This window comes from Phyllostomus hastatus, unplaced genomic scaffold (assembly GCF_019186645.2).
Source record: "Phyllostomus hastatus isolate PE091 unplaced genomic scaffold, TTU_PhHast_1.1 phas_scaffold_193, whole genome shotgun sequence".
Classification (NCBI taxonomy): domain Eukaryota; kingdom Metazoa; phylum Chordata; class Mammalia; order Chiroptera; family Phyllostomidae; genus Phyllostomus; species Phyllostomus hastatus.
Window position 1 is genome coordinate 11,802,201 of NW_025334015.1, and position 1,139,982 is coordinate 12,942,182.

A 1,139,982-nucleotide genomic window follows, 5' to 3' on the forward strand; every position below is an offset into this window, starting at 1 on the left:
GAGGGGCTGAGCTGGCCAGCATCCTGACTGACACACTTTCTGGTTCTATGCTTTTTTGCCTTGGTACGTTCTCTTCATGCTAATCCTTCTGCTTAGCCTTCCTCCCTGCTCGTTCATCAAAGCCAACTTAGAAATCAGTTTTGACATGAAGCTTTCTTATTTCTGAAACTGGTTCTCATTTAGCACCCCTAGAGCCACATCGCCCTTCCTCTGTTCCTCTCTTACATCTCCTGGCAATTTCTTCTGTGCACTGTTGCTGTTTCTAGGTATGATGTATTTCTTTTCTCTATCTATAAGCTTCCTGTGGACAGTATTCAGGTTGAATTCTTATTTTTATCCTTAATTAACCTTGTGAGGCTGCTGATAAATAATAACAACCTTTAATTATTTCTATGTTTCAGGGACTTCTCTATGCCCCCTGTATATATTCAATTAGTCAATCCTTTAACAAACTGTAAAAGTTTCTACCATTAGAATGTCCATTATACAGAGAAAGAATTGAGGCCCAAGTAACTTGCTTAAGGTCACATGGTCATTAAATGGCAGAACAGACGTTAAGCCCAGCACTCTGGCTCCAAAGCATATGCTGTCAATCACAGTATATGCAGTCTCCATTAAAATGAGTAAAAATAAGAAGGGAGGAAATTCTGACACACATTGTAACAAGGATAAACCTCGATGACATTATGTTCGTGAAATAACCCAGTCACAAAGTGGCAAATAGTGTATGATTCCATTTCTACGAGGTCAAATTTGCAGACACAGGAAGTATGATGACGGTATCTGGGCAGTCGGAGGTTATTATTTAGTGGGGACGGAGTTGCAGTTTGAGAAGGTGAACAGTTCCGGAGGTGGGTGGTGGTGATGACTGCTCGACAGTGTGAATACACTTAATGTCCCAGAGCCCTGCTCCTAAAAACCATTTAAGGGGTAAATTTCATGCTATGCCTATGTTACCACGATGAATGAATAAATGTACTTATTCATTTATTATTTTTGAAAAGAGTGGAACATGAATGAGCAAGTTAACAGACCAATGAATTAATTGATTGACTAAGTAGATATTAGAGTCAACTAGAACACGCCTAACAAGATGGGACAGGGTCCTCACCCTGCACAGCGTCATTGCACAGTCCCGGCTGATGTGCCCCTCTCTGTGGCCATGCTTTGGGTTCCAGCATAGAGACCATGCACTTTCTCATTTGGGCACCTTAGAAATCCCCTACAGCTGGCATCCCATAGCCTGAGGGGGAGCTCCAGGTCCCAACCCCAGGCAATGAAGTAAATGGTTAATTGTTCCAAACTGTGAAGGAACTAATCCAATTGGATCAGGCCTCTCTAAGAAAAGTGTGTTTGTTGCTAGGACTGAGGCAAAGAAGAATGGAACTTGGTGGCTTTTATGGGATTCCTTGGGAAAACAGAAAGACCGCTAACTCTAAGCCGTAGAAGGTGTGGGCTCCATCTCACTTTCCCTTCTCTCCTGCTACTTGCCTACTCTGGACAGATAAAATGATTTTGTCTTGAGTATTGAATACACTCAACCTTCCAGTTGTTCTCAAATCTATTACATATCTTTAGCCTTGACCTCTCCCTAGTTCAGATCCATGTTTCAATCGCCTACTCGACAGCTCCACACAGACGTACATTGCTATCTTAAACACCAAGTGACCGAACAGAACTGAGTTCTGCCCAATATCCCTCTTCTTATAGAAATTTCTTCCTCATCCCAATCCTCCCCATTCAAAGAAATGTCACCGGTCTCCAAACAATGGCTGGAGATTTAAAACTAGAAGTTGCCCTTAATTCTTTTATTCATTGAGTCCACTCATTCCCATATTGTGATATGCAAGTCCTCTACTCTGCTCCCAAAATGTGTCTGAGACTCTGCTAGCACCCCCCATATCCAGCCCACTCCCATTTCTCCCCCACTGGTCTTCTCCTAACCTGTCTTCTGGCTTCCACTCCTGCCCCCAACAATCCATTCTCTGCACTTAGATGCTGGAGATGCAATTTTGAACCTGAAAAATAACATGGCACTCTCCTGCCTAAAGTCTTTCGATGGTCTCCATCTGAACTTAGAATATAAGCCAAATTCCTAATTACAAAACTTTATGCAGTTGGTACCCCACCCACCTCTCACCCTTTTCTGCTAGCTACCTAATACACTGCAGCCCGGCTGGCTTTCTCACTATTTTTCAAATACCACAAGCTCCTTCTTGCTGTGTGGCCTTTGTATTCACCATTAACTTTACTCATACTACCCTTTCCTTGGATTATTTCGTGCTGACTCCTTTAAATCATTCAGACTTTAGCTCAGATACGACTTCCTCACAGAGCTTTCTTTGACCACCCAGTCTAAAGTAGCAGCCAACTTAATCATGAATCTTAATTTCATTGTCTCCATTATACTTTTCCTCCCTTCCTTTTTTATTTTTCACCTTCACTCCTTCCATCTTCCTTCCTTCCTTCCTCCTTCCCTCCCCCTCCTCTCTTGCTTCTTTCCTTCTTCCGTTCTTTCTTCCTTCCCTCTCTCTATTGCTGTCTTTTTCTCTTATTGTCTGTCTCCCCAAATAGAATGGAAGCTCTGTGTGAATAGGGACCCCTTCTGCCTGAAGTGTATCCCACACAATATTATATAGTGTTTAATAAATAGAAAATAATCAATGTACATATTGTAGAAGGCATTTTCATTTCTAGTAAATCTCTTGTCCAAATGGAGTCCATATTCACTTACCTTTCAATGTACAAGTTCATTTCAAAGTTCAAGCAAGTTAAACTCCAGTGTAAGACATTATATCCATAATCGCTAAATATAAAAACAATCTAAATATCTGGCAACTGGTAAATGGATAAACAAAATGGGGTGTGTTCATAGAGTGGAATATTATTCAGCAATACAAAATGAAATAAAAATAATAGGAATGAACCAATACATGCTACAAAATGGATGAACTTCAAAAATATGAGGCTTAAAACATAAAGCTAGGTAGAAAGGACCACATATGGCATAAGTCCCTTTATGTAAAATGTCCAGAATCGTTGAATTTACAGAGATAGAAAGTGTATTAGTGGCTACCTAGGGCTGGGGTAAAAAGCAAATTAACTACAAATGGGGATGAGAGATCTTATTGGGATAATAAAACTGTTCTGAATCTGAATTATGCTGATGGTTGTACAACTTGATAAACTTAAAATATCATTTGACTATACACTTAAGGTGGATGAATTTTACAATATATAAATTACTCCTCAATAAAATCTTTAAAATTAAAAAGAACTACTTGCAGCCCTCCCCTACTGCCCGCCCCCCCCCCCCCACCAAAAAAAAGCCCAGGGGAAGCATTTGGAAACCACTCCCAAGTAATGTCTGTTTCGAGGTATAAACTCCCTCCTATTTTTAACTAACCAATTAAATTGATTTATTTTTCCTTCACTCAGAAATCCACAGTTTTGTGGGGGTTTTTCCATTTCCAGGGGCATCATGCTTAGCTCATCAACTTTCTCCAGCTCTTCCCTCTCCCTGACACTTGGCACCTCTATTGCTGCAACATAAACACAGAGTAAATGAGTTGGAGTCGCAATTTATAAGGCCCACAGGAAAAACAAGAGGTTCCCAGAAACAGAGATTTTAAGCATGACCACATAAAAATATCTCATCTTGACAAATGGCATTTTTCTAATCTTTATATTTACCAAATCGGTAAAGAGCTGTATTTTATCGCCTTTTTACCCTAAATGCACAGATAAATTTTTGAGTGAGTGCATCCACTTTAACACAGGAGATTACAACTCCAGTCCGTGATCAAACTCTAAATAACTAGATAAAAGTTTCTTAAGTGCAGCTACCCTGACTTGTGCAGAGCTGGATAGCATGCAGGAAGCACACGGAATCAGGCTTTCCTGAGAGCACAGAGCCGTGCTTTCCAACATTTTATTTTTTAATCTCATGGCACACCTAAACTAATTACTCAAATTCTGCAGCACACCAAAAGATATAAAATATTTGTTGAAAATCTGACAAAATAATAGGTATAATTTTGATTCATTCACATAAGACAGCTATTGTTGTCTTGGCTGTTGCCATTTCTTTATCTGGCAATCTAAGAAAAATGAGTTTAGTGCCCCTGACTGAATAGTCAGGTAGTGTATGTTTTAAAAGTTCATGAATCTTGAACTTTTATGGCATGAAGCATCATGGCTGGATGCTTAGAACATCGTCCCGGTATCCCGAGGTTGTGGGTGTGATCATGCAAGAATCAATCAATTAATGCATAAATAAATGGAACAAAAAAAATCAATCCCTCCCTTCTTCTTTCTTTCTCTCTCTAAAGGCAATAAATACAATTTTTTCAAAAGGGAGATGTTAAGAAAATTCTTGCAGCACACTGGTTGAAAATTGCTGACATAGAGACATTCTTATTCTCTACAGATAAGTAGATAAGAAGGACCAAAGCATCTGAGGTAAAACGAACAAAAGAGCCTGGAGCCTAGAAATTATTCCAAATTGTCAAGAAACAAGAGTTAGTCATGTTGAGAATCTCAACATTCTCCTTGGGTATTATGCTCCTGTATTGCAATCTTGTCTTTTATGTAATAAGAATAAATATTTTCTTATGAAAAGATTGAAAGTATCCAGCCATGAAATATGAAAAACAGAGACATTTGTTAAAGAAGATACAAGAAACAAGGAACATTGTACATAGGACAATGACACCTCAGTCCCCTTCAAAGTAGGCACTTTGGGGCCTCACACAGTTCTCCCAATCGCCATCAGCTAGCCTGTTGTACTTCCCAAAATCTCATCCATGGTCTGAAATCTCTTCCCTTTCAAAGGTGATTATAGTTTTGGGAAAAGCCAGAAGTTGCAGGGTGCCAAATCTGGGCTGAAGTGGGGCTGAGTCACCCAGGTGATTTGATGTTTCACCAAAACCTCTGCACAAAATGTGATGCATGGGCGGGCACATTGTTGCGATGAAACTGCCAATCACCAGTTGCCCTTAGTTGTGGCCTTCTGAATCATCTGAATTGCTTCCACAGAGGAATGTTCAAGCTTCAAGCAAAGTTTGATAAAGATTTGTTGTTCTACTCGCTCATTTTGAATGCAATGGCCACACAGTACACATGCTCACTCAATGGCATCTACTGCTCCCACCAACTAGTACACTGAAGTCATCATTGTTCACACATGCGCATTCCAGTCCACTCTCCTTGGCTGCCAGGTTACATTGATATTGAGCAAACCATTCTCATTATATGAACAATGGTTGTGCTTTTTCTGGACAGACCTCATTGTATATGTGAAATTCTTAGTACAGTGTCTGATAAATAAGTACTCAATAAAAGTTACCTTTTATTTCCTGAAATAGTTCATGAAGAATGGTATTTTTGGTTCTTTAAATGTTGAGAGAAATTGTCAGTGAAACAATTTAGGTCTGGAATTTTCTTTTTGGTTAATAAATTGCTTTAATAGATATAGGGCTATTAAGATTTTCTACTAATATAGAAAGTCTTACATCAACATCAGTTAATTTTTTCAAAATATGTGTTTCTTTTAACTAACTTGTTGAATATAATGACATTAAATTATTCATGATATTCCCTTATTCTTTATAAACATATAACATTTTATGTATGATATAGTTTATATATGACACTAAATATGTGTGGGGAGTGTGTGTGTGATCTGTGGTGATAGCCATTCATATCCCTGATGTTTTAGTTTGTTTTTTCTTTTTTCTTCTTGATGAGTCTAGCTAGGAGTGTATCAATTTCTGTTGATTTTTTTCGTAGAGACAACTTTTGGCTTTGTTAATTTTCTCTGTGAGTTTTTTATTTCATTAATTTCTTCTCAGCTATTACTTTCTGCCTTCTACTTGTTTGGGGGCTTACTTTGCTCTTCCTTTATTCTACATTCTTAAGCTACGATTTTAAGCAATAGGTATACACTGTTTTTCTACTAGAGGCATTTTAATGTTGTAAATTTCTTTCTAGTCACTGCTTTAGAAACAGTTCTAATATTCTAATTTGGTGTATGTCCATTATTATTTAGTCATATTTCTAATGTTTTCTGTGGTTTCTTCTTTGACCCATGGATTATCTAGTTATTAGTTGTTTAGTTAGCAAATAGCCAAGTTTTCTAAATAGTATTCAAATATTATTATTGACTTATAAGTTAATTTCATGGTAGTCAGAGAACATGATCTGTATGAATTCAAGCTTTTCAAATTTTTGAGACTTATGACCCAGTATATTGTGTATCTTGGGGTACACATTATGTGCATTTGAAAAGAATGTTATCTACAATTGTTTGGTTCAGCAGTCAATGAAGATTAATTAGGTCAAGGTGGTTTTATTGTTTGGATAACCTATATCTTTAATAATTTTTTGGTCAAACAGTTCTATCAATAATGTATGGAAAGATGTTAAAATTATCACCTGATGTTGTAGATTTTCTATATCTCCTTAAAATTATGTCAATATTGTATTTATCCATTTCAGAGATCTATTTTAGATACACAGCCCTTTATAATTGTTACATGTTGTAGTATGCATGAATTGACCCTTTTATTATTATGAAATGTGTTGTTTTATTTCTGGTACTGCTCTGTTGTGAAATCTACTTTATCTGGCATTCGTATCGCCACTCCGGCCTTCGTACACCCACACTTTGTGTGTTATATCTTTATACGTCCATTTTTACCAACCCACCTGTATCTTTACATTTGAAGTGCATCTCTGGTAAATAGCATATAATTGTGCCTCGCTTTTTATCCATTCAACAATTTCTGCCTTTTCATTGGAGTGTTTGTGTTCCACTTACACTTGATGTGTATATTAACCTCCTTTGCTCAGTTTGCTCTCCCCACCCCCCACTGCCTTCCCCTCTGGTAACCACCATGCCTTTGTTTGCATCTGTGCATCTATGGGGCTTTGTTTGTTTTGTTACATCATTTGTTACTTTCTGTATATTCCACACATGGGCAAAATCATGCAGCTTTTGTTGTGTTGTGTCTAACTCATTTCATTTAGCATAATACTCCCAAGGTCCATCCATGGTGTCACAAACAACATTTCATCTTTTTTTAAATGGATGAGTAGTATTTCATTATATATATAAATAAACATATACCACATCTTTATCCAACTTGGTGTAGCCACTGTGGAACCAGTGTGGATGTTCTTAAAAAATTAAGACTAGAACTGCTATATGATCCAGCATTCTTCTACTGATTCTTTAAACTATACCTCTTTTTAAATCTGTTAGTAGTTACTAGGAATTATAATACATATCTTTAATATTTCACAGTATACTTAGAGTTAGTATTGGATTCAATCAAATAAAATATAAGAATCTTTCAACTATATGAATGTATTTATAATCTGCTTATTCTTTCTATTTTAATTTTATATATATTAAATTTATATTTAATTTTATATATTTTATTTAAACTCCATAATATAGTGTTATAATAATTTTTCTTAGATGGTGATATGTATTCTGTAAAAATTTAAATTAAAAATTATATTTTTATACTTACTCATGTATTGAGCATTCCTTGTGCCCTTCAATTCTTCCTGAAAATTTAAGTTTCCATCTCATATAATTTTCTTTCAACCATGAAGAACTTCATTAAGTATCTTTTGTCATGTGGATTTGCTAGTGATAGATTCCCTTAGTTTTTGTTTATCTGAAAATAATCTTTCTTTTGTCTTCATTTTAGAAGGATATTTTTACTGAGTATAGAATTCTGGGTTCGCCAGTTTCTCCTTCAGCTCTTCAGGGATGCCATGCCTGTGCCTCTGACCTCTGCTCTTTCTGAGGGTGAGTTTGCAGATGCCTCATCACTGTCCTGAGTATGATGTCCTGAGTATGAGCATTTCTCCCATTGCTGTCAAGCCTCTCTCTTAGCCCTCAGTCTCAGTAGCCTGCCTCTGGAGTGTACAGCTATAATGTCCTTGGTCTTTAGCCTCAGAGTTTTCAGAGCTTCATGAATCTATAATTTATATTTTTACCAAACCTAAACAAATTTCAGATTTTGTTTATTCAAATAGTTTTTTTTCCTGCCACATTCACTCTTCCCCCTTCTTCTGGGGCTCCAATTACATGTATATTAGTCTTTTGCAATGGTATCTGAAGTTTCTGAAGCATCTTGTACTTTTATAAATAGTTTTCTTTGTTCTTCAAGTTGAATAACGTCTAGTGATATATTTTTAAGTATACCATCTCTATTTTGTTTTTTGTCATTGGTTGTTAAGCTCATTTTGGAACTATGTAAATTTTTATTTTACTGTATTTTTAATTCTAAAATTACCATTTTATTCTTTTTTATCATTTTAAACTTGCTGCTATAAGTTTCTACTTGTTCATTTATTGCCATCTTGTTTTCTCTTACATTTGTGAACATACACATAATAGCTACTTTAAACTCTTTCTCTGCCAAATACAACATCTGGGTCAATCTCAATCGATTGCCTTTTATCTTAAATGGAGGTTGCTACATTTTTCTGTTTTGTCCTACATTTAGTAAACTTGTTTTTCCCAGGTTGACTGACACGTAATTGACAAATAACACATAAGTTTAAGGTGCAGAATATATTGACTTGGTACCCATGGTACCCATGTATGTTACAAAGTGATTACCACCAGAGCATTGACTAACATCTTCATCATTTCCCATAATTACCATTTCATTTTTGTGGTGAGAACATTTAAAATTTACCCTCTCAGCAGCTTTTAAGAATATAATATGGTACTATTAATTATAATCACCATGCTGGACGTGAGACCCCAGAAGTTGCCATCTCATAACTGGAAGTTTGTACCATTTAACCAGCATCTTTCCATTTCTCCCACCCCCAGCCCTGCTAACCACCACTCCATTGTTTCCACGAGCTGTTTCAGTTTTTGTAGATTCTGCATGTGAGCTGTATTATGTATTATTTGTTTTTCTCTGACTTGTTGCACTTAGCAAATTACCCTCCAAGTTCATCCATGTTGTCACAAATGGCAAAATTTATTTTTTTCTCACAGCTGATTGTATGTTTATACTGCATCTACTTTACCCATCCATTGATGGACACTTACATTGTTCTTGTATCTCGGCAATTATGGATAATACCAAAATGAATACGGGAATGCAAATATCACTTCTAGATCCTCTTTTCATTTCCTCTGGGTTGTTGGATCTGATGGTAGTTTCATTTTAATTTTTTGAGGAAACTCACACTGTTGTAAAGCTGCTGCACCGATTGTACTCCCACTGACAGCGCACACGGGTGTCCTTTCCGCACATCTTGGCTGACGCGATGCTGTTGTGTCTTGTCTTCTTGAGGACAGCCGCCCTCCAGGGTGTGAGGTGGTTTTGATTTGCATTCCCCTGATATTTAGTGATGCCTTTTAGTTTGGTGTAGTTCTACTTGTTTACTTTTTCCTTTGTTGCTTTTGTTTGTGCTGTCAAATTTAAAAAACAAATATGACTAAGACCAATGCCAATAAGCTTGCTGCCTATGTTTTCTCCTAGGGGGGTTAAGGTTTTAATTCTTATGTTTAAGTCTATAATCTAATTTGAGTCAATTTTTGTGAGTGGTGTAAAATTGGAAAGCAGTTTCATTCGTCTGTATGTGCTTATCCAGTTTTCTCAACACCATTTATTGAAGGAATTATACTACCCACTTGTATGTTCTTGACTCCTTTGTCATAAGTTAATGGATTATGTATGACAGAGTTTATTTCTTTCCATTCTGTTCCACTGGTCTATGGGGCTGCCTTTATGCCAGTACTATACTGTTTTGATTACTATAACTTTGTAGTATAGTTTGAAATCAGAGCATGTGATGACTCCAGCTTTGCTCTTTCTCAAGATTTAGATATTTGGAGATTTTTTGTAGTTCCATACAAATTTTAGAAAAGCTTTTCTATTTCTCTGAAAAAGACTCTTGGAATTTGAAAGTGATTACATTGAGTCCATAGGTGACTTTGGATAGTATGAATATTTTAACAAGATTAATGTTTGCAAATCCATGAACATGGAATACTTAACATTTATTTATGTTTTCTTCAATTCCTTTCATCAAGGGTACAGATCTTTCACCTTCTCGACCAAATTCATTCCTAAGTATTTTGTTGCTGTCAATGTTATTGTAAATGGTATCTTTTTCTGCATTTAGTTTTCTGATGTTTTGTTGTTAATGTACAGAAACACAATTGATTTTTGTATGTTGGTTTTGTGTTCTGCAACTTTACTGAACTTGTTGACTAGTTCTGATAATTTTTCTTGGTGAAATTTTTAAAACCTATATTCAAGATCATGTCATCTACAAACAAACACAATTTAACTTCTTTCTTCCTGGTTTAAATAACTTGTACTTATTTTTCTTTCCTGATTCCTCACAGAATTCCAGCGCTCTGTTAAATAGCAGTGGTGGGAGTGGGCATTTTACCTTAACAGGAAAAGCTGGCAACCCTTCACCACTAAGAGTGATGCCAGCTGTGGCCTTGTTATATGTGGCATTTATCATGTTGAGGTATGTTCCTTCTGTGTTCAATTTGTGGAGCCTTTTTATCATGAAAGACTGTTGCATTTTATCAAATGTTCTTTCTGTATCTATTGAGATGATCATATAATTATTATCTCTCATTTTATTAGTGTGGTCTATGGCATTTACTTCTGTGCACATGTTGAAGCATCCTTGCATCCAGAGATAAATTCCTCTTGATCACGGAGTATGATCCTTTTAATGTGCTGTTGAACTTAGTTTCCTAATCTGTTATTGAAGACTTTTAAATCTGTATTTTTCAGAGATATTGGTCTTTAGGGTTATTTTTTGTAGTATCTTTTTTTAATCCTCACCTGAATATATGTTTACTGATTTTAAAGAGAGAGGAAGGGGGAGAGAGAGATGGTGAAACATCAATGTGAGAGAGAAACATTGTTCAGTTGCCTCCCATTCTCTCCCTGACCAGTGATGGCACCTGCAGCCTAGGTGTGTGCCCTGACTGGGGATCAAGTCAGTACCATTTTTGGTGTACGGGACGATGCTCCAACCCACTGAGCCACCCACCAGGGCCTTGTAGTATCTTTATATGGCCATGGTATACAGCTAATATTGGTTACATAAAATGATTTGGGGCATCTTCTCTTAATTTTGGGGGAGACTTGAGAAAGATTGGTGTTAATTCTTCTTTACATGTTTGGCGGCATTGGCCAGTGGAACCAAGTGGCCCTGGACTTTTCTATGTTGGGAAGTTTTCAGTAACTCATTCAGGCTTCTTACTCATTATCGGTCTTTTCAGGTTTTCTATTTCTGCATGATTCAGTCCTGATAGGCCATATGTTACTAGAAATGTATCCACATCTTCTCAGTTACCTAATTTGTCAACATGTAATTTTCCTAGTAGTCTCTTATGAGCCTTTGAATTTCTGTGGTATCAGTTATAATGTCTCCTCTTTCATTTCTGATTTTAATTACCTGAGTCCTCTCTGAGTCTAGTTAAGGTTTTCTTCACTTTGTCTGTCTCTTCAAAAAACAGGTCTCACTTTTGGTCATTTTTCTGTTGCTTCTCTTGTCTGTATTTCATTTATTTCTGCTGTGTGCATTCATTTTGTGTTAGCTGGGATGCCTGGGACATGTGCTGTGAATTCACATCTTAGAGGCTAGTCACAGATTCAAGCAGCTGGTTTATACACGGAAGGTGAAGCTCTCCCTCCCTGTCCTTTCAAGAATTCCATGCCCCCTCACTTTCCAGCTGCGGTGAATGCCCTAAACTCTGTCCTTTGGTTCTTCAAGACAGCATAATTATAGTCGTCTATCTAAGTTTTTTCCACTTTATCTAGAATCCACAGGGGTCTATGACCATGAAACAAGCAAACAAACAAACATGAAACCAGTCATTTGAGAGTGGATTGAATTACATTGTAGAAATTAAGTTGACAACCCTATCAAGTAACTAGCAATGAGGGAAAAGATCAAAAGATATGCACACAGTGTTTCTCGTATCTGGAAAATTTTCCTCTCCCTGTGCGTGAACCAAAGCCAGTTCATCTTTCCAGGCAGAGCTCAGGCTTCCTTGTCCTGTCCACCATTTCTTCCTCAAAACACCCAGCAGGCACTGCTTTGTGCTATATGGAGTGTCGTAGGGCATATCCCTTCACCATACAAGTTGATTTCACATGCTCTACAATGAAAAACCTGCTTTATCACCATGGTAAAGTCATGGGGCCTATCACAGAGTAAGTCCCCATAAATACTTTTTGATTCATTGATTCTCCCACTACTGTCACCCCACAGTGTCTCTGATAGTACAGGGATGGCATCTAAGCATCTCTCATCCTCACCATGCTTTCTTAATCCTTCTTGAACCTTCTCTTAGAAGCAATCACCACAGTTGCTGTCAAGTTTCCTGATCAGTTTATAGCTTTGGGTTTGGGCAAAGTTGACTATTTCAAAGGGAAGGAAAAAAATTTTGCACTGAGAAAGGGGAAACCACTCTTTCTGAGGAAATGAGTATACTACACTGGTAAATCTGTCCCTATAGAATGGCTCTGGCAAGGCTCCATCCGTCTTCGATCATCAGAAAGGAGGGGAACAAAAGAAAAACATCGTCTGTAGCCGGAGCTCTTCCTGTTGATATTGGTGCAAAGAAAATCCCGTGCAGCTCTTTAAAACATGCTAGATCATAGGCATAATAAATGTTAATATGCAGCTGCTCACACCCACAGGCTGAGTACGAATAACAGAATGCAAAATCACAATAAATGGAGATTCTGTGCTTCTGGAAAGTTCCCAGAGGGCAGCAAATGGAAACAGCATAAAACTCCAAAGCAACGATAACAGAAAGGAAAGCCAAGGTGGTTTGGATCGCAGGGCCCTGAAGAAGCTCCCAGCGCAGCCAGTGGAGAGAGAAGCTGGAAGCCCGAAGGAGAGAAGCCCAGGACGAGCTGACAAGTTGATAGAGCCACTTTGAAAGATACACACACACACACACACACACACACACACACACACTCACACACACTTCCCCCCCTTCTGCACTGAATGGATTGAGTGGAATCCTCATTCACTTTATCTCTTCATGATGCCAGGGCTGGTCTGATTGAAGGCAGATAATGTTTTAGAAACCTCTGCATATTAAGGATGGTGTTTAGGGGCCAAAGTAAACATGTAACAAGAGCAGTAGAACAGGGCAGATTAATTGCCGCCGGCTTCCCTCACCACCACGCTCTGCCCCACGCACCTCTCCTGGACCGATGGCAATGCAGCCGAGTGCTCCTTTCAGCCTTTCCCGGAAGTTCACTGTTGCGGGGGGCGGGGGGTTATGTTCATTCTTTAGTAAACAGCCCCTGCAGGGAGAACCAGTACATTCTGCATCCTGCTTGCCCTAACGTCCTTGAAGCCTCCACAACCCTGGCGTGAGGGTAGGGATCCCACCTGAGTCATCTCGGCACCATTGGGTCCAGCAGCAAGAGCTTAGTACACAGTAGGCACACAATACAATGTGCCTTCCTAGCTTTGTGCCTTGGTTTCCTCATCTTTAAACAGAGATCATTGAAATGCTTAACTCACAGGAGCTCACTGTTAAATGAGTTTAAGCATCTAAAGCCTTAAAATAATGTTAGGACATAGTAAATGTCCAATAAGTGCTCTTCATTATCATAATAGTTACTACTAATATTATTAAATTGGATCACTGCCAATGGTCTTTTATTTTTAAAATTCTGATTTTTAAGAACGCCTATGAGAACACCTATTTTAACGTATTTCCCGCACTGAAATCAAAATTTCATTTCAAGCTTAAATATCTTTTGTAAAAACATGTTCTTCTTCACTCACTGATCTTTCTGAATATAAAACCTCTGGGTGGAGAAACACCTTAAGACTCTAAAACCTTGCTAAGTTTGAGCTGTGAATAGGGTTTTCCCCCTAGGCAGATGGGGGAACGGAGAACCTGGCAGAGGGTGGTAAGACCAAGATAGAAACTGTCAGAGCAAGGTGACAATGGGAGGAATAAAGGCAAGCTTTTCTGGGGTTTACATTTGCTGTATAAAAGGATGTAGCTGACCTCCATGATTTCTAATGCGCTCTCATTTCTAATAAGCCATAAGCTCATATAAGCTAACTTGGTTGAACTTAAAATTTCATCTAAGCTCAGAACTGCCCATTTTATCCTGCCCATTGTCAGGATAAAATCCAGCTCTCCTGGTTTTACTGTGGAAGCTAGCCTCCAGATTACCCGGGCTTCCACGTCCTTACCCATCCAATGGACTGCGCAGAAAGATGGGAGGTTCTTCTGCACCTTGGCTCCCAGTGGAGGGAGCCAGAGCTGTTCTCCATTTCTGAGTGAGAGTCCAGACAGCCCCATGACAGAAACAGAAACCATGACTATGATGATTGTATCAGCAGCCATGTAGCCTACAGGCTTGCACCCAGCTGTTCTTCCTGAGCCCTGTGCCTCAGTGTTACATGTAGGCAAGTTTTTCAGTACAAAGGATATTCTTCCACATGGCTGTTGTTAAAGATCATCAGAGTAGAGAAAAATCCAGCTTTACACAGTTTACAAAGATACCGCCTAAGAGAAAGGTTGAAACCCAAAGAACGGAAAAGGCACACTAAGCAAATACTGAGTACAAGAAGGCTAATAGAACTAACAACTCAGGCAAAATGTATTTGGAAGCAAAAAGTATAGATATGAAGAAATGTGTCATCCCCATTTCACAAGTAGAGAAAATTATCTATAGAATCCTACCTAAAGTTATCCCTATGGGACAAGCCTGAGGACTCTGTCTCCTAGTTACATGCCTATGAATGGCTCCTTGCCTTCTTGTGAGTCGTCTTTCCACAAGCACTCAATATATTTCCAAGGAGCAGAGACTGCAGGACCAACACAAAACTAATCGGATGTTATACCGCCATCAATCCCATCTCCAGAGAAAACTCATCATGAGCTATAGATTATTGCACACTGCCCGAAGAGTAATTTCACCAGAAAGGACAGAAATCCTCCGGATAGAAAGATTATAAAAAGTTCCCCTGGTGTTACATCTAAAGATGCAAATGAGACCTCATGTGTACTGTCACCCCTGGCTCTGATGGCACCCAGATTCCGGTTTGCCCCATTCCAGCTGGTGAGGACCAGCAGCACCAGCTCTGGCTCTGCCCTCCTGTATTCTCACCCCCGGGGAAGGGGAGGCTGCCCCGTGGGTATGTTCAATCATTCAGCCTCTTCACCTCCAAACCCATGAAAAAGAAATAGGGGTAGGAAGAAGTGCCAACCTTTCCCTTCCATCCATCTCTTTTAGCTTTTCAAATGGAGAGGAAGGAGAGCGGTGAGATGTCTTGGCTGATATCCAAGCCAGGAAAAGAAAGACCGGATGCCCTGCCAGGGAGAGTAAAGAAAATCTCATATTCAGAGGTGAATAATGAGGTGCTTTGCTTGCCCGTAGAACCTAAGGAAAATATTTATTTACTGAGAAGCTGCCCAGGGCTCTGGACTTCTCAGGTGGATGACACTAGCTCGTTGACCTCCCATGGACTGTTCTGGGAAATCCAGAGGATTCAAACAGAGAAGAGCTGCAAGTAGGAACAGCCCCTGCCTGCTTGTGCCTTCTGGCTCCTTGTATAAGAAATGGTAGTAAGAAAGATGGCTTCTTCGTCCTGGGGCCATGGAGCCCTGGGTCGCTGTCATGGAGTGTGTTAGCAGCCCCCGCCCACCCTGACAAGGACAAAAACCTTCAGACATCTGTGGGTCCTTGGATGAGTGAGGGAACCATGGTCATGACAGCAAAGGTGAGTCTACATGGGAGGGGGTACCTTGTACCTAAATCAGATGCAAGGCATCAGTGTGGCTGATAGGAAAGAGGAAAATATAAGGTTTTTCAAACAAATAAATTTAGTCCAATGGTTGTAACTTTTATGCCCCAAGGTTAAAAGTGGAACTGGTTCTAGAAATATTACAACTATACCTATAGCTCTACCTGTATCTGTATCTGTATCATCTAGAGGACAGGCATTTTCCAGTCTTCCAATTCAACAGTCTCCATCGTTCCCTGGCATCATATAGTACTTACCTGCTGGACATTGTAGGTTTTGAGCCCATTATTCGCTGTAATCTTACTCCAATTCCTTTTTCTTCATTTGATGAGAACACTAAGACCCAGAGAGTTAGAGGCAGAGATGTTTTTATTTTAGCGGGCCTTCCATCACGACACGTTCCTTCCTCTATTATAAACAAATGCCTGTATTATTTCTTCTAGTCTGCCAAAGTTTTCACCTCTGTACTGAGAATGGGGTCATTTTCTGCCCATTCTGACAGCACCATTTCGTCCTTTGCACGGGTCTGGAATGGCATTGTTCTCCCGAAAACTGAACTCCTGGTAAATGTTCCAGACCCAAATGAAAGTTTTCCATCAGGGTCCTTCTGACCTTCCCCGCATACAGCAAGTTCCACCAGGTTGTAAGAAAACCCCTTTTCTCTGTTCTGTTCTCACAATGTATCTCACCTGAGCCTCAATTCAAGTCTATTACTTTTGAAAGAGTCATGAATTGTTTTCCTTTGATCAAATTTCAGTTGAAGCAAATACTCTTATTCAAGCTTCAGCCTGGAACTTAACTGGCTTTCTCTCTAGTATCACCTGTTAAATATTCATTATGGCAACTAAGTTACTGGCGATTTTGCTGAAAGTTCTTTTTTTGTTGTTAATTAGACATCTTTACTTTAGTTCCCTTTACTGTCCAAAATCGGACGGTACCTGGATCCTATGTCACAAAGATGGGGCTCCCTTAATGGCCTTAACACGTGTGGCCATCAGACCTGAGGGCTGTATGTTCAAGGCAGCTTTCAGAGAAAGACAGGAAGTTAGCCAGAGTTTCTGATCTCACAGCAGGCCTTCTCTGCCTCCAGTATATGGCCCAGAAGCCAATGATATTTGTGTTGCACAAATGAACAAATAATTGAATGTTGAGTTAGTATGCACATAACAAATGCATGAATGAATAAACAGAAGAAAACAGCAAAGTGGAACAGACTATGATTAATCAGTTGAATTGTTTGAACCATCAGTTCTATACCCCTGCAGTTTAGAGAAGAAAGGGCTGGGCACTGCCTAGGGTAGCCCAAGAGTTTTACCACAGTGTGAAAGCTTAGAATTCAGTTCATTATTTTCCTTGTACCATGATGTCACCTGTCGTTTTCATGTGTAGTAAATTGAAGTCACCCCGGCAAGGGAAGAACCGGGAGGAGTCCGGGGCTCAGACTCCCAGCCCAGTGCACTCTCCACCACCCCAGTGCGTCTCCCCAGCTGGAAAGGTGTCAGGGAATTTTTTAATCTAGAAGTGCAGCTGTTCTAGGAGCCACCCTGGAGCTCTCTTTTTGAAGTGTTCATCCTTTTTATGTCCTAATGCTGATGCCAATCTACGAGGGATAATGCACTTTTTAAACAAAAATTTTGCCTGGCACTATATTCTTAGAGAACTGCTCATGAACAGAAACTTCTTTAAAACACACATAAATGGCAGAACAATTATTATCTATCAAGCTGCTTTGGCAGCGAGAAAACGGGTTGCATTATGCCTGATGGTCGAAAGCCTGAAGTCATTCAAGGATCTGAAAGCTTGGCCTAAAAAATGATGCTCTCCTTCGAGGAAAAAAGACTTGTTTAAACTAAAGGACAGACAGCAAGGAGCAGAGGAAACTGCTGTGACTTGGCAGCAGGTGCTTCTGGGATGGCAGGAGAGTGTTAAGTAGGGGAAGGCTTTTGACAGATGAGACAGGAGTTGAAGTTATTGAGGTCACCTGGCCACGGGTTGCCATGGGCGAATCCTCGCCACCATGCGCTGACTGCAAAAAGGCTGCCGTGCACTCCGGGGACTTCAATCCAGCCTAGGTAAGCTCCACAGTGTTGCTCCTTCATGAGGACTGACAGCTTGACAGACAGATGGCTCGCATATTGACAGCGCAGGCACCCAGCTCCGCCGCCTCACTGATCATCGTCAGCGCTTTTAGGAAGGATGCAAAAAATGTCTCTAGAGGAAACAAAGGAAAGGAAAAAAGAGGAACATCCCTTCCATAAAGAAAAAATATCCCATCATAGAATTTGCTTTGGCTTCAGCCCTTCCTTTTAATGCCAGTAAGATTTGGGCTCTCCTGTTAGATGACCTTGACCTAGTGCTATTTTATAGGTACAGACCAGGATGGGCTTCAATCAGTCATCTTATGGGTGGCTGTGGCCTTAACCTTTCCTGCCTTCTCCTACATTCTCCTAGCTGCCCCAGAAGCAGGGCTTTTGCCATGAACTCACAATCTGTGTCACTGAGCTGTGCTCTTCCAGCCTGTGGCTCCTGTGAGCAAGGAAACCTCAGTATCCCAAGAAGCAGCGCATACCTGATTGGTTCCATTAGAGCCAGTGGCTAGTCTACAGAGGAGTCCAAACTTTTGGTGTCTCTAGGCCACACTGGAAGAAAAAGAGTTGTCTTGGGCCACACATTAAATACCAAACACTAACAAAAACTGATGAGCAAAAAAAAAAAGGCTTTAAGCAAATTTACGATTTTGGGTTGGGCGACATTCACAGCCACCCAGGGGCCACATGCAGCCCATGGGCCATGGGTTGGACACCCCTGGAGAGGACTGCAAACACAGAGCAGGCACTCAAATATTTCTTGAATGAGTGAATGAATTTTTTAAAAATGCATGAATGAACATTCCTGTAACACTCAACTATAAACCACTCCTTGAATCTTGGATTCTCCATCTTACAATCTAACCCGAGCTAGATGACACAGCACACCTCTGGACCCCCAGGCTGTCCATACTTTGCATGACAATTACTATTCCAATTTACTCAAGTCCATTGTGTTTAGCTTAGTAACGTGCTCTTCAGGGAAGAAGCTTCGCCTGCCCCACCTTTATCTCACTCATTCAACACATTTATCAAATGCTAAATGTTCTAAGAGTTCTGCAGAATAAAGAAATAAATTAGCCTTGTGCTGTTCTCCCCAGCGTGGATGTTGGTAGGAAGCGGTGGTGGGCGAGGACACATGCCCAGGTCAAAGGGCATGGGAGTGGGTGGAAGAGGGTAGAAGTGGATGAGACGTAGATCATCACTACCATCACTCATGTGTATTGAGTGCTTGTAATAGATGTGTAACAGGTACAAGCATTATCTCAGTCCTTACAGGACCCCCATGAAACAGGCATTATCATTATGCCCATTTTACACATAAGAAGAACAGTTAAGGAACTATCAGGGCAAAAGATCCAGGACCTTTGTGGTTCTAGAACCAATTTCTCAGCCCCCCCATCTCACACACACATGTGTTTTTGGCTAAATTTATCTTGTCATGACAATGACTTCTGTATGACTTGAAAAACTGCACATGTGTAACTATTTTATTGGATGAAGTGGACTTGATAAAGTGCAACCAAAAGAGCAAATTTATTCTTTCTTCCATAGTCCCCACAAAATCACTCTGGATTAGTCCTTGCTATCCCTGGGATAAAATGCCAGGAAAGTCTTAAAGCTGTCCAAGCTCCTTTAATCACAAAAGCAGTCTCAGTTTCATAATTGAGTCCAAAGACCTCCAGCACACTGTAATCGTCAAAGCGCCAAACTTCATTCAACTCGAGGATTCCCCTTAAGCCCCAGTCTGATCTCCTCTAGGTCGGCAGCTGGAGGTGAGGCCGCGCATGCGCCGGGCTGGCTTCGCTGTGTCCTCACTCTGCCCCTTCTCCCCTTCACCCTGCCCAGGATGGGAGGGCATTAGAAGGAAATGACGTGATTATTCATGGAAGCCACAGTTATAATTTGGAGATGACACCCTCTGGGTGGCAGATGTGCAACTGCTGGCCTTTGGGTTGTACTTGGCTTGGTGTCTTTTGTTTTTAAAAGCTCCCTGCAGGGACCTCTCATTGCATCTCCCTTGGTGCGAGCAAAGTCTCTCCTCCCCGGGGACCACCTAGGACTTCCCTTCCAGAAACTCAGCCTTTGCCCAGCTCTCACTGTGAAGGGGTTTCCCCCTTCTAGCAGAATCCCTGTTAAGCATTTGTAGGCCAGCTCCCCTGTGGGGTCTACAACCGAGAACTAGGCCACGTGGCCTTCGTGTTGGAAGGAGAGAGGCCTTTCCTAAGGGGGCTGGTACGTGGAGACTGGCTCCTGCCTTAGCTTTAGTCTCCCTCGGGCAGAGATGGCAGTTCTTAGGTTTCCCGGTCCTACAGGTTCCTGCCAGGCTCGCTGAGGACCCTCCATAAAGCCTTTCTCATCCACTTTGAGATGAGAGAAAAGAGAAATTTCTCAGCACTCCCAAAACTTCCCCTCAGCCTCTCCAACCTAACTGCTCCCAGGGCAGGATGCAGGCGGTCCCTGCCTGCGACAAAGCAGGTTCCGGAGCCTCTTAGGCGTTCTGGTGTGTCCGCCAGGGAGCAGGGCAGCCAGACCCTTACTGTGTCGTTCCGCGCCGGTAATATCAGGCTGAGAACAGCCTCCAGGGCCTCTCCCGGAGAGACTCACTGTCTGCCCTTGGGCTTCCGCGCCCGACATGCTTCCAACCACCAAGGTGGTTACCCATTTAGGTGGGGTTACCCATTTACAGTTTTAGAATCTAGAAGGTAAAGAGAAGTGAGAAAGTAGAAAATAATAGGAGCAGGCCTCGTGGGTAAATAGCCAATATGACTGGCAGAAAATATGTGATAGGAAAACAAAATTTGATAGTAGTGCAATATGACCTTAATAGCTGACTTTTAGCAAATATTTATCGGCCAGCACAGTGCTCTGGGCGCTCTGCATGCATTGATTTTACACCCTCAGCACTCCTAGGAGGTCCCTACAACTAGTTTTATGTTTCAGGTGACAATACCCAGGCACAGAGAATCTAACTAACCTGCCCAAAGTCGCACAAATAATCAGTGCAGGGCAGGCAGCCTGGCTTCAGAGCCTGGGCCTGGCAGAGCCGCCCTCCTCCGCCCCGCGTAAAGCGGTGGGAATTCAGAGAGAGGCAGGCTGCGGAGGGCCCCTTGTGCGGGAAGAAGTGTAGGACTACGCTCCTTCGGGGGCTGGCAAACTGTGGCCTAGTTTTGTACAGGCCATAAGCAAAGAACAAGTTGTTACATGTTTACGGGGCTGTAAAAGCAAATACATACATACATACATACAATAATATACTGGATGGGGCAAAAGTCGGTTTATGGTTGTGAGTACACAGAACACAGAGTTTATTTTTGTGTGATTGTGTATTAATTGTTGTGTCATTTACATCAACAACTACAAACCCACTTCGGCCCCACGCTGTAGGATGGCGTCCGTGTGGGCAGGCGGCCTGCCAAGCTTGAAATATCTGTATCTGTTCCGTTATGAAAGCTCGCTGAGCCCTGGCCAAGCAATAGTCTCACACGCATCATCTGGAGTTCCTGGGTGCTGCGAGGAGGATCTCAGGGGCCACTAAGGAGGCAGGAAAGAATGCAGGCTACCTACCACTCGGGAAGTACTCCAGGTTTCCCCTCAAAATCCTTCAAGCAGAACAGCTCTGCATTTTTAAAAATTTGGGTTCGGTGCTAATATACTGTCTCACAAGGATTCTACCACAGAAAAAGCCGAGAGTAGTGGCGTGGGCTGCAGGTGACTGTTGTAGGCCTCTCACTGGGGAAGAAGAAAGAAGCAGAGGCTGATAATGGTGTTCAGGACCAGCTGTGTGAAGAGAAACTCAAAATGAGAAGAAAAGAAAAGTTTAGAAAACTGTTTTAATCATCCTCGCATGAGACCCCGAGGGAGGGACAGGAGTGATGTTGGTAGAAGGGGAAGGGGAGAGTGAGTGGGACTTCACATGGAGTGAACTGATTGGTCCTAATAAGTTAAACTACCATGCAGGAAGAAGGTGGACCTCTCAAGGACAGCCAAGATTTCAAATGTGGGATGTTGGAGGTAAAGGATTCTATTGGTAGAAGGAGATACTAGAAAGAAGACCTCACTCAGATGACAAGATGCTGGCGTGGATGCCGTATATATACGTGTTCACAGACCCTTAGAAACCGGATGGCTCTCCCTTGTATCGCCCAACCTGAGGCTTACAGAACAGGAGAGATGAGGGCCATAGGAGGCAACTTAACGTTGCATTCAAAATTCAGCCAACAGGGAGCGGTAACGGATACCCAGGGCCAAGGGGCTAGTGATCAGTTCCTCTAATTCTCCTTCAGAGGAGAAAGACCTGGGGTTTGAGCTTTTTAGCTTCCTTTCTTTCATCTCTTTGTTTCTTTTCTGTTTCAATATATGTTTTATCAACAGACAATAAGAGCAATGACAAGTAGATCAGCTGTTTCATCTGCAAATCTGAAATCATGTTCCCTGTGATTTTGTCTATGCCTCCCTTCCCACAAACAAGGAGGCTTAGAACTTCCTCTCGCCTCCAAAGGCAGCAATCACCTGGAATAGGTCCCTGGTCCTGGATTTGACTTCCGGGAAAGAATAGAAACCTTCAGCCAGAAGACGTCACACCCCCCCCCCCCACTCTTTCAGACAGTGCCTATGTCAGCAGGGCCCTATTACGGGAGGCTTTATTATGTCTCATCCGACTGGTGGCAAGTCCTGAATCTCAAAAAGAACTATTCTGTAGTACCAAGATTCGAGCCCTCCACAGAATGCTAAAAGGGAAAGGTAAAAGGAATGAAGTCATCAAGAAATGTTTTTAAAACCCCTCTCTGCATATGCTTATCTGAAGAGCCTGTATTATGCACTTGGAATTTACTTTAATTATTAACATTGAAAGAAAACGTTCCTTTTAAGCAGGGAAACTTCAAAGGGTAAATAGTCATCAGGGTTCAGGTAGTGTTTTCTTAAAGTGCTACCTTAAAAGCAGTTGCAGCAGTGAAGCTGGTTGGAGGTTTGGTTATTGTTGTTGTTTGTTTTCTTTTATTCTACTCAGTACTGCGATGTGCTTTAAGAAAAAAAATCAATAAAGCTTCTACCCATTTGGGGAAAAGACACACACGATGACTTGGCCCAAGGTCACCCTGCCAGTCCTCACAGCAGGCTCTGGTCTCTATGCTCATCAAAGATTGAGGAGCTGGCTTCCAAGGGGAGGGCAGCAGAAGGGACGTGTGTGCGGCGGCTTTCTAAATGACCAGTATCTGAGACACGCCAAAGATACAAATGCCAAGAGGAGAAGGATTGACCAGGGAGACTCAAAGTGGGGAGGTCACAAAAGAGTCGGGGAGAGGGCACAGAATTGAGCTGGGTATATACGTATGACCTTGGGTGCCCTGTAAATGGCTTGTGGTTCCTCAAAGCAGTCTTCAGCATTGGAGTGATTTAAACCTACACTCAAAGACATACCAGCCCTCCTTCCCCAGAAGCAAGAGAATGAGTGACCTGCTAGTTATTGGTAATTTTCCCTTCCTCCCAGCGGTGGTGCTGGGTAGCTGGGCTTAGGCTTTCTGGTGTGCAGCCGCGGCTCCGAAGTCAGAGAAGCAGTCTCAGGTAACACTGGGCTTTTGAAGACAGTCATATGGGGTAATTATTTCCCTATCAAGCTCACATTTGGCTGCATTTCCTTGCACTCCTTACACAGCCATCTTAACATAGACTTCCCTTCACCTTGCTACCCTTAGTGAAACAGATTTCTTCCCCCAACTGTAGTCTCATGACCTTATCTCTGCGAATGAGATTCTATCTGTATCTCCAAGAGTAATCTACCTAGAAGAATATAACATCTATGCTCATATATCCCTATGGGCTGCCAACAGACCTGTCACTAGAAGTCCTAGAAGTCACCTGCATGGTTTGGTTGGGAGACAGTAGGCACTTAAACACACACACACACACACACACACACACACACACAGAGTACACACCCAACTTGGGTGCTTTGCCATGATTGGATTATTGGTGGATTATTTTAAAAGTGACAGAAGAATGAAGAAATATGAAACATGGACAACACTGAGGATTTGCTCACTAATTAATTCACTCAACAAATATTTCTTGAGTTTGTAAACTCAAAATACTCATTCCTACAGCCTTACTTCTCAGTGAACTTGATCGTACATACAGAGTTCAGCAGAAGCAACTATCTAATGAAATCAAGCCTCATCGATGGAAAATTTCAACTAGCCAAGCCTGGTAACCTCCTCCCTTTTCTTCAGTATTTTCAGTCATTTTTACATAAATGCAGAATACGAGGCCCATCTGTTCTTCCAATATTGCTCAATCTAAGTGCAGGCTTCTCATTCTTAATAATGCCCATTTAATTGGTATCATCATTGCTTTTGTCATCATCATTAATCAATATTTATGGAGCAACCACTGGGTGTCTTCTTATACTGAACCAATACCCTCAAGCATTTTACAACCCAGAGGGTATCCAGTCATGCTATCTGGAAGCTGCAAGAGGGAGGTGTGGAAAAGATTAGCTAATTAACGGCAGAAAGTTGTTGAGTAGCTCCAAAGCTAACCAAACCAGACAAGAAAAAAAAAGTGTTCTCATGTATAATCAGCTATTTTGGATTTATGGAAAAATATACTTTTTCCCCTCTAATAACAAGCCAGGAAATAGCTCTTTTCTGTTTCTCCCACAGGGATCTCTGCATACAAATAATTCAAACACAACTAAATTTTCAAACTTGATGCTTTCCCAAGGGGATCAGCTTTTATTAGAAATAGTCACTTCAAAGGTTTAAATAAATGTGGGTTGTTTTTTTATTTTTCAAAAAATACTGCAAGCAATTTATATTTTTGCGTGTACATTCACTAAATGATCCTGATCAGATCCGGGGATCCATCCTGCCAGGAGGTGCTATGAGAATGCGGAACGTCAGAGCCGTTCGACCACACAGTGGCAGAAACAGGCTGGGTGTTTAAGCCCCCAGATAAACTTCAGATCCAATGGACTTCTGATTCAAACTCAAGAAATGATAGTAGGAGCTTGTTTTTATGTGAAACCTGGTTCTCAGCAACGCCAAGCTCTTTTAAAGACCCGCTAGTTTCTGACAAATGTCATTTACAACAACAACCTGACATTTTCTTTAGCAGCTTACCAAAGTTTGCAAAATACTTTCTTACCCCAGATTGTACTTATGCCCCTGCTAGATAGCTAATTCTATGAGTTTGAGCTTACTATTTTTCTCATTTTGTGATCAGAAAACTAAAGATCAATTCAACAAGAATTGCATGGCTAACACATGGAAGACGAGATCTGGGAGCCAGATTTTATTTTAATATATTGGAATTTGTCTTAAGTTGTTTTGGCCTGAAATTCTCAGATGGTTTTATATCAAATGGAATGAGGTGAGTAATGGTGATGGTAAAAGAAAGCTGAATTATTCAGAATGACAGTATACGCATTGCAAATATTCTAGATTAACAGTGACCTTTTCACACCCCTGGATGCTAAACTGAACTATATAAATAAAAAGAACAAATAAAATTGCTAACCAGACTTGTCTTCCTAATCATTAAAACCTTGCAATGTGAATAAACTTGTAAAGACCTGAGACTCAATAAATATCCAGGGCTGATAATCACGGGTACGCATCCAGGCCAGTGGGTAATGGCTAGTGCCCTCCTTGATAAATGAATACCTGCAATTAGATATTAAATGCTTTCTATAAGCCCGACTGTAAGCTAGGCAGTTTCTAATACTTTAGCTCATTACACTACGACTCTGTGATAAGCATCAGCCTGACTTTTTGTTTTTCCTCTTCCTCCTCCTCTTCTTCATTTTGGTACATCTTAAAGAAGTTGCAAAATGTGAGACCATGATGTTCTGCAACTCACAAGCTGGACTATAGGGACACACCTTAGGGATGTGGAAACTAACTGTATTTAGGTGGAGGGGAGTGGCAGTAGGTATTTCATATGGGGGGCAATTATAATCTATTGTATAGCTATTGTAAGAGAGATTTTTTAAATCTGCTCATCTTCCATTTAGGCTTCATTTGCCTCTGACAAGACTTCTCTCTCTTTGCAGTTTTGCATAACACACAGCAGAATGCCAGTGAAGCATGGATAGCTCTCAGTCCTAGAAATCCTTAGGAAATCATCAGTTCCCCACAGGGACTAGTCTTTGATTCCCTCCTGGGAGCTGCCTTTAGAAAGAATGATCTCAGAGGAATTTAGAAGAAGCATTAACTCTGTCAGTAAGCCCAGAAGGAAGAAGTAGAGACAAATTTTAGTTTCACTTCAATTCAATTCAGCAACTATCTATTAAACCTAACATAGTCATCAGGGTATAAAAGTAGAAGGAGGCAGTCCTTGTCTTCAAACTCAGGGTGAGGATAAGGGAAGCTGATACTCATCCTGGGCAAGACACTCAACCTATTTGAGCCAGTTTCCTATGGGGTGGACATACGTTGCCCCCAAACAAGCTTTCTGCTCCCATTCAGTGCACTGGGCCAGCTCCTTACACTCACCCACCCCGGTTCCTGGAGCCTTTGCCCATGGCGGCACATATCTGTAATTGTCTGGGATGTGTCTCAGTAGGTCCACTGATGTTTTCCAGCTGTTGTCTGCTGACATTTTCCTTTACTTTCCTCACAACAGCGTGCTGGCTCCCCTTTGGTTGTCATGTACACTTGCCTAGCATCGGGCAAACACAGATAACCATAGCACAAAATAGTCCCTTAACACTATGCTGCTTTTCCTGATGCCTCACTGGCTTCTCTCTCATCTTTGTTTTTCTTGCAAAGGGCAGGAACATCTAGATTTGGTCTTTCTTTTGCAGTCCTTTTCACTCTGGTTTGTGTTGCACCTACACATGAATAAAAAATAAAGCTAATGAAGAATGAGACTCAATAGAACAAAGAGGGCCTGTCAAACTACAGCAGTGACTCAGAGAAGAGGCTTAAAGACTAACAAAGAGGATGATTTTGAAGAGTGAAAAAAGTTACAACTAACTTTCTACCAATGTATGTGAGATCTGTGTGCAAGTAAAAAAAATACTAGCTTATTTTCCTGAATTGGAAAATGCTAGTTAGATATATGTCAACTTCACAGGCACACACCATACACAATGCAAATTATATCAGCCAGCAGTGGTCTTTCCTTTAAGTATAATGAGGACCCATGCAAGAAGAGACTCACATAAACGAAGGTCTGTCTAGAAATAGTCCAGCCACTGTTAATATAAGAAGAACAGTTTGATGTAACCTGGCAGTCAAGGAGAGTGGACTGGATTGAGCATGTGTGAGCAATGACGACTTCACTATACTACCAGTGGGGGCAGTAGACATGATTGAGTGAGCATGTGTACTGCATGGCTGCCACATTTAAAATGATTGAGCCAGTAGAGCAGCAAATTTGCATCAAATTTTGTGTTAAGCTTGAACATTCCCCTGTGGAAACTTTTCTGATGATTCAGAAAGCTGCAGCTATGGGCAACTGGTGACTGGCAACTTCATCACAACAACACACTCACTCATGCATCATGTCTCATGCAGAGATTTTTGGTGAAACATCAAATCACCCACATGACTTAGCCACCCTAAAGCCCATATTTGACACTCTGTAACTTCTGGCTTTTCCCAAAACTAAAATCACCTTTGAAAGGGAAGAGATTTCAGACTGTTGATGAGATTCAGAAAAATACGACCAGGCAGCTGATGGTGATTGGGAGAACTGTGTGAGGTCCCAAGGTGAGTACTTTGAAGAGGATCCACACATCATTGTCCTGTGTACAGTGTTTCTTGCATTTTGTATCTTCTTTAATAAATGTCTCTATTTTTCATGTTACATGGTTGGATACCTTCTGGACAGACCTCCTATGCCACACATCAGAGCCAGAGTAATTCTAAAACTTTTGTTCCCCCTGCTTCACCCCCACCCTTCTTGAGACCTTGGGATATCCCATCTATTACAGACTAGAGCATGAAGTATGTTAGTTCCATTCTCAACTTGAATTCTCTTGTTAACACTTTCATTATTAATAATATGATCAAGGAAAAGGAAATGTCAGATGGCAGATATTAAACAGTTTTGCAGTTGCTTCCGTACCCTGGGACAAATCCTTTACTAAATATATCTTCCTTAAATCTTTCTATGACATTAAGGAAGAAATGATGTTATCCAATGTTGTGATTATACAGGATCCCTGTTATACCAGAATTCATTGGCATCATCACCAAGCTGGTACTTACACATGATATCTCTGAGAATTTCACACAGATTACACCAAAGTGGCCTTCTATGGCTTAGTATTTTATTTTTATGCATTTTATCAATAACTTTATTACTTTTCCCCTCTAAACTCCTTTGCCCCATCTGGACTTTAATGGAGGGAAACAGGGCTAAGATTACAATGCATCCAGATTTATATCCAAATACAATCTAGTTGCATTTGGAGCCCTAGAGAGTCAGTCAAGGCTATTACTGGCTGCCAGGATTTTTAGAAAATACATAAATCTCCCTTCGTGCCATAAATACATTTCTGCATTCAGAGCTCAGAGAGAGACCTCATTATGCCACATCCTGAGAGAAGGAGAAGCACATCTCATTCCAAGTGACAGGTGACATGTTCTCTAGAAACATGTAAAAAGATTGCAAGCTAATCTAATTCCCTTCTCATTTTTAACCACAGTTGAAATAATTGTAGCCATGCAAAGGATGCTTGGTAGCCTGGGATGCAGAAGTTTGGATCTGCGTATGCCCAAAGTCCAGGTTCACTTTGTGACCATACCTCGGTTACACAGATCTTTGACAACATGCCCCTGTGTTGAAATGGCCTACCAATCCTTGGATGCAAGTTTGTTTAGAAGTACAGAAGAGTTAGGTCTATACCACCAAATTACTCAGCGTGGGGTTTCCAGTCATTGGCTGCATATTGGAGCCACCTGGGGAGGTTCAAAAACTGGGAAGGTTGGGCTCCACCCCAGTGGATTTTGTCTTAATTTGTCTAAGGTGGACCCAGCATTGGTACTTGTTTCATGGTCTCCAAGTTATTCCAATGAGCATCCATGCCTAAGAGCCAGTGGTCTAGTGCAGTGGTTCTCAAGTTTATTGTGCATCAGAATCCTCTTGCTAAAACCCAGATTGCTGGCCTCTTTCTCCAGAGGTTTTGATCCTGTGTGAGGTGGGGTCTGAGAATTTGTGCTTCTGACAAACTTCTGAGTGACATCATTGCACTGGTCTGGGGTCCCTCCTTTAAGAACCGCTGATGAGGTGGATTGGAATTTTAAGGCAAACATGCTAGTGCACATTTGGGCTGAATTTTCAGTTATCTTGATACTCTTCTACCTTCCACATTGAGTTATGTCAACCTGTTCCATGAGTAATGACTCTAATCAAATAATTAGTCATTTTCCTAAAAATGGACTTTCTGGAACATGTCTTCTCACTCCAAATACCAAAACAAAAACCCTATCTTCCAAATGTCTCCATTTGGTTATAAATTAGAGAATGCACATGACAAATCCTGTAATTTGGGGAACATATTTAAGTAAAGGTCTTACAAAAATAAAAATGTTGAAATGTCAGTCTTTCTGCCTTACCTAAATCAAAAGAGGTATCCCTGCAGAACTAGATAACTTTCTATGACTCAAGGTCAATGCCTTTTGATCCTTCTGAAGCCTCAGCATCAAGTTTTCAAGAGGTTGGAAGAAACCCATCTAAAATACGGAATCTTCTGAGTCAGTGTCTCTGTTTCCTTACAGGGCATTCGTACCTCTCTCTACCTTCCTCATTCAGGGATCTGTGTGTTCGTGTCATGACAGTCAGGGGACCTGTTTCATATCTTAGGGCATCTTAATATCTTTCTAAAGTCCCTCTCGCTCTCTTAATGTTGCCTAGCAGCAGGGTCTTCCAATAATAGACACCCTTTAGCTCAGAATCGTAGCCCTGATCGATGCTGTAATGTTTTCAGTAACTGCAGTCCAGGGGCCATGACTCAAGGATATTTTGGAATAAAGTAGGCCTCTCTCTACCTGCACCTCCAGAAAGAAATTAAACAGGGAAGAGATAGGCCTGCATTTGCAAACCATGATAGGGTATTTGGGAGCTGATTCCCAGTTTAAAATGCTTTGATTATCTTTGAGTCTCTTGACCTACTTTGGATTGGAGTACAAAGGGAGGCGTGTTCTTTAGTATTGAAGTTGTGTTTTTTGTGACAACTTTAGAGATTCTCCCATTTCTATTCAAGGGGCAGGAAAATAGACTTGAAATAACTGGGTAGCCTCATTTGTGGTTGAATGACTCACAGCTGAAATCAGATTTACCATTAGCCACAGATCAATATCAGGGGCTGGTCAGACAACAAAGGGGAATCCTGGGTCATTGATTTTGTACTCCATGTCTATATTCAGGGTAGGCGAAGGACAGAGGGATACACACTGCTTATGGACAGTGATGACCTTGGACCCAGGCAAGACAGCCTGCTTTTAGACTCTACACTTTGCATCAGCACTGCTTAAACATCTCTGTCCATTCCATTCACCCAGACATCTGGTCAAAATGAAATCTGAATCATTCAGGGGGTGTGGGTGGTGCTGATCTATGGACCACTTTTTGAGGAGGTAGAAAGTTCTACCTCTTCCCAGGGGGCAGGAAACCTGTGGGGCCACAGGACTATGCATACCCTGAGCCCTTGCCCCTTTTCCAGCTCATTCTCTAGCTACCCCGGATCCCTGAATTCTCCACTCAAGTGGCTCTTAACTCACTTATTGCTGCTAAAGTGCCTCTTTCCTTACCTGTGCTTCTGAGGATGTATGCCACCCATGTGCACACACTAGGCCTACAGGGTGCCGAGGGAGGCTGTTGGCAGTCGGTAGGGATGATACATGAGTGTGCAGGCTGGGAGCCCATAGATTTGTGTATGAGGCTCTTTGTATTGTACGTAAGAGCCAGAGGTGGGAAAAGAAGGGCCACAGGCCAGCCACCAACTGGTTTTTCTTTGCTGCCAGGTTGCAATATAGAATTCAGAGGAGCCTCACAATTTTCAATTCAAATCTGATCTTTTAGGTCATTATGAATTATGTTTGTTAAGGTAGGAGGATATACCAGAGTTTACCTAGTTTATTACTTAAATGATTTAAAAGTTTTTAAATATATAGACATATGAGTATATTCAACAGTAAAATATTGTAAGTGCTCAACAAAAACTTAAAAGAAGTTGACACAAGGCAATCTATGAAAATGGGCTAAAAGGTAGCACAATCACTGTAGGAATTCGGAGAAAGGAAGCTCAAGCTGAATCCTAAATGGTACCAGAAACTCCCAGTTCCATAAGGCCTAGTCTCGACTCCAGACCTAAGCATTCTTGGACATAATCTGTCTTTAAAACTAAGCATCCTTCTGCACTGTTGAATCCTGACAAATTGTATTCACCACCCATTGGTTGGGACCAGCTGTCAATTTGTGACCACACACAGGAGGACACCAACAGAGGCCCACATTGGTGGAAGCAAGGTGGCAGGGCCTTTGTAAGTGTTCTGACAGAGGGTGGCAGGTTGACACTGCCATACTTTTCTATTTTTTGGATGATGACCTTCATTAGTTGTGTCCACTACTATTTGGGAACAAGGAAGGAAGGAAGGGAGGAAAGGGAGAGAGAGAGAAAGAGAGGAAGGAAGGAAGGAAGGGAGGGAGGGAGGGAGGGAGGGAGGGAGGGAGGGAAGGAGGAAGAATCTGTCCTATAGAGCAGAAACAGGATTAGCAAAAATGCCCTAAAGACACTTTTTCCAACTAAATTACATGCATTTATTTTTCACCATGGGGGGTCAGAATTGCAAAGCTAACAGGCTCCAGAGGGAGGCTGCCTGCTAATTCCACTCTTGGTAAAGGTCCTTTGAAAGGCCACTCATGCCCGAAGCACTGATGAGTTTGCGGGTTGCCAGGCTAGCGGTATGCTGTGCACGCTCCCACTGGAGCCCATTAGACAGCCCGTGGATAGATGGGGCTGCACAACCACACATGCATGCGCACCACTCGAAAGTTTTAAAAAATTACTAAGCAATTACTCAGATTTTCCCACTCTAACTACAAGGCTAATGGCAGTCCATTTGCAATTGAGTACAGTAGATTAATGTGGCACAAAGAGGACTGAGCTGTTCAACGTCCGGCTCAAGGCTCCCATAGAAATGAAATTCAATTGGGATTCATAGGAAATGATGGGAAAGGGTTGTGTTTTGTGTCACACACCCTGGGTAGCACACTCTCCTATGCGGACGCAGGCCACACTAAACTCCAGCCTGTGCACACCAGAAGCTATGGAGATGCTTTTGGAGAGAGACCGAGACTTCCATATTTATATATGATGACATACACATGCACGTTATGTGCACATGGGTGTATGGATGTGCATGAACACAAACACCCACACATGCACAGACATACCGGGGTGACTAACTGTCTCAGTTTGCCCAGGATTGTCCTTATTTTTGCACTCAAAGTCATGGGAAACCTCTCAGACCTGGGCAAACTAGGACAGGTGGTCACCCCAACACACCTCTCTAACAAACCCTACTTACCTGAAAAGGTTGAGTATTGTTAGAGATTCTTCCAAAGACGTGCCATGCCACCAATATTCTCCTCATGGGAAATGTCACCCAGTCGCCCAGGTAGGGTTGCTCTTGGACCCAAAAGTACTGTAGACACTACCTGCATTTCTACCTCTTGCGGCATGAATCGGAGCCTCATAGCACTTGCCACAGTTGTCATTAATGATCTACTGCACAAGCGATTGTTGAGTATCTGTCACTTTCTGCTGGAGACTTCATGAGGAGCAGGTGTCATCACAAGTGTGTTCACTGTTTTGTGCCCAATGCCTGGAACAGCGTCTGGCCCACAATAGGCATTCTATCAATATTTGTTCCATTCAAGGAACCCATTAAGGAGCAAAATCTGTGGGTGTCATGGTGTGGTGTTGGGAGTACTTAAACTGAGCCACCTCAGCAAAGCATGTCTTCACTCCAAAAATAGGAAACCCAGAGGATATGCAGTTGCTCTTCCACAGACACAATCCCAGTCTCTGATTACCATGAATAATACTATTACATCTAATAGCAATCATAATAGCTATAGTGAGAACCTTGACTTCTTTCTTTGGGTCAATAATTCATAGGGTAGAAGTTTCATCCTATCCCAGGGCAGAGCCACCATTCTCACAGCTAAAGGCATTTGGGCAAGACCTGTTAGTCTCCTTTGGGCCATCAGTCAATACAACGGACTGACTGGACTGGTTCCAAGGAGGTTCAGTCTATCACTACCCTGACATAAAATGTATGGCGTGTGAGCCCAGGAGGTGGAGCTCTTCCCTTAGTAGGCGTTTGCCATGACTAGCATCCCCAAAGCCCAGAGGAGTGCCCAGCATGAAACAGGAGTTCAGGAAATGTCTGTTGGTGAGAGTGGTCAGAGCATAAGAAAAGATAATGATGGAAGGAAAAACATAAATGGTGATGACAGAGATGACATGTTGCTTTCTTTGTGTCTCCAGTCCTGTCCCAGGGGATAGAACTGGGAAAGTGTGCAAGGAAGAATATTGGGAGATTTCTATTCTGAAGTCAACCATACCTTTCTGAAACTGGAGGGAAGAATCTGGAGGGAAGAACTGGAGGGATGAATGCTGTACTTCTTCAGGTAAATAAAGGAAAAAGGCCTGACCCCAACAGTTCAGAAACTCAGCCTAGGTCTCCCGGGATGCTACACATTTCCCTGTGATTTCTCATCCTTTCTACTAGAAACCTCAGCATCCAGTGGCAACCTGTCCACTCGATTTCTCTCCTTGTCTGTTTAATTTCCTCCTGCAAGACCAGCTGCAGCTCAATTTGGAGTTTGTAATTCAATAGATTCGCAGATATGTCTTGAGTCAATTTTAATTCTATTTAAAGGCCAGTCAATAGAGTCATCTCAGGGGCTTTCTGAGATAAATTTCATATTCTATGCCCTAAACAAAGTAAAAGAGAAAAAAGTACTTCCCTTTAAAGATATAACAACTAAGATTTCTAAAGTGCTTCTTTTCCATCCTACTTCTTCATTTAAATGGGATTTGGGCTAAAACTTGAAAGATTATTGAGAAAATCTGAAAGGCAAAGGAGGCATGCAAAGGAGGCAAGGCTGATATATATATATATTAACCCTTGTGTTTCCCCCTGAATTCATCCAATTCCCTCTGCTTGGGATGCCATTCCTTGCCTTTCCACTCGTTCCCATCCCTCCTTGCTTCATAATCCAGGTCAAACGCCATACCCATCATGAAGCTTTCTCTTATCCTCTTCCCCACCCCGCGCCCCTCCCACACTGGAAGCAACCTTCCATGAGCACTGTCTCCCTTGCACGCACTGTTTCATCTCACATTTTTTGCTGTTAATATATTTGCTTTATTTCCCTAGATCATCTGCAAGCTCCTTCAGGGCAGAGTTGATATATCTGATTCATTTTGGTCCCTTCCTGGATTAGTCAGGTTTGGGGGGGTATTAGTTTGATGTTCTAATGATATATAACATACATGGCCAGAACGTCACTGGTTTACAACAGAAACTTGATTCTCCTCAGTTGTGAGTCTGATCATCAGCTAAGGAAACTCCTTTGGAGACTGAGTTATGATCTTTTCCACCAATCTCTCAACCTGGAATCAGGCTGAAGAAGCAGCAGAAGCAACCTGGAGCCAGCGTTGCCTTTGGCAAAGAGTAGGGGAGCAAGGGGTCCAGTGAAGCCAGGCAAATGCTTTGTTTTAAAGATCTGATTGACTTGTTTTTAGAGAGAGGGTGAGGGAGGGAGAAGGAGAAACATCGATGTGAGAGTGAAGCATCAATCAGGTGGCTCTCCTACATGCCCTGACTGGGGACTCAACCTGCATCCCAGGCAAATGCCCTGACCGGGAATCAAACCAGCAACCTTTTATTTTGTGGGATGACACCCAACCAACTGAACTACACTGGCCAAGGCTGCACATGCATTTACAGCCTGCCATGTCACATGCACTCCCATGCCACTGGTCAAAGCATGTCACATGTCCAAACCCAAAGTTATTAGGTAGGGGATATACACTCTGCACTGCAAATTCACATGCACGTATAATTCCTTCTCATTACCCCACCCCCACCCACAGCCTGCCAGCTTCTCATGAGGCTCGGCTGAGTATCTGCAAAGTCCAGTGCACATCACTCCTACTCCCAAGAAGCTCAAGCATGCCTCTCACTGCCTGCACTTGGCGCAGCACAATTCTGGAAGTTATTTGAGAGTTCAGCACATGAGTATGCACCTAGGGTCAAGAACGTGACTTTTTGTACGTAACAGTCTGGCTCTTGGTGACCTCCTAGCCCACCGTGTGTGCACAGATGGGTACGAGGGGTGGGAGGAAAAGGTAGACAGCTATTGTTATATGATGGGTCAACAGTTTCAGGGGAAAGTAATTTAATTCAAGACATTGGTCCTAGTGAGGATATTGCCACTGGCCTTTATTTGGTAATAAAGTTCTGGTGTTCTGGAGATGAAAACAAGATCTTTGCTACTTAAGATTTTCATTTGCTCCTGCTGCTTTTTCCCACCTGAAGTGCTAATCCTCTGCTGGCTGTGTCATCACCGCCTCTGTGGCAAGCTTACCGTGGTGTCCAAATACCCGATGGTGGGTTCAGGTGATGAATGACCAGCAGGTGTGTCTGAAACAGACAAACAACTACAACCCTGATTTTTCTGGGACTACAAAAAATAAAAAGAAAGAACGGAAACAGATTTCCTAGGGAATAGCCTCATGCATATACTTGACTTAGCCAAGTTCAACGTGTTCTCCCTACACTAACTCATGGAGACTGTAGAGTAAGCAGAATGGAAGGAAGATTCCCATACACCTGTTCTTCCTCAACTGATACAGAAGAAGGGCCCAGAAAAGACCAGTCAGTTTTGGAAGGTCAACAGGGATTCGATGGTCAGGCAAAGTCTAGCAAGCAGAGAGGCTAGTTTGCAAAGTTGTGTGCTTGTCACCAGACCACACTCTGGAAAGTGTTACTATTAAAGCACTTACTCTGTTATTGGATTTCATTCCAGACAGTACACAAGTAGGTTTTTAATTGCACAATGAAGTCCATTTGTTTGATCCACGATCCCAGCCTTCTAAATTGTGCTTGCTCCCAAACACTCTAATCCACACTGCTCGCTGCTCAGTAATTAGTCAAGTCGATCCCAGCCCCCGGTGCAAAGTAACGAGGTTCTATCCTACGAGAATGAGCCTCTGAGGTTTGGGTGAGACATGGCCTGATTCCCTCTCCCCTCCTCCACTCCCATGATATATGGTCAATTTATTTAACTCAAATTGCATTTCAATAGCCGTCTCTTCCTAGAGTCAGCACATCTGCTGTAACTTACACTTGAAAGAGGGAGTCAGTGGCAGCGCGGGGTGGCTGGAGATAAGCTGGGCAGAAACGGAAGTGTTTTCTCGCATGCTACCTTGGATAAACACGGTGACATTTTGAGCAAAGACAACACTGTCAGTGGTAGCCACCGTCCTTCTCAGCGGGAAACAATTATCTCGGGAGCGTGGTGTGGCTCACGCATTTCTGTAAGTGCCCCAGATGTAATGTTACTGGAATAATTGTTTATCAAAGCGGAGCCTAGCCCAAGTGAATTTTGAAGCAGTGCACAGTGTTGCCTTTTCAGCTGGTTTCTTTTTCACTGCACAGAAAGCCCAAGTGCACATTTATTTCCCTATTATGCTGCAGAAATGGACTTAGACATCACCAATAATGGCATCGCTTTCAAATATAAAGTCGAGAGAACATATTCTCCAGTGTCACCAGTATGGCATATTTGTCTTCTGCTTAATTTGCCCTCACTGTGTGTTATTAGGAGTTAACACTGTAGTTTTGTTTAATAACTGGCTTCACCGCCCATGGCTGATTCCAAACTGATCACTCAGGCCTGCTGATGGAAGTCCTAATTCATCCTTGTTAGAGCAATTAGAGGGAAATTGGATAACCGTGCCACTTCTTGCAAAGGTCTACATGCAGCTATAGTCTATCCCCCAAGAGGTTAAGCAAACGCTCCCTTTGGCTGCGAGTGAAATAGATACTTTCCCTGTAAGTGAGATAGGACCAAATTAATTTAGACTTCAAGAAGTTTTTAAGTGGGAACTGGAGCTCAGCTTCGATTCTCCTCCTTGCTGTGTTCCCCTCTCTTCACACCGCCAGGTTAAACGTTCTCTGCCATTAGAAATCAATTACAGTTCTCCGCTGTAGTGCATATGCTGGTGTGGCATGAGCTACCTCTCAGCACACTGATTTCAGTTGCCTTTTCTTCTTGCCCTTGACATTCCTGTAGTAATTTGAAAGTGGGAAGTTCTCAGGGCATTGTAGGTGCATCCTGTCTCAGACTGATAATATTTGCCTGATGGGAAGGCGGCCGTATGTGGCTTCGCTTCGGACTGGGAAGAAGGGGTTTACTCTGTAGATGCATTTTTGACAGGATTCAGGGGTTCAGGGATGGGGAGGCTAGAGACAGGAAGGGAAATGCAAAAGTCACATTCGATGTGAGGGGAGATGTCTGCCGTGGTTCGGCAGAGTTGGTTTGGACCCAGAGAACAAAGGAGAATAAGAAGCAGGTGCCATCAAAGAATCACAGGTCTTCTAATCCCTACGCCAACGTTTCTGCTATTTTTTCTGTGAGGCTTGGGTCTGTTATCTGTTTCTTATCTGTTAAATGGGGCCTTTGTGATCTCAACCGTTCTGCTGACTCTGTAACAGGTAGAAACGCTTTTTGCTACAAGTAACAGAACAAATGGGTTTCTTTGTGTTACATCATGAGAAATCTAAAGATAAGTGGCTGTTGACACGGGCTCAGCAGCTTGGAGTTACCGAGATCAGCATCTCTGGGATTCGGAGGGGCTTTTTCTCATCTTACCACCTGATGGTCACCTAGATGGCTGCTGTCTTTCAGGTGTGACATTCTTGCTCCATACAAGAACGAGGAAACCAGCCCAGAACCTCCTCTTCCTGAGGCTCTGTCTTCTTTAGGAAAAAGATGCTCTCTCCACAGATTTACGCCTCCATCCGGTTGTTCCAGAACCTGTGCTTGTCCCCATCCCCCCGTGGGTACAAGAGAAGCTGGGAAGCCAAGTGTCCCATTTTCCAACTTCTGCAGAAAAGAAGGCAAAGCATAAGGGTGTTGTGATGGTGCTGCAGTACCTGCCAGAGCCTTGAAGCTTGAAGCGTGACGTCCTCCACCCACCTCGGCTGGCCTCTCTCTCGCTGGTCTCAGACACGCAGAGTATGGGTGCAGACAGGCCCTGTTACTGCTCATCAAGATTTCCCGTTCTTCTCCCCTTCTGGCCACACGGAGGGGCAGCATTTTGCTTCATGAGGACAGGTGCAGCCAGGTAACTTGCTCTGGCCAGTGACATGCATGTAGAAGTGACATGTGTTTGCTCCAGATGAAAGCACTTAAGAGCCAGTGCACAATGCTTAGCACCTTCTCATCTCCCTACCCTACATCCAGAGATGTTCCACATGGCAGCAGAGCCATCAGCCCTGGTCCAGAGATGAGGACAGAATGGAGCAGAGCCCCCTGGTGGCACACAAGGGCCATGCAGCATGAGTGTGACCATAGTGATCATAATATAACTTAGAGCGTCCAGACTAAACCAGATGGGCAGAGAGGATGCAGTTACTGTTGAAAGCCCCATGACCACTGTTGGGCTTCAGGCTAAAGTCCAACATCTCCAGCTTTTCCCGAGTTTGGTCATTTCCATTGATCCTCCCTTCACTTCCCCACTGCATTCTTAAGACCCTCCCCAAATGACCAAGTGTGACACTGGCCACGGAGACGTGATGACTGCAAGTCTGCCGAGACACATGCCTTTTGGAGCTCTGTGGTTTGCGTGGCAAGGGGGGACCACATGGAGTGCTTCATTTCATCACCCCTTTGTTAGGCTCCTCGAAGCAGGAGAGAGTGCAGATCTGACCCACACCGCGGCACTCGAATTCATCTTTGTGCTGCGGCAAATGCAGTGATAATGATGGCAGTGGTGTTGAAACAAAGTTCCGTGGGATCCATCATCACCGTCATCATCACCACCACCCCCATCACCATCCTTATTGTTACTGTTGCCTCTAATCGCTTTAATATTTAGGAGGCACTAGCATTGGGCTGGGGATGGGGAACATATAATGAACACAGATCTTTAAAAGCCGCTGGGATGAGCAAGTCACAGAAAGCCCAGGAAAATGGACAGTCCTCACCTGGAAAAGCAAAGAAAGGCGGGTGGGGGTGGAGAAGGGATCGAGTGGGCACGCAGGAAACGCGTGTCTTGCTCTCTTACAGACTGGCCTCTGTGACCCAAGCGAGGCTCTTGTCTTTTTAGGATTCCACTTTCTTCAGTTTACTGTTAATTATAAAGAACACATATACTCAAATCCTGTTTGTATGTTAATGAACCCAGAGAGACAAGCATTGATCTTAGAAAAATCTACATAACCATCCACTCGCCAGAGCCAGAGCCGAGTCTGGGGGTGCAGCGGGTGACTTCACACACACTTCTCTAGATCAGGGGTGTTCTGAGGCAGCAACTTGGCCCTTTCTGCCCTGGAGAAGCTATTTCCTTCTTTGGAAGGAGGCAATTGAACAGGCGAACAGGAAGGGCTACATAGCATGAGGCTATTTATTTGCAAATACAAACAGTCCCGTGGTGTGAGCACACGCAGGGAGGCATTGGATGGGACAGAAGCAGCAGGGCCAGCCACAGCAGCTTATCAGCCCCGAGCTCCTCATCTCCGGCTACAAACTCTTGTGCCACGCAGATACTTTAACACTTCACATCCTTCCCTGCAGAGCTCGGTAACATCTGAGCCTCCTTGAGGACTTGTCTTACACATGAGTGAGGCCAATTCAGAGGCCTGCTGGGCATTCTAAGGAGCAGCGGACCCCTTCCCCATTCTCTGTCCCAGGGGCTGGCATGTCCTTGTGTACATAGGACATCGGGTGTCTAAGTCCCCTCATGACTTGCAAATATCATTTGGAGTTCAGTGTCCCTTTGAAAGGAAATAGGGGTTGATGACTCCTTCCTAGGTCGCTGCTCTTCCATAATCTTTCATTTCTCACCAGTTCTCCCATTCACACCCTTTTTCTGATGAAGCTGCCATACTGCAGGGAGTTGCCACCCCTCCTTAGTCTCCTTCAGCTTGTGACGAGTTCTGCCTGCCCTTGTTTTCCACGACCTTGGCAGTTTTAAAGAGTATGGGTCAGGTATTTTTTAGAATGCCCATCAGTCTGGATTTCTGTGATGTTCTTCTCACGACTAGACTGGAATTATGGGTTTGGGGGAGGAATATCACCAGAGGCGATGCACCTTAACATTAGGTATGAGGACACCCGTGGTGCCAGCCCGGCCTGTCCTGTGAACCTTGGCCGTGTGGGTGAGGTGGCGTGTCCAGCTTCTCCACTGTAAAGTGACAGCCATCCTGTTTCCTCACACTGTCCTCTGGAGACCCAGTCCGCACTCAGGGAGAGGGGAACTGACCTCCGCCTCCTCGAGAGGGTATGTACATAGATCGTTTGGGATTCTTTTTTGAGGAAGATCGGCCTCTTTGCCACCGTTTATTTATGTCAGTATGGACTTGCGTATATTTGTTTTAGACTTTGGGTGATAATTCAATACTCTTATTTATTTTCTTGCTTAAAGTGTTCCAGCTTCGACCACTGGGAGCGCTTTCAGATTGACTCTCGTGTTCTTTGGATATACCTGCATTTTTTCCTCTCTCTCTCTCTCCCTCTCATTAAACACTTTAGCCCTGGCTGGTGTGGCTTAGTGGATTGAGTGCCAACCTGTGAACTGAAGTGTCCCCAGTTCAATTCCCAGTCAGGGCACATACCTGGGCTGTGGGCCAGGTCCCCAGCAGGGGGCGCTCAAGAGGCAACGACACATTGATGATTCTCTTCCTCTCTTTCTCCTCCCTCCCCCTTTCTCTAAAAATAAATGAATACCATCTTTAAAAAAACATTTTAGCACATTCTTGCTTTCTGCCTGTACAACATGCTCCAAGTTTATCTTGCATTTCCCCAGCTCCAACCCTGGTCTCTAGAGATTCCTTGGAATTTCTCCAAGGAGCTCTAGTCCCTTTTATCAACAAATGGTAGAATACATAGAAACCAAACCCACATTTGTATCCACCTGTCTGCACACAGTCATGTGGCACATAAAGGTGTCTAGGTCAACGACTGCGTAGATGAAGATGGTTCCCTAAGATAATAATGGAGCTAAAAACATTCCCATCAGCCAAGGGCATTGCAGCCATTGTGACACCACGGGGCATCTCCGTACCTACGTTGGTGGCAATGCTGTGTAAACAAACCTACTGAGCCGCAGGTCCTATAACAGTTCAGCACATGCAACACATAACACTTGGAAACAATAACAAAAGACTGTTCCTGGTTTAGGTATTTACTGTACTTCTCATTGTTACGTTAGAATGTGCTCTTTCTACTTAAAAAAGAAAAAGCTTGCCATCGAACAGCTCATCATGTTCCCCCAGCAGCATCCTCGTACATCTCGAGGTCACTGCGTGTCTTGATTGCAGCATTTTCCCTCCAGCCTGACTTAATTTCGTGCTGCTTTGTACAGTAACGAGCTGCACAGGTTTGTAGCCTAGAAGCAAGAGGCTGCACCTCATGGCCTAGGCGTGTGGCAGGCTATATCGTCTAGGTTTGTGTAGGTGCACTCCATGGTGTTCACACAATGACAAAACAGCTGAACGACACATTTCTCAGAACATGCCCCTACTGTTGAGCAGTGCGTGTCTATGTGTGTGTGTGTACCCATACATAGAAACATGTGTTCATACTGGTGTCTCTGGCATGAATCCAGACCACAGAGTTCGTGCTAGCCTGCTTTGCCCCTGAGTTATTAGAAACCTCTTTCTTTGCTAGTTGTCTCCCACCATCTAAAACCCATTTACTTACTTGTTCCGTTCTTAACCTCATCTAAAGTCTTCCTAAGCCTTCACTCTCAGTTGGGTTCCTACGTATAATCTCTTCACACACCATCCGCATCTCACTCACACCGTTTGGCGCAGAGTGATTGTTTGGCGTGGCCTCCCCTGCCACGTTGACTTACACCAATGGCAGCACCAGGCTGAGGGTGTGCAAGGTTTACTGAGCAAATGAGAGAGAGGAGTGAGAAACATAACTGCAGGGAGAGCTGCTTTGACACCGGTCCTTCCTTCCACACTGCCCTCCTTTGTATTAACACTCCATTACCCAGATGGCAGGGCCCCTGACTGCTCCCTGCACTCGATCACCCCGTCCTGAGTTATCACCCTCACAGCAGCTACCGCCGCCTGCCATTGTCCTGATTGTCTCCAGTCTCCACCACTAGGGCCATAAGCTCCACAACTCGGGCAGACCCCTCCTCACCTGTCTTCTTTCCCGCTGTACCCCAGAACAGTGCACAAGTGATCCAAAGCAGGTGCTTGAGAAAAATTCGCAGAGTAATGAAGACACTGCCTTATTAGCAGTAACTAGGAATGTTACCAAGATGATTGGCTTTCTTACCTCATACCAATACAGACATTAATCAGATGTGTGACTGATACTGTTACTTTGAAGTGTTTTGCTGACCTTTTCATACAGGTGAAAAAAAACAATAAACCTAAACAAAAACAAAAAGAAAGAAAGAAAAATAAACGGAAGCCCTAAATAACGTTAGACTTCAGTAAGAAAATAACTTTTAACTGATGTAGGTTTTCAAGGTCAAAATTACAGTCATTTACAGCCTGGTTGGGATTTTCTGCATTTTTTTCTGAAATGTTCCACATACTTATTTGCATAGTGTTGTCTGCACACACTGCTGGCTTACACTCTTTCCCGTTTCACCGCCAACGTTCACCTCCCCTCCCACAAAACTTATGATGGAAAACTGTAAATCATCCCCAACACAAACTGACTGGAGGTCTGTTGGCCAAGGTAGAGCTGGAAAAGGTTTACCAAGGGTGCAGACTGTGGTCGGGTTTGCAGGCTTCCCCTGCTGACAGCTCCAGTCCCAGCGGAGGTCTCAGCCCCACGTCCCCTTTCTTGGTTTCATTTCCTTTATCTGTGAGTGGCCTTACTTTGAGAACTGCAGCTTATCAGTTTGCACATTCTTAAATCAACATTAAGGAAAGTTGGAAACACACCAGGATAATGCTTACTTTATCATTTTACAGTCATTCTTCTGTATCTGAAGGGAATCGATTCCAGGATCCCTGGGGATACCCAAATTGGATGCTCTGTCCCCTACGCAAGACGGTGGAGTAATTGCATATGACCTGCATTTACACACAGCTACGGCAGGGTAGGCCTGCGTACCACTGCACTCAAGCCAATTCGGGGCACTGCTCTGCACATGGCCACTTCAAGTTTTTCTTCTTGAAATTATCTGGGTTTTTAAATAATATTTTTGATCCATGTTTGGTTGAATCTGTGGCTGTGATAATGCAGATATGGGAGGCTGACTGTCCTGGCAGAAACCGTTTGCTGCACTGGGGGTGTACAGCTCTGGTCACACACCAGAACCACCCGAGATACTTGTTCCAAAATACAGACTCCTAGGAATTAGCCCAGACTGACAGCCTCACACAAACTCTAGACCCACTCCCCGGCGGTGTTTATGCGGCAGCCCAGCTCTGGTCTGGGACAAGTACATCCAGCAGTAGCACAGATAAGGTTGTAATGGTGCTGCTTCAACTAAATACAGTCTGTTTTCAAGCTGTGCTACATTTACACGATGGAAAACTACTCAACCATAAAAAAAGCAGGAAATCTTACCTGTTGCATGGATGGACCTGGAGAGTATTATGCCAAGTGAAATAAGCCAGCCAGGGAAAGACAAGTACCGCATGATCATGATCTCACTCATATGTGGAATCTGATGAACAAAACAAACTAACAAATAAAATAGCAACAGACTCAGATGCAGAGAGGACTGACAGCTGTCAGAGGGGGGCTGGGTGAAGGGATTAAACAAGTGCAACAGTATGGTGGTTACCACAGGGACAGGAGAATTGGGGAGATAAAAGAGGGTAAATGGGGGATAAATGGTGATGGACGGAGACTTGACTTGGGGTGGGAACACGCCATACCATATAGATGATGTGTTATAGACCTGTATACCTGAAACCCCAATAAACTCAATAAAAAAGTAAAAAGAAATTAAATTCTATTTATTCAAACCTCCAATCAATTGATTTTTAAATATTCTTGTTAAATAAAAGAAGTCAAACTTACTTTTTACCATGACCTACAGGAACAAATATATTTTGCATTGCATTACATACATACATACATACATATATATATGTATGTCCACAAACGAAGGGAAAATTCACAAAATAATATGATAAAGTAAAAGTGCAGTTAATATTAAACCTGATGTTGATATGACCAAATTTCAAAGATTAAACAAAATATAGAAATTGTCCCAAGTAAACAACATAAAATATTCTAGGAAAAACCCATAAACATTAGTTTTGTGACCCGCCTATGAGATACAGCCCGTGGTGTAAAACTCACGGAACTAGTCAGCACCCCGGTGGGCGTGTTTACTGCTCCAGATATTGCAAGTCAAAGAAAACAACAAGGTTGCTTTTTTAAAAATCCAGAATTTAGAAGATGGGCTCACATGATGAGGTGCTGGTGGATTCGCAAAACTACTCACACACTTTTGATAAAAGAAACACAGCGGTCGCCATGTTTGTTCGGAGGACTACTCACGCCTGAACCCTAAAAGCCCGCTTACCAGTCCCCCATTTCCACCGGCATGTCCCCGCTGCTGCTCCCCTCTCTTCTCCCGTGGTCTGGGTTCCAGGTCCTCAGGTGCGATTTACTCGGTAAAAATCAGAGTCGCCCGACTCGGCCTGAACGTGTCGGACGTCTGCTGCAATACAAGTGGAACGTAACGTAAATCGCAACATCGGTGTTCTCTCCCGACGTGCACGGCGCTCCCTCCGGTCCCGCGTGCGAGTCACCTCTGAGAAACAGGCCGCGATATCCCTTCTGACGTCACGTATCGCCTCGCGAACTCTACTTCATTCCTGCCATTTCCACGGAGCAACCCAACAACAAACTCTCTCCACGCCGACTGCCAGGGAGCGCATCTTTCCTTGTCGCTTCCCATCTCGACAGCCCCGTGTGCTCCTGTGTGCCCTTGGCTGAGCTCCTCGGCTTCCCCGCTTTCGCTCTTCCATCTCCCTTCTGTTGCCAAGGTCACCAGTGAAGAACAAGAGCTCCACCTGGCTAAACAGCCACATCAAAAATGCTGATAATGGAGATCACGTATTAAATTTATTTCAACCCTTGGGACACCCCAAGCTTACAAAAATACTACACGCAGAAAACTTTCATTATTTTAGACTATGGAAGTGGGGAAAGAATCATGTGTTCTTGAAATCTAAACGAATCCATAGAATAAAGAAGTTCAGCTTAATTTCTTTGAAGTACAATTAATAATGAAAACCAGGGTTAAAAATTGTTGTTTAATATGGGTTAATAGGGGACCTGTTTTAACATAATAGGTGCTGCACACCTGGTATTTCACTTTTGATCCTAAACCGATTTCAAAGGGCAGTAAGTAGTAACAGAAACGGCTAACCTTTCTCAGATGTTTGTTAGGGATTGCTGTATCTGAGCCCGTCTACAATGCACGGTAACCATGCCTGTTTTCAGACGAGGTGACCGAGATGCAGACAAGTCACCTGTCCAGAGGGGCACAGCCAATAAATCCTGCGACACAAACTCTAATTTCAGGATCCTTGCCTTGAACCTCACTTTCTAAAACCTTAAGTATGTTATTAACTTCCTTTGAAACTGCTATAAAAATAAGCTTAATTCCGAACTCTAGGCCAAACTATTAAAATTTTGGAAGGAGAGTGGCCCGATCAGAGTTGGTGATGTGTTACCATAGCTGCGTTAGGATAATGGAAATAAAGAAATGATTTGCTAGAAAAGGCTCCATCATGTTCAGCTTTGAAATAATTCCCGTGCGAACCTTTGTTTTCGACTCTTATAAATATTACCAGATGAATTCTATGGGGCCGCCACTTGCTCCCACCTCACTTTGACTCAGAGGAGAGTCGTTTGGAAAGTTCCAGCCGAAGCAGAGGTGCCCTTTTGAGTTACAGGCCTGAGAAAAATTAACGTGTCTTGGTTTGCTTGTTTTGTTTTGCTGTTAAAAAGTCAAGACCTTTTTTTCCCCAGCTCCCCATAAGTCACAAATAGCTTTTCTTTCAAAGTTCAACCTTGTCAGGCCGTTAATCCTCCAAGAGGAAAAGTGCATATGATAGGTTTAGAAAGGTATAGCTTTCAAATCAGGAAGTTATTAACTTCTACATTTCTGTTTGGCACTTTCTCGATGGTTCTGGAAGCCTCCTGGGGACTAAACATCTGAGAAGCTCCTGCAAACCTTTTCCTCTGGGACTGCTTGCCCTTGGCCTTCCCCTTTCTCTGTTAGGACAAAAGGTGCCTTGGCATGAGAAGGGCAAGACGGGAAGACAGACAAACTTCGGAAAGGACGCTCGGCTCTGCCAGCACCCTGGGAAGGAGGCAGCCGGGCCTGGGTCTCAGGGTCTGAGCACCAGCTCACAGGAGAATGCCCCCCATGTGGGCTGAAGACCTTGCTTTAGGCCCTAAATGCTTGGGCCTACCACCCTTCAGATTCCTTGTCCATTAGTTAACAAGGATATTACCATACCAGGTAGCTTTGCAAAGACTGTGAAAAGACAGTAGGGATTTGATGTCAAAAGATCTGGTTTCAAAGCCCAGTTCCAGTTTATACAAGTCACCGTTCCTGAGCTGTGGTTTCCTCACTTATAAAATAGGGACAAGCCCTGGCTGGTGTAGCTCAGTGGACTGAGTGCGGGCTGCGAACCAAAGTGTCACAGGTTCAATTCCCAGTCAGGGTACATGCCTGGGTTGCAGGCCACAGCCCCCAGCAACTGCACATTGATGTTCCTCTCTCTCTCTCTCTCTCTCTTTCTCCCTCTCTAAAAATAAATAAATAAAATCTTTTAAAAAATGGGGACGATTATCTCCGCTTTGGGTTTTACGAAATAATGATAGCTGGTATTTATTGAGTGCTCATTATGCGGGCAGCACTGTGTTTTATGTGAGTTTCTTACTTCCTCCCCCTGAATTCCCAGGGGACGACACTCTCATTACCCTCATTTTTGGAGACGAGGAAGCTGAAGTTTCCAGGGTTTAGATAACTGCCCAAGGCCCCGGAGCTCCTTCCCCAGCCCGTCCAGCTCAGGGCCCACCCACGTCGCCTCAGAACACACTGCCTTCTGACGGAAGGGGTGAGAGAGAGTTTTGTAAATTTGATAGGGCTGCACAAAAGTGGTTTTTTGTATTGTCTTTATCAATATGTGGCATCCAGGATATAATCCCAGGCTCTCCAAGTGACCTCAAAATAAACCCAGCAGAGAAGGAGGACCATGACCGCCCAGCAGGCGAGTGTGTGAAGTACAGCAGCTCTCAGACTTCGGCGTGCTTCAGAATCACCTGGAGATGTCCCTGAAACCCAGAGGCCCGGGCCCCAAGCCCACAGCCTCTGCTTCAGCAGGTCTGGGTTGGGACCCGAGATCTACACTTCTCCAGAGTCCTCAGGTGGAACTGCTGTTCTTGGCCAGGACCACACATGGAGCACCACTGGTATATGGTTAGAGGAGTGCTTTTAGCCCTGGCTGCTGTGGCTCAGTGGATTGGGCATCATCCTGTGAACCAAAAGGTCACCAGTTCAGTTCCCTAGTTGGGGGTGTATGAGAGGCAACAGATTAGTGTTTTTCTCACACATCGATGTTTCTCTCCCTTTCTTCCTCTCTCTCTAAAAATAAATAAAATCTTTAAAATATATGCATGTGGTCTTAGAACAGGAAGTCAGCTTTGCCCCTTGCTGACTTAAGTTAGCTATGTCTCAGTCTGTGTCTCAGGTGACCTTGCAGACTTTCTGTGAAGGTGAAAGCAGAGTAACACATGCGAAGGCCTTAGACTCGGGCCTGAGACACAGGAAGCGCCCCGGTGGCTGTGCGTGTGTGGACACTCTGTCCTCTGCAGACCCAGCTTTGTGTCCTTTGAGGAGCTCTGCCATCAAACCCTGCGAGAGTTAAATAGACCATCATAATCACATGTCTTCTAAAATTTGTAATTTTATTTTTCATTGAAAAGGGGATGAAGTAATACTAACATGTTGTATCAGTCGGGGTCTCAACAGGGAACAGATGGTACCCTCAAAATAGGCAAGTTCCAGGAGGGTTTATTTACAAAGGGGCTGCTTCTGCTGTGTGGAAGTTGGGCGACCACATGGGATGGCACAGTAACCTGGGGTGTAACAGCAGTGAAGCTGATATTACTCCCAGGCCAGAAGGAAGGAGGATGGAGAAGCTGTCGTTGGAACCCAGGGAGAAAGAATTCTTTAGAATCATCTGCCTTGAAAGCAGGAGTCTTTGATTAAGGCACACCAGCTATAGGCGCTCAGGCAGGAAGCGAGCTCAGGAAATTACTGCTCTGACCTCCCTCCCTCCCTCCCTCTGTTGCCCGCCAGAGCTCCCCACAAAATACAAAGCTAGACTCTGTTGGGTCCAACAGAGACCAAACCTAACTGTGGGCCAGAGGGCCTGGAAACTGGTAAGTAATCCAGCAGGTGTGTGTTGACAGGTATTAAATCATTCAGTCCTTACACTAGCCCTGCATTATTGCTGTTTTACAGATGAGTCAACAGTCGAAGTGATGTGAGTGCCTTGCACAGTGCCACGCTGTCTGCAAGTGGCTGGGTCTTTGAACCCAGGCGGGCTCACTCCAGAGCCTGTCTGCTCAACAACCACAGCGGAGGCAGCCTCGGGAGGGAAATAAAAGGAACGGAGATGCTTATTCTGAGATAGTATAAAAATAAATACTGTAAATGGCGGGTATTATATAGTTGTGGGATCTAGGGCCTCGGTGACCTCATCTGTCTTGTTAAGTTTAAAAATAAAAATAAAAGGACGCAACCTTCTCCGTGCACCAGGGTTGCAAGTTGGTAAAAAATGCATATGGTAATTCATAACGTTGGCTATAATAGGACATTAGGATGACGAATGATTTTCTTTTTATTTTCTCCATTTTCTCAAGTTCTGTAATATGGCCAGATTGAACTTACATCTTTTTAGCATAAAAGCAATCAAATAAAAATTTTAAAAATAAAGTAAAATGAAAGCTGAGCCAATCTCCAAGTTCTCTTGAATGTTTTATGAGCCTACAATCTTGATGTCAATCTCTCTCTCTCCCCTTTTAATATTAAAGCAATCCTACAAATAGGAACGAAGCTCTACAGGGTACATGTCAAGCCTGGAGGACTCACGCTTGAAGAAGACTGGGGTGGTGGGAGTGAGAGATTTTGGGGAAAATTGCAACAAAGCCCTCCAGAGCAGAAACAGTTGTTTTTACCCTGATCCATCTTTGGGGACATTTCCATGACACACCAAGGCGGTGGAGATTCAGAAGAGGGCTGGGGGACACCAAGGGAGAGTGATACTCTCAGATGGTCCGCTTCTGAGTCATCCCCGTGGGAAGCTGCCACTGCAGCCTTAGTTCTTACTGTGAGAGTGGGAGTGACCCATGCTGGGCGTTTTGCTTGGTCCATGGGCATTGATGGAGACGGTCTAGAGGGAAAACCCTGAGGGGTGAGGGTGTGCTGTCTCAGCGATGCCTCCGAATAGGCCGCAGAACTCCTACAGGCTTTGATCACCTTCCACAGGTGTGCACCTGCAGGCAGGTCATGGGGAGCCAACCCCAGTGCCTCTCCCCTGAAACAGCAAATGGCTCAAACAAGACTGCACACAAGGTATCTGCATTTCTGATTGTGATTTCAAGTTTTTGATCACAAATATGAGAGGCTAACACAGGACCATCAGTCCTTAATGCACTGTCATGACGTCTTCCTTATGTTCTCGCTTCACCCACCACCCACGTCTAAAATGGATTACCTCTATTCTTAGCAGAGAGATGATCTAATCCGGCCAATTAGACCAATTTTTACACTTTGAGGGCACCAGTTCAATGATCACTAATCGCCTGCTCGCTTTGTAGCTCTTCTCCAACCACGTTCATGTACGTATAGAAAATTCACTCTCAACAGGCAAAGGAAGCTCCTTCTACTTCTTAAAACTCTGCAGAATTTCCAATGTAGGGCTCTGTATTTGGGGCAGACAGAGGTAAATAGAGAAGCTAACAAATCTTAAATTTCCGTGTCGCTCACTTGCAAGAAACCATTCCTAGGCACTATAATTAATCTCTTGTTTATAATTTCACGTTCTCTTTCTAAGAGAGTTACCCAAATTGTGTAGATTTCAAACATCACAAAACTTAGATCTGCTTTGTGTATCAGTGTGAGGATTTCACACTCTTCAGAGGTCTAACATTCAGCTCCATTTAAATAACAAAAGCCCAGGGTGCTTTGATCCGCCCTTTCCACCGCCTTACCTCTAGTCAGTGTGGGGGGTGACCCAGTGCTTGAACAGTCTCCAGCTAGTGCGTGCCCGTGGCGACAGCCTTTGCTTCAGGAGTCTTGCAGAAATAGGTTCACGCTGAGATATAGAGCCAAGAAACAGTGAGGACAGAGCAGAGATGTCCAGCATTCTCCTAGCTCAGCACAGGGACTGAGTCCAGCACGGTCAAAAAAATTGGGCTTCAGGTGTCAGATAGCATTACTGCCTCCTGAGGCGGTGACTCTGCGACTCGCGGGTCACACACAGTGAGCTTCGGTTTTCTCAGTTATGGTATGAGTGGCAATGCCTATCTCTGGAGGCTTTTAAGAAGACAAGATGGGATAATACATGTAAAATACCCAGTGTGCCATCTGGCACAGCTGCTCTGTGAACAGTAGCTACTGCTCTTACCACGAAACCAGAAAATAATAATAATAACAATGATAATAATAAATCGTCTTTGTGAAATGTAATGCGCAATGTAATTCACTTAGCATCTCATAGCAGTCCTTTGCCCCAATCCTTCTCATGTCTTTTATCTGCAAATCATTATTTCTGTAATTCTATAACAATCTTATAAATGAAAAATATGCCATAGAATTAAGAAAGGAAATTAAAGGTGTCTTGCCCAAGTTAATGCAACAAACAAATTACAAAGCCAGAATGGTACATTATATTCCTGGGGAGCCCAAAGAGCTTATGGTATCAATAAAATTAATTTCAACTTTTATTGAACACTATATATGGGCAACTTTGATTGATACTATGAAGGAGTCAAAGATGAAGAGAGAACCCCTACTTTCAAAGAGGTTATTATATAGTGTACCAGAGCAGATTTCTAAAAATGAATTCTTTCCATGGAATACTAGTTAGAAGGTGTTACATGAAAAAGGTGTTTTATGGACCAGTAAATTTTAGATCGAAAATGTTGTCTGACTGATACAAAGGCAAGAGAATTCCAGGTCACGAGATTAACACAGATCAGGGAAAGAATGAACCCAAAAGTGTGAGACAGTGGGTTTGGCGCCACTGAATGAGCTAGTAAAATGTTTGTAGAGAATACAAGGGCAGCAAAGTCAGAGACACTGGGTGGAACACAAAAACCACAGCAAAGAGCCATTAGAGGGGATTGACCAGGGACTGTGCTGCCCTCTGAAAAGAAATTCAAATTCTAACAAAAAGCGAGGACCTGATGGGAGCGGGAAATTTAGGAGGAGGGGGGCAGGCAAAGGTCAGCTCATTCATCTCAGCGAGGAGTCATCTGTCCTGAACCAAGAAGGCCACGACAAAAAGTTGGGGCTAGAACACCTCAGGATAAAATGTACGTGATTTGACAGTTTCTGTATGTTTCATTATATTACGTGACATCTTGTTAGAGTCATCGGTGGCCATGCTGTGTATACTGAGTTTACAAGATCGAACCCAGCCTGTGTTCTCAGCACGGTGCGAGCTAGAGCACATGAGCAAGGTGCTCAAGGACAGGAGTGTTAATTCTCACCACAGAAGATTTCCAGGACAGGAACCAGTGACACAGAGTGTGACCAGATGGTGACAGATTCTTGTGATCCCCCAGAAGATGATTACTCGGTAAAACTGACCAGGAGTTAGAGCCAAAATCCACTGTGCATTTCTCTTGCTTTGCCAGGATCTGAGAGGGACCCCAAACTCCACTCCCTTAGAATACAAGGTTTCCCAAACCAGAAACCATATTTAATTAAAATTGCTTCCCGCATAGGACACAAACAGGCCCAGCAATTAGAGTTCCAAGCCCCTGCTCCCTTACAGACTAATTGGCCACCATACAGCGTGTGGCGTTGGGAGTCTAATTGCTCACAGGGCAGTAAGCTCTCCAGGCCTCCTGACCTGGGTCCCAGGCACAGAGACTGCCCCCAACCGTGGCCCCCCGTGAGCGCGCACGCACAGACAGGCCCAGCACATCATTTGTCACAAAGAGCCCTTGCCTCCCCATCCTGTGGGAAGCATATGTTTGTCTCCTTAATTGTTTAGAATTGAGAGTTGCAAGCCAAAAAGTAAAAACACTTCCTCCAGGCAATGACGGCCAATGAAATCACAGGCTTTGGGAGAGAGATGAAGACTACATCCTCCCCTCTCCGTGTGAGGGACTCACTCTCCCCTGGGTTTGTCTGGCCGCACGTGGACTGGGGCTTCCATGGTGTGCCCCGTTGTCAGTCCCACTGTAGCCAAAGCAGGGAGGCTGGACTCCGGTCCTCAGGGAGCTTGTGTTTTCCATTCATTCATTTATTCAGAATAAACAACAACGGCCTAGTTTTTCAATGTCCCTGTGCAAAGCGGTGTGTTCGACGCAGTGAGAGATAAACGCAGGCATGCCAGAGTTAGATGGCTTCTAAATGAGAAAAATCAGGGAAGTGATATTTGAGCTGCGCTTGAAGACTCTGAAGGATTTTAAAAGGCAAAGATGATAAAAAGTGCCTTTCCTGGGAGAGAAATAGTATAAATAAGAAAATATTAGGTGAATAATGAAAAGTCATGTATGGGTCCAGCACAGTAAGCCAGGATAAAGGCATCAGATGAGAAATTTTATGTGGTTTATGCCTCAGTGGTGTGAATGAATGAATAGATAGATTTGGATTATTTGCATAACTGATACAACAGCAATAACCCTTATTATAGTTTATGGAAAATGTGCATGATCTAAAAGAGCTTCAAGGAATTGACTTGGTTGCAGAACAATGTGCAAAATCAAATTAGAATTTAGAACACACACACGCAAACAGATTCTAATTGTCCTATAAAAAGAAAGGATGGATTTATCAGCCATTGTTCCTGATTAGACAAGTCCACGCCACCGTCTGGCTATCCAAGTGGCAGACACAATAATCTTTACAAATATACACTTGGCAAAAATGAAGTACAGTTTATTTTAAATTTCCAAGTTTGTTTTGGAAGTATATACACCCTTTTGGTTATAATGAGAGATAATCTGAATGATAAATATCAGTTGAATAATGTATTTAGGACTTCAGCTTAACCACTGTTTTAACAAAAAAAATTATTTGGCTCTTGTTAAATCTTAATAAATGTTTTAAATAATAAATTGGCCTGGAGTAACAGCTGGCTATTAACTCTCATACTTGTTATTATCTACTAATGTAGTGCTTTAGATCTAACATGGTATTTATCATTGTTTATTTTCACAGTTACGGCTTAGACCTAATACTGCGTTTTTATTCCTCCAGAGTCTGAGCTCTTTTCTAGCATTAACAATGTCTCCGCTGTTTTTCTGCACCCCCAACGACCTCCACTCCAATACAGATGACCATCCGGCTTGTTCAAGTACCTGCCTCCTCAAATGAAGACTCGGCTTCCAGAATTCTGCCAGACTCTGGTCTTTCCAGGTCATGGCTTTGACTTGTTTTTCATTTCAATGATGCTTCAGAATTTGCTGCCACCCACGATTCCTGGGGATGAGAGGTACCTGTTGCCTGAGATTCGCTGTAACGCTGAATTCCCTTCTGTCCTCTTGTCATAATGAGGGGACTGAAGAGGACATTTCGTGAGAAAGGACCTGAGGCCTCACAGCAGAGGAAGGACCCCCCACGGCACGTCACTCTAGATCAGATGGGGCTAGGTCCCCGCCCCTAGTCGGACCACCTTTTCCACTTGAACCCTTGGAACGGGTCTCGGTTCCTTTAAGGGCCTCCAGTGAGAATTCAGTAATTGTCTCCGTGGAAAGCATGAGTTCCCCCTAGTGCAGCATGATAAATCACGAGTAATAATAGCTCTTTCTGAAATAATCCTTAGGCAGAGGCAAAATCCAACTGAGAAGGTTGTTCAGAGTCAAAATGTGGGACCTGGATCTATCTTTTATTTAGCTCTATAAATACACTGAGTGTTTCTTTGTCACTGCTCTTGACATAATGTATTATTATTACTATTCAACTATTATTCCCTTCATGCCTATATTTTTGTCTCTTTATTTCCTGCCAGGCCTTCATTCAATGGGCCAACTGTCCACTTTTAACCCTTGGTCTTCTCCTGACCAAATTATAGTTCTAAGTTTCTCCACTTTTACTCCAAAAGGCAGCACTGTACTTTAGGGAGGCTTCTAGAAACAATGTGCAGGGGTGAGCGCTGCAGACCCAGGTCTCTGAGTTGTCCTGATTTCACTCCGCAGTGGTGGGAATGACTAGGGATGGGATTTTTTTCAGGGATAATTTCGATAACATTTATGATGTCATTTTCACAGTATAAGAACAAATTGAATTTTTTATGCCTGTACACAGGGGCCCTCAGAATGACTTTCAACACTATTGCTACTGTAACTTGTGGGATGGTTCATTTCATGTCACATGACTAGGATAAAAGATACCCACCCAGCTAGCTTTTGCCCATTATTTCTGGGTGTGTCTATGAGGTATTCTTAGAAGAGATTCACTTCTGAATCAGTAGCCTGAGTAAAGAAGATACATTCTCACCAGCGTGGGTGGGCCTCATCCCACGTGATGAGAGTCTGAAGAGAACAAAAAGAGAGCAGAAGGGTGAGTTTTCTCTCTCTCCTCTTGGACTGGGCTGACCATCTTCCCCTGCCCTCAGACATGGCACCTCCTGGGTCTCAGGCCTTTGGGCTTTGGGGCTTGACATCAGTGGCCTCTCAGTTGCCTCAGACTGAATCACACAACCAGCTCCCCTGGTTCTCCAGCTTGCAGAAGGCAGATCGAGGGACTTCTCAGCCTCTATCTTCCCATGAGCCAATTCCTATTGTCTCCATTAATATATCCTTCGGATCTGTTACTCTGACAACTCCTGACTAATATACTCATCATTTTGGGTTGGCTGGAGCTGGTTAGGGGGCGGTGTCATTGGCAGAGATATGGCAGTGTTACCAGAAGAGTGTGCAGAGTGACTCACACCCACGGTTCTTAGTGGGTACCACGTGCTCCCTGGAAGATCACACACTCACCCAGAAGACTCCATGTCTGTTACATTTCTGCACACCAGGTTCTCCCTGTTTTCTTGAGTGGTGAGCTACTCATAACTCAGTGAGTGAGTCAAGTCCCCTCATTGGGCACTTTAAGCATTGAACCTTAGGTTCTAAGACCCGGATTATTACTTCGCCCACAATTTATGCTTTGCTTCTTTTTGACAAATGGGACAAACCAAAATTATGATTCTATTTTAAAATATCATAAGGCAGATTGTTTCATTTTCTCTCTTTAGAGTGTAATTATTCCTAATTCCACAATTACTTTGCAAAGTGACAGCATGATGATTAAGAATGCTCGCTTTTAGGAAACTTTTTTCTTATCGCCAAAACCGGTAGAAATGTAACTTCCTCCAAAAATTATGATGTTGTTGAGTAGTTTTTATTAGACAATTTTGGGACTTGAAAACTCTTTGTGACTAGTTCTCCCTTGCTCCACCATGTATATAATTATAATTAATTGCTTCTCTGCACATTTCCTTTTTCTCTGGAAGGAAAGAAATAGTTTGGGGGAAAATAAGAATAGTAGGAAAAGCAGGGAAGGACCCTTCTTTCTGTGAATTGTGTGGGACTGACAGCCTGTCTGCTATACAGTCAGCATTTCAATCAGCTTATCTTTTCAAGCCGTGGCTCTGAACAGCTGGAATGTGCTATGTGTGAGATGCAGGCTAGGATAAAAGGCCATGGCGTTGCATGGCTTCATACCCAACAATCATTTCTCTCTCTCCCTGTCTCTCTCTCTCTCTCAGACACATGTGCACACACACACACAGACTAGCAATTAAGTTATCCAGAGTCTGTACTTTATAAGCATGTGAATGAACAAACCTAAACTCTCGAACTTCTCTGAATCCCAAGGCATGTCTGAACCCCAAGTCAGGAAAAAACTAGGAACACAAATAGCCTGATCACTCAGGTGTGCGTCTTCCCATGGCCCCGTTATTGTCACACACACTAATGGTGTGGAAAATCAAGCTGCGAGTCTCCCGAGCCTCATCCCATGTGAGCCTGGGAAGGAGGATGAGAGAGAAGGTTCAGAGGCCCAAAGAGCTCACTCATGACCATCAGAGAAATAGACTTGCCTGGTCATTAGCTTTCCGCCATGACCATGACTGAATCAGCCCCTTTTGGGAGGGCAGTTATTGCAGGTTAGGGAAAAAATGGTGGAAGGATTCTAGAAAAACACACAGCCCAGTGTTTGTTGGAACTGGAGAAATTAATAATTTCTTATACTTGGGTGTCTTAATTACCTGAGGTTTAGTGAAGCCTGCACCTTGCCTACATTACTTCTGAACCCTGCTTTCTGACTCGGAACAGTGGAATCTGAGGCGGAAAGCTAGATGAAGGGCAGGGAGCGTCTCCTACACTATTTCCAGGAGGAAGTGCCAGAGCAAACTTGTGAAACTTCTACCTTAGCAAGCCCAAGAGGTGGGGATAAGAATAGCTCATTGCTCTCTGTGTGTGTGTGTGTGTGTCTTAAAGGTACTAAGTGCTTTTTAAACATTAGCTCTTACAGCCTCACAGCCCCAGTGAGGCAGGTGAAAAGCGCAATGCCTAGTTCACGTGTGTTGAACGTCAAAAATAAAAATGAACCGTGTGCAAAACCTCAGAGAAAGTCACCAGTGCTTAGCGAGTTGTTTCCCTTGATTCGTTAAGAACTGACTGACAAATACAGATTAAATCCCCACTGCATGAGTCATGTTGTTGTGAGTGAAAAGGGTATTCTGGGAAAATGGGAGATGTAGCCCTTCTTCTCAAGGATCTAACACCTTTAGGTCAGGAAATAAAGCAAGATGTGTACGTAAAGCAGCTAGAGAAGAAAATGGGGCAATGTGGCCCCTTATGAGGGAGCTGGGGTCTGGGGTCCGGACTGCAGTGGTTCCTCAAGCCCTTGCTTCGGCCTCAATCCCAGCCTTGGTGGCAACCGCTGCACTTCTTCATTAGTGCTACACATAAACCCTTTGGAAAAGGCGGGCTCCTGTGCGGAACTGCCATGATGACTTCAACTAGTGTAAAGGCCCCAGTGGTTTGGTTTTTTGAGACTCGGAACTGCTCTCGAGACGAGCTCCCTTGGTGTCCTCCAGCCCGAATGCCACAAGGACAAACGCAAGTCCTAGAAAGTGCTGGTTGCCCTCCGAGATGCAGTTGGAGCCCCTAGATGTGCTGGGTGGGCCGCTGATGGCCTCCGGTTGGGAGGGCATACGTCTTCCCGTGAACTCGGATGCTGCGGTTCTTCCATTAACAGGCCCCGGGTCTAACCGAGGGGCAGAGGTGGCGCGCAGCTCCAGGCCGCCCTGGCCTCCCGCCTCGGGGTTGTGGAGGGGTGCCAGGAGGGCCCCGCTGAATGGGGAGAGGCGTTCCCCCCTGTCTCTCTGTCAAAAATAAAATAATAATAATAATGTTTAAGATGAAAAGCTCATTATGGCTTGAGGGCGAAAATAACATTTTCATTCTCAAGTCTATGTGACTTTGTGTGAGGCATCGAGACATCTTCCCATAGAAAATGATGAACTTGCACACCCGGAAGTGCAAAGACTGTTTAATCAAAGCCTTTAAGAAGATCAAACCTCATCGTGAGATGTTAAAAAATATATACAAAAGCAGATAAAAGGAAGTTTGGGCTGCATGACCAGAATCTGAAAATCAGAAAAGAGCCTTTTAGTTTCTTCCACAAGGGGAAAAAAATTTTTTTTCTCGCTCAGCAATCCAATTTACTCACCACAGTGGGTATGCCATTGGACTTATGGAGCACGGCCGGTCAGCCAGCCTGCAGATCAGGGGGTGTTGTCACCAGGCTCTTGTCCACCACAGGGTTTGTTATCCCCTGTCCCTGTTTAGTTCATTTGAGATACGATTTTGGAAAACAAAAGAGATAGTAGAGACATTCCAGAAGATATGAATGAATAGGTACCACTGAAAGCATAAACAAGGTCTGAGAAGGATGTGGCCCCTGCCAGCCCCACAGAGGCCCAAGGGTTCGGAGCCTCACTCTGAAGACCTGGCCACACCCCATCTCATGAAGGGACCCACATGGGCAGCGGGAGTGAAGGCACAAAGAAAGCCTGCGAGAAAATGGGTGGAACCAACACCATGCGGACAAAACCCAGGATTTGGGGTAGACCGAGACTGAATGCAGAGACATGAACATGTTACTGTTTGTTATTGGCCTGTCGGCGCGACAGAAAGCCATCAGTACACACTGCAGCCCAGGGGACAATGCACAATGGGGAGATACTAGTACCAACGGTTACCATTGACTACCGAGTGCCATGCGTGAGCCAGGCCCTTTCAAACGTTATGTCTAGTTCTCTCAACAACCCCTCAAAATAAAGATCCTTTAGCCTCATGTTGCATCAAAAGATCAAGCCCCTTGATCTAAGTCATAGCTAGAAAGCACAAGACCTAAAACCCACCTCAGATCTGCATAATTGCAACACTCTTTCACTTCCTGAATAATACCCAACTCCTTTCCAATTGAAAGACCTCTTTTATATTAAAAAATAATCTAGAAATGTTACAGAACGTGGTTTTTCCTTTCCCGCATGCAGTCTGTAGACAATGCCTGGCGCACTTACCTTCATGGGCCCCCAACGATCTATCTCCTCACAGCTCCAGAAGTGGTCATCTCTCATCTCAAGAACCTTATTATCCCAAGCAGCCCTAGAAAAGCTGCCATGAGGGATGGGCAAGTCTTCACACGTTCCCACCGCACAGAAGCTCCCACGGAGAAGGGAAAGGATCGCCGAGCCACTGGACTATGAGATGTAGCAGCTGCCTCTACTCCTCCTGGCAGCCCCTCGAGCTCTTCACCTTTTGTAATAGCTTCTTCCTCCAGCATGGTTACCAAATGACTGCTTTTCTGCTGTTTACTCTCCGGGCAACCTTGATTAAGGCAGCCACTACAGATTAATCAGATCTCACCTATAAGAAAAGCATGGGGTAATTTCCCAGGCCACACACAATCTGCTAGAAATGGCTCTGTGTAGAGTTTGCTGGAAGGCAAACACATAAAACACACACACAGAATAAATGAGACATCAGTGCCTATAAGGAGTATATATACAAACACACATACCATATATGAGTATAGGGCAAATATTGATAGTATTATAAATAAAATTGATAATCATTATAGCAGAAAATGTGCAGATGAACTAAGAGGATAGGACGACAGAGAAGAATGGTGGCCATAGGAAGTTATTTAGAGAAGTTTTACTTAGGGAATAAAATGAGTTATGGCCAGATATTGAATGGAGGAAAGAGAAAATAGAATGAACATTCTCACCATGAGAAGTAATCAGTAAATCAGGCAGAATGTAGGACATGAGTTTTGATACGTTTACAATTTAGCTGAGGACAAATAAATAGTCCACATTAATAGAAAGAAACTAAAACAAACAATATAAGGCATCCGATAGATGTTGCTTCTAAGTTTCGTCGACCCAGGTGTTTTCTTTCCCACCTTCTCCCTGGGGAAGGCCTACTCTGAGGAGGGAAAAGAAGACCCGAAAAGACCCAGGACAAAGGCTTCTGCCTGACCTTGGCTCCCTGGCAGCTGCTTCTGAGCCCAGGTTCGGACAGCCATGCAGCAGACACAGGCTGCGCACATGGTTCTGCCCCAATAGTGCTTTGCGAGTTGAAAAAGGACAAAAGGCAAACATAAGAGATGGCATAATTCCTGCATGTGCCTCGGTCTCCCTCTTGCTCAGACCTGTCACCTCTAAAGGGGGGTGTGAAAACAGGTTGAAGACAGTTTCTGAAGGGAAGGAAGGGTGCTGGTCCGACTCTGCCTTCTGTGAACAGCAGGCATGTCCCCGATGCCTGGGCTGCAGGGAGGACATGGACCTCTGCCCCTTTGGGGGAGTGAGTCTCACTCTTGTGAGAACCACTCAGCGTTATGTTCAGCAAATACGTCTAAGAGCTCAGAGGCTGTGAATCTTTCACCAGCCAGCCTCCCACTAATTTGGAGAAGTTGCTTTTCATCTCCTCATGTCACATATACAGAATCAGAGGCACGTAGAGATGTTGGATGCAGATTCTATAGGGAGCCCCCTGGACCCTGGTGACCACGCAGGAGCTCTGGACACCAGTGTACATTGGAAGAGTTGTTTTCTTGGTTTCTGGACCAGGCTCACGGAGAGAGGCTGCCCAGGTTTGCTGAATACCTCTCTGCATTAAACCCTTCCACGTATATGACCTCATTCAGTCCTTACAACAAGCCTTCAGGGCAGACAGTATTATTACCGTCCTTCTCTAATCAAGGAGGAAACTTCCTGGCCCAAAATCAAACAGCCAGCAGGGGTTTGATTCTAGGTCAGATCAGTCTGGTCCACAGCTTGCTGCAAGGACAAGAACACTGGTCCTGGAACTCAGATCACATGGTCTTTGGAACGCAGCCTGGAAAGGGGCGGTCCAGTGGTGCCCTGGGCAGACTGAGGCACGTGTGAGCAGGGCTGGCTCCTGAGCGGAAGGCGTGGTTCGGAGCATGGAGTCTGTCTCCAGCTGTGTCCCAGGAACCCTGCTCAGTCACGCTGGTGCCCACCTGGTCTAAGACCCAGTGCCTTTTGCCTTCAGCAAAATTGTGAAGCAGTGAAGTTTGGACTTGGTGTCCCTCTTGGCCCTTCTCACTATCCTCTCTCTCCCTACGGCTCTCCCTCCCTGCCATTCTTTTAAAGCTACACTCCCAGGAAAATTTTCGTGCACATTCTTTTCATCAATATTGTCTTTTGTTACAGGTGTATGGCCTTTGTTTGTGCTCTTCTCCTAACCTTGGATCTTTTTCATCCTTCTCACAATTACTTCTTTTCTTTTCTATAATATTCTCTTAATTCTTGTTTTAATTTCCATTTATGTTTTCTCTTCTGAGAGAGCAAAGAGAACAAAAGAATGAGAATGGGAGCGATCCTTTGCATCTCCATGAATGATTCATTATTTGATTTTTTCATTACATTGTTTGAATGAGCTTCATGAAACCTACAATCACCAGATGCCTCATTTGTATCAAATGCTCTTTTGACATGTTGGCACTGTCCAAATAAGCATTTCAGAAACTCTTCATCCCCCCCTTCCTCTATTTCACAAGTGTGATGGTTGGGTGACTAGCTAAAAAGAGAGGAGAAGAAAGGAAAAAGAGAAAAGATTTGCAGAAAGGCCAAACATGTAGAGAAAGCCCTGTACAGTCTCTGGGCTACTCAAGCCTTTGTATTTCCTGGGAGGGTGGGGAAGGCGCGGGGCAGACATTCAGAGAATGTCACCCACTTGTGCCTATTGATAATTTTGAGCTTAAGGCACCTGAGAAACAGCGGGGGCAAGAAGGGCTCTCTGCCCTCCATCTTTCTCCCTAGAAGCAGGACATGAAATTTCCCATGAAGAAGGTCCTTCTCTAGACCAGGAAGAGAACATTCTTATCCCCAGAGACTGGGAGTTAATTCCAAAATGGATCTGTACAAACAGAACTGCTAAAATAACCTTGATCTTCCATAGTTTCCCCCATACATGAGGGGGGACACCCCAAAAACCAATTATCTTCTGGAGGGCAGACCCCTTGTAGTACAGGCTTCCCCTGCTAGGTGGATGTTCTAGGAGCCCATCTGTATCACTGTAACAGCTGAGGTTGTTGTGAGAGGCTGTGTTCAGCTTCTGTGAATTCTTTTTTGAAGTCCCTTTCAATGCCTTTGCCCATTTCATCATGGGTGATTGACGAGTCCACCTGCTCACACCGTGCTGAGTGTTCAGCAGTTTTTGACCAAAACCAGTATGACCCCCATACCCCAACCTCCCTATTCACTCGATCTCACCCCGAGTGACTTTTTTTGTTGTTTCCCCAGGTGAAAAAGTCCTCAAAGGGAAATGTTTTGCTGATGTGGAAGAGGTGAAACAAAAAACAGCAGAAGCACTAACAGGCATCCAAATCCACGAGTTCAAAAACTGTTTTCAGCAGTGGGAAAAAAATCTCTATAGGTATATTGCTTCAAATGGAGAGTACTTTGAAGGTGACTGAAGTTTAAACATGTAAGAATGAATACATTATTTTTTATAAGTAAATTCCAGTTTTGGGGGGTCCCTCCTCACATTTCCTAGTTGCTGTTCCACAATTTGCCACTCCTAGAAGCTTAAACCCTTTTCCCTTTGTCTTGTCACTTTTCTACAAATTTATTTTTCTTCGTTAAAAAGGTACGTAAGCTCTCAGCACTAATCACTCTTCTTTGGGGTCTTCATTTTCCCTACTAAGGCTTCCGTGTGCACGTAAAAATAGGAAAATGTGATGCAGTTCTTGTTACTTTGTCCTTTGTCAGTTTAATGCATAGGCACCAGCCACAGCAATAAGAAGGTAGATTAAAATTCTTTTTCCCTCCCTACAGCAACAATTCGGTGTTTTGTACACACATACACACACCCCTCATCGATTCTGGTAATGTCAGAGAAGGAAAGGCACAAAATCGTGGAGACCGCCCACTCACTTTGCAGAGGCAGAGACTAAGATGCAGAGAAGCAAAGTGGATTGGTTAAGATCCTATAACCAGGTCAGGTGTAACCCGGGACTGGAATCCAAGCACTCTGATTCCCCCTCTTTAGTGTTCTTTGCACGACCCATCTAGAATGAAGCTCTGAGTCTTTCTGACTTTCCCTTTAGTAATCGTTTTTTGGCTCCATTATCCACGAACTCGCCTGAAGTCTTCTTGCAGCTATTTCTGTTTTCGGTGTCACGCTCCCAAGAAGAGCCCGAAGCCACTGGGACAGAGGGAGATGGGAATGTGAAGGGTTTTATTTTTGCACTCTCTCGGATTCATGACCCTTTTCCTTACAGCTTTGGAGAAAGGTGGAGAGGAGAAGGGGTTTGTTTGGGGAGGAGCCTCATTGCAAGCTGTCTGAATTTCCCAGGATGTGAGTTATCGTTCTTCCCCCAGAAAGAAGCCAGCAGTAGACAGAGATATCAAGGTAATCTGGCTGACTGCACTCCTGGGAACCTGTCCGGTTCTTACGTGATAGCCAGCAGTGAGCTGAGCGCCAGAGCAGCTGGTCATGGATGTCTCAGGCAAGGGCCCAGCTTGTATCCAAATCTCCACGCACCCCTGGCAGGTAGTCAAGGGGCTAAATGCCCCACCAGCCCCTAACTATTATGAAAATAGTCCTTGGAAATCAGCCGGCTCCTTCTCCAGTACAAGATCAAGGGAGAGTCAAAAACGGTCCAAATTCTCAGGCAACCAGAGCAGGTGGGCTTTGCCTGGGAAGGCGTCCTTGGTTGTGGTCAGCTGTTGGAAACTAAGGTATTTTTCCAGTGTGTCTGGAAAATCAAACATTGGAAAAGATCTTCTTCTGAATGATCTCAGCCCCTTCCTGTTCCCTCCCCAGCCACGTGGCTTTTCATCTTACCTGGGACTCGGTATAAAAGGGCTCCGACCAGGTGGAGGCAGAGACAGGAGGAAGAAGAGAATGCTGGGTTCTTTCCATGTAAATGTGAAGATACTAGCTGCTTGGGGGATTTGCATAATTAAAGCAGCCTACTGATGCAAAAAATTGGGGTGATGGGGAAGAAAACTGCCTAAGGGACTGGGGAGAGCTGCAGTGACCAGAAATGAATCTGTGCCACCAAACAGATTCCCTTTCTCCTTAAGGGAATTATCATTTCAACTTTGCTCTGTCTTCTCTGTGATCATTTGGAGGAAGGAAGGCTCCCAATCTGCATTTAAATGGAATGATTTCAGGATGCACAGAAGAGAGTGCAAGCTTCCCTCCCACTCCCCTGCAGGAGAAGGCCTCAGATGCATTAAAACTGACAGCTGCTCCCTTCAAATGCAGCCACACTCACCGGCTTCCAGCGGCCCTGACACCACAGGCATCTGCGATTGGGTTTCAGGGGATGGAGAAGGTCCTTCGCTCAAAGGAAAGGATCAAATGTTTTCTGGAATTCCACCACTTAATTTAATTGAGGTTTCTCCCACATTGCTTTGATCTGTTTTTAAACGACAGATGTCCCAGAAGAGGCAAAGCTCTAACTGTGGTCAGTCGTTTATATCCAGGGATGACTGGGAGCTTTGAGAAGAGTTTTTTTGTAACTGGTGTTTGGAAGGCAGGCACCGTGCTCGTCCCTGGGATGCCCACGGTGAACGCAGAGGTACTGCCGGAGGAGTCCTCGGTAGGGCTTGCTGCTTAGGGTAAGGAAAGAAGGGGCAACGTGGGGAAAGAGAATGTGAGCTGTATGGGAGGGAGCAGAAAAAAAGCAAGCTGGGAGCATGGAAGGCACACATCTATGATGGCACACATTAATGGTTCTCCATTGTTCATAGGGGCAGCTCCTGCCTCTAGTGATTGGCTTCCTCTGGCTTCTGGAGATAGAAGGCACTTGTCCTTATCCCGCTGGCCCTAAGAGAAGAGCAAGGAGGGAGGGAAGGGCATGGTCCCCATACTCCAAGGTTTCATTTTCTGTGTCTCCTCCACCCCCACCCCCAGGCTTCTTCATTGACGAAAGGAGGGTCCATCCTCCTGTTAAAATGTCCCTTTGGGTTTCTCTGGTCAGCACATGAAGAAGGATCAAGGACGGTGCCTTTACATGAAGATAATTTCTTTTTCTGATGGACTCCTGGGTGGGTCACGGGACAGATGCCTCAGTCCGGTGCTGACTGGCGTTCTCTTGCTACGCTAGGTCTTGGTAATGAGTTCAGGAGTTGGCACTCCACGCACCGGTATTGCTGGGGGCCAGGAGCTCCCACAGGAAGCGGGGGCAGGTAGGAGAGATGGCTGTGGGGAGGGGCCCTGGGGAGCCCTGGCAAGCATCGGGACCTTGGCTTTCGGCAGACAGGACCCAGGGCTCCCAGGAGGGAAAAGAGGGGGAAGGGAAAGGGAGAGGGTGGTCCATCTCTAACAGCCTGGAGACATCAGCGCAACACCAGGACCTTCTCACCAGGACAGGCCTCCCATTCTACCACGTTTGCCCCATAGAAAAGATCTGCATTCCCTCCTTCCGAGAAATGAATTCTGCGCTCTGACTTCGCTGCACAGGACATGGAAACTTAAACACGTTGCAAAGTCATCCATGGGTAAAGGGGTCAGTGTCAGAAGCTGGTGATGTGTTGGCGACAGGAGCCCATTTGGAATGTCCCAGAAAGTTTGCCATCTTTGCCATTCATTGTCTAACCGGCCATTGCAAAAACTGGGTATTTGCTAGATAGATCTGTAGGTTTCCCCGGGTGGGAGTTGACAATCCTATGGATCAGCAGCTGGGCTAAAGCACTTCTCACAATCAGAGGGCACCCGCATTCATGCTGGTAAGATTCTCGGGATGGTCGTTTTTATTCTACAGTTGAGGTTTGTAAGATTCCACGCAGCCACAGGATCTGCCCAAGGCCCCTCAGCGGGAAGAGAGGGTGCTGGAGCCCTGGTCTCCTTCCCTAATGCAGGGTTCTACTAAGCCTTTGTCCTCTCTGTTTAGAACTTAGATCACTAACAGTACAGGACAGGGACTCCACGCCTGCTGAGAAGCCACGCCGGGTTTCAGGGGAGAAGGAAGCCAAGTGAGGGCCCCTCTCTAGGACTCTCTGCTTCCTGCGCAGCCTCATTGGCTGTGGCTGGTCAACACTCTGATGGGAGCCCAGTTGTGGGCATGGGGACAGACCCTCATTGAGGAGACATAGCAGAGCTCCTGCAGGAACTTTTCTTAGGCACATACAAAGACATTCTCTTCCGACAAGTAATCTCTATGTTGAGACAGGTGCCCAAAACTCATGGCCACCAAGCCAGCTGTGTTCAGTCACCTATACATTCGTTTGTCGTTACATGTTTTGTGAAGATTTTATTTATTTGTTCTTAGATAGAAAAGGAGGGAGGGAAAAAGAGGGAGAGAACCATCGATGTGAGAGAGAAACACCAATTGGTCACCTTGCACATGCGCCCTTACCAGGTACCTGCCTGAAACCCAGGCGTGAGCCCTGACCAGGAAAGCAACCGGCAACATTTCACTTTGTGGGACATGCCCAACCGACTGAGCTAATCAGTCAGGGCTTGTTTGTTGTTGACGGTGAGCACAGCCTGGCTGACCACGCAGGCCCAGTGCGGCCACAGAGAAACACCAGGCCTGACCCTGCCCCCCCCGCTTACGTACCCAGCCAGGCAGTGGGGCGTGCATATGTGTAAAAGGAGCTTCCTGCTGCTCGAGGTTTTGTGAATGAGGCCACGCTGGATACTGAGTTTGGAGAGGACGCGTTGCCTCGAGTCAGCTCCTCAGTGGACGAGGTTGGGGAAACGGCGGCAACAGCGAAGGGGTGGCTGTCATGGAGATAACATCTGCAAGAGCCAGGCGATGAGTTACAGGCCTGGGAGTCTGGTGCCTGATTCAGCAGGAGCCCTTTGTTTTATTGCACCCGGTGAAATTCAATCATTCCCGAGGAGGGCCTTCGCCTGGTAAGGGGAGATTCAGGCTCTTGTTAGGCTGGCATTGAATTGCTGATTTCAGCAGATGGAAACTAATGAGCGCCACTGCTCTGCAATTTGCAGGGGGTGCCTGCAGAGGTGAGCGAGCGTCCCCACGGAGGGGGCCTGAACGGGATGAGGGTTTGGGTGTGCACCTGGGGGTGGCCACGCTTTGGGGCAACTCAGTCTGACTTCAAAGGACAAGTTTCTTCCTGGGGCTTATATTCTTTCTGGTCAGCACAGAAGGGGGACAAAGTGTGAAGATTCGAGCCTGAGTTTCTCAAGAGCTCTAACCCTAGGGGTGTCTTGCAGGCTTTTGCACAAATGGCAACTCAGTTTCCTTGGCTCTGTACAACAGTGTCCCCTTTCTGAGTTTTCAGCAAGCTTGAAAACACCCCCACTAGCCTTCCCTGACCTCACCTCGAGGGTGCATCCCGTCTCCGTGTGTTCAGACTCTGCAAGGACGGGGAGGGCTGCCCTCGCTCTGGGGCAGCGTCTGTTTTCATCTTCATGTATCTCCATCCCACACGCAGGTGCAACTTTGGCCGATACCTCAGCAGGCGGCCCGTTAGCTTGCCTTAGTAACAATCAACAAAGGCCGAAAGTGAAGCATAACATCCACAGTTATGATACTATCTTCCATCTATTGAATAATTACTATGAACCAAGAGCTGTGCTAAGCTCTCTACAAACAACATCTTTCTTCCTTCCATTTTTTTTTCTTTTTAAATCCCCACCACAGCTCTGAGGCAGGTATCACATTTCACGCTCAGAAAGCGTGAGCTACATACCCAGGGCTACACACCAAATGAGCTGGAGTCAGGAGCCAAACCCAGGCAGTATGATGCCACAGGTGGCAGCAAAAGTTGGGGGACAAAGCACCAGGAGGCAGGGCAATTTTGCTTCAAGAGGAGCTAGAAAGGAACGAAAGAGAACACGATGTGACTTAAAGAGTCCATGTTTCCAGAGCCGCACAAACCCTGATTTGAATCTCGATTCCGACATCATCTGCCTGCTTTGTCTGCTCCACCCGCGCTGACTGTCAGCATCCTCATCTGGCAGATAGGGGTAACGACGCCCCCTTTCACTGCCTGTCTCATGTCTTCGCTGGGGTGTCCAGCCTTTGGCGTCTCTATGCCACGCTGGAAGAAGAACAGTTACCTTGGGCCACACATTAAATACATTGTGACACGTAATCACAAAGACATCTCATAATGTTTTAAGTAAATTTATGGTTTTGTGTTGGGCCACATTCATAGCCATCCTGGGCCACAGGCCACAGGCGGACACCCCTGACTGGGGTTTCTCTTTCTTGGATGCCCTGACCGTTCACCCACTTATTTTACCCTCCTCTGAATATGTGGTACACACAGCACTATTTTACCATCCACCAAGGTATGTACTCCTTAAGGGGGGATATGTCCTGTCTACTGTCCTATCCTCAGTACCTCATAAACACTGAATGAATGAGTGAGTGAATGAGTGAATGAATGAACTGACAATGAGGAGTAAAATAACATGAAACACAGGAGACCTTCTAGAGATTAGCTTGGTTTGCCCTTTTGGCAGTTTTGCCTGGGGCCAGCTTTAGTGTTAATGTTCAAAGTCATCATGACTGTTTCTGTAAGGTAACAGCTGTCCAGGAAAAAAAGAGACTTTCAGTTTAATATTTCCAGAGTTAGTCACTCTGGCTTTTCGCTGAGGGCAAAAGTGTCCAGCGCAGTGGCAACATGGTGCTCAAAGAGTTGAGCTTCTCGAAAGCCACGAGTGTCTCCTTCCAATGTGATCAGTCGTTGAGTGAATACAAATAAACTGGAGGGGGCGGCCTTCCTTCCCCCGAGTTCATGTTCCTGAGGATGCTAGCCTCATCCTGAGCCAAGGCAGAGGCGATGGTGGCAAAGTGGAGAAACCTCAGCTCTTCTGTGAAGGAAAACCACAGCCCGCCAAGGAGCCGAGTGCAGTCTCTGTGAAAGTGGAGGGGTGAGTCTGCGAGAAGGCTCTGATGCATGCAGCCAGCCAGCCACCTGAGGCCCTGACTCATGCCACAGAGCAGGATCCTACAAATAGCATCCCAGAAAGGCATGGGGAGTGGGGTGGGTCAGGGGCAGGGCCGGGGAGATGAGGCAGAGCAGGCTCTCTTTCTACTGCCCCTCCTGCTAGAGCCCATGCTGCCTCCAGGCAATCCCAGCAACTGCAAAAGGACCAATCCCTCCCTCCACCTCCCCTCCCCTCCCAAATCACTCTTCCACACCCCAACTAGTTCATCTCCACATTGTATGCTTCCCAGCAGGCTCTTTGCTCTGCAAAGCACCATGTGGCAGCAATAGTAATACAATCTAATAGAGACAGAGGTCCTGATGTGTCAGGTCCTGATCTGGCCTCCCACAGTGACCCTCTGAGGGATGTACTTATTTTCTCCTGTTTCTATAGGAGGGGAACCTGAGATACAGAGATGTTAGGTAGCTTGCACAAGGTCACACAGGTGGAGAAAGCTAAAGTTAAACCCCAGCAGTCTGGCTTGAGGGTCTGTGCTCCCAGGAGACAAAGGAGGAGAGGCTGAGGAGGGGGCGGGGCTAATGCGTCAACAGGAAAAGGAGAATGTCCATGGGCAGGCAGCACAGGCCCTTGAGAGGGACTCTCCTTACCCTCAGTTTATGTGCATATGTTTCCTCTTCACTCCCTAGAGTGGTGCTTGTTAGGGACCATGACACAGAGATAGGCTCTCCACCCAGGGGGCAGCTGATGGTAGACTCTGTCCTCCAGGTAAATGTCACACCTGTTCCCTCACCTGGCAAGCCTAGAGTGTAGAGATAGTTCTCTGTCAGTCAGCTTGTGGGTTCTTCACATCCTGCTGGAAGTGAGCTCAGCACCCACCTTCCTCCACTTTACACACGCGACTCCCCACCTGAGGCCCCTCCACAGACGTCAGCTGCCCCCCTCCCCTGGAATGGTGTGGTGGCCCCGTGCCACAGGGACAGTCTCCTTCCTGTGCACCGTCATCACCCACATTGGCTTTTGACAACCTGGCAGATATTTTTCAAATGACTTTTGTTTGTTACCAAACAGAGAAAAAGAATGTTCTTGTCATTGCTCGCTATTCTGTTCCTTCCCCCTATTAGCTCTGCTAAGATGCACCCAAAGAAAAGGAAATACAATTGCATACAATTAGCAATGGAAATTATTAATAGGAGCAAGAGATTCAATCCATTCTACAAGTAATTCTGTAGTGAGTTTGGTAATTGATAGTAATTAAACACTAATTAATTCATTTCCTAACTAATGTATTTACTTTATTTATGGGTGTTCACTTTAATTACACTTGTTTGCATTCTGGGTTAAGTAATACAAATTTGCTCTCTTTTCTAAAAATATTTATTTGAGCTTCTTGAAGAAGTAATTCTTGGAGAACATCTGGGAACAAAGACTAATTGCTCTGAACTGCAGCTCAGCACATTGATCTCTCTCTTCGGAACGCAGAGCTAATGGGAGGTGATGCTTTGGAGCCCACTGGATTGGGCCTCACCTCTGCTCACCGAATTTTTGGTCCAGCTGTCTGGCACGCATTTTCTGAGGGCTTGCCTTAGAAATGATCAGAATCTTGGCTGTGGGCGAAATCACACATGGACTGAAATGTCAGGGAGTGAAAAGCCCCATCTTTGGGACTCATTTGGAGTGGGTATGATGAGCCTAGACAGACGTGGCAGGTGTGTGGTTGTCAGCTGTTCTAGTTAGACTCCCCGGACTGCAGCTCAGTGTTAGTGCCCCCAGCCCAGCCACTCGGTGGATGCACCCATGTCTCCATCACCTGGCCATGTGGCCTGTGTTCAGACACTCCCCACAACAGGCATTCTTGGGGCAGCTCCAACTATCAGAAATTCTTCCTCACACTGAGCCTAAATCTGTTACTTTGAAAGTATCTTCCTCCCTGACCACCCCGTTGCCACTGCTCTATCCAAAGGGCCATAGAGAGTAAGTCCAATCTCTTCCACCAGTCAGCCCATCTGATGCTTAACAATGAACACAGTGGCACCAGACACCAAATTCCCTTCTCCCTCCTCACATAGAATGCATGTGTATCCCTTTAGCATCCTGTTGGCCAAAGGAAATCTAGCCTCCTTTTGTCTCCCCTAAAAGATGTGGATGGCTATAGCCTATGACATTGGAAAATGGACATGAACTCCCTCAGTCAAGACTCAGTGCTTGTATTAATGAGTGCATTAGCTTGGGTCAGCCACGTAACAATCATGCCTAATGTGAGCTTTGGCCCAGCTAGGAGCAGCAGGCAGTGTGTGCTGAGTGCTCCTGAGTACTCTTGATGTGGGCACGTGAAAGTACGAAAGAGACGCCTTATCACAGAGAAAGGTGTGAAAACCTCAGCCCGGCATGAGCTGAATAGAAGGAGGATACCTCGTGGGCCCCCTCTCTCCCAAACCGTGCCACCTCAAACTGGCCAGGAGCAAATAGAGGAGGGGCCAACAAGGGAGACAAATCATGCAGGATGAGGATGGCTAGCAGGCCCGTACTCAGGATGAATTATTTCGGCAGCGAAGTCGTCCTTGAGTCCCCATCACCTCAGACCCCAAGCCTCCCATCCTGGAAGGGAAGGAGGATGAAGTGGAGGAGCAGTGGTTGAAGAAGGAAGGAATAGGGAAGTTAGAGGGTGGCTTTGTCTTTTACAAAGCCCTGAGCTGCATGTCTGTGAGAAGCGCATGACCCTGACCAAAGGTGAAATTCCATACAGACTTGACTTCTACATTCGGGGCCTGCCTCCCCGTAAGACTGTAGTTGGATGTGCCATTTTTCTTCACTAATTGGTCTGGACAAAGACAGAATAAGGAGCTGAGGCTGCACAACCGGCTCATTGCTCATTCACTGGCCTGTGGAGGCCCCGGGGCCCCTGCTGCCTGGACTGGAGACTGACCAGAGAGGGGAGCAGGGCCGAAGGAAAGGCTGCGTCTGAGGCTTGAGCCCTGAGCCGCCAGGCAGAGCCTCCCTTCTGATTACAGACGGGCCGTGAAACCTGCTGCCAGGGCCTGACTCCCAGCACTTCACCTTTGCAAAGAGGCCGCGAGTTGGTGGACACAGGAACCCAACCAAATTAGGATGGAATCACAACTGAGGCTTGAATTACTAATAGAATTATGTTGGGGTAGGGTTGGGAAATAATCCTAGAAGAAAGGCCCATGTTTTTTGTTTTGTTTTGTTTTGTTTTTTTGGCCTTGAGAAACACTTTCATGTGCACTTGAACGAGAACACCTGGATGCCCAGAGAAGGATGGCAGTAACGGCCAGGCTTCCTTCCGCAGTGGGTGGAGGCTCTTTCTTCCCCGCTGGGAAGAGAGCCCTAGACTTCCAATCCCCATTTATGGCTTGGTCCCTCAGAAACACCTTTCATCTTATTAAATCACCTCTGCCTAACTATTTTTTTTGAACTGCAAAGAGAAGGATTTCCAACTATGTAGAAGTGAATATATTAGTAATATGGATGTGTGGGGGTTGTCATGAAAATAGCATGTATGCATGTGTGTGCATGTGCATGCACGCCATCTAGAGAGCCACAGACGTGTGCGGTTCAGTGTCATCAGTATGCAGGGCAGGATTTGCATCTGCTAATCAGCCCAGAATCCAGAAAAGTAGCTTCTGATAGATGAGTTCCATTACTAGCCAGCGGGCTGTGAAATACTGTATCTGTCCCGTACCTTCTAAAGAAAGGGCTGTTTTCATCTACACACACACATACCACGTGACCCTGCCATGCCACAAGGGAAATCAGCTAAGAATTCATGAAAACGTCCCTGAAAGAAAAAAAAAACATCAAGGTTCTTTGAATTTAGTTTTTCTGTGAACTGGAATGAGATATCAGGACCAGAATCTTTAACGTGCTATTTTATAATTAGGGGAAAAAGGAAGAAATGAAGGGAGGAAGGAGACTCTTGCAGACACAGGAGTGCCAGCTCCATAGAAAGCTGTTAAATGAGAAGTAATAAGTACGGGAGTAAAGTGCATGTAACCAATACATGAGCACGTCGCCACACCCGCTTTCCTTCTCTTGTCATCTTTGGAGTCGTGGCGTGTAAGCATTGAATGCAGTTACGTCCCCTGAGCCAGTGCTCACTGGGATTTGGCTCTGAGAATGTAATCTTAACTAAAGTTTAAGAAAATGAATGTACGGAAGACAGGATGAAATAAGATGGAACAGAATAAAAATGATGGGGCATTACTGAGAAATAAGTCCAGTATCCTATTGGTTGCTAATAATGATCTTTGGCCTTGGTTTCTTGTCCCAAAAATAGACTCTCTCCACTTTCAATGTGCATTGTGTGTTCGGCTAAATTTACACAGAGAGATTAGGCAGAGAGATTCCTAATCCAGAAAAATAAAGAGAACATAGCCACTCCTCTTTAAAGGGATTAATTCAAATGGACAGTAAGGCACCATCCCCACCGTTCAGCATATTGGCTGGAACAAGCTAAATATTCTGACCAGCTTTCTATCTAAACTGAATTTCATAATCAAGAGCCTAATTACTGTAAGGTTTCACTGACATGATATGAAAACTAGGGCAAAGCAAGTGACCTAACCATTCCTTAGGTAATAGAAGACGAGGCACCTAAAAGAAAGAAAATTAGCTGAGTACACCAGACAGAATCTAATCCAGGTTCAGAACCAAGTTAAGGGTTGGAGGGATCAACAAAACCAGACAATATTCATCTGTTCTGACGCACGATGATGGCACACACTGCTCTCTCCCCATTCACAGTTTCACGCCACTTCTTCCCTATCCCTGCTTATAGAATCCTCGTCCCTCCAAACACTCAGATGGACATCCACATTCATGCTCGTGATTGAGCCCCTGTGAGCACACCGCCCCCAGCCACAGAACCAGCTGTTTATCCCCCCGTCTGCATTGCTCTGCTCCCGAATTTCACATTATTGACCATCCCTGTTTCTTCGGTTACTGAGACACTACTTTTCCTGTTTTCTTTCAACTATGTGGAATTGAGTAGATCGGTAATCAGGATGTGTGTGCATTTTAATCTAAACTGTGTGTGTTTGCTCATGCCAGCTAGAGACCCTCCTTGTTCTCCTTTCTCTCCTTCCTCTTCTTGAATGTAGATATTTCCCTCCACCCGCTCTTCAATCTTTTCCCTGTATGTTTTCCCGTAACAACTGCATTCATGTACAAGGCTTCAGCTATCACCTCCATAAACATAATGATCAAATTTGACTTCAGTCCTGAAATCCAGCCCGAGAACCCCTTCCAAATGTCCAATGTCTTCCCAAACTTCTCCATAAGGTTGTCCCCACTGGTACTTTAAACTCAACACATCCCAGTCTAAAGTCACCATTTCTCTTATACCCCGAGCAAGAAGAAATGAGCTTCTCGGTACATCGCCTGTGTCTGTTATGACCCCTCCATCGTCTCGGGCCCCATACCCTCCTCATCCTCCTTCCTCTCCCACTCCACAGCTAGTGTATTTTTGAGCTCTGCCAATGTGGGCTCCATGCTATTTCCTTTATCTGCCTCTGCCACCCCCCAATTCATACACTCATCACCTGCCCTCGGGGTACTATAGTAGCCTCATAACTGCTTTTGATGCCTCTGGTCTTCCACATCTCTAATTCCTCTTACAAATCCCCACCAGAGTGATCTTCCTAAAGCCCCTCTCTGATCGTCTTATCTACCTGGGTAAAAATCTTCCTTGTCTCCCCAGTCGCTCAGTCCAAAAATAAATGACCTAATCTACATCCACCAGCCCCGACAGTCGAACAAAAACTGGCCACATCTCCCACTGATCCCTCCGCCCACCCTGAGCATTTCAGCCACACAGAATGACTTGCTATTTAGTGCACATGACCGTTTCCATCCTCGTGCCTCCTGTCCCGGAGCTCACTGGGCCTGCGATGCCAGAATGCAAATCCCTCACTCAAATGCCATCTCCTCCTGGAAGTCATCCCTGGTCCCCAGCTGAAAGCAAAGTTACATTCCTCTAATCTCATTTATCTGTTTTTTCTTCATGACCCTTATCACTTCCTACTGTGCATTAAAGTTCACAATAGTAGATAGTGTTTCATCTCTTTTAGGAAACAGAAAGTCCTTGAAAAGAAAGCCAGCATCTTCACCCACACAACAGCTGTCTATCACACACAGCACTTCCCCAGTGCCCTCAACCCAGTACGTGCTTAACATGCACGGAGTCCACGAACATACATGAATCAATGCAGGTGTAGGAATGCTCACACCTGTTCACTAAACAGAAAGCTGTTCGTGGTGCCAAAAATACATGAATCAGTCACTGTATGAAACAATCTCTTAACCGCACATTTGCAATGTTTCCGCCGCAAGAGCTGTGCTTGTCTAATCATATGCCCACGTGCACTTGTGCTTAAAAAGACAGAAAAAATGGACTCAACCAACCGGCAGTGGCTTTTTCTCTGAGTATTGCAAGTCATCGTAGCACGGGCACCTGTGTGGGAGAAAATATCAGCACTGGTGCAACGCTGAAAAGGCCAGACCAGATAGAAGAGCGGCTGGGACCGGAAGAAGTCCACATGCACGGGATAGATAGGCAAGGAGGACGGGGGCCAGCCCGGCCCGAGCTGCCTCTGAGGGGTGCGGACACCCACCCCAGGAATGTGTGTAGAGGGGAGACTCAATGGCAAACAATCCCGAAATGGCTGTACATGGCAAACAGCCTCCCGAATACACAGCACAGCACCCTGACATGGTTGGCGTGTAGCCACGTGAGTGTGTGTAGGGGGGTGTGGGAATGAATGAATGAATGAATGAACCCAGAGCACCCTGATAAACTCCCCCGGGATAAAATCCAAACGTCTGCTTCTAAGAGATAAACAGAAAGCTCTGCTCCTCAGAGGCACAAGCAGTGGCTGAACACCACGCTAATCTCCTCTGCACCGGGCAAATGTGAGTCCAAAAAAAAAAAAAAATGGAGGCAAAGGAGAGAATCTCACTAAAGGCAATACTGTGAATTCAAACACACTTTGCTGTTTGGATGAAAGCAACCAAAATTGATGTTGTTTCAAAGAGGGTATAGGAGCAAGAGCAGAGAAATAGATTAATTTGGCTGGAGAGATGAAGAGGACTCCCTGCTAAAGTAAAGGGGTGGGGACAGGCCAGCTGCCAGAGAGCATAAAAATGCCATACATTTCCCAGGCACTTTGTACTCTCCGCACGCATTCCCATTTATTGTGTCATTTGATCCTCGGGCTCCCAGTGAAAAGCAGCACAGGTGCTACTTTTCCTCCTCCACCAAAGAAGTTCACTGAGGCCTTAGTGAGCCCCATCTCCTCCAGGCCCAATCCAGACCTTGAGGCCGGTCCTACGAGGCTTCCATGGAAACATCCCCCGGAGGACACAGGGAAAGTCAGATTCTAAGTCCGCAAGCTGGAGCCGAGACCTGAGACGCCACACCCCCACAGGCTCCCAGGGGCGGCTGACGCTGCTGGTCTGGAGTCACGTGCTCAGTAGCTCCACAACGGGTGCCACGCCCACGGGCGTTGGGTTTGAAGGACTTGTCTCAGTAACAGCCAGACAATTGGCTCTTTTTCTGACGGGTTATTACTGGGTTTACACGGCTAAAATTCTAGACCAGACATTAGTCACAAACAGCTCCTGGGGAGGCCTGCGTGGTCTTCGGCTCTGACCCCTACGATCGCTGGAGGAGGTGCCTTCCCTTGCCTGTCATGATGACGCGTCATAGGTCACAGGCCCTCTCTGGACCTGCCTCTTCCTGTGAGCTACATCAAAGTCCATTCTCTGCTGTACCTCAGCTATTGCCCCACTGAGGAGCCCAGGGGAGACCCCTCCTTCTGACTGATTTGGCTCTTGCAAAGTCCATGAAAGTCCTGAAGCACTGAGACCAACCACGAGGCAGGGTGAACTTGACTCCATGTTTTCCTTCAAGAATCTCAACACACTCTGTCACCATCTTCATGTCCCTTGTAGGGTAAGAGCAGGCAGGCACATAACTCTACTCTCTCCTGGGGGAGGTGGGGGTAAGGAAGGGGAGCGTCTCACCCCGCACCCTGGAGCAGAGTCAGGACCGGACTCCGGTGTCCTAATTGCTGGAGCCACACCTTCGGCCAGAGGACAGAGGAACGACCAGTTTCCTCACCTGTCTTCTCTGCCCACACACAACGCCTGCATGCCATCATTTAAAACATCTTCCTTTGGGATTGTAAGCCTTTTTTAGCTTCAAAGAGTGGTATAAACACACACTGGAGTGTTATTCAGGCTTAAAAAAGAAGGAAGTTCTGTCACATGCTACAACATGGATGAACCTCGAGGACATTACGCTGAGTGAAATAAGCCAAACACAAAAGAAGAAATATTGTATGCTTCTAGTCGTATGAGGGTCCTAGACTAGGCAAATTCATAGAAGGGAAAGCGGCACGGAGGTTGCCGGGGGCTGGGGGAGGGGAGGGGGGCTGATGACTTAGTAGACACAGAGTCTCCGTTTCCCGAGGTGAAAAGACCTCTGTGGATGGAGGGGGGTGATGGCCGCACAGCACTGCGAATGTGTTGATGCCACTGAACTGTGCACCTCAAAACAGTCAAGATAATATATTCTGTGTCACCTGCATTTTATCACAATGAAAAATAAGGAAAATGTTTTTCTAAAACTATAAACATTCCTGAGGGGACTGTTTCACACCTTTCAACCCTAACCATTTAATGACACTGAAGGAGGCTATGTATTCGACTTCTTGTGACAACCAGGTGATACAAAGACACTGTTAAAATGAGTGAGGTGAAGGAGGGCAAGAGGGGGAGGGAGGGCCCCAAAAAAGCAGCAGCAAGAAGCTACCGAAGGCTGCCGCTTCCTGCTACCTATTCTGTGGGAAGCCAGGCCATTTTCCATAATCCCACCTGAACCACCTGGGGCCACCCTGGGTACCTGACTGAACTCGGAACTCAGGAGCCTCCGAAGTCTCCCAGGCCTGATGCGGGCTCTGTCCCGGCCTGTGGGGCCAGGGAGCCCCCATGAGGCATTAAAGGGCATGGCCTAGGGCCAGGGAGACTGGACTCACTGCCTGGGCAGCACTCAGAGCTGAGCAGGCTCTCCCTACGCCGCCGCTGCCGCTGCCCTCGGCGCGCTCTGCAAGCAGGTGACCAAGAAGGAAGACTCCGGTACCTCCACTCCCCTCTCCAGGGCCTGCTGCCTTGGCCTCGTCGCCGGTCCCAAATGCCCTTCAGAGACAGCCAACCTGCAGGAAAAATTAAATCCTCACCAAACACCCTTTAATTTTATCCACTTGGCTTAATGAAGGTTCCGGTATTAATGACCTCGGAGGCTTTTTGTCTGACAGCTCGGCTGGTAACTAAACCCTGTGCTATTCCTCCCCCCAACCGCCTCCCCCCCCCCCCCCCCAGAGCCTGAATCTCAAGCATCGCCTCTAATCTTATTTTCTATTTCTGGGCTATATTGCATTAGCACCTTTTTATTTCTCCTGGCATGTTTGACAGTGAGTTCAGGCTAGTGAGAATCATTCCTTTGTGCAGGCAAATGGGGACGGCATCGGTTGTTTCAGAATAATGACTTATTGTTAAAATTACCTCCGGGATGTCATAATTACATGGTTGCAACTTTCTTCTTTGACAAGTGGAGACACGGAGCTCAGGTGGCCGATGGCAAGTTGCTGGGATAGAGGTGAGGGGGGACAAACGGATGTGTACCCAGAGTCCTTCCCTCCCCGCAGGAAGCACAAGGACGGGGAAGAGAGGCCTAAGCTTACGCCATGATGTGATCAGAGGGGAGGCTGTTCACCCCCTTCCCATCCGGGAGGGACGTGGGAAAGCCGCAGCGCCCACCTCATCTAGGGTGGCCCAGTTTGCAGGGTCCCCCAGACTCCCCAGAACCATGATTAGCACAACCTGTGGAATTTACCACGGTGTCTGAAATTCACAGACAAACCCCCATTTGGCCTAACTCATTAAATGAAAGGTCCCCACTAAAGGGAACTGTTGTCTGAGAGGGGCCCCGTTGTTCGCACTAATACGGGCTGGGTAGATTCTCAGATGCCCGCTCCAGCGCCGTGTTTCCTGCATGTGCTTCAGTAGCGAGACGGCATTGTCTCACGTCAGCCACGTCATGGGAAGCAGTGGTACACGGTGCTGTGGGCAGGCTCTGCCCCTCAGCCCTCCACCCTGATCCCACCCCAGAGGCTTCCAATGAGCGGGAAGGGGTGGGGACTCTGACTTGACAGCCAATGATTTGTCTAAACTTCCAGAAGGGGTCGGTGGGGGAGGCATCTGAGACAGGAAAGGGAAAGGGTTTAAAATGCTGATCCCTGCCAGGTGAGAGGTCAAAGGATGATGAGGGTACTAAACACAAGGGAAAAGGGTGTAGGACCAGAAATGGACCAAGGGTAAGCTAAGCTCACTCTGGGAATGAGCCAAGTCACATCAAAGACCAACACGGGTGAGTGCTTGTGACTTTGGAATCTGAAGTCAGACCAGAACCTAATACACAGGTGGTGAACACAGGAATTGCAGGACGAATCCAGCCCTCCACCTTGTTTTATCCAGTCCGGCACCTTGTTTCTACCCGGGGGCAGCGCCGAGCTCTCGCTTCACTGTTAAGGAGCAGTTACATTTACACAGTCCTAACATCACATTCAGCCCTTCGAAGGCCACCAAGAGGCTGGTGTGGCCCCCAGTGAACGTGAGTTTGACAGCCCTGATAATCCCAGCCTCCACATGATGACCTGCCTGTCTTTGGGCAGATTACTTGCCTTCTCTGGGACTCAGCTGCCTCAGTTCTAGAATGGGAACAATGACAGAACCTCACTTAAAGCAAGAACTACTACTCAGGTTCACACTAGTGAAGTGTTCAGAGCAGCGTGTCGCACTGACTTGTCCCTAACGAGCAAACACTATTGATATTATTCTCATGTCGCAATTGTTAGAACTGCTCTCCTCAGCCCCCAAACTGCTGTTATCGTGCTCTTCTCACCAGGAAGCCCCCCAAATGCTGCATTCTGCGCCTGCGGAAGGGGCTCAGAATACGTCTCAGGAGAGGTGTGGAAGCCCAAGGTGCCGAGTCCAATAAGCCGCCGTGAGATAGGACTTAGGCGAACCTGGGCAGGGGCCCAGCCTGTATTTGTTTGTGGAGAGGCTGACGGGGAGCTCAGGCGGCACTCAGCAGTGCAAGGGGGCCAGCGAGGAAGCCAGCTTTCACACATGACTCCCAATCTGAGCCACTATGGCCGCTGGGCCAAGGCAAGGGAAGAGGAGGGGCCCTGTCCAGGGGCGTCCAACCTGTGGCCCACAGGCCACACGCAGCCCAGGATGGCTATGAGTGTGGCCCAACAAAAAGCCATAAATTTACTTAAAACATTATGAGATTTTTTTTTGTGATTATGTGTCACAATGTATTTAATCTGTGGCCCAAGACAACTGTTCTTCTTCCAGTATGGCCCAGAGAAGCCAAAAGGTTGGACACCCCCGCTGCCATCTTCTCTTCTTGTTTTCCTGTCCACCAGAGAGACCTTGAGACCTCCCCAAGGTTTTGAAACAAAATTACATTTTTTTTCTGCCACAGGGCAGACTCAACCTGCAGGAATGAGGCAACATCACAGCTCACCCCACCCCCACCCCCGCCCTGCCACTGCCAGCAGGAACGAGCATACAACGGGCTGTTTTTCAAATGACACTAATATGAGGATTATTGGAAAAGCAGATCTACTTCAGCTCCTTGATTAAAACCCTCTGCGCTCCCCAGTCCCCCGTCTGCCCAGGGGGCTTCCAGCAGGCACTAGAGCCGGAGCAACAGTCAGACCGAAGAGGTGCGTTGCGGGTTCCCGTCTCCATCCGGGGTCTGCCCCTCCTTATCGCCGTCTCTCCCTGGGCCTTCACCTTCTCCTCTGTAAGGCAGAGGGTCTGGGCCAGGTGATCCCTGCAGTCCCTCCTACCTCTAAGACTTTGTAGTTCACCAAAAAATAAACAAAGAAAAAAATAGCAAAAAAGAGAGATGAGCTAGAAATTACATGAAAGATGGTCAAGTTAAGACCAGAACCTGTTCCCACACACTGGAGCTTTGGTTCCGCAGACTTGCCCATCCCGGTCCGCTTGCTGACCCAATGGTCCAGGTGAAAAGAAGGTGTGGCGATGCCTGAGCAGTTGGGCTAGACCCACCGGGCAACGCTGCTCTTGTCTGCAGAAGGATCAAGAACCCATGTTTTACACGCTGATTTACACATGCGTCCTTTCCTGCTTGTCACTTGTACCCCCGTAGAGCTGAGAAAATGTGAAACAAAATATGGTTTACAAGATAAATCTTCTTTTCTCTCACCGTTTTCAGGTGTCATTTTGTAGTTTATGTACACTGGAGGAAAAGCAGGGGGTTATGTGGGAGGCTTGGTCTATGCCCTGCTTTCTTGCTTTTGTGTGTGTGGCTCTGAAATAAATGACATGTTACTATGAAAACAGAGAGAGAGAGAGAGAGGTAAGCCCTCTGATTTTCTGATTTTCACGTCAGCAGCCTGCGTTCAGACCCTGCCTCAGCTCTTGGGAGGTGTATGACTTGGGCCCAGTGATGACGGCTCTGGTCCTCAGTTGACCCTTTGGTAAGACAGGTGACGTGTGCACCTGTTAAACGTCATAGTGGCGACGAGGAAGTTGCACCCTTGTGTCTGGCACACCGGTGGCATTCAGGAAGTGGTTGTTCAGTGATTACATTAGGGGTCTGCATTGCAGGTGCAAGTCACACCCGGGACCCCCTTCAGTTTTACCCTGCTTTTAAGTTTCAGCCTTTTGGGGGGGGGACAATTTAGGTCATTTTGTTTTAAATGGAAGAGATTTTCAAAATTACTCTTCTGGTTTCAACATCATGAGAGTAACACACTGAGGTTCACTATTAGCTAGACCAGCCCCAAATCTGGTGTCCCAGGCTCCTTTGTGATTTCCCCCCAATACGAGCTCTTACTCCAAGTTTCCTGCAGTATGACCTTGACTCTGCCTGGCCTTCTGAGCTCCAGGCTGTGCCCCCTGCTTCCCGGACAATACAAACAGCTGATTTCTTGGCATCCTAGAGCTGTGTCATGCCTCTCTCCCGAGATGGCAATTTCTTTTCTGTTGTTCCATTGAATACATTTTTTAAAGAAGATTCCCTTGGCCGCCGCCACCTTGCGTCTCTTTGTGGTTAGATGCAATGACTAGAATCTTGCACGCACTTACAAGTCAATTTTCCTTTAATGATGACTTTACCTGTTCTGAAGCTTATCAGAAGGAGGGTTCGCGCACCGGGTCTTGGCTCGAAGCTGTCAGTGGGCCACAGCAGCTGTTCTATAGGCAGTTGCACCTGTTCTGAATGTCATCAGTGTGATGCTAATACGCAAAGCGATTTGTGATGCAGGAAACCGGAACCAACAATAAAAGAAACTCTGTTTGGGATTATAAATCACTTCCCTTCCACGGGTGAGCTTTCTGTGGGATTCAGCAGGTGACAGGACCCATCCCCTTCCCTGATGCCTGTTCTCTGAGAGAAGGGTCTACAGGCACATTGTTAAACATGGCACAAAGGAATCAGAGGGAGTTCAAGTGGAGCAGAGGCCTTAGGCAGAAGGAGGGAGTGGGGGAGAGAAGGCCTTTATTAAGTGAAAAAAAAAGCACCAAAGAAATGTGCTTACATCTGCTTCTATAGCTATGGCTGACAGCTCTTGAGGAGGTTTGAATGGAGAGTTCTGGAAGTGCCACTCTGCCGCGAGAAGAAGGGCTTCATTGGGGTTCACTAGAAACTGAAGTCTCCAGCCCCCTTCTCAGACAACGCTCTTCTTCGAATTGTTGTTTTGTGAGTTTTCAATTAACCTGCTTCCATCAGCAAAACAGGAGAGGCGAAGGCTCAGGTCCAGCATGCAATGGCCACACCCTGGCTAGTTTTTCCACCAGGTTCCTTGACTTCCGTTGTCCCAAGAATGTCCTGCCTCAGTTGGCCCATCCACAGAATGGACCCAGACCATCAACCGAGGTGCCAGGCCCAAAGGATTTCTCTCTAATGAGAACTATGCTGTTTATTATTGCTTTATTGTTCACACATAGTTTACGGCACTATGTAAACCCTGTGTGAAAAATACTCCGAATTTTCTGGAAAGTTGCAGAGAAGATTTGTGTTTGGGGTGATAGGAGCCAGCAAGTGAGAGGGGCAGGGTGTGGATAAGAGAAGCCACTTTCTAGCTAAGATGCTCCTATCACAAGGGACCTGAGTGAAGTGGCCACCCACCATCAGCTCTGTGGGACGAGACCCCAGGCAGCACCCCACCCTCGGGAAATTCACATAACCGTAAAAGGCTAAACAAAAGCACAGGGTGGCCTGTCCCAATGTCCAATGTCCGTGCCTGGAGTGCTCCTGGATTTTGAGGGAAGGGTGCTCATTACCATGCGGGACAAAGAGGAGGTGGCACTCTACATGGAACTCCAGGAACTGGGTCGGAAGTCGGGTAGGGCATTTGGGGCGAAAAGAAGGGCATGAGCAGAAGTGTGGTGCTAGAATGAACATAACAGGATAGGGTGACAGGAATGGGGGTGCAGCCTGAGGACAAGGACATGTAGGGGTGCATAGCATAGAGGAAGAAAGGGCCTCCTAGCCAGGGAAGCAATCAGGGACAGGTCAGCAGAGGGTAGGGCAGTCCACATGGACGCATAAGTAAGACCCCCCACCCCTTGGGTCTAACTCCCATGTGCTGGAGACACAGGGAATGGAGGGTGGGGTGGGGTGAGGAACCACTGAAAACCTCAGCACCCAAACGTGCTCGTCCTGTCCTCACAACTGCAGGTGCTCTAGTGCAAGTTCACCAACACTAGAGGGGGTTAGCCACCAGCGTGTGGACCCACAGGTGTCTGGGAGCGGCTAACTCAGCGCGTCTCCCAGTCCCGTTCCTGCGACTGCTGTTCTCCTTGCTGCAAATTCCCTCTGGATTTCTGGCGAGAAAATAGAGTTACTTACTTATTGGGTTTATTAAAATGCACCCATTACCTGAATGCCTCTAGGCAACAGTAAAAATTATTTTTTAAAAGAATGAGAATTCAATTAAGTAGAAACGCAGAAGCAGCTCCAGCAAGTAGGCCAACGGGGCTATCCCTGCAGGATGGGTGAGAACCCAGACGGGGTGCCCCCCGGGTGGGGCGGCGCCTTCAGGCTTCCCTGACCCCAGGGAGGGGAAGAGCTGTGCAGACGCCCCATCCCCTGAGTGGTTTTCCACCTCCTGCTCTTCCCTGTCCAGCCTGGGGCTCCTACATCAGCAGCTCTCAGCCAGGGCCTGGTGTCTGCGATGAGGCCCAGCGGGGATGGGATACCTCAGGTAACTAAGGGGGAAACATCCAGGGAGAAGACTGGGAAAACACGGTTCATTAGCTGCCTGTGTTTTATTTGGGCTTCAGACTCAGCCATACGCTGAAACGGGCTGGTGGTTAGGCTGTGACTCTTCCTGCAGAAATCTTGTGAGTTAGGTAGCAAGCTTTCTAGAACTCAGATCTGATGACAGCATCACTAACGACCTCCGTAGGTCCCCGGCATATTATGGCCCAAATCCCTTCTCAGTATAGTACACGTGTCGCGTTGTGATGAGACCACTAGCTAACTCCCCGCACAGCCCCACCCCACTGCCATCACTCGCAGCTGGCCGCAGGTCCTCCGCCTGTGCTCAGCTAGTTCGCACCCCCAGGTTGTTGGAACTCACCTCTCAGGAGCTTCTGGAATGTCAGTATCAGGGTTCTGCCGCCAGATCATTTCCCTTCAGCCTGAAAGTCTACAGGGGCCTCGCCAGCTCCCGGAAGCCTTCCCTGGTCTTCCATTCTGGGCCAGGTGCTCCTTCCCAAATTCTGGAAACTTTATGTGTTTCACAATCCTTATCACACTGTAGCATAGCCCTGTGCTTACTTCTCTGTCTCTCTGGCCTGAGTGTGAGTTACATAAACAGAGGCCTTGCCATTCACCCCAGGATTCCCAGTGCCTAGAACATCCAAGTAGATATTCTAAGTTAGACGACAGGCCTGCCTTGACCACCAGTGTGGCTCAGTGGGTTGGGCGTCGTCCTGCAAAGTAAAAGGTCACTGGTTCGATTCCTGGTCAGGGCACATGTTTGGGTTGCAGGTTCAGTCCCCAGCAGGGCATGTGCGAGAGGCAACTGATCACAGTTTCTCTCTCCCTTCCCCTATTTCTAAAAATAAATACATAAATAAACAAATAAAAAGAATACAGGCCTGCCTCTAAGACCTGGCTCACACCTTTGAGTTCTCTGCACCTCAGGCTCTTTTCTGTGGAATGGAGGTGATAATAACACCAGCTCATTTAAAAACTCGTGAGGGCGAAGGAAGGCACTGCCTAGAGATAACCCAGCTCGGTGTCTTGTGCCCCACACGGCCAGTGTTTACAGGCAAAAGGAACAGAGCTTTGGCATATGTCCTTGACTACTTTTTAAAAAGATTTTATTTATTTATTTTTAGAAAGGGAAGACAAAACAGAAGGAGAAGGAGAGAAACATCAGTGTGCGGTTGCCTCTCATGCGCCCCCTACCAGTGACCTGGCCTACAGCCCAGGCACAGCCCAGTGCCCTGACTGGGAATGGAAGCCGCAACCTTTTGGTTTGCAGGTTGGTGCTCAACCCACTGAGCCACACCACCTAGGGCTGTCCTTGACTTTTTCAGAAGAAGAGACTGAGGCTCAGAAAAGTGAACTCACCCAAAGTCACAAGGAAGGTCAGGAAGTGGCAGAGCAGATACAAACCTGGGCTTAACTAACTCTCACAGCTCTGCCCAGACTTGGATGCCACCGGGGCTCTGAGGACCAGGCGCACCCTCACTCCCTGGCCTGTCTCTGCCCAGACGGCAAGTCCATTGGCTCCACGAGGCAAGTGCAGACTTCTGGGTTATTTCAGCTGACAAATTGTGGGAACCTTCTTCACCCTCATCATCTAGGGCAGTCACTTCAAGTAACTTCTGTAGATACATTTGTTTGTATCTGGAAAATATAACAACTTTATGGAATTAACAATGGGCCTTGCTTGATTCAGCTGCCACCCAATGAAACAATTTTATCATACCAGTTCCTTTCTAACTCTTCCTTTTCTCTATTGTGAAATAAAGATTTTGAACAAATTATCTCTATGGTCCCATTCATCTCTGAATCTCTGTGCTATATATATGACATAAAACAGCTAATGCTTCCCAAAGTCAAAATCAGTCTTGGGTCGCCCACTCTTGGGCACCACACATCTCTGCTTGCCTCCCTGGGTCTGGATAACTGAAAACTGTCAGCACATGGCTGCTGTCCATCAAGGTGAAGGCATGGCGGTGAAGTCAGCCACAGGGAGAAAGCATTTGTGCCCCACTGGGACGGTTCAGGGAAACAGGTGCATGTTGCAGAGCCTGCTTTTTTCTCCAGCACCCTGCTCAGAGGCCCACCCTTCGCTGTCCCTCACATCCAGGGAGGACCTTCTCTGGGAGGAGGGAGCGCTTAGAACGGACCCTCTCACATCAGCCACACGGCAAGGGACCAATATGAGGCTGGCCCCACAATTGCTACTAAGAGACGATTCTCCACTAGGGACCCAGCTGTGTTTGCGTGAACTCTCTCGGGTGCCCTGTCTTCTGCAGAGGCTGCCACGCACACTCAGTCCCACAGCTCAGCTGAGAGGAGGAGGCTTCACTTTCCAGGAAGAAGAGTGTTTACTGTCGACGCGATCCTGCCACAGGGAGCCTGAGACTCTGCTGCAGCTTTGAAAATGGCTGCCATAAACTTTTCTGTCTGGCCCAGGTCACCCAGGGCCATTAGATTACCCTTCCCTACTCCTCAGTGGTCAGAGTCAGGGGACCAGGAAGACACCTTGCCCACCGTGGGTGGCCCTTTGCGGAGGCAGAGAGGAAGCCCCAGGTGGCAGGAACCATCCCCGCAGCTGCGTCAGGCCCCGCTCAGTTCACTCCTTCCACCATCTGCTCACTGGCATTTATGCACAATAGTAGCTACCTCACAGGTTTGTTGTGGGGATAAAAATGAATTAAAACATTCAAAGCCCTGAAAACAGTGCCTGGCACAGAATGAACTCTCTCCAAGTATTGTTCTTTGTATTCATTCAATCCAATGAATACTGGAATTCATTGGATGGGGAGCACCTACTATGGGCCAGGGACTGAGGTGGGCGCTGGAGATGCACCAGTGAGTAATGACGACCCTTCAGGATGCTTAGACTCTCTGGGCGGGGTCCACGGGTGTCCCTGGGGACCTTCTCTAGAGCATAGGAACCTGCCTCCTGAGGTGGGAAGAGCAACCACACAAGGTCCACTTTCCAAGACAGTATCCGAGAAACGTCACTCAGACTGACCTCTGCCTGACAGGCAGAGGAGGGGACCCTCTCCCTGAGCCTCCCCCTGGGCTCGTCCAGGCACTTGTTGTCCAAGCCAGTCCCTTAGACTGGAAGCCTATGCCATCTGCCAGAACCCCATATTTAGCTGTTTAGAAATGACCTTTCACCAAGGCCTCCAGATTCTATTTCCTAGGGGAGCGATTCTAGCTGGAATCGATCCCCAAGCCAACACTTTCAGTAAAATGGTCCTTTGTAAGAAACTAGAAGAAAAATAACACTGTGAAAATTATCTCATGGTCACCTTCAATCATCTCATTTTGGGTGCCCCATAAAACCTTATTGGTGGGCAATGATCTGGTGTTAAATGGCTAATCTCCCCACTGCAGAGAAAGCATCTCGGCCTGACCTTCTTTTCTATCAACTCGGAGAACAGCGCTCAGCATCCTCAGTGGATGACCCTGGGAGGGGTGCCCAGCTGTCTGAAATGCCAAGCAGACATAGAGAAAAGTCTGGGGTTCCTCATAGGAATTAAATTTAATTGATCCACCATTCAGCTACTATTGATTACATAATATATGCTAGACACTAGGGGTAAAAAAAAGGAGTTACATCTTTCATTCAAAGAGCTCAGAATCCTGTAAGAGAGACAAATGATGGATGAGTCTGATGATAGAAATATATATCCAGGATTGCCTTACTGCAGACTAATTTGTTAAAAAATGTCATTCCATTGCTGACAGGCTTTCCACCCTCAACAAGAATTCTCATCTATTCTCTGGACAGTTCTTGGACACACCATGTTGATTAATTCCTTCACCTGCTGTGCCTTTTCTTCCCACTCCTTGCCCATAGGAAAAACTCCTATTCATCCTTAAAAACCCTTTTCAGATTATCCCAATCATGTTAAACATTCTATTTCCTATACTACTGTCTACCTTTTTCATATTTCTATTTTTGCACATATGATTCTATAGTCTAATTAATTTTTTGCAAATCCATAGTTTTTACTAGACCATAGGCTTCTTTAGGGCTTAATACAGTGACTAGCCCACACTAGGTATTTTTAAATGTCAATTGAATGGAACTGTGTGAAAGATATAATGGTATTACTACTATGGCCACCACAATAACTATTTTTTTAGCATTTTTATGAGCCAGGCATTATGATAAATACTTCAGATATATGTCTTCAGTTTTGCCTCAAGACAACTTTGAAAGCAAGAAGAACCAGAGGTTTCTCCAGTGATACTTCACACGAAAATGTGTTCTATGAATTGTTACTTTTCCTCCATTTTTACAACCCATCTTTGAAGCTTTTGCCCCATTTTGGAGTCAATAATCTGACTTAGATATCTTATTTCAGTATTCCTAGAGTACCCTGCATATGTCCATGCAAGCATATCAATCTAGTATAAGTATTGACTTGGTTGTTTGCTTCCTTTACTAGACTGTAAATTCCTTCAAGTCAGACATGCCTCGTACCTTTTTTTATCCCAAATAATCATCATGATGCCTAGAACACAGCAAGTGTTAAATGAGTGTTTACACTGAAAGGAGGGAAGGGAGGAAGGGGGGAAGGAAGGAAAGAGGAAGGAAGGGAGGGAGGGAGGGAGGAAAGAAGGGAGAAAGGAAGGGAGGAAGGGAGAAAGGAAGGAAGGAAGACGGGGAGGGAGGAAGACAGGGAGGGAGGAAGGGAGGGAGAGAGGGAAGGAGGGGAAGACAATGTCAGCTACAGACCAGAGGAGTTATTCAGGTAGAAAATACCATTCCTGATAAAACTCAAACCTGCTTCAGCCAGGCAAAAGAAAAAGAATCAGCGTCTGAAGTCTGGAAGTACTGAGTTAACCAATCACTTGATGTACACAACTTGATAGAATGCCCTCATCTTATAAAGTGAAGCCTAAGGAATCTCTTGGTGAATGGAAAGGCTTTCATATTCTCAGTTGACTTTAGGCAAAGAGATCTTTTACTTCTAGCAAAATTGGCAAGATCGAGGGAAATTGTGTATTTATTGATATAACATCTTTTACTACTCATTCTGTGCCAGGCAGTTTACCAGGAGCTGAGGGCGCACAGCCCTGTCCTCTGAGAGCTCGTATTTTTAGAAGAGTTGATTAAACCACCATCTTTTTTAACCCTCACCTGAAGACTTTTAGAGAGGGAGGAAAAGAGAAAGAGAGAAACATCAAGGTAACAGAGAAACATCAATCAGTAGCCTCCCATGCGTAGCCTGACCTGGGCCTGAACCCACAACCTAGGTATGCACCCTGATTGGGAATTGAACCCACAACCTTTTGATGTATGGGCCAATGATCCAACCAACTGAGTCACCCAGCCAGGGAAAACCATCATCTTTATGAATCCTACGGCTCAAACCATCCAAGGTTACAGCACATCAGTGGTGGCAATACCTATGTACAAGCAGGTCCTGCAGTAGTGTTGCTTCATTCAGTGTTGTTTTGCATAATGTTGATGGGATGCATAGGAACGTAACTCTTGTTTATGTCAATTAGCCTCCAGTAAAATTGGTTTCATTATACATATGTCATTTGGCTTAAAGTTGCAAACCCTATGGATGAGGTTAAGTGAGAACTGCTATGCTCAACCAGCCAACGAAGCTTTCTGCCTGCACAAAGCAAGGAGAGAGAAATAATGGAGCACCTGATGCTGAGAGGGCCTCTGACATGAGCCTCAGAACTGGAGTGTCTTGGGGAGAAAAGTTCTGCATAGAAAGTAAATGTAAACTGCGCCTACTTTGTTATTTCAGGCATCATATTTAAAAATTTATTTATTTTTAGCAAGAGGGGAAGGGAGGGAGGAAGAGAGGAAGAGAAACATCGATGTGAGAGAGAAACATCGACTGGCTGCCTTTCATGCGCGCCCTGACGGGGGACCAAATTCGCAACCCAGGCATGCGCCCTGACTGGGAATCAAACCTGCGACTCCGCGCCATGCAAGACAATGCCCAGCCAACTGGACCACACCGGTCAGGGCTCCTACATCATATTTAACAAATATCTATGATAAATGCTTTTCCAGGGAAAATCTCCAGATTCATTAGAAGCTGCCTGTAAACTAAAGCCTGGCAGCCTGCCGTCCCTCCCTCCCATATCATGTTCCCTAAGGTGCAACCGTGAGTTCTCCTGTGAGCCCATGCCATGTGACAAAACTCATCCTTCTCCTAAGACCCAGAGGGAGGGGCTACTGTTCTCGGAGTGCCCTGCAGATGAGGCTGCTCAGAGCAGCCCCCAGTCCTGGCTCTCCCTCCACCTTCTCCACTAACAGGTGTACCATTCCCCTCCCACTTTCCCAACTTCCATGGGAGGCAGCTGCTCAAGGTCGGTCTAGTCACTGAGGGGTCACCCACTGACTCCCAGCAGCTACAGTGTTCAAGATGAGCCAGATCCCCACTTCAGCTGGGGAGAGGAAAATCAGCTCCTTCCCAGAGAGAACCAACACGTCCCCATGCAGAGAATGCTGCTTCCCTGTCCTCCCCCTCCTCACCGCCCCCCCAAACCCCATGCCATCCCAGGCACCTGTGGCTACAAAGCCCCATTCAAGTGCTGGGTTGTCACACGGCACCTTGATGCCCAGAGCACTCTCCTCCCACCAGGGCTGCTCAGGCAGCGGGTCGGCGATTATAACCTGTCATCCCTCATCTCAGTGAGCAGGTGACAGGCTCCCATATCGTGGCATCCAGATGGCGTCACCCCTTCTGTCGAGTACAATTTTAGGGCAAGATTCATACCGTTTCTCTCTGTGCTCAAAATAGATGCCCAAAATTGGGATAGAATTTACATAAGTTGGCTGAAGAGGCTGTGTTCAATTAAAAAGCTTTTGTTGCCAAGGAATTTTTTTAGTTGATACATATGCTCCTTTATTGCGATCCTATGGGGCAAAGATTTTCTCTCTCTCTCACACTCTCTCTCCTTTCCTCTTTCCTCCCTCCCTCCCTCTTCTTTATTTCTCCCTCTCCTTTTCCATCTCTTAATGAAAAGGAGGGGCGATGGGTATCTGCCCCAAAGGCTGAGTAAGCACAAATGAGGCAGCAGCCCACATGGAGACAGCAGGGAGCCTGGCCCCTGAGAACCTGCAGCAAGTGCCGCCCTCTCGCCTCGCCCGGGGCAGGGCAAGCTGCAAAGCTCCCCCGCTGTGCGGTTCTGGGCTCTGTCCCAGAGACAACGTGCTGTCCCACTTTGCAGCCGTCGTAAATTCAATGGGATGTGTTTTCAACTCCACTGACACCAGGGCATGAATTTAGAGATATAAAACATGTTTGGTGTTTTTTTTCCAATCATGAAATAATACTGTTCTTCAGAAAAATATTGGGAAACAGAAAGTAAGAAAGAAGGGAGAATTCATTGGTAATTTTACGATTCCAAAGCAAATTCTGTTACCCTCTCAGTGTATTTCCTTTCAGTCTTTACTGCAACTGTCTCTGTTCACACAAATCTGGGATCATAATGTATAAATACTTTAGTACCTCCGCTTTTTGTTGCACATTGCATCCTAATGTCCTGAGCATTTGTCTGTATCAAGTACATTTCAGGAACATCACTTTTAATGGATGTACTAGAATGCATTTAGCATTTCTCTAGTTTGGATATTTATGTTATTTCCAATTTTGTGGGTTCCCCTGTATAAATATTGCTGCAATTAACATCCTCGACTTTGCATGCACCTCTGATTACTTCCTGAAGATAAATGTGCATGGGTCACAATACAATGTGTATTAAATTGTATATTCGATAGGGAAGGCAAGTTACTCTGAGCTGTTCACAGGCTCAGGACTGACTCATCTTCAGGTTACTGTCTGCATTTTCACAATGCCTGTTTGACACCAGAAATGAAATCGGAATTTTAGAAAGTCATTTGTTTGTTGAGTGTTTTCCCATGGAAAGCTAAAAACTCTGGGTTGGACGTCTGTTGTATTTGCCTGCTCTGCCACCCCCCAGCCTGACCTTTTTCTGTATAAGAAATACACAGTGGTCCCCACTCTCCATTCTTGCAGCTCTAGTGGAACTCCCAACCAATCCACCACCTTTGGATTCATGGGTGGCCAATCAGATTCATGATGAGGGGTGGGCTCAGACTTTCAGGAGGACTCTCTCTTTCCTCTGAGGCTGCAGAGTGGGTGGAGCATAAGCCCAGAGATGCTAGAGATCATCTTTGCCCCGCTCTGTGAACATAATCTCTTACAGACGTTAAGACATGACATCCTTACCTGGTGTCTGTACCTTTCCCTGGAAGTAGGTCAGGCAAATGAGTACACTTACTGTCTTAAACCGCTAAAAGCTTGGCTGCTCTGGTAACTGGCTGTTTTGTGACCTTCGTGACCCAACGTGCAGGACCTAACAAGGTGTCTTGCTTGTTAATAAGAACTCAGTATCGATTTGGCAAACTGAATAGCCCTGGACTGTGTTTGTTCTTCTGGTCCCTAGAGCTAGCCACACTCTTCTGCCTACTCCTCCGTGATCTCACTGCACGTTCCCGAAACAGCCCTTCCAATATCTGTACGAAGCTGATGGGTGGGCAGGCTTATTGGCAGAATTCTCCGGCCCAGTTTTGTTTCCCAGACTATCACTGTCATGAGAACCACCTGGGGTGCCTGTTAAACACGCAGATTATGGGGTGTCTCCTCAGGAATCTTGATTTGTAGGCTTGGCTTGGGGTCCACACATCGCACCTAAGGACAAGCGCCTGAAATCAGGCTCTGGGCGAGTTTGAAAAACCCTGCAAATCAGCGGAGCTACCCTGGCTATATGACATGTCAGTTAGCCACAGTTATATGCGATGCATCGGCCTGCAGAAAACAGTCCTGTAATGTGAACAGAACACTGCCGAGGCAACCCAGGGTCGAGGACTCAGATCCCGGCTCAAACGCTTGCTGGCTGGGCAACTTTGAACAAATTATATAACCTCTTTGAACTTGTGCTTCTGCCTTTGTAAAAAGATGAAGGCACTACTTGCCTCTTTCCTGTCAGGGAATCTAATTAGGTGATGCGTGTAAAAGTGTACCAGACATGGGAGAAATTTTCTGCTGGACGTCTGGAGCAGAAGCAAAGGCCCTAAGATGCTCTATTTCAGGGGTGTCAAACTCATTGTCACCAGGGGCCATATCAGCCTCACGGTTGCCTTCAAAGGGCCGAATATAATGTTAGGACTGTATAACTGTAACTACCCCTTAACTAGGGGCAAGGAGCTCAGTGCTGCCACCCGGTAGAAACAAGGTGCTGGGCCGGATCCAACAAGGTGGAGGGTGGATTTAGCCTGCTGCCCCTGTGTTTGCCAGCTGTGCCCTATCTGATGAGAGAGAAAAGCCCTGCACAGTCGCCAGTTACTTGTAAATATCAGCCCCCACAGACCCTGCCACTGCAGGCTTGTCCACACCAAAGCTGGAAGGTGACCTCAGTAACTGACCAACGGCATTTACTGAGCTCTTACTCAACATCCAGCATGGTGCTGGGTGAAGGATTCAGGTGGATCAAGTTCATCCTCACAACAGTTCCATGTCATAGCTTCGACTTTCACTGCCATTTTGCAGTTGGGGAAACTGAGGTGTAACTTGGGTATCTCTCAGTTACCTCCCCAAGCTATGTCTGAGGTGTGGTTCAATACCTGGCGAGAGGTCACATGCTGTTAAGAAGCACAGGTAGACTTTGAACCAGACAGTCTGACTCCACAGTCACTTTTTGGACCCACTAAACCACGGGATTTCTGAGGGGGTGGGCGCTCCCACCAGGACAGAATGCCCAGTCTCCAGCTGTCCACTCCATCGCCCTCTGAAAGAGCGCGGACGAGGGAGTAAATATGAAGGAAGAGTGGGCCGAGCACAGAGAGTATTCATGGCAGTGAATCTACTCTGTATGACACTGTAAGTGTGGCTCTAGGTCCTTACGCCTTTATCCAAACCCACAGAATGAGCAACACCAGCAGTGAGCCCCAAGGTAAACTGTGGACTGTAGGGGATCACGGTGTATCCGTGTAGGCTTACAGATTACAGCAAATGTCCCATCTGGTGGGGGATGTTGACGGTGGACAAAGCTGTCCGTGGGTAGGGGCAGCTCTCCGCACCTTCCCCTCAACTTTGCTGTGGACCTAAAACAACTCCAGAAAAATAAAGTCTATCAGAATGAAACTGCAAAAGGTAGTAGTTTTGTTATAGGCCACCCTATTGATGCCCATTGCCCTCTGTGTGTTCATCCTTATCCTAAAGAGTTATTCTGTGACAATTATTACAGACTATCCACGCTGGACCACATGTCGGCAAACACTGAGTCCAGGGGCATCTCACAATGGAGGCCCGAGTGCCAAATGTGCCCCACACCCTTGATGTGCTCTTGTATTTAGGGATGCCCCCCAGAGATGCCCATGCTGTGCAGCCTGGCCTCATCTTCACCTGGCCACTTCTCACTTGTGGTACCTGCCCAGCCCCTAGCGGCACTTCAGTCTGCTCCTTTGATCCAACCGCACTCCTCTAAAAAGAAACCAAGAGTCCGAACAAATGAAATGGATTGCCCAAGTGACAGAGTCTGAAATAGCTCCCAGCTCTTCCAACTCCCAGACCAGTGCACTCTCAAACTGTAGCAAAGGGAGAACCACAGCAGCATCTGGCCATCAGAAAAAAAAAAAACAATCACGAAGCACAGTGAGAAAGAGAGTGTGTGGACTGGGCAGCTGGAGACGGGGACCAGAGAGACCCTGCTGGGACCCAGCATGCTGGGGCGCCCTCCCAGGGGACTTGACCTCTGCCCTCACAGCACACAGGAATTGCATGGCCAACGTGTCACCTTGTGCCTGGAAAGTGGCAGCACTTCGACAGGCCCCCACCCACCCAGTGAGGCTGGAGCGGTGAGGCTGCCATTGTGGCACTTTAATGGAAGTCTGCAAAGAAGAATCCAGAGCCTGGAGCTTTCTCTCGAGCCCTGCACACAGAAAGGCCCGGGTGGGAAGGGGCACAAAGCCGGCCCTGGGCTGCCTTCAGATTCCACCTCAGAGCGGCTTGTAGCTCTGGAGAACTTTTAATAGAAATCTGCGGAATGAAATGGGCTACAGCTGTTTGCCTTGATAAATATATTTTATGCTACATGCCTCAGCCGCCATCTGTTTGCTGATATGAGCACTTCTTCATGGCAACTAAGGAGAAGTCATCAAAAGGAATCTCAGGAGGTGGTGTTCCGGGAAGGTAGAGGGGAGAGGGAGACAGGGCAGGGGAGCTGTTTGCAGGCTGCGAGGGGCTGGCCTCGGGCTGGGATGAAACAGATGGAGGGCAGGCGCAGAGCAGGGGCGCACTGGGCAAGTCAGACAAGCCAGCCCCCATCCGGGCCTCGGTGATTTTCCAGGATGCTCTCACTGCATTCCTGGAGTCCTCAGTCTCCCCTGCCTCTGCCCTGCCGCTTTATCCTCTAAAACTAAGATGGGAATGATGAAGCAGTCACAACGGTGCCCACCCCTGAGCTGACACTGGCCAGCAGTCAACATGCAGGAGCCCCTGACCGAGCAGCCGCTCACCTCACTCAGTTCAACCAGCTGGGGGCCTGGGTTCCCTGCATCTGATCCCACCGCCTGCTGAGCTACCTCCCAACTCCTCTGACCCGGGCTGGGTGCAGAGCAGGTACAGAGAGGGGCAAAGGCCAGAGCCCTGTGAATAATGCAGCCACTTCTGAGTCCACACCCGGTCAGGGAGTAGTCCCGGGTCACCTCTGCTGAGCCCGGGGGCCACACACTACTGCATTCCTATAAGGATTAGAAAAATGGTCCCTAGGTGCTTACAGGGGTTGACCCACTCTGGAATACTAAACTGTTTTCCATAAAAGGCAACAGATTTGCTCACTCTTGAACTGTCAAAGCAGGAGAACACAGAAATTGCCTTAAGAGAGACCAGTATGCACTGGGAAAGGCTAAAGTACTTGGAGATTTCTGATTTCTGAGGACAGAACCTATACAAATTTGTCTTTCCTCCTGCCCTTCTTCCTTCCCTGGGAAAGGAATGAGACGGCGGTACTACATGCCGCTGTCCTGAGTGGCTCCTGTTTCTGGCATCCCCTGGCATCCCAGACCACTCTGTCCCTACCCGCCAGCTCTCCCGCCGCTCCCCTGAGAAAACAGCAGGCTGGGCCATCGAGCAAGTGTGTGTCCTTCTCACCAAGCACTGGCTCCAGAGTGTCTCCACAGCCTCTCCTCTTTCCTCCGCCCTCCCAGAGTGATGCAGGAGAAGATACTGCTCAGACCCCTCCTGGTGGCCATATGAGGGCCAGTGAGTGTCAGGACCAGCTGCCTCCTGTGCCTCCTTTCTCACCCCACCAGGGCTGGCAACCTGTAGAACAACCGGGTAGGGAGCAGGATCTGATGTTGGGGAGGGGGGGCAGAGCAAAAGGATGGCCCAGAGATGGGCTGAAGTGAATGGAGACCTGGATCTGTGTGAGTGGAAAAAGGTAAGCTTCATAGCAGTCGACCTGCTGCTCCGTGCCACCTCCTCCCAAGGACATGGGCAGGGTGACTGTGGGTCACATGCTCTGAGACACTCTGACAGAAAGCACTAAGTCATTGGGTACTGAGGATTGGGGTTCTGGGTCCAACAAGCCCAGTGCGTTGGATGCACCTCAGAACTGCTGGCTGTGCATTGGAGCCAGCGCAAGCCTCCAGCGCCATCAGAACCCCAGCGCCAGCATCTGTACGTGTTTCCATGGCACTTGATGTTTTGCAATGATCTTTTCTAACACGCCTGCCTTAGCAGAAGGAGCAGGCCACACGGAAATCTTTCTGCCCTCCTCAGTGACTGTCAGTCTCTGGGGAGGGGGTCCTGGCTCCCGGCTCACCTTGAGAGGAGATGCGTGAGGCCTAGAATGCCCCTGCTTCGCAGACCCTTCCATCCACACTCACCTGCTGGCTCCATATCACGTCTTCCTCCACTCCTCTGTCCACATTTCAAGGCCAGCTCAAAGACAAACTGACAAACTCCATCCATTTATTCATTCCACAAATATTTGCTGAGCACCTACTGTGTGCCAGGAACTGTTTGAGACATTGAGAACATGGCAATGAATAAAACAAAATAAAAATCCCTGTTCTCGTGTACTTTACCTTCCATGAAGAGGTAGAGAAACAATAATTGGATAAATATCTAGTGTTATGAATACAAATAATGCCAAATAAGGGGGAGAGAGTAACTGGAAGGATATTGCTATAGATCTAGTGATCCAATGGCCTGACCGATGAGCAGAAATCTGCTTGAAATGAGGGAGTAAGTTAGGCACTCAGGAAAAAAACTCACAGGCACAGGGAACCGCAGGTGCAAAGGCCCTGAGGTAGGGAGACACTGCCTGTTGAGAAACAGCAAGGAGGCCAGTGTGGTTGGACCAAAGCTAGTGAAGGGAGTGAGTTGTCATGGTAACACATGTGGTCTTAAAGGCAGCCAGGTCCCTGGTCAGAAGCCCTTTCTTCTCCAGCTGGCCCAGGCCCGTTGGACCACTCCACCTTGACTCTTGTACTGACCCTGCCTGAAGTGGTTCACAAGGACCTTACTGACACATGTTTTGTAGCTTCCCTATTTCACACATTTGTGTCTTCTTTACTCAGGGCAGATGGCATTTCTCCAAGATTTCCCTCCAGATTTCTGTGTCTTTCCCAAGTCCATAGTCATCCCATCCCTCCTGACATTCCAAGAATTTTTCCATTCCCCACATGAAACAGAATGTTGTGAAAATGTAACAGTGGGGAATTGTAACCCACCCCACCATTCTTTTGACATTGTTTCTATAAATGCTGACTCTGACTAATATGCACCTTGGAGGTAAACAGCATCTTTGTATAAGAGTCCTAGGAATTACCTTGAAAATATACAGACTCTGACCTTCAATCATCCCAGCTTCGGGAGATTTGCTGACCTTCAAACATAAAACCATGACAATGATAACCGAGATGAGGCACACCAGACCATCACAAGGGACTGTGCTAATGTGCATGTAGAGAACTTTCAACTTCCTTCGCTTGATCTCTTTGTTCTGCTTTCCCTCTCTCTCCATATAAAAACCTCTGCCTGCACTGAGATGTTAAGGTGGGCTTTGGGAGATGAGTCTCCTATTTTCTCAGATTGCTAGCATCTGATAAATTGCTTTTCTTTTCACCAGCACCTGTCTCATGAGTTTGGCTTTCATTGCAGCAGGCCACCAGACCTGAATTCAGTTACAAAAGCACCGTGCCCAAATTGTCCTATGAACCCACCCAAGTATTCAGGAGGCTCTTGCATTGTTACCTTTAACTTCAATCAGTCAATATTTCCACTGTTCCAGTTAATGTTAACTGCTAATCCACCCTTTGAAAGAGCATTTATTTACTCAGGCATCATTGATTAATTCACTGACTTTTTAAAAAATCTTCTACATGGTAGACACTGTTCAGAGGCTGGGGATAAAAGGATGGTCAAGACAGGTTCCCTCAGTAAGCACCACATCTGGCTCCCAGGCAAGATGGTGGCGTAGGTAAAGGTGGTACTCACATCCTCCCACTACTACCTCAAAAATACGATTAAACTGCAGAATGACCATCATTCAGAACCCCCTGAAGTTTAGCTAAACAAAAGTCCTACAACTAAGGATCTAAAGAAGAAGCCATATCAAGACTGGTAGGAGGAACAGAGAAACGAAACAGGCTGGCCCCACACCCACTTGTGGTGGATAAAAATTGAGAGGAATATCTTGGCTTTGGAGGTCCCCCCTGAAGAGTGAGGGCTCCCAAACCCACACCAGGCCCCCCAGCTCAGGATTCCAGTGCCAGAAAGAGAAGCCCCTATAACTTCTGGCTATAAAAACTAGCAGGGATTGAGGCTTAGTGAGACAGAATCTTCTGGAGTCCCAGGAATGCCTCTTATAGGGCCCACACAAGGATTTACTCAGACTCACTCACTCTGAGCTCCAGTGCTAGGAGAGCAGCTTGAAAGGCATCAGGGATATGTGGGGAGGAACTGAATTGTCTGGAATCAGGATGCGAGCTGGAGACTTAGCTTCTCCCAGACAGAAGTGCTGGCAGAGGTCATTGTCATTTTCTGAGCCCTCCTCCCACACAGCCATCAGGAGGCACCATATCTAAATCTTCATCAACCCGGCTCACACTGTTCACTCCGCCCTGGTGATTCCCTGAGGCCCCGTCCCACCCAGCGTTCAAGCCCAACCACGCTGTCTCCAGTGGCTTTTCCATGTGAATGGCATATCTTGGCTCATGTTTTAGACTTACCTAAAATTTCTCAAACAAGCAGCAGTAGGCCTCAGCATGGCCCGTACCTCTCACTAAGAGGTGCCAGGCCTGGTACTAGTGGCAGCTAGGCTTGGTTTGCAGCTTGGCTTCTCCTAGGCAGCTCCAAGCCCAACATAAGCAGCAGTTAACTGCAGACCACTCTCTAGCCCATGCTGGGCGGCCCTGGGCAGAACACAGGCAGTGGCTGACTTTGGCCTGAACCTCCTGGGAGGCCCTAGAGCCAGCGCACCTGGTGGATAGTTTCAGACCATGTTGAAGCACCACCACCCAACCACCTCCACAAGTGACACACTCAAGAAGTACCAGAGCCCCACTGAAGTAAGTCCTGCTCCATGGGGTGAGACCCTGCATAGCTGATCCTGCATGGTGGTCATTGCCAGTCCTTGCAGCCACTTGGCCTGGGGTCAATCCCCCCCATTGACCTGCTAACAGCAATCAAGGCTCAACCACAACAGGAGGGTATACACATCCCACACAGGAGGGGGGCACACCTGGAGTGCACAGCATGGGGGAACAGGGAAGCTGTGTCACTGAGCCCCACAGGATACCTACTACATGAGGAACCTCACAGGGCACAATGGCCTCTTCTGGTCTGGCCTTCAGTGTGCTGTAAATCAACACTGGGAGCCAGTATTGATTCCCACGGAGAGCTGTTCCCACCCTGGCGGCACCCTCAGTTCTCTGAACACGGCACGTGCTGAGTGGAGCCCTCCTGAACAAAAGGAGGACTGGCTCAAGTATAGATCCATTTGGGAATCAGGTGGCATGATTCCATTCTTTCTACTCATGGGCATTTTGTGTGTGTGTGTGTGTCCAGGGAAATGTGTTTTAATTATCTCTAGAGGACAATTGAGTATTTGATGGTCTTTCTTTTTTTTCCCCTCTTCTTCCCTCCCTCCCTGCTCTCCTCCCTGCTTCCTTCCTTTTCTCCTTCTTCCCTTCCTTCCTTCTTTCCTTACTTCCCTCCTTCCTTCCTTTTTCTTTTTCCCCTTGAAAGTGTGCATTTGGCAAATTATGAGTATTCAGCAAAACTCATTTCTCTTTCCTCCTCAACACATCACCAGATGACATTTTCCAGCTCCCTTTGGGGCTGTATGACTGAACCCTGGCCAGTGAGATCTAGTGAAAGAGACAAGCACCTCATCCAGGTGTGGCCTGTGTGCTGTTCTTGCTCACCTTCCCCATCTGCTGCAGCATTAAGAGGAGGCAGAAGGTGTGGTTCATCAGAGACACAGATGGAAGGAGCCAGAAAGCCTATCTGACAGCCTGTTATTTCTTCACTGGGCTTGGTGGAAATGACAAACTTTCACTGGGTTAAGCTACGGACATTGGAAGTTTGGTTGTTGTGGCAGCTCGATTTACTTGTTCTACCTAATCCAGGGGACGGGGAGGAGAGTTTCACACAGAAAATTCCAACCAGTGGCTTCTCCAGCAGAAGAGGCCCAGAAGCAGGCAGGCACAGTGTCACCCAGGAATCTGTCCTCCCAAGTGTCTGTTGCATAATTTCATGTCTCTAGTATGTGATTCTGTCACCAAATTTGCCTCCGGATTCAAACAGACACCCACATTCCAGGTGTAAAGGAGGAGGTGCAAAGGGAGGCGCCCGGGGCTGAGTCAGTGCCAAGGACGAGCTTGCCTAAAGCCCACCCAGGGATCTCTGTTCACTGTGCGGGCCATGCCTTCTTCCAAGGGACACTGGAAAACCTTATCTTTTCACTTGGCATCTGGCTGGTCAGGACAGAATCAGGGTTCTGTGAGTAAGGAAGGCTACAGAATGGATATTGGGTGGGAAACTTGGGATCTTTGTTAAAAGGTGGAAGGGAATGGTGGTTTTGAACGGAAGACACTACCCAGACTAGCTACGTGGTCACTGGCTAATTTCTGGCTTCAGTGGCCAATGGGGTAAAAGCATAAGTGTCTGAAATGGCTCTGCCCTGGGAGGCACCCACCACACCCCCTTTCCAAATTACCTCTGAGGTACGATGCATCCCCCACTCATCCCTCACACTCAGCCCAAACGCGCTGCCTGCTCACTCACTCCTTGTTTCTCCAAAGCCCGTCCCACTAAAGCAAAGCCTCTCCCCTCCCCCACTTAGTCCTCCTGGCAGAATTTCCCACTGCAGGGAGCAGCCGGGAGCTGCCCGTGGCAGCTCAGTGTGCCAGGGATCCCAGGAACGAGCCACACGGGCGCCCCTGAGTGCCGCTGCTTTCCCTTCACAGTTAACACCACAAAAACACTCCTGCCATCAGACGCGGCTGATTTCCAAGCCATGTGTGGAGTTAACGCTGCTCTCACTGCCTCTCCTGCTTGCTGTTGCTAAATGCTGTTCCCCATGGTACCCAGCACAGGCCTGTGGGGAGAAAATAACACAAAATTAACTTTAAACACAGATGTTGGGGAAAGAAAACAGCTTCACCAAAATGGGAATAATAAAGGGCCAGTAATCCCCTCCTTTGCAGTGCCACCTGGAAGAAAAAAAAAACTGTCCTGGTTTTGCAATTTTCTAATAGAACTTACTGTGGTCGATCGGTTAGTCCCTCTTCTGCCTACCTGCATGCCCAGGTAGCAACTGCAAAGAGGTGTGCTGAAGAAATGACAGCCAGCCTTCCCTTACACCTGCTCCCTGGGACAGGCATGGGGAGTGGCCATCCAACTGCACAGTGCAGTGGGCGAAGAACCCGGGCTGACTCCTGGAACCCTGCACCGAGCATCAACGTGCTGGGGTTTCAGGAATAGACTTCCCATAGTTTGGGATAATTTCATGATTTCCCAGTAGGTCAGACTGCCTCTTTTTGTTTCCCTGCTTCTGTTTAATTAAGTCTGCTTCCCCTCTCTCCCTCTTATATAGGAATTATCTTGTTCACCCAGTCTAGGTAATCTAGGGCAATGCTTTCTAACTGTTAATGTGCATACACATACTAAGGCATCTTGTTAAGATGAAGATCCCAATTCACTAGGTCTGGGGGAGGGCTAAGGTTCTGAATTCCAACAAGCTCCCAGGCAGGGCCAATGCTGCTGTTTCCTGGGCTATGCCTTCACCCTGGCATCATGGCATACCTCCTTGAACTGGGTGAAGCAACTGAGATTTGAAGGTATGTGTGTTAGTGCAAGATCAAGTGTGCAAGGAGGACCCAGATAGAAGACCCTGTGACTTTTAGAATTGCTGATCCTTGCCCCTCAAAGGGCACGAGTCTAAGACTTCGGGGAAGGTTTGAAGTCACAGCACACTGACGAATGAACCACCCACGCAGAGCCACGCTGTGTATCAGATGGCTTCGTTGTTTCTGAGACGCATCACTGACTTCACACCGTCTGTGAGCGGGTGACTCTTCACTGTGTGGTATGCCTGTGGAGCGTTCTCTTTGCAGGTGGCCTCCCAAGCAGGGGCGGGGTTAAAGAACCTTATGCTTCCTTCACTCTTTGATATCAACGAATGGCTTTGTTTCTTGGGGAAACTAAGGCTGGGCCACAGGTGTTCGCCAGTGCACACCCTGAAGGCACTTCCCCTTTAAACTAGCCTCACAGTGAGGACCTGACCACGTAAGGAATGATAATGTCCAGCCCAGGACTGCTTTTCCAAGTGCCCACAACCACTCCCTGAGCATAAACCAGGCACCATATGGAAGGGCCTCTTGAATCTAAAGAATTCCCAGCAATAACCTGAGCCACTTAATCCACCCAGCTCTTCGTCCCTCACCCAAACTTCTCTCTCCTCTCCTGGAACTTAAATCCCCTCTTTTTCACCTAGACTTCTCTAGTCATTCTCCAATCTGTCCTTGCTTCCCTCTGTGGATGTGGCACACACTATCTCCTTCCCAATGACAAGTGGGTGACTTCAGTTTCCCTTGTCTTGGACTCTGGAATGAGAAATGTGCCCTTTGGCCACCTCAGGTAAGAACCTTCCCACTCCAGACTCTCTCGCAGGTGATCTCGTCCACCCCACGGTTTCAGCTCTGTGGGCTGAGGTGTCCCAAATCTGTGCCTCCAGTTCAAGCCAGTCTTCAAAAATTCCAGACTCAAATAACCACAGGCACGTCCCATTCCAGGTGCTCTTACCTGTACTGATCATCAGATCTGAAAGAATAAAGAAGAATGATAAGGAAAGAACTTGCCTTCTGATCCTTACCTCGTGAAATGACACCATCACCTCTCAGCTGCTCTAGCCGGACACCTGGGAACTGTCCCTCACTCCTACAGCTCAATCAATTATTCGTTCTACACCCTGCAAATCACTGTAGAACCAGCCATGTTTTCCACTACGTATTTCAGTGTCTTCACACAGCCTTGTCCCTCAGCTTGGGTACTTTCCTCCTCTTTGTAACTGGCTTACTGTTAGCCACCTTGGTGGTCCCAGTCGTCTTTGCCTCTCTGGCAGTGTCTTAGTGTCTGCGGCAGACTGAGTGGCATGGGATGGTGACGTGAGTGACGCAGTTCGGAAAGGCTCTCAGTAAGTTGAGAGTTTTAACCAGAGCTGTGTTGCCCTGGGAGTTTATGTCATTTAGGCAACCCTATTGAGGACACTGATAATTTTTCCCCAGGAGAGTAATTTCCAATTATTCTGAGAAAGCAGAACTGTGGCCATGACTCAGCATCAAAGCAAACTGTCTGCTCCTGACGTGTCATCTCTCCAGAGATGGTATCCCCCCAGGTGAGAGCTCACCATGCAAACTCCCCTCTGACTTGTTTCTGGTCAACAGGGAGCTAGGGACAGAGAGAGACTGTTTGGAAGAGGTTAATGAGCCCAGGTGCTGGCTGTTCCAGCAACGTCGTGTTTCTCCCTTTTTTTTTTCACCTCTTCTCCTTCTGCCTGGGAACGCTTCTCCTGCAAGAACCCTCCTAGTCTGTGAAATGCAACTCAGCTTTCTACACGGCCTCTTTCTACTGCATATTCCAAAGTGCTTTATAAGATCCAGGAGCTGATAAATGATGCGAACAGGTTGCGGAATTTTATGTAAACTAGAATCTCATGACTTGAATTCCAAGTGCTGAGTCTGCCACTTGCCGGTGACACACGTTGGGCAAGTTCCTGAACACCTCCAAGCCTCAGTGGTTTAATTTATAAATCAGGTCCCTACCCACTTCCATTATTATGTTAATTATTGGAAGTAATGCCGGCATTTTATAAGCTCTAAATCATGCTACCAAAATAAAGGTTACCTCCATCAATAATAGTAACTGGCTATAAACAAGGTTTTTTGGTTTGTGTTTGTTTTGGGTTTTTTGCAGCTGGTTACAAACTGCTTCAAAATTATTAAACATTATGAAGAGAGGGAGCTAAAGCTGAGGGAAGGTGGGAATGAATCACAACATGAAGGTGACAATGCCCTAGTACAAGAGAGGTCGGCGAGGGGAAGGGGCTGGGACACAGATTCTGGGGGTGGGATGTAAGTAGCTCCCGTTTATGCAGACCCTTCAAGGCCAAGGTAGAGAAATGGGAGGTTTTCTGAAGACCATGGAAATCATAAAAATGTTTCCAGCAGAGGGTCACAGTGATGAAGTTTTCATGGAAGAAAGTCATTTATGCTGCAGTGTGGCTATTGCACCTGAGTGAATCAAAACTAGAAGTAGAGAAAACGACTCAGGGCTCTGTGGCAGTGACCCGGACATGGCAGTGGGAGGGGCTGTAAGCTCGGCTGTGGGGACGGAGGATGGTGGGTGGATTCAGGAACTGAACCGGCGCAGAGTGAGCAAGTCACAGTGTTATCTGCAGCACCTCAGCTCAGCAGGTGCCAAGAATAGCCTCTGGGAAGGCAGACTGGATTAGCAGGCAGACACTGGCTTTCTAATCAAAAGATCTGTATGGGATGCCTCGCATCACCATTGATTAATAATGAAAATTCACTGCACGGATTTGGGGAAGTCGTCTACCCTCTCCAAGCCTCTGTTTCCTCATCTATAAAATGGAGATAATAATAATTACCCTGCCTTGCTTACTAGGTAGCTGTCAAGCTCAAGCCGAATGCTGTGATACATGAGATGTGCTTTGTAAATTGTCAAGCAGTGCATGGTTGTGCAGCAGACATGCATTCTCCAGAGACCCCATCAAAGCAAACACAAAAGAAACAGATGAGAAAAAGAACATCCGGCTCCTCATCCGGGCCTCCTTCCTGACGCTTCCTTGGCCTACCTTGACTTATATTAGGCCAGGACTTATTTCCACGGTTTCTTAAATTTCATAAAGCCTTTCACAGTGAGAAAACTTTGGGAGAATCTTATTAGGCAGAGCAAAGACCCAAATCAGCACAAAGCTCACATATAAAAGCTTTAGGAAAAAAAATAAGGATTTCTCTAGAGGCTCTATATGTGCTTAAATGGCACAGAGAGCTAAATTGTGAAATTACAAATGAGATGTGGAATGGCATATTTGATTATACGGAGGCATCTGCAATGCTTCACAACATGTAAGAAATTTGAGAGATTGTTTATCTGGCACTGAGCTCCGGAAGGATTCTGCAGAACTGACTGAGCCTAATAGGCATCCAGGAGACAGAGGGTAGCTTTGGCAGGGGTGGGGGAGCTGCATGGCACATCTTGGTGCCTGGGACCTGTCCCACTTTCTCCCCCACATTCCAAAGGCTCACATGGAACTCAGTTTGAATGGACTCATTTGAGACGAAGTGAGATTTTCCCGTTTCCCAGGTAATGTCACTATGTCCCAAGAGAAGTATAAGGTGTGGTCTCTATTCTGAATCAACTGACAATCTAATCGGGTCGGTCGGATAGGTGTGATGCTCATCACTGCCCTACCTGGCCCGGGCTGACTCCGCCTTCTACAGGTTGAGGGAGAAAGTAGAGCACAGGCTTCAGAGACGGGCAAAACTGCCATGAGAGCCTGATTCTGCTGCTCACTGGCCCTGAGGCCTCGACTAAGGCACCTGCGCCTCCCTGGTCCTGATTTCCTCCTCTGAGAAGCAGGGGTAACAAACACTGCCTGTCCTACAGGGTTGGGCCATCGAGATGCGCATGTTGGTGCATAGCCAGTGCCTGCTCACTGAAAGTGCTCAATAGCTAACACTCTGTGTGCGGCTGGGGCAGTGCCCACAGCTAGAAGTGGTGGGAAGCCGTCCAGTGAGTCAGGGGCTGTACAACAGGACAGTCGGGCCCCCTCGGGTTCCTCGATCAGCACTACACTCTTCATCAAAGTCCCCAAATCCTCTAGGGGCACCTGAGTTTTAGCCAGTGTCCAGAGAGACAAATATTACAGCAATAACCTAAGACTTCTGTACTGTGCGAAGTAGAAAGCAAGAGGATCCGACAAAAGCAGCTGCCCTGCCCCGACCCAAATTCAACTGGAGCCCCAGAGCCAGTCTTCCATCTCCGCCTGGCCAGGCCTCAAGGGGACGGGAGCTGCCATTCCCCGGGCGTCTTCGGAAAGCCCAGCCTCCGGGGTTGCTGACCTTCAGCCAGGCCCAGCAGGCGTGTGCAGGCGGGAGGAAGTCACAGGAGAGAACAGATTGAGAAGAGCCTGGGAAGTCACTGGCACAGATGCCACAGCAGAAGGGAAGTTCTTCCCTGTGCTCCATCTTCCTACCCAGCAATTCAAGGAGAGGGGCCAGGAGTTCGAGGTTGGAGCCACTCATCTGAATCCAGCTGTGCCTCCTCTCCAAATGCAGGCAGCTGAGCTGTGACCCTGGGGGTCAACATCAAGGCATGTTTATCAAAACTGTGTGTGGGGGCCACACCACCCCCAGCCGCAGCAGTTTAAGATCTGACTGTAGAAAGCACAGATGACAAAACAAACACGTGGTAAAGCTATGTTTGCATGTGTGTGTGTGTCCCCACAGGCGTGTGAGAGAGAGCATGCGTTAGGGTAGAGGGAATGAGAAAGGGGGAAACTTACACATTTTAATTTGATTTTATTTCTTAAACCTGAAAAGAATGAGGAACGGACTTGCAGAGAATGAAGACAAAGGACACAAAGACATGACATTTAAGGAGCAGTTCCCCATTTGGGAAGACGTCGTTTGTTTAACCTTTCATCTTGTCAAAGAAACATATTTCCGGAAACCCTGGTTACGGGACTCCCCCAGCCAATCCAGCCAGACCTCCTCCGGGCCCGGCCTGCTGTCTCCCCCAAACCGATCTGCAGATGTCTGTTCTGCGCCCAGCACCCGCCACAGCCTGCACGAGCCCTTCCAGAAGACATGCAGTCAGAGATTCTTTCCTCTGCAACTATGGTCCATCGCAAAGCTCTGCTGGTTCGCTCTTCTACACGTGTCTCTGACCAGCAAGCAGGCCCCGTTCCCACTGCCCTTACCTCCTTTTCCCCGAACCTCCAACTGGTCAGTTCAGGTAGGTGCCGGGTTCTCCAAGACCCGACCCACAGCTTCACTCGGCGTTCCTTATCTGTGTCTCAGAGGCCCTGGGTTTACATTGTTTGTAGCACTTACCACAGGGTGTGAAAGTAGTGAGCTTTGGGATCTGCTTCGGACACTAAACTGATTTAATCTCTTAAAGGGCTTAGTGACCCGTTAGCATCTAACACAGTGTCTGCCACTCGGTAGAAGCTCCAATGGCACTGTTTGCTGATACTTAGCCCCCATCACAGCATGTTTTACCTGTGTTATCATTACTTAGTGTATCTGCCCACCTCACCTGGCTGACCGTGGCTCCTTAAGGACAGGATTCGTTTGGAAGCCACAGAGCCTAGCACCATGCGTGGTGCCCAGTCACTGATGAGTGAGCAAAGGAGTGCGTTCATCACATGTGAGCAAACGTGTCTCTGAACTTCCCTACAATTTCTCTGGAGCTCTTCGAGCACACAGATGATAAGCGCTGTTACATTTCTCAGGAGCAAAAGATCACTTTTCGCCAGAACAGTCGGGAAAGGTTTTAAAGAGGAAATCTGAGTTTAGCGGGGACTGGAGAATGAGCAGCATTTGTGTGTGTTGATGGGGAGACGGGACCTTCCGGGAGGCAGGAATGAAGAGCAGAAGTGGGGGGACAGGGCTGGGGAAGAGCAACCCCTCTGCGGCCAGGCTGCATGGAAAAGGGAGAACTGAGGTGGCCCTCACTCCTTCCTCTTCCGTGTCTGCTTCAGAATTCCCGGAGCCGGCCTGTTGTCTGACTTTTTCGTTGCATGGGATCCGTCATAGCTGAAGACTCTGGGCTGAGGGTGGGAGGGTCGTAGGGTGGCCGGCTGTCCCTGCCCACCTGGAAGCCGTGGTTTCTCAGGGTCGGGACTTCCAGTACTAGAACTGGGGAAGTCCCAGGCGAATGGGGGTGAGCGGGTCACTCTAACCCTAGAAAAGGGACAGAGAAAACTGAGGGGTCAAATGAACCTTTTAGAACCTCTCTCTACCATCCCCTTAGTGTGGCCCACATTCCTGATTTGTTTTCTCCTTTGAGGACATAAAGATTTGGTTTTAGAGCTAAAGGAAACTGTTTCGCACCCCCACCCCCCGGGAAGTTCTCTGCATGCCTCCCAGCCTCCCGCCGCAGTTCAGGGGCACCACCTCAGTGCTACAAAGTGAAGATTGCCACAATGCATTTACCAGTCATTGCGTGGCACTGATTCGTAGTCTGCGTTCCCCGCACACTCAGCCTATTTGCTGGCACGGTCTGCACCCTCTTTACCCTTATAGTGTGTAGATCACAGGGCAAACCACCCAGTGCTTACTTACTGATGTGCTGATTGGTTAGTTTATTGGTGGTTACATTGATTGTGACTCATTATTTGAATATTCTGCAGTAACTGATGGATCCATTCAAAAGTGACTAGCGTGGTCCCTCTTCCTGGGAACAATCAACTCCAGGTGAAGCCCCCATTGTGAAAGGAAGTCTCTTGTGTTCCGCTCTCCAAGGCTGAAGGGCTCAGCAAATCTCAGGCAACAGAGTCTCCCGACTCCCCAGACACTCTCTCAGGTTCAGTGATGAGCCACCCAGGTTTTACCAGGGGCCCCAGCTGGTGGGACGATGGAGCCCAGAGGTGGCCACGATGGGACCCGTCTCTGGAAGCCTGGGCCCCATGGAGCCGTTAGGCCCTAAGCAGCACTTGCTGCGTCATGCTAAGATTTGGGGGAAGGGGTGAGCTGAAAGGGGAGACATTCCAATCTGGGTACAAGAGAAAGAATTTACACATGAACCAATGTCAGCTACTGGTACTTTCCTCAAGATGTTATTTAACATTTTTCAAACCTAAAGAAGCTTGAAATTATAATACGATAAAAATGCATACCCACTGCTCTTTACACTTGGTTCATCCATTGCTGACATTTTTCTCTATGCACTTGAGATCTCATTTTTTTATATTTTTGCTAAACTTTTTGAAAATTAGTTACAGATATTTTGAAATTTGACCCCTGAATTACTTCAACATGTATCTTGTAAGAACCAGGAATTATTCCACATAAGCACAGTGCTTTTTTTCCCTCCCAAGACATTGATACAATAATATTATCTAATACACTGTCCATATATAAATTTTCCCAATTGTCTTGATAATGACCTTTATACTATTTTTTTCTGATCGGGGTCCAACCAAGAATCATCTACTACATGTAATTATCATTCTCTTCAGTCTGGTTATTCTCTTTAATCTAGGACAGTCTCCTACTTTTTGAGGGGGCTGGGTCTTTTATACTGATAGTTCTGGAGTGCTGATTAATGTTTTATAGAATACCACATAATCTAAATTTGTGTGCATTTCTTCACTGCTGAAATTAGGAGTACTAATTTTGGGATAAGTACTACATAGGTGATCTTCCACACTTCTCCTTCCAGCTCATCAGCAAACTCATAATGTCATTTATCAATATTGATGATGATCCCGCATAGCATCAAAGACTCGGGAGCAAGAACTAATGAGGCAATCAGGCGCAACACTTTTTCCTGTCACTCAGTTAAGGTGATGTCTGCAGATTTATCCACCGTAAAAGCCCCTCTCCCCTCTGTAGATAGTAAGTAACCTGCAGGGTGAGACTATGTGAATATCTCATTCTCTAATGGCTTTTATCCAATGTTTTATTATCCACTGATGATCTTTGTCTGAGTGAAATATTGCCTTGGCGGTTGCAAGTGGTGACTTTTCTACTTCAATCATTTCTCCAGGAAATAGAGGAGAGCATTCTCCTGTGAAGAGCACCACCCCATCGCCCTGGCCGGGTGGCTCAGCTGGTGGGAACATCACCCCATAAGCCAAAAGGATGCGGATGTGATTCCCGGTCAGGGCCCCGGCTTAGGTTGTGGGTTTTGTCCCCGTTCATGGCACGCACAGGAAGCAACCAACTGATGTCTCTCCCTCACATTATGTCTCTACCTCCCTCTTGCTCCCCCAACCCCTCTCTAAAATCAATCAACGTAACCTTGGGTAAGGATTTTTAAAAAGTTAAAAAAAAGACTACCCCATCATCCCCCCCCACACATGCTTATTTGTTAAATTTTTAACTGGAAATAAAAACCCACAAGAAATTGCAAAAATGTTACAGAGAGGTTCAGTGTACCCAAAACCTAGCTTCCCCTGATGATAACATCCTACGCTATAAACTACCAAAACCAGGAAATTGACAATGACATAATATGATTAATTAGACTACTGACTTCACTTGGATTTCACTGCTTTTTAAAATTTCTAATTCTTGTGTTAATTTTTGAGCATCGCTCTGGACTCATTTTCTTCCATTGTGTTATACTCTATTAACATCATTATTCTTTTTGATGCTCCAATTGTCTCAAGTTTTGCTGGTGAGATCCCCAGCAAGCCAGCTCACATGTTCTGTTGGTAAGTCACTGGCAGGCTTTCCGCTACAAGACATCCCAGACTCAGACCTGTAAGTAGCCATGGCTTCAGGGACCCCTGCTTGCTCAGTTAGTGGGGAACGGCATTCAGAAACTGAGGCCCGGCACTCCGTGAGCTAACTGCTGCTGGAGTGTCTTGCTTCAGGGCATTTACAGTGGACGAACCTGAGTTCAGACCGAGTCCTCTAGTTCAAATTCAACATTGCGGGACTCTTCCTCCTCTCTTCCCATCCTATATTTCTAGACCCTTCTCCCTGGTTCCTGTCACCATCAATATATTTAACTTCTGTGCTTGGTCCTACAACATATTCAAAATTATCAGAATTACTACACCAATACCACTACCAACAACAAAGTAGATTCAAGGTGTCTTTACCGTTCTTTTTACAACCCACTCAGGATACACAGCTGGAACTCTGAGCTCTGGAGTTTTGAATGAGTTTTTTTTTTCTGTACTGTTATGTTACCAATTTGGTACGTGGTTGGTTTCCTTTGTTTCATTTTGTACTGCTTTAAGATTTGCTTTATATTCATTTTCATGGATTTAATTTTAAAGTGTATGAAAGATTTCAATGATATATAAGTTGGAACTGTGTGACAAGGTACACTCAGAAACGTCTTGTTCTCATCCCCAACACCCCAGCCCTGCCCCATTACCACATAACAACAGGCAACCATTTTCACCAGTTTCTGATGCATGCTTTCTGCATTTCCTTTGCAAAAACAAGGCGACAAGTACCTGTTTTTTTGTTTGTTTCTCATATAAAAGGTAACACGCTATATGTACTCTTTCACACCCTACTTTTTGCTCTTAACAAAATGTCCTGGAAATCATTTCTGATCAGTTTGTGGAGAGCGTCTTCACCCTCATTCACATGGTGTGGACCTCCCTGTGCGGATGTGCCCTAGCAAATTCAACGTGTCTGCCAGGGCATGGAAGTGGATTCCAACGTTTTCTTTTCTTTTTTAAAAAGATTTTATTTATTTATTTATTTAGAAAGGGAAGGGAGGGAGAAAGAGAGAGAGAGAAACATCAATGTGCGGTTGCTGGAGGTCATGGCCTGCAACCCAGGCATGTGCCCTGACTGGGAATCGAACCTGCGATGCTTTGGTTCGCAGCCCGCACTCAATCCACTGAGCTACGCCAGCCAGGGATTCCAATGTTTTCTTATAATAAATAACACCACAACACGTAAACTTATCACAAGTGGTTCATATTTGTCCAAATGTACGTCGGGTAAATCCCAACAAGAACAACAGCTGGCTCACAGGGAAATCCCATAGTCTCCCTCCACATGCAACGTCCTCCACGGAGCCTGACCGTGTCATTCTCACGAGCAATAGGAGCGCGTGTTCTCCCGGGGCCTCAGGAAAAGCATGTATGGAGTGTCAACCTTCTGATTCTGCCTAACTGGCAGGTAACAAGTGGTATCAAAGGGTCATTTTATTTTGCACTCCTCTTATTGCAAGTATGTGAGAATGGTTTTTCATATGTCAGAAGATCATTTGTGCATATTTTTCTGGGAAGTGTCTTTCTTTTGCTCATGTTTTTTTCAGGCTTTGGGACTTTCACTTCCTAATTTTCAAGTGTTCCTCCCTTGTCCGGGAGACATTAGCCCTTTACCCATAATGTGCGTGGCACACACTTCCTTCGAGTCTGCTGCTTGTCTTTTGGCACTGTGACTCTTTGGCCATGCAAAGTTTTGTGCTTTTTAAAAAGCATAGTCAGATTTATCAATCTTTTCTTTCATTAAGTCTGGATTTTTGAATCATGACTAGAAAAGCTCTTCATACCCAGATTATGAAAACAATTCACCCATGTTTTCTTCTAGTACTTGCATGGTTTCATTTTTCTTCTTCTTCTTTTTTTTATATTTAAATCTCTGATCCTCTTGGAGTTATTTTGGAACACGGTGTGCGATATGGATCCATTTTTGTCTTTTCCCAAATGCCTCTGCAGTTGTCCAGTCCTTCATTAAAAAGTCCATTTATCTCCCAGAGCTTCTGGAATTTGGAGGCCTTCTGCCCTACACAAGCCGCGTGGTCAGACCAGAGCCAGCACATGCAGAATTCTCTCCCTGGGCGTGTTTGGTACGATGCTGCTAAACCTGAAAGGAAAGCGAGACCTATTGACAACAAAGGAGCAAGGGCTGGGAACTCAGAGTTCCTAAATACATGTATCCTGTATAATATTTTCAAGAAACACATGCTGATAACAAAAATTTCAAATAGTACAGAAGTTTATATAGTGAAAAGTAAAATCAACCTCCTATATCAGATTCCAGCCTCTCCAGAAGCAACCAGTGCTTGCTAGCTTCTCAGGTACGGTCCACGTGACACAGGCCCATGCAGACAGAGAGGACGTGAACGAGGGCGATGCTTCCCATGAAAGGGGGGCAAAATCAGCTCTCGCCTGCCGTACAGGTTACCATTCTTTCTCTTCCAACGTCCCTCCGGGCTTACATTCTCACCCCACTTTACAGACGAGGCACTGGGGTTCACAGAAGGAAAGCGATTTGTCTAAAGATCTCAGCTAGCCAGGAAAGGATCTGGATTTGAACCCACCCTGTCCCCACATGTGCACATGTGGGGAGAAGGCGGTCCCCATGTGTGGACGGAACTCTCGGAGGCCCACCGATAGCCCCCAAGCACAACTTGGCACTCAGAGCCAAAGGATAACCAGGTTGTGCCGAGAAATAAACACCGGCCACAGTCACGTCTACTTGACAGGCAGCTCCAAAGATGTGCAGTTCATGCACGGCCAAACTTCCCATCCTCAAACACTTCAAGTTTTTTTTTTATAGCCCTGCTAGCAAGAGAAAAAAATCAAAAGAAAAACTGGATTATGTCAAGAAATGTTAGCAGCTATGACTCAAAGATACATGGGGGGCAGATCTGTTGACTCAGAAGGGTCCATTTCTTACACACTTAGCAGCTTTTACCACACTTTAATCTTTTAGAGAGGGAAAGTGATTTACGAAGGGGGGAGAGGTAAAAAATAAAGGATTGTAACAGAAGGATTTGCTTCACAACAGCAGTCTGTGGCAGCCTGCGAGGAAAATACAGAGGAGAGAGCATTGTTATTCTATTCCAGAGAGCGGGCTTTTGAGTGCTGAAGAAGCGTGTCGATTTCTGTACATTAAAACATTCTAAACACAGCTCTGTTCTCACAGAAGTTCCCCCTCTTGTAATGGAAATGTATTTTTCTCCTCTTTAGGGATTACAACTCTGGAGAAGTGCGCATGCTCACAGGGAGTGGGGGAAGGGTGTTGCTTCCCCGAAAAGTTCACTGGGCTGGGTTTTTCAGGGAGTTCCCTAGGGATTTCACTGCTTCTCAACTAAGGTCCTTGAACTACTCCATTCCTTGATAGAATGCAACGTTTGGTTGGGATGGGTCTGTCCAAGGAGCACTTGATCAGTACATGGCAGAGTTCTAGTTTGTGGTCACTGCTACCTATTCCCACTCTCTCCCCTTTCACTACCTGCAACCACCACAAAAGATTTCACAGGCACAAGAATTCTGTACCTGAGCCAGACGTGCACATTTTATCTGCTTTTTGATCTTCAGCTGAAAACCTGCACATCCCCCACGAGCAGGCTGCAGGCCTCGCACAGATATCCATCCTTGCTTGAACCCTTGCTCTTGCGTAAACACTCACGCAAAAAGCGGCATGGTCGGGGGCAAGCTCCGCCCCAGCACCTAACCTCAGGCCTGCAGCTTTCCGTTATTTCTCCTCCTTTCCTCCATTTTTTACCCCAGTTCTTTCAGCTCCTACTAGACTCAGACTCTAGGCAAGGAAATAGGCTGCTCCTCCTCAGATTTCCGCCTCCCGACAGTCAGAAATATCCCTCTGATCTTCTCAGCAAGGCTCCACAACACTTCCCATTTAAAAATTCTATTAAAAATCCGCAATTCATGCAAATCTCCCTTGAGTTTTTCAAATGTTTCAAATACCCCCATTCTCCCTCCATCAGTCCACCCATCCGATGAGTGTGTTTGACAGACACTTGCTCTGTGCTAGCCACTCTGTGCTGCTACAAGGGACAATACTATTTGCACAATGCTTTATGGTTTGCATGGCATTTTCAACCTGTTGTCCTATAGCATCCCCACCACAAGCCCTACGTAGGAAGGGCAGGAATGATTAATAATCCCACACTGCAGATTAGAAAACTAAGGCCCAGAGTGGTCAGGTAGCTGCTAGGAAGTGACTAAGCCAAATATTCAAAAACAGATCTTACTTGAATGCTTAGGCACTTTGCATTAACCATAAAGCTTCAGGCCTGTGCACGTACACGCGCCCCTCCCCCACCCCCTTCTCCTATATACACAGAGAGTCTATCTTTATAGTTGTAATCAGTCGTAAGCATGTTTTTCTCTGTTTTCTAATGTGTTTATTCTCTCTTCCACTTAGTCCATAAGGTCCCCCTGGACTGGAGCCCAGAGAGGCTCTCTGAACTTGGTGCTGAAAGGGGAAGGCAAGTCCAATAAGCCCATGGTTCTTAAGGGGGCTGGATAACGCTTTCTGCCTGCATGGACACTGTCCCACCTGAAACCGCAGTGAGAGGTGTTGAGAGCCCATGAAGGTGGGCTCCCTGGTGCTTCACCCATTTAATAAGCTTCCTTCTTTTTTTGGAGCAATTTCCATTCCTTTAACACCACACTAAATGAATCAGCTCTGCAGGCTCCACCCCAGTCCCCCTCCTTCCCCTCGGCACAGAAGCGGTTCCAGTGAAAAGCCCCCGTGGAGGGCTTATAATCATCAAACCGCAAACCCATTTCTCAAGGATCCCTCCCCATTGCTAGAGACCTGGATTAATCAGCACGGCTCACAGTGGTTTTTGCATCTCTTAATTTACTACCAAACACTCCTTCCCTCCTGAGACGAGATGTTTTGTTACGTGTAATTAGACCGTGTACGCAATCCTAGGTGGGACTTGTTATTTTTGCACAGGGGGATTAGGAGCCGTCTCCAGGCGGAGCACAGTGACATGCTGTAGGGACAAAGGTATGCTTCGTGTTCATTCGCAAACCTCCACCAGCGTGGTGTAGGCTCGGTGGGGACATGTTAGGGCTGGAGAGACACGTGGGCTCAGCTCCTCCGACAAATTGTCTGGGGAGGTTCAGAAGATAATGGCTGAAGCATACGGTCTCTCCTGCTTTTAAGGTTTTCTGCCTCCCGAGAACAAGGCCAGCAGCAACCACCACGGGGCTGAAGGAGCTGGCAGTGACTTCAGAGCTTCTCCTTCCTAGGACACACACAGAGGGGACACACGCAGGGGAAATCTCCATGTAGAGCAGAATCTAATTTTAGGGACGGCTGGGCTTTGGAGAGTGAGTGTCCCTGAGGGTCTTGAACTCTAATCCAGGGCTTTTCCATGTAACAGGCTGGTCCTCCCTAATACTCAGCCTCACCTTGAAAGGAAACCCTTGACGTTCTCTATTAAACCAAAAGCTAAATGAAAAGACAGCCCTGAAGTACCATCTGGCCTGCTTCAAAACGTCTCCACTAACAGGACTGGAACTTCCACTCATGACTCAAAATGTACTAGAAAAAGCAGGTTAGAATCTGAGGCAGCCCATGAAAGGCATACTGTGTGTCCTCTGTACTCAGCTGTCTGTCTTTTTCTGTTGGAGTTGGAGATGCAGGGCCTCTCAGGACTACCAGATGGAGGGTTTCACAGGAGGAGGGAGACAGCAGGCACCAGCCAGCAGACCAGGGGTAGGAGGCCCCAGCGTGTGGACGGGCTTGGATCAGAGGTTTCTGTTTCCTGCCTCATCACTTCTGAGCTGAGTGACCTTGGGCAAGTCGTTGGTTCTCTGAGCCTCCATCTCCCCAGGCGTCTGAGGATAAGAGCCATATCATCAGACCAACTTCCCAGGGCCCTCGTGAAGATCAATTGAGATAATGGACGTGAAAGATGTTTGTAAACCATATTCCGCTGCGCAAAGAAAACTCATTGTTATTAACGATAATGACTTTTCCCGCAGTAACGGCTCTGGTCTGGGAGTTGGGGCGGGGGCGCCTTTCCAGCACTGCCGCTGTGTGAGGCCCTTTGTGAAGGACCGGCGCGGAGGAGCTCCGCCGTGCGCTGTCACTCACCGGGCGACATCTCAGGAGACCGCAGGCAGAGGTGCAGGAGGAGAGGTGCTGCGGCGTCGCGTCCCTCCGGTTTGACACGGCCTAATTGTTTTGACATATGATGAAATTTGTTCTCGCATGGGTCAGAAGAAAGCCCAATGCTGATGCTTTTCATCTAATTTCAATTACAGTCATTAAAACCCTTACTCCTGAGTCAAGCCTTTCCAAAAAGCCATCAATGACAGCCCATTACAGATGAGTTATTTATAGCGGCGCATGTTAATTTTACAGCGCCACAGACCAATGATTCATGGCTTGGCATTAGTGAGAGACATCATTCACCAGGCCCAGTGATCTCTGACATTACAAGCACTGCTCTGTATCGCTTCCGGGTCGGTTCAAGGCCTCAGACTTAGAGGCCAGACTCAGAGGCCAGACTCTGTGTGGAGCAGGACAACCAGAGCATCTTGGCCTTGGCCCGTTCCACTCCAGACCTTCCGAACTATGGGGGAAGAAGGGTACGGTCTGTTTTAGGGTTGACGTCTATAGGATTTCCGACAGAGACAAAAATTCGGTCTGGGTCCGAGTTTCAGCTCTTCTTTCTCAACTTACAGCTAGCAGTGTGGGTGTTCAGTAGGCCTCACGTTACTTGTTGTTACTAATAGCTCTAATGCAGCAGTTTCCAATGAGTGCGCCGCAAGAGTTTTTGAGACATGCAACACCTGACTATTTAGTGAGGGCACTGACCTCTTTTCCCTTAGATTGTCAGTAGAGAAATGACAACAGCCGAGACCACAATAGCCCTCTGGCGTGAACGCCCTGTCTTGAACCATAAATATATAGGTCATGTAACAGAGGTATGCCTTATTGGTCTTATACCTTATTAGTCACATCACGTAATAAGGTTGTGTCTAATTGGTTCATTATTGGTACCAGAAATGCTTATATACAAGTATAGGCACCTGACTTTTTAAAAAGTCACTTTGGAACAAAAAGGGTAGGTAATTACTGTTATTAATTTTTTATAAATCAATCAAAATCATACCTATTTTTCCTCAGCTTGGCACAGAGTGTCAGTAATCAGTCTGTGTGCATTGCAACGAAAAAGGCTGAAGATCGAGGTTCTGAGAGGAGATCTGATACTCACCTGGAGCTGATGGAAGACGATGGCTCTGGGGCCGTCAAAAGCCCAGCATCCTTTTATCCGAACGACTTCAACCTCAGGTTCCTAAGTGCCACTTTGACCAATCAATACTGGGCCTCTTGATTCTTGGTCTATTTGTAGCTGAATTTCTCCCCCTTGATTAAAAATTCAGCAAGAGGCAGCCTGATGTGACATTTATGAGTTCCTGGAAGTCCATAAATGTTGAATGTTAGAAATTAGCACTGAGTTCTTTAGACAATAAAAAGCAATAAGCAAGCAAGAGGACTAATAGTCGAGTCTCCTGTATTTGTGTTTTATCTGTGGAGACTCGCAGCACAGCAAAGCCAAAACTTCCTGCAGGGCACTCCAGGTCTGACAGAACCTTTGTGCCAGTCCCTGGCTCTCAGTGAAGGTCCTTCCAAACGAAGCCGAGTGGGTCTTGGTGAAACTGACTGCCCCGCTTCCTTCCGGTTTCGTAGCACTTTGCCAATGAGTTGTTTGCCCGAGTCCCCCAGTCTATTTTACTACAGGGCATAATCACAGATATCGAAATTGATTATTCTTGCTCTTTGTTCATATAATCATTGCAATCATTCGAAAAATCAGGTGACGAAAAACAAATCTGTGACCTCGTTACTTTGGAGTTTTCAACCGCAGAACAGTTTCACATTCTACCTGTCGGTATTGATTTCAAATTCTTGCCTGCCCACACGCCAGCACTTTTCTGAGTCCTGTTCTCTCCAGTGAAGAGATCTCTTCAGACTTCCTGTGATGCTCTCGCTGTAGACCCTCCTGGGCCATTGATCACGGCTCTGGGAGCTCCGCACGCTTCCTGGGAGGCCTTGTTAAGTCCAGGCTAGAGTCAGCGAAGGGACAGAGAAGGTTAAATGGCTGGAGCGCTAATTGCCTAGCCTGAGTGCCACTCTGCTTCTTTTATCGCACGGTCTTCCAGACAGCAGTTTGTAGATGGAATTTCAATTCTGTCAGGGTGCTGCTGCATTTTGCCAAATGCAATGAGACACCCATCCAGACTCCCAGGTGGGGAAAGCTAGAATGTGCTCTTTGATGCACGGATGAAGAAAAGTGGGACGTGCCATGGGAACAGGACAGAATCTACAGCCAAGTTGATTGAGTTGATGCCAAGCTCTGGCCATTATTGTTTTGGAGCCTCGCTCCTTAACCTCTCTATGCATCAGTTTTGTCTCCTGTGAAATGGGAGGCAAGATGGTACCTTCTCAGAGGGTTGTTCTGAGAGAGGAAATAAGCCAGTACTTGAGGACATTGCCAATCTCATAGTAGATGCTGTATAAATGTGTGTTAAATGAGGCTGTTTAATATAAGAAACATTTATGGAATATCTACCACCACCACCCCCCATAAGGCACAGTACTAAGAAGCAATGTGAAATGTAGAAAATCAACAAATATCAGCGTTTAAAGACAGTTTCTGGAGGGGCACAGAATTATACTCAACTAACCAAGAAAGCAGGGCTGGCCAGGCTGTATACAGGGCTCCTCACACAAATGCAATCGTCAGGTAGAGGAGGGAGGGACCACTCTAGCTGGGAGGAAACTATCAAGGTTACACCAAGGACATGATATATGAATTGTTTCTTAAAGGATGAGTAGTATTTCCAAGGGCAGATGGTGTGGGGCTATTGGCAGAAGGCTATTCTGCTTGCATTCAGGACAAGCCCAGGGCCAGATTGCCCCCTCCAGGCTCATCGGCCCTGCATCCGTTTCCTCTGGGTCTTCGTCTCCCGTGTCTGCTCGCCTTTCTTCCTCTCCTCCCACCCCTTCCTCTCCTTGCACATTTCTACCACTGGCCTCCCTTTTCCTCCAATTACTTTCTTCTTATTTTATCTTTCTTTTAACCTCAAAAGTAATGAAAAAATCTTTAAATAAATCAAACAGTACAGAAGGGTATAAAATGAAAGGCAAAATCTTCTTCCTTCACCCCGCCTCCCTGGAGGTGACAGCAGTGTGGTGGTTATGAAACATGGCCACAAGTTCTCGACGCTTCTCTTTCCAAAAGGGGAGCTTATATCCTTCCCCCTTCTGAATCTGAGTAGGTTTCCATCCATAGAGAAGGGCAGAAGCAACAGTGTGTTTCTCCTAAGTCTAAGGCATGAAAGGCCATGCAGCATCCACCTGGTTCAGCCAGTGCTCTCTGTGGGAGCCCTGAGCTGTCATATGAGAAATGCAGCTTCCCGGAGACGGCCTCACTGGGAGGACTGTGTTCCAGGAGCTGGGCAAGGGCCTCAGTTGGGTCCAGCCTTTCAGCTTTCTCCAGCCCTTACAGAGCCCCTTTCTTAGTTAAACATGCCACTGCATAAATACACTGCAATTTAATTAACCATTCTCCTAATGGTTGTAACTGTGGTAGCTTCCAGTTTGGGGGCATTACAAAATATCCAGCAAGAAACATTCTTTTTTTAATACTCATCCAAAGATATATTTGTTGATTTTATAGAGAGAGGGAGGAAGGAAGGAAGAGAGAAATATCAATGTAAAACATCGGTTGCCTCTCGTATGTACCCTGACCAGGGATAGAACCCACAACCTTTTTGTTTATGGGTCAGTGCTCCAACCAACCTCGCCACCCAGCCAGGGCCAGCAGTGAACATTCTTATCCATACATCTTTATTCCTTGGATGGGTGTTTCTGCAGGATCAACTCCTAAAAACAATGCTGCTCAACCAAAGAGTATGTGATTCAAAAAAATTTTATAAATATTACCAATTGTCCTTCTAATAGACTAATTGACTTTTCCTGGTGGTTTATGAGAGTAACCTCACCAACACTGAGTATTATCAAGCTTTCATCTTTACTGCGCTGACATCTCTGCCTTTGGTAACATGTGCCCCAGCTGCATGCAGTTTAAGAGAACTACTCTGAGCCTGGCTTCAGATGATAGACAAGGGCAAGGCAGTAATGACTCAGGTGGACGAGAACTAATTGAACAGAAAGTGAGGCAGAGCACATCACAGTCCTGCAGTCAACATATAATGAAATTCAGATCGATGACACCCTGCCAATGGCAGGTGTTTTCTGAAGTCCAGCATAACCCACTTAAAGGGAGAAGATTGGGGCTTACGGATGAGAATGGAGGAAAGAGGAGGTTCTCTCAGTTCATCAAAGTCCTCACTGGGTAGCTGGCTATAAATGGAACATTTAGAAGTGACTGATTTCAAGCTGGATGTTTCCAGGGTACAGTCAAGAACAGTGGTTCCCAAACCCAGCTGCCTAGCAATGTTACCTGGAGTATTTGTTTAGAAAAATATAGATATTTCACCTTCCTCACCACCACCCCCAAACACATAGGCAGTTGCCATAGATTCTGATATGCCTTTTTGACCAATCCATTTCTGAGGTAGAGCAAGGTTTAATATAAAATTGTCTGGAGCAGAAGTTCTCAAACTTAAACATGCATTGGCATCACCCCAGGGACTTACTGAAACACAGATTGCTGTCCTGGCCAGTGTGACTCAGTTGGGCATCATCCCACAAAGCAAAAGGTCACCGGTTCGATTCCCAGTCAGGGCACATGCCTGGGGTGTGGGTTTGTTCCCACTTGGGGGAGCTACAAGAGGCAACTGATCGATATTTCTCTCTCACACCAGTGTTTCTCCCCTCTCTTCCTTCCTCCCTTCCCCTCTAAAAATAAATACATACAGTTTGTATTAAAAAAAAAAAACATTGCTAGGTCCTACCATAATGGCTCCTGATTCAGCAGACCTGGAGTGGCTGAGCCTTAGAATTTGCACGTCTAACAAACTCCTGGTGATGCCAAGGGAGGCCACAGCCAAGGACCCACCGCCCACAGAAGCGCCTGCACAGCACACTAGGGAGCGTGCTAGAAATGCATAATCATAAGGCCCACCTCAGACCCAATGAGCCAGAATCTGTGTTTAACAGGATGCCGTGGTGATCCGTGTGCACGTCTGAGTTCGGGAAGTGCTGCCTCAGCCCCATGCACTGTGCAAGGGGCAGGAAGCCTAGGGACGGGAAGGCTGCAGGGATCTAGTCCCAGCACCGCTCGTGCTGGTCTCCCCACCCTGCGCAGTTGTTACTATTGACACCCCTAGCAAGAGGGTTCTGGAGTTCCCCTCATCCTGTGCAAAGGCTTGGGCATCAAAACATTAACACGAGAAGTGCCTCTTTTTCACAAGTGAAGAATGGAGACACCTCGAGCATCTTTCGGTAGAGACACAAAGTAGTCAAAGTTCCACAAAAGCACATGATTGTTAGGCTTTTTCTCAACAACGGGAAAAATGTCAAAACTTAATATTTTTTTCCACACTTGGGTTGTCTAAAGCCGTGCTGCTCAAATGGAAAGGAGCATGCGTGTCACCTGAGCATCTCGTTAGTGCTGATTCTGGTTCAGTGGGCCTGGGGTGGGGCCTGGAAGTCTGCATCTCCCAAAAAGGTCCTAGGGGAAGCCCAGGCTGCAAGTCCCCTGACTACACTTTGCACAGCAAGGATCCAATGGCAGTGAGGTTGGGCCTGTGTCTTCTGCAGATTCATTGGTGGCTGCAGTATGACTTCTAAGGTTTGGTTTGTGTGGGCATAGGCCCCTGCCCCTTGGCAGAAGTGGGGGTTTGAGAGACACAAAACCCTGACTCCATTCACGCAAGTTCTGACCACCACCCGAGCTTTGAAGAATCAGTAGGCCCCAAGAGAAGGCATCCAGTCTGTTGGCTCTCGTAAGTTCCAGCTCACCGTTCTTCACTGACTGAATAAGCGAAAGCAGATGAGTGAGGCAACTCTCATTTTTTATTTTAGAGCCACGTAAACAACCCTCCTCTACTTTCAACATCCCAGTCCTGGTTGTTAAAGCCCAGGGGATTTCTCACCCAGCCCTGGGGGCACAGGGACAACACTCCCCTAACCCATGGTGTACACCGGGAAAGGCCATCACAGGCACCCTTCAAAGTCCACCAGGCTTCTGAGTCAACCCACGGAGCAGTGCTTTCCAAGCCTGTCTGTACGTTGGGGTCATCTGGGGAGCTTAAAATTGCCCATTCCTGGCATAACCCCAAAATACCATGATTTAATTAGTCTGGGGTATGTCCTGGGCTTTAAATTTTTTAAAGATATGCTGCATCCCAATCGCAAGGTGATTCTAATGTGCAAACATGTTCGGGGATTGTTGCTGTAGGGTAGCATAAAGTGCAGGGATGGAGGAGAGAAACTAGTATTCTAAGGACTCAAGAGCTGACTCTCAATTGATTGTTAATTAATTAATGTACTTATTTATCCATGCATGCATGCATGCATGTATGTACACATAAAACAAATAACTTCTGAGAACAGACTTTGTGTTGGCACTCTGCTGTGTCCTTACAGCTCAAGGAGGAAATATGTAGCCCCTGCCCTCAGGGGCCAGAGGAAGAGACATAAATAGGCAGCTGAAGTACATACACGGTGATACTGCTATGGAATGCAGGAGGGTGACGCCCATGACGTGGAGCCTCCAGTCACATGTGCAGTCAGCTCTCTCAGACTCAGGAAACCAGACACCATTTCTGACGGGATGGGCGTGCTGGGTCCACTCACTCAACAAATATTTAGGGAGCACCCATCACTGCCTTACTTGCTGAGTAAGTTGCAAATGAAGCAGTAGACTCAACAAACTCAAAACTTTGTGCTCCTCTCAGCATTTTTGGATTGCCTAGCAAGGTAGCTATTTTCTATCTTTGCCTGCTTGCCATCCACTCTGCCTCCTGCTGCCAGTGCTCAGGACTTTCTGGGAGGAGCAATTTCTTCCTCAGTCTCAGTCCACGTTGCCTGGGGAACCTCTGCCACTGTCCTCAGAGCATCAGACTGACCCGGCTCTGATTTTACCCTTGGACTGAGGTCACCTGTGTACGTTGACGTGGGCCTGATGGCTGCCATCTTGTAACCAATGGATAGAAGCAAAGGGTGCGGCCAACCTGGGGAGGATGGCCCGGGAGTAGAGACCTTCTCTGAGGAGACTGTTTGCTGGATGAGGCCATCCCTCCTTCCTGCTATGTACACCAGCACATTCCCCTTGGGGCCTAATTCCATTTGGGTTAGCTTCTCTTTTATTCACAACCCAAAGTGTTCTAACTGCTACACCTACAATGGATTTTTCCAGGAGTATTTCCTTTTGTGATTAAAAAAGATAAATAAACCCATTAAGATCTGTTCAGGAAATGCTGTTTCCTGCTTTGTGAAATTGTGTTTTTTATTTTCTTTAATCCTCACCCAACAATATTTTAATATTGGTTTCAGAGAGAAAGGAAGGAAGGAAAAAAACATCCGTGTGAGAGAGAAACATCACTCAGTTGCCTCCTGTGTGTGCCCTGACTGGGGACTGAACCCACAGCTTTTTTTTTTCTTGTATGAGATGACACTCCAACCAACTGAGCCACCTGGCTAGGGCAAAACTGTGTTCTTGTGTTCTTTAGACATTCTATTCTGTCCTTAAGTGTAAATGGAATTGTGTAAAGTCGGTCAGATCATGAACTTGATATGTCCTTCAGGAAAGTATTTAAATGATGCCGCACCCAGTGAGCTGTCAGCTAGAGGCTCAAGGCGCAGGTGGAGAGAAGTAGCCCAGTTCTCTCACTCAAAGAGGCTTCTTCCACTGGAAACAACAAGCGCCCGAGAAGCCCTCCCGGTCTGAGAGAGCGGGTTGGCAGTGTCCGTATTCTGAGCAGCACTGCTGTGTTGCTGGGAATTAAAAATAAAGAGGAGCCAACGAAATAGTGCAAAGGTTGTAAGGCCGGTTGAAGGAAGAGTTTAAACTAAGTCTGTCTCTCACCAAGTAGTGTCAGACCTTTTAAATGTCTCTCAAATTGTCCTCTCATTTCCAAACGTGCTAACACTTTTGTCCAAATTATCACCATGATTAGCCTGAACTAGTGCAACAACATCGAAAGTGTTCTTCATCCCTTGAACGAACAGCGTTTCCAACTCCAGGCACACCTTCCGCCCATCCTCCACCCTACTGATCCGTCATGTACCTACTTAGAAAGCTTCACACTCGTTCCATCACTGGCAGAATAAGGTCCAAGATTTCTGCCTAGATCCACGTTGCCTCTGTCTACATATCAAGCTTCTACATCTGGTGTAACTGCCTTCTAGAGCCCGGCATGTGCTAGGCCGTAGCGAGTATTTGTGCCTGTGCTCACTGCATTCCAAAGCCTATGAGGAAAACTCCTCTTCATCCTTCAAAGCCCAGTTCAAATAATCTCTTCTTTAGGAAGTCTTTCCCAGAATCCTCCTACCTTTAAAACAAATTCTTCCCTCCTCTTTACTGTATTCATAATTCCTACTTCCTTTTATCCCATGCGTTCTGTTACTGTGTTTTTGCTTCTATCTCAATTTGAGCTCCTTTAAGAGAAGGCCAGTTTCTTATCCATTTCCCCATCTCGAACACCAAGTACAGGGTCTGGCACAAATAATGCCCTTTGTTATTATAAAATATTTTATTACAAAATCATAAGCATGTAATTCTGTGACATAACAATATCACATTCGAGCACAATATATGACAGTTTAGGTGACATGTTCAAATTAAAACTATGAATTATTACACCCATATTATTACCCTACCCTCCTCACTGAAGCAGACCTTACTTCTGCCGGACCAAGTATAGCGCCTGGCGTATGGTAAGCACTCAGTAAATGCTCAACAAACTGAACTGATCGCCTTTGCTTCCAAGTCGGTATTGGGATGATGTAGAAAGAAGCGCCCCAATAATCAGGGATGAGGTCAGAATTAGGGTAAGATGTGACAGACAGTAGCTAAGCGTTGGTGATAAAAGCTTGCTATCCACGTGTTGTCTTCTCAGAAAGATGATCTAATTTAATATGTAAGGCTTAACATGTTTACCTTTTCTACTGAAAGTAGCATCTTGTGACTAATATTTGGAAAACATTTATAAAGTTAAAATCTCCATAGAAACTGCAAACACAAATATACTTTTATACCCAAACACCTTCTAGTTCATTCTGGGAGAAAATGGAATTCTAATTACCTTCCTTGAATTAAGTAAAAATGTCTAAGAGAAAAAAGCAATTTTTTAGAAAGTAAAATAAAAAGGCATTATCTAATTATGCAAAACTAAAATGCTCCAGTTGAGACAACTCAGGCTCAGTCCTGAAGGGGCGGAGCAGGCAAAGGGAGAAAGTAAATCCTCGTCACCAGCCAGCTTCCCAACTCAGGTGACCGGGCTCCTGAGCAATGATTCCAAAAAGCCTGAGCAATCGAGGGGCCCACGTCAAATGGCCCCTCAATTCGTTTCTGAGTGTCCATTTGCCCCTCTAGGTCTGGGTGCGTTTATTCCTGGTAATGATGAGAGTTACAGCATCACTTTAAACCAGCTGCAATACGAGAAGCAAAAAACAAGCAAGAGGCAGCAAAGATTGCCTTGTAAAATTGGCAAGGACTTTCACTGTTTTTTTTCTGGAACTCTTAAATTCAAGGCTAATGCTCATGGAGCCCTGCTTTGTGGCTGACTGACACTCTGCAGAAAAGGCAGGGGGCTAGAGGACAGCTTTGCCCCATCTTACCACTCTGTTTAGCATCACGATTTGCTCACTGACCTAATAAAATTGTCCTAATAAATGAGCATGGCTTCCTCCAACCCAAAGCCACCGTCATCTTCGTAAGCACAACATATCCTTTTAAAAATCCAGCAATCAAGAGACAAATGTAACAACCTGAAATCTCTGGATTTTCCACCAATATAATTACAATGGCAGCATAAGGACAAGCGTCGAAACCCCCAATCAAGCTGAGAGGATGCACACCCCACTTACACCAATGTTTACCCTGGGGCTCGAACCAGCTTCTTGGCAACAGAGGCAGCAATTGGTGATTGAAAAATCAAGTGGGATCAGGCATTACCACCGAGTAAGTAGAGTAACTTAGCTTTTCTTGGCAGTGACAATACATCTGATCTTACTGTTTTCCTGAAAAAAAGAGTAACTTTTTTAATAAAAATGCACATATATAAATGTGTAGTTTGATCAGTTCCTCCATCCTGAATGCACACATTCACTGCTCCCGGCACAGGACACACCCCGAGGCCCCCAAGTCCACATCTCACTCCCCCCAGGAACCTGCCTTTCTCCCCAGAAAAGTAACCACTGTCCTACCTTCTGTCTGCAAAACTTAGTTTTGCCTTCTTTGTGTGCATTAGATAAAAGGAACCATAGGGGATGTACTCTTTGAGTGTCTGTCTGCTTTCCTCAACACGGTGTGGTGGGATCCACACACAGCGCTGGGTTGTGCATCGTTTTTTTTCTGTGTGCTGGTTTGTGTGATCAGGTGACTACAATACACACGCACACCACAGTTTGCCAATCAAAGTCAGGCATTTCCTGTCGGGGGCTGCCATTAACATCCAGCCCATGCCTTTTGGTGAAATATGTTCCCAGGCTACTGGGTACGTGTGCTCGGTTTTAATGCTGAATCCTGGGCTGTGCCCATGTTCAGCTTTCATAGATACTGTTGGAGTTTTCCAAGGTGGTTGTCGCGGTTCACAATCCCACCAGCATGGCAACGCTCACTGCCCTACCTGAGTGCTTCCTGCATGGCCTGGACCAGGCAGAATGTTCCTCAGTCTTCATCACAGCCTCCTACTCAGGTGAGGAAACCTAGGTTAAGAGACTTGACAAGATCACACAAAGTAGCTGCTCTTCAGCCCAGTCCTTGTCACCTGAGGTGGCCTCCAGGTGCTCTGACTTGGTGTAAGGTAGCAAGTGCACCTTATTCTTAAGGGAACTCCCTGATGCCTTTCTCTTTCATCTCATGTCCTGGGGCTTGTCAAATTTACTCACCCCTGCCTGTTATGTCCCTTCTCTGAAGTTTCTAAATCCAGGTGACAATAGCTTGACTTTCCTTTCAGGAAGCCACATTCCCCTCATTTTCCTTCATTCTCCTCGATCGCTGGTTCCTCCTCACCCCGCCACCTTGTGACTGTCTCAGTGCCCTGGTGCTCAGGTGTCAGCTGCCTTTCCTTCTCCCCCACGGACAGTGGGCAGCGTGACCACCCAGGACTCTGGATGTGTCAGCCTCTCTGGCTCCCAGGCAAATGGTAGGGTGGTGCTGCCTCTAGACTGGAAGGAAGCTGTGTAGCCACTTCTAGCCTGTGATGGTGAGCAGAAGTGATACGTCTCTTCTGAGCCAGAACATCCTGTCACCGATGCAAGCCTCCCGAGGGTTCTCTTCCCTCTGCCTGCCCTGCCAGTCTGTGTCCTGGAGTGAGGAACCACGGAGCAGAGCTCCCAGCAGACCCGCAGGGGACAGATAACATAAACAACAAAGGAAAATGTTGACATCATGAGCCACTAAGACTTGGGAGGGTAGGGAGTGCTTGTTATCTAGCATAACCACACCTATTCTAACTGCTACAGTGAAAATATTTGGTTTTGTAAATGTACTTATTACCTGTATTTGACAACTCCCAAATTTTATCTGTTGGCTGACCCTGAGCCCTGAACTCCAGACCCATTTATCCTACTGTTTCATCTAAATCCTCTCCGAAACCCCTTTTACATCTCAAACTGTCCAAATGGAATTCCCAATGTCCCCCATCCCCAAACAGGGGCCCCCCATAATTTTCCATGCCTCAGTTAACAGCAGCAGCAACAGTCCCACGGCTCAGGCCAACAGCCTTGGCCTTTTCTCTTCTCTTTCTCTTATACCCACATTGAATCCATCAGCACATCACATGTGTTGACTTTACTTTGATTTATTTTTTTAACTTTCAAAATAAATCCAGAATCTGACCCTCCCTTGGTGCCTATTGCTAGATACCATAGCTTTAAAAAAAAACAGTATTCTTCTAGATATTAGCATTTTTGCTACCTTTTCTCTGAAATTTTCTCAGCATACCCCCCTTCCTCCGCCCCGACATACTGCCATGACATTATATCACCCTCATTCTCCCTTACTTCTTTCTTTCTTTGTAATTTTCTGGCTACTTTCTCCCCCTCATTTTAACTTCCTGATCTTTATGCTATTCTATTTCCATGAGAAAATCAGCATTTCTTCTGGCTTTAATTTTCATTTTATCCAAGTTTCATAAATTGTATGTATAATGATGATAGTACCAGGAATGATTTTAAGATGCATATGGATGAATACTTCTATTTTAACAGTTATAATTTTATTTTAATGTATATTAGACAAACTGAAACTAGCACAGAAAGCCTGAGATTTCACAGCTATTTTTGTTTAAATGAAACCAAATAAATCGGTTTAAGTCAAATTAAAGTAAAATATTAAATAAACGATATAGGAGGTACAAAACAGAGGAAAATGTAAGTTACATGCAAATGAAGTTTAGGGAATACTATGGACCTTCAAACAATAAAGGTAGTCAGTTCCCTTCAGTGAGTGAATACTTCTGAAGGCCACCTGGGGAGTTTCATGTGGACAGTCTGCCTGACCTTCAAAATTAATAAATAAATCTCACATGGAGTCTTCCCCTGAAACCGGTTACTTGGTTTACTCAATGTCACCACTGTTTCGGTGGGCCAAGGTGACAACCAGACCTCATCTTCCATTCAGCTCTCCCTTATGCCCCCCTTACTAACTAAATTTTTAAATCCTGAAATGACAGTCACATTTGGCCTTTCTCTTTTATTCTCATTAATGTCATTCCAAGCCATGACCCAATTACCTCATACCCAGATCATCATAATGTCCTCCAAACTGTTCTCCTGTCTCCGTCTAAATTCAATTGCATTCTGCTGTTGCTTAAAAATGATCATTCCCACGTTCAAAACATTCAGTATCTTCCCCTGAAGGCAACAGCCAAGATTCCTAATGCCATGCTAATTATGACTAACATTTATTAGTTTTCTGTGCTAAAGCCACACAGGAATTTTCTTATTTAATCCCCATGGCATCCCTAGGATGAAGAATTGGTTTCCTCGTAGCAGACGAGGAAACTGAAGTCCAGAGGTTGAATGAATGTCTTGCCAACAGCTAGTAAGTGGCAGGGTCAGAGCTGCATCCCCGGCAGCCTAATGCCAGCGTCTTTCTCTATACTGCCACGCCACATTGCCTACTGACAAATGCCACTTTACCATTATTTCTAATTATATGCCATCTCTATGTCCTCTGTTCTATTTCCTTTTTCCCTCTCGCTTAGAGAAGTCTCATTCCTGCCTGTGCTGAGCCTTCATCATCTACCTTTCCATCACAGTGCACACCACCTTCTAGTACAATACGCAAATTGTACACTTCCTGTAGGGCCCTGCTCAAGTTCAACTGCTAACAGTGTCACTAGAGCCAGAATTTCCACTGGAATAGATAGATGGCTGTCCTTACATTTCTACCCAGGCCTCGAACTGTCGTGGTGTTAACCTGGTAGCATGGGCAAATGGCTCAAAGGACAAACACTGACACCCCCACCCCATGAACAGGAGGTCCCTGCATCTCTCAGTTAAGAACACTTCAAAGGAATGCAAGTGGACGCAGTTCAAGGGACTGCTTTTTGACGCACTGTGTGCACAGGGCCTTTCCAGCTGCCCCTTCTTCTGTGTATTTAATAGGCACAGTAATTGTAGTAACACAGGCTGATTCAGACGTGCCAGTGTCTCAGAGAACAGAGTCACGGAGTCCTGCCTGGGAGAACCATGGCTTCACTGGGCATTTGGGCTGGTAGGATATTTGTTTGCTCACTGACATTGTTTCTGTTGGTCAAGTCACTCCTTGAGTTGTCCACGGAGAAGTGGGAAGAGAAACAGAGACGGTAAACACAAGCTTTCTCTTCTGCTCCTTTTTCTTTCTTTTTCTTCTGCTCTTTGTGGAATAAAGAGCCACAGGGAAAAAGACCTTGGAGTAAAAAGCAAACTAAGACTTCATCTGGCCACATCCCTTGGTTGAGAAGATGATAAGAGGAAGGCTGTGGCAGGCAGGGGGACCACACAGCTAGTGGCAGGTCTGAGATTGGAACCCAGGACTTTGAACCCCTGTAAAGTGTTTACATCCTGGCTCTGTTTAATAGGTGGTAACCTCACAAACATGAACCGGCCGCTCTTTCTGGGACTCAGTTCTCTTCATTCTGCAATGAGGATAATATGAAGAATGGCACCTATTTTGAAGGATTGTCATAAGAATCGAATGAAGTTAAATAAAATAAGTAGTGAAAACAAGCATCTAACATAATGATGGCTCAGTAGAGGTTCATTTATTCACTCAAATGGTTACATCAGCTGACATCCAGGAAGCATCTAAAAAAGACATTTTAAGAAGATGACTAAAACACGGAATATCTAATCACACAAACTCTCTGGGAATCTGAGAGACCCTTAAAATCAGAGCAGGAGAAGGGAGGCAGCAGTGGAGGGGATGTTTAATGGTGAAGGTGTCTCAGTTGTTTGTTTTTTAAAAGAAAAGGTGTGTGTCAGCTGGGTGACTCATGAAACACTAATTAATGTTTTTTATTCTTTTTATCCCTGTAAAACAAACAAACCACTTTTAGCAATGCTGAGCTTTCTGGAGACTCGAGAAAACATTTGCCTGAATCAACCATTAGCTGCTTTAAGAATTAGTTTTAAGCTTTGGCTTTGCCTTTATTTTTCAGGATGTTCAGTGTGTGTTCCAGCCAAGTCCTCCGTGGGGCGGGGACTCCTGATACGGAAGGAGTCGAGGCAAAGCTGAGGGCAGCAGCTCCAACTCTTGCCCACTGTCTCCTTCTGGGTGTCTGCTTAGCACAGGGCGAGTGCGGAGCCTGTCCCCAGCTGCGACATCACACCCCAGCTCTACCCTTGACTTGCTGGAGGCTCCTGGATGGCAGTGTCTGAGTGCCTCCTTCCGCCCCTGTCAGTCTGCTCTGGAGACCACAGGCTTGGGTGGGGCTGGGAGTGCTGCTACTGAATGCTCAGGGTAGCTCTGATACTGTCTGAGGGTTTTAAGTTTTTAAATTATGAAAAAGTTATATGCATAAAAGTGTAGAGAACTATTTGACAATTATTCATGTACCATCCATATTGATACAGCTTGTGTTATTTTTCTGCCTATCTGCCGAAAAATTTTAAGACAAAAACTTACAAATGTAATTGAGCTCCCATACGAGCTTCCTCCCTCCTCAAAGATAATCCCATGTTAAAGTTGAATTTTATCTTTATATTTATGTCGTTTATATTTTTCCTACTCTGCATCCACAAACAATATATAATATTAATTTTTCTTAAATTTTATATAAATTATATTATCACATATCACATAAGTCTGTCTGGAAAAAAGTCCAGCCATTGTTAATATAATGAAAATGGTTGGTGCAATATTGATGTAGTCTGGCAGCCAAGGAGAATGAACTGGAATGCATGTGTGTGAACAATGATGACTTCATTGTACTAGGCAGTGGGGGCAGTAGACGCCACTGAGTGAGCCTGTATACTGTGTGGTTGTTACATTCAAAATGACTGAGCAAGTAGAACAATGAACCTGCATCCAATTTTGCGTTAAGCTTGAACATTCCTCCACAGAAACTATTTGGATGATTCAGAAGGCTGCAGCCATGGGCAACTGGTGATTGGCAGCTTCATCACAACAATGTACCCACTCATGCATCATGCATCATGTCTCGTGCAGAGTTTTTTAATGAAACATCAAATTACCCAGGTGACTCAGGTCTTCTACAGCCCAGATTTGGTGCCCTGTGACTTCTGGCTTTTCCTAAAACTGTAACCACCTTTGAAAGGGAAGAAACCAGACCATTGATGAAATTTGGGAAAATATGACGGGGCAGCTGATGGTGATTGGGAGAACTGTGTGAGGTCCCAAGGTGCCTACTTTGAGGGGTACTGAGGTGTCATTGTCCGTGTACAATGTTTCTTGTATCTTGTAGTTTCTACAATAAACGTATCTATTTTTCATATTATATGACTGAATATTTTCTAGACAGACTTCATATTTTCATTACTTGCCCTTTTACTTGACATCATGTTTTTGAGATTTATATATGTTGATACATTTAAATCTAGTTCATTTTAACTACTAGAAAAAAAATTTGTATGACTGAACTACATATTACCCACTATGTTACTGATGGGCACGTAGCTTATTTCAAAGTTTGTACGGTAACCAATTAAACTGAAATGAATACCTTTGGTCATATCTGTGTGCACATGTGCACGGTTTTCTCTTGGACATACATCTAGAAGTCAGTCCCCGGATTGAATGGCATCTATCTCTTCGTGCAAGTTATTCTCCAAAGAGGCTGCACTAATTCACACTCTTATGTCCAATTATGACAATTCCTGTTTCTTCTTCTGTTCTTGATATTACAAGACTTTGAAATTTTCTTCCTAATTGATTAAGTGTAAAAATCACCGTTCTTTTAACATGCATTTTCTTTTTTATTAACCAGTTTACATGTTTAAAAGTGTTTATTGGTTATTTGAATTTTCTCTTCTGTAGATTTTTTGTTCATGTCCTTTATTGGTTTCTCTCTTGCTTTAAAATAAAACATTGTAGAAAATATTCTTAATATCCTGGAAACAAATCCCTCGCTGACTATGCAATACTGATTTCCAGTTCCTGAACTCTCACCTACTTCTGCTGGGTGGACTCCATCTACTGTGAGAGCAGCGGTGGGGGAGCCCTTGTGTTCGGAGTCGCCAGCGCAGTGTGCACAGCCAGTCACAGCAGATGTCGAAAGCACAGTGGCGGAGCAGCTACAGCGCGGGGCTAGACTGCAGAAGGCCGGCTCTCCAGACTCACTTTGACCCTTGATTATCTGAGAATTCTCAGGACTTTTTTTCTTCATCTGTGAAATCACAATATTAATACCAGCCTCCAGGGCTCTTGTGAAAAGCAAATAAAATACATAAAATCATCTCTGAAATACTTAGCAAATGCTAGTCATTTTTAGTAGCAGCAATTCAAACACAAGGTAATTGAATCAGTGTGGTGGGCTGCCGTCACAAAATACCATAGGCCACGTGGCTTACACCGCAGTACTGGAGGCTGGAGGTCCACGAGCAGGGCACCAGCATGGTGGCGTCTAATGGGAGCTCTCTTCTTCCCGGCTTGCAGGTGGCCACCTGTCGATGTGTCCCCACATAGTGAAGAGGTGAGCTCTGGAATCTCCTCCTCATCTCATAAGGCGACCAGCCCTATCATGCTAGGGTCCCACCCTTGTGACCTCATTGAATCTTTGCCACCTCTCCAAAGGTCCTACCTTAAGTACAGTCACATTGCGGGTTAGGGCTTCAACTAAGAATTTGGGAGTGGCAATTCAGTCCATAGAAGTCAGGGTGCTTTATTTATTTGTTTGTTTATATTATTTATTTATTTATTTCCAAATGGATCTAAGTTTTTAAATCTTTCATCAGGGCTTGGAGACCTAGATGGGAATGTCATTAATTTTGTGGAAGTATCTCTGGCTTGCTCTATTCCAAAAGGATGATGGTTATCAAACTGAGGTCTGATCATTTCTGTAACCATCATTTATAGGGACAAACCTTCACTGTTGGTCTTTTTCTTACACAGTGCCAGCTGAATAGTAATTGGGTAAAGGGACTAAACCAACAGAACTTTCTGTGATGCTAGAAATGGTGTATAAAGTCTGCATTGTCTAATACAGTGGCCACTAGCAAGCCACATGTGTCCACTGGGCACTTGACACCTATGTGTGTGGTCTGAGTGAAGAAGTGTATCGTTCACTGCATTTACTCTTAACGAACTCTCGGTTAAAAAGCGCAGTCGGGAGTGGCTGCCACACCAGGCAGTGCAGCTCCAGAGTGTTTGAGCGGCTGGTCATGTAGTGGCTGTGCCAGCAGCCGATTTCTCCTCTTTTATTGTGTGGTCTTAGGCCCCGTACTCTGTGCTGGACGGCGCCTGGTACCTTCCTGTTATCTAACAGGATTATCTGATGACAAAAAAGAAAGAGAGCGGAAGTTTGGAGGTCACACCAGAATGCGGAACTGGGGGCCGGGTGTGAACAGGCTGGGCTCAGGAGCCAGAGTGGCATCAATGGGGAGCAGCGTGAAGAAAGAAGGAAAGAATTCTCAGGGGAATACTCCCACGGAAAGCGTAGCACTGGCACACACATTAAAGCTCGGGCATTTGGAAAACGTCAAAGTTTTCACCTTTCCCATTTTTATTTCACTTCCAGAAAATCTGCGAAGTAATCCTTAATGATAGCAGGTTTCCAGATGTATGATGGAGAGGTCCCCTTGCGACCACTCCAGATAAAAACTCAGCAGGCTTGCAATGAGAAGAGAATAAGGCAGCCACTTGTTACCTCAAAAGGTTTCGGCTTTTCAAATTATTTTCTCTGAGTCCCCAATAGGAGCAATTCACACAAGGGCTCGCAGAGCGCGGACAATCCCATCACCAGGCAGACTGCAAGACCTGCCGTAGCTGGTGCCGTCCCTCCTGGGCTCCATATCTTGCCCCCAGATGTTATTAGGCTACCCCAGAATGAACTCACCAAATCACCCCTCAAAGCAGACGATGGAGTGGCCCAGAACCGCTCCAGAAAAGCAGGCTTGAAAACACCAGCTTCTTGATAGGAGGTTCAGGGTCCCGAGAGCTACTTCTCCGAACTCTGAACCTGACCTTTCACTCACTGTCTCTTCTTTTTGACTCACCTCTGCCACTCACACACTCTGAATTCTGCTTACTGCATTTGGGCTTTAGCAAATGCTTTTGCGTGTCTCAGGTAATAGGCATTCAAATGATGGGAACCACATATCGGGCTCAGATCAATAGGCCAAACCCACACACACTTTTTAGCTCCTAAGAAGTTTTCCATTTTACCCCCTAATGACCTTTAACATCTGTGCCAGTAACCACCATGCCTGTGCTAAATGTCTCAGGGCCTGAGCAGGAATCTGGGACAGGAGCCACAAGAATGGTTACACCTTCCTATAACTCACCAGAACATTAAAGATTCCAGGGAAAACCTCCCCCTCCAACGAAAGCTGAAGTCACTCATCCACTCCCTCCTTTACTCTTCAGACACCTCTGAGGGCCACCTCTGTCCCTTGCCCTGCGTCTCACACACCATCGTGGCTCTCCTCAGCGACGCCAGGATCCAGGTCACCACAACGGCAGGTCTTGGGCTCACGTCAGAGAAGAACGAAGCCAGGAAGAACCCCAGTGACTTTTCAGAAGTCTCATTCTAGTCCCATCACCCACGGGTTGACCCATCTGCCATTGTTATTCCTCACAAAGCATCTAAGAATAAGAACCACAAGCAAAATGTACAGAGTCCTTTACAGTGAACAGCACACTCCACTGAGAACGGGCCCTCGCCTGGCCTGGGGCACCAAGTTTAACCTCTGTCTCAGCCCCAATTTCTCATCCATACTGCGGGAATCATAATAGTAACAGACTATGTAAAGCTACTGGAATATTTGAAGGAGATTCTCCTTAAACTTTTGCAGAATTTGATCCCGGCTCTATTAAAAGTTACAGCCGGAGTGAGACAGCATATTTTCTCACCACCTCATCTCTCACCTCCTCTCAATAACAACAAACCATAATAGGTTTCACACTATCCCTGGTGGCATTTGGGTATGTCTTGCACCTATAAATTTGAAGAAAAAAAAAAGAAAGAGAGACAGTCTCACCTGGGCCGTCACACAGAGAGGGTGGAGCAGAGAGCTGGGGGTGCAGTCTCAGCTGAGCCTGGTCTGTCCAAACTCATCTGCATGACAATGTGGGTCCTGGAAAAGTCAGCCCCAAGGCTCCCGTGATGCCTTTTCTGGGGTTTGCAGTGGCTCCTGAGCCTTTCCCTAAAATCCAGAGTGTCCCCGACTTACAAATTCACACACCCACAAACACCTCCAGGCTCTGTCCTCCTGCCCTTGCTCACGTCACAGCAACAAGCAAGGGCAGCTGGGGAAGATGGGAGTGGCGGGGCCTTGCTTTTAAAGATCATGTCCCAGTGGAGGTGAGCAGCTGTGGAACAGGCTCTTTTGTTTTTTTGGTTTTGGGGATTTTGGGGGAGGGTTCTAAAGACTTGGCTGTTGTCCTTCCTATCTGCCATCACAGGCTTTAGGGGTCACCAACTAATGGTTCGGGTCATAAGTCTCCCTGGAGATTCCAAAAGCTGTGCAGGGCCTACTAGTGAATGTGCTAGAAATCCTGTCTGTGCTGAGCAGGACTGTGTCCACCTACTGGTGAGAAGCAGGAAGAGACCCTCTGAAGCAGCCCAGGGAGGCCAGGGAACCTTGTACAGGGGTCAGTCAAGAGCACCACGGTGGCCCTGACCGCTGTGGCTTGGCAGGGTGGGCACCATCCCGCAAAGTAAAAGGTCACAGGTTTGATTACCGGTCAGGGCACGCGCCTGGGGTGTGGGTTCAGTCCCCAGTCAGGGGACGTGTGTGAGAGGCAACTGATCAATGTTTCTCTCCCTCCTTTTCCCCCTCCCTTCCCCTTTCTTTAAAAAAAAATTAATTAAATCTTAAAAAGAAAAAAAACAGAACACCTCTGCGCAGAGACAGTTGGGCACATGGGCGCAGCACGCTGACAATGACACTGTGCAACTTTACAGGGAGACGAGGAAACTCGGCTCCCCGTGGTGACCATTCCTCAGCACACAAATATCGAATCATTGTTGTACGCATGAAATCCATATAATGTTAAATGTCAACCAGGCCTCAATTAAAAAAAGAAAGAAGTGTTTATATCACAAAACAGAGACAAACCATTATCACATGCCCCATGATGGGGGAAAACAAGCAAATGGGACTCAACCTACGTTCTGACCAAGGGATGGAGCTGAAGTCCGACCCAGCCCTGGACCTGCTGCCAGTTTTCAGGAAACACAGAGTAACCCTGACTGCACCACAGGGGATGCTCCAAAACCCACGGCGCCGGTCCTCCCCAGGGGAGCGGCCTTGAAAAGAAGTATACTGGGGAGGGGCATGAGGCGAGGGAGTTGTGGATTAAAGGATTCTTAAGAACACGTAAAATGTTTACATAGGAAGGTATAAGCTGATGTGTCTAAGAATTTTGCTTCAGTGGTAAAAATATAAAGAAACACAGGAAGTGATTTCTATAAAAGTCAAGATTATGGTAACTTTGGTGAGGGAAGGATTGAGATGGAAACAAGGTGGGCGAGGATTTTGGAGTGGATGGCAAAGGTCTGTGTCTTTAGCTACGTGGTGATTATAACGTGTTTGCTTAATAACATATTCATTAAGAGGAAGGGAAGCAGGGAGGGGGGAGGAAGGGAGGGAAGGAGTGAGGAAGGAAGGAAGGAAGGAAGGAAGGAAGGAAGGAAGGAAGGAAGGAAGGAAGGAAGGAAGGGGAAAACCAGCACTGGGATTATCAGCAAAAAGAGGAAACCAGACAAAGGAAGGTGCCTTTAGAAGGAAAGATGGTGTGTTTGGAAATAGAATTTGCTTCAACTTGTCATTGCTCGTAAGACATTTAGAAGAAATTTCTTTCCAGAAAGACCTGGATTTAAAACGTCCGATTCAAATGTAAAAAACAAAAGGGATGTGGGGAAATCGAGTGGCCCAAAATTATCACGGGTTTTAGAAAAGCCGATCTTATTGTCTCCTTAGACTTTTTTCTTTACTCTGATAAAAATCTGACGTAACTTTGTTTTTATGGAAAAGTCTGGCCACAGCAATCAATGATGTACACCGCAGCCCATATTCAGTCTCCCGTGAACATTTACCCGACATCACTCCACACCTACAGCGTGCGGGCAGAGCCCGTGCCCAGCCGCAGGCTGCGGTAGGAACAAGCTATTTTCCTCCACATGTGTTGATACGCAGGAAAGAGGACAGCGCTACTCCGTGCAAGCTGTCCTATTGAAGCCTGGTTTCCTGTCAATCTTCCTTTTTTTTCCTATGAAGCTTTAATTTTTTTTTTTTTTTGCCACAGCACTTTCTACATTTTCGTTTCCTGCAAACCTCAGGAAATAGACTGAAATTAATATTGTCAGATGCTTCGAAAAGTGCTGGCTTGGCGGCATTGCAGACGCTTCGGATGCCATTTTGGGATTAAACTATACCAGTTATGCCCTCATTGTTTGTAAGAGCAATCTGTGAAAGGAATGGTGTCTGAGATTGGACCAAATTGAAATGTAGTTTTCAAAAAATTGGATATGGAGACCTGAATTTTCAGAATAGGCAAAGCTAGCCCCTAAGCAAAACTAGAAGCATAAGCTAAGGAAAACAAAAACAAACAAGAAAAAAACACCTTCAGGGACCACAGAGCATTCTCAGCACCCGTCCACATGTGAAACTGAGGCCAAAACACCCTGCTTGTGTTTCCCATGTAGATATTCAAGCTTTGGCTAAGACACTTGTGTTCAGCACTTCCAGAGCTGACTCAGAGAGAAACACAATGCATTGTGACAAAAAAAAACCCACAAAAGCAAACAAAAAGAAGGTAGATAGATTATTTATTACAATATGCATGCTGGGACTAGTCTGCATGTATTGGGGGTGGCAGTGCATAAATCACGGGACCTGGGGAGCCCAGGTCAGTGGCTGGCTGACTGAACTACAGGGCCAGCTCTGGCCCTGACCTTGCCTTGGCACTGTAAGCAGGTCCCTACCCCTTCAGACAGCTCCTCTTCCCTTCTTCCCTGGGCAAGGGCATCCCAATGACACACAGCAACAACCACACAATCATGCTGTGGGTGCTTGAGGGGAAGAGGGTGACATGAACGACCATTATTTTTATTATTGTTGGCTCCAGCACCCATGACTATCTAAGAGTGTTAGCTGTAGCCACACCATCTCAGGATTTGCAAAAATCTCTCTGAAATCCTTGGAATACTGAAGAAGACTCAGCCTCCTTGCATTCTTTGTGTTTTGTTCACCTTTGGATCAGTCAGCTGCAGCTTCCCCTTCTGCATCACCCAGTGTCCGTTCCATCCAGGCCTATTAATGGCACAGCCAGCTCCTTCTCCGGTATCTCCAGGCCCCTGGGTGAAGTCCTAACTAACTGTTTTCTCTCCACATCTAACAAGCACATCACCACTTTCCTGCTCCAGGTTCTCCCTTCTGCGGGCAGCCTCCATGTCCCCTGGTGCCATCTTCCAAATATGTCACTCAAGTCAGGAAACCATGGAGCTCAGCAGTCCTTCAGGTATGGGTTTTTCTTCTTCTAAGAAAACCCATATTTCATAAATGACTTCACATTTCCCAGAAAGGTCAAGTGAGTCACCCTGAGATAGCTTGCTAACCAAGGGTAGTACTGAACTGGAAGCAGCCAGATCACTAATGCCAGGTCTTTTATTTATCGCGTCCAGGGAAAGAGCTAGACTAGAAGCAAAGTGCCCCAATACCAGTCCTATGCTACTGCTTAGCCTTCAGTGTTTCCACATATCCTATAGAATAAACTCAAGCATTCCAGCACTGGACGAGCATACACAGCTTCATGTAACAGAAATAGGGCTGCAGGGTGTCAGTAGGGTGTAAAACATAATCAGAAGTCAGGAGGTAGGCCTTCCAAGTGTGAGGCTGCTGATCCAGGAAGTCATCGTGGATACAGGTTCTTCCTCATTCATTTTCTGCCCTCCCAGGCATGGGACTTTGCTTCATAGTCACAAGATGCCTGTTCTACCTCTAGCCTCAAGTTCACATTCTAAACAGAAAGGACCAGGGGCAAAGGGCAAAAGGTATGGGCCAGGAGAGTCCTTTGTGATCGGTAATACAATGGCTTTCCAAGGGACCTCACCCAGTAGACTTTTATTTCCATGTTTCAGGTGAGAGTTGGGTTGCCCATCACCCCTCTAGCTGCAAGGGAGTCGAAGACATTCATACATTTAAATGGACATCATGACACTCTGGAAAAAATTGGGGTCCTGTTAGGAAGCCTAAAGAGATTGGCTATTGATCAGGTAACTGGGAATCTCACCCCAGATGGCTCAGTGTCGGCACTGAGACATTCTGCAGTTCCATCCAGCTGACGCCTTACTGCCAACAGCTACCAGCTCCACCTTCCAGCCTCCTGGACCTTGCCATGCCTGCCATCCAGCTGTGGTGCCTTTCTACCTTCCTGCTTGCCCACCTCCTGACCCACCGCTTCTTTCTCATCTCTTCTTAAACACCAGCTGCAACACCAGTCTGCCTTTCTGATGCTCATGATCAAAAGTAACCTCTAACTTTTCTGTTCTTCCATAAACATATTGTATGGATCTCTATTAAAGCCCTAATCACATCCCACTTTGAATTATAATTTGCTGTGCCCATATCTGCCTCGTTCAGCAGGATGCAAGCTTCAGAAGAACAAAGACCATATCTTGTTTATCTCCATACCCACCACAAGGTTTAAAATGGTACATACACCATAGTAAAGGTCTAAGTGTTTGTAACTGGAATGATCTTTTTTCATTCTGCATGCATGACTAATAAAGGATAAAAATGGACATCTCATAAAATTGTTTAAGCAAAAATGTGGTGACATCCCGTCTCCCTGGAAGAGTTGAGTACTACCATCCTTGGAGGCAGAAGGATAAAAAATGGAATTCTCTTCCAGCCTCGCAGTTCCTGATGGTGTTAACAATCAAAGGATTGAGACTCTGCAGATTCAGTGACTCTGGTTTACTGATCATCCTTCAAGTGCTAAGCACACTAAGGTGACACGGACAACAGTTTCTTTGCCCTTTTGATTTGATCCAGAGCCTCAGGAAACTCGGCCACATTTTCCTGTCCAGACCTATTTCCATTTTGTCTGAGTTTCCACTAGTCTGGGGTGAGAGCTGTTCTCTCTTTCTCCCTACCTCTGCCCATCCCCCCATCACCATCACCAAGATCCCTTCCAGGATCACCTCCACTTTGCTCTGTGCCTTGAAGTGTCAACTCTGTGACTTCATCTTCCTATTCCTTGTCCTTCTGATTCCCAGGTGAAGTTAAAAGCTGGAGATGGGAGAGCAGGAGGAGAGAGAGAATGTCTTCCCCTGCCCCCTTTCTGCTGGGCTCTGGCACTGACTGCACCCTGTCCCTCTGGGACCGCAGCTCTTGCCAAGTGCCCGCACCCCCATGCTTCAGTTCTCCAAGGCTCCACTTCCATGCATCCCCCCCCTCAGGGCTCGGGTGGTACAGCTTAACCACTGTTCCCTTTGCTGAGTGCCTCAGCATCACCTCTCATTGCATCCCTTAACCCTTCCCATGCCTCTGTACATAGTCTGTGAAGTTTTCTTCAGGATCCCACTGGAGTGCACCTTATTTTATAACAGGACACAGATTGGCATGGTTGCCAGGGCTCTTGCTCCATGACCTGTGTTAATTAAACTGCTCCAGCTTAATGACGACTATTCAGGATTTGGAGCTGCTCCGAAGACTTCTCTCTATGCTGGCCTCTGGAAGCCCCGGGTCGTGCATTCCTGCGCTCTCTGAGGACTAAGTGAATTTGCACTGGAGACCCAGATGCTCTGTTTGTTTCTACAACTGCACTACAAAGTGCACATTCAAGAAGTTATCTTTTCTGATACAAGAAAAGTGCTTGCCCTGTCTGATCCAATTGCTTATGTTTGGGGAAATGGGGAGGGAGGGTAAGAGATAAGGGCCCAGTGGATATTAACATCGCTGATTAATTGCATCTAAAACCCAATAAATTAAAGAATGCTTACCCAAAGATTGTATCTCTCTCCAGAGTGGAAAGGTTTGCATGTGGAGAGCTGATCTGATTGAACTTCACATGGACACAATGTGAACTCAGGCAAACTCTTTGCTGCTCTGTTTTTGCACTCCTGGGTGAGCTGAGAGAATGGTAGCCTCTAACTCTCCCTAGAGGGCCGCCAGGGAGGCTCAGCCTCAGCCTTGTAGAGACATCTGACTCCTGCCTTATTCCTTCTCTCTTCCTCCCTCCCTTCCTCCCTCCCTTCCTTTACTTTACAAAAGGGCAATGGTGGAAAGAATACTACTAAAGTATTATTTACAATAGCCAAGTGCTGAAAACAGCCTAAGTGCCCATCAGTAAATGAGTGGATCAAAAAACTGCAGTACATTCACCGATGGAATACTACACAGCAGAAAGAAAGAAGGAGCTCCTGCCTTTCTTGCCATCATGAATAGAACTGGAGAGCATTATGCTAAGTGAAATAAGCCAGTCAGCAAAAGACAGATACCATATGATCTCACCTTTAAGTGGAACCCAATGAGCAAAGCAAACAAACAAAGGAGTAAAATAGAACCAGAGGCATGGAAACAAGGAACAGACTGATAGGGACCAGTGGGGAGCAGAGAGAAGGGGATGAGGAAGGAAAGATGGGGAGGGGCGTAGTTAAAGAACAAGTATAAATGACCACGGACATGGGCAATGGGGTGGGGGCTGACTGTGGGAGCAGGGAAGGGGGTGAGGAGCAGAGGAGGGTAACGGGGGCGGGGGGGGGATTAGGACAACTATAACAGAACAATAACAAAAAGAAAATTTTAAAAAGAAAGAGTACCACTAAAGTGCTTGTACCTATTTGCACGCAGGAAGTGATAAGGAAAAGCGGGCTGGACAGTGATCAGTTTGAGATCAGGGTCGTCTCGCTCCCTGAAGCCAGCTCGTCATTGTTTGCCTAAAAGTTCCAGGTTAACTTTTGATCCCGTTCCTACTCCTATGTTTGGACCAGATTTAAGAACCTGGAGACTCAGGAGCTCCTATTTCTTCCTGCACCCTCACTTTTCCCCTCTGCCCCTCTCCCGGACAGGGACGGCAGTCAGTGCTTCACCAGCAGCCCGTGTCGGGGATGGAGGCGAGAAGCATTTCTCCCCCTGGAACGCAGAGGACAAAAGGCAATGAACGCTTCGGTTTCTGTTTCCTCCAGGCACATGAAAGCTGGCTATCATTGGAAAAATCTATGAGATATGTTGTTAAGATGAAAGAAGATATTATTGCAGAATAGCATCTATCACGTGTATTTCTACTTGTACATATGTGTATAGAGTGTTTGCTCTTACATATGTGTATAAGCGCAGAAAAGACTAGAAGGGCCCACACCAAACTGCTGATAGTGGTTGTCTCTGTGGGGAGATTTGGGGCAAGAGCTGGTAAAATAAGGTGTCATGTTTGACTTTCTGTGTTTCTGTAATATTTGATTTTTTAAAAGGAGATTATCATGTTTAGTTTTGGCTTACGTAAGTCATATATGGATTCATTCGCCAGCAGTGAATTCTCTAACAATTTTTTAGGTCATTTCTTTCCCTTATGTTCTACAAGGGAGAACCAAATTAATTTTTTGAAAGTTTAAAAATATTGAGATTTCCTTGCTTGAAACACAGCCTCTATCATTGTGGCGCGTCATTGTGCTTCCTGGCCGTGACTTAAAATAGATGGCAATGAATCATCTTCCAGCAAGTTTGACTCAGTCAAGTAAAAATGGTTCAAAAGAAATCAAAATTAGGAATTAATCTCCTCCTCCATTGCCACAATTATGCTTCTCTGGTTGAGTTTAATCACTTGTGTTCTGGGAGGTGGGATATGAAGTGGAGACTAAGGAGGCAGCGGGTGTCAGGCTCTCCAGTTTAACCAGGACTCCTACCAGGTTCGACCCCAGGCCCTTCTGCTCCAGCGGGGGCCCTTTTGCATGACTTCCCAGCCCACCTGGTCCACGCGCAAGCGCCCCCCTCAGCATCTCTGGATCAGTGGATCACTTTCAGCTCATCTCAGAGGCTGGTGCTGTGGTTCTTTGTGTCTCACTGGGCCGTTCACAGGCTCCTTGAGGACAGAATGGAACTCTTTTTCAACTCCGTGTTGTCAGTGCCTGTATTAGTGCCTGACACCAAGGAGGTACTCCATGAATACATGACTCAGGAACATTTAAATGAATAAATAAATGGTTGCTTCAATCAAACAATGTGTGTCTTTTGTGTCTCCAAGTGTATTGGAAGGTACTTGATGCCAGGGGCCTATGTCTTTAATCTTCTGCATCCCGTCCAGCACCCTAAGAAAAGAAAGCATTAAACAAACATTTCTTGATTTTCTCCTATTTTAAAGGATAGTAAAACATATTCACAGGGACTTAAATCTTGATTTTTTTTACCAGCCTATTCACAAGAACGGGAAGAACAGCCCTGGCCAGGTGGCTCAGTTGGTTGGAGTGTGGTACCATATGCAAAAAGGGTGAGAGTTCCACCCCTGGGCGGGACACATACCAAGGTTGCAGGTTTGATCCCTGGTCATGTGGGAAGGTCGCATGTGGGAAGCAACTGATTGGTGTTTCTCTCTCACCTCTCTCTCTCTCTCTCTCTCTCTCTCTCTCTGTCTTCCTCTCCAAATATATCCTTGAGTGAGTATTAAAAATAATAATAAAATAAAAATGCATAAAATTAAAAAAAGAAAGGGAATGGCTGTAGATTCTTTCCCTCCTTTTGCAGATAACTCAGAAGGTGAGGAGTTTTGACAAATAAAGAGCGTGGAAATGCACCCCTGACCATTTCAGGCTACTTTCTCAGGCCCTACCTGGCCCCTCGGGAGCCCTGTGTTTTCTTACCTCGTACCTCTCCTGGCCCCCCAGGGGCACGCCAAAGCTCGGTAGAGCCCATAGATGGGTGGTCTCCAAATTTCAGGTAGTTAAGGCAGAACATGGCACTTCATAATTAATAGTAATAGCATAATTATTTAAAGATGCCTTATAATTACATCCGTCCTCCCCAAGCTCCTTTTAGCTGCTTGACACCAAGTTTATCTCTGGTTTTGTCCCCTCCCTGTCCCGTGTCAATGCAATGCCACTGGGCCAATATTAAGCATTTCCCAGGGATAGATGTAGCATGACAGGGGAGAAACACTCCAAAGGATTCTCTCAAACACTTAGAACCTGCCCTGGCCGGTGTGGCTCAGTGGTTGGAGCGTCATCCTGTGACCGCGGGTTCACAGGTTCAGTTCCTGGTCAGGGAACATACCTGGATTATAGGCTTGCTCCCTGGTCCTGGAGTGTGTGGGAGACAACCAATCAGTGCTTCGCTCTCACATTGATGTTTCTCTCTTGCTCTTCCTTTCTCCCTTCCTTCCTCTAAAAGCAATGAAAAAAATGTCCCCAAGTGAAGATATCATAAATAAATAAATAAATAAATAAATAAATAAATAAATCTCAGAGTCTACTGATGAGCATTGCTACTATGTGACAAATTCTACTTCAAGTCACTTTGCCCGTGGTACTGGCTAGCTGAGAGGTCACTGTGAAGCCATTAAGGCTAGATGCCTCTTCAATACTTACCTGGAAGGGACTTGACCTTGTGTCATGCTGAGTTTCCCACCTCACTGCCATGTGCAATTCTTACTTATTTGTAGCTTCCCTTCCCATGACAAACAGATTTCCCACAGGTTTAGCCTTGAGAAGAAAGAAAAATCACCACCACCACCACAGAAAAGTACCTGTGCATTTCCTTCCTCCTCAGATGGAGTGTAGCTCGGACTAACAGCCTCTGAGCGAGCAACACACGCACGCACAAGGGCGGAGCGTGAAAATGGTCAGCTCAGGTGGGACTAGCACGGGGCTTTCAGTCAATGGCATCCATCGCCGACTCTGAAACACAGCCAACCGAGTGCGCACCCTGTCTCAAGAAAGGAAGGGCCGAAGGAATCAGTAATGAAGGCAAGAAATTCAGTTTTACATCTCATTCAAAAAATGGATTCACTGTTCTCCTCTCGATCCAGGTGGGTGGGTGAGTGAGTTTAGTGTGGAATTTCTCTGCCTTCACTGAAAACTCGGGTTAGGCAATGAATTATGCCAAGTAAATTAAGAGTATTGATCGCCTCCCCTTTTTGACACTTTGCAGATAGTGCTATCAAATTGTGCTCCATGCAAGTGTCAGAGTTTGCCACAGACTTCTGAGGATGGGGGCAAATAGTCTCCTGACTTCTCTCAGTCTAATAAGTACTCATGGAGTATGATGGGACTGCAGGGACCAGGCGATGCCGTGGCCGTCTGATGAGACTGGCTGGCTAACTCAGAGGGCTTGCACACTCAGCTGGTAGGAACCAGGGGAAACATGGGCTTCCTTGTATTTTTCCAGTGATATCAGATCATGAGTGTGGGTTGCATCCTACCTCTGGCCAATTTTCAAACAAACACAAGTGGACCAAAGAGAAGATCAGGCCGAGAATATGGATAAAACGTGTGACTCTATCACAATTCTAGGAAAACAATCAGATCCTGCACCCGATGAACAGGATGCAGCACAAAACTTTATGACCTGTAAGGAGTCAGCGCATTCCAGGTGACGGCACACCATTTTGTTTGCAACCTCAACTGGGGCTTGCTGCTTCGCTGTTAATTTTTCTTCCCCGTTATAATGACTAGACTCATTATTTTCTAAATAACACATTCTTAATAAAAAAAGGAACAATAATCTTTTTTCTGTCTTATCTACCGTATTGACTACCACATTATCACTGGTGAGGATATTCTAACAATGAATTGTCTAAAGATGAATGGTGTAGCTAGATAGCTAACAAATTACACTATGAAGAGTTATTTTCATCTACATTAAAGCCCCTTATCACATACTGAAATACTTACGGATGAGAGGATATGATGTCTGAATTTGCTTCAGAATAATCCAGTGAGGTGGAAGAAAGCCAGAAGGGCAGGGACGGCAGAACTAGCCGTGCCTTGACCCCTGCTGAGCCCTGGTGAGGCATGCCGGAATTCTAATCACAATAATTCTCAAATGCTGGCATGCATCATCAGAATTATCAGAAATGCTGTTAAAACATAGGTAGCTAGCCCCCAAATCAGATTCTGGGTCAGGAGGTCTGGGACAGGACATGAAGAGGTGCACTCTAGCAAGTTCTCAGGGGATGCTAATGCGGCCAGCCGAGGAACCCCACACTGAGAACCGTGGTATTGTACTATACCTTCTGTTTTCAGCTGGAGTCTGACTGGGCTGGCACAACAAGACAAAATGGAGCAGAAGGAGTCTCTACTTCTGCCTGCTCACACTTTCAAACAACAGACAGAAAGAGAGAGAGAGAGAGAGAGAGAGAGGGAGGGAGAGAAACAACAGAAAAAGCACTGAACCATCACCTCAATTCAAACTGGACGGAGTTTGGGAAAAATTAATGTTGGTTTTTCTCATTTACTTTGAACCTATGTCCATATAATTATTCTAGAGTGTCTAGCTTCTCCACTGCTTTGGGACTGTGCCATCAAGCAATATTGAAAAACAGGAGTCCTAACTGTTCTCGAATACAAGAGCTGGAGTTAGGCTGTGATTTACACAGATTAACAGCACCACTTCCCTGAGACATGGGTTGGGTTCAAAATGTGCAGTCAGAAATCTCCCTTCATTCTTCAAATATGCCCAGTTCCAGAAGATGGGTGTGAAGTATTCTAGATCTCATTGGACCGAAAGGCATCAGATGATGGAGAAAAAAAATTTCCAGCTGGAGATTGGATGGTCACCAGAAGGACACCAGGAGTTTTGGCATAATTTTAGTTCATTTAAAAATCATTCAGCAGACAATTACTGTCAGCCAACCATTGGACAATACATTCTGGGATATGCCAAAATAAATTCCACAGAATTATCCTTGACCTTGAAGATCTCACATTAATTTTGAAAGGTAGACATGTAAACAAATAATTATAATGCAGCATTAATACTTACGTTGTAAAAAATGATAAGGATGCTTCGGAAACCTAGATGGATGAGCTGCTCATTTCTGACTGTGGCGTGGAAGAGGTGAAGCAAACTTCCCCATGGGAAGGCAGTCCAACTGACTCTTGAGCAGTGAGCACCTGTGTGTTAGGCAACAAGGGCGAAAGGCACAACAGGAGAGAAAATAGCACCAGGAAGGTGCAGGAAAATAATCATCAATAAAGAGTAATTTGAGGGGACTAAAGTCTAGGCAGTGTAGGAGGGGGCTGGTGATTAGAGGAGAAGATATGTTTGTTTGACATGCCCTCTATATTGTGATGAAAAGTTGACACTCCATCGTGGGGACTCTCATGTCTTTAAGCATAGAGACATATCACAGGGCTGAATTGCAAACAAATGTGGTGGAATGGTGGGTCAGACAGTCGAGAGGGGTTTGTGCGTTCGTAGACCAGGCAGTGAGTGGAGCAGGCTATGAGTTCAGGTAGAGATGATGAAAATCTGGTCTAGATCTTAGGGGTTCAGAATACGTGCCTGAGGGGCCCATTGTTAACGTGTTGATGCAAGTTACTGTGTGCGCATGTTTTAAGTTTGGGATATACAAAACGTCAAGTAACTTTATAAATATAGACACGTATAAAAGTTATAAATACATATTTATTTTATAAATTTATTTATAAACTGATATATGTGAGTTTATTATATGGAGAGAAGAAAGAAAGGGAGAAAGGGAGAGAAGGAGGGAGGAAAGAAGGAAAATATTGTGTGAAAAAAACAGAAAAGAGAAAGTCAAGTGTGTCTTTGGGGAAGGAAACTTCCAGGGACTTCTAGTAAGATGCAGCCGCTCCCTGGCTGCTGGAGAGGGTTCCTGATTTACAACACAGGCCAGGGCATGTGTGTGTTTGTGTGGAGAAGGGTTTATGAAAAACAATGATGGAAAAAAAGGATAAATTCAGTATAATTTCTAAGACAGTGAATACCACAAATGAGTCATAAACTGAAATTACACTTTGTCTTCCAATAGTTTCCACATAATCAGCCTATTCATACACACAAAAAGAGCACACGGCGTATTCCCAAGTGGCACAGGACTGGCTCTGAGCTCTGAAGATGGATGCTGAGGCTTACATCCCATGCCGTCCCTGGACCACAGATGAAGGTGCTGCCCTGGGCACTCAGCCCGAGACAAGACGGGGCACCGGGGCACTGGCACATCCTTTCATAGCATTTCTCATATCGTTTCTCCCTGTACATTATCCACCGTTCAGGCCTTTGCTGAGACAGAGAATGCCACTCCCGTATGAAGTGAATACCCAGTGCCCTGCACGCAGGAGTGGGTGAAGGCTAAGCAGGTCTATTGTTCTTGCAAAGTGCTGCTGGAGAATTGTCTCCTTGTGCAGGGTGATACTGAAGAGATAAAAATATCTTTCATGTCTATAGTGCTACGCATCTTGAAGTGCATTCTACATTTTGCAGACTATATATAGGCTCACTTCATTACCCATCCCCATAAAATAGAGCCAGAGCAGGGGCAAGCACATGCCAGATGTTTGACAATGGTTTAATAACAGAGGGAAGAATAAGTTCAGCGGGATTCAGAAAACAGGAAACGGGATGTGGGGCACTAGGTAAAATGTTACCATTCATTCAGCATTATGTATGGCGTGCCTGAGTCTACCAGGACAAGAGCTGGGGCGCGGTTGGGAACTGGAGAGGCGTGTAGACGGGTGCATCAGACAGACCTGACGGTCCAGTGTGGTTCGTGCTAAGATTGAGTTACAATACAAGGTGCTGTGGTCCTTCTTGCTCTAAAGCGGTCTTTACAATGAGCCGCCCTGGCACCGGCATTCCCACACTTTAATAAAAGGTTTGTGTCCAGGACAGTTATGAATGTACAGGGAAGAAAAGCTGTCCTGGGAATCTGGAATCCAAGCTCAGTGAGGGGCATGGTTCTGGGGGAACTTAGGAGCCAAGAGAGAGTACGAGGTGACCAAGTTGGGGCAAAACCGAGGGCACTCAGCGTAGGATGAACAGGAACCAGTTTAGGAAGAAGTTGTAACCAGTGAGAGCAGAGGGGCACACGCAGATTCCAGAACCCTAAGGCTGGACCCCAATGGCCCCTGACACTGGGGCCTCCGGGAAAGTGCTTCCAAATCCATCCAGGCTGAGCCACGTGCCCTCCAGAGAGGAGACAGTAGGGTTTTTCAGATTGGGAGGGATCCCAGAGATCCACTGTCTTCAGCCAGTCACTTCTACAGATGATGAGAGATATGCCTAGCTTCGTTAAGTGTCTACCAAAGTGGCAGTGCCAGGCCGGAGCCAGCCCAGGTGAGAAGGCTTGCCATGACCCTCAGTCAGCCTGGCCTGGGGTGGTCCAGTGCTGCAGGCCCGCCCTGCCCTCTGGGGAGATGTTCTTGAAAGCTGGTTCCACATCTGACCACAGTGAACCCGGGTTAAAGTCTATAATCCACCTGCACTGATGTGAGCAAGAGTGTGGTTCAGATAAATGAAAAAGAAATAGGCTGGGGGACTGTGGCTGCCCAGGTCGGGCGGGCTGCTGCTCCAGGAGGACGCCTGACTGACGACCGTCTGGTCTCGGGACGAATATGTAGATTCAAGCCCTGATTAGCTTACCCTGAACTCCCAGGAGGGGCCTGTTCAAAATGTGTTTAAATCCCTGGACAAGGATGCTTTAACCAGTACTGGTGGGATATATGAAACAAAGAAGGGAAGGAAGGAAGGAAGGAAGGAAGGAAGGAAGGAAGGAAGGAAGGAAGGAGGGAAGGAAGGAAGGGAGGGAGGGAGGGAGGGAGGGAGGGAGGGAGGGAGGGAATGCGGTTTATAATGTATCTGTGCCACAAATATTGTGAAGAGGCATTAAACAGGAAATCTCCACTCACGATGACTGCCTGTGGCTTACAGAAAGCCCCGCTCATCTTATCTGCGGTCATGCACCTTGTGAGCACGCGCCGGCCCTGGGAGGGCAGCCAGCCCCCTGAGCCCTGCGGGCGGCAGAAACACCTGGGTGGAGGCTGGGGCCTGTGCTGCCTCTCAGCACCTTCCTGCAGGGCCTCCAGCAGGTGGATTCAACCTGACAGATGACCTCCAGGGCAATTTCTGTCTTATTAAAAAGCCAAATGAGATGTTTCATAATTTTATTTTCCATGTATACACCTGTGTATACTTCCCCACAACCGGAGGACAAACTTTCCAAAAACAGGAATTTATGTATTCCTTCCACACGTCTTCATTAAGTACCCAAACAGGCCTTGACGCCAATCAAGGGAATAAGAAATGTTGCCAACGATGCATGAACAGTCAAAAGGAAGGTCACTGGAAAGTCGTGGTGCAGGGGGTCCGTATGGCCTGTCTGAACTTGGGCCTGCTCAGGGCACTGGAGAGCAGGACCCAACACTCCTGCGTCAGGACCCGGACCCCCAAGCCTCACTGTCTGCCCCAGACTTGAGAAGACTCCGGGGCAAACGTGCTGCCGGGACAGCAGGGCCCAGGAGCTGTCTGTTGGAGACTTTCGCCTCTGAAACTTCTTGGCTGGTCAGCCGCAGAATCTGGAGCCAGCCCTTCCTCGCTAGGCGACGGAGCTCCTGATCTCAGGCTTGCGGGGGCAGGGGGGCGGGGTCAAAGGACACTTGGCACTGAAGGCCTGGTGAGGGGAAGAGGGGGCTGGCGACCGATGAACTGAGTTTCTTGGCCTATACACTCCAGGAGAAAGGCTGGAGAGAATGCCACCTGCTGGTGAAGGACCCCGGCTTGCAGGATGGGCGCGACGGAGACCGGGAGCCTGGATGTACAGAGAAGAAAAATTCCGGCGGTTATCCAAGTTGCGGGTTTTCTGTTGTCTCTTTAGGGCTGCCACCTCCACGGACCTGCCCAGAGACCCGGTGTCCTGCACCGCACCGCGCTCCGGACAGGGGTGTTCCCTCCAACAGTGGGGGTCTCCCCCCACCCCGGCTTCTCCCCATTGCCCTTCCTTTCCCTGCTGTCCCTCCCCTCCTCCCCCTCCATCCCCTCTTCCCCATCCCTTCCACTCCCCAAGGGCCCCCTCCCAGGCCCGAGAGTCTCGCTGTACCCCGTCAGGTGGAGCCATCCCCTCTTCGCCGGGAACTGCGCGCAGGCACCTTGCAGCGCCAGGAGGTTAACCGAGCCCCTGGAGGAGGTGAAGCCGGGACCAGCCAGGCGGAGATGGCGGGGCCACCGTCGGGGCTGGCGCCAGGGCTCCGCCGGCTGAGGGCCCAGCAGGTACCGCTGTCGTTCTCACTGCCCCACGTGGTGGCTGCTGAAGATTGCCGTGGTTTTTCTGGTCCTTTTAGAGTCCGGCAGCTCATCACTTAATCCAAGCTTTTACCTTTCCGCCGGAGACTGGAGGCTGCGGGGAGGGGTGGAGAGGGTGGAAAAGGGCGCGGGTCCAGCTGGCTGAGGGTCGTGAGGCCAGTCTCAGGGACCAGTGGGAGAGCGAGTCAAGGTGTTTGGCACCTGTGACTCCCACCAAGCCTCTCCTGTCCAAGAGGGAGTGTGTGGGGTGTGTGCTCGCTGTCCGTGGACCTGATTTTTCGTGTATTGCACAGTTCACTGGCCTCCTGACTCTTGCTTGTAATATTTCCCTTGGGACGGAATTAAGCAAATCTGGACCCCAGGCTACTTAGAAATTAGCAACCCAAATTAAACAACAGCTTAAAGGATAAATGTCAGAACATCAAATGTTGCTTTGTAAGGTACAATATGCATTCTATATTAGAATTCTTATTCTCCGTGAGGCTTGGCCTTGGAACTCGCACCCCCATAGAGTGAATGGCAGCGACTACTCATGTTGGAGCACTATATGTGCCATGTTTTTACTCTTAAGATGTTATTTGGCATATGTTGTTTAGAATTATTATCCACCATTGCACGTGTTTCTGCTTTGCCTCTTCTGTTTTATTGCATTGTTGACTGTACCAAGTCCATGAAAGGCTCTGTGGACAATGCTTCTGAAAGCTGGTTGCCAATTTAGCTGGTGAGGTGCCTCTTTTCTATCCTCTTAGTTTCTGTGACCCTGTGTTTCTCCCCCCGCCTCACCAAAAAAAAGTTCGCTTGCAATTTTCCATTTGATGTGTTTAACAGCCTCTGAGGGTTGCAGCTAAATAAACTATTACATTAACAATGGCAGAGTCGACACAGCAGACATGTACTGATGTGCAGGTCTTCGATGTGAACCACCAGATGTCAGCTCTGACCAGCATGCCCTTCTCCAGGTGCTCCCACTTCTCTCTTTCTTGTTCCCAAACACCAAGGGATACATCCACATGGAATGTGGCGTTGGAATGTGCCCTGCAGTCGGCTAAGTCACCAAAGTATGTAATACTGATGGGAGAAAGGCTAAGGTTTCCCAAAGGACCTCTCTCCAAGTCCCAGTGACTGAAGAAAGAAATGATTGATTTTTATAATCGAATGACACAAATCGAGAGAGCATCTTTCATTTTTCCTCCTTTTACTCATTACCTCCCTTTCTGTATAATGCTGCACATTTTAGACACTGTTTTGTAACTATCCTTATAGTTTGCATGGTACGTGTATACCCTACTTTCACACTGAATTATGAGCTCCTGAAGGCACAGTCTATACCTATGATTTTATTTCCCCCAATCCCCTGCTTATACCAGGCATATCTAAATGTCTATCAAATAAATAGACCTAGGTAAATTCACTTTGCTATCCTGGAAGAAATAGAGTTTGATTTGCATGCGGGTTTCATATAGGTAAAAGACCCGAAGGTTCTTAGGAGGCAGTTGCCTATGACCTTGGCCTCTCCTTCCACATAGGATTCAAAGCACCTCTTGGAGAAAAGACACAGTGCACTCGGAGTGATGGAGTGCTTGCTGGAGGAGAGGCTGCAAACGCAAAGACAGGCTGCTCTCCTTTCCTTGCTGGGAGATACACAAATCAGGGCAATAATAAACAGGCATGTGTCACAGACCGGCCTGGTTTCCCTCCAGTTCCTTCATTTTGTTTTTCTAGGAGTAGCACAAAGCATACTAAGGTCCACCGTTTAGGTTTCATTGCCTACCTACCCCTCCTGGAAAGTCTCAAAAATGCAAAGCATGCTTGCCTCTTCCCCAACTCTGAGACTCCCACTGCATACATTGGCCAGGTCCTTTTTGGGGAAAGACGCCCCTGTTCGTTTTCCTCTTTCAGCCCCATTTCCAGTCCTCTGAGCGAGGGGTGGAGGGCATGCATGTTTCACTGCGTGAGCATGCATATAGTCCGTCTTAACTTCACTCCCATTAAACAACATTGTACGTGTGGACAAAAAAGTCACAGCTCCACTCGCTGTTGAAGATGCCTTTTGGTCACTAATGGTGACAAAAGCTAAATTTCCCCCTATTGGGGGGAGGGGAGAAAGAACAGAGCCCCCACCCCATCCCCCATCCCCCCCCTTTGCATAGATCTCCTTTTCCGAGTGTTTCCTCTTTAATTATGATCGGTTTCCCCTCCCTCTACCCTCCCCAGCTCCAGTGAAAGGAGCCCTTCTGTCACTGGTCCCTCGCTCGCTCGCTGGCTGGCGGTGGGAGGAGCCCGGAGGAAGCTGTGCGCCCGGGAGGCCAGGAGCGGAGATGGATCTGCTCCGAGAGGGGACGCTGCTGAAGACCCGGGCTTCCCGAGGCGGCTAGAGAACAGCCACTTGTGCCGACTGGCTGCGGAGACCGGAGGCGCAGGAGCCGGAGGCCCCGGAGACGGCGGGACAGACAGCTGGTGGGCGACCGGGCTAGGACCGCGGCGCAGGCTGAGCCCCGCGAGCCGAGCAGGGGAAACTCACTGCGAGCCCAAGTTGCCCGCCGGCTCGCCCTCGCCGCGCCGAGGAATGAAACCTTCCCAGCTCCACCTGCTCCTCGTCTGCTTCTTCCTCTTCAGTCAAGGTAGGACCCAGGCCGCCGGAGTTGCCGGGAAAGTGGGCGCTGCCGGGGCGCGGGAGGCAGAGAGCGGGAGGCGGGAGGCTTGGGAAACTCAGCTGATGGATGCGCCTCTCTGGCCGGGTCGAGAGGCACTGGCATTGCTCCTTTGCCTTTGAAAATGCAACAAAATGGTACTGTTTATTTTCCTTGGGAAGGCAGGGGTATGGGGGCGGGGAGTGACTTTCCCCTCTCACTTGTCAACATCCCCCTCAAACTCTCCAATGCAAATGAGTCCTTTATGCCCCTGGTATGTTAATGAGGCAGTATCTGTGTGGACGTGCGCCTTGAACTTCTGGGCACCTCCTCTCCTTCCGACCCGGGCTGGAGACGGAGCGAGTCGGGAAGGAGAGCTTTGTTTAGGTGGATTTTCAGCTCGAAAAAGGTCTGACTTGCCTGCGTGTGTTCAAAAGCGAGTCTGTGCGTCGCTCATTTGCAGAAGGGGCTGCAATTACCGAATGTACCGTGGGGGTGATTTGCAGGGCTGGGGAACAGCTTGTGAAGAGTTTCATTGAATGGAATCGAGTTCTCCGAGTAAGACTGAATTCTGAGTTCTCCTCAGCATTCGATTCAGGGCATAAAATGGAATTTCGCCCCTGGTGCCGATTGTTTCCTTTCTGCAGCCTAGCAGGAGCAGAGGAGCTGGTGAACATTCAGAAAAGAACTTTGCCACCTCTGGGCTCCCTGCCACAGGGCGGGTTGGGCTGGGAGGGGCGGAGGGGGGAGGAGGATTTGGGAGAGGGATCCTGAGTGCCCACTTAGCCAAATGCATCAAGAGTCACCTGTGGAATGGAGTTCAAAGGGGACGAGTAAATGGACGGCTGCCCACTGTTTCAGCACACTAGTGCTGCTGGTGCTCCTTTGCCATCGGCTGCAGCGTTTATGCAGCCAGCACAGCTCTGAGAGGGACGGGACTCTCAGAAAAACCCACAACAGAGCAGGTCCATCTGTTGATTAAATGAAGGGTAAAAGTTTTTGAGAACACAGAGCACCGCCATCGGTGGCTGGCTTTGCAAGCAAACAGCGTGTCTCCCTCTCTCCCCCTGTCAGGGAGAAGCCAGCCTAAGCAGAATCCCAGCCTCCTCCCTCACCTCTTCCGCTGGTACTGTGGTCCCTGCAGCTTTCTCCTCCTCCAGTGTTGCTTATGGCCACCCTGACGAAACCTGGGGGGCGCTTCCCCCATGTGACTGTGTTGTACCCCTGCCTGTGTAGCATTACAAGATGCACACACATGCTCGTGTATTCGCCAGGCTGTGTAAACCTCACCAGGGCTCCCTACAGCAGCGGGAAGATAAATTGCCTTCTCCAGAGTTTTCAGGCTGAATGAATAAGAGGTATCTCAGAACACTGGTATAAACCATTTGTGAGACTACACTCTGTCTCGGATGTGTGCACGCTTGCTTATGGGCACACATCTGCACACATGGGCACACTGTACACACACACTCGCTCTCATTCTCCTGTGCCTCTTCCCAGTTCACTCAGGAAGTTGCCTGTGGGATCCCTGAAGGGAGGATCCAACCCCACCCCCCTGCACACAGTTCATGGGACCAGGACCCGTTTTAATCAGTGGTTTGTGTTCGTCGGCGGCGCATCAACACAATTATTCTCTAGATTGGCATGAGAAGTCCGTAGGTGTCTAAGTGCCTCTCCGGCTGTCTGCCGTCTGATTCATCGGAGTGCATCTTCTGCTTTGCTTATCCTTGCTCAGCACACAGCTATTTCTTGACGGCCTCATCTGAATCTTTAAATATTTACCTATGGAGGTTAAATGTCTGCTTCATCTACTCTTAGCCCTAAGAGCACTGGGAAGGAACCACAGGGTCATGGTCATGCAATTCATAGTTCCTTGTTGCTCCTGAGTACTCGGAGCTTGGCCAGCACTGCCACCCTACCAGATGGTAGACACTCAGGACTCCACCACAGGTGTAAAGAAGGATGGTGAGACCCAAGTGGACCCAGCCAGGCAGAATACCCCACCGCACTGGACACTGTAGGTCCCAGGTCTCTCGCATAGACAGCGGCTGACTACAGCCGGGTGTTTTATGGACTTCATTGCGATAGAAAACCTTTTGACTTGCTCTGCGGGCGCTTAGTTTAATGTGGATGTTGTTTGCAATATTGTGAATCCCCCCGAGGAACCTATTTGACCCTCTCCACATTTATGCTTAGCTCATATGCTGTGCTCCACCCCTACCCGGTGCCACGTAGTTACCATTACGAGATGCGATGTTTCTACTTTCAACGGGTCATCCGAGGACTAGCCCACAGGCTCTAGATGGCTCTGGCCGTCATCCCTCCGACTGAGGCCGCTTCCTCATTCCCCACCCCGTCCCCCACAGAGCCACCCTTCTGACCCCCACCTTCTGCATGCTCTTTCTCCCGGGATGCTTTCCAAGGAAGCGCGCAGAGACTCAGGGGTGGGCCTCCACTCAGAGAAAACAAATGTCCAGGGTTCTATTTCGGGCCATACCTGGCACTCTGGCAATACATCCATCTGCCACCCGACGCCTCTCACAGTGGAAACCTGCATGTCACCTTGGAGCTTCTGGCAACCCGAGGCTCGAGCTTCCTGCCCTCGGGTGTCTGAGTTCCCGCACGGAGGGAGCGCTCCGAACAGTGCCCGGGTGACTTCAAAGGAGAACACGTAGGGAAACCCTCCTAGTCTACTTCACTCATCCTTTCTTTCCAAGTTTGTCAACCATGTATTTACCTTTCCTCTTTTCCCCATAACCCTTTGGAGAATGAAATTAAGGTATTAAGGTATAATTAATTTCATGGCATGCTGCACCCTTATTCTGTGAAAGCTTGGACTTTACTTGTAGATGGAGACTGAGTGTGTATTTATCATTCCTAAGGTGGCAGTAGAGAGATCCGGTGGCATTCCCCCATGTCGCCCTGGCCAAGGTGCCTGGGCCCGGCTCCTCACGAGGAGATGGGCTGCTGCCCAGAGCTGCCGGCGGGTTTCCTCTTGCTGGGGAGGCCTCCTCCCTCTGCTGTCAGGACCACGTGCTCTGGACAGAGAGGGATAATGTCACAGCACAATTTGCCTCCTGCTGAGGAGAGGCATGCTCTGCCCTGCGATGAAAGGCGTGGATTCTCTGGTCAGCCATAAACTTAGAACTCGCTCTGTTTTTTCCCTTTACCATTTCAGTTTGCCCACAACTCTCTCTGCTGGTGCCCTCCTTCATCTTCAAGACCCAGCCCCTCCAGCCTGCCCTTCCACGACTCCCTCTGCCCACTGATCTCAAGTTTGGGGAGTCTGGGCAGAGGCACCAGCACCACGCCTCTTATTCAGGGTGCTCCAGGAAAGGCGCCGTCCGCCCCACTCTCTGGCGGTTTGCTCTAGTGTGTCCAGTGTTCCGCGCTGCCTAGGGACGGGACACTGGGCACTGGGTCTGTGGGTCTGAAGCTCTAATTCTCGTGAGCCCCGATCTCTTGTCGGCTTTACCCGTGGACCACGCTGCTTTGGCATGTTGGGGTGAAACGGAGAGGTTGCAGTAAGTGTCAGTGACGTCCCTGAGTTGGCGATTCGTCTGGGGTGTCTAAGAAATTTGCCCTCCTGACTTGCTTGCAGGAATCACCCAAAGGGGCTGTGGGATGTCCACGTGAGGGAGGAAAGTTCATGGTGACATGAATCTCTCAGGGAAGAGAAGAGCATGAAGCAGACAGGAGGCTAGAATAGAATGTGAGTGGAAGGAGTTGGCCAGGGCGAGATGCGAGCCAAAGGAAGGATTGGAAGCATGGGAAGGAAGGAGCAATACAAGAGGCTCAACTTGCAGAAACTTCCTGGGCGGAGGAGGAGAAGGGAGATGAAAAGATAGCATGAGCACTTCAAAGGCAGCCAACAGAACAGAGGGGTCCCAGGGGGTGCATGCTGGGAAGGCGTTAGAAAGGGACATTGGGAGTGAGCAACAACTTTGGAAACACTGATCCTCACCCAGAAATGTCATATAACAAAAGAAGAGGCAAGTAATAAGTGTGATGCTCTCCCCGCCGCACCCCACACTCCAAGTGGTATGACATCTTGTCTAAAGGAGAAAGAATCGCTGCTTTTGTGCTGGAAGGTCAATGCCCGGCTGCCCAGGGTGTGGGACCACTTCTTTCACAGATTTGCCGGGTGAGGGAAACTGGGACATGTCTGCTGGGCACGGAGGTGGCCACAGTGTCTGCTGCCCAGCAGGGAATTCTCAGTTGCCAGCCAGACCCATTGCAAAGGGAAGAGAAACTCCCCAGGGGTCGAGGGCGTGGGGTGGGGCTAACACCTTCACACTGCACTTGGAGGACTGTGCAGGGCCTCCCTCCCGGGTTACAAAGGCGGGTCTGGCTGGGAACGTGGCAACAGAGAGCTCGGCACAGGACCAAGGAGCAGCTCAGCCTGGCGTGCCTGTGCCGGGGGTGGAGCCAGGGCCAGCGGGAGCTGAGGTGGAGCACAGGGATGGGGCCCGAAGATGCAATTTTTCTCTTTTGTTTGGCCCAGTGGGGGTGACTTAGGAAGCTTTATATTGCAGACCCAAAAAAGCCCATGAATAATCCAGAGTGAATTCAAGAGATTTCTATAGCAAAATAATAACAATACTAATGATACCTTTGATTTACAGAGTACTTTTCTTCCAAGGAGATAAAAAGATAAACTGTTTTGGAAACATGACCAAGGAAAAGAAAATTGCTTGTGATGGAGGAGTGGGGTGGAGGGCCAAGAGCATTCACTGTAGCATCCTGATGTAAGTGGGGTGTGGAGAAGGGGTCCGATGGTCCTCAGACACCATTTTTTAGCTAGTTTTTATCCTTGTAAGATGTTGAGAGGACTTTTGGAGGAAGAACCAGTGCAGGCATTTTAATCAGGGTCCACCCCAAAACTGTGAGGCACTGGATTCCCCTGCATGTGCCTGGGCCCAGGGACACCCTAATTCAGGAGTGTGGAGGGTCAGTGAGATCGCAGAGCTTGAGCTTAATCACACTCGGGCTCTCCCCACTGCAGCGACCGACCGTGACTTGGGCGGTAGAGCTCACAGCAGGGTGATCGGGGCCCTGCCTTCCCCCAAGGCCGGTGGGCACCACGGCAAATTCACAGAGCAGGGCCAGCCACAGCGGCCGCTGTGGGGGAGCCTCTTGCCTCGGGTTCCATAGCCCGCACTGCCATCCACATGGGAGAGAGGTGCAGCGCCAGCCAGTGCCCCGTGCCCGGGTTCTACTGGCTGCGCCCTGTGTTCCAAATGGAATGGGGTTTGATCTCCAGTTAGGGGACAACTCGGGGGCCACTGCACTGAGGCACAGCGCCGGTCCATGCATCATCAAGTGCCATTTCCCTTCCCCCAGTGGGGTGTGCAGGTCAGATGAGGAGATGGGCTCCTCCCAGACCATGAGGCACGTCTGCCACAGCAGGAGCCAGGGATCAGACATTGCGCATTTTGCCTTCTCCTCCTCTCCAAGTGGTAAAAATGAGTATTCTGGCGGTATACTTCTAGAAGTTAGTAAATGTCAATATTGGAGAAGTGTTTTCTTTCTATCACTGCAATTTAGCATAAGCTGCTTGGAAACAAATGTCTTCCGTAAGCACACAGTCAACACCGCGATGAGGATTAAATAAATGTCAGCGTTCTCTCGGTACACTGGTAACGAGTGAAAGCCGAGGAGCTAGTGGCCAGCGTGGGCGGGTCCCGCTCCCGGCGGCAGAGTGCTTCTGTGGCAGCCCTGGCCAGGAGGGGGCGCACGGAGGCGGGAGGGGGACGCTCCCCCTCCTTCTTCCTAGGAACAAAGGCAAGGAAGTAGCCAAATGCAGACACCAGCCCACGTGCCCGTAGTGAGGTTTTTCCGGCAGTCTTACCGCACCTACTCCAGGCCTCCTTCCGTCGGTGACCCCGACCTACACACACCCCACGCTCACTGCTGAGGCGTGGTGATGTCCGGAACTTATAGTGAACCGGCCATTTTACTCGCAGGGGAGGTGGGCTCTCATTCTAACCTTCCACTTGGCATAGGTGGAAGGGAAAGTGAAGCAGGTTTACCTGAAGCCGTTTTTTGATTGTTGAAACAAACACTGTCATATCAGAGAGTGGATGTGTGTCAGGTTGAGGCATCTAGAGGGTCTGCCCACGTGGCCTGTGTTAATTGGACAGTTGTTGCAAGGCGAAAGCCTTTCTAGCTTAGGCCTAGAGGACAGGAATTTGGCACTGGACACGGAGCTGCGGCAGTGAAAATGCAATATAATTTTCACCATTCTGCCCTATTCCCCCAGGTGCTTCATAGGGGCTGGTGTCTCGAAGAGCCACATTTATCAGCCCTCCCTTTGTGATCCAATAGCATTTTATGGCACCAAAGCCCAGCCCGTGGCCTCTCAGCCAGCACTCACGGAGAGCCTCTGTGTAGCAGGCACTGTGCCAGGGGCTTTGGAGGCAAAGATGCCTAAGACCACATTTCTGTGCTGGAGACGCTCTGAGCCTGGTCAGTGGGCAGACACGTGGACTCCTGGTCACAGTACACTGGGCTCAGAGTGGTCAGAGTGTGCAAAGAGGAGCTGGGGTGGGTGAGGGCAGCAGGGAAGGCTCCACCAGAAGGTAACTGGGTTTTAAAACATGTCTAGGCGTCCCCCTGATGAAGCATAAACAGTGTTCCAGGCCGTCCCTTAGAATGAGTGCTAAGGCAAGAAGACAGGACAGAATGTGACATGTTCAGAAGCCACGGGGCCCCAGGGGTGCCTGGAACACCAGTGTATGGAAGGGAATCAGAGGAAGCTTGGGAAGAGAAGGACCAGCTTGCGAATGGTGGTGGGTGGGCTGCTAAAAGTTTTGAGGATGGATTCTCAGCATTAAGCCTACTCTTTAGAAACATTCTTAGTAGCTTATGTGTCTAGTTCTCTGCATACCATGCATCCACGAGCCCCCTTCCCCCCAAAAGAAGGGCCAGCATGTCATTTCTTCTTCTTGGGACTTTCTGTGTCCCACAGATAGAGTTGAATGAAAATATACTTCATCTTCCCAGTTCATCTTCCTTCACGGCTCTTATGTAGAGAATGGACCAGTGAGCAAGAGAGCAAGTGTGGAGAAGCTGACCTTAACCATGTCCTGGAGGGAAGGCAGAGAGGAGGGGAGAGGGCAGAGGTGCACTTGAGAGGGATGTGCCGGGCGAGAACATGCAGCACCCGGCAGCAGGCTTGGCTGAGTCCACACTGGACTGTGCGTCCACTGCCATCGCTGAGGAAGGGGATCTGCCAGTTTCTAGGGCCCCGGGAAGACGAGCCAGAGATGGAGGCAGCCGGACACTGAAGACGGATGGGGGACCAGAGGCAGAGGCCAGGACGAGGATGAGGCGAGCAAGAGGTGCCGAGGGACACTTGGCTGATGATTTCTTCTCTGTTCTCGAGAGGAAGCTGAGCGATCCTGGCTTTGGGGAAAACACGGTTCCGAGCTAAGTGGTTCTTCTACTCAAATGTTAGACATGTTTACAGGTCTCCAGTGCCAACTAACCTTTCATTCCCGAGTAAAGGACATTGTCGGATCTCCTCATGTGTCCCACTCTCTGGCCTGTCTTCATTTCCCCAGTGAGACTAGCTCGATAGTGAAGCAAAAGCTTCCATGGCTCTGCAAGAAATAGACAGCGACGTTTCGCAGACCGCTGCTGTCTAACTCCGGTGTCTAAGGCTGGCCCACTGGGCAGTCTCCCATTGCTGAAAACCTGAGAATAGAATGCAGGTTGTCAGGAAGGGAAGAGTCAGTCGCTAAGAAATGAACTGGAGAGTAGACTAGATGATAGCCAAGTCCTCTCCAATTCTAAGATTTCCTAAATATTATCTGTCAGCAATGAGCTGTTTATTGAGGCTAACCAATTCCTAGACGGTAGATGATATGGAATAGCTCTCTCTGTCCTGCACATTTTCATGCAGGTGCCAGGCACACCCTTTCGCTTGTCATTGGCAGTGGTGGTGGCAATAGTGTGTTCTTATCACGATGATAATTAGCAACGTGTAAAGCTTCACAAGTGGCGGCATGCCTTTCACCGGCACCCCTTCCTCCCATCACCATGAAGGGAAGCCACGAGAGGCTCTCATCTCGGCGCCGACCCTCAGAAAGGTTGTGCCCCTGACCGCGGTCAGTCCCCGTGTGGGTCACCTCCTGTGTGCCCGGCTGCAGCCAACCTCCCACACTGAAAATGCACGGGCAGAGCCTGCGCTGTGGCATGGCTGAGCCGCGTGCTTACAACTTGTGGAAGTCCTCGGAGTCTAGGTGGAAAGAGGGGTTCAGGGGTTCTGGACCAAAACTGGGGAGTTGGCCTTTGAACAGCGGCCCTGCATCAGAGCTCTGTCTCCTCTTCATCCCGGACTCTTTCTGGATGGGTCCCTTCATCTTTCAGGTTCCAGCGCTACCTGGAGGGCACCAGGTTTCCAGGCCACTCCCGCCTGGGGGAATGACAGGCCAGCCTTCTGGGCTGAACAGCAGAAAGCAGACGTGGCTTTGGTAGCTTCTTTTGTGACTGTTCTGAAGGAAAAAAAAAAGGCAAAGGTAGGGACTTTTCTTCTCTTAATTGGTGGATGAAATACCATTCCTTTCGTGCCCCCTGCTGCCTCACACACTGTTCAGCACATGGGCTGCCATGAATAAATCCTGAAATGATGGAAAGAAACATGAGGAATAATGAAGGAAGGCGGCTCTGACATTACCACCGGAGAGGCTGGAGGGCCCCCGCGGGAGGGCAGGCGAAAGCAACCGGCTATGTAGAGCATGGTCTTGACCTGTAGGGGGTGGCTCCTCTCTGAGTGAGGCCTTGAGTGACCATCGGGTCAGCAGGAACACTGCCAAGAGAAACATCCCCCGGCAAGCCACCCACCCCTCGGCTTCCGCAAGAAGCAGGCACGTCCTTCTGTTCCTCAATACATGTCAGTTCCCATTTCCGTCACTCACCTGCAAATGTCACAGGTGACTCGGCTCTGGTGCTATGTGACAGTCCACCTGTCACCCTTGGCAATGCTGGGAGCTATGACAGCTTCAGAGTGTCGCTGAGGCCTGGTGGCTCATCATGCAGGCATTAGGGAGACAGAAACGTGGAGCGCTCTCCCGCAGACCCACCCGGAGCACCGCAGGAGAAGCGACTCCCACTCTCCCTGCTTCACTTCCCTGATGATGGAAGAAAAGAAACTGCCAATTAATCTGTAGGTGGCTTTGTTCACCAGGTCCTAGGACCCACGCTTTCCCACCCCTCACTTAAGGATGCTGGGGTCTACCCCACATTCATAAGGAGTCCCATTGCATCAGGGACTCCAGCACCTTGCACCTTGTAAGGGAAGACTGGGGACAGAGGGCCTGTTTTTTTTTCAGGACCACAGCAGGCGGGAGCTGGCAGAATGTTTTCCAAGAGGAAACCAGGGGGACAGTGCGATTCCTACATGTGCCTGATGGTGGCAGCAGCAGCGCTTGCAAAGCCAGGAGGGAGCTGCCAGCCAGAGGCCCACAAAGGGAGATGGGCTCTCTAGTGGGTGCCTGGGCATTTCTCTACCTGGGACAGTGGGGCTGGAGCAGCTGAGCATGAGGCGGGGGAGGGGCAAGGAAGGGAGGAGCAAGCTTTTGGATGCCTCTGTTCCTTTCTCCTCGTTCTGATGGATGCGAGGGCAGAGTGCCAAGAGGTAGGTTGGTCTGCTTACAAATGCTTCCGGGGCTTGGGCGAGCTACAAAGAGAGCGAGTGAGAGACCTCAACTAGCAGAGTCAGTTTCCCTGCGGTGATGTCTCTCCTGTGGGTGATGAAGCGGGTGTCCACCCCAGGAGGGCGGCTGCCTGCAGCCAGCAGACCCCTTCTCTCCAGGAAGCCCACCCCTAGGCCCGGGCCCACTGCCCCTCCCAAGGTGTTTGCCCTTTAAGGATTCGGGGGCCAGTATTCCTGCTGTGGCTCCCCTCTCATGCTGCAAAAGCAAACAAACTTCTGCTAAAGTGACTCCTCATTATTCCTGACCCCCCACCCCCTCGGAGAGCTGGAGAGGCACTGCTGCCGTCACCTCTGGACAGAAACAGGCACCATGACAAAAGTCTCCATGAGCCATGGCTGTTTGCTGGAAAGTGGTCTTCTGTAAGCAAGGTAGCCAGATCCTGGGCAGGCGCCCAATGCTGGTGCCCCACCCTCTGCCAAGGGAAGGTGCAGGCATCCCCTGGGCTCCATCAGGTCCTCCGTCACCCACTCAAGACTAGCAGCTCCGCCCTTTTCAGAAAACTGGATGGAAGGCCCCAGGCTCAACCTCCGTGCAGCAGAAACAGGCACAGGGGGATGTGGAGTGAAGGAAGGCTGAGGCCACTGTCGGAGCGGTCCACTTCTCCTCCTCTCTCTGTGTGGCCAGAGCAGCCGGCAGACCTGCCGTTGATGTGACCTAAAGTCATCAGACATTGTCTGACTGTCCACTACTTTCTGGTCCCCACGTGTGACTCAGCATCACAGGCTCCTGCTGCTTTCTCTGAGCCCTCGCCCTCACACCGCCCATCTTCCTGGGGGTGGGGGGGAGCCATGGGGCTGGGGAGAAGGGAGGATCGTTCTGTCCGTTTTATTAATAGTTCCCTTGGCAGACAGCAGGGGACGTCTCCAGCAGCCGATGTCAGAGAAGAAAACTTTTATATAAAGTTTGAAAAACCCTATCAGAAACTGTAGATTTGATGCTCTGCACATCAGAGAAAGAAAGTCGAACTGCGTAGTTTGCGAATTTCCTAAAAATAACAGAGCTAGGTCTCTTCCCCACACACAGAATGCCATGCCCGTGTGTAGGTGCCCTTGGCTTCACCCGCCTCCTGGGCCCCTTGATTTGGCCTCCCGCTCCCCCTGCCCCTTTCCCGACACGACTCCTTAGTGCTTGGAGGTCCCTCCGTGGAAAGTCACACAGGAAGAGGGGACATGTGAGAATGGAAAAGTATCAAAGCCTGCAGTGGTTTCCTTGTGTCTCTCCCCACCACTGCTACGCCTGCGCCCGCTGCTTTGGGGCCGGCCATGGTGAATGGAGCCTGATGGGGACCTGTGGCCAAGTCCGCTGCTGAGCTTGGCAGGTCACCCCCTATCCAGTCCTCAGGTGGCCAGACCCAGCCGGACTGGCATACTCGTTTGCAGATGAGAACTGCCGAGGTTTAGGTTTCATGGCTTGCCTGAAGGTCACACCATGGGTGACAGAGCCACCACCCAAACGCTCCTGCGCAGACCCCACGTCCCCTGCTGCCCATCCCTTCAGAAGGAATTTGGTCACATGGGTGCCTTGACAGCTGTGTGGTTTTCATAGAAACCCCTGTCCGGGCCTGTGGTCCTCCTCCTTCATAACTCATAGGGCATGGGAAGAAGAGCTGATAGAAATTAAAAAAGAAATCTCTCCTAACACAGAGGCATGAATAAGAATCTGAGAAACTTTGCTACTGGCTAGTGGCTGCTCTTCTCTTTACTTTTCTTAAATTCTTACGTATCCTGGTTGCTGTTTTCCTTTTTTTAAATCTTTGCCCTAGGATATTTTGATTGATTTGAGAGAGAGAGACAAGCATCAGTGTGAGAGAGAAACATGGACCTGTTGCCTCCTGCCACCCCGACTGGGGATCGAACCTGCAACCTTTAGTGTACAGGACGATGCTCCAACCAACTGAGCCACCCAGCCTGGGCTAGTGGCTGCTGTTTTCCTCCAGAACCCAGCTCCAGAGTAGCTTAGCATGTCAAAAGCCAAAGGCTTATTTCCTAACAAGCATCCATTACCTCCTAACTTTCCTGAAGTGGATTTTTAAAAAAAAAAAGTTGAAGCCCATTCTGCTTGGGGAGAGGTTAGCGTGGTGTTGGCTGCCCGCGGTAAGAACAGAGCTTCTCGGCAGGAGGAGGCATTCCAGGACATCACACCCTCCTCTCTGCCGAGTCTAGAATAGTAAAAATGTCAGGAGACCACATGGTTCTGCAATGATTAATAGCAGTCGTTAGGGAGAAATGAAAAGACTCTCGGAATATAGAAGAGTGTGAATGCCGTTCAGCCTCCGACGCTCCTCACGTCGGCTCCAGCTGGTACATCTTCACTTGTGTCAGAAATCATTTCTGAAGATGGCACATAGCTACCTGGGCCATGCTTAAATCATCATATTGCTTAAGATGGTCACTTATGATACACTAGCAAAACATAAAAGTTCTTTGAAGTTTTCAAAGCTCCTTTAGATGGAATCAAGAATACAGAGGAAGAGCGCAGGCGGATAGATCACCAGGTGGAAGACATATACTTGCTCCCTCTCACTCCTCAGCCCCAGCCCCTGGGGGGAACACATGGCCACAGCAGCACCCTGCCCACGGGTGCCCAGGCTCCAGATCCACCAGGGGGCTGTTGCTCTGGGTGTGAGCTCTGCACTGGGTTCTCTCTTCATCCAAGCAGGGCGGTGGCACTCGCCCATAGAACCCACGCTTTCTAGGTGAACACAGCCAAGTGCTAAGCTGATCAGAATCAGGAAATACCTTCCAGAGAAACGTACTGCTTCCCCCCACCCCATCTCCTGCTAGTCCTAATGCGAGTCTACATTTTCCTCTCATTGTCAACAGTTACTTACTTTCTAAGATTCATACCACTGAACTCTTGCCCAGGAGAATGGAAATACACATGCTAGTGTATTTCCTAAGTTCGGTTGTCTTAGTTTGCTTTTTCTTTTTTATCTAAGTTTTCTTATGTCATCTACCTTAAACATTTACACAGTCAGGGCCCAGATGTTTGTGTCTTTCTTGAAGGCTGTTGCAACCATGTGAACTGAAAAAGTATTTTCTAATGCACACATAAAATAGCCTTTATACCAAGCCATCTTGCACCATTAATTGAATAGCATTCAGAGTATTTGAGTGCCCACCAGGCAGCAGTGCATGCACAATTTCCCTCTCAGGAAATATTAAGATGCTTTAAATAATAATAATAACAACAACAACCTTCAGGGGTGTGGCCTCTGGCATGGGAATCTCCTGCATTCACTCTACCCCTCCCCCACCCTGCCATGGCCTCATTTCCATGGGAACAGTTGACCCTTGGACAATGTGGGGATGAGAGACATGCCCCACACACACAAAGGGAAAAATTAGAGTATAACTTTTGGCTCCCCCAAAACCTAGCTGGTCCTAGGCATCCATAGGGCATTGGTTCAGGACCCCCATGGACACCAAGCTCCACCAACGCTCAAGCCCCTACATGAAATGGCAGAGACCGGTGCACACAGTTGGCCCTCGGCACTCACAGACCCCCAACCATGGTCCGAAATGTACAGGTGCTCACTGAAAAAAACCCATGCACAGGTGGGCTCCCACAGTTCTGACCTGTGTCGTTGAAGGACCAGCTCTACTGCTTATATTAATGGGGGCTGGACGAGAGGTCCGGAGCAGTTTGCAACTGGAGGAGTTAGGGTGACTCCCCCTAGGAGCTGCCCCTAGAGTTTCATGTCATATTGTCCTCCGGTGACGTGCGCAGTGAAAATGAACTCAGGAGTCGCCTTCTGTGGGTCGAGAGCCTAGGAAACCAAACGCACTGCGATCAAGAACGTACAGTTAGAAGCACAGTGGCTTTGCCAGTCTGTCACTGATGTCACCGGCTTCGTCACACCTGAGAAGCACCTGAGAGTGACTTCTTTCCCTGTGCCTCTCAGCCCTGCCCCAGCCCAGGAGAGTCCCGGAGAGCCACGGGGTCGTCTGCACTTACAGGGAAGACGGTAGTGGAGAGAGGCCATGGGCTTCCTTCCCCTGGCACCTCGGAGTGTTTATTTGAAACTCGACACTGCACACCAGAGAGGCGAGGGTGCGTAAAGGATGGATTTTCTGCTTTGTGCAGTGAAGAGATTCAGAATGTATGTAATCATGCACCCCAAGAATCCCTGTTCTGGTTTTTAAAATTCTTCAAGGTCAATGCAACAACAGATATTGATGTTCACTTCATTGTGAACTGGGATCTGCTCGCTGCTTACTGGCATTTTATGTTTCAATTCATACAAAAAGATATTCTCATCAGTAGGCATCTGGGCCTTTCTGCAACCCAAACCACTGGCAGGAAACCAGCTGCAGGAGCTGGTGAACACAGCAGCAGTGGGAGAGTGGGAGGTGGAGCCAGGGCCAGATCCAAAGGCACCTGGGCCCCCAGTGGCTGCTGGGTGTGCGTGGTGCCCACTCCCAGGTGTCTGAAGGACAATGTGGTGACGGCAGAGAGGAAAAGGAAGCCCCACACACAGGCATGTGTGGCTGTCAGGCTAGCCAGGAGAGACAGAGGGACAGACAGAGAGATGAGTGTGGGGCGCAGACATTTTAGTCTCCCAGAGATAAGACCAGAGGGTTCAGGACAACAGCCTCAACCCTCCCCGACCCAGGTGGGCTCTGTGGAGGTGTGCACTCCCTACACACAGGGGGTCCTGAAGTTTCCATCCATCAGTGAGATGCTTCAGCAGCTTAGCCATGAGGTCGGCCAGAGGTGCCAGATCCAGGCACAGAGGTCTCTGTCATCAGACAGCTGTGCGTTCCTTTGATGGCGTCCCAGCACCTGTGGGGTAAAGATCCTCGGGTGGAGGTCTGGCCTCTCCCACACCCGCCCTTCACTCCAGCCAGGCTGAGCTGCTGACCCCTCTGAGTGTGCTCTGCTCCTGCATGCTCCCCCTCCCCCGCTTTCTCACCTAACTTACGCCCACCATGATGATCTGGCTAACTTCTATCCTGAGGACCCACCTGGGGGGCCGGGGGTTCCCTGACCTCTCAACCTTGCTCCTCACAAGCAAATTTAAGTGCCATTTCCCCCTCCTTCCATAGCCCTCTGTGGAAAACCCTTGTAGTGTTTGTCACAATATGCCCAAGCGGCTCTTCTGCCTGCCTTCCCTTCTAGAGAGTGAACCTCTGGAAGGTGAGGTTGGGGTCCTGTGAACCGGTTTGTGCAGTTCCTCCATTGGACCTGGGTGCACAGTGGAAGTACGCGACCAGTGTCTCTTATACAGGGAAAGACAGTGCCACGGCAAGGACTCAGTGGCTCCACTCTCTGCACTCAGCATGCCACTTGCTCACCCATAAAGTGCTCGATCAAAGAACATGCTCTGCTTCTTACCGTTCCTGCCTCCTGCAGCCACAGTGCCCGTGAGCGCCCAGCATTCCTCAGGGGAAAGGTGGCAGTGAATTAATCCCTCTTTGCATTCATGTAGTACCTGGTGGTTTCCAGACCTTTACCTTTATGGTGATCACTTCTCACCCTCATTTTTAAAAATTAGGAAAAGAGACCAAGTTATGGTGAATGGCCTTTCTAAGGTCTCACAGTAAGTGTCAAAGTTAAGAAGGAAACTCAGGAGTTCGGAATCCAAGCCCAGCAGTTCTTCCCCTCCCGCTCCCCCTCCCCTGTCTCCTGCTGGGTTCCTGCCCCCGAGGAGTATGGACTTGGAGGTGGCATCCCAGGGAACATGATGGGGTACATGCACCCTGTACAGGCAGGGTAGCAACTTGGGAGGGGAGCGTGGGCAAGGCTCTGGGACTGATGGCTGATCCCAGCCGAGGACCAAGAGCCCGGGTACACAGGCTGGGGCAAAAGTGCTCTTGACTGGGGCTCTCTCTTGTAAGTGGAGCATGATGAAGAGACTGTAATAACTCCATTATTGTGGGGACTTCCTAGTGGCGACAGTGGCCTAGAAGCACCTCCCAGAGCATCCCTTCAGTGTCCTGTTGGCCCTGACCTTGCAGTGTACCTGCCGTGAGGTGTTGGCCTAGAACCTGCTGGGGGTCCAGAGCACCCACCACAACTTTCCTCTCTTCAAGCCTGTGAGGCAGGCCTCAGACTAGAGGCCAGGAGGCCATTTGCTGTGGCCCGTGCTTGTGGCGTGGTGCCGAGCATGGCCCTTATATGCAAAAGGGACTCAGACCTCCTGTTCCACCTGCCTTCCTTAGAGTTACTATCGAGGGGTGTTCTGAATCTTGAGGTGGGTGTCAAGCAGAGGCGAATTGTCTGCAGCTGTCCCCAGGGGCACTGAGCTGGGGCCAGTGCCCAAGGTGTCTGCTCAGCATCCTCCGTCTCTTCGCAGACAGACTGCATTGCTTCTGCAGGACAGGTGAGGCCAGGCAGCAGCTCCAAGCAGGTTTCTTCAGGAGGCTTAAACTCAAGTTCCATAAAAGGCTTCCATTGTATTGATTAATTAAATTAGTGCCTAGACACCTGAAAAGGTGCTAGTTCTATGCTCTCCTTGGGAGAAGGGTCAGTGTAGTCACTCCTATTCTTTTCCAGGTTCCGTGGTTTGGACGAGGAACCTCAGCTGAGAAAGGATAGCTAGGCACTGTATTAGTGTCCTGTGGCTGGTGTAAAAATTCCCACAAACTGACAGTGCCGCCAGAGCACTGTAATACATTAGTGTTGTGTGATGCCACTGGAGGCCAAAAGTCTGAAGTGAGCTTCCCTGGGCTGAAGTCAAGGTGTGGGCAGGGCTGGTTTTTTCTGGAGACTCTAGGGGACATCTGTTTCCTTGCCGCTTCCAGAGACAGGCCACCTACTTTCCTTGGCTTGTGACTCCTTCCTTCCCCCAGTCTCTTGCTCCTGCCATCGTGTCCACTACTGCTGGAAGTGAATGTCCTCCTGCTTTTCCCTTAGAAGAGTTCTCTCCCTCGCTCTCTTTTTAAAAAGATTTTATTTATTTTTAGAAAGAGGGAAAGAGGGGAGAAAAAGAAGAAGAGAAACACTGATCTGTGAGAGAGAAACATGGATCGGCTACCTCTCACACGTGCCCCTCCCCACTGGAACCCGCACCCCAGGCGTATGTCCTGACCTGGAATCAAACCAGTGACCTTTCACTTTGCGGGATGATGCTCAACCCACTGAGCCACACCATCCAGGCCCCCTTATGAGAGTTCTTGTCAGAACTCTGCTGTCAGACCTAATCCAAGGTCATCTCCCATCTCAAGATCTTTTAACTTCACTACAGCTGCAAAGTCCTTTTTGTCTATAAGGTAACATATCACAGAATCAGGACAAGGACATCTTCAGGGTCATTATTCCGCATGCCACGGGGACCAGAGACAAAGGGGAGACGGCAGATCCTGCCTTCTGCACAGTGAAATGTAGGCATTCCTCCCCGCCTCCCTGGGTGAGAAATCTGTGCCTCCGGCTCCCTATCCATAAACTGGAAAGAATGATCTCCCTCCCATTTATATTTATAAAGACTTTAAGATGGTCGAGTAAAAGGTGCTCAATATGAAACGGTTATTATGATATTATACTATGACTTCGTATCAGTTAGGCTTACATTAATCAATGGAGCTAGTTCGAGATGCAAGTATCATTGGATCCCCGGGGGAGAGAGAGGGGGAACACCCATTGGAGTCTGTAGTTAAACTTCACTAAATGATTCTTAATAGTGATTTACTTTGGCTTCATTAGCATGGAGTATGGGAAGGCTCCTTTAAAAAGCCACATAGCTCAGCCCCCTCATGTCTTTGTTGTAATTGAAATGAAACAGAAAACAAGGGTTGTGTAAAACAAAGGACAAATGGGCACTGTGCTTTCTGTGTGCGATTTGCTGTAGGGTAAGAGGTTTATTGCCAGCGCTTTGATGTTCTCTCTTTGCCTCTGAGTCTGGTTGAGTTTCTGGCCTTTGATTGAGGATCCAGCTAGGGAGGAGGCACGAGGGAGTGGGTACAAACAGTGAGTGGAAGTGAAGGTGCGTCGCAGACTCAAGGATGAGTTTGTGTGTCTTGCCACGTGTTTTAGAGCAAAGGAGAGTATATGTGATGATAGTATTAGACCCTGTAGGCCTTGAGATTCAGTCGTTGTACTTTAAAGCCTTTATGAAGTCTCCCTTAGGTTAGAGAAGGTCTAAGAAATTAGGAAGCTTAGCCCATCTCTGCCCACCTGACGCATCAATACTCCATAGAGAGTGTGGGGCTGCACAGTGGGGGCCGAGTGTGGGGCTGCACAGTGGGGGCCGAAGTGACTGGCCCTGTTTCAGCCCCCCTCTGGCCTCCAGAAGAGGCAAAATGTGAGAACCCCCAGACAGGCCTCTGATTCTGCCCCCACCCACACTCACCTCGAAAAGCCACTGCAATTCTGCCTTGGAAGCCCAGTGAGAGACACAGGCAGTGGACAATGGTAGCATCTTTAAACAAGTGTTCATGAAATAAAATGTTCAGCCCTGGAAGAGCCCATGTCCAGGAAAGGTTATGTGGCTGCCGAGCAGTGCCAGGCAGCCACCGCCACCAGCGCCAGGCCTTGGGGCTCTGGGGCACCAAAGCAGAGACACAAGCCTGAGAGTGATTATAACCCCATTATGCAGAGCTCCCCCTATTTATTTCTTCATATGGATGAATTTGTATATATTTGCATTTTGTTCTCTTCAATAATATGCATAGAATTCAAATTGGAATGACTTGCATAGATTTGAATATTAATGAGGTGTTTAAAGGCTGCGTCCCTGGCAGAGTCCCCTATCGAGGGCATGTGTGGCGCAGAAGCTCTGAAATCATCGCCAGGGGCACCAGCACCACAGGGCACCACCAGGGCCAGGAGGGAGGGGTGCCCTCTGCCGTAGCCATGGAGACCTCCTCCTCAGCTCCTGGCTACCAAGCCTGGAACCCACTCCATGGAGGGGGTGCACTGAAAACAGCCCCCCATGCATGTGCCGAAGAGAACAAGGTTTCCTCCCTCTTGGAGAAAGGCCAAGCCGCCTGTCCCTCATGGGGTGGGTAGCCAGGGGCAGACAGACAGGTCCGACCAGACAGGCCCAGGCGTGTGTGGCACTTCCTCAGTGATCGAACAAGGTGCTGGTCTCTCTTCCTCCTGGAGTCCTACAGCACATTTGACACCTCTTGGTTATTTTCCTCTAGCGTAATGGCAATTGTCAGTGTGCTCTCAGTGGGCACGAAGGTCATCAGTCCTTCCTAGGGCTCTGGTAGGACATGACTTGATACTGGTCACTGGAGCACATCAGCATTAACTTCTGTAGCCTGCAGAGGCCCTGCACCACACTCTAAGAATAAACAAGAGAGAATGGCTCGTAAACGTAAGAAAGCCCCATTGGGTTCAACTGGTCATTGTTCCTCTCTTTGTCTAGGGGCCTGGCTGCCAGCTTGTTTGAGAGGTGGGCCTGTGGTACCAGGCTCCAAATATCTATAACTGAGTATCAAAATGCGTAGGTTCATCCCATAAGACTAGCACTCTGTAGCAATTTAAATTGGGCTAACAGTAGTTTATTGTATACAGCTCTAAATACACTGTCATTCATTGCTAAAGTCCTGGGAATCAACATTGCCGAGTGATCCCCAAATTATTTTATTGTATCCTAACTGGATTTTGGTTAGTTCCAAGTTTATACTCCTAGCACCTATTCTGGCAGCTAATTATGAGAGCCAGAACTAATGAAAACATTCCTGTGCCTCATTTAGTTCCCTACTCCATGGGGCTCTCATGGGTACCCCATTGTTGCTGCTAAGTCAGCAGTCTGAAAACTAAATCATTTTAGCTTGTGCTGCCATCTTAATCTCAGTCAAAGGCACCCGCGTATTCCCAGTACCTGTGCTGAAGCCTGAGCCTGCACCCGCCTCCATGCGATCCGTTCTCTTGCCCCGACGGACTTCAGCTACACCGCCTCTCTCCTTTGTCTTCTGCTCTCCTACTCTTCCTCACCATTTCCTCCCAAGCTCTTAGAGCATCCTCTCAAGTTCGTCTCTTTCTTCCAAAGCCATCCTCCATCATCATCATTATTCAGGCACCTGTGTCTTCCTAGAACACAAGTCAGGTTTACTCTTCCCGTCTCAGCCAAGACTGTGGCTACCCTTTGCCTACAAAACACAGCCCAAACGCCTCCACCTGGCTGAGGTCTATACCGGCAGCCCACATTGCAAGTGCTCTGAAACCGGACACCAACGGCCTTTTCAGCATCATCTCCTCTCCATCCCTCCTTGCTCTCCAAGCTTCAGCCAATTTTTTTTCCTTTTTTTAATATTCCCTGGATATACTATGACATCATGTCTTTGCTTATGTTATTCCCTCAGCCTAAAATATTCTCTCCTCATTATTTATTGAAATACTCTTTATATTTCAAGGCTTGGCTCAAACATCACATCTTCCATGAAGTCACTTCCTGTTTCCAACTCAGAGACCCTCCTTTCTTTGTCCTCTCTGGACAAGGGGTATATATGCGGCAGTGTCCTGTGTTCAGTCCTGGCCAACTTGCTGTTGACACTGTGTCTCACCAACTGCACTGTGAGCCCCAGACAGAGAGAAGCTCTTGTTCTAACCTTTGAAATCATCCGATCCTCTCTGAAGGTGCTCAACTAATGTTTCATAAGTCAACAAAAGGAACAAGTGGACAAGGCACAAGGTGGTTTAGAGCCTGGTTCCCTCCCACCCCTCCAGCACCCAGCTGTCTTGAAAAGATACTAACATTTACGAAGCACCTGCTACGGATGCCAGGAGCTTTCTCATGGTCTCAATACATTCTTCATAAAAACACGATGAGGGCCCTGGCTGGTGTGGCTCAGTGGATTGAGTGCCAGCCTGCAAACCAAAGGGTTGCTTGTTTGATTCCCAGTCAGGGCACATGCCTGGGTTGCAGGCCAGGTCCCCAGTGGGGGTGCTTGAGGGGCAACCACACATTGGTGTTTCTTTCCCTGTCTTTCTCCCTCCCTTCCCCTCTGTCTAAAAATAAATACAATATTTTTAAAAAACAAAAACACAATGATGAAAAGATCCTTATTTCCATTTGGCAGATGAGGAAACTGAGTCTCAGAGAGGTTAAGAAATGCGCTCCAGATCCTATCTTTAGTAGGTAATGGAGCCAAAAATAAAGGCTCAGGCCTCCTGACTCCCATCGGGTGCTCTTTGCGGTTCCCCAGAGCCGCCTCTCGAGTCAGCCAGGCTCTCGGCTTCCCCAGACTCTGTCAGGCTTCAGTGCTCGGGGAGAATGAGTTTCCTGCAAATCAATCCCGGATGCAGTTATTATTTTATAGGGATGTTGTAAGTTGATAAGGTAGCTGTTAGGCGTTAATAGCTATTGTAATGTTGTTCTTAAGGCCTATTACTTGTGCTAGTTTGTATTTTAATGTGTGCAAAGGTGATTACAACTTTAATATGAATGTTAAACAGATTAGCTGATTTATATGTAAAATAAATAAATAAATGAAATGCATTCTCTCATTTCTATTCATTTCTCCCTCCCTCCGGCTCTTCCCCCGTCCAAAAGCAGATGTGGTCTGTGGAGCGCTGACAACAGGACGCAAAGAGAGTGTTTCCTGGGCGATGCATAATGGTTAGAGCCTGGTCTTTTGTTCCGGGTGGATTTGGACTCCATGTCTTTAACAGCGGCTTACCTGAGAGTTTGTGCTCTTAACTGTGTCTGGGGAGTTCCATTTGGTTTGAGATCTGTTCATTCACCTTTCCCTCCCTGAACTTGCATTCCCCACCCCTGCTAAGCCTCTGCTCTTTATGCAGCACTGACCAGAGAGCAGACCCACCTTTCAGAAAGGCAAATGAACCCCTATGCATGCTGCTGCAATCAGGAGCATGGGATACAGAAGAGAAGACAGACAAGAAAACCAACCATTTGAGTGCGGAAAGGTGGGGACCGGGGCAGCTCCACAGTTATTTCTGCAGGAGGACACCAGAGAGACGCTGGCCCACCTGCTGGAGAGAGCTTGCAGGGAGAACATGGTCCATGAAGCAGAACTCCGGGGATGCGCTGCAGTTAGCCAAGACAGTGGACAGGGGTGGAGTGGGGGGTGGGGGGAGCAGAGGGGAAGGAAAGGGCACTTTGGGCAAAGGACAAGGCATGTGCTGAAGCCTGGAGGCATGAGAGAAGGCAGCCTAATCAGGGCGCTGCAGGGAACTCACGGTGGTGTGATACAAGGGGCCCCGGGCCCCCGGCAGCCCCAGTGGTCCCATGCCCTGTGCACAGGACCAGGGGTCAGGGGGCGACCTGCCCACTGACTGCAATCATTATGTTGGACAGGAGAAGCAATGACAGGTAGTGGGTGGCTGGAGTGCTTTCCTTTAGGATGTAACTGCTGCAAAGAACAGGGAAAATAATCCGGTTGGTCTCAGAGATTCCATACATGGGGTGGAGAAAACCAAGTAACCAGTGATTTGTACTCCAGTTAGAAGGGGAGGATGAAGACCACACATATCTGAGAGGACAACAGGTGTGACACAGAGAGAAGGTTGTGCAGCAGGAAGTCTATAGTTACCCTTCACGAACCCATGATTTATGACCTATGCACAGTGCATAACAATACATCAAGGTCCCATTAAAATCTAGCACCCCCACGTGTAACAACTGTCCCCTGGCGTTGCTGTCACAGGCTTGCTGGGAGGCACTTTTGAGCGGGTCAGTGTGCAGGGAAGATGCTGTCAGTAGCCTGGGTGTAAGGAGGTGTGTGTGTCTGTCTGTCTGTCCTACACAAGTCCATGTTGTCGGGGCGGGACGCATGGTGGCAGAATGTGAGTGAGGACGCAAAGAAAAAAGGAACTTAGGCAGTTCCTCTGCCTGCGTAGTAGACAGGATGTGAACGGCCTTTCCTAACACAAAGTCCCAAGGGGCACCGGACTAAGAGCAGCTGCAGCCGGGACCCTCAGCTCTGCCGACGTGGGCCGGGAGGCTAGTCCTGCTGAAAGCAGAGTTTTAACATTTTTTAATTGCCTTCTAGGCCAGTTTGATCACACAGAGAGCTGGGGAAAATCAATGAGGAACTCTGCCACTCTAGGTTCAAGTCTAACTAATTTTTACTTTTTCAACAAATATTCATCGAACACCCAATACGTGTCAGGCATAGAGCCAAAGAGGCATAAACCTCTTGGTGACGCAGACAAGCTCATAATAGACATTCAATACATGTTTACTGAAAGAATGCAGCAATCAATGAACGAATCAAATAGCAACTTTGAAGGAAAATAAGTGCTCACCTTAGGAATTATAACAAAAACAGGACGCCGGGCATGGTCAGACACCTATCCTAAGCTTAAGGACTATCGATGAAATCCTTGGAAAAGTAAGATATAAAAAGAGGGGCACTCAACAGGAAAGACGGCTTCGGAAAGATGGGAGAATCCAAAACAAATCTGGCTTTGACAGCGTGATACAAATTACCCTGATGACGAAGGAAAGGGGACAGCCTCTGAGGAAGCCGCGGTGGCCACGCAGACAGCTCTCCGAGGAGCTCAGGCTGTAAAAGGCCGTGTGGAGAAGACCGAAGGCGGGGCACCTGGCACTGGGTGGGTACAAGAGAGGAGAAGGGGCCTGTAGGACAGGTACCAGGTGACATGAAGTCCCACAATGAGCCGTGCTTGCAGGAAAAGGAAAAAGAGCACCATGAGAAACAACAGAAAGGAGATTTTTAAGCTCCAAGAAGTGGGAGTGTACTCCTTGAAAAATTAGCATATTGATCTGTTATGGAGAATCTCTACACCGCTCCTCTGGTACCATCTTCCCTATGATGCTTTTATGTTTAAGGGACAATACACTTGTCTGAGGAAGAACTGAAACCTGACACAGGTGGTGTGATGACAAGAGATGTATAAGGTAGTGACTTAGAGTCGCCCAGGTGAAGGGTTAAACACCCTCTGCCACGTAATAAACTTGCACCAGTAGTAACCATTCCTGGCTCAGTTTACCCTTTGGTAAAAGAGAAATAACAAGTGTACAGAAATCATATATTGCTGACTAAATTAATTCAAGTAAAACACTCAGTGTCTGAAATTTTTAAAAAATTCACCACCTGGCTGGCGTAGCTCAGTGGATTGAGTGCAGGCTGCAAACCAAAGTGTCGCAGGTTCGATTCCCAGTCAGGGTACATGCCTAGGTTGCAGGCCATGACCCCCAGCAACTGCACATTGATGTTTCTCTCTCTCTCTCTTTCTCCCTCCCTTCCCTCTCTAAAAAAATAAATAAAATCTTTTTTAAAAAATTAACTTATAAAAAATTCAATTAATGTTAGCTATTGTAATCAGGATGATAATTAGATGTTTAAAACAAATCCGGTTACTAGTCCCAACAAAATTAACCTCGCAGGATATTGAAACAATTTGAAGGTGTGATCCTAGGACTCTCCAGGGTGAAAAATAGTTACAAAATATTGGAAAATGCAAGAGTCTGGAAAAATACCATGCTTTTAAAAGTGGAGGAGCAGTTGTCAGTATATGTGGAAACAGTGGACAGGTAGACTTCACATAGATTTCCAGAAAAAAAGTCTGTGAGAGACTGATCATTTGTAAACACCCAGGAGGTCATCGTGTCACTGGAAGCCACCCTGGGCTTGCGAAGTCATGCTAACATCTCTTTAAAGAAAGTTGGAATTATAATTTCATAATCTGTCTCTCCTTATGCACAAATTTGATAAACAAATCTTCCTCTTTCAGCTATATTCTCAGAGTCTTAATTGATGGAGTTTTATTTATTGAAAGCCCAATGTGAGCTAACAGTGTGACATAGTTACAAACAATGGACTCCGGCTTCCGCGGGAGAAAGCGCTGTGTTCCTATCAGGATGCTGGCAAGCCCCAGGTACTGTCTTCTGATGTGGCCCCCCCTGGTGAGTGTGCCCCACCCTGACACCCGCAGCCTGGAGAGCCGCAGACAAACATGGGTCTACGCGAAGGCTGAGAGAGGACAGGAAGCCTGGGGGATGACGGTGTAACGTGAGGAAGGGTGGAGGAACTTAGCGCAGTTTGGGCAGGAAAGGCAAGGCTTAGGCATTCTTCAGTTTTATAGTGCATGAGAATTACCCAGGGTGTTTGTTTAAATTGCAGATCTCAGTGACTCCGATTCTGAGATTCTTCGAGATTCTGATTCATTAATCCCAGGAGGGGCCCAGGAAATTACAATTCAACCAACATTCCAGGCAATTCGCATTCCAGTGGTCCAAGAACCATATTTTAAGAAGCATGACTTAGAAGGAACAAAGTAACTGCCCTCAGGTATAAAATTAGAGGACAGATCCCTAATCAGCAAGTCCTGGACTCCAGTGCCAGCCACGGGAGGGTGGGAGCGATGCCGCTGGGCACATCTCTGTCTCTCCAGCCCAGGATGTGGTTGCTGGCACACAGTAGGCGGTCAGTGCTCACTTGTTTAACGAAATGACAAGAAGGTAGGAGGAAGAACCTTCAAGAATGAAAGCTTGAAATGGAGTAGGCAGCCAGCCTGCCATCCTTAACCACCTTTGGGGGAGGCTGGACAATAGTGAGTGAGAGACGGCGTAGAGGACGTTGCTGTATCAGAGGAGAGGTTCCGCTAAGATGACCTCCTGCTCTCCCCACACTCTTAAAACTCAACTGAGGAGGCATATTGAAAAAAGTATTGGACTGCAGCACAGAGATAAGGGAGTCAGGGAGGTGTGAACAGGAAAGGGAAGATGGGGGTGGGCACCCCAGGAAAGGGTAGGAAGCACACATTTTCAGAAACATGAAGAGATGACCAAGTCTGAAGAAGTGGTAAACACAAAGCACAGAATGCTTTACTTCTGCAGATGGCACCTGCAATATTTTACATTGTATGTAACGTAATTCATGCCCAAACATTCACTGAGCACCTACTATATGTACATACAGGAAGCAGAGACAGAGCTGGTCTCCGTCCCCAGGGAACTCACAGGACAATGCCAGCAGAGGCGAGCCTCGGGTGCACCTCCAGAATCACAGAGCATGAATCTAACTCTTCTAGAAGAGAGAAAATGCGAGTAGCAGGAGGAAGGACATTACCTGTCATATAAATCACTGTATCCCCGGCACGTACAATGCACCTGACGCATTGGAAGTGTCCATAAATATTTGTTGAGTGAATCTATGAATCAGTGAATGAATCAATGACTGAATAAATGAAACCAGCACTTGCCAAATTCCTCCTCGCCAGACAATGTTTTGCATACTTTATGTATGTCCTTACTCTTACCAGTAATTCTTCCAAACTCTGTAAGAAGTGTTCTTTTCCTTGTTTAATGGATGTCAGAATGGAAGTGCTGTGAAGTTACTTGCTCAAGGTCATAAATGACAGAGCTGAAGTTCCTGAACTTGGACGGTTTGCCTCCTAAATTTGTGCCAGTTCTACCATACCACATCAGTTGAGAGAAAGCTCTGTTTCCCGATCAGAGAGGTGAAATGATTTGCTCAGCTCCACCCTGACAGTTTGTAACGGAACAGGATCCAGACCTAAACCCTGGACAGTGGTTTCAGCAGCATGAGAGCTCTTCACTCTGGGGCAGCAGCTGACCTCACTCCCCCACTGCCTTGTTCCCACTGACCCTCAGAGACCTTCCACATAAGGGGGCTTATGCCTTAGTCAACTCTCCCTTTTGCAATGGAGTAGGGGCCCCTGAGGCTACGTCGACATTGGTTGGGTCACTTTGAACTTGGCAATGGGATGCTGGTGATTGTGATCACTTGTAAGTCCTGAGAAGGCTCTTCCACCATAAAAATGAGTCAGTGTTTATGTCAGAGGATATTCAGCCTGTTAGCCAGAGGCCCATGACTAACATGCCTTTGCAGATTGGTCTCAAGACTCAATTTCTACCTCTTTTTTTTTTTTTTGCAAAACTTACAGTTGGCAGTGGAATAAGTTATATGCTAAATTATTCTCCAGTCTCTCTGGGCTCAGCTCTGCCCTTAGTCATACAAATGTAATTCCCATTGACTTTGTCCAGCATCCTGCCTGAGTGAAAGGGAGGGTAGATTTAAGGCTATCAAATCAATCAGAACAGCATGTTGTTCCCTCTCCTCTGTTCCTTGTTATGTAGATGATGGGGGACATTGAATAAAGGGGTTTGTTCTCCTCTGCACTTGTTTTAAGCTAGCTGTGCAGTAACATTTTTCAAGCCAAGAAAAGAAGAATATGCAGGGAAGGAGAAGGAGTGTGTGGTCCGTGTGGTGTGTGCATACATGTGGCATACATGTGTGTGGGCATTGTATCAGGCAGGGGCTGTAGTAGCAAGCCACAGGAAATCTGGCTGGCATAAACAGAAAACAATATTGAGCAGGCCACAGAACAGCCAGAGGGCTGATGAACCAGGCTCTGAGCTGGGTCTAAATCATATCCCAAACCACCGTCAGAAGTGCTGTTCTTGTCAGCAGACACGGCTGACCCCTGCGTGATCTTGCCACAGCTGCCCACCCTGCTGAAAGAGATGTTCTGCTTAACCACTTTTCAACATCACCAACTCTGGAGGCTGAGTCTGGGAAGTGGGTCAGGTTGTCAGTGACTGGGGCCCAGAGCCGGCACTCTAGCTGCAAGGGAGGCTGGAAAACCAGGAATTCTGCGAGTTCTATCTGGAGCAGGAAGGAGCCTGTTTCCCACCGAGAGTAATGGTGGGGCAAAGTAGGTTCATAGTTGTTTGGATAGAAAATAATAATACAATAATAAACAATAACACAAGAATAAACTTGTGTTTTGTATACTCATGACTGTAAACCTACTTTGGCCCCATCCTGTATAGGAAGGGTTAGTTACTAGAGCAGGGCAGCCAAAAAGACTAACAAGTATCCACCACAGACACACCTGGTGTGGCTCTCACTCTGACTGTGGTGAAGACACAGTGTGAAAAGTAACATGTATGCACAATCCTCTCTCACTACCAGGCCTTTTCTGTGCAATCACCAGGTCAAAGAAATGTGTACAAATCAATTATAGCTTCTGATAGTTTTCAGGGGAAAAAGCACCGATGTGCCATACCCTGTCATTCATCTGGAGTTCTCAGCTCACCAACAAGAGAACCAGGGGAACTTCCACGCCACTTCCGTGGCAGTGGGCTTGTAATCATAACCTGGAGAAGAGGCCATGTCAAGCCTCTACCATGAACCTGTCGATCCTAGATTGGTTGACTATCCAGATGCTGCTCTTACCTGGTTGGGTTCAGTTGCTGGTCATCCTATCTACACAATGTAGTGAGCCCAAGTTACATAGAACAGGCATATTTAGAAAATCACTGTGCCCTGACTGGCGTGGCTCAGTTGGTCAGGCATCATCCTGCAGAGCGAAGGGTCATCAGTTGGAGTCCTGGTGGTTGGGGTTGTGGGTTTGGTCTCTGGTTGGGCGCATGTGGGAGGCATCCAAGTCAATCTTCTTCTCTTGCATATCCACCTTTCTCCCCCTCTCTTTCTCCTACCCTTCCCCTCTCTCTAAAAATGAATAAATAAAATCTTTTCAAATCAATAACTTTTCCCTGCCTCTTACCTGCAAACCTTAAAAGATGGACTACGGAGAAGCTGGACTATGGACTACGGAGAAGCTTCTCCATGCCCTTTGCTAGTTTGGGCTTGAGTGCCTTCCCAACCCGAGGTTGAGCTCAAAGCAAAGGAACTGACTGATTTGTTCTCTCATCCGTGGTTCCCTTCATGGCTCTCACTTCAGTAACTACCTTCAGTAACTACCCTCTCAGAACTGCTGAGTTAAGGTAACGTGGTCCCGTTTAAATGGGTGCAGGAAAGTCTCAGTGATAGGCCAAAGGTCAGATGAAAGCGTGGGGAGACAGAACATAAAAAAGTCTGTCCAGTTCCCAGTGGCTTCTAACTCTCATTTGCACATCTAGGTGTTATCTTGGGATTTTGCAAACAATCTTTAATGATTACAGTCTTGCAGATAGAGATCATTATTCTCAGGTGAGAGCTGGGAAAACCAGGTGCTGAATGAGTTGCCTCTGCAACCCCTATTCATTAAAAAATCAGCAGCCTACCTTGATGATTTCTCACTAATGGTTTAACCTCCAAAGCATTGCCCTTGTCATGATGTTTATACAGTTTTGTTCCTGCAATTTATTATGTCACCAGAAATGTGGGTAATACATTCTTCTCATAAATTGTCAAAAAAAAACACCTAAATAAGAATCTGCTTCTTAGAGGAAGGTGACAATAAAGAGAGAAGAAGGAAGGCAAAGACTGTGGTGTGAAGGAAGAAACAATAAAGGAACATTGAACAGCAATATTTGTTGTAATATTTCACATCTTAAAACAACCTCAGCCCTTGGCAGCCATTTTGAAGGAGGTCAGGGAGAGTCACAGCTGAGGTTGGGGCCACACAGGCACCAGTCAGTGCCTGTTTGTCCCTCCACTGCCGGGCGGACGCCCCCTAGTGAATGGGCCTCATTAGTCACTGATCCTCAAGTGTCCCTACAGTCCCTTAGATGTCACGTGTTTGGAACTCAGCAAACATTGTTTGCATGGAAGCCATGTTCTAAATTAAACTGCCTGCCTCAGCCAATCCACAAAATTTGACTTCACTGGGAATGCAGCTGAAATGCTCTTTGTTTATAAATTTACACGTAATAGAAAACACCCCTATCACGACATCAGTAAACATACTAGCAACTTAATCATTGAATAAACAAAGTTAAAATCAAAACTTCTCTGTAACTTGGTATTTAATAAAAATCAGGTTTCTCTAGATGACAATATATTGGTGTGATACATGGCTTTCCTGGACCCTCTGAGAGGTCAACGGGGTATTTTGAAGAGTTTTAAAGATTGGTGGTACTAGTTTCTTTGTGTCTAATTTTGCTCCAAATCCATGGTTTTCTACTTAATTAATACAACTATGTCACTTAGGTTTATACTTACCGATCAGTAATAATTAAAATGCTGTTCAATGAAGAGAATGAGAGACTAGGGGGAAGAAGAAAAAGGAGAGAACTCCTTGGAAAACTCAACTAAATTTATAAAAATATAAAGGGAGCCAAAGGGAAATGTGTACAGATATGGACAGCAGAGTGGGATTAACTGAGCTGTGAACCCTGAGAAACAACGCAAGAAGGCTGCACTTCCCCATGCCACCGCTAGGTGCAGCGGCAACAGAGCACAGCTTGGCTGCTCTGCCGTGAGTTGGTTTGTAAAAGAAAACTCATTTCATCCAAGTTTTCTTTTGTATTATCTTGTCCTAACTCAGGAGGAGTCTTCCATTAATCACATCAACACAAAACTTTGTTTCCCCTCATTGGCTTTGCTGGAACTAAATACCAACCCTTCAAAACAATTTCGTGTATGTCCTTGGACTGCAGCATCTTGCAGTTTGCAGGCCGGCGACAGTAGGGAGAAGGTGGAAGCAATCCCGAAATCAAGGCAAGGCGCTCCTGCTGCCTCCTTCCTCCACCATCTCCAGCTTTGCGAGAACCTCAGAAGCAAGCCACATCCAGGGGTGACATGTTCATTACTGAGTCAGCGGTCTGGATGGCACCTAGGTCACCAGCACAGGCCACTGCAGGCTCCTTCACGACCACTCTTTCTTCGCTGCATTCACGTGATAGGATTTGCCTCGTGGGCCTTGCCTGTATCCTACCACAGGATTGCTTGCATTGCCCCGAACACAGCATGCGGCACCATCCCCCCGCTCCCAACCACAGCCCCACAACCCTGACAAGATGTCCTTACTCCCTCTTCCCTGCTAACACCTGCGGCTCCTCCCAGTTGCTGCCTGGGTGTCACCTCCTCAGCAGCTTTCTTTCACTCTTTCCGTGACTCCCCATGGTACCCCACACTTCCCTCCAGTCTAGTAGTTGCCACACCATACTGAACGGCCAGCACATGTTCCCTGGTAGACAGCCCCTTCTCCCTGGAAGACTGGTGTTCCTATGAACAGAAAATCCATCCTATCTCTCCGTTCCCGGGGCTCAGGGCAGGCACTCAGCAAGCGCTTATTGAATAAGTGAATGAAATGACGCTTCCTGACCGCACTGGCATCCATAGCTGCCCTTGTCCCCAACTCATTATGTTTTAGAAATGTCTTCATTGGCACCTGAGCACCCTCTTTTGTGGAAGCAGAATTTGCCGTGCTAGAAGCCTGGTTCTCTGAGAACTAGATCTCAGAACCTTGGTTCTCAGACACTCCTGAAGGTGCTCCCTCCCTCCAGAGATCTAGTCAAGGTTAAGGCAGTATTTTTCTGTATCTGATAAGATTGTCAAAAGCACTTGTAATCATAACCCAAGGGACCTCACAAATCATCTAGTTGCACCCACTCTATTTACAGATTAGGGAGCAGAGCCCCAGAGAGTTACAGTCCTTGGAGTCACACTGCAAGCATGCTGGCAGGCCGAGACTGGGCTGTTCATCTTCCACTCCAGGCCTGTTTCTATTCCCAAGTCCTTTTGTGTACATTCCCTGATGCGTGGGCTCCCGAGAGCCCCCTGCTGGGATAAAGTGAGCTAAAGGGGTGCAGTCTCATGAGTGGGTTAAATAAATAAATATGGTAGCTTACCCAACTTAGGGCAGCTTCCTTCAGGAGGAGCTCAGTGCATTTAATAGGTGTTTGTAAACAGGAGCAATTCGAATAGTTTCTCCAGCACACTGTGAACAGTTCTACGTGCCCCATTTCATCTGTAATCTGTTTTTACAAGGCACCGGCGAGTCTTTGATGGCAGCAATGAATGACCCAGACGGCTTCCTCCCAACTGTTCAAACCGAGCTGAAAATTTGGGAGAATCTAAGGTATTCATCTCCATAAAAAAAAAATCCAAACACACTGACTGAAATTGCTCCCCTCCATCCAGATACATTAACTCCTCCTTCTTTCTTCTCTTTGTTTCTTTCGCATTTTGCCATTACCATGTTCTGGATATTGCCCACATCTGGAGCACGGCAGCTGTCCTGTAATGTGCAAGCTGCGGTGTGTAATTTGGGGAACTCGAATACAAATATCTGTTAATTAAAAAAAATACAGAAGCATGTTTGTCAGCTTGTAATTATGTAAAGAAGAACACCAACTCCCAAACTAATTTAAAAAGCAAAATGAAAATAACTTCTACCAGCGGCTTTACAAAATCCAACAACTGTACATTTAGCTATTAACTTTCTCCGGAGCATCCCAGCGTCCTCTGTAAGTGTCGACGAAGTTTCTTTGGGGTAAGCAGGTGGGCCCAATGAGATAGTCAGGGAAGCAGAAACGGGCTGACAGGTCACTGGATTCTGTTATTTGCCCCCTTATGTCAAGTCTGGGATGGGGTTGTCAACCTTGGCACTGCTGATATTTTGGGCTGGATAATTCTGTGTTGTGATGGGCTGTCTCGTGCCTTGTAGGATGGTTAGCAGCATCTTTGGCTTCTACTCACTACTTATTCCCTCCCCAGCTGTGACAAACAGAAGTATCTCTAGACATTCACAAATTCCCCTGGGGACAGGGTGAGGTTGCCCTTTGGGAACCACTGTCCTGTCCATTGGCTGTGTAAGATGAGAAAGGAGCATAGGGCTTGGCTGTGGAAGACTGGGATGTGAGTGGGCATTTCCTCATTCTAATGACGTGGCCCCAGCCAGATCACCTGGCTTTTCTCCACACCCGCTTCCTTGTCTCTGAGATGGGTTGCAGTGAAGATCAAATGAGATGCTGAAGATTTTCAAATGTAGAAAATGAGCATTATGCACGTAAGTTTTACTATTGTTATTATTATTGCAAGACAGCTCCTGAGGTGCAGTTTGGAGGGAGGCCACAGAACCCAGGTGCCCATGGGAAGCCATTCCCTGTGAGGACTGTGCCCACATCAGCCCACAGCTGTCTCGCACTCCGAGGCTTGAGGGGCAAGTAGAACTTGCAGCGCTCTTTGGCAGGCATGTGTGGGCCTCCTGGAATTTCTGAGGGAAATAAAACTGGCCAGTAGAGATGGAATAATTTCACACGCAAAACAGGAGGTGCTGAACCAGGGCTCCAGTCTCCTCTGCAGGCCCTCTCCTCCCCCCACGGCAGGTCAAAGCGTGTTTGAGCTGCTCCAGCAGCTGCGCGGTTGTGTGGACACTGGGCTCCAGGTCGGAGAAAGTTTCAGAATCTTTTCTAACAATGTTTTAAAAAGAGATTGTCAGCAGCCTGGACTGATAGGAAGGCAAGTGGGTGGATGAAATAACCTCTCGAGGGCCCTTCTAGTTGAAGAATTCTAGGATGCTGGCTTTTGAGGCTGGGTATTCTAGAATCCAGACACTGCCTGTTTAAGCCACAGGTACCCGGGGAGGGTGTTTATAGCAGCAGCTGCCACTCACTGGGAACTGCTCTGTATCACAAACCCTGCAGAATGTTTTGGTTTATCATTTCATTTCATCTGCCAGAGAGTTCTGTAAGGTAGGTGGTATTGTCTCCATTTTACAAATGGGGAAGTTGACAGGGGTGGAAACTTGCCAAGAGCAAGCAAGTACTGTTGGTAAGAGCAAGTTGGTTGTAAAGAGGAGGGTCATCAGCATGTCTCTGGACCCCAAGCAGCCCGCCCCCAGGAAGGAGCCCATAACTGTGCCCCAGAGGAGAGTCACTAAGCTGCCACTCATGGAGGGAGCCAGCAAGTTCAGCTGCAAGTTCAGGTCTGCAGTGCTGAACACACACCATGGCCCTGGACCTGCAGTTCGAAGGGCCGAGTGGCATGGGAGGGTTCAGATGGATGCCCAAAAATAGTAATGTCACAGATAAAAAGTGAAATAAACACAGCAGGGAGAAGCTGACAGCTTGACTGGAACACATACAATCAATATCCCCAAGATAACAGTTTCTGCAGAAGAGCGAGCACCGTGCTCATCCCGACCCCCAGGAGACGCACGCCACTCCAACAGCGGGCGGAGAGCCTGACGCGCTGCAGATCCATGCGTCTCCCATCTGCTCTTGCCGACGCTTTCATTTCACATTATTAAATATTAAATGCGGTAAACACTTTCACTTGTCTGTACTATATTGTCAGTCGAATTGCCCTTTCATAATATCAACTGTATCGGTATCACTGACTTCCTGGGCAACCCCCACATCCCGCTGCAGGGCAAGGCAACACTGACCCCAGAGTGCCTGGCGGGGGTCGGGAATTCTAAATTCTGTGTTCAGCTAACACCATGTACACCCGTTCAGGTCTGATTGTTTCTTTTTTTCAAGCGATTTGAAGGAGGATGCTATTAATACCCAGCTCCTTCCCTCCAACGGATTTCAGGTTGATCGATTTTGAAAATTCTAACTTCTGAAAGTTGAGCCTCACCCATCCAAGCTGCTGTCTGTGGATGACGCAATGCACACCACCAGGGCTACTGTCTTGATACCCAGAACTTGTCGCTTTCTGCCACTTCTCTGGCTGTCATTTGCTGGTGCTCTGAAACTGCTCATTATTTCCCAATGTTAACTACCCAAAGGAAAGCGGAACAAGCCCAACGCGATACGGGAAAGTAAAGTATTCCAAAGTAAGAAGGAAGTAAGGTTGGTGGGTTAGCCAATGTTCTGGAAAATCTGAGTCTATCCTTCCGTTAACAAAGATAATCAAAACTTTATAACATCTCAAATTTAATTTTGAGACAATACAAAAGAGGATAATTGGATCTGTGAATTCAAATGCCAGTTGCTTGTAGGTTAGTATTTTCTGACATTTCTCAGTGCCAACATCCCAGGACCCCCATGAGAGCCAAGGGATTCCTGAGAACTGGCATCTGGTGATAACTATTGTGCAAACAGAAGAACAGCCCTATAGCCAGTTCTTTCCTGTGACCGCCAACCTACTCTTCACGCCTAAAAGTTGAGTACCGATGTTCAAAAGATGGAGCTTTTCACATGTCAACACCCAAAACATTTCAGTAAATAAGCAGTACAGCTGACAGACTCAAGTAGATTTGTCAACAACAGGAAATAAATGAACTAAATTAAAGTAATTAAATCAAGTGAACTTCAGATTTTACCCGGAACTTACATTAAGGCTCTGTTCTATTTATAGATAGTCCCCACAGAGCTTCCAGCCTGTCCTTATCCCCAATTCATCTTCCCATTCTTTTATTCTGCCCTAGGTAAAGTTATTTAACCTTTTCTTGGCCCTAATGACCCATCTGTTTTGCTGGGAGTATAGCACTCATATGCATCTGGCAGAGGATAGCACTCTTTAATGAATGTTTGGAAAGTCATTTTTGAACACGAAATGCCCAGTATTAATATTGCTTTCCAATGCCCTGGACAATCTAATGAAATGGCATCTTAATCTATGTCGCAGCTAATTCATTTTGGAACTGAGCCTACTGAATACAGATTTAGTTTGGGGGTCACTGGGAAGATTTATTTTTCCTTGGGGCAAATATTGACCTCCTGAGTCTCTGTCAATATTTACCTCTTGGGTCAATAAATCTCAGTGTTGACCTTGATCAAAGTCAACATCTCCAAAGAACCTCAGGGTCTTCTTCATCTGTGCTGCCTTAGTTCCAAGTCTGCCACTTGATTCTGTTCTAATGAATCCTTATTTGCAGGAGTTTATAACACAAGCTGTTGGCATGCCTCGGGGGCAAAGTCACTGGGTGTATCTCTGGGCACTTGTGCAGAAATGCTGAGGTGAAACTATCAGAGTGCTTCTAAGTGAATGCCTGATCTCATGGTCATACTTCCTTCTTGCAGAGAGGGGCTTTCTCAGAGGGCCCACCCAACAGGGGATAAAGCCCAGACTAGGCAAACTCCTGACAGAGTCTGTCAGATGGGACAATGACAGTGGCTGGACATTTGAAGGCTTTCTCTCTTTGGGAGAAGCAGACACTATATACATGTAGCCTAGCCTCATGTCTGCAGACAGTGGTCGTTGGACATTGGACATTAATCTGAACCTGCTGACTGTAATCAATGATGCTCCTCTCAGCCAAAGAGGCCAGGTAGCTTCTACTCCAAATCATGAAACTGCTTGGAACAGTCCATGAGCTGGGCTGGGACCTACTGTTTTACATGCGCAGGTTTTGTCATTCATTAGCCATGTTCACTGAATATTTTTTAAGAAACTACTCTGCCAGGTCCTTTGCACAGATGAAGTGCTCACTCAGGCCCCACAGTGGCCCACCACCTGCTAGGGACTGAGAATACAAAAATGCCACAGACCCGGTGCCCGCCCTGAGGGAACTTACCCTGTAGAACGAGCAGAGCTGAATGGCTTCTTCATTTTTTTTTTCTATGTCTCGTCTCACTCACACTTTCACACCCAGGCCTCTCCCTCTGTGAACAAGTGCAGACTGGGGAGATGCTGCGTGAGGAAACCTTTAGCATTGGGATCATAGGCTGGAGGGACTGAGGAAGGTCTCCACTCCAGGGAGAGCACTTCTGACCACTTCCCAACATTGCACGAGGATTTCATTATCTGTGGTCTTCAGGGAATTGTTGGGGAATTGGCTTTGGTTCAAGACATGGGAAACACGTTTCACCAGAGTAGGAAGGCCTGCCTTTTCAGGCCCATGGAGAAGCCGGTATGCCAGAGGGAGAAGGGTGGTGGTGAAATGCCAAATCAATAGCATGGCTGCTGCATTCATCATGTTTTGCCTTTGGAGTTTGAATACAATTGCTTTCCATACAGATTCCAGAAGAGAAAGGTTCATCATAATGCACTTTGTTCAGAAATGTTGCACAGATCAACAGATTTCTAGAATGAATGTATGTAAAACTCAAAACCCTGTCCAACACATCTTATGATAAATTAGACTTTTTCATACATTTCCCATTGATTTATCTGCTTTTAATGGGCCCATTTGCAAGCAGTAGTGCTTCCAAATTTTCAAGGGTGTGTGTGTGTGTGTGTGTGTGTTTGGAGAAGGGTGGTCAGGGAGAAGACTAGCAGTTCATTCATTTCAGAAAGCTAGCTGTTAGAAGGCTAGACCTCTCCTATGACGTTCCTCTCTTCTCCATTATTTTGTCAGTCTTATCAGTGATTCAGGCTATCAAAGCCTATTTTCATTTGCTAGGTATTTTCAAATAGTTGAGGACTATAGTTTAATGAGAAGGTGAAAGGGAAGGGGGTTTTGGAGTTACTCACAAGTAGGGTTTATGTAGTTTACATTTTTAGCTTAATAGTCAGCTTCTGTCTCACATCTTGCTGGGTATCCCTGGCCACATGGTTTCCATCCAGGAGCTAAATCAGCAGTCTGGTCTCTGGACTGTTAACAGCTTCCTGGAACCACAATTCAAATCAAATCCATCTTGAGGAGTTTGATTAATTGCGCTTCAGGAGTTTGCTCTGTGCTGGTCCTTCGAAATCAAGGCGTTCAGGCCCCAGGCAGCGTGTGTTGGGAGAACTTTAAATATACCCCAGGGCCTCTTTAGAAAGATTGTGTTTGCCTCAGTGTCCTGAATGCATTTTCTGCAAGTGACAAACAAAAACAAAAACAAACAAACATAACCTCTCCTAACAGAGTCTCTCCTGTCCCACAGGAGTAGTTGGGGTATTAGCTGCCTTCCTCTTAAGATAACTGCTGGCTTCTGTTTTCCTCATTTCAGATTTAATCAAGGAGAGCTTGCTTTTTGTTTATTTCTGATGAGGAGACTAACTTCTGTTTCTGTTTCTGTTTCTTGTTTCCTGAGGCATGCCAAGGTCTTATCAGATGCCCTGCCTTCTCTGCTTTGCATGAATGAAGTCATTCACTCATTCATTCATTCAATAACCATTTATTAAGTAGCTGATATTTGCCAACTGCTTTGCTGGGAACTGAGGAATACAAAAATAAATGGGTCAATCAGGATTCCTGACCAGAAGGAAGACAGAATCTAGAATAGAAAGACAGACCTAAACAAACATGTGTGGTAAAGACTTAGATGAAATGATGAAGAATGACCCAAAGCAGTGCTAACAAACTCGGAGGGGAGAGTTTAGACATAAGAAGAGTCAAGAGGTCAAGTCTACTGTTCTTGAGCATTAGTCGGATTTAGGGAGTGTCATATGAGTGGCTCCAAGGTCTGGCAACAGCGTGGAAGTCAGGGCATTCTCTGAACTGGGGGCCAGTGCAGGGGAGGCGATGCAGCCAGTGCTGTGGTCATCCTTGGGTAGCCTGACCAGATGGACCTTGGAGACATCCAAGGAGGGATATCAAGTTGATAATGAATAGATGATATTGAAGCTTGAACTTGGGAGGCATCCAGACTGAAGAGAAACGTTTGTAATTTTTTAACACGTAGGTAGTGATTGGAGCCTTGGAAACAGGGCGAGATTATCCAAATGGGAATTGCATGTGGAATGAGGAGGAAAAAATGGTAAAAAAACACTCCAGTAAAAACCAATACTTAGGGATGTGTTAGCCAGGCTTCTCCAGATAAACAGAACAAAGAGGATGTGTGTATATATAGAGAGAGAGAGAAAGCTCTATGATAAGGGGTTGGCTCCCATGACTGTGAAAGCTGAGATTCCCACAGTCTGCTGTCAGTCAGCTGGAGACCCGGAGAGCCGACGGTGGAAGTTCCAGTCTACACACCTGCCGGATGAGACCCAGGAAGAGTCAATGTTCCGGTTTGAGTCAAAAGACAGGAAAACATTCATGTTCCACTCACACAGTTAGTAGCAGGAGGGCCTCCCACTTAATCATGGGAGCGTCCAATTTTTGTTCTCATGGAGCCTTCGACAGACTGCATGAGACCCACCACATTAGGGAGGGCGCTCTACTTTATGTAGCCCACTGGTTTAAAGGTTAATCCCATCCAGCAACACACTCATAGACACACCCAGAATACTGTTTGACCAAACTTCTGGGCACCCTGCAGACCAGTGAACTTGACACATAAATTAAAATCACAAGAGGTATGGCAGAGGAGACCGGAGGGGCATCACAGACAGAGTAGGGAAGAGACAAGAGAAATGACTCATTTTCTCATTTGTATGACTAATCCCCCAAACCACCTCCACCACCTTTTGTTAAGGAGGTTTTGCTCGAGTGTTTGCATTTGTGTGCACACACTAACAGGGGGAGTAAAACAGCTACGTGTGAAAGGCACTGTTCTAGGTACTGTAGGAGAAGTTGTAGGTGTTGATGGTGCTATACTGTCAAGTGCGGTGAATGTGGTAGGCACATCTGTGCATAAAAGGGAAGTGAGAGTGAACGAGCACACGGGGTAAGGATGGGGCTGATGAAAATGCTAAGTGTCCTGAATGTGGGTCCCTAATCTCATCACTTGCCCTTGGGGGAGGGGCGCCCTGAGCCAGAGGATGAGAGGTGGACTCACATGGAGGAGCTCCTCGAAGATGCTTCCTTGCCCAGCGTCAGCACCAGTCCAGGTAAACTTCGTTCAGCATGGGGCTCCTGTGGGGCCTCCCCACGTTGCCCACATTCTGTCTTTGTGCCAGATGAATGCTCATGATTTCACAATTATTCTTCCATAGTCACACTCTCAGATGCCCTCCTTATTTTATTTTTTTAAATTCTAAGCTGCAACTGCTAGAAATGGCAAGTTAACATTTGCTAAGTGCCAGGCCTTGTGGTCTGCATACACTGTCTCTGTTAACTCTTCCAGCAGTTCCTTGCAAGAGTCCAACAAACCTAAAACGCCCCTCCACTTGGTGTCCATAGATGCTGCTCAGCTGTAGAGATAATAGGGGACCTCTGTTCTCCTTTGTGCCTTGGAAACTGCGAGCAGCGTGCAATTGAACAATACTTGTACTGAGTGACAGGCGGTCCTTGAGGTGGACAGCACCCTGCGCATCTGACAGAGGAGGAAACAGACGTTTCTGGAGACTGATTTGCTAGTGAGGGGTAAAGCTGGCATTGAACCCAAGTCTTCAGGCATTTGGTGTGTTGACACTAACTTGGTCCCTCAGGTCACCCTGAGGTCCCTCAGATGGCCCACATAAGAAGAGGTCAAGGCTTGTCCTCAGATCTCTTTCTCCCGGCCAGGCAGAAGTCCTAGCTGACCCAGCAGGGGGCTTGTATCTGGGCAAACCCCACCAGTGGCTTCTTAGAAACTTCTGTGTAGGAACTCACTAGGCCGCCACGCACAGCCCCACCTTCCTCTGCAGTCCACGCTCGCTCTTAGACTCAGTAGCTGCAGAGCCAGTGGTGCTGGCAGCTCTATTCTTGAGCACACTGAGCACCAGGTAAGATGGGTCTGAGCTCTCACCTTCCTCAGCCGCCTGTGACAAGCTTTTGCAATAAAAAAAATTAAATATTAATACTTGACAATTAAGTTCTGACTTGAAAGAGCCGTATACACCCTATGCATAACCCCTGGACATTTCAATTTCCAATCTGCGGAAGTAAGATAACATCCTGAAAATGAAATGGAACTATCAATTAGCAGCTCCTTAGAACAGACGGGTCTGCAGCAGTGAGCCGTTTTCAGCACCTCAGCAATGGCTGAGCACAAGTGAGAAGCGGGAACATCAGAGGAAGAAAGGTGAGCCTCTGAGCCTTGTGGTAAGTCGCAGAGGCTGGGAGGTAGGAGCCCAGCTTCCATGAACACTGGCCACCACTGTCCTCACCAGGCCTCACTCTGTGAATCCATCTGTCACAGCAGCCAGTGGAGGTGACGAAGACGCAGTAGGGAGACACCGAAGAGGCGGAAGAGGTGGCCCCTGCTGCGAAGACTTTGGAATTATGTTGCAGAATCAGCTCCGTGCATGTGAAATGGATGAAGAACACCGCCCTAGAGTTACACACATGTGTACAAATTAGTACAGGGCCTGGTGGTCCTGGGCCCATGTTCCTGCCTCTGTACCCCCAAGGGTGACAACCAGAATTGCCTGGCAGCCATTGTCAAAAGTGCTTGTAGATCCTTGGCGCGAAGTCATCAGGCCAGAACAGCGCATCGTGATTTCTTATTATATTTAATGGGAAACTGAAGCACTCGGATATTTCCAAAGTGTAATTTGTTCTGATGGGTAGGCCGGCAGTGAATTGGGCTGCTTCGCTAGAGAAGAGGCAAAAAAATAAATTAAACAAATTAATGACTGTGACGCATTCCAGGGGAAAGGAAATGCAGTTGATAATCCATTCCCACTATCACCCCTACGAAAAATCATCATTTTTATTGCAGTCACATCTCCTGAGGCTGCTGCTTCTTGGGGGTATTTTTAAAGAAAACTTCCCCTCCAGTCATTTTCCTTAGCCCAATAAGCACAGTTGCTAATTTTCTCTCATTTGGAGACCCCCCCTCTGCCACCCCTGGAACCATATGCCATTAAAATGCTTAGACATGTGGAAATGGACTGAAGAAGATAGGAGGAGACGGGGTTTCAGACGAGGAGAGACTTTGTCAGATGGAATGGGCCTGACATCAGATTCCCTAACCGAAAGAGAAAGATCCAGCCACGGGAGGGCGGGGCCAGCGCTGGGCCCACTCTCCGCAAGGTCCAGAGGGCCTCACGCTCCCAGTGCAGCACTCAATGCCCGGCCTCTGGCACAGGTCGTAGGCTGAGTGAGTGAGTGAGTGAGTGAGTGGGTGAGTAAATGAATGAGCAAAGGAAGGACTGAACAAAGACAGGTCAGTGGCCAAAGCAGGAGGCAGACTGGAGTCTGGGAAGTTGGTCTCTGGGGGACACAGGACTGGCGAGCAGGTCGGCACATGCGGGACTCAGCCCCACAGGACAACACAGAGCACAGCACGGGGGCTGTGGCACATGTCCCTGGTGGCAGTATGGACCCATAGTTCCATGTCCCCTTCTTCATAGAACTTCTCACATTTTGCTGTGTGTGTGTGTGTGTGTGTGTGTGTGTGTGTAATCAATGCACACTTTCAGAGTGATAGTCAAACACTGTGCAAGAACTGGTGGATCGCTGGCACTGACCACCAGAGTAGACACAATGAGAATGATCGCCAGCTGAAAAGCCAGACTGCCATCCACGAGCACAAGCGCTGAGTGCTCCTCTATCACTGGACCTCAGCTTTCTGAGGATGAGTACCATGCCTATTCTGATGCCGCATTAAAGCTCAAGCTTTTGATCTAAACAGAGTCAGTCAGTTTGGACACTGTACCTGCTCTGTGTAGAGTTAGCTACTCAATCAATATTTGTGGAATGAGGGAATGCATTATGTAGGGAAGGAGTGGATTGAGGCGAAGTAGAATGAAATGTCTGCAAACCAGAACAAGTGGCCCTCCCTCCGGGATCCACATAAACCACTCGAGGGCCTGGACACATGGGGGCGGGAAGGGAAAGGCAGATCCAGGCCCACAGGCAGCCAGGGGGTTTCCTCCAAAGCGCTTTCTCCAGCTGGGAGAAGTAAATCTGTTCATGTTCTCCCACCTCCTCCCCTCTATTAGGGAGCCCAGCATATTAATTAAAAACTGTGGGCAGCTGTAAGTATGCTCAGAACAAGGATTAAGCCAGCTTTCTGTCAATTGCTTTCAAAGGGATTGCTGCATGCTGGAGAAATGCTTTCTTTAGGGGTTAAAGCAACTTGCTTTTCACTCTTCCATCTCCTTCGCCACCTCATGACCCTGCTGGCTGATTCCCCTAATTCATGCTTTAAACCAACTGCAACAGGGAGACGGCAGCGACCACCACGTGCCAGTGGCAGCACCCCTCGGTGGGTGCTGAGGGAATCAGAGCAAGGCCGGTGTGTCCAGCCGTCAGTTCCCTCACTCCTAGTGGCCTCCCTGCTTCGACTGAGTTAAGACACCTGTGACCTATTGATGTCCACCATGTCCAGGTGTCCTGAGAAGGGAGCGAGCCAAAGATAGAGTTGTTTCCTACGTGGTGTCTCAGTTAGCATCTCTTTTGGGCGTCCGTAACCTAAGAGTGGCTTACTCTAGTGAGCCAGGCCATGATCAGGGGAGACGTTTCTGTGTCACAGGAGGAAGAACTTTCTGATGCAGCTGTTCAGGGGGGAGCCAGGCCGTCCACAGTGGTGACGCCTACCATGGTAGGTACTCCATATGTGACTGTGACCATGAACTGCCTGTGACATTCAGCCAGACCTTAAAGGGCCCTTTCTGGGTTGAAATATAATGTTGTGAATCGAGCTGTCTTACGGGGTTGGAACTGAGTTGAGAAGACCACCTCCCCTCCCCCACGGACAGCAGGGTTGTGCGTTTTCTGGGCGCAGGGCTCTGCCCCGCCTGACAAGGGCTGGAGGGGCGTGTGGGAATGCGGTGGGAGACAGACAGGAGGGCCCCAGAAAGGCGGGGCGGAATGAAGCTTTCCTGAGTCTGCAGATGATATGTGATTTGGAGATCTTTCATGTTATCAACAGTGAACATTAAGTAAATTAATAAAGTCTCCATTGAAGTGATAAATAATCAGCTGTAATAGCACAGAATATGTCTGAACTCAACTCTAATATGACTATAAAATAAAATGTCAACTCTGAGGCAGCCTCTTTTTTTAATGAGAGAGAGAGAGAGAAACCTGCTATCAACTTCCCAATTCCTCTCTAATCCCCGCTTGGGTGCAGGCAATGGCCGATGCTGCGTCCTCTGGAACCTGTGGTGATGGCTTCAATACCTCGGCCCCCTCCTTAGAAACCTCCAGCAGTTATATAAGATACGAGAGAGGCACAAAGCCCACAGTGAGAATTTAAACTCTGTGTGCACACACATACCAACACACCCATGGACACGCACATGGACTTGCACACAAACATGTATATGAACATGCACATGCATGCGGACACGGGCATGCACACGCACACACCTGGCAGGGCCGCACCTGTGTGCGTGCCACTCAGCAGATGGTGCTGTGAAATCCAGCCTTGGCAAAGGAAGAAAGGAGATGAGGAAAGCTCTAAGTCAGGATAACATAAATAAGCCAGTGGCAGGCAGAGAAAAGCCCAAACAACTAATAACACCAGGGGACAGTCACTGCAGAGTTTATATAAAAAAACAGTATATTAGAAAGGCCGTCTGAAAGACCTCTGAGAGGCAGAAATCATGAAAACTCCTTCTCGGTAGCCTGTGGTTTAAATGTATAAGAATTGCTCTTTTGTGATAAACTGATGACCCATGGGATGATAGTCGGTCCGTAATCAGCCTTCTTATCTTGTCATCATACTAAATGGACTGCTGGGTCTTCTCTTTCTGCCTCTCTGTCTCTCTGCCTCTCTGTCTGTCTGTCTGTCTCTCTGTCTCTCTCTCTCATATGTGTTTAACTCCTATTTGCATCTTTGATCTTCTTTTCTTCTCTTTGGTCTGTCAACATGTTCCCATCACAAACAAATAAAAAGAACTCTGTTTTTTTTCTTTCCTTAATTCTCATTGTTCTTTCTTTCCTATCTTTTCCAGACTTTCACAGGACAAATATACAGGATAAATGCATGTATATTTGCCCTCAGTAACTTGGAGGCTCCAGCTCACGATGGGCCTGTTTTTAAAGCAAGGTTTCATTCTTTCCTTCCTTTGGTCAATTGCTACTTTCCTCAGGATGAGCTCATTGCCGCAGACTTCAATAAGGTGCAAGGATGTCCAGGGAGCCTTGGGCCAACTCCTCCGTCTCTCTGCAGGATTGATTGGACCAGTTGATCTGTGGCTCCTGCCCTTCCTTCCATCACTCAGGTGCTTTGTTTTCCTTCTGGCTGCTTTGGCTGCCATCGCTGCCAACATCCTGATTGGCGTGACTGTTTTGTAACTTCAAGAACAATTAGTCCTTCCTTAATGACGAGGGTGTGCTCCTCCTGGGACCTCAAACTCCAACCATAGGCCTCCTGACCCTTTAAAATCTTCTTGTTCAGCATTGCCCACTTCCCTCTGAGGGCAATCCCTAACTAGAATGTGCCCATCTACCAGTAGCAGACGCCCCCAAAACTTCTTCCGTGGGCCCAGCACCCACCATGGTCATTACTGTGCATTGTTGGGCATCTACCACATGTCCTGTGCTGAGCCAAAGTCTGTGGCCAACAAACTGAAAAATGCAAGACATGGCTTCCGCCCCTCTGAAGCCCGTGTTCTAATTATACAAAACCCAAAGTCCCAGGAGTCCATTGTTAAATTTCCAAGGCATTTTGATTCATGCAGCGGCCTCTTTTTTTAACCTCAGGTCTTTCAATGGTGAGATCCTTTCTGTTTCTTTATTTTGTATTAAAGCAAAAGGTGTGTGTGGCTCCCCTCTTCCAAGGCTGTTCATTTCACTAGTCTGGGTCTCCTCACTTCTCCCCTAGTTGCCCATTTGTTTTCCGTCCTAACCTTAAAAATGAGTCATCAAGTCTATCTATCTATCTATCTATCTATCTATCATCTATCTTTCTACTTTTCGTATTTTCATTATTAATTTTATTATTTTCTCTTTCTCTTTCATGGCACCCCACTATTCTCATGTTCCCCCAGCTTCACTCCCTCTCCTGTGGGGACCACTTCTAAACTCGTGCAATAGCTTCTGCTCTGACCTCTCTTCCAACTCCAGCCTCAAGATAGACTCTTCTCCATAACAGCCACCATTTATTAGATGTTTTCAGTCTTCACAGAAACCCCACGGGAGCTTAGCCCTGTTGTCACAGGGGAGGAATCTGGGGCTCATGGGGGTTCTGCAACCTGCCAGCTGTCCTATCTCCCTGTGGGCCAGATTCAAAAGTACCCTCCACCTTCCCCACAATTTTCAATTCTCCTTTTGACAAGTTTTCAGAGTCTGTCCATACAGGGAGCTGCTTTGGGGGGTTCTGAGGGCCTACATTCATCACCATCCTCATGTTTCTTACTGAAGCCCAGAGCAAATAGATGATGTGTGTGCACCTCAGAGATGAGCCATCCAGGAGAAGCACCCGCTTTCCTCGGAGTGAGGCACTCCCTGTTTCTCGCTGGTTTAAAACTTACTCCTCCTTTGGGGCTCAGCCAGAGTGCCCCTGTGCACATGAGGTCTTCCCAGCGCATGAAGAAATGGCCCCTTTCTGAAATGGGGGTTTTTAAGGGGCAAACAGTTTGGTGCACATTTTGGTCCACACCCATTCCAACCTTATATATTTGGGAGCATGATTCTACAGCTTTACCACAAACGATTTGAATGATGACACACCGTGTTGAACTCGGGAATGTTTCTGGATGGATTTGAGCCTTCCAGAAACTGTTTTGGGGTTTGTTTGTTTGTTTGTTTGTTTTTCCTAAATGGAGCACGTCTTTGAACTTTCTTCTGCATCTCAAGTTCTCCACCCTAGTGCAGCAGGGATCTTCCCTCCGACCTGGACTGCTCTTAGGAACTCCCCTTTATTTGCCAGGGCCATTCTTTGTTCCCCACGAGGACTCCCAGCCCAGGTCGGCTTCAGGGCTTTTTCTGCCGAGGAGTTTAGGTGCTCTCTGCAAATGGTCCTCCTGGTACCCAGTCCTAGCACCTCAGAATTCCAAATATCAGTGTACAGATGGGTGGTCCCCCCACCCCACCCTCCTCTGTGTGCTGTGAGATGGGAGAAGGGAGGGATCAGCACAGATCAGCACCGGCTGGCCCTTAGAGAAAGCTGTATCTTCCTACATGGAGGAATACAGTGTAAGCTTCTCTTGTAATGCATTAAGCATGAGTAGAGACCTGAAGGTAGAAGTAGGAATGAGTAATGGGAAGAAGGTGTCCACAGTGAGAGCAGCCTGGTTTAGCTGGAGCTTTCAGGAGACCTGGAATTGGGTAAAGGAGAGCAGATTCGGGAGGATCTGAAACACTAGCCAGTAGAGATCAGCCTCGGTGTTCAGACATTGGGCGTCCTGGTGTATTTTAAATCTGGAAAATGAGCTAATGCTTAAGTTTCCATAAATAACAAAGCAAAAGGAAGAAGAAAAGAGTTGCCAAATGTCTTACATTCCTCTTGGGCCTATTGCCTGATTTATCTTGGACCCTAAACACACAGACATGTGCAGCTTTTCTTGGATTATTTATTTTGGTTTAAATGTACACAGTGGAGAACTCGGTGTGAGCTTGGCTGGGTCCTTCAGAGAGAAGGGCTGTGTTGTACACGCATCTGTCGATGCAACTGGTACTCGGACCATCTGTGGGTGGTTCTTGCCATTCTTAGCAGCCCTCCCCTCTGGGGGAATGAAGGCTCCCACACTGAGTCCTTTGGTGGCCCCAGAATTTTATTTGCGGACTGTGTCCTAAATAGTGTGGGCTTCCCACTCACCACGCAGAAGAGAAGAGGAATCCTTTTTGTCTAACAACAGCATGCCGCTCGGGCAGTCTCCGTGTTTTGTCACGGGCTGAATGGGGAAATGCTCAGCCTTTGATCTCCCAGGGCGAGAGCATCCAGGGAAGATGCTAAGCAGCCTGTTATGGTTTGAGTCTGAAATACACCTTTATGTCACTCCCTATGAGGATGCGTGTGGACCACTGTTTCAGAGTTCCGTAAGAATCAAGATCAGAAAATGTAAGAAGTGGAAGGGACCTGAGGGTCCACCAGCCTGCGCATTACTGAACTCCCTTTATAGCAGGTCCAATTAGGACTTGCTCCACTTCTTCTTGCTTGCTTTTTCTGGCAGAAGACTCACCCTCATAAAGATCACTAATACGTAGTACCTGGTAAGCTCACACACTGCCTACATGTGCTTCCAGAGAGATGGAGGTATACGAGAGTGGATCTGAAAAGCTCACCGAAAATCGTATCTGCAGACCTGGCAAACTCATACCTAGGGATTTACCTAAGGAAACAAATGAATGAATCACTCAGTAAATGGATAATATTCCTCTCAAAGTCCAGGAGTAAGGAGATTAAGTGAGTTAAGGACCATATTGTAGAATAATAAATATTCATACGGAATACAGTAATAGGCAATATTTTAATCTGTGCCTTTTCGGAGAACTTCACACGTATTATTTCACATATTATTCCCTCCGCCTGTGTAGTTTGTGTGTGTACCGAAGTGTGTTTTGGAAGCTGAGAGGGTTGGGGATTCTGTGAACACTTTTGAGTTTTTGAGGATGAGCAAGTGGTACCTCCTCCTTCCCATCCCCTGCGCTGGCATCTGAACTGCCGTCCCCACCCCCAGCCATGGGTCTCCTGGGAGGTGAACAGCCATTTCCCAGCCTGCCCCTAGTCAGTCACCTCCTACTTCCGTCTGGTCCAGGCAGGCCCCCTGAGGGGGTGGGGGTTTTGGGAGGCTTTGAAAAAAGGGGGAAGCAGCCTTGGGCAAACCTCTGAAAAGGAAAAACTCAATCCTGTGGATGCTACGCTGTTTTTGAGGTTTGGGGGAAGCCTGAAGCTCCTTCCTGTTTTCTGGCTCTCCCTCGGGAAGAGCTGCGTGGCCTGTCAGGACACTGGCCTGTGAACCGGGATCCTGGGGGTGGTCCTGGCCCTGCACCACCGCCTCCCTGGCTGTGAGCTTGGCGTTGGACTGTGCTGGACCTTGGCTGACATCACCTCGGTGAGAACAGGGCCAAGGCGCCCGTGTCTCAGCTGCACTGAGACTCTACCCTAAAGGCCAGCAGATTCATGGCAGAGAGTTTTTCTAATGTTCTTGAAACTTGACCAGTTTTTTTCATAATCAAGCACAATTTTAATAATATAGAATTGGTTTCTTATTAAATCAAAGGAGAAAGATATCAAGCGTGGTAGGTATTATGCTTTAAGTTGATTACAAAAAGCGTTTATTGAGGGTTAGCCACTAGGCAATGGATAGAAAATCAATTACACGGTAGTTAAACATTCAATAATATGTGTTTTAATGAACAATTTATATTTAACACCTGTTATGAAGCAATGAGCTGCGTGGGGGTGTGGGGGTAGCCAAGCAGCAGATGGGACAGCTGAGTTAACACTTGAGGAGCCCGATGCTGTGTGTTGCCAGGTAGCCCCTCAGAGCTTGGTGCTGTGTGAGGGCCGGCTCGCCTCCCGTCCCAGCGCTGTGCCTCCCGGCAGCTTCAGTGGCCGCCCAGCTCCTCAGCTGCCCCCATCTAGACTGGGATCAGGGACGGTATTGGCATCATATCGGTCTGGAAGGGCAGGTCATTATTCTGAAACCCTCGCTATTATGACAAACTCAAGATGATGCTACCCATGATAAAATGAACATTTCTAGATTTCTTTAGACGAGGTGAACCGCCATGGCCCCGTTCTTACCCCATCCCAGTCCAAGGAGACCTGTCTCTCTATTGTCTGCCCCGTCGTCTCCCACACGGCGAGAACCTGACTCAGAGCTCTTTCTCTTACGTTGTGTTTGTATGGTTTGTGTGTGTCTAACACAACTCAGTGGCTATGCACGCTTTTCCTTTCCAGGACACTGGCCAGTCAAACGTAGTTCCCAGATAGGAAGGGCCATCCAGGCCCATTCAAAACCTTCCAAGACACCCACGGTTCTGGCTTCATGACAGTTGTTCTGGAACTCTTCGCCTCTACCCTGGCTCTGGGTTCTGTAATACGCAGCTGGTATTTTCAGAGGAGTTCACAGGCTGTGCCTCTAGAATCCTGCCATGGCACAGTCCCTCGGTTCAGCCAATTCACAGATACTTTACAGAGTTACAGGAGAGGTGAAGCAGTGAACAGAGAGTGGAAGATAAGGAGAAACTAGCAGTATTCAGGTGGCAATTGAAAATGAGACCCAGTGCAGGAGGGAGAACACAAAAATGGCTCTTTCACAGATAGAAAGAGCAACAGGGAAGATTAGCCCAGGTGTGGGAGAAGCTGAATGGGAAAAAACCCAGGAGTGGGAGAAGCTGAGTGGGAAAACAACAAGAGAAGTAGGTAAGCCACTGACTCAGAAGATACTAGCTTTGGCTGCCATGAAGATCATCAAACCAAGACGAGGCAGGTAGGGTAGTTAGCAGCTAGGAGTTTGGCTTCTAGAGCCTAACAGACCAGATTTCTGGTTCTTTCTGTCACTTGCTAGCTATGTGGTGGGAAGTTATTTAACCTTTTTATACCTGGAGATGTGATACCTGCATGGTTATACCAGGTACCTAGTTCAAGGCCTGCCACACCTAGCCACACAGTGATTGTTGGTTAAACAATGTGTGCACAATGATGCCTACCTTATATGTTGGTTCTGTACAGATAAATAACAAAAACCCATGTAGAACATGTAATGTATTGCCCGGTACATATTGACCACACCAGTAATAATAGCAGTCATTATTATTACACGTGTTATTAGAATACCCAAGCATTTGATTTTCTGTGGCCATTTAATCTTATTATCAAAGTGATCAGAGCCCAGGTCTTATAACTCTTAAGGTGGCATGTCGTATCAACCAAACCTTCCCTTCCAGGGGTCAAGGGTGGCCAGCCAGCTGCACAGCCTGGAGGTCGCTGTGTGAGGCATGTCTTCTCATTTTGCAGTTTCAGGGGCTTCGCCGTCATTTCAGGGAAAGAATTGCAACTGGCGTCCTGGCGGCGGAGCTTGAGGTCTTGTTTGCACAGCAGGGTTAAGCCCCAGCTCAGGGCACTGAGTTCCAGTTCAGAATTCTAGGCAGTTCCAGTTAGGATTCCAGACTCTATCAGAATTTCTGAAACCCCCAGCTCAGGGCCTGAGGTTTGGAGAGGCCCCACTCTGGCGATAGTCATCCCAGGTCACAGGTGGCAAACACAAGGCCTGCGGGCCGAATCCGGCCCTCCACCTGGTTTTATCCGGCCCGGCACCTTGTTTCTACCCGGCGGCAGCGCCAAGCTCTCACTTCACTGTTAAGGAGCAGTTACAGTTGTACAGGCCTAACATTATATTCAGCCCTTTGAGGGCAACCATGAGGCTGATTGGCCCCCAGTGAAAATGAGTCTGACACCCCTGGTCTAGGTTGTGGGAAGGGCGCACGGAAAGTGCCAGGAATGACGTGAAAGAGGTCGGTGCCATTTCTGGAGGGAAGTAGTAGTTTTCTGGGATCACACACCCCTACTTTTTACAGCTGAAGTGCTAGGTTGATCAAAGGGCATTTACCTAGGAGTGGGGGACCAGGGAAGAGAAGATATGGTGACTATGTCATGCCCTGAGGCGAGAAGGGTACTTAAGGACCTGCACTCAGGAAGCGTTTGGTCTCATCTCCCCTCCTGGCCTGGTCTCCAGCAGCCCCCTTCCCTGGGGACTTCAACCTGGAGAACTCTTAGCAAACATCCTGACACATGGCAAGTACTCCATGTGTGTTGAAGAATGAAGGAATGAACCCATGGAAAGAATAGAACTTTAGAGCTGAAAGGAACCTTAATGGACCCCAGCTGATGAATATAACCAATATCGTTGCAATGATTAATGCTAACAAAGCAACTCTTGAAGTACTAACAGAAGCTTGAAAATGCAGAATTTATGATCATCAACGTGCTCACAGTTGTCGCCCTGAGAATGGCAGCTTGCCTGGGATTTTTCTCCCTCTTTCCAGCTGTCCTAAAGAGAGGGGAAGGCTTCAGTACAGGAGCCCAGTGGAGGAGGGGGCCATCTTTTGTGAATCTAATGAGGCTATGAGGGTGCAGACAGGGGCGCAGCTCCCCGCCCCGACCCAGAGGGCACCACAGGAACCCCGAGAGCTCTTTCCCCACAGCCCGGGGGAACATATCTGAAGATTTGCTAAATTGCAGGTATAGATTAAAAATGATACGGAATGGCCCCAGGCCACACTCTTCTAAGGACCTGAGGCAACTGGAGGGGAGAATGACTTCTTTCCGAAGGACTGGATGTGCTGGGAAGGAGAAGGAAGAAAAAAATTGTCCCAAGTCCCTCCAGGAAGCCGGTGGAGACGTTCTCCCGCCCCTCCAAGCCCGTCAGAGCGCACCCGTGAATGAACGCTGCTGACGTGTACCTGAAAAGCTATAGATACAGGGACGTCTGAGGAGGATCAGGATGGTTTTGCCATTACAGATATCACACTGGACAGCAACAACGGGGGTGGGGAGGGGAGTCGGCGGGGAACAGGCCCCTGAGAATCTGCGAGCGCGTCAAAGCGGTCCTGTCATCAGAAAGCAAACCGAAAGCCAAGCGTAATGGAGAACTCGAGGCAGATAGGGCCTGTCAGGGAGATTTAATTTGTCTCCGACCTGAGAGAGTCACGGGTGCCCCCTTCCTGACTAGAGTGGACAGCAGAGCGGGCAGCTCGGGAGGCTGGAGCTATTCATTCCAGCCAGGACTCTGGTGAGCCAATCAGATAAGTCTCTTCATTAGGGTCTTGAATAAAAGGCAAGTGGAAAGTGGGCAGAGCACAGCCTGTAGATTAAATTCGGTCAGAGCTGATATCTGACAATCCCCCATGCTGTTACCCAAATGAAAGCTAATGCAACTATGAATTAGCAGCCCCAGGAGCAACGGAGGAGGGAGTTCAATCCATCCCACTCGGCGCCAGCCCGGACCGGCTGGGGGCTCTCTCCAGGCACGCAGGTGTGGGGAGAGGTGGAGGGGTGCGGCGCTGCCTTGTCAAAGCTCAGGCAGCTCGAGGCCGTGTTGAGTCCTAACCTCTTCTGCACAGTTTCAGCAGCAAAGGAACCACATCTCTTTTGAGAGGAACTTCGGTTTCTTTCTCTCGCCTTCCTCCTGCCAACCTTGAGCATGATTCTTCCTTCCCCGGGAGCCCTGGACGAAGTTCCCTGGCCAGGTATCTAAACGATGCTGTCCCCATTCAGCCTGAATCCAGTGAGAGCGTGTTCCCCCAAACCTTGAGAATGGCCATTCCCCCACCTTGTTTTCCTCCATTCAACAGGATGTTCATGAAGCTAAGAGAACACAGGGGACAGGGACAGTCTTCCTGTCACTAATGGAGATTGCTCTTTAGTGTGTCCCTCAGAAAAGGGGTTCCCAGCCCCCTGGGCTGTGGACCGGTACCAGTCTGTGGCCTGTCAGGTGCCGGGCCGAGAGGGAAGCTTGCCTGGGGTCTGCCTCCTGTCTCCCCACCACTCCACCCCGCCCCCTGTCTCTGGAAAAACTGGTCCCTGGTGCCAAAAAGGTTGGGGACCACTGCCTTAGAGGACAGGCCTGCCCTTGACCCCTCACATCAGCCATTCTGGTTCTGCAGAGCCTGCAGTCACACCCTCTTCCCTGCCTCCTGCCCCCCACCCCCTGGGCACCTAACTCGCAGAGATGTCCTCGACAGTCACGCATTCCTGTTCACTTACCTCTTGGTCGGCTGACTTACTCTTATCCTGGCCTTGACCTCTTCCCAGGCTCCACGGCGTTGTGTAAGTTCGCCTGTGCTCTGCTCACAGGCAACCTCAGCCATGTCTTGGCAATTCTGTTTGTACGGTGCAATCGCTAAAGAGGCCTTCCTTCAATGATGTTGGTAATAATGACATCAGATGGTGCTGAGAAGGCCGAAGAAAGCTGGGATCAGTTCCCAGGTGGAAGCAGTCGGCGGCGGGGATGGACTCTCCCTCCCCACCTCCTCTCTGGGACAAGATGCAGATGAGGGGAGAGAAAGATACACATGAATAAGGACGCAGATGAATGTTTCCCTACCATGGCTGCTCAAGGTCCAAAGGCATCCCCAAAGCCAATTCCGAGACCCCCAAAGGAAAAGCCCAGGGGAGCGGCAGCCAGGCCTGTGGGACTGATGGGAACATTCATCAGAAAGCTGTGCAAATGAGCGTGCCCGAGCACAGGCTGGTCCCAAGACACTTTGTCTGCAGTGGGTGGAGGGTTGGAGGGGGTATCTTAGAATAAAATCTTTTAATGTTCCTCTCCACAGCAATATAGTCTCCTTAATATGACAAATCGGAGCTCCCGCCGTACTTTACCGCCTGCATGTTAATGAGCCGAGCCCATGTAACACAGCCACTTGGTGAGGGGAGTTTACGGACAACTTGGCTTTGAGATGCTCAGAGAGAGAGAGAGAAGGAAGATGAGGTTCCCTGGAGAGCAGCAAGCCTGGGACCCAAGGAGAGGCCCCAGGGGGTTGGCCACCCAAAAAGCGCCAGGGGAGATCTCTGAGATCACATTCCACTGAAGGACTTCATTCATTAACCTAAGACAGAAAGCCCCCTCCAGCACATGCCCCTGGACGCCCAGGATGAATGCAGGTCACTGTCCCCGTCTGGCTGCCTGAACGACCCTGTCCAGCTGGGAGAACCCAGGAAGGCACGGGACCTGGCCTTTCATACAGTGAGTGGGTCAGCTCCCACTTCCTGAATTCAGGGTTGGGGTCATGCCCTGATCCTTTGTTGCCAGGTGCTCGAGGTCACTGTGTTACTTCAACAAGGTGATACAGTGACTGTTGTGACTTGAGCCCTTTGGAATGTGGGGGATTGTGCTATCAATGAGGATGACGATGATGATGATGATGATGATGATGATGATGGTGGTGGTGATGATGGCACCATGTAACATGTGCTGCGAGCTCACCATGTGCCAGGCAGGACACAAGGGGTTTTAGATGCATGTGTCATGAACTCCTTATTCAGCTATGTGCTTGATAATACTGTTTATCCCACTTTTATAAGTGAGTAAACCAAGGTTCAAAGAGAGGAATAACTTGATCACAGTTGTAAAAGCTCCTTAGTGATGTAGAGTGCGGAAATACTCATCGCTGCATGAACACGTGCAGAACTCTCGGGGCGTGCTGAACTGGAAGGGGATCTAGATACCATCTGGCCCGACCTTGCCTCTTAATCAGGTGACAAAGCTGAAGCCTGAGAGACCGAAGTGCCTTCTGCGAGGCTGACCCACCGGAAATGCAAAGCTGACGTGAAAGGCTGGTTCTTCTGAATGCAAGTCCTTTGTTCTTTTCACTTTGGCACATTCATTGTCTCATCATTTTTCAGGAGAAAACATTGCAGTATTTTTTTTAGTTTTTGAAGTAACTTGTGGATGGCTCATGGTGAATTTAGTGCACGATGGAGCTCTAACATCTAATAATTGGAAAATAACCAAGGGGAGAGCCCATGCCCACTGAGCAGGTATGGTTGCACCAGATCGATGCCTGGGATGCCTACCATCTTCCCCAGAGTGTGCTGCCAGGCATGGGGTGCTCAGCCCGCCCAGCCCACTTGGGGAAGCCTGCGACAGCTGGATCCGGTTCTAGGCCTCAGATCCTTGTTCATCCAGGCTTGCACCTGAAGACTAAACAAGGGTAAAGAGAAAGTAAGAAAGTGACTAGGGATGAGGGCTTCTCTCTCATCCACCTGAGTGTATGCCGCCCACACTCTGGGCTGGAGAGTTGTAAATGCCAGTTCACACACCACTCAGGGCTAGCTGCCTGGTTCCTAAGCCCTACTCCCAGAACCACTAATTCATAAGTCGGGCTTAACGATGACTCTGTGTGTGTGTTAAGGCTTCCCAGGTGATTCTGATCATCGGCCAGACTTGAAGCCACTGCCGAAGGCTCTAGTCACTGGGCAGACACAGGAAGGCTGGGAAGATCAAACAACAATGACAATTAGTTATATGAAAGGAGGCAGTGTAGAATTTGGGGGGCAATGGGGGCTATTCTTTTGTTTTGTTTTGTTTCTGTACCACAACCCCTGGACCACTGCCCAGAATGACACTGAAGATCATTGTGACATTGAGGAACCAAAGAAAATAGACTTATGGGCATGATCCATTACTTTCATGCAGATGAAATTTTCAGTAATTGAGGCTTCTTGTCAAACACGAAGGCTCAATTGAACTAAAATCGTGAATGGAGTCTGAATCACCCAGATTGGCTCTCCTGTATGTGTTATCCCTGTGGTCGATAGATAAGACTTCCACCATGGGAAGTAATTATCTGGATAAGTGAGGTAACTGGTAGCACAAACCAGCCCCACAGCCCCCCAGTGGTGAGTGAGTTCACTGGGACGATCACAGCAGAGTGACCGGATCACAGTCCCAATAGCTCCATCCGGTCATGGCCTCACCTGGTGCTGTCCGCACTAAAGGCTGAAGGACTGCAGGAAAGGGGTGGGAGACAAGGGTGAGTGAGAAGAATTCCACGTCATTCCTCAGTTTTCCTGCTGGCAAGCTCCAAAGTGAAGTGTTACAAGCCACGTGGCTGGAAGAATATGGCAACTTCAATACCAAGACCATGGCCTTAGACGTGAAGTGATTGCAGAGAAGCATGAACACACACATGCACTTACTCATGCACACACATACACACACACACATGCACGCCATCATCATGGAGGAAAGTTACTTCTCTCTGTTGTAAATTTAAATGAAGTCCAGAGTAGTGAAGGCCATTTGTAAGGTCCGCTGAGCTAATGGATTCATAATGACTTTCAAAGCTTCACTCGGGTAAGAAATACTGTTCACTTTTTAATTGCATATAATTATACTTTTTCATAATCTAGGGCAGCATAGCAAAAGTAAATCTACTGGCTTAATTATAAATCTTTTTATTATCTGGAACCCTGCTGAAATGAAAGGAAAAACAAACAACGATTGTTTTTCTAATCTAGAAAAAAAAGATTAAAAAAATACCCTCAATGTTACATGAGTTATGATGCTTTTGATGTGAAAACACTAGTTTGTTTCACCTTCGACGCTCCACGTGGGGAAGGCTGCCTGCAGAAGGGCCGGGCGCTGTGACCCGCCTGGGGTCCACACTGCTCCCTGTAGGGGCGTGGGCACTGGATGGTCGGTCAGATAAGCTCAACAGGCCAGTTTTACTCCCAGAGGTGGACTCTGGGAAAATCTCCACATTCGGAGGGACAGGAGGTCAGTGGTGGGACACGGAAGCGGGTGTTGGGAAGCTGGGAGGTGGAGCTCTCAAGAGTGTGATCAGATTTTCCTTCCTGCTGGGTTTCTCCCAGCGACTTTCCCAAGACCATCAGGTCACCCTGAGGCTCACTCGCAGTGACCCTGGGAAGGATGTCTGAAGGACACGGGAGGGTAGCAGGAAGATCCCTTGCCTTCATGGAGATAAGGTTTGCTGTAATCTCAGCTTCTCGTGAAGTGGACATGCCGACTCAGCCCTATACAGGGAAACAGACCATCTCAGAGGAGCAAGGCCAAGTTTGGGCTTTCCCTGCATGTCTGAGGGAAGGTGTAGCCCTCCAAGGGTGTCTTGTCTTGCCAACCAGATTGCTGGCAGCTGCCCAGGGCCCTGTCTCTCAGGGGCAGCAATCAGTCCAGGTGGCCAGCAGGGGCCCTGTGGGCCTGGCGCCTGGCAGAGTGAGGTAGCCTGCTGGCGGCGCACCCAAGCTGGTGCTGAGCTGCCCTGCGGGCTGCCTTCTCCCTGGGCCAGGACCCCAGGATCCCTTGAAATAATACCAATTCTATTGCCCCATGTGTATGTGAAGCAATTACTCAGTCATTTTGGGGAGGCAGGGAACCCAGAAAGAAAAACCATTTAAATCCTTAAAGAAGAACCACCCATTTGTGCCTGTGGAGATGGATAAGGCACAGCCCATCTCAGAAGAGGGGGTTACTGCCCTGGCCGGTGGAGCTCAGTGGGTCGGACCTTGTTCCGAAAACCAAAAGTTCACCAGTTCGATACCCCTTCAGGGCACTCGCCTGGGTTGCAGATTGGAGCCCTAGTCAGGGTGCATACAGAAGACAGCCAATCGATGTTTCTCCCTCTCCTCCTCCCTCCCTCCCCCCTCCCTAAAATCTAAAATAAAAATTAAAAATAAATGTAGAAAGAAGGGGGGATTATATCTTGTGAAGAGACAGCAGTTAGCAGTTAATATCTCCAAAACCCTCTGAAGAACTCTCTGCCACCCCTCCCAGCTCCAGCCAGCAGTCCGGCACCCGCAGCCCCCATGACAGCTCAGAGGCCACAGCTACTGGCCCGACGCCTAGAAGAGCCTCAGCGCAGGTGCACCAGGTGTGACTGGGAGCTCCTCTGCTCACGGGAGCCTTTGCTGCCCCAGGCCACTGCACTGCTCTTCACCCCCCACTCGGACTCTGTCCCCAGGCTGATTCTAGACCCCAGATTTGACCTTGGGCTTGGTGCTGCTGAAAAGCGGTGTTTTAATTTTCGCCCCCTCTCTGGAAAGAAGCAGAATCACACATGCCCCATAGAGATCCCCCTCGGTGGTCTCTACGTGCTGTCATCAGGGTGGGTGACCTGAGAGGTGGGCTTCATGGTACAAACGTGGCTGTGAACAGCGAAAGAGCCTTGGGTCCACGAAGTGCCTTCACGGTACAGCTTCAAGTGTAAACACTACAACACAGCTAAGCCGTATGAGTCGTGCTGGGGAAGCTGGGCCCTGCTAGGGACCATCCATCCAGGCCCATCCCTAGGACTGTAGAGTGTTTTTAATTGGGGGAGACCTGGAGCAGGCAGTCACTTGGTCCTAGGGAGCATGCGGCATTGCTTTAAACTTCTCTCCCAGTGGACGAGACTCATTCTAGTTTAGAATCCTGGCGCCCTGCTTACTCACTGTATGACCTTGATCGCTTTACCTGAGCTTTCTTAGCCTCACTGTGCTCATGTTTATGCATGGGGGAGAAAATGACTCCCTTACAGAGTTTCAAGAATTAGAGAAAACATAAAAGTCAAGTGTCCAGGGGAGCCAGAGACCTGGCACCTATTCGGGGCTCAGTGTGTGGTTTCCATTGTCACTGTGGTGACCATCGTATGACTCAGTGCAGCACATTGGTGCAGGTCCCTGACCTTCCACTTGCTGGCAGTTTGACCTGGGAGAAGTTTCAGAGTTTGAGCCTTAATTTTGACATCTGTGAAATGCAACTCATAATTTAAAGCTCACCTAAGAAGATATATACATGATGAATGAGCATATGAAAAGATGCTCAACACCATATGTCATTAAGGAATTTAAACATTGAAACAAGAATGAATGCCACTATCCACCTATTAGAATGGCCAAAATCCCAAACCTCAAACACTGGTGAGGCTGTGGGGCAGTAGGAACTGCATTGCTCATGCAACGGCATGCATTGCTGCACCGCTTTGGAAGGCAGTTTGTTAGCTTCTTAGAAAACTAAACGTATCCTCACTCTTGATGTGGTCCAGCAATCAGACTCCTTGGTGTTTACCTAAATGAGATGAAAACACAAGTCCACCCAAAAAGCTGCACATGGATGTTGAAAGAAGCAACTTGACCTGGCTGGCGTAGCTCAGTGGATTGAGCGCATGCTGCGAACCAAAGTGTTGCAGGTTCGATTCCCCGCCAGGGTACATGCTTGGGTTGCAGGCCATAACCCCCAGCAACCGCACATTGATGTTTCTCTCTCTCTCTATCTCCCTCCCTTCCCTCTCTAAAAATAAATAAATAAAATCTTTAAAAAAAAGGAAAGAAAGAAGCAACTTGACTCATAACTCACAGTTTTTAGAAACAACCACGATGTCCTTCAATAAGAAGGCATAAATAAACCCCAGTACATCAGACAATGAAATGTTATTCAGGGCTAAAGAGAAATGAGCCATGAAGCTAAAAAAAAAAAACAAACTGAAATTCATGTTACTGAGTGAAGGGAGCCAATCTGAAAAGCCCGAGTACGTTACGATTCGCTGGATGGCATTCTGTGGAGACGGTCAGAAGGTCAGTGGTTGCCTGGGTTGCGGGGAGGGGTGGAGGTGTGAAGAGGGGGAACCGAAACCATTCAGATGATTTTTAGGGCAGTGAAACTATGCCCTGGGATACTCTAGTAATGGATACCCGTCATTATACATTTGTCAAAACCCACAGAACGCACACCACCAAGAGTGAGCTCTGATGTCAGCTGTGGACTTTGGGTGTTAATGATGCGCCCACGCAGCTTCATAGGTTGTAGCAAATGCCCCACTATGATAAAATGCGGAAAACCGTTGGGCAGTTTCGTAAAATGTTCAACATAAATTTATCCTGTGACCAGCAGTTCCATTCCTAGATAGCTATGGAAGAGAAGTGAAAATTTAAGTCCACAAAAAGACATGTGCAGGAATGTTCATAGCAGCATGATGCATCATAAGCTAGAAGTGGAAGGAATTTAAATGTTCACCATCAACCATACCCCCAAACAGTGTAACACTATTCAGTGATTAAAAACCAGCGAACAATAGTGCATGCTACAACTTGGTATCTCTTCACTGGCCTCTTTCGGACCAAGCCGGGGGTTATCCCGTTTCATTCTGCAGGTGAGATGACATTTGAACTGGGTTTGGTAGCTCCCATTGTTTCTGCTTAATGTAACTGTGAGGCTACATCCTAGATGCGTACAGTGAGTTTCTAGCAGCAGCAGGAGGTATTCCTGAAAGAGCCCTTCGCCAGCAATCCTGTAATGGTAAATTAATCATAGGTAGTCTCCCTAATGTGTGCCCTCCCATCCGTGCAGCCTCGTGACATCCTTAATAAGCATCTGCTATTTTTTAACAGCTTTATGGAGGTATAATTTACATACTGTAAAATTCTCTAAGTATACGATTGAATGATTTTTAGTAAATTTACACAGTTGTGCACCCATCACTACCATCCATCCGGTTTAGAATAATTCCACCTCCCCACAGAGATCCCTCGCGCCCATTTCCAGGCAATCCTGCCCCACGCACTGCTTCAGGCGATTAGTCATCTGCTTTCTGGCTCCCGATTTGCCTCTTCTGGATACTGCATGTAATGAAATTGTGTGAGATGCGGTCTTTTACATCTGGCTCCTTTCACTTAGCATCTTGCATTGTTTGCTTTCTTATTATTTAGTTTATTAAAAAGTTCTTTATACATTCTGAATATGTTAATTATCAAGTATATGATTTGCATCCCTGGCTGGTATGGCTCAGTGGATTCAGTGCCAGCCTGTGAACCACAGGGTTACTGGTTCAATTCCCAGTCAGGGCACATGCCTGGGTTGTGGGCCCCAGCAGGGGGCATGTGAGAGGCAACCACACACTGATGTTTCTCCCCCTCTCTTTCTCCCTCCCTTCCCCTTTCTCTAAAAAATAAATAAATAAAATCTTTTTTTAAGTATATGATTTGCAAAATTTCTCCCACTATGTAGCCTATCTTTTTATTTTCTTAATGGTGCCCTTTGAAGTGCAAGAGTTTTTAATTTTGATGAAGTACAAATCCTTAATGTGTTCCTTTATGAGTTTCATTTTGGGTGTGTATCGAAAAACTCTTTGCCGAACCAAAGGCCATAATAGTTTTCTACTGTGTTTTTTCCTAAAAGTTTTACAGTTGTAGCTCCTACACTCAGGTCTGTATGAGTTTGGGGTTAATTTGTGTGTGCGGCATGAGGCAAGGGTGTAACGTGATCTGGAAATGATACTTTTGCACGTGACTCTCAGAACTGTTCCAGCACCAGTTGTTGAAAAACTGTTTCCCATGGAATTGTCTTGGCACATTTTTTAAAAAAAACAGTTGATCATAAATGTAAGAGTTTAGTTCTGTGCTCTCAATCCTGTTCCATGGATTTATTGCCTGTCTTCATGCCAACGCCACACTGTGTGTGTTATCTGTGACTTTGCAGCACATTTTAAAGCCAGGAAATGTTAGTCCTCCAACTTTGTTCTTTCTCAAAATTGTTTTAGCTCGTCTGGGATTCTTGCATTTCTATATAAATAGTGGGATTAGATTATTAATTTCCACCAAAAAAATCTTGCTGATATTCTGATAGGAAATAATTTTATTGAATCTAAAAGCAATTTAGGAGTTACTGACACTGACTACTTTCGAGGCTTCCTGTCCATGACCATGGAATAGCTCTCCATTTACTTAGAACTGTATTAATGTCTTTCAACAATGTTTTTTTCACTTTTCCTATTAAATTTATTCCAAAGTGTTTTATTCTTTTTGATGCCTTTATAAATGGAATTGCTTTCTGAATTTCCTATGTGCATTGTTGCCAGTATAAAAAAAGTTAATTTTTACATATTGATCTCGTAGCCAGGGACTTTGCTGAACTCATATATTAATTCTAGTAATTTTTTGTTGTAGATTCTGTAGGATTCATTTTTTTAGATTTTACTTACTTAATTTTGGAGAGAGGGGGAAGGCAGAGAGAGAGGGAAAGAAACATCAATGTGAGAGAGAAACATAGGTTGCCTCTCATACGCGCCCCAACCAAGGACTGAACCTGCAGCCCAGGCCTGTGCCCTTACCGGGAATTGAACCAGTGATCTTTCAGTTTGTGGGACAGTAACCAACCCACCAAGCCACACCTGTCAGGGAAATCCTTAGGATTTTGTACATGTAAGGCCATTTACAAATAAAGACAGTTTTCCTTCCATCTTTCTTTCAATCTCTTTGTCAAGCATGTGCTATTGAATTTGAAATTTCATAAAATACTCGAAAGTAGTATAGAGGAGGTCCCCAGGGAAGATAATGTGAAAGCATGGAGGAGGCAGAGCTTGCAGATTGGGGCTGGGGCGGCAGAAGGGACCAGGGAGTCCCTGCAGTGAGCTCAGGCTCACCCGCCCGTTTGGCAGGGCACTGGACCCGAGGTGCGGGACTGAAGGAGCCACCCTGGGAAGGCACGCTCGGCTTGGATGGCGGGGACTTTGATGGGGAGACAGACGGTGTACTGCTGTTGAGCCCCTTTCAGAGGCTTGAACTACTTCAGCATTTTTACTTTGTTCCTTGAAGAAGTGGTTTGTTCCCTTCCCATTCATTTGGATGCCTGCTTTGGCAAAGCAAGGACTAGCTGTACCCTCCCCCTTCCAACAGAAGATGGGGAAGTAGTGACAAAAGATAGCCCACTCATCAGTCAAGAAGACCTAGCATCCACAAGCTCCTGCGCCACCTCGGCCACAATTCCAGACCTTAATAACCATGCCTCCTCCTTTCTGGCGACATGCCTTTTAAATAATCCCTCGTTATTTAACATGCAATGGCTATTATGGCTATGTGAGCTCTTATCTATTTATGCTGACTATTAATAAATTATCAGGCCATATTGTGTGGGTTTTAATAACTCCATAGGAAGAGGAGCGTGGCCAGGAGGTGAAATCTCAGGCAATTACAAATTTGTAGGTTGAGTTAATTTTTTCCCAACACCAAAGCTGTTCATTTACAAGTAAATTAAATACACAGGCTGTTGTCCCTACTCAGGACTCCGGCCATGCAGAGAGGAGGGACTCACAGCAGACGCACACTCCCTGGTGGGGAGCACCTGTGGAGACCTGCAGGCCTCAGCAGGACGGCCCACGTGAGAGCCTGGAGCTCGTTATGTTGAAGGCGCTGAGCCCTGCCCTTCACTGCAGGCTGAGAAGCTCCATCCGGACGGGAGTGTTGACAGCCACTGTCCTATCTGTGAGAGACTGAGGAGGGCTTTTAAACTGTATTATTCTAAATCAGCCTCCAAACGGTGCCCCCCTCTCCAAACTGGACTGCTTGGCTATTCCAGGAAGCCGCATTGCACCCCTCACCCACATGTCTTTGCTTATTCTAGACAAGCAGGCAAGAGGTTGTTTGCAGACCAGGATTGGAGTGTCAGCCGGGGAGATTCTCGATGAACTCTGCTCTGAGAGGTCAGGCAGAGGCAGAGAAGCACCAGGCTTCAGCTGCAAAATGGAAATGGACTCAAATCATTTTCTTGTCAGCCAGGATTTTAAAATCAATATCAAGCCTCCTTGATACATTCTTATACTTTTTTTTTTCTTGCTGTCTGCTGAGGGTGATGATGAATTTCCTTCTCTGGGTAGTTGTGGAAGTAAAATCCTTATACCGTCCTTGGTACAAGTGTGCCTCATCCACACCCATCCAGGTGAGGATACAGTGTGCATTCGCGGCACGCCAGGCACTGTCTTCTCTCTCTGCTCTAAGGGGACGTAAGGCACCTTTCCTGCCTCATTGCTGCCATCTGGAAACTAATGACAGTCTCTCCCAGGATGCTGTAAGGAAGCATGAATGCAGGCGTATGACAGCTCCCATGCTGCATTTGAATTGCGTTTTGAGACAACTATTACTGTTCAGGGTCCTCACTCCTATACTTGCTACTAGAACAGAGACTGGGACATAAAACAAGTACATTGTCTAGGATGGCCCCCCTAGAGGGTTTACTTAGGGGAGCATTCAAAAGAAATGTATCATCAGCCTGCCCCACGCCTGATCCCGCATCACCATGGGCTCCAGTGGGAGAGGGAGGTTCTTCTTCGAGGTCCCCTTCTCTTTCACATAACCAGCAGGGAATGCTCGTGGAGTGATTGACAGGAAAGCAGGGAGAAGGCGAGGAAGGGAGGAAAGGAAGTAGGAAAGAGTGGGAGGGTGGGAAGATGGGTCATAAATTCCAGTCTGTCTGTTCATCCTTCACTCTTGATTTCAGCACCTACTATGTGCCAGGCAGGGTGACGGGTGCTGGAGATAGAGGCCCTGCCCTCCAGGGCTTGCTTGACAAGCTGGGACGCAGACAGAGTGGAAGCAGACAAAAGTAGGTGGGGCATGTAAGTTCTGCCCTAGGATAAGCACAGCAGGCTTGGAGCTCAGAAGCTGGGTGTTCAAGTCCCCTCAGGTTTTTCTGAGAGCAGGTCCTACTCCACTCGTCACGTGTGTGAGCAGGAGATGGGTTGGGAAAGTTGGGCAGAGGGAACAAAACGTGCAAAGTCTGATGAGAAATGACCGGCATAGTCTAGCAATTCCGACTCGTTCAGGGTAGAGAAAGGTGTGGGCCGTGGGGCTAGTGTGGTTCCCGGTCGGTACCACATGGAGCGTCAGGGAAGGGGCTGTGTGAGGGATCTGAGACACAACCCTGAGAGCAAGGGGGCCATCAGGGTGGTTGGGCGGGGAGAGACCTGACCAGACAGGACACGTAGTTAAGACCCCTCTGGCTGCACTGGGTACCGGACAGCCTAAGGGAACGAGGCTCAGCGCCGGAGGTGTTAGGAGGCTGTTGTGAAGGAAGGTCGTGGCCTGGCCCAAGGGGTGGCCTGGGAGTGAAAAGAATCCAGTGCCCTGCCCCTCGTCCTCAGCAGGCATTCCTGATGGAGGTGCCAGACTGTTCTGGCAGGGAGAGCAGGAGATTTAAACCAAGAAAGCTGGTTTTTAATAGAGAAAATGGACATTCCTGCCATGCAGCTCTGGGACAAGTCGGGAAGGACCGGCACCAAACTCTACAGTTGGATGGTGAGGGGTGAAGAGCACCAGGCATGGGTTTGGAGACACTGGGAGCAACCCAACTGCGATGCATCGGACTCAGGGCTCAACAGGCCCCGGGAGATCCAAATGCCGCAAGTTGTGGGGGGCGGCGGCAAGTCTTTGGAGAGCACAATGGTGTTCATTCATGAACTTACCCAATTGCTCCTGTTACCACAGTAACATTTCAAGGGTTTGCAGATCTGGAAGAAAAGAGAAAGAAAAAAAGAAAAACCCCGAGTTACAGTACTCAAAGCAAATTAGGTCACTGTTACGAGTTATTAATTTTAATGCATTAAGAAAAGTGTGCAGGGGGGAGTGAAGGGCTTTAGAAAAAAACGCAGCAAATGGGAAACAGCAAAAAGTACAACAATAATTATGCTGAAAGCAAAGTGTAGTGTTCCATAAAATGTAAGAAATGAACAAATTACACGCCCCTTCTTCCTCCTCCCTCCAGAGTGGTTAGGAGTGGGGGAGCGGAGTGGGTGGCTCCCCCACAGCGTTCTGATGCAATTATGGCCTCGCGTTTCACGTCTTTGTGTGTGTCGAGTGGTGTTACTTAAGCCAAGCTGAGCTTCAGCTATGAAAGGAAAGCACAGAGGGGCATTTTTCTGGGCTGAGTTATGTTTAGTGTGGAATTGCTCTTAGGCAAATGTGCAATCTGATGAGGGGAAATTGGAAGCCGTGAATAGATTCTCCAGGAGCTTTCGTGCCCGGGGGGCTCCGGGCAGGCTGGGTCATTCGTGGTTTCTGGGCCCGGCTGGCGCGCTCTGGCAGCCAGCCTCCCTGATGGAGCTCTGGCTGTCTTGCCTGCGAAACTGGGTCAGGTGCCGCTCCGGCGTGAAGAGGCTTTGTGTGCTTCTGTTCTGTCTTATTTGACTGCCCTTCGTGTTGTTGTGGTTTTTAAAATGTGTTTGTTTTCTCTCTGCTTAGATTTGCTTTGTGGTTTTGGGAGCAAGTCAGAATAACATGCGTTGCAGATGGTGACATATATGCGACTGGCTTCCTTTATTGTATTCACAAAAGGTGTCCCCCTCATCCCCCCTCATTCTCCCTGAACACACCCACATCGCCCACGTGCCCACACCCTTCTCCCCTTTGCTCTGCACTTGGGTGGCATTTGGGGCCATTCGGCACATTTCGGATTTGGGAGGAGAAGTCAGGACGCCACTCCCTGCAGTGGCTGCGTCACCTCACTCAGCTTCATGCAGACTGAACACCCCGTCCTCCTTCAAACTCTCTTCCCCTCTGGCTGGTGAGATACTCTTCTCTCGGGGGCCTTTCCTCCACTCTCTGGACCCTGCTCCTACCCACCTTCTTAAAAGCTCCTAAGGAATCCATACAACTGAACTTGCCCCCCTCTCCCCCACTCCCCACTTTCTTTGAGTGACTTTATTTATTCTTTCTCATTAGCGTAGCAATCAGGGATTTGCTCCTGACTCCCAATAACCATCACTTGGCCTTCCCCTTCTACCGGAGCTCAGAGGAACCAATGAAGCATTGCTGTCCTTGCAGCTCATAACTATTGCAAACCCACCTGCTTTAAAACTAAACTCCATTTGCCCCTCTCCTCAGTGGCCTCTTCTCTTCCTTTCACCTTCCCCAAGTCAACGAATAAAACAAAGTAAACAACATGAAAAACCCAACTCTACTTCTCCTTTATTCCTTATTGCCATGACAGCATGGCATCCTCCAGCCGGTCGTGCGCTGAGGGGCCTTGGGCATGCACGTGGAGAGTACTTCTGAGACAGTCCCCAGGCCTCTTCCTCCTGCTGCCACTGTCACTGCGAGGTCCCAGCCCCCATCCTGAGAAACAAGGCCAGTCTGCAGGGTCTCCCTTCCCGAATCCATTCTCTACACTGATTTCGGAGTCTCCTTTCCAAACCCTGCCCCCATCCCACCGTAGGGCATTGCTTGCCTGTGGACCCGGACTAGCTTCCCGTTCCTAAACGGTGGCGTGGGAAGTGTTTCAAGGCCCAGTGAAGTCTGGCCCCGCCTGCATTTCTGGTCACACTCCCCCGCCCTGGGATGCACACACACGTGCACTGTGAGCTCTGTGCCTTCTCTTTCCTCTGGCGGAATCCATCCCGTCTCTTCTCTGCCCAGCAAACCCCTCCTCGCCCTCCAGGCCCCGGAAGCCCCAAGGCAGAGTGCATCTCCCGCCCTGGACTCCTGAAAAGCACCTTTGCTGGAGACATCTCACAAGCCTTGTGTTGAACTGTACACACTCTGACACCCCCATTGGCTTCTAAACTCCTTGAGAGGCACATCCTTGAACCCTCCTCCAAATCCAGGAAGCTTTAGTCTTTTTTATTCCTTATGCATGTTTTATTTTTTTCCTCAACTGAATCCTCCGCTTACAAATGGAAAAGTTCTGAGCTGCCGTTATAACCTGCTCGAGACAGTCGATCCCAAAGAAGGCGAAGCCTAAGTGAATTGAGAAGAAGAGGGGCTGGCAGTCCTGCCTGGGCCATCTCCGTGGGTGACAGTCATCTCCCAGGTCTCATGTTCTGAGAATGGACACTGTGAGACTCAGACACACGAGCTCTCCAGGGGGATGACACAGCAAACCCCAGGCTGGCCCTCAGGACGATGGGGCAGGAGGTCCTGGGCCTAATGGGCAGGGCCAGGGTGGGAAAAACGCTTGGAGTTCTGGTTTCTTTTCTGCTCTCATTCAGTGACTATAGTAAAAGGCGCATCCCCACTTTCCAGAAAGTAGTCCAAAGGGAGAGTGGCCAAGAGAATTTTTATTTATTAAAATGTATTATTTGTATGACAAAGAAAGAACACTGTAAGCCTTGTAGAATCTCTCGGAAGTCTGCCAGCTCTCAGGCCTGGCGCTGCTACACAGGAGCAAAGATAGTGGTGCGCATGGTTGGGTAGAGCCTGCAGCCGCGGGAGTGTGCAAACACGCCATCAGAACGCGACCAGTATTTACGGAGTCACCACTGGGTACCGAGAACTCACTGTGTGTGCGTGCGCACACATGTGTGTGTGCCGTAGGGAGCTTTCCCGTTCACAGTTCATATGGCCCCATCTCCTCTAACTCTAGCACATTCTGGACACTGGGGAGGGAAGCAGATTCTCTTTTTCAGAAGCTAATTTACCTGGTGAACGCAAAGCTCCATTTTAATTGATTGTATCTTTCAAGATCCAAGTAACCCGTAGTCTCAGCTCGGTTGTCAATATTTTGCCGGCTCCGTCCCTCTGCCTTTCACATGCAGCCTGAACCGACAGAGAGCCGCTGTCACGCTTGGGATCAAAGGGAAGAGAAGCTCAGGGTAATAATCTGCTTTTGATTTTTTCCCCTCACTTTTCCTACATCCTCTCTCAGATCCACTAAAACGGGGGGAAATCTATAGCAAGAAGGGAAACTTCTAACCAAAACATCTTTCTCCCTTTTCTTTCTATTTTTTCCCTGCCCTCTTTAGTATTCAGAAGCCGCCCAAACATCAGAGTTTTCCATGGTGCTGGGCTGTGCACAGCATCGCAACCAGGGTGGGAAGGGACATGCTCGCTGGAGATTTTGCAGCTCCTCTTAGACCGATGCCAGGTGGCTTCCGTCACCTTCCCAGGCACGATTCTGGCAACAAGTCACCGGGGCAGCGGCAGAGACAGTTGAGAGCCTTCTGTGGGTCCAGGGGTCATGCAGATATGTGAATTCAGTGAGGAGTAGCCCCTCACTGCACACTGCACAGGGGAGCCTCAACAGCCCCAGCCACGGCTCTACCTCGGCAGGACGTGGGGGGGACAGGCACACAGGACTCATGGCAAAGAAACACTCAAATTAAGGCGAACCAATTTCAATGACAACATTGGGTGCTGTGTTAGAAATGCTTCATGTTCACTTTCATGGTCACAACCCGTGAGGTAGAGATATTTCTCTCCATTTTACAGATGGGAAAACTAGCCTGCTTAGGTGAGGCATTACCGCCAGCAGGTGGTCAGCCTGGACTTCAAACCCAGGCATGCCAGGCTCCAGCCCTTTGTCGCTCAGGGGCAGTGTGGACCTCTGGATTCTGTTTACCACACCTTCTCTGCCCCTGGAGAGGTGGGCTGGGGCCTGCTGTGGTGTGTGGACAAGGGGTCTGAGGCGTGGGGACGTGGCTTGAAGCATGCAAGCTTGCGGTCATGTAAGGACATAGAGGACGAGGGTCCTGTGGCTGCCATGCCCAGGGCAGCTTATGCTTTTGGAATGGATGTCCCAGATGCAGCTGTGGCTGATTTCTGTTAGCTCCCACCTGGCAGAGACCACTGTCTGCTGACTGCTCAGGTGCTGGGGGGTGGGGGCGGAGGTGAGAAGGCAGATGGCAGGAGTCTGGGAACACTCAAGAGCCAATGGCCGCAGGCTAGGAGATGGAGGGTGGGCGGGGCACACGAGGTGATTGTAAGGCTTTTCCTGGCGGTGACTCCAGGGTGCTGGCCATCAGGCCCTGTGCAGAATAAAGGTGGGAGACTGGCAGTCTGTGACAGCAGGAGAACACAACACCAAGGAGGCGCGGGCAGGCTGGGCAAGCTCGAAATCCCTGACGTCTGCTCTCCAGCTCAGCCCTCGTGCTGAGCTCAGCTCAGGCCTGACAGCCTCTCCCATGTAATCCATAAATCATCCCTATAAGTCTCAGGCAGCCTCTGTGACTCCATGGCTGTGTCGTGGAGCAGCCACTGTGTGGTCATGCTCTCCACCTCCTGGCAGCCTCCTCACTTGTGTGCGGCCCCCGACACCTGTCAGAACATGCGAACATGTGTGGTAGATCCCAGTAGCAGTGACAGCCTGGGGAAGGGGTGGGAGAGCCTTCCAGTTAGCAGTGGGTTGTGAGGCGTGCAGCAGGTGGAGAGATGGCAAAGGCACACCAGCCAAACCTTCTCAAAGGCTCGGGATCCTGCCACCATACCCCTAGTCTTCACAGTGTCAGTGGGACAAGGCAGAGCACATAGCCAGTGCCTGGTTCATCACCCCAGTCCGGCAAGAGCCAGCGTGAGGGGAACTGTGGGAGCAGCCACGTGTGCTTGGGGAGGCAGAGACTCCAATGGAGCAGTGGCTCATTTTCTTCAGTCCTTCTTCCAAATCCCCAAATGTCCCTGCCTCTCACTGCATGCCACTCTAGGGCCGGTTTCTGGGAGGGAGGGAACGGAAGCTGTGGGCCTGGTGTGGGAAGCCCAGTGCATTCCTTATTACAAACGGGAAAATACAATAATGGCATAAAAGGGATGGGCATTGTGCTTGCGGCATGCCTGGAAATCCTCTTTATTTTAGACCCCAAACCTTTGTTCATTGAACAAATATTTGTGGAGCTCTCGGTGAGTGCCTGGTAGCAAGGTAGGTGCAGGAGAGTGAGGAGACCTGCATTGAGTCCTGCAAGATCACTCTCTGCAGTGAGGAGAATGAGCGAGCCGGAAAGAGAGAGCCAGGCAGCAAAGCTGACTGTGTGGATTCACCCAGGTGAGGGATGATGGGGCCTCAACTAGGACAGTGGAGAAGGAGTGGCGCGGAAGTGTCCGGAGATGTCAGATCTACCAGCCAAAAAGCCACTTATTTATTGAGTGTTTACTATCTCTAAGGCACTATGACAAAGCTGGGAATAGAGTAGCCAGCACTATTTAGTGGTAAGGTAAGAAGTAGGTTAGTGATTGGTCACAGGGACTGAGGGAAAATAAGAAGCCACAGACAACTGTGCCTCTAGTTTCTGGTTTGAATAAATGGGTTATATGGGTAGTGGGGGGTGGGGAGAGCCACTTCCAACAGCTGGGATGATAAAGTTTGGGGGCAAAGCCAATGAGTTCCAGTAGATATTTGACTGTGTGGTGCTGGAACTCGGGAGAGAAACCTGCTCTGGATTATGGGCAGAACTCTCAAGGAATACCAACATTTACGAAAGGGGTGGGGTGGGGAAAAGGGTCCACAAGACAAACTAGGAAGGAACACCCAGGAGAGCGTGCTGTCGTGGAAGCCAAGGGGAGGACCATGTCTCACTGAGAGAGAACCGACTCTTGGGACACAAAGACTGACCCGTGGTCATTGGAATCCAGAGCAGTGAGGTCATCCATCCCGAGAGAGTCGTTTGGGAGGCAGGAGAGACCTGGACGCCAGAACGCTGTGGGATAAGCAAGGGTTGGGGGTCAGAAATGATTACAGGGGGAGTTGACAACTCTTTTAAGAAGGCTGGCAGTGGAGAGGAGAAGGTGAGCAAGTAGCTGCAGAAGAATATGGATGGAGGGAGGGGGTGGTGGTGTGTTTTATTTCTTTTAAGATGGAGGAGACATCCATCCTATGGAAGAAGGGGAGAGGGTAACATTGAAAGGACGGGGTCCGTGGAAGTGGGAGGGAGGGGAACCCACAGCACAGACAGAGGGATTAGCCTCACAGGGCATTGGTAGGCTCTTCTCAGGTGACAGGGGAAGGTGGGGGCATGAGGACAGATGAAGTCAGGTTGATGGCCTGGAGACCAGACACCGAGAAAACACTTACTCCTTGACTTCTGTTTTCTCTGGGAAGTGGGGAGATCATCTGCAGAGAGTGGGAGCTAGGGAAGGCACTGGTAACACTGAAGAAGGGCGGAGAGATTTGTGCAAAGGGCAGGCAGATCTGAGCACAGAAGCATGGAGGCATTGGAGGTGGGGTGAAGGGGCCAGTTGAGGTTGCTGATTTGCATATAAACGGGCCCAGTCTGAGTGTTGGGGTAATCTGTCCACCAGTTCCTAGGATCTCAGAATTAGGCCCAGGGGAAGCAGGTCTTGAAGGGATCTGGGGCTGGGTTTTCTAAGAAGGTGAGGTGTGAGGATGAGGGGTTAAGTGCCGTGTGTGAAGGGGTGGGCCCTGGGGTCTGAGCTGGAGAGGAACTGAAGGAAATGGACAGGGGTCTGTAGGGTAGAATGTAAAGGGGCAAGAGAGGAGGGGGTGCAATGATGCTCAAGAACACATCTGTCTTAAAACATGTTCTGAGAAATAGCCAAGTAAGATCAGGAAAATTGGGAAACCATGAGCAGGAAAATAAAGTACTTAAATTTATTCCTCCCGCCCAAAAAAAGGGGGCCATGACTGCCTCATAAGGAAAAAAAAAAAAAGCATGTCAGTAGTGACTCTTCACCTGAGGACTTCTTTACCTAGAATCCGAAATCCAGATTAAATGGATTAAATTCCACAGTGAAATGAAGATCTTTGCATCAGGAGAGATTAACTCTGCCTTTCATTCATCAGTGCAGTGATTTGATGGCATTATTATAGTGCTGCGCGTTTATCTGTCTAATCGATAGGTCTCTCGGGATCTACAGGTGCATCTTATGGTGATAAGAAAGGCATTTTACAGGTAGAATCAGCAGTGGGCGCGCGTATCAGACTGTGTAAAGGCAATAAAGCATGGTAGTTAAGAGCATGAGTTTGGGCTCAAATTCCTGACCCAGGCACTTATTGTCAGTTTGACTTTAGGAAAGTTCTTTAATCTTCCAGAACTTTCATCTGTACAAGAGGGAGAATGACAAGTACTTCATCGGATTGATATGAAGATTAAATGACATAATTAAATGATGGAATTAAATTATATAAACACATTTAGCATCGTGTCAAACAAGTAGTAATTGTTCAATAATGATGATAAATGGTAATAGTAGTATTTATTGATACTACTTGAAGGGGAAGGACAAGTTAGCCTCCAGACGCCTCTCTGGATATCAGCATCGTGTCTGCATTTGCCTTTGCTGGCTGAGCTCGTCCCCCACGGCCTACTCCAGCAGTGCCCACCTATGCCCTTAGGAGCCCTGAAACTCTCAAGGCCTCAGCACCTAGTCTGCAAGTCAGGTATTCCTATTTAACCCTCCCTATCAGGGAGCGGGTTTCTCTTGCAGACCACAGCTGACTGTGCAAGTTCAAAAGCAGCTGCACAACTGGCCTCCCAAATTCAAGCACGTCCTCAGCCACGGCAGCCTGAGCCACCGGAACAGCCCGATCCCAGCTCTGTTATCTCCTCCAGCCAGAGGCTCAGGCTCGCCTCTGATGTGCCGAGGCCTTGGGTGGTGGCGCGACATCAAGGACCTAGTTATTAATTATTCTAATTGTCATTCCTCACCACAGCCAGAACTGCCAAGGTTTTAAAGTGGTTTCCATCCTCCGATCCATAAGCTTGCCCTTGGCTTATTGAGCCAACCACACTAGTTTAACAGAGTGACTTTAATTACTCCACTGGAACTATAGACAGAAGGAAGTGAGGGGAGTAAGTGGCTGTGGTCGGGGCTCACCCAAAGGGCACTGGCCTGTCTTAGGGGCAAAGACACCCACCACCCGACCTGCCCCCGCCCACAGTGTGGCAGCATCCTCACTGAGGGACCAGACTTCCTGAAACCCACAGAGCTCCTTTGCCTCCATTCTTCAAGTTACATGTTTGTTTACTACTTGGAAGGTGTGAAAACCTAAGCTGATGCTATAAAATTTTATGTCCTTCGGTCTGTAACAATACCTCACTCCCCTCTCTCTAGTGTCAAAGAAATGTCTTAAAGTTCCGATTCCCCAGTCTCTCTAGTGAAAGCAGACCAGGAAGGCCTTATTGCCATCAGCTGGCAGTGGCCACCTGGCATCCAATGAAGGGAATGATGCTGGGAGAGAACCCTGCGCGTGATTAGCGGTCCTCCATGGGTACAGGGAGGGAGAGAGGGAGGGCCCTTTCAGAATGTTTGCAATCCCTGTCTGAGATGACAAATTTCTGGGAGACAGGAAATGTATTATTACAGTTCTCTATAGAAATGTACCCAATGTATCTCATGAATGATTGATGATGATGGTGAGGGATGTTTATGCAGAGATACAGTAATTTAACTAGTTAACAAAAATCTCATGAGCGGCCTCAATCCCGTCAGCTTGCTTATCACCTTGTTGGAGATTAAGCAACTCGGTTTACGAAGACTTCACTTCTAACACCTGGACTACCTGGACGGTCTAAGTACTGCCATAAATAGTGGGCACCAAGTTGTCCAAATAAATGAAGGGGAAAGTTTTGTGGTGTGGCAAATTCTGCTCTTCTGCTATCAAATCATGTTTATTTGCTTACAATTCACTGGATGTCCCCAGCATCCAGCTATGCATTGGAGGCTCGGCTGGACACATGCAGGGGACAGGGAACGGCGTCATGAGCAAATGAATGACAAGTATCTTTTTTCCCTGGTAACATTCATCTCACTTAAGTCGTGTGTCCTTCAACTGCTATTTCGTGGGTCTGTGTCTTTCCTCAGGGAGGTGTGTGTATTATTATGTGCTAACCTCACAGTTCTGAGAATGCAGAAAACTGGTTTCCCAGATAGCAATAAACATGCCAGAGATCAGTGCAGAGTCTTATGGAAGCTCAGCTTGGGGAGATGAGTCACAGGATCTAAATCCTGCCCTGTTCCTGCAGCTATGTAATCACACACCAAGTGGAATAGAGAGTTCACAATTACCAGAGGCACAGCCAGGAACGTGTACCAGGGACACGGTTGGGTTGGAGGGAGTCCTAAACACCCCACTGCTTCTATCCCCGCATTCACCAGAAGCTTCACCTGACTCTGAAGTCTATCCCTAAGCACAGGAAACTAAGTGGAGGGCACAGAACACTATCTCTTGTCACCAGAAATTGCAACAACTACCTCAGATCTTACACTGGGAACTATATTGCTCCGTTCATCATTACTCATTACCCATAAAACCTACATCGGTAGGGTGACCAACTGTGCCTGCCGGAGTAGCTACGGGAGAAGCCCTGCCTCCCTGTGATGACAGCCTGCAGCTGAGGCATCTGGCATTAGGAGACCCTGGGATGCTAGCCCAGACCTAGTTGCCTGTCTGAACCTGCATTTTCTTTTTATTTTAATTCATTTATTTTATTTTTATTTTTGATTTTTAGAGAGAGAGGAAGGGAAGGAAAGAAAGAGGGAAAGAAATGCCAATGTAAGAGACAACATTGACCAGTTGCCTTCTGCAGGCACCCCTGACCGGGTACCAAACATACAAGCTGGGTATGTGCCCTGACCGGAAATCAAACCAGTGACCTTTGATTATGGGACAGTGCCCCAACCAACTGAGCCATACTGGCTGGGACCTTCATTTCCTTTTTACAGGTGTAAAAATTAGGAAGTTGGACTGGGTAATCACTAATGTTCTTTCCAGCTCCAAAATTTCTATTCAAGCTCTAAATTTATATTCAGTAAAATTCCAACTGGCACTCATCTCTAAATTGGAATCTCCCCTACCATGATCTGTAAGTGCGTTTGTTTATTTTACTTTTTCATGAAGAAGGAAAAAGTCTTCTGCAATTAAGCCTCACAGCCTGGCTCTCTACCCTGATCAGTTATGTTTATTTATCTAATCAGAGTCTCAGAGAATGTTTATAAGTGTCTGTTTCTCTCACATAGCTGTTCTGCCCTCGATATGATCTTAATGAGTGGTTCTCCACGTGTGGTCCCAGGAGCAGCGTATCAGCACCACCTAGGAGCGCATTAGAAATGTGATTCTGGTGCCCGGCCCCTCAAGGGCGACTTCATCTTTGTTACCCTCCCAGAGCATCAATAGAACAGAACTCATCAGTAGGTGTGGAAGTGCTGTGAAAGGTTGCGTACATTTTACATGTGATTAGACTTGTATTCATCCACACACTCATTTAACAAATATCATGCATCCTCCATGTGCGACAGGCACAGTCCCAGGTCTGGAGAATGACACGTGAAGACAGATGAGGCCATTGCTGTCACGGAGCCAGATTCCTTACTGGATCCTTTGTGAAATATTTTTTTATTTTGCAAATAGTTATATAATCCATTTCAAGATTAGGGTCTGATCTCTCAAGAGAATGGAAAAATGTGGAATGCTTCTGCCTGAGAAGAGTAAGATCAGGTTGTACCTGGCATAAGAAGAATGAGTTGACTACAACGTGACTAAAGCAACGTGAGGCACCAGGACAGAACGTAGGAGGAGACCCGATACTTGTCAAGCTGGGCCTTGATACAGCAGAAGACTTGGATGGATGGGGCCATAGGTCTCATCCAGCTTTTCATACTAGAGTTCTGCCCTTTCGTCTGAGTCAACTGTCCTGGCTTATCTTGCACAAAACTGTATACTATTCATACAAGGAGGACAGAAAAGTATAAAACTCCTGAGCTCTTTCCTACAATTGTAAGTGGCCAAATCTCTGCCATCTGAGATTTGAGACCAATGAGAAGAGACAAATACTCATCAGGTGGATGGATTCCAGGAGAGATGTTTAGAACTGGGGTTTTAATCCTTAGCCACTATCATTGACAAGCAGCTGCTTTTTCCCCTTTTAAATCCAGAGCTAAAATTCAATTTCCTGAACTTTATGAAAAGAAATGAAAAATATCCTGGGGGTGGGGGAGAGAAGAGTGGCTCAAGAGAGATTTGGGACTTCAAAACCCCTCAAAAATCTTTTAATGAATTAAGTGTAAAGGAATCAGAAACATACCAATGAAATCCCCCTTGATATCCACATGGTGCGGATGGATTCAAGAGGGAAGATTCCAGCAATGAAGTCTGCTGTTATTTATCAAACCGAAACCATCTGAGATGCCTGGTGAACTCCAATATTGTCTAATCATATCTTTCTCATAACAGTCTCTTCTCCCCAAAGGCAGAAGTGGAAGGAAAGGCCTAATTAAGAAACATTGGTTTTTAAGGTCAGAGTCTTAGGGGGGTGTCGAGTTTGCCTGCACCAAGTTGTTTGTGATGTTTATGCTGACCCACAGATGCACTGTGAATATACAAAATTAAAATGTTAATTGTCTAATCTTGTGTTCCTTTTCCACATACACTTGGCAAGACTTGTTGCATGTTAAGTTCGAAAACAGTAAATTTCCAAGCTGTCATAATATTGAGGTCTCACGTGTATTGCTTGCTCTGCATAATTAATTGTAAAGCAATAATTTGTACACTAAAATGTTTTTGTTCAAACATGAAAGTAAAGTCTCAGCACATTTGCCTCCAGTAGGCAGAGGAACAGTGAAGTGGTATGTGCTACCCCCACGTTCGCCACGACCTCCTTTCATCAGGGCGGCTGCCAAGGTCAGAGGAGAAATCCGTTCAGGCCTTGGCACTGGCCTGTGGTTAACCCTGTCCACTACTTGCCAAGTCTCATCCTTTCTTGAAGTTGTCCCAACTAGTGGAGTCCTCTCTGGTCTCCCTCCCTCTGAATTCTGATGGCCCTATAGTCTGTATACATAAGTTATCCCTGAATTCAGTACTCTCTATAATATTTTTCAAATTATCACCAGAGTATATGTCTGTATTGATTTTTGAGAAAGTGGAAGGTAGAGAGAGAAATAGAGATAGAGAGACATCAATGTGAGAGAAACATCAGTTGGTTGCCTCCCAAATGCTCCCCAACTGGGAACCAAACCTGCAACCTAAGTATGTGCCCTGACCGGGAATCGAACCTGCCATGTTCTGGTGTATGGGATGATGCTCCAACCAACTGAGCCACCCAGTCAGGGCTCTGTTATTCTTTCTGGGGTTCACTGTGTTGTTAAACTCTTGGAAAACAGAAACTATGCCTCATAGTTCTGTGTCTTGCAAATCACTCTGCAGAGTCCTGAGAATATAGTTGTGCTTGATAGATACTTGAATTAGCTTGACCGCTGTAATGAACAGCTCCAGAATCTCAGTGGTCTGCAACAAGAAACGTTTACCTCTCATTCATGGCACAAGTGGGCGGTGGCTCTGCTCCACGTGGCTTCTGGCCCCGGCTGAAGGAGTGGCACCGATCTAGGACAGTCCTATCTCCTGACAGATGGCAGAAAGTGGCCAACCCACCCCAGAGCTGCATTCAAAGCACCTGCTCACATGCGGCATGCAGCACTTTCACTCATATTCCATTCGCCAGAACAAAGGCCTGTGTGAGCCTGACGATGGGGCCGGAAGAAAACTCCGTGGAGGAGCAACACTGCAGATCACATGGCAGTGGTGACGGGCAGCAAGATCTAGTCTCTCCTCGTCCTGCCGCCCGTCGTACTGCAGGTGGAGAGCGATGGCGTGTTCGTCACGTGCATGAATCACTGACTACCTAGCAGTGACCCCCCCCCCCCGCCAAAGCACGTATGTGGCTTCCGAACACAGAGACCCGCCTCTGCTCCGGGGCCTGCACCATCTCCGCGCACTCTGTCCTGCCGGGCCACTTCCAGTGTTCTTTAGCCCACTCTCAGGGGAGGGTCTCTTCCCAGGCAGAGTTGGGAGGAGGGACCTTTTCTTACAGAAAGCATTCTTTGGACTTCAAACTACAGAAATGACTCCAACTGGCTGAAGCCGTAACGAATTTGGTTGATTAACACAGCCAGAAATCCAGAGTTAAGCACGAAGGAACGAAGCCATGGAGCCTATTTCTCTCTCTTCATCTTAGGCCCTTCTTCCTCCATGGGCTGTCTTCCCCCCCTGCCCCCGGCCAGCCTCCTTCGTGGCTGCAACACAGCTGCCAACGGCAAGCCAGGCCGTGTGCTTCTGGGCTTACGTCGCTTGGGATGGAGTGTGTGTCTTTCTATCACTCTGATAGTGCTGTGAGTTCTCAAACACCCTTTAGCATCCTCTTGGCATCTCATTGGCCTAAACAGGCCCACTAGCCCAGAGCTGAACTGATGGATGCCAGGGGGAAGGATAACCCTTAAACCAGCCAGGTTCATCCAGGGAGCTGGGCATTTCCCTAAATGGTACTGTTACTCTTCAGTGGAAACATCAAGTGGACTCAGGGGGCAGTGAAGTGCCTCTCCAACCACAATTGGAAAACCTGGTAGCACCTGCAGTCACTGCTGATCCCGTACACCTCGTGGAGAAAGGGTATCAAAAGACAGGAGAGATGAGCCCCTTTCCCAGTCCCTTTCCCACAGGCTGGAGAACAGCAGCCTCTGATCTCTGGGTGGTTAAGCCAGAGGTACATTCTCAATTGCACCTGCCTACCAGGCAGCTCCTGTTAACTACAGTTGCTTGGCTGAGAGCCTTTTCAAGGCAGCAGCCTTTCCCCAGGCTGTTGCCTCTCTTGCCTGCTTTGACTGCCTGGTGCGCCCACATGTCACGACTCAGCACCTCACAGTGTGTTATCACGATAAAACTGTACTGATAGTTGGGATAACGAATGCAGCCCATCACCGGGTTCCATTAGCCCACTAGGCCTCTCTGGGTTACACTTCACCTGCCATGTCAGTGGGAGCCAAGAGTGAGAGGCTGGTAATTAGGTTGATACAGCAGGAGGCTTTGTGGTGTCTCAAATTGGAATCAAAGGCCCTGGAAACATAATGAATGGCAGAGGCAGGAGCCCCATAGCTACACAGCATGGACTCGTGAAGGAAGGCGAACTTCTTCTCCCCTTTTCTGTTCATCAGGATCTTATCCGAAACTAATAGGCAGGAGAAGTTATTTCTCTCTCACAGCTCCTGGTGGGTCTCTTGTTGTGTGTGTGTGTGTGTGTATGTGTGTGTGTGTGTGTGTGAGATGTTTTCTTGGATGATGCCGAGTGAAGTGCTGAGATCTTCACACAGACTCACTGGAGGAGTGTCGATGGGAAGGGGAAATGAGAGTGGAGAGAAGTGAAGACGTGGTCCAGAGAGGGGCAGACACGGGAGAGAGCAGGGCAGGGAGAGGAGCCCCAGCCCATGTGTCAGAGCTTGCTTCTTGGAGGTAGATTGTGAGCACATCTCCAGGGACAGTGGCTACGCTACTGACTACTTGTGTTTTGTCCTATCTTGTCCTTCCCTTTTTTTAATCCTCACCCAAGGATATGTTTATTGATTTTAGAGAGGGAGAAGGAAAGAGAAAAACGTTGATCAGTTGCCTCCCATATGCTCCCCAGGCCAGGGATTGAACCTGCAACCTAGAGATGTGCCCTGACCAGGAATTGAACCCAAAACTTTTCGGTGCATGGGATGATACTCCATCCCACTGAGCCACCCAGCCACAGTCTGCCTTGTCTCTTTCTGAAAGGAGAGTTGGTCTCCAGACTGACCTTGTGGAAGCCTGCCTCGCTTTATTCAGGCTTCCTGACTTAGCCCAGCTCCTCCCAGGGGTCTGAACAATGGTTTGGAGTCCTGCCTGGGTGCCTGCGGCTGGAAGCAGCTCCCAGGGCTTCTCTCCCCGTCTCTGTAAGTTGTCCCACATGCTATTCTTATGAACACATCCCACCATGCACTGGGGCCCAGGAAAAGGAATTCCTTCACAATGGTGCCTCTGCCCCAGCCCCACTCCTACCCCTACCCCTTCCTTGGGGAGAGGAGAGAGGCAAACAGAAATCCCTTCTCTGGCCGCCTGTGGCCAGCAAGGCCACAGAGGTAACTGAACGGCCAGACAGCTGCAATGCTGGAGTGCCCCGCTCTGTCTCTGCGACAGGGTTCGCACTGGATCCACCCAGACTTGACCAGCAGATGCACTGGCCGCTTCCCTCTGTCTGCGGAATCTCTATTAAGTTTCTTTAATTAGGCAAGTGTCAGTGTTTTATTCAAGGTGAAAAACTGTAGCCCTGGCTGGCGTAGCTCAGTGGATTGAGCACGGGCTGGGAACCAAAGTGTCCCAGGTTCGATTCCCAGCCAGGGTACATTCCTGGGTTGCAGGCCATAACCCCCAGCAACCGCACATCGATGTCTGTCTGTCTGTCTGTCTGTCTCTCTGTCTCTCCCCCCTCTTCCCTCTCTGAAAATAAATAAATAAAATCTTAAAAAAAAATTTAAAAAAAAGAAAAGAAAAAACAAACAGGTAGAAAATGAATTGATTTAAAAAAAAAAAGGTGAAAAACTGTTTTCCAAGTCTGACAACAACACCATTTTCAAAGAAGAATCTCAGCATAGTGACTATCTTTTCTTGGTTGCCACCTTCCCCCTCTGTAGCTCCTACTTGGAAAGGAAGGAGGGACCTGGAAATATGGAGTCATTATCATCATCACCAGTACGCCCTCTTCCTCTGTCACCACCTAGGACCTCACGTTTCTTGTCCCCTGCCACCCACCCTCTTCTGCCCCCTCCTCCTGATCAGAGTGACTCTCTCCCCCACAGAGGATAGCATACAGGAAGTCTCTGTAGCCCAGGGGTCTTACAAAGCCCACCCTTCCTTCTGCCTGTCAGTTGGAACATGCATCTTTTTGTCTTGCTCACCGCCAAGCCCAAGAGTCTGGTCCAGAGTCACCACCGGACTTCTGCTGTTGACGTCATCTACGTCAAGGACGCTCCGTCAGCAGCACTGCCCCTGCCAGCTGAATGGGGCCTGAAGTGCTGAGAACTCAGTGAGCTCCCTTAGAATAAATGTGCTGTTTCCTGGAAAGAGGGACATATGGTGGCCAGTGCCTTCACGGAGACTGGTTCTTTGCTGTTTGGGCCCCAGCCCAGCTTCCTGTTAGCCAAGTGGTTTTGAGCCTTAGAGAGGCTGAGAAACTTGCCCATTTCCTCCTGCATAAAATGGGGATACTATCATTTACCACATGGGGTTGTGACAAGAATTGAATGGGTTGGTTTATGAAAATCCCTCCAAAGGGCACCTGGACCTTAATAAGCTCTTAGTAAATAGTAGTAAGACTTATATTAAAATCAGGAGTTTGACCACAGTCCTTCTCAAATCTTTGTTATGCTTCTTGTCACCCTAGACAACTACAAAGTCCCGATCCAGGATTTAAAGTCCTTTTTTAATTTCCATCTGCCAACTCCACAAAGGCCTCAAGGTTCCCCAGAGGATCCCTTCTCTCTGGACAAGGTCCTCCTGGCTTGACCCCTCCCTATGTATTTTTTAAATGAGAGCTTTTACACCAAGGGCTGGGATCTGTCACATAGCTGCCTCCTTTCCCTTCTTGAGAAACAGCAAAGCCCTCGTCCTTCAGAAAATCCTGAGATGGGTCTTTGCAAAGCTCAGGTGCTTCTGGGAGTAGACCATTGACCAGTGTGTCAGCTCTGGAGGCATCGAAACACCATAAAGAAAAGAGTCTGGTGATAGACTCAGGATGAGTTCCGTTTGTTGCTTTGAGTTCCGAGAGACAATTTAGGGTGATTTTAATGACTCTGAAATGTTTTATTTTTTACAACCCCTGGCACGGCTGTTCTGCAGCCTTTAACAAATTGCCGGCTTTCCATTCCTCACTCCCTGTCATCTTCAGTTAATACAGGGTCCATTAGGAGTTGAGAAACTTATTATTGCAATAAAAAAATATATCCTATCCATATCACAGACCATATATCTGAATCTTGCATAACATGCTCCCAGGGATTAATCCATATTTTAGCCAAGTGTTTTATAATGGCTATTGCTTCGGCCCATGTACAACCATTTCCATGCATGCTGAGACAATAATAGCAAAAGGTCATCTCTGAGATCAGGATACTGCCTCTTCTGGGTTTATGGAGAACAAACTGTGTTTCCCTCTCCCCTGGCAGGTTTCCCAGGAGACTCCTTGCCTGCCGAAAAGAGTGCGAGACACCACAGGGGCAGTGCTGTTGTGCCCCCAGTCAGCTCAGCGCTTTCTCAGTTGTAAATGACCATGGGGATGCATCAGGGGGGTGCACATCTGAGCGTCTCATCATCAGAGTTGCACCCTGTGATCTAGGGCTGAGCAGGTGCTGGAGGAGCAGTGCTGTGGTCACACCCTGGGGGTACTGTGCTCTTCCCAGGCCTGTCCTACAGCTATGAAAAGTCTTTGGTGACTACAAAGAGTCTTTGCTCTCTTGCTTGAGGAGATATCAAACTAGTGGAGAAGTTCACACTCAATCCCATGGCTACATACTAAGGATGTAAACAGCCCTAGGCTGGGACCTGGGTTTAGCTCTATAACCCCCTTGACTCCTTCCTCTCCTATGACACCCCTCCCCTAATCCCACACTGCTGTTTTCTACTCAGCTGCAGCTGCAGGTCTCAGTATGCATGTCATTTCTCTGGTGACGCCCTCCCGTGTCCCTCAGCCCTTGGAGAATGCAGATTAGGTCTCCTGTCCTCCAGGCTCATGGCACCCTATGACTTCATAGCACTCACCTCAACTGTCATTATGTATTTACATGCCTCTTTGTTCCACATGCATCGCCCTGTGTAGATTACAGCTTCCATAACAACAGGAAATATTCTATTAGTCTATTGTAGAATCCCCAGTTTCTGGTATATAGGAGCCACTTACATGTTGGTGGGATGACTGAGTGCATCAATTAATGAGTGAATGAGTTATTTTGAGAAAATTACTTATCTCTGTGACTTCAATTTTTTTAATAATAGCAGTAATAACCAGTGCTGTAATAATGCTTACCTTCTGCCATGCTTGTTCTACCCATGTTATATAATAATTATAATTAATCTTCATCATAACCCTATCAGAGGGCACCATTCCTTTCCCCATACAACAGTTGAGAGAACTGAATAGAGGTCAAATGATTTTCCCAAGGTTGCAAAGCTAGTAAGTGATGGGTCCCAGGTTTGAACCCAGGAGCCTGGCTCCAGAGCCCCTACTTTGCTTGAACAAAATGATCACAAAGACCTCTTTAGCTCTTGATGTCTATGAATTTAGAAGCTATCCCTCGAAATGCCTGTCTAGATTTATTTACTTAATAAATGTTTATCAAATGTCTATTGCATGTGTGGAAGCAGGAGACACAGCAAAAAAAAACAAAACAAAGACCCCACCTTCATGGAACTTACATTCGGTTGGGAGGAGACAGGATAATAAACAAAAGAAATAAGAGGTCTGGTGTGTAGATGAGGATAAGCGTATGAGGACAAGGAGGTAGGGAAGAGGATGGGGGGCGGGATCTTGTGGTGGTGGTATTCTTTCATATAAGGTGGTCCAGGAAGGTTCTGTTGAAAAGGGGTAAAAACAATGAGGAAGCCACGCAGACACATGAGGGAGAGAGCTTCCCAGCCAGAGCGGGCAAGCAAGTGCAGAGGAGAGGGACTGGGCATGACGGAGAAACTGCTTAAAGAGAGTGAGAGAGGGAGGCGTGGATAGAGATGAGGTGGAAAGGGGGCAGCAGCCAGACCCTGCTGGCTTCGAGTTCATCCGTCACATTGTTCTAACCTCTGTTCACCAGCCCGGTTCATCATTCCTTAGACTAGGGCACAGGCAGACTCACTGTCAGGGCTGTGGGGTTTAGCTCAGAGCCCCATCACAGCTGGTGTTGAGGACGCTGTTTGGACAATTGCTGGAAGTGACAGAAGAGGTGCAATCCTGTACTTTTAAAAATATTTTGCCACCAAAGTTTTCGTATCCTTTCAACCTACTCTTCCAGCGAAAGGTTTCTTGCCTGGCTGGGCATCTGCAAGAAGCCTTTTTCACGCATTTCACACTGTTCCGTGCCATTGGAAATGACCTTCCATTGCAATTTTCTCTCTATTGCAGCCATCATAAAGTATTGGGGAAATTATGATATTCCTTGGTAAAAATAACCACAACTATATTTGACACAGATAATGATGTGAGACAATGCAGACGCCACCCTCTCAGGTGGGGTATGGTATTCAGCGAGTCTTTAGTGGGAGACAGAGGGAGCTCAGGCTCACTCGTGTGTACGATGGGGCGCGGGTCTGGGGGGCAGAGTGCAAGGGGCATTTCCAACTGGCGGAGAGGTAGCTTTCCATTCTGGCCAAGTCTCAGTGTGAAACTCAAGTGCTCCATCAGCAACAGTAAGAGTGACACTACTCACTGATTGAGCCAGTGAGGGCATGCTAGTTGTTCCTCCTGCTTTTGTTCTGTGGGATAGAACAACGCAGCAGCAGAAAACTTGGGTTCAGCCAAACCAGCCTGACTTGCCCCCATGGACTCCAGACAGGCAGAACAATTCACAACACTCCAGAAGGAAACCACATGCAGCCTCCTTCTTGGGGCATCATACGAAAGCTCTGAGGTCTAAAGGGATCTAATTTGTTGTATAACGTGTGCAACTCACATCTTCTCTTTTTAACACTCTCTGTGATCATTAGTGACCATAATGTGCCCGTACATGCTAAAAACAGTGAGAGGAAATGAAAGCCGAAGCAAAAACACTGCTTTCTATGGAAGGAGAATCCTCATCCACTTATCTGCTGCAAAGAGATTCAAATTATTGGGCAGAGACAGCCAGAGGGCATTTTTAGGACTCTTGCCATCTGGGAGCATCTGTGACTTGTTTTCTTGGGCATGATCTTGCCTTTAATACTTCCCTTTTTGGAGCCTCAGTTTCCCTCTATTGATAAAAGGCTAAGGATCTAGATATTTCCCCACACCTTCCCACCTTCTAATGCTTCTCTAACAAAATCAACACCACTAACAATAGCAACCTCTGCAGCCATGCATGACAGGACAGCTTTGAAGTCAGCCACGGGGCCCTGTCTTTGAACCCCCTGCCTCTCCAGTCTCAAGTCTTCAAAGGAAGTGGAGAGCAAGGGAGAAACAGAGCCTGGTGCCTGCAAGAGCGGCTCTGGAGAGCAGCTGGCGGGGCTGGAGCTGCTGCCGCATGAGCGGAGCCTGGGGCTCGGCACGCCTCCCAGCCTTGAAGTCGGCCTGGCGTTTTGTTCTACAAAGCATCTGGTTTAGCAGATAAAATGATTTTGACCTGAAGACCTGAACTGACAACTTTGTGGACTAACCTCAAATAGAATTGCTCCGCCTGTCCCCCTGCTTCCTCCGCACTGTGCCTCCCCACTCTGCTCAGCCACACCAGGAATCCTGTCCTGTTGGGTGTGGACAAGGGAACCCATGGAGCACTTGGGGGTGTCACATCCCCCCCGCAGCTGAGCTCCGGGGCACTACTTGGCCGCCCAGCCTGGACTGACAGTGGGCAGACAGGGCTCTGTCACCAAACCATGGAGGTGGACAGTGACTCCATTTCACATATATCTCTGGTGTTCTGTTAAGTGTTCGCAGCCAGACAAGCTAGACAATGGTGAGATGCCTTTTAGCACCTGGGCAACATGCCCATCCAGCACTGGGTGACACCTGCAGTGTGCTTGCAGGTCCTACGTCCAGGTCCCATAAGACCTGAAAAGAAAGACCCCCTCCCCCCGCACCTCCTTCTCCACCCCCACCCCCCACCCCCAGCCACTGACTCCCAGGCAATGACCAGTCAATGCCACACATCCCTCCAGGGCTCAGAATCCCAATGTGACAGGGTGTTATAGAAGTGCCTACCTACTGTGTGCTCCTCAACCAAGGTGATGAATTTCAAGTATTTAATGCTGTTTATCCCACAATATCATTTTGAAAATAAGAAAACAAGGAGGTTGATGGACAGAGGTTTTTTTTTATTTATTTTTCAATTACCATTGACATATAATATTATGTTAGTTTCAGGTGTACAACCCAGTGATTTATGTAACTTACAAAGTGGTCACCCCAATAACTCTAGTCCCCATCTCACGCCACATGGTTGCTACAACATTATGGACTGTATTCCCTATGCTAGGCTGTACGCCCCCGTGACTATTTTTATAACCGGCAATTTGTACACCTTAATCCCTTCTCTTTTCACCACCCCTCCAACTCCCCCGCAGTCTGGCAACCATCATTTTTTTTTCTCTGTAGAAGTTTTCCATTAATCTCACCGGAAGCCTAATCTACCTGGGTCAACCCCTCAGCTGGCTCCCCCTGTATGAGCATCTCCTTCAGGAAGACATTAAGCATCCTCCCCGCACCGTGCATGGCAGTTTACTGGGGGTAAGCCAAGTCGCATCTTCAAGGAAAGACCTCTGAGTCAAGCTTAGTTCACCCTCTACCCACTGAGCAGGGTGGCATCACAACCCCTGTTGATGACACAGAGTTGTCCTCACAACACTGCACGGACACCAAGCATGGTACCACCCTTTCTGCCAAACCAGGATTGCCTTCGACTCCCACAGATTGCTTTCCCGTCTGAAGCCTTGCCGCAAATACCCGTCCGAAGACCATTCTGTGTGTTACCTGCTACTCCTGCATCATCATCATCATCATCATTCTCTGTAGCCAATTGTTGTTTCGTATAGTTAACTGTACTTGGAGCTGTCCTACATACCTTCAAAGAACATTTGCACAGTTCCTATGCTCTGGGGTCTTGATGTCTCAAAGGAATAGCACTGATGCTGACAGACACAAAGAGAATGTTACGAATATTGACCGAGCACGGAATAACAATAGATAAGACAAGATTAAATAGGCAGATGATACCTGCCTCCTCCCTTGACCTCTCTCCCCAAAGCTATAGATAAGCTGTGCGGTAGCAGGAAACAGATTTTTGTGGTCCAAGTAAGAACAGTCTTATAAAACAGATTATTCCTTGCCCTGCTGTCAAAAACATATATTTAAAGTCATCAGTAAAAAGCCATCAGCAGCTGAGCTAAGAAGTGTGGCTAAGATGTTTGAGGAAATGTTATTAGGGATGACCTCTTAATCATAAAAGATTTTGTGACCGAGAGGAGGCTGTTGCCTCGGACCAAGTCCCTCTTTTCGGCTGTAATATTCCTACAAGTCATCAGTCTGATTGGCGTCGGACACGCAGTAAATATCAAAGGATAGTATAAGCAGCAAAAGCAAAACAGCCAGCAATCACCAGCGTGGGGGCCTCGGGCCATCAAAATGCAGATGTTTACCTTGAATGTTGACTTAAACCACCCATATTTTGTGCCAAATGAAGCTTGAAATGTATCATCTGAGGTACAGTGTCCAAATGATAAAAATAGCCCTAGCAGCTTTGCAATTTTGTTCAGAGGAGGTTTCAAAGGGGGCGTTTCTGTTCGAGCCAGGCAATTCGTCCTATACCACTTTTATAAAACTGTAGCATTTTCAAGTTACCGAGGACCTTCTGATCCAGACCCTTACAATCCAGCCTCCTCCAAACACCGAAGTCTCTGCTGGAGCATGCCCTCCAGGCTGGGTTTGAAATGCACTACGAGCCCAAGGCAGGCTGTTGCGGGGCCACCTGGGGAAGACCGGTTCTGTCCAGGCTGAACTAAGGGACTGTGTTCACAGTTGGGCACCCACCGCAGGTGTGAGCCTGCTGAGCAAGGCGCCCAACCAACTCAGGTTCCTGGGGGTTGGCAGTAGGGCTTGTGGTCTATTGAATTATTTTTGTTTAGGGCCAACTTCTCACTTTGTCAGCCACAACATCCGCCGTGATGTTGACAAATCACGGTGAGTACAGAAAGTGTTGGTGGCGCAGCAGTTCTCCTTCACGTCCTCGCCAGCCTCCCGCCGTTGCCGCCTCCTGAACACGTCACAAACCCAACACATGGACTGGCTCCGGGAGCTCCGCAAAGAGGCTCCAGCTTTTTGCTTCCCACTGAAGCCAGGGTTATCAGTAGTAATAAACTCATCAGTCAAGGCCAGAATGTGATGATGGGGGAGAATGAGAAAATAGTTAAAGGGAAAAAAAAACAGCCAGCCAGAGAAGTGTTCAATTGTCACTGCTTTGCTGAGTTTTCAAATTCATTAGCAACCTCAGTTATTCAATTCCTCAATTTTAATCTCTCATTGAACACTGCCACAGACACTATATCTACGGAGGGTGGAATTTAAATGGCCTCTCCTTCATAATGTGTAACTATGATCCCTTCATTGTTAACCCAGAAAAAAAGGTGAAGGAAAGTTTACAAAAGAAGAAAGAAAAATGTGAGTGACTAAACTTCATACCAAATGGTAATTGCAGAAGGATGTTATTTTCTTTCTAAATATAGCAAAGGTGACTATAAGCCTTCCAGCATTTTTCTATAATAATTTCTTAAATCAGAAGCATATTTGCTGATAAAAGGGTGCTTTAGCAGAGCGATTCTTTCTGGAATAATTAGACAAGCAAGGAAACAATAGGCAGAGGTACAGTGTGGTGCTGGGCCAATGATGACACCATTTTTTGCTTATTTCACAAGGTCGGCTTCCTTTTAAAAAATTATTATTCAGAGGATGTAGAAAGAAAAGCCTCTTGTGAGAGGGGTGGCCCATGCACATATCCCCGGAAGGAAAGGTGGTCCAGACACGGGTAGGAAAATAGAATTCACCAGTGCCCCTGGTTCTCACAGCCGTGTGGGAACTTGGCGTTCCATGCAGAACCCTGGGAGGGAGCGGCCCGGCGCTCGGCCAGCATTCCGTCCACTTCCTAACACAAGACGTGATAGTTGTCGGCTTTCTCGCTCGCGTGCCCCAGTAGACCGTGGACTCTTGAGGGAAAGGGTGCACCTGTCCTTTCCGTGTCCACAGGGATCAGCACCTTGCCACACCCTGCATGAGTAGCCAATAATGGTTTGTTAGAAACATTTGCTGATGAGGGTGGGATGGGTATGAGTACATTCTTTCAATTCCCTATTGGAAAGTCTTCACCTAATTTCATGAGGAAGATGCACTTTAAAGTCATCAACAAATATATAAATATGTAGATATTGTGCACGTACACTCATTTCAAATGGTCATATTTCTTCCATCCAAAGACTCATGCTAAGAGTAAGCTGGAAATTCTGAGCAAAGGGAAGGACCGCTTCTTTTGCAGTGAAGACACAAAAGTACGTTCCATCTGGCTAGGAACTGGGCTTCCTGTGTCTGTTATCTAGACCACTGCACACAGTGTGTCCTTGCCAGGGTCAACTGCAGCACCCTTAGGTGGGCTACTGGTGGGACAAGTGTCCCCAAAGCTCTGTGTATGTTCCATGATGATGGTACTGCCACCACAAGACTCTGTGAGTGTTCCTGATGGGAAAGTGACACCTAGGAGACAGTATGTGCTTTGTAGACATCAGAGTACTAGGTATGGGGTGACAGTCATTGTCCTGTGGAAGGGGAGGGCGGAGCCACAAAGGCTCTGCTCCACCTCCCCTGAGACATTTCACACTGCTGTGGTGGGGTCCCTGAAGCCACCTACCAACCAGCTAGGGTCACCTCAGCTGTGAACTGTAGGATGGCATCGGTGCCTGGCAAACTCATTGGCTGCCTCTTTGTTTCAGTGAGGACGAACGGTTGTTATAGGAGTTGCACCACGCACCGTCACTATGCACATGTTCAACGAGACTGTTGAGTAAGACAAGGCTTTTATCCATATCTATGCTCCAGAAGTTTACAGCCATGTATATAGGGAAAATGAATTAGAATTTCAGATCCATGTCAGGGCTAGTCATCAGTTTGTAAGCAACATATATGACAACTTTAGACACTCAATTTGTGACTTAAATAGGGCCATGATGGTTGGACGGAGCATCGAGAGCTTTTAACCCCATTAAGAAGTTCCCCACAAGGCTATGATGGTGCCAAGCCATCACCCATTCTTTCTCCAGCCAATATCCTATTCCACTGCTAAGCAAGTGGGCCCTGGGCCCCCTCTGACCCTGGCGTCGCCTTCCCGAGAGAAAAGGGCCGTATTTGCAGAGACCATTCAGATCTTTCAGGCTAGCACCTAGCTGTCTCCTCTTTGGGGAGGCCCCTGCTCCCCAAGAAAAAAGGGACAAGTTCTTGCTGCAAGGGTGAGGATGACCCCTTTTGTCCGTTCTTCCCACAGAAATGGAAAATGACGAGAGCTGAACCCTGAAAACAATCCGTGACTTGAAGCAGGTACCATGCACTAGTTTGAGCCAACATCCTTGAGTCCTGCTCTTGGTTCCATATTCCAGTCTTCACCACTGATGCCCACATTGAGTCGTCTCCGGGTTCCTTTCTTTTCCCTCCTCCCCTCCTAACGTGCCCTCTTCCCCTATAGTTTCTAAGACAAACCAGCTGCTTGACTTGCAGCTGTTTTGAAAGTGCCTTGAAATAAATACAATGCATTCCCTCCAACAAATACTCAGAAAGAGCTCAACATCCCTGAAGATATCCAATCAATACTTTGCCTGAACCATTGATACCCTTGCCCATCACTTAAATATCATTACAGGAAAGATTTCAACAAGATCATGCCACATTATACTTTAAAGTTTGACTTTAAAGGATGCCTGGGCTTTGCTGAAAGGCATTAGTAATGGAATTCTTTATCTCTGAGCTTAATTTATTCTGAGGAGAATAGGGCCATTATCTTAAATCTATTTTTTTTCCAACAGAGAAAACAGGCCTCAGAAGTCCAGCACTTATAAAGAAATCATTGTTTAATCACCTTTTTTTGTTTAACCCTTTGCGGCAGGACACAGCATAGAAGTGCATTATTGGAACATGAATATGCATTCCTATTGGGCTACTGTCAGTCCACTCGTAGTACTTTTTTCTTTGCTGTCTCTAGTTCTGTGCTTCTCTGCATTTCTCACATGCAGCAACCCTGCAGTCAAGGAAACCTTTGAATAGTTCTGGAGCCTCAGCTGAATTCACTTTCCCCTGGGTCATTGGTGATGAAGGGGTCTTTGGTTGGAAGAATGCTGGCTATCCGTAATTGAGGAAGTCATGTTCTGGGATTAGGCTACTCGCTGTAAATTAGGCACACGAGTGCCATATGTTCACACACGTAGAATGGACACACTTTCATTCAGCTCCTTGACTCTGACAGTCCTCACTGTGCAAAACAACTGGTTTGGAGATCAGAGAAAGTGATCCATCAACTGACCATAGCCACGTGTCATTCAAGGACAGAGATACGTTCTGAGAAGTGTTGCTGGGTGGTTTCCTTGTCGTGTGAACATGGAGTGCAGGTACACGAGACCAGGCATGGCCCACCACACCCAGGCGATGTGGTACAGCCTATTGCTCCTGGGCTACAAGCCTGTGCAGCATGTCCCTGCGAGGAATACTGGAGGCAGTTGTGACACGATGGTGAGTACAGCCTGTGCGTAATTGCATGTGCCGTACTGTCATAGCACCGGCAGTGTGGCAGGCTCATTCACACCAGCATCACCACAAACACGTGAGTAATGCATGGCCCTACGACATCACTGGGCGATGGGAAATTTTCAGCTCCATCATAATCTTATAGACCCACCATCACATGTGTGGTCCATTGCTGACCCACACATCGTTAGGCAGTATGTGACTGTATTTTTTTTTTACAAAACACGAACCACCAACCAACAAATGGGACTGGTTGCTGCTCCCCCAGCAGGCAAATTTGCTTCACTGAAGAGTGGTTTTGGCTTTATGGAAGGAGATTTGAGTTCTAGGAGTCTCTGAGAAGACATCGTGTGTCTAGGACCTCTTCCAGGTCCTCTACTTGCTGATTCCGTCTGGTTCTAACACGTAGAACTCAGCCACCAGGAATCCACTGACACGCTTTGGCCACATTTGGTATCACTGGTGAACTAAATCGTGAATGAGTGGTACAGAACGTGGGAACAGCTGCCTTGCCAGCTCTGAGCTTCATGAGCTCCCTTCTCAGCCCATTTACTTGCCAGGGCCTTCCACGACAGTTGTTTCAGGAACAACCCCGGGATTCAGTTGGCTAGGTAACACTAGTCGGCGAGAATGGTGTAGCTTTCCAAAAGTTGAGGGGTGATCCATCCAGCTTTGAGGAAGTTTTGTCTTCTAGGTCATTCTTGCAAACTGGTTCAATGGAGAGAGAAAAGTAGGCACTGTTATAGTTCCAGGAAGAGGAAAGGCTTTTTAGCATTCCGCATCTGACCATCAGCTCCTTCTTCTCCTTTGTCAGTTAGGATAAGTAACACCGTTTTTTTACTGCTATTATCAGAGATTTTGTGTTTAATGGTTACTGGGTCACATTTTACAAGTGCAAACGACTTTAATGACCTCCATTCACTTCTTCTAGGATGTCTACAAAGAGTGAAAGGCTACAAAGAATTCAGACAGGCTCCTGTTTGATCAGCATCTCAGGATGATCATTATACCCAAGTCAAAAAGTCAATGTGCTTCTCCAATTAGAGCCCTCTATATAGAAAACCTCCGTTTTACAAGATTGTGGCGCATCTCTTGGGTTTTGTCCCATTCTGGTGGGTCAGTTAGTTTGTAATTGACTTTAATTGACCCTTTCACCTCTGTTAGCCTTTTGTTACCTACAGTCACAGGGAGCTCGGGGATGGGAGAGATTTTCCACCTGCTTTTGAATCCCCTTATCTTACAGCGTCCCTACTGATTTTCCAAGAAGAGTAGGTTCAGAAGACAGTTGGAAAAGGGAACCCAGATAGTAACCATCAGAATCACCATTTCTGTTGCTATTTACTCTGCATTCTAAGTTGTGTGTTATTTTTCAAAATTGAATGTAAGCAGCAAAGACTCGGGTTGATCCTATTTCTCAGCTTATGGCACATTTTCACCCATCTAAGAACTCTGTTGTCTCTGTTTTTCTACCTTTCTCCCTGGCTCTACTCCTCTTTCCCATCCACTACCCCTAGGTACCTATTCTATCTTTTCTTTTGAAATCCTCACCCAAGGACATGCTTATTGATTTCAGAGAGAGGGGAAGGGAAAGAGCAAGAGAGGGAGAAAAACACTGATTGATTGCCTCTCATATGCTCCCTGACTGGTGACTGAACCCACAACCTAGACTTGTGCCCTGACCGGGAATCGAACGTACCAAATGAACCCCATCAGAGAGGGCTGTTCTGTGTTTGGTTTATGCCTTTTAATATATATGTACTAAACATAGCATTTTCTATGTGAATAACTTTGATTTACCTAAATGACATTGTGCTACATAAATAACTGTTTCTTCTTTCACCCAACTCAGCTTTTAAGGATTATTTATACTGTTAGGTATTTACCCAGTTATTATTTTTAATTGGTGCACTTACGAAGTTTTATTTTTCCATTCCCTTTTGATGGAGCTCTAGATTTCTTCTAATTCCATCTCTTATTCCCATAAACCTGTCTGAAAATTCTGGCATTCCTACAACCAGACAAGACGTCTGGGTCTGAGCAGACGTAATTTGATTAAGCCCCCCCAGGTGTCTCTAGAATAATTGACTAGTTTGTGTTCTCACCACTCATTCCTGGGGGTTCCAGTGTCCTCACACGCTCATTACCCTTGTCTCCACTTTTCTCGTTTTTGCTAACCTAACTGATAGAAAGTAGTATTTCATTGCTATTTCCACTTTCCTCATTCCCAATAACTTTGATGCTAGATCTTTACTCCCAACTGTTCACAAGATAGGAGGGAGTGGCATCGGACACTAGAACCAGGGTAATCCTGACCCGGAGGGGCCTGAAATAAAGTGTGTGGCTGTGCGAGGCAGCAGACCTCATGAGGACCACTCTGATGCTGTAGGAGTTCAGAGACAATACTGCTGGACCATCTCAGACAACCCAAGCACCCACCGCCCCTCCCCAAGTTACCTGTCCTCCCCAGTCCCAGCTGCAAGTCCAGAGGCCATGGTGCCTTAGTGCATCCGTGCAGACTCACTTAGCAGAACATCTCTGTCCAAGGAGCCCACAAGTGCTATCTTATCAGAGGATCACATTTATATCAGAGGGTCATTACATTCTTTTTCACGAGAGTAAAATGGGCTTTTGCTGCTGCATGCTGTACTGCTGCTCATCTGAAACTGGAGATGAAATCAAAGTGGAAGAGATTTAACCAAATTATCCATCTTCAAAAAATAAGCTCTCCTGCAAATGTATTTTTGATGTGGTATTGCACAACACGGAGAGCGGAGAAATAAAAACACCCTAATGGCTTCTCCTATCCACAAACGGGGGAGACTGTGCATTGAACCCTCCTTGCAAGAGGGGCTCACTCTCCTCCCCTGCCTCTGAGGTGGGGAGTGGGCTCGGTGGACATGTGACGGCCTAATGACAGAGGTCTACAGCTCATGGTAGACTGTGCAGAGGTCCGGCTGAATTACGCTGTCCTCTGCCTTTTCCCCCCCAAAATAATAGAACACTTGGGGAAGGCTTCTAACTTTCTGGGAAGCTTTGAACACCTTCGAGGGGAGCGTGTGCCAAACTGGGTAGCCTCCTCTTCCATTCTAAGACTGGCCTCCTGACTGCGGGACCCCACCGGCCCGAGCACACTCTACAGACTCCACCCCACCTGGTGGGCCTGGGGGCACATTGCTGGGAGCAAATCTCTGCTCTTCCCAGTGGGGCCACAGGTGCTCGTTGGATCCAATGCAGCCACAGGGTTTTAGGTGTGAGTTGTGTGCAGTTCATATTCATGAAGTACTTCCTAGGTGGATGACTTGGACAGTTGCCAAGAAAGAGGTCCAGGCAGGATGCTGGTGGTGGGGGCTGTGGGCAGGGAGTTCAGCACAGAAAAGGAGCTCAGGGCCCGGCTGGGTGGCTTGGCTGATTGGAGCCTCATCTCCTATACCCAAAGGCTGTGAGTCCATCCCCAGACAGGGTGCCTACAGGAGGCAACTGCAACCGATCAGTATTTCTCTCTCTCTGCCTCCCCCTTTCCCTCTCTCTCAAAAAAATCAATAAACATATCCTGGAGAAAGGATTTAAAAAAAGGAAAGAAAGGAGCTTGGGGCCTGTTATCCACTCCTGCTACTTCCCCCCTCCTGGTGCCCTGCAATGGCAGAGGCTCAGGAACAAGTTAAGGCAGCCCAAGCAGCCAGCAAGCAGCACGGCGATGCCTATTCAAGGGTCCACTGTGTGTGGATCACAGGATGCTGTGTTACTGGGGTAAGGGTGTAAACACTACAAAAGAAGGAGAAAATGTGCATGTCGTGGAGATGAAAAGAATGATGAGAGTGACGACCCAAGTGTCAGCGACTGCCAGAGTGATGCTATAACCTCACCCCCCCATCCCCCCCATGCCCCCACCTGGAGGCCTGAGCGGAGTCAGGGCTGTTGATGGCATCAAAGCCTCTGGCAGTTCACTCAGTCCGCCTCAGCCTGAGAGGCGGGCAAAGAGGCCCGGGCATTGGCCCCACCGTCTCCACAGTTTTCCAGGGCAGCTGTGCCATTATTCCACCCACTGGGAACATCCTCACCTCTGCCTGCTTCTCAGATTTTGATGTTTTGTCCATTCCAAGTGAAAAGCAGGAGAGTCTTTAACAAGCAAGCCTGTGGTCTGTGAAGGGCGCAAGGGCCTGGAGGGGATGTACAGGGAGCTGTGCAGCGGCCTCAGGGCCCAGCACCTGGTGCTGGGGCGAGACACCTCGGGACCAGCTCCACTTTGCCCTGAGATGTGGCTCTCTCTCAGGGATCGTGCTCAGCCTTGTGAATGAGCAGCCGCAGTTTTGCGCTGGATGGCATGTGGGGCGAGTTCCTCGGATCCACGTCCACCCAGTAGTGGATTAGAGGACTCAGGCTGTCGGGAGAACGACTTCTCTGTGATTAATGGGGGCCTTGCCTTTGAGCGGCCCAGCTACATTTCATATTTGCCATAAGCCACACGTGTGCTCCTCAGAGAAAACAAGAATCAAAACACTATTTGCAAGATAAGTAAAGAGAAATGTAATCCCTGAGTGGAATGAAGGGTACTTTGGGATGAACGGGGGATAATCCTTTTGTTGTCTCTCACAAATGCATTTTATTTCTGCATTATCTGGCGAGGAGACAGTGCCGCTCGCTCCAGTGACAAAGCCACTGCAGCTTCTTCCCTTTGTGTCACGCGAAGTGTGTGTTGGGAGTCACGCTTGTCACCTGGGGTCTGAAGCAGACTGCCCAGTGGGCGTGGCTGGCTCATGAGGCCACTGCGGCTTCTGACGGATGAATTCTGCGTTGGGCTCAGGTCAGAGATGAAGGGAGGTTTAGGGAAGTGCCAGGCAGACGTCCAACCCCATCTGCTGCAGGGGCTGAAGGACCCAGCGCTCTGTTCACACCGGGCTTGCAGTAACCAGAGGAGTCCTGCCTCAGCACCTGCTTGTCTGACACCTGGGACTCACCTCTCTCTTTGATGATCTGGCGCTCAGTTTCCTTAAAGGGAGGGCGGGAACATTCCCAGGACTAATCAGAGAGGTTGCTTTGGCAGTTCCTTTCTTCCCCCCACTTCTCCCCTCCAGCTGCTTCTCCCTTTTTTGCCCCAGGAGAGGAAGCCCCCTGTGGGGAGGCAGCTATCAGGGAAGTGCTGGGAATGGCCACAGGCTATAACATCAGGGCGTGTCTGTTGCTGGGAGTTGCTTGCTTGGAAGCTGTCTTTCCTGGGCTGACCTGTCGGTCCTTGCTTTAGAGTCCTGCCCCCTGCCGATTCCCAGAGGAAATGGAGAAGGTTGTGAATGGTCCTGCTCTCCATGGGTAAAACGACTCCCACATCCGCACCTAGGGAGTTCACCCTGGACAGCATGGCTCTGCTGCTTGGAGTGTCATCCCACAGAACAAGGTCAGGGCACGTGCCTGGGGCACGGGTTCAGTCCCTGGTCGGAGTGTGTGCAAGAGGCAGCTGATCCATGTTTCTCTCTCACATGGATGAAACATCTCATGGATGTTTCTCTGCCTCTCTTCCCCCTCCCTTCTCCTCTCTCTAAAAGTAAATAAATATATTTTTTTAAGTTCAAGAGCTCTTCTCTGATCACTGGTCAAGAGAGTCTAGAACTATCAGGGGGAGGGAATAAATTACCACGTCACTATCAGGCTTCAAACGCCCCAGTGTCTCCCCATGGCCAAGGGCAACAATGCAGTTTTGTGGACTACAGGGCTCTCCGAGCCCTGACCCCAGGCTACCCGGGAGGCCCGCCCAGTGCCGCCTCCTCTGGGCCTTCCAGCTCTTTGTGGTCCCGCCCTGCACTCCTCCGAGAAGGTGGGGCCCACTCTTCTTTCATAGCACCCCCTCCTCTTTATTTTACCAAACATGATCGAAAAGAAAGAACCTCTTAGGAACCCGCTGCTTGCTACGGTCGCTCACATCCGAATGGAAGCTTGAGAGGCTGGATTCATACCCCGTCATCACTGTATCCCCACCCGGGGGTAAATGCTTACCACGTGACTGAATAAATTAAGACAAACTAGCTCTCTATAGTTTGCATGCGTTTATGTATGTGTGTGTGTGTGTGTGTGTGTGTGTGTATATATATATATATATATATATATATATATATATATATATATATATATATATATATCCATCAACTCATCCCTTCCCTTCCCTCCAGTAGAAAGAAGGCAGGAAGCCTGATTCCCCATCGCATCTCTCAAAACGCTCACCCCATGAGGTCGCCCCAGACGATGATTTAGGCCTGGAAACGCCATTTGTCATGTCTCCCAGCTGCACCAGGGAAGAATTCTTTTTAGATTGCTAGAATCTCATCATTGTCATTTTCACCATCTCATTACCTACAGCAGCACCCCAGAGCCCACAGAGAGCACCGAGTCACATGTGGGCTGGGGTAGACATTCGTGGAGATGGTCTCGCGGGTTTGCACGTTGCCACCTGAGAGCTTACAGTCGAAGAATTAGAAACTGAATCCAAAATATATCCAGAGTATCCATCCTATCAGTGTGATTACTACATGGAACTATGAATGTTAAGGTATATATTCGTAACAAGCATAGTTTAATAGCATAATATTTTTCTCACTGGGGGCGAGCACGTTTGAGTGCATTTGGTGATGTTGGCCAGCGGAGACAATTGCACAAAGAGGGTGTGAAGCTTCTACATCCAGGGAAAAACAAATGATTATCTCGTAATAACCCAGATAGCCAGGCCTTGGGTAGGGTCAATTCCACTAGAGTCTAAAACTTCTAGCCTTTCAGGTGGCTGGTTCATTGCTTCCGTTTAAGCTGTAAGTTCAGCAACAAATTAAGTAAAGTGTCCCCAATAAATGCTAATAAGCCCCAAGAGGAAACAGGGGCATCCTGTGCATACCAAATGCACTCATTAGCATCCCTGCTATTATGTAGAATAGCAAAATGACCTTGCAATCATTAGAAGCTTAAAATGCTATGACTTAACTTTAGAGGGACACATATTACATTGTAAAACCTAATTAGTATTACGCTTGCTAATTGCTGCCTAGCACTGAGCTGGATAAAATAAATGCATGATGGACGTTCTGGGGCATCCGATCTAACCCCATCACCATTTTTAAAGGGAGTGAAATTATAGGAGAAGAGCCATTCGAAAAGGTGTTTGTCTGAATTATTGAGTGGCTGGAGGAAAGTGGGGGCAGCACGGGCAGCCGGTGTATTTATTTGTATGAATCCTAAACACTGGCATTTCCTCCTGAGAACACTGTTCTTCTCCAGCACTTCTCTAATGTGAAGGCAGGGACGCCAGACAATAGGGGAAGATTACTGTGGCACCAACATCCGTCCCAGCAGGAAAAGCGCTGCGCGGGCCTGCAAAGAAGTCGTAGCCCACAGGCCATCAGAATACTCAGCCCGTCCCCCAGCCTAATGCTACAGGCACAACGCTACAGGCAAGACGACAGACAGACGACCAGCGCTCTGGGTCCAGCATGAGCCAGGGCACTGGACATGCTCGGCTGGAGTCACCCTGTCCAGCTTGCTCTCCAGGACAGCTGGTGTGCTGCATGCACACACGTGGGGCTGAGACGGAGTACTGTGGTCACTGTGCCAGGGGCACAAAACCCAGGTCAGGCCATAGTCCATCTCCACCTGTTACCACAAACAAAACCAAAAATAGCCAGAACCGGCTCCAACCACACCCATCCACCACACACACACACACACACACACACACACACACAGCTGTGCTGGCTTCCCGCTGTGCTCAGCATCCACAACAGGCTGTGAAAGGCAGCTCCCTTTCTCGGGGTTGTCCTTTCCCTCCTCCTTAAGGATAAATGATGGCTGATTTACAAAAAAAAAGAGCAAGGCTCCTCTTTCAGACCCCTCCTGAGTGCATCCTAAATGGTACAGATTAAAATCAAGTCGTAAAATTTTACAGCCAGACACAGTCGTAGAGTTTAGGGTATTGTCTCCACATTGGGTTCTGAGAAGGGCTAGGGGTCTTTGGAGGTCCCACAGCCTGAGCTGCGCCGGGAGGGGAGGAGGGGACAGAGAAAGACAGAGCATGCAGGGCCTCCTTCTGCCGAGACAGCCCCGCTTAGCTGTGCTAAATATTGAGTGTGCGTGCAAAATTTCATCTGGAAAGGCAAAGGCTTCCACTGCTAAAAATAGTTGGGAGATCACCAAACAGCCGCTGAGGACCAAGAGGGCTCTGTGCCCTCCCGGGGCTGCTCCCAGATGCCAGCAGGGCCAGGACCAGAATTCAGGCCGCCAGAGTGCAGGGCCCTGCCTCCAGGTTGTAGGAGAAGCAAAGAGTTCCAGCAGTGCCCAAAGTTGGCTATGGCTTAGCACCATACATAATAGGCATCTTTCTAAAGGACACCAAACCCCAACCTAATGCAGAGTCTTAGGTATTCTTAGATAAAAGTGATTATCCGAGGCTACTAAGGAAAAGCACCATGCTCCTTGGTACCTTTCACAGAGAACAGGGGCTTCCCTGGGGCAGCTAAAGGCTTCCCCCTGAGCTGCCCCACTGAGCATCCCCACCCACAGCACTGCCCCAGGTGCTGCCTCCAGCACATCGGGGCTGGGCTGCAGGGACTGCAGGTCCTGGGAGGCATCCTGCTTTGACTCCACTGGTCAGAGCTGGATTTTAGAAGCCCAGTTGCCTCCGTGTGATTTCCGTAGTCTTCCCATTTGCCTTGATTGTTAGATCATGTGGCTTCTGGGAGGGGGACAAGCTACACCACGTGCAGCCTGGCAATGTTAGCACCAGCACTGCAATGCCTGAGCTCCCCACACCTGCAGCCCAGGAGTCAGTCCCGCCCTCCAGGAAGACGGGACCCTGCCACAGGCAGCCACTCCACAGTGCTCTAGAGACACTGCTACCCGCCTCCCTCCTCCTCCTCTTCTGTCCTTCCTCTCAGGCCCCCTGTCCTGTAAAGAGCTGATTTTTTTAAAGAAAGCAAAAAATGGAGCTGCTGATAATTAAAATTAATTCTTTGTTCCACCAATGTCTGGAACTCTGGAAGTCATTATCAGAGCCAGACAGTGATATTTTGATTTCCCAAGATCTTTTTGATATAAGGAATGAAGTTCTGAAGTGGAAGGAGCTAGGGCGCCGTGCCATGTCCTAACCACGCTTTATAATTTGCAGTACCTTGGGACACTTCTCAGATGTTCCCACTGTGGCTTATGTACACTTCAAACCCATGTGCGGTTAAATGCAGAAGCTGGGTACTGAATTAATGAAGGCAGCTTCAAAAGCTCACCTCTCTGGCAGGCTGGAGATCTAAGGGCGAACTCAAAAGGGGTGATGGGGCTTTGAAAATTACTAAGCACAAACAATAAACCTCATTAAAGTCAGCAGAGTGGGCTCAGAAATGTAATAAGGCAAGTGGGGGGCAGGAGGGGAAGAATCGGCCTGAGAATTGACTGTCAGGGAGGCGAGGTTGGGTTGAAAGGAGTGTGTTTTGAAAAAAATCACATGACCCAGCCATGGCCAGTATGGTTCAGTTGGTTGGAGCGTTGTCACATATCTGAAAGGTTGTGGGTTCGGTTCCCAGTCAGGGCACATCCCTAGGTTGCGGGTTTGATTCTTGGTCCAGGAGAATGTGGGAGGCAACCAGTAGATGCTTCTCTCTCATTTCAATGTTTTACTCTCTCCTCCTTCCTCTCACTCTAAAAACAGTGAAAAAAAATGTCCTCCAGTGAGGATTTTTTAAAAAGAAAGAAAGAAAGAAAGAAAGAAACCACATGACTCCAAGAGAAGCAGTGTTAGGCAAGTTGTGAGGGGGACACCGGGGGAGCACAGGGCTCCGGCTGGCCACGGCAGAGGATGTCTCGGGGCCGGTCTCATGCAGGACAGTGAGCTGGCTCTTCTTTACGCAGCCCCAGCAGCTTCGGCCTCATCTACGGAAGGTGAAGTGTTTGAGCAGGGCATGTAAAAGAAGACAGAAGCTGATAGAAACTGCTTGGCCATGAACTTGAACTTCCTAACACCCTTTGTCAGGATGTGCCATTGCCACTGCATCACACAGAAGGTGAGCAGGGACTTCTAGGACACCCTTCAAGGTACCCTCATCTGCAGCCAGGGAGCAGGAAACCTGGGGGCCAATCACTGCTAAAGGGGACACCTCTTCATGAGGTTCACTTGGAAACTGGCCAGCACACTGGCCGATCAGACCGTCACGCCTGTGCGTGCAGCTCTCAGAGTGAGCCTGGGAGACTGCTGGGTAATACACGGAGAGGCCTCATTAGGACACAGCAGGGGCATGACGGAGTGCTCCGCTGGGGTGCCATGCTTTTCCCTCTGGACTCGTCCCGCTAGAGGGGCCGAGGGCACTGGGCAGGTGAGGGCTAGCTCTCCGGGGTGGCCGGTGCACTCCCTTCCTTGGCCTCCCTGCTGTTCGGGGCTGCCCGTCCCAGGCACGACACACTCTCTGTGGGAGGCTTCTCTGTGAGGAGGCCTGTAATCGCTCGTGAACCTGCTGTGCCACGAATGGTTCTCCTCCCACTCCCTCCCCTGGTTTCTCCTGCACCTGCCTCCCCCACTAATAATTATACCTTCATTTTGATTCAGAAAGTTAACTACAGCAATTACACTGACCCTTCCCCTGGAATGAAAGGGCTAGGATCCTCCCCCAGACAGTTACTTGTGATTGTAGCTGGGGGTTTATTTAAACTAATTTTATTATTCATGACACTCCCAATTTATGCAGCGAATGCAATTACAGTCTATGATTGGCTGTCACAGCTAAGAGCTCAAAGTGCCACTTCCTCAGATATAAAGAAAGGCGAAGAATATTAGAAAATCATCCGTCACAACAATATTTTTATGAAGTGATCCTCCCAAACCTTCATTTAAAAACAAAAAGCTAATTTAATTTCCCAAACACCCTGCAAAAAGATATCTAATTATCCATTCCTAAATTGCTCTCATAATTTTTCCAAAGCTCTCTGTTGTTTACGCCTTCGCGCGTCCTCCTTGTCTACCAGCAAGGGAGCCGCGGTCTCCATGCGCAGCGCCCGAGAGCCCTGCTCCGCGGCTCCTCCTGGTGCTGCGCTCGGGTCTGCCTATCCAATCAGGAGATACTAGGAAACAAGACTTGCTGTCATCATCTACAACTGGGAAAGGAGGAAAGGAAATGGACATTTTTTAATTTTTCTTCTTTTTTTCTAAGAGGAACAGTTTTAAACAATCACTGGAGCCCTGGCTCAGTTGGTTGGAGTGTCATCCCGCCAACTGAAAGGTTGTGGGTTCAGTTCCTGGGCAGGGTACATGCCTGGATTGTGGTTTTGGTCCCTGGTCGGGGTGCATATGAGAGGCAACCGATCGATATTTCTCTTGAATTGAGGTTTCTCTCTCCCTGCCTTCCCCTCTCTCTAAAATCAATAAACATGCCCTCAGGTGAGAATAAAAGAATCATTGGGCATAGAGTTGAAATGAACTGGTGCCCCCCTGCACTGAATACACCTCGGCACTAGGGAGGAAGGAAGCACTGGTACACCCAACAACGTGGATGAGTCTCAGAATAGTCACGCTCCGTGGAAGAGGCCAGCACTCTTCCACTAGTGAAAAGGAGTGTGGTGTCACCCTCCTGCCCTGGAGGCCCAAAGGGAGAGGTGGGAGGGAAGGGGCAGGAGAAAACTCTGTGGGGGGTGGAAGATCGAAATGGTCCTTGTCTTCACTCTGGTGATGGTGACACGAGTGACCACAGCAGAAGTTACCCCGTGCACACTTTAAAGATGGGTGGCTTGTCCTGTGCTGATGATGCCTCAATAAACCTGTTAAAGTGGACACACCCCTTAGTTCGGCGATTTTCAACCTTTCGGTCTCATGGCACACAAAAATTAATTACTAAAATTCTGCAGCACACCAGAAAGTATATCTTTTGCCAATATGATGAAAAATAGGTACAATTTTGATTCATTCAAGCTGACAGCTATTGTGTTGGCTGTTTTCATTTTTTTTAATGTCATAATCTAAGGGAAAAGAGGTCAGTGCCCCTGACTAAATAGTCAGGTACTGCATGTTTTAAAAATTCTTGTGGCACACGGGTTGAAAATCACTGCCTTAGTTAAATCTCAGCTCCCCCATTTGTGTTTATGACAATTTAGCCTCTCTAGATGGTAGCGTACTCATATGTACCATGGGAATGATACAGGGATGGAGGAATATCAGCATGAGAAAACAACAATCCAGATATACAAGGTCTGTCCAGAAAAGTCAAGTCATTTTAATATAAAAAGAATGGTTTACACAACATCAATGTAACCTGGCAGCCAAGGACAGTGGACTGGAATGCGCATGTGTGAATAATGATGACTTCACTGTACTAGTCAGTGGGGGCAGTAGATGCCACTGAGTGAGCACATGTGCTGTGTGGCCATTGCATTCCAAATGACTGAGCAAGCAGAGCCATGAATCTGCATCAAATTTTACATTAGGCTTGAACATTTCCCTGCAGAAACAATTCTCATGATTCAGAAGGCTGCAGCTGTATGGGTAGCCGGTGATTGGCAGCTTCATCAGGACCATACTCCTGCTCATGCATCACGTCTCATGCCGAGTTTTTTGGTGAATCCTCAAATCACCCTGGTGACTCAGCTCTCCTACAGCCAGATTTGGTGCCCTGTGACTTCTGGCTTTTCCCAAAATTCAAATCAGCTTTGAAAAGGAAGAGATTTCAGACCAGCGATGAGATTCAGGAAAATACAACAGGGCAGCTGATGGCGACTAGGAGAACTGTGTGAGGTCCCAAGGTGCCTACTTTGAAGGAGACTGAGGTGTCCTTGTCCTATGTACAGTGTTTCTTGTATCTTGTATCTTCTTCAATAAATGTCTCTTTTTCATAGCACATGGCTGGATCCTTTGTAGACAGACCTCGTGTACTTACTACTAAATTAACAAATGGAGTTCCTCAACTCTAATCACAGTGCAAGTGAGAGGAACTGATCTACTGTCCCAGAACCCAACCTGTTACTTTACATGTGGCCAGGAGAAGGGGGACATCTGATGTTTAACACTTAACAAACCTCCACTGACACGTCAAAGTCCACTTATTATGTATTCATTGAACTTCCAGTAGGGAATCACAGAATCCCGAAATGGCAGGTATGTCTTAGAATGGGAGGGAAGCAGAGAACCTCAGCACCACTTCCCAGGTCCAGACCAATGAGACCCAGACATCTAGTACCTGAGGCAGGGCCTCTAGCCAAGCCTTTAAAAAGGATGCTTAAGGAGGGAGGGAGTGGCTGGCAGGTGATCGAGACAAACACCCTAGAACTTGTGGTGTGCTGTCCTGCACGCTTCCTACTACAGGAATTGATCTGCAGAGAGCCTGCCAAGAACCTGGTAAGAGCCCTTTAAAGTCACAGCACAGCAAAGTGGAATTGAGGGGGGTGGCAGGGGTGGGGAGCTGCCCTGAGCTCCCTCACTTCAAAGACTCTTCCAGGCCCCACAGAGCCCTGAATTGCAAATCATCTGATGCCTGACTTTGTGGCTGCTCCTGGAATGTTCCCCCTAGCTTCCTGACAATCAGTTCAGCCCACTTGATCACACACCTGCCTCACTCCTGGCTGCCTTGTGCCTGTGTTTATACTGCCCTTGGCAGGTTCCAAGGTGCTTGCCCATGTTGATCACTCCCGTAGTTCCCCTTGCGGAGTGAATAGGCTGCGTCCTATTTACGGTGAAAGGACTTGACATCCATGTCAGTATAAGATTTGCCTGAGACCCTCCAATGCACAAGGGGTGGAGAGAACAAGCAAGCCTCTACATTCTAACACCTGATGCCACTGTGTTTCTCCTCATGCCATCCCAGGGAAATGATGTCCCCACCTCTGGTTAACTCATCCTGAAAACCCATTCCCATTTTCCACATGCGGCTGAGAGCAGGAATGTGACTTCCATAAGGTCACACTGGAGCTAAGTTAGAGATTAGGTCCTGCTACATGCAGCCTTCTTTCCTCTGTACCAATTTCATCTTCAGGACTTGCTTCATTTTAAACATTATTTCAGCTGTGTGTGCATCATTCTGTCACCTTGATATTCCTGGCCAGGGTTGGGGACCCCAGGGGGGAAAGGAGGGGCTGGGAAATGAAAAGCCCCTCCCTGGTGGGCCAGCCCAGACCCTTGCCTCCTCACTCCCTCCCTGTGGTGCTGGACACTCTGCAGAAAGACCTGCCTCAGAGCTTGCTGAGCAAAGAGCAGTGGTCCTTGCGACTTGACGCATTAAGAAAGAGAAAATCACGGAAGCTAAAGTGGGGCCGATAGGAGAATCCCCTTTGGAAAGCACACTGACTGTGACCGTAATCTGTAACGCTTCTTACTCCTTAGTGTCCGGTCCCCAAGGCATCTCCCCGCTGCCCCACGGACAAGACACGCTTGTCTGTTAGTCTTAGTGTGATGAAAGCAGGCGCACTCTGATATTCATGGGCTACCTTCCGCGCTGATCCTGAGCAGTTATCAGGAGTTTGGGGGAGTCAGGCTCCAATGTCGCAGATGACACGGTACCTCAATTATCCAGAAGCAACCATTTCCCAGTTGCCTTCGGTAATTCTGTGCGCAGCTCACCTTGCCGGTTCCCGACGCCATCCCCCTCCGCCCTTCCCAAACTCTCCAGGGAGGTAGTCAGGATAAAGTAGTGTGGGACAGGGAGGATGATCTCTAACTCATGTGTCAGCCTTAAATTCTGGCTTCCCCGAGTCTGCTCAGAACCATTATCCTCTTTTTGAGCATCAGAGGGTTTTTTGTTGCCCCTGAGGAGATATTTATGAAAGTGGTCACCCCTGGAATGTGAATTTTCCTGTCAAGGAGGGGACAGGATGAAGAATGGGACTATTACTCCCTGCTCATAAAGCAGGCCTCCCTCCACCTGCTATCCGAGCCCTCCTGGCGCGTCACCCTGCAGACGGGCGCTGCCCGGCGGAGGACTCGCCGAACGCTCAGTGCGGGGGACCAAGCTGTCGGCTGATGGCGGAGCTTGGCTCTCCGGCTCCACTGCTCAATAATGCTCTAATTAACTACCGCAAACTTCAGAGGACCCAGCTAACCGTAATTGAGAGATCAACAGAGGCTGCATGGAGTTAGATGTGCATACTAATTACTGCATTACCCGACACCTGTTTTGGAATGTGGCGCTGAAACGCGGCCGCGTTTCCGGGCAGAAGGCCATCCGTTTACGGGGAAAGTTTGCCTTTAGTGAGAAAAGAGAAGCCCACTACTTGTCTGATGAAACATACTTAAAAAAAAGATTGATTGATTGATTTACAGAGAAGGGAAGGGAGGGAGAGAGAGAGGGAGGGAAGCATCTTTGTGAGAGAGAAACACCAATTGGTTGCCTCTCATGCGCACACCAACTGAGGACCAGGCCGCAACCCGGCCTCGTGCTCTGACCAGAAATCGAACCCACAACCTTTTGCTTTGGGGAACTACGCCCAACCAAATGAGCCACCCCGCCAGGGCTGAATGACGCTTTTTATTGGCACTGGTAGGTGATAAAGTGGGGCCTGAGGCCATGCAAATGACACCAGTGAATGACACAGCCATACAATCAGACATCAGCAGAGCTTCTGAAGGGGAACAAAGAGACTGCTTAAAGTGCATATTACCGAGTACACTGGTGTCCTGGAGGAAACAATGCTTAGGATACGTGTATTTGAGGGCTGTAGCCACACATTGTTACCACATTCCTGCGACCTTTGCATCTCACTCCCTCCCTCAGATCTGGGTTCGCAACACCCTTAAATGCTATTCATGGCGCAAAGTACTGTGTCTTTATTAAGATGCGTGGGAGTGATGTGGGTGCAAGAGGTGCCCAAGGACAGTGAAGAGGTGAGGATGGAAAAGAGTCCGGAACCTCAAACTGGAAAAGAGCAGAAAGCGAGGGCTGGGAGAGAAGAGAGACCCCTGAAGTGAAGCGAGAAGCCACTTGACCTGGAAGAGAGGACACTCTTAGCCTCTGTCCTCATTTTTACTGATTACCTTCAATAACCCGTCATCAGGGAATTCAGACAGTGATGAGTCATGCTTACCCTGGGAGAATCACAATTTCTAGATGAAACATTTGTTGCCAAATAGAAAAAACCAAACCTCTTTTCAAAGCCCCACCTGCCCTAGAATTACACCCCAGCGGGGCAGACGTGAGGCATGCAACGTGAGCCGGCTCCAGAGCTACTCTGGGCTCCAGCTCACTGCCGCTGTCTCATTCATGCAAGAGGGAGACTCCCAGATACTGTGCAAGGATTACCTGCACGAAAGCAATAAGGCAGGTTTGGGATCTCTGGCTTTTTCTCATTGTGGAGAAGAACATTTGATGATGATACCGACAGTGGTGTTGGCAATGATGGCGATAAAGATTAATATGATGATGGACATGTTCACAAACACAACTTACAACAGTCAGAGGGATGCTGGGATCCAAGAGTGATCGGTACTTAAGCTGTCTTTCCTAAGAAATTCAACACATTTGATAAGGACATGCCTGATCATTTCTAATAATTTTAGGAACACACTCCACATTTCCACATCTCTGGGAAAGCTGTGCAAATAACGACTCCAACATGGGAACTGGCAAAGTTGCCACTGTACTGAGGGGCCTGTACTTCCCACCACCTTCCAACTTTAGGGTGCAGGTGCACTTGAAAGTGAGTCTTCTCAGACCTGACACACCTCTGTGAGTGGGTCCTTTCTCCCTGCTAGGACCTGCCCGTGGAGTGATTGGTGTCCAAGACTGGGGAAAGCGGTACACCATGGCCGTCTACTGGTGTCAGATTCCTTTCTGTACTTGAGGTCTTTGCTAAGTGTTTGGAATAACTCCATTTCTCAAACACTGCCCAATCTGAAAGTGGGGCTTCTGTATTCACATTGCATCCATGGTTTTTATATTTAAAGACAATGCACAAGCCTCTTAACCCATTGCCCCTTCACCCAACCCATCTTCACCAAGAGTTGGACGACATTTTCAACTCCAGATGATATTGGACTTTGCAAACATTGTTGTGTGGATTATCTAACTTGGAGATGTCCTGTTGCCAAGCAACCGCTGGTTGTAGTCCTCAGATATTTACTGGCCATGCCACCTTGTACTCAAACAGATTGTTGTGCTTTTCTGGGGCACCTGTCCACCTCGTTAGCCTCCTCTGGGAGGTGACATCATTGCTGCTGGGCTGGCCCACAACTTTGGCAAGTCTCCTTGTCTCACATCTCTAGCAATATGCCTCCAAATCTGTCATCTGGCGGATCGGTTCATTAGTTCCCTGGGTTCCGTGGCCTTTGTCTGCTCATCTACTTGTTGTTTCATCCCACGGATTGCCGTGCTGTCTTCAACTTCAGAGCTGTGAGACCTGTGTCGCTGGGGTGTGTGCGTCTGGGACCCACTCGCCCAGGCTTCCTCAGGACCCTCCGAGCACACGGCCCCGGGACGGCCCTTCACCCTGACAGTCTGCCTCTGTACGCTGGTGCTTCTCTCTGCACTTGGATTGTGATCCAATATTCCCACACCGTGTTGGGAGGGACCCGAAGGTCCGGTCGACTTCATGTCCACATACAGGAAGGTCTGAAATGACCCAGGGTGTAGGGGCCTTTGATTGGCATGCTGTGGAACGGTGTTTCTCCAGGCACAGTCCTGAGGCTGCTTCCAACATCATCGGCTGCGGCGATTGTGTGGAAGGCCAGCTCCCAGGACCGCCTGCACATCCCTGCGCAGAAGTGCCGGGAGAGGAGCCCAGGGTTTTCAACTAGCTCCACGAGAGAACCTTGGACACACCTGGAGACCCAAGGTGCAGGGGAACTTTCTTCTAACTAATAGACCCAAACACTTGTTTCTTCGCCTGTCTAGGCCTGATGCATCATCATAGAACCTTCAGGTCTAAGAGCCACCGAGGTCATGCGCTCAGTGTCCTGAGGAGGCTGGGTGGCCTCCGTGTTAACCCCTGCGGAGGCGAGGAGCTCCCGACTTCTTGGGGAGTCTTCCACCGATGAGCTGCTCAACTAGTCAGAGTGTTCTCCGTACAGATTCGAAGCCTAGACCCTCGCCTCTGGCTTCCGGTCTTGACTGTGAACAAATACATGACAGCCTATAGCAGCCCTTATTTACACAACATGCTTTCTAATATTGAATTGTCAGTTGAAATCAACAAGCCTTATTGAGTACTTCCTGTGACTCCATTAGCCAACCTGCGTGAGGCCCTGGAATTCCACGCCTGCATTTCGGGCCTGACGCTCATCCCTGAGGTTTTCACAGTGTGACACGGGGAAGAGAAAACTAAGAGTGGAGGGAGTAAGTGCCAAACTAGAGATGTCATGGAAGTGCCAGGGTGAAAACAAGGAATTTTTAGGCACAGAAAAAGTGCCCTTCTCGAAACCTGAAGGGAGGGTTGGATTTTTTCCAGGTGGAGAAAGTAAGGAAGGGACATTGGAAGCAAAGGTGCCGGTATGAGTCGAGTCATGGCGACCGTGATGGTGACCGTGTGCTTAGGGGCGGTGTGCTTAAGTCCTACGTACAGAGGAAATAGGTAGCCAGGGATGCAGGAGAGGAGGGGCCAGGAAGGGCAGAAGCATTTGCAAAGACTGTAAAAGGCTTCAAATGCTGTGTGGTTTGGACACGTCTCTCCTATCACCTCTGCAGACCTGCATTGCCTTTCCCAGTTGCCTCGCTTACCCCCAAGCCTCTTCGGCCCCTCAAGGACCCTCTCCAGCTTTGGGCGATGCCCCACCTCCTGTGCAACTGCCAAGGAGTTAGGCCCAGATTCAGAACTGGACTCAGTCCCTTTAGGAAGAAAATTAAAGTAACCAACTCTGCACATGTTCATTTAAACAAGAGGAGATTTATTACTTTTAATTAAAATGCTATTTGCCCTAATGGGAGGCGTATGCCCACTGTAGTTAGGGGGTTAGCAAATGGGCTCAGCGGGCAGACATTCGGGTCTTTCTAAACTCTCACCCCTTTCCAATATGTCATGTCCAGGGAGGCGAGGGTCTCTGAATCCATGGTCTCTGACCCTGGAAAAGCCAGAGGTTTCTTTGTTTGAGTGACTTTTTAAGCTTCTGCCCTCAAAATGCATCCATTAGTCCATCGAAGAATGTGACAGAAACTCCTCCACTGGCCGTGGTAGTCACAGAAGGAGGGTAAGCCCGGCCCGTGGCTGCCCTTCAGGCAATTCAGAGCCAAGAACGTCAAGGTTGGCTGCTGCCCTTGCCACGTCCCTCGGCATCACCAGAAGTCATGAAAAATAAGGGAAATAAGACTGCTTCAGAGCAGATGGTCTGGGGACACAGTCTCTCCCCACATTCTGCTTGCTGTGGGGACAGCCCCCCCAGTTTCTCTCTGCACTGCAACCCAGAGCGATTTCCACTGGTTACAGTCACACGCTCACAGACAGGCAGGGTGGACAAGCCATCCCAGCACTTACGACAGTAAAAGGCAAGCAATAGTTGGTGTTGTGAGCTCGGTGAACTAGGGAAGCGGATGCTATTGCTATAGGGTTAGCTCTCTTCCCAGCGGACTGCCCTACTGGGCCTGCGCACCAGGAAATTCCAGAGTGTACCCCTCCTAAAAAGGTCTGGAGGTACTAGTTGGGATGAGAAAGTTCAGGTATGCACCTGCTCCTACTTTAACAAGAGGCTGGCAGTTTTTAGAGACTTTGGAAAGGATCCTTCAGTGAAAAGGTTCTCAGAGAATGTCAAGAGGGCATGAGTCAGGCTGAGCACGAGCTTCCAGAACCGAAGTGCTCATCTCCCAGATGTTCCAGTGAGTGAGGAAATGATAGAGAAAATGACCTTATTGGGGACCTGTTTAGGACTCGATCCCGACTGCACACCCCAGGAAAGCACTGCCTACTTCGCTCAGCCTACTTTTCATCAAAAGTGATGAATAAATTTTCCCTAATAGTTTCAGCATTCATTTTCCCAAACCACACACATTTTTTTTCTTTTCTGGTTGCATCAAGAGCTTCAAGCTCAACCAGCTCAGCCCATGGCCGAGACAGGCCCTCGCCTAGGATTTTCTGTCTCACGACCACCGAGAGTCCGGCAGGGCGTATTCTTCACTGATCGCCCAGGCCCCTCGGCAAGGAAGCTTGGTGTAGACAGAGTTGTCCTGATGCCTGCCCAGCGGTGGGCTCTGCGGCCTTCAACAAGGGCCCTGCCCCGGAGGAGCGAGGAGAAGGGAATGGGATCAGCTGGCACCTGGGAGAGGCAGCCCGTGAGCAGAATGTGGGGTGGGGACAGGGGGGCCCACCCACCCAAAGTCCATCCCATGTATGCCGCTTGCTTCCATCCGGGCTAATAAAAGATACACTCCTCCTCTTAGGTACTGACACTGACACTGATTGGTGGAGGGAGCAAAGTGCCTGTCAGCCGAGTGAGTATTGGCTGTCACTCCTGTTATCTGGCTGCCTGCTTATTTGGGATTTTATTTTCAGATGTGATTGACAGCTGGATGGCTCTGACATTCCGGGCGCGAACATGCAGCCTGTTATTATGCTTGCATTAACATTTTGATAAACACACGGTGCAGCATTGGAAAAGTAATTACATGCCATCACTTCAGTGCCTCATCAAAGAAAAGTTTACCGTGTAATTGCTCTGTGATTTACCCAGGTAGAATGTGTTACATTCCACAAAGGCTCTGTCTATTTAAGAGTTTACGTTTACTCTTTAAAACACACAATATCCCCTCTCAGGGGCTTCCTTGGTTTAAAATAAACCTGGCGATATAATTTAGCTTTCCATAAATATACTTAGATATTACTGAGGAGTACTTTTGCCTAATAGTTATTTAATGCTAAGTGTAAATATGCAGTGCATTATACTGGCTGAGCTATCAAAAGAAAAGAAGAAGAAGAACTTTTTGACAACAAGGTAAAATAGGATATTGTTGCCTTGGTTTCCACATTAAGAAAAAAGGGCCTTTTGCTCTTATATTTATATCCGTGCTTTTCACAATGACATCTAATTTTACAATAAAGTGAACGTAGCTGAAGCATCTAGCGGTAGAATCTAAAATATTGGTTCTTGTTAGTGTTTAAAGAGCTCTTCAGATGTGGCACTGGAAGGGGTATGTTTTAGAGGAGAGCACAGATGATTGCAGGGTGGCTGGGAACCGGAGATGAAGGGACGGCTCGGCTGATGTTCATGCAGTGGGATGTCTGAATGGCTGGAAGTCTAGGGAGCAAAAGGTGGGAGTGGAGGGTTCGAGGCAAGCAGCTGTTTCTGAAAGACGCCAAGAGACTCTCACACTATGAACTGCTGTTATGGCTGATACTGGGAGGGCCCTTCGAGTTGTCCTGTGCTTTGTGATTATTGGTGAGCAGGTCCTTACATCAGCAGCCAAGGTCAAATCGACGAAGCTTTTCGGGGATGCTGAAAGGTCACTTGTGTGTGTAGGTTAGCCTCCATCCAAGAAAGGGTAGGTACAGAGCAGTGGCAGAGAGGAGTGGGGTGGGCCAGCTACTCCCACAATAGCTCATACCATTAGCTTTTCTACCTCAAGGGTTCTCCCCAGGCAAAGCACTTCTTAATAAACACCACGGCTTCCTTCTTTCTAAAAAAAAGCTGAGATGGGGAGCAGAGGGACAATGGTCTGTTCTGAAATGGAATCACAAAAATGGGCTGGCCACTCAGCAAGGAACTTGGTGCTGCCAGGTTCTGTAGACAGAAGCTTCAGGGTCACAAGATCAATTGTGTCCTTGACGTGGCCTTTGCCATTAATCCAAGTGGTCTCTTTGCCAAAGGGGTATTCTCCAGAAGACCACCCTGCTCAGCGCTGTGCCATAGTTAAGTGACATGGTTACAAAAATCAAGGTGAAATCCAGAGCCTTGTGAGGCTCAAGCTTTTTCTCTGTTCTTTTGGGGCAACACATGGCTGCGTGAAAAGTGCTTTGGCTATGCGAGCACTGGGTGACACAGAAGAGTCCACAGCCTGATCTTGCAGGTGAAGGTGGGACACTCACGTCTGGACACGGATCAAGAGGAGCTGTGAAAGGGTTGGAAGGAAGTGAGGGCCGTGGCCTTGATCTGAAGGGCCGATGGTTCTCCCAATGGCACGCCCTCCATTCATCTGGGCCTCAAAACCAATGGCAGCCTCATCAGCTGCTTCCCCAGCACAGCTGGCAGCCACAGAAAACACAAGTTTCCAGATGTGTGCAGCGGTTCAACAGTTTCACGTTAGTGTGTATTAATTCTCTCTGGAAACTGGCATTAACTCAGCTTTAGCACTAGTCTAAATAAACACATCAGCTCTTGGAGCGGCAGCTTCTTTGCATAACAGCTGCATATAGCATCTGCATCCTCAATATAGGTTCCCTCTATATCACCTCTGAAGTGAGTGAGCTCCACTTTCCCTCTTCACGTTCAGCCGGACTCAGAATACTTCCTCCTTTCTGCTGTCAGGGATGAGAAGAAAGATGCTGTTGTAATTGCCAGTTGGCCCGCAGAGTAATGCCCTGTAATTGACAAAGATTGCTGAGCTGCAAGGAAGAAAGATACACTGATTAGGAGAGATTGTTCTTAATATTGCATTTAACCTGCACTCTTCTTCCCCTTCTCTTTTCACCGGAGGCCCGGAAGGGTTGTCTCACAGCCTGTGTTGCGCCATTGCTCTTAGTCGGGGGGAGTGGGGGAAGAAATGCACTGAGGTTCACGAGGCAGCACCCCACTCCCTGGGAGTAATTTCATTGAGCTGGGAGGCTTAACAGCTTTAACATGGATATATGGTGAACTACCCACAAACCGAATTTGTTCCCCTTCACATTTAATATGCCCTTTGACCTCCCAATCCCAGAGGCGACCAAAGCTTTTACTATTTTTTTATCCATGCCTCGAATTACTAGGTCAGATCTTTAGATATTTACTATTCTTGGTCGTTTAACTTTCCCTCTGAATTCAGGGTTGTGTTGCATTTTTTCCCCCTTGAGAATCACATTGACTGCTTTTTTTTTTAAGAAAGCTTTAAAAAATTGCATTGTTAGAAAATATACGTATGGGTTAAAATGCATTTTTCATGTCCATTTGTCCATTGATTTTTTCCCCTCAGTTTTTCTTACAAAAGAAAGTTAATGTTGTTTTTTTTCCTTTGTGGCGGGGGGGAGGGAAGTGGGGAGGGAGGCGAGGGGGAATGTAGTCAGCAGTGGCTCCCGCCCCCAGGAGTAAAACTACCGGACACCTTGCTTAGAAATGTAGCATTGGGTATTGATATCTCTCTCCGTATGGAAATACAGTAGTGGGGTGTGCAGCAGTGAAGCCCCGTCCGTCACCTGCCACACAGCGCTTCTCACTACACACTGTTTTAATAGCTGCAGGGGACTTTTAACTCTCTGCCGTTTTTAACTCTGCAGTAGAGGTTAAATGTCGTACTGGGAGTTTTTGATGTCCCTATGGGAGGTTCAATCTGAAGACAGAATAATTGTATCTAAAAACTAACACTACCTCGAGAATACGTATTTATCCATCCGTTTCCTAGCCACAAACATGCCTTCCTACCTTCTCCCTGTGAACATAAGGGCACGCCTGGAGTGGAGAAGCACCGAGTTAGGAGTCCAGCTATCCAGACTTGAATCCCAGCTCTAAGACCTTGGATGAGTCATGTCCACCTCTTTGAGTAAAATGAGAAGCTTGGACTGTGTGTCTAAGAATTTCAGTCTCTGCCCTTGCTGGCATAGCTCAGTGGATTGAGCGCAGGCTGCGAACCAAAGTGTCGCAGGTTCGATTCCCAGTCAGGGCACATGCCTGGGTTGCAGGCCACGGCCCCCAGCAACTGCACATTCATGTTTCTCTCTCTCTCTCTTTCTCCCTCCCTTCCCTCTCTAAAAATAAACAAATAAAATCTAAAAAAAAAAGATTGTTTAAAATAAATAAATATTAAAAAAAAAAGAATTTCAGTCTTGATGTTGCAACTTTTTAGCCCCAGGTTCATATTCTGCTTTCTCGTGCACAAACGAAGTGAATGGTGCATTTAGGATCCCTCTGTTGCTACACATTGCTGCATGTCACTTCCTCTGTGCTATATCCTTTCTGTCATTCCTGCCTTTTTGTACAGCATTTTGTGCCCAGGTACATTTTAGCAACAATTCAACCAATGCTGTCTCTCTGTGCAAAGTTATACTTGCACATATGCGAGTTATGCTAGCCAGATAAAATACTTTTCTAAAAAAAACAAGTAAAATATAAAAAAGGTTTTCTCAAAACCTGTTGATATCAAAATGATTTTGGCTCTCAGTGTGATTTGCTGCATTTTTCTGGGGTGGACCTTGTGCACATGGGGGTGTATCTGGGGGGTCATGGGAAGCGGAGATTGTCCACAGCAGCGTCGCAGGCCTCGGCTGTTCTGAACTGCTTGGTGCCCTAGGTGAGGCTCTGCTCCCCCTGCCTCTTTATTGGCCAAACCCTGTCCATTCAGGCTGACATTTGACTTGGACGTACAGAAGCCACAGGAAGATTTGGAACATATGTGTGTGTATATATGACATCCGGTTTTCACATCCAAGCCCAGTGGCTGGTGCGCTTCAGCTCCTGGCTGGCTGTCCCAGGAAGGCATCTCTTCCTGCAGTGGATCCATGCCTTTTGCTACCAGCTGAGAAGCACAATAGCTTTCCTTTTCAATCGCTGGTCTTTCAGCAGAGCTGGACATCTGCTCGACTCCACCCCTTCCCATTCAGAACATCTGCCAAGCCGCCTATCTATCCGCCCGGCGAGGGGTTCCCAGCTCTGCCTTGATTAGGCGCCACAGCCGGCCTCACGTTCATGCAAAGTGAAGCGGCCTCCTGCCCACCCCCTGTCTGTGGTCCCCCTTCCACGGCCCTCATTAGTGCCACTCCTTTTCATCATGCCCATGCCCGTCTGCCTCAAAGGTTTCCGGGACCTGCTGCAGGGATTACCAGTGATGAAATGTTTTGGCGGAATGAGAAAGCCACCCTTTTATTCCATATTCATTAAAAACTGTTTACTGAGTGTATTCTGCGAGCCGAACACTATGATAGTTCAACAGCACACTGGAGTCTGTGCCGACTAACCAGCAATGTGCTTATTTTTCCCCGAGTGTCGTAGACATTAAACTGTGCAAACATTAGGCAAAATGGTTTCCAGTGCTTGACGTAACTTAAGAAGCAAGTTGTTCTCAGTGACTGCCAGCCAGTTCACTGCAGGGATGCCCTTCCGTAGCTACGTTGTTTGCTGCTTTGGGATATACAGCTCTTAGTAAGCATGTGTCACCTGGCTGCAGGCTCCTCGCACTCCTGGAGGTCATATACCTCAATCCCTCGCCCCTGCTTGGGTGGGCGGAGAGGTCCACTCTCTTGCTGTGACCAGCACTGTGTTCTGTCCCTAAGTTCCCTTCACCAGCTCTTCATCGAATGCCGGTGTTGTCAGCCTCTTTCGCTGGTCTCTCAGCCCGTCCACCTTAGGAGACAGGTTCTAGTTCACCGAGGGAAATTTTCCCAGCACCTCTTGGGAGAAGATCTGAGCCTTTATCTCAATAGTCTGTGGGTTGGCAGCATTTGGGCCAGAAAGTTCTGAAGGACAGACATGATCGATACCCTTTGAACTGACGATGTCCAACAGGAGGTCTCCTGGCATGCCCCGACCCTTGTGCCTCTCCTGTCACCAAAACCAAGCAGTGCCAGGCAGTGCCGCCCCCTCCAGGGGGTCAGGGTTTCATGTCCGCCTCCCCTCCAAGCCTGCACCTCTGTCTAACAGCATACGATGTAGGGGACGGGCTCTCCCATGAGGCGCCGTGTTTTCCCTCGAAGCACCCGACTCACTAATGATCACACTGTGTTATTGTGCTTTCCCTGCGCGATTCTATAGATCACTTTCATTATGTAGATACAAACTCTTTGATATTATAATTGTGAAGTGCATATTATGAAGACAAATGTGTTGAGCATAATGAGAATGGATTGCCAATAAAAGTTGAAAAACAATGAGCCATTTTAAAAGCTAACCCTTCTCCACAGCGCTGTCAGTTTGAATGCTCTGTGGAAAGGCACTTGGGTGGAAGGAGCTTATTTTTAGTCTAACGTTGATAAAAGTTTGACTTTGGTTAGCATCTTAATTATCTGATAAAAGCCAGAACCCTCTGCCCTGCTCACCTCTAATGTCTAATGCCTTCTGCGGGCATTAAAATTACTGCCACGGCTTCGGGGAGAGAAAAGATAGATAGCAGCATTGGATTTCTGAGAGGGGAATTAGAGTTTAAAGAGTCACTTGGTTTTGTTTAAACAAATTACAAAAATAATAGGTTGCCTTTAAAAGGTCCGTCTCACATATTGTTACCCTTCCCTGTGACACCTCTGATGGTGCCGTTCCCGGCATTTTGTCTCCCACTTGTCGCCTGGGGGCGGGAGAGTGATTTCCGAGGTCTTGTCTGTGCTTCTCTCTCTGCCTCTGACTCTGATGAAGGGAGGGTGAGGGGAAAGTGAGCTGGTGGCCCTGTGTCCTGAGCATCGAGTCAGACACGGAGGTGTGCTGGAGAGCAGGTGGGTCGGTTGGTTGATCCATCGATCGACTGATGATTGCTAGAAAGTCACAAGCTCTGATTCACACAGGGTTGGGAGAATGTAGAAAAGGGGTCAGCAATTGAGAGGGGGTGCCCCAGAGGGCGGTGGGTGCCCCCAGACATAAGGAGGGAACAACTCGGACCTCTGCCAACATGGGGGCAGTAAGATAGCCAGGCGGTATAGGCTGGACCACCAGCTTAGGTCACTTCTCCTCTCTGGACCTCTGTGTCTTAGTGACACAATGAAGAGGCTGGACTGGGTGACTCTGGAGGAGGCCTCCCCTTTAACATTTCATGAGCCTCGGGGCGGCTGGGGCTGTGCAGCTATGACTACGCACAGGCAGCTGGGAGGCTTCGTTCGGAAAAACCTCCCCTCTCCACGAGAAAATGTGCCGGTGTAAGCATTTGAGGAAACATTCTGCAGGGTTGACCCAATTCTCACATTAAGAAAATAATGCCCAGGCCCATATGGCTAATTCTTTCCCAAACTGTCTGTTTGCCATCCTGTAGATCTACCCCGAAAATAAAGTGACTCGTCGCATTTCAGAACCCAAACAGAGCAGAATGCAAATGAGCAAGAAAATGGTGAAAAGTACATTTCCTCTGAAAGTCCTTTCGGGCACAGTCAGAGGCATGAGAGGCGCAGGGGCTGTGGATTTGAAAACTCTGCTGCTTCGTGATTCGAGCATGTGATTTTCACCTTGAGTAACAGGTGCCTGCCAGTGAACCCTAACCCCCACCACCCCCCACCCATTGTTTAACTCTTCAGCGTGGGCGAGCACCTAGCCTGGCTCATAAGCACGGCCAGAGATCTGAAATAGAGGATTTTTGGTCGTGCCCCACTCTGAACCACGGCCTGGACCTGAGGGGCCAGGCGAGTGCAGTTTCCGAAGGCCACGTAGCTGCTCCCTCGCAGAGTCCTACCTCTCTGGTGCCCATTGGGAGTAAGACAAGGAGAATGCCACTCAGGGTCCAGAATGCCATCAGGTCATTAATGGTTGGGGTCAGTACCTTGGGTCACCTTACTACGTCAGACAACCACAGCATGGAGAGATGCAGCACTGTGGGCATTATTAAGTTCATCTTCACTAGGCTGGAGAGATGGGATTCCTTAGGGTGATTTTTTTTTGGCAGGGAAAGGATATGTGTTCCGATCTGTGGCTTTGCTGATTGAATTAACCTTGTAATTTAATATCTTGGCATCCTTTCATACTAGGTTAATGGCTCCTGCTTCTTGGCTCAGTACAGCATTTCTGTCCAAGCACACAGGTAGCCGAGCTAGGCTGGACAGGCGCGGAGATCACTCTTGTCTGGGAGCAGCTCGTCCATGGGTACCTGGAAGAGTCCCCAACGCCCTTTGTTCTGGGTGTGAGACCCTCCTTGGCTTAGCTTTTAGTGTGTTGCAAAACACTTTTCCATGAGCTGGTAATTATATAAAGATTGCTTTCGCTTTAAACAAGAATTATGCTTAAACCTTTTGAGCAAGAAGAAAAATGTGCAGAGGGAATCATTAATTTTGAATAAAAACACTTACTTTCCTGGTGCCAACGAGGGAGGGAGATGTGAAATGGGTGCTTTCTACAAACAGCCCAATGCCGCACCCCGATCTGGTGGCTTGATCTATTACCGAGTTACTTGCAAAGTCGGCTGTCTCCGTTGGCCTGAATCTGACTTTTATTCTTTTCCCTCTGCCTATTTTTTAAGGACTGTGCTATATGCATACTTCAGCCTTCATTTGCATCACATTAAAGTAAAACATTTTCATTTTCTTCACAGCAGAAGTAAACCTGACAGACTTTACGAAGCTATTATACCTGCAGGTATTTTATATTTTTAAAACACATCCTTGTCAAGCTATCTTAATTATATTATTATATGTACTTTTGAACTTGTATCTGCTATTCCATGATATATTCCACTTGAGACAGGGCCATCCTAAAAAGCTACACTTTACATCAAAGTTTTTTGGCCGAACGAAGATATGTCATAGATTCTGGAGGCATCTGTTAATTTATGTGATGGAGTATGTAACTTTTGACAGAGCAAGCTGCTTTAATTTTCCATCCAGGAGATTACAGGTGGAGGTGCATCGCCATGGCCTTTGAGTGTGATGGCCAGAGGGATAGCTGATCTCCTCCTGCTTGATAAGTCAGCTTCGGCAGGTGCACACTGCCCCACCTAGATGCCCATGACCTAGACGCCTGTGAGGCCTGCTCACGTGGTGGACCGCCTTCCAAGCACTTGCAGCTGTCGTTGGGGTGTCATTCAGCACACCAGAAAGAGAGAGGGCTGACCAGTTTCTAACTGGCTTCCTCCTTCTTGTTCAGCAGCATTCTAGCACTACTGGGCAGGAAGGTGCCCACACTCACAGAGAAGAGGAAGACAAGGCTGGGGTAGGGTCGGGTGGAGACAGTGAAAAAAGCTAGACATCATATAAAACTTTTTCAAAGCAACAAGCCTGAGGTTCTTCAGAGGGGCTGCTGTGGTCTTTGAGGTAGCTGCTCCCAGCATTGGGTGCAAAGCTGGGGGCGGGTGTATGCCAGGGAGCACTGTTGTCAGTCCTGCAGCTGGGTCAGATTGGGAGGTGGGGCCATGAACACGCAAACCACGCCTCCTCTCCGGATCCCTGATGGCAGGGTGCCCTGGGGCACGGGTTCCGGGAAGGCACCACGGGGAGGTGCTGTTCCTCGGCACCCCTGCACACTGATGAAGGCAGCACCGGCTTCAGGTCCAGGCACACAGGGCTTCCGGGGCTCTTCCTCCCTCCTTTCTTAATGACCTTCCCTCTCCGGACCAGGGACTGCACTCTCTCTGATAGCTACACAGACATGCACACACAAACACACACAAAACACAGACATGCACACACAAACGCACACAAAACACAGATGTGCATAAAAAGACACACGTATATGTACATGTAAACACTGAGACACATATCCAGACAAACACAGAGATACACGTGTATGTACCCACAGAGACACAGGCATACGCATACATACAGACACACACATACACACAGAGAGAGAAACATGTGCAGACACACGGTCACACATACAGACACACACATACACTGGACCTGAGAAGGACAAGCTTATCCCCGTGGAGGCGCTCCAACAAACACTGCACTAGGGTTTCTCCCAGAAGGAGGCCAGTACAGACCGAAAGGCCCCTTTCCTCTAATCACCCAAACTCCCCCATTGCACGTCTGTCTGTCAGGTGGCTCAGCTCTACTGAAAAGAGGCCAGGAGAATGACTCTCTTCCAATCTATGCAGAGTCCTCCTATCCTCCCTTAGATGACACTTCTTATTCCCTTCTTTGTCACGGTCTCCTGCACCCCGGGAGGTAGGTCTGCATCTGCCACGCTCGGAGGCTGTGACGCTGTAGTGCAGTGACTCACCCCCAGTCACACAGCACAATGCAGCACGAAGGGAGCCCTGCGGCCCCACTTGCCTGCCATTTGTGCCTCCCCTGTGATCTTCTTAGGTCAGAGGTGGCCCAGCCTAGTGCCCTCCCCGTCGGACCTATGGACTTGGAGGGCCTTCCTAAGGGGTGGGGGGCCTTTCCCGCCTCTGCCCACCCCTCCTTTCCTAGAACACTCAACCTGAATGCGGCATCTGTCCTGACAGCAGTGCACTCAGCGTGCCCTGGCTGCAGAGCACACTGTTCGAGGGGTGGACATGGCTTCTGAGGAGTCTCATTGGACTGTCTGAGGCATCATCTGCTCCCTTTACGGAAAAAGGCTCCACAGGTGCCCTCGATGTTGGCCCCAGACTCCAGACCCCACGCCCGGCCCACCCAGGCTACGGGCAGACCTGCGCGTGCGGAGAAATGTGTCCTGTGCCTCCAGAGGACAAGGACAGCAGGGGACCCGATCCCTCTGTGAGGCAGAAAAGAACCCCACTGCCTGTGCAGGACCCCCGAGGTCACCACATGTGCCCTGTGGGCCACGGGGCTCCGGGCCTTGGTCCTCTGCACAGAGCGCTGCTTCGGGCGGGCAGAGCTCCTAGGCCTCCCCTGAGCATGGGCTGAGGAGCGCCTGCCTGGCTCCACGGCCAGCTCTATGGCCAGCTCCACTTCAAGGTAATGGCAGGAGGTGTGCACAGCCAGGCCTCCCGGGGTTCCTGTGCACACTATGGGTGCTGCCTTCACAGTCAGGGGTGGCACTAGAAGAGAGGTTGAGGGAGCATCTGTCTGTCCAGTTTGGGTCTGCCCAGCCAGGCGTGACGAGAATGTGGGGGAGCTCACTGGGGCCAGCGTGGGCTGGGCCAGCAGGCTGCCTCCTAGTGAGTGGTTCGCCCCACAGAGGTGGTGTCTGATTTTTCATGAAGGAGCCGCCTTTCAGGAGACGCACATCTCCAGGGCCAGGGCAAAAGCCTCAAGAGGAGCACCCCACTCCGCTTAGCCCTTAGCTCTGACCCTCAGGGACCAGCGGCTCTCGGCGTCCATTGCCCCACTGGATGGGCCCAGGCCCGGAAGTTGGACTTTGATGCTTTTCTCAGTGGCACAGCCAGCACCTGGTGGGTCAAATGTCAAGGGATTGGCGAGGCAGCAGCCCTGGCATCTCAAGGAGGGAGTGCGGTGTGGGCCACGCTGCCAGGGAGGTGCAGCCTGCTGCCCTGGCAGAGATGGGGTGGGGCAGAAAGGGTGTGGGCTTGGCTTTGGACCATGGACAGAGCCTTGCCCCAGGACAGCGACCACGCCCTCGCCTAGCTCACTCCCGTTCTTTAGTTTCGGTGCTCTCAGACCCCGTTTCAAAGGGGGTCCTGTCTGCACGTGGACTGATAGGAGCTTTTTACTCGAGATGAGAGGTCTGTTCAGGGGCATTTGAAACTGACTGAGGAAAGAATGCTTGTAACACCATTTGAAAGACCACTCAGGGTGGATACAACAGGATAAATGAAATAATGAACACATTACAAGTGGCTTTGGGGCTGAACTTTTATCACTTTGGAAGCCAGAGAAAGGCACAGGGATTAGCTTGCTTTATGACAGAGGGATGTTTTTTTTGTGTGCTTAACACAATCCAATTTAAAGACTATTCATCCAGCGACCGTTCTGCGCAAGGGACTTACTGTGAAGTCTCAATGTGACATAGCCCCTGCTTTCAGAGACTTTATAACTCTACTTGGGAGTCGGGTAAGGTAGGGGCTGGGACAGTCATATACCTGGATAAGTGTATCGTGAGAGGGATAAGGTCAGCCCCTGTGAAGAGTTCGAGTCCTATGAATGGGTCAGCCTGGTCTCCTGTACCTGAGCAGAACCCATTTGGACAATCGGGGGACGTATCTATTAGCATACACGCATAGTCCTACAGTGAGTAAAGACAACAGTGCCCTACTTTGGGCTCCCCCAGAAATAGACCCTATGACTCAAGTGCAAGCTGTTTGGGAGGCGAGCCCTAGAAACACAGTGGGCAAGTGGGAAGCCAGCCAGGAAGGGGAAGGAGCCAAGAAAGAGTTCATCACTCAGCAGGTCTCCACTGGGGCAGCCAGGCTTCATGCCACACAGGACAGACCTCAGTCATCCCAGCCAAAGGGCAAGAAAGTGGGGGATTTGTCCCCCCGCCCCCATCTTTCCGAGACAGAACTTCTTCTGCTGTCCTGCTATTTTAAAAAACCCCTCAGGCAGGGGCCCTGCCACAGTCAGGGGGGCGCACAGAGCCAGATGCTGCTAGAAGGGCGCCGGCAGCATCCAACACAGCAGCAAAGAGTGATCGGGCCGTACCTGCAAACAGGACCTCCCCTTGTGCATGCTGCGCCCATATGTTATCACACTTTACCCTCACGTCCAACCAGTGAGGAAGGAAGAGCAAGCACCATAGCTTGGTAGCCCCTGTGACTAGTGGCGAAGTCCGAACAAACCCCAACTCCACTATTACGGGGTCACTGAAGAACGCAGCTGGTGAGTCAGGGCCAATCTTTTCCTGACACCTTGCTGTTCCTTTCTCTCCACCTGAGACAAGCAAGGTTGCCCATCCTCAGATCCCCACAGGCCCCGCCTTCTCCTGGGGCTCCCTCCCTCCATCCACATGCAGGATGCATGTCACTCAGCAGAGACCTTTCACTCCTGTTCCCCACCCACTCCCCAGAGGCTGCCCTGCTCTGCACTCTGCCTGCATCTTCCTCCAGCCTCAGCTTTGCCGCCTCCGAGACAGGAAGGTTTTAAATTCTCGCCTGTCCTCCATTTGTCCTAGCACGTGCTGAATAGGTGTTGGATGGGTTAACCTGAATGAGTCCAGCGTGAGGTGGTCTGAAGAGAAACTGGCCATGCCGTCCCACCTGCCCCCTCCTGTCTTACTTGCGTGCTCTGTTACGTAGGCTTTTCCGGAACTCGGGGAGGGGGGAGTGCCCACGTCTGGAGGCTGTCTGGCCGATCAATGAATGATCAAGTTTATATTGAGTGCCTATTGCGTGTCCAGCTCTGCGGTTAGGTGCTGCAGGGGATGCAGACATGGAAGGCATGCGTGGCCTCCTTAGGGAGCCCACGGTTTTATTGCGGAACTAAACTAAAACCTAAAAATCAATTACCTCAGAAGTAATACTGGACTGAGAAGCAGTAAAGGTAGTGGTTAAAGGCTCATAAAAAAAAAGGCAGAAATTTCAGATTCAGATTCTGGCCTCCTTACCTACCTCCCAGCTGAATGCAGCTTTAAATAATTACCTAGGAGGGGCTCAGCCTCCGTTCCCGTCCCCTGAAAATATCAACGGCTCATCCTGGTGGGGACTGTGTGAGAGGGGAACGTGTGTGCACGGAAACCACGTGGCGCTCAGTCATCACTCAACGAAATTTATGAGTATTATTACCCAATATTAGTGTTATCTATTATCTAATTCGAGTCCCTGCTGATTCAAAGTGCCACGGAAGCTTAGGGAAGTGAGCAAGCAGGAAGGACTGGCTCCGTCGTGGAAAGAGTGATGGGTACAGAGGGTGTTAGGTGGGGCCCTTGGGAGAGTTTTAAAAATGGGAGGAAGGAGAAAGAGCATTCCAGGCAGGAGGGACACAAGGATGGGAAGCTGATGGCCGCAGCGTGCAATGTGTGACGTGCAACGTGCAACGTGCAACATGCAGGCACCTCGAGGCAGAGTCAGGAGCACGGGCCCTGGCACACCTGGCTGGGAGGGAGTCCATTTGCCTGGGGAAATGGCCCTAAGCACTTAAGCAGGGGACTAGAATAACGGTAGGCTTTCAAGACCACTCCCCTGGGGGTGTGGGATGGGTCTGATGCAGGAACCTGGGAACTCGAGGAGACCACACAGGCTGCGTGGGGGTTGTGGGGGGTGGCCCTGCTCTGCCTGGCCAAGGCCAGGTGGGAAGGGAAGCATATTCTCCCTGAAAGACACAAACCACGGTCCACTCGTTATCTTTCTCCCGAGTGCTGAGCGATCTCTGGCTTCTGCGTGAAGACAAGGGAGAAACCTCAGCCCATCATCTCCGCCGGTCACTCTCCTAGGACCCCAATCCAGCTTCCCAGTGGAAGCATGTATATTTCTCTTTCTTCTCGTTGTGTGCTCCAAAGATGGCCTGACATCGGTAAATCACTGCAGCAAGCTTTAAATGATGTATGAAATGAAAAATCCCTTCCCTGTGTATTGGGACCCTCCTGCCTCGCAATGCCTGTCTCTGCTGGCCTGGCTACTGTATTATTTAACTTCGAGGCGGCCGGAAACTCAGGGGAGGGGAGATGCTTGGATCACAAAACCAAAGTTAAAATTACAAAGAAAAATACATCTACTAAAACACATACAAGTCTTTCTCCCTGGCTCTCGACTTTCTTTTCTTTTTTAAAAATTTCAGCTAAAGTTTTTTGGATAGGAAAACTTGTTCTCTACTTCCTTATGCATTTTTCTCCCACCCAAGTCTCCGCTCCCATTTCATAACTTTACCAAAGGACAGAAACAAAGACTCTGTGAAATGCTTCAGATCCCAGTCCACTTGATAGCATTTCTGTTCCTTCCTCAGTGCCCATTTTCAGTTTGATGGGCTCCTGTGAACAGGCAGCTCAGGATGGTGAAGGTGGGTAGGGCCTTGGTGCTGGATCTGCCCCCTCTGGTGGGCGTGGGCCTGGAGGGTGGGCAGGGGTAGCTGTGGCTGCAGCAACCATGGTCTGCTTTAAGCCAGGGAAGGTGCTGTCCTCCCGACCTACCCCGCAGGCTCCCCTGACCCCAGGCTAACATGACCTGCTCTGTGAGCTCCATCAGCACAGACATTCAGTGGGGGTGGCCACCTCTTGCTTCTCTGACTGAGCTACAAATATCCTGAGAGTCTTCTTAGTCTGCAGGGAGGACAGGCTTGATCAATTTGCTTTTAGCCGATGGAATAATCATTGACATTTGGACAGACTTCTAATCTTGGCGCAGAGCGGTCCAGAGGCATTTTAGCTGTCGATGGTAAATGGGTTCATCCCGGGATATATTTAGCAGCGTGGCCCGGGGGCAGAAAAGAAAGAGGCCTTGGGATCCAAAGAACCTGTGGGAGCTACATGCACTCTGTGCCTGGAGGCAAGTCCCAGCATTCCCTGGGCTTTTCTGATCAGCCCCTACCTGTGAGCTGTGGGTTCTTGCACCCACGCTGCAGGGAGGTGGACGATGGGGCTCTGGGGTAGGCCCCATGACTAGGACTGCCCTTCATCCGTGCCTGGTGGGATAACAGGCAGGTGAGTATAGAATCCCCGTGAGCAGCCAGCCAATGGTGTGTGCTCTGACAGAGAGGAAGGATGCAGAACACTGTGTGTGCACGCTGGAGCCCAGCTCTTGGATTTGCGCCCTGGCTCCAGCAGCCTAGAGACGTGCTCTTGGGCCCTTTATTTCCTCTCTGCCCCTCTGTTTCCTCATCCATAAAATGAGAATAATTCTGTACCAAACTCATGAGCTTCTTGTGAGGGGCAAATGCCTGTCAAGCATGCACTACGGTGAAGTGTGGGTCGCTCATTCTTATCGGGAGGGGAGCAAGCAGGGGACACCGACCCAGAGTGGAAATGGGTCTGCCCCAAACCGCCTCACAGGTATCAGCGCGAGTCGTGCAGCTGCTGCTGCAGGGAGGGGCAGCTCCTCTCCCGAGAGAGAGGAACTGCAGAGCTCTGCCACTGCTCTCCCCTCCGCCTGTGGCTGTCGCATGCCACCGCGGCAAGGCCGATGTCACACGAGGTGCGCAGCCCCCTGGCCCCACTGCTGCCTTCCTCCAAATTTCACAGGAGGATTAGGAGGGGTGCTGCTCCATTATCAGAATTCTTCAGATCATTCTGGAAACCAGTGTCCTCAAATGCAGGAGATAAGGATTCTGGGATGGAACAGGAGGCTGAGTTTGAAGGAGGTGCCACTGGATCCTCACCGGGCCTCAGTTTTCTCCCCCATAAAATGGGGGATGATAACTCCATCTTCTTTTTTAGTTTTGTTTTTTTTAATTTATTGATTTGAGAAAGAGAGAGAGTGATTTGTTATTTCACTTATTTATCCATTCACTGGTTGATTCTTGCATGTGCCCTGACTGGGGATTGAACCCACAACGTTGGTGTGTTAGGACGACACTCTAACCGACTGAGCTACTTGGCCAGGGCATAACCCCATGTTCTTGTCTTCACACGAGAAACTGATAAGAAAAGGCTCTTGTAAACCTCTGTGCTCTGTAATGTGCGTGATCCGGTCAGCCCCTCTCTGCAGCCAAGTGTCCAGCTTCAGGCAGGAAGCTGGAGAAGGGAGCAGGGGAGAGAGTCAACACCCACTTCACCACCTGTATCTTCCCAACCAAACCAGCCATTGGTGGGCTAGTACATGGGCCGCCAGGTAACAGCGCCCTGCCGCACTTGTTCCGGGCCACCTGGCTCCAGGAGAGCTTTGGCACCCAGGAGGCCTGCCGCCTGCCTTTGTCCTGTGAGCTTCGGTGTAGGAGGGACTCGTGGTGAGGAGTAGCGGCTGCATGGGGGTTCTGAAAAGCCAGCGAAGTCTCTCCTGAAAGTCCAACTTTAAGTTTAGACTGCAGGGTCTGACAGGTACTGACTCCATTCCTCCCCCCAGCCCCCACTGCATACACACACATTCGCGCACGCGCACAACCCCCACCCCATCCACTCACATTGCCGGACTTGGACAGAGCTGTCTTCCTGCGCAGCTGGAAAGAGAAGGCGGGGCCCCAGCGCAGAACAGCGGCCGAGCAGTCTCCGGGCTTCCCCGCAGGTTGCACATCCCTAACCAGCAACCGGGGTGCAGCGGGAACACCTCCGATTTCCATCGTCCACACCTCCGGGTAGGGGAGGGAGGCAGCAGGCCAGGGCTGCCAGGCATCAGCAGGAGCTGCTGACAGCCTTTCAGGCACAAGGGAGAGAAGAGGAGAAGCTGGGGCCAGTCCCCCACCATCACACTTCTCGCGCCTTGAATTAACGCCTTGTCACTCAGAGCTGCAGTCTCCCACTGCTGGCTGTCAGGGCCGCCGAGCAGGTGTGAGGCCCAGGCTCTCTGCGGTCAGAGAGCCCCGGCGAGAAACTGCCCGCAAAACTTCCACTCTGTTTCTTGAACGTCTGGTGGTGCGAACTCAGCCTCCAGGGTCTCCAGTGTCAGATTCGTCACCCTCTGACAGGTGGCTCTCTCAGTGCCTTCGCTGTCTCTCGGAATCATGGAATGCAGAACAGGAAGGGACTTTTGGTGTTATCGATGAAATGCTGGGGTCCATTGGGGCATTGCGGTTAGAGGGACTGGTAGATGCCGTGCATGGCGACTGGAAACCGGAAGTCAGATGCCTGCCCCCGGCATTGCCCCAGCATGGAGAACCTGGGACCTCCTCATGAGGGCTGCTCGCAGCAATAGGGGCGGCCCCGAGTGGCCGAGGTGCAGCCCACCTGCCATGGCCCATTAAACTGCACACCTGGTGTCTGCTCGGATGGGTTCAGACTTACCCAGTGGATGAAGAGCAGCTCCCAGGGGAATGGGGCTTTTGTCAATACCCACAGCAGAGGGCTCGCTTGATTTCCAGTAAGAGTCAGTGAGGCTGGGAAAATTACCCATTACAATTTTATTGATATTCACTTTACTCTGCAAATGACGTGGGATGGTTCTGACAGGATGCCTTAATGGGACCAGCTGAAAACCCATCTGGGCGGCCATGGGCTAATGGAGCTGAAGACACTACAGGGTTCAACTGTTTCCCAGGCATCTCCTCTGCCACCAGGGGAGAAGGACAGATAGAGTCCCCAGCACGATGCATGGGGAGCGCCTGCTCAGAGGTTTTCCTCTCCCTTCCTCCTTAACCTGTTGAGCATTAAACCACTTCATCTGACTGCGGCTTTGCTCTTCAGGGCTAACTGCCGAGAAGGGCAGGGGCTGGCGAGGCTCCTCTCCACCCTTGATGCCCACCTGTTAAACTAGTTCTGATGCGAAGGGTTTAGAAATGGGTGATTGGAGTCTCGTGTTCTGCAGAAAGATTTCTTGTCATCTAATGCAAACTGAGGGCTCCCAAACACTGGGGACAGCCTGCTGAGTGGACATGTCCCATGGACTAGCTCCAGGGAAACCCTGTCCAGCCAGATCTGGGCAGGGAGGGAATTAATGACTGAACAGTGAACGTGGGTTTTCTTTGACTGCCAGACAAGGCATCAATGTAGAAGCATACATAAGTTCAGAGCTACATTTGGAGAGCTTTCTGTGACTTACAAAGGGCTTTTACATATAACGTTCCATTTGACTCTCACCAATGTCCTGCGAGATAAGTAGGGCCAGAGACTTTTTGTCAATTTCTTGTATGGGTCACTCACCTACTGACACATTCAGGTCCATTCCCCTCTCCCGGAAAACCGCGCCTCCCAGGCTTCCTTCCAGCTGTCCTGCAAGGCTCTGTAAGGGTGGAAGGGTGGAGAAGAGATGCCCTTCTATCTCAGCTCATGCTCATCTCCAAGACAGCACTGGTGTCTCCTGGGTTGGCCCAGTGTCCAGCCGGGCCGCCTGCCCCCGATGCTGGCCTTCGGCACCCTCACCCTCCCCTTAGACTGCCTGGCACGAGTCTGCTCACCTGCTTCAGCCTGAGCTGCTCCATTTCCAGAAACGATGAAATCACGCCCAGGGCAGTGTCCTTAGTGCAAAATGAGTCCTCACATTCCAGAGCTCTGCCCTTCCCATTCCACGAAAGAGGAGGTTCAGAGTAGCTGGATCTAGGAAACACGGAGGGAGAAGTGCAGACACGGAGCAGGGGGCACAGCGGAGGGAGAAGTTCACGGAGCTGGGGGCTTGGTGGGAGAGGTGGCATTTGAGCTGCCAGGGTAAGAACATGCCGGAACTGATGCAAAGGAGGTGCTGTTCCCCAGCCACAGCGAAGGACCAAGTGTAGGATCCCTCCACTTTCAAACTGTCCGAGGCTGCTGTTCTGCACTGGTACCTGGGCCCCTACCTCGTGGCTTCCAAGATTCTCATCCTCTCTTTGGACCAAGGCAGTAGTCTTCTCACCGGTCTGCCTATCCACTCTCCCCACCGAGGACAGGAGGAGTCTCTCTAAAATACGTGTCACATCAGGCCAGTCTCCCATCTAAACACTTTTGCTGACTCCCTGTTGCCTGTAGGATCAGGCCCAACGCCAGAGCCCTCGATCCAAAGCCCTTGTCAGGCGGGCTCTTCTGCCTGCTGTCCGGCTACACTGCTGCAACCAGCGGGTCTCGAGAAGGTCATGCCTTTCCTTTCCTCGGCCCGAGCCCTCTCCTCTGCCTAGAATGTCCTTCCCCCCTTCTTCTGCAAATTCTTTCCCACCATTTAATGCTCTTAGGGATATCACTTCTGTAACTCTCCCTGGCACTTCTGCCTAAAATATATACAGGGTCTGGCACAAATAATGCCCCTTTTTTATTACAAAATCTTTTATTACAAAATCATAAGCATGCAATTCTGTACCATAACAATACCACACTCAAGCACACCTTATGACATTTTAGGTGAAATCTTCAAATTAAAACTATAAATTATTACACCTATATCATTACCCTACCAACCACGTTCAAGCAGGCGTTCCTCCTGCCAGTCCCTGTATAAAGACACCCTTCTCTGTGTCCCCAGAACCCATTGCCCACACTTTCATTAATGTTTTTCATCAGATTGTTACATCATTCTGCACCCATGCATCTGCTCCTGGTCCTTAGAGCTCACAGCCAGGCGGGAGACAGCTTGTCCCCTGCCTTCCCAGCACTGAGCGTGGGCAGATGCTAAACGCACATTAACGTTTGTTACGTTGAAATGAATCCAGTGCCATCCCTCCTCCTCCTCATCTCCCTCCTCCCTTCCTGAACCCCCCTGCTTCTCTCTAAGTCACAGTGTCGCTTCCCTCCCAGGCCGGGACAGGCGCTCTCAGAGCATCTGTGGGGCTGGGTGATGACAGGAACACCACTTGATTTGGGGTGGGCTTTTCCTACAATGGCGAATTGTCAGTGTTCAACACAGAGCCACACAGTTAAATAATAGCAGGGAAGGATGAAATGAGTAAGAAAATTCCAAAACCAGAAAGATTTATTTTCAACTGAGATGCACAGAAATATTTTTTTAAAAGAGGGGGTTTAGTTGGGCAAACCGGAAGAGGTGGCACGCTGTGTGAGACAGAAGCAGCAAGTCTCAGGTTGAGACTGGCACTATGACAAACAGTCCCCACCAACCCACAGTCCTTTGGTTCATCCGCCCTCCTCTCCTCAACCCTGGTTCAACTGCAGGCCGCTTCCTCTTCCAGGGGGCTGGACTGCACTCGAAGAAGAAACTTCTTTCCACAACTATGTTCCTTCTCAAGCTTGGGCAGTAGCTGGACCTTTCATGACAATTAGATTGATGGGTGCTTTAGTCAAGGCTTTAAGTCACTTCCATGTGTGTTTCTGTGTGTGGTTCCTCCATTAGATTGTGAGTCAACTCCAAGCTGAGAGGCCCTTTGGCGACAGTCCCTTCCCCCACCCCCACCTTGGTATGGCTCCCTCCCTTCCTGAGACTGATTTCTGTTGTCCAGTCCAGTGGTCCCTTTGATCAGAGAGAGGTTTGCCCAGCTCCGTGGTTAGGATCATGTGCTCTGGAACCCGTCTGCCAGGCCCCAGATCCCAGCTCTGCTAAATGCAGCCCTGTGGCCTTGTATAAATCTCCATGTCTCCATTTCCTCATGAGTTTAACTGGGAGGATGATAGAAGCTTCCTCATGGGCCAGTTGTGAGGATTAAGTGAGCTGACATATGCAAAGAGCTGAGAACAGTACCTAACCCAGGATAAGCAGTGTGTGAATATTTGCTATTATGACGGCGAGTATTTTTTACCTACTGACAGCCTGTGTTTCTCTCCTCCTCCCATCTGAGGACCCGGGCAAAGGGATTCTTTGTCTGTGATTTTATACAGCCTCCTTCACATGACTCCACCTGCAGGGACAGCTCAGCAAAAATCAACTGTGGCCCTTGTGCAACTTCTTTAGAAGGCGTCTGTGCCCCAGCCACCCCATGGAGTGCGTCTGAGGGAAACCAGCACCCCTGTCCGAGCCCGAGGCCTCGGTGGCTGAGCCCTCTGTCCTAAGAAGCTGTGGCTTCCCAGCCAAGTCCAGAGGCCCCAGCCAGGAACAGCGTGACAATCTTGTTTAAACCACGATTCCCTCCTAAGTCCCTTTCCCCAACGTCCAGCTGAGGAATGTCCAGCCTCTCTGTTCATAAATAGAACTGGGGCCAAGCTGTCATTGAAGACGGTCTTTCCCACGGCCTCACTTTGCAGAAAACTCTGCATATCCACTGTCTGTACACAGGCCCGTTTGCACTGCCTCACACACAGTCAGTCCTGCCCCTCTTCTTTCCCAGAGATCAGGCAGAGAACAGTGTGCACAGCTTCACACATTCACACACACACTCACTAAGGCTGACCTGGCCTCCTGGGAGATCAAGGCCAAAGTGTGTCTGCCTTGTGGGTGACGGATAAGATTCCCACTTGCTGTGTGAGCACAATGGGGGAGGGAGGGTGCTGACCTCTCAGGAGATAAGAAAAGCCATTCGCTTCTTTTGCTGAGGCCAAGCAGCGCTCCGTGGTAAGCAGTGTGCACCTTGCCACACCTCTCACCCTTTCTCCCCTCCCGCACCCCGGCTTCACTGCATTGACGAGGGATCACTAGTGTATTAAGAGGGGAAATGCATTTGGCCGTGCTGACATCTGCTGTTTAAGTCCCGCTATCCCATTGACTCTGGCCCGGCAGCCTCTCTGAACGTGGACTGCAGAGCCACCTTCGACAGGGTGTGTGTTGTCCTTCAAGGTTAATGAGGGCAAAGCTTCTTTGGATGAGTCTGGTCTACATTTGTGTGTTTCACTGCCAGGACGTGATAGCTGACATGGACCAAATTACTTCCCAGCACGAGCCCACAGTAATATTTCTCAGGCGTTTGCACGTGAGCCTCGTGCCCTGTTGGTTGGGGTGGTTGGGTGGTGAGTGGGGTGCCCACTGGGTGCCAGCAGGTCACAGTTGCATGTCTATTGCTTATTTCATCTCCAGCATGAGCTCTGCGCCCTTGGCTGCCTGCAGCACCCACGCGGTTAAATGCCCCAGATGGGAGTGGGGGCAGCAGGGCTTCTCTGTGCCCCCCCCCCACAGCCTTCCACTGCCTACAGTCATCCTTCCATTCGCACCCAGGCAGGGCTAGTGCACCCAGGCTCACCCTGCAGCCTGGACGACCCAGGCTGCCCAGAGGCCCTTCTCCCATACACCTCTGCTGCATCCTTTAGAATCAAGCAAGGAGTTGTGATGGCGAAAATGTCTGCTTTGGAGGCCGGGAGACCTCCATATAGGTCCCGTGTGCTGCTTAGGAGGGTGCAACTGTGGAGGGAACACCTGTCTCCGTCAGAGTGCCAGCTTCAGCCCCTGCCCACGGACTCCTGGGCAAGTGCTCCCAGGACAAACGGGAAGGGGAAAGGGCATCAGAGCAGAGAAGAGGAAGCCAAGTAAGAGTGTGATTTTAGGTAGACCTCCAGTCTTGGCTGATCCTGCAGAGGGAAAAGCTCTGGAGTATAAATTATGCCTCAGAGTGTATCTGACTCTAAGCAAACACTCCCACTCCCACGCCAGCCCTTGGCTGAGAGCCCTAAGTGGCATAAGGCAATTCCCAGTCTCTGCAAATTTGGGCCCAGAGTGGGGCAGAGCGCCTCCACTGGCCGGAGGGGGTTAGTGCATGGGAGGCACAGGGGTGGGCCAGCGGCAGCAAAGCCCACAGGTGGGTAGAGATAGGCACATGGGACCAGTAAAGAAATGCAGGGGTCTGGGCATATCACCACAACTGTCTCCTCCAGCTCCCAGCTCTCTGAGCTTCATGGCCCTCAGTGTACATGAAAGAACCCCATTAGCCTACCATAAAGTCGCTATGAGAATAAAGGGCAGTCACAAATACAACGATGCCATGGCTGCAGGTCCATCCACACCAGCTCCCTTCTGCACGCACCTGTCAGTCCCCACCTCCCATCCGCAGGGCCACTCAGGTCCGAAGCTCAACACTCACGGCACAATGTTAAGTGGGGGAAAATCCGCACATAAACTTGTGGCCCCAGCGTGTTCACTACTTTATAAAAATCTAGAAAATACATACATACTTTAAAGTATTATTAGAAAACACTCAACATGCTAATACTGGTTGTCTCTGGGAGCTGGAGTTATGGGATGTTATTTTATCTTTATATTTTCTTGATTTTCCTACCGTGAGCAAGTGTGATTTTTCTTGTAAGAGATGCTTTAAAATACCAAGGCTTTGAAAGATTGAGTAGTTTAATTAAATCCTCTGAGAAGGAACTTGAGGCCTCTTGTCTTCACTTGCTCCTAACTCCCGAGTCTAGATGCAAAGGCAAAGTCGTGCGGTAAATAGGTGTCATTATTTCTGGTGCTTAGTGGCTATCCTGGTTCCGTATTTGCGTTTTCACGGAAATCACTGTGGATACTATGGCTGAAATAAAGTGAAACAGGTTTCTGGACTGTGGAATTTTCCAGAGCCTCGGCGTATTAAGTGCACCGTAGTGCTGCTGGAGATGGAGATCTTATTACATAGTCCCCAAACTTCCTTAGTGCTGGAACCCTTGTTTCAAGGAGAACTAAAAGGACTTTTACCCCAGGGACCGACTTTGGGAAACGTCAGGTCAAGGCAGGAGGAAGGTGGCGCTCCCAGGGGCCCTTTCAGGACATGCTTTGAGGCAGAGTCATCTTTCGGGGCCTCCCAATCTCCCCATGTGGGCACCTGCCCACAGCTTTGACCAGATCCCGGAGACACAGAGTCAGACGTTTGGTCAAACTAGAGATGACATCGGGGCCTCAGTCGTGACTCCGCTCCAGGCCCAGAAAAGCAGCAAAAGCAGGAGGAGCAAAGTCATGCCCACCTCAGGACCAGCTACAGTGGCTGAGGACCCCCTGCCTGGCGCCAACCAATCAGTAGAGACCACAACCCTGAAAGGACACACCTTGGAAGCTGATCAATATTCTATTGAGATCCTCCTCTGAGACCTCCAAGTAAAAACCCTGAAGATGGAGGACCCATATTCTCTCTCTCTCTCTCCCCCTCTCCCCTCTCCCCCAGCACACACACACCTGTGCCTCTCCTTCCCCCAGGTGCGTTTTCTTTACCTTCCTTTCTCCTAAACTCTAAGGGCCCTGCCTTTGCCTCTGTAACTTCACGCCTCACTTCATCTACTTCTGTGACTTTCTAAATAAACTCTCACTTGTATTTGAGCTCCTTGGCTCTGAATTCTTTCTCAGCCGAACTCAAGAACGGAGGTTGCCGAACCAAGGCCCAACAGTCCGGCACCATTCGCCGTTAGCAGTAGCATCTTAGACAAGCGAGCAAACCCCATGGCCGCAGGAGGAGTTGAGGCCATGCCACGGGAGGAGACGTTCTTCCTGGGAGAAGCTCCACCACCCGCTGCCCTGCAGGGCCCTCTAGCAGACCTGGATGGGGTGCAGGGCGTCGAACGAACCGGCCTTGGCAATCAATCACCAAGTACTTCTTTTCTGCAACTCTGTGCATACCGTCAAGTAAAGACTGAGAAGCATATTGTGAATCTCTGATAGATGACGTCCTATCACGTATTTACACTGAAACACTGAATCAAGTTTTCAGCAAAATAGGTTCCAAGATCTTGAAAGGAGGTCCAAACAGTGTTGGGTTTTTTTTAAGTTTGTGTAAAAAGCGTCTCGAGAATTATTTATACAGCATTGTTCCCACCCCATTGGAAGCATGTGCGCTGCGACAAAAGCCTGGAAGGAACATAGAACGAACGTGAAGGGCCGTCGTCTGCGGCTGGCGGAGCTGTGGGCGGTGTTTTTCACGGTTTAGTGTCTTTTGCGGCATTGAATATTGTTTTAATAACAAATAAAATAGACAAGATGATAAGGAAAAAAGCATTTGAGAAACTAAATGCATGAAAAGCATATTAAGACTGACATGGCTTCTTCTACCCATTTAAAAACCCAGAAATGGGGAGTGGAGCGAGATAAAAACAGAATGTGCCGCTTATTATAAATGAAAACAGTCTCCTCATATTAAGACTCAAATTACAGCCACAAGATAACTCCATGAGATGGCAGTTCACAGAATCAATAAAACTCCCGTTTGTTTGGAAAGCCGAGTTGCCTGTGTGCCAAAATACATATTTTGTAAATTGCTTCATTTACATTTGAAAGGGCCCAACCTTAATTCTTCAAGAAGCTGAGTGGAAGGATTGAGAGAAAGCAAGGCAAAAACCCACAGCACAGCAGTGTTAGCAACCTTTTTTGGTTCTGCAATAATTTGATTGAAACTGATAGCATTTGGAAAAAGGAAATGTTTTCCATTTAAAAAAAAATCAGCAGCAATGCAAAAATTCTTGCCAGAGTTATGTGAGGTCTTTGTCTCACACTGAGTTCTTCCCGAGGCTGAGGAAGCGACATCACACTCTCCCGGAGGGATTACATCCCCGCCCCCCACACCCCACACCCTGCCAGGTTACCTCCTCGGCCCACAGGTGCGCTTGGCACAGACAGGGTAGGTAAGAGTTTCTGTGTTTGTTCCAGTCCAGGAGATAAGGACTTGTTGCTTTTGCTCAGGGAGTTTGTCTGCCTCCCCGATCGGGACGAGGAGCTAAAGGCATGCAGACAGGCCTTCCGAACAGTGCCTCGGCCCGCACGCGTCACTTTCTCTTTTTGAAAACTAATGTGGTAGAAGTAGAACAGATATTTTGAGCTCAGATGTAATGTCTTAAGTTTTCATTGAGATTTAGAATAATAAGGGGCTTTCTCGGCTGTCACCCTGTCATGGCGGCTCCCGACTCATCTTATTAATGGAGACAGAGCTCAGGCTTTGAGGTCGCAAAGCTGGGTGACCTGACGCTAGTAACTTATTTCCAGACGCGAGTGTCCTAGCTATGGTGAGAACTGAGAAAACGTATCTGTAGTGTCTGGCACTACTCAATTTACCCCTTTCCTGCCTTGAAAATTGAGTATTGTGTTATTTTGCAGATGGGTTTAAGGGATATTAGAGGAGGTTTCAGGCCCGACAGCTAATAAATAGCAGAACTGAGACTAGCACTACAGTCCTCTGAATCCAGCCAAGCCCAGTGGTGGCTCCACTCATTTTTTCCCCTCCCTTTTTTCCTAAAATTTCGGAAAACTTGTGCTCCATCGAAGAAAGGGAGATGGAAAGCCAGTGGATTCAGGCCACATGGCCTGCTTCACAGCTGCATGTGGGTCTTCTGGCCAGTTCGGTGAAGCCCCCTGCCCACATAGTCTTGCACAGCCCTGTGGGAGCCCAGAGGACAGATCTGCTTCATGCTGTCCCAGCAAAACTGAGGACATGAAGAGGTTACCTCCCTGCCAGAGTGTCTTCGTCCCTCTCACTGGGGCCTGAGTCCACACTTCGAGTCCCGTAGCCAGGAGAGAGACAGAAGCACACCGGGGAAGACAGGACGGTGACCTGGATAGGAGCACCTTGGACTTGATGAGGTGGTATATTTGGTTCCCAGGATGGGCAGAGGACACGGGGTGTGTTCTCTGTGGTTGAAGCAAACTGTGTGGCTTAAGGACTGGGGTGGGGAGTAGGTGCCACTCAGAGAGATTCCCATGGCATCGCCCTCCGAAGCGCCAACAATTAATCACTTCCACATGTTTTACCATGCATATTTTTGTGTGGCACTGCTGAGGAACCTTTCCCGCAGCCATCTAGAGAAGTGACTCCCCCACAGGGACTCATGTGCACCCCAGATGTCCTGAGCAGCCTTTTTAGGTCCAACAGTTTGTAAGCGATGTTCTGACCCTGGTCCAGGGCCTTTTTCTGGGCACTGCAGCCTGATGCCCCACACACTCCGAGACCCAAAGCACAGTCCATTCATTCACTAAGTCCCCATAAGACACCACACCACACACACACATACTCTCGCACACAGGCAGTCTGCTCTTATTTGTATCGGGACATGGGCGACATGATTTGAAATCAAAGTCTTCTCTGTTCAGTATCCTTCTGCTTCCTAACACTCGGAGCTCCTACCAGAGACAGCCCAAGCCCTGTCCCCTTCAGGGAGGGACACCAACGGATTCCCCTGCAGGACCGGCCATATGAGTTACCTGAACCGTCTACAATGCTGCTCTGCATGGGACTCAGGTGGGGTTAAGGCTTTTCTCTGCAGGGTTTATGTGGCAGGGGGCCGTTTTGTCCCCTCGTCTTCTGCCCTGCCTCCGGGGCCCAGCTGAGGACGTGGGGTTTCCGGGGGAACCAGACGAGGCTCCTCCCAGTCAGGATCCTCCAGGGGTCTCAGGGGTCATTCTCAGCTGCCTGCACGGCAGGGCCCCTCATAGGCTGCGTCCCCAGTCTGATACTTCAACCTGCAGTTGAGTCCTTCCATTCAACTTCTTTTCTCCTGAGCTCATTTCACTTTTTCTTCCAGTTTGACTGAGCTGTGATGAATACACAGCACCGTTCGCACAAAGGCGTACAGCATAATGACTTGACTCACATATATATCAGGAAATGATTACCACAATAAGTTTAGTTAGCATCCATCATCTCATGCATATGCAAAAAAAAGAAAGAAAAAGAGAAAAATGTGTTCTTTTTTTTGTAATGAGAATTTTTAGAATCTCCTCTCTTGATAACTTTCAAATATGCCATGCAGCAGCATTAGCTACAGTCCTCAGGTTGCACCTTGCATTTCTAGCACTTGTTTACCTTCTAGCTGGAGGCTTTACCTTCTGCCCACCTTCTTCCCTCGGCTCGGGTAATAAACGTTGTCTGGAACTCTGTCCTCCGAAGTTCCTAAAACGTTTGTCTGCTGGCAGCAGAAATGGTACCCAAGATAGCCACTCAGTCTCACCCTTGATCCTTAGTAGTTTATGGGTTAGCTCACAGTCTCCATGGAAGGTGCAGGGGACCTGACCCCAAAGCAAGAAGATGCAGGAGTCGGCAGCAGTTTGAGCAGAAGGGGACTTGGGAGCACCCACGGGATGGGCCCGGGTTAGTGTGGCCTCATTCCTGTCGGGAAGGCAGGCTACGGAAGGCCTGCCCTCTAGCTGCCCAGGGCCACCCAGCCACGCCCGCCCTCCAACCCCACTCCCTCTTCTGAGAAGTGGAGAAAATAAAATCCCCTGGCAGGGAGGTTGCTGGTGCCAGTGAGACACTGTGGGGGAAAGCTCTTCGGAAATTCCAGAGTGCCCTGCAGGGGATGGCTATAGTCACTATGTCGCTACCTGTTGACCCTGCATCCCAGGTGGAGCTGACCCACCCCAGCGGCCTCATGGTGACTGGTGGCTCCGGAAGGACGCGCTGCCGTTGCGACCTGCCAAGGACAGATCGTCTGTGATTACTGCTCACCTCTTACTTGAGAGAACGAGGCAAATAAAGCGTATGCAGCTCATGGACACCGAAGAGCCTTTTCATATCAGTTTGGGAGGAGTTGTCAGCTTTGATTTATTAAGTAAAGTTCTGAGCGGGGCTTCCGTGTGCCGCCAGTCCCCTGGTAATGGATGATGGGCCTCCCCGCCGAACGCGCCGGGCAGCTGCTGTCGAGAGAGGCAGCCTGGAGAACGCGGCACCGCCCCGCGACGTCCCACTCCCACCACCCCCCGCCTTTGGTCTCTTCCCTCAGACGCCTCTGTAATTAAGAGTTTGTGGCTGCACAGCATGTCTGGGGGTTCCAGAGCTGACTCCTACCCCCGCTGATTGAGGGGTTCCCTCTGTCCGGAAGGATGGGTAGCTAGGAAGGCCCCCATCTGAGCAGCTATCCTGGGCCCCCACGTCTCCTCCAGGCTCTGTGGTCTCGCTCACCGCAGCTGGTGAGCACGCCGGCTATCAGTTTGCCCCACTTCAGGCTCACAGCCCCGCATGTGAGAAGTCCTGAGATGGGCCTGGGCAGATCCGAGTCACGTGCAGGCGTGGGGACCAGGGTTATCCCCGATGCAGTAAACGGGAGAGTGGACGCACTCACCCACCGCTGCCGCCCAGGAAAGTGCTCGCACTGGAAACCCTTCCCAAGCACCTGGACACAGGCAGGGCTTCTAGATTCCCCGTGACTGCTGGGCAGGACCAAGTCATGTCGCACTGCCTGCACTTGCCGTTCGTGTGGCGGGGACACGGTTTAAGCTGTGTCAGTGGGTTTTCCATCAGTGGGCTTTCTTGCTTTTGTCTCGCTCAGAGGCCATGTCTTCCTCCCAGAGAGCGGTCCGGTGTTGTCCCCGGCTGCTCTGATCGTGCAGGATGTTGTCCGAAAGGGCCGCAGCGAACGAGGACACTGTTGCATGGAAATGAGGCCTGTTCCTCGGCTTGGCTCTGGATCTTGTGTGATTAGGCAGGGAGTCCACAGACCAGGTGGCCTCAACTCTCAAGTTCCCTGCAGCACCACAGAAAGGCCTAGCTTTGGCAGAAAAAAAAATAAAATCTGTGAGGCTTGGTCCTTCTGAACTTGACTCATGTTCTCTCCTGCTTGAGAGGCCAGCTGTCAGTCTGAGTGAGAGGTTATTACACCGAATCAAACTCATGGTCAGCCAGTGTGTGTCTAACACGGAGGCCAAAGGACATTGGCCCTTTGGTGGGTCCTTTGTGAGTATATATGTCATTTCTGGGAACAGATGCGTGTCTTCTTCACTCATGACTTGCCTTCCCAGCCCCTTAACCACAGCTCCATCATCTCTGAGCCCCTCCTGGGGGGATGTGTTCTTCAGCCTTGTTGTTTAAACCCCCGCATGTCGTCCAGAGCCAGGTCTGACCCTGAAGCTCTGCGGGTCCTTGGGCCTGAGACAGAAGGACCACCAGTCCCACACTGACACTGTGTCCCAGGACTAGATCCCAGATGAAGGTGATTGTGGATGACAATTAGAGGACTTAGTCTGAAAGAGAAGAGGGTGAGACATGTAACCACGGTCTTCCCATGGATACGCATTTATGATGAGAAGAAGGAAGGGGCCCAGATGCTGGTCCTCTGCACCTGGAGCTGGTCAGGTAGAAAAGAAGTTGCATCAGGGAATCCCGAGAGATTTACATTTGATACAAGGGACAGTTTTCTCATGACTGAGAGAGTTAAGTCCTAAACAAGTTCAGAGAAGTTCTTTAGAAGTTTATGCAGAGACAAGCAACCAAGAAGGCAAACCCAAGAAGGCAAATTGTCAAGGGGCAGATTGGACTCAGTATCACATGCTGCCTCGGTCCATTGTCATGGACATGGAGCCTGGGTGCAGTTCCTGATGGAGTGGAGTCTCCACACAGCAGCCCTCCCCACCACTACCTCTGGAGGGCACTCTCCTCTCTTGTCTCCTGCCTTTTCATGGCACAGCCCAGGAGAACCTGCACAGTCCAGCCACTCCTCCCTGCCCATCCTTCCCTGGGCCAGAGCCCACCCAGAGGGATGCAGAGCTGGGGGAGAAAAGAGGAGGGAGGGCCACTCCTAGGACTCCTCCTGAGTCATCCTTGTTTCAACCCAAAGGCCCACCTTGACCATGCATGCAGCCTTGTCTTTCCCAGTGGGACCTAAATGGGAAGAAGACAATTGTCAGGTGGGTCTGTATAAGAGGAAGTCCTCTCCAGCCCTTGAGAGACTCTGGAAGACCACTTCCAACAGTAGCTAAAGAGAAGGTTCCTAGACACTGAGCACGGCTCTGAAGGACAGAGATGGTACTATAGGGTACACAGCAGCTAATAAGTTTCAGGTTCATTGCTGCAATTAATTGAAGCGTAATGGATATTTTCTTTCATCCCTTCAATAAGCAAACATTTGTCAAGTACTTATGATGTTTGGTCTTGGGAATACAGATCAATAAGGTAGGAATTTGGCCTTTGCGGGCCCAGCCCTCTAGGAGGCCAGACAGATACGTGAGCAAATAATGAAGCACTATCATCTGATCAGCATTTGGAGAGATCTACGCAATGAGCTGGTGTGACATTAGTTTCAAGTGCCTCCCGAATCTGGGCCCTGTGCTAGGTGCTGGGGACACGTGGTAAAGGAGCAGAGACAGGCCTTGTCCTCAGAGGGGCTTACGCTCAGATGCACACACTTCGTTCTACCTGGGGAGCTCAAACAGGGCTCTGTGAGATTGGGGGTGGGTGGTCCTGAAAACAAGAGCCTCAGTTGTTCCATGGAAGACAGGGGGATGCAGACTCTTTATAGAGAAGGCGCCAAAAGTGTAAGAGTGTGGAAGTGTGAAAGACAGCCCCACTGGCCCTTTCAACTCAGATTCCCGAATTCTGTGGCCATGGGTAATACAACAGTATTGCTAAGACACGGACTAAAAACCATTAACTGAGGTCCTTAGGCTTGTCCCTGAGCCTTGGGACATTCTTAACAATTTTGATTATGGTGAGCCAGTCCTCATGAGATTCCTACAGAAATAATACTCACACTACAAAGAAGTCGGTCTGGATTTTAATAAGTTTGAGAGTGTTGATTCGCATGAGTTGACTCTTTCTGCTAATAGAAAGGATAAAAATAATAACTCTCTCTTCAAACTCTGTGTCTCCAAAATGGCGTGAAAAGGCAGCGATTATCAGCATCTGTAGACACCATATCATTTGATCCCCGTAGTGGGTCTCACTTGTTAATGCATGACGCCTCCAAAGCCTTGTCCCCAGCGAGCAGTCGACTGGCTCGCTCTAGCCGTGGGCCCATTCCTTCCTGAAATCCAGGCTATAAAAGCATTCTGTAAGGCACACAGCAGGAAGAGATTCATTCTTGTCCACTTAAATATTCATGACAGGTAGCACTGGGGTTCAAAAAGACACTTGTTTATTTAGATAAGATTTAATTTATTCATAATTTACCTAAATTTGCAGGGGCGTGCATGTACATTCTAGCGTGTAAGTAGCATACTACATAAAACATCACCGGAGCATGCAAACGGCACACTAACAGCCGTGGAGCCCGCCTGCATGTTTGAGGGCGATAACACACTTCCAGCAGAGCAAAGACCTTAACACAAAGGCCTGGGATTGTTTGCCTGCAATACGCTGACTCATCATTGTCTTTTTCCTTGAGGCAAACTTCTCATTAAAAACCAAATGTATATAATATAAATTGATGTTGAAGAACAGCTTTCCAGAACCGGAGTGCTTTCTCCTCTTCTCCCTGTCAGGAGTCAATTCTTTCATTGGATGCAGAGAACCCTTTCTTCTCCTCCAGCCCCCAAACAAAACAAGACAAAACTGATCCACACCCTCTACATTGTTACTGAATGACACCCTGCCATTAGCATTCATTTACTCATTCATTCAGCTGGTATCTGTCATCCACCTGTGGTGTGTAAGGACAGCTCTAGGCTACCTCCACAGCCTTGTGGAGTACTCTATCCATCTTCCTACCAGAGGAGGAGCTCTCTGAAGGCAGGGGCCAGGCCTCACCCTCCCTGGTAGGGCAGCACCCGACCCTGAGGGCGTATTGCAAGTGACCCGTATTCTTTCCAGCAGCGTGTGTCCATTCCCAGAAGCAGAGACTGAAAAATAACTTCCCATGGGAACTTCCTCATGGCTGATTGCTGGCCATGAACCTGACACATTCTTCCCCCTGACCCTCATGAAAGAAGAGCCAGGTTCTCACACAAGCCTGCCAGCCGAGGGGCCCCTGCTCCTTCTTGGGATGCAGGTATGTGCAGCCCAAGTTCATTGACAGGCTTTGGACAAGCGGCTGGAGAGACACAATCTGAAGAGAGCGTAAAAAGAGTTAAAGGAGGGGGATTTGTTTGCAGTCTTTTCTACCTAAAGGCATGAAAACTTTATAATGCCAAACAAGTCCCGTTTTTCTTTATTTATGGATCATATATTTCCCCCCTTTATTACTGCCATGCATTTTTCCAACCTGACAGCTGATAACACTGAAAATTCACTGCTGGCAAAAAATTCTATTTACCACTCTCTCCAAGAGAATAATTTTAGAATTAAAGGGGGAAAAATGCATGTACATCTATATGCAAAAATATCCATATTTATTTTTAGCCCCCAAACTCATATTCTATACTAAATATGGATTTGGGGTTTAGAATCACATTTTGATCATAGTTTAGGGGGAATTCTTTAAAAAACATAACCTTCATTCATCCGCTCTTACCTGTTAACTGTTAATTCGGGGAAGAAACCTCCAAGCAGGTCATCTCAATCTCCCCAGAACTGGTGCAATTTAATTTCCACGTCAAACATGGCACTGTGGTGGAGATTTATTTTTCCCCTGATTTATTAGAAATCTTCTTAAAGGGGCAGGCTGTCACTCCGCTTATTTCAGCCAGTCCTCTTGTTCAAAGTTTCTTTTCCTTTGGTTTGCTCTCCCAGTCCACAGGAAGGGGAAAACAGCCTAAGTGATAAAAACCACAAGGGGGAAAAAGAGAGAAATCAATGTGTTTTAAACAAGATGACAGGATAGATTGTTTAAATTGCTTTTGCACATTGATTTAAAGCATGTCTGGTAGAAACCTCTATTATATTAACAATCTTTTCCCTTCATTTCAATCATTGTAGTTGCTGTATATTATTACCTTTCAGACAGCTGATGTCCAAATGTAATGTGGAGTGCGATTTTTTGTATGATTATTTTTTGTTAGAGGAATGATGGACAACAACTTAGAGGTCTGGGGACAGGATTACTAGCATAAATAATGTGAATTCCAAATAGCCTGAGATAATGATAAATCACCTGCACATTTAACTATAGATTATATCCTAGATGCGTTTCTGTAAATGACATTTTCTTTTTTAGGCTTCCGGAGTGCGGAGGGACAGGATATAAGTCTGGCCGTAGACCACAAGTAGTTGATAATGGATAGCGAGTCGTCGTCCCGTGCTAAATAAACAAAGAGATTGTGCTGCGTTTTGATAAAATCACCTTTAATCCCAATGGCGGGCCATGGCGATACCATCGTCAGACTGCCGATTCTATTTGTAAAGCTGTTGTTCGTTAGCTTACCTGCACTCCAGTTCAGAGGAGACGACACCGCTGTTCTTCCCAGGTCTTTGGTATTCCCACTGCAGAACGATTCCTTGATGGTTGTTAGAATGAGAGCGGGTGAGAGGGGCCCATGTGCAGGAGGAGATCTGGTACCCGTGTGGCTATTATGGAAGTAACTCGATAGGGAATCCATCCCGCCAGTGGGTCCCTGCTCTGAGGCTGGGCGCGTCCTTCTGTGTGAAGGTCCTAGTGTTTCACACAGGCTGTTGAATTGTCACCCGAGCTCTCTTTGGGAGTTTTCTCTTTTCTATGCCGAGCAAGTGTTTTCGCCTACATTATCTTCCTCAGCCTCACAGGCTGGTGAGATTAAGCCCATTTCAAAGCTGAAAAAAACTGAGTTTTAGACAAAGTTGCCTTTCACCCAACTAAAAATGGAGATTGGGTTTGAAACTGTGTTTTCGTTTTTACTCCTAAAATGTTGTTTCCTCTACACCACATGACTCTAAAGCTGTTGTTTGGCTTATTTATTCATTCAACCAAAAAACACCTACTGAATACCTCCTCTATGTCAGGCCCATTCACGTCTGAGGTGCTGAGAACACTCAGGCAAGGACCCACCAACCCTGCTGTTCGGGGTTTCAGGTTTTGTCAGGGGGACGACACAGGAAGTTAGCTGTGCTACTACAGGAGCTGTAGCTAGGACAAGCATGGGCTGTCTGGTCAGCATATCTGAGGTCTGCATGACCACTGGGCTCAGGAAGAGCTTCTTGGAGGAGGGGACCTTGTGTCAAGTTTTTCCCTGAAACGCGTGCAAGCCTCCTCCCCGTACAATGTCCACAGTGTGCACCAGGATCTCCGTAACTAGGAGATCTATTGACCCATTCTGCAGTGAGGAGGTCAAGGGAAGAAAATGTACGGACATTTTTCTTCCTTATGCAAGTCTACCTGTGCCAAGATAAAGTTGGTTCCTTGCTCCCATGTGCTTTCATGAGCTTAAAAAAAAAAAAAGAAAAAGGAAAAGAAAAACAACTCCATCCACTAGGAGTCTCAGACAGGCATCTTTAAGCAGATTGTCAATATAGTAAAGACTTTTTGAACTGTTTGGTTTAACTTCAGTTCAGGCAGCCTGTTCATCTTCCTTCTATCTGCTTGCCTCGGATCTTTGTCACGTGCCTTAGAATCCTGGCTCTTTATCAAAGCTTTGTTGGAGTCAGGATTTATAACAGGCAAGAACTTTCAAGATATCATATTTAATAGTTATTCTTTGGCATCTTTATTCTCTGTCAAACTTCCATTCGTTCTTGAGTGAGTTAGACTGACCCTCCAGTTAAAGGGAACAGTCCCCGCAATCGGCCACCCTACTTCTGACACCAACTGCAAGTTCAGGAGGGTTCCCAAAACCATGATCAGGTTTGATCATATTCTAGAAGGACTTACAGAACCCACTGAAAGTTATTTCACTCATGATTAACATTTAGCACAGGAAAAAGATTAAAATCAGCCATGGAAAGACGAGCACAGGGCAAGCCTGGGGAGGTCCCAGTGCGGAACACCAACTGTTCTCTTCCCACGCTGTCACAATGTGTCACTTTCCTGTGTCACTCTTGTGTAACAAGACACTCTAAGTATCTCCAGGGGGCTCCCCTGAGCCTCCATGTTAAGAGCTGAATAAAAACTCTAATAGGGGCTCCGATGCATAGGCATGATTGACTGGCGAGTTGACGGCTCACATGGTCTCTCTCAGTCTCCAGGTCCACTAGCACCATGCGCCCCAAAGTCCGGCCCTCAACCATTGTCACACTAGCCAGTGTGAGACAAAGTCCCCAGACAAATGAAGTGTCTGGCAAAGGCCAGACCTCTTTGGGGGCACAGTTGAATTCTATTTTTTAAGTAAAGGAGATTATTTTATTTCTTAATAAATTTATCGGGGTAACATCAGTTAATAGGATCATACGGGTTTCAAGTGCCCATTTCTATGATACATGGTCTGTACATTGCATTGTGTGTCCACCACCCAGATTCATATCATCTTCTGTCAACACAGGTGTGGCCGCCTTTAAAGCCTGAATTCTTTACACCACCCTTCAGCACCCAGCTCACTGGTGCCCTCCTCCACGCAGAGCCTGCCACCCCGCTCCACGCCCCATAGCCCTGTGCTCATGCCTCTGGGTGCACTGATCGTATTGTACAGTAAAGTGCTCACTTAGCGTCATCGATAGGTTCTTGGAAACTGCAACTTCAAGCAAAATAACTTATAACAGAACCAGCTTGACTGTAGGTTCATTGATATAAACAAGAGTCATGTTCTTAGAGCATATTTCTGGTCACAGAAAGAAATCAACAAACTTCTAAATAAAGACCCAATCCTCTTCTACTATTAAAGATTGAAATCAATGTGAGACATGCATCATGTAAGAAAGATGAATAAAAACAAGTAAGAGCATTCTCTTCCAACCTGCTTATTCCAGTTCAGGGTCAAGGGTGGCTGGAGCCTCTCCCAGGAGCTCAGGGCACAAGGTGGGACCCAACACTGGGCAGAACACCCCTTCACAGCTGGGCACACTCACCCTCCCCCACACCCAGTCAGACCGGGACAGTTGAGACACGCCCATTCACGTCACATACACGTCTGTAATGTGGAAGCAAACCAAAGCTCCGGGAGGAGACCCGAGCAGACAGGGGGAAAACATGCAAACTCCAGACTATAGCCCTGCCAGGAATCCATTTCTTTCTCATCAACATTGTAATGAGACCGTGCTATTCAAAGACCTGCTGTAAACTCCTCGGGGCTGGAGACCGCGTCCGAATTCTCATTCTGCCTCTAACACCCTGCACCCAGAGGGTCAACCACACAGTAGGTGTTTAATACATTTCAGTGGGACTGGATTTTTCCATTTGATGGGGGAAAATGTTTGGGTTTGTAAGAAGTTTAGGTCTTTTTGGCTGCTTTTCTTTTGCTTTCTGGATGGCATTTACTTTTGTAAATGTAACTAGGATGTGTTTCCTCACATCCAAGGGCAGGGCATCACACATGTTTTGAGGTTTCTACCAACCTGTAAAATTCATGGCCACATCTTAGCTTACATTGATGGTCAAAGAACTTTCTTAAGCCTGAACAAGTACGAGACACCTTTCTGGGCATGTCGGTGATGTTTATAGGAGAACGTTATTTCCAAACCCTGGGAGGAATAGAGTCAAGGCAGTTATTTCTTGTTCTGTATTACTTCTCATGTGGTGACATTATTAAAGATAAGTCTGCAGGAAGATTCAGCCCACTGAAAATCGATCACAGGACTTTGGTTGGAGAATTCAATAATGTTAGAAACAGAAAATTTCAAACAAAATATAGAAAGTCGAGAGCTGGCAGCAAACCGCTGAGAAAGGAACAACTGGGCGCACCTGTTGAGTTTTGCCCTGACGTCTGCTTCCCGTGCACTGCCCCGCGGTTGGAGCTGAGATGCGGAGCAGGATCAGTGAGAGAATGGCTCTCACAAAACCACAATGATTTGCTTGCACGGAGCTTCTAATTCTGTGCCAGCTGTGGCATGTTCCTAATGTGCCTGGCACGATGGCACAGACTGGGGGCCATGCTGCCAGCTGTGCATGCGAGGGTGCTGTTGGCAGTGCCACCCCACGCAACCTGCCATGCTGCACATTAGCAGAAGGGCTGCAAGTCAGGGGGTTGTTGAGACCCCTGGCATGAGAATTCTTTTCTTTACAAATTGGGATAGGGCAAGGCTATTAGATGGCACCATTTCAAGCAAACAGCGTCTCAAAATAATATTCGGTAATGGCATTCAAATTGCCCCTGAGTGGTCTAATTTTTAATTTTTCGTCAACAGTGAGCTGCTGAGATGATCTATAGTATCATCAGTCTATGCTGTCTCCTGCCAAAAGCCAGAGTCTGGTAGCGGAGATCCATGGGGCTTCTGAGAGCAGAGTAATTCCATCTTGTATCTGTGACTCAGACTTTGCTCTGAGCCCCACATTAGACAGGGGGTTCATTGTCATACCAATGAGTAGCCCACGCGAGCTTTCGCCTGCTCTAGTGGCTAAGCTCTTTGAAGAGAGAAGGAAGGAAATCCCCACCCAAATTCCACATCATCTGACCTGGGGCAGCCTCAGCACCCAGCTCGCAATACGAGGTCCCTCAGTGGGACCCTGAAGCCCTCCAGAGTGGCCGCAGGGATTATAGGGGGTCCCAGCTGAAACCAAAGTTTGAAATGATGTATCTGTATTTACATATAACCGTCCATTTAATAGCTGCATACCGGCTACCCCTGGTACAAAATTATAACATACAAGAAAATCTAAAGTAGACAGAAAACACACTTCCTCCCCAACACTTGTACATTTGGGAGGAGACCCTGGGGGCAATAGAAGTTGAAAGAGAATACGCGGTGAACCCTAAAGGCAGAAAGGAAGTATAGACTTCTGAGGGAATGAAACCCCAGGAAACAGAGGATGTTAATTCTTGCTCACAAGTCCGGAGTCGGATGTAGGCTGAACATCATTTTCAACAGGGCAAGACCTAATCAGACCTGTGAAAACAATGGGCAGAGAGAAATGCGAAACTCACGAAAGGGGGCGATGTGGGTACGACTGCCAATCAGGGCGTGTGGAGCTCAGCAGACAGCTCTGAGTGGGCAGCCCGGAGACGCGCGGAGCGCTGGGGCTAAAGGTGTGAGGGCGTACATTCTTCACACACAGCAGCATGTCACCACCTGTCTGCACAAAGGAATTCCAATTTGCATATTTCAGCGTAAGGAGACACTTCCATGACACACTCGATGGCTCTTCAAATGGAATGCCGCTGATATTCAAAGGGTGGTAATTAACTGGGCCCCACAGAAGACCAGATGAGACAAAATTCAGCTAACACAGCAAATGCGATGCAGGTAGAGATTTCCTTGTCAACAGGGAAGTGGTCGTGTGGACCTGCAGCGGGCAAACCTGTCTCAGGACCACTATGACTCCCATTTGCCATAAACTATTTGCGCTGGCACTCGCGTGTGCCCTTCCGTGATATGAGGGTATTCCTATTTCCTGGTTTTCAGGGCTCACTACCGCTGAAAGTAAAATACTTAAGTGAGAGAAGCGAAGATTGGCCCCACATCAAAGCGAGCTTGCTTCACCCAGCGCTGTGTGCAGCAGGAAGGGTGGTGGTGTGTGACAAATCACCTCTGTTTGAGAGTGCTGGAGCCGAGCATCTAGGAGACTAGATAAGAGAGCCTGAACGATCCTATTACAGGAATAACAGCGGTGCGGAGAGTCTACAGACCGCGTACCCGGCACATTCCGCTGATTTAAAGGTGGTGCGGCAGCCTGAAACTCGGAATGCTCTGCGTTGGATTGCTTCAGTGCGGGCCCTTCACATTATTTTAATGGAGCTTGATCTGTGTACCCCAGTGAAGGCTACTTGAACAAATCTACGTTCAAAGGAGCGTGAGGTCTGTGCACCGAACAGAAACACACAAAAAAGCGCTGTTTTTAGTCTTGTCCAGACTACAAAAGGAGAGGTTTTCTGTTTCCCCAGTTGCCACACGCTGGACCATGCTGACCTCTCAGAGTGCGCATCTGCTCATTAAGACATGCCCAGCGCACAAGCCCAGTGCCACGTGGGAGACCCTTTAGAAGCATACATTTGCAAAAGTAATATTGTGCCACTGTGGGTTTTCTCTTAAAAAATAGACTTTATTTATTTTTAGAGAAGGGAAGGGAGGGAGAAAGAGAGGGGGAGAAACACCAACGTGTGGTTGCGTCTTGAGCGCCCCCAACTGGGGGCCTGGCCCACAACACAGGCATGTGCCCTGACTGGGAATTGATCTGGTGACGCTTTGGTTTGCAGTCTGACAGTCAATCCACTGAGCCACACCAGCCAGCGCAGGTTTCCTCTTGATCTGGCTCTACCCTAATGAGACAGGCACTCTAGCTCTGAGCAACCGTGAATGTGCAGGGACACTGCTATTTGGGTACTTGCTCTGGCCTCAAGCTCTCCTTGGGAGACTCTCAACCACTGAGCCAGAGAGGAGTGTGGCCTGTGTGTACATGCTCCTCCAGGAACCTCTTTATAGAAACAGGTTTATTGTAAAGCAATTATAATTTCTACACGTTTGCATATTTATTTTCTCCATCACTTTCACCTCTTGAGCATGTAATCAGTGCATGAGCTTTACTTTCAAAACAAACATGCATTGACCCCTAGACCTTACATCAGTAGGTGCTGTTTACTCTCATTTAATGTGGCCCCGAGCCAATGGAGAGGCATCTATGCACACGGCAGACATACCTGTGATGATTTGCAACGCACCATCAGGCAAATGAGTAGCTCGACCCTATTGTTCTATTGAGACCCTTACTTGTGGTGAAATCTGGGGCATGTGGCTCGTTTGCTTTATGTAAAAGAAAATGCAGAAACGTTTGATAGGAAATAACACTGAATATTTTAGAACTTCCAAGGTTTCAACAGTATAGAACGAATTAAATACAAAGACTTAAGGAGTGTATTGTGTGGATAGATATGTAGATAGATGCATTAGTATCTGCATGTCAACCAGTTATATGCCAGGAAGGCAATTTCTAAATGATGTTTTACAAATCATAAGACATTTCAGATGCTCAGCCAATAGTATTAACTTGTTGTTAGTCTTTTAACCACCCACTGTATCTAACCATCTCCTCAAATTGCTTCTCTAAACTTACACCTTGAGATTGTTGACTTAGTAGGAAGGCATAAGGATACCCTTGGGGAATGAATATTCCAGGCCCAGGACATGTCCAAAAACCCCAGAAAATACATATTTTCTTCTAGATATAATCCCACCTTATAAATTTGGGGTAAAAATTACTCGGGGGCACACTCAACCATTGCTGAGTCAATTAAGAAGTGTTATGTTTGTTGTTCCTGAGGTGCCTTGGGTCCTCAAAATCATATGGGCCTATTTGTTTGGGGAAAAGTTCAAGGCAATGTTATCAGACTGGGTGGAAGTCACCTGATGACCTAGACGGCTCTTCAGAACAGAGGAGGTTGGATGGATGGGTGGGTGGATGGATGGATGGATGGATGGGGAGATTGACTTAACAAATAATTGGCACACCCTCCGAGAAAGCTGTGCCCTAACTTACTGTGCTGAGTCCAACATTTCTCTGGTTATCGCTCTGCTCCTAAAGTACAGGGTGGGGCAAAAGTAGGTGCACAGTTGTTCCTAGGGAAAGTGATACAATAATTAACACATAATAATCAAGAATAACCTGTGTTTTGCTTACTCACCACTGAAAACCTATTGTTGCCTCCCCCAGCTTCCGATTATCTTGGTGGAGGTGATCTTACTCCAGTGAATAAATAGGAAAATGCTGATCTCAAAACTGAGCTTAAGTCAAGAGCTCTCAGTCCTGACTCGTGTGGCTCAGTTGATTGGGTGTCCTTCCACAAAATGAAGGCCCGCCCGTTAGATTCCCGGTCAGGGCGCATGCCCGGGTTGCAGGTATGCTCCCTGTTCGGGGCACGTTTAAAAGGCAATCAGTGTTTCTCTCTCACATCAATGTTTATCTCCCTCCCTTCCTCCCTCTCTAAAAATAAATACATAAAATCTTTTTAAAAATAAAGAGCCATCAGTAGTATCATGCCAGGTACTTGATGCCTACCCAGCAAGCCAAACGTAAATATCGCTGTCCCTGCTTTACCGATGCAGAGAGTGAGACCCATAGAGTAGACAAGTAGCTTACGAGCAGAGAGCTGGCCAATGGCGGGGCCAGAGCTCAGCCCGAATGTTGTATGATCCTCGACCCTTTGTCACTCTGCTGACTTTTGCATCTGCAAAGTCTTGACGTAGTAATACCCAGGGTGGCGTTCTTCACTAGGGTGAAGTGTGTGTGCATGTACTCTTCAACCATACAGTAATATTCCAGGAATTATAATGTGATTTTTTTCCTGATGACAAAAGGCACAGAGGCCCCCGTCAATGGTGACATAAACAACAATGCCACTCCTGGCACAGCGAGATGTGCTGCTGGGGAAGAAATCATTTCAAGAGCTCTCACCCTTCAGCTGCTGTGCAGAGTTAGTTTTGCTTCCAGGCAGTTAGACAGTGAGTGCATCTGGCACCGGCACCTTCCGAAATGCCTGCCCGTCCAATCCCTGCTCTGCTGGCTCTCACCAGCCGCACTAAAATTGAAACGCTAAGAAATGACTGTCACTGAGCCACCTGTAGAATCCGGGGATGTGAAAGGATAAGTCCCTCATTTAATTGTAAATGGGAGCTCCTTGCAGTCCAATCCGGAGGGCCGTCACTTAGAACTGTTAATGCTATTTATTGCGGCGTGCATGGGATAATGGCATTTCTCAACATCTGCTTTCACTTAAAATTTCGACGTTGCCTCTGTGTCCCATTCCGTGGGTGCCACTTGGTAACGGCGCTATTCCCACTTATGAAACAGGAGGATGGAAAGTGGCAAGTGGGAACCCAAACAAAATATTATTAATGAATATTTGCAACTGCTGGTGGGACTTGGTGAGTAGCTGCCAGCATCAATGACAGAATTCATCTTGTGAAATGTACCTATGATAAATATCAGCTAGGAGTGATTAGCAGAGGGTGTTAATTCATGAATGACTTGCAGACAGAACTAGCACTTTGATTGCCACCAGGAACAGGATGTCTTTTTTCTTTTGCAAGACAAGCAGGGCTTCAGTACATAATGTGGCCATCATTGCCACACTCTTGGCTTTCTTTCTCTACCTGAGAGGTTTAGTCCGGAAGGAAAAAAAAGGAAGCGTCCGCATGTGCAGTGAAATAACTCAGAAAGACCGTACCCATCTTTTAAGACTCCTGTCAAAACCCTTTCCCGACAGCCATTTTGGCAGCTTCATCCCTGGAACGCTCCCTCCCAAGTTCCCTGTACATTCACCTGACCCTGTTTTACTCGTCTAGCATTTAGCCATAATTTGCCTTTTTATGGTAAAGCTGTTTACTTGTGTACGGCTTATCTTCCTATCTATGTTACAGGTGCTTAAAGGATCTCTGTTTTTTACTTCTTTTTCCCCAACTTGACTCTACCATAGCCCCCAGGGCTGGCCCCTGACGCCTGGTCATTCTCACTAGCTATTTCTTAAGTAAATAACTGCCTGAATGAACCCATGAACACATGGCCTCCCCAGTGCCAGGAGCTGACCGACAGGGCAAGGATTTTAAGTAACACCAGAATAGGTAGAAAGCAGTTCGAACCTTGAAGCTCTTGAAATCTCACCTCAAAGCAGATCGCTTACCCTCCCTCTCATCGGGATTCTTAACGCCTGTGGAACCTAGTGGATGAGTCTTCATCAAAAAGATGGACTGAGACCTTGCAGTCATTTGGGAGCGATTAGCAAAGGCTATCAGTTCATGAGCAACTTACACACAAATTGATTCTTTTTATATTGAATTGCTCATCTTGCAACTTTTACTCTTAGCCCTTTCCGGGATGGAAGATTTGTTTAGCTTCCCGTTAGTGCCCAGTGTCATATTTTATTTTACTGGTCTGTCGACCTCTGATTTTTGCCCCAACTGGTCTAGACAATCACATGGTCGCTCAGACTCTCTTGCTCCCATCCTACTAGATCGCCGCTCAGAGCAGAAGAGGCCTTGAGCCTTTGCTGACCACGGGAGTCTCCTCAGCCTGCGTGCAAGCGTGACTGGAAGTGTCAGAAAGGTCCCACTCCTGGGGGTATCCTCGCCAATGGGGCACAGGAGAAGGTGGATGCCCCCTGCGGCCACCTTTCCTTTGGGGATGCATCTGAGAAGCATTCTGTCTACTTCCTGGGAGAGCCCAGAGCAGCGCCCGTAGCCGTGATTTCTGTCCACAACGCTCTCCCACACTGGCTTTGCCTTCGCACCCCCTTCTCTCTTCCCGCTTCCCCCCACCACTCCACACCTGCTTCCTGGAATCCCCTCCCAGTGAACTACCCACACTCCAGCCCTGGCCCCAGGAATAGCTTTCAGGGGAACCAAACTTCTCCATCTGCCTCAGCTTTGATCATAAAAAAAGAAACATAAACAGTAGATGAAAAGGCCCAGAACTCAGACACCCACATGAGGATGTCTTTCCAATTGACCCGCCTTTAAAGGCTGTGCACTCATGTCCTGAGCTGCCTTTGGCCTTGGCCTTCCTGAGGGTGCCTGCAGAGCCTCTGTAGAACTGGGCGAGGGGGTGGCAGTGAGCGCCCAGGGTGTTGAACGAATTTACGGAGGGGAATGGGGGGCTCTGCTTACGAGCCTTACATGCCTGTCCCTCATCCTGGCCCTGCTGTTTACAAAGCACTTTAGACAACCATTCCTAGTTTTAGAATCTCATTTCATTTTAAACTGTCATGTTCTAAGAAATCCAGACTGTGCAACAATCTCCAAGACGTCTTCACAGGGGAGAGCACGAGCAGCTGTGGGGAAGGTCCCCCCAAGGCCTGAGCGCTGCCCTCTCAGACTACCCACCCGGCCACTGACTACGCAGCCTTGCTCAACTCACGTTCCCAACTCCGGACGGAAAACATCATGTCTCCTCTCCAGGGCGGGTGTAGGGATGAACCGGGATCCTGTCTGGTGCAACTCTCAGTAAACTCGAAGTAGTAAACCAGGATCTGTGGGGAAGCGTTGGATGATGGACTCGTTTTAAAAATTGCTGCCTTTTAGTGCATGTTTACCTTGTATCATGCATTGTACTAAATGTTTTGCATACTTTATGCCATCCCATATGCATAATAATCCTTTAAAGTAATTAATATGTCCCTATTTGGTAGATGAGGAACCAGATAGGAGAGGAGAAGTAACACCACCCCCAAGTCCTACATCAGCTAAGGCTGAACCCAAGTCGGCCAAACCCTACACCCAACACGCTAACACATGGCCTTGGACTGGAATGCTATCCAGTGGAGACCACTTGGCAAGGCCGTACCGGCTCCTCCTTCGGAGGCGGTCAGGTACAGAGAGGAAGAAAGCTGTCCCTCCTCCTGCCCGTGAGTGCGGGTGTCCTTCCCACCCCTGCCACCCCTTTCGCTTCAGGTGAGAGTCAGGGATGACACCAACTGAAACGTACGCATTCACTTCAACGCTGTCACTTGGGGAATGCCTTCCCAGTCAATGGTGCAGCGATGCCCTTACACGGCTTCAGAAATCTTTAAGCATTTTTTAGAACTGATTAAAAAAAAATGAACATCCTCTGAAGTGCATCGTTCTTTCCCTCCTGGCCACACCCTCGCTTGCCCTCAGAAGGCGTCCAGATTATCCAACACCAGGAGTCTGACGGCACCTCTAAATCTCGGCCACCCTCTGTGGACTGCTCCCTCCAATGAGTTCTTGTCACTTGGGGCTAAGAACTAAGTCATAGTGACAAAGGGGTAGATGGCATTTGGTTCTTCCCTCTTATTTACCTAATACCAAGCAGTAAAACAAGAAAATTCAGACAAAACTAATGACAGCTTGGGTGGGGAGTTCCCAAAAAACAGACCAAGAAAAGCCCCTCTTCCCACATATCCTGGGAAACAAGGGTGACCCCTCCTTCCATCCGCAGCTTCATCTTCCACAAAATAACAAAGAAGCTGCAGCAGAACGTCTGTCCTCTGCTGGGGACAAGCCAGGGTCAGAAATGAAATGTCCTCAGGAAAACATGCTGTTTGGGGAAGCTCTTTGGGCATCACGATAGGTGTCCATCCATGCCCTTCCAGTCTCACGGCGACATTCCTGGAGGTGCGTAGACATGCGGGCCTCAGGCTGAAACCCCACAGGCCTGGCAGACCATGGCTGTGGAAGAACGCCAGCACCAGTGCTGAGTGGTGTCTTACAACACCTCACACAGGTGTTTCCCAGAACATCCGAGTCTTGGAAGCTCAAAGCAGACATAATGTTTGCAAAACTTGGAGGAGATTCAGAGGGGGAAAAAAACGAGGACCCGAAGGCTAGGAAGACAAAGGGGCCTGTTTCATGCACAGCCACAAAGGATGGGTCTAGCAATTAGTCACATGGTAACGTGGGTGGGGTGTTGGGAGGCCAAGTAAAGCAGTCATTACACTGATGAACCAGGTGAGATCTCTGGGACTAGTGATTCATTCATCTCCATTCATTAATTCTGCAAGAAAACAGTGACTGAGCTTCATGCCAGGCACACAGGTGAGGGGTGGGGATATAAAGGTGGTGTAAGCCAGGGAGAGTTCCCACCTCACGGCACTCACTATCTAGCAAGAGAAATGATCTTAACTTAATGTTCACACCAGTATATGTTCCTGGGCGGTGATAATAAGTACCAAGAAGAGGTGGCCTTCGAGCTATGGATGAATGGAATGGGTAGGTGGGTGCCTACGCAGGGAAGTTTTTACTGCAGAAGAGGGATCTGAAGTGTGCCTAGGAGCTACCCAGCCTGGGGAGGGGAAGAGCACTCAAAAACTCTGCAAAGGAAAAGACAGGAGGGAGGAAGAACAGGAGGCAGCACCACCCAGAGGGGGAGGGGCCATCAGAGACCACGCCTCTGCCCTGGTGAACCAGGCAGAGGAGGAGGACCTGCAGGCTCTGACTCTGAAATGCATATGTCATGCTGAGCCCAACTGGGGAAAATCCAAAAGGAAGAGTCTCCTTCAAAGGATATTTCCTAAGAGGGCAGCACAGTCCCCAAGAGAGAGGAAGAGAAACCGAGGACCCATTTCCCCTATAATGACCGTGTGTGAAATTGCATTTAATCTCTGTGGCCCAGTTTTTCATCTGTAAAATGGAGATAGGAAAAGTAGCTACTTCAAGCATAAATATATGTACAATGCTTAACCTGGGGGAATCCAGGGAGGGCAGCGAACTTGGATTTGGGGAGGAGATCATATTAGATTTTCACTAACTTTAAACTGGAATTTAATATTCCCTTTCATCATAAATATAAACAACAATCACAGTGGTACCAGCAGTTATCTGTGACTATGCCCCCAATTATGATCTCAGATATTTTCACATCTCGTTGTTTTGCAGAAATCTCAAAATGTTGTTTACACTCGTCACTACTTGAAATTACAGTAGTTAGGAGACCTCTGTTTGCCCTCATTGTTCACTGTGTTAATAAAGAAGTACATACTGACATGGCTGGTGGGTCAGTTGGTTGGAGCAACTTCCTGTGCACCAAAAGTTTGTGGGTTCAATTCCTGGTCAGGGCACATGCCTAGGTTGCAGGTTTGGTCCCTGGTTGGGGCATGTGAGGGAGGCAACTGACTGATATTTCCCTCCCTCTCTCTCTCTCTCCCTTCCCCTCTCTCTAAAGTTAATAAACATATCCTCAGATAAGGATTTTTTTAAAAAGAAGCACATACTTTACCTTACACAAATTTATTATTTTTAACATTTTTACAATTGTACTTTATATTTTGTTTTATATTCAAAAAGCCTCTCCTGAGAAGAAGCCCATAGTGTCAGCAGATGGCCAGGGTTTCAGAATTCCTGTTCTGAGTCACGTGTTCAGACTCCAAGCGTACTTTTTAGGGTGTTTCACACCGGAGAGCCCCGTGGGTATTAGTCTACCAGGAGCCACGATACATGGAGTTACTGGCTGGTGGAAAGACTAAGAGTCAGAAGGCCCATATTTATACCTGGAAACTTCTCAGGGCTAGACGTGTGGCTTTGGGCGAGCTTTTTACCCTCTCTGAACAAATGGTCCTCACTGTAAGTCTTAGACTGTGTCATAATGCCTGACTCTCGGGGTCGCCATGAGTTTGAAGTGAGACCGCTGATGACACAGGTAGACCCTCCATAAATATTGTGTGAATCTGATCAAGGCTGTGAGCCCTTCAGTCCATGTGCACGTGCAGACAGCAGCCTGTGGGATGCTCACTCAGGGATGGCTCTGATAGCTCCCCGCCAGGGAGAACCCTGTGCTTCCTTTTCCAGCCCTGTTCCCATGGGCAGATCACGCTGAGCTGAAGAGTTTGCAGGGATCCGCATGAAAAGGGAAAACAATTTGTTCAGGAACCCTAGAGTCAGACGCTTGGCCTGCTGGGTGCTGGGGTTTTTCATCTTTAATCAGCATCAAGTTGATCACATTTGGAAAGATGCTAATGAATCCAGAATGGCTACAGGTAGTCCCAGCCAGGCTCCCCTGCTCTCCACCTGGTCTCTGCCCATTCTGCCTGCCCTCCGGGAGGTGGCCTGGCACCGCGGCTCCAGGACCGCTGCTCTCCGAGACCCAGGGGCCAGCCTCCGCTCCACGCTTCAGCCAGGGCAGTGGCAATTCTCCTCTTCCTTCCAGACTTACCAGGTTGCTTGGTTTCTTTCCTACTCCCTCGTCTTGTGTTAAGTTCTTTTCTCTGCAAATTAATTTATTGTGGCTGAAAAGATGGCAGACAGAGAACCCTGGAGACTAATTTGCCCCTATTTATCAAGGCCCCGGCCCGGTGCTACCCGTGACAAAGCATGTTCCCCATTGCAGGGACCCTCCAGCGAGATCAGCCAGGCTCTGGAGTTAAATAACTTCGGTTCTCCAAGGAACTCAAAGCACGTTAGAAACAGGAGCTCGTGGGTGTGGGAGGAGGGCATTCTGACCTGGATTCAAAGTGCCCCAGGGTCCTCCTGGGATGCACAGGCAGCCTGCATTTCTGCTGAGGCCACTCTGTGTGCCCGGAATCAGAACAATGGAGGCACAAAGCCCAGGCTAGATGAGCCTGTAATGACAAGCAAGTGCCCTGGAGGGTAGAGGGGCAACTTTCAATCAGCTGTCCACAGCCCTCAGGCTTTAGTTTGGGCATTAGCTGCGGCATGACGCTTTGTTTGCGAAGGAGCAAAAGAAGTCATGACTATGAAGCACGTAGCATGATGCATTCCAAATAGTACACACTCTGCAAATGCCAGCTGAATCCAGAATGTTTAGAGCGACGCAGGCCAATGAGTTCAGGGCTTCTTGTATTGCCGAGGACAGGCAGTTTAGTCCCTTGCATACTCCCTCCTTGCCTCTTTCCCTGGGTTATCCCTAGTGAATACTAGAGATGCATGGTGGATTAGCAAGGGCCACAGAGTCCTTGGCATTCTTGCCATTGGGAGATGGGGTCCTTGGACCCCACTGAAACTGGGTGGGACCTTTGACTGCGTTGTCTCGTTGGGTACAGTAGGGGTGATGCTGTGTATTTCCTGGCCCAGCCCCTAAGAGGCTGTCTCTGCAAACACGTTCTCTGGGATCCCTGCTCCCCCTGCCAGCCCCACCCAAGCACCAGGTGGGTTAGGCGTTACTAACTTTTGGGGCAGTTTGTTGCACAGCCATCAAAACCTCAACATTGCATGAGTTACAATAAGGACCCAGAGTCAGACCACCTTCCCTAAGAAGACGTATATGTTAAAATTAAAATTAAGCAGGAACTGGGCAAAGTATCGTTGCAGGACGTCCTGGACTTTGTGGTGCGTGCCGGGACTGTATCTGGAGCTACTGCAGGCAGGGGAAGGAAGGTCCCGGAGCAGTAGCTACTGTTCCTTCTCCCTTTTCCCTCTCAGGGAATAACAACCATCATTTTGATAACGTCTGAGAAGAGACTGCGTGACCAGACGTGTGCCTTATGTGGCAGGACTACCACCAACCCACACTGAGCAGACCTTGCCAGGTGCCAGGCAGCCCTCTGACACTCTGCATGCCAGCCCCGTATTCCCACAGCTATCCCACAGGGCAACTGCTGTCCTCGGCCCCAGTTTGTGCTCGAGAAAACTGAGGAACAGAGAAGTCAGGAGTCTTGTCCAAGGTTACAAATCTAGACGAACATTATAATGCAGTATTTAATGATCCCATTAACTATGTATTAACTTCCTATTGTTGCTGTAACAAATTACCAGAAACTCAGCGGCCTGAAGCAGCGCAAATGTATTATCTTACAGTGCTGGAGGTCAGAAGCCCAAAATGCATCTCACGGGGATAAATTCAAGGTGCTGGCTGCATCCCTTCTGGAAGCTCTAGGGGAGAATTTGTTTCCTTGCCTTTTCCATTTTCCAGGAGCTGCCCACATGTCTTGGCTCATGGCTTTCTAAGTTCATCTCCAAAGCCAACGTTGACCTGTGGACTCTCTCTCACAGGAACTCCCTGCCTCCCTCTTTCACTTACAAGGGCCCTTCTGATGACACTGGGCTGCCTGGACAACACAGCCTGTCTCCCCACCTCCAAGTCTGCTGATTAGCAAAGTTAATTGTCCTTTCTGGGTGACATAACATGCACATACTCCAGACATTAGACATGAGCATCTTTGGGGGGAAAAGGGGCCTGGACATTATTCTGCCTATCACCCCCAATAAGAGGGGAGTGGTCATGCCTTCTCTTCTATAAACGATGGAACTGAGGATCACAGTAGTTAAATAATTTTTCCAAGGCCACACACACCAAATGCTATATCACCTGAAAATTGTAGAGTCTCAGGCTGAGAAGCAGGAGTATTGTGGAAAATGGCCAGACAAATCCTTCCCAATGGTAGGGGTGTAGTGTGGAAGTGAACTTGAATAATCGCTGTGCCTTTTCTCCAACACCTGGAAATATCATTTTTCTACCAGCTTTATAGTGGGAGAGAACAATATTGGGGTTCCCCCAGCCAGCTCCTGCAGTCCTAACAGAGAAGGGGGGCCTTATGTAGGAGAAGCCCTCTGAGATTGTTCACTTATTGGTCCCTGAGAATCAAAGCAACAACATTGCTCATATCCAGTAAAGCCCTCCGATAATGAACTCCGAAATAGGGGCCTCCATTCACTGTGAAGCCACAAATCATTCCAGGGCCTCGACCCCTTCAGTCCCAGGGGAGGTAAAGAGGGAATGTTTTGGAGCTCTTTAAAAACATTGTATGAGGGGGTCTAAGGGGACTGAATGGTAATGGGGAAAAAACACAAGATTTTGAAAAACAGTGTGTGTTGCCATGGTGTCTCAGACCTAGAAGGCTCAAAAGTATCCCACAGGGCGCTTCCCCCGCCCGCCCGCAAGGCCCAGGCTGCGGTTTGCCGCGGATCAGCCCTTGGGCCAGCGCAAGGATCTCGGGCACGTTCTCCGCCTCTGGGAGACTCAGAGTCTAATAAATAGTGGCTTGTATATGTCGACGGAGGTGGAATGGCTGTAAAAACCTCTGCAGGATGTGGGCACCAGACAGCAGTTGATGGGACTCTGGGTCGAGGTGGGCCTGGAATCAGCAATGACAATAACTGTGCAGAGTCCATACAAGGGCCAGGGGTCCCGTCAATATGCGGTGCAAGGGTGTGTTTCTCTGTATCGTTTCTTAAGACTGCAGGTAAGTCTGAAGGAGTTAGCGTGCACGGACACGCGCACACGTGCACGCGCCAAAGCAGTTTCCTCTTTGCACAACTCACGTAGTAGAGTGGAGTGGTTAGCATTTCACTGAAACCCTCTGGCCTTCCAGGTGCTTTGTTTACATGCTTTTATTGAATATAGGCAACTACTCTGTAAGAGAGATATCATCATCATTGGGTAAGGAAACTGAGGCTCAGAGAGGTTAGGTAACTTGCCCAAAGCCACACAGCTAGTAAATGGCAGAAGCAGGATTCAAGTGTTGTCTGCCTCCCTCCAAAGCCAGCTGAGCTTTTCATACTCTGCCACACTATCTTCCTAAAAACACTTATTTTGGCCTCGTTCACCCTTCCTAAGTCATTATGTACCTTTTTCATGAACCCAAAGCAATTGCAAAGAACTCACCTATCACCAGTGCCTCATTGCCCTCCCGAGGATCCCTCACAGCCCCAGCTGTGGAAAGCCTCGCGGCTGCCCCCGCCCACCCCCACCCCCACCCCCATCCCCATCCCCACCCCCCATCTCGCGCTGTGCGGTGGCCCCGCCCAGCCACGCAGACTCACCTCCCAGGCCGATCTCCGGCAGATGCTCTCACTCACCTGAGAGCTGCCGTGCGTGCCAGTCGTCTGCTGAGTTGTGGCACCCTCAAAAGGTCCCGACGCTCATCCAGATGGATCCCCCCTTCTGCAGAGTACAGTGGCTGTCCTTCATCAGTCTGGGCTTTTTCGAGAGTCCCCTCCTGCTGAAGCCACTGATTAGAAAGCCAGCTGGCTCACCAGGGCCATTTGTGAAGAGCTGAGCAGAAGCGAGCAGAAGGGGCACGGAGAGGCGGGGTCTGCACCGTGGACTGCTGCGGGGGAGCCAGTCAGAGCTCCTCCCTGTGGCTCGATATAGTGACCCCCTCGGCTCTCAGAACAGGGTGGGGTCAGGACAGCCAGAGCCCCAGAGAGCAAACCCAGATAGGAGCCCATCACCTGTTTCCTCCATAAAACCACCGGCATTTCCTACATGTGTCAGAACGGAAACAAGTCAGGGGAGCTCAGAACACGGGGCTCAGTGACATTTCTCAGTCCCTGTGAGACCTGGCATTGCGTCTGATTGCTCTTCTGCATGTCACTTCACAAGTGTCATCTTGCTGTCCCTTGGCTAGGGGAATTAGAAAGCAGAGCGTCTCCTTCGGGTTTGGGGCAGGGGTGGGGGTAGGGTCGGGTGGTGACCAATGCAGCAGTCCCTGTGACATGCACCAGAGGCACTGAGGATGCCCAGTTGTCAGAGGAGGAGGCAGAATCAGCCCGTCCCTCCCTCGGGCCCCTCCGTTAATCGGCCCAGCAAGCGGTATTGCCACCCCATCCTCCTCTGCCTCTGGGAGCCGGGAGGCTGGAGCCCTTGGTCACCCGCAGCCCATGCCAGCAATGTCATCTAAGTCACCATCGGCTTCTGCTTAGTAGCTCTGCCATGGCCTCCACCCTTGACAAGCTGAATCCTCCTTGGAAACCCCTTCTGACTCAGGCAAACCCTCAGCCCTGCCCCTTTCGGTTCACAGATGCAAAGGCAGACAGCTCCAGCGTGAGTTGTTTCTCTTCTCTGCCTCCTCTGGTCTTAGATGAGCTGTCTCATGCACTTGGCTTTTGCTATTCTTCCATGGTCCAGCTGTTTGGTTTTTCTCTCTTTCCTATTAATTTCAGCACCATTGGCTTTTCCCTGCTTGGCCTTTGTCGCCTGTACCCCTACAACTATGCACTCTTCATCTCAGCCCCATTCTTACTGCAGCAGCTTCTCCCTCCGACAAGCAGCATGTCCCCATAACTGCTTTTGATTGTGCCCAGTGTGTCTGCGTTGGTTCGAGGGGGCTCTGCTCAGCGGCTCCTCGCAGGGGCCGGGCCTGTGATTAGAGGGAATGCCGTGCTTCTGCCATTTCTGGGTGGCTTTTCCATGAGTCACTGATTTCTCTTTGAGTTTGTGTCCTGCACAATTATTGGTCGTGGTGAGCCTCTCACAGCCCCCAGGCAGGCCTCAGAGCACAGAAGAGACTGAGATTTGCTTTCATGTGGCTGTGACCTCCCTGCTGGGGTGCAGGGGGATGGGGGGGGGGGCTGACGAGCATCCCCGAACTGTGGGCACTTAGGAGATCCCTGGTTCACAGATTTGTCCTCCAGTCTGACCTTAACATTTGGCATTGGGGGTCATAAATGAAACCACAGCCAGGACCTCCTTTTCCCACTGTGGTTTCTCTAACTTTACAAGTCTAAACAGTTCTAACGCACTTGATTCAGAACTGAGGCAAAGAGTCCGGAGCTCAGAGAAATGAAACCTGCCATCAGCCCACCGCCAAAGACAGCGGCCATTATAATACACTCGGTTGCTGGCTTGTCAAAGAAGTCTTTCCCCCAAAGGAGAAAAACAATTTGCCTATTGTCTGTGCAATTTTAGGATAATTGAGCTGACGTGTTCATTTGAATGATAATGAATAAATGCTGTTCTTTTTTGTTATTTACCTACTTTCTAATTTTACAAGGGAGAACTAGTGATAATTACCAAATTCTATTATTTATAGAAAACTGACTCTTTCGTAAGAATCCAATGGGGCAATTATCTCCATACTGTATGTGCTGTTTTGCTATGAACTGTTGAAAATTGGATAATTATCACCAGAACTAGCTGTGGCATTTTGAATACAGATACATAACAAGGAAGGAGGTCATCCATGCATTAATATTCAAATCACACACTAGTTCTTCCTCTCCTGTGGTGCGTGAGCTCAGCATTGGGGTTTGTAAGACCCTTCCAGGAGCCGGTTTAAAATGCTGTTATCATGTGGCTTTTGTTTACCGAGAGTTGATAAGAGCTGTATCAAAAGGAAATAGAACAAGAAATACATTTACAATAAAAATAATCGCTCCCATTCCTTGTGTCACGTATTCTGTGGTTTCAAAAGCGTGTCCTCTTCCTTCCCTCAGTCCCTTCATAAAATAGGCATCATCCTTCTCCTGTGTCAGGCGCCTGAGGTCATCCAGGGAGCACACTGAGGGCCAAGGGCAGAAGCCGGGTCTCTGGGGTCCCACAGCCTTGTCCCCTTAGGGCATAGCTGCAGGAAGGTGGCCTTATAGCACCCGCTTCTCTTTTGTTGTCGTTGTTTGTTTTGTGTTGTGTTGCCTTGTTTGTTTTATCAGTTTGTAGACTCTGAACAAGAAGCTCCGAGTTAAAAACCCTGTTCACTCACTCACTCACACGCTCACGTACATAAACCTCAATAACGATCGAGTGCGGCCTTGAGTCCTAGTGGCAAAGCGGACGTTGGGAGTCAAGATGGTCGTGAAGATACTAAGTTCTAAATGAGCAGAGGAATTCCTTATTCAGCCATTTCGGGGGCAGAATCCCCACCCACTGCAGTGGAAGTCAGGTGGGCAAAAACCTCAAGGTCATGTTTAGGTCCAGAGTATTTATAACTTTCTCCCCAACACTATCGTCTTGGCAGTGTGAGTATGTGCCGAGGAGATGAACGAGGGACCACCCAAGGAGCAGCAGCAACAGGGGCCAGAGGGCCTAGAATCTTCCACTTATTTATTCCCTTTACACACAGGTAAAGAGGGGCTTTGGACTAATGAATGTGCTTGTAATGATTCTGAAGGAAATCCCAGAGCCTTGTTCGCGCTCCAGCTGCAAGGGGAAGGAGGATGAAAACGCCTTGGTCTCTGTGAGGCCCGGTATCTGCCAGCACAGTCCGTGAGTCAAGTCTTTTCCAGCTCAAACCCGTGGCTGAATTATTTTTGCTAAATTTCTTCTGCCTGCTTAAAGTCTTGCCATTATTATTCAGTACAAGGAGAGGCAAGTGCTGTTTCAATGATGCAAGTCCATTTATGAGTCGGAACTGGGGAAAACAGGACCTGACATGTAGTGAGCCGTGGCTAATAGAATGGAGAAACGGGCTTTACTGCCTTGATCTGGTCATTACGTTCTGCAGGGTGGTCCTACCTGGCCGTGGACTCTGACTGGAGCCCCCACATCCCGCCAGAGTTGAGGTGAGCTGGCCCGATAGCCCTCTTCCTTCAGGACAGAGCCATGCTCTCCAGCGAGCAAATGGAGGTTGTTCACGCAGGATCTGAGGGGCAGGGCCCACCCCAGAACTTGGATTATGGTGGAGGTTGATCGAATGGTGCTGGCTGAAGGCGTGAGCCTGCATCTCAGTGACACAGGGACCTGGCTGCTCATCCCAACAGAAAGAGCTTGAATTTCCAGCCAGAGGCCCAACGTCAGAGCAGACAAAGAAGCCTAGTTCCCAACATCGCTTCTCACCTGCAGGTGCACAGGGTAGAACCTAGTCCTCAAATAGTCGCTAGCATTTGTGAAGTGCCTGCACTGTGCCAGGCGCCGTGCCGGGTCCAGAGATACGAGACTGGGTCTCGTGGACGTGTTTGCAGCCTTACTGGTGCAGGGGGAAGGATGCCTGGAGAGCCGCCTTCTGTTCGCCGGGCAGCATGCCTTGTGGAGTGCAGTCAGAGCGTACCCGAAGCGCTGCCGTAGAGTGTGCATAAATTCTGAGGGAGCTCTGCCACCTCAACCAGACGGTTCTGGGAGCCTGGGGAGCGCACCTCCCCCGGACTCCCCGCTGACTAATCCGCAGATGCAGACCTGCTGCATCTTCCAAACAATGTCGATGAGAGCGGGGTCCATACACAGCTCCGTGTGTCAGCAACGCCCCAGAGTTTCAAAGTAGGGAGAGGGAAGGTCTCTGGCCGTCTCTCAGGATAGCCATGGAAAGAATAGGATATATGGTGTGAAATAAATTATTTGCTTATAGGTAGACTCTATTATATATCTGGTCAATAAATGGTTCTCATGGAAATCGAGTGAAAATTCTCCAATCCTGAAAGCGCCTTAATCTCTCGTGAGTACCCGTGACAGCAGCAGGTCAGCAATGCGTCACTCTCAGTACTGGAGTGGCGTCGAAGCAGTGGGAGGGTAGGATTCAGTAAGAGTCTCTTGACTGTAAATTAATGTGTTGAGGGCTTGGTCTGATTTCTTCTGGGATTAAAGAAGTTCAATGCTAATGTTGAGTGCTATAAAAGAAGACTTGGCTGTAGCTGGCACTGTTCCTGCCCGATGCACACTGGTTCCCATTCATTTACTCATTCATTTGTCCATCCATCCATCCAAATCGTCAACAACTATTTACTGAGGGCTTGCTCTGTGCCAGAAGCTTTGCAAGGTTCTAGAGGCACAGCAACAAACAATCCGGACACAGTCGTCCCACCCTTTAGGAGTTTACAAAACAGCAGTCACTTGGAAAATTTAGACAGGGACCACATGGCTCCATAAGCAAGTCATTTGGTTTCTGGCTCAAAGTCCTCCCTGGAGAAAGAGGATGATGGACGGGGTGGGGGGTGCGGGGAAGAGAGTCCTAAGGAGCTCCTTCCTGAGAAGGGCAGGAGTCTCAGAACAGTAGAAAGGAGGCAACTGTGAACTCCCATGTGCCAAATGGGAGCGCACCAGGCATGGAGCTGGCTCTCAGAGCTTGGCCACAGTAGGAGCTTAGAATCCAAGATTTAAACATTTCGGTTTGGCCCTCAGCCCAGGGGTGCAGGCAGGGAGCCTGGGGGGCCCGTAGAATGGAGCGGATGGGGTTCATCAGATGGGCTGAGTGGCTCATTACAGCGCATACACTCCGACACACATACAAACACCGCAGCTGTCCGGGAAAGAGAGTGGGGCTTGGGGGAACTTGGGCACTTCTGGACCAGCAGCAGCATTCTCCGGGTTGCAGCCAGCACTGCCGTGAAAGGTGGAAACTGCTCTCTCTGGCTCTGCCTCCCTGATTAATTTGGTGTTTTAGATTCAACAGCCCACAAGGTCTTCATCTCTTACAGTTACTCCTCCGACAGATGTCTGTTTTATGAGCCATCCCTGAGCCTTCCTGGGGAGCTAGTTTCCCCTCCTCCACATTCATGCCCCTAGTTTTGACCAGCCTCCAAAATGCTGGCGATGCCCAGGTGTAGGGCTGAGTACGGAGAAGATCTCTCGGCCTATTTTTCCTGTGGTTCCAAGCTCCTATTTATGGGATGTTTGCAAGCTACTTAACCTAATGATAGAAAACATGTTACAGCTTGGAAACGCAGAAATCAGATATTCTGGAGGGACCCTACGGGTCTCACACAAAATATTTTTAGAGCACTGTCCAGAAAGAAGGCATGGGGAAAGTCCTCCCGTGCCTGCAGAAAACTGATGTATGGTAATCAGAGCAGCGTGGAGTGGCTGTAAGTTTCGACAACATACAAGGAACTTATCGCTGTTTTCTGCTGTGGCTGCATATTCTGGGCTCCTCGCTAGCTGCAGAGGCGTGAATAGAAGATTTATTTTGTATTGTTAGACTGTCAAGACACTCTAGAGCAACAACTTTCAAATGTTAAGTTCCTGAGCTTACAGAAGTTGTGAATTACATGCTTTTAGACCAGCGTGAGAGAGGGGCTGACGGCTCTCCCCCTTCCCCTCCTCCTTCCCTTCACCACTCAGAGTCCTTTATGATCAGTGGCTCAACATGCTGCCCTTCCCAAACCCAACGGGGCCATTATTAAGAATGACAGAAATCTATTTCTAGCCACGAAGCAAGCTGAGGCGACTGACGTGTCATCACAGAAAAAGAACTTTTTCACACCTAGGTCCCCAGAGCCCTGGAGAACCTTCTTGGCCAAAATTGAGCCCATTTCAAGTTAACTGATGTGAGAAAGGATTTCAAGTTGGGTAGGGAAGGGAGGGAGGGAAACGTGAAGTGATGGGAGGCGATTTCAGGGATGTTTTGTCCCTCTTCTTCCTTGTCAGTCTGGGGGACAGCATGGCTCTTCCCTAGAACCGGGCAAGATTGCAAAGTTTGGTACAGGGCAGAACCCAACACATCTTGTCCTTGACCTCTAAGCAGCTGAGACCTCCCCGGTTAGCATAGAGAGACTGAGTTTATTAATTAACGAGTTAAAGACAAATCTGTCAAGCGGGATTAGTAGTAGATCATCAGTTTAAAGACAAGCAACGGGGCGATTTCATCGTTTACTCCTGCCTCTCCCTCCCTTAGTTTTCGAATCGCACCCTTCTGTGCCACCCAGCACTGCAGTCACCTCAGTGTCTGTCTCCCCCCTGCCCCTAGATGATACAACCCCTTGTGGGGGCCAAGCCGGTGTGGCTCGGTTGGTTGGGCATCCTCCTGCAAACCAAAAGGTCACCAGTTCGATTCCCAGTCAAGGCACCTCCTGGGCTGCAGCTTCAGTCCCCATTTGGGGCAGGTGAGAGAGGCAACCAATCATTGTTTCTCTTTCCTCTCTTTCTCCCTCCCTTCCGCTCTCTCTGGCATCAATAAAATAGAAAAAAGTATTTAAATCCTCTGGGGGCATGGTCACTGCCTTCCGTAGTTGTTGTCTTCTGTGTCACCCAGCATAAACAGCACTTGGTATTGATCAAATGGGTACAAATTGAATTGGGGTCCCACCTTAGAATGAGGCCCAGGCCTTCCTAGTGTCCTTTCGCAAGTGCAGACGAGGCCCCGAGATCCCCTTTTCCCCTTGGCCTCCTGCCTAGTTTCGTTGGCTCCCTGGACACGGGAGTCAGGCTTGTTTGTGAGCTCGGATGGACTTCTTGCTCTCCGCCGCCCCTTAATGAAGGTTCTGGGAAGCCAAGGGCTCCATGTTGTGAAACTGTCATTGTAGTGTTGCCCGTGACTACTGAGCAACTGGCCATGTGCTGGGGCTTATTATGAGAGGCCTGTACGCAAGGGCTGGCTCCTTGCCTGGTTTTCCTAAGGCAGCTGAAAATGGCATAGCGGCATTTGTTTTGAGGGAGAAAAAGAACAAGAGATTTTGTCAACAGTTACGAGAAAAGCCAAATTGGTCCATTTTAGAACCTCCTGACCTTGACAGTGTCCCTCTAAAGCTACATAAACATTTGTTTGGGGTATTTAATAAGCCTCCAGCTGACAAATTGTGGAACTTTTTTGTAAGAGCCCCTTATCTTTCCTAGAACCACTGAGATGGCAAAATATATTCTCTGGCTCAACAATTCATTCTATATTTGCATGTGGAAATTGGAGAGCAAGTTGTTTTTCTTCGTTTGCATGACAAAACTTAGGCCCCAAAATACAATTCAGCATTTAATTTGAGCTCGTTAGAGAGTGCAGGAAAGGGCCCCGCCCACTAACGCTGCTTCTGTTGTTACAATTAAGTGGATTTATGACACCGAGAACATCCAGTGCCTTCTGGGGGGGCTGCGGTGGACCTGGGGAGCCTGCTGCCTCAGGAGGTCACTGGGCAGAAACAAGCCTCGTGAAGAACTTTATTTGTTTTAAGGCCTTGATAACTCTATTTCAACTCAGCAGACCTCCCCCACCCCAAAGCCAGCCTGAGCTGGTGGCCAGTCTGCCCTGGGGCAGGGATGGGCCCAGCTGATAGAGGGACCCCTGGGAAGCTGTTCCTGATGACAGCTTGCCAAAAGCAGAGCATGACAAAGAATTTAGGACATTTAAATTTTAAATAAGTGCAGTGGCGCTCCCTCACCCCAATCCATGCTTTCACTTTCCACAGTTCCAGTCACCTGCGGTCAACCACGGTCTGGAAAGATTAAATGGAAAATTCCGGAAATAAAGAATTCATAAGTATCAAATGGCGTGCGGTTCTGAGTGGCGTGGTGAAATCTCACACCGTGTGGCTCTGTCCCACCTGGGACTTTGTCAAGTGCCTCCACGCTGAAGACACTCCCATTAGTCACTCAGTAGCTGTCCCCGCCACCAGATCGGGTGCAGTGGTATGCCTACGCTCGTGCTCACGCCACCCTTACTTTACTAAGTGATGGCCCAGAGCCATTCACGCTATTTTTATTACAGCATATTCTTTGGTAGTCTCTGCAGTTTCAGACATCCAGTGGGGATCTTTTTTTTTAAGAGATTATTTATTTACTTTTTAGAGAGAGGGGAAGGGAGGGATAAAGAGAAGGACAGAAACATCGATTGGTTGCCTCTCGTATTCACCCCAATCAGGGATTGAACCCTCAACCCAGGCATGTGCCCTAACCAGGAATCGAACCAGCCACCTTTGCTCTGCAGGATGATGCCCAACCAACTGAGCCATGCGGGTCAGGGCTCCAAGGGAGGGGAGGAGTCTTGGACCTATCCCCCAAGGATTAGGAGGAAGGAGGACTGCCAAATCCTCCTTTGCTAACGGCTCCCCTACAGGGCTGTCTTACTACACTGGTGCCCTATTCTTTTCAGAAACACTGAGTACGTGAAAACGAAGTGTGGGCCCCGACAGGAGGCCAGGTGTGGTGATGAGCAGAGACGATTCTGAAGGGCATACCTGCCCCCTGAAATGCCCAGTTCAGGGAGCCCAGGTTTAACTCGTTAAATGGAGCACCCGCCCCCACAGAGGCAGGTTCGCAGTGCCATGCGATGGAGTGAGCAAGGGTAACGCATCCATTCTGTTTGGAGGGATGTGCGAAGGCTTCACAGAGATGAGCACAACTGCGCTGGGCCCTGGAGGTGGGAATCAGAGACCACCAAGCACAGAACGGCAGGAACAGCATTGTTAACAGAGGGAACAACTAATGCCAAAGTGCAAAAGTAGGAAAGCCCCTTCTCTCTAAGAGAGTCAGCGAGTTGAGTGTCAACAGAAAACTGAGTCTAGAAAACGTTTACCTTTTCCTGAAGGATTGGGAGATGATACATTACAAATCCTACTGCTGGTGAGATTTATAATACATACAAATGTAGTATTTGGCTACTATCAGATTCTCCTATAAATTACTAAGTGGAGCAGACGGAGCCCTTCGGGCCCAGGAGGATCAGAGCCAACAGTGCGCACACACCCTTGGGCGATTGCTGGCTGTCACCTGTGCTCCCCCTCCCCCCTCCCCGGGGCAGTACATGTACATGGGGTCGTTACCTCTTTTCTCACCTGCTTGTTTATGTGCCCTTTGTCTTAGAGATCAACCAGATGCCTCCTGGGGGAAGAACTGGGGCGGGGCTGGGGGGGAGTCACACTGCCAAACAGACAACATCTGTATCTGTTGCCAAGACAATGTCCAATCACATCCAATTGGAACAGGGCCCTTTTCAGGTGAACGTAGCTGCGTGGTACCTTGAAGTTATCCCAACTGAAAAGGGCAAAAACAAACTCTGTGTGTCTGTGTGTGCATGCACAGCTGTGTGAGTTTGTTAGTATGTATATAAGTACATATGTGTGCTTGGAGTATGCATGTGTGTGCCTGGTGGTGTGTGTGATTGCATGTGTGTGTGTTTCACACATATGAGGCACAATTTACATCATAGGCAATAGCCAGCAATATTCTAGGAAATAAACCTGCTGAAACCAAAAGCCCGTGACCGCTGAGGTCTTAATCCACAAAGGAAAACACAGTTTAGGAGCATGAGATGTCTCTCCTGCTGTCAAGGATCGCTGAGTTTCGCGGAGTGCGGAAACCTGGGGCTGACCTTTTCCCGGCAGAGGCAAGCGTGGGGAAGCCCATGACGGTGCACACGCCAATTGACTCATACAAATACGTGGCCTCTTCTTCCTTAACTGTGTAAGGGTGGAAGGGCAGGGTCTCTAAACTAAAATATGCCCTCCTCTGACAATCTCCTCTTGCTTGTGAGAAGAGAGTGACCGTTTAGGAGCTTATGGGCAGATGGGTCAGAGGAAGGGAATCAGTCCTCTGGTGGACTTCACCTTGAGAAATGGGTCTGAAACTGGTCTCTGGGGTGGGGAGGAGGCGGAGGTGGCATATGGGTCAATATCTTTTGATGAGAGCATTTTTGTAAAGGAGAAAGAAACTGAAATATACCACCTGCTTTAATCTGTCACTAGCTTCTGTTTAAAAAAACATGTGGAACTAGCAGGCTGAACAAACCCAAAAGCTGTAGACAGGTCACAGTTACTAACGAAAAGTCACTGGTACATACCAACCTGTCTTCCCAGCCAGGTGCCCAGCCTGGGGCTGCTCAGACCCTGAGTGGATGGAGGACACGAGACCATCCGCCAATGTGTAGTGCGATTTTCCAGGGAGTGGATTCTGGGATTTAATTAGGTTTTCACATGGATGGCTGATACAGAGCAGGTCAAGGATCACATCCTAGTGCCTGGTGGATTTTTGTGGCTGGAGGCTGAGATCAGAGGGTGGATGAAGTTGGGCGGATGTTTGGCTGTGGGAGGGGTGACAAGGGGATTGGGGTTGAAAAGTCAGCTTATCATTTAAGGAGCACAGTTCATAAGGTCTGAGGAGTTTTAGTAGATGAGTCTTAACCTGTAGTGAGTTACAAATGTGTGTGTGTGTGTGTGTGTGTGCACGCACACGCGTGTATTTCTATAAGAGTGCACTAGAACAGCATCTTGTGTTCAGATTAATTCCTCCATAGATGAATATGTAAAACAGTGCAGGGATGAAGAGTGTCCTAAAAACCATGGAAGACTTGTTTGTACGTTTAGGTCTCATACTGAAGGTCAGGAGAAGAGTTACCGGTCACTAACAGAGACCTGGAAGGGGGCAGGGGGGCAGGAGGTGAACCGATTGGAAGCCACACTCAATGGAAGAACTCGAACACGTAGGTGTTCTGCTCATCTTCCTCAAAGGTCCCAGCCACTATTTGGACACCTCCCCCCACCAGGCTCATCTCATTTTGTCTGACTTCGCTCTGGACTGCAATGTTTAGTCAAGTGTGGTGTCCTATCAAAGAAAAAATCCTGGATCTGGTGGCAGACAGAAGTCTCTAGGTGGCCGTTCATTAATTAATGACTAAATCAAATAATACTTCCCCACCCTGTCACCTTGTCATCTGAAGAAGGATTATTTTCAGAGTGATCACTAATCTCCTCAGTACTAAGTATATAATAGCAGTTAAATATTTATTTACAATGGAAATGAAAGAAAGACAGGGAGAAGGAAGGGAGAAAGATGGAGAGAAAGAAGCAAGGAAGACAAAAGAAGAAGAAAAGGAAGGAGAGAGGAAAGAAAGAAGGGGGAAGGAAAGAAGGAGCTATTGGTATTCTCAGCCTTTCAGATTTTCAGTGAGGCTTCTCCATCCAAGCCCCCACCCCCCCCTCCACAGGGCATGAGGCTCAAACCAGCCCGCCGTCCAGTACTGGTCAGGGAGCGGCCAGTGTGTCCTAGCGCCACCTACTCTGTGGCTGGCCCTTAATGTGTCTGTCCCAAAGTCTTTCCTCCAACTGTTGCAAAGAATTTTTTAAAATTCACATCGGACCTTCCACGTGCCAAATTAAATGCCTAGACAGTCAGCAGCCCAGCAGTTGCACAAACATCCCAGACCTTGAATCCCACTGTGAGTTCAAACAGCAAAAAGGCAAAACGAGAGGCTGGGGAATGAGGAACATGAAAAGCCAGCTAAGGTCTTCAGGGAAAGCTGTTGTCTTGATGCTTCAGCTCTGACGAGCCCCATGGAGATAATAAAAACATGAAGAGTGTTCTCCCTCATGTACTCACAACAACAATACGAGCGCTAATGGTGATGATAATAAAAAGGAAGAGATTGCCTTCCAGTGCCATCCCTTGCCTCGCCTTGCCCCCAGGTAGCACTGGTCCTGGGCTGGCAGATCTCCACCTGTAAACTGGGGGTCTGGCAGGAGAAGTCCTTTCCAGGCCTCAGGTTGTAGAGTTCCATGACAGGGAGCACAGACAGAGTTAAAAAAGACAGAAGTCACGCTCAGCCAGAGACAGACTCCTCGAAGCCATCCCGTCTCTCTAACCTTGGTGGGCCGCTCCCTGGGTGGAACTCCTGGTTCTGTGACACACTCGCTGCGCACAACTCCAGGCAAGTTATGCGTCTCTCCTCTGCCTCAGAGTCCCCGCCTGTAGCTTAGGGACACGAGTAGCATTATTGGGGAAGGATCAGGTATTGCCCTGGTTTTCTGCGGGGAAGCTGTCCCAGAGACCTACGGGAGTCACGCCTCTCTCCGGCACGTAAGCCAGTGTGGGAGTACAACGCAGATGGGAGGAGGAAAGGCCTGACTGCCCGGACCCCACCCCCACCAGAGTTTTCGTTTTTCTGACCTCACTGACCCCCACTGATAAAGCCCCACGCTTCTCATCTAACGAGGGAACTTCTCAAACTGACATTTAGGATGCATCCCAGGAAACAGATTGCAAAGGTGAATTATGGTTACATCGCACGCAGTAAGAACACTGTTAGGAGCAAGGAGAGTTCCTGAGAGACTGCCCAGTCAGAATTTGAACAGATTTCTGATTCCAAACTTTCCTGCTCCAACCCACTCTGCAGAGCACAGACATCCTGACCAGCAGGCAGCCCCCGGGCTCACCCCCAGCCCCCAGGGCTTAACCATTCAAGAACACATGTAACTATTGAAATTTTAAAATGTGTTCCAATTACATCGGAACCTCGGGGACACCCTCATGATGTGTAGACACCACGACAGGGAGCAGGAGGTTTGCCACACTCCCGGTCACAGCAAAGGCTCGCAGGTCCCCGTGTGGCGGGGCTCTCTCCCACCATGCCACGATTCGCCTGGAATGTCTCTTCCCCTCACCTGAATTCCGCAAGACTGTCTTCTGAGCATTTGTAGAAGGCTTTTGAGATTGTTCTGCATGTCTGCTCTGTGATATGTGTCCAGAGTCATTTTATGAGGTCTCCTGGCTATTTGGTGGTGCAGTCACGGCTACCATTTACGTGGGCTTACTCAGTGTCAGGCGCTCTGTGCACACACATTGTCTCAAATAGCCCTCATCGTTGTTGTCTGAGGAAGACGATAAAGGGAAACTCAAGTCAGGCACAAGAATCACTCACCCCAAGAGACAGAGCCTCTGCCTGAGTGTCAGAGTCAGAATTTGAACCGATTTCTGATTCCAAACTTTCACTTCACAGACTCTCTCTTAGTGTTTTAAGTGCCCGGTTATGTGCCCACCTCCCTCATTTGACCTCAAGGGCATGGAGTGTCCTTTTTGTCTGTGTCCCGCGCTGCCTGGCACGGTGCTTAGCTTCCAGTCAGCCCTGGATACACGTGAAGGGAATGGGTGTCTGAACTGGTGTGACTGGAAAGGTGAGCAAGGAAGATTCAAGGCCAAGCGTAGGTGCCTCTGTTTGGAGAATGGAGCCGCCTCCCAAGGCTGGGAGGGATGAAGGAATGGATCAGAGAACCCTGGCATACCCAGTTAGGATGCTCCTGGGAGCAAAGCTCCCTTCCACATAGAAGCCACCCCTCCATGGGCCTTTAGCAGGATGAGCTCCTAGGCTGGTCCTGCCTCCCGTCTGCTCCCGCCCACCTTAACTGTGCCCCGCCCCACCGTGGTTAGGGCCAGCTCCTCACTGGTTAACCTCTCCAGTAGCGGCCTGCCAGGGCAAAGAAAGTGAGAGAGACCACAAGCAGCTGCTCGAGGCAGCAGGTAAGGGGAGTAGTAAGCCTGACATTGAAAGTGAATTTCTGAATGTCTACTGTCTGCTTTTCTCCATCAGGGCCACACACTGGTGGCTCATTTGCATAGGGATAACAATTCACCAGGTCGTAACCAAGCCATTGGGAATTTGGGGTGTTTGACTGCAGTGAAGTAGAATCTTGTCTTATGTTTGCTTCCCTTAGATTTCAGAATGATTCGACTTTTATTTTAAATAAAATGTGAACTAAGCATGTATACCATGCCAGGCACGAGGCTAGGCATGTGTGTGTTTCTCCCTTACTCCTGTCCCACGTCTTACAGATGAGTACAGGTCAGGGGGACAGAGCACCAGTCCAAGGTCCCACAGCTGGTGAGCGGCGGAGTGAGGACTTGAACCCAGAGACTCTGACTCAGAACCTTGTCCTTTTTGCACTGCATCCCAGTGCTAACATGGCTCGTATTGGGGGTGTGGAGGATTGTCCTGTCATCTGACTCCCACCTATCAGAGGTTTGGGGATGGACACCCCCCCAGCAAACCCCATGGCTGCACACCAGCTGCCACCTCACCCACTTCCAGGCTACGGCAGCCATATTCCAGCCCCTTGCACGGTGTCTGACTTAAAGCAGAGACTCGAGAAACGTTTGCATATACATGACTCGATGAAAAATGATGCATGTCTGATGTCCCCAAAGACTGAAATTGTCAACTAGTTGACAATTCTTAGGATACAAAAAGAAAGCAAGTGTATGTTGTAGAAAAGATTGTCTATAAAAATTGAGGCTTAAAAGGGTGGAGTTTCCAGTAATCCTCAATTATGCAGAATAAACTTAGTTAACCATACATCCACATCTTTTCAAGCGCTCGAATCAATCGAAGTGTTCCTAAAAATTTGAAAGCCCAAAGAGATTGAATGAAGTGTGGCAAGGATCGGGTCTGTGGGCACGCGTGCACCAGAGATATCAGGTGCTGCAACAGTCCGTCCGATGTCCTCACTCCTGAAGATCCGTTTCTCACCAGCCCCCGACAGCCTCCCGTTAACTGGAGCTTTCTAAGCTGCGACGCAGAAAGCAGCCGCTCTGCTTCACCATCCCATTATCCCCTGCCACAGCTGCATCCTGTGTAATGATACTTGGCTTCCCGTTTGCTGCCTCATTGTCCAGAGGTTGAGCAGTTCTCTTCAGTCAGCGAGCCTGGAGTCCACATCTGCCCCCAGCGGCGGCCTGCTTGTGTGCTGGGGCCAGAGTGCTGCGTCTCAGTCGCTAATGGAGCTGAAAAGGTGCCTGGGGCTCATTATTCTTGAGGTCATCCTGAAGGTCACAAGCCCACAAATTCTGTTTGCAGGCAGGAAGGCAGGAGAGAAGCATATTTGAGCTATTTCAGAATCCTAGCACTTGTTTTTTCCAACTTGTACAAGAGGTATAAGGGTTCTGACAATCCAGTACGGTCGAATCTCAGTCAAGGGAGAAACGGTCCCCGGAGACCAGCATCCCTGCCATTTGTGCCAGTTACACTAACACTCTGGTGAGATGTTTTTTCCTCTCTGCCCAAACTCTTTTCTCTCACCCGGATTACTATAGCCTCGGCATTACTGGGAAAACCTGCTGGTCCCCAGACTAAAAGGTAGATGCTGGAGTTTCAAAGTAACTCTAGGGCTTAGAGCCCCATGCTCAGAGGTCCTGACGGATTGTTCTGGAGTGGGCCCTGGATAGTTATTTGTTTTAACTCCCATGATTCTAAAGAAGAGCAGAGTGAGGACTGCTGGTCCAAAGCTGTCCCCAAGACCCAGCAGCTCGCTTCGTCCTGTTCACCCCAGCGTTCCCAGGCACCCTCTGCCCCATGAGCCCTGGGGAGGCAGGCTCAGTGCCTTCCACAGGAAGTTCATCCACGTTGGGGCAGAGAGGCTTCTGGGAAAGTCTCTGCCATCTCCCTGGCCCTCCCCGCTCCTCTTCCCCAAACCCGTCCTTTCCTCTGGCTCCCCCTGCAGAACTACGCCAGATTCTCCCCTGCTTTTTGGCTCAACGGTTGGACCCACCTAGGCTGGTGTTCCTAGGACTCTCGTCTTTCCCCCAGCATGTATCTTCTTGTTTTCCCAACAAAACCATACATAGCCAAGAGAAATCAGAAATCTTAGGAGCAGCTGTTAATTTAATAATGTTTCCTCCTCTTCATATCTCTCTCTCTCTCTCTCTCTCTCTCTCTCTCTCTCCCTTTCTCCCCCCGCCCCCGCCACGTAAACTGAGGCACAGCATGATTCCAGTCACAGAGGTGCTGAGGGTGTGAACCCAGCAGTGGACCCCAAACCCATGATCCTTCCTCTTACGGCCTCTCCTCCTGCACCCTAAAGTGCTTCTTAGGCTAATGCCACTCCACACTGATTCTCTAAACATTTCCCCCAGCTAACCCCGAAGATGTGCCCACCCATTCAATTAGAAGCTTAGAAACCAAAACACCTTTTAAGAACCTGACAGGGCAGGACCAGAGTGAGATATTTAAGGGCTCTACATGTTTAAAAGATAACATAAAGCCCCCTTGAGTCCCTGGCCAATATGGGCTTATAACTAATAAGACCCACCTCCTGCAGTGCTCTGCTTTTTCTGATGAGAATCTCTCCAATTCTTTACATCAAATATCAAACGGTAAATTGTTTCCAAAAATATTAATTCCTGATTCTCTTGTTGCCTGTGCTTTTCTGGAACCCAGAGCATCTCTTCCTGCGGCCCACCAGGCACTGGGCCCTGGGCAGGGCTCTTGGGGGTGCCCTCCCTGGACAATAGTCTGCAGGTTCAGAATCCCAGGAGGCAAGAAGCAGCCACCGTTCTGGCAGGGGAAAAAAGTCCGGGACAGAGAAGGGAGGATTGGCATGTTTTAAGAGAGAAGGGCCTGTGCACCTGGGGTGTCAGAGTGGGGAGGCTGTGGGCCTTCCTAGGCCGCCCCCGGGGGCTTAAGAATTAGGGAGGCAGACAGGAGCTGCACAGACGCTGGCCCAGGGCCCGAGCACAGGGGAGCCTCCGCTGCCCACCTGGCTGTGGCGGGCGCAATGAGCCGTCACTGCTAGAGCCGCAGGTTCGCACAGTGGGGAGTAGAAATGCACCTGCCTTTCTCCTCGTCTCCGTGCACGCTCGGGGGATGGACAACGCCAGAGCAAACCCGTGCATTACTCAGCGGTGTCCTCGGGCCTCTGGCTGTGCGTGTACATGCAGATGAATTGTTCCAAGTGAGTCCGAATGCAATTATTTAATTTTCTTTCCCCTTCCAAATTGTTGATGTTTAGAAACAAATGTCTCCCGGTGCTTCTGACTTACAACAAAGTGTGAATGCAGAAAACCAGTTCCATGGAGTGATTTGAATTTCCATTACAATTACAGTTCTTTTCAACCATATGATGCTGTGCTTTCTTCACACACATCAGCCCAGTGCTGACTGTGCTTGGAAGCTGAGGCTCAGGCTGCCAGGCGGGGCAGCCCCATCCCCCAGCCCCGGCTGCCCCAGCCCCGGCTGCCCCAGGCCGCCAGGTGGACAGGGACTAAGCTCCACAGGAAGCCGAGAATGAAACTGGAGTGCCCATTGGCGCTTCTCTGGGGATCAGCAGGGAGAAGGGTGAGGCTGGACCTTAGGGTGACAGATGAATGGGCCCCAGACACGGACCAACAAATTCTTCCTGCCGGCAGCAGTCACGCCGTCAAAAATTCAGTGTCGAGGGTGTGTCTGTGCCAGATACTGTACTACAAACTTCACATGTTTTACACTCTCAACAGCTCTGTGATGTGGATGAGAAATTGAGTGTCAGGTTAAATAAGTGGCAGAGTCAGGCATCAAATCTGGCTCAGTTAGATCATCAGAGCCTAAGCTCGTAGTCCCGGCCCAGTGCCACAGCCCCCCAGGTTTGGTGACAGAAAGCTGAAGTGACACCCCCAGGCTCTGGTTTGCAGATTCCAGGTGGTCCTTCCTGAATGTGGGCCTCAGGGACTCTGGATGACACTTTCTCTTCCCTCCCTCGAAGTCGCTGCCTCCTGCCCCCAACGGCAGGTAGCAAATGGGCACAGTGTCAGCCCTTCTGGCCCAGCCCTGACAGGACACCACCCCAGAAACTGTGTCTGCTGTCTTCCGCTGCCCCCACTGTGCTGGGTCGCCCCCACCATCAGGCCTGCCTTTCTCAGTCCAGGGCTCTGTGACACTCATTCCATCCAAGCTTGGAATCACTGGCATTTAACAAGACCAGGAGGGCACTGGCTGCTGTGGCTCAGTGGGTTGGACATCAGCCCAAAAACCAAAATGTCACTGGTTCGATCCCCAGTCAGGGCACATGCCTGGGATGCGGGCCAAGTCCCCAGTTGGGAGCATGGGAAAGACAACTGATTAATGTTCCTCTTGCACATCAATATTTCTCCCCCCTTCTTATATTTCCTCCTTTCCTCTCTCTCTAATAAATAAATAAATAAATAAATAAATAAATAAATAAATAAAATCTTAAAAATAAAAAGGAGGAGAGAGGTCAGTTCTTAACCCAAGAGAGACCTGGCCTGGTGCCCTCAGCGCATTGAGGGCCCTGTTAGCCAGTGGGTGCCTGCCCCTTACTTCACATAGGAAGGAGGAGAATTTCTGTCTTAGCGACAGAGACATCGCAGGTTTTCAAGTCCCACCCCTTAGGCAGCCTGGTCTGAGAAAGGTGCATGCCAGCTCTGCTCCCACTTTGCCACGCTCCCTCATTCAGCGTCTGCAACTGGCTCACCATGCACTGCCTCCTTCCCTCTCCCCTTGGCAGTGCCGCCCCCCGGGCCTGTAGGACAGGCCGCCCACAGAAGGAAATCCCTCCATCCAGGAGGCTCCCCAGCCCCTGCCTGGCCAGCCCAGCCCGTTGGGCCCGGAAGCCAGGGAGCTAACCCAGGCTGAGCCCCTCCCCTTTATCTCTTTAAGCAGGTCTTTGGGGTTTTGTTCCTCATTTTAATATATAATCAGTCTGGTCTTATTTTGTGTCTCACCTTTTTTTCCCCTTCCCATCACCGCTCCCTCAGTCGCCTCTAGAGACTGAACAGTATCTTCAAGATTCCAACTTTATTACATTAGCAAAAATAAAATAAAACCTATGTCCCCCCATGGATACAAAAGTGTCCCAGTGAAAGATTAGTCTAAATAACAAATTAAATGAAGACATGATAGCAGAGTGGCTTATTATTGTCTGTATGAATAGCAAAATAACCAGGCAGGGTAATAATTCAGCATGAAATATGGGCTGTCATGTTTGATTCATGCTTTTCCCAACGCCTGTGTGAGTCTCTGCCCAGGTGGGGGCGAGCCCGGCATGCTGGGGCTGGCGGTGCGGGAGAGCTGACATGCTCCCCTCTCAGAACTGCTTCTTGTGGTACAGAGGGCGGGGAAGAGGAGCCAGTGGTTCAAACAGCTCTGTAATTAATTTTCAGTTAACAAATTTATTTCCTAGATTGGTTTTAGGTTTGTTTTGAATTTTATGGGGAAGTCAAACAGGAAGTTGCAGATACTTCCATATACTCTCTCCCATTTCATCTCCTCTATTATTAATGGCTTATGGCAGTGTGGTGTATTTGGTACCATTGATCACCCAGTGTTGATACATTATTATTATTTTTAAACATATTTTATTGATTATGCTATTGCAGTTGGCCCAAATTTTTCCCTTGCCCTTCTCCACCTGGTACCCCTATTCTTTCCAGCATTCCCCCCTTTAGTTCATGTCCATGGGTCTTACATATAAGTTATTTAGCTTCTCTATGTCCTATACTATTCTTAACATCCCCCTGTCTATTTTGTACCTACCAATTTGCTTCTTAATCCCTGCACCTTTCCCCTTATTCTCCTTCTTTCCCCTCCCAGCTGATATCCCTCCAAATGATCTCTGTATCTATGACTCTGTTCCTGGTTTGTTCTTTTGCTTCGTTTATATATTTAGATTCAGTTGTTGATAGTAGTGAATTTGTTGCCATTTTGTTGTTTATAGTTTTGATCTTCTTCCTTTTTATTCATAAGTCCCTTTAACCTTTCATGTAATAATGGTTTGGTGATGATAAACTCCTTTAGCTTTACTTTATCTAGGAAGCACTTTATCTCCCCTTCCATTCTAAATAGTAGCTTTGCTGGGTAGAGTAATCTGGGTTGTAGGTCCTTGCCTTTCATCACTTTGAATACTTCTTGTCAGTTCCTTCTTGCCTGAAAATTTCTTTTGAGAAATCAGCTGACAGTCTGATGGGAACTCCTTTGTAGGTAACTACCTGCTTTTCTCTTGCCGCTTTTAAGATTCTCTCTCTATCTTTAACCTTTGGCATTTTCATTATGATGTGTCTTGGTATGGTCCTCTTTGGGTCCAGCTTATCTGAGACTCTCTGTGCTCCCTGAAATTGTCTATTTCCTCACCAAATCAGGAAACTTTTCTTTCATTATTTTTTTCAGATAAGTTTGCAATTTCTTGCTCTTCCTCTTGTCCTTCTGGCATCCCTATGACTTGAATGTTGATATGTTTGGAGATGTCCCAGTGGCTCCTTAACTTCAGCCATCCTGGAAACATCAGAACATTGTTGAACTTCCTTGCCATTATTTTATGTGTTGGTATTGTTTTTATTTTTAAATAACATACAAAGACACACAATGATATTTTCATTGCTTAGCACCTCTTAAACTTTTTAAGCTTGCCATAGTCTCCCCCTATTCAATATATCTCTCAGCCTATCAGCAGCATTGGAAACTCAACTATTAAAAATGCATTTATTTAGGTCTTTGTATAAGTTTCCAGATTTTCAATACATACGTATTAAAATCCAGGGACTGGCTGAGAGTGAAGAAAAGCAACGTATGTATTTAGATTGCAAATTTATTCACAGCAGAGTTCAGGCATGCATAGGAACTAGAGTTTCTCAGATCTGCCTGTTCCTTCTCTGAACCTCTCGTGAGCAGACATTTGGTTCCTTCCAGTATACCTGGTCCGATGCAAGAATTCACACAGGCCCCTTAGTTAACTCTCAGTCTCCTTGGATAAAATTGTCTAGTTTCTCAAATTATGCCCTCTCCCTGCAGCACCTCCCAATCAACCCTCTTAGGAAGGACTTGCTCTGGCCTTGCACTGATCCCTCCGTGTGGTCACTGTAGATGAGTAGTATGTCCACCTGGAGCCACCATGAGCCTTTTGCTGAGCTCCTGGTGACATCTGAGGCTGATCTACCTTGCTGGCACCTGTCTCCTGCTCTGTCTTTCCTTCACCCTCCAGCTAACTTAGCAGACCCTTGACTCGGTGTTCATGTCCAAGGGAATTAAGAGAGGCCTGAAGGGGCAAAGTCAGCCCTTTCTCAGCCTGACCTGGGGCCTGGCAGCAGCACGGAGGAGGGGTGGGGCTGACTGGGCAGAGCCACAGCCTTGACTACCTGCCTCGGAAACAGCTCTCAGGTCCCTGTGCCTACAAAAATCTTGGCTCTAGCCTCCTTTCCTCAACCCCTCACTTTCACAAGTGCCCTAAGAACTGATTTCTTTTGAAAAACAGTCAAGAAAAGGGAAAGATCTGCATGATATGTACAATTTTCTGCCCATGCCATCAATGTCAAAAATGGCCAGCTCTTGCTTCCCATGTGCTGAGATCCTGATGAGACTCCTGTGAGCAGAAGCCTGGAGGCTGTGACTGCATTCAGCCTCGGCCAGGGACCCTGTGTTGGGGCTTTCATTATAACATTTTCTACCCTCATTTTAGGGTTTCGTACTTCAACTATTTCCCATCTCATCAGGTCAACAAATAACAACCAAAGTGTCAGTATGGGCCCCCAAAAGTGTAGTCTTTCCTCAGTAAGAGGCTTCCTAAATACAGACCTTTCTGCTGCAGCAGACAGAGTACTCAGAGGCAATTTCCGATCCTTTGTCCACAAAGATGGGTTTTCCTGTACCATCCTCGCAGTAGAAAAAGGCTATTCCTGGACCACTTTTCTTCCTCCAGACCTAACAAGTGACCTCATTTGCATTGGCATTCTCAATTGCAAAGCCTCCATACCTGATTTAGTCAGTATATTATTTTATTCATAATTTTTCAAAGAACACGAGCCATTGCTAAGCAGAGCACAAGAGGAATTGCTCTTGTTTATGATGTTTCCATCCGTCACTTGCCCCCTCTGGGAGCAGGCACGGGAATGGGAAACAGAGGCAGAGCCTGGGCCAGTGGTAGAGAAAGGGGTGGGACAACAGATGAGCCCCTGAGTCACAGACGAGCCCCCGACTCATGTCCGAGCCCAAGCCAGCATCATTCTCACTACATCTGGGATCAGAGCTGAAACTCTCTTGCTTCTGACTCACTGGCCATGAATGTGCGCTCATTTGTATTCATTCATTCTCATGCTGTTTAGGTTCACCTCGGGCTGGGTGTAACATGCCAAAACAGTAAGAAAGATAATTGATCAAATGGTTGGGTTGTGTGTATTACAAGTTTCTTTTTAAATGAAGCATGAATTGAGCACTAACTCTATGCTTGGTGCTTTGCCCTTGGACCCTGACAATGACCCTGAGACTTAGGTGTTGCTAGTCTCATTTGGTAAATCAAGGAACCGAGTCTTAATAAGACTCAGTTCCATGACCAGTGGCACCAGAACTATTAGAGGCGCCTCCTTCTAGGAGGACTGTGGGGCTGCAGCGTGTGACTGGGAATCCAATAGCCTTTCATGTCCAGTCATTCTCTTATGCATTCATCATCCAGAATACATTTACTGAGCATGTAGGTATTTAATTAATCTGTACCTACCTAGGGTGTAGGGCAATTTTTTTGTAATCTCAGGGTAGGAGAAGAAACGTGCTGGACAAGAAACAAATGAACCAATGGGGTGGGCAGGGCAGTGAGAGGACCACGCAAACAGAGTAGGTGAGGGAAATTAGAGATGACACTCAGAATTCCGGCCTGGGCAACTAGGTGGATGGAGATTTCAGTTACCAAGAAAAGGGTGTGGTCTGGAGAAAGCAATGAGATTAAAGAGGCTGGTTTGGAATGGCATCAGTTTAAGGTGCCCATGAGACATTCCAGGGAAGATGTCAAGTGGGCAGTTGGAGAATATGAAAGAGTTTGGGCTGGAGATATAAATATGGGAATGGTCATATATGATAGAATTGATGAGGTGTTAAAAAGAGCACAGAAAGAGAAGGGTCAAGGTTAGGGTCCTATGTTCAGGGAACAGGAACTCACCAGGGAGGTGGAGAGGAGCAAAGAGAGGCATGAGTGGAAAACTACAGAGTACCCTGTCACTGGAGCTGAAAAGAAATGTATTTGGAGAAGTTGAGAGTAGACAACTGTGTGGAATGTTTCCTGCAGCTCAAGTTAATTGGAGACAGTCAGATGGACCCCAAGATTTGACAACTTAAGGGTTGACAGTGGTCTTAACAAGAAGTTTTTGTAACCACAGGGTATAAACCAGAAATAGCTTGCGACTGAATGGGAGGAGACAAAGTGTAACTAACACGTATAGACACCTTGTTCCAGAAATTTTCCTGGAATGGACACAGAGAAATGGGATGATAGCCAGAATAAGGAATGGCATCTAGGGGAGATGTTAAGACCAGAGATAATTGTGTATGGGTTTGCTTGCTTTCTGCCCTAATGCGAATGATCGAGGGAAGTGATAAAGAACTTCGGAATACAAGAAAGAGAGGAGGTAACTAAGGGACTCCTTGAAATGATGAAACGACAGGAGGAGGGGGGCACAGGGCGCAGTGTGAAGGCTTGGCGTTCTCTGTGAGAGGCACTGATGTAACAGGATGGAAGGAGGAGAAGACGGATGCAGATGTTGTAGGTTTGCAGGACGAGTGGTGGAAACATCTGGTTCCTCCATAAAATATGAGTCTTCAACATTTAACAAACCTATATTAAGTGCCTACTGTGTGCCCAGGCTGCTAGGCACTGAAGATTTAAAGGGGATGAACAGTAGTCATTAGCCCTAAAGAGCTCCTGGGCACGTGGGGGAGGCAGGTGCCTGTATTACAACCTCTTTACATGCCAGCGTTGTCTGCAGGGCATGGAGTGCAGAGGAGGGTGCACCCCAGCCCACCTGGGTCAGAGAAAGTGGCTTGGATTTGCTGGGCAGGGTGCTCGGCCTCACACACTAATAGGTGCTTAACAGATATTATGCTTTAATGATGACGACTGTTTAGAATTTAGACTTTCTGCAAATGTAAGTCATGATTTGGGAACTGAATTCTATGAAACAGCCCATTATTTTTACCTCCTTTTCCTGTAATGCTGATAATATAATATGTCACTGCCTGGATGGCCCCACATTGAACTCTCCCTCCAGATCAAAGTAATCCATTCCTTGGACAGTGAATGTTAGGCTTTTGTGGTCAACAGTGTGGCGAACCAGTGGTGATGGGTGGGATGAGGCTAAGGTTGGCTTTCAACCCAAGCATCGTAGAAACTACAGTGTGGCCTGGCAGAAGGTAGGCCCTCCCTACATCCTTGAAGCAGACCTCTCTGAGGTGAGCTGAGCACCGCATGTTCCCCTCCAGCCCAATATCCTAAGAAGTAGGCTTGCTGTTCCTTGGACCTCTTTGACAGGAGTGTTTGCACCCTGCAGAGCTGTTGCTAGGTTGTGGACTGGGGAGAGAGGCAAGGAAAGGAGCCCAGCCTTGCCTCAGGCTCAAACCCAAGAGCTGCACGCCCTGCAGAAATGCAGAATGTGTTTGTATACCCTCTGTGAGTGGGCACAGTGAGAAAAATCACATGTCAGCCGGTGGACACGGAAGCCCAGTGAGACTGAGGTGAATGCAAAGCACTGGGGCCTACAGGGCAGTCCTGTAGGAAGGGCAAAGAAATGGCTCGGAACCATTCCCCCTGCAGGTTGTGAGGGCAGCAGCTGGGCATTTCTCATCTCTGCCCGACCCCCACTCCACCCTCTACACCCACAGTGCCCAGCAGACTCTAGGGGCTGGGGAAGGCAGGGTATTGTCATGGCTGAGAGGATGACAGTGTTTGTCTCCTAGCGACCTCTCAGGGCTGCGCTTCCATCAGTAAAGCAGGGATGATGATGGCCACAATGCTAGCAGCTGTATCAGAGGGTTGTTAAGGGGATGAAATTGGATAGTTCTTGGCACATGGTAAATTTTTAATAGATGAAAACTGGGTGAATGCCACGAGGAAGCAGGGTGAAGAGCGGTTGTGTCTGGGCAGACCTGCTTCCATGGTTAGAGGACAATCCAGGGAGGCCAGTTCATCGGGAGTGTCCCCCTCTAAGGCAAGCTGTCGCTGCTGGCCGAGGGCACAGGCTGGGAAACAAAGGCCAGGCCAAGAGCATCCGTGTGTCTCTGGCCAGTGAGAAGGAAAGGAAATAGCAAGGAATGAGTCCATTTTCTTCCTGAGACTGGCTGGCCAGCCAGTACTGTCCCTTCCACCAAACGAAGGAGCTGAAAGAACATTTACATTCATTAAAAATTTATCTCTCCAGGAAAAAAGAGCCAGTCTTCTTTTCCTTTAGTGAAAACCATGAAAAGAAGATGCCAGAAGTTGGCATGCAAAGTTGGGCCTCCCTTCTTTAGCACTGGGAGGAAACACAGTGCGGTGAAAGTTCTGTTTGTGTTTAGGTGCATTTGTGTTGATTTGGGTAGCTCACGGGTTTGAGTTTATCATTCTTGGCATTTGGCAAGCATCTAAATTATGTGAATAACAGACACTGTGAGGCCATGGGCTCCAGTAATGTTATTAATTGTGCAAACCCCCTGTGCACAAAGCAGGCTGTTTCCTCATGGTCCACACATTGCAAATCAAAGATGACCCAAGCACAGGTGCAACAGGGAAGACGAACCCACCCAGCTGGACTGGATCGGCACCATCATTTCGTCAGCCTGCCATCCATCACATCAGTTGTCCTCTCCTGTGAGCGGCCCCCTAAATCATCTAAAATTACCTTTGGCCCATCCTCCTACTGACAACATTACTGGCCCCATGCCGACCTTTCCTTTGCTATGATTTGGGCGAAAGCCCAAAGCCCGCCATGCCCCCTCAGTCAAAATTTCCTCTGACTACCGTAAGGGGACGCAGATAGCCACTCCCTCTCCCTTCAGGCCCACCACACTCACAGGAGCAGCTGCTACTGATCACTCGTTCAGGAAGTCCAGCCCCCTTCTGGACTGGCTTTCCATCGCTACTGGCCACCTGTCCACAAGCTCCAGTCCAATTAGGAAATGAACCTAGGGCTTCATCCATAGTGCCCTGCAAGGTGGACCAGCCCAACCAGGGCTCCATCCTTCAGCCAAGGCGTGTGGAGCAGGGAGTGTGGGCACAGGACAGCTCCTGGCTGCCCAGCCCTGGGCAGCACACAAGTCTGGCGTTGGCCAGCTCCCCTGGTCAGCCCAGCTGGGTGAAACTCCCTCCCTCGGACAAGAATAGAACCCAGCCCTGGCTGGCGTAGCTCAGTGGATTGAGCGCGCGCTGCAAACCAAAGCATCGCAGGTTCGATTCCCAGTCAGGGAACATGCCTGGGTTGCAGGCCACGGCCCCCAGCAACCGCACATTGATGTTTCTCTCTCTCTCTCTCTCTTTCTCTCTCTCTCGCCCTTTCTCCCTTTCTCCCTCCCTTCCCTCTCTAAAAATAAATAAATAAAATCTTAAAGAAAAAAAGAATAGAACCTCAAAACTGGCCCTGGAGGACATCAGTGTGTCTGGGTTAGAACATCATTACACCATTCTTTCCCAGGCTGTGTTTCGTTAATGTTATTAATTTTTATTAAGGTTCTTTTATTATTGATGACCATTATTATGTTCTCTACAAACACAATGGAACCCCTTTCTACTATCCATATGCATTGGGGATAGGACTTGACATATTTTTAAAATAATTTCTTCCATAAGGGTGTAATATTGCCACATCATAGACAATGTAGAAATGAGAGAAAAGAGTCAGCTCGAACCCCATCAGTCTAATACAGACACTGTTAACACTTGGGTGAATTTCCTTCGAGTCCTTTTCTTATGCATATTTTAACACAGCAGTAATTATCTTTACTTATATTTTTACCATCCTTTTTTTCATTTAGCATAGTTATCAGATGCAATTTCCATATTATATAATTCTCATAAACAATCGTTTTCAGGGCCCATAGCATTTCGTCAAGTCTAGGAACCATAATTTATTAAATGATTCCTCAACTGTTGACTCTTCAGGCTGTTTTTGCTGTTGCACTAAGTGACATTTTGGTGTTTAGAGTTATTCTGTAGAACAGATTCACCAAAGTGGGGCGGCTGAGTCCAAGGGTGTGAACCGTTCTTTGACTGCTGATAGGAGCTCACAGATCGCTTTCTAATCCATGTCTCAGTCTAACCATGTTCTGTCGGCTTTTTAGTCAGCAGGGTTGTGCTCATGTTTGGGGAGCACATAACCCCTGCCCCACACTGGTGTGGTGACAGTCTGGGCTCTCCTGCCCCTTAGAAAGAAGGCCTTGAGCAGCCCTTCCCGACTCCCCTAGAGCATGTCACATGCAGGGCACTTGACAGGCAAGGAGGGAACAAATGTGTCCTTGGACCACGCTGCAGGTGGAGGCAGCCGTGGGAAGAGACATCAGTGTGTTCCTTTGTTAGGGCAAAAAGCAGAAAATTAATGTCAGACTTGTTATGCATGACTCAAAATGCTTGTTTCTGCTGTAATAAGTGATTTCCTGACAGAGAGACACCTGGCTACCTGTCACGGAGCCACATGTAAATAATGAAAAGCAGCTCTCCGAGGGCAGAGCTCAGATGCATTCCCCGACTGGCCCCCGCCCCCACCCCCGCCCCAGGCCTTCCACACCTCTTTGCCCCCATGGGGGCTCAGTGGAGTTTCTACAAGATGCTCCCCTTATTCAGTCTTTTGGGGCAAGAAGTAGCTGGAGAATGCCTTCTCCATAAGAACATCATCTCCCTTGCCGCACTTGGCTTTTTCACCTCCAAGCAGGTGGAAAACCAGAGTTGTGATTCCACAGGCTTGGAAGGTGATGCTTTCTGGAAGGTCACTCCATGCTCACTGGTGGCTCCTGGGCTCCCTCCCGGAAACCCCGGGGGTGACTCTGTAGGTAGTGTACCCATGGAACTATTATTTCTAGTTCCAGTTAGTACCATTTTCAGATGCGGGACAAACTCAAGGCAAAATAGTGGTAAAGGGTAACTGATTGTAGGACGTCCACTCAGGTCGTGTGGGTTGCTCACGGCACAGCAGGGCCTGGCTGGGCATGGGGAGGGCGGAGATGCAGAAGTAGGGTCACTGCAGATGTCACTAGTTAAGATGAAGCCATCCTGGAGCAGGGTGGCCCATTAATCCAATGTGACTAGTGTCCTGTTAAGAAGAGGAAAGACACACAGGGAGAAAGAGGCCATGTGATGGCAGAAACAGATGCTGCAGTGACGTATGTGACGAGCCCAGGAGCACCAAGGGTTGTCTCTGAACACCAGACACCAGGCAAAGACAGGGAAGTGTTCCCACCTACTGGTCTCAGAGCATGTGTGGCCCTGCTGACACCTCGGTTTTAGACTTCTGCCCTCCGGAACTGTGAGAGGAGGAACCCCCGTTGTGTTAAGCCACCCAGTGCGATGTGATTGGCTGTGGCAGCCCTAGGAAACTGACACAGAGAGCTTCCATATTTCCTGCCACTGCAAGAAGCTCTAGGCTCAGCTTGTGCATGACCTGCCCCAGTCCCAGAACCAGCCATTGCATCAAGACACCCTGGTTCCTTTGATGGAAAGAATGGGATTAGAAACCAAACTCTGGACGCTGGATGCTCTTGTTGCAACTGGACATGCTGGCTGTTGCTAGGCCTTCTCAGAAAACAGAGCAAGGACATATCTGTGTGGGTGCTAACCCTCTCGTGTACACATATCTGTAGCTATTTCTATATGTAGCCATCTCTATCTACATCAGGCTAACCACACATTCACACTGCTGTCTCCAGCTCCAACCCATGACCACGTGATCTGTTTCCACATTCTAGCCACCCCCTCCCCTTTGCTTATCCATAACCTCCCCCTCCCACAGTCAGAAACAGCTCCCACCACCCACCATCCACTAACTTCACTGCCCAGCTTCGCTGTACAGGTGTAGCATCTCAGAATTGTTAACCTGGGGTCTCCTTTTTCAGTTCACACAAAAGGTGCTGTACAAGCTAGGATCTCCCTGCATCCCCTCCAAACAAGGGTTTCCCCTCCAGCCAAACTTAAGAGTCTGCAACCTCTGTACTTTCCTCCTTGTCTTCTCCTCTTTCAAACCTAATCTCTCAAAAGGATCTGTTATCAGTTTTTTGTGTCTCCACAGTAGTGAGAAAAGGCTAGGCTAAACTGCAAGAACAGACGAACGTCAAAACCTCAGTTTCACTCAGCACAGCGAAGCTTTATTTCTTACTCGCATCAGCTTCCCATGCCCACTAGGGCACCCCTCCTCCACCTTTAGCTTTATCACTTTGAACTTGTGGGCTCCAAAGTGGAGAAAGGAGAAAGCTGAAAGATCATGCAGGATTTGCTCAAGGCCTGGGACAGCCAGTGACCACAACTGTCTCATGGCCTGAAGCCAGTTTCACGAAGGCTGGGCAGTGATGACCTCTTTGTAAGCCCACGAGAGTAGGTTATAGGCTGAGCACGTAGCATGGTCTCTGCATTCATCTTTCCATGAATTCTGGTCAATGTGTTCATTTGCCCAAAATTAGTTTTATTTTAAATTTTATCTTGTACCCAAGGAGAATGGAAAGGGTGATTTAGGAAATTTTTTTAGCCCTTCCCCTGAAAATTCATCATCTACATAACCCTTTTCTCTACTGATACATAAGGTCAAACTTCTTGAGGATATTTAATTTTTTAAAAAAGCTTCATCACTGGTGGATGATTCATTCAAAGCAGCTCGGTGATTTCCTTTCATTCCCCAGGGCTGAGGTGGCGGTGCGGGGGTGGGCCAGCCGGTCCCTGGGGGCCTCCAAGTGGCTGGCTGGGCCTCGGGAACCGAAAAGCGCCCCTCAGGGCACTGTCCTCCATGGGATTCCGCTGCTGTGGGAGAACAAATGTTTTCATTAGAAAAGGAGACGAGCTCTATTTTTCATAGAACCTCAGTGTCAGAAAAACCTTGACAATGAGGTCCAAACAATTTTTAATGGCATAGGGAGAACGCTTATGATGATTTAATGCGAAGGGGAAGACACAGCACGATGCGAATTTATATACACGGTGTGATCTCACTCTGCAATACACTATGTCCTGAGAAAGCGGAATAACCGGAACATCAACAATGGTTTTTCTGAGCGGGGGGAAAATGGGTGTTTCTAATGATCTGGGCTATCCTTTGATGTGTTTTCTAAGCTTTCTATAGTGGACATCCATGACTTTTATAATCGGAACAGGAATGCTAGGAAGAAAATGGAAAAGATACACAGTCCAACTCACCTCCACATTGTAGAGATGAGGAAAGCAGTGCCCAGAGAGATTGAATGGTTCGCCCAACATCACACGGATATTGAACGGAAAGGTCAGGGACCGAAGTGCTGGCATAGAGTGTGTTCCTCTCCACGGGTCCAGCTAGAGCCTAACTTACATCCACACCACGCACACACATCCACGCGCCCCCTTTTTACCCTGATCCAAAATATCCACAGTTTACATTGTTTCCCAGACTCCCTTCTGTTTCCGGCCAGAAGCCCGGGAGCTCTGGCAACCCCTAGGGAGGGAAAGAGAACTTTTATTTAGCATCTGACAAAGGCAGGCATTGTGCTAGAACTTGTCAATGCACTGAACCCAACAGTGAGAGTGGGAACAGGAGAGTGGGGCGAGGATGACTAACCTTGAACTCCTGGCAAACTCGGCCATAAGGCTGGCTGCTTCATCCCCATCTTGCAGATGAAGAGCCTGGGGCACACTCACGCCACCAGCGGCCGAGCTGGGATGAAGTCTCACCACAGGCTTTCTGGTCCAAAACCCTCACCTGAGCATCACTGGCCTGGGCCTCACTACTGGAACATGTTTCAGACGCATTAAAATCCCACGTATACTTGTTGAATTCACATAAAGAACACAAGTGTGCTCTATACCTACAATTTCAGCCGGCTCTCAGAGCTCACCTGGAAAACACCTGCCGGCCTAGGACACGTGGTCAGACCCGCATCCCGAGGTGATGGATATGTTGCCGGATGAGGCCATCTGGGCACTTCTGGGTACCTGTTTACTTTTGCACAGGACATCCCCCAAGCTTGATGCCCTGTCAGGAGGCTGCTCGGGGAAGATAGATACTGATGAGAAATCTCAGCCCCCAAATTCATTTTTCAAAGAAGCCAAGCAAATCCGGTGATTTATCCTCTGTCACTCTGATCCCAGCATATGTTCCACATCAGGTAAGTGAGATAGAAGGGTTGGTTCAGCAAACATTAAGTTAAAAGAAACCCTGTCAGGCTTCCCCACGAATAGCCAGCTTTTATTTAAAGCCACAGAGTAATTAATTACATTGAGTAAAAAGCCCGGGCTCTCTCCTGCACAACACCTCTCACGTTCTCTCAGGAGAAGACGCTGTGCTCCCGGAGCCACAGCACACACGCCCACGCGAGCTTGGGCTCCTGTTGCTTCCTCGTTTTTCTCTTCTTGTCTGTAGCCTCTCCCTGCTCTCCTGTGACTCTAGATCCCTCCCTGTCTCTCTCTCTCTCCCTCTCTCTCTCTCTTCTCCGTGCTTCCCGCCCACCTTCCCTCTCTGATCCCTTTCTATCTCCTCCTTTCTCTGTGACCCCTGATTCTGGTCCAAGAAGTACAGTCCTCTCTTCCATACATGACACCAGGCTTCCATTGAAGCCATGAAGCCAGACTCAGCCAAGCTTCCCCCTCTGATCAGGTGACCGACCTGGAACTTGTTTGCTCGATTTCTGCCAGCAATGAGTCTCCTCCTGAGGGTATAGATGGTGGCGGAGCCCTTGGCTGTCACATGAGTCTGCTTGATGCTAAGAAGGAAGTAGTATGGCGTGTCATTAGCTCATGAAACCTGCAGCACTGTCTGAATAAGAGAAAGTTATTATGACCGTAGTTCGCTCCCATAGTGACTATTGTGGTAGACAGATGGAAGGGAGGAAAGAAGGAAGAATGGAAGGACATAATCATTTCATTCACACACTCATTCAAGAAGCATTATTAAGCACCAATTGTGTGATAATCTTGGTATCAGACATTGGGAATATGGACATAAAGTAAAATAAGAGCCTGATTGTCAACATTGCAGTTGGTGAGCTATGCAGGAAAGCAATCATCACAATAGATCAGGGGATGTGTTAAAAACAGTGAATGCGCAGGATTCGCTAGGACTCTACAAGGAGAGGACAGCGTGGCTTGGGTGGGGTAGGCAGTAAAGGTCATTAACGTAGGTTTCCCAGTAGTCAGTTCCATACATAAACAAGGTAGGAAAGAAAACAAATGTGTTTGAGGGTGACAAAATAGCCCTGTTCCCGATCACAGAGGAATGAAGGGTGGAATCCCGCTAAGAGACCCACGAACAGAGTACAGCTGAGATGCGGGCAGGAGTGGGAGACCGTGGGACGGGCAGCTGCGTGGGCTCAGGGCCAGGCCATGAGCCTTATAAACCTCATCAAGGAGTCCAACTTTAGTGGATGGACAGTGGGAAGCAGCTAAACCCAGTGGAGCAAGGGAATGCCATGGTCCACCTTGCATTTTTTAAAAACATTTTTAAATCTTCACCTGAGGATATGTGTATTGATTTTATAGAGAGAGAGAAAAACATCAAAATGAGAGAGAAGCATCAATCCATTGCCTCCCGTATGCTCCTGGACTGGGGATCAAACCTGCAACCTGGGTTATGTGCCCTGACCAGGAATCGAACTCATAAGCTTTCAATGTATGGGACGTCGCTCCAACAAACTGAGCCACCCGGCCAGGGCCCTTCTCGCATGTTTGATGAGTCACTCTGGTAGGTGTGTAGACTGGCTTATAGGTCTCCAATTCAGGTGGCTGGAGACTCCGCTGGGATAGGAGGGGACACAGGCTCTCCCACAGCGGCAGGGATGGCACAGAGGGCGGCAGCACCGGTCGCGTGTCTGCTGTGTCCGGGGCACTGGTCTGGGGTCCCTTACGTTCGTCACCTCAGCTGTGTGAGCAGAAGCACGTAAGCAGCCACACAGCCCGTCCTACCAGTGCTGAGTGCACACATCCGGTGGACGGTGAACGGCCAAGAAGGTCGGTCCTTCTGCACTGAACTGCTGTTCATTGTCCTGAAACAGAACAGAAATGACTCATCTTGGCGTTTACAGGGATGCTCTGGGACCTTCTGTCCAAGCCAATGCGGCACTCTATATGCCGCTCTGGGGCCGCACACTGGGACAACCTCCTGGAGGGCAGTGCAGTGCTGCTTTCCCAAAGCCACAAAGTAGACAACTTCGTGCCAGCAATTCCTATTCTAGGGATTCCAATTAAGGAAAAATTAGAGATTTGTGCAACTATTGAGCTAAAAGGATGACTATTGCAGCATTGTTGTCACAGTGAAAACATAAAGGTAACACCAATTGCAACAACTGAGGACTGGTGTCATGCACTACAGCTCACTCAAGCATAGAGTTGCGTAGTTTGCAGCCCTGAGGTACCACGGTTCTAGGGTGCTCACGGACAAGGAGAGACGTTCACACTGATTTCACCCCCCCTCCAAAGATGAAGTCTAAATAAAAATGAGTGATTGCTATGCAAACACACCTTCAAGACAAATCCCTGGCCTCCCTTGCACTAGTTTTCAATATATTTTTAAGTGACAGAGGAGGAAGCAGACAACATACCAAGTGAGATCCCACTTTAATTAAAAAGAAAAATATGCATGTGAATTTCATGAACATACAGCCCTAGAAAGAGTGGCAAGCTACCTACTGAAATGTTAAATGTGTTTATCACTGGCGGGAATCCTTGGGGTTGAAGAATTTTTATTTTATTCTTTTGGGTTGTCTCTAGTTGTTGTTTTTTCCACTTTTTGTGCAGTGAGTATGTGTTTCTTATATTTGAGAGAGAGAGAGAGAGAGAGAGAGAGAGAGAGAGAGAGAGAGAACAGGGGAAGGAAGCCCATCACAGACCTTACACTGTGCAGCGGGCTGCCCTCCCCTCCCCAGTTCCTTCCTCCATCCAACCCTCATGGTCGATGTTCCTACCATTGCCCACGTGATGAAAGGCACCAGGGACACAAGGATAATTCAGCATGGTTCCCGTCCTCAAGGAGCCCACAGTCTAACAGACACTGTTGAACAGACAAGCACTTGTGACATGCTGTGACAGGTGAAGCAGTGACAGGAATATTTACAAGGCTTCACAGGCTCACAGAGGTGTCTGTCGGTTTCACTTGTTGGGGATAAATGGCGGCTCCTGTCGGGTTCTGCAGTTCCACTCTCCATGCCCCTATTCTGTCTAGCACAGTGGCGGGCAGAGGAAGCAGGGTCGGGTGGAAAGAGTCGGCTCCCTCGGGCCCAGGAAAGCTTTGGAGTCTGAGGAGCAAAACTCCGTCCTTTGGTGATCTAGACCTGTCTCTGGCTCCGACCTCCATGCCCAGCCCACCCCTAGCACTGCCTTCATTAGCTCCACGTTCCCACTTCCCACCTGGACAGCCACTGCCCTCCACACCTTCCTGACCCCTGAACAGCTAGAGGACTTTAAGCATATTGCTGTCTTTACCAGTAAGCCTGTGCTTACGCCCTGACCAACGACACTTGGGCCAGGTCCTTCTTGTCCTTGGGGCCACACCGTGCTGCATATTGGAGGACCTGTGCAGTGCTCCAGCCTCCACTCACCAGCACCCTCCAGTCAGACCACCCAAGTGTCTCCAGACATCATCAAAGGTCCCCTGGCAGCAACATCACCCCGGGTTGAGCACCACCGCAGTCGCCAGCCAGTAACATCAGAAAAGTCACCTGACATCCCTGGGCCCCAGCTGTTGGGACATGGAAATAGACGGAGACTAACATCTCTGTGACCGTGACCGTGACCATGACCGACCCTCACAGTTCAGTCTGAGTTTCCTGGCTCCTCCCACATACCCAGCACCGGGCTGTGAGTCAGGGGCACCCCATTCCTGCTCTCTCCAATCCTGGGGAAGGAAATCTGTGCATATTGAACAGTCAGCACACAGCAGGCTGCAGCATCCAGGTGGAGACTGGGCCTGCAGCACTGCGATTCCGTCACAGCCGTCCAGCTGCTTGTGCTGTCCAGGGACTCGTGGGAGAGAGTTCCCCTCTTGACACTTGGCATTTGGGGCTGCTCACAAATGGCAGTGCTGACGTCCCCCAGGAAGCTGCATGGGACATCTGTCCTAACTTCCAGACCTCATGAAGGCCTCACGGGGACGTGGCTCTCCCGGGTGGCAGGTGGGCCGCTCTAGGCCAAGCTCAAAGACTGGGGCGCTGCTGGCCAAGGGCATGTCCCTGTCACCCATCACCCAGGGCTCATCTGAAAATGCTTCCTTTGAGGAACAGCAGTAGGCAGAAACAAAAAAAAGGGCATCACGTGATTCCCTCTGTTCTCTTTAAATTACCACAAAGTTGTTTTTTAAAGACTTTATCTACTTATTTTTAGAGAGAGGGGAATGGAGGGAGAAAGAGAAGGAGGGAAACATCGATGTGTGAGAGAAACATTGATCAGTCACCTTTTGTATGCGCCCTGAACCACAGACCAAGCCCAAAACCCAGGCATGTGCCCTGACCGGGAATCAAACCAGCAAAGTTTTGCTTTTCAGGATGACGCCCACGCAGGTCAGGGCTACCACAAAGTTCTATCAGTTGACTTCTGTGCCTCCAAATCCTTGGTTTGTCCCAGACGCTTTTTTCAGTTAAAGCAAGTGTTTTCCCCACGTTGAAGAAAGATGTTCTGTGCTGGGCCAAGTGAGGGCCTGTTAGTAGAGCAGGACTCCGACTGTCAGTGCCTGGACTGACCCTAGAATTTGCTCGCCTAGCATTGAAACCCGAGGCAGACACGGCAGCACCACATGTCTGCCAGGATGCACTGTCGTAGCCCTGCAGCATCACATTGGATCACACAAGCACCCTGAGAAGTGAGTGTCTTTATTCAATCAACGGGAAACTGTGGCTTTGCTGAAGGTGCAAAGCCAGGACCCGAAACCCAGGTCTTTGCTGTCCCCATGCTTGCCGCATGGCCTCAGCGAACTCCTTCTGAGTCACACTGCCCTTCACTCCGCCCTTCTTGGTGAAGGAGCAGGGCCTGGGAGAGACCAGAGCTGCCCTGTAGTGCATGTGGTAGACAAGGCTGGACTAGCTTCTAGAGGCCAGCCACGTTAGCATAGACTTGGAGAGCCCCTGACGTGAGGCAGGTCCACCCCGAGCCAGGCCTAACTGCTTTCTGGAGGCGGGGACTGCCCCAGGCTTCCCCCTTCTGACCTCAGGAGCCTGTCCCCTGGTGCCAGTCCCCCTGCACCTGTCCCTCAGCCCCCAGGAAGGGCTGCTGTCCACCAGACTCAGGCACCCACCTCCCCTGCACCACAGAATCGGGCATCTTGAGGCAGCCTCTTCTCCGAGTTCTTTAGGGGAAAAGAACAGGGACGTGGCTGGTGTGGTGCGCGAGATCTCCAAACTTGGCTTGAGAAGCAGTGAATTCAAACCCCAGCTCAGCTCCCTCCTCTATAAAAAGCAAACCACAGAATTGTTCATCTCCTCCAACCCGGGTGAGCACGGCAGGCTCGGCGCTGCCTCGGCGGTCTAGAGAGGCAGGACGGGCCGGACCGAGCTGTCCCAGGGAGGAGAAAAGTGGCACAGTCCCAGGACTCGTACTTGTCTCCTGGTCAAGGCGTTGCCGCTGCCCATGTCCCCTGCGCGAATTGATGTGGACTCCTCACAGCGGTATCCACACTGCAGGGGAAGACGTGTGACTTGGCACCGAGCTCAGTGGGACTGGGGAGAATTCTATCTGGCTGCCGGGAACCAGCTTCCGACGCGCCCATCTGAATTTTTGCATCGACTGGGTCCTTCGGTGAGCGCATCTGGCAGACAGCTCCTTCGGCTCGCCTCCTGTGGCCTGCATGTGCTTTCCAGAACAACTGAGGCAATCGCAGTGATTTCTAAGAATGGGGAGCCATTCTGGGACCTGGACAGTGGGTTGTTTGTCGTTTGCACCCACTGCTGAGAAACATGCAAGCCTAGTGGACAACTGGTTTTCAATAACATATTGAAAAGCTCTGTGCCCTGGCCAGGGTGTCTCAGTTGGTTGGAGCATCATCCCATAAACTGGAGGGTCATGGGTTCGATTCCCAGTCACAGTACATGCCTGGGTTGTGGGTTTAGTCCTGGTTAGGGAGCGTACAGAAGGCAACTGATCGATGTTTCCCTCCCTCTCTCTCTCACCTTCTCTCCTCCTCTCTCTAAAATCAGTATGTCCTGGGGAGAGGATTAAAAACAAAGAAGGAAAAGAAAACATCTGTTACTCTCTTACTAAGATAGACCCCATTTAGGAATTCTGGGGTCCAGCGGGAGTGCTTCTGCGGTGCCACGGGGCAGAGCAGCTAACAGACAGTGTCTGAGGTTCGTCACGGAGCAGCCAGAGCAAGGGCAGCATCTTCCAAAAAGGAGCTGGGGACCCAGAAAGCCGAGCTGGGACAGGCGTCGCCTGTCAGTCTGGTTTCCACTGAGGACGCAGACCGGGCAGGCTCAGAAGATGGGTGGGTGTCTCTGAGAGCCCTGCCCTGGAGGACCCAGCCCAGCCCAGGGCTCAGCTGTCCAAACAGGTGTTTCTGCCATGAAAGCTGAAAGAACTTGATGGGAGCCCCATGGCACCTCGCCCTGGGGGAGGCACGGCTCGCACAAATGCAGTGGTGGGGGTGGACTGTGCAACCCAAACCCCCTCTCAGCCCGCTGCACACACGCATGGCACCAGGCCTGGGTGCGGGCACAGGTGGAGTCCTGGGCATGGAGCCCAGAGCTCCGAGGACCAGAACAGAGTGTTATCACTGCAGTCAGTCCAGACCCCTTCCTCGCCCCCCCAACCCTGCCCGTGTATCTGAGAGCAAAGCCCAGCCAAAAGGCCACCAAGGTCCCACTTAGCTGCCCAGGGGACCTAATGGACAGGCTCCGGGCACCAGCCCTCACTGACAGAGCAGCCTCTGACAGCAGCCTCACTGACAGAGTAAGCACAGATGCCAAGCTCCCTCAGCCTCCTCCTGCATGAGAGATATTCCTTCCTAGGGCTTGTTTTTGCTGCTGGATCAGGATTAGGACTTAGGTCTTTTGTCCCTGACATCCTCTGCTGCTTCTACCCCTTCTTCATTTACTTAAGAAAGCTTTACTATCTACTTCTTCACATTGACATAAAGATTACATGCAAGAGCCTGCATACAGGGACCTAGCAGGCTGCCCATCACAAGGAAGCATTTGGTACCAGGGGCTCCCCTTCCTTTTTCCACCTTCCCTCCAGGCTTTGGTGTTTACTCTGGTACCCCAGGGCCCCTGGTCATAAACCCTACAATCCCTTCCCTGGGCTCACTCCTACCCATCAAGACACCAGGGCAGGGAGGACAGGGGAGTAAAGCACGGACTAGAATGTATCTGGCTGCCTGGAGCTTTGGAAAATACCCACATAATGTAGAGTCACCAAAGCCACACACTAAACACTCTCTGTTTCCCAGGGTCAGTGTTAGGGCCTGGGACAGTGGAGATGGATAAGGCACGCAGGTCTCAGACTGCTAGGAGCTCGGTGGAAAATACGCACATCTGTGCGCATGGGCACACACACAGCCCACACCCTCCCCATGGCAGAAGCCTGGTTCCTCCCTGCAGGGAGAGCTCGGAATGGCATTCCTTGCACATCTCTGCTGTGACACCGATTCTGGACCCAACTTAGTTCTCATACCTTACTGAGCCTTGAACTCTACAGGGTTCTCCAGAGAAACAGAACCAACAGGATGTGTGGATAGAGAGAGAGAGTGCAATTCATTCTAAGGAACTGGCTCAAATGACGGTGGAGCCTGGAAGGTCCAAAATCTGTCGGGTGGGAGGCAGGCGCAGGCCCAAGGGGAGGGTCACATTTCAAGGGCAGAGACCATCTGCGGGCTGAATTCCTTCTTGCTCAGGAGAAGTCAGCCTTTGTCCTACTGAGGCCTTAACCAGAGGGCAGTGGGCTTTACTCTAGGCCCACCAACTTACTGCTCCTCTCCTCCAAAGACACCTTCACAGAAACACCCTGAGTGTGTTTGACCAACAATCTGGGCACCGTGACCCAGCCAAGTTGCCACATACAAGTGACCATCACAGTCCTAAAAAGTCAAGAGGTTAAACGGCAGTGATTCTGACGAGTCCATTTCCAGTACTTTGGGGTCTACTAGCTCTAAATAAGACACAGTCAGTTTCTTCCTTGTTGGAACTTTTAAAGAACCAAGATATTTCCCCCAAGATCTGCGATGCTGCCAGCCCAGCTTACTCCAGAGGACAAACCTCAGGACATAACTGAGCCCGGTGGCCCACGTCTGACAGCCGTGAGAGCCACCCGGGGAACTTTCAGCCAAGCAGGTTCCCAGCCCCCCTGGAAGGTCCTGGCCATCCACTGCTGCTTGGGCACTGGGAGCCCAGGCCCCAAAGTCTAATGCGCAAGCAAGTAGCTACGTGTGACCTGGGAAGAAACACCCCCCCAGGGCAGGAGAAAGCCCCCCCCCCAGGGGCTATTTGGTTAAGGAACCCGCAGGGGACTTCGTCACAGATCCCTGTGCATGCACTTGGAGAAATGCCGGCCTGGCCTCTGAAGCCTCCCAGACTGAAGCGAGAGGTGGTGGGTCGGGCGCAGAGGAGGGCAGGGCCAATCAAAAAGCATCCATGAACAGCTTGCCGCTCCCCTTTGCTCTTTCACCCACTCAGGCGACTGCTCGCCGTCCCCTCCCACCCCGCGGCCCTGGGGGCGGGGCTGTGAGCTGGGCGCTCGGCCCCCTCGCAACGCTGATACTTGCTGTTCTCTGTCCCAGAAGCGGACGCAGCGGCCTCTAGCTTGAGGCTTGGCTTTCCCAAAACATGACCAGCAAGGAAATTACCCTTTCTCCTGAACCCCCTACCCAAAATCTTACCTCGTTTTTCTGTTTCAAATTAGTAGTGCCTCTTTTCTCCCAACTAATTCTTGGGGATTTTATCCAGCCTGCTCTGGCAAGTTCAAGAGGCTAGGGAAGCTAAGAGCTGAACCTTCAATGGGAGCCTGCACTGGTTCTGTCTGCCCAGAGAGTCCGCAGAGCCGTCTCACTCTCCAGGCAGGTGCAGAGACCATGCGTGGTTCCCGGAGAGGGCCCCTCCCCACCACCTTACACAGGAAGCAGGTGGAGAGGAAGGGGTTTAGGGAGGCAGGACTGCATCTGAGGGTATTAGCATACAATTAAGGCAAGAGGGTACTGATTTCCACCGATGGCTGTCCACAAAGGAGTTGGAGAGACAGGTCTCAGACCTTTGATTCGGGCGTAAAAAGCCACATCTATCCCGAGGGTTAGCCTGCACCAAATCTATACCTTCACGTGAAAATGTCTTTTAATAAAGATATCGATTGACCACCAGATGATCTTTCACTGGTCTCTCCTAATGATTCACAGCCACGGAGGAAACCAGGCATTGACTCAGCAAATATTGTTCAACTGCCCACAGACGTCGAGACAGGCACGGCAACACAGTGCTGAATGGGAAGGACAGTGACGCCCTGCCCCGGGAAAAGCCTGCCACGGAGCCAAGAAAAGAGGCAAACCAATAATTAGACAAGCGGATAATGAGTAACTGTGTAAACACGACGAGGAAGAAGTGCAGGGAGTGTGGCAGAGTGGGAAAGGGCGTGGGTTCCCTAATCAGGCACTTCAAAGTTCAAGTCTCTTTTCTGCTAAATGGCCTCAAGCAAGTCATTTAACCTTTCAAACCCTCAGTTTTCTCGTCTGTTGAAAAAATAATAAAATGAGGGGGTAAAGCGCCTTTGCTTGCCAGGTTGGTTGAGGATGACCGAGGTGAGGAGAATGAAAGCAGTTCACATGAGACTTGGTGCAAGACACTCGGTAGGAAGTGTTAGTTCCTCTTTCTGCCCCTTCTGCCTTCAGATGGAGCTGACCGTCAGTTCCCTTTGCTGCCTGGGATGAAATGCAGAGCCAGGGCCAGAGCTTCCAGAAGAAGCCAGCATGAGCCCTCCTCAAACCCCCTCTTGGAGGAAGAGCTCCAAGGGAGGCAGATGAAAGTCCGGGGGCTCTCTCCCGTTTGGCACGACTGGGCGGAAATATTGGGTTATTCAAAACCTGTGCATCACAGGCCGTCTCCATAATTACTTGTAACAAGAGGCATGATGTGCTTTGCCTTTCGTTTTATAACCATTAAGGCATTTTTTAAAAGGTTCTGTTAATTGCCATTTGCAGACCATTATTATCTATTCAGAATCCCCTGGCACAAATGAATCACACCATACGTGGTGTCTGAGCTTGCTCAGCCCACTCCCTGACCCCAAGTGCTGCTGCCACTGCGGTGACAGGGAGAGAAGGTGACTGACTGGCAGGGGAGGGCAGAGGTTTGGGGAGCCTGTTGGAAGACTCTCTGGGTGTCTGTAGGCCAGGGAAAATCGATTTATGGTCTCTTTGGGGCATAGTTAAGGCAAGAGCAGAGGAAGGAAGTAAATGGGTGGATTCTGCTCACAACTGGAGAAGCAAGGAGAAGGGACCCTTGGTGGGTAGGCAGCAGGGTCCCACTGCCTGCACCCAACACAGACTTCCCGGAGACTTACTCAACCTCTGTTCCAAGTTGAGCCCCAGTTATTCAGACTCCACCTGGGAATCTGGGAGAGAAGGAAGCTAGACATGCCTAGACAGAGTCTCACCAGGAGTTTTCAGTGGGATCTGCAAATCCTCCCATAGAGGGTGCTAGGGAAGCCATGATAACCAGCAGCTGGTTCCTAGAGCTATAGCTCTGTGCCCAGCACTCTGCCAATTCGCCCCTGCCAGGCGTATATTATTATCCTCATTTTAGAAAGGAGGAACCAAGGCTCAGTCAAGGAGGCCAAGTCCATTGCCCAAGATCAGTTCGTCAGAGTCAATACTGAGACCCACATCTCCTGGCTCCAGAGCCCCAGGGCGGGAAACCATGTATTTCCTCTGCCTCTGCCCTGGGAGCTATAGCATCTGAGCTCACCAGAGACAAATGTCTACTGTCTGATCCTTCGCAGGGCCTTGCATGAAGCAGAATATTCAAGAGACATTTAATTAAAAGTTGCTAAATGAAGGAAGGAAGGAACTAGGGGATTGAGAAGCCTGTCCATGCATTTCAATGGTAACTGGAAATATGCAAAATGCATGACTGTTATGTGAAAGTCAGCATCTGTCCTTCTCATAAACTGCCTGTGCCAGTGTTCTAGTGGAGAGAGGAAAGGGTTGCAAGGGGTTCACTGCCCTGAGCGACCCTTCTGGAGGACAACGTCTTTCTGGTCCTGTCTCGTGTTGACTTGAGCAGATATTGCAGGATTTGTGTCAGTCGGGACTCTATCATCAAAATTCCATCCACTTTTCAAGATTTGCTTTTCTGACTACACTGGCCCTTATCGAATCTATTAAGCCTCTATCGTGTTCTGAGCCCATCACCAGGAGAGACACAAGCAAGCACGTGACAGCAGTGTATTAGACTGTGTGCGATAGTAGAAGTAGGAAGCAGAGGCGCAAGGGGAAGGAGTGATTGGCGGGAGATGGGGCCTGCGGGAAGGTCAGGGAAGGCGTCACAGAGGACACCTGAGTTCCACCGCAAAGACTCTGCAGGAGACAATGCAGAAAGAGATCCCACGGGACAGCCTGTGCAAGGCTTGGAAATGGGCATTTTGGAAACGACAAGCATTCATCGTTTTAAAAGATTTTGAAACACAAAGCAGATCACATTAGTTCTCTGCTTAAAATATCTCCCTGACTCCCACAGACACGGAAAGCAATCCCAATGCCTGGCCAGGGCTGGCCTGGCCGGCCACCCTCTGGTCCCACCTTCTCCTCAGACATCACCATGCCACCTTTCCCCCGGGCTCGTCAGGGTCCAGCCTACTTTCTCTTCCTGAAGGACACCCAGCTCGTTCCCACCTCGGGACCTGCACATTTGCTGTCCCACCTCCTGGACTCTCAGCCCCCAGCTCCCTACTCCCCGCCACCACCATTTGGAGGAGAAGACTCTCATGCTCGGATGTCACATCCTCCGAGAGTCCATCCCATCCAAAGTAATCTTCCAGGTTTCCCACAGCCACACATTATGCTGCTTTACTTTCTCTTCACTTTTCTCTACTAGAATCTATTACGATTTTATTTCTTTACTTTATATTGTCTGTCTCTTCTAAACATACTAAACCGTAAGTTCATGAGATCCTCAGCCTACCTGACTGATTCTCATACATCCCCAGAGGCTTGGGACACACAGTGCCTACATATAATAAGCACTCAGTATCTGTGAGATAAGTGGATGGCTGGCTGGCTGGCTGGCTGGCTGGGTGGATGGGTGGAATGAATGAATGACAGTCATTGAATAAGGCTGCAATGAGGAACCATAAAGTTTTAAGGTGGAGAGATGATCAGGGAGCTTTGGATGTCGTGCAGAGTATTCGGACTTCATTCTATCGCTGGTGGGGATGCCAGGAAACTACCGTTCTCACCGGGTAACATTCATCATCTCTTGCCTTGCATTCGCTTATGAGCATTTCCTGTGCCTGCATCTTATCTCCCCAATGTAGTTTCCAGCCACATAGTATTAGCAATGTCTGCAGAGAATTCTACTGTCTTTGAATACTCATCATTTTCCTGGGTTCTTATGGGCAAGTTTCCTCTCTTAAGCCTGCCTAGTACTGGGTCGAACATATAGTAGGTTCTCAAGAAACATCTGTTGGCTGATTGAATGCCTGATGCGGTACTTTGAATGAGTAGAAGAAGGAACCTAAAACCGAGTGACAAGTGCTGGCGAGGATGCGGAGAGAAAAGGGCACTTGTGCACCGTTGGTGGGAATGTAAATTGGTGCAGCCACTGTGGAAAACAGCATGAGATTTCCTCAACAGATCAAAAATAGAATTACCCATAGGATCTAACAATTTCACTTCTGGGTATTTATCCGAAGGAAACAAAAAGCACTCATTCGAAAAAATGCCTGCACCTCTATGTTCATTGCAGCGTTGCTTATTATAGCCACGACATGGAAACAATCTGAACGTCCACAAAAGGAGGCTCCGTGGCCACAGCTGAAGCAGGAGCTCAGCGGGGCTCCCTCCAGGCCTTGCAGCCTGATCACTAATGACAGGAGCTCTGCTTCTCTCCCCAAGGATGCCGCCAGCCCCCTCCTGTAAGATTTGGTAGAAAATACCCTTGACCTTTCCAGGAGGTCCTTTGACTTGCAGGCTGGGTGCCTGGTAGCAAACGCAGAGAAGAAGAGGCTGATTCTAGGCTTGCCATCTCTTCCTGTGTCCTAGTGTGCGTCACTGGTCCCTCTGTCACCCCGTGGGAACACGATACTCCGAGGAAAACCCACCACTTCCATCAGTGCACTTCTAGCCTTGCTCCTAAACGTCCACACCGAGCAGGGGCTGTGAGGACACATCTCTGTCTCATTAAACTATCCTGTTTATCTCCTACTGAGTGTGGCCCGTGCCCACAGAGCCACCCCTGCACCCCCTGCTCTATGCAAAGCCCTCAGTCTATGTGCCCAGATCAGTCCCTGGGGACCAAATAGGACTAGTGTCCTGTCGTGGAGCCCAGCTCAGTGCCTCAGTTTGCCCAGATGCCAGATGGAGCACTCTTACCTCCACAAGGGAGTCCTAGGGACTAATTACTGTTAGCAAATCACTTTAATTATCATAATTATCAACAGCACTTTATGATCCCCAGTCAGAAAGATGATCATTAAGTTCTGCAACACCCCCTTCCCGCTGCCTAAGGCAAAGTTAATTCTGCAAGTGCCTGCTGAGCTTATGAAACTCCAGCAAACAGAGTCCGTGAACACGTCCCGTTTGGGGAAATGATAATGGAATGAGGCTGCCAGCTCCACGGTGAGGCACAATAATCTTTTTTGGACGGTTCCCCAAGACCCGGGCAATGCCGCCCCCTCCCCCCAAAAACTCATTGGCTGTGCTAGGGGTGTATGGTTTGCACTCGCTTATCTTTTTAATGGAATAAAAGAAAGTGAAAGAGGAAAAAGAAAAAGAAGGCAAAATAGCAAGAGGTTTTAACCCTGCCCCCCGCCTCCCTGATTTTCTCCTTCCCATGTGGGAGTGAGCGTGCTCATCCCGCAGTGCTGCCAGTACTGTAATGGGTTTGGCAGGCCCACGTCAGGACCAGATGACGTGCTGTCTGTTACGGGTCCCCCACTGTTCTCCGCCAGCCAAGGGTCAGGGAGGCAGGGAGGAAGCGAGGGGAGGGAGTGGGGGGAGAGGGACCCCAGGTAGTCTAGGCACCCCAGGAGATGATCGTTGTAACCCACTCACCACAGTCGATGCCACCCCTGGGAGACTGGCAAATGCAAAGAGCCATGGACATTGGGAGTAAACAGCAAAGCAAGGAGATGCATTTACTCCACAGAGAGCATCCATCCAGGGTGGCCGGGCTCGGAGTGCTGGCGATTGATTCTGTCCACACAAACTTACAACAGAAGTGACACAGCACTGCATTATGGGGCTTGGTGGGGGGTGCTTCCTTATCCAGGTAGCAAATTTTCAAAAAGAAAAGAAGCAGAGAAATGGTGAACCTGAACCTAGCTATAGGAGTACCTGGCTATAGTCACTTCCTCGCCTCCCAGCTAGGCCGCAGGAGCCAGGAGTGACTCGTGGCCCTGAGAAATGACTCAGCACTCACTCTCCTGTGGGAAGACAACTTTGCGGCCTTGCTGCTCTTTCTAAAACTGCCTGACTCCCTTTGCCTGACATCTGGCCTCAGTGAGGGGAGGCAGTGAAGAAAGTTTCAGTAGTGCCCTCTCTCTGGAACACCAAGGAAAGGGGCTTCCTTAAATAAAAAGAATTGTGGAAGTGAACGACAGTGACCCAGCAATGATCAGAAGAGGGTTTATTCCACAGCTGAATGCTGGGGCCACCGCCAGGTTGAAAGACAGCTTCACAAACACCTGGGGTGAGGGAGATCCCAGGACGTGGCTCCAAGAGTGGGTTAGCAGCCACAGGAAAGGGTTCGCTGGCTTTAGGACGCCCCTGCTGGTCCTCATGGACCCTGGGCAGTGTGGGCCTTGTCTCTGCTCCACACCGTCTGCTGTTGAGAAGGAGAGATGCTGGTAAGAGAGCGGAAAAGGACACGGGCGCTGAGCTCTATGGGATGTTAGTAAGCAGATAAATCTGTAGATGAACTTGAAAACAACTGTGTTAAGATTTCAGCCCTAGAAGGTCATCCGTCCTCACAGTTTCCATTTTACAGATGGAAAAACTGATTCCTCGTCAGTAAAAAGAGTTTGCAGAACCCATGGTGTGTACTTGGGCCAGGTGTTGATGACTGTCAGATGCTTTGCAGTACCAGGCTGTGGCCACAGAGGCTTGAAGATCCTAGATACTTCTTATTCACTTCTGGTTTTATGAATGGTTTCCTGCCTCCACCTAGGGATGCCGTGACTGTCCCCAGTGTGCCAGGTCTAAGCTGATGCCATCGACTGTATCACCTGCGTACTACTCGTTTGCATTCCAGAATTCTTCAGAATAGAGCAAGGAACTCTTGTCTAGACAAGAGTGATGGGGTGATACTTAGGTGACTCATTGAAGAAGACCAGGCCAGGATCCAGGCCAGATCTAAAGGGAAATGACCCCTTTGAGTCCCAAAGGATCATGGAAAGAACCATGTTCCTGGGGCCCCAGAGGCTGCTAGAACAAGCCCAAAGCAGCTAAGGAGTATGTTCTACTCGTGTATGAAATACCTTGCAAAACCAGCATTCGGGGCCTACACTTCCAGGAAGGACAGAGAGAGGGAGAGAGAGACAGAGAGCTAGCAAAACATCACCTAAACTAAGTCTCATAAACTGTGTGTGGAAATGCTTCAGGGACTGACATCCAGCTGCCACTGGCTCACAGGGGCTGACAGGAACCTCCTAAGGCAGTGGGGTACCACAGAGAAGGAGGAGGGCATCAGATGGGTATAAAAGAAGGTCCTCAAGACCTCTGGCAGAGGCGCACCTGCAGAGAGCAAATGTGGCGGCCACACAGCCCAAGTCCACACTGCCCCCTATGTGCAGGCCGGAAACCGGCGGCTCCCACCTACGGCAGAACAGAAGGCACAGCCCAGTCACCTTCTCCCGTCTATGTCTAGCTGAGAGAGAGGTAGCGAGAGGAGGACACACGACAGAACCGATATTTGCCAAGACCGTCGGCACTGCGGCTGTCAGCCCATTGACCGGAATGACCTGCTGTCTCATGCTTTCTGTGGAGAAACTGAGTTATGTTTCATTTTGCCCCGGGGTTATGTGGGCGAGTGGGTTAGACAGGGGGAAACTGAGCATTTTATTCATCCTGATCTGAATCTCTTTCAAAACTCAAATGCCATGCATGATCTTCCCCTTAATTAGGGCTTCTGAAATATCACTGGGCATGCGGGTAACCGCACCTTTCCTTGCCCTCTGCAAAGAGGGATGACGGGAGACCTTTGCTGGGGAAGGGGGCAGTGCAAAGTCATAGGGAAAAAAGAGAAAGGGAAAGAGAGGAGAGATCCAGAGCCGGAAGGTAAGAGGGTTGGGATGTTAGCTGGACACTAAGCGGGGTACTTAATCCAGGCTGCTGTGTTCATGGGAGAGACGGAATGGGGAGGAGGGAATGGGGACCTGGAGTTCACTGAGCGCCCCCTCTGTGCTAGGTGCTCTAGAAACACTCCCTCCCCCACTTTGCACACGGAGGGGTGGAGAGATTCCATCATCCCGATTATTCAAGTGAGGAAACTGAGGTTCAAAAGCTGAGACACTCGCTCAAGGTCATACACCCAGAGTCGGGGAGAGTAGGCTTCAGACCTGCACCAATAGGACTGCTGCTCACTCCCTGCCAAACCCCTCCTGTGCTTTGGCCTCTCAGCCCGGGCACATCTCTTGAGTAACTTTAAGGCAATTCTCATAGATTCCATGAGTGTGTCGTGTGGCTCCAGAGAGACCACAGTCCTCAAGAGAAGGCCCCTGTTGTCTGTCACCTCTGCAGTGCCTCTCGCCCCCTCCCCCTTATGTCTTTCCCCACCGTCCTCCCTCCCCAGCGGACCCTGCGCAGTGCTGAGCACTGATGGGAGGTGAGTGGAGCTGTTCTGCTCAACTCTTAGCCCAGACGTGGACCTCCCCAAGGTCATTTGCTTCACGTACTGAAGATGACACTGCAGCCACAGGCTGCTCATGGAATTGTCACATTACAAAAGGTAGCATTTGGAAGGAATTCTAGAGATCCTCTGGCCGATTTGCCTCCTTTGGCTCCAGGAGGAAGAGAGTTGTTCAAGATCGCCCAGCTGGTGAACAGCTGAGCCAGAATCAGCTCCCGAACTCAGCCCAGCGCTCGCTCCTCTCCACCAGGAGGAGCGCGGTGTGTTTGGGAGTTGGGGTCGTTCTCCAGGGCTCCTGCCCCTCTCCTCCGACTGTGTCATGCTTGCAAGCCTGATTCCCACAGGCCCTCAGTGTGTATGGCTCTGCGGGAGCGTCTACAGAGCTGTTAGCCACAACCAAAGGGAAGTGAAGAAGCAGAGGAGGAATTCAGGCCAAGCAGGAGCCGGAGTTACGTGGCAAAGACTGTCCCATAACTCAGAGGAGTGTTGTCCCAGCTCCTACTTAGCTCTGGTCACAGAAAGCATGCCCAGCAGGTTAGTGACGGAGTCCACGTCAGGGATCCCCACTCTCAGGTCCTCCACGGATCTCCAGAGCAGAGGTCACCACTTAGGACCATGTGACAAAGGCCCAACTTAACAATGTTGTCAACCAGAAGAGAGCTCCCTCCTCCGTCGCAGCCAGCCAGGGAATGGGCAGTAGAGCGTGACTCCCACATCCGGTCCACCGTGGCCGCTCCAGCTCCCTCGGTTGTGCCCAGATTCCGGTTCGTGGAAGCACTTTTCTTTTTCTTTTAAAAGCACATTCCGGAAGTTGTGCCCACCCCTTCTGCTCACACCCCATTGGCCAGTACTGCATCACATAGCGGCTAGGGAGCCTGGGGGATGTGGGCTTATTTCGGGCAGCCTTACTTTCCACTAATACTTAAGGTGTCCTTTAGTAGCCACTAACGAGCAGAGAATGGATATTAAAGGACAGCTAGTCATTTCCATCTAGCGAACACTACCTCTGCAAACACTGCCCGTCTGCTTTAGCACCCCCACACGACTCCGTCCCCAGCCAACGGGCCCTGCGGCAGGACACAGCTCTCTCCAGGGCATCCACAGAAGGGAAGGCGAGTCAGGCGAGAGGAACAACCAGGAGACCCAGACTCAATCCAATTATGGGAAATTCAGAACTCGGTATCAGGAAATGAGATTGAAAGCAGGGAGCTCCCTCTTGGGGAGGCTCCCCAAGAGATTTTATGGGAAAGGAGATAAAACCAAAAAGAAACAGCACAGATTGTAACTCTGCTCTAGCCCCCAAGGACTAAGTGGGGTGCCCACGGGTCTCCCTCATAAGAACGAGTTGTACACAGAAGCCAGTTAGTAATTACATTTCTACAAGATGAGTTAGCATTAAGGGTAACTGTGCCCTACAGTAATAACAGTATAACCCTATACTGTGCTCTGTGAGTTAGGCTTGCGTTTACTTTCTACATCCTCTTCTCTCGACACTTACATTGAATTATCAACGGTAAACCTCCCCCTGAAGGACAAAGGAGCAGAGGGAGGGCCTGGGTGGTCTTGCTGCTGGAGGAAGCAGGAGGAACGGACTCTAGACACTGCCCTCTGTTGGTGCCAGGCAATCGAGTCCGCATACACCACAGACTTCAGATCATAAGACACTCCGTTGAGGCTCCTGGGAGGCCTGTCAGCAGCCCTGGCCTGGGCGGAGCCTTGGGGGCTGACAGGCAGATTAGTATTCCATTCCCTTTAGGGCTTGCATGACGCTGAGCCCCGGTCAACCCCATTTCTGCCCAGTTTCCATCCTTCCCCAGCTGGTCAGGACAGGGGTTCCAAGCCCTAGCAGATTCTTCGGAAGAAGGGGGCTGGTGGGGAGAGTGGGCCGCCCTGTGCCCATTCCCTGGCCCAGCATCAAGGAATGTATAGAGGAAGTGACCTTCAGCTCCTCACATCCACGACATGGACAACAGAACAGAGACTTCCCCACCACGCCAGACAAGGGCAATCAGCCTCCATTAATAGTAATTCCTAAAATGTATACCGCACTTCCCAGTTTAGAAGGCACTTCCACACCCGTTGTTTCCTTTACTCCTCAAGACAGCCCTACCAGTAGGGATGAGCACCCCTGTCGTGCTGATGACGAAGCAGAGGCTCAGAGGTGGGAGCAGTTGGCTCAAGGTCACAGACCTAGTCGGTGATGGAGCTAATGCTGGACTCGGGATGGTCTGACTTCAAGTCCTGGACTTTTCTAGTATCTCTCAACAACCCCCCAATTCTCAGAAGTTCCCAAAAAGGGCACCAGCACCTACCTACATGCTGCACCGCTGTGACAGGGCCCCTGTGTGGCATTAATTCCTCTGGCGGTGACTCAAGGCTCCTCGGGAGCAGGCACTGACTCTCAGCTGCCTCTTTGGATCCCTCCAGCTTCAAACTCGAGACTGAACATGAAGGAGGTTCTCAAAAATAAGAGGCGTAGTTGTTACGGTCTGCAGAAATGCCAACTATAAGAACGGGCTTGCTGGAAGGTAATACCCTGAGGGACCCAGCTGCCAGCAGGACGTGAGGATAGCACAGGTAGCTGGGCAGGGCAAGTGCCCACTCTCCCTGAGAGTCCTCACCTCTCCTCCTGCTGTTAGAGCTCTGCGTGAAACCTATTCGATGATCAGACTTCTCAGTGGGGGCCCAATGAACAATCAATAGGAGCCATGAGTTGGCACGTTTTAGCATGGAGACCCAGGCAGGGCTAGAGAGGAAAAGAGAATCTCGGGATTGTCAGAACTGTGCCTGGCACATCCGAAACATCTAATAAATATTTTCAGTTGAATGAGTGAGGCACAAGGGCAGAAGCTGCGAGGGCCGGGGAGAATGGTGCAGCATAGAACCCAGCGGCACGGGAAAGCTCAGAGGTCTCTCTGTCTACTCAGGGGGTCCGAGGTAGGCTGGTGGCGGTGTAGGGCACCTGAGGACCCCAGGCCTATGCTCAGGCTTGCTGAGCTGGAATTACACAGTTCCCGCTCCTTCTCCATTGCGGCCATTCTTCTCTGAAAACACCTCGTCCTGTCTTCCTCCAGATGTATTTCCCTACCCCAAAGAGAATTGAATCCACACCATGCTTCACTTTGAGAGGCTGTGTTGATAATGGCAGTTTTTGAGCAAAGCATTATTTCTTTATAGTCTGAATGGAAAGGTATATAAAATGTTAAGCATGTTTTTATGTACAATGCTTACAGTAGGGCTTCTTTATGTGATAGAAGTACCATCTCTAACAGTGTGTGTGTGGATACAGCTAATGAGCTTTTCCTTTTGGAAAATCCTCTTTAAAATCTGGCCGTCCTCCCCGCCAGCACCACAACGTATTGTCTGCTCCTGATTGCCAAAGATTTTTCTCTGATCGCTCACCCCCGTCAGTAAAAAGTTTTAGCATACACCCAGAATACACAGATGCCTTTCCATGTAAATTATATATATACACACCCCAGTTCTAAGGTGTGGTGGATATTAAAAACCATACTCACAAAATGGACACTATAGAATTAAGAGGTAAAATGCTTTCTTCCTGAACCCAAAAGCTTAAACGACTTCCTGGTTTACATAAGGCAGCACCCACTGCATGCAAAGGAAATGTGATCACAGAAGCATTTTCAGGTTGCTTTCGTTGGTAGCTGCTGTTTTCCAAATCAGTGCTCAAACTCCTCGTCCTAAGAGGTCCCGTTCCATTTCGTAAGGGTTTAAAAAAAGTAACGACATGCCATACTTCCTATCGGCCAAAGCTTTTTCTGCCACAGAAGCAGTTTTGTGGGAGAAATTGTCATCTAGCCCCACGGTTATGCAAATGCGATAGTTATTTCTGATGCGGGTAAATAATAGTTCTGCGTGCCCTGACACCGTTTCCTTGCCTTTTCAGGCAGGGTCTCAAGTCATCGCGTAGATGTTCAGAAGCGATTAGCATCTGGGGGCTGTGGCAAGCAATTTGTGCGGTGTTTCCCCTCCGTCTTCTCCTTTGAAAAGGTGATTAGCACTTTGGGGATGAGGAAAGGAATGTTGAACAAATTGCCTGTCTGATCAAGGCAAATCAAGCTGTCTGATGGGATGATTGGCTGACGTTCGGATGCAGCCCAGACCCTGGTTGTCCCGAGTTCACTTTAGAATTAATGAAGGCTGCCTGTATCCGGAATTCATCTAACTTCTCTTCAAACGGTATGAAAATAACTACCCCTCAAAATAGAATTACTACAAATTATTTGATGCGGAACAAAAATAGAATGAAAATATCCATGTGACACCGGTGATACAACAAGCAGAGTACTGTAATAAAAATCTTTAAAAGACTACAAGACAGCATTTCCAGCCCACTCTAAAATTAGCTAATTGAGAAAGATTCCTGTATGCTAATGCTCCTAATTGCCTGGGCAGCTTCATAAAAAAGTCAGGTCGTTACTGGCTAGTACTTTGGGAGTCTTAATAGCCCGAGCCAGGAGCCCGGTTAAATAATGTCACAGCAGGAACCCTGGTGCCTCCCTGCAAGGATGTACGAGAAGTTTTTCTGGCTAATTAGTGAATCACAGCCATTATGTAAATGAGCTCCTCCTGATTGGTAACAGCTTCTGTCTTTCCCCACCACCCATGCAAATGAGGCCAACTGAATGGTTGTTTGTAGTCCAGGGCAGACTAAGAGAATAATAACATTTTAGAGCCAATCTCCTTTAGGGATCACAAGATCTGGTTTCTCAATTACAGAGGAGGAAACTGAGTCTTCCTAGGCTAGCATCCTAGAGGTCCTTAGTGAGCTGGTGGGGAAAACGAGGCTTCCCCCCAGGCGTTTAAACTTCTTATAGACTCTTTTTTCCTGCCTTTCATTTTAATTTCATCTTGTAAATTGTGGGGTTCTGCACACCATGAGACCCTATTATAACAGCAGTGAAACTAAGGTTGATATAATGAAATATCATCAGATCTAGGATCCAAAAGACCCCTAGGGGACTCTGAAACCACCACAGGGACACACTGCCATTTGGTGAGTCTGGAGCTTTTTCCCATTAGAAAATTCCTGTGCCTTCTAACACTATCGGACGTGACCTTCATGAGCCCTTCAAACACCTTCCTCCCGTTAGGAAACATCCAAGGTCTTCCTTTATTCCCCCAGAGCTCTGAGCCCAGGCCAATGGCTTCAGTCATAGCAAACCTGGGTTATGAAACCTGTGCACTTCTGCATTGTTGGGGTGGTTTCTTCCTTTCTTTACTTTCTTTTTCCAATTCCTTCGTAATCATCTCAAAACCAAGTGCTCATTTCCACCAGAACTTTAAACATTGTGCCTTTATGTAGCAGAGCTTTTAATTTTCCTCCCTAACAGAAGTGATTGTTTATGTTGTAAATGCCACATTAGTCCCCATGAAATGGAGATGGAATTGATTTTCATTTCAGAGATTTCACAGCTTGCCCCAGAACTTTATGCTTGATTGCCAATGCTCAGAAATGCATGGGCTTCCAAGAGGTGCAGAAACGATGTGAGTAACACAGCATATAAAAATGTGGGAATTGGAGCTGCGTTTGGTAAGAGGCAGGCCCCTGTGTCTCAGTAGCCGTGTCTGGCCAGGCACCCAAGAAACCCTGAGTACACATGCACCTGCAAGGAACAGACCACACCACCACCAACTTTCCCTGCTAGAAAGTTCTGGAAGACTTATTCTTTGAGCCATTCTTTCAGCAAGCCTTCCCAGAGCACCTGCCCAGATCCGCTTAGGCACCAGAGGACCAACAGGAGGAGAAGCACGCGCCTCGCAAAGCTTCTCACCTAACTGGGGAGAGACGGCACAGGATGCCACCGGCGAATTCAGCAGGGACATGCAGATGCATCCTGTGCTGAATCTGGAGTCCACACTACTGCTCAAAGCCAAGGAAGGGGGAAGCTGCCCAGGCAAGCCGGGAACGGAGGGCAGAGTTCAGCTTGACCGAAAGGACAGGTGTGAATGGGGAGCCTTGTCTCTCCAGCCGCCTGCAGAGCTGCAGCCTTTCCTCCTTGGGGAACCTGTTGCATGTAACAGCTGAAGCCAAGGTGACAGATGGCTCCACTCTCTTCCAGGGATGTGAGATAGGGCCACAGCCTTCCATGGGCTTGGCCTGACACTCCATCTGTCCGGGTCGCGGTCAGCTGTCGGCCTGACCCTCCAGAGGGCTGCCTGAGGGACCTGCCATACTTCCCCAGAAGGCCCTTCCTCTTCCAGAACGCCTCCCATGCTGGAGTTTTGAGAACTCAGTTGACATTCAGTGTAATCCATGAAGACACTCACTGTCCATCTGTGGACCATGCGTTAAACATGGCCGTTTTCAAGGGCTGTCATTGAAACACAGGGTGGGCAGGACATCGCACAGCACGGGATCATCATGGCAGTGTTGGGGTGAAGTGGGCCGCTGGCCCACATCAGGGGGACCTGAATTTGACTGAGTGTCCTCATGGTTACTATCAACACTCCATTTAATTAGGTCTAGCTCCATCAAGTTATAAATATGTATACATTAATGGGAACAATATGAGCTTTATTGGCCAAAGACATAATTGGTGATTAAAACAGCAATCTCCCCATATGTCTAAAACTGCCATCTCAAATTAACAACAGAGTACGTGAGAGCCTGAATTCCATGGCTAGGCCATTAACAAAACTTGCCTTTATGTCAAGATAATAACTGGTTGTGATTTAATATTCCTGAATGAGGTGCCAACATTGGGTGCAGGGTCATCAAAGCTGGTGAAGGGCTTTCTCTCTCTCCCTGTCTGTCCAGCTCTCTGCTCATCTGTCTGTCTGTCTCTCTCTCCCTTGATGAATGGCAGATGATGAGCACACACGTGTGGTAGGGGTGAGGGGTAGAAAAATTACCAAGAATAAGTGGCAAGGAGAAGGGGGACTTGAAGCCGTTAGGGAGACACGGTGTGGGGGCTGGGGGCGTAGGTGCTCAGGGAAGTCTCAGTGTGCAGCCCCTTCCCTGTTGTAGGCTCTTCCCTTCTTCTCTGGGATCTCTCCCTCTCCCTCTCCCTCTCTCTCCCTCTCTCTCACTCTCCCTCTCTCTCCCTCTCTCTCACTCTCTCTCCCTCTCTCTCACTCTCTCTCCCTCTCTCTCCCTCTCTCTCACTCTCCCTCTCTCTCACTCTCTCTCACTCTCTCTCACTCTCTCACTCTCCCTCCCTCTCACTCTCTCTCACTCTCTCTCTCTCACAGCCTTTCTGGTGTGTTTCTCTTTCAAAGAGAGCGCGAGGAGGTGGCTTTATCAAGTCTAGTTCTCATTTTGCATCGAAGAGTAGTATTGATTTTCCACCCATGACTGCTGAAAATTAGAATTTCTTCATGAAGCAAGGTGTTTTCTTGTCCTGTCGCTTATCTTTTTAAAGATGATTACCTGCCCTTCAGGGCTTCTTGCTAAAATCGTAATGACCTCTGCCACCCACCGCAGTGCACGGGATCAGGAGGGGACCACCCGCAGGCTCTGAGGGCAGCTGAGGGCCTTGGGCTGGAATAGATTTTTTCCCTCTGGTTACTTGATGCCCTATCTTTGGGCCCCGGGCTTATCGACTGACTACTCATTTTCTTGTCAGGGTAATTCTTCCAATCAAGATTTAAAACAAACTAGAAGTTTACTAAAGTGCTGGAGATTAAAGCCTAATGCTTTTTTCAATTATTATTATTTGATTAAGATACTCTTACCTGCGTTCTTTGGGCCCCACGGAAGCTCGGCGCACACCTTCCTTAAAGGGCCAGGCTTGTGGGCTCCAAGCAAACACTTCTTCCTGGTTCCCTTGCCTGCTGAGCACTTGCTCCCTGGGAGGGACTCGGTGATTCCCACTGCGTCGACTTTCAGGGAGCTGCTCAGTGTGGTTTTCTTCCATGTCTTGATGGTAAAAGACACCAGTCATTTCCTAAGGGATGACCTGGGGTGACCTACATTTTCGGAAACAATTGGATTCACCATCATCTCCTCCTTCCAAAGTGTACGCCTGAAGCCTTTGCAGAGAACGCACTCAGAGGAGAGTAACTGAGAAAGGGAAACAACTCAGGGAGGACACAGCTCAGTCACCTGACACCACTAAACACGCAGAGCCCCATGACATTAAAGGTGGGCTTTTTAATTGACCTCTTACACCCACTCTCTGCTTGTCTGACGATGCTGATCCCCTTTGCCAGTATCCAGGGTACAGCCCTTAAGCCACGTAGACTTTGCCCATCTCCTTCTGATAGTTTCTGTCCATGTTAATCATCACCATCAACGGGAAGCTCTCCACCTCCACACCCAGCCCAGCTGCATGGTCCAAGGTGAAGACCAGAGGCAGACATGTCGAGGGCATCAAGCTAGAGGGGCAGGTTCTGGGGACGCTGTTTTTAACACCGAACATCTTTATTTTCCCTCAAGTTTTTGTTTCATCTCGCTTTCTATTAAAAGTCTTCTCCAAGCTAATGCAATAAATTTAGATCTGTAGCCAGATGCAAAGCAAAACTTTTGGCAAGGAACACTCTATCAAAAGACATTGCAAATGAAATATGCTCTCCCTTGGGGATTATGCTACAGTTTAATTTAATTTGATATTTCAAATTAAATTAATTCAAATGGTTATGCAGTTTCCAGGGAAAACAGACTTCATTTATAATGTTCTGCCACCAAATTGTTTAGCAGCCATCATATATCTTACATCGTTAACTAAGAAAGACAAAAAGCGACAAGGTAGGCGTGTCCCCTCACTTCCCACTTCCATCTTAAATGAGACAGAAGCAAATCTTCCAACACCATGCACTCCCTTATGGGGCAGCATAAATATGCATGATGACCGTTATTGTTAAGACTCCTACTATCTGTGGGCCCTTCTATCTCATCATTTCCAAGCACGTAATAGAGATGCATAGAGCCTCACGAGAAGGCCAGATGCGATGATTCCCATTCCATAGACCAGGAGACAGGTGGTGACAGGATCTACCCAGCCCCCTCCGGGAACCCAGGGTGAAGGGCCAGAGGTCCGACTGTGGGCCCGGCTTGTCAGCTCTTGGCCTTTTCGGGTTATGCTGCCAATTTGTAGCCTTTCACTATGCCCTGATAGAATCTGACCTAGGTTTGCACTGTCCAAGAAGCAGGAACACTGACTCCGTACTGAGTAAATGAATCAATGTAGACGTTCCATCTGGGGAGTTGGGGGGCAGACTCACACCCCACAGTTGTCTCTTATTTAATTTCATTTTTTAAATAAACACACAGTATGAGTGCCTGTTTTCTTTTCTTGTCATTTTTGTTTGTGATTTGTTGTAAATAATCTAGGTCACCAATTTGCTTCTGTAAATTGCTGACTTCCACACTGGCCCTATGTCCTCATGGAGCAGGATGGGGGTGTGGCTCCTCAGGTCTGGCTCTGGAAAGCCTGCTGACTGCGAGGTGGAGAGATGACCCAAGGCCCCTCGGAGGCTGAGGGACGCGTTGGAGCTCTGCCACCGTGTCCCTTGATTGCAGTGGCCTCCTCTGGCATGGAGAGTGGGCAAGCAAGCATTTACCAACATGTCATGTCTCGGGAAAGGTTTTTGCCCATTTTTCTCCTCTCTTTTACAGAGTGGTTTTCATGAACATATGCTGCTCCTTGTGTCCACTCACTTCCTGTTTCTAAATGTTGACTAGAGGAGGCCAGAACCATCTGTGGGAGGCTCACACCTCCGTTACTGCTTCGCGCCCCCTGGCCACAGGAAAATGCCAAAGCTTTTCTGCTAAAGACAAGCATTTAATGTTACCACAAGGGACCAGAAGAGCACAGAAAGCTTAGTTCTCTGCAGTTCGTTACTCCTTCCTTCAACATGTTTTCGGGAAAGCAGAAGGTTTATCTATACCAACATCTCATCACTGCCCCATCACCACCCGTCCCAGCTCCATTTCCCCCTAAAACCTACAAGGAAACACACAGGACCAACTGTTTGGCTGTTGTTTGTTTATTGTTTGTTTGTTTGTTTGTTCATACTCTCGTCTTCCGGTAAATTCTCCTCCTGGAGTACCCCTAGGAGAATCCATGGATTTCTATTTCTTTGTCTGGAGAATATAATTTATACTCCTTGGATGTGTGAAACTTTCGGGGTAAACAATAGTAATCATGAGATCAACAACAATGCTTTATACAATAGGTGTTTGTAAACTGCACCCAACCTGGAAAGGGTTCAGCGTGGTGTAGTTCTGCATCCACATTCAGGTGCAGCACCCACTGGGCGTATTCTGCTCTGCAGACAATGCTACGATGTGTTCGTTGTTATTAGCACAGTCACAAACACGTTCGTTCCGCAGCTCCATGATTAACTCACCAGCCTGTTAGCACCGAGGGCCCCTTGAACTCATGAATGCCAGACTAATCCTAACATTCTTTAAAGCCATCTTTTCAGTTCTCGGGAAGGGCGTCAACACCATTCAAAAGTGAGGGGGCTCCTGGAGATAGTTTCAAAAGCCAGACCCATGGCCAGCGGTGTGGTTTAAGAGAATAAGAGCTACAGTATTTTCCGCACCTACCGTGAGCCTGAGAAATGCTTAAGTACAATATCTTATTCCAGCTTCACAACTCAGGGATAAATGTTACGGTCTCTTTTTTGTAAAAGAAGAAACTGAGCCACAGGGAGATGCACCTTGGTCGAGGCCGTACACCGAGGCGGAAGAGAGATTTAAAACCAGTTCTTTCTGGCTCTGCAGCCCACGTGGTGACGGACAGGGACACTCTGCCTGCCGCGCCTACCCATAAACACCAACTGAGGAGCATGGACTTGTGTCTCCCTCCCCCATCCATTTTCTTTCATGTTACCCTTTCAGTTTGTTTTCCTCTCTGGCTTTCTTCTTCTTACATTCAACTAGACCCTGCAACTTAGAACTAGGTCTCATTCTTTTCTCTCTTTCACTCAACAAAAATATTTTGTAAGAAGTCACTTGTGCCAGGTATTGTAATTACTTGGCACGGCTTGTATCCAGCACGCTCAAGATCCTAGCCCCAAAGACCTCCTTTTCCAAAATGATTTCAACTCTCTTATCAAAGGGCTAGATGTGTAGAAAATGTTCTCTCTCTCTCTCTCTCTCTGTGACAAATACTAAACGAATCAAGTATATTTAGCCAGGGGAAGAAACACTTGAACAGTGTTTTTAAAACAGCTTTCAAGTTCATAACAGAGATATTGAAACCTTCCCAGCTGTTCTTCATTGCTAGTAAGAATGAACAGAAGGCAAAGTGGTTTGCTCAAAGCAATAGACATTCTGATTATGTACGAGAACTTTCTGGCTGTGAAGAATTGTTAGGCGAGGAGACGGTTTGCTGAGGCAGGTTGTCCTTGAAGACCTTTCTGAATAAGCCAGTTTGCTTCCCGGGGCCTTTCAGACTTGGGGGGAGTGGACTGAGTGGGCCGAGTCGAGGGCTCGCTCCGTCTGCGTCCTCTCCTTCCACAGAAGGCATTCAGACCACCTGCCTGCACTGTCACCGTGAAGTGGCAGTTTCATCAATTTCCTGGCAAATTTTACAGCCCAGACATAAGATGAAATGCGTTTGGTCTAAATGATCCAAACTGATTTCCCTGTCCAAATCACACGTGTACACATCCATAGGGAGTATTACACAAGATCATATTAAGATAACAAACTTAATTGGATTTATAAAAATCCATAGATGTTTTTAGCTCCTTAGAGATACATGTCATCTCTAAATGAAAGCCATCTCTAGAGTGACAGCCGCTCTGCGTTTTGAAAATAGAAAGAGATGTGCACGGGTCACTGAGAACCCGGGTTCAAATCCTTGCACTGCCATTGGCTCGCCCGTACAATTCATGTGATGTAGCTGAGCCTCCACTTCTTTAGATACAAGGTGAAATTACACCTCCGTCCTGGAGGCGGGAGAGGGAGGTTAAATTCAGCAGCATTTGTAAGTCACCCAGCCGTGTGCTTAGGTCTTTCCCAATAAAAGAGAACCTCTCCCATTTCAACTTGAACTGGCAACTCTGGTCCAGCCCCATAGCTCTCTAAAAGGACTACCTGCTACATTCACTGCCAAGTTCACACCATATTCCTAAGCCTCTCTCCAGTCTGGGCCCTCATTTCTAAAGAGGATACGATGGGCTAGAAGTGCTCCTCTCTGGCTACCCTCACTCACAGCTTCAGTGTGGGCTTTGGGCCCCTGCATGTTAGAGCACTGAGCATTTTCACAGCCAACGTGGCGTGACCGAGAACACATCCATAGTAGCTGCGGGGAATAGGAATGTGTTCGATGGGGTAGATATTGAAGAGGGAAAACCATTGTAGATGCCATGAGTCAGGCAGTAAAGGACCCACAGTTGGCCTCCAGAGTGGCCGTGACTTTGGGCAGGTCACTTCACTGCTCTGTGCCTCCATAACAGTTTTCATCTCTTGTGCGTGTACTCTGTGCCTGGGACCTATTTGTTACAGTCATTATTTCCAATATCCACAGTAAGCCCACAGATAGTACAGCCAAGTTAGGGAAACTGGGGTTCAGTCGAGTTAGGGAACTTAATCAAGGACCCCTGGTAGCTAGTAAATGGGTGAGCAGTCATTGGACTCCAAGACCCATGATACCAAAACGGGTGCTTGTTCCATGTCCCAGCCCCGACTCGGTTTCCTCCTGTAGAAAGCGAAGTTGGACTAAGATCTCTGGGTTCCTCCATGGCCCAGCTGCGGACGCCTGTACGTCTGGACTTCTTCCCAGGCTCAGCAGCCAGACGAACACATCAGGGCTGGAGCTGTGGAAATCATCACCACGGCCAAGCTCCAGCTCTCTTGCTCCCCTTAATTTATCTCCTTTCCCCTGTAAAGGCTATTTGGAAGTTCTCCTTTATTTCCTCCTTGGAGAAATTATTGTTGCCTTTTCTTCTAAGAAGGACTTCTTGGTACAGGGGGAAGAATTGAAACAGAGTACAGGGTAAAGAAGTCACTTGAAAAATGATCCTATTTCCTTTGGAGATACTCTTGTAATATAATTATGAGCCATCTGTTAACTTCCTCTCCCCTTGCGTGATCTTTCTAGTTCTCAGCGACTGGCGGCCCCCAGGAGAAAACTGACAAGAATGGGGAATGTGGGGGGGAGGCTTTTCTCATTGAACACCCGGGGATGGGCGACTTGCACAATGAGAGGCAGTGCCGTTTAGCACAGGTGTGGAACATCCAAGCCAGACATAAACACCAACAAATGTTCCAGGGATTAGCAGATAAGTCGTATCAGGAGAGAGCAAGAGAGCCAAATTTATATAGTTGAGAAAGGATCTGGCTCCAAGGGAACACAATGACGGTCTATAAATACCTCCATGAAAACAGTATAAATGAAGTAAGGGAATTAATCACCGTCTCCAAAGCCGGGAGGACAAGGTGCGCTAGCCCGCCGCCTGGGGAGGGAGGGGGAAGGCTCAGCAGTCAAAAGTTCAGAGCTGAGAGAAGCAACTGGGCAAAGGGCTGGGCTCTCCGGGAAGTGACCGCACTCCACCGCCACCCAGAGACCGGAGACCCGAGCAGGGACGAGATTAAATGCTAATAGGAACACAAGTCCAAGGAGGCCCAGGAAGGCTAGATGGAGGTCAAATACGATGACCTAAGTGGTTCCCCCACCTGTGATTCAGTGAACTGAGGAGTAATTACTTGCTCTTGCAAATTGCTTGGTAAATACGCTGAGTAAATCAAAGGAGCCTCTCAACAGCAGCTTAGCGCTGAGCCCGGAGCCGGAGCCGACTGGAGGCTGCAGACTGCAGAGGCCCCTCGCAGAGTTGGGTTTGTCAGGGAGACTTTATCACAAGGTTGGATGGCACACTTGGCCTTGTTTAATCCGCATTTATAAACTCGAAAAGCAGCTTCCCTTGTCAGGCAGCCGGCGCCCCACCAAAGGCCAAATCCGCCGTGGCCTCCCTTACCTGGCCCCTTCTGGAATAATCCTCTTCATCCCTCGCCACCACAGGCACTTGCTCGCCCTCCTGCCCCACCTCCATCTTCAACAATATTAATGGCTCCTGCCGAAGTACTTGAGCGGAGCCAGGCCTATCCTCTGCAGAGCCTGTCTAGGGACGGTCTGCAGCGCTGCTGGGAATAATTCTAGCCGTGGGCAAGCTCAAGAATTATTGATGAAATAACCTTTCGGGGCCTGAGTCTGGGGTTTTGCAGATGCAATGACAAGATTATTGTTTAAGCGGGGACTTGATCAGGCAGTGACCTAGAAAACATTTAGTTCTTTTATTGCTTTCCCAGCTTCCTGAGGCGAACGCTGTCTTCTGCCACGGAAGCCTGAGCAGCTTATCGGAAAAGGGAAGGAGAGTGGACGGAGAGATAGCAAGACAGCACGCCCAGAAGGCCAAACAGTACCGAAGCGGCATCTCACCCCAGGGTGGGAGGGCCCCGGGCCTCGGGCCTCCCTTGAGTCGCCAGAACTGGAATGGCATAAAACAATTCAGCGTTGCGGGAACTTCCGGGTTTTGACTTAAAAGATCAACCTCACCAGATTCCAGGAGCAGATAAATCAGTCATAATGGGGGTGAGGATGGACAGAGCAGCCTTTGACAGTGGCCTCAGAGCTAGGTATGGCTCAGATGGAGGCAGGGAAATAGGGCAGCGGAAAACCATCAGGGGAGGCCACGTCGAGGGCCGGGAGGGACAGGAAAAGAGATCAACACACTTCTGTCTGGGAGGCGTCAGGCTGACCATGGGTCCCTAGGAGGCAAGGGCCAGTGAGAGGACCCTCTGCAAAGAACAACTCGGCAGCGCATAAAGAGGGGCGCAGTCGTCTTTCCTCTACTGTCTGCACATAGTTATTCCCGATGAGTTGGGAAGTCATTGAAACATTTTCTATGCTCCAGGTGAGAGATAATGAGGGCCTGAACTTGGACAATGACCATGGTAACGTAGAAGGAGGCAAGCCAGGACTTTTACAGAGATATAGTCATCAAGGTGCATTTGGGTGAGGGGAAAACAAGAGAAGGCAAGGTCACTCTAAGGATTCCAGCTCAGGAGACTAGCCGGCTGGTAATGGCAATGCACGGAGGTTGGGGTTGACTTTTGAAAATCTTGAGCTTGATGTCTCTGCAGGATATGCCAGTGGAGGCTCTCAGGTCATTTGAAACTCAAGTGTGGAGCTTAGAAGACCAAAGGCAGGTCACGGTTAGAGCTATGCACTGGGGAGTCTTGGTTTGTCACTGCATCCTCCATACAGTTGATCCTGCTACACCAGGCAGAGTTCATCACGTTCCCCTCTGCGTGTTCATAACACCTGCACAACACGTATCACACCGTGTTGTATCTGTTTAATTTACGTACCTACGTTTCTACGAGACCACAGACTAATAATGAAGGGCAAGGACCCATCATTCCTGTTCACATCCCCAAAGGCCCAGCACAGTGTCTGACACGTGTAATGAGGTTCTTTAACATTGTGCTGAATAAGTGCAAGAGAAAGAGAATGGAGATGAAATTGAGAAAAGTGGTTCAGACCTAGTTGCAAGGACCACCACCATCTATGAAGTAGGTAGAAGACAAGACTATAAAGAAACCTACAAAGTGTATAGTTAGAGCGGAAGGAGGAAAAGCAAGAGGAAACATGGCAAGGAGACAAGACAGAGGAGAAACTTCCAGGGACGGCAGGTCGGCCAACACCTTCAGTAGCCACAGAGAGGCCAAGCAGGTCTCTGGCTGGTCGTGATGACCATCAGCGTTGTCCCTTTCAGGAATAAGGCTGGCTGGTGCAAAAATAAGACTCAGCCCTAGGTCTGGATGCTGGAACTTTCAGATGGGTCTTTCCTTGCAAGTCCACACAGCCTTGCATCGTAGGGTTGAGTTGTGAAGCCAAGAAAAGCCAGATGGTGTGAAGCAGCGAGGTGGTCAGAAGGATCCACTGCAGGCTGAGCTCTCACGGCCATTCAGTGGTTGGTCCCTCTCGGTACCTGGATCCTTTTCTCTTAGCGTCTTGCTCTCTGGGTCTGGCCTTACAAGTTCGTTTTCATGCAGGTGCTTGGGAATTTGACAGGAGAAACAAGAACCGCTGGAAACAGCCGTGCTAAGTATACCAAGAATTTACTGTAACACAATCAGTTACCTGGGGTTTTTCTTTGGGTTTGATTTTTTCTATTTCTCTTTCCTCTCTTCCGATCTTGGGCTTGTTTCGCTGGTCTCACTCAGCTCCTGTGACCACGTTGGAAAATTCCACTTTGTCTTTTTCTTTCAGATGTTGAAATCTGAACCGAATGCTGTTTTTAATGAGCTAGGAAATTGTGCAGGCTTTTCTTTCCTTTTTTTTTTTCGTTTTGAATTGCCATAGGGTGTACCTCAAAGCTGCAGTGGGAAGCCTGCAATTACACAGTCTTCTTTAGGCAGAGGCCATTCTGTGTCACAGAGGCGTCACCGAGGCTCAGGTTCAAAGAGTCTCTGGTGGAGGTGCCAGGATATGAGGCCCAGAAAGTGAGAGCGTGATGCTGAGGGAGGTTCCACGGGATCCCCTCAAGGGGATGGCTGAGTCAGACGGAATGCCTCAGAGTTCAGGGGTGCCCACTGCTGGCTGGGGGTCTCCCTCTTTAAACTGAGCCTCTTACCCAAAACATTCAACTGTCCTATGGACATTTCCACCGGACAGAGTCCATCCCCTGAAACCCATTATGTCTTAAACAGAGGCTTTCCTCACTAAACTATCACTAAGTTATTTTGGCAATCACTACTGTGAATCTGTTATGTGGCAGGCACTGTTTTAGGTCTCGGGGTCACGGTGGGCAACACAACGGACCACAGTGCCTGCCTCACACCAGCAAAGCAGCTTCGGAACACCGTAGGCATTGTCACGTCAGTAATGAGAAGGATGTTCCTCGTGTCCTTACTGCCTACCAGACACCACTGCCAGCACCCTGGGACTGGGAGCCCTGACTTCGTCCTCTTCCTCAGCCCCATTTAGTGGCCCCAGTGGCACCATTATTCTTCCAGATACACACTTTGAAAATGAGGTCTCTGCCTCTTCTTCCCACACGCGGCCCCAGGGAGTGAGTCACCAAGGCCTGGTGCTGCGCTGATCGTCCCCCGAAGCCTGTCACCCGTACCGGGAACACTGCACGGCCCTGGCCTCCCTGCCTCCACCCGCCCACCCTTCCTCTCCGGTCTGCACACCTCCTCCAGAGGCACTTTCCAGAAAGGCTGCTTGCTGCCCAACACCTCAGTCACTTACTCAACGACTATTGACCAAAAAGTGTGCCTCACCCAGAAAGGCAGGTTGTGTGTTTCAAAGGAGAAACTGATGCTAATTGTGTCACTTATCGAACAATAGCCCAGCCTCCTTAGCCCAGGCACTCAAGGCCCTGCCCCCCAGACCTCCCCACAAGGGACCTATTCACCACTCCCCGAGGCACGCTTCTGCTTCCTTGGGCTCTCTGCCCCTCCCCACCTCCACTGACCAAGATTTCGCATTGAATGTCACCTCGCCCGTGAGGCCTTCCCTGATGCACCAGGCAGATGTGCAGAAGTCTCTCCTGCCACTGAATGTGGTTCCAGGGTGCAGAGATACTGCACATGCCTATCTGCATGTGTCTCACACTCTCACATACATGGCACACACATGTCTGAGGACCCCTAGGACCCCCTGCGTGTGCACCTGCTGTCAGTGAGCCTTGGCTCTGCCCCGGGAACTGCGCTATGCAACTCAGCCAGACGATGTGTTGTAATCATCACAGCACACTCATGAAGTGTGCACCACAGTCATGCCCCACTCGACAGGTGAGATCAAAGGGTCCAGGTGAATTGCATACATAAGGCCACACCGCTAGGAAGTGGCAAAGCCAAGATTCAAACCCAGTTTTGACCAAACCCCACACAGGCATGAGTCCACAGACATCCATTAGACAAGAATTTTTCTTTAAACAATTACACGGCCCAGTTGCCTTCTGTAGAGCTCTGCATGCAGTGTGCATTCACAATGACATCCCCAGCCCCGCCCATGGATTCCAGACCAGCTGCCGCATGTGCAGTGATCCTGGTGAGTGAATGAACGCTTGGGATTGCCGCTGGGTCCCACGGCGAACCTTCTGAGACACAATGGCTGCAAACGGAGCCCAAGAGTCTGTGTTAGCAGAGTCCAGGCACTTTCTTAGCACACAACCTGCCAGCACCTGTCCACTCACTGACATTATGAAACTAGCCCATCCCCACCCTGTTTTATGTAAGGGGAAACTGAGGTTTATAGTAGTGAAGTGACTTGCTGGAGGTTAGCAGCCTAGCTCCCACCCCCAGGCCATCTCCTCTGGCTGGGCTCTCACAGCCAGCCCCTCTCACGGCAGCCTTGCTGTGAGATAAGGTACTGACATCGAGTGGGAAACAAGCCCGTATCTCCATCTCCCCTGTCGAGGGAAACCTTAAATTGGTTTTTCTGACTCTCCCCTCTGAGGAGGTCCTTACTGAGGACCTCATCTCAGATAAGCTGAGCAGGGGATGGCCTCTGAGCAGCTGACCTAGAAACTCCAAACCACAGCAAACCAAGTCTTTGACCTGAAAGGCCTCGTTATTGGGTTTTGCTTAAGGCAGATCCATCATCTTCGGAATCTCCCTCTTGGATCCTTGGAGAGAAGCCCCGTTGCCAGGCAACCAATGTGTCATTGATGTGGTAAAACCATTGACCATGAAGCTCCAGCTCCTGACCTCTGCCTGAAACCGGGTTTGGTCTGTCTGGTTCTACAAGCCACTGTCCACTGATGCCTTAGCAGCTAGGTGATATATTCAAAAGAAAATAAGATTTGGAGTTAGATATACCTGAGTTGATGTCACAAGTCAACCACACACAAGCGGTGTGATCTTAACAAGTCACTTGCCCTCTCTGATCCTGAGCTTCCTCATCCCTACTGTGAGGGGAGTTTAATGGGAAAACCCCTGGTTTCTTCCAGTTCTGACATCTGTGTGCTGTGCTCCATAGCCTGGGGTGTGCGCCATTCCCATGAGCCAAGTCTTCAGCCTGAAGAAGAGGTTCAGCTCCGTTTCGCACTGGCCGTGCCAAGTTGTCGGGCATGAAAATAAATTAGAACCGCTGAGAGGTTAGGGCGTGTAACCCTGCCATGAGTACCACCCTCCTGAAACCCCGATTTTGTCTTGAAAATGAAAGTCTCTTGCATGCAGACAGACAGCATGACTCTCTGTGAAATCTTCAAGAAATGCTGTCCATATGTTTCTGAGTCATTTACACTGAACCCATCATAATATTGTTCTTTGAACATCCATTTACATTTGTTCTAAAGACTTATTTTAAAGCTTATGCAAATGAACTAGATTAAGGTTGCATTCTGGAAGCTGAAGCTGGAAATGTGAAGTTCATTTCAAAGCTCGGTGTAAATAGACTTTCACATGTGTTCTGAGTAGTTCTCCCTTCTTAGCCCAACTGTCCTCCATCCAACCCCCTGCTGTCCTCAGGCCCTCAGAGGTTCTCTACCAGTGAAACCCTAATTAACGGCAGTTAGGAGTAATGGAAAGACCAAGGAATGGTAGTCTAACTCTCCCCGCTTTCGACTAGCCTTCTGGCACTGGATAAGTCACTTTTCCTGGGTTTCCAGTTCTTTGTTTGGGGGGCACCCAAGACCTCCGTGGCTCCCCAATGTCAGTGGCGTTAGACATGCCTGACAAGCCGATTCCGGACTTCTCCCCTGCACCTACTCGGTGATCGTCTCCCCAAGGGCAGCCTCAGCCTCTGAATTTTTCACGTGTCCCCCAAGTACTTCTAGTGTGTGCCCTGGCATGCTAACACTAGGCTAGATTGCCTGGAAGTGTCTCTCCTCTCTGCCACCAAGATTCTGTGATTGTTGCAGAAGGGTCCTTTTTCAACTCCTATTGCCCTTCCAATCCCCTGAACTCTCTCCCCTTCATCTTATGGCCCCTATTGTGGGCTCTTGGGGGTCTCTTTGAAGAACTTTGGTGCAGCTTTTGCACTCTGGTGAGGTGTAAGACACCAGCACTGGTCACCCTGCACCCATGTTGGTCAGGGACCCACGTCCGGAGCTCAGTCTCCGGCCGAGTTACAGAGCCCCCGGGAGAGTCACTGTGCTCGTCCTGTGGAAGCTAGCTGATGAAGCGACAGTAAAATTACACACATGTGAATATTCATGTGCACATGTTGGTGGTAGGTGAGGAGCATCGGGGGAATCTGGGTTCGAGCTGGACCTGTGCTCCAAGAGGTTGGTGAAAGTGGGCATCTCCATGCCCCTGGGGAGGGGGAGGTACAGTGCACGCAGTGAAACTCGGGAAGGGAGAAGAGGCCGCTGTGTAGGGAAGGACACCTTGCCTTTAACCCGAATTAGCTCTCCCTGCTCTCATGAGCAGGGCTGGCCCGTGTCACATAGTGCTGAGGGGTGGCCTTCCGTTCAGTGCCCGCAGAGATGAGCTCCTTGTGGTGGCCACTTCCCCTGGCTCTGCCACTTCCCCCATTCTCTCCCAGCCCCGAAGTGAGCACTGTCTGCTGATATTGCCAACAGCCTTGTCACTGGCTGTACCATGAGAGACTCTGTGAGACAATGTACCTCTTCTGCTCCACAAGACTGGCTTTTTCCAGGGAGCATGACCTGGTTTCAATGTAAATCTAGCACTCTTCCCCGCTCCTGAAAAGAAAAAATATATATCTGAGGCTGGTGAGGAAAACTTCAGAATGTGCCTGAATCTGCCTTTCAGGCCATCGCTGTGGCCCCGCCCCTCGCTGGGTCCTGGCCTCCCTCCTCCATCGAGACCCCACGTGCTTCCTCCACCCCCACCATGGACTCTCAGTCTGGCTGCGGGATGATTGTCTTATCAGCCTCCTGCCCCAAGATAAAAGGGGATCCTTGGGGAAAGAGCAGTGCTCTCCCCAAGCGAATGCATCACAAATCTAAGCCAAACGCTCCCTGGTGGGAGAGAGATCTCTGGGCTCGGGCTTTCGCGTCACCCCCAAATCAGAGCACGTGGTGCTCCCTGAAGGCTGGCCCAGGATATCCAGGCGGGCTCCTGCCCGAACAACTGCAGGAGAGGAAGCAGAATGACGACCATTGCCACTGAGCTCAGCAGCCCAGCACACCAGTTCCTTTCCTTCCCATTTGCAAAACCGCATGTAACCCGGCCCTTCTGGGCAGCCCTGTCGGCATTTCTGCCTGTGAGTCACATTGGGGCTCCCCACTGCAGCTTCCTTACCTGCTCCAAAGGGATGTGGAGGGAAAGCACCATGAGATGCCGCTTTCTGCAAATAATATCTCGGAAACAGAACACTGGCTTTAAAAAAGGAAGGGGGGGGCACAGTTTGGACAAATGGGCCAAATTACCACAGGTTAAGCTGGATTTTCAATCAGCTTCTTCTTTTTCTCTTTCTTCCTCCTCTCTCTGCACACTGCCCCCCCCCCCCACCACCCCACTCCAGTCTCGCACGGCAAATCCGGAGTTCAGCTGGATGGATGATTAGATTTCCTCCTCTCTGCTGAAACAATGAAATATTTCTATAATATTAAACCCGTCAAACTGATCAAAGTGCAGTGTCAAAATTCTAAGTGCTCCTTCTTGCCCAGGCCCCTTAGCTCTGGCAGGATGGAGCACATTTTATTTGCTGGCCCTAAACTCCCTGAGGTTTTTCAAATCTGATACATGGCGCCTCATTTGCAGTGTCGGCTACGCTCCCACTGTCGCCGGCGTTTGCTGCCGTGAAACCGGGGAGCAGGACTTGTGGGGCACCCCACCCGCCCTGCACTGTCAGAAGCTTCCTCTCGCCATCCCCCCCAAATTCCAGACATTACTAGTAAGTTATCATACGAAGTACCTGAGCAGCATACGACTGCTACTCAAGAGCTGCTCCACCTTGCAAGATTCTCAGTGCCTCGCAGCCTCAGTTTCTTCATCTGTGAAAAGGGAGTGATTCACTAATGTCTGCTCCGTCTGTGGCGCAAGGGTGTCACACAGCTCTAAAGGGATTTATGGAGCAGCCCGCAACCATGCCAATACAAGGTCAAATTGATATTATTACGAGTATCATCTAACGCTCCATGGACAAGCCATAGACAGAAGTCAGGCAACTCACATAGGTGGGATTCCGGTTTTAGGCAGCTACATGGAAGAGCAGGAAGGGCTTGCCTTAGAGCCAGACCAGTCTGGATCGGAGGTCGGCCCAGGCTGCCCCTTCTGCCCCTTCTGCCCCTTCTGCCCCTTCTGCCCCTGCGGCCTTGAGCAACTTACTGGGTCTTCCGGAAATTCGGTTTCCTCCTTCTGTACAAGAGAGATGATGCATCCCTGCCTTTCAAGATTGCTGAGGTGTTATGAGAATTAAATGCAACATGCATTTAAGCACCTGGAACACACTAGGCATTTAGTAAACGGCAGCTCCGTCGTGGAGGCGGCCGCTTGTTTCCCAGACGCTGTCTGACAGCACGAGGGCACGAGGGCCAGGCCTGGCCTGCAGGGCTCCTTAGGCCAGGCCAGCGGTGGGGGTGGCAGAGTCCACGTCTTCTCTTTTCGCATAAACTTTTCTTTTCCCATGGCTGCCACAGTAAACCTCTTTCCGGGTTTATTTTTCAGTGTTTCATTTGTTTTGGCCTCCTGTTCCTAAGACCTACAAGCTGAAACAGGGAAGGATGTTTCTTGCAAGGGATGGAGGGAAGAAGCCAAAAATAGGGGGACTACACTCCCTTTATTCCTTAACAAACAAGAAACACGCTCACGATTTACAGAGGCAGTGCTATTAATGACCACCCGGCGAACACCGACCCACCGTGCTGCACTCTGGGAAACCCCAGAAACCCAGCCCAAAGGCGAAGGGCTGCCCCCAGCCACACACACCCCGCCTCCCACGCGTCTGGGTGGCGGCACTGAAGGTAGGACAGCCAGGCAGGCTCCGGCCCCCTCCTCCAGGACGCCTGCTTCCCTTGGGGGCCCTGTGGCTCCAGGGCTGAGGAGGGCAGGAGTGAGCTCCCTGCCCCCAGGAAAGGCAGGAGACCAGGTCAGTTGGGGGTGACGCAGGAAAACAGGGTGCTATTAGAGGCTTCGCCCCAGGGACAGAAAGGTGCTGGTTTTGATCCTGGGCATAGCTGCCGGCCTGGCACACTTTGTAATACAAACATAGGATGTTCTAGATATGCAGTGTAGTTTATTTTGTTTTATTTTATTTTATTATTTTATTTATTTTGTTATTATTTTTAATGCTCACCAGTGGACATGCCTATTGATTTTTAGACAGAGGGAAGGGAGGAGGAGAGAGAGGGAGAGAAACATCGATGTGCGAGATAAACCTCAATCAGTTGCCTCTCCTATGCACCCCAACCAGGGACCGAACCCGAAACCTAGGCATGTGCAGTGACTGGGAGTCAAACCTGTGATCTTTCGGTTTATGGGATGACGATCCAATCAAATGAGCCACACTGGCCAGGGCTATACAGTGTATTTTAAATGTCCTGCCCCGGCCAACATTCTGCAGACAGAGCCTCCTCTAGCTCATTCATCCCCAGAGGCCCTCACCCTCGGGAGAATTCTGAGATGGGGAAGAAGCTAGCGAGCACGGACATGCCCCCTGTGTGACATCACTGTGCTGAGCGCTCTTAAGACTTCTTCGCAACCACCACAGCTATGGCTACCCTCATTGTCCTGGGAGGGAAAATGAGATTTGAGATGCTGAGAACTTATGCAGGTCTTTCGCCAGGGTCCACATGTGACCCAGAGGCCCCTGGCCACCGCCCCCCCCGACCCCTGCCAGAGTGTAGGGGCTGCCCCCATGGTTGGTAATGCTCAGTGACCGGTGATGAGGGAGCTACAGGGGCAGCTCCCAGGCTGTCCTGCCTTCGCCTTCCCTCTGTGGCCAGAGCTGTGAGCAGCCGGCCCACGCTCTGCCCTGCTTTCCTCCTGCTCCTGGACCCCAGCCTCAGTGGGCCGACAGCCACCCCTGTCTCTAAAGCCTGCCCCACAGCCAGGAGGACGCCTTCTTTCTCCCCTTGGCGAGCACATCCCCACTCGGCAGACTCGCACCAGACCCCACCACATCCGCATTAGAAATTGCCAGGTGGAGCAAAGTAGGAAACTTACAACTGGAGAAAATTTTAGCCTTCTTTTCTGAAATCTAAATAAGGTCACTGCTCCTGAGGATAACAGCTTCTAGCTCGACAAGTCAATGGCTCCCTGCACAACTAGACAGTGCCCTACCTACCACGCTCCCTGGTAGCCAGAGGGGGACACGCCCTTTGAGTCCTTCCTCCGGGCTAGCATTGGGTGCTTGAAGGCCCTCGGGCGGTAGGTAGTCCCCCATGGAGCCCTGTGCTGGTGAACCCTGCCCCCACCTCAATGTTCTCATCTATGAAATCAGGAAGGGACACTGATCTGCACCACAGTGTCCCAGCCTCAGCATGATTGACATTTCAGGTAGGATAGCCCGTGGTTGTGGGGGCCGACCTCTAGGATGCTGAGCAGCACCCCTGGCCTCAGCCCACTAGATACCAGCAGCACTCGACCCGACCCTCCACCTACTGTGACAACCTGAAATACAATACTTTCAGATGTTGTCAAATGTCCCCTGCGGGCAGAATGGCCCCCAGTTGAGAACCGCTGGCCTAGGTGATCTCTGGCGGTCCTTCCAACTCCCAAGCTGTCCGTTGAGAAGGTGGCGTGAACTGGGGTCGAGTGGGTCGGCGAGGGGTGAGCCCCAGTCACACCCCGGCTCTCACAGGCACAGGCCAGCATTTACACCCGGTCATACTGCTTCACCTCGCTGAGCCTCAGTTTGCTTGTCTGCAAAACGGAGATGACGGTGCCTACTTCAGAGGGTGCATTGGAGGCTTCAGTGAGAAAATGCATATAAAACTTCGGGCACACAGTGCTTTTCCCAGTGGATGATGCCGCACTGCCCCAGTGATGACTGAAAGGAAACCAGACCGTCCGTTTTCTCTACACAGCCCTGTCGTGACCACACTCACACAGACTCCCACACCGGCAGCCAGCCAGATGTGGCAGTTCGGCGATGAAAGAAACTAACACGTGTATAACACGTCTGCCCCATGCTACATACACGCTCCCAGGTTCATTAATATCTGCAGGCGAGGCCCGGAAGTGCTGCAGCGCTCACAGCTAATGGACGTGATGGGGTCTGACGGCTTACCCGGACCCCTGTCAGAAACATTTTGTGCCGTCAGCGTCGGGAATGATTTCCCTTCCCTTTTGCTATTAAATGAGTATCATCCATTCATCTTACCCATGATAAATACCATATGTGAGAAGGGAAGAAATGCAAGAGTGGTTTTTAGCTGCATTTGTTCACTCGGAATGAGTTCTTGTCTGCTCCTTGGTTTGGCTCTGCCCGAAGAATAGTGCGGCTCCTACCCAGAGAGACAGGGAGGCAACACTTGTCCTCACACCTGAGCGACAGGGTGTGATTTCTTTCCTCTCCTCTCGTTCCCCATTTTCTGAGGCTTGACGGCTGTCTGTTACCCACAAAGCCACCTTCCGCAGGAAGCCCTGGTTCCCCAAGGTCCACCCTGAGATCATCTTCCTGGTCTGGGCGGCCCCACGAGAGGTTCATTCTTCAGTGGAAGTATTGATCCGGAGCCGGTTACCTGTCTAGCCTTGTGTTAAGTACCAACAGAGCAGGCAGAGGAGGTGCAAGCGGGGCTGGTGGAACTCTCCATTTCTTTCTCCCGGTTGGTCATCCCTTGGCCCCCGGCCGCACAGGTCCCAGGGGTGCTCGCCTGGCCTTGTTCTTCTCCTTGTCTTCCCTGTTACTCACCTCCCTGCTCGTACTCCTCAACCTCAGATTCATGCCCAGATCCAGCTTCTTTTACACGTTCTCTCTCATCAACAACCCCCAGGATTCCATTTCTCAGATCTTAGAGAGGCAAAGGGCACCATCAACTCTGAGTCCCCGGTGCTGGTTACTCCCTTCAAGAAGAGCCAACCAGGGCCCTGATGGGAAAATACTTTCTTCCCGAAGATGGGAAACACCCCCTCAGGAGCCCTGCTGCTGCAGAGGCTGTGTGCTCCGGGAATGGAGCTGGACCAGGCCTGTGGCATGGCAGACAATGCCGTCCCAGCCATAGGCCCATCCCAAACACTGGCACTAGACATCACTCCCGTGACCCCCATTCACAGTATCCCCCCAACCACCCTCTCTCCCACCTGCAGAACTGCTATTCTTCCTCCAGAATCAGGTCACAAGTCGGCCTCATCAATGAAAACCTCTCTGCCCTCTCCATTCACCCCCACTCCGTGTGTCTCTAGCACACAGCAGGCACACCTGTCTGTCACAGCGGGTATCACTCTGCGTCTCCTCAGGTTCCGTAATTCCCAGCACAGGTGGGTGAATGGGAAGATGGGGGGAAATCTTGTGGCAAATAACAGGCACAACATTTACGGTACTTATTTCCACATGGCCCTGAGAATCTGCCATAGATCCTGAAATCGGAGCCCCCCCGCACCCCGACGCCCCATCCATGACAGCCTGGAAATTTTGAGAGTCAGAGAAAAGCCTATTTGCTTTTCACCCACTGATTGATTTCCTTTAGTGTAATGCGCTCCTCAACCTTTAACATGCACACAGATCTTCTGGGGATCTTGTTCAAATGCAGATTCTGAGCCATGATAGAGTGGCTCAGTTGTCTGGAGCACCGTCCCGTGCAGCAGAGGGCTGGGGGTTTGATTCCTGGTCAGGGCACATGCCTAGGTTGTGGGTTCAGTCCCCACTCGGGGAGAACGTAGGAGGCAGCCAATCGATATTTCTCCCTTACATTGATGTCTCCCTCCCTCTCTCTCATCAATAAACATTTTTTTAAATTTTAAATGCAGATTCTGACTCAGTATTTTGGGTGGGGTGCTCCCAGGGCTCCCCAAGACCGAGATGCCAGACCTCACTTTGAGAAGCGTCTCTGATTTCTCCTGGGCGGCAGCCTGCCTCGCCTGCAGTCACCGGGCCATGGCTTGGAGCCCCCAGCAGGGCCGGCCGCGCTGGCATCCCAGTGCCGCCTGGCAACGCAGCCGTCTGCTGGTTTATTCATTCCCCCCCCCTACCCTTACCACTAGGGGACCACCTCAAGGTCACGGACGGGATTTCCTTTACCTTTGGAGACCCAGAGCCCTGCACTGTGCCTGGTGAGCAACCAGGTAAAGGACGCCGGCTTGGCCAAACTCCACCTCCCTTGTTGCGAAGGGACCAGGATCGGCACTCCGGCCTCTGGACTCCAAGCTAGGTTTTGCCCACTAGACCCGAGGCCACTTGCAGGTCCGAGCCACTGGACCCCTCCAGCTCCCAGCTGGAGAAGGACCAGGCACCAGGGGGCCTGGCTGCGGCCGCCTCCCTAGGTGCTCCATTTATTCACAAGCTGGGAGACAAGAGCCGGGCCCCCTAGCATATATTGGATCAAAAGCAAAGAACAAAAAAGGCTGTGAAAGAAAGATGCTGGAAACAGTAGCTACTTTGATGCAGGCGACTCTTTGAGGAAGCAACGGAGGCCTGAGCCCCCAGCAGGGGAGGAGCAGCCGCCCCAAGGTGAATCGCACCATTACAGGAGGGAGGGGCCTGCGGCTGGTTCCCAGCGAGCACTGGGAAAGGGGGGCCTCATTAATCCCAGAGCCTTGCACCCGGCCTCAGGGCCTTGCAGCCTGTTCCACTAGGAGACCAGGTTCCTACAGGAACGGCAATCAGAGCCAGAGGTTTGGGGAGGAGGATTCTAAGCAATGGCTGGAATAATAATGTCATTCATATGTGAGACTATTATTAACAATAAAATGATTTCATAGTTTATTATAATGCAATAATTTAGTCAGTTATTATATTGAGCCCAGGGATGCAGGAATGACCAGATAGACCCTGTCCTTGAAATAGTCGCTTCTCATGAGGTCACCCCGAGAAATACAAGGTCACCAGGGAAAGCAAAGTGATGCTTTACTGTTAGCTGGGCTTGAGCTCCAACTCCAGAGCTCTCTGGGCAGCTGGATGCAACTGCCTGTGCTACACAGATTTTGCCTAAACAGTGTTTTGGCAACAGCCAACACAACACACCAGCAGCCCCGGGAAAGCTGGGTCCAGGGCCACAGAGACCAGGTGAGAATGAGCCCTTCTGTCCAGTCCCTGGTTTGGTGTGGCCCCAGGCAGCCTGGCCCAGGACAAGGCCACCATCTTGGGTGCGGCCACCATCTGGGAGAACACAGGAGAGGAGAGAGGACACGTTTTGAGCAAGGTGACCTTGTGCCTGAGGAGAAACCCCAAGAACACTGGGACCTGGCCCCAGGGGGTGGTGGGGCAGAGCCAGCAGCAGTGGAAGCCCCTATCTCACTGGAAAAAGGAGCAAACAGAAGTCAGCCTGGGGCTGAGCCTGAAGGGAAAAAACAGCACCTCCGTGTTTCCGTTTGGGCTCTGAGCAGCTTGCCGGCCCACTGCGTTCACAGGCAATGCGTGAACTCCAGCATCAGAGGCGGCAGGCCGGCCCCCATGGTGAATGTGAAGAAATGACCCCTGGGCTCTCGAGGCCTCTTGACATATTGGGGGCACGTTGCCCCTGCAGTAAGAGGACAGTCTTCCCACCCAGCCGTGTCAGCTCTCGTACCTTTCTTGAAAAGTCAGCTGTGGTGCTTTGCAGTGTCACTTTTGGATTTGCACTGCTGAACTTTTCAGAAACTTGAAGGCCAGGCGAGAGTATTTTTAGAGATGGTGAGGACTCCCAGGGCTGCGAACCTACAGGAGCTCAGCAGGTGTCTTGCGTGAGAAGGAAGAGGGCCACAGCCAGGGCCACGGTGCCCCGTCTCCGTGGCCTCTGCGCCTCACACGGCAGGACAGAGGCATGAGGCTCAGGAACCCTTCTTTGTTTTCCCCTCCCCTGGAGCAAACACGGTGCCAGGAAGATCAAAGCAGCTTGCATCTTTGGAAGTTTCTAGAGTCTTTTCTTCTCCCTCTGAACTGTCACTTGCTGTAAAAGTGATCATTGATATTCAGCCATTATACTTCCATAGTTATTAATATTCTTAAAAGGCTCTTGGAGACACATTGATACAAGGCTACACAATTGGTTCCTACATTTACTTTCAATTTAAATCAGGGCTTTAGCCAGAGTTTTGATGTGCTGTTTACTTTAATTACCGTTCTCCCTCTATCCGTCTCTTGACAAAGTGTCATGTAGCATTTTATGAACTTCTTTTAGCCCACTTTTCCCCGATATGTGTGATTCTAAGGCACTGCTGACATCATTTAAAAAAAACCCAAAACTTGCAGTTTTAACTTTTCCGAGGCTCTCTCTGTGAACACGATGTGGCATGTCTGTGGAGCTCACATCACTTGAGGTGACCGCAGAAATGTGAGCAGTAGATATGAGGATACATACGAGTCACGGGGGAGGTGACATCGGGCTGAGCCGTAAAGGAGTACGTGAGAGCTGGGGGCGGGCACTGGGCAGGGTTGTCTGAGGCATGGGCCACAGCCTAGAGGGATGGAGAGTGTGATGTCCTCAGGGAAGTGGAGACTGTCTGCTATTTCTGGAGCAGGGAGTTAGGAGGGGAACGGAAGGTGGGGCTGGGGAGGCGCGGTAGGCAGGCGCCGGACCGTGGGGAGATGGCAAATTCTGCCAGGAAGTTTGGGAAGTGGAGAGGCGCAGGCAGAGGTGTTGGTCAGTGAGGAATTCTCGCAGGCAGCAATGATGGGAGGGGCTTGAGGGCGAACCCGATGGCAGTGAGGACAACATGGCGGTGTCTCAGCCAGGGCTGCCCAGCGCTGCGCCCGTGCCACTTGGGACTGTTAACCTGCAGTCACAGGGAGCTGTGCTGCGCCCTGCAGCATGTCCGGCAGCATCCGGCCTCCATCCACGACGCCACAGCGCCACACATCCTGGCAATTAAAATATCACCAGCAATGCCTAAGGGCTGCTGCCATTGCCTGGGCCCCGTTTCAGTCTGCAAGTATGCACACCTGCCCCCAAAGCCTCCTCCCTCAGTGTCCCCTCAGCCCACTGCCCAGCCCACAACCACCTTCTCTCCCACCCCTCAACCTTCTGAGCCTGGGCTCTGCTCCCAGAACACAGACAGCACCCCGGGGCTGGGGACCTGGGAATCAGCACAGGGGGCGGCAGGGACTGAGGGTATAGGTCTTTGTCCCAGGGGACCACATTACTTACTGCACCGGGCCTGCCGCCTTTCTCCATTGGTAAACACAGGGCTCCCTTCCCCGACTCCCTTCCCCACCCCGTAGGGAAGTCCAGGCGGTCCAGGGCTTTCAGGTCCCACGTTTCAGGCCCTACACTCAGCCTGGAGACTAGTAACTGCCGCGGGCAGCAAGCAGCAGCAGCATAGCAGACATCATCTCGACTCAGGTGAGCAAAGGCGGCTGAGCTCCATACGGGCAGCGGGTGCTCAGCACTGAATAAAGCAGGAAGATGGGCACAGCCTGCCCCTCTGGGGGCTGCACCCTCGTGGAGAGACACAGCCCCAACACCCACTTTAGTCGGGTGGGTAAATGTGGCATGCACAAGAGGACTGCGGTCCCTGGAGCACCCCACACCCATCTGCAGAGGGGGCCGCAGGCTCAGGGGCTCCACTCCAGGGAACTCAGCCACTGGCCCTGCACCTGTGTAGTCACATTTATCTCACGGGGCTGGCATCCCTGCTGGGATGGTGACACCTTGTCCACTGGTGGCACTGCCCTGCAGCATCATCACCATGTCCCTCCAGGCCCCTGTGACCCTGTTCATCTCTGTGGCTCTGATGTGCCCTGTCCCATACAGAGTGTCCAGGTCCCACTGCCAGGTGGGACGTGCCAGGGGCTCCTGGGCAGTGTTGCTCGGCTTCTCGCAGAGCAGTTGGGTGTGGGGTCAGTGCCCTGCTGCCTGCGAAGTCTCTGCTTGGGTCTGTGCCTGATTAGGCACTCAGACACAGGTGCACCCTGCACCCCTCCCCCACTGGAAGTCACTGGGCTGGCCTCTGCATCCTCAGAGACAGTTAGCAATTGTAGAAATGGATGAAGCTAAGTCAAATCTGATTTTCTCAGGGAACTAAATTGAATTCTCCACTTTGCGAGGCAGACAGAGAGAATTAGAAAAAGGAGGACCAGAAACACAGCTCAGCCAGGGTAGGGTGGCCAAACGCTCGGGGCGGGGGCAGGGTGCAAGGGAGGGGGCAGTGCAGAGGGACACGCGGTGGGGCCATGTCAGGCACCAGGCACTGCAGGCAGCGGCACAGTTCCCAGCCTTGGGGCCTCCTACACACCACGAAAGCCAGGTCCCCTGGGTTTAGACTCAGCACCAAGCAGGGACCCCTCCATGTACTTACGTTGATGGTAAGACCTGACAACTCTGAGACCCTCCTCCTAGGGCGGAGGCATACCCTGTATCTCTAGGGGAGAACACTTTCCAAGGGGGGCAGAGGGTGAGGAGGAAGGGCGGGACCACCAGCCAGCTGTGCCTCAGGGTACCCCGTCCAGTCTCCTATGGGAGCTGCCCCAGCAGGTTCCTCTCTTGGAGAAACACCAGTTGCACCTGCGCCATGGCTGTTGTTCTCAGTCATTTCACGATCCTCTGTACCGAGTAGTTTCTGCCTGTGAAGCTCTGTGCTGGGCACTGGGAGTGCGGAGCTCAGCCCCTGCCTGCCTCAAGGAGCCCCGGTCTGGTAGGGAAGACCGGCTTGTCTAAATGAACATGGCAGACTGACCTGATGGAGGCATGTCGCAGAGGGGGATGCTTCTCAGACAGCTGGCTCCCTGTGTGAGTGAGAAAGAGAGGGACGCTTTCAAGAGAGGGGCTCTGAGCCAGGCCTTGCAGGGTGAGTAGGGGTTTTCCAGGAGGAAGGTGGAGGGGGTGTTCCTAGCTCAGGGAGCAGCATCAGCGAAGGCACGGCACGTTCACAGGCAGTGTGGGGTCCGCCCGTGGTCCGCTGGGGGCAGGGGAGAAGTGACAGCAGCGGGAGAAGGGCCTGGAAGGATAGGCTGGAGTCGCTCAGGGCCATCTGGAGAAACCTGGACTCCTCCATGAAGCCAAAAGTTTATCACCAGAGAGATCCCAGAAGAAACACAGACATTTCTGAGAGAAAATTGTAGAAAACACGTCAGAGATCTTCCAGAAGTTTCTGAGGGACTTTAGGCTTAATGTCTCCCCTAGAATCCCTGGCTGGCAGAGCTTTAAGGAACGAAGAGCATCCGCACTGGCGGTTCTCAAAGTGGGTCCATTGACGCTCCAGGGTTCCGCGGACGGGCCTCGGAGACCTACTGCAGGGCACCGGGCTTAGAGTGGGAGGAAGGGCACTCAGCCACTCAGCAGGCTGGTCCTCAGGGACCCCGGGACAGAGACCGCCGGCACTGAACACCCACTCCTGGGGTCCTCCTGCAAGGGCAGGGCAGGCACGGTCGGCCCTGAAGTGGCATCCTGTGACAGCCTGTCCCCCTGCATCCCCGAAACAAGGCCGACCTCCGAGGAAGGCAGGGCAGGGCAGGGCCAGCCAGCTTGGTGGTGAGCAAAGGCCAAGGAACAGGCCAGACAATGTTTGGATTTATGGACCAGCAACAGTGACATGTAAGGATATGTCAAAAAACAAAAGGCCCAGGCACTTGTCAGCCCAGCTCCCATCCCCGATGGTTTGCTTTGTGTCCAGAGTGCGAGCGTCCGGCTGCTAATGCACGGGCCCCAAAATGGACCCTTCTGTTCTGCTTTCATCGCTCCCGATGGCTCCCTCTGCCAGCCACACCAGATCTTTGATCTCTCAGCACTGATGTTAAGTGTCTGGGGCTCAAGAGCATCTCCTTGAGATTAACTCTTTGTGGCACGCCCGGCACCACGCTGTCTCCCCTGTACATCCCAGCCGGGCCCCAAGTGCCCCCAGCCTGCTGCCTCAGCGCTCACCCACAGGCTCAGGCCATACCCCCTCTGCCCTCCCCTCTCCTGACCCCCCTCACTAGCACCCTCTCGGCTAAACCCCGGGTGAAGTGAAAATGCCACCAGGCGGGGCTCTGACTCCTCAGGCAGGCACTGTCTAGGTAAGGAATCTCAGGGAGATCCCTCACCTCTTGGAATTGTATCTCTTCGTCTTAAAGTAGGAATGAAGATTCCGACTTCCTCACTTAGCACACTGCCGGACACAGAGCACAGGTGCCTGAAAGGTCTATCCAATGTCCGGCTAATTGACTGGTGATCAAGAAGAATGCAGGAAGTTGTTATTCGGGTTATTCAAAAGTCCAGTAAGAACTCTCGGCACAGAAGCAGGCCTTGGTCTTGCTTCCCGAGCTCGGCATTCAGAAGATGTCTCATCAGAATCCACAAGAGGAAGGAAAGGCCCCCATAGGAAAGCAGCTAAAAGATATACCTGGATTCGGTCTCACACGGGATAGCTATTGAGCAGCTATAGAGACGCCTCCATCCCTCGGGGAGAGGAAGGTTTGCTGCAGCTAGAGATTCAGAGCATCCACTCACCTCGTGGCAGCCCCGCCCCGATCCTACCCAGATCTTCGGAGAGGGCTGATAGGGGGTGACACGGCGCAGAACCTCCAGGGCGCGCATCTGCCAGCTCACTCGCTGCACATCCTGTCCACAAGAGGAATCAGTGATGACAGCGAGTCTGCTGTGTGTGTGTGTGTGTGTGTGTGTGTGTAAGTGTGTGTGTGTGTGTGTGTGTGTGTGTACTGAACTAGGGGCCTGACTTGTGCGGACTTGCATGTGCCCCAGCACCGGTGTTTAAGGTGTAGGGAAACTGAACCAACTGCAAGGGGACAGAAACAAGAAATCATACGCAGGAAGCAGTCCTACCCGGGCCAATGTCAGAAGAAACCAACCTCTGAAGGGTGAGAGGGGTTACATTCTTCCCCTCACTTGTCTCCCAGGTCACCCGTGGGGTCTCCATCTCTGTCCTCAACGGGAGGCTCGGCTCCGACAAGAGCCACGCAAAATGCAAAGGCTCCCAGGAGACCGCCGCGCCTTTCTCGTTCTGTCCTGTGAGGTCGTGGGTCTACCCACACCTCTGTTAACCGCCGTGGGGCCTCACGAGAGCTCTCAGGTTGGCCATCTAGTTTCCGGCGACTGTGTGCTTGCGTAGAGGCACTTCCCAAGAACCCTAGGTGGAGCGGCAACAGGGATAGCCCCTCTCTTGAACAACAACGGCTTCCCTGATAGCATTTGCTGGCTGTTGTGCTTGTTTCCCAAGTTCCAGCAAGCATTTGTGCTGGTCTCTTTCTTCCTTCTTTCCCTCCTCCCCTCCTTTTCACATCATATGGCATTTACATAATCCCACAACAATTAACGAGCATCTTCTGTGTGATCAGACACTGCTCTAGATAAAAGAATATAAACAAATAAGGCATGGTCACGACTCTCAGAAAGCTCATGGTACAGGAGTATAAAATACTACATGTGCTATGTTTGCTCTCTTAGGGCCTTAATTTTTAAAATAAAGAAGTGCTTTCTTGCCTACAAAGTTGAGGTGCAAGGTACTGTCAGCCCAATGGGCCCACCGAGCATGGGAGTCAGAAGGCCAAGGAGAACTGGTTTTATGAACTGTAGAAATGGTCCCTGAAAGTGTAGTCTTGGGAGAACTGGTTCTAAAACACTACCTCTCCATACCGGTGTAGGATGAAAGGGGACATGACCCCTCTCTCTTTGTTTGACCATTTCTGGCTCCCTCTCCACAGCCCCCCCTCCCCTCCATGCACACGATGTCCTCTGGGTCGGCCCCAGCCCCTCGGACTTCCACTCGATGCCACAGACATGACTGAGCACAGCTAAAACAGGCGGGCTACCCGGGATGCGGTGGGCAAGTCCAGCCGTGTTCACTGAGGACGGACCTCAGGCCAGCGCTGCAGGCGCTGAGGGAGATGCTGGGACGGAACCACAGGCCCCCGGACACTGCATTCCACACTCAGCACAGAGGACTGGAGGAGGGGGCGGGGCTGATTCTGTCTTGGGCGACAAAGGACCATTTCATGATAGAGGTGACCCCTGGAGCGTACCAGTGGGAGAAATGAGACTTGGTACGGAGATAGCTGTGCTCGAAGGTAGAACTCAAGAACCATGGGCGGAAACAGGAAGGAGAATACAGCCGGCTAGGGCAAGGGGTGCTTCTGGAAGAGGCGATATCAGAGCCAGGCCTTGCCAGCAGGGGGAATTTTCAACACTTACTCATTCAGCAGATATTTACTGAATAGCTATTACGTTATTGTAGGTAAGGGGGAGTTCAATAATTTAGAAGACAAACGAAAAATCCTTGCCCTAAGGAGTTCACATGCTAGCAGGGAGGACAGAAAATGAACCATATAAATAAGCTAGAGCAGAGGTCAGCAGACTTTTTGTGGAAAGAAGCAATTGGTAAATATTTCAGTCTTTAGGGCCATATGGTCTCTGTCACAACTGCTCAGCTCTGCTGCCATGGCTGAAAGGCAGCTCCAGACGATTCAAACGTGAACAGGCCTGACTGTTCCAATAAAGTTTTATTTGCAAAATGAGGTGGGCTGACTTTGGCTCACAGAGCATCTCTGTGAGCCCCTGGTATGGTATGTTAGATAGTCAGATGTGCTAAAGAGAAAATGTAAAGCAGGTGAGTAAAAATAAAGATGAGAAAAACTGGGGGAAGGGGCTGAAATTTAGTAGAGAGACTGGAGAAAACATCTCGAGGAAGGTGACTGAGACTTCCAATATGAAATGAGGGAGTCAGCAATTCACATGCCCAGGAGAGAGCCTTCTGAACAGAGGGGAAAGCAAGTCCAGAGCCCTGAAAGCCAAAACAAGTCAGCCAGGTTCAAGAATCACCAAGGTGGTAATGTTTTCAGGTAGACAGAATTGATAGGGGCCTTGACTGCCATCCTCTCAGGAGACCTGAATTGATTCACAGGGAAAGAGTTCCCTGCAAACTCCTCTCTCTGGACCAGAGCACACACAGGTGGCTCAGACTTTCCCCGCCAAGGCTCCACCAGGGCATCAGCCCTATGCAGCTGTCCTCGGTCCTGACAGTGCTAGTGGCCCAGATGGCTCTGCACAGCCTGAAGCTGTAGCCATCCCCCCAATGCATGCCTGTCGCCATCCCCCCTTCAGTGCAGAAGCCTCCCCCAGGCCCTCAGGCTCACCCCCAGCTCCTCTGGGCAAGCCCAGTGTGCAGCCGCAGCCTCCCGTCCTCTCTTCCATCATCACAAGGAACAGGCTCCTCTTCTGTTGCCAGAGGAGCACCTATCACGTGCTACACATCTGTATCTCAGAATTCTTTCAGCAAGGTGCTAGAACCCTAATTTTGCAGGTGAGGAAACTGAGGCAGGGCCCAGTCATTGCCGCCACCACAGTTCAAGTTCAAGTGCCAGGATGGGAGATGGATCAGCCTGGACACCATGATCTTTCCAAATCACCAGGATGCTTCCCACTCAGCATTCAGCCAAAATTGTTCTCATTTCATGGCCCCTCCCTCACCAGCCCAGCTGAGCCCCAGTTAGCTTCTTGCTTAGGGGTCCCAGCTCCTCTCTCCTTATATGTGCATCCAGGTGTAGGGTGATGCTGTTGGGGATCAGAGTGGCAGCAGCAGAGATGGCAAGAAATGGCCATTTTCTGGGAAAAAAAGATTGAATGTCAAGGGTTAGAGAAGGAGGATGCCTTCTAAGGCTGTAGCCTGAGCAGGAGGAAGAACACCTGGCCATTTACAGAGACGGGGAGGACCTGGAGAGGCTGGGGCTAGTAGGTAGGGTGTGAAGAGAACGGGCTGAGAATCAGTTGATTTTTGGTTGGGTGGCATTGCAGGTTCCATGAGACATGCAAACGGAGATGTCAATCAAGGAGCTAATCTCCAGCGTGTAGGTAGTGTTGGAGGCCACGGCACCGACAGAGATGAGCTGGGGGTAAATTCAGGGAGCCCCGAGGAGCACTGAGGTCCTCCAACATTGGGAGTTGGGGGCGTGGGAAGAACCAACAGAGGAGATGGAGGAGGAGCTGCTGTGAAGGGGACCGAAAGGATGGATCGTCCTTCCAGAGGTTAAGGGAAGAAAGCATTCCAACAGGAAGAGCTGGCCAACCCCATGAACTAAGAGCTGACCACTGGACTGGACAGTAACCTTGAAAGAATTGTCTTAGGGCGGACCTGGGAGCAACATGGGAGTGACTAGGTCCACGAGAGAGTGGGTAAAGGGGTGGAGAGGGTGACAGAGAGCTCTTTTGAGTTATGGAAAGAGAGCTCAGGAAAGGGGCTGTGGCCAGAGGGAAACGTGGGTTAAGAGAGATTTCTCCATGTTGTAAAACTTAGAGATATCACAGCATATTTGTAAGAAGATGATTAAATATGGGGGATCAGTGTCACTGGATGGGAGATGGACTGGAATTCAGCACCAAAGGGAAGGGTTAGGTCTCTGGAGCAGAAGACTCAATGAAGCCCACTAGTATCATTCTAACAGGAATGCCTGGCCAGGATGGCATTACCCAGAGCTGTGAAACTCTGCGAGGTCCCCTGGTGAAGTTGGGAAATAACTTCTTGTCCAATTTTCAGCTTCTTTGTCTTAAAAATTAGCTTACTGTGCCTACCTCACATGATCATTATGAAGAGGAAATGGAATAATATGTTCAGATCATAGTGCTTATTCCACCATAGGGGTTCAGCAAGGCTGGGTTCCTCCAGCCCCCCTCCCCTAGCTTCCCTCCCCCACACCAGGGTTTCTCTATGGCTCGCTTTAAGAAACGTGGGTGGCCCTCCTGCTTCCAGTGCGGCCTGGAGGCCAGTGGGGCTGGAAGCCGGAGAAGCCATGAGCTGTGCTTCCCCCAAACACGCTTCTCTCTGTATGTTTCAGCAGATTTTTGCCTGTGAATTTGATGAGTTTTTTTTCAATGGTGACTTTTCATTTCTGCATCGTCTCCTGGAGCTTGGTTCTGTAAGCTGCGCCTGCTAGCGCTAGGATCTTTCCAGAGATACTTCCCACTGAGTGGAGCCCAGCCAGGGGGCCAGGATCTCCCCCAGGGCCCAGTGCAGGAGAGGGGGTGCCAGGCTGCAGTTCCAGGCTGGCCTGAGGTGGTGGTCTCCCCCCTGACCCAGCCTGTGCAGCCAGGGTGGGACAGAGGCCCCCAGCCCAGGCTGCAAGCCCTCCTTCTAGCCCAAGCTCCGTGACACTCCCTTGCGAGGTAGAAGATCCATCTGTCCATGACCCAGAAAGACAGGCTCTTGTCATGAGCAAAGGAGCATTTTAACTTCCATCCACGAACCTCCCGAGGAAAAAAAAATTCAAGTTCTGTCAAAACAGGTTAGCATCTTAGCGAGCATGGCTCACTACCATCTGCATTTGTCCCATTTGTGGCGTTTATGATGGTTATCCACATTAATTATTTTGCTGCTAAAGTCCCTTCTAATTTCTGGATGCTGTTATTTCTAAGAAAGATGGATATTAAATATGCCACACATCAGCACAGGGTGGCATGATGGCATGCTATTAAGTTCAGATGCTCAGGCTTGGCAGAAAATAACTTTGCTGTTTGTAATCACAATATAAAATGTTTTATGCTGTGGCTCAACGTGAAGGATAGCATCGATGGAAACTGGTGTCTTCGTTGTGCAATGACTCGGAAGCCACCCGGAAAGACAGGCTGGGTGGCTGGGCCACCTGAGAACAGGGGCGAGGCGGACAGGGGAAGAGAAGTGCAAGAAAAGCGATTTCAAAGCACAACCACACCTGCCTGAGGGAGGCTGGAAAAGGACCCGTTTCCAGAGAGAACTCCCAGAGATTCTGGTTCTATAGGTCTGAGGTGAGGCGCAGCCAGCTTCTAGAACATTCTGTCCGTCTTGGTTCTCACAGCTGTTTGAGCCCCACAGGAGAATTTACGGGAAGGTGAAGAACAGTGCTCCCCCAGAGGACAGTGACACATTCCAAGCGCTTTAGCTTCCAAACTGTGCTCACACATCCACGGGGTCACTGGGTCTCATACATGCAGCCTGGGAAGGGAAACTTTATTCGTACCGTTACCAGAACAAAACAAGACATAATTCTCGTCCTATACCAACCCATTCCCCCAAAAAGACGCCAGTGGGCTGAACACAAGAAGGACAGACCCGAAGGTGAGGTCCAGCATGGGTGTCTGTGGAAACCAAAGAAGGCTCGCTTTGTGGGACTCTTCATTTAAAAGCAGTATGTCAGATTCCAGTCTGAGGGGTTTGGTGGGACTGAATGTTTCTTCAGGGTTCCTTCCTGCTCATTCATTCCTCGACAATGTTCCACACTTGCCCTGGCCGGGGGGCTCGGCTGGGTGGAGCATTATCCCATACACCAAAAGATTGTGGGTTCGATCCCAGGTCAGGGCACATATGGGAGGCAACCAGTCGATGTTTGTCTCTCTCTCTCCCCCTTCCTCTCTCTCTAAAATCATCAATAAACACATCCTCAGGTGAGGATAAAAGCAGAATGTACCACTCTTACAGGCTCTGTGCCCAGGCTCCAGGACAGGTGGGCAGCTACACAGAATATGGCCCCAAGTTGAGAAAAGGAGGCAAAGCAGACACTGATTGAGAAGGGGGCTAGGTCCCATTCACAGGGGTCCGGGATAAAGTGAATATCAGCTGATGTCAATCAGCTTTCTCGCGGGCACCCTCCGTAGTCACCCACTCATTCTCCACAAACTCCTGCTAGCAAATAACGTCTTTGCCTGGCATGGTTAGTTCTCAGAGCTCTTCGGTTCCTGTTTCTGCTGGGGGGATAGCTCCCCCTGGTGGCTGGAGGCCTACATTTTTCCACGCTGCTGTACCGTAGAAGGAACCTGTGCTGAATCGGTAGCACTCTAGATTGGATGGAGCATGTGTATTTGCCTGTCCCCCTGCGATGGAGCCAATGTAGAATCATCTTAAACTTCCTTGATTCCTGACTTCAAATCCCAACCTCTCTACTTCTTCAATGTTGTGATTTGGGAAGTTATTCAAATTCTCAGAGCCCCCATTCCCTCACCTATAAAAATGACTATGATATTGCCAGTGGTGTTGGTGTCAGGAATAAGACAATGAAATGACACCTAGCTCCATGTGTGACAACTAGCAGGCCCCCATAAATGTTAGCTGTTTGCTCTCCCTAGCTTTAGTGTATGGGTTTGAACCCGGGTTAGGGGAAATACGTAGGTTGTGGGTTCAATCCCTGGTCAGGGCACGTCCAGGAGGCCACAATCGATTTCTCTCTCCTCCCCAACCCCCACCTCCTCTCCCCCTCTAAAAAAAAAAGCAATAAACATATCCTCAAGTGAGGATTTTTCAAAAAGCTTTCCAGCACCCTCCCTTTCCTTTTCTTCTCCCTGCCCCTCCCTCCCAAACTTCCATCCTATTCTTTCTCTCCACTCTGTTAGCTCCCTCCTCTGGTCCTCCTCGTCTTCCTTTCTCTCTCCATCTCCTTCCTTCCTTCCCCTTTCTCACCACCTCCCGCAATCCCCCTCACCTCCCTCTCCTCTTCTTTCCACACCTTATCCTCTACCCTTCTCGTGCCCACCCGCTTGCCAAGGTGTGTAAGAACTAACAGTGGGCATGTGGAGGGTGCTCTCCAGAGGTAAATTGCATCCTGGGCTAAGTCGGAGAGGAGCCATTTCTCTGCTAGTCGATAACACTGCACATCACTCTTGTGTTCCTCAGAGGGGCACCAAGAGCCTTTCTGCGCACTTCACCCTGGAACTCAAGTCCCTGCGCCGCCGTCTTCATCTTGGATGGTGTTTTAACACGCTCTGTCTTCCTCTCGCTCGTTTGAATGCTGTCTAATGTTTGCACGCTCTGCTTACTCTTTCTCTCCTCCCCTCGCCTGCCTGTCCTCTCCCTCCCTTAGCTCACCTTGCCTCTCTCTTTTCCATTGTTTCAAGGGCTCTTTACTTTTTTCCTCCTGTTTTTGATTTGCAAAGTGGCCCACGTTCCCCTAGATTCCCCTCAAAGTGCATTTTCTCACGCAGCCTGCAATAGCTCTTCCCTGTCACTGTGAAAGCTTTTTCACCCCCATTTGGAGCCATTTGCCCTGATCGTTTCTCTCTTTGAGATCACACAGATGAGTCCATGTGGTCTTTAGCTGTCAGAAACCCCCCTGGAGGGAAGCAACTCCTTAAAGCTTGCATTTTAATTTGGGGACCAATCGGGGGTTCACCAGTGCAGGGTGGGAGCTCCCCAATTTCCCAAGCTGCCTACCTCTGCCCTGAGACCTTTGGGAAGGAAACAAAAATGCCCTACATGGTTGTGTTTTGGGGACTTTTTCCCCTCCACAAGACAGGTGGAGGGGGTAAGTCAGCCAAGACTGCTTTTCTCAAGTGACTCTTTGTCTACACAGTTTCCTTTGAGGAAGAAGGCAACAGAATCATCAGATGACAGGCAGAGACTGCAGATCAGTTGTCCGGGCACTTTTCCTGGGGTGGGAGGGCAGGGGGCTTGCCCAAGGAGCCAGCTGTCGGGAGTGTGGCATCCCCAGCCACACAGTCACACAGAAAGGTGGGGCATGACTTTAGAATAAAAAAATAAAAACTAAATTTAAAAAGCACAATTCTTCTCCTTGTGGCTGAAGACCTAGAGGCAAAAATAAATAAGTCATATAAATGACCCTCTGCCAATTGTCCAGAGGGCCCTCCTCTCTACAATGGGGCTGGGTACGTGGGTCCCCACGCTGGGGTACTTGGGGCCACCCTCCCATCTTGTTTAGTCCCCCCTCAAAGCAGGTGCTGAGACAAGGATTCCAGGGTGCGCAGTTGGTTTGAGGGTGGGGGCAATCCCGGGAAACACTGATGAGCAGGATGAGGGAGGGTGAGCAGGAAAGGGAGAGAAGGGAGCCAGTGAAGGGTTCATTGTCAGGTCAGACAGCACTGATTGCACCTGTGCTCAGTCCCACTGGGCAGCTCCGGGGCATGGCCTTTTGCCCACTGAGAAGCACGGAGATGGGGATATTTGTTCCCACAAACCCCATCCATCATTTGCTGAGGGTTGCTTCCAGGGCAAAATTCCCAGCACCTCCCACTTGCCCTGGGTCTGAACTGGGCTCGTCCCCACCCTCAGCAGCCCCTGCAGAGAGGCGCAGGTGTATGCACAGGTGTCTCTGCATGCACAGTTCAGGGCTAAGAGGAGAAGGTGGTGCTCCAACATCATCCCTGCCTGGCCTGTGCCACGTGCCCTGTCATTCTTGCGTCTCTAGCCCAAGGGCAGCAAACTGTTTTTGTAAAAGTCCAGGGACACACATTTTAGGCTTTGCAACCAGAAGGTCTCTGTGCAGCTACTGAATTCTGGGGCTGTAGTGTGGCAAGGCCGGGCATGACATAAGGAAGGTAAGGTGCCCAGGGTACACCATCGAGGGGGTGCTGGCTGCCAAAGCTGAGGTGGTGCCCCACTGTGTGAGTGAAGGCCTTCTGAAATGTTGCCCACTGGGCCACCTCATGTCCCTTACACCAGTCCTGGCCAGATGCAGTGCAGAGCTGGCCACACCTAGTACAGACACGAACAGGTGCCGTGTGCTCCTGCAGAACCTCATGGACAAAACAGGCAGACAGCCGCATTTGACTCAGGGACCATAGCAGGCTCACCTCTGCCCTCGCCACACTGGTCTTTTAGGTCCTCCAAGCCTCGTGCTCCCGCCTGCCTCCTCCTTCCCTATGCTGTTCCTGCCCACTCCCACCCCATCGCCAAGCCTGGGTATTCCTGCTCAGCCTTCAGGTCAGCATGGCGCCCTCGGTGCTTGGGGAAACCTCCCAGCCCTTGGCCAGAGCAGATCCTCCCCAAGAGGCCCTCACACTCCCACACTCTGTCAGAACACTTATCACAGTAGTAACAGTGTCATCGATTGTGCCATTGTGCCATTGATTAGTTGTGTCATGTCTGTTTCCCTCCCCAGAATGTGAGCACCCATCAGTTATCAGGCTGGGAAGTCTGCTTCCTAAGGCATCTGGGATCTTTGCTGTCCTCGGTGCCCCTAGCCCAGCCGGGGGCCGCCTGGTCCTCACCCAGCCCCCTGCACCGGCCTCTGAGGGGTCCCCTGGCTGGGTCACTGCTCTGCTAGAAAGCGTCTGGTGCCTGCCTCATGTCTCCATGAGAACATCCAGGCTTCTAGGAACCCCCGCAGCCCTTGGTCCCCTACCAGCCTCAGCCCCCTCCCTGCTCGTCCCTCAGGCCAGTTTCCAGTCGCCCCCGACCCCTGGGTGGGAAGGCCTCCCTCTCTGCACTTCCAACACCAGTCTGGCTCTGGCTTCCCTGAGAGGCCTTCCCAGGTGTTTTTCCTCACACCCACGGCACCCCCAGTCTCAGTTGGCTCTCAGCATCAGACACCTCCACAGCTCCGCATGCTTCCCCAATTTCAGGTTTCCTACACTGTTACAACTGACTACTATTTACCCGAGAGTCACCTTTAGCAGCCTAGGAGCTCCCCGAGACCAGGAGCCAAGCACCTTGCACCCACCGTGTAGCACCTAGCACAAAGCACGTAGCACATAGCACCTGGAACCTAGCATGTAGCACCTAGGCCCAGCATGTAGCACCTAGTACCTAGCATCAAGCATGTAGTACTTAGCACCCAACATGTAGCACCTGGCACCCATTATGTAGCACCTAGGCCCAGCATGTAGAACCTTGCACCCAGTGCCTAGCACCTATTATCCAGCATGTAGCACTTAGCACCAAGCCAGAGCCTAGGAGACATTCAGTAAGTGTCTGCTGAATGACAAAAGCCTTCGAACACCTAGCTGTAGTCTCTCCTATGACTGGCTTGGGAACTTGAGCGGCCTCTGGTGCATCCGTCACCTTTTAGGACCAAGGATGGAAAGGGGGCCTTGGCCAAATAGCAGCACTCTCTCCACCTGCTTCTTTTGTCCACTGGCAACTTTCTGGTTGTCACCAAGCTCAGAACGCCAGAGTCCCAAACTCACAGACCTCCTCGTCCCACAAGCCCCGTGCAGTGATAGGACCGAGGCCCAGCTCCTGATGTCCGGCACAGGACATCACGCCCCGGCCCTCGGCTGTGTCTGGCTCTGGTGGGGGCAGAGGTGCCAGGTCCAGGCAAACAAGGGCAGCAACCACAGGCCTGTGTTTTGTCCTTTCCTCTGAAACCCCCCAGAAGTAGAGGGGACAGGCTGGGACCGGACTGAGGTTCATGGGCAGGGAGGTGGCAGAAGCTGTCCCGTGACTGGAAGGGGTCGGGTCGTTTGCTGTTGGAGCATCATCTGGACAGGGAGGGGCTCAGAGGGACTTGCTCCCCGAAACCCTCACCTCACTCAGCAAAGCCCCCGAGGAACTGCTCTGAGAGGCAAAGACAGCTCCTGCCCCCCACCGGTGCACACAGCTATCCCGTCACCTTCACGGTGGCAAATAATTCACATTCAAATGACCTCTGACTCACCAGAGATGTGGAAGGACAATGCTCCTGGAGTGGGAAGACCTCGGCTGGCTGTCCTGCTCTTCCCTTTCCCGGCATGTTTGGTGCCCAAAGGGGGCCATCGGGAGGGGGCTCCGGCCAGCGATAGTGGAAGTCCAGGTAGCACTGCTCGAGGAGCAGTAGGCCTGGGCCACTGTGGAACGGTCTCCCAAGACCCCCAAGGAACCCCTTCCAGTGGAATATTAGCTCTTTCGTGTCCCTGGAATATCAGGTTCTTAGGGATCTTACTGCTTTCTGTAGCGCAGACCTCCTCAGCTGGTCCTGCCCCAGATTCTCCTGGACAAGTGGGGTGGGGATAGCTCTGATTCTGTGACGTGCAGAAGCCTTGGCCTTGGCTGGCAAAGCACCCTCAGGCAGCGGGGACTGTAGGGCACAGCCCCACCTTGCTAACTCCTAGCCACGCCCATGACTTCAGAACTTCTTTGGGACCCAGGGCAGGCCGGAGGTCTTTTTTTTCTTCTTCTTCTTACAGCTAACACGATACTATTTCTGCAAACGTGTGGGAACCACTGACTGAACAGATCACATCAAGAATTCTTCTTAAACTGGGGTGCTCGCTTGCTCACGCATCAAGCAAGATGGAGACCATTATTTTGTAGTAACGCCACCCACTTGGTGGAGGAAAGGATGAAGCAGAGAGTCTTTCCGGTACCACTTTACTGTTTCCAGGGGTTAGAGTTTGAAACCTGAACACTGAGCATTTAACAGTTCAGTGGTTAATTTGAATCTCATAGACCACAGATTTGGAGGGTGGGGTGGGCGGGTGAACCGAGCTGGGTCCTCCCATTGTCCACTGGGCGGAGGCAGCTGCAGCTCACACCCAGGAGAGGGGCCGGGTGGGAGGGCCGCCCTGCCCAGCCGGTGCGTGATCCTCCCCTTGGCCTCCATCCCATCGCATCCTGCTCTCTGTGAAGACAGTGTTGCCGTGCACTCATTAAAGTTTCATTAATTATTAAAATGGTATTTATCGAAGGCTGGCAGCTCTGAAGGAGGAATTCGTGTTTGTGGCGGTTCTTGAACTTTGGCAACTCTAGTCTTAATAATCGATTGTGATCTGTTTAACTTGGAAGCACATTTCTTATGAAACCTAAAGCAAACCTTTATGGAGACACTTAATTATAAGGGAGACTAATTTGCTTCCCCTCAGGCCCCCGGGGACTCTGAGCAGGGCGCCTTCCCTAGTAGACGGGAGGGTGATGGTTATCGATGTAGACCAGCGCTGCCCAGAGAAACGTCTCCCCGCGCTCCCGTCTGCACACAGATTAACCGGAGCTGTAAGGACTGCGTCCTCGCTCATCAAGAGTGTCCGCATGCCGCGGAGGGTTACTTGAGCGATATCGAACTGTCTCGGCAGGTTAAGCAGGCTCTCCATTAGGGTGCTTCCGGGATCTGCTGCATCTAACTAGGAAGGGAGGTTGCTGACCCTCCTTCCCCAGTCCCTGAGTGTGGTGAGCATGCCCTCCCAGGTGACACACTTGCCCCTAAAGCCCACCTGGTGGACAGGTCTGGGCCCCGTGCCGCCGGGCCTGCGCTGACACAGCAGAGCACAGGTGTCACAGCAGGGTGTGGGGGTGTACATCCCAGGACTGACCCTCCTGATCTGTGTCTCCGAAGGGCACTCACAACCACTCTGAGCTTCGGAGCTTGCATCTCTAAAATGACAGTAACTACTAGGTAGGGGTGCTTGTGAGGATCAGAGATAACACAGGAGAAATGTTCCCACAGAGGCTCAGTAAAGGCACCGCCCCCCTGCCATTCCCTGCTCTCACACACGTGCCCCTTCCCCCACCACTGCTCCAGCCAGTACCTGACTGGGCCCCGAGTTCGTCCACTCAGACTGCTACTGCAAGGCACCCCAGCCTGAGCAGCTGGGATGACAGAAATGTATTTTCTCACATTTTGGAAAGTCTGAGATTGAGATGTCGACAGCTTTGGTTTTTCCTGAGGCCTCTCTCTTTGGCCTGTGGAGGTCCAGCTTCTCCCTGTGTCCTCACGTGGTTTCCCCACATGCGTGTCTGGGACCTCTTCTCCGGAGGACACCAGCCCTACTGGATGACGACCCCCCCCACCAATGACCTCATGTTAACTTAATCACCTCTTCAAAGGCCCTACCTGAAAACCCAGTCACAGTCTGAAGTACTGGGCATTAGGACTTTAACACACGAGTTTCAGGGGGATGCAGTTAACCCCCTAACAGTTCCCTACCACTACCACCATGACCCATTAGCAGCAGTAGCAGCGGTAGGAGCGGTGTGTCCCAAGTGCAGCCAGCTAGGCGTGAACTCTGCCTTCACTGTCTGGCCGCGCCTTCTGCCAGTGAGCTGGCCCACCGTCCAGCCCTGCCCCTGAGCAGAGACTAGCCTGATGCAGACCAAGGCTGCCCTGGGGTAGAGTGCATTCTAAGGCCAGATAGTCAAATCAGAGCTGCATTATGTGGGGAGTTTGGGCGGCTAGGAAAAGGCCTTGAAATAATTTCTTGATCCTTGTGCTTAAGGATAATAAGGCAGTTCATAAGGTTGTGGACAGTGTTAAATGAAATGAGCACAGGTCGTAAAACAGGGCCTGATGCGATGTGGGCATTTGAATATTGCCAACCTTCTCCATATCCAGAGGGGCATGCTGAGCTCGGTGTGAGAGGAAGATCCGTCTGGCTGGGATAGCACGGGCTGAAACTCTCGGGTCAACACGGGTCAGGGCAATAGCAGTAGGAGAGAGAAGAAGACACATTCCAAAGACACCTGCAGGAAGAAACGCTGGTTGTAGGGGCTGTGGCTACGAGGGGGGAGAATGAAAACGAAAGGGAGAGGCCACGGTTGATCCCATGGCCTTAGACCTGGCTTAGTGGAGAAGGGTGCCTGTGGCTGAAAGGGGGAGCTGGAGTAGGGTGGGGGCAGGGGCTGGTGAACTCTGCAGAGGTCATGCTGAATGTGAGGGGAGGCCCTGGGGGCACTGAGGAACGGGAGGGGGTTCGGATCCATCAGCCAAGGAGTTTGCAGCCGAGATGGCCGCTCCTGGCTTCTCAGGCCCCCGGTGCCTCCCTGACCATAGGAAGCCCACCTGGGCGGGAGCTGTGCTTTGTTAGTGAAGCTGCTGCTATGGAGAGCGATGAATGACTCGGGGTCGTGTGTGCTCTGGGCCAGAGCGTGAGACCTCTGACAATGGACCATATTTCTAGTCTTCCCCTCCAGTCGCACCCTTTACAGGGAAAATGGTATATTCACAGCTGAAGTACAGATCTGCTTTACCCTTTTCAAAGTGGAAAACTCATAGAACTCTTAAATGGAGCTGTCTTCTGGCGAAATGCCCTTGGTGGGTAGGACGCTGTTGTTCTAACATGTTGATCTGCGGCTTTCAGGGCCTTCTCGGATGCTTGACTGCACACACTTGTTTCGCCTGCGTCAGTAGCACCATATCATTGTAAACTGCCAGGGAGGAAAGGCAAGGAGCACAGGCAGATGCGTTCTGAGGCAGCCTGGGTATTTCCTGACTCCTTGGCCAGAGGTTCCTTCCACATGCGAGAAGGAGGTGGACAAGGGAGACAATTCATTTCTTGACCATCAAATGGCACATGGGTCCTCTAGGGCCTGTGGGAAAGACCACCTCACCCAGAGGCACCTGCGAGAAGCCCCTCAATGTCCTGGTTCACTCTCCACTCACTCCCCCGAGCCAGCCCCTGCACTATTGCAGGAGAGCGACCCACAGAATGAATGAGCGTGCACGGCCCACAAAAAGGACCATTTTCCCAGAGGAGGCTACAAGAGGGTGGGGTTGGCCCTTGGTGGAAGGGTTCCCAGGAAAGCTGGAAAAGCCCGTTGCTGTGACTAAGAAGAGGGGCTTAAGAGCAATTATTAAAAGGAGCCTTCTTCTCAGGAAGAAGTGGTCCAGGTGAGAGAGACTCTCTAAAAGTGCCACAGGACTTCATGGAAGAACAGACTGGGGTGGAGTAGGATGAGATGGGACCAAGATGCCAGGGCTGGCAACAAGGGCTAAGGACCGGAGACCCCGGCTCCAAGAGCCAGCAGCGTCCCGAGGAGATGCAGGCCAGAACCACCAAGTTGCAGGGCCTGGGGACTGGCTTCACACAGAGGGATCGGGGACCAGGTCAGAAAGCGCCGCAGTGGACCCGAATGTCTGTGTGGGGAGATGGGACCTGCTCATGGCTGTTTCAAAGCAGCGGGAGAAGGACCGATTATTCAATAATGGCCATAGGGCACCTGGCTAGACACTGGGGAAGAAAACACATGAGCAACATCCCTTCCTCCCTCTCTGTTACCCGCGCAAATCCCACCTGCATGAGAGATGGCGAATGAAACCACTAAAAGAGAGAAAATGCATTGTGTGCGTGCGTGTGTGGGTACTCAAAGTCCAGCACTGAAATGGGAGCTGCGAAAACAATATTCATAATGCAAATGACAAAGGCCTAATTTCTTTCATTTGTCATCTGAGAATTCTTATCATTCGATAAGGGAAAGAGTTCTTACAATTCAATAAAGAATGAAAGCTCTCATGAGCCAGTAAAAAATAGGCAAAGGACATTCACAGAAAAAAGGAAAAAGGAAAAATAGCTCATAAACATATCAAAAGATGAACCACTTCTATCATCACTGAAGAAAAGCAAACTAAAACACCGTTGATATTTTTTTAATCTATCAGACAAGAGAAGATTAAAAGCCGATTATCTGCCTGTGCCCCCGTGGGCACAGCTACAGGGGATCGGGCCGATTCACACGCTTCATGCGTGCATGCTGAACCAGGTAGGACACCTTTGGAAGATAATTTGATGGTATCTATCCAAATTTTAAATTCATGTGTCAGTTAATGAGAATTTTATTTCTAGGAATTTTAAAAGATGTGTATATACAAACACATGTGTGTATGTATGTGCACAAATAGACATACATACACAAGATGTCCTTTGCTATGTCCTGCAGCAGACCAAATAGACATACATGTCCTTCAATACAGTGAATTTTTTAAAAATCATAGTACAACAGTACTGAATTACTAGCTAGTTAATAAAGTGAATAAACTCAACCTACATGCTTTAGTTCTTCTCTCTTTCTTTGTAACAAACCACCCTAAAATGTAGGTGCTTCAAAGCCACTGTCTTCCACAGCTCTGAGTGGCCACTTTGGCCCAGGGGGCCGCTGGCCCTGCCTGGTCTCTCTGGGGCTTTCGCAGTGCGTTCAGGGCTCGCCTGTGCTGGCGACCCCCACGTCTAACAGCAGCCGGGACTGGCTGCTGGGCAGGAGACCAGGGCATGCCTCCCCGTGGACTGCAGGCTGCCCACAGCGTGGCGGCGGGGCTCCACGAGGACGCGTTCCAAACCCCCGAAAGCAAGTGCAGCATCTCTCGTAAAACTGTGTCTCAGGGGCTCCCTCCACATTCCATGGCAGAGTGGCAATCTCTGCCATCTGTCGTCTTCCCCAGTATGTTTTCCATACACACACACACATCCACATGTACATGTATGTGCATGCATGTATATATCTGCAGATTTCTGGAATGACATGCAAGAAACTGTTTATGATTTTGGCATCAGTGGAAAAGGACTGACTTCTTTGTATTGTTTGTATTCTTACCTCAAACATGCTTTTTATTTAAAAAAAACTTTTAAAGAAAACTAAACCCATTTATTGAGCCAAACAAAGCTGAACTCGGCTATCACTTTACCGCCTGCAAATGGAGTTCTGCCCCGAGACTCCCTCCACCATGATGGTTCATTTCTACGCCCGAGGCCCCCAGAGGCAAGAAACTGGCCAGACGCCTGCCCTAATGTCGTGGTTCAAGGGAGAGAATGTGCCTTCCCTTTGGGTGACAGCCGTTCTGAAACTCAGATGCCTTCTTTTGGAAGGACCTCTTACTTGTTTTGTCACCAATCTGAATGTGACAAAGCAAGGTAAGCCTTGGGACCGGTGCAGGTGACAGCCCCGAGAGGCCTTGCAAGCGCAGACATGCTGGAGAAGTCACGAGAGCAGGCTGTCAGGAAGGGCTCGGGCTTCTCCACTTGCCCCAACTTGTACAAACCAAGATGTCTGTGAACTAAGTGCCCCCGGGTGTGCAGGGCAAGCCTGAGCCAGATCCATGTGTCTGGGCACACGTGTGTGGCTGGGACGGCCCCTAGAGGAAGACCCTGCAGAGCTGTGGCCCCAAAGCTGGAGTGGCGCTCTGCCAAGACCTCCCTGGCAGACCTTCTAAGTGAGACCCCGAGGCCCTGGTCACCTGCGGCTGGTTCCTGCGGTCCCCTCCCAGCCTCTGTCCCGACAGCCCTCCCTTCTCCCTGCCCCCTCCTCCTGCCCACACCCACCGCCCCTGGCTGCTGCTCCCCACCGCCGCACTCACGCAGTCCTGCAGGGAACGGGCAGCTGTACACATGCATGCACGTGGACAGATATGTGCACAGATGTGTGTGTGTGGTAGGAATACATGTTGCTCGGCTGCATGTGTGTGCGCAGATATGTGAGTGCGTGAAAACTATGACAGCTTTCTGCACCCACATATAAAGAAACAGATGCTGAGTATGTGTCTGTCAAGATGTGCGTGTGTGTGTGTGTGTGTGTGTGTGTGTGTGTGTGTAGGAGGAGGAATGACTGGTGGCAGCTCCTCTGGACAGAGGGGCAAGGTGATCCCGGAAGTTGGTGCAGACAGGCAGCTCCACTTCTTGTTCCCTCTCGAGAAAGGGGACACACACACGCGCTGCCAGCACAGGCTCTGCCAGCCCTGGCCTCTGAGCTGTGAGGTCCATGCCGTGGGAGGGATCCCCAGACAAGGGTGACAGGGCCACAGGACAAGGATTCTGCCACACTGGCCCAGGCTCCCTGTTCTCCTGCCTTCCGTCGGAGAGACAGGGCTCGGGCACTGCAGAGCTGCCCAGCCAGGCCAGGGCCCGACCCCGGGGTCCTCCTTCCCAAGGACCACCCATCTCTGCAGAGTACATGGAGGAGATTCCAGCAGGGCCTTGGGCCCCAGCCAGCCCCCATTCTGATCACAGCTCCATCACTACCTCTCTCATGGTCTTTAGCCAGGTTTTCTCACCTGTAACACGGGGGCAAGATAATAGAAGTACCCACCTTGTAGGGGGTCTGGGAGGGTAAAATGTTTAGTGCTTAACACAGAGCCTGGCACATGACAGGTGATCAATAATTGGTCGAGATGACAATCATCATTTCATCTGCTTCTCATGAGAGCCCATGGGAGAAGCCACTGCGCGGTACAACTCCATGGGGCCCCATCATCCAGTCTGTGTAGCTGGCAACCTTGGCCTTGGCGGTGCACAGCCTGTGAAGGAGGTCAGACAAGGTAAACAAGAGGGAAGTGGCATTGCTGGGATGAAACCAGCTGTGCTGGCTCCTTAGGGCCCTCCCACCCTACCCGGTGCCACTGGCCTGACCAGCATTCACAGCTCGGAGAATATACTCTCCAATCTCCCTCCTCATTTTGGTCCACACTCGCCATAAATCCTTCCTGCCATCCCCCAAATAAAGAGGTTTCTCAAGAGGAAAGCAACACATGTCCTTCAGGGGCTCCAGCTGGAATACAAGAGGGCAGCTGGCACGATGAGCAAGACAGAGCTGGTCCTTGTTCCCGACCCGTCCCAGGGACAATTGGGCACAGGTGGCACCCTGCCCTGTCAATCATCCTCAGGAGACAACACCCCCCCGCTGGGAGATGGTACACACACTGGGGAGCACCCTCCTCCTGGGGTACACTTGCACACAGCCTGTGCACCGAGAGGGGGCTGGGCATGGGGGCTGAGCCAGTGCTGGGGCAGGATGAGCTGGGCTCTGCCAGCCCTGCCCTTCCATAGCGTGGGTCCTGCACCTGGCAGCCACGGCCTGTGTCATTCTGCTCTGCTTTGTCCTGAGCAGATGTCAGAGTGTCTGTAAGGCTGCTGGGCTCTGCAGGAGAGGAGCTGGCCAGAGTGTAGGGGGTGGGCGGGGGCAGTTCTCCCTCTCCAGTGCCCCTGACCTCCTCCTGTTGGAGGCACATGGTCATGCCCATCACACTTGAACTTCACGTAACGGTGCAACATGTGCAACAATAATAGGAATCATAACAGCACGTATGTGTGAATTTCTGTGCACTTTTTAAGAAGAGTTCACTTTCTTGAATCTGTTTTCCAGTTCAGGCTTGCATAAACACCTGCGGCCACCATCCGCCGGGATGTTCTGGCTGACAGGTCCCACGCTAAGCCCTATACATGCGTTGCCTCCTAAACCTCACAACAAACCCACAAAGCAGGCATCATTCTCCCACATCGCACAGGTGAGGACTGCCAGGGGAAACAGAAACCTCAGAGGCTTTCCCTGGATCGTGCAGCTAGTTCTAAGCAGAGCCCAGATTCCAAGTTAGGCATCTTTGGCTCCAGGCCCACACTCAACGGCTTTACTTACAAGTTAAATAGGGAAGTATGCGATCACCCTGCTATAAAGAAAGAAATTGAAGTCTAGCAAATGGCAAAGCACTCACCCAGAGCCACACTGCAAGTTGATGACAGGTCCAAAACCCTAGCCAACGTTGACTAGCCTAAGGGCCTTTTACGGAATCTTCTCGGAGGTCTGCCTTTCCTCCCTAGATGGAAGCCCTGCAGGCCAGGCCAGAGAAGGCGTGGCTCCTCTCCGGGCTGTGCTCACACTCCATGGCTCCTCCCAGGGGCTGCCGCTGAGGGGCCCTTCCCTCTCTCTTCTTTAGCCGTGTTGTAAGAGTTCCTCAGCACGACAGGAGAGATGCTACTTATAAAAAATTCTCAAACTGTGACTCTATTAGGAGTGCTCAGTTTCAGGGTGACAGATCGCAGGGTGACAGGTCGCAGGGTGACAGGTGGAAGGCTCAGAGCCACAGGAGAGGGAGCTGTACATTCAGCCCATGCACCTGCGGCCTCCCCGCCACTTCGCTGAGATGTCCTTGTGCAGCAGCAGCACCGCCCCGACTGCCCCTCCCACTGGGACGGGACTCCAGGGGCTCCGAGTCTCTCCGCACGTCTCACTGATGTTTGGGATTTATGCTGAGAAATGGGCGCATAGGCCCATCACTTGAAACATCAGCTCATCTGGGAATTTGTCATGGGGTTGGCAGGGTGGGGGCACCGAATCTCACATAGGCACACATGCCAATCACACAATACACTGGCAGTCAAAGGGACTGAGCTACTAAGGAGCCAACCTTCCTGCTGGAAAGCGATCGAAATGCACTAAGAATTTTCACCGTGGCTCCCGTTCTCCGATGGCCCTTTCATGACAATGCAGGGCGGTTTCCACACAGAGACACTGACGTCTGCTCAGGCTCTCACGGGCTATTTTGGGATGAATGGGCCGCTGGGCTGGCTTTTGTGGGTTCTTGCTAAATAAAATGAATGTGGAGGCCTTAATTCCAGGCTTTGTCTACTTGGCCGGACACAAAGCAAGGAGTTGCTAGGAGGGCCTGAGGCAGGAGGTGGTTTAAAGGGACTGAGCTCATTAGCCCAGCACTGCAGAGGAAGGCTTCTGGATGGACGCTGTGCCTGGGGAAGTCTCGGGGAGATCTGAGCCCAGCACCAATTTAGGCCGCTGGACATTGTGGAGTGGGGCAGGGGTTGCAGGAGAAGAGATCTAATGCGCTGAATGGCGGGTGAACCTCTCCCACAGACCCTCAGGGGCTTGAGGCTTCTGGCTGCTCTTTGGGGTGGACCCCCAGCCCTCTGAGAGTGATGCCCACCCACCAGGTGGGCTAGGGGCAGGGTCCACTGGGGAGGGACTCCTCCTGGCAAGAGGGCAGTGTGTCCTGGCCTGGACTGGGGATATTGGTGGAAGTCAGTAAAGGGAGATCTGGGTGTATGCAGCACAACACCCGGACCTCGGATAGGTTCCCAGCCCGCTGGCTGCTCAGAGGGCCTGGGCCGGGCCCCTCAGAAGAAAGGGGCCGGTCTGGGCAAAGGGGGAAACATGCCCAAGGAAAGCGTCCCAGGGGCTAAGTTACAGGCCACCAGGGTAGGTGGCTTCACACTCAACCCAAGTGGAAGGACTGCATTTCCCTCTCAGCAGCTGTCCCCTCTCTAGACTCTATATCGTGCCTCTAACCCACGTTCCTTAACTATAACCGCTCACGGGTGGATTGGGGCCCTGGGTGGAGAGATAACAGGACCTTGTCTTTAAGATGCCACCTTTGAACCCTGGCTGGTGTGGCTCAGTGGATTGAGTTCAGGTCTGCAAACCAAAGGGTCGCAGGTTCAATTTCCAGTGCAGGGCAGAAGCCTGGGTTGCAGGCCAGGTCCCCAGTAGGGGGCGCACGAGACACAACCACACATTGATGTTTCTCTCCCTTTCTCCTTCTCTTCCCCTCTCTCTAAAAACAAATAGGTAAAATCTTTTTCAAAATTGTTTAAAAAGATGTCAACTTTGACCTTAGCTCTCCAGCATTGGCATAGGGGTCTTTGTACTACTCTTTCATCAGTCCTGCTAGTCCTGCTAATGCTTCCTCACACAGGTCTGGCACTGTGCTGGGGCCCGGGTAATGAGATAATAAACAAGTAAAACATTTTCCCCACCTCTGAGGAGTTCACAGTCTCGGGACAGATGTGGAAACATAAGTTATGATACATATAAGTTATTACGATGCATCACAATAAATTATAACAAAGAAAAGAACGAGGTGTTATGACAGTAACTGGCTATTGGATAGGGGAGGACCTAGGAAGTTTTAACAGAAGAAGAGAATTCTGAGCTGGTTTTGAGGACAGATAGCAGCTAGCAAGGAAGAGAGAGGGGAGACCTTCCCGACAAGGCCCCGGCAGGGGTCCAGTGGAGTCGGGGCGCATCTTCTCCTGGTGGAGCTGTTCCACCAAGAAGGAGCTGCAGCATCTAACAAGCTGCCCCCAGACAGTGCTCCTGAGTCCGCCGAGGCCTTCACATACAGGATTTCACCCTACCCTCAAAACAGCCCGGTGGGCATCTGCCCCATTCCATGGATGAGTAATGAGCTTGGGGTTATGGGCAACCCCTTAGCTGCAGTGCTGATGGGGTGGTGGAGGGGAGGGAGTGGCGAGAACCCATAGTCTCCTCCCACCAGAGCAGGCAGGAGTGTGAGGGCAGGGAAGGGAGGGAGGAGGAAGGAGTTACCCAAAGTATTCTTTCCCTTCCTCCCAAAAGGAAATGAACGCCACCTCATTCCAGATAAATGGCTCCAAATTATCATCAGATAAAACATATATACAATTTTCTTCAGACTCTAAAAACTGTAAGGCAGAAAGGGAATATCAAGACACCCATTCTCCCACCTCCAAGCATCTTGGAGTTCCATGAGCCAGCCGTCATCCCATGAGGGCCACCCTCCTTCCACTCTTGACGGCACCGTTCTTTTGTCACCCAAACTCAAACCACGAAAGTCACACCTGACTACTCCCTCCTTCCTGCCCCTACGAGTTATAACAGTGATGCGTTCAGGGCCTTCGACAACCAGGTCCCAAGTTTAGGTACTTTTTCAGCCTTTCCTTCAGCGGCCCCCTGACCCTGGCCGTGTCTGCAGAGCCCCGGGCCTCGCTCTTCCCCACGTGCAGCCTGCCCTTCTCCAGTCTCCTTCGGCCACAGCAGCTCTTCGAAGGGGACCTCCCCTCCCCACCACCCCAGCCCTCCGGGCTCAGTGCCTCCCCTCGGCCGAGGCCCCGGTGGAGCCACCTCCTCAAGCCACACCAGCTCATGCCTGAAAGATGTGTGTGCCTGCCAGTGTGCTTAAGGAAAGAGAGAAGATGTTAAGTGACTTCTCTGAGGTCAGAAGTCACTTCTCTTCTCTGGACTCATTCTTGTTCATCTGTTAAAAGTAGTCATATTAGCTTGTCCTTATCTCTCAAAAAGGCAGAGAAGATCAAACAAGATCGTGCATGTGGAAATGTTTAGCAAATCATTAGCTGGGGTTAAGCTGTAATAATTATTGTGGACATTTTAAGATCATTATTACACACACATTTTCTGTCCTTGATAAGCTCCAGATCTGTACCCTCCCAAAGACAGCCACAGTCCAGCCACGTGCTGCCCGTGAGCCTGGGAAAGGTGGCTGACTCACCATGAGATGGGTTGTAACCAGATTGTAAAGACTTAGCAAAACGTAAACTATCTAAATAACAATCTGTAGAATGATCACATGTTGAATTACTGTTTTTATATAGTAGCTGAAATAAAGCAGTGTTAAAATAAATTTCCCACTTTTCTTAATGCCTTGACCGTGGCTGCCAGGAGATTTGAAATCACGTCCGTGGCTGGCGTTGCCTTTCTCTCGACTTCGCTTCCCTGAGAACCGGAAGCTGTGTTGTATCCATCCTTCACGGCACCTGGCGGGAACACTAGAGTGTCTGCCGAATAAGCTGTGCTGGGAACAGTGTTTTCTTCGTGAACCCAGCCATTCCGGGGGCGGAGTGGTTGTGATGCTGGGTGGAGGCGCGAGGTCGAGGCGCGTGGAGGGGCGCTGACCCTGCCAGACCCTGGACGCTCGCCCGCTGGCCTCGATGTGCCCACCCCAGCGTGCCCCTCAGCCTTCAGGAGGCACTCGGAGTACTGGGCTTCCACTCCCTTCACCTTTCCTGCCTCTCTCTCGGCTGCCCCTCCCAGGAACTAGTTAGGACCCCTGCGCTGGAAGAAAAGGGGAGGCGAAGAGGGTGTCGTTTTCCCCATGAAAGCAAAACTGTCTGATGGACGACTAGCAGGCACTCCTGGCACAGCCTCCCGAGATCCCAGCCCTCCCAATCCTCCTTCTCTGGAAACGGGGGTGGGAAGCCCTGAGCCTTTGGCACACGAAGAGACAGTGACTTGCGTGGGAGACCTGGAGCCTGTCCTACTGGGCTACATGCACAGGGCCACCTGTCTTCTCTGCAACGCACTGCCTGAGCAGGAGAGAAGCCAAAGGCAGCTGGAGTTGCTCAGAGCACCAGACAGGAGCAGTGGGCGGCTCTCCCCAGGCCAGCCGAGCGGAGCTGACAGTGCCGGCCACAGACACTCCCGCCCCTCCTCACTCAGCTTCCCTCCTCCCACTTGGACCCCTCTTCCTCCTCACGGGGCAGAACCCTAGATTGCACACCTGGGACACACTTACACTTAAGGGGTATCCCTGAACAGATGCTCTCACACCTGTCACCTTGAGGACATCTGGCCAGTGTCTCTTAGATGCAGCCAGTATCTATGGGAGTTGGCCCACCAAGACACGGCAGATGAGGACACCCAAAGTGGGGAGCTGTGTGGCCCGCCTCCTTTTGACTCTATAATAGCATTTGGGGAGATTCTGTGTCTTTTTAAAATAGAGCCTTAGCAAGCCTACGGGAGAGATTTGTCTCCCCTGAGTATCTTTTCTTCAGGGCACATGTCAGAAGGCGTCTTAAATCTTCAAAACCCCCTCATCTCTCCAGGAGCAGGAGAACGTGGTAGCGGTAAGGCTCAGTGAAAAACCTGCTGATAGACAGATGGATGGTGTAATTACACGCAGGAGGGAGAGAGGGAGCGTTCGCTGAAATTATCAGTGTGGGCAGACAATTAGAGGCTTTTCCACAAGATTACACTTTTCCCTCCCATCTGCGCTCCATTTAGGAGTTTTTACATTCACAATGCTATTTCCTCCTCAGCTGTGCCATTTGCCATTTTGCCCAAATTATTATTGTGCTTGACTCTGCGTTTGTTCAGACTTCACCAGCGTCCCCGTCTTCTCTTCTTGGCACTGGCCAGCTCTCTCTGAGCCAACACACGCCCCCCCACCCCTAGTCACTTTCCCTCGCTTCTTCCCTCGCTCTCCCCGCTCCCGCTGCCCTCGGCCCCCAGCAGGGCTTCCAAACTGCAGATCAGGAGCAGGGCTGCTTTTCCGCAGGCTGGGTAGGGCGAGACCTCATGTGGAACAATCGGAGGGTGGTCAAAGCGATCCTCGGCGCTGCTGCCTGTCCCTGAGACCCACTCTGGACTCACAGAAGAGGCTGAGCCCCAGGAAAATGAGGCTGGAGGAACATTGAGATATGTGTAGTTTTCAGTGGCAGGAGGAAAAAAATCTCTCTCCATCCAATCGTACCCGAGTTCAGGTGATTGGAATGGGTCCCAATCTCCTGACCCTCTCGGAGCCCCCAGTTCTAGACCCCATTATGGATTCGTGCATTCAGCACGGAGTTCCTGAGCGTCCACCGTGTCCCAGTCACAGGACTAAACACTGGAAAGGTGGAAGAGAACCCAAGTGTATCCAGCATCTGCTCTGGGTCAGGGACTGTGGGCGGTCCCTTGGCAAGCGGGAATTATTCACCTTTTAGATGGGAAATGGGTTCCCAAGGTTGAGTTCTTTGCCCATAAGGGCGGGTCCTGGATCTCAGGCTCCAGGGCTAGCGCTCTCTACAATATATCCTTGGTCCTGGGGAAACAGAGGAAGCCCCCACGCTCTAGCAGTCCCGTTATCTCTGGATAAGCAAGCACATGATTACAATGGTACGGGAGGAGGGCCATCAACCAGGGAACACAGGTCTTCGGGAGCCAGGAAGAAGAGGTGACTCGGCATTTGCAAGGAGCTGGAGGGGGTCGTGTTAGAACCACAGCCTGAAGAGTGGGTAGAAGTGTGCCAGGCAGTGAAGGCAGGGACTGGCATTCCGGGCAAAGGGCACACGGGTGTGTAAGGCAGCATTGAAAGGGAGGAGCCAACACTTCTTTCATGCATTTTGGGGGGTCAGGCCCTTTCTCATACATTACACCATGTAATCCTCAGAATGCCCCCATAATACAGATGGAGAAACTGAGAGCTGGGAAGGGTGGGCCCTTTGCCCAGACAGGAATTGGCACAGTGAGGCCACAGCCTGAGCCCTGGTCAGTCTGGCTCCGGAGCCTGCTCCTGTCCTCGGTCTTGAGAGAGCCGCAGCATGCTTAGGCAATGAGGGACATTTGGGGTGACCAGCACGTGGCACCAGCAGCGCACACAGGAGGATCGTGAGGTTCTGGGGCAGGAAGGGACTCTGCTGTCACCTGGATAAAGAGTCCCTTGTGAACCGTGCGATGGGGGTTGGCCTATCTTGTGGCAATAGGCATCTCCAGAGAGTTGCAAGCTGTGCTGTGTGTGGATTGGCAGTGTCTGGCAGTGGTGTGGGACGTGTGCCCAGGGACCAGAACCAGCCTGGAAGCAGGGAGATGGGTGGAAAGATCAGTCCAGGGGTCAAGGTGAGAGGTGCTGTGCCTGGCCTGAGGCTGTGGAAATGGAGGCAGGATTTTGAATCCGATTTGAGGCCGAGGATGAGGAAACAGCAGGAATTAAGGATAACTCAGAAATTACAGCCTAAGAAATTGAATGGACAATGTAGCCAAATGGGGGCCCAAGGAGGGGAAAGTTCAGGGGGAAAAGGGAAAAGGGCAAGTTAATCAGGAAGGAAGCTTTGGGCCAGAAGAAGCAGCAGTACCGGAGAGCCAGAGAGCGGGAGATGTTGCTGTGGACTAGGGACAATCTCACTCCTTTTCCACCAAAAATAAATTTAAAAAATAAAGCTCTGCAGGGCCACGACTCTGCACGCAGCCACGTGCTTGCCCATCTCCATGTGAAACAGAGAGCCCTCCAGGACCCAGAGCTCCCACTCCCTGCCCCCTTTCCCTCTGAGTGTCTGTGCCAGCTCTCCATGCAGTGCTGCGGGGCCCCAGAGCCACGAACAGGTAGACACACAAACAGACCCCACACCAAGGGTTGGCTCAGCCTTCGTCAGCATTCTCTAACCCTTGACCTGGAGGACGGCTGGCAAGGACTCCTGGGTCAGGGGGCATCGGTGCTCCTGGGGGAGTTTGCTGAGTCTGCAGATGCATGGTGCAGGAACTAGGGGGCCAGCCCGAGGAGCCCTGGGAAGTGTGGAGGGACTGATGCCAACCCTACGGGCCAAACGGAGCTCCAGACTTTGGGGGGCAGGGTGAGGGTACAAGCTCGCCCCCATGGCGTTTAGGTCTCTGGGCAATGGTACAGTCAGGTCATGGAAAACCCTGGGCCCGGCGTCAGGAAGCCAGGAAGCCAGACTGCGGTTCTGACTCAGACACGAACTTGTGGCCCCGGACACGTCACTTCCTCTCTCTGAGCCTCAGGTCCCTTCTGCCTCTAACACCATACAGATCTGGTTCCCCTGGCTGCACAGTCCAGAGAAACCCCAGGAACACCGATGAGTTGGAGCTGGGGTCAGCAAACTTTTCTTGTAAAGGGACACATAGTAAATGCTTTTGGCCCCATGGGTTCCAAGTGTCCTTAGGACGACCTGACTGCCTGAGTTGCACAGCAGCTGCTGCAGACAGAATACCGACACAGGGAAGACGCCGCGCTCTGCGCTGCTCTCAGTTCGGGAAAGACAGCAGCCAGACCCACCACTGTTTGCTGACCCCTGACACATGGCATCCCGGGCACAGCGAGCCTTGCGCCTAACCCTCCCATCAAAGCAAAGCAGTGAGGGCCCCGCCGTCCTTTACAGGGTCTGTGGACACGGCACACAGGTTCAGAGATGAGGACAGGCTGGGTGCTCACCTGTCTCTCCCAGCTGTCCTTGGAAGGGCGCCCCACACTTTGCAAGCACCTACCTTGTCCTAGGTAAGCACCTTCACTGTACACTAAGGCTTCATCTTCATTTATCAGTAACCACAGCCTTGTATCAATAACCTCAGTTATAGATTTAAAATAAGGGGGCTCACAGAAGCTAGATGACTATCCTAAGGTCCCATTGCTCAAAGTGGAGCCTGAATGAAACTTCAAAGATTCCAAAAGGCATACCACCATTCTAGTCCAGAGTGGCAAACTCCTCTTTGTTGGAAGGCGGGGCACCACTGCAGACCTGCCCGCGGAGCAGCTCTCCCGGCGCCCCGCCAGCAGACAGAGGCCTGAGCAATCCTTCTCCACACTTTCCTTGCTTCCTCTGCAGTATTTTCCGCTCCAACTTTCAAATGTCATGGAGCGTGATGCTGACACAATCAGACAGAATCCCCAGCCCCGACAGCCCCACAGCCAGGGGAGACACAACTCCGGCACACGCGCACTGGGACACGATGGAAAAGTGCAATTCACTTTAAATAGATTCCCATAAATAAGCAATAAAACAGGAGCAGACATTTGCAGTGAGCGTTACCAAGGTTTGATGAGCTAGGAGTTCGGACTGGGGGAGGAGCAAAGAGCCTTTCTCATTATTTCCCCATCCCTGCAATTTTCCTTTACTGCCTGCCGACTTCGAAAAGGGAAAACAATAGTGGCCCCTTAGGGATGGTGGAACCTGAGTACCCCTCGAGGGCAGCAGCCTGCCTGCCCCAATTTCCCACCTGTCCCAGCCAGACTTTGTGAGCTGAGCCTCTGCCCTGTGCTGAGCCTCGAGGCTACCCCTGCCTGCCCTGGCCTGCCGCCTCCTTCCTGCTGACCTGCCTGACCCGCCTGACCTGCCTGAGGCTCTATCCATCTGCAATCAAGTGGATAAAGAAGGGGTTCTCAAGGTTCAAGTGTCCCAGGGGTGAAGTGGTCAGACAGGGAGGGTTGTCGGGGTGTGGGGCAGGGGCGGGGTGGGGACAGGACTAGGAGACTGAGAGCAGAGAGTCTGAGTTTTATAAAAGTGCATCGGGAGGGTAACAAGGCAGACGGCCCAGGCCAGTGCCTGGTCAGAAATGTCTGGTTTCCTTTCTCTCCCTCTTGGAGGTCAGGCGTGACTTCGTCCCTAGGAGGTAACCCTACCCCCATCCAGTCAAACGTTGAAGGCTCCTGGGATTTCCCCTTTGTAAATGCACCTGATTTGAAATGCTGCTCTGGCTGTGTGTGTGTGTATGTGTGTGTACATGTGCACACAGGTGCACCCGTGGATAAGGAAACACACCCTTACAGGTCCAGCCTGTTTGGAACCAGGTCCCACGCCATGAGCTCCATGCTTCTGTGGCATTCCAGCATCGTCTCTGCTTCTTCCCATGTTGACTTTCAAAGCACTCTTCACCTCACGAGGAGAAGCTTTCCATTTTATGACTTCTTACAACCCATTCTGTCTCCTGATGACAACCTCCGCTGACTTTGCTCCTCACCTGGAGTCCCCACCGTGCTTCAAACCAAAGCATCAGATATAACCAAGATTGGGTTTTTCTACTAAAATGAAGCCATTTTTTCCCATTTCCCTAAGTTCACTGCCCTTCTGAGGCCTCTTTAGTGAACACAGAGTCCCAGCAGAGCGACTGCTCTGAAGGTCCCCTCCATGGGCACACTGCAGGCCCACAGTACAGACAGGTCACACAGTTAGCATTGGATTTTATATGATCATTCATTATTTTCAAGTTGCCTTATGTGCATGAGTATGTTAAGCTCTCAGAAGACAAAAAAGTACAATACATACACATAGGCATTTCTCAATCTTCCTCACAGTATCAGTTAGCTTTTGCTGTGTAAGAAATAATGCCAAATTAATGGCTGAAAAACAACAAGCATTTCTTACTGCCCATCTGGCTGTGTGTCAGCTGGGCAGTTTTCCTAATGTGGGCCCTGCTCAGCTGAACTGGAGCTCAATCACCTGTCTGTAGTCACCTAGAGGTGACAAGGCAATGGCTGGTCTCGGATGGCCCTGCATGTCTGGTGGTGGTCTGGCTATTGGCAGTGGCTACAGTGGTGGCTGAGCCACAGTCTGCCACCTCCAGCAGGTTAGCACAGGCCTGTCCCCCCAGAGATTAGACGTTATGTAACTTACTAGGTGATCATCCCGATAAATCTCATATGTATCTGGAGTCATACATCATTATCAGAATACTGTTGACTATATTTCCTGCGCTGTACTTTACATCCTCATGACTATTCTGTAACAATCAATTTGTACTTCTTAATCCCTTCACCTTTTTCACCCATCCCCCAAACCCTGTCCCATCTGGCAACCATCAAAATGTTCTCTGTGTCTATGAGTCTACTTCTGTTCTGCTTGTTGGTTTATTTTGTTATTTAGATCCAATTGCTGATAGATAAGTATTTATCACAATTTTATTGTTCACATTTTTATATATTTTTTTTTCTTCTTAAAGGAGATCCTTTAAAATTTCATGCAATACTGGTTTGGTGGTAATGAACTCCTTTAGCTTCTTCTTGTCTGGAAAGATTTTTATATGTACTTTGATTCTAAAGATAGCTTTGCTGGGTAAAGCAATCTTGGTTGTAGGTCCTTTATTTTCATCAGTTTGAATATTTCTTGCCAATCTCTTGTGGCCTGCAAAGTCTGTTGTGAAATCAGCAGACAGTCTTATGGGAGCTCCCTTATAGGTAACTAACTGCTTTTTTTCTTGCTGCTTTTAAGATTCTCTCTTTGTCTTTAACTTTTTACATTTTAATTACAATGTATCTTGGTGTGGGTCTTTGAGGTTCATCTTGTTTGGGACTCTCTGTGTTTCCTGGACTTTTATGTCTATTTCCTTCACCAGTTTAAGGAAGTTTTCCATTATTATTTGAGGTTTTCAATTTCTTGCTCTCTCTCTTCTCTTTCCGGCACCTCCATTATGCGAATGTTGGTATACTTATAGTTGTCCCAGAAGCTCCTTACGCTATCCTCATTCTTTTTAATTCCTTTTTATTTTTGCTCTATTCTTTTAGGTGTCATGATTAGGTTTGTTTGTTGTTGTTTTTGCTTCCTTATACTTCAAATTGCTGATTTTATTCTCAGCTTCATCTGCTTTCCTGTTGATTCCCCATAAATAGTTCCTCATTTCAGTTAATGTAGCCTTCACTTCTGTCTAGTCCTTTTTTATGGTTTTCATGTCCTATTTTTGCTGTTGAAATTCTCAGTAAGTTTATTGAGCATCCTTATAACCAGTGTTTTCAATTTTGCATCTAGTAGATTGTTTCCATTTTGTTTAGTTATTTTTCTGGAGTTTTGTTCTGTTCTTTCATTTGGGACATGTTTATTTATTTCCTCATTTTGGCAGCCTCCCTGTGTTTATTTTTATGTACAGCTTCTGGCACAAATAATGCCCCTCTTTTATTACAAAATCTTTTATTACAAAATCATAAGCATGTAATTTTATAACATAACAATATCACACTCAAGCACGCCATATGACACTTTAGGTGAAATGTTCGACATAAAACTATAAATTATTACATGCATATTATTACCCAACCAACCACACTCAAGCGAGCCTTACTCTGACAGACCTTGCATTAAGTAGAGCTGCTATGTGCCCCAGGTTTGGTAGAGTGGCCTTATGTAGCAGGTGTTCTGTAGGGTCCAGTGGCACAGCCTCCTTGTTCACCCAAACTGGACACGCCAGGTACACCTCACCCCTGTGTTGGATGTGTACACCCTCTCATTGTAGTTGATCCTTAATTGTTGTTGGCAAGTCAGTGGGAAGAATACCTCCAGGCTAGTTGGCTGCAAGGACTGTCTGTGACCACTGCCCACTATGTTGGATCAGTTATGCAGGGGCCCACCCAACAGAGCAGGTCTTAATTCAGTGGGGCTCTGGTGCCTGCTGATTCGGCCCTTTGAGAGTATTTCTTGTGGAGATTGCTGGTTTGTGCTTTGATGTGGTCTGAAGCTGTCCACCAGGTGCACTGGCTCTGGGGTCTCCCAGGAGGTACAAGCTAAGGTCAGCCACCACCTGTGTTCTTCCCAGGGCCACCCAGCATGAGCTACAAAGCAATCTGCAGGTGGCTGCTACTTGTGCTGGGCTTGAATGTGCCCAGGAAAGGCCAACCTGTGAGCCAAGGCTGGCTGCTGCTAGTGCCGGGCCCAGAGCCACTTAGCAAGAGGTAAGGGGCATACTGAGGTCAGATGCTGCTTGTTTGAGAGACTTTAGGAAAAGTCTGAAGCGTAAGATAAGATAGGCTCTTTGTATGGAAAAGCCACTGGAAACAGCTTGGGTTGCATTTACATATTTGGAATACTCTAATAAGTGTCCGTTTAATCACCAAAAAACAAGGAAACTAGAGCATTGGCGTCAGCCTGCATTGCAGCCCATCCTTCTCTGCCTGAAATAACTGAGCAATCTCTTGAATCATAAGTTTGTCATTGCCTTGTTTTCCTTTCTTTTTTCCAAAGGAAGTTCTATTATAGCTATATATTTTCTTTAAAAAATAATATTTTGGTTTAGATTTATTTTAACTTTATAGTAAGGGTATCATGCAATATTTATTATTTGGGGGCCTCCTTTTTTACTCAAATTCTATTACTAAGACTAATCCATTGTTTCATGTAGCTATTGTTCATTCATTTTGACTGAAGTTTATTATTCCGCTATATGCCCGCTCTGCAATATATTAATCCGTTCTCCTGTCAGAGTGCATTTCTATGGCTTTCAGACTTTTGCTGCTTATGAATAATGCTGGTAGAGCATTCTCGTATGTGTCGACTGGTGTCTGTGTTCATGAGTTGCCCTTCGTACATGCCTAGAAGTGGGATTCCTGGGTAATTAGGTATCTGAATGTTCAACTTCTCAGGATGATGCCCAGCCATTTCCAAAGTGGCTGCGCAATCTCACACCATCAGCAATGCCCAGAGGGCTCCGTAGATCCATGTTCCAACCCTCAACATTGTTGAACTTCTTAATTATTACAGTCCAGTGGGTGAGCATGGTCTCCCACTTGCCTTTGATACACATTTCCTTGATCACTAATGAGGGTGAACATCCTCCATATGTTTACTGACTGCGAGTGTTTCTTTAATCAAATTAAAAACTTCTTTTCATCAGGACACCTGAACGTGAAAAACAAGTCACAAAGACAGGCTATTTACCACACACACACAGCTGACAAAGAATGAGTGTGAAGACTGTACACAAGAGGAGGAATGCTCACCTAGTAGAGCATGGGCAAGAGAAATGGCAGGCATTTAGCAGAAAATCCTCTCAGTTATTACTGTTGGCCATAAGGATGTACTTGTGTTCACAGCACCAGCTGGTCACCGAGCGGGGTTTTCTTACAGCAAATGGAAATTTCCTTCAGTGTTGACACAACTTCCTAAGGCTTTGTCCTCAGCCAGGTCACGGATTAGTCAGCAAAGCCTGCTCCTTCCTCCCTCGCCAACTGGGGATTCGTCTGAGTCCAGAAAAGGTCTTCCCAGGAGCAAAAACGCGAGGCCAAGGTACCCTCGCAGGTGGCCGCTGAGGGACTCTCTGGCCTCCAGAAACCCTGAACTTTAAGGCATAAAATGACCATTCCCCTCACGCAAATGGGTCACGTTTTTCCAGTCAGGAGTTTTCCAGAGTACTGCCGGGGGGGCATAGGACGTCTCCATCTCTCTCCTGCATGGAGGAGAGTGGCGCCGTTTCTCTTGCAGACATGATGACGAATGACATTAAAAACCTACGTAGAACTAGTTTCTCTCAAACATTCCCTGGAATCAAAGAAATGGGTATGCCTTTAATCTTTGCAGGACGTCCCCCCGGGGTGTGGGTTCCCAGCAAAGAGTCAAGGGGGGAGGGTAAGATGGGAGCAAAAGAATGCACTGAGACAAGTGGACGCTGGCTGTCAATGGCTGTAAACAGAGTCCCCTGCAGGTAAAGCCAAAATCTGTGCAGCCTGCGTGCAGCTGAGGCTTCCTTCTTGGGCTTTCTCCAGTGGTCAGGAGAGACTCTGGGGCGAGAGGTCAGTGCTGGGGAGAAGCGGCGAGGCAGAGAGGCAAATGGGAGAAACGAGAGGCAGCTCTCACACTCCTGTTCCTGTCTCACTAACTAGCTTTCGGGGGTGCTGCTCGCCGCTTGCCGGTAATAGCTAGTGTCTCCCCATATTTATTCACTTACCTGTCAGGGTCCCCGTGTCCTGTGAGGCAGTGTGAAATCTGACTAGAAGATTATGCCTTTGCTGCTACCCTGTCAGTCCTAGGACACCCTCTGCTGAGAGCCGGGCAGCCACAGAGAAGTGACAGGCAGACAGGGAGCTAGTTACCCTGACTCGAAGCAAAACTAACTAAAATTCTGGACCCCGGCAGTAGAAGCCACCAGAGGGATTGGCTAACGAGACATCTTTTCCAATCTCCAAGCTGGGCTTGGACGGAATAATTAGACAGGTCTCACTGGGAGCGTCAAGGTAAGGCAGGGCTAAGGGACAAGATGGCAGCTAGGATGTCTGAAGGCTTCTCCTCCTTCAGAACACGGGCAGCAAACCCTTTGGAGCTCGGAGGAGCTGCAGTGGCCCAGCCGGTGGTTGGAGGACTGTGTTAGGTGACCCCTGAAGGTGCAGTGTGTGCGTCTCGGCCTCATTGGGTTCTTCCTCCCGGGGCTCATTTTCCCCCAAGTCCGGATGGGGACACTCCTGCCCCACGTGGTAATCTCAGAGGCCACTGGCAGCACATACTGGCTCATTCGAAAATCATCTTTCTTAACTATTTCCAGGAGTCTTTCCAGTCACTGAAGTAGCAGATCACAGATTGTTGACGTTTCCAGCAGGGTCACAGGAGGTCAGTTTATCACCCGGTGAAGATGAGTCAGCTTACGCTGTATACATCATCCCTCTCTCTCTCTCTCTCTCTCTCACTTCTACATAGCTTCTTTACAGCCAGTCAACAAGTTTGGGAGCAGAAAAATGTCCTCCTCCCTCATCCTTCCCCTACTTCGCTTTGAGGCCTAGAGAGCTCTGGGTAATTAGTGTTCAGTGTTATTGAGCAAATATTTCTTGTGACAGCCGTCTCTGGGTCTTCCAACATTGACAGAGAGAAGAACGGAGGGTATAAAACACATACATTCCCTTCCTTACAGGAAACGGAGATAGCAACAGAGCTTACAAACGACACACTGTCCTCCTCCCAGAAAACTGACACTATATTCAAAGCAAGTAACAACAATTCTTTCCTTTATTGTTTAATTATGAGCCGGCGCAGCAGAGATAAAGGCCCGACCAATCCGGGGCTCCAAAACGCCAATCATTCTCTGAAGAAAGCTGAGCCTTACTCTCTTCTTTCATTATATTTGCTATGATTTTAGCTTGTTCAGCGGTAAATGCAATATTGACATTTAGAACTCCTAAGGAAAAAAAAAGAAAGAAAGAAAAAAGCAACTAAAACATCGTTAGCTTCACATATTTGAGCAGTTTCCAACTGGAGGCCATGGGTGTTTCTCCAACTCTCTTTTTAATTTTATTTCCCCCCCCCCAACATTTCCACAGAGAGAGTCCTCCAGCCTTCCACGTATTGCCAATCAATATCGCTTATGTACAGCACACATGCAATCGTGTTCTAAATGGAAAAGGAAGGCTTTGGAATGCACCCGCAGAGATAATCTGACTGTGGCCAGTGCTGGGTGAGGAGGTAGCCAGACAGTGGAAGAGGGACGGCTGGGAGAAGAAGGTTCTGTGCTTACTAGTTCACACGGTTGGCGATAATACTGGGAAGTCCAGCTACATCCACCTTAAAGCCCCAATTATTTCAGGCTTCTCAGTATTGACACACTCACAGTGGTAGGAGTTGTTCTTAAAGAAGTTATGCATCTGCCCTGGCCACATGGCTCAGTTGGTTGGAGCATTGTCCCATACACCAAAAGGTTGCAGGTTCGATTCCCAGTCAGAGCACATACCTAGGTTGCAGATTTTATCCTTGGTTGGGGCATGTACAGGAGGCAACCAATCAGTTTCTCTCTCTCTCAAATCAATAAAAACTTGCCCTTGAGTGAGGATTAAAAAAAAAAAAGAAGCTATGCATTTCCTTCCACTTGGTCTTTTCATAAATAACATTCTTTATCTCTCAAATGTAACTAGTTCCCAGGATACCTTTTATAGGCTTTAAACCCTTTATTTTATTTTCCTGGATGTTTTCTCTTGTGAGGCAGGTGAGGGGCTTCACCAGCGGCAGCAGAGCCTGTGGCTCGGGCTGCCCCTCGAAGGCCCGCCCACACCATCGTGGCACTGCTCCCCCTGCCTGCCGCCACCCACGCACTTCCCAGCTCCCTCGTGACTGCACGCACTTTGGGAACAGAGGCCTGTGGGGCTCACCTTGGAACCCCCAACACCCAGAACAATGCCTGGCGTGTAGGACCACTGTTAGTTTGTTAAATTAAGATATTTAAAAAGGGCATTAATAAATGAGTCAATTTATCAGTGAGGTGAGCACATAAGAAATGGTAGCATAAAAATATTTTTAAATAACTTTGGGATAGGTAAATTTGGAGCTGTTATATTAGGGGTGTGTGTACATGTGTGTTAATTCCTTCTTCTCTGTGCCAATCGTGGAGACTTTTCTTAAAGGTTTTATTTATCTACTTTTAGAGAGAGGAGAAGGGAAGGAGAAAGAGGGGGAGAGAAACATCAATGTTTGGTTGCCTCTCTAATGCCCCGTACTGGGGACCTGGCCTGCAACCCAGGCATGTGCCCTGACTGGGAATTGAATTGGCAGCCCTTTGGTTTGCAGGCCAGCGCTCAATCCACTGAGCCACGCCAGCCAGGGCCAGAAGGAGATTTTTTGATGCAAAAGGCCCGTGAGTCAGGGCAACTCTATGAATTAGCCTCCGCAAGACAGGTGGGAAAGAAAAGACCACTAGCTCATTGCTAGGCACTAAGTAGGGCTTAGCAAATGCTTGGGATAACATCATACAAATTAATTAGCTCCTTCCTTGGCGTGGCTCTTTCATCCAGCCATTCATGAACTTGGGCCCTCTTAGGCACGTCCTGAAGTGAGGTCTGCAACCCCGTCTCTTGCCTTCCCTCTGCTCGAACCCCACCCGCAGCCACACTATTACTTGCAGTTCCAGAGATGCTGTGCCGAGCTGGGCCCACATGCTTTTGAATGTGATGTTTCTCTTGTCAAGGTGACCTTCCTCGTCTACTTGATAGCTCTTACTTATCTTTCAAGTTTAGCTTGGGGCTGCAAGCCCGAAGCTGTCCCTCACCTGCCCTGCCCCAGTCGGTGTCCCACTGCCCCACACCGTCATCGCAGCCAGCACTGACTGCCTTCATCCGAGCACCTTCCTTTCTGTTGGGTGTTAGGTTCATGAGAATAAGATACTGTCTTTTGTCTTTGTAGCTGAGCGAATACATGGATGAATTAATAGGAAAACGCTAAACACTGTCAAAAGTCCAGAGGTGACCTTGGAGAAGCCAACAATACAGGGCCACCTGCCTCTAGACATGGTTGTAGTCGGAAAACATCAGCAGAGAGATGGGCAGTGCAGGGGGAGCCCAGAGGGAGACAGGGAGCCTGTGGACAAGCTCACGGAGTCCAGGGCTGCCTGAGGCAGGCTTGGCTCGCACCCCAGCCTTCGTGCCCCCCGGGGCCAGAGCAGGGGACGTGTCTCCAGGCCAAGGCATGAGAGCAAACTGTGGCATGGGATGTGGGCCAGCATGGGATGGGGGCAGACATGGGGACCAGCTTCAGCTTTGATCGCGCACACGGCGCAGTGGGAAGAGGCTAGGAAGGAAGAGCCTCGAGTGGTCCCCGCCTCCTGGGAGTTCTCCGTCACCCCAAGGGGTGCCAAGGGGCTCTGGAAGCTGCCCCTGAACTGGGTGTGGGCAGCTCTCAGAACAGCCATGATGCTGACAACATTGGGGAAACATTCACCGTCGTAAGCAAGAGATCAAAGCAAGATAGAAACGAACTGTCACAGCATTTTAATTCAACCATTGTATTTCGGAATGTTTTAATTAAGGTTTATCTGCTACCATTATGACTGTAATCCTGAGCAGCGCCAAGCCTGCCCTGGCAGGAAGGGAAGGGGAGGGAAACATGCCATAATTAAAATAATTATTAATTTAATCTCATTAAGTATAGATTATTAGTTATTGTTGCTGTCATTACGCGTGGGGGCAGCCCCATTCCCCGAACCAGACTCCTCAGCTGGTGTGCAGGTGGGAGGCGCAGCACCGTCTGCAGGCTCCTCCCTCTTACTGGGCAGCTACCTGCCTGGTCCCCGCAGAGCCTCTACCCCGGCTCTCCCTCCAGTAACTCTCCTGCACCAAGTCCACTGGGTTTGAGAGACAGGGTCTGCGTCGGGTTGTGCGCCCAGCACCCTGCCCTGCCTTCACTCCCTGGCGCAGAGCTGAGCTCCTCACTCTGCTCTCGGGCGTCCCCAGAGGACACCTTCCCAGTCCTCCCAGCTCGGGCTGGTTGGCAGGGCTCGCTCCTGAGGAGACAATGTCCTTCGTCTTGGCCTTACTTCCAACTTCTCTTCCAATTGCACTCTGCAGGAGTGCGAATCTGACACCTCAGTATTGGGAGAAGGGAGGGAGGGAAGGAAGTGGGGAAGGACAGCGAGAGGAAGGAGGGGCGTGAAATCACGGCAGAGAGCTCTGTCCTGCTGAGGGTCGCTGGCAGCCTGGGCCAGCAGCTGCTCCATCTTCTCACACACGCGTGCTTGCACGCACGCAAGCACACACATCCTGCTCCAGCCCGCCATCCTTCATAGGTGTAAGTGACGGATGAATATCAAAGCAAAGTGATTAGGTGGCCTTTACAAGCTTCAGCACCTACCAGGATAACAATAAGTCACTCTGGCATCATAAATGCCTTCTTGGAAAATGTAAACAAAAAGAGGTGACCAACCCAAAGACATAAATTTAATTCTAAAGTGTTTTCTCTTTTTTGATCATCGGTGCAGATCATCTGAGCTGCGAGGTAGGGAGTTAAAGGCTTCTGAGCCTAATTCCAACACGTGTGTGGGTTTTCCCCACAACACCGAAAATCCTCTGATAGCTGCAGGGTGGTCTACAATTCAACTCCATTCTGACGCCGTCCATGCGGAGATGGCTTCAGACTCCGCAAGCTAAGGGCTCAGTACCACGAGACTGGCCCCCACTTCAGAGACCAATCACAAGCAGTAGATACCCAGGTAATCCACTACCTCTGCCTGACTTGGCTACAAATCAGAGGTTCCTGAGCTCCCGCCCACCCCCCACCAGGGTTTGATTAATTTGCTAGGGGGACTCACAGAACTCAGGGAAGCTTATTTGTGTTTACCAGTTTATTAAAGGATGTGATAAAGAATGCAGATGAACTGCCCCTCCCCCTTCTTAAGAGAAGGCTGAAAACTCCAACCTTCCAATCATGGCTTGGTCTTCCCGGGGATTAGCCCTCACCCAGGAGCCCACCTAGAGTCTCCCCATTAGGACAAAAGACAGCCCTGTCACCCAGGAAATGACAAGGGTTTCCAGAGCCCTGTGCCAGGAAGCAGGGGCAGAGACCTGTATGTGTTTTCTATTATCTCCCAGGGATATTCATCAAAATAATGAAGGGACACAACTGATCAGATGAAGTCACAGAATAATGGATGAGATTTACGCTGATGGTTCCTCCAATACGCCTCAGAGCCTAAGTTTTCATGAAGTTCTCTGAGGGAGAAGGGAGCTGGTATAACCAGGAAGTTTTTGCTCTGTGTGTTTTTATGCATCAATTCTTTGTTTAGATCTAATTATGGAAAGAAGTCTGCTGTTTATAGTAACAGAAGTTTTGAAGCCCCTGGTCTAGTACCACACCCTCTTTCAAAGAAGAAGAACCAGGTCCCCGAGGTCAGGGGCGTCCCGCGTCTGGCTGGGGCAGAGCTGGGCATTGATGCCACATCTGCCGACCCAGCCTAGCTCCCTCCACCGCACCACTCACAAGTCCTGCCCTTCAGCCCCGCACAGTGAGCTTCCTGTTTTAGGGGTCCAGCAGCCTGCCTGAGGGGCTCTCCTGAGACCGAATCCCTCTGGCTAGGTGTCAGGTTCGGCTCCATCCACGGCTGTCAGCTGACAAGCCACTCCCTGCTGAGCTGCCTGCAGAGTGAAGAGAAAGGGGCCAAAAGGCCTAGAACCAAACCCTGGGTTCCAGCCCCACCACCCTGCAAAGGAGCCCTGAGGCCACAGCCCTGCATAGTCCTGAAAGGGGCAGGCAGGAATCACCTCGGGACCACGGCAGAGCACACTTGTCTGGAGTCTGGCCAAAGTTTGAAAAATGCACCTGGTTTCCACTCCATAAGCAAGTTTCCCTCCTGGAGGGAGGAGTCTGCTGGTCCTGCTGAATGGAGCCTAATTGGAGAGCTTCACTGCTTGTAGACAGTGAGGAAAAGGGGCTGAAATCAGCACAGTTATTTTCAGCCTGGGCTTCAGACCCACGTTCCCGAGGCCCCCGTGGCCCTGCAGCTCACGCCTTGTTGTGTGTCAGGCGATGTGCTCACTGCGTTACATGCTGAGCTCCTGATAACCACCCCCCCCACCCCACCAGCTCCTCTCTACCCAGGCACCATGTGCGCCCCAGATTGCAGAGAGGAGCAAAGGCTCCTGGTGACCTGCCCAAAGTCACATGGAGACCTGTACGTAATAAGCCTGGACAGCCGCCCCCAAACCCAGGACTCTGAGCCATATCGGACTTTGCTTCCCCTTGTGGGCCACCCCGGGGAATCTCCCGACGGCATCTGGGATGCCCCACCTACGGACCATGAAACCATCCAGTCATCCCAGGATTTCAGAATCCTACTTCCATCTTCCAGGTTCCGTCCACGCCCTCGGAAGTAGCTCCGAAAGCTCTTTGTCCCAGTTTCCGGGTCAGAAAATCTGGACCGCAGTTCCCGGGTGACGGAGATCAAAGAGCTCGATGTGGGTGGTCATCTCAAAGGGAGCCCCCTGCAGAACAGACGCCTGCAGCTCCACCCTGAGTTCTATTGATCTTTTGTTTTATCTTAAACATTAACCCCGCCTGCCATATTTTCTTAAAATGCCAATTCCCCTCAAAGCTAGCAGAGTAACTTCATAGCATCTTGGGGTGAATCTGTGTACCAGGTTTCCTGTCCCCTCCGAGGAGACTGATGAAGGAACTCATCAGGCAGAGCTACTGCTCATTTGGAGGAAGAGGATGGGAAAGAGGAGCGAGGGGGAAAGCAAACGTGGATTAAACACCTGTTCCATCTCGCCAGGCCCTGGGCCAGGCACATTACGCCATTTCACCGAATCCTCACCGCAGCCCGGGGAGGGAGGGCCCGGTGTGCAAGTAGAGGCAGTGCGACTCAGAGAGGATGCAGGACCTGCCCAGTGCCATGCAGTCCACGCTAGAAAGAAGAGAAAGTGACTGTGAGGATGGGTGGGAGAAAGCACACTCAGGAAATGTTTCAGAAATAGAAGCAGTAATTGCTCTGGCTTGCGTGGCTCAGTGGGTTGGGCGTCGTCCTGCAAGCGGAAGGGTTGCCAGTTCTACTTCCAGTTGGGACACACGCCTGAGTTGTGGGTTCGGTCCCAGGTCAGGGTGAGTACGAAAAACAACCTATTGATGTTTCTCTCTCACATCGATGTTTCTCTCCCTCCCTTCCCCTTCCCCTCTCTCTAAGAAAAAGAATTAAAAGTAAAAAAGAAGTAGAAGCAGTAATGTTGAGTCCTGCAGCACCCACAGGCCTAGGGCACAGAGCTGGGCACACTCTCCAAGCTAGCTTTGTGACACTCATCTGCTTTCACCCGGTCCCACAGGTGTCTTCCTTACTGGTTAAGCAGGGGAGGAGCATTGCATTGCAAGGTATCAAATAATGGATAACGCAGAACCGTAAAACTGCAGACGACTAAGAAGGTTTAGTCCAATGTTGACATCTGGTTTCCTGATTCCCAGACTAATACTTCCTCTCTGCCTACTACTAGATTGTGTGATGTTGAAAATCTAATGCCTAAGAAAACAGTCTGGAAAACCTTTCTGTTGCATGATTTCATTCTTTAAAAGTACATTTGGGTTGCCTGGTAATGTGTCTCTTGCCTCCCAGGACCTGCGCTTGGGAAGGCAGATTCCTCAGGAATACTGATCCAGTATTATTAGCTCTGCGGAGCCCTGAGTCAGAAGAGAGCAGGAGCGGGGCTGACGCGGAGAGAAGCTCAGTTAAACGAATATTGGCTGAGCGCCTACTATGTGTGAGGTCCCGTGCCTACTCCATCAACAACTATTTGCAAAGCTCAAGCATCGGCCTTCGGGTTACATGATCTGGCATGTGTGTGTGTGTGTGTGTGTGTGTGTGTGTGTGTGTGTGTGTGTGGCATACATTCCCGTGGGCAAATGCGTGGGCACATTATTGCCCTCTCAGTTCTCTACTCTTCCCAGAGTAAGCTGAGATGGCTAAATCCCCACAAACAACCTCCCCCATGAGCAACCTTGGAAATAAGTCCCATTTACAAGTATTTCATCCACCCACCTACCTCAAGCCCCATGTTCCCCCCGAGGAAAGCAGGCAATAGCATGAATAAAACTCAGGATAATTTCCTTCTACTGGGCATCCATCATCACTCTCCCAGGCAGATAGGCATGCTATTCCGTGCCAGGCTGCTCTGGAGGAGTTAGGGAAGGTCTGCAAATTCTGGATACAAAAATCCACGACCTTTGGGCTCGGCCCCTGGAGGGCCTGTCTAGGGGAAGAGTGAGCTGTACCCAGGCAGGACGAGGGGTGCCTCTGGTAAGCCCCTGACGTTACTGCTCACGTTTCACCGCCTGGAAGGGAGTTCCAAGTCCCTTTAGTCGTTGCCGTGGGAAAACGTTTTGACATGCACTCTCATACATCACGAGGGAGGTTAGTTACCAAAATGCACACATTTGCCTCAGCCGGTTTCATTTACTACCCTTTAAATTATTTCTCAGCCTTGCAAATCTTGCTGTGACAGACAGAGGGTGGGGGGAAGACCGCTAAGTGTTCATTTTTCATATAATATATTCCAATCCTGTTAGGTCGTGCTGCTGAAGGTAATATTTCTGGCATTCATTTAATGAAATTGACATTGATGAATGGTTAATTATACAAATTACATTCTTATTAAATCCCCTAGAATCAGTGCCTGAAAATTTCCTTGCTATGGGCTTCTTACGGCTGATACTTTTTTTTTTTGCTCTGTGTATCTCCTCTGTTGGCTGCTGTTAAGACTCACTCTGCATATTTTTTCTCCTCTAAGAAACTTTGAAAAGCATTAAAAAGCCCCTAGTTAAGGCAATTACTGCAGATAAGTTAATCTTTGTGGGATGTTTAAACCCCAGTTCTTGCATATGTTTATTCTGATTTCCCCCCTCCCTAGACAAGCTCTGCCCGGAAGAGGTATGGCAGAGGGGAGAACTCCTCTACCTCCTGCTGAATGAATAGTCTGGTGGCTGGGAGGCCAGGGAGAATCAGCTGTGTGGCCAGCTCCCTCCATTGGCTGCTGGCTACACGAACACGCATATACATAATGGAGGGGTTGATACGCATTGGGCTGATGGGAAAGGATCAATAAGTGCTCTCTCACATGGTAAATACCATTGGCTGGTGCATGCTACCAATGAAGAAGCCTGATTTTTGCTTTTTCACTGGGGAATAGAAGGCTGAATCATATTCATTAAGCAATCTTTTTTTCCCCTATTACCATGACTCATCACAAAAGCAGGAGATACTACCGAGCATCTGCTGTGCAACTGGCACAGAGTAGGCGCCTCAGAGAACCGGGAACCGTTGCAAGTAGTTCACACATTTTCAGAAAACTTATGTCAGGGAACAATGACAAACTTGGGTTGTCTTCCTCCAGCCAGGAGAGGCAGTAGAAGTGTTGCTGGGAGAAGCAGCCCCAGTTTTCTCCGTTTGCAGAGAATCTGTTCTCTAATCTTTCTCTGTTTTCAACGCGCCCTGTGCTCACAAGCTGTGCAGCGGGCTCTGATGGGCTCCGCGGGCTCCGCTGGGGGTCTCCTCCCTTCAGGGCTCTCTCCATGAACTTTTCCCCTTACGCCCATGTCACTCTGGGACCACCGAATTGGCTGGGGCGGGTCAGGTTAGTTTGATTAATTACAGCCTGTCCGTGAACGTGGCTTGTTTGGACTGTTTGTGGTAGGTTGGGGGAGGGGGCAGCACGCTGGCAAGTCACCAGGGAGACTGAAGTTCACCTGATTTCAGGGGGTCACGTGGACGAACCTCTTGATCTGTGCTGTGTGCCGTTAGGTCAACCACACAGTAAGCAGCTCTCATTCCCAGGCATCAGTGCTCCAGTGAACCATTTAGGAAGGGACAGAGTATAAGGGTCGACAGTGCTAACTCTCTGGAGTCAAAAAGACTCGGGTTCAAATCCAGACCCTGCTGTTTCATAGCCGTGTGACCTCAAACCCAAATGTCCTCATTTACAAAACGGGGGTAATAATAGCACCTGCTTCAAGGGATGTTGTGAAGAAAGCTTCAGAATGAACACAAAGCACTTACCAAAGGCGTATACATGGGGCTGAGGAAGCAGGAGTCATTTATACGATTTGGGAATTTTTTCAGCCAAAAGTTACACAATGGCCCTTTGACTGTGGCTTAAACCAAAGGACATGTGTTATTTGTCCAACAAAAGTCCAGGGGTAGATGGTCTCGGAATTGGTCTGCCAGATGAGTCATATAATCAAGAACCCAAGTACCCTCTATTTTACTATTCTGCTACCCCACCACATTACCGTTTATTAAGCTATTGTATTTTTTAAAGACTTGAATTTTTTAGAAGTTTTAAGCTCACAGCAACATTGAGGGGAAGGTGCAGAGGTTGCCCACATGCCCACCGCCCCTGCCCTCGCATGGCCTTCCCAATTATCAACAACCGAGCGCTACCTGTCATCCTCATACTCACAAGATGGCTGCCCAAGTTTCAGGTATCACATCCTCATCCAACGCAGGAAGGAGGAAGGAGGGGCAGCACCAGCAAAGCCTCATGACACACCTTTCCATTTTGTCAGAAAGGGGAGTATCTTTCCTAGAAGTTCCTAAGCAGATTCCTTCCTATGTCTCATTGGTCAGAAGGTAGCCACCTGCCGAGCTCCCCACTAGCAGGTGGGAAAGGGAGCAGAAAGCTGGGCGTGGCTTTTGTGTAGCTGTATCATAATGACCTGATTCAGCCTCACACTGTCTTGTCTCAGGAGGTGAGGCTGGACCCAGCCAGCTTTCCTTCTGCCGATCAAAGGGTGCAGGCTCTGCCAGGCTCCTGCCTGAAGGCGCGGAAATGGGTAAGACCAGGCAAGGGATAGCAGAAGAATCCTTTCTCTTCAAGTTCATTTTCTTCTGAAAGGTCACTGTCTTAGAAGCCATTCTCATGTAAGCTGCAAGGAATATGACTCCACCACCCTGACCTGGGGGGGCCAGAATCTCTCACTTTTCCTCCCCATTCCCAAATTTCATACCCGTCTGTGCTGGAGTCAGCGTGTGTGATCACAAATTACTAGTTTTAATTGTATAGCAAGGGGGACAATGGGTGATACTAATCCAGTGCTTGTAAGCTGCAAGAGTGAAGGTAATAAATAGACTATTAAGTTAACCAAGTTTTCGGCTTCACTAGTGAAAGCTGCCATCTATCTTGCGTGGTTTGCTGCATGGCTCATTACCACATATAACCATACTGAGAAAATAGGCCGTATCCTTTGTAATGAGATGATAAGTTCCCTGCGGTGGGAGTGGCAGGGCTCTGACTCAAAAGGCTTGATTCTGAGGTGGAACATGGGGACAGGTGTCTATCTGTGTCCCCAGGCTGGACACTGGTACCAGTGACTGGGCCGGGCTCGGTGGTGACAACTGCCTGAAAAGTCTAGTCCAGAACATTCTGCCACTCTGACCACGAAGACCACTGCCACCCCCTGGCCCTCGTGGAGAAGCAGTGGGAGAGGCAAGTGTGCTCCAGGCCCCAGGCCAACCCCCCCTGTTCCTGAAATCAGCCTGCCCTGTGCTTGGCCAGCAGGTTCTACAGGACTTATTCTAGGAAAAGCCCTCGAAGCTGCTGGCCAACAGTTTGTCTTCTCCCGCCCATCCCAGCAACAAGACCCCACCCTACCCCGCACTGCAGCCCTCAGCACAAAGCAGCCCAAGAATGTTTGCAGCCAGAGAGAGCTGGCTGCTCTTCCCAACTCTGCTGCACGCTGTCTCAGGCCGTTGATGAGTCACTCAGTCTCCATGACCCTGGCTCCCTCACCTGTAAAACGGGGTCAACGAGGCTGCTTCCTGGAGAGGTGGGAGGAATCTGACCAGGTAACTGAGAAGCACCCAGCACTGTGCTTAAGACCCATACCCTTCCTCCAGAGTGAAGATTAGGTTATCAGATGGAGCAATGAAATCTTTCATAGTGACAGTAGACCACATAGCACGTGGTTCCATTCACGTGACTTGTCCAGAACGGGGACGGAAAGTAGGTTAGTGGTTGCCTAGGGCTGGGGCAGGGGGTGGAGGTGACATGTAAAGGGATGAAGGGGTAGGTGGGTAATCGCTGGTGGGTGTAGGGTTTCTTCTCGGGGTGATGAAAACTGACTGGGGTAGTGGTCGTGCATACCTGTGACTATATGAAAAACCATTGAATCACACACTTTAAATGGGTGAATTGTCTGGTATGAGAACTAGGCCTCAATGGAGCTATATTTTTTAATCAGCTCTAATAAAAATAAAACATTGTAGTAGCACAAATCATACCACATGGTGCCATGAGCAGCACTGAGGTGTCTTTGAGCCCGAGACATGTCCCTGGTCTAAGCAGGCACCTCAAGTTCAGGTGCACAAGGCCCAGACCACTTCGGTGTATCTTGAGCTGGAAAACCGAAACCCCCCTCAGAGTGTGTATCCCAAGACCATCAGGGACAGTTCCTTAAAGCACTCTCAGCACCTCCCCTGTCCCTCCACAACAAACAAGAGCAACAACAAATCACAACACCTGCAGTTGCCAGGCCGAGAAACCTTGACCTACGGGCAGTATGGGGAAGGCCATGCTGCAGAGCCAGCCCAGCAGCCCTGGGGCGGGAGAGGGCCCAGGATGGCTGGGAAGCTTCCCACGGCTGAGACAAGGATGGACAGGGCAGCGTTCACTCCAGGATACAGACCAAATTTCCTCAGTCTCCTCCCTTCTGACCCCTCTACCTCGGCCTTCCCCTTGCTTGCTGAACTCCCAGCGGTTTTGCGCTTCTCTTCCTAGGTGACTTCGCCTGTGCCCACAATGTCCACATCACCCTGACGCTGATGACACCCCCGAGGTGTACCTCCAGTCAGGGGTTTCCACAGAGCTCTAAATCTCTTTGGCCAAAAGCACACACGATTCTATGAGGATCCCCCAAAGCATCTTAAGTCCAGTGTGTTCCAAACCGAACCTGTCCTCCTCCTCCTTCTTTCTGCTGCCAGATTTCTCATTTTGGTGTTAACGTGGCCGTGCATTCCATTTCTCAAACCAAAACCATGGCGTCAGCGCCTCCCTCTCCCTCTGTCTCTCAGTCAACAAGTTGGTTTTATTCTGTCACTAAATAGCTTCCTCTTCATTGCTCGGACTGCCACGGAGGCTCCTAAGTGATCTCCAACCTTCCAATCTCCCCTCGTTAATCCGTTATCATACAGCTGCTGGAATGAACAGTTCCCTGCTTCAAATGGTCTCCCATTGCCTACAAAATCAAGTTCAAGCTCCTATGGATGCCTTCCAAAACCTTTCATGAACTGACCCCATTAGTTCATCTCTTTGTACTCTCTACCCCCGCCATGACCAGTTCCCGGTCAGCCGGGAGGCAGGCCCTTTGTTCTAAGGAGTGACACAGACAGACGGCAGGCATAAGGGTGCCCCCTCGTTACATGCTGGTGATTGACCTCTTTGTCCCCGCCACCCCAAGGTCCCCACCTGGAGAAAAATTATCTCATACTGCTGCCCTCAGGCTTCAATGCCGTGATATCACACTCCTCTCCCCACTGCCCTACTCCATCCCTAACCCCCGTGTGAAGGCAGATGTAAGCCAGTGCTCTATGGTTTTCATTGGAGCCTGAGAAATGAACCATAATTAATAATGTAGCCATGTATCATCGGAGAGCAAAGCAAGGAAGGCCCAGCCCATTAGGTCAAACGCGCTGAGTTCTGTGGAGCAACAGAAATCCGTCTCTAAAGACATGCGCAGTTGCTGGAAACACCAAAGGTCAGATCGCCGGCTCGGTTGGACATGACTCTCCGAGGGTGGCGTGTAGATGAAGGGCCCAGATCTGGGGCAGTGGGTGTAGGAGATGAAGCAGCAGGAGAGAGAGAGAGGTGGTGCTGATGCCGCCCCCTCAGAGGATCTTGGAGGCCAGCTGGAGTGGCCGACAGCACGCCGGGAGGTGAGGGCTGTCCACAACTCGAACTTGGAAGGGATCCAGGAGAGCCAGGTGCATTTTTTTCCTCCTGACCTGAGGTAGAGTCCTTCATGCCTCTGCTGATTAACATAATCTGCATCACTTCCACTGGTCTCCTGTTTTTCTCACGTAGAAATATTACTCACTATACAGCCTTCTCCTCAAGCCACCGACAGGACAGACGAGACAACACACTTTCAGTGCTGCCCAGGCTAGGGGACTGGAGGGCCTGTGCAGAGAAGGAAGATCAGCTTCTTGGAATCCATTGACCACGATGATCTCTTTTTCTATTTGTTTGTTTAAAAATTGATTGTAGAAAGAAAAGAGAGGGAGAGAGAGAAACATCAATTTGCCATTCCACTTATGGATGCATTCACTGGTTGACCCCACATGTGCCCTGACCGGGGATCGAAGCCCTGACCCCGGAGTATCCAGACGATGCTCCAGCCAGCTGAGATGCCCGGCCAGGGCCGACTAACAACAATCTCCTGAATGGAAGTTGAGACTCTTGGCCCCGCCCAGCGAGCGTGGCTCAGCTGGCGGAGCATCCCCCTCAGGAGGTGAAAAGTCACCGGTCGAGGCTGGGAAAGCAGCCAGTCTCATGTTCCTGTCTCTCTTTCTCCCTCCCTGCCCCTCCCTTAGAAAAAGATTCTTAGCTCTAACAAAAGCCCCTGCCATCCCCCACGAACCCTCCCACAGACCCTTGCCATGAAGCTTGAAGAGAAACGTAGAGGATGTTATCCTTTCGAGCATCTTCAAGCAGCACAAGGGCTCAAGAGGGCGTCAGCGTCGGGGGAAGACTGGGAAAGAGGACGGCACTTGGCCGCAGGGTGCGGACTCCGAGAGCAGCAGGCAGGGCGGGGAGCTCGGCCTCCCTGAAGAGACGGAGCACCAGCCCTCCACACACTGTGCGTGTCCTGAGCCTTTCCTGGGGCCGATGCCGCTCCCAGGCATCTCCGCGTGGAATCGGGACGTGGGAGCATGGGCCTGACACAGAGCAGGGACTCGGCACATACTGATAAAGGCTGTGAAGAGCTAGACAAAGATTACTTAGTAAGCCCATGAAACCCCATCTCGAGATGTGAACTGGGGATAGATCCCACATAGGGGTAGAACATAAAGTCTGTGATGTCCTTTTCAAGCCTACAGAATTCCCAAAACATTGCTCTGAAAAGAGGAATCGCCCTTCCCTTCTTCCTCCAGCATTCCAGCAGAGCCCGGCCACACAGGCGCTAAAGGCTGGAGCTTTCGAGGGTCCTCGCAGAGCTCGCACGCAAGCCTCTCCATTAGCAGGTGAGGATGTGGTGGCCCAGGGACGGTTCAGGAGCTCAACCAAGGTCAGGGTTAACGGCAGGGCCATGTCTCGAAACAGCTCTCTTCTCAGAGAAGCCTTCAAATCGATGAGCAGGGCTGCTATATACCGGTCTCTGTTATCCCTCACCCCTACCTGTAGGTAACTCATGGGAAATCCTAAATGCGGAGGGAGGGAAACCGGTCCTGGTGTTCAGAGCATCTCTAAATGCTTCTGTTAGCAGAGCAAGGCTCAGTACATTTCCCAGTGGAGGGAGACTTCACAGAGCCCAACCCAGGACTGGTCCTGACTTGGGAGCCTGCGTCCCTTTCTGCTGCAGGAAATTTCACACAGGCACGTGTGACGAGAGGGGCCCTGGGCTCCCCTGTCTTTCTCCCGCCCTGTCCCACACCAGCCCCGGCCCTGGCAGTGAGTGACAATGCAGACAAATTTTAGAAACAGATTAAGAAGCAATTATGGATTCCTTGCCTGCAAATGCTTCCTCCTTCCCCTTGAGTCCCAAGAATTAACATAAATTCCTTGGTCAGGAGAAACTATCAAAATACTATCCATCTGGATCTAATTTCCAGAGCCGCTGGGCTCCGCAGTGACCAGAGTTAAAGGTCTATTCATAAATTTTCCTCTCGGTGCCGCCTGCCTGAGCCCACTCTCTGCCTGTGCTCCGCCTGCCCCGACCAGATAACAGATGGGCCCGGCTCGGATTCTGCACACGCAGCACCACGCTCACCGACCGCCCCTCTCCTTGCCCTTCCCAGCCAAATGTGGCTTTGTTTCCTTGAACTTCATTTGTCTGGGCCCTCTGCTTTTCTGCCCGTCTTGGCAGGTGCGGCTGGCCAAGTTGGCTGAACACAGCCATGAGCCCATAATCCAGAGCTGCTTCTGCCTTGGCCGCCCAAGCCCTTGATTGCATTCCTTGCTGCTGCCTCAGTGACACACCGACGACCACCCCTGTCTCAGCACTCACCCCAGAGGGCGAGGGGGGCTCACATAGGAGGAAACTCAAGCCTGTGTGTAATACTGCTTTCTATAATTTCATGAAGGGCAGATTACTAGAAATTAGCTTTAAAAAAAAGTTGGTGACTTAAGACAAGGTTAACACAGAGCAGTTAGGCCTCACGACAGCCATCCAGATGGGAGTGAGAGGATTAGGTGCCTCGATAGCTAGTCAGCTGGGTCAAGTGACCAGGAAGGGAAGGACTCGGCTGCGAGAAAAGAAAGACTCTAGCAGGCATCCAACGAGAGAGCAAATTCCCGAAGTACTCTTAGGGCCGCTCTTCTATCTTTGCACCCTCCTACCTCTGTCTAGGATCCAAGGACACTATCATTGCAGTGTCATACAGAATGGCTTTGCCGCCTTTAACATGCTCCCTGTGCTTCCTCAGTTCAAGCCTTTCCCCTGCCAAGGCCCTGGTGCCCACTTACATGTGTATTCTCTATAGCTGTGCCTTCCACAGGGTCACGTGAAAGAAATTATACTGCAGTTTTCTCAGATGGCCATCTTTCCCTGAGCGATATGCATCTAAGACCCATTCATATTGTGTCCTGATGGCCCCTCTCTCCTTGTTGCGCAATAGCATTTCATTAGACGAATTTACTACCCACTTTTGTTTATCTATTCAGCCATTAGAGGACAGCTTGGTTGCTTGCAATGTTGATGGCTATAAAGTTGCTATAAGGGTTCACGTGTTCTTGTGTGAACATAACTTTTCAAATCAGTTGGGTAAATAACTGGAAGTACAATTACTTGATGGTATTGTAAATATGTTTAGCTTTGTAAGAAATTCCCAAACCATATTCTGAAATGGCCGTCATCTGGCATTCCCATCAGCGATGCATGAGTTCTTATTGCTCCACCTTTTTGCATCACCTCACCAGCTTTTCGTATTTTAGCCGTTCTAACAGGTGTGTAGAAGTATCTCATTGTATTTTCAATTTGCATTTCCCTAACGACAAGTGATACTGAGTATCTTTCGATATGCTTTCTTGCCATCTGTATATATTCTTTGGTGAAGGGCCTGTTCAGAACTTTTGCCCATTTTTTTAATTGGACCATTTTTTTTCTTAGTGTTGAGTTTTAAGAGCGCTTTGTATATGTTGAATACAAGTTCTTTATATGATAATGTGATTTGCGGATATTTTTTCTCAGTCAGTGATTTGTCTTTTCAATCTCTTAGGAGTATTCTTAGCAGAACAAGGTTTTTCATTTTAATCAAGTCCAAGGTTTGGGGGGTTTGGTTTGTTTGTTTTTAGTTTCATGGATCCTGCTTTTGGTGTTTTATCTACAAGCTTATCACCAAACCCAATACCACATAGATTTTCTCCTATTTTCTCCAGAAATTTTAAGTTTTGTATTTCACATTTAGGTCTGTGATCTATTTTGAGTTAGTTTTTGTTAATTCAAGGGCTAGGGTATAGACATGTCTAGGTTCTTTCTTACATAAACACGGACAACTGCTCCAGGGCCATTTGTTGGAAAGACTGTCCTTTCTCCATTAAATTGCCTTCGTAAAAAAAAATAGTTCAATATATTTGTGTGGGTCTACCTCTGGGCTCTGTATTCTGTCCCACTGATCTGTCTGTCTGTCCTGTTTCCAGTCCTTGCTGTCTTCATTACTGCAACTGCATGTTCAGTCTTCAGACTGGGTGGCATGAGTCCTCCAGCTTTGTTCCTCCTTTTTAGCACTGTGGTGACTGTTCTGGGTCTTTGCCTCTCCAGATGAATTTTAGATTTGCTTCACCTCCATCTACAAAATAGCTTGTTGGAACTGTTTTTACTGGATTGTTTTGGATGTACAGATTATGTTGGGAAGAATGGACATCTTAATAACATTGAATCTTCAGTCTAGAAATGTACGTAGCGTGTCTCTCCATTTGGTTAGACCTCCTCCGATTTCTTTCTTTGGAGTTTTGTAGTTTTCCACGTATAGAGATGCTATACCTATTTCGTTAGGTTTACACCTAAGCACTTCTTCCTTGTTGTTGTTGCTACTGCAAGTGGTATCTTTTTAAATTTCAAATTCTAATTGTTTGTTGCTGGTATAGTGGAAGGCAGTTAACTCTTTTTTTTTTTTCATTAAAGGCATCCATTTTTTTAAGATTTTATTTATTTATTTTCAGAGAGGGAAAGGAGGGAGAAAGAGAGAGAGAGAGAGAGAGAAAGAGAGAGAGGGAGAGAAACATCAATGTGTGGTTGCTGGGGGCCATGGCCTACAACCCAGGCATGTGCCCTGACTGGGAATTGAATCTGCGATGCTTTGGTTCGCAGCCCGCGCTCAATCCACTGAGCTACACCAGCCAGGGCTAAAGGCATCCATTTTTATTTCCTTCCACTAAGTTGTTGATTACATTCCAAAAAGCTAACATGTACTCTTCAAGGGTGGGACAAAGCAGGCAGCTCCCATGATCCGGACTTTCCATTCAAGCAGTTGACTTTGGTATATTTGTCTTGTATTCCGCAAACATGCTGCACTTGATTATTGGTTCCAGGAGTTTGGAGGGCTTTTTAATAGATCTTTGGGGTTTTATACATAGACAATCATGTATCTTCCTCCCCAAGCTTTTTAAAAAAGCTCTTGTACGTCTTCCTGACTAGCCAGGACTCCCAGTGCCATGTGGGAGAGGCGGGGGGTGGGGGGGGGAGAGGACCCAGTGCAGCGGTGGCTCGGGGGTCTTTTCAGACTCCTCTTATTACGCCGACAAGCTCTTCTGTCCCCAGTTCCGGTGGTTTACAGCTTTTATGATGTAGGCCCACTGAATTTTGTTAAATGCTGTTTTATTTTTGAAAGATCGCTGTGCCTGCTATTCAGGCATGTATTTTTAGAGGGCAAGAAAAGAGGCAGAGAGACTACTTGGAAAGACTAATACTGCACAGCCCACACAAACATCTATGGGGGCTTGGACAGGAATGGCGGCATTGGAGATGAGAAGTGAACAGATTCTGGATGCACTGAGGAGCGAGAGCCAATAGGACTTGCTGGCATGTTGGGCAGGGCGGGAGAAGGAAAGGCAGGAGTCCAGGGAGACTTTCAGGTGTGAGTCTTGAGTGGGTGGGTGGCGAGTACTGCAAGGTCCCGAGATGCCAAAGACTGGAAAAGAAGCATATTGTCAGGGCCGGGGGCATCCACAAGTCTGTTTGGGACATGTCTCATTTCTCAGTAACTATTTCACTCTAAAATAAGATTCCAAAAGGCAGGTGAATATACAAATCTGGAGTTCAGAGAATAGGTCAAGGCCGGATTTCCAATTTTAAAAATCATTTGTGTATCAATGGTGTTAAACGCCTTGGAATTCCACACAGTTTCCAGGGGGCGGGGTGGGGGTGCACATCAAGCATTGAGTGGAGCAAATACGAAAGCCCACAAGAGCCCAGAGCCCTCCAGCACGCACTGGCTGGCTGGGCGATGTGACCCACGGGAGGGGAGGGCCTGACTCAGCCAGCCCCAGAACCAGCAAGGGTTCAGCATGTGCCCTGAGACCTGTACCTGGTGCTAGAAAAGACGGATTAATTCTGAACAGGAGTTAAAAGTCCAAGCACCCACAGGTAACAGACAAGCCCTTCGATAGGCACAGCTTTTACAAGAATTAACTAAAGATATGGAAACGTTTCAGAATGTGCTAGTGGGTTAAAGTAGATGAGGTTCAAGAGGGGAAGTTTTCTGGAAGAGACGGTCCAAAATCTGGAAGTGAGAGAGGCAAGTGCCCCGGGAAGGAGAAGGACCTGGTAGCGTTTGACGTCACTGGGGGAAGCTCGCCTCAGGCCAGGACCCTGGATCCAGAGGCCCCTCTTCCTTCCCCTGGGCAGCAGGTCCAGTGGCTTCCCATCGTCGTCAACACAGGGAAGTCCTGCCGGAGCCAAAGGAGAGGCCCACGGGCCACAGAAGCAGAGCAGAGAGCAGGCGAGTGGGGAGGTGGCGATTTCTTCCGTTCACTCCACACTGCAAACCTTTATGCCAGGAGTTGGAATGGAATAAAACTTCAGGGCGTCACCCTGGCCAGGCGGCTCAGTTGGTTGGAGCGCGGTCCCATACACCAAAGGGTTGTGGGTTCGATCTCAGGTCCAGGTGTGTTTGGGAGACAATAGATCGTTCCCTCCCTCTCTCTCTCTCTCTCTCTCTCTCTCTCTCTCTCTCTCTCTCTCTCTCTCTCTCTCTCTCCCCCGCCCCCTTCTTCTCTCTTTAAAAATCAATAAAACATATCCTCAGGTGAGGATTAGGAAGAAAACTTCAGGGCATCCCCCTGAATCACTGGACCCCCGCCCCCCTTTCCTCCAGGGCGCTCTCACTGATTCCTGGGCAGGAAGGGCAGGTTGGAATTTTCGTCAACTCTATGGTAATCAAGAACCCACAGGAATACATTCTCAGCTGAACACTCAGGGCTGGGGATTTCAAATGGACCTGAAAGTTGTTAGAAGCCAGGTGAGCCACCTGGGGGAATTAAATTAAAAAAAAAATGGCCTGCCAACAGCTCTTTATAGATTTGAGATGGCAAATGGCACATTATGGGCTGACTCTCAGCTGTAATGAAAACGGAGAAGGGCCTTCTGTCATCCCGGGCACCTGGGCAGAAACTAGTGAGGAGGAAAGAAGGAAAGGCCACCACACTCCCCCCCGCCCCATTGGCACGGCTCTTCCTCCCCCAGGGCAGCTCCCAGGCTGGGACAGCCAGCCAGCCAGCCAGTGGGGAAAGGAAAGCATGCTGGCGAGGAGTCTCGGCCTCTCTCTCTAATGGGGGTTCTGCTCTCAGCCTCTCCTTGGGTGCTGAGGGTGTTCAGAGACAAGATTCCCAATAACCGTGATCACCCCAGACTGTCACCAGGCAGTGCTGCCCCACACCCTGGAGGGAAGCAGCTTTGGGGTTTCTCTCCAGGACGCAGGGGTTCTGGGTCTCAGCTGCTGCGTCCCAAGATCAGGAAACGCCTGCCTCCCCAGACCTGCCATGCCCAGCACCTTCAGCCCCTCGGGCAGTGTTCATGGGTTCCCGGTACCCCTGCCACAGGGAGGAGGTTTCCCCACATACCGGTGACCCCATGTGTTCCCTAAAGCAGTACCCCCCTACACACACACGCACTCACACACGTCTCAGAATGTTCGCTGTGAGCATCCCAAACGAGGCCCCCAGAGGGTCTCAGAGTCCAGGCAGTGGGACGTTCCGCGGGGCCAGCTGGGGTCGAGGTTCCACCTGGGAGCAGAGGCACGGACTCGGGTGTGTGCAGTCCGATCAGGGCAAAGGAGAAGTCACTGTCGCCATGCATGATCCTCCCGGGAAGACGGGGTGAAGGGGCTGCACTGGTCTCTTCCCCAGTCTTTCCTCCACCTCGCCCTGGGAATCAAAACTTCCTCCTTAAAAACCCTCTGTTTCCCAGGCAATTTTCTTCTGCAAAACTCCATTAAACACGTAAGCGACACCCGAGTGCAAACAGCCCCGCTCTCTCCAAAACTACATTGTCGTTCCAGCAGCCACTTCCAGGCAGGCAGTTTTGATCTGCAGTGTTTGTCAAGCAACTTAATATCCAACCTGTGCATACAGTACTTCTGAAAGATATTTGCGACTGAAAATTGTTTGTCTAGAATTCAAGGGAATGGAAATGGACTTTTGCCGTGATTGAATTCATTAGAGGCTTATTCTCTGATTGCTTTTTTTTATATTATTTCCTGTAACTCTAAACTTTCAGTTATTTCACTGAGATTTTTTGTCCAACGTCATGAAGTCATCTGCAGCTTTTTTTCCCCTTTGTTTTTTAATCCGAAGCAATATCTTCCCCTGAAATAAATTGGACAAAATTATAACCTAAATCAGGTCCAGCTGCCTGCCGCTACAAAAGCCAATGCTCAAGAGGCAGGTGCTGATGTAAAGGAAAGTGGTTTATGTTCAGATGCCGGCCACCTGGAGGATGGGGACTCACGTCTCAAAGCCCATCTCCCCATCTCAGTGGAGGCAGGGGTTTTTATAAGCAGGGAGAGGGGAGCAGCACAAAGAGACCAAGGGAAGGGGTGGAAAAGTTCTCTGTGTGCAGATGAGCATAGTCCAGTCTATAAGGCAAGTGACCGTCCACTGTGCATCATCCTGGTGTGGTCACCCGGGCTTCACGCCATCCTGGCTCTGAGGTTGAAGGTCTGCGAAACTCCCAGAACTGAGATGCCTCGAAGCTGGAGTCTGTATCTTTTGAAGCTAGTTCCTAGGATTCTCATACAAACATGCTGTTCATCTACAAGCTACGTATTAGTCAAGAGTCCGCACTTAGAGACACAATGTCAAAAGAATGGTGGGGAGGGTTACAATTTTCCATGTCTACAATTTGCCACTGTTACCAAATGATGCAGAGCTTTGACCAGCGAAACTGCCTGTTCAACAAGTTTCCTTGTCACTCCAGTGTTCCCTAGGATCAGAGTCAGGATCTGCATCTCTGGCGACTTGGGGACCCTGACCCTGAGACTCTCGGTCAGGTCCCCTCCGTCCCCGGGAATCTTTCAACAGCTCTGTCCGCTTCCAAACCCAAGGTACACATTCCCACACCAGCATCACTCATCGATAAGCTCCGTGGCTGGTTCCTCGAGAACACGGTCCCGTTTATTTCTTCTGATGAAAAGCCTCACAGCCAGTACAAATAAAAATGAGAAAAGCAAAAACCTCACCAGAGAGGAAGAGAGAGCTGTGTTCAGCCCTAAGGTGAATATCACGCATCGAGAAAATAAGCGGAATGATACAGAGACTGGTAACCGGGCAGCAAATCACTGAGGTTGTTTTCCTTGGGCCGCAGAACTGAGAAACATGTCTCTTCATTGTTTCTAAGGGAAGGAAATAGGTTATTGCTCAATAAGCTTTGCTGTAACTTTCTTCTCATTAGATTTTTTTCCCCTTCCTGGTAAACCCAAGGAGTTCTCAGGGTGGCAGGCCCACCTTTCTCAGGAGCTGGTTACCTTGAGGGTGGATTGCGCACGCAGCTCCCTCTTTCCCTGCCCCCTGCGTTCACGCACTTCCCTGCCCACCCTCAGCCCTGCAGGCAGAGGAGCCAGTGCGGACGGGAGGTGGCACTGGGGGCTGTCCCTGAGAGAGATAGCGAGAAGGAGGACGGCAGGACAGCTTGAAATAACTTGCCAGTGAGAACTGGATTCCAGTGTTAACCCAGTTAACCAACAGCCTACTCTACTCATTTACTGTTGACTCAGTTCCCTCAGCTTCTGTAAAGCAGAAGACAGATGGTTGTAAACCAAAGGGGTATGTCAGACCCTCATGAGCAGCCTTTCAAAACAAAAATGCCCAAGTCATCCCCAACCAGGAACTCTGATTAAATGGTAACAACAAAAACGATAGTTGATACTTCCACGGCGTGACTCTAAACCATTCCGAACCCCTTTATCTAAAGCACCTCCTGTGACAGCCCGGGCCGATAGGCTCTATTCCAGTCTCCATTTTACGAAGACACAGATGCACAGAGTTGAAGGTGTCTCGCAGGGTCGCCCAGCCGAAACGCTCTGGACCGGCCCCGAACCCTGTGGCATGTCTGCACACTCTCGCTCTCCACCACTGGCACTGATGGCGTTTCTACTGAACTGTCTCCTGGAATGCATCTCTGGCCAGGAACCGCTTGCGGTACTGCAGCTTCTTTTAAGTGGTGTCGTAGTAGAATGTTTCCCTGAGAGCTGGCAGCCTCGCAGGGGGCGGGGGGGTGGGGCGGCGGGGCAGGGCAAGCCGCATGTGCGGGACAGGTGGAGGGCGCCGGCCACCCCCCACAGACCACCCGCAAACCACAGGAGCCGGGCTCGGGTGGTCTCACACGTTGGCCGGTTTGTCAGTAAGTGATGAGGCTCCACCCAGAGAAGGGCAGGGAAGTTTACATTTTGACAACATTTTACAAGAAACTACTGTGTGACTTACCCTGCACTTAACCTAGAGGATACAAACTGAATAAAATAGGGTCCCTCTCCCCCTGCCGGGTGGCCAGTTGGTTGGAGCATTGTCCTGAACACCAAAAGGTTGCGCGTTTGATCCCTGGTCGGAGCACACACTTAGGTTGCAGGTTTGATCCCTGTTCTGGGTGCGTTCCAGAGGCAAACAATAGCTTGCTCTCTCTCCCCCATCTCCCCACCCCCATCCTCTCTCTCTAAAAGCAATAAATGTATCCATGGCTGAGGAGATACATGTTCATACTCTACTCACAGTGTGAAGGGGGGAAGAGACACACACCCAAGTAGTCATAACATGATAAAGGACCTGGAAGGCTGGCAAGGCCTAGAGTAAGACCAGAGGTCACTCTGCCTGGAGGGGACAGGGCGGTGACACCGAGGGATGAGGTCCAGGGGCCTGCGGGTGAGGCAGGAAGGACAGTCCAGTCTACGAGCACACAGTGCCCATGGACTAGGAAGCAGTTTCATGGAGCTGCAGCTAAGGATGAACGGGATGCTGCTGAGCAAGATGTCATCGAAGCAGCCTTGGGGGATGCAAGCAGCCTCTGCTGCCCGGGTTCCCCAGGTGTCCCACAGCCCGGGGAGCAACAGGAGGCGCCTCCAAGAGATGATTGCCCTGAGGGTGTCCAAAGGGCCCCGCAGAGCTAGTAGGGGTGGGGATGCTCTGATGCAGGAATGCCCTCCCGAGGCTGAGGCCTAACCACTGTCACTCCCTTCAGCCCCGAGAGACCCGTGCCTCCCCTCTCTGTGAGATTGCACCAGCCCAGTGGCTCTTGGAGTTGGCAGTGGGGAGAGGGAGAGGCTCTCTCTGGGCTGAAAAAGTGCAGCCGCTGCCTGAGGCTACACCGTACTTCTCCCCCCACCCCCGTGCTCCTGTTCTTTCAGTTGTTCCCCGCCTGTTGCATCGGACCATGCATGGCAGGTCCTGCGTGATTCTCTGTGTGCTTTGCCCGCCGTGTATAATAGGTGCTGGGGAGGATTGATCACAACGAGGGCAAAAATGCAAATGGCCCAGCAAAAGTGTGCAGCCTCCCTCTGAGGTCGGTCAGAGAGGGTAGAAGGTACATTATGGATATTCCCACGCAATGTGCTCTAAACAGCTCCAGTATTAATGGAATTTGTAATGAAAAACTAAGCCTTCATTAGGTTGCCATGCAGAATTCCCACACTTGGCAGGGTCTGGCTGATTTCCCTGGTGCCGGCTCAAATGTACACACACTCTCAGCAAAGTCTCTCCGATCTCCGAGCCAGCGACCCTCACGTTTTCTCCCCGAGCCTGACCCTGGAGCTGTGTAGGATGGCGGCGGCTCACCCACGCTTATAGTCAGAGCAGGCTCCGCAGGCAGGGGTGACCAGGAAGCTCCGAAGGGAGCGTGGAGTCGGAGCAAGAGTTCAGAGGTAGACATCCCAGCGGCAGACCTGGCAGGTCACTCCCCACTTCCCCAGGAAACCAGCTTCCTGAGGAACCGAGCGCATTTGATCCCATAAGATGTTTGAGTTGTGACAAGCAGTTCAACCTGTCCCTGTGTAGAAGAAACTGGCACCACCCCGGGGGGAACCAGGAGTCAAAGGAGAGAAGCAGGCAGTGGTTTTGTCTTGTGCAAGGCACGTGTGATATGGAACTTCCCCCACAGCCCCTCCCACTGTGCCTCACGCACTCCTTGAATCTTCACCCACCCCCGGGGCCCTCACCCACCCCGAGGATGGGCACACCCTCCCCTCCCATTGCTCCTCACAGGGCCACACCTGAGCAGTGCCCTGACCTCGGCTCTCCGACAGCACCTCGCTGGGGAGAGGTCCTGGATCCCTGGCTCCTGTTCTGAGTAGAAAGAAGTGAGTAAGAACAGGGAGCAAAGAAAGCAAGAGACAACTTTGGAAGTAGAGCGCTGCCTGCTGGACAGCTCACAGAGCCTGCGGCCAAGAATGCACTGGAAGCAGGTGACGCTCCAGTCTCTTCTTACCTCCCGGCCCAGAAGTCCCTTCCTTGTTGTGTCCCTTCCTTGTTGTGCCGCACACTCTGCTCTGCCATTTCTGACACCACCACGTTCTCCAAGGTGCCTGCCCCCTCCTGGTTTCTTTGGTGGCCAGTGGGCAAATTCCCCAAAGTCGTTTACGGCTGTTGTGGCGATGGCTCTTTGTTAGAGGGGGGTATTTTTCCTTTTTAGTTTCTCATGCTACTCCACACCGGTGTCCTGACCCGCATGTGGCGAAGGACGCGAACACCAAACTTCCCAGGTGATGATGCTTTGGGGGGGGGAGGGGTGGAGAATGAGCACAGCTTTCACCTCTGAGACCTGGTTGCAAAAACACCATTCAGGGGAAGTCAGCCTTACTTCTCTCCCCTCAACAGGCTTTTGACTCCCCGAGTTCCTCCCTTCCCCGCTTGCCTCCCTTCCTCTCTTGCCTCCGACCCACACGGCCGCTCCCCACTCCGCGCCCGCGGCCCTCCACCGCCTGGCGTCCTGTAAGGAACAGGAGCGCAGTGCAGAGGCGGCCTTTGGCCCCCACTCCGTGAGGTGACTCGGGGCCTCCTGTCTGACCCACGTCCCAGCAGAAGTGTTCGCTCGAGCTTCCTCACGGCTGCACACGGGCGCTCCTGGGAACTTGTAAAACTCTCCGACACAGGGGCCACCTCGGACCAATGACATCAGAGTCACTGGAGGTGGGATCCGGGGACCCACATTTTTCATGCTCCCCCAGAGGCTCCCGATGGGCAGCCAGCAGGGTCTCTGGCTGAGAGAGGACCCTCGGCAAAGACTCGGGGGTTCACGCTGACCCCAGACGTAGGCTTTCCGACCCTCCTGAGGAAGGGGCCACCTCCCTCCACTGCCTCCCAGCCCCGGCCACTCGGCGATTCAGGTCTCGGCAGCGTTAGGGACAGAACGCGGAATTGTGAAAGTGGTCGGGGACGTTCTTCGGGCAGCAGACAGCGCACGAGCCTGCCTGGCAGCGGAGTCTGCGCTCCTGTGATCAACAGAACACACAGACACACCACTTCTCAGATCCGCACGCGGCCTGACCCGCTGCTGACCCCCGTTTACTCTGAGAGTCGGCGGCGGCGCCATTTGGGAGCTGGTGCCCGAGAAAAATGATACCATCCAAACACAGCTACCAGAAGGCAGTCACAACTTGGCGCCGTTCCTCTTTTTTTTTCCTTCCCTAGTATGTATGTTGTGGTGTTGAGATTCACTTGGGGCGTTTCACAAGACGTTCCATGGCAGAGAGAGACGCCGTGACGCGCACACGCCAGCGCTGCCTTTAGCGCCTGGGCGCCTACGGAGGCGGCTCCTCCCAAGCCTCTTACCGGGCTTCGCACCGTCTCCCCCCGCCCCTGTCTCCTCCTTTCCGTGAGGAAGCGAAGCCGGTCGTTTGCCCAACCTCCGTGCTCTCTGCAGCTCCCCAGACGGCGTTCACATGCAGCCCAGGGCAAATCCCACGGCGTCTTTGACCGGTTCTCGGAACGGCTTCGTCCTTTACTAACCGAGCCTCCTCCGTCTCGGAGCCAGTCCGTGTTCTAGCTGCAGGACGGTGTAATGGTCGCTGCCTCGGCGATCGGCCTGGCAGGCCGAACAAGACTGCTCTCTCGGGCCTGGGAATGGTCAAGCCATTTTTTAAAGTTTGCTCCTCCTCCAGTGGGCGACAACGTCCCGTTTCCAGCCATGTGCGTGGCTGTCTTGGGAGCTCTTACCACCCAGGCACTGGGCCCCGTTCCGGGGAATGGTCCAGCACACACAGTCAGTTCTCAATTAGCCTTGCTCGCGGAGGCGAGCAGCGGCGCAGATCATCTAAAACGGCAGATTATCTGAAAACCACTTTTGGTGGCCGTGAAACAGGCGCGGTGGTGCCGCTGCGCAGTGAGAGTGTGTGCGGGAGTGTGGCGTCACGTCCTCCTCCAGCGGCCGGGTGCCGGGGGCGTCTGAGTTTGCCTTCCCTGGGGCAGCACCGTTTGGAAGTGGGAGCCAGCGTCACAGCTGCCTCCTGAGGAACAGAGGGAAGCCAGCCTGGAGTTTAAAGCGCCCCCTAGAGAGTGTACGCAGGTGATACAGAGGGCCATGGACCTCTGGGACTTTTGTGGATCCTGTAGGGCTTATCCCTTCCCACCAGGGGCCCCACTTTGCCCTGGCGCCCCAGGGTGCCCACGATCTGCCCCAGATGCGGGCAGAAATGTAGGGGGTACCCCTTGGCACCCTCTCTGCAGGCTGCACAGTTGTCCCTTCATGGTGGCCCTTATCGGCGGCCACCCTTCAAAACCAGAGTGCCACCTGGGTTGGGGAACCTATCAGATGCACCTGCAGAGTGAGCACCTCTGCAGCCTTTCTTGGAAGTTCGTTGCAAGTTGTTGAGGGAAAGGAACCCACGTGGTGGGAGTGGTTCTCAAATCTTGTTGAATCTAAGAATTGCCTAGGGAGCTCATTTTCATCGCAGATGCCTGGGGCCTCCTCACAGAAGTTCTAGTTCAGACGTCAAGGGTGGCTTCTCGAATTTGCGTTGCTGTCAAGCACGCCACCCTTTGGGAGACACCTGCTGAAAACCACTGTTCGAGAGCATTTTGTCTCTGCTTGTCCTCTGATTTGGGGCAGCGACTAGAGCGGAGATGAACATAGATGTTTCAGGGCCTTTCGCTGCACAAACCACTCACTTCAATGCAAGCCTGACTCATCATGGGCCAGGAGGGGCAACCTTTACCAGGTGAGTTGGGCACAGCGTCCAGATACCTGAGCCAGTGTACCTCCTCCCCAGCCTGACCATGCCCAGAATACAAGGCCGACCCACAAGCCACAGAGCCTCCTTAGATGATACGGCAACAATAGCCACTGCTGTTTATTGAGCACTTACTAGGGGCTGGCATTACTGTACGTGCCCCGCAAGAATTTTCTCATTGACTCCCCTTCATTCTCTGGGTGTTACTCTCATTTTAGGAGGACCCACAGGGAAGCCAGCTCAGTCTTTGTAGAACTAATTTTAAAATAAGAGAAAAAAATAAACAAACCCAGCATGCTGGAGATTCTTGAAAGAAAGAACATGTAAATCACATCGTTATTATAAGCATTCGTGTCAATAGCCTTGCAGGCAAGAGAGGGGAAAAAAATGATTTTCTGTAGTTTTCTAAGAGGTGGTTCAGATGAGAGCAATTAGCTAACTAACTGGCCAGCAGAAATGGCTTTCTGTGCTCATCCTGATGGATGGCCACTGGCCTACTCCCCTTGTGAGACACAGGGGTGAGGCCGACCCAGCAGCTGTGACCAGCCGCCTGGAAAGGGGCTGCGCTCTGGATAATTTCCCATGCTCCAGAAGTCAGAGTGGATGAGGTAGGGCGTCCAGTTGTTCATGCGCTCATCGACTTTCTAAAATAAGCAGTAGGATCTGTGAACTCTTAAAGGCCCCTACTCCTGTAGATGAACCACACGTTGTAAGTCTTGAGGGTCTGGTGGAGAAGCAGGAAAGAAGCAGGAGGCTCAGAGGCAACAAAACCAGAAAGCATTTGACATGTGGCCCGAAAGACAAAGGAAGGGTCTTAATGAGATGCAAATCCCATTCAGGAAAGCTCTCCAAGTCAGTAATTAAAGTGTATCCAGGAACGGAGGGCTGGCGAGCTATGAAAGATCAATAGGTCAAATACTTTATGTTGTTTAATCAGATACTTAGCACACATCAAATATTACCTTATGAAGTTATTAGGCTAAATGAGGGCACTGTGGTGGTGAACATTCATTATTGAGACACTGGTGGGTCATGAAAACTGCAAGGTGCCTCCCCGAGTCACCTCCAGCCCCACGATGAGGACTGAGGGGGCCAGGAAGTGTGCGGGGACCTCAGTGGCATCTGCGCTTTTCCTTCAGGGGGAACTCAGGGAGCTGGCACTATGACTTTCCCCAGAGAACCAAAGGCGCCAAGTCCAGGAATGTGCACGAAGAGCAGTCTCCTTGAAGCTGGGTGGACCCACTGATGTGTGTAGCAAGGCAGGTATTTCCTCTGATTCTGATTCTTCTGATTCAGTCAAAAGTTCCCTCATTCTTGTAAAACAGTGCCTCCGTATTTCGTGTATTGCCGTAGCATACGTGATAGCCTTGGGGTGGTAAAGCTGTACTTACCAGGGCAGGGGCCTGCTGGACTCCTCCAGGAGTGGGCAAGAGGTGTGAGCCACAGAGGGACCGGCCATCCCCTGGCTTGGCAATGCCCACCTTCTCTGTGAGGTTCCTGGCCATCGGGGGAAGGGCTGTGTGGGCTGATCATTCATTCTTGTCTGCTGGCTTTGCTGGCCTTGATCTGGTCAGGCTATTTTCTTGTCTTTCTCAATGGATAGAGGTGAAGCCAGATTTGAATTTTGCTGAGAACTAAGAGGAAGCAAAGGGAAGGAAGCCATAGAGCAGGGAAAGCGCTCCCGTGAGCAAACACAGCACCTGTTCCTGCATCCACACCACCGGCGTAGGCAGCTCCGCCCGCGCCCATCCCGGGGACCCGGCGGATTCTCACTCCTCCCCAGAGCCCACTCGAGGCCTCTGGGTGGCAGGGGGACAGGCTGTCTTTGGGCCCCTGTCTCCACCCCTTACTCCACCGTAATCCCAACCCATTTGCAGGCCCTGCATTTCCACAGTTCCTGCCCCACTCTGGGTGAGAAAAGGGAAAAGACGCTGCCTGTTCTCCACCCAAAAGCACATCCCGAGCGTCAGTGCCCCAGCCCTCCCCGGCTGACCTGCGTTCTGCCGCCACCCCCAGCCCCGGAGGCTTCTCTGGGCCCCTTTCCCTCTGGGTCGCTGTGCTCGGTTCACATGACAAGGAGCTGGGGTGAGGCTGGGGTGAGTCTGGGCTCTGCGTGTTCAGAAACAATGTACTGTTTCTCTAGTAGTCTAAGCCAGCAGTTCTCTCACTGGGTCCCTCAGAGCCTTGGGGTCCCCAAAGAGCCAAGCTGCCTCTACAGACAGCCAATGGGAGGCTGAGCAGGCAGGGCTCAGGACCCAACCCCCGCCTGCCACCCACCGCCTTATACGTCATGACGCCCATTTTATATGTTGAGATTCCATGTGAATCTCATCTGAAAAACAAAATCTATTACTTAAGATTAAAAGGTTGAAAGTCATTTTTCAAGGTTTTCCCAAGACTCCAATGATAGTATCCTGTATTGCCTTCTCAAAATATAACCAAACAACCATAAGAATAAATAGCTTTGGCTGAAGGCAAATTTCAAGACTAGGGATTTGGATACACTGTCTTCTTTCAACCTTTTTTGCAAACGAAGAAGCAGAGAGACCACGGTAAGAAACCAGCCCAAGGTCTCACGTGGACAAGTGGCAGCAGCCAAGGGTCTTGCTGACTTCAGAGTCTAAGCGCAAGAGCTGCCCTGACCTGGCTCACCTTCACACCTGGCTCACCTTCACATCTGGCTCCCTTCACACCTGGCTCACCTTCACACCTAGTTCTGCGAGCCCCTTCGGTGTTTCTGGTTCCAGAGGCAGCTTCCATTTCCCCCCCTTGGCAGAGCGGGATGGTCTGTAGTCCCAGAGTTCAGGGAGCCTGCAGGACTTCCCTGGCTCAGCTTCTCATTTCCATCCACTCCTGAAGGATCCTAATTAGCTCCCAACACCTGCTCTCGCCTGTGCCTCGGCCCCACCCACTGTGTGTTATTGTGAAGAAACCTTAGTCAGCAACAAACAGTGCCAGGACAAAAATAAAGAAAGAACAGAAAGTCAATTTTGTTCTCAAAATTCTCCAAGAGCTAATGTTTGTCGTTGCTGCCGCTGGTGTTCCCACCCCACCCCCATCTGAGCAGAGTGGGTGGGATTTCCATCACGGTGTTGCCAGGAAGAGACCTGAGCCCACACAAGCCTAGGAGACCAGGCCACCAGGGCTGTGCCCTGATTCTGCCGCCCGCTGAAACCCTCGGCACCCAGGGAGGGCAGTCGTGTCTCGAAAAGTGCAGACCCACTGACTTCTCAGAGTGACTTCCAGCCCCCAGAGCCATTGCACAGTAGCTTCCTGCCCTGGGCGGGGAGTGAAACAGCTTGATAGAAAGCGGGAGAGCTTTGGAGTTGACAGTGAAGTGATTGTAACCTTCCAAATTCCACTCTTTGTTGGGGGAGTAAAAGGGCAAAGGAAAAGAGAGGCTGGCGTGAATGCTTCGGCGGGCCGGACATTCTAGGGAAACAAAGAAGCCATTCGTCAGAACAGAGGGCTGTGCAAACCCACCGAGAATTCAGGCCTGTTAGTTAGCACCTTGGCAAGCCCCTGCCTTTGCCGGCGTGACCTAATTTTGAGAGATACTGTGCAGATTGCTTCCCAGATAAAAAGCAAGAAACAGCGAGAGCTCTCCTGAATGAGGCTTTGACATGAGGAAGAATTATCTTGACTCCAGGGACAAGTCCCCCTTTTCCCACAACCCAGCCCTGCACCCTTCCTCTCCCTTTCACAAATCTTTGGCGGAGCTGCCAAATCATCAGCCGTCGACTCGGAGAGATGTGCTCCCCGCCACTGTCCACTGCGGGCAAGACCCGTGTGTCAGGCAGTCTTTCCCAGCGGGTGAGGCGGGGAGGCATCTCAGTGTCTTCCTCCATCCTAATTAAAAGTTGGCATTCTGAGCTGTCTTTTCAAGGCCCGGAAAGACCAAGGAGTTACGTCTGGTGAGTGAACGACCCTCGGCAGACCCCTGGCCCAGTCTCTTACAGATGACTACTATTTAGAGAGAGTAGGCAAAAGCTTTAAAGAAGCAAATCCTTAAAAAGCTCGTGGTTTAAAACAAAATCAAAAACACTGAAGCAGTGTGGGAGGAAACTGGAGTGGAGGGTTCCATCCACCAGGTGCCACTGAAGTTCAAAGAGTCCGTGATTCTGAGGGACTCAGACCTTCCACACTGTCGGGCTATGTGCTGTCCAGTTGGAGACACCTGGAGGCACGTGGTCCAGGCGAAAATCTCCCTCCAGACAGACGCAGAAGGGAGTTTCAGGGCCATCGCATCCTTAGGCGGCGCAAGTGGAGGGCGTCTGTTGGAAGCAAGGGGGCATCCAGGTGACACAGCCTCATCTGGGAAAGGCACCCACAGGGAGCTCCTTTGTAGAGATCTTCCCAGAAAGGCCACATCTATCTCCATCCTCAGTGTTTGAGGGACAGATGCATGCGGGGAGGGACAGGAGGGAATTATTTCCTTGAAATTTCTTTCACTTTTCATACTGTAGACCTACCTTCTTGGGGTTGATTCGTAAAGGTCCTGGATGCTAAGGAGAAAGCTCAGGCTTGAACAGCTTTTAGCCATAAAATCAGTACCCCGAGTAGAGAAGGTGCCCCCCCCCCAGGTATCCAAGCTGTGAACTCTCATTCATTAGCCTGATGAGACTGAACACAGAGATCCAAAAACAGCCGAAGAGATTCTCAAAGTAGAAATTAATGTGTCTGGGCTCCCCTTGGAACCGGAGGCCCGTGATGGGAAGGGTCAAGGTCATTGAACTCTGAACTGAGGGCTCTGGCCTCGCCGTGACTAGGCTTTGGCCAGGTATGCAGGAGTGCGTCTGGTGGGTCCCCTGCATGAAGAAGATGTGGCATGTCCCCTGGATCTGCATGCAGGCATTTACAAGGTACTTTTTCAGCTACCCTTTCTGGCTACAACAGAACCAAGATGTCGTTTTCCATTTGACAGCATGAGAAACAAGGGAAACTTCTAGAGCCTCCCTGCCCCTCACCACTTCTCATCCCCAGGTGCCTGTCCCCCTGATCCCCCCTGAAAGTCAGTGAACCTTCAGGGTCAGGTTTGGTCTAACCACCTGTCACCTGGCATCTCCCACAAGTCAGAGGGGCTCTGCTCTGCGCCCTGGCCGGCAGCATGTCCCCTGCACGCTGCTCGGCCAGAGCTGGGCCTGAGTGCCCAGGTGACCTTGAGCAGAACTCAAAGCATGACACTGGAGATGCGTGTTCATGAAACGCTGGTCCCTGGGGCTGCTTTTTCTCGGGCACAGGGTGGCATCTGTGCTGCACTTGCCACTTTCAGAGCAGTTTCATGTCCGTCAACTTATTTGAATTTCATAACAACCCTGTGAGGTATCATCACTCTCATCTTGCAGCAAACACAATGAGGCCCCAGGGAGTGATTCCCCTCAAGGTCAAACACCTAGTGAGTGGCTGAGGCCGGGAGCGTGGCTTCCTGACTGTGTCCAACTGGTGGTCTCCTGCCTCCCCATCACTGCTCATCCTGCACCTTTCGACCAGCAATTCACATCCCACTTCCTCCGGGAAGCGCTCCTGGACCACGCCAGGAGCCCGGTGCTGTCTCCTCCGTGTGCTGTAGGAAGCTCACTGCCTGCCTCTCTCCATTGCTCAGTTATTCAATCACTCTCTTGTTTACTTAATTTTTCAGGTGTGTACATATATTCTTCCCAAGGAAATTATAAACAAGGTGTCTGGCATAAGCTTTATTATTCCTGCTCCCTTCTCCCTTCCCCCCAACAAAATCCAATTAAGAGTGTAGGGAGACATTTAACAAATACCGCTGTTGAATGCATGAATGAATGACTATTTTTTAATCAGATATAAATTAAGCGGGTGTCACATCAAAAGCAGAACTTCTTTTTGTGTTAACCCCTTGGAGCTCTTCCGAATGGCAGTAGGGGACAGGGAGGTAGCCAGTTTTGTTTCTGTCTCACAGAATAAGACCTCAGGGAGGGAAATCTAAAGGCCTCCGGCCTGGCTGATTGCCCTTGGAGTGAAAACTGGAGATGAAAATTTCAAAAAAGAGTAGGTCTTCCAAGCCCCCCATCTGGGGTAGTCATAATAGCGGTGGTAATGAAGGGCTTGTAATGGCAGCACTGGGGTATGGGAGACAGCAGGGAATAAGGAGGCCGCATTCACAGTGATTAAGTGATTACATCCAGGCCTTCAGATCCGCCATCCCCACGGTCCCAGCCCTGCTGCTTCCTGATTGCGGGATGACTGTGGGCAAGTTACATGACCTCCTGCCATGTAACTTGCATGATCTGTGGAGTAGAGGTGATAATAACATCTACGCTATAATGCTATTGTGGAGATGAAATAGTATGCAATGTGTAAAGTGCCTAGCCCTGTGCCTGACCTCAAAGCGTGCCCGAGGTGTAGAACCTGTGGTTACTACGGCCGTGGTCTGCCTGGGGGAGCTCGGTCCAGGTTCCCTGCCCCCTTGGTCCCTCCTTGTGTCCTCAGGAAGGAAGAGAGTTGTACTGTCCACCAACCCACAGAGACTCCAGCCCAGGCTCCCTGACCAAAGGGTGTCGACCCAGTACAAAACCAAAAGGGGCCGCAGGTGCTAGAGCCCCAGTCCAAGGAAGCCCATCCGTCTGTTCTGCAGAACCGAAATCCCAGCTTGCCAGTGTCCCCCGGGAGCTTGGGTTCTTCTTAAAGGAATGCTGCACACAGATCAGAAATCACATGTGCCAGCCTTCCCCCGGCCCAGAAGTTACAAGCCCTCGCCGTCTCATCTTCTCTTCTCTGTTTAGAACAAGGTCAGACTCCTCTGTCTGCCTCGTTCCCCAGTTGGTGCAGTGGCTTCCTCCCCCTCCTTGTAAATGTCTGAATTCAGAAATGTTCACCAGGGGTTGCTCACGAGTTTATGGAGGTGCCATGATTAGACCTATTACTGGCGCCCCAAGTGAGACACTCCAGCACCGCCTGCTTTATGAACCCTTCCCTGCAGTCAGCGCTCGCTCCCAAGCTCTCCGTGTACTGGGGGCTCTGGGGTCGTCATTCCTTCTGGGTGCTTCCAGACCTTGTACAAGTACAAATAATTTAAAGGAATTAGCTCCTTATTAAAGAAGGAATGAAAACAAATGGCACATGAAGGAATTGTGAGGTTTCATATGGAATTAATATCTCCCTAATACCCGCAAATTCGGTAAATTCATTATGCATCTATAATCAAACCTGATGAATCCCCTAGGTAATTCAGAGGTAATTATGCATGAACTGCTGCCACTTATTTTAAAATGCTATCAAAATAAGAGATTTATCCTCAAGATCCAGTTAGGCTCCAGGATAAGTAGCGCTAACCTGACATGTCCTGTCAAAATCAGCCATTAGAAATTACACCAACTTGCAAGGCCCCGCCACTGACATCTGTGAGGAGCAGCCATGAGCCTCGGAATGTCTCCTGCCTGAGACATGGCGCTGAGTGTCCACTGGGATCTGTGAGTGATCTGGGGAGGGCTGGGAGGGCTCCCCAGTTGGAACAGCCACCGAGGCCCACCGAGGCACTGCTCCTCATACGTGGGCACCAGTTCCCAGGAGCCCGTCTTGGCTCCGGTGAGGGATCCTGTCACAAGGAGCCACGGTGTCCTCTCAACAGGGACTGCCGTGTTTTCCTGGCGTGCCCTGCCTGCAGGACGTCGGGGCCGTGATATGAGCAGCCTCATTCAACCAGGCAGATGAAACTCTGCCCCGGGAACCAGCAAAGCTCTGTAGCTCTCGCTTCCTTAAAACATAGAAATAACATCATTATTTCTTTCCAGACAGAGCTCCTACTGGATTGTGTGTTTCTTAAAGGCCATGACACCACTCTTTATTCTACAGATTCATTATAGATGTGTATACACATATGCATAAAACAAATACTTATTGTTGAAGATCTGTGTGCTAGGCACTGGTACTGCGTTACATAAAACAAACAGCTAAACCTTCGTGGAGCTGCCATTCTAGTGGGGAGATATGAAACAAATAAAATAAATAATGCGTAAGATGGGACCAAGTGCTCTAGAGAAACAGCAGGGGCACGAATGTGGAGGAAGGGAAGCAGTACAGGAGTAGGATGCGAGTTTTAAATAAGACAGTCAGTCCACGAGAAGCTGACCACTGAGCGGTGTCCCGGGGAAGTGAAGGACTGAGCCCTGTGGGAAACGAAGGCAGAACATCCCAGGCAGAGGGAAGGGCAAGTGCAAAGGCCCTGAGGCAGGAGCATACCTGATGTGTCTGGGGAGCGGCAAAGAGGCCCAAGTGGCTGCAGCCGAGAGCCGGGGAGGAAGCTAAGGAGGTCAGACAATGTAGGGCACTAAACCATGGCAAGCGTTTGGTCATTACCTCTGAGACCGTTTGAGATTGAGCAATGACGCCATCTGGCTTCAGTTTTTAAAAGCACCCCTCAGACTGCTCTGTTGAGAAGACAGTGTGGGGAGGCCAGGGCAGAAGCAGGGAGACCACCGGAGGCTCTGGCAATAGTCCAGGTGTGAGATCGCTGTAACGTGGCCCGGGCATAGCAGTGGAGGGTGGAAAGCCATCAGAGCCCGAATTCCCTGTGAAGAGCCACCAGGATTTGATGACAGATTCAATGTCTTCGTGAACTTTTCAGCTTCCAGAAGACTACCTTACTCCTAGAAGGTGCCTGATAAATGTTTGCTGAATGAATGGAGTAAACATGCATAAATGAAGTATTCATGTAATCCAGACCTCAGCTAGGGGTTGGGTTGAATTTGATTAGAGGGAAAAGCGCATACCTCACACAACTCAGTCTCTCTCCTGGGGCCGAGAGTCCTTCCCTAGTAGAAAATCATTAAATATTTGTTGGATAAGTGAATAAGCAAATTAATGAAAACAGATGTGCAAGACCTGGGACCTTGTTCTGAATCTCAGCTGAAAGCCCCGTAGATAGGCCCTCGGCCTGGGGGCTTTCTCCCTATAGCTGTGAACCGGTGCCCAAGCCAAGGGCCCCATTGAACCTGCCCAGGAAAGTGCCTAAAACAATCCTCTGGCCTCCTGTTGGTCGAGGGGAAGAAGAGAAGTATTTTCTAAGTGCTTACATGTCATCATGATTACAAAATTGCTGTAGGAATAAAAATTTAGTTTATGCTACTGAGAATCATGAAACTCTTCTGAATCTGATGCCGAAATTGGAATAATTGGCTCGTCCGTGGTACAACTCGGAGCATAACTACACTGGCTCGTGGGGGGACGTGTTGTTTCAACACGGAGAATGGGACAGGGGCCTGGGCAGGTAGACTGGTGCCGTGGGCAGAGCGCGGTTGTGTGGCAATGACAACTGACAGCCCAGATCATGATTAAAAATACAGGGAGTGCAGATTTAGAGTTACAGAAAAGTAGGTGGATTTTGCCATGAAACAAGAGTTTTAAGTCCATTGGATTTTTCCAAGGCATGCTTAAATTCCGTTTCAGGGGGTCAATTGCAGATCAGACACACTGATTCTCAGTGCAGGGAGCTCGCTAAACAAGAACGAAATAAATAACGGTAATAATGGACTGAGCTACAGTTCAGGAACGAAGATCTGTTTTAAATGAAAATCATTACTCACAGATGCCGGAGGACAAACCCGACCCCATTCTGCGCTGACTCCAAGGTGTGGGAGACCCCCTGGGCCATCTCATTGCTAACCCGCAGATGCCCAGGCTGACCTGCGGGGGGTGGGGCAGGTTAATTAGCTGCCGGTTGTAAAGCATTATTGCCTTGCAGAGTATTATTATTTTAATAAAAAAGGCTCATGAAAACGTCTCTGGTGGTAACTCACGAAGAATCATTTTGAGGACAAGAGTACTCGTACATCATTCTGAGTGCCGCCTATGTATTTGAGTATCAACAAAAAATTTACTGTTTAAACATAAATCTCTGGAAGAAGTTGAAGTTAATTAAAAAGGTTTAACAGCATATGCATTAGTATTAGCCCTGGCCCTCTTTAGCATGGAAGGAGGGAAGGGAAATAAAACAAGGTATGTGAGGAAGCAGTCAACGGAGGCGTTTAATTAAATGTGGTCCGAAGCGCAGGCTGAGACACCACCTTATCTGCCGTTCGGTGCGAGGCTTCTGTGCAAGGAGAGAGAATGGGAGGCCGGGAATGTTCCCTGAAGAGCTATTTGTGTTTTTAATTAACTAAGGCTTTGAGAGTTTTTCCTACATTTTCTTTTTTTTTTTTTTAAGAAACCTAGAATTTCACCTTGTGCCATGATGCTTTCCATTCGGATGTGGGGCGCCTGGGGCTAAGCCCTGTGACCCAGTTCGGTGCCTGTCCTGCGATGTATGTATGCCCAGGATTTACTCATCGATCGGTTCATTCACACCACAAATATTAGTAGACCCTCACTCAGCACGACGCGTGGAGCCCTGGACCAGGAGCTGCCAAGATGGGCTGGTCTCGGCTCTCCAGTGGCTCACAGTGGGGTGAAAACACAGGCACACCAAGAGCGCCATGTGGTGAATGCTGTCAAAGAGACATGTACTCGGTATCTGGGGATCATAGATGCAGGCATTGGAGGTCCATGTAAAAAGTGAATGCTTCCATTGGCCTAAGTCTGGGACCACAGGAACTTGAGGATATTTGCCTGTTTTTGAGGTCTCATAACATCAGTCTGCCTGCCTCCATTCTTCAGTCCTATTATGCCCAACTTGGCCCAGCCTGCATGGCTCCCACACTAGCTTTAGAATATGGCTCCTTCACCCCACCCTTGCCTATTTATTCTCTCTCTCTCTCTCTCTCTCTCTCCCCCCCCCCCTGTTGGTTGGAGAGCTCTCCTCCCCTTAGTGCCTGCCCCTCCTGCCAGGTTCGCCTCCTCCATCGTGTGTCTTTACTCTCCTGTGCTACGGTGGTGACTCGCAGGCCTGACGTGTTTGCACCGTCGTCAGGAGGGCTGGTCACGGCAGCAGACTCGAGCTGTTTGCGGCCAGTATCACACATCGTAGCACTTAAAATAATCTGCGACTTTATAACCTACTGATAATTGCTTGTTTCGTAGATGTCCTTTCAGCTCTTTGAGGCACTTAGTAGGAAGTCAATAAATTCATCCCGAATATGGTTTTCCCCAGACCCACTTCAGTTTGAGTTTTTTGTCCCAGTAATTTCACTCCTTGTACCGTCACTTCATCCTTCTCACTTCATGCACAAGTTTTCAGACATGACCTCATGTTCTGCTCGGATTTTAGCACCGGGCTCTCAGCCCTCCCCTCTCTTTCTCATCGCCTCCTTTATCCTCGGTGACTTCCGATCCTCCCACCTCCCTGGCTGCTTCACTCTTGAGTCTTCTTCACTCCGGTGACCCTTTTCTCTCCTTCTTCTGCATCTTGAAACTCGCAGCTCAGAACTACTGCACATTCAGGTAGTCAACTGCCGCAATCCCACTCTGTCCTCACCCATTTTCTCAGTCCCTGTTGAATTACTGTCTGGTTTTCCCTTGGCCTTCGGCCTATTTGTTCTTTCCTATTTTCCCACTTTCCTCCCCAGCTTCACTCGGTCTGAACCCAATGACCACATATTTTACCTCTACTAGTGCTAATGCTCCAGAATGCCTCACCCTTTTGTCCCCTCTGCCTACTTGACTTCCCAGTCCCCCACTCTCAGGACCCAGGTTTCCCTGGGTCCACTGCAAGCCCGCTATGCTAGTCCTATAAACCGAGAGTTCCTTTAGCCGCTTCTCACTCACGCCCTCCCCCACGCTTTCCATCATCGCCCCCAAGAAGGCGGCTGCACATCCCGGTCTCCAGTGCCAGACCACAGCCTGGCTTCAGGACTTGGTCCCAGTGCTATGTGATTTACTTTGGTTTCCTGTAAGATTCCTAATTCACCCTCCAGAGCACAGTTTACCTTTCTCCAAAAACTCTTCCTTTTTCTATGTTCCGGAAACCATAATCGGCCTCATGCCCTTCTCGCTGATCGTCCCCTAAATACTCAGGGTTGGTTCTGACCCCCCGCACTCCCTACATCCCACTAGTCACCAGCCCTTACGGACTGTTTCCCTTTCCTTCATTTGTACTATCTCTAGCTTTGTTAAGATCCTCATTCAATCTCATTGAGATTATTGCTGCCTTCAAATGGGTCTCCTATCTCCAATTAATCTTCAGTAAAATTCTATTCTTTTGATTGTCACATCGATCTTCCTGTAACATAGCCATGCTTTTCTCAAAAAAACCTCTTTGCCCAAGGATCAAGCCCATATTTCTTAGACTAGCAATCAAGGCCTACTACAGTATAACGTCAGCCTGTGTCTTCAGCCTTATTTCCCACTACCTGCCTCTCCTGGAAGTGGGACCTACCCTTCTCCACCTCAGTGCTCCCTCTATCCCCTCTGTCTGAAATAGCTTTCCTCTACGCCTGTCAAAATCCTCTTCACCTTTCAAGGCCATCCCAGATACCTCCCAACCACTGAGGGCTCTCCTCTGTATTTCCCTAACATTTTTACTTATTATTCATTCATTGACCAATATTTATTAAGCATCTACTGCATGTGAAGAATTTTAATATACATTATCTTATTTAGTCCTCACACTAACCCTCTGAGGTAGGTATCATTAATATCCATATTATATAAATAAGAAAACTGAAGCTAAATGAGTTTAAATGTCCTGCCCAATATTACAGAATTGGTAAGCGGTAGAGGCAGTTTGCAAACTCAATTATAGTGCTCTTCACATCTACCAGAAATACTTCTGCTTTAATACAATCTGCCTTGCATTGGTTGGAAAGAAGGTGACAGGGGGAGGAGCAGAGAGAGAAAGAGGGAGACTCAAATGACTTCCCTTTGCCCTACTAGATTGTACAGTCTTTGAACCTGGCAATCTTACTTGGTTTACTTTTGAATTCTTCGCTTAAAGCCTGACTCCAGGGAGATGCCTAATAAATGTTTACTTGGTTGAACTGATGTACAGTTTAGGATTTTTCACAAATCACGTACCTGGAGGGACATACAGACATGATCTCATCCATCCCCTGCCCCAGGAAGACTGTCCCTATGCTGCTTTCTGGTTCCACCCTGTCCCCTTTTGCATCATTACTCCTTAAAATTTCAACGTGCTCTTAAGCACTTTCTCCTGTCAGAGGCTCTTGACTTTTCTGAGGCCTCTTATATGTTCATGGCCTATTCCCAGATGCTGGCTTAGAAATGGTGGTCACCCGCGGAAATCAGACCTGTTCTCACACTGAGAGTTTGCTTGGAAGAGCAGAGGACGGGCGAGAATAGCAAAAGGAGGACAGAGTTCACATCTCTGTGAGTCTTACTTGAGCTAGACCACGTGGTGATGAGCTCTCACAGAGAGGCAATTTCCCTTCCCTCCTGTTCCTGGTAGGAGTCCTATCGCAAACCCCGAGTTATCTCCCAGGAATGCTTTGCCTAGTAGGGACATAGCCATAGCATTTACAGGGAGACTTGGCACAAACAGAGCCTCTTGCTGGTATCAGAAGAGGGAACAGTGAGAGCTAATCACCAACCCCAGTGAGACTCGTACAGGGAGGATTTTGAAGCTGGGCCTAGAAGCCAGGGAAGCATCTGTCAAAATCTGTTACTTGATGTGCTAACAAGATTGTTGGCACTCCCTCTCCTGCATGGGTTATGGAGATGTGCCCTTTCAAGAGGGGTCTCTGGCTTTCCACAAACAGCACAGCAGCTGCCCAGGTCCAGGCCAAGGACTTCTGCACATTTCACAGGGAGGCTCCACCCCCACTGACACCTGCCCTTTGTGTGATGGAAAGAGGGCCCTTTGACAACCCCCCTTTGGAGTAGCAGAATTGACACTCTAGCCCTAAGAAAACTAGTAGCTGAGGCTTTGTACCTGCAAGGGAACTTGCGATGAGGAGTCCAGTGAGCATCATATGGCTCTATATAGAATTGGAGTTACTCTGAGTTTTCAAATAGCCTATAAATTAATATTTTAATGGCTTCCACCATTTAAATATGACGAGAACTGTGGGGGATGAGAGAGGAAATGAATGAGCAAGACTTACTTGCTATGTAACAGGGAAACGGAGCTAGCTGCAAGGGTGGAGTAGAACATCTGCAGTCCCGGTCTCATAAGAAACCAAGTAGGAGGCTCTCGTCCAATACAGTCTGTATCGTCTTGGTGAGATACATCCCACTGGCTGGTACTTTCCTTGCTTGCAGTCTAGGTGAGAATAGCAATTTCCTCCTTTCCTTTTGTTACTCATGTCAAAGGTATCCCTTTACCTCAGAGCACTGGTCCAACCTTGCCAAACTCCACAAGAGACCCTGATGCCTGATCTGATGAGCATGGCAGAGACTAGCTTTGTGACCACTAAGAGGGTCCTCTGAGACAAGGCCTAGGCTAGAGGCCCTGCTAAAGCCAGAACCGTGGAGAGACTATAGCAATCACCAGGGCCAGGATGATGATGGTGGCTTGGGTCAGGTGCTAGTGGAGGAGGTGTGAGAGGTGGTTGGTCTACATATATATTTTGAGGCAACAGGCTATGTTGACAAATTGGTTGTGGGTATGAAAGAAAGAGAAGAGTCTAAGGTGTCTGGCCTGAATAACTAGAAGGATAAAACCACCACTTAAAAGATGAAGAAGATTAGGAGAGGGGCGGGTCTGTGGGAGAAGATCAGGAGTTCTCTTTGGGACACGTTAAATTTGAGATGCCCACTAGACATCCAAGTGGAGATGAGGAGCAGGACGTTGGCTACATGAGTCTAGAATTAAGGGGAATGGTCCAGACTGTGGATAGCAACCCGGGAGTCATCACAGGAGAGTTGGTGTTTAAGCTCTAAGACTGAGTCCAGACCAAGAGAAGAGATCCAAGGACTGAGCCAGGGGGATCGGATGTCAAGGAGAAGAGGAAAAGCCAGCAAGGAGCAGAGGTCTGTGATCCAGGGAGCAAGGATCAGGGTAGAGAAGCCAGGGATACTTTTCATGCTTGCCTCTCATGGGCTACTCCTCACACAGAGTTGGGCAAGGTTCTAAATACAAAGGTCCCCATGGTTCACCTTGAGATGAGAAAGAACCTACATGAAATAGCACCATGTGGTATGAAAGGTTCACCTCAGGAGGTGTGGCTCAGTTGGTTGGAATTTCATAAACTGAAAGGTCATGGGTTTGATTCCCAGGTCTGGGTACATGCCTGAGGTGTGGGTCTGGTCTTTGGCTGGGGTGCACAAGAGAGACAACTGATCCATGTTTCCTTTTCACATTAATGTTTCTCTCCCTCTCTCTCCCTCCTTCCTCTCTCTAAAGTCAATAAGCATGCCCTCTGGTGAGGATGAATGAATGAACGAATGAACGAACGAATGAATGAATGAATGAATGAATGAAACCAAGATGTGTGGTTCAGACTGGGCACTATAAGATGCATTTATCTGGCTGCTGGACCCTGTTAGCCACACTTTTCAGGTGCAAGCAGCCCAGAAGGAAAACCTGACTTAATTCAGAGGCCAAATTTTTCCCTCAGATCTATGTATATAATGTATGCAGGGAGCAGACTGGAATGCTTTTGAAGTTGCTAATCTAAATTGACAGTCTGTTTGCTAGTTCCCTATGAGGATGCCTTTCATCGTGTGTGTGCATGTGCGATATTCAGGCAGCCCTAGCAGCCTCCTGTCCCAAACGAAAGTGGGACCCTAAGACCCCTACCTCTCCACTCCCATGGCTATTTCTTGGAGGGGCCCAAGCCAGCCTCCACTCTACACATTACAGGCTCTCTAAGGGACCACTCAGCAGCTAAAGGGAAGTAATCATTTCAGAAAATCATAGAGCTTCTGTGCCTTATTTTTTAGTACAGTGCGGGGGGAAAATAAAACAGTAATGGCTTGGGAAGGTGGAAGATTAATTGTCTTCTCTGGGCACGTTCATTTCATATTCATTGTCACAGTGCTGATCGTAATGAAGTGATTTAGTATTCATGCAGTTGTCACATCAGGTTCTTCCATAGATGTTTTACTGTAATTTAGCATAAGTTAATGGATATCTATATTAAAGTGTTCCCAATTAAGCAAGTGGCCTTTCTATTCTACAGGCCAGATTGAATTGGATAGCCATGAAGTGTAAGCAAACTAAGCCTTCCCACATCCCAGCCTCCGAGGTCAAAGCTGAAAATGAGTTTAGCTCCTTCTTATGTCTCTTTCACAAGCATCCTGGTGGCTCCAAAATAACTTTGTAATTGACTGATCCAGACAGATGAGTTGGAAAGTGGGTGATTGATGGGCCCAATATATTTGAACAAAATCAACGCTGGGAAGAATACTAATTGCACGAGTCAGGCCAGCTAGCCGAGCAGACGCGAGGCTGGAGTCAGGATTAGACGAGCAGATGATCTGCAGCTCCCAGAGCCCTGAGACCTGCTGGCAACTGTCTTGGGAAGTCACTGGTGGTTGTTTAGCATCTCCTTCCTGAAATCTCCCTGAGTAGAAGCTGCCGAGTTGGAAATGATTTACTGAGCTCAATAGAGGTTACTTTTCAAGACTTAAGGGATTGGATTCTAGTTTTTAAAAAGAATTCAAACAACTTTTAAATGAAGTTTGGTCGACCAAAGCAACTGTCTTTTCCTTCATGATTACCCAGAAGTAGAAAAAGGTTAAAAACCAAAAAATTCAAACAGAAATACAAATAGTTACCTGGACCTTCATTGGAGATAGGACTGATGCAGCCAATACACCAAGTTTCTTTTCTTAAATATCATCAAAAGGTCAGGGGCAGTGGCCTTTGAAGGCAAATCTGGTCGGATAGAGGTGGCCGTCCGGAGCTTTGTCTCCAGATCCTCTAGCACTGGAGCATTCTGTCGGCTGGGCTTTGGGGTGATTGGAGGTTGGCCAAGGCACAAAGAAACGGCAGACTTTGGCAACAGGGCCAGAGGAGTACAATGATGTGCAAATGACACCTTACATCACCTAGCCAGGGAGGTGGGGCTGGGGGACCGGGCTCAGGGATGCACCGTCACCACCTGGCTCTTCCAGGCTGAAGTCCTTTTGTTCAGTGGTCCCTCCACAGCAGCAGCCTTCTCACCAAGCCTCCTGCACAACACGAATTTCCAGTCCTCTGCCTGGGCTTCCCGTCACCAAGGCTGGTCTGTGATCAAATGTCTGCAGTGATCCGAAAGTACAGGGTGTCCCATGGTAGGGGGAGATGAAGAGGGGGCTCCCCGGGTGCGGTGCCGTGTCCTCCCTCATCCATCCATGGCAAAATGGCTGCCCCTCACCTGTGTGCTTCTGCTTTTTGTTAGTATGGCTCCTCATCCATAAGGAAACTATTTCTATCTGTGCAGACTCTGTGAGGCCAGGCCAGACCCAGGAGAGAATACAGAACAGCTCTTGTGGTCTTGAGCTTAGTCGTCAAGGACAGTTGGTGAAACATGAAGAGTTTCTGGGTCTCCTAGGGAGCAGATTGACTTCAGCGGCAACCAAATGACAGACAGGGAAGTGTTTCCAGTAGGAGGTGAGGGGTTGACAGGAGAATGTATGTGGTGGACCTTTGGCTTCCTTCAAAACAAACAAGGTGCTGCTATTCCAGTCTCTCAGATGGGTTTTAGTGAAATTCTGCCAAGAGGAGATGGTACTACCTAAATGTCCTGAGTTCTCTGATTCCAAGAAGTCCATGCTAAACTCCAAAGCAAAGTCAGTTATGGCTCCTGCCCTGAACTCCCCATTCCCAGGACCTTACACGACTCCGCACACGCGGCAGTAGCTCTGGTTCAGACTCTATAAGGATTCTGAAATTTACTGATCCTGGCACCACACAAGTGCCGATGAAAGGGATCTCAGCAAAGCTGAAGTCTCTTCACTCCTCAATCTTTAATTCAAGAGTCCTCCTCCTCAGAGAAGCCGCCCCTTCCTGCTTTTCGACTCCGCTGTCTCTCCTCCTGCTCCCACCGCACTCTGGGCATCTGTCACACTCCATTTACTTGCCAGTCTCCCCACCAATGACTTGTGTGTCCCCAAAGCCCAGTGCTCGGCTTGGAGCATTGTACACACTCTGGAGCATTGCAGACACTCTGTTAAGTATTGGATGGATGGATAGATGGATAGATGTTGAAGCCAGTGATTATTAGTTTTTGCTAAGGAAAATTCTTCTCTGGATTTTTATCCTTTTTTAAGTGGCTGGCCTTCAAGTGTAACCAGACTTAGGGAAAGAAAAAGGTCCCCATTCTCCAAGTAGGATTTCATGATCCCAGAAGCACCAAGCTATATTTTTATCAGGGTTTAGATGTGATTTATTTTTTTCTTTTCTTCCAAGACCAGGAACTGAAATAAATGTGTAGGTTAAATCTGCAAGAGGACAAGCTTGCTAGGAGTGCCCGCCAGGTGCAAACATCCCAGTATTTGATGGGATGAAGGCAGCATTACTCCCCAGAACTCCTTACTGTTTTTGCATTGGGAATAAGAAATAAAAAAAGAAAGTCTCAGAAGAGAAGGACAGGACAGCCTCCTTCACCCTCCATGCCTTGGCCAGCTCTGCTCTTTGCAAGGTATTTTTATACTTGGTGGTTCCTCAGACTCTTGAAACAGTTTCCTGAGGGAGGCAGAGCAGGTACCTCCACCCCAGTTTCACAGATGAGGAAACTGAGTTTCCAAGAGTTCTCACAACCTGACCAAACATTCAGTTGGTGCCCACGCTGTGTCTCCAACCATCTGACTCCTGACCCCAGACCTCTGCTCTCACTGATCTGGCAGCGTGCACATCACCAGGCATACACGACAGCCCACTGAGAAGGGGCCCCGCCTCCAACCTTCTCCACCCTCCCAGTCCCTTCTCCGCAAGCCATCTCCTGCACCAGGCCTTGGCCACTAACTGTCCAGTCCCCTAAGCCCCACTCTCTGGTAGCCCAAGAGCCCGGAGGTTCTGAGACCCTTGAAGCCCCCCAACCACCCCAGCTCTTTTAATGAGGAAGGCTCTCTGCCCCCTGTACGCCTGATGTAACCATCAAGTTCAACTCCACAGGGCAAGGGAGGGAAAAAAAGACTAGAGACAGTGATTTGCTCTGGGCCAGCAGGGCATATGCCCCCACCTTTGAGATTGGGAGCTTCTTTTAAGGTCAGTCCTTTAAAGAAAAAGTGTTCTTTGTGCTCATTCTCAGATGTAGCATTGTTCCTGATCTAGGAGAAGTGCAGGGGCGAGTAGGACCCAGGAGCTGGAATTGTGCCACTTCCTAACTAGGTACAGCAACTGTAACTCAGGGCTCCATGAGGGGCTATGCTGCCTTCCTTTCCTGGGTGTACAGACGCTCTCCCCTTTACTCCGCACAGAGCGATGAGCCCTTTTTGGCCACCAGAGGGGCGAGAGGCCTAATGAAAAGAACATCAGCAGGGAGTATGCTGGCCAAGAGGGGCCAGACCTATAGCCCAGGGATGGATGTAGCTGTTTTCAGAAATCTGACTTTCTACTGAACAGGGAGCTGGTGGAAATGCCTGTCAGGAACACCAGATGAGGGAGACCTCTGATCCCCAACACACACCCTGCCAGGCACACCCAGGGCAATCCCAACCAAAGACACCTGGCTCCCTTTAGTCCTTTCTTGAGAAGAAAGGCAAAGCTTGAACCCTCATGACCCAGCAGTCAAGGCTCATTTCACCTGAAGGCCCCCAGCCCCTCCAGACCAGCGGTCCTTCCCCTCAGCTCCACAGAGCTGTGCCTCCACACCCACTGTCCCGCCCCAGGTCCCACAACCACCTCCCCTTGGTGAGGCCCAGGGGTGGCCCAGGCTCCAGGAGCGAGGCCAGACACCCACCCAGGGAGGCCGGCGAGCATGGTCTTGTGATGAGGACAGGCTGTGGAGGGCAGGCTCCTGGCTGCATCCCTGGACGGCAGTGACCTGGGGAGCAACAAAGCCACCTTCCTCATTCCGTTATCGTGAAGACGAGATGGAATAATGGCACGAAGTGTGTTCACAAGTGGGAGCTCTCCCCACTGCTCAGGGAAAGTAGAGTCGGGTCTGACTCCGCTCGACCTGTTGGCAGAGCTGATGTGACCACACACCGCCAGCAGGCAAGGTGGCCGTTTACACTGGCCGCCTTTGAGTGGGGGCTTTGGAGGAAGCTAGGCCAGATCGCCCCACCAGGTCACCAAGCCAGACCTCCAGGGCAAGAGGGAAGGGTCCCCTGGTGGTCAGGTCTGACTCGTGTGGCATAGATTGTTCTCCCGAAGGGTGGGAGGAGGCTGGAAATGGTGTCTGAACAGAGACGTCGCAGCAGGAACAGGACTGATCCATGTGAGACAAATCTGTATTGGACACCCCCATCCTCCTTGTTCTTTCCACGCTCACACTGTAGACAAGCTGCCAGCACTCAGGTTCTGCGTAAATAAATGTATTTGCTGCTACAAAAATATGCACTGATGGATGATGAAACAGCAAGGCAAGATAGTGTTTAAGCTGAATTTCAACAGCTAAGGAGTGGTTTTTTTAATCCTCACCCGAGGATATGTTCATTGATTTGAGAGAGAGGAACATCAATCAGTTGCCTCCTGTACACGCCCTGCCTGGGGATCAAACCTGCAGCCAAGGTATGTGCCCTGACTGAGAATCAAACCCGTGACTTTTTTTGGTGTACAGAACCATACTCCAACCAATGGAGCCACTCAACCAGGGCTGAAGTGTTTGTTTGTTTATTTGTTTGTTTGTTTGTTTGTTTGTTTAAAGAAGTTTAGACCCCAAATGGCACAAGGGAAAGAAGGACTGGTGAGGACTCACTAATACATTTCTCACACAGGTTGGGATCCTGTGCAGCTGAGGAGGTTGACAGGCAAGCGTAGAATGGCCCTTAGCAAGCTGGGAGCTGTCCCTGGTGCTGACAGCGGCCCGCTGTTGCCTGCGTGCCCAGAACGCCTGGGGGCAGAAGTGAGAGGGGCTCAGGTGTTCCCCCAGACCTGGCCAGCTGGAGACAGAAGCTAAATTCAGGATTGGAAGGGGACACAGGCGCCCTCCTTTGTCGGAATGTGTGGACGCTGCCAGGACACTGCCGCGGCAGTCGCCCACCTACAGCGTCTGTGCCCAGGCCAGCTCCCGCCTGTTGTGAAGAGAAGTCCCCCTGAGTGGACATTGAAGGCACTTGGAAGAAATGGAGGATGAGGGGGGAGTACAAGGGACAACATGAGCAAGAGCTGAAGCAGCCTTGCAAGGGCTCCCACCGCGTTGGAGAGGGCTGGCATGCAGCTCGCCGTGTCTCCTGGGGCCTTCCACACTGCCCTCCGCAGTCCTGAGCTGCAGGCAGAACAGAGCAGCAGTGAAGCAGACAGGGAAAGGGGGCTGTCGGCAGGGAGGGGCGAGTGAGAAAGCAGCAGAGACGAGAAAGCAAACGCTCAGCGTGGAGAGCGGGGAGAGGCGAGGGGAGGAAGGTGATCTGAGTGTTATTGCCAATGTGTCAGTCACAATTACTCGCCAGTGAGAAAAGTAATAAAGTTACATTATTCACACATTACTTGGAACAAGCTATTCAATGCTGCCTTCCTCCCATCAGATATTGTGATAATTTTAGAGATCATAACTTAATTGAACAATAAATTAATAATCTCGTGTGGACATTCTCCTCTTTGTGTGTGTATGAACCAAAAAGCCTGAGCTTTTCTCTCTTTCTCTGAGGCACAGAGCAGTCAGTCAGGGAAGTCAGACACGCACAAATCTCTCACCTCAGGGAGAGACCACACAGTAACTCTCTCTGTGTCTGGGGTTTCTTTAGGCCAGCTCATGAGCTCAGGGGAGAGAAGGCCACCCAGTGTCTGTAAGATGTTGCTTGGTATCAGGGGTTCTCACGATGTGGGATCCCTGGACCAGCAAGGAGGAGCATCCTGGGAAGTTGTCAGAAATGCAGATTCTTGGGCCTCCCAAACTTCCCGAGTCAGAAACTCAGGAGCAGGCCCCAGCAATCTGTCTGAATGCCTTCTTGGTGATCCCAGTGCCCATCAGCTTTTGAGGACCACTGCCTTCGATATTCTGTGTGGCCTGGCACCCAGGACTGAAAGGAGTCTGGGAAGCCAACCCTCCCCACAAATGGCTCAAGATTAGAAAGTGATGAAGAAAGGGAGGCAGGCAGCACAGGCCCTGCAGCCGGGAGTCGGGGGTCCAGGGTTTCCTCCAGGCTCCCCGACTTGGGACAAACTACGTCACCTCACATATCCTGTTCGTCTGCTAAATAAGGCAACCATCCCTGCCCTTCGCAGGACTGTGGTGGAAATGAAATAAGCTCATGGATTTGAAAGTGCTTTGAAAACTACAAAGTGCCACACAAAAGTAAGGGGTTGTCACTGTGTCAATACAGGAAAAGGCTGCCACAGCGTGCCATGCACTCCCTTCTGTGACCGACGCAAATCACCTCCGGTCGACGGCTCCACCCATGCCCTCCCCACACCTCTCCCTGGGGCTTTCTCTCTGCCTCGCTCTCCATCACTCCTCCTGCACGGTGGTCCTGCTGTGGGCAGAGCCAACGGGAGGTGCGACCTGGGGAAGGGTCTGCTACTGCTACACGTGAGCAGTCCCAGATTGTCTGTGGACAGGAACATTGTGCTGCGGTGTGAGGGAGCTGGAGTTCTAGCACTGTGCTACCGGCTTCAGACCCTGGCTCCAACACTGCCAGCTGTGTGGCCCTCGGCAAGCCAGTCAGTCATTCCTTGACTCTGTTTCCTCCTATGGAAAGCATCAGTCACTGACATAGCACATCCCCGACAGAGATGGGTGAGGAAGAAATGAGATGATGTTTGCAAGTTCCTGTGTCTAGAGGTGGCTCAATAAATAGCAGAAAAGCATGAATGAGTGAACAGATGGGTGGCTGTCAACTGGATGCCCAGACGACTGAATCAAAACTGAAAACTGAGTAGCCACTGTGCCCTTGTGTTCATGAAGAAAGATTCATTCTGTGTATTGGCGTGGGGAATGGGAGGCAGGGGTGGAAGCACCTCTCTCCTGCAGTCAGTGGAGTGGAGTAGAAACTGGGGTATGTTGGGAGATGGTCAGGCCTACAGGGCAGCTGCCACAGCGTCAGGTCAAGGGCAGGCTCACCTTGTTGGGCCACTGAGGACAGTGGTGCTAACTGGAGTCTGAGGCCAATGGGGTTGAGAAGAGCAGCCCAAACCACTGGGCAAAAGGGCCAATGAGGGATCAACGACAAGCCCCTTGGCTGGGGGCAGGCATGTGTCTAAAAGTTCGGGGCCCTGGAAAGAGGTTCCTATAGGGGGTGTCAGTCAGTGAAGCCAAGACCAGAAGCCCTACTCAAGGGCCAGCCACAGGAAAAGATAGGGGGGCAAATCACCACTGGGTGAGAAGGGCCCAGAGAGCCTGGCTCCCAGTCTGTATCTCAGTGTGGGCTTTCCCAGCCTGGGGGGAATGCCCTGCTCCCTTCCCCACAAAAATCCTTGCAATCAGTCTTCGTCGCCAACAGGGAGCAAATGAAAGAGAGAACGAATGAAAAAGGGAGAGATTCCCATCAGTGGCTAGAATACCTGCTTCAGTTCTTGGTTAAATATTAGCTACAGAGAGCATGCCCTTAAACTCTTGTCAAGTCTCAACTGCAGTGGCCTAATATTAGGAAGAACAGACCACAACCCTCAGAGAAACATTTGGGGGAAGAATGAACCTCACTCCCACCTTACCCAACACATACACACACACACACACACACACACACACACACACAGCGTTTTCCACCCTTCACAGACTTCAGATCAGTTCAAGGACTATCACTGGGTGGTGGGAAGCAAGCTCACTAGCCCTTTTCTAAACCCAACTTGTCCACCTGGAAATGGAGATCTCTGTCACCCACAAGACGTCACTCTGTTCCACATCAAAGCTGCCCTCTTAGGAACAACCAATACCACGAGGACCCTTTGACTGTGTGTGTGGTAGGAAGGTTGAAGGGGGGGGGCCTGGAAGAGAGCAGGTGGTTCCATCAGGATCCTGGCAGAAAACAGATGACACATGGAACTGAGGAGTCTGGGGAGAGCTGGATAGATGGGCTGTGCTGCTGGGCTGTGCTTGGGGAGTAATGTGGAACAACACAGCACTCTGGGGCTAGAATGCCTGAGCGGAGTGGCTCAGAAACAAGAAACAAGGGTGAGGGGAGGGGTGTCTGGAGGGAGTGGGAGAACCAGGAAAGGGTGTCTAGAGTAGCTACCCTGACGAGGAACTGTGGACTCCGGTGGAGGGACAGACCGGCCCCTGGTGGCCTCACAGAGAAAGAGCCACAGTGGAAGCAACAGTCCAACCTCACTGTCCTCCTTTCACCCCAGTGTCTTGCCAAGGCCTTCTCCTTGGCCAGACCCAATCTGAAGCCTATGGCAAGGATCTGGAGAAGCAAATGGGAGGTATTGACTCCACCCCCAGAGAAAGCAATGCAAAGCCCTTTTCTCACAGCTGCCTTTGCTGCCCCCTCCATGAAGCCACTTAGACAGTGGCCCAAGAAACACCCCTTTGGCCCAGAATCCCCTCAGCTGGTCCCCTGGCCCTCACCCTGGAGCTTTGCCCCAGGAAGCTCACAAGGCTGGCAGCCACCACCCATTCCTGAGCCTGCTTGGATCCCCGCCGTGCTCCCTGGGGTGCAGACATCTGCTTGGCTCTGGGCAGCCTGCTCCTGCTCTGCCTCCATGTCCACGTGCACACCCTTGTCAAACCCAGCCCATGCCCGTGCCAAAGAAGGGCTCTGAATCCCCCAGAGAGGAAATAAGAGACACACATTCCCTGCACAGGCTAGGTCCAGAAGCAAGAAATATGCATCACGGGCAGGGGGAGGGGTGCTGATGAGGGGAAAAGGAGAAAAGTGGGGGAAACTGAATAGACAGCAGCATTTTAATTAAAATCTTAGCCGGCATTCCGTGGCCACTCGTTCTTGGCTGCTTTCATTAGGATGTGCTCATTACCAAAGATTTACAGATTGTGTGGGCTCGACGCCTCTGCTGGCTGGAAAAGTCCACCTCTCTGTTATGATCAGACACTTTCGCAACCCCCTCCGTTGCTCTGACTTTTTGCAGGACAGACCCTGTACAGGATCGAGGAGCTGGAGGGGCCTTGGGGAGCAGGACTGGCTCCAGGTAGCAGGCAGCCCCGGGGAAGGTGCGGGTACTCAGTTTCACCCTCCAGTACTGGCAGAGAGGATGCGATCAGGTTCCTATTTTGTGGCAGGACAGACAAAGAAGAAATAGATACATGTCACCTGAAGAGAGACGTTGGTTAGACCTCCGAGGGAACTCTGTAGAAAAGTTGACAATGGACAAGTTGTCGGAAGAAATTGTGAGGTCACCCACCACTGTTGGGAGAGCAGCAGGAACGAGACACACTGCTTCTTCTCCTGTGCCACAGACTTTCACTGACTGCCTACTGTGAGCTTAAAACCCAGGGCAGGGGAAAAGGCAGAGGGGTGGGCTCCATCTGGCTGCCCAGTAACTGGGAGGGAGGGAGGCTGCTTGGCTCCCGAGCCCTGGGTGGCGCTCTGGCAGCCAGGGAAAGAAAAGAATTTCCTTCTGGGGCCTCCTCATGCTCCTCCCCATGGAGGAGGGGAGGCTGGGCTGGCCCCTCCAAGGAGGCAGAAGGCTTAGGTAGGATTAGAGAGGGGAGAGCAAGGGTTTGATAAAAATGGGTGACCGTAGTATGCAGGCAGGAAGCCCCAGAAAGGTAGGCGAGCTGTGTTCAGAGACACATCACAGCACTAATCTTGTCTGAGCCAAGAGTGCTCCCCGGTATCCCCAAATCACAGCCATGCCGTGCCTTGTTACGTCATAGTACAGGGAGTTGTTCATCCCTCAGAATTTCTATGTTCTCATTAGACCCACTCAGCAGGCCTGTGAGTAGGTGGGGCTGGGACCTTGCCCATCTTTCAGAGGAAGAGGCTGAGCCTTTATCTTAGTCCAGTCAAGCTGCTCTAACAGTGCACTGTAGACTGCATGGCTCAGGTGTCGCACATGGCTCTGGAGGCTGGAAGTCCGAGAGTAGGATCTCAGCCTGGCTGGATTGTCTTCCCCATTACGTTCTCTTGGGCCTTTCCCTGGTGTGTGCAGAAAGATCTCTTCCTCCGTTTATTGTAGAAGAGCGCTAATCCCAACATGGGGCTCCACCCGCATGCCCTCACCTAAACCTCCCTCCCTCCCAGAGGTCCACTGTGTACCACCACCACCACCGCAGTGAATATCAGGGTTTCACATATGAATTTGAGGGGGACACTGACCCTTACTAGGTGGTGGCAGAGTCACCATGAGGACCCAGGCCTTCCATGAGGACCTGGGCACTCTGGCACACACCCTGTCCTGTCACTGCACTAAGAAAAAGAGAAGCCCACCGCACTCTGAGCTGAGTGCTCCTCGGGGCCCCAGGAGTTCTCCCGGAGCATCCGACATGTCTTCCCTGCTGCCAACACCCCCACAAAGAACACCCTCCCCTCCGCCCTATGCCAGTGCCACCTCCCTCTCTGGAGCTAATGAGGCGGCAGGCCCCACGCAGAGGCCCAGTGACAGCTGCTAGGAGCATGTTTACCAAAGCCAACTGCTGGACCTGACAAGACGTGTTAATTAGGAGATGATGTACCGCGGTAGGGCACATGGGCCACGTGGGTGGCAGTGGAAGGGCACGTCAGTCACCGTGGAGCCAGGGAGGCTGCCACGACATTCCTAATTAAGGAGGACCTTGTCCCGCTCACCGGGGAACAGCCCCAGCCTTGGGGATGGTCCCAGCAAGGGCTGGCTGGAAGCCTGCCCAAGCAGGGAAGTTTGGTTAAAGGGTGGGAACCTGGGAATGCAGGCAGGATAACAACACTTCCTGGTGGATTTTCAGGCTCCTCACAACTCAGCCTCCATCTACTTGTCCTTCCTCGTGATCCCAGTGATTCCAAGAACCATGCAGCCACCTCCCAAACAGGCCCACTCCTGCTTCCATGAGCTCATTCTGTCTAGACCTGCAATTCCCTTACTTCTACTTCCTTCTCTTTGCATTAAAATACAAGTACATGCTGCTGACTTATGAAAGCCGTGCCTCATTCTTTCACATATGCACAGACACACATCGTCTTTTGAGTTCAAAATTTGTTGCTGTGCTTCAATGGGGCTTATCAATAGGCTGGTAGGCACTGGTACAGCCCTGCCAGGGCGCATTGTTAAAACACTGAAATATTTCCATAGTGACAGGAAAGGAGGCACTGTTCCAAACCCCCTCACCCAACACGCCTCTGTTATTCCCGGAGCCTCGTCCCAGACACCCCTACTGGCCAGCACTGAAGAGTTAATGCTTGGCCCAGAGGATTCTGTTTCGGCCCTGTGGCCTGTGTTCATTCTGATTGGTCAATGCACCTCCTAGGCCAGTTACTAAACATTTGAATATCAACCCTACTCATCAGTCTGATGACTATCAAAGTAGGGTGTGTGGCTTTTCCATTTGAATGTCAGCGTCGCCTCCCCAAGGAGCACACGGTCACACGTACACTCAGGGCCACTGGGTTCAAAGAACTCGGTGGCAAAGGGCCAACACCCTCCTGCACCCCACCTTCCCAACACACTGCTGAGGTGAGGGACTGCTCTTCTGCCTCTAGGTCTCAACCCCTTGCAGGTCCCTCCTAGACCCAAGACTATGGAAAAGTGTCTCACAGGGCCAATGTATGCGCCTTAAACTTTGCTGGCAGCTCCTACCCCAGCAGCCTGCTATTCCAGAACACATTCCCCCATTCATTGAGTAAGCATATAGAGTACACCTACTCTGTGCCAATAAGTGGGATAGAAAAGGGAAAAGGTACCTCTCCTCACCACAGAAATTCAAATAGCAATGCAAGTAGACAAAACACACACACACACACACAGTTCAACAAGAAGGCTGTTAGAATAAAGCTATAATAAAGGATAAGCAGCATTCTATGGAATCTCGGAGGGGCGGGGCTGCTCCTAACCCCACACAGGAGAGGCAGGGAGGGTCCTCAGAGGTGAGATAGAAGAACAGGCTCTTTTGAAGGAGGGACGGGAGTTTTCTGGGCAGCAGACAAGGGAAAGATGTAGAAGATACAGGGAATTTTCTGTGCAAAGCACACGGAGAATGGGAGGGTATAGGGTGGTCAGCAGCATCCACAGAGGCTGCTGGGACCAGGAGGGGCGGGACATGAAACCGAAGACTGTGGGGAGGGAGGGATTGTCAGGATGAGGCCGAGGAGCGTATCCTGTCCTCAGAGAGGGGCTGATGGAGGTCTCCGTGTCAGCAAGTGACAAGATCAGATGTGTCTTATAGAATGATGGTGTGAGCAGCAGCATGGAGACCGAACTGGAGTGTGGGAAAGATGGGGCAGCCTGCAGAATTTGACTAAAATGGGATTTGTGAGTAACTGATTTCTTACAATTACAAACCCTGAGGTTTTTACAGAGTCTTTGGGGAAGGAAATATCACTTGTTTCAGGTCATTTACTCAAACAGTTTCCAGAGACCCTACCTGAAAGTGACTGAGAATAGACCTGGGTAGGAAATCCTCAGAGCTGGATTATAGCCCAGTCCCTGACTACCTGGCTGTGTGACCTTGAGCAAGAAGCTTAACTTCTCTGAAAGCAGCCACTGGAGTCATGCACTAATGTGGTCACATGGAGCAGGGCACCAGGTAGGAGTTGGTGCTGCAGGATCAGAGAAGCTCTGCTCCGTTGTCATCCGGGCTCTGCAGGGCTTCTGGCTGAAGAATGGGGACCACCCACCCTACTCTCTACAACAGGGTAGGGGCTGACTTCCCAGGGCCTGGCAAGCTTTCATGACAAGAGTGTAGAACACCCTACTTTCTAATAATCAGTGACCTTTGTGATGAGTCACCAGGAAACACTGTCACAGTCACCTCTGCTTCCACCACCACCACCCGGTCCCCCCACCCCAATTCCCATTGTCCTCACCTTGGTAGGTCTTGAAAAAGGACAGCTACCTCCTCAAGACCTGGGTCAGTACCCACGGGCCCCTTTCACTGTCCAGCCCTCATGGTTGGCCTCAAGAGATCTTGAGGTCACCCCATGTTGCATAATGACAGATGTTATAGATGCTTGAGAATTACTCAACCCTTTGAAAAATCACAGCCACAGTATTTGTCTCCATTAACATCCATGGCAGCACTTCAGTGAATCAATAGGATGCTTAATGCTGAATTACACAACATGCCCAGGCAGCCTGCCTCTGCACAGCATGATCCGTCAGGTGGGTAACATGGGAGAGTGATCCGAGCCCCCTGTGAAGGCACCCGGACCGGGAAGGGGAGATGCTGGCATTCACACTAGTCTAAATAGGCATCTGTTTACCTGCTAGAAATGAGCCAAAGATTCTTGATCTTTTCATCATAATTGCTTTTTAAGTACCTAATGGTCCTTTCCTCATCTATCTGGTGTAAGTAATTCATGCTTCGTGGTCTAAGAAAAACCTGGGGTTTTGTTTTCTTTCCCTCGCCCAAATCAGAAGACAAGAAAAGAATCATCTGTTTCATGAGAATAACAGATGATCTCAGCTGTACCAACATCCCCATTCCCTGACCCTCCCATCTTTCATTCTGGCACACCCCCCCTTGCCACCGGCCGTCCTTGTTCTTCAATCCCATTGATTTGACACAAAAAGGCATGTTCCTTGTTAACGGCCTGACCTGTCCTCCACAGCTCTAAATCAACATCCGTCACCAGCGAGGATGGTCCTTCTGAGGCCACAGGTGGAAGGGCAGTCGCTGCAGGTGGAGAAGACACTGGTCCCTCTGCCTCCTCATCTGAGCTTCTGTCTCTTTGATTCTGACCCGTTCCACTATTATTTGTTGACTTCAGACAACTGCTCAGTGTTCTTTTCTCAGTGGGTTACAGCATCTACCTGCCAGCCCCTTCTGAACTGGGGAGGAAAAAGGCGTAACTTTTGTTGCTTGGTTCAACTCAGGCCCCAATACACGGAAAAGAGCTTTCTGCCTGGTTGGTTGTTTGGTTAGTTCACCTTCTTCAGGACCTAGAATTTCAGTGTGTGTCTTTGTCTTCTAGCTTGAGATTTAGTCAGTGGCATTCTCCTTACCGCCCCTGGCTGGTCTTTCCTTTTCTCTTAGAAAAGCAAGAGGGGCCCTGACTGGTGCGTCTCAGTGGGTTGGGCATTGTCCCACAAAGCGAAAGGTTTCCGGTTCGATTCCTGGTCAGGGCACATGTCTGGGTTGCAGGTTTGACCCCAGGGCACGTGCCCAGGTTGTAGGTCAGGGAGCATACAAGAGGCAACCAGTGTTTCTCTCTCACATTGATGTTTCTTTCCTTCTCATTCTCCCTTCCTTCCCCTCTCTCTAAAAATAGCTAAATAAAATCTTTTCCAAAGAAAAAAAGAAGAAAGCAAGAGGGAACACTCTGTACACAGCTCAGCTCTGAGTGCAGTGCTCTCTCTTTCCTTGCTGCCCATCACCTCTGCCCTTTCTACCTCCCTTCCCACACTTCAGATTTCCCTCCTTCCTCACAACTCACGATTCACAGAGATGCTTTTCTGATCAGTCCTGTGGCTGCAAAATCTCATCAGCACATCAAGCAGACATCATAAAACACCAACACTGTTCTTTCCTTGAGACCTTGGAGTTACAGTGAAGGGGCAGCCAACATTAGACGGAGTGCCCCCAGAGATGTGCGGGTGCTGAGAGTTCTCCCATTCAGCCACCTGCACGCAATCCAAGTTGAGGTCATTTGCTGCTCTGACACCACGTTCAAGGGGCTCATCTCATACACCTGCAGTGAGGGGACTGGCTTCCCGTGAGGCAGACTGCCCATGCCCAGGCCCTTGGTTTTTCTTCTGTGTGCCATGTTGGCATGTCTTCCACCACGTGGGATTGTTTAAGAGAGGGACAGAGGACCTAGCCTGGTGGCTCAGTTGGCTGCAGCATCGTCCCATAACCACACACCAAAAGGTTGCAGGTTCAATTCCCAGTCAGGGCACACACCTAGGTTGCAGCTTCAATCCTAGGCCGTGGTACATAAGAAAGGCAACTGATCAATGTTTCTCTCTCACATCTCTCCCTCTCTCTCTCTCTCTCTCTCTCTCTCTCAAATCAATAAACATGTCTTTAGATGAGGATTTTTTAAAAAGAGAAAGAGAGAAAAGAAGAAGGCTGTCCTGCCAGCAGGCTATCAGATTGGGCTGTGTCACCACAGGCAAATGACCACTTACCTCTGTTCTTTTTGTCTCTAAAATGGAACCAAGGGTTGTTGGGTGATCACATGAAATAATCAATGGACAAGACTTCCTAGGTTGTAATGGTGGTGTGACAGAGGACCTAGCCTGGTGGGACCTAGCCTAGCCTAATTAAGCGAGAGCCTGGACTCTGGGAGTCAGGTGGGCTGGTTTGGAATTCTGGAGCCACCACACCCTCATTGTGTGACTTTGTGCAAAGCCCTTAACCTCTCAGTGCCTCAGTTTCCTGGTGGAGAAACAGCGTCTGCCTCATGAGATCTATTGTGGGATTAAAAGAATAGATACAGATAAAGCACATAGAACAGCTTCTCGCATGTAGTTTGCATCATGAGACGTGTGGCAATTGTGATTAATTTCCTCCTTTAGAATTTGAGCTCCTGGGAGTCAAGAGCCCAGTCTCCCCTCAAGTGCAATGAAGCTGTCAAGTTCATTACTGTGGGACCTAATAAGAGTGTGTGAGGCCTTGCTGTGGCCATGGGGGGTCACCAACGGCTGCCTTGCAGGGGGCTTACCAGTAGCTGCCCTTCCCCCAGAGGGATCAGTGGCCACATCACTCACCAGCCAGAGCAACCACTGTCCCCTTCACCCGGAGCAGAAAGGCTCAGCGCTCAATGTGAGATAACATGTGCCACCATGTTTAACAGCACCCAGCATTGCGTTAACTTCCTCCAAGAACTTTCCCCAAGTTCTCCACTGGCCGACTTGGCACTCGGACAGTGACTGTTGCCAAAGCACCCTGAAGGTGCAGCCTGAGCCACGCATCCCAAAGGAGATGAGCCACTGCAGCAACCCAGTGACACAAATGCCATCTCAGATGCGTCCCCTAACCTGTGCAAGGCCCCGATTCCCGCAGCCTCCAGGGCCCCAGCCAGAAACATCACAGCTAGCAGGCCCAGGGGCTTCGAAGTACCCCTCCCCCTCGGGTCCCCAACTCTGTCAGCGGCCAGAAATGAGCATGCTTCACCCACATCGCGCAAGATGATTCTCTGCGTGAGGTTTGAGAGACGTAGCGATACATCTCACTGTATACAGCACGTTCAGGTTAGAATTTAGTGCAAGGCAGTAAAGCAAATCTAAAAATATAAGGTAATATAGTGAAATCAATAGGGATTATTAGGAGCAAAGTGTTGTATCTGAGACGATAAAGCCTTGGAAACCCAAGAAAACAACGTTCTAGTAAAACTATAATAAATGGCTATGACTTAATCACTTGGTAAATAGCTTGGTATTTCGGTGGATTTTATAGTTTCATGGTATAAAAAAAATGCACATTAAGGATTCATCCAAGATGGTTTTTATAAAGAGTGTATCCAAGAGTAGCATTGTTTTGGCAATTGAGCTTTTAAATAATAGTACATTATTTTCCGCATAGAGCTACTCTTTAAGCCTCTAACATGCTTTTAAGATTTCACTTATCATTAGGCTACTGCTCTGCAGAGTCTCAAGTCTCTGAGCGCGCGAAATTATGTTATTCACTGCCTTCTCATACTTCACAGAACAGGCAGACTGGGGAATTCCTGGAGGAACTTGGTTTTCCTAACTATTTTTCCTTTAGCTGGGTACGAACTTCAAATGTTGGTTTAAAAAATGGGGAGCCATTTTACTTGACGTTCTCATCATCTATTTAAATAACACAAATCAAAAGGGCTTCTCCCCACCCCCCACACAGAGCTGTTCTGAATAGTCAAATGAAGATTAAACTCTTGATTTAAGTAGCTACATCTTAGCAGTAATTAACATGTACATCAAATACTTTTTTTTCCTTTGATATGATATGGTACTAGAATTTAAATCCTGATGAAGGTGCCAAAATTAACTGCAATGGGGAATGAATAATAATTCTTTTAAGATGACTTTGCCCTTTTCATGAGCTTGCATTCAAGCCCTTTAATGGATTCTGGGCTCTGCTCTTTAAAACTCTGCAAGTCGAGCACACGGGTCAGTTCCAAAGATGTACGAGTACAGGAGAAGAAAAAGAGAACTCTGGGCCCCGGGCCCGTCGCTCTCTCTGTTCTCATCCTTGTCGACTGGACCCAGCCTTCCTCACTAGTCTCAAGAAAAAAAGGAAAAAGCACAGGTTGCCTTCTCTGGGTCTCACTGAAATGCAAGAAGCTAGCGAAAGAATGTAAAGGAAGGTTTCAGGCAGGAAGAGGAGATCAGGAGACCTGTAAGGCATCTGGGGCAGACAGGAAGGCCATGAACCTGGGGTCAGAGAAAGCACTAAGTGTAGCTTCTACTCAGTGTGGCAATCCCTAGGGGGATTAAAGTTTCTTTTTTAAGAAAACAATTTTATTTATTTATTTATTTATTTATTTATAGAGAAGGGAAGGGAAGGAGCAAGAGAGAGAGGCAACATATGGTTGCCTCTCATGCGTCCCCTACTGGGGACCTGTCTCGCAGCCCAAGCATGTGCCCTGAACGGAAATCAAACCAGTGACCCTTTGGTTCACAGACTGGCACTCAATCCACTGAGCCACATTAGCCAGGGCCATTGATTGAACTTTTTAGGGCACTAGTTCCCTACTTGTAACATTGGTGAAAATTTGACTTGAATGAGCACTAAGAACTCTCTTCCTGGAAACGCACACAACATGCATTTGGGCATACATGCACATACCCTTGTGCGTGGTGTGTGCGAGCCCATCCATGCACACACAAGCCCTATGCTAAGAACTCCTGGCCCATGCAGGCTTGCTGTAATGCTCTCAATGCGTGGCTATCTGTGGAATTAACAGTCCCTCTGAATCCCGGGCTGCTCAAAAGTGTGTTTGACACTGGGTAGCACATCATAGTAAGGACAAGGAGAAACAAGAGAACAGCCAATGAAGAATGGTCAAACTTGTGAGGAGTCTAGAATCCCAGGGGGAACTGATTGAAGTAACAGGGGAAGTTGAAAAAGAACTGAAGAGAAATACGATGGTTGATAAGAAAAGTCAGAAGAGGTGGTTGTGTGTTTTGGGTTTCCGAGCAGGAGTCGTTACTAAAAGAACCAAGTTTCTCCAGCAGGAGAGGGAATGATCTTTCCAACAGTTAGAAGTGCTCCTCGCAATCCCACCTCCACACAGCATCTTTTTAAAATATGGGTCAGATTACCGCGTGTCCCTTGCCCAACCAAGCCCATCCAACGGCTTCCCACAACACTTAGGATAAAGCCCAAAGGTCCTCATGATGGCAGGTGGGCCCTACACCACGTAGCGTCCACCCGCCGCCCTGGGCTCCCCTCCCACCCTGCTCCTACTTGCTGCTCCTCCAGGCAGTTGTCTTTCTTCAACGTGGCGAACTCAGGCTCTCCTCAAAGCCTTCTCCGGTGCTTTCTGCTTCAGGTGCTCTTTCCTGGATCTTTGGAAGATGGGACCCCTCTTGTCATTTGTTGTCACCTCTTTAGTAAAGTCCTCCCTAACTGCTCAATCTAAGGTGGCCCCCATGCCCAGACACTCTCTGCCACTCCGTTTCACTGACTCCAAAGCACCTGTCATCACCTGACGCTCTCGCTTACACACTTTTTTATTGCCTAATGCTCCCTCCCCCCACTACAAATCAGGATCCACAAGAGCCAGGCCCTTGTCTGGCTTGCGAGCTTCTAGAAAAGTGCCAGACACACGGCAGGCATTCGTGAAATATTCTGTGGGTGGACAAGAGAAGGGTCGAACAGTGGACCGTCTTCTTCCTGAAGTAATTAATGAGTCTTCTGTCAGTAGGAGTGGGTGAATCCAGTTGCAGCCCCTACCAGGGAGACCCCAGGAAGGCCCCTGCAGTGGGTAGGTGAGTTCAGGGGAACTCCAGCTTTCTGTTCTGAGATTTGCAGATTCTCAGCCTCATGTCACAGAGTGGGAAGCGCATGCACTTCTAAGTCAGTCTTAGTTTTGCTACTTAGACATGGGAGACATGGGAAAGCCGATCTCTCTGGACTTCCATGTGCTCCTCATCTTGAATATGGGAATAAAAGTAGCTATCTGGCTGGGGTGCAGGGTATATTTAAAAAGGTAATATGTGTGATGTACCTAACACAGTGTCACACTGTGGAGTCGCCTCACAGGGACCCAATAACGGTAGCTCTAGTTACGCATCATAAATTTCTCTACAACGCATTTGGCAATATAGTCAAGCTAGAAGAACTTTTGGAGGGGTTCTTAGTTTCCTAAGATTATGTCTCTTCAAATTTGTCTCAAAAATAGATATGTGTAAATTCTGAAAACCAGAAATCAAAACGAATGTCCAGCCTTGAACTTGTGTCCCAAATACCAGTTTACCCGTGCCCTAGACATAGCTCTGAGCTTCTCTGCAGTGAATCTGGGGTGCGCCTCCTCCCTTGTCCCTCCCCTGAGCGTTAATTTCATGATGTGCCCACCAACCACATCCACGTCTGTTTGATGATGGGTGGACCTTTCCAACCCGCCAGTAACACAACTTCTCCTGACCTGTGGGCCAAGACTGTGGCTTCAGCCTGCTCAGGCCAGAAAGACCCTCCCAGAGTCCATTTGGTAAACCCACAGGGCCGCCTGCCTCCGAAAGTCTCCTCGATGGAAAGCACCCTCTTCCATCCCCAACTGTAGTGCCACCAGCCCGCCTGCCCAGGGCACGTCCGCACCATGGCCTGCTACGGTGGCATGAACGCGTGGGCTTAGTCCTGCTGCCCCTCTCAACATAGCTTCTGATTTAATCTCCCCAACCCCTCTGAGCCTGTTCCCTCACCTGCAACATGGGAATCCGCTCACCTCTCCTGTAGGTTTGTAATCAGCAGCAATCAAAGTCGCATATTTTACGTGCCAGGTTCTCAAGTGTTCACTCCCTTGCTTGTCCTGAGGGTCTCATCGCAACCTCACCGCCCCTTGCAGAGAAAGAGTTTTCCAGGACACCTCGCTGCCTAACCATCTCCCGGGGGGCCGTCGCCGCATCTGACTCGATTCCTTCTCTCTGCTTCAGGCTGGATCTTGGCCATGTTTAAGAAGAGTGCCACAGTTGTTTGTTTTGGGGGGCTTTTAAAAGAATTTATGTATATATTTATTTATTTAATCCTCACTGAGGATGTGTTTACTAATTAGAGAGAGAGAGAGAGAAACATCCGTGTGAGAACAAGACATCGATCACTTGCTCCTGCTGGGGATCGAACCTGAAACCTAGACATGTGCCTGACCAGAATCAAACCCACAACCTTTTGGTGAACAGGGACAGTGCTCCAACCACCTGAGCCGCCTGGCTGGGGCTGAATGCCATGCCCTCTAAGGCAGCGTACACCACGTGAAAGGAATCACCCAGCCCACCAACATTCCCTCCCCCTCTCCCTTCTCCTGCCTCTCCTCGCCCCACGCAGCCCCTCTCCCATTCATTCATTCTCCCCGGCTTCCATCTCGCCATTCTCCTTGCAGCCTTCCACTAATTGGCAGTGCTGTCTCGGGAATATTATTTCTGTGCTTTTAGCTATGCCATCCCTTTGATGAAAGACTTCCTTGGAGCATTCCCTTTTCCATCAGCTGCTTCCACTCCTCTGCCTGCACCCTGAGCCATGCGGCAATGCAATCTCTGCATCCGTGTGAGATGCACTGAGAAGCCAACACAACGTTTCTTGCCCAGAGCAGTCACGCGTCCTCACACACACACTCAGGACACCTCTCTCCATTCTGTCCTGCCGCCAGGGGCTGATGAAGGGAGTCTGCTGCCCATGGTCACGGACATGTGACCATGGGGTTTAATGAGAAGCGCAGGTGGGTGGCAGAGGAAGCCACCAAACCACTGTCTGAAGATGGACACAGCTGCCAGGAGAGCAGTTCCATCATGGAGCTGTGTGGTCGAAGGCACTGAGGCTCTTTGCTGGACCAGGCCAGCACCTTGCTGGAGGGACCCAGGGTCAGAGGCTGAGGGGAGCAGTAACCAAGTGGCTTCAGACTTTAAAATCTACCCAGCCTCTGACTCCATTACCATCCGGGACTAATCTAATTCAATTCATACTCAGGTCAACCAAATAGTTGTCCACCTTCAACCTCAATGCCTGAGGGGTTGGGGAGCCCGCCCAGGGTCCCGGCAGGCAGCTAGGAGCACGGCTTCTAAGTCAGACAGGTTGGAGTTCACAGCCAGCCTCTGCTACATACTGGCTGTGACTTTGCACATTACTTAACCTCTCTAAGCTCCAGCTTCCTTAACTACAAGTGGGGTAACAACTACAGCAAGCTCACAAAGCACTAGAAGGGTTAAAAGAAATAAAGCAGGAAAAGTGCTTTGCACAGTGGGCATTAATGACAGTAATTAATAATCACAGAAATGATAAACACTGATTGAGGACTGTGTCAGGAACTGGATTTGGTGCTTGGAATACAAAAATGGAAATGATATGGTCTCAAGCTAGAGAGATGGTCATGAAAGCAGGCGCTAAGACAGAGACGTGCGAGGGGAATACAGGGCACAGCACTACATTGCAACAATCCCCTCGTCTAATGCAACACAATGAGTTTCCTGGCCTCCCTCCTCGCTGGCCTGGGTTCAGCCCCCTGAGCACCTAGAATCACTCCAATCCCTCTTCCACACGACAACCTTTCAGCCTCTCGAAGACCACAAATCATGCCCCACTCAGTCCCCTCTTTTCTAGGCTAAAGAGTCCCAGGTCCTCTCTAAAAATAATAAGCCTGCCTTATCTTTCTACATGCCTTTCTCCAAGGAACAAAAGCTATTTTACCTGCCCTGGGTCATCCATCTTCTCAGCACCAAGGGCCCGCAAAGAAAGGGAGATTTACCTGCCCAACCCAGGCCTGATGCCAAGAGAAATTCCATTCCATTCACCACCCCCCACCCCCAGAGTCCCTCAGCAGAGACACCTCAAACCCCAGCTTGGAATCATGAGCCAGCGACAGGGGCTCATTTGTCTGCCAACGTGTCTCACCAGCTTTAGCTCGTGACACATCACTGTCCAGCCTCATAGCATCGGACAGCCAGGAGTCTGAAGGAGACTTTGGGGTCATCTGCACCAGGTGATAGGATCACCCAGGGAGTGTTTCATAAAGGCACCAACGTCCGGATCCACCCACCCGCCTGTAAGAAATCCGATTTAATTGATCTAAGAGTCTGGGCATCACAAGAGTTTCCAAAGCCTCCAGGACATCCTTATACACAGCCAGGATTAACATCTGCCCAGCTACCTCCCCTTTGCCTTCTGCACTTGAGAAGACTATCCAAAGGGCACATGTGACCTGTCCAAGGTCAGAAAGCTGCTTACGGGGGGAACAGGCTTAGATGTCCTGGCTTCTGACTTCCTTCCCAGTATCTCCTTCAGGGGGCCACCTGGAAGTTAACATCCTGACTTCAGACTAATGTCCAGGGGGTATCCCATTAGGTGCTTTAGAGAAACAGGTAATGGAGTCGAGTCTTCCAATCCCTAAAACCCACCTTGTTAATCTCTCTTCTTCTTTCTAAATCTTCTCAGCTCCTCCCTCACCTCTGTACTTCAGTCTTAAAATGTGGTGCCAAAGTGCCGCCTACAATGGGAGAGACCTATTCAATTTTCAGCCAGGAGAATCACACTGAAAAGCACCTCGTTGTAAATCAAGAGTCAAAAGCAATTCTTAAAACCAAATTACGGTCCTGAGCATCCCACAATGCCTCTTTGGAAATCGCCCTCCAGGTTCACACCCCTGCTAGGTGAGGGCTGTGCGTGGGTGTGTGGGGGGTCTAGGGTGGGGAGGGAAGCAGCAGAATTAAAATTCCAGAAGTGTAATCTGAAATAAATAAGTGATATACTCTAGCCAAGGTAATGCAAGGGTTCCCAATCTGATGGAGCTACTTTACATTTTAATAAATGCACATTGAGAAAATAATATTATTGCTCTGATATTGGGAGATTATTTGTGAACATAAAATATTAGAACTTGTCAGGAAGGCATTTATTTTCTTTTTCCTCCTTTCTCTACTGCAATATTCTTCCACCTAATAGAAGATGATTGCAAAAATAATTACATCAAACAGTGGCCAATACACAAAACAAATGGGGATAAATGAAGGTTACCTGGCATCGGATTGCAAACATGAGAAGGGGAAGATCGTGCGCTGGAGCAGAGACAGATAATTGCACATCAATCAGATGATTACAGGGTGGGTGGGAAAGTCGGGGCAGCCGATTGGCTGCTGAGTGTTTGGATCCCAGATGGAAATCAGACATGGATCAGAAATTATTAGTCAGATTATCCATTTCCTTCATCCATGTGGAAAAGCCAAAAACGTAGGTGGAGCTTTGCGTTTGAGAAACTAACACAATCTCAAAGCGCAGCACACACGAGCCCGTGACCACGGAACTCTGGGGTCCGCAGCCGTGTCCGGTGGTTCCCACACCCCTGAAGTCAGGTGCACGCGCGCACACACACACACACACACACACACACACACACACGGTTCTCTGCCGAGACACCCCGTGGTTCTTAAAATATTTCTAAAGGAGCTTTCTATCAAAAATAAATGAAAATTAAAAATTAGGAAGCCCTACCCGGGTCCATCTCCTTCACTTAAAAAAATTAAATAAATACAAATAAAACTGTCTGCAGGAAACAGTGCAGCAGTTCTGCCGAAAGTGAAACCTAGAGGTGCCCTGTGACCCAGCAGCTCCCTCCCTCGGTGTGCACCCGGGAAACCCGAGGGCGCGTGCTCACATGCGGACTGTGCACACAGGGCCCTGAAGCTTTATTCCTCATGGCCAACGAGTGGACGCCCAGACGTCTCACCGGCGAGGAGCAGGCACACAGCGTGGCGTGCCCGTGCGGTGGGATGCTGCTCTGCTGTAAAGAGGATTGGGGCCCTGATCCATATCCCAGCACGGGTGAGCCCTGAAACCCTGCGCTGACAGGAGCAGTCACAAAAGGCCACATGTGTCCAATTCCATTTCTATGAAATGCCCAAACCAGTCAAATCCACAGAGACAGAGGGTAGGTTCGTGGTCGCCCGGGGGCGCAGGCGGAAGGGGTATGGAAGGTGACTGCTGATTGGTACAGGGTCTGTTATCCAGGTGAGGAAAATGTTCCAGAATTAGCTGATGGCAATTGTTGAGAAATGTTGTAAATATACTTAAAACCCACGGAGCTGTAGGTACATTTTTAAAGGGCAAATTTTATGTTATGTGAACTATATGTCATTTTTTAAATGAGTGTACTTTTTTAAAAAAACTATTCCTTATCACTTGCAAGATCACCAGAGAATAAGAGAACATAGTGAGAACAAGTATAAGAACAAACCAACCCAAACTGAGGTCACGTGTATCCATTCACTCTTGTGACGATGGAGCACTTACGATTCCTGGCATGCCTGGCCCACCCACACGGCACTGGGCAGGTAAACACACGCTCTCTTGGACTGAAACCCTAGTGGGAGATTGACAGCCCACAAAACTCACCACAAAGTATGTCGTTGCAACAGTGGTGACAGCTGTGAGGAGAAGCACAGGTGACATGAGTGTGTCCTGAGCTAGACAGCGCCTGGGGCAGGGAGGATCCCTTGAGGAGGTGACACTGAGCGGGACGGGACAGCACGGAAGGAACCGAGGAAGATCCGTGTGGCCAAAGGCACCAGAGAAGAACACAGCAGGTTGGTGGGTTCCAGAAAGACAGTGCGGCCTGTTAGGAATTTGGGTCGTTAGCCTAAGCTGATGGGTCAAGCTGAGAAGTCACCTGTTCCTAAAGCATCAGAGTGGCTGGTCTGTGGGGAACAGATTAGAGAGAGGCTGGCATGTGAGGAGCAGGTGGCGAGGGCGCTGTGGTCTTATCTGCCCAATAAAGGGCCTGGGGACAGGTGTGCCCAACAGGTTGTGGCCCGGAGAGCAGCCAGCTGTGGGAGGACAAAGGAAAGCAAGCTTGGGCACATTATATGGCAACGCCTGGCTCTGGCACGTCCTTCTGCCCGCCACACCTTCCAGAAAGAGAGGAGGCCTAGAAAATGGTAAACCAGACAGTGAAGACGATGAGCGGGGAAACGCAAAAATGCTCCGAGTCCTCAAAGTCAAGTCTGAAGCGGCACAGGCTGGGGGAATACGGCTTCCCTTCACGTGCTCCCCAAGGGCGCCAACGGAGTGAACACGGGCCGCTGCGTAGAGCGCTCAGAAAACCAGCCTCGAGGTTCCAGAGAAGTCTGACTCGATGAAAGACCCCGTTTCTTGGCGGTCCGAAGCCGGGGATGCAAGCAGGGTGGAGAAGGACAGTGCTGGGCAGGGCTGCCTCGGTGGTGGTCACGGTGAGAGCAGTGACAGCTCGTGCTCACTGAGCACCATGAGCCGAGAACGGCACTACATGCGTCACACGCATTATCTCGTCGACTTTTTCTCAGGAGAGAACATTCTCCTTTGATGGAGGGCCCATTTCAATAATCCCCCCTTAGTTGCTAGGGATACATTCCAAGACCCCCAGTGGACAGCTGAAATTGCCGTCAGCACGAACCCCCTGCATAGGCTGTGTGTTTCCTGTGCGTCCACACGCAGCACAGCCTCCCGTCGGCTTGTCCAGATTGCCGGCATCACTACCGCAGACCGCAGACCACCCGCGTCGTTACCGGCCCGGTGTGCCAGCCCTCTGCTCTGCACCAGCCTCCTCTCTGGGTTCAATTCCCTGCACCACCCACAGCACCATCCCCTTAGGCAGGGAGAGGTGAGAAGTGGGGGCTCCTGCTGGAGCCCAGGATGTGTCAGTTCCGGGTAATTACTGACTCAGGAGAAAGCAGCTTTTGGGGAGAGGCGGGTAGAAGGGGCGCATTCCTAAAACACCTGCCTGGGAACCACTCTAGTCAGGCCAGGAGCGAACCTCCCACAGACAGGGAAGGGCACCAGGGGCTAAACGCAGTGGAAAAGCAAGGTTAGTGAATTTAATGAGGCGGTCTTAGGCAGCTTAATGCAGCTCCAGAGCCTGGAGCGAGAGGAGGAGCCCAGCGCGCAGGAAGTCAGAAGTTAAGGCTGCACTAATTAGATTTCACAAATGCTTTGTTATTCAACCTGCCAGGTGGATGGGAGGCTTCCGTGGGGGCTCAGAGACCACCTGTTCAGGTGCCTCCCGCCGTTCTCTCCCACCCGCCCCACCCCACCCCACTTAGGCAGTGTTCTTGGATCCATCACCCAGCTCAGACTTCAAGGGGCCTGCCCCTCCCTGGGGGGTGGCTGACAGGGTGTGGGTAGAGCAGTGGCCCCCACCCTCCCCTGCGGTTGGTGAGAAGCGGACAGACCGGCAAAGTGGGTGGTGAGCAAGGCAAGGGGGAGAACTATGCAGCTGGGCAGGGCCCTGGGCCCTTTCCCCAGCCTTGCAACTGTAGGGCTTTCCCGACGGAGGCCTTTCTCCTTCCCGGAGAGGGATCCTGCCTGGCCTGCTTAGGGCCCCCATTGGTTGGAAACTCTCCAGGCCGGTGCCCCTCTGCCTTCATCGGTGCTCCCTACAGAACTGAGACTCAAAGAGGGAAAGGCGGTGGCCCATCCAGGGTGGATTCGGCCCCTCAGTAAGGAGGGGGGACTTGGGTTCTCCATCCATGGAGTGGTGCCCGTGGGAAGGACAGAGATCCAAGTCTTGCCGCCGTGCCCTTGCTTTGACCTTGCTGCTCGAGTATTGCTGCTCTGAGGACAGAGGAAGCCTACAGGAGAGCAAATAATGATGGCAATAACCATGCTCTGAACTGGGAGGGCTACTGATCTCCAGGCCTGGGGGAGCCAGAGCCCCTGGCCCACCTCCACCGAGGACAGCCCACCTTCACAGGCGCTGCTCCTTCCGGTGGAAGGGGCCACAGCCGTGGTCTGCAAGGCCCCACCTCCTGGCCTCTGGGTCCTGATCTCACCCTCAGTCCTTCCCCTGCAGCTGAGAGTTCCCGTTTCCATCAGAAATCAGCACTGGCCATCACATGCTCACACAGTCCAAGGCCAAAATTTCGCTAAAACGAGGTGATCGCCTTGCCACTCAGGCCTCAGTTTCCCTTCTTGTGAAAGGAGGAGGTAGGCTCATCACCCCCATCTTCCCCTGGGTTAGGGAGCCGGATCCCCAACCAGCCCTGTGGCAGAGCCCGCCACCCACTCCAATGGCCCCTGGGGGGCACTTGCTACCCTGAAGCCCTGAGACCAGCCCCGTGGCTGGTTCATGGAGGCCCAGGAGGGCCCCTGGTCACTGGGATCAGCATCCGCATGCCATTGCCAAGCCCTGAAGTCCAAGGCTGTGTGGTGGGCAGGTTCTCAAGCTACTTACGTCATCTAGAAACTACCTGTCGGCTAGGTCAGTCCCTCCCTGTTGTGGCAGTGCAGGGGAGTCTTAAGGACCCTGTGGAATTTCAGGAGAATGTCCCCAAACATTAAACATGCCCCTGGGTTCTCTCCCCTCCGTGCCAATCTTGGGCCGAGTCACTTGGCTTGGGAACTGGGACCTGTGAGTTGCCTTCCCAAGTCTGCCTGAGTCTGCTTGGAGAGTTACTGCCCAACACCTCTCCCAAGGGGGCAGTCTGAGTAGAAATAAAAAATGGGAGCATCTCTGGATGGCCCCTTGTGCCTGTGTGGCCCTGATGCGACCCTGGAGAAAAAGGTGCATTGAAAGGGATCTCTCTGCTGAACTCCCAAGGGGAAGCCCCCTCCGCCCTCCCGCCTGGCTCTCCCCTGATTGCCCCCCACTGGCCAACCTCCCCCAACCCGTCTCCATCTCCCAGCATTTCTCTGCTGTGTGCACGGTTCCGGGCCCAGCGTGACGATTCCATAAGGCCAAGAATGGTAATGTATTTATTAAGTGAAACCGACAACTTTCATTAACCTAAGTAGACACTATTAGAATGCGCCGGTTGTCTCTGGGAAATGAAGTGCCTGGCTCAGGCTGGAGCAGAGCCCCGGCTCACAGCTCTGAGCTGCTGAGTGCGCGCTGGGCCTCCCTGCTGGCTCCCTGCGTCCCCTCCCTCACTTCCCTGGAACCGGGCCCCACCCTGAGCCCACCTGTGTCTCCCCTTACAGCAGCTGCCACGGGCTCCTGCTCCCTGGCATGCTTCTGAGGCGGGAATTGGGAATCCCGACCCGGTGACCTGAGGCCTAGAGACCATGGCGCTCTGAGATTCCCACTGCCTGCACCCAAAGACCAAGCCAGGCCCCTAATGGTTAAACCTAAACTGCATTAAACCAGATCCTGGCAGCAGTGGCTGAGGGGGTGCCACCGGAGATCTGGTTCAGTGGGGTCCCAGCTCTCTAGGCCACTGGAGTCAGTTACTACTCAGAGTTATCCCCAGAGCCTCAGTGGGGGCAGCTGGGGGTGGGGAGGCAAGGATGCAGGAGAAGGCGCAAGACATGGGAGGAACCGAGGGCTGATGGGGCGGGGCCACCCTGCGCTGTTTCTTGGGCAGGGCCTGTGATCGCTGGTCTTTGCTGAGGTGCGTAAAGGGTAATAATAACCACGGCTCCTACTTTGCACTTTACAAGGCAGTTTTACTCAGACCATCTCATTGTTCCTCCTGCGTCCTGCTGTCAGGCAGGCAGCACCAGCCGGTTTCCCTCTCAAACAGACGATGAGAACATGCTCAGAGAGGTTAAGTAACACAAGCGAGGTTGCAAAGTAGGCAAGGCCGCTCCAGGAAGAGTGCCTGGGCCTCCAACCCTGTGTCTCACGTGGCTGTCCCACCACCTCGCACAGTTCTTTTCATTCCAAACGCTGGCGAAGCTGAGACGCTCCTGTTTGGAGGGCACCGTTCCGTGCACCCTCAGGCCCCCGTGGCCATGGTCCAAAGCCTCTGGGTGCAGAAGCAGCACAGGGGAGCACAGGAGTCAGAGCCAGGCAACAAGGGTGGTGCCCCCCACTGACTGGCCTGCCTGCCTCTGCCTCTGACTGCACAGGGCATTCTCCCCAGGCCTGTGCAGGAGGCTGAGTGACAGGCGGTGCACCCGCAGTCCAGGGCCAGCCAGGCACATCGCACGAGTTCAACAGGCAGTGGCCCTTACCGCCCTCAGCAGCAAAGCTGCTAGACAAGAAGGCAGGTGGCCGGGATGGAGTGAATTCTCTGTTTAGTGCCAGCTTGGAGACAGCATGTGTCAGCCTTTCAGGGACGGTCTCCACACCTGTTCCCCTGTGTACACTCTCCCTGGTCACCTGTGTGTCCTCAGGCTTGGTTCAGAAATACAGGCATCATAATGCTGGACATCTTGAGGGGACAGCACAAGGACAGTCCTGTAGCCTCTTCATCTTGTTTTCACCGCGCAGCATCTTGCCTGAGGCGACAGATTATCAATAAATGTTAATGGATGGAGGGGGGAGGAAAATGCCAAATCAACAAAAGGTGGATGGATGATAAGAATCATGACATTCTTGGGCCAATCAGCCACCTCCACAGATTCAGGTTCCTCTTTGGGACATGGCTGTACAGTTGACCCTTGGTCTCGGGGCCAGTGGGAGGTGGGCTCTTTTGGAGACATGGACAAAAGCCTTGTGTTGGGGAATGTGGGTCTCAACCCTCGGCCTGCACCACTTTTCCCACCCGCCGGCCTGGTCCATTCAGAGCTGCCAGCCCACCAGGGCCAGGAAAGGTGGCAGCCCAGCTCCCCTGCCAAGGTTGTGCTGCCGGAGACCAGACAGAGTCCAGAGCGCCTGCCGCAGGCACTGCCAGCAACAGGTCCAGCCAAGTCTGTGCTCGGATTCATGGCTCCAGCCCAGCTGCTCAGATGGCCAAAACCCCGACCCTTCTCCCCTTTTAGAGCGTTTGGAGAGAGGGTGGGCTCAGATGGGGGCATCCACTGAGATTTCTGTGCTCTCCCTCTTTCCTTCAGGACCCCTCTCGGCATTGCCAAGGCCCTCTGCCCGAGGTACACTTCTGCACTTGGCCCCAGGCCTGCCCCTTCCTGTGCCCTCTCCTTCCCTGGGTTCCAGGGTGGCTTCTGCTCCCTTGTTTACCGGAAGCCAGGGCTCTTGCCATGGGGGAGAGGGACTTCTCTCCAAACCAGCTTCCAAGAGGTGGTGCCAGGAGCGAGCAGGAGCTGGCCTGGACCCCCACCTGCCTGCCCATCGGCATCCAATGTGAATTTATTGTCTTAATCAAAGCACCAAGCAACACAGGGGGCCCTGCATCCTTGCCCTGGCATAGGGCGCAGCAGCTCTGGGAGTGTGTAGGGGGCTCTCGGGACTGCAGCCCATCTGGTGCAAAATGGATCCCCTTCTCAGAGTGGGGCCAGACCCCGCTCCCTTGGCTGGCCAGGAGTGGGGGTGGAGCATGCCGTGGGCTCCTCGAAGTCTACACTAGTAGAGCAAGTATCTCAGGCTGGTCTCTCTGCCATCATCAGTCAGCTCCCACTAATTGTTTATTGTAAGCCCCGCAGACATAAGTGAGCGAGGCCCGCCCCTCACTTGGCCGTGCTTTCCTGGACTGACCCTCACTGTGACCTTACATTTTCCCAGAGCAGTTCCTGAAAATCTCATTCCTTCTTCCCTGTCCTTCCAGCACCCTCTGAAAAAAAAGAAGTCCCAGACAGAACAGCAAGCCCATGGTTCCAAGGCTCAAGTGAGGGGTATAAATTAGACCCCCAGCCCACGTGACTCAAGTCCAATCTAGGGCGAGACTTCCACACAGACCATGGAGCCATGCTCCCTCCTTCCTGCCCTAGAATTGCGAAGTCACAAGACCCAGAAGCAGGTCCCAATTCTGTCACTTACTATCTATGTGTCTTTGGGCAGAGCTCTTGGCCTCTCTGAGCCAATCCTGCATCCGTCGGGTGAGAATGGTCTCCCAGGATGGCAGCAAGGATCAAATGAGATAATGTATGCAGTCACACCGTATACTCCTCTAGGCACGGGACGTGGGCATTGTGTGGCAGGCGGGAAGGGCAGAGGGCCAGGGCCCAGGCCGTGGGGAGAGCCATGGCAATGCACGCTTCCTCCTGAATGACCCCACACACCACAGACTCTGTACCCCGTGGCCTATAAAGCTCCAAGGGCTAAAATCTCCAGGCTAGAGCCACCTCAGACAGCGTTCACACACTGAGCGTGCCCTTCTCCGGAGCCTCCGATTCAGCGTTCAGCAAAAGGCAAACAGAAAGGCTGCCCCGCAGCTGACCCGTCCACCGCTGCTCCTGGGCAACAGCCTGCACTGTGCGTTGTGCGGAGGTGGGGAACCTCTCCTCATCTTGGTGAGCTAGCTCGGCCACACCCTTAGCTCCGGCGTGGTGTCCACTGCACAGCCAGGAAAGGCCATGCCCTGCTTTGCCACACGGTTGCTTCCATGGCTTTGCCAGAGTCACAGAGCCAGTGTTGGGTGACCTGTTTCAGGACACACGCTCAGAGGGTCCCTTGTCTCCTAAACGTCATGCTGTCATATGCATCCAGCTCTCAGGCTGATGTCCACTTTTAATACTGTGACCTTCAGGAGGGACCCAGCACTGGGGAAGGAAGGAGGGAACAGGGAGGGAAGGAACTGACCTGTACTGGGCACGCACTGTGTGCCGGAGCAGACTGGGGTACAGAGGTATAGACCAGAAGGGGGTGCCGTGAGCTGAGGGAGGAAGTGGGGCCCTCACACCCCGTGCTCTCTTTCCCCTGGATTGTACATCTTATGTCTTCAGCAAGAGCAGCCACCACCTTAGAAGATGGGTCACATTTGGAGGAGCGGTGATGGGCACAAGGGAACGTCCCTCCAGAAGATGAGCTCAGCAGGGAATTTGTGACCTGAGGCTCAGCAGCAGACAGAGTTCAAGGAGCTGAAGCTCCACACGTTGTTTAAGAATGTGGGTGAACCCTGGCCGGGTGGCTCAGCTGGTTGGAGCGTCATCCCATACTCCAAAAGGTTGCAGATTCGATCCCCAGTCAGGGCACACATCCAAGGTTGTGGGTTCAGTCCCCCATTGGGGTGCACACCAGAGGCAACTGATCAATGTTTCTCTCTCAAATCGATATCTCTCTCTGTCTCTTTCTCTCTCTCTCTCAAATCTATCAATAAATGTATTTTGGGGTGAGGACATTTTTAGTGTGGGAAGGAGGATGGATGCTATTGCGGGGTGATGGAGAAGATCGACAGGGGTGGCCAGGATGGGGTGGGGAAGGCAGGCCCACTCCCCCAGACTCTCCGAGGCGCCTCGGGGAGGAGGGCCTGCCGAGCGGTGAAGTAGAAGTCTTCTGTTTACAGCCATCTATCTCCCGTAATTAGCCATTTAGGAAGAAAATAGCCTCCAAATTCAAAGGTAAATTGACTTACACCGGGATAATAATGGTTGATTGAGCACGGGAAGTTCATCTTTAGAGTATGAGAGCAAACAAATTGCTTTTCTTCCCCGTGCCCGGCTCGGAAAGGAGAGAGATGAGATTGCAGGTGCTCCCAGAGCCGCGCGCCCCTGCCTCTGGCCATTAGCAGGCCCGGGCTCGGCCAGCACCCAGAAGGTGCCCACCGCTCAGTCCCTGCCATTTGTTTTCAGGTTCTTGTTTTGGAGGGTTTTTAAAGAATATTGCCTCACATTGATGCAGCAACCAGTTATTACTGTCAACAGGAGCATGAAGAGACATAAATTCCTCCCTTCCGTAGAGGCTGCTTCATAAATACATTTCTTTATTGCCTCCTGGATTGGAGGGATTGCTCTGTGCTTCGGCTTCCTGCAACAGGATGGGGATGGGGGTACAAGGGGGTGCAAAGGGTTTTAAATTTTCCTTTTGACTAAGGTTTTGAAATCCTGGATGCTTTTCTGTAGGTATGACTGGATGCTGAGCTTCCTGGGGTAGAGGATCAGTGGAGAGGTGAGAGAGTGGAGAGGGAACGTATAAATAATTAAAACACAACGTGGCGTGTGCTCTGATGGAGATACAAACCGATGTGAGACTCAGGCAGGGAACAGTCATTCTCAGCAGAGAAGTCAGGTGGCTTTATTTCAGGGAACGGAAGTGTGAGTCAGGCCGTGAAAGGTGAAGAATCGTGGAATGAATCATCAGAGGTGCACAAAGACCCCCCAGGGCCTCCTGGGTCAAGCCCCTTCTGGCACTTGGGGTTCCAGAAGAAATTCAAATTTTACTGGCGCTAACAATAGGAACCAGGAACCCCTCACTAGAGCTTCATCTCAGCCATGTCTCTGATCCACTTATTCTGAGAATGTATTTCTGGAATGGGGTCAGGGGACTCGGGCAGTTCGTAGATTAGAGCGTGAGTGTGTGTCTGTGTGTGTGTGCACATGTGCACAAATGCACCACTGAAGTGACTCGTGGGTGTGAAAGGCTTAGGTCCTTGAGTCTAAACCTAGAAGAGCAAAACAAGCCCTTTCATTAAGCTAAAAACGACCTGTATTAGTTATCTACTGCTGTGTAACAAGTGACCCCACATTGAGCAGCTTAAGACAATACACATTTATTATCTCAAAATCTGTGCGGGTGGGAACCTAGGCATGGCTCCACGGGCTCCTCGGCTTCAAGGTGGCTCCCAAGGCTGCAGCCCTCTCATATAGCTGCTGGCTGGATTCGGTTCTTTGCAGACTGTTGCACCGAGGGCCTCAGTCCTTTACTGGATGTTGGCCAGTGGCCAGAGCTTACCCCATGGGCCTTGCCAACATACAGCTTTCTTCCTCAAAGCAAGCAGCTGAGAAAACGTGAGAAACAGCGTGTGTGTCAATGAGACAGAACACAGTAGTCACGGTCATTTATAACAATTACAGATGTGACATCTCATCACTCTGGCCATATTCTATTCTCTGGAAACAAGACACTAGGTCCAGCCCCCACTCAAGGGAGGTGTGTACACACAGGTTTGAAAGGCAGGAGACAGGGACCACTGGGATGCTGTCAATCACAGACCCTGGCTATCAAGCCAAACCCCCTGAGTATAAGCCAAAGCAACAGAAACCCAACTGCAGCTGAGGCTAGGAGTGGAGCCCCAGCTCTTCCCCCAGGACCCCTTCAACTGCAGAGAAGCTCACCCCACAGAAGGGTGGTCAGTGACTGGACTGGGGTGTCCTGGAGTAGTAAGCCCAGCACTTATCTAGCCAATGGCTGTAGGCAGGTCCCCTGCAGAGGCTAGCGGTGACCCCAGGGATCTTCACTGGTCCCGACAGACCCCTAGAGGTTTTCATGTGAAGCAAAAGCCAAGTGGGCCCCAGTTTCTATAGGACCCTGTGTGCCTGACCCACATCCAGCCAAAAACCGGGAGAGAAAGGGACAAAGTAGGGAGCCACACAGCAGGGCTGAAGGAATACACAGCCCTCGAAGAGCAGTCACCTTTTCACTTTAAGCCTTAAAGGCAACACAGAAGAGGAGAGTCAGGGAATGAAATAGCAGGTGCAGCCGAAGGCGCACTGCCTCAGAGAGAGTCCATCAGAGGCCAAGACACGGAGCAGGAACAATGCAGCTGGGACAATGGAGCAGCTAAAAAGCCCTGGAAATAGGGTGTGCAGACTCCCGCTTCTGGGGCATCTTAACAGATTAATAAGGCTTTTGAGGATTTCCGGAAATGTTTCTACAAGTCAGAGCCTAGGAAGGACCCATGTGGGACTCTTTGAAGCCTCCTTTCAGCAGCTTGAAGCAGCGGCCATCTCTGCGGCCAGGAAGGAGGGGGGAGGCCTGGGCGAGCCAGGAGGAGCCATTGTGTCTCTAGAAAATGGGAGCCCATGAGGGGACTTTGTGACAGCCTGAGCAAGCCATTGAAGTTGGAAAGCAGGCACATACCTAGGTCCAGAAACAATTATCCCACACAACAAGGGAAGGGGGCAGCCACTGCTCACATACATATATCACCTGACCTTCAGGCTGAGGGGCGGGGCATTCTCCAAAGCTTATGAGCAGACCCTAGAAGGCAGAGGTGATGTTTACAAGGCAAGGCAGGGGTTCTAATTCTCACTGTAGACGTGAGAAATTAATGCCCAAAGACCCTAATGACTTACCCACAGTCCCCAGGAGTGAATAATCAACCCATCATTCAATGGTTAGTAGCAAAGTCCAAAGCACCAGTGGCACAAACGATGAGTTAACTTTCCTCTCACATAACACGAATTCTAGAGGGAGGCTGGCAGCCTGTCCTTAACACTGGCATCCATGCTCAGGTTGTACCTCATGGCCATAAAATGGCTGCTGAAGCTACAACCATCAGCTGCACTGTCCCAGCAAGAGGAAGAAATAAGAGAAAGAAAGCGGTTCTCCCACATTTCCTTTTAGGATGTACTGTCTACTCTACTACAATGAACTCAAATCTCTACTGCTCTCAGGACTGTGTAGAAGCGGAGACAAGTCTTTGCTTTCATTGCAGGCTTATTATGAGGTATTGTATGGGAATTAAGTGACTGTTCTGCTCCACTCAAGACAAGAACTGTACTTCCCAGTGACACAGTATTGGTCAAGTTATGTAGGAAAGTTTATGCAGAAGCTGGAGCAGAAGAATGATGATCAGTTACACACATTTTATTTGTTTTAGTTTTAGTTTTTATTTTAGAGAGAGGGGAAGGGAGGGATAAAGAGAGGGAGAGAGACATCAATTAGCCTTTGTACACGCCCCTACTGGGGACCGAACCCACAACCCAGGCACATGCCCCGACCAGGGATTGAACTGGTGACCTTTAGGTTTGCAGTACAGCATCAAACCACTGAGCCACTCTGGCCAGGGCCAGTTACATACATTTTTAATTCCCCAGAGATCTGGAGCAAGTTGCCACATTCCGCCCCATTCACAGCACATGTGCCATCTTTCACCACTGCTGTGACCCAAAAGCCCCTTAGCCAGTTGTGGTGGGTGGTCCTTGAGAGAGTAAAATGGGGCCACTTGTCCTTTGAGAACAAAATAGTCTGGAGCTCCAAATGGAAACTGTGAGGCTGATGACAGAACAATGTGACAGGGGCCTTCCCACCAGCTTCCTCTTCCTCCATTTCCAAACTTCTTCCTGTGACATTTCGAGTTACAAGGCTCCCATCTCAGAACCTTGACTTTGAATGTCCTTTCATATTGGCCTTAAAGAAGACGTTGTCATCAGTGACCTTTTTAAAAGACCACGGGGGCTTAATTAAAAACTAAACTTGGCCACTTAATTCAGAGGATCCTGTCGGCTCCTGAGCACTGAAGTGAACCGGCCTTGTCAGCTTGTGGCAGGCTGCTGGCGCTGCCCTTTGGTGTCCCCACGCCGGGCAGCTGCAGGGAGACAAGCAGGCTCTGGCCCAGGCCCTGGGACCACCCGTGCGGCTCTTGGCAAGAGAGAGGCCCCACCACTGAGAACTGAGGGGACTCAGCAGGGATAGGAGGGGCTCACGGGGAGACTGAGGCAGGGAAGGGCCCTGAGAAGGAGAGAATGGGGGACCCATGGGTTTCTGGCGATGGTGAATCTCAAGCAAGGAAGCTTCTCCTAGGTCCTAGCTTTCCTGGGGGAGACTCAGTGGAGGGACCAGAACATACAATGGCCCATCCTGCTCTCTCCTCTGGCTTTAAAGGTTCTAGTAACTGGCAGGCAGCTAAGCTGACACGTCCCCTGAGCCCTGGGGCTTGCAACCCGCACTCTGTCTCCCAGACTCCATCCCTGAGCCCATCAAACTCACCTGGAAGGCCAGGTCGGAGGGTGTTTCTGTTCCTTCTGCTTTATGAGCAGTGGCTTCTACTCTGCCTTCCTAAGAGAGGAAAGCAGGGCTCAAGGTGTTCAGGTTGCCCGTGAAGAGGTGGGTGTGCCTAAGACAAGGCATAGGGTGCGGGGTGGGAGCATCTGCTCCCGCCGCCAGTGCGCTGCCGGGAGATAGGAGGGGAGCACCTTCCTCGATGGATGGAAGCCATCTCTCCCTGACTGAGCCACATCTCAGGGCAGCACACTCCCTGCAGCTGAGAAGTTTGGAAGGAACTTGACCTCTGAGAAGTTCCTTCCAAACTTCTCAGAGGTCAAACCAGCTGCATGAGCCTGGGGCCTAGGTCCCCACATTCCCGACCTCCCGGCTCCAGGAGGAAAAGTGTGTCATGAGAGCAGGCCCGGGCCTGGCACTTCCCACCCACCACCTGGCTGTGTGACCTTGGACTTGTTACTTAACCTCTTGTAGATTGGAGTGAATATTACCCTTCAGGGAAGATTGCCTAGGTTTTCCTCACACGTAATTAATTTGTTGGAGAGTGTGCTGAGCACACACCATGTGCCAGGCACTGCCTTCCATCAGAGCAGACGGCAGCATTTTTGCTACGCTCCCCACGGGCACGAACACCAGGCACCATAGCTACTGAGCCTTTCAGCGGGTGATCCTTCAGATTGGCAAGTGGCCTCTGGAGAAGGCAGCTCAGCCTCAAGGCAGGTTCCCCAGTCTCAGCTCCTACAGCTTTCCATGTAGAACCCCAGAGCCGAGAACAGGGGGCTTCACCTGGGAGCCCTTTCTGCCTTCCTCGGGGCCCAGGGTCCCCGTTGGAGACCTCAGCCACTGTCCTCTGCTCCTAAAGGAAGGATCACATTGCCAGCCTATCACTCTGGCTCTTAACGCATAACTTATTATAATTATCCATGACCAGCCCCCCTCAAAGAAAGCCTTTGAAAAGCAGACTGTGCCTAGGAGCTGGAGAAGGGTCTTACAAGGAGGACCTGGCCGACCTCTGTCACGCTGGTCAACTAAGGCTTTCATATGCCATCGGGGTTTGTTGTTTCAGTCGCTCTCGAGGGCACTAAAGGGACTGGAGAGTGGGTGGTCAACTGGGTCTTCCTTGGAAATGGAAGCCTCGTTCTATCCCGACTTGGCCACTTGCTGGCTGTGCGATCTTGGGTGAAACACTTAACCAAAGTTCCAGCAGCGTCCTCTGCAAGACGGTGCTCACAGTGCAGACCCAGGGGCTGCTGGGAAGTCCTTCGTACGGGGCAGGGCAAAAGTGGGTTTGCGGTTGCTGTCCTGGACAATAATACAGTAATTAACAAGGGATAATGCCAGAATAAACTCTGTGTTTCGCACGCATACTCACAGCTGTAGGCCTACTCTTGCCCCACTCCGTATAATATGTGGTGAATGACATTCTTCTGTGGTAAACGAAAAACGCTCAAGTCAGAGACCAGATCTGACACTTAGGAAGCTCCTGACCAGGGGAAATAAGCCACAGCCCACGTCATCAAGGTGCAGCTGAGGACGGGCTCCTGCTCACTCCCACTTCGTGTCCTCCTGCCAGGCATGGCTGCTCCCTCCTGCCTCGTCCCCGACCTCCAGGTCGCTGGGGCCAGGCTGAAGTCGAGGCTGACTCTGGCTCCTTTGTCTGCCCCAAGTGGGTGCTCCCCCCTTTCAAGACCCTCCTCCCTGCTCAAGTGGGTTGAGAGCCTTGGGAGAGAAGAGGGGTCAATGAAGTGCATCCCAGGTGCTCTCCAGCCACTGGCAGTCTGCAGACCTCGTCATGGTCCCCACAGCTGCAGGAGAGCAATGCCAAGGGCAGTCGAGGGCACTCTGCATCCACATTCGCCGCCTGCTTGGGGAGGTGTGCCACGGGCACTACGGCCAGGAAGGCCTGCTGGGCCCAGGGGCTCAGGGAAGCTGCCATATGGCCTTTGCCAGGAAATGCCACTGCCCCTACCCCCACCCCCGGCACAGAGAGCTGAGAAATGAATGAAAGACACTTGCAGAAACGAGCCTGTGACTCCCGAACACACGCGCCTGCTCTGTGACTTGGGAAGTCTGTGCGATCTTTGTGACCGTGACTTTTTCTATGTTCCTTTCAGGGTCTCGGTCTTTCTCTGAGACCTGTGGCTGTACAGGGAGAGGGGATCGGCCAGGAGTGTGTGTGTTAGAAATCAGAGCTGGCAGGGGCCTTAGGGAGTTTCTGCTGCCTCTTTGTTCCCTTAAAGGACCACTCCTGAGGCCCGTGAGGGTAACCGACTGGCCCAGCCCTGCGGCAGCAGGCGCCCTGCTGCCTAGGAAGAAAGGGCTGGCCTCCCACCCCCAAGTGGAGCCCTGCTCTTCATCCGCCTTCTTAGTTTTCACCAGCGCCTCCGCTCTGCCTTCTTCCTCCTCCAAGTAAATGAGTCCCATGCCCACTGAGGGTCCTGCACGACCCGGCACCTGGGACTAGATGGGGACACGGTCCCGGGAACAGAGGGGAGACACAGAGTGCAAACCCAGGGCAGAGCAAAGGAACCAGGAGACACGGGTTCTTTTCCCCATTAAGGCAAAAGGGGAGGGTGGGGGGTTCTGCCAATGTGTAGTCTCCTCCATCTCCCCTATGATCCTGTGATTTCTCAGCCAGTCAGCCGTCACCCACCATCCAGGGGCACAGCCGAGCAGAGCGGGGACCTGGCCCCTTCCTCTGGGAGGAGGAGACAGTCAGTGGCATCACCTGACGCCCTGCACAGCACGGCAGAAATAACAGCCGTATGGGTTGACCCACACGGCTTCTGGGAGCAGCAGTCTGAGGATGATGGCTCCCAGCAATTTGGGTGGGGGGTGGGGGGGTGGGGTGAGTGTCAGAAATCCCCCTGAGAATATGCTAAAAGCTATGAATGTTCTCCCGCCCTGAAGCTTTTATGCACATTCACTCAAAATTGAGGAGCTGCACGAGTCCTGATAACACCCCGCTCTGGGCATGCCCAGATGCCAGCTGAGGACCCTGTTCTAGACGTCTCACGCATACAGAGCAGCGTGTCTGTGGAGAAATGACAAGCAGGCAAGCGAGTCAGGCTGACCGGGCAGCAGGGAGCTGCAGGAGAGTGTTCCGCTGCCCACCCTGCACCTCCAGGGGAGATGCTGCTGTGCCCACTGAGCTCGCGGCGCCAGGGCCCTCAGGGAGCAGGGAGGGGCTGCAGCTGGGGGCTGCGGGCTGTGTGATGAGCCGGCTAGCCGCCACCAGCCAGAGAGAGCCGGTGGAGTGGAAACGCCGGCACCCCTGCAGTCTCCCGATAACAGTGCTGAATAAAGGTAATTTTCAAGTCACCAGTTAACAATGGCTGAGCACGCACAGTGGTGACTGCAGGGCTGGCAGGATTGGGCGAGCTCTCGGGGAACTGGGCCCAGGGCCTCCCGGCCTGTGGCCATGCCCACTCGAGGACGCCCTGTGAACACAGCATCCTGACCCCACGGGACGCCAACCTGACACATTCAGTTCTTCAAAGCCCTGGCGTTTCTCCTGTTGGAGAATTATTCAGACAGGCTGGTGGGTTGCACAGGCTCTGGCCAAGAAGCCCTTTGTTCAAGCTTCTGAATGGGAAGGGCCCATGTGCCTCCTCCCCCTCAGCACCCTGGGCCCAGCCGCTCCTATGCCAGGCCCTCTGCCCTGGGCAGCAGCCCTCTTCCCTGAAACAGGCCTCTCTGCCAACTGAGCTGAGGCCCTCCGGCTCCAGGCTCTGTGCTCCCAGAGCACACCCAGCTCAGGGCCCCAGCTCTCACGTCCCACAGGGGCTGGCTCCAAACTCTCTTCCTCCCCAGACGGACCTGCCGGGCCCAAGACCTGGCTCCCTTGGCCCTGACCCAAACCAGAGGGTTACTTCCGGCCCCGTCACACTGCAGACCAGGCAGTGGGCCAACACGAGGTGCCCTGTTTTCTTCCCCAGGGTCTTTCCATCCTGGGGTGTCCTGTCTGTCCTACTGGACAAGTCCCCTCAAGGACACGGCCTTCTCCCAACCCCAGTCTCCCTGGAGACACTGTGTGGGGTAGGAGAAAGGGCATGAGCTTTGGAATCAGTTGAAACTGTCAACTCTAGGCTCCCCCACCCACCACTGTGTAGCCATGTGACTTCAGACTTTGCGTAAGCTCAGCTTTCTCATCCATATAAAGGGGTGAGGATTAAAGCAAGGACGGGAATGTGCCTAGAATAGGGCTTGAGACAGCACAGGGCCCCAGTACCCTGAAGTCCTCCTCCAAGGGGCTGATGGGATTTATATTTCATGGCCCACCCAGGGCTGGGAACAAGCCCTGAGCTGTCTTGGGGGCTCGTCTCTGGAGAATCCAACGGCAAGGAGCCCCCAGCCCTAGCGTGGTCGGCCCCCAGCCCTAGCGTGGTCGGCCCCCAGAAGCCATCAGTGCCCCAAGGGGATGGGAGGGGTGGTGCCTCGGCCCCGTTTGCTCACCGTAGGGACAGTCCCCACCCTGTCTACCTTGAAAAGTGTCCTAAGGAGCAGCGCTAGATTCCTGAACTTGTGACACTGTGAGTACTGGAGGAAGAATACCCAAAGGGTGTAACCAGTTAGGGCTTACCCTAGCCAAATTACCTTCAGGCTAAGGAATTCTCCCGTTAAAATATTTATGCCCTTGAGTTACAGCCGGTGATATGCATGGAAGTTAGATCACCTTCCAATAAGGCAACTGCCCCAGGAAATGGGGTGCAGTGAGACAAACAGGGCAAAGAGAGGAGTGGGGAAAACAGGGAAGGAAAACCTAGGTGGGGCACCCTGCAGAGAGGGGTCCTGAGAAGCCTGGGCTCCCAGATACCAAGGTGGGGTGAGGGGGCAAGTGGCGGCAAAGGCCGGAAAGACCATAAGGCAGCAGCTTTACCGCCCTCCACCCCCACCACAGTTTTTCCAAGGACAGTTCCTACCTCCCCTCCCCCTCCTCTCACTCCGCCCCCCACTCCCACCTCTACACCCTCAGGACAGTGGGGGATCTGCAGGCCCCAGGTCAGAGAGCCTCCCTACCCTAGACCAGCAGGCACACCCCCCTCCTCCTGGAAGCACAGGGACCACTGTCCGTGTGCCCAGCCTCCTTGAGTGGGCAGTAGCCCCCACAGGGACAGCTCAGGCCCTAATTACACCCTCCATCACTTTCCCACTGAGGCTGAAATGGGGACAGATCTCTCAGCAAGCAGTGGCAGTGACCTTCACGGGCCATTCCACCGGCAGCCAGCCCCGTACTTGCCGGAGACCGTGTTCTCTTTCATCTTGCATGTTCGCTGAGCGCCCAGCAGGGCCAGGTGAGGCCTGCGATGGGAGGAAAGCTGCGGCTCCCACCCGGCCGCACGCAAGGGTGACAGAAACAGGCTTGCCCACCGTGCCTCATTTCTGGAAGACTGGGGACTTGGGACTGGCTGTGAAGCGTAGTAGTTGGCAGCCCTGAGGCTTGGGGGCAAAAAAAGCGAGTGCAACCGTAGACTGTGCTAATTGCAAAGTGATGCACAAGACACAAGGAAGTGACATCCCGGGGCTTTGTGTGGTCAGGCCACGTCTGAGAGTTTGCATTCAGCTTCACAAGTTGGTTTGCAGAGCGATGTTACTAAAACAGAGAATGCCAGCATGGTTTAGGTCAAAGGAGCATGCCGTATGAGAAAGGAGCAGGATATAGAATGATTAAAAGCACAGATCTTGCCCTGGTTGGATGGCTCAGTTGGTTGGAGCGTTGTCCTGTATACTAAAAGTTTGTGGGTTCGATCCCTGGTCAGAGCACATACCGGGGTTGCAGGTTCAGTCCCTCGTCATAGCGCATATGGGAGACAACTAGTTGTTTCTCTCTGACATCGGTGTTTCTCTCTCCCTTTCAGCCTCCCCATCCCGTCTCCCCTTCTTCCTCTCTCGGTCTCCCCACCCCTCAAATCAATAAACATATCCTGAGGTGAGGATTGAAAAAGAAACCCATGAACACAGATCTCAAGAGTCAGCTTTCTGAGTTCACATTTGCAACTGAATAAACACTCAACAAATATAAGCCACTATAGTATTCATATCACTGCTCATATTTCTATTTGTATTAATATGAGTACCCCAAGATATCTCTGCTCTGGTTGAGCCCTGGCTGGTATTCGAGGGGAGCCGCCCAGGGTGGGGCACAGTAGAAAGATGGATCTTGAGTGGTAACTGAACTAGGAGCTCAGCTGGCAGTGGGGCGCCAGGGCCAGCCCCGGCCCGGCAGTGCTGAGGGCGCTGGCAATGCAAGGTGAGGAGGCAGGACAGGCCCGAGGTGCTGCATCAGTAACCGGGGTGCTGATCCGGAGCCTGCGGCTGGGGGTAAGGGACTGCCCACAGTGCACAGGCCGGAGAGAGTGGACGTGCTGGGGGTTCAGAACACAGGGTCCTACCCCCGCACTGCCGCCCCACGAGCTGAGCGACCGAGCGCGGGTCCCTCAGCCCGGCTTCCTTTCCTCACTGAGACGGAGAGTAGCTGCCGTTAGCGGGACCAGCACTCAGCCAGGCTCTGACGCGCTAGGCCCTGGCCGGTGCCAGCTCCCTCTCCAGGGTGCTTCTGGGGCTCCTTGGGGCAGAGGGTCCCTAGCCAGGGGCACCCCAGCTGATGCCAACCCCTACCTGCAGCTACCATGCCCCGATTTCTTGGTCCAAGGGACGCTGGTCCTGGACAAAGCAGCCACAGCACCCAAGTTCTGGAGGGGTCAGAGGGCAGCCGCGCCCCAGGCATGAAGGCCCCCTCGGTTGCTCCCCTCCATGCAGATGCCACCGCAGCTGCAGTCCAAACTCCTCCCTTTCTGGGGGGCTTGGGAGGCCTCCATCTGCCATCGTGTCATTTGTTGTCCCTGTTGTCATGAACAGAAGAGAAAGATTGTCCGCAGCCGGAGCCCCAGCAGGCACGGCTAGCGTGGCAGTCACTGCTCCGACCGGGAGGCGCTTCCAGTGTCGCCTGCTGCTGGAAGGGACGAGGAAACGCAGCCAGGCTGCCTGCGCCCAGGGACCGGAGAAAATCCGGAGGCTGTGGCTCCCGTGAAGAATGGGTGGCGGGCTCCACACGCCAAATGGCTGTTATTTCTGTCTCCCCGCAGCAAGTTCCCTGCTGGAGTGACTGATGCCTCCATTTGCCCTGGGCCCCCCCGGCCACCGCTGTCCCCACAGCCTCACCTCAGCTGTCCTCGGGAGACAGAACTGCAGCCTCACCGTGAACACCCGTACCCGGCACACGTGCCCTGAGGGCCTGCTCCTAGCCGGGCTGTGTGGTCGGCGTGCAGGATGTATAAGGGGACAAAGCAGAGCCTTGAGCCAGGAGGACAGACTCCAGACAAAAACATAATGAATGAGCGAATTACAGAGACTGCTCAGTGTGTTAAGTGAGCGGGGGAGGAGGGTGTGGTTGGAGCGAAGGAAGAAGGACTGAGTGGCCCAGGGCAGGGGCAGGGCTGGGACTCCCGAGGAAGCTTTCCACAAGCTCCTCTCCTTGCGCTCCTCACTCACCCTGGACCCCCCCCCCCCACCGTGAGGTTCCCCCAAACACTGCAGGTTGCTGTCCCAACAAAGGAGCAGGCTCCTGTTCCTGGCCCTACCAGCCAGTGCTGGACTCCCAGGGGACCAACACTCTGCAATGCACTCTTAACGTGAAAAATCCCATTTAATTCTCCCCTGAGAATAGCCGTGGCCAAGGGCACTCATCCCCATTCTGTGGATTAGGAAGGTGTCGCTCTGAGAGGCTGAGTGATGAAGGCCAAGGTCACGTGGCTCTAGTAAGGTGCAGAGTCAAAACGAGGCCAGGACTTTGACCGCCACCCAAGCTCCCGGGCCACTCTCACACATCTGATCTCATTCCACCTGAAGCGGTCCCATGAGCCAAGAAGGATAACACCCACTTTGCTGAGGGGAAAGGGAGACTCAGAGAATTTAAGTAACTTACCTAAAGCCACACAGCTAACCAAGGGCAGAGCCCACACCCAGCCCGGATCTGCCTCTCCCTACACCGCAGATTCTGCTCTGATGTCAGCTCCTCCCGCCTATTTGTAGCCCCCAAAGGGGAACCCCAGCCCCTCTCTGCGTCCAGACCCGGGGTCTCCATCAGGTCGGTCACTCCTGCATTCACGCGCCCCCGGGACAGGGAGAAGAAAAGATAGACGGCCATGAGAATTGTGTTCAACTATTTCACTTAAGTCATAATCACTCCTAATCTAAATGTGCAGGAATGTATTACACAGGCTAATCGTTCACATATATTGTACTGCAGCTTCAATTTAGTGAAAAGTCAAAGCCATTGAGAAAGCAGAAATATGTTAAAGGAGCCTCTCCCAGATTACAGCCCGCCCAATGGATAAAAACGGCCGGGTTCTGGACCAGGGCTCGACGCTTCCGGCTCCCCCTTCAGGCGCAGTTGAAGGCTGCAGAGTCCAGAGCAACGTGAAGACCATCCAGCCTGCAGGGTTGGGGTGAGGGAAGGGCCGGGGGTGGGGTTGGGAGACCGGGTGGTGTGTGCAGGCCCGCTCCTGATGGGAAATTGCCCCAGTGGAGTCTGCTGACTGCTCCAGGCTGACTCTCCCCACCACTCTCCCTCCAGCACACGTCCAAACTGAACGTGCCGTCACCTGAGGTCTTTCCGACCTCCTGCCGGTGCACGTGCCGTGTCCTCAGCCTGGGACACGCTGCAGGGCCATCTCGATCTGGCTGTTTCAGCCGATGTCCACGTGGACGCTCGTTCTCAAAGAACTGCCGTGTCTGATTGGTGACTCTTCCCCTACCTCACCCGGGGCCCCGGACACCTCCGACTGGAGCACTCATTGCACTGTGTTATGATCGTCTGTCCTGCGGGACCACCAGGTGCTCCAGGGCAGGGACCCTGTCTTGTGTACAAGCGTGTCCCTAAGCCTCACCATAGGGGAGCTCGATAAAGGTTTAGCGGATGAATCCACAATCCTGAGCATGCGCACACTGCTTTGCCCTTCTCCCCACAAACTCAGAGCCCTGACCACGTTCGTACTTCAAAACCTCTCCATGAGCTCAGCCAAGGGTTACTCTCGCTGACCCACTGACCGCCAATGAGCCCCCTCCGACCAGTGGCCACGCGCTGTGAACCCAGAGCCGAGCTGCTGGCCCCGTGCCTCCCCTGCCCCGCCTTGCAGTAGCCGCTTCAGCACGGGGCGGGGGCGGCGCCGAAGTCCTCACGACCCCGGAAAGACAGCAAGGCTTCACGGGGCATCGTAAGTTTCGGCGTTCAAGTTCACCTCCCACTTCTGCTACGCATCTGCTATGACCCTGAACGAGTTCCCTTGTTCCCTCTTTGAGCACCAGTTCCCAGGTTTATAAACTGGAGAGTGACAATGCCTGCTGCTTGAGTGAAAGTGTAGCTACAAGTATCAAATGGCAAGCAAAGCCAAACGGGGTTTATAGACTTTAAGGAGGCAGCAGCGCCCCTGCGAGCAGAGAAGCCGCGAGACACCCCCCAGCTCATTCACAGCAAGGGGGCTCAGCACGACAGCTCTGCACTCCACTGTGAACTCCAGCTCCAGCTGGACCGCCCAGGTACCTAGTTACTCCATAATGACTTAGACCAGGGAAATGGCTCTGCTAAGCAATGCGATTCTCATTGATTTGGCTCTCTGCGTGCCTCGTGAACCAGGGCATGCGAACCGTGCAGCTTCTCTGATTCGAGATCCTCGGTGCCTTTTCCCGGCCAAGCGGCCAACTGTCTGGCTGCGTTTTCCCAAAAGCGCACTGTGCTCTGAGCTCATCCTTCACATCCCATCATGGAGGTGCAGCCCCCACCCCGCCACCTGGGGACCCTGCCGGTGAGCGATGCTCACCGATAGAGTTTGTTTCTGAAGAGAGGAAGTAAAGAAGAATGTTCCTGCTCATTCGTGGCTGCGAAGGGATTTAGGAAGGCAGACGGCTACTCCTCAGGTTGGAATCCTGCCAGGGTTTATGAGATCATATTTATTTGCCAAGTAAACCACCTCCCTCCCCTCTCTCAGGCAGGAGCCCAGATCTGGCCGCCATTCACGCAGGAGGTTTAAGACTCACAGACGGAGCTTAGTGGCAACAGCTGTTTACATTGATGTAGTACCTTTCGGCGAGATGGACCCCCGGCGTCTGACAGGCGTCATGGACAGATGAACAGGCAGGCGTGAAGTGCTGGGCACTGGTCCCTTCCTCCTCACGTGTCTCTCGGGCAGCCTCCCTTCAGCCCCCTCTGCCATTTGGCATGATGGTGGACAATCAAGCAGTTCCCGACCCAGTCCTCCGCTGCAACAAGGGGCGAGAGCCCATCCCAATGATGACATCCCACACACTGTATGGTCATGGTTAATTCCTCTTCGATGCACTGCCAAGAGCTACACAGGAGTCCAAACTTGTCTTCTGGCTGACTGCTGAGCCCAATGGCCATCATCGGGGCCTGGCCCGTGGCTTGAGAGACACACAAGGGTGGCAGCACCTCACTGCCACTTTCATGACGTCATGGTGAGGAAGCTCTTCCCACATTGTAACAGAGTCCCTTCTGCTTCAGCTCCGGGCCAGCAGGATGCAGGGAGAGGGGCTGGGCGTGCCGACATCTGTTACTCGGAGCAGCCTGGCCCTAGAGGAGAGTGAGGCTCATGTGAGAAATTTGGAAAAGCCACCTTTGCTTCACTCTGTCTGTCTGGACAGCGAGGCAGAACCACATTCACAGGACTGGAGACAAGCCAGGGATGTGTGCACCGTGGATTTTCAGAGCGCTGGGGGCCATGTGCCGGGAAGGGACGAAGGGGCCGTGTGAGAGCCCAGGCCACCAGAGCAGCTGTCAGACAGCGTGAGCTCTGGCACGTTTCAGGGGCCACAGGAAGGCAGGACATCCCCAGGAACCAACCAGACCTCGGCGAGATGTCAGGCCCTCCCTCCTTGGAGCTGTCCTGCGTGCCAGGGACTGTGCTGGGTGCTCAATCTCCTGCATCCCCGAGGCAGCTCCATGAGGTGGGTGGGGTTATTGTTTCCATTTACAAAGAAGGAAGCAGGCTCAGAGAGTAGTTCGATGCCTGCCTAGGGGTGGACAGCTAGTAAGTGCCGGAGCTGGGGTTTGAAGCCAGGGCTGTCTAACTGCCCCGCACACACTGTGCTCGTTGTGCTAGGCTGCCCCATGCGTTTGCTCCGACGGCGAGAGCAGAGCAGCTCCTGGGTGCTGGGCCATGTTCTAGGCGCTGAGGTTCTGGACAGACTGCCTTCACGGATGTGCTGGGGGGAGGGGTCTTGAGCAGCTGAGCCTTGGCCATGACCCCAGCTACCCTGGGCTGGGGAGAAGAAGGCCTGCAGTTGGACAGACCTGGAGGTTTCAGCGTCTCAGAAATGGTGAGGCCTTATTACGTGAAGAAGATAACACTGCTCTAGATTTGCTGGCAAGCCTAGGGCGGGAGCACGTTTTCCCTGCAACCACATGGTTCCCTGGGCTCTGAAGGGCGCCTGCTGTGACCAGAGGCCAAGTGTCAGGCAGAGGAGGCTCCGGGGGCACACAGGGGGCGGAAGGCCAGGTCAGCAGGCCGACCCGGCAGGGGCATTTCCCTGGTGATGATGGGCTGGTATGGGGTGGGGGGGTGGAGGGTCCAGCTGCCAAGAAAAAGTAGCAGTGTCCTCTCCCCTGTCCACAGCGAGGGCTCTTCTCCACTCTGTCGTTCTCGGATTGTGTAACTGAGGCAGGTCACTTAAGCTTTCCGAGCCTTGTGTCAAAACTAAAGAGTCTCCTGCTTCTGTGACTTAATAGCAAAACGGGTGTGACTGCAGTGAGGGCCTGTGGTACAGGCAGCATTGGGGGGAATTGGGCTTCTGGTGCAGAGGGAAGGCTTGGGGACCCGCCCCTTCCGCCCTCAGGGGCTTCAAGCCTGCGAAGGTCCCCAAGACCAGACCTCGAGGAGGCCTGGAGCGGAGGATGTCCAGCTGCTTCTCAGCGTCCCCACCCAGCAACCTGGGTTTGGAAGGTAAACAGGTAGATTTTGCATCTGCTGAAAGCCTTGCTTTGCCAAGTTTCACTTTCTTCTGCTGTAGCAGAGGATTTCCACTAAACCCTCCAACCGTGTCTGGATTATGGCTTCCGGCAGCATCGGGGGAGTGTGTGCTGATATCAACTCTCATAAAACCCTGAAGGCAGAACACAAACCGGGGCTTAGTGCGGCTGGTGAAGCCCCCATGGGGGCTGCTGGCAAAACACGGCAGCCTGGCCTCGGAGCAGTAGCCGTGTGAGAGGAGCCCCGCCTGGTCTGGTCTGAGCAGAGGAGTCACTTGAGAGCCGCTCCCCTCCCCCAAGCCCCCTGCCTGGATGGAGACATGAGGAACTGGGAGCCCAGGGAGGCCAGATGATTTGCTCAGGATCACACAGTAAGGCCCGACGAACCACACGGGCAGGCCAGGGCCAAATGAAGGAAGGGGCGAGGCTTTGCCATCAACCCCACTTCCACTGACCTTGGCAGCTTGTTTAGCTCCCAGGAGTGTCTGTTCTCCCATCCATACACTGGGACTATGAGCCCCTACCATAGGGGACGAGGGAGCTGGGAGCTGCTCAGTGAGTGTCGGTCCCCTCTCTGGCTTCTCCCTCCAGCTGTTCCTTTCCTGGCCTTGTGTTATGGTCTTACCCTGAGACCTAGTCCTGGCTGGAGAGGAGATCCCCAGGCTAGGCCATGGCCAGGTGGGGGCAGGAGTTCCCTCGGACCAGAAGAGTCAGCCTGGTTCTTCTTTTCTGGGCTCACAGGGGAAGACGGGACAGAGCAGTCCCAGGCCACATGTGGCCCTGCTCATCCACGGTGCACAGACACCATGCCAGCCCCCTTCCCTGCAGGAGACGTGCCAGGGGGGCAGTGCGTGAATGCCAGGAACCATGGGGTTTGGCCTGGGCAAGCTCTCCATTGAAGGAGGAGAAATTCCAGCTCCACACTCCACTGTGTGCCTCAGACTACCCTTCCTGGTTTCCCTGCACAGACCCTGCCTCCGCCTTTCCCATCCCTTGTCTGAACCTTGGCCCGAGCCATTCCTCCCACCTAGAATGCTCTTCTCCCTCCAGGGACCAGTCTCCAGAGCCCCATGTGGCCCAGCTCTAGTCCCACCTCTTCCCTGAAGACTTCCCTGGGCAGACTTGCCCCAGGGCTGTCAGTTGCCCTTTCATATGCGGCCTGCACCCTGAACAGGGGGCCTCCCTCCAGAGGGCTGAAACGAGCCTGGTGCATCTTCACACTTTCAGCTCTCACCCAGCGTCTGGCCCAGTGGATGTGTATTAAGCTCCCACTGTGCACCAGTCACAGCGATACGTGCGAGGTATGAGCACGTGATATAGTCCCTGTTTTCAATGACCTTGCAATCCAAGGAGACAGTCAGACACATGAGCAGATACCATAACTCAGTGGTGGCGAGAGGCAGGAGGACAGTGGGAGCTGGTGGTGACCAGCAGGGTGGGGAGCTGCAACAACTGTCCGTGTCCAGGCGCAAGCCCAGGTGCCGAGAAAGACACAAGAGCCACCCTGCTCCAGGAGCCTCCCACACCCACCCCCAGGGCAGGGCCAAAGCCACATGGGCCTCCTGTGAACCTCACCCTACTGTCTCTGCCCCTCCTCCCTTGCCCTCCGCCTGGTTCTCCTCTCCCGCTGCCATCCCCCTTGACCTGTGCCACCTCACTCATGAGAGAAGTTGCTGGTTAGATGAGAGAGTGGGTCCTGGGGCATGGAGCACTGCAGGAAAGGCCCCATAGACACTTAAGGAGTAAATCGGAGGGATAAACACTCACACAGCAAGGGGGAGGATCTGGGGAAATGAAGGGCTGCAGCCCGAGGGAGTTGTAAGGGAGAGTGCAGCCTGAACCCCCAGCCTGCACAGAATGGAAGAAATTGGATTGTATCCTGGTCTGTGTTCAGGAACTACCCGCCCTTCCACAAGGTAAACCCTTAGCAGCTCTCAGTGGAAATCAGGGGAGGCCATGGTACGGTCATGGTTTCGTCTCCACCTGTTCATCCTCCAGGACCAGCGGTGGCTGGCAGGAGGGAGACTAGTCACTGTCACAGGCCAGCTCTGCCACCAAGACCCTCCCTGGGTGCTGCTTCATGGAGGTGGCCTGCGCAGGGGGCCAGCACAGGCTTCAGGTCCTGCTGCTCCCTGCTGGGTGACCTCACATCATCACGGCACTTTTCTGGTCCTCGGAGCCTTCCCAAGTCCATGGGGGATCACTTCCTGTCTCTGGGTGTGGAGGGGGGAACGTGAGAGCATGCAAGCAAAGCCTCTCACAGGGCAGAAGTCTGTCCACAGTCCAGGCTGTCCCTTTCCTTCTCAGAGTCAGTAAGCCCAGACCTGCTGCAATAGGAGAGGCTGGAACATTTACTTTTCCAAGAGCGTGGACTGGCCTTACAGACAGAGCTATAGCCACCCCTGGGCAGAAAAGGCTGGCACCATGTTCGGAGGGCTCTCCAGTGGGGGAGGTGGATTCCTAGCACAGCCACATCACACGTCCCCTCCCCCAGGACCCACACATGGAAGCAGCATCCCCACACACCCCACACACTCACACACGCAAGACACTCACTGCTCACCACATACCCACCCCACATCCTTACTGAGTGCACACACACACACTGCCTCTTCTATTAGACATCGTGTAGTCACACCCACGTGGAAGTCCACACAAAGACCCAGGTCATCGTCTTTCCTTCCCAAGACACGTGAGACAAGGATTCCCTGGCAAATTCCCATTTCGCCCTCCTCCTGTTTCAGGAGATGCTAAGGGAGGACCAGTGGAGAAAGACAGGGCCGTAACCGTGCAGAGAACCAGAGGGCAGTCTTTGGCTGCAGCGTCCCAGCCCCTAACTCCCAAGGGCTGTTTCTCTTGGAGAAGAGAAGGCCATCTGCTAAACTGCTGGGGAGTTGGGTGGAACTGGGATCAATGTTGCTCTGTGTGGAGCACATTCAGGATGGATGAGTCAAAGCTGCAGGTCGGTAAAGGATATTGAAGCTCAGTATAGAACTTTAACATTATTTGAGGTCTCCAAAAATGAAAAGCACAGCCTTGCAAAGTAATGAGCTCCCTGTTCCTAGGAGGATGCAAGGGCAAACATGTGACTGCATCTTAGAGATGCTATCATGGGAATCCTGCACTGGGTGTGTGGTGGGCCTGAGTGATCTCCAAGCCTCTGTCTCTGAGAAGAATCTAGGACTATGGGGTCATCCCACAGCTTCCTGCTCAGCTCTTCTCCCTGAAGGCAAGGATGAAGTCTAGACCAGAGGAGGGATGGCCAGTTTCTAGGATGCTGGTGTCCAGGACCCCCAACCCGGGGCTATAGGACCCACGCTGGTCCAACAGGTGCCCCAGACCTTCCCCTTCCCAGAGACCTGGGGCCGTGGGCTCTGCCCTCTGGCCTCGGCCACAGGCCTGACTCAGAAGTCCAGAGATTGAATTTGTTTCTGGTGACATTTGGGTGAATTGAGACCCAAACTCGCTTGGCTTATTGACCCTAGAGAAGGGGTTCATCCTTCAAAGCCCACCCCACCGCACACTCAATCTGCACGCCACACACGGGGGCAGCAGGAAACGTGGCCAAGGCAAGCATGCTGCTGGGCTCCTTGTTGAAAGGGGGCTTGTGACTTTGCAGCCCCCCTTCCTCCCAGGCTGTTGGAACCTCCCCGGGTGTGGGAAGTGTTCCTGGAGGCTGAGCGTGGTCCTCCTACTGTGTGCTGAGCACGGGACTTGGAGCCGGCCCGACAGCCGCTCTGGGCGTTAGTGTTCTCATTGGAGAAGTGGGGAGCAAGAGCTCCATCACTCATTATATGCAGAGTCAATGACCTAAGCGTGTGTGTGTGACGGTGCCCAGCACTGGGTAGCTGCTCAGTGGACCCTGGCTTTGCCTCCCAACACCGGGAACTCAGTCTGCGGCTCAGCAGTCTCTTGCTCCTGGCTGATGGAAAGGGCCCTCTTGCCAGGCCCCCGGAAACAAGGCCCTAGGGAAGAGAGGGAGCAAATCAATCCCCTTCTGCATGCATGGGCACCCACACTCAGAGCAGCCAGGGTGCCAGCCCCAGTCACGTGCAGGGCCACGGCAAGGCACCTGACACACCGCCAACCCCAGATAGGCTCGAGTGGCAACATTTCACAGATGGTGAGGCCCAGTGACTCCTCCGAGTGATGGGACACTTCCTAACCCTGAGTGACGCTGTCCACCATGGAAGCCCAGAGAGGCAAACAGAACCAGCTCACAGTGAGTCTTGACAACCATGGGATGAGTGAGGAATAGCGAGAAATAAAGGTGGAAGCCTGAATGACTTGAAACTTAACCACGTAAGCCTGACCCATGTACGAGGCTGGCCCACACACGGGGCACGTCTGAAAGAAGGAAGGGCAAGTGAAGGTCGGAGAGGCGCAGTGTCCCGCTCTCAGACCACCCGACAGACTCTCAGACCTGAGCCCTCAGCTTGGCCTCCAGGATCTGGAGGAGACTTCAGGTGCCAAGTACATTGGCCGTAAGGGTGGACTGTCCCGGTCCCACTCCCCACGTGTAAGAACTTACCAAAGGCCACTGCGCCAGGCTCTGTGTAGGGGTAGAGGTGCAAGGGTCAGTGTGGGTGGTCCCCACCTCACAGTCGACAAGGGTGGAGCCAAGGAAAATTCACCATCGTTACGTCCACAGGACGTCGCATGGCAGAGGTGTATGTGAGGCAGAGGGGTGTCTGGGGAGGGGGTGCCCAGTGCATGGATGGGTGATAAAGGCATTTCCCTGGGGGGGAGGGGGTCTGGACCTGAGCAGAACGAGACGTTTGTGGGGAGCATGGGTGCACCTGGCAGAAGGAACGGTGTGGCCGAGGGCACTGAGCTGGGTCAGCAGGGCACGGTCTCAGCACTGGTCACCAAGGCTGGCTTTGCGGTCGGGAAACAGGGCTGGGGAGGAAGGCACTCCGGGTGCTGCCAGGATGGGAAAGATGCAGCTCTGCCCCCGGTAGCCCTGAGCGGAATGCTCCCCTTCTCTGAGCTCCGGTTTCCTCCCCTGGCCAAGGTTGAATGGGTATGATTCCTAAATTCCCTTCCGCTTCTAACATTCTCTGACATTTCTGATTAATGCACAGAATCAAATATGTACACAAGACCAGAGGCATCGGAAAATACACAAAGAATTGTGGGCTAATCTTGAGCAAACAGTGTAAGGACTGAATAGGATGGCTACGCTGGCAATTCTTTAAAGAGCTGTGCAGTCATGCCCCCCACCCCCCACATTGCGTCCTGACTCCCAGAACCCTGAGATTCCTCCTCTGGCCCTCTGTCGGGGGGTGGGGATAGTCTTGTCCTACGTGAGCTGTGGCCCCAGTTAGGGTTGCAGAAGGAAGCAGACCGGAGGGCTTCACGTTGTGCCAGGGGCTGGGGCTGAAACTGCACCTCCTCCCACAGGGCTGCCGATACTCGGGAAAAGGTGCTATCATCAGAAGTAGTCTGAACGCTTCCCCAGCCCTCAGTTCCCTGCCATCGGCTTCATTTGTAAGCCACAGTCATCAAGGAAGGGGAGGCCTTCAGATGCAACAAACCCACAGCTATGGGGACTTTAGTGACCCCTTTTGGTGAGAACTTATAGTTTGGGGTGGGGGTGTACATAAAAACCACAGCCTCTTTCTAGAAAAAAATACATACAGACTCAGCTTTGTATGCAAATTCATAAAAGTGTAAAAACCCTTGATTGAGGTCCTCAGACACCAGGTGAAGTCTCCTGCCCTAGTTCCAACTCTCTATTTTGAAGACAAGGAAATTGAGGCCCAGAAAGAGGAGATGACTCACCCAAGGTCACCCAGCTAATTAGAGCAGAGCCGGGTCACCAGGAAATCAGGCCAGCATCTGCCCTAGGCAGGGAGGCTCCCAGCAGGCCCAGGATCACTGATACCTGACCAGGAACTTGGCCCCTAGCAGATGCCATGGCTCAACTCTGGCAGGGAGCACAGGAAAGAGGGGACAACCAAGCCCTCGCAGCCAGGGGTGGCAGGCCCCACTAGGACCGCCACGAGCCAGCCCCTTTCCCTGAGAGCTGGGCACAGCCTCCCTGGGGCTGCCGTAGGCGCAGCCTTTACAACAGCCTGGGAGCCTCGGTGCAGACTGCAGAACCAGAGCCCTCAGGCTAAGTGGCGTGCTCGGAGTGTTTCAGTCTTGTCCTAGCTTGCAGTCATATCTTGCCCTGTTCTTTACAGTAATGCATTATGTTGTTAGGGTTCTAACTCGCCGCCATCTCTGGGGCACTTACCGTGTGCCCAGACTTAGTTCCAAATTTTTGTGCAGTTGGAAGGAACACACCTCTCCTCTCCCCCCAGCTTTTGGCATAAATTATCTGCAGTCCTCACCCTCGCTAAGGAGGTCCCCATTGCACAGACTGAGGAAACGGCAGAGGTGGACCCTCAGACCAAGAGCTGGGACACAGTCAGAGGGGTCACGCTGCTGAGTTAGAGTCCCAAGAGCTGCAGGGTCTCCGGAGCCAGGGGAGGACCTGGTCACCCCATCCAAAGGAAAGCTCAAGGCCCCCTGCTCTCCAGGCCCCTCTGTTTAAAGGACGCTCCCTGTCTGAGTCCAGGCCACCCCCCTGTACCCTCCGGCCAGAGGACTTTCTCCGGATTAACCAGAGCTATAAAGCCTCCTGCGGTCCAGGCTGAGCCACCAGCACTGTGACATCCTCTGGGACACCCAAGGGTCCTGGCGGTTTCTTATGGGGACACAGGTCACCGAGCCCGTGGAGCCCCACACCCCTCATGTACTGGGCCCTCGTGAGCCCTGGCCCCGGAGCAGGGCCAGGGGTCAGGGTGGGCCGGCTCTTCTGTGGCGGGGTGCACGCCTGCTCCAGGAACCGGTGAACAGCCCACAGACAACCCACCAAGCAGGTTGGCGGGGCGGGTAGGCAGGGGCGCGGGGGTGAATAACCACCACTTCCCCTCAGGGGAGGCCAGTCCAAGGCGCCAGCTGGAGTCGAGCTCCCTCCCATTCTCCCGGCAGCATTCTGTCCCTGTCGTGCCGTCCCGGCACCCTTGTCCTCTGCTCCGGCGGGGCTGCAGGGCTGGATGGCCCCAAACGGGGTCTCCTCCCCGGGGGGCCCACCCACTGACGCCCAGGTTCCTGGCACGCCTGTGAGCAGCCAGTCCACCACCAGTCTGGCCTCGTGCGAGTCAGCTGTCCTGTTCTTACTGCGTGATGGCCGCTGCTTCAGAATGATGCCCCTGGATCTGTTTGAGGTCGGTTCCTTAATCAAAGCTCTCGGGCTCTCCTCCGCACTCTCCCCCCAGAAAGGTTATCATTAAAGAGAAGAAAGGCGCTTTGATTTCCGACGCTGGGCTTGCAGCGTGGAGCCGGGGCTCTAGGGGAGGTGGGGGCTTGGCTTTGCCGGAAGAGCCGTGTTCACATCCCATCTCTGCCCTCACCGGCTGGGTGACTTCGGGCAAGCGGGGGACATTCTCCCCACCCCACCCCCCGTGCCCTCCTCCAGGACCATCTCACTTTGGGGCGGGTCAAAGAGAACTTGCGTTTGATGGGTGCTTCTCACACAACAGGTGTGCTAGTGGCTGACGCAGCCACATTCTCTCACCCACGCCCCAGTCCCACAGGATGAGAAGCATCCGTGGACTTTTCTGGAAGTAGTGGGCCTTCCTTCCACATGGAAGGAACTTCCTTCCACAAGGTAAGAACAGGGGTGTAGACCCAGCCTCTGGCATGCATTCTACCCTCATGAGAGGTGTCCCCCAGCCAAAGCTCACCACTGTCCTCGCCTCCTGACCTCCTGTCTCCACACACCAAGTGGGAGTGACCACATGTGTGCTTCCTGGGTTTTGAAGGCAAAAGAATGATAGCCTGGGGCTCCGTGTGGCTACAGGGGTAGCTAGGTCAATCATTACTAAGTAAACACACACACGTGAACAAAGAAAGCAGCCACTGAGCTTGGATTGCTGCTGTGCCAAGAGGTAACTGGCAGGTGCCATTTAACTGTGAGACGCAGGGTTGTAATGGGGTGTGTGAGGCTCGAGGTGGGGCTGGGATTGGGGGGCCAGCAGGGCTCCCCGCCTTCTCTGCTGGTGCTCCGCCTGACCCTGCCCCCACTCTCCTCCTGGCCAGCTGCGTGGACAAGGGTGGGTGCCTTGTGCTGCCCCGGAGGCCTGGTGGACCCCACATCCCTGTGCCTCGCCAGCCTCAGCTCCCCAGACTGCCCACGGCCCGGCGGTAGACAGTCCCAGCGCAGGGAGCGTGTGCAGAGGCGCGGAGAGGGCGAGGCTGCTCACGTGCTCACAGCCGCCCTCCTGCCCCAGGGAGGGTGCGCAGCTTCTGGATGGGCTGGGCCCTGCTGCAGAGCAGGGTCTGGCTACAGGGTGTGAATAACCGCTCACCGGGGGCAAGGACACGCCCTCGCTTTGCTGTCCTCTGTACGGCTCTGCTGCCCAGGGAGTGGGGGGCACTCCAGCCCCCGAGGCTCAGCCTGACCTAACCCTCTGAAGGGACGTGTTTTCCTGTTTCCTCCCCCCTCATGCCAGGGGCAAGCAGGTGCCCCCCACCTCACTCCACCCAGCGGGCATGGCATTGAGGGAGAAGACCACCCGTTGCTGCCCGACGTCATGATGAAGCCTTTAAAGTCAGTTCGTGCCCCCTTGAGACCCTCCTGGTTAATCCTTGGCTTTTATGATCTTATTCGGGCCATGGGTGGGTGACCAGGGTGGTCACAAGCACACGGCTGAGCAGCCTCAGTGCCAGGCCCCCCACCGTGCTTCCCTGTGCCTCCCCAGCCTCTCCCCCGGGGCCATCCTTCCCCCTCCAGACACCGACTCCCCAGGGGCCTGCTTCCCAGGGGCTCCGCAGTGGTGCGAACACCTGGCAGCAATGCCTGTGACTCCATCAGCCAGCACCCTGTGGATGCACGTGGTCCCCCTGTTCCAGGGGTCGGGAGTGGTCTCTGCTGGTCACCTGGGCTAAATGTGCGGCACCCAGACTGCATCTGGGCAGAAGGGTGCAGCCTGGGCTACAAGGGCCTGGGTTGTAATCCTGTGTAATCCTGGCTCCTCCCCTTCCCAGTACGACTTCAGAAAAACCCCTCGACTCCCCTGAGCCCCACCCGAGTATTGCTGCTAATAATCCACATCTTCACAAAGCTGCACGGAGACTGCACCCACAGACCCGCCTTATATTTACAGTATAGCCTCCTATTGGGCCTCTTCTTCCCCAAAGACCTGGCCAGGCCTCCAGAGGACTGCAGGAGTGGGGGCGGGGGCAGTATGTGGAGTGGGAGGGGGAGCTTGGCAGGCCTCCTGTCCTCTCAGTCTTAGTTTCTGGGGCTCTGTGGACTCTCCTGGAAAGGAGAAAAGAGACGGCCTCCTTTTGCCTGGACTCCCTGCTTGACTGATGGGCGGCGCCAGGCGGGGCCTCCCCCAGTGCCCGGCACACAGCTGTGGAACATCTGGCCCCATTCAAACACAATTCACCGACTTCCAGCTTTGTCTCAGGAAAAGCCTCACAGCTGTCCAGGCATACGGCCTTGAGCAGCCCCTGCTCCTCACAGGATAAGTAGACGGATGACAGGCCGGGGGGGCGGGAATGGCCTTTCTGGGCCTGCTTCTCTGTCACAGCCCCCACAGAGCTAGTAACCCGCTGGGACCAGACATCCTCAATCAGAGAGGCCGCGGTAATCTTGTACATGCGATAGAACTGCTTCCTGTAAAGTCCTTCGGCTAACATCACCTCGCCCCCCGACCCCGGCCCCACACAGAGTGTACCAGAAGTCCGAGGAACTGCGTCTGTAATCCATTTCTCTGTCCCCGCACTTACTAGCTATACGACCCTAAGTGAGTTATTCAATCTTGTGGATGCTCAGTTTTCTCTTCCATCAAACAGGAATAATAATAGTACTTACTGCATAGGATTTTTACGATTGAGGAAAATAACATACGCAGAGTGCTTGGCTTAGAGAGTAATACACCATAAGCAGTCAGTGAGTGTCTGCCTCACTGCAGTGGTGAGTTCAGTGAGCCTGGCCCCAGGTGGGCGAGCCCTGGGTGCTACCAACTAATGGGGTGGGGGCTTGGGGAGGTCAGCTGTTCCAGCCCGCAGGGGGGCAGGGCAGTGAGGCCAGCGTCCCAAGTCCACTGTGCAGAGGGGTGCACAGACCCCGCCAACCTGGGGGTCTGCACTGATGCCCAAGTGGCCCAGAAGAAGCTCACCTTCTGCATCAGCTGGTGGCCATGTTGGAACTCCAAGTAATTAACCACTTGGGAGAAAGACCACAGGCGACGCCTGAGGGGAGGCTCACGGCTGCACCAGGCACAGAGGAGGCGCACAGGTGTACACCAAGCTTTGCCATCACAGGGGAAGGATGCTGGGCACACTCCTTACCCTTCGAACATGTCTATTTCTTTATACATCAAGACAAGAGTAACAATACCTGTGGTCAGAAGGTCTCGGGAAGGTTGAAACAGGACGAGGAGAGTAAAATGCCCAGGGCCGCTCAGTACGTGACTGCTGTGTTTTTCATGTCCGTGGCATACGGACTCAGGCCAGTGGAGCAGAGACTTGGAGAAGCCGGAGGCCTGATGGATGACCACATGGGCACCAGATTTCCTGCAGGCACATGGCATCTGGGGCCAGTAGCCACACAGGCAATCGGGGACCCACGGGTGGTGGGGAGGCCCACTAATGCGCTGCCTGCCTTGGCCACGCTGCGGAAAGGGCTGCGCCAGCCAGGAAACGGCCGGCTGAGGCGCCTGAGAACAGCAGGGCTGGCAGAGGGCTGCCGGACGCCAGCCCCTGCGGCTGCTGCTGCTGATACGGGAAACTGCTGGGTGCTCGTCACCTGGGGTCGGGAGCAGCTTTGCCGCCTGCGGGAGCTAGTGAGCCCGGGCTGGTGGCCCCGGAAACTGGGGGAAACTGTCATGATTGTCGACTGCTCCTAAAACAGGGCAACTCGATATCAGCTTTTTATGTAATTTGTTAATTTAAAAACATGATTTAAGATCACAGCTGTTCCGGGTTTCTCTTAGAAAAATTTAATTGGTATGTAATAGCATAGTTAATTAAATACAAATCAATAGCTTAAAACAACTAATTGATACTTAATATGAACAGGGGAAAACTTAGTTCTAATATCATTAACTCATATTAAGTAAGCAATGAAATAGCAATTATGTCCTTATAACAATGTAAAGTTTATAGTTCCTTTAATAAACTTACAACTAGCAAGCAAGGAGACTCAAAAATCATGGAGCAGGTATTATTGGGCTATCACACATTGGTTGCTTGCCCTAGTGGTTCCGGGTTACGCTCGAGGACTGGTTGGGTGAACCAGCCTTCCCTCTCCCATCCTCGGGCCTCTGTCCTGGGGAGGTGGGTCAGAAAACTGAGCTCTGTGTGATTTATGGGTTAGGGTTAGGGTTAGCGATCGTGCTGAAAACAGGGCTGGACAGAGCTAACGAAGCAAAAAGGTCAGCAGAATTGAGGCGAGAACTTTCCAAACATGAGACACTGCTTTCTGCTGTCGGCACGGCAGTGCTGGGCAGCCGCTGGTGGCAGAGGCCATTGGGCAGGGCCGCCAGCCGAGCGAGGCAGGACCCTGGGCCAATCTCCAGCCTCTCGGCCATCAGCCAGGGCCCCCCCCACGAGACCTGCTGCTCCTCCTTCCTCCTCTGGGCCCCCACAGCCGTCGCCCCCCCAGGGACTCCGGCCCTCCCCGCAGAACTAAGCCGGACACCAGACACGGGTTCTAGCCTGAGCACTGCTACCGACCTTGGCCTTGAATTGTCATTTTGCTTCTCTGAGCCTCAGATTCTGAAACAGAAATGAGGGAAGTAGTTCCTGCCTTGCCTACTTCACAGAGCCACTGCCAGTACCTAATTAGATAGAGAATATGACAGCATCATGAAAAAATGCGTATTTCACAAATGTGAGTAATATCACTGTATCCTTGTTATTACTAATAAGAATTTCAAAACCCTGGGGCTAGAAAAAAGTCCCACCTTCACCCTCTGAAACTGAAGGGAAACCTTTCCATGTATAAAGCTTCTTATTCCTCTGGAGAGGAGAATCTCTCATTTCCCAGATGCCTGTTCCCATGAATACAGCTTTCATTGGCCGCACCATCCCCTTACCTGCCCAGTCCACTGCGCCACTTATAAGCCCACTCGACTTCATCCTGACCTGGGTAGAGAGAAACTCATCACTGCCCAGTATTTCTTTGGTTGGCCCTTTCCTTAAAGTAGCAGGCACTGTGCTTGGGAACAAGGGGCTCAAAGTTTCCAGAAAAAGGCACAATCCAAGCGTTCACAGTCTAGGGGCCGGGAGTCCCTGGGACGAATTCTTCCCTTCCACCCGAGAAACATGCTCTTCCTGTAACTGCGTCCTTGCTCAGCAGGATTTCCTCACCCTTTGTCTCCTCAGACAGTGCCCACCACACACACACCCCCACCTGCAGGTGACCGGGACTTCTTTGCAGTGGACTTTCATTTAAAGCCAGGACCCCTTGTTTCATGTGAACTACTTCCCAAGGACGCCTCTGGTGCACCTGGTGGTTCAGCGACTGGGAAGTGCCCGGCCTCAGTCTGCAGCCCCCAGGTCTCCATGGAGACACCTCCGCCGTCGCACTGTTAGTTCTAAAGTGGGCATCTGGGGTCTGGCTCCACCCTCCGTCCCAGTGAATGTGGCAAGGGAGGTGGCAGCCCGGAGGCTGGTCCAGGTCACATAGTGAAGGACACAGTTCTTCCTGTCACATTGGATCATCTCTCCCGTAACAGCCTGGTTAGTGTGGCTCGGTAGGGCTTCCCGAAGCCAGAGCAGTTGGGTCCTGCTTGCCTGGGTTCCAGGTGCAACGCCCCCACACCCCCTTCAGCCCTGCTGGCATGCTTCCTCACTCAGACCCAGTGACCTCTAACTTAGCTCTAAAGAAATCCCACATCTTCGTGTGCGGCCAGCTAGCTAACACTCCCGACGCTGGTCCTCCAACCTGCCTGTTTGTGCACGGACCTCGCCGGCTCCGCCGACCTCTCAGCCCAGACCCTGTCAGAGAGCCTTCTTACTGACGGGTTTCTGCAGTGTGCTCATTAGCACCTTGTAATGTTGCTGCCGAAATAATTAAGATGAACCCACACATGTCGAATTAAATGAGCCAAATACATTGAGAAATTTCCTGGTCCTCCATTTCTTTCATCAATCAAGTGTTTTTAAAACTTCTTTTCCTGGTCATCTGCAAAAATCAAACATGGTCAGTGAAGCTATTACTTATAGTACTGTATGAGCGGCCTCTCCCCTCTGGCAACCGCTCTGGGGCTATGCTGGCATCAGAAGGGTTGAGTGAGGGTGGCAGAGACAGCCGCCGTAGGTGATCTGCATTCAGCGGGTTGTCCACATTAGCCAAATCTTTAGGAAAACCATGCCCTGCCCCTTCCATTTCCCTGGGAATTGAGGGGACTTTCCAGGAACACCAACAGGAGATTGGCCTAAATACATCCCACACCTTCTGCCCCCACACCTGGTCTCCTCCCGGGCCCAGTCCAGGAGCCCAGGCCTCCTGTCTCATTAGCAGCCACGGCTTCAGATGCACACAAGAAGCCGCTGGAAAATACATTGAGAATCATCAGCAACTGTATCATTCTGATGGCGAACAATCGCGTGCGCTTCCAATGGACCAGCTCGCTCTGCCTGTTTTTAGCACAGTGAGTTTTCAATGCAGTCTCAGGCAAGAAGCTATCACTCAGGGATGCTCAGCGCCTCCTCACAGCTTGTACTTCCGCTGGCCCCCTCCTGACAGGCCGCATGCCTGCCTCTTGAAGGTGGTTGTTAGAAAGAATCCACAAATATAGTAAGTAAACATCAAAGGGGCTTTGATCCACGTGGCCTTCCAGAGCAGGAGCCCCTGCAGAAAGAGCCAAGGCCTTGGATGAGGGAACTTAACATCGTCAATTTGGGCGCCTGAGATGTAAGGCTGTTTGAAGTGAGGGCGGGCTGGCCGTGCCTTCAGACGCGTGAGCGTGGAAGGAAAGGAAAAGAAGTGGGTGCCTTTGGATCAGGCGTGCTCGGGTCTGCTTCTCTGCTCTTTCCTGATAGTCAATAACCCCCTTTAAAGAATCAAGAGATCAAAGCTGGCGACCTCCCTGGGCCATGGCACCCTGCCACCACCCGCCACACTTTGTTTTTCTCTAGGGCAGGAGCCCCCATGCTTGACTTATCTGTCTCCCGTGGGCCCTGAGCTCCCTTTCATCTTGCTACTCGTGGAGGGCGCACTGGGCACCAAGAAGTGGACGGAGACGGAGAGGGAGGGATGAGCCCAGCCTGTCTATGCTCTAACAGCCTGGAAACACCCGGGGTTTTGGAGAAGTTGCTGCGACACAGCACTCAGTTGGACCCTCCTTCTCTGAGAAACTGATGGGGGGAGCACCTGAGTGCCCAAAAGCCTGGCAAGGCCTGGGAGAAGGCACAGCTGCATTCCGTCTTCCAGAAATCATACCCCTTATTCATTCACCCAGTTTACGGCAGGCATCACAGTCGCAGGACTTCCAAGAGAAGGGGTGGGGGAGCGTCTAAAGGAGGCATGGGAAGCTGTTCAGCATCTTTGAATCTCAATTTCCTCATCTGTATCCTGCAAAGGGCAGGGACCCATCTGCCTGCCTCACAGGGCTGGTGTGGGGGTCGAAGAGAAATACGGGGCGGGCCTGCTTGAGAACCCAGAAGTGCTTAAGACACATCAGGATTAGAGGACAAACACTGGAGAAGAAAGCTTGACTTCTTGTGAGGCACAAGTACCCCGTCCAATGCTCACACACAGTGGGCACTAATTTACAAAATACTGCAAAAAAAACCTGTCCCTTGTCTTTGCTGCCCAGCATAGTTGTTCTAAGTTGTTTTCCAATCAGGTCAAAGTCTTTGGGACCAGAGTCTGTCTTGTGTCTCTTAGCCATCCCAGCCCCAAGGCTCCTCCCTGGGTCTACATTGCAAAAGTGCTTGATGATGGTGCTGATTGGTACCTTAATATAGAAGTGCACAGGCCCGGGCCGGGTGGCTCAGTTGGTTGGAGCATCGTCTTCTTTACCAAACCAGTTGTGGGTTCAATTCCTGGTCAGGGCACATACATAGGTTCCCCAGTCGAGGCGCATATAAGAGCCAACTGATCAGTGTCTCTTTCTCACACCGATGTCTCTCCCTCTGTCTCTCTCCACCCCCGTCTCATTCTCACTCTAACATAGATAAACATAACCTTGGGTGAGGATTTTTTTAAAAAGACGCACAGGATCTCCACCCCAGAAGCCCATGATCTCCCAAAAGGCAGACTCTTCCTGTCTCTGCCTCGACCCCTACATCTTCCTCCAAGTCCATCGTTTCTTCATCCCAGACGCTCTGTGTCTGGTTGCCCTGCTCTGTGCTGGATGCCACTGGCTGGACTCTGTCCCCCGCTGGAAGGCCTAACCACAGCCCCACTGTCATCCCGGTGCAGTCACCAAGCCTGAGACACACTGGGCCTATGAGTAGTTGTTAAAGTGTGGTTTCTGGATCCAGACCTCCTGGTTTCAAACTCCTGATTCTGCCACCTATAGCCCTCTGACCAAAGACTGCTTACGAAACACATATGTAAATGAGGATGGTGTAAAATGGATAATAGTAGGTGCCTTATTTGATTTGGTGAAAATCAGATAAGGAATGGGTGGCTTAAAGTCATGCCTGAACCATAGTGAGTGCCATGCAAATGTTTTTAAAATAAATAAGTAGTCCTCTTTATAAGAGAAACAAGCACCACATCCTCTGCAAAGGGGGTTCATTGACACCTGACCCACTCCAGGCTCACGCTCCTGTGTTTTCCTTCCAGAGCTGGGCCTCCAGAAGAGAGGATGCTGTCTGGTGCTGGGCTACATGGCCAAGGACAAGTTTCGGAGAATGAATGAAGGTCAGTGGGAACCCACCTACCCTCTCAGGGGTAATGTGGAGGGAGGAAGCTATGCCCTACAACTATAGCACCAAGAGGAAGAACCTGGGACACCTAGAAAGGACAGTGGGCAGACCAGGAGTAATTCCCATGAAGATATTCACATAGTAACATGGAGAGGAGTAGCTAATATCTGAAGTGTAATATGCTGATTCAGGAGCTTTTTTCCTTAACCTATCTTTCCTCCTCCCTCTGTGTGCCCTCTTTCTCTTCCCATTGCATCCCTACCTTTTGTTTCCCACCACCCAGCACAATTAAATCTTCTATTATCTTTTCTAATCCTGACCGCTTTACGGTTCTCCCAATCACTCACACTGCCTAAATGCCCATTGAATAAACAGCACCTTGCAGGGCACTTGAAATAATAATAAAAAAGAAGAAGGTAGACTTTTTATTCTCAGAGAACTTGCCCTTGGAAACCTGCCCTCTCTTCCAGCTCCATTCTTCCTACGACTCCCACTTACTCTTGGGCCACTCTGCTTTTCTCTTGCACTAAGTCTTTCCTCTGAGGCCCAGCTGGGGCACAGAAGCTTGGGAAAGGCATTGACATTGATGTGGAGGCCAGGATGTAGAGCGAGTGCTGTCGCTTATGGGCCTGCTGTAATGAAGAGCCAATCCCCTCATCCCCAGCCATCTGTCTCCGTGTAGCTAATAACCCTCTCCATCAGATGCCACAGACGGTTTGTCAGGATTCAAAAGTAGATAAACAATGGCTGGGGCTTCCATTTATTCATTAAAGTCACACAAATGAAGCCCTGGCTTGCCACCAGCTCAGCTTGCTATGAGCTGGACCCCTCACCTCCCAAGGTCCTGGGCTCCATTCCAGGCAGGGGGAAGGCAACTCACCTATATTATCTCTATTCCCAGAGTAAGACTCAGTGCAGTTCAAGTGCACTCTTCCATGCTCCTCAGCTGGCTCTCCAACCCACAGTCCATGACACCTACACCCCCTGAGGCTCCCCAAACCTCATGTCTTGCCAGCTATAGGTCTGCCACCAGCACCCATCATGGTGACAGGCTGACAAGGGGCAGGCCAGTACAATGAAGCACAAGGAGTATCACCTCCCCCGTGTTGAGGCCTGTCTGTGTAAGAAGGCAGCGGCACCCAGAAGCCACTTCCCACCTGTGGGAGCCCCAGGGCTGAGCACAGCCAGGGCTGGAGGCTGCATTTCCTGCCAGGCAGTCTCCCTTCCTGACTGTTCTCTTTCCCAGCCCACCCTCTCCACTCCCACCGCAGCCTTCACAAGGGCCTAGGCAGGAACTTGGAATTTGTGGGAACGAACGTGGTGCCTCTGTCCATGGTGCTGAACAGACGTTCTCTTGCTGTCCATGCACATTAGAGTAGCTGAGGCGAGGTTCACAGAGTTTGGGGAAGCCAAAAAGTCGGGAGCTAGGCTGGATTTGAGTGTCTGATGTGGAGAGAGCAACTGACTCTAGGTCCTGGGGCCTACAAAGAACCACATCATGAGACTCATGAACACGAGTTCACTTCCCCCACCTTTCACAAGTGGCTAATGGCCAGGGAGTCCTATCAGTCAGCTTGGGCTGCAATAACAAAACACCATAGACTGGGTAGTTTAAGCAGCAGAAAATTATTTTCTCATAATTGTGGAGAAAGAAAGTCCAGGATCAAGGTACCAGCATGGTCAGATACTTGTGAGACCTCTTTTCCTGGTCTGCAGGTGGCCCCCTTTTTACTGTGTTCCCATGGCAGAGAGAGATCTTGCAAGCCTTCTGATGGCTCTTCTATGGAGATAATATTCCATTTGGATCAAGGCCCCACCCACATGACCTCATTTAACCTTGAGTACTTCTGCAAAGGCCCGTCTCCAAATGCAGTCACATTGGGGGTTGGGACTTCAACACATAAATTGAGAGAAAGGAGGCAACAATGCAATCCATGGAAAGGGGTCTGAATGCATTTGCCACAGCAGAAGGTACAGTGGTAATGCTCTGAACCAGGAGTTTGGAAAATGGTAAGAAAAAGAAATTCAGCATTAGGTAAAGACGCACTTCTTAGATATTGCTTAAGTAAAGAAGGAAGGGAGGCAGGGAGGACCAGACCAGGACTGCAGAATAAGACCAAGACATGATTACCTCTGAGGAAAGTAAGTCTTACCTTGTACAACAGCTAAGCTAAAACAGCATTTTAAAAGTTTTTTTCTCTTTAAAATAGAAAGATGCCAAAACAGCATCTGTTCTCTCTAAGCCCCCTCTCAAAACACATACAGTCCACACAAATGTGTTATTACTTTCAGCTGTATGGCTGAGTTGGTTAAGAATGGTAGATCCCAAATGCCTTACCCCAACCTGTGCCCTCCCCCTGGTGAAGACTAATTGAGAATCAAGCTAGGTATTCAGACAGAGGGGGCAGCGGAGGCATCACCAATAGCCCAGGGCCCCTAACTCCTCACCCCTGCCTCCCTCTCTGGATGTGGTTCTCACCCCTCCCAAATGTCCCAGCACACACATTCATGCACACACTCATTCACAACCACACACACAGTAGCTGATGCTGTCTCGGGGTGAAGAAGACATGGGGGTGTTTTGTGAGTGGCTACAAACTCAACTAATGAGGAGACAGAATAGGAGGGAGTGAGGCAGTGGGGCAGATGAAGAGATGCATGAGGTGGGCTGCCTTGGGCTCTGGATGGACGGAGAAGAGGAAAGGACCTGGAGGGGTGGGCAAGTCTCCCTGCCCCCACCCTGGACGGTCTTGCCACCCCAACTGCCACATTATGCACTTTTTTTTTCTCTTTCTAAAACTCGCATGCCCAAACTCCAAAATGTCTCAGATAAGGCATCAGCAAGCATGGGGAGCTGTTTTATGGTGTATAATTATCTTGTACCAACATTCAAAATAATTATAACTTCCACACGTGAGTGATGGAACTGGAATAGTGGCCATGACATAGCTCAAGAAAGAGAAATCTCTGTCTAAGCTGCACCATACACTTTGGTACAAATGGAACAATTGATAACATCGTAAAAAATAATTATTCTCCCAGATGCTAAAATTAGTGAGATATTAGAACAATTAGCTGCTTTTTCTATTAAAGATAAGGTAGTTATCATTATATTTCTAAGTTAGAATAAATATAAAAGACATGTACTATATTAAAAGTTCATTTGTTGTGTTTAACAATATTTAGTAGGGTGTCCATCACCTGGGAGAAGTGGTCCCCTATTTCATGTCTCCTTGTTAATCTGGCATCTTTGTGTTTTCTTCTCCTTCCACTCGCCCCTCCTCACTACATTCCCCAACAATAATTGACTGAGAAAGAGCAAGTGGAAAATAGTGAATGAACAGGAGCTTTATAGGTTTGGGATTTATCACAAGCTAGAGTGATCGCAATTGGTACGATTAAACTACACAAAGCAATAAAGAGAAAACACTGTTCAAAGATCATTTAAGGAAGCAAGTGACAGTGCATGAGAGCTGCTCTCTTTGGGAGTGCGCAGTAGCTTCTCGGGTAGAATCTGCAACATCTGCAGGAACGGAGGTAGTGAGTAATCTGTGGTGTGAGTGTGTGTGCGTTCTTTCCTGTCAGGACTCAACATGTCTGTGGCATTGAATGGACATATGAACAAAAATGAAGGAAGGGCAGACAAGAAAGGAGGAGATAAAGACAGACTAGGCCTAAGAATATCAAATTTGTTTGACATAAGTGTTCCTGTGAATAAGTACATGGTGCTTTAAATGGGCACTACTGGAAGGAGATCATTTATTTATTCATCAAACGGTCATTGAATACCTGCCAGAAAAATTGTACCAAAGTCCATAACAAGTTCCAGCCATTGTTCTAAGCACTGGAGCTTCTGGAGGTAAAGTAGGGCATGGCTCCTGCCCTCCATAAGCTCAGGGCAGAAACACACACCTCAGTGTGACTGTCCCTTCTGCAAAGAGGCCCTAACCTGGATGCCCCACCATTGAGCTCCATGAAGGCAACCAGCCTATTAATGTTGTGGCATTTACCTAATTGGTGATTACTCATTACACTCTCTGCCCCACCTAAAGAGTTAGCCTCAGGTAAAGAAGGATCCCACTCCTTCCTTGCTTCCCCTGGTGCAGTGGGTCCCACTAGGAAGAAGTTGGTCAGGTTCAATTTAAGCAGCTAGTGCCATGATGGGCTAAGTCACCCAGAGGTGTAAAGGGGGTCTTGCGAAGGAGGTCCCCAGGCAGAGCAGACTGAGGTAGAGCGTTCCAGCAAATGAGTCTCCGCATCTCCGGTAATTCCGTAAGTCTTGCCTATCAGCCTCTCCCCAGACTATGGCACCTCCTGGGAGGCCAGGGCCCAGGCAGGTCAGCAGAGCTGGAGAGCTGGGAAAGGGGGCTCTCCTTCCTCACCCCAGTACTGCCAGACTGCCTTCTCAGGGCTTCTCTAATTGGTATGTCCCTCCAGCTCTGCAAGAGGGACTGTTCCCACTGTCCCTTCATCCCACACCCATTCACACACTCACCACCACCACCACTACCCTCTTCCTAGCTATTCCGATAATCCCTTCGTCCGGGAGATCCCAGAACCACTCACCTTCTCAATGCACAATGCTCACCCAGGGCTGCTCTTATTCACAGACAGACACAGCAGCTCTCACATTGTATCTGATGCAGGACGCTGCCTGCCCCTCAAATACCTCAGCATTCCTCTGTGTTAGAACCATGAGCAACCCCAGCAATTACAGTGCAACCCAGCAACTCAGGGAGGCCAGGGACGTGAGTGGCTCACCTGGGGCCAGAAGGAAGCTGCTGGAAGAGCCAGGACCACAACCCAGGTCTCCTGACATCCAGTCCAGTGCTCCTGAGATTCAGAAAGAGGAGGCTGACCCGTGAACACAGGGCAAGCCCCCCCACTCTTTAGATGGCTTGGTTTTTCGGGGCACTAAAAATACAGAGAAAGTGGGAGTGGTTGGAGGAAGAGGAGGCGGAACGCAGGAGAGTCGCCAGTTGATGTGGGAGAAAATCAGGAAAGACCTGGAGGGCGGGGCAAAGGCCCGGGAAGACCATTTCTAAGGAACCAGAAAATTCTGTCGGGCCCTAGGACTCCAGAAAAGGGAAATGAGGACGAGGACCTGTCAAGGAGCAGAGAGGGGGCTGGCGGCTCTGGTCCTGCCCGCCAGCCCCGTGAGAGGCGCCTGCGCACTGCCCTCACTTGCACTCAGGTGCACATCTGGAGGGGCGGCGGGATCCCAGGTTTTGGACCTTCAGAATCACAGCCACTGGCGCTTCTCCCAGCTCAGTGAAGGGAGAGCAGAAATGCCTCCCAGCGCTGTCACTTTCATCTTCCCAGGAAGAACCAAACGCAGTGATTAGCCAAGGCAGCTTCTGTTCAGCGGCCCCGCCCCTCTGGGAGGAGGCCCGCTCTGCAGGTGGCAGACCCCACACAGGCTCTTGCCTGCCCCGCAGCTCCGGGTGGTCCCACCCCCTGGTCCAGGCTAGGGCAGCGCACCTCCACCTGGGTGTTGGCCCTCACCCTCTGCCAGGCGGGGCAGATGGACCCCTGGGAGGCTGGGGATCTGGGCATCCGAGCAGCTGTCCTTTGGGACAGCGAGGAATCTGACCTAGCTTTCCATGCCCCAGTTCCCTAACCTGAAGAATTGAGTCTAAAACACCCCCTGTTTCTTCCCTATCCCGTGACAGAGATGACGGATGCCCCATTGGCTCTTGTAGAGGAAGGAGCACCTCAGAGTAAGGAGCCAGCTGTGTGGCCTTGGGCAAGTCCCTGGGTGCTCAGATTATTCAACATCTTGGGCACAAATTTGAACAATGTTGGCTACAATCACCTGTAAGCCTTTAAAACGTGATGATTCAAAGTCTATCCTGTCTCTCAGCACCTTCCTCACACCTCCTTCTCACCACCAATCCATAAATTCAAACGCCTTGGTCACCAAAGGAGCAAGTACTAGGAAACCGGCTGGCTGGCTCTGCTCGGCAGCCTCAGGAAGCAGAGCTTGTTGAGCTCCCCTGTCTGTCCCCTGAGAGCAAATTCAGGCCCGTCTGAGCCGCATGCACCTAGGGTGGCAGTGAGGTGGGAACACAGGCCGAGAGACAGGCTGCACTTTTGTCAGAGCAGAGGGGAGGCGGCCGCGGGGTGGCCTGGGCCTTGGCCCAGGGGCCTGGCCCAGGGGAGAACAGGTCCTCAGGCTCGGGACCTCCTCCCTCTGATAGTGGGGCCACCAACGTCTGACGCAGGCTAGGGTCCATCACGTCCCCGAGACCACTCCTCCCCGCTGCCTGCCAGAGCCCCCAGGATGTTGGCTAACATTGTCACTTTGTTAGCTGGGGCTTTGGGGTGCATTTTTTCTTATTTCATTTTTCTTACTGATGTGTTTTCTCCCGCTGGGGCTACAAAGCTGGTTATTTGTATAACATCCCTGTTTATTATTTATGGCAAGCCTCAGACTTCTGTGTACTTTATGATTGTTGTTTAATTCACTCAGCATCTTGGAACAAGGGGCCCGCCATTTCACTCTGCTGCTGCAGTCTGATGGGGGGTTCTGGAGCTCCTGACCAGCCCCATGCCTCTGGCCACCATTCCTGCCCCACCTGCTGGGTTAGCTAAGGAGGCCTAGGGCCCCGCTAGTCCACACAGGCCCTGCCAAGCTCCTTTTCAAACATCCGTTTCTCTCACACCTGTATTCAACCCTCACCAAGACCTAGAGATGTTACCTCCCAAATATCTCCTGACTCCGCCCACCTGGGTCCATCTCAGGACCACCACTCAGGTGCCCGTCACCTCCTTCCCGCATCTGGGTGGACAACAGCTGTGCTCTCCACCAACCCATCAGCTTAGTCCCTTCCCTCTCAGTTCATTTTCCACACTTCAGCCAGAGCAGTGTTTCAAAATGCAAATCAGATGTCATGTTCCTCTTGAAAATATGTCACCGGTTTTCTATTGCTTTTAGGAAAAATGCCAAAATCCTTGGCATGTTTCACACGGCTCCACAAGATCTGGTTCCTATATACATTTTGGCCTCGTCTGTCCCTCTTAACTCTCTGTGCTCTGGTGACATCGGACGCCTTTCAGCTCTCCAAACAGGGACGCTCCATCTGCCACAGCAGCTTTCCAGTCCTGGCCCCTCCTCTTGGATGCTGGCCACACCCACTGCACCACATCCCCAACCCTTCCTATACAAAGGTTGCTCATCCTTCAGCTCTGGGCTGAGGTATCTTCCCCACTGCAGCCTGCTTACAGCCTGCTTAGAACCCCCACCCACCCACCGCAGTCCATGCTCTCATGGAACTGTGTGCCTGCCCTTCAGAACTTGTAGCTCAGCTTGCACCTATGTGTTTGTATCGCCATTATTTAAGTACAGCCCATCTGCCCAAACTCCTAACGGAGTTTGTAAGCTCCGTTCAGTCTCCATTATATCCCAGGAGCCTAGCATGTTTGCACAACATAGACATTGAAAGAAGAGTGAGGACCATGACCTTCTCTGCCCCTGGTCAGTGGCTCCCACGATTCTGGGACTGGGTGACCTGAGAAGCATAGACTCCTGGGTGAAATGTTGGACATCACATGGAGAAGACGAAACCGAGACTCAGGAAAGTAGTGTGACTTAGAGTGACACAGCCAGCAAGTGATGGAGCCCAGACTCAAACCCGGGCTGCTGGTCCTAAGCCCAGTCCTCATTCCACTCCACTCTGCTAAGTCTTTGAGGTCTGGGAGTGACGGGGGGGACCAATCAGGGAAGTCTCCCTGCTAAAAATGGGTTTAGAGCCGTGTTTTGGAAGAGACCAGAAGCAAGACCCCTGGAGGAAAGGAAGGGGAGCTGGTTCTTTGATGCAGACACGAAGCACACAGAGGGAAGCCATCCCCCAACCGGGCTGGCACTGTGCCAGGCACGGGAGCTGCCGGGAGGCTGGACACAGCTGTGTCCCCGGAAACTTTGCCCTGCATCTGGGAAGTTACATTTACTTTATTCCAAGTTGATTTCATAGTTGTTTTTGTTTGGGTTTACTTTTTAACATTGTGATTGATACGCTTAATAGCTCAGCACTGTGGTTTGGGAGTCAGAGAAATCTAGACTGAAATCCCATACATAGTCAGAACAGGTTTAGAACCAGGTCAGACGAGATTCTTGAGGTCAGAAGGGACCAAAGGCCACCTAGTCCCCACCTCCTTTTGGTGGCTCGATGTCCCTGCCAAGCACCTCTGGGCATAAATCCCACTGAATGCGGTGGTGCTGGGTGCCCATCACTTCGCCAACGGTGTGCCGAGTGCCTGCTCTGTGCCCCCCACTGTGCCAGGTGGCCCTTGGCGTGTGGAGACACAGAGCCTGCCCCAAGGACATCCCAGCAATTCTGACGCAGTGTCACCACTGTAGCTAGGGACGTCCGGGAGCTACAGGAACAGAGAAGGAAGCCCCGTCAAACTGCAGGCCAAGTGAGCAGGGCCAGGCAGCTTCCTGGACAAGGCGATGTTGGAGCTGAGTCCTGGGAGCACATTTTAGTATCAGGGGCCATTGCAGCCTATGCTTGAATCCTGCCACAGACAGGAAGCTTGCCACCTACCAACACCAGGGGCAGCTCCTCAGCCAGGCTCTCCTAAGGGCTCTCAGATGTAACACCCCCTTCAACTTCAAGAGTCTACAGTTTTCTAGTTCTAACTCCATGGCTGACAGTGAGGCCTGGTGACGTAGGTAGGAGCCACTGGCAAGATCCTGGGCCCTCGCCCTGTGCCAGCTGTGTCTTGAGGAAGCCTCCTTTCTCCTCTCTGCCTCCCCCCCCCTCCACCTCCACATGCTCAAAGCCTCACCACTGCACGTGGAGACCTCCCTCCACCCCTCACCCAGGGTGGAAGAGTCCACATAAATGGGCTGTTTAATGTCCTCTAGTACCGTAACATTTGTAGAGCTGTATGCTGGGACGAGCCGGTGCAGGCTGGGATGAATTATCCAGGGCCTTTATCAAAGGAGAGCCCCTCACACCCCGAGGGAGCTGGCCCCGTCCCTGCAGAGCACCCGAGTCGCGTCCCAGGGCCCCACGCTCTGGAAACGGTAACCCAGTGGACACGGTTTCTCCCCGCTCCAACCACTCCTTCCCCAGGCCTTCCCTTCTCCGACTGCTAGTTTCCATGGAAACTGTGTTGTTGCTGGTATGGGAGGAGTTTAATGACATTCAGAAGCACCAAATCAAGTGCATTTATATAATGGTTTGAAATACACATAATAGCCTATGGAATGTGGGACGCGGCGACAGTTTCCGAGAGCGCATGCAGAGTGCGGGATGAACAGAGCCGAGGAAACTCCCGCCTTGGAGCGCAGGCGCCGGGAACCACCACCCGTCTTCATCTTAAAGAGCAAGCCTTCTCAGCCATTGTTCATGAAAGGATCTCCAGACCCTGCGCTGAGACGGTCTCCTCTCCTTGAGGAAGGACCCTGGCCAGACCCCAGTCCTCTGCGACACCAAGGCTGGTCAGATGGGGCAGAGGGTGTGGCCTCCCAGGTGAGAGGAGGAGCCCAGGGCAGAAAGGCCTGACCTTCTGCCCTGGGCTCCTCGGGCCCCACCCACTCGGTCAGCCTGCTGGAGGACCATCACTCCTTGTGGTTGTTCCTGGGCCTCGTTTCTGCCTGATTCAGAGATTTATCGACATCTAGTGTGCACCCCACACTGCAGGGGACGGGCAGAAGGACACCGCACACACGACGCCTTTATCTTATCTCAGATTGCAGCAGAAGACCAAGCAAGGTCTGGTGGGCAACGCCCCCCTGTGTGAGGCAGAAGGCACTGGGTGGGGGCAGGGAATTGACAGGAAAGAGGGAAAGCATCTAATGGGGGGCCGGGGAGGGGCATCATCCATCCCGCTACCAGGGTGGATGACTGGAACCATGTCCCCAGGGGGGCACTGACAGGTGCTGCGGGACTCAGGCCATCCGAGGAGTGGACTATGTTCATACCAGCTGCTGTCACCGATTGGCTGAGGGCTGCTTGGGCTCAGGTGTCTGTTCCCTGGCACTCGGGCCTGCACTTTGTGAGGGCACAGTGGCCTTTGCAGCTTAAGAGAAAACCTCAGGGGAAGGGGGGGAGTTGGCCCGTGGGCACTGACGTGGTCAGGCCTGAGCTGAGGGAGGCCGGTGGGGAATGGGCAGAGTGGCCACACCCCTGAGGGAATTCTGAGTCCAGTGGGGACGCAGGCATGTGATAAAAGAACAGATGGCAGGGTGATCGAGGAGCCAGGGAGCTGTCCACGTGGCGTGCCGATGGGGCGTAAAGCTGGGGAGCCATTCCTTCTGAGTAGGATCGGGAGACTTCCAGAAGGCAGAGACGTGATGGCAGGAGCTGCCTGCAAAGGCATGGGGCCGGGAGGCACCTCCCCACACTCAGTCCTCACCTCATCACAGGTGGGTGGCGGGAGCACCATTCTGAGACTGAAAAATTCAGTCATCAACTGGAAGGTACACAGCGATGGACGGACTCCAGCCCTGGTCCTCTCCCATCTGCTCTGCCTCCGGGAGCTTTGTGGGTTCAGGAGAGTGAGGGTAGGGCTACCAGCCCTGTCACCAATAAGATCAGACGTGATCGAGTGCCCACTGCATGTCCATGCAGATTCTTCCCAGCATCCAAGGCCAGCTCTCTCTCCATCTCCCCACACGGCCCTGCCCACAGACCCCACTCAGCCAGTCAGTGGCCCCTCTGATCCGACCCCAGATGGAGGCTGGACTGACTGCCCTTAATACTGAGTCAGGTATCTGGCATTCGGTGCCCCGGGGCTGCAGAAAGGAGAAGAGGCAGCCTGGGGAGGGGCACTTCCGCTCTGATGGGCCCGCAGGCCTGCTCTCCACTCTGTCCTCACCCCCCCCTGCCCCCCCACTCTGCTCCAGACCCCACGGCCTCAGAGAATACGGCAGGGGCAGGGGAGGGGTCACGCGCACATATTTTCCTGGAGCGGCATTTCTGTAGCCCGTTAACCGGTTTTCTGTGAAATACAGGCTCCATGGTTAGATGAGGTGGAGAGAAGCTGCATTAACCCTGATTAAACAGAATTTCTCAGACTTGATATGCTCAAGGGCATGGCGAACCCCCAAAAGGGGGATACGGTTCACGGAGTTTCCCAAACTTATTTGACCTTAAAACATTTTTCCTAGAGGATGTATTGCAAATAGCATTCCTTGGAATCCACCTTAGGATATAATGGTTCAAAGCTCAGACCCGCCACTAACTGGTTATGGGAGCTTTGTCAGCCCAGAATAATTCAAGCCTGCCTTGGGAAGACTCGTTAAAATGACAGGGATAAAAACTCTATAAGCTATAAATGGTGTTATTATCTATTTACATAAAAGATGGTACCGTTATTTATTTGCATGAAACAAAATACCCTCAGTTTCTCAGAGAACATTTCATTAAGAATCAAAAAATAATAATAACTGTTTTTTAAAATAGTAAGTTCTGTGCCTCACTAAGTATGTGACCTTAATCTTGATCTCCCTTAAGCTCTGTTTTCTCAGCTGCAAACGGGGGTGCTCCTGCTGCCAGCCCTCTTTCCTTTATGCATATGTGGCGAAGATTAAATATGCTCAGTGGTCGTACAGGTGCTTTGAGGAAGTATTAAACACCATAAAACATAAGGCACTTCAATTAGTGTTCCAGGTCCATACCTTCAACTCAGTCCTATTTTGCTGAGATCAAAACAGGAGGTGTGTTGAGGGAGGGGAGTGGCTAGTGGGAGAAATAACAATGACTAATTTTCATCCATATGGATGATGTTAGGAGCCTGGCATGAGCCTGCCGCTGAGGGGAGAGAATGCATATTTCAGGGGTAAACACTAAATGTGGTGTTAAGAGGAAGTGGACAGGAAGACCCCGCTTCTGCCTGCGGGTGCATCTGGGACAGTCAGCTCCGGCTCTGTGACTGAGCTCCAGGGAGCAGGGCAGCTGGTCAGGAGGGAAGGGCTCGGCCTCCCCGTGGAGGTGGGAGCTGTCCAGCCTGACCGGTGGAGGGAAACTTGCCCTGAGAGGCAGGAGAGCCAGTGCCCGCTGCACCCACCAGCTGGGTGGCCTTGGGAAAGTTCCTGTAACCAGCCTGGGATGACTGAAAATGGGGACAACAAGGTCAGTTGTGAGGTCTCAGTCCAGTGTGAGTTGTTTGGAAGAGGGCTTGGTAATGCACACTGGTGGGAAGTGTTATTCAGGTTCCACGGTGCAGGTGTTTATTGAACATCTACTACATGCTGATCACTGCCATAGCCGTTTGTTTGTCGTTTGCTCTGTGTCCGAGGCCACGTTCGTCCCTCTGTGCCCATCACCTCCTGTAATCGTCACCACAGTCCGGAAAGCGTCCACTGTTACTCCCACCTTCCACATAAGGAAATAAAATTTGGGGAAGATAAACCACTTGCCCAAAGCCATATAGCTAGGAAAAGGCAGGGTCCAGGGCTGTATGAAGCCAAGAGCCTTCATCCTACACTGAATGGCCCATCCCCGCCCGTGGTCCTTCTGCAGAGCCAGCGGGGCACCCTGCCTCCCCCCGCGGCCAGCCCTTCCCTGTTGCGTTCACGCCTCGTGCTCCCTGCTGCCAGCCAGCACCCCTTCCTCACCCAGAGGAGAAAGCCTCCCCTCTTTTGGCCCTCCAAGATACCCTCCCTTTGTCTTCCACCCCTCTCTCTTCTCCCACCCTCACTGGGGGAGTATTCTCTGTGACACGGTCACTGTAGGTTCTAATGTCCGTCCCCAACACCAGGACCTTGGCATCCCAAGACCCTGGGCAACTGTATCTCCTGCCTGGGCCATCTATCAGGTAGAGTGAAGACCGAACAGCTCCCACCCCTAAAACGCCCTTCAGAGGCGGAGAAAGGACAGAGGGGCAGTGCTGGAGTTAGACCCAGCCAAGCCTTCCACCTCCTGATAGATGGCTCTGGAGGTGGCTGCTGGCTGACTCCGCACAGCGAGGACACAGCCACCTCTGCAAATCTCTTCCCGGTGGGCAGTTTCCTGTTATCTTGGCTCACTCCTTCTCTAGAGATGAAGAGATTGTTTCAAACCTGCCGCCCCACCAGCTCTGCTCCTGGCTTCCAATGCCATTAAGTTTCATTATAACAAATAAACACCACAATGACATTTATAAGTTACCACTGAGCACAGAAGCACAAATATGAAGCAGATAAACTGCATTTGATCCAAATAATTACTGCAGGCAATACTGGGCTTAGTCGGAGCTGGCAGCCGGGTACCGAGTAATTTATTAGATTGCGTGAGGCAATGTTGCACGTTGCATTTTTCATTACTGTGCCTCTTCCCCTCTCCCCTGTCTAAGTAGGTTAGAGGTGTTTAGATAGTGCAGGGCCAAACAAAGACAGACTTTGCTCAGGCCGACGAAGGCTGAGGACATTGGCCAAGTGTCCAGGAATGGCGGCTTCACCACCATGGCAGCCGTGGCGAGGAAAGAGAGGGTTTAGGATAATCTCAATGCTGCCAGCCAAGGACAGTTCCCTGTGCACTCCACCCACTGGCCCAGATACAAAGAAGCCCCTTGGAGGGGGTAAATGGAAGGGCTGGATGGAGCCCTCAGGACACCGAGCCCGGGTTCCTGCTGCAGGCTTCCTGCTGGGTTTCTTTGTGCTCAGCCAGAGACCCTCTGTACCAAAAGGCCCTCCGTAGCCCTAGGCAGCCACTGGCCAGCCCGGACCCCAGTCTCAGGCCTCCTCTGCAATGAATAGAGGGAAGGAAGCAGTCTGCCCGCCAACTCCGCAAAACAAAGCTGTGAGAGCTGGCTCCCAGCAGCCGCCTCCCTGCCAAAACCCAAACTCGTAAAGTTTGATTCAAGGGGTTACAATACCTCCTACTGAGTCCCTCCTGCCCCATTCTCCCAGCCTTAGTAAATTACCCAATAAGCAGCAAGGACCTGTAGTTATTGTGCAGTTAAATGGTATTTGCCCAGTAAATCCTGAGCAGAGTACTAACGGTGATATACAGTAACTAATTACAGGCATGAATTCTCTCCCCAAGACGCCCAGTGTTACTAAATATTGTTGCCTTTAGGGGAGGGGGCTTGAAAGTGGCTCTGCTCCCTCCATGAGTAACTCTGCTATCAGAGGAGCTGTGGGCGCAGGCGGGGGCACCCCATGCTGGAAAATAGAGATGTCCTGGGGACAGCAGCCATGGGCCCCGTCTCCCAAGAGCACACCCGTCTGCCGTCCCCAACCCTGTGCCCCTCAGAAGGGCCTAGCAGGTCATCCCTAAGTCATCTCACCACTGGTGGGAGGCTCAGCGCCACAGTGACCGTTGTGAAGGCCCGTGGAAACCACTCACTCAGCCCACGACTGAGCTGAGGAAGCTTAGCAAAGGGTTTCTGAATGGGGTGCAGGCAGGCAGGAGCCCCAAATGGCCATGCTCCTGCCTGGGTCTGAACAACTTTTGCCCTAAACTGTTGTTCCCAGAGCGGATCTCAGCCCCCCGGGGGCCTGGGACCACCAGAGATTTCTCTGGACGATGGCAGCCGGCAGGTGGGGCAGGGCCTGTGCCCTGCGGCACAGAGCAGATGTCCCACCGGCTTGGTGTCTGTTACAGGAGCACAGCTTAGGGCTGGTAGAGGAGATGGCAGTCAGTCTCTGCTTTCAGAAGAGGGAACCACAGGGCTCACACACACTTACCGGGCTTACCCAGTGCTGTCGAACAAGGCCAGGCCCAGACCTGGAGCCAGACTCTGTGGGTGCCAGCCTCCAGCACCCTCTGTGACCTTGGACGCTTGGACGGGTTTCATGACCTATCTGAGCTTCCATTGCCTAATCCATGAAATGGGAGTGACTCTCTCAGTCCCTCAGGATTGTTGATGTGACAAGCCGGCCCGGGGCTGGAGCTACTCCTGCTTCCAAGGAGCTCTGTGCCCACCGGCTCCGTCCGTCCCACCACCAGCCCATCTTCGGTGGCGCCCGGCTCAGCGGCCCAGCCTAAGCCTCCTGGGAAGCGAGACAGCCCCCATCCCGTGCTGGTGCCCCCAGCAGCAGGCAAGCTCCCACTCCTTCCTCTCAGGGCACCTCCCATGCAAAGTCGCTTCTTTACCAGCATTTCCACTTCGAACAATCGAAACAGAGACTAGGGTAGCAACTGTATGTTAAGTTTTTTGTTTGTTTGTTTTTTCCTTTGCTGCTGCATTCTCAGAGTTGACACAAATCATCTGAGCCCTTGCCAGGGCCACTGTCAGGTGGTAGTAGAGAGACCGAGTGATGCCTCAGAGGGCTGGGGTGGAAGGCATGCACGTGCAGTGTGGCCTTGGGACAGTCACGGCCTTGAGCCTTGGCATTGGGTCTCTCCGTCAGGGCGGATGATAGAACCTTCTCCACTGGGTGTCGTGAGGGCGAAGCAAATATGATAGCACAGGTGAACTGCTGTGTGAGGCGCGGTCAGTGTCCGAAAGCCACCAGAAGTCAGAGCCCAGAATCCCAGGGCAGGGAGAAGAAGAACCACTTTTTTAGCTAGAATCCATGTATAGTCAGCTCTCAATTATCTGCTGCCAAATTGTCCCCATTTCTGGAAAATGCTATTGCCAAGATTTCTTAATGAAGTCCTCTTAACATTTCACAGCTTCCTATTTTGTTCTTATTTGCATGAGGCCCAAAGGGAATGAAAGGAATGAAAATCCCATAAAGACAGAAACCGGCGAGCACCACGGCCCCTCCTAGGGAAGGTGTGGGGGGGGGGCGGGGGGCGGTAAGACAGCCAGCCGGGAGGGTGGGGTGGCCCTGCCCCAGCAGCGGGCGGGTACCGGACCTGACGTTCCCCACTGGCTGCACAGGAGGCAGCTCCGTTGTTAACACTTTTTTTTAAACATTAAAAATTCCCAGAACATCTGACACATCCATATGTGGGCATGAAAACCAAAATGCCTTCCAAAGTTGAAAATAATGTTACTTAGAATTGTTCATTACTGCGGAATGTCCATTTTCTTGGCTTATGCACACACTTGCTCCTCTCCCCTCACAGAGACAGTTGAGTCGATAGTATTTGGGCTGCAAGAGCGGACAATGCAGGCCAAGGCACCACCATGATCCACCTCCGGTTGAGAACGCCTCCAGCAGTCCTGGGAGGATGCCCCTGTAAAGAGCAGGTCTACATGGTGGCGCCCCCTGCAGGCTTAGTGAGGGACACAAAAGCACCTCATGCTGCAAGGCCAGCCTGCCTCAAGCCGGGCAGTGCGCCCTGGCTCTGTCAGCAGGACAAAGCCCTGTTGCCCTTCACGGGTCACCTGAGGCCACCCCAGCTGCAGGGGACCTCTGACTCCTTGAGCATTTCGCAGAAGGACAATGGAGTCTTCTGCCAAGGGACAAAGGGCTGGACCTGGTCCCTCTGCCTCCTGCCTCAGCTCTGCCTCCAGCCACTTTATACATCGGGGTTCCACGTGAGATATCATTGACAAAGGGTTGCATGCACTAAAAAATAAAATAAAAACTAAAAGTAAGTGTGAAAACTACAGACCTCATACAACACCTTCACTGTGCAGTTAAGAAAACCAAGGCACACAAGACAGAAGCAGCAGCTGCATCCCGGCCACCGGTGACAAGAGTCAAAACCAGCAATAGCCACCCGCCCCCGCCCGAGCCCTCCCATTGGCGGACAGTGGCGCCCCGCAGAGGTGGACCCAAACCCCTGTGGCTGCACGTCTGCCGAGTGCCGGCTCCTTGGCCCAGCTCAGCTGCTGTCTAGAGCCCAGGAAGGTATACTTTTAGCAGGTTCCCCAGGTAATTCCTATGCCCACGGAAGTTTTAGAACAATTTCCAACTGGCAAGGTCGATACCACCTTAAAATGATTACTTGGAAAAAAAAATGATGGTTAGGATGTGGATCATCCCCCAAGCAGACCAGTGTCTCTGGGGGATTTGCTTTTACTTCCTCGGGCCTCGGTTCTGTTCTTTCAGCTCTAGGGTCACCCAAAAGAAGAGTTTGAATAAATCAGAACATAGACCGTTAGGGCTCCAGGGAGAGACCCAGCAGACTGACTGCTGTTCGAAACCCTGCCCTTCACCAACGCGGAATCCGAGCCTTAGAGAGGGAAGGGCCAGGAGCAAGGGCAGAGGCAGCACCAGACTGGAACCTGCTGGGCCTGGGTGCTCACTGTGTCCACACGGTAATCTTACGAGAGACAAGAGACGCTAGACACCACGGGGTCAGCGGCCCCTGGCCCTGCCTCCAACCTATCCCAGTGTCCCCAAGCTGACGCCCTCTGACGCCTGCAGCCACCTCTCTGGCTGATGACATCCTTCTCTTCTACAATTCTCTCATCTTCAGCCCCACTTTTTCTCATGTTGCCCCCCCTACCCCCAGTGCCCAGCAATGGCTCAGTGAGCACCTACACACAAAAGAGCCTGAGACGCAAAGAAAGAAAGGGGCGTAGCCTGGGCACATGGCCAGCCAGCAGTGGGCCTTGGGCCCTTCCTGGGGTCCCCGCCTTCGCGGGCTGCCTGTACCCTCCCCCACCCCCCTCTCGGTCAGACTCCAGGATAACCGCAGCCAGCAGCGATGGATGGGCTCCTTCTCAGGCGCCGGCGCACCGGTTTTTCCAGCAGCACTTATCAGTGTCTTCCTGGCGCCCGGAACTCGGCTGAATAGATGGAGGATTACCTCTCTCCGTCACTAATGAGCACATTGCAGGCACTGCCTGGGCCACAGGCTGGTAATCAATAGGCAAAGGATTTACAGTGACTTTGGAGTCACCCTGCCTCGGCCAGCCCCATTGCTCTTCATTAGCGACCCACGCTGCTCGGGCCGACCTTGGTGGATGGCACGTCCTGGGGAGAGGCGTGCGAGGCCATAAGAACACAGGCCGCTCTAGCTTGGGCAAGGGACTCGGGTGGGGGCCCTTCTACCCCACAACCAGCCCGTTACGCAGGAGGAGTTACCAGGCTGTCCTGCATAAGCCCAAACAAAAACCCAGCGCCGTTTCTGGAACACCCAGGACGCTGGCAAGCTAACCCTCACCTGTGTGGCAGCACCAAGCTGCCAATGGCTACAAATGGCCAGGCTGGGGTTGAAGCGTTTCCGAGTCTCTCTCTCCCTGCAGATGTCTAGAAGAAACAGACAAGGGAGAGAAGACCCATCTTCCACCGCCCCTCCCCTGCTCTTCTGGCTTCTCCGTTTGCATTCCCAGTCCTGATCCAAAGGAACAAGACTGGGTTAGATGACCTCTTGCTACCAGGACAGGGCGCTAAGTTTGTGCAAACCTTGCCAGGAGTCTACCTGAGACAGCTGCTCCCAATACACCCAAGCCTGGAGTAACCATGTTCCTCTTAGATAGTCACATCAATGTCTATAACTTTCAGTACTTGGAGATGAATTCTCAGGTCAACACCAAATGCCAGGACACACTGTCAAATTGCCACTTCTGCCTGAGCCGTAGTGAGTACCAAGTATGAGGTCTGCACACCCTCTTCCCGCCAGATGCACAGATCCAGCTTCACCCAGGACGCCTTCTCCTGAGTGGTCTGGGGCCCAGCTCCATCAACACATTTACAACTGAACTCACTGCCCCCCGAGCTGCTTCTTCCCCTGAGACAGGAGTGGCTCCTCTAGTCACCCATTCCCTGTCCTGCGGGCCTTTACGCCTCCATATTCTTCATCGCCCATTGGGTGCTACGAATTCTACCCCCAAGTGGCTGCCAAATTCACGTTCTTCGCACTGTGAGGCAGCACTAGCCCAAGCCCCATGGCAGCAAAATCTCCCTACTTTGTCCTCGTCCCTCAGAAGGCCCTCCGTCCATCCCCTACCCTCGCTGAGACCACTGCCGTCCTCCTGAACCTTGGACCCAAGCCTGCGGGTCAGAAAGCCCTGACCATGTCTCATTAAGAGCAAACTTCTGAGCGCGGGTCCACGGGCCAGCAGGGTCAGACCTGGCACACTTCCCTAGATTTGCATCCTGACCACACTGGGTGCACAAGCGCCGCCACACGCCCCACATGTCAGCTGCACAGGGACAGTGAGAGCCACCGCAGTGGGGGTCACACAGGCTCTGTGCCCCTGACTCAAACATCTGAGCTCGGTCGCACAAACAACCAGACAAGCACCGGTGATCCTCTATGGGGACTGAGGTGCAGAGGAACCGGGAAATGTCCCGGGGGCCCAGCTGCAGTGGCCGCGCCAGAGAGCAGGTCCAGGCCGCGTGGTGACCATGTCCTCTGCCCAGGACATCCCTTCTGGTGCCACACCTCGCTTCCCCTCTGAGGCCAGTTCAGAAGCCCCTCCCCCCACCACCATCCCCCGCCACCGGTGATTCCTTCTGCTGTCTCCTCAGGAGGAAAACCATTCTTCCTCAGGACTTCACACCTCGCTTGGGGTGATCGTGCAGCAGTCTCTTATTCCGTTTCTTTTTTTTTTAAGATTTTATTTATTTATTTTTTAGAGGGGGAAGGGAGGGAGAAAGAGAGAGAGAGAAGCATCAATGTGCGGTTGCTGGGGGTCATGACCTGCAACCCATGCATGTACCCTGACTGGGAATCGAACCTACAACACTTTGGTTCGCAGCCCAAGCTCAATCCACTGAGCTACGCCAGCCAGGGCCTTATTCCGTTTCTTTGTGTGGGTACGTGTCTCCTCCAGACTCTGAGCTCCTTATCAGAGAAGGTGTGTCTGTCCCCGCTCTGTCTCCCCACACCAGCCAAGGGACTTGGGGACTGTCTGGTGGGACTGGGCCTGCCTTCAGCCACCGTGACGTTCCCTGGGCTGGCGCATCCCCATTCCCATGACACCCTCTGGCACAATCGTCTTGTTCGCGGGTCAGTGTCCAGGGCACAACTTCACCACCCCCAACCCTGCTCTCCTAAGCAGGTCCTAACAGGGATTCTAGAAATGTCCCAGAGTTCCTCCTGCTTTCAGAGCTGGTCCCATGCTGAGCAGCAGGCCAACAGCAGCAGCCAAGAGTCGGGCTTCCAGGGCAGGTGTGAGTCCCCCTCCCAGGACCCGCCCAGCAGCGGCTGGTGTCCACAAGGCGCCGCCAAGACAGCTGCTTCTCCTGCCCTCCTCCGTCTGCCTGCTGCTCAGGGCCAGGCCGCTTCCCTTAATCTCAGAAGAAACCCTTGCACGTGCTGGGAGCCAGCAGGTGGTGAATGCCCCCGGTACATGTACTCGTAAGCACCCCCCTCAATTGGTCACTAACAACAGAGCAGACAGTGACTTGTGAGTCTTTTCCACACGGCGGACCCAGCAGCTCTAGAGCACTGACACCAGCCTGGGACCTGGGCCACTAGAGAGCTGGGGCCGGGTGGGGGCGGAGGGGGCTCAGACCGTCAGCTCTCTCACCTGCGGGACTCACGGGAGCAGCAGATTTTAGTCAATCTGACTTTCGACTGATTTGCTACGCCTCCTCTCCTGTCTTCTGAACACCCCTCACCCCGCCATGACAGGCATGGCTGTGGCCCCAGTTTTAACCGTCCAGGGCTCAGGAAAGACCGTGGGGAGGAAGGGAGATGAGAAGAGCCTTTTGCATGGCCCCTAGCGTGCCAGCCTCGCCCTGTGTGCCAGGGTGGGGGCCTCGTCCCATAGCAGCTGAGCAAAGCAAGGGCGTCGCCCCCATCATAGAAGAGGAAACGGAGCCTGGGGCAGGGGTAAGGAATGAGCCCCTGAGGCACTGACTGCTGCTGACCGGGCGACGCTCCCCTGGGCCTGCCTGGCCCTGAGTGCTCCCCTGGCCGGGCCCCAGGCCCTGGCACTCGACCCGGCCAGTAGGTAGTCCACGTGGGTGTCTGAGGTTCCCCATCCTCATGCCTCTGCTTGCAGTTTCTCCGATGCAGACATATCTCCCTGCCATCGCATCCCAGTGTCATGGCTCCTCCTCCAGGAAGCCTCTCCGTTTCCTCCCCCACACCCCGTGCTTGCAGCTTAAACCCTGAAAGAACCTTCTGTGAGCCAAGAGCCCCGTGCTCAGGGTCCACCACCCACAGACTCTCAGCAAGTGTGGCTGACTGTCCTGAGACCTCTGGGCAGGGTTCCAGCCGGGCCACCCCACGTTTAGGCACAGGGGTGGGGGGATGCTTCCCCAGGGCACCCACACGGTCTCGCTGCCTCTTGTTGCTCCAGGACAAGTGGGCATCCTCGGGCTGCCACGCAGCCCCCGGAGCCCAGCTCCCTCCCCTGTGAGGACAGTGAGGGCGGCCAGGCACATGAGTTGCCAGAGCGCTGACTCCTTGGAGGCCAGGGCAGGCAGCTGCCGCTCCTGTCCAGGTCTGACCTGGGCTAACCCTAAGGGCAGTTGTCACCTCCCACCCCCCCTGCTGGAGCTAAAGCTGGGCCAAAGTGCCCAGCCCACGCTGGGGAGGAGGAGAGTGAACACAGCCCGCACCACCTCCTGGTCATCTCCTGCCTGACCGCAGAGCGTGGACGCACAGAGGGGACTTGCAGGGGAGCAGGGGGCATCAGCACCCTCTGCCCACATGGCTCCAGTGCAGAGTCCATGCTGAGGCTTTCTCTCCTGTTGCACTAACTGACCCCAAATCTCCGTGTTCTTTGTGACCCTCTCAGGGCTCCCTGGCCACCAGATCGCTGGCTGGGGGAGGGGCGCAAACACTCGTGTTTATAGGAGCAGCAAGAGACACTGGACACCGGGGCACCAGAGTGGTCTCCAGAAGCCTGGAGGCTGACAGTTCTAGACGGCAGGGTGGGCGAGCACCAGGGCTCCTCTGAGCCCAGCGTGGAGGATGCTGACCCCTGTGGGCTTGGAGCCCCAGACCCCCTCCCCGCCTGTCTCACACACACAGCACCAGGGTCAGGTCCCAGCACCACAGGCTCCCGGGGCCACAAAGATGGCCTAGGCCGCAGTCCCCTCCCAGGGCCTCCAGGAGGGCCTGACTGCAGCAGAGCAAGGCTCTGACCTTCTCGGCACACATCCTGGTCCCAGAAAAAAATTCACCTCCAAAATTCTAACCCAGAGCTTTCAGACAATCAGGGAGAAGAAAAAGTTGGTTCAAGCAAAATCTTAAGTGAATAGAGGGGTGTCGCCTGGGCCCCAATTCACACACACACACACACACACACACACACACACACACACACACCTGGCAGCCAGGCCCTGGCATGCTGCTGTGAAATCACTCTGGCCCTTATAGTGCAGCCTTGCATAGCCAAACGCCTCTTCCCTCCCCGAGACATAACTGAGAATTGAGGGGCGACCTCAGGTTAGGGGCCAGAGGAGTGAGAGTTCAGAGAGTCGTGTGGTCTTCAGCATTTTAAATGTCTTCCTGGAAGACAGAGGGGAAGTCCCCAAGCCAGATGGTGAAGGTTCAGCCCATGCTAATGTGTACTGTGAGTCCCCCCAAAGGGAGACCAAGGTGAGGGGCCATGTGGCCAGAGCTTGGCGGGGTGGCCCCTCCGGAGCCTGCTGGGCTGATGGCGGTGGAGGAGGGAGTGAGAGAGGGGGCTCAGGGGGTGCCTTGGAGCAAACAATCTGGGGAAGTCATCAGGAGGAAGCAGCTGACCTGCACTGCTCTGAGCAGAGAGCAGAGGGTGGGGGAACAGCTGGCAGGAGGATGGGGAGCCCGTGGGGGGTGAGGTGGGGGCATAGCAGCTCTGCCCCAGGTCAGGAGCCCTCCAGAGCCTTCCTGATGCCTGCCACCCCCGCCCCACTCTCTGGGCCAGGCTGCGCCTGCACCAGCCCCTTTCAGGCCTGAAAAGCCGGGGGTCCTCTGCCACCTGCCGCCACCTCCCTCACTCCGCCCTCCACCATCCCCCAGCACCTGCCCTGCCCCTGCCATCCTGACTCACAGCTCCCCACATGGGGTCACAGGTGCACAGGAGACTCAGAGCCCACCCTCCTCTCTACCCTTCCCAGCCCGAAGCAGCCCCCGCCTACAGCAGTTTGGAAAGAAAGTTCCAAAGCCCTCCCCGTAAACCCACCACTCCTGCCACTGAGTGGAACAGAGTGCCATGCTGGGGACCTCAAGCCAGACTCCATCCTGACCCTGCCACTGTGTACCTGAGGGCCCAGGTGTCCTCTCTGAGCTCAGTGGGGGGATGCAGTCTCCCACCCCCACATCGGTGCTGGGAAGGCCACTCAGAGTCGGTGAGGTGCTCGCTTGGCCTGCACAGGCCTCGCAGCCTGGGCGTGTATGGAGACACGCGGGCCATGGGCAGCCGCCTCAGGGGCTCTGAATGGCCACTGGACCCCAGTTCTGCAAGCCCCTTTCCTTCCTGGGAAGCAACCGGGAAAGCATGCCTGCAGTCACAACCAGGAGCACGTTCCCCTCTGGGGGACCCCCCAAATGTGAGAGAGCTCCGAGGGCGCCTCCACCCCGCCCGCCCCTTTAGTTCCGTGCTGTTTTCAGTTCTGGGCCAGGGCCAGGGTCCGGCTGTGAGGTCTTGGGCAGGTTCTGTTACGTAACGGGCTGAGAACTGTTATAAAGGACTTTAAGCTGTGGCCCTGGGCCCCTGGACAGCCTCACCTTCACGTGGGTCTGACACGGTCCCATCGCACAGGAGAGAATTCAGTCACAACCTCCGTTAAGGCTGTCAATGAGCGTTCACATTCAATGAAAGTTAGCTATGACTGACCCTATAATAATGAAAATACTTACAGTATACACCTAGTTATATGTGCATGATAACATAATCATTATATACATAATGGCTATTTATATAACAATAAGTACAATCATTATTATACCTCCTTTCTTTCCTACCCGCTGTGGTGGCCAGTTCTGGGCTCCACCCCGAACCCTGACCGGGGGTGCTGGCTGCCAGCTGGAAGGAAGCTGGGCAAACTTAGAAGAGAACCGAGCAATTGCTTTTCACCCCGAGGATTCTCTGCCTCTCTTTAGATGCTTTGAGGGGGCTGCCTGGTTGGTGGGGTGAGTACTTGTTTGAGAATCAAAATCGGGTTTCAGGCCCTTAATTCAATAGCCAACATGGGATAATGGCAAGAAAACAAGGTTTGCAGCCAGAGACACTGGTTTTGGATTACACCTGGGCCCATTGTGTGACCTTGAATTACACCTGGGCTCACTATGTGACTTTGAGTTGTACCTGGGTCCACTGCATAATCTTGAGTTACATATGGGGTCACTATGTGACCTTGAATTACACTTAGGCCCAGTGCATGACTTTGAATTACACCTGAGCTCACTGAGTGACCTTGAATTATACCTGGGCTCACTATGTGACCTTGAGTTGCACCCAGATCCACTGCATAATCATGAGTTATACATGGGGTCACTATAGGACATTGAATTACACCCAGGCCCACTGCATGACCTTGAATTATACCTGGGTTTGCTATGTGACCTTGAATTACACCTGGGCCCACTGTATGACCTTGATCATGTCACCTCATTTCTAGGAGCCTCAGTTCATCTCTAAACTGTAGGTAACAACAGCTAACGGGCACTGTAGTTACATTCAAATGCCTGGCATAAAGTCGGTTTTCATGAATAACTCAGATACTTTTGTTCTGTGAAGCCCAGCTCCGTGAGACCCTGGCCCTTCCCCTGCATTTCTCACTCCACGCCCTCTGTGTGGCCCGCTCAGCACAGTGTCCATGTCATCGGTAGTTCACAGTGAAAAACAACTTCCCATGGTAACTCCAGACTTCAGGAGACACACTGCAGTAGGTAAGCTCTAAGGACCACCGGCCCCTAAACAGGGGTCCGTCCAGAGCTTCCACACTGGGCCAGGCACTGGGGAGGCAACTTGGAAAAGACAGCCGTGGCCCCTGCCCTCAAGGGGTTTAGCCTCCGTTTCTTATTGACTGTTGTTTCTTTGGCATCTAACATACGCATATGTAGTAGGCGCTCAATAAAGTTTTGAAGAAATAAAGGGAGGTGAGAAGGAGGAAGAGGGGAGCTGAGGAGGAGGAGGAGAGAAGGGAAGATGAAGATCCCTCTGGGTGGCAAAGAGTACCCAGGGGTGCAGGCAAAGATGGAAATGGGGGCAGGGCTGGTCCTTCGGTGACAGTGACCTCAGGGCTGACGCGGGAGGCCTGCCGGGAGGACGCCTGTGAACAGCCGGCCCAGGGCTGCTGCTGAGCAGCCAGGCGGCGGGGCCAGGTGCTGTCCTGCGGACCCTGGACAGCCGTTAGAGTTTCCGCCTCTTGAGAAAGGGAAAATGTGGGGCAAGTGGCAGTTTTGAAAGAAAAGTCCAGGGCGGGACCCGAAAGCTTTCTCGGTCTGTTTCTAAAACCCAGGCTGAGACGATGAAGCCCGGCCTTTGGGTTGTGCAGCGGGAGTGGAGCAGGAAGGGCTTGGCTGGGAGCCGTTCCGGGACAAGGCTGGGTCAGACCAGCGATGGCACCGATTGAAAGTAAAGCATGAGGCCCTGACCAGTGTGGCTCAGTGGGTTGGGCGTTGACCCACAAAGTGAAAGCTCACTGCTTTGATTCCTGGTTGGGGCACATGTCTGGGTTGTAAGATAACTGGGTCATCTTACAGTCCCCATCACGGGTGCATGTAAGAGGCAACCAATTGATGTTTCTCTCTCACATAGATGTTTCTCTCCCTCTCTTTCTCCCTCTTTTCCCCTGTCTCAAAAATAAATTAAACATCTTTAAAATAAATAAATAAATACAGCATGAGCCCTGGCCAGTGTGGCTCAGTTAGTTGGAGCACCCTCCCATAAACCAATAGGTCACAGGTTCAATTCTCGGTCCTGGCACGTACCTGGGTTGCAGGTTTGGTCCCTGGTCAGGGTACATACAAGAGACAACCAATCAATATTTCTCTCCCTCTCTCTCTTCCTCCTTTCCCCTCTTTAAAATCAATGATCATGTCCTTGGATGAGAAAAAAAAAATAGGATAAAATAAAATAAAAATAAAGCTTGAAAAGGGAGGTCACACTGACTACCAGGAGAACATCAGGGGATGAAATGGGAAACTGAGGCAGAAAATCTTGGACAGAGGGCGCAGGGTGTGCTGAGTCTACCGTGAGTTCCAGGACGTCCCTCCCTGCTCAGGTCAGAGTCGGGGGGGGGGGGGGACAGACCTTGGCTGGGGGCGGAGGGGGACGTCAGGTCCCGGTCATCAGTTTCTCACAGACAGCCCAGTGCCTGCCTCAGAGCAAGTCTCAATAAACTCGTCACTGAACAGATGTTCTCAGGGGGCTTCCTGTCTACCAACCATATGCAGCTGGTCATAGCAAAGGGTGCCAGGCTCATTCAAATGCCCCTTCCTTGGAGGAGGAAACGTGGGGACTAGGGAACCGGGAGTGAGGGGAGGGTCAGGGCACCCTTTGGGCCAGGACCTCCCCTGGCCTGCTGCGGTGTGCCTAGGGGTCCTGAGCTGGGAGGAGAGGCCCCAAGGGCTGTCCCATGGGTGAAAAGAAGTGGGCCCACCCCTCCCCCTCCCCATCCACAGCACCTCAACTTTTATCTACTCGAGAGACTGACGCTGCATTTATGATTCTGTTTTTTAAAAAGCATCCCATTGATTTAAAAGGGAAAAAAGTATTTGTAGTGTCTTGTATTGAATATGCAAAAATTAAAATTAGACTGAAAAAGAAAATTGCCAGTGAAAGCACAAACATAATTTGCAAATTCTGTTCTCTGGGTGGTTTGGGGGGACTATTCTGTGTGTCGTCTGTGCCCAGAAACCTTCTTTCCATGGAAAAGCTGAGGGGACCCAGACAGACAGGGAGTGAGAACCACACGTCTCTCAGACGCCAGCTAGGGTGGAGACGCCTCCACTCGAGGGACCCCCTCACCCCTGCTCTTCCTGCCCTCAGGCTCCTTCCTGTAGGCCCCAGGTCTTGTCTGGGGGGTGCTCTTCTGCCTGCTCTCCCTCCTGGCTCTGAGACACCCCCCAAAGTGAAATAGTGGCTCTTCAGCATCCACCGCCAAGGCCCGCTTTCACAGGGCACACCCCCACACCTTCCTCCAGAGCCTGGTTTCCATGGCGACCGCCTCTCCTCCCTCAGGGCACCATCCCCGCCACACTAGGGTACCTCCTCCAGCTCTCCTCGGGATGTTTCCTGCGCCCAGCTCTCTGGTTCTGCTCACCAGCCCCGAGAGAAAGCGGGGTCAGGGGTGGGGCAGCACTTTGGGGGCCCCCATTCGTGGACGTTTCTGACGTCTTGGGCACCACCGTGTTTCGGGCCTTCTCAGCAGAGCCCCTCGGCTTCCTGCTGACAACGCGCTCGCTCGCTGTGATGACATGCTCTTCCACAGCCTCTGCGGCTGTCTTGACTCCGTCCTCTTTGCGAGAAAGATTCGGAGATAAAGGAATGAGCTGAGATTTCATCCTCGGAGCGGAGAGAGGAAGCTCAGAGAGAAGCATGCTCCCCATCTGTTCTCCCCCACCCCCCGTGGCTCCCCACTCTCAGGCACATCCCTTCCCCGATCCCGGCCGCCTCTTGCCCCTGCCCTTCCTCTTCCTGCCCCTCCTGCCCCTTTCTCCTGCTCTCCTCACCCCTCGCCCTCACGCCCTCTCCCCATCTCCTTTCTCTCTCCTCTCGTCCCTCCTTCTCTCTCTTCTTTTGGTGCCAGAAACAGCCTAATTACAACAGAGAATGCAAAGAGTCAAAGAGGAAAGAAAAACACCACACATAGCTGATTAAAATGTCCTATAAAATCTAATTTGTAAAGCTCAAATCAGAATAAAAAGTGTTACTCCCACAATTCCGGGCCCATTTGACTGTGAGGGAGGCCTCTCAGAGACCCAGCCAGGGGCCCATCGGGCTACAGACCAGCCACCTACCCTCCTGCCACAGACTCTCACACGTGGACTCTGTTGCTCCTTTTGGGGGCTCTGCCCACCTGCCGCCACCACCCTGCTCCCCTTAGAGCGGCACACCAGTCACTCCCTTCTTAGGGCCATCAGTGGAGAGGTCTGTCCTATCTGTGCTCTGAGCCCTGGACTTTGTGTCCCCAAGGTGAGCAACAGCCAGTGTCTAGGACCTTTGGGGCCATCCTGCCTCTTCCCAGTCGGGGAAGAGAGGCTTCGGCAGCAGCCTGCCCCCCAGGTCCAGTTTTCCTGGGCTGTGTATTTGCGTCTGCAGAGCAGGGCTCGGGAAAGGAGGGAGGCCCGGAGTCAGTGGACCCCAGGTCAAACCCCTGCCCCGCCACTCACTGGCTGTGTGACCCTGGGCAGGTGATTTTGCCTATCTGATCCTGGTTCCACGGTGCACCATGGGGCGAGTTCTGCCCTGCAGTGTAATCAGATAGACTACAGCAGGAAGGGGACGTGAAACGTGGTCGCACTGTGGGCAGGTGCTCAGTAAATGCCATCGCCCTGTTGCCCGCTCAGCTGTGGCCCCCCCAGGGAGCGTGGTCACTGCACCCCCATCTGCAGCAGCCCCTCCAGGGCCAGGCTCAGCGATCTGCACGCAGCGTAGCTCAGCAGGTGAGAACATAGTCTTCGGGGCCCGAAAGTCTTGTGATCGCAGCCCTAGTTCTGCCCCGAGATGCGCCCCAGACAGTCCAGTGAGCCTCTGAGGTCCCAGTTCCTAAGCCCCTGGGAAATGGGGTTGATGAGGTCCATGTGAGGGTGCAGCCCCTCAAGGTGAGGTGCACGCAGCACCTGGTCAGTAGCAACAACCACAGACCCTGTGACTGTCTTTCACCTCCTGTGCCTCAACTGGAAAATGGGAATCAAAATAGCACCAACCTCACAGGTTGGCATGAGGATGGAAACATTAATGAGCTAACATTTTAAACCCTAGAGCGATGCCGGGCACATTGTACACACTGCATTTAATAAAACACGACCTGGCCGCTCACGTGGCTCAGTGCCCTCTCGCTCTGAGGTATCTGCGGGAGGGGGAACCTGGGGGCCCAGCCCTGACTTCCTCCCCGGGGATATTGAGGCTGGAGTAGGGTCTGCTGCAGGAAAGAAAGGGGCTGGGAGGACGTGTGGAGAGGAGAGTGGCCCCTCATGCCACACTCCCCGCCACCACGGCTCCACCACACTCACCTGCCAGGTTTGGCCAAGGCCCATCCCCGAGCCACACAAACCATAGCATTATTCCCAGGACCCTCGGGTTTAACCAAAGCGCACCACTCCCCACGCCTGCTGTCTTCGTGGAGCACACGCCCCTCAGAACGTGGCCAGCCCGAGGGTCTCGGTCCTGCCCCTGCCCTGCTGTGGAAGTGGGCACCAGCACGTGGTGTGAAGTAGGAGCTAGCCAAATGGAAAGGGGAAAACACATCCCGCCCTGCCCAAGTGGCTCAGTTGGTTGGAGCATTGTCCTGTGGACCGAAGGTTGTGGGTTCAATCGTCGGTCAGGGCACATAAAAGAGGAAACTAGTTGACGTTTCTCTCTCACATTATTGTCTCTCTCTCTCTCTTTCTCTCTCCCTCTCTTCCCCTCTCTCTAAGAATCAGTGAGTTTGTCCTCAAATGAGAATTTAAAAAAGAAAGAGAAAAGCACGTACCAAGGGCAGCGAGTGGTGGGAGTGGCCCGTTTGGGGGAGGGCGACTGCCTCAGCCTGAGTGTATGTGGGTCAGGTGGGGATCCAGCTGGGGGCAGTGAGGGAGCCACCGCTGGGCCCCAGGCGGGAAGGGGATGTCCTGGGGTGGGGGTGGACCTCATCCCTGGGACGGCCTGGGCTCCACCACCATCACTTGGGGAGAAGCCCCCCAGGCTCTGCTCCCTGCAGTGATAGACCACTGTGCTTGTCTCCCCACAGGTCAAGTGTACTCCTTCAGCCAGCAGCCCCAGGACCAGGCCGTGGTGTCGGGGCAGCCAGTAACACTGCTTTGTGCCATTCCGGAATATGATGGCTTTGTCCTGTGGATCAAAGACGGCTTGGCACTGGGTGTGGGCAGGGACCTCTCAAGTAAGTACCCCCAGACCTCCCCCACCTTCCTGGAAAGGCCTGGGACCCACCCCTGCCTTCCCCACCCACCCACCCACCGCCCCCCAGGAATCCCACCTCAGGGGGTCAGTGTGGCTCCCCCAGGCAGAGTCGGGCTGCGCAGGCCCTAGGTCCAGGGTCCAGGGGATCCGAGGGCCCCTCAGACAACTGGAACTCAATGACCACTAACCCCTCAATTCTAGTGCTCGCTCCCAAACCTGACACAGCGCTGCCCCAGACCGTCTGTTCTAAAGTCAAACTTGATTCCTGTCAAGTCAAATTTCCAGAGATGACATGTTCTTGTTTCTGCGTCCAAAATGCACTCCCCACTTTTGTCACCACCTGGTTCTTCCAAGCTCCCATCCGTCAAATGGAGCCAAACAGATTGAAAACTCACACACACACACACACACACACACACACACACAAAACCCTACAGTCACCATGTAACAGGAAGAAAAGAAAAAAAAAAGTGTTTGAAATAAAATCAGAACCTTGCCCAGCCCTCGCCCCCAGGCTGGCACTGACCTGAGATGCACTGGTGGCTCCTGGGGCCATTGGTGGCGGGCACCTGCGCTCCCTGGTCGGCACCATGCCCACGCACCTGTTAACTATTGTGCATGTCAGCCCTCTAGCCGGTAGACCTGTCTTCCCAATCCGTCCCCTCCCCTGGGAGAAAAGAGCGTGGAACCACCCTCCATGCCACATGCCCCATCCAGCATCCTTCCTCTCCCCTGAGGACACCAGGCCTGCGACTGCTTGTTAGGCTTGGCACAAACTGTAAAACTCAGGACCAGGGACCTGGGTGTCCCTGCAACTGGGGACTGGCTGAGGGCAGAAGAGGAGAGAAAAACGTGTATTTGACAGAGAAGCAGCCTGGCCCCTCTCGTGGGGTACAGCCATGGGAAAGTAAAAATCAAAGTGCTCTCTGCAACATGATGGTGGGGGAATTAATATTTTAAAGTGTGAGTTATGTCTTGCCAAAAATGTATATTGAAAAATTATAGCGACGGCCAATGGCATCACAGGATGTGAGTGCTGCGGCCCAACTGAGCGTGGAGGAAACACACAACAATAGCTCCAGAATGTGTGAAGCTGCCATAACATTTAAGCACGATGGGAACCAGCCGTGTTCCAGGCCTCTGGACTCCCGGACCCTAGAGGAACTGCGGGGAGGATGCGGCCTTCCCACACTAGAATCGCTCGTGCCCTGCATGTCTCAGAGCCTGGCCCCGCACTGTTGCTGGTTAAGGAGGCTCTCGGGGACCCCAGTCAATGGTTTCCAGCCCTCGGTCGGGAACTGTGGTCTTGCTGAGTCAGTGAGGCCCCGGGTCCCTGGGGTGGGTCACAGACTGGTCATTGCTGCACAGATCACTGAGCCTCTGTGCTCATTTCCATGAATGGCTTTCCGGGCTCCAGGACCAGGTCCTGCTGGTGCTGGAGGGCGCTGGGCACTGACGAGCAGGCGTCTGCTTCTCCCTCGCCTTGACTCCATTTATTCGAAGAAGTTCAGCCATCTCCCTGCAGAGCCAACAAACTCCAAATCCTGGTAGGGCGTTTCCTCTGCATTTGACCACCGGTTCCCAAAATAGCATCAAGGCAATAATGACAGACACGCACACACCCCACAAATACTGAGGGGAAAGTGAGAGTAACAGATCTCAGTTCAGTTCAGCGAGTGTTTTGCAGAGCACTTAGCACCACTCCATTTTCCTGCGGGGCAACTGAGGCTCCGTCTTGCGGGACTTCCGCCTGCTGCGGCCTGCGTGCAGTCCCCCAGGAATGGTGCCCTGGACAAAGACCACACAGTCTTTCTGGTCACCACGGCTGGAAAAAACAGTCAAAGGAAGTGATTTATAAATATACTTCCTCGTGTTGATAGCACACTTTTCTTTTAAGAAGCTCAGGCAGTCTCTCATAAACCTACAACGGTCCACAGGGAGAAACAGAAGGGTTTTCCCCTTTATGTGTCAGGTAAACAGAGTCACAGCTGAGAGAGAAATTGATTCAAATATACACTAAAGCCCAGTAGCTGGGACCCTGGCCCCTCACCCCCAAAAGGCCCAGACACCGGGTCTGCTCTCATTTAGAAAGACGGGACCTCTTTGCTGCCCTGCCTCACGGACACTGTCCTGTAAACCACCACGTACAGACCACCCACAAGGTGCCAGGCACCTGACACAGGTTGTCCCGTCCAATTGTCACCAGGACTCTGCGAGGTCCTAGTTTCGCTCTCACGTTACTGATGACAGAAGCACAAAATAAAAGTGACTGACCCAGGACACCACGTACAGGATGGGAGACGGCTGGCATTTATTTGAACCCAAGCAATCTGACCGCAGAACCCAGACTCCCCCTGACACTGCCTCTCCTGCGAATAGCAAGAGGGAGTAAACGCTGCTGTGGAAGGAGCTAGAACTTGCTCAGACTCTACGCTTCTGGATGTTTTCTGAAGACGCTGCCAGTCCTTGGGATATCATCACAGCTCTGTCACCTAATTAGGCAAACACAAACAAACCCATCACTGATGTTTTCAGCAGCTCCTGAGAGTGAAATCGTGGCTGATCGCTTGCTTGCTTGCGAGAAAACAAAAACACCAGCTCCAGCCAAGAGGCCTGCGGTGGGGCGGGAACTCATCACAGGACAGCGGGATCAGAGGCTGGGCCCAAGGGGCTGGCGCGGTCAGCCAGCTGCACTGAGCAGGGCAGCGCCAGGGAGAGCACTGGCTAGAACCCATTTCCAGCCCTCAGCCTGGGGAGACCAGTCTAACTCACCTGGGCTCCTTCCCCAGACCTGGCAGAGGGCAGACAGGGCGGGCAGGAGGGGAGGCAGAGGCGGTGCTGTGGGGGTGGGCAGTGCCCTGCTGCTTGCCCTGTGAGCCTCTCTCTGGCCTGGCCTGAGCCGCTGTGGAGGGCAGGCCACCTAACTGCATGTTGGGGACATGCCAGCCATGAAGACATGAGCCTCAAGGGCTCTGCTGCACAAGGAGCACCCGCAAAACGTACTGGGAAACCCAGCAGAGAATGACAGCTACCTTCAGGGACCAGGAGTGGGGGGCCCTGCATCACCCACCCTCCAGGGAGCCCTGACCTGCCTCTGGAAGACCCTTAGCTTGTGGAGGTGGATGGGGCCATAGAGCTTCAATATTTTTCATCGGTAGAAACCTCTGCAGAGTCCCTGACAGATGGTCACACCACCTGTGCTTGAATACAGCCAGTGACAGAGACCTCACCACCACTCCTGGCAGCCCCGACCCTTGTTGGACACCTCGGTTTGTTAACATTCTAAAGCATTTCCCTGTGGCGATTCTGCCGTCAGTGCTGATGCAGTCCTAGGGAGGAACAAAAATGCATCTGACGGACATGGAGAGACTTCGAAATGTTTAAAGAGAGAGAGCTTTGCACGTCCCTGTCTGTCTCTGTCCGTGTCTCTCACTTGCTTAAGCCCTGGTCTCCCCTTTTAAAGGCCAAATGTGTTCAACTCTCCTCTCCTGTGGCACCTTTCGGAGAAGTCACACTGTCCTGGTGAAGGCCTTTCAGAAAGAGGAGTCATTTGGGACTGCCCAAAGGTGGACAGGCGGTGGACAGGCCTCTGAGGAGAGAAAGGGACCAGGACAGGGAGGCGGTACCTTATGAGGGACGGTGGGGGGAGGGCAGAGCTCAGACAAGGGGAGGGGTGGAAACAGATCCCACTGCGGGAAAGTAAGGGGGCTTAGGACCCAAGACCCTGGAAAGAGAGGAGCTGCCCAGCGTGGTCAGCTATGACTTGGGTTGGTGTTTACATTCAACCCTACACAGCAGCAGGGAAGCTGATGAATGATTTATCATGCTCAAGCCTTTATTTATCTATTATTCATTTTCAGAGATACAGGGGGCCCCAGATCCCTAAGTGTCCTTATAAGTGCTTAATCAGACCCTGGGGTTTGGGGGTGAGCCAGAGACGTGAGGAGAAAAGGGCCGCTGATGGTTCAAAGTGACCCGAGCTTCCTGGGCACTGGCAGGGTGGGCCCAGGCTGTGCATCCTGAACAAAACTTCTCCCCAAAGTCACTCTGAATCCTTTCACAAACACTTTTCTGTTTTATTCCTTCTCTCACTCTCTCTCTATCTCTCTCTCCCTGCCCCACTCCCCGTTCTGTCTGTCTGTGGACCCCAGCCCGGCTCTTTCTGTCCCCGTGTGTATGAGTCCTTACCAAAATGCATGTCTACTTGGTAAACCATGATGCTCAGCGCTCCGCTTTCTGCAGTAACAAGCCTGCTGGGTCTGTCCCCACTTAGCATTTCCCTCCGCATTCTCTCCTTCGCTCTCTAACGATAGCTCCCCCAACAGTTCTAGACTTAAAATCGACAATTCCCTTGCCCGCCCACACTCTGCCCCAGTGCCCCGGGGACACTCGCATGGCTGGGCTCCTCACGCTGAGCTGGGGACCCGAGCCGCTGCCTGCTCTGCCAGCCGCTAAGACGGCCCAGCCCCTGCTCAGATGTGTGCCGCTGTCCTGTTGCCAAGAATGTCACCTCCACGCCTGGGCCAGCCCCTTTGATCTGCCTGCTGCCCCACAGGTTACCCACAGTACCTGGTGGTGGGGAACCACCTGTCGGGAGAGCACCACCTGAAGATCCTGCGGGCAGAGCTGCAAGATGACGCCGTGTACGAGTGCCAGGCCATCCAGGCCGCCATCCGGTCCCGGCCCGCACGCCTCACCGTCCTGGGTAAGCACTGTCCGCTGCGGGGCAAGGACACCATGGGGGACACCACAGGCTCAGTTCCAGAAGGTGCCTCCCGCCCCAGTGCAGGGGGCTCCCGGTGGGCCAAGCCCCAGGTGTTGTCTCACAGGGCTCGGCCGCCGGCCCCACTGTCTTCATAACCCCCTCCCCACCAAAAGGGAAAAAGTGGAAGTTCCTGCCCTCGATATCAGAAGGCCACGGCCACCTTCCCTGTGACCTTGTCTACCGTGTGGTTTAATTCTAGCTCAGGGAATGGACAGGGGCTCCTGGATGCTCATTGGTTCCATCAGAAAACCTGCTCTCCATGCACAATCTGCCGGGCCCTGTGCTAGGTGATGGAGAGACGGAGGAGAAGGTGACACTGCTTTGAGTCACTTCTTTCTGGATTGACCTCCCTCAGGTGCTAACCAAGCCCCATCTGGCCAGTTCCCCTGTCAGAGTCCCCAGCTTGCTTGTCCCTGTGACTTCAGCATCCGCAGGGACCACTGCAGCCACTGTTCCCTGTCCTGTCCCCCCTTCCCTGCTCCTGGGAACCCTGAGCGGATGACATCGTGTCTGGGAAAACTCACGTCCGGTGCTTATTTCAGTTCACAACTTTGCTCTTGGTCTCTCTTCATCTCGGTTTCCCAGGAGCCTGGTGTCCCCAGGATATCCTGCCTAAACAGGGCACCCCGTGCCTCACTGGGGACACCTGCCGGGACACAGGGAATGGGCTCACTACCTCTTCAGTTGCCTCACCCCTGCCGCCTCCTTCCTCCAGCACGAGGTCACGGAGGAGCCAGGCCCCTGGGAACAGAGCCTCGCACACAAGTAATAATATCTGCGTGTCTGCAGCTGTCAACGGCAGCTCTCAAAGTACTTTCACTTACCCTTCTTCAGCAATTTTGATGCAGAACTGCTGTGGGGCAGAACTGCCACCCCGGTGAGAAACTAAGGCTCTGAGAAGCAAAGGGCCTGGGCCAGGCCTCTGGCCGGAGCTCTGGGCACCACCGTAGGGCGTGTCCACCAAGCCCCCTGCGGGACAGAGCTCAGCAGCCAGAGAGGGGCTCCCGGGTTCTGCCCCGCCTGCCTCCTCGCAGTTCCTGAGAACTGAGAGCTTTGACAGCGGGGTCAGCAGCCTGGGGTGCTGCCCCCTCGCCTAGCAGAGAAGGCGCAGGGCCGCACCGCGATGAAATATTTACGCAGGTGTCAGGTCATCTTCAGACCTACACGGGCAGTGGGCGGGCAGATTAGCCCAGCGCAGCGACAGACAGGCCCCGGAGGACCACTTACTGAGTCAGAGCCTGGCTTTCCGAGACAGGGAGGAGGAGATGGGGCCAGGCTCAGAGCCTCCTGCGGCCGTTGCGTCTCCCCGGGCCTGCGTTGAGGGGGACAAGAAAAGCAAGCCCGGCTGGCGGGGTGGATACGCTGAAGTGACGTGGTCGGGAAGTGGGCCTTCGGGCAGTCGTCAGGAATGGTGAGGGGTCAGCCGCCATTCCATCTCTCCTGAGATGGGGATGAAAGTGGAGCTGGGTACGGGGCTTGAGGGGAGAGAAAGGCAGATTTCGTGACAAATATATTGTCTGGTTTATGAGGCTTGCAAAACACCGGAACAGATTTGCTGAGCCAAGTTGTGGGATCTTCATCTTCAGAGGTTGTTTAGCCCCATCCCCGGGAGGATCTGCCTCCTGCTTCCTTGCTCCCTGTGGGAGGGGACCGAAGAGGCTAAAGTGAGCGGGGAGCAGGGCGTCGCCCACCTGCGCTCCCCGCAGGCCCTAAAATGGGTGGGGGTGCGTGTCGTCCTGAAGTGGTCGTCCAGGCAGCAGAGCCCCACCCGGTCCTGCCACACAAGGTACAGGTTCCGTTCCTTCTGTCACAGTTAGGAAACAAAGTCCGAATTACTCCAAATGTTTGACAGATAAGGGAATCAAGACGGAGAGAGGCAAAGGCACTTACAGGAGGTCACACAGTTTAATTACACTCAGACCAGACCCCAGATTTTCCATCTGCAGCCAAAGCCCTCTGCCTGACCCCCATGTTCCCAGATGCCGGCAGAATCTCCCTCATCTGGCCGGATGAGGGCCGGGCTTCTGGGAGCAGGGCCTCGGGTCTGGTCCAGACAGACCTGACTTTGTCTCAGGCCCCATCGCAATGGCATTCGCTCCCCCTCCTCCCTCTCCAGCGGCACGGCCTGGCACTGCCTCTGGGCACAGAGCTGGTTTGTGCAGGGAAGATGTTTCATTCAAGTGCGGGGCATACTGAGGAGGCAGAAGGGAGAGTTTCCAGGGCAGCCCAGCGGGGAGGCCTGGGTGACATTCCTGAGAGCCAGGAAGGGGCCTGAGCAGGGACCTTTCACGCAGACTCCACAAAAACAGCTCCTCCTAAATACACCAACCCCCAGCCAGAAAGAGCTTCCCCGACTCCTCAGGGCCACCCTAGGCCCCCACCCCTGAGCTGGTCCTGTAGGTCCCCAGCCCTCGGCTGGTCCTGAAGGGTTCTGCCCAAGGGACCAGCCTGGCTGCCCTTCTCTGTGGTAGACAGCCCCACCTGCTGCCCTGGAGGGAGGCCCTGCACACAGGAGCTCACCCAGCCTTCTGGAAGGTGAGCCCTGGCCTGTACATGGTGGTAGGCAGGCAGAGAGGCTGTTTCGCCCGAAGGGAGAGGGGTGCTTCCACCCTGCCCAGCCAGCTTCCCAGCCCAGACCCCATCTGTTCCACTGTGACGTCTCGGCCTGGGAAAATATCCCAGCCGGTTCCCCAAGAGGGTAGAGGGAGGTGGCTGCCTTTCCTGTGTTCCAGGAATGAGAGAGCTTCCTAATTTAGTCTGTATTTGCCTGAGATCGATTTTTAATTAAATAAAGTAAGAGCCTGATTAGAACCTGCAGAAGATGCGAGAGCAGAATCAGATGGTATTCTGGCAAAACTGCAAAGCAAACACTTTGGCTGGAACAGAGGGAGACCCCCAGGGGTCTTCCATCAAAGCACCAAGTGAGGAGGGCAAATACAAGAGACTATAGCCCACAGATGTGCATTGTGAAAATATGCATCTGCCGGCACCGCTTGGAGAAGCCAGTGGTGGGGGGGCCGGATCACAGAGCCTGCCGGGCTCCCGGGAGGGCGCGGGGACTCGGGCCCAGCAGCCAAACCCAGAGTCACAGACATATTAATTAGCCTTGCGTTTCCAGCTCTCAGATGCAATCAGGCAAGGAGCAACGCTGAGCTGAGCATTTGCTCCCCCAGAAGGCACATGGCTGGGGGAGGGAGAGAGGAACAGGGCGGGTGGGGGCAGAGAGAGGGCAGGGGCTGTACTTGGGAGACTGAGCCAAACAAAGCCTGGGGGCCAGTCCAGGCCAAGGGGCCGCCTTCCCTCTGTGACCCAGCCAGCCAGGGACCATGCTCTGACTCAAGTCAGCTCGAGACATGCATCTTTCCGCCCCCAGAACATCTGAAAATCCCGGTATCGTGGAAAGAGCAGCAGTCCCGGTCCGGCCATGAACCAGCTGTGTGACCTTGGCCCTGTTACTCCGCCCCCGGGGGTCCCAGTGGCCTCATCTGTTCAATGGTGGTGGTGGTGGCACATAAGATGACCTCTAAGAACTGTGCAGCTCCCAGAACGCATGGCTTCCACACTAAGGACCCAAATGTCACAGCAGCTATTTTAGGTAAATGCTCTAACCTGTACTGGACCCGGGATTTGTGTGGTGGCAGAGGCAGAGGAGGGGACAGTTTTCAGTGAGGACAGAGATGGGGCCTCTCAAGTCCCATCCAGCTCTGGCATTGGGAAATGGGCCGTACATCTTGGTCTAGAGTCCCCCTCTGTCTCCAGCCTCCCCCCTCCCTTGTCTGCAGAGACACAGAGCAGTTGACCACGTGCCTGTGCAGAGCCGGGGGACAGGAGGGAGAGCCCTGACTGGGGAGGGGATACCTGCCTGCAGCTTAGTGCCTGTGTGACCTTGGGCAGGTCCTTAGGGCTGGCCCTGGGTCTCTAGTTCAGTTCTCTTTAAACAGTACTTAGTACTCAATGCGGTTTGAGGGTTTTTAATAAACAAGTGAATGAATGAGTGAATGAGTGAAGTTTCTAGTTCTTAATCTATAAAATAAGGATAATAAAAATACCAACCTTCCAGAATTGTGATCGTCACACTAACATGCACACATGTACCCACACACACACACACGCACATGCATGCAGACTGCCCCTTCTCCCTCCTGCAGGAACCCCAGGGTTGAAAACTCCTAAACTGTGCCGGGGCCAAGGCTGAAAGGAGGCTATTGCGCTTGGTCTTTCTACGTGCCTGAAAACTTGGGAAGCAAGGCGCTGAGGGACCAGAGGGGGGAGGAGTTGATCAACAAATATTTACTGAGCACTTTTCAGGTGCCAAGCACGGATCTGGGTGCTTGAGATGCATCCGTAAACAAAAGAGAAGACCAGGCCCCGCCCAGCAGAGCATGTTCTAGCAGGAAACAGATGGAGACCAGTAACAACACAGAGTAAACAAGTAAACCACGCCGCTGTGTCGGTGTCCGCTGGCATGAGCACCGTGAGAAAGAGGGGCAGTGGGGTGAGGGGACTGCAAGTAGGCAGGGCAGGGGGGTGGGTGCCAGATTAATTATTTAAAAAGGTGTTTTCCCAGTCTCCCTCCCCCACCCCTCTTCTTCCTGGCCCGTTCTAATATTAACACTGCTGCCTGGTAGCTCCCATCAGAAACAAAGCTTCCCAAACCAACATGAATTATTGAACACGGCGACCAAGTCAGCTGAACTAAAGAGAGCGTCTTTAAACTGACATCAGGCCCAGAATACTGAGAGGGGAAAACAGATAAGGTCCGGGCGTGTCCTAACCTTGTGCCTCTTTTAAATGCATGAGCCCTCTGCAACTCCGCCACCAGGGGAACTGCAGGCAGAGAGGTCCTGAGTGCACCCCCCACGGCCGACCCCTCACCTCGGGGGAGGTACACCCAGGGAGTGGCAGTGGATGACTCAGGCCCTGAAGCAAGCGAAGGCAGAGCTGACCCAGAACCCAAGAGCTCTGGCTTCTAAAACAGTTCTTCCCCCCGAGATGGTGGCGAGAACCCCGCCGCCTTTGCTCTGTCAGTGGGGGACCGCCTGAGTGGTTCTTCAGGACAGAGAAACTGCATGCCCCGAATGAAGCCCAGGCCCCCTCTGAGGCCGACCCTCTGCCCTGTCTCCAGCCCTAGCTTGGCCCACCTCGCTCTGAGGATGGCCCCCTGCCTGAGGTCCCCTCCACTTCCCACACTTCTGTGCCCTTGTCACTGCATGGTTCTGCCTAGAATGCCATTCCCACCCTTCTTCCCTCATCCAACTCTTGCTCACCTGTCAGGATTCATCTTAGACATCACCTCCTCCAGGAAGCCCTCCCTGAACCTCACATGGCCTCACTGTCCCCCTTTGTGCCCCCTGAGGCTGCCATTCACATGTCCACCAAAACACTCACCCCAATTACATTGCAAGTAACTGTCCCACATCTGGCTTCCCCACCGGGTCTCTCGGGGGAGCATCCCGAGTCCCTCACGCCCAGAGCAGCCTGTGAGCGCCTGCCTGGTGCTCAGTAAATGTTCCCCTTGTCACTGTAGTAAGAGGGTTTGGGGCACACGACGGGGCGGTTCCACTGCACCTCACCAGGGGGAGTGGGGCCGGTGGCGAGTAAGCCCGGGGAGCACGTGACAGTCGTGTTGTGTGCTGTGCTGTGCTGTGTTCGGACAGGGGACCTGCCTTCCCAGTTTAGAGCCCAACTCTGGGAGCCAGAATGCCTGCACTGGAAGCCCGGCTGTGTCAGCCTCTCCTTGGCGCGACCTTGGGCAAGTCATTCAACCACTCTGTGCATCCATTTCCTCATGTGTAGAAGGGGGAACAGTAGAGAACCCGGCCCTCTCAGGGTTGGAGAGCATGTAATGAAAGAACACATGCAAAGCCCTCACGCAGCGGGCCTGTCACCACCGACGATCAGCACCGTACCTGCAGCTGCTGTCGCTCTGGCCCCCGCAGCGTTCAGCGTTCACCACGAGCAAGCCCTCCTCCTCCTCCTCCTCCTCCTCCTCCTCCTCCTCCCTCCTCCTCCTCCTCCTCCGGGGATCAGGCTCCAGTCCCAGGGAAGCCACCGGCCCAGCACACAGGCAGGAAGAGGGGCTTCCCGCAGCCCCTCCTGCTCGCTCCAGCTCGGGGAAGACAGGCAGAATTGATTTCCTTATCTCCTCATTAGGCGTGTTTCGCTGGGCCCCGGCCTGGTCCTGGGTACCGTATCTCATCTGTGCTGTGTGCCTGGTTCCTGCCACATTCATTACCCTGCGGTCACCCCCAAATAGGGCAGCAAACAAGCCAAAGATGGGAGATGGGAACGAACAAAGCCTCCTTATCTCCTGAAGCCCCAGACGGGAGTTGGGCCTGAGCTTCTCCCTCCCCCACCGCGACCCCTGCTGCCTGCTCCTCCCCACTCCTTTCTGCTACCCTGCCCTTCTGGGGGGCCCCAGCCACCCCTGGGCCCCCTGGTCCAGAAGCTGATTCCCCTCTTCTCCTCACCGTGGCTACTGCACACCCCTCTTGGCCCTCCCCATTTAAATCTGTGCTTACCTGCTGGGACCAGCTGCTAGGGGAGCGTGGCTCGGACTCACTGAGGGACCTTAAGCTGACTCATAGTCTTGCTCCTAAATTATAGCATAACGTCCCTGGGGGCAGGGGACCTGGTCTCCAAGGTCCACACTGTGGATTCAGTGCCGTGCCCCCTGACAGGCCGCCCAGAGCAGTCGTTGGTGGAAAGTGGGGGTGTGAGAGGGAGAGTGAGAGTGGGGCACCCTGCAGCCGCTGGGTTCAGGGTGCTGACTTTGGAGCTGAATCCCTGGGGGCCCTCGCACCCTGAGGTCACCCCCCCACCCCGAGTCTTTTGTCCCTCCAACCGTCATGCTGTCATGGAAGGAACAGCCTCTCTGCCTGCCCCCACCCCCTGCACCCTGTTCTGCACCTGAGCCTCAGCTGGGCTGCAGGAGAGCCCACTCCCCTAGCCCAGGGCCCATCCACCATGGTGGGAGATGAGGGAGGAGGCAGGTGCTGAGGGACCTCCAGGGAGGCTGGGGCTCCATGAGGGCCGGAGGCAACTCGGCATGTCCCCTCTCAGATGGAATGTAGGTGGCAGGGGCAGGCAGGGGCCTCTTCCAGCAGGGGGTGCAGCCTGACACAAAGGACACACACCCTCTGTGTCACCCTACCTGGCGTTGCCCTGGCCGGCCGCAACAGACTCAGGCAACGAGAGGGGAGCTACCTGGCCTAACTAGGCGGCCTTGCAGGAAGGACCCGATGCCCAGCACTGCCTCAGGGGCAGTGCCCCCCACTTAAAGCTGGAGCAGTGTCCCAAACAGCCCCCCAGGGCCTGCCCCCTCTGCCTCCTCCAGCAGCTCTTGCTGTCAACACGAGCACGAGGCAAGCTCTGTGCACCACAAGGTGCTCAGCCTCCTGCTCCTGGACCCCACTGCCACCCCATTCCCAGTGTGCTGACCCCCCGAGTCCCCCCATCACTGAACGAGGCAGCCCTGCAGCGCTGAAGTGTGATCCTCCCGCCCCGGGCCCTGTGCTTCTTCAGGACGGGCTGCACCTGGGGGTGGGCAGCCTTGCGGCAGAGCTCCCGTCAGCCACCGGCCGGCCATGATGCAGGAGCTGAGATACTTGACCTCTCGGGACCCCCGTCTCCCTTGTAAAATCAGCTGGAGAGGGGACTCCACAGCCTGACTGTGATTCTCCCTCCTCTGATCCTGGTTTGAGGTTGGGCAGGAGGGTCATTGTTCCCTGAGTCCTTGTTCCCTTCGCTCCTGAGACCAAGGGTATATACGTCTCTGCATTAACCGAGCCTGACCTGGGAGAGGTAGCTCAGCAAAGGGGAGTGTGAGCTCGAACCATGGATGTTTGCACAAGTCTGGGCTTTGACCCTCTGGTGTCGGCCACCGGACGCAGAACCAGCAGCTCCCAGGAGCCTGGGCAATTTCAATCACTTTCTGTAGTTCTTACACAGCAGGTGCCCTGAGGAGGCTGCACCCACTCTGCCACCTCCGGCTGGGCACGGCTTCCAACACCCTCCGCAGCTGCAGAACACAGGCAAGGGCCACCTGTGCAGGGGACCCTGCGGGGTCCTCAGCCAGGAACCCAGCTGCTGCTGGCCCTTAGAAGACTCCCTATTTATGTATCAGTCTTATTCATACATGTCTAACCTCAAGGTCAAAACACTGGTGTGCACACACATCCATACACACGCACACTCAGGGCTTGGCCCAGTCCCCAGTGCCCATAGTGAGGAGACACAAGAACACTCAGTCCATACAGAAGCAGTTGCTGATGGGAAATGGACAGTCTTGGTGACTGAACTAAAGCATTGGCCCTCCCCCCTTGTCAGGCCCAAAGAGATTGGAGTTGGTGGAGCATGAGATCCCTAGCACAAGGCCCCACTGCTCTATCGATCCCCCCTAATGAGAAAGGAAGTGGAGGGAAGAGTCACAGCCACCTTGAGGGAAGGCCAGGGCCCGCCAGTCCCACCGAGGCGAATGGCCCCTGTCCTGGCCCAGCCCCTGGGCACGGCATGCACCACACCCAGGACCCCGGCTGGCAGGGAGGCCAGCCCCAGGGAAGCCCCAGAGGCCGAGCTGGAATGGGACATTTCGGAGGATAAAAATAGCACGAGGCTTCCCTCCTCTGACCTCAGCCGGGGCCCGAGACCAGGGTTTCATGGCAAATTATGGATTTAAAACTAGCCATGAATCTCCATTACAGCATGAAATGAGAAAGGAAAATGCTACTAAATGGAAGCCTTTCCTCAGCAGCCAGCGGGGCAGGGAGGGGTGTCACTTTAGGAGGGAGTTGAAAGCCGAAGTCACAAAACCCAAGGCAGACTCAGAGAGGCTAAGATCAAGGACAGTCCCGGAGACAGAGGCCCCGCAGAGGGAGTGGGGTCCAGACCTCCGGGAGACGCCCACTGTGCTCGTCAGCAGAGGACACGGCAGCGGCAGAGCGGGCAGCGCCCACCTGCAGGTGCCACGACCTAGGCTCCGCGCTCCCTGCAAAGTGAGGGCGCCTGGCCTCCTCAGGAGAGGGTGGGCCAGAGTGCTGCTGTTTTGTTGGGTGTAGGGACGGGACCTGCATTGCAGATGCAGTGAGGGGGGGCGCAGGGGGCAGGGGAGGGGGGGGAGAGAGGCACTTCAGGAACCTTGGCCCACCGCCTGGGTGACCCGCACACGTGCCAGGCAGACCCCACGTCCCCTTTCCTAGACAAGAAAGGTGGCACATGAAGACACTCATGAACTTGCCCAAGGTCACACATCAAGAGAGAAAAAGAGTCAGAATCTGAACTCAGTTTCTGTGGCCCCAAATCCCCTGCCCTTAGAGGCCCGTGCCCCCCGCCCCGCCCCCCGTCATCCAGAGCTGTGCTCAGACCCACTGCACCCACTGCTGTCTGGCTCCTCCCTTCAGATGTGGAGGCAGCACCAGTCTCTCTCCAGCCTCGGGGGCCTCTGGGAGCCCCGTCCGAGCACGAGCCCCATCCCTGGGACCCCACAGTCACAGAGGTGGCCTGTGCAGTGAACCGCGGGCTTTGGAAAACCCTTCCCGGCAGCCCATTCCCCAGACGCGCCCGGGCACCAGGGCCCCGAGCAGCACAGCATCCATTTTCCATCTCATTGGGTCCTGTTACCAGGGGGCTGCCCGCCGCTCCTCTCCCCATCACTCGGGGCCTCTAAATTGTCCCGTCTGTGTGGAGGGGGCTCTCCTAAGAGGGAAGCTCATCGGCACCCGGAAGCCCACACAGCTGCCTCCAGCTCCCAGAAATAAATAGCTGAGCCCCACGGCCCAGGAAGGCTGACTTCCAAAGGAATGTTGCGTTTTCACAAGCCTATCAAGGTGTTGGTAAATGTTTATAGAAAGGAAGAACTTCCCACATGTAAATATGTCAAGAAAGGTGTTAGCAGCTGAGAAATCACCCAGGGCCAGGAAGAGCAGGGAAGCCTTGGGGTAGAGGGCAAGAACGGAGTGGGGGGGCAGGAGGGGCGGGGGCAGCCTGAGGGCCAAAGAGCCACCCCCACCCAAGAGCCGGTACTGCTCTTCCCCGGAACACACGGCTCCCTCCCACCTGCCACCTGCTTCCCCTCTGTCTGCGCAGTGAGAGACACACACATAGTCCCCACGGTGCTGGAGACAACTCGCTTTACAGAGGGGTCGACTGAGGTCAGAAAGGAAAGAGAATATTCCAGAGGCTGCAGGATGCGCAGGAAAGGGAAACCTGTCGTCTCTGATTCCTCAGGATGGAGGAAGGTGGGCCCTGAGTGCGGGTCCCCTGGGACTCCCCCATCTCTCCTCCAGTCCAAGTCCCAAATTCCAACTTGTCCTGAGTAACCATTCTGCTCATGACCAAAACCTAACCTTGGGAAGACCCCACAAACCTAACCTTGATTAGAGAATTTTAGAGCTGAATGGAGCCTGCCAATCAAGGGTTCTTTATTCATTCCATTTTTCAACATATGAGGGGGGAACCCACAGAAACCTAGAATTATCTTCTGGAGGGCGGTCCCCTTGGAGTACAGGCTTCCCTGCTAGGTGAGCGTTCTAGGAACCCATCTGCATCAGTGTGCCAGCTGGCATTGTTGTGAGAGGCTGCATTTGGCTTCCATGAATTTTTGTTGAAGACTCCTTTCATGTATTTGCCCATTTCATGATGGGTGATTGATGAGTCCACCTGCCCACACCATGCCGAATATTCAGCAGTTTTTGACCAAAAATGGCATGACCCCCGGGCCCCACCCTCCCTAGGCTCCCGATCTCACCCCAAGCAACATTTTTGTTTCCCTGGATGAAAAAAGTCCTCAAAGGCAAACGTTTTGCTGATGTGGAGGAGGTAAAACAAAAAAAACGGCAGAACTAACAGGCGTCAAAATCGACGAGTTAAACTGTTCTGAGCCGTGGAAAAAAGTCACGATGGGCACATTGCTTCAAATAGAGAATACTTTGAAGGTGACTGAAGTTTAAACATGTAAGAATAAGCACACAATTTTTTATAAATAAATTCCAGTTTTGAGGGGAGTCCTTCCTTGTATACCTACCAGGCACTAGACACTGGGAATATTCATCAGTGATCAAAACTGATTAGACTCTTGCCTTCATGGAACTTCGATCCTGGAACAGTAACAATGAACACAGGATGGAAATGTCATTTACTAGAGGGTGGTGAGTGCTGTCCAAACAAGGGCCCAGGGGACTGTGTGTCCTGGAGGGACAAGCAGGCGGCCTGGTTATCTTTCCCTTTATTTTTTTTTAAGATTTTATTTATTTATTTTTTAGAGAGGGAAGGGAGGGAGAAAGAGAGAGAGAGAAATATCAATGTGAGGTTGCTGGGGGTCATGGCCTGCAACCCAGGCATGTACCGTGACTGGGAATCGAACCTGCAACACTTTGGTTCGCAGCCTGCACTCAATCCACTGAGCTATGCCAGCCAGGGTTTTCCCTTTATTTTTTTACAGCTTGATTGACACATAATTGACACCCCCCTAAATTCACTCATTTTAAGTGCACAGCTTAATGGTTGCTAGCGAATTTACACAGTTAGGCAGCCATCACCGAGATCCAGTGTGAGGCCATTTCCACAAGTCCCTTGTCAATTTCCACTTCCATCCTGTTCCCAGGCCGCTGCTGGCCTGCTTTCTGTCTGCAGATTTGCCTCTTCCGGACGTTTCCACAAATGGGATCACACCACATGCGGCCTTTTGTGTCCGGCTCCTTTCACTTAACAGAGTGTTTCTGAGGTTCACTGATGTTTGTACCATGTGTCAATAGTGCATTCGTTGTCATCGCTGAGTGGCATCCGTCGTGTGGCTAGACCGCATTCTGTTCATCCTTTTGTCACTTGGCGGACATCTGGGTCACTTCCAGTGTGGTGGATAGCGCTGCTGTGAACATTCACACACAAGTGCACGGGTGTGTCCACATTTTCATTTTTCATGGGTAAGTTTTAGGAGTGGAATAGCTAGGTCGTGTGGGAAGTTCAAGCACAGCTTTTTGAGAAAGTGCCAAATCATTGTACTTTCCACAGCAGCTGTTTTGTTTTATGGCATTCCCACCGTGAATGAGAGTTTCGGGTCTCCACGATCTCATCGATACTTGTCGTAGTCTGCCTTGTCTATGACGGCTATTCTAATGGGTTTGAAGTGACATCCGATGATGGATTTAATTTGCATTCCCCTAATGACTAATGATATCAAGCATCCTTTGATGTGATAATTATCCACTTTCTATTTCCCTTGGTAAAATGTCTATTCAAATCTTTTGCCCATTTTTAAAAAGGATCATTTGTCTTATTGTGTTGTGAGAGCTCTTCATATATTCTGGACACAAGTTCTTTATGAGATATTTAATTTGCAAATATTTTTCTCAGTTTCTGGCTTGTCTCTTTATCTCCTTACTGCTATCTTTCGAGGCACAAAAGATTGTCATTTTAATCAAGTCCAGGTTAGTATATTTTCTCTTTTATGGATTGTGCTTTTGACATTGTATCCAAGAACTCGGTCTAATCTGAGTTCCCAGAGGTTGACTCCTATATTTTTGTCCACAAGTTCTATGGTTGTAGCTATTATATTTAGCCTGTAGTGTAAGTCACGTTAAGTTAGTTTTGGGGCAGGACGTGAGGCAGGAAACTCAATCCACCATTTCTGCATACAGCTCTCAGGCCGTCCCAGCATCCTCTGTTGGAAAACATCATCCTTCTCCCCACTGAATTACCTCCGCACCTTTTCCGTGTGAGGGTCCTTATCTGGACTCGCAGTTACGGTGCGCTGGTCTAAATATATGCCTATTCTTCGGCCAGCACCACACTGTCTTACATACTGTCACTTTATAGTAAACTGGAAATTCAGGACAAGGAAGTCCTCCAATTTCTTTCTTTTTCAAAATGGCTTCAGCAGTTTTGGGGTCTCCTATAATTCCATGTGAATTTTAGGATCACCTTAATTTCTGCAAAATGGTTGCTGGGGTTTCTACGGGAATTGTGTTACAGCTGAAGCCCAACGTGAGGTGACTCGCCGCCCCCACATGCTGCGTCTTCCAGCCCACGGCTGTGGACCGTCTCCCTGTGTGTTTAGGTCTTTCATTTTTCCCAGCAACACTTCTTAGTTTTTAGCATGCATCTTGTACTGCTTTTGCTAAATGTATTCCTAAGTATTTTATTATTTTTGATGCTATTGTGAATGAAATTCTCTCTTAATTTCATTTTCAGATTGTCCCTTGCTAAATATAGAAACACAAATGATTTTTGTATATGGATCTTAGAGTCTCTTGTTGAACTCATTTTTTAGATTTCAAATTTTTTTGCTGATGAATTCCTTAAGATTTTATGCACATAGGATCACATATGTAAGAACAGTGATAGTCTTGTTTTCCATTCGGGTGCATTTTATCTCCTTAGGGCCTGTCTGGACAGGGGTGTCCCACCCATGGTCCTCGGGCTGCGTGCGGCCCAGGATGGCTATAAATGGCGGCCCAACACAACATCATACACTTACTTAAAAACTTTATTTTTTTTTTTTGCTCATCAGTATTTGTTAGTGTTTGGGTATTTAATGTGTGGCCAAGACAATTCTTCTTCTTCCAATGGCCCCAGAGACGCTGAAAGGTTAAACAGTCCTGGCTGGAGCTTCCAGTGCCCAGCTGGATGAAAGTGGTGAGAGCAGACACGTGGCTTCACGCCCAGCCCCGGGGAGGGCACTCGGTCTTTGCCCATGAAGCACAACATAAGCTGTGAGTGTCCTATGCGCGCCCTGCAGTGGGCTGAAGCAATCTCCATCGCTCTTCTTCACTGAGAGGCTTTACCATAAATGGTACTGAGTTTTGTGAAATGCTCTTACTGCATCTATCGAGATGATTGTGTGGTTTTTGTTCTTTATGTGACATGCTAAATGACATTAATTGATTCTCCAATGTCAAACCGACCTTGAATTCCTGAGGAAAATCCCACATGGTCAAGGTATATAATCTTGTTTTCATGTTGCTAGGTTCCGTTGGCTAAATTTGGGTTGGGGGGTTCATGCACACTCGTGATGGACAATGGTCTGGAGTTCTCTGGCGATGCCTTTGTCTGGCTGCATTATCGAGGTAACGCTGGTCTTGTGGGGTGAGTCAGCAAGTGCTCCTTCCTCCTCTTCTGTCCGGAAGATCCTGTGAAGGGCTGATACTGTTTCTTCTTTAAATATCAGATAGAGCTCATCAGCAAAGCCATCTGGGCCTGGAGTTGTCTTTGTGGGAAGATTTTTTATTTTGTTAATTCAATGTTTTCCCTGTTGTAGCTTTGTTCATCTCTCTGTAGAATGTGGCTTTTAAAGAAAAACTGTAAGAGTTTGGGAAAGGAGTTAGCTGGGAATCTTGGGGCAAAATCCCTACTTGAAGTGAAAAAATGGAGTGATTGAAGGATTCCCAACAGGAGTGACATGATCTGACTTACCTTCTGGAAGGGTCACATCGGCTGCTGGCCTGAGAACACACGTGAAGAGGACAAGGGCCGGGGCCCGACAAGAGGCCCCTGCGGGGCACGGACGAGAGGGGAGGGGACACCGGCCATGATGGTAGCGGTGCGGCTGTGACAGTGGCTATGAGAGAAAGACGAGGGTTACGGATGACACAGAGGCAGAAAATTCTGGATGGAGGAGTGCATTTCTGGGGAGAGGTTTCACGTTCTCAAAGGAGTTGCTTGATAAGCTCCCCAAAGGATAAAAATGGCAGATGCAGAGCATCCCCTTTGTTTTTAGGAAACTGTGGTTCCGCAGGGTTCGTTCCTCCCCCAGGGCCACCCAGGGCACCAGCAGTAACGCTGGGGCTAGCCCAGGTGCTTTCTCCACCCCCTGAGGGCTTGCCTAAATGGCTCATGTGATAGCAACCCTCCACCCCCACCCCAGCCAGTGAGATCCCCTCCCCCTGCCTGGGAGAGAGAGAGGCTGTACAGAGAGGGCCCTCCTCTGGGTCCGGCTTCAGGTGCCCCCTGCCCCCTGTCCCTTCACAGTCACCCACCCCGCTTCCCCATGACCATGGGTCTGCCCCGGGGCCCAGGCTTCGCGCCTCCCCAGGAGGAGCTGAGAGCAAACCTCTCTGCCACTCACAGCTCCCTTTCCACACAGAAAAGCAACCCCTTATCTGCCTTGGAGAACGAGAGCCCTCGGTTTTTATCTGTGAGGCAATCTTATCTAAACAGGTTCAGGTGGCAAGACTGAAAGAGAAAAATAATTAAGGGGGAGGCAGGTGAGATGTTGACATTATTATTACTTAAGTGCTGCAAAGCTTTTAGTTCATGTTTTTATACCGTGACACCCGGCGAGGGGAAATCTGCTCGGGCCATTATCTGAGCCGCACAGCCGCTCACCCCACCTCCCCGCCACCTATAAATCTGATTAAACAGGTTCCATTGGCAAGACAGGGAAATAATTAAGGGAAAGGTAGGTGAAATGTTGATGTTATTACCGTAATACAACAGCCTGTTTAGTCACTATGCCGGCGAGATGCAGCCGAAGGGAATCGGTTTTGAAGATTACCTCCGCACGGCGCACGGCGCAGACCGAAGCACCGCAAGCCCAGCCGCGGGGGGACCGGCTGCGAACGAGGACGCGGTTCCAAGTCGGCGCCATCTCTCAGGGGCTGTTGAGCCCACAATGTGCCTGTGGACGGCATCCTGGGTCCTCGCAAACCCTTCCTTGCCCACGTATTTGTTGACTAGAGACACAGCACCAAAAGTTAAAAAAAAAAAAAAAGGGTGGGGGGAGAATGATTCTGCTGCCCCTGGTCCTAAAACCCCATAGCAGGAGATCTCCTCCGGAGGGGGCGGCACCGCCGCGTGTGAGCCTGTGAGCCGGTGCTCCAGGGAATGTTCCCCCTCCCCCACCCCCCGGCCGAGGCGGCCCACCCGAGGGGCTGCTCCCTGACCTCCCTGGGGGGAGCGGCTGTCCCTCCTCGTCTTCCCAGGATGCTGGGCAGGGGGCTGCAGGCAGCGCCCCGGGGATAGGCCACCGGGCCTGGCCCGCCCGAGGGGTCTGGAGCACTGTCCTTCCCTAACAGAGGTGCTGACCCAACCAGGTGTGCGTCTGCCAGGCAGCGTGGGGGCCTCCAAGTGGTGAGCGGCCCCCCGAGAGGGCAGAGACCAGAGGCATCTCTGACCCGGCCTCACAGTGACCGCAGGCCAGTGGCAGGCCGGATCAGGCACGAGATATGCTCCGTTAGCTCCTAGGCGAGGGTGTCCAGCATTTTGGCGTCTCTGGGCCTCGCTGGAAGAAGAAGAGTTGTCTTGGGCCACACATTAAATACACAAACACTAATAAAAACCGATGAGCAAAATAAAAGGTTTTAAGTAAATTTACGATTTTGTGTTGAGCCGCATTCATAGCCATCCTGGGCCGCATGCAGCTGTGAGTATCTTAAGAGGTTTTTTAATTTGTTGCCTACATTTAAGATTCTGGAGGCCTTTGTATTAAAAATTCAGGTTTCTGGCTTCTCTTGTAAAGATCCGGCAACATCAGGCCCAGTGGCAGGCAACAATTGCGTAGTGGCTGTTCCGGTCAGTGAGACATGTGTGGCCCCCCGGCCCCCACTCGCTGTGGCTGGCCCCCGCTGCTCGATGCCCTCATGGAACCTGCATGGAAGTTTGCTGCCCCGGCCCCCCAGCCTGGGCGTGGGCCTGCTTCAGGGAGTCACAGTGTGGACTGGGGTTAAACTGTCAACCAGAAAGGGCAGGTGAAGGCAGGCAGAAGCCGGGCAACACCCCGTCACCCCGCAGGGTCACCAAGGGCAGACAGATGGGTAGGGGAGCTTCGGGGAGTTCAGGCAGGAGGAGAACAGATCAGCTGTTCGCTGCGAGGAGCCTGGAACTGGGTGTACGCGCCCTCTGCCACTCGGGGCCTGGTACGAAAACGCCCAGGACCCAGGACAGGCCAAGCGGGGTCCGCGTAGCAGGCAGTGAATTGAGTGGAACTACACCCCCAGTTCCCAATGTGGTCAGGGAGTGGTGTTCCCCTGGTTAATTAACTAGTCAACACCGTGCCTGATGGGTTAATTAGCACCAAAACGTCAGCACTGAGAAATACAAGAACGCCTTAAAACTAGATCCCATGTCTCAACGGAACTCATGTGAGTCTCCGGAATACCTCTGGACCAGACTCTGAATCAAATAGGCTTTGATCCAGGCCCTTGGTGCCGCCCCAGGTTGCGGGGTCTCCGAGGACGCCCAGCAGAGTGTCCAGAGCTGTGCTGCGCAGGAGAGTGGCTGCCAGCGAGCCGCTATTTGATTTTAACTCTGAACTAATTAAAACTAAACAAACAGAAAATACAGCTCCTCCGTCACACTCACCTTGCTTAGAGCACTCAGTAGCCTCATGCGGCTTTGGGAAGGCTTGTTTCCCCAGGAGGCCAGCATTCCAGGGTCCTCTGGGCAAATTCTGTCTCATCTTTTTTTTTTTTAATTTGAGAGAGAGAGGAAGAGAGGGGAGAGAGAGAGAAAGAAATACCAATGTGAGAGAGAAACATCGATTGCCTCCCATATGGGCCTGGCCAGGGATTGAACCTGCAACCTTTTGGTGTATGGACGACTCTCCACCCCTCGGAGCCACCCAGCCAAGGCTCTGTCTAATCTTCAACAACCCAGTAGCATTTGGTAATCGGGACAGGTTCAAAGGCTTGGACCTGGACAGGGACAGTTTAGCTTCCCGGAAGCATTTATGTTGATATCTTAATGCAGTCAGTGAGTGGAAGCCTCTCATTATTCACTCACTCTTTTATTTACCAAAGCTTTGTTAAACTCCTATTGTGTGTAGAAGCATTGTGTTGGATACAAGGGGAGATATAGAAATAGCTAGCACTATCTGTGCCCTCGAGGAGTTTATAGCCACGGGAGAGAGAAAACATACAAACCGCTTACTTCTTCTAATAAGACAAGGCAAAATGAAAAAAGGGTTTGGATACATAAATAAAACAGAAAGAGTTCAAGTCAGCTGAGAAAAATCTGGGAAGGCTTCGTGAGGGAAGTGGCTACTGAACTCTCCCTTGGCGGTGGGGGTGGGAATTTCAGTAGCTGGAGATGAGAAACCACTCGTGATAACAGGAGCCCAGACACAGAGAGCGCAAAGAACACCTCCCCAACCCCTCAAGGAAGGGCCCCTGCTGGGGTGGTTTTGGGGATCAGGAAGCCTAGAGGGAGGAGGGGCTCAGCAGGAGAGGGCCTGGAGCCATGCTGAAGCCTTGAACTTGGTTTTGGGCAGTGGGGACCGTCGCGGGTGTCTCAGTAAGTGCATCGGCTGATCTGACGGTCCCAGGAAGAGAGCCTGTGGTGCACGGGGCACAGGTCTGGAGGTGGGAAAGTGTTGGTCGGTTAGATCCCGGCTCACAGGAGAGGGGGCGTTTGCCCAGGCCCTTGAGGGGCTGAAAGAAAGGAGGCCTGCTGGGGCTGTGAAAGCGGGGTGCAGCGTCGCAGCCCCAGTTCTGGGGCACAGTTGGGGGGTGCTCCTGGGCAATGCCTTTAATCCCATTCAATGCCACAATGATTCCAGCAGCCAATATCCCCTGTCACCTAAGCCACCTACAGCTGCTTGAATGACTCCGGGGCTCCCAGGCTGCAGGTTCCTGAGCCGCTTAATAACTGGCGTTTGCTGAGGGCCCCCTGCAGGTGGTCCTGTGGCATAGGGACCGAAACCTCGGCTACTTGTGGGGAAGTGCTGCCCACAGAGGCTAGGTGACCCGACGTCCTTCACTGTGCCTCAGGGGCCACCCACCCCCGTCCCCGAGCCGCCAGTTCTCTGCGTCGCCTTTCCTCACTGGAAGGTCAGGGAATGAAAGTCACGGGGTCTGGGGGGGGGCACCGGGCCTCACAAGCCCCTCCCCGAGGCTGTGGCACCCCGGGTGCCCTGGAGACTCTGAGCTCCTCTCTGGGAATATTTAACTGAAAACAATTTCTAGTTGGGATCTGTAATCATTACTAATTGGCTCTGATTATAATGGTCTCTCACTGCCACCCCTTACCCGGCACAGGATGGGACGAGGCCCCGCGACAATTAGCAGCGCCCTCCCCAAGACACCGGCTGATTAGGAACACAGCCGCAGGGTCGGGATGGGCCTGACTTATTAAAGGCAGGCAGCTGTTTACCAAGGAGTGTTGTGACCTAATTAGATTAAAATTAAGGAGGGGGGACCTCGAATATTTTTCCCTCTAATCTCCTTTTAGTCTCTACTGATGTGTCACGTGGGGAGAGGAAACTGAGCTCCCTTCTTCCCCACCTTGAGGTTCTGAAGTTTGCTGGCCACCCCGTTCTGCCCCCACTCCATGCCCAGCCCCATTCCAGCCCAGGGGGACTCAGTGCACCTGGTAAACGGCCTTTAAGCAAGTCCCCTGGACTCTCCGAGCCTCCCTTCCCCATCTGTCACGTGGGGAGAACACATGCCTCTGGGCGACACCTGCCCCAGTTACCCACAGGCCTCTGGGGGCAGTGGGAAGGGCTGTGTGTGCACAACGGGGACCAGACACCACGCACAGCTGAGCTGAATCATCGGGAGCCTCTGCTCAGCCCCAGGCTTGGCTTGGAGAAAGAGCCAGCAACGAAGGGGGAACCACAACCCCACAGGACCCGTACAGAAGTCTCTGTCCCCGAGAGCAGCAGCCCCCTGGAAAAGAGACACCCCGCTGGGACGGGCTACCCACTGTGGGGCACGCACGTGCACACTCAGCATGGCACATGCACCCGGGGAACAAAATACTCCATCCTCGCAGTTCGCCTCAAGGAGAGGCAGCCAGGAGCCAGCTGAACCACCTGGGTGAGTCACCTCACTTCTCTGGGCCCAAACATGTTCATGCACAGAGTCCCCCGGGTTCTTGGGCCGATGCTGAAGAGCAGAAGCAGTCTCTCACAGAGCCAGCAACGGCGCAGCATGGCCACTGCGTGACTGGCCTGGCGGCGGCACTGGAAACCAGACCAATCTGTGCGAACCACCTGAAGTACCAGCAGGGCTACCCTCGGCGTGCTGCACACGGGTGCGCGCCAAGAGGCACCGGGCACACAGAAAACCGCGGCTCTGTTGTCGGTGATGAGGGACATACAACACGCGTGCACACACCCACACCAGGCCCTGCAACCCAGGCGCATGCAGATACAGCCCCACATGCACTGGGCTCACTTAGCAGCTGCTCGGGCCAAGTGCTCGCCTGCTCTCCAGAAGGGCTCTCAGATGAATCCCGAAGTGCATTTCCTCTGCCATCACCCCTGCTCCAAGAGGGGGCCCCTGCACCCCCCACTTCCTGCTTACTCACCCCCAAGGCCCTGTCGCCCTCCTGGGTGATCATAGCCTGGGGGGCCAGCCCAGCTGCCAGTCTGCAGAGAGAAGCTCCCAGGACTTATGACCTGTCTTTCCCCCTTGGCCAGGCCCCGCTTCCCCAGGCCCGACTCCCTGCTAACACACCAGCCCTTGTGTCCCCATGCCTGTCCCCAACTTCCTGGAGGGCTTCCGTTCAACGTGTGGACCTGGTGGAGACAGAAAGCCAGGGCATACTCACCCCGGACTTCACTTCCTTTCCCAGGAACCTCTGCTCCGTTCTGCCTTGTTCCCATTGCCTCCACAACACCCACCCACCCTTCCCTCTGCACTTGGCCAGAGCCCTGGGTTCCCACAAGAAGGGAGTTGGAAAGGAGATGCCGTGGGTGGGGCAGGCACCGGACTTGCCATCGGGCTCCGAGGCCCTAGCACTGTGCGCCCTGCCCAAACCACTTGGCCTCTCTGACCCTCAGTTTCTTCCTCTATAAAATAAGAACCGAGAAGATCTGCCCTACCAGTGTTCCAGGCTTTCAGAAAAAGAAAGGTGAATGGATGTGTACAGGAAGGCAGGTCGTAAACAGCGCGGGTCTGCAGTGTTCTGAGCACAGGCACCTTTGAGAGTCGGCCAGTCATTCCTGCAGAGTCTGTCCGGTCGTCTCTTGCTGTGTAACCAATCAATCCCCCCAAACTCAGGGGAGTCAGACAACAGCTATCACTTGCTGGCTCACACAGTTCCTGCAGGTCAAGGAGCTGAACACGGCCCTCAGCCTAGTGGTGCTAGCTCGGGGCACTTCGTGGCGGTAACCATGGGAGGGCCGGGGGCCAGCTCTAAGTGTCCTTTACTCACAAGACAGTGCCTGGGTGCACGGCCGGGGCTGGAGGGCTGGGCATCTCTCTCCGGTGGGATGCCCTCAGGGAAGTGAACTTCTCACTCGGCTGCTAGGGCTCCCATGGGGCCCCCAGGGGAGGGTGCAGCCTCGGCCATCTGCTTGTGGGAATCTGCCTCTCTCCCTAACACACAGCCTGCCCTGCTGGTGTCCTGTGGCCAGAACCCACATGTGGGCACCTGCCAACCCCACCCACCCCTACCCCTGGGGGAGGACAGGGCACTGGGGGGGGTGGGGGGCGGCTGTGGGCAGACACCTTGTCAGCCTCTGCTGGGCTCCCTGGAGCCAGGGACTCAAGACTGGCAAACAAGAGGTCGGTTTGCCAGGATCTGGAATTCAAATGTGGCTTTGACTGACTCTAGCCAGGCTGGCATCTGCCTCCCACCAGCCCAGATTCTCTGTAGCAAACTCATAGAGATGAGCAGGCTCAGGATCTCGGGCTGTGGAAGGTCAGACTGGGAAGGTCCTGGGGACCAGCCAGTGCAGCAACAGAGGCCCCAGCAAGAACCAGCGGGGAATGTCTGACTCGGGCACCTGGTGCCTCCAGCCTCAGCTCCGCCCCCTGCATGCTCCTGCCTCCCCATCCTCTCCCACCCTCCTGCCCTCACTCTCCCCCCTCCCCAGCTGGCTGACACCGAGCTTCCCCAGTCAGGGTTAGGGTCCCTTCCAGGTACCCATGGCTCCTGACAGCACTGACCATGACAGTCCTGGGCTCTGTGGGGTCTCCCCGACCTGAACTGTGTGTCCCCTGGAGGGGACAAGGGTCCCTTGCTCTCAGCACCCAGTGCCTAGCCCAGGCCAGCCAGACAGCAGTGCTCAGTGAATCTGGCAGATCGGATAAATGACCACCAAGGGCACCGGCCGGCTGAGGCAGCTTGCCCTTCGGTGGCAGCCACCCAGTGTGTCCCGGAGGCCAAGCCCTGCTCCTGCTGATGAAGCGACCAGAGGGCTGAACCAGGCAGGGGTTTCCTCATTCCTCCCCTGGCGCGGCCAACAGGCCAGGGCTCAGCCAGCGTCCCCAGCACCGGCACCTGGCCTCGGTCTTCTCATCTGGCAAATGGGCATAACTGCTGCCAGCCTGCAAGGGTCTTATGGAGGTCGGGGTGCGGGCGGGGGAGGCGCTGCACAGGAAGGGGTTTTATCGACTGTAAAGTTGGGGACAGGAGTGCGAAGCTGTCTCCCGGGCACAGTGCTGTACTGGCGGCAGCCTGTGCAAGCGTATCCATCGACTCTGCGTTCAACGACAACAGGCAGGGAGCTCGAAACCGGCTGCCACGGGAGCGTTGACACCACAGAAATTGCCAAGCACTGCAGTTTGGGCTCTGTTTGGTATTGCGTTTTGTGAAATGTTTGAAGAGCGTTTTCCCAGCGCACCATTGCCCAAGCCCCTCCCCCGACTTGACCTGAGACAGCAGGCGGGTCCTTGCACCTCTCTGAGTCCCCCTTTCTCCAACGGTGAAGCGGGAACGAGTGTTCCCACCTGCCCGGCTGCTCAGAGAGGCTGTTTGAAATGAATGGAGGCACCCGGAACGCTTCAGTGAAACTCGGCTGGAAACGTCCCGGTTCAAGCCGCTACTCCCCATGACTCATGCCATTTACTACAATCGCCCTTCGTCATAACATCAGTGAGAGCGTGGCCAAGCGCTGACTCGCACCCGGCACTGCGCCCAGGCTGGAGAGACCCGGGGTTTGCTCAGCAGCCTCCCCAGGGGCGGGTCTGGCCCTGGGCCCCCAGGGAGCACCCACAAGTCAGGCCACAGGGCCACCCTGGAGGACTGGGATAATCAGGCAGGGCCCCAGGGGCCCTTGCTCTGACCCAGGCTCCACCGCTAACTCACAGGCAACCCCGGACCTCTGCCTTTCCCCCCTGTGAGCCTCCAGGGGCGGCCAGGGAAGTGGAGGAGACCCTGTACATGAAAGCCGTTGGAAAAGCACAGAGCACCAACTTAATGCCAAGTGGGGACCCTGGGGTGTGGAGAGGCCTCCAGCACGAGAGCTGGACTCGCCCTGATGTCCATCCAGTCCTGTGCAGACGGGGAACTTTGTGCCCCTGCATGCAGCTAGGAGGAGCTAAACCACTCATATTAAGTGTCTACTGCGTGCACTGCTGTTCCAGGCAACGAAATACCTGGAACACGCGCGGCACTGGGCCTTCAAGCCATGCTGACGGTACTGCTGTCATGCCACTTAGCAGACACGAACACCGAGACTCGCAGAAGGCAGACCCGCCCAAGCTCGCCCAGCTGGAGCGGCAGCCCTGACACTCAGGTCCTGTCGTTGGAGCAGCAGGCTCGGCGTCACCCGAAGCCCTCCCTCCCCTCCACGCGGGGCTCCCCTCCACCACTGGACGGAGAACAGACAGGGCCCACCCCCACGCTCCCAGAGGACCCCGAACTCTGCTCCCCTCTAAAACCCGCCCCTCCCTGGGCAGGTGGGCTGTGAGCTACTCAGCCTTGCACACCTGCTGCTGCTTTTCGAGCCAATGGCCATCGCTGCCCAACCTCAGGCTCCAGTAGAAAGGAGGGGGGTCTTCCTGTCTCTGACCCCAAAGACGGTTCCTCGCTTTGCTTCGCCTCCCGGATCCCCAGACGGCCACCTGGCCGGAGAGATGGGAGGCAGGGCCGTTCTCTGGGAGATGAGGAGAGAGGAGGGAAGGGAGACGATGAGCATTAATAGTTACATTAATAATGAGTAATTCCAGGGATTTCACATATGCCATCTGACATAATCAGCCTACTAACCATCAGAATAAGTATTATTCCCCCTCCCATTGTGTGATGGCGACAGGCTCAGAGAGCTAACTAACTCATCCAAGGCCACGCAGCCGGTGACTGGGAGGCCCCAGAGCCAGGCTCCCTGGGGCAGCGTCAGAGCCCCCGGGGAACTCCGAGAAGGGGCCTGCACATTCCTGACGACCCACCGCCCAAACCCCGCCCCCGCCCCCGGGCTGAGGGCTGCGTGACGCTGACAGAGCTCTGCCCGCCTCTCCCAGCAGCTACGTCCAGTGAGCACAAGCTGACTCCAGGGAGGTCTAAATAAATAGGCCAAAGGGCAAAGCGGCCTTTCCTCCCCCCACACACGCACTCACACGACAAATTCCAAAGTCAAATGCAAAGGACATTCCCAACTATAGGCCAGATTTGAGTGGTCCGGGCGGCGGGCCACAGACATGAATGCCTGTCACGGGGACCTGGCTGTGACTTTAAGATGCACCCAACACATTTCGCGTCCAACCAGCACGGAGCCCCTCACCTGCCCACCCCACAGAGCAGCTGACGGGCTGCCCCCAGTGGCGCTTCCGCATGTGGACCAATGTACGCAGCCCCTCCACCCCCTCCCCATCCCTGTGCGGTGGAGGGATGCGCATCAGGGCTGAAAGCCAAGCATCCGACTCGGGCTGAGGCCGGGACACCCACAGCAACTTGGTGCTGTCCTGTCCCTCTCCATAGAGTGTCCACCGTGCCCAGGACACTTTCCGGGTGGTTCAATTGCTAATCAATGGGAAGGGAAGGCTTGGAGGGGAGACAGCAAAGAGAAGGGAGTTGGTTAAGAATCCAAGGGCCCTGGCCCGGCTGGGGGTCCCAGAGAAAGGGGTGGTTGGAGGTGGAGAGTGAGGACACCCCGGGGTCTCAGGAAAGCCGGGCATGCCAGCTGCCCAGCCAAGCCCAGTGACTCAAATGCCTGCAGCCCCCTCCAGACCAGCAAGGCCCTTAGGAGCCCCCAAAACAGCCGCTTCCAAAACTGGCCCATGAATCCACCCAGCGGTGCTCGTAGGGTCAGACGGGACTTTCTGGAACATAGCAACACTCAGCATATCTGTGGGTTTTCAGATCTGCCTGTCCCAAGCCATCCGCATCTGGAAGTTCGCACCACCTACCCACCCCCTTCCTACAGGAGTGCCTTCTTACCTTTCCATTTATTCCTTGGTCGTCTGCTGAGCCCAGTCTCTGAGCAAGCCCTCAGCTGGGGCAGGAAGACAGGAAGATCGAGACAGGGCTGCTGCCCCCAGAAGTCACCCCCAGCCTGGCTCCTCCATCCAGCCACCCCGAGTCCCAACAGCACACCCTGCAGGGGCAAACGGGAGCACTGGCTGAGGTCCCATGCGGGGCACAGGGACACACAGCAGACGAGACCTGTCCCTGTCCCCGGATGCTCGGCCAGTCTAGTGGGGGCCGCAGGCTCCATCTGAGCAAAGCCGAAGGTTCGTGTAGATGTCCTCGAGTCAGAAAGGGGCAGCAGACATTCCACGGAGAGAGAGCAGCCCCTGCCCACCTACCCCCTAGGCTCGTGGAGGTAACGGCGCAATAGGGTAACTATGTGGGGAGAGCTTGGGGTGATGGGAAGGGCCCTTGTGCCTTCATGGTCCCCAGATGAGGGCCCGCCTCCCCAAGGCTGGCGAGAGGGAGGCCAGCCACAGGAAAAGGGGGAGGAAATACCCTGCGCTGTCAGAAAGGGTCACTTGGGACAAAAAGAACTGATCTCCAGCTGAGGTCCAGGTCACACACTGGCCAGCAGGATTCCCGTTCTGTGTGATGGCCCCACACCCAGGGGCCCATCGGGATCCACCTTCCCCAAGGGCTGAAGGGCCAGGCTGGCCAGGGGCGTCAGGGAGAGAGCAAGCCTGTGGAGTCCGGCCCCAAAGGAGACCCGAGACCCGGGAACTCGGAGCTCAAGGTGTTTGAATGAACAGCTGGCGTGTGAGGCCATCAGCCAGGATGGGGGGCCCTTCCCCGCATAACCAGGGGCACCCTGCACCCTCACACCACCCTGGGCTGCTCAGCCCCTACCGGGGACTGACCAGGTGGAAATACTTGAGACCTAGAGTTGTGAAGGGAGAGAAAACCCTCATTCTTCCCTTGAAAAACTGATTCCTCATGAAACAGCCCTTCCCCCAGGGCCCTGGGAGTAAGATCCCCCTAGGGAACCATGGGGAGAGAGCCGGCGGAGTGCGGCACCCGGTAGGTTCGTGATCATTTACATGGTAGTGTGGAAAGTTAGTGCAAACACTAGGAAAGTCTGGGAGCCTCCTGCTCCCTCCTAGGCCAGCCCCCCACCCAGCAGTGCACTGTCCCAGCTCGCTACCTGCGTGGCATTCCAGCAGCTCTGATGAGGTCACACATATGGACGGCACTGTCGCCCTGAGACCCCACAGCTCTCCCCACGTTGCTCCTCTTACGTTGCACTTGACTTGAGCTTTCTATTTTCCCAGCCTTACTGAGCCGTAACGGACCTATAACGCTGTGTAAGCTTAAGGCATATGAGTGTTGATTCGATACATTTATATATTGCAGCGTGATTACTACCATTGCATCGGCTAGCCCTCCGACCCGTGCCATAATTACTGTTTGCGTGCGTGTGGTGAGAACACTTAAGATCTACTCTCTTGGCAACACTCAAGTGTATAATGCAGTACTGTTAGCTACAATCACCATGCTGAGCTCGAGAGCCCCAGATGTCATTAATCTTGTGGCCAAAAGGGCGTACACTTTGACCCACACCTCCACACCCCCTCATTTTCCCCACTCCCCGGCCCCCGCAACCTCCACTCTACTGTCTGTCTCTCGTGGTTCGGCTGTCTTGCCTTCCACATACAAGTGCGGTCGTGTGGTGTGCGTCCTTCCTTGTCTGACTGACTTCCCTTAGCACGATGCCCTCCAGGTTCACCTGGTTTGTGGCAAATGCCTGGATTTTCTTGTCTGTCATGGCTGGGCATAACTCGATTTCTCCAAGCGATGCCCTGTGGTTGCAAAGAGGCACTTTCCACGGCAGCGCCCCAGGAGACGGCGAGCACTCTCAAGGGCACTCTCTCCATACACAGGGGAGGCAATGCCCCCCAGGTGCGGAGGGAACGCGTGGTCTGCCCACGAGCCATGAGGACAGGCAATTCCAAAATTATCTGTGATGCCGAACGATAGAGGAGCATTCCAACACTTCTCATAATGAATTCCCAGAGTGCTGCCCTTTTTAAAATTCAGAGACCTGTACTTTTCCAAACAGGCTCAGGTTCTGGCAAAGAGTAGACTTGAAAATGTTGCGTAGAGTTGCAAGGTGCATTTCGTGGATTTCTGAGATTCCCTGAAGTGAGTTTTTGTGGCAAGGGACCAGACAAAGCACCTCGCTCCTTCCCTTCCCTTCCCTGGAGGGCTGTCCTGGGCACTCCGGCTCCTCCTCCGAGGCACAGGGACTGGGCCTCCTCACGCTGGGCTTCGCCCCGAGCTGGGTCACTGGGCCCTGGCTGGGCTCTGCCGCTCCCCCTGCACCTGTCTCCCCCTGCGAGTCCCCTGCTGCTCTTCCCTCACACTCGAGCTCTGTCTTCCCTCCCCACCCTGCAACCAGCCGCTGTGCGGAGCAAAGGCACGTCTTTATCACACAAAAAGGAGTGTGCCTAGACTCTCGTTTTAGATGACAATCGTCGGTATTTCCTATTTATTCCTGAACCCCCTGAAAGGAAGTGACCCTTTGCCTGCAGCCCTCGGTTTCTGCACAGGCTGCTGAAGCCCGGGATACTGGTTGGGAAGGCTTCCTGCACCCACCCCCCACCCCCGCCCACCTCCTCCCCTCCTTGGGGAAAGCCACCGGGCTCCCCTGTGAGGCTCATGGCCAGATAGGAGGCTCGTAGCCAAATCCAGGGATCCAGCATATCAGCCCTGCTTTCTGCTCTTGCACCCAGACAGACAACTCGAGCCACGCCAGTCTCCTGCTGGGTGAGGGTGGCTATCTTGGAACTGGGGAAGCCAGCCGGTGCTCGGGGACAGGTGCTCGCCCCCGTGTGGCCTGCGGCACTGAGGTCGCTGGACTCTCGGGCCTGATCCAGGTGTCTGGTTCCACCACTTACGACGTGTGTGACTCACCGCGAGTGGTTGACCTCGGCTTCCCATCTGTGTGAAATAAGGACACCGTGGGGCCCACAGCAGGAGCTGGCTGTGCGGTCTCAGGGAGCAGTGGGGCGAAAGCGGTGACAGGGACTGAGAGGGACCAGCTCGCAGCGAGGAAACGAGTCGCAGGAGGCGACGTGCCGCCCAGGGAACATGGCCAATGCGACCGTAATAGCTTTGTGGAGTGACAGATGGTCACTGGACTCACCGCGGTGATCATTTTGTAATGTATAAAAATATTGAATCACTATGCTGCGCACCTGAAACTAATTTAATATCGAATGTCAATTATAATTCACTTTTAAGAGAATTAGAAACCGGTCGATGGCCGCCCGTGCGCCACGCTCGGCTTCCCTGGACCCCGCCGGGCTGGCCAGGAGACTGCTGGCACCGGGCCGCTGGGGATGAGCAGAGGAGCCTGGGAGGTGCGGCGCGGCGCCGCACGGCAGGTGCGGGCCGGTCACTGGCAGACTCGCCGAGGGAGGGCTGTCGCGCTGTCCCGTGGCCATCCACACAGGAGCTGAGCCGCAGAGAGGAGCGAGGCCCGTCCTCAGCAGGACAGCCCACCCACCTCCCTGGTGGCCCACGGGGGCCACCCACACCTTGTGCCCCCCCACCTGTGCTGCCCACCCTGCAGCCCCGAGGGCCCACCACCCACAGTTTCCCTTTTGCTGCTGCTCTCAGAGGCCCCTCCCCACCGAACGGGGAGCTACCTCGGCCCTTCACACGTGCCCTCCTGCACTGCCCCCGGCATCCAGAGCCAGGACTCACGCGGGCTCACACAGGGACACGGAGAGAGACACGCAGGCACCAAGTGTGTGTGCACACACTTGCACACACGGCTGCTGTCTGTCGCCCTCCTGCCGTCCTGCTCTCCCCTCCCTCTGCTCCACACACACCCTGCGATGTGTTTGTCTGCTCCGTATTAATGAAACATCCTTCTCACAAACAGCTCCTCACTGATAAGTTGGCTCAGACCCTCTCCCAAGGTCTAATCTGGAATAAGCAGAACGCTCGTCCTTCCTCATTTGAGGGGGAAACCAGTGACTTTGTCCCTGACGGCATCCGCCCCCCGCCCCCACCCTCACCTCATCACCTTGGCCCCTCCTCCTCCTGCCCCTCCTGTCTCTGCTTCCTCCGTATCACTGTCACCATCACTGTCACCGTCACCGTGCTGGTTTGTCACGGCTTCCAGGCCGGCCACCGACCAGCCACCAACCGTGACGTCCGGGGAGGCCGAGGCGGGGCCACAGGTCGAGGATGGAAGCAGGTGACCTCCTATGCGCTCTGCCTGCATGAGTGACTCAGCCACGTGGTGCCTCAGTCTCCTCATCTCCGAGCTATCCAGGGTCATCGTATCCACCTTCCACAGGGTTGTTGTGAGGGTTAGATAGTGGTGATGTTTACAGCACTGAAGGTTCTAGAAGTCTTGTCAGCCCTGGACCAATGTCAACTATTACTTATATTGTTGCTGTTGGGGTTTTTACTACCACGTCCAAGGAACTGGACATGCCAGGTGGTGGGGAAACGCAAAGAGGCCTCGCCCCCGCCCCCCCTCGTCTGGAGTGCAGGGAACCTGCAGCCGGCTCCAGATCCGGCCACCGGGCTGTGCTGAGTGCCTCGTAGAGAGCCCGGCGCAGGGTTGGGGCACCTGGTGAGCGTGGTTTCCGACTCGGCAGTTTGGGCAAGGCGCCAGGCAGCAAGTATGCATGAAGCACTCACTGCGGGCTGGATGCCATGCTACAAGCCAATGCGGAAAGAAGAACCTGGAAGGGGCCAGGCCTCCAGGGACTCACGCTCCCGGGGCAGCTGACAGCAGCGGCAGCCGGGCCCCGAGAGCTCAGGGAAGTGGCACAGAGTCTCAGGGCAGAGCAGAGACTGGATGAGGGACCACAGGGGCTGACACTGAGAGAGGGCTTTCTGGAGGAGGCAACCATCTCAGAGAGTGACCAAGAGTTCACGAGGCAAAGGCAGCCTTTGAACCGGTGGAAGAAGCGATGGGATTCCAGCCAATTAAGACTCGGGGTCGGGACATCCCCTGCAGAGGGAACGCCCCAGGCAAACGCACGTGGTTCTAAAAGGACAGGCTCTCCTTAGGGGGAGGTGAGCCGGCCAGCCCAGCTCAGGCATCAGAGAAGGAGCTGGAGAGAGAAGGAAGGCCTCTCTGCAGAGACCCTCAAATGCCGTCCGTGCCAAGGAGCTGGTTTTTGGCCCAGAGTGGCCAGGAGCCAGTGAACATGCTCAGCAGCAGAGACTGAGCTTCCAGAACAGTCACCTGGCCATGCTGGAGGGAGAAAGGATCAGAGCGGAATGGAGAGAGAGTTCACGCCTCGGGCCTGGTCTGAGACTGTAGTGACAGGAGCCAGACGTGTGGGTGGTCCCCAGGTGGCAGGTTACTGCTGAGTTCATCAGTTAAGGTTGCTGCCTAGTAAACCAGCCCACGCATGACTCTGAGTCAGCAGGTGGCTGAGCTCGGCTGAGACGGCTCATCTCTGTTGCGCCACGTGGAGTCAGCTGGGCTCACCCACTGCCTCCGCAGCAAAGGCCCCACTCTCGTGGGCACAGGCCGTGGGGGGACTGGAGGGAGGAGAAGCCACGCCAGGCAGGACAGCGCGGCACCGCCCTTGGGGAGCCTGGAGAGGACAGGGCAGAAGAAAAAGAGAGAGAAACTCCTACTTTCCCAAGGAGAGAGCACACCAGACTTCTGCGCCCCAGGCACTCTGTCCATAATCTTTCAAGGGATGAAAAACGCCGTCTGCTCACAGAACCAATAACGTACAACATCAGTACGACACTGGACCATTTGTGGTGTTTTCCCACATCACCTCTCACTTGACTCTGGCAGCTAAGCAGCACATCTGATTTTATTCTCTCCCCTATTTTACAAATGAGGGAGCTGAGGCACAGAGAAGCCAAGCAACTTGCCCGAGGCCACAAACTAATAAAGGTGGGAGCCAGGATTTGAACCCATGCTGCCCAGCCTTCAGGTCAGCTAAACAAATGGAAAAGGACAACTGGGGAAGAGCAGCTTAGTCCACGTAGGTAATTCTCATCCACAAGGAGAATTCGAGTTAAAGTGATGAAAAATGGGACTGGAGAGGCTGACAGGAGCCAAGGAGGTCAGATTTCGTCCAGGCGGCGATGCTCCGAGAAAGATGCCAGATGAAGGGCTGTCAGACACTCAGCAAACAGGGAGTGAGTGAACTCGGGCGGAGACGGGTGAGTGACCAGTCGTCTGTGCCGGCCACTCTGGGACAGTGCGGAGTGGACGCAGGAGGGAGAGAGCATCAGGTAGCATAATCCAAGCAAGAAATGATGAGGGCCACCCTGGCCGGGTGGCTCGGTTGGTCAGAGCGTCATCCCACACACCCAGATGTTGCGAGTTCGATCCCAGTCGGGGGATGTACCTGGGTTGCAGGCTCAATCCCTGGTCGGGGACACGAACGAGAGGCAACTGATCTGTTTCTCCCGTAGGTCTTTCTCTATCTCTTTCTCCCTTCTTCTCTCTCTAATACCAGTAAAAACGTAACCTCGGGTGAGGGTTAACCAAGAAGAAGAGGCAAAGATGAGGGCCTGAGCCAGGAGGACTCTGGGATGGACCGAGAGACTGGCACGTTTGAGGGCACTTGGAGAATGCACGAGGGTGTGTGACAAGGCGGGGCAAAGGGGATGGAGTCCAGAACAAGCTGTCATTCCCTGGAGGTGCCAGTCCCCACCACAGCGAACACACGTGTCTGGGGTCCATCAGCCTGCCGTGGTCGGGGGTCCGTCGGAAAGCGATGTGCTTCTCCACAGGCAGCGTGGGGGAGAGCCGGCCCTGGGGGAGCAGTCGCCACGGCTGGTGGGGAGACGGAAAGCGACAGCTGGAGCACATGGAGAAAAGTGGAAGAGAGCCCCGGAGACCCACCCAGGATCTCTCTATGCCCCACCCAGTCTTGGCTCCTGAGCACTCACCAATACCCCAAAATACATTATGCATGGAGTCATTAGTGCCCATCTCTTCGCTGGAATATAAACTCCACGCAGGCAGGAGCTTTGTGTTCCCATGCCTCACACAGGACCTGGCACAGAGTGGGCACTCCATGTGAAGTTTCTGAATTAATGCTGAGCTGTCCTGGGAGGCAGATCCCTAAACGCGGTCTCATCCCCAGTCCTGTCTTTACATTCTGTGCTTCTCCACTTTGGCCAATAGGTGGCGTGTCTATGTGCGTGAGGAATAGAGGCTGCTGGGATTCCAGGCGTCTCAGAACCTGGGCAGAGGACTAAAGTGAGCAAGGCGAGGGTCTGGACTGCAAATGCCGCGTGTCCATTCCCACAGCAGACGGTTCTCAAGCACCCGCCGGCGGCTCGGCCCCTGCTCCCTGGCCTTCTGACACTTAGACTGAGGGGCCTGGATGCCACAGGCGTAGGCAGAGCTGCCCCTGCACTGGGATCAAGGGCAGGACGCGGCCCAAGGGGCGGAAGGGCTCAAAGGGATGCTGCGCATCCTTAAGGGAGCACATCTTACAGGTGGCAATGGGTACAGTCAGTGGTTCCACGCACATTGAGCCACGGAATCTCTTGTCTCTGTAAAACGCATGAAGGACCTCAGAGCATCAAACTACAACAGCTCTACCTCCACCAGTGTCAGGGTGCACCCCCAGCCCCAGGCCCTCCCCTCCCTGCCCTCCCTCACAGTAACTCAGGGCAGCCCCTCGTGCTCTCTGGCCTCCGTGTCCTCTCTGTGAGTACAGAACTGGACTGTGTCCCCCCCCCGCCCACCTCCCCACAGGGGCCCCTTGCTCTTGACAGCAGAGCTGGGAGAAAGTCGGCACACAGGAGAGAGATGGGGGCCCCATGTTGCCCACCCGTGGGTGGCTGTCCTCGGGGCCGGTGGGAGGCAGGGTAGAGCAGGAGACCCCCAGCCACCTGCCCGAATCTGGGTGACAACAAAGCCAACCACCCACAGCCAGCCACCCCCGCGGTGAGTTGAGGAGCCTCAGCTCACATGACCTGCCATGTCAGGACACGCCTCGGAGCCAGCCAGATGGGGCTCTCCCTCATGCCGCCCGTCTGGGCCTGCATGGCGGCCTCCCCAGCCCGGCTCCCAGCCCCGGGCACCCACTTGTCCCTGGGACCCACGGGGGGTGCCCTGGGCCTCAGTCACCCAACAGTTAACACCTTCTTCCCGACTGACAACAAGCCCAACGCCAACACAGTCAACTATTTTTATCTCCAGATTAATCACAAAAGGCTAACGTTTCCACCTTCCCTGTGATTAAAAATTAGGAGACCAAACTCTATCGTGGTTCGGGATAATAGCCAATCCCGTGAGGGGGCTGCATGAATAATGCATGTCCAGGCTCGGGCTGCGCCAGACTCTCTCCCCTCCTGGCGCCTCAGCTCTGGGCCCCTCTGAATAGAGAGGTAATGAGTCCTCCCCTCTTTACACGAGAGCTGCAGCTGCGAGGGCGACTGTTGATTTCTATTCAGCCTCTGGGCCCCCAAACATCCTCCCACCCACCCCACACACCCAGCCCCATCTGCACCCCACCCCCACCCATCTGCTGTGCAGCCAGGCGAAGGCCAATCAATAATGCGTAGCTACACGAATAACCGGTGTGATAACCACTTATTTGGGAAGATGTAATCAGGACCATTCTGCGGGTGGAGGTTTGTGTGTGTGAGTGAGTGTGCGCCCAAGCCCTCACACAGCACAGTCCCGCGCCCCTCTCCCCTGGTCTTCGTGCCCTTACTCCCGTGTTCGCAGCATAGCTCGGTACTGCAGGGAGGACGGGCGGCGCCCCTCCCGGCCCTCAGTTTGGGGAAACTCCGCACTGTGATCCAGGAGTTAGGAGCCTGAGCAAAGCCCCAGAGAGAGCTGCCTCGTTAAACTTGGTCCCGCGCTGGAATCCTCTGGGAGCCTTAAAAGCTCCTGGTGCTGGGCCCTGGCTGGGTATCTCATGGGTGAGAGCATCATCTAGGTACGCCGAGGACTCGGGTGGGATCCCCAGTCAGGGCACACATAGGGAGCAGCCAGTGGATGCGTACATGGGGGGAACGAATCAATGTTTCCCTCTCTCTCTTCCCCCCTCCTCTTCCTCTCTCTCTCTCAGATAGATAGATCGATCGATCTCCTGCTGCTTGGTGCCCTCCTCCAGAAACTGAGTTTAGCTGGTTGGTGTGGCCCCAATTTTAAAATTTTCTCCCATATTTTAATACGCAGCCAGGACTAAAAACCACTACCTCAGACCCAATGAATGTCTGTGCTGGAGAGAACTTTCCAGATTGCACTTTCACATTTTATATTGGAGGAAATAAAGCCAATATAGGGACTGCTCTTGTGGCTTCACCCTCTGACAGAGGGCACGGTCCACCATGCCGCACCTCTGGGCTTCTTGCCTCTATTCCTGAAGCTCCGCGTGGCTCTTTCGGATTTTCCTGGCCCTCAGCTAGCTCAGCTGGGATGCCTCTGCCCCTGACACCCTGTGGGGAGAAGGCTGTCCCCACCGAAGGGAGGGGGCAGGAGACCCAGCCCCAGCCCTCCCTACCGGAAGGGGCCTGCCCATTCCGGGGAGATAAAATCCCCTCCGCAGCCACTGTAATGCCCACCTCCATGTATGGAAAGCCCTCATTAGCCTCCCTTTGCTCTCGGGCCACACCCGCACCCCAGGCACTAATGAGAGGGTGCACGGTGGGCAGGGTGGGTGCTTCACTGTCCCCCACCTATCTGTGCCCAGGGCCACCCACCGGTGGGGGCTGGTGTGGAGGACCCAAACTTCGTCCCCAGGCCAGGACCCTGGGCCGAGCCCTGGGCCGGCAAGGGTGTCTGGGGGCCCTGAGGCTTCAAGTTCCCTCAGGAAGAAGACGCCTGGGGCTGGCACTGCCTGGGCTGCAGCTCCCCACACGCCTGCTCCAGGCAGGAAGGGAGGGGTGGAGCCCGGGGCTGAAGATGCGCCTGGTGTGGGGAGGGCAAACCACAAGGCAGAGCCTGCTGCGTGGGCGGGGGGGGGGGCCTGGGGCCGCTGCAGCCATCTGTGCCCAGCCCACGGCGTGGAAACTCTCACAGGGCCTGTGCGGACTGATCTCTGGCCTCTGGGGTCCTTTGCTCTAGAACCTAGCTTGTCACTCAGTTGCCCTCTTACCACTCACTGGCAAACGTGCAGTCAGCCCTTCCCAGGCCTCCAGAAGGCACGGGCCCGGTCCCTCCCTGGGCGGGGAAGAACAGGGTGGCTCAGTCGGTCTGGAGGGAGACCCGCCCTTTGCACCGTTGGTCCAGAGGGACAGGCGGGCGGCATCAGAAGCCCGGTGCCTTCCACGTGTCCACACGCCTGACATCGGGAGAGGCTGTGTGACTTCAGCCAGGCACCTCCCTTCTCTGGGCCTCTTCTCCAAGTGACGGCCACATATTGTCACAGCGGCCCACCCTGCACCCCGCCGTCGTCATGGGGCTGACGGGGCAACTCCCCCAGCATGAGCGAACACTTGTGGGCCTTCCACCAGGCGCCAGGCTCTGTGCAGGGCCCCGGGGCAGGTGTCCGCACCTCCTGGCACTCCCCGTGCCACTCTGGGGCGAGGGCGCTGGGAAGTTCTGGAAGGGTAAATGCTGAGGCAATGCCGGGGGCCGCACAGCCCTCCCAGTCTTGCAAAGTCGCCCGTCCCCTGCCCCGGAGAGGGGGCCTGGCCTCCGGCCCTGGCTCCGCCGCTCGCTGGCAGTGTGGCCCTGAGCAAGTCCCGGAACCCCGCTGCGCCTCAGCGTCCGGACGTGTGTCATTGGGATAATGATCGTGTTTATCTAGCAAGATCGTTGTGAGGATTCAACCGGATGACAGATGGGACGGTACTTTGTTTAAAAAAAAAATTAAAAATTCAGAGAAACTCCGGCTATTCTCTAGGCACCGGAGCTTTGCCCCTCCTCCTGGGAAGAAGGTCAAGGACGCCTGTCCTGCCCCCTCACAGGCTCCTTGTAGGCAGAGGACGATTCAGTGATAAGAACATCCTCTGCAAAAAAACACGCAATGAACATGTCCAGGATTACTGCTGCTGTTACCATATTTGTACTATAAGGGGATTATGTGTTTATTAAAGTGTGATGATTATTGTCACAGCTCCCTCGCGGCCACCAGCTCTGCAGGCCTGCCTGGCTGCAGGGGCCAGTTTCCCTCCCCGTGACCTCTCGCCTCCTCTCCCCACAGTGCCACCCGATGACCCCGTCATCCTGGGGGGGCCCGTGATCAGCCTGCGGGCAGGGGACCCCCTCAACCTCACCTGCCACGCAGACAACGCCAAGCCTGCGGCTTCCATCATCTGGCTGCGGAAGGGAGAGGTCATCAACGGGGCCACCTACTCCAAGGTGAGTCCGGAGGGCAGGGCAGACCGGCTGAGGGAGGGGCGGGGCCTGCATGGGAGGAGTCCCGCTCTCCCCACCTCTGCAGCTCCTGCTCTGTGCACACCTTTCTGTCACTTCTGATTCTCTCTTTGTCTCTCTGCCTCTTTTCCTGAGCATCACTTTCTCTTTCCCTCGCTCTGTCTCTCTCGACTGCTGCTGTCTCTCTTCCTCTTCCCTGGAGTAACTGTGTCAGAGGGGGATACTGAGGACTGAAGTGGCCAGGGTCCAGGGTTGCCAGATAACATATGGGAGGCCTGCTCTGACGGGTGTGGGTCAGTGGGCTGGGCATGGTCCCGCACAGTGAAAGGTCGCCGGTTCGATTCCTGGTCAGGGTACAGGCCTGGGTTGCAGGTTTGATCCCTGGTCAGGGCTCGTGTGAGAGGCAACCAACTGATGTTCACATCAATGCTTCCCTCCCTCTCTTCCTGCCTCCCTTCCCCTCTCTCTAAAAATAAAAAATAAAATAAAGTAAAATACGGGATGCCCAGCTACCTTTGAATTTCGGATAAACAACAAATAACTCTTCAGTATAAGTGTGTCCCAAATAGTGTATGGTGCACAGTTGTGGGTCCTACTCACATTAAAAAATTATTCACTGCGTCTCCGAAATTCATTTGTAGCTGAGAGCCCTGTGTTTTGACCTGCTAAGTCCGGCCACCACTCCAGGGCTGCAGGTAGGGCCACTACTCCAGGGCTGCAGGTAGGACCGCTCAGGTGTGTCCCTGTTGGGGGCAGCGCTGAAGCCCGCCCCGCACCCACCCGTGCTGCCTGCCCGCCCGCAGGGGCACTGCTTCCCCGTTCGCACGACCGACGAGCCGCGTGCTGCAAGTGCCCTGAACTGACCCCTGAATGACCCACGTTGCTTGTCTTCTGTATTTTATGATGCTCTGACATCTGCAGGCCTTCCTGTGAGGAAGGGTTGCTCTTCCTGCGGGGCCAGCTGGTTCCTAGAGACATGCTGAGAACACGCCTTTGATGTGCAAACCAAACAGTGGGGGGCCCATCCCCTCCCCACCCCCTCTCCGGAGGCCCCAGCGCTCCTCCTGCCCTCTGTGATGCAGGCCAGGTCACTGTGACTGGGTCACTAACCCACACCACCCCCAGGGCCTGCCCCCCCCACCCCCAACTCCTCCAGGTAGCTAGCAGACGAGAACCTGGCCAACTGCCTACCCTGCCTGGGGAGAGGGGCCCCCAGGAAAAACCACAACAAATGCTCACACCCTGGTTTTCTCTCCTGCTCCCTCAGCCTGTCTGTAGGCCTCCTGACAGGCCCGAGGGCTGCCCTGTGTGGCCTCCACCTTTGGGTGCCCTGGGTAACAAACCACCTTTCAATGGCAGTTCAGTCATGATCTGCTGGCCTCACCCCACCTGGATGATGACGGAATCCCAGGTGCACTTTGAAACAGCACTCCACACACTCCACTCAAGGAGACTGTGCCTAGAGGTGCAGACGGGCTTTGGGCCTCAGAGCCAAGAAAGTTGAGCGGGACCTGGACGCAGGGATGCCTGGTCTGCAGGGAGAACACGGCGGTCTGACAGGGAGGGAGCACCCTGCTCGGCCAACAAGTGGACAGAAACCCTGGTCTCCTCACCATGAGCCTCTCCAGTCTCAGGGGGGTGGGCGGCTGCTCAGAGACACTCCAGGGCCTTGGGCAAGGCAGCACCACAGCACTCGGCTCTCCCCGCTGCTCATGGCCTCAGAGACTTGGAGGTACACCACCTGCTCCCCACTGCCACCCTGGCACCTCTTCCAAGGTCCTTAGAAAGAAAAGCAAAGCTTTCACCCTCCTGGGAGGAATGAGGTAGCCTATCTGGTTTCTGAGGCTGTGTCCTTCCTGTCCAAAGCTGACCCCCACCCTCCCAAGGAGTCAACCCTGAGCTGCTGATCAAGGTCCCCACCCAGAGCTGGGTGCCGGAACCCCAGACAAAAGCCTTTCCCCGTGCAAATCCAGGCAAGGGGAAGCTGCCGGGTGAGAGAGGCATCCCTCGCCCCTGTCTTGGGCGGGAGCCTCCTGCAGGGTCACAAAACACAAAAGCATGACTCAGCGGTGCGTCCTGCAGGCGAGGGTGACAGGGGAGGGAAAAGGTGTTCCTTCCAATCTGGGCGTCTGTCCAGTCCCTCCCTGAGGCTGGGCCAGCCTGGCCCACGCCAGGGTTTATGTCCTGCAGGGGACACACCCTCAGCTGGTGAAAATAAAGGTCAGAGTCACCTTGCTGGACCTGTGTGGGGACCACCTGGACCCCTTGCCTGACACTGTGCTGCCACGAACGGGAGCTGGAGGTCATGCCCCACCCTCCGCCCACCCAACCCTGCTCTCGCCCCTACCGGCCTGTGGCAGGAAGGACCGCACTGGGCAGCCAGGGTCCTGGGTCCCGGTCCCACTCTGTGTGAACCCAGGAGGTCATCCCCAGGCCTCAGTTTCCTTGTCTGTAAAACAGAGGGGTTGGATCAGATGCTCTGTATTAGCAGGGAAGGGCTGCCAAAACAAAACACCACCGACGGGGGATTCAGCAGCAGGCACCGATCTGGAGGCTGGGAGTCCGGGATCACGGTGCCGGCCGAGGCTGGTTTCGGTGAGACCTGCCTTCCTGACTTGCAGATGACACCTTCTGGCTGTGCTCTCACGTGGCCCCCTCCCTCTGTGTGTGCCGGGGAGAGGTCTCTGGAACCTGCTTCCTCTTCTCATAGGGCACCAGTCCTACTGGACTAGGGCCTCGCCCTGATGACCTCACTTAACCTTACCTACCTCCTTAAAGACCGTGTCTCCACACACGCTCACACTGAGGAACCAGGGTTCTGCCACGTGAATTCAAGGGGGGACAGGACTCCACCCCTAACTAGCGTCCGCCAGCTCCAACAAGCTAGAGACTTGCAACCTGGAGCACGTGGAGAAGGGTGGGTGGCCCAGCAGGGTTGTCCAGGCCCCCACCCCACTGCCCCCGAGCCCCCAGGACTGCGGGGGGCCACTCCCACAGCATCTCTGAGTCCCAAAGGCAGAGCCACCCTGACAGGCCGTGCGTGGGGGGTGGCTGGACACGAGTGACCGATCCAGAGACAGAGGTTGGGAGAGCGAGCGCACACAGCCAGGGGGGCCAGGTCCCGGGAGAGGCCACGCAGGGCATCCCTAGCTGCCCAGGTCTGAAGCCTCAGTATGGTTGCCACGGTGGGTGGGTTGCTATGCCAATGGGCCTGGGAGCTGGGCAGCCTCAATTTGAGCCTAGCTTTGCCACCTTCTAACTCCATGACCGTGGGCAAGCTGCCTCACCGTGTGCACCTCAGTGTCCCCATCTGTACAATGGGAGCAGTGGCACCTGCCTCAGCAGAGGCCTGCGAGGCTTGCATGAGAAGGGGTCTGGCAGAGCGAGCGCACAGGAAGCGTGGCCATTGGGTCGCTGCCTGACCTCCCTTGATCCTCACAGGCGGCAACCGCCCCCCAGCCCCTCACCACCACCCACATGTCCCACAGGAGACAGTCAGCGTTGTATAGAGCAGGCCTGGTGGCCCTAAGACCTGGGTTCGACCCGAGTTCCATCCCCTGTTATGGTAACTGAAGCTCTCTGCCTCAGTTTCCCCGGCTGCAAAATGGCACAGTGATAACCACAGACACCTGTACGGACTGCTGGGATACTCAAAGGCAACCACGTCCAAAAGCACTCGGTAAAGGGCCTGGCATAGATTCAGAGCTCCACACACATTAGCTGCCATTATGGGGTCCCTCTTCCCGGGCCTGCCTCACCCAGCCCTGCTCTCCCAGGAGGTCGCACAACTGCGTGCAGGGAACACTCATTCTGCTATTTCACCATGTGGCCAGCAGGGGACGCATGAGCTGGTAGGACGGAGGATGGCATCTCGGAGGAGGGCCAAGACCCCTTGACCTGGGAGGAGAACCCCGGCACAGACTCCCCGTCCTCACACGGCCACCAGAGCACCCAGCCTGGGTGAGCACCCAGGGCTCCCAGCAGGCGTCTGGGTGCAGAAGCACTGGAGCCCGGAGAGCCCAGAGCAAGGCCTCTCTCCAAGTCCTCCTGCTGGACACCCCCAGACTGGGGCCATCTTCTCTGTATGGCCCGTGTCCTCTGGCACCAGACTCACACACACACCGGGAGAGGCAGGGCAGGCTGTGGCAGCAGAGGGAAGACTGTAGGGGCTGAGCCCGGAGAGCCGTCTCCCCAGGGAGCCAGGTCCTGCTCCACCCGCTGCTTGGCTCACAGCTGCCAGATGCAGGAACGAGGCCTGGCCGCTGGAAAGGGGCCGAGTCTCAGCACAGCCGGGTGCGCGTATCCACTCGGAAGGCCCTTACCCTCCAGCCCTGCTTCTCTGCTTCCTCCAGCGGCCTGTCCAACGGGCTGCCCACCGCCAGGACCGCGGGTCTCACTGGGCCCTGGATTACCACCCCCTCGCCGGAGCCTAGCTCTTTCTCCCCACCAGTCACCCCAGCACCCCCCACACCATCTGGCTATCTTAGGGGCCTAGAGTCCCTACGGGTGCCTGCGGCTTTCTCTGTGAAGGGTGCCACTCCTGGCCCCAGGGCACAAGGATTAGGGTCCCTGCTGATGCAGGGTCTGGGCAGCTGGCCCTACGCCGGTCTCACCTTCCCTCGCATCCCTATTCAAGCCACGGCATGACAACCAGCCCTAGAGGATTCCCCAGGCAGCTGTAACAAGGGGAGCAGAGAGATGATTAAAAAACAGACAGTGGGAGAGGGAGCTGAGCGAGGAAGGGAGGAAGGGAAGCCTTGTTGCCAGGCAATTGGGTCTCACTCAAGGCCTCTGGAGGCTATTTGCATATCAGTGAGCATCCCCCTATTTAGCTGGGGGACTGGGGTCCCACCCCCTGCATTCCCTCCAAACCTCTCTCCGCATCACCTGGGGTCCCCAGCAGGCATCACCAGACCTCTGGTGTCCTGGGCTCAGCCTGGCTCTCCACCTCCCAGTGGAGGCCTCAGGGACAGCTCAGAGTGGCCACTGCTGCCGCACTGGGCAGCGGCACCCAGGGTGCATTCTGTCCCTGGGCGGCCCAGCCTCCAGGGCCACTGCCACCTGGGAGCCAAGTGCCTGCCCTTGGGGGTGGGGCACAGACAGGAAGCAGCACCAGGGCAGCCACTGGGGCAGTCCCAAAGCTCCTTGGACGGAGGCAGTGGGAGGAAGCCCATCTGTGAAGGCCACTGCTCTGGAGCACTCACCCCTGTGCCCGTGTCTCCTGTACGCCCCGCCCCAGTCCACACCTGACACACAGATGGGCCAGTCCCACTGCATCCCCAAGAGCTGCCCACAGGGTCACCTGGGCAGCCTGGGCTGGGATGTGGCAGCACCGCTGGAGCCACCAAGCCAGAGGGAGTGCTGCCCCAGGCCTTGGAAGTGGTGGCCCCAGAAAGGAAAGGCCCACCATTGACGATTCACTGGATGAGCTGACCTGCATACCAACGAAGGTTTCTGAAAAGGAGGTGGGGGCTGGGGCCCACAGCAAGTCCCCGGGGCCAAGTTCAGTGGAGGGAAGGAGCTGGGAGGGAAGGTGAAGTGGGGCCGTGACCAGAATCAGCAAACAGTAGAATGTTTGACCTCCCGGAACCTTCAAGGCCACGCAGGGCAAAGGTTCATTTGCATATGAGTAAAGGGAAGGTGCGTAAGAGAGGAAGGATGGAGAAGAGGAAGCGGAAAGGGGAGGTGAGAAGATTAGAAAGGAATGAGGGAGGGAGATAATGAGGGCCTGGTGGATGGAGGCCAGACCCCGCCACCCCACGGGCCGGCCCCTCCGGGGGGGGGGGGGGCCCCAGAGTTGGGAGCCTCGCCCAGAACCCGCCTGCCTCGCGCCCCCCCCCAGTTCAATGAACGCATCTCCCTTTCTGCTAATTAGGTGGAACAAACAACTTGAACCAGAATTTTTATTTCCCAGAAAAGCACACGCCCGGACACAGTAAATATGTCATTAATCATCGTTCTGAGGCGGAGAAGCAGCCTGGGTTGGGGGGAGGGCAGTGGGGAGGCAATCCAAGGGCCTAATTAGGAGCGCGGGGGCTCCTGGTTCCTCGCCCACCAGCACCCTGATGGCCCTGCCCTTCCCCCCGCAAGAGCAGATCGTGGAAGGGCTCCCGGCCCAGTCAAACGTATTTAAATGTCCCTTGTTAGCACAACGGAAAAGTAAACAATGGGGGGGTGGGAATAGCACTGACTCTCCCTTCTCCCCCCACATAGACATACCCACCCCAGGTCTCACTTTCATCCAGGAAACTGTTCTTATTGCCTGGCTATTTATAAGCAGGGCCAATCCGCAGCCGCAGCCAAGTCCCAGCCCGCCTGCTGCTATCAGGGCTGGGGCTCAACCCCTGCACCTGTCCCTCACTCCCTCCCTCGCTCCCCAGGCCCCTGGCAGGTCCCTCTACTGGCCTCTCTCCAGTTCCTCACCGTGGCCCTGAGCCTAATCCCCTGGCTGCCCCGACTGTCCCGAGGCTGACTCAGACTGGCCACATCCCTGTCCCCAACCCCTCTCCGAGGACCCCTCTGCCCAGGGCTGAGGCCACCACCTGGTGATTCCCAAGCACAGATGTGCCATGAGGCCTGGAGCCACCAGCACCCGCCCAGGCCCAGGCAGTGTTCAGGCGTCTGGAAGAAACAGTGAGGACGGCTGTCCTGCTCTCTGAATCCTTCCAGCATCTCCGAGCCTGGCTTTGTCTGCGCAGGACGGGCTGATCTGGGCAGAGCCTCGGGTCACGGTCCAGGGCTGGAGGCCACAAGCTTCGCCCCAGCTGAGAAGGACGAGGCTGACCTGCGGACCCAGAGAGCGGTCCCCACAGCCTCTGTGGTGCTGCTCGCCGCCCAGTGACCTTGAAGGTTACACAGGGGTTCTCTCACTGTTGCCACCTTTAAGTGGAGGTCATGCCAACCGCCTTCTGGCTCTCAGGGAGCTGCAGGGGGAGGGCCATGGCTAACAGTCACTATTCTCAAGTGCAAACCCCAGCCCTGCCCAGCGAGTTCCTGGCTCGCTTAGAACTCGGTTTTCTCTTCTGCTAAACAGAGATAATATGCCCTTCCTTCCGGAATCTGGCGAGATTAGAGACAATGCTGTGATTATTTTACGGAAGGTTCTGAGGAAGTAAAGACTATTATTCTATTCCCTGGCTCTGATCCTGGCAAAATAAGACAGCGCCGGAAACCCATTTTCTGGAAGGAGCTAAGACCCTTCCCAGCATCAGCAGTCCCCCAGAGCCAACAGTCCCACCTTGGGAGTGGCCCTCCTGCCCAGCACCCCTCCTCAGCACACACCCACCTTAGTGGGCCATGGGTGGGCTCAGCTTCCAGAGCACCAAACTGATTCGGAGGGAACTGAAAAGGGGTGCAGGTGAGGGAGGGGGTGCAGCAACGATGGTGGGACTAGCTGCAGAATGACCTCATGGCACCGTGGGAACAGGAATGGAAGATGGGGGCCGAAGGCCCAGGACCCGCATGAGTTTCCTGGGGCCCCCTAACCCAGCGCTCCACCTGAGGCTTGAAACGACTGAAATGCATTGTCTCTCAGCTGTGGAGGCCAGAAGTCTGCGCTGACAGATTTGACAGGACCGTGCTCCCTCCAACGGCCTAGGGAGACCGCCCCTGGCCTCTCCCAGCTCGGGGAGGCTCCCGGCTGCATGCCCTGGCTGGCGGTGGCATCCCTCCAGTCTCCACCCCCTCCTTCCCAGGAGTCTCTCCTGTCTCCTCTACTCGTAAGGACGCCGGTCATGGGATTTGGGGCCCATTCTAAATCCAGGATAATCTTGTCTGCAGATTATCAACAAATTACTAATTACTTCACTAATCTGCGAGGGCCCTATTCCCAAACGAGGTCCCGTGCTGAGGTTCCAGAGGGACATGAATCTGGGCAGGGACATGATTGAACCCACAACAGGACCCTCTGGCTTATTGCACCTCCACCTTGAGGTGTAAATTTGGTCAAGCCCTAAGCCTCTCTTGGTCTCCCCTGTTTGCTCACCTGTCATGTGGAAGATGATGGCATCTGTGCTACCCATAACCTGGTCAGGGCGACAGTGAGGCCAGGAAGCGAAATGGTCCGACAAGTTGAAAGGGTTTACGTAGAAGAAGCAGTAAAAAAGAGTCTGTGTGCAAGGACTCTGCCCACATCGCCCCCAGCCCACCCTCACCCCATGCCCCAAGCCACACCCCCCAAATTCTGTTGCTGCCCGTTGCCCACGTCTCAGAGCTCCGTGCAGACCCAGCGGACCCCTCCGCCATGAAAGGCAGACAGATGGAGATCACCACAGTCCATGGGACTGCAGCCTCGTTTTCTTTGTAATGTGCAGTCAGCAAGTCCAGGTTGATGTTCACCCATGATGGGAAGCTCTCCTTTCTTTTCTTCTGCAGCCCAGCACTCAGCCTGACCGGGGAGCGGAAGGTAACCCCAGCTCTGTGCAGAGACAGGCGCCCTGGGGTCCCAAGCTGCCCCCCTCCCGTGCACAGGGCTCCCTCTTCCCGTAGCTGCCCAGGCCACCCAGCCGAGTGACACAGGGCCTTCTCTCCCTGCCCCGCCCCCCAGACCCTGCTTCGTGACGGCAAGCGTGAGAGCATCGTGAGCACCCTCTTCATCTCCCCCGGAGACGTGGAGAACGGGCAGAGCATTGTGTGCCGGGCCACCAACAAAGCCGTCCCCGGAGGGAAGGAGACCTCGGTCACCATCGATGTCCAGCGTGAGTATCCACCGGGCCTGGGCCGGGGAGGACGACGCCACCAACCAGCACCCCTGCCTGGAGCTCAGGTGTTGGAAGGGACTCGGCCTGGCCGACCAGCTCCCCGGGCCCCACCCTGCTCCTTCAGACTCCCTCCCTGCAGGGCACCTGAGGCAGGCACGGGGTCAGACAGCTCCGGGGACTGGCCACATTTGTGTTCGTGGGCACCCAAAGGGCCAGCGTGTCCTTATTGTCACACGAAGTGAAAACATCTCAGATGAGCTTTCTTGGCAAACAATGTGTTTAAGCCTCTTCCCTACACCTGTGTCAGGTGGAACTTCCACACCAATAAATACCCTGGGCAGCCCCTGGGCAGCCCCAGGACCCACTGGCCTTGCCAGCTCACCCCACACACTCCCTGGGAGGGGAGGCCACAGCAGAGATGCTGGGAGCTGTTCAGGGTTCGAGACTTGGAGAGTAGCACCAGCATCTCTGGAGGGCGCCCCTCCTGGGAGGGTCCCTCAAGGAGGGAAGAGGAAGAAGAGGCAGTCCATCCTTCACATGTATTACCTCATTTAATCTGTACAACCACCATTTGGAGTAGGTATAGCTGTGGACCCTGTCCGGGGAAACTGAGGCCTCCGAGGGCTGATTAGCTTGCCCAAGGCCATGTAGGTTTCAAATGCGGGCAGAGCCGATGCTGGTACATCCTCCTCCATGCTTCCAAACACCGGGCCCTCGGCGAGTGTGCATTACCACAGCCACTACGAGCAGAGATGGTGCTTCAAAGCCATGCCAGCATCTCATTCCAAAAGTCCCCTGACGGAGACCCCCACAGGCCCCCAAAGTGCCTGTCAGTACCCTCGAACAGAGGTGGGCTCAGCAAGGTGCCCAGTGGCCTCGCTCTCAGCGCTGGGCCAGGCTAGGTTTAAACTGTCAGCTCCCAGAAATCAGCTGGTCTTCCCTGAAACCTACCCGCCCCCCGCCCCCCACCCACCCCTCGCCGGGGATCATGGCGCCACCACGGGAGGCTGGCTGCCTGGGTCACAGGCGCTGAGCCACAAGGCTGGGGCTGCAGGCTCACGTTCATTTCCTCCTTATCGTGCTATTCCTTCTCAACCCAATTCATTGGAAAACACTTCCCAGCATCCCTGGCTTATCCCTGGCCTCTGGACTCTGCCCCACATGGCTCTCCAAGGCTCTACGTCCTCGGGCTTTCTGAGCCCATCTCCAGAGCCTGCAGAGCAGACGTTCACACGCAGGGTCTGCATCCTTGCAGATGCCACTGACATTCCAGAGGGCAGAGGGATGGCTGGGATTCCAGACAGGCTCGCGGCAGATACCAGACATGGCTGCTGAGTTCTGGGAGAGGCTCTATCTTCACTGTCTTCATCATGCCAAGGAGGGGTTTTCTTTCACTGCTCACTCAGTGAGAGCCAAGAACTACAGGGTTCTTGCCAAGCCTAGGACCCGGGGGCGGGGGGGGGGCGTATAAGTTCAAGGGTCAGCCTGAGGGGGAGGCCCCTCCCCCAGCCCCAGGCCAGCTCCTGGCTCCCCACACCCACCTGCTTCTTCCGTGCAGCAGCTGAGACACAGAGCAAGCAGCAGGCCCAGCGGTGGAGGGGAAGCTGGGGGCTGTGGGCTTCAGGGGGTCCGGCATCCAGAAAGGCCCCCCCGCCCACGAGCCGCGCAGACCCGAGCATGCAGCTCCATCCGGGGACTCCAGTTCCTTGTCCGATTGCACCAAATGGCGTCCGAGGTGCCCTCTCGCCACAGGACTGACCACGGATCAGAGCTCTCTGCAGACACAAGCCAAACCTGGGAGGAATGAGGGTGGGAGGCACAAGACACCCAAAAGCCCCCGACCACCAAGCTGCTGGCTGTGGCCACTGCGCACCCCTTCCTGCCTCTCCCCTCCAGTCCCCAAGCTGGTCGGAGGCACGGGCCAGCTACGAACCCCGCATGGAAGAATGCCCTGCTCAGCTCCCGCAGCAGCAGCCTGGGCCCGGGCAGGGAGGCCCTCGAGCGGCAGTGCTTCTGGCCCTGGCTGTTACCCACCCCACCAGGAGGAGCTCTCCTGTCAACCAGAGAGTCGCCACCACACAACATCCCACCACCCATGAAACGCCATCACTCTCAGGGCACTCTGATGAGACGATCGATTTACCGAGCGCACAGATGAGAGCCTGCGTCTGAGGAGGACGTCGCATGGCCAGGCCTCTGGGCGCCACCTGCCTTTCTTCCAAGGACGTCTCCACCCCATGAGGAGGGAGGCGTGGGGATGAGCTCCGGCTGGGGCTTAGAACCCAGGGGTCTGGCTTCATAGCCCCACCCACCCACGGAAGTACAGGACAGTGGTTAAGGCCACGGCCTCCCTCTCGGTTTGGACATGGCTCTGCCCAGGCTGCCCCGGTTATTGAACCTCTCTGTGCCTCAGTTTCCTCATTGGTAAACAGGGGTAACACTGTTTCCCTCATAGGATTGCCATGAGGTCACCTTAAATCTTTCAGGGCGTCGCCTTGGCACCATGCCTGGCGTGGGACAAGCCCCTTCCGCCTGTCAGCTGCTGTAGCCATGCAGTCAGGGGTGTGGGGCTGCCTCCTCCAAGGCAACCCCCAGCCCCAACAGGGAAGAGGTCTCCATCCACTCGTCCTCTCCCGCAAGGCATTTTGCATGTTCATGCCAAGCAGAAACACAGGCTCTCTCCACCCACACCGCCCCTCTTCCTCCCTCCACTTGCTCACCTGTTCGCTCAGCGAGCGCCCCGCCGTTCTGACCCCACCATGGGTGGGGGGTCAGAGCCACCTTTGCAAACCTGCTCGTTTTCCCCGCCAACCGAGAAGCACCCACACTCAGCAAAAGCACATTTGTCGTTTGTTTTCCTTGGTCTTTATATGTTGCCCAACGGAAGACACAGCCCCAGATTGAGTCACAGGAGAGAAAACTTCGCCCCCCCAAACCTCGCCACATCTGGACTCTGCCTCCAGCTGCCAAGCTGCAAATGGATGTGCTACAAAATCACTAAGTCACGGAATTTCTCTGTTTCCCGCCCCCTCCTCCACGTAGCGCTTCCCCTGAACACACGCGCGCACCCCCGCTGCTGACGGGAACACTGGCAGACTCTCAGCTGCAACATCTGTTCGGTGCGGTCTCGGTTCCACCAGCTACATCAAAGCTGCCCTCTACGTGTTATGCAGCCGACATCACAAGTAGGATTAAAATCATGCTTAATAGTTGGATATGATATAAACTATTTATGGAGCCTGGTAGGCTCCTGAAAATTCATACCTGCACATCCAGGGGAGAGGGCCGGAGAAAGGGATGCAAGGGCCTGTGGGCCAGGCAGGGAGGCTCCATGAAGCTGGGAAACGTGAATGCTTCCTGGAGGCCCCTCCTCCTGAGGCCCTGTGGGAAAGGCCTGCATTGAGGATGTTGCAAAGAGGCAGGGAGCTGCAAGAGACTATTTCTGCAGGATAAACTGAGAGTGACAGGGGCGAGGTGGAGGAGGGGCCCCATAGATATGTGCTCCAGCCCCCTGCCCCCAAGACCCATCCTTTGACAAAGGACACCCAGGTGGGGATGGGCTTCCCAGAACTGTGCCCACCCCCCACCCCAGTTTCTGTGCTGGGTTTCTAGATTTTGTCAAACTGGCACCATCATCCCCTCAGACAAGAGTGGGGTGGGTGGAGGACTTCATAACGTGAAGACGGCAGCCAGGTCCAGATGGCCATTACCAAACACCTGTGCTCCAGAACATGCTTCCTCAGCCCTCAGTGAGGTGCAGGCTTCCCCCGGGCCTCCACACGTCCGGGGGCGGCACCGTCAGACGCTGAGGGCGCCCAGCTTGGCCAGCTAGCCCTGCACAGAAGGAGGGCTGGGACTCCTGATCCGTCCCCGCCTGGAAGCTGGTTGTCCTGGGCAGGGGGCAGCACTCACTTGACGGGCAGTAGCTGGGAGTGGCTGCAGGGGCCTGGGGGTCCTGGCTTTCCAGGGAGGTGAAAGGAGAGCTCTCATGGCCAGTCCTTGACACATGCACATCTTCGTGACAACTTGAACTACGCTTTTAACAGCAAGATTGAGGCCATTCGAATACCTGTGATCTCCCTGGGAATGCTTCAGGAAAAGATGGGCAAGCCGGCTATCCCAGGAGCAGATGCTTCAAGGATGGAGGTCCCCATCAGGAGCTGGGGGATAAAGCAGGAGCACAGGTGCCTGGCACAGTCGGCCACCTGCTGCTCAGGAGCCCATGTCTCAACAAGCTATCTGTCTGCAGAAAGCCGTGCAGCCCCAGCCCGAGGGCCCCTCCCAGGCCCCAGCCCCCAGGCCCAGTGCCGGGCAGGGAGGCCTGGCTGGCTGGGGCACCCCCAGGGCAGGGGGAGCCAGGCCTACGACTCCTGGAGGGGCGCGAAACCCCGTCGGCCATTGCCAGCAGAACTCGGGCCGGGCAGGCTGGAGTCCTGGTCCCCTTCTGGGGACCTTCCCCTGCACCCAGAGGGGTCAGCAGTTCTTCTCAATGGTCCCTGAGCAACGGGCTTCTTTACTGCTTTTTTCTGAAAATGGGCTGAACCCCTGGGAAATCCTAATATCTTCCAGCACTTTTCTCTGCTTATTGGTGAGGACGGGCCCAAAGAGCACCCAGGCCAGGCCACACGGCCATGCTGCCCTCTGAACTCACCTGGAGCTGAACTCCAGCCAGACCTCTACACCATGACAGAAGGGGAATGGGCACTGGCTGTCCTCGCCCCTCCCTGGAGTGTGGACACCAGGGACACCAAAGCCTGGGAACCGGGGGCCTGGGTGACACCAGCCTGGGGGGAAGGTTCCAAGCCAGCCCCCCTAAGCTCAGGAGGGCTGCCTGCCTCCAAGCCGTTCCCTGAGCTGACGCCCACCTGTCTCTCTGCTGTGGATCCCTCCGTCTCGATGTCTCTCAGCACCTCCTTCTCCCTCTCTCTTGTCTCTGTTCCTCATTAGTTAGTTGGGTCTGCTTCCCCAGCCCTCTGCCACTTTCCGTTTCTGTCTGCTTGTGTCTCCCTTGCTCCTTCTGCATCTGGTCTGAAATCTTGGTCTGATTATGTTTCCCGGCGTATGTCACTCTCTGTGTGTCTCTCTCCATCTCTCTGCTTCTCTGTGTTTCTCTGGGGTTTTTTATTTCCTCTGCACTTCTCAGTCTCTCTCTCTCTCTGTCTCCCTCCCTCTCCTGCTCCAAGTCTCCCTCCCGTGTGAGCGGCTCCATGCCTGCCTCCTGTCCCTGGTCTGCAGACCCCCCTGTGTGTCTCTCCGTTTCTGCTCCCGGTCTCCCTGCCTCTCGCCTGCTCTCAGCTCCCTGTCTCCTCCACCTCCCACCGTTTAGCACTTTAGAGCTTCTCCTCATTGAAGGATGGAGCCGAGCCGGCCTGGGGAGCGAGGGCTGGGCGACACCACCAGTCAGAATGCAGACGAGATGATTAGGCTGATGAAAGGGTGTAAATGCCACTTTGAAGTGAAGGGAGGCACCAGAACCTTTGCACAAAGAGATACCAATCAGACGTTTCCAAAGAGGACAGTTTGTATGTAAATGGGCGTCAGTGTCCCCACTCCCCCTCGTGCCCCTTGCACGCCCTCCTCCCCCTCCTTTCTGAAGCGTTCTGTTCTCTCTAAAAGCTGGAAGGTGGGCAGCGTGGTCCGGAAGCCAGGCAGCCATGCTTCGGCTGGCTGTCCACTTAAACACCAGGCTTTGAATCCACAGACGGAGCCCTGACCCCGCCACCAGGGCAACCTGAGGCAGCACCTCCAGGGAGTGGGGGAGCCTCTGCTGAAGCCCCCAGCTTCCTGGGGACCACGGCAGTGGTGCTGCTCTGAGGATCCCCATGGGTGGGGGGCCCTCTGGCCTTTACCCTCCATGTCACCCAGGGGGTCTCCTGGGGTCTTCCTGCCTCGCTCCTCCCCAAGCCGTGGGCACAGCTCCCCCGTCCACAAGGGAATCTCTTCTGTCCGCAGACCCCCCACTCGTCAACCTGTCCGTGGAGCCACAGCCCGTGCTGGAAGACAACGTCGTCACCTTCCACTGCTCTGCCAAGGCCAACCCGGCGGTCACCCAGTACAGGTCAGAGCCGCTGCTGCGGAGGCACAGACCCCCCCAATCCCTGACTAGCCCACGGGCTGTCACTGTGTCCCGGGCACCCATGCGCAGCACTTGGTTTGCTGTGGGGGCCCCATGTCCTTCTCCACACCCCGCCACCCCATCCACCCCAGGCCAGGAGAGGACCCCTTCCCTCCTGCCTCCCCCCGCACGCTGGCCAGGTGGGATTCCTCTCCTTTACGCACACGTACGCTCCCATCCCACCCCACCGGAGAGAGTAGGGGTCACTCCTCTGTCTGAATAGCTTGTGGGTCCCTTTTTTCTGAAACGAGGGAGAAAGAACTGGGGAAAAAAAGTTAAAACAACCAGGGAACCAGTCAGAGCAGCATCTGGATTCCAGTCTTGTGTCCCCAAACTGTCCCCCTGGACAGAGTGGGGTTTCTGGGACAGCTGGGTCTCTGCAGTGGGCACCTGGGACCCGTCGCAGCCCTGACGCAGCCTCACTGCCGTTCCGCTGACGGAGCTTCTCCGAGGCAGGCACTGCAGTCTGAGTCACGCATGCTCTCAGCACGGGGCAGAGCGTGTGCGCCAGACACTGGTTCTCCAGAACGTGAGCCAGCTGCCTGGGGAGACACGCAGAGCTGCTCCCCTGGGCTCCTTCCAGCCTGGGCACCATCGCCACATGACACCTGGGGACGAGGGACCTCGGGGGCTCTCGTGAGCAGACTGGGGCCTCACCTCCCAGCCAGCCTCACCACGGCCCTACCCCCACCCCATCCCTTTCTACCACCCCAGACCTGATGGAGGAGCCCAGAGTGTGGCCTGTGCCACCAAAATGGGCTATTAAGCAGCAGCAGCAGCCAGCACCAGAGATGCTAATGGTCTCAAAGTGGAAATATGCTGGCCGTGTGGGTGGGGGACGGGGAAGGCAGAGAGGCAGTGCAGCCCGGGAGGCAGAAGCAGAGGTAATGGGCCAAAGAGGCAACCAGAGGCTCAGGCTGGACGTAAGCCAGCGCCCCCTGCAGTGCAAGTAATGAAACAACATGGGGACGGGAAACTGGGAAAGACCGAGTCTTTTTAAGCAGGATGAAAATCCATCTGTCCTGTCCGATTTAGCTGTTCACTGGGTTGGGGGATCCCTGGAGTCGTGCAGCCCAGGAGGCCCCAGGGCAGGTCTGGGTTGGCTGGGACCCAGCGTCGGTCTGGAAGTGACAAAGACGCAGGAGGAAGCACTCAGAGAAACCGTTTTTTCTGGGCTCCGGCGCCGCGCCCGCCAGGCCCAGCTCCTCTCAATAAGGTGGGCAGTTCTGGGCGGTCTGCTCTCTGCTCACGACCCCTAAATGCCAGGCACCACGTGCCCAGAAGGGACCCCTAATGCCAGTTTCACAGGCAACCCCTCGTGCACACAGCCCACGGTGGGGGAGGGGGGGGCAGGCACAGCCCACAGGGACCCCCACAGCGTCCTGGAATGCCTAGACCAGAGCAGAGAGCTGCCACCTCCCATTTCTCCCCACCTCGAGGCGGCACTGGGTCCGCTGAGGACTTAGTTACGGAGGCTGGGTGGGGGCGGGGCTGCGCTCAGGGCCCAGCCTTGTCCTCCGCTCGGCCCCTGCTCCACCAGCCCGCAGGGGCGAGCAGGCACCCCAGAAACCAGGCTCCTGGGCCTGAGCCCCGGGTCACCCCTCTCCAAAGAACGGAACAGCAGCGCTGACGGCGGCAGTAGGGTGTGTGTGCGCCTGCAGAGAGAGGCTGTGAGCAGGTGGGTGGGGCACAAGAGTGGCAGTCGGGGAGTCCAGTGAGGGGGAAAGGGCAGCTCATTGCACTGTTCTTGCAACTTTTCTATAATTTCAAAGTCTTTTTAAACTCAAGAGTTAACAAATAAACAAGCAGACAAACAAGCAGAGACCCCGCGGGCTTCCCTGGGCTCCGGATCTCCTGGGGGTCCTGCCACCCCCTCCATCCCACCCTGCCGATCCCGGTCACAGGTCCACCCACCCACAGAGGGGCCGTCAGGGGGCCAGGTGGGCTCCCCACGGGTGGGCACTTGTCCTTGTCACCTGCCTCGTGGCCTTCTGATCAGCCAAAGGTCCTGAGAACGCCTCAGAGTGGATCCGGCTCCCTCCAGGCCTGCAGGGAGCCCCACTGGATGGCTTGGGGAAGAAGGGGGAGCGGGGGCTGTGAAGAGAGGCGGTGGGGGGCGCCTGAGCCCACCCACACCCTCCGGTCCACTGGCTTCGGGGAGGTCTCGCCCAGCAGGTCGTTCTGGACGCCTCCTTGGGATCCAAGAGGAACGCCTTAAGCAAGTCTCGTCACATAAGCACATTGATTTTCCCAATTGACTTTGACAAGATTACAGAGATCTTTGTGTCTTTTCTCCATTCCTCCTGATTGCTTCCTCCCTGTTTTACATGAAAGGCTGTGATCTCAGAAATTAGTGATGCCCTCCTCGCCCAGAACGGGGGCACAGGGTGGGCATGGGAGTACGTGCAGCCAGGCTCGCTGTCACTGTGGTCGCCCCTCGGGACCAGGAGCCTGGGTGAGAACAGGCTGGGGCACAGCAGCACTGAGTTCGCCTCCCGCCGGCTTCCCCTCTGAGGCTCGCTCAGGGCCCTGCAGGCTCAGGGAGGGGACCGACACCCAACATGCAACTGGGGGCTACATGAGGACAGCCGGCGGGTGGTGACACACCAGGCCCCTGGTTCTGTGATGCAAATAGCTCACCCTCTTACCTTGGCTTGGGTCACGTTGATTGGAAAAGGTTTATCCAGCCCCCCCACCACCACTCCTGTTCCGAGGTGCTGGGAGAGACGGGGAGCAGTGGGTAGGGGAGTGGGAGGGTGAAGGGATGAGAGAAGAGAGTGGCAGGAGGAAGCTGAGCAAGGAACCAAGAGGAGAAGAGAGAAGAGCTAAGGGAAACGGGGTGGGGGGCAGTCCTTGCCCCCTGGTTTACCCTGGATCCTGTGCCTGAATGAGTGGTTTCAGGCTCTGGAAGGATCCCCACGAGAGCACTTTTTTGGTGAGAGGGGGAATCCAATGGGGGAAAGAAGACTGGTGGAGTGAGATGTGAGCAGCAGACTCTCCAGGTGTCCCCAAAAGGTTCCATCCCCCCAGCCAGCTCCTGCCATGACCCTGGGAGGGACGAGTCCAAAATCGCCTCCTGCCGCCCCCTCTGCTCCAGGGCAGGGACAGACTTGGGGTGCTCAGGGCCACAGCTGCGCAGAGGGCTGGGCTCCAACTGCACGGCTCTGCCGGGGACAGAGGACTTAGTCCCCAGCTGTCCCAACGGTCGCCGCCCTGCAGTTCTGAACAACGCCGAGCCCAGCGGCCCCTCCCTCCTCCCAGCCCCACCGGCTCCTGGGCATCCCACCACCCCGGGGGGTGCTGCAGCGACCCCCGCGGCAGGGTGGAAGGAGTAGGGGCTGGACCCCCGTCCCCAGCCACGTGTCTAGGACTGAGTTCATCTGCCTCGGGCAGGGGCTGCGCCCATTAAGTCCGGTCATTAAATTAAAGTTAGAAATTGAAGTGATTCATGAGTAACTCATAATGGTTTGTTGTGAAGCTCCTTAAGCACTCAGGGAGCATGGTTTGCTCTGTTGTTAAACTGTAGCTGTTATTATTAATCGTGTTCTTAATAATTACCCGGTGTTAATTCATAATAATAACTGCATGGTGCCAGCCTGGGAGCTCCGTGTGGTGCCGGGAGATGGCCGCTCCTGGGGCTGCAGGGAGAGCCAGGCAGTTTTGTCATTTTAAAAAGCGAGTGTTGTCCACAGTGGAATTAAACCTGGGGCAGCTTTGAATCCCCTGGGCCCGCACACACCCAGACACACCCCAGAGACCACTAGCAGTGCCCCACAGGTCGCAGGACCGGTCCAGGGATGCACGTCCCAGGGCCGGGACCACGACAGGCCCAAGGCTCCTCGGCCTCTCCCCTCTGTCAGTGCTGATGGCTCGGGGTTGGGGGTGGGGGGAGATCATCTGACGAAAGATGTCGGCACAGCCCCGGCTAGTGCGGCTCAGTGGATTGAGTGCCAGCCTGTGAACCTAAGGGTCAGTGGTTCGATTCCCAGTCAGGGCACATGCCTGGGTTGCAGGCCAGGCCCCCAGATGGGGCGTGTGAGAGGCAACCACACATTGATGGTTCTCTCCTTCCCTCCGCCTCTCTCTAAAAATAAATAAATAAAATCTTTAAAAAAGAAAGAAAGAAGTTGGCACAGCCTTCTTCCTGCCGCCCTGACCAGACCAGGACAGACGGAGGAGCCCAGGCCTCCAAGGGGCGAAGGCGGGGCAGGAGGGAGAAACTAGACAGAAAAAAGAGCAAGTGCCATCCCTGGGGGTGGGGGAGGGGCTGAAAGGGAGAGAGGGGGCCCGACTCTGGGGACAGTGGTCAGGGGCGGTCAGGGCAGGAGAGCTGGGAGAACGGGCTGAGTGTGAGGGGCCGTCGGAGCCCCTGGCGAACACCACCCACCAGCCTCTCACCTCGTCTGGAACCCAGCTTCCCGGGGCAGGCGAGCGTGCACAGGCTCGGGCCACTAGACCTTGGCCTCTGAGGTCACGGACTTCGTCTCCCTCTCCAACGTGGCCCTGGACGGGGTCCCCAACAGAGCTCAGAGCAGGTGGACGAGCTGCCTGGGTGCTGACCATCAGGCTATCCATTGCCTGGCCGGCCAGAGGGGCTGACCCACGGCACAGTCAAACCACCTCCCTCCAGAGTGACCCACCCATCCAGCGCCACTGACCTCCTGGGGACCTCAGACGGAAGCCTGCCCCCCAACTGCTCCCCAGCCCCGGGAGTAACCCCTCTACGGAGACTTCCACTGAGGGACCCCACAGGGGCGGCCCCAGGCTGTCCCAGGCCACGCCTCCTTTCTCCGTGGGCTCCTGGCTCCCAGAGGAAAGCTCCCCGGGCCAGGCTGGCCAGGGAGACATCCTTGCCGCCAGAGGCCACAGCAGCCTGCGGGGCCTGTGTTGCAGGTGGGCCAAGCGGGGCCAGATCATCAAGGAGGCGTCGGGAGAAGTGTACCGGACCGCTGTGGACTACACGTACTTCTCCGAGCCCGTCTCCTGTGAGGTGACCAACGCCCTGGGCAGCACCAACATCAGCCGCACTGTGGACGTCTACTGTGAGTGCCGCTGTCTGGGGGCTCCGGGGCCGCGGCCCAGGGGGTCTCTGCTCAGGGCCAGGGGAGCCGCCGGTGCTGGGCCCACCGCACACAACGTCACAGTGCCTCCCGGGCTCACGAAGCCGTGCCCTTGACAAAAACCCTCCTCCTGGGGTGGCCCTCGTAACCACCCACAAGGGCGGTCATTGTTCCCACTGCCCAGAGGAGGGGACGAAGGCCTGCGGCCACACAATGAGGCCAGGCTACTAGCAGATCAGCTGCCAGTCCACCCAGCCTGCCCCCCAGCTCCAGGCTCACGGCCGCCCCTCCTCCCGCTGGCCTGGCAGACCCCTCCCGGTGACAGGCAGCTGGACACACTCACAGCAGTAAACCTTAGTGCCTCCACTGCCCTTTGCCATTTTAAAAGCACTTTCACAAAGTCTCTGGACCCCAGCCCCTCCCCTCTGCCCCGACAGCCTCCACGGAGAGCCCCAAGCTCCTGGTCTACAGCGAGGGGTGCGGCCAGGCTCCTGGCCCCAGATTTCACTCTTCCACTCCCTGAAACCTCTCTCTGCACGCCCTCTATCACACAGCACCTGAAGTTCACCATCACACTCACTCGGGCCCCTCTTGGTCTCCAGGAGACTGGGGCAGGGGGTTGGGGAGGAAACGCAGAGAGGAGCCTGCATGAACCTCACCAGCACTCAGCAGGGGCGTGGGAGGGGCTGGAAGAGAGGATCCCTGAGAGCAGAGGCAGGGACACTGGGAGCCACCCAGGAGCCACCCAGGAGCCACCCAGCCGGCTCCATTTGGAATCTCAGGGACACTGGGAGGGGCCTGAAAGCTCAGGCAGAGGCCGGCTGACTTGAAGGCTGACACGTGGACCTCCCAGGCCCAGGGAGGAAGGCCCCTCTGCCTGCACCCCAGAGGGGGACTTCCAGGGCCCAGACAGAGGGGAGGCAATGGGAGAGCCCCTCGGGCCTGTCCAGGCACAGGGGCCAGAGAGCCTTTTCCTACCTAGGGCGGCACTATCTCTTCCTGGGGAGGCCAGAGGGAGGCGAGCTCGGGGGGAGGCCCGGAGGGGCAGTGGCCGAAATGTAAGGGAGGGGGCTGGAGTGGACTGAGGTGGCACAGGCCCCAGGAACTGGGGGGACCAGGGGTGGGGGGGGCAGCAGCCACAGAAAGCACCCCCAGAGCTCCCAGTCAACCAGAGTGCCGTCTCGTCCCCCCCTCCACCCTGCAGTCGGGCCCCGGATGACGGCGGAGCCCCAGTCCCTGCTCGTGGACCTGGGCTCGGACGCCGTCTTCAGCTGCTCCTGGACCGGAAACCCGTCCCTGACCATCGTCTGGATGAAGCGGGGCTCCGGCGTGGTGAGTCCCCGCTCAGGCCCAGGGCGCCTCTGGGGGGTGGGGGACCACAAGCCGGGAGGGGCCTGCCTCCCAGGGCCCCGTCACTGTTATGTCGGGGGTCGGCCCCCAGAGAGCAGAAGGAAGGAGGGGTCCAGAGAGAGGAGAGGGGTGCCCACACGTGCCCGCTCCTCAGCCCTTAACACGTGCAGCCACTGCGGGCTCTCCGGCCGAGAAGCCGATGGGAACTCGGTGGTCGCTGATGCGCTGGGGACGAACGCGCTGGGCAGGCTCTTCAGCGCGCCCACACGGAGTTCGCCTCCAGCCTTCGGGGTCAGCCTTGCTCCGCTTCCGTGTTCCTCCTCCAAAACACGCGTGCTCCCTCATGCGCATCAGTTTGTCTCGGGGCCACCCACGAGAGGGTGGGAGGCGGGCGGGAGGGGGGGCAAACAGAAAGTGGCCTCGGTGTGGCCAGCTCCGTGCCCGACGCTGTAGTGCCCCGTGAGCCCGCTGCCAGGCCGTGGGGGGAGGGCGGCAGCCCCGGGGCCCACAGGCGACTGCCCACCGCCGCCCAGGTGAGCCGCTGCGGGGGCCCTGCGGGATTCCAACTCGTAGCTCCCTGAAGCCGCAGTCTGTCTTCTTTTCACCCCGGACCACGTCCCAAAGGGATGCTGTAAATGACTCTGAAAGGCAGGTCCGGGGACCCTCAAAGGAGGTCAGCAGTAAGGTCATTTCACTGGGCCAGCCGGGGCCTGGCTGGTGGACAGCCCCTCCCCATATGAGAACGCCTCGGGGAGCAGCCAGCGAGTCCTCTCCTCCCGCTGGGCACCCACCCCCAGGGCCGTGGCGGAGCGTAACATTTCGGCCACTCGGGGCCCTTCCTCTGCGCGTGGGCGCTCCCACCCGTGGCTGCTCCGGCCCGTGGCTGCTCCATAATGAACGTCGGCCGTCTGCTCTGGCCCTCGTCCTGCAGAGAACCGGGAAACCTGCCCCTCCCGCCAGGCCTGCCTCTCGGGCTCTTGGGCTCTGAAAGACCAGGAGAGCCCGTCCCCACTCTTTCTGTCTGATTCTCCCCGAAATGCCCAGGTCCTGAGCAATGAAAAGACCCTGACCCTCAAAGCCGTCCGCCAGGAGGATGCTGGGAAGTACGTGTGCCGAGCGGTGGTGCCTCGGGTGGGGGCCGGGGAGCGAGAGGTGACCCTGACTGTCAATGGTAAGCCCCCGCCACTCCTGCTGGGGCAGGGGGTGGGTGGGAGGGAGGGAGAGCAACCCAAGGCATCTTGGCCCCAGGCAGTGGTGACCCAAGGGGCCGTTGTCTCTTCTGGGTCTTGCCATCACCTCCCACTGCGGGTCCACCTGGTCAAGTCTGTGTCGGAGCCCAGCGCTGACATGAGGAAGGACCTGGGTAGTCTCCTGGCCACCTCTCTTCTTCTCCATCTCTTAAGGGGTCTCAGGCCTCAAAGTGGTAGCTGCTGAATTTTATCCTGGCCAGGAAAAAAGGGTCAGAGGGTCACTGGGCAGCCAAGGCCATACCCACCCTTCAGCCTTGACCTTGGCCCTAGTGGGAATTGAAGGGAGCATCTCTGGACTCCAGATCAGCCTCTTCCCATTGCACGAGGGCCACCCAGCTGGGAACACCTGTCACCATGCCCACAAGGCCAGGCGTTCAGGGGTCCCCTGGAGCGGAGGGGAGGTGTCCTGTTGTACACAATAAGAATCGTCACCGCAGCAGCACATTCTCGTCTCCCTCCAAGAACTCGGTGTGAGCTCCCGGATGGCCGTTACACAAAGCCTTTAAGGGGCGGGGCTGGGGCCAGGCCAGGCTGATGGGACCTCGAAGGTCCTGGAGAAGCTGGGACCCAGTGCAGGTCAGACCCAAGGTGGCTGTGGCACCAGAACAGAAACTCAGTGTCCCCGTTGTGATAAGGTGCTGGTTTGAGAGGGTGAGAAACACCAAGGCCAAGTCCCTCTGCCACTTCCAAGCTTCCTCCTCCCACTGGGTTTCCTGTGCCCCAATTGGGATCTGCGGTGCCCATGGCCCTTTGCAACCCTGGTCCCACCTCCCTCTGGTAGGGCCCCAGGGAGGGGTGGAGCCAAGTTCTAGAGACACGCCCAGGCGGCTCCTCTCCACTCCCGAGGCTGCCCTCTGAAAGCCCCTCCTGTGCTCCCCTTTGCTGGAAAACGAACCAGCGTGGTTCCCCCTTAGCCACGCCCTCTGCTGTCCCCATTACTGCCCGCTCCATCAGTTTCCTTCGCTGTCCTCTCCCCACGGTCGTGGCAGCCTCAGAGAGGGAGGGTTACCTACCCAAGACCCCTGAGGGCTCACGGGCCACCTGTCCTGGGCAGAATCCTGACTCAGGAGCCTGTCTGCCTTTCCCGTGTGTCCCTAGGATGCCACCGATAAATTGGCACGGCAGGGCTAAAAATAACAGCATCTGATCGCGCCTCCGCATATCCATGGCAACACGGGCTGCAGCCTTTTCCTGCCGAGCTGGTGTCTGACTCTCAGCTCTGCGGCGGCGGCGCCAGGCCCTGGTAGAGTCTCGCCCCACCCCCCCCAACGCAGCCAGTTCCGGGATGGTACCGGGCAGTGCTGGCCCCGGAGCACAGTCGGCTCTGGTACCCGGCCCCAGGCCCCGCCAGCCTGGGGACCCTCAGACTCACACATGGCCTCCAGGGTCTCCAAGCCAGAAGCTTTTAAAGGAGCATCCTTGTTTCTAGGGTAACCAGGGTGAATAAAGGAGGGACTGACATTCCATTGTCACTTTAGACATTCAGGAGTTTCCCAGCAGAAATTTAAAGTGGTTTCTTGAGGAGGGAAGTCATATCTTTTTTTTTTTAATCCTCACCAAACGATATGATTGTATTGATTTTAGAGAGAGGGAGAGAGAGGGAGAAATCAGCTCTCTCCTAAACATGCCCCAAATGGGGATCAAATCCGAAACTGAGGCATGTGATGGAACCTGCAGCTTGATGGTGCACAGGGAGATGCTCCAACCAACTGAGCCCCCCGGCCAGGGTGGTACACGGCTTGGAGGGACATTGCTCTTAGATGGGAACACCCCAGCCTGGGCCCTGGCATCTGTCCCGGGTTTAATCTGCTCCCTCCAGCGTCTGGCTTCCCATCCCCCCGTCTTCCATCCCCCTTTTCTGCCTCCACTGCTTCCACACAGGCTGCCAAGGTCGCCAGGAAGAAATTGCCCACGGGATGGGAGCAAAGCGAGAAAGCTGTTGGTTTCTGCTGAACTAGAGTCATCTTGCCCTGAGGCAGGGAGTGGAATAAATGGCCCGACTGGAGTAGCTGGCCAGCCCACCTGGGCACCTGGAGGACAGGTGGAGGAATGGTGCAGCCCTTTGCAATGGGGCAGAGCTAGGCTGAGGGGTCTGGCAATCCTGAATGGATCCAGGATGATGGGCCGGTCTTCAAAACAAATCCCCGCCCGGCAGGGTCTGCTGGCCATTGCCCTCCAGGGGTCTGCGAGCACAGAAGTCAGCTGCTTTGGCTCAGCCCCAGGCCTGCAGGAAGGGGAGGCGAGCTGTGTTACTGCTGCCTGTGACCCCCTCAGCCCCATCCACCCTTATCCTGATTGCTGGTTTCTTTTAAGGTGCTCTTTAACACAGACTCATTTGCCAGAGAATCCTCCAGGGGCTTCCTGGCTTCTGGGAAGTGAAGGGGGAAAGGTATTCCGGCCTCATCACTTCCGGTCCAGCGGCAGAACAAAGCCCCATCAAACTCCTGAAGCACCCAGCCCTCCTGCCTTTTGCCCAGATGCTTCACCGAGTTGGAGGGCTCAGCCCACTCACTCAGCCAACCGAGTGTGGATGCCCCCATCTGCAGGGTCCCCCATGTCTGCCTCTAGTGTGGATGCCCCCATCTGCAGGGTCCCCCATGTCTGCCTCGCCCAGCTCCAAGCCATTTGCCTCCTGAATTCAAAAAGCCACTTGAGTGTCTCCCGGTAGCGTTTTTTTTCCCCTTGCCTGAGAGCTACTCATAGAAATGCAAATCTGGTTTAATTAAGGTGGCTAATAAACAGCAATTATGTTTGCAGCGATTTTTGTTTTGTTCCCGGCCTAATTGTACCTGTCCTCGGATCCCTTCCTCTGCCTGTCTTGCTCCTGTTTCCTGCCACCTAAGCCATGGTCTTTGCCCCAAGGGCTGGCAGGCAGGCGCAGGGTCCTCCATGCCTTCACCCCTTGCTTCCAATGCCCACCCAGCCAGGAGGCTGGCGGCACAAAAGACTGAACTAGCCACTCCTCCACTGCTCTTTCACTGCCAGGTGGGCATCAGGCAGGAAAGACGTAGGGCAGATAAAAGGCAGAGGAGACGGGAAGCACTGCTGGACTTCAGGGAGACTGGCTCGGCTGTCTGATGCAATGTTGAGACAGGTACTCCAGGACCCTGTGACGTCACACACACACGCACACATGTGCACAAGCAGGTGCAAACACGCACAAACGCAGACTGGACGAGAAGATGCTGGGGTCAGCTTTGGAGGCCTGGCCTACTAGGGCCCACTGGGGTCTTCTAAGACGTGTGTGAGACGAAGGCTCTGAGCGTGCCCAGCGCATCGCACCTGTTCAGGCTGATTCTCCTGCTGGAAGAGAAGAGCCTTGCTCGAGTCTTTGCGCCCCTAGACGCTCAGCCCTGCCCGGGACACCGGGTTTGTTAGGCAAGCGCGCCCTCTACTGGTGATCAGGGAAAATGGCTGGAAACCGAACAGCCTGCCAAGGCGGCGGTGCCCCATCAGTTAGCGCTGCTCTATCCCTTCCTCCCCCTCGGCTCCTCTGCTCTCTTCTCGGGTGGACCCCCTCCTTCATACAGCGTCCCTTCATCGGCCAGGTGGAACTGTTCTCCCTCCTCCGAAGTCGGTCTCGCCACCTTTCCTGTGGTGGGGAAAGGGAAAGACCCCACCCCTCCCCCTCACCCCTCCTTTTGGGTGGTTGAATAATCATATGAATCTGTGACAGATTCACAAGAGAAAATGGCCCCACTTAAGTGCATATGCACAAATGAGACCTCCACACACCTGAGAGAGGGAGAGAAAGGGAAAACGAGGTGGGTGTGGAATTCTGAGCCAAAGATAAGGCAAGGACCACGGAGCTGTAGGGGGAGGTTAGCACAAAACAGCAAGAAAGGCAGGTGCTCAGCAATTAGCAGCTTGCCCTGCTACCCAGACAGCTCGAAATGTTATCTCTGATAATGTCTCATTATAGGCAAGGCCCTTAATTTAAATTCTCATCGGTAGTTAAGGGGAGGTAGAAGTTTCTCTGGAGCTTGCAAGTCTCTGTTGCCTTTAGCTCAAAGTAACCCACACACCACAGGAGCACACGTTGGGGTGACTCACTCAGAACCCCTACAATGTCTTCTGGGCATTCTGACTTAGAAGCACCCACTCACAATCCCTTAAGAGGTTCACGAGTGACACCTTGCACTTCAGCGTGTCCCACGAGCCTCCAGGAAGTGTCTGCTGGGTGACTGAAACAATGACCAGGCTCCTGAGCCCCACCCCCACCCCCACGAGGGGCCCAGCGGGGCACCTGCCCTTCTGAATCCTGACGTGATGCTGTTTCCCCAACAGGACCCCCCATCATCTCCAGCACCCAGACCCAGCACGCCCTCCACGGCGAGAAGGGCCAGATCAAGTGCTTCATCCGGAGCACGCCGCCGCCCGACCGAATAGTGAGTGCGGGGGGGAGGCCCTGGGGCGCTGCTCCGGGCGTCTCCGCCCGCCGCTGTGGGGCCGCGGGAAGGCAGCACTCGCCTCAGGCTTCCCTTCCTTGGCCGGGAATGATTCCCGCTTGCTCTCTCAGAAAGCCATCATGAAGACGAAAATCACAAGCAGTCTCCTTTTTCAGAGCAGGCTGTATGCCAGGGTTTGTCTGCAAGTGTATTTTTTTATCTTCACCCAAGGATATGTTTACTGATTTGAGAGAGGAAGGAGGGGAGAGAGAAAAAAATATCGATGTGAGAGAGAAACATAGATTGGTTGCCTCTCAGATATGCCCTGAGTGAGGATCGAACCCTTAACCTAGGCATGTGTCGTGGCTGGGAATCAAACCCGCAATCTTTTGGTGCATGACATGGTGCTCCAACCAACTGAGCCACCCGGCCGGGGCCGTCTGCTAGTGTTTTTAATGCGTCTCTGCCGTTGAGCTGGGCACTAGCATTGAGAGTGTAACAGAATTCTGCATCCTGAGAGCAGAGGAGCAAGTGAAGGGAACGGAAGAAAGAGAAAGGTACACTATTTCTCCATTTCCCTGGGTGCAAGGCCAGACAAAGCTTTGCAAAATCCTACTCAGAGTGCAGTTGATGGTGGGCAAGCCCCTTTCCGTGCCTCCCAGAGCACCCCCAGGCCTCCGGCCACGGAGAATGCAGGCTGCCGCACTCATCGAGCGTAATCACGTTTTTCCCTCCAAAGTGCCCTTCCGTCCCCATCCCCTGCTCAGAATGCTGATCTCCAGGTAGTGCAGCCAAGGCCACCTGATTGCTCACACTGCACCTTCCAAGGTATCACATCTGTGGAGGGAGCCTTCCGCCCCAGCCACCTGAGGCTGGTGGAAGCCTGGCATGAAAACCAGGAGAGGTGGACGTCGGGCAGCACTGGGGGGAGGGGCTGATATTATTATTAGTTGGCCCCAATGCTTGGGACAGTCCTGCTAGAAGATGTCCCGGGCCAACTCCGAGGGGCAGTTCTGCCTTTCAGGGTCCAGGTGTGCCAGGGAGGGCGTGGGGGTGCCCGGGGCTGGGAGGCCGAGGCCGCCCAAAATCAGGATGCCACCCTGTCCACGAGGTATCCCTAGAGCATTATTGCTGGTGCATGCTTCCCCAGGCATTCAGCTGATGCACTACCTGAAGGAGTCACACAGAAACTGCAAGCATTCACACACACAGAACTAACACCTACACCACCCCGGTGCCCGTCCCTCTTTAATTTTTCCAATGACGTGAGTGTCTCTCACTCCTGAGCACAGTCACAGGATCTCCCTCATCCCAGATCCCTCGCTTCAGGCCAGAGGGTCTCACAGGGTGACTCTGGCCCTGGGGGACATTTGGCATCTCTGGAGATGTCTCTGTTGTCACATCTGGGGATGCTGCTGGCCCTAGTGACTAGAGGCCAGGGTGCTGCCGTGCCTTCTGCAATGCCCGGCGTGGCCCGCCAGCGGAGCATCAGGAGGGCTCAGTCAGGACGCCCCTGGCCCCATCCTGCCTGCCTAGTGTGCGAGGGGCCTCCGGCACCTGCGAACCAGCTCTGGGGAAAAGCCAGCCAGCGTCCTTAGAATCTACGATAGAGTAAAGGTGGCCACAAACAACTCTCAGAATGTACCTTTGTGTGGACAAGACAGAACAGTAACAAGACTGGATGCAGCCTCTCTGGGCAGGTCCTCCTCTTCCAGCGCCCAGCTGGCTGGAGTGTCCCGGGGAGACATTGGCACAGGCCAGCCAGTGCAGGGGGTGGGGGCCCGGTCCCTGTCACGGGGTCTCATGCTTGCCTGGAAAGATGCTCCCCTGCAGACCCATGTGAGGGCCCCATCTCACCCGGGAAATGCCCTCCAGAGGTGGCACCGCCTCTGTGTGCATACATGTAGTGGTGTGTGCGTGCACATGTGGTGTGGTGTGTGTACACACATGGTATGGTATATGTGCATGTGGTTTGGTGTATGTGCACGCGGTGTGGTATGTGTGTGCACGTGGTGTGGTGTGTGCATGTACACGTGGTGTGTGCACGTGGTGTGTGTGCACACATGGTGTGGTGTGTGTACACACATGGTGTGGTACGTGCATACGAATGGTGTGGTGTGCATGTGTACAGGTGCACACACACACTGGCACCATGTGGAGTGGTGCTCTGTGTGCATGGGTGGTGGAGTGTGTTTGTGTGTGGTGTGTGCACATTTGTGGTGTGTTGGGATGCATGTATATGCATGAATGTGTGTGTACCCGTGTTTGTGGCCTGGCAGGCATAGTGTGGGCACAGTTAGGGTGAGTGCTGGGATGTGCATGTCCCTGTGTTGAGTGCGCCTGTGCTGGTGGCGGCAAGCGTGCCAATGAGCCTGGCAGCGTCGGCCCTGGGGCGCGAGGTGGCACGGTGGTCCCCGTGTGGGTGGCCGAGGTGGGGTCTCCTCCTAATTCTGGCCCCCCGGGCAGGCCTGGTCGTGGAAGGAGAACGTGCTGGAGTCGGGGACGTCGGGGCGCTACACAGTGGAGACGGTCAGCACGGAGGAGGGTGTCATCTCCACCCTGACCATCAGCAACATCGTGCGGGCCGACTTCCAGACCATCTACAACTGCACCGCCTGGAACAGCTTCGGCTCCGACACCGAGATCATCCGGCTCAAGGAGCAAGGTGGGGCCCAGGCAAGGTCGTCCAGTGTCCTGAGGGGGCGGCACGCCTAGTGAAGGCTCTGGGTAGGGTGGGGCCCAAGGACAGGTCACAGTGCTCCTGCCACTGGCCGCACAGCCTTGGGCAGGTCCAGGAAGTGGCCCTCCTCGTCCCAGCACCCCTGAGGCCAGGGGTGCTATGGGGCACCAGGAAGGAAAAGCTGCTGGGGAACTGGCCCTTCAAGGTGATGTTTCAGAGGAGGGGCCACAAGAGTGAGCCAAGTGCATTGCCACGATGAAACGCCCACACCTGAAGGCCCTGGCTTGCCTGCGCTCGGCGTTTCCCTGGGGGGCCCTGGTCTGGCCACAGTGCCCTCGGGGGTGGGTGACCTGCAGAGAGGCAGCCAGGGCCCTGGGCGGGACGCAGGGACCCCCTCGGACGGACCTGCTGGGAAACATGGCTGATCCAGTTACCACAACCAGCCAGCCCAGACACCCAGAAGCCCCCCAGAGGCACCCAAGCTGAGCTAAAGGGAAGCTCCTGAGCTGCCCCAACCACTGGGGGTGGGGTGAAGGGCAGGCTAAAACCCTCTGCAGTGCCCCCAGGATGGGGGAGACACATGGTCCAGGTGTCTGCTCTAGGCAGAGGGCTGAGTGGAGAAGGAAGGCAAGGGAGAAGGAGGAGCTAGGGGAAGGCTCATCCCACTGTGACCCCGGGTGCAGGCTGCCCAGCTCATGGTCATGACCTCCAGTCCCTACTCAAAGGTCTCACACAGACCAGAGAGCGGGGAGCCTGGGGGATGCACAGAGTGGGGTCCAGAGAAGCTCAGGCCCCGGCAGCACACCGGGTCCTAAAAGGGGCTGCAGGCCTCACCCCTTTGCCAGGGTTCCTGGGGGGCCTCAGCCCAGGCACTCTCTGATCCCTCCAAAACGAAGACCACCCACAAGCCATCAGGCCCTGGCAAAGGCTCTGGGCCAAGCAGGTGCTCCCCACTGGGCCCTCAGGCCTCAAGGCCACCCCAGGGACCACACAGGGTCTCCCAACACCTCTTCCCTAATAGGTGCTGCTTCGCATAATGCTTTGCCCATAATTTGCATAAAATCATCCACACATCATCCCAAACCTCCAGTCCCCCGTTGCTCCCCTCCATGTCTTCCCCCTGGTGCCCCCACCCCCCATGCTCTCCTCTCAGTGCTCTCCCCCCACCTCCCACCCCAGCCTGACCTCTCTCTCCGGTCCCTTGCCCCGGGAGTCTCCAAACCTCTCCAAGTTCAGTTGGCACAGCCTGGGTCTAATGGGCAGTTCCGAGACAGGACTGAGGAGGGAGCCCCCCACCCCAGTCCCGCCCCGCCCTGGCCAGCCAGGCCCTGGCTGTGGACGCTTGCTTTATTCCCAAACAGGTTCGGAAATGAAGTCGGGAGCCGGGCTGGAAGCAGGTACGGAAGGAGACTTGAGAGCTCCCTGGGCTGGGGGAAGGGACCGCAGGGCTATCGGGGGAGGGCCCTGCAGAGGGGGAAGGGAGGCCTGTGCAGGCCGCTAACTTCTCTGCCCTCCCCCGTCTGCGGGCTCAGTGCAGTCAGCGCATCAGGCACAGGGCTTCCCCGCCTGCGTCGCCTGGGTCTCGGCCCGGCCTGTCTCCACCTCACTGCCGCCAGAGCCCGCGGGCTCCTTGCAGCCAGGGACCGGGCTCCTGTTTCCCTGCTCTGCTCCTCTCATCCCTTCCCTTCCAGGCCCCGGCTCCTCCCCTCCGGGGCAGCTGCCCGCAGCCTGGCCTCCCTCTGTTTCCTCCTGACTCTTCCAGCTTCTCAACATCATCACCAGCTTGGCGATGGCTTCCCGGGCCGGGCCTCCAGCCCCAGCTGTGGCCTGCATAATCAATCCATGCCGATCCATGCTTTCTCATGGCTGCCTCCTCCCCGCACCCCCCCACCCCTGCTTCCAGGGCACTGCCATCCCACCACCCGCTGAGGCTACGGGCAGTGCCTCCCTTTCCTGCGGCGCCTGGCAGCCGAGTGGTCCTCACATTCCCGGGGTTGAGCTGCTCTGTCTTGGGCCCCACAAGAAACAGCGGCCCCCGCCCTCCAAGCAGAAACCCAGACGAGAGAATCGGGTCGTTGCAAAACCTGACCGAGGACACGCGGAAGATGGGGGTGGGGGTTCCTCTGCCCTAGTCCCCCTGCCGCACGGGTCCAAGAGGAGCTAGGGCCGGTCCGCTCCTTCAGTGAGCTTCAGGGGGTACAGGCAGGTTCTCGGAAGCAACCATGGCCAGCCTCCCGCTGTCCTGCCCCCGAGGCCCCGCAGAGCCCTTCCTGGGGCCGGGGGCGGCGTCTCCCACCTGCTCCCCCCTCACGCATGTCTGGTCACACTGGCCCAGAGGTCCCTGATCCCTGACTGGCTGGGACTCCCCATGCCCAGTCCACTTCCTTGGATGGAGAGGAGGCTGAACTGGTGGACGGCTCTCCCCTCCAGCCCCTCTCTCGCCAGGGGACCCCTGAGCGTGCTCTCTCCAGAGGAGGACAGCAGGCAGGCGGGCTGGGGAAGCGGGCAGGCCAGAGAGGAATGCCACCCCAGGGGTCCCGGGTCCCGTCAGACCCTCTCCAGCCCCCGTTCACCTGCTGCAGACTAGATGGTGCCCCCCAGCTGTCAGCATCCTCGGGGCAGGTGGACTCGCAGGAGGCCAGAGGCAGAATACCGCTTCCTCGATTCCTCGGCCCTCTGGTTTTCCGGTGAGACCCCGGGGGAGGGCGGCCCAGAGAGGCTGAGGAACCCCCACGGCCATCTGAGCGCCGCTGAGACAGGGCCGAGTTCTCCCAGGAAACTTACTAGGAACCCGAGAAGAACCAAAATCAAACCCAAATTAATAAAGTTCAAGAGCATAGAGCCGATGAGCTTCCTAAGCAGTTTTCCATTCCTGACGGGGCTGAAACTGGAGACACAAGCATCGCCCTGTCACAGCAGGGTCACAAAGCAGGAGTCGGGTCCCTTCACTCCTGGCTGCTGAGACCAACCGAGGGCCTCGGTCTGTGGTCCCTGACGGCTGCCGCACCCACCTGGTCCCCACCACCTCCCCTGCCACTCTCAGTGGCCCGGCCACTGGCAGGCAGGCCCTGGACTGGGAGGAAGCTGCCAGCCTAGCCACCGACACTGTCCACCCGCAGGCACCTTCTCCTTCCAGTTCAAGCCCAACACCTAGATGTCACCCACACTGAGGGGTGAGGCGCAGGCATGCAGGCGGAGCCCCTGCTCCCTTCACCTAGACGCAGGGGCAGAGACGGAGCGGGGCGGGTGCAGGGCTCAGCTCTGAGGCCGTTCCCCACACTCACCCTCCTGCCCCCCCATACCACAGCCAGGGTGGCCCTGCCTTCTTCCCATCCTCGGATGAGAGAAGTGAGATCAGCGGCTCAGAAGAGGCAGAGTCTGGGGTGTGCAGAGCTGGGCAGCACCGCAGTGGGTGGCGGGAGGCTGGATGTGAGGGGACCTAGATTTGCCCTGGGTCTGCTGAAGCTGTGTGTCCTTGACCAAGTCACTTGACTTCTCTGGACCTCAGTGTTTCTAGCTGTGAGAGCTGTGGGCTCAGTGGGCCCTCCGGTCTCTGTGCCACCGTGTTCTCAAGTTCAGTTCCAGACGGACTATCCAAGCCCCAAATCACACCCTCAGTCCCATGTGCAGCCACAGAGAGGTCAGGGCCATCCAGGAGGGCAGCCCCTCCCCCGCCCCGACATCACCCTCCCGTCCCCATTCCTCCTGGGCTGGGCAGCCACAGGCCACAGACACTCGGCGAGGGGTGAGGCTTCCCCTGGCTGAAGTTCCAGGCCCCTCGAGAAAGCCTGCCTGGGTGCCCAGAGGTCTGGCCTGCAGAGGAAGGAGCAGGACTGGGGTGGGGTGGGGTACGGAAAGGGGGCATCTCTCCTTAAAGATGACGGAGCTGTGATCCTGCTCCCCTGGCCCCTGAGACCTGGGCCTCCAGCACCCACAGCATCAGGTACCCAGTAGGCCCCGAGAACCCTCGAAGCTGGCTGTCCAGGCCTCACCTCTTGCACCTGAGAAGGTCAACACAAACCAAACAGACAAGGGCAGTGGCCACAGGGGAAGAAAAGCCAGGACTTAGGACTCTCCAGCCACTGCCTGATACACTCTTCCTGGCTTAACACCCGAGAGAGCTGCATGGGCCCAGCCCGGCCTCTCATGGCCCTTGTTTCCCCCCACCCCCACCCGCACCTCCCCCCCTCCTGTGTGGCCTGCCTCCCTTCCCACCACCACCGCTGGGCGTCTGCCTCCCACCCTCTCCCCACCCCCGTCCCACCCCAGCCGACCCTGCTGGAGCCTGCCTGTGCCTGCCCAGCGCCCCCACAGGCTTCCCCGTGGGGCCTGAGTGCAGGGCTCCGGCCCCAGCTTGGCAGAGGCCGCACCCGCGGGAACAGGGGAGGCCCTGGGGGAGAGCAGGCCCTCGGACGCCGGGGGTCAGCTGTGCCTGCTTCTCTCCCACAGAGTCCGTGCCGATGGCCGTCATCATCGGGGTGGCCGTGGGCGCCGGTGTGGCCTTCCTCGTCCTCATGGCAACCATTGTGGCCTTCTGCTGCGCCCGCTCCCAGAGAAGTACGGGAGGGAGCCCAGGGGTCTCAGGGAGGGGGCAGAGAGGGGGCCAGGCCTAGACTGCCCTGAGAGCGAGTGCACGGGGTCGAGGGTGCAGCGAGCAGGACCTGCCGTTGCGGTGAGCTGCCGGCGGGCTGGGTTGCAGGCACCTCTGTCTGGGCAGCACTCGGCAGCATCTGGCGCACAGTGGGCGCTCAGCCGAGGGCAAACGGGCCTGAACACAGCATCAGCCGGCAGGGCAGTTCGCCAGCACTGTGGGCTGAACACCGGTAGCCGTATAGAGCTCTGCAGAAATCTCGGGGTGGGGGGTGTCCATCCTTCCCCTCAAGCACCCGTGAGTCCAACCAGAAAAGCAGGTTACCCACGCATCAGAAACAAAAAAGAGCATTCAAGGAATCGCTCTGTGCAGACTTCTAAAGGTCTTTAGTCATTAGCAATAAAACCTTTGTGTTTATGAGCTCGTGAAGGTTACGTTCACCTCGAGTTTCCGTCCTGGGCACAGCGCTGACGTGAGGGGTGGCAGACACACACAGGCGGGTGAAAGGGACGGCAGAGCAGGGTGGGAACAAGGGGGCGCAGCCCTCCGGCCCCCCTCCTGCCACACATGAGCTTGGGCGGGCGGCACCTACCCCCGCCTCGGTCTGCTCCCGTGTAAGAGCGGGGGACGGGAGGGCAGGACTCCTGCTGCCCCACACGGCTTTAACACCCTGCGCTGTGAGCACGAGGCACAGAAGGGATCGTCAGAGCCAGCCCGCCCCTCCCCCACAGGGCAGCCCTCAGCGTGGAAGAAAGCTGGGGGTCCCCCTTACGCCTGCTCCGCTCTAAGCTAAGTGGCCTCAACTCCCCCAGCCACGTGGTCTCGGGGCCTCCCTCACCACCCTCTCCGTGAAAACTGTGGGGAGCGGATCTTAGCCAGAATTTTCTAACGACTCTCCAACTATCACGTGGCCGCCCCCTCCAGGCATGGCCGAGTCTCTGACACGGAGGCGCTGATACAGGGTCTGCTCCCCCTGACCCCCGCCAGCCGCCATGCCGGGAAGGTTTCGGCTTTGGGTGGGAGGTTGCCCACTGAGGGCCTTTCTAATGATCAGGTTTGCGACTCTCTGAATGGAGAGATCAGAGCCTGGCATGGTGGGTCAGAGGAGACTTCCAGAAGGAAGTGGAGGTGCAGTGGCGTGGAGGACCCAGCTCTGTAAGGTGGACGAATCGATGAGGACCACCTCTTAGGCCCCGGGTGTGGCAGCGGCAGGCTGAGGTGCCTGCCGCCCAGAGCCCAGGGCAACGTCTGAGGGCTTCGCAGCCCTTGGGGTGTCCAGACCGCTGTTCTGTTGGTGCGGGGGCCGGCTGCGGAGTTCAGGGGCTGGAGGCTAAACCTGAGGGTGATGGGGGTGTGGGAGCGCGACACCTGGGACCCTAGTGCCTGAGCGCACAGACTGAGTCCGTCACCCACACGTTCCTATTTTGTGTCCAGATCTCAAAGGCGTCGTGTCAGCCAAGAACGATATCCGCGTGGAGATCGTCCACAAGGAGCCCGCCTCCGGCCGGGAGGCAGAGGACCACCCCACCATCAAGCAGCTGATGGTGAGAGCGCTGTCTTGCACACCCCACCCACCCTCCGTGCCCTGCAGGCCCCGGGCTGGAAGCCTCCTGGGGCCCTAGGTGCTCCTGAGCAGCGGAGCATCAGCCCGGACGGCCCTTCCCCCAGCACAGGCCAGGACCCTGCTCTCAACCTGCAAAGACTCCCCGCGTGTCTGCTCTGTTGCACTTGGTGTCCTCGAGACCCAAAGACTCCTAAATGCAGCCCCAGCTTTCAGAGAGCCTCACCTTTCGGGAGGGAGAGCAGGCATGCACCAGTAGCCGTACTACTACACCCACACCCACAGATATTGCACATATTCAATGTGTACCCCATGTCTCAATGTCCCCCCAAAAGTCTGCAAGAGTCAAAAGTTCCTCTTCCAGAACTGACTCGCTCACTGTAAGCCAATCATTGCTTCTCCCGCTCTTGCAGCCGGCTGTGCAAACCGAAGGCTGAAACACCGCTGGGAAACTCCAGGGGAGACACGTGGAGGCGGGGGAAGAGCATGGGCCGCCCGGTGCCTCAGTCTCCTCCTCGGGGGAACCGGGGTGGGAGGGGGAGCACGCAGGGCCAGCTGGCAAACCCCGAGCAGCCTGTGGAGCGCCGAGAGCTCTTCAGCCTCGGGAGCTGCTTGTGTCGCTCACAAATCCCCCATGTCCTCGTCCATCCCAGAGCCCCCCTGTCCCTGGTGGACACCCACCAAGGCTTAGAGCACTAAGCTGACTGTTCCCTCAGCTGCTCTTTTTCTATCCAATTGATGTTCCAGTTGATTCCATTTCAAAAGATCCCTCCAATGGGCGCCCTTGCCTGTACCCTGCTGTTAGGCTGCTGGCTCGGGCCTCGCTGTGGCTCCCTGGGCAGTCCCAGCAGCCCCCTCAGTGGTCTCAACATTCTGTTTTCTCACCACTGTACTCAGTGCCCCCCTCCAGAGCCCCCCAAAAGGGCCCTTCTGTCCCCAGACAGGGAATGGCCTGGAGCGTGTCTCCCTCAAGCCAGCCTGTATTGCGTGGGTCCTTGACTTCGTGCAGGGAAGATTTCACACCGCGAGTCCAGGTGGTTTTGGGAGTGTGTTTGTTAAAGCTGGGCAATGACACAAAGGGAGGGCTTAGGGGAGAAGAGGCAATGGGAGAGCCCAGGCGGTGCTCTGCTTTGACTCCCTGGAAACGCTATAGGGGAACAGTGAGCCACGGCGGGGCTGCTGCCAGCTCCCTGGGCAAAGTCAGAGAAAGGGGGCCCTGGAGACGGGTTCAGGGGGTGAGCCCGGGGGGAGCCACTGCTGCCCACTGCTCCCCTGGCTACCAGTCTCACGGTGACCCTTAGAGTTTATAAGTAAAAAGTCCACACCCAAGAAGGGCACCCAGAGACAGCCTGCACTGAGGGTTATCTTGAGTCGGTCTTGAGGGTTATCTTTCATCTGCGGGCGAGAATCTTAGGGGAGGGTCCCAGCAAACTATCCACCAGCTTTCCAGGTGCGTTTTTAACATGCGATGCGTCAAAATGAACGCACACATGAGTTTGGCATTATTCTTTGGTCCGCTTTACTCCTTTCCTTTTTTATCTTGGGTCTGTCTGACTCTAATCAGGTTTTTGTTACTTGTTCCCTTGACTTCATCTGTCTTGGGGTCAGCTGGCATTATGACATTAATTGGGTCTCTGTTCTCTCTCGCCCTGACCGGGGTGATTTAAGCTACATCTTCTCTCGTTAGGGAAGAGAGGTATAAACCATTTGCTCTCAAGTGTCCTTGGTCGGGGAAGATAAGGTCTTGCAATACACTCGCCGGCTGTAAGTTGCTCAAATTATTTGGCCTTATTTAATTATCTTGTCTCGGTCTCCGCATTCCACTTGCTCAGGCATTTTCCTAGCCTCTTCCGATCCTGCCTCAGCTCTAAAACACGGATCTGACCCTGTGGCTACACACACCATATTTTTCAGACTATAAGACACATTCTTCCCCCCCCCACCAAATTTGGGAGGAATAATGGTTGTTAATGCTGCTGTTGAGTTCTGTTTACATTTACATTGCTGAAATATTATGTTATTTGTGGTATTAAGTATTTTGCCACATTTTTTGCTTCAAATTTTTTTCCTATTTTCCTCCTCTAAAACCTAGGTGAGTCTTATGGTCCAAAAAATATGGTAACCCCCGGGGGCACTCCATGCCTGCTGGACAAAGTCCAGGACCGACTGAACATGTCAGCAGGCTCCTCACCCTGAGGCATCTGCCATCCTACCAAATGCCTGGGGCCCTGCAGACCCGCAGACACCCCGGAGAACTGCAGTTCCCAGCCTTCCGGTCCTGCAGACCTCAGAGGCTCTGCGCCAGGGACTCCCTCTGCCTGTTGAAGCTGTCCGTTGACTGCCATGTTCTCCTACAAGAATCCACTCAAACATCACCTCCTCCACGATTTTCTGTGCTCTCCCCAAACACCGCGTGTTTCTCCCTTACTGTGCCTTGCTCAAGTTACTTGTCAGCCTCCCAGTGATCCCAGAGTCCCCTGGGGCAAAGGTTGGGCTCCTGAGAATCTATGCCAGTGTGCTTACTTCCCCAGGGCTAACCTAAGGCCGGACACAGTAGGGCATTTAGTATTCCCAGGAAGGAGACTGCAGCCTGGACCTGAGAGGGAACAATGCAGAGGAGCTTCAACAAATCCCTGTGGCGTTCCCGGCCTGTCCTTTGTCCCAAATGGGGCCCGCATTCCTTTCCACTGGAATGCTCCGGCTGCCTCAGCCCGTCTCCACACCCCCCAGCCCAAACCCTCGGTGGGAGTGGGGGTCGCTCAGTAGTCAGCTAAGAGAGGGATGGGGGGAGGACAACTCCACAGAGGGACCTGCTGAGGGATCTGTGGCTAAGCCTCCCCTGGGGTGCCTGTCGGTCCCCCACTGCCTTTCACCCCAGTCCCACTACAGCCCCACTCAGAGGAGAGCCGGGCGTGACAGTGGGACCTGGTGAAGGAGACCTGCCATCCAGGCAGACCCAGGGCACTTCCTGGGGAATGACAAAAGCAGCATCAGTGCAGGGGTGACAGGGTGGAAGTTCTCTGGCTGATGCCACGGGGCCCCAGGGAGGTGAGTCGCAAGGGACAAGCATCGTCACAGCTCAGCCCGGAGAGTGCGTGGGAATCTGGCCTGGGTCACGCCATGTGCAGAAAGGACACGAGCAAAGCAGCTGCAAGCCGCAGGGCAGCACCCCTGCGAGTGTTCAGGCTAATTAATACCCCCATTGTGTGCGGGGCGTGCTTTATCTTTCACCTCGGTTTAGTAGTCGTCTTAATTCTCAGAAACTTAGAGCTGCACCACTTGGTGCACTCGCCCAACACAATCGTAACATTTGTACCCACGCTAACTGTGTGTAGACCCAGCAGTGCACTAGACACTGGGACATCAAAGAATTAATTTAAAAAAAAATTAAACATTCCATCCCGAAAGGCTCTTTGATCAGTGGCTGCGGCACTGAAGGCGCTGCACCAGGTGCGCTGCGGACCCCAAGAGAAACAAGAAGTGATCCTTCTCTGGAGCTCTTCGGTCTCTGTTGAGGAAGATCAGGACATCTCAGTCACTGCCATGTGGCCTGGGGTCCCCGTGGTTCACTGTGACCCCTTCGTAACCCTTCACTGAGCCAGGCGCTGGGTGACGTGCTCTCTGCTAGGGCCCCACCCCTTGCCCAGTGGTCTAGGTTCTGCAATCATTTATCAACAGATCCACCGCCCTGATGGGAACAGCTGTATCTTAATGTGTGCAGGCCTGGCCCTTAAGACAGTGTGGTGCCCGACCTGAAATCCAGTAAATCAGGGTCCCCAAGCTCAGGGCTGCAGGCCAGCAACCACCTGTTCGGGGCTGTTAGGAACCCGGCCACCCGGCATGAGCTTAAATGAGCTTAAATGTAATGTGCTCGAATCATCTCAAAACCACCCTCCCCCGACCCAATCTGTGGAAAATTGTCTTCCATGAAAATGGTCCCTGATGCCAGAAAGGTTGGGGACTGCTACAGTCAATGGTCAAGGGATTGAAATGAATCAGCCAAGTGAGAGCTCTGTAGGTGGCCCCCTAGCCCAAGGGGAGTAAGTTGGATCTCGGAGTCCTGCCTCTCGCCCACACACCCCCCTTCCCTGTCTCTCCTTGTCTCTCCGGAAAGAGGTGGACAGAGGTCGGGGAGCAACACAAGACCTGAAATCTCCTCCTGCTCCTTCACCTGCCTCCTGCCGGCCAGGCAGTGGAGGTGGGGGAGGGGAGGCAGAGACAGCAAGCTTCTTTCAAGTTGGTTTCTCCTACTTTTTCTTGGGGGAAGTGGGCGCTTAGTGCACCTCCTGCTCCCTGAGCAGCCATTCTTGGGTTGCAGATGGACCGGGGTGAATTCCAGCAAGACTCAGTCCTCAAGCAGCTGGAGGTCCTCAAAGAAGAGGAGAAGGAGTTTCAGAACCTGAAGGTAGGCATGACCACCAGCTGCACCACCTGATGGGATTCTGATCTTCAGCTCGGATGGCCCGAGCCCTGCCTGTGTCCAGACAAATAACAGTGAATAGAAGAGAGGCCAGAGGCCACTCTGGGGACAGGTGCCTAGCCTCTCCCTAAAGTGGGTCCCTCCCTTGCAAACCCACCTGCTGCCTCACCACCACACTAAGGAGGCAGCAGAGTTAGGGTCGAGCTCCCACAGGCTCCTGGCCCACAGCCTTTTCACTGATACACTTGAAAACGAAGTATCTGTGTCCTGGGCAAAAACAATGAACACAGTCTGGTTCTCAAATGACCTCGAATTGTGCTGATAACTAAACACACCCACGGAGAGGCCCCTGCTTCCCTCCTTTTGGCTCCCTCCCCTCCCAGCTGCCACCTGAATGCCTGACACCCTTGGTGTCCCCACCAGGGTAACCCTTCCACATGCTCCCTCACCCATTTCTCTGCTGCAGCCCCCTCCTCCCGTATCTCCTCATCCCCACCAGGGTAAGTTAGGACTGGTTCCACATAGAAAGTTCAGTGCAATCTCTGCCCCACCTGGTGACACTGCTCTTGCTCTTGTCCCCTACCCCAGGACCCCACCAATGGCTACTACAGTGTCAACACCTTCAAGGAGCACCACTCAACCCCCACCATCTCACTGTCCAGCTGTCAGCCGGACCTGCGCCCTGCAGGCAAGCAGCGGGTGCCCACGGGCATGTCCTTCACCAACATCTACAGCACCCTGAGCGGCCAGGGCCGTCTCTATGACTACGGCCAGAGGTTCGTGCTGGGCATGGGCAGCTCGTCCATCGAGCTCTGTGAGCGCGAGTTCCAGAGGGGCTCCCTCAGCGACAGCAGCTCCTTCCTGGACACGCAGTGTGACAGCAGCGTCAGCAGCAGCGGCAAGCAGGACGGCTACGTGCAGTTCGACAAGGCCAGCAAGGCCTCTGCCTCCTCTTCCCACCACTCCCAGTCCTCTTCCCAGAACTCCGACCCCAGCCGACCCCTGCAGCGGCGGATGCAGACTCACGTCTGAGGATCCCCCACCGCCGGCAGGGAGGCGGGAGACTGGGGCCACGGCATGTCCTGGCTCTCCAGACGACATGGGTACTTTACAGAGGATCCCAGGACCAGCAGCCTCCAGGACAGCCCCAGAGTGCCTCTGCCACCGCCCTGCTCCGAAGCCCCGATCAAGCACAAATCTGGGTCCCCGTCTGCAGCTGGCCAGAGGCGCAGGGTGGGGTAGTGTCAGAGGACGCAGCTGAGTGCGCTGTGCTCCGCGCTGGACACTTGGGTCCCCAGCCCTTTCCTGGAGGCCCCTCCCTTCCTGCACTTCCCGCAGGCACTAGAGGCAGCTCTAACTTGGCTTTAATGAAACTGCCGATCACTCTCCAGTCTCCCTGTGAGCTCTGTCCCTGGCTGCCCGTAAGCTCCGCCCCCGCGCCTGTGCTCCCCTGAGACTCTAGGGAGATGAGGTGAAGCGCTTCCCAACACTGAGCTGCCCCAGAGGCCCCAGCGCCCTCTGCTGCTCAGAGCTGGAAATGGCCCTGGACACAGGACCGTCTCTCACCACACTGGCTGGGAGCCCACCCCCAAATTGTTTGGTGTTTTGTGTCCATACTCTTGCAGTTCTGTCCTTGGACTGATGCCTCTGAACTCTGGGGAGGGACTGGTCCAGTCAGTGACTGGGGTCTTGGGAGGGGGAGGGAGGGGAGGAGGGAAAGTGCGAACGTTCGGGGAACACCTGACCTGACACGCCCCGCCCCCTAGCCAGGTTGTGAGCCCCAGAGCCTTCCCGCCCAACCCTGCTTTGCATACTCCCTCTCCTCTACAGCACCTCAGAGTTAACATAAGGAGTGTGAGAGCTTCTCTGGTCATCGCGGAGAGGGTTTCCTGGCAGATGTAGGTTTGAGAGGACTAGAGGCCAGGTCTTTAGGGTGATGAGACTTGCTTTCTCAGCTGATGACTCTCCAGGGACCTGGATTCACACCAGGAACAGTGGCCCTGTCTCCTCAAGACGCCACCGGCAAGAGAGACAGTACATCAACACCTTATCCCTCCTACTCCCCACGCGAGAATAAATGTTAGGGTTGTTACTCCAACAAATTTGTGCTTTCCTTGTGTTCCCAAAGAGCCACAGGAAGGGCCCAAGAGCTTTGGAGACCCAGGGTTCTTTCCCCCCATGTGATTCCGTTTTCCTAGCTCATGAAGGCAGCTGACCGCTCTGGTCCAGGTGCTCTGATACCCGCGACAGGCTCCTCCCCCTGTGGCTGCGCCCAGCCCAGAGGGCTGCAAAAGCAAGACCCACAGCCACCTGACTTGTGCCATCCACAGCTCAGTGGCACAGGGATGGTCCCGGGCATGGGAGGGGTCCTTCCGGGTCTTTCTCTCTGCAACGTTCTGCACGGGAAGTGTCCTTCCTTGGGGGTTCAGGGAAGGAGGCCCTCTTCAAAGAACCTATGGCACCAAAAACCATAACATTCTAAGACTCAAATGATGTTCCTAGAGTGTCCTTGCATGGGTGGGAAGCCTGACATGGAGCGACAGCAGATGGGGTGGGACGGGCAAACAGGGCCAGGTGAGGGGGCTCGCTCAGGGAGCAGGATTCACGTGGAAATTTGGAGAGCCCAAACTGCCCCTACGGTTGGCATTCCTCACAGGTTTTAGGTCCTTCTTCTCCCACTTTCCCATAGTCCTTACCCGTCATGGGAGCTTCATCGCAAAGGTCTGTGCTTCTGTCCATACGTGGATTCTGGGATGGCCCCAGCCCACAGAGTCTATGCATTGCCTTCTTAGCACCTCCACCTGGGAGGGTGTTTGGCTCCCACCATGTTTCTTACTGCTTCAAAACTCCCAGGGCCAGAAATGCCTTCCTTTGCAGCCCCCAGGCCTGGGGGAGTGGAAACTGATGAGAAATATACGTGTACATGCCAGTCTCAGATGCCGTTCCTAGTACCATTCTGGCCTGGCACAGAGGCCAGGGCGTTGGCTCCTGAACATGCTAGGTTAATTTTTTATTTATTGATTTTTAGAGAGGGGGGCAGGGAGAAAGAGCACACGTGAGAGAGACATCAATATGTTGTTCCACTTATTTATGCATTCTTTGGTCAATTCCTGTACATGTCCTGACCGGGGATCGAAACTGCAACCTTTGGCTTATTGGGATGAGGCTTTAACCAATCTTCCAAGGCTCCAAGATCAGATGTAAAATGCCTCGGGGTGCTAGAATAAGAAAGAAGATGACTTATGAGGATTTGTTCATTAATTTGTCCTGGTCGTCCCCAGGAAGTGGGTGGGAAATCTTCCTCCTCATCCTTACCACAGCCTTCCTTGGCCCCTGCCCACCCCCACCCCTCACAGCTTTCATAATAGGGTGAAGGCACTCATTCTTTCCAGACACCTGAGGTTCTGACTCAGAACAACCGGAGCACAGGGGAGGAAGCTGTTGTCCCTCGGAGCAGAGTGAGTGCACCTTGAACTTCAGGCAGCCCCAGAGTAAGCATGTAGACTGTCGTAGAAGACGAGCAAAGAGTCTCGACAGGGGCCGAGCAGTCAAAGCTCAGGCATCCAGTGCCCCCCCACCAGCCCCCACCAGCTCCCTCGGATGCACAAATACAGCAAGGACCGCCGAAGGGACAAGAGGGCTTTGGCAAAGAAGAACAGAAAAGGGGAGATCGGTAGCATCTGGGGCTTCTGGAATGTTGAGGCATTGGGAAGGAGCCAGACTGAGCTGTGTGCACCCCTCCTGGCCTCCAGCGCCTTTCACTTCTTGCACAGGAGTGAGGGTGCAAACAAGCTGTGGAGGGAGGTGTTAAAAAAACACCTTGTTTAAGGCCGTGGGAAGCCCTGAATTCCCCTGTAGGTGATTTCCAATGAACTGAAATGAGTCTACATTTGAAATCTTACTTAATCCTCATAAGTCTACAAAGTATTACAATTTACAGGCAAGGGAATGAGGTTTAGAGAACCCCAAAGACTTACCCAAGGTTACAGAGCTAACAAGTGGCAAACGGAAGGGTGAAACACACGTGACTTCCTCTGTAAGATGTTTCCATCCTACAGTGCCAGCCCAAGGCCACGTTTATCCTAGAACAGGATGGAAACGGCCTGTGGGAAAGGCCGTCCACAAGCGCCCACTCTGAGGCAGGCTGAGCAGGGACAGGCCACAGCTCCATCAGGAAGGCGGGACTGGCATCCTCCGCCTCAAGTCCCCCAGTGACCTGGAAAGACCACAGCTCCCTGGGAAACAAAGCCATTCTTGTATCAAATGCCTGCCCCACCCCCACCCCCGCCGCTTCCCCCACCAAGGCCTGTGTCCAGTTTTCTGATCGTTTTAAAATGCACTGTTGGCTTGGAGTCCCTGGATGGAAGCCCAGTTTCTAATTTTCAGGCTCACTATCAGTCTGGAGAGGCCAGTGCTATTCCCACCACCTCGCCGACCTTCCTGGGATAGGAAGTGCTCTCGCTGGGAAAGCTAGAATACCACGTCCAACCCGTTTCTGACGGAGCCCGGTGACAAGGCCTTGAGGCTGCCTCTGAGCTTCCGGAGCAGAAAGCACCTGAGGAAATGAAAACAACACGATGCTGTTCTTGGGAGGTTTCTCAGAGCAGGGATTGCACTTCTCCCTTCCCGTTCGGGGAGGCGCAGGCGCGGTGTGGGCGCCTGCTATTAAGGTATCGGAATCGAAACCGCAAGGTGCGCTCCGCAGGTGCCATGCGCTCCTCCCAGGTGTTGCGTGTGGTTTCTGGTGGCGCCAGGAAAAGAAAAGACGAAGGCGGCCCTGCGATGAGTTTCTTCTCCTAAAATAAACTCTTTATTAAAATGAAAGTATACGTATATAAATAAAAGCTGTCTTGATTTGCACATAGATTTTTATTTGAAGTACCAGTTGGCGTGCGTATCTAAAGAAACGTAATCACTTAGACATAAACCAACGACATCGCAATCAAATCTTGAATTTTACTTCCTCCTTTAAAAAAACAAAGTCTTTTAGAAGCCTCTGATGTAAGTTGTCTTCAGATGCGACCCGTGCCAGCCATTTGCAGCGTAAGCCCCCAGCAGCCTTCGATACATCGATGGCCGATAAGGACCTCTCGGCCTGTCCTTTGCTTCCGGGTTCCAAAGGCTCCGATCCTCTTTCCCCTAACTCCCTAGTTTCAGTCCTCCTCACCAGGCCCAAAGCTGGCAAACAGGAGGAAATTCCAAGCTGCTCTTCTTTCTAAAAATAAGGATTCGTTTTCCTGGGCGAATGCATTTTCGCTGTAGGAAGACGATCATCGATCCTTTTCCCTAACTGCTGTTCTCCCCAGTTTGCTCTCACGGCTAGGACTCTGACATCCAAGGAGACTTTTCATTACTGCAGGCTCTGCAGTTTTACTTACTCCTGCCCTAATATATATATATAGGGCATATATATATATATATATATGATTTAGAAGGTTTAGTTTTAGAGAGAGGGGAAGGGAGGGAGAAAGAGAGGGAGAGAAACATCAATGTGTTGTTGCCTCTTGTATGCCCCCTACTGGGGGCCTGGCCCACAATCCAAGCATGTGGCCTGGCTGGGAATTGAACCAGCGATCCTTTGGTTCACAGGCCAGCACTCAATCCACTGAGCCATACCAGCAAGAGCTGCCCTAACCCTTTTAAAGGGCCTTTTGTGAACACACACCATTCTTGCTGACTGTAGTCTAAATCCCTGGCGCTGGTGTCCACTGGCCACTCCATGTTTCCACATCTCCTCTCTGGAACAGCCCACTGAGCCCACCCGCTGGGTAGGATCTCCTACACTCTGGGGCCCAAAGTGGTTCTTGAGCCCACAGATCAGGGAGATCAGCCCTGCAAAGACATCCATCTCCTTCTGCTGCTGCTTAACCTCACAGCCCTTGGAAATGCCTTGGAATGCCATGAGAACATTCAAGGAATGCTCCTGAGACTCCAAGATGAGGTAAACAGAGTCTTGAGGAACAGCCAGTGGGAGCACTGGGGTCTGAGGAAGCAGAGCTTCTCTGGTTACTGTTCCCAGTGACGCGAGAGGAAAAGAGCGGCTCGGGATAGAAACTGAACACAGAGAGTCTTTCCCCTGAAGGTCACCCCCAAAGACACGTTCGCGTGGACCAAATTAAAGATACCACCTTTGCCTGCTTTGTAAGAAAATTAAAAGAGCTGGGGTCTCGATGCCTGAGGACTAGAAGCTGTGTCTGTGACGCTAATGAACACTGCGCTTGGAAGAAAGAGGGCAGTGGAGATAGCGTGATAAGGACCCGGGGCTTCTGCAGAAGAAGTCTTAGATAAGAACCCCCATTTGACTTTCAATGTACAGTTTCTAGCTCTCCTGCCACGCAGGCCTTCGCCAGTGGAACCTAAATCTACAGAGAGAGAGAGAACAGAGCTGGCGACAGTTGCCCTACTGGACTCTAATTTCCACTCGAGTAATTCATTTTTCCCTCCTCAGGAGAGAAACACATTTTTAAGCAGAGGATACTCCTTAAGTGTTAAAATGGGCGATGTAGGTAAATAGTGTTTTTAGAAAGTCTCAGACTAATAGATGGTTCTGGAATAGCTTAGTTCAGTAATTCCAACTTCAATCCCCTAGTGTGATTTCAACATCTAAGCCTTCTTGCACTCCCTCCACCCAAGTCCACCCTCCCAGTCTTGCAAGATTCCTGAGAAGAAGCTGTGCCTCTCTTGAGGGCTGGATATCCTTTAAAACGTTAGTGTTTCCTGGGAACCTGAGATCTGCCTTCCCAAGTTCATTTTTCCCTGGGAACCTTTGTCAGAGCCTCACAGACAGGACCGTGATCTCTCCCACTGACTCCAGCTCTCTGCAACCCCCTTACACGAGGAAGCAGAGCCTCCCCATACATTTGGGCTCCCCCCAGATCTGGCACCTACCGAGACTTGGGATTCATCTCCCTGCCTCAATTCTTGGGTGCGGGATCCTCAAGGCCTCCTGTCTAACAAGAGAGGTAAACTTGTGGAGAAAGAACTGGAAGGGAAAACAGGCTACAGCTACACACACACACACACACACACACACACACACACACACACATCCCTCCTTAAACTTTTAATTTGGAAAGATGTTCCTGGGGCCATGTCTGGTACAGAACCATGGGAATGCTCAAAACCAACAAACAGTTTTCTGAAGCTATAATTAAGACAGCAAAAAAGTCAGGGTGGGGAGACCTAACCCATGGAGGTCGTACTTATAGCCTCGGTGTAGGAACCTACTGTGGTATGCTGTGTGATGTGTATACCGTTGGAATAAATGGATAATGTCTCCCAAGAAAGCTCTTCCTCCAAAAGCCCCTGAAGGCGTCTGGCTTCGACAGGAAAATCACCGCAGAGCGCAGCTTGCACTCACTGTTCATTGTTCGATTATGCAAAGGCTGCATTTGTGTCATTTCGCTGTCTTACCCTTCCTTTGCTTGCGGGTGACTCAGACAGACTTTTGTGGAACCCGCCATGTTACTACGGACCTGGGCCAATATTTGACCCGGCAGCTGTACCTCGCTGTTTCGCCTGCTTTATGGTGTTTTCCATTATGCAAGGCAGCCTTCTGATCTAACATCTGTATCATTCTTTACAGTGCACGCAATCTACCCATTAGACCCTTAAAACCTCCTTGTGAGGTAGGCAGGCACAATCCGGTTTCCAGACTGAGGGGCAGGGCTTCGCCCTGCCGATGACAGGGCGGCAGGGAGTTCGACCCGCCCCCCAGCCGTCTGCGATAGGCTGGGTGCGTTCCGCCTTTTCCCGCCTTACAGACAGAACTGCTCCCACTTTCCTTAGACTAGTCGGTCTAGCGTGGTGGTGGTGGTGGTGGTGGGGTGCTATTGTCCTTAGGAGGTGTAAATAAACACCCGAAGTGTCCAAAGTGAAGCCACACTATCAGATGTTAATACAAGGTAACCCTTAAATGTGTTCGTGGGGTAGATCAAAGCCTAAACTCCTTGCCTCACTCTATGGCTGCGCTGGGAGTCCCCTTCTTCAGGACTCCGCGGAGAGGCGCAGGGCTCCTCGAGCCGGGTGAGCCTGTGCCAGAGCGGAACCCCAGAGGCCTGGCTCAGCTGTGACCATCCCCGCCCGGTTCCCACGGCCACAAGGCTGGCCCTAGCCTGCCGGCGAGAATGCGCATGCGCATCCTGCCGCCCACCCCATTCCCCCCCACCCCGTCGGGGGCGGGGCGGGCCACGCCGGTGCCTCCTCTTGCAAGCTCGCCTGGTTAAGGCAGCTCCAGGACGCGGGGGGATTAGGATGGGCTTTGCACCCAGACAGTGGATTTGAGAGGCGCATGAGGTCATCCTGGAGTCTAGACTGCTAGAGCAGTGGTTCTGAGTGCTCGTTAAATTCCAGATTCCTGCACCCCAGCGGCCTGGGTAAGACCCAAGAATCTGCATTCTTCATTCGTCTCCAGATAATACTGATCTAAGAGGTCCTCATTGGCTGGCCCCAACTTCTGGTTTCGAGAAATGTAAGACCTGGGAGCGTGGACGTGGAGAAATGGTTGATCCTCCATGATTAAGTGGCAGAGCCTGGTGTAGAATCCAGACTGTGAACTTGCACTACTGCTTGCCCCTCCTGTTCCCTGTTCCCCTTCCTGCCCCATGTTCAGGGCGCGGTGTAATCAGTACCAGCCAGGCTGACAGGCAGTTCATTCACACTGCGGGCCAAGGGAGGAAGAAAGTCCCTTTCTCAGTACACCAAAGAGCCCCACCCAGCTCCTCCACATCAAAGCTCCATTGGCAGCACTGCCCCTCTGCCCGCGCTGCCTCAGGCTGCACCCTGGAGACAGCTGAGCCCACACCCTGAGAGAACAATGGACAGATACCCGACCCCCACACACAGCCCTGTGTGTGTGTGCGAGATCGTGAAGGGCTGTCTGCATATGGCATCAGAGGCATAACCCGGCGAGCATGTAACGTGCCCTTGTGTCTACATGCATGTGCATGTGGAGCCTGACCCATCCGTGTGTGTCGGGTGCTGGCTCACGTTTAGGCCTGTTCGGTAACAGGCAGTGACCCCGGTCTAGGACAGCTGGATCATGTGTGCTGACAGCCACTTTCAATGGGCCTGGATGGGGAAATGGACACTCCCTTGCACACCCTCAATGAGAAACAGCTGGGGAAGCATTGGGGAGAAGCAGAACTGAGAGCCCCAACCCTGTGTCTCATGCCCCCATCAGCAAGACCCCTCCCCCGTGCCTTGCAAAAGCCTGAGAGGGGTGGCAGATGCTGGGCCCCTACTTGCGGGCGGAGTTCCCCCCTCTCCCAGTAATTCCACCAGGCTTCCCATAGCGGTCCTCCCCTCCCCTCCTCCGATGGGATGGTGATGGGTGTTCTCTAGGCCACTCTCACACTGTCAAGAAGTGTGTCATTTTCCTCCGTCCCTCCCCAAGCCCCTGCCCTTTTCTGTGTGTCCTGTCCCAGCCCAGCTCCAAAACCTCAAGGCTGCAACTCTTTCCGAGAAAGCCAGGCACACAGCTGTGAGACCCACCCCCTGTGGGGAGCTCCAGCTCTCCCTCCTGGCTCCAGATGTAAAGAGACAGCTGTGGGGTGGCAGCAAGCCCAGTTGGCAGCCAAGCAGGGCTTGGGAAGACGGAGAACAAAGAGGGGAGAGGCAGGCAAATGGCAGGGCTATCCCAAGTCTAGAGACCTGGGGGGGTGGTGCATTTTGTGCCCTGGCTTGGCAACTGGTGGGCAGGCTGTCCCAAACCCCTTAGCTGCTGCCCCAGCCCTGCCTGTCCCAACCTTGGCAGCCCAGACCATTGGCAGAACCTTCTGCAAACTCCATTTTTATGATTCCCACTTAATCTGCGAAGGAAAACTTGGCTTCCTTTGTCTGACTCCACCCGAGTCTTCACACAGACACCTCCCAGCATGAGATTTTGCAAGCTGCGAGCTGGTAGTAAGAGAGAGGAAGGAAGGCGGGGAGGGTGCTGCCCTCCCATCTGGTATCCCCCTGCTCCTCCCCACCTCTAGGAAGCACACCAGGATCCAGGCTGCCAGGCTGGGTGTCCGGCAGACGGGGCTGCTCTGGGCACCACTTGCTTGCCTGCCATGCCAGGGTGACAATGTATGACTTGACACCAAGCGCTATACTCAAAAATAGACTTCCTGAATGACCATGACCTGCTCTGAGTCCCCCTGGGTCTTTAACAAGCCTGCCCACTGTCGGGTCCCACTGCCTGCCCACGTCCTCCCCAATCCAAAAGGACACGGCGTTATCGCAACTGCTTCTGTTTTAGGAAAAATAGTTTAATTTGTTTGGTACCTCTTTTCCAGGTGAGGTTCCCTTCCCCATAGGACACACCTACCACTGCTCTTCCCATGCCCGCTGGGAGGGGCAGCCGCTCTCTGGAGGACGGGCAAGCACACACTCCAGGCGACCCCCCTCCTGGGAGGCCAGCTCGGGATCTAGGCCTTAGTGGGCCCCTCGCTTTTGTGATTCTATAAAAAGTGGTCCGAACACTGTAAATGCCCCCTCTTCTGGATGCCACGGGACCAGCCCACGACACTTTCTTCCCCTTAATTAAATAGCCCGTTAAATAATCTCCCGGCACTGACGGACAGGACATCACGGCAACAGTCCTCGTTCCTTCGCCGGGCTCCCACTGCCCAGGGCCTCCGCCTGGACGAGGTCTGGCTTCCACCAGAGCAGCCAGGGGCATGGCCTCTCCTCAGACCTGGCCAGTCCCGGGACCCCTCCCCACACAGGCAGGGGAAGACTGGGCTGGTCCCTTGGGCACCAGGCACCCCCACCGCTGTGGCTGGGGGCCGCTCAGGCAGCTGAGTGGGCAGACGGATGGGTACAGCTCCCGCCCAAGTCAGAAGTAAGTGAGGTTCTTCACTGCTCCGATTTCCAGCATCCGTTTGATGGCCAGGGCCTCTTGGGAGACGTTGTGGCCCGATCCCTGTGGAGACAGCCAAGGAAGCAAACTGAGGGGCTCCTAAGGGCGCCCTGGTCCAGGACACCCTCCTTGGCCCTCCCTACCACCCCACAGTGTGGGAACTCCCTTCCCCGTGCCGCCCCTCAGAAAGAACAATCTGTGTAGCCTAATACCAAAGACACTGGCCTGGGAGTCCAGAGGCCTGGTTGCCAGTTCTGACTTCGAGTGGCCTCCCTCTGGGCCCCTGGCACCACTCACTCCGCGCCATGTCCCAGGCTGGTCTACCCCACCCAGCTTGCAGATGGGGCCCCTTACCGCCATAGATTTGAGCGTGATCTGCTCGTAGTAGTGAATGGTCTGCTTCCTGTTGTAAGGGTCTGGGTAGCCGAAGCCAGCGATATGCACCACGTCACAGAGGTGGAGGGCCAGGGTGATAGCCAACAGGCCTGTGGTGGGCTTCTGAGGGACGAGGGTGGGGGAGGTGTTGTTAGGGGAGCTGTGCACCTGGCAGCATCTTCTGGGCTGTCCTGTATAGCAGCCACCAGCACAGCTGGCAACTGAGCAAGGGAATGGGGTTCGTGCAGCTGAGGGACTGAATTTTTCATTTTATTTAATTGAAATTGAAATTGAACTAGCCATATGTGGCTCGTAGCCACCACACAACATAGTACAGATGGGGAAACTGTGGTTTATCACTGTTCAGCAGCTCCCTAAGGAGTGGAACAGCTCTGCTCTGAGCCTTGGAGTACCTCACCTCTTTCAGATGTGGGGCCCCCACATTCATGGGGGGCCCTTTGTAAGGTGGGCTCTCCCTTTCTGTCAAGTGGGCATGGCAACACCTTTCCACCTGCTTCATGGGCTGCTCCAGGGACCTGCCCTTCCCCATCACCAGTTCACCCACAGGGACGGACGTCCTGGGGTACCGACCCCCCCGCCCCATCCCACTGTCCTCAGCTTCTGCCTCCCAGACACTGCAGCTGGCCAGGCCTCCTGAAGCCGGGGTTTCGCCAGTGTCTACTTCTGAACCTCGCTGTCATTTCATTTCATCTGTCACTTCCTGCCCAGCCTTCCGTCCGTGTCGCCCAGTGTCATCCCGTGTCACCACCACTGCGCTACCTCATCCCCTTCAGACTTGCCCCCACCACGCAGCCACAGCCTTCAGGCCAGCCCCGCCTGGCCACCGGCCCCTTAAACTCACCCACCTCTCCTCTCCCCCTGTGCTCCCGAGACCAGTTACACACACTCCCGCCCACCCAGCTGTCCTCGCTGGACACCTGGCGTTGTCATACACCTCTCCATTCCACCTGGAAAGTACATGTGGCAGGAGAATTCTCAGACCCCCCCAAGGCCCTCACCCTTGCCCGTGTGTGGAAACCACAGCTATGATAAGCTACGTCGCCTTACATTGTATTGCTTTGTAGACGGCACTGTTGACCATGGCAGTGATAACCCTGGTGAGCTTGACCTAATTCCCTGAGCTTATCTACCCAGTCTGGAGCTGAGCAGTGTAACGAGTCAGAGCTAGGAAGCCTGATGGATTTATCTAGCTGGGGTTGGCTGAAGGCGGAGGAGGGGCACATGGGGAAGAGCTGAGGGAGCTCTGCCCGTGCTGGCCAGAAGCCAGCAAGAAAATGGGACCTTGCTCCTGCAACCACGAGGAACTGGATTCCTCCCACGAGAAGGAGCGTGGCAATGAGTCGACCCCCACCCTCCAGCCTCCGGATGGGAACTCAGTCCGGCTGCTGCCTGGATTCCGGTCTCGTGCAGTATTCACTTTCCGAAAGCTCCTGCTGTGCCACTCGCCTTTACCAAAGACCTATGGAAGTGCCTATGTTTGCCAACTGAAAGAAGTCCGAGGGGGATTTTCACTTTTGTGAAAAAAGGTGAAAAGCCAACAGAGCCTCAGCATTTGTTTTGCAGCGAGAGTGGCCCCGCCAAGCTCCTTCCCCCGGAACCACACCCAGCATCCCGCCGCCAGAGCTCTGAGCTGAGGCCGAGCATCTGCGCCTTCTCCAGGCTTGCCATGTGCACCTGGCAGCGAGATGTGCCCTGACACACCAGGAAAGACTGAGAGACCTCGTACGGGTGCTGTGCTTAGCATGAAACTGGGCACAACTGAATGTGGCAATGGTGGTGAAATGAAGACACAGAGATTGACGGTGACTGCTTCTTTGCTTCACACCATTTCAGCTTACGATAGGTTTCATGGGAACACGCGGCTTTGGGAGGGCGGGGCAACCGCACACCTGCCCGAGGCAGAGAACCCGGCAACGCTGGACAGGACTTCTGACCTATGGCACGGGGAGCGGGTGCAGGGGTGTTGCTGGATGCCACGGCGCTGTGGCAATCTGTGAGGCAATGGCAGGAAGCTAATACAGACCAGGGCCACCCTTTCTGTTTCTCTTCCTGCTGCAGGAGCTGGGTTCTGGTCCCTTTCTCCACCCACCCTGCCCCTCCCCCGCCAGCCTTCAGGGGCAGAGCTGCCTCCAGGCTGCCCCGAAACCCCACTTGCAGAACTCAGTGCAGGGGGAGCATTTGGTGATGGGTTTTGTTGAATGATGTGCCTTTCCCCCATTCTCTGCTGGATGGGCCCCAGGACCCCGGAAGGCTCAACCCCAGCACCACCTCCTCTGGGGGCAGGGGCTCAAAAACAGCCCCCAGCCAAGGTCTGCCCCCTCGGAGATCCCACAGCACCCGGCACAACTCTCTGCTGGCCACTTGGCGACACCATGCTGCTCCCTGTGTGGTTATTCTGCCGGCCGGAGGGCCCTCAGAGGAAGGAGTGAGACTTACTGCCCGCCCCCCTGCCTGGGGCCAGCCCTGCTCAGAGTGGTCCCAGCAGCCGGGGTTCAACGTGCAAAGCTGAACCCCAGTGGACGCCTATAAAGGATACAATCTTTTACTCAAAACCCGGCCTCCACTGTATGCGGGTCTCCATGACAGACCTGCTTCTGTGTCTTAAGTGTCTTTTTACATCCTGACATGGCCTTCAAAGGTCACGCCCCCCACCTCAGAGATAAGAAAGCAGGCTCCGAGCAGCTGACTTGCCCAAGGCCACAGGGGTCCTATCCACTTCTGCTGGCCACCTCTGTCCACCCACCCGCCCGGCCTCTCAGAGGCTCAGAAGGCGTGCGAGGACGTGCTCAGGAAGCACCAAGCCACCACCCACCAGCCGCGACCACGTGACCACCAAGGGCCCTGAGAGCTAAAACCAAAACCATAGCTTGCAAAACTGCATCATGACTGCACAAATTCACCGTGACGGGCCAGACAGACTGTAAGCTCAAATCCTTCGCCCGGGGCGGCCCCTCTGTGAGATCCCCGCTGAGGCAATCTCACATGACGACACCGGCTGGGGCTGTCCTGCAGATGAGACCTCGATGGTCCCAGCAAGGCCCAGCGTACAAATGTTGCCCGGTGCCTGCCCAAACCATCCTCTGAGCCCAGCCCCGAGCCCCAGGAACGGCACCCCCCCCCCCCCCCCGGTAACTCTGCACTTTGGAGATGGTCTGTGGTTCTCGAGTCTGCGCTCTCCCCGGCCCGGGCAAGCTAGTAGCCATGTATGTGTGCCTGAAGATCCCCTGGCTTCCACAGGTGCTGCTCCTACGGGAGGTGATGGCTCTCTCCTCTCTCGGGGGCCTCTCCGGCCTCCTGACTCTCTCGGCCCTCCTGCCTACTTCCCACCTGCGCCCCGTCCCTCCAGCTGCCCTCACGTCAGCACCTGCTTAACCTTGCGTGGCTGCGGCATGGGCAGGCTCAGCAGCTTGTCGGCTGCAACCTCCATGAAGAAGGGGTTCAGAATCCGGATCTGCTTGGGGTTGACGTCCCAGATGAGGGGAGGCTGTTTCCAGAAGCCCTTTCGCACCTAGGGAGATGAGGTTGGAAGGAAGGGATGGGAGACGGGGTGTTTCTCAGGTCCAGCCCTGCGGTGGGGTCCATGTGATGACTGAGACCCTCAGGGTGAGGGGAGGGAGGTGAAAGCCTGCACCGGAGATGGGAAGGGGGACCAGAGGAGTGGAGCAGGGCGAGAGAGGAGGGCCCCCCCCCCCAGAGGGGCCGGGAGAAACAGTGAGTAGAGCATAAGGTCCAACCATCCCACTTCTAAGAATCTCCAGACAGGTGGGGGGTGAGGGGATGGGCCCCAGAGTCAGAGTTGTGTAAACACTGGGCAAAAACACCAGACTGGACAGCTCAGCGCTTGACTGGATGACAAAGAGACACAGTGGACTTTCTGGGGAGTGCCTGGAAAGGTCCCAGATCTTGAACGTCCTAACCTGCCCCTGCCGGAGACGACTGTCGACCGCTCCTCCGCTCCCAGCTCTCTCCCTGGCAAACACAATTTGGCAGCTTGTCTGCCCCCGGCAGCCTCGAGCCTGGGACGCCCTTGGCTGCTGCCTGACTCCTGCCGGCCCCTTGCCAGCTCCGGGACAGCAGACCAGACATCACGGCATGGAGGGCCGGACTCGCGCAGGGTCCCCGTGTCCCCACGTACCCGCTTCTTATCACTCAGGATGCTCTCGATCCAGTGGAAGTCCATGGCCTTGAACGCCACCAGGACGAGCAGCGTGTCGGGGTTGTTCTCCACCTTGGGGTTGAAGTGCGCAGACTCCGGGTAGAAGAGGCGCATGGTGGTCTTGGAGCCCACGTCGCCCTCGTAGCCGGACACCGGGGCGTTGTTCAGCCTGGGAGGCAGGAGGAGGCTGCTGTTGCCCAGGGTCCCCTGGCCTGTCTGCAGCCACCCCCAAACAGAAGCAGGCAAGCGGGCCATACAGACCTGATGACCATGTCGTGCTTGTCGATGGCCTCACCCAGCGAGCTGTTGCGCAGCCGGTGCCCGTTGCCCACCACCACGCAGCGGCGGCACTGGAGGCTGCCGGGGGAGAGGGCGTTCAGACCCAGACCTGGGAGCAACTGCTGCCCCGCCCTGGGTCTGCCCCTGTCCGCCGGGCTCAGGGCCCCTCCCCAGGCCCCCTCAGTCCCTGGTCCCCGGGGAGCAGGCATGGCCCTGGGCCTTTGTAACTGGAGGGGAAATGGAGCAGAGCACGGCAGGGAGAGGAGGAGAGATGTGAAGACGACTGAGGAGTGCCAATAAGGAACCCCACTGCAGAGTCCCTCGCCTGCTGCCGGGGCCTGCCTGCTGCCCCGGCAACCCCTCAGCAGCCTCTGCCTGCTCCGGCGGCTGGATGCCCAGGCTCACTGCTGCTGCGGGCACTGATTACCCGCCTGCCCTGCAGATGGGCAGGCTAGGAAACAGGCTGAATGGGCCGCGGGGGACCAGAGACAGGGGGCTCAACGGGGGTGCTGGGTGGGCCCCAACTGCTTCTCACTGGGGCAGGAAGGAGAAGGCACTGGGGCTGGAGCAAGAGGGCAGTCTCCTTACCGCAGGATGCTCTCCGGAATGGAGGAGCTGGTGATGGCCAGAACCCGGAGGAGCATGTCCTCTGCAAAAAGAACCGATTGGAAGGGGCTGATGCCACTCTCCCTCTTCCACTCCTCAGAGCTTTGCCTGCCTTCTGCACCCCTGCCCCGGGGCGGAGCCTGGGCCCGGCTGAGGACCTGGGCACTGGGACTGACTCCTGCCAGCCCCAGGCCCTGGCCGGGGTGCTGGGCCCCAACCAGGAGGGCAAAAAAAGGAGGGGGTGGCCAAAGTGACCCACTGTCCCCACCACCCCAGGCAGTGCTTACCGCTCCCCTTGGTCCCGTAGGGCAGCTCATAGGCAGAGGGTGTCTTGACCCAGAAGTAATCCTTAAGCTGCAGGAAGATGGGTTGATCTCGAGAGTAGCTACAGAGAGGTGAGAGCAGGGTGTGGATAGGAAAGGATTAATGTGGAGGTCAGAACCAGGATCAGGCCCCTGACTCATATCCTATATGCTTGTCCAAGAGCCCCTCCCTCCTTCACGGACTTCTTCGAACCCAGGTCCACCAGCATGCCCACCCCCAGCCCGGCTAGCGCTGAGGCCCCCCACCCCATGAAACTCTCAATCCGGGCTCATCTCAGGCCCTGCCCACCCACCTCAGCCTAAGTACTCACTTGCCAAAGAGCTTAGCGGCCTTCCTCTCTGCCTCCCCCTGCAGGCAGGGCTCCTCCTTGTCTGGGATGGGAAAATAGAAACTGGGGGCGGAAGAGGAGGAGAGGCAGGAGCTGCGGTCAGCTGCGGGGCCCAGCCTCCGCTGTCTCCCACGGCACATGGGTCCCAGGTACTGGACTGCAACGTGCCGGGGGGAAGGCATCATTTCAACCCCTGGTCCATTTTGAAACCAAACCATGGAGGAGCCTTCTGAACACCCCAGCAAGGGCCTGGGGGCGCCATCCCACGCCCTGTCCCCAAACCCTCCACCTACCCTCCTGGAAGAACCTCGGGCTGGCAGCTAAAGGGAGAGGTCACCCTGGGGGCTCTCTGAACCCCCTGCCCCACTCTGCCCCCATCCCGTGATGCTCCTTCCCAAGTCTGAGGACACAGAAGCTGGACGCGCAGCCCGACGCACCTGTCCTCTCGGGAGATGGAGTACCACACTGTGATGACCAGGACCAGTGTCAACATGGCCAGCAGCTTCCAGCCTGCAGGGCACACGCACAGAGGAGCTGGAGGCAGAAAGAGGCAGGTACGGCCCTCGTCCATCTTCTCACCGGCCCCGTTCGGGGGGGCCCCCCCTACAACTCAGGCTAGCCCAGCCCCTGGCCCAGCCTGGCCCTTGCTTTTCAGCAAAGGGCTCGGACCCGAGCACTCCCAACATCCTTCAAGATGGAGGGGGCCCTCGCCCCACATCTGTCCCTCCACACCCCCCCCGGGTCCCGGGATGATAATGAAGGCTGCTTCTGGGGGCGCATTTTTCAGGGTGGAGGCTCTTGGGCATCACTCACGGGACTTGTTGATCATGTTTCTCAGCAGGAAGCAGGGTTCTTGGGGAGAGCTGGCATCCCGGCTGCCTCGGGCCACCTGGGAGACAGGAGTCAGAGAGTCAGAGGTGTCTGTCCGGTCAGCTCCACACGCAGTCCGGCCAGACACCGGAGCAGGACACGCCCACAGCCCGCCTCTTCCCGCCTCCTCTTTCTGCCCAAGCTGCCTCGGGGCGGCCATCCAGAGCAGGCCCTTCTCGTCCTGGACGTCCCCCAGCCCCTCAAAGGCAGATCAGGGGCCTGTGTGCCAGGAAGGGAAACCAAGTCCCACCCCTCGAGGGTCAGGTTCCATGCCAGAGTGGCTGGCTGCAGCTTCTCCGGAGTGGTTCCCTCTGCTGTCCTTGTCCCCGTTTTGACCAGGGAAGGGCCAGCTCCGGGAGGCAAATGGGCACCTCCACCTATTTTTTTTACAAGTCAAGCTAACTGTATACAGGTGTGATTCATATATTATGCAATTAAACGTTTATCATCACCACCCAAGGCCTCACCTTGCTTCTGGCCACCATTCACCTCCCCATCACCTGTCTCTCACTCCCCCAACCAAACAGGCCTGCGCAGGCCAGACAGTGAGGCGAGGGTGCAGCTACGAGAGGGTCCACACGAGCCCCGCCCCCCCAGCCCTTCTGGACTCTGACCAAATGCAAACACGGCCTGAGCCCTCGGCACCCAGGCGCGCAGGGGGAACGGCGAGGGCAGCGTGTTCGGATGCAGAGTGCTTGGGGCACCAGGGTCTGTTTGATCAAGGAGGAGGTGGGAGACCCTCCCGGTAGGGGCAAAGGCCAGGGCGGAAAGCACAGGCTGCGGAAGTGGGAGCTGCTGCTCGCCCAGTGACAGAGAGGTCCCGCAATCACACAACACGGCCGGGGCCACCCCCTGGAGTCGGCACGGGGGAGATTTCTGCAGCGTCCACGGCCACACAGAGAGGCCCCGCTGCCATGCCGGGTTCCCCAGGGATCTGGGTCGCTCGGATCACGGGGCCATTTGCCAAAAGCCCAGATTCCCGGGCCCTCCCCTGGGAGGTCAGCCCGTGTGGGCCTGGGCCGGCACTTCCACGAGCAGCCCCGGTTTCGAGGCGCGAGTGGCTGCCCTCTCCAGGATACACAGACAATCTCAACTGTCTCTCGGAGGCGGGGGGCTGCTTCTGGACAAGGCCTGGCTTTCGTCACACACCACCAATCAAGGACCCTGAGCACTGTCCTATCACGAAGTCAGGCCCTGTGCCCGGGGGCATTCGCTGGGCTCCTCCTGGAGTCCCTGAGCCCTGAAGGATGAGTCTAGAGCGGCAGGAGAGGGTCGTGTGGGGACAAGAGCCAGGCGTCCTCAGGAGGGTCCTGGGTGCCCGTCTCCTAACCCCAGTGGGGACGGAGGGTGGCCTTGTCCAGTCCAGTCCCAGGTGTGCTGGCAGGAGACCGCAGGGCAGGTCATGGTTCCAGTGACTTCCCTGATTGCTGTTGCAGAAGTACGGGGCTCCCCTGCCTGCCCACAGCCATGGCCCTCGCTCCCTGCACGCCGCCTCTCCGGAGCAGCTCTGACCTGTTGGTCCTTCCATGACTCATCTGTTTACTTTCTGATTCCCCAGGTGCAGTGGATGCTACGCGCCCGCAGGAGTCGGGTCTGCTGGTCCCCGCACTGACCCCGGCATGTAGCGGCTGCCTGGCACGCAGCCAGCCCTGAACAGTAGTGAACGAACAGCACGTTGGGCTGCTCTGGGGGAGTCACTTCTCCCTCTCTGACCCTCAGCTTCTCTGTCTGTAAAACTGGGGTGTGGGCGCTGGGCGCCTGCAGGTCCCCACGCATCTGAGTGGCCACCTGGGCCTCACTAGGAAACAGTAGAAACTCCTCCCCTCAGGCCCCCTCTGGACCCACAGAATCAGAACCCGAATTTGAATAAGATCCAGACGACTCGACTCGAATGCTCGGGGCACCAGGAGAACGTTTGAAGTGTGACAAACGCTGGTCGGGAGGGAGGGGTGTGCTCCAGGCCCCAAACCTAGCAGTCCCGACCTCCCGGGCCTAGCCCAGCACTGCAGTTTGTCCAAGCACCCCAGGCAACTCCAGGGTTGAGCAGCACTGGGCCGGAGGGTGGTGAAAGCAGGTTCCTCCAACTGGAACAGGCACTTTCTGACTCAGTGGGTGTGGGTGGGTTGGAGCCTAACCAGCCCCCAGGGCCGGGAAGGGGGCCCTGCAGCTAGGCTGAGACCGGGCGCTCCCAGCTCCCACACTTCCCCAGGTGCCCAGGGCTCCCCCATCTGACTTCATCTCCCTCGATGTCGGAAGATCGCGGTGCCAATTGCACAAGGCAAGCGATCACCTGAGACGTTTAAAAATGTACAGACATCCAGGCCCCACTCTGCCAGATTCTTACTTAATTGGTCAGGGGCAGGCCCAGCGTGGCTCAGTAAAGAACAAGGCCGACCCAGCGCCCGCCCCACCTCCCTCAGGACTCTAACCTGCGGCCCGAGATGGACACACCGCAGAGAGCATGCGCCCCGGCAACTGAAAGGCAGACACTCAGCCGCCCTGTAGGCCGCCCTTGGTGGAGGCCACCATCGCCAGCAGAGGGGGCTGGCACTGACCGGTCCTGAGCAAGACAACCAGCCCTTCTTTGACCAAGAAAGTTGTGCACTGGTGTGTCTCTTCCCAAACCGTGCTGACTTTCTGCGCAGCAAACCAGCTGGTCTTAGGGCTTGCTCTAAGGTACCACCGCCCCCCCCCCCCGGGGTCTCATCGGCCCAACCGACCGCTCCCCTCACTGAGCCAAGGCCAGGGCATGGCTAGCTGCTGCCCCGGGACAACGGGTAGCCTTCTCCTAGCAGCTCCCCACAGGACGGACTGAGCCCCGAGGTATGAAAGGACAGGAGAGAACTCAAAGCGGGGTACCTGGGCAGGAAAGCAGGCGTCTGATCCACTCATCTGGTCCAAGGTGAGGCAGTCTCTACCTGCCACCAGCTGCTGGGAGCCGGGCTCACCCAACCCGCGAGGCAAAGCTGACCCCAGGACAAGGAAGCCTGTGTGTTCTTTGGTGCTTTGCCAGGAGCCACGGTGTCCCTGGCAGAAGGGAGGCTGGTGGGAACTGCCACAGCACTCACCCGAGGGCAGCCTGGGGGCCACCGGCGGCAGAAACAAACCCCATGGAAACAGCAACCATAGCTCCTGCCGCTCCGCACCCACGGCAGACACGGGCAGCGGCTGTTCCAAGAACAGGAGATTGAGCTGCCCCGCAAGGGGCACAGCGGGATGCCAGGCCCCTCAGAACCCACGCTGGGACACAGGGACACAGCGTAACGCTCCTCCCAAGGCTGAGGGAAGGGGGCTGGGAGGCAGAAGCGCGGGGTCTGTTCTTAGTGGCTCAGAGACCTGCATCAGCACCACTGTCTCCTTGCTCTGCAGGAGAACTGGAGCTGCCCGCCTGCCCCCTCTAGACTCCCCTGCCATTCCTGCTCCCTCCTACTCCCTGCACCTGGACCCTGGGTCCCCACTCACCTTTCCAGCTTTGCTCCTGATCAGTGATTCCGTCCCCCCACCCCTGCTCCCACCTGCCCAGGTCCTGACCCTTCCACCTCTCCGCCTTCCTCCACTCCTCTGACCGATGAACGTACTCAGGTCTCCCTCTTCCTAAAACAAAACTACATCCCTCTCTGCCTTGGTCTCCTCCTCAAGCTACCCCTGCATCGCTCTCCTGGCCTCTAAAAGTCAACTTCCCACACAACCCCTCCCCCCACTCCAGCCCCGCCTCCCACCCTCACTTCTGTGCTGAAATCGGTCCTGCTGAAGCCTCGCACACGGCCAGCCAGTGCCTCCTTCTTGGCTTCCAGGTCCAGCCCCTGCCCGGGTTCCTTGCTGCCCCCGTGACCGTCCCTGCGCTGGCCCTGAGGCTCTGAGTGTGCGCAGTATCCAGGGAGGCGCCCTTGAACTTCCTCTCTCCCCTGTCTGTTTTCACAGGAGTTCGTTCGTTTCCAGAGCTTTAAGTACTACCCGTACCTGATGATTCAAGGTCTTGATTTCCCGCCCTTTAATTTCTCTCCTGGAGCCCATCCTAATATCGCTCACGGTCTATGGCACATGCCACCTGGATGACCTTAAATTCCTCAAACGTGAGCCTGTCCCAGTCTGGACCGTCTCTCCCCACTCCCCACCCCACATGATCAACTCAGTCCCCCACACATCCCTCCAGCACACACCATCCCTACTAAACAGTTACTAAGTATCGATTCTGCCCCATTTCCTAATTCCAGCAAATGTTTGCTGAACTCCCTCAAAGGCTTAGTATTGTGGGAGGTACGGGGGATACAGAGCTTTATAAAACTTATCCAGGGTTAAGGCCCGTGTCTAGAGACTCAGAAATAGTCAGAAGGCAGTGCCCCCTGCTCCTCCTCTCAAGCCAACGGCTGAGTCTCCAGCCCATCCCGGTTCCCCTGCTTCCTAATTGGTCTCTCACGCGTGAGCCATTCCTCACGCTTCAAGCCCCTTCCCCGGAGCGGCCAACATGGTGTCTTTCTAAGAAACAATTTGGATCGAGGCAATCAGGGCCCTTCCAAATCCGGCCGCAGCCCTGCAGGGGCACCTCTGACCCCGCAGGACAAGAGCTGCCTCTTCCTTCGGCGCCCCCCCCCCGAAGCCCCCACCACCCTGGCTGCGGGTCAGTCCCACCCCTTCTGCAGCTGCGGCTCAACCTCCCCTCGCCCACGAAGTCTCTTCTGACATTTCTAAGCAACGGATGTTTCTCTTCCCACAAAATCTTGTTTATATCTTGATTTTAGCCCTTACAGGTAGTATAATTTCATATTATAGAGTCACTGCTTTGCATGCCTTGCCCACTACCTTCTGACCTCTGAACCCGTAGGCCTGTTTATACGGAGACTCTGTCGGAGTACCTGGGATAGAGATGATGCTTTATCACCTAATGTTTACTTTATATTAGGTTATTACGTATTTTTTTTATCCTGCCCAGGACACTGTGGCCTCTGTGTCCAGGAACTTCTTCATAAAGTCTCCAGACATAAAGAATCACAGTGTCTAAGCCCTGGCAGGGCGACTCCGTGGATTGTGCACCAGCCTGCGGATTTAAGAATAATAGTATCTAGAATGTAGCAGATGTATTATAAATGTTTGACATAAAAGTAATACAATGAGGTTAAAAATGTATCGCATCCCTTACTCGCAACTGAAATGTATTGTACGCTTACTTGGTGCTGCACCAGGGGCGGGTCTCGCCAGCACTGTTGGGGGGGCCGTCCTGTGCACTGCAGAATGGGGACCTCGACCCCCTGGGTGCCAGTGGGACATCACCCCACTCCCCAGCTATGACAAACAAAACATCTCCAGAAATGACCAAACGCTGAGAACTCCTCTGCGAGACACTTTCAAGGTCTGTCCAAGTATGACCTCAACACTGTGAGTTAAACACTATTATTACCTCCCTGTGCCAGGGAGGGAGCTAGGGTGCCAAGAGAGTCAGCAACTTGCCCAGGGTCATGTAGCCCCGGGGTAGGGGGCTGGAACTCAGGCTTAGCGCCCAGCCGGCCCCCCGACCTCCCCACCCTGCTGCCTCTCAGCCCATCCTGCCCGGGAGTCGCTCCCTGGACTCCACGATCCCCAGAGCATCTGCCTGCTGCCCCCCAGCCCAGGGCTGCACGGGAAGCTGTCCAGTGCGTGCTCAGCGCCTCCAGCTGTACTGGCAGGACGACTCTTGCCCTCCATCTGGACACCAGACCTCCAAGAGGGCCGGCCACAACCGCGCTCCTTTTCACGCAGTCATGTCCCAGCCCTGGCGCGGGGCTGAAATCCCTCCGCGGGCAAGCCAGGTCCCCTGGGCCCGGAACTCGTGTGGCTGCCACTTTGAGCCAAAAGCGGGCGCAAGACACCTGTGGACATACACCCACTTCCCCTCAGGAAACCAGGGCCAGGTTTCCAGCCCTTCACAGTGTCGGCTAACCCACGGCAGGTCCTCTCGGCCTGGTGTCTGCGGCCAGTATTCCAGAGGGGACTCGCGCTGCGCTGTGAACTTGATGGAATGGACCCAACTTCTAGGGGAGGTCGTGAAGTTCTCCTGGGGGTCCCAGGCCACCTTCATCAATGACTCACAGATGCGGTCCGTCGATCCTGGAGAAGGGACCGGTCATCTCTCTCCTCTGCTTGAAAACCCTCCACGGGCTCCTCATCACTGGGAAAGCCCACAGCCTTGCCTCTGACCTGTGAGGACGCACAGGACCAACCCGCAGCACCCCCTTCCCAGCACGCCCTGGCCCCACCCGCTCTTGATTGGGCAAGGCATGCCCCTCCCCCAGGGCCATCTGTTCGGCTGGAATTGCTTCCCCCTGGACATTCAGCTGCTCACTCACCCCCATCTCCCACCAAAAGGTCGACATATACCCCACATTCAGGTCCCCTCCTGCTTGCAGAGAGGCCTCCTGTTGTTTTGTTTGCTGCTCTGCGTCTAGGACAGTGCCTGGCACACAGGAGGCTCTCTCTCCATGCAGCTTTGTTGGATGCACCAGTGCACCTCCTGGGGCAAGAGGGAAGGAGGCGGTGGCAGGTCAGCCCCGACGGCCACAGCCTGCGGGCTGCACCCTGTGCCCCTCACTGAACAGCGCGGTGAGATCACAGCGTGCCCGGAGGGAGCGAGGCTGCCTCGGCCCCAGGCTCATTCCAGGCAGCAAAGGGCAGAGTGATCACCCGACCAGCTGCCCCAAGGCCCACCAGTGAGCAGAGGGGGCATCTCTCCGACGTCCACATTCGAAGGAGAGGGGGCAGGACAGGCCCCAAACCGCCCAGCACTGCAGCCTCGGGCACCGAGACGCGTGGAAACGTGGTACCACCCACCTTATCAGCTGCCAGTCACAAGACACCACAGGGAGTCACTTGGAAATCATGCTTCTGGTGTGGGCCAGGGAGGGGCAGGTGCTTTGGATTCCATTCTCTGGGTGAGGAAGCTAAAGCAGCACGGCCAGGCAGAGAGTCCATTATCCAGGCCCACGTCCGGGATAAATAAAGGCAAAATGTGGTGTGCCTGTGGACCCGCCCCAGGTCCCTCGTCGGGGGCTCCCGCATGCTGCTGCCCTCCTCCGCCCGCCCGCCCAGGGGCTGGGGAGTTCAGACTGAAGGCTGAAGGCCCTGCTGGAGCTGGGGCTCAAACCCGGCTCACCGACAGTGCGGCCATGCCCCCCCCACACACACACACGGTCCCAGCTCTGCCTGGTCCCACGTGGTGGCCCCAGGTGGTGGCCTGTGCCATGTGAGGCTGTGCCGTGCTGGCCAAGTGGCTGGGCCACACTGAGATGTGCTCTAAGTGAAAAATAGACACCGGACCTCAAATCAGTACCGAAAAAGTAAACTACCACCTTTAAATTGTTGATATTGATCACACATTGAAATAGTATTTTGGCTACATAGGCTCTTAAAGTATTACAATTAATTTCACCTCACTTTTTACAGATGTGACAAAATCAACACTCTTAAAATTTAAAACTGCACACGGGGCTTGCCTCTGTGGCTCCCGTCCCCTTTCTATTGGACAGCACTGCGCTGGGTCCCCTCCAGGACCCCCTGGGAGCACCGGACGCTTCCTGAGCTCCATGCGCTTCCTGAGCTCCGGGTCTGAGAGGCCGACTTGGGGCCTGAGATGCTGAGGAGGGGCCTTGGCCATGCTGCCCCCAGGCGCCGTTTGCACCGTCCTGAGTCTCCATCCTGAGTCTCTGAGCATCCTCTGAGAAGAACCCCCTCTCCCCTACATTCTGCTCCCCCGGCCCCTGGGGCTCTGGGTGCGGGGGTACAGCTCACGGAGACACTGCCACCTGGCCCACCCCAGCCTCTTCCTGACCCTGACATCTTGGCCCGGCGGCTGGCCCCTGGCGGTGCCTCGCTCCCCGCACCTGCCTGGGCCCACGTGGATGGATGGATGGACAGCACGGCGGGGCTGGCCAGCAGGTCCCTCAGGACCCACGCCAGAGCTTCTCTCCTACTCCAGCCGAGAGCTGTGCCCAGGGGACCGGTCCCTGGGTCTGGACCCTGTCTCTGCCACCTGCCAGGTGTGTGACTTCGGGGAACTACTTGGCATCCCTAAGCCCCCGTCTCCCAGTCTGCGGAATGGAGGTGAAGGGGCCCTCCCAGACGCCCCGGGTGAGGCACGGAGGACGTGCCCAGTGCAAGGAGCCTGCTGGCAGTGCTTCATTTTTCACGCGCTCGGGGAGATCCGAAAGCTACAACTGTGAGGAATAGGGGGTGAATCACAACAGCATTTGAAAAAACAAACAGACTGTTTTTCAGCCAGCCTGTTCTGGGACCGAAAGCACAGAAGACTGAGAACCTTACGCCATGCACCACTGACCGGCCCCTGAACTGGGACGACCCTGGCGGCCCGGGGCCTCACCAGCACCTCCTAAAATGCACCTTCCCGCTCCCAAACGAGGCATTTTCGCCTGTCCACCCCCATCCACCCTCAGACTCTACCTGAGAATGGAGGCGGGGCCAAGGGGGATCAGCGCCAACAGCCTCGGATCTGAACCCCTGTCAGGGCAGGAGTGCTGCAGCTGCGTAAATGTCAGGGGTCTGGGATCTGTTGGGGGTCTGGGATCGCTGTGAACCAAGCCCAGCCTCCCCTTCCCTTGCGACCTCCCTCCCGGCACAGAGTCCCAGACCCCCAGACCTGGATCTAGGAACCTCCCTGCCCACCCCGCCCCCGCTGTGGCCCGCCCCACCGCATGCCCTGCTGAATTTCCCTTGTCACAGCTAGACCACACTGCCTCCTGTGCTGACGGCTGTCTGCGCCAAGGAAGCAAGCAGGGACTTCCTGTGGCCCACCGTACCCGCAGCACCCAATTTAATGCCTGCGGGTCATCAACAAATATTTAGACAAACAAACGAGTGAGCCAATGAGCAGAATGAGAACGGACAGAATGTTCCATCACGGCGAGACGTCCTGGGCCCTTGGTGGCAAAGGCCTGGCACACGAGGTGCCTGGGGCTGCGGCTGGCAGGGCCAGCAGACGCCACACGTTCTGCCCCACACGTCACACTCACAGGACACCCGTATCACCTCTGACTCATCCCAACCACCAGCAGCTCCGAGGCCGCAGTGCACCACCGCGAGCTGACGTCAGCCGACCCGTGTAGTCCCAGGAGAGGGACCGGCGGGAGGAACCCCTCTTCTTACCCAGGAAACTCCTTTCCTCCTTACTTGCCCCTCAAGAGGCGGCAGCCTGGGCTAAAATCCAGGGCCCAGAGCACCTCTGGCCTCCTGGAGGCAGAGGAAAAGAATCCAGGCTTGGAAATAGCAGCCGGTTCAAAGGCAGGTATCTGGAATACGCACTAACGCCAGTCAGCCAGACAGAAAGCCAAGCCCCTCCCACCCCCATGCTCCTTTGTGTTCAGAGGTCTTGGTGGATTTCAATGACGGACCATTTGGGCTGCACTTTAGATTATGGCTCCTATGTTTCCGTTTCACCAATAATGAGCCAGTCCCGACAGTCCGGTCTCGGCAGCAGAAGGGGGAAGGCAGAGGGAACGTCACTGGTCAGCCAGGGAGGCAACGAGACGCACACACTGCGCCTCTGCTGTGGCCCCGAGGCCGCAGCCTCCAGAGTCCACCTGCGGCAAGGGCAGCTGCCCCACGGAGTGGAAGAGGAAGTGCGACTGGAGCGCCCAGGCTACGTGATGAACCACCACCAGGACTGGTCGGATGAGTCGCCTGAAAGACACACGCCGCAGGTTCAGGCGTGGATCCCACGAAGGAGCAAAGCCCGAGCCCAGGAGGGCAGCTGCTGCAGCATCCACTTCATCTTAAGGATTTCACTGATTAATTGCCCAATTAACGTTGTGGCTTAAAAAAAAAAAAGAGTGAATCCTCGCAACTCTAGCCCTGCACTTTCAACCCCAATCACAGCAGAACCCGGGCCTAGTTTCCCCCGCCCCCAGCCCCACAAGTGCAGTGTCACCGCAGGCCCTATAAATAAGAAACGTCCATGTTTTCAGAGTTCCCTGGTGACTATCGTTGAGGCAGGTCTTATCATCATAGTGAGACCCACAAGGGCAAGTCCGGCCACAGCGCGGGTCACTGATAGGCGAGGCTGGCACTCACCTCTTCTCCTGGCAGCTGGGTCCACTGTGCACATGACACAGGACACAGGCAGCTACCCGGGCAGAGCAGGGAGGAGGGGCATGGCCAGCCAGACTGGGCCCTGCACCAAGGGGGATCCCAGGCACGGGCCAGACGCAGGGCACACGCCGAGGTGGGGAGAGGGGGAGGCCGCCCCGGAGAAGCCCTCTGCACTCTTTCCTGGTGCGGCATCTCCTGGTGCGGCATCTCCTGGTGCAGCATCTCCTGGTGCAGACATGGTGCCCAGGCCCCTAACCAGAGACCCTCCTCTGCAGAAGACATTATCCTCATGCCGGTCGGCCACTGGCAGGGCCAGCAGTGCAGCAGTTAAGAGTTCTGGCCTTGGACAAATCAGACACAGCCCATACACGACATGGACCTGGGTACACCGGGACTCCTTCAAATCAGCAAGAGACCAAAGAGGAAAAAGGACAGAAAAACGTAATTCCCAGATTCAGTTCGAACACCAGGTGAGCATGAAAAATGTTCACGGGCGGCTGGGCGGGAAAGGTGAAGGGACTGCGAGGCAGAGACTGGCAGGGACAAAGCCGTCTGGGGATGCGGGTGCAGCCCAGGCAGTCCGGTCAGTAAGGTTGCGACGACGGCAACAGCTATAGGTGGGGCCAGCGGGCACCCGCAGCGCCGGGGGTGGGGGCACTCTGTAAGTACGGGGCTGTCTCCGCACTACACTGTACTCCCCCTCAGATAATACAAGAGAAATCTGAATGGCCACTGTAACTGAAAAATAGAACTTTAAAATGAAATACAAACTCGAACAAGAAAAATATAGAGAAATGATGGATGGATTACTATCAAAGCATTGTTTTAAGTTCAGCACTTCATTTATATCCAAAGCAGAATTTATCTTCTCACTTTCCTGGCCGTAAAGGGCCAATGTGTCAGCAATAGTTGATTTGAATGCAGCCTTCTTGGTTTGCCTGGTTTTCAAATGAGAATATTTCAGTGTTCAACACCTTCTCGTCAACCGGTGATGCATGAGTCATTTTAAAATCACTTTCATTACTAAAACGTCCTTTTCGGAAATCCATTACGGTCATGCATCGTGTAAAGATCATAATGGAGCTGAAAATCCCTGCCACCCGGTGACGTCACAGCCATGAAATGCGGCAGCACAACATCTCGCTCACAAGTCCGTGCCGCCGGTGGCCTGCAGTGATGTGCAGCACGGGATGCCTGAGGGTGACAGTAAATGACTACTTACTGTACTGTGCTTTCTGTCATTACAGTGTATTCTTTCTACTTATAAAGATGTTGTTTTTGTTTTTGTTTTGCTGGAGAACAGGATGCCGTGTTTGCCAGCAGCAGCCTGATTCATCCTGTGTTTACGGCCTCTGTGGAGCACATCTTTTTCTCAAGTGCTGGGTTTAATCCCTGGTTGTTTTTTTATGGCAACATGCTGCACAGGTTTACAGCTCAGGAGCCACAGACTACTCCGCACAGCCCAGGTGTGTGCTCGGTGCACTCTCTGATGCTCACACAAGGACAGAATTGCCTCATGAACCCTAGTGGGGAGCTCAGTTGGTTGGAGCCTTGTCCTGATGCACCAAGGTTGTGGGTTCGATCCCCAGTCGGGACACATATACCAAGTAACCAATGAGTGCATAAATAAGTAAAATAACAAATGCATGCCTTTCTCTCTAAAAAAAAATCAATACATTTTTTAAAAATAGCCTAATGATGCATTTCTCAGGACGTGTCTGGGTTGTTAAGCAGCATACAACTGCACTTAAAAGTTAAAAACTTACAAAATAATTCTGAGCATGTGTGCAGCCAGGCAGCACTGTCTGTGTGTTTGTGTGTTTGTGTGCGTGTACACATGCTGTGTGTGTTCAAGGGAAGATAATAAAATATAGGGGCGCTCCCAGATTTAGGTAAATATTACACTCTGGGAAGACACAGAATAGGGCCAGCTATAGGGGCAAGGCTTTAGTTCTACACTTGTGATATTTTGTTTCCTAAGGAAAAAACTGATGTAATGCGGGGAAACAGGCACACTTGTTAAATGTGGCTGATGACTACCGGGGTCTGATATTTTATTTTTAAGACAAAAATTCTGAGACTATAAAAGAAAAAAAAACTGGTATCTTAGAACACGGTTAGTTAAAAAGCAAAGGAAAACATGGAGAAATACCTGTAATCTACATGTAACAGACTAGTTAATTCCCTTAATTTACAATGGGCAAATCAGTAAGGAAAAAAAGAAACAAAACCAGACAGTTGGCCAAGGGCATGAACGAACGACAGATGGTGACGGCGGCAGGCACACAGGGAAAGACGCTCATCGACCATCGACGTCGGGCTCGCAGCGTGGCGGGGACACCCCTCCCACCAGTCCCACTGACCCCCGACCCTGGCTGCCGGCTGCCACTGGAGCTGGGGCGCAGGCCGGGGAAGTGGAACCCGGGCCAACCTTTCGGGAGGTGACTCGGCATTATCTACCAAAATCCCCTTCAGCCTGGGAATCCCAGTGAATTCCACGTTTATTCCACAGAAAAGTTTCCTTTTGTGTGCAGAGATCTTTCTGTCAAGGTCCTTCCAGCAGCACTATTTGCAACAGGGAAGATGGACACAACTTGAAAACCTACGCAGAGCCCAGACCAGTGTGGCTCAGCAGGCTGGGTGCCGCTCATTCCGTTCCGGTCGGTCGGGGGCACAAGCCTGGGGTATGGGTTCGGGCCCCAGCAGGGCATGGACAGGAGGCCACCGACTGATGTGTCTCTCTCTCTCTCTCTCTCTCTCTCTCTCATCAATGTTTCTCTCCTTCTTTCTCCCTCCCTTCCCCTCTCTCTAAAACATAAGTAAATAAAATCTTTTTTTAAAAAAGAAAGAAAAAACTTTGATCTTTAAAAACAAGAAAAGAGAAAGATCCGTGTGGACACCCGTCCAGAGCATCGAGGCACAGGGGACGGGACACCACGTAGCCGTGACAAACAGGACGCAAATCCCTGGTGCTCTCTGAGGCCTGCTGATTTTTCCAAAAAGATCTTACTTACTTACTTTCAGAAAGAGGGGAAGGGCAGGAGAAAGAGGGAGAGAGAAACACTGATTGGTTGCCTCTCACATGTCCTGACCAGGGACCAAACTCACAACCCAGGCCTGTGCCCTGACCAGGAATCAAACTGCTGACTCTCCCTTTGCAGGACTGAGCCCAACGGAGCCACACCACTCAGAGCCACATTACTGATGTTTCAAAGGCAGGTGGAGAGCCGTGCTCTATGTATCTCCAAATGTGCTCCTCACAAGGGACGTGTGTGCGTACACGGACATGTGCACATGCCGACAGACTGCCCGGAAGGATGCAGAAAAAACTAAGGCGGCTACTTCTCTAGAGGGAAGCCCTGGGCACAGGGGTCTGGGATGGAAGGGACAATCTCTTTTTATCACATGCCGTTTTGCATGTTTAACTTTTTAAACTGGTGAGTAGGATACACTTTCAACTAAAAACTTGCTACAAAGAGAAGAACAGAAAATGAGGAATATAAACTTTGGAGCCTCACACACTGGGACTTCAATCCCGATCAGCTACCAAGTGGCTGTACAACTGCTGACAAGTCACGCCTCCAGGCCCCGGGTCTCCGCTGGGTCAAGGGGGATACAAACACAGGTGCTACTGCTGCTATTTCCCAGCCAGACATGCGGGGAAGAGGAGCTCTGAGGATCTTTACCACTGAGAAGTGGAAGAACCAACGGCCCTGCTGACAGACCCGGTGGACATGGACCTTGTGTCTCTCCACGTCCCATTCCACAGACAGAGAACGGCGGGAGCAGGGCCACCAGGCACAGTTATGCACCCCGAGGGTGCCCGGCCAGGCCTGGTGGAGGCGGTGAGTGGGGAGTGAGTCTAGCCCTCTCTCTGCCCACCAAACCCTTTGCCCTGGTGCAGGGCTGTGTCCAGCAACAGGGGGCAGTGATTTTGCTTTATAGGAAAGGTGTGCAGCGCAACATCCTTGAGAGCAAAGCAGTTTAACCCTCCCTCCTTCTGCCAAGTTAAAAGCAGCCGAGTGCGAGTCTGGGTGTATGTAGATAGGGGTGGGGCGGGGGTGTCCAGTAACAGCTATGGGGAAGTTGGCACAGCCAGCCCATTGCTATTTGTCTTTCTGTGTGTCATTGATCCTGAACTCACAAGGGATATCTGCTTTTCATTAGCAGGTGTGGTTTCTGTGGAATTGACTCCTGGCACCTTTAGCCCATGCACACCTACGTCCTAAGTCTAGGGCAACTGGTCAACTGCCCCAATGACTAACCCCGTGAGAGTCTAGGACAGCCACGGGGGGACCTCCTCCCTCCTCTACTTGCTGCTCAGAAGGGCTCATTTTGAAGAACAGCCCTGTCCCAAGGTAGGCTGGGGACCCAAGCCCTCCTGGGACACAGTGAGGCCCGGCAGGTGGCCCAAAAAAAACCAGAGGTGACAGGGACTGTGGGCCTACTACATGCCCAGCACCCTGTCAGGCTCTGCACTATAGCAGTAAACATGGAAAGAGGTCCGTGCTCCTGGAACGTACACCAAGGTGGGGAGAGATGAACGACAGACAAATACGTGAGTGCTCTCACATGGCAATGATGCACACACACTGGGAGGCCGATAAAACTAAACGGTGGAGCCGGGACAGCTGGGGGCAGCTAGCTCCCCCCACCGCCTCTGACCTGAGAGCAGGGTGCCCATGCAGAGATGCTGGAGTGGGGTGTGGGGAGAGGGAAGAAGGTTCCAGACTGAGAGGGCAACAAAGACCCTGAGGCTTTGTTGGGTGTGAGGAAGAGAAAGAAGGCAGATTTAACTGAGCACAGCGAGGAAGGGCTGACGGTGGTGCTCACCGCTCCTCCTGGCCCCATGGGGCCTATGCAGCTGCCCAGGGAGGGAGGGAGGGGCCCTGTTGGCTGGCTGGGCCCTGCACTGAACGGAGATCCCACAGCCAGGCCGGACTCCGGGTGCACGCTGCAGTGCGGAGGAGTGGGGAGGGGCGGAGGCCACCCTGGAGAGGCTGTTTTCTCTCTTTCTGGGTGCAGCATCTCCTAGCAACGGTGCCCAGGTCCCTGGTCAGGTCTGCCTACAGCCACCCCGCCAGGCCTTGGCACAGCTCCCTGACTGGGGCAGAGCTGTGCCCTGTCTGCTGAGCAGCACCCCCTACCCCTCACTTCTCAGGGCTGATGTGTCCCCTCTGCCAGGGCGCTCTCTCCCGCCATGCCGTGGCCCAGGGTGCTGCCCGCTGGGATCCGGGAGCAGTGCCTTCTGCGTGTGAGCAGTGCCTGGTTCCCCAGGGATGCTCGCTCTGCCAGGTATGTCCCCTGTGCAGAGCAGGACTCCTGAAGTCCCCGAGCAGGGACACTGCGGGGCCGTGTTCAGGCCTGGGAGCCTGCACAGTTGGGCACAACCCCAGCCCTGGCCCATGGACAGTGACTGGTGGCGTGGCTTTCTCAGGAGCACTGGGGAGCAGCAGGGATTCAGATGCAGAAACCCCTGGCCCCTAGTGCCAACAGGGACCCCCATTCCTGCCTTCTGTCACCAGAGCACCTGGCAGCACTGTGGTGCAAACTGGCCCGCAATGGTGATTCTAGAACAAAGAGGTTTCCGGGCATCAGCAGGGGAGGGTCCACTCCTAAATTCCTATTAGGGGCCCAGTAACTGGGTTAGACCTGCTGAGGGTGAGAACAGGACAAGGAGGTGGCTCTGCATGCTGCTGTGAGGGGAGGGGTGGCAGGCTCTACAAGAGAAATGAAACCATAAAAAAGGGAAATCAAGGCCACCATTTCTTGCATCAGCCTGCACCCTGGGAAGAGAGAGGCTGGGAGAAGAAGCCCTTTGAAGCTTGTCTCACACCAGTAAGGCTCTTCAACGAGCCAGCGGTGTCCAGGGCTCTTCCCAAGGCTGGAGAGCTGGCTGATGTCCAGGTTATCAGAAATGATCCAGGCGACCTCTGTCCTGGGGCTCACCCAGCCCCTACGTGGCAACGAGGGGCCCCATCCACACCCTGGAACGAGGAGGCATGAGAAGACACTGAGCCCCTTCTCAGGCCAACCCTGCTCTGGCCCACCCGGACCGCCCCCCGGAGCAAGAAACCTACAAATGCATCTCTGCACAAATACAGTGATCCTTGCTCAAACACAGGTGTACACCCCAAAACACATGCGGAGCCACAAGAACCTAGTAACAACCCCTACACATTCACGCTCACACACACAGATGTTGCTCACCCCTCCTTCCCTGCCTCCCGCCCCACTCCCAACATACAGCTTCTGGGGGCTGCTGGGCCCCCTGTGCCAGGGCGCTGTCTTCCCCCATCCCACGGCGGCGCGGGGCACTGCCCACCAGGCTCCTCAGCCATCAGCTCAGGCTCTAGCAGAGTTTGTTTGTTAGGTTGAAGGTCCCTGGAGCCACCAGCCAGGGAGCCTGAGCTTCCAGAGGAGCTGGGAGTGGCTCCACCGGCCCCATGGGGATCTCCTCCCAAAGCTGGGCAAAAGCCCTCAGCCATAGGAGGAGCACGTGGGCGGGGGCGGGGGGAGGGGGACGACCTCGGGCAGCCTGTGGCTGAGACTGGGCAGAGGCTGCTGCCCCAATGGGGGCCTCCCACCCAGCACCCTCCCAACACAAATTCACCATCCTCACAGCCTGTCCCAGCACCTAATCCTGGTCTCAATGACAGGGACTGTCTTCCCAGGCCACCCCACACAAACCCAGGAAACTCCTAGACCCTGGCCCAGCTGCCTGCCTCAGCCCCAGACCTTCTGGGCTTGAGCCGTGAGGCCTTAGTAATTCCAGATCGCGCCAAGACCCAGACCCAGGGAGGGGGTGGGGTGGGGTGGGTCCAGGCCTGGGGGCTGAGGAATCCAGAGTCTAGATCTCGTCCAGCAGGTTTGGGTTCGCCCACACCACCTCTCCAGAGGGCAGTGCCCCGAGGACAGCACACGCCCTGGACAGACACCCTAAACCTAACTGAGGGCATGCCAGGGGCCAAGCAAGGCCCAGAACCTTGGGTTCTCTGTCCCTCATGGCCAGCAGAACTGGGGGCCTCGCCAGCAGCTCCTCCCTGCCCTTCGAGGAGCCATCCTTGTCCTCAAGGACTCGGTCCTGTCCATCTACTGCAACCTGGGGACAAGTACCACCCTTGGAGTGACTTCAAGTCCTTTCCAAGGAGTTCCGGTGCCAGAAAAAGGCTCAGGGAAACTGAGGCACAGGGAAGACACAGACCCCGAGGAAGCCCGGGAGACTGGGCCACCACAGGGCCCGGGCCCTGTCTGAAGGCCCCGCCGACCCTCCTGGCTTCTCCCGGGTATTTTCTCCCAGGTGTCTGTTCCCCCCACGTAGGAGCTGACAGGGCCAGGGCCCTGGCACAGGGCCCCTCCCACCCCAAGGACACACTGAGGCCCGGCCAGCTCACCTGGCCTTCTTGGCCTGCCCGTCCAGCTGTTCCGGAAAGAGAACCTTTTCTTCTCACTCTATTTGGACAGCTGCAGAGACCCATGATGGTGAGAAGAGAGTGTCTGATTATTGAGGGAGGAGAGAGTGCAGGGAACAGGACAGAGGGCGGCTGACGGGGGTGACCCAGGGTTCTGGAGCAGGGGTCCTGCTTGGGAGGAGGGGTGAGCGAGCTGGGAGGGGCCTGGGGCCAGCTTGATGGGGTGTAGGGGGAGGGAAAGCCGGCCCCTCAGCAGCACTACAAAGAGGGGAGCCAGAAGGGCTTCTGGAGCCAGGCCCGGGGCCCGGGGCCTGGTGGTGGGAAACGGACAACCAAGTGTAAGAGAGGACCCTGGCTGGGTAGCTCAGTTGGTTAAAGAGTCATCCCAGGTGCCAAGGTCGCAGGTTCGATCCCCAGGTAGGGCACATACAAGAACCAACCAACAAAAGCATGAATAAATGGAAAAACAAATCTCTCTCTCAAAGAAAAAAAGCAATACATTTTAAAAATAGAGTAAAGAAGAAGAATGATTCTTATCTTTATGGAGTGTGTTCGGTTTGCAGGGTGGAGCTAAGGGCTGACTCTTAGGCCCAGTTCCAAACCCATCTGGCCCCACTCCCAGGTAGGTCCTGAAGCCCCTCCTCAGCCCTTTGCCCTGCATGTCCAGCTGGCAGGTGGGACTCCAGGAGGGAAGACAAGGCGTCAGTAGGGCAAAGGTTGGAGGGTCTGGACATGGCCTCCTTCCCATCCCAGGAGACAGGATGTAGAATTGTGGAGTCAAGACAAACTTCTTCTCCTCTTCCTGCCCTTCTTCTCAGTGGTCTCTCTCACTCACTCCCCTTCCCTCTCCGCCCGGTCCCTGTCCCCTCTCCCGCCACCCCATCCCGGTGTCTCTCCGTCCCAACCTCCTCCTCCCCCCACCCCCGTCTCCCCGCACTGTTATGTAAGGGGCCCGCGAACACACAGAGGGAGCTTTGTTGTGGAACCACATCCATACGGCGCCGGGATCGGCCAGCGCAGCTGTTCCCCATTCCCTCCACCTCAGCGGGTCTGAGACGCCAGGCAGGAAGCCCCCACACGCCTCCATTTTGGGGAGAGGGGGTAGGCAAATGCGGGCTGCAGGACCCCCAGGCAGCCGAATGGGTGGCCAGGGATCGGTCACCCTGCGTAGGACCACAGCCCGAGGCCAGCCGACCCCCAGGACGGGACGAAGCTGCAGTGCAAGGCCAGGGTCACAAAGACGGAGGAGGGCTCCGGGCTAGGGGCAGGCCCGCACAGGGAGCCATGTTCTTGTCCACGCCCAGCGGTGTGCCCGAGTTCCCCCTCAGCCGCACGCCCGCAGTGCACGCCCACGCACACGAATCCCTCAGCCCAAGCACGCCACACTGTGTGCGCTCACCTGGCAGCCATCTGAGCAGAAACCTCCTCCCTGCCCCGGCCAGCCTCCTCCATCCCAGCAGGGGCCTCTGGGCAAAGGGCTGGCGCTCTGGAGAGAGGAGGTGGACAGCAGAGGTCAGAGGCCAGCAAAGCCCCACTGGCCAGCTCCAGGTCAAGCTCCCACCTTCCTGCCCGGGAAGATGTCCAAGGAGGTGGGTGAGGGCCCAGGGTGCTGAGCCGGAGACCACACTGCTTCCCACCATTTGGGCGGGCAGGGCCCTCTCACCAAACCCCACGGCCACAGGAGCCCTTCACTAAAAACTCTGAAGCTGCTCCCAGGAGGTGGCTGAACCCCCAGCCCTGCAGAGCGCCACCCCTCGCCCCAAGTCCAACTGCCACTGTCAGGACAACTGGGATGCTGGGACAGGAGGGGGCACAGATAAGGGGGAAGAAGGCATCAGGGATGGGAGATGGCTGCATCTAAAGGAGGAAAAGGGGAGGAAAAGTCAGAAAAAGACTGGAAAGAGAAAAAAGTGGGAAACAGGACCAACGAGGGAGCCAGGGCGTGGGGAGTCAGCAAGTGTGGAGAGAAGAGCCCACACAGCCTGTGGGGACAGCCCGCCCCCCCCCCCGCCAGAACACACCCCCAGCCCTGCACTCACACTCTGGGCCCCACAGAGCCGGGCCAGCAGCACGGGGGAGCCCTCGGCCCACCCGCCCGTCCCGGGGCCCACCTGAGCCATGCCCCAGGGGCTTCAGCCTCAACAGGCCTGGACCTGTGGGGCCAGAGAACAGGCAGGCCGAGTGACACCAGGCCCTCAGAGGAAGAAGGGAGATGGGGACGGGGGGGGGGGGGGTGAGACGGACGGACAGAGGAGACTCCTTAGGCAGTCCCTTGCCTGGTGGAAGAGCTACTCTGTGACCTTGAACAGCAGGCTGCACAGAAAGAAACAGCTGCACAGCGGGTGCCAGTGCTGGGGCTCCGCGGTGTCCATCGCATTTGCACATCACAATCTCGTGAGGTGCGGCAGGTACTAGCAGTGCAATTAATGGATCTGCTTAGAGAAAATCAATAAAGTTGGAGGCCTTTCTGCAGTCACACAGCCAGGAGCAGACACAGGGGACGTCTCAGGAGCGACTCCTGCATGGCCACCGGCCTTTCTCCAAGACCAGCGGGCGGACACCGAACTCTCTGCCCCGAACCCGAACTGCATGAAACGCGCCCACCGGCGTCTGCAGAGCGCGGGCCGGGGCACAGCCGTGCGATCTGAAGGGCCTCACTGGCACGTGCTCAGGCAGTGCGCCGGGAAGGGTCAGACCGCCCGCAGCAGGACGACTGACGGCCCCTCCCAGTCACCACCCGCAGCCCTGCCCCCACCGGTCTGTGGTCAGGGTCCGGCTCACACCCCGCTGTGGCTCATCTGGGATCGGCCGCACAGGGTCCCCTCCCCTCCTGTCACAGGAGTGGGCCCTAGGGGGAGCCGAAGGAACAGTGTGCTGGGAGGTCAGAGCCGGTTCAGAGGACAGCGGCTGGAGGTGGGCGCGGAGGGCACCGAGGCCACGCGGTGGGGGCGGTCAGAGCGGAGGCGAGTAGGCGGGAACACTGGTGGTGTGCTCCTCCGCGCAGGTGCGGGCTTTCAAATACATGCTTTTTTTTTTTAAAGATTTTATTTATTTATTTTTAGGGAGGGAAGGGAGGGAGAGAGAGAAACATCAATGTGCGGTTGCTGGGGGCCGTAGCCTGCAACCCAGGTATGTGGCCTGACTGGGAATCGAACCTGCGATGCTTTGGTTCGAGGCCCGCGCTCAATCCACTGAGCTACGCCAGCCAGGACTAAATACACGCTTTTAAAGCCAAGAAACCATCTGTTCCACTTTCCAATGCAATTTTATGTGGAAACCCAGCAAGTCTATGGAGGGAAGTTGTTTGGGCCGAAGCAAGAAGAGAGGGAAACGCTGCTCCCTCACCCTCCCTCCTGAGGGGACCCCTGCAAGGGTTCCAGCCCGAGGGCACCTTTCTTGGCCCGAAATGAGGAGGAGAGGGTGGGTGTCGGGGACAGGAGGTGACGTGAGGGCCAGTGTGTGCAGGACCTGGAGGCTGAGTGGAGGCAGGGTGACAGGAGCCGTCTGTGCCGAGCTGACACCACAGAGCAGGTGGTCTGCATGGGCAGACTCTTTCCCCTTCCCACCTGGGGCTCCTGCCTGCCTGCCCGCCCTGCCCCCAGAGGAGGGGGAGGGAGCAGGTCCTTCTCTGAAAAACAGCTCACCTCTCCAAAGGGAAGGTCTTGTCCCTTTGCCCCGGGGAAAGGGAAGCAGAGCAGGGACACGGGGAACCAGACTCAGAAACCTGAGCTGCATCGTCCATTCATTCGTGAAACAAATATTTGCTGAGCGGTGGTACTGGCCAGACACCATTCCAGGCATGGAGGACAGAGCAGCGAACATGACAGACGGGCTTCTGGGGCTCACTCTGCAGCCCCCAAACCTCAGGGAGGAAAACGCCATCAAAGCTTCCAAGCCCGGTCCCGCCAGACCCGTGCCCCCTCAAGGCCTGCCCCTGCCCCGGGGCGTCCCTGTCACAGTCACTGAGAGGTCCCCCTCGGACATCTGCAGTGAGAGGGCACCGGCCCTTGACACCTCCGCAGCCCCACACGGAGCCGCTTCGGGGGCAGAACCGAGGCCAGGGGGGCCACGGAGTGGTGCCTGGCCAGTACAGTGTGCAAGCTGTTTCTATCAAGACAAAATGTGAAGCTTTATCTCTAGCTCTGCTGCTTCCGCATCAACCGCTTGGCACCAGAGAGAGCAAGGTGGCTCCGTTTTTTCACCTGTCCAAGCTCCCAGGTCCCTCAGCGTCTGCCGCCATGAGGACCTGCTTCACTTCCTTCCGTGACCCTGGGGCAGAGGGTCCCCAGTGCACCCCAGTGGCCCCACCTCTCCCCTGCTGCCCCTGTCCCTGCCAGCTGGGCCTCCCTGCCCCCGGCCTGAGAGCAACCTCTCCGGGCAGGAGGGAAGTTCACCGCCGTACTGGGAAGCAGGGCTCGGAGGAGCCTCTCCAGCCAGGAGCAGCACAGGGCCGAGGCGGTCGGTCCCGGCAGGGATCTGGGAACGCCAGGCACCGGGAGCGGCCACCTTGGCCGGTGCGGTGCTCAGGCCCCACAGCGCAGCCCCCTTCCCAACGTGCTGCCCCGGTTGCCGGATGAGGCCCCGTAACCCTGTGGGCAGCAGCTGAGCTGCGTTTCCAGCGGCATAGGAGCAGGCGGCGGGTCAGATGGAAGCAATTACGGTTGGGAAAGCAGAGAGGTGGGGGCTGGGAGGGGCTGGCAGCCGCTGGGATGGGGAAGTGGGGGGAACCCTCTCTGCCCAACTGAGAGGGCCGGACTCAGGGGATGGGGTTCCAGGGTGAGCAAACAGAGATATGGGGTTCAGGGCTGGCACACAGAGCTCCAGGCTGGGAATCAGGATGGTTTGTGGTCCCTCCTTGTCACCAAGACACCATGACCTTGAGCAAACCCTGCCTCACACCTCCGAGCCTCGGCCTCCTTGCGGATCCCAGGACGGGGTGAGACGAGCCCGGGGAGCAATGGAGGCGCTGGGCTGGAAGGTGTGGCGTTTGGAAACCTGCCTGGCTGCGAGTCCCTGCTCAGCTGCTTACGCGCTGCGTGACCTTGACCAAGTAGTTTAACCTTCCCGAGCCTCCATTCCTTCCTTATACATGGGCTCAGTGGAAGGGCCGGTGAGGCTTCCATGAAGTGACGTCAGCAAATGCACCGTGCACTGCTTACTTTTTTGTTTGCTTGGTTCTCTTTTTAGTTCATTGGCCAGGCTTTTAATAAGTGCTTGCTTGATCAATGGTAATTCCATTGGCATTTGCTAAGTCCCTTTTTATTACAAGGATAGAGTTGACAGAGGACGCCTGGGCAGAGGACCTTGAAGAGACCATGGGCGCGAGGTGTCAACCCTGCAGCCCTTGGGACCCGCACTGTGGAAGGGGGTTTGGGCCCAAGGCGGAAGCACCAGTGTGCGGGCCCAGCGCCATGCAGACCGGTCTCCATCCTCTTTCCAGCCACCACCATCCGCCCTCCCCTCCCCTCCCCTCCTCACCCACATGGAGACAGATCCTGGGGCCTCTGGCCCACCCGGCCTTTGAGGTGAAGCTGCGGGAGGAAGAAGGGACTATCCGACAACCACAGCTGCTTCTAGTCTCTGCAGCCGGGCCTTCCTCACACTCAAGGCCCCCGAGGACCCCGAGGGCCTCGCAGCAGCTTCCTCCCTGCTGGCCTGGGGGCAGAAGCCAGGGCTTCAGATTCTAGAGCAACCACATCACCCTTCTGCAGGGCAGCTGTGATGGGGTGGAGTGGGCAGAAGCAGGGCTGCAGGGCTTCTGACCCCAGGCAAGAGGCCAGGCCTGAAAGGACACCTACAGCTCCGGACACCGACATCCCTCCTCAGCCCGACAAGCAGACAACCCAGCAAAACCCCATGACAGAGTTTCGGCCCCTGCCTGGCGCAGGGGCACCACTCGGAAACCCCAGGCACCTGGCTGTGGCCCCGGCATCACATGCTGCCGATTTCACTTGTTGCTACACCCGACTACTTCCTCTTCTGGAGGATAAAGAGCGTCCCTCCCACTCACACACGCACTCACACACACTCCACACACAGGGAACGTGGTAGTGGCCAGGCATGATGCTGAAGCCAGGGGTGGCCTCCCTGGGGGGGCCAAGAACACTTCTGCAGAAGTGCTGAGCAGCTCTGGAAAGGGGGTGACAGGGGAGAGACGGCTGCCAATGACTGCAGCCACTGATACCTGCCCACACCAGTCATTTCCTCAGAGCAACAGAAAGCTTCAGGCCAGGGCCTTCGGTTATCAGAAGGAAGGAGGACCCTGCGGGCCAGCTAGTGCTGCAGGGAAATGGCTAACCACAGGGTCACCGAGGAGTCAGGAGAGAGGGAACAGGTCCTGTATGGCTTCTGGGGGGGTCCCACCCCTCAGCCCCCGACAGCCCTGCCCTCCAGGGCCCTGCCTCCATCTCAGAGGGCCCAGGAGTTTGGCAAGGCTCTGGGGCAGCCTCAGTCACACTTTGCAAACTTGGGCCTCGGACACCCAAGGCACTGATCTAGAGAGTCCCTTTCGGGACAGTGCCTGCGGCCTGGAACCAGCTTGTGGTATTATTCCGACGTAGCGTGACCGCCCCCCTGACGCTCCAGACGGAGGGTGCCAACCCTGGAACCACCTGGAGAGACAAAACCACAGCTCCGCTGGGGGCAGCCTCTCAGAGGAGAGGCCCAGAGATGGTGCCCAAGTTGGGCCTGGGTGGGCACCCCACGCTGGGCCGGAGCCAGGCCCATGTGGATTAACTGTGGAGTGACCACAGCTTTAGCTGAGGCACACAGAAAGTGGGTCTGTCCTCCCTGCCCCTGCTGGTGACAGGAGTGTCATTTCCAGAAGTTTTTACAGTTTCCGAAAGGAGTGGATTTTCGGTTCTACCCAGAAAACTGGACCCTAGAAGTCTAACAGGGCTGGAAAGGTGGAAGGGCCACGGAACTGCTTCTGGGGAGTGGGGAGGATGCCCCTGCTTTGGGTCGGGAAGGAGAGGCGGGAGGAAAGGCAGCCCTGGAAGTATCCTGGGCTTCCTGGGCCGGGGTCCCCACCCAAAAGGAGGGCCCTGCTGTCCTGAGTGGCGACCCGCTCCCCAGCTACAGCCGTCTGTCAGCCCGCAGCGCAAGCAGGCAGCTTTCCCCTTTGTCTCCTGACCTCTCCTTCCATCTAAACTCCCCTCCTAACCTTTGTCGATTTGGATTCGGGGGGGGGGGGGGACTGCGGCCCCAACTGTGGCCCTCCTCAACTGTCAGCCGGACCCAGGCCAGTGAGACAGCCTAGGGTCTCCCACCCAGACGCTGACAGATGAGACAGGAAGGGTACACGGAGGGGAGGCAGGAGCAGTGCAGGGACCAGATCGGAGGGGCCTGGGCCACCTCAGTTCGGGCAGCGGGTATTCCAGCCCAGCTCCCAACAAAGAGAAAAAGCCCCAGAGGTGCATTGCTGGGCCCCAAACGGCCAGCACCTCCCAGGCACCCTCTCTAGAATTATGGGGCAGCTTTGAAGAGCGTGTGGGGGAAACACCGAGAGCGAACACAGGCCTCTTCCTCTGGGCAGGCACCTTTCGCAGCACTCACCGCCACCTTAACGCCACCGACTCACTTAGAATGTACCCCCCCCCCCCCACACACACACACACACCAGCGCCTGCAGGAGGCTGGGCCGGATGAGCACAGCTCAGAAGAGAGCAGCGCTGGTGTGTGCCTCTTGTGGCAACCTAGCCTGTCCCAGGTCCGTTCCCAAGGCTCTGAAAGAATAAGTCCGCCTGAACTTGGCTTCCACACTGTGCCTCCCTCCAGCGGCGGAAAGCGAAGGCTTCCCCGAGAGGGCTGTGGGGGTGCCAGTCTGTGGGTGGCCATGAGGTCCCACATGCACAGCGAGCACCCCTACACTGCCTGCAACCCGGCCTTCGGGAAGGAGCCCTCAAAGCCGGGTCTTTGGGACCCCGTCTGCAAAATAGTGGAAGCAGCAGCAGCAGATCAGTCCTCCAATGGCCCAGAGGAGCAGGCCTCCCCCAAGACTGGGGATGGAGGGGCAGTGCTCGTCCTGGCAGACATGTTGGCAGCTCTGGGCTGGCCAGCCGGGAGGTCCCTGAGACAGGGGCAGGGGTGGGGAGGCGGGTATCCAGAGCAGACAGCTGAGCCCAGGGGTTCTGCCCCCAGCAGTACCCCACTTTTTCCACAACCCCAGCATTCCCCACTGCCCACCACCCAGGGAGCTCTGAGCCCAGGGGCCTAGGCCCGAAGACCCCCCACAAGGTGGACCCCGTGTCCAGGGCACAGCCAGCCTGCAGCTAGCAACCTCCACCTTTGGACGGATTCTGCTTGGTGACCTTGCGCCGGACCGCAAAGCCTGTCACCTCCAGAAAAGCCAGCCTGCAGACCCTCCTGGGCTTGATGGGGCACTTGTGAGAGAAACCGAGGCTCGGAGGATGCTGAGGGTGGGGCGCCTCTCAGCCTGGGCGCAGGGTGAGGGCTGGAAACTTTCCGGGTGAGAGAACCGTCCCGTTGGCTGCTTCCGAGAGGGCGAGAGACACGGCTTCCCGCGAAAATCAGGGAAGGGATCCCAGGCTTCGGCCGCCCACCCGGCCCGGCTCCGGCTGCACCCACGTGCCGGCCCGGACCCCTGGCGGCCGCGCGGGGCTGGGGGGCGGCCGCTGGCCGCAGGCGCACCTCTTCCCTGGGCCCCACGGCGCGTACTCACCCAGGCGGGTGGGGCGGGGCGGGCGGGCGGCTCCGCGCGACTCCGATCCGTTAGGTGCGCGGCGGGCGCCTGGGCTGGCGCTGCGCTCGGCAGGTCCCAGTCCCAGTCCCAGTCCCAGTCCCGGGCGCGGGGCCTGGGGCCGGGGGCCGGGCCGGGCCGGGGCGGGGCGGGGCGGGGACGCCCCGGACACGCGTGCGCACACCGCCAGGCGCGGACGAGGAGCGGGCGGGCCTGGAAGGAAGGGCGGGAGGAGGAGAAAGGGCTGGGCGACATCACGGGCGGGGCCGCGGAGGGCCGCGGGGAAGGGTTGGAGTGGGGGCGCCGAGGCCTAGGCCGGGGAGGGTGTCGAGGGAGGGCCGGGAGCTGCCTGACGACGGTGCCAGGAGGGACGGGACGTGCCCGCGCGGCCTCGGCACAGCCTCCCCGAAACAATGAGCCCCAACAAAGGGTCCCCCGCTCCCGCACGCGGTGGGCCCCGTCCTCCCTCACTCGGGAAAGTGAGGCCGGAGAGGGGGCCTTGCCCCAGGAGCCCACCCCCTAGTGCACAGCGGCCAACCGCCCGGAACCGAGACCTGGGCCCTTCGTCTGCCCTAGCCTGGACCTGCCGCCCCCAAACTGCTCCCTCTTGGACGCCTCGTTTGCGCACCCTGTCTTGGACTGGAGACAGCTTCTCAGTTTCTGTTCCTCGGGGAAGAGGAAGGCGCCAAGCATCCTGTCTCCAGGGGAAACCTCATCAGGCCCCTGACCCTAGTTCGCGGGGTCCAGACAAACCCCAGTCAAACCCGGGAGCTGGCCAGGCGGAAAGACAGCAGTCCAGGAGTCACCTGCACGGACAGACATCCACAGCCCCCCTCCCCGCCCCCCCCCCAGGCGCTTTCACAGGCGAATGGTGTCTACTGAGCCCCAGCGTGCACAGCCTGGTGCTGCGGGCTGGGAGGAACCTGCCTCCCGGAAGCTTGGCGTCCAGCCCCAGGGGGAGGGTGACCGCAGACTCCCCTTCAGCAAGAGGCAGGGCCCTGCAGTGTGTGTGGTCGGGTGGGCTGGGTGACCTCCTGCAAAGTGAAAAGGTGGCCGTTTTCTCCCGAGCAGTATTTCTCTGCTTCTCTTTCTCTCTCCCTTCCCCTCTCTCTAAAAATAAATAAAATCTTTAAAAGAAAAAAAAAAGAGGCAGAGCAGGATGTGACTAAGTGTACAGAGTAACTGACAGTGAGTGTGAAGGGATTCTGGGAGTTCGCAGCTCCAGGCTCCCTCCAGGTGAGCCTGGGGGTAAGCGGCGCGGAGGGTGCTGGTCCCGAGTCGGCCTCCGCGCCCGCCGACCGACCGGCCGGCGCCTCCATCCCCAGGCGCACCTTGCGTGGTTCTTGCTTCATTTCGTCAGCGTCTTACTCATGTTTGAATGGTGCCTTTGACACTGTCAGCCGAGCATTCATTCAACAAATATTTAACGCTAACAAATATTTATTGCTGACACCAAGCCAGGGAGAAAAAACACAGTGACTCCAGCCCTCGGCAGAGGGAAGAGCCTCCCTGCTGCACAGGTGGGAAAGCGGCCGGAGCCGCTCCGCGCACCTGAGGGGGCTGAACGGAGAATCAGCCCCGCCGCTTCTCACGTTAATTTTTCCATTACCGTTCAGTCCCCTCACACCCCCCTCACTAGATCCACGCAGTCTGCAATTCCTGCCCTGGCCCTCGCCAGCGTTACCTGGCCAGGAAGCAGGACTTAGGGGCCAGCTTTCGCTCAGAGGGCCTGCCTGAACGACAGCTCTGCCTCTGTCACTGGATAGCTCTCGTTTCCTTTCTAAGAAAAAAAAAGAAAGAACGAACTGCCATCCAAAGGGATATTGTTGGTATTAAGTCAGGCAATGGATATGAATTCACTCTGGAAGCATAATGTGTTACAGAAGTGGGGCCGTTATTAGGCAGGTGGACGCATCCCTCCTCTAACCAATAAGCTCTAGTTGGAGCTCTTCCGACCCCCGCCCACCACAGAGGTTATCGCAGGACGGGTTACTGGGAGCTCAGAAGCTGACTGCAACTCTGGCTCCTCCCCTGAGGCCACAGTGTGCTTATGCATGATCCTTCCCCTCTAGTTTCTCGGACCAGACCAGACCAGACCAGAGGCTTAGCTGTCTGCCCAGAAGCCATCTCATCCATGCTGCAGGTGGGAGGAATTTCGGTGCCTTCAATCCCCGGCACTGGGGTCTGTAGGCCCGCCTCCACAGCACCCCTCTGGCACAACGCTGTGAGCTGCTCAGCTAGGAGCCACGTGCTAAGGCTAGCTGTGCCCAGGGTGGGTTAAGATAACCTGAGGAACAGCCACCAGGGTCCTCCTCTCAGCCATGCTGCCTCTGTCCCCATCTCATCTGCCTCTGTTTACCTCGCTGAGTCTGTCTCTGCTGGGGAGGAAGGGGAGGATGCCTCTCTGCCGCAGGGTGGGAGCAGAGGGAGAAGACGGAGGAGCAAGGTGCAGGGGAAGGGCAGTACATCTAGAGCCAGGAAGCCTGGCCCGCAGGCTCCTCCCTCTCAGGCAGCGGCTGAGAGCAGGAGGCACGGAGCCCCTGGACAAGTGTGCCCGGCGGGGCTTTGGCTCCTGTCCCTCACATGTGCCACGTTAGCATCCTGCCCACCCGGAGGAGGGAACAGCAAGATGCTGTTTGAGGAAATAAACCCAATCCAGCATCTCAGACGCTTTCAAAAATAGCAACTCTGGGATAGTGTTTCAGCTCCTATTTTTATCAGATTTACATGGCTGGACCATGGAGCGGAGCTGTTCCCAGGGTTCTCAATAGCAGGGACATCACTGTTGTCGTCTTAGCAACCTGCCCGTTGGCCGAGGCTGAACTGCATTCCAGGAACCTTTGAGCCGGCAGAGGTCCCAAGGAGTCACTGCACCCAGCCCTTGTCTCTGTGCAGGGCTGTGAACAATGGACCACAGGGGGCACACGGCTTCCTTTTTGCCTCCCAAGTGTCTTGGCTGCCCTGACTCTACTGCACAATCTAGGGTTACCCAGCCTTTGGTCAGGAAGTCCCTTTTAATATCTGGCCCAAGTATCTCTGGAGACATCCCTGTTGGCCTTTTCTGCAGCAGGAAAGTAGCAGCTACTGTTTACTGTGCAGTACCGTGCCCACAAAACCCTCACCGAATCCTGCAGGATTGGCACAGGGACGCCTCCCAGTGCCTGAGCCAGCACGTGACTTGTCCAAGTTCACGCTGGGTCACGGCACAGATCCTGTGCAGCGCCATCAGGCCCCCTGCCTCTTGAGCAGAGGGGGATGGGGCGTTCAGAAATGCCTCGTTAAAAAATAAGTCAGCAAGTCAATAAATAAATAAATAAGAAAACAAACAAACTAAAAGAAATGTTTTATTAGCCCTGACTGGGGCAGCTCAGCTGGTTGGGCGCCATCCAGAAACCAGGGGCCACCGGGTTCGATTCCCGGTCAGGGCACATGGTCCCTGGTCAGGGTGCCTCTGAGAGGCAACCCGATCAGTGCTTCCCTCCCACATCCATGTTTCCTTCCCCTCTTCCTCCTTCCCTTCCTCTCTCCCCCAAAGTAAATAAAATAAAATCTTTAAGAAGAACAAAGAAGGAAGTCATAGGATGCTCGTCTGAGACTGATTTGAATTAAGTGTGGTAAACAGGGGGGCCTCGGGCAGGGGCTGTCGGCCCGCTGCCTCTTCCGTGCCTCCTGCTGCTGCTGAGCTGCCTGGGAGGAGCTGGCCCATTCTCGCTTCTGAACTCAAATGCCACAGTGCCCCGCTTCTCCCCTATGTCCGAAGCATCCTGTATACCAAATGCTGCCTCCCCGTCTTTGGAATTTTCATGCTGATGTGCATCCCCCAGGTGCCTGTATCAGAACTTGGTTTGCTCCTGTCAATCTGTCCCTTTGATCTGATGACTAGCCAGCTAGAAGAACTTAGCAGGTGGGAGGGAAGGTGTGTGTATATATTCCCCCACACGAGCCCTAACGTTCACCTTGGTGCTGCAGGAAAAACTGGCCAGCAAGCTGTCTGCGTGTGCCCCGTGCGAGAAGCTAAGAGCTGGGTCCCAGCCCTGCTGAACCCCAGGGGCCGAACCACCAGGCCTTGGCCGTGCCGGCCCTTTGACCATTGAGTTTTACGCTAGAAGTTTGGCTCCTCTCAGCACATGCTCCCGTAGCCCCCTCTTGGCTCCCTCTGCGCCACTCTTGTAATTTATTTGTAATTAATGCCTCACTAAATTGTAAGCATCATGTGGGTTCTATCTCCAGATACTTTAAACAAATTCAGTCCACACTTATTTTTTTAATGGTGGTTAAAACTGGACAGCTTCAAGTTTATATAGATTTCAGAATCCAGTGTGATTTCAATAACAATCATGGAACAAACACAAGGTTGTCAACATTTATTTTGCTAAGTGAGGATATTTGAAACACAATAGCCATTAATTATCACCAGCTTCTTATAAAAGACATTTTAACATTATATATACACGTGTTTGGATTATACATTTAGTCCTTCTGAGAGGGAAGAGTTAGCAGACCTATGGCAACCTACTCAGAAGTAAAATCGATACATTACAATGTTTAGATATAGAAGTATAACGAGAGAGACACCTTTAAATGTTATTTTGCATGTAATTGTTGACTTCTCAGTTTGGGGATCTGTATTCCACAGAGACATGCCAAGTGGACCTTAAGTGTCTGACTCATTTCCAAATGTTATTTTTCTGTTTCATGAAGGAATGTTGACAAATAGACAACAGTCAGCAATTTTGCTACATGAGGAATGTTTGGGCAAACTGAGAGGAGCCCAGGAACAATAGCAATCAAGCCTCCAACTGCCCTGTTCCTTCTCCAGCCCAGCCAGGGAGAGGCTGGGCGGAGCTGGGGGCCGGCAGCCCGTGGTGGAGCCTCCGGGACTGCTCTGGGAAGGGCGGCATCTGCCACTGCCCCAGCAAAGCGGGATGCAGGCACGCACATCAGAATCACGCAATCACACAGAGGTGCCCCCGCCCCACCGCCGGAGCGGCTCGTAAGTGCTACCTTGTCGAGGTGGGGCTCAGGAATACTCAGCCTTACTCAGGAAGCTCTCGGGGAAGGCAGGGCATTGGGTTCCGCTAAGTGATAAGGAAACATAAGGCAGAGGAGTGGCCCTTAGTCTGCATCTCCTGGAATGAGTACCAGGAGACCTGGGTCCAGAGCCCAGCTCCTTATTTGCAGGTAAAAGCCCCCGGGGGGTGGCTCCGTAGCTGCCACCTGCTCCAGCCCACAGTGCCTGTGGTGGAGGAAGCTGCTCTTGGACCCTGCGGTCCCTGGGAACAAAGATGCCCTAGAAACGGCAGGGAAGTGGAATGTGTGGTCAGAAAGAGAGGACACCTGCTCTAAGTTCCCTGCGAGTTCAGAGGAGGTGCGACAGAGTTCTTCTCTGCAGCTCTTTGTGCGTCTGAGGATTCGGGTAAGGTGGCATGGCAGCAAAGGAACTAGTTCAGGTGGTGACAGAGGTGTGCAGCTCTCTGTCGGACAGGGCCCGGAGGGTCCGTCAGGGTCCACCACAGCTCCGAGCAGTTGTTTAATGGAGGGACAGTGACTATTCCTGTGCGTGGCGGCACTGGCCACAGGTGGGGTTTCTGGGGGAGCCGTTTCCAGCTTGTACGAATGCTCCTGTTGCACTCCCTCCCTGGGTCTCGGTTGCTCTCAAGCAGGCGCCGGGAGAGAACTGAGCCTGGCCCCTCTGTGAGAGCAGAGTTGATCCTGACACCCAGGCACCCTCCCTGCCTCCCAGCACCACCTGCAGCAAAGCCGGGCCTCCCTCTGGAGCAGCCCTTACCTACTGCCTTGTCCTAGGCTCTGCCACACCCTGCACCCCCTGCTGCAGAAGGTGCCACGGGTCTTCCTGTTCCCCCACCGCCCTGTGGTTCCCGTCCACACATGCCTGTCGGTGGGAATCTGGCGGACAGCTAAACAAACCCAGGAAGGAGAGGTGGGGCTCGGGAGTCGCACCCAGAGGGGCAGGGAATGCCTTCACAGGGTGGGGCGGAACTCCAGGGAGGTGGCGGCCTGTCCCCTGGGCGGCCCTGGCTGCCTTCCTTCTGGCTCAGGATGAGTCGTCCACAACCTCAGCCTAAAGTCAGATGAGACCTCCGCTGAGAGACTTGAACTTTCAAGAAGAAAACACCCCCACGACTGGGTCCCTCTGCTCTGCGAGCAGCCTCTCAGGGTTAGGGTCCCCTCCACTCCCCTTGGCATTTATCTTCACGACAGTTCAGAGGGGTCTCTTCTTCAGACCTCCCTACACGTATTTTCCTTGTACATGGAGAAAAGGCAGGCTGGGGGTCCCTTCCAAGCCAGCTGGTTCCACAGCTGTCACTGTCACCTGGTGGGGGAAACAGGTGCGCCCCCGGTTGTCCCACCTCCCCCTCTAACCCAGCTGCCCCGGCCTCCCCACCCTCAAGGCCTTACTCCGTTTGCAGGGGTGTCCAGCCTGTGGGCGTCTCTGGGCCACACGGGAAGAGGAAGAGTTGTCTTGGACCGCACATTAAATCCATTGTGATATAGAATCACAAAAAATCCTCATAATGTTTTAAGTGAATGTATGTCTGTCTTGGGCCGCATTCCCAGCCATCCTCGGTGGCCTGCAGGCTGGGCGCCCCACTGCCCCGCTGGAGGCGCACTGGGGGGCCCGTGTGCCAAGTGCTGTCACAACCCGACGCACAGTGTCTCCCCACAGTAATGCTTCACACCAGACCCCTCACATACCTGCGTTCACAGCAGCTCCCCAAAGTCGTCTGTCTTCACTCCTCCACTCACCTGTCTGCGCCATGCGCCCCAGGGGAGGCGCCGTGCTATCGTCACCTTTGTGTTCCCAACACCCAGCACACTGTCTGGCTCCAGTCCGTCCATCAGCAAGTCACCGTGCAGGACAAGGCCTCGCTGTCTCCCCGGACACCCAGCAGACCTCCCCTGCACAGAGCGGCAGGCTCGGAGGGCCTCGGGCCTCGGGCCTCGGCCGCTGTCACGGGCACACGTCAGCCCCAGCAAGACTTCTGGCCGTCGGCTCACCACTCACCAGTGTCCTGCGCAGAGCCTTGCCTACAGTGCGTGCTCCACACACTCGACGAAGGAGCGAGCGGGCTCGGCTCCGAGTCCGAGGCCAGGGCAGGCAGAGGAAGGGCCACTCCCCTGCCTGACGCAGAACCCGGTGCCCTGCCTCCCCGCAGCGCTCCCCTGAGCGGGACCCAGCGCCCTGAGGACCCGCGCACACACACCAGCCCCCCGGGACTGTGACACATCTGTCCTCTGTGCTGAGCGCGCCACGTGTTTCATCGTGTGCCTTCGACACGCATGCCCGTGTCCCTGCTCTGCCGGAGCAGTGGCAGACGTCACCCTTCATGGGCAGACATGCCTGTGTTGGCTCGCTACGGGCCATCAGCCCGCAGTCCCCTCTCGCTCTTGGGACTGTACGAACAGGGGCCTGTGACGCTGGCCACACCTGGGACCGGAGCCACCGCACCCGCATCGCTTCACCCTTGCTGGTACACGGTTTGGTACTTGACCTTCTGCTGCTCCTGAGAGCTGTTTTGTCTTCCTGCCTAGATAACAACCTCCAGGCCAGGGACTCGCTGACCAGATCGCAGAGACGGAGGCCGGCTCTCTGGGCCTGCGTCATGATTCCTATCAAAACCCTCCCCGTTCCAGGGGGCAAGCCCTCTTCCTTGTCAACAAGTTTATCAGCAGGGTTGACTCACCCTGGGAGGCGCGACCTCAATGCTGGGACTGGAGAGAGGAAGTGCCATTTAAAAAGTGCTACAGATGATTTCCAGAGAGTTTTCACATGTGGTTTTTGGGGGCACTCCACCAGGAAGGAAGACGGACATGGCAGTAGGGTCAGGAGAGAAAACAGGGAGAGGCACAGTCAGATCCGGACAAGGAAGTCACAAGGATGGGTGTGCAGGGTCCGGACACAGGCCTGGCAGCCTTCCAGGTCCGCCGAAGCCACGCCCCTTTCCCAGGCTGGCCTCGCTTCTCAAGGCCTTCCCAGGGTTCTCCCCCTCCACTTGCCTCCGCACCTGCCTCCCCAGACCGCACCGTCGGTCCACACCAAATGAGACCAATGCTTTATTCACATATAAGAAATAAGCCAATACAAAACACATTACAAAAATTGGATTTGGTGCTAAAAAGTGCCCTCCACCCAAGTCCCACACATCTGTGTCCTCCTCCAGGCAGCCCTGGGCAGACTCAGCTTTTCTGGGCTTCCTGTAGGAGCTTCAGCAGAGGGTCATCCGCCCTGAGGGCAAAGGTGAGGGTGCGCTGCCGGTAGTACTCGGGGTCGCGCTCCAGGTGCTCGATCACATCTGCCAGCAGGTGTGCCCGCTCCACCCCGGAGCCAGGGGCCTCGAAGCCCAGGGCTGTGAAGTGCACGTGCAGGTGGTAGTAGGAAGGCAGGTAGTGCAGGTACACGCGGAGGCGGTCCCCCTTCACCTGGTAGCGCTGCAGGATGGCCTCCTGGGGAGAAGGGCAGTGGCAGGAAAGGGGTCGCTGTGTGAGCACGAAACCACGCCAGACCCTCCTCCTGTCCTGACCCCAGACCGGCCTGCGGACGTCTGGTAAAAACCCTCCCAAAGCCCTCTGCGCACTGTGCACTTCAGGTCCCGGAATTGCTTTCTAAGATTCAACAAACACGGGTGGTGGCGGCAAGGCTGAGGCTCGCTCTCCCAAAGCAAGGGGGCAGTGGCCTGGTCAGGGTGCCCAGAGCCAATCTGGGTAAAACATCTGCTTCCTCAAGCAGCTGTTGCTGGGAATCCAGCGAGTCCCAGTGCCTGAGGACACGCCCCAGGGACCGACTGGGGACGGCTTGTAAACACGGACAGCACCAAGTGGCGGGGAGGAGCCGTGTCCTCCCTCAGCACGCCATCGGGTGGAGCTCAGAAATGAGGAGCTAGGGCCTTGGTGGAGGGAAAAGGACTCTGGCTCCGCCTCCCTGGGCCCCCACCTTGCTCAGGGGTAGGGCTTTTCCTCTCAGCCCCCTCTTCCGGAGTGTCCAAGGCTTGGGGTTAACAGGGGACTCCGGTTCCCATTGTGGGCCAATCCCTAAGGGGGTCAGAGGTGAGGAGGAAAGACAAGGGCCTCAGTGGGCTTGGAACACACCCAGAACTGCAGTCTGTGTTTGGAGCTCACCCCAGGGATCTCTGCAGCAGGGTGAGACCTGGGCCAGGGACCCAAAGGGCTTCCTGGGATGAGCAGGGCGAGGCCCCCAGATCTGCCAGGGCAGGTGAATGTGCTGGCCAGGTATCTCCCCAAAAGACAGACAAGACACCACTCTCTGCCACTGGTGGCAGGGTGTTTCAGGAGAGCGACGAGTCCCTCGGAACAAGGACGGAGGGACGGGAGGGTGAGGGCACTGACGGAGCGGTCCGAGGCTCACGGAGAGCACCGGGCGGGGCCCTTCCTCCACGTGCAGCGGGGCCTCGGGCGGCTCCTGTGGAGAGGAGCACCCATGACTGCCAGGCCCTGGCATGGGGGAGTGCCTGTGGGGGGACTTTTGAATGTTCCAGAGTGGAAAAAAGGCTGAGAACCGCCCTACAGAAGGGAGGTTTCAGAAGGATCATAACCAGATACCGAGGCCCAGAGACGTGATGCCCAAGGTCAGCCAGCTGGCTTGGGTCAGAATGTCAAAATAAGGGCCACCACCCTGGATTCTTGTCTCTCTTCCCCAATCGTCCCTCACCTCAGGGCTCCTTTTAGTACCCTAGTAATGTCATTCCATTCAGTAAACACCCCGGATAGATGGTGTCCCTGAAGACCGGGCGCTAGAGAATGCAGTCTCTGCCCTCGGGCTGGAGGAGGGGGGTCCTACATTCAGCATCAGAGCCTACGACCCCGCTACTCGAGACACATGGCTGTGTGACCTGGCCGTCACAGGCAAGGCAGGCGATCCTGGGATGGACAGGCGTCCCAGGTGTGGCCTGCTGGAGAAAGGCAGGGGCCAAAGTGGGGACCTAAGACAAGGAGGACGAGTGTGGGGAGAAGAAAGGTGGCTGAATGGAGGATGGGAGGATGGGGCAGGACCAGGCGACAGGGCTCAGAGCCTGTGTGTGGCCTCCACGCCGGTGTCCAGAAAGAAGCCCCTGCTGTAGACCTCCTGCTGGGCAGGGCGCAGACCTTGCTGGAGGGAGCACACTGAACCGGAGTGCGGCTGCTCTGGGCTCCGAGGGCATTCGGCCGGGTGACTCACCTGCCCCTCCCGGAGGATGTTCCTGAGCAGCGGCAGGTGCTCTGCAGTAAGGTCCCGAAGCGACCGGATGCCCCGGCGATGGCAGATGGCGATCAGGTACAGGTCATCGAGCTGCAGAGACGGGGGGTAAACCAGGCTCAGTGGGTGACAGGGCCTGGGGAGGACGCCAATCCCAGGGAAGCTTCTGGCAAGCACCCAGGCCCAGTCCTGCACAGCCAGCTCTAGCCAAGTGCAGGGGCCACAGCAGGACTGGTCCCCAGACCACGTGGGGACCCATGTGTCCAGGGTGTGTAAGTGGGGATGACCCAAGGAACGGGACTTCTGTTTATCCCTCCTGCTAAAGAATCCCAGATGGGAGTACTTCTGTACTCACAGAGCTGATGAGGTTCCAGAAAGGGCCAAGGCCAGCTCTTTCCCTCCAAGAGTTGATGGTCTAACTGCACTCACACTCACACAAGTAACTACTGTGAGACTCGAAGCAATCGCACAGGAGGAAGGGGGAAAGACTGTCTGCAAGGGCTATCCAGAGAGGCTTCCTGGAAGAGGAGGCAGGGGACCTGGGTCTGGAAGACGTGGGGTTAGAGAAAGGGCATTCCAGTGGAGGAGCAGTGAAAGCCAAGGCTCAGGGGCAGCTGGGTGTGGGGCCCGCAAGGGGAGAGCAAGCAACCTGACTGCCCCGGAGGCGGGTGTGTGGGGTGCAAGGGAGTCTGGGGCCAGCTCCGCGGGGAGCCAGCAGGGCCTGGAAACCTTTCCCTCTCCTGCCCATCTCCCATCTCCCCGGGCTCCCAGACAGCCGTTCCTACTGTCCTCCCGGAACAGAGCCAAAACCCTGGAGTTCACAGCAGCACAAGAACCAAAGTCAACAAGACCTTGTTCAGGACAGCGAATGACTTCCTCCTTGGCCTGGGCAATGCCCCCCTGCCCCACCCCCCGCCTCACTCACCCAGACCCCGGCCTGGGCTGGTACCACGTCCCTGTACGAAGGAGGCAGGCCCCAGACACCAGGGCTCCATGGGCAAGGCCTGAGGTGACTCCAGCCACACTCCGCCCCATAGTCTGAACTGTCAGCTCTGCATGAAATGCTCCAGGCACCGTGAGTCACCAGACCAACCCCTGAAGAGCCCTGATTTAAAAGGTGAGAATGAGACGTCCCACATGGTTCTGGATGCCCAGCTGTGCCTCTCCCTGATGCAGATGTTTTCTTTGCCGGGGGAACCTCGGGGCAGCTGACCCAGCTGTGCCCACCCAGGCCTCAGCTGTACCCACGGGTCCCTTCTGTGCTTTCCCTTCTCACGACATGTGTCCAGGACATTCGCTCTCTCACTCGTTGGAGGACTGGGGAGCAGCCAGGAAACAGAACTGTTTAACCCCAGAGGGGAGGGGGTGTGTCTGCGGGAGTCTCCGCCGCCCCACGTGCCACTGTCGCAGGACAACCAAACAACAGGAGCGTCCGTTTTAAACGGAGTCTGCCGACAAACCCCCAGCTTGACAGCCAGTCACATCTCCCTGAGCCACAGACCTGACGGGGAATGGAGCCTGGGGCTGGTGTCGGCTCACCGGCTGGGGAGAGGGAGGGAAAGCCCTTCTTCGATATCGGTCGTACCCCAGATTTCTGCAGTCAACCACAGGGCCCCCAGCCGGGAGAAAGGACCTGACAAAGCTAGATGAGGGGCTGGCAAGGGTCTCCGGCTGGCACCCCAGAAGCTGGCCCATCAGTCACACTGGGAGAAGACACCATCAATCCCTTTTTACAAGGCAGGACAGTGCCATCAAAGCCACAGCTTCCTGGCAAAAAGCAAGACCGAGACCGGCTGGAGCTCTGGAGAGCCCGTCCCTCCGCCTCTGGAGCGGCCCAAAAGGGCAGGGTCTGAGAACCTTAGACCAGAGCACCTAAACCCCACAAACTGAAAGTGTGTGTGTGTCTAGACCAACACACAATATGTGTGTGCGTGCGTGTACGTGTGTGCTTACTCAGAGAACATGCAAAGACTCTCTGGAAGAACAGAGAACTTCTCTCTTCTGGGGCGGGGAAATGCATGGAGGGAACTTCCGTTCACTGCACACCCTTTGTACTATCTGCAGTCTACTACCTACATGTATAAACTGGGCCTACAAGAAGCAAGCAAATAAAATAAACAGGTAACTCTTCAGAAAGCTGAGGAACGGATGTCACAACCTCTAGGAAGGCAGAGTATCTAGCAAACATTAGGGACTTGATAAGTATTCGTGGAATGGATGGATGGATGGATGGATGGACAGATGGACAAAGAGTCTCTCTAATCCTGAGCCATCTGTTGGGGGCTACACAAATATATACAAATGATATAAAGATACACTTCTGGGAGAAAGAGCAGCAGGGGGGATCCCAGGTGAGCACCCCCGAGGAAAGCACCAGGCACCCCCCCCTTCACCTCGTGGCTGTGAGGGAAAGAAGTCCGCCTGGCCTGTGTCCCCTCTGGATGCGCTGCCTGCCTGTCAGGGAACTGTTGATTTTGGTGTTCTGTCGCAGATCAAGGATTTGAGATCATGACATGTGGCATTATCAGTGCTGATTAAGCAAAGGTCAAGAACAATGGCACCTACACGGTCATCTAGGAAAGCCCGATGTTTCAGCTTGCCCACTCGCGGCCACTGAGGGTCAGTCCAGACGCGTGGCCGGAAACCCCATGCGGTTCCTGAAGCCTTTCTGTGTTCAAGAGAACAGAGGGCGAGCGCGTCCACGCACAGGCCAGCCAGGACGCCTGCCAGCACCAGGTCAGGAGGACGCTGGTCCCGTTCCCATGCAGAGCACACACCCCCCAGTCTCATGAGTCTTGTGAGTCAGAGGCTCCTCCTATGCCGCCCCCACCCCCGTGACCCAGTGCACCACCCAGGACCTCCACACGCAGGGCTGCTGAGGGGCAGCTGGGGTTTGTGGAGCTGCACAAAGGCACCATCCAGAGCTGCCGCTAGTACCCCTAGGACCTCGCCCCAGCACCCCCAACATCTCCAGAGCCAGTCTGGCTTCCCCCACGGAGGCCAGGGTGGGGAGGAGATGCGGGGGCTGGGGGCAGGTGTTCTCTCAGCCTCTGTGCACCACAACACCCCACACCTCGATCTCACCTGGCTCTAGCAAATCACGCAGAGCTCCACCTTCTGGAAACTCCCTTTAAATTCCCTACTACCCCTCAAGCATGCACAGGAATTCCCTCTCGTCTCCTGTAAGCGACAGCTGGTGCTCGCTCGCCTGTGTGCCTGCGCTGAGACGCTGGCCTTCTGCCCCAACCACAGGCTCCCAGCCCCTTTTACGGAAGGGAAGGAGCAGCGTGGCAGGTCCAGAAATCACGAAAGCAAAACCAAGCAAACAGCAGGTGGGCTCAGTGAGGACCCCAAGGCCTGATGAGCAGGCCACAGCTCAGAGAGACGAGGGTGGGCATCCAAGGTGGGGGACAGGGCCCAGACCCCAGAGTGACGCTGCCGCCTGTCCTGTGACTGCAGGAGGAGCACAAAAACCTGAAAGGCCCACCAAAAGCAGAACAGAAACCCGAGCTTGGAATACACAAAAGAGTCTAGTAGGAGGACAGGGGCGTTTGTCTACCCACTGCTTCCTACTCGGCAATCCCACCTCTGGCTGCCTTGGCCTTCTCCTGGCCCCCGGCCCACTGCAGGCCGAGTGTGGCCCACTGCCACTCTGCGGTGGGAGCAGTGCTTCCTGTAAGACGCTGCTCTGCCTGGTCTGGTACTGTCGGGGCACGTGAGCCTGCCCACAGAGCAGAGCAGATGGTACGTCATGATGCGCGGTGGGCAGACACAGGGGAGTGAGGACGGGAAAGGAGCTGCAGAGAGGCAGGCTGCCTGGCACAGAGAGGGCCAGCACGAGGGACGCCGGGAAACAAAGCCGGGAGGCTCAGGGGCAGAAGGGGCTGCCAGGAGGCCTCCTCCGTGATTAGGGCAATGTCAGGGATGCCAGGTTGTTCACCACGACTGCCCCGTCACTACTTCAGACCATGGGCCTACCTGGATCTGCCGGTGTCCCGGGGAACCAAGAAAAGCAAACAGTCCACCACAGGGCTCCAGGAGGTGAGAGGGGCCACCCAAGCCACTTGGCTGGTTAAGGAGTGGCCCATGTGGTTAGGCAAACATTGCCTCATGCCGCCCCCCCACACTACACAGTGTGGGGGCCGCTGGGGGGGACCGAAAGGGCTTTAAACTGACCCAGTGGAGTATAAACATTAGTGCATGACAGGCATGCATGATCACCGCAGGGCTCAGACCTCTCTTGCTGGTGGGCTACAATCTGCTTAGAGAGTGAGAGACCACTAAGAGAAAGAAGGGTGGGGCTGAGGCAGGCCAGCAACAGGGGGGCAGGGCACTCCGAGAGCAGAGGACCCCGGGGGAAACCTCTTACCTGCTGCTGGTTCCACTTGAGGTCGGGGATGAGGACAAAGCCGTCAGAGGGATCTGGGTTCTCGAACACAATCCGGTCGGCCTCCGCCTTCTTGTCGAGAATGTTGTACACCCACTGGAAGGAGTGGGAGGGAGAGGGGTTCAGATCCAGTCACCACCCCTTGGGGAGACTCCCCAGCCTGGGCTAGGGCAGCTCCCTGGCTCCTTTAGGAGGGTCAGCCACTGACCTCAGGGGATCTACACTCAGGCGGTCCTGTCCCCCAGGATCTGCTCTCACGAGTCCAGAAGAGACCTGCCCTCCTACCACCGCTGACACTCAGTCATTAGCCATCCGCACGAGGCCCCTGCCATGCAGACAGAGCTGGTTCTTCAGGCTCTCCGGGTCAGCAGTGCGCATGCTGCAGCCTCACAGGCCTGGTCTGCATCTACCCTCCACTGCCCACATGACCAGGAGCCGCCCGCCTGGCCCACAGTATGCAGGACCACAGTGCATTGCCAGGCTGGGAGATCCCTCTGCAGAGGAAGCTGGCTCTGTGTCAGACGGGGGAAGGTGGAGGTTCTAAAGTAATGTGTGCAGTTTTCCTGCCCTGCCCCGGGGATTCTCAGAGTGGTTGGATAAGCACCTCTGCCCACCTGGAACCACAGCAGTGTCAGCTGACAAGGCCCCTGCGTGACAAAGCAGACCTGAAGGCCACCTTGTCAACAGGACTTCTGGCCCGTCCACAGTGCTCCGGGAGCCCTTCCTGGGCATGAGGTGGGTGCCAAGGCTATCACTACAGCGAAGGTCCAGATGGCCTTCCTACAGCAGCCTCCTGCAGGGAGGCTAAGCTAAGGCCCCTATTTCTCAGGGCTCAAGCCCACAGACCGCAGACCTCAACACTTCTCCACTTCCCCCCAGTTCTGAGCATTCTTTGCAGAGGAAACTTCCTTCCAACCTTGTTGGAAAGCCATACAGGGGACCAGGGCTGGGCTCACACTGCTGCCCATCCACCTCCCAGATCACAGCAGGGGCGCGGGCGGCCAGGGCACTGACACCATCAGAGCCGGAGGGCCCCTCTGCCCACTCCCAGGAGAGTGGCGCAGGCAGTGCCACAAAGGCCAGGGCCAGGGGCTGGTTTAGTCTGCACGCCTCCTCCCAGGAGTCCGCAGCCTCAGCTCTCCTCAGCTCTTGGGCAGCACGGCCAAGGTCAAGTGCAGCTCTCTGAGATGAAGAATTTGGGAACAGAGGGTACCTGCCTAGGAATAGCTGGGCCACCTAGCCCGCCAGTTAAGACCCACAGACAGGTCACACGTGGCCTACCCACTGCAAAGAAGAAAGGCCCACACGCCCCGAGAAGAGCCTGGCTGCCTCAACTCCCTGGGCGAGGTCTGGAGGAGGAAGGGGACCCAAGCTTTTCCCTTTGAGATAATGATTTTTAAGCTGGTAATTAAAAAACAAGACTCAGAAACTTTGACCTCCCTCCTTTCCTGCCTAAGAGATGCAGAGAGCAAAACCTATTCCCAGAAGGAAGTCTTAGGACATCTGCCTGAGCAGCTTTACTTGAATTGAGAACAGTGGTGGGGGCCACAAGCCCGACTGGGGGAGGAAGAGAAGATGAGAGCAAAGGAGGCAGCACTGACCGAAGGGCAAGGCTGAGGCTGGTGCCAGAGTGGGGCGGCCAGTGGCCCCAGGCAGGTGGGGAATGGCCAGCGCAGTCCCACTATGTGCCAGGCTCTGCTCTAGGGCCTCATGGGGATTGTCCTCACAGCAATCCTGGGAATTCGGGGCTGTGAGCACCCCATTTTGTAGCCAAGGGAAAAGCAGGGGCGAGGCAGCCCATGCAGTTCTAAGCCAGAGTGTGGTCTCGGAGCCCACGCTCCAGGCCACGGGGGCAAGGCCTCTGGGAGAGCAGGAGGGACCGAAATGCACATGGAGTCTCGGCCAGAAGCCCAGTGAGAAAGGCAGGAGAAGCAGGCAAAGGACTCTCACAGAACCTAGGGGGTTACGTAATGGGAGTGAACCCCCCGAAAGCATGGCTGGGAGACTCGGCCCCCGATGACGACGGGCCTATAAGTGGGCCCTCACGGCTTCTGGAAGGCACCCTGCAGGGCCTCCTAGCAGTGACACTGGCACCCACCCCAGACCTCCCTCCCCGCCCCGGGACGTTGTGCTCCTCCTTCACGCTCCCGCTTCTCTGCTCATCCACCCACTGGGCCCTGTCCGCTGGCCACCCTTTTTACCTGACCGCCCCTCCACGTGTCTCAGCTCTGCACTGCCCTGTCCTGCTTCCCAAACTGTCACCTGGGTGTGCTTAATGGCAACTACCATTCTGGCGCCTTTTCTGTGCTGGGAGCAGCAGTGGGAATGTGACACACAACACCTCTCTCAGTCTCCCCTGGGACCGTAGCCACCTTTGCCAGACGAGGAGACTGGGCTTTGGGAGGGAAGGACAGTGTCACACCACTCTGGGGTGCAGAGTGAGAACCCAACCTGGCTGACACCGAAGCCCCAGCTCAGTGACAACCGGCATTTCCAGCCCGATGATCTCTCCTGCTCTGAATCCAGGCGTCCCACTGCGTTTTTTACCGGGCATTTTTATTAGAAGTTACAAGCACCAAGTTTGAGGAGCCAAAGAAGGTAGTTGGCTAAAAGCCCAGGAGCCAGATCACCTGGCTTCCAACTGCCATCTCTGAAGGGCCATTGTGAACGTTTTTTGAGGTGATGCCCATAAAGCGCTTAGAACAGTTCCTGGTACCTCGTGGGGACTCAGTATGTCCCAAACTGAACTCCCTGTCTTCCACGTGAACGCTCTCTGCCGTCCCCATCCCCGTCCAGGTTAACAACCCCACTATCTGTCCACTCACCGGGCAGGCTAGACCTGGAGCCATCCTGGCTCTTCCCCCCCTCCTCCCACTGCCCGGCTCCTAAACCCCGCCTCTGAACTCACGGCCTCGGCCTCGTCCAGACCGCGCGGCGCTCAGAGCCCTTCTGCTCCCTCTCTCACCACACTCCGCCCAGGGTCTGACTCCGAGCACGTGGCGCCTAGGACTGAACTGCTCAGGGGACCCTCACTGGCTGTGGCAATCGTTCTCAGACCTGATGACCAGCCACAACAGATATTTTTAAAATTCAGACTCCCCAGCTCCACTCCCTGAACATCTGATTCAGCGGATATGGACTAGGTTCTGTATTTTGGAAAATCTCACCAGGTAACCCCAACCATCAGCAAGGTGTGTGAGGCCCTGAACAGCACACATGCCTCCTCCTGGCCTCTGCTGGCCTCGGGCTCCCCCACCCTCTGTGCCTCTGCACTTGCCCTTCCTTCTGCCTGGAAAGCCCTGTCTACCTCGTCTACCCAGTAAACTCCTATTTGTCCCCCGCAGCTGGAGGATCCCCTCCGCTGCAAGGCCATCCCCCTGTCCGAGCGGATCACTCCCCCTCTGGGTCGCCACACCTTCCATATAAACCACCAGAGTGCTAGTTGCACTGCGCTTCAGCTGTCAGCCTCACACCTGTCTTCTTAGAAGGGACCAGTGTTTACCTTGGGGACCCACCCGAGCCTAGCCCAGGGCCTGCACATAGTACATGCTCAATAAATAAGATGACTGTTGCCAGTTAAGCTGAGTGCCTGTAAACTTGCCAGGAACAGTCAAGAAGGAATACACAGAACGTGCTCGTGGCAAACAGAAGCAGGCAGAGTAGTAGAACTTTGTCGTATGATTTTCTAGAAGGATCTGAATCATGGCAGAAGTACATAAATGACTCACACTGCCTATATTAAGGGCTTCCTCTCTTGAATCTCACAGATGTGCAACTGGTACACAGAACATATATTCCAGGAGATCCCTCCAGGACCCTGACAGCAGAAGCTATCTAGGAAGATGTGGACACATCTCTTTTCTACTTAGAGGACAGAGCAAGTGCTGGGACTTAAAAAAAAAAAAATTCAGCCAGCGTGAGTCAGAGGAACCTATGCAAATACAGCCAGACAGGGAAAGAGGGCTGTGGGTGCACAGCACCTACCACCCAGCCTGCCAACCCCCCTGTGCTTCCTCCTCCCGAGTACATGCAGCCCACAAGGCCCCTGCACCCAGGACACCCACCTTCTCTTGGGTCTGGGGGAAATGGCTGGGAGTTCCCCGCAACAGAACGCCTTCCACCACTGCAACCTGAGTCTTGGGGAGAGTGGATGAGAAATGTTCATGGAGAACGAGGGTGAGTGAGAAAGCCATGGAGACGGCAAGAGCCAGTGAGCGAGCAAGAAAACAACTCAGCCGTCACAGTTAACGCTGACATTCTCACGGGGCCAATTCCAGGCAGAGGCGCTGGCTGGCATTGCGCCCAGACCAAGGAGTAATCGGGTCCTGCTAGCTAAAATGGCCTTGAATCTGGCCCAGTCACTGAGGACACTGAGGAGACGCTGCCAACCCCCAAACACAGCCCCTGGGAAACAAAGTCTGCACAAAGCCCCCGGAGACAATCAGGTCCTGCCCGCTATGGAGTGAATGCAAGGGAGAACTAGCGAAGGGCAGTTTTTTACTCTGAGCCTCAGCATTTGGAGGCTGGGGTGCTAAGTCTGGAGGGGCAGGCCTGATCGGGTATCCGTCGCCTATTCAGACACCTGGCAAAGGCACACCCCGCCCCCCCAGACTGTGTCATGACTACTGCCGAGCAGACAGATTCTCCAATGCACTGGGTCACTTTGAGGTCCTCAGGGAGCCTCAGGGGCATGCCCGAGACTGGGGTCAATTCCCGTATGAATGACTGTCCTCTGTGGAACCGTGACCACCCCACCGCAGGGCTATTTATGTGACTTCCCTGCCGATTTGTGCCCATAGTGCTTGTGAGGCTGCATCCCACACGGTCTCAGATGCATTCCGTGCTGTCTGACTCCTGCACAAGGAGGTAAGCCCCATGCAGGCAGGGACTCCGCCGCAGCCCCACAGCCTGGCTGGGGGGCAGTGATGGCTCCTGGTAGGGTCTCAACTGATGCCTATGAGGGGCACACTAGCCACTGGGACAGCACTGTGGGTCTGCCCCCTCTGGGCCAGTCACCTGGATGCTGAGGCTTTGGGACTCCAGGTGAGGGAAGGTGACGTTCTTGTAATCGCTCCCCGTCTCTCGAACCAGGTGGAGGTCCTGGCGCAGGTACTTCTGCAGGTGCTTCTCTGTGGCCGGGTACACCACGGTGGTTTTCACGTCTGCAACGACACACCGCCACCCGGGAGCGCAGAGTGAGGCCCACTCCCTGCACAGCCCGGCCACATAGGGTCCCCGCCAGGGAAAGGGGACAACCTCTGCCCCGCCGCTGATTCCCTGGCAAAGGCAGTCAAAGGCTGAAGCTCTTGTCATGTCACCCACGATCCCTCCCACAGGTGCCTGGGCCACTGAATTCAAAAGCTGGGCCACACTCTGAACCTGGAAAACTCATCACCCTACCCTTCGTGCTTCCCCCTTTATTTGCTGGGCACAGAAATAAAAAGTTTCTGACTTTTCTCACATACCAAATCTCTAGGTTTCTAGACCCACAGCTAAAAATCTGGTTCAAAGCCAAGCAGCCCCTCCATGGCAAGCAGTGCGGGATGCACAGCGAATGGTTAAAGGCACGAGCTCTGGAGCTGACTGAGTTCAAGTCCCGCCTCTCCAGCTCCTTCCTTAGGGCCTGGATGCCAGTCCAGTCATTTGCCTCCCCATGCTCCTGAGTTCCCATCTGTCACCTGAGGATAATAGCTTCTATGTCATAGGATTGGGAGGATTAAGCCAGTTAATACCTGTGAAGCACTTAGAACAATCTCTGACAGATAGCAAATATTTACTATGCAAAAGCCGGCTATTCTCAACCCACAGTTTCTCAGCCTCGACACCACCAACACTTGGGCCTACTGACCTCTTTGTGGGGGCCGTCCTGTGCACCGCGGGACGCGCAGCAGCACTGCAGGCTCTGACCGAGGTGCTGGTAAAAGCCCGCCCCACGTGTGGCTACCGAAACGTCCGCAGGCATTGCCCAACGTCCCTGGGGTATAAAACTGCCCGTGCTTGAGAATCACTGTTTCCGCTACCAGGGAACTGGGCAGTGTTCCTAAAAAGACTGCAGGGCGGGGCCCTGGTCGAATACACCTGGTGAAGCCCTTTTCTCTATTTCTAATAACATCTGCTACATCTGTTATCATTACTCTAATGTCTATACAAAGGTGGGAAAAAGTAGGTTTATTCTTGCGTTATTTACTTACTAATTAGTGCATTATTTATTTGTAGCATTTGTCTTTTTCCATAAGAACAACGGTAAAGCTACTTTTGCCCACCCCTGTGTACGGCACATCAACAGAGATATGAAGGGCAGGAAAGGAAACGGTGTTTAAAATCAGCTGGGATATTTCTCAAAAGAACCCCGCCTCCCCCGAGCCACGCCCCCGACTCCCTGACTCTGGATATAGACGTGTCCGTCCAGAGAAACGGGGAGAAACCTGGAGGGTGCATCTCACACTCCGGCAGACTCTCACCTTTGCTCACATCTCTCCAGACCAACGGAGAACCACCTTTCCGTACGTTCACTTTTGGTCTGAGGACTCGAGGTGGGACTTTAATCCCATTTCACAGGAGGGTGAAAAGTGCTGACAGCAATTTGAGATGTATCTGACGTCAGTCACGCTGCAAGGCCCGGCAGACAAGCTGGAACCCAGTCGGTCTGGTGCTCTTTCGACACCAGCCCGGGGGAGATGTCCTCAGGGGCTAAACCCAGCACATGACTTCCGTGGGGACCAGAGGCCCCTATTCCGTCAGCTGCGGAGGCCAGGGTGGTGCGAAGATGTGGGACCTGAGCTGACACGTGGATCTCCTCTCACTCACTGGCTGTGCCACCTGGCTCTCGGAGCCTCACTTCCTCATCTGTTAAAGGGTGGCCGTAAAATCTGCCCCACAGAGCTATAGTTAGCATTAAACAGCACCAGCCGTCTGGACCGCTGGACATGCTAAGTAAGTATCACCCTACTTCCTGGGAAGCTCTGTGCTGAACCCTGACAGGGAGGCAGCGGCATCAGGTGTCCCCTACTTCCCACTCACCCCCACCACTGTCTGACAGCGCAAAGCCACAGGCCAGAGGTCAAGCACAACAAGATCTCAAGAGGCAGGAGATGGCCTGAAATGGGACAAAAGGCGCTGTAGCGGCCCTGGCAATGGCCTCTAGGGGAGTCCCGTGCTGTCTACAGTGCAGCTTGGTGGAGAAAACAGAGGTTCTGGCAGCAATCAGCCTGGGTTCAAATCCTAACTCTGCACTCAGCAGCTCTGTAACCCTGGGCTGTTGTGAGAAGGCAGTGAGCAGGAGATGGGAAGCATTTGGAAAGCTCCCCCCCACAAAAAGGAAAGTGCTCCCCCAACGCCAGCTCTCAGTCCCAGCCTGGCCAGTGTTCCAGTTTCCTGGGCTGGGCTGAGGGGAGAAAAGCCGTGAACAATGATGCTCCCTCGCGCTGGGGAGACGGGCGGGACAAAGGCAGAGCTCATGCTGGAGAACAGCCTAGCCCTCTTGGCAGCGGACACAGGGCCTGTGCTCTCAGTCTGGGGATCCCTGGCCGCTCCAGATCAGAACGCTGCTGGGCCCCCACGCATGCCCCTGTCTGCCAAGGCTTGTCAAAAGACCACCCCAGCCACCCAGGGTGCTGAGGAAGCAGGCACCTCACAGGCCAGCCCCCTCCTGCCTTCCCCTCAGTGGGAGGGGACAAATGAAAAGACGTTTTCCAGCTGCTCACTTCCTGCGGTCCTCCCTTTCCTGGAGGCAGAAACCTCGCCCTTGCCGCTGTGCTCTCAGCCCTTCGTGCCAGTCCCTCCCAGGGGCCAGCAGACCACCGCCACCACGGGAAGCCGGGATTCCCACATGCTGGGGTCGGGGTGGGGCTGGCTGAGCTCCTCACTCTGCTGAGGGGCTGATCCCCTCGCACCTGGACTGTCTACAAGGGGTGTCCAACCTTTTGACGTCTCTGGGCCGCGCTGGAAGAAGAAGAGTTGTCTTGGGCCACACATTAAATACATAAACACTAACAAAAACTGATGAGCAAAAAAAAAAATGTTTTAAGTAAATTTACGATTTTGTGTTGGGCCGTGTTCATCACCATCATGGACTGCATGCGGCCCTCGGGCCACAGGTGGGACACCCCTGTCTGGCCCCCTATCGCAGTCAGCACAGGCCTGCGTTACGGTGTCCGGACCTCTCCCCAAACTCATTTACCACCGTTCTCCCCCTCGGCATTCTGCTCCGGACAAACCGACCTGCCTACACTCCCACTAAATCACCCGAGCACATGCCCACTCCTAGGCCTTGTGCTAGCAGTCCCCCTGCTGGGCAGGCCTCCCGCCGTGGTCCCGGCTGCTGCCTTGTATCAGTCAGGTCTCTGCCCAGAGGCTGGCTCCCCACAGCCCTTGGGTGGCCCTGGCTACAGAGGCACCCTCCCCCTTCCCTGTCCCCTTCCCTCGCCACACCTGCCAAGAGAGTGCAGCCTGATCGTCTGGTCCCCCCATTACCATGTACCTTCCAAGAGGATGAACATTTTAATTTGTCCAACTTTTTAATTTTTTTTTAAAGAAATGTCTATTTTTTTTAATCTTTTAAAAGAGATTTTTATTTATTTATTTATTTTAGAAAGAGGGGGAGGGAAAGAGAAAGGGAGAGAAACATCAATGTGTGGTTACCCCTCACGTGCCCCCAACCGGGGACCTGGCCTGCAACCCAGACATGCACCCTGACTGGGAATCGAACCGGCAACCCTTTGGTTCACAAGCCGATGCTCAATCCACTGAGCCACACCAGCTGGGACTAAATTTTTTAAATCATTTGAGCCCCAGCACCCGGAACAGCACTGGGCCTACAGTAAGCACTTAACAAACACTGAACAAACGAGGAAGTGAATCTGGCCTTTCAGATCTTAAACCCAAGGAAAGCATCTCTGTCCCAAATGGGATAAAACCTGACTGATAATAATTGATGCAGCTTCTCAAAGGCAACCAAAAGCAAACTCCAGTGTCTGTCTAAATGCCAATTGTGGCGTCAACCTGCAACTGAACTTCACAAGGAGCTTGGGCAAGAGCCAATGATGCCCAATAAATGTCAAACCACTGGGTGGAAACACATTGAGGACAGAATACCCACGCGCAGTCTCAAGTATCTCCCCACAGATCACTTACTAAATACAAAGGGGAAACAGCGAGTGATCAGAGCTCACTTCACTTCTGACGGGAACACCGACACCTCGTGCCTCATGACGTATGTGCCTGGTGTTCTGGCCAAAATCAACAACCTGAATCTGATTACGAGGAAATATCAGCGAAGCCGAATCCAGGGACGTCCTACAAACAAGCAGCTCTACAACTCTTCACATGTGTCCGAGCAAGGAGAGACGGCGCCGGGCTGGGGGGAGCTCCAGATGAAAGGGTGCTAGAGACCGCCCTGGGCCTTGGCTGGGGCAGCAGGGCTCTGCTTCTCAGAAGGCACTGAAACAATTGGTAAAACTTAATAATGGTGTCTGCATTATGCACTGTTTGTACAGAAATGTCCTGAAATAGGTCATTCCACTCTGGTTCCTAGGAGACACTCACTGAAATGCCTAGCAATGGAAGGCGATGTTGTCTGTCACCCACTCTTCAATAAGTAGTAATGGTGCAAAATTATTATTGTACGAGCATGTGAAGTGACAGAAAGCAAATGTGGTGAAATGTTAACAGAAGGCGAAGACAGCATGGTGCTGGCATGAAGACAGACATGCAGATCAGTGGGGAGGAACAGGGAGCCCACAAATGGGCCCGCGCCTGGGCGGCCACCTAACATTTGACAAAGGAGGGAAGAACATACAATGAGATAAAGACAGTCTTCAATAAGCTGTATTGGAAAAGCCAGACAGATACACGCAGGAAAATGATGAAACTAGACCACCTTCTTACACCACACAAAAACAAACAAAAAGTGGATTAAAGGCCTAAATGTAAGACTTGAACCCATGACACTCTGCGAAGAAAACACAGGCAGCACAATCTCAGACGTTTCTCTTCACAACGTGTTTTCTGATGTATCTCCTTGGGCAAGGGAAACAAAAGAAAAAATAAACAAATGGACTACATCAAACTAAAATGCTGTTGCACAGCAAAGGAAACCATCAACAAAATGAAAAGACAACTCACTGAATAGAACATATTTGGCAATGATATAGCTGATAAGGGGTTAATATCCAAAATTTTATACAGAACCCATACAACTCAACAGCAAATAAACAACCCAACTTAAAAATAGGCAAAGGGCCTGAAGAGACACTTCTCCAAAGAAGACATACAGATGTCCAAAAGACACATAAAAAGATGTTCAAAGTTGCTAATCATCTGAGAGATGCAAATTAAAACCACAACGAGATACCACCTCACACCTGCCAGAATGGCTTCCATAAATAAAACAACAAACAACAAGTGCTGGCGACGATGTGGAGAGAAGGGGATGCTCGTGCACTGGCAGTGGGGATGCAGCCTGGTGCAGCCGCTGTAGAGGGTCCTCAAAACCTTCAAAATAGACCTGCCTCATGACCCAGAGATTCCACTTCTGGGAATTATCCAAAGAAACCCAAAATACTAATTCAAAAGAACATATGCACCCTCATGTTCACTGCAGCATTATTTATTTACAATGGACAAGCTATGGAAGCAGCCCAAGCGCCCATTGACAGACCCTTAGACAAAGAAGACGAAGTGCGTGTGCACAATGGGATGCTGCTCGGCCATAAGAAAGCATGAAATCTTGCCACCCGCACCAGCGCGGATGGACCTAGAGGGTGTTGTGCTAAGTGCAATATCAGGAAGTCAGTCAGAGAAAGACAAATACCATGATTTTGCTTATGCGTGGAATCTGAAGAATAATATAAACAAGACAGAAACAGAGTCGCAGATACAGAGACCAGACTGATGGTTGCCAGAGGGGAAGGAGGTTAGGGGCTGGGTGAAAAAGATGAAGGATCAAGAAGTACTAACTGGCAGTTACAAAACAGTCACGGGGTGTTAAGTACAGTGTAGGTAATAGAGCCAATAACATTGTAATAACTATATATGCTGCCAGGTGGGTACTGGAAACATGGGGGAGGGAACACTTTGTACAGTATGTGACTGTTACCCACTAGGCTGTACACCTGAAGCTAACACAAAATAATACTGAATGTACACTGTAATTTTAAAAATCATTAAATAAATAAATCACTGTAATAAAAAATACATAAAACAAAATTTTAAACAAACAACCCAATAAAAACCCAAAAGGTGAATTTTTTTAATTAGGGAGTTCTTTGTACTATTCTTACAACTTTTCTGTAGGGTTCAAAAATTTTTTTTCAAAATAGAGTTAATAAAAAAGGTACCAGCACCCTCTGGCCCCTCCATGCTCCCTGTAACAGAGCAGCTAGACACTCGGTTCTCAGTCCCACAGGGAGGGAACCGCCTCATTCACGCCTCACTACCGACGTGAGGCAGCTAGGATGTCCTTGTTTCACTGTGGTGTCCTCCATCCCAAGGCTCCGTCTGGCTCAGGCTGGGGTCCAGCCAAGGCACCCGAAGGTCAGCAGGTAAGGCCCGACCACCTCCCAGGTGCCCTCTCCGCCAATCCCTGGTTAGCAAGCTGGCTTCGGGGAGTCGTCTGCCCAGGGCGAGCAGTCCTCGGCACCTCCCCACCCAGAAACTTCTCCCTGTGGCTAGAGAAACAACATCCTTCTCCCTCCACCCTCCTGCTGACATTCTTTAAAAAACAGCTTGGAACCATCTCAAACCCCTCCAGAAACCATCCCTCAAAAATGTTCACAATACAGTGGTCCCCTTTCTTCTCGGGGGATACACTCCCAAACCCCCAGTGGGGGCCTGCAACCATGGATAGTAGTGAACCATATATATGCTATGTTGTTTTCCTATATGTATTTGCCTAGGATAAAGCTTAATTTATGAGTTAGGCACAGTAGGAGATTAGCGACAAGAAGAACAATTATTATAAATGGTAATAATGATAGACCACAGCAGTGTGGTCAGTCTCTCATAAGCTCTCATTATACTGTCTGTAGCATGGATTCACTGCACAAAGGGAAATCTGCATACTGGGTGGGACAGAGCCGGAGGGCATGAGAGTTCGTCCTGTCACAGAACTGTGTGCAATTTAAAACTTACGTAGTACTTATTTCTGGAGTTTCCCATTTAATGTTTGACTGTGGGTAACCAAAGCAATGGAAAGAGAAAATGCAGGTAACGGAAAAGTCAGTCCTATTCAGAGGACTCCCTGACACTCCCTACCTGTCCTGCATTTTCAAATTGTGCTTTCATTTTTCATTCAAGGTGTGTTCGCACATAGGTTACAGAGTCAAATGAAGCTTCTTTTTAAGTCTGCTGCTCCTCTCTGTGCACCACTTCCAACCCCTCTACCCATTTCTTTGGTTATGTACATACAGAGCTCTAAATTACAAATATTTTTTATATCTTGTCCTTTCTTGACGTCTTAATTTTACTTATTAACCTCCCATTATAGAAGATAAGGATTTAGTTATTTTTTTTACACCAGCTCTCCACCCAAAGCGAACATGCACGCTCACAGACACACGCAGTCTCTCTCTAACCTCCACGCCAGCAACACCACCACCGCTGCACCGGCCACCACTGCACCACAACTTGGGGTGGGGCGGGACTCGGCGTTGGCACCGTTAATGACAACGTAAATGCTGTTCACTACTGAGTACTGTTCTATGATGACTGTTCCTGCTCAGCCTAATTTCTGGTATACGTAGTTATTTCTCTTTGTTTGCCTAAGTTTACTTTTCTATAAACTTATCACTAATTCATTATCACATCTACATCCCTGGTTATTTACCTTCCTTTTTAAAATTTTTAATTTATCGATTTTTGGAGAGAAGGGAAGGAAGGGAGAAAGAGAGGGAGAGAAACATCGATGTGTGAGAGCAACATCCATCAGTCGCTTCTCAAATGCCCCCAACCAAGGACCCAGGCCACAGCTGCAGCTGCAACCCAGGCATGTGCCCCAACCGGGAATCAAACCGGCGACCCCTCGGTTCACAGGCTGGCACTCAATTCATTGAGCCACACCAGCCGGGGCTACTTATCTCCTCTTGATGTTAAAACTCTTTAGGCACACGAGCAATGTGCCTCCCTGGCTTCTGGCCTGCTCCAGCAGGTGCCTGTGCCAAGCAGTGCCCTGCGAGCTCATGCACTCTCATCCTGGGGATGCCCCCCCCCCCATCTCTCTTGTACTGGTTTCCTGCACCTACCCTCTTCCTCTTCACATTTGTGCCCTAGTTTTGCTAGAGCACTGGTTCTCAGACTTCAGTGTGCTAGTCTGAGGAGAGACCCGAGAACCTGCATTTCCAACATGTTCCCAAGTGCAGTTGCTGCCGCCAATCGGGGGACCAAACACCAAGAACCATGGCACGAAAGCACAAACTCAAGTTGCTTCCAGAGACTTGGAGTGAGGGAGACTCATTTAGAGACTTGGGAACATCTGAGAATGTTTTCACGGTCACACTGAATGAAGAGTCTGCCTGAAGAATAGTGGGTTGGGGCAGTGAGGCTCAAATTCTGAAAGCACTGCTCTGTGACCTTCTAGATGGCAAAGCTGCTGTTGAGAAGTCTGAGGTCATTCTGACCCCCAGCCCTGCACAGTGACTTTTTCTTTCTTGCTGTTCTCAAGTGCTGATGGATCTTGGCGGTGGGGCAGTTTTTCATCCACTGAGCTGGGTAATTATTGTGCCCTTTCAACCTCAAAAATCATGTTCTTCTATCCTGAGAAACTGTCCTATTTCTCTGGTCATTTTCTTCCCTACTTTCTCCTCCCTGTTTTTATGGAACACCTACTTGGATGTTTAAAGTCTTTGGTCCATCTTTCAGTTTTCTGTTCTCTCCCCCTTTCCATCTTTATGTCTTCTTGCTCTAGTTTGAAGGAAGTTTTCTTCAACTTCATTGACCTTCCTATTGGAATGTTCATTTCTGCTACATTTTTAATTCTAAGAGTTTTTAAAACATTCCTTCTTGATAGTATCTTTGTCTTACGCAGTCAATGTATCAGAACTCTCTGAGGTTAACGACAGTTTCTGAAAATTTCTCCTCCCTGAAGTCTGTTTCCTCTATGTTCCTTTCTTTCCCATCTTTTCCTTATCCTTTTCCAGTGGAGGCTTTACTCAAAGCCTGGTTGTCCTTGCCCGTTTGCTCACACTGAAGAGTAGGGCACCGAAGAGCTGATGGGCAGCCCTGTGGACACAGGTGAGTTCACCTGGAGCTTCACTTTGGGATCAGGCTATTGCTTTGCATGACAGAACCTCCAAGAACATACGTCTTTTCTCTTGGGCTGTCAGATGCACCACAGACCACTCTTCTGGTTTCACACAGGGAGGCACAGCAGCCTGGCTGACATCATTCCAAGTGACGAGGAAGAGAAGCAGCTGGGGAGAGGCGGGCATGGGGTCATCTCAACATCCAATTTCTGATTTTTAAAAATTTCATTGACTTTAGAGAGAGAGGGAGGAAGGGGGAGGGACTGAAACATCAATTTGTTGTTCCACTTATTCACACATTGATTGGTTGCTTTGTGTATGTGTCCTGACTGGGTATCGAACCCTTAACCTTGACATATTGGGATGCTCTAACCAACTGAGCTACCCAGCTAGGGCCTCAACATTCAATATCTCAACTTCCACTTAACCCCCCGACACTTCAGGACCACAATTCCGCCTCAACTGCACCTAGGACCTCTGGACCCTCTGCTCTAACCTGTCCAGAGCCTAATTTCCGGTAGGAGCAGTTCCCAGCTCTGCGGAGTGGCAGGGAGCTCAGTGACTGCTGCCTAGATCTGCCCTTTGCTAGCTCAGGTCTCGGCCTCTCAGAGCTGCTAGCTCAGTTACTCCTCCCCACTTCACTTTCTAGGTTTGTCTCCTCTCTCTCCTTCTAGTATTTATGGATTAATTTTTTAAGGTAATTCCTTTAATGTCATTTTTAGTGACGGTTTTAAAGGAAACAGTGGATGTTTGATCTGTGCCTTGTAACCGGAAGCCCATACTCCGTCCTCCTGTTTTTCTCATGATGCTTTATATTTCCTCCTGTTTACAGCCACTTGACCTATTTGTTAGTCACGATCCATCTTCTCCAGCTGAATGTGAGCAAGCTGAGAGCAGAGACTTTGTTTTGTTCAGTGTGTGCGGCGCCTGAAACAGCTCCCGATACAGGAGACCCTCAAAAAACAGTCTATAGAACGGAGTATACACAGTGCCACTTTATTTTTAAGAGTGTGTGCCTGCCCAACTGCACACACATAAGCACCTAGAAAAAAACCCAGAAAATCGGGACACATTCCATGATGTTGCGAGTTCTCTCTGGGCAGTGGAATTGGGGTTATGTGCTATAATTTTAATTAGTTTTGGGGGTGCTATTTATTATATTTCCTAAAACAAATATGTATCACTTAAGTAACAAACATTATAAATAGAACAAGAAGAAGCCACCCCTTAAAACAGCTGCAGAGAGATGAAGTAATTTGCCCAAGGTCATAGCAGGAGAGCTAAGACTGGAACCCAAGCAGGCCGACTCCTCCATGCAATTGTTTTCCTGATGCCACAGGGCCATCTTCCTTCAGGCCTTTTCCTAGGACACCTACGTTGTAGCCATGTTCTCCAAAAAGCAGCCTTCTCAGATTCGAGAAACATGATGAGTTGCAACCCGTCTTGGAGACACACAAACCACTGTCAGCAAAACCAAAGGGTGTGATGAGGTGCCAGAGTAGCTGGGGCCGCAGACTGGAAGGTGGGGGAGGACATCGGAGCGTGCAGATTCCAACAGCAGCAATGCCCCAGTGCTCACTGCCAGGCCTCCTGGGAAGTGCTGGGACAGGGAGGCCCACTCTGTCTGCAATAGAGGGCTGAGGAGTGGCGTCACCAGGGTACACTGGCACCAGGAGCTGGGCTGGAACAGGCTCTGCGGGGAGCACAGAGGGACTAAAGGTGGCCCTGCTCACGACAGGGAACAATGGCTGTTTAGGCTGATGTGTGTGGTCCCAAGCCTCAGCCCCCACCAAATATGACAGTGTTGGATGATGAGAAAGCAGGCCTGGGGCCTTGCGGTGGTGTGGTGGCCTCTGTGGGGCTGGGGCTGCAGCTCTTGATCTACGGGGATGTTCTGGCAGCGTGAATGCCCACACAATGCATCCGGATGAATAGCTGCCTTGCATACACAGGTTCCTTTCTCTGCAGCTCAACTGAGCAAGCTGGTATGCCCCTGCTAGGGCAGCTCTGTCCTGCCCATCAACACCCTTAGGGTCTCTCAAAAGGCCTTCTCCAATCAATAGAACCACCCCTTGCCCCCACTCAGACATGAAAGCACAACTGCTTTCAGAGGTGGGAGGCAGGGCTATGTAGGGAAAAGAGCAGCTGCCTCTCTCGCTCTCTGCCAAAACTGGCTTAGCCAAATCCCCAGGAAAATGCTGCTGCACATGAAACATGAAAATGCAAACCACAGACAGTCTGCTCTCCTTCCCATACACATGTTCAAACAAGACTGCTTTCCAGCCCTCGTTGATGGCTTCCACATGATGAGGTCATTTCCATGGCTCTGTCTGTGGCTTTTGCTCTCCACTATGATGAGCCAGTTTCAACTTATTTGACCCAGATGTGCAGGCCCAGGAAAGCAGGGCAGAAGCAACAGCAAACACAATGTGAATGTGAGGCCTACCCCTACCTCCCCTCCACAAGAGCCAAGCAGAGCCCCCAGGTGACAGGCTGGGTGGCCCGGGCTGGCAAAGCACCCCATCAAAAAACTCCTTTGGAAGGCTTCAAGGGAGTGGCTGCTGGGGGTCTCCAGGGACTACCTGTCCTTCCCACTTTGGGACTCTCCCCTGGCTAGGCGACACTCTTTGCCCTGGCATCCGCTGACCAGAAAACAGGCCAGAGGCTGGAGAGGAGGTGGCATTGCTCCAGTGGAAGGCTGGGGAGGAGTGCTCCGTGCCCGCCCCCGTGCTGCAGCCCCCCACCCCGGGGGCAGAGTGCTTGGTGAAGTCAAGGCCTGAGGAGAAGGGGGCTGAGGGGTGTGGTCAGGATCCCGCTGGAAGCTTCAACCACTCACCGCAAACCTCAAGCCACTAATTCCCGGTCTCAAGGAAAGCACAGAGATGCTCTCAGAGCCGGAGAAGAGGCTTGTGCTGGTTCTAGCAAGACGCTGGGTGAGACGGGCTCCTTTCCCCTACTCTCCTCAGTTCCGAGTCCCAGGAGTGAGAACAAGGGGTGTGACAGGGCCTGGCGACCCTCGGGTGCATCTGGTGACTCCGTATGCAGCCCCGGAGATGGCTGGGGTGGGAGTGAGAGGTGGCCTTCGGTTGCTCCAGGCAGAAGACGGTCCTTCAGGAACAGGAAATGCTCCTGCAGGGAGCCTGGGGGGCTTCCTGCACTCCGCAGGTCCCACTTTAACAGAAAGCTCACAGGCTGGTATCTAATGATATAATGGAGCTGCTGACTACAAGAACCCCACTTCCTCACATGCAGGAATAAATTATTCTAGGCTTGAGCAGACCAGACTTCAAGAGCTGTTGGAGAGAACACTCAGGAATTCCACACATGGCCTCTCCCAACTTCCCATGTAAAGGCATCTCCTTCATTCACTCTGAGAGGCGCACGCGTACCAGTCTCGGTGCAACGTCAGTGGAAACGGCCATAACATGTGTGCAGTGGGGAGGGGGCACAGCACACATTCCCCACGGGGTGCAGCCCCGGACTGCCGGAATTCTAGGTCCTCGCTCCCTGAGAAACATGGCTCTGGAGCGGACACCACCACCGGGCTGCCGCAGGCTGGCCGCCACAGCCGGGGCCAAGCGATGAAATGGAACCGGCTATCCTGCGGGTAATCTGCCTTTGCCCACTGGTCCTGAGTAAGTGACTTTTCCGCTGACTCGAGCCTTAAGACCGCCACAGAGTCTTGGGTCCTTGCCCCATCTCTGTGTGTGGGAGGCAGGGAGGAAGGGAACTCTAGTCTGGAGTGGTGGCACAATGCAGTAACTCAGGATTTTTTACTTCTAAATTAGTCTCTGAATGCAGTGGCATCTCCTGGCCTCGTGGAAGCCATGAGTCTAAATGGGGAACCGAACAGAGGGCCTCTGTCGCAAGTGGCAAGGAGGTGGCAGCACTCAAGGCCTCTGAGCTGAGTAGGCAGCACAAGGAAGGTGGGGGCCAATCAGGGAGCCAGAGAAAGGCGGAGCCCAGATTCGAGCTGAGAATCTCACTCAGGTGGGCTGTGCAACTTCTGCTCGTTCTCATCCCACTTTCCTTTCAAGCCTGGAGGGAGCCTGGACTCCTGCATCAGGAGCTCTGACATACCCGGGGGAAAGAAGACAGAAACCTGCCATCTTTAGGTGGCATCAACTGGTGAAACCAAAGCTGTCAAGTGAGACCCCTGTGAGCTCATTCGCCTTCTCCCTGTCCCAGGAATAAAGCCCAGCTGATGCCAGATGCCTGCTCTACGGCTCCGTCAACACTGCTGCCCTCACCAGGCACACCTCCTCCACTGCCCGCCTTCCCATCACCCAGTCCAGCCCACCACAGGAGGCCACTGTGTGTCCAGGAGTGGGACCAGTCACCTCCTCACTCTTGACCCACCAGCCCCAGTGTGTGCCCCCCAGCGGCCAAGTGCTCTACATTAGCATGGCACACGTGTGTCCCCGAGGGCGGGTGCCAATCACCAGACTGGGGCGTCCATAAGTCTTGGGCATATGAAGTACTTGTCGATCAACTGATAGGCCCTGAATGATGAGGGTCATCTGGGCTGTGAAGGAAGGAAGCTGCCAGGGGCCCTAATCCAGACCAATCTTTCAATCTGCTTCTTTTGTTCATTTGGTGAGGAGGGTAACATCCTTAGAATTATTTATCCAAGTGTCACATGAATATATTCTGAAATAACTCCAGCTGTCTTCATTGAGGTAAACACATGATAGCTGGGTGTTCATTATTCCAGTCTTTTCTTAAATGAGTTTGTATAAGTATGAATGTATCTATATAAAAGCCTTTTTTTTTGGCACAAGTGGGATAATCCTTTCTGGGTCACCTGTGACCTCAGAGCTCTCCCATGAGTCCACACAAATCTCCTGCCCGCTGTGTGACAATGGCGGAACAGCCCACCCTATGTGTGCTCTGTGCCTTGTTAACTGGCCCCACTCCCTGCTGCCAACAGGAGTCACCGAGATTGTTTCTTCTTTCCCTCTCACAAATGGCGCTGCAATGAATGTTCTTGGCCTCTTTGTGCAGCTGTGTGAGCAACTGTCTCAGTCAGATGCGCAAAAGTAGAAATGCTTCCACATATCTGAGGGACACAAGTTTTACGCCCTTGAAGCTCTGGCCATGTCTGATGTACACCCCGCCCACTGCACATGAGCTCCTGGGAGAAACTGAGGTGTCTGTCTGTCTCAGCTCACCAATACCAGCCATATCTGTGCGTGCCCTCGAAGGAGCAGCTTCTCTGTGGTCTAAGCCACCTATACCTAGAGACCCCACACAGCACAGCTCCATACACACAGAAGGCTGCCAATTCACTCCTGCTTAATGGTGGCACTCAGACAATTTCCAGACCCCAGTGCAAGAGCAGTAATGAAATACAAAAGGGAACCAACCCATAACAGGGAAGGGACGAGAATGGGGAGGCAGCAGAGAATGAGAAGCCGCAATGCACTTTGTGAAGTCAGGAAGTGGAAGGCAGCATGTGAACGGAGGTGGCGACCCTGAAGGAAGCTGCAGCCCGGAGCATGTGAGGGGCTGCGTTGAGGTGGTTTCCAGCCAGGGGAACCAGGCAGAGGCTCTGGGCTCTAAATAAGCAAGTAGAGAGGGCAGGAAGGGAAGAGCTAGTTCACTGGACTTATCAGACTGGTTCTTCTAAATAAAGATGAGCAAATATTCACCAGACACTCAAGAAAAACCAGCAGCCTGAACAAGAATGACCAAAATAAACAACTAAAACCAGAGCCCAAAGGAAATGAGATCATGTAAGGGTCAGGAGATAATTTTTAAAACAATTCTAATCAGTGTGTTGGAGAAAGTAAACCCAATTTGGCCCCTGCAAAGCAAGAGCAAGATGCTACGAAAAGGTAATAATCAACAAACCAGAGGGAAGAAAATTAAAACTATAATTGCCAAATTAAAACCTTCACTATAGGACCTAGGAGACAGAGTTAGGACAACCCACCAGACTCTAGGAAGAAAAGACACAGATGGAAAAAGTGGGAACAGAAGCACACAGCATCAACCTAGGAAGTCTAACAACTAACAGGGTCTCCAGTAGGAGAAAATAAAGGAGATTATCAAAGAAAATAGAAAAAATGTAGAGTGGAAGAATGACAAAGACTTTAAATCGAAAGGGTCCAAAAGTACCCAGCAAAATGAAAAAAAAAATTCCAACCTACACACCTTACAAAATTTCAGTACACCCATAAGAATATACTGTAATTTCTAGAAAAGGACACTAACAAAGCAATAAAACAAAAAATGAAAACCAAGGTAACTATAAAGAAACGAGAATCAAATTGGCATCAGATATCTTATTAGCCATAATGAATGCCTAGAGTCAGCAAATCATTGTCTTTAATGTTTTAAAGGAAAATAAAATTTAAATTTTGTATTTAGTCAAGCCATCAATCAGAAGTGAGGGCAAAATAAAGGATTTAAAGTTTACCTCTCATGCATTCTTTCTGAAGGAGTGCTTTCACATGCACTTCAGCTAAAGGAGAGAGGAAGACGAGAAGGAGACTCTGAGCCCAGAGCACAGCGGCTCTCACCTGGGGGCGGCTCTCACCTGGGGGCGGCTCTCACCTGGGGGTGTTGTGCAGGCAGGCAGGCAGGCAGGCTCGGGGGAGGCCTGGAGCACCTGCCAGGTGACGGCATTCTGGAAACGTTTCCAGGAAGGAAGTGGATATCACGCAATGAATTACCCAACTAAGTGTTAGCTGGATAATTTCAAAAACATAGTAAAGGCACAGAATTCTTTTAACCACAATTTTCTGAAAAAGGCAACTAGAAACAGTGAAAAAGTAAAAGCAGGTAAAGTAACGACTCCTGTATGAAAAACTAAACAGCAGCAGGATTTGGAGGGACTGCGGGGATGTGAGGAGAGAGAATCCATGTGACCTAAGTGCCCGACCTCCCCAAGAGGCACAGGTCCCAAAGGACCCACGGCCCTCACACTCTGCCTGAGGGTGCAGCACACACTGGTGGGGCCACGCCTACGTGAGCACTGCTCACTGCTGCCAACCTGGAGTCAACTTCCCGACACAGCACACCAGACTTCATTGCGGATGTGCAACACAACGCCCCGTGACAGCGGAACGCAGGCGCAGCTGGCAGGGCACGGGGAGGCAGCAGAGGACGGGGGCGCCGGCGGGAAGGAAAGGCTGGAGGCCCTGAGGTTCTCACCTGACACGGTGATAACGCCTAAAGTAGATCTCAGTATATGTAGGACTCCAAAGGCAACTTTCTAGAATTCTAAAAATAACAATATAAACATCAAAAACTGGGAGGAGTGGAGACAGAGGGTGAGAGAAGTACAAGCAGACCTAGGAGACACTGAGGTTTGGTTCCAGGTCACAGTAAGGTGAGTCGCAGAACTTCTCGTTTTCCGGTACACATGGAAGTGATGTTTACACTATACTATAGTCGGTTCAGTGTACAATAGCGTCATGTCTTAAAAACAAGCTACACGCTATAATTAAAAATACTTTATTGCTAAAACATGCTAACCATCATCTGAGTCTTCGGCGAGTTGTAATCTTTTTTGCTTGGTGGAGGGTCTTAGCTTCAATTTGCAAAAAATGCAGTTATCTGTGTTTTTTGCAATAAAATGAGATAAAAAGAAGCTAAACTTCTCAACTTCTACTGTGGGGATCTGATAATGTCAGAATCTGATGAATTAAGAAATAGCTGCAGAAGATGGACAGCAAGCAGGGTGGGGCAGAGCGCCCCAGAGCCTGCTCCTGCCCACATGAGCCCTCTGGTGCCACCTGATTATTGGACCGTGTGACTCTGATAAAGGCTCTGGCCAGAGACTCTTATTCAGTCAGTCCAGATCCTGTTTTCGAGAAAGCTCCTTAACAATTCTGATGAGCAGCTGAAGGGAGGAGCCACAAAGAACCTCCAGGTTCCACTCAAACCTGAGACACCATAATCTCAGAGGACACAGGAGTCCCCCGAGGCAGGCTAGCCAGCTGCTGGGTTCCTCACTTGTCATTCAGAGGAATGGGGTCTCAGAGCCACCCTGTGACTTGCCCTGGTGTCCCACACTGGCCACTCCTGGGGAGCTTCTCACACTAGATGACGATGGTGCTCTTCAACCCTCACTCAGGCAGTGAACTGTTTGGCAAGGCCTTCCCTGTTGGTCATTGTTCAGAGAACTCGTGTCCTTCAGCTCAGCTGCCAAGGGAGGGATACCCACAGGGCTGGGGTAAGGGGCCCGTGCCAGTCTGTGCTGGAGCCGGGCCCACAGAGCCTGGTACTGGGCCTTCCGTCCGGGTGCTGGAGGACCTGCCACACTGTCCTGCCTCGCCAGGGCCGGCACCAGCCTGCAGTGTACTCCAGCAGGCACAGCTCCCTCGCCCCCGGAGAGACCAGGGTCAGGCCCAGCACTCCTCTACCACAGAGGAAAGGCGGCACGCAGCAAAAGAAGTCTCCTGATGCCCAAAACATAGAGGAAGTAGGCCCAAATCAAACATTTCACGTTCAACAGCAGCAACTAGAAATTGGACTAGAGAACAAGGGTAGAGCCCTACAACTTAGTGGGGAAACAGTCTTGGTCCTTTTAAGGACCTGCCAGTTTTTCTTTATTTTCAGTTGGAAAATATAATGTACACATAAAACAACACATGTGTTTACATGTATACATATTTGTGTACACATATATGTGTATATAAATATACAATGTGTACCATTTAAAGACCTAAAATGTAAAAATATGCATGCATGGAGCATACAGCCCAAGAGACAGAACATTCCCAGGACCTCTGTGTCCTTTCAGCCCCGCGCCCCCACGACCATGCTGCTGAATGAGGTGTTAATCTTGTCTTTTCTGTCTCCCTAGTTTTCTTGTGAGCAAGCACCCTAACCAATATATTGTTCAGTTCCGCTGGCTTTTCAACTTCATCTGGGGTCACACCGCGTGCACTTCGTGTTTTGCTTCTTGTAGTTCATTCATTTTCACTGCAGTAGGGAAGCAGCACAGTGACGGAGAATGATTTATTTATCTATTTTATTGTGAGCTGACATCCGGGTTGTTTCTAGTTTCTTTCTTTTTTTTTTTTTGGTCCTAAATTGTTTATTGGGTAAGAATTTTACAAACATGACATATACTAGCGGTAATGGTGGAGCTGGAGAGTATTGCGCCTTCTCTAAGCTGCAGGGCGAGGACCACCAGTAGTGTGCTGGGACCTTGGCCCTTTCCAAAGCCATGGCTCTCAGTGCGCAGGTGTCAGCCCTCTCACCTCCCTGTGCTTGTGGACCGCTCTGGTGATCCATCGGGTGTCAGGATTCCTTCAGACAGCCTCGTGGAATGGATCAATGAGGACAGCCTCAAAGAACTTGTATGTGGAATCTTCACCAATCCAGTAAGAATACAGGACTCTCAGAGCCCCGCAGTGGCGCCCAGCCTGCTCCTCAGCAATAGAACGAAGGCTTTGGGCAAACTTCAGGGGGGTAACGCCATGATGGACAGGCCTGCCACAGGTCACATCCTGAGGAACAGGGCATTTGCAGCCTCCACAGTGCACACAAATCTGACACATGACATAACCTTGCTTGGCCTCGTATCCCAGCCTTCGCGCTTCATCCGGCCTGTTGGGGTGGGGCCTCCCCATGGAGCAGAGAGCGGGCGGTACTGCCAGCAACGTGCCCTGAGAAGGAAGCGCATCACATTGGACTGCTTCCTCCTCCACAGCTCCTGGATCAGCTTGCAGGCACCCATCCACCTTGGCTTACCTGATGGCTGCGGCCAGACGGAAAGGAAGAGCCTTTCTCCCACTGTTTCTAGTTTCTTCTGCCATGCACAAGGCTGCCAGGGAAACTCATACAGGACTGGTTAACCTTTTAAAATGCTCCTCCCAGCCCTGGCCGGAGGGCTCAGTGGGTTGAAACCTAGTCCCATACACCAAAAGGTTGCTGGTTCGATTCCCAGTCAGGCATATATAGGAGGCAACCAATCAATGTTTCTCACACTGATGAAGGTGTTTCTGTCTATGTCTCTCTGAATCAATAAATGTATCTTTGGGTGAGGATTAAATAAAAAAATTAATAAAATTAAAATAAAATAAAATAAAATAAAATAAATAAAATAAAATACAAATACTCCTCCCAAACAAGTCCTCACTCTAAACTCAGAGGTCCAGTTTCACCTCTGTGAATAGCCCAGGGAGGAAATCCCTGCCCGTAGCTAACAGCGTGAGTAGCTCTCTGTACCCAAAGAGGATGGGATTCCCAGGATCCCCTCACTCCCTGCCCTGGCCTCACTCACACAAACACCTTCCCCTCCTCTGAACCTGAGATTCCACACCCCCGCTCTACATTGGGAAAACAATTGGCCTTTTTAGCCAGTCTGGGTTTCTGAGTCACACCCCTCTCCCCAGTGTCTGCCCCCTTCTTCCCAGGTAAGAGGGAAGAGAGATCTCAATCAAAGGGCTCCATTGACAGGCCAGAGGCGTGACAGCGTGAGAGCCGAGCCGCAGCAGCAGGAGGAGGTGATCCAGGCTCTGCCCTGCCTGCCGGCCAGGAGGAGCATGCAGGGGCCAGCTGTCCGGCCCACCCAGCCCTCAAGTCTGCCGTATGGCCGCAGGGGAAAGAGAGGAAACCTGCCCAGGGTCAGGGCCTGGTGTTTTTCTGTTATGCTGCATATACTGTTCCACTTAAGGCTCACATAATTTGAAAGGGGTAAACAGTAGTAGAAAATGACTAACAGCGAATACACACCATATGCTGGCAGCTGTGCCAGGTGCTTGATGTACCTTCTACCAATGGGTCATAACTCATGACAGTGGTGATGGTTAATTTAGAAGGTTAAAACTAGCATTTAAATTAAAAAAAAGGAAGCATACAAGACTGGAATTTAGAAAACTGGAGAGTATCGCACAAAGGGTTGAATTGTTTTGCACGCCTTTTGTCTCCCTTGTATCTACGTGGATTTATTCACAGGTACAGGTCACAGTGCAAAATGCATTTCTCACTGTGGGCAGAGGCTAACAAATCGTGTTCTTTCTTTTTTCCTTTTTAAAGATTTTATTTATTTTATTTTTAGACAGAAGGGAAGGGAGGGAGAAAGGGAGGGGGAGAAACATCAATGTGTGGTTGCCTCCTACGTGCTCCTCACTGGAGACCTGGCCTACAACCCCGGCATGTGCCCTGACTGGGAATTGAACTGGCGACCCCGGGATCGCAGGCCAGCACTCAGTCCACTGAGCCACACCAGCCAGGGCAAATTGTGTTCTTTCTTATTCATGCTGTAACCATCCTGAGATATGTTCAATTGCTAACTGAATTTACTGCTTACTTCCCCTAATTCATCTGTGCTACACGCCACAGCCACCAACTGCCCCTCCAAGCTCCCAACACAAAGGCCTCCTTTCTATGTCTCTTTCCACCCCCAGAACATGCGCATTTCCCTCGGCCTGGAACAGTCTCCTCGCTCCTCCTCTCCAGATCTTTGCACAGCTGATTCCTTTCCATCTTTCAGGTCTTGGCTTGGGTGCCACCCACAGAGGGCCGTCCTGGACATCCAGCCCACACAGCCCTCTCCTGGTCCACGCCCCGGAGACTCTGCTTCCTGGCTGGCGGACTGCCTCCCCACCAGGACTCCAAATACACATAGCATCTAGCACAGCACCTGGCACATGGCACGCACTTCATCTTTGTTAAATGAACACAGGAACTTCCCAACTCCTCACAGCTAGTAAATGGCAAAGCCAGGATTCCAGCCCCGCTGTGTCTGACCCGAGGCCTGCGCTTAACCTCTGCATGACACTAAAACTCAAACAGCACACTGCTTTCAGGTCACCCCGCTGGTAAGTGCTAGCGCTGAGACAGGACCTAAGCATGTCTAACCCTGAGCCCATGCTCCATTATGTCAGCAGAGTGGGGAGCAGCCTCTAGCAAGGAGTAGCCTCTCATGGTTAACTGAGATTTGGAGGGGATAAATGAGAAGACTGCAAAACCTTCAGGCTAGAAGTAGAAATTTCCCAGTGACCAGAGAAATACCAGAAGAAATAGGAAAGTGACCAGTTCAGAAACGGGGGGTGGAAGGAGCTCCCCCAGAGCAGTATTCTGGAAAGGTCTGGAGAAAGAAAAAAAAAATCAAGGGACAACTGTGCAGGGAGCTCAGAGGGCTGAGGCTGCAGGAATCACACTTTGAGGTCCCCCTGGAGTGTTAAGGGTTGGCGACTGTGGGAATGAGATGGGAGAGGCAGGACTGGAAAGGCTCTGGCACCAGGAGAGGAGCTGGCTACAGCAATACTTGGGCAATGCTGCCACCTTGAGGCTGTGGGATGCTGGGCCCACAGGAACAAGTATATATGATCAGCTTGTGGCTTTATGCTTCCGCAGCCACTTATTGAGTGCCTAATATGGGTCGGCTGCTGGGAACCGGAAGTGGGCCTGACATGCTCCAACTTTAAGTGGCCTCTGACCCCTACATCCAGGCAATGACCAAACCCTGTTGACTTTACTTCCCCTTTTCATAACAGCAGGACTGAGAACACAGATGGTGCCTTCCCCATCTCTGAAGCTCCAGTACCCGGCAGAGGGCCCAGCATATCAGAAAAACAACGCAGCTACTACTCAGTAAGTGCTAAGTACTTTGAAACACATTCACACACCCGAGTCTCACATTTCTGCCTATGCAGCACTTGTGGGACTTCCGCATGGAGATGTCCAGTAGGTGTTCATTATAACATGACCCTGGAGTTCTTGGAAAGGTCAGGACAGAGAAGCAAACATGGGTATCACCTGCACACAGATGTGTTTAAAGACCAGTTAGTGTGCGTGAGTCACCCAGAGTTTTCGCTAAAATGCAGAGTCTGAGCCTGAGGCCTGGGGCAGGGCCTGAGACTCCGCATGTCTAACAAGCTCCCAGGTGCTGGAAATACTGCTGGACCACAGACCACACTTATGAGTGGGGAAAGTCTAGTCAGGAGTTGACAACCTGGCCAGAAGATCGAATCTGGCCCAGCCAAGAGTGACATTTTCATTTTTAAAGGTGTTGTTTAAAAAGAGAGAGAGAGAGCATGCACCCTGGCTGGGCAGCTCAGTTGGTCAGAGTGTCGGCCAAATACGCCAAGGTTGCAGGTTCAATCTCTGGTCAGGGCACGTACAAGAAGCAACCAATGAATGCAGAAATAAGTGAAAACAACAAATCAATGTTTCTCTCTCTCCAAAAATCAATTTAAGGAAAGAAAGAGAAAAGGAGGAATATGTGACAGAGACCATTTGTGGCTCATAAAGCTTGAAATATTTACCCTCTGGTCCTTTCCACGAACCGTTTGCCAGACCCTGACCAGAAGATCGTCCAGGGGCAGGCTGTACAGCCAAACAGGACGAGAGAGGAGCACAGAGCTCTGAAGCACAGTGTTATGACTTCCAAATCACCACGCCTCACGTGGGCAGGGGAAATAATAGTGTAACACACTGTGTATATACTAACGCTTATGGGAAGAAGGCCGCTCTGGAAAAGGTGAGCCTACATCCAAGGCATCCAGGCAGGAGCGGGCTGTACCAGGGAAAGGCAGAGGGACACTAGGCTCTGAATGGGGACAGGGCCTGTGGTGAGCTGACATCTGATGACTCCTTTGGTACTTATTTTGCAGTGGGGGGAGGTGGGAGACTGACAAAAAGAAAGACAAGGAGAGGTCAGCATTACTTGTGTGCAGTAATCACAAGTTCTGGAAAAACGAAATAAGGAAAGGCTGTGAATTCTACAGAGTTGGTCTGTGGAGAACCTTAATTTTGGCTGAGGGTGGGGACGCTGGGAGGGAGGCAATGGGCGGGGGTGGCGGTAGAATAAAAGCCCCAGGGCCTGTCATCAGGGGCTGCCCCAGTGCCGTTTGGCCACAGTGCCTTCTGTCACGCTCCCGCACTCCGAGTTGAGGAACACATTTGTTTAAATGTCAGTGCCAGGGAAAGTAAATACAGCTGTCCATTTCTGTCAATCTGAACCAATCAAGCTGGCTCTCTTTCAGCGGAGGACCAGGCTGCTTTAGAAAGCTTTGCTTGTCTCACACATATTTCTGAAGGACAACAATAGCCCTTTCTTGGGGTATGGGAAAGACTAAGTCTGTCAGAAAGGCTGCAGCAAGATATCCGCAAAGCCAAACAATTCTGGAAAGACAGAAGGCAAATAGAGACAGAAGGACACGTGCTGCAAAGCAGACCCCAGATTTTCCTGCTTGAAAGGAGCCTTCAAGGTCAGCCAGCCCCGCCCCCACCCCTAGTTCTCACAAAGCTGCCTACTAAATCTCTCTAAAGGGATTTTCCCTCTAAAGGGGAAAGCTCACATCATGTCTGGCTTTTAGCATGGAGCATTCTTCTTCCCCTTTTTAATATGCTAAAAAAACACTTGCAATCAAACACAAAGCTCTGACTTTTAACCCTTGAGTCCCTGCCCATCTCAAGCACACTTGTGTCCCTGCTGGGAAGTGAGTTCCCTCAGGGAAGCAGACGGCCTTTGCAGCACCCGGCTCATTTCACAGCAATGTGGGGAGCAAGTCCTCATCTACGAGAAGACCTCGGTGTTTCTGCTGCCCACTGGCTGTGTGCTGGCGGCCAAGTCACTCAGCCTTTCAAAACCTCAGTTCCCTCGCCTGGAAAGTCTTGGCACAACAGGGCAATTTTGAGAATAAAATACAATAATACATGTAAAACACTTAGAATGGTGGCTAGCACAATAGTAAGGATTCAGTAAGTGTTGACAATCGTTACTATTCAGTTAGTAGACGAACCCGTTCTCTCCCATGAGTCACACTAACACACTACACCAGAGGTGCCACGGTTCCTCACTCACCCCCAGGCAGGTGTGGCGCCATCTGTGCGGTCCCACCTAGTCCTGTCCCTCCCTTCTCAACCAGACAGGTGCCAGGCCTTTGCTGGAGCGGTACATTCTGCGGGTCCATAGTGAACTAAGGGAACCCTCCACCATATCTGGGCCCCAGTCCAACAGCCCCACACACACCTTATCCACAACCACCAACAGGGCCAAAGGTCTGTCCCCCAGGACCTGTGGCAGGACCTTACCCACCCATCAGGGGTACCCCTACCAAGGATACCCACAGTACACCCGGCAGGGCAAATCTCAGGAGCCTCCTAAATCCAGCGTATGCATTGTAAAGGGAAAGGAGGAAGGACGACAGCAGGTGTCAGGTGGCCTTGGTGGCACTCTGGGCTGGCCTCTGCTGCTGCCACCACTTCCTGGACAACCTGGGCTGAGCAGCCACGACCCAAGCGCTCCCTCCAGGCGCGCTGCCTCCTGTGGCTGGAATAAATGACTAGTGCCGCACAATTTCCATTTCCTCTTTTTGAAAAGTGCCTAACCTACAGACTTTAAATTTTAGCACCTGTGCTGGGTGTGAAATGGTATCTCACGATTCCAATGTGCCTACTCTCATTACTAGTGACCTTGAACATAAAAATATACAATTTTGGTGATTTGCTTTTACAAATCTTTTGAATTGCTTTTATGTTTTTTTAGCCCATTTTTTCTGTTTGTTTTTTTCCCTACTCACTCGTAGGGAATTTTTAAATATTCTATATACTAATAATTGTCACTTTTCTAGGTTGGCAAACAGCTTCTCCCTAGCTGTCTCTTAACCTTTCTCACGGCATATTTTCTAGTACAGAGGTTTCTAATGTCACATTTACCAGTCTTCCCCTCAGGCTTTGTGTGTTTTGGTCCTTGACAAATAGTTTTCTAATCTAAGATCATAAAGATAAGTCTAATTTTCCTCTAAAATTTTTTCACATAGAATCTTTGGTCCACCTAAATTTACTCTGGATCATGATGTAGGATAAGGTTCTGGTTTCCTTTTTCCATCTTGATAGCTCCAATGCTGTGCATTGATTAGGTTGCCCTTTACCCTCTGATTTAAAAGCAAGCTCATCACACACCAAGCTCCCATATACGACTGGGCGAGAATCAGAAGTCTGGTGTGCTAAGTGTCTTCCTTAGCCCCAGCACGTGCCCATTTTTCTTCAACAGAATTTTCTTGGCTCTTCGTGGCCTTTCACTCTTTAATTTAGATTTTAGGATGAGTGTGTCAGTTTCTACGGAAAACCACCATGCTTGGCTTTAACAGGGGTGACGTGTAATTTACAGAGTAACTGGGGATAGAGTTGACATATTTATAGGATTGTCTTCCTATCATGACATGGTATCTCTCCACTCATTTTTGTCTTCTTCTATATCCTTCAATAAAGTCATATAATTTTCTTCAAAAGAAAATACTGCACCAGAGCAGAGTTTCTCAACCTCGGCACTATTGACATTTCTTGTTGTGGGGACCTGTCCTGTGTTTTATAGGATAGTTAGCAGCATTCCTGGCCTCTACCCTCCGAGGGCCAGCAGGAACCCTACCTCCCCCATTCTGACAGCCAAAAATTGTCTTCTGAGATTACCAAATGTCTCCCGGAAGGACAAAATCCCCCCTACCTTCCTTTGAGAACTACTGCACTAGAACACGCAAATCAGTTATGGAGAGCAGCCATCCCCTCCCTAATTCCCCACCGTGCCACCCTCCCCACAGGCAGCCACCTGGGCCACCACTAGCTCACCACTCAGCTGCCTTGGAGGAAACATGTGGTAGGTGCTGTAAATATCATTGGAGAACTGCAATTGGAGCTCAGGGCTGCCCATCAGGAGCTGGGCCACCTGATCCACCTGAAATGGTGTCTTCTCCAGGATCACAATGGCATCCTCTCCGTCCCCAGAGGCCTCATTCACCTGTGGGCAGAGACACAGGTGAAGCCTGGAGAACAAACTCCCAAGGGCCTTGAATTCCCAACCTTTGGGATTTCCTTCCCTGTAGTTTCCCTCTGGGCAAGTGTAGCCAGTGGCACTGATGTTTCTCCTCCCAGAGGAGGAATCATCACCCTTGTGGCAGTGCTCACACCTTTCTTCTAAAAGATGCAAAGCTTCTCAGCTATCTTCAGTTTAAGCTCACAAGGCCTCTGTTAAATTCTCCATATTTCACAGATGAAGACATGGAGGTCTAGAGAGATTAAATAATTTGCCCAAGGTCACCTGGACAGTCAATATTGAAAATGAAACCAGAACCTGGGCACCCCAACTAACTCCTACCTCAATTGGTCTCATGGCTAAACCCAAGCAGGTGCTGCAGATGGAGAGATGGGGCTGAGAGAACCAGACAAAACCTTGTTTAAAACAAGAGACACAGAGAAAAGCGTGGTCCCCTGATCCTCCCAAATGAGAGCTCCTGCTAGGAGTTCTGGGCAACCCTAAGACCAGTCCTTGGCTAAGCCTCCTCAACTGTTGCGATGGTTTCCAGTCTCTCCCAGTCCCCGCTAGAGAGCTGAGCAGGTGGCATTGGAGAGCAGAGCCAGCTGTGTGTATCTGCCTGCTCCAAGATACTCTGCACTCCTGAAGCTCCAGGATGGTAACTTTGATCTCTACATACCCAGTACCTAGCTCAGCGCCGGCCTGACAGTGCATGGTATGTAGAATTGAATTACTCATTTAATAAACTCTCTCCTCTGTTAGGGCTGGAGTCCCGTACAGCAGGGATCATATCTCCTACAGTCTCTTGTCGTTCCCAGAGGCAAACAAGAGCAAGACAGTCCAGCCACATTTACTGGGTTCTAGCACCTTTACAGGTTGAATGAATAAATGATGAATGACTTGGAGAATGTAACGTGATTTTTTAAAAATATGCAATACGCCCTATTAAGCGTTAGTGGTTATTTTTAGCGAAGGAGGAATTAGGAAAATCAGCCCTACAGGAGTTAAATTTCCTTAACTCCAGAGGTGACCACGTCTCCTCCACTCCCTCCGCCCCAAAGCAATTTCAGAACTGCGCTTTCTCACACTCCCCTCCCAACACTGCGATTGGTATCGCCCGGCCGAGCGCCGATAAGATCCGCCTTCCCGACGGTGACGGGTCACACACCTGTGTCCCCGCCCAGCGCTGCCCTTCGTACCTTGCCGTGTAGGAAGAGGATCTTGTCCCGTGCGGACTCCTTCAGCACTTTTTTCACTCTAAAGCCGGAGAAAGGAAAGTGGACAGGGGCCGAGGTGCCATTCCCAACGCCGGCTACCTTGGCCGTCTCGTCTTCTGTGCCCGAGGCCTCCGCCCCCGCAGCAGCCAGTTCGCGCTTTCTCTTGCTCGGCGGAGGTGCCGCATCCGCCATGTTGCCTGCCGGGAAGTGCGCCTGCGCAGACCCCAGATGCGCCCCGCCCACCTGCGTCACAGGCCGCAACTACAACTCCCTCCGTGCTCTGGCGTTGACGGCTCTCCTACCCCGTGACTTGTCCGGATGGACGTTTTTCACCCAAGGTGCTGCCCCGGTCGCCTAGCGGGGGCCCACCGGAGTTGAGGCAGGCGCTGAGAGAGGAGAAAAAGAGAACGAGCACCTAAACGGGTGGGCTAGCGGTGCTGCGCGGGAGAGGGCTGCCCAGCCGCCCGCGTCGGGAGCTGAAGGCTTTGACACCTTATTCGGATACCGACATTGTAACAAAAATTATACCAACACTGATTAGTTAACGTGGAAGGACTGCTTCTGAAACTAATCTGTTGAGCTTATCCCATTTCTTAGTCGATTTTTATTTTTATAGAGAACACTTAAATCCTCTGCCTTACATCCATTTTACAGAATCTTCATTGCGTTCAGTTCTTTGTAGATTCAGTCCTTGCAGAATAGAAAGGTGAGTAAACACGGGCGGCACTACATTTCCGTCACTTGCCGCTCTTCTTGCGGGCTGGGGGCCTCTGCCTCCTCTGTACCTCTTTTGCCCGCGTGTCTGCTATGCGACTCCGAGGTGTGATTTGCAGCATGAATATGATTCGTCTATTAGATTTCTTCTTTTGGGGGGGGGGAGGGGAACATATAAACATTTTATTTATAGTTTCTGCTTTCTTTTGTACCCACTATTTCTGACCAGCCCCCTTTCCCTTGGTGTTATTTCACAGATCTAAATCTTGTCAAGAGTGGGTACAGCAAGTTTTGGTAAAAAATTCTAGTATTTTTGCCAACGTCGATTTTATTTTGAGTTTGTTTTTTCAGACAAAATAATGGTGGGTGCAATTTTCAGTCAGTAAATCATGAAGTGTACTATATGTCAACGCCAGTTGCTTTGGGGTTGATTATTTCTACCAGAAATATACTCATATATGATGAGTTGGATAAAAGGCTAATAGTTTTGTGAAGCAAAGAGCATAAGTAGGGAAAGCTTAGGATCTGGAGTAATTATCTTCAACCACAAACACTTGCTGTTTGTCCACAAGTTTCCTGGGTACACCCCTCACCTTCTGGAAATATACAGTAGGCTGTAAACTGTGTGCAACCCCAAAACAAAATGTCCCGGGGCAAAATGGCAACAGCAAAACCAGCTCAGAACCAGCAGGCCCTGCCCGGTCTTATGAAAACCTAAGTGTATATGCTCTTTCTCTTTTCCTTCCTTCCTTCCTCTTGTTTTTGTCCCCTTCCTCCATTTTTTCTTAAGTTTGCTTCCTTGCACCTGGAAAGAGAATTTGAGCAGAGTAGCTATGTTTTAACAAAAAGAGCTCTGAATTGGGAGCCATGGAGCCTGGCCCCAATGTTACCTAGCTGTGCAACGTCGGGGAAGTCCCTTACCCTCTCTAGGCCTCCATCCCTACTTGCCAGACACTCAGTTTGTCTTCAATAAGACAGAAGACATCTCTATGTTCATAGAATTCATATTCAAGTAGAGATGAAGTAAACATTATACTTTCAGGTAATGATTACTGTGTTATTTATAGAATAAACAGGGCAATGGGACAGAGCTGGGCATAGGGAGGACTTTAGACAAGGTGGTCATGGGCCTCTCTGAAGATAACACTGAGCTAAAACTTGAGTGATAAGGACACAGTCCTGGCTGGTGTGGTTCAGTGGAATGAGTGCTGGTCTGCAAGCAAAAGGGTTGTTGGTTTGATTCCCAGTCACCTGGGTTGCAGGCCAGGTCCCCAGTAGGGGGCGTGCAAGAGGCAACCACATGTTGCTGTTTCTTCCCATCTCTCTAAAAATAAATAACATCTTTAAAACAAATATCCATAAGGTCAGAATTCTAGTCTTAAGCCCTGGCTCAAGGGAAGGATGAGCTCACAGAAGCCTCAGCTATCAGAGGACCTACTAGAATACCAGCTGGCAGAGTGAAAGGGACCTTCACCAACACTAGGGATCACTGTTTGGCTTCAGAGGCCTTTGTCAGTTAATGTTTTCAGTTCAGCTCCTTGGGAAACATCAGAAGGCTCTGCACTACCCATCCAGTAGCCACTAGCCACGTGTAGCTATTTACATTTAACTTCATTAGGATTAAGTAAAACTAAAAATTCAGCTCCTCAGTCATGCAACCACGTTTCAAGTGCTTGAGAGACACATATGAATAGTGGCTACTACACTGAACAGCCCAGATGTGGACCATTTCCTGTCATCACAAGTTCAAATGGAGGGTGCGGTATTAGGAGGTTATTATTGGAAAACCCTAGGCTCTGTAAGCATCAACCCCCTTCAGTCTTCTTGAATCTCAAAACTTCTCCCAAATCTTTTTTTAAAGGATTAAACACTTCCACTTCAGGCATTATAACAAACTAGATATCCGAAAAACAGTTCAGCAAAAAACACCTGCAATTCCAGACGCACTATTAAAAACATCCTTTTGGTTACTTTACAGCTCTCACAAGAAAAAAATTTCTGAAATGAAAAATGTGGGAGCACGAATTTACGTAACGTTAGAAACTGAATATAGAAACTGAAGTTCTAAGAGTGATCACTGGTTTCGAAAAATCTAGAGCCTTGGCCTTTAAATGTGATGTTTCGGGTACAGGAAACAAGACCTGAGCTTGTGCCAGGTGAGGAACTGGAAGAGAGAAGTCCCCAGAGAGGTCTCTGAAGGGCCGCCACCTCAATACAAGGGCTAACTGTTTAAAAAATGAATAAAACAAAAGCTGCCCCACTAAAGGAGACAAGATATTTAGTAAACTTATCTGCCTCAACATCCGGCTCTGGAGTAAAGAGAAAAAATCGCCTGCCAAGGTATGACCACAGGCCCATCTTCACATAGGATTAGAATTTAGATTCATACTGTCTATGTGATCCAGGGAATTCAAACTGAAAAATCTGTTCAAGCTGCTCTTGTGTGCTTTATTGACTTCTTACTCCAGGCCACACTGACTCCAGAAGAAATAAATAGATCTATAACTCCTTAAGACATTGAAGTTTCAGTTTCAGTCTCCCAAAGAGAAAATGCTAGGCCAAATGGATTTACAGATGAGTCTACCAAACATTTAAGGAATGACTAATTCCAAGTTTAAACTCTTCCATCAGGAAAAAGGGACCACTCCCCAACTGTTTTATAAAGCTGGTACAACCTTGGTAACATGACCAGAGAGGGATAATGAGAGCAATACGAGCCAATCCCACACGTGAACACAGATGTAAAATCCTAATGAACACGCTGGCAATCCGAATCCTGCGGCTCATAACAAAGATATTAAAAACATCACGGTCAAGTTGAGTTCACCCCAGGAATGTAAGGCTGGCTTAACATTAGAAAACATTCCAATTTTATTCACTGCATCAGCTGATTAAAAGGGGGGAAAACACATCACCTCAGTAGATGTGGGAATTTTAGATTAAATTTAAAACCCATTCCAGAGAAGTAACTAGAAACAGCAGGATACTTACAACTTTTAAAAGATATGTACCAAACCAAAAACCTACAACAAATGTTACATTTGATGGTGAAATGTTTGAAGTTTTCCCTTCCAAATCATGAAGGCAAACATGGCCGTCGGGGTCATGTTTGGCATTTTACTGGTGGTCCTGGGCTGCACAGAAGGACAAGAAGTTTTCGTTTTCATATTTTATGACTGTCTTACAGAAACTCAACCAAATCTATGGCTTTAGAGAATAAATAATTCAGTGGGTTGATTACTATCAGATTAGTATGCAAAATAAATTGTATAAACCTTCTCTATCAGTAACAGATAAAAAAATGTAATTTAAAAATATTTACAGTAGCAACAGAAAATATGATGTACTAAGGAAGAAATCTAATAAAAGATGTGACTGACCAACCTGTTAAAAGATCATAAAGCTTTACTGAAATACATTTAAAGACATCAAAAAATGGACACATACCATTTTTAAGAACATGAAATATCATAAGAAAATCTATTTTTCTCAACTCCCAAATGAATCTCTCAACTCTGTCAGCCCAATAGAAAAAAACAAAGCAAAACAGGCATTTTCCTAGAAACTGAAGAAACAATTTCTATGAACCTAAAGGAACAAGAAAAGACAGTGATTTTGATGGATGAGAAGAGTAGCACGGACTGATGCACAAATTAGCAAGGTTTTTTAAAAACCATAATAAGCCACGTGCCACTGACAAGGAGACACAAACACAGAAATGGGGTTGACCGGAGAACCCAGGACTAGGCCACACAGGACAAGCAGTGACATTGCAGTCAGTTGGGGGAGAGGATGGACTAATTAGTAAATATCAGCTGTTCAAATGGGGGGAAACAGATTTCTGACTTACAAGCCAAGAGCAACAGCAACAAAAAGAAACCCAAAGAAAACATGAGTGCGTTAAAGACCTGCATGTGAAGTACTTCTGAAAGAAAATGTCTTCTTCTGAGTAAGGAAGGATTTTCTCAATAACACACAAAAACACAGACTGCAAAGTAATAGGTAAAAGTTTTTATGTTAAAAAAAAAATAAGATCCTTTAAAAGATACCATCATATCGTCCTATTTTTTCAAAAACTTCTAATAATTTAGAGATACATACTTAAATACAGAGGAATAAAATAATGCTTGGGATTTGCTTTGGAAAACGGGGGGGTGGGTAAGGAAATGAGTAGGGTAATTGCTGATATAAGTTTAACTCTGAGTTGGTAATTGTTAAAGCTGGGTTTAGGATTTATCATCATATAGGAACTCATTCATCAGATTATCATGAAAAAGGTAAAAAGGACACTGTGGCTGGTGTGGCTCAGTGGATTGAGTGCCAGTCCATGAACCAAAAGGTTGCTGGTTCAATTTCTGATCAGGGCATGTGCCTGGGTTGTGGGCCAGGTCTCTGGTCCGGGGGCATGAGAGGCAACCAATCATATTTCTTGCACATCAATGTTTCCCTCTCTCTTTTTCTCCCTCCCTTACCCTCTCCGTACAAAAAAAAATTTTTAATTAATTTTTTAAAAAGTAAGGAAAATACGAACATTATGATAATAGGATACCAGTTTTCACCCACCAGATTGTCAAACATTTTAAAATCTGATAATTCTAGTGTTAGCAAGAACATCAAACCGTGGGAACTCATACACGAATTGTAGGAACATAAATTGCCATGACTAATTTAGAAGAAAATCTGGTATCTTTTACCAAAACTAAACATGTGTCTTCTTTACTACCCAGCTGTTCCCCATCCAGGCTAAATCCTCGAAAATCATGCTCATGGAGACATGTACAAAAATGTTCACTTTTTTTTTTTCAAAAAAGCCCCTTCTTTTTAATAGCAAGAACACTAGGAACACCAAACGTCCATCTGCGACAGAGCCCGTGGTTCGACAGTGGTGCATGTGCGCGGCGGACTGCGAGTGAACTGGCTGCAGTCACGTGCCTTCGCGTGGTTCAGTCTTACCCATGCGACAAACAAAGGGACAGCAGAGCACATCACAACGCTGTTTATGTACAGATTCAAACCATATAAAAGGAGCATGTTGTCCGGGAAGCATATGTGTGTAATAAATTTCTAGACAACGGTGAGAGATGTAGAGTAGTGGTTATTTCTGGTGAGAGGAAGAGGAAGATAATTAAGGGCACAAAGGGAGCACCCCAGGATTGTCATGTTTTGCTTCCCAAGCTGGGTGGAAGGCACATGAATGTACATTGTAGTATGCTTTAGTCCCTTTGTATGTAATAAAATAATTCATACTTAAAAATACAACTTTTTTCAAAATATATACAAATATCGAATCCTATACCTGAAACTAGTATCATGTCACATGCCCACTGCATCTCCGTTACAAAAATATATATATGTATAAATATTTTTCAGTGTAAGGAGCGGGGAGTGAGAGAAGCACAGAGGTACACATTGGTGGAACAAAAATTCGTTTCAGTTCAACAACCAACTTTCACCGAGAACAGATGAACGAAACCTTGCCTGTCGTTCAAGGCGCAGTCACCTGCCAGAAGAATGCTGGCTCTTGCAGTGCAGCAGCGAAGAAGACACAGTAAAGCACAGGCTCCAGCCAGATCCCCGTGAGGCCCCCGTATGTCAAAGCATCGGTGGGTGGGCTTTTGATCCAAGGTAAAAGGTCTGAGCTTTCCTTCTCCTCACCCCACCTACTCCCAGTCTTCTCCTGTCTGTTCAGGAAGGTTTCCAGGTTGAGTCTTTAACATGCGTGCAGTAAAAATAAATACGGTACAATGTTGAGTGTTATTTTTCATGTAGCTTTCTGAAGTGAATGAAGGGAAGGAGAATGGCAGCAGAGTATGAAAGACTTGATACCTTTGGCTTTCTCCTGGCATCTGTTCCAGGGCTTTCTTCAGGCAATCAGGCAACCAGAAAAACCGTCCATGCTGAAACATGTACTCTAGGCTTCTGGCTGATGCATCAGGTGAGTCACCTGTTCAGGAGGGATGCATCTCTACACCTGTGCCTGATTCCAGGGGAAGAAGCCCTGGGGATGCGTCAGACTCACATCCAATAAGGAGGCAAAACATTGGTGGTCATCCTGTTATCAGCACCTCCTCCTACCACCTCCAGTTTCTGGCTGTGCCAGGGCCTTCCTGGGGAGTCCCCAGCTTCCTCATGACCTTTCTGGGGGAATCCCCAGCTTCCTCAGGGCCTTCCTGGGGAGTCCCCAGCAATAATGGAAGCCTGCTAGGCAATCTGATCCCAGATCACGTGGAAAGTGCTGCCAGCTCCAGCTCCTCAGGCCCTGTCACACCTGCTGGATCCAAGGCCATGGGCTCTCTAACTTGATTTCCAGCTTTGCGCCAGCCTTCTGGGTCTCGCCGTGACATAAGAAGTGTCACCTGAGCGTCTGCAGATCTGAAAGAGACCAAACAGAATCACAGGGCCTGCCATGCTCCTCAAACCCGGCATCTGCTTCCCTCAACAGGTCTCCGCCTCTTCTAACCTTTTACGGATTTTCTTTCCCAGCCCACTGTCATATAACGCCCTCCCCTGGGCACTCGATTGGAGGCCATTCTTCCCTACTAGTTTGCACCGTTTTGCCTAACTACACCAGTGTTCCCCCTGGCATCTTCCCAGCTCTTGGAGGACATCTCCAACCTGGCCTCCGTGAGGGAAATCATACTATGAATATACTAAAAATGCTAATAATGGCTAAGCTTATGGAGGACTTGTTGTGTGCCTTGCTACCAGTGCTTTCCTGCCAGGCCCTGCTCCCAAGGCCAACTTAGCACATACCCATATAGAGGTGCACGGTACCATTCTCATTTTCCCAATGAGAAAAACCAGGCACAGAAGCATTAAGTCACTGCCCAAAAAACAATGCTTTCGGAGCCTGCATTTTGAACTACGGGGCGACAGGGGCTGTCTCCTGAGCGCCCAAGCAGATCAGATGCTGACCCCTTCCTGGTCCCCTCCACGCAGAGCTTACAGCGCAGGATGGCCTCCTTGACTTGGCGGAAGCCTCGTTCTGGGCCCCGGCCGTCCACAAAGTACATGAAGCGCAGCTCGGGCGGGTAGGCGTCCCTGGCCAGGCCTGTGAGCAGGGGGATGGTGCGGCCCTCGGCCCCCGGGGCCTGGCTCAGGGCCTGCAGCATCTGGTACCTGCACCACGGGTCACGCTGGAAGCCAGGAGTGATGAGCAGCACCTGGCAGTGGCTGCTGTCCAGCGCCCGGCACAGCTCAGACACAATGGCGCTGCCTGGGGCCGCATCACGCAGCTGCAGGAAGCAGCGCAGGCTGGCGGAGCAGTCCTCCAGGTAGGCCACCAACTCCTGTGCGGCCGCCAGGTCCTCCTCGCTGTGGCATACGCACACGTCGTAGTCCCTGCTCCAGCGGCCACCACTGCTGCTGCTGGTGGCACCCTCCTGTGCAGGTGGCAGGGCGGGAGACTCCGCCAATGCCGCTGAGCTGAGGCCCGACGATGGGGGGTGGTCCTGGGGGCACCGTGGTGGGGGGTCATCCTGCGAGCACGGTGGCAGGGCATTGTCCCGTGAGCACCCTGGCAGAGCGTCACTCGGGAGGCTTTTCTGGGACGCAGGCATCTTGTTGGGCTTCTTGGACAGGGCCTGCCTGAGCCAGCCTGCGAGAGAAACTCTGCTCGGGGCTGATTCTCCCCAGGCCTCCTCCTCCCTGCCGCAGAGAGGAGCCCGGCCCAGGAATCCAGCCCATCTTCCTGCACTGGCCAATACCGCCTGACTTACAGACCTCCGGCCCAGCTATTGGGCACGTCCTCAGGACTTGTCCAAAGTCCCCACTACCTTAAAGTTTTCCTGAAGACAGAAGAATGCTGACTGCTTTGTGAGTCCTGAGATGTAGGGTACAGCAAGTGGATGTAGTTAATAATACTGTAAGTGTTCTACACAGGACAGATATTCTGCATGCTAACAGATGTCAACTAGACATCTGTTATTTGTGCCGGTCATTTTGCAATATACATAGTGAAGCATGCTGTAAACCTGAAACTAATATAATGTTTCATGTCAATCACATTTCAATTTAAAAATACACCTTGGTATAACAATATGAAGAAGGGGGAGAAGAGAAGGGCGAAGGGGAGGGGGAGCAGGAACAGCAACAGGACTCTGCTTCCACTCACCAGCCATCTTGCCCAAAGGTTTCTTGGACCTGGAGCCAGAAGCTGGGAAGGAGGTGGGCGATGCCATAGTGTTAGGCTGAAAACTAACCCCCGGAGACCAGGCATTGGTGACATGGGAGAAGGGAGGGGACCCAGTCTTGAACCCACGGAACAGCCATCCTACAAGAGACAGAGAGAGGGTCATGAAAGCTGTGCTTACTTTACTCTTGGACCCAGGGGTGGGCTCCGATGTTCTTTCTTTCCATTGCCTGATGGAGGCTCAGCCTCTAGGGGGCCCCTCAACCCTCCTGGGAGAGATACCGCTGTGATTGGGGCAGGTTCTAGGTAAACCGGAGCCTGAGTGGTATGGCCAGACGTACAGCATATGAGCTCAGCATGACCAGGAGGGCGCCTGCTCTCTGCTCCACCGGGCCTGGCGTGCATTCGGGATCCGGGGAAGGGCCACTGGCTCTTCACAGGGGCCTCCTGTTAAAGCTGAAATGGGAGGGCAGTTGCTATTTGGACAAATTATTTTGTATCCAGACAGACAGACACGGGGCAGAAAAGAGAGAACACATGGAAAAAATCTTGGGAAACTTTTCCTCTAAGTTGGCCTTACCCTGTGTAGTTTGCTTCCTCACTCCCCGTCCCCGCCCATCTCTCCATGCCCCCATCTCTTCCTCCCTCAGCTGTCAGCTCAGGGAGGCGGTGCCACATAATGACAAAGACTGCAGCCTGTGCAGGCCACAGCCTGGGTTCTCACCTTTCATTAACTGTGGCCTTTAGCCCTTATATGAGTACTTACATAAAGTACTAATGGTGCACAGCATATAATGCTCAGAAAATAGTGTGGGTTAGTATGTATTATAAAATCATCTAGAACCCTGACCAGTGTGGCTCAGTGGGTTGGGCGCCACCCCACAACGAGAAAGGTCACTGGTGTTCACCTTCCCTGTCAGGGCACATGCCTGGGTCACGCCTTTGGCCCCTTGTTAGGCCATGTGCAAGAAGCAACTGATCAATGTTTCTCTCCCTTTCTCCTTCCCTTCCCCTGTACCTAAAAATAAACAAACTTTTTTTTTAAAAACTTTAAAAATCATCTAGATACTGGAGGGGTATATTATGTGCATGGTTTAGAAGACTCAATATTGTTATCAGTTCTCCCCAAACTCCTCTTTAGATTGGTGCTGCCCCACATTCCACGAGGGTTTTGGTTTTGGGAGGAAGGAATGGTCACACTACCTCTAAATATGCACGGCAATGCACAGGACCAAGAATACCTTGGATGCGGGACCTGCCACGTTGTCTTCCCACCACAGTGAGCAGGATGTCCCTGACCGCAGCGGCTTTTTCAGCCTAGGTTTCTGGGAGGACGCCCCGTGGAGCAGAGCCTGGCCTGGTCTGAGACAGGGCCGGAGGTGAAGGGCCGGAGGTGAAGGGCTGGTGAAGAACAGCTTCCTCGTTCTTTGCCGAATCTGCAAAGGTCAAAACCAGCCCCCTGGGAATTAGCATAGAAGCAACTCATACCATCAGACACAGCGAAATAAGGGGATTCAAAATGCAAAGAATGTCACTTTGTGTCGGACAGCAATGCTGTGTTCATTACTTAGCTGGTGAATGTGAGATGAGAGGTACTGTTCACTCATGAAAATACATCGAAGTTGAAGAAGCAAGGACTTGAACTGCAGCAGCAAGAAGGGCAGAGAGAGGAGATGGAATGGGAACAGGAGTCAGACATACACTTGAAAGAGGAAAGCAGTGACGCTGCTAAGCCAGCCGGGACTTGAACAGACAAACACTAGCATACGGATATGCTTCTCCCCCCACTTGTCTCAGGGGTTCAGGCAGCCTCCGTGCTGTGAAGCCAGGCAACGCCTGGTAACCTCCGCCAGGTTTTGAAATCCTTTCCCTGCTCCGGGGTTACTGGCTGCCAACATCTTCCTTTGAACCGTTAGAAATATGGCTTTCCACCCCCAAGCAGTAAACACACTCTCACTTGGCTTTTGTAGTACTCAGAGATTTTTCCATTTTGTCTTATAAAATTTGTTATTTGTCCTTGCTACACTTACAAACTGGAGAACCTTTTGATATTTTAATGATAGCCTAAAGATCAAAAATTAACATAATGCTTGAATCTACTCAACAGATGGAGATTTAAAAGTTTCAGTTTCTCATTTTATACAATGACCTGCCCTTCTGGCAATGCATGCTGATTTGGGGGTAATGGCCTTTTTTCATTGATTGGCTAAGAAAAACTCCAGTTGCCCAACAGCAGATGCCACTGGAAGCGGGTTGGTATAAGCTCTTGTGATGAATGGGGGAAGGTTTAAACACAGGAAATGACGCCATCTTTGCAGAGGATAGCTGAGCAAGAGACGACAAATTAGCCACAGAGACTGTCTATTTCCTGGAGGCTGAAACCCTGGCACGCCTTCCCTGTCACTTTTCAGTTCTTGTGCAGCTGAGGCTGTGGAACTGTTCCACTCAAATATGCTGTAATCTTCAAAAGATTTAGTAATAGTCATATATTGAGATTTTGGAGACATAGTGGCCAAGCAGATAGGAAGCTGTTTTTTGCACTCAACGTAAAAGGACCTAAATATATAAGGCAAATCTTGATAGACCTAAAGGGAGAGATCGACAGTAATACAGTCATAGTAGGGGATTCTAATACCCCACCGACATCAGTGAATAGATCTTTCAGACAGAAAATCAAGAAGGAAACAGCAGCCTGAAAGGACACATTACACTGATAAATTTAATTGATATTTCCTGAACATTTCACCCCAGAACAAAGTGCACCCAGAACATTTTCCAGGAGAGATCACTTAGTGCACAAAACAAGTCTCAATAAATTTTGTAGAAAGACTGAAATCATATGAAGCATCTTTCCCAACCAGAATAGTATGAAACTGCAAATCAATTACAAGGGAAAAAACTGAAAAGCGCAAACACATTGAGGCTAAATAACATGTTACAAAGCAATGAACAGGCTGACCTTGAGATAAAGGCAGAAATCAAAAGATACCTTGAGACAAATGAAAATGATAGCACCATAATCCTAAGTCTATGAGACACCGCAAAAGCAGTCGTAAGAGGAAACTTCATAGGAATGCAGGCCCACTTCAAGAAATAAGAAAAACCTCAAATAAACAATCAAACCTTACACCTAAAGGAACTAAAAAAACCCAAACAAACATAGTTCAAAGCCAGTAAATGGAAGGAAATAATAAAAGTCAGAGTGGAAATAAGTAAGATAAAGTCTAAATTTAAAAATATAAAAGATCAATGTAACAAAAAAAAAAAAAAAGCAAAAGATCAATGAAACCAAGAGCTGTGTTTTTAAAGATAAACAAGATTGATAAACCTTTAACCTGACTTGAGAGAAAGAAACTCAAATAAAATCAGAAAGGAAACAGGCAAAGTAACAACAGATACCACAGAAATATAAAGGATTATATTACATGCCAACAACTGGACAATCGGGAAGAAATGGATAAATTCTTAGAAATGCACAATCTTTGAAGACTGAATCAAGAAGAAACAGAAAATCTGCATAGACCAATTTCATCCAAAAAAGCAGCAGTATTCAAAAAACTTGCAACAAACAAAAGTCCTGGACTGGACGGCTTTATGGGCGAATTTTACCAAACATTCAAAGAAGAATGAACGCCTACCCCTCTCAAACTATTCCAAAAAATTCAAGAAGAGGGAAGATCCCCAAACTCCTTTATGAAGCCAGCATTATCCTGATTCTAAAACCAAATAAAAACACTACAAAGAAAGAAAATTATCAGCTAATATCCCTGATAAACACAGATGCAAAAATCCTCAACAAAATATTAGCAAATCGAATCCAGGAATACATTAAAAAGATCACATACCATGATCAAATGGGATTTATTCCTGGGATTCAAGGATTGTTCAATATCTGCAAATAATTAACCACATAAACAAAATGATGGATAAAAATCATACAATCCTATCAATACATGCAGGAAAAGCATTTGACAAAATCTAGCACCCATTTATAATTAAAAACCCTCAGGGACTAGAGGGAACTTACCTAAATATAATAAAGGCTATATATGACCAACCCACAGCTAGCATCATACTCAATGGGGGAAAACTAAAAGCATTTCCCTTAAAATCAAGAAGTAGACAGGGATGTCCACTTTCACTACTTTTATTCAACACAGTACCACAAGTCCTAGCCACAACAGACAAGAAGAAGAAATAAAACACAAACAAGGGCCCTGGCCAAGTAGCTCAGGTGGTTAGAGCATCATCCAGTTATGCCAAAGTTGCAGGTTTGATCCCCGGTCAGGGCACATATAAAAGTCAACCAATGAATGCATGGATAGGTGTAATAGCAAATCAGTTTCTCTCTCTCTCTCTCTCTCCCTCTCTCTCTCTCCCTCTCTCTCTCTCTCCTTCCCTCCCTCCCCCCATCCTCCCATTCTTCTCTCTCACTCTTCCTGACCCTCTTTTCTCTCTCTCTCTCAACCTAATAAATATAAAAATAAAAAATCAATTAAAAAAGAAATAAAATACATCCAAATTGGAAAGAAAGAAAGAAGTAAAACTCCTTATTTGCAGATGCCATGAAAATATAGAGAGAACCTAAAGATTCCACAAAAAAACCTACTAGAACTGATAAATGAATTCAGTAGAGTAACAGGGTACAAAATATTCAAAAATCGGTTGCATTTTATACACCAATAATGAACTATCAGAAAGAGAAACAAAGAAAACAATCCCATTTACAATTGCATCAAAAAATAAATTAAAATACCTGGGAACAGATCTAACCAAGGTGGTATAAGACCTGCACTTGAAACATTGTAAGACGAGGAAGAAACTGAAGATACAAATAAATGGAAGCATACACCACACTCGTGGATAGGAATAAAATTAACATCATTAAAATGTCCACACTACCCAAAGCAATCTATAGATTTAACATAATTCCTATCAAAATAGCATACAAAAAATTAAGTTCAAGTGGAGAGTAATTATACATGAAAATAACAATAAAGCTCTTAGAGGAGAGTACAGGAGATTATCTTTCTGACTTTGATTGTCTTCCTGATTTTTTCTTCCTTTTTTAAAAAAAATCTTCCTGATTTTCAAAAAATTGAGGTATAACAGACATATGACATTATGTTAATTTCAGGTGTACAACAATGATTCAATATACAGGTAGATTTACAGTTGTTCATATGGAAGGTAACACAATAACTAATAAAAATACAAGAACAAACTCCGTGTTTGTTTGTACTCACAACTGTAAACCTACTTCTGCCCCACCCTGTACGTATACACACGCTGTGAAATGACCATCCCGGTAAGTCTGCTTACTACGCCGTACATGGTTACAATACTGTTTTCTAGTGATGAGACCTTTTAAGATCTAGTCTCTTAGCAACGTTCAAGTATACAGTACAGTATTGACCATGGTCACCATGGTGTACATTGAATCCTCATGACTTGTTTATTTTAAAACCAAAAGTTGGTCTCTTTTGACCCCCTTCACCTATTTCAAGTTCCCTCAAAGATTGTTTTTTCAAACTGGACTTAATACCCCCAATAAACTGGACAACATTAAAATGGAAAACTTCTGTTCATCAAAAGATGTCATTAGGACAGTGAAAAGGCAATCTTCTGAGAGAAAAAAGATATCGTAAAATTACATATCCAATCAATATTTCATATTCCGAATATTTAAGAACTCTTACAAACTGGCAAGAGAAAGAGGGAAAATCTATTAGAAAGTGCATGGAAGAGCTGAACAGACACATCACCAAAAAGAGAACACCCAAATGGCTAATAGACAGGAAAAATAAGCACAGGTCATTAGTCACCAGTAACCACAAATTAAACCCTCATTGCAACACCACCGCCCACACCCCGAGCGGCGCGGCTGCTGTGAATGAGATAGGATCAAATATGGGTGAGGGTGAGGAGGAACGGGAACTCACACACAGCAGGTAGAAACGTGAATCGGTACAACCGGTTTTGAAAGCTGACCACGGACACACCCAGCAATTTCCCTCAAGGAACAAACTCCAGAAGTGCTTACATGGGCTCACTGAAAGGCAAACACAAGAATGCCTTCGCAGCACTACGGAAAACAAAAGCAATCCCAAGCTGGAAACAGCCCGACCCTGCCCCAGCGTCCAGCAGAAATGAACCGCGGCCTGTCTGTACAGTGCGACATCGCACGCCAGAGCGAACGAAGGAATTCCTGCCACGTACAATATGGGTGAATCTCACATGTCCAGTATAAAACGCCACACGCAAAAAGTGCACACGGTACGATTCCATGCATCAAAAGTTCAAAACCAAGTAAAACTACTTGATGAGGCTGGACGCCAAGAGAGTAGCTCTGCTGGGGTGGAAGCCGCGCCTGGAGAAGCTCGGTGCAGAAGGGCTTCTGCAGAGCTGGCGGTGTTCTATAAACTCTGGGTGCAGGGGGCACAGGCCAGAAAGGTTCACTGTGCGAAATCTGCGTAGGAGGTACATTTATAATGTATGCCATGAAAAAAAGTTTAAAAACCAACTAGATATGACTTCCGGTGACAGTCAGTCATCACTGACCCTGGGTCCCCCCAGGGCAGCTGCAGAACTTCCCCTCTCCAAGCTGCACTGGCCAGGCGGGGCTATGATTTCTCACCCACCCGTCTGTCTCCAGGAGGGAGGTCAATCTGTCCTGTTCCGTGGTGGCACTCCTGCGCTCTTTACGGTGCCCAGCCCTCGGTAGATGTTGGTGAAATGACTGTGGAAGGAATGCCTGCAGGTCATTGCCCTGAGGAAAGCCCTGTTCCCGCAGGAACTCGGTCATGAGACCATCAGAAGCGCAATGGGAAAAGCGGTGAGCACTGCAGGGGAGGCTGCGGGAGAAACCCTACCAAGCCCTGCCCTCCGGTTCAAGGAAGGCTCCCGAACCAGCTTCTTGGCGACAGGATGGTGACAGCTTTCTCGGAGACCCTTCTTCTATCTTGCTTCTGCGCTCTGGGTGCCGGGGGCAGCAGGTCAAGGGGCAGAAGGGAGGCGGCGGATGGCAAGTGTGTCCGGGGCTGGGCCAAGTGCGGGGCGCAGCTCCAGCCTGCCCCAAGGCTGCCCACACTCCGTTCCTGGACCCCAGCACACACCCCCCCACCGCCGCTCCCCCCACCTCTTCCATGCGCTCACCTGCGGGGGAACCAAGTTGTGGTGGAGCTTGCGGACTCAGGCGCGGGGCTGGCCGCCCCAGCGGAGAGGAAGTGAGGCGTGGGCCAGGGAGCGGCCCCCTCCCCGGAAGCGCCTGGCCTGTGCCCCGCCTCCTCTTGCACCCGCCCAGTGGCGCCAGGAGGTGCAGGCGGGGTCAGCCCCAACCAGGCCAGCCTGGCCTCTGCGCCTGCGGAGACGGGCCTTGCCCGCTGCTGGGCTCACGGGCACCGATGGAGTTACCAGTTGGGCAGAAAGTTGCAGATGAGCCCTTGCGCCCACAGGAACCCCCACAGCCTAAGGGAGGAGGATCCCTCTGCTCTCCCAGCTCTTCGCCTGGGCCCCCCAGTCCCCTCCGCCCACAGGGCCCTCCCTTTTCTCAGATCTGCCTTCAGCAACCCCACTGCTGAAAGTCATCTTTGTATCTTATGCAGGTAAATCCTTCTTAACCTTCTCTTCCCTCCTTTTTCCTCAAATTCCCGCAGCACCAGGTGTTACTGGGAGCTTGTGCTGGCGCGGCTTAGCCCTTGCCTTAGACTGAAGATTCCCTGAGGCCAGGGACCCATCTTCCGGCTCCAGACGGAGCAGAGAGGGCTCCGAGCAGGTGTGTGTGTGGGGGGGGGGTCTGAGTCCCTGTCCCTTGCAGTTTCACAGTGACACAAGCAGTGGTGAGTACATACTCTCCTAGTTTCCTGAAAAAGGCCCTGAGGGAGGACAGAGGATTCACCAATGCCTTACGGAGTTCATTTGTCTTGAAGGAAGTAGCTTCTGGGTGCAGAGCTAGTTGAAGGCCTTTTTCTCTACCCATAAATAGGGGTGTCAGCACTGAAGGGTGATGCTGGGCGGCTAAGGAGGCCAGTCCACAAGGTTAAGGGTGACCCACAAGGTTAAGGGTGACCACAAGGTGAAGGGTGCCCCAACCCTTATACTTCTGGCAAGTTCCTTCCTGTTTTTCCACGCCAAATTCTGGTGGCTCCTCCTTTCCTGCTTCTTTAACCCCTCACTCTCCAGGGGCTTCTCATGCATGTTCCCTTACTGGCCTCACATCCACACACACTGCTGCCCCCATCCCCTGCCCCAGGTGACCATCAATTAGGCCCACCTCCATCTTTTGCTTCAATCTTCTCCCCAAAGGCACTTTGGGTTTGGGGGCCCTTCACTAGCTGCGTCTACGCCCATTCACCTCTCCCTTCTGAACAGCGGCCCACCCCTCAGACCCCACCGAGGTGCACTTCCTCCCGGACCGGCTCTCCCTGAGGTTCCCTGGACTATCTGAGCGGCTTCCAGCCCCCCCTGTGCATTTGCACCCTAAACCATCCCTCCTTGGCCAGTCCCCTCACTCGCCTGGCTTTTCTGTGCCTGACCACCTCGTTAGCAGCCTCTGGCTCCTCCGTTAAAGGTGATGGAGCCCCTCCAGCTTCACCCCTCCGTCCTCTACCCTTCCTCAGTGACAGTGTCCTCTCCCATGGTGTCCACATCTCTGCCTCAGCCCAGACCACCCTGAGGCCATAACAATAAATTCAACCCTATCAGACGGCTCTGCAGCTGTCCTGCAGGCACTCAGCTCCACTGCCCCGAACAGAACCATTCTGTCCCTCACAACTCTGTCCTCATCTCTGTGGAAGCAGGACATCCATCTAGCTGTTCAACACAGACGAGAGCCTTACCTGACCCAGTTTCCTGGGGCCACTGTAGCCTCTCGGACCGGCACACTCCTTACCAGGACCTCGCAGGCCTGTCCTTGCTGTGCAGGCTACAGTGGCAGCCCTCCGTCCGGCGGCCTACTCGGGCCTCACAGCCTGTTGTCCACGGGGCAGGCTGGGTGCTTTTTCTTAAGGGAAACCTGATCACGTCGCTTCCCTATTGAAAACCCATCAGCGGCCCCTGCCCACAGGAAGAAATCCAAGCCCACAACACGGTTCTTCAGCCCCTGGCCCTGAAGTACCTCTTCTTTCCCGCCACGACCTGCTAGGACAAATCATGATCTCACCAGTCCCTTGAACTTTGCTAATTCTTGGTCCCTGGCCTTTGCATGTGGTTTTCTGTCCCTGAGCCTGGAATCACTCCCCTCCTCACTTCCTCCTGAACTCCCTTTGTTAAGCTGCTTATCCTTTAGGTTTGCCTGCTGGTGCATTTCTAATATGCAGCCCTGGGCCTGACCAAAAGCTGGAGCTGATGATACTGCAGAGGAATGAACACGTTCCTCCCCTGTACAACCACACCCCTGCCCAGAGTGGGGAAAAGGAGGCCTTAACTTGCAAACAAGGATTTAAGATCACCCCTGGGAGGGGGAGGAGGAGGCTATGCTCCTCCCAGGCTGGTGGGCACTTCAGAGGGAACTGCCGTGGGGAGAAGAGAGGAAGGAGCAGGAAACTGGCAGGATGGAACTAATCGCATTTATTGACTGGTAACAAATCCGGGCCAGGCTGCACAGGAATACTCCCTGCCTGGGCTCTTCGAGGAGGAGCAGAGGTGATTTTTCTAGGTTGGCACCAGGAAGGAGCCAAATCTGGGCCACGGAGCTCGGGGCCACCGAGGTGCTCTGTCCTGATGGATTGCCTTGGTGGGTAGCATTGGCCTGGGCCAGCGATCAGTCCTGGGGTCCTGCCCCATTGCCCTCCGTCAGCCTGGACCTCAGGTTGCGGCAGGGACCCCAGTGCAGGACCTCAGAGCCTGCAGACTGTCCACCTGCCCAGCCACATGTGACAGAATCACCTGGGCGCCAGCAGGAGGGTGCAGGAGACCTTACCCTCCCTCCCGAGATGGGGCTGGGGAGGACACCATGACGGTGGCCAGGATCTGAGCCAGGGGATGACACGGGACAGGAGGCCAATGAAGAGCTTACAGGCTCAGAAGATGTTGTGCTCTTGGACCTTCTCTCCCAAGAAGAAGCGGCTGAAGAGGAAGGGGCTCAGGTTGATGGTCTGGAAGCGGCCCTCTAGCACCATCTCAGCCACTGCCCGCCCCACAGCGGGCGCCTGCTGGAGCCCGTGGCCACTGAAGCCCGTGGCAAAGTACATGTTGGCGACCAGTGGGTGGGGGCCCACCACGCCATTCTGGTCAAAGGTGTTGTAGTCGTAGTAGCCAGCCCAAGCGCTCCGGACCTGCGGGGGCACAGGATGTTGGGGTTCTCGAGAAGGCTGCCAGTACTCCCAGCCCTCTCTCCTGGTCAGGCATCAGCACCCTCTACCACTGCTGGGTGGGGGTGGGGGGGGTCGATGGGATGGACCCTTAGACCACGGAGTCCTTAGCAGTTGTGAGGAAGGCGCACAGAGGCTGAGGACAGGCTTTCCAAGGAGACCGAGGGGCTCCAGTGTCATCTGTCTCCTTCCTTCTAGTTACCTTCAGACTCTCAAAAGCTGGTATCCTCCAGGCCAAACGGGGCCACACCTTGTTCTGGAAGAAATCATGGTCCACTTCCAGGTTCTCGGGGTCTGGTTCCTCCTCCTGGGGTGAGAGGTGGGGACAAGGCTTACATTGGTGCCTCCTCCTGGGGCACGAGGACACAGCCAGGTCTCACAGACCCCTTTAAACAGCCCCTCTGGAAGGTGGGGGACGGGGACAACAGCCCGGTCCAAACCCGGAGGGGCTGCACCACTAACAGCGGCACCGGCCCCCCCCCCCAAAGGCCAGCCTCAGCAACGACTGTCGCTCTGTCCCCTCCCCAGCGCCCATGACCCCACTTCGCTCACCTCAGTGGGGCTACAGCCACCCAGGTAGTTGTTGCCTAATCCGTCCCGGCGGAAGTAGGCTCCACTGGTGTCTGCAACAAGGGGAGACTCCAGGCCTGGCCCCTGGGGGCAGTGCCACACGTACACATACCTGCGACAACCCTGGGGTTAGGGCGTGGGGGGACAGCAACTCTTCCCTCCTCCAACTCAACAACCTCCTCAGCCGTCCTGGGGCAAGTCACCTTTTCCTCGGCTCCACAGGCAGCCTCGTGCCCTGCAGGGTGCCAGGAGGCCCCTTCCCAATACCAGCCAGCTCTGCTACCCGCCCAGACCAGGCCCCGGCCGCGTTGATCACTATGGCGCACTCCACAGGCTGGTACTCCACACTGTGGTCCATCTTCACCTGCAGGCACCAGAGGGGGAGGGAGGGAGGGTCTGGCCCGTACACTGGCCACCGAGAAAGGCAGGTTTCTTCCTGGGCCTTAGTTTACCCACACTGGCAGTGGGTAGAAGATCAAATGACAGTCATTAACTTTCTCATCCCTCCACTTTGGTAAGGAAGATACTTAGGCTGGAGACTTACATGAACTTCATGGATCCTTTTCAAGGTCATCTCTTCCCCACTTGTGGTCTCCATGCGGTTAGAGGAGGAGACAAAACCTGCAGGAAAAGGAAAATTAAACAGGCCCTTGAGGACCTGAAGAGGAAGGAGATGGGAATTCCATTGGTCTCCAAAGGAAAGGAGGCTGGGAGGCCGGGAGCTTCCCACAGACACTGAGGCAAACAGCATTACTGGCTCGCACTTGGCCCCACTCAGGACTGAGAGCCCTGAAATCTCCAAGAGGGTCATGAATCAGGAGGAGGCCGAGCCAGGGGCTGGGGTCGGGATGCCCAGAACCAATCCGCAGGGGAGAAGCCGTCTCCCCACCAACCCTTGCTTGGCCTGTGAGTGAAGATAAGACAGTCAAGGCTGCGCCCTGCATGGCCAAGGGTATAAGTAGTGGGCGTGGGGCCTCGGACTCACGTGTCACCTCTCCATGGCAGAAATGGACCCCCATGGCCTGCACCTTTCGCCGGAGTCCCTGGAGCAGACACCAAGGGTCAAACCAACCTTCACCCTCCAACCCTGTGGGGAACAAAAGAGGACTCCTGAAGAGGGACTGGAGCCTCCTCTCCTATTGTACTTCCCGCACCCCCAGCTCTTTCTGGGCCCGCAGGCTGGGGAAGGTGAAGTTGACCAAGTGCACCGAGTCAAATCTGGCAGAGCGGAAAGCTGGCACCGCCCAGGGAGGCCCTGCTGGCCAGGAGGGGAGCGTCGGCCCTTCACTTGGCTGCAGGGTGCTGAGACTTCGCACCTGGGGTACCCGCACCCCCCAGCCCCCATGCAAGCAGGCCTCACCGTAAGACGCCAAGGCTACTCCCTCTGTGTTTATCCAGGGAAACTTGTTCCGCAGCTGCTCAGGGGACATCAGACACACTTTGGCTCCTTCCTGTCTGAAAGAAACATGGGTGTGTGTGTGTGTGTGTGTGTGGTAGAGAGGGTGACTGTGCAGAGAGGGAACGTGTGGACTCGACCTCATCTACGCCCTTCTCTGCCCAAACTCCCCAGTTTTCTGTCCTCATTGAATGGGTGGAAAATGAGCCTCCGAGGCAATTCGTCATCCGATCCCTTCTTTCTTTCCAACAGCCTGCTGTCCCTCTGGCTGGGGCAGCTTCCCTGCCCGCCTCCCGGTGCAATCACATCCGCCAGCAGCACCACCACCCCTGGAATTCCAATGTCCAAAGGCAGCAACATAGCTGCTGAAAGACCACACTCACAAGCCAGACCACCTGGCTGGAATCCCAGCACCACTGCTTACTAGCTCTTTATGCCTCGGTTTCCCCACAGGTAAATGGGGACATTCCGATGATACAGAAGCTAGCTAACATCTGAAAGCCGCCAGGACAGGACCCAATGTCACTGGTGAGACTGGGAGAAGCATCTGCTGAAGACGCCCACTGGTGGCTGACGGAGACCACCACTGATGGCAGGACCGCCACGTCCAGCTGCAGCCCAGGTGCACGGGCCCCCCCATCTGTGTGCTTTTCTTGTCTGTCTCGGATTCTGGGCTTCAGCCTCGAGCTGAGTGACGGCAGTGGGGACTGTGTGGCCTGCGAAGCCTAGAACACAGACTAACTGGCTCTCCCGGGAAATGGCTGCGTGTGCCCGGGCCCCTCCCTGGGAGTTCTGGTTTATTGGGTCTGGGGTGTGTCCTGGGTGGCTCTCGTCATCTGGCCCCTTAGGATACTCTGCAGCAGCGCTCGGCCCAGAGTGTGCTGAGTCCTGAAGTCCCGCACGCGCCAAGCACCCACCTCTGCACTTTCACGTTGTTCTCCATGATCGCAGCGCCCTCTTCTGAGGCCAGGAGAAGATAACCCGAGGGGTTGAACTGGAGGTCCAGTGGAGGGTCATCGACTACTGCCAGGTAATCCTACAGGCAAAAAAGAGCACCTCAGAGAAGCTGATTGAAAGGAGGGATGGAGCCCTGGCTGGTGCGCCGCAGTGGGCTGAGTGCCAGCCTGTGAACTGAAGGGCTACAGGTTCAATTCCCAGTCGGGGCACATGCCAGGGTTGTGGGCCAGGTCCCCAGTTGGGGGCTTGTGAGAGGCAACTGATTGATGTGTCTCTCACACACTGATGCTTCTCTCTCTAAAAATAAAAATCTTGGAAGTAAGGGAGGGAGGTGGGTTTGGCTGAGGGGGTGGGGAATAGTGGGGGGTAAACGCAGACAACTATAATTGAATAACATTAAGATAATTAAAAAAATAAAAATGTTTTTAAAAAATGAAGGCAGGACGGAGGAATTCTTGGCTTCCTCACCTACGTCTCTCAGGGCTCAGGGCCCTAACCCTCAGGGGAACCCTCCTCCAGGCACCGCCACTGGGAAAGAACAGGGTGGGTAGCGGGGTGCTTCACTTCCGACTTGCCTGCTCCTGTTCTGTCCTCCCTAGCCAGCTGGACTGCGCCTCTCTGGGGTCAAAGAGGGGTCATCATGCCAACCCAAATCTCCATGCACGTACGTTGATGTTCCGTAGAAAGTTGACTGAAAAGAGGGAAAGCTGGATGTTCTCGGGCAGGGAGAACTGCTGGCGGATCCCGCCCACGGAAAGCCCAGTGGAGGCCTGGGAATACTGTGGGAAGACAAGGGGAGTCGGTGGACCAGCAAGTCCCCTGCCGCACGGCAGCAGGACGCTGTCACGGAAGCGGCGAGTCACACACCGAAAGCTAAAAGGGAGTCCAAGTTTGTAATCGAAGAGGAGCTGACAGGGATAAACCCATGTGTAGGTCATCCTGCGGCCGGGAGAGGACAACAGTTATTAAAGTCCTCATTAGCAAACGCGGAGAGCAGAGAGAGTCAGTCATCATGAATGGGCCGCGCAGTCGTACAAAATGGTAATGGCCCACAAGTCCAAGGGCAGGGGGTTAACATTTAATCTACTAATTGGAAGATAAAAGGATACGGCCAAAGTAACAAGATTCCTGGCTGGCTGGCAGCAGTATTGGGAACAGATCAGGGCAAAGTTTCAGAAATAGTGAAACCTAAAGGGGGCTGTTTGTATCAATTATACCTTCAGTGCAGGCTCTCTTGGCCAGACCTGTGACATCTCAAAAGATCCAACGTTGTAAAATTCCCTTTCAAAGGCAAAAACTATTGCCAAGGTCCCGAGTGTGAGGGAGGAAGAACCTGGGACTATCTCAGTAAGGTCCAAAGCACAGTCCTTGCCCTTTGGACCTCCAAATATTAAGGTCTTTTCTCCCATTCTCTTGTCCCTAGAATCCTCAGTAAAACCCACACCCCAGCCCTGCCCATGACTCTGTCCTACCCCAGACCTCACCGTGTGGTCCCGTTCCACCACCAGCACCCGGATGGCGCCTCGTTGCTTCTCCAACCTCTTCAGCCAATAGGCCACCGACAGGCCGAGCACCCCACCCCCCACAATCACCACATCTGACTGTTCAGGGGGCAGGTGGCTGGTGTCATACAGTGAGTTCCAGGCCCCTCCAGGAAGAACTGTCTGCATCGTCTTCTTAATTTCAGACACCTTTCCAGCCCAGCCTGTGGGATGCAGTGATGGTCAGAGGGTTGTACATTTCCTTTGCAGGTGGTAGGGGGCTTGGGGGTGGGCACAGGAAAAGGGGGGCTAAATTTCACTGAGGTGGCAGTCCCCACTGTCACCCCCTCTCATAAGGTCATATGCACCAGCAGTATTCCGCAGCTCTGCTGCATGGCCTGCATGCTATTAGTCTTTCCTCCGTTTCGTGCATCACACCCAGCACAAGGTTCAACTCCCTAAAATAAACATTCTATACTTGGTCCCTAGGACAGGTGACTTAAGTATCTTTATCTCCTGTAGACCTATCTCTCTTGTGAGCCACTTGGACTTTAGATGGCTTTGGCCAGCTCCTTGCAGGAGAGTAATGCAGTATACTCAACTGCATTACTGCACTGTCACCTCCACTTGGAGGTCCCAGGCTCCTGAACCAAGAGGTCCCAGTACACCCCGCGCTGCAGCAACCTCTGAAGCATGGCACCTCTGAGTGGCCCCTTATCCTGGATATCTGTCACCACCAGCAAACTCATATTCATGTCGTATATACTATCAAGTTTTGATGACTTTGCTTCCTAAATATCTCCCCAATCTGTCCCCTTTTTCTATCTCTGTCACCACTGTCCTAGACCAAGCTGCCACAATCGCTCTTAGATCAACACAAAAGCCTCCTAACTGTTCCCACTAATTCTCCTCTTGCCAACACTCCCAAATTCATTTCTACGTCGTAGCTTGAATGATCTTTTCTAAACACTAATTTAATCACACTCCCTCCCTTAAAACCCTCCAAAGGCTTTCCGTTACTCTAAGGATAAAAGTCCAAAATCCATGAACATGGTCCGTGAGACAAGGTCGGGCTCCAGTTCACCTTGTCCTCCCCCACCCACTCCAGCCCCCACCCCTTTACTTCCTTGATGGCACCGTTTTTCCTCCTATCACAGGCAGTCTACACGGGTGTTCTCTCTGCTTTGAAAGTCTGGGTCCACTTTGCCCCAGTAATGCTGCTTCCTTTAAACATCAGCTCAGTTATTTCCTTAGGGAAACCTTTTCTGACCACTGGACTATGTCAGATTGTGCCGTCACATTCACTCACAGGTCTGTGATCCTCTTTTGGAGCATGAAACACATTTGCAACTTTGAATTTGTTGACTTGTGATTGCTTCACACCGTATTATGTCTACCTTCACCACAGAATCTCCAGCCTAGCAGACTACCTGGCACAGCTGAGGTGCTCAATGAATATCCTGAAAAATGACTCCTTTATCATTAACACCTCACAGATGTGCAAGTCTTCTCACTGTTTCCAAGGCCAAGGGCAGCAGCATTAGAATCCTTCTCTGATCTGGGCTTACCTTACCTGTCCACACATTTCACACTATTGCTCCAACCCTTCAGATGGCTTTGGTTAGTTCCTTGCACAAGAAAAATGCTTTTTACTTCCTAACCTTTGCTCAGTTTTCCAGAAACTGAAACACACACCTTCCCAGAGCCAGTAAACATTCTTCAAATCTGATCTCTGTTGCCACCTGCTCCACGTGTCGACACTTCTACAACGACACTAGCTTGGGGCCTGGCCAGTCTTGAACGGGTCTAGAACGTCTGCCCTCTCTAGCTCCAATGCAGGCACCTCCAGGGCACATACTCAGCCATCACCTTCTCTTCCCTCCTTCATGGCCCCGACTCTAAGCGACTCTAAGCACCGCATGCTGCACGCGAGCAGGACTCGACGTACATTTCTGCAGCTAAGGAATCAGCCTGGTCTCTTATGCTGATGGTAAGGGGAGGTACAGAGACATCTAGGACTTGTCACCTGAGAAGGGAAACCTCGGCATCCATACACCTGCCCAGGCTTGACAAGCTCCAGCGGGCAAGCTTACCCCCTTCTCCCAGCTGACCCACTGTCTGCCCAGCACGGCCGGGGTCCCAAGTCCTGAAGGTCACACAGCTGGAGACTGGGGGTACCCCAGAACCATGATGCCCTCCGGTGCCCTCAACTTTACCCAGAGTCGAGCCTCCTCTGAGCGTGCTTAGGCGCCGGCCCAAGTGGCCTCGTCCTACACAGAGATGCACCGCTCCTCGAAACATGGCCCATCCGAGCGCGCTCTCTCTGGTCACGACCCTTTAAACTCGGCACGGCTCGCAGCCGTCACTGCTCCGCGCCTCCCGGCGTTCGGAGAGCGCACCCATTGGCCAGCGGCTCCTCGGGGCCCCGTTTCTGCACGCTATAGGCAGTCTGTCTCCCCGTGATCTCCCCAGAGCCCCGCCCAGACCCGACCCGGCCCGCCATTGGCCAGCCTGCTGTCTACGTCTGTGCAGAGCGCCCTCAGGCGGAGGAAGGTAGGGAACCCGCGGCTCTGAGCGGAAGTACCGCTGAGCCAGTTTCCGGGGCCGCTAGTGTGACGTGTCCCGCGCTTGGCGCAGCAGGAAGTCGGGCGATCGCGGCCTCAGTTCCCGGCGCCAGCCGGGCTCCTTTCCCGCTGCCGCCATGCTCGACTTCTTCACCATTTTCTCGAAGGGCGGGCTCGTGCTCTGGTGCTTCCAGGGCGTGAGCGACTCCTGCACCGGGCCCGTTAACGCGTTGATTCGTTCTGTGCTGCTGCAGGTACCGCCCCCTCTGGGTCAGAACTGCGGGCTCGTCCTCCCATCCGATCCGTATTCCCCCCTCGACCCCGCGCCTCGCTCCCACCCTCTCCACCCGGAGAACTGGCCGCTCGCGGATATCCAGCAACTTTCTTCCGCCCCCTTCAGGCCATCCAGCAACTTTGCGGGGGCCCCCCTCCCCCTCCACTTTCTGGGACTCTAGCCGGAGTGGGCGCTTCTTCAGACTTTTAACATCGTTCCCTCTCTTCGTCCCTGGCAGCTTCATTTTCTGTTGTTTCCAAGGATGGGTGAAATAATGGGTGGGGAAACGCCTTTTTAAACTGCGAGTAGCGTGCAGCTGCTAGTGGACCTGATGGTGTATGTGACGACTTTCCTTCTGGCTCCCATATGTCTTGCCATTCTCACCTTTTGCCCCACCCCCCAGCTTGTCATCTCGTTTCTCCCTGGCGGAATGCTAGAGAGCAATTCCCAGCATCCACCAGTCCTGGAACAGGTTTGACTGGGGGAGTATCTGGTTCTTTCCCAAAGGTAATCGTTGAGGGGTCCAAGACTGGGTTTTCTGGGGAACGGTCAGAATTCTGAGACATACTGTCTTTCCAGGAAAGGGGAGGCAACAACTCCTTCACCCATGAAGCGCTCACACTCAAGTATAAACTGGACAACCAGTTTGAGCTGGTGTTTGTGGTAAGTGGGGGTATTTTAGAGGGACAAGTACATCCTCAACATAGTCCTGATTAGTAAGAGAACCCTGATTAACTGAAGAAAGTGTTATATGATGAAGTAATTGAGAAGGCAAGGAGGGTGCGGGTAAAGGGAAGAAACTCTGGGGCCCAGGCAGAAAGCTTGGCTACCCCTCAGGTCAGGGACACCTGCCAGAGGGCTTAGCCAATCTGGAGGCCTGGCTGGAGTTGGCTTCCCTGTCTTCTGGAATGGCATGTAAGCAGATCCGTTGGCTCTGTTTCTTCCCCTAAACAGGTTGGTTTTCAGAAGATCCTAACACTGACGTATGTAGACAAGTTGATAGATGATGTGCACCGGCTGTTTCGGGACAAGTACCGCACGGAGATCCAACAGCAAAGTGCTTTGAGTCTACTGAATGGCACTTTCGATTTCCAAAATGACTTTCTGCAGCTCCTTCGGTGAGAGGCCTCCCCTCTCCAAAATCAATTTCCGTGACTTGTTGAGCTCCCCTCCCTTCCTGAGGCTACTTATCGAAAGTAAACTGTTTATTGGAAGATGCTTCTAAATTTGCTGCGAAGTTCAAAACTACCCTTACGGTGTGAGGGTCCTTTCTCTGGACTTCAGCCGTTCTCTTTCTCTTTAGTGAAGCAGAGGAGAGCAGTAAGGTCCGGGTTCCAACTACTATGAAGAAATATGAAGATTCTGAAAAGGCCAAGAAACCTGTAAGATCCATGATTGAGACACGGGGTGAAAAGCCTAAGGAGAAAGCAAAGAATAAAAAAACCAAGGGGGCCAAGAAGGAAGGTTAGTTTGAGCTCCTTGGACACACAGGCCATGAAAAGTTGACGTGGTACCAAGGACTGAAGGGGTTCCCTGTCCTTCTCTTTGTGATTGCCTGTCTCCCTCACTCAAATGCCCACCACCCTTGCTGTCATCCCCGGTCCTTGTGGGCCCCAAGCTGTTTGTGCTGGTGTCCTCTTTAAGGATTTGGAAGATGTTATCCCTATTGTCTATATTGTTAGAATCGGGTCCTTTTTCTCCTAACAGGTGTTGATGTCCCTTTGGCTACCAGCAAAACAGCCTCTGCAGAGAAGTCAGTGGGGGCTGAGAACGGGGTAGAACTTTCCAAAGAAGAGCTGATACGGAGGAAGCGAGAGGAGTTCATCCAGAAACATGGGAAGGGTATGGAGAAGTCCAGGTGAGCTTTCTAACCTTTGCTGTAATCCAGCCATGTTGGGGGCAAGGGCATTCTTGTCTGTGGTTCTTGGATGTTTTCTCTCCTGCTTCTCCACCGTAACCTTCTGTGCTGTAACCCTTTCAGCAAGTCCACGAAGTCCGATGCTCCAAAGGAGAAGGGCAAGAAAGCACCTCGGGTGTGGGTGCTGGGTGGCTGTGCTAACAAGGAAGACCTGGATTACAGTGCTCCTACCACCAATGGAGCACCAGAGGTCGTCCCGCCTGAGGACATCAACTTGGTAAGAGTCAACAAGGGCCAGAGTGAAGGTCGCCATTAAAAATAACGTGGGAGGAAGTAGAGAGGAGGAGGGCAGTGCCTTTGATTTCTTTGAGGGGACAGAGCAATAAATCCTGCATTTTTTCCCCCCTCCCTCAGAACCATTAGTTTGCCTAATCCTATCTGCTTCCTTTCCCTGTACCCTGCAGATTCGAGGGACTGGGCCTGGGGGGCAGCTTCAGGATCTGGACTGCAGCAGCTCAGACGATGAGGGCGCCGCTCAAAACCCTACCAAGCCTAGGTAGGAAATCGCAGGTGGTGGGGGGTATGTGTGGCTCCAGAGTAGGTGAGACTTGACTCCGCCCACTCTCCTGTGCCTGCAGTGCTACCAAGGGGACTCTGGGTGGCATGTTTGGGATGCTGAAGGGCCTTGTGGGCTCCAAGAGCTTGAGTCGTGAAGATATGGAATCTGTGTTGGACAAGATGCGTGATCATCTCATCGGTGAGTTCTGAGGAGCAGGGGGGCGGGCTCCTGTTGGTGGGGGAGGGATGGTGGAGAACAGGACAAACTAGTTTCTCGGTTGTACCACGCGGGTCGTTGACTGTCGACAAGGCACTCACACCGCACGTGCTGCCCCCTCTGCAGCAAAGAATGTAGCAGCAGACATTGCAGTCCAGCTCTGTGAGTCCGTGGCCAACAAGCTGGAAGGGAAGGTGATGGGGACGTTCAGCAGTGAGTATCACCCTAAAGCAAAGCGTATGGGGGGTGTGATGTACACCAGGAGTTCAGGTGCATTGACCACCCTGACTTTCACCAAATCCCTTAAGCTCTAAACCTCTACTAATGCTTGTAAAGTATTTACTAGCACAGTCTCAGATACGGGGTGGATTCCTATGGCGAGGGCCTGGTCATGTGAGCACCCAGATTCAAGTTTCCTTAGCACAGAAAGCTGGTGGGTGCTTGTGAAGTGCACTCTTTGGGGCTCATGGCTGCCTCCTCCCCCTTCCAGCGGTGACTTCCACAGTGAAGCAGGCCCTCCAAGAGTCCCTGGTGCAGATTCTGCAGCCACAGCGGCGTGTGGACATGCTCCGGGATATCATGGATGCCCAGCGTCATCAGCGCCCTTATGTTGTCACCTTCTGTGGCGTTAACGGAGTGGGGAAGTCTACGAACCTTGCTAAGGTCAGTGCAGTTCCCCACCTGTTTGACATTTCTTCACTGTCTTAGCAGCTCTGGTTCGAGGTAACAGTTTCCTTTGCCTGTCTTGCAGATTTCTTTCTGGCTGTTAGAGAATGGCTTCAGTGTCCTCATTGCTGCCTGTGACACATTTCGTGCCGGGGCTGTGGAGCAGCTGCGCACACACACCCGACGTTTGAGTGCCCTGCACCCCCCCGAGAGTCACGGTGGTCGCACCATGGTGCACTTGTTCGAGAAGGGCTATGGCAAGGATGCCGCTGGCATCGCCATGGAAGCTATTGCCTTTGGTACAGTGCACGCCATGTGTGGGAACCTGGTCTGGGCCCCTTTCCTCCTTGGGTTCGCTTAAAGTATGCTGAGTGTCAGGGCTGCTCTACTACCGACAGGCTGCTCGGTAGCAAGTCGGGATTGGTGACTTGCCGTGCTCCGCTTTGGGTGATAAGTGTAGTTGCAAGCAAAGCTACTATATTCCCCCAGAAGAAACCTCTATATTTGGTCCCCTCCATGAATTGCTGTCCTTTTCCTGACTGCCTGGAGAGCTGAGCATAAAATAGGTTTTTCTTCTCCTGCTACCTTGTGATCATACCCAGAGCCCAAGAAAGTAAACTGGTAGACTTTTAATGTTGTCAGGCCAGGACTTCTTGAGAGAAAGCTGGAAATTCGTGTGACAGCCCAGGAGTTTTTAGTCAACCATTTCTCTCTCTCTAGCACGTAATCAAGGCTTTGATGTGGTGCTGGTGGACACAGCCGGTCGCATGCAAGACAATGCCCCTCTGATGGCTGCCCTGGCCAAGCTCATTACTGTCAACACGCCTGACTTGGTGCTGTTTGTGGGGGAGGCCTTAGTAGGCAACGAGGCCGTGGATCAACTGGTGAGGGCTATGGCATGGTTCTCCCCAACCTCAGCTTTAGCCAGTTAGGTGCTTTTTACATTTACATCCCACTTCTTTCCAGGTCAAGTTCAACAGAGCCTTGGCTGACCATTCTATGGCTCAAACACCTCGGCTCATTGATGGCATTGTCCTTACCAAATTTGATACCATTGATGACAAGGTAAATACGAGTGTTACTGGGAGGGCAGGGAACGGCCATCCTCTACAGGGGAGCTGAGGCCCTGTTTGCTACAGAGCTTCCTGTACTGGGGAGTGAACGGAAGGTCCTTGAGTTGACTGGGTACCCCTTTTTCCACGTCAGGTGGGAGCTGCTATTTCTATGACCTACATCACAAGCAAACCCATCGTGTTTGTGGGCACTGGCCAGACCTACTGTGACCTGCGTAGTCTCAACGCCAAGGCTGTGGTGGCTGCTCTCATGAAGGCTTGACATGCTCTTGCCCAATACCAAATCACTGCTTCCCCCCAAAGTCCCTGTTCCTGTATCAAGAACGTGCTTTAGAGTGTGAGCAACTTGTCTCCAGTGTAGTGCGAAGGCAGAGTGTGGGGAGCTCCTGGACTATGCAGCTCCTCCTCACCCCGCCCCTGTCCAGTCCAGCCTCTGTCTGCAGAGGGCCCAATCATGTTACAATCACTGCTCATCCCCCGCCCCCTTGTGGCCCCCCTACCTTTCTTCCCCTGGCCATCCCCGTCACTCTGCCTGCAGACTCGGTCTCATTACAGCCTTGACCAGTGGTCAGAAGATCCAGCATCAGAACTTCGCTAATTAGTGGGCATAGGGACATCTGAGCATACTAAGCATACTGTGGCAATGATCTCAACTGCTGCTAAATTCTGATGACCTCATCCTCATCGTTTCTGCAAAGCATCAGCTAAGCCAGAAAGATTTGCTACAAACGAGAGAAAAATGAATCCCCTCTTCCCTCAGAGAAGGGGAGTGGAGCTGAGGTGTTGCATTGGGCTTCTCAGCCCTCCTGCTCTTCCCCACGCCCAGAACCAGGATGTAAGCTTTGCATGTTCCCCTTCTGGGAGAAAAGCACCTGTCAGAACAGTATCAAGTTGTTCCTTCCTAATTCTTCACCCTGAGGGACCCTGGCTTTGCGGGGCCCCCTCCCCACAGTGCCTGGCAGACCAGTGCTACACTGAAGAGTACGAACCTCTTGACACCTGTCCTGTAGCTTGGTATTACAGATGTGCTATTAGTGCAATAAGGGGAACGCTATCTGCCCAGAGAAAAGCATAATTTATATATCAGAAAATAAATTTCATAAGTAAATTGCCTCTTAGCCTTGGAATTACTTCACACAGGACTCAAAACTAAAATCCCACATCACGTGAACAGGTTGACAGAAGGGCGGCAGCAGGGGCTGACGGTGCTGTGGACTCTGGTAAACTGACCACTGAGTACAAGAGCACCCCTCCCCCAAGCAAAAGAGTTACAAAAACCAGGCTTGTCAGATTTCTAAAGCGACTAAAAATAGAACCAGGGCCCTGGGAAGTAAATGAACACAATTTTAATACAGCTCAGGTAAGTAAAATACTGTACATTGTGAAAGGTCTAGAAACGAGCTTCAAGTCTTGTTTTAAAAAACAGTGATTAAGCTTCACTGAAAAACCAAGTAAAGTACAAAACTGCAACAAGGGCCACGGCAAGTTCCATGGCAGGTACACACCAAGTCCTTCATGCCGAGCAGCAGCCTGCTCAGTGGGCACTGCACCGACCTACACGGACACGAGCAGTATGCCGGCCTGGGGGTGGGGAGTGGAGCTGCCTCTGGGTCCCGCTGACACTCGGGTATTCTCAAACTGGAACAGGCCATATGAGGCCAAGAACTGGGGGGGGACAAAACAGCCCAAGAACTGGCTGCAGGAAGGGCTGTTGGAATGTCCTCTCCCCGCTTACAGTCCAAAGCCCCAGCCTTCAATTCCTGGGATTTGCTTCTTCCAGGAGCTGTACTGGGTTCTTGTAAGTTTACTGTTAAACACTGTCCATGACAGGGCCTCTGAGCTTGGTCTAACGGCGGTGACTTCTGGAGCCCTCTCATGTGCTACGGTCTGTGGGGAGAGAAAAGGTTGAGAATAAAAAGGAAGTTCCACAAAACAGGTTTACACATCCAAAGGTAACCAGCTTCGGACACAAGACATAAGGGATAACAGGAGTCTTGTAACAGACGATAAAAAAACAATCCTCTCCAGGCAGTGAGAGGTTAAGGAGGTTAAGTCAGTCGTCCTCCTCCAAGGTCTTAACTCAGTCCGAGGACCACATTTTCTGCTCACAAACTGGCAGAGAGTAGATAGAACAGGAAGTCGTATACCTCTTACTTCACTGTGTGCTGCGGACGAACCATTTAGCTGACCTTCTCTCGCCGTCCCTGCTAAATAGAATGAACATCAGTATCAGCTGTTAGACTGAAAAAGCCAAAACTATAGCGGAAAGAAAACCAACCAACCAAAGGGAGATGGAAGCACATGTTCTAACCACAAGGGACAGCCTTGTTTAGTAAGGAGCACGTTCCAGAGGCGAGGACAGGTGGGGAGAACAAACTCACTCAGACTTCAAACGGCCGTATGAAGCAACGGGAACGGTAAGGTCCAAGTGCACTGACATTGCCTGTACACAAAATGCTTCCGGGGGCCAAGTGTGTCTGCCGTCCCAACCTAGTCTAGGAGGCCGAGTTTAGGGGGAAAATTCAGTCTGACCAAGGAGGGGAGCAGCATGCAAGTGAGTGAATTCAACCAACAGAAGAGTGTGGAGTGGCAGACACTCCACCACGACGGGAGGCGGGGCAGATCTGTGCTAACACCGTGCCATCAGCCCGGTGTGGCTGACTTGTACATTAAGTTAAAAAGTCTGTTCCTCTGTCATACTCATCACATTTTAAACGGTCAACGGCCACATGTGACATGGTTCTAGTACTACACAGCAAAAATGACAGGATATTTCTGTCACTGCAGGGAATTCTGTTAGCTGGCATGGGAACAGATCATGGTGTGGGGAAAAGTACAGGACTGAACACACGGAAGGGAAGGATGGGGCCCATCAGAGCACAAATAAAAGCACACAAACTTACCAAATTGCAATTTCCCTCTTGGAAAGCATGATGGCAATATTAGCCCCTAAAATGTCCATGCCTTTTGACCTAGTAATTACACTGAGAACTTATTCTAAGGAAATTACTGGCAAAGGAAAAACTATGGGTAAAAATAACATTCACTGCACCAGGTTTTATAATTAAAAAACCCAGAAAAAATTAAAACTTGACTAACAGGTAAATAATCAGGTAAACTAATAGCCACAGTGGACTGTGACAGTCATTAAAAATAGTGGTTATGAAAATGTCACAGTGAAATGCTCACTTTCCTATTTTCATTCTAGCTTGCATTTCTCCATGGCCTTCAGCGTACACCTCCAGCTCTAGATCTGCTAATTAACTGGAGGAATTACACGAGGCTTGAGCTTTTGCAAGAACAGCCCCTTGTCAGAAGGCACCTTGCCCAAAGAGGTAAGGAACTATGTACAAAATAATGACTGTTTACCAAAGCTTTACAGGAGCCTCAAGACTGGACTCAGATGACAAGGGGGGAGGTGGTGTTCTACAGACCCACCAGGAACAAAGAGATCTGGAGATCTTGTGCTTGTCCTCGAATCCCTCTTGGTGCCGAGCTGTCTAGGCTCCTCACCCACCTCTTGCCTCACCCCCTTCTCCTTTCCCTGGACATAGCAGATGCTTGAATTCCAGGCTCTCTTAAAATGGATTTGCCGAAGCCATAAGATCCCCCTACCCCCACCTTCTCAACCAATAACCCTTTCCTTACTCCAAACTCTGACGTTTCTGATTACTAGCCTTTGAAGTGCAGGGCACAGGGACCTTGAACCAGCAACAAAACCTGCAGCCCTTGCAGGAAATCTTATGATGTTCCATTGAATAAACAAGTACCCAGACTGTAAGTGTACTTTGTTTACACTGGTGAATAAATGCATAGGAAAAACTGTTAATTGGAAATATACCAAAATAGCTGCTTGTATGATGGTAATGAATGATAAAAGAATGATTTTTCTTTTCCTCCTTACTCAATTTTTCCAAAATAAATGTACAAGATCTTACCCTCTTCTGAACCCAAGTAATTTTCACTATGCAAACGTGAGTGACCAGCATGACGCCAGGCACACAGCAAGTGCTCAGCATCAAACAAAACAACACAACTCCCCTTACCAGTACGCATCCACAGACATTCCAAACATAACTCAGGACAGCAGGTAAGACTGGCTTGTCTCAAAAGGAAATAATGTTTTTAACCCCAAACTGCTCTGTGAGATTCCAAATCAAAACTAACTCAGCTGACCATTCTAATAAAGCCCCTGGCCATACTGAGAATCCTTGATTTTTCAAAATTCCCAATGCCCAACCAGTGCTAGGTCAGGAAAGCCACTCTAGTAGCCTACACAGCTTTAAAAAAAAAAAAAAGCATCTGTACCACTTCGGATGAACTTTGTCAGGAAAAGGTTGAGTGTAATAGAACAGCTGTCCAGAGGAAGTTTATTTTCAATTGTGGCATCTTCCTTGGGTACAAGATACCAGAATGGAGATCAAAAGAAATACACCGGTGTGGGTGGGTACCCGTGTAATGAAAACAGGGTGTGTTCGGTAGGAAAACCCTACTGAAAGTCGTAAGTGCTGGGTAAAGAGCAAAAGAATCAAACACTGCAGGACAGCAGAAAGCACTCCCGGAAGGAGCTGCAAACCGTGCTCACAAAAGAGAAACCAAAAGGCTTATCTTCTGGAGAAAGGGCAGAATGGGCTTCAGTGTTTGGTTATGGCGATGAGAGCTTGTGGAATTTCTCATTCCACAGTCCCACTGCAAGTGACCTGATTCAGGAAAAAGACCTGGGAATGATTATGAGATTTAGGAAAAGTTCTCTATTAAGTTATATGTACTTTACGAGGCCCTCTAAAATGCGTTCAGATTGTCGATGAAAACCCACGTTAATATAAACTTTTCAAGAACATATTCTACGTACAGCAGCAAAGTTTGTTGGGAATTGGGTGGTCAACACAGTCATATCCTGGGGCCTGGCTTTATTCAAAGTATTCAAGGTTTTAAAAAATATTCTTCAATTTTGTTGATACCATGAAGTTCTGTATTTTGTAGGGTTACTGGGGACTTGCCTGGAGACATTGATCAACTGAGCCTTTCATCTCAATTTGCCTTTCTTGTTAGAACTCGGAGGTAATACGTCCAGTGAGTGGCCCTCACCCTCTGATTTTAACACCATCATAACAGTTTCCAAAGAGCATTTTAAAGTGTGCATTTTCCCATTTTTATAAAGCTAATGCATAATCACTGTACAATAGAAAATGCTAACCTAGAAACAAAATATTTTTTAAAAACCCTTAAGTCCCACAGCATAAAGATGACCAGTTAGTTTAGTAACCATCACTGCAGACCTTTCTCTCTCTCTCTCTCTCTCTCTCTCTCACACACACACACACACACACACACACACACAGTGTATAATTCTGTATGAATGGGACTTGCTGGCCATGGTGTTTTCCAATCTGCTTTTTCCCCACTTCACTTACAATATTATGTCTCTGAAATCTTTTTGGACAATAAAATCATTTTCCCTTTTATAGCTTCCTTGTATTTTATCAATTAAATAACTGTTGGGAGTATTTACAGAGTTCCCTATTAAGTGAAACATTTTAGATTGCATCCAATATTTTCAATTATATACAACATGGTAACATTCCCACATCTGTCTTTGTGCAATTGTCCAATCATCTCTTTGGGAGAAACTTCTAATATTAATTGTATCAGGTGGAATTTCTAAGTCAAAGGTTTTAAAATTTTGAACATACTCCAACATGAATGTTTCATTTCTCACAGCCAAAATTGAGTTGTCATTCTTTTCTATTTTGAAATCTAAATTCTAACTGCATCTCACTGATAACTAACAAGGCTGAATTTTTTCGTTCTTCCCACTTCTAGACTGGATTTGCCTTGGTCCATGTTCCTCCTATCCAAATGCCACTGTAAGTGTAGCCTGCAGACCATGTACGATCTCACTTCACACTTGGGTCAGGATGATACTCCTCACCTGGGAACGATCTCACCCAGAACACTTCCACACAAAGCCACAGAGCTGCTGCTCTAGATCCCTCTGGCCCCGGGGTGCATCTCACCTGATCTGCCCCTTGTGGAGATCTCGCAGGTGAGCTGCTTGAAGTATTCTGGAAGATCAGCATACTCATTGCCATACGAGATGACCTTAATCCCTTTGTCCAGCATGTTTTCTCGAAGCTTCTTGAACTCATCTACATCTCCTTTCCGAACCAGCATGAAATGTTCCAAGTCAGATTTATGCTTGACGGCCTCCAGAAACAGGGCTTGGAAAGTGGTGTCATCCACGGTCTGGCCACAGCCCAGGAAGAGAAATGACTTGTTCTCATAGAGTTTCTGAATCTCTCTCTTGCAGGGAAAGAAACAACATATTAACAACACCATGAAGACACATGCAGGCCTGTCTGAAATAAAGAAGTGAACTGGGCCATTGAAACTGCTACCTTTATCAGACTGCGGTCCCTATTAAACCAAGACTTAAGAGAAAACTCCCCAAATCTGATCTTATTGTTTATTACTGTACCTTGATGACTGGTCTATAATTTATCTTTACCTGGCATTCTCCTGCAGGCTCTCTATTCAGGATTTCTCCAGGTTGGCACTGATCGATCTACTGACTTGCAGTTGACTTTGTAGATCGATGTGCCCAGAGGCCATAAGGCTATGAAGTGGGTCTTCAATATATCTTACTCTTTCCATTTTCTGGGCCGCATTTGCCTTAGAAACTGAACCACGGACCACCAGTGAGGATAATTGCATCTCCAGATGTTCTCTAAGGAAGTCAGATACTGAGAACACCAACATGAATCTGTGTGTGTGTACACATCTGTACACACACATGTAAATATATATATTAGAAATTATTCTGCTTAAGGGATCACTCAATGTCAGCAATGAATGCAGTTCTAACAGATGTCAAGGAAACAGTGTGTGGGGAAAAAAAGGTTCTTATGCTCTCTTATGGTCTTTCTTTTTGCCACATCATGTAGATGCAATCACCCTAAGTGACCAGTTTTGAAATCGCTGGTATATGCTGGCTTCAGAGTTGGGGGCTAATGGCTTGCTCCCATGTATCACTGGCGTGGGAGTGTTTCTGGTTTGAAGATATTAGGTGTGAGCAAGTCTAAAACTTCCATCTCTAAAAATAACAAAGATCTTTTTTCACAAAGAAGAAAACCTCCCTTTATCACTGAGGAGTAAGTTTGAATAAGTGTGGTAATTCAATACAAACCCATCATCACTTACACAAAATTACTTTAGAATTTATGTTCTAGTAGTGACTGGTCAATAAAAAGCTACATAAATTATTATTGGCATAGAGAGGGTTGTTAATACTATGATAAACCAAACAATAAATAGTGATAACAATGTATTCTTCATTTGTGAAGATGACAACAATGACCAAGTGCCACCAGCTGGCTATCAACCAAGAACAAAGGAAAACCCCACAGCTCGATACCTGAAGAGCACGTTTCCTAAGATGGCGTGCACACCTGCAAGCTGAAGAGCACAGGAAAGAATGTTCGATCTTCCAACTTTTAACGAATGGAAAGAAAATGTCACCCCCTTGAAGACCAATGGAACACCCAGGCATTTCCAAGGAAGGCCCCCCCCGAGACCGGCACCATCAGCACCACTCACCATGACCTCAGCGTTCCTGAGCACATTCTGATACCCAGCGGGATGGAGGACGATGCCACTGGGGTTGGTGTAGACCCCATGGATGTGTAACACGCTCAGCTTCCGCTTCTCCTGCGCCCACTCCAGGACCTGCACAACACAAATACAGCTCAACCAGGTGGCGGGCTGAACAGTGGCTTCAGGGTCCTGACAGGCAAGACGACTAGGCTTCTCACAATACTCTCCAGTTTCATAATCTATCACAGAGCAAGAATGCAAAACCTGATGTGGCTTCAGCTCCCATGTCAGGCAAGACTTCTAGGACTGATGGCAGCAAGTCTGGTGATTTTACTTGGAAAGTAACAATCAAAAATTAGAATGCATCTGTTATCTTCACAGAAACATAGGGGCTCTTTCCTTCAGTGACACCCATGAGAGTTACGGACGACTGTTTCAGAAATGATCCGCAAGGTATCAAGCTTTTTGTGCAGTCCCTTTTCACACTTACTTGGCCACATGGCTTGCTTTAGCTGGGGCATCAACCAACATGACACAAGCGGAAGCTTAAAAAATGTTGGTGCGAGTCTTACTTTTCTTTTGCTCATTTGGAACCCAGCTGCCATATGTTGAAGCCTGGGCTAGCCAGCTGGAACTGCAGGGCCCAGCCGACGGCCTGCGCTGACAGAAACAGAAGCGAGGTCATCTTGCACTGCCCAGCCAGCTGTGGCCTGGCCACCAGGTGATTGCAGCCATGGGGGCAACCATACAACCAGCAAAAGAACTGCTTGCTAAACCCAGCTGGGATCACTAATTCATGTCGTCACTGGCAAATGAAATGGTGTGTTAAGCCACAAAATTTCAGGGTGGTTTCTTGTGCAGCAACTAATGAGCAGAAAAAACATCACTTCGGTCACCTCTGAGTTACCTAAAAGGCTACCAATGCAGATTGATCATTCCAATGACAACAGTGACAAAAGCCACCTCACTTCCACAGTTCCGTTTTCCCAATGACTCAAGATAGTACACATTTATTCTTATAACATCCTGGAGTAATAAGGTATGAATTAGGAAGGACAGTCAAGAGGCCCAGGGATTTGAAATTTGAATATTGTTAGGCCCCATCCTGACTACCAGGCAATGGCTTTAACAATTAAGACTTCAGCACTGCCCCCAACATGGACTAAAATGACAAAGTAAATCATGAGGCTCCAGGATGGAAATAAGAAGGAAAATGTCATGTCTGATAGATATCCTTAACTTTGAAAAGGCCTGATGCTTCTAATGCTGGGCAGGCTTCTTTAGAGATTATATCAGAAACAGTATATACACTGTTTCTAGCCATTAACTTCTGATTTTCATTCAATTATGTATTTAAAAATTTTTTATTTATTAATTTTAGAGAGAGAGAAAGGGAGGGAGAAAGAGAGAAACACTGATGTGAGAAACGTCAACTGGCTGCCTCCCATACATGCCCCGATCAGGGACTGAACCCACAACCTAGGTATGTACCCTGACAGGAACTGAACTTGCAACCTGGGTATACTGAGACTATGCTCTAACTGACTGAGTTACCTGGCCAGGGCCCATTCAATCATTAAATCAAAAATATTTACTGAGCACCTACGCAGTATCTCAGACATGGGTGTAAGAAAGGCTGGCATGGTACCTGCCCAGATGGAGCTGCCATTCTAGAAGGGTAAACAGCCAGGAAACAAACAAACCAAGATAAACAGTGAGCCCTGGCTGGGGTGGCTCAGTGGACTGGGTGCCGGCCTGCAAACCAAAGGTTGCTGGTTTGATTCCCAGTTGGGGCACATGCCTGGGTTGTAGGCCAGGTCGCCAGTAGAGGGCACGTATGAGGCAACCACACATTGATGTTTCTCTCCCTCTCTTTCTCATTCCCTTCTCCTATCTCTAAAAATAAATAAATAAAATCTTAAAAAAAAAACAATGAAAAGTATAGGGGATGTAAAGTACAGCATAGAGAATATAGTCAATAATATGGTAATGACTATGTGTGGTGCTAAGTGGGTACTGGAAATACCAGAGAGATCACTTGGTAAAGTACATGACTGTCTAACCACTATGCTGTATATCTGAAACTAATACAAAGAGTACTGAATGTAAACTTTAACTGAAAAATGAAATTAAAAAAAGTTACAGTAAGTGCTATGAAGCAAATCGACAGAACAGATGGGTGTGTCCCTTTTTACACAGTCCAGTCAGAGAAGACTGCTCAGAGGAGGTGCTGTTTGAGATTTCACAGGTGATGAAGGAAGCGTCCATCCAAGCATGGGAGGAGCAGGTGGAAAGCATTCCAGCCTGAGAAAAATCAGTCTTCAGGGCACCACTTCTCGAACTGTGATTTCCTTTTCAAAACCTGGCTTCCAACTCAGCAACGTTACAAGAGTGGCATCACAGTGCCTCCGCTGGCAGAGGGAGTACCGTGCGCCAGTGGAAGCAAGTGGGCGAAGAGCTGGGCTAGTCACACTCTGTTCAGCTGGCTGGACATGGGCAGGCTCCAGGGAAAACCAATTGTAGAAGGAAAATTACAAAAACCACAGAGTAGGACAAATGAGACCTGGTGGAGGTTTATAACTTGTTTTGTTTTCTTCTTTACTCATTATGTCTCTGATATCTTTTTATGGCAATAAAAATATTTTCCCTTTTATGGCTTCACTGTATCTCACCAATTAAAAACATGTTGGTGTAGCCACAGAATCTCCTAGTACTAGATTTCAAATTACAAACTCATTCTAATAAAGTCTCCTCTCGTTAGTTAACGTAGATTGACATCTATAATTCAACATGATAGATGACTTAGGTATAGTTTGGGCTACAACTTAAAAAAGTCCTCTGAGGTTTCCAGTGAACATTAACTTCAACCTGGCATTCATTTGACCTGGAAGCTGGTCTTCCACAGTCACGAAGTAGTTTTCATTCATTTCCAGATGGAGTTGGCATAAAGGACAAATTCTAAGAGGAAATTCTAAGCCAACATTATACATGCCTGATAATATCAGGTATTAACGAGATGTTACAGTTCTAATGACTTCCTGCTTCTTGCTTTAAAATTGAGTCACATTGTCACAACTCAGAGAATTGAACACTTTTAAGATCTGTGAATTTTCTTGTATGCCTTCTCAAAAAAAAAAAAAATCCAACTAAGTCCAGCACCACACAAGTACTAACCAGAAAGCAGGTTTTCTCCACTAGCCTGAAGCACAGACTAATGCTCTACTTTTTACCTTTTTTTCGTCAGTAAGGTCAAGGGATTCCAGCTGTTTCCCCTGATCGGCTGCGTACAGCTCCAGGAGATTGTCAAAATTCGTCGTCAGTACCAGGGCTCCATTTTCCATCAGTTGGAGAACTGACTGAAGCAGCTGTTTTCCAGAGTCTTCAATCTTTGACTCCAAGTTATCAAATACTTCATATAAACAGTCCTTAAAAAACGTGGATCGAACATTACTAGTACGCTGGGGAGGGATTTGGAAGAGAAAAATTAATGCAAGATGTTTTAGTACATCATTTGCCTTAGTAACAGTAATAGCAATTTTTTGAAAGATACTTTGTACCTAAAATAAGGACTAATAGCCTACCTCACGGGTTATAAGGAAAATAAGAAGACAACACGCCAGTGCTTAGCACAATGCTGAGAAGCATCAGCACTACTACGTCACAGGCCAACGGGCTCCAGCTCTGCAAACAGGCACTTGTGCAGGATGAAGAAAACGGGCAGGGCCAAGAGAGGTGCACTATGGCCAGGACTAAGGCAGTGCTGGGGAGGGTGCACAGAACCTACCACCCCCTGGTTTGCCCTCAGGCAAGAAAACAGCATGTGTTTTTGTAAACTCTCTTTAACTAGGGAATGACTAATAAGAGATCACTCTTCTAAATGTGGTTTAGCATTTATTTCTAATCCCAGGTGCTTTGTACAGCTGCCTGCAGATCTGGATGCTTACGTTATGTATACTAAGGAAAAACTGCTTACCTTCCCGCTTGCCTGTTTTTTTCCCTTGCATAAGTTAGCAATTTGCTTACAGGTTTACTAGGAAGAATACTCAGTATTTAATAAAGGCTCTCAAACATCTTTGCTTTTCAACTGTCAAAAATACCAACACTAGTCAGTTCTAAATAGATTCCCTATTTCTTAACATACGGTTTATTTAAATAACTCCTCTCCCAGATTCATTTTGAACATATGTAAACATCTCTGTGGACTAATGAGGAAATACAATACTAACCTCCGATGTAGAGATAAAGGGGCTCCTGGGACAAAAGTAATTTGAAAGGGAAAGTAACTCTAACTCGTTATAACACAGACCTGATCCCTGTCCTATTCCTGCAGTATTATCCCATTAGGTGATGTCAGAGCAAGAGTCAGTTCTTCAAGGCCCCAGTGTTTCCCATTCAAACTCCAAGTCACTGTGCTCTGCCTAGATTGTAGCTAAACGGGGCGCCCCTCCCTTCCTGGTTCTCTTTGTGCGTCTTTTTAACAGCACAATGCTCAAGATAAAAGACCTGTTTCCATGGAACCATGGAAGCAGATTCATGAGACACACTTTACTCCGCCAAACTCTTTCCCTCCTTTCTCAAAGTATATTATAAAATCATCAATTATTAACACCAATCAAATAAATGGTACATATTTCCAGGGTGGAAAGATCAGAGCAAGGTGAAACAGTGCCTCTCCCTGGTGGGGACACGCTCCGAGGTCAGTCCCTGGCTCACGTGACAACTACTACCAGACAGGCGCCTCACGGTACCCTGCTCTCAGGGGCTTGAAGATGCTTTTCCAGTGCTAAATATAGTATGGCCCATAATTTACGTGGCCAAAGGTGTATTTTCACTTTTGTCCATTCTCATGACATAAGGGCACAAATAATTCCATCACATGTTGTAGCAACCCACAGACAACCAACAGAGGACTCTAACAAAGTTTAAAATTAAGTAAATACAGTTATTTAAAGGCCTTCCTTGTGTTTTATCACTTCATTTCAAACTCTGATTCATGCACGCAGTTATATAACACTATATCCAAACACCAGTTAGTCATTACACGCACAGATAAAAACACCTGGGTACACAATAAAAAAAAAGAGCAATCTGATCAGAAACAAATGAAGAATTTAAACCTCAGTTACTGCATTTTACCACATACAAGAGTCAACCACTCCTGAATGCCAGGCACTTTTCTATTTGTTATGAAATATACAGTGCCCCTTTAAGGTCTATCGAAATTAAAATTCATTTACCTTATAATCCTGAAATTCCATTTCTAGGCATATATCCCACAGATGTAATTTGCAAACAAATGATATGACATATGCAAGGTTATCACTGCTCTGTTATCTGCAACAGGACGAGACTGGAGACAAGCCCAGTGCGCACATACAGGAGACGGGCACGGGAAGACCTCCAGGGCGCACTGCTGGGTCACGCAAAGCAGGTGCAGGCGGTGTGCCTAGAGTACTACCTGGTAACACCAGGATGAAGGCCGTGAGATAGGGGTAAATGTAGTCCTACTTGCTTCTTTTTGCAAATAGGACTAGGAGGACACTCAAAAAGCTAGCGAGAGTAGGGCCCTATTGGGGGGTGAGCTTGGGGGGAAAGGGGTCAGGCAAAGACACAGGTGGGAGTGAGGCACTGTGATGCACATACACCTCTTCACATCTTTTTGGCTTCTGCAATGTGTGTCAACAGAATGTGCAGAATTTTGGAAAAGTACCTATCCAAAAAAGCAAAATTAAGTAAAGAATATGGTTGAAAGGACTTTCCTGTGTTTACAACTTATTTTGGACTCCAATTCGTGTACACAGTTATGTAACACTGTAGTCAGGCACCAGTGTAATCATCATGCACCAGGATAAAAATGCCTGGGTATACAATCAGCTAATCACATGTGTGGGATGTATTTTCTTGCTTCTAAGAAAAGAAATACAAAAGGTTAAAGCCTGGAAACGAATGTCATGAGTCACTTATTTTAGCTAGCTGTCTTTCAGTCCCATTTCTCTAAGTTATTACATTTTGCATATCAACACAAGAGGAAGAAAAGAGTTTTGGTTTTTCTGTCACTGCACTGATCTCATCGGACTTAAAAAATGAACATTTTTCTCTCTTGAAGCAGGTGACTCTGAACTAAATTTCCCACCAGTGGCCTCTCTGAATCAGGACAAAGGAATCAAAACAAAAGGAAGTTCCATGGTCAAAAGGAAATGCCAAACTCCCACACAACTTGCATGGACATTTTCTCATTTATTGGAAACATCCAACTGAACCCAATGCTACTTCATTTCCTTCCACCCTGTGACTCTCATCTTTCTGATCCCAGACAGAGTATAAACAAACACAAACCTGACTCCTTCACTGAGGCTACTAACATGTACAGTGCATTTACTATGTGCCAGTCTTCATATATGCACTTCATATTCATTATCTCACCCATTCTTCACAAAACCCCAGTTTTACAGGTGCCAGGAGATTCAGAGTTGTTTTGCTCAGGGTCTCCCTAAGTGGCATCCTTTTCCTGATTCTGAATGCTCTCTGCACTGAGGACAAGGTCACTTCCCTACTTGAAGAAACTGGCTCAGTAGATGGGCCTGCTAACCTTCCACATTACTGTTGTTAGATTCTTTTTTTTTTTTTTAATATTGGACATTTTCAAACTAAAAAGGGCACGAAAGTAAAAAAAGTATTAAAAAAATATGTATGTACCCATCATCCAGTCTGAACAATAACCACACCACAGCCAATCTTCTGTAACCTCAACCCCCACCACCCCACTCCTTCCCATTTCACTGCATTTTCTGAAGCAATTGCTGGGCATCATTTCATTCAGATACTTCAGTAGGTTCCCTAAAAGATAATGACTCCCTTTTACAGATAAAACAAAACATAACTGCAACACCACTATCATACCTAAAAAAAAGCAATACTATTAATTTTTTTAAATTACTTGTTGTTCAATTATAGTTGTCTGCATTTCTCCCCCTCCACTCCCCCCGACCCCCTCCAAACCCACCTTCCTCCCTTGCTTCCACCCTCCCCCTTGGTTTTATCTGTGTCCTTTATAGTAGTAGTTCCTGAAAACCCTTCCCCACACTGTCTTCACCCCTGTCCCCTCTGGCTATTGTTAGATTGTTCTTAATTTCAATGTCTCTGGTTGTATTTTGTTTGCTTTTTCCTTTTGTTGATTATGTTCCAGTTAAAGGTGAGATCATATAGTATTTGTCCCTCACTGCCTGGTTTATTTCACTTAGCATAATGCTCTCCAGTTCCGTCCATGCTGTCACAAAGGGTAGGAGCTCCTTCTTTCTTTCTGCTGCATAGAATTCCATTGTGTAAATGTACCATAGTTTTTTGATCCACTCATTTATTGATGGGTACTTAGGATGCTTCCAGCATTTGGCTATTGTAAACTGTACTGATATGAACATTGGGGTGCACAAGTTCTTTTGGATTGCTGTTTCAGGGCTCTTAGGGCATAATCCCAGAAGTGGAATTGCTGGGTCAAAAGGCAGTTCCATTTTTAGTTTTCTGAGGAAATTCCATACTGTTTTCCACAGTGGCTGCATCAGTCTGCATTCCCACCAACAGTGCACTAGGGTTCTCTTTTCTCCACATCCTCTCCAACACCTGTTTGTTGATTTGTTTTGTGGACAAAAAGGGGCCACACACTAAACCTGACAAAAGCTCAGGAAAGGTCAGAATGGCAGGCTTACAAACTCAGAGACTGAAAGTAACCACATAGGATGGTCTGAACATCAAAATTCCTAACTGAAAGTGAGTCACAGCGGGTAGTCATGTCTGTAGTTGCCTTCACAAAGGTCACCATTTACTTTAACTGAACCTGTCCATCCTCTTTTTGCCTCGAAGATAACAGACCTTTGGAAGGTCAGAGTAATGCTCCTTTTCCAGACCCCTCAGGGCACAACTTCCTGCAAGAACAGGAGACCCCAGAACCCCTCACTGTTATCTTGCTTCCCCCTTCCCCACACCATCTCCAAGTGCTGTAAAATGTTAATTATTAACTATCCTGGACCCACCAATGTAAAAGAAGTATGTCTATATCTGTTTTACTCTTTATCCAAACCCCCAAATTCCCCCTGCTTTGCTTTCTCCCACCTCCCTAACTTTTCACCAATGGATTTCATGGAACCCCTTATGTCTCTTCCTCTGATTCTAATGTGTAAAATAAGCTGCAAAACTGCTGTTCTCAGAGCATTTGACGACATCTGCTGCCCAGCACGTGCTGTCAGTTTGGATAGGTAAACTCCAGTGATCAAGTAATCGTTGTGTCCTTCCTTACCGAAGACTTTCAGCGTGAAACAAATGCCAGTCTCACTTAAGGATGTCCTTAACGAAGTGGTACAAATGCACTGTATTAAATCTTGACTCTTGAGTACCTGTTCTTTTAACACTCCGCATGAGGAAACAGGGAGTATGTAGGAAGCACTTCTGGACACTGGAGTCCAGACAAACACTTGTGCAGCTGTTTGAGCTGGTGAGTGAACCAGCCGCTTTTTTCATCAAACATCATTTTTACCTGAGTGACTGACAAACTACGGTTATTCAGATTTGGATATTCTCAGGCTTTATTCCCAAAAATGAACGAAGGGATGAATGAATGAATGAATGAATGTCACCTTGAGGCAAACAACTACTGAATGCCGCCACTGTTGCCGATGATGGAATCCTGGCTTTCAAGCATGAATCAGCGTTTTAGAAAACTTTTATCTGCTACAGTGAGCTTGACAGCTTCCAAGTATCTCTGTGATAAGATTGGCGGTGATATTAATGGAGGTGTTTTTTTATTGGGAGGTATGTATAACTCAGTGAACTAGTGTTTTCCAAATGACCAACACATGATATTACAAAATCACATACAGGTAAGAGATTCATTCTATGTACAAGACAGATCAATGGGTTTATTTAATGAAATGGAATAAAGCTCAAATTCAGATGGCCATTAATATGGAGATGATTTGATTCAGATTCCATATTGTTATTAATCTTTAAAAATTTTCTATTTTACTTATTATGCTATTCCAGTTGTCCTGATCTCCCCACCTTGGCTCCCCTGCACCCAGTACCCCTACTCTCTCAGGCAATACCCCCACCCTTGTTCATGTCCATGGGTCATATGTGTAAGTTCTTTGGCGACTTACTCCATTTCCTACACTGTACTTTACATTCCCGTGGCTATTCTGTAACTACCTATTTATACTTCTTAATCCCCTCACTTCTCACCCATTCTCTCACATCCATTCTCCCATCTCATTACCTTTAACCTTTGGCATTTTAATTATGAAGTATCTTGGAGTGGGCCTCTTTGGTCCATCTTGTTTTGGACTCTGCGCTTCCTGGACTTGCATGTCTATTTCCTTCACCAAATTAAAGAAGATTTATTTCATTATTTTTTCAAATAGATTTATAATTTCTTGCTCTTTCTCTTCTCCTTCTGGCACCCCTATGAAGCAAATGTTGGATTGCTTCCAATTTTCCCACAGGCTGCTTACATTACCCTTGTTTTTTACGGATTCTCCTTTTCTTCTTGTTCTGGATTGGTTGTTTTTGCTTCCTTATGTTCCAAATCACTGATATGATTCTCAGCTTCACCCACTCTACTGTTGTTTCCCTGTAAATTGTTCTCACTGGATTTTTTATTCTGCTGACGTCCTCAGTGAGTTCCTTTAACATCCTTATAACCAGTGATTTTAACTCCGAATTTGATAGATTGCTCATCTCCATTTTGTTTAGCTCTTTTTCTGGAGTTTTGATCTGTTCTTTCATTTGAGATGTGCTTCTTTGTCTCCTCCCTGAGTTTGCTTCTGTATATTAGGTAGAGCTGCTATGACTCCCTGTCTTGGCAGTGTGGCCTAATGTAGTAGGTGTCCTTTAGTGTCCAGTGGCACAGCCTCCCCTATCACCCACCCAAGCTGGGTACTTGAGGTGCACCCTTCGTGTGGGCTGAGTACACCCTCCTCTTGTAGTTGAGCCTTGGTTGCTGTTGGCAGATCAATGGGAGGGATTTCCCCAGGCTAGTCAGCTGCAAGGACTGGCTGTGGCCACTGACCACCACCCTCCACCCTCCATGGAGAATCAGCTGTGCAGGGGCAGGATGGTGGTGCTCCCATGTGATCTGTAGCTGTTCACTGGGTAGGCTGGCCCCTGGGGTTTCCCAGGAGGTACAGTCCAAGGTCAGACCTCAGTGTTTTGCCTGGAGCCACCCTGACTGAGCTATAAAGCAACTGAGAAGGCTGCTACTTGGGCTGGGCTTGGAGATTTCCAGGTTAAAGCCAAGCTGTGATTCTAGGCTGCTAGTCCCAGGCCTGGGGCTCACTGAGGGCAGCTGTGGCTTATTTGAGAGGATTTAGGAAGTTGTGAAACATAAACTAAAACCATTCATATAGAAAACCAGCTTAGGTGGGCCCATTAGTTGGGTGGGGCGGACTCTCTGGGGATCTCCAAGGCAAGTCAAACAGTGTTAGTCAGGTTGATGGAATCTTAGATTAGGCACCAGTCTACTGGCTCTATGGGGGAGGGCCCAGAAAAGGGACAACGGCCTCTGCTTGCTTTGATACCAGACACCTCAGCCTCCCCCTGCATGTCCCTGGTACCCTTTAAGCTGCCACCCTGTCACTAAAGCTCAAAGGAGTGAGTCTGAGTAGGTGAGTCCATGTGTGAGTTCAAGAGGGACTGCTTTGGGCTCCAGCAATTTCTTCCAGTGACTCAAACCCCACTGGTTTTTGCAGCCAGGAGTTGTGGGGACTTATCTTCCTGGCACTGGAACCCTGGGCTAGGGGACCTGGTGTCAGGCTGGAACTTCTCGCTACCGAGGACATGTCCCTCCTGAATTTTTATCCACCACACACAGATGTGGGACCAGCCCATTCTGTGTCTTCCCCCTCCTACCAGTCTAGTGTGGATGGATGTGGTTTCTTTAATTCCATAGCTGTCAGACTTCCATTCAACTTGATTTCTGTGGGTTCTGAGCAATGGTTGTTCTATATTTCAGTTGTAATTCTGATGTGGTTGTGCAAAGAGATGAGCCATGTCTGCCTAGGCTGCCACCTTGACTGGCAGCCTCCATATTGTTATTACTGTTTAGGAAGCCACCACTCACTGAGTTTCTGCTATAGTATAAACGAAGAATATCTATATTTCTTTCTTTTCCAACTATGTGTCTGTGGGACCTGGGTTTTTTTCCCATATATTAAACCAAACCAACACAAACATAACAGACTGATTATATAAAGCAGATATTAGAATCCGGCTGTTTTCTATTAAACCAGGCACTAAAGAGATTTGCAAAAATGTAACAATATTACTCTTCTCACAATTTGTTGCTTTAAAAAAGAATTACTTTTTATAAACATTCATGTTAACATATAATAGGTTTACTATTATTTTTAATGAATTATTATTTTAAAATTTTGTTTTAATTTTTCATCTTGGATTCTTGACCCCAGAAAGTTTAACAATTGCTATTCTATTAAAACTGACACTATTCTACAACTATACTTTAAGGTCAATAATAAATTATCATCCACAGTTTGCTATATTTGACTGGTATATATTTAGTGATCCCAGTTTGCTATATTTGACTGGTATATATTTAGTGACACTAACTTTGAATCTTCTCACTTCTTTCAATTGTAAGTACCCCAAACTGGCAAAGTCATGTTTGCTACTCTCAGGAGATCACTGAATAGATTACTGGTAACTACAGCCAGGATAACAGGGCGGCAAAGCAACACTGCAGGGCCCTGGTCTGAACCTGGACTTCGTCACCTGCCCAGTCTTCCAGGACTGGGACTACTCTCTTCCCTCACGAGCTCTTTCTTTTCTTTACAGAGAAATCACATTTTTATTAATGAACTGGTTGCCACACATCTTTAATACTTCAGTCCCTTACGTTTTTTGTATATACACTCTTGAATGATCTTTCATATGACAAGAATTTTGTATATGTTTGGACATAAAAAAATATGTTTTCTTTGCTCTCTGCTCTCAAATGTTCTTTATCAGACGCTAATATAGCTTTCACTTTCTACTGATTACTATTTGGATCATATACCTTCTTCATCCTTTTAACAGCTTTATTGAGATGTAATTCACATAGCATACAGATTACCTATTTAACATGTATGGTTCAATGATTATTTGTAGATTCACCGATCTGTGTACCTGTTATGACAGTCAATTTTACAACATTGTCACGATCTCAAAAAACCCCTGTCTTCTTTATCACCTTTCTGCCCTCCATCCCTGCTCAGCCCTCAGCAACTACTTTCTGTTGGGTTTCTCTAACAGATTTCCCTGTTCTGGGCATGTTCTGTGAATGGAATCGCCAGTCTTTTATGACTGGCTTCCACTTAGCATAATGTCTGAAAAGTTCATTCATGTTGTAGCATCTGTTAGTACCTAATTCCTCTTTATTGCCAAGTAATACTCTATTGTATGAACATGCCACATTCTGTTTACCCATTTGACAGGTGATAGGCATATGGGTTATTTCTACCTTTTGGCTACTGTAAGTAATAATGCCATGAACCATTCGCTTATCAGTTTACGTATGAACAAACGTTTTCATTCCTCCTGGGTATGCATCTAGAAGTGGAACTGCTGGGTCATATGGTAACTCGATATTCAATTACATGAGGAACTGCCACGCTGTTTTCCAGGCTGTGTGCACTGCACATTCCCAGCAGTGTATGCAGGGCCCCGTTTCTTCACCTAGACTCACTGACTTTTCCATTCCTCGTGGTATCTCATGTGGTTTCAGTGTGCATTTTTCTAATGACTACTGATGCCAAGCACCTTTTCCTGTGCTCCCTGACCACCCGTATAACTTCCGTGGAGAAATGTCTATGCAAATCCTCTGCCATTTTTGAATGGATTATTAGCCTTTTTATTGTTCAGCTCTAACAGTTCTTTATATATTCTGGACACTCCACCTTTATGTGCTATATAAATTGGTAATATTTTCTCCCACCCTAGGGCTGCATTTTCATTTTCTTGGTAGTGTTCTTGGAGCCCAGCAGTTTTGAACTTCGGTGAAGTGCAATTTATCTATTTTCTCCCTTTGCTGCACATGCTTTTGGTGTCATGTTTAAAAAACCACTGCCAAATCCAAGGTCATGAAGTTTTAAACCTATGTTTTCTTCTTCTATAGTTCTATCACTTATATTTAAGTCTTCAATCCAGTTTGAATTAATTTCTGCATATGGTATAACACGAAGGTCCCATGAGCTCTTTACAGCCTGTTAATTCTTTACACTGTTCTAGGTAAGTAACAATTTATCCCAATTAAGGACAAGGAAATGAAAATAAGAAGTGAAAAAAGGCCCCAAGTTTCTAAAATGAGTCATGAACCAAAAAGAAACTACTTTTAAATCCATGACTTTTAGGCTAATTCTTAACAACACTTCTCTCCTAAAGTGTTAGGGCTGGGTGTGGGGGAGGGCAAATACTGAGAGTTGACTCTTTAAGGAGAGTTATATATATACACAATATATATATTACATATATAAAATATACACATATTTTTAAGGTCCACTTACTTATGCTTTGGTATTCTATTATTTTCAAATACTTCTTAAGTAAATCCTTATTTTAAAGGCATTTATAAGACAAAACAAGACAAGGAGGCTCTTTAGCCTTAGGAAATTGGTATCCAATTCAGTGTGATAAAGCAAGACAAAAGTCCTTATAAATATTTTGAGTGGCTGCCTTTAAAAGAACATTAAAATCTTGTGTTGCTTCACATAAAATAAGAATTATCTCTACCCTTCCTGGGTTCCCTAAAAGGCATAAGTGCCAGTGAACACAGCTTTTATAGTAGTGAGTGCAGAAAAGCACATTCAAAATATAGCAACAATGGAACATGGTCTCCTTTTTTCACACAAAGGCCTCAACATCATCATCATCATCATCACACACACAAACATACCACACACTAAAATGGGGCCAAATATAATGCCATGAATAAGATCCTGCAACATGCATTTTGAAGAAGAGGCAAATGCCGTGCAAATCTGCACGCTAGAAATGAACATCCTGATCACCGTCAGCATGAGTCGGGTGGTTTTAGGAAATTTCAAATGATAGGGTACTCACAGGAGACAGCTTCTGAATAAGGTCGTGGGCAACATGAACAAGATTCTTGTCTTCGTGGAGACATTTCTGAAATTTTTTGCTCTCCTCATCTTCTAGAAGATCAAAATCAATGGCAGCATCCAGTAAGGCCTGAATTAAGCCCTTCCAGGACTTCAGGGCTGGAACCTGAGGGGCCACCGCGGCACTTATGCCTGTCCCAATCACCAGCACAAGCTCCTGAGGCTTCTTACTTTTTAAGCTTGGAAGCAGCTTCCTAAAAAAGTTAACAAAAGAGAGCATGGGAAACATCCAACAGATGTGGGGCACATGGAGAGACTGCCTAAAACCACAGCTTTCGGGTGTAACTCTCATAGTTGCAAAGGTAGCCAGTGCCGGTTTCTGACACCTCTCCAAACAGCCGATGCACAAAGACCAGAATGTGGTGCCGGCCGGGGCTTGCTGCAAAACAGTCATACACCTAATTTCAGGAATCTACAAAGCAATCTTAAATCAATGTTCTCCTTCACAGAAAAGAGGTTTAAGAAAAATCTAAGAAAACCCACTAATTTCAGGAAAAGTTCCAATTATTTACAGTCCAGTTGAGTTTTGAAAAGTTACATTTTAAACCAGTATTAAATTTCAAAGAACATGTTTGATGTAGATTCTGAGAGAACAGAACCACACACAAATCACACTGCAATTGTTACAAAACAGGAGATGAAAGGTGGAAGACAAACAATTCAAGTCTGAATTTTGTGGACGTTATTAAGGTAAAACTGAGCATGACTAAAATTGGGCAGGAAATAGTCAAACAAATGAACAAGTTTGCCTTCTGTTTGTTCTAGGTGTCCTGAGGCCAAAGACAAGGTAAAAGTGGCCAAAAGAATTCTAAAAACATGGGAGGAGCCTCCAGGACCCAAATAAACAAAGAACAAACCATTAGATGGATATGCCATAAAGTGAAAACCATCTTTCTCAGCAGGGTAAGCTCAGACGAAGCTCTGTCCTGAAGTTTCCAGGCAAGACAGGGTGGGCACAGGTTTTTGGGTTTTGTTCTCCAGCCCCCTTTGTTCTGTAGGCTATAATAGAGTCTGTTCGAAATGTATTGATTTACTTTCATTTTTTGCTGAGGCATTTTTTCCCCAAGAAATTGTCTTTCTCGACTTTTTGTCCAAGTAATAAAATAAGAACAGGATCAGCATTTTGGAACACCACTTTAAGCTGTGGGAAAACAATGCCCTCCCTATCCCTAACTCCTGCATTCAGTCGTTCGGTGAATATGAAAAGTCTGTAAGGTACCAGACACTGCGGTGGCACTAGTGATGCGTTTGTGAACAAAACGGAGCCCCCATCTCAAAAGTTCAGTCTGTTGGGAAAGACAATGCTAGATATTAGAAGCAAATAATGAAAAATGACTTTCAGTTCAAGGGAATCAAGACAGTGAAACACACACAAATACACACTCAGGAAATTTCTAGAAGGATTCACAAGAAACGAGAACTGTAAGTAGTGGTCACTCTGGGGACTGGGGAGAAAAAGGTTTACCTTTCATTTGACTGTGCTGTGCTGTTTGAATTTTTACCGCATACACTACAGATTTGAGGTGTAGGTTTTCCTAATTTAGGGCTTTCAGTTAAAAAGATTTAACAGTTGTGTTTTGTTTCTGGTTCTCACTAAAACCGCTGAATAATAGTAAATAATTTTTTTAGAAGACATCAATTCATAAAGAGTAGAACAGGCAATGCTGACCGCAGACCACAGAGATCAACAGTTCCAGAAGCTGTGAGGTTGGAGCGGATGCCCTCTGCAGAACCCCGGGACTGCCCAGATGTAGCTGCAGGTGGAGGGGCTGGCAGGGCCCACACAGGCAAACTGGTGGCAAGGCCGTACGCCAAGTGGGTAGAATTCTGACATTGGAGTCTGGCCTTCCAGAAAGGCTGAATCAGAGGATTCTTAGTGTGAGAACACTGTGTGGGTAAAGGTCTGTATATGAATAGAAGACTCTCCCCTGGCCCTCCTCCCAGAAGACACATTGGCAGTGGACCTTATACCTGTACCCCATCCCCCATTTGGTCTGAAGTGGGAGGATTCCTTTTTCTTTCCTTTCCTTTCCTTTCCTTTCCGGGAGAAATGGCCAGCCCGAGAAAAGAGGCCCCTGGCTGCTGCCAGGTGGGGCCTGCCCATACTTGATACCCGCAGTGCGGCCCATCCACGACCAAGTCCCTCAGGCACGCACACAATCTGGCTTTTTAAATATAAGCCGACATATAAGGGTCACCTTATATTTGGGCAAAGCCCCCAACATGACCATTTCACCAAAACAAAACTAGCAGATAAACTGGAACTTGGAGGAAACAGACAATAAAGGAAAAGAGAAGAAAAACTAAAAAGAAAACAATGACATCTTCACAGAGATTTAAAAAAACAAGCATCTATGAAACATGAATCAAATGCTATAAAAAAGGACGGGCAAACACCTGGTATCTAGATCATTTTATTCCCCACAACCTGAAAATTTCACAATGATGAATTGGGAAAGTTTGAGGTTACTGGGAGTAGAATAATCATTCTTACAGACTTCTAAAATACAAATGACTAGGAATCAGAATAGAGTGGCTATTTTGGCAGAAACATTTAGGTGTGAGCAGAGAATGAGCAGTAACTACATAACTCTAAAGAAAACAATTTCCTACCTAACATTCTATACTCTGCCAAATCATCAAATAAATGTAAGTGTACAGTAAAGACATTTTCAAAAGTCTCCAAATAACTTGTCTCCTATTGTCTCCTATGCATCTTTACTGAGGAAGCTAAACGCAGTACACACACAGACATGAGAGCCAGGAAGCAGGACCTGACACGGGAGTGATCAAAAAGGAATTCTTGGGGTGGAGCGGAGCCCAGAGCAGAGGAAGAACCCACGAGCGGGTGTGACTAGCACACTGCTGAGGGGTCAGTGAGTCTAGGAGATTGACTCTTTTGTCACAGAGTTTGAAGGTAAATTGACAGGAACACAGAAAACAAAGTGAACCAAAAAATAAATTTAAAAAAGGAGAGAGACAATTTTTAATAACTTGGAGACATAAATGGACGAGAATTGTACTCCTAACACATTACTAGGTCCATCTATTTATACAGCCATATAATGTAAATATTAAAAATTGATTTAACCAGAAAACGTGATATGAACCATACCAGGGGTATGGTGCGTGTGTGTGACCATGTGGGAGAAGATCTATGAAAGCAAGCCTAATTCTCATCTTCCGTAACCAGAAATAGATATTAATAAAACCAAAACACTGGAATGCAGCAGCACACACTGTATTTTAAAACACGGATGTAACTATCAGAAAAACGTATAAAATGCTGATAGTGACAGTCTCTGAGCGGGAATGAGTGGGGCATTACAAGCCTTGAAGTGCTGACTCTACAATTATGTACATTTACAATCTTGATAAAACATAAAAATTAGATCCAAAACAGAACTTTCATTTTACATAAAGGTCACTACTAAGTAGTGAAAACTACCGCAATGTAGAGCAAGTCTGTTCTTTTCCGTGCACCACCACTACTGGGAGCGTACTTCACTCCTCGATTCCCCTCCCCATTTACCTGGGCTTTTTGGCGGGGGGGTGCGCCATCACTGAAGAATCCAAAAATGTTGTCTGTATCAGAGGCCTGCCTCCCTGTAGAAGCCATCAAGTTTCTAAAATATATTAAACACCATGGACCACAATTAGATGTACCATTCAAAATAGCATACACATTAAACAGTTTTAATAAGCCGTATACCCTAAAGGGGCTCTAAAGGTAAACCTTGCTTAACAGAAATTCATTGATTCAACAGAATTAAATTCATCTGAAAGAAAGTAACCTTGAAGCGATGACTTGGTACTCCATACTACCATTCTGCTTCTGTTCCCGAAAGCTCCCCGCAGCTCTGAAAAACCCGACGACCAGTGTCAGCTCATGTCAATTACTGGCCATCATTTTTGTGGAGTGTAAGAAATACCTTTTATTTTCTCATGAAACAGGTTTGGGGAAGACTCGAAACAAAACCACAGACAGGTAAGTATGCTAATAGCTCCCAATTATCCCATTTCCTAACAGCTAAAAAAAAAAAATCATTGGGTCAAGAACACACCAATCAATTCTCATTTGCTGACTGTTAGACGCTGCTTGTTGCAGGACAACTGTGTCCTCACAGGTAGTGAGACATGTTCCTCTAGCTGAACACACTGTGATAAACTGCCCTGGCCAGTGTGTCTCAGTTGGTTGGAACCTCATCCCTTGGAGTGAAAGGCAGACGGATAGATTTCTGGTCAGGGCACACCCCCACGCCCAGGGGGTTGAGTTCAACCCCTGGTTGCACGTGTGAAAGGGTAGCCAACTGCTGTTCTCACATCCAAGTTTCTCTCTCTCTCTCCCCTTATCACCCCCCCGCCCCCATCTCAAAGCAGTGAAAAATGTCTTCAGGGAAGGATTAAAAAAAAAAAGTTAAACACAGTGTGCTAACTGGGAAGGTATTATCAAGCAAAAATATATGACAAATGGCCAATAATGTCTAGGTGATGAGATAACTAGCCAAAGCACAAGAGTTATCATGGATTACAATGAGAGCTATACAGAGAAGTTTTAATTGCTCAAAATTTAGTAAACCTGCTACATCTAAGGACCATTAATTCTGAAATGGTAGTATGTGTGTACATACAAACATAATAAGGAAGGCAGTATGTCCCACCAGAATTTTGGGTATTTTATTATCCTTCATTGCCAATATTCAGAAAGAACAAAATTACCAGTAATTATTTTAAACGTACTGTTTCATTAGAGTACTTTTTTATTAAGACATTTTTAAAAGTTTGCTGATTCATTTTTTTCTGATAAACAGAAGGCTCAGTTCCTCATCCCATATCCCATCACATAATGGCATCCTTCTCTGAGATCGTAAATCACGAGAAAAAAGGAATCACAAAGTCACAGACGTGAGTTAGGAAGCAGACCGTCCTTCTAGCCAAATCTTTGATTCTGTTGGTGAGAAAGGTGAGGTTCAGGTTACTCAACACAGCAAATCTTGCCTTAACTTATTAATCACCTGAGACGCTTGTTAAAAGTGCATGTTCTTAATAATGGTCTTTTAATTTTAAAGACTGTGTTTTCTCGGGCTCTAATCCCAAATTACTGAACCACAATCTCCAGAATCTTCAAGGGATTCCTATGATGAGACAGGTAGGACACATCTAAGAGAAATCAATTCCCTACCATCCAACTCTTGCTGCATGCAGGGCACACAACTAGGCACCTTGCTCTCGGGTCACCTCCCCGCTCTTCCAAGCGGGAGACACCATTTGCTGCAGCCCAGCTGCTTCCCAGTTTGCTAATGCCAACGGTCAGGAGTTCATCATCATTAAAATATTTCCGTGGAGCTTTATTTATGTGAGGTCACTTCCTACTCTGAAGTCTTTGCTTTAGACTGGAGAAGTAGTGATGGCAGAGTGGTTACTTCTACCACACACAGGACAACACATCAGTTTGGGGAGATTTTTTACAAGTATGCGATGAAAAATGTGCTGACACTTTCTCCTTAAGTGTTGTTCTGTAAACCAAGTGTCTGAGCAAATTGAATCCATGTACAAAATACCATGTACTGAAAAAGATGAAAACAAAGTACAGAGGGAAGGAACTGAATGTTTTGAAGACAGACATCTTCAGGACTAAATGGTCAATTTAGCTCCTACACTAGTTTTATTTACAAACTGTTACACAGTACTTACAACATACCATGCACTATTTACAAAATAACCTTATGAAGTACTATTATTAACCTATTTTTTTTTATCCTCACCAGAAAATGTTTGATTTTAGAGAGATAGAGGAATGGAGAGAGAGATTGACAGAAACATTGATTTGAGAGAGAAACATCAATAGGTTGCTTCCTATATACCCACTGACCAGGGACTGTACCCTCAACCCAGGCATGTGCCTTGACCGAGAACCAAACCCACAACCTTCCGGTGTATGGGATGATGCTCCTGCCAACTGAGCTATCTGGCCAGGGCTACCCTACTTTAGAGATGGGGCACGGAAAGGCTGGGTGTCAATTCAAACCAAGGTGGTCTGCTCCTAAGTCCATGCTTGTTTTTTTAAAGTCCAATTTTATCTGTCTATTTATCTATCTATCTATCTATCTATCTATCTATCTATCTATAGAGAGAGAAGGGAGAGAAAAAGAGGAGAGAAACACTGATGTGAGAAACATCAACTGGCTTCCTCTCACACGCCACTCTGCAACCCAGGCATGTGCCCTGACTGGAATCGCTTTGCCCGACAATGCCCAAGCAACGGAGCCATGCTGGTCAGGCCAAGTCCACGCTCTCAACCACACTATTGTCGCCTAAAAGCATTCTTCAAGTATTACTATCTCAGCTTTTTCTTTTTAAGTTGCAGTCCAAGACAATCAGAAAAGAAAGCTCCTACACGCTAGAAAGCAGACTTATTTGAAATAACTCTGTATAATGCTTGATGCCTGCTCCATGACCAGGCACGCTACTGACATTCTAACAGCAGTCACCTATGTTTCGTGCTGGAACAACAACTTTTTCTGGTGACAAACACTATTCGCTTCTGCCTCCCACCACCACTAATTTACTCAAACCCTAGATCAGCCCTTCCATTTTCTGCTGGAAAATATGCAAATTCCTTTTTGCTGGATTCTATTTCTGACAGATGGTCAATTATTGGTTTCTACACCTGAATACCAGGCTTTCCGATTTTTTATCTTTATGGAGTCAACTGTTCTGAAGGTCCACTCCACCTGCATAATTTAAAAACATTCGATCTGGTTAATGGCTCCTGACAAGTTATTAAAATGTTTGGGGTCCTCTTATTTAGAAACTGAATGAGAAATAATTCAAAATGCCCACATTGTAACTGACCACGTAGTCATTCTGTTTTCTAACAGGATTTCATCATGTCTTCGGCCTAATAAAGGATGTCTTATATGATACAATTTCACATGTATAGCCCAGTGGCATCTAAGCATAAACCACATTGTATTCTTTACAGAGTACTGCTTCAGGAAAAAAAAAAAACTTGGTTTAGCATTTTACCCTAAACAATATGCAATTACTTCTAAAGAGCTTCCAGGCTAATTGTAAATTCCTAACCTCATCAACTACTTCACAAACTAATTTCTTTATGTGATCACCATTTGAGTTTTCCTTTTAGTGGGACATGCAATGTATAGCAGAGGTAGGAAAAGCTTTTCTGCCACAAGAAAACAAGGACAATTATCTACGGCAATGTCTTCATTACTCCAATTACTGCTAAGCACTGAGAAATCCTTCAAGGCCAACAGAGTTCAGCAAAATAACAGTCAGATACTTAGTACATGCTGAGAAAGTAACAGCAACCTCAGTAACAAGTTTTTAAAGACCTAAGTCTTCAAGGAAAACAGGACACTTACATTGAAACCTGCCAGCTTGGCAGGAACTAGAATGTTTGTATCTGGCGGGTGGAAAGGGGGAAACCAAGGTAAGTGTTCTAGGAAAAACCCATTAAGAAACACGAAAAAAAGGACTGGCAAAATGAGTGAAACGCTGTTTGCACAAACTGGACTTGTGGACTGGGCATATCAAAGAAAGCCAGCAGAGCTCTTGCTTTTGTGCTACCTCGGTGCCAGCCAGGATGGTGAAACCCGATGGTGATGGCTCTTCCATCTCAGAGGCAGCACACAGCCTGAGCTCCCCCTGCAGATCTCACCCTCCCGTAACCCTCCCTCCACTGCCAGTGTGCAGTCTTCAGCTTAAACAAGTGACTGACTGGCCACAGGGGAGCTCAGAATAATTCACGTTGGTCTAGGGGTAGATGAAAGAAATCGACAGGAGAAAAAAGTTCTAATGATGTCATTTTCACCTGGAAGTAAAAGGCAACAATGACTAGCTTAAGGAGGTGGTGCATTTCTTGCTTTAAAAGGCCCTCGGACATGTCCATTAAAAAAAAAATAAATAAAAAACCCACCAGTGACAAGAATGAAGACTGGCGTATTTCTCTAACCTAAACATAGAAAGGGGTTAGCTTCATTTTCTTAGCGAAAAAGACAGCCATCCTCTGACTTTGAAGAAATCAAGTCCCCCTAATTGTGGCTTTTGGACTAATTCCAACACATCTGGTTTTCAGCAACTACGGGCATAGGGAGGAAAGAGAAACGCAGTGTAAGGTCCTGCAAAAGAGCACCCAACAAGCGCGCTGACAGGTAACAAATAAACTATTTTACTCGGATAATTGATAAGTTCAGTTCTACAGTGTAGATTGCAGCCTTTCCCAGCAGTGTATAAGACAAATTTTCAATTTCTTATTCCAGGCTCAAGGGCTCACTTGTTGCTTATACTTGTTATTTTTAATTATAAAACCAAAGTAAACACACCATGTGTAAGAAAACAAAGCTGCTTCAAGGAGGAATAGTGGAAGACCCAAATTAAAATCTGATTTGAATTAGAAGTTGGTGATAGAAGTTGATGATTCCACAGCACAAAGAACAAGAACTTCCCTGTCACCGCTTTCCCTCCTGCAGAGCTGCTGAGAAGGCAAGTCCTGCAAACAGTGACATAGGGTGCTAACAAAAATACCAGGAAAAAAAATAAATTTCCCATGCATCTAGTGGTATGATCACACAGTTTCATCACAAATGACATAGGCTATTCATTTAAAATGAGATTAAATAAATCTTTGAGGCCAAGACTTTATGTTCTAGCGAGTCCTTGAACATTAAACTCCTATTAACACAGCGTGAGTTACGTTCAGCAATACCCTCAACTGCTTGTTCTTCGTGCTAACAGAACATACACAGCGTGCTATGCACAAGTGCCATCCTGACAGCAATACAAATGTCCATAAGAATACCCCAACTAATTTCCACCCATTCTCACCTTCTTGGAGATTTCTGATTTAAACAGTACTGAGTTTGACGATTAGGAAAAAAGGTGTATTTCAACAAGAACCATGGCAAATGTGAGGATTAAAACCCCCAAGTACAGCGGAGTAATGGCGCCACGTGTCAGCTCCTCCAAGGTACCAGGGCAACACCTCCCAGGTCTCTGCACTGTGGCCATGTAATCCACACCACCCCGCAACAGCAAAGCTGAGGACAGAATGTAAGGTAGAAAGTAAATCTGTCTTACAATTATCCTTAGAGTTAACTAAAAAGAAAATGAATAAAATGTTTTTCAACATCAAGATAAAATCACCCAAGTCCAACTTACTCATTACTGTCTAGTTCATGTTCAAGTACACAGTATCTTGGATATAACATACAAAATAAGTGAACAGACACTCATCTTAGGTTCTTAATTATGTTTTCAAACTCAGTTATCAAAATACCCAATAAAGAGGGATTTAAAAATAAGCTTGCTTTTATTTAATGCATTCAAATTCCTTTTACTTTTGTCACTCAACAGCTGCTAAATGTCTACCGAGTGCTAGGCTCTTGACCTTCCCACTGAGAACAGCAATGGAACTGGACCTGCTTTTAAAGAGAAAGGGGTTAACTATGCAGCTTCAAGGAGGTTCACACGCAGTCCAATCTAGAGAAAGAGGAGAAAAGACCTGGCAAAGTTTTCAAGGGCCCTTCTAATGCCTGGTTACGTGAAAACTATACCACCTTCTCTTTTTACTGTGAGGACAAAGTCGAAGACCCAAGGCCTTCCAGCATTTTCCTGAGTGATTTTACCTCAGCTCCAACTTCATGGGAAAATACGTGAGAAGCAATGAACAGCAATTCACAGAGTGGACTCCAATGTGAAATAACCATGGCAAATTCAGAAGGAAATTGAGAAGAGCTTAAGAAACAGTAAAAGTGTGCTCTAAGAAAAATAAAATTCAGAAACACCACAGGGAGATCATCAGTCGTGGGCATGTATGGCTGGAACAGCTCCAGGGGCCTCAGTGGACAAATGGAGCCTGCTTCCTTATAGAGAGTGCTTTGCAGCTGAATCAAAGACGACACTGAAGATATGCACCACCATCGTTCACTTGACATGCACATGACTTTGGTAACGTTCTCTATCAGTCACTGATTAGGACCTTAGGAAAGCAGCATGGCTGATTTAGCCTAGAAAGTTAAGAAACACACGCAAATTTTCACTGAGTCTCGGAACAGAAAATGCAGACCACCAAATAAAAACATTAAAAGGAGTTAGAGCCACTGAGCATGCAAGAAAAAAGGGAGGCAAGAAAACCTGCTCCTAAAGAGCCGTTCCCCCAACTAAGCACAGTCTTCACCTTGTCACTGCTCTCCTTAAGACACAAGCGCATCTGACACCGTGGCCATCCTCCACCACGGAACAAAACCTTTCATCTTTTAACTGGGAGATTTATAAATCAGAATGGCAAAACTTTTAGTTTTTACTAAATGCCAGGTCTTCTAAGCATGTGATCCAGTATCAGTTTTTTTTATTTACAGAAAAAAAAAAAGTTTTTTGATTTCTGTTTCGCTGCCTTATGGCATGGATTTAAGAAACTCCTGTATTACCTGAAATTACCTAACTCAAGACAGGAATCTGAGTGTTTATAGATTACCACCTGCAAAACATTCATGGGATGGAAATTCTTTGCCTAATTGTTCATTTGTTTTGGCTGATGAACTTCTTAAAACTGACTGAGGAGAAACCTATTCCTAGAAAGCTGAGCAACCCCATCCCTTTCACCGGACACCCTGGCCTCCTCACTACTCCTCAAACAGGTCTGGTCCCCTCTGGCCTTGCAGCCTTTCCTTGTACTGGCTGTTCCTTCTACCTGGCACAGTCTGAGCCCAGGTCTCTGCCACAGGCTCCCTGCCTTTGCTCAAATCATACCTTACCAGCGATGCTACCCTGACCACCCTATTTAAAACTGCACCTCCTCAGCACTGCATTAGTTGTTCTACATTTAATTTCATATCACATACCACCTCTAACATACTATATCAGTAGCATAGTAAGGATACTATGTTTATTATTGGTCACCTACCTCCTCCCACTGGAATGAAAACTCCTGCAAGGTGGGGCTCTTTGTTTAGTTCACAATGTATCCCAAGACCCTAGAACAGTGCTTGGCACACAGTAGGTATTCAAATATTTATTGACTGAACTCAAATGCAAGATGTTGCTCATGATTATAATCTGAAGAAAGAAATTTACTGTGCAACAGAGAAAGCATTTTCTATTAAAAGAAAACACCCCACTATTGCTTTTAGTGTAGTAAGAACCATAAAAGGCCATTTGGAAAAAATGGGAAAAGATAAATTCCTGTGAAAACTGTGTGCATAGTAAATCAATATTTAGACTATTATTTTCCAGATATACCAACCAGTGAGTAAAGGTAATCTGATTCCAGAGGGCAAAAGGATTTCAGCTTTAGCTTATCCTCTGACACCAATTGAATATTTTGATATAGAAATTAAATTATCTTATTTTTATTAAGTCGAGTTCCTAATATCTAAGATATAAACTGATTTTTTCCCACACAAGGATATGTTTGTTGATTTTAGAGACAGGAAGGAAGGGAGAGAGAGGGTGATGGGGGGGCAGAGGGAGAGAGAAACATTAATGGGCTGCCTCTTGCACATGCGCGGACTAGGGATCGAACCCTCAACCTAGGGATGTGCCCTGACCAGGAATCGAATCCACAACCTTTTGGTGCACGGGACAAAGCCTCGACCGAGTCACCAGGCCAGGGCTAAGGTGTAAACTGATTTTAAAGGTGGATTCTTAAAGCAAGAACTCTGTCTGGCAAATGACTCAAGGGCCTCAGTATTTAGGACTAAGAAATGAGTTTCTCAGATTTTATATATTAAATCTAAAGTATTTTATGACTAGAAACTTTGTTAGCAGCAAAAGGGATTTCAAAACACAACTGTATTAAGTCATGGTTAAAATCATCCAATGGTCTCTGACTGTGTTCAGTAAAACTCCCCATCACGGGTAAGGGACCACGCATTATCTGGCATCTGCAGCCCACTTGACAGCATCCCCTGCAGCCCTCTTGTGCGCTCCCCAGGCATCAGAGCCACACAGGACACATCGCAAACATCCCTGACTTACACACGGAACTTGGCTTAAGAGTGACATATTCTTCAAGTGCCTCCACCCCCACCTCATCCTTGAAGTCTCAGCTTTATGCAGAGTGTTCATCCACCCCTTTCACCCCAAGGGCTGCATTTATACTGCAGCCCTTATCTGCGTCTCTTAACGCTTGTGATTACTGGTGTCTCCCACGGGAACACAAGCTCCTTTAGGGCAAATACAGTGTCTGTATTATGTGTATTATCACGTCCACAGCCCGGAGCAGTTTACCCAATGAGTGAATGTTCAAATATTTGCTGACTGCACATGTGTGTATCTACAATGACTTAAAGACTAGCAGACCATGGATACTTTCAATTTCATGAGCTGTAAAAAACAGGATGAGGACTTATGGTCAGGATGGTGGAGGAGGTGAACACTGTGCTTGCCCCTTCCTATGACCACAACTAAATTATATAACAGCTGTCACTGAGAACCACCTGAAGACTAGCCGAACAGGATCCCTAAAACTAAGAATATACACAGGAAGCCACATTAAGACCGGTGGGAGGGGCAGGGATGTGAAACAGGCAGGTCCCACACCCAGGCGTGTGGTTAAGAATCAGGAGGGGTATCTGGCTAGGGAGATCCCACCTGAGGTGTGAGGGGTCCTAGACTCACACACTGGGCTTCCCAGACCAGGACACCAGTGCTGGGAAGGAGTCCCCATAATCCCTGGCTGTGGAAACCAGCGAGGATTGCATTAGAGAGACAGGGCTGCTAGAGACTTAGGCATTGCTCTTGAGAGGCTCGTGCACAGACTCACTCCTTCCGAGTTTCAGGGCAGGGGCCACAGCTCAGAAAGTGCCGGAACATACAGGGAGGAACTGACAAGCTTCAGAGTCAAGGCCAGAGGGGCAGGGGTCCAGGGCAGCTCTCTCCAGGGATGGGAACGCTGACAGACACCACTGTTCTTTTGTTATGTTCCCCTCCCTCCCAGATGGCAGACACCACATCTGAGTCTTCATTAACCTAACACCCGTGTGCCCTGCCCTGGTGATTGTGAGAACCCACCCCGAGCAATCTGTGCACCCAGCCCAAACCTCCTCCAGTGGCTTCTCCACACGAGCATCCTGCCTTGGCTCCTTCTGCGGACTTCCCAAAAACCTCTGAGGCCCACAAACTGCAAACAAACAGCAGCTGGTCTCCGAGTGCCCTGCACCTCTTGCTAAGTGACCCCAATCCCCGCTCTACTGTTAAGACAAGGGTCTCAAGGTCCCAGCATTTGTTACTAAATGCTACTCTCGATAAATGGTACCCAACTGTAAGCTGGGTATAACCAACTGCAAAGAAAAAATTACCCAAATACCGTGTACGAGCAATGGCTAGGCCTCCCTTCAAGGAGACAGAGCTTCGGGTGTGAGTCCCACCTCCTTTACTAGCTGCAAGTAAATACACCACCCAAGGACAACATCCTGTTCTTGAATAGAACACTCCCACTGGCAAACCTGAGCTCAGTGGCAGAAATGGCAACAGGTCTCTACTTCACCTGACGGTCACAATCCTGGCATAAGCGGTGGCCAGTCTAGGCTTGGAATGCAGCTTCAACTAAGCAGTCACAACCCTGGTACAAGTGGCGGCCAGCTAGCCTCATTTCACAGCATGGCCTCTCCCAAGCATCTCCAAACTCAGAGCACGATGCAACCAACTGCAGATCACTTCTAGATCTTACTAGGCAGGCCGAAGCCAGATACAAGTGATGGCTGACCTTGGCCCGCACCAGAGCCTCTCCCAAGAGGCCCCAGACCCAACACACCTAGTGGTCAGCTTCAGAAGACACCAGAGCATCACCCAACCAGCTCCACAGACACCAGAGCATCACCCAACCAGCTCCACAGATGACACACCTGGAGGGCAGACCTCTGGCCCCAAAGCCCCACTAAAAAGTGACTCCCACTCCCTGGCATCAGCCCCCACTCAACAGCTTGTCCACCCTGGGCATGGCCTGCCTGGACAGCCAGTTAGCCTGAGGACCAACCCCACCCTCTGAGTTGACAACAGCAACTAAGGACCAACTACAACAGGAGGGCACACATACCGCACGTAAGAAACACCCGGGAGCTTTCTGCCAGTTGAACAGAAAATCAACAGACAAGCTATTCAGAGAGACCAACAAGGAAATGGCAGCCGTAAGTGACACATTAGACCAGATGGACTTAGTTGAGATTTTCAGAGCATTTCATCCTAAAGCAGGAGAATATACATTCTTTTCAAGTGCTCATGGAACATTTTCCAGAATAGACCACAGGGTAGGCCACAAACCAAGCCTCAATAAATTTAGGAAGACTGGAATCATATGAAGCATCTTCTCTGACCACAATGGCATGAACTAGAAATCAATTACAAGAAGAAAAGTGAAAAACACAGAAACACGTGGAGGCTAAACAACAAACAAAACAGAAACAAACCGACAGACACAGAGAATAAATCGATGGCTGCCAAGTGAGAAGGGGGATGCGAGGATGAGTGAGAAAGGTGAGGGATAAGATGCACACACATCCAGTTACCAAATAATCACGGGATGCAGAGTGCAGCACAGAGAATATAGGTGACAATGCTGTGATAACCGAGTACGGTGTCACATGGGTGCTAGACCCATCAAGGTGACCGACCACTTTGTAAGCGATATAAAGGTCTAATCATTACATTGTTCACTTGAAAAACTTTTAAGGGAAGATAAAAGAAACAGGATGAATGGGTAAAAATGTAGTATTGTTTCTTTTAAGTCAAACAAACACAGGCTGTGACTTACACCCACCGCTCACCTATGTAAGCCGCTTATCTTTATGCATAAAAATTTCCATCTGCTTTGGAGCAGCCTTCTTAATCTTTTCATTTTCTCCTTCCCAACTACATGAAAAGAAACCAAGATCACCAAGTACTGTGCACAAAGTCCACAGAGTTGTTTATAAAACAGAGCTACATGCATTTCACTGAACTCAGCCCACTTCTGCAGTCTTCCTATGGCCTGGCCATGATTATATTCTGTGTATGCTTGCAGAGTAGAATGACTGGAATTGTGTTAGTCACAAGTTGTGGAGTTTTCATGTTCAAATATCTGTTAAATGTCAGGCACTCTTGCCAATACTTTACAAATGTTCTTTCTCCTGTGCAGCAGACACTATTATCATCACACATCACAGATATCATTGATACTGAAATCGAAGCTCAGAGATGTTACGCACTTTGCTGAAGGACACACAGCTATTACACAGTAGACACAGGATGCTGACTCAAGTTCATGTTGTGAAGACACAATGCAATACTGTCTCATCAAGGATGATAAAGACCATAAAACCATCTCTCTGAGGGCCATTCCCTTAAAAAGTCTCTACTTTTTAGGGGAAACAGAACTGTCATCAAATATTTATTGCATAAGTGCTAAGTTTAATATGCATATCTGGGGTACAGAGGAGATTAGCGAATGTGCCTGAGGAAGACCAAGGAAAGCTTTATGGGAGACACATACTCTACAGTGAACTTCAGTGGAATTGTTAGCACTCAGCTCCCTTTAGATGTTGCAAGCATCTGACCTTCCATTTCTCATCTCCTCCGGATACTGTCTTTTCCTTTTCCTGGTTTCCCTCCGGTCCCTCCAGTGGAAGCCCTTCTTCCTCTGCTCATCCCTTAAACGCTGAGTCCGGAGTCTACTTGGCACTCTCCAGTCTATTCACTCCAAGTCCCTTCCCTCCCCACCTCGTCCACCAAGCAATTGGAATACCAACTAAATGCGAATGACTCCCAAATCTGTATCTTCAGCTCAGATCACTCCTGTGTTTCAGACACGGGAGATTCCTACTCAAAAGTCTCAGTTACACAGCTCCTCGCATGCAAAGGTCCTTTAAGACAGTATGAGACTTCACACTTAAAGGTCACGAACCAGCCCAACGACCTGTTCCTCATCATGTGCTGTAGGTCTCTGAAGGGCAGAACAATCTCTGGGTGAGAGAATCACAGGTGGTTACTTCCTGCTTTCTGCTTCAAGGGCCAACGCAAGTATTTACTGACTTTGAAAACAGTCAGGTCCTTCAGCAGTGTACTTGGGAGCGCATTCCTTGCATCAGTTCCAACACGCCCTTGAAGAACAAGGGATGGGGGACCAAAGGCAGTTTAGGAAAGTCGGGAAGCCTAAGCCCTTTAACAGGCTCGATATTCTTTTCAGTATAATTTTAAAAATAAAAACTGAAAAATATTCTTTGACCTGCAAATGAACTGAGAGATGAAAGTATTATTTAGGCCTGAAACAAAAACCTGAAAGCTCAAAAAAAAAAAAGAAAAAAAGGTATTAATTACCTGTCATAGAGGTCACCAGAACTACTAGAAAGGTGAGACTGACTCAGAAGAAACTGCTTTAAAAGCACTGCTTGGCTGCAGGTAGCATCAGTCTTAAAAGTGGCCAGTAAAAATAATTGAGGAAAAAAAATAGGCTACAGAAAAACGGGTTAAAGAGACCTAGTAACTTACTTTCTCAAAGAACGAAAGAGGTCAGTGCAAGACCAAGGGAGAAACCATAAGAGCAGCCACGGCTGGAGGGAGGGGGGCGGGCAGCCTGGGCCCCAGGGACGAGGACCTAGCCTCCCCTCTGGAAAAAGAAACAGGTCCGAGGTAGGCAGTGCAGGAAACGCGAAGGGTACAGCGAAGGAGAAAGAGCACGTGACAGCGGCCCTGCAACCCCATGGGGACAGGACCACCTGGATGTTCCGGTCCACATGGAGAAGCAGTCTGAATGCAGCTCAAGCACCCCAGTCTCACCTTCGCACCAAATGAAAACAACTGCACTGTTGAGAGCATGCCCCTGCTTTTATATCATGAATGTTCTTACACGTAGTCCCTCTTCCTGTTTGTTTTTAAAAAACACCTTTCTTTCCTCATTTATCTTAGTACCTCAGTAATATTAACTTTTAAAAATATATAGCATGTTTCTACAGCAGAGAAAAGAAAGCAGTGGTACCATTCTAGTGACTGAGGGGAGTGAGGAAAATGCAGTGAGAGGGAACTGGGAGGGAGTGGGCAGAGGGCCAGCGCCTGCCCAGTCCCCAGGGACGTGACTTCGTGGGGTCTATGCCACTGTGAGGAAGCACTGACCTCCCACCATACACAGGCTCTGCCATTATTTCAGCAGAAAACTGAAGAACTGTAATTATAATGGGTTTTCCTGGAAGCTATCACACCCACATAACAATAACAGATATTATGAAAAGAGATCAAAGAAAAAGAAAATATGGGTAGAAAAAGCAGATAAATAATAGAAGAAAATTTCCCAGAACTGAGGGACACAAATTTCTAGAATGACAGGTTCTACTGAGTCCATCATCATAATATTCCACCACACCAGAGACAGAGAATATCCTCAAAGCTTCCAGTGAAGAAAAAGGAAAAAACCAACAAAATAAGGTCACATAAAAAGGATTTGAATCACTTGTGCATCTAGCGCAATCACAGAAATAGAAACAAACAATGCTTTCAAAATTCTTAGGGAAACTTATTTTCACCCCAGAATTCTGTAACATTTCAAACTGTCAAGCAAGTCTGTGGGCAAAATAAAGTCATTAACATCATTCGAGTACTTCTTAGTATGTAAGGACGTACACCAAGAAATGGGACAACATGGTGCTGGCCTAGGAGGGGCGCAGAGGCAAGCTGCTGTATTGCATTTGGGGCATAGTTCTTGATAGAAAAGAGTGAAGGGAGGAGGAAGAAGATACTGGGCTCCCAGAAAAAAGTGGAAGTGAAGCAACTGAGGTCACAGAAAATGTTACTGGTAAGGATGTGACAAATATTTTGAAGCATGTGGGAAAAAATCTGCTGTAGATATTTGGGGAAAAATTTGCAGTAAATATGTGGAGGGAAAAAAATCAGGCAAAGGACAACCTAAACACAATGAAGAATATCTGGCAAAGGTATAAACACATCAAAACGGCCTGTTTTAACCAAAAATTACAATAGAGCTGTGGTAGGGGTGGAGGATATGGAAAGGGAGAGAAGTGGTGGGAAGAACTAAGTCCTGATCTATCTACCACAGCAGGAAATCAAGGGGTCAAACAATGCGGGGCAGAGAACAGAGAACACCACTGACATAGCAGAGGAGTCAGAAATCAGAAGGTAACACCTGCAGAAAGAGGGAAACAACTGACTGCTTGCCTCTAGGAAATGAGACCATGTGGCGAGAAGGACAGAGGGAATGGTTTCTGGGTTTTTTCCCACTGTAAATCGTTTAATACTGACTTTAAACCATACATGAATTACTTTGATAAAAAACAAAGTAAGCCCTGAACAGTGTGGCTCAGTTGGCTGAGCTTCTTTCTGCAAAGTGTAGGGTCCCTGGTTCGATTCTCCATCACGGCGCTTGCCTGGGTTGTGGGTTGGGCCCTCAAGTTGGGGCACACGTGGAATGGATATTCCTCATGTCAATGTCTCCCTCTCCTTCTCCCTCCCTTCCCCGCTCTCTGAAAATAAATAGCCCCGGCTGGTTGTGGCTCAGTGGATTGAGTGCCGGCCTGAGAACCAAAGGGTGGCCGGTTTGATTCTCTGTTGGGGCACAGGCCTGGGTTGCCGGCCAGGTCCCGGGTAGGGGGTGCATGAGAGGCAACCACACACTGATGTTCCTCTCCTTCTCTCCTTCCCTTCCCCTCTAAAACTAAATAAATAAAATCTTTTTTTAAATAAAATCTTTCAAAAAATAAAACAGGAGAAACAGCAACATTTAAAATTTGCCATTTTTCTCTATATTTTTAAGTAACCTTACCTTCTGTGTGATATATTCATAAACAAAAGAACTTTCAGCCCAGGCCCCCAGGGTGCTTGCTGAGCAGGAAAGGGCGAGGCAAACTGGTCCCTGGGCCCTAACTTACAATTCACAGAGTCACCATGTCCAGAGGAGTGATCTGTAGATGTAAAGGCATCTCTGGTGATTCTTATCACCGGGGAAATGTTGACTAGTAGGTTAACCCAAGATACTCGCTATAGTGCCTAAGAATAAAAACACTGGTAGTTTTTCTGGAGAAAGAACTTGTAGGTTTTGTTGTTTATACGTCCTAAGAAAAATTTGAAGAATTAAAAGTCTTTCCTTGGTATCACAGGAGTCTTAGCCCGTACTGGGAACAGTAAACTCAGCAGAAATCTGGTTTTCCAAACCAGTTAACAGCAGCTCAGGTCTCCTCAAAACAGCTCCTGGAAGTTAATATCAGTAAATTCACTTATCATTAAAGCCAACACAGCATGCTCCACTCACTGACAATTAAAACATAGCAATCCATACCTGTAGCTTATTGTTTAAAATTTCAAGTCATCAAAGAATAGGTTTATTCAACTTAAGCAACTAGGTGTTGCAAACGTCTTCTTAAATTTCTCTAGGGATCCTGATATCCTCTGGCTTTTAACCACCGCATGGTGAATATCCCTCAGTTTTCCATTGCTCATGCTCTGGAAACATGGACTCCATGTTCACCCTTCTGGTGTGTGTGCCTTTTCCCATAAGATGCCCTGGTCATCTTCATTAATATAAATGCCACAAACACAGCTCTTTGTAATCTTGAAAATGCTCTAATGTAATGGTCTTATTTTATACTCATGAAATGCTACTAACAATTTGAGTGTCTGCTACATCCTAGGCACCACATACATTTCTTTCGTGTCTCATCACAGCACTCTTACTAGACACGTGTTATTAATTCCACTGCTCATATGAAGAAACAGGCTGAGGTGCAGTCACGCAAGGACTAGGGACTGCCCCCGCCTTCTGGGGGCTGCCTGCAGGTCTCCTCCAGGAAGCGACAATCGTTTCCACACGTGCCGTGATATGAAAAAGTTTGGGAAGTACTGGTTTAAGGTACACCTGCTTTGATTTATTACTCAAAAGCTGAATAGAAATACAATGAGGAGCATTAGTATAACAGAATATCTTTAAAATGCTGGTATGGGGAAAAGAACAGCCATGTTATAGGTCTATGCCACTGATTTCTAATAGTTAAAAAATTTTTTTTGTTGATTCATCTGAGAGAGAGAGAGATAGGTATTGATTTGTTGCTCACTTATTTATGCATTCATTGGCTGATTCTTGGATGAGCCCTGCCAGGGATCGAACACACAACCTTTGTGTATCAGGACAACGCTCTGCCCAGCCAGGGCTCTGATTTTTTTTTTTTTCTGTCTGCACTCCCTCTGCCATGCCCTACATAGGACATCTTAAGGTATATTCCAACACCACTCAATAAAAGTAACCTCCAAATATAAATGTTAGTTCACCTGGCAGTAACTTTAAAGTCTGGGGTAGAGAGCAGAATCCTGGTTCCCCATGCCCGTGCTAAATGTATTTAAGGGATGTCTGAAGTAAATTCTACTTGTTTAGAAGGAAAAGTACTTAAGTGTTAGTGGAAAAGCTTTATAAAAGCTTAGAGTTGGAAGGATCTTTTTTTACAAGACAAAAAAAATTGAAGCCCAGGTTATTCAAGTTCACAAGCAGCTGAACTGGGACTAGTCCCCAGATCTCCCAGCTCCCAACAACTGCACCTTCTAGGTCCAGCGAGCCCCGCCTAATCGCTTCTCTGGCTCTTTCTGAAACCATAAAACAATGTCCAAGTACTTCCTGCTCTTCTGGGAGACTGAGCTGCTGGTTAATCTACAACTTGCAAATCATTGTTCAAGAAGCCAGAATTTAATCTTATGCCATTAGTTAAACTTAAATTTGTGATATTCAAACACAAGTTCCTTCTTTAGCCAGTCCTTGTTCCTATCCGTGCAATTGAAATGTAGCTTTGTTTTTGTTTAGGTCAGGAAATACCCTTAAAAATGAATAAATTCTTTATATTGTTATTTGGGGGGCACTTGATATATTATGATATACCAAAATCTTATAGATCGTGGTTGCCAAAGGGGAAGGATTACGGTAAAGGAGGGCAAATACATAGTGATGGAAGGAGGCCAGACCTCAGGTGATGAGCATACAACGGAGTGCACAGGTGCATTAAAAAACTGTGCACCGGAAATTTGTTATTAACCATGGTTACCCCAATAAATGAAATTTTTAAAAATGTAAGTATACCATGTTTGAACTCCATAAAAATGAAGAGACCACAAACAGAATTTTCTTCCTTGTACTGAGCAAACAATCCAGATGAAGAATCCTCAATGAAAGGAAGAATGTGAGATTGGTGCAGAAGTGGGTAAAATAAACTGCCTAAGATAGGATCACCTGAGTGAGGAAGGAAGCAACAGAGCTTTAAAAATAAATAAAAGCAGACATTGTATTTGCATAAATTCTTGTACACTTAGAGAGCAGCTACTTTCAATCACCAAGTGCCTGGACTCATAGGAGAAACATTGAGGAAGTTGCAACTTCTGTACCCATATTGGCTAAAACTGTACTGTGATGCCAAGGAAACAAAAGACTTTGAATTCTTCAAATTTTTCTTACAACAGGAAAAACTTAAAAGATCCTTCTCCATAAAAAAAGTGACCAGTGTTTTTATTCTTTGGCTCTACAGTGTGTTCTTGGGTTAAACTGAAACCCAAGAACACAAGCTCTGTGTCCCTAGCGATGACATCGGAGTTGGTTCTTCATTCTGTTTCCTGCCACAGAAGGCCAATTCTGCAAGAACAGCTACCATTTCTTCAATGCCATTAAGGACAGATGAAGGCAAAAATGGGGTTTCCTGGCCCCCACAAAACCATGAAAGTACTATACCCAAAATGGTAACTAGAATTAATGCAGTGATGTAAATTAAAATCCCGAAGTCCAAATTTCAGAGTTCTTGGAAAAGGGGCTTCATGTACCTAAGTAATACACAATGTGACTTTTCAGTGAAATTAAAACCTGGGTCAGGGGCATACAGGTAAAAGGCAGTCATTCTTGTAGGGTAGAACCTCTCAACTTTCACAGATCTATGTCTTGCCTGTGAATTTGTGGGTGGGGGGTGTGGACAGGAGAGAAAGAAGTCGTTTCCCAAACTCACTCATAATTCTCTGGAATTCTACCCCAATCACCTATCTTACTACAGAAACATACGCATGCTATCTTTCCCACTCTTTACAAATAGTTACTCCCACCTCCATTCTTCAGGTCAAAAAAGCGACAGAACTAAGACAAATCAGAATGTTCAGACATACCTAACGCATGTCTCTGATGCACTTCCTCTAATGAACATCTGTGAGGTTCCAGTGCCAGACGTGGGAAAAAACAAATGAATGGGTCCTTAAGGGACCCACAGTTCAACAGCAGCAGCCAATGGTGCCTCTTGACTTGTACAACTCGAAATCAATTCTAACTCAAACGACGGGTCAGTGTAGGGAGAAAAGACCCCGGAATGAAGCATAATGGTCTCCTATCGTCTGCCTGGATTGCGGCATCCTAGCGGGTTTCCCTGCTACCAAAGCCCTTTGCTTTGCTTTTCAATCTGTCCCGCATTCATCTGCCAGGTTCATTTCTAGAATTCCCCTTGCAAGGAGTCTCTCTTCTGTTCAAGAAGCTCTAAAGACTCCTCACTACTTATCACATCTAATTCAAAGTCTTCAACTTAAAGTCGTTTACAGCCTAGCTCCACTTACCTGTTTTTGGAGGGCTGGCAGGCAAACCTACTTCTACGACCTGCTCTAACTCCTCACGTAGCCTTCCTTCTAAGCAGCCTTGAGAAATTGTTTCCTCTTTACGGATCCAACCTTTTTCACAACTCGGCAACGGCTTTCTTCTTAACGAACGGCAGGTACGTTCCACGGTATTTTTAACATTACCATCCCAACCAACGTTCATCTTCACAGAAAGTCGCATGCAGTGCGGTCACCGGGGGTCCCAACATTACGTTTAGGAAAAGAAGAAAAGAGGAGGATTTGGGGCGATTGCAAAGCATGGAAGGGAGCGTGAAGGAACACACGGGGAAGTCGATGCTCGGTGCTCTCAACCTTTTCTTCGCAAGGAGTCCCAGAGAAAAGGGTAGGCAGGGGGAGAGGAGGCTACAAGAAATGAACTCTTCTTCGCAAAGGACAGAAGAAACTCAAGGGGTTCCCTAGGTAGGAAATCGGACCGGGGACCCCCGGATAACGCGAGGGCTCTCCGTCATCCCACGGGGAGGACAGGTTACCACGTATAACAAAGAGACTAGGAGTCGGAAGGTGACAAGAGATCCGGGCATCTCCGCAGATCGAGCGGCAAGCAAATGGACGCGAACGGACGGGACGCGTTCCCCGGGACTGGTCAAACTCCGGGAACCTGGCTGCCAAGACGCGCGAGCCGGCGCCTGAGGAGGCTCCGGGTCGAGCGTTTGAGGGCATCGCTCTGCGGGGGTGGAGGGGGTTTGGGGTGGGTTCTCTTCCACAGGGAAATACGGCCTCCCAGGGCAGAGCTCTCCGACACAAAGACCGTGGGACGTGAAGTTAACGCTTGAAAAGCCGGCATTTCCCAACCCCAGCCGCGCTCACCGACACACTCACCCGGACCGCTCCAGACGCCGCCGCTCTAACTGCAGTTAACCACACGCGCAGGCGCACTTAGCTTGCACGGCCACGTGACTAGGACCGCTAGTCCCACCCACTTCCCCCACCTCCCCGCCCCCACCCTCCAGCCCCTCGGCTCCCAGGCCCAAGCCTGGACCCACGTGAGTCGCTCAGCCGCCCAAACCGCCTCCCAAGTCAGGTGGTCTTGCCTTGACCCGCCCTCCTCGCCAAGATGGTGGCGCCCAGCTGTCCCGCGCGGCCCCTCTGGGTTTGGAGCTCCGGGCAGCGTGTGGGGAGTCTCCTTTCTCTCCTCTCTAAACCATTTTGTACCGCAGCTGCTGCCTCTAGGCCTCTGGATGCCCAGCAGTTAGCGGAGAGGCTCCGAGCCCAGAAACAGGAACAAAAGAACAAGGGGCCGGTGAGTCCGGAGTGAAAGAGTTCAGCTCCCATGAGACTGCGCTCAGTGGCGAGGAGTGTCCTGTGAGACCTCGCTAGTCGACGTCCGGGTCCGCGATGGGAGAATGGGGGCTGGCGGAACACGTGGAGGAAGTGGTTTGAGGGGTAAGGTGTTGTACTGCGGGCTCGGTGCTAAGTACTCCCCCCCTCAAATTACTCGGGAAGGGGCGAGTCGAATGCAAAGATGACTCCCTCCCTGCTCAGATTCTTACCCAGACTTATGGAGGGTCTTCCCCACCAGGCATTTCCCATCGCTGTTTCTCTTCCCGGTAGGTGCCCACAAACTCCGTCCAGCGGAGAGTGCAAGAACTAGTGCGGTTCACACAGCAGCTGCAGCGAGTCCACCCCAACGTGCTCGCTAAGGCACTGAGGCGAGGGATTGTGCATCAGGACCAGGACCTTGTGGTCATCAATAAACCCTATGGCCTCCCCGTGCATGGTAAGGACCACGGATGAAAGAAGGGGGACCGATGCCGCTTTCAGCCACAACTGGGGGCAACACTCACACATAGCTTCTGGGGCTCTCAGAAGCCTTGCGTTCAGAATAACTTAAGTTTTTGTGCACTGCTGTTCCACGTAAGGCACTATTGAGGATAGTGAGATAAGACAGTCTCCACCCTCCCGACGTTTGGCAGTCAGCAGCGGTTTACGGCACACGCTGTGTGCAGACCTCTACAGGGATTGCTGTAGGAGAATATAAAGGCTGTGTGATTTGTCTTTAAGTTATTTACATCAAAACTGGGGAGGAGGAAATAACATAAGGAAAAAGTGTAGCCCTTGTGGGTGTGGCTCAATTGGTTGGGCGTGATCCCCCCCAGATGGAAGGGTCCTACCTAGTTGGATTCCTGGTCAGGGCACATGCCTGGGTTGCGCCCAGTCCCCAGTTGGGGCAAGTGCAGGAGGCAACAGATGGATGTTTCTCGCTCACATTGATGTTTCTCTCCCTTTTCTCTCCCTCCTCTCTCCTCTCTAGAATCAATAAAAAGAAAATGAAAAGTTAGGAAAAACATATATGGGGTGTGTGTGTGTTGGAGTATACCCAACCAAACCCTGGGGTATCTAGAACTTAATGGACACTAGAATATTTTTGAATAAATGCTGAATGTAGGTGTTAGAGACAGCTGGAGTGAGTCAGGAAGACAGGAAAAAATGCATTTGTGGAAAGAGTTTTGCTGGGGGGAAAGGCATATTTTTGCTGGAAGAAGAATGCTTTTTGGGGAGCTGTGGAGACAGTTGCACATAAAGGCGGTGAATTAAATGTCGCCAAGTGTCTTGTGTGGGTTTGTTTCTCTACTGATGCTCACAGTAGCTTCTTGCCTTCTCATTTCCCGTGAGATAATTACACTACAGATATTTACATCTTATAGATGAGAAGGATTAAGATTAGAAAGATTAGCAACCTTTCCAAAGTCAATGGCTACTTAGGAGAGTACACAGAGTAGAACCTAGAAATATCTCGCCAGGAGGGCCTCATGGTCTTGCATTTCTCACTAGGGTTTACTTAACAAATTCTCCAGCCTTTGTTTATAGAGTAAAATATCAGACCTCCTCATTTTAATTGCTGATTTTATTGTGAGTACATATACATAAGTAGATTTAAAGAGTGGTTATGCCTGAGGAGAAAGCCCCCTGCTCTAGGACAAAGCTTCTCAAATATAATATGCATGAGTTACTCAGGCATCTTGTTAAGTACAGATTTTGATTAATAGTCTGGTTGGAGGCCTGAGATGCCTTTCTAGCAAGCTCCTTGGTGTACAGATGTTGCTAGTGCCTGGACCGCATGTCAGTAATAAGGCTCTAGAGAGCATTGGTAGTTAATCCAGGAAAGGCTTCATTTCCCCAAGTAGTTCTTTGGTGGGATCTTCTTGTGACCACTCAAACCTCTGTCTTTTCCATCCATAGGTGGCCCTGGGGTCCAGCTCTGCATCAGTGATGTACTACCTGTCCTGGCAAAGATGCTTCACGGCCACAAGGCAGAGCCCCTGCATCTGTGCCACCGGCTGGACAAGGAAACCACAGGCGTGATGGTGTTGGCTTGGGAGAAGGAAGTGGCGCACCAAGTCCAAGAGCTGTTCAGAACCCGTCAGGTGACAAAGAAGTACTGGTACGGAGCCCGCCGGCCGAGGGGGTGGAAACGAAGGCAGCCCTTTCTGCTAGTCATGCGCTCCTACAGCAGCAACTCCTGGCGACAAGGCACTGTGCCAGGACCTGTGGGCAGTTAAACGGTATAGGAAACAGAGTTAGTGGTAGAACATTATTCTACTCTGATAGAGTTGTGGTTCCTAATAACAGCTATACATAAAATCATTGAAAATTAATTATACAAGTAATACATGATTTTTCTCCTGTGGCAAAACAGTCAACCAACAAAGATGATATACACTTCTAGAGATTCCACCCACTGTTACCATTTTTGTCCCTTCCCTTAGGGTAGTTTGGGTTTTATTCCTTTGGTCCTTAATATATTTAGGTATGTGTGTAGTGTGTACAGTGTGTGTGTGTGTCTACAAACATATGTGTACATACATGTATCACGTACAGTGTACATCGTACTTTGTTTCTCCTTAACTCTGTGTCATGGGGAATCCATGTTAGTACATACAGGTTTACCTCCATATTTTTTTTTAACATTTTATTTATTTTTTAGAGAGAGGAAGGAAGGGAGAGAAACAGTGATATGTGAGAGAAACATTGATTGGTTACCTCCTGAATGCCCCTACCTGGGGACCTGGCTTACAAGCCAGGCTTGTGTCCTCACCGGGAATCGAACCGGCGACCCTTCAGTTTTCAGGCTGGTACTCAGTCCACTGAGCCACACCAGCCAGGGCTACCTCCCTTTTGTTTAACAGAAGAAAGATACAGGAGCAAAAACAATACCTACTCCTGTCCCCCATCTACTCGATTTCCTTTTCGGAGGCAGCCACTGTCACTAGTGACTTGCTGCACTCCCCGGGTTTCACCGGGCACGTACAAGACGCACGGTACAGACAGCAGCATATTTTGAGCTGTTTCACATACTGCTTTTTTTATTCGGACAGTAGATCTCGGAGAGCATTCTGTGGTGTAATTTAAAGCTACCTCCTTTTTAATGGGTTTGTAGCATCCCATTGTGTGGATGTATCATAACTGCTTTATTGACAGATAAACTGCTTTATTTTTAGGTGACCCCATTTTTTCCAGAACCTACTTCAAAGAATATGTGAGTCTCTCTTCAGGATGAATCCCCAGAAATGGAATTGCTGAATGGAGGGGTGCACCCATTTAATGGGTGAGTCCTGCCGCCCAGATTGCTCTCCGAAGTGGTCATGTCAGTTTTTATTCTCACTAGCAGTGGCGAGTGCCCACCTCCTCTTATGCCGGACTGATGCGCTGTTAAATTTTTATTTTTGTTTTTTTACTGATTTTAGAGGGATAGAGGGAAGGGAAAGAGAGAAACATGGATTTGTTGTTCCACTTACTTACAAATCCATTGGTTGCTTCCTGTATGTGCCTGACTGGGGATCGAACTTGCAATGCTGGTGTGTCAGGATGGTGCTCTAACCAGCTGAGCTACATGGCCAGGCCCATTGTGTTTTTTAAAAGGTTTGCCAATCAGACAGGTGAAAAAAGGGGAGGGAGTATTTTATTTTCAGTTCCTCTATGTATTTTTGACGCTGACTTTTTCAGGTTTATTGTCTGTTTTGAGTTTCCCTTTCTGTAAGCAGACTGTTTCCTTTGCCCATTTTCTTTTGGGCTGTTCGTCATTTTCTGTTTGATTCATAACTATTCTTTTTGTATTTTGGGTGAGATAATGCATGTGAAGTGTTCAACACAGTACCGAGTTCATAGTAAAAGCTGACGTTAGGAAAACCAAGACTATTATCATGTATACAAGTAATCAAAATGTAAGTCTATAGAAAAATTGTTATCTTGTTTGAATATTCTTCATGAACGTCCAGAATTGGTGACCATTCTCAGGGATAAGGCTCACAGAGGGCTTGAAGTCGGTTGGTCGGGTCGTGATGAAGGAAGGGGTTTGATCGACAAGATGAAGAACGATGTTCTAGGTGGTGGGAGCGGTGCGTGCAAGGGGTGAGGCAAGCAGTCCGGTCTGCGGTGGCCGGTGGTGGAGGTAGACTGGAAAGGCAGGATGGAACCTAGTTAATGATGGCCTTACCTGCCAGGTGCAGGAAGTAGAAGTTACAAGTGGAACACAGTAGGAATGATTAGCTTTTGCTGATAGCGACTTGTTACGTTATAGTTTTGGTTTGAACCTTCCCAGCAGACTCTGAATTCCTTGAGAGCAGGGATTTTTGTCTTGTTCATCTGTGTAGAATCAGTGCCTCTCCGAATCAGTGCCTGTTCACATTTGGTAAACATTTACTGTCTGACCACTTTGGAGCAGTGATGTTCGGCGATCAGGAAGGGTGATGGAGTAGTAACGACCCAGTTGAAGGGTGATAAAATACACCCACTAGCAGCCCACACCCAGACTAGCCCACAGTGGGGTGTCCAGGATGGGATGCATTACGTCCGAGTGGGTGTTTCACAGCGTGGTCGGTGGCGCTGTGGCAGGCCACCTGGTCCCCCAGAGGACTGCTCTGATTTACCTGGAGAGGCGTGGCCGTCAGGACAGATGACACTGTCTTCTGCCTGTTGTGACCCAATGACACGAGACCTCCCACAGGAGTGATTCTGAGTGAGCCACTGAGTTGCTGTGGCTTCTGTGATGTCTTTGGACTCAGCCCCTCCCTGGTTATCTGCCTGGCAAACAGGGCAGGGACGGTCGTGTGAATTTTGTTCGTTCATTCATTTATTTTTTTTATTTATTTCACATGTGATCAGAACTTACCCTCTTTTATTATTTAAAAAAGAAAAACAGGATGCAAAAATCATATTACTCTAATTTTATTTTAAATTTTACATACTCATTTTTAATGACTGGCGTGAAAGACCATGTTGTTAATATAATTTTTCTCCCCAACTATTCTGCAGTTAACACCTATTAGTTTAGGAGTAAAAAAGATACGTTTGTAAGAATAGTATCTAGCTCTAAGGCTAAGCACTGTACCAAGAGACTATTTGGAACCCTCAGACCTTAGGAACTGACCACAGTGGGTCCTCCGTAAAAACCTCTAAGTAGCCAAACCCGGAGAGTGCCTCACTCGTGTCTGTGGCCTAAGCAAGGGTCTCTGTCACCCCAGGGCCGTCACCGTGCGCGTCCCGGTCCCCGAGGCAGGAGTCGTGGATATCCCCATCATCGAGAAGGAGGTGCCAGGGCAGCAGCAGCACCATAAGGTGGGCGAGCTGGCCTGGAGGGAGGGGCTTTTTGCTTGGCGCTTGAAATCACATCTTGCTATCTTTGGCTTCAGATGACGCTGTCCCCAAGCTACCGCATGGACAACGGGAAGATGGTGAGAGTGCGGACTAGCCGGAACGCACACGTGGCTGTGACTCAGTACCAGGTGCTGAGCAGCACGGCCTCCTCCGCCCTCTTGGAGCTCCAGCCTGTTACTGGTGAGAGGGCCACCCTCCCTGGTGGGAGGGGCCGCCGTTCTGCACTGTGTCCCAGTGGTGCCAAGCTGCACCCTGGCCTCCGGCTGGGCGCTGCGCCTCAGAGCAGCTGTCGTTTGAGAGTGTGCTTCTGGTGCTAATTGGAGGCCGGGAGCTCCCATAGGGATAATTCTTTAAAACAGTAGGTAGCAGAGGGATATAGTAAATAGTTTGTTTACACTTACTTAAAAATTTGCCAAGTGATTCCTCGAAAAATTAAGTGCAGAATTGCCATGCGGTCCAGCGGTTCTGCCCCAGGGCATCTGTCCAAGAGAACTGAGCAGCGCAGGGCTCCAGAAATGCCTCTGTGCACCAGGGTTCGCAGCAGTGCTGTTCGCATTGGCTGAGAGGCGAGAACATCCCAAGTGTCCACGGGCAGACGAGCGGTGAACAGAAAGTGGCCCATCCGTGCAGCGGGGTGTTACTCAGCCTTAAAACAGAAGAAGCTCCGACACCTGCTGCCCCAAGGATGAGCCGTGAGGACGTTAGCCCAGTGAAATGAGCCAGATGCAGAAGGACGGCAGGCACTGGGAGTCTGTCTCTGTGAGGTTCCCAGAGTAGTTGGCCTTAGAGAGACATGGTGCTCACCAGGGTCCGGAGGGTGGGGGAGGGGGAGGTGGAGCTTAGGGTGGAATGGTGACGGAGTTGCAGTTCAGGGTGACTCGGAATTCCCAGGGCTGGACAGTGGTGATGGCTGCCCAGCAGCGTGGATGTGCTTACGGCTGTGCACTTAGAAACGGTTCATAACATTCTATGTTATGTGTATTTTGCCACAGTAAAGGGTAAATGTGCAAAACAAAACTATTTAGTGTGATAAAATAAAATTATTTTTAACAAAGTCAGCATGGCAGTGGTAGACACTGAGATGATGGTGATGCTTACCTACCTCTGTGGGAAGTAGGAGCTGTTGGGGGAGGGGGAGTGTAGCAGTGTTGACAGTGATTGCCTCCTGCGAGCTTAGCGTTTGTCGGGTTCTTCTTCGTAACTTAATGTAGTTGGGGCTGTGCCAGCTCACGGTGCTTCGATTTAACATGATGAGACGCCGATGCCCCCATGATGAGTGGCCAGTGCTGTTTCTGTGGCCACTCGTAAGCTCCCCTTCTCTTTTCTAAAGGGATAAAACATCAGCTTCGAGTTCACCTGTCCTTTGGGCTGGACTGCCCCATCCTTGGCGACCACAAGTACTCCGACTGGAACAGGTTGGCCCCCCAGGTAACACGGGTTTCGCTCAGCATGCAGCAGGCGGAGCGGCCGAACTCAGGCTGTCCCCTTGTGATGGCCGGGAGTGGGTCACAGTGGGAGTGAATCACAGCAGGCCGAGCTGACGGTCTTCGGACAGGGCACCACCCCTGTTGCCCGGCCTTCAGAGGGGTTCAGACACAGTCAGCTCCTGTGCTCGGGGGGGGGCTCAGGGTCTCAGCAGAACCTTTCTGCTTCATGTGACCAGTGTCAGGTTTTGTTCAGGGGCCTCGGGCCGAGGAGGAGGCTTTCGGAAGGCTCAGAGCTGCCTTCCGTGCCGCTGTTAAAGAGCCACCACAGAAACATTCCTGTCTTGGGATGTTCTAGCCCATTCTCTGGAAAGGCCAGAGCGCTGGTGGGTAGAGCGTCCCTGGTGAGGCGGACTGCCCTTATACCCAGATCCCGAACCCGTCTGAGACCCGCTCGTAGGGGTGTCAGTGCTGGTCCCTCCCAGGGCAGGGCTTCCGACCTCGCAGTGGTTGGGGTGAGGTGCTGCCGGCGCCGCCCTCGACACTGCCTCTTCTCTGCGCAGAAGCTGCCTGCCGGCACTCTGAAGAAGCTGGGCCTGCCGCAGGCCAAGGCCCGCCACGTCCCTCTGCACCTGCACGCCCGCCAGCTGGTCCTGCCTGCCCTGGGGCCCCGGAAAGAGGAGCTCAGCTTGGTCTGCAGGCTTCCTCGCTACTTCGTTCGCTCCCTGGGCCGTCTAGGCCTGGAGGTGCCAAGTCGGGATCAGGTCCCGGACGACAGGGCTGGGCGTCCGGGACCACAGTGAAGGCTGTGGGGCAGCGAGGAGTCTTCGTTCTGTCAGTGGACCCCCCCCTCGGGGCAGACTCCGGAGAGCCAGGTGAGGAGCTGAAGTCTGGCAGCCCCGAGGCTCTTCCTGGAAACTGAAGTCTGTTATTTGCTGATACTCGAGCCACACTCTGGAAAAACCTGTGGGACGTCTCCCAGCCTCGGGGTCATCTTGCCAAGCTGGGAGAGAGCCCAGGTCCGGGCAGCGTGGGTCAGAAACTGGAAAAAGAGAACCGCAGCAGAGACTCTAGGACGGGCCATTTTCCTGCAGCAATAAGTTCTTGGTCTGTCGGGAGGGGTCCTGTGGTGGGAAACAGCGTGGTGGTGATCTGACTCTCGGGGAGACTCGGAAGCCGTCAGTCCTTCTCCTCACGGAGCTGCAGCGTCTGAGCAAACCCTTTCTCCTCTACGCTCCTCTCAGGTCTTCTAGACACGCAGGTCAGAATTGGGGGACACCCTCCGCACCAGCATGGGAGCCCTGCCGCGATGCTGGTCACAGGGCCTGTGAAGGGTGCTCGGTAGCGAGGGAGCCGGGCAGGCGTCACAGAGCAGTGTCGCAGGCTGGGTGTGAGGTTTGAGAGGAGCACACACGGCCGTCCAAAGTGGGCACTTGCCAGCTCCATCTGGGCGTTGCTGTGTGCGAGCAGCTACTCTGATTGTTCTTCAGTCAGGAAGTCAGGGTATTTAAGTGAAATTTCCTAGTGTGTTTTTAACTAAATCAGTTTTCAAAAAAATCACTTAGGTATCCAAGCAAATCATGCTGGATTTGGTCTGCAGGCTGCCTGTCTGCAGTCTGTGTTTAAAGAGTAGAGCAGAAGTCTGGGGAAAGGTGCCGTCCAGAAGGTTCTGGATCAGGCCCTGGCGGGGTAGGTCAGTTGGTGAGAGCATCGTCCCGACACAATGTGGTTGGAGATTGAATCCCCGGTCAGGGCACGGTTGGGAATCAACCAGTGGGTGCATAAATAAGTGGAACAACAAACCAGTGACTTTCTCCCCTCCCCCCTCCCTCTTCCAATCAGTAAAAAAGTAAAGTTCTGAATGAGTGGTTGGTGTTTCTGCTGCCTGTCCTTTCTGGACTGGGGCCTAGCTTTGGTTAATCTATAAGTGGAGGGCACTGCCATGGTCTAAAACCACCTTGTTTTGGAGGCGAGCCTCCTGCCTTTGGGTCTCGGGAAGGAGGTGGCCATGCTGGACAGCAGTGGGGATGGAGACGATCCGGCCTCCCTGCTCAGCTGTCCTGCCCGCTCCCCTCCTGTTTCTTGCGACCAGGAGGTGCACTTTACTCTGGGCTGAGCTGAGAAAAGCTGGAGGGAGAGCAGCTGGGGAAAAGCCCAAGGGCAGCCTTTCTGTGCTCCCCACTGGCCACACAGCTTTGTAAGCCCCGCCCCAGCCCCAATGCTGTTGCAGTGCATGACGGATTCACCTCCCAAAGCACAGGTGTGTGCCTGCATTTGCGTGCTCGAGACTTAAACATTGTGGCCATTGTTTCTACTTGTAGTAAACCGTGCTTCTCCAGATAAAGGTGCAAGCATGTGACACTTAGAAAATAGTGATAACTGACTTGGATTTAGGGAGACAAATGGCCAAGAGGACCCCTGGCCTTATCTGTGTTAGGAGAGACCCCAGACACCCAGGGAGCCACCTCAAAGAGCCCAGGCAGCCGGCTGCTTGTACACAAATGTGCTCGAGGTGCCCAGAGCCACGGTGGGGGCTGAGGAGTGAGGATGCCTCTGCTTTTTCCTGAGTTTCTTGGCCTTGCTGGGTATAGCAGCTGTGTTCAGTCGTTGAGAATATCTGAGAGAACTCCCACCCCCATTGGTATGGCCTGGGAGGCTGGTGGTACAGAGCAAGGGAGGTGGGCCCGTGCCCGAGGGAAATGCTGGTCAGAGCCAGCGAAAAGCCTGGATTTGCCATGGAGTCGTGTAATCAGTATGAGGAGACAATTTTCATTCTTTTTATTCGAGTCCTACATGAACATGATTTTTTAAATATATTTTATTGATTATGCTATTACAGTTGTCCCATTTCCCCCCTTCACTCCCCTCTACCCTGTACACCCTCTCCCACCCACTTGCCCCCCTTTAGTCATGTTCATGTATCATACTTATAAGTTTTTCAGCTTCTACATTTCCCATACTATTCTTACCCTCCCCCTGTCTATTTCCTACCTACCATCTATGCTACTTATTCTCTGTACCTTTTCCCCCTCTCTCCTCTTCCCACTTCTCTGTTGCTAACCCTCCATGTGATCTCCATTTCTGTGGGTCTGTTCCTGTTCTAGTGTTTGCTTAGTTTCTTTTGGTTTTGCTTTAGGTGTGGTTGTTAATAATTGTGAGTTTGCTGTCCTTTTACTATCCATGTTTTTTTTTTTATCTTTTCTTAGATAAGTCTCTTTAACATTTCATAAAATAAGGGCTTGGTGGTGATGAACTCCTTTAACTTGACCTTATCTGAGAAGCACTTTATCTGCCCTTCCATTCTAAAGGAAAGCTTTGCTGGATAGAGTAATCTGGGATATAGATCCTTGCCTTTCATGACTTGGAATACTTCTTTCTGGCCCCTTCTTGCCTGTAAGGTCTCTTTTGAGAAATCAGCTGACAGTCTGATGGGAACTCCTTTGTAGGAGACTGTCCCCTTATCTCTTGCTGCTTCTAGGATTCCCTCCTTCATTTTTACCTTGGCTAATGTAATTATGATGTGCCTTGGTGTGTTTCTTCTTGGGTCCAACTTCTTTGGGACTCTGAGCTTCCTGGACTTCCTGGAAGTCTATTTCCTTTGCCAGAATGGGGAAGTTCTCCTTTATTATTTGTTCAAATAATCGCTCCCTCACTGGGTCTGCCAGCTGCTGCTGCTTTATTATTTGTTCAAATAATAAAGGAGATTGAACAAATAATATTATTTGTTCAATCTGTTGCTCTACCTCTTCTCCTTCTGGTACCCCTATAATTTGGATGTTGGAACATTTAAAGATGTCCTGGAGGTTCCTAAGCCTCTCGTTTTTTTGAATTCTTATTTCTCCATTCTTTCCTGTTTGGTTGTTTCTTCCTTCTGGTCCACTCTATTGTTTTGAGTCCCAGTTTCCTTCCCAACACTATTGGTTCATTTGCATTTTCCTTCATTTCTTTTATGGTAACCTGCATTTGTTCATCTAATTTGCAACCACAATCAACCAATTCTGTGAGCTTCCTGATCACCAGTGTTTTGAACTGTGCATCTGTTAGGTTAGCTATTTCTTGGTCGCTCAAAAGGATGAGTTCTGGGGCACTGATTTGTTCTATTTGAGCATTCTCTTTCTCTCTCTCTCGCTCGCTCTCGCTTGCTTTTTTTGGTCTGGTTGCTCCTGTTACGGTGAGGGGCGGAGCCTCAGGTGTTCACCAGGGCTGGGCACCCCCGTCGCTAGATTGTGACATGGTGTGTGGGGGTGGGGGCGGGAGGGAACAATGGCGGTAGCTCTGTTCTTCTTGGGACCTCAGTTCTTCCCTGGGGTCCTGGGTTGTGTGCTCTGCCCTGGTCCACAATCGCTGCCTCACTGGGTCTGCCAGCTGCTGCTTGCGTACTCAGGGTCCACCCGCTGCTATCTTGCACACCCCAGATGCCTTACGCGCTCCTGGTTGCCTTAGGCGCCCAATTCTCCCTGTTCTCTGCGCCACAACCCCTGCCTGCCCGCCGCACCTGGCTGCTTGTGTCCGCCCCTCCTACCGGTCTGGATGAACGGGTGTGCTTCAACTTCTTGGCTGTCCGACTTGCATTCACATAAATTTTCTGTCAGTTCTGGGTGTTATTCTGCCTCTAAATTGTTCTAATCTTGGTTGTAGGTGGAGGTACGGTGTGTCCACCTATGTCTCCATCTTGGCCGGAAGTCCTGAACATGATTTTTTTAAAAACCCAAAAGCTTGTAATGAAAACCAGTGTTCTTTGCCCACCTGGAGCTTTTGTTTTTAGCTCTTACCTCAATGTCCGTGGTGTGCCCGTGGGAGGGAGGTCTAGTCTGTTCCTTCAGAGGCCCACCAAAGTGCAACCTCTCCCACCTCTGCCGGCCTGCTATTGACCGTGACCAGGTAGGTTTTTTCCTGGCTGGGCCCGGGCATCCTCCGCCTGGAGAGCCATTACCCCCCTTGTCACACTGTCTTGGCCGTAACCCCAGTGACCAGGCCTCTCCTGCCCTGGGCCCCTCATGTGCTTTGCACCTCATTTTATTTCCTCTCAGGCTCCTTGCGGGGCTCAGCCTTCGTGACCCCAGCACTTCTCCCCCAGGGGGCCTGGCCACAGAGTGGGATGGCTTTGGACCTGACTGTGGTAATGCCCATAATGCCGACGCCTTATAAATCTCTCTGACCTCCATCTCATGTGGTCGACACCTCCTGGGAGCCCACTGTCTGCTTCCTGGGATCCGCCCAACTGCTCCACGCTGGGCCCTTCCCTCCCACTCCCGCCTCCATCTAGTGGCATCACCACTGCTCCGGGGACCACCCTGACTCCCTCCCATGAAGCCCCAAGTCCTGGCTGCTCCACATCACCCTTCTCTGAAAACGCGCTTCCTGCTTTAATCTTACATCTTCCCCAGTATCACCTTCGTTCCCCCCACCACCACCCACCCTTCAGCAGTGGTGGGAAAGACCAGGAAGGTGGAGGAGCATCGAAGGTTAGAGACAGGTTCAGAGGCAGCCTGCTGGTCCCCATCCGAGACGACACTCGGAAGGGGATGTTGAGACCCTGCCTGCTCCCTGGGCCAGAGCAGTTCACCCACCTGCAGAACAGGGCCCATATGGGACAGGTATGGGTTGCATTCGTTCATTCCTGTTGAGTTCCTGACGTACGGGAAGAGCTCAATTAATGTAATATATTAGGCTGAAAAAGATGAAATTGGCCATTTAAAAATAACCTTTATGAGATAAAATTCACATACCATGAAATTCATCCATTTAAAGTAAATAATTCATTGGGTTTAGTCTAGCCACAAAATGGGACAGCTGTCACTGCTATTCAACTGTGGGATGGTTTCGTCCTCCAAACCCCAAACCCACTTCGCTGTCACTCCCTGTCCCCACTCACACCTGGCCACAGTCCCAGCAGTTTTGCCCATTTTGGGTATTTTGTATAAATAGAACCATGCAGTATGTGGTCTTTTGTGCCTGTCTTGTTCCACTCAGCATAACATTTTCAAGGTTCACCCTGTTGTAAGATGCTCGTGTATCAGCAGTTCATTTTTTATTGCAGAATATTTCATTGTACAAATATGTCACATTTTGTTCAATGTGCAAATATGTCAAATTTTAGTTGATTGTTTCCAATTTTTGGCTGTTATAAACTGCACTGCTATGAACATCATGTGTCAGGTTTCATGAAGAGGTATGTGCTCATTTCTCGTGCGTACATACCTAGGAGGGCAGTGCTGAGCCGTACGGTAGCTCTCAGTCATGCGATGGTTCTGCTACTTTGTGGAACTGCCATATCCTCCCAAAGCAGTCGCACCATCTCCTTGTTGCCAGCAACAGCGTATCAAGGGCTCCAGGTCAACACCAGCACTTGCTGTCACCCATCCTTCCGAGGGTGGCCATCCTACTGGATATGCAGTGCGTTCTCCGCTGTATTTTCTAATTGAGGAGTATCTGACACACTGGTGTCAGGTGTACAACACAGTAATTCAATATATGTATTGCGAAGTGATCACCCCAATAAGCTACCATCCGGACTACACATAGTTCAAAATTGGGTTTCTTGTGAAGAGAACCTGGAAGATTCACTCTCTTAGCTACTTTCAGATACGCAGTACAGCATTACGAGTTCCAGTCACCGCAATGTGTGCTATAGCCCCGTGCCTTGTTCAGGTCACAACTCGAAGCTAGTGCTTTTTGTTTGATACCTTTGCTCCTTTCACCCGACCCATACCCCCACAACTCGCCAATCTCTCCTGTATCTGTGAGCTTGTTTTTTTTTTGTTCGTTTTGTTTTTAGGTTCCACATAGTAAGTGAGCTCACATGGATGGTGCTTGTCTGTCTCTGACGTATTTCCCTTAGATGATGCCCTATTTTGTTTGAAGAAATGTCTATCCAAGTCTTTTGCCCATTTCAAAAATTGGGTCATTAAGCAGTAAGATTTCTCTATATTCTGGATACAGTCCCTTACCAGGTATATTATTTGCAAATACCTTCTTGCCTCCTATGGGTTATCTCACTTTCTAGATTATATCACCTGCAACAAGAAAGTGTTTAATTTTCATGTGGGTTTTTTGTTGTTGTTGTTGTTGATGTGCTTCAGGTGTCACATGTAAGAAAACATTGGACAATCCAAAGCCGCGAAGATTTCTGCCTGCATTTTTCTAATGGTTTTCTAGTTTTAGCTGTGTTTAGGTCTATGGTCCAGTTTAAATTAATTGCTGTGTACGATGTAAGGAGGGTGTCCAAGTTTGCCTGTGGGTCTAGCTGTTCCAGCCCCAATTACTGAAAAGATTATTCTTCCCCCAAAAGTTGTTTTGATAAACTGACTTTTTTAAAGGTCATGCCAGGTCTAATATATATAATTTCATAGGGCACATTTTAGTTTTATTACAGTAGTTTGTGACTGGAATAACGAGAAATAGCTGTAGTTTCTGGTTTGACCACAAGATGGCAGCAGTCTCCCAGATTTTTATCCCTCTTTTCCTGGCTGTGCTGCTCTTAAAAAGTAGGAACAGGTTTTAGTCAAGTATGGAGTATCTTCCACAAGAGTCTTGTGATGTCTTTCTCTAACCCGATCACCCTGATTTTGGCTACCCGAGTGTCATAAATTGAGATCCCACACTTTTTTAGTAGAAAACCTGGAGTTTTCTGTTCTCTGGTGGAACGAGGTAGTAGGGCTCCCCATTCATGGTTTGAGCTGCCCGAGTGAACCTGAAACAATTTTATTCACAAACACTCAGTTATAAAAGCACTACAAACTCATTACAGAACCATGGAATACACAATCAAGCTGTTCTCAGCCGTCAAAAAGCCTAATGGAAATTGCATTTACCTACCACGTGGTCACACAGCTTGGCTAAAATGTGGAGGGTCCTTAGCTCTCGGCTGACTTTATTTTGGCTCAGTGCAGTAACAATCGCAACCCCTTTGTTGATCAGAAGCACTGGTTGACAGTTGTAAGTGGTTTTGGCTAATCAGAGCAGGTCGAAATCTCACTGGAGGGAAAGGAAGGGAGACACATTGGAAGCCACAGTAACACATTTTGGGTCCCTTCTCCTCTGCTTCTGCTGGGTGGTGTGCTCCCCCAGAGCAGGCTCACCCTCGCCTCGCTCACACCTCTCCCTTGCATCTGGGGGCCTCTGAACCCCAGCATCAGAGCTAACTAACTGCACACCCCCTCTTCCTGACGTGTGCTGCCCAGGCCGTCCTGAGGAGCTGTGAGGCCGGGGTGCAGGGAAGGGGGCAGGAAGCAGGGAGGGCAGCCTCCCCCATGCGGGCGTCCAGGCGAGGGCCAGGGCTGACCTGTCTTTCTGCACTTTGGAGCTGTTACCATCCGTCCGTCAGCAGCTTCAAAAAGCCAGGAGTGATGACTCGGATCCATTCAGGGAGCAGAGCGAGGGGAAGGGGTCCCCACTTTGATGTGAACGGAGAGGTCAGCAAGGGAGCAGGGGGAGGTCGGGGGAGGGCTGCTCAGACAGTCTCCTCTCTCATCAGAGGCGAAGACGCCAGCTTGTCTTTCCCTCTTCCATCGCTCCCTTCCTGGGGCCGTCTCTGACCTCTCCACCGAGGCTCCAAGTGGCTCCCGGCTCCCTATCCCAAACCTTTGACCTGTGTCCTGCCTGTGGCCCATGGCCCACTCTTTGGAGGGGGACATGGGACAGGGTTGGAGGGGGAGCTGGGGACAAGGGGTGCTGGTGAGGGAGCTCCTGGGGTGAGGGCCAAGTCACTGACTTCATCCCAAGGGGCGTGTGTTAATTAATCACGCGTGAAACACCCAGTTCTGAGGGTCAGAGAGCAGAATTTTCCCTTTTGGATCCAGAAATGATGGGAGGGGCCTCAGGCCCCAGGGCTCTCTCTACCTTCAACTATTTGGCTGACAGGCAGCTGCCCAGCCAGGACTTAGTGCAAGGAGCTCACCACGCCCTGGGGTTCCCCGCCTCACTGCTGGGGGAAGAGATGGGGGAGGGGGGCACAGGAGACAGAGGACAGACGAGGAGGAGAGCCACCGACTCCCTGAGCGCTCTGCTGTCCTGAGACGCACACGCCCCAGGGCCCGCTCCAGCCAGGCCTGTGAGGCTGCCAGCTCATCCCGACCCAGCCAGGGAGTCTGGCCTTTTTCCTGTCTAACATTACAGAATTTTCCAGAAGTTTCCCTGTTTGGTTTTTTTTCCCCTAAAGTTATAAACCAGATTACCCCTGTCCCCCTGCACTTCTGGCCCAGGGAAGATGAGCCAAAGAGGGGGAGAAAGCAGGACAGAGGGCCTCTGAGCGCCCCCAAAGCTGACCCCTCCCTTCCTCCCGCCCACGCTGGTGTTCCAGGAACGGAGTGGTGGCAGCGACTTGCGTGTTCCACAGTTGTTGCCCTCGCCAAACCTCCTCCACACATTCGCTAATTGAAAGCTCCGGCCACAGCCGTGTGACTGGACTCTTCTTCCTGATGCTCATTTCTGTGTCACAGCTGAGGGCCGTGGAGCCCAGGGCGGAAGCTGGACCTCTGGGTTTCCCGTGGTTGCACAGCAGAACCAGGTTTCGACCAGGTCAGCCTATCCGTGGAGCCCTTCTGTTAACCTCCACTTCCCTGGGGACCAGGTGTCCTTCAGGGTCACAAAGAAGTCCCTGCTGTCCTCCGACACAGTGGCCTGGAGTGTAGCAGTCAAGGGGTGTGCGGGCACTGGCCGCATCTCGCCTGGGGAGGCTCCGTTTTCATCCTGCCGCTGGCTGGCTGTGTCCTGGTCCCTCTGGGCCTCGGGTCCTCACCTGTACGGTGCTTGGGATGAGATGCCGTCTGTGGTCTCGGGCTCCAGCGCAGACGTCTCTGAGGTCCCTTCTCACCACTGGCCCCGGAGTCTCACTGCGCCGAGATGGCTGATCCGGGAGAAGGAAGAGCACCCTCAGCCCCTTGCCGAGCGCCCGCAAACCCAGCCTCGCAGATGAGGGCAGCGCAGTCGCTCCGTGCGTGGGTCCAACTCAGGAGTGTCGCCTGTCATTGGAGGTAGAGCCTCCCAGAAGAGCCCCGAGGATAGGGACCTCATCACCTAGTGTAGGACGAACCCCACCCCTCGGGCAGGGAGTGAGGACCACCATGCACCGCAGCTGTCTCATGTACCGTGCTGTGTTCCATCTGATGTGTTCCAGACGATGCTGTCTAGCCCTCCCAGCAGTCCCAAGTAGGCATTTTAGGGACTGGAACATTAGAGTTCAGTGATTTACCCGCAGCTCAGAAGTAGGGGGCCGAGATTTGGGAGCACAGCCTTGTCCTTCGTGCTGGCCTGCTGCCGGATCTCAGATGCAGTCTCAGATCCCCACCAATTGTTCTGGAGAGGAGGCAGGTCTCAGGTTAGGCTCTTCGGGCCTTGGATAGGGTTTCCCAGAGTCTGCAGGGCGTGAGGAGCAGCCCCAACTGCCTATCCTCACTGCAGGAAAGGGAAGGGGTCGCGGGTCCTCCCCACAGTGTCAAAGCCTGGAGTTCCAAGCTGGATGGGTGGCGGCATTGACTGGGGGTGCCAGGCCAGGCCTGAGTGGCTAGAGCCCCAAGGTCGCTCAGGAGATTGCCCTGAGAACGGGGCGGTGGCGGGGTGGGGGGGGACGCAGGTATTTTCCAGGCTGCCCTTTCCACCAGGGATGGAGCTGGAGCCATGGCCCCAGCCATGGACCTGGCCCTGGGGTGAGCAGACATGATGGAGAACAGGCATCGCCAGCAGCCGTGAGGGGCCTAGGATCCTTGAGGAGCGTGGGTGGTTGGAAGGGGCTGGCATGAAGCCAGGATTGTTTGAGTCCTGATTTGAAGCCCCTCAGGTTACCAAGGCTAAGGGGACCCCAAGATCTGGCATCAGTTCCTTTCCCTGTCCCTAAATCGGAGGGCTGAGGTTGCCCTGTCAACCCAAGCAGGTTCACTCAACACCCAGTGTCACTCATCCCAGCAATTTAGCTGCCACAGGGCTGCTGCTATTTGGTGTGGGGGGGAGGGGCAGAGGGGAGAGCCCTGGGGCCTGGGGGACACCGGCAGCTTTGTTCCCTGTGGCCCCCTTTGGGGCGGGGGGCCCAGCAGTGGCCCCACAGCCTATCTGTCAAGCAGCCCTGTGTCTGGGCCAGGGAATTAAGCTGTCTTCACCTCCCCAGCATGAATAAGGCCCAGGGGGCTGTGACAGAGCTGTCCGTGCTGGCATCCCGCCCCAGCCATCACCGAGAAGGCCAGCACCTCTGGACACCTGGGAAGGACAGCACTGAGAGCAGAGAGCAGGGCCTGCCCGGAGGCGGCAGGGGGTGCAGCTCAGGCACCTGGGGACACAGCAACCTTTGTGTGCACCTAACTAGCTCTGGTGGTGAGCTGCCTCCTGCTGGGGGCTCTGTCCCCCCAAGCTTGGACTTTGAACATTGTGTCCCCCCTCCCCCTGGGCACCTCTCCCCTCCCCACGTCTCTAGGGGCCAGACACCAAGCTTCTCTGGAGAGCTTGTCCTGGGTTATGAGCACAGGATGAGCTTCAAGACAATGCAGGTGACACTGACTGCCCTGGCATTGGTCCCATCCCACCCTCCCTCTCAGTTTCCAACCATCCCACCAGGTGCCAGAGGCTGGGGTCAGGAAGGTTCAAGCTGGTGGGAGCCGTTTTCACGGGTAGGACGCCCAGGCGACACCCAGAGCCATACACAGCCTGTCTTGGGAGGAAGCCTTCCCGTGGCGGGAGCTGAGCCCAGCTGCAGAGGAGAGGAACACCTGGGGCTCCCTCCAGCCATGCCCTCCTGGGCCCCGCTGCCCTGTAGCCCTGAGCAAGCAGCGGCCTTCCTGGGTGGTGCTTGTGTCTGGTGAGGAAGTGCCGGGGGCCAAGGTTCTAGGCCCTGGTTCCAGTCCCACATATTCCAAAACTGTAAGGCCAGGTCATTGCCACTGAGGGGGGTGGGGAAGGTGGGGGGCAGGTGCCAGGGAGGCTGCAGACAGCCTCGCCCTGGGTGGCACTTTGGCAGCATCTCAGCGGGAAACGCCATGCACCGTGCATGGCTCTGTGCCTCCTCCACCCCCCTCAGCAGTTTTCAAAGGAAAGTGCCCCCATCACCTGTCCTCCGATTCCACCTCTCCTTCCAGTCTGAAATCAACCTGGGGGCTCCAGGCCAGGATCTGAGGTGCAAGACAGGGTCATCCCCTGCAAAGGGATGAAGCCCCAGGTGGACCTGGTGTCTTTCTGGCCCCCAGGAGCTCAGGGTCCTGGGGACATCTCAGAGAATTCAGGCAAGTCCCTGGAGACACAGTAAGACAGGGACTCCTCTTCCTGTCAACAGGCATCTGAGATGGGACAGAGGCATCTGGAGCTCAACATGCAGTCCCTGCACCCAAGGGGCGTGCACCCTCGTTAGAGAACCAAAACGAAGAGCAGCCCTCCCGGAGTAACTGGCGAGCTGCAGCATACAGTGCTGGCTGTGCCGCTCCATGTGCCTGGACCCTGGGCCGTGCGGACAGTGGTGGCTGCAGAGAAGCAGCTGCAACCCGACCCGGGAGCCCACGGCCAGATGTGTTCGGGGTGTTCTGGGACCACGAGGAAGTGCAGGTGCAGCCTGAGCTGGGGAGTCACCGGGTGGAAGGGGGGGAAGGGCACCCACGTCCCAGGAAAGAGTGGCAGATTTACTGGTAGGTCTGCAAGCAGCTGCGTGTAAGTGGAGCCCAGAGCTGGGACAGGAAGGGGCCGGGCTGGAGAGGGAGCAGACGTCTTGGGCTCCAACTCACAGGTGAGGGAGCAAGAGGGGGAGAACAGGGACAGCCCGGTGCTGTCCTGCTCAGAAATGTGGGAGACCAGGAGCCTGGGGTCCACCCCCCTCCATCAGTCTCAGTTGGAGAGTGAAGGGCTTGTTACTGGTGGATTCTTTTGGGTTTTGTTTTAGATTTTATTTATTTTTAGAGAGAGGGGAAGGGAGGGGGAAGGGAAAGAAACAATCGTATGCCTCTTGCATGCCCCCAGTAGGGGACCTGGCCTGCAACCCAGGCACATGTGACCGGGAATCAAACCGGCGGCCTTTCCGTTTGCAGGACGATGCTCCACACCAGTCAGCATTTGGCCTGGTGGTTTCACAGCCACGGTCACGGCAGCAGCAGGCAGGCTGGCCACCCCTCAGTGTCAAACATCCAGAAATCCCCTCTCTTCGCTCTTCTTGAGCCCGAGGTTCCCACTCAGCCCTGCTGGGTCCCAGGCAGGCCCCGCAGGAAAGCTCCTGGCAGGTCGGGCTTGGCTGGCCATTCTTAGGGTCCCTTCCCCTTGGGTCAATGTCCCGTCTCTCCTCTGGGTGGCAGCTTCGGCCGCATCCTCTATCCTGCCTCCCCTTTCACAGGAGAGGCCAGGGGCAGGCTCACTAGTCCCAGCCAGGAGACACCTGCACAGACACAGAGACGGTCGAGTGCATGGCGTTCTCTTCTCCCGCTGCCGGAACCTGGGGTCTCTGCGGCTGGGGACGGGGCAGGGGCTTCAGACCCTGGCAGTCTCCACCCGCTCCCCACCAAATAAACACCCCCCACACAAACGTGGGGCTCTGCCAACGTCTCCAGACCAATCCCCAGGCCCTCCTTTCAGAGGGGCTCCCTCGGCTCACCTCTTTCAGGCCCTCACCTTGCTCCCTTCACCCACTTGTCACCCGACTTCCTCTGTCCCCAGACCCCAGATGCAGCCAGGCCCTGTCCCCATGCAAGGCCTCCCTCAACTTCCCTCCACGTGGCTTCTCCCTGCACCCTCGTTTTCCCTTGGCTTGGCTGACGCCCTTGGGATCTGGGGAGCAACCACCACCCTCACATGACTCAAGGTGCTTCTACATGATGTGACAGCCTGGGCCTCACTGTCGTGAGCCACCAAATGCACTTAACTCTGTGTGACGTGTGTCCCTGTTAGACTCCACCCTCTGTGGTTCAGGGGACGAATGTTCACTGAAAATCCACAGTGTGCCAGTCACGAAACCATGGTCTTTCACATGGCCAAACTTGCAGAGGAGGGCACTGAGGGTCCGAGGGGTGCAAAGTCAGCCCAGGGCGCATAGCACGTCTCCGGCATGTGCCAGGGGTCGCTCTGGGCCTGTGTGACCCTCTCCACACCCTCCTCTTCCTTGGGCCTTGGCCTACAGGCCTCAGCGCTGGTTCCCGAGGACAGGCCATGCTTCAGCTGCTGGAGTGCCGGTTTCACGGCTCTGCGGATGCGTGGGGTCAGCAAGCCTTCATGGGGAACATCATCCATGCCTGGCACTGCACCAGTGTGGGGGTCTGGACTTGCCAAAGGGGGTGTGGGTGGGCATCTCCAGGGTGTCACCTGTCTGCCTCGGTCTCCAACCATGTGGCTGGGTTGACACTTGACTGGGGCTGAAGGGAGGAGGGGCTGGCGTGGGCTCGTGTGGGGTGGGCTGTGGGTGAGGGGTGGGGGTAGGAGGACTGGGTTTAATGAGGTGACTGCCACTTGTAAATGAAACAGAAGGCGGAGCAACTTGTGTGAACTCTGACCCCTCCTGTCTGTCTGGCCTTTCATCGGGAGCTTGCCAGCAGCTGCCTCACTCAGAGGGGACCCACCACAGCCTGGGGCAGGCAGGGCTGGCCAGGGGTGTGCAGCTCCAGAGTGGAAAGAAGGAAGGTGGAGCCTGGGGTTCCCTGGAGCCCTGCTCCTCCTCGCTCCCCAACAGGAGCTTGGGAAAACAGAAGTGGGAGTTTGGAGACTTTGCACAATGCAAATTCCCCAGCCCCTTCCAGGCCCTGGAGTTCTGGTTCAGTAGGTTTGTGGGACACAGAAATCTGTGTTTTCTGTAAAAGTTCCCATGGCGATTCTTTTCCCCCTAAAAAGAGGCTTTTGTGGCCTTTGGTCCACAGCTGGGGGTTCTCATCATCTCTTGGGCCCAGGGCTCCTGGGTGGGGCTGGTCCCAGGGAGAGCCTCCTGGTGGGGGCCCCTGTGCAGAGGGGCAGAGGGGACTAGTGTGGAAGAGGGGCCTGGCTTTGTCTCTCCTGCACTGGACTCCATTGTCCTGTCTGGGCCTCAGTTTCCTCACTGGTCCCCTGGGAGGGCCCAGGGGAAATCCAGCCCCTCCAGATACCTAAGCTGCCTGGGTACTGTGGCCTGGCCCTCCCCCAGGGGACCTCCTTCCCAGCACCCAGCTCCATCGCCTCCCCACTCTCCCCCCTCAAAAAAATTACTTTCATTTTGTTAAAACTGCCTGAAACTTCTGTGGGCACAGACACTACAAACTGAGCGGCAAAGAAGAGGGAAGAGGGGCAGAAGCCTCCAGAAGCCACTGGGGGCCAGTTGCGCTGCCTGCCTTGGTTTCTTCTCTCCCCATCCCGCATTTGGCCCCAAGGCTGCCGGGATACTTGCTACCTGGATGTGCCCTGGCCCCCTGGTGATTCTTAAACTCAGCCAAATGTAACCCCCGCTGTCTTGGAACATGTGGTGATGCCTCATGGCAACAGAATGAATCGTCAGCTCACGGGGACAGGCAAACTCCATTTCTCAGGGACGGCCCTTGGCCCTCTCTCTGCGTCAGGCCCTGTGCTGGGTGCTCACTGCACCCAGGGTGCTCACTGGGTGCACTCACTGGGTGCTCATTGTCCCCGTGGGCCCTCCGCACGGTCCTGCCAGGCTCCTGGCATGCCCTGCCCTTCACAGGTGGGACGGGAGTGAGATCACTTGCCCGAGCGGATGCAGAACTGAGATTTGGAAAGGTTCTGTTGTGAAGCACGTGCTGTCCCATGGTCCCACTGACCTGTGGAAAGGCCACCGTTAAGCCCGTGGGACCCAGTACCCAGGAGCCCAGAGGTCATGGTCTCATTGTGTGCTGTAGTCAGGCGGCTTTGGACTTGATGGTTCAGGATGACCCCACGGGACAGAGACACCTGTCCTGTTCGTGACTATATCCCCAGCACCTTGCACAGGCCTGGTGCATAGGAAGTGCTTAATAAAAACACTTTTCAAATGGGTACTAAATACAGTGGACCCGTGAACAATGCAGGGGTTAAGGGTACCAGCCCCCGAGTAGTGGAATATCTATGTCTGGCCAGCGTTGCCATGAACCCTTCCTCAGGCAGGCGAAGCTCTCAGGACCACCGAAGGGCTCCTCGCCCCCAGGAAGCCGTGGCCATTCCCCCTTTGGACCAGGGGGTGACTGAATGTCCCCCCAAAGCAGGACACTGCTGAGAACAAAAGGTGGCACTCAGTCATCACCCTGGACAGCAGGCCGAAATCAAGCCTGTCCGCAGGCCATTGGAACCGCGGTGACCCTCCCTTTCTTTGGGTCTCTCCAGCTTTAGGGTCTAGGGCGCTGGAAGCCAGGAGCCCAAGGCCATGGCCAGGGCGACTGGCAGACTATTTTCCCAACAGGCTGCACCATTTTATCTCCCTCCCAGTGTGCACGTGGGCTCCAGTCTCTCCGCATCCTCGCCCACACCGGTACGCTTTGTCTGATTCTAGACGTCCTAGTGGAGGTGAAGTGGCATCTCGTTGTGGGTTTGACTTGAATTTTTTATGGCTAATGATATTGAGAATCTTTTCATGTACTCATACGAACCTTCTGTCTGTCCTCTCTGGAGAAACGCTTGTTCAAATCCTTTGCTCACGTCAAACTTGGATGCCTTGTCTCTTTATTATTGAGTGGTGAGTTCTTTATGTACAAGCCCCTTTGCTGATGGAGGATTTGTAAATATTTCCCCCCTTTTGTGGGTCATCTTTTCACTTTCTTGATGTTGTATCCTTTGAAGCACAAAAGTCTTTCATTTTGATAAGGGCCGTTTTTTTTTCTTATTCTTGTTTGTGCTTTTGGTGTCATATCTAAGAAACCACTGTCTAACGCAAGATTGCGAAGATTTATGGTTGTATTTTCTGTGAAGAGTTTTTCTAGTTTTAGCCCCTCCATTTAGATCTTTGATCCATCTGGAACTGATGTTTGCATGTGGTGTGAGTAAAGGTCCGCCTGCGATCGTCCGTGTGTGGCTATCCCGGGGCCCCAGCACCCTTCATTGGAAAGCTCCCGCTCTTTACACATTCCTCCTCCTCTCCTCCTGCCCCAACCCCCACCCAAGAGCAAGGCATGTGGGCTCACTGATTAGCACCATGACCTTGGCCAAGTCACCCACGTCTCAGAGTCCTACCCTTCTCATCTCTAAAAATCTGCGAAATGGGCGTCTCCCAAACTCCCGCCTCAGAGGATACACTGTGAGGAAGGGGCCGGGCGATAGAGGGAGCTGCGGACAGATTTTGTGAGCGCTTAGCAGGCGCAGCATCCTGTGTTGGATGAAATGGCAGAACTTCTGCTTTCCCTGTCACTTCGGTCACCCCTGTCCCTCCGGGTTTGGTGCGCACACCCTTAAAATCTGGCCCCTTTAACCCACCTTTGACTCTTGCACTCTTCATCCGCAGCACCCCCTCCTTTTGTGCCCCGTCTTTAGTCCGTCAGGAATGAGAGCAGGCAGCCTTTTGCTTTATTTATGTTATGTTTTTAATTTAAAGATTTTTTTAACTTATTTATTAGAGAGAGGGGAAGGAAGGGATAAAGAGGGAGAGAGATATCAATTGGTTGCCTCTTGTACACACCCCTCCTAGGGACCGAATCCACAACCCAGGCTTGTGCCCTGACTGGGAATCGAACCAACAACCTTTTTTTTTTTTTTGTGGATTGACATCCAACCAACTGAGCCACACTGGTCAAGGCTTGCTTTATTTTTATTTTTATTTTTACTTTCTAGCATCTCCTGTGTATTGGGGCTGTTCTAGGCTCAGGGGACCTTCAGTGGCCTAGAAAATCTTCTCTGTGAGAGAGAGGGTTGCTCTTTAGTCAGAGAGACAGGTGAGGTGAACGGTGCAGACAGAGGCCCCTTCTTTAGGAAGCTTGGAGGTGAGTGGTTTTGAAGAGACATCTCACTGATTTCCTTGGGCCCTTCCCTCTGCTTGGAGAAAGGGGAGCACAAATTGGACTGGAGGGTTAGCAAGCTCAGCCTCTGGGCTGATAGATTCCAGTCACGTGGGTCAACTTTTCCACTTCCTTCCTCAGAAACTGGAATGAGGTGGACGCAATTGTAGAAGTCCAGAAGCCCAGCTACGTGTCTGTCAGCACAGAGATGAAGAAACCGAGGCCCAAGGAGGCAGCAGACCTGCCCAAGGTCACCTGGCCAGTTGGATGCAAGGCTGGTTTAAAGACCAGCACCCTCTCCATGTCGCTCCCATGTCCTTCTGTCTCTTCAAATGGGGGCAATCCACAGCCACAGGCGCCAGGACACTTTATGGCTGTGGACGGGACCCCAGCCAGGGACTTCCCGCATTCGGGTGAAGCCCCTGGCGACAAGCATGGGAGGGCCTGGGCAGTGGTGCGCATCTCTGCCTTCACTGGATGCCGCCGGGGGAGCTGGGAGCGGGGAGTTCAGCAGCAGCACCAGGCCTCTTGTTGGTGTGTTCTCGTTTGCTCGAAGAGCCTGGCAGTAGCTCCTCATTTCTTGTAAGGGGATGCGTTTTTAATCTCTGAGCTCAAACTCACTTAGGAAAACTGATTCCCAAAAGCAGAGCCCTTCTCCCTGCCCTGGGGCACTCTGATGCGTGGGGCGGTGTCTGGTGGCTCAGAACCAGGCGCCCTGTCCCCGTGGGCTCTGGGAGGAGCTCCTAGAGGCCCGGAGGAGCAGAGGCAGAGCCAGGGGCCCTCTGCTGCGGCCATCTGCCCAACTCTGGGCCCAGGATAGAGTTCCTGGGTCTTTCCTCTTCCATTTAGGACTAGCTGGAGGTCAAAAAGCATTTTCCCTGCCCCAGCCACGTTGGATGTCATTTAGGATGACCTTTCCTGCAAAGCCTCCCTGACCCCCTGAGTCCGGATTAAGTGGCTGTCCTAGGTACACCCCTAACACCTGGGCTGCCCGCCATTCGTAGCCCTGTCAATCATCGTAGTAACCACCCACTTGCTAGTCTGCCTCCACCCACTGGCCAGACTGATGGGGAGACAGTCCTGTAAGAAGATGAGAATGGTGGGCTCGGGTGGGGAGAAGCCGACCCTGCTAGGGTTGCAACTGGGGTCTCTTCTGACCCCACAAGACTCTCTGGAGCTGGGGGGGCTCTTAAGAGCTCTCCTGGATGTGGCCGGGAGGCCTGGCCCATCTCTCCCCGAATCGGGTCACCCTGGCAAGAAGAGCGGCCTGAGGTGAGGCAGTCCGAGTGAGGCACGAGGTGGGACCCCCCTGGCCTTCCCAGTAGCTGGGGGTGGGTCCGTCACTCTCGAAGACGGAACCTGGGCCAGCACCACAGTTTCACCTCGAGAATGAATTCTGATCACCATGGTAACACATAGCTCATGCATTACCCAACACTTAGGGGGCACTCCCTAAACATTTAAATGTGTAAATGAAAGAGCATTTGGGGAGGCTTTTGTTCTCTGGGCTACAAATGCCGGATCTGTCCAACATGCCTCACGCCCTGTGACTTTCACTGCCTGCCTCCCCCGGACTGGAATACACGCCTCTTCAAACACGGCACCCAGAACCGCGGGCCTTGGCCCCGGGAGCAGAGCGGCTCTCTCCCAGCCCTTAGTCCAGACGCTGCTTTTCCCCGGTGCAGCCCGAGACTTGCAGCAGCAGCAGCCTCCTGTCGTGCCTACAACTTACCAAAATGCGACAGTTCTCTTTTTTCTAAAGATTTTTATTTATTTGTTTTTAGAAAAAGGGGAAGGGAGGGAGACAGAGAGGGGGAAACACACGTGCAAGAGAAACATCAGTCCGTTGCATCTGACACAAGTCCCCAAGAGAATCGAAACTGCGAGCCAGGCGTGTGCCCTGACCGGGGATCAAACCGGCAACTTTTCACTTCGCAGGATGATGCCCAACCAACTGAGCCACACGGGTCAGGGCTAAAATCCAAAAGTTTTTCTTCCCAAATATGTTCTGCTGGATTCCCTGTCTTACCCTTATAAACCTATGTGTCACCCTTCTAAAGCTATGGTGGGGGGAGGGACAGACAGACAGACGGAAACATCAATTTGTACACACCCTGACTGGGGATCGAACCCACAACCTAGGCATGTGCCCTGACCAGGGATCAAATCCGTAACCTTTTGGTGTACACATGGGACGATGTTCCAACCACCTGAGCCACCTGGCCAGGGCTGAGATTTTTGTTGTTGTTCTGCCAGCACCAGTCAGTTTGGGAAAGATTTTTAAAATGACACTAACGCCAGAGCCATTCATAAATGACTCTGAGAATGAGACGGGGCCTCAGGGAAATGGAGGCTGTCACTGCACTGAGAACAAAGGGGTCCTGGTAGTTACTACCCAATCTCTGCCTCTCCATAGGGGGTCTTCTCTGAGCACCCAGGCAAGGGCCATGTGTCCTGGGTGCTGCTTCCCCCAGCACCTAGGCTGTCTCGATTCTCCCAGCTAGAAGGGAACACAGAACGCCAGCCCCTGGTTTGCACACTCGTGGAATGTTAAGACTCAGGTAACCTGCCCTGGCTGGTGTGGCTCAGTGGAATGAGTGCCGGCCTGCAAACCAAAGGGCTGCCGGTTTGATTCCCAGTCAGGGGGCACGCCTGGGTTGCAGGCAATGTCCCCAGTAGGGGGTTCGTGAGAGGCAACTACATTGATGTTTCTCTCCATCTCTTTCTCCTACTCTTCCCCTCTCTAAAAATAAATAAAATCTTAAAAAAAAAAAAAAAGACTCAGGTGATCTTAGTACTGGGAAATCAGTGCTAGGCCTCCCCACCTTAGCTGGGGGCAGGGCTCTTCCTGCCCCACCCCTGCAGGCTCCAGGCGGGCGGCTCCCCCACGCCCGTGCCTGGCCCGGGGCCCTCCGGGTGTGGAGTTTCTCTCTGACCAGGATAAGACGTAAAGCAGACGAAGGCACCAGTAGATGCATGAGTGATTGGAGGAGCTGGCGTTTTCATTCCTCAGCCACATGAAGATTTTCCAAATATGGGGAGCCATCTGTTGAAGTGAGAATCGGCGACCGCCCCTCTCCTCGTGAGCTTGGCAGCAACGGGAAGGGAGTCCAGAAGGAGCCCTCGTGCAGCCGAGAGGAAATTTGAGCCGTATGGTTCTCATTCATTTACTCTTAAGTCATCAAAATGTTGGTTTTAAAGAGGCTTTTGATGTCCAACTCACTTTTGGCTTTTTTTATGGTGGAGGGGGAGAGAGAGAAAGTCCCGATTCTGAGCTCGGTTTAGGGGAAGCTGGAGATGATCCAGCACCCCAAATTCAGGAGGAGTGGAGCTCCAGGCAGGGGTCTGCTTAGAAATCCAGACAGGGACATTCAATCTCATTTTTAAAAAACGTGCATTGAGCACCTAGTAAGTGTCAGGCACAGATACAGGTACCAGGCACACAAGCCACGGTGCTCTTCTGTAAGCATCAGTGAGAAGTGGGGAGACAGACACCTACGTCGGTTACCGTGCTGCTGTCCCGCAGTTGACGCCTCTGCCCAGAGTCCCCTTCTGGGGACACACTGGCTCAGTGAGGTCGCTGCGCTCAGAGTCGCCTATGCAGTGGGCACACACAGTCCTGGAGCTGGGGTTTGCAGCGAGGCTGTCTTCTTAAGAGCTCACAGTCTGATCCTCTAAGAGGTGGAGGAGGAGTTGTTAACCCAGACAGGGAGAAAGAAGAAAAACTCTCTTGGGCAAGGGAACACGCCCTGAGACAGCCCCACGGAGGGGAGCGTCTGGCACATACAAGGACCAGAACGGCTGTGTGGTGAGCACAGGAGAGGGGCCCCGGGTCAGGGGTCCCTGGCCTTGCCTGGTGCCAAGGCCAGGACGGGGTCTCTAACCCAGGAGTAGAGAGAAACCAATGGAAGACTAGCAGCTCTCCAGGTGACTCGAATATGCAGTCAAGGTTAGGGACCACTGTGACTATGGTGGTGGCAACTGAGCCAAGGAAAGGGGCACAGACCTGAGAGGGAACTCGGCCTTCATGAGATTTGAATGACTGTATGGTAGGGAGGGAAAGAGGAGGTACTGAGGATGAAGAGGGACTAGTGAGTAGTGTTAAGGGTGAATCCACGGCTAAAGGGCCCAGGGACTTTCAGTCTGCAGGAGAAACTGCTGCGCCCACAGTCCCATTGACCTCAGAGCTCCTGGCTGAGCACGTGAGCTCGGCGGCTCTGGTGATTGTCCAGGCTTTGCAGTCCTGTTTGTTCCGTGACCCAAACAGCCTAATGAATGTGTGCACACCACAGGGAGTGTCTCAGCAGGAACAGACGCAAAGTGCCAGAGTTGCTGAGAGAACTGAGTAACCAGTTCTGCTGGGGATCGTCAGGGAATGCTTAGCGGAGGAGGTGACATTGGAGCTGGTTCTTAAAGGCTCAGTAGGTGTCCTCAGCTTAAGAAGGAAGAGGGTGTCCCGAGATGTAAGAGACACAGGGACGTGAAGGGCCCACCAAGTGTGGGCAACAGTGTGGGCAACAGGACCTCGTCCTGGTCATCAGCGGGGCAGCAATGACCAGGACGAGGCCAAGAGACGGGTGGGGCCCGAGGAGAAGGGCTGTGGAAGCCAAGCGAAGGACTTGAATCTGACCCTTGGAATTACCCCTCTAACTTGTAAATTCTCCTCCTCATAGGCCTTGGTCTTTTGCCTTTTGTTGGGGGCCCTGAACACAAGAGGATCCTGGGAGCCAATCGGCCCTCAAAGCACCCATGACCCATTCCCATGTCCTTACAGGGCAGCAGATCAAAATTACCGTGGGCACAGGGGAGACATCCCATTGTTGACACATTTGCAGGAGATCCTGCAATGTCACTAAGTCACCCACTGGTGGGTCCAGAAGACCCTCACCCTAATTACTTTCCTCTTCAAGGGTGTCCAAACCACGGCCATGGGCCGCGTGCAGCCCAGGGTGGCTATGAATGTGGCCCAACACAAAATCATAAACTTACTTAAAACATCATGAGATTTATTTTTGTGCGTGATTGCATGTTGCAATGTACTTAGTGTGTGGCCCAAGACAACTCTTCTTCTTCCAGTGTGGCCCAGAGACGCCAGAAGTTTGGACGGCCCGGCTCTACAGTTTCAACTTATTTCATAGATGTTCAGGGGGTGAAAACTGTCTCCATTTGCTATAATGAAAGATCCCCACATTCCTAGGTCATCGATCACCAGTGAAAGAACATTCATTGGACTCCTACTATGTGAAAAGTCCTGTGTGGATCAGAATGTTAAAAATCGGAGCACACATTCTTTGGCTATAAGTCGCTCCTCTCTGGGGACAAGGAAATAAAAAGGGAAACTAGTAACAGAAGGCAGTGTATGCCGAGGGCCAACAGAAATCTTCTTTGGTTCCCTAGGCAGACCCATTTGTCCTCTGCCTGTGTTCCCGTCGTTCCTGGCAGGTGTGACGCTCCTCGGAGCAGTTGTCACGTGACATTGCAGTTGTTCCCATTGTGTCTCCTCAGCCGACTGAGCTCCTCGAGGCAGAACTGTGTCTCTCTCCTCTTTGCGTGAATCCCTCGTCCCTGCTTCAAGATCTAGCTTATACTAGGTGCTCAGTAAATGTTGGATGGATGGATACGTGAATGGTAAAGTCAGTAAGTTTCTCTTAGTTCAGAGGATGCAGGAATCCCTATGGACCAAAATGGTCATGAAGAATTTGACAAAGGCGGCCAAGCACCTACCATGTGCCTAACCCAGAGGTGAGACATGAGAACCCAAATAACGAAGTTTGAAAGGAGCTAGTTGGGTAGGAGAGAGAATGGTCTCCCATAACCAAACTCCAGCTGACATTTTCCAGATGGTAGCTGTGGCCTCTAACTTGAAGCACAGAGGATTCTGGGACAACTGACAACTAGATTGTTCTAATTTGTGACCAAGCATTGAGTCACAGGGTTCTGGAGTCCCTCCTGGGCATTGTCCTGGGTGCCAGAGCACCAGATGTTGCCCTGGTTTCCATGGAGTTCCCACTCTTTCCACTAGAGACTGTGCCCCTTAGGAGTTAGTCCCTTTCGCTCTTGCTCAAGTTACCACAGCTAACTTTAGATGCTTCCTGATTACTCCTGGCTGAGTCTCGAGGGCAGAATTAAAATGGCTGGAACCTCAGCTGGAGGAGGAGGAACAGCTTTCATTGGTCCTGGTCTGTTTTCCATCTCCACGTTGTTGTTGATGTTGGAAAAAAAGCAAAGTGAACTCTCTCCTAAGACAACAGACCACAGGCTGTTGGCAGAGTGCCTGAACCGGTGGGTCGGGGGATGGAGCCCATGCCTGAGGGAGTGTGACCACCTCTGGGGGCAGACACATGTTCTGCTCATAGTACACCCCGACGCGCACAAGCATTTTTTCATCTATATATTCGTTCAACGTTTAATGTTCACTCAGCATATACCAGGCTCTACACTATCCCATATCCCAGGTTCTTAGGCCACGGAAGCATGTTTGAATGGTTCCTGCTAGCCAAGAACTCTGTTAGGCAGGTGTGACGGACGGGCACATGCTCCTAGCCCACGTGACCTGTGCAGAGGTATCTGAAAGGCGCTGTGGAAGAATAGCAGTAATAGTAACAACTAACCTCTGGGTGCTGTTGTGGATTCTGTCTAAGGATTTTATAAGAATCAATGCATTCAATTCTCACAATAACTTAATGGGGAGTGGGAAGAAAGAACAGGTGTGTAGGGAAGTGTGGGCATTCCAGACAATGGCGTGGTGTCGCCCTGGCCGGGCGGCTCAGCTAGTTGGAGCATCATCCCATACACCAGAAGGTCATGGATTCAAGTCCCGGTCAGGATGCATACCTAGGTTGCCGGTTTGATCCCCCCATGAAGGCACGTATGGGAGGCAACTGATTGATGTTTCTCTCTCCCCCTTCCTCTCTCTCTAAAATCAATAAGCATGTCCTTGGGTGAGGATTACAAAAAAGTCCCCAAATGAAACAGCATGTGCCAAAGGGTGGAGGCGCAGCCCCTAATGGAGTTCGGAGATAGATGTACCTCTTCCTACAGCTCCTTTTCTCTGCCACAGATGACAGTCTTCCTGCAGATATCTTGTAGTCAGTAATACCTGTTCGTCATAAGATGGATTCCAAGCATCTCCAGGGCATTTTCATGTCATTGAAAACAATCTCCTGCAATAGCTCTGGCCCCTTGCTGAATTTGCACCTTATCTAACTGGACCGTGGCTGGGAGCCTGTTGATCTGCTCACCCCCGCTTCTCTCTGGCTCTCTGCTGCAGCTGGACCCCTGCCTTTGCCACCCCTCGGCGTCTGCGTATCCTTGCAGCGGCTTAAACAGTGATGGCCTACAAGGAAAAAGATGAAGGAGCTGTTCATGTTCTCCCTGATTTGCTCCTGCTTTTACCCTGAAGCCTGCGACATCAGCATCCGCATGTACGACAACATGGAAATGAAGCAAATCAACAGACCTGCCTCTGGTCAGGCTTTGGCACTGACCTGAAAGCCACTGTCTCCCATCTCAGAAGCCCCGTGAATTTTAGCTTCTCCAAAGAAGAAAGGCCTGTCTCTGGAGGACAACTTCAGCACAACGGTGGCGGAAAAGCCAATCCTGAAAATGGAATGGACTAAGGAAAACCGTGAGGCTAATCCAGCTGCCCGGACCAACTGTGTGCAGGAACAGGAGAGGCGGGCCGCGGAGGGCCGTGGGAACGAGGAACTGCAGGCGGAACTGCCCAGCTGAGGCCAGGCAGGGCAAGGCACACCCACCACTAGGAACCCCGCTGCCTGTATCATAGTGGTCCACGCGATATCAGTGTGGGGAATGTATGACCTGGTTTAAGAGAACTTACTCTAAAACAAAGAATCAAACATTTAAAAAAAATCAGTGTGGAAAAACAATCTGCTCACCCCCACTGTCTTCATTTCCCTCGATTTTGCTTCTCCCCCTGCTCCCATGAATTGATCCTGCAAGTATTCTCACTTTCAGTTTAGCGCCTCCTAGGATTGCTCCTCTTCCCCCCAACACTGCTTATTTCCTGCTGGAACTGGTTGTTAGGGCCTCGGGTGTCTCTTCTCCCACAGTCCCTGTCATCCTGAGATGGTCTCTAAGCAGGACCCACAGCCAGAAGCCTTCACCACATACAGGACGAGCCACCAGCAGCAGCAGCCACAGCCTGTGTTGGCCTGTGCGTGGCCTGGGCCGGACACCGGAGAGGTCAGCATCTTCGGACTATCTGACCCCCAATCAGGATGTAAGTGGAATCTAAACCAAAGGGCTTACGTGGAGTCCAAATCTCGGTGTGGGGAGTGAGAGAAGGACTTGTAGAGGGAGGAGAATTGCCAGAGCAGTTTGGGGTCCAGAGGAGATGCTTCTGGAATGACTGAGAACAGTAACCCTGGAAAGACAGCGAGGTTACGGACAGTGATCTTTCTCTTCCAAGCCTGAGTCAGATGGCCTGAGAGTCTTGGCAAAGCTGACCTTTGAGGCTACTTTTCAAGAACTTGAAGCTCCTCCTCGGGCCCAAGACCCTCTCCCACTCCTCTGCGTGTCCTTTGTCCTAAACCAGACGTGGAGGAGCTCCAAGCCCTCGGCTGGGACCAGGGAATCAGGGAGCCCTGAAGGTGGCCTCAGAGGGGACAGTGTGGTGCCTCTCAAGAAAGCCAGAGTCCCTCCGTCCGTGCCTTGGCTCCGTGTCTCGATCCTCTCCAGAGCACTTGAGGCCCAGTGTCTTTTTAAATAGGAGCAAGAGACTCATAAATCCCAAGCCAGACTCCCTTGGAAAGCGCTGGCGCGGCTCTGGCCTCCCGGGCGCCCTGCCATGGGGAACACCTCCCGGTCTGCTCTCCCTCACTCCCCGAGGACTTCACACTGACTTCTGGCTCCAGCAGGGCAGCCTCTACCCGGCCAGCCGGGGGCCTAGGGCCCGCTCTGGTTATGATGGGTGAACATCTTTGGGCTGAACTGTAGACCTCAAGTTCCTCTGCACTTTGGGGTTGCTGCCTCCGGAGAGGCTGACCCAGTGTTTGGGGGAAGGTCTGATAGACTAGGTGTTGAAGAGGTCCCAGAGAACCATCTATCCAACCAGTGGCGGGTAACTGAGGGGGAAAACTGGGAAACCTTTAGGTGATGTCTGCCTATGGTTGCCTTTCCTTCAGCAGAGGCCCCAGAAGCCAGGATTCCCCGCGCCTTCTGTGGCCCCATCTCAGGTGCTAATCCTCCCCCTCCCCCAGCTGTCCAGCCAGCCATCTTGGAGTCTGTGTCTCTTCCACTGGGGGGTGCCGGGGCTCCAGCCCCTCCTCTTTCCTCTTCCCTTTCCAGTCAACCTTGTCCTCCGTCTGGAGGTCATGCACAGAGACCTCCAGGTGCAGCCTGTGCCAGGATAAGAGGGCTCAGTCCCACACTGTCAGGCCCGTCTGTCAAGAAGGCTTTAGGGTTTATAATTAGGAGAACCAGCTGGGCTCCTTCTTCAGTCTCCCCCCTCCTCACCCCCACCCCCCCCAGCCTGTCTTGTAGCTTGGCTTCTTAGATGGGACCAAAAATAAAAAGAAAGAAGAGCTACTAGCCCCACCTCCTCCCTATGTTCTAAAAATCGCCTTGTGCCATGTCTTACTTCTTACTTGAATCTTGGCTTCTTGGCCCTTTCAGTGTCCCTAGGATTTGCAGGAGAAAGGTTCCCATGGAGGAAACTGATTCCTGGGAGTGGTCAGGGGTGGAAGTATCTTTCCTTTGTATCTCAGGGGGTCGCCCTGGGGCTGGGGCTGGGACTGGGGCTGGGGCCAGGGCTGGGGCTGGAACCTTTCCTGGGGCTGACTGGGCGGGAACAACCTGGGGCCACAAGGAGCCCTGGGGGCTGCTCAGGCCTAGGCCCTGACCTGCAGGGCAGCCTCAGGTGGGATTGTTCTGCTCCCCGGGTCTCAGTTTCTCCGGGAAAACAGTCTGCTTTGGAAGGTACTCCAATAGGCTGCTATAGGAAAGAGGAGGATCCTCACGTGCAGCGATCTGTGTCGAAGGTGGAGGGCCTTGAGAGGTTTTAGTGTTTTTAAACAGGAGAGGGTGCCGGCACCGGGTGCCGGCACCGGGGGCGGGGGCGGGGGCGGGGGGGGGGCGGCGAGCGGGGCGGCAGGACAAGCAGGACATCGCAGAGTCCACGGCGTGTCGGTCCCAGGCAGGTCCAGGAGGGTCTGTGGTCTGTTCCTGAAGATTCAGTCCTGCTGTCAGGCCAGTTCAGGGAAAACCTGAATCTCAGGCACGGAGTTCTAGACAAGTGGTTTTTGACCATTAGGGCAAATCTGAAGCCCCCGTGGAGGCCCCCTTTCCTGCCCCACCTCCTGCTCTGCCTGAGGCTGCCTACACCTCCTGGGTCTCTCTGTCTCTGGGTCTCTCTCTCTCTGTGGGAACCTCCCCCTTGGAAACCCAATTACTGGAATCTGTAGGAAAGTCTAATTGAATATTTGTATTGAAAACAGGAACCAGGGCCCAGGGCCCTGATTAGCAGGGGACAAGAGGGGAGCTGGGTTTGCTTTTCATTCTGGATTAGAGCTACCTTTAATTGTGCTGAGAGCAGAGAGCGGGCAGATAATGGGTCTGAAGTTTGTTTTCTCACCAGCTGCCCCTCCCTCTTTCCATCCTCCCTGCAGGGAAGGGGGTAGGGCAATGGCTGTGGGGACTGTCCCAGTAGCAGCCCACAGGGCACTCTGCACTCCGGGCCCCCAGCCTGTGTCTCAAGAGCTGCCAGTTTGCTTAGAGGTGGGGTGGCATGTGCAGTTCTGAGTGGTCAGGCCACGTGCGTGGTCACGGGCACCCCTGGGCAAGTGGAAGATGCTTACCAGGACACCGGTGGGCACTGGAGCCCACCTGCCAGGTGGCCTTGCTGGGTGTGTGATTTATGGAGGCCTGAGAGATGCGATTGAGCTCTCCCTCCCTGGAAGGCATTTGGGGAAGTTGTGGGGACCCGCAGATGTTCAGCTGGCCCCCCTCTGGCCTGGGAGTCGGGGATCCATGGCTCTAAACTCCTCCAGAGCGAAAGCTGTAGTGACCCGAGGGCTGCCCCTGCTCCCGCCCCGAGGTCCCTGTGGACACTGGTGCTTATTATCTGAGGCCCAGTGTCAAGACGAGGAGGTGCCTGTGTGGGGGCACACAGAGCCTGCCAGTGCCCTCCTCAGGGGCAGGGTCTCACCCCGTAAGACAGGCGCTACTGGCCATGACATCATAGGTGAGGACAATTAGATCATATGAGTCACTTTCTCAAGGCCACACAACCAGCTCCAGTCAAGACTGGGGTTTCAACCCCGGTGTGTCTGCTCCTGGGCCCACCCTTCCCCTCGGGCCCATCCCTCCCAGAAGGAGAATCAAGGGACTAAGGGATGGGGGCTTGGGGACTAGTCAAGAGATAAGGAAATTTGGTTCTTATACCTTTTTTCCTGAACAAAGGTTGTGAAGAGAGACAAGAAACCCCTGAATGTGACTCTGAGTCACTGGCAGTGTGACACCGGAAGCAGCAGTGTCTGTCATAAACCTCTCATCCCCCCTCTCCGGCCCACCCTCCGAAGCCCGAAGCCTGGCTGGTGCAGCTGCCACAAGGCTGTCATCCCTGATTCCCAGCTGTGCTCGGGCCCATGGGAGGTGCTCCGTTGGGCAGTACATTCGGTCTTGCCGCAGCCACAGGAGGGGGCTGCTCACTCCATCAAAGTGGGGGAGGGCAGGAGCCTGTGATACTGAGTACCAAGGCCCAGCACTAGCCGCTGCGCCACACAGCGACGAGGGGATGCTGCCTACCACCTCCACGGCCACCTCCCTGCCTCTCCAAGGGGTCTGCGCCATGGTTGGAGGAAGGGGGAGTGGCAGTCACCACTCTCTTCTCCCCAGGGGCGGAGTCCCTTTGCTTAGCTGCTGGCAACCCAGAGATCAAAAGAGGCGAGGGGAGCCTGCCCTCTGGGCAGGGGGGCACCTCCCACCTCACAGCTGGCCCCGTGGCAGCAGGGTGACCTGGTGGCCAGGGCTCCTGGGCTGTGAGCCTCCCTGAACACCACAGCCGGCACTGAGTCTGGCCAGCCTGCAGAAGCCCCAGGCACTGGGCATTTGTGGGGCCCTGGTGACAGTGGGGTGTGGAAAGGGTCCATATGTGACCTCGCATGGAGGTGATGACACATTGAGGCACAGGGCCTGTCCCGCGGGGTCTCTGCCTGACAGCTGATCTCACTGAGTCTGAATGACTGGCCTCCGCTCCTAAGCTCTTTATCCCCCTGTTTATGCTTTGGGAAGTGCACGGATGAGGGACCTTGGAGGGAGCCCAAGGTCCAGAGGAACGGGAAACAGGAGACTGAACATCAGGCCCCAGAGCTGGGGGCCCCACCTGGATGCTCCCCATGCACGGACTGTGCTGCCCTCGAGAAGTAGCTTGAACCTACTCCTGAGACCGCAGGGAGCTTCGAGGCTGCTGGGACCCGCTCCCTTTGCAGTAAACAGTAGTAGAAAAATGCAGCTGTTTGTGTATAAACTAAGGCTCGTTACAGCCCTGGAAGCTTCCGACTCTGGGGCCCACAGGCTCAGAGCAGAGAACACGGTGGAGAGGAAAGTCCTGTGTGAGCTGGGACTGCTGTCACCCTCACCCTCCGCCACCGTCTAGACCTGCCTTGCTGCCCACATGTCCCCCTCTTTGCCCCCCCCCGTACGGCCCAAACTCAGCCCAGCTGCAGGACATCAGCCTCTCATTGCGTCCTCAGGGCTCCTGCGCAAACAGAGCGGATCTTCGGGGGTGAGAGGTCGGCAAGCTGGGGTTTGGCTTTTCATTGCGCAGTGAAAACACACAGGGAGGAGGGGCGCGGGCACAGGGATGCTGAAAACCGACCCCTGCCCGGAGGGAAGCTGGAGTGTGGGTGCAGGCTCAAGCTGCCTCGGCTCGGTGGGAGAGCCGGGGCAGCCCTGGGGAGAAAAGGTTGGGGACGGGGGCCACTGAGGAAGACAGCGCTGGGGATGGATGCACTCAGCCCACGTGGGCATTAACTGGTTATGTAAATGACATGCAAATTGGCCCCTTATGGTGCATCAGTCAATAGCGAGGCATTTTTTATCTTTGACCGGAGGCTTTGGTCTCTGTAGGTCCCAGCAGGTCACCAGGTGGGAGGGGGGACTGTCAGCTTCACAGAAAGTTGGGGAGGGATCATCACTTTCCTCTGCCCAGTAACTGTCACTCTGAAGGGGCTACCAGGGGGGATTGGCGGCAGAGAGGCCCTGGGAGCCCCTCCCAGTGGGCCTTCTGATGGCAGCGCTGTCATTTACAGGCTGGCCGCGGGGGTGCTGCTAGGGCGGGAGGGCTGTGCTGGGCCTGATGGATGGGTCTCGGCAGCAGCTCTAGCCACCCTGCTGGGGGTCGGGGGCCAGGCTCTGCAGGGCAAGGTCAGGCTGAGGGCGGAGGGGGCTCCTGGTAGCTGAAATGTCAGGGCAGCAGAAACATTGGGGCGGGGGATGCGGTTAGGGGAGGCTGGGGAGGAGAGGTGGGTGTCAGGGTATTTCCCAGCTGAGAATGGGGACAGAGGGAGAAAGAGCAGGCCCCCTCCGAGTGTGTGGCAGGGACTAAGTTACATCCTGGAGGAACGTGGCTGGAGAGGACCGTCTTGAGTTGTGTTCCTAGGCTTCTAAAGGCCTCGAGTGCCTGTATTTCGCGTGGGCACCTGTGTTGGTAGGAATGAGGTCCAAATGTAGTGAGTATGCAGGCACCCTCACCTTGCTCCAGACACACACACACACACACACACACACACACACACACACACACACAAATACCTTCCTCTCTTGTTCAGGAAAAAAGGAACCTGATTTCCATGGAAACCTGGCCACCTATATAACCAAAGCGTCTGAGTTTACATTCTTGGGCATACACAATGTCTCTCCTCCTTCTTGTTTCTCCAGAGTTCCAAAATGCAATGCTCAAATTCCTTCCAGATCCATCCCAGGGGTCCACCCTCTCCAGAGAGTCTCCCCTTCTCTCCTTCTGTGTCTGAGAGTTGTGGGGTGGGACGGGGAGGGGCAGTCCTTGCCCATTCTGCCTTGTGGTCACAACACGGGGCCGGTGCCTGTCCTCAGCGGGAGGACACTGCTGCAAACTCCCCGTTTCTCTGGGAGTGTTGGGCTCCGAGGGAAGTCTGCATGTATCTGAGTTCATGGAGTTGGGAAGTGAGGTAGATGAGTCTGGATTTTTGTGGGAACCAGGAAGTAGGGCTCACGGCCTTCTCTCTTTCCAACCCACTCTGTGGCCTGTGCCATCGCTCGAGTGCCATCTCCCAGAAGCCCTGGGGGTGGGGTGGGGGTGGGGGACTTGTATGGCTATAGATAGAAATGCAGGGCAGAGAGCTGGGATCCTGGGTTTGCCCCCCTTGCTGGACAGAACCTTGCTTCACCAGGTGGACACTCTCCAGCTCGGGTCAGGGGTTGAGGCAGCCCTGTGTTGGAGCAGGGCACGCAGACAGCTGTCAAACTGCCGCCTCCTCACTTCATAAATTCCCCTGACACTTCCCTGGGATACCTTGAGTTTGACCTCGGTGCAGGGAGCAAAGTCCTTTCTTTGTCTCCTAATAAACAGCCTTGGGATTGCTGGCTTCCAGCTGTTCTGCAGCCCCTTTGGCCAACTCCCACTCACCCTAGAAGCTCTTTCTCCCTGTGAAGTCTCATTAAGTGGAGGCTTGGGGCCAAGGCAAGCCTCTTGCAGGCCACCTCTCGCCTTATTAGTGCAATCATTTCTGTCTGGCGTGATGGTTCGGCTCCTCCTGGAAGCCTGTCTGCACAGAGGCCACTTGGGAACTATTGGAAACCATTGGAAAACACTGCCTGTGTCCTCAGAGTGACCAGGGGCATGTCTCCCTTGGTATCCTAGTGCCAAGTGGCTGGGGTGGGGTTGCGGGGTGGGTGGGGGTGGGGTCACCCAGGCCTTCTCCTAGCCCCTCAGAAGGCAGTTACTGTCAGATCAGGTACATGAATGGCGGGTGCTCTGGACACCTCCTCCCTACAGCCTGGATTCCTTCCCGCAGGGCACGTGCTCAGGGAGCCCTGGTTTCTCGAAACAGTTGCGTGAGGGTGAGGCATCAAAGAGCAGACAGGCCTGGGTTTAAACCCACTTATGAGCTGAGCGTCAGGGGAATGATTCCGCCCCTCTGTGAGCATCGGTTTCTGTCTCTGGCAACGGGAGGGGGAGGAAAGCAGACTGACCGCAGGGTTTCGTGAGCGTTGCAGGAGAGGGCACGCACACTGCACGCCAGGTCAGCTATCGCCCCCCACGGGTCTCCGTGTGCGTCGGTCTGTGGGGAACCAGGAGGATTTTGCTGCTCTACGTGGGCCAGAGCTTCTGGACTTTTCCCTCTTGCCCCAGTTCTGGAAGTCCCAAAGTAGCCTGGAAAGTTCGTTTTAGCTGGGAATATTGGTAGTATCAGGAACAGGAAGGGCAACTACAGCGACGAGATGCAGGGGTGGGGGGCATACTTCATTTTACATTTAACTAATTCATTGTAATTTTAATTTTTTTCAATTACAGTTACACTCAATATTATATTAGTTTCAGGTGCACAGCATAGCAGTTAGACATTTATGTAACTTATGAAGTGATCCCCACCTCGCACCATCCACGGTTATTACAGTATTATTGACTATATTCCCTATGCTGTACTTTACATCCCCGTGACTGTTCTGTAACTTCCGATTAGTTCTTCTTAATCCCCTCGCCTTCCCTGCCCCCAATCCCCAACGCCCCTCCCAGCTGGCAACCATCGGTTTGTTCTCCTAATCTGTGTCCATTTCTGTTTTGTTTCTTCATTTATTTTGTTTTTTAGATTTCCCATATAAGCGAAATCAAATATAGTATTTGTCTGACTTATTGCACTTAGCACAACGCCCTCTAGGTCCATCCGCGCTGGTGCGGGCGGCAAGATTTCATGGTTTCTCACGGCCGAGCAGCATCCCATTGTGCACATGCACTTCGTCTTCTTTGTCTAATAGTCTGTCAGTGGGCGCTTGGGCTGCTTCCATAGCTTGTCGATTGTAAATAATGCTGCAGTGAACATGAGGGTGCATATATTCTTTTGAATTAGTATTTTGGGTTTCTTTGGATATGTACCCAGAAGTGGGCCATACGATAGTTCTATTTTTAATTTTTTAAAAGATTTTATTTATTTTTTTTTGAGAGGGAAGGGAGGGAGAAAGAGCGAGAGAGAGACAAACATCAACATGTGGTTGCCTCTCACGTGGCCCCCACTGGCCTGCAATCCAGGTACGTGCCCTGAGTGGGAATCAAACCTTCAATGCTTTGGTTCACAGCCCACACTCAATCCACTGAGCTACACCAGCCAGGGCTATTTTCAGTTTTTTAAGGGCCCTCTCTACTGTTTTCCATAGTGGTTCTAGCCATCTTCATTTTCACCAATAGTGCACAAGAGTTCCCTTCTCTCCACATTCTCACCAACACTTGTCATTTGTTGATTTATTGATGGTAGCTATTCTGACAGGTGTGAGGTGATATATCTGATGAGTTTCACTTCTTTGACAATCAGTGACATTGAGCATCTTTTCGTATGTCTATTGGTCATCCGTATGTCGTCTTTGCAGAAATGTCTATTCAGGTCCTCTGCCCATTTTTCAATTGGGTTGTTGCTGTTATTGTTGGGGTTTTTTCGGTGTTAAATTGTATGAGTTATTTATAAAGTTTGGATATTAACTCCTCATCAAATGTGTCATTAGTAAGTATCTTCCTTTGCTGTGAAAAACTTTTTAGTTTGATATAGTCTCATTTGCTTATTTTTTTCTTTTGTCTCCCTTGCTTGAGGAGATATTAAAAAAATTACTAAGAACAATGGGAAAGAGTTTCCTGCCTATGTTTTCTTCTAGGAGTTTTATGGTTTTAGGTCTTATATTTAATCCATTTTGAGTTTATGTTTGTATGTAGTATAAGAAGATGGTCTAGCTTTGGGTTTTTTGTTTTTTTTTTGCATATATCTGTCCCATTTGGCAGGAGGCATACTTTAAATCATAATGTCCTTTAAGCTCTTTTGTCCTATGTTTACATGATATAAAACCAATGTTAAAAATTAATAACATTAAAAATTCAAATGTTAGGGAGAACAGGAGACACACTGGGGGAGAACTCTTGCAAGCTTTCCTAATGATTGAACCTCAAGGTGTTTGGCTGTCAGACCTAAGGGCTAATAGTGAGCTGTTCCTCAGAGGAGGAGATGAAATGTGGGGGCCTGGGGTGTGCAGTCCAAGGCCATGGGGGGTCCCCTGTGTCTGTCTGGGGTCATTTCCCCAGTGGGTTATTTTTTGTCCATGTGCCTTGCCCCAGCTCCTCTTCTGCAAGCTGGACACAAGCACTCACTGTCCGAGCGTCATGGGTGCTGCCCTGTGCTGGGTGAGGTGGGAGGAGGCAGCCCCCACCTCTAGACGTCACCTTGCTGAGCCCTCTTCCCTGCACTTGTTAGAGATCTGTCTTGTCTTCATGGCTTAGCTCGAAGGCCACCCCTCCATGAAGCCCTCCTTATTGCTACCAAGTCAGAATTCACCCCACCATCCTCTCACGAATTTCTTGCTCCTAACTCTGCCTCAGCCCTCCCTTGTGGTTTATGTCGTCCTCTGTCATTCGGAGCCAATCATCTGAAGGCCCTTGAGGGCAGAGCTCACGCTGGTGAACTCACATTGGTTTTAGAGCTCCTAGCCCAGTGGCCAGAATAAGCACTCCGTCCTTGCTTGTGAGTGAGTGAGTGTGTAGCTTTTAGGCCTTAGGACCTCCTAGGACGGCTCTGATTCTTCGACCCTCCATTTCCCATCTGTAAAATGGAAAATGTTCTCAGGTATGCCTTGGGTCCTGGTGGATGCCCAATAAATTAGGGCACCGCTTGCTTTCATTTAGAGAACACAGGTGCCCTGGGACTTCCTGTCAGCAATCCCGTGTAGACATTTTACCTTCCTACTATTCCCCACTGGCTTCTTGATGTCACAGGGGCCTAAGTGTAGGGCTGGGTATCCCAGATCTGGAGTAGTTACCTCAAGGAATCAGCCTCCGCCTTTCTCCCCCGTCGCGCTCTAGCAGCGTCTCGGGGCAAATCTTCCTGATGCGTCCCTGCCTGCCGAGGGTGTCAGGGACAGTGCTTGAGCGTCTGGCACGAGGGGGCTGCGTGGAACAGTCACGTGTGAGCAGGTTTCTGCCTCTCCAACCTCACGTCTTCCTTTCCTGCCCACCTTTCCCTTTCCGCTCTCTGCTTTTCCCCCTCTCTCCTTCACTCTTGCTTCCCTCTCTCCAAGTCTCCCACCCACCTGACTCTGCAGAGGGGTGAGGGACGGGCAGCAGGGATGTGTGTGTGTGAGGAGCTGGGGTGGGCGTGGAGGGGTCGTCCATTTCTTTCATTGATTACCCATCTCTGGCCAATCTTCTGGTCCAGCTCCCCAGAGGAGCTCATGGGTTCTGCTGAATGAGAAGAGGCTCTTTTTTGTCTTCTGTTATTCCTTCCTGGTCCTCCCTGCTTGGTCCCCAAGAGGGCCATGGAGCTAGGGTCTTGCCAAGGTTCTTCTGTAAGCAGAACCTGTCTGGGTCATGGAGAACAAGGCTTTACATTTTGTGTCTGCAGAATCTGTCAACCCTACCTCAAATAAGATCCTTGGTTTTTCCTCAGAAAGCGGCATCTTCTCCCATAGTAAGTAGGAAGTGAGGCCTCTTGGGGTTTGGGACCTTCAGTACAATGTCCCCAAGGACAGAGCCAGGGCCATCAAAGAGCCACTTCGTTCCTTTCCCCAGTCACAGAACAAACAGTCCACCGCACAGGGCAGTGGAGGCCAGGCGGCTGGACCGAGTGCCACACCCCACGCCCAGGGCCTAGGCCGGCCGTGGCCTTCTCCCCGTGCCTCCTCTGGTCTGGTCCACAACCCTCAGCCCTAGTGGAAGTGCCTTCAGGTTTATATGGTGCTATTTACTGGCCCTCTGCCAATTAGTGACACTTTGAAATTCCCTTATATGACGCACTGCTGCTCCGACAATAAACAAGTCATTAGCTGGGTCGGAGGGCAGCTTCCAGCTGGTTTTGATTCATTGTTTCTGAACAGGCTCAAGAGGCTCATTAAGCCGCAGGGTCCCCAGCCTAAGGCTCAGGAAACTCCTCGAGCAGGGGGCACATGGGGGCACTGGGGCACTGTCATCTGCCTTTTCCTCTGACCCCCCATGGGCTCATCACCCCACCACTGGAAGGCATACTCATGGCCACCACAGCGTCCACCCCTCTTACCTAAGACACAGACATGGGACAAAGTCCTCAGTAGGGAGGGAACTTGGAGGAAGAGCAGGTTACAGTGAAAGGAGGCTCAGTGGAAAGAAGAGGCTTAGGTGCCGAAGAAAGGAGAGGTGGGGGGGGTGGGGGGTAGAAAGTCCAGTGGGTGCTTTGGGGTGGGGAAAATCTGGGGACTGCAGAGATCACCCAGGCCACCCCCCGCCATTTTACATACGTGAAATCAGTCTCCAGATAGACGAAGTGACTTTTACAAGTTCCCCCAGCTCATAAGTGCCTGGGACCAGGTAAGAGCCAGGGCTAGACCTCTTGGTCTACTTGTGCATGACTGTCCCCACCTCCTAAGAAAGAACCAGTAACTTGGGAGAGAGCAGAAAGTGTCCTGCTGCAGGGCCCTTGCTCACTTCTGCCATCCTCCTCCTCCAACTGGCCTGCGTGTGCCTCGGTTTGTGGACTTCCGCACAGGTGAAAGGGTCACGTGTGGATGTCGAAGGTCTGTGTGTTTGAGTGGATAGGGAAGGTGGGGGGTGTAGTGACAGAGCACTGAGCTGGGCACTGCAGGAGAAACCAGGATGATTAGACCTGCTTTTCCAGAGGTACTTGATCTAATTGCAAAAACTCGTGAACTTGAACGCAAAGCACTGTGAAAAAGTGATGGGGGTGGGTGTGACCATGGAGCACCTACAGTCTGAATGGTGAATTCCACAAGCTGAAGCCCTGGTGGGGGAGCCAAGGGGGGTGGGGGGGGATTCAGCCCTCGGTGCCAGGGACAATGGCTTGGATGCTGACATGGGGCAGGGGACACAATCTCTATTTTGTAAGAGACAGACAGCTGACATCGAGGCCTTTGCAAAAGTCTGGAAGCCTGTAAGGAATGCATCTTCAGAGAAATCAGGACTAGAAAAACACCACTCACAGCCTTCGGGTTGTGATGAGTGAGCTTGTCCTCGCTGTGGCTCTGAATGGAAAAAGTCTCCGGTGAGAAATGGAAGCCCCAGGTCCAAATCGTATGAGAACTTAGTGTCTGAATTTCCACTGTTTGGAATTCTTGAGCTGAGAAATTGCTGCAGAAATCGGCCCCCGGGGAGTCAAACTGCTGGGGTGTCAAGAGAGGGGAGTGCAAGACTGCGCTGGAGGAAGGCGCCTCAGGAAAACTGCACTCTCACGGCGCAACACGGTCCTCTCGGAAGTTGTACCGACGATAAAAAAACCGTACACCACAGGAGGACGTGATGCGCCATTTGGGAAAGTCAGCAAACGTATCACACTAGTTTAGTAGTCTAATAATGTAAACTAACAACCTGAAAGAGACTTTAAAACAACTATGTTTAAAGTCATTACACATATGAAAAAGAAAAACCATAAAGAAAGGATAGGCTATTTTGAAAGGGAACAGGCATATCTATGAAAAGAACCAAATAGAGCTTCCTAGAAATTACAGAGATTGTTTTGTTGAAATAGAAGCTCCAAGGATGTGTTGAACAGTGGATTAGAGAAAGCTGAACAGAGAATTAGTGAACTGAAAAACAGGTCGGAGGACATCAGTCCTCAGGCAGCACGGGAAGATAAGGAGAGAGGAAATACGGAAGGGAAGCTGAGAGGCATGGAAGGTAGAATGAGAGGACCTGAACTACCCCTGCAAGGGGCTGCAGAAGGAGAAGAACAGAGAATGTGGGGGAATGGCAATATTCAATTTTCCAGGATTGACAGAAGCTATTCATCCTTGGACTGAAGACATATTAAGCGTTCTGAGGACACCTAAACATGAATGCGCACTTAGGTGTGTTACAGCGAAACCGAATTCAGAGAAACACAAGCAGTGTGATCAGAGACTCACAAGAAAGGAGGGGTTCCTTTCACCCAGGAACATCTGAGAAGGATCTTGGAGTCTTGCAGGCTACATAGAATTTTAAAAGGCCAAGAATATTCTGAGGCTGGTGGTGAGATCTCAGAAATAGAAAAAGATGAGACCCCAGCCCGCCTTACTAGTGTATAAGCAGGTTTTAATCCATTTTGTTTCGAGTGAAATTACCTAGGCTCTGGATACCTGTCTGTTAAGTGAAAGTATCGGGGACCCTCGCTGCTCTGGGCCTTCACTCGCACCCAGTCTCTGTTCTTCCTTTTCAGTCGTCTGCTCCCACCCCTCTGGGGTCCGCTGCAACTGCACAGCCCGGGAAGGCACAGGTCGCCGCTCCCCTTCCTGGGAGCACTCATAACCACACAGCCCCCTGAGGCTTCGGCTCCTCTGGGGCGTGTTGCCATGGGACACCCCGGCCTTCCTCCTGTCTGCTCGGGGTCCGCCGAGCAGTGGACAGCGGGGCTGCCCCGCTCATCTGTCTCTTGTTAGCAGTGCCGGCGGCTTCAGAGAAACGGGCAGCCTGGCCGTGGTAATTGGCTCCTGAGAGCAGCAAGCTGCTGGAGGGGGAAGGGGCCTGGCAAGGAAGGGGAGGGGGCTTAATGGGAAGCAAATGCCACGGAGGAGCCTCGGGTGGACCCTCCCCCAGTTCACAGCCATTAGCATTCCTCAGACACCTGCAGGCACTCGGCCTGCCGGGGCTGGGATGTGCCGGCTCCTCCCTGCTGGTACACAGAACTGGAAGATGAATTTGGTTCCAATTACAGGGGCAGGGAGCAGGGGTGCATGTGAGGCAGGAGACCCCCTTCCTGTGCCTTTTGAGAGCATGCGGTTTTATGTGGCAGTTGTCAAATTCGGGTTTACCTGATGGCTGTTTATGGTGTCGGGCAAACAGCACGGGGCCGTGAGAGCAGGTGAACGTGGGCCCAAATTCCAAATGATGCCTGTTCTGGCTTCGCAGCCGCAGAAAAAGCACTGAGTCCCTGTGGTGCTCCACCCCCTCCCCTGAAGAATGACGAGGGAATGGTATCTACCCGACAGTCGCCATGAAGGACACGTAAGGCAGACCGCAGGACAGTGCCCAGCAGGCGCTTATCATAGGATGGACACTCAGAAAATACTGATTTTCCTTCATCTCTGGGTTATAAATACCTTTAGGGCAGGAGTGTCCAACCTTTTGGCATCTCCGGGCCACGCTGGAAGAACAAGAGTTGTCTCAGGTCACACAATAAATACACTGTGAGACATAATCACAAAAAAATCTCATAATGTCTTAAGTAAATTTACGGTTTTGCATTGGGCCGCATTCATAGGCACCCTGAGCCACACTCAGCCCAGGCTGGACACCCCTGCTGCAGGGGAAGGGTGGTGTGTTACCCATCTTTGTGACCCCCGAGGGGCCTACTGCAGAGCCAGGCACACAAAGTGACTCTGGAGGAAATGAGGCATGAATACCTTACACATTGAGCTCCCACACACCTCCTACTAGTACAAGCCAAAGGTCAGCTCAGAAGCACCCGCCGTCGGGTGCCAGGAAGGAAAGACTGAGTCCCCGAAGAGTCACTAAAATGAGTGTGGTGGCAGGCTGCTGAGGAACCAGTGAAAAGACAGAATTTCCTTGAGGTCGCTTGAAGAACTCATCCTGTGTGAACACTGGGAGATGGAGGGTCCCTCTTGCCGGGAGGAGGCTGTGGCTGGGAAGGGGACTGCCCTGGGGGGGACCCGGCCTGGCCCGGGGGAGGATGGCATCCTTTCTCTACTCCTGCCCTTCAAGTGCAGGTGCTTGTGCTGTGCCCGTGGCATCAGGACGGGGCCAGCTTGCCCGAGGCTGGGGGATGGTCAATGGTCTCCGGGGCCGCTCCCTTCCAGCCGTGAGGCCCCTCTGGCTGGAGTTCCTGACCGCCTGCTCTCCAGCTGCAGCCTGGAGCTGGACGGCAGCATCTTCCAGGCGTCTCTGATCTGTCGTGCCCACTGCCAAACATCTGTACAGTGGCTCCATGGGACGTGTGTTTTCCCTTTGTCTTGGGTGTGACGCATCTCCGTTCTTCACTTGAACGACTCTCCTCTTTATTGTTATTGTCTTGCCCACCCATTTATTTGCTTTCCCCTGGCCCCTGCCACGTTCCCTTGCTTCGTCCAGGTCGCCCACGGCCCATGCCAACCCTCACCGCTTCCCTTCCTCCCCAGCTCCAGGGCCTCTCTGCTGGTACCCCAGGGGACTGCTGGGAACCTCGCTCAGACCAGATGTGGCTTCCCCCTGATTTGCCGAGGGCTGCAGGGGTAGAGGAGAGGGAGAGACTCTCTAGCACCTACGTCCTGCTCTCCCACTCTGCTTCCTGCCCAGGGCAGGGACAGAGAGCAGTGCATGACGACGCTCTGTTCGGTGCCAGTGCTGAGGGTGGTGGGTGATGCAGGGCAGGAACACGGGAGCATAGCCAGCAGGGGACCTTGGTCCCCTCTGCCACAGAGCCACACTGGGAATTTCTGTCTACAATCTATTAAGTATCCCAGACTGGGCTCTGTCAAGGCCTCTCTGCCTAAATCTTGCCCGACTGGCAGTATCTTACAGTGGGTTAGTACCGATGGGCTATGGAAGGCCTTTATGCCCACCGTCTTTGCCACCCTCTCTGCAGCTGTGGGATTCAGGGTTATCAGCAAACAAGGGCAGAGGGGTATCGGGGTCCAGCGACACTCGGCTTGTATAGGCCAGGCACACATTTGAACCCCAATCTGGGTGTGTGAAAGAACGGTTCATTAGCTTTAAAGCTGGACTGTTTTTTTCCACCTGGCCCCAGCTGACCCCGTTCCCACACCTCAGAACAGAACTCTTCTGACAAATAGAGCCTGAGTGTGGGATGCCGGCCAGCCCGGGGCACGCCTCCCTGACTCTGGAACCATTGCTCCCTTTGGTCTCAGCGGGATCGGAACCGACTTCTGGGATTGCCAGAGTGACGACTAGGGGTGTGAAGGGATTGGACGCTCCGAGGGATGAGGCACGCGAGAGAAAACGGACATCATCGGAGGCAGAGGCCTGGCCAGAAACAGCGAAGCTCGTGAGCCTACCAAACGTCACCCATCAACCAGCCCAGCCAGGGCCCAGGCCAGGCTGCGTGGGGCCCGAGCGTTTATGGTGTGGTGGAGGGGCTCTCTTTATTTAGTTAGTTTCTAGGGATTTTATTTACTTATCTTTAGAGAGAGGGGAAGGGAGGGAGAAAGAGAGGGAGAGAAACATCGATCAGTTACCCCTTGTATGTGTCCTGACTGGGGACCAAGTCTGAAACCCAGGCATGTGCCCTGACTGGGAATTGAACTGGCGACTTTTTGCTTTTTGGAATGACGCCCAGCCCACTGAGCCACACCGGTCAGGGCAGTTGGGGATTCTTTAAGTAAAAGAATTTACACGTTTCAACACAAAGTTACCAGGGCTGCTCCCAGCGCTTCGCAAGGGAGCCTGTGCACGGGCCACTGGCTCTCTGGCAGGCCCACCCTGAAACAGAGACCGAGCAGGTTCACACTGAGCACCTGGGAGATTCTCCATGGAAGGTACAGTTTGGAACAGACCAGGCCTGTGGTCCTCCACCCCTAGTGGGCCGGATGCCCTGGGCACGTGCGCCTTACCCCCAAAATTCTGCGTCAGTGGGTTGGGGGAGGGGACTTTAAGCCTGCATGTTTCACTCTGAGTCCCCCAGAGGATGCTAACACTGGCATCTGGGGCTCAGTCTCTGAGAAACACTGATCCAGCCCACACTGCCTAGAGGAAGTGATGCAGGAGGGAGAAGAAAGTGTTACCTGAATCACAGAGCGAATTCGGGCAGGGCCGGGATCTGGGCCCTGGGTTCCCAGCCCCCTCTTCCAGCTGGGCTCGCTCTTCCTGATCAAACTTCGCTGTCTGAACAAGGGGCAAGGACGTGACTGAAACGAAGCAGAGAGAGAGCAGGGACGGTAAGGCAGGGAGGTGTGAGGGGAGACAGGCGTGCAGCTGAGCTACTCGGGACTCTGGAAAGGGGAAAGACCCCGGGCCGTAGAGGTGGTGCCAGGTCACCCAGGAAGGGACCTTTAATCGCTGACAGGTGCCTTGGGGGAGGGCAGCTCCTGTCCCAGCGTGGGACGTCAGTGGAGTGGTGGCTCCAAGCCTTTGGGGTGCCCCAGGTCAGAGGTCACCATCAAAGGACTCAATGTCTAGGTGAAGCTCTCATGAAGATAAAATACTAACTGGTCTGGATAGGAACTTTGTTAGCTTGTTTTGGGAAGAGGTTTAGTCTCAACACGTGAATGCCGTTCCCTTGGTCTCCTCGTCCCCAGGAGTCGCTTGTGAAGACATATCAGCCTGGCTAGGACACCTGAAGGGTGTGCTGCACAGTGCCCCCGGTGGCACAGGGACAACGGAGGAGTGGGGTGCGGTGGACAGAGAGCGCCTCTGACTGGTGGGAAGCCTTGCCTGCCTCCCGTGTCGGGGCAGAGCTGCCACAGAGGGGTCCTGAGCCCCATTCGCCCCCCTCAGCCCTATGCCAGTAACACCATTCCCTCTCCTGATGTCCCCCACCTTCCCCCAGCCCAGCCTGGGCCTGTGGGGCCTGCCCGCAGCCACCCCCACCCCCACCCCCACCCCTGTGAAGGAAGCCAGCACCCTCCTCAGGTTAAAGGGAGGATGAAATGGCTCCAGGGTTAAAGGGGGCGAGGAGCTTAATAGGCCTGGAGTTTCCAGACCTGCGGCTCCTCACTGCACAACCCCAGGGGGCGCCAGCCACACAGTGTTTGGGAGCTGACCTGCAAGGTGGCTTGCTCTTGAGAGCCTGGTTACTTATTCTGCCTGCTCACGAGGAAAAGGGTAAGGACAGTGGGGAAGGAGGGAGGGAGGGAGGGAGGGAAGGAAGGAAGGAGGGAAGGAAGGAAGGAAGGAAGGAAGGAAGGAAGGAAGGAAGGAAGGAAGGAAGGAAGGAAGGAAGGAAGGAGATTTTCCCTGAAGGCCCACTGCCAGTCAAGGGCATTCAGACAGAGGCCGGAGGGAAGGGTGGAGAGGCCTGGGGGTGGGAGAGGGAAGCCGGCAGAAGAGGCCAAGCCCCTTGAAAGCTGCTATTGTTTGAGGTCTCTGCTCGGAGAAGCCCGAGTAAAAAGAGCTTGTTAGAGAGAGCCAGGCTGGAGACAAGCTGCTCTCAGAGAGCCAGTGAACCGTGCGAAATGACTTAAACTAACAACCCTGACTGCACCGGGCTGGGACCCAGGCGGCAGGGCCGCGTGCTCATCAGAAATTCATAGAAGGTGCCCCGCAGCTCAGCTTTCTCTGGCCGCCTTGTTCACTGAGCGGTTTTTTTTATTTCCAGTCCCGCGGCTCTGAAAGGGAGACAGGGGCTGCCTGATGGGGAAGATCAAGTGGCCTTTGAAAACCTCTCTCGGAGTTTATTAAACCCGGGGCCAGGGCAGGCCAACCTGGAGGCCCAGCCAGGCCTGGCTCCGCCCCCCCTTGGCTCCCCATAGGGAACCTGGCCTGTTCCCCTGTCCCCAACTTGACAGGCCTCTGCGGTGGGGCGAGGGGGCAGAGGCGGGTGCAGGGGAGCGGTCCGATGGGACAGCAGTAAATACACTCATATTTTTCCAAAGGATGGGGGCCATGGGAGGGTGGGCCCTGGGCTACGGGGGAGCCTCTTCACCCAGCAGATGACACGGGCCTTGCCTCCGTGGGCCCCGCAGGGCACCCTCTGCTTCCTGCTGGAACTCCTCTGCCCCACCTCTCCAGAATGTTTGTGCTGGAGGCACACACAAAGGCGAGCTGGTGGGGGTGGCGGGGGGGGGCAGGTACAGGGGCAGGGGTTGGAACTGAAGGGTCTCTAGGCTGGATCATACCCAGTGACCAAGGGCAGGAATGAGGCTTCTCAAAGGAAGAGCCTCCTTTCTGAAATCTGGAAACCTGGAGCCCCTCAGGGACAGAAAGGTAAGAGATCACACCTGCCCACACTCAGTTTGCCAGCCCCTCCCACCCCACCCCACCCCACCCCAGAGGGACGGGGGTGTGAGACTCAGAGGCAGGTGGCTGAGGCGGACATTCGCATAGAAAACTCCCATGTGGAGCGCTTCACAAACTCGATGCTCCAAGTCGGCGCACAGGGCAGTTACGGTGGATTTGCTCACTTGGTAAACACCCACCGAGGGCCCCGGTGAGCCAGACCAGACGCTATTCTAGTGCCACACGCGAGTGGGGAGCAAAGCAGTGCGGGGAAGTGTAGGGGCGGCAGCTCTGTAATCACACCTGTGACTGATCACACCTGTGACTGTGAGACCTGGCGGAGCCCTTGCTGGCCAGGTGACCCCGGGCAGCAGCTGCACTTCCCGAGTCAGGGGAGGAAGGGGTAGGGCCAGAGGGAAGCCTGTTCTCTGCCTTCGACCAGAGCAGCTTCCATTTACCAGTTTAAATCCTGGGGATCTGAGTCAGATTTCTTTGGAAAAGAAAGCTCTGCTTATTTAAGAAGTTGAAAACCATCCATGTACTCCTCCCCCTTTTAAATTGTCTTTGTCCTGTTTCATGTACAGTGCCCCCTTTCCAGATTGTTCCAAGGCTACTTATTTGCTTCCTGCCCCCCACCCCCAATGCCCGATGCCTCCCGTAGAAGGAGGCATCTTCCCAAGTGGCTCTGAATTTGGAATCCAGTCTCTCACTGCCCCTTTTTATGCTTCCCCTTTAAACAAGTTCAAAGCTTTTTAAAGTCTTCCCTGAGAGTCTTATTCTGTGTAACTGGGGAGAATAAACAGATGAGGATAGTCTGAAGATGTAAAGCTCAAGTTCAAAGTCATATATGGTAACCATCCCTGAACCTTGATGAGAGAGGGCAAGGTGTGAGAAATGGCCACTCGCCCCTACGCCGCATATTTCCTCCAGGGCCCAGGCAGCCAACAGTTGAATCTGAAGGACCTCCCTCCCATGTTGAGGCCAGCCCTGCTCGCTTGTTGGAAATACAGGCCGGCACCTTGTCCTACAGGTCCAGGAGCCAGGAAGGACACGGGGACAGCAGGGGTGGCCGTGGTCCTTTCACTGAGTGCTCCTGAAGTCAGACAACCAACCGAATCCGGGCTAGTGGAGAGGTTTCAGCTCCTGAACCTGCTCTTAGTGGCAGCTGCCCGGCGCACTCTGTTTAGACAGATCCCAAGGCAGTGCCGGTGCTGTTGTTACCGCTGTTATTACTCTCCGGAGAGCGTTACTGTTGACGAGGTGCCTGCCTTGGCATGGGCCGGCAGGACGGCGGAGTCTTCTGGTCCTCACGTTCCTGAAAGGAGGGCAGGGTTACACATCCTCGTGCTGGTCATATTTCTTCTGAACAACAACAACAACAATGAGAACAAATGCTCTGACAATGGGCCAGAATATTTGAGTTTGGGAACTGTGCCCAAAAGTGGGTGCGTGTGCTCACGGCGTGTTCCTTCCCAGAATCATAGTTCCGGGTGGTGGGGACTTCCACCTGCAGAAATGGTACCTTAGTGGTTTTCAGACTCGTCCTCTGCAGGCTGACAGTGTGAGCCTTTCTTTCAAGGAAATTTTACACAAGAGCATAAACGAATCCTACAGATGCTGCCGAGCTGCTCTGGTTGAAACGGCGGAGCCCTGCCTGCTCCGAGCTTCCTCCCCGCACCCGCCCACCCCCCTCCTCTCCCTGCCCTCTGCTGGCGTCCTAGGAGCTCCACAGAGCCCATCTGAAGCCACTCATCTACTCCTCCTTGCTTTTAGGAGCATATTTTAAAATGCTTTTGGAGAGTCCTAACCAGTGTGGCTCAGTGGGTTGGGTGTCATTCCGCAGAGCGAAAGGTCACTGGTTCCACTCTGGGTCAGGGCACAGGCCTGGGTTGAGGGCCAGGTCCCCACTCGGGTGTGTAGGAGAGGCTTCTCTCGATGTTTCTCTCTCACATCATTGTTTCTCTCCCTCTCTTTCTCCCTCCCTTTCCCTCTCTCTAAAAATCAATAAATAAAATCTTTTTAAAATTTAAAATAAAATAAATACTTTTGAAGGGATGCAGGACTCGAGACCCAAAAATCTGAGTTAGACGAGACTATTGCATGACTCTCCCGGCAGGTGTGTCACATGTATGCACACAGACACGCAGCCCTGACCGGCACCCGCACACCCTCCCAGTGCTCCTGTCCCCAAGCAGGAAGCGACCTACTGCTTTATTCCTTTTTAACCTCACTTGCTCTGGCCGCTCCCACACCTTGCTATGTATACCCTTAAAACCATGGCTCCCCGGCTGGAGCCCAGGAGGGATCCCAAGTCCTGGTCCTCAGTCTGGGCTGCTTCTTGGCATCATGGGCCCCCCATCCCTACTATACGTCCACCTCCACTTGCCCTATATGTCCAGAGTGACCTCAAATCCTCTGCATGTGAGGTGGGGAAGGACAAAAGCAGCCCAGGATTGAACCCTGCTGTAGTTCTGGGTCAAGTTCAGACTCTGTGCCCACAGCCCACCCTGTCCTTCCTGCCTCCTTGGGCTCCTGACCCAGTCCCAGGCATTCGCACACACTCTCGTGTGCATCACCTGTCCGGGGGTCTTTGCCCCTGTTCTGTGCTTCTGTTCCTTCCACTGCCCGAATGGCTCGTCTGTCCAAACTCTCCTGCCCCATTTCATTTTAAGAGCCTTTCAGAATTCAATTTCTTCCCAGGAACCTCCCTGGATTGAAGGGAAATAAAGCTATCCCCCCACCCCACACTTCAACCCATTCGTCCTTCCTTCACACAAACCCCAGCAGCACCTAAACACCGGGATGAGTTTATTTTGTTCTTGGGTGCCGGGCTCTGGTATCTTCTGGGTGCATTTTGTGGTCTGTGTGTCTTCTGCATCTGTTTGCGTGAGCACGACTGTCTGAGACGCTCGCCTCACAGGCAGGCGTTTAATGCGGAGAGCCCAGCGGGAGAAATAAATGGGCTTGGTGGCTGCCGGCGCACAGCCCCACAGGGACTGGGGCGGGAGGTGACGAGGGGCAACATGTAGATCAGGTTCTTTCTCCCGTGTCAGCTGGACTTCCCAGCTCTCACCCAAGTCTCTGCGTTCTGGATTGGGGTCAGGGACCCGGCTTTGCTGATGGCCCTCTTCTTATTCCCCACCTTTTCCCTCCCCAAAGGACAGTAAGGGGCTGGCCCCAATTCAGTGCCTGTCAACAAATTCAGTCGAAAGGAAACGTTAAACACTCCAGGCACTGCGTACTGGAGCTGGGTAAACTCAGCACGCCACAGTTTACTTTGCTGTCAGAAACTGCCTCGCTTACCACAGAGCAGAGCTCCGGAGGACAGGGACCCCGCCATTGCTCCCCACCTCGGGCTGCCTACCCGAGGGGAGACCCCTGCTCTCCCTCCAGCCGCAGACTCCCCACCACCACCGCTCCCTCTGGCTCCTCACGACTTCCCTGCTCGCCTCCTCTTGTATCTTTCCCTCTTCCAGACTTGGAAGGAGGCCAGAGGAGCACACCGCTCGGAGCAGAGAGACGGGGGCAAAGGGAGGAGAGGTCCAGGCTTGTTTTAGGGACAGAGAGAATCAGAAGCCACCCCTTTTTCCCTTCTCGCTTTGTGCAGCCCTGGGCTAGGAAGGGTTAGTCCAGAAGGTCATGGGCTCAGGTGAGCTCAGGGGGTTGGAGGAGCAGGTAGGCGGCAGAGAGGCAGTTGGAGGAGGGCCATGGGTGGCGGCTCTCTCGCTCCATCTCCTCCTGCGTTAGGTGCCTTGAGTTCTGCCTTGGGCATGAGCGTGTCCCAGATTTTGGACCCAGCTTTGCATTAACTCGAATGTTCTTCAACCCTACAGCTCCAACCTCCCCGACGGCCTCTCCCTGCCCCCACCTCTCCTAAGAAATGTGCAGCCTGAGCCAAGGCTTTCTCTTTGGCTCCACTTGGAAGTGCAAACCTTGTGGGCTTGAGATGAAACATATGCTGCTCTGGAATGTGGCTCCTAGCCAAGGGAACGCTCAGAGGCCCCTGCAGAATTTGCAGCCATCTGCCTGGGGTTGAGCGGGGAAGAGGGGGGGAGGGGGCGTAACAGACCATTTGGGGCCAGGAAGGAGCCAAGGAAGCCGAGGGCACCTTCCTTCTCTCTACCCACTTAGGGCCAGGGCTTCTTTCAACACTTGAGTGGGTCTCAATGTACTGGGTTTCCTCCCCCAGGGAGGCTCGAAGTCAGGCTCGGCCCCAGTGCCGGGGGCCCAAGCCGCTGGCTCCAGAGTGAACAGGTGCTGCATAGTGTGGCCTTTTGAATATTCATTGAATGTTCTTCATTTCCGGCCAAAAGACACAGCAATTTCCTCTGGTCCTGCCATCTTCCCTTTAGGACCCAGAACATTTTCTGCTCTCCCTCTCCACCTCCATTTGGCTTATTGTCCTTGATCTCCCGAGGCCCTTGCTGACCCTTTCCTCTAGCTTCCCCTGTCCTCACAGGCCCTGGTAGCCCAGCGGTTGGACAAGTCCCTGGTGCCCAGGCTGCCCTCTCTGGTGTCGGCTGGGACCAAGCGCCCGGGCTCTGTCCTCGGCCTCTATGAAATCAGAAATAAGTGTGCTCCCTGAAGTGGGGAGTCGTAGCCCCCACCCCCTGGGAAGGTGCTGCCTGGACTATCTCGAGTGGCGGCAGGGCCAGGTGGAGAAGCCTCTGGGCAGTTTCTCTCTCGTGGGAGAGAGAGAGGTGGTGGCAGAGCCCCCGCCAAAGTCCCAGGTCAAAGCGCTCTGCTCTTTGCATTTCTGGGAAACTGCTTTGGGCAGGTGGGCAAGGAGATAAGCTTGGCAATTCTTAGAGGTTGGAAAGGACCTTGGAGATTATTTATTTAAAAGATTTTATTTGTTTATTTTTAGGCAGAGGGGAAGGGAGGGAGAAAGAGAGGGAGAGAAACATCAACGTGTGGTTGCTTCTCAAGAGACCCCTGCTGGGGACCTGACCTGCAACCCAGGCATGTGCCCTGACTGGGAATTAAACCGGTGACCCTTTGGTTCAGTCCACTCAGGCACACCAGTCAGAGAAAAGATTATTTAATTCAATGCTTTATTCAGTGCTATTATTAATTAATTTTTAAACTTATAGACAGTCTCAGGCCCACAGGGCGAAAGCCATTTTCCTGAGGCAATTCTGTGAGTTTGCAGCAGAGCGGGAATGAGACATGCAAGTCCAGATAGTGCCATTTCCAAGGACGCTATCCCCCAGCCACTCTTCGAAGAAGTTTCGCCATGTTCCCAGAGTGCTGTGAAGGTGTTTGGTGCTTCATGGGTTCCTGCCTCCCCAGCTTTTGAATGCCGCCTCCAGCCCCTGTGGAGAGAGAGGAAGTCCCTGGAGACAAATGTTACCTGCCTGTCAGTGAACCTCAGAACCACCTGTGGGGACCGGATATACCTTGGGAAAGATATGTGTGCTTTTCAGAGAGTCTGTTTCCCCACATTCAGCTCCTGCTACCTTAAACGTTTTTTTTAAATCCTCACCAGAGGTCTTGGTCATTGATTTTAGAGAGAGGGGAAGAGAAGGAAAGAAACGTTGATGTGAGGGAGAAACATCAATCAGTTGCCTCTCACACATGCCCCAACTGGGGACTGAACTCACAACCCAGGCATGTGCTCTGGCTAGGAATCGAACCCATGACCCTTTGGTTTACAGGACAATGCTCCAACCATCTGAGCCACACCAGCCAGGGCCTTAAACATGTTTTGTACCACACGTTCCACTCCTCGGCCACAGCTAATTCAACCAGGAATAAGTGCCTAAGGCCAGCCAATGTCTCAGCTTGACAGTAGCCTTTCAGTTTCCCTCCCCTAAGAGTTTGAAACAAAAGGCACAGACTCACAGACTCTTCGCCCATTTAGTTGCAGGGAGCTCAACTAACACTTCATGTTCAACGAGGACTTGAGTCAGGGTCCTGTGATTAAACCACAGACCGACCGAGACGATGTGCAGAGAAGAGAGAGCAGAGACAGGTGGCTCGGCAGCCCAAGAGAAGAGAGAACCACGGGCCTGCACTCCATTTCTGTGGAGTCCCTTTGCCCCTGCCGTAGCTGTCCTGTATTCACTGTTGATCTCTGAATGGGTTTCTGGCTCTTGCGGCCAACATCATTTTGGTCAGAAATAATGAAGGTGGGAGCATTTTAGCATAAATGTCCCCAAATAAGCCCAACTCAAATAAGCAGCATCAGCTGCTTATAAGCGGACATCAACAGCTGGTGGGCAAGGCACAGCCTGTTCTGTGGAGGCGGAGAGGGGACGTCAGGGACGGAAAACTGTGACTGCTGCTGTCCAGGGCAATGTCAGTGGGGGAGAAGGACTGGCCTCTGCTCCCTCCCCCCATCATCCCTTAGGCAAAATGCCCAAATATGAGGGGGCATCTTAAGTTAAGACGTCCTCTTTAGCCTGTTTTACCTCCTCGGGAACGTGTGTGACAGAATGAATGCCACTCTTCCCTGGTGGGGGAGCGTCCTGGTGTCCTCACTGTCGTGCAGTGCTCTCCTTTCTCCTCCAGAAACAGTGTGTGTGTGTGTGTGTGTGTGTGTTGGGGAAGGGTGGGGTGAGGGAGGTGATGGAAGGGCGGTCTGCCCATTGCCAGAATGTAGGTTTGAGGGGACACCGATACCCGCAGCTCCGCTTAATTTGGCTCAAGGGCCCCAGGGGTTTGGAAGGAGGGACAGCCCCAGGAGTATGCCCCACCCTGGCTCCGAGCAGGGGGAAGCCAGTCCACCTCAGGACTTCCAGGCACCCTCCCATCTGGAAGACAGAGCTGTATCTTGCAGCAAAGCTACATCTGCCAGCCAGATGAGCGGTACCTGTAAAACTTCCCACATCAAGCCTGGTGGGGCTAATGCCTCTTCCAGAGCCTGCTGACAACAGGAAAAACGATCCCAGAACTCGATTTCCCAAAGGACTTAGAGATTCTTGCCCTTGAGAACAGAGCGGGGAGGCTGAAGTCTGCAGCCATCCCAGGAGGGAGTGGCTGCCATGCGAGACGGCCGGGGAGGATGAGGCTGAGGGAACAAAAGCAGATTCTCCAAAAGAGCCCCACCCCCCTCAATCTTGTAATAAAAATCCCTGCCATTCACTGAGTGCCTTCAACATTCCAGGCCCCTTCCAGACATTACTTCATTTAATTCTCACAGCCCTGTGGAATATGTGTTCTTCCCTTCATTTTACAGAGGACGAACCTGGCACTCTGAAAGAGAAGAGGGCGAGGGGGCTTCCAAAGACCACAGGCTCGCCATGCGACCTGTTGCTTAATGTGTTCATTAACGCAGCTCCCATCCAGGCACCTGGAGACCAGGCTGGAGCGGTGCGGGTAAAACTGAGCTCAAACAGACACGGTCAGCTCCAGACCTCGGGCGTGGCCCTCTCAGAACTGACAAGCTAAAGAAAAACAAAGGGTAAGAGCGAAGTTCCTGAGAGTAACACGAATGTCTTTTTTTTTTTTTTTTAATAGAAAGGGATTGGAGAAGGGAGGGAGAAAGAGAGGAAGAGAAACATCCATATGTGAGAGAGAAACTGAACACGCAACCAAGGCGTGTGTCCTGACCGGGAATCGAACCAGCAACTTTTCGCTTTGGGGGATGACACCCAACCCACTGAGCCACACTGATCAGAGCAACACGGATGTCTTTTTTTTTCTTTTAAAAAATATTTTATTTATTTATTTTTAGAGAGGGGGAAGGGAGGGAGAAAGAGAGAGAGCGAAACATCAATGCGTGGTTGCTCCTCGTGCACCCCCTACTGGGGACCTGGCCTACACCCCAGACATATGCTCTGACTGGGAATCCAACCGGTAACTCTGTGGTTTGCAGGCCGGCTCTCAGCCCACTGAGCCACACCAGCCAGGGCACAAGTGTCTTTTTTTTTAAACTTATTTATTTTTAGACAGAGAGGAAGGGAGAAAGAGAGGGAGAGAAACCTGAATGTATGGTTGCCTCTCACGTACCCCTCACTGGGGACCTGGCCCACAACCCGGGCACATGCCCTGACTGGGGATCAAATCAGTGATTCCTCGGTCCGAAGGCCTGCACTCAATCCATTGAGCCACACCAGCCAAGGCACAAGTGTTTTTTTTTAATGAACACACCAACTCGAGACTCTTCGAACCTTGTTCCTGGCCTTAGAGAGCAGCCCATGGGGAGCTGCGTGCTCTCGGAGCTGTTGTGGCTCCAACAGTGGATTCCTCTCTGGCAATGGCCTTTGGGGCTATGGCACATTTCTCTGAAAATCTGCAGTCACGGCAAATCTTCCTCTTCATCCTCTGGGGCCTATTTGATTTGGGGGCAAGAGCCAGAAGTCATTTCAGATTGCAGTGAGTAGTCAGATTGGGCTGTATTCTCTGGGTTCCAAATGAGGTGTGACCCTAATGCAGACAAGTGCCCGGTGTTGTGGTCGGCAATACATACAATGGAGCCCTTGGGGGTTCAGTTGAGGGATGAACCCAGAAGTCCGGAGCCCAGAGGTTGCCCATGGCGACCGAAACGCAGGGATGTGGGGGGCGGGGTGGGACCTTGAAAAGATCTGAAGTTTCTTCATAGGGAGAGACACGATCAAACCCAATCAGGGCATAAGTGAAAACACACACGGTCCCATAAAGTGGCCTGGGAAAGATGCCACATTAATAAAAAGGGAAAATGCAGAGGAATGTGTGAAGAGGGAGCCATTAAGAAAATGGAAGTGCTTATAAACTCAGCTCAGCAAACGCCACCCCTGCCCCCCATCGGGACTCCAACTTGTCCTCCGTTCGACTCAAGAACAGCCTGAAAGAAATCAGCTTGTTTGTGGAGGCTGCAGAGGGTGGAGCTGAACCCCTGGCTCACATTTTACCTCATCCTTCCCAGTGTGTCCCCTTCCCAGCCACTTCTCCTCCATGTGTCTCTGGCTGGGGCTGAATGCCCTGAACAATAACGTTGCTCCCGCGAACATCTTACTAGTGCTGCGGTCTTGACAAGCTAGGGTGGTTGGTGCGAGGAAGGGGTTAGAGCGGATCTGGATGCAGCAGAACCATTATTTCCACTCTGCTGTTTTCCAAAATAATATTTATGTGATAGAAATCATTTTCCCCTTCAGATCCCCAAACTGGCCTATGGCAGCAGCCAGCCTGCTGGCAGCTGGCCAAAGCCTTATCATATTCCCAGGCCCCAAACAAACAGGAAATAGGCTTGAATGGTCAGCTCTCAGGTGGAACTTCCTGAGAATCAATAACCAGAAATGCCAGCCCCAACACCAGTCTAGAGGGACGGAGGAGACCTGGTCTGCACGCTGGAGGAGTTCCCAGGCGAAGCAGTAGGTAGGAGAGGCTCTGAAATGGCCATGAAAACAAAACGGACAGAAAGTACTTGCCAAGGTAAGTACATTGGCAAAAATGGCCAAGTCAGCATTTAGGATCCAGGAAGCATGGGGATCAATAGACTAGGTAGAACCTCATGATGTCACTCAAGCAGTTCTGGGGTGAAGGTAAGTCTTGCAGCAGAGATCAGAAGCCAAGAGAAGGACTGGGATTTCTGTGGAAATGGTGCTGGTGGGACGGAGTGGGATTTGAGCTTGAGTGACAGCATTTGCCTTGCTTGGTAATGGAGGGGGCAGCTGAGCTCAGGAAACAGATAGTAGGACATGTCTTGCTGAAGTGACGGGATCAAATTAGTGCAAGGTGTACAAGCAGCTTGTGCAAGTGGTTTGACTGTGGGGGGGACACTGTTAGGAGAGTCCTGCTGGAGTGATTCAATGTGTGAGGAGGCGACTTAGCAGGCTCCAAAGATTTCCGGAAGCTGAGCTGTACTCCTGCCTCTGGGTCTGGAAGCAGAGACCTGGGCATACTTCATCCTGAGGTCCCTCCCAGCCTAGGAGGTTTGAGACAATGGGGAAAGGCTTCGTGCCCCATCCCTGCATTGTGGTCGGATGCAGAACTGGAGTGAGCATCTTCGCTGAGGAATCTCTGCTGATAGCCGAGGCGCAGGAAGCAGCTGAGATGCCTCCGGTTAATACTGCAACCCGAATACCCCCTAAGAGCAGGCTCGGCTGGGACCTGACAGAACCTGCATTGTTCAGCCGGACAGCTGGGAGCAGCTGCAGGGCCTCCCTGAGTGCAGGCGTCGTGACAGCCTTCAGCCCAGCTCACAGACGCCCTGTGCAATCCGGGGAGTGCCAGCCTGTCTGTGCAGCATCAGAGTCCAGCGACTGTCCCTGGTCAACAGGCGGACAGAGGCCTCTCGGAGCTAATGCTGTTACCTAACGGGGATCGCAAGGCCCTGCTGTGGATGGAGACAGGAATGAGGGGGCCTTCTGGGGTGGAGTTGGGGTGCAATGTCCTTCTCTCTCTCATTTTTGAAAGAGCTAGCTAAGTGCTCTCCACCAGCAGCCTGAGCTCCAGATGGCATTAATGTGCAATAGGCCAAGTCACTGTCCTAGTAATTTGGAAACTGCCCCCCCCGCCAGAGGGAACCCAACCAGGAGCCAAATCAAAGAATCATGTAGGTTTAGAGCTAACCATGACCTCCAATAGCATCCAGTCTCTCCCTTCCACCCAGGATCACATCCAGAACAGTGAGGTGCCGTCCTGCAAGGTGCATGCTTCCTTGGTGTCAGAGCCAGAACTCAAAGCCCGGACCCCTCATTTCGAAGGCCAGCGGTCCGTCCTTTGCTGCTCTGGATGGAACCGCTCAGTCTAACTGCCCGGAGGCTGGTCTGCATGAAGACTAAGGTGAAAATGACAGGAATTGGACCATATAGAATGCACATTTCAACACAAAGGGATCAACATACGATTAAGATGCAAAATTAGAGTTGAACAAGCGTTGCAGTTTCGGGCAGTGAGTGGTGGTGGAAAGAGTGTGCGGCTCTGAGTCCCAGACTTTGGTTTAGGCTCCTATTCTGCCACTTGTTCACCAAGTGACTGCAACACCAAGGCCTAGTCTTCCTCGGCTCCAATGTACTCACTTGTGAAACGGGGCTAAAGGCACTGGAGGGTTCTTGTGAGAAAAGGCGTGCAGAAAAGCCCTTTGTGCATGGGAATGGGCTGGGCGAATCTTAGATGTGACTCTGACTCTGGGGATTATCAGTTGAGTTTAGAGCCTGCAGGGGTGAGCATTGAGCTTCTCCTAGTTCTCTGAGATTTTCGGTAGAAGGGGGAAATCCGTGACTGACAAGATTGTCAACTTCATCTTAGACAAGTTCGGATTCAGCAACAGGAGCTGAATCAGGTGGGACAACACCCAAGGCCAGGGTGGAAGTTCGGCTGGGCAGGGAGGAGCCTTCCCGGCTTCAGTTTCTGCCCCAAGAGTCCTGGGCTTCCCTGAGCAAGAGGGGGGTGGGAAATGGGGGTGCCTCTTGCAGAGGGAGTGAAGTCTGAAACCCCTCAACCTGAACAGGATTCCTCCCAGCTGTCTGGGGGCCAGGGTGGACTCAGGGGAAGAGGCAAGGAAAAGGTGGCCGCCAGCTACCAGGACCACATGCTCCAGCCAAAGTCACTGGGAGTCACTTGGACAAAGGGACCCATGGCACTCTCTATAGCAGGCCTGACGGCACTGTGCTCCTGCATTTCGGTGCCAGGCTTGGGTGGGAAGTTCTGCTCAGGCATTAGGCTAGGGGTGCAGCGTGGGGTATGCAGAAAGGGGGGGGGTTGGAGAAGGGAGGTCTCTGTGGTGATCTAGCCCAGAGCAGAGGCCTTTTGTAGGTAAAAAGCCCCGCTGTGCAGGCTGAGGTCATTCCTGGCACGAGCTCCCGCTCGCTGCAGACGCCTGCAGGTCTGTTTTAATATCTGCAGCAGCCACATTCCTCAGCAGGGTGGGTAAGAGACTTTCTGGACAAGACTGCTTTCCATCAGAAATTAGTCCAATTCACCAGGGTCAGCTTTTTGAGAGAGAGCTGGATTTTTTTTTTTTTAAGGAAGAAAATAAAATTCAGTGAGAATGACTCAGTGCAGGAACCAGAAGCAGAGCAAGATCCTGAGGACTGGAGAAGGGAGGAGGGACTTGGGGTCCTAAAGGAGAGAGAGAATGGGACAGACAATACAGGCAGTGGGGGCTGAGAAAGAGCCCTCCTTGGGGTCCAGCGCAGCCAGGCCATTCTCGGTCCTGTCATCCCCCCTGCCCACTGGACCCGCACTTGGCTTCTGTTCTGTGCCAAGTGCTGTGCTAGGAAGACAAAGGAGTGGTATTGGCTGTCTATTTCCGAGTAACACATTACCATAAGGCTTAGTGGCTTAAAACAACGCACGTTTATTATTGCGTGGTTTCTGGGGGCCAGGAGTCTGGGCACGGCTTGGCTGGGCACCCTGCTCACGGTCTCTCAGGCTATAATCAAGGTTTGGCCAGGGCTGGGCCTTACCTGAAGCTCCATTGAAAAAGATCTCCTTCCAAGCTCTCACCATGTTTAGCAGAACTCAGCCCCCGAGGGAGGGCCTCGGGTCCTAGCAGGCTGTGAGCTGGAGGCTGCTCTCAGTACCTTGCCTGGGGCTTATGCCATGGGGCAGCTCTCTCATTGCAGTGTGCAAGCTGAGAGGCAACCAAGAGTGCCAGCTAGCAAGTCAGAAGCCACTGTTTTATGTAATGTAACAACCAAAGTGACACTGCATCACTTTTGCCATATTCTGTGGATTAGAAGCAAGTCCCAGGCCCTGCCCGCACTCATGGGGTGCGGAGGGGGTGGCACTGGGCTGTGAATGCTGAGACATAGGGACTGTCGGGGCCCATCTTAGAGTCTGCCCGGCACAGAGTCGAGTTGTCCCTGACCTCGGGGGGGTTCGAGTACACCACAGTAGAATAACACTGGCACATCAGCGCAGTCAAGAACAGTGCTAGGTTTTTCACAATACATGCTTTCGTTTATAATCTCTCTTAAGTACATACAATGATTGTCTTCTTTTCAGGTGAGGAAGCAGTCTCAGAGAGATCACAGAAATGAGCAATCTAGGAGTTTTTGAACTCTAATTTGTCCTACTTCAAAGGCTTTGCTCTTACCTTTACACACCTCCCAGACACATCGCACCGCACCAGGGAGTGTGCTGTGACAGTCCCTCTGGGGGAACAGGGGGCAGCTTCTCAGACGTGTGACAGGCACAGAACAGCAGCCGGACCCCAGAGGAGGTCCAGGGGACGGAAGAGACACCATCCTTTGCTCTTGAGGAGCCCTTGAGATTCAAGCGGGGATGCAAACCGAAGCCGCAGTCTCTGGGCACTTGCTCGGACGGCAGCAAGTGCACGCTGAACAGCTGTTCGGAGGAGCTCTGAAGAGACGCGGGAGCCAGTGGCTGTTTAGATTAGTTTTCTAATTGGCTGAGTGTTAGCAAAGCCTCTGTGTATACAACGGGAATAATTAATCTTGTCTATTTGTATATGCACTTATGTTCTGTCATTCCCTGACCTTCTCAGCTGTCTGCCTCTTACTGTTGGTTTGGTTTTAGGCCCAGAGAGGGTTTAAGCCTACGAGACTCTTTCTACGGGGGCCCTAGCACAGGTGGGCAGCAGGACAGCAATAAAGAATAAGGAAGAAACTGACTCCAACAGTCCCCACCCCATCGGCACCCTTGTCACTGCCCATCTTCCTTAGGTAACAGCCCCCACCCACCCCCAGCTAGAAGGGCCTGTCCCACCTCCACACACCTTCCAGTCAGAACCCCTTTGCAGGAAGTGGCCTTATGCATGTCACCTCCCAGCTTTGTGACAAGCCTGGAAGTTAGGCTTTGTTACTCCCAGGGAAAGACCAAAAATGAGAGGTTAGCCAACCCAAATGGCTGCTAAGTGGCTGAGCCAAGACTGGAACTTAGGTCCAGGGCTCCTTGCACTGTCTGGCCGTTGGACTCACCCACACAGCATGTTCACGTACAGGCTCCGCTTTACCAACTCGTCAACCTATCCACAGGCTTCCGCTACCTTTCTGGGCCCTTCAGTTCTTGCTTGCTCCCCACAAACCCTTCTCAATTCTATGGGGGCTTATGCAGTAGTGACACCAGGTTCCCGGGCTCTCTGAAATATCCTAAGTTTGTCGGTTCCCTAGCAAGATTGTAGGCACACTTTAGATCAGCCACCAAGATATCTTCTCCCACTAGACTCCTAACCCAGGCACAAGGCAGCGACTGATGTCCTGATTGCTAATGAAAGAGGGAAAGAAAGATGAGGCTAAGGCTGCGAGGACATTGGAGGGTATGAAGGGCCGCTTTCAGTTGCAGGAGTGACCACACTGACCAAGGGGGCTCCTGCCTATGTCTCTGGGCCACTTCCTTTCTGGAACACCATCTTAGGCCTCTAGGTGTCTTTCTATGATTTCCTTTCCTCTGTAACCTACATGTGGTCAAACCACCTCCTTGTAATTGCTCCAAGCTCTCAGCCAGCCAGGCGGGCACTCAAACACTGACATTTGGGGGTGGCAGAGGGGGGCAGGGGCGCAGGAATTCTGTGTATATGGTCAGGCTCATGACCCAGACTTGGCAAAGAGATGGTCCACCCTTCCAAACACTCAACAGGTGGGACTGACGCACCCAGATTTGCTCTGGGGAATTGTCGTTCAGAGAATCATAAAAAGATCACTACGTGACATAAACAGGAAGTTAGAAAGGTGCCAGCACCCCAGTCTCTGCAGTCTTACATGTAACTGTAGCGACTGTTCATTGAAGCACTTTTTACCGGCCGGATTCTTTACAAAATGCTCCTCAGAAAGCATCATAGTCAGCCTTGGAAACAGTTCCGTAAAGTAACACTGGCAGTCTCCCTGTTGGAAACTCTGGCTCCCAGATGAGGTGGGTGGTTTAAGACCACACGGTCAGGACCAGGGCGAGGATGGGAACCTAGGCTGCCTGATCTCAAGACCTTTGCCCTTCATCTCAGAGGTCCGTGAATGGCCTCACCGTCTTTCGTGGAGAACAACTCAATAAAAATGCCTGTCCCTCTTCTCAGGCTGGGACTTGTGGTGACAGGGAGAGAGAAAAGAGAAACATGAGAGCTCAAGAGTGAGGTTCCTCCTACTTTTCCAGGAAGGGATCTGGGTTCCTTCCCAGCCAAGCACAGCCCTCTTTGCAACTCTGCAGAAGTGGGCGGCTGGCAGGAGAGTTGCATTTTTGAGGCCCTAGGCTGCCTTTTTATCTCAGGGAGCTGTGATTTACGTTCCTCTATCTTATCTCGACTCAGAGCCCTGGTGATGGATTTCACCTTCGGCATTTGGAGCACATGTGGAGCGGTTGCTCTGTGCCAAGAGCACTCCCCCAGAAGCAGACTGAGAAGGAGACAGCTCCGGGCTCCATGCTCTCGGGTCCACCCTTCAGCCCCTGCCTCCCCCAGCTCGGGGTTGGGGTGGGGGTGAGGATGCAGTGATGTGGCACTCTCAGCTTAACCAGGATAAAGCTGCCTTTCCCCCGATCTGGCCTTACTTGAGGTGTCTTGGGGGAACCGGAGGGGGAAAAATAATAGCAATATTAATGTATTTTACTTTCTGCTTTTGCTATGATGATTCACATGTTGTGTTTTCAAATCTCATCTTCACAAGAGCTAACTAAAACAGCTTTTGAATTCCCTCTTTACAGGTGGGGAAGCCGAGCTCCGCAGGGCTGCAGGGACCCGTGAGGAGTCGCCTGTCCAGTCCAGCACGTGTCTTCTGGGCTCAGGTCCTGGGACCTTGCATGAAACAACGAGGAGAGAGTTTCAGCTTTTGGAAACACACCCCCCTCACCTCCCTCCCCTTCATTATTATTTCTTCAAAAACAGGTGTAGCTTGGATTGGGGGAAGATTCTTTTGCAATGATAAACTCAGGGAAGGGGCGTGGCCAGCAGGAAGGGGGTTGAGCAAGGTCTGAGTTAGGTGGACCTGAGGTGGGAAGTGGCACTTAGAGGGGAGAAGGTGGGAAGCCAACCCCCTTGTCATACAGAGGGAATCAGCAGTGAAACAGTTTGTCAACAAACAAGCTTTGAAACCCTTCGGGGGGCATCACGCTGTGGGTGACAGGCAGGCAGTCATGCTGTGGGAACCCAGGACAAAGGAAGGAGAGTAGAATTTATTTATTCATTTACTTATTCATGAGCCTCACCTGAGGACATTTTTTCATTGCTGTTAGAGAGAGAGGAAAGGAGAGTGAGAAACACTGATGTGAGAGAGACGTATCAATTGGTTGCCTCCTGCACACGCCCAGAACGAGGATCGAACTCGCAACCCAGGTATGTGCCCTGACTGGGAATCGAACCTGCAACCTTTCAGTTACCAGACAACTCTCCAACCAACTAAGCCACACCGGCCAGGGAATGAGTAGCCTTTACTGAGGTTTTCTGTGTGCCAGGCAGTCAGGAAGCTTGCTCATTTGCTTTGATTTGTATAACAGTCTTACAAGGTGGATTTCACCATCTTCAGTTCAGAGGAAGCTGAGCTCAGGAGGATAAGATAATTTGCAAACCGTCTCCTAGCCAATGAGGAGTAGCACTCTAAGGCAAGTCCAGGTTATCTGACCCTCAGTCTGTTAGTACATTAGAAACCTCTCTTTCACATGCATCTTGGAGTGTGGGGAGGTGGGAGACCTCGCTTCCAGCCCCAGGAGAGCAACTTACTTACAGACCACAGCCTAACCTGGTGACCTCTGCTCCCTCCCCCACCGTGCGCACGTCCTGAAGCATTAGAGGGGAAAGCACTGTGGACCTCAAGAAAAAGAAGTATCTGCTAAAAAGGACTCTGCTTGCAAACTGGTCTGAAAAAAGTTGCTCCTCTTTCCAGATTGGAGACTTTTGTTGATGATAGGGATAGTTAACAAGAGGGGAATCTTAAGTTATGGGGTTCAAAACCACAGGAGCTGTATTTGCAGGGTGGCCCAAAGTATACAAATTCCTTGAGGAGAACCCAGAATGAAGGGACAGGCTCCCGAGGAAAGGGGAACTGGGAGATTAGATGGGAGCTCGCAGGGGGCTGGTACAGAAAGCGCCTCTTTACGAGGGTTCAGGGAACTTGGGTTCTCCTCCCCGCTCTGTCACTCAGCACGTGAGGAGTCTTGGACAGTAGCATCCTCTCCATGAGACTCAGTTTACTCATTTGCAAAGTGAAGGATTGGACCAGCGTGATAAGATGGCTTTCCTCCCTAACATACTTTGAGTTTTGAATCATTGGTGCCACCCCCCTCCCTTCCAAAGTAGGTTTCTGGGTGGGGGGATATAAAGAAGGTTAGAGAGTTTCACCTCGTACCAGGATGATTCAGGGACCAGCCTACCTAAAAGCTGACAACAGACTAGATGGCATCAGCCAGGTCTTTTGAAGCCTGGGACAGTGGCTGGTTGGAAGTGAATATGTCCCCCAGTTTCCTAAACCTCATCTCTTAGATGATTGGACTCAGCCTTCGAGTCACCAGAAAAGCTGCAGCGTGCGAGGGCAGCCCAGCCTGGAGAGGGATGAAAAGCCAGAAAGCCACCAGTCTTGTGGGTGATTGTGGGTAATTTCAGCTCCCCGGGGAGCTGGCCATCCCCCACCGAGGCTTACTGTGCACTGCTGCTCTGTTATATCCTTCTTGGTAAATTAGCATTCAGACAGTTATGGTAAGATCCTGATTATTCTTCTAAACCTCACGGAAACCCCATAATGTAGCAAAGGAGTAAGCAAAGAAAAAGAGGAAGAGAAGAGAGTTTTCTAGAAACATAAACTCAAAGTTCAAATGCTCTTCCTCATCCCTGTTGGTGGGACAGCTATTCCGGTGTCCTATACATCCCCAAAGGCTCAGCATTTCGTCTCAAGGTTCTCTGGCTCACCCTCCCCACCCCCATCATTCCTGCGAGAGAAATTGGCCTTGAGATCAAGGAGTGGAGAGCTGCCAGCCACTGCCACCTGCCACAATGCCTCATCAGTCCTGCCTATCTCTGGCCCCCTTCCATCCTTGCTGGGGGCTCAAACAGTGGGTCGTTCCTTCCTCCCAACTGAGGTAAGAGCAGGGCAAGTAAGGGCTAGAAAAAGGGACTTGGAGGAAGTTTGGGGTCTGGGTGGGCCCTAACCTAGCCCGACCTGGAACCTCAGGGGAAACTTGTGTTTTCTTCCTTGGGAGGTTGCCATGTGTTTTGTCACCCAGCTCTAGCTAGAGTGGTGGAAGGAAATCGGTATCAGTGAACTTTTGCTGAACAATGGATGGGCGACGGCATAGGGAAGGGACCGAAGTCCGAGCAACACACAGGAAGACAAGGCCAACCTTGTTCAGCTCACCAAATGCCGCCAGGCGCCTTGGGAAGGAGAAAGACGAAGGTGGGGGAGTCGGAAAAGGACAAGTTTAAATCTGAGGCACAAAGGATGTACAACTAGATATGTCAGATCTGAAAAGGCCCTTAGTCGTCGTCTCAGGCAAACCTTTATTTCTGGGGGGAGGGCACCAAAACCCCAAGGGGAGAGTAAGCTTAGCGACTCCCGTCAGATCACAGAGCCAGAGTCGGGCTCGGGTCCTTGACTCCGTCGCCCCTGAAGGAACGCCAGTCTTCCCTTCTCCACATTCACCTCAAACGCAGTCATTCCAGAAGAGCGCCTGCCAGATCACGTAGGGATCCTCTCTTTTGAGCTTCTGAACACTAAAGAAGTGATAGAAGCGATCTGAAATTACCTTGAATTTGCCATCCTTGTGCCATTTAGGCATTTCCCTTGCGGCTTCAAGGCTCCCACCTACACATAATGGATAACGGGTGGGCGAGGTTAGCAGCAGCCGGCCACGCTGGGCACGTTTTACCCTGGGCTGGCCCCGGCAGAGGTCTGGCTTGGGTTATCACCATGGTGCCAAGTCTGCCTCCTAGAAGTTTGTCCCTGTGGCCCATGGTCATGGGAACTCGCACAGTCTCCAGCAGAAGCGCCCAGACTTTGTCCAGTGACCACGGACCAGGATGTGGGCACGCACTCTACCACTTTATAATGGCTTGGGTGTCCCGAACAGGACCCATCCCTCCCAAGTGCCAGTAGAGAACTTTCTAACCAAGTACAGTTAGAGGAAAATGCAATCCACATGTATCTGACTCATTGACCTCTAAATTACTTTACACTGTGATTCTGGGAATGGTTTGATATATATACTCTGCTTATTTTTAACCTTTGGATTGGTGAGTTGGCCAAAACAAAATAAATAGTTATCAGCCCTGGCTGGTGTGGCTCCGTGGATTGAGTGCTGGCCTGTGTATTGAAGAGTGGCCTCTTTGATTCCCTGTCAGGGCACATGCCTGGGTTTCGGGCCAGGTTCCCAGTTGGGGGCATGTAAGAGGTGGCCGATCAATGTTTCTCTCCCTCTCTTTCCCCTTCCCTTCCCCTCTCTCTAAATATAAATGAACAAAATCTTTTTTAAAAGTTATCCTGGAGATGGAAAGGGGCTTCAAGTAGGGGCATGACCCGGAGGCTCCTTCCCAGGCCTAGCTTGGGAAAGGGGTGCAGCACAGCAGGGCGCACACCCACTCCCAGAAACACACCTTAATGAATACGACCTGCAGCTCCCCTTCGTACTTCCGGGGCACTGAGCCCTACTGGGGAAAATCACTCTGGTGGGATGACGGATTCACCCCAGGTCTGCAGCCTCTGACCCGCTGTTGCTTCCCAAGAGCTCAGAGCGATCCCACTGGGTGAGTCCCCGAGGCCCTCCCAGACCCTGACCACTCTTCTCAAGACCCCAGACCCTCTTTTGCAACCACGCTTTGTTTTGCAGACAAAAGGAAGTCCACCAGGAAGAACTTCCTCTCTACAAACCCATCTACCTCAGCAACTCTCTGCCTGGGCTCGGCCATTCCCGCAGGGCCAGCTCAGCTTCCGACCTCCCTCCGCTGTTTCGGCAGTGTCATCCTTCCCTCTCTCTCCTTCCTTCTCCCTGCCGGCTCTTCTGCCTTTGCTCCCTCACTCAGCCAGTGTTATTTCCAAGGGCATCAACATTTCCCCAGGTCCCTGCCTCGTCCCTAATATCCAGTTGGTCACAAAGTCCTGCCAACTTGACCTCTTGGGCATCCATCCCCTCGCCTCTAGCTCCATGGCTCCTGGCTCTTATGTCTTGATGCCTACGGCTGCCATCCCCTAACTGGGTTCCCTTCAGCCGGCCCCAACTGTGCCCCATCTGTACTATCCGTAGCCACCAGAGTGATCGTTTTATGAAACAAATCTTGTCCATCACTCCTTTACTTAAAATTCTTCAGTCGTTTCTCACTACTCTCAGGATAAAATCTACATTCTTCAGCACAGCATGAAAAATCTTGTATAATCTGGTTCCTGTCTGTCAGCTCAGTCTCATTTCTCCTTCCCACTCCTGCTCTTCATGCTGCAGCAACACTGCAGCTCATTGTTCGACCTCCCAGACCCCAGCAGCTTTCTCATGGCTCTGAGTCTTGCACTTGCTCTTCCCTCCGACGGCGCTGCCCTTTCTGGGCGTGTCCGCGGGGGGCACCCCTCTTCATCTTTCCAGGTGGGACTCCGGCACCGCGCCTTCCTGAAAGCCTCCTCTGATTCCTCACGGTGACTTTGAGCACTCTTGACTGACAGGACTGATATTTTGTTTTCAGCTGTTATTGTTTTGTTCATGATCATTGGTACCTGAGGCAATGGTCACAGTAACACTATGCAGCCCTTGATGAATAAGACTTGGACTTGAGCAATATGGGTAAGGCCAGACTGATCAGAAGCGTGAAGCTATTTTAAATGATGATACCTCCGTTCTGCAGGTCAATTTTATTATAACTCATTTTCGCACGTCATCATGTTTCCACTCGGATAATACGCCTTTTTTTTTCTGTACAATAAAAGAAGTCAAACTTGGACTTAAAATCATGCCATGTTCATCCATCACTTTTGAAGGCAACAGCGCTAGTGTCGCTAGATACTTAACACATGGCTTCTGATTGGTCTTCTCGGCAACCACGAAAGGTGGGCATTACCCCCATTTTAGAGACAGAAGAAGGTAGGTGAGTTGCCTGGCGTCCACAGCAAATAACGAAAAGCCAAGACCAGGAGCGGGATGTGCCTGATGCTGGTGCTCACATGCTCCTGCCTGACGCCAGGCCCATCTCGGCCTGTGGACACCTCCAGGTGTCCCAACCGAGCTCCGTGTTTCCGTAGGGTCAAACGCCACCCCCACCCCTGGATTGTCTTGATTTTTTTACATGTTAAATACAACTTCCTGGTATTAACCTTCAGTCCCTTTGGTCTAAAATGATTTTGCCTCTGTTGTTCCCCAGATGGAACACAGGTCACTGATTTCCCATCTCTCTTGCTGATGAGGAGGTACCAGCACTTAGGGGTGAGCTGGAGGTCACAGGAAGCTGTCCTTTCCAAGGAGATGATAAGGGGGATCCTGGGAAGCTCCAAGGCAAGAGTGAGGACGTGTGGCAGCTTGTGGGAGGTCTCTTACTTCGTGTTACCCGGGCCTGGTAGAGAACATCTCCCTACACTAGGCAGGGGACTTGACCATCTAATCCTCATTTCTTCAGAATCTGCCATCGGGATGGTGCTTGTCCTCTTCAAACTAATCCAACCGCACGGGCCACACTAGTGAACATAATCCACAGACCGGCAGGGAAGGGCCCTTAGTGGGAGGAGTTCCTGCCCAGGGTTCAGATTCCGCCTCTGTAAGGTCCATTCTCAAGGTCTCAAGCGAGTCACCTCCTTTCCCAGGGCTTCCATTTGCTGAACTAGTTACTGGGGCATCTTCAGTGTTCCACTGGTCCCTCGGGGCTAACTTCTGGCTTCTTAGAAGAGACTTCCCAGAAGCGCTGGTTTGTGGACAGCAAGAGCAAGCCTCGAACCTAGGGCCCAAGGCTGTCTTTCGAGGTCCCAGATTGTCCCGGCCCCTTGGTAGAATGTGGCAGTCTCGGTCACAATGTTGACTAGAGCCTGTATGTTTGAGGCTGGGGCCCGGCGGGAACTCAGTGGCCATCAGGGAGCACCAGGGGTGCGTGTGAGTGAGTGTGTGTGTAAGCGTGCAGTGTGTGAGTGTTTATTTATTCTAGGAGTGGTTGCTAAGTCGGGGGTGTTTGCCAGCAGAGCGCTGCCTGAAAGCTGTGTTTGTTTACGTAGCAGAGTGCAGGGAGGGACGAGGGGAGAGACAAGTGCAGGCTGCACAGAGTCAGCGCTGGTCTCAGGGGCCCGTTTGAATGGCCCCGTCTTATGGAGACTGCTGGTTCTAGACAGCTGCCCTCCGGATCCCAAGCTCTGCGTGCCTTCCTCACCAGGGGCTCTATTCCTGGCCTCCCCTCCCGAGCAGGGCAGAGTTGCTTGCTCCCCACCAGGGCAGCTGACGATCTTCCCTTCATGCTGGGGGTCTTCTGGCTACAGGATCCTGAGAGGAGGTAGAGGAGAAAAAGGAGGGACGGGTCTAATGAAAGAACAGTGGATTTGAAGCTGGGCTCCACCCATCAGTAACTGCAAGGCCTTTGGCAAGGCAAGTAACCTCACTGGGCCCCACCTTGTTTCTCGTCTCTAGAACGAGGGGACTTGAGAGTTTCCTTGCACTTCGACAGTTGCTTCTTTCAAGGAGATTGGAACCCTGGCCGGTGTGGCTCTGTTGGTTGGAGCATCGTCCTGTAAACCAAAAGGTCGCAGTTTTGAATCCCAGCCAGGGCACATCCAACCTGAGTTGCAGGTTCTGTCCCCAGTTGGGACGCATACAAGAGACGACTGATGGATGTTTCTCTCTCACATCAGTGTTTCTCTTTCTCTGTTTGTAAAATCAACAAGCATGTCCTCGGGTGAGGATTAAAAACAAGGAGACTCTGAGACAGATGGCTCCTTCCCACCCGGTTGGACCTGTCAGTGCAGAGCCTGCTCCTCCGATCTCAGCCCCGCTCCCGGCGCTGCCCGGCACATTCCCAGCCCTTAGCTTGGTCCTGGCCCTTCCAACCGGCGCCTATGCCAGGCCCCTCCCCCACTCGCCCTCTGTCTTCCAGGTGCTGCATTGGTTATGCATTCCCTGTCTCAGGATGGAGAGAATGTGTGTGGGGGTGGTGGAGGGGGAAGACAAACCAATAGGGGACCCTCCTGATGCCCTGTGAACCCTCAGCCACAGTTCAGGAAAGCAGATTTCCCCACAAGTGGGAGCTGGCCGAACCTCAGGGCCCTACTTCCCAGCTGGTGTCCACAGGGACTCCTCAGAGGCCCCTGCTGCCCTCCCCTGCCCTTGGGCCACAGCAGTGTGTCTGCAAGTCTCAGAGGGGACACTGCCTCTCCGGACACAGGCTGGCCGGCAGCCAGGGGTGGTGCTCTGGCTCCTGCAGCAGTCAGACGGGGTGGCAGGAAGGCCCTGCTAATCCCCTGGGAGAAAGCTCCTTGGCAAGCAGAGAAGAGACGCTGCCTGTACCCAGCCCTACCTCGGGGCCACGGAACACCATCCCCCAGATCTGCCAGGCAGGCTTTGCGCCCCAGCGTTCTGCTCACACCCCCAGGGGCTTGGGCGGGGATCCCAGCTGGGCCTATCAGGCAGGGAATCTATAGCTTAGCCCTGTTTCTCTCAAACGTCTGGGGGATTGTGAAGAAAAAGGGTTGGTGGCACTAGGGTCCCTCTAGTCCCCAGCCTTCTCTGGCTCCCGTGGGCCCTTGGATATTCCCAACAGCAGTGGGGGGAGCAGCCGGGGGGACTGCCAGGCTCAGGGCTCCTAACTGCTTTTCCTCCTTCTTGTGCCGTCACCACCCCACCACCCGCCTCTGCCCCTGATGCCCGCTCACACGCACAGACGCAGCCTTCTGCCACCGAGGCTGCTTGTCTGCTGGCACCACATAGAGACAGATGAAGGGCTGGAAAATTCACCCCAGAGCCAGAGAGAATCCTTGTGGAAAAAACAGGGGAGAGAGTGAAACCCGTCACAGAAAAAGACACCCGCTGGGGAGGTGGGATTGCACCCCGCAGACCTCCTTTGTCCTCCCGAGGAACCGGGCAGGTGTGTGGGCGGGGGCTGCGGGGCCGGCCCAGCCTTGGTCTACCTTTCTCCCTGCTCACTCAGCTGACATGCCACTTGTGAGGGGGTGCTAGGCCCCTGATCCTCCCTGAGGTCCTGACCCCATCCCAGGTCTGGTAAATGGGACTCCTGCCCCCTTAAGCCAGTCCCTCCTCCGGCCTGGCTGTTCCTGGGTGAACTAGTCTCCAAGGCCAGCCTATCATTTCCCCCATCAGGCTCGGCCTCGCCTCCATGCACGTCCCTTTCAGCACAGTACCAAAGACAGGTTTTGAACTTGACATGTGAGTGTGATGGGTTTCACTCTTTCCAACAGCAAGGAGGAAGCAAATCTGGTCTCCATGCAAGAGACCTCTACTTTCCCAAGGAAGCTGGTCCCATCCACCTCACTTGGGCCTAGAGCTGCTAAATTGCTTCCAGGCCTGGCTCAGTGCTCCCGAGGCAGGCGGGGCTGGCACCACAGTCCCAGGAGGGACGGTCAGCGGATGGAACTGACCCCTTGGGCCCTCCAGGCCACCGAAGCATGGCTCTGGCGTTCCCAAAGGGAATGCTCCAAACCAAGCAAGGTCCACTCCGTCTGGGTGGACCGTTCCCAGACCTGTGTCTCTCACAGATCACTTCCCAGACACTTTCCAAGTCGGGAAATCACTAGTGAAGCTGCTTGTTTAGATCGGAAAATCTGGGTGTAATGTCATTACAGAAACCAGAGTCTCCTCACACGAACCTTCGCCTGCAACCTCTCCCTGCTCTCTTGGCCCGTCCGCTCCTCTCTGCCTGAGTCATGGCAGCAATCGACAGCTTGGACACGGCGCCTTAGGATGTGCCAAGTGCTCCCACGTGCCCGTGACATTTACTCCTCCGAACAGAGATAAGTGATGGTTAGCTCCGCCCGGGGAAGTCACGAGGCCTGCCCGGGACTGCTCCAGCTGTAGGTGGTGGACTGGACTTGCAGTCTTGGGTTTCTTCCATGGAGTCCTTTCTGCCAGCTGCCCGGAGGCATGCCGGGAACCAGAGCCCTCCCGTCATTGGCGGGCAGGAAGGGGTTGACCTGATGATGGGCTTCCAGCTGGTGTGGTGGCCTTGGCCCTCCCAGACCCTCAGGAGCAGAGGAGGCTGGTGGGGGGATTTCTGAGAGGCCCTTTCCTCAGAGCCTCCTCCCCCACCTCGTTCCACTCCCCAGACCTCCTTCCTGTGTGTCTGCTGGGCCAAAGCTTGTCTTCTCTCCTCCCTCAGGGCCACCTCCCCCAAAGCAGACTTGTTCCTCCCGTGTTTCTTACTTCTCCTCCCCCCTCCCATATTCTCATCCTTGCTTTGGGAGAGAGGGTAGGCCCACCTGGTGAAGGGGCCAGTGTCTTCTGGGCACTTGGCTCTTCATGCTGCTTCCTGCGCCCTCATTTTAGCTTTGGCTTCCCCGTGGAACCTGAACTCCATTGGGATGCTTTTTGGATTCGTAAAGAGCCCCCGGTACCTTTCCCCATCCTCAGACGTTCTGTGTGACTTCAAACAGGAATTCAGACTCTTCTGGGCCTTTGGGCTGTGGAGCAGAAGGATATGGGGGCCCAGATCCAGACCCAGGAAAGCAGAAGCGAGGGCAGAGGCCAAAAAAATGTACGCTTTTCTCCTGAGCAGGAATCTTCCCAGGCCCAGCCAGTTCCCTAGGGCAGCTGTTCTCCCCCACCCCTGTGACCTCAGAACCCCCACCCCAGGCCTCTCGGGGAAGGTGATTGTGCAAAAGCCCAGTTTATCCCAAGTAATGCAATGCATACATTAGAGGGGGTGGGGAGGAAGTTTTATCCAAAACACATGCTATTGCCGCTATTCTAGTTATCTTGGATATTTCCTGCATGTTTCTCACCATGGCAACTGACTCAGCACGAAACCTTGTTTGCTGGGCCCTGGGGTCCAGCAAAACGACCATGTGGTGTCAATTTGGGCCTCTCGGTGTTTCTCTGTCTGTCTGTCTCCCCCGTATCTCCCCCGTATCTCCCTGTCTTTTGTCTTGGTTTCTGTCTCTCCTCAGCCTGTCTCTGGGCCTCTCTGTTTTCTTTTGTCAGGAAGTAGCTGCTCCTGTACCCTGGGAAGGTGCACATGGAGACAGTGCCCTGCTCTGCCCACCCCAAGCCTTGCTCAGCCGCCCCTGCCAGTGCTTGCCCCAGCAGACCCCCGATGGACAGGGAGGTCACCCTGCACAGACAGTGCAGGAGGTCAGTCTTCGATAGGGAAAGTGCTCAGGCAGGGTGGGGCCGTGGTTTGGAGTAGACCGGGGCTGCCTGCACGGGGAGGGGAGGACAGGTGTGGGCTCTGGGAGACACGGGGGAGAGAAGTGGGACTTTCCCTGGGTGTAGGAGTGTGGTCTCCTCCCCTCAGAGCCTCTGCTCCCTAGCCTTTTTTACTTTATTTTTTAAAGCCTCACCCAATGATATGCTTATTGATTTTAGAGAGAGAAAGCGAGAGAAAGAAACGTTGATGGCTGCCTCCCATGTGCTCCCCAGCCTGGGAGTGAACCCATGACCTAGGTATGTGCCCTCACTGGGAATCAAACCTGCAACCTATTGGTGTGCTGGACGATGCTCCAACCCACTGAGCCACCGGGCCAGGGCTGCTCCCTGGGCTTTTGAAGAAGACACAGGCACTGAATAGCAGAGGAGGGGAAAGAGAGCTAAAGGTTTCCCTGTGAGGGAAGCCAAGAAAAGGGGAGGCACTCTCCAGGGAGGGAGAAGCCTGCGGCGAACGGGCAGTGAGGTCTCTAGGCACCCAGTGCCCCGGGGCCCTTGCTGCCCCTGGTCCTTTCTCCGAGGCTGTGGCGGAGCCATTGGGGCAGCAGTGTCCCTCCCTGAGGGCACCAGACGACAGAGAGAGTGTCGACAGTGACAGTATGCAAGGGAGCCGGGCCAGCAGCCTGGGAAGGCAGTGCAAACAGAGAGCGGAGCAGACAAAATGTAAACAGGCCGCTCCAGGAGGTCTCGCTTCCCTTCAAGCCCAGGAGGCCAGGTCTAGACAGTCGCTTTCTGCCAGGTCTCCTGCACCCTCTCCCAGAGGCCTTTCCCCACCACCTTCCCAAGTGCCACGTTCGTCCCAGACGTTTTCTTCCAGGCTGGATCCCCACTCCCGGAGAGAAGTTGGCCTGGAAGGTGGAATGGACGCAGATCTCCGGGCAAGGCTGGCTCCCACACAGGACTCTTAGAGGGGAGAGGAGGAGGGGAGAAGTGGCTGGGAACCTAGTGGCTGAGGCAGAAACTGCCCTGTCTCAACTGCTGCGTGCGGACAAGGCCTCCAGGCAGTGGGACCTGCAATGAGAAGGGCTGGGTGGCCACAGGGCAGGCCCTGAGAGCAGACCCCAGTGTCCCATGCCCGGGGTCCACAAGGGTGCCATGAGGCAGCCTTCTTCGGGGCCAGTGTCATTCCAAGGAAGTGCAATCCTGTGGATGGGATGGAGCAGCAGAGAAACCATCAGAAAGGACAACAGTGTGGCTCTGGGGTCAGCCAGTTGGTGCAGGTGTCCTCTGGGCTCCGGGGGTCTCAGGGCCCAGGGACCCATGCTAGGGGAAGGGATTGCCAATAATTAGGTGCTGCAGGGCTCCAATCATATTGGAAGGATTCAGGATGTGCTCCAGACCCAGTGGGGAGTGGAAAGGCCAAATAGGAAACCGAGGCAGGGCAAAGCGGGTGGAGCCTCAGGGTGGGGGGCAGCAGGTTGGCAGGCCCAGGAGTGCCCAGCGTGACAGAAATGGCACGAGCCGTGGCAGCAGATAGACGTGGCTGGACGTGCACCACTCCACCTTAGTGCATTAGAGAGCTCTCTAGACCTCAGTGTTCCCGCCTGTAAAATGGAGAAAGTGCTGATTTTGTAGGTTCTTGCAATGAGAAACTGAGATGTTCTGTGGGAAGTTCCCAGAATAGTGTTTAAAGTCACATAGAAGCGCTTGGTGACACTCTTCCAGGGGGGTAAGTCCATACCCCTCCCCCACCCTGAGACTACTACTCCTTGTGTTTGTCAGAACTGGGCCCAAACCCGTCTGGGGCTGTGGTGGGACGGGCCAATGCTGAAAACAGAGATGTCAGGGTTTGTGATCCTGGACATCAGGGGGTCAGTGGGGTGGCCACCCCCTCCCCAGGAGCACAAGGGATAGCTGTCAATGGGAGCAGTCACGGGGTCCCTGCCAGTGTGTCAGAAACTAAGTCAGTGGGCCCAAATCAACCCCCTCCTCACCGGGGCTGCGCAAGAGAGGCGAGCCCCTCTCCCAGAGGCATCGGAGGCGCAGAAATCCAGGGGAACAGGCAGTCTGAGGCCACTGGGTTAGAGAGTCCCAAGGGGTCACAAGCCCAGCATGCGAGCCCATGAGTAGAGCCCAGGAGGGGAGGTGCCGTGCCCACGGGACAGTGACCGGGCTGGCAGCAGAGTCAGCGGGTCTGCCTTTATCCTGCTCGTGCCTCCAGCTCCACCGGGGGTGCCCGGCTGGGTGGACACGTGCCGGGCCGTCCCCACCCCGAGGACACTCCTTCTCTCCAGTGCTAAGGGTCCGGCAGCATCTCCCTCTCAGCCTGAAGTCCAAGGCAGTCTGTCCTTGCACTGCTCTGTGACCTGGAGGGAGTCAGTAGCCCCTGCGGGCCTTTGTTTTCCTATGGAACTAACGATGCCTTGAAGGAGGGAGCGGGGGCTCCTCCAGAAGGGGGTGGGCCTAGGAGACAAACACAGAAGACAGAAGGGTGGTGAGGTCTGAGGCTGGTGTAGGGGTCCAGCTCCCCACCACTCGGTGCTATAAGAGATTCAGAGCGAAGGGAGGGACTGCGTACTCCTCCCCATCCTCCCCGTCCTCCCCACAGAGACCATAGCCCTAAACCTGACTGTCCCTTCCCAGTGACTCAGGCTTTGGCCGCCCTCCTTTGGCCACCCTCCTGCCCACGCCCAAGGCCCGGTCCAGCGCCCAGTAACAGGAAGGGCTGTGGTGGGTGCAGGGGCGGGGGAATGCTCCCAGCACCCCTCCACTGCCAGCCTGGGTGTGCAAGGAGAGGCCCAGGCAGAGGGGTCCTGTGTGTGTACCCTGCTGGTCGTGTCACCCTGTGTCGCCTCAGCAATGTGGGTTTGGGCTGTGGTGGGACCAGTCCTCCTCTGTCTGCTCTGAAGACAGCAGGCCACTTGTCTCTCATTAGCAGAGTGCAGGGCGTCACGAGGGCTGGATGTGCATTTCCGTCTATTGGCTGGAGCAGTGGGCAGATCGTGGTGGGGTTGCCAGGGCTGAGTCAGGGACAGGGCCCGAGGGACCCAGGGGTAGGGCTGCGGCTGTGTGGGGCAAAGCCATTTGGAGACCAGAGGGAACCACTGTCCTCGCAGGAGCCCAGGGGCAGCTGTGCAATGACACAGGGAAAAAGGAGGAGGAGGAGCCGGGGACACATGCTCACAGTTATTATAATGTGCACCGTAACGCAGTTGCTGCGGCCCTCGGGTGTCGCTGTTGGTCGTAACGGTTGTTACTGATGACACTGGCATTCATTTCTCGAGAAACAGCCCGTGCCAAGTGGCGCATGTGTATTGTTCCTTGAATTCTCACCATAACTCTGCTTTACCGAAGAGGACTGAGGCTCAGAAAGGTTAAGTAAGTGACTCATGTTCACAGCCGTGAAGCGTCAGAGCCGGGACTTGAACACAGGTTGGCGGGTGTTCCTGACGTCTTTCCCCTCTGACCCGTCGCTTCTGCCAGGGTCTGACCTGTGCCAGGGACATAGTCCGGTCACGCCTTGGGCTACCTTCTTGGAATAATGCTTTTAAAAAACTACATCAGATTTGCAAAGGAAACCAGTTACTGGAAATATAGTTGTCAAAACATTAAAAGTATGTGATGGAGTAAATAACAAGATCTAACAACTATTGTAATTTCAGAATAATGATGAATGCAAATAATATTTTGTGATATTGGCAAAAACTGCTCAGTGACTTCTATTGGTTACAAAGTCACAAGTATGAACAATACCTATATACTTTATTTTCTTATGGCCCCTTAACTTTATAAACACACTTTAGGCCCAACTTTAGAGAGATTAAAATACTAACATCACTATTTAGCACTAATAAATTATAGTAACCATCCAGCTATTCAAACAGCAAAACAGAACAAAATTTACACAAGTGAAAACTTTCCTAGAGTCAATAAATATACACTATCAGGGCTCAAAAAATCATTAGAAGAGACACTGTGTGTTTAATTGGGCTCAGACAGAAATAAAAGTGGTCAACTAAAACCCCCGCCTGATCGGCCATCCTGGTCACAGCTGTGGCAATTCCAGTATTCTTAATAGAAAGAAACACTAAGCTTCAGTTAGAGAGAAGTGGGAATAAAGATGTGATTATTTTTCCCACTGAAGTCCGCAGACCCGCAGAATTCTGTCTGCAGATGCCTCAGGGGACCCTTAGGCTAAGAAGCCCAGCTTTGGAGGGAAGTTGTACAAACTGTGTTGGGCAGGGTGCTGGGCAGGCTCCCTGGAAGCTCCTTGGGCTCTGGTGGCCGACGGTGTGCAGACCACGGCCAAGCCTGCAGCTCTGTGCCAGCGGGTCACTCCCCAGCGGCTCCACGGCCCAGGTCCTTGTGACCTACCTGGGGTTTAGCGTGGCCAGATTTAGAAAATCAAACTACAGAGGGCCCATTTCAGTTTGATTTACAGGTGAACACTGAATACTTTTTCAGTATGAGTGCGTCCTGTGCAATACTTGGGACATTCTTACTGCGTCACGTTCCTGCTGCTGTGCAACAGATTCCCTCGGAGGTGCAGCTTGGGCAGCACATGCGTTTGCTCACTGTTCTGGGGTCGGAGTCGGGCGGGCGCACCAGGGTCCTCTGCTGGGTTTCACAGGCTGGGATCTCTGTGTCGGGGGGCGGGGGCGGGGGGCTGTTTTCCTTTACGGAGGCTGTGGGAGGAGTCTGCTCCCCAGCTCAGTGGTGATGTTGGCTGAATTCGCTTCCTTGTGGTTGCAGGACCGAAGCCACTGGGTCCCTGCTGGCTGTCAGCCGGGGGTGCTCTCAGCAGCAAGGGCCACCCCCATTCCCATTGCACGTCCCCTGCCATCTGCAAGCCAGCACACAACTACGGAATCCTTCCCAAGCTTCGACTCTCAGACTTCCCTTCTGCCACCAGCTGCAGCAAATTCTGTGCTTTTAAAGGACTCCTTGTGATTCTATTAGGCTCAGTTAGATAATCTCTTTTCCACACGGCATCCCATAATCCCAGGGGTAACACCAGGAGACAAAAGACATGGGGCCATGGTGGAGTTCGGCCGGCTGACTCTCAACGTTCACTTGCTCTTTCTCTGACTCACAGTGACCAGTGTCCTGTGTGTGCCTGGCAGCCTAGCGCTTCAGCCTGCTGTGGACTTTGCCTCTGGACCAGGGTCAACTCTTCTTTACTGGACCTGCTTCCCCTGAGAGAACTCAGTGTCATTCCTCACTAGTCATACATATGAATGGGGGCCGGGCATCATGGGGCACAGCAGGCCCAAGAGCTGTTCTCCGCCTTGCAGGGCCTCGAGCATGAAAGTGGAGGCTGACACACATGGAGGGAGGTAAATGCTGGTGGAGAAAGGGCCACAGTGGCATTGGCTGCAGGGGCGGGGGTGGGGGGCACAGAGGGGGACCAAGGGGAGATGGGAAGGCTTGGCGGTGAGGTGCAATTTGAACAGCACCTTGAGGACTTGGCGAGGCAAAAGCTGGGAGGATGTTTTGGACAGAGGGCACAGCACAAGCCCAGCCCAGTGGGGAGGGGTCCTGGTGCATCCTGGGGTGGCGCATGCAGCTGGAGGGCAGGGCACCTGGTGTTCTGAGGTGAGGGAAGAGGGGAGAAGGAAAAACAGAGAGAGGTGGTGATCCAACTGAGGGCCTCAAAAGCTTCATTAGCAGTGGGCAGGAGGGGTTCCAGACCCCAGACCACAGAATTAACCAATAAGCTGCTATGGAAATCACACAGCTCCTTGGGCTCCAGCAGCAAATGAGACTGTGATGGGGCCATGAGGAGGCAGCCTCACATGGTGGACAGAGTCTTGGCCTGTGAGCAAGGAGTCCTGGGGGTTGGCTTTATGGTGCCCCTGGAAGCACTCTGGGCCGTGCTTGCTTAAAACAGTGTGGGACTGCAGGAGCCCATGCAGCTGGAGCAGAGTGGGTAAGGAAGAGCATGTGTGTATGTGTGTGTGTGTGTGTGTGTGTGTGTGTGTGTAGCAGATCACATGGGGAAGGCCATGGAAATTTCTGAGCACAGCACAGGCATGACCAGATTTAAGTGCTGAAGGACCACAGCAGTTGTTCTGCCAGGGCAGTTTGTGTCCAGCGCTGCAAGAAGCGTATAGAACCCAGCAGGGCTGCTCTATAAGGTTTTCCTCCACCAAGAACGTACCCTCTACTGATGAGACAAGACAAGGTAGTGTAGAGTGGCCATAAGAACCTGTCTGGGTGGAGTCCTGGACAGTGTGACTCAGCTGGTTGGAGCCTTGTCCCGTAAACTAAAGGATCGTAGGTTCGATTCCTGGTAAGGGCACGTGCCTGGGGTACAGATTCGGTCCCTGGTCATGCCATGTATAAGAGGCAACCGATCCATGTTTCTCTCTCACACTGATGTTTCTCTCCCTCGCTCTCCCTTCTCCTCTCTAAGCATGTCCTTGGCTGAGGATTAAAAAAAAAAAAAGAAGTTATCTGGGTTTGAGTCTTCCTGCCAACACTTCCCAGCCTAGAAAGTTATCAAAGGTCTCAGTTCTGCCAACAGTAACTTCGTAATGACCATACCTGCCTGACAGTGTGATGGTGAAGACTGGCTTGTTAGGAAGACCCTGGCATAGAAACACAATAGGAGCTAGCATTATTATTTATATAACAGTAGGAGGTGGTACGGAACTCCTCCTCGAGGGTGCGGATGGCAGTGGCTGATGGCGTCAGAGGCCGTGAGCCTCCCTCCGTGGGCAGGGGAGACGGGCTCGCCTCCAAAGTGGCAGGAGTCGGGAGGTGCAGGTCGATGGGAAGTTAGAGGACGAGAGCCTCTAAAAAGGAAAAGTGATTTTTCTGGAAAGCCACCTGTGACCTTTTACATAAGCCGTGCACCCAGCAGCACCGGGTGGCTCATTCACATCCGTTTGTCGAGGAGACTTCAAGAAAGGACTATTGGCAAAGCCATTGGCAGGATTAAGGGACACTAACTAGGGGTGAAATGGATATAGTATCAAGCCGTCATCTACCCTAGGTCTAAGGGACAAGGGAAGGAGACAGTCATTGGACCCCCACAATGCCTGCAGGGACAGGAAGGGGCTGCCTGGCAGGAGCTGTGGCCTTCGGTCAAAGATCAGTCAGTGACCTGTGGTGGCTCATCGGGGTGGCAGGCTGACCTCCCTGTCCTTGCTCCAGGGTCTCCCGTTGGCAAAACCCAACTGGAAGCTGGAAAACAGAGGAGCCCCGTGGGTACAGTCCTTTGAGTCGGGCCTCGGGGTGTATGGAGCAGGCGATACAGGTGTAGAGAGGACCTGGGGAGGCAGAGGAAGACTACCCAGCGCACCTCCTGTATTAGTCTGCTTGGGCCGCCATAATGAAATGCCGTGGACCGGGTGGCTCAGTCAGTGGGAATTTGTTTCTCACAGTTCTGGTGGCTGAAAGTCCAAATCAAGGTGCTGGTCAATTTGGTTCCTGGTGAGGACTTTTCTCCCGCTGTGGAGATGGCCCACTTTCTCACTATGTCCTCACGTCGCCATTCCTTACAGCATGCTCATGTGGCCGGGGTGGGGCGGGGGAGTGAGCTCTCTGGCTTCTTTCTTATAAGGGCACTAACCCCAACATGAGGGCCCACCCTCATGACGTCAGCTATGCTTAATGACCTCCCAAAGCGCCCCCCCGCCAAACACTATCACATTGGGGGTTAGGGCTTCAACATTTGCGTTTGGAGGGACACAAACATTAGTCCATGACACCTAGTGAGACAGCGTTTGGTGTCTCTTAAATCTGCCAGCCAGCCCTGTGCCTTCCTAGCACATGGTGTGGTCACACCTGACTGTAGCTGGTGGGTTCCTCATCTGCATCTCTTACAAGACTCACATCTTCTCGAGGGCGGGGGCCGAGTTTTATTCATGCTCAGTAAGATGCATCGGGGAAAATGAACAGAAAGTTCACTCGGGCTACATGAAACATAGCCTTTCTTTGCCTGGGCGGGAGTTCAGTGATCCCACTGTGCTCAGCCAGAAGCTCAGATCACCAGGTATACACACCTGACCAGTAAACCTCAAGGCAACAAAGTTAATTTGTACTTTAATGACTTCAGTTGGTTGAGGAGACAAAAACCCTTCAAAATCATTTATGGGGCGAGGACAAAAAAGGGGTCCTTGTGTTGAAAATCTCTGAAAATACCCCCCTCTCCCCAGTCATGAAGGGCAGGCCATTTCAAGGGTGTTCAGGTTTCTTGCTTAACTCAGAGCAGGACGAGTCACAGTCCTCCCAGACCACTCAGCCCCGCCCCCTACAAATGGCCTTCGTGAGCAGCCCCTGTGGTCCTGTCTGCCTCTCTCTATCCACACTGTCCTTGTGATGCCCAAGCTACCAATCTGCACCTCTTGGACCGCCGTCCCACCTCCTGGGAGTGACATGAGCCACCCCCTTTCCTTCCTGGGCCCCCTCACAAGAACACGAGCGCTGGCATCTGACCGCCTGGTTTAAAGCCCGGCTCTGCCCCTGACTTGCTGTGTGACTTTGGATGAAGCACTTCACTTCTCTGGGCCTCAGTTTTCTCATCTGTGAAACTGAGATAATTATGACGGTTGAAAAAGATAAACCTCCAGCCTGGACTGCTGCTCCCGCAGCCTCACGAATCCCACTGCTCTCCATCCTGGCCAAGCCCACCTCCGTTTTCTTTGCTCAGTGACACTGGATGATGCCATTTCTCTGCTCACAAGCTCATGATGGCCTCTTATTTCACTTAGAGCATGATCTAGGGTTCTGATGAGCCTGCGAGGTCTCCCACGCCTCTCACCGCTGCACTTATGTTCTCTGCCAGGACTGCTTTCCTGCCACTGTGACTCCCTGTCATATTCCAGATCTCAGCTTAAATGCCACTGACCTGGAACAGCATTCCCAGAGCCCCCAAGCTCCTTGCTTCAGCCTCATGATGGCCCATGCGTTTTCATCAGCACAGCCGTTGCAGCAGGGAAAACCACTCATTGCCGCTCATTGCATGATGGATGAGGGCCCGTCTCTCCACGCCCCTGTGAGCCTCCCGAGAGCAGGAACCTGGCTGCTTCCTCCACGGCCGGATCCCCAGCGGCCGGCGCAGTTCTCTCCTACAGGCTTGTTGAATAAATAACAAAGAGAAAGGTCTTTTCTGGAATGCCAACAAGCTTGCTGGGGAGACAAAGACTGACATGTAAAACCGTTCAGAACAACACAGGATAATTTGTGCATAGCTGTCTCCAGATAGCTTGGCCCTCACTCTTGGGGTTTTCGGAATTCAGAGAGAGGAGGCAAGAGTATTAATTATCTCATGGAGGCTCTGCTGGAGGCCACTCATTCTGGGGGGAAGGGAAGAAAGCAAGAAAAATAACATTTGTCAGGTATCTGCAACAAGCCAGAAACCTGTCGTGCAATATCTTTTTTAATCTTCACAGCTATTCCAGCTTTACAGATGAGAAACCCGAGGACCAGAGAAGTGAAGTAAGCCATCCGAAGTCACACAGCAAGGAAGCGGCAGAGCCAGGCTTCAAACCAGGTGGGGCAGATGTCAAACATAGGAGAGAAAGGGGGTGGCTTACCACGTCACTCCCAGGAGTCGTGGACAGTGATATATGTGGGGCTTGTAACAGAACAGAGTCTTATCCATGGCAACCCTAAAAGCCGGACTTGTTCTGATACTGGGCCCAGGTCTTACTGCCACCCAGGTCCATGGTAGATGGGTTCTGAGGTGTGCGGTGTCCAGCACAAACAGGGAATTGAGCCCACCCCAGAGCAGCTGCAAGCCCTTGGAGATGGCCCGAAATTGGACAAGCCCTGGAATGAGGGGCTGGGCATTTCGCCCAGCATCTGACCTTGGAAGGAGGCAGCAGAGCTGGGGTTGGGGAGACTTTCCTTCTTCCAATAAGACCATGTGCGGCATAGCATAAAGGTAAAGGTGCGCGGTGCGGGGTGCATTGTGGGAGGAACAGGAGGGGGTCATTTCTGCCAGGCTGACCTCAGCTGGATAATGAGATCAGCCTGTCATGGTTCTGAGCCCTGATTTGGGAAGAACAAAGAGTTCAGGCCCCTGTGCCTCCTCCAGCCCAGGAATGCAGCTGGGGCCAGGCTGTGACCAATCCGGAATGCAGGTTGAGAGCGAGGCGAATGCAGTGTGCACAGCGAGGCTTTCATGCATTGATGGGAGCTGGGCTCACAAAGCCAGGCTGACATGCCCCGCGCTTCCAGCTTTGATATCCCAGCCTTGCCTTGCGGGGGCTGTGCATCCCCAAGCTGTCTGGCCCCGACTACCCGGCTGTGGCCCTAGCGGTGGTGGTGGGTAGGGAGTGGAGAGTCCAAATTCGTGCCCCCTCCCACCCAACCAGTGTTCCCAGGTGCCAGCATCTCCTTGTCCATCTGTCTCCATCTCGGAAGCCTGAGAAATAGACAGGGAGTCAGGGGAAGGGAGCGGCTGCCTAGCTCCCTGCCTGTCCTCAGGGCTGCGCAGAGAATGCATAGACAGACAGACGTGCCATGGGAGAGGCTGCCAGGCCTCGGGCAACCACTGCTGGAACAGGTCATGGAGGCCTCTCGAGGCTACCCTTTCCAGGGAGAGGAATCATGCTGGGGTTGGGGGTCTGACTCCTACCCTTTTTGCACTTCGCAGCTCCTTGCCTCCCCACCCAGCCCGTGCCCCTATTCCCAGTGGCCAGTTCTATCTGTGTGGGGTCCTCCAGGCCTGTCCTTCTCTGCCCTCTCAATTATCCACTGCGCCCTCCCCTCCTGCTCCTTCCACACTCCCTGCACTTCCTCTCTTCCTAGGTGTGAACAGCAGCCGTGCGTCACACTTTGTGGACCGCGTGTATGTACACTCCAGCATCTGATCCTTAGAAGAACCCTGTGAATTAAGTGCCCTTACCCTAATGTTGTGCAGGAAGGGAAGAAGGAAGGGAGGCGGTGAAGGCTTTTGGAGGCCAACAACGGAAGGACATTGGGTGGCATGCTCGTAGGATGGCAGGAGAGGGGATGGACTGGATGTCAGGGTTCTGGGAGCTAATGAGGAACAAGGCAAAATGACGAGACAAGAGGTTTGTGCATGAGAGGAACTCACGGGGAAGAAACACATTAATGAGAAAGAAAACAAGATAGTCCGTGGGTTTGATCCAAAGACAGACAAGTGCGACAGTGTGGGACGAGGCCCTGGGGGTGAGGAGCATGAGCCCTGGTTCGGATCCGCGGCTCTGAGTCCTGGCTGCCTCTGCGTGACTTGGGGCCCGGCTCCTCCCTATGCCTCAGTTTCCATACGCGCAAAGGGACATAAAAATGCTTTCTCATAGGGCTTCCATGTGGGTTAAATTGGCAAATACACAGAGACGCGGCAAGATATTAACAGGGGGACTGGAACATGGAGAGATGCCTAGTGAAGAAGAAAGGCAGACCCAGAGAGAACCTGAGAAATGTCACATCACAGGAGCAAGGGACACACGTGCAGACTTGGGCATCTCAAGGAAGTCCCTGGGCCTCGAACACCAGCTTCCACCCCCATCCCAGGTCTGTCTCCAGGACCATGTTGCCCAAGTCATACTCACCCCTGAACACGCATACACATGCAAGTGACTTCCTGTGGGGAGGGTCCTTCTATTCTCTCTATCCCAGTGCATTTTTGCTTTTCTGATTGCTTACTACTTGCTGGACACTATGCTGAGAGCTTTACACGTGTTATATAATCCACACACCACCCCGGAAGGCACGCGGATACTGTTTCAGGGGTACATTTTACAGATGTGAACACTGTCATTCCAGAACCCGATGTCATTACCACCCGACAGTTCTGTAAGTCCTCTTTCAGGTTTCCCAGAGGCAGGGGAGGCTCCAAAGGTGGCCACCAGGTTTTCACAGTGACTCCAGCTGGTGTATGGTTAGTGCCCATATGCTTAAAATAGTATCTGGCTGATCCTAACATCTTGACAATTATTTATCGTTATTGTCATTATCATCATTACGGCTATTTCTCAGCAGTTTAGAACAGTGGAGTTCACATTAAACTTCCAGTGAAAGATGGCAGATTAAACATACTCTTTGACTTCATTCCTTCTGAAAACCCATTAAAACAAAAGCTAAAGGAAACAAAAAGAACGTACAGACCCACAAAGACATGGGAAAGGAGACAAAGGCAACAAAATGTAGGAGACTGGAGAGCATATGTGATAAATACCGTATTGATAAATGAAAACTGTCAAAGCCAGCCTCAGAAAGTTAAATCCTAACTCAGACATGAACACTCCAAGTTATATTTAAGAACCCCGAAGACTCAGGAATTAGAGACATAAGACACTTCTAGAAGGGGAGGGGCACTGAAAACAAGAAGATTGGTTGAAAGTTTGCTCAAAAAGCAGGTAGACCCCAGATCCTCTGCCCTCCTCCATGCTTCCACTCCTAGCAAGGACTGGACCTGTCTAGAGGGGAGCTCGCCTTCTCTGGAGAATATGAAACAGTGCCTGGGCTGGGCGACGTATGCAGAGGTACACGGACACGTGAGGATTAAGCGCAGGTTTGTACACTGAGCTTCGAGACCATCAGCCTTCTTTCCCTGAATGGTGAAAACCAGGCTTATCCTCTCCAGGCAAGAGGCCAGATAAAGTTTCTCTTGGAAACTTTATAAAACGACATCAGTGGTTCCCAAGGGAGGGGCCGAGCCAGATCACCCTCCGGTGAAATCTACAATGGACAACCCCTACCCAGGCCCTGATAAGCACCTCTGATACAGTTTCTTAATACTCGGTCCTAACTAGTCAGCGCGGAGGCTCTGGACTTTTGAGGAGAGCTTCTAACATGAAGAACAAAGGCACAAACAAACAGGAGACAAAACTTCTTGGGGAAAACAGAAGATATGCAGGGAGAAGAAAACATACACTTAGAAAGATACAATAGTGCATCTAAAAGCTGAAATTGGGAAGCCGTAAGAAAAAAGAGAACAAAAAAGAGCTCTTGAAAATCAACTCAGATAGAAGTAAAAAAATTTTTTTAATCAACTGATAACTGAAAAAAAGTTGAAGAAATTACTCAAAAAGTAGAGGAAAAAGTTAGAAGAAAGGGAAAAATATTAGAAGGTGCATTTGTGAGGGTTCATTAATATCCAAATGATAGAAATTCTAAAAATAGAGAAAACAGAGGTTAAAAATAATCAAAAGCAGAATTCAAGAAAATATATGAATTTGCAGATTGAAAGAGCCCAGTGAGTGCCCAGAACAACCAGTGAAGGAAGAAACCCACAAAGAAGGTGCATCGTGAAATTTCCGCACATGAGGGCCAGAGAGAGGATCTCACACGGCTCCAGAGAGCATATACAGGGTTCCTACAGAGAAACAGAACAACAGAATTCACATCCACACGGCAGCTAGAAGACAATGGAGAAAGACAACTACTTCCAAAATTCTAGGAGAATTTTCTATTCGCCTGAACTCTCAACCAGTGTGAGGGTAGCATGAAGACCTTTTTGGACATGTCTCCAAATTTGATGGTCTGTGCACTCTGTCTCAGGAAGCTGCCGTGAAGAAGAGCGCCACCAAAAATAGAGGAGTGAACCGGGGAAGGATCACATGGAAAAAGTGGGCCTTGTGTGAGGCAGGTGGGCAGCCCCGGGGTGACAGTGAGGGGAGGTCCCAAGTCAGCAGCTCTGCAGCCGGCACGGGGGCACCCAGTCTGGTCTGGCTTCCTGGGAGCTCCAGGAAATGAGATGGAGAAATCCTCTCAGGAATTTCAGCATCCGAGATGATTGAGAGACGATGGGGCTAAATTAATGACAGATATGTAGAAAAAGAAACGAATAAAACCAAAATGATTTTCAGCTCCACAAGGAACCTTTAGTATAAAAGGGGAAGCAATCATTCTGTACTATGACTTGACTGTGAATAGTGCAGGAGAAGGCAAAGATCGGACGCTGATCTCACCAAGAGCATTATTTAATTATACGGGGGCGGGGCATGCTGAGTGGGGCTGGACTGCACGTGTGGGCGGGGACACTTGGCCAAAGAGAGTAAATCCTCCTCTTCCGTGATGGAGAATAAAACGATGCCTAAATTAAGGAAATTTAAGAGACGCCTAACATGAAAACATTTAGCAGTAGTAACGTAAACTTGCTATGTAGTAAGGTAAAGAATCAGTACAAAGAATAGTTTAAAAAAAAGAGCTGAAGAGGTTATTCCTGAGATTTCTTATCAAGCCTTGCAGAACTCTTGGTGTCTTTAAACTATGCGCAAGGAAATTTTGGTTTTAAGAAAGCATGATAAAGAACAGAGGGAGGAGCAGGAGTGGGGGGAGAAGAAGTAGAGGGAGGGGTCAGAAGATTCCAGGAAAGACTGGGCTCTGCTGTCTTAGGGCAAATTATTTAAATTATTTAATTTCTCTGATTTCCTCCTCCAACAATTGGGGTAATAGTACATAACTCACAGCATTCTTTTTGTCTCAATATATAGTAACTCCTATTATTAGAACCACAGACAGACCAACCTAAGGATTAACCCTGGTTTTCTCTGCTGAGCAATGAAGATAATCACTTGCCTCATTAAGTCGTTGGGAGATTAACTGAAATGAGTAAGTTAAACCTCAAGTTCATTTGGAAGGAGGCACAATGTGACTTCAGGAACACCTCCAGTGAGGTGCCCAAGGATGACCCTCATGCACAGAGTTTACCTGATGCAGTCTCTGTGCCAAATGCCTCACGTGGGACCATCCCCCATCTCCACGGGAGAACGTCCCTAATAACCAGAGGAGCCGTGTGCTCCTGGGGAAGCAAACCAAGGACCACCGTCGGAACGCACGGGAGTCATCCCTTTTGGGCGGTGCCAGGGACCTGAGACACCAGAGAGCACGCTCCCTGTGCTGTGTGCAGCACCTGCTTCCATCTTGCCCACTTCCAGGAAAGGTGAGTGGCGCTGCAGCAGGAGTGACCCAGGAGTCAAAGACAGAAAACCTAGCTTCACATCTCTGCTTCACTGCAGGCAAGCCGTTTTCCCTTATAGAGAGAGTAAACAAGGCTAGAAAGGACCAGGTACAGGGAAGCAGCAAAATGGGCTGCCTCTCGTCAGGATGGCGGTCTGCCGGCTGGGGGAGCCCAGAGTTCAGGGTTCTGGAGGAAGGGGAGAAGCTTAACTAAAGTTCTGTTAACAGGCATCTCGTTCTCATTGATAGTGTGGACAAGCAATTCACGTAATTATTCAGAAGGCAAAGAAAGGGGATTTTGGGGGGTCTGTGTCTGCTCTTGTCATAAACAAGTGGAGTGTTGAGGGGTCTTACCTACATCCCATGGGGAAGGGCGGCTCTTGACAGTGAACAGTTTTCTGGAACACGGAAGGTGGGGCACTTCTGAACCGTCACTCTTCCAGGGCCACAGGGCCTGGGGAAACTGGACATGGCCACTGTCCAAACACTGCACAGCAGCAGCAGTAACAGCAGTAGTAGAGGTGATGGTAATGGTGGTACACCTGTGTCAAATAAGGCTTAAGGTAGAAATTAAAAAATCAAAGCCATATAGGGAGGAAGAGAAAAGGCTTATATTATATTTAGTTTCGTTCTAGGCTTCCTGGCAGCTGAACAAAAATGAAAATACTATGGTTCTTTTTGATAAAAACCAAACAAACATGGAAAACCTTTGTCTGGTGCTAAGTTTAAAGCCATTTGGCATACCCAAGTGCGTATCAGGAGGATACTGAATGAACAATGTGATGAACGAGATCCTTGATGAAAGTTTTCAAAAGAGGCGAACTTTTTATAACTCACAATAATGTCAAAAAATCAGTACCAAAACATGAACACATCATTTAATGAAAGCCTTTCTCTGGGAACTGAACCCCAGAAGTTTAGAACTACAGGGGTGGGCAAAAGTGGGTTTCCAGCTGCTCGTGCGGGAGAACACACACGGTTGTGTTTCCTGCCGTAGCTGTGTCGACTCTGTCTCGCATGCTCACAGCCGTAAACCTGCCTGGGCCCTCCCTTCTCTGTACAACGCTCTGGCGATGAAAATCACAGCTTCTTTTTCCACGCTCTCCTCAGAAACGGGACCAGCTCTTAAGTGCATTACCTGTGATCCTCACGATAGGTGAGATTATGCCCTTCTTATGAGTCAGAAAACAGAAACGTTAAATGATTTTTGCCAAGACCACAAAGCTAGAAGATGATGGAATCGCCATAAAGATAATCCCCTTCCTATTAAATCAGATCACCTTATACCTGGATGAGGCTCATAGTAGGAGTGAGTGACTGTTATACCGTCTTCTCCGAGCTCCGATGGTCTCAGACGGGCTTCGGCGAGGAGCTGGGCAGCAGTTCGAGGTTCAGTTCCCTGTGAGTGTCCCGGGCTTAGAAGCCTCTCCCTAACTGAAGGGAGACCCTACAGGCTCCTTCCAGCTTTCACCTTACTTTTTTTTTTTGGTAGCACTTAATGATATGGAATATTCTTTCTGTATAGAAATAAAGTGAAATAAATAGTATACAATAAAATTGTGCACATTTTCTTCTTAGCAAGTTGTAGTTTTGTATCTCTGAGGCCAATATATGACATGGGAAGCCATTGGGGTTTTCAAGCACAGCCAGTCCATATTTATCACTGATTTTCTCTCCCTGGTTGTGCAGGAACCTGTCAAAGCCAGTACCACACTGTTTCACCGGCCCTGACCCCGTGGACTAGAAACGGACCACCTAAGGATGGCGCACAGCCCTGGCCGTTGACATTCAGACAGAACCTGCGTCCTGGTGCCGCCATGAGAGTCGAAGCCCGTGGGAACCGGTGCGAAGGACACTCCAAACATTCGAAACCAGAACACTGTTCTGATTCCTTCTTTTTTCTCTTTTACCCTCCCTCGTCTTTTAAATATTAAATTAAAAAAATATATACCTTGTCCCAGCCAGGTAGCTCAGTTGGTTAGAGCGTCATCTTGATACGCCAAGGCCTCAGGTTTGATCCCGGTGAGGGCACATGTCAGAAGCAACCAGTGAAAGCAGCAATAAGTGGAACCACCAAAACCGGTGTTTCTCTCTCTCTCCCTCCTTCCTCAGTCTCTAAAATAAATAAACAAAAGCTTAAAAATATATATCTAACAGTGTGCTCTAGAATTATCTATAGATAGTACTCGTACTTTAGAAACAGGAGGAGAAAGTCCTCTAAGTGGAGACGTGATATGTCTTCTGTCTGACGTGATCTAGAAGCATACTCAGGGCACCAAGGGTCCCGGTGCCTGACTTGGCTGAGGAGGCGTGACGTGATGCTCCACACCAGGATGACTTTCTGTGGCAAGTATCAGCCTCCAGAGTTGAACTCGTTCACAGAGGATAATCCCACAGATCAGGTTAATCAATGTAGCAGTTTAGGAGTAGGCTTACAATTAATTTTCATCACAGAGTGATCAGAACCTTGCTCCAAGCTGGATATTCTACGGGGGCATTTTTGAGATTTTCCTGGAGCTGGGCGGAGTAGTTGGCTGACAACGTTCCCATCTGGACATGGTCAGGGCCCGAGTAATTTTGACCCTTCTTATGGCCAGGCTTTTGCAGCAGAGTGTGTATGTCCTGAGGGGAATATGCCACGTGCCCCAGGGGTCTCTAAAGCCACAGGACAAACAGGGATCATTTTCTAGGACTATTCTTTTTTTTTTAAAGACTTCTGGTACAAAGTGCAAGATAACTAATTGCATTTTATGTTATAGAGTATACAAATTATAAGGTATATCATTGAGTATAAAAATACCTCAATGAAATTTTAAGATAAAAAGTGAAAATTTAAAGAACTTTCATATGAATAAGCTATCTCAGGTACTTGTCTCAGGCTCCTCGGGCCACACGAGAATTTTTTGTTATTAGAGGAAACTGATCCTGGAGAAAGTTCACTTGAAGTGAATCCACTTAACTGGGGACCAAATACTTCGCAGTCAGTGGTAGGGAGAAAAAGTGTAAATTCGAATTTTGTATTGAAAATTTAAATACAAATTAAAGTCTATTTTACCCTATGTTTAGTAACATTTAGGTTATGATTGTAACCGCGCAGTATTGCTTTAAAGAACAAACGATGATTTTGGTTTGGGGGACGTGGCTGTCGTGATACAACACGCCCAAACCGGTGGCCCGAAACTTCCTCCTCTTCTCCCTTTGGCTTTTGTGGTGTGACCATAAAGGAGGTTGTGTCTGCAAAAGTGTTCCAAAGGCCCATGGATGGGGTTAAATCCTTTTTTAGTCAAAAACTCTCTTTCAGAGCACCTATCAAATCAACAATTATGTCAGTTTTCTTTGTGATTGTCAGTAATCCATCGTTTTCTAAATGTTTTGCATGAGTTTCAGCAGTGATCCAACATCGCTTTCATTGACTTCATAAAATTCTGCATTTTTAAGCCCTGGCTGGGTTGCTCAGTTGGGTGAGCATCATCTGGATATGCCAAAGGTCACGGGTTCAATCTCCTGTCAGGGCACATATAAAAGCCACCAGTGAATGCATCAATAAGTAGAACAACAAATCTGTTCCTTTCCCTCCCTTCCTCTCTCTCTGAAAAAAATCAATAACTATTTTTAAATTCTACATTTTGTGCAAGATTTGCTGCCATCTTTGCATTGTTTTGTCACCACTTCTACCCCTGAGACCACCAGGCAGAGACTGCCAGGCAATGATTCGGATGCAGGTGGGGGATGTGGAAATGAGGGCCGGGGTTGAGACAGAGGCTGATTTTGTAAGCGATCCATTCATTAGAGAATGTTTTCATGTTAGGATGACACTTTGCTTCCCTGCGTGGTCTCAGAAACTGCAGGGACTCAGACAGAAGACCTAAATAATGAAGCCCCCAGTGCACATGCCTTAGCCACGAAGGATGCTTTGGTGGAGAAGGCGGGAAAACACGCTGTGGTGCAGAACTCAGGAAATTAATTGATCGTAACAAAATGAGGTCCGTTTCTTAGGAAAAATTCTGAGTTGTGGGTACCTGTCCAGCTTTCCACTGTGCTGAGATGGAGTGACCTTCCACACAGGTGAGAGTCTTGGTTAAACACCTTAAAAGCAGTATCCAAATTGTTACCTGCTTGACTGGTTTCCATACATACGCATCTCTTCTCATTTGTCAACCAAGAACAGCAGCATTCCAGGCATCTCTTTATGGAATATAATACTGAGTTACCTTTCATCCAGCACCTACCAAAAGTGATGTTGGTGAAAGATGATCTGAAGAATGCAAAATATATATGTTTATCCAAATGCATACATTTTTATCTTTGTGAAGCAGGGGTCTCAGTTCTGGTGGAAGCTGTATCTACCAACTCGATCTGAAACATGTCTAAGCAAATCTGGCAAACGGGTGAGGCAAGCCCTTGAGAAGTCTGTTTGCGTGAAGGATGAGGCAGCTCCTGGGAAATAACCCCAAGGTAGAAGAGAGAGAGGGAGACAGGTGTGGTCCAGTAAAAAGCTTGGTGTTGAAGGGAAACGAAGAGTAATTCTGAATCCAATATTTTTATCACATAGAATATGTATAGGATTTTATCACCTGCATACACATGCTTCTCTTCCCTAGTCTTGATTTTATTTTTTTAATCCTCACCCGACACTATGTTTGTTGATTTGAGAGAGAGAGACGGGAGGTGGGGGGTGGATAGATAGCGACATGAACGAGAAACATCTATTGGCTGCCTCCTATACACATGACCTGACCAGGAATCAAACCAGGAACATTTTGGCGACCAGACAATGCTCCAATCAACTGAGCCACCCAGCCAAAGCTTGATTTCATTTCATGTATGTTTTTTTCTGATAATTTATTCCCCTTTATATTTACCTTATTATATTCCACCCGTCTCTCTGTAAGCAGCCTCAAACCTTCTGCGGAACTAGTGGGCATACTGTCAGGGTCAGGGAAACTGTCCCCTTACCCCTTTAGTCCTGGCTGTTCAAATAATGCAAACAGCACACAGGAGCAGATTAACAGGAGAAAATCAAATTTTAATACATGCGCATAGAAAGTTCACATAAGCATGAAAATTCCCAAGACGGAGAGACGAAATGTCCTTTTGGATTAAGGAGAGGGAAGCAGGCAATTCACAGGTAGAGGAAAGAGAAAATTTGATAAACAAATTTTGGCAGGACCATTCAGAAATGACAGGACACAAAACATCAGATTTCTGCTTGGATCCCCCCAGTCGGCCACACTTAAGTCACGAGTGTTTGGGCGATTCCGCTAAGTTCCCTTCCTGAAGCAGGCTTTTCTCTCTGCACCTCCTTAGGTAGGTAAGGGTTAGGGGAAGAAACCATCAAACTCCTGTGTTTGTTGGGCTTCAGTTATTTTCGGCTGGAAATAATCTGTGTGCCAGGTGACACGTTCCGAGGAGCCTTGCTTTGGGCCCTCATGATATAAATAAATAAGGTGTTAATAAGCAGTCATTTAATGAATTACATTTGGATGCCAGCTACACAGATATGGTCATGAAAACAGAGATGCATGACTCTCTCCTACAGAGCACCTCACCCCTCAAAGCAGGGCTTCTCAAAGCTGTCCAGTCTCTGTGATAGTTTCCTCACCTGAAACCTTACACGGAAGATGTACTGAGTACATAGAAAAGAAGCTGCTCTGGTTGAGAAGCGTGGGTGAGAGGATGGGGGACCCCCCCATCTCCTGCTGGCCCCTGGGCACCAATCCCTGAGCCTCCCAGCTCTGCAGAGTTCAGGCTGACAAACAGCTTGGCAGAAGGACCAGCAGGCCGTGGGGCCTCAGACCCAGAACCCCAGCCACAGCAGCTGCGCACCAGGCTGGGCTACTGCCACCCAGGAGAGAGGGACCCCTCCCTCCCTGGGGCCTGTCCACCCACCAACTAAGGGATGCCACCCCCGCCCCCCGCCGCCCTGCACCAAGTTGACCTTATCCCACGTGCTGACCTACAGATCAAGAACTAGCTTCAGGGCAGACCTCTCCCCTGTCCTCCACTTGGGGTCCACTTGACACTTTAAGTTCCCTTCAAGCTACAGCCAAACAGCAGGAGTGGGGAAGGCACCGGGGCGAAGGGCCCAGGGGCCCAGAAGTAGGGGCTGGGTGTAGAGGGAGATCAGCCTCAGGCCCAGTCTCTTCTGGAAGTTTCCAGTTCCAAGCCTAGATTCAAATGCATCTCCACCCCCTGCCACTGTTTGTCTAATAAGGGAACCTTTTTGACCTTGCCAGTTAAAAGTCCTGGCCCTTCGCCTCATTACTGCCAGGCCCAGAACTAAAGAGGTGAAAGCTGGCAGCCTCGGGCTGCCTTCAACTTGGCAACTGCCCCTAAGGGCCTGTGTCTCAGAGTCCCAGCCTCTCAATGGGGCTGTGTTTTCAGTCCCGGTTACACAAAGCACGTGGTCTCCCTCCTGGGCCTGAGCTCTTCATTCTCCCCTTTCTGCAGGGATTAGGAGCTACTCTCTTGTTTGGGTGTCACTCTCCCTTTGAACCACTGTGGCTTCATCTGGTTTCAGGCTCAGCTTCCTGCCTGAAAGTGGACTTACCTCTGATTTGTTGTTACTCTCTCCACAGGAAGATTCTAGGGGGAGCTAGTCCCCTCCTCCCCAGTCACCCCAACCTCGTGCTTTCCCTCCTCTCCCCAATCTCTCTCCAAAGTCCCCCAGGTAGCTCCCAGCTGCCTCCTCCTCCTACCACAGAGACAAAGGGGGAACTCTGAAGTCCCAGGCCTGCTGGCTCTGGGGGCGGAGGCCAGAGAGGTAGAGGCGGCAAAAAGGTGGGGCGAGTGCTGGCCAGGCTGTGGTGGGTGGGAGTCCTAGGATGATGGGGGGGCGGGGGCTGAGTTTGGTCTCTCTGGGGCTGTAACTGGAGTTATTCTTGCTTGTTTTGAGATTCCCAAAAAACGGGTGAAAGGGATGTTTCTGGTCTGGGTGCTAAACTTACAACAAAGCCGGTCTGTGGAGTGCAAATCCTGGGCTATTTCTACCTCACCAATTTTCACAAGTGTACTTTTCACCTTCATTTGCACCAGACAGAACATTATAGCTACAAGCCCCGGGGTGGAGAGAGAGTGTGCATCGTGGGGAGGAGGATGAAGGCTAACTGATCTTAGGTGTGCTGACATCCAGACGACAGAGAGTTTTGTTTCTGGAGGGGAGGCTATTGTCCTTATTCTAGTAAAGTTTTTCTGGCCAAGTGCAAGAGAAATATCAATGTAGAGTTAAGTTGACATTACTTGCACTTTACAGAAAGCGGTTGTCCTGTGGCCTTTTGGGCAACAAATTTCATTAAGAATGAGGGAAGGCTGAGTTGTGGCAGGAGAATCCCCCCTGGCCCATATTTCTGGGAATCCTACTTGGGGACGGACCGGCAGGCACAGAGTAGTCTCAGGATAGCTTTCTAGATCTCGGGGAAGAGAAGCTTCGGGGCAGGTGTTTCTTCTTCTCTGTTTCTGTTTTGTTTTAGGTGCTATCCCCCTACACTACCAGTTAAAAGGGAAAATTGCACTCGGAAACTGGAGGTGAAGAATCTGAGGTACACTGAGGTTAATAGACATTCAGGGGAGGGGAGGAGAGAGAGAGAGAGAGAGAGAGAGAGAGAGAGAGAGAGAGAGAGAGAGGAGATGGGTTGGGAGTGATAGAAATAATCTGAAAAGCTTCCTGGGGGGAGGATAGAAGTGGAAGGCAGCTAACCTTAGGGCAAGAGACCAGAAAAGAGAAGTGTAGCTCGAGTGGACAAGCGGAGGAAAAGAGAGGCCGGCAAATGCACTACCCCCAGGCCCGGCCCTCCCCTTCGTGCTGGGTCCTGGGCCCTAAAACCGTGCCATCCCAAGACCTGTCTGCCGTTCCCCTCACAAAGCCGGGGTTGTGCTCTCGGCGGGGCTGGGCCTCCCCGGCGCTGAGGTCGGCCCTGGGAGCCTCCCTTTGCAGCCAGAGGCCCCAGATTTGTCCAAGTGCCAGTTTCTAATGAGGAGCTCATTTGAATCTATGAAAGTACCAGGGAGCAAGGAGACATGCTAATTAAAGTGATTGCTGTTCTTTAATTAAGCAATAATTCGCCCAAAGAGGGCATTCTCATGCAAATAGAGCCCTCTGGGGTGAGGTAAGGGCCTTGGGCAACAGCTGAGGTCTGTTAAGAAGGCCCTGGACACCGGAGGGCAGGGGTCCAGAACGCCCCACAGAGCTGGGTGATGTGGCCAGGAAATAATCCCCGTGGCCCAGCACTGCCCTTTGTCTCCCCAGGCTCTTGGCTGTGGGGCTGTGGGAGGCTGGGACCCTGCACCCCCTGCTGCTCCTTTCCCCTCCTTTCCACCCTGTGCCTTCTCTCTAAGAGCTGCTTTCAGAGCTGTGTGGGGTGGAGAGGTTTGTGGGACAATGTGTAGTCTGGCAATCCTTGGAACAATCCAAGGAACAATCCACATCCCAGTTCTCGGAGCGCTAGCACAGGATTGGAAAGGGCTGGGCGAGGGGGCCTCTGGATGTTCACAAACACGGAAGATTCTACAAGAGAACATGCTCCGCTCATGAGCTGCTGTGATATAATGGAAATAGCACTGAAATCAGCCAGCAGCCTGGGTGACCGAGGCCCAGCCACTTCCCCACCCCCACCCCCCAAGACTAAGTCTCTTCCTCTTTGGAATGGGTTGCTGATAACTAAGGGTCTTGCACAGGTAGCACGTGGGTAATGGATGTGAACTCACCAGGCACGGGGCCTGGCACCTAACCCGGTGGTCCTTGACCTGGAGTGGTGTTTATCCAGAATAAGGCTGCTAGGTGAAATATATCTTTGTGTTTTATTTGCTGAATCTGATCACCTCCCCTGGGCACATTGGCAATGTCTAGAGGTATGTCAGATTGTCACAACTGGTGGAGTAAGTGCTACCGGCATCTGGCAGGGGGAGGCCAGGGACGCCGCTGAGTGTCCTACACTGCGCAGGACAGCTCCCCCATAACAAAGAATCAGCTGGTCCAAAACACCCGTTATGCTCAGATTGAGAAACTGATATAAACTCAGTAAACCAGAGTTACATGAAAAACAAATGAGAAGATGGCACATTTTCTGGCTATAAATCAGTCACCTCTGGGACCACCTCCTTAAGGCACAGTAGCCCCTCCTTATCTCCAAGACCCCAGTGGATGCTGAAACCATGGACAGTACCGAACCCTACACATACTATGTTTTTTCCTATCCATACTCACCTCTGGTAAAGTCTAATTTATAAATTAGGCACAGTAAGAGATTAATAACAATAATCATAAAGTAGAACATTTTTATAACCACAGACTGTAATAAAAGTTTTGTGAATACGGACTCCTTCTCTCTCAACACACCTTACTGTCCTGTGCTCGCCCTTCTTGTTTCGGGGACGTGAGATGGCCCAGTGCCTGCGGGATGAGACAAGTGCACTGAATGGTGTGGATGTAGCGTTAGGCCGCTGTCAGGGTGACTTAGGCACAAGCGCTGTGACAGTGGATCTGATAACTGAGATGGCTCCCAAGTGACCGACGGGCGGGGAGCATCTACAAAGGAGACGTATCGTATCACGTCCCGGGAGGGATGGAGCAGGACAGTGCGAGTTTTTAACACAATATTCAGACTACTGCAGTTTAAAACTTATGAAGTGCTTATTCCTGGAATATTCCATTTAATGTTTTCGGGCAGTGGTTGTCAAGGTTTTTCTCTTTTTTCAAAAGGAAGCATTTGGACAATAAATAACTGTGATTTAAGTAACCGAACCAGCAGTCAGGGGCTGAATGGCCCACGCTGGTGCTGGGGCCCCATCCAAGAAGCTGGACCAAAGAAATTGGTTGCATATCCAAGGGGCTTCAGAGAGAGCCCAGAGCCGGCTCTGATGGGAGAGGAAGGTGAGTCTTCAGGAAGAGAGAGGGCCCCGCCCCAAGCACAGCAAACCGTTGAGCTCAGTGCTGGGAGGGACTCGGGGCTGTGAAGAGGGAACCACACCCGTACTTTACCTTTGACAATCACAGCCACACAGTCACCCCACTGGTACTGAGCTGACTGTTGTATTCTCACTAAAGCCTAGGGGGCAGGTGCTATTATTACCCCCATTTTGAGGACATGGGAATTAAACAGCTTGCCCAGGGCACATAGTAAGGCCTGGGATTGCCCCAAGGTCTGAGGCTGGTGTAGCCAAGTGCATCTCCCCTGAGACTTCCCCATGGTCACAGGTCTTGAAGTGCCATCGTCTTGCTGCATGGGAGACAGGCCTTCAGCAAAGTGCCCCAAAAGGCTGTGGAGGCTGTTGCACAGGCCCCAACTGAGCCTGTCCTTGGGGGCTTCAGGTCCCCCAACAAACAGCTCAAGGAGAAAGGCAAGAACGAGAATGGAGTCACCAAATCAGGCTTTGCCCAGCAGAGTCAGTCTCATCCGCTGAATGCTGGCTGGTCCCCTGGGCACCTAGGCCGTTTTCCTGATGTGTGGGGCCGTGGTGGGGGTGGTTGGGTGCTCCCAGAATGGCCCTCACAGTGGCCCATGTCTCTCGTGGAGCACAGGTACTGCTGTGGACACAAGAGGCAGGAGGTGATAAACTAGGCAGCCCAGCAAGGCAGAGATCAAGCCTCTTGCATCCAGGAATCTTTGGGACACCTTTCAACTTTGTGTTCACTTACTACAAAATAAATGTGTTATAGGGAGAAAGACCAGGGACCTCACCAGCCCTAGGAGCTCAGGGCCGCCTCTGCCAACCTCTCACTTCACACTTGGCAGGGGAAGGAGCGTGGAGAAAAACAGGACCGGGGTCTGTTTGCAAAAAAACATTTTCATCAGTCAGAAAACTGCCAGGGTTGTGAATATTAAATAAACCCTGACTCATGGAGACGGACACCTTGCTTTGCCTTGCTGATCTGCTGGGTAGCAGACAGCGTTACATTGCTTCAGAAGTGACAGCTGTAACATTCTGCAGACTTCGCAAAATGGCTCTGGCTTTTTCTGAACAAAGAACAATCCACAAAAACGCCCATGGTTTGCAAGGCATAGGAGTCTGTTTACGGGATCACAGACTCGAGCCCTCTCCTCCATCAGAAGGGACCCGGTGAGATCACCATTTAAGTGCCTTCCACCTCCAGGTGGGACTGGGCAGCCGACGCGCTTCTGCCAGCAGATGTAGTGAGTGTGGCCCAAGTCTCAGGCCCTTACCATGAGTTCCCTAAGGGCCAGTCCTGTTTTTTCCATTGCTGAATTTATAAGTGGCTTTGAAACGAGAGCGTGGTGGTGCTTTGCCAGGAACAAAGGTTTTCAGTGTGTTACAGTCACTAACCTAAGACTGTAATATGTCAGGCTCTCTCCCCCACCCTAGCCAGTCCCGCAGTACAAGTTCATCCAAGAACAATACGAATAGCAGGAGAGCTAGCACTTAGGCTGGGCTTGTGAGGTGCAAGGCAAGGTCCGAATACTCACAAAACCAGGAGGGAGCTGCTATTGTCACCATCATTTTGCAGGTAGGAGCTTTCCTATTTTCCTTATTTGTAAGGCAGTCAAGACTCCCATCCTTAGCTTCTCTTTGGGTGTCCAGATAGTCCACCTCATTCTGCATGGGAAGAATGCAGACTTCTATTAGCCTTGAAATTTTCCAACCCAGCTCTTTCTACGGAACTTTTCCTAAGAGTCATTTCTTTCTTGTTCTTTCCACCTGTAGCCTCAGTCTACATCATAGCAAAAAGAGTGGTTGTTTATATACCGCTTTGCATGGCTTTCTCATCACTGCAAGGGCACCTCTGCAAGGCTGCGTAGCATAGGGGCTCCGTGTGGATTCCGAAGCTCCCCTGACCACGTTTAGATCCAACTCTGCCCTTTCTCACCGTGCCACCTTGGGCGACTGACTCGGCATCTCGGCGCCTTGGTTTCCTCATCCTCACTCAAAGTAGGAATAATAATAATGCCTACTTCACAAGAATGTTAAGTGAGTGCTTATAGAAAGTGCTTAGAGCTCTGTGCCTGGCCCTTAATAGGTGCTATATAAGTGTATATTTTATCTAACCCAAAAGACTAAGTGTCTCAAGGGCAGGCATGCTGCTGTATTCTTTCACGGCTGCCAAGCTAGGGATGAGCACATAGGAAAAGCTTGACAGGCCTTTGTGGGCTTGCCTGGTCTGTGGCTACTCAGCAACATGGTGGGATGGTACCAGTCTATACCGACCTTTCCCGGAAAGCAGGAGACGAATGCAAAGAAGTGTAGAAACATTTCATTTTGCATGATAATATCTTCTGGTGCTTAGTAAATGTCACTCAAAAATTCATTTCACTTAAAAATCAGCAAACTGATGAAAAGGGAGAACTCCGGCCCTTTCAGTGTTTAAAGGGAAAGAGAGAGAGAGAGGGAAAGAGCGAAGAAGAGGGACAGAGATCTATTCCACTCCATTGTGCCTTGGGCTCATTTCCCCAGTGCTTGTTAGGTTCGACATCTCCAAGCCATCTCTCAGGCCGCCTTGGGATAGAAGTATGCACAGATCCAGGGTATCGAGGAAAAAACATACGGCTCCCGCTCCAAACGGTGGCTGCTAACGCTGCTAGAAAGAGAAGCCAGGGAACGACCATCTGGCTGGTGACTCGCCGCTGCAGGCAGCCCACAGGCTCACAGAATCCAGCTGGGCTGAACATCTTGAAGAGGCCCTGAAACGTCTCCCGTGTTAGAGGATGATAAAGCCAGCCGTCTCAGCCTCGAAGGGGCCCTCGAGATTACATCCTCAAGATCAGGAGTGTAAGACGCTGATGTCTGGGAGAGGAGGGTCGAGAAGTGCCACGCAGAGGGGACAAAGCCATCTCTAAGCCATCTCAAGCCATGTGTGGGGGCAAAGGACTGGACCTGTGAGCTTCAAAGGGCACACAGAATCCCCAAAGTCATGGCTCCTGGTGGTTGGTGAAAAAGAAAATGATCTCCTTCTGGAAAAAGGTTCACAGTTCCTGTAATTGGCCCAAAGTCCACGTGCCTGACACTCTGAAAGGCCAAAACTCAAAATATCGGAGTTTGGAGTAAGGACAGGTTTATTGATTGAAAAGGCGCCCACTGAGAACATGGGAGGCCTGGTGTGCCACAGGCTCATCTTACATGCTAGACCAGGTCAAGGGGCGTTCGGGGTTAGGGGGACAGGTGTGTGGAAGTGCTGGCAGGGCAAGTTTTAACTGGAGAACTTTGGAATTTATGGCCATTTATGGTAAAGAGGAGTCATCATCGGATCTTCCTGGACAATGGACCCTTGGCTTCCGAAGCATTTCGGTGTGCAAGTTCCAGCTCTGTGCTGGTCCTTTAGCTCTGCTGGGGGGTTGGAGGAGGTGAGGCTTTGGTTCTGGGTGCAGCTGGGGGTCAAAGTTCTTCTCTCTGTGCATGCTTCGGCTTCACACCTTCCAGTTTTGGTTGTTGTCCGTGACTCCATGTCTCATTAGCCAGTTCTGCGGTTGTGTTCAGGCATTTTGTGGTGGTTTGCTTTATTTCTGTTTTCAGTCATTCCTTCCCTCTGTGGAAAGGCCCCTGCTCTTGGGCATTTATAAGGCACGTTATGTACAGTACCTGCTCAGGCACAGTGCTTTCATCAAGGTGGAAGCCCCTTATAAAAGCACCCAAGAGAAGCTAGACTCCACAATTGGCTCAGTATTGAGCTTTGAACACATCTGTGAGATGAATACAACCGAGGAGTGTGGAAAGAGGTGTTCCGGAATGCAGGGGTGGGGGTCATGGGAACAGGCTCCTGTACAGGTCTTCTCACCCTCCCCTCCCCAGGCTGGGGCCGTTCACACAGGTGGTGAAGGTTGCTCATCTCAGCCCCTAAAGCACTGCTGTCACCAGGGAGAGGACAGAGAAGCACTGCTGTCACCAGGGAGAGGACGGGCTTCAGGGCAAGCAGAGAAAGTGCATTGGGCCTTGTTGGGGAGGCAAAGTTATCCTCTACTCTTCAAGGTTCTTCGGGCTGGACTAATCAAATGAACAGAGGCAGATCAGCAGGAGGAAAGCAAATTAAAGTCTATTAACATGTGTCCCTCCTGTGTGCATGGGAGAGACCCAGGGGTGCTGAGTAACTTGCCAAAGGGGTGGATGCCACCACCTCAAATACCACCTTCAGCTAAACACAAAAGGTGATGTGGGGGGCGGCGAGTCAGTTAGGGGAGGTGCCGGGGTTCAGCACAGTCAGTAAGAGTAAGACTGTTACCCATTTAAGTCCACGCCTTCTCCCTTGACAGCGAGGGAGGTGTCCTTACAAATGTAAACGTCCTTTACAAAGGGTAATTTACGCGTGGTTTTCGGAGCTTCTCCCAAGTCTGCTGTTTCTTAAAATGAACCAGCCTGAAATAATCAACATCCCACGGTGGCATATTTTGGGGTGGTGAACTCTGCTCCCCTTCGGCCTTAACTGTAGGCAGGACAAAGAGCCCAATGTGTGCTGTGATCTGAAAGGCGGAGGAGACAGAGGCTCCCCAAATTCAAAATATCTCCCCAGGGGTCTGCTGCAGTGTCTCAAAGTCTGCTCCTGGAGAATGGCCTCTTTAGATCCTGGAGAGCTAGTTATAAAGCTGTTTTCAGTGATTGGCACCTTCGATTGAATTAGTTCATTCAAGCCTTCTCAGCCTGCAAACACGCTGAAAAGCACAGAGCCTGTTTACATCTCCAACCTGGAGAAACCGAGAGAAAGATCTCTGTCTCTTTCCTCCACCGCACTCACCCCATGAGCAAAGGTGGTCCCCGATGCCAGGAGGCAGGAACACAGAGAAACAACTTTAGAACAGGTCAGAGGATCGCTGCGGAGGCACGGATGGGAAGGGGAAGGGAAATGGCCCCCTATCTAAATCACCTCCCATCCCTGCCACCTGCAGAAACTTCCTTCCGTCAGGGATCCAGCTCCCAGGTGTTCTCTCCCCGACTCGCTTCCTCTCCTTTCCCGACATAGATGTAAACACCTCGTCCAAACTGCTGTGAGGAGAGCAGCCCAAGGCACCAGCCACCAGCTTCTCCAGTCTCCTCCTTCTGCCCCAGGATGTCCCTTCTCATGGCATCCTCACCCTGGGCCCTGGTCCTGCGCCCCCAGGGATGTGACAGGGCTGAGACAGCTGTCAGGAGTCAGTAAAAAAGAGTTTCTGTTTCTCCCAGGAAATTTGGTACCCAGATAGTCCCCAGGACTGGATGGACAGATAACGAGCTGGTGAAGGCTATGGTCAAGGGGAGAGAATGGCGCACAAAAGAGGGAAAACCAGGAAGCACAGTGGCTCGCACAGGGAGTGAGACTGGGGCGGACCCGAGGGCTTTTGGAGGGGCCAGTTCAGAGCCATTGTCTTAAGGGGCATCAGCGCGGATGTTTTTCAAGTGCGTTTAACTGATGAAGAGAGGAGGAAGTACTCGGTTGGGTAATGTAAAAGACTAAGGTTAATGATCCATTAGATTTGTCTTTTTATACTCGTCATATAGGATGTCTTTATTTTGTTAGTAAGTACGATGTAATGCTTACCATGCGCCCATTATTTTATCCTCACAACAGTTTTCTAAATTCATGACATTTACAGATATATACCAATATGTAGAGCAAGTGTTATCCTTGTTATTCATCCATGAAAGATTGTAACACAAACCAATAATTCACATGCACTTGTCTTCCCTTGCTCTTATAGCGTAATAGTTGCTCACAGCTAAAACAACGAGTGAACACTTTGGCCTGTAGGAGAATTCACAATGATTCTTACCTTGACGATGATGCTGATGATAGAAATAATCATAGCAGTGAATTTTTATCATTATTATGTCCTTGTCTCTGGGCTAAGTTCTTCACATGCATGATTTCACTTATCCTACAATAGCCATAGAAAATAGGGACTATTACTACTATTTCACAGATGAGAACACGGATGTACAACGCATGTTAAGTCATTTGTCCGAGATGCAAGTTGGCTTCCATAACATCCTTTACTTCCGATACAAGAACTGTTCACATGGAGCAGGAATGGCGGTTGTCTAGGCCAAGCTGACAAATAATCAGAATGACCACATATGGCAGCCTTATACACCTTAAATTCTCAAAACAACCTGGCAGCCTACGGGGTGTTTATGACTGTTTTGCTGATGAGGAAATTCACCCAAGTCCATACACCCTGTGGACGACAGGACCCAGCGGAAGGCCCACCCACCCCCCCCCACAGCTGCCTTAGGGGTCCAACATCCTCAGGACTTAACACCAAATCCTTCAAGCAGCAGCTGAGACGTTATGGCAATTTTCTTTTGTTGTTGTTCCTATGCAAGAGCTGTGAAAGTTCCAGAATTTGCTCTGATAATGCCAGCCCCTTAGAGACCTTGACACCGTCACCCATTTTTCCTCTCAGGGGAAGATGGGAAATTCTACTGTAGAGACCAGGGGATTGCCCCAAGTTCACGCAGCAGACTGGGGAGAGTGAGATCTGGGAATAAAGTACACGGGACAGGTTTCCCAATCCTCATGTCCACGCTTTTTCTGCAACACCAGCAGCCTCGAAGGACTTATTCGCTAGCTACTGCCCTTTGCAAATACCCCCAATGCTCCATCATTCTCTTCCGGGCCCACGGCTTCCTTTCACGTCTCCGACGGGGCCTCCCGAATGGCAGGGAAGGTGGCATTCATATCTTCAGTGCTGGCCCCCGTGACAGAACTGACTTCCTCTTTCCTGTAAAATGATCTCCACATTCTTAGCTAGAGCAAAGGAGACGTGGAAAGTCATTTTGTCCTGAGCCGGTGTGTGGGTAAATTAATCTAGTGTCACAGACCCAGTCACGGAGTTAGGTGATCTGTGTGTAATGGGCTTAGGCGGTGCGTCTCCGGAGCTTAGCCTGTCCAGCATAAAAGAGGCCATAGAATTCTCCCTCTCCGTGAAATCCTCTTGCCCACAGTTCAGGAAACTGACAAGAGAGTGCGAATACAGTCAACCCATTGGAATTTCTTTTGGAGGGAAACAAATCTTGCAGAGGAACACTGTCGATCACCAACCTTCTAATCTGGGAGGAGAGTTATCCTGCAATCATTAGAGGTAAAATTCCAAATGCTTGGGGGTGGGGCGGGCCATTTAATAACATGTCAATATTAGGTCACATCACAAATAATCAGCCCGTCCTGCATATTTGACGGGGACTTGGTTGTGTACATTTGGAAATCATCCAAATGGAGACAAATGACTGCTGTGATTCATTTGCCCTCTCGGTCCCACTTATTGTGGGGGTCGTTGCTGTTTTGAACTTTGGAACCTTTAGCAGGCAGTAAAAAGAAAGGCCCTAAACCATCAATTGACTTTTTGACGGTCATCTTCCCTCCCCTTGTTCAATGTTAAATTCATTGTTTTTTTCCTTATGTAATAAGATCCAGTAAATCCAAAGCCATGGCCAAAAGCAAAACATGTGAAATCACTATTTAGTTGGAAAACGTTCAACAGGACTGAGCCAGCTTGGTGATGCTCCACTCCGACCGCCCCCGCTGTTTCTAAAATGGACACTTTTCGGCACTGGCCCAAGAATATTTGAGAGGTTCCTGATATTAATCTGGGTTGGTACCAAATGCAGACAATAAGATTGGAGTTTCTACCGTAAGATGCAATACAAATATAAAAATTAGTTATTATTATTGTAATAAAGTCCCAAGTTCTTATCGACAGTTCAAATCCTCCCCTATGAGACCCCATTTTGTCTCACTAACTTCATCACTAAATGCTCTTCTGCAAAGAACTGTCTGCCCTGAGCTCGTGGGCCCTTGGCTGCCCAGAGCCTCCCGCCTGCAATCCTGCCTCCCCACCTCTGCTCCCATCACCCCTGCCACTCCCTTGTTGGGAAGGGTCCCCATTTCTCTCCTTCTCTCTGTGTCTTCTGCAGCCTTCAGGCTGAGGTTTATTTCTCCTTCCCTCTTGAAGTCTTCCTTCCTCCACCGCGACTGGAAGTTCTTGTAGTTACCACTCACTGACCGTCCTCCCGTGTCAGGGGCTAGGAATGTGCTGGGTTACTCAAGATACTGCATTTAAGCCTTGAAAGGTGGGTATTCGTCTCATATCCTTTTTCATTTTATTTTGGATATGCAATCCACTCATATGGTTCAAAAATCAAAATATTATAAAAAGTTATAAAGTGAGAGTTCTCAATCTTACCTGTCAACCCTATTACCCACCTTCCACAGAAGTAATTTCTAAAGTTATTCTTAGGATCTTCTCAAAGGTTCTTTATGCAAAAGATCAGCAAATACAAATACATAGTTTTAGTTTCTTCTTAGAAAATAGAACATAGCACTATATACACCATTTTGTACCTAGTTGTCTCTCTCTTTCTCTCTGTCTCTCCATTTCGGAATGTGTCCTGCAGCACCTCCTGTAGCAGCGCTCTGAGAGTGCCCTGCTTCTTTTCCTAGCTGCATAGTATTCCATTGGGTGGCTCTAGCTCCTAATGATGGACTCCTGGGTTGGTTTTAATTTATTATAAACCATGTTTCAGTAAGTGGACTTTTACCTCCAACATTTCGTTGGGTGTATAAATATCTGTAGGATAAATTGCAAGCCTGGGACCACTGGATCAAAGGGTAAAAACATGCTACATATTGATAATTATTGTCAAATTTTCTTCCCTGGAGGTTGTACCATTCTTTGTCCTTACCATCAATGTACGGAAATGCGACATAGGTATCCCTGTCTCTGTTTTATATTTGAGGAAGCTCAGGCATGGAAAATATGAAATCACGTAGTTGATAATATTCAGGCCAAGACTCACAGTTGGACTCTGCTGTATCCTATTCATTCAGTATTTGCCGAATAGCCCTTTTTATTATTAGTTTTTTAACATAGCCATAGGCCTAAGTCTTCTGAAGTTTTATTTAGCTGCCTTATATTCAGAGACGTTCTAATAAACAGAGATTGAAGCAATCAACTTGATCTTAGGTGAGAGGGAGGGAAAAGGAAAGTGGAGTGGGAAAAGTTTGGAAACAAATGCAAGTTGACACACTACTATGCTGGCCACTGCTTTTTGACAAGTCACAAGAGACACAGCTGGCCACTTAACAGGTATTCTTGCTTGGCCATGAGGGATGTGTCCAGATGAGGCTGGCTGGAAAACCATGCCTCAGGACAAGCCCCCAGATGGAAGGGAGGAGAAGGAATGGATCTGTTGGGCTCTTCCATACCCTTCTTGCATCTCCCGACAGATGCACCTGTGCTTTTGGGTCTGGTCACTTGGCCCTCTCAGCAGATGCTGGGGAAGCCGATCCCAACCTTTGCAGCATCCAGGAATGGTGGGAGGAGCCCCGAGAGGGTTGTTGTGGTAGCCGAGGGTTCTAGAGATGGGCAAAACCAAGGATCCCAAGGAGGCCCACAGATGTGTTTCATCCAGGTAGTTTCTTATGTCTCTTCACTTTGGTGCTTTATACCTAAATAATGCTTGATAAAAGTTTTTAATTGATGAATTTATTTGAAGTGATATTCATAAAAATAAATATTTGTATTGTGGGGATACATAAATGTATAATAGTTAAAAGTCCCATTTCTACAGCCAGACTATGTGGGTTTGAATGTTGACTACCTGTGTGGTCCTTATCAGGACACCTCACCTTGGTTGGCTCATTTGCAATAATGGGACTAAAGCTTAAAATAATACTTGGCATAGCCCTGACTACTGTGGCTCAGTGGGTTGGCCATTGTCCTGCAAACCCAGAGGTCGTTGGTTCAATTCCCGGTCAGGGCACATGCTTGTGTTGCGGGTCAGGTCCCCAGTTGGGGGTGTTCAAGGGGCAACCGATCATTGCATATTGATGTTTCTCTCCCTTTCTCCCTCCCTTCCTCTCTCTCTAAAAATAAACACAATCTTTAAAAATAATAATAATAATACTTGGCATACAGCAAATACTATATAAACATTAATTATTATTATTACATCTAATTTTTATTCAGTATTTTTCAAATACTTTCAAATCTGTATCTCCAGCTTGGACTTCACTATCTAGTGGGCACCTGTCCTTGGAGGTCCCACAGACACCTCAAATTCAAAAGGCTCAAAATTGAACACATTGTTGTTCCCCTAAAACCTGTACCTCCTGCAGAGCACTACTCTCTTCCCAGGAACAATAAGGGTAGAAAGCAGGACCACCACCCACTCAAGCTAGAAGGCAGATGTCATCCTTAAGTCCTCTTTCTCTTCTTTACCTTCACAGTTTCCACGTCCAATTGCCTCTTGTTCTGGAATTTCCCCTCTCTTCTCTGTCCTCACTACACTTGTCCCAGTTCAGTCTCCTGACCAAACTGGACTGCGAGGCCGTTTCTGAACCTCAGATCTGTCCTCATCGTTGCTGCAAGGTGGACCTTCTCAGCACAAATCTGACCATACCACACTCACACCTAAAACTCGGCATTGGCATCTCATCATCGCCTACCAGATAAAGCCCCAGCTTCTTGGCATGACTGCTGTGAAACCTTCTGCAGTGCCTTCATTTACCAAACCCTACCTGACGGCTCAAACTTCAATGACAAGGGAAAGCTTGCAGGTCATTACCACTGCTTTGTTGTTTCTTGCCTCTGTCTTTATCCATAACGTCCCCTTTGCCTGCACCTTCCTTCCTTCCACTCCTTCACCTTTCCTTAGCTGACTCCTACTCTCCTTTAAGCCAATGTCTATGGGTCACTTCTTTTAGGAAGACTTTCTCGACAAGCTGCTCTCCCGAACCCTAAAACCCCCGACAGGATTAGCGGCACTGCCCTTGAGCTCCCAGCGCCCCGGTTCACCGTTCACCATGCAGACGTCTCGGTGTAATTGCCTGTTTGGGTGCCTGTATCACTGTTATACTGTGGGCTCCTTGAAGCTTGGGACTCTGTGGTATTTCTCTATATACCTCTTTGTCTAGCAGTGACACAGAGTAGGGACTCAAGAAATGCTTTTAGAGTAAATGTTGAACAACTAAATGATTTATTAGTGAAAAATCATTTTGCACCTGAAATTATTTTTTCACTTTACAAACCAGGCAGCAAGGGAGCAATCGATAGCACCAAACCCCATGACTGTTTCTTAAGGTTAATTATGAGCAACTGGCATTGTGATATTCAAACGACACTGTGAGAGTTGGAGGTGCCCAGAGTCGCTGGGGCTCTAAGGGAGGGATCTGGAAGTGTTGGCAGTGGTGCTGCTGTGGCAGGGGACAGTCGGGGCCCTTCCAGAGTGCCTCCGAAACCTGCAACACTCCCATTCTACTCACACAAACTCTCATTTCAGCGCATGAAAAGTCATTGACTACACTTTGTTAAGAGCACCCAGATTCTTGGTTTGAATAAGGAAAAAAATGGAACAATGGAGAACAAACTAGAATTAAAGTTCTTTTCCCTCTCCTATACTGACCCTCTTAGGAACTGATGCTTTCACCAAGACCCTGGTTCTGGCCAAAGGGGAAAACTAGGCTGTTTGAACATTAGCACACTTTCGAAGCATTGCTTTGTGAAAACCAATTAAAAAGGCAAAGGCCATATTTCTCCTAAAGTTCAGTACTGAGTGTTTTTGAATTTCAGGTATCAGGAGGGCCCCTTCGGTAGTTTAATGTAATAGTAGGTAAGCATGTTGCTTGAAAAAATGAGCTTTTAGTAGTAATCATCATCATCTCAAAGTCACAGTTCTCAAATGGCCACTCAGTGGCAGGTACTCTACCCTAAGAATTGAAGGTGGACCAAAGTTTTGGCACCCCAAAACATACCTTTTTGGGATATTGATTTTAACCTGATTTTTAAGGGGGGAAAAGACTCAGAACTTTTGACACCTCTTCTTACCTAAAGGAATCCAGATAGAAAAACCTGCTTCAGGAAGGGGAACACTGAGCAATGTCGCCTTAGCAGATTCGCCTTCCCATCTATGAATTAAATGTGGCGGGTAGGAAGAAATCTAGCAAAGCCTGTTTGTTGAACTTCCTTCTGTATCCCATTGTTCTGGGTCGTCCAGGAAAAATTTATTTACCACATGTTGTCCACCTGTGAATTACCAGCTTTCCTTTTGAAATCCCAGGCTCCCGCCTCATGCCCCACCTTCTCCTTTGTCCAAAATGACACATAAACCTCGGTTTCCCAGTGTGTCTTCGGGGCTCACATCTCACGGCACCCCAGCATGTACATCCCTAGTAAACTTTGGACGTTGTCTCCTGTTACTCTCTGTTAATTTCATTAGCTCAGGTGGGAGAACTTAGAAGGTGGAAAGCAAGATTTTTGTTGTTTTCTTTTGCGCCCCCTCCCACAGTGTATTTATGCTTCACGACAATCTTTTAAATAAAAGTCATTTTTCCCTTTTTCTGTTTGAACTGAAGTTCAGTGAGATCAATTGACTTGGGGCAGGTCCAACGACAAGTTGGTTAGACGCTGGGGCCAAAGGCTACGCTGGCTTCACCGGGACAGAGCCTCTCTCCCGGTACACGAAGTTTTGTCGCCTGCTGGCGTGACTGGGAGCGCAGGAGGGCGGCTTGGGAAGCCAGGTGAAACTTCAGGAGAAACAGAACACTGAAGGCAGTAAACAGGCAAAGGAACCACAGCGCCAAGAAGATGGAACCGAGAGACACATTCCAGGTAAGAGCGGAGAGAACAGCCCGCGGGACACCGCGGACGTGCGGACCTGGTGGACAGCTAGGACTGTCACTTCTCCGGGGAAGTCAAGGGGAGGGGAGAGTGAGTGCAGGCATTGTGGCAATCTCCGAGCGTTACTGAGGCAGCTTCTCCTCACCTACCCTACACCAAAGCAGAAACTCCACTCGTTTTTTCCGGAGTGGCGTTCTTGCAGGCAAGCAGGAAGAGGGCTGGAGACCTCCTGCACATGGTGCCTCCCCCCACCCCTGCGGAGATTGGTACGTCCCGACCCCCACCGTCTCCCAGGCCTCCCAGGCCTCCCAGGCCTAGGCGCGCTGCGCGCGCACCCTCCGGGGGGGCGGGGCAGCCTCATGGCGCGCGCCCGCGCCGCCGGGTCACGCGCCCGCGCGCCTAGGCCTGGGAGGGCAGGCGCGGCTGCGGGGGCGCGCCCCGATCCTCCGCCCCGCCCCTGCCCTGAGTCCCGGGTGCGCGGCTCGGCGCGAAGAGAGCGGGGACCCGCGCCTCCGCCCCGCCCCCGCCCGGCGCGTGGAGGCCGCTCGGATCTGTCGCCGCGGTAGCCGCCCGCGCGGGATGACCTGGGACGGCTGTGAGAGCTGGCTGCCGCAAGAGGTCTGGGGGCTCCGCCGGCCCGCCGAGAGGTGCGGGGTGGTCCCGCCGCGGGGTCGGGGGACGGGCGCCTGAGGCGGGCGGCAGGCGGGCCCGGGGGCGCGGGGTCCGGAGATCGAGCGCAGTCCGGGGACTCTGGGCCGCCTCCCGGTGGAGGGCGGGGTGTCAGTGACAGGGACGCGCAGTGCAGGTGGGACGAGCCTGTCGGAGAGCTGGGGCATTCGCCCGTCCGCAGAGAGCGGGGTCCCCGCCCCTCAGCTTCCACCCGCGGGGCGCCCGCGGGACGGTGATTTATGTGGGGTGAGCAGGAGAAACGTCCTGCACAATGTATCTTTCTCTGCCGTCACAGACGCACTGACTTCCCAGCCCCAGGGAGTTAATTTTCCTTCTCCGTAAGCTTTCTGTGGGTTGCATTATCATTTCTAAATACATTGCAGCTCGCTATTGATTTCAGCCTGCAGCCTCCAGACCTTTTATTGCTTTCTCTCCGCATCTAGGAATTTCAGTCATAAATCACTGAGGGGGGTAGAGGGACTCTGTCTGTCTTCCCTTCATTGTTCCTCCGAACCCCACCAAGTCAGGTGGAAGGCGCTCCAAGAGGAGCCCTTCTGCAGAATGCTTGTCTTTCCTGGCCCGGGCTACAGACGGTGGCAGGTGCTTTAAGGGCAGGCTGCTTTCCAGCCGAGATCTGGAATTTAGAGAACCTCATTAACAGAATGGCAGCCTCTGTGCCCTAAATCAGGCACCTTGGGAAACAGAAGGTTGGACTAAAAGGGAACATGAGATTTATTCTCAGCCTAATGGACAGTGAAGATGAAAGAGGCCAATTCTGATTCCATGCCTCACTGATGCCATAGCCCTCAGCCTCTCAGCTGACGCTCGGCATTACCTAATGGGGCAGTGTCTGGGAGGAGGACGTGGGAGGGGGCTGCAAATGAAATGGGTTTGTTCTTAGTGTAATTCTAAACATTCTATTACATTTTAGAGCTCTTTTTAAAATACTGATTTTAGAAGAGCCAGGGGCCGGGTGGGGGGTGAGAAATACTGATTTGTTGTCCCACCCATTTAAGTATTCATTGGTTGATTCCTATACTTGCCCTTACCAGAGATCAAACCCACAGCCTAGGTATGTGGCCCGACCAGGGATCAAACCTGCAACCTTGGCAGACAGCGGTGGCCAGGGCAGAGCTCTTGTTTTTGAGTAGTCTATTTTAGCTGTAAATGGTGGGGGAAGGGAGAGGGGGGAGGCAGTAGTTCAACTTACAGGACAAGATGAAAGGAAACTTTAGAAAATTTCTGGAAATTTTAAATTAGTGCATAACTGGAAAGCATTCTTAGGAACCCAGAGAGGCACCAAATACTATAGTTTCTGTTAAGCACATGTTGAAATAAGCTGCCTCATATGTTTAAGTTCCATGAAGAGAATGGAGTGAAAACCTGTTTCATTTTGTGAAGACCTGTCCGGGTTGCGTGCTTGGCAGTGTACAGAGCAGAAACATTTATATTTCTATGAAAAATATACACACAACTGTGTATTGTTTAACTTCCATGCAAAAACTCAGATACACTATTTAGGAAATCTGGCTTTGTTTGAATAGTGTGGTCAACCAGGAAAATCAGTGCCTCGAAGTCCCGTTTGTGCAGCAGCTCACTTGGGATGCCTCAGCTGATGCTTGGGGTTCTCCTCGGCCTTCTCTTCTGTGGAGAGCACTTCCGCAGCCCCACTCTCATGGCAGGAGTGCAAAGAGGCCTCAGGGCTTGGAGCACACTGGTCTGGCCCATCTAGGCTGGGCTCTGCATCACTCCTTGCCTTCTTTGCAGGTGGTTTGACTGCATGAAGGGCACAAAGCTCACTTTAAGATAGGACCCCCACCCCTGTCTGCAAGGTGTGCGTGAAGCAAGGCTTTGCATGGGAATGGGAACTTTGTTCTAGGGCCCTGCAGAGGTCAGGTAACATTTGTGGACTAGTTTTCCTGCTTTCCTCTTGTTTTTCCACTTTGCCCTTTCGCTTTCATGGCTGTCTGGACGATTTCATGTCTGGTTCTGTCAAAATAAAAGTTGAAGTAAGATTTTCCTTCTGTAGAAATGTTTCTTTGGCAAACATGTAGACTGAAATTCGGTGATGGTGTCTAAGTTAAATCCTCCGGGAAATGACTTCAGGAATTCAGTGTTGTCTTAGTGCAATCGGGCTGGGGGTGGGAAACTGAAAATTACTAATTTAAAACTTTGTTATTGATAACAATTGATTGCATTAGCTGTCACCTTGTTATTAGCATTTGTACTTATTAGTATTTGTAGAAGTGTAGGTAAGACAACCCATCAGAAGAGATTTGTCCAGCAGGTAGCATTTAGATAGATGATCATACTGCTCAATAGCAACTAATTAGACCAGAAAGGGAATTTGCAGCCTGGTTGCTAAATAGATTGCTTTGAAGAACTTGATTTACAGTTTTTTATTGGTGCCTTTTACTAAGAAATTCTGTTAGCTTGGATTGAATTAGAGACTGGTTTGTTGTTTTTATTTCAAATTTTATGTTGTGTGTAAATATTCCATTTATTTATAAACATCTCATTTATAAGTTTTTGTTGTGTACATGGTACTAATTCACTTTCAAGAGAATCGGGAGGAGGGCTTCACTCGATTCTTTTCTATTAAAATTAAGTGTGTGGAATATACTTAATGTCACTTTAAAAATACGGGATTACAATGAAATGAAAAACGGGTTTGTTGGTTTTTTTTTTTAATCCTTCAAGTTTTCCCTCATTGTTTGTGCTCTTTCCCCCATTGTCAGGCTTAAAACATACAGTATCATTGTCATCTGTCCCCTGAATAATGGTCCTGAGGTGATATTATTAATGTGGCTTTTTAAAATCAAACTAATTATACTTGCCTAAAAGAGCCACATGTGTGTGAGCCTCGCTGCCTGGTGCCTTTTGAGAGCCCTGGAGACAAGCTAGTGAATAGAGCTGAAAATTCATTCTGTATTTGATTAAATGGAACAGACTCGCTGCTCCTTACCCCAGCAGGGGCTATGAGATCTCTTGATCCCCGAAGCGGCTCCGAGACCCTGGGAATTCCATTAGCGAGCACCTGAGGAATTTCTGCCCTGCAGTGCCTTTTTTGTGTGTGTGTATGTGTGTGTGTATGTGTGTGTGTGTGTGCAGAGGGAACGGAGCGGGGAGGGGGGAGTGGTGGGAGGGGTGCGGAGAGGAGCTGCATTAGAAGACTCCGTATGTTAGCAGATCTAAAATCAAGGCATGACTTAACTAACAGCTTATCTTCCTGCGAGAAGAGCCCAGCCCAGGGGCAGACTGCTAGTCAGGACTTCCCTGCTGGCAGGGCTGTGTGCCTGTAGCCCTGGAGTGAACGCCACTGCTCAGTGCAGAAAGTCCCTTCTCTGTGCTTTCCCTCCGAAGCACAAGCATACACCCGTCGCAGATTGGGTAAGTTTTCTCTGAACGGTCAGTTGGTAAATATGTAAAATTATGTTACAGTCTGGTCTTGCCTGTAAGGGTGGATGCATTGTTTTAATAATTTTTAAAACTGAGAGCCAAACCTGAACTTTAGGTGAAGCAGATCATTTTGCTGCGGTGAAGTGCATGTTTGAATAGGCATATTTTAGTATGCTCTCCTGTTTTTGTACAATTCTATCGTGTTTTTGTTATGTTATTATAGAATTTAAATTCATTAGGGTATGTCTCTTTTCTGTTGTGTTTTTAAGAATTCTTTCTGATTTCTAGTATATATATATATATTTTTTTTTTTAAAGAATTGCTTTGCAGACTTGCTAGGAGCCACAAGTAAATGAATATCTATTTACTAAAAGTATTCTGTAAAAACTTTTGGAGCAAAGTTTTTGAGAAATATTAGTGGATCTTCCTCCCTCAACCCCTCCTATGCTAACCCAAATAATTTCTAGATACATTTTGTAGAGCGTTAGCCCAGTTTGTTTCTTGTGTACTTTTCAAGGAAGGGCAGTTCCGAATCTTGGATGGTGTAGTTAGTTGCTTGTCATCTTCTGAGAATAGTTAAACATGTGTCTGAATTCCAGTGCTTGTAGTTTTCAAGTAATGCAGAAGAATGCAGTAGCTTATTGGATTGTTAATTTGATATTTTGTTCCTGATTAAAATCACGTTGTATGTCACAGTTCTCCCTCTATTACCAGGTAGTCCTACCAAATTCCCCTCACCATACAGTGTTTAGACAATAAAGGAGCCTTTTAGAGAATATGTTTTATTTTTTTCCTATCTTAATCCTGGGCATGCCTTCTACTAGTATGGTCACAGTGAAAGGACTCGGAGATGAACTGGAGTAGACACTGAAGTTAGAACGGTGCCAGTCTTGGTTCGTAGTTGTTCAGGCGCTTTGCTGTGTGATGTATTTTGATCGCCACAGATAATGAAAAAACTACCCCAAAGAACTTTTTTTTCCTTCATGTCAGTTGAAATGTGAGTAGGGACTTCAGTTCCTGAGAGCCAGGGATGTATCTTGAATCACAGAACGTAGGAACTGTGAAGCTCGTTACACCTTACTTGAGAGGAAAAAATATATACAGGTTCTATTATTGAACTTAGGTTATATATTCTGCTCATGTTTCGGTTTTCAGAACTGTGTGTTTGATCTTATTTTTATGTTACCCTAATACAAACAGAGCTCAGAAGCGGACACTTAGCTTGCTCCTCAGCTCTCCCTGTTACAGACTGGCTCACCTTTTTATGTGTGTGAGCCTGCGCCGTGGTCTTGACCTAAGCTTTGGTCTTCCGCTCTACAAAATGGGGGTGATAACAATAGTATCTCTTACCGCTGCTGTGGGGATTACAGGAGATAATGAAAGGAAAGTGCTCGGCATACGGGAAAACACCAGTTGCTGGTGTTTTCAGTAATTCCTCCTGTATATTAGTCTATGACTTTGACCCAGAAGTGATTCCTTTGAAGTACTAAATAATGAGGAATTCTCAGAAGTTAGTAATGGTGTGGCACACGTAACTGCTGTACTTTGTATGCTACAGTTTTCTTTCTTTTGCAATAGAAACTTAAAAGACACTTGGAAACAATGTGTTCCCTTTTTCCAACTGAGGTATAATATAAAAATGTACACAAGCATACATTTAACCTATACTGAGTGAACAGCTAGATGAAGCTTTACATATACCTGTGGTAACCATCGCCCAGGTCAAGGTGTAGAACCTTTCCTTTACTTCAGATGGCTTCCTAGTGGCCCTGCCCCTACCCCGGCAAGAGTAACCATTCTGACTAGCCATTAGTTTCCACCATACATCAGTTTTGCCTGTTCTTGAACTTTGCAAAAATGGACTCATCCCTGGTTCCTTGATCATTATGTCTGTGAGATGCGTCTGTTATCATGTATGGGAATCATACATGCATTTTAAATTGTTGTAGCGTCTTTTGTGTTTTGAGATTCATAGTTCATTTTATTGGCACACTGGGTAGGTACATGGTCATTGGGGAAAAAATTAACACTTTTTTCTAAACTGTTAGAAAATCAGATCCCAGTGGCTAGCTTAGAAAAATAGCCATGACTTTATTTGATACAGAAAAATGGGTTGAAGGTGACATGATCACCTACAGGTGCAATTCCACAAGTCAAATTCTCTGACAACTGCGTTTGTTTTATTTTTTGTTTCTAGAAGGGAATAGAGGGAACCTCAAAACAGAGAAGGACCATCTGAGTTATCTCAGGTCCTTCATTTCTGGCATTTAGTGCGGGAATCAACACTCAGCATTATACAGAAGTGACCATTATCCCAGCATTAGGGTGATATTCTTTTAGGAGAAAACAGAAACCACCACATTCTTTTGAAAAAAAAAAAAAAGCCCACCCAAACTGGAAGAAAATGTAGCTGGGATGTTGCTGGGCTGCAGGAAAGCTTGAAGGCCAGGCCTGCTCACCTTTGTCAGGGCACAGCCGTAACGGGGCAGCGGGCCGTGCCTCCGTGTGTGGAATTTCTGCTGGTAGTGTCGGAATGCCCTCGTCTGCCAAGGAAAATTTATTTCCCCAAACAGTGAGTCCAGAATACAAGGTGATGCTGGTGAATCAGAAGGTTTTGTTTTTATTTACACTTTGGAGGGAACCGTGGTCAAGGTTACTAATATTTCTGTTCTTGGAAATGTTGATGAAGGATTTTCTGGCTGTTCTGCTTGAACACAAGCCACTTCTCTCTCAGGAGACACTGCGTTTTCAGCATTTCTGATCTTATTAAAGCTATTACTCATGGCTCCTTGACACAGGTCATTCTTCATGTCTAGCCCCGTGCAGGGACGGGCTCCCCTGCACTCCAGAGGGGCAAGTTGTCCCCTTTTCTTCTCAGATCAGACCACCAGTGGCCCAGATTTCAGTGGGGGTGGGGAGAGTCGAAAGTTGCTTGTGGTGCATGTGGCAGCTTTTGTTCCATAGGGCCCTCAAAAGATGCAGACTTTGTTTCAAAAGAAGGAAGAGCTGTCTGACAAATAGCGCTGCCTCGTGATGGAAAACGCTCTTCTGAAGCAGCACGAGCCCCTCGTTACTAGACATGTTCGAGCGGCGTTTGCACAGGTACTGTGGGCAGGGTCGCTCCCGTGGGTGACCGAGTGACCACGTGACCTGTCAGGGCCTTCGCAGCACCAAGATGCCCTGAAATAGGCTTTGCAGGAGTCTGCACAACCACCACATACAAAACTTCAGAGGGAGAAAACGCTTTAAAAAGTTTTAAACAGCCATTGGATAAATAAATTTTCTCAGTCCAACCCTAGTAGAAAGTTGATGACTGCTTCTACTTGCTGGTTCTTTCTTAACTTAAATGTAAGTTTGCTTTTCACTAATAAGTAAACGTCAGAGTTTGTCTTTTTCCGGTATTCTAAGTATACTGGTGTTGGAAATGAAAACACTTCACAGGTGTAAGTGTTCGCTGCCTTTCTGTGTAGATGCCCGTCTGAGAATGTGCCTGAAGTCATCTGTTGGCCCAGTTATTGATGTACCCCCACAACCAATTATATACAAGATAAGGACTAATAAATGTACCTCTTGTCTCTCCACCTTTTTTCCTCCATCCAAACTTTTCTACACTTCAAACGAGAAATATCTCACATCGGGGCAAAGAGGCCTATGTCAGCGATGCATCCAAGCAATGAAACTGTATTCTGGGGACCATGGTTGTTTAATCTAACCGTGTGCACATTTTGTATCTGTAAATATATGTTAATAATTTTTGTTAGAATGATTGAAAAGAGTATGGAATCCCAAAGCACCGAAATAACATTTTTTAAAAAGATTTTAAAAATTTCTTTATTTTGAGAGAGAGGGAAGGGAAAGAGAGAGGGAGAGAAACATCGATGTACAATAGAAACATTGATCAGTTGCCTCTTGCACACCCCCAACTGGGGACCTGGTCCACAACCCAGGCATGTGCTGTACCTGGGAATTGAACTGGTGACCCTTCAGTTCACAGGCAGATAGATACTCAGTCCACTGATCCACACCAGCCAGGGCTGAAATAATGTTTTCTCTATTTTATAAAGTAGAAGAGTAAACTGAGTTTTTACTGTTTTGTATTTATGTCTACACATATAGCATCTGTACCCTACCTGTAACCTGTAAGATTTTTTGTCTCTTCCCATACGGTGCCCCTCCAGCCTTCTTTTCAGACTCTGGGAGAGGGATGAGAGGAGATTCAGAACTCGAGGCAAAGGAATCATTGTAACTTCTGCTGAAATTACTACTAGCTCATCTTCCTGTCTCTAGTCTTGGTTTTCTCTACCCAAATCACCCATTTTTCTACATTTTGCCCGGGTGAAGATCGTCCTAAAGCATAAGTCTACCACGTGACTGATCTTATAACCCCTCCCCCAAGGCCCTGACTTGCTCACTGATTGAAGCCCAGGTCTTCAGTGGGGCACACAGGGTGCTTGACCTACCTGGTGCCTCTGCCCTCCGCAGCTGCCGCGCATTCCTCTCTCCTGCAGGTGGGTACTGTCTGGCTGGGCCTTGTCTTACTCCTTAAGGACAGTGTGATCTCCCCCTTATGCTATCATTCCTCTCACCCCTTCCTCACACTGCCTGGCAAGGCACCAGTGCTAAAGCAGTGCTTCGCAGACTTTCAGGTACACTGGAATTTCGAGAGAGATGTTCAGATGCAGATGGCTATTTGGCAGGAGGGTGAGTCCCAAGGCTCTCCCTTTCTGACAAGTTTCGGATGACATTGGTGACTCTGAGTAGACCACACTGAGTAGCAAGATGCTTAATTGTTTCCTTGACATCCAGGGATGATTTCAACACCCAGTCTGGTCTTTAAAAATCCAGTGAAATCAGTGTCTCTCCATGTCAAGTTCAGGTGCACCACAGCTTCAAATAATGAAGAATAAAGAACGTTATATAGATGAAGAAAAGACAGTTAACTGTTGAAGATACTTGAAATCTATTGTCACATTATTGCTGGAACACTTATCTAATATTTCAACAATTGTATGTATTTAAAATGTGTATTTTTGTTCTGTGAAACATTCAATGTCTCTGGAGAGCTGACGTCATGTTTCGTGTGCATGTTTCGGACACTCAGTGTTACAGGAGTTCTCCTGGATGTATAGGGACCGAAAAGTGCATTCTGGCTTCTGTCTCTCGTCAGGGAGATTTCTGACAGTTACTGGCTTTTTACGGTATTGGAGTAAAAGTAATTAGTATTTTCTATTTTACTATAATATGATATCTGTTCAGTGAGTAATCGCACACACCGCCTGGTTGGAGGTAAAGTTGGCAAGAGGGATGAATGTTTAATGGATAAAAGACTACTTTTATCAGGCCATAAAATTACTGTGGTGACATCAGAACTTGGCAGCCTCTTTTATTCCAATAAAAAGAAAAATAGCATCATAAGCTAGGGATAAGGCATTTTTCCTGCCCATTTATTTTGGCTTATTTTCATGGCTTTGCCTCAGGGTGTGTGTATAACAAAATAACAACGCAGGGAATAACAGGCAATAAGAATTAGAGAGTGAACATTTTTAGCTGGGGTGGGGTGGATGTACTGTTTATCACTTACGTCTGTTTCAGTAATTTGAACTGTTTTTCTCAGTTGTAAACTATGAGAGTGTACGAGTGGGTATAAAGAACCCTATTCTGGAAAATGAAGTTATGCTTCATTATTTGGCTTGATATTACATAGCTTGTAATATGTCAAAAAAGTGTGATTGGCTTATAAGGCAGCCACGAGAGGGAGTGTGTGTGAATGTGATTATGAATGTGACAGTAGTTGTTCTAGGACAGGTGCTATTTATTTCTCGTTATAAACACTGGTAAAATAACATCGTACAGCCAATCAAATTATTCTTCACTCTTGCTGTGAAATTAGATTTTTAGCAGTTAGCATGCTGTAGTGACAACTCACATATCAGGATTCCAGTTTGATGTCCAAGCACCTGAGCAGTGGTTCCAGCAGCTCCCGGGACTGTGGAAGACTGAGAAGAAATTGTTCTAGTTCTTAGTAGATTACCAAGTTCCTGAGTAGAACTGCACTAAATTCTCACTGCTACGTCGCATTCATGATTTACCTTGGGTGTCCGTCTTACTGTGATCACCTTCGTGAGCAAGGTGATTTGATGGTTTCCTCCAATTAAATCTTGTGGATACATCCAAAAGAAATCACAACTTGTGTTCTGCAATAAGGAGGATGATCGTAAGTGTAATTCAAAAATACGTAAATCTACTGAAGGATGAATTTCAAGTCATAATCTGATTAGAAAGTTCCCAATCTGTAATCGGGTCTTTTGTTTCCTATTTATTGAAAATTGGGCATACTTTCTTTTTTACGGTCAAGCCCTTTTTGAAATTAAAACAAAAGCAGATCAAACATCTATGCTGAGGTCCCAGTTCCAAGCTGTAGTCATCATGTTTTCACTTATTGTGTATTTTAGTTGGATTTGTCTTTTCAAAGACATTGTGGTACTCATGTTTTGTCTGCAGAGCTGTGTAAGGTCTTTCACAGAGTTTTCATCAGGCGGTGTAGAGCTGCAGCTTTTTTCACCCCACGGCGAACGGAAGCCGATTTTGAGTTATTATATGACGGGTTGTTAACTGTGGTCTCCTATTATTAGGGTGGCGAGCACACTTGTCATTATTTGTTATTTCTTTTGTGTTCGAGGATGCATTCTAAAAGAGCTATTGTCATAGTGGTTAGGTCTTAAAATAATTTCACATTTGTTACTATGACAGCAGCCACGGTGGGATTTTTCATCGTACAATACAGCTTGTGCGAAGATTTGATATCAGTGTTTTGTGGCACCAAATAAATTTTAGCTCAGGGATTTGACTACATAAATCTTACTACTGTTTGCAGGAGTCTTGTAGGGAAGTCCCAAGGTGGGTTCTTAAATGTGGACCTTGTAAGTCCAGGCTGTCTCCCACCCCACGTGAAAATAGCAGGAGAAACTAAGTTACTACTCATCCTGCATGTTTGAAACTTGGTACCTTTTACCCTACCTTCGACTTCTGGCAGCCACCACTCTACTCTTTACTTTTATGGGTTTGACTTTTTAAAATTCCATCATTAAATGAGTTCATAGAGTAAAAATAATAATAATAATAAAATAAAGAAAAATTGTCAATGTTTTACTTGTCTTGGGATTTCTCTTCCAGATAACTAGATTATTAGGGAAAGGGTAAGGAAATGATTAGTTCTGTAGAGCAAAGATCTTAATGCTGGATTGGATTTGCGTTTTCTTAGCCAGGGGGACATATGTACGGAATACTTGATTAGCTGGGGTTGTAGATGTCAGCTGATCATGGAATCACATCAGCAGCCACCACCTATCACGTTCCTAAGGCCTTCAACAGCCGAGAATGAGAAACTGAGTTTTGAATTTTTTTATTTGTGCAATTAAGGATTTTTACCCCATTGTGTTGAAATGTGAGTTTCCTGGAAAAACAGTCTCTCATGTGACATTTTGTAGGCAAAGTCCCCATTTGCTTATAAAAGTTCTTTCCAACTCACTGAGAAATACTAGCATCTTTTGTGTCTGCTGCTGGCACCTGCAGTGACTGTACTGCTGGTATCCGTGGGCAACTTAGTAAATACATAACCTGGTGACAAAGGAGAGAAGTGTTTCTTGTTTTTGCAGAGCAGGCCCCTGTCTGTTGGGGTGCCCTTCAGACTTGCAGGATGGTGCCCCAGAGGACTGGGAAAGGTGCGCACTGTCCCGGTCTGTGTGGCGTGCACAGACAAGCATTGGGGGAACCAGGACACTCCCTGGGCGCGTGCAGCTCCGTGCTGAGGGGTTGTTATGAGTTCAGTGACATCTCCTGTCTCCTGATTCTTTTTGTTCCATATACAGAATAATTTTCTCCTCCTCCTGTTTCTGAGGGTGATCATTTCTTAATAACCTTTATAGAGCCCATTGTATATTGCAGAGTGTTTTACAGGGCTTCTCTCTCTCTTTTTCTTTTGCTGTTTACCATAAATGAATGAGATAGTAAAATTTGCATGAAAATGGAAATCATGAAGACCATCAGTGATTGAGCATTAGTATCAGACACAAGTGTTTTAATGCAGTTCAAAGTTAGCTAACCTTCAAAATCTAAGACTGGAAAAGGAGGCTATTGGAAACTGTAGTCTTTTTAAACTTAATTTAGGTTATAATTGCACATTTATTTGTACTTAGAATAAAATAGTTAAATTCTAAGTTGTTTTTTGTCTTTGACATTTGTAAACCACAATTACATTCTAGATTCTCTTGACCTGATAGATGGTATTGAAGTGAATTTTGCCTAAGGTAAAATTGACCCCTTAGTGTCTTGCACTTTAAACCTCTTTCTTCTCAAGGGGTCATTTCATTTTTCCCCACTGGCTGCAGGAATCCTTGCTTTGTAAGTTCTTTACAGCAGGTACTTGGATGCTCAGAAATTCTTTAGAAGTATATTCCAGTTAAAAATGAAGTTTGAAATCCTTTTCCAATTATAAGTAAAGCAGGGATAGCCAAGGTGGCTTTTCAGAAATAAATCTCGTTTTACATTTGTGTCTTTAGCACTGGACTGAATATGAAATCTGAATTGGAATTGATATGCTCTTTGTCTTAACAGTTGCTCCATGGAACCCCTGTGGCCAAGGCGTGACAGATGATGTTGAAACATAATCTGGGTTTTCATTTCTTGGGGGTGCTAGACAATGAATGCGAGTTTTACAGTTTTAAGTGATTCTTTTAGTATTGCTTTTGTCAATTGCCAGCTACTTCTCTTTTGTTTTGTATCACTGTATAGTGTTGGATAAAACAAAAGCCAATTCTAAAGCATTTAATGATAGCTCATTTGTTATTTCGGTGTTGATTACAACTGTTGTTAACTATTTAATGAAAGAGTTTAAAAATGGTTTCATGACCGGTTTGACAGCCAGACTGAAAAGGAAAGGAAGAAAAATAGATATTTGTAAAGGCCAGTTTCGCTCCTTCTCTTTTGCTGGAGTGAAGACGGAGTGGTAATAGCAACAGAGTCCAGCTCCCAGTGAGAGGTGCGAGGCTGTTTATTTTCACTCTGAGGCTGTATATACTACAGAGGGAAAGCTCTGGCCTCGCGAGCCCCAAGCAAATCATTACTTATCTGCGATCTGGCAGGCGATTTGATTAAGGTTGACAGAGCTCATATAATATCAGGACCAGGCCCTCTTAATGATGGATGAGCCTTGTCTGTATGGGTTTTTTTTTTATTTGAAAAGAGAAAAACTGAACAAGAATGAATACTTATTCAGATCTCTAATTGCCAAGTATAAGCCAAATCTGTAATGTGGTTTTATCTATAGTGCTTAGTATGCATTAATTTGTATGCTGGTTGTTAGGCTACAATTAAATGTCTTTAAAATAGTATTTCAGTGTCAGCAGGTTAATTTCACTCTTAATTATGTGATTAATTTTTTTTGAAATATTAGAGATCTTGTCATATTTGAATATCTTTCTTAACTTGGTTTTCTCTGATGTTCTGTATTTAGCATAATGGAAAATTTAACCTATAAAGAGTTTTCCTCTTCATTCTCTAATGAAATTGAGTTATTTGGAAGTCTTGGCTTTCATTTAAGGCAGTTTTAACCCCTTGCTTTCTAACTATATGAGAATGATTTGGACCGTTGGTTGTAACAGCACACCTCGGCCATCGAGTGTCGCTTCCGACCACTTCGCCGAGTTATTTGTCCCTGATCTCGTCCTCCCAGACTGACACTGTGTGTGACTGTGATCTGCCGTGTGTCCTGGGCTACACTTCAAATCAGTCATCTGCATATAGGGCCAAGCCCAACTAAAGAAGACCATTTCTTATTTTTTATGACTCCTGTTTTTCTTAGGAGAAGTGGGTATAGGACTGGAAGACCACCCCACCCCTTCCAATGAATGAAGTGATTGACTTGGGAAGGAATGAGCTTTCTGTGAATGGAATTTTGTTAGCCTGGGATGAGGGTAGGCTCTGGAGTCAGAGGGCCTGGGGCCTCAGTCAGAGCCCGTCAGATTCTAGTGATGCAGCTGCTCCGCCCTTTAGTTTCCGCATGCACCATCTCTAACGGGGTTGCTAACCCAGCCGGCTGGTGGGTCATCTCTCTTAGTCTGTGCAGGTAGTGACTGGCTCTTGGTAGGTCCTTTACAAGGTGAGCACTTCCTGTTCCTGTTGTTACTACTGGCTGTGAGATGGCCATTGTGGACAAAATGTCATTGCGATACAGCGAATTAGAGACTGCCAAATCAAAGTGAGTGGGGGTTACGCTTGGAGGGAACTGTAAATGTGGGGGTAAGCGAGAACCGATTACGTTTTTGTTCTTGGGTTGGTTAGGACATGGCTCCGAGCGAGTGGTTAGGCTGAGCGCTGTGTGGAACAGCTGAAGGTGAACTTCTGAATAAATTCTCGTATCCTCAAACAACTCGGTACCATCTCAACCTTTCTTGCACTAAATTTCAACTTTGTTACTTTGACATCTCCCCTTTGTCCTTTTCATTTCCCTGAACTCAGTATAAACATACTGAAGTTGAACACCAGGAAAATAAAATTTAGTTGATAAGAAATGTATTTCCTACCTCCCCTTATGGACAAGTTCCCAAAAGCAAGGGACGACTGATGTTGGGGCCCTTTGCTCACTTTCCTGTTGGTAATTTTCCCACCAAAACCACATACTAGTGTTCTTATCTATGGGAAATCCCAGTGCTTTCCAGAATTCTTGTATGTGTACTAAATCATCTTGATTCTTGTGTGTGTTCTTCAAACCCCCTACTGTGCAGCGGCGGGAGCTCACACATGGCTGGAGCACAGAGACACTTACTGGGGTTGGTGGCACTAAAGACTACCAGAAAAGTACCGCCCCCCTGAGTTGTCTCAAAAACTGAAATGTGGGGTGGGCAAATGTAGGTTTAGAGTTGTTTATATGGAAACACATGGAGGTTACCATCATTACAACAACCTGATTAGCTCTGTGTTTCGTGTGCTGACAACCATAAGCCTACCTGTGCCCACCCCTGCAGAACAGATGTGGGCTCGTCAGGTGCGAACATCTGACTTGGACGTAGAGCGGCTGTGTAGACCATCAGCCCCCCCCTAGCCACTGCCCTGTTTGGCTTCCAGCCGGCCAGAGCAAGAATAAGTCACCCCCTGCCCCCCCCAACCCAGTGACTGTGGGAGATCGAGAGGGTGGTGGAGGGGATCCAGAGAACTGGAGCTGAGACTAGGACATGGCAGGTGGAGGGCCGTGGTCCCCACCTTCAGCACCATTGCCTCTTCGTCCTGTAGTTCCCCCCTGTCCTCTGCAGTGGGAGCGACAGCACTTCAGGAAGGAGATGCTTGTTGTACATTTTTTCTTGTTCAAGAAAATTTTGGGGTAAGTGTTGAGAATTTCATCCATCTGTCCGCTGGATTGGCCTGCTCATTACATTTTTGTACTGGAACCCGGGCTCTCAGGGAAGTGCGGTCAGTTTTGTGTCAGTGCTGAGCATTCTGCAGGAGGAAACCCGGTGCCACGACTCAGCCAAGGCCCAGACGTGTGAGATGCTCCGTCTGGAGCCTGTGAAATGGCGGATGAGGCTTGGCTGTGTTGCACTTACAGTTTCCGTGCGGTCATGGTCTTGGCGCTGTGGCTCCGCCTTTTTGATTTGGGGGGAATGTGAATCTTGGATTTGAAACTGTAATTTTCGTCTTATCACCCCCACGCATTATTCTCAGCCCAGGTGTGCGATTACACGTGATCAAGGACATAGCTGTGTTTCGTTAACATGGTGTCTGACCTGAGAGGAGAGTGTCCTGTGTTTTGCCGATAGGGGGTTAGCACTCAAACTTGAGTGTATGTGACTTTTTCAAAGGGAAGACTTTTTATAAACTCCTATTGTTGATTAAATAGGTTTTATTATTTATCTTGTCTAATTATGTACAAAATAAACCAGATGCAAGCTTTGAATAACCTTAAAAAAGTTGAGATAGTCAATGTTGAGTTTCACAGTAGGAAGATACTTTAGCTTATTTTATATTTCAGTTGTCTATCTGCTCTGACTCTTGATTTTAAGCAGGTTTTAACATTTTTTCTTTTTAATAGTGAACTTGTTTTTAACTGCTGGTCCAATATTTTGTGGGCTAGTCCCTTTAGAAAGCACACCCAGTATATAACGCTGAAAAATTAAAGCCATGCCATGAAGCATATGTACGTACTAATAATATTTACTCACTGCTGGTGAACCGCGGCTGTGTGGGGTCTCGGCAGCACGTGCGTTCCTGACGTTGTGGCGTTACACCGTCTGCTGTGCCACATGCTTTTCGGATCTGGAGCACTTGTGCTGCCCTGAGCTAGAAGGTGACTCACATCCCTGACTTTTCTTTCTACCTGTCGCACAACTTTCTTCGTACAGCATTCTGTAACATCACCAGACCGTCCCACATTGCAGGTGTGACCCAGAAGCACACACGCAGCTCGGGCCCTGAAGTCTGGTGGCGTGTCTTCCTCACCTGGCCAACGCGTCAGAGTGAGCTGACAATAACTTGCATTTCTGCAGTGCAGAAACACAATGGAATTTTTAAAACATGATTTTCGTACCTCCAAAAATCCATCTGCAGACTAGAATAGGGAAAAAGAACAAAAACCCGGTAGGTTTGAGAGTCTTTTCCGAGTGAGAAGTGGTTAGGGACTCACACTGAAGCGCATGCACGAAGAAACACACCTGCGAGAGGCCCCGGAGGCCTGGTCTTGGGGCAGCCGTGTGTGGAGAGGAGATTGCCCGTGTTCGCGTTCCGGCTTGTCACCCGCGAGCTGCGTCGTCAGGAGGGGCTGCGGGACACTTCTGCACTTTCCGTTTCCTCGTTTGTGCAACAGGAATAATGTCTGGAAGGTTGTGAGGACTGGTGATAATACATGTAAAATCTTTCGCCCATCAACCCGTAATTGGTAGCTATTGTTATTCTTTGGAATAATTAATCTCATGAAACAGATGTTTGGTAAGATAGATTTAGATTTCCACACAAGCCAATTATTCTCCACTTAGTGGAAGCAAGAGGCCAGGTTGGAGCAGAGAGTCAGGGTCATCTGGAGAGGTTTGCCCTGCTGTGTGCAGAGTCCTGCGCCCTCCAATCAGCTCCAAGTGGCCCGCGGTTGCCACGGGGGGAAGGCGGGGGTCACTTTTCTCTCCGGCAGGAAAATGACTGAGGTCGACTGACCCAAACATTTGAGTCTTTCTCTGATAGCTCTGGTTTAAATCCTTGTATAATACTTTTTGAACTTACTTATTTACCCACATAATTAGCAAATTTGTATTGCCTAATATTGACAGGAAGTGACTGATTTACCTCACAGGTATGTGTGAATTAAAGAAGCATTGTGGGGAATTGCTTAAAAATGGGCTTGATTTTTGTTAGGTATTTATTTACCAAATTCAAGACTTAAAAAAGAGTGTTGTCAAGAGGTGGGACAGATTCCTCGATGGTTTTAAGGAAATTTATAAAACTATTTATCAGTTAATTTGGCCAATATTCTTTATGGATATTTAAAATTCCTTCTAGAGAGTTATCTTCCCGCTTAATAATAGCATTATGTGGTAGAATTTGGCTTTAACATGGCTTCCTATGACATGATTTTTGACTATGCAGAAGTCATATCATGTTGCAGGAAACATGACTGTGTACAATTAAAAAACCTGATATTTTATTATCTTTATTTCTATCATTTTTTCTCTTTAAATTGAATTTATTAGGGTGACACTGGTTAATAAAATTATATAGGTTTTAGGGGTACAGCTCTGTAATACATCATCTGTATATTGTATTGTGTGTCCACTGCCCCAAGTCACGTCTCCTTCCACCACCGTGTATCCCCCCTTTATCCTTTCCTACATCCCCCACCCCTTTCCCTCTGGTAATCACCATACTGTGTCTGTGAGGGTTTTGGCTTAATCCCCTCACCTTTTTCCCTCAGCTCCCCAGACCCCCTCCCCTCTGAGAGCTGTCTGTTCTCTGTGTTTAAGTCTGTTTCTGTTTTGTTTGTTAGTTTATTTTGTTCATTAGATTCCATATGTAAGTGAAATCATATGGTACTTGTCTTTCCCTGACTGGCTTATTTCACTTAGCACAATACTCTCCAGGTCCATGCACACTGTTGCCAAGGGTAAGACTTTCTTCTGCTTCTTCTTTCTTCTTTCTTCTTCTTCTTCTTTCTTCTTCTCCTTCCATCTCCTTCCTTCACCTCCTCCTCCTTTTTTTTTTTTTTATGGCCAAGCAGTATTCCATTGTGTAAGTGTACCACAGCTTTTCTATCCAATCCTCTACTAATGGGCACTTAGCCCCTCCCAAATCTTGGCTATTGTAAATGATGCTGCAGTGAACATAGGGGTGCATATATTCTTTCAAATCAGTGTTTTGGGCTTCTTTGGATATATTCCCAGAACTGGAAATGCTGGATCATAAGGCAGTTACATTTTTAATTTTTTGAGGTAGCTCCATACTGCTTTCCACAGTGGCTGTACCAGTCTGCATTGCCACCAACAGTGCACTAGGGTTCCCTTTTCTCCACATCCTGGCTAGCACTTGTTTGTTGATCTGTTGATGATAACCATCCTGACAAGTGTGACGTGATATCTTATTGTGGTTTTAATATGCATCTTTCTGATGATCAGTAACATTGAACATCTTTTCACATGTCTATTGGCCATCTGTATGTCCTCTTTAGAGAAGTGTCTGTTCAGGTTCTTTGCCCATTTTCTAATTGGGTTGTTCATTTTTTTGATGTTGAGTTTTGTAAGTTCTTTATAAATTTTGGGTATCAACTCCTTATCAGAAAAAAAAAATCCCTGATATTTTTAGTCTGTAATGCTGATCTCCTTGTCTTAAGTGTCTGAAGGGAGTCTATGTTTTTTGTTTCAGCTACAAATCCTTACAATAATCTTAAAAGTGGAGATTTCCATTTACGCACTGTTGCTCCCATGCCCGCAAATCATGGTGAGTGGTTTGTAGACTAGTGGGTCATTTCTCTTCGTGAGCAAGGGAATAGTGCTTCTGGTGTCCTCTGTACTATCTTTTTCTCCTTCGGTTTAAAAGGACCTTTTGTCTGTTATTTTAAATTTCACTTTTGCCTCTGGTTTTTCTGTAAGCTGCATCACGTACTTTGATAGCTATTTGCCTTCAGTACTTAGCAAACGATATGCCATATAATTATTAGCTATTGATTTTTTTAAATTGACATCATAAAAACTAAGTAAGTATGGGTGTTACCTTCCGTAGAAGACCAAATAGACTCAGTGAATATGTTATAAGGCATTAGTGCTGATTCTCTTCAACAAAACAGCTATTGAATAGTGTTAGCTCATTCTTATAATTTTTCTTTTGGCTTACTACAGTGTTTTAAACTTATTAAATGAATAGTTTGTTAAATAACTTCATGATTCCTAGAAAATGTTGCTGGGCTTCTCTGTGTACATTTATTCACTTATCAACATTTAGTAAGTACTTATCTTGTGCAACATACTTTCTAGGTATTTGTTGTATTAAATAAACCTGGTTTCCCTCCCTTCGCACAAGCTAGAGGTTGATCCCGATCAGGTAGAAATTTTTTACACTTACGTGACCTCTCAGCATCTAGCCCAGCTCTTCTTTTACTGTACAATGAGTTCAGGGAAAGTTAAATCCTGCACTCTCCTTCATGACTGCAGTTTCTACCCAGGGGAGATCAGATTGAAATGCAAGTCCAGGCTATTGCTGAAGAAGGAAAGGAGTTTTAAAACATGAAGTTTTAGGCTGGTATGCGGAGAGAGCAAGGGGTAATGGGAATTTTTTGAGTTGATGTGGGAATACAGATGATGAGGTTCCTGCCTCTGAAACACTAGTTTACCAAAAGGTCTAGAAGGTTCGCTCCTTGCGGGGAGCATTCATCATGAGGAGTGGAGGTGGTCCTTGGGGCCCAGCTGTGCCCTCCTGAGTGGCAGAAACCTGCTGTACTAAGAGGGAAGATGCTGCTTTCAGGCGATTTGTCGGCTGACATTCCGGACCAAAGAAAGGCCACGAGATATCTGTGTTTAGTGCTCTGGTAGGGGGTGCACGATTTAGCCTGCTTTAAGCCAGATGTTGGTATGGAGTGGTTAATAACCCACTGCTTTAAGACAGTGAAATAAGCTTTTAGATTAGTTGTTTCTCAGTTTCTCAACAGTGATTTTAGATTAGCACGGTTTATAATGAAGACTTTATATTCGTCTGCAGTAAAACGAAAAACCACCAACCAAAAGGCACGGAGTGATTGTTTCCTAAAGCTAAACTTACTCTAATGTCATTTTCTTGCCTACTGTTTTGTTGTGTCCCAATGAAACAACAGTAGTAGTTGGCAGTTCTTATTTTGTTGTTATTGTTAACACACATTCTCACTTGGCACATTGTTGGCAGTCTTACATGGGCCATACAGGTGTTTAGCTTCGTTTTAAAATATTCCTGGTTATTGCAACCCAAAATCTGGGACATTAAACTTAGTAAATTAGTAGTATACCGATGTCCATATTGGTGTATGGCCTCTTTGCTATTATTTCTCATGCTAGATGTTTCTCCACCTGTATGGTTTGTGGTGCATCTGTATCAAGTAAGGTTCGCTCTCTTCCACAGACTTCAAGTAGCTTCCCATCTTCTCCAGCAGAAGTGGAAATACCTCACTTAACTTCAGTGCACCCTCTCTCTGTATAAAAGCTTTTAGATGTTTTATTAGTACTGCTGCTGACTATCTCACTTAGTAGTATGTGTTATTTGCACCCCATGCTTGTTCAAGCAAAGGATGTAATTCAATTAAACAAAATAATAACTTGATGTTTTGGAATACACACACCTGTCACCGGGACCTTTGCCTGAGGTGTCCTTACTTACACAGTCAGGGAGGCTAGGGAGAGAAAAGGGAGATGATTATGTGCAGTTAAGAAATGTTTTAGACATAAATTCTTGGAAAGCCCAATACCTAGTTTTCAAATTGACAGTACTGTTTTCTTTATAAGCAGTGGTTCTTTCTTATGATAAGTATTGAGTTGTCATGAGAAGACGTATCTTTTCCAATGTTTTGTGTTTCAACAGTGTTTCCAGGATTCTGGGAGTATCCTGCAAATACTTTGATGATAGCTTTCACAAAGCAAGAAAGTTTGCTAGGGAAGTTTCTCCAGTATGAATAAAGGGGCTGCCTCTCCAAGTTCTTACAATGAAATTGTAAACTAGTCTCCTACTGTTTTTTCTTTTCAACGTGGCTTTTTTTTTTTTTGAGTAAACACAAACACTTTTTTATTTCTTGCAAACTGCAGTGCTGAAGTCTGTGCTCTTGACTTAATTTTTAGAGCTGAAATTTTGTTGCTTTTGGATGCCTCTGCTGGATCCCTCCACCCCTTCCTCCTTCATTAGTGAAGTCAGTCATTTTTTAGAGTCTGCCAGAGATGAGGCAAAGCTAGAGTAAGAGGTGCACAAAGATTCTAAGTGTTTTTTTTTTTCATTTAAACACAGCACTTGTAAAATGTTTGTCATAGAATTCTCAAGTTGGAAAAAAATTGTGCAGTGTTTTTCCCTTCTTGCAGACAGAACGTAAGCCATACTAAATTAGTAAATGTTCGACATGACATTCTCTAGGAAAAAAGAAATACATCAGTTTAGACTACCAAAAAAATTTAGACCACCAACTATTAAATTTTTAAAATATATTTGACTATTTAATATATTTAAATATAATACTTTAAAATATTTAAAAAATTAGGATCCCTGTCACTTCTTGAAACTTTTTTATACCTCAAAAAAGTTTAAAATTCTATTGTATGTATTTAATCCAAGAGTTAAAGATGTCAGAGATTTACGAAATGAAATCAAGGTCTCTGTTTTCTTATTTTACTTTATCTCCCCCACTGCCCCCACTACCTTGGATATAAATACTCAATACATTTGTGTTGTATAAGTGCATGGAAAACTGCTTTTTGTGTTATTAGGCTGCAGATTCCAACTCTACTCATAATGTATCTCAGAAAATGGGGTGGAAAAAGAGACCTTAGAAAATTAAGCAAAGGGTCCAACCCACAGCGTCCTTCCAATTCTAAGACGCTGATTTTATGACATTGTGTAAAGAATAAAGTTACAACTCCCTTAAAATCTCACCAAAAAAAAAAACAAACAAGACACTCTTCATATTGCACGTGGAAGCCAGTGGTGGCCAGTCCTGGAAAGAGTGGCCTGGTTTCGAGGGCATGTAGGCGTAGCGCCTTCCCACAGTAGATTTCCGGACGTAGGGCGTGGCCAGTGCTGTGTACACAGGAAATGTGAGTGTAATGCGATATGAAAGATTTAAGAAATATAGGAGGACTTGTATACCTAAATGACAATTGTGTCCTTCAAGAAGTCTGTCAACATTGGGATGCTGTATGGTTAATCTTGCTTTATGGTTAATTATTAATTGCACAACAATTGCTGTTATTGTGCTAAGAAATTTGGAATTCTTTTGGGATTATCTTATGGCACTTAAACATTTTTTTATGCTCTTGATTTTTTTGGAAGTAGCCGTTAATGAATAAATTGGGTGATAATCTTGGAGTTAAGACCAACTGTATGGCGTGGAAGAGGGTATGGGGGATATATAGTGATGGAAAAAAATAAAAGAAAAATCAGGTGCTATCAGAACATAATGAGAATGGTTTTTTTGCCTGGATTGTACATTGGCCTGTAAAATAATTAATAAAGGATTTCTCAGAAAAGTTTTGCACACAGGAGCATCAGTGGAATAATGAACCTCTTCTGGGCTGGGCGTGTCGGCTGCTGTGGTTTTCCCACAGTATATGCACGTACATACGGTGTGTATGCACGTGTACGTGGTGTGTGTCCATGTGTGTCTCCTGCATCAGTGTGTCCTACTTCTTTTGGCCATCCTGTTTACTGTGGTCCAGCGTAATGTCACAACGCAGCAGCTGCTGTTTCGGGCGAATGCCACCAGCAGAGCTGTTCCAGTGAGTTTTGCTTGATTTCCGGGAGCCAGGGATGACCTAAGGCTAACACTGCTTCTCAGGCCTTTCCAATTGGACTAAAAGCTCATGCTATATTGTGCTGTTTACAAAGGTACTATGATCTTAATTGACTTGTTTTTCTCTTTTCTTATTCTTCAGGCCATTGTATCTTGATTATTTCTCTGATTTTAAGGGCCTATCAAAGTTTTCTGGGGTGCAGATTTTCTGCATACAGACCAGTGTGTGTTTTTACTTATTTTTAGACTTATTCATCCATTTGTGGCGATTAGGCACTGCCTGTATAGTAATCTGTGATCGATTCGTATGCCATCTTATCCACGTGCTTGGATAAGGGGCTTGGCCCATTATCAGTGCAGGCCCCTGTTCGTGGTGCCGCAGCCCCTCGGGGAAGCCCTGTCTGACCCAGCACCCACCACACCAGTTTGCACAAAGCAGGGACTCCTGTGAAATCGGGACTTCTGCAGCTATTTCATGCAGCCAGGTTTAGAGATCGCATAGGGTACTTGGAAACTGATGCCACTAGGTTTCAGGTCTCCCGGATGCTCATGACCCAGCAGCGGAACCATAAAATTCATTGGGACAGGGTCCAGTGCTCAACCAGAATTGACTCAAATTTATCTGCAGCGGAGATTTTCTTCTTAAATTTCTAATTTTTCTTTTTTCACTTTTTCCTAAAAGTTTGACCATATATATTAGGATATACTTTGTGGAAATGAGTTTCTGTGAGTTTTTGTTTCCTTGTTGCTAAGATGAGATCTAAACCAAACTCCATGAGGTGAGTCTTTGGAATTGCTGGGGAAATGTGCTTCATTTGGTACGGTCTAAGCAAAGTACTGGACTTGTTAGCAACTATATTAATTCCATAACCTAACATTTATCTAGAGCTCTTTTTCATGTATTTTTATATTCCTTCTTTTCATTCTCCATCAAAGAAGTTGAGCCAAATGTCTGTCTGCACCGTTGTGTGTCTGTTCAAGTTTAGCTAGTTCTCAGCAAACTTTAAAATTTTGCTTTTAGCATTTGTTTTGTGGTTACCATAACTCTATTTTTTTTCCCATGAAACCAACTCCAGTGACAAACTGGAAAATCTGCTGAGTGTTGGATTCCTGGCATGTGTTGGTTCTGTGATGCTCACAAAGTAATCCCCTTGAAACCTGCTGTATTTTGTCTTTTTAATAATTGTTCCCAAATCACTTTAGAAGTTCACTATTTGTGTGCAGCTGCGCTTTTAAACATTTGCAGTGCTCCCGTACGACTCACTGTAGAGGCCAGAATCATCTGTCTCCCCCATTCTTGGCTTCCTGTGCTACAGAAGAGGAGGAGAGACTCTCCTTGAGAGAGAGAGAGCAGGAACACTTGACTTCTTTTGTTAGACACGCAGATACGGGGAGTAGAACTGAACTCCGCTCTTGCCCAGGCCCTTCCTTCTCTTCTGCTGTGTAATTAGGACCACGTTGGCTCTCTCCGCAGCCGGCAGCCCTTCACTGTTGCCTTTTTCTGCTCGAGACCTTTGCTCTCAGTGACCTTTCCTGGGGTTAGCCCTAGGCCCTTCATTGTGTTGCAGTCGAAGTGGCTCATGTGGAGTTGATTATTTCTCTGCTCACTTGGCCTTTCTGGTGCCATAACTCCCAGTCACTTCCATTTGCTCCTCTCTACTTGGGACGCTCCGCAGTGGAGGGAAGTGCTTTTGCAGGCAGCAGGCTCGGTTTGTACGCCCCACTGCCCGGTCCAGCCGCCCCGGAGGCGGGGAAAGGGCTGTGAGACCTGCAGGCATCAACACTGTTTAAGAAGTCGGTCTGAACGGTTGCATCACTGTGCAGAGCTGTACTGCGGAGTGAGGTCTCTGAGATCTGGTAAGAAGATAGCACTAAAGGTTACGGACATGGGCCTGGCTATTCCGTGTCCTGCCGCTCTACTTCTACCCGTACCGCCTACTGCCTCCGAGCTACCAGAGCTCGCAGAGAATGCATCACTTTGGTTGCACGTGACTGCTCTAAGGGGATCTTCAGTTTCTGAAAGAACTGGGAATAACCCTGAGATCAATGGGGTCGCTACCTGTTGGATGGTATATTTGTTGCAACTAGATTTACAGTGGCACTTGCTTTGCCTTGCCTTTCCTCACCCTCCTCCTCCCCTGCCCACTCGTCCAGTAGAATCGCTGACGGATGGAGGCCAGCTGGTACTCTCATTTTTCAAGACCCCATGCGGACAGCATGAAGACTGCCACCGATCAAAGGCTTCAGTGATCATGAAGGAGTCAGCGGCTGAGGAATGTGTCTGATGACCCCAAACTGTAGTACTTTGGAAAGATAGATGTGTGGGAAATGCAATGACGTTTTGAAACTCATTTTTAAAAAGTCTGTTTGATTCCATTCCTGGGACACCATTTTTTGTCTTTCCCTTTTGTGTTTAATTTTTTTTTGCTCTGATCCATGTGGCTCAGTGGGTTGAGCATCGTCCTGCAAAGCAAAAGGTCACCAGTTCGATTCCTAGTCAGGGTACAATGTGTGGGTTATGGGTTTGGTTCCAGACTCGGGGCGTGGGAGAGGCAACCAATTGATGTTTTTGTCTCACATCGATGTTTCTCTCCCTCTCTTCCTCCCTTCCCCTTTCTCTAAAAAATAAACAAACAAAATCTAATTTTTAAATACATTTTAGTTGTATTGACAATGCGAATTATTTTGAATGAAAAGTTGCCACCCCTTCAAAGGCAGTGTGTTTTTAGGAGTCAGCCTGAGGCTCCCTCCCCGGTAGGGAGTGTCAATTCTGTCTGTCCATCCTTGCCTCCCAAATCACTCTTCAGTAATTCAGGCTTCTTCCTGCTTGCCCCTGAAATGTCTTTCTTCAGTCCCCACTTACGTCCAGCCCAACTCATTAGCTCCACACTGTAGGGTGCACTCTCTCCACTGCTCGCCCCCCTCACAACAGCAGCAACAAACCACGGCAAACCCTGCTGCTTCTCCTGTATTTCCTGTCTTGTGAAATGCACGTCATTCACTCGCTCACGTGCCCAAGTCAGAAATCTGGGCAGCAGCCTCACTTCCTTTATTAATGGCAAAAGCAGCAGGGAAACAGAGAAGTGGACAGATAATGGATTCCAGAGACGTCTAAGAGATGTATTCTTTCCCAATCCAAGTCATTCACTGTCCAAGTTCTAGTTCTTTTTTAAATGTGCCCTTGTCTTTAAAAATATCCTTTAATCGCGAAAATGTCTCCCGGATGGTTCTCTAGGACAGGTCCCCGTCCTCCTTCCCCCACAGCCTTCGAACCCCTCGTCCCTCCCCAGCCACTCCCCACATTGCAGCGTCCGTGCTGTGTGAAGGGCACAAGTCTGATCCTGTCTGTCCCTTGCCTACTTAAAAGCCATCCTTACTCCCCTGAGGATAAAAACCAAACCCCATAACCTGGCTTTATAGTCACGCGTTCACTCACCTCTGCGACCTTAACTCTCGCTATTTACAGTCCTCCTGTTCTTGCTCTGCTTTCCAGCCCATATTTCCTCGCTCTCTGCCCTGATTCTGCACACATGCCTTGCCTTCTACTTGGAGTACTACCCTCCCCTTGCTTTGCATCCCCCCCTCCACCCTGCCCCCAAACTTATCCATTTGAGTCACCTAAATGTCTCCTTTGAGAAGCCTTCTATCCTCCACATCTATGGTAAGTGACCCCTCTGTTTTTCCTGTAGCACCTGTACTTGCCTTATTCCTTTGCTCTCCTATCCCTCCTTCACTTAACTACTTTGATTCCAGAAAACCTTTATTTCCTAAGAACACTGCCTCTTAGCAAAAACCATTTCCATTGATTTTGATGGAGGCATGATGCGTGGCCCCAATCCAGGAACATGAAACAGTCTCACAGATAGGAAAATAAATCAGTTAAGCAAGAAAAACAAATTTGTATAGGTGATAAACAATATTTTCAAAGTAAATAAATGCAGGTGGTTCCTAAATATTGTGCAGTGAATTTATTGTGCTGGGCAAAGGAGAAAGAAGACTTGGGGGTGAAGCAGGACTGGTGAGAACGTCCCTCCAAGGTGATGGAGAGGCAGGGAATCAACTTTCAAACAGGAAGTCCTCCTAAAGATACACGGTTATCATGCATTCACATTGCGCTTAAAGACACAGTTATGGCACAGAGAACACCTGTGTGGCAGGACGAAGCCTCGGCCCTGGGAGTGCGTCCGAACTGGGGGACATGCTGCACGGGCACCTCAGCGCGAGAGGCAACCAAGGTCGGAGGAAATGCCCACTGCCCCTCACTCGGCATCTGTACGCGAAGCACCGTGTTTGGGGCTCACCCAAGCAGAGCAGGCCATTCAAATTCTTTTGTATTTTCTGACCAAATACTATGATGTCATGTAAACTGATGGGTATGTCTTTGCCTGAAGCTGTAATATCAAAGTACCACTTTTTAGTTTCTGATTTAAACAGTTGTGATACTGGGTAAAAAGAAGCCATCCAGAAAGTGGAATAATTTTGCAGGAGCCCTAGGGCAAAATGTTTAGTTCTGGGGGATAACTGTGTGTTTGAATGTCGCCTTCCCTGACGTGACTGTAAGCCTCGGGAAGGCAGATGTCCCGTCTGATCTGTTTGTAGCTGAGTTCCCAGCATAGCACCGTGCCTGACACACAGTAAGTATGCACTGAGCACAGCTTGTGGAGTAAAAGGTGAATTCCTCTGCTTTGAACTTTTAATATTTTTTACCCTCTCATTGCACTTACTATGGAGGACACTCTTCTTTATTCCAAAGTTAATTATGTTCACACCCCCTTCTCTCGATTAGGCTGCAGTGGCCTCGAATTCAGGAATTATGACTTCTCCATCTTCCTTATCTTTGTGCCCCTCCCAGGATCTCACCCAAAGTTGGTGCCCTGTTGTAGGGAATTTATCGATTGAATGAATATTTCCTGGGAGAATTAGGATTCTTAGAGAGAAGTCTGCAGGAAATATTAGCTGCTTCGCTAAATTGTTCAGATATTCAGAATGAAGAAAACTTCGACAGGGGATTTAAAGTTGGATGCGATTAAGGTCAGGGTAGTTCAGTGGTTAAAAACGCGTGTTGCATGTTTCACTTCCCTAATTGAAGTCATGCTGAATTAATCAGTACTTAATCAGAAACTGTTAAGTAGACATGTTTTATTTTTTCTTTTGTAGTGACTGCAGAAAACATTTTTTTCTCAGTGTATTTTGAAATAGATTGAAAATAAGGATCAGTTCCCTTAAAGAAGGAAATTACTGTTTCATGAGGAGTAAGGTGCCTTTACTTTACAAAAGGAAACTAGAGCTATTTTGAAGAACAATACCAACCCCAAAGCTGAGTTTTTGTTTGCAAATTAGTCACAGTTATTCCCTAAGCCTGAAAGAAAACTTTGAGAAAGTCTGATATAGGAAGATGGGGAGGGGGTAATCCAGAGAGACAGCGTCGATCATCCTTAAGAAAGCAAAGACGTTGCTTCAAAAACAAAGAAATCAAATCTAGAAATTCAGGAAAGACTTTTCCCAAAGGATCATTCTGGCAGCACGTTGAAAAGGGGTTATAAAAGCATTAAGTTCACCACCTGAACAATAAGTTAAATAAATGTTAGGGAAGTATTTCCTCTCTTACTACCTTTAGCTTCCGTTTGCCAGCAGAAGTGCTTCTGAGCCTGGGGTGGCGTAAAAGTAGAATTTATTAGAGAAGACAGATTGCCATTCGTGTAGATATGAAGGGGAGGCTTAAAGAAAGCTCTGTAACTTAGGAAATGCCAGCTCTTCTGGAGGAATCTCAGGCCAGGACTCCAGGAGCAGTACCGGGGGCGTGTGAAAGTAGGGAGCCCTCCAAAAATGTTTACAGCTTGGAGGAGTTGTCCCCTGACTTTGCAGGTTTCTTGGGGTGCCACACTTAGCTGTTCTATTTTGGTTTTAATTTTTTCACCCTAGTCTTTCTTCTGGAGAGACTGAACTACCAGATACTTTCTTGGGAGCAAAGTGACTACTAAGCATCTTCTCAGACACTTAAGTCAGCCGCACAGAGCTGCAGTGAAAATAATAGAATCTTGTTGGGTGTTAACTTCCTCTGAAGATGTGAAGGAGGTAGAAGAACTTCCTCGTGGTCATGTTAATTTCTTCTGAGACCAGTGAGTTGGATAAGCCTTGACAGTTCTGGTTTTCACATGGGGAATTGACCAGGTCTTTGCCAAAGTCCACCAGTAAGGCCAGACCAAAGCACTTTAAAATCCAACTCCTTGAGTTACTTTACTACCTTCAGTAGCTTAGGGATGTAGAGGGGTGTGTGTGCTTTATGGGCAAAAGCATTAAGGAAGGGAGAATACAATTTTGAAATGATTGGCAATTTACTATTTTGAATGCCAACAAATATTGCCAAATGTGTCACCAGTTTTTGCATACAAAATTTTTAAAGAGAAATACATATTATAGATTAAAACCACACAATATAACAGTTGTTATCTTACTTTAAAATAAAGTTTGGGTAAAAAGCAGAGGTTTTTGTGTCCATGGTACTTTTTTGTAATTGGATGTTCAGATGGACGAGGTTTGATAAGCATGGCATGGGCAGTGCCGAGTCTTTCATTCTCTTTGCGTTAACTTTTATGTAAACTTGGAATGTTGTTAGCAAAGCCTTGCTAGATTAGACAGTGAATGTTCCTTTATGGCTGATCAAATATTTTAATTAATTGCTCGAATTCATGTTTTGTAGTCATTCTACTTAGCACAGCATGAGGATTTAAACCAAGATCTAAGCCAGCGTGAGTGTCTAGACCAAGAACATGCGCTGGTGAGCGGGAGCCCACTCACACTGTGGTTGTTGTCAAGTGCGGGGTTGGAGAGAGTCGCCATCTTTTTCTTTCTGGAAAACAATTTGACTCTATGTTTTTAAAGAGTCTTAAAAATGTTTGTACTCCTTGACCCAATAATCCCACTTAAAAATCTCTCCTAAGGACATAGAGTGGTTAAAGATTTATGGACAAAGATGTCCATAGCAACATTATTTGCAATAACAAAAAACATGTACATATGAGGTCTGTCTGGAAAAATCCAACCATTGTTAGTATATGGTTTAGTATATGGTTAATATATGGTTAGTATCTGGCAAGAATGGTTTGCGTGACGTTGATGTAACCTGGCAGCCAAGGAGAGTGGACTGGAATGTGCATGTGTGAACAATGACGACTTCACTGTACTAGTCAATGGGGGTGGTAGATGCTGTTGAGTGAGCACATGTACCGTGTGGCTGTCGCATTCAAAATGACTGAGCTAGTAGAGCAACGAATCTGCATCAAATTGTGTGTTAAGCTTGGACATTCCTCCGTGGAAACTGTTCGGGTGATTCAGAAGGCCACAGCTATGGGCAGCTGGTGATTGGCAGCTTCATCACGACAACATGTCTGCTCATGCATCACACCTCATGCAGAGTTTTTTGGTGAAACATCAAAACACCCAGGTGACTCAGCACCCCTATAGCCAGAGTTGGCACTGTGCAACTTCTGGCTTTTCCCAAAACTAAAATCACCTTTGAAGGAGAAGAAATTTCAGACCATTGATGAGATTCAGGAAAATATGCTGGGGCAGCTGATGGTGACTGGGAGAAGTGTGAGGTCCCAAGGTGCCTACTTTGAAGGAGACTGAGGTGTCATTGTCCTATGTTTAATGTTTCTTGTATCTTCTTCAATAAATGTCTCTTTTTCATAGTACATAGCTAGATACTTTCTGGACAGACCACACACACACACACACACACACACACACAAATATAGCCTAACTACCCAAAAGGGAATGGCTAAGTATCTATAGCTATTACAAATTATGTTTATGAATGCTTTTAATAAGTAAAATTAATCATTAGATAAATAAATGAAGCAGGAGTTAAAACTATTGCATATATGTTATGGTCTTGATTATGTAAAGATACACATATGGAAAGGATTAGGAGGAAAAGCATCAGAATATTGATGTATTATAGTTAGGCAATGGAATTGTCATGTTTACTTTTTTGTATATTCCACATTTTGATGCTGAATGTTTTATTTTATCAGCATTTGTAGAAATATATTAACTTTCTACTTGTAAAATAACATATTAATTGTAGAGTATGTGAAAAAACTTGAATGTTTTTTTCAAATATCACCTGACATTATGTTAATCACATTGAGTGCTTTAAAAAAATTCTAAGCAAGAAAACACAGATGTCAAAAAAAAAATGACAGTGTGATTTAAATCAGAATTCTCTTCCATATGGTTGAAAACAGAATTCTGTTTTTAATTTTTGCACGTGAATATTTGAGTGTTGTATGCACTGGGACAGAGGTCAAACAGCAAGTTATGCCCCCGAGTGATGAGTGGTGGAGTGGGTGGGGGTGCTCTTACCAGAAACCTCTCTGCTGGCCAGTTTCCTAATCAGGAAGGAGGATAAGAGGGGGATGGGATAACTTTTATGCAGAGGAAATTAATGCTGTTCCCCTTGTCAAGGTGCTTTTTTATGGGTAAGAAAGGTGATATACCTGTGGAGGCCATTGGTGTGTAAGAAAAGGGTAGGGGCCTTGTTCAGTTGTGGTAAACTTGACCAAACAACTTGTTCATTTGGTAGAGCAATGCAGCACATATATACTTACATATAAATTATAAATATATAAAATGTACATATTGCCCTGACTAGTGTGGCTAAGTGGCTTGAGCTCTGGCCTGCAAACCAAAGGGTCATCGATTTAATTCCCAGTCAGGGCACATGCCTGGGTTGTGGGCCAGGTCTCCTGCAGGGGGTGCATAATAGGCAACCACACACTGATGTTTTTCTCCCTCTCTTTCTCCCTCCCTTCCCCTCTCTAAAAATAAATAAAATCTTAAAAAAATAAAATCCACATATTATATACACTTTAATGTAATTATATATAGGTGTCATATATATGTTTTCCAATAACTTGCTAATCAAATAGCATTAACACTAATATTACTGAGTTTCCTTTTTCAACAAAGAATACTTTTAAAAATGACATAGCATTGAGCAGTTTTCCAGTAGTGTTAATGGGTATACCCTGATTTACACACCATCTAACCCTCCTCATGGTCAGTGGTGTTTATTTGAGAAGTTGGACCTAGGTTGCCACTGGTGGCTGTTGAATATAATTTCAAGCTGCCTGACCCATATAGTTATAGAAGCCATGGCCTTATGTTCATTGTCATCGTTCTCTAAGAAACGGAGCAAGCTTGCCTTGGATAAATATAATTATAAACCCAGTCAACAAATATTTAGTAAATGACTGCTACGGTCATAAGTTCTTTACAACCTCCAAAATCAACAGATAGCATGTTGGAGTGCCATCAAGGTGGTGGATGGGTAAACGTCCCGTAGTCACATTAGAACTACAGAACAGCTGTCGTTGAGAACCCCCTGAGTTGTAGCTGAACAGAAGTCCTACAACTAAGGTTATAAAGGAGAAGCCACAGTGAGGCCAGTAGGAGGGGCAGAGACACAGAATGGGCTGGCCCCACACCCACATGAGACAGTTAAAATTTGGGAGGGGTATCTCAGCTGTGGAAATCCTCCTGAGGAGTGAGGGGTCCCAGCCCCATACCAAGGCCACCAGCTCAGGGTTTCAGTGCCAGGGAAAGAAGTTCCCATAACTTCTGGCTGTGAAAGCCAGTGGGGATTGTGGCTGAGTGAGACAGAGGTTTCTGGAGTCCCAGGATTCCTCTTAAAGGGCCCATGCACACACTTACTTGGACTTGTTCACTTGGGAGCTCCAGTGCTGGGGCAGCAGCATGAGAGGCACAACAGGGACATATGGGGAGGAACTGAGTTATCTGGCTTTGGGGTGAGGGCTGGAGGGCCAGCTTTTCCCAGACAAGTGCTGGCAGAGGCCGTTGTTGCTTTGCTGAACCATCCCCGCATGTTGCTGCCATATACGCACCATATCTGATTCTCCATCAACCTGGCTAATGCTGTTTACTCTGCCCTAGTGACTCCCTGAGACCCAGACCCACCCAACTTGCAGGCCTATGCAAGCTATTTCCAGTGGCTTTTCCACACAAACAGGCTGTCTTGGCTCTTTCTTCAGACTTTCCTAAAATCTCTCAGTCAAAGGTTCACAGACCCCAAATGAGCAGTATCTGGCCTCAGCGTGCCCTGTATCTCTTGCTAAGTGGCCCCAGGCCTAGCACTAGTAGTAGTTAGCCCCAGTTCACAGCTTGGCCTCTCCTGGGCACCTCCAAACTCAGCACAAGAACCAGCCATATGCATATTGCTTTGTAGCTCATGCCAGGTGACCCTGGACAGGGCTCAGGTGGCAGCTGATCTTGGGCTATATCTCCTGGGAATCCCTAGAGGCAGTGCACCTGGTGGCCAGCTTCCAACCACACCAGAGCACCACCTACCACCTCCAGTAGAGACACACTTAAGGGGCAGGCTCATTGGGCACTGGGGCCCTGCTGAAGTAACGCCTGCTCTGGGGGATGCACAGCAGCTCCTCTGTTAGGGTTGCAGCTAGTTCTCTCAGCCCATTGGCCTGTGCTTTAGTGTGTCCCATTGATGTACGAAGAGGAATCAAGGCTCAACCGTACAGGAATGTGGACACAGCTTAAACTGGGGGTGCACTTGGAGTGCCCAGATTGGGTAACTTGGAAGGCTGTGCCGCTGGGCCCCACAGGACACACCTACTTCATAAGGCCACTCTATAAGACTGAGAGACACAGCAGCTCTACCTAATTTATAGCAACAAACAGGGAGACAGCCAAATGAGAAGACAAAGAGACATGTCCCAAATGAATGAACAGAACAAAACTCCAGAAAAAGAACTGGACAAAACAGAGACAAGCAATCTACCAGATGCCCAGTTCAAAATATCACTTATAAGGATGCCCAATGACCTCAGTGAGAACTTTAGTGGAGAGATAGGAAACAACAATGGAGTTAGAAAACATAAAAGAGAACCAGTCAGAAATGGAAGAATGTAGTAACTGAAAAGAATACATTACAGGGAATTATAGTAGAGTAGATGAAACAGGATCCAATCAGCGAATTGGAAGTTAAGGAAGCAGAACACAGCCAATCAAACAGCAAAAAGAAAAAATCTAAAAAAACGAGGATAGTTTAAAGACAGCTTCAAGCATGCCAGCATTCTCGTCACAGGAGTGCTGGAGGAGGAGAGAGAACAAGGAATTGAAAACCTAATTGACAAAATGATGACGGGAAACTTCCCTAACCTGGTGAAGGAAATAGACACACAAGTCCAGGAAAGCACAGAAAGTCCCAAACAAAATGAACCCAAAGAGGCCCACACCAAGACACATCATAATTAAAATGCCAAAGGTTAAAGACAAAGAATCTTAAAAACAGCTAGAGAAAAGCAGGTAGTTACCAACAGGAGAGCTCTCATAAGAGTGTCAGCTGATCTCAACAGAAACTTCGCAGGCCAGAAGGGGTTGACATGAAATACTCAACATGATAAAGAGCAAGGACCTTCAGCCAAGTCTACCCAGCAAAGCTGTGATTTACAATTGAAGGACAGATGAAGAGCTTCCCAGACAAGAAAAAGCTAAAGGCGTTCATCCCTACAAAACCAGTATTCCAAGCAATGTTAATGGGTCATTTTGAAGAAGGAGGAGAAGAAAAAGATAAAAAATATATAATAAAATGGCAATAAATAGGTGTCAATGAACAATTACTTTTAATGCAAATGGATTAAATACTCCAGTTTGAACACACAGGGTGGTTGGAGGGACAAGCAAACAAGACCCTCACGCTTCCTGCAAGAGACCCACCTCAGGTCCAAAGACACACTCAGCCTGAAAGTAAAGGGATAGAAAAAGGCATTTCATGAAAATGAAAACAAAACAATTAAAAAGGTGGGGTAGCAATATTTATACTAAACAAAAAACAGATTTTAAAACAAAGGCTATAACAAGAGACAGAGAAGGATCCAGTAATTTCACTCCTGGGTATTGAACTGAAAAAACCCAAAACACTAATTTGAAAAAAAAATACGTCTTATATTCATTGCAGCATTATTTACAATAGCCAAGATATGGAAGCAAGCCCTGGATGGTGTAGCTCAGTGGATTGAGCGTGGGCCTGCGAACCAAAAGGTCCCTGGTTTGATTCCCAGTCAGGGCACATGCCTGGGTTGCAGGCCTGGTCCCTGGTGGGGGGTGAACAAGAGGCACCCACACATTGATGTTTCTCTCCCTCTGCTTCTCCCTCCCTTTCCCTCTCTATAAAAATAAATAAATAAAATCTTTTAAAAAAAGATACGGAAGCAACCTAAGTGTCCACCAGTGGATGAATGGAGAAAGTGGAAGTAGTGCCTATACACAGGGAAGTATGACTCAGTCATAAAAAAGAATGAAATCTTGCATCTGTAATGACATGGGTGGACATAGAGGCTGTGAAATGAGTGAGTGAAATAAGACAGAGGAGGGAAATGCCCAATGATTTTGTATGTGGGATCTATGCAAGAAAATGAATGAACACAGACCAGAAACAGACTCACAGAGAAGAACATTTTGATGGTTGCCCGATGGGAGGGCAGTTAGGGCTCTGGGTGAAAAAGGTGAGGGCATTAGGAAGTACAAGTTGGTGGCCACAGAACAGTCATAGAGATGTAAAGTACAGCATAGGGAATATAGCCCACAAAATTTTAATAACTATGTTATGGTGCCAGATGGGTACTCGACTTACCAGGGTGATCACTTAGTAAGTTATGTAATGTATAATTATTGTGTTGTATGCTTGAAACTAATATACATCAACTGCAATAGAAAAATAAACAAACATTACATTAAAAATGGACAGTGTGTTATGAGGAACCTAACAGATAGAATGAATCAAGTATATGCCTGTGTGCTAATACTTAGGTAGCAATAATGAGCTGTGACATTTTAAAGGATGGCTGTAGAGTAACTCAGTAGATCATGTGCTGGGGTTAAAGTAGACCGAGGAACTTTCCCCCCTGCTTTTCAATAAATAAATACTTGAGGGAAGATTTGGCAAAAGGAAGAAACACTCCTACTTGTCCTCATTCTCTCAGGAAAGTGGCTCCTGTTAGCACGTTATTTGAATGTTTACTTTGCCTGACTGCTTAGCAGTGGTGTGTCAGTTCTTACCCTTGACGCAAATATGAATTCAAATAAACCAAAAAAAAGTTTTTACACAGATGGCCCTTTCTTCCCACGAGTGGTAACCAAAATATCCTCCCTCGTTTTTAAGAAGAGGTCAGCAAGAAAAAATTGAAAAGGCAGCCCACGACCTGATAGTCAGGGAGCGGGATAAAGTGGAATTTGCCACCCGTAGATTTTGGAGTATGTGTCGTGGAGAAGGAAGCACTTTCGGCTTTGCTGGGTTGCTGTGCTGTCTCTGTGTTTGAAAGCCCCCACACAAACAAGCCCTCCTGTGACGGCCGTTCATCTCCACCAGTTCTCCCTGTTCTTCCACACTCTGCTGCTGCCCTTTCATAGCAAAACCCTCGAGTTTTCTGTGCCCGCTTTCTTCGTTCCCTGCCCTCCGGCTCCACTGTGAACCCACTGCCAGGCTTTCCTCGCGCCTCCGTCAAACCCCCTCTCGTCAGCCTCACCAGCGACCTCCCTGATGCCTTCCCCATGGTGTCTCGTCTTACTCTGCCTCTCGGAAGTGTTTGAGAGGGTTCATGACTCTTCTAGAAATACTTTAAAAATATTTTTCTCCCCAGCACAACATTCTCCTAGATTTCTTCCAATTTCATCAATGACTTCTCAGTCTCCACTGCTCCTTTCTTCTCCCGCTGTTCAGTCTGCAAAGGTTGGAAGTCCCGAGGCTCCTAGCAGGTCTCTCCTCTTCTCTCATTTTCCTTCGAGAGAGCTCATTCAGTGCCATGGTTTTTACGGGTCTAATGTCTGCATTTCCAGCTCCTACATACTGCACAGCCCCGGGCTCCAGTGTGTCATTGTCAATCAACGGTAGTATCGGGCTGCTGAACAGATATCTTAGACTGGACTTGGTTGGGGCAGCACTGCTGACTAACCCCCTCTCCATTGCCTCCAGTCTTCCTCATTTCAGTAAACGGAGCTGTTACTTTTACGCCCAAACTATTAGCACATCTCTTCATCTCACATTCTGTACCCAAGGCTTCAGCAAATGTTTTGAGTCCAGTTACTTTTCCCCACCCCCCAAGTAGACACGCTGGTCTAACCCACCACGCGGGTTCCTTCTCTCTCTCCCGAGGGATAACATTGCTCTGCTTGCGGTCCTTCCTCATTCCTGCCCCACTTCAGTCTTGTCCCTTCCAGCCAGTGATCTCTGTGAACTATAAATGAGATGCCGTCACGCCCCTTCCCTAAGTCCTCTCAGGGCTTGCCACCACATTGGAAATTTTCCAAAGTTTTTTCAGTTTATTTTTCAATTACAGTTGACATACAATAGTAGATTAGTTTTGGGTGTACAACATAGTGATTAGACACTTCATATACCTTACGAAGTGATCACCCTACCTAGTGTCCATCTGACAGCATGCATAGTTATTACAGAATTTTTTTACTATACTCCCTATGCTGTACTTTACAGCCCTGTGACTGTTTTTATAACTAGCAATTTGTACTTCTTAATCCCTTCCGCCTTTTTCACCCAGTTCCAGAATCTTCACTGTGTCTTTCAAAGCCGAGTAGGACCTGGCCCAGCTTCCCTCCTCCTGCACTCTTGTCCTGGCTCACCCTGCTCACGCCACCCTGGTCCTCGGACTCTCTGCAAATGTGCTAAATAACCTGCATCCCCAACATGGCCTGCCCTTGGTGTTCTCTGTTTGAACCATCCATGCATCTGAGCCCCCATCTGAAAAAAGGGAAGAAAACCAGTAGTTCCTATTTCATAGGGTTGCTGTGAAGATGAAGTCGAGATGAAGTTTACTTCATCTTAAAGATGAAGTAAAATGGTGTCTGACACATACTAAGCATTACATAAATGTTCGCTATATTTTTTTAAATTTCTGTTTTAAGGAATGGAGAGGAGTGCAATTTGAGTGTGTCGAGTTGTAGATGCTTATGAGACGTGAAACAAATGCACTACAGGCTGTTGAGTGTATCCCTTTGGAATGATGGCTTCTGCGTAATTAGAGGTATCCTAACACCTTGGAAGAATGAGCAGAACTTCTCATTGTAATTTAGCATCTAGAGATTAGTTTGCGAGTTGGGGAGATAAGGGATTATGCTCACGACCCTACTGACTGTTCAGATGAATGAGGTCAGCTGTTTTTGTGGTTTAGAGGTCTTTTCTTTGATTGTTTTCCAGTGAGCCAAGACCTGGGTTTTGCCCTGGAAATCTGCCCCACCCACTTCTGTAACCTGGCGCTATGCATTCGGATCCCAGACCGTTGCACACACTGCTCTATGGTATTCTTCTGACCCTGTGCTCTTCCGTGAGTTCAGGTAAGAGTAGAAGAATGGTAGTGTTTTAGCTGGAGATTTTCCCCATCTTAATCTAAAACAAACAAACAAACAAAAACCTCAACTTCAGTATTTCACTGGTGGTAATGGATTCTAAAGACACTCGTAAAATTTGTTGGACCAGCTGAATGATTTAAAAACTTTGGTTAATTTGACAGTTTAAGGATCTCTTAGTAGTGCCGCTTGGACATTAGCCGGCCTCCCCATCGGCGTCCTTGAGACTTACTCCTTCTGTTGCCTTAAAAATAAGTATTTTCCAATTGTGCTGTTTTCAGTAAGAATATAGGCTTCAAATTTCTGATTTTGGAAATTAAAACAGGAATAAAATGCTGACTGCATACCACCAAAAAAAGATTTTAGAATCAGCATGTAATGGTATTCAACTTGGACTGAGAAAATTGTGTTCAAATGCCAGGACTCTGGTGACCTTGTCTAACATATTATCTGCCTCTCCGGGTTACCGAAAAGCCGAGATGTGTCTCTTGTTAAGTGTGTGGTAAGGCTGAGCCTAATAACAACCCTTGTGCATTTCCTTTCCTTCTAGGTTTCTGTAAAGATTTATCTGTTACACACATGTACATTGATGTTTGTTCACTAAGTAATATTTAGTTTCCTCCGTTAAATATACTATACAACTATATTATAGTTAGTAAGGGAAAATTGATGCAGTGGTTTTATTTATTTATTTATTTTTGCTAAGCAACAACTTCAGATTTACTCAGGAGAGGCACTTTCCTGAACCTTCATTTCTGATAAAATATCCTGTAAAAGTAGAATCAGTGATTTATTGATTTCTTTAAAAAAGTATTTTATTATGCCAGAGTGACAGCATTCCTGTCCTCTATTTTAGGTGGAAGAGAGGGCTCTGTTTTGATACTTAAGTGCAAGGCTCCTCCACCCCCGACCAAGTTCCTAGAGGAATAGACATAACAAATGAAACTCTTCCAAATGCCAAATAAAGATAGTCGGGTTGATACCCTATTGAGCCGTCTACCCCCAAATAAGGATAGACTCTGTGGGTCAATGTGGCTTCCTAACCTGCTACTTCCTCTTTCTTAAAAGTTGAACATTATTTTATGTTAAAGGGAAGTGGTGAAGAAATACCATAGCCTCACTTATAAAATAACTTGCTCTTGCCCTGGTTGGCATAGCTCAGTGGATTGAGCGTGGGCTGCGAACCAAAGTGTCGCAGGTTTGATTCCCAGCCAGGGCACATGCCAGGGTTGCAGGCCACGGCTCCCAGTAACCGCACATTCATGTTTCTCTCTCTCTTTCTCCCTCCCTTCCCTCTCTAAAAATAAATAAATAAATCTTAAAAAAACTTGCTCTTAAAAGTCAAACACTGTTGGTTATAGGGGAGGGAATTATTTGTAGTTGAAAGTCATCTCCACTTTGTCAGATTCTTAACTTTCTTCCTTAAAAGCCACTTCCTTAAATGAGCAATTCGCCATTTCTCATTTATGTCATAAGGATTCTTATCTGTTCTACCCTAATTGTTAAGTCCTAGGTTAACACGTTGCCTCTTTTTCTTCCAAAAATTGACTCTTAAGACTTCCTAGAACTTACACAAACATAAAGAACCATAACATATCTAGATCAAGTAAGGGATTGTCTGTGGTTACACAGACTGAGATGAAACGTGTTTAATGTATTTTCTTTCTCATTCTCCTCCTCCTTTGCACACGGGGAATGTTTCCATATAGACTTGGCACCTTATTTTATTGCTGAGCCACTGTCTGCTGTCCAGAAACTCGGTGGACCTGTAGTTCTGCGTTGTTCTGCTAAACCTGTGACTGCCCGTATCACGTGGTGGCGTAATGGAAAAAGGCTGGAGAGAAACTTGGAACAGATTGAGATTCATCAGGGGACTTTGACTATTCTTTCTCTCAACCCCTCCCTTTCGGGCGACTACCAGTGCGTTGCCAACAACAGCGTCGGCGCGGTTGTGAGTGGCCCTGCCACAGTGTCCATTGCAGGTGAGTTTAATTTTGTCCGTGTTACGTACGGGGTTTCCTGGAGTTACTGTTAGCACTTGTATTTTGGGTAGTGGGGAGAGCGTGGGTTCTGGAGGAAGACACACAGGGGTTCTCACCCCAGCCTTGACTCTGGCTCTGTGTTTAACTTGGGGAAGTGTACTTGAACCTCCACGAGCCCGGCTTAGTTGTCTTCATCTGCAAAAAGGGTGTAGAAGTGATTTTTTGTTTTACACAGGACAGTTTTCTGAAGGGAATTCTGAATTTTTTTTTTTTTTGGTTAGCATTTGAAAGTCCTTAATAGGAGCAGCAACAAAAAGCTATTGTCTACTTTGACACTCAGTTATTTTATGCAGGCCTTTATCTTTCTTTCACATCTAATTGTTTTATTTGCCTGATTACTGAGTGCTTTTAATTTGTGTAATTGAAACCAGGCTAAAGAAACAGGAAAATAAAATAACTGACTGTAGCGAAAGGAATGTTGAGTATCGAGCTTGGGGAAAATCTGGATTCGTGGTTTTCTCAGTGCGTTTGAGCCATCTGCCTCTCAGACGGTGACGGCTTCCAGCCCTGGAAGCATCTTCCTAAGGGCGCCCCTATTGACAGAACAGGTCTGGATTCCCCAGGAGTGGCGAGGTTGTCATAACTGAGAAGAGTAAATGTTTTTGTAGAGCTGTGACCCATGGACAGCTCCAAGACACGCGCTGGAGGGCCGGCTTCCCCGGGGCAGGCTGCTGGCTGCTGTCAGCCCTGGAGACGATGGAGCCCTTCCGCGCAGGCCCGTCTGCAGGGGACTTAACCCGAGGGGAATCGAGACCGAGTCAGTGTGCGCAGATGATTCCAGTGACACACAGCTTTGTTTCCGATGTCCTGGGGTCGTCCTCAAAAACCATCCTATTGAACCTGAGTTCAGGTAGAACAGTGATGCGTAGGGGAAGTCCGTGCTGATGAGGGACTGGGTTGAAAAGGACTGGTCGTGACAGGATGGGAAGTTATGCTTTATAGTTCCCCCTCACATGTTAAGAGCAGTTGGCTTTTCTCGAGGTCTCCCGGAGAAGGGTGCCATGACTTAGCTCCCACCCCGAACCACGCCCCCCGCCCCCGACCGCCTTTTGAGATAAGAAGTCCCCTGCCTGTGAAGTGGGATCGTCTGCTGCAGACCGCCCAGTTGCAGATGTTGTTTCTAGTTTTTACATTTCTTTCAGGAAAGAGAGCTCAAATTTACATTTGTTTATTGCTCTGTGTATTTATTTTAGTTCTCGGTGATTTTGACTCATCCACAAAGCATGTTGTTACAGCGGAAGAAAAAAGGACAGCTTTCATTGGCTGCCAGGTACCAGCCAGCAACCCCAAAGCCGAGGTGCGCTACAAAGTCCGGGGAAAATGGCTGAGACATTCCACAGGTGAGAGCTTTTAGGGAAAGCCAATGGCACAGACAGGTCAGAGGTTCGAGAAAGGTCCTACTATGAGGCTCCGTGTACTGGGGACTGCAGATACCAACATATGTAAGACACGTGTTACCCGCTCTCAGAAATCAAGGGCAGGAGACCAGCAGATGTGGTTACATTACAGGAGTAATTACAGTCCACACTCCGGTGCTCACCCTCTCAACTCGCTGGGTCCCTGCTCAGACAGATGTCCCTCTGCGGAGACGGCCTTGGGGCCCTTTCTAACCTAATCCAACCGCATCCAGCCGCTGCCCACTGTGCTCTGCCTTCAGCTTCGTTCCCCCCAGCACTGTGTTAGACGCGTTTCTGTTTGCCGGTTTGCCGTTTCCCCTCTCTCTGCCACCCCGTTCCCGGCCAGAACATCAGCAGTGCCTTCCTCCGAGTTCTCCATTGCTGTGCCACTTGTGCCTGGGCCGTCGCTGGCAGAAAATAGGCCCTGGGACGTATTTGTTGAGAAAAAAATGAATGGCTAGATGAGACTGAATGCTGGGTGACGGATGAGCGCAACAGGTGCAGGCCACTGTGCCTGCGTCGGCTCTCAGCCAGCGACCCGTGGCCAGATGTGTCCGGCGGGCTAGATCTTGTTACTGTAGTGCCACCGGCTTCTTCGTTGCCTTGACTTCCCGTCTCCCTCCTTCAGTGATTTTCCCTCAATTGCTCATTTGCTGCTAGTCTGATGTCTAAATTTAAAGTGAAACTATCAAAATGGATTGGTTTTCACTGGTGTCCTTTGTAAAGAGAGAGGCCTGACTGCATTCCCTGTCTTCCTCAGAGAATTACTTACTCCTTCCATCGGGAAATCTTCAGATTTTGAATGTGTCCATGGAGGACAAGGGATCGTACAAATGTGCAGCTTTTAATCCTGTCACGCATGAGCTAAAAGTCGAACCCACTGGCCGAAAGCTCCTTGTGAGTCGTAAGTATTTGCGAGAATAATGGTGACTAGGGCGAGTCCTCGGAAGCATTCCTCGTAGCAAGCTGAAAAATGAGAGTCCATTTTCCTTTTTGATCATACTTGCTCATCATAAGAAAGTCTTCCAAAAATTATATACATAATGTATTAGAGAATGGTACTGACATGCTTTAAAAATCTAATGATTCGCCAGAGGAGAATTTGGGTCAGGATGACAGAGGGATACACCCGTGGAGAACTTTTCCCTTTGCTCAAATAAAAGTAAACTCTAGTGAAAATACAACTTGGTATCAGTGGTGATCAAGTTTGTGGCTGACTGTGCATTATGAAAATACATGTCTCTGATTTTTAGATTGGGGTAGTTCAGCAGAGGTGGCGCCAGCAGCCAAAGCTCGGGCTCCTGTCCTTGTCGAGAACTCTGCATTTCTAAACTGCTCCTTCGGAAGTAGCCCTGAAGTATTGCAAACCCTCTTAATTTTTATCCTCTTTTTAAAATGATTTAGCTACCAAACAGGACCTGGTGGTGTAAAGAAGAATAAATGGGAACGCGGGAAAGCTCATAGATTTGCCAAGAAGGAGATTGGACGTGATAATAATTTTTGCTTTCTCTTCTTTTTCCAGGCCCTTCCTCAGATGATTTTCACATTCTCCACCCCACCCTTTCGCAGGCACTAGCTGTGCTTTCTCATAGTCCTGTAACCCTGGAGTGTGTGGTGAGCGGGGTTCCCACTTCTCAGGTGCACTGGCTGAAGGACGGTCAGGACGCCGTGGCGGGGAGCAAGTGGAGGAGGTTGTACTCGCATCTCGTCACCGATAGCATTGACCCCGTGGATGCCGGAAATTATTCCTGCATGGTGGGAAGTACATCTGGAGAAGTGAAGCACGTGACTTACATGGTTAGCGTGCTCGGTAAGATGTTGCTCAGTGAGTGTTTTCAAGTGGTCTGACTGATGTTTGAACAGAAGGTCCGTTTGTGAGCTGTGAGTGAAACGAGGATCGTGAAGCAGCGTCCACACCAGCAGGCAGAACAGGCTTCACGTTCCCCACGGGCTGCTGAGCCAGGCGGCTGTTCTGGGCGCCTCAGAACGTCTCACCGGGGCGTTCTTGGCAGCCTCGCCCCAGCCTGCTCCCCTGGTGCTCAGCTTGTTTGTCGCGATGACCCAGGAGGAGGAAACTGGCACTTGTGGGATGGAAGGTTCTGGGCTGTTGTCAGGGGTGGTCTCCAGCAGTAGTGACTGAGGCAGAGTGCCGACTAGAAAATGTCATCTCACAAAAACATCCATTTCATTTCATTTTCCCTTCTGAAACGATGTCACTGTATCTGGCTCGTAAAATTTGCATTATTTTCACCTGCATTTCTATGTCTGCTCTCTGTGCCAAAGCCATTCCTTTCTTCCAGCTGCCTATCCCACTCTCATGTGTAGTCTCAGAAAATGTTTTCCTCTATCAGAACAGGCTTTCATGAAAACCAGCAAAAATAGATAGGAAGTGGCTTCTTGGTTAATACAGTTCTCGTAAATCTGCACGTGTCTAATTGCAGCAATGGCCTGATGTAGGTTACACTGGAATTAATGTGAGTGTTTGGCAATGGGCTTCAGTGTTTAATGATCATTAGGACCAGGGTAATATGCGTAACTGTTTAATTTGGGCATATGTTACAGTGTAGATAAATGATTTACTTTGTCGAGGTAAAAAGCCCACTTGATGGATATAACAGAAGTGTTTCTGCCCAGTGTCCACCTAACTTCAAAGCAGAATTGACCATAAAAGAACTTAACTTCTGAATAAGGTTTTCTTCTGTTTGGGCACTTGTTGAGTGTGAAATCCAGGGAGACTATTACTTTATTTCAAACAAATCACGTGAAACTAATGCTAAGAAAAGTCCCAAATTAGAAACTCAGTGTGTGTGTATTTGTGTGTGTTAAGGGAATTAAGTGGGTGGAGAGTCTATGAAAAGAGGTTATAACATATTAGTAACATATGATTTGTTGTATTAAAGGAAAGTTAAAATACATTTCTAATTTTTTTTCTTGACCACAACAGATGGGAGAATGCTAGTAAACAATACACTTTGGTTTTTTTAACTCCGTACTGGTAGATAGAGAAGATTGTATATGACTCGCATGGCAATTTGTGGTTTGTTTTCAGAACAGGCTTCCATTTCTAAAGGACTGCAGGACCAGACTGTGTCTGTGGGCGCCACCGTGCAGTTCACATGTGAGGTTCATGGGAACCCGCCCCCCAGCCACACCTGGCTTCACAACGCCCGGCCCGTCCGCCCTTCCCCCCGGCATCGCACTGCAGAAGGCCGCCTGAAAATCAGTGACGTCACCGCGGAAGACTCTGGCCTGTATCAGTGTGTAGCGGACAATGGAATTGGATTCTCGCAGTCTACTGGGAGACTTGAAATTGAAAAAGGTAGTGTTTAGATCATGTGATTAACTGTAGGAAATTTTACTTTACAGATAGGCTTTTGTTGTGGTTAAAATGGAACTAAAGGGAACGATCCTATCACCATAACAGAGCTGTCTTCATGTCCCCTGGTCCTTTCTAGATGCAGAAACAGCCTTATTTTATTAAGCTCATTAAAAAATTTTTAAAAATATTTTTCAATATATTGTATATTAAAGAGGTAATATGGTAAAAGTTTCTCATTCCATGAAGAAACAGCCTTATTTAATCAAGCTCATTAAAAATTTTTTTAAAAAGTATTTTTGAGTATACTGTGTGTTGAAACGGTACGTGGTAAAGGTTTCTCACTCCCGTTCCCAGCCAGCCAGATCTCTCTTTAGAACCAGTGAGTCGTGTCGGTTTCCGAATGTCCTCACACGACACACAAGACACCTGCACTGTGTGTATCTGTGTAACTGACACAGAGCAGTGTCTGGTGTGCGCAGAGCGCTCTGAGCCGTCACGGAAAAGATGAGTGACCTAGTAGAAAAGCGGACAAAAGGAGGACATTTCACAAAGGAGGAAAAGTGTGTGACATGCAAACACGTGGAAAGGTATTCCATGTCATCAGTACTCAGGGAAATGCAGCTTTTGACTCGTGAGATAGGAGTTAACACGTAAGAGTTTGGTGAAATTTGGAAGTCTGACAGTACCAAGTGTTGGCTGGTTTGTCAAACGTAGGAGGTGAGACTAGGGAAAGAGAAAGCCATGCTGGGGAAAATGTCTTTTGTCATCAATATTCATTGTAGGCGTCCTTAAAAATAGCCCCGGGGAACACCTGGGACCCAAAGCAGAGTTGGTGCCACTTTCAGAAACAGAGACGTTTTCTGTGTGTACGGTGAGGAGTGTCTTTATCAACCTTCACTCAGATCAGGGTTTTCTCCCAGGCTTTTCGTCAGCAGGTGCCCTTCCCTCCGGCCCCAGGAACTGACAATTTTCATGAAGAGATACCTGGTTTTCTCCTGTTTTATACCTTTTTCATGTTAAAGCCTGAGGTTTTAGCTTCACGTGTTCTATACTAATAGCGGCCAAGTGTGCACGGGACACCTGCTGTAGAGGCCTCGGCAGAGTATTATGGTCTCTTCTTTCTGAGAGACGGCAGATCCGTGTGGGAAATGTCTGGGTGCTCGTGACCCTGAAACCCTAACAGCAGCGTCACCTGGTGCGGGTTGAGGACGGACCGGGGGGAGCTGGCGGGTCCCAGTCATCACCGTCACGACCATGTCGGTCCTTGCACATGACATCGCGCACAGTGCATTTCAGTGAATGGTTGTGTTCCTCACACTGTCCTGCATGTAAAACACTTATGTGGAAACACTCGTGTGAAAGATGTTTCTGCCTGCGACTTGTGCCCGACATCGGGAACATTTGCACGCGACGACAAAATTATTTTGCATCGCAGACACTGTAACATTCTTAACTCTTTGTATGTGAATGCCTTTTGAACAGACAGTGGCCTCGAGCCGGTGATAATCACAGCACCGGCGAGTACCCAGGTGGTGGACGGAGACTTCCTGACTTTGTCCTGCAATGCCAGCGGAGTGCCGGTTCCCGTCATCCGTTGGTACGACAGGCACGGGTTGATCACCAGCCATCCGTCTCAAGTTCTTAGATCTAAATCACGAAAATCGCACTCGCCAAGACCTGGGGGCTTTGACCTGGAGCCTGTCTACTTCGTCGTGTCCCGAGCTGGCTCGAGCTCTCTGTCCATCCAGGCTGTCACCCAGGAGCATGCGGGGAAGTACACCTGCGAGGCTGCGAACGAGCACGGCACCGCTCGGTCTGAGGCTGTGCTCACTGTGGGTGAGTTGCCGTTAGCTTTTTTCCCAGGTAACTAGTAGTCTGTGATCACCGGGGATAAAGTGCCTTACAGTATGATTTCAATCAATCCAGCAATTTCTAAAGATGTATTTTTTCCCAGTGACAGTGATATGCAGAACCACAGTTTTTGGTACTTGGCCTTAACATGAACTGCACGAACCTTCGTCTCCATTTCTGATGTGTTTGCTAAGCTTGTAGTTGTCCTATAGAAGCTCGAATTTGGGGAGCCCAAGGTATGACGTGTGGGCAGGAACTAACTTTCCTGTCCCCTCCAGGTTCTTCTGGCTGGCCTGATAATCAAATAGACATGAGGCAGATTAGCAGGAGAAAATAACCAAATTTAATATGTACCTATGTATGGGAACCCCTCATACATGAGTGAGTCAGAGACTGCGCCTGTGTGCAAGAGAGGTTCAGAGACGGAAAGGGAGTGTGGGTGTGGAAGAGATCCTGAGCTAGGGATGTGGTGAGGTGCTCACGGGGCCTCAGAAAGTCATTGCAGGGTGAGAAGAGCAGACCTTTAGTATTGGGTTGGCCAAAAAGTCTGTTATGTTTTTTCCATAAAATAAAAGACACGTTTTTCATTTTCACCAATAACTTTATTGATTTGGATGTTTTAAGTGTGTTGGCCATCTCCTGCTATTGGCTTCTAGTGGGTAGAGGCCAGAGGTGCTGCTAAACATCTTCCAGTGCATAAGACAGCCCCACAACAAAGAATTGTTTGGCCAGAATGTCAATAGTGCCAAGAAGCTTTGCAAACCGCTTGTGACACATTCGATCAGTCACAGCACCTTCTCCATACACTGCACAAATCTTTTGTTGTTGTTGTTGCATTTCAGTTGCATTTTTGCCGTTCTTGAAATAATAAGGCATGGTATGCTGAAAATGTATCTTCTTCCACCTTCAATATTAAAATGGCTGCACAAAACTTCACCAGTTTTGATAAGTTTTTTTTAAATGCACACTGACGTGACAGCTGTCACAGTACAATCTAACAAAACTGTTTCAAATGTTGTTCAAGACAACTAAGCACTACTAGGGCTGTCACATGGAAAAACATAACAGATTTTTGGCCAACCCAATAAAATAGAAGAGTGCCCTGCCCTATGGGCTGGTCAGAAGAAGTTATCTCTGATCATCTCTTTGGGCGAGGCCTCTAAGGGAGTTAAGGTTGGGGCAGCCGTTTCTCTTGAGCCTGCGGCTGAAGCTGCCTTGAGCTCCCAACAGTCCGCATACCACGGAGGCACATCTTCGGGTGACTCATCCTGGACGCCCACAGACTGCCCTTGGTGTTGAGCACTTTGGTTTTCTACGCTATGGAAATGTTACTGCAGAGGTTTTTAAGACGAGCCCGCGATGAGTACGGTGTCCGCAGTCTGAAGGGCTGGCTTTCAGGAGGAGCACAGCAGCTCGCTGCTGTGAAACGACACCTGTGTGTGTGTCTCCCCGTCCAACACGGGTGTCCTAAAGGGGTGTGTGACAGTAATTCTTCATATTTTACGCACTGTTTTGGTGATGATGACTTCAAGACGTTATATGGTTTTTGAAGTATTCATAACAGGATATCAATATTAATGAACAGAATCAATTCAAATTTGACAAAATTCACATTCAAACCACACATCAGTGGGTACTCAGAGACGCATTCCCAGCAAGTAGTCACCGGAGTGGAGATTGTCACCGGATTGTCATGTGGGAATAAGAGTGTCGCAGAGTGGTGCTGCCCTTTCTCTGGGCAACCGAGGTTCCTGTGCTGGGCCTCTGCCTCCGGGGGCTTCGTGCGGCCCTCTCTGCCTGGGTCCTCCAGTCCCACAGTCCTCGGGGTACGGGGCTGTGCTTACTCTGTGACCGGTGCCCACGTTTCTCCTCCTGTACCCCAGGGCCGGGGCTTCAGAATCCCCTGCTTTCGTTAGTTCGCAGCCTGACCCCACGCAGGCCTTCTGCCTGGTCCAGCCTGCAGCGTGTGGGCCACACCACTGGTGTCCAGGCGCGCTCAACCAAGGAGTGGCCATGGCACTGCTGTTGCAGAGGGGTGATGGTGAAGTGGACAGAGGGTGGGTGTGCGCACTGCTCTTTCCGTTTGCATGCACACGAGGATCCTCCTAGCGCTGGGTGAGGCTGGAGGGAGACAGGAGAGAGGAAGGCTGGGCACTCTGTTTACGCTCTTGTGCTTCTTCCTCCGTGAATGCCAGAGGTGGGCGTGATGGGGCGTCGAAGCGCATGGGCTGCGTTCGGGTGCAGCTCTGCCACTTGGGCTTCGTGCGCCAGGGCAGGTCACTAAATGCACCTGTGCTTGTCATCTCTGCTACGTAACAGGTGCAGCGAAGTGGCCCCGCTCGTGTGGCTGATGGGAGAACTTGAGGAGTTCATGCATGTCAAATGCTCAGAGTGGCATCTAGTAACAGAAATCCTTCAATAAATACTGAGTACTAGGTTAAATTATAATTATGAGTACTAGGTTAAATTATTAATTATGGTGATGAAGGAAGGAAAAACAGTTACTGATTTTAGAAACCTTAAGAATCCTCAACAAAAGGTAGTTGAGTGTTGTATAAGTTTATACGTATATATGAATATGCGCGTGTGTGTGTGTTTATATACCTGTCCTGCTAAGCAGAAGGAAGAGCGGCTACCCAGAGTCGCTCACTGTCTAAGACGGGTGTGATGCAGCTGCTGCTTGGGTAGCCCTCAGCGGAAGGGATTCTTTCGCGTGAATATAGGGTAGAGGGAGCTGTGGAGGTCATGGTCGTAGCTGAGGAAGCCAGATATTTTGTCTAAATGCCTCACTTTAACTATGACCTGAGGCCCCTAGAAGATGTGTAAACTATCTTGTTTAGATTGGGTCCTCTTAGGCCTTCCAGATCCGCCCTTCAGGATTTCATGTCTTGGTAAATATCATGTTTCTGTATAGCAACCCCGTCACCCGCACCCTGCCTAACTTAGGGCATGTGGCTTCTAAACTCTGGAACAGCCAGACACTGCTTCCAGCGGTGACCTGCCCAGAGGACCCGCAACTACGGGAGAGAAGAGGGTCCTTCTGCACTACCCTGAGCACGGCCAGTGAGCTGCACCTGCTCGAGTCCGTCCCTGGCCTGGCAGCCACCGGCGCCCACCCTTGACCTCAGCCCACATTCTGACTCACTAGGTAAACAGGACTGTTCCAGGAGCAATGTTTTGAAGTCTCGGTGAAGTTGATTAGTTTTCTATATTGTTTTCCCACTAGCTTCTTGTTTTCTTTGATGGAAGAGGCTTCTGGGACTTTTCTTTCTTTTGAACAAACAGAGAGCTGACCTTATACTGTTAGTCCTGTTTTTTGTTGGTTTTCTACTAAACTGCAGTAGTTCTAAAAACACACCCTCCTTTTACCAGAAATCTGACTTCCTGGTGGAAAAGAAACTCTAACGTTGTTTCCCATGCTCTCTTCCTCCCCAAAACTAGTTGGAGAAGGAGGTGTTTGGTTGGCGCTGATAGTGCTTTAGAGAATGCAGGCCGGCCGGCCGGCCTTAAGTTTCACCGTGTTGGTGAATGTCTGCCCTGATATATGTTTCTCCCTCTTTTTCTCAACAGCACTGCGGACATTCTTCTGCCAGCTGCAGTCACGTTACCCCCCCTAGAACCCCAATTTCTTGCTATCACGTGGGAGTACCGTTACTCTCTAAGAATGCTGTTTTGAGAATTAAATGAGATTGCATGTTTATTCATATCTAGCACAGTGCCTGGTGCATAGGCACCCAGTGATTTTTTTTATATACACAGCCTGTTAGGTGTTTCAGTGAAGATAAGTTATTTTTACCTTCCTCTGTGTGTTCCCCATGCTCTAGTAGTAAGTATCAGGGCTGTCTGCATTCTCTCTTTAGATTGGCAGTGTTTTTTAACCTCCTTCAGTTTTGTCCAGGTGCAGGGCTTGTTTAGAAATAAGTGAATTCCTTTTTCTCTGCTAGTTTCGTCTCACATCTTCCCTCTTCTTGAGCGGAGATTGTTCTCCGTGTGTATGATGGGTACGTTAGTTATCTGTTGCTGTATCAGTTAGTAACTGCTCCCAAAGATTAAAGACGCAGAACAGCAGCTGCTTTGTTCTCCCTTCCAGTCCCATGGGTCATCCAGGTGCAGCTAGGCGCTCTGCTGGCCTTACTTGGGGTCTCTCACGCCGTTGTAATCAGATGGCACCGGGGCTGGGACATTCAAAGCAGCCCCACCTTGGTGTGTCACACCTTTGCAAGGACCGGAACCAGCCCCGACTCCTCTCTCTGTCTCTCTGCATGTAGTGAGTCTCTCCACAAGGCTGGCTAGGACATCTCTGTGTGGCAGCACAAAACCAGAACTGCCAGGTCTCCTTCATGCTTGTGCCCGGGAGAGCACAGCCTCACCTCTCCCTTCCGCTGGTTGAGGCCGGTCGCAGGGCCAGCCCGCACTCAGCATGGGGGTGCGGGGGGCACTGCCCAGGGGAGTGCATCATGAGAGGTGTCCCCAGAGACCGGCTGCCCAGTAGGTAGGTCGTAGCTTACCACCTGACTGCTTCCTTGTTCCCGCGGGATTGCAGCTCCTTGTGTTACATGTACCAAGAGAGTTCAGGTGCCATGTTCTCTCTCCACTTAAAATCTTCTGAGGCTGAGCTAGCAAGTTGTTGTAAAAGACGGGGAATGCTAGTGTAGAGCAAGGAAGAAATAGCATTCTTTAAACCACTAAATTACTGCATCGCATAATTGATTTGTTACACAATTAATTTGCTCCTTCTTGAATAGGAGGCAGCAACTGGAGGTTGGAAGTTTCTGTGAATTATACATAGAAGTGTTACCTGCTTTAACGTCTAGGGCTCTAATTGTATCAGTGTGGGCAGGCAGTTAGATCGCTGTATGGAAGACACTGAAATAATGCATTTCCTTAAGCTGTCTCCCCTCTTCCTCTTTCTCTCTCTCTATCCCTGCCCCCCTTTCTCTGCAGTTCCTTTTGAAACAAATACAAGATCAGTAATAGTCACACCTTCTGATGCCACTCAGAATGCTAAAAGAAATGGTTCAGCAACTGAATCACTGAGCTCATTTCCAGTGAAGGAACCTTCCAGTGCAATGGAATCACCGTCAGAGAAAAATGCTAGTGGTGCCTCAGTCCCCGACGCCCCCATCATTCTGAGCCCCCCACAGACCCCCACACCAGACACGTACAGCCTGGTGTGGAGGGCGGGGAAGGATGGTGGGCTGCCCATCAACGCCTATTTTGTGAAGTATCGGAAGGTAATGCTTCTTTCTTATGTTTTCTCATACCCTCACAGTGTGCACCGAATACTTACTGTCATTTACTTTGGGGAGGGGCAGGGAATAGAGCAAGATGTTCCGGAAGGGTGAGTTTGGGAGAACTATCCCACCTGGATTTGCCTGCTTAGAAAAGTATGAAGAATGAAATATAAACAATTTTTCCCGAAGTTGGGATTCTAAGAACCTGGTAACTTCTCCACATTTTTTATCAGACATTTTATTTAATCCCTTGGGTATAAAGCTGTATAAACCACTTCAAAAAAGTCAGTCCCCCACTACCATAGGAGTATATAGCTTATTTACCAAATAAAGCATTTTCTTACTGAAAACAACTTCTTGAACAAAGTCCTCTGGTATGAGCTTTGACAATTCTTTGCATTTCAAGTTGTCTTCTCAGTTGTATTAAAATCTTACATTGTTTGTTTCTTTATTACGGTGAACTTTGGTCCCTATGGCCGACTTTTCCGATGTGTTCCCTCCAGAGGCGTGTAGTGAAGCAAACTGAGAAACTCTCCTCTGCTTGTGAGACTAGCAGGTGGATGAAACAGAAAGAGATGCGCTCATTTAAAAATAACGTTCTTTGTTCAAGACATTTTGGTATCCGTTATTTAATAGTAATATTTCTAATACCTAGAAAAATCAGCGTCATGAGATTCAAAAGTTTATTTACTGTTCCTAACCTGACTCTAGGTGAAGGGAGTTTCACTGGCACTCTTAGCCGCGTGAAAGCTTCCATATAACGTGGTCTCTGGGCTCCATCAACACAGACATGTGGATTGGATCTCTTTTAGGTTCAGGTCATGCAACCCGTATTGAACTGTGGCAAGGCATGAAGCGAGAATGCTAGAAGTATATGGTACATAGTTATATAGCCCATATATGCACAGACATACATATTCTAATTTATTATGTACACTATGTACTGTCATTAATACACATTATTACATACTTACTGTGTTCTCCCATTCGCCCAGTAAGGAAGGAGTACTGTTTCCATTACAAGTAAAGGGGACAGGCTCGGGGAGACCAAATAACTTGCTGGAGGCCCTAAGTTAGTGGTGAGGAGCAGAGCCGGGGGTCTGTACAGGGAGCATCCTGAGTCCTGGCTGCAGGTCTCCTTCTGTTTCTGAACTTGAAGAAATACTGTGTCTCATATTTAAAATGGTACGCCACTTCCCAAAATTCAGCTGGAACGGAGTGACTTCTAGTTTTTATCAAACTTGAATGGAGGTCTTTTCCACCTCTCATCTCCTTTTTCCCAATGGCCCATTTTCCCTCGAGCAGCTGGACGATGGCGTCGGCGTGGTGGGGAGCTGGCACACCGTGCGGGTCCCAGGAAGTGAGAACGAGCTGCGTCTGACAGAGCTGGAGCCGTCCAGCCTCTACGAAGTGTTGATGGTGGCGAGGAGCGCAGCCGGTGAGGGGCAGCCTGCCATGCTCACCTTCCGAACCAGCAAAGGTGAGTGTCATCTTCCTGGGAGGGAGGGAGCCGGCTGTCTTCATGCCACTCCAGTAGTAAGTATCCTTTTGGGGAGTAGAGATTCTTATGTATAAATTCGTTAGGTAAGCCTCTTATGGTGCCTTTTGGGGCCACATTGGGTGGTTGTATTATTCCATTTCACCCAATATTCCACAGATATTTTTGAGAGCTTATGGTGTGTAAGGCCTTAGGATAGATGACGCAGGGAGAGCAAAGATGGTCAAAACAACATCCGTCCTCATGGAGCGTCTTCTTTGCTGAGAAAGGTAGGACCTGTGCATGAACACCAACTACAAGGCAGAATTTCAGCTCAGCTAATGTTTATCGAACAGCTTCTGTGTGCCTGCCCGGCAATAAACAAAGCAGGCAAAACTCCTTGTTTTCATGGAGCTTACACTGTAGTTGGGAGAGACGCAGGCCTAAGTTATAAGTATGTGAGAAGGTGGTGAATGTTAATAAGAAAAATGAACTAGGGGATGGATAGAGGAAGTGTGTGGCGTGGCAGGTGTCACTGTTTAGGGCGGTGGCTGGAGAAGTCCTCAGTGAGCAGTCGACAGCAGAGCAGAGCGTTAAGGCGGCAAAGTGGAAAGCCACGTGGCCATCTCGGGAAAAGATGTCCCAGCAGCGAGACTAGCAAGTGCAAAGGCCCTGGGGTGGGCTCTGCTTGGTGTGCCCTTGGAACACTGAGGGGGCCACTGTGATGGGAGCGAAGTAAGTGAGGAGAACACTCAGGGAGGTGACAGAGTGGCCAAGTCACACAGCACCTGGTCAGAAGCATGGTAGGAATTTGAGCAGAGTTGTAGCACAACCTGCTGTACGTTTCAACAGACACTTGGAGCTGCAGGGCAGGGAGGAGGCAGAGGCAGGAAGTGATCGGTGCTAGGAAAGGCTGGCAGAGAAAGCGCCAGCGGTGTGCACAGTAAGGACGGTCTCTGCAGCAGGCCCGATGGAAGACGCCCTCGCAGCTTGGCTGTGGGTGATCGAGAAGACTCCAGTGGGCGGATCCGGGGACGGGGTGGAGGACTGATTTGTCTTGGCACCGGAGGAACAGGCGGTGTGAGGGTTGAGAAGACATTACGAATTGGCTTTTGAAAAAGACCCTTTCATCTAATTCCTGCGACTGGCCAGAAGAATAATGAGTATTTATTTGAAATGTATTTTGAGCTAATTTTTATAATTAGTTCTTCGTTGTTTACAGAGGCTGACCTATAAATACCAAATAATCATGTATTTCAGCTTTAAAATAATCACCCAGTTTCGCTGTTTGCCTCTTGAAATTTTAAAACTTAACATGACAGTTTTCCTATGAAGAAACTGAACAGAAGCCCTTTAATAATGAATTTTATGTTTTAGAATTAAGTATGTCCAGTAGAAAGAAAAATGGACAAGTAGTTTGAAAACCTTTACCCTTAGTCACTTGACTTTTCGTGTGTTGGTTTTCCTATGTGTAAATTAAAGTTAGCCTGTGAAGAAAGACACATTTTACTTTTCCCTTTAAGGTGCTAGAAAAAGATAAGTAATTTTTAAAGTCAGTGCCTTAGAGTAGCTGAGTATTTACCACGTAGGTCTTTGGTTTGGACACTGTTAGTAACAGCTAAGTTCATACATCTACCTCTGCATGCCAGTTGAATTTCACGGTATCTTTTCTTGCTTCACATGTACACAGCAGTGCACGTGACAGTATGTTTTAACCTTTCCAGAGAAAACGGCCTCATCGAAGAGCGCCCAGGCGCCCTCTCCCCCAGCGGGCCTCCCTCGGCGCCCAGTGGTCTCGGAGGCGGTGGAGCACTTTGGGGCGGTCCTGACCGACCCCTCCAGGCACAGCGGAGGTGAGGCCTTCATGTGCTGCTTCTGTATGTCTGTCCGTGTCTGTCTGTCTGTGTCACCACCTGGTTCAGATTCTCTGGGGGTCCAGGTGGGACCAGGTGTGTGTTTATCATTCAGATTCTGTTCTGCCTGTAGCTCCTCTAAGTCCTATTTCCACCCTTTTCTTGAATGTCCTGTCGTCTTCAGATCCTGGCAACCCACTGTCATCCTGGGTATTTAAGATAATGCACTCAGATCCAAAACATCTGGTATTAAGTGATCGTGATTCACAAAAAGGATTTTTCTGTCTCCTCTCTAGCAAGGAGACCAAATTTATATGTTGAATTCTGCAAGTCTGCCTTTTTTTTTTTGATGACTTATCAAAAATATGGTGGTACCTATGGTAAGATTTAGGGTTATTTTTAATCGAACGATTATAGGTCACACTCAGTTTCATTGTTCTATCTTGCCAATCTTACGGTTTTTAAATACTGTTGCAGTAAAATCTTCGGAAGATGTCTTTTTAGTATTTAAACTTCACAGTTATCAATTCTACAGTTACAGTGGCAGACACTGTACTAAATGCTGGAGCAGCAGAGATAAAATTAATTTCGCCTACGAGAAGTTTATAAGATGATATCGACAACTCAACCAGTAGCCAAGTAGCGGGTAACATGCACAGGTGAACTCCTGGCAGTGGTTTGGATTCATTGTGTCTGAGATTCTGCACTCGATATTTTGAGCTCACAAGAGAACTGCTGGAATCACCCCTTTGATAGAGAGGAGGCTGCGTGTTGGTGAGAGAGCCTCCCTGGGCTGAGCCTCAAAGACTCCCTGTAGCTGATGGAGAGACAGAAAAAGAGGTTATAGGCAAAGGCAGCTCTTTGTGCAAAGAGACATGTGAAGGACATATTCCGTTTCATTCAGAGATCAGAGGTGGGAGATTTTATTAGTGCGACTGGTTGCTGTGCAGAATGATGGTAGAGTGGGGGAGACAGGCGGGTGGGCACCTTGTGGCATGTACTTAAAAATGTAATCTTTCCCTGAAAGCTGGGAAGAACCCTGAGGTATTTTAAAGAGGGAGGCAGGAGGAATGGCTAACGATGAGGCTGGAGAAGTCATGAGGACAGTGACGGTGTGAATGGGGAAGGAGGACATAGAGGAAGACGGCAGATTGAGGCAGACCAGTCCACACTGAATGAGAGGGGAAATGCGGGGCTTGGGCTTGGGCAGCGAGGGCCCGTTCGCCAAGGTAGGTCATGAGAATTTTTAGGTGAAGATGGCAGTGCTGGAGCTCGTGAGTCTGGCATTTTCCAGCAGAGATAACCGTAAGAAGTGATTTACTTAATCATCACAACCACCTCATGAAGAGGGCAGTGTTCTCTGTTTTACCGACTGGGAAACTGAGACTCAGCACGGCTGCGCAGCCTGTCTGAGAGCATCCGGAACCCGGAGGAACTGCCCTTCCAGTTCAGGTGGTTGAGCTCCAGGCGCAGGGCTCTTCCCTTTCCCCTTGAACTGCCCCATGCTGTTTCTTTCAGACACTGAAGATATTCTTGTTTGTAGAGATTGCTTTCACCTAATAACTTTTTTTCCTGTTCAAACTGTGGTGTTCTTTGATGAGTTTTAACCCCATATAAATCAGCATAATAAGGAAGTTGTGTGGTTAACACAGTATCTAAAAAGAGATTTACTAACAGTTCTACTCGTTCTGTTTCCATTGCTTTCTGACTTGAAAGGACTACAGTAAGTACCACTGCAAGTCGCCTGCTTTGAATATATTCCTCCTTTTATCCATTAAGCAATTTGTTTTTAAATGCCACAGTTTTCTCCTTACAAGTTCCACAGGCAGCGTTATTTTGTTCTGTATTCGTGTCTGGGTTGGAGAGGTGTTGGGACAGAGGGTGCCACTTGACGAATGTGGCAAGGGCTAGACAGAGACAGGGCCGCCTGGTGACTTCACCTCAGAAATGTCACCAGGGCCACAGGGGGCCTTTCCTGTTCCAGCTCCAGAAACCTGATTCTCAGCACACCACAGGAGTGCTGAGAGCTCTTGAGAATGAGCTCATTTTTACAAAATTCACAGTTGAGGGCCCGCACACTAACTTGTGATGTGACTGTCACACAGACCAGATGGCTCCTGGCAGCATCCTTTCCTCCTAGGAGCGAGGTGGGAAGCCAGTTAGGAGCACACAGTCGCTTGGTCAGCAGGAAGACTTGGGCACCTGGCTCGAGTGGCCGCCAGACGTCTGACCCGTGGGCTAGGGCATCCCCTCCCCTTGGCAGCTGGAACTGGAAACTGCCGGACATTCGCTCTCTGGCCCCCTTTTCCCACACATTCGCGTGGATGATCCTGTGGATGGATCATCTGTTTTCTCATAGCACTTCTCTTTGTCTACACGTCCCACTTTTATCCTGAGCAGCACTCTCCCCATTATTCTCAGTATTGATCTCACGAGTCAGGTTCGACCTGCTTACCGCCTACAGTCTGTGTTTTGGAGTAGCCATCCTGTCACCTTGAGGGATGGTAACAACTAATATAATAATAATCTGTAGGTGGTTTGTTTGGTGAAGGTGTTCTCAGTAGCTTGGATGGCTAAACAAAACATTTACTTAAGATAACACATAATTTTGAAAACTTACTGTAAATTATAACCACAATCAGACTTGAAGCACCCAATAATAATTACTTACGCACAGTTTCAGCCACAAATCCAAACTAGCATGGTCACAATTATCATACTTATTAATGTTCAGTTTTTCAGAAACAGTCATCAAGTTTGTAGGTTATTTTTCCTTTCCTTCCTTGTATTTCCTGTACTTGTCTGTTTCATGGCCTTTTAACAGAGGACAGGAAGATACTCACTCACATTATTAACTCTGGCAAAGTTTGAAGAATCTTTGATTAAATGATGTTGGGCACTGGTCCCTTTTGGTTTATTTGAGTTATTCTTGTCTTCGACACCACGGGTTACTGAAGTGAATGTTTCCCCTTTTAGTTCCGGAGGCCCCTGATCGGCCTACCATCTCCACTGCGTCAGAGACGTCCGTCTACGTCACTTGGATCCCTCGGGCCAATGGGGGTTCTCCAATCACTGCCTTCAAGGTCGAGTACAAACGGATGGGGACTAGTGATTGGCTGGTGGCAGCTGAAGATATCCCTCCTTCCAGACTCTCGGTGGAAGTTCGAACTTTAGAGCCAGGTAGTAATATTCAGACATTTCCTTTTTTTAATCATCAGTGCTGACTTTTGCTGCATATTTTCAGTAACAGTATAGCTTTAATTATTAAAATAAGGCAAGCTTATTGCATAAAACTTTGAAAATAAAGAAAATACAAAGAAGAGAGCAAGTCACCTGAAACCGACCTGTCCAGATATAATCACTGTTTATATGTGGGTATGTGTCTTTTTTCTCTTTTTAATATAAACCAGGATCATGCCATAAACATTGCTTTGTGACTCCATTTTCCCCATATTGTATCATATATACATCTTTCACTATCATTAAAAATTCTTAAAAAACTCAACTTTTAACAACTGTGTATCTGCCAAATAAGGATACCATAATTCTTATTTCTGGGTTTCCGTTATTTCTAACTGCAGATGAGTAGAAGCAGTGTTGTGGTGGCATCTGGTGTGTGTGCATGTGATTCGATATGAATGAATATGTTAAGAGGAGAGTTGTTATCTGGTGACAGTCGTGCAGTCTGCGGATGCATCTCAGTGTAGTTACACTTGGTGCTCATTCTCAGGGAAATGAGGCAGCACCACACATGCCGCTGTCCTGTAGGTTTTGTTCCAGCAGAGGAGCGCTCCCCACCCCCGGTATCCTGAGGCCATGTAGGAAAGTTAAACTGTAAAAGACAAATTTCATTTTATCTGTTTACGCTTCATGACCACTTTTGTTTATGGGCTTTTACATGTACTTTAGTAGCAAATGCCGGTGTTCATTTAAACAGGCAACATAAGAACCTAGGGACATGATGTAGGTGTAGTTGGGAGAGGTGGCAGGTTTAAAAATTTTTTTTATTTTTAAATTACAGTTGATATACAATAGTATATTAATTTAAGGTGTAAAACCCAGTGAGTAGATATTTATATAGCTTATGAAGTGATCATCCTGATAAATATACTGCCCACCTGACACCATGCATAGTTACTACAACATTACTGACTGTGTTCCCTATGCCATACTTCACATCCCCGTGACTGTTCTGTGACTGCCCATTTGTACTTCTGAACCCCTTCACCTTTTCACCCATCCTCCCTGAGTCCTCATCCCATTTGGCTGCTGCCAAGATGTCCTCTGTTTCAGTGAGTCTGTTTCTGTTCTTCTTGTTCATGTATTTTTTTAGGTTCCACATATAAGTGAAGTCATATGGTATTTGTCTTTCTCTGTCTGACTTATTTCACTCAGCACAGTACCCTCTAGGTCCATCCATGTTGTTGCAGTGCAAGATGTCATTCTATTTTATGGCTAAGTCATATTCCATTGTGTGTCTGCGCCCCTTCTTCTTCCTCCACTCATCTCCTGATGGACGCTCAGGCTGCGTCCATACCTTGGCCACTGTAAATAGTGCTGCAAGGAACATGGGGGCACATACGTCCTTTCAATTTAGTGTTTTGGGTTTCTTGGTGTAAATACCCAGAAGTGGGATTGCTGGGTCCTTTCATGTCTCTTGTTATATCCTTTGTTTTAAAGTTTGTTTTGTCTGGAATAGGTATTGCCACTCCACCTTTTTTATTTTGTTTCCATTTTCGTGAAATATCTTTGTTCACTCCTTTACTTTTTGTCTGTGTGTATCATTTTCTCTGAGGTGGGTCTCTTGTAGACAGCATATGTGTTAGGGTCTTGTTTTCTCATCCCTTCAGCCACCCTGTGTCTTTTGATTGGAGTATTTAATCCATTTGTGTTAAAAGTAATTGTTGACTGATACATATTTATTGCAATTTTATTATTTATATTATTTATTTTCTTAAAAAAGACCCTTTAACATTTCTTTTAAGAGCTTTTTCTTGTCTGGGAAGCCCCTCCTCTGACTTCAATTGTAAATCATAGATCTGGGTTGAGTAGACTTGGTTGTAGGTCCTTGGCTTTCCATCACTTTGAGTATTTCATATCATTCCCTTCTGGCCTACAGTTTCTGTTGAGATATCAGCTGCTGGTCTTATGGGAGCTCCCTTGTAGGTAACTACCTGCTTTCCTCTTGCTGCTTTTAAGGTTCTTTTTGCCTTTACCCTTTGGCATTTTAATTATGATGTGTCTTGGTGTGGGCCTCTTTGCATTCATCTTGTTTAGGACTCTCTGCACTTCCTTCAGCAGGACTTGTGTGTCTTTTTCCTTCACTAGGTTAGGGAAGTTTTTAGTCATTTTTTCAACTAGGTTCTCAACCCCTTGCTCTCTGTCTTCTCCTTTTGGTACCCCCATAATGCGGGTGCTGGTATGTGTTATGTTGTCTCCACAGGTGAGGTAGCCCTCCTGATGTTTAACCACCAGATGTGGATTTGGGTCCAGCCTGTTCTGTGTCTCTGCTCCCCCTGCCAGTCTCAGTGTGGCTTCTTCTGTGTATCCCTAGTTGTAGAACTTCCGTTCAGCTAGATTTTAGGCAGTTCTCAATGATGGTTTTTCTGTTGTGTAGTTGTAATTTTGACATGGTCATGGGAGGACACCGGTACTGCGTTTACCTACTTCATCATCTCAACTCGAAGCCCCTCAAGAAGGTGACAGTTTTAAATGTGTGTGAAGCTAAGTGATATTTTTCAGATGGAAAACATTGTCTCCAAAAGCCCAGTGGCTATTATGAAACTTGCTTTAGGGGCCTAATTTATTTTTTAGACTCCAGATTTTCAGAAACTCACCACCCTTAGTGGGTTTTTTTTTAAGTTATTAAATCTAATACAAATAAGTATCTTCTGTTGTAGTTTAAGTCTGCTCCCTCTCACCTTGTTACTGGTGGAATCAGAGTGACATAACCCACACAGCACCTCTTCATAAATGGATTCGCCAGAGTAAACTCGCTTCAGTTGTTTCTTTCAGAGGGAAGAGAACCTGGTCTTGCACACAAGGACTTCAGCTAATACTGTATTTGATGGGTGTGAGAACTGGGTGGTGAGAGGAGCAAGTGTGCTCTTTCCTGTTCTCTGCCCGCCCCCTTCCCTGACAGACATCACTGGTCTCTCACGGTGTTTAGGTTTGGAATTTTGAACACAGTCTGTTGAGCGCCTACCTCCAGTCGGTAGAAGTTGGCGAGTAGGTTGGAATCTATTAACCATACAGGCTTCAGGGGATGTTATTGGTACAGCACAATTGCCTCATTTTGAGTATTGTACCTTTGGTTGTCTTATCTCAGCTTTTTAAAATTCTGGCTGTTTTTCTCTCCTGAAAAGGTTCAACATACAAATTCAGAGTCATTGCTATCAACCATTACGGTGAGAGTTTTCGGAGCTCAGCGTCTCGTCCTTATCAGGTGGCGGGGTTCCCCAACCGTTACTCCAGCCGCCCCGTGGCCGGCCCTCACATCGTGTACACAGAGGCCGTCAGCGACACGCAGATCATGCTCAAGTGGACGGTGAGTGGGACGTCCTCTCTGACACACGGGATCTCTGGTCCGGCCTCGTGGACAGTGTCACATTCTCGTCTTGTGATACAATGAACAATGAAGTTTTGTGCTTCTAAGTGAGGAATTTGAAAGACACACATATTTGTCTAAAAAGCACATGTAATAAATGGGGCAGGTTAAAAATAAAACTATTGTACCTCAGCTCTCCTCCAAGTGTTAAATTAATTGCCATTTCATAATTTATTCATTATGAAACAAATGTGCTTTTATGCCTTTGAACCTTGTGAAGTATATTGCTTTATTTTTTATGAGCCCTGCAGTAAACTAAATGTCTTTAATACCTTTGAGTACTCTTGAATTAAATTGAAAATGCCCATCAAAGGTATTTGTAAAATGAATCTAGAGAAATATTACCACACACATAAATAAACCCTAATGGACTTGAAAGTTTAATTTATTTTTGTCTTTGACAAGCTTTTGCTTCTCTTTTCTAGTACATTCCATCAATTAACAATGACACCCCCATTCAAGGATTTTACATTTATTACCGGCCAACAGACAGTGACAATGACAGTGATTACAAGAGGGACATTGTCGAAGGTAAGACGCACTGGTGAGCTGGTGTCCCCGGGAAGGAGCTTTGGAGGGAGAGGGTTTATAAATATGAAAAACATAATCTTAGGTTAAGATACAGTAAAAATGAAATGGTACATGTACTATTACTTGTAATGTTTTCTAAAGAACATTAATTTTTTTAACTTAATGTATATAGTAGCTTCCATTTTGGTTGTAAAAACTGTCAGCTACAAAAGTGTGGGGGAGATATGATGTGTCAGCAGTTCATCTGAAAATAATTTTTGTTTAAATGAATGGTAACCTGTGTATGAAAATCAGCTGCAACTTCTAGCTGTATTTAAACAAGTAATGTCTCAGTCTCCAGTTCCATTGGAGTTTGTGCTAGAAAGATCGTATCTTGAGCATGTTATCCTCTTTTCGAGATGCTGGGAAATCGGAATGTGTGCAGAGAAAAAACAACCATTTGGGGGAAGGGTATTGAAACTGCCTCTCTTCTGCATTTACAATGTAATCCAGAACTTTGCTTACAGTCCGAGGGCCCCAGGTGATCCGGCCAGTCCCGCCCACACCCACAGCCCTGCCTCACACACCTCCTCCTTTCTCACTGTGTCTTCTGTCACCCTCGGGCCTTCTTTCAGTCTCCTTGTGTGGCACCGAGAGCTTTCTTGCCTCGGGACCTTGGCAGGAGGCCATCCCTCCCTGTTTGTCTCCCAAGGCCTTATCTTGGGACTCTACTTTTCTGTTTGTGTGCCCAAAAATTCTTCCTCAGATACCCTCCTCCCACTTAATTTCTAATCACATGCTTTATATTTCATAGGAATTTATCATAGATGTATGTATGTGTGTATGAAATTATGTATGTGTGTATGTATGTGGATGAAATTTGCTTCAAGTTTGTCCCCTACTGAATGTTAACCTCGTGGGCAAGGGGCCTTTTTCCCAGTGCTGTATCCCCAGTCCATACGATGGTGAAGGGTTTAGTATTGAATGAATGAATGAGTGAAGTCCAAAAAAAATGGAATGTCTGGGGCAATCAGGCTGGGAAAAAGCTGACTAACAAGCAACATGATAGTTGTCTTCAGATATTCATAGACTGCCAGGTGGGGGAAGAACTCAAGCATTCGGGGGAGAGGCAGTTGAAAGAGGATAAAGGAAGAACCGTCTAACATAGCATTTCTAACACAGATTTTTCTCATAAAATAATAAACCTCCTAGTTTTGGAAGTGCTCTCAGTAATATTGTGGAAGGGATTCTTGCTTTGGGAGGAAGCTTTCTTTCAAGGTTTTTTTTTCACTCCAAGATACTGATTGTTTGAAATATTAATGCCCTAATGGACCATGTCAGAAAAATTGCCCTAGGCCAAGCTTATTTTCATATGCCCTCCTGACATCGAATGCTGCATATAGTTTTTGTTATAAGTAGTCCTACAATAAGTCACTTGAAATACGCTCTATGTATCACATTTCTTTAAATATTGTAGCATCCCTCTTGGTGTTTATCCAATGGAATTACTTTTGTAATACAGTGGAAAATGTATCATCTGAGTTTTAATTCCTGGTACTTAGTAGGCACTCAGTAAATATTTGTTGAATGAAACTGTTTCTCTTAATCGGAAAAATAGAAATCAGTCCCTAAAATTCGCTTTAAACATAAGGAGTTGGGGGAAATGTAGAAAGATAATGGTTAGTAGCAAAGCAATCTGTGAAGCCTACACAGGAGCCGCCCCGAGGGAGACGCGCCTGGAAGAAGCCGGTGGAGGGGCCGCCGGTGCCCGTGCCGCAGGCAGCACGTGCGGTTTGCGGCCGTTCCCTGAGCTGTAGTGTGGGGCACGTCTCCTTCCGTATTTGACTTCACAAAAAAGCTATTTCAAAAAAGAAACGGAAAGAATTGTTCATTCTACATTTTAGTCCTAGTGAAGCCATCATTTTAGTTTAGCCGCGGTAGGAGAGCGGGTCTGTCAGGTTTTTATTTTTAAAATCTTTTGACAGAGGTTAAACATGTGCTCTAAAATAGTTTTAAACAAGGCAAATGTAAACCCCCCTCTGTCTCCTTGTCTCTGTCTCCCTGCCTCTCGTCGTCTCCCCACCCTTCCTGGTTCTCTCCGGAGCCCTGCGAGCAGTTTCCAGCTGTGCTCTGTAGTTAACTCTGTGAACGTTTATGAGCCGGAGTGATGCGAGTGCTGAGTGTGGAGCTGGGACTTCACTTCAAAGGGGCTTTTGTGCCCGGTAGTCGAGCCCGCGAGTGTGCGTTCAGCCTGGCGGTTCCCCGAGAGCCTGTTTACAAACGGAATAGATGGAGCAGGCAGATGTTTAAGTGGGTTTCACTGTGCTGTGTAATTTGCTTATTTCTTATTTTCAAGTTTATGCATTTGAAATTCTTTCTGTGGCAGTTAGCAACTCTTGGCCTTTTCTCCCAAACCAAGGAACAAAAGTGTTTATCCTGTGCACGTAAAGCTATCTTTAAAGGAAAGGTTTAGATTACATATGTGTATTGACTCAAAATTGTTTAAGCTTTAGAAAAAAAAATGTGGAACTCACATTGTTAAAGAATACAGTAAAAGGACAATTATATCAAATTATCCTATTTCTGAATTAAGTTCCACATTTAGACAAACTGTACATGTTTCTAGCATCCCAGTGCTGTCTTTTTGGATCTTTTTATCTTACAAAGTGAAGTTGAATTCTAGATAAATCAGAGTAATCAGCCGTTTGATCTTTAAGCCTGTGCTTTTGGCTTTTCACCTTTTGTAAAATGTCCTTTGAGGAGAACATTGCCTCTTGGTTTTCAACCTAATAATGCAACAGAATATTAATCTTTTATTTTAACTTTTCTCTTATTAGTAACATACCAGAAGCTTAGTATAATTCCATTTTTACAGCTGCTATGAAAGGAAAACTTTAAATCTAGTGTAGTAAATGTTCTAGAGAATGTTTATAATTAGGTAAGTGTAGGGCTGAGCTGGGCAAGACCTAGGGGTAAAGAAAAAAACAGAAGTTTTTAAGAAAGTTTTTGGAATTTAGAAATAGGTCTATTCTAGTAGCAGCCAGATTTTAAGTCAAGTTTCTTTTAAGGTTCTCTTTACATTTATAAATGGGGGACAGATTTCCTCACTTATTGAGGTTTTGGAGTCCCTTGATCCTGAAACAAACAGGTTCTTCATCTTATAAAATGTGGGTCTTCATGCGGGAGGGGGTTTATGTTGGTGGCCTGGGGCAGGGGCTGCGTTCCCAGATAGGAGTATTTTTGTCTGTGTTGAACTAGAAAGGAGCCTGGTGCTATCAGTCCCGTCCACCAAATAGATCAGACCTATATATGTGGGTTTTTTTTCTGCCCCTTTAATTAATTTTTAAATCAGTTGGTGGTATAGTTGAGTTTCTAAGGCATAGTGGAAACAGTTTGAAGAGGTATTTTCTAAGAGGGATTAAAGGTGCTTGAAGAGTTAATTAAATTTGGCAGAAGTGTCCCATTTATTAAAGTTTGTCATGGGCCCACAGTAGTAAAGACGGAGAGTGATTTATGCCGGAGCTTCCATTCAGTGGAGGGGTGTTTCTAAACGAAACGCTGGCCATGTGCCATGGATAATAGAATCATTCTGTTAGAGAGGCTCATGTGGTTTGGGGACCCGGACCCAAGAGGGAAAAAGCAGCAGGAGCAGTAGCCAAGAGCTTCCCGTGGTGGATTTTGCTTTCTGATTATTTTGAACTATTTCTTCAGACATTTGTTTAGATGTCAGTTCATGTTGCACTCGCTACAGTGGAATGGAGAGTGTGGCCCAGGCCTGTCTTGTAAACGGTCACGTGTTCTGGGAAAGGCACCACCGATCTCACGTATAACAGCGCTTCCTGCTGGGTGGACAGAGTGGATTGAGCTGGGCCGATATAGAGGATCAAAGTACTTGAGGGTTTTTTTTTTAACCTGTGAAAATGTTAATATGTATTTTGCAAAAGGCTCCCCAGTAATTATTTGTAACGAAACAAGCTTTACTACCAACACACAGGTGTAGCTTTAATTCAGTTTATCTCTTTATCATTGTTTTTCATGCCACGTAATAGAAAGGCAATCTGTCTGCAGTACATTACTAAAACACTTGCATTAAGTACGTTTGTATCACACACACTGACTCTGATCATGGATGCTGCTCCAACCTCATTTTGAAATCATTAAGTCATTATATTGACGGCATCATTTAGGTTGCATGACATTCGAAGCTCATCTTTTATTTTCCTGTCCAGGCTCAAAGCAGTGGCACATGATCGGACATCTGCAGCCGGAGACCTCCTATGACATTAAAATGCAGTGCTTCAACGAAGGGGGAGAAAGCGACTTCAGCAACGTGATGATCTGTGAGACGAAAGGTGAGTAGGGGCAGGAATCCGTGCTTTCCCCCTGGACGGGGCCAGATCTCCAGGCGCTGGATCCCTCCTTGGAACTGTGGCTCTGGGCCTTTTTCTCGCTGCGTGCGTGTCAACTGTCCAAACAGAAGTGTAATGTGTTGGCTAGAGCACGTGCCCAAAAAGTAGTTTGCAGGGGTATCAGTCACTTTACTCATTTTGTCACTTTGAGCAAGCCACTTCCCTTCCATTTTCCCCCATCAGGAGACCAGAAATGTCTGCTATTTCTGAGATTGCCGTGAGAGTTAGAATGCTACACAAAATCTGTAAGAATTTTAAGGTTAAGTGCAGCATATGTTTAAGTGGTTTCTTGAGTAGCAGATATGTATAACACAGCTTGTTTAATTAAGTGTGGTAGTGAAGTTCAGAAGTAGCGGTTGCTAATTCTCAATTGAAATTCTCAACCTGCCTGTACACAGATGAACTAAAATACTACCATCTTTAAAAACGGAAGATATGCTAGAAACAGCTAATGTGGATATGTACAAATCAGAAGCACTTGTGATCAATCTCAATCTGACAGAAAAAGAGACATTTTCCCTTGTGTCTATTTTTAAGAACCAGGGTAAATTTCCCAGAGTCCTCTAGTAGATGCCCCAGCTCCCCCGATGTCTCATTGGCCAAAACTCAGTCACATGCCTCCCAGCCTACTCCCGGTATGGATGATGAGTCAGGATCTTAACTCCAGATTCTGTGGGGTTCAGTGGACACCTAAACAAAATTGGGGGGCCTGCAAGCATGGGAGAACAAGGCTGTTGGATGGGCTGGGCAGCCTTTGGCATCTGCCACAGGTGACTTTAGTGTCCTGATTAAAAATGAGGAAATTGAGGGTCCAAAAGATTCAACTATTAAGCCAAGACTTGGTCCCATCTTTTAGTTCTAAATCACGTGTCTTCCTGCTGCAGACCCATACATTAAATCAACATTTAAGCCTATACATATGTAGACCTCTAGACTTACCTTGCATTGTATTTGGTTAGCACATATTGAAGTGCCTTTTTGTGTCAGACACTTTGCTGTGTTCATGGGGGATTTCTTATTCTCCTGAAATTTATCATCTCTGCCCCCAAAACATGTAAGAATCTAGCCATGCAGAACATGAAACACAGACAGCCGTGGGATGGCTGTGTTGTTTAGATAATATTACAGCAGAGCCGGGTCTGTCATAGCCTGCCTCACGCATTGACCTTGCTGGGTCATACCCACAGACACTCAGGTCAGTGCAAAATGAAAACCTTCTGTGAATGTTCACCGTCTGCGTTGAATGACTTTCTAATGTGTGACACAGTTCCTAGCCTGTTTAAATAGAGCACATTATATACAAGTTCTCCTTTGAAAGAAGGGACTCAAGGTTCTCATGAACAATGGGTGTCTCACCTTTAGTAGTAATTCAGGAAGGTTCTGGGGAATGCCCAAGGTTCTGAAGGCCCGTCCTTGTCTCCCCCACCCCAAAGATCATAGACGTCAGGATTTTCTTCAGTTCTCTGATTCTCTTTACGTTTCTCGGTGTCAGTTCATGTGTATGTAAGACTGCATTCCAATATCTTTGTTTTTCATGTCACATTTCTCATTTCACATTCTGAGCCTTCTCTTACTGATGTTAATGGGTGTGTCTGACTCTTCACTGCAAACGTTTTTAACTTTAGGCAGAGGTTGGCAACCAGATCATCAGGCTTGGTACAACTTTTGAATAAATTAAGGGTAAATAAAGAGTGGAGAAACCCGAAAGACTTCCCTGTGAGTCATCATGGTCTTTAATGCATAATCTGTAACATCCATTTTGCCTCAGAAACTTGTTTGTTTTCTTTAGCATTGGCAGGGACCTGAGAATTGTTTAAGCTAACGTACTATCGTTTCCTTTAGAGGCTCTGCCAAGGCTTCCTGCAGCTCTTGGGGACGCGGCGCTCTTTCCTTGGAAAGGCGGCCTGTCCTGTGCAGCTCCCAGCCCTGCCCTGTCTAGTTCAAGTTGCTAAGAAATGGACCTCGGGTATAATGTTGGAGTAGATTCTTTAAAAGCCCACTCTGCTCATGTGGGTTCTCTGGTGCCATAACATGAAATACAGTACACCGAGTCACCGTCCTAACAGACCTGAATGCTGCCTCGTGCGGGGCTCTAGTCTCAGTGCTTTACAGGGATGAACTCATTTCCTCTTCATACAATCTTGTGATGGGGCTGCTCCTAGTACCCCCAGTTCCCACACGCAGAGACTGTTCGTGGAGGTGGGAGTCGGACAGCCGAAGATGCGTGGTGGGGCCGGGCCTAGACTGCGGCGGTCTGCTTCCAGAGGCCAGGTGGTCACCCCTCTGCCCTGCTGCTTTTCCGAGACGTTTAAGGCACGAAGAGCGTGTTGTTTGGGGACAGCGAGAAAGGGGGTTTGAGTTCCCCCTGTCGTTAGCTTTCCTTATCACTCTGACACAGTGAAGTAGGGCAGAGTGCCGCGTTTCCGTGAACTCCAGAACTGTTTGGTGCTGGAATGCTTAGGATTTTTGTGTGAGGTTTTGGGGGATTGTATATAATGGTTCTAATAGTCCAAAGTCATGTCTACTAATCTTAATCCCATGGCAGAGGCATAAAATATGTAATTCTGAGTCTTCTTCAGCTCCAAGTATGTCAGAAAGGAGCGTTTGTCCCGCCCACAAGTTGAACTGCTTTTGTCCCGACTCCCTGGGAGTCTTCTGCAGGTACAGTTGAGCAGATAGTCAGCAGTGCGGGTTAGACCAAGTGCGCATGTTTCTCTGGCGTTATGGTTTCTCTAGAATTTGTCAGCTACAACTTTGGCACACCAGCTTTTGAAACCTCTGAGCCCTCCCTGTGACTCATTGGTGGTCAGATCGCCTCAGTAACCAGCATAAACAGCCTGGCTTACATCCCCAGCCAGACCTCCTTCAGCGAGTAAACCGTTTCATGGAGTCTGTGTGCACGCTGACGTCATGTTTGCCTTTATATTTCAACTAGTGAAACGTGTCCCCGGAGCTTCCGAGTATCCCGTCAAAGACCTGAGCACCCCGCCCAGTTCTTCCGGAGGTGGGGGCCACGTGGGGCCCGCGACCAGCCCCACCAGAAGCAGTGACATGCTGTACCTGATAGTGGGCTGTGTGCTGGGCGTGATGGTGCTCATTCTCATGGTCTTCATTGCCATGTGCCTGTGGAAGAACCGCCAGCAGAGTACCATCCAGAGTAAGGCATTCCTAAACATTTCCTTCTCTTCTTTCAAAACAATGTGTAGGCAGATCTTGTCAGAGTAAATATTGATTTCCAGCTGTTCTGTGTATTAGTGTCATGGCATTAAACACATTAGCTGCTCTTTGTTCAGAGGAGGTGACTTTAAAACTATTTCGGCTGTCAACCAAAGTAAGTGGAGCATCACATTCGCTGGCCCAGTGGAAATAAACAGCAAAGCCACAGCGAAGCTGGCCTCGGAGTGAATAGCTGGCTCCGCGCTGGGAAACTCTGGCTTCGTCAGACCACCGAAGAGGGCGTCCCCTGGAGCGCGGGCTCCGCCGCCGCCTCGGGAACGCCTTCGCACTGGACACGCTCCTCAGCAGGGACAGAACAGGCATGCAGGAAAGGGAGGCAGCGAAGGCTTTCTAAGTTAGTCAGTGTCCCCCAGTGACACAAATTAGGTAACTCGGTCCCGTTTCAGTGCCGAAATGGACACAAACTATCCCTGTGGCCATCCCTCCCCCTAAACGCACGTAGTGACCGGAGAGCTGGGGTCTGAGCCGGCACTGGGCTAAAACCGCAGTGCTGTGCCGAGCGCTTCCCCCTTTCTTAGCCCAGCTCTCTTCCCCTCACCTTCCTACCCGTGCTGCTCCCCCAGCTGTCAGACAGTGCGGTCCGTGGATCAACCAGAGGCTTTCGTCTTCAATGCGAGGAAGTTTTGGGGGTTCCCTTTGGCCCAGAATAAGAGAGTGAAAGCAAAGCGAAGGAAGACACCGGCAGTGCCAGGCACTCCCAGCATCTGTCAGCCAGTTCGCACACACGGTCCCTTCGTAGTTTATACATCAGGGGCCGGGGGAGTGATTTTATTGGTGTGGTGCGGTCCAGGAGACACTCGGAGCAGAGGCCGTGTGGTGGCGGTGCCAGGCCGCACGAGCCGGAGGTCATTTCACTGGGGCTGTTTCTAAATGGTTTTAATGGCATTGACTTCAATTGGGTGAACATGTGCTGAATTATTAAAAGGAAAGTAATGATTTGGTTGCCTGAGAAAGATTAATCCTATTAAAGTTACTATTTGTTGACTTGGTAATATGTCGAAATATGGAAATTTAAACTAGTACTGTTCATTCAGCCATTCACTCAGAAGGTGCGCATTGCCCATCTGTGCCTGCCTGCCCCAGGGTCGGCAGTGGCCACACCGAGGTAAGTGAGGTGAGCGGGCCCCGCCCTCTCGGGGCGTAGACCAGGGAGGAGACGAGCAGGCAGATGATGGCAGCACGCCCGGGTGGGAGGTGCTGCCGGAGGAGGAGGGGCACCCGGTCCAGCCTGGGTGCTCTTTGCTGCAGTCAAAGAATTTGTCAAAACTCCGACGACAAATACTGTGCAATTTAGACACTGTCCTTTTAAGGGATATTTTACTTTTTCTAAATGTACCTTTGGAAATCAGAATTTTGAGGCAATTAAGTGGTTTTAATACAAGAAAATGGAAGAATTAGCCCTTTGGCTTTAGTCCCTCACGACTTCCAAAGGGGCTGTAGTAACCAAGGAATGGTGACTAGTCAATGTATGTGCAGCTCCATCCTTTTCCTTGTCAGTTATTTATTGCTATTTGAAGCAGTCCTGCCTAGAGTTAGTTTTTTGTTGTTTTATACCATTTCTTTCATCACTCTGAAGCGTGTGGCAGTTTAAACACTTTGTGTTGCCAGCACTTGGATAGTTTAAGCTTGCACAATTTATGAATTCTCTTGTGAGTAATTGCTCTCTGGTTAATTTCTCTTCTCATTAACAGGGTCATAATTAATTCATAGTTCCTAGATACCTCCACACGGTAAAGGAAACACAGCAATAACTTTATTAAAGCATCTCTCACAAGTAGGCTTTCACCTTTGCACACTTTTAGAATGTTTGGTTTTGGTATGTTTGTAGTTTCCTAGTGGTTCTTTTAATAAAACATCCTAAGCAAAAAGATTGTCCTTTTCAGTATCTTTTCGTTGTTGTTGTTCTCTCTGAACAGAGTATGACCCCCCAGGGTACCTCTGCCAAGGCTCAGATGTCACTGGGCAGATGGTGGAGTGCGCGGCTCTGCCTGGCACGAAGCGGATGAACGGAAGTGTGCACGGCGGCTTCCTGAGCAACGGCGGGCTCAGCAACGGCTGCTCCCATCTCTACCATAAGGTCCCAAATGGAGTCACTGGGATTGGGAACGGTAGCCTCGATGGAGGGCTTTACCCTGGGCACGCGAGCTCTCTGACCAGGACGCGTGCGGACTTTGAGCACCCTCGTCATCTGGTGAATGTAAGAGACCCCTTCTAAGCGAAACCATCCGTGTGCCCCACGGTGCCGGGGTGTAAGAGCAGGTGGGCAGACTGGGTTTTTAGTATGGGAACCTCACCGATTCACTGGAATGGGGTTAGTCTGCGTCCCTGGCAACCCCTTGATCCACAGTAATCTTTGTAGGATTTCTGTTAGCTGGTAATAGGTACGTTCTTCAGTTGGTTTATATTTTTAAATTATTAAGCACTTAAAGTAGAACATGTAGCAAACACACTGGAATGTATTCTTGAGATGAAATGGAAATATCATTAGGTGAAGCCTGGACCAAATTCTTTAAATTTGCTTTATTTAGAGCAAAGTCTGAACAGTCCCGTCGCTGGAGGAGTCAGGCGGGTCGTGACGCTGAGTGAAGCGGGTGGGAAGGAGGCAGGGCCCATGCAGGCGTCAGCGCCCAGTGCACTGCGGCTCGGTCCTGCCGTGGGCGTGCAGGGCCCAGTGTGGCCGGACTGCCTGCTCGTCCACAGCATCTGTGAATGTAGATGAAACTGCCAGAATTTTTACAGCTCGTGAGTTTTGGAAACTCATTCTGGTCCTCGCTATTACCACACACGCCATGCAGACCGCATCTGCAGGCCACCAGACCACCTCCTAGCATGCTGGGAGTTGCTGTGGCTCGTTTTCCCAGCGTGTGCTGCCGGGGTCGCCTGGGAAGCTTTTGTATTTCACAGTATTCATGTTCCTCGCCACAGGAGGTGATAAGCCTTTAAAACCACTCTAATTCAGGAATCCCTCGCCGGCACAGTGTGATTTCTGAGATGGGAACAGAATGAGAAGCATATTTTCGATGTATTGTGGTTTAAGAGGTTCTCTGCACCAGGCGGTTTGACTTATGACATGGTTTGGAGACACATCCGCATTCTTTTTCAACCAAATAGATCATTTTAGTTGATCAAATGTTATTTTTTGTCATTGTTCAGATTACAGATAAATTTGCCATAACCCACAGTGTATTAAAATTTGAAGAAGTTTAGTCTTCTTTTTATCTTCAACTTTAATATTTATTAAAGATTTGGAGGACAAAATGATGATATAAATATTTGTATCTTAAAGCTAGAAGTCTAATGGCTTTAATGTGACCTAGCTTTAGTATGTTGCATAAAAAATATTTAATTTGTTTTACGGCATCTCGTTACCGAGAGAGAATGATGATTTCATTACTTCATGTGGAAAGACATGGCTTACGTTCAGGCTTCCTGAACTTTTTTGTCACCATCCCTAGTCCAAACTACTAACATTATCCAAGAAACTGGAGGGGAGAACATTCAAATCTGAATAGCACGTTATGTTTCCATGAGAAGAAAAAAATAAACCTGATGTTTGTCCACTGTTTGAAGATGGCACTTTGCTTCTGTGAACAATGAATTGCTATTTAAACAGTAGTCACACATGAGGTGTAAAATTTTAGAGGTTATCACCTCTAAATTAACTCATTAGTTTTCTTACTCTACTCTTCTGGGTGGGAGGAAATCTGGAAATTTAAAAAATGATGGTCATCATAAAAATCATTAATTAACTTTAATAAGGTTAATGATTCAAATAGGTTTATTGCCCTGTAGCTGTTAACTTGGTTTTCTGAAGCTCTTAAGTTTACCCGCCATGGGCTGAATATAGCCAGGAATATTCTTTCTCTCAATGTTTTCTTAAACATTTGGATCAAGAATGTTGAGAGAAATTTGCAGTGTTTTTAGTTTGCTTAGATTCTGGCTGTTGGTCTGAGATGAGTGGCAACGGAAAGTATTCTGGAAAAAACAATTGCCTGAACTTTTCCTAACCTTGAGAGCCGGCTCTGCATTTGGGTGCAGTGGGCCAGCCCCCACCCCTGCCACCACGCCCGACCTTATCAAATTCACTTCTGCTATTTTCCATCTGAGAGCAGAATTTCAGCCCCGACTGCACGGCTGGGTCCAGCATTACCTTCAGTTTGTAAGGACTCTTGCCGTTGCCATGTCGTGTGAACATTTTACAGTGAGGTATGTGTTAATCTGGGCATTTTTCTTAATTGCTGGGCAGTTTCCGCCAAAAGCAACACCAAAATATTAATACTCCCCTCCAAGTCATTGCTGGCTGAAAACCTACTCCATCTGGAAAAATATAACATGTTTTAAAACTTAGTGTAGTCAAGCGAACAGGCCTAATCGAAGTAATTACAGGAAGATGAAGATGGGTTTAACTTATGACATCACCCAGACATTTCCACCCTGTTTCTCCAACTGGCATCGCATAAAATTCTCCCATGATTGCTAGGAAAGCAAAGACAAATAGGCGGTTATTGAGGTACAGCGTAAGCCGGGCCCATCAAGCTCAAAACCCTGTAGGGAGGTGACTAACCTTCTCCCTCTCTTTGCCTCCCACCACTACAAAAATACACGGACAACATGGCGTTGCCTTTTTGGAGCACAGCTTCCATAGTGTGCAGAACCCCTCTGAGAACATAGGTGAATCATGAGCAGCATAGCATTGCTCAGGGGGCAGGTCACAACACACCGCGTGTCCCTTAGTTGCCGGATGGCTTTAATGTGGCGGAGAGTCAGGTTAGTGGTCCGCAGCACCTTCAGCCCTCTCTCCTCCTCTTCTCTCCTGTGCTTCCCTCCGACCAGGGTGGTGGCAGGTACACAGCAGTCCCGCAGACGGACCCCGCCGAGTGCGCCGCCTGTCGGAACTGTTGGAACAACAACAGGTATGTTCACCTGGCTTCGCACAGGTGGTTGTGAACAGGTGTGTGACCCCTTTAATTTTTCCCCCCTTCAGTAAAGGGAGTTCCTCAAATTTTCCCTGAGAAAGAAATAGAAATCTCCGAATAAAGGAGGCCCCTGCTTTACAATTTTTATCTTTCTGTGCTTTGGTTTCTTTGGCAATATTGACAATATTAAAGACTTTGTTTCTAAGCTATCAAAAGGTTGATGTTTTTGAAGTCTTTAAATTAGAGTCTTTCTCTGTACGGACTTCATCTTTTCTTACCTGTTACTTTCTCCTCTATGTTGTGGGATGCTTTCCATTCTGTGTTATGAATGAGGGCATGCTGGAGTATTAGGGGAACGCCCCTGTGCACATAGTAATGTTTTTGCATAGTTATATTACTGAAACTTTCTTGTCCAATTATTCAGTTTTTTAAATTCTTGAAACCTTAAGATAGTTAAGCAGTGAAATCTGGCTTTTTTTTAATTTGCTGTTTAAAAATATTAAAAGTAGAATGTATAACAATATGTCAAACAAGACAGAAATAGGTGATGTGTTCAAATTATAATAGCATTCAGAAAGCTTTTGTGCTACCTCTTAAATTCAAGGGATATTATTTTTTTTGTTGTGTTAACGTTGTATCTGTCAGAAATCTTAGTTCTTTCTTTTATGTAATGATAGTATTGGTTTACGTGGTCTCAGAAGTTTTTCCAATCTCTGAAACTCTGCAATTTAAAAATTATCTCACTGGAGTTTGGGATATTTCATTGAAATGGCACTTGACCCATATTTTAAAAATGAATTACAAGGTTAAGTGTTGTGTCTGGGAGTTACCAAAACCAGAACTGGAAAGAGGATCCTGTTGACTGTAGAATTAAAAGTTTATTGTTTCAACATGTGTTTCAAGAGTTGCAAAGCGAAAGCAATAAAGCTTCCTGGAGACTTTTCTCTATCTTTCACTTAACCCCTCGTAGGGCTTATGTGTTAGAACCATCCTTCTATTTTGTGTACTGTTTTGCTGATTACACTTTTCTCTATGCCCCAGCTCAATGTAAAGATGACCATGACTTTGAAGCTGTGTTTTTGCCCTGAGCTTGTCATAGCCTTTCTCACAGTCTGTTAGTGACATGTCAGAGAGCCAGTAGTGGTATTTCATATCCCCGGTGGTTACTCAGATGGATCGATGAGAACAGATGGGATCGCCTGAACACACACTGTTGTCCTCTGTGGCTCCCGTGGCCGCCGGCAGATCTCGGCTCTGTGCAGGCCTTAGCGTGATGTTATGAGAGGGCCTCCCATCTAAGAATGAGTAGGTGTAGGCTTTGCTCTGCGTCAGTCTTTGGTCTTGGGCAAGGTGTGTAGTCCATCCGGGGCTGTTTCCTCTCCGAAAGATGGAAACTTGGCCTAGGTGAAGGAGAGCTGCCTGCAGCGCACTCCAATTGTGGATCTGGGCGGTTTGCTGCCCACCATGCATCTGTGATGAGCTGTCATCCCAGTACCAGCAGTACATCCGGCTTCTTTGAAAGAGCTTATAAATAACTTCTGTTATCTTGCATTCATGGCCGTTTATGTGTGAGTGTGTATGTGTCATGTTGGGGGGTTTTACCTCGTTTTTCCCTTTACACATTCCTCAATTGTATTTCTGTTTTCAAATCAGTACCTGACTGCAATTCATGTTTTAGGGTTTTACATTTGTTTTTTTGGAAACAAGATAAATTCTCTTCAGCCTGAAAAAAACAATTCTGTTTCTTCCTGGCTTACACCCTCCTCCCCCGTGAGGGTGCACCTGCTGGGGCACGTCTCTGCTTGCTTCGGAGGTGAGCCCGGGTCTCGTCTGGCTCCCAAGAGCCATGTGTGATTGGACACTAAGTAACTGGCCACATAAATGTTAATAGATACCTCCCTTCAGCTCTGGGAAACTGAAATCATTAAATTTAAAGCTTCTAACTCTTCTAACTTGGAAATTGAAACAATTATCTCCTCTTAAGAGCCCTCCAAATAGAAAAACTTGTACTGAGTTTCCAATGCAGAGAGGTAGATGATATATGATTAACTCCCAAAATATGCTCAATGTTAATCAATTTACACTTTTGGAATATCAGCATTATTGCTAAGAATAAATTTGCATTCTCTAACAAAAACCAAATAGTGTGCACACAAGAAAAGTTTGTGGCTGTTGGGTCATAAAAAGACACTGAGCACTTGCCAGGCACTGCAGTGGGGTCTGAGGTGTTTCCGGGAAGAAGGAATTGCAGGTCATGGAGGTAGGAAGGGTAATGTTTACACAACAGCAACTAGTCTCAGTCCGTGGTTATCAAACTTGAGCGTGCGCTCAGATCACTTGGAGTGCTTGTGAAAAACACAAATTACAAGACTGTACACCTGGGGTTTCTGATTCAGTTGGTCTAGGGCATAGTTGAGGAGATAATTGAGAATTTGCATTTCTAGTGAGTTCCCAGTGATGCGCTGCTGCTGGTCCTGGGACAAGGCTTTGGAAACCACTGCAGTAGTTTGGCTGGTGAAGGATACAAAACTGGAAAACCGGCTGAGCGACCCCGAATGTCAGGGTGTAGCAGTTTATTTAATACACATTTATTGAGTGCCTCCCAGCTGCTCCAGAGAGCCCCTGATCTCCTAGTGAGCCTGAAATCTAGAGAGTAGAGTTTGAAGAAACTCATTGAATCTTACACGGTTCTATATTTAAGGAATGGAAATAAACCTTGTTGTTTTTGTAATAGAAAGTACAGAAGGGATGTGAGATTTTTACTTAATCAAAAGGGGTGGGGGATACGAGTTAAACGTGGAGAGGCACTGGGGTAGTGGCATCGTAATTCTTTCCAAGGCTTTTCAGAAGGGGAGTGGCCCACTCAGAGATGCGTTGAGGCTCGATTAATGGCGGGAGGGCACACCGGTGGGGCCGGAGGAGGAGACTGGCATTTCTGTAACGCAGACCTCAGCCTCCGTGCAAGGAGTGGAGAGAGAAGGAAACAGAAGAGTGTGGTTCTGGAGCCGAATCTTCAGGACTTGGCCACTGACTGAGGGGGACCTAGAAAAGAAGGCTCCGAAAGTGTCAAACATGGATGACCTGGTAATTTTCATGGTGGTTGTCATAGAAATAAGAAACTAAATACGGTGCTATGTTGAGGAAAGGTGATGAATTTGGCTTGGGGCGTTTGGAGTTTCAAGTGCCGTTTGGATGGCCAGGCCAAGGAGACGGGTGGACATGCTGGCCACGGGTTCAGGGGGTAGACTGGACCTCCAATACCTGTTTAAGAGGCATTTGTATCAAAGTGACAGAGCTTAGAAATGGGTGGAATCTCCAAGGGAGTCAGAAGGGAGATGGCAGACTTGGCTGAATATTTTTCTATATTTAATTATTTAAGGTATTTGCTTGCTTTATTTCTTAAGTATTTACAGTGATTAGACATTTTCAGAATACTTCCTGTTTTTTATTATTTTTTTGTTTACTGTCTTGATACATCTTCAGAGAGATGAGGAAAGACAGGCGATAAAACAAGGGAAGTGAGAAGGAAAAGGGGTTCGTTCGTTCGTCTACTCGCAAACACTTACCAAAGTTCCCAGGGGCCCGAGTGCCGGCTGAGTGGTGCTGGGTGGTGCGGACATGGGGTGGGCGGCACGGTGCGGTCCCTGCTTCACCAAGCTTGTTTGTGGGGAGGCGTGTCTTTTTTAAAAGGGCATTACTAAATCATAAAACGAATATCTAATTAAAAGTGGGTACTTTACAAGAAAAGTAAAGACTGTCTTAGAAAGGAAAGAAACGCTCCTAAGCAAGTAACATTTTGCTCTGGAGCTTGAAGAATTCAGATCCAGGTAAAAGAGGATATAGTTCAAAAGCCCCCCGGGCAAAGGGAAGGCACCACCTGCACGGAGTCTCGGGACCCGGGGGCCGGAGGCCTCACAGAACCTCAGGCAGGTCGATGCGGCAGGAAGGCAGTGAGCGGAGGGGCCGGAGATACAAGTGAAACCAGATAACACAGAGCCGTGGCAAGCCAGCGGACGGTTCGGAGCAGGACAACGTCATGGTGAAACCCCATGGGCAGAGCTCGGAGAGCACACTGGATGGGGTGAGGGAGACCTGAAGGGGCCAGCGGGATGGCAGCTGCAGCAGTCCAGGCGAGAAGCAGGGCACTAGGACAGCTGCAGTAGATGTGGGGGGAGGTCGATGGATTTGAGAGATTTAGGAGGCGCATTTAAAAAAAAAAAAACAGGATTAACTGGCCGACGAGGCGGCTGAGAGATGTCAAGGTGGTGTCCAGGTAATAACGACGCAGTCACTGAGCGAGGGGAGACTGCCACCCCTCAGCGGGCCTTTGGGATCATCCTCTTAGACCCCGTCACTCCCCACCACACTCTCCTTTGCCCAGGGTAGGCCTAGTCCGCAGGTGCCTGAGGACTGGCGGAGTCTTGCTGCGGCCTTTTCCAGTGGACTCTTCCCTGCCCCGTGTCCGGCCCTCCACACTCTTCTCTGCCTTCTTCAGTTTAGACTTAAATGCGTGTCTTAGAGTGGACTTTCAAGAAACAAGTCATTGCCAGCCTTAGACCCCCTTTTCGTCCCTCTGTTTTGATAATGAACTATCTGGAGAGAAAACTTTGCCTTCATTGTCTCAGCTGGGGTATTGACGTGGAAATTTCAGAACAGGTGAGAGGGACGGTGCACTGGAGCAGTCAGTGGCGTTTCATTGATGCTGGGCCTCGCGGCCCGTTATCATTGACTGCCCCACTCTGTTCAGTTCATTCGAGCCCTTCTCAGGCTGTAAGAGTAATGTATAATAGCTCACTGTGAACAGCTAGAAAGGAGCACGCCTCGTCATGTTTTCATGGGTCCAGCCCCCGACACTCAAGACTTAGTTGAGAAATCCTTGTGCACTATGGGCATTTCAAGAGTTAAACAGATTATAATAGAGTAAATCAAATGCTTTCTACCCTCTTCTCCTCTCCTCAGTTCAGAAGGCAGAGTGCACTTCTGGATATGTGATCGGGGGGTTTGTCAGTTGCCTGGCGAGTTCCCTGGGGAGGGGTTGACGTTGAATCTGGGCCTCTCACCATCAGTCCCGGTAATTTGCAAAGAGCAGAGAGGACGCTGATGGAGTTCACAGGTGGATGAACCGAGAGGTCCCATCAAGAAGGAACAAGAAATTAACTTCAAGGGTCCAAGAGAGGCTGGAACTGGGCAGGAAGCAGCCAAGTAAAAATCAGCTTGGAAAAATGTGTGTAATCCACCTGGGGGAAAAGTGGCAGCTGCTCACAGCTGGCAGTCAAGGGCAGACGGAAGCTGCTGGGAACAGTGCTCTAGGAAACCCAGCTATTACAGATGATCTCCACGTTGTTACTCAGTGACGACTCTAATGTCTGTGTCGTCGGGTTGGGGGATGCACTGTCACCAGCGGGAACCTTCCACCGATGTCAGGTACACTCAGGTAACCGTGGCATGCAGGGATGAATGTGAAACATTTTATGATACTAGGAGTTCTTTCAGGCCTGGGGTTTGACCTTCCCGGTCGGTTTGCTGAGAGTGAAAACAATTCCTTGTCTGGCACACCTGAACTCCTTCCTCTGGCGAGCTGGTTTGTTAAGATTCAGCCCCTCTCCTATCCCTGACTGCTGACTACTTCGGAACAAAGGAACAAAACTCACAAAACCTAAGATTTGGTTTCTCTTCCATGTCTGCTGATCTGTGTAATTCCCTAGGAACAGCATCCAAGCACTGTGTCTAGTTCTGTAGCATGATCAGCACCTTCTTTTGGGGATGTTCTGTGTCTCCTCCTCCTGATGAGGAGAGCGAGGGCCTGTCATCAGGGGCCGGGGTTCGGATGGTGCTTTTGGTCTTTTATCTGTAAGATTGTGCCCGTGTGCGCTGTGCGAGCTTGCCGTGTTCAGTAACGTGCTTAGTCACTGTCACCAGTCAACTAGCTCCCCATAGGAAGCTCCCACTCTGAGGCGGGGGTCACTGCAGCCTCCGACAAAGAGCTGACAAGGACAGTGGCGGGCGGCCCGGCCCTGGAGGAGTGTGTGCCCTCAGCACGTAGTAACTGATGAACTCCCCCAGATAAAGGACGCCTCAGTCAAACGCAGATGCAGTGGTAAGAGGAACCAGCACTTGTGAGCTGAATGAAAACAGACCACTGCCAAGATGTGACGGCTTCAGAAGTCTCAAGAACATACTCGTGAACTTGAGCATCCGACGTCCAAGTGATTCGTGGATAGTTAGCCCTTGCCCTCCTGGGATGATCAAAAGAGGAGATGATGCAAAATTCACATGATCGTCTCATCAGAGGAATTCCATATATACTTCTGCTTAATAGATGTTCAACTGTGTAATCAGAAATGGAACACTTCTTCAGGAAATATTTCAGAGGTGCTACATAGTTTCACCGGAAAATCCAAAACATGTTTAGTCAAATACTAAAGCAACATGTTCTTCCAGACTTAATCCTGTGCTGCTGTTCCAATCTGTTCCCTAGTCTGTGCGATTCAGAGCGCTGGCTGAAGGATGTTGTGAAAACCTCAGGGCACTGGTGTCGTCATTTTCCTGTCTCACGGGTGGGGCAGGCAAGTCTCTCCTGCATATATCATAAGATACTGGCAAACCAGCGGGTCCCAGACGTCCTGAATTCTGGCAGAACAGTACGATTTTTGTCGGTGGCAAGATGCACAGTGTTCTATTCACTTGATGTTTTTTAAACTTAAAATTAAGTAAAGCAGTTCCATGGAGCCAGAGACAGCACGATGAATGCTTTCACTACCGCCGAAGTCAGCAATAGCTGCACTCGGGACACCCTTTGAAAAGCCTGAGCTAGTGAATGGTCAACTCTTTGTAGCATATAAACTGCGTAACGTGCATTGCGAGAGAATCTTGATGCATTTTACACATTTGCCGACACAGACGCCGTCCTCTTGTTTTCTCTGGTTGTAGGCGTGCGTCTCTGAAGTTTACATGGGTACAGATATTTTTGTGATTATCTGATTGCTTCAGATATTTTAGGTAAAGCATTATCAGTAAAGTTATTTTATATGCTATATACTTAATTGTATGCTGGACAGGTATTATATCCCTTTTTCATAGACTATTTCTCTCTGCTTGTTTCTTAGCATGTAACCCCCAAGTCAAAGCCATTTTTATGCTGACACAAGACCTCTGAACTAAACTAAAAGTAATGGGGCCTAATTATTCATATTTGGTTATCTAGGTGGTTAATTACTGATGATTATGAGTTAGGATTCGGTGTAGTAGAAATTTTTTAATTAGTTTGGTTTAATATGTTGAAATGTGGGTGATAATTACTTTAGCAATCTAACTCAGATTACGATCTCACTGTGAGCACCACTCTGTTAACTGAGAGTCGCCTTCAGAATGTAAGTAAATGCTGCTGCGCCCCAACTGGTTTGGCTCAGTGGGTTGAGCGTCTCCCTGCAGAGTGAAAGGTCGCCAGTTTGATTGCCAGTCAGGGCGCATGCCTGGGTTGTGGGTTCGATCCCCAGACGAGACGCATACAAGAGGCAACCCATCGATGTTTCTCTTTCACATCGATGTTTCTCTTTCTCTCTTTCTCCCTCCCTCCCCTTCCAAGAATAAATAAAAATCTTTTTTTTAAGCTGCTGTGATTTTCTGTTTTACTCATGGGAAAAACAGAAGCTAATGAACAGGTAGTAGGAAATTGTGCTTTTCTCTTGCTCAATACCTTCTATTTCTTTTCAAGCACATTTGTTTGTAGTCACTCTGCTCGGTTACTCCCAGCCATAAAGCTGGGCGACTGCGTCAGCACTTGGTCAGCGTCGGTGTCGCTGACCCTCCGTCCCAACCACTCCCCAGTCCGCCCCAACCGGACCGTTCTCCCTCCCTGTCCCCAGCACAAAGGTGCCTGGCACTCAGCCTGTAAGAGCGCCCCGAGACTTCATTTAAAACGTGCCTCTGTGCTTACAAGCATGAAAGAAATGAGCGGGGGAAAAGAAACAAATAGGAAAGAAACAGAAGAATTTAAAGCATCTTAGTATCTGGTGAGTCTTCGTTTATTTTATGTCAACATTATGCCAGTTCATTCATGTGAGATTTATATGAACAAATGATTAGTTTGTAATATTTTCTTTTTAGGGAACTGCCCTGGTTTTTCAAATTGTGGCAAGTATGTTTTTTTTCCTACAGATTAAATTCACTCCTTTTAAATGAAAACGCTTCTTTGTGACCTGATACTTTTTGCTTTTACGTTTCGTGTACCTTTGTATCAGTCCAGATTCTTACAGAGAAACGGGACATGAAGCCAGAAGCTCCTTTCGTTTGTTTTATGACATTATGGTGGGGATTTTATTAAGTGCCTGTCTTAGTTCTGTGACACCGGGGACAGTCATTGCCTGTCCTTCGGGAGACTGAAGGTCAAGTCAGGTGGTGGCGAAGGCAGCAGGTAGAGGGAAAAGTAGACACCAGAACACATACTGAATCAGAACAGAGATACTTACTATTGTGTATTGTAACACGAAACTCTAAAAGGGTAAGTTTTTCATTCCCACTTTAATAGACATGTCTGTTAGAAGGCATTTTCAATAATTAGCTTAATTGTTGCTCTCTAATAGTAAATTTACTTGCGTATGAAAAAGGGTATAAAAATGTCTGATGTTCTAATGTTTATTGCTCACTTAACATTTGTGCCATTGACTACATGCTTGGTGCTGGGCGTTCTGCCTTTGGTTAGAGTCTAATGTATATTAGTGCTTTTACAACTTCCTAGACAATAAAATACTTCAGAACATGTTATCTCCGCTTTCTTCTCTGTTGTTTTGTGTTGTTTCTGTCACGTGTTTTAACCTACAGATATTTGAGACCCTCCAAGACTAATACACTTACTGTTGTTCAGCATTTATTCAGAATTCCTGACATTACCTTTTTTGTTGCAACTTCTTTCTGCGTTTTCTTCCTCCTGCCACTCATTTTCCTTCAGCTTGAATTCTCTTTAGTATTCCTTCTAGTGCAGCTCGTAGGATGGCACATTCTCCCAGGTTTTGGTCTGAAAATCTCTTTAATTTAGCATCCTTTTTGAAGGGTATTTATTACTGTTTATTGAATTCTAGGTTGGCATTTACTTTCTTTTTATACTTTCAGAATGTTGTTCCATTATTTTATTGCTTCCATTGTTTCTGTTCACAAATCATCTGTTAGTTGTTGATGATTTTCACTTTCTATTTTCTTTCCAGCGGATTAATTATTCACATTCAAAAGTGTAATTTTTGTATTTATTCTCTCTAAGGTTCATAAAACTTCTTGAATCTGTGGCTTCATTTGTCTTCTGTTTTATAAAATTCTCAGCCTTTGTCTCTCCCAGTCTGGTTCTGTCCCGTTCTCCTTTCCCTCCTTCAGGGAGACTCTAGTTACACATATTTTTGAGCCTTTCACTGTGTTGCATATGTCTCTTAGCTTTTAAAATACATTTTCCATCCTTTCATCTCTGAGCTTCAGTCTTAGTACTTGGCAGTATCCTGCTTCGTGTTCAGTAGGTAAACCTCTGTCCCTCTGTGCCCAGCTTGCTCTCAACCCCGTGTAATGAGTTCGTAATTTCAGTTATTCTGTTTTTAGTGCAGAAATTAAAAGTAATTATTATCAGATTCTTGTTCTCTGTTAAATTTCTTTATCTTGCCATCTGTTTTCTTGAGTATATTCATGCAGTTCTTTTCAAGTGAGTATCTCCTAACTCAATAACTGTATCACTAGGTTTTCCTCTTGTTCCTGTCTGGTCATTTTTATTGTATTCTGGACATTGTATACAAAAATTGATAAGGGCTCTGGAAGATGTTTTCTTCCTATGGAAAGAATTGACTTTTGCTTTTGGCAGGTGCTGGGCGTTAGATAAAGGGCAGATCACTTTAAGCCCATCGGGAATTGAGTTAATTAAATGCTGGTTCAGTCTTCCCTGTTTCACCATTATGTTTACAACTGTAACCCTTTAAGGGTCCCAGTTAAAACCATTGGGTATGTTCACTGGGCCCAGCACTGGGCCTTCTCTCTCTGGGGGCTCTGAGTTCCAGTTTCTCCCTTCCCAGCCCTACAAAGCTGCCGAAAATGTTGCTCAGCCTCTTACCTACCACTTTCTACTTTCATCTCTCAGTGTTCGTATTGCATGGAATTGGGCAAATGCCTCAGGAAGGAAAAAGGTGCCAAAACTCGGAATTACATTCACCTTCTCTCTGGAAGGAATCTCAGCCACTCGAGTGTTTTGGTAGCTCTTTGATGAATTCAACAGATTTTAAATGAAATTTCTCTTTTTTAGTTGTTCTTGGCAGGACAGTTATTCTGATACAAACTAATCAGTCATAGCCAAAAGCTAGGAATTTAATTTTTAAACTTTACTTCCAGGAAATCACAGTAGCCATATAGATTCTCCTGACCAGAGAGATATTTCTGGTTTTAAAAAATCAGAATCCTTCTTATTCTCTAATTCTATAATTGCTAGCTAGAGTGACTTCCTAGGTTGAGACAATTGAGTCTGAAATAGGAGAACACACCCCACTCTCCAGTCGGTACTGCGGGAAGCCACATATCTGTAATTCATGCTGAGGGCGCCCAGTATCCTTTATAGCTTCTCATGTAGCACATACTATGTGATATTGTGGCCGTTGCTTTACTTCTCCATCTCCTCTGCTAGCCTGAGAGCTGAAACTCTGACCTATTTGCTGTCATATGTTCAGTGTCTAGCATTTAGAAGGTATTTAGCAAAGGGTGTTGGAATAAAGACCTCTTCTAGATAAGGTTGCTCTTATGTAGGTGGATGATATCCTTTAAATTCTCATTAGCAGCAGTTTGAATTCAGAAAGGTTTTTTCCCACCCTGACTCTGCCCACATTTTGGATGAGCACCGTATTTAGTCTGTGGATTCCCATGAATGGAGTACATATAGGGGTCTTGAAGTTTCTCTGGTTATTGAGACAGTGGAAGAGACTGATGGTAAAGCATCAGAAGGGTGACACGGACATTTAAAAATGGCTATCAGGAGACTGGTGCTCACCCATGCCAACACCCCAGATCTCTGAAGTTAAAGCTCAGAGTTGAGTAAAATGTATGACAAAACACAAATGGAATGCAGTACTCTCCTGGAATCATGATGCATCTAGGCCAGGGCTCTGGGTCACCTCCAACAGACTTCCTTCCATACCAGTGCTTCCTTTATTTTACTGGCTTAAGACATGCAAGGAAAACTTAGGTTTTATTTGAATCAGGTATATACGAGTATTTTTGCTATATTATTAAAGGTTAAAATATAGTCCTATTAGATAATAAGGTACTCAAATTATTCTGTACAAACGAATGCCTAGCCTACTATGCCTTCCTTCCAGATTACTGGTATCTGAATTCCACTAAATGTGTAGTGAGTATATGTCTCTATGTGATTACAGTTGAACTTATTTAAATTAATGACTTGTTTAACTGACAGATATCTCACTCTCTTTCAGGTTCAGATCTTTCTGCATGCTTAACATTTGGTATTTACAGTAATTTGCACCAACAGAGCCGTTAGTAACAGTCGCCTTAACTTCCTTTTACTGATTCTCATGTGCCCAGAAACACACCGTCCCATGTTTAAAGGGTGGGAATCCAAAGAGTTGTTACCTTCATTCCCTGACACTGCTGCTCACTTTCGTGTGTCCTGCCCCATGTGCCCAGCTCGGAGCCAGATGAAACGATGGCTCCAAACTTTTCCTCACTCCCAGTCTTAGAGATAAAAAATATATTTCTGAAATTCCAGCTTCTGTTAATGGTGGAATAGCTTATCTACAGGCAATTATGATGAAGATGGATAATATCAAAGTATTGGAGAGTGCCCAGAAGCAGGCAGAAACTGAATAGCCTACCCTTGAAAGACAGTGAATGACAGTTATTTATGGGGTTTTTCTGAGAGTATTTTTCAGTCTTGGGTCACAGACCCAAACAAGGTGTCAGAAGATGGAGTTCAAGGCCACAGAGGAACTAGAAAATTAAAGGCAAAAAAAAAAAAAAAGCAATAAAGAAACTACATCTGAAGAAACAGGAAAATGGGATACTTCCTTAAGGGGGGAAAAAGTCAATAGAAACAGACCCAGAGGTAACTCAGATGTCACAATTCGCAGACCTTGACTTCAAAGCTGCTATTAAAAATGTGTCCAAGGAGTTAAAGGAGGATAAACCCATGATGAATTCACATATGGGGAATTTCAGCTGAGAAGTAAAAACAGAAAGAAAAAAAAAAGACCGAATGGAAATTCCAAAGCTGAAAACTACAATAACCAGAATGGAAAATGTACTGGATGGGTTTCACCTCAGACTGGAGACAGCAGAGGAAAGAGCCAGTGAACTGGACGATCAGTAGAAATTATGCTGTCTGAAGAATGGAAAGAAAAACAAAACACATATCTTAAGTGAACACAAGAAAAAATAGAAGTATGGCAGACTTGAAGTGAATGCTCAGTGCTAATACTAGCAATTAATTCTTGAAATAAAAAATTTGCAAAAGAAACCAGACCTAGATTTCAAATGTCTAATCCTGGTAGTGTTTCTTCCAAGCGTGCGAGGGAACCTCGGTCTGATTTCAGAGTGGCCTGTTTTCCTTGGTTTTCATGAGGTCATTTCTCTGAATGTGGGCATCTGTGTCTTAGCTGCATGCTCCCTTTTCCCCCTCATTCCTTCCAGTGGCTGATGGCCTTCTCCTGCTGTGTGCTGTGTTCAGGAGCCAGTTAATTGTGCACTAGAAACCAACTTCTGACAGTGGGCCAGGGCGTCATGTAAGGGAATAGGGCACCGTGTAAGGCTGTGTTCTAAGGCGGTTTGCCTTTTGATTCATTTTCCTGTTGTATTTCGCTTTAACCATAGTTTTGGAGTTCTCGATGTATCAGATCGTAGTGGAGTGTTCATTTTTAAGCACCCGTCCCTGTGAAGAATCTGTGATACAAAATACCAAATGACAGTTCAAAAGAAGTGTATTTTAATTATTGATCCCTCTAGACAAACCTGTTTTTTCGGTTTGCACTTTGTAGGTGTTTCACCAAAACGAATGGCACTTTCAGCAGCAGCCCCCTGTCCGTGGTCCCCCTGGCTGCACCTTGTCCCCAGGATGGCTTGGAAATGAAGCCCCTCAGTCACACGACGACACCTGTGTGTCAGGCTTCACCAGCCCCCGCCTGCGGCCCGTCACCTGAGGAGAGCAGCACGGATGAAGCGGCGCCGAGACCTGCTCACCATGCCTGCTGTCCCGACGGCAGGCACGGGGTCGACTCTGACGCCACAGCAGGCGCCACAGAGGCCGACAGAGGTACTGGGAGCCGTGGCACAACCCCAGTTTCTAGACAGTCTTCACTAGCTAACATGAGGGAGATGAGGCAGATGGATTCGCTCTGTGATCAGCGCACACATTTCCCAAGAGACTGGGGGGTGGGGAGGTGGATACTTCAATCAAAGGTGACTAGGTACATTTTGAAGTGTTATTCTTCACCTGCTTCATCTCAGGCTGTTAATCCCATCACACTTCAGAAACTAAATCCAAATAGGCCCCGATTCAGTTTGCACCTGGGCCATACATAGACTCGCCCAAAAAATGTGTTATTTGGTCATGGACCTCTGTTTCTTCAAGGTGGTTATTTTGGGGCTTTTCATGAGTTTGCCTTAACCCTCAGAGGAGTTGTGTAACTTCATGAACGCTCAGCCTCCTTGTAAACTTTTTATACCTTTTGTCTCCTTCACATTCAAACTAAGCACAACTGGGCTCTACTTCTACTCATTACCCTCTCTTTATTGCTTGAAGTAATGTGTTTCAACTGTTTGTGAAAATCAGCCTTTATGATTTTATAATGCTCCCAAATCTGTGTTTTGCAGGAGACAGCTACATCCATTCAGAAACAGAGACCAGCATTTTAAGTTGGAATCCTCTTATTTTGCCACCTGCTTCAAAGGATTGTACTGAAAAGGCAACATGGTCTCCTCCTGGCATTCCTTTAGACAGCCCTTCAGGGGTCCTTCAGCAGCTGCAGGACACCTGAGGGCACGCACAGGACCGGTCACTTCCCACTGCAAGCCAGTCACTGCACAGAACGGGCCCGGGGATGGACTGCGTGAAGGACGTTAATTCAAATCAGAGAAAAGTCATTATTTATTTTTGTAGTAGTAATGTCATATGAATGTATCTTAAAATGTGTGCCCTTTTATATTATTTATGCCTTAAAGTTTGTCCTCCCTTTCCCTTCCTCCCCAGCAGTAGGAAACATCCTAGTTTTGCGTAGTTTCCCATCATCCGAGAGCGTCCCATGTCTTCCGAGAACCTCAGTGACAGACCAGCCGTGGCCGCCCCAGCTGGGGGGAACCACGCAGGCCGTTCAACGTTTTCAGACAGAGAGCTTTCAGGATAGTGTTACCCGGCTCTCTGAGGACGTTCTGAAACAGCCCCAGTTACAGCCTGCTGTTTCTCACAGCAGAGGTCTTAGGGATTTTATCCGTGCCTTCCACAGAGGTGCAGCGGACACGGCGACTCCCTGTCCGTGTTGGCCGCAGTTCCGTCCGTTCCCCAGGCATCCACTAGGCATGGGTGCGTGGGCACGCAGAGGTGGGGTCGGGTCCGTGCGGTCCCAGGAAGGGAACCAAGGCCAGAGGAAGAAGAATGCCGTCAAGTCCTACGGCTTTAAAATTGCACGTGTTTATACAACGGTCACCTTTGGCCCCTTTTTAACTCTTCCCAAGAGTAGGGACGAAATGAGACTTTAAACCGATGCCTTGAAGAGAAGGATTTACATGTGGAGAAGACAGGGGAGGGTTTGCAGGGACCCCAGCCTGGCAGAAGCTCTGTCATTATCACAGGCCTGTGCTGATGGCATCCCCCTACCCCCCCAAACCATGCCGGCCCAGTTTCCAGTGTGGGGATGTGACGGTAGAAAAGTCTTCATTTGGAGGGTGAGGACAGTGTGGTTTGAAATTCCCTGACTTTTTTGCAGAAGGTTGTCATTGTAAACAGGCTCCGAAAGCTTTGGTTAACAGAGCCCATCAGTCACAGTTACGCTGCCTCGGAGTGACAGGGTATTTGCAGCTGCCTTTGGAAGGCTTTTCTTCTTCCACAAAAACCGCAAAACACAAAAACACTGCGTGTCGAATAGCTCAAGCCCAGCTTTAATGGATCATTGCTCCTTTTGGGGCCGTGTGTCCCTTTGGGGAAAGGAACTGAAAATGATTCTCTTCAGAGTCAGCAGTTTCAGCATAAATGAAAAAGTTTTACAGTTTCCCAGAAATTACAGTGAGATAGACTAGAATGCTATGTTAATCAACTTTCTATATACGTGCATCAGTATTCCCTTACATACTTTTATATATTTTATAGATAGAACTGTTAGCGAAATGTGCCGTTGAAGCCGAGTCCCTGTGCAAGAACTCCTTCCGGTAGAATGCAGTGAGTGTGATTTCGTGGGCAGGGATTAGGGACGTTGTAGGGTCAAGTTCTCCATCCCAGGCATCTGTGCCTGTGGTGTGCGGGATTTCTTCATGCTGCGTAGATGCAGTTAGCTTTGGAGGTGGGGGGTGGCTGCACCCCTGACTTCTGTGACTAGCAAAGGACGAAGTCCTAGGACACAGAACATGAGAGCAGGCCCCGGTTGGCCAGTTGCGTGACTGCAATGCTGTCACGAAGCGAGTCTTAGAAAACGGGCGTGAGCGCCGGCCAGCCATCATCTGGTTCAGGAAGCAGGGGTGTCAGCGAGAGCCTAGGTCCTAAACTGCTTGTAAAGATGAGTTTGAACGTGGGATCTGTCCGCCAGGCAGAGAAAACGACTCTACCTTTGGGGCAGTCTCATTGTGGACTGCTTTATTTATATTGTTAGTAACGCTGTTTTAAGTGTTATCCCTTTTATTGTATTTTATTTATAAAAAATGCCTTTATATATTGAGATATATAAATATAAATATAACTATATATATAATTGCCTTCATGTTTAGGAGTTCTGAGTTCCCCCTGACCATGAGTTGTTCTGAACTTCCGTGCCCTGCGCAGGCACCCAACTAGCCCTGCCTGATGGCACTTCACCGCGGGGTCGAGGGCCGTGGTGCCCTGGGAGAGATGGCGCTAACATGGGCACGCTGACTGCTGTGTCCCAGGCAGCAGGCTCAGAGCTTGTTACTGCCATCTAACAAACCCACACAGTAGGTGTCGGAGTCCGCAAGTCTCACAGTGAGCCGCACAGCCCGGATTTGAACCCAGCTGACGTAGAGCCGTAATCTGAGCTCCTTCCATTTTTCCATGCTGCTTTCCAAAAGCATGTGGTTCCCTCTTTGAAGGGAACCAGTCCAGCTCTGCACGCTCTGTCCGCCCCTGCTGCGAGACTCCGCCACGAGAGAGGCGGCCCCTGTACGCGTGGGCGTCCCGGCACTTTCTTCGTCCTCCCAGAGTCCCGTCTCCCCCTGTGAAGCTCCTACACCCGACCCCGCCCGAGTCTGCTCTTCACTTAGTGGCTTAGTGATACTGCAGTTGGACAGGCCCCTTCATGTCCCTTTCGCCTTCGAGTTCTCTGTGATTCTTTGTTTTCACATTAAACTTCCCCATTTCTATTGTACCATTTTACTACCTCCTTTTTTTCCTTCACGCACCGGTAGTCTGGCGATGGGTGACCGTCCGGTGGCATGCAGGGTGTCGGTTAAATTGCAGTGTTTTAAACCCTTTGAAGAGGTCTTTTAGAACATTTCTTCCCAGGTTTCATTTCTGTCATATGAGTCTGGGGACCAGTGCGTCCCCATTCAGGGGATTGTGCCCCAACTCTTGTCCCGTGAAGTTCACTCCATGATTGGGTTTCGCCTGCATTGCTCTCTTTTAAAGCAGGGACGATGAGATGCATGTTTTTGTATCATATTGAAAAGCATGTTTTATTTTCCTTAAAGTTGTAATAGTGTGTTTGGCATTGTACATATTTTAAACGATGTACCTTTGACAGGTTTTATTTGGGGGATATGGTTTTATAGTAAAAGAGAATGCCGCTTTCGTGGAGAGCGGCTGTGAAGACGGGGCCCTCGGACACTCCCTGTTGGCAGAAAAGCTGCATGTGGCTCGCCGCCGGGATGGGCGTGGGTCTCCCTCGGAAACTGAGCCTCCACCCCGCCGCCCCCTGGAAGCCCCCCTCCAGGAGCCCAGGGGGCCCGTCCCTGCCGTTCCGACTGCAGAGAGCCAGGCCCTGAGGCAGCAGGGTCTAGGACAGGTTCTGTGGGGGAGGGAAACACCGAGCCAGGAGCTGTGTCAGAGCAGGCAGAGCCCCCTTTGGGGGACTCAGTGTTTCTTTGGAAGGAGGAGGCGAGTGGGATCGGAGGGTGAGGAAAATGGGAAGGAGCGGTCCCTCCTCACGTGTCTCTGGTTTTGTTTAATCCTCGCCCGAGGATATGTTGCCCGAGGATATGTTTATTGATTTGAGAGAGAGATGTCAATGCAAGAGAGAAACATTGATCAGCCGCCTCCTGTACACACCCCTGGCCAGGAATTGAACCGCAACCTTTTGGTGTCTGGATGCTCTGACCCACTGAGCCACCCGGCCAGGGCCACGTGGGCTGCTTTTTGCCATCACCTGCAGCAACATCTCTGCGAGCTCCAGGGTGGAATTTAGCCTCCTCAAGGAGCAGCTTTGTCTCTTTGCCCTAAAAAATAAATAAATAAAAGTGTCTGGGCTGCTTTGACCAGAAGGCCAACAGGGCCTTTTGCATGGGATGAGGTCTTGTGATATCTTACTTTCCATGTTTAATAAGGCTTCCCTAAACCTGAGCCCCAGCCCTGAGAGCACTGAGGGACCCGAAACCCCTTTTCTAATAAAGTCTAACTCTGCGAGAACCCAGGCAGCAACTCCAGCCTCCGTCACTGTTCCCTCCTCTCAGGCGCCACTTTCCTCATTCCTGGCGGGACGCTGCTCTGTGCCGTTTCTCCCCCGCGGAGCCAGCTCTGCGTCTTCCCTCCCGGCCGGTGGAACAAGCATTCGTTTGTGTCTCACCCACAGTGCAGGCGCGCGCACACTCGGAGCCAGTGAGTCATGCTGGCAGCCGGCGGAGTGTGACTTTGGAACAGCCAGGGTCCCCTCTCCGCCAGCTCCCCAGGCCTGGAGGCAGGAAGCCGCGTCTGCGGTACCTCTGCCCTGGCTGGGGGCCGCAGACTCCTGAGGTCTAGCGGCTGTGGCCCTTGGACCCCTGCGGACATGGCGATGCTCCTTCACCCATAAACGGGTCCAGTGGTGGAAGCTTGTGTCCTGGGGAAGCGATCTGAGGCGTGGAAAGGAAAGAACTAGAGGACCTCGACTGTCGACACAGCTGAATGAAGGGAACGCGTGCCCACCCATCTCCCAGCTTCCTCCCGGTGGGAAAACCTGGGACCAGCCTGAGCCTGGATTAGCCTTGCCCTGTGGGAGCCGCCACCAAAGTGACCCTGTACGCGTGAGGGCGCCAGGAGTGGTTTATTGAGGAATTGCTCTGGAAGCAGCCAGCTGCCCCCCAGGCGCTGCTTCCGGCACCGCGGCTCGCACACCCCGCTGGCCTGCTCTCCAGCTGTGTCTTCCTTGTCCTTCCGCCTCCGTCTTTCCCCGGCTGGGCCAGGGCTCCTCTTTAACCAAGCCACTCGGAGGCCATGCGGCTGGGCCTTGCACTGGTGGCGAAGTCTGGACGTGAAGTGGGGAAGGGGAGGTCATGCCTCCGCTACCTGGCTCTGAAGACCAGGTGTGATAGGGGGACTCTTTCCACCCCGCACCTGTGCCCCTGGGCACCGTCCTCGGGGCCTCACGGTGTGGCGGTCACCGTGATGGTGACGCTGACTGGAGCGTCCGTGGGTTCTTGCGCAGGATCCAAACCGGGGGTGGCGGGGGGCGTCTCAGTGCCTGAAGGACAGACATGAGCAAAGGGGAGAGATGCCTTGGGGGTGTGCCAGGTCGTTCTTGGAGGATGGCAAGAGACCTAGCACCGTGCGTGCAACACAGGACTGCTCCCCTTACACGTGAGTGACCTTTGGGACAGGAGGGTGCTTGCCTGCCTGTGCCTCTGGGCCTTCCACTGAGCCCCTGTGTCGGTGACTTTGCTCCCTGAGGGTGAAGGGGAGAGTGAAGTTAGTGACATCCACACTTTCCCACCCCTCCTTCCCAGTGAGAGGAGAGCCGTGGCCCCCAGCCTGCCGGGTTCCGCACTCACATGGGAATGAGCAGCTGGCCCAGGCCTGCAGAAAGGAAAGGAAAAGGCACATTACTTGAGCAACTCGTCCAAAATCGCAGGGGCAATCCCCTTCCCCACAGGCTCCGTGCTGAGACCAGGCACTGGGGGAGCCCCAGCGGGTGTCGAGCATGAGGACACGTCACATACAGGAGGGCCCAGACTTCCTGCCCAGGGGGTCCTGCCTCTCCCCGGGACAGGTGCCACCTTCTAGGGCCACACAGCCACCCCCCACAGTTTCCCACTCACGGGGGCAAGTCTCCGGGTGCCGGGCGGCATACTGGAACACCAGCAAAGAGGCTACGGTTGCCACCACCATCCCTGTGCCTGCGGCACCCAGCACGGCTGGGTAGGTGCTGAGCGGGGGGTCCGCTAGGAGGGGAGAGCGCTGGTCGCACGGGGCAGCAGTGGCTTACAGGCTGCCGAGCAGGCGGCGCCCTGCTCACCCAGTCCCCACCCCACCGCCTGAGGCGGGAGATCAAGAGCAAGGCTGCACCCAGGGCCTCTGGAGACCAGGTCTCTCCCGAGGGAGGAGGTGCTCCGTGCACCTGCTGCTCCTGAGGTCTGAGTCCTTGGCTACATCCCAACCGGGCACAGCAGGGAAGCGGCCCATACAGTGAGGGCGTTCCCAGGATGGAGAGAGCAGTGGGAACTGAGAGCCCACCCGTGTGCCCCCGGGGTGAGACTGAGGCACAGAGTGGGGGCCTGTCCTCCTGCAGTCCCCCCTCCCTCTTCTGATTCAGGCTGAACTATGGCTGCTACCCTCGGCCCAGGGCCTCCCGGGGAGGGGTGGGTGAGGGCAGCGGAGAGGGCGCCTGCCCGGGGAGAAGGTGGAGGAGAGGACAGAGGCGGGGATGGAGGGAGAGGAGCCAGGGCTCGGTTTTGTTGCGGAAAGCTGAGCCTCTCCATGGCGCTCGCCCCGGCACCTGGTATCTTCACCTCGGAGGGGTGCCCAGCTGTGCGGTGGTTCAGCGCCAGCACGCGGAAGGCGTACAGCACCCCTGGGTCCAAGCCCCCCAGCCGCCGGGCCCGGCTCTCCGGCCCGATGTCGCCGGCTGCTGTCTCCCAGGCTGCAGCCCCCGGGCCTGCGGCACGGGGCCTCCGCTGGACCAGGAAGCCGGTCAGGTTCCCGGGGCCCTCGGTGGCCCACTGCAGCTGCACCTCTCGGCGGTGCCGCCCGTAGGTCAGGCGGCTGATGGTGACGTTGGGGGGAGCTGGGTACCCTGGGGGGAGGGGAAACCGCGCTGCCACACGCACACCCACAGCCAGGCATGGGTGCAGGGGCGCTTGGGCACCCATGTTTGTCCAGCTTCGTTGAGAGCTGGGAGGGACCTAGACCGAGGTGTGCAGATTGGATCGATTCTGCACGGCTTGGGTCTGTGTGACCCTGGACTTGTATTCCTAGGCCTCAGTTTCCTCGTCTGTACGCTGAGCATAAGGAGACGGGGCTCTGTCTGCCCGTGCTCCAGGGTGCGTGAGATTCGCCTCACACAGCCCAGCAGGGTTCCAGTGCCCGAGGGGGCTGACCGGTCCAAATCCTGCAGCAGGAATCCCAGCACCTTCCACCTACAAGACCGTGTGGGCTGGGGGGTCTCCGTCCTGCCGCCACACAGACGCACACCGCCCCCACTCACTCAGGACCTCCAGCAGGGTGCTGCGGCTGCGGCTGCCCAGGGCGTTGCTGGCCACACACTGGTAGGTGCCCCCGTGGCGCGCTGGGTCGGCGCCTTGGATGCTAAGGTGGAGCTGGGTGTCCTCCAGGTGCAACATGAATCCGGAGGTGCCCTGTTCCAACGGCTGTCCCTGGGGCCCCAGCCAGAGGAGGCGGGCGAGCGGTGTGCCCCGCTGGAGGGTACAGCCCAGCCAGGCCTCTTCCCCCTCCAGGACTGACACCCAGGGCTTAGCCACTGCCAGCTGGGGGGCTTCTGCAGGGACAAAGAGAAGGAGGCTGGGAGGTGCCCCTGCACCTGGTCTATTGGGAAGGCCTGGGGGGAGGGGAGAGAGGACCTCCAGGCTGTGGAGTTGGCAGCAAAGCTTGTCTTGGGCCAGTCTGCCCTTGTTCCTGTCCCAGTCTGCCCCAAGGCACAGTGGTCACAGCAGTGTCCTCCCCGCAAGCCCTGCTGGGCCCCTGCAGGCGGGGCCCACACTGTTCACCTGGCATTAACTGCCTCCCCCTCAGCACCTGGCACAGCGCCCCCTCGCCCCCAGTGGCCACCACCTCTCGCCCCGGCACAGGGCCGGGCCCGCAGCAGGGGCCCGTGTTTAGGGGCTGACTCCTGAAGACCCCCTTGCAGGTGTCAGTGAACCTCTGAGGGAGTGTCCAGCCCTGAGACTTATGAGGGAGGCAAACATTTGGGGTTGAGCAGTTCCTCAGAGCCCCCGGCTGGTCACCAAGGCTGGAGAAGTGTTCCCTGCAAGGGCTCCTCTGCTAGGTTGTCCCGCCTTTTTCCCCTCCACGTTTACTTCTTTTCCTTGAGTCAACAATAGAAGGGACCAGCCGGAAGAAACCTGACCAAAGACGAGTACAGGGAGTACGAGAGGTGAAGACCTCAGACACCTGAAGCATTAATTCCAGCCAGGAAGATAATCAGGCCCTTCTCATGCAAAGTGATGCAAATGAAGCCGACAGTCAGAGCCCCTCATTGGCTAGATGGGTGCTGCCCAGCCACTTGCGACTACTAAGCACTTGAAATGTGGCCTGTCCACCTGGAGATGGGCTGTGACTTGTGAATACACCACATTTTGAAGGCAATAGGAAAAGAAAAAAAAACAATGTAATATATCTCATTACTAATTTTCTATTACACATTGAAATGATCATATGCTGGATATATTGAGTTGAAGAAAATGCTTTGCTTATTTCTTTTCTCTTTTTAAAATGTGCCTACGAGAAAACTTAAAATTAAACACATGGCTTACATTATATTTTCATTGGACAACACAGACCTAGACTAAACCTCCTGATTTTATGGATCAGAAACACTTGAGGCCCTGGGAGGTGAGGTGACTCAGTCTCTTGACTCGCTTTGCATTCCAGCTGCCCCCCCCCCCCCCACCCAGAGCCCCTCATCCTGGTTCTAGAGGGCCGCTCCTCCCACCCCAGCCCCGCAACACAGCCACTAGCCGCCACTCACCCAGCTGGAGCCGGCAGCGGGGCCCAGGGACCCTGAGTGGGTGAGAGCCCTGGCAGATGAACTCTCTGCCAGCCAGATCTTCCCGGGCCCGCAGGAGGTGGATGGCCCGTGAGGAGCCACTGCCGCCCAGGGGCTGCTGCTGTGCGTCCAGCCAGCTCAGCAGGGCCGGGGGCTCGCCTCCAGCCCACTCACAGCTCAGCATGATGAACTGGTCCCCCATTGTGGCCGTGGTCCAGCAAGCAGGGCTGCGGAGGGGCTCCCCTGAGAAGGGAACAAACGGCTCAGCATGGCCCTATGGGGGAAGAGGGACGCAGCAGGCTCGCCCCGTCCCTCCGTCCTCCACTTACTGCCTCGCTCACCCATTCCCACATTTACTCGGTCAGCTCATGGCCTTTCTCAGTCATCGCTTATGGAAGGCTGGCCACGTGCCAGAGAGAGTGCGGGAGCCAACGCTGAGCTAACAGTTACAGCGCAGCGTGATGAGTGCGGACGGCAGGTGGAAAGACAGCCCTCCGGGGCTTCAGGGAGGAGGACTTTGAAAGCAGGATGAGGTTTGGACTTGGTCCTGTAGACGGAGAGGAGTTTTCAAGGCGGAGAGAAAGGTGCGGGCGCAGCCTGAGGCCAGCGCGCAGGGAGTGGCGGAAGTCGAGCAGCGGGGCCTAGAGCCCGCGGACCCTGGAAGCTTGGGGACAGGTAGGAGGGGCCCGGGCTCCCAGCCTGAACTGAGGAGGACAGGCCACCATGCAGACGCAGACCCGGGCGGGGCGGACAGATGTCGGGAGGCAGGCTTGAGCGGAGCGCTGCCCCCTCCTCGTCCCCTGGCAGGCCCCGGAGTGCGGGGCCTGGAGCTTCTGCCCTGAGACCCCAGGGACCCTCCCTGCTCTCCCCTGACCCCGACCCACTCCCTGGCCCGGAATGTCCAAGCCCTGCTGTGTCCACTCACAGAGCGTGATCCGGCAGAGGGCGGGCAGCGCCAGGGCGGGGTGCTGGCCAGTGCAAGCGAAGGCGCTGCCGTTGGGCAGCTGGGCCGCTGCGTGCCTCCAGGTGACGTTGCCGGGAGCGGTTGGGCCAGTCCCCTGGGGCCCCTCCCACTGCAGCTGGGCAGCTGGAAGCCCCCCAGGCCAGGCACAGACCAAAGTCACAGCCCCAGTGGCGGGGAGCACTGTGCAGGAAGGCTGCCCCTCGGGGGCATCTGGGGGAGAGGGGGGTGGATGGGGCTGGCCCAGGCCGCACTGCCAGTGGCCCAGAGGGGCCCGTGTGGAGGCGTCGGGAGAGGTGGGGGAGCAGGGAGAGCCTGATGCCTCTGAGGGGCTGGTGAGCAGAAGGCGGAGTTCCCAGGTCAGGGGCAGTGTTTTGCGGGTTGGGCAGGAGGGCGGAATCACTGGGCAACCCCAGAGGCTCCCACGGCAGCCCCCAGTAGGGAAGTGTCCCTGTGCCCCATTCTCGTCCCGGGCACTTTGCCTCACTGTCCTCACGCTACCCGTCTCTGTGCCTCAGCTCGGTCCCCAGGACCACGGGAGTCATCACTTCGAAGGGGCGCTATCTGTACAGGATGGGGGGCTCTCCCTCTGCCTGCCCCTTCTCTAGGTTTTTTCAGCCTCTCCCCCTGGTCTGCATCTCCATTTGTTCCCCCAGCCCTGTCTCCCCCCAACTCCCACCCGTTTCCACGGGCATCCACAGTTCCGACATGCAGATGCTCCCTCGGCAGGCCCCTCCCCACACACTCACAGTAGATGGTGAGCCGGACGGCAGCCTGCGCACGGGTGTCCAAGCGGCTGTTGTGGGCCAGGCAGGTGTACAGGCCGGTGTGGGCGCGGCTGGCACTGACGATGGTGTAGGTGGGCCCAGTGTGGACCTGGGCGTGCTCACGCAGCCACACGTAGCGACTGGGCGGATTGGACGCGGCCAGGCAGCTCAGAGTCACTTCCTCCCTCTCGCCCGCCCAGAAGCCCTCGTCGGTGAAGCTCGGCGGCTCCACAGTGATCAGAGGGCGGTCCGGACCATCTGGAGGGCAAGGAAGGCCTGTCACACCTCCCCGGCTGGTCCTCCTTCCTTCACTCGCTCATGTAATGATCGCTGAGTTTACTCCCCACTCAGCAGCCATGAATTAGGCACCAGCCGTGCCAGCCACTATGTAAGGCCCCTAAGGAGCCCAGAATACAGGAGATCAGGGCCTGTGAGGCGAGCCTGCGGCCTGTGGGAGTCCAGAGGGCACCGCAAGGCTTCCCCAGGGGCCTGGTGGGTTGGGCTGAGGCGGGGGCACAGGCAGAGTCAGCCTGGAGAAGGGGGAGGAGGGCGCCCAGCCCTCTCCCATTGCCTGGCATCGAGGGCTTTCTTGGTTTGGTTGGTCCCTCTCGACTGCAGAGGGGAGAGAACAGGGTGGGAAGATGCCCCCGGTGCAATCCCAGCAGCCAGCCCTGTCCACTCTCTCGGGGTCCCTGCCTCCCCACTCCCATGTCCTCTTCCTCCCTGACACCTGGAGAGCACCAAATTGTCTTGCCTGCCTCCGATCTGCCCCTCCCTCTTTCCGAGAACTGCTCATCCGTCTCCTCCACCGCCCTGGACTTACAGTGCCCACCAGCCACCTCCGAGGCCGACAGGACACTGCCAGCCCCTGCTCCCTGACTCCTCTGGCCCCCCGCCCCACAGCTGCAGGAGATCTGGCTGGCCGCGGGCTCACCAGCCAGATCTCCAGAAGAAAACACACCCTGCTCAGCCAAGCAAAACCCGTCGATGGGCCTTAATAATTTTAAAAAATTTTACTTAACCAAATATATTCAATATATTATCATTTCAGTGTACAAGCAATATAAAGAATTACTGGTGAGCTGTTTTGTATTCTTTCTTTAGACTTCTTCCTCAAAGTCCAGTGTGAATGCCACACTCTGAGCACGTCTCAGCTGGGCTTGGCCCCGTCTCCGGCGCTTGAAGCCCCTGGAGAGGCTGCCATCCCACCCAGGGCTGCTCTGGACCACCCCGGTCTTCCCCTGTCACACGGCTTCTGATCCCGTCCGGAGTTCACCGGCATTCTCTGTTCTCTTTCTCCTGAACTAACTGTTCCGGCCTGTTGTCCACTTCTGTGTGGCTTGTGCTTCCTCCTCACTGCTATCTGGGGGTCCTTCGCATGCTCTGAAAATAACCTTTTTTTGCTCTCAGAAGTCCCTCTAGGGCCCGACTTGCTGCCCTCTCTTCCCACAGGCCTGCCTCCCTGCTCCCTGTTTCCCGAGGTGCAGGTGACCCCTGAGAGTCCTTCAGGATCAACCCGAAGACCTGTGGGTTAATTGTGACGTGAATCTATGCACATTTTCCTGGGAAGAGGGGCCCTCAACTCTGACCAGGTTAAAACCCCTTGTACTGGAGCCGGGTCTGGCCCGGTGGGTGCAGGCTGGGGCCCTCCTGGGGGCCTGAGGTGTGCCAGGGGGCCGAGTGCAGGTGGCAGGCAGATGCCAGGCCTGGTCGCCGCCAGTCCCTCACCCCCCAGTCCGACTCACAGATGACATCCAGGAAGGTCCCGTCACTGCTCAGGTGGTTGACGGCGTTGCGGGCACTGCACACGTACCAGCCCAGGTGTGTCCGATTGACGGGGTCCAGCCGGAGCAGCTGCTCCGTGACCCTCAGCAGGGCCTCCCCGGGGCCTTGGGGTGCCTGATGCTTCCAGGCAAAGATCACGGGCTCCGTGCCCTCCCACACTGCGCATGTGGCCACCACGGATGCCCCCTCCACGGGGGACGGCTCACTCAGTCGCACCTGAGGCTTCGATACGGGCACTGGCCGGAGAAGGAAGAGTCTGTGTTGGTTATTGCAGGCTCGGGCAGTGGCCCGCTATGTCCGCTGGCCTGGCCCCTGCCTGCTGGGGGCTGGCTTGCCCACTGGGCTCCTGAGCACCCCAGGCCTCCCCCTCCCCTGGGGGCAGGCCGTGTAGACCCCAAGCCCTGCAGAATACAGCTGGAAGCACACACAAAGGAAGGCAAAGCAGCAGGCATGGCAGCTCGAGCCAGGGCCCCGAGCCGGGATGCTCACCGAGCACGGCCAGACTGAAGTGGGAGTAGGTGGTATGTAGCTGGCCGCCGGCTGCCTGCAGGACCTGGCACAGAAAGTGGCCGCGGGCACCCTCCCGCAGCTCCCCCAGCACCAGGCTGCTGTTCCGCAGGCTCACGGTCCCCAGAGCCGAGGCCCCGGCCTCCACCTTGACCTCTGCTCCATTGGTGACAGCCACAGGCCGGGGGATCAGCAGCCCCAGGGGGGTGAAGCTCCAGAAGACCGCCAGGGGGGCAGGCGGGGAGCCACAGGCCAGCTCCACAGAGCCGCCCCTCACTCCCTGGGTGGACACCACCTCCTCATCAGGCTGCCCTGGGACAGAGACAACGCAAGGCATCTGAGCTGTCCTGGGTTCTCCTGCTCCCCCTTTCCCAGAGCCTCCGTTCCTGCTCTGCAGTTGGAGCCGACTGGGCAGGGTTCGATAAGACAGAGAGGACGGTCAGCAGGAGGGATCAAAGGCAAAATTTGGATGTTCGATGAATCGAGGACAAGAACCCAGAAATGGACTCCCTCCAATGCCGGCAGCTGCGGATGCACGAAGACCACCTGGCGTGGAGGGAACTTTAGGAAACCAGATCTGACCGTGTCACGTCCATGCTCGGGATAACCCCCAGGTTCAAGGTAACACAGAGGGCTGTGTGCGGGCCCTGCCTCCCCACCCTGACAAGGCGCGGTCACTCAGTGCGCGCTGGCTAACATCTAGCAGATCACTGAAGTTCATGGCCTTCACTGAATGGCTATGCGCGTGCCAAAGGATCTCAAGGAAGACGGGGAAGAGATCATGGAATGTGAGTGGGAAAGGGCTACACGGGGTGGGTAGGGGTTGAGTATCACTCACCTGAGGCCCCCAAATACAGAAAGCAGCAGGGCAGCAGCAGCAGCAGGCCAGGTGGTCTACACAGGGCCCGTGGGCTCACCATGGCCCCATCCCCCTGGGTGGCTGCTGGTCCAAGATGGAGCCTGCCTGGCTCTCGGGCTCCGTCTCCCCAGAGCAAAGCCCAGCCTTAGAAGGACGGATTCCGGCTCAGGTTGCCCACCTCAGCCCTTCCAGCACCTTCACCCCTGCTCTCCTGTTACCCTCACTGCCCTGATTGCGGGTGAATTATTTACCAGATGATTCACTCCATCCATAATGCAGAGTTGAGGAAGGCAGGACCTGGCTAGGGCACACCTGGGGGAGGGGCTCCAAGCCCATGCATTTTCATTTCATGATGCACCACTGAGATAGAGTTGAAAAAGGCCCCCATCGCATGGAGTCCAACCGCCTGCCCCGTGCTGGGCCCCAGCATGCAGCCCTCGGGCCACAGGGTCCCGAGACTCGGACAGGCCTGTGAAGGGCCCCATGCCCGCTGCATGCTCCCGGTTTGTTCAGACAAGCAGCTGGCCCTGTGGAAGGGGCTCTGGAATCAGTCCAATCCCAGAAAGCTCCAATCTGGGTTTGAATGAGGAGCTGTGACACTTGAGGACATTTCTGAGCCTCTTCTTTCTCGTGAATACGTTTTTCATGAACGTCAAATGGAAACACTTGCATTAGTGTGTGGGCGCTCTTGGGCGCTGATAGCGCCCTGTTTCCTGACGTGAGTAGAAATTACAGTTCAGTTCGTCAGGCTGTACCTTCCTTTTTTATATACTTTTGTATGTGTGTGATATGATGCACACACACACAGATGTGAACAGCCCCGCACATAGCTGGTGCACCATCAAGCCCGCTCCTATCTGGATCCAGCCTGCAAGGTTCTGGGCCCTGGAGCTGGAACCCTCCTGACCAGGGTGGTCTGAGTCCCAGTGCACCCGCTCTCCCCGCCCCCAGCCTCTCTCTCTGTCTCTCTCTCTCTTAGTCTCCCTCAGTCTCTGCCTCTCTCTCCCTCTCTCTCAGCCTCCCTCTCTTTCTCCCTCAGTCCTTTTCTCTCAGTCTCTCTCTCTAAGCCCCTCTCTGTCTCTCTCTCTCTCAGTCTCTCTCAGTCTCTCTCCCCCTCCCTCCCTCTCTCCATGTCCGTCGGCCCTGTGGCTGTCTTCGCATGACAGCCTGAGATGAGGTCAGAGTTTTCCATCCCCTGGTGACAGGTTGAGAGGGGGAGAAACCTCGACCCCAGCAACACTGGGGATCTGATGTCTGGTGTCAAGTTCATCAGGGCTGAGCAGGGACAGGAGATTTCAGAGCTGAACGCCAGGCAGGCCCCCCCAACCCCCGCCCCCAGAGGTGCTCACGGTGGCCTCTCGGCCTCGCACTTGCCCCAAGACTGTGGACAGAGCCCTGCCTCACTGCCCTCGACCTGGGGCCGAGGACCCTCCATGCCCTCCCGAGGGTCCAGAGCCCCCGCTCGGCTTCAGGCAGAATGGCAGAGGGGCCCTGGGAGTCAGGCTCTCACGAAGGGGGGCTGACACATGTTTGACTGACCCTCTTGTCCCAGCCAGAGGGCCCACGCATTCTGCCCCCACCCTAAACTGGGAATATCTTCAGGACTCCATTGGGTGCTCCTCTGGGAACAAAGAACGAGGAACTGACCCCGCCATCCACCGCAGCGTGTGCAGCAGCCCTGCTCTAGGCAAACGTGAAAATCCAGGCAGGTCCCTTAGGAAACCCTCACAGGGGTCTCTGGCTTGCAGGGAGCGTGGGCGCTGGCCCTGCGGCCCATCTGCTCTGCTTGCACAGTTGGGCCCCTTCTTCCCCCGGACCCAGGGCGACGGCAGATGGGAGGTGCTTCCCGGCCCACTGTCCGTCCGTCTCCTCAGCAAGGGAGACCCCGGGAGGAAGAGTCGGGGAAGGAGGTGTATTACCAAGGATTCTCCGCATAGACAAAATTGATAGGATGTGTGCATGCATAAATAGAAGCATATTATAAGAAACCGTCACCCTGGCTGGGTGGCTTGGTTGGTTGGAGCGTCGTCTCACACACCAAAAGGTTGCGAGTTCAATCCCTGGTCAGGACACGCACAGGAAACAACTGATCGATGTTTCTCTCTCTTTCTCAATTCCTTCCTCCTTCTCTAAAATCAGTAAACACACCCTTTGGTGAGGATTTGGAATGCTCACCCAACTGTGGGGGCAGCACTTCCACGGGCTGTGGTCGGCTCGCTGGCGCCCCAAGAGGGCGGTGGGGGGAAGTTCCTGGGTGAAAGCTGGAGAGCCTGAGACTCAAGGAGAGCTGGTATTTCAGCTCTCGACCAGCGACCAGTGGTGGCAGGGAAACACCTCCATCCTCACTCAAAGCAGCCAGGCGGGAGGAGTTCCCTCTCGTTGGGGGGAAGGGCGACCTTTGGGTCCTATCCGGCCTCCCACTGATTGGATGAGGCCCACCCCCAGGGGGTGGGGGCCCTCTGCGTTACTCAGTCCACAGAGTCGAATGTTAATCTCACCCAGAAACACCTTCAAAGACACACCCAGAACCGTGTTTGGCCCAATATTCGGCACCATGGCCTGGTGAATTAAATTAAATTGACACATAGGTTAACCAGCACAGAGGTGAATGGTCTCTCAGCTGAACTCAGAAAAGAGGAGGTCATAAGGATGCGCTTGGGGAACCAGCGTCTTGAGCGGTGTGAGGTGAAATTTTGGAGAACCAGGCTGAGGAATCTCAGTGGGTCCGCAGAATTCCCCCTGGTGGCTCAGAAGGCCCCTCTGCAGCCTTTGGAGAGAGGGCCCTTCAGCCTTTCCCTCAACCAACATCGGTGAACCTGGGCCAGCAGCTACCGCGTCAGGCTGTTGGAGAGGCGGGGTGACCACACCTGTCAAGCGCCTTGCAGACACCTGGCACATGCTACATGATCCCTTTCCATTTGCAGTTGAACTGGAGTCTGCTTCTCTATCACTCCTACCCTTGCAGTTGAGTTCTACTGAAGCTTTACAAAATTAGTCCTCTCTCGCCTCCAAGTGGAAGTCATCCCAGCCCTGACCGCTGTGGCTCAGCTGGCTGGGTATCATCCTGCAAAGCGCAAGGCCGCCGGTCCGATCAGTTCCCAGTCAGGGCACGTGCCTGGGCTGCGGGTTCTGTCCCCGACTGACCGCTCAGAGTGTCTCTCCCACCTCAGTGTTGCTCTCCCTCTCTCTCCCCCTTCCTTCCCCTCTCTCTAAAATCAATAAGTAAAATCTTTAATAAAAAAGCCACCCCATATTTCAAACAGCATATCCAGCCCTTCTTTTCTCCACCGAAATAATCGTGATGGACTGTGTGCTGCCAGCCACGCGCTGGGTACGCTGGTGTTTCCAACCCTCCGTGAGACAGTGCAGCTCTCCACAGCTCACAGATAGGCTCCGCCGCTCTGCACTTTCCCCCGACGACTTGACTCCCCCTGCCCCACGTTGCCCCCACCTCCGGGCTCTCTCCAGCTTGTCCCCATGCACCTGAGGCTGCATCCACTCTGGGCTGGCCAGGAGCCTATGGAACCGCCAGGCCCCTTCCCTCTGACAAGGGGGCTCAAATCTTTCTCACTCAAGTGCTGTGTTAGGGTTTTGTTTATCCGGCTAGTTAACATGTATTTCCTGGCCACTGGCTGTGTCTTCTCTGTGGCTCTCCGGGGCCCTCACTTGGCCCCTGAGGAGGCTGGGCAGACCTCGCTGTTCTGATGGGAAAGGCAGCCCTACGGCAGCCCCATGGCGGGCCCGGTCAGGTGTTTGACCAGGTGTTGGTGTGGCCGCAACAAGCGCCCAGGTTTCTGAGAACCTTCAGCTTGGCCTCAGGCAGCAGCGTGCCCAACTGCATCGGACTCGGGGCCAGATGACTGGTCCCTGGCCCCCACCCGCCTTGCACTCACATCCCCGCTGCTCTGAGCCAACCCGCAGGGCCCTCCATTCCCACTGTGGGGTTTTAACGCAGCTGCGACCTAGCCTGCTGTGACCATGTGGAGCCCTGACTCTGAAACACGGGGCTTGGGGAGGAGCAGAGCGCGAAAGGATAGGAAGGAAGCGGAGGAAGCAGATGCTCCTGGAAATAGATGGCTTTTCCACGTGTGTACACGTGTGCCTTTTTGGAGGCCAACCGCAGGCCCTCGGGAACTCCGGCCAGAGATGAGCCCAGGGCTGGAGAGGAAATGGGCCAGAGGCTCAGCAGCCCAGGCAACACAGCTCCTGCTGCGTTTGTGGCTAAGAGAAGGAGGGAGGAGGGCCAGAGGCCAGAGGGCCTGGCAGGGGTCACTGCTCAGTCACTTTGTGAACTGTCCCTTGGAGGAAATGAGGGGATGAATGAGGCCCTAGAATGAGAGGTGAGGAAAGAGAGGCCGAAGATCAGGAGAGGAAGGAAGGGCAGGGGAGGCTGCAGCGAAGGGGCAGGCTAGAGCCCCCTGGGGGTCCCAGGGCAGGAGGCCCGGCTTCTGCACCAGCGCTGCCCGGTAACTGCCCTCCGTCTGCTCTGCAGTTCTGTGAGCCCCTTCACAGCCAGTGCTGCCGGGGCCACTGTGGGCAGGACACCCTACCAGGCCTCCGTTTCCCGATCGGTTAAAAACGTATTGTAGTAACCTGCCCGGCCGCCCTGCCACGTGCCTGTGGGAGCTGGGTCAATGTATGAGGGATGAGGACAGGGCACAAAAGTGGGGAGCGGGGGTGGGGGCGGGGGGTCCACCTCAGGACCAGATCGGCTCAGATCCTGGCTCTGCTGCTCAGTAGCTGAGCGACACCAAGCAAGCGACTCACCCACCCCAGTCTCAGTGTTTTCCCTCTGAATTGAGGCACTGTTTATCAGATAATATTAGAAAACTGTGCATTTTATGTGCGATAATAGGTTCTGTGATTATGTAAGACAATGGTTCTATTTTTTCTTAAAATGTATACGACAATATTCAGGGATGAGATGTAACAGTGTCTTTAGTTGACTTTAAAATACTTTTGCAAAAATAAAACCAACGGAGCTTTGCACAGGTCTTCAGTTTTACCTGTCTTGCGATTGTACGGGACAGGAGCAAAACCCAAGTCACCACGTCCCTGTTTTTGTAAGAGCCTGAATTCACTGAAACGTTGTGTGGGTGTCCTCGGTGGAAGTAGCGAGAAGGAGAAAGGAGAGTGCCTTTGGGGGCGGCTAGAGTGGAGAGGAAGAGGTTTCCCTGAGTGTGGGGACAGGTCAGAGGTCACCAGGTCCCTGGGCCAGGCCCACACCCGAGGCACAGAGAGGTAGAGACACTCGAAAGCCAGCAGCAGCCGTGATGGATGCGTGGTCAGAGCTGCTCCCTGGGCTCGGCACCTCACAAGCCTCCTGCACTCTGGCGGGACCCTGGGAGGGCAGGGGCCCCAGTCATGGAGGCACCTTGTAATGGAAACAAAGGAACAGGTGCACGTGCTTACGTCAGTGGAGTAAGAGTCACCCCGACCTCACTGCTGTTATTATTGTTAGTGTTGCTGTTACTCCTTTTGGGAGGTGGGCTGGAGCCTGGGCCATCGCACGAGGTCTGTGTATGTGCGGAACGCTGCTTTGGTGAGCAGACCACCGGGCATGGGCCGAGGTCCTTCCCCCTGGACAGGTCCCAGGCTCCTTCCTGCTCTCGCTGGCAGTGGGGCTCCCACCATGTGCAGAGGGACGAGGCCAGGACAGTTTTCTGTGGTGGAGGATCTGGCCAGAGAACTGAGCCCTGGGCTGGGCCCAGCGGGTGTCTGTCTGGATGGGGCTGATGGGCCCAGGCCCAGCCCTTGAGAGCTGCAGAGGAAGCCAGGCCCTAGAAAACTCTCTGTCCTCGCGCCTGGCCTGCTTCCCTCTCCCTGCTCCCAACGTCTCCCCCTCCTCCCACCCCCCAACCTGGCTAGATCCTCCAAGTTCCCTGGCTGGGGAGCAGGAGGGAGTAGGGAGTTTCCGGAATGTCTCTGTAGAGCTCCAGGGGGAGGCTTGGCAAATGGAAACTGTCAGCCGTCTCCTTGGCGACTAGCAGCCAAATAATTCTGGGAATGGAGGCAGGAGGGGAGCTGTAGGCAGGGCAGCCAGGAGAAGCAGCCTCCGGCCCCCACGATTCCTCATTGCCTGCGTGAGTCTAGGCCGATGGGGAGACAGCAACCACACCAGGCATTTGGAAAGGGAGAGTGTATGATGAAGAGCTGATAACTAGGTGGCGGGAGGGTAAGAAAACCACGCTGAGGAGCTGTGGAGGCCACAGCCCCTCTCTCAGGGCTGCGGAGGGTGGATGGACTCAACTGTAGGCATTCCTAGGAGAGGACCCAGAGCCTGGCACCCAGGCCTCTGAGGACAGGGTACCTGGCAGCCAGAGCTGGAGTCTCCGGGGCAGGGGTGCAGGCTGGGTGCTGAGAAAACCGCAAACTGGATTCAGCTTTAGGGTGGGCCTGCTACCGCTGGGGGGACAGTCCCTTGCAAGGAACACAAGGACAAAACGGGAGAAAGCATGTCCACCCTTCCTCCTCCAGCCTGCAGCCTCCCTCCAGCGGCCCCTGTTGGGGAACCTAATAAGGAACAGACAGCAGAGCGGAAATGGGGGTCACGGCACCGCTAAGCAATGCAGGGGAGATAGGCCTGGAGCTGAGAAGCAAGAACCTCAATATTGCTCCCCGTCTTCCAGCCCAGCTCCAGTGGAAAGCGCAGTGCCAAGCACATAGTAGGTGCTCATCTAATATCCTTGCCTGCCTCGGTTGGTTCCTGAAAGGGTGCACGGGCAGGCCTTCTGGAACGTGCTCTGGCTTTTCGGGCAGAATTCCCGACATTCCTGGGATCTGACAGCTGGAAGGAATCCGCGTTGTGGTAACGAGGAAAACAACAGCAGTGAAGACACGTTTAGGTACGAGCGGCCTCAGGAAAGCTGACTGTGCATCGCTGTGATCAAACCGTACGTTAAGGGTGAGGACAAGATGAACAGATCTGCGGGACAGAGTTAGAGCCAAGTCCAGAAACGTGCCCAACACACTGGATGGCGGTAGGGCGCGTGCGGTGTGTGGCATCTCAGGCCGGGGGGAAGGGACGGTGTATTTAACGAACTGTATGGGCGCGACTGGCTCTCCCTCGGAGAAAACCCAGTTCAGCTCTCTACCTCACAAGTTCTGGAAACCACATTCCAGATAGATGACAGATTTAAATGCATTTAAATTTAAATATTTGAAACCATTTAAATATTGTTTTTATATTTAAACAATTTCATAAGGAAATATTTAAAACCATTTTAAACAATATTTAAAACAATTTAAATATTTAAAATAATTTAATGAAAAAAATTAGGAGAATATTTATATAGCCTAGGTTTGAGGAGATATTTCTAAACAAAACAGAAAATCCAGAAGCTATGGAGGAAAAGCTGGACATAAAATGTTTAAATTTTAGACGGGTAAAAGATAACACATACAAAGTCAAAAGACACACGGTGGACGGGAGACCACGTTTCGGTGCACATGCCTGCTGGAGAGTGAGCCTCTGCCGTCACGCAGAGCTGCTGCGCACGGCAAGGGGCTTGTCAGCGAGTCAGAAATGGACGGCCTGTGCATCAGTGACTCCCGCAGGAGAAAAGCTGAATGGCCAATACTCTGTCCAAAAGACAGACTTCGGTATTTGTCGAGGGAATTTTAGAAGTGTGAGGCCACTTTTCATTAATCAGAATAGCAAAACTTAAAAAGAGTAATGAGCCCTGGCTGGTGTGGCTCAGTGAATTGAGTGCCAGTCTGTGAACCAAAGGGTCACCAGTTCGATTCCCTGTCAGGGCACATGCCTGGGTTGTGGGCCAGGTCCCCAGTAGGGGGCATGTGAGAGGCAACCACACATTGATGTCCCTCTTCCTCTCTTTCTGCCTCCCTCCCCTTCTCTAAAAAATGAACAAATAAATAAAATCTTCTTTAAAAAGAGTAACAATAGCTAGGGCTGGAGAATATGGGGAGGAAATGGCACTTTTGATCACAACAGGTGGAAATACGAGGTACCACTGATTTTTGAGAAAGGGATCTAAAAACATAAATACAAATGAAGACTAGGCCTCTCTTTGACCCAGCCATGTCATTTCTGGGCATTTACTCTACAGAAAGAAAAAAAAAACCCCAGCAGCAAATCCAGTATGCAAACTTATGCACACAAAAAATTGTATAGCATTTTTTCGTGGTGGCAAAAATACTAGTAATGGCTGCCTGATAAACATATATCCATACACTGTTACATTACACAGTATAAACACGAATAAACTGCCACAAGACAAATGCTGCACGACTCCATTGGGCTACCTCCACATTAGTCAAACCCACTGGGACAGAAAGGACACCGGTCTCGGGGGCTGGGGCGGCAGGGACAGTGCACAGTGGCGCGAACACACGCAGCACCCCTGAACCGCACAGTGAACAGTGGTGACAACGGCAAATTCTACGCTGTGTCCATTTTACCTCCATTTAGGACAAAGAAGAGATTCGAGGGCTTGTCATGTTAAGTGAGACGGCAACTTGCGGAGGAGTGTGTGTGGCGTTTGTGGAGCAGCGGCAATACGTGTAAGTCAGTGGCCTGTTGGGTGGTCCAGGCCTGTCCCGGCTGGGGCCTGAGTCCTCAGACTCCAGGGCGCCCCTCACCCCCCTCCTCAGGGCCCAGGATTTGAGGTGGGAGCTGGCACAGCACTGAGCTCTCAGGCTTTCCCAGCATTCGGGTGGGAAAGCACCTTCAGACTCCTGCCCTGGTGTCCCCCATCTCACCGCCTCCCCCAAACACCAGGCCCCAGTGCTGGCACGCCCAGCCTAGCCCATAGCTGTTCCCAATACTCTGTACAAGCTATTGGTGAGAAGCCGCGTTCATCATCCCCAGGCCCCAGAGCCTCCTGATTAGGCACATACGAGCTGAACTGCCAGCAGGGCCTGAACCAGAAATCAAAGAAGAGACCATTCTGGCCCCGGCCGGTGTGGCTTAGTTGGTTGGAGTGTCATCACGTGAACTGAAAGGTCCCTGGTTCAATTCCCGGTTGGGGCATTGGCCTAGGCTGTGGGTTTGGTCCCCAGTCAGGACGCATATGAGAGGCAGCCAATCAATGTTTCTCTCTCACATCGATGTTTCTCTCTCCCCTCCCCTCTCTCTAAAATCAGTAAATATATTAAAGAAGAGGCTGTTCTGAGCTGGGAAGCGAGGGGAGCAGGAACCTGGGGGGCTGAGAAGGGCCCAGAGGAGTCTTCATCAAGCCTGGGGAGATGGGGGGTATTCTCAAGCTGAGGGGAGACAGGAGGGGCAGGGCTGAGCAAACTCTTTAAGGGCCACGCGTCCGCTCATCTTCTCAGGCCCTGTCTTCTCTCCCCAGTCTCCAGGGCTCTGCCTAAAGACATACCCTCTGGTGGGAACACCCCTCACCCCCAAGCTCCAAACTCAGCCTCCATTTCTCTTTCCTTATTTCTCAGCTCTATCAGGAAACCCCTCTGGACACAATAATTTTATATATGTGAATATATAATTATATATGAATATATAATTTTATAATATATTTATATATGAATGTATGTGAATATATGAATGTATACGAATATATATATGAACGTATACGAATATATGAATATATACATATTCATAACTCCACTCTTCCTAGAGCTACAGAATCATGAAAACTCAAATACTGAAAACAACCCGAGATCCCTTCAGTCTCAGCTCCTGCTCAGCCTACAATCTCCCTCAGCAGCACCCTGACCGATGGCTGCACAGTGGATGCTTTAACCTTCTAAGCTACGCCGTCCAGTATGGCAGCCCCCGGCCATGTGGGGCTATTTGAAAATGAATCCACTGTATCTGGGTATACGGCTGGCCCTTGAACAGCACATGGGTCAGGGGTGCTGACCGCCTGCACAGGTGAAAACCCACATATACCTGGCCGGGCCCCTGCCTGCACAGATTCCCACCAGCCGGTCGACAACTGAGCAACTCAGGTTTGACTGTGATGGTCCATCAAAAACAACCCACACGTACGGACACCGTGCAGTTCGAATCTCTGTTGTTCGAGGGTCGACCGTGTATCCAGAAGAAATGAAATTGGTACCTTGAACATATAGCTGCACACCTATGGGTGTTTGTCGGGGCTTTACTCACAACAGCCCAGACAGGGAAACAACCTAAGCGTCCACAATGGACGGGTGGAGAGGGCAGACAGGGCGCAAATAGACAGCGGGGTCTTCCGTGGCCGTAAAAGGAAATCCTGCCAGTGTGACAACGCGGAGGAACCTGGAGGGCATCTGCCCATATAATGGGCAGGAGGCACACTGCTACATGAAATAAGCCAGACAGAGAAATGCAAATGCTGTGTGGTACCACCTGTAAGCGAAACTTTTTAAAAATAGAAACGGTCAAGCTCACAGAAACAGAGCAGGACGGTGGTTGCTGGGAGCTGGGCGGGGGAAGGAAATGGGGTGCTGGCGGCCAAAGTGTACAGCACGGTGATGATAATACTGGTAGGCAGAGATAGGTAATAATGACCGGTCATAATACTGGGCTGTATACTTGAAGTTTGCTGCAAGTAGCTACTAGAAGTCTTCACTGAAAAACTGGTAAGTATGTAAAGTGATGGGCATGTTAATTAACTTGACTGTATGCGTATATCAAATCACTACATTGTGCGCTTGAAATATATAGCATTTTATTTGTCAATTATTCCTCAGTGAAGCTTGGGGGAAAATGAACTAAAGCTAAAATTAAGCTCTGAGTCACAGTAGCCACGTATCAAGTGCCCAATAGCCACATGTGTGTGAGAAACGCAGAGCACCTCACACTTCACCCCGGTTGTAAGCTAACGACCAGCCTGCCAGTGTCACGGATGCTGACTGGAGACACGAAACTCCCAGGTCCGAGGCAAAGGGCAGGACTATGTGTGGCGACAGCAGTGGCCAGAGGGCCAGCATTTTCTTGCTCCAGTTTCCCGAGCTGCAATACCCACAGGGCGATGCGAGGAGGGTCAGGTGGTACCCACCCAGGCAGTGGGTTGCCGTGCAAGAGAAGAACCCTGAGTTTAGGGAATCTGGCTCCTTTATAACGGGCAGGAGGCACGCTGCTAAATGCACTAGAGGAAGACACTGCCTCTGCCTTCCAAAGCTGCTGGCTAGACACGCATCCTTGAAAAGTGTCCAGAAAAAAGGCGTTCAGGGCCTCTGCTTCAAAAATGTGCAGAAACGCAAGAAACCCACGGAGAATCGTTTCCCAACACAATGCAGTTGCTGGACTTTTCCATCACTCCAGAAAGCTCTGTGGGACGGTGCTGCTCCAAGCCACGGGGACTGGCCCCCTCACGAGGCCCTCCTGGCACATTTGCACTCAGACCTGGGCAGTCATGGAGGTGAGCCCGCACTTCTGGCCGTGGGCGACTCCTGCCCACGTGCGTATGTGCACATCTCAGGTGTTTTCCTGCATGTTCACTCGCTTCCCACGCCTTGTCCTTCTTAACTGAACTGTGAACGCTGGGTCTGCCCTGACCTCTGTGGGGTGCCCCACCGCGGCTCTCTCCTGCTCTGGGCTCATGAGGACACCGAGGGCCCGTGGCAGGCAGAGGTGACACACCAGCAGGACACTCTGGAACAGCCCAGCCCCCAGTGCACGGGCGCCCAGACCCCCACAGGCATCAGAATCCCCTGGAGGGGTGAGAGGAGAGCTCCCTGAACCCCACTCGGGCGCAGGGTTTCTGGCTCAGGAGGCCTGCAGCAGGACCCGGGAGTTCACAGCCTCACGGCCTTCCCAGCAGAGGCCGACGCTGCTGACGTGGGGACCTCACTGTGACTCCGCTGCTGACAGCAGCACTTCGGGCACATTTGGGTGATTCACAGGTGACCCCGTGTATCTTACTGGTGTTTATGCTTTAGGGCACGTTGAAGAAATACAACCAGCACATCAGACTAGTTCCATTCTTAATCACACTGATTTAAGGGTGTGTTTACATGTGTCCGTAGGACAAAGATCGTCTTTCCACTTCATTGGTGCCGCCCACACTTCAGCCGCTCTGCGAACACCACCCCCGTCGTTGCCAAAGAGAGGACTCAGGGGGCCTGGGGACAGCAACCCCCGCCCCCCAGCCCCGCTCTGCCGCACACACAGACCATCTCCTCTCGACTTCTCCCTCAGTGAGCGAGCCGCGTGGTTCGTTTCCATGGGATTTTCCCAGGACTTGTGAGCATTACCTTCCCGCCCTTCCTTCTTCCCTTTCTTCTTTCCTTCTTAAAAAAAAAAAATATATATATATATATTTATTGATTTGAGAGAGAGAGACACATCCATGTGAAAGACACATCGATCAGTTGCCTCCTGAGTGCGTGCTGGCTGGGAATCGGACCCAAAACCTAAGGTGTGTGCCCGGGCGGGCATCAGACCCACAGCCCACTGTGGTGTACGGGACGAGGCTCCAGTCAGTGGAGCCACCCGGCCGGGGCGAGGCCCTGTCTCATGGGGCCTGATCTTCAGGGTAGAGGGGCAGCAGGGAACACAAAGGGTAACTAGCAAGAAGGGAAAGCAAATATTCCACGGCCATGAGCTCGCAGAAACCTGTCTGGAAGAGCCCCTCCGCAGAGTCCAGGGCAGATCAGCTGGCCATGCTCTTGTCCGCATGGCTGACCAGCCCCGGGGACGGGCCGCCTCTCCGTGAGCCCCTAAACCCACGCTCTCGGCCGAGCCCTGCAGGCTCAAGGGCGGCTCCCACTGCACCGCTCACCACCCCGCCTCCCCCCGTCCCCACTCTCTTTCCCCCGCACTCCCTTCTCAGTGACCTCAGACAGACATAAAATCGGCTGAGCTCAGCAGAAGTGACGGAGACATGCGCTCTGCCTCAGGGTCCCCGAGGGCCCCAGCTGGGTACCGTGCCGCCTTCGGCTCCGCTTGGACGGGATAAAGTGAGCTCATTTACTTGGTTGTTTTAAGTGAGCTCAGGCGAGGCAGTGCCAGAGAACAGAGACATAAATCTCTCCCAGTGCGCAGTCGCTGCCAAACACCTCCGAGAGAGCTGTCTGCCTGCCGAAGACAGTTTTTCCTCCCCTCTGCAAACGAGGAGGGCAAAGAACTCAAATCCAAGGGAGTAGGGGGAGGGTGTTAGCAGATTCTGGGAATGACAAACTTGTCAACGCTTTGGCCTAATAAAAATTCTTCCAGTAAAGAAAGGCAAACTCTTTACCTCAGAGATTTTCCTTAGCGCTTTTGGGGGGTGCAGAGGGCGTCCCTGGTCATCTGGCCTGGCTGTGGGTGACCCTGGGCGAGGAATGAGGGGTTTTCTCTGGTCTCCGAAGGCCAGGGCCACTGGTCCCGTTTCACCCCCGGGACTGTGGGCACAGCCTCAGATGCTTCTAATCCAGAGCAAACTCAGCAGGCTGTTTGGAAACTTCTCAGCCAGGGAAAACCCTTGCTTTAGGACTGCAGAGTTGTCCTGGCCAGTGTGGCTCCGTTGGGTGGAGCGTTGCTCTGTAAACTGGGAGGTTGCGGGTTTGATTCCCAGTCAGGGCACAAGCCCAGGTTGCAGACTCAGCCCCAGTTGGGGTGCATGCGAGAGACAGCCGATGGACGATTGTCTCTCCCTTCCCTGCTCTCTACAATCAATGTGCATGCCCCCAGGGGAGGGCTGAAAACAGAAGACTGCAGGGTCACTCAGAGAAGGCACAGCGAGTGGCCGCACAGCCAGTGTGGCCGCAGGACAGAGACCAGTGTCAGTTTCCCTCACTAGGAGATTTTTAAAGAGTGTTTTGTCTTTGCAAACACTGAAAAGCAGCAAACCTGTAGAAACAGGTCACCCACCACCTTGTTCTCTCCTAAGGTAGCACAAAGCTTTGCGCTTCCAAGTATCTCATCTGTCATCGTGACCGGGGCTCCTCTGCCCCCTCCCCTTTGTTCAGCGGAGAATTCTCAGCGAACACTACGCAGTCCCAGGTACAGACCGGACCACAGAGTGTGCACCTCCGCGCCTCGCAGACCTGCCCCTCGAGGCTGCAGTGCAACTCTGCCCCAGGTGGTCTGACGTCGGAGACCCACCTCCTCCGTGAACTGGGATACCCGAGGTCTCCCTTCCTTCCCTCTTTCCATAGGCATGGAAGACCTTTTTTAAAAAATCTTCACCTGAGGATACATTTTTATTGATTTTAGACAGAGAGAAAGAGAAAAAAAATCACCGTGAAAGAGCAACATCGATCAGTTGCCTCCCATACACACCCTGACCAGGGATTGAACCCACAACATAGGTGTGTACCCTGACCGGGAATCGAACCCACAACCTTTTGGTGTATGGGATGCCACTCCAACCAACTAAGCCCCCGACCAAGACAAGGCAGGAAACACCTCTGAGGCCCTAGGCGGGGGTTGGGTGCTGGGACCAGCAGAGAGCAGGATCCCTCAGAAAAGGTCTCCATCTCCCCCACCCCCCCACCCCCCCCCCAGGCCCACTGAAGGTGAGGCAGGAGCAGCACTTCCGTGTCCTCCACCAGAGGGAGCAGAGATGGAAGGAGGTGAGAGCTGGAAGGGATCCAGGAGGACAAGGCTATGGCAGATGACTGGACTTTGTCGTGGTGCAGAGTGGACTAACAACACTCAAGGTGGGGCTGGAACCCTGGTCTCTCAACTCCTCTAAGACATGCCTTGCCCCCTCTGCCTGGCAGCTGAGTCAGCACGTGGGCTGCAGGGTGCCACCTGGGCACACCAGCTAGCTGAGACCCCTCCAGCCGCGAAAACTAACCACCCCCCTCCCCCGCAATCGCAGCCCCGGCCCAGCCTCGCCTCCTCCCTCGCCTCCTCCCTCGTCTCCTCCCCAGCCTGCCTCCTGGCTCCTGCGAGTCAGGAGAGACCTGCCACGTGGTTCAGCACCATCCAGGAATCGGTTCCCCCCAAATTAATGCACGGACTGGATGCATTCTTGCTGCCAAATGGATACAAATAAAAATCCAGAGGGCTTTTTGGAAGCTGACAAAGTGGATCTAAAATTAATCTTTGAAAAAAAACTGGTAATAATATTTTTTTAAAATAAGAGAGAATTAAAGTAGCCAAGAGGAGGAACAAGCCCTCAATATACATAACAAAAATACTTAAAACTGTGGCTCTGGCACAGGAATAAACTGGAATTAAGGAGATACCCAGAATTCTGTTATATGTGTATAGGGGTATAGAAATTTAATATGATAAAGGAGATATCAAAAGACAATAAAATTTTTTTCACTAGTGTTATAACTATTAACATTTAAAAAAAAACTGTGAACAATTTTATGTACCTCACACCAGAATAAATTTAGATGGATTAAAGTCAAAAAGCTTTTTAAAGACAAAATCACAATAATTAAAATAAAATTAAATGTGTTCTAGGGCCATGCTAACATTCTAGAATGGACAGACAGAACCTGCAAAATTATCAGTGTATTTCACTACAAAAATTAGATAATTTTGTGGGTTAAAGCCACAATATAAATAAAAAAGGCAAACTGGACACTTTCAGTAAAAAAAAGTTAATATATTTATTTTATTTGGACAAATTAATTCACATGTGTTTTACACAACTTGATAAGGACAACATTAAGATCTCATAAGACAAATAGGCATATACAAAAAAATGAACCATCTACAACAAAAAGAATTCAATCTTATTCATATCAAAACAAAAGTAAACCAGAAAAAGTGACCGAGCAGCTTTAAAGTACAACACCCCTTGGCGGTCGGCCAGGTGAGGCGAAACTGGTGGGCAGCGCGCACCGGTGCGGTCAGAGTCTTCAGTAGCAATTCGCACATCCATCAAAAGCCACATTGCCATGCCCTCTTCCAACCATGTTTTTTGACAAGGTCTGAACATGGAAAGAGGGCATTCAAGGAATCCATCTTCCTGGAAAAGAGCGTGGCATACAAAGGGGGGCGGTAATTTTTCTGGGGATTGCTTTTAATAATTTCCTTGCTGATATTAATCATGGTCTTACTTTGTACCCTGATTCCCATAAGAACAGGCCATGAGAAGAAAGAGGCTCGAAAAGAGTTAATGATTGATTTTGAGGGAAATTCTGAAGGGACAACTAGTTCTCCCTAGACTATTGAATCATGCCCAGGTTGTTTTAAACAAGGAGTTTATAAACCTGAGTAAAAACTTATCCCCGATTGTTCCCATAAAAGAATTCATAAATCAGTTACAATAGGTTGAATTATTGGCGGACTTTCCCATGCCTGTTCCTTACCCATAGATACATAGAGTCTCTCTAGAAAACAAGAAAAAACTATATAGACCCTTACCCACAGCCCAGGGATACCCCTGGGTAGCATATTAGATTATTGGCAAATTATGGTATCCCCCAAAAAAGGAGCTAATGGTCTCCAGAGGGTTCCAAATCTCCCATTGCCTTATACAGGAGCATATAATGAGGGTGGCATTAAAATGGTCAATAAGGATAAAGTTCAAGTGCCTTATAATAGTCTAAATTTCATGGAAGGGCTAGCTCGAAGCAGACCTCCCTGGTGTTTATTAACTAAGAAATAAAAAGAGTTTATTGTAGCTGAATTTCCTGTTTATCTCTCCTTACCTGTTTGTTTTGGAGATTAAAAGGTGGTGGGATTGTCAGATATCTGTATCTCAGGTTTATTGATTTGCATAATTCCAATGAAGTTGTATAAAATAATTTCTTGACCAAAGAATAAAATCCCCTCTAATGAAATAGCCCCTGAGTGTCTAAAAGTTGTTGGAGTAACAGCCTCGCCTTTACCTTGAATAGGAGTATACATCAAATAGAATTAGACAGGCAAAGAAATAAGAAAAGCTGGTTAACTGTTACAAACTAAGCACGTAGAAAGTTACCAGGGAGTTAGAGTCCATGGTACATAGAGAAATATTTTAAACAGAAAAGGTAAATAGGTAAGTTAGACATCACAAAGGCCTTAGAATAAATTTCCTAAACCTCTATTCAATTTAGCATATCCTTTTGCCCCATGACAAATTCTGAGAATTTTAATAAACAATAAGACATTCAAACTTTGTATGTACAGCTATTTCTAATTGTCTGATTTATGGCTCTCCTGGTTAAAATAATCTTTGTTTAATATAATTGAATCTATGGGAATTTTTGTATTTTTCCTGGTTACCTTTGTATTAATTTCTTTTCTGCTTTACCTAATCGCAAATGTCAATCACTGCTAAAAATGAAAGTATAAAAACCTGCTTGTACTTGCAGTAAACGGAACAGAGCACCACCGTCCTCTGAGGCATGTTGTCGTCTGTCTCCCATCGCCGACGCCTTACCCACCTTTCAGGAAACCCTGGACCTAGCTGCGGCTGGACCGCGGCACCGCATAAGAAATAATTCAAAACAACGGGCAGGAAGACTTGCCGCAGCATTATTTGTAATTACAGTGTTGGGAAGCTGAACACCCATAACTGTTCAACCAAGACGGTAATGTATATACATTGTGTTACATTTACCTGGTAGGATGATCTGATCAGTTACTAATTTTAATAATCCTAAAGACTGTGCAGCAGCATGCAAAATGCTGGAATGTTTTAGATAAAAGGGATAATAATATACATAAACCGTCAATGCAAAAGATTCTTCCTATTACGATGAAAAGGCTACATCAAGAAAACAATTGTTGTAATGAAGTGAGATTCTTGATAATTCCCCCTACTATATTCATTTGTTGTTCTATTACTTTTATAATATACATATTAAATTAAAAACAAGGCATATTCTGATTTGAAAACACAGTGTTTCCAAGGCCCCGCACAGTGGAGCTGCAGACACGGATGACCTGAGCCATGAGCGCTTTGCACACAGGAAGTTCATTTTCCGCAAAAGAGAAGAAAATGGAGCGGTTAGCTCCTGACTGCACCGTCCTAACTTTCAGATTCTCCAGCTTCTTGCCCGGTGTGACCCTCTCTTTACACCTGTCTTCATCAGCTTGTGCAGAATATGCACCGTTTGTATGCATTGTTTTTAAGCATTGTTTTTATACAGTTTTTATGCATATTCTGCATAAGCTGAAGAAGACAGGTGTAAAGAGAGGGTCACACGGGGCAAGAAGCCGGAGAATCTAAAACTTAAGACGGTGCAGTCAGGAGCTAACTGCTCCATTTTCTTCTCTTTTGCGGAAAAAGAACTTCCTGTGTGCAAAGCGCTCGTGGCCCATGTCATCCGTGCATGCAGCTCCGCTGTGTGGGGCCTTGGAAACATGTGTTTTCAAATCGGCTGAGTCTCCAAGATCATTTCATTCCAAACTCCCAGCTAGTTCAAGACCGAGAACTACAGCGTGCATTGCAAGTCAGCGTGCAGGATGCTTCCTATGACTGAACATTCCCACGACGGGAGTCCGGGAGCTCAGCACCTCACAGAGCAGCCCATCCAGGCTCTGCCTTCCGAGCCAGGCCTCCGCACCACACACAGAGAGGGCTTCCTGGCCAAGCCCTGCCTTCCAAGTGGAATTTCAAGCAACATATCACAAAGTAAAGGACTGGAGTGCAATTGCATTATTCTTCCTAACAACAACAAAAAAAGAAAAAGAAAATATTAAGCTCAAAGTAAGAGACTACCCCCATTCATAAAAAAAATTTCTAGAAACAGGAATATAGAAACTCATTTTTATATAGGCTATTCTACTGAACTGAGAAAACAACAGGCAGCCCTGGCTGGTGTGGCTCAGCTGGTTGGAGCATCATCCTGAATGGAAAGGCTGTGGGTTCCATTCCTGGTCAGGGCACACACCCAGGTTTGGGGTTTGATCCCCTGCCTGGGCGCATTCGGGAAGCAACCGATCGATGCCTCTCTCTCACATCTTCTCTCTTGCAAAACATTGATGTTTCTCTCTTTCCCTTCCTCTAAGTAATGAAAAAAAGTCCTTTGATGAGGATAAAAATAATTATAGGCAAATATGAATTCCCAAAGAGAAATGCTGGAGATAGTTGCCTACGCTTCTCTCTGAAGACTAAAGACTTCCAATCTGTAAAGATTCTCATTTAGAAAATTCTTTGTTTTTCTGAATTCAAGAGGAGAGAGCCATCTTTTCAGAGCTTCTCCTTCTCATCACATTTGAGCTTCTGGTTGGCGTGAACCTCAGCAGAAGCGAGAGGCTGCTGGGCGGGTGCAGGCGGGCTGGCGGCTCAGCCCAGGGCCGTGGCACCTCCGTGGGCGGTCAGGACACACCATCAGGTCTCATAACCAAGACTTGTCCCACGCCAGCTTGCTTCCTGTAGTTCCTCAGACAGAAGAGTCTAAAAGTGCCATTTTTAAAGGTGGGGCAGCCCTGGCTGGCATAGCTCAGTGGATTGAGTACGGGCTGCGAACCAAAGCATCGCAGGTTTGATTCCCAGTCAGGGTACATGCTTGGGTTGCAGGCCATGACCCCCAGCAACCACACATTGATGTTTCTCTCTTTCTCTCTTTCTCCCTCCCTTCCCTCTCTAAAAATAAATAAATAAATCTTAAAAGAATGTTTGAAATATGAGTGAATATTGATCAAACTTTAAAAAAAAATAAAGATGGGGCAGAAAACCATGTTAAAAATGCATAGCGGTGCTTCAGCCCCACCCAATTTTTAAAATTACAGTTTGCAAAGTGCTATGTGGCAGGCCACGTGCACACGTGAGGGTCACTGGCAGTTCCGGCAGGGAGCTGCAGCCTGCAGCGTGCTCTTCGGGCTGTCGACTCGCCACACCGGGCAGTGCGTGCTCGGACCTCTGTGGCTCACGGAGCCCGGGGCTCTGTTCCTCCTTGGCCAGCTGGGGACAAAGGGCCGGGAGCAGGGGGCAAAGGGCAAGGCAGGAGAATGCTCACTGTTTGCAGACCCCGTGGGGGCAGCGGCCACACAGGAGCTGCTGGAGACATCTGTGAGGGGAGCCGGTGGAGAGTCTATTGGACTGAAAAGGGAGGGGATGCAGTTCTATTCAGACTCCCCCCAGCCCCCAGTGCTGAGAATGATGGAAAAGTCCAACTTAATTCTCTGACGGTGAGACTGCAGCACATCTCAACACACTCCCTACATTTATTCATCCTGCCCTATCTAGTTGGAGTTCAAAGCTAGGATGGAAACCTCAGGGAAGAATGTTGGCAGATGCGGAAACGGCAGAGGAATATTTACTCGACAAGAGCAAATGTTCGTGGAGCTAGACGCTGAACCTGTTATGCACAGGGCACTGGGCTGAGGGCGGGTCCTGAGTGGACACGGAGACTGGTCACAGGCCAGAGAGGAAGGCAGGCCTGGCGTAAGGAGAGGCCAAGAGGACGTGCAGAGGGGGGAGCTTCGGTTTTTGCAGACTGTCTCCGGACTCCTTTGCTTGATGTCCCCTCCCTCATCACCCCCGCTTTACCTGTGCCTTCAGCTCCGGTGCAGAAGGGTGTTTCTGTGCTCCTCCCACCAGAGTCTGGTTTTTCCTGCATGGGGAAGGAGTCTGTGTTTTGCCCCAAGGTGTCCGGGTGAACCTGGTCACGAGCTGGACTGGTCACCGCCCCAGTGGACCATGCTGGACGACTGCACGGAGCTGCTGGGCACCACTCAGCCCCTCTCTCTCGTGAGAGGTGACACAGAGGACCCTGTCCTCTGGGAAGCTGGCCCAGAGGGTGGGAGGGCCCCACTGTGAGTCCTGGCAGCCACCTGCCCACCGGGAGCCCTGTCCATCAGAACACCAGCTTATTCGGAGCCGCTGCTGTTGGGCTCTGGATTTTGAGATGGCTGCAGCATTCTGTGTCCCCTCCCCTGGGGGTTGGCACAGTGGGGACGCCATGGACACTGCTGTCGGGGGGTACACGGTGGCTTCCATGTATTCCTGAGCCCCGCTCATGGGGATGAAACACAGGCAGGGTGGTGGGCGTGTGGAATGTGCCAATGGAGAGGTGGCAGGAACACCCTTCCGTCCAGGATGGTGGGTGCTCATGGGGACGCTGGGGGCGGCGGGTGACAGGCTGGGGCCCGGGCTCTGGCCATGGGCAGCAGAACCTGCTCAAGCCTCCTGGGAGAGCACCGATCTCCCCATTTTCCCAGGCGCACGGGCTTATTTTTGTAGTGGTAAAGGTGAGAAATAGACAGCATCTCACTGGGACTTGCAGGGAAATGTCCAGGATTCTCAGATACAACTTTTAATTCTTAAAAGCAAAATCTCTGCCTCCTTGAAATGTTACTTCTTGAATAAAAAGTCCCCCCACTACCTGTTTCTAAGACATGACTACAATAAAGCTGTATTTTTAGAGCCTATTACATAACTCATGATGGAGTAAATAATTTTGAAGACATTAAGAAACAGAATAGAAAAACTTTTTGAAATTCTGTATGTCGGCAGAAACATGAATAAAAGCACAATGCCCTCTCCTCCGAACTGTTTTACTTTGCAAAGGTGTCAGTGTGAGGGCTTGCACGTGTGCATGCGGTGGGCACGCCTGGAGGCCGGCGGGCATCAGAGGCTGGAAGCAGCAGCTGGGAGAGAGGACGTGCATCTGCTCCGCTTCCCAGGACAGCGAAGCTCTGCTGCCACCTTGTGGCGTCATGAGACGTCTACAGGAGGGGTGATCTCAGATTTCATAAACTACAAAAACATCCCAGTAGCCCCCACAAAGACGATTTCACCCATGAAAAGATTAGAATAAGAAATAATGCTGCTTCTTTATTCAAAAGTATCATGTGCTTCACATCAGTTTGGTTTCAAAAAGACGTCAGGTCCTTAATACTAAGGCTGCCCCATTTATTTTTGCCATAAGCAGCACTTCCATATTGAAAAAACCTCCACATTAAAAAAACACAAAACTTTAAACCCCACCGGGATATTTTCCCATAAACTAGGAAATGCTACAAGTGACAAAGTTCTTTCTTCAATACCCAATCTTTTCGATTTCGTCCAGGTCTTCCGGGTCGAGCTGCTTGATGCTGCTGTCTGAAAGAACAAGGGGAGCGCCCTTCTTACGGGCCCACTGCACCTCCCGCCCAGCCCCCCTCCTCTCTAACGCAGCGACGCGGCTGACCGCATGTCCCCGAGGCCCTGGCAGGGACAGCCGTGGGCAGGGACGTGCTCTGGGCTAGAGGAGGAGGGGACGGCGTCCAAACCACCGACCAACATGAACTAAAACAACACCGGAGGCACCAGACCCCAGAACCAGCGTGTCTGGACACCGGAGACAGAAAAAAGGCCGCTGCCAACGGGAGGGCTGGGGAAGGGGCCTGCTGAGCTGTGGGGGAGTGGCATGAGTGTGTGCGTGAGTGTGCACAGGCGGATGGATGCAGGGCGGGGGACTAAAGCTTCTCCCTCGAGGTCACTTCCTGAGACCAGCCCTTTAGGGGTTCACACAGCAAGAGTGGGGCCCACTGGCTGTCCCTGCCCTGACCCCCCTGCCCCGTGCCCCAGGTCCTTCCTCAGTTATCCCAACACAGGGCATGTAATCGACCTCCCCAAAGTGTCTGTAGACACTCGACAGTCGTCTCCAAACCCTTTAAGATTCTGTGCCGAATCTCATACACGTGCCTGGGGAGTGTCCACGCTTCCCACAAAGGTTAAGGGCCACTGTCCTCGAGGGTGATGTATCTGAGGTCATGCACGGGCTCCTCCTGCCTTGTTCCCCAGCCACATCCATGGGCTTTGGGGCCGGGGGTCACTTGAGAGGTGGACACCACAGGGCACACCATCCCTGGCACTCCCTCCAGGGGGCAGCCTGCCAGCCCTGGCGCCCCCGCAGGCGGTCAGAGGAGGGCAGCAGACCTGGGAGTGCAGGACTGGCCCACTTGGTAGGGTGGGGCAAGGAGAAGGGAAAATGTAAATAAAAGAGGAAGCTGGGGACAGAATATAATCTCCAAGGATGTCGTGACTTTGCTTTGCCTGGTTCCTTGTTCGGGGCACAGAAACCTGCTCCAGGGTCCAGAACGAGCAATGACAGGTAAATCTGAGCTATTACTGATGCCCCTTGACTTAAAGTTTTCTATTTAACCATTGCACACAAACTGATCGCCTGTCTCGTGGCAGGAACTCTGGCCCTTCGCGTCAGAGCCCCTGACTGGCCCCCGCCGGCAGCGTGGACACCCCTCGCGCCCCCTGGAGGGACGCTACTCACTGAAGTGGTCCTGGATCTTCATGAGCAGGGGCAGCTTATTCACTTCGATCATGTTGAAGGCGAGGCCTTTCTTCCCAAAGCGCCCGGTCCGCCCGATGCGGTGGAGGTAGGTCTCGTAGTCCGGCTCCTCCAGCTGGTTCACGGGGAGGTCAAAGTTCACAACAATCGTGACCTGCTTCACATCAATCCCTAGAGGAGGAGAGACAGTGGGGGCTCCTGCCACTTCTTCCTCAGGAGACGGCCGCCACGACCCACACTCTTGGAGGGAGGTTGCATGTCACAGGCCCGGTTGCATGTGACCGCAAGGGGCCCCCAGTCAGGCGGTCTGCTTGCAGGGCACGCCCACGACACCTGCCACACCCCTGGGGGCCACTCCTACAGGAGTCTGAACACGCCCAGTGTGTGCCCACACGAGCGCGTGGGCACGCACAGTGAGAAGGGCTCTTCCCAGGAGTGCAGAGCCACGCCGCCCCCTGCTCCTGCTGCGCCGCATCGCCAGCAGCCCCCTTGGCCACCTGTCCCCTCGCCTGTCCCAGGGCCCAGCTCCGCTCATTCCGTGGCCATCGCTCCATCGCAGTCAGATCTCCTCGGCCTCACCTCCACGTCCCTGCAATTTCTGGGCGGGTTTCTCCTCTCCTCCCCTCCTCCAAGCTCTCACCACGAGCACCGCAGCCGCGTCCAGGGCACTGTGCTGGCATGCACGCCGGTTGCCCAACATGTGCGGCACAGAGCACGAGCCCAAGGCAAACTCCTCTCCCGACACACAAACCCAGACCAGACAGTCAGGGCTCAAGGCAGCACCTCGCCCTTTCTCAGGCCCCCTCCCCAAGGGCCGGGCCGGCACCCGGGGCAGGTTTTTGGCCTATCTTGGTGAACAGTGGGGGATGAACAGGGTGTGCGGCAGGTCCAGGAGAGGACACAGGAGGGATGCACAAAGCAGCAAATCCCTTCTCTTAAAAACACAAACATCTCCCCCCAGGAGTCAACAGTCTTTAAAATTAGAAACGCATCTGAGATGAACATCGTCGGTCGGCAGGAACACGAGTGAAAACTCGAGGCACCGCACACACACACTTAGGAGAAAGGCCGAAACGGAACAGCGACGAGACCAAGTGCTGCCGAGAAGGCAGGGCGCCTGGAATTTTCCTATGGCCAGCGGACAGGAAAAGCTACACAGCCCCTTGGGAAAAACCGTCTGCACTTTCTGATAAAGCTAAACAGGCACTCACCGTGTGACCCAGACTTCCTGGTCCTAGATATGGTATTCACCCAAGAGAAAGCCTACGTCTACACAAGACCTACACGTGATGCTTATTGCAGCTTTATTCAAAGCAGCCCCAAATGGAAGCCATCCAAAGGACCACTAGCGGCTGAGTGGACACACTAACTGTGGCACGTCCATCACGGGAACACGGCTCAGCCATGACCAGGACTGAACCTGAGACCCGCAACAGCACTAATAAATTCAAAAGCATTGTGTCAAATGGACAAGTCAGACACAAAGGCTACCAACTGTATGACTTAATTCTTATGAGATCTAGAAGAGACCAAACAAGAGACAGAAATCTGACCTACCTGGTTGCCTGGGGCTGGACATTGCAGCGGCTGACCACAAGGTGGCGCTGCTTGGAGGGGAGAGGGCAATGTGCTGTATTTTCGTGTGTCTGTCAACTCATTGTACACTGCACGCTGTGCACTGAGCCATGCTCTCAAAGGTGTCAATTTTACCACCCATCACCTCAACAAACATGACTTTAAACACGCACGGACCTCGAGCACAGACATTGGTGGTTATAAGAACTTTTTCTTTCCCGTCCCGGAAACTCTGAAGGATGCACGCTCGCTGGTCCACGGTCAGCTCTCCGCTCAACAAAGCCACCTGGTGGCCATCCTGTATCATCGCCACTGTCAACCACTTGGCACTTTTACGAGTCTACGGGATAAAAAAAAAGAAAGCAAGCAAGCTCAGCACAGCCAGCTAAAGCCGAGCAGGAGGTGCCCGCAGTGCTCGTGTGAGCAGGGAGGGGCGGGCAAGGCTGCCCCAGTGGCACCTGGAGTGCGGCTTGGGCTTCTTCCATGCTTCCAAGGGTCACGCCCTGCTCGGCCGAGAAACAGGCAACAAAACTGCTCTCCCTACCTCCCGTGGTGGTGTGATGGCAAGCGAGACAATGTAACAGTGATACCATCAGACACTCTAGAATGTTCCATGCCAGGTGTGCCGCTGAAGTCTTTCCATGCAACAATTTGATGAAGCAGTTACGTCATTTCATTGAAAAAATTTAAGACAAAGCTTAAAAGCCTGGGTGACCTGCCCAAGGTTACATGGCCAGGCTGTGGCGGAGCCGAGCTTCCCTGTGTTCTACAGACACGTTTGCAGTGCCGTCCAGGTGCCAGGTGGGCGCCGTCCTAGCACAGGGGACAGGAGAGCAAGGCAGATGGGGCTCAGCTGTCGTGGAGCTTGGAGTGTCCACACGGCAGTGAGAAAATAAAACAAATATGTGAGCACTAAAAACGTCAGACAGCAGAAAATAAATGTGAACGTTAACAGCAGCGTGAGTAGTGTTCACAGCGACAGGTGCACGGCCACTCACTCATGGGAAGTCAGGGACAGAAGAGGACGTTCTCCACCTGACGAGGGCACTGGCCGAAACCCCACCGGAACCGGCGACCCACGGGGGACGTGTCAGGATCCACCGCTCCAAGAGAAGGGGCCATCTGTTTAACACCCGGAAGTCCCATTCCGTGACTTCATCTCTCTAAGTTCCACCCACAAAACACACGTCACCTGTACTCGCAGTTACTCTGGAGATGATCCAACTGCACGATAGACCAAACGTGCTGAGCACCGGGCCAGCGCTGTGGTGCCCCGGCGCGTCACTGCCCGCCCCCCTCCCCGCCGCAGGGAGGCCCAGGTGCTCAAAGGCAGGCCGGCAGTCACCTGGCAGAAGATGATGGCCTGGCCGATGGTGATGCCGCCGTAGATGTTGCACAGGGCGTGGTACTTGTCCTCCGGCTCCTCGCACAGCACGTAGTACTGGCGGATGTTGTCCAGGGTCAGCTCCTCTCTGCGCAGCTTGATCACGTTGGGGTCCGGAATGATCCGCTCCGCGAACTGCCACACCGAGTCCTCAAAGGTCGCAGAGAAGAGGAGCATCTGGCACCCGGAGGACAAAGCCCTGTGAGAAAGACAGGGAGAAGGCTGTGACCCGCTGCCACCATGCCGGCCGCTGCCAGCCACTGCCCACCCTGCTCCAGGGCGAGTGTCCACGGTGCACCTGCAGCCGGCTGCACCTCCATGCAAAGAGCAACGCATCCGGCTCCTCCTTGTGACCCAGAATTGGGGAAAACGCATACGCTGAGTGTGGGGCTCAGGAGCACAATTTACATGTGTATTCTGGAGGGTTTCGGGCTGTCGCGCCCATTTTTCTCTTTAGGAGCAGCCAAGCGTGAGGGTCTAGGCACAGTTCATGGTGACCCACTCGCGCAGCGTTCCCGGGGGGGAGGGACCCAGAGGCCGTCCTTCCCAGGCGCGGGCCCTGGGTCTCGGGAGGGGAAGAGCAGCAGCCACAGCGAACCTGACTTGCAGCAGGAAGAACCCGATGTAAGTGAAAAGGAGGAGAAACACGACTGCACGTGAACTGTCAGGTGAAGCCACGACGCACGCAGGGCTGAGTTACGTGAAGTCCCAAACCAGGCGAAACACAGGTGTGGAGTCGGCCATCAGCAGTCAGCACGCAGGCCGGCCCCAGGGAGGTGGGGAGGGGCTGGTGGCAGGATGGGCTGCAGGCGAGGCTGCAGCAATGCTCCCTTTCTTGGTCTGTGCTGCAGTTACACAGGCCCAGCCTGTCTGTGGTCGTTCACACCACCATACCTGGTCTGCGCATCGGTACAAAGCTAATTTCCAAAAACAAAAAAGGGCCCAGAGAGCAATCCCGTCTGAGGAGACAGGGCACTCGGAAAAAGTAGCTGCCAGCGCTACATACGAGAGGGAGGGAGAGGTCACAGAGCCCAGGTCCCCGCCGGGCCTGACTCTTCACCAAGCTTTGCAAGCGACAGTCGGAGACTTCAGTCACTGATGGCGATCGGTCTGCTTGTGCTCCCTCCTCGGCCCCCCACACCCCACCAGTGTGACTCTGCAGACACAAAAAGGTAAGAATCCACAAACACACACCCAGGCACAGTGCTAACAACGTACACTGCCCAAAAAAGCTCTATGAGAAAAACATAATTTGAGTAATACACTGCTCAGCAGTGAGCAGTATTTATGTCGTAATGATAGTGGTATTTGCTGGCAATGAAAAAATTTACACAAACTTACACAAACTCCCTGTAAGCGCAGGGAGGTGTTACAGGGGACGGGAAAGGAGAGTGACTGGTGGTTACAGAAGCACTGAATGCCTGCCTCCTCCAATGGGAAGTCGGCAGACAAAAACCACCCATCAAGAAACAGCAGTACGACCATGAACGTTAAATCCCAACAGAGATGTATTCCCAGGAGGATGGGGCAGGGGGCTTAATCTCTTTCACTGCAAGTCTTTTGAGTACTATCATTTGAATACTATTTGAATATAACACTAAACGTACAAATACTTTACTTAAAAAGAAGAGAGACACCGTTCTGAAGCCCACTCCCAGGAATTCTGATGCAGCCCATCTCAGGCTGGGGCTGTGCAGTTTCCAGCCCCTCAGGCGGTCCTGAGGGAGGGGCCTGGGACAAGGGCAGGATCCATTCCACAAGCTGCAGGCGCTTGGTGGCCATCCTCTCTGTGCCCTTATCTGTGACCCTCACTGTGACCCTACAGGAGCCCTGTCAGATTTCAATAAATTCTCTTTACAATCTTACTCCAAATATAAAACAAAAAGTGTACTGGCAAATTTGGGGGTGAAACCCAGTCTGTGGATTCATCTGTAAGGGCGGTGCAAAAGGAAAGCAGTCGGGAAGGTGGAAATTCCCAGCAGCCTGAGGCCAGTGGGCTGAGGGAACAAGGAAACCTACGCTCGTTTCCACCGTGAAGGAAGCAGGGGACTGGGCAGGAAAGACCAGGAGGAGTGGCCGACAAATGAAGTTCCTCATGCAGACAGAAGGCCCAGGAAGGAAGGATGAGTCTGAGGGTTACCTCTGAATTCGAATGCTCTGATCAGAGAATCCCTGGGTGTCAATCATCACATCTGCTTCATCCAGGACGAACACACGAATCTTGGTCAGGTCGAATAATTTCCGCTTGAAAAACCAGTGCAGGACAGTCCCGGGGGTGCCGATGATAATTTGTTTGGTGAGGTCGGTGCTTCTGGGAACTGGGGAGAGACAGGTTTGGAGGGCTGCTTCGGACGCACGCAGCCCGTGGGGCGGGGCAACGCAACGCAGGTCTCCTGACCCAAAGTGCATTTCCGAGTGCAAACCCTGAGGTCACTGTGGTTTTTAAAGCATCAGAGTTTTAAAATAAACTCCTGAGGTTCTAGTTTTATGGTAACAGTCACATTCTGCATATTCGGGTCACTGCAGAGGTGATTTGCAGCAGCCCCGCCGCCCCACAGAAACACAGGCACAGCGGTGCAAGTCCTGTGAGCACCGCCCCCCCCAATAGGAACCACCCCCGCACCGACCGAGAGGGGGCATCAAGTAAATGGTGGCATCTGACACCACTGGTCAAAAGAATGAAGTGGGGTTCTACGCACTGGTGTGGAAAGATGCCCCAAACACTAAGCGTCTTTGAACGCTCTGAAAAAATAATCCTGGTGCTGTAAACACTGTAACAAATGCATGTACGCACACTTGTAAGCGTATGAGTCCCAAACAAAGGCCAAAGGACTGCTATCAGAAACACAGTTGTCTTTGGAAGCAGGTTTCTGCAGGGCCAGGAAGAACAACTTTCTCTTTTACTTCCTGATCCGTTTTAAAGATTTTTGTTCCTGCTACACACACGTAATACTTTAACAGAAAAGCTGTCAAAGCTGCTCTGTACCAAACAACTGAGCTCCAAAGAAAAGCACCCACGAAAGCCTCCTCCTGCGGGAGTGGAAACGGCGGGGGCAGGGTCCTTGTCAGGCACGGGCGGTGCAGGGCTTCACCCGCATCCTCCACGTCACCCTGACACCAACTCTACGGGACAGGCGCCATCACGGCCCATTTCAGAGGCAAGAGAGCGGAGAGGTCCTGGAACAGGCGTGTTTGTGGTGGAGCCAGGACTTAAAACGTCAGCCAAGCCGGCTTGCGGGCACGTACTTGGGTTCCCACGCACGGCGTACATCACTTGAACGTCCACGCAGAATCTCCCCATCTGCTCGACCACTCGGCCCGTCTGCAGAGCCAGCTCGTAAGTCGGAGCCAGGCAGAGGCACTGAAATGGGGGGGTGGGGGGAGATGCCTGGAGCCATCACGCAAGTCAGATATCCAGCTAACATTTGCACAGACGTGAAAGGGGAGGACAAAACGTTTTTGGCTGAAGATGGTCTTAGCCGCTGGTGCATGCTGGACATGGGAGGAGAGAAGGAGCTGAAGGATGGAGAATGAGCTGCCTTCTATATGCTCCTCTCTGAGGGCCACGAAGACATAAGGCTACTGGGTACACTTTCTTGGGTGGGGGAGGAGTGGAATGGAAAGAGGCTGTCCATCAAAAAGAGAGGAAATGCGACAAATGACAGCTTCAGTGGGACCCTCATCACCTCCTGCCAGACGTCGTGAAAGCCCCGCCCATTCCCAGGGCGCTGTTTCCCTGCCTGACCTGACCCCCCTCGTGCATCTCGGGCCGAGCACTCCCGCCACCTCTCTCCCTGGTGCCTCCAGCCCCTGGTGAGTGGTGGCTGCCAATGAGGGAAGATGTGGAGGGAAGAAGCTGGTGATATTTGATGCTTCAATTGAAGGTGTGTGGTAGAGAGGAGAAGGAAACACGGCTAAAGTGGTAAAAATCTTTTCTCAAATACAGTTTTTCCTGAAGAATTTTTATTCATAGTATCAAACTCCAAATATAAATTTCACAGACCTGGTCTTTTAAAAAGAGTGATTTCTGCCCTGGTCGGTGGCTCAGGTGGTTGGAGCACAGTCCCGCACACCACAAGGTTGAGGGTTTGATCCCCGGTCAGGGCACGTACAGGAGGCAACCGACTGATCTCTCTCTCACATCCATATTTCTCTCTCCCTACCTGCCCCGCTTCCCTCCCTACCCGTTCCTCTCTCTCCAAAATCAATAAACACATCCCTCAGGTGTGGATTTAAAATACACACACACACACACACGTGGTTTCACACGCCTGGCTCCAGCTAGTCACACCCTCAGCTTCTCCCGGCGAGCAGAGTGGAAGCTGCCTGGAGAGCCCTTGTCCTCCCCGCCGCATGGGGCGCACTCAGTGCTTAGGCACTCGGCGTGTCCAACGAGGGGATGACAACAGTTTGGAGGGAGGGAGCAGTGACCAGATATTGTCCACGAGAGGAAGCTGGACCGGGACAGGGCCAGAGCCATTCCGTCCCCGCTCAGCCACTCTGACACCTGTGACCCGTGTGAGGCATTTCCCTCTCCGAGCCTCAGTTTCCTGCTCTGCTGAAGGGGTGAGGCGGGCCGGGGGACTGCCCGGGCCTTCACACCGAGCGAGTGCAGTGCTGACAGCGCACACGCTTCCTTTCATCTGCAGGGCCGCCCTCGCAGGCAAGTTCGTGCGCACGCTCGCTCGTGCAGTGTTGGACCAGTGGTTCCTACAGGCCAGGCGCCGCGCCTGGTGTTCGGATTCAGGGGGAACAGAGAACGACAACCCAGGCCCTTATGGATGTCACCTTCACAGACAAGGAAACAGACTCTGAAAGATCTGCTGCCTCTCCTAAGACACTCAGCTCCTCAGGAGAGAGGCTGGGACCGGAGCCGGTGCGACTAGCATGCCTGTGCTCTCCGTCACGGCCCCGTGCTTCTGCCCGGCACTCTACGATTTCAGGGAAGCAGGTCTACTGTAAACGTATTGTGGCAGCAATGTCGCCTGTCCCTAAAGTATCACTGGCACTGAACACAGTCCTGTGTCTCTCTCAGCCCTCCCTTACCTGTGGGAACAGATCCAGGGCGTTAACTCTGCTGAGCATCGCCAAGACGAAGGCAGCTGTTTTTCCTGTTCCGGACTGGCTCTGGGCTATGAGGTTCTGGGGTCTGCAGACAAGAGGGGACCACTGGGCGTACACTGAAGGCAAGGGCCTGGGTGTGAACAGAGCATCAGGGACTAAAAGTAACCAAGTGGAACACCACCACCCTGGACACTCACGGGTGCGCCAGCATCATAGGGAGAGCCATCTCTTGGATTTTGGACGGCCTGTTAAATCCCATTGCATAGATCCCTTTTAGCAACTCTTCCTTTCTGTCAAAAAGAAAAAGAAAAATCAAACACTTAAACCCTGTGATTGGTCCGTAGCCTCAGAAATACGAACCTGAAAGGTTCATTTCCAAGTGAAGCTACTTTGTAGCTGAGCTTCAAAAGTAGTATCTAGAAATATGTAATTTACACCTCAACTCCAAAACGTATACAAACACGCCCATAGAACTGGACCCCTCAAATATGCCCTATGCTACACGCCCAGGATGAGAAATAGAAATTGATGGTGAACACTCTGTTGAACCAAGTGAAAGAGGAAAACCTCATCTGACAGAAGTGTATCAATCTGCCAGGAGAGTTTTCTTCCCCACCTAAGCAAAGAACTATGTGAGGTTATTTCATTCTTTTTCATGAATGGCAAACTTTGATGTTTTAACAGCCACTTCCAGAGAAGACAGAAATGTATCCATCTATCGAGTCTGGCCCAGGGCCAGAAGACACTCTCAGCTCCTCCTTCCGCGCCAGTCTTTTTGAACGCTTCTCTCGTCAGGAGGAGGGTGAAGTGAACCGGCTGGAACGCTTCCACCTTCAACAGCCTGCACGTTTTGGATGCGCTTAATTGGCAGACTCATGGGCAGATTACCGGCAGCCAACTTTTAACCGCAGGCAGGCTTCCCCTTGAATTTAGAAAACGTATTAGGATTTTGGATCCTTCCCCTTTACAAAAGTGCCTATCAGTAAAGTACATTTCCTTAACGCCAAGTGATAAGTCCCTAGGAAACGCAAACCCGTCTGGGAACGGTATTCATTTTAGTGCCCGTGTCTGGGTTCTGGTATGGAGAGTAGTGGTACAACTCTGTCTGGCTTCGCAATTTCCCTCTGCACAGGAAGATTAAAATATTTTATCACAAAAAAGTTCTCTATTTGCTGAGCAAGGCAGGTATCCTAGTGTTCCTGTTCGAGCTGTATTTTAATTGACTGCAAAGTGTACATGTCTCATTTCAATATTACACATTAGACCACAAAGGAGAGACCCTGGCAGTGTGGTTACTGGAGGTTAGCTTGTTCTGTGCTATGCTTTTCCCAGCATTTCCCACTAAAGAGTGAAAACACTCACAGCCGCAGCTCTTCGAATGTTTTCACGGAGTAGAGTGGAGACTTGGGATCCTTTTGTAAGACTTCCACTTTGTGACTGGATTCTACTAAGGACTGCCGGAGCAACTTGTTTAAGAGTGAATTAGCTGCCAAATCCACTAGAAACGCAAGAAGAAAAAAGGGAGTATTGCAGGGGGAATTCAGGCTTCCTTAGTGACACCTAGTAAGTTGCTCCGTCCCATTTAGTGGCGGGACAACTGCTCCTACTCTTGTCTTCCTTCTAAGTAAGTTTCTGGAGCCCTGCTGGTGTGGCTCAGTTGGTTGAGCATTGTCCCAGGAAATGAAAGGCTGACGGTTTGATTCCCAGTCAGGCACATGCCTGGGTGCGGGCCCGATCCCAGGTGCACACAAGGCGCAACTGATTAATGTTTCTGTCCCTCGCTTTCTCCCTCCCTTCCCCTCTCTAAAAATAGATAAATAAAATCTTTTCAAACATATTTTAAAAAAATAAATAAGTTTCCAGAAAGAATGACATAGCACTGAGAGTTCCTTTTTTCTCAGGAGGATCCAGTTTCTTATGCTCTGCTGCTGCACCAACCTCTAACTTCAAGCAAGCCTACAGCTTCAGTGTGTCACCAGCTGAGAATTCTTAACCCATTGCTACAAACTTCATTTCAACATCCTCTAAGAAATACGCTCCACTCCTAAGTCAGCATCTCTCCTGATATGCACTATTTATAGAGAAAATGGAGGCAAAGCCAGTTCTCCAGTTGAGGTCACAGTGTTCACATTACGAGGCTCATGATGAAATGAAACAATGCTAGTAGATACAAGCAAATGAACTGATCTCTTACCTACGTCTTCTTCATCTTCCTCTGTGTTATGAATGGAGAAATCTAAAAGGATGGAAGAGAAACAGTAAGTGTAAAGATAAGTGCCCGGCAGAAATGTAAAGTACTTTATGCCAATTTCTCGTTCTGATTCTACATGTGCACTGGCAGTTAGGGTCGCCCCTTGGAGGGGTGGGTACAAAGACCAGGAAGGTAGTGGAGAGCCTTGAATGTTAAATTAAGGAAGCCAGATGTATTTCAGTTGCCAGGAACATGAGGAAAACAACGCTCTTTAACGGAGGCCAATCGCTCTTCCCTACAGCACTCACCTAGGTCTGGGACTGTAGTAGTCTTCATATCCTGAGGGTCCTTCTGGTGCGGGATGAGGTTTGGAAACTATTGCAAGACACAAATTTCAACCAACATTAGGAAGCAAGACTTAAGCACAGTGCTACCCCTAACAGGGGCTGGAAGGAATGCAGGAAAGACCGCCCAAATATTGTTCCCCTTGCGATGTTAACGTACAAATGGCTTCCTTTCAGGAACAGTTCTTCTGTATGAATCACCCTGAAACCGGAGGAGACTTCTTGCTGCCCCTGTACTGCAGGCCCTCTAGTCTAAATGTGGCCGTCCTGGGGGCGGGCGGGGGGGTCACACACGATGGGACTAGGTATCTAGGAAAGCGCATGGTAGGTAGATGGAAGGAAGCTAGCCCAGGCTTAATGGACAAATTGGGAGAGTACAGAACTCAGGGCCTGCTTGCGACAACCTGCTACTTTCCCTTCAAGGACTTACAGGTGTCTTCATTTTGCCCTTTCAAACCAGAGGCCTTTCTCTTTGGGTCTCCTTTTTTGGTGCCTTCTTCCAAGTCCTTGCCACTCCACATCTCCCCTCCACCATTAGGTACCCCACTCCCCACCCCCACCGCACCCCACAGATTTCCTCTGAGGGTGCTGTCCTAGCCTCCACCCCTCTGCCCTCTGGGTCAGTGGCGGTTACATAGCTGTTTACATGTTCGCTCTCTGCCGCCCCCGGATCGCCTTTCCAAAGTAACGACGCCATGGCTGCGGTCACCGCTCGGACCCCAGCACGTGCCTCCGCCGTCTCGAGGAACGTCTGGCCCGGCCCTGCGGCCAATGAGCTCCCTCCAGGGGCAGGCGCCTGGCCGTGACAACCAGCGGTGCAGCGCAGGCGCCTGGCTCCCGGGAGGAGGGGGGCGGGGAAGAAGCGGGGAGGGGTGGGGGCGGGGGAAGAGAGGGCTCGGGGAGGAGGGGGACAGTGTCCCGGGAGGAGAAGGGTCTTTGGGGAACACAGGAAGTCCGGGTGAGGAGGAGGGGCTCCAGGAGAACCTGTCCATCAGCCGTCTGCTCTTTGACCAGCCCCACACGGCGCCAGGTGTTGGAAGCCGGGGAGGGGCGCTGTCGCAGTGGACATCTGCCTGCAGCTCGCCTCTGATAAGACGGGAACAGCTTAGGTCTCTGAGCAGTCACGATCTTCGTACCTACCTCCCTTACCCCACCACTCACTCGGCAGGTAATTCTCTAAGTGTTCAGGTTGGATCCCCTCCCCGCTTCAAGCTCTCAGCTCAAGTTTCTCCACAAATTTCCACTTCTGCGTGATGAGAAGTCAGAAAGGCTGCGAATTGCTAGGGAAGTGGAGGGTCAGAATGGATACGTTTTGTCTGGCAAATGAATTCGAACTCGAAAGATGTGGAGAGGAAGCCAAGTCGTTCAGGTACTAACTTCCGTCCCTGTTCTTAAATGCCTGAGATGCCTCCACAGGCTGGCTTATTTTAATTCTGGTTCTGATGTGTGCCCCTTGCTAAAGCAGTCCTCAGAAGACTGCTCCTGAGGTCCAGCCTCCACCTCCTATCTGAGCTGCATAATTGGGCTGGATTCCTTCTATTACTGACTGCTGAACTTGGACAAAAGAACCAGATTCCGCTCCCCCCCCCCACCCCCGCCCAGTTTTTCTAACTGGAAGCTCAAAATTTGGATCAGTCTCTAGAGAAACCTACCAAAAAAACCAAACCAAAACAAAAAACCCCACCCACTAGTCATGCTCTCTCCGTGGTACTGAAGCCACACTTCCAACCGTTAGTCACTAATAGGTACCTCAATCGTTTGTTTTGAGGTTACAGTAACAACCCCTTTCAGCTTGAGTTGGTTCTAGTACTAAAAATTACTAGTACTAAATATGGGTTCTAGAACTAAAAAATTTCTTTGACTCCCAATGGTAACTTTCTACGAATTTACATAGGCATAAAATTGAACCAGGTTCTTTATTCTTAGTTTTCGTACAAGGGTGGCAGACCTTTGAAAAGTTACTTATTATTTTAGCGCACTGGAACGTATCTGTTTATTCTTGCACTGCGCCAGGCTTAGGTGGAGAAACAGTGGCCAGACCAGAAAACGCTAGGCTGAATGCCACGCTCTTGGAACTACATTTCCCACAAAGCGGGACTACAACTCCCATGAGCCCCCGAGAGTGCCCGGGAGACGCAAACTGACAGTTTCCTGTCTCGCGAAAAGCCTCCTCGCAGACACCGGAAGGTAAGTGTGGGCTTTTAGGAGTGGGTGGTTTTCTGGATTTTACAAAGAGGAATGGGCAAATGGACGAATAGTTGGACTTTTCTCTCTTGCGAGTCTCCTTTTCATACCTTGACCTTCTCAGAAAAGTGCCAGTATATGGGAGTGGGCTCTCGTTTAAGAAACTGTGTTTGTGTTTCTTGGAGCGCCTGGCGGAAACTCGCAGCATGAGGGTTCTGAGAGGGCCCTTGGACTGTGAATCCTCTGCTGCCTCTGTGAGAATTGTTTGCCCATAAAACATAATACTGTTAAAGGTCGCTATCCCAGTAGGTTGTGGGGTGGGAGAAAGGCGTGGCGACAATTGTCGTTTGGGGATTGCTTTCCAATATTAATGATCACAGGTTCTCGGTCTCTGATTCCGTGGGTATTAGCGCTCCTCCCCTCATTGGCTTAAAATAAAATGTATCATGGGAATGCCCTTTCTACTACTCCACTAGTTATTAATATTTTCGAGACTGAAACCGTTTGAACTTCTAAAAATGTGTTGAAACTAGCGACGCTGTTTTCGTGTTTCGGGCAATGCTTGGCGCAGGCACCCACACCTGCCCCCTTTGTGGTAATTCCGCGGCCCCCTTCCGGGAGTTAGACGTCTGCCGGGGACCGACGGCACCCCTCCCTGAGACGGGAATGGTCTGCTGGAGGAAGCACTGTACTGACTCGGGAGTCGGGCTCAAGTCCTCCTTTTGCTACAGAGCTTACGAGCCCGCACCAGACTAGTTCTTTGGTTAAATAAGGGTTGAACTAGATAATCACTTTGGAAACTTTCCGATTTGGTCATTCTGGTCTTTGAAATACATAGAAAGTAAGTCACTGGAGCATGGGCTGTAATTTGCATGCAAAATGTCATGTGGCTTTTAACTTCTTAAAAAGTATAAAGTAAAAATGACCTTTAATCCCACTACCCGGTGTTAGGTTTTGATCTCTCCTTGTGCTTTGTGTGTGTGGATGTAGGACTGAGGTCATACTGCATTGTCTGCAACCTATTTGTTCATTAATTGGCATCTTTCCATTAGCTTCCCATGATTTCCAATGACTAATGTTCTATTTAATCGCCTATAGTATAACTTGCCGTTTTAGCTTATTTGCTGTTAATACATCCTACACATGCATATATCTTTGAACCACTGATTTTCTTATTTCAGTGATAAATGCCTAGCAGTGGAACTGGATAAGTGAATGATGTAGCTTAAATGTTATGGAGAAAATCTATTTTAGCAGAGAAGTCAAGGTTATTCCTTTTTATGTCACACAGCCATTTTTCTTTGAAAGAGCAAACTATCTCTGCTATCACTCTTCTGTCTTCGGACGTTAAAACTGACAAGCCGCAGCTTGTAGATGTTCCTCACTGGAGTAGAATCATCGAGAACAAGGAGATCCAATTTAAGGTGAGCAGAATTTGTGTTTGGTGTGTACACAAATAGCCCGGATTCATTTTGGTACTGATGCTGCATCCGGTTCCAGATGTAAGCAGTTTGAAGTTCTCTTGCAGAAAGGGAATAGCCTTCAAGTGACGGGCATCATTTCTAAGACAACCTAGTGGCACATTATAAAAGCATGGAATTCTATAAGTAGCAAGTGGAGGGCAGTATATTTAAATAATATGGAAACAGAACAGTCTAGAACTCTGTCATACAGGGCTGTTGAGCATATGTTAAAGAGTGGATATCAGTGTTTACCAGTGTTGGTAGCTGTGCCGTTGCCTCTCCTCTCCCCATAGGTGTGGGTGTGTGAAGAGCAGGTTTTGCTCCTTCCCTGTGGCTCTCTCATCATTTAGGGGCAAGAGTATGATGGGAGTACAATTGGAAGCAAAATCATAACCCAGCTTTGAAATCATCTTACTTTGGGAAGTATTTAAGTAAAAATAAGGGCAAGTCCACAAATGTGCAACATTCTTTAATGGATAAGCTTAACGCCCAGCAACTTTAAAAACACACTAATTAAAACAGCAACTCGCCTTGGCCAAAGGTAAAAAGAGTACAGGACCGAAACAGTGCTCACTGATTTTGCTCACTCGTCTGTCAGGTAGAAAGAGCAGGTCTATTTTTCTTCCTCTGCCATGACTCTGCTCGGGCTCCCACATTGTTTCTACTTAAATAAAAGGAAAGATGTAGAGTACCAGGTTGTACCATCATGTTGAACGGAGACACAGGTTTTAAAAAAGCCTTAAGAAGGAGAAAGGGGAGAGGGAAGCTTCCTGGGCATGACACCATTTGCAAGGTCACAACGAATACCCCAGCGGAGGGCAGACCTTTTCTTCTCAGTGGGTACAAGATAGTTGTTTGGGACGTATATGTGCTGAGGCTTGGGTTGGGGTTCGGCTCTCTGACAAAGCATCTGTTCTCGGACGCCCCACCGTAATTCCTTCCTGTGGTCCTCACCAGGTAACCGTATCGAGTCCCAGTCTCGTTTGTACTCAAAATAGCGGGCCACCCGGTCGATCTTGCCCCGGTTTCGGCTTAACTGATCCAGCCTTGGGAGAATAAAGGACTTGGGTCGGCTGGCAACGATCAGGTCTTGTTCATAAGCTGGAGGGCCCATCTCTTCTCTTCGCAGATAGCAAGTGAGCTGATCTTGAGAAATTCCTTGGTATTCATGTGGTAGATTAAATTTTTCTGGAACATCAACAGGGGATTCCCTGTCTTTCTGGAACTGCAGGTTCATCAACCTTTGTCTTAAGTCCCAGAGATCCATGTCACTTTCTGTACCAGTCTCTGATTCACTGATAATTGACTCATCTGTCACTAATACTTCCCCATCCGGCTTCCTACGCAGCACCTTTCTCTTCATCACTGGCTTCCGGAGTCTTTGGGAGGCCTCCGAGGCTGTTTCTGCAGTGACGTTACTTTTTGCATGTGGGTACTGCAGGTGCGCAGGAAGAGGGGGTCGCCTTCCTGGGGTTACTGAGGCTTTGCTGTAGGGATCATACTGGGTAGACTGGGCCTCTCTCCTGGCATCACCCTCACCCTGCCCTGCACAGATGTGGGTGAAGGCTGTCGCAGCTGCTAACATTCGTTCTTCTGGATCCATATTGGCCCATTTTTGTCCACTAGGCCCCATGAGTTCCTCCATGGCTTCCCCTAGACTGTAGGACCTTCTGCAAGAGAAAACGCTGATCAGTTTTCTAATAATAAATTCCCAGCCCACAAATTGTTCACTCCCCTCTTGTCTGTTATTCTGTAGCAGTGACATGAAGAAAGAATGGCTAAGGCAATCATAACTACAAGTTACATAATAAAATGTAGCTGGTACAGGAATGGTTTTTTGTGGGGAGGGGCATTAACTCAGTTCTGGAGAAGCTATTACCTGGTTTCATGTCCACTCTCTTCTTATTTACTCCCACCTTCTACTACCTAGTAGTTCACCTTTAGGGCCTGCTAAGACGGGACAGGGGAGTTCTGGCATAAGGAGAGCCTGAGACTCCATGATATGGGGCATAATACCTAATGTACATTATGCACATGTACATAATGTACATTTGTGCTGAGAGGGACACTTCATGTATCCAGCATTATTCTGTGTGCTTTACATTCACCAGTTCCTGCAGTCCACACAACTGTGGGACAGGTACTCTGATGATCTCCTTTCACAGACGAGTGAGACGAGGCATACAGACATGAGGTGACTTAGCCCACGGTTGCACAGGTAGTAAGCTGCATAGAATTCCAATGTATGGATGTACTGTAATTTTTAAAATACTCCATGATTGATTTATTTTAGGCTTATAGTCATTTGCTGTTAAAAAAAAAAGATTACAGCGAGTATCTTACGAATTTTTACATACTTGTGCAAGCATAGGTGTATGTTAAATTTCTAGAAGGGGAACAGGTGGGTCAAAAGGTACGTGTGTGCTCAGTTTTGACGGCTGTCACCAAATGCCTCCTAAAGAAGTGGTGCCAATAGTGTGTTACGGAGCTGCTTCCTCCATTCCTCTTCCGATGCGGGGTGCTATCAAATTCCCAGTCTTTGCAGTTTGTTTGGTTTTAAAAAAAAAAAAGGGTTCTCATATAAATTTGGCGTTCATTTAAACTGAATAAAATTCAGCGTGTTTTCATACATTTATAAGCTTTTACCCCCTCCTCTTGGTGTAAAATGCTTGTCCTTTTCCCACTTACCCATCGGGTTGTTGGGACTTTTGCTTATTCATTTTTATATTAAAACTGATTTATATATCCATGAAGTACTTATATATTAAGGAAGTTGAAGTTTGCCTCTTACCATCATTAATTTTTTTTCGTCTGACTTTATTTTTTACTGGAGGAAACTTTTCCTTTTGGGTAGTCATATTTTGGTTTGCTACAGTGTCTGTGTCCCTGTGGTGTTTAACTTAGAAATGCCTTTACCGCTCCAAGATGTTAAGAGAGTTATTTCATGTATTCTTCTAGGGCTTTTACAGTTTCACTTTTAATTGAAATTTTAATTTTTCATAGATATAGAAACTCAAAGGGCAAAACACTAGATGAGTTACCTGAACTTGGAAAACACAGTCAGCCTCAGAGCAGAGGTAGAAATGATCTTCTATTACTAACGTAATGATCAGCCATAGGCTGTCTAGTACCGTCCTTAAGGATGCAGTACAGTTGTCCTCAGGTTACTGAAATATGCCGGGAGTTTCAACACTGATATTTAAATTACATCATCTAACTTTTCTAACTGCTAGAGGTACAGAGAACTTTTTTCAAAACATGCATTAAATTTGACTTTAAAAAAGGATCATTCTGTTTCGTTACCTTCTTTCTGCCATCAAAATTGCTTAAAGTGGGGAAATCTTGACTCCAGGTTCTACTTGCAATATAAAGCACAATCATCGACAGATGTCTTCAATGAGACCAGCTTCTATCGCACCACCTTCAAGACAGAACTGAGTGTTAGATGACAGAACACACAAGCCACTGATTTCATCTGAGGTCCTGAAAGCAACACTCACGGTAGACGTGTATGTTCTGTATCAACAGATCTCCATTAGAAAGATCACACAAATGTAATGAGAAGTCAAAAGGAAATGTCTTAGGGGAAAAATATCAGTAACATTAGTCCTTAATCATCTCAGCAAATGAACAACAGAAACATGAAATCTACAACTGATTTTTCTAAATTCTATTTAAACCTTAACAATGGCAGCTGATTATTTTTGATACTAGTTTTCTTTCTGAATTGGCCACCCCAGATGGAAAAGATTAGTATCTGGATGGTCAACCTGTAACAATTAAGGTAATGCTTGTGTCCTGGGAAAAGCAAAGGGACCAGCACTGAGTCCTTTTACTCTCTTCGCAGGTGGTGTGGACCCCACATGATGCACGTGTTCCTGGGGTTGTCTTGTCATGGCTGAAAACGACACTGACAGAACCCAGACTGACAGACTCCTAAAAAGAGTACAAGAACTGGAGCAGGAGGTACAAAGACTTAGAAAAGAACGGGCCAACACCAAGGATTCGAATATCAGAGAAAGCTCTTCGGGAGCCGGGAAGGCTAAGCGTGCGTTTGATTTCAGCGCTCACGGGCGGAGGCACGTAGCCCTGAAGATAGCCTATCTGGGCTGGGGATACCAGGGCTTTGCCAGCCAGGAAAACACAAACAATACAGTTGAGGAGAAACTGTTTGAGGCTCTGACCAAGACTCGACTAGTGGAAAGCAGACAGACATCCAACTATCACCGGTGCGGGCGAACAGACAAAGGGGTTAGTGCCTTCGGTCAGGTAAGAGTCACTGCGCTGTTTCTCAAAGCAGGTGACACCGATATATTCCAGGTGTCCATACTGAGGATCCAGATGATGTGTATCTTAACACAGTATCTTTCTCTGATTCCACAGGTGATTTCTCTTGACCTTCGGTCTCACTTCCCAAAGGACAGGGATTCAGAGGATTTTAACGTAAAAAACGGAGTCAGCGATGCTGCTAAAGAGATCCGTTATACTCACATCCTCAATCGCGTGCTGCCTCCAGACATCCGAGTGCTGGCCTGGGCCCCTGTGGAACCTAGCTTCAGTGCTAGGTTCAGCTGTCTGGAGCGGACGTACCGCTACTTTTTCCCTCGAGCAGATTTAGACATTGTGACCATGAACTGTGCGGCTCACAAGTATGTTGGCACACACGACTTTAGGAACCTGTGTAAAATGGATGTAGCTAACGGAGTGATTAATTTTCAAAGGACTATTCTGTCTGCTGAAGTGAAGCTCGTGGGCCAGAGCCTGGCTGAGGACGGATGGCAAGAACCTTTCCAGTTATGTCAGTTTGAAGTGACTGGCCAGGCGTTCCTTTACCATCAAGTCCGCTGCATGATGGCGGTCCTTTTTCTAATTGGCCAAGGAATGGAGAAGCCAGAGATTATCGATGAGCTGCTAAACGTAGAGAAAAATCCCCAGAAACCTCAATACAGGTAAATTTGAAAAATAGTAACAAAACAGCTATTGCCCTAAATTATTTTAAAATATATTCTAACATATCTTTCTCTCTCCACAGTTGTTTCAATAACTAAGTTACTGAATCTTTCTTCATGAAGCTTTTAGTCTAACTTCTAGAATGTCATGAACACATGGGAGGGAGCTGTATCTTTGAATGAATTTCCTTCTGTTTCCTGTCCATCCCAGTAGTAATAAACAGGTGTTTGGACCAGGCCCTTAAGTAAAAGCACATTTGTTTCTATAATTTTTCCCCCTTGAATTTACCTTAAGAGGTGTTAGGTTCTGCTCAAGTTAAACAGTGGTCATTCAAACTACTCATATTAAATCTTGCTCCCTCTGTATTATGGAGCCATCACGCCACTGCACGTTGGGATTATTCCTAGTTCTCAGTTGCTGAAATGGTAGGAAAAGTAGGGAACTTTGTCGGCTTTCCTTCTGAGAGCAGCTGAGGTCAGACAGACCAATAATTCATTCCCAAGTAGTGAAATCTGTAAGTTAGTTTTTACCTCAAACTACATGGAAGTTTGGAAAAACACCGTCAACTCTTTTTAATTTTATGGCCAATATTGGCCAATTTTATGGCTCCACTGAGTGGAGCCCAGTCAACTCACTTCTAGGTGACCTGATACCACTGAAATTTACCCTGATATAGATCAAGCCCAGTCAGTTGACTCCTGGGTTTTTTGTTTGGTTGTTTTGTTTTTTTTTAGTGATAATGTTGTACAAGGTTAGGGATAGTGTTGTATTTTCTTACCTGTTAGATACTTAATATTGACAAAGTCTCCCCCTCCTTTTAACACAACTAACCCTGTTTTTCAAGAAGTGTTAGGTGGCTGCTGTGTGTACTCATACTGTTTTGTCTCTCTCTCTCTCTAGTATGGCTGTAGAATTTCCTCTGGTCTTATACGACTGTAAGTTTGAAAATATCAAGTGGATCTATGACCGGGAGGTTCAGGAGTTCAATGTCACCCATCTGCAGCAACAGTGGGCAAATCAAGCTGTGAAGACTCACCTGCTGTACAGTATGCTGCAAGGCCTCGACTCCGTTGCAGTGCCCTGTGGGACAGGTACGGCAGGGCAATCCGCCGGTGGAATTACTTACCAGAACCACGTTATACAGGGTCATGGGGAGGTAGGTGCGTACGAAGTTTGGAGGGGATTCTGTGGTGGTCAAGTACCCGTGTAATGACTGGCTGTATGTATTTGTTGTAGGAACAGAGGCGGAAGGAGTGATAGAATGGAGAAGTGTTAAGCCCCCTGTCATAAAGCACACCAGTGCCTTTGTAGAAGGGGTGAAAATGCGCACATACAAGCCCCTAATGGACCGTCCCAAATGCCAAGGACTGGAGTCCCGGATTCAGCATTGTGTACGTAGGGGACGCATCGAGTACCCGCGCTTATTCAACGAGACAGAAACAAAAGCCAAAAGGGAATGTAACGACACACTAGAGGAAGAAAATACTGCTTTGGAGAAACCAACAAAGAGAGTCTGTGTTGATGCGGAAATTAAAAGCATCATTTAACCACAGGAAACTCACCAGGATCTAGGAGGCAACAACTAGCTAACGATAGGTGCGTAGGAAGGAAATACAGTATTTACTGCAGTGAGTCCTAGAATTCAAATGATCAGCTCTTAAAAAAAAAAAAAGGGAAACCGAAAAGATCACAGGCCCCACTTCAGGAAGTTCTTGCCTGAAAAGCAGATCAATTCTCTCGTTCCTGTCCAAAGGGATTCAGAGACGGAAGAAGCAAGTGTGAAGTGGAGATTGTTTACACACACCGAAACCTGGGCCCTGTGTGCAGTGTGTTAAAGCGCGCCTGCAAGTGTCTACTTTGCCATGCTATCCTTTTAAAAAGCAAGTAAGATGTTCACTACCCATGTGAGTTTGCATAGAGAACACTGCCTCAGTGTCTTATTTTCTAGGACAAATTAAAAAAATTAAATTTAGTCAGTTAAAAGATTTTACTTATTTATTTTTCAGAGAGGGGAAGGGAGGGAGAAAGAGAAGAAGAGAAACAATGTGTGGTTGCCTCTCACACACCCCTACTGGGGACCTGGCCCACACCCCAGGCATGTGCCCTGGACTGGGAGTTGACCCTTTGATTCACAGGCTGGCACTCAACCACTGAGCCACACCACCCAGGGTTCAGTCAGTTCAATATTTGATAAATTGGTGCAGTGCCAGGCACAATACTAGGTGACAGTGACCTCAGTGAGGTACAGCATCTCCTACAAAGCCTAGCAGTCTGGTGCTGTGTGAGCCACAAGTGGTCTCTGCTGCGTGTTTTTTCTCCAACCTTTTACACACGTAAAAAACATGGTTGGCCCACAGGCCATGGAGTTTGCCAACCCCTGGTCTAGTGGTTTAAGGAAAGCTCTCACAGAACCTAAGCTAAAGCTTGCAGAGCAGATGGGAGCCAGCTGAAGTGGAGACAGAGCAGCAGGGCTTTAACGTAGCTCAGGCAGAGATGCAATTTGTGTAAAGATGACCACATTGCTTTCAGGTAACTGTAAATGTGTAGTATGGTTTGAGAGTGACAACAGCAGTCTAGAAAGGTAAGCAAGGGTCATGTCTGTAGAGCCTTGCAGGCCTTCCTAAAAAGGCTTAGGTTTTTATCTTGAGGCACCCCTGAAAAAAAAAAAATTAGAAGCCAGAATTGCGCAGTGTATACTGTGGACCAAAAGAAGAGGGCAAGCTAGTGGGACCAAGTGGAGGCTGTTGGAGTAATCCTGAAAGTAATGGCCTAGACTAGATCTGTTGTAAAAGGAACAGACAGGAGTACAGGAATTTGAGATTAGGAAAGGGTCAACAGGGCTTGTGGTGAATGAATGGGAGGCTCAAGAATAAGGAGGCTTTCAGAACTTCCAGGTTTCAGATTTGAAGCCCATCTGAAACAGCAACATGGATGGACCTGGAGAAGACTATGCTAAGTGAACTGTCAAACAGAGAAAGACAAATGCCATGTGACTTCACTTACATGTAGAATCTAAAGAACAAAATGAACAAACCAACAAAGCAGAAACAGACTCACAGATGCAGAGAACACACTCAGGGTTGCCAAATGGAAAGGGGTGGGGAGACTGGGTGGAAAAGGGGAGGGACTAAGAAGCTACAGAGCAGTCACATGGATGTACAGGGAATGCAGACAATAAAACTGGAATAACTGGTGCCAGGTGGGTACCAGAATAATCAGGGGGTCACTTGGTAAATTATACCATTGTCTGACCACCATGCTGTACACCTGAACAAATATAATATTGAATGTCAACTGTAACTGAAAAATAAAAGTAACAAATCATTCCTGATTTTTGAAAATCAACTCTGAAGAAACGATACATGGAACAAAAAGCACTAAAAAGTCATGCTTGGGAGTCTGCAGATGCAAAGAGTAGAGGATCGGGGCTTAATCTCCTTCAGGTTTACCTAGGTTACACTGTCAAATCTAGAGTCAGATTTTAGTGGCATCATCCTTGGTAGTTAACGACAGAAAACAACTCAGGACAACCATCATGGAAGAAGCAAGCGAGAAGTCCCAAAATTTAACTTTGCCAATTACTTCACTGATGTGAGGTAATATTTATATAAATTCCCCAGGCTCTGAGCACGGTAGGGACCAAATGTCAGAAGTAGGGCTTACATCTTACTTTCTCCACTGTAAAGCGGAAGGAATTATTTCAATAGGTTTTGAACTGTAAATGAGATTTTATTTGTCAATAAATATATATAAACAAAACAGCTTTTCAATGTTCCTGCAAGATAAAGATGAGCAGAAAACAAGGTAGGGGCAGAAATGGAGTAAGACTGAACAAGGAGGAATCCCAACACGAAAGCTGAAGAGAGTCTTCTGTGTTCTATAATATAGAGCAGCGATTGCCCACCTTTTTCATCTCATGGCACATACAAACTAATTAAAATTCTGCAGCACACCAAAAAATGTTTTTTGCTGACCTGACAAAAAAATAAGTATTATTTTGATTTATTCACACCAGGTGGCTACTGCTGTGTTTGCTGTTGTCATTTTTGTATTTAACAAAGGGAGAAGAGGTCAATGTCCCTGACTAGTCAGGTATTGCATGGTTTAAAATTCTTGTGCCCTGGCTGGCGTGACTCGGTGGACTGAGCGCCAGACTGCAAACCAAGAGGACACCAGTTCGATTCCCAGTCAGGGCATGTGCCTGGGTTGCAAGCCAGGTCCCCATTTGGGGGTGTGTGAGAGGCAACTGATAAATGTTTCTCTCCCTCCCTTCCCCTCTCTAAAAAAAAGAAAAAAATTCTTGTGCTACAGTGCTTGGGTTGAAAATCACTGCTCTACAGTACTGGAAGCACTGGAAAAATCTGTAGAGCAGTGATTTTCATGTACATATTCCTTTATTTACATTTAAATTAGAGCACACTCCTGTTTTTGAACATATGAGGGTAGGTGTTTACAAATAATAAAACCTAAACTTTAATATGGTCCGTAGGTAACTGTCAGTTCTTTGTATTAAAAAGAAGCACTTGCTAATATAAAGACCTGATTGATAATCCTTTCTCTTAGAAGGAAACTTTCATACAGAGGCTAGAAGACCTTTTATTTCATGAATAATTATAGACAATATTAACGAAACACCCTACAGTACCCTCCCTTCAAAAATCTTAAGCAATTGGTATCCTATATAGGTAGTTTCAAGTGAAAGGATTTGGAGGGTGGAGGGGGTAGGTGGGGTCGGTGCCTAGATTCCAGCCATTACAGGGAGGCTACTGTAGAGTTAAAACACATTCTTCACCTCTGGGGAGTCAGATACAGCTTAAAGATCCAAATATTAGAACAAAACAATAGAAAAAAATACCCCAAAAAGGAACCCTAACTGAAAGAGTCAACAAATGGGGAGATATTTGTACCAGGTTCCAAATCACTAATTCAAATTCCTCTTAGCTGATAAAAAGGTACACACACCCACAGAATAAAGAAAAGACAGATGATTTACCAAAGGAATAACAGGAAAAGATGTTTAGTCTCATTAATAATGCAAATAAACACATTAGCACATCCTTCTACATTGGTAAAATGTTCAGTACCCTGTGCTGGTCAGTGTGTGGAGAAAAGAGCAACCTCGCACTGGATGTGTGTGTGGGTGGGTGGGATGGACAGGGGGCATAAATTTTTCTAGAGCACAGTTTGTCATTATGAATCAGAATTTAAACTGTGCCATAATTTCTAAACCATCATCCACTTCCAGGAACTATTCTAAGGAGACAAACTGGGTAAGAATGCAAACGATTATGCATACGAATAACCACTACCATGCTATTCTATGATGATGAAGGAACTGGAAGATAAACATCCGACACTAGGGGATCGGTTAGATAATGTAAGTCACAGTGCAGCCATAGCAAGAAAGTCCATGCATGCATTAAAAGTGGTAATACATATCTATATTTGACAGATGTGTTCCTAAAATATTACTAAGGCATAATCTGTTTTTTAAATAAATGTTTTATTATGTCCAAAATATAGTTACATAGAAACACATTTCCTAAGTCTAATCATGTAAATATATATCCATAATGAAGAGGTTTGCATTAAATCCAAATGTGAAATTTTGGGGCTGATGGAATTTCTAGTTCCATTTTTCTTTATACATACCTAATACTGCTCGATTTACTTATGAAAACTATGAGACTGTGTAATTTTTATAACCGAGGGGGAAAGGTTATTTTCATTCTATGGTAGGACGGTGGGGTTGAATTTCACGCTCCATCCTAACACCACAAAGAGTTTTCGCGCACGGTTACACCCATTAGTTCACTAATGTTGTCACTAGAGGGTGAGAAGCCTTTTTGGTCCGTTTACAGAAAGACCCGCAGTCCGCACTACCTGGCCCACACCAGGTGTCGCCTGTCTGCGATGCTCGTGGCCTCAGGGAAGACCAGCTCTCTCGCTGCGCCCGTCCACCTGGTCCCTGGCCCGTCCACCTCGCTAAGCCCCGGGCACGCTGATTTAGGGGGCTCTGCCGCCCAGGACCCGCGCGGCGCCTCAACCGGCACTAGAAGAAGCCGCGTACCTGGGCGGTCCCTGTGTCCCGGCTTGGGTCTGCGCGCCAGGGGATCGATACCCCGGCAGGTCGTACTCAGCCCCAACCTCTCCCCAGCAGCCGGCAGCCCTCAAGGCCGGGCTCCACCGCTCTCATCCTACCTTGTTTACCCAAGCAGAAACGATCGCCACCGGGTCCTGTGGCCCCGCAAGTGCCCGTTGGCGTTCCGCAGCTTGCGCAGGCGTACTGTCCTCCCAGCTCAGAGGCCGCCGAGGTTTAAACAACAAGAACCAACTGGCGCCCTCGGTCCTGCCCTCCAGCCCTTCTATTGGTTCTTAGGGTAAACGCCTTCCATTTATACATTCTGATTGGTTTAAATTTTTTGGCCCGCCTCTCAGGCAGGAAGATGTTCGGGATTTGTGGCTGGATTGGGAATGTCCAAACCCCGCGGCATCTAAGCGCGAACCCGGAACCGTTGCTTTGTTGCCCTGCCAACCAGACGCAGAGTAGCGGGACTCTCAAGCCTTTGTAAACCGCGAGGTAGCTGGGCTTTTGGAAAGGCGGCCCCGCCCACCTCAGGACGTTAGTCTTCACGCTTCCCGACTCTGCGCGGCTGAGGGATCGGTGGCGTCGGATGGTTCTCGGTGCGGTCGGAGTTGTGACCCCGATCCCGCCTTTGCGCCTCGGCCAGTCCACCCGAGTCTGACACGCGGGCTCTGTATGAAGGCTCAGAGGCGCGTGGAGGCCTTTCCGAGGCTCACATGCTCTCTGATCTGATGGAGTGCAGTGTCTCCAGTCCCACTAACGCTACTCTCAAACTGAGCTCCTTGCCCAACGACCAACCACTCACCTCCGGTGTTCCTGCGGAATGCTCCCATCTACTCCTTCACTTAGTCTTACTCTTAAAAATATGAACCCGAGAAAAAATGTCTAGTGCTTTGGGATTGCTGAGGATGAGACCTAGAAAAGAAACAGAGTGGAGGTCCCCCCAAAACTCCATAGCCTGGTCGCTGCCCAGAACAGCTGGTCCTCACACAAATAGGCAGATGCTGGTTGACTAATTTACACCGTTTCTTAAATCCAGGATTTAATGAGAGAAAGATGTTTTCCTCTCAATACTTCACGTTGCCTCTTAATCCTCCTTTGTCTCAGGGCCTTTGCATTACCTCTAGGGCACTTTGGGTTTGTTGGAGGAAAGAAACAGAAAGGAGAAAATGATGGAAGTGGTTGTGAAGATGTGAATGGCCCTGCCCCTAAGTCTCCAATGTCCTAACACTAGTGCGCACAGTCTCTTCTTTCCTCGTGAACAAATGTCCCATGATCAGGTTTGGTCATCTATACCTGCATGATTTTTCTCTGGCATTGAATCTCCAGCCAGTCTGTCTCAGGAATTGGAGTAAACAGTCAATTTTCTTACTGATTGCTTTGATCATTGAACATACTCCTTAACACTCTCCCCATTAGTTTCTTGTTAGGTTTCATGTTAGAACTTGATCTCTGAAAACCTCTAATCGATAACTTGTCATATTTCAAGTGGTATCTTGTGTACAACTGAATCATTGTTTATGGTGGATTCTTCATCCTCCAACTTTACCTAGAACTGATTTAATTATTCTCATGGTTCCTTAAATCCCCCAACCCACATCAAGAAATCTTAACCAAGGCCATCTAAAATACAGTATATGGAAGAAAACCCTGTTCTTGCAAACCAAATTGCTTCTTTAAAAAAATCATTAAAGAAAATTTCAAGCATATAAAAAATTGTATGTAATGAAGCCCACGAAGCCCCAGCAACTTCATACCAGGTGGCAACAATTAACTCATGACCAATCTTGTTGTTTCTATATTATATTACTATCCATGTACTTCCTCTTGTATCACTTTGAAGCAAATACCAGGCATCTGAAATCTATAAGTGTTTCAGTACAATTTCTTTTTAAAGGACCTTTTAAAACATAACCACAGTACAATGACCATATCTAAAATATTTCATGTATTTCCTTAATATCATCCAGTGTTCTGCTTTCTACTTGTAATTTTCTTCTTTGCTTCTTTGAATCAAGGTCCAATCAAGTCCATGTGTTGTGATTGGTTGAGATGTCTTTTAAGTTTCTTTTGTTCTATAACTTCTTCCTTCATTTTTGCCCTTGCAATTTATTCCTTGAAGAGAACCATGCTGGTCCCGTGGAGTTTCCCATAATTTGGGTTTTTCTGATTATATCTAAGTGATGTAGTTTAGCCTAGTTGCCTTACCTCTCTTTTTGTAACACAGCTATCTTCCAGACATTCGCCCTCATTATGTCTAGCTGGTTTACTAACCCATCAGCATCTTTACCTATGCTTTAAAATATTACTTTCCACTGGTTATGTCATGCTTAAATTAATCACTCCTTTATGGGATCTGTGCTTACCTCACCCCTTTGTTGACATTTTCAAAGCTCTTCAACTTTAGTCCTCTCTTAGCTAACTCGTCCTATCTCTAACATTTTCCATTTTCCCCTCTTTAAGTCTTCCCCAAACTGGGGAGTGACCCAGGCATAAGGAAAAGCAACAGGAAAACGAACAGCTCTCCTTTGACACTGCTGCCCCCTGCTGTCAGCCTTTTGGTTCAGTCTCTCTCCCCTACTGCTATTGCTCAGTTCCCCAAGTCCCTGATTCTGGATTCGGCCTTTATCAGCATATTCAAATGCTCTTCAAAGGGCGCTGATCTTAGTGGTCAGCTTGAGTTGTTTCACTCAGTCCTTATTCTCTTTTACTTTTTTTTAAGGGTATTTGATAATGTAGTCAGCAAATATTTGTTGAACACTTACGTTAGGTACTGTGCCTTGGTGATTTGATGATGAATAAAAAGACACGATCCCTGCCCTTCTGAAGCTTCCCATCTGATAAGAGAAATTGACATTGGTCAGACAATCCGAAATTATTGTAAACTTACGATTGTGTTCAGTGCTAAGGAGAGGCCAAGGGTCCGATGGAAACATCTAATAATAGGGAGAACTGACTCTGTCACTGAACCAAGAACTGAAGGATAAGTAGGGGAAAGGACATGGAGGGGAGAGATGGGGTGAATGGAGTTTTCTAGGCAGAGGGAAAGGCATATGCGAAAGCCTGTGGGAGTGGAAGCTTGGAGATTCAAGAAATTGAAATAAGACCAGTAAAGAGAAAGAGGGTAACTATGAGACCAGAGAGCTAGGCCACGGCAAAATCATGTAGGTCATGTAGGCCCAGGCAAAAGATTTGACCCTATCCTGAGAACTGAGAATTCGAGTGACAATTGGGATGTGTTCTATGACATACTCAGGTTTGCACTGAAAATTTCATTTTGGCTGCATGGAGCAGAATGGATTTGAGGAGGGCAAGGTTACATGTGAAGTCCAAGTGGGAGGCAGTCGCAGTATTCCAGGTGGAAGACGGTGATGGCTTAGGCTAGGATGCTACATAGCAAGGGATAGCAAGAAAGAGACAGGTGGAGACATTTAGGGGATAAAACCCTTAAAGGGTTTTGAATGTGTATTGGATGGGGTTAAATGTGTATTGGATGGGGTTGATGTGTAAGAGACAGACAGGTCATCGATTGTCCATAGGTTTTCTGGTTTGTGTAGCTAGCTGGGTGCTACTTTCTGGGATGGGGAAGACTGGAAGAAGACCATGTTTTGAGAGGTAGAGTTAGACTTAGGAGCCTGTTGAATTTGAGATGCCCTTGAGAAATCCAGGTAGAGATAAAATGAGGCCGTTGGAAATGTGACAGTGGAGGTTAGATGCAAGGCAGGCAATATGGGTGAATGACAGTTCAAGTAGTGGGTGCGAACGCGGTGACCCTGGAGGGCAGAGTGAACAAAGAAGTCAGCCCGCTGTCTTCTCCAAACTCGCCTCTGTCTGACTGCGTGAGATGACCCTGTCCTGGTTCTCATCCAGCCTCTCCTCCTCCGCCGCTCAGCCGTTGCTGACTGCCAACGCTTGGTCCTTTTCTTTTTCACCTTGGAGAGGTGAGTAGTTTCGTTGCTTCCAACAACCATTTTAAGTGAGATCATTTCAAAATCTGTAGCTCAGGTCCTTTCCCCTCTCCTAAGGTTTTAAATCTACCTTAGCTGCACACTAGAATGTCTGCGTGGCTATGTCTTTTCATCTTCCCAAATGCGACACACCTGAAATGTGACTCATCTTTTCCCTCTGGACTCACCCCTGTGATTCCCGTATTCTGGCCAATGGTCTCATGGCCCCAACACTTAAGAAATGGCCGTTCTGCACTCTTGCTGACCCCCATATACAGTAGCTCATAATCAGTAAGTTCTGTCGTTTGCTTCCTTGTAAGGTCCCATCTCCCATTTCCTTTTCACTACTAATCACTAGCTCAGCCCTAACTACTTCGTTCTTGGATTGTTTCAGCAACACGTTTCATCAGATAGGGGGATATGGCCTTAGACAGGTAAGAGTGTACGCTCTAGGGTCATACTGTCTGGGCTCAAATTCTCACTTCTCTGTTCCCTAGTTTTGTGACTGGGGCAAGTTATGTAGCCCCTCTTGGATTCTGCTTTCTCATGTTTAAAATGGAGATGATAATCTGACTTTATTTACTGGGCCCTTGTGAGAATTAAATGAGAAAATGCATGTTAGCACAGCATCTGCCAAATAATAACTCACTGCATTACAGATATCATATATGTATAGTGTATATGTAGCTTCATTCTTTATTCTTACCCTTTGTTAAAAAGATTTTATTTATTTACTTTTAGAAAGATTTTATTTATTTATTTTTAGAGAGAGGAAGGGAGGGCGAAAGAGAAGGAGAGAAACATCAATGTGTGGTTGCCTCTTGAGCACCCCCTACTGGGGATCTGGCCTGCAATCCAGGCATGTGCCCTGAGTGGGAATCGAACCATCAGACCCTTTGGTTTGCAGGCCAGCACTCAGCCACTGAGCCACACCAGCCAGGCCTTCTTCATTCTTAGTAGACAAAAGGCTCCCTGTCTTCTGCTATAGCTCTCTAGGCTTAGTCTATCCTATGCCTCATTGCCTGATGAGTCTTCCTTTGGCTGCCAGGTCAGCAGAGAGGACACGATTGTTAGCCTCCCCCTGGGAGCACCGTGGTTTCGGGGGGAAAGGCTGTGTCGGAAGGGAGAGGTGGAGAAGCTGCAGGCAGGGAGACCACACGGAAGTCACAGCAGCATCACCAAGGGAGGCCCAGGAGGGGAGGCTGGCGCAAGGGCACGGTCACAAGCGCTGTAGTCACAGCACTCCAGAGGCATGCCCTTCGTCAACAGTCATTCCCTGACCTGGACGGTGTCTTTCAGTCCCTGGTTGTGGAAAGAGCTAAAGAGTTGAATTTTTGTTTTTCCCGAGATAGGACAATACGAGAGAACTCAGGGTCAGGCCTTTGGGAAAGCGAAGGTGGAAGGTGGCAGGGGTTGGGGTGGGGGCTGGAGTGGGGCGGTAGAATTGACTCAGCATGCAGGCTTGGTCTGGGAATAGTCTTTTCTAATGACTCTGAATCAGCCCGTTGGTGCCTTCTCCTGAATAAACAAACAAACAAATAAACAAAACCCCCCACAAAAGCTACTTGTGCCTAGGAGCTTGACACCTAGAAAGACACTCAGAAAATCCTGAACAGAAAGGAGGTCTGGAGACGGAGGCAGAACTGTAAGGAGAATATCCCCAAACACTTCGGTCGATTTGCTTTACGGGACGCACGCTGTCCTCTGAATATCGCTCCAGACTTTGGTTACTCTGGTTCGCAGAGCGACAGGTCTCACCCTCTTCTGGGAAACCAGAGCTCCCTTCCTTTACTTGCTGCTCCTTCATCTGAGAGAAACCAGTCTGTGCTGAACCCAACCCTCCATCTGCACAGGCCACCCTGGAAGAAAGTGTTCCCGGCGTCCCTGCCCACTCCAACACACAAGCCCAATCTAAGCCCTGGTGGCAGTTAACCTTTAACCTTATCACCACACTCCTACAGCCACCGCCACCGCCAAGTTCTTCCCGAGTCCCACCGCCAAGTCCCTTGCCCGAGCTTCAGCGGCATGCCCTAGGTCGCTGTCCTCTGGACACATGACCTCAGAGAGTGGCCCCGGGTGGCTGGAATTTCTGACGTCGATTCTGGCTAAGAGGTCTGAGCACGTGGAAAACTAGAAAACGAAGTGTGTCATGTTCTTAATTCAGCCCCATCACACAGCTTTGTGACGGGGTGGCCCCAGCAAACACCCAGCCAGCTCAGCCTCGGCCGGGGAGCTGGGGACAGTGCATCCTGCAGCGCATGTTGGGCGGTGCCAGCCTGCCCCTTCCCACTGCCCTCGCAAAGCAAGTGTGTCTGCCTGAGGTCCACGTGAAACTTCACGGGCATTGTTCACGGGCTTTCTCAGGTGGGCGACAGCAGTGACAGCTACAGCTAGGGAGCAGCGTAACCGCCAGTGCCTCCTCCCCAGCGTGGCGGGCCCGGGTCCCAGCAGCCGGGAGTAGGAAGGGCACATGACAAGCATTTGCTGTGACTGAGGCCAGGGGAACTGGTCGAGAACTGCTGCTTTGGGGTGACTTGCAGGAGCCCCCCACCTTGCACTCATCACTCCTAAGTGCGGCAGGTTCGAACCAGAGCTACAGACTGAAAGGCAAGAAGCGAGGCTTCAAGGCAAAGCCCTCTCTCTCCCTGAGAGACGGAGCCTCTGTCTAGGACAATCCTCGGGAGCGGGGTCATGGAGAAACCTTTGGGGGGCTCCTTGCGAAGAAGGCGGTTGTTGTCAGTCCCGGCCTCCCCACGGTGGGTCCCCTTTGACCATGTTGGATGGGCTAAAGCTCCTAAGCCGGGCATGCGGTAGGAGCGAGCCAGCGAAAACTGGTAACTCAGAATCCCTGTACGACCTGAAAGGCACATTCCCTGCCGCTCTTCCCCGACTTGATAATGGGGAGACATGATTAGAATCTCCCTGCAGCCTTATATTGTGGTGACATTTTAACTCAGCCCTGTTTCTCACACACAAAGTAATGGCCTGGGGCTACGCTGCTTCTGTTCCCAACTCCTATACAAAACTCGTTTGGTCCAGTGGCACCTTCGAGGCTGCCCGGGGCTGGGAAGTCTGGAGAACAGTTGAGGAGGGCGAACGGGGCTAACCCGGGAGGCTGAGTCGGGTCGGGTCGGAGGAGGAGGGGGTGGGCCAGGGTTTCTGGGGTGAGAGCCAGGCACACTGGGCAATGTTCTGGGGCTCATCCCGCTGCTGGAGGGAGCTTGGGATGGAAGCAGGTCTAAGTGTCAGGACAACTTGGGGGCCAGATCCTGTTTCTCCTGCAGGTGTGGGAGCGAGGCCGATGGGCTGCGGAGGAGGAGAAACTGACTGCCCACCCCCCGCCCCCTGCCCCCCACCACGCACGTCCTTTCTCCTGCCTGCACGGGGCTCTCGCAGAGCCCCGTGTAATAAGTGTAATAAAGTACGTCTCCGTCTTCTCACTGCCACCCCCAATCCAGCCTCAGGTCTCCTCCCCGCTGAGCGGGCCAGGGCCTGGGCTTGAGGCTGGCCGAAGTGGGTGAGGAGGCTGTCTCTGAACGCGGGCCACTTCCTTTGGGGCTGTTTTTCTTTTGATTTTACTTTTTCCTGGATCTCACGCCCTTTCACAGTCCTCCTTCAGGGAAAACGTAAACCTGACTTTGGGCTGACTACAAAGGAGCCTAATTTGGCCTCGAATCCATGACCTTCCCCTCCCTCTGTAGCAACAGGGGATGGGGACAGGTTGTGCCTCTGGGCAGGATGGGAGCAGGACGGCAGGCCCTACCACCCCCACCTGGGCAGGAGCCAGGGCTGGAGGGCACGAGATGCAGACTCTGGGGTGCAGGAGGGGCCTCGGGGCATGGCTGGGATCTGGTTCCGGGGGCTAAGATAAGGAGGTGGGTGGACAGAGCAGGTGGCCAGCACGTCCTTCTGTACCTGTGGGAGGGAGAGGTGGCCTCAGGTGTCCAAGGTCTGTCTGTGGCTCACACCAACATCCTGGGGTGACTAAGGGGGTGGCATTCTGGGGAAAACTAAGCAGCCAGCTGAGGCTTCTGGCTGAGTTTGGAAGATAGGCTCAGGTACCAGCCTTTTTAAAGGGGTTACCTGGTGACCAGCCCCTGAATCTCCTCTCCAGTCTGGGTTCACATTCTAGAAGGGACGGGGAAGTACAGTGCTAAGGGCGCAAATTCCACAATGAAAAACCAGAATATCGCAAGCACAGCATGGAGCAAAAGTAGGTTTACAGTTGTGAGTATGCAAAACACTGGGTTTATTCTTGCGTTATTACTTATTCATTATTGTATTATTTTCCCTACAAACAACAGTAAACCTAGTTTTTCCCCAGCCTGTGTGATGTCAACTGTGATAGCATTTATTAATGCGAACATCTGCCCTGGCCAGGTGGCTCAGATGGTTGGAGCATCGTCCTGTACACTAAAGAGATAGCAAGTTTGACTCCCGGTCCAGGCTCATACAAAGGTTGCAGGTTTGATCCTCTGTTGGGGCACATATGGGGGAAGACTGATTGCTGTTTCTCTCTCACATCAATGTTCTCTCTCTCTCCCCCCACCCCCCCCTCCTCCTTCTCTCTCTCTCTAAAATCAATAAACATATCCTCAGTTGAGGATTTAGGGAAAAAACATGAACATCTGATACGTGTATAGAAATAATAGTGTGTGAAGATATGGCAGAGTATGCACATTGTTTTTCTCAGATTTGAGGGCATAAAGGGCATTTCATTTATTCCTTAATAAGTCTGGTATCTTTCCAAAATTCCTGTTACTTTCACTTGGAGGATAATGCTGTTCAAAGCTGCCAGGACAAACACAGGAGAAAGACCCGTGTTGCATGGAATTTGGGATTCGCGCCCAGATCTTCATCAATGCTTGCCCAGGTCAAGGTGCAGAAGCATCTTCCCGGGGCGACAAGGAATCCTTTGCTTGGAGGCATAAGCTAATGCTCAAGCTCAAACTTGAGACCTCTGAGACCACCATCCATGACTGCTGCGTGGATCTCAACATTCCAAAGGCAAGACGTTCCTTCGGGAACTCCTTCCAGACGCTGGCACGTCAGGCAGGCTGGAGACCCCCTAGTTTCAGTGGGAGCTTGTCCATGCATGTGGCCTCTGCCAGGCAGAGGGAGATTTTTTTTTAAATGGAAACGACCTTTCTCTTTGTCGTTCTCTCTCTCTTCCCTTTGTCATTAGATGATTCCAGGGAGAGTCGCTCGGGAGTTGCAGTCCGGGGAGCCCTCCGCCAGATTGTCCAGAGAAGGAAACGGTGAGGTACAGGGCAAAGACAGTGAGCGACCCCTGTGTCTCTCTGGGGAAAAAAATAATTCCACTCTATGCATCCCTACCCTTCAACTACAAACAAGGCCAATTATTTCTACCTACAAGGTTGTTCAGAGACTTCAGAGAGAACAAGTGGATAATGTGCCCAAGGCTGTTGGCTGCCAAGCAGGGTCTTAACGGTTGCCCCCTTCGCCATGCCCCATGCGTGAGATTAGGAGTCCCGACAATGATATCCGATAGACCGCTGACGGTCCTCGTGTTTACCTAGAAAAGTCCAGTGACTGGTCTGCAGTCACAGCTGGCAGGCAGCGCACGGGGGCTTCCACCCGGGCGTGCAGGGAGTGCGCTCACAGTGAAGGCGATGTGAGGGGGCACACCCACGTGCTGCGTGTGGCTGGCTCTGGGAGTGAACCCACTCTGCTAACCGGCTCCACACTCACTCTCTCCCCGAGACAGAGGGATCTGCAGCACCGCTGCCCTCTTCCCCTTAGTGGCTCCTCACTGCAAGTTGAAGGCCAGGCATGTCAGGCTGCAAATTTGGAATCAGGGGCTGGCGACACAGACACACTGTTCCCTCGTGTCTCTCAGGGTGACCGTACCAACCATGCCTTTCATTCTGTCATCAAATGTTTCTGATGGTCTGATGCCTGCAAGGCGTTATTCTAGGTGCCAAGGGGAAAGTGCTGAATGTGACACGCCAAACTCGTGTCTGTTGATTTGTGGAGCTGCTGTTCTCATGAGGGGAGAGGGACAACCTAAACATCGATAAAGAAAAGCTATAAAAGGAACATGGAGTTAAATACTCTGGAGAAAAAACAAATAGGAAAGAGACCTGGAGAGTATGGCCAGAAGGTACTGCATTATATACACAGCGTGGCACAAATAACGCCCCCTTTTATTCCATAAAAATCTTTTATCACAAAATCCTGTAACATAACAATATCACACTCTAGCACACCATATGATATTTCACGTGAAATGTTCAAATTGCTGTCCATCACATGTGAGACATTCACATCGACCACACCTGGTGGTGTCACTGCTGCTGGACCCTGTACACATGAAAAGCTTCACTGGTAAGTTGTCACTTACTAGTTGAAAGACGGATGTGGCACAAACATACAGCACCCTCTGGAAGAAATAAGGTGCCGTCAGGGAACCGATGGAAAAACTCATTTCCAACCCTTCTTCTTTTCCCTCCTTCCCCACTTCCTAGTGGCTGGAAGAGACTTCCAATGTCTCTTCCTCTTTCTTCCCAAAACACTAGAGGGTCTTTCCCCCTGTGATGACTGCTGCTCTTTGTCTCCCTTGAAAAAAGAAATGAAGACACTTGAAGCGGAAGCTCTCCTCCTTGTCCCCTCACCACTGTGTCCTGCGCTGTCTCGGCCATGCTCAAGGATGGTACTGCGCTGGGCGGGCAGGCCGTCCTGGGCAACCGGGCTCTGACCTGGTGACCTACTGGGGGAAGGACAAGGACGTAGTGCTGCTGGAGATCACGGTGCCTGAAAGGGACTGAACAACCCACAGACACTTGGTGACACCCGCTTGGTGAGCCTTGCCTCATCAGAAAGAACGTCACCGGGATGGGAAGGGAGCCATGGTCTGGGCAGACCAACAAACAGACACACGACCAAGGGAAGAGGTGCCAGGGAGGGAGAGTCTACAGCAGGAATGATGACCATCTTGCAACAGGTCCGATAAAACGGACTGTGGTGTTCGGTTGCCTGAGTTCCGAGTAAATGGAGCAATGCCAGTGCAGACAGCATGTACCCTCTTCTGGGAACATTTTAGAGAGGCTTACGGTGGTTTGATCCGAAATTTATGATTCTGCAACTCTAGTGGGAGGCCTCAGGGCAAGGGATGGACATAAATAGAGCTGGAGCCTCCCACTGGGACCTTGTGAGCCATGGGCCCCAGGCTGCTCCAGGGGCTTCTGCTGGCCATATTCGTAGTGCTCTTCATGGACGAGGGTGAGGTCCGGGGAGGGGGACAGTGAGGCCTGGGGAGAGGACCTGTGGCGGGAGGGCAGGGCTCTCTCAGCTTGACTCTGGGGGCTGCTGGAAAATGGCTCACAGGGAATTTTCCTTCTTCTCTTCACAGGAGACAGAGTCCTCCCCACAAAGTGTATGTCTGGCCGTTCTTGGATAAATAATGCTGCAACCACGGGGGACGGTCTTGGGTTCTTCACACACGTGCCTCCCCCCACTCCCCGACTCCACTCCACTCCCCTCACTCACTGCTGTAGTGTCTTCTCTCTGCCCCAGGCTTGGGGAGGGGGCACTGTTCTGACTCTGGGAGGGTCATAGCTGTTCTCCACTCAAGGGAGTCAGGACTCCAGCACATGCTGGGGAGGGTGTGGACTCCTTCTGGCCAGTCTGCACCACCTCGGCTTCAGTGTTCACAGGTGGGGGACAGGCTGAAGCTTCACTGTCTTTCTTTAGGGGTTCGATTTTGCAACAAATGCAGCTATTTTAATGGCTCCCATTGCACCAATCACATGAAGAATTGCTGGAAGTTCAACGCCATGGCGGGAAACAGGAGCTGTCGCACAGACCACTTTTACTTCACTGATCGCCTCACAGGTGGGTGGGAGCCAGAGACAGACATGAAATGTTACCACTGCTGGCCCCAGTTCATGGGGTCAAGGTGTGGGTGGAGCCTGGGACCCTGGGAGAGAGGAGGAGCCCCAGCTCTCCACGTCCAGGCTTGGGGTGGGGGCTGTGTGGGAGGCAGCTGTCTTGCCCAGTGCTGTCTGCACAGACAGAGATGAGATGCAGGCAGAGCCTCGGGTCCATTCCAGACTACGGAAATAATGTCTGGTTCCGGGGAGAGGCCATTGCCAGGAGAACGGTGGGATGGAGCAAAGTGACTGCACTTGCTTTTCTTTTCTTTAGGGATGTATCTGTATCGCCATTCCGTACTCTCTTGTGAACCATGTGAACAGGGGATGCTCCAGGTGTTCCATGACGTTCTGAGAGAAACCTTTTGCTGCACTCACAACGACAGGTGCAACAACCCTGATGAAACAATGGACACTGTGAAGGAGTATGTATCACCGGACCAAAACAGGCCGACTTGACCAAAACTATAATAATGACTGTATTTTGCCATGTATAATGCACACTTTTTGTACTCAAATTTTTTTCGGGAAATATGAGAATGTGCATTACACATGAGTAGTACTGATTCTGTATCTATACACTGGTAAATGCTTTTAATTCTTTTATTTAGGATTATGTGTTATATGTGTAACTCTAGAAACCAATAAAAACAAATGTATGCAAAATAATACCTTGGAATAAGATAATCACTTTTGTTTCTAAATATTAATTAATTAATTACTTAAAAATTGAAACGAAAGTTTTTTTTCCCTGAAAGTCTGGCCCAAAAAACATGAGTGTGCATTATATATACAGCACAACACAGAGTGCTTTTACACCACGTCGCTCAGTCACCTTTGCCCTTCTCCCATCCAACGGCATCATCAGCTCCCATTTCCTCAGCACCCAGACCCCTCTCTGCTCTAAGCCTGCAGATCCACCACCCATGCAAGCACCGTCTCTCCTGGCTCAGCCCTTCCACTCCCAGGAAAGTGTGAAACCAGGGGCCACTAAAGCCCCATCTCTGCTCTCTGGTCGGACCCGCTCTCTCTGCCACCCGGCTCCTCCTGGCCATCTTTCCTGGCCCCGAAGCTCTGGTGCTGCCCCTGGGCTGAGGCCAGGGTGCTAACATTTCTGGCAAGGGGAGCAAAGTGATTTCTTCTGGTGGAGATTGTGAGGGAAGGTCAGAAGAAAGCAGACTGGGTAGAAAAAATTGGGCGAGAAACCAGAGGAGATATTAGAAATATTTGGGAGGACAGGGGAGGAGGTCTCTGGGGAGGGTTAGGAGGGCCCGTGCCAGCGGGGGTTGAGAAAGTCCATGTGAGGTTGGGAAACGCTCACTTCCGTGGAAGCGGCAGTCAGTGCCCCGCACACGAGAGGCTCAGTCCTGCCCCTAGTGTAAGAAACGATTTGAATGACACCTCCCCTGTGCACAGGTGCCTGGTCACCGTGTTTCTGATCATTTCATCTTGCTCTCACGGCCAGAGTCAAATCTACCAGGATGGACGCTTGGCTGAGTGTAGGCCAATTACTCTGTTGGCAGATAAAAGGATAATGTGCAAATTCATTAATGTTTCCTGAGTCAAAAATCGTGGCAAAACTTAATGGCTTAAAAGAATCACCAACTATTTTTCTGTGTCTGAAGAATTCAGATGCTGCCAAGGTGCTCAGCTGGGCAGCTCTGCTCATCTCAGCCCATCACTCATCCCGCTGGCGGGCACCTGGAGGCTGGTTGAGTAGGCTGGCCTGAGTGGAGTGACTGGGCTCCGCTCTGCATGCTTATCTCTTTCTGGGACCAGAGGATGAGCCTGGACATAGCTCGCTCACAGCAAAGGCAGCAGCACAGAGCAAGCCCCCACCTGTGCTTACATTAGGTTTGCCTACAACACAGGGGTCAAAGCAAGTGATGTGACCAAGCTTAGAGTGAGGACACTGGGCAGGTCATCCCACCTTCAATGGCACCACATTGAAAACTTGTAGGTGGGAGGATATAGACGAAGGGAAGGGTGAGGAATCGGAGCCAGATGATGCAATATACTACACGTTATGGCGAAGAGAGTCTTATTCCAAAGATGCAAGATTGGTTCAATGTTTAAAATATCAATTATAATAACTGAGAAACAGCAGATGATCACCCCACTGGAAACAAGAAGTTATGTGACAAATTTCAACACTGATTCATAGGAAAAAACAAATAAAAGTGGAATTGATAAACGCGTATTTAACATAATAAAATGACGTAGAGCTTAGTCCCAAGAGCCAATACGTGTTTAATGGGGAAACATTTGGTTTCATGCTAAAATAAGGGATAAGACAAGGATGATCCGTACCTCTACAGCTAATTAATATAAGATTAGAAGATTAAAATGTCCACACCACCCTATACAATCTATAGATTCAACACAATTCCTGTCAAGGTACCAATGGCATATTCCACAGAACTAAAACAAATATTCCAAAAATTATGTGGAGCCACAAAATACCCCAAAGTGCCACACCAATCTGGAAAAAGAAGAATAAAGTTGGAGAAAACACACTATCTGATACCAAACTATACTACAAGGCCGTAGTAATCAAAACAGCATGGTGCTGTTGTGAAAACAGACACTTAGTTCAATGAAATAGAATTCAGAGCCCGGAATTAAACCTATGCCTTTATGGTCAATTCATGTTTGACAAAGGAGGCAAGAACATTCAATGGAATACAGACAGTCTGTTCAATAAATGGTGTTGGGAAAATTGAACACATACATGCAAAAAAAAATGAAACTAGACCATCTTCTTACACCATGCACAAGAATAAACTCTAAATAGTGGAAAGACAACATGCAAGACCAGAAACCATAAAAATCCTAGAAGAAACCATGAGCAGTAAAATGTCAGGAATTTCTTGGAGCAATATTTTTTGTAATAGCTCTCCTTGAGCAAGGGAAATAAAGGAAAAAAACAAACAAAGGGGATAGCTCAATCTAAAAAGTTTTAGCACACCAAAGCAAACCATCCACATGAACAAACAACCCACTGAATGAGAGACCTCTCCACCAATGCCACGACTCTACTAGATTTGCTCATGAGTTCCAGCAGTGTTTTGGTTGACTCTCTAGGGTTTTCTACACCTCAGATCAGGTCATCTGCAAAGAATGACAATCATACTTCTCTCTTTTCTGTTTGTATGCCTTTCATTTATTATTCTTGCCTAACTGCTCTGACTAGGCCTTTCGGGGTATGTGAAATAAGAGAGGTGAGAGCAGGCGCCCTTGCCTTGTTCCTAATCTTAGAGGAAAAGTTTTCCAGTTTTCACCGCATGCATGAGGTTGCCTGTGGGTTTGCCATATATGGTCTTTATTATGTGGAGGTACTTTTCTCCAGAGAATTTTTATCATGAAAGACATTCTATTTTGTGAAATGCTTTTTCTGCATCTCATGGGATGATTCTATGATTTTTATCTTTCCTAGCATTAATGCCATCTATATCATTCATGGATGTGCATCTGTTTCACCACCCTTGCATCCCAGAGACGAGTGCAATTTGGTCACGATGCATCATCGTTGCAGAGTGTCATTGAATTCAGTTTGCTAGCATTCTGTTGGGAATTTCTGCCTCTGTATTGATCAGGGATATCAGTCCCGTGTTGTGTTCTTGTAGTGCCCTCGTCTGGCTTTGAATCAGGGTAATGACTTACAAACTGAGTTTGGAAGGGTTCCTTCCTCTTTAAGTTTTTGGAAGAGTATGAAAAGGATTGGCAGGAATTCTTAAAATGTTTGGTCAACTTTGCCAGCGAAGCCACCTGGTGGTCCTGGGGTTTTCTGTGTTGGGAAGTTTTTGATTATTGATTGAATGCCCTTACCTGTGCTTGGTTTGTTCAGATTCTCTCTCTCTTCCTGACTCAGTCTTGGTAGAATGTATGTTTCCAGGAACTGATCCATGTCTTCTAGGTTAACCAACAGGTTGGCATCTAATTGTTCTTGGTAGTCTCTTGTGATCTTTACTATTTTTGTTATCAGCTGTAATGTCTCTCGCCTCTTTTACATATGATTTCGTGATTTTAGTCTTCTCTTTTTTTTTCTTAGTCTAGCTGATATTTGTCCATTTTGTTTATGTATTTGAAAAACCAGCACTTGGTTTCATGCATTTTTCTAATTCTTTTGATTGTTTCTATTTATTTTCACTCTGTTCTTTCTTATTTCCTCGCTTCTCCTCACTTTGGGCTCAGTTTTTTCCCCTAATTTATTGAGGTGCAAAACTAGCTTGATTGTTGAGATCCTTCTATTTCTTCACATATGCCTTCACGGCTATAAACCTCCGTGTCGGGACCACACTGGCAGCGTCCCCGAGGTTGTGGTATTTTTTGATGTCATTATTTTCCTTTTTTCCTTTGTGTTTCCATTTTGGGTTGTTCAAGATATTTTTTTGTTGTTTAATGCCCGATGATTTTACTTATATATGGAATCTAAACAACAAAGTAAACAAACAAGCAGAACAGAAGCAGACTCACAGATACAGAGAACGTCTCCACAGTTGCCAGATGGGAGAGCGATGAGGGGCAGGGCTAGGGAAGGTGAAGGGAGTCAGGAGTACAGCTGGCCAGTCACTAAGTAGTCACGGGGATGTACAGTACAGAATAGGGAGTACAGTCTCCAATATTGTGATCACCATGGAGGGTGTCAGATGGGGGTGATTTGTTGGGATGATTTATCAGGGTGATTACTTCATGATTACATAAAAGTCTAATTACAGGGTTCTATGCCTGAAACTAATATAATATTGTGCTCCAACTGTAATTTTTATTTAAATTATTTTATTGTTGTTCAAATACAGTTGTTCAACTGTAATTTTTTAAAACGTAAATAGCTATATTTTGTTTATTTTTTTGATGCCTTCGTAGTGTCATTGGTTATTCTGGAGTGTTTTGGTGTTTTTTTTTATTTCCACATATTTTCAGATTTCCATTTTCATCTTCTTATTGATTTCTGGTTTCATAGCATTGTGGTCAGAATGCTGGTTTCCTCTTCTTGATAAATGGGCCCCCTTATCATTACATATTGACCTTGTCTCTTGTTCCAGTGTGTGGCTCAAAGTCCATTTTGGTCTCCACTTGCACAGAATGTCTTTCTCCATCTCCTCACCTGTGTGTCTATGAAACCGAAGTGAATCTCTGGCAGGCAGCGAACATGGCGTCTTCTGTTTTAGCCGTTCCATCCCTCTGTGTCTTCTCACTGGTGAATTCAATCCATTTACATATAGAGATCCTATGGATATAAGGACTAAGGCCACTCACTTAATTGCTTTCCAGTTGTTTTGCATTTATATTGTTTCTTTCGCCCCGTGTTCCTGCCTACCTTTTGCACACTGGTGTTTCCCACGGTGCCTGGCTCGCCTCCCCCTTCTCTGTCTCCTGTGCGTCTCCTCTGGGTTTTCGCTTTGTGTGCACCAGGAGTCTAATGTAAGATATCTCACAGATAAAGTGGTCCAGTTTGAGCTGTCTGTAACAAAACTGTGACCATCTACAAAAGCCTCGCCCTTTTCTTATTCCCCTTTTTATATTTTGATGTCATCGTGCGCCTTTTTTCTATTGCTTATTTATGAACAAGTTATAGTAGCTACAATTATATTTAGTGCTGTGTCCTTGGACCTCGGCACCACAGTTACGTGACAAACACGCCATCCTATCAGATCTCTAGTCTGACGGGATATTGGCCTGTCTCAGTCCGTGACGTATTTCTGTCTGCTTTCCTGTCATTGATTACATCATTCCATTTCAGCTGGAATACCTCCTTTCAGTGTTTCTTGTAAGGTAGGTGACAAATTCCTTCCACTCTGTCTGTCTAGGAAGGGTGAAAAATGATATGTGTGTTCCGGCAACAAGTTCCGTGTGGGATGTGAGTACTAGAGATGTCTTGCCCACGCCTTCACCGGGGTTTCCACTCTCTTAGTCGTGCTGCTGAAGAACGAACAGTGTTAACTGAATGACATGAACCTTATGAATTTTTAAAAATGCTTTTGCTTTGCACATCACAGGTAACTAACCTTTCTTATTCCCAAGTCATAAAAGCATACTATGCTGTCTTTTAGAAATGTTATCGTTTTCATCTTCACCTCCAGCCTACAGTCCCCTTTGAATGTGTGTGTGTGTGTGTGTGTGTGTGTCGTGAAGTAGAGGCAACGGGGAGAAAAATGCAACTGAGTAGAGGACCCAGAATTGGAGGGAAGTGCTAATTAAAACTCAGTGTGTTATGTAAGAGCCATCTCAAATTAGCTGAGAAAAACGGAAACTTTTCAATAAATGTTGGGCTAATCAAGTAGCCATAGAGGAATAGATTGAATTGCATCAATTTCTTACAAAGATCAATTCTAAATGGAGAATCTAAATGGTCATTTTCATGTGTATACATATTAGAAGTCATGGGTGAATGATTTTCTAACTTGGGGCATAAAAAGTGGCTAGCCTTCATTAATTATTTGGAAAATGCAATATGCCCTTCACGCCCACTGGCCCAGCTGAAACTCCAGTGACCAGCAACCACTGGCGCGGGGAAGTGGCGGGGAAGTGGCGGGGAGGTGGACTCCTGCAGAGCACAGGGGCGGCTACAAACCAGCCCCACCACTTCGGCCAACGACTTCACAGTTTTGTTCAGAGTTTTGCGTACGCTATCCCCATGACTCTTAACTTTTACTTTTCATTACCTACCCAACAGAAAGGAGTGTATATGTCCACCAAAAGTTTATATAAGAATTCTATGGTAGCTTTGCTCACTAGAGCCCAAACCTGGACAGAGCTTGATGTCCCTCAATAGGCAAATTAATTTAATAAATTGTAGTGTATGTATAGAGTGGAAAAAAAGATCCACCTTGTGGTATAAGAAAAAACCTGCGTTAATCTTTAAAATGTTATGGTGAACCTGGCTGGCATGACTCAGTGGATTCAGGGCGGGCTGAGAACCAAAGTGTCGCAGGTTCGATTCCCAGTCAGGGTACATGCCTGGGTTGCAGGCCATGACCCCCAGCAACCGCACATTGATGTTTCTCTCTCTCTCTTTCTCCCTCCCTTCCCACCCTAAATATAAATAAATAAAATATTTAAAAAGTGAAAATCTTTAAAAAAAGAAAAAATACAAAAAGATAATATTAAAATGTCATGGTGAATAATAGAAACCAGTCTCAAGAGAGTACTTTCTGTATCATTTTATTTATAGTAGGTTTAAGAATGCGTGAAATTATCCCATGGTGATATACGTTGAAAGGACACCTGGGGAGTGGATGGCTGCCTGAAGAAACTTCCGGGGCTGATGCACGTGTTCTATACTTTAATTAGAGTGCTGGTTCTACAGGTTTGCACATTTGTCAAATCACGTCAAATCGCATACTTCCAACAGATGATTTTATTGTGTGGGATTTGTACTTTAATCAAGAAGGTGAAGTTACTATATTCCTACTCATAATAAGTAATGGACCTAGTTTCTCATGATCAGGGAGGCCAACCCTGCGAGGCGAGAGACTGAAGGGAGAGTTTCCCTTGTGAAGTGGAATCTGAGAAAAACCCACGCGATCAGCTCGACATCGTTAAATCCGGGAAGCGCGAGCCTTCAGCCACTCCCAGCAGCGTCAGATGGCCCTCCCCAGATGAGCAGGTTTCCTTTATAAGACCTTGGCACGATGAGGGTATCGACGATCAATTCTGAAGTAAAGATAGCTAGCGAGTTTTTGAAGAATCCCATCAAAAACAATTTTTGGTTAAGATATTTAAATACTGGAGGGTTTGTTAAACAAGAACTCTGAGGAAAGCACGTGGTATATGACACCCGGAGTGAACGTTCTTCACCGGGTACAAAGTAGGAGTTACCATTCCCGGTACACTGGACATAGTGGATGCAGCTAGAGGAAGCACCAAGGCCTTGTTACTGCTGCGGACTAAAGAGACGCAAGAGAAAAAGTCCATCAGTTTCACTGGGTGTCCAGTTAAACAGCAGAGATGAGTAAGTCCTGGTCCCTGCTCTTGCTGCGGTTTATAACTGGCTGGGGCAAATTAGAGAAACCATTAGAAGAGAGTGTCAAGAAAAGCATCCAGCCTTGGCCAGGTGGCTCAAGTGGTTGGAGCATCGTCCTGTGCACCACAAGGTCACAGGTTTGATTCCCGGTTGGGGCCCAAGCCTCAGGTGCATGTTCCGTCCCTGGCTGGGGTGCGTACAGCAGGCACCAATGACTGTTTCTCTCCCACATCAACATTTCTCTCTCCCTTCTTTTCTCTCTAAAACCAATAATCATAAACTTGGGTGAGGATTATTTTTTAAAGTATCAATAAAGGGGCTAGAGTATTCAGAAGAGGGAGAATTTGGACAGCAACGGCATGGGTGCTGGGGAGGTGATAGTGGAGGTGGATGTCAAGGAAAAGGGGAATGGAGAAAGATGAGGTGAGGAGGAGGGAGAAAGGAGAGGAGCGATGAGTGTGGGGTGCACACCCTGACAAGCTGGCAAGGGCCGCTGTCACGAGTGTCTTCTTCCTGGTGTCGTCTTTCCTGTGAGTCGACCAGGAGACTGCTCAGCTCACTGCCTGCTGAGCAGCCCGGTGCCAAGGAACAGGCAACAGTCACACACAGTAACTATGCTCTTCACTCAGCTTTCACTGAATGCAGGTTCACCCAAAGCAGAACACCACACATTCCTATCGTTCTCACACTTGAACAGTCAAAGAGAAATATCTCATATACACACACACAGCAATCAATGGGGGATGATGAGCCCGAGTCCCAGAATCTCCATCTGCAGGTCTGGCAGTCTGCACGGAAGTCGTCAGCGTCATGCAAGGAAACATCTCCGGAGCCAGGTGGGCAGTGGGGCAGGTGAGTCCTCAGTCCAGCAGGGCAGAGCCTCCGGGGGCTGATGCCAAGGGAGACCAGTGTGGCGCGGGGCAGCACCTGGGGCGTGGAGCTCCGCCGTCTCAGCAGTGGTCTGGAGCCTGCCTGGGTTATACCTTGAGAGTGGTGAACTCCACCCTTCCGGGCCCTTTCCATAAATGCCTTGACACCCCTGAGGCCAGGGGTGGAATTTGCCCAGGAGCCCATGGGTGGTACACGGCTGTTCTGCTTGCTTGACAGCCTGGCTGGCAGGGGGGGAATTTCCCCAGCAGCCTATGCATGGGTGGTCCCACTTGGCAGACGCGGCTGCTCTGAACACCTGGGCACATATGTCTCCTCTCCAGACGCGTCTGCTCTGACCTAGGTCATTTTCCTCTTGAACCAAAGTGACATGACTGATTGACAGCCATGTTAGTTGGCATAAGTGACCCCGCTCTGTTTTAGACACTGTGTGCTACCTTGACCGGACCAAGGGCTTTGCACTGGTCCTTCTCCCCACAGCCATGTGTGAGCAAGGAAGGCCACAGAAGCAGGAAAGCCCTAATCTGCCGTGTCCCACTGACACTGGGGGTGGATATCCTTTGTCAAGGCCGAGGAAATCATGCCTGAGTCTGCAGTGGACAATATCCACTGGGAAAAATAATGTCGTGTCCATAGAGGAAAATCGTGAGGGTCCCCATCCAAGGTGTTCCTATTTCTTGCTTCACTCGAGTAAAGATAAATTCATGTTTTACAGAAAAATAAACACTTGTGAATTTTTAGCTGAGGGAGTTCTCGTTTACCTCAACGATCCAAGCGAATCACAAGGTTCTAGAATAGTCCTGTCAATGTTTCTGCACTGGGCCTCTCGGGGGTCGCCTCCTTGGAGTGTGGTCGCGCCAGTTCCTGCAAGGGGGGGACCTGCTGTGGAGAATCCTTCCCCTCCGACCAACAAAGGAGCCCAGTGGGGTGGGGGGTGACCAGGAAGGAATGCACGAGGGAGCGGGGCTACTACCAGAGTGGGCCAGGCAAGGACCAGGGGCAGGCAGAGGGCCAAGGAGGAGAAGCATCAGTGACACTCTGGAGGGAGCCCTGGGGATGGCACGCACCTCCCAGTTTGAAGTTGCAGTAATTCTGGTCGCAGCACTCGTGGAAGAAATACCGACCGTGGTGCAGGAACTTCATGGCTCTGCAGAACCTCTGGCACACCATGTAGGACAGCAGGTGTTTCCGTCCTGGAGGAAGGAGCAGCCGCGGCAGTAAGTCAGTGACACGGTTCTCTGCAGACAAGTCAAACCCGGCACCTGCCCAGTCGGGGAGAATGTAGCCAGGCCCCAGGGCAGGTTTCAGGACCCTGTCCAGCTCAGACTTCTCCGGGAGGCCCCAGCAGGTGGCGCCGACACCACCGGCTCTGGCAGCGGCTGTTGGCCTGAGGTCCCTCACAGGCCTGGGCTCTCTGCCCAGCGGCTTCACTGCTTTCCCTGCCAGAAGATCAGCAGCCAGCGCTTTGGTGTCTGCAGAGCTGCAGTTCCATTGGCCAGTTTTCTGGGGAATGTGGAAACCCCGCCTTCTCTCCCCCTGTCGCATTTTCCCTGATTCCCTTCTGTCTGCACCCACCAGCACCTGTGCTGGGTGCATTCTGCACCTCGGTCCCTCTCCTGGACGGGCTTTAGTCTGGGCTGTAAAATTGCTGAAGCACTCTCCTGAAGATGTTGTAAGGATCTCACCGCACCCCCCCCACCCTGGCCCTCCGGCTTACCGAAGTTGTAGACCTTTAAAGTCATACACTTCTCTTCCTCCTTAGCAACACAAACTCCAAAGCCACTTCTACAGCGATCTGAGGTCAGGTGAAGGTGGCAGGTTATGCACTTGAGCGCTGTCCCTGCTGGAGACCACAGGGCTGGCGTGAGGCCAGGGATGCACAGGCTGGCAGGGGGCTGCAGAGACGCAGGTCTGAGGCAGAGGGCAGGTCTGGGGGCAGAGGGCGGGTGGTGCGGGGTGGCAGGCAGTGGAGGAGGACCCAGTGGTGGGGGTCTGGTCATCGCCAACTCCACGCCCCAGAGAAATGCTTTCAGGAGAGGGAAAGGATTCTGGCCCCAACTGAAGCCATTTCTTCTGGGTAACTGAGCAAAGATCTAGTCTTCATGGCCTTGGTTTTCCAGTGTAAGCACGGGCTCATGAACGCCACCCTGGCCTGTTCGGCAGCACTGCAGACGGGCTGGCAGGAACGAGAGGCTGCGAGTGAGTGCTGCACGGCAGTTTTCCCAAGCCAGCGTTCCCATGACGGGGTTTCTGACCTTCGCTGCTCAGAGGTCCTTAGGTGGTAGAAGTTGCTATTCTGAAATCCAGCCTGAATCCTTGGGAAGGCCTCGGGAATGACAGCACAGGCTGGGACACTTTACCTGACACTGGGGAGCTCAACAAGGTAGAGGCTTGATTCTTTGGAAACACCTATCTCGGTGCACCCACGTGAGAAGACACAGCCGCGTGGATTGAGCGTCTCACTGGGGCCACGTTCCCTTAGTCTGTAGCTGGCCCACAGAAGCCTTGTGAGTGGGTGTGTCCCGGGTTCGCAGGTGAGCAGCCCAAAGCACAGCACACTAGAGGCAGTGACTGAGCCGTGGTTCTTCTATCTGATTGACTCAGAGTGCGTAGTATTTGCTCTCCTGAAATCACTTCTTTGCATTTTAATAGAAGGTCCCTGACAAGGATAGCAAAGACCATTGTCCAGCAAAATTATTTCCTAGACTGTGACCGGCTCCCCGAACATATGCATACAGACTTCCAAATGGAAAGTGCGTCCCAGGGAAAACCCTGTCGGGATTTCAGATTGTGGGGAATGGTAGGGAAAGGGGGGGAGGGAGGCAGTGAGAAGGGGCGGCTGCAGAGGCCCCAGCCCCTGCCGAGAGTGTTGGCAGACCGTGGAAAGGGCAGGAAGCTGGCCAGGAAGGCAAAGGGCTGGCTTCGAAGGCTCACTTCCCCTCCCTTAAATGTAGTCCAGGCTCAGCCCTGCCTGGGTCCCTGTTACACAGGTGAAGATTCCTGGGGCTCCCTAAACCCATCTCTGGAGCCCACTCCTCAGCTCCGTGACTCACCCGCAAAGCAGCAGAACAGGAAGAAGACCAACAGGACGTGTCTGTCCATCCTGACGCAGAAGTCGCTTGCCCAGGGAGGAAAGAAGCCGGGGTCAGCAAGTCCGGGTCCTTAGGCAACAGGCAGGAGACTGTCTGCAGGGCAGGGCAGGGGGTCATTTATGGGCAAGGCAGCCAGCCAATCACACGAGGCTTCCCCTGGGAGCTCAAGCTGGCTTCTCTCCGCCCCCAGCACAGAACAATGAGGGCTGAGAGATAAATGCTGGCCTTTACACTAGGCTGCCTTTGGGGGTTCATCCTAGTGGTTACAATTAGTATTACAGCCACGATATTACAATTCTTGTTCCAATTTCCCACAGCGGGCAACCGGGTCTTGGAGAGGTTTCAGTATCTCACTCAGGACACACCTCTGCCGACCGACGGTGCAGGTGCTCGGAGCAAGACCATCTGCCGCGAGAGGCTGCGCTCTCCCCATGCTGAGGCACGCCTCTCGGGGATTCATCCGCACACTCGACACACACACGCGCACGGAGCGCTGCGCGGCTGGGACGCAGGGGCTCCGCGGGAGAACAGGGCGATGAGCAGCTCAGACCAGCTCCCCTAACTCCTTACCTTGTGGGTGAGGAACAGGAGGGTGGAGGAGATGGCAAGACCTATAATCTATGACCCAACAGGGACTGCACCAGGGCTGCTGATTCCCGGCCCAGAACTCTTTCCCTTGACCAGAAATCCAGCCTCCCAGCCCAGGGACTATTCACTTTGTAAGGCTGTGAAAGTCCCCCCTGGGACGTATCCCACAACCCGACCTCTAGCACATTGATGTTGTGCACCTGGCCAGTTTTGCCCATGATGTAGGTGAGCATTCCGCACCGAAGGGAACTTGGTTAAGGTTCGCCCTGGGTGAGTCTCCGGGAAACTGGCCGGGGCTGGCATTCTAAACCTCCCTCGCCCGTCAGTGAGCTGGTGGCACCTGCGCTAGGGATGCTAAGACTCCTCCATACCCAGCAGATTCAACCACGTGTTCTTTACTTGTGGGAATAATGCCTTGCATAAAACACGCCCTATCTGACCTTTGGGGACATGGGACACAGATCACGTGTATAAAGGCTCCGGGTCAAATGCTAGAAAATTGACAAACATCCTTGCCTAGGAAGAGAGCCACAAGACGGAGACAGGAGGGCTTCTGAAGCCAATCGAGTCTCGACCTGGAGGGCAAGATGGTGCAGCCTTTTCCGTTCTCGGCCGTGTTTGCAGTGAGGATGCCACAAACTGCGTGGAGCTTTTCGGGACTTCCCTGAGGCTTGTCACGAGGGCAAAGGCCTGACCCTTGGAGGCTTGGGTTTACAAGATGATCAGTGTTCCTCCCCTTGGTGTGTTTAAGGACAGCGGCTCCAGGATCACAGCTCCAGAAACAGACATCCTAGGAAACCGCAACAGGTTTGCACGATATCTCTTCTTCCGTGGAGTTCCCCGTGGCAGGTGCTTTCTGAAGGGCCGGTTGAGTTCTGAGTCTCCCTTCGACTGGATTAAGGTGATCCCTCACCTATCTCGGGAGTTACATTCCAGAGACCCCCGAGATAGGTGGAAATCGGGAAGTAGCAGCGTTGTATTTATTGTATTATTTGTATATACTTTAAGGCTTTATAAACTCCTCCCACACTCCCATAAACCTTTCCCACTGAACCTTTCCCAGGGCTCCCTAAACCCCATCTTATTCACCTTTCCCACACTCTTACAAACACTTCGTATGCTCTTAAACACTTTCTCACTCTAAACCTACGTAATTTTAACAACGTATAAACTTCTGTCTGGGGACTCACCAGTGAAGTGTACAGCCGCCCCCTCAGTACAGCTCCATTCACTGATTGCGGCTTCACTGGAACCCTCGATAGAGCGAGGCCGCGGTAACTGAGTCGCGATATAGCGAGGGTCGGCTGTACTTCCAGTTAACATCCTGGGATTCCGTCACTCCACCCAAACATCGGGGTCCTCTGACCCACTCCCCATTCCCTTATAGAAATGCATCCACCCAAGTTTCTTGTAAGAACAGTTTCTTTCTTCATCTAGCACGGAGTGGGAGAGAACAGGAGCCTGCTCCTAGAGGAGTGTGGTGTGCTAGAAATCGCCTTTTCTCGGGATCTGCAGACCTGTGCTGGATGACTGTGCAGACCATGGCGTCCTTGCCGAGCCGTGTGACTGTGAGGAGAGAGTTGGACCATGTTTATGCTCCCTGACAACTTTGACATCCTATGGATCTAGGATGTCAATCACGAGGATGGCTACCAAGTTCTGTGCCTGGCACTCTGCCTAGCACACAGTGGTGGCCTGAACACGTGGCCGCTGAATGAAGATGTGAATGAATGAAAGTATCGCTCTCAGCAGACACCCTCTCCACGACCCCACAGACAGAGTCTGTGGGGCCCAGCACCCTGGTTAATGCACCCCCCATGGCCAGAAGGCTGCCACGTGGCTGAGATGCCACTTGTCCTGCTCTGCAGAGATGAAAGCAGAACACTGTGTCCTTGTGACCCTGGTCTGTCTTGGCACGGGGTGGGCGACTGAGATCTTGGTGATAGCACATATGAGCAACCTCTTGCCTTGAGCGTCTCAATTCTGCCCTTTGTCTTGGGGGGATGGACCTTGGCATGGAGTCAGGGTCGGGCCGCTTTGTTCCTGGGTTCCCAGCGGGCAGGCATGGCTTCCCAGTGTGTGTGTGTGTGTGTGTGTGTGTGCACGCACGCGCGCGCATTTGTGTGCACGCAGAGCCTAGAGTGAGAGATGAGGGTCCTTAAAAAATCTGATGGGTGGTACCTTCTGGTGGGGGCCAAGGAAGTCACCTGGAGTTCGCATAGAGCCCCTCACACCTCTGAATGCTGGTGGAAAAAACAGTAAAGGAAAGAACTAAACCAACCAACCGATGTTTCTCTCTCCCCCTACTCTCCCTCTCCTCTCTCTCTCTGTCTTCCTCTCCCTTCCTTTATCTCTAAAAACAATGAAAATAATAATGTCCACAGGTAAGGATAAAAAGACAAAAGTCCTACCCAGCACCCTCCCCCCCCCCCCCCCGCAGAGGAGCGTCCTGGTTGGGCAGTCCCATGGAATGGCCCCCCTTCGCCCCCCACCCACAACCGTGGTCTCTAACACGGGGCTCTGACACCCGGGAGACCTCCTGTTTGTGTCCTGGTTTGCTTATCTCCCCTTCCTGTGATATTGGCCTTTGGTACGTGTTCTGTAATTATTTTAATTACAAAATCAGTCACCTGAAGGCAAAGCAGACACATGTCACCTCCGCTCACCTTTTCCCTGAAACCCCCCATTCCCTGCACCACAGGAGGAGCCCGCCAGGGCTGCCCCCCACCTGGAGACACCACCTGCAATCCCTGGTTTTCTTTCCCGAGTCTCAGCCTAGGTGAGACGAAGAAAAATCAGAGATTATTCTGAAGACAGTGACTAGATTTGTGAAAAGAGCTACAAGGAACTCAGGCGTCCAAACCCTGTCCTGATCTACCCGAAAGGTTAAAATGTGAAAGAGAAAGTCCACTTTCCTTGCAGAGCTCAAGGCTTAGCTACACGACATTGCATATACGTGTACATGGGCTCATCACTGAAGAGAATTTTCAGTTAGTCGTCTAGAGGTGGTGAGATTCTGGTGGGCGGTCTGGTTCTCGGAACACTAGGAACTGTCTGTCCCTGAAATATTAAGGTTTCCTAGTTTAGATGAGTAGCCAAAGGACAGATCCCTGGAGGACTGACCAGCTCCCTCCTCAGCAAAGTGAACACGACCCAGGTCCCAGGATGTCCCTTCTGTTTCTGCTGGGCATAGCCTCTCTGGTCTGGACAAGTAATGGTAAGTCTCAGAGACAGAGGAGGAGCCGCCTGTTGGTTAGGAGGTGGGCAGATCTGGGGGAGGAGAGATTTCCAAAATTGGCTTTGGGGATCTGAGGCTTGGGCAGATAAATGAAGGATTACGACAAGAAGGATTTTTTCTCCCTTTCACAGGGGAATTTCGCGAACACTTGAGAGGTAAGACCATGCCCGGCACCCAGTGCTTGGTAGGCCTCCCCTCCAGCTTCAGGGAGGGCTAGCCTCCGTTGCCCCCTGCAGAATCCTGGGGGCCTTGTGTTCTCCCAGCCCCAAGGAGTCCGTTTCTTGTAGTCAGGAAGCGCAAATCCCCTGTTTCTCCCCTTTCCCTACTACTTACCAAAAACTGTCTAGATTTTGTCCATACAAGGGGCTAGTGACTTGGGGGTCCATAGATAAGTTTTGCAGGAACTCCGACCCTCGGAAGCCATTCACAACCTTTGATTTATGTGTATGCCTGTCGTCCTTCACGAGATCATCAAAGGAGAAAGATTAGGAGCCAGTCGGCAAGAGGAAACTGCTGGGGAGGAGCTCACGGCCTTCAGCCCGGTCCCACAGACACACACGGGCTCTGCCCAGCAGGGTGCGGCTTCGGTGGGCCGCGTGCGGGGCGTGGAAGCCTCCCCAGAGCACACGCGTGAAGCGGGTCTTTCTGTGTCGGCAGAGCCTACGGTCTTCTGCTATGAGTGTACAAGGTACCACCTGGGGCTGTGCTATGACGGCATGAAGTCCTGCAACCTGGGGGCCCCCAGCAGTCCTGCGCCACCGAGAACATTTACATCCTCACGATAAAAGGTAGCGTGGGGTGCAGAGGGGCCCAGTCTGCACCCTCCTTCCCTCAGGGACAAGGGCACCCCTGTGCCGCAGAGCATGTGAGTGGGCTGGATCAGGACAGGTGGCCCCCCACAGGGCATGGCAACATTTCCCTCAAGGCAACATTGAGTGAAGGGCTGGCTGAGGTGCGTCACTGGTGGGGGGACAAAGTCCACCCTGGGGTCAGAAATCCGTGGACTCAGCTCTGCAGCTCCAAAGGGCCCAGAGCCAAATTAGTGAGGCTCTGAAAACCAGTGGGGGAGACAGTCACCCCAGCAGGATTCCCATTCTTTTCCCTCCTTAGGGTGGAGTTTATACTATTATTCAAAACTGTCGTGTATGGCCAACTGTGAGGACATCAACATCCTGACTTTTGACCTAAGGAGACAGCTGGTCTGTTGCAAACACAGTAACTATTGCAACATCCCCATTGGATCCTAGCTCTGCCTCTCTCCTGGAGTTTGGGTCATTCATTCATTCTTCTGCTCAACGTCCCCTTCACACCTGCCCCCAAACCTGTATTTTGCTCTCCTACCCTAACAATGGTGGGGAGAGAGCCAACCAGCTGACAGTGAAGAAAGTGGCGGTGGGAAGAGGTGGTGGTGGGGGGGGGGTGGCTGAGGCTCCTTGATGGCAGAGCCTGAGACTGCATTTTTGCAAATCTCTGTAGCTCACGCCTGGCAGGGGGGTTTGGGTTCCTTATGCTGGTGATGCCATGAACAGGGTTGGGTGTAATTTTTTTCTAATTATCTACTATATGGAAATGCAAAGACTTGGGCCAAAATAATCCCAAGTACTACTAAGATTTCTGTGACCATACTTTATCCTCATCCTCTGCTTGGGATTTTTTTTGTTTATTAGTCCTGATCGCCCCTGTCCATGGCTTATTGGGCTTTGATGTGAGCAGGAGAATGACCCCCTTCAGCCTGTTAACATAGATACATAAACTTTGTGAAACACTATCAGCTTCTGTGTTTTTCTTTCATCTGGCACACTGGCAACCTCCCGAGAAGTTCCTGCTTTGCCTTCATGTAAGCAGGTTATCTGAATTAGATGCTTGTCATCTTCAATAGCCTCTTTGTGAATGGACACAGAAGCCAGGTCATCTAGGATAAACATGCTGCTCATAGGAATAAGAGCCTTCACATCTGGCTGCAGTGTAGAGGGAATGGACCCATTGTTAGCTAGATCTGTGTGCCCCCCATCAAGGTGAAGGTGGAAAGGTGTGCCATTGAATGAGAAAGCAAAGGCATGAGCAGGTGGAGAGGGCGGGCCAGGCGAGGCGGAGGTGGTGGAGGTGCAGAAATCGGGATGGCAGGGTAGGAGCAGTATCCAGAAACTTCTCCATGGGGGGCCCTGCCTTCTCTTCCCTCTCCCGGAGGATGAAGCTCTGTACACCCTTCTGTGGAGGACCCGGTCCTCCCCACTCACTGCCGGCCGTGTGAAGGAGGAGGTCTTTGACTTCCCAACGAATAGAGGCCAATAGGTGAGCTCACGTGATCTGGGGTCTTCAGGAAATTATTGGTAACTTCCTGTCACAGAGTGTGAACACTTGGGGTGTTCTGCTGGACTTAGAGTCAGGGGGAGAATGGACAGTTCCCCGAGAATCTCTGGAAGGTCCTCTCAACCTTTTCCACCCAATGACCACCCTTTGCCTCCCCCATCCCCTAGAGAGCACTGCGTGTTCCCAAGGTTGGGACATCTGGAAGGGCTCTCATGGGTTGCCAGCAAACCTCCTAGGGCTTGAGACTGTGGCAAGGAAGAGGAGACACAAGAGAAAGTCTCTAGACATTTAACTTGAACTTCCCAGCACCTCTATGCATTGTCTGAGGTTCCCCAGCCTGTGGCCCCCAGAATTGTAGTGAGGGACCCAGTCTCACTCAGACCAAGTAAGATTCTTGCTGTTCACCCACCGAGAAACACCTGACAGTCGACTAGGAGCCTGAGCCGCCATCTTTAGAAGGCCATTCTAGAAGAAACTGCTGTCTGTCTCCCTACCCACTCCAACACACAAGCCTGATGAAGCCCTGGTGGCAGGTGACCTTTATCAGGACACTCCCACTGTGACCTAGTGGGGGCCTGAGGGCAGGGGATGGGCATGCAGCAAGCTGGAGCCTCCCACTGGGACCTTATCAGCCATGGGCCCCAGGCTGCTCCAGGGGCTTCTGCTGGCCATATTCGTAGTGCTCTTCATGGACGAGGGTGAGGTCCCGGGAGGGGGACAGTGAGGCCTGGGGAGAGGACCTGTGGCATGAGGGCAGGGCTCTCTCAGCTTGACTCTGGGGGCTGCTGGAAAATGGCTCACAGGGAATTTTCCTTCTTCTCTTCACAGGAGACAGAGTCCTCCCCACAAAGTGTATGCGTGGACGTTCTTGGATAAATAATGCTGCAACCACGGGGGACGGTCTTGGGTTCTTCACACACGTGCCGCCCTCCCCTCCCCGACTCCACTCCACTCCCCTCACTCACTGCTCTAGTGTCTTCTCTCTGCCCCAGCCTTGGGGAGGGGGCACTGTTCTGACTCTGGGAGGGTCATAGCTGTTCCCCACTCAAGGGAGTCAGGACTCCAGCACATGCTGGGGAGGGTGTGGACTCCTTCTGACCAGTCTGCACCACCTCGGCTTCAGTGTTCACAGGTGGGGGACAGGCTGAAGCCTCACTATCTTCCTTTAAGGGTTTGATTTTGCAACATATGCAGCTTTTTTAATGGCTCCCATTGCACCAATCACATGAAGAATTGCTGGAAGTTCAACGCCATGGTGGGAAACAGGAGCTGTCGCACAGACCACTTTTACTTCACTGGTCGCCTCACAGGTGGGTGGGGGCCAGAGACAGACATGAAATGTTACCACTGCTGGCCCCAGTTCATGGGGTCAAGGTGTGGGTGGAGACTGGGACCCTGGGAGAGACGGGGAGCCCCAGGTTCTCCACGTCCAGGCTTGGGGTGAGGGCTTGTGGGAGGAAGGTGTCTTGCCCAGTGCTGTCTGCACAGACAGACAGGAGACGCAGTCACAGCCTCGGGTCCATTCCAGACTACGGAAAAAACATCTGGTTCCGGGGAGAGGCCATTGCCAGGAGAACGGTGGGATGGAGCAAGGTGACTGCACTTGCTTTTCTCTTCTTTAGGGATGTATCTGTATCGCCATTCCGTACTCTCTTGTGAACCATGTGAACAGGGGATGCCCCAGGTGTTCCATGACGTCCTGAGAGAAACCTTTTGCTGCACTCACAATGACAGGTGCAACGACCCTGACGAAACAATGGACATTGTGAAGGAGTATGTATCACCGAACCAAAACAGGCTGACTTGACCAAAACTATAATAATGACTGTATTTGCCATGTATAATGCACACTTTCATACCCAAGTATTTCAGGGAAAAATGAGGATGTGCATTACACATGAGTAGTACTGATTCTGTATCTATACACTGGTAAATGCTTTTAATTCTTTTATTTAGGATTATGTGTTAGAAGTGTAACTCTAGACAGCAATGAAAACAAATGTATGGAAAATAATACCTTGGAATAAGACAATCACTTTTGTTTCTAAATATTAATTAATTAATTACTTTAAGAAATGAAATGAAAGTTTTTTCCTGAAAGTCTGGCCCAAAAACATGAGTGTGCGTTATATATACAGCACAACACAGAGTGCTTTTACACCACGTCGCTCAGTCACCTTTGCCCTTGTTGCACCCGGCGGCGTCATCAGCTCCCATTTCCTCAGCACCCAGACCCCTCTCTGCTCTAAGCCTGCAGATCCACCACCCATGCAAGCACCGTCTCTCCTGGCTCAGCCCTTCCACTCCCAGGAAAGTGTGAAACCAGGGGCCACTAAAGCCCCATCTCTGCTCTCTGGTCGGACCCGCTCTCTCTGCCACCCGGCTCCTCCTGGCCATCTTTCCTGGCCCCGAAGCTCTGGTGCTGCCCCTGGGCTGAGGCCAGGGTGCTAACATTTCTGGCAAGGGGAGCAAAGTGATTTCTTCTGGTGGAGATTGTGAGGGAAGGTCAGAAGAAAGCAGACTGGGTAGAAAAATTGGGCAAGAAACCAGAGGAGATATTAGAAATATTTGGGAGGACAGGGGAGGAGGTCTCTGGGGAGGGCTAGGAGGGCCCGTGCCATCGGGGGTTGAGAAAGTCCATGTGAGGTTGGGAAACGCTCACTTCCGTGGAAGCGGCAGTCAGTGCCCCGCACACGAGAGGCTCTGTCCTGCCCCTGGTTTAAGAAACGATTTGAATGACACCTCCCCTGTGCACAGGTGCCTGGTCACCGTGTTTCTGATCATTTCATCTTGCTCTCACGGCCAGAGTCAAATCTACCAGGATGGACGCTTGGCTGAGTGTAGGCCAATTACTCTGTTGGCAGATAAAAGGATAATGTGCAAATTCACTAATGTTTCCTGAGTCAAAAATCGTGGCAAAACTTAATGGCTTAAAAGAATCACCAACTATTTTTCTGTGTCTGAAGAATTCAGATGCTGCCAAGGTGCTCAGCTGGGCAGCTCTGCTCATCTCAGCCCATCACTCATCCCGCTGGCGGGCACCTGGAGGCTGGTTGAGTAGGCTGGCCTGAGTGGAGTGACTGGGCTCCGCTCTGCATGCTTATCTCTTTCTGGGACCAGAGGATGAGCCTGGACATAGCTTGCTCGCAGCAAAGGCAGCAGCACAGAGCAAGCCCCCACCTGTGCTTACATTAGGTTTGCCTACAACACAGGGGTCAAAGCAAGTGATGTGACCAAGCTTAGAGTGAGGACACTGGGCAGGTCATCCCACCTTCAATGGCACCACATTGAAAATTTGTAGGTGGGAGGATATAGATGAAGGGAAGGGTGAGGAATCGGAGCCAGATGATGCAATATACTACACGTTATGGCGAAGAGAGTCTTATTCCAAAGATGCAAGATTGGTTCAATGTTTAAAATATCAATTATAATAATTGAGAAACAGCAGATGATCACCCCACTGGAAACAAGAAGTTATGTGACAAATTTCAACACTGATTCATAGGAAAAACAAATAAAAGTGGAATTGATAAACGCGTATTTAACATAATAAAATGACGTAGAGCTTAGTCCCAAGAGCCAATACGTGTTTAATGGGGAAACATTTGGTTTCATGCTAAAATAAGGGATAAGACAAGGATGATCCGTACCTCTAGCTAATTAATATAAGATTAGAAGATAAAAATGTCCACACCACCCTACACAATCTATAGATTCAACACAATTCCTGTCAAGGTACCAATGGCATATTCCACAGAACTAAAACAGATATTCCAAAAATTATGTGGAGCCAGAAAATACCCCAAAGTGCCACACCAATCTGGAGAAAGAAGAATAAAGTTGGAGAAAACACACTATCTGATACCAAACTATACTACAAGGCCGTAGTAATCAAAACAGCATGGTGCTGCTGTGAAAACAGACACTTAGTTCAATGAAATAGAATTCAGGGCCCGGAATTAAACCTATGCCTTTATGGTCAATTCATGTTTGACAAAGGAGGCAAGAACATTCAATGGAATACAGACAGTCTGTTCAATAAATGGTGTTGGGAAAATTGAACACATACATGCAAAAAAAAGTGAAACTAGACCACCTTCTTACACCATGCACAAGAATAAACTCTAAATAGTGGAAAGACAACATGCAAGACCGGAAACCATAAAAATCCTAGAAGAAACCATGAGCAGTAAAATGTCAGGAATTTCTTGGAGCAATATTTTTTTCTAATAGATCTCCTTGAGCAAGGGAAATAAAGGAAAAAAACAAACAAAGGGGATAGCTAAATCTAAAAAGTTTTAGCACGCCAAAGCAAACCATCCACATGAACAAACAACCCACTGATTGAGAGACCTCTCCACCAATGCCACGACTCTACTAGATTTGCTCATGAGTTCCAGCAGTGTTTTGGTTGACTCTCTAGGGTTTTCTACACCTCAGATCAGGTCATCTGCAAAGAATGACAATCGTACTTCTCTCTTTTCTATTTGTATGCCTTTCATTTATTATTCTTGCCTAACTGCTCTGACTAGGCCTTTCGGGGTATGTGAAATAAGAGAGATGAGAGCAGGCGCCCTTGCCTTGTTCCTAATCTTAGAGGAAAAGTTTTCCAGTTTTCACCGCATGGATGAGGTTGCCTGTGGGTTTGCCATATATGGTCTTTATTATGTGGAGGTACTTTTCTCCAGAGAATTTTTATCATGAAAGACATTCTATTTTGTGAAATGCTTTTTCTGCATCTCATGGGATGATTCTATGATTTTTATCTTTCCTAGCATTAATGTCATCTATGTCATTCATGGATGTGCATCTGTTTCACCACCCTTGCATCCCAGAGACGAGTGCAATTTGGTCACGATGCATCATCGTTGCAGAGTGTCATTGAATTCAGTTTGCTAGCATTCTGTTGGGAATTTCTGCCTCTGTATTGATCAGGGATATCAGTCCCGTGTTGTGTTCTTGTAGTGCCCTCGTCTGGCTTTGAATCAGGGTAATGACTTACAAACTGAGTTTGGAAGGGTTCCTTCCTCTTTAAGTTTTTGGAAGAGTATGAAAAGGATTGGCAGGAATTCTTAAAATGTTTGGTCAACTTTGCCAGCGAAGCCACCTGGTGGTCCTGGGGTTTTCTGTGTTGGGAAGTTTTTGATTATTGATTGAATGCCCTTACCTGTGCTTGGTTTGTTCAGATTCTCTCTCTCTTCCTGACTCAGTCTTGGTAGAATGTATGTTTCCAGGAACTGATCCATGTCTTCTAAGTTAACCAACAGGTTGGCATCTAATTGTTCTTGGTAGTCTCTTGTGATCTTTACTATTTTTGTTATCAGCTGTAATGTCTCTCGCCTCTTTTACATATGATTTCGTGATTTTAGTCTTCTCTTTTTTTCTTAGTCTAGCTGATATTTGTCCATTTTGTTTATGTATTTGAAAAACCAGCACTTGGTTTCATGCATTTTTCTAATTCTTTTGATTGTTTCTATTTATTTTCACTCTGTTCTTTCTTATTTCCTCGCTTCTCCTCACTTTGGGCTCAGTTTTTTCCCCCTAATTTATTGAGGTGCAAAACTAGCTTGATTGTTGAGATCCTTCTATTTCTTCACATATGCCTTCACGGCTATAAACCTCCGTGTCGGGACCACACTGGCAGCGTCCCCGAGGTTGTGGTATTTTTGATGTCATTATTTTCCTTTTTCCTTTGTGTTTCCATTTTGGGTTGTTCAAGATATTTTTTGTTGTTTAATGCCCGATGATTTTACTTATATATGGAATCTAAACAACAAAGTAAACAAACAAGCAGAACAGAAGCAGACTCACAGATACAGAGAACGTCTCCACAGTTGCCAGATGGGAGAGCGATGAGGGGCAGGGCTAGGGAAGGTGAAGGGAGTCAGGAGTACAGCTGGCCAGTCACTAAGTAGTCACGGGGATGTACAGTACAGAATAGGGAGTACAGTCTCCAATATTGTGATCACCATGGAGGGTGTCAGATGGGGGTGATTTGTTGGGATGATTTATCAGGGTGATTACTTCATGATTACATAAAAGTCTAATTACAGGGTTCTATGCCTGAAACTAATATAATATTGTGCTCCAACTGTAATTTTTATTTAAATTATTTTATTGTTGTTCAAATACAGTTGTTCAACTGTAATTTTTTAAAACGTAAATAGCTATATTTTGTTTATTTTTTTGATGCCTTCGTAGTGTCATTGGTTATTCTGGAGTGTTTTGGTGTTTTTTTTTAATTTCCACATATTTTCAGATTTCCGTTTTCATCTTCTTATTGATTTCTGGTTTCATAGCATTGTGGTCAGAATGCTGGTTTCCTCTTCTTGATAAATGGGCCCCCTTATCATTACATATTGACCTTGTCTCTTGTTCCAGTGTGTGGCTCAAAGTCCATTTTGGTCTCCACTTGCACAGAATGTCTTTCTCCATCTCCTCACCTGTGTGTCTATGAAACCGAAGTGAATCTCTGGCAGGCAGCGAACATGGCGTCTTCTGTTTTAGCCGTTCCATCCCTCTGTGTCTTCTCACTGGTGAATTCAATCCATTTACATATAGAGATCCTATGGATATAAGGACTCAGGCCACTCAATTGCTTTCTAGTTGTTTTGCATTTATATTGTTTCTTTCGCCCCGTGTTCCTGCCTACCTTTTGCACACTGGTGGTTCCCACGGTGCCTGGCTCTGCCTCCCCCTTCTCTGTCTCCTGTGCGTCTCCTCTGGGTTTTCGCTTTGTGTGCACCAGGAGTCTAATGTAAGATATCTCACAGATAAAGTGGTCCAGTTTGAGCTGTCTGTAACAAAACTGTGACCATCTACAAAAGCCTCGCCCTTTTCTTATTCCCCTTTTTATATTTTGATGTCATCGTGCGCCTTTTTTCTATTGCTTATTTATGAACAAGTTATAGTAGCTACAATTATATTTAGTGCTGTGTCCTTGGACCTCGGCACCACAGTTACGTGACAAACACGCCATCCTATCAGATCTCTAGTCTGACGGGATATTGGCCTGTCTCAGTCCGTGACGTATTTCTGTCTGCTTTCCTGTCATTGATTACATCATTCCATTTCAGCTGGAATACCTCCTTTCAGTGTTTCTTGTAAGGTAGGTGACAAATTCCTTCCACTCTGTCTGTCTAGGAAGGGTGAAAAATGATATGTGTGTTCCGGCAACAAGTTCCGTGTGGGATGTGAGTACTAGAGATGTCTTGCCCACGCCTTCACCGGGGTTTCCACTCTCTTAGTCGTGCTGCTGAAGAACGAACATGTTGCGCGTGGGTCACCGGCCAGCAGTGACCATGGAACACTGTGGATGGCTCGACGATAAACACGCGAGAAAAAACAACACATGCACAGAGACAAACTAGTTTCTGTGGGGAAGTAGGGACGAAATGGCCACCCCCCCAGTGGGGAGCGCGCTGATTTACCGTCCATACCTGCTTTTATTAGGCTCATTTTGCATAATAATTCAGGTAAAATACAGTACTCATTAGGGGGAAGTAAGGAACTATAGAAAACAAAGAACTCTGCCGGTCTATTGAGTTGGGGGTCAAAGAGCTGTAAGACTGAGGAACAAACTAACTTCCTCCTAAGACCCTTCTCATTCAACTGAGAGCATTCTAAACAAAGAAGGTTTCACAGTAATTTACATGTTCTTTCTTAGGCCTGATCACCCTGGGAAGTCCGCACTTCTCAGTACCGAGCTGTACCACCCTGTCATTGTTTCAGGCTTAGGTGGAGCAAGGGAACTAAGGCAACTGAGAGATAAGGAGATTTTCTTCCAGACGCTGAGAACTCAGGCTATGTCAGAGCCGAGGAGCGAGGGTCCATCACACCCTTTTGCTGCAGCCCCCCAAGTCCTTCTTTTGGGGGGGGCCTCCCAAAAGTGATCGTGCCTGGCTTAGGTCGTTCCCCCCGTGGGGAATCTTACCCATCTTTGGCTAACCGACCAAGCTTTTGGGGGTTCAGTCATGAATAAAGCAGCAGAAGCAGCATTCCTGACAGGGAGATAAGCTTTTGTCTCCTTGCTGGCTCACGGTTCCAAGGGCGTTCCCTTAGCTTTAGCCTAGGCGGGGGTTTCAGCCTCTGATACCAGTCAGGGCGGTTCCCAACACGAACAGTGTTAACTGAATGACATGAAACTTATGAATTTTTAAAAATGCTTTTGCTTTGCACATCACAGGTAACTAACCTTTCTTATTCCCAAGTCATAAAAGCATACTATGCTGTCTTTTAGAAATGTTATCGTTTTCATCTTCACCTCCAGCCTACAGTCCCCTTTGAATGTGTGTGTGTGTGTGTGTGTGTGTGTGTGTGTGTGTCGTGAAGTAGAGGCAATGGGGAGAAAAATGCAACTGAGTAGAGGACCCAGAATTGGAGAGAAGTGCTAATGAAAACTCAGTGTGTTATGTAAGATCCATCTCAAATTAGCTGAGAAAAACGGAAACTTTTCAATAAATGTTGGGCTAATCAAGTAGCCATAGAGGAATAGATTGAATTGCATCAATTTCTTACAAAGATCAATTCCAAATGGAGAATCTAAATGGTCATTTTCATGTGTATACATATTAGAAGTCATGGGTGAATGATTTTCTAACTTGGGGGCATAAAAAGTGGCTAGCCTTCATTAATTATTTGGAAAATGCAATATGCCCTTCACGCCCACTGGCCCAGCTGAAACTCCAGTGACCAGCAACCACTGGCGCGGGGAAGTGGCGGGGAGGTGGACTCCTGCAGAGCACAGGGGCGGCTACAAACCAGCCCCACCACTTCGGCCAACGACTTCACAGTTTTGTTCAGAGTTTTGCGTACGCTGTCCTCATGACTCTTAACTTTTACTTTTCATTACCTACCCAACAGAAAGGAGTGTATATGTCCACCAAAAGTTTATATAAGAATTCTATGGTAGCTTTGCTCACTAGAGCCCAAACCTGGACAGAGCTTGATGTCCCTCAACAGGCAAATTAATTTAATAAATTGTAGTGTATGTATAGAGTGGAAAAAAAGATCCACCTTGTGGTATAAGAAAAAACCTGCGTTAATCTTTAAAATGTTATGGTGAACCTGGCTGGCATGACTCAGTGGGTTCAGGGCGGGCTGAGAACCAAAGTGTCGCAGGTTCGATTCCCAGTCAGGGTACATGCCTGGGTTGCAGGCCATGACCCCCAGCAACCGCACATTGATGTTTCTCTCTCTCTCTTTCTCCCTCCCTTCCCACCCTAAATATAAATAAATAAAATATTTAAAAAGTGAAAATCTTTAAAAAAAGAAAAAATACAAAAAGATAATATTAAAATGTCATGGTGAATAATAGAAACCAGTCTCAAGAGAGTACTTTCTGTATCATTTTATTTATAGTAGGTTTAAGAATGCGTGAAATTATCCCATGGTGATATACGTTGAAAGGACACCTGGGGAGTGGATGGCTGCCTGAAGAAACTTCCGGGGCTGATGCACGTGTTCTATACTTTAATTAGAGTGCTGGTTCTACAGGTTTGCACATTTGTCAAATCACGTCAAATCGCATACTTCCAACAGATGATTTTATTGTGTGGGATTTGTACTTTAATCAAGAAGGTGAAGTTACTATATTCCTACTCATAATAAGTAATGGACCTAGTTTCTCATGATCAGGGAGGCCAACCCTGCGAGGCGAGAGACTGAAGGGAGAGTTTCCCTTGTGAAGTGGAATCTGAGAAAAACCCACGCGATCAGCTCGACATCGTTAAATCCGGGAAGCGCGAGCCTTCAGCCACTCCCAGCAGCGTCAGATGGCCCTCCCCAGATGAGCAGGTTTCCTTTATAAGACCTTGGCACGATGAGGGTATCGACGATCAATTCTGAAGTAAAGATAGCTAGCGAGTTTTTTGAAGAATCCCATCAAAAAACAATTTTTGGTTAAGATATTTAAATACTGGAGGGTTTGTTAAACAAGAACTCTGAGGAAAGCACGTGGTATATGACACCCGGAGTGAACGTTCTTCACCGGGTACAAAGTAGGAGTTACCATTCCCGGTACACTGGACATAGTGGATGCAGCTAGAGGAAGCACCAAGGCCTTGTTACTGCTGCGGACTAAAGAGACGCAAGAGAAAAAGTCCATCAGTTTCACTGGGTGTCCAGTTAAACAGCAGAGATGAGTAAGTCCTGGTCCCTGCTCTTGCTGCGGTTTATAACTGGCTGGGGCAAATTAGACAAATTATTAGAAGAGAGTGTCAAGAAAAGCATCCAGCCTTGGCCAGGTGGCTCAAGTGGTTGGAGCATCGTCCTGTGCACCACAAGGTCACAGGTTTGATTCCCAGTTGGGGCCCAAACCTCAGGTGCATGTTCCGTCCCCGGCTGGGGTGCGTACAGCAGGCACCAATGACTGTTTCTCTCCCACATCAACATTTCTCTCTCCCTTCTTCTCTCTCTCAAACCAATAAACATAAACTTGGGTGAGGATTATTTTTAAAGTATCAATAAAGGGGCTAGAGTATTCAGAAGAGGGAGAATTTGGACAGCAACGGCATGGGTGCTGGGGAGGTAACAGTGGACGTGGATGTCAAGGAAAAGGGGAATGGAGAAAGATGAGGCGAGGAGGAGGGAGAAAGGAGAGGAGCGATGAGTGTGGGGTGCACACCCTGACAAGCTGGCAAGGGCCGCTGTCACGAGTGTCTTCTTCCTGGTGTCGTCTTTCCTGTGAGTCGACCAGGAGACTGCTCAGCTCACTGCCTGCTGAGCAGCCCGGTGCCAAGGAACAGGCAACAGTCACACACAGTAACTATGCTCTTCACTCAGCTTTCACTGAATGCAGGTTCACCCAAAGCAGAACATCTCACATTCTTATCGTTCTCACACTTGAACAGTCAAAGAGAAATATCTCATACACACACACACAGCAATCAATGGGGGATGATGAGCCCGAGTCCCAGAATCTCCATCTGCAGGTCTGGGAGTCAGCACGGGAGTCGTCAGCGTCATGCAAGGAAACATCTCCGGAGCCAGGTGGGCAGTGGGGCAGGTGAGTCCTCAGTCCAGCAGGGCAGAGCCTCCAGGGGCTGATGCCAAGGGAGACCAGTGTGGCGCGGGGCAGCACCTGGGGTGTGGAGCTCCGCTGTCTCAGCAGTGGTCTGGAGCCTGCCTGGGTTATACCTTGAGAGTGGTGAACTCCACCCTTCCGGGCCCTTTCCATAAATGCCTTGACACCCCTGAGGCCAGGGGTGGAATTTGCCCAGGAGCCCATGGGTGGTACACGGCTGTTCTGCTTGCTTGACAGCCTGGCTGGCAGGGGGGGAATTTCCCCAGCAGCCTATGCATGGGTGGTCCCGCTCTGCAGACGCGGCTGCTCTGAACACCTGGGCACATATGTCTCCTCTCCAGACGCGTCTGCTCTGACCTAGGTCATTTTCCTCTTGAACCAAAGTAACATGGCTGATTGACAGCCACATTAGTTGGCATAAGTGACCCCGCTCTGTTTTAGACACTGTGTGCTACCTTGACCGGACCAAGGGCTTTGCACTGGTCCTTCTCCCCACAGCCATGTGTGAGCAAGGAAGGCCACAGAAGCAGGAAAGCCCTAATCTGCCGTGTCCCACTGACACTGGGGGGTGGATATCCTTTGTCAAGGCCGAGGAAATCATGCCTGAGTCTGCAGTGGACAATATCCACTGGGAAAAATAATGTCGTGTCCATAGAGGAAAATCGTGAGGGTCCCCCATCCAAGGTGTTCCTATTTCTTGCTTCACTCGAGTAAAAATAAATTCATGTTTTACAGAAAAATAAACACTTGTGAATTTTTAGCTGAGGGAGTTCTCGTTTACCTCAACGATCCAAGCGAATCACAAGGTTCTAGAATAGTCCTGTCAATGTTTCTGCACTGGGCCTCTCGGGGTCGCCTCCTTGGAGTGTGGTCGCGCCAGTTCCTGCAAGGGGGGACCTGCTGTGGAGAATCCTTCCCCTCCCACCAACAAAGGAGCCCAGTGGGGTGGGGGGTGACCAGGAAGGAATGCACGAGGGAGCGGGGCTACTACCAGAGTGGCCATGCAAGGACCAGGGGCAGGCAGAGGGCCAAGGAGGAGAAGCATCAGTGACACTCTGGAGGGAGCCCTGAGGATGGCACGCACCTCCCAGTTTGAAGTTGCAGTAATTCTGGTCGCAGCACTCGTAGACGAAATACCGACCGTGGTGCAGGAACTTCATGGCTCTGCAGAACCTCTGGCACACCATGTAGGACAGCAGGTGTTTCCGTCCTGGAGGAAGGAGCAGCCGCGGCAGTAAGTCAGTGACACGGTTCTCTGCAGACAAGTCAAACCCGGCATCTGCCCAGTCGGGGAGAATGTAGCCAGGCCCCAGGGCAGGTTTCAGGACCCTGTCCAGCTCAGACTTCTCCGGGAGGCCCCAGCAGGTGGCGCCGACATCACCGGCTCTGGCAGCGGCTGTTGGCCTGAGGTCCCTCACAGGCCTGGGCTCTCTGCCCAGCGGCTTCACTGCTTTCCCTGCCAGAAGATCAGCAGCCAGCGCTTTGGTGTCTGCAGAGCTGCAGTTCCATTGGCCAGTTTTCTGGGGAATGTGGAAACCCCGCCTTCTCTCCCCCTGTCACATTTTCCCTGATTCCCTTCTGTCTGCACCCACCAGCACCTGTGCTGGGTGCATTCTGCACCTCGGTCCCTCTCCTGGACGGGCTTTAGTCTGGGCTGTAAAACTGCTGAAGCACTCTCCTGAAAATGTTCTAAGGATCTCATCGCACCCCCCACCCTGGCCCTCTGGCTTACCGAAGTTGTAGACCTTTAAAGTCATACACTTCTCTTCCTCCTTAGCAACACAAACGCCAAAGCCACTTCTACAGCGATCTGAGGTCAGGTGAAGGTGGCAGGTTATGCACTTGAGCGCTGTCCCTGCTGGAGACCACAGGGCTGGCGTGAGGCCAGGGATGCACAGGCTGGCAGGGGGCTGCACAGACGCAGGTCTGAGGCAGAGGGCAGGTCTGGGGGCAGAGGGCGGGTGGTGCGGGGGTGGCAGGCAGTGGAGGAGGACCCAGTGGTGGGGGTCTGGTCATCGCCAACTCCACACCCCAGAGAAATGCTTTCAGGAGAGGGAAAGGATTCTGGCCCCAACTGAAGCCATTTCTTCTGGGTAACTGAGCAAAGATCTAGCCTTCATGGCCTTGGTTTTCCAGTGTAAGCACGGGCTCATGAACGCCACCCTGGCCTGTTCAGCAGCACTGCAGACGGGCTGGCAGGAGCGAGAGGCTGCGAGTGAGTGCTGCACGGCAGTTTTCCCAAGCCAGTGTTCCCATGACGGGGTTTCTGACCTTCGCTGCTCAGAGGTCCTTAGGTGGTAGAAGTTGCTATTCTGAAATCCAGCCTGAATCCTTGGGAAGGCCTCGGGAATGACAGCACAGGCTGGGACACTTTACCTGACACTGGGGAGCTCAACAAGGTAGAGGCTTGATTCTTTGGAAACACCTCTCTCGGTGCACCCACGTGAGAAGACACAGCTGCGTGGATTGAGCGTCTCACTGGGGCCACGTTCCCTTAGTCTGTAGCTGGCCCACAGAAGCCTTGTGAGTGGGTGTGTCCCGGCTTCGCAGGTGAGCAGCTGAAAGCACAGCGCACTAGAGGCAGTGACTGAGCCGTGGTTCTTCTATCTGATTGACTCAGAGTGCGTAGTATTTGCTCTCCTGAAATCACTTCTTTGCATTTTAATAGAAGGTCCCTGACAAGGATAGCAAAGACCATTGTCCAGCAAAATTATTTCCTAGACTGTGACCGGCTCCCCGAACATATGCATACAGACTTCCAAATGGAAAGTGCGTCCCAGGGAAAACCCTGTCGGGATTTCAGATTGTGGGGAATGGTAGGGAAAGGGGGGGGAGGGAGGCAGTGAGAAGGGGCGGCTGCAGAGGCCCCAGCCCCTGCCGAGAGTGTTGGCAGACCGTGGAAAGGGCAGGAAGCTGGCCAGGAAGGCAAAGGGCTGGCTTCGAAGGCTCACTTCCCCTCCCTTAAATGTAGTCCAGGCTCAGCCCTGCCTGGGTCCCTGTTACACAGGTGAAGATTCCTGGGGCTCCCTAAACCCATCTCTGGAGCCCACTCCTCAGCTCCGTGACTCACCCGCAAAGCAGCAGAACAGGAAGAAGACCAACAGGACGTGTCTGTCCATCCTGACGCAGAAGTCGCTTGCCCAGGGAGGAAAGAAGCCGGGGTCAGCAAGTCCGGGTCCTTAGGCAACAGGCAGGAGACTGTCTGCAGGGCAGGGCAGGGGTCATTTATGGGCAAGGCAGCCAGCCAATCACACGAGGCTTCCCCTGGGAGCTCAAGCTGGCTTCTCTCCGCCCCAGCACAGAACAATGAGGGCTGAGAGATAAATGCTGGCCTTTACACTAGGCTGCCTTTGGGGTTCATCCTAGTGGTTACAATTAGTATTACAGCCACGATATTACAATTCTTGTTCCAATTTCCCACAGCGGGCAACCGGGTCTTGGAGAGGTTTCGTATCTCACTCAGGACACACCTCTGCCGACCGACGGTGCAGGTGCTCGGAGCAAGACCATCTGCCGCGAGAGGCTGCGCTCTCCCCATGCTGAGGCACGCCTCTCGGGGATTCATCCGCACACTCGACACACACGCGCACGGAGCGCTGCGCGGCTGGACGCAGGGCTCCGCGGGAGAACAGGGCGATGAGCAGCTCAGACCAGCTCCCCTAACTCCTTACCTTGTGGGTGAGGAACAGGAGGGTGGAGGAGATGGCAAGACCTATAATCTATGACCCAACAGGGACTGCACCAGGGCTGCTGATTCCCGGCCCAGAACTCTTTCCCTTGACCAGAAATCCAGCCTCCCAGCCCAGGGACTATTCACTTTGTAAGGCTGTGAAAGTCCCCCTGGGACGTATCCCACAACCCGACCTCTAGCACATTGATGTTGTGCACCTGGCCAGTTTTGCCCATGATGTAGGTGAGCATTCCGCACCGAAGGGAACTTGGTTAAGGTTCGCCCTGGGTGAGTCTCCGGGAAACTGGCCGGGGCTGGCATTCTAAACCTCCCTCGCCCGTCGGTGAGCTGGTGGCACCTGCACTAGGGATGCTAAGACTCCTCCATACTCAGCAGATTCAACCACGTGTTCTTTACTTGTGGGAATAATGCCTTGCATAAAACACGCCCTATCTGACCTTTGGGGACATGGGACACAGATCACGTGAAATAAAGGCTCGGGTCAAATGCTAGAAAATTGACAAACATCCTTGCCTAGGAAGAGAGCCACAAGACGGAGACAGGAGGGCTTCTGAAGCCAATCGAGTCTCGACCTGGAGGGCAAGATGGTGCAGCCTTTTCCGTTCTCGGCGGTGTTTGCAGTGAGGATGCCACAAACTGCATGGAGCTTTTCGGGACTTCCCTGAGGCTTGTCACGAGGGCAAAGGCCTGACCCTTGGAGGCTTGGGTTTACAAGATGATCAGTGTTCCTCCCCTTGGTGTGTTTAAGGACAGCGGCTCCAGGATCACAGCTCCAGAAACAGACATCCTAGGAAACCGCAACAGGTTTGCACGATATCTCTTCTTCCGTTGAGTTCCCCGTGGCAGGTGCTTTCTGAAGGGCCGGTTGAGTTCTGAGTTTCCCTTCGACTGGATTAAGGTGATCCCTCACCTATCTCGGGAGTTACATTCCAGAGACCCCCGAGATAGGTGGAAATCGGGAAGTAGCAGCGTTATATTTATTGTATTATTTGTATATACTTTAAGGCTTTATAAACTCCTCCCACACTCCCATAAACCTTTCCCACTGAACCTTTCCCAGGGCTCCCTAAACCCCATCTTATTCACCTTTCCCACACTCTTACAAACACTTCGTATGCTCTTAAACACTTTCTCACTCTAAACCTACGTAATTTTAACAACGTATAAACTTCTGTCTGGGGACTCACCAGTGAAGTGTACAGCCGCCCCTCAGTACAGCTCCATTCACTGATTGCGGCTTCACTGGAACCCTCGATAGAGCGAGGCCGCGGTAACTGAGTCGCGATATAGCGAGGGTCGGCTGTACTTCCAGTTAACATCCTGGGATTCCGTCACTCCACCCAAACATCGGGGTCCTCTGACCCACTCCCCATTCCCTTATAGAAATGCATCCACCCAAGTTTCTTGTAAGAACAGTTTCTTTCTTCATCTAGCACGGAGTGGGAGAGAACAGGAGCCTGCTCCTAGAGGAGTGTGGTGTGCTAGAAATCGCCTTTTCTCGGGATCTGCAGACCTGTGCTGGATGACTGTGCAGCCCATGGCGTCCTTGCCGAGCCGTGTGTCTGTGAGGAGAGAGTTGGACCATGTTTATGCTCCCTGACAACTTTGACATCCTATGGGTCTAGGATGTCAATCACGAGGATGGCTACCAAGTTCTGTGCCTGGCACTCTGCCTAGCACACGGTGGTGGCCTGAACGAAGATGTGAATGAATGAAAGTATCGCTCTCAGCAGACACCCTCTCCACGACCCCACAGACAAAGTCTGTGGGGCCCAGCACCCTGGTTAATGCACCCCCATGGCCAGAAGGCCGCCATGCGGCTGAGATGCCACTGCTGTGTAGAGATGAAAGCAGAACACTGTGTCCTTGTGACCCTGGTCTGTCTTGGCACGGGGTGGGCAACTGAGATCTTGGTGATAGCACACGTGAGCAACTCTTGCCTTGAGCGTCTCAATTCTGCCCTTTGTCTTGGGGGGATGGACCTTGGCATGGAGTCAGGGTCGGGCCACTGTGTTCCTGGGTTCCCAGGGGGCAGGCATGGCTTCCTAGTGTGTGTGTGTGTCTGTGTGCACACGTGTGCGCATGCGCGCACAGAGCGTAGAGTGAGAGATAAGGGTCCTTAAAAAATCTGATGGGTGGTACCTTCTGGTGGGGGCCAAGGAAGTCACCTGGAGTTCGCATAGAGCCCCTCACACCTCTGAATGCTGGTGGAAAGAACAGGAAAGAACAAAACCAAAGAACCGATGTTTCTCCCTCCCCCCTACTCTCCCTCTCCTCTCTCTCTCTGTCTTCCTCTCCCTTCCTTTATCTCTAAAAACAATGAAAATAATAATGTCCACAGGTAAGGATAAAAAGACAAAAGTCCTACCCAGCACCCTCCCACCCCACCCCCGCAGAGGAGCGTCCTGGTTGGGCAGTCCCATGGAATGGCCCCCCTTCGCCCCCACCCACAACCGTGGTCTCTAACACGGGGCTCTGACACCCGGGAGACCTCCTGTTTGTGTCCTGGTTTGCTTATCTCCCCTTCCTGTGATATTGGCCTTTGGTACGTGTTCTGTAATTATTTTAATTACAAAATCAGTCACCTGAAGGCAAAGCAGACACATGTCACCTCCGCTCACCTTTTCCCTGAAACCCCCATTCCCTGCACCACAGGAGGAGCCCGCCAGGGCTGCCCCCACCTGGAGACACCACCTGCAATCCCTGGTTTTCTTTTCCAAGTCTCAGCCTAGGTGAGACGAAGAAAAATCAGAGATTATTCTGAAGACAGTGACTAGATTTGTGAAAAGAGCTACAAGGAACTCAGGCGTCCAAACCCTGTCCTGATCTACCCAAAAGGTTAAAATGTGAAAGAGAAAGTCCACTCTCCTTGCAGAGCTCAAAGCTTAGCTACACGACATTGCATATACCTGTACATGGGCTCATCACTGAAGAGAATTTAAGGTGTAGTCGTCTAGAGGTGGTGAGATTCTGGTGGGCGGTCTGGTTCTCGGAACACTAGGAACTGTCTGTCCCTGAAATTTTAAGGTTTCCTAGTTTAGATGAGTAGCCCAAGGACAGATGCCTGGAGGACTGACGAGCTCCCTCCTCAGCAAAGTGCACGCGACCCAGGTCCCAGGATGTCCCTTCTGTTTCTGCTGGGCATAGCCTCTCTGGTCTGGACAAGTAATGGTAAGTCTCAGAGACAGAGGAGGAGCTGCCTGTTGGTTAGGAGGTGGGCACATCTCGGGGAGAAGACATTTCCAAAGTTGGCTTTGGGGATTTGGGGCTTGGCAGATAAATGAAGGATTACGAGAAGAAGGATTTTTTCTTCCTTTCACAGGGAATTTTCGAGAACACTTGACAGGTAGGACCATGCCCGGCGTCCAGTGCTTGGTAGGCATCCCCTCCAGCTTCAGGGTGGGCTAGCCTCCGTTGCCCCTGCAGAATCCTGGGGGCCTTGTGTTCTCCCAGCCCCAAGGAGTCCGTTTCTTGTAGTCAGGAAGCGCAAATCCCCTGTTTCTCCCCTTTCCCTACTACTTACCAAAAACCGTGTTAATTTTGGCCATACAAGGGGCTAGTGACTTGGGGGTCCGTAGATTAGTTTTGCAGGAACTCCGACCCTCAGCAGCCATACACAACCTTTGATTTATGTGTGTACCTGTCGTCCTTCATGAGATCATCAAAGGAGAAAGATTAGGAGCCAGTCGGCAAGAGGAAACTGCTGGGGAGGAGCTCACGGCCTTCAGCCCGGTCCCACAGACACACACGGGCTCTGCCCAGCAGGGTGCGGCTTCGGTGGGCCGCGTGCGGGGCGTGGAAGCCTCTCCAGAGCACACGCGTGAAGCGGGTCTTTCTGTGTCGGCAGAGCCTACGGTCTTCTGCTATGAGTGTACAAGGTACCACCTGGGGCTGTGCTACGACGGCATGAGGTCCTGCAACCTGGGGCCCCAGCAGTCCTGCGCCACCGAGAACATTTACGTCCTCACGATAAAAGGTAGCGTGGGGTGCAGACAGGCCCAGACCTGCACCCTCCTTCTCTCAGGGACAAGGCCGCCCCTGTGCCCGCAGAGCATGTGAGTGGGCTGGATCAGGACAGGTGGCCCCCCACAGGGCATGGCAACATTTCCCTCAAGGCAACATCGAGTGAAGGGCTGGCTGAGGTGCGTCACTGGTGGGGGGACAAAGTCCACCCTGGGGTCAGAAATCCGTGGACTCAGCTCTGCAGCTCCAAAGGGCCCAGAGCCAAATTAGTGAGGCTCTGAAAACCGGTGGGGGAGACAGTCACCCCAGCAGGATTCCCATTCTTTTCCCTCCTTAGGGCGGAGTTTATACTATTATTCAAAACTGTCGTGTATGGCCAACTGTGAGGACATCAACATCCTGGGTTTTGACCTGAGGAGACAGCTGGTCTGTTGCAAACACAGTAACTATTGCAACATCCCCATTGGATCCTAGCTCCGCCTCTCTCCTGGAGTTTGGGTCATTGATTCATTCTTCTGCTCAACGTCCCCTTCACACCTGCCCCCAAACCTGTATTTTGCTCTCCTACCCTAACAATGGTGGGGAGAGAGCCAACCAGCTGGCAGTGAAGAAAGTGGCGGTGGGAAGAGGTGGTGGTGGGGGGTGGCTGAGGCTCCTTGATGGCAGAGCCTGAGACTGCATTTTTGCAAATCTTTGTAGCTCACGCCTGGCAGGGGGGTTTGGGTTCCTTATGCTGGTGATGCCATGAACAGGGTTGGGTGTAATTTTTTTTCTAATTATCTACTATATGGAAATGCAAAGACTTGGGCCAAAAATAATCCCAAGTACTACTAAGATTTCTGTGACCATACTTTATCCTCATCCTCTGCTTGGGATTTTTTTTGTTTATTAGTCCTGATCGCCCCTGTCCATGGCTTATTGGGCTTTGATGTGAGCAGGAGAATGACCCCCTTCAGCCTGTTAACATAGATACATAAACTTTGTGAAACACTATCAGCTTCTGTGTTTTTCTTTCATCTGGCACACTGGCAACCTCCCGAGAAGTTCCTGCTTTGCCTTCATGTAAGCAGGTTATCTGAATTAGATGCTTGTCATCTTCAATAGCCTCTTTGTGAATGGACACAGAAGCCAGGTCATCTAGGATAAACATGCTGCTCATAGGAATAAGAGCCTTCACATCTGGCTGCAGTGTAGAGGGAATGGACCCATTGTTAGCTAGATCTGTGTGCCCCCCCATCAAGGTGAAGGTGGAAAGGTGTGCCATTGAATGAGAAAGCAAAGGCATGAGCAGGTGGAGAGGGCGGGCCAGGCGAGGCGGAGGTGGTGGAGGTGCAGAAATCGGGATGGCAGGGTAGGAGCAGTATCCAGAAACTTCTCCATGGGGGCCCTGCCTTCTCTTCCCTCTCCCGGAGGATGAAGCTCTGTACACCCTTCTGTGGAGGGCCCGGTCCTCCCCACTCACTGCCGGCCGTGTGAAGGAGGAGGTTTTTGACTTCCCAACGAATAGAGGCCAATGGGTGAGCTCACGTGATCTGGGGTCTTCAGGAAATTATTGGTAACTTCCTGTCACAGAGTGTGAACACTTGGGGTGTTCTGCTGGACTTAGACTCAGGTGGAGAATGGACAGTTCCCCGAGAATCCCTGGAAGGTCCTCTCAACCATCCCCTAGAGAGCACTGCGTGTTCCCAAGGTTGGGACATCTGGAAGGGCTCTCATGGGTTGCCAGCAAACCTCCTAGAGTTTGAGACTGTGGCAAGGAAGAGGAGACACAAGAGAAAGTCTCTAGACATTTAACTTGAACTTCCCAGCACCTCTATGCATTGTCTGGAGGTTCCCCAGCCTGTGGCCCCCAGAATTGTAGCGAGGGACCCGGTCTCACTCAGGCCAAGTAAGATTCTTGCTGTTCACCCACCGAGAAACACCTGACAGTCGACTTGGAGCCTGAGCCGCCATCTTTAGAAGGCCATTCTAGAAGAAACTGCTGTCTGTCTCCCTACCCACTCCAACACACAAGCCTGACGAAGCCCTGGTGGCAGGTGACCTTTATCAGGACACTCCCACTGTGACCTAGTGGGGGGCCTGAGGGCAGGGGATGGGCATGCAGCAAGCTGGAGCCTCCCACTGGGACCTTATCAGCCATGGGCCCCAGGCTGCTCCAGGGGCTTCTGCTGGCCATATTCGTAGTGCTCTTCATGGACGAGGGTGAGGTCCGGGGAGGGGGACAGTGAGGCCTGGGGAGAGGACCTGTGGCATGAGGGCAGGGCTCTCTCAGCTTGACTCTGGGGGCTGCTGGAAAATGGCTCACAGGGAATTTTCCTTCTTCTCTTCACAGGAGACAGAGTCCTCCCCACAAAGTGTATGCGTGGACGTTCTTGGATAAATAATGCTGCAACCACGGGGGACGGTCTTGGGTTCTTCACACACGTGCCTCCCCCCACTCCCCGACTCCACTCCACTCCCCTCACTCACTGCTCTAGTGTCTTCTCTCTGCCCCAGGCTTGGGGAGGGGGCGCTGTTCTGACTCTGGGAGGGTCATAGCTGTTCCCCACTCAAGGGAGTCAGGACTCCAGCACATGCTGGGGAGGGTGTGGACTCCTTCTGACCAGTCTGCACCACCTCGGCTTCAGCGTTCACAGGTGGGGGACAGGCTGAAGCCTCACTATCTTCCTTTAAGGGTTTGATTTTGCAACATATGCAGCTTTTTTAATGGCTCCCATTGCACCAATCACATGAAGAATTGCTGGAAGTTCAACGCCATGGTGGGAAACAGGAGCTGTCGCACTGACCACTTTTACTTCACTGATTGCCTCACAGGTGGGTGGGGGCCAGAGACAGACATGAAATGTTACCACTGCTGGCCCCAGTTCATGGAGTCAAGGTGTGGGTGGAGCCTGGGACCCTGTGAGAGAGGGGGAGCCCCAGGCTCTCCACGCCCAGGCTTGGGGTGGGGGCTGTGTGGGAGGCAGCTGTCTTGCCCAGTGCTGTCTGCACAGACAGAGATGAGATGCAGGCACAGCCTCGGGTCCATTCCAGACTACGGAAAAAACGTCTGGTTCCGGGCGGAGGCCATTGCCAGGAGAACGGTGGGATGGAGCAAGGTGACTGCACTTGCTTTTCTGTTCTTTAAGGATGTATCTGTATCGCCATTCCGTACTCTCTTGTGAACCATGTGAACAGGGGATGCTCCAGGTGTTCCATGACGTCCTGAGAGAAACCTTTTGCTGCACTCACAACGACAGGTGCAACGACCCTGACGAAACAATGGACATTGTGAAGGAGTATGTATCACCGGACCAAAACAGGCCGACTTGACCAAAACTATAATAATGACTGTATTTTGCCATGTATAATGCACTCTTTCATACCCAAATATTTTAGGGAAAAATGAGGATGTGCATTATACATGAGTAGTACTGATTCTGTATCTTTACACTAGTAAATGCTTTCAATTCTTTTATTTAGGATTATGTGTTATATGTGTAACTCTAGACACCAATAAAAACAAATGTATGGAAAATAATACCTTGGAATAAGACAATCACTTTTGTTTCTAAATATTAATTAATTAATTACTTTAAGAAATGAAATGAAAGTTTTTTCCTGAAAGTCTGGCCCAAAAACATGAGTGTGCATTATATATACAGCACAACACAGAGTGCTTTTACACCACGTCGCTCAGTCACCTTTGCCCTTCTCCCATCCAACGGCATCATCAGCTCCCATTTCCTCAGCACCCAGACCCCTCTCTGCTCTAAGCCTGCAGATCCACCACCCATGCAAGCACCGTCTCTCCTGGCTCAGCCCTTCCACTCCCAGGAAAGTGTGAAACCAGGGGCCACTAAAGCCCCATCTCTGCTCTCTGGTCGGACCCGCTCTCTCTGCCACCCGGCTCCTTCTGGCCATCTTTCCTGGCCCCGAAGCTCTGGTGCTGCCCCTGGGCTGAGGCCAGGGTGCTAACATTTCTGGCAAGGGGAGCAAAGTGATTTCTTCTGGTGGAGATTGTGAGGGAAGGTCAGAAGAAAGCAGACTGGGTAGGAAAATTGGGCAAGAAACCAGAGGAGATATTAGAAATATTTGGGAGGACAGGGGAGGAGGTCTCTGGCAAGGGCTGGGAGGGCCCGTGCCAGCGGGGGTTGAGAAAGTCCGCGTGAGGTTGGGAAACGCTCACTTCCGTGGAAGCGGCAGTCAGTGCCCCGCACACGAGAGGCTCAGTCCTGCCCGTGGTTTAAGAAACGATTTGAATGACACGTCCCCTGTGCACAGGTGCCTGGTCACCGTGTTTCTGATCATTTCATCTTGCTCTCAGGGCCAGAGCCAAGTACTGTATTTTGTCATGTATAATGCACAATTTTTACCCAAATCTTTGAGGGAAACATACGGATGTGAATTACATGTGGGTGTAATCATTACATACCACGGTTACACAACCCCGTGGATAATACGCGTAAAGTGTGGCTGCACATTACACGTGGCAAAATACAGTCTATCAGGATGGGTGCTTGGCTGAGTGTCGGCCAACCACTGTGTCGCCGGGCTTCCTGCAGGTCTTCACCACCCCGGTGCTCAGAGACACTGAAATACTACGTGGCCCTGAACGCACTCGTCGGGAGGAAGCTCGGTGTTCCGGACCCACCGCGCAGCCCCGCAGCTGAGGCCGTCCAGCCAGGAGAGGTCAGTGTCCGAGCTTCACTGCCGTTTTCCGAACAGACTATGAGGCCACGAAATGATAAAAATT

General features: G+C 50.6%; 17 protein-coding genes, 2 long non-coding RNA genes and 2 pseudogenes across 46 annotated transcripts; 8 read left to right on the top strand and 13 right to left on the bottom strand.

The window, feature by feature from the left end:
• The first annotated feature begins 152,948 nt into the window (after positions 1-152,948).
• Positions 152,949-655,835, top strand: KIRREL3 (kirre like nephrin family adhesion molecule 3). 4 transcript variants are annotated; one of them, XM_045860273.1, is made up of 18 exons: positions 152,949-153,037; positions 155,285-155,691; positions 542,585-542,662; positions 572,228-572,377; positions 576,953-577,102; positions 613,339-613,496; positions 622,057-622,207; positions 628,163-628,268; positions 633,219-633,367; positions 634,590-634,717; positions 635,780-635,906; positions 640,273-640,373; positions 642,840-643,038; positions 644,415-644,450; positions 647,503-647,610; positions 649,079-649,188; positions 653,524-653,610; positions 654,214-655,835. In XM_045860273.1, the coding sequence occupies exons 2-18, from the start codon at positions 155,637-155,639 to the stop codon at positions 654,655-654,657; spliced, it is 2,337 nt and encodes a 778-aa protein (XP_045716229.1). In that variant the 5' UTR covers positions 152,949-153,037; positions 155,285-155,636; the 3' UTR covers positions 654,658-655,835. The 4 variants fall into 4 exon arrangements, with proteins under 4 accessions (XP_045716229.1, XP_045716230.1, XP_045716231.1 ...); XM_045860274.1 differs by lacking the exon at positions 644,415-644,450; XM_045860275.1 differs by lacking the exons at positions 152,949-153,037; positions 155,285-155,691; positions 542,585-542,662; ... (1 more) ...; positions 576,953-577,102; positions 613,339-613,496 and adding an exon at positions 618,798-618,976.
• LOC123832560 lies at positions 412,331-419,053 on the bottom strand. The gene is made up of 3 exons (XR_006788089.1): positions 418,954-419,053; positions 417,555-417,762; positions 412,331-413,222 (listed from the first exon to the last, which is right to left on the bottom strand). It is a non-coding gene; the product is annotated as an uncharacterized LOC123832560 (long non-coding RNA).
• LOC123832559 lies at positions 590,364-618,549 on the bottom strand. 6 transcript variants are annotated; one of them, XM_045860278.1, is made up of 10 exons: positions 618,399-618,549; positions 615,859-615,960; positions 615,125-615,290; positions 614,901-615,043; positions 613,412-613,454; positions 602,198-602,354; positions 600,751-600,917; positions 594,455-594,551; positions 591,569-591,713; positions 590,364-591,454 (listed from the first exon to the last, which is right to left on the bottom strand). In XM_045860278.1, the coding sequence occupies exons 3-10, from the start codon at positions 615,125-615,127 to the stop codon at positions 591,388-591,390; spliced, it is 822 nt and encodes a 273-aa protein (XP_045716234.1). In that variant the 5' UTR covers positions 615,128-615,290; positions 615,859-615,960; positions 618,399-618,549; the 3' UTR covers positions 590,364-591,387. The 6 variants fall into 6 exon arrangements, 1 of the variants encoding a protein (XP_045716234.1); XR_006788088.1 differs by lacking the exons at positions 590,364-591,454; positions 591,569-591,713; positions 594,455-594,551; ... (1 more) ...; positions 602,198-602,354; positions 614,901-615,043 and adding exons at positions 608,020-609,002; positions 614,376-614,490; XR_006788084.1 differs by lacking the exons at positions 590,364-591,454; positions 591,569-591,713; positions 594,455-594,551; positions 600,751-600,917; positions 602,198-602,354 and adding exons at positions 608,020-609,002; positions 614,376-614,490 and having other exon boundaries at positions 614,901-615,290.
• Positions 655,836-663,857: 8,022 nt separating the features above from the next.
• On the bottom strand, positions 663,858-697,746 carry ST3GAL4 (ST3 beta-galactoside alpha-2,3-sialyltransferase 4). Of its 8 annotated transcripts, none has more exons than XM_045860319.1 (11): positions 697,594-697,746; positions 671,374-671,449; positions 670,998-671,070; positions 670,543-670,623; positions 670,196-670,293; positions 669,891-669,951; positions 669,285-669,380; positions 669,003-669,192; positions 668,232-668,375; positions 664,826-664,969; positions 663,858-664,534 (listed from the first exon to the last, which is right to left on the bottom strand). In XM_045860319.1, the coding sequence occupies exons 2-11, from the start codon at positions 671,387-671,389 to the stop codon at positions 664,448-664,450; spliced, it is 990 nt and encodes a 329-aa protein (XP_045716275.1). In that variant the 5' UTR covers positions 671,390-671,449; positions 697,594-697,746; the 3' UTR covers positions 663,858-664,447. The 8 variants fall into 8 exon arrangements, with proteins under 8 accessions (XP_045716275.1, XP_045716273.1, XP_045716277.1 ...); XM_045860317.1 differs by having other exon boundaries at positions 670,998-671,094; XM_045860321.1 differs by lacking the exon at positions 697,594-697,746 and adding an exon at positions 675,156-675,297.
• A 7,928-nt stretch (positions 697,747-705,674) lies between these two features.
• DCPS (decapping enzyme, scavenger) lies at positions 705,675-744,728 on the bottom strand. The gene is made up of 6 exons (XM_045860284.1): positions 744,365-744,728; positions 742,982-743,150; positions 717,228-717,373; positions 712,194-712,307; positions 707,807-707,917; positions 705,675-706,077 (listed from the first exon to the last, which is right to left on the bottom strand). The coding sequence occupies exons 1-6, from the start codon at positions 744,572-744,574 to the stop codon at positions 705,811-705,813; spliced, it is 1,017 nt and encodes a 338-aa protein (XP_045716240.1). The 5' UTR covers positions 744,575-744,728; the 3' UTR covers positions 705,675-705,810.
• On the bottom strand, positions 735,532-736,142 carry LOC123832568 (annotated as a pseudogene).
• Positions 744,729-749,494: 4,766 nt separating the features above from the next.
• Positions 749,495-760,525, bottom strand: LOC123832566 (TIR domain containing adaptor protein). 3 transcript variants are annotated; one of them, XM_045860286.1, is made up of 7 exons: positions 760,383-760,480; positions 759,869-759,966; positions 754,469-754,663; positions 753,569-753,683; positions 753,210-753,368; positions 752,043-752,693; positions 749,495-751,468 (listed from the first exon to the last, which is right to left on the bottom strand). In XM_045860286.1, exons 5-7 carry the CDS (start codon positions 753,274-753,276, stop codon positions 751,449-751,451), a joined length of 738 nt encoding a protein of 245 aa, XP_045716242.1. In that variant the 5' UTR covers positions 753,277-753,368; positions 753,569-753,683; positions 754,469-754,663; positions 759,869-759,966; positions 760,383-760,480; the 3' UTR covers positions 749,495-751,448. The 3 variants fall into 3 exon arrangements, with proteins under 3 accessions (XP_045716242.1, XP_045716243.1, XP_045716241.1); XM_045860287.1 differs by lacking the exon at positions 760,383-760,480 and adding an exon at positions 759,170-759,279 and having other exon boundaries at positions 759,869-759,936; XM_045860285.1 differs by lacking the exon at positions 759,869-759,966 and having other exon boundaries at positions 760,383-760,525.
• Positions 760,526-762,779: 2,254 nt separating this feature from the next.
• Positions 762,780-770,308, bottom strand: FOXRED1 (FAD dependent oxidoreductase domain containing 1). 2 transcript variants are annotated; one of them, XM_045860282.1, is made up of 11 exons: positions 770,158-770,308; positions 767,945-768,165; positions 767,129-767,239; positions 766,421-766,539; positions 765,468-765,562; positions 765,093-765,194; positions 764,652-764,728; positions 764,311-764,471; positions 764,090-764,219; positions 763,740-763,844; positions 762,780-763,501 (listed from the first exon to the last, which is right to left on the bottom strand). In XM_045860282.1, exons 1-11 carry the CDS (start codon positions 770,240-770,242, stop codon positions 763,247-763,249), a joined length of 1,461 nt encoding a protein of 486 aa, XP_045716238.1. In that variant the 5' UTR covers positions 770,243-770,308; the 3' UTR covers positions 762,780-763,246. The 2 variants fall into 2 exon arrangements, with proteins under 2 accessions (XP_045716238.1, XP_045716239.1); XM_045860283.1 differs by lacking the exon at positions 767,129-767,239.
• Positions 770,309-770,536: 228 nt separating this feature from the next.
• Positions 770,537-776,259, top strand: SRPRA (SRP receptor subunit alpha). The gene is made up of 14 exons (XM_045860347.1): positions 770,537-770,759; positions 771,359-771,442; positions 771,734-771,897; positions 772,083-772,243; positions 772,487-772,637; positions 772,761-772,914; positions 773,102-773,193; positions 773,276-773,394; positions 773,539-773,625; positions 773,903-774,075; positions 774,164-774,377; positions 774,799-774,962; positions 775,045-775,143; positions 775,285-776,259. Exons 1-14 carry the CDS (start codon positions 770,643-770,645, stop codon positions 775,411-775,413), a joined length of 1,908 nt encoding a protein of 635 aa, XP_045716303.1. The 5' UTR covers positions 770,537-770,642; the 3' UTR covers positions 775,414-776,259.
• A 565-nt stretch (positions 776,260-776,824) lies between these two features.
• Positions 776,825-820,361, bottom strand: FAM118B (family with sequence similarity 118 member B). The gene is given in 9 exon segments (XM_045860373.1): positions 776,825-777,038; positions 777,299-777,355; positions 781,169-781,454; positions 782,748-782,876; positions 785,975-786,202; positions 796,848-797,100; positions 800,439-800,461; positions 800,463-800,532; positions 820,334-820,361. Coding segments are annotated over 8 exon segments (1,053 nt in total). The 5' UTR covers positions 800,526-800,532; positions 820,334-820,361; the 3' UTR covers positions 776,825-777,024.
• A 136-nt stretch (positions 820,362-820,497) lies between these two features.
• Positions 820,498-829,409, top strand: RPUSD4 (RNA pseudouridine synthase D4). The gene is made up of 7 exons (XM_045860365.1): positions 820,498-820,766; positions 821,078-821,243; positions 822,707-822,908; positions 825,988-826,081; positions 826,156-826,300; positions 827,451-827,548; positions 828,108-829,409. Exons 1-7 carry the CDS (start codon positions 820,581-820,583, stop codon positions 828,345-828,347), a joined length of 1,131 nt encoding a protein of 376 aa, XP_045716321.1. The 5' UTR covers positions 820,498-820,580; the 3' UTR covers positions 828,348-829,409.
• Positions 829,410-852,709: 23,300 nt separating this feature from the next.
• Positions 852,710-853,109, top strand: LOC123832530 (annotated as a pseudogene).
• Positions 853,110-881,662: 28,553 nt separating this feature from the next.
• LOC123832581 lies at positions 881,663-889,453 on the top strand. Its single transcript, XR_006788094.1, has 3 exons — positions 881,663-881,772; positions 882,953-883,125; positions 887,938-889,453. It is a non-coding gene; the product is annotated as an uncharacterized LOC123832581 (long non-coding RNA).
• Positions 889,454-935,745: 46,292 nt separating this feature from the next.
• On the top strand, positions 935,746-1,027,125 carry CDON (cell adhesion associated, oncogene regulated). Of its 4 annotated transcripts, none has more exons than XM_045860228.1 (20): positions 935,746-935,885; positions 974,195-974,331; positions 976,053-976,325; positions 977,579-977,725; positions 978,543-978,686; positions 979,305-979,592; positions 980,832-981,101; positions 982,584-982,937; positions 987,897-988,186; positions 989,492-989,666; positions 991,388-991,516; positions 994,493-994,696; positions 997,882-998,063; positions 998,549-998,654; positions 1,002,863-1,002,985; positions 1,005,978-1,006,199; positions 1,008,196-1,008,476; positions 1,011,113-1,011,192; positions 1,024,203-1,024,477; positions 1,025,038-1,027,125. In XM_045860228.1, exons 2-20 carry the CDS (start codon positions 974,256-974,258, stop codon positions 1,025,199-1,025,201), a joined length of 3,783 nt encoding a protein of 1,260 aa, XP_045716184.1. In that variant the 5' UTR covers positions 935,746-935,885; positions 974,195-974,255; the 3' UTR covers positions 1,025,202-1,027,125. The 4 variants fall into 4 exon arrangements, with proteins under 4 accessions (XP_045716184.1, XP_045716181.1, XP_045716183.1 ...); XM_045860225.1 differs by lacking the exon at positions 935,746-935,885 and adding an exon at positions 936,317-936,541; XM_045860227.1 differs by lacking the exon at positions 935,746-935,885 and adding an exon at positions 936,317-936,512.
• Positions 1,027,126-1,029,939: 2,814 nt separating this feature from the next.
• VSIG10L2 (V-set and immunoglobulin domain containing 10 like 2) lies at positions 1,029,940-1,038,454 on the bottom strand. The gene is given in 13 exon segments (XM_045860199.1): positions 1,029,940-1,030,037; positions 1,030,186-1,030,238; positions 1,030,345-1,030,369; positions 1,030,612-1,030,734; positions 1,031,289-1,031,585; positions 1,031,997-1,032,287; positions 1,033,497-1,033,757; positions 1,034,440-1,034,688; positions 1,035,225-1,035,500; positions 1,036,988-1,037,263; positions 1,037,517-1,037,846; positions 1,038,213-1,038,271; positions 1,038,342-1,038,454. Coding segments are annotated over 13 exon segments (2,451 nt in total).
• Positions 1,038,455-1,060,108: 21,654 nt separating this feature from the next.
• Positions 1,060,109-1,072,664, bottom strand: DDX25 (DEAD-box helicase 25). Its single transcript, XM_045860289.1, has 12 exons — positions 1,072,602-1,072,664; positions 1,071,932-1,071,998; positions 1,071,627-1,071,668; positions 1,070,795-1,070,930; positions 1,069,630-1,069,722; positions 1,069,415-1,069,517; positions 1,067,615-1,067,729; positions 1,066,509-1,066,686; positions 1,064,330-1,064,567; positions 1,063,162-1,063,324; positions 1,061,392-1,061,580; positions 1,060,109-1,060,223 (listed from the first exon to the last, which is right to left on the bottom strand). Exons 1-12 carry the CDS (start codon positions 1,072,662-1,072,664, stop codon positions 1,060,162-1,060,164), a joined length of 1,449 nt encoding a protein of 482 aa, XP_045716245.1. The 3' UTR covers positions 1,060,109-1,060,161.
• A 255-nt stretch (positions 1,072,665-1,072,919) lies between these two features.
• PUS3 (pseudouridine synthase 3) lies at positions 1,072,920-1,084,323 on the top strand. Of its 4 annotated transcripts, none has more exons than XM_045860300.1 (7): positions 1,072,920-1,073,135; positions 1,073,981-1,074,154; positions 1,075,443-1,075,575; positions 1,079,462-1,079,883; positions 1,079,998-1,080,563; positions 1,081,465-1,081,720; positions 1,081,801-1,081,930. In XM_045860300.1, the coding sequence occupies exons 4-7, from the start codon at positions 1,079,509-1,079,511 to the stop codon at positions 1,081,819-1,081,821; spliced, it is 1,218 nt and encodes a 405-aa protein (XP_045716256.1). In that variant the 5' UTR covers positions 1,072,920-1,073,135; positions 1,073,981-1,074,154; positions 1,075,443-1,075,575; positions 1,079,462-1,079,508; the 3' UTR covers positions 1,081,822-1,081,930. The 4 variants fall into 4 exon arrangements, with proteins under 4 accessions (XP_045716256.1, XP_045716253.1, XP_045716254.1 ...); XM_045860297.1 differs by lacking the exon at positions 1,072,920-1,073,135 and adding an exon at positions 1,073,275-1,073,336 and having other exon boundaries at positions 1,081,465-1,081,655; positions 1,081,801-1,084,323; XM_045860298.1 differs by lacking the exons at positions 1,072,920-1,073,135; positions 1,073,981-1,074,154 and adding an exon at positions 1,074,354-1,074,405 and having other exon boundaries at positions 1,081,465-1,081,655; positions 1,081,801-1,084,323.
• Positions 1,076,078-1,086,869, bottom strand: HYLS1 (HYLS1 centriolar and ciliogenesis associated). Of its 2 annotated transcripts, none has more exons than XM_045860301.1 (3): positions 1,086,766-1,086,869; positions 1,078,918-1,079,035; positions 1,076,078-1,077,284 (listed from the first exon to the last, which is right to left on the bottom strand). In XM_045860301.1, exons 2-3 carry the CDS (start codon positions 1,078,929-1,078,931, stop codon positions 1,076,354-1,076,356), a joined length of 945 nt encoding a protein of 314 aa, XP_045716257.1. In that variant the 5' UTR covers positions 1,078,932-1,079,035; positions 1,086,766-1,086,869; the 3' UTR covers positions 1,076,078-1,076,353. The 2 variants fall into 2 exon arrangements, with proteins under 2 accessions (XP_045716257.1, XP_045716258.1); XM_045860302.1 differs by lacking the exon at positions 1,086,766-1,086,869 and adding an exon at positions 1,086,635-1,086,747.
• Positions 1,086,870-1,108,099: 21,230 nt separating this feature from the next.
• LOC123832532 (prostate and testis expressed protein 3-like) lies at positions 1,108,100-1,110,517 on the bottom strand. The gene is made up of 4 exons (XM_045860200.1): positions 1,110,396-1,110,517; positions 1,109,060-1,109,185; positions 1,108,410-1,108,535; positions 1,108,100-1,108,206 (listed from the first exon to the last, which is right to left on the bottom strand). The coding sequence occupies exons 1-4, from the start codon at positions 1,110,442-1,110,444 to the stop codon at positions 1,108,100-1,108,102; spliced, it is 408 nt and encodes a 135-aa protein (XP_045716156.1). The 5' UTR covers positions 1,110,445-1,110,517.
• Positions 1,110,518-1,126,543: 16,026 nt separating this feature from the next.
• Positions 1,126,544-1,130,878, bottom strand: PATE3 (prostate and testis expressed 3). 3 transcript variants are annotated; one of them, XM_045860326.1, is made up of 5 exons: positions 1,130,664-1,130,878; positions 1,129,326-1,129,451; positions 1,128,678-1,128,803; positions 1,128,375-1,128,476; positions 1,126,544-1,126,647 (listed from the first exon to the last, which is right to left on the bottom strand). In XM_045860326.1, exons 1-4 carry the CDS (start codon positions 1,130,710-1,130,712, stop codon positions 1,128,403-1,128,405), a joined length of 375 nt encoding a protein of 124 aa, XP_045716282.1. In that variant the 5' UTR covers positions 1,130,713-1,130,878; the 3' UTR covers positions 1,126,544-1,126,647; positions 1,128,375-1,128,402. The 3 variants fall into 3 exon arrangements, with proteins under 3 accessions (XP_045716282.1, XP_045716281.1, XP_045716280.1); XM_045860325.1 differs by having other exon boundaries at positions 1,126,570-1,127,650; XM_045860324.1 differs by lacking the exon at positions 1,126,544-1,126,647 and having other exon boundaries at positions 1,128,201-1,128,476.
• A 3,760-nt stretch (positions 1,130,879-1,134,638) lies between these two features.
• Positions 1,134,639-1,135,721, top strand: PATE2 (prostate and testis expressed 2). Its single transcript, XM_045860201.1, has 3 exons — positions 1,134,639-1,134,659; positions 1,135,026-1,135,260; positions 1,135,585-1,135,721. Exons 1-3 carry the CDS (start codon positions 1,134,639-1,134,641, stop codon positions 1,135,719-1,135,721), a joined length of 393 nt encoding a protein of 130 aa, XP_045716157.1.
• Positions 1,135,722-1,139,982: the final 4,261 nt, after the last annotated feature.

What these genes read in the sequence shown, in the direction of transcription:
- ST3GAL4 (XM_045860313.1), bottom strand. Translation starts at nt 674,322, where the DNA reads ATGAGTGGATCAGACGCCTGCTTTCCTGCCCAG. An exon ending in ACGCCTGCTTTCCTGCCCAG is followed by an intron (nt 671,450 to 674,289) that starts GTACCCCGCTTT and finishes CCTGTCTCCCAG; the next exon opens with GTGGCCCGAGGCAGCCGGGA. An exon ending in CTACGGGACCAAGGGGAGCG is followed by an intron (nt 669,952 to 670,195) that starts GTAAGCACTGCC and finishes TTCTTTTTGCAG; the next exon opens with AGGACATGCTCCTCCGGGTT.
- PATE2 (XM_045860201.1), top strand. Translation starts at nt 1,134,639, where the DNA reads ATGCCCGGCGTCCAGTGCTTG. An exon ending in TGCCCGGCGTCCAGTGCTTG is followed by an intron (nt 1,134,660 to 1,135,025) that starts GTAGGCATCCCC and finishes CCGGTCCCACAG; the next exon opens with ACACACACGGGCTCTGCCCA. An exon ending in TTACGTCCTCACGATAAAAG is followed by an intron (nt 1,135,261 to 1,135,584) that starts GTAGCGTGGGGT and finishes TTCCCTCCTTAG; the next exon opens with GGCGGAGTTTATACTATTAT.
- RPUSD4 (XM_045860365.1), top strand. Translation starts at nt 820,581, where the DNA reads ATGGTGGCGCCCAGCTGTCCCGCGCGGCCCCTCTGGGTTTGGAGCTCC. An exon ending in AACAAAAGAACAAGGGGCCG is followed by an intron (nt 820,767 to 821,077) that starts GTGAGTCCGGAG and finishes TCTTCCCGGTAG; the next exon opens with GTGCCCACAAACTCCGTCCA. An exon ending in GGAACAGGTTGGCCCCCCAG is followed by an intron (nt 827,549 to 828,107) that starts GTAACACGGGTT and finishes TTCTCTGCGCAG; the next exon opens with AAGCTGCCTGCCGGCACTCT.
- DCPS (XM_045860284.1), bottom strand. Translation starts at nt 744,574, where the DNA reads ATGGCGGATGCGGCACCTCCGCCGAGCAAGAGAAAGCGCGAACTGGCT. An exon ending in TCCTCTTCCTACACGGCAAG is followed by an intron (nt 743,151 to 744,364) that starts GTACGAAGGGCA and finishes CTCTGCCCACAG; the next exon opens with GTGAATGAGGCCTCTGGGGA. An exon ending in ACATCCTCCGGGAGGGGCAG is followed by an intron (nt 706,078 to 707,806) that starts GTGAGTCACCCG and finishes CCTTCTCCCCAG; the next exon opens with GAGGCCATCCTGCAGCGCTA.
- PUS3 (XM_045860297.1), top strand. Translation starts at nt 1,079,509, where the DNA reads ATGGCTGAAAACGACACTGACAGAACCCAGACTGACAGACTCCTAAAA. An exon ending in CCCCAGAAACCTCAATACAG is followed by an intron (nt 1,080,564 to 1,081,464) that starts GTAAATTTGAAA and finishes CTCTCTCTCTAG; the next exon opens with TATGGCTGTAGAATTTCCTC. An exon ending in TGCAGTGCCCTGTGGGACAG is followed by an intron (nt 1,081,656 to 1,081,800) that starts GTACGGCAGGGC and finishes TATTTGTTGTAG; the next exon opens with GAACAGAGGCGGAAGGAGTG.
- PATE3 (XM_045860326.1), bottom strand. Translation starts at nt 1,130,712, where the DNA reads ATGGACAGACACGTCCTGTTGGTCTTCTTCCTGTTCTGCTGCTTTGCG. An exon ending in TTTAAAGGTCTACAACTTCG is followed by an intron (nt 1,128,804 to 1,129,325) that starts GTAAGCCAGAGG and finishes TCCTTCCTCCAG; the next exon opens with GACGGAAACACCTGCTGTCC. An exon ending in CTGCAACTTCAAACTGGGAG is followed by an intron (nt 1,128,477 to 1,128,677) that starts GTGCGTGCCATC and finishes CCCCCCTTGCAG; the next exon opens with GAACTGGCGCGACCACACTC.
- LOC123832566 (XM_045860285.1), bottom strand. Translation starts at nt 753,276, where the DNA reads ATGGCATCGCCCACCTCCTTCCCAGCTTCTGGCTCCAGGTCCAAGAAA. An exon ending in ACCTTTGGGCAAGATGGCTG is followed by an intron (nt 752,694 to 753,209) that starts GTGAGTGGAAGC and finishes TTTCTCTCGCAG; the next exon opens with GCTGGCTCAGGCAGGCCCTG. An exon ending in CAAGGAGGCCATCCTGCGCT is followed by an intron (nt 751,469 to 752,042) that starts GTAAGCTCTGCG and finishes GGTCTCTTTCAG; the next exon opens with ATCTGCAGACGCTCAGGTGA.
- DDX25 (XM_045860289.1), bottom strand. Translation starts at nt 1,072,664, where the DNA reads ATGGCGTCGTTACTTTGGAAAGGCGATCCGGGGGCGGCAGAGAGCGAA. An exon ending in GGAAGATGAAGAAGACGTAG is followed by an intron (nt 1,070,931 to 1,071,626) that starts GTAAGAGATCAG and finishes TTGCGTTTCTAG; the next exon opens with TGGATTTGGCAGCTAATTCA. An exon ending in ACATTCGAAGAGCTGCGGCT is followed by an intron (nt 1,069,723 to 1,070,794) that starts GTGAGTGTTTTC and finishes TCTTTTTGACAG; the next exon opens with AAAGGAAGAGTTGCTAAAAG.
- CDON (XM_045860228.1), top strand. Translation starts at nt 974,256, where the DNA reads ATGCATTCGGATCCCAGACCGTTGCACACACTGCTCTATGGTATTCTT. An exon ending in TTACATGGTTAGCGTGCTCG is followed by an intron (nt 979,593 to 980,831) that starts GTAAGATGTTGC and finishes GTTTGTTTTCAG; the next exon opens with AACAGGCTTCCATTTCTAAA. An exon ending in ACCCTCGTCATCTGGTGAAT is followed by an intron (nt 1,008,477 to 1,011,112) that starts GTAAGAGACCCC and finishes CCCTCCGACCAG; the next exon opens with GGTGGTGGCAGGTACACAGC.
- FOXRED1 (XM_045860282.1), bottom strand. Translation starts at nt 770,242, where the DNA reads ATGTTTCGAGGAGCGGTGCATCTCTGTGTAGGACGAGGCCACTTGGGC. An exon ending in TGGTGGAACGGGACCACACG is followed by an intron (nt 767,240 to 767,944) that starts GTGAGGTCTGGG and finishes GTCTTCCCACAG; the next exon opens with TATTCCCAGGCCTCCACTGG. An exon ending in CAGCTTTTGAGAGTCTGAAG is followed by an intron (nt 763,502 to 763,739) that starts GTAACTAGAAGG and finishes GTGCCCCCGCAG; the next exon opens with GTCCGGAGCGCTTGGGCTGG.
- SRPRA (XM_045860347.1), top strand. Translation starts at nt 770,643, where the DNA reads ATGCTCGACTTCTTCACCATTTTCTCGAAGGGCGGGCTCGTGCTCTGG. An exon ending in CAAAACCCTACCAAGCCTAG is followed by an intron (nt 773,194 to 773,275) that starts GTAGGAAATCGC and finishes CTGTGCCTGCAG; the next exon opens with TGCTACCAAGGGGACTCTGG. An exon ending in GATGCGTGATCATCTCATCG is followed by an intron (nt 773,395 to 773,538) that starts GTGAGTTCTGAG and finishes CCCCCTCTGCAG; the next exon opens with CAAAGAATGTAGCAGCAGAC.
- LOC123832559 (XM_045860278.1), bottom strand. An exon ending in GGGATTCCGTCATCATCCAG is followed by an intron (nt 613,455 to 614,900) that starts GTGGGGTGAGGC and finishes TCCCTTCCGCAG; the next exon opens with CCAGATGATGGAAGCCGCAG. An exon ending in GGCTCGAAAAGCAGCAGCAG is followed by an intron (nt 594,552 to 600,750) that starts GTGTGCAAGGCT and finishes AAAAAAAAAAAG; the next exon opens with ATGAGACAGAATTTGCCCAG.
- LOC123832532 (XM_045860200.1), bottom strand. Translation starts at nt 1,110,444, where the DNA reads ATGGACAGACACGTCCTGTTGGTCTTCTTCCTGTTCTGCTGCTTTGCG. An exon ending in CCTGTTCTGCTGCTTTGCGG is followed by an intron (nt 1,109,186 to 1,110,395) that starts GTGAGTCACGGA and finishes TGTGGTCTCCAG; the next exon opens with CAGGGACAGCGCTCAAGTGC. An exon ending in TTTAAAGGTCTACAACTTCG is followed by an intron (nt 1,108,536 to 1,109,059) that starts GTAAGCCGGAGG and finishes TCCTTCCTCCAG; the next exon opens with GACGGAAACACCTGCTGTCC.
- KIRREL3 (XM_045860273.1), top strand. Translation starts at nt 155,637, where the DNA reads ATGAAACCTTCCCAGCTCCACCTGCTCCTCGTCTGCTTCTTCCTCTTC. An exon ending in GTTTCGGAGAATGAATGAAG is followed by an intron (nt 542,663 to 572,227) that starts GTCAGTGGGAAC and finishes GTCTCCCCACAG; the next exon opens with GTCAAGTGTACTCCTTCAGC. An exon ending in GGTGACCCTGACTGTCAATG is followed by an intron (nt 635,907 to 640,272) that starts GTAAGCCCCCGC and finishes TTTCCCCAACAG; the next exon opens with GACCCCCCATCATCTCCAGC.